General features: G+C 38.6%; 20 protein-coding genes, 1 long non-coding RNA gene and 3 pseudogenes across 63 annotated transcripts; 10 read left to right on the top strand and 14 right to left on the bottom strand.

Moving 5' to 3' along the window:
- The window catches only part of LOC127412108 (leucine-rich melanocyte differentiation-associated protein-like), a 508,385-nt pseudogene extending 472,801 nt beyond the window's left edge, over window positions 1-35,584 (top strand).
- A 20,398-nt stretch (window positions 35,585-55,982) lies between these two features.
- On the bottom strand, window positions 55,983-363,665 carry LOC127412089 (calcium-activated potassium channel subunit alpha-1-like). 6 transcript variants are annotated; one of them, XM_051648148.1, is made up of 35 exons: window positions 363,375-363,665; window positions 276,548-276,712; window positions 206,417-206,478; window positions 190,274-190,367; window positions 183,994-184,105; window positions 171,320-171,395; window positions 168,531-168,606; window positions 167,976-168,146; window positions 164,993-165,084; window positions 158,025-158,135; window positions 156,177-156,282; window positions 155,823-155,905; window positions 154,105-154,174; window positions 152,438-152,593; window positions 146,713-146,822; window positions 145,954-146,022; window positions 119,866-119,952; window positions 119,621-119,697; window positions 114,981-114,989; window positions 113,555-113,728; window positions 113,100-113,108; window positions 105,240-105,272; window positions 104,770-104,850; window positions 96,007-96,100; window positions 90,505-90,628; window positions 89,532-89,756; window positions 88,911-89,103; window positions 83,224-83,337; window positions 77,781-77,864; window positions 76,395-76,525; window positions 67,616-67,810; window positions 66,817-66,935; window positions 64,979-65,203; window positions 62,368-62,396; window positions 55,983-59,770 (listed from the first exon to the last, which is right to left on the bottom strand). In XM_051648148.1, exons 1-35 carry the CDS (start codon window positions 363,663-363,665, stop codon window positions 59,619-59,621), a joined length of 3,999 nt encoding a protein of 1,332 aa, XP_051504108.1. In that variant the 3' UTR covers window positions 55,983-59,618. The 6 variants fall into 6 exon arrangements, with proteins under 6 accessions (XP_051504108.1, XP_051504104.1, XP_051504109.1 ...); XM_051648144.1 differs by lacking the exons at window positions 104,770-104,850; window positions 105,240-105,272; window positions 113,100-113,108; window positions 113,555-113,728; window positions 114,981-114,989; XM_051648149.1 differs by lacking the exons at window positions 77,781-77,864; window positions 104,770-104,850; window positions 105,240-105,272; window positions 113,100-113,108; window positions 114,981-114,989.
- A 6,320-nt stretch (window positions 363,666-369,985) lies between these two features.
- LOC127412086 (disks large homolog 5-like) lies at window positions 369,986-480,228 on the bottom strand. Of its 5 annotated transcripts, none has more exons than XM_051648137.1 (34): window positions 479,482-480,228; window positions 443,574-443,642; window positions 435,461-435,614; window positions 434,398-434,541; window positions 430,939-431,122; window positions 426,596-426,855; window positions 424,902-425,214; window positions 424,065-424,295; window positions 421,304-421,488; window positions 421,079-421,204; window positions 416,374-416,506; window positions 412,986-413,113; window positions 412,700-412,875; window positions 412,253-412,356; window positions 410,534-410,626; window positions 404,932-405,834; window positions 403,895-404,015; window positions 398,862-399,006; window positions 398,318-398,442; window positions 398,027-398,119; window positions 396,210-396,378; window positions 395,257-395,334; window positions 389,550-389,712; window positions 389,197-389,330; window positions 388,940-389,104; window positions 385,649-385,832; window positions 385,092-385,240; window positions 384,238-384,408; window positions 381,527-381,723; window positions 381,285-381,428; window positions 380,504-380,631; window positions 378,009-378,118; window positions 374,661-374,770; window positions 369,986-373,248 (listed from the first exon to the last, which is right to left on the bottom strand). In XM_051648137.1, the coding sequence occupies exons 1-34, from the start codon at window positions 479,777-479,779 to the stop codon at window positions 373,145-373,147; spliced, it is 5,991 nt and encodes a 1,996-aa protein (XP_051504097.1). In that variant the 5' UTR covers window positions 479,780-480,228; the 3' UTR covers window positions 369,986-373,144. The 5 variants fall into 5 exon arrangements, with proteins under 5 accessions (XP_051504097.1, XP_051504096.1, XP_051504098.1 ...); XM_051648136.1 differs by having other exon boundaries at window positions 435,461-435,623; XM_051648138.1 differs by lacking the exon at window positions 395,257-395,334 and having other exon boundaries at window positions 435,461-435,623.
- Window positions 480,229-487,742: 7,514 nt separating this feature from the next.
- On the bottom strand, window positions 487,743-516,245 carry LOC127412097 (annexin A11-like). The gene is made up of 15 exons (XM_051648173.1): window positions 516,088-516,245; window positions 504,218-504,445; window positions 500,479-500,576; window positions 497,674-498,012; window positions 497,478-497,565; window positions 496,441-496,535; window positions 495,783-495,896; window positions 494,928-495,018; window positions 494,700-494,779; window positions 494,535-494,591; window positions 494,012-494,105; window positions 490,193-490,288; window positions 489,716-489,774; window positions 488,847-488,969; window positions 487,743-488,494 (listed from the first exon to the last, which is right to left on the bottom strand). Exons 2-15 carry the CDS (start codon window positions 504,435-504,437, stop codon window positions 488,435-488,437), a joined length of 1,614 nt encoding a protein of 537 aa, XP_051504133.1. The 5' UTR covers window positions 504,438-504,445; window positions 516,088-516,245; the 3' UTR covers window positions 487,743-488,434.
- An 819-nt stretch (window positions 516,246-517,064) lies between these two features.
- On the bottom strand, window positions 517,065-537,392 carry LOC127412037 (molybdenum cofactor sulfurase-like; annotated as a pseudogene).
- A 6,137-nt stretch (window positions 537,393-543,529) lies between these two features.
- Window positions 543,530-565,309, top strand: LOC127412099 (poly(rC)-binding protein 3-like). 2 transcript variants are annotated; one of them, XM_051648179.1, is made up of 14 exons: window positions 543,530-543,977; window positions 545,502-545,575; window positions 547,118-547,238; window positions 547,797-547,820; window positions 548,007-548,039; window positions 548,413-548,529; window positions 549,041-549,172; window positions 551,586-551,714; window positions 553,446-553,535; window positions 557,653-557,694; window positions 558,989-559,064; window positions 560,816-560,868; window positions 562,262-562,431; window positions 565,175-565,309. In XM_051648179.1, the coding sequence occupies exons 3-14, from the start codon at window positions 547,155-547,157 to the stop codon at window positions 565,209-565,211; spliced, it is 987 nt and encodes a 328-aa protein (XP_051504139.1). In that variant the 5' UTR covers window positions 543,530-543,977; window positions 545,502-545,575; window positions 547,118-547,154; the 3' UTR covers window positions 565,212-565,309. The 2 variants fall into 2 exon arrangements, with proteins under 2 accessions (XP_051504139.1, XP_051504138.1); XM_051648178.1 differs by lacking the exon at window positions 565,175-565,309 and adding an exon at window positions 563,227-563,576 and having other exon boundaries at window positions 543,534-543,977.
- Window positions 565,310-571,184: 5,875 nt separating this feature from the next.
- Window positions 571,185-601,802, top strand: LOC127412103 (brorin-like). The gene is made up of 3 exons (XM_051648184.1): window positions 571,185-571,853; window positions 582,106-582,235; window positions 600,862-601,802. The coding sequence occupies exons 1-3, from the start codon at window positions 571,185-571,187 to the stop codon at window positions 601,011-601,013; spliced, it is 951 nt and encodes a 316-aa protein (XP_051504144.1). The 3' UTR covers window positions 601,014-601,802.
- Window positions 601,803-652,798: 50,996 nt separating this feature from the next.
- LOC127412095 (DNA-binding protein Ikaros-like) lies at window positions 652,799-680,634 on the top strand. Of its 3 annotated transcripts, XM_051648168.1 has the most exons (8): window positions 652,799-653,111; window positions 659,934-659,987; window positions 662,289-662,408; window positions 671,875-672,150; window positions 675,541-675,708; window positions 676,271-676,396; window positions 676,924-677,049; window positions 679,097-680,634. In XM_051648168.1, exons 1-8 carry the CDS (start codon window positions 652,814-652,816, stop codon window positions 679,810-679,812), a joined length of 1,884 nt encoding a protein of 627 aa, XP_051504128.1. In that variant the 5' UTR covers window positions 652,799-652,813; the 3' UTR covers window positions 679,813-680,634. The 3 variants fall into 3 exon arrangements, with proteins under 3 accessions (XP_051504128.1, XP_051504129.1, XP_051504131.1); XM_051648169.1 differs by lacking the exon at window positions 676,924-677,049; XM_051648171.1 differs by lacking the exon at window positions 671,875-672,150.
- A 7,291-nt stretch (window positions 680,635-687,925) lies between these two features.
- Window positions 687,926-693,425, bottom strand: LOC127412092 (fidgetin-like protein 1; annotated as a pseudogene).
- A 2,025-nt stretch (window positions 693,426-695,450) lies between these two features.
- Window positions 695,451-707,264, top strand: LOC127412101 (tubulin--tyrosine ligase-like). Of its 2 annotated transcripts, none has more exons than XM_051648180.1 (7): window positions 695,451-696,154; window positions 697,748-697,826; window positions 699,017-699,249; window positions 701,961-702,096; window positions 702,237-702,506; window positions 702,911-703,054; window positions 704,119-707,264. In XM_051648180.1, exons 1-7 carry the CDS (start codon window positions 695,986-695,988, stop codon window positions 704,300-704,302), a joined length of 1,215 nt encoding a protein of 404 aa, XP_051504140.1. In that variant the 5' UTR covers window positions 695,451-695,985; the 3' UTR covers window positions 704,303-707,264. The 2 variants fall into 2 exon arrangements, with proteins under 2 accessions (XP_051504140.1, XP_051504141.1); XM_051648181.1 differs by having other exon boundaries at window positions 702,240-702,506.
- Window positions 707,265-708,329: 1,065 nt separating this feature from the next.
- LOC127412093 (kinesin light chain 1-like) lies at window positions 708,330-772,909 on the bottom strand. Of its 10 annotated transcripts, none has more exons than XM_051648161.1 (18): window positions 771,684-772,909; window positions 757,860-758,136; window positions 757,673-757,738; window positions 756,441-756,605; window positions 756,205-756,283; window positions 750,811-751,036; window positions 749,289-749,376; window positions 748,223-748,273; window positions 746,571-746,672; window positions 743,129-743,302; window positions 742,324-742,423; window positions 740,198-740,250; window positions 739,038-739,084; window positions 738,806-738,914; window positions 737,836-737,997; window positions 721,436-721,566; window positions 717,072-717,135; window positions 708,330-713,839 (listed from the first exon to the last, which is right to left on the bottom strand). In XM_051648161.1, the coding sequence occupies exons 2-18, from the start codon at window positions 758,133-758,135 to the stop codon at window positions 713,774-713,776; spliced, it is 1,959 nt and encodes a 652-aa protein (XP_051504121.1). In that variant the 5' UTR covers window position 758,136; window positions 771,684-772,909; the 3' UTR covers window positions 708,330-713,773. The 10 variants fall into 10 exon arrangements, with proteins under 10 accessions (XP_051504121.1, XP_051504120.1, XP_051504119.1 ...); XM_051648160.1 differs by having other exon boundaries at window positions 738,806-738,917; XM_051648159.1 differs by having other exon boundaries at window positions 739,038-739,087.
- Window positions 772,910-773,045: 136 nt separating this feature from the next.
- Window positions 773,046-778,887, bottom strand: LOC127412106 (cytochrome c oxidase assembly factor 8-like). Of its 2 annotated transcripts, XM_051648190.1 has the most exons (5): window positions 778,656-778,887; window positions 776,328-776,525; window positions 773,927-773,990; window positions 773,391-773,481; window positions 773,046-773,194 (listed from the first exon to the last, which is right to left on the bottom strand). In XM_051648190.1, exons 1-5 carry the CDS (start codon window positions 778,794-778,796, stop codon window positions 773,071-773,073), a joined length of 618 nt encoding a protein of 205 aa, XP_051504150.1. In that variant the 5' UTR covers window positions 778,797-778,887; the 3' UTR covers window positions 773,046-773,070. The 2 variants fall into 2 exon arrangements, with proteins under 2 accessions (XP_051504150.1, XP_051504151.1); XM_051648191.1 differs by lacking the exon at window positions 773,927-773,990 and having other exon boundaries at window positions 776,333-776,525.
- Window positions 778,888-779,307: 420 nt separating this feature from the next.
- LOC127412098 (BAG family molecular chaperone regulator 5-like) lies at window positions 779,308-806,691 on the top strand. 4 transcript variants are annotated; one of them, XM_051648175.1, is made up of 5 exons: window positions 779,308-779,400; window positions 789,687-789,972; window positions 790,232-790,660; window positions 796,490-796,713; window positions 801,033-806,691. In XM_051648175.1, the coding sequence occupies exons 1-5, from the start codon at window positions 779,378-779,380 to the stop codon at window positions 801,556-801,558; spliced, it is 1,488 nt and encodes a 495-aa protein (XP_051504135.1). In that variant the 5' UTR covers window positions 779,308-779,377; the 3' UTR covers window positions 801,559-806,691. The 4 variants fall into 4 exon arrangements, with proteins under 4 accessions (XP_051504135.1, XP_051504134.1, XP_051504137.1 ...); XM_051648174.1 differs by lacking the exon at window positions 779,308-779,400 and adding an exon at window positions 779,982-780,089; XM_051648177.1 differs by lacking the exon at window positions 779,308-779,400 and adding an exon at window positions 784,531-784,635.
- Window positions 806,692-833,144: 26,453 nt separating this feature from the next.
- LOC127412104 (tRNA (adenine(58)-N(1))-methyltransferase catalytic subunit TRMT61A-like) lies at window positions 833,145-864,252 on the bottom strand. Of its 3 annotated transcripts, none has more exons than XM_051648186.1 (4): window positions 863,893-864,252; window positions 854,695-855,083; window positions 848,784-849,050; window positions 833,145-836,622 (listed from the first exon to the last, which is right to left on the bottom strand). In XM_051648186.1, exons 2-4 carry the CDS (start codon window positions 855,023-855,025, stop codon window positions 836,303-836,305), a joined length of 918 nt encoding a protein of 305 aa, XP_051504146.1. In that variant the 5' UTR covers window positions 855,026-855,083; window positions 863,893-864,252; the 3' UTR covers window positions 833,145-836,302. The 3 variants fall into 3 exon arrangements, with proteins under 3 accessions (XP_051504146.1, XP_051504145.1, XP_051504147.1); XM_051648185.1 differs by having other exon boundaries at window positions 854,695-855,088; XM_051648187.1 differs by lacking the exon at window positions 863,893-864,252 and adding an exon at window positions 863,682-863,740 and having other exon boundaries at window positions 854,695-855,088.
- Window positions 864,253-864,383: 131 nt separating this feature from the next.
- LOC127412102 (creatine kinase B-type-like) lies at window positions 864,384-869,767 on the top strand. Its single transcript, XM_051648182.1, has 8 exons — window positions 864,384-864,518; window positions 865,192-865,396; window positions 866,066-866,220; window positions 866,324-866,456; window positions 866,689-866,860; window positions 867,382-867,505; window positions 867,832-868,021; window positions 868,135-869,767. The coding sequence occupies exons 2-8, from the start codon at window positions 865,204-865,206 to the stop codon at window positions 868,311-868,313; spliced, it is 1,146 nt and encodes a 381-aa protein (XP_051504142.1). The 5' UTR covers window positions 864,384-864,518; window positions 865,192-865,203; the 3' UTR covers window positions 868,314-869,767.
- LOC127412090 (MAP/microtubule affinity-regulating kinase 3-like) lies at window positions 869,734-919,814 on the bottom strand. 7 transcript variants are annotated; one of them, XM_051648155.1, is made up of 19 exons: window positions 917,896-918,042; window positions 908,638-908,829; window positions 908,196-908,249; window positions 895,765-895,813; window positions 893,163-893,228; window positions 888,243-888,313; window positions 885,221-885,277; window positions 884,523-884,759; window positions 884,330-884,449; window positions 882,413-882,512; window positions 879,322-879,434; window positions 879,080-879,230; window positions 878,683-878,882; window positions 877,121-877,224; window positions 876,614-876,853; window positions 876,301-876,327; window positions 873,211-873,320; window positions 871,350-871,394; window positions 869,999-870,224 (listed from the first exon to the last, which is right to left on the bottom strand). In XM_051648155.1, exons 1-19 carry the CDS (start codon window positions 918,001-918,003, stop codon window positions 870,136-870,138), a joined length of 2,133 nt encoding a protein of 710 aa, XP_051504115.1. In that variant the 5' UTR covers window positions 918,004-918,042; the 3' UTR covers window positions 869,999-870,135. The 7 variants fall into 7 exon arrangements, with proteins under 7 accessions (XP_051504113.1, XP_051504110.1, XP_051504111.1 ...); XM_051648153.1 differs by lacking the exons at window positions 873,211-873,320; window positions 917,896-918,042 and adding an exon at window positions 918,986-919,814 and having other exon boundaries at window positions 869,734-870,224; XM_051648150.1 differs by lacking the exon at window positions 873,211-873,320 and having other exon boundaries at window positions 869,734-870,224.
- Window positions 919,815-926,155: 6,341 nt separating this feature from the next.
- On the bottom strand, window positions 926,156-935,319 carry LOC127412219 (eukaryotic translation initiation factor 5-like). 3 transcript variants are annotated; one of them, XM_051648422.1, is made up of 12 exons: window positions 935,236-935,319; window positions 934,819-935,020; window positions 933,576-933,855; window positions 933,402-933,483; window positions 932,616-932,788; window positions 930,815-930,926; window positions 930,528-930,649; window positions 930,259-930,420; window positions 929,734-929,895; window positions 929,361-929,525; window positions 927,649-927,789; window positions 926,156-926,559 (listed from the first exon to the last, which is right to left on the bottom strand). In XM_051648422.1, the coding sequence occupies exons 3-12, from the start codon at window positions 933,645-933,647 to the stop codon at window positions 926,464-926,466; spliced, it is 1,287 nt and encodes a 428-aa protein (XP_051504382.1). In that variant the 5' UTR covers window positions 933,648-933,855; window positions 934,819-935,020; window positions 935,236-935,319; the 3' UTR covers window positions 926,156-926,463. The 3 variants fall into 3 exon arrangements, with proteins under 3 accessions (XP_051504382.1, XP_051504383.1, XP_051504384.1); XM_051648423.1 differs by having other exon boundaries at window positions 935,231-935,262; XM_051648424.1 differs by lacking the exons at window positions 934,819-935,020; window positions 935,236-935,319 and adding an exon at window positions 934,577-934,598.
- A 3,923-nt stretch (window positions 935,320-939,242) lies between these two features.
- LOC127412187 (uncharacterized) lies at window positions 939,243-953,183 on the top strand. Its single transcript, XM_051648346.1, has 11 exons — window positions 939,243-939,371; window positions 942,573-943,098; window positions 945,503-945,596; window positions 945,746-945,859; window positions 946,053-946,153; window positions 946,314-946,413; window positions 946,623-946,755; window positions 947,061-947,177; window positions 947,303-947,455; window positions 951,475-951,596; window positions 951,957-953,183. Exons 1-6 carry the CDS (start codon window positions 939,263-939,265, stop codon window positions 946,402-946,404), a joined length of 1,035 nt encoding a protein of 344 aa, XP_051504306.1. The 5' UTR covers window positions 939,243-939,262; the 3' UTR covers window positions 946,405-946,413; window positions 946,623-946,755; window positions 947,061-947,177; window positions 947,303-947,455; window positions 951,475-951,596; window positions 951,957-953,183.
- Window positions 953,184-953,297: 114 nt separating this feature from the next.
- On the bottom strand, window positions 953,298-961,396 carry LOC127412186 (tumor necrosis factor alpha-induced protein 2-like). The gene is made up of 11 exons (XM_051648345.1): window positions 961,203-961,396; window positions 959,739-960,399; window positions 959,336-959,447; window positions 958,704-958,826; window positions 958,500-958,594; window positions 958,253-958,345; window positions 958,051-958,177; window positions 955,771-955,896; window positions 955,521-955,676; window positions 953,673-953,794; window positions 953,298-953,569 (listed from the first exon to the last, which is right to left on the bottom strand). The coding sequence occupies exons 1-11, from the start codon at window positions 961,285-961,287 to the stop codon at window positions 953,380-953,382; spliced, it is 1,890 nt and encodes a 629-aa protein (XP_051504305.1). The 5' UTR covers window positions 961,288-961,396; the 3' UTR covers window positions 953,298-953,379.
- A 29,418-nt stretch (window positions 961,397-990,814) lies between these two features.
- On the bottom strand, window positions 990,815-1,019,930 carry LOC127412285 (exocyst complex component 3-like protein 4). Of its 2 annotated transcripts, XM_051648520.1 has the most exons (13): window positions 1,019,920-1,019,930; window positions 1,017,659-1,018,057; window positions 1,015,929-1,016,547; window positions 1,014,168-1,014,285; window positions 1,013,754-1,013,879; window positions 1,013,020-1,013,120; window positions 1,010,451-1,010,549; window positions 1,009,356-1,009,479; window positions 1,008,806-1,008,898; window positions 1,007,996-1,008,118; window positions 993,628-993,780; window positions 993,038-993,156; window positions 990,815-992,639 (listed from the first exon to the last, which is right to left on the bottom strand). In XM_051648520.1, the coding sequence occupies exons 2-13, from the start codon at window positions 1,017,951-1,017,953 to the stop codon at window positions 992,423-992,425; spliced, it is 2,187 nt and encodes a 728-aa protein (XP_051504480.1). In that variant the 5' UTR covers window positions 1,017,954-1,018,057; window positions 1,019,920-1,019,930; the 3' UTR covers window positions 990,815-992,422. The 2 variants fall into 2 exon arrangements, with proteins under 2 accessions (XP_051504480.1, XP_051504481.1); XM_051648521.1 differs by lacking the exon at window positions 1,008,806-1,008,898.
- A 2,116-nt stretch (window positions 1,019,931-1,022,046) lies between these two features.
- LOC127412453 (tumor necrosis factor alpha-induced protein 2-like) lies at window positions 1,022,047-1,028,205 on the top strand. Of its 5 annotated transcripts, none has more exons than XR_007892426.1 (5): window positions 1,022,047-1,022,257; window positions 1,022,369-1,022,435; window positions 1,024,148-1,024,204; window positions 1,025,715-1,025,802; window positions 1,026,183-1,028,205. XR_007892426.1 is itself a non-coding variant. In XM_051648824.1 (3 exons), exons 1-2 carry the CDS (start codon window positions 1,024,575-1,024,577, stop codon window positions 1,025,776-1,025,778), a joined length of 750 nt encoding a protein of 249 aa, XP_051504784.1. In that variant the 5' UTR covers window positions 1,024,222-1,024,574; the 3' UTR covers window positions 1,025,779-1,025,802; window positions 1,026,183-1,028,204. The 5 variants fall into 5 exon arrangements, 1 of the variants encoding a protein (XP_051504784.1); XR_007892425.1 differs by having other exon boundaries at window positions 1,022,047-1,022,271; window positions 1,025,715-1,025,838; window positions 1,026,183-1,028,204; XR_007892424.1 differs by having other exon boundaries at window positions 1,025,715-1,025,838; window positions 1,026,183-1,028,203.
- A 2,377-nt stretch (window positions 1,028,206-1,030,582) lies between these two features.
- On the top strand, window positions 1,030,583-1,034,798 carry LOC127412454 (uncharacterized). 2 transcript variants are annotated; one of them, XR_007892427.1, is made up of 4 exons: window positions 1,030,583-1,030,686; window positions 1,030,776-1,030,899; window positions 1,032,268-1,032,619; window positions 1,032,697-1,034,798. It is a non-coding gene; the product is annotated as an uncharacterized LOC127412454 (long non-coding RNA). The 2 variants fall into 2 exon arrangements; XR_007892428.1 differs by having other exon boundaries at window positions 1,032,268-1,032,707.
- Window positions 1,034,799-1,044,976: 10,178 nt separating this feature from the next.
- On the bottom strand, window positions 1,044,977-1,059,238 carry LOC127412269 (protein LBH-like). The gene is made up of 4 exons (XM_051648500.1): window positions 1,058,989-1,059,238; window positions 1,053,328-1,053,412; window positions 1,050,920-1,051,136; window positions 1,044,977-1,050,402 (listed from the first exon to the last, which is right to left on the bottom strand). The coding sequence occupies exons 2-4, from the start codon at window positions 1,053,409-1,053,411 to the stop codon at window positions 1,050,350-1,050,352; spliced, it is 354 nt and encodes a 117-aa protein (XP_051504460.1). The 5' UTR covers window position 1,053,412; window positions 1,058,989-1,059,238; the 3' UTR covers window positions 1,044,977-1,050,349.
- A 3,397-nt stretch (window positions 1,059,239-1,062,635) lies between these two features.
- On the bottom strand, window positions 1,062,636-1,075,823 carry LOC127412038 (neuroblast differentiation-associated protein AHNAK-like). The gene is made up of 5 exons (XM_051648075.1): window positions 1,075,809-1,075,823; window positions 1,074,743-1,074,896; window positions 1,074,470-1,074,639; window positions 1,071,939-1,074,374; window positions 1,062,636-1,071,908 (listed from the first exon to the last, which is right to left on the bottom strand). Exons 1-5 carry the CDS (start codon window positions 1,075,821-1,075,823, stop codon window positions 1,063,485-1,063,487), a joined length of 11,199 nt encoding a protein of 3,732 aa, XP_051504035.1. The 3' UTR covers window positions 1,062,636-1,063,484.
- Window positions 1,075,824-1,111,514: the final 35,691 nt, after the last annotated feature.

Consider the following 1,111,514-nt stretch of genomic DNA (forward strand, 5'->3'; position numbering starts at 1 on the left):
GGGTATGGTCTTCCAGTGGTTTTCCTCCTATCTAAAATAAAGGACGTTCTCTGTAAATTTAGGTAATTTTTCTTCTACGTCGGCTCAATTACAGTGTGGTGTCCCTCAAGGGTCGATTTTAGGACCCTTGTTATTTTCAAATTATGCTTCCACTGAGCTCTATTTTTTCAGAAGTACAGTATATCTTATCACTGTTATGCTGACGATTCCCAATTTTATTTCCCAGTGAGTGTAGACAAGAATTGTTCATCTGAGAATGCCCTAAATTGCTTCAAAGATATTAAACATTGTCTGTCAAACAATTTCTTACAATTAAATGAAAGCAAAACTGAAGTTCTGATTATAGGTTCCTTCATGTCCTCCTTACCTGGCCTGGTTGCCCAGTTAGGTCCTCTGTCATCGAATGTATAAGATCATGTGAGGAGTCTTGGAGTGATTTTAGACACCTCGTTCCTTTTCAATAAGCAGATAAGTGCTGTTGTCAAGGGTAGCTTTTTCCACCTGAGATCTATCACTAAAATAAAACATTTTCTTTCCCATAAAGATTTGGAAATTGTGATCCACTCACTTATTACATCAAGGTTAGACTATTGCAACTCATTGTACATTGGTCTGCCCCAAACTGCATTATCCCGCCTACAGCTAGTTCAAAATGCGGCAGCTAGGCTTTTAACAGGGTCAAGAAAGAGGGATCACATTTCCCCGGTTATAGCATCTCTACACTGGCTCTACTTCTGATTTATGTCTACAAGGCACTATCTGGTCTCGCGCCCCAATATATCAGTGACCTTCTACACCTTTACTCCCCCACCAGAGTGCTGAGGTCTTCTGATCAACTTTTATTAAGGGTTCCTCGTTGTCGCTATAGATCTAAGGGTGACCGTGCCTTTTCTGTGATAGGTCCTAATCTCTGGAACAGTCTTCTTTTCCATGTGAAGTCAGCTTCATCATTAGCCATTTTTAAATCTTCTTTAAAAACATATTTATATTCTGTAGCTTTTGAATAGATCATTGAATAGTTTGAAATAGATAAATACATAATGTTGTATTTTATTTTATTTTTATTTATTTTATTATGTTTTATATAAAAATCAATCTGTTTTAAATCACTCTGTCATTTTGTTTGTTTGATCTGTAAAGGAATTTGGGTCAACTTCTATTGTTTTTAAATGTGCTCTATAAATAAAGGTTGACTTGACTTGACTTGACTTATGGTTTATGTTTGTTTTATGTTGAGTACTGTGTCGCCATATTACTATGCCCAAACATTCTAATTTGCATAGTGCAATGTGAGTTAACATTGGTTCTTTAAAGGAATAGTTCACCCAAAAATGAAAATTATCTCATCATTTACTCACCCTTATGCCATCTCAGATGTGTATGACTTTCATTCTTCTGCAGAAACTAAATTAAGATTTTTAGAAGAATATCTCAGCTCTGTAAGTCATTGCAATGCAAGTGAATGGGTGCCAACATTTTGATGCTCCAAAAAGCATATAAATGCAGCATAAAAGTAAGCCATAAGATTCCAAAAATCCATATCTTCAGAAGTGATATTACAGGTGAAGGGGGAATATGCATGAATCACCAAAAAAAAAAAAAAAAAAAAAAAAAAAAGAAGAAGAATGTGAAAGATAAAGTGGAGATTGACTGAGCAGAGAGGATAATTTATAGTTAATAACATTTTTTGACTTACCTACCAAATCACTTCTGAAGACATTGATTTAATCACTGGAGCCATATAGATTACTTGTATGCTGACTTATGTAATTTTTGGAGCTACAAAATGTTGGCACACATTCACTTGCATTTTATGGACCAAAAGAGCTGAAATGTTCTTCTAAAAATCTTCATTTGTGTCCTGCTGATGAAAGAAAGTCATACACATCTGGGATGCCATAAGGATGAGTAAATGATGAGAGAATTTTCATTTTTGGGTGAACTATTCCTTTAAAGAGCCAGCCACTCACTGAAATGAGATGATTTTCTACTATTCCTTCAATCACAGATTTTAATTCTAAAACCTGCCTGTACATCCCTACAATACAAATGTCCCACACATGCAATTATTTATTTATTTTAAGTCTGGAATTTTTCCTGTTCCTTGAAAGCCTGATCAAGTTATATATATCTATATCAAACAGTATAACTTTCACAAACTTCAGTGGCAAACAGATCAGCTGAATGTAAACAAGTGCAATGAAACTGAGGTAAGATACAAAGAGACATTTTCACACATATTTATTGCAAACATCAAAGTGTACGTTCAGAGTTACTTGTTTCACGTTACGTTTTCATTCAAATGTGCCTTTTATTCGTAGTCACTTGCCTGAGAGTGTGCATTCTCTTGAAAAATTGGCTTTCAGAGGCTGTATACAGAGTTAGGATGAAAATAAGGTGCATTTCAAACTGTTCTGAGACCAGTGCAGACAGCGTGCCCTTTACGTGTGTGTGACAGAGAGAGGGAGAGAGACAAGCAAAGATGGTTATACTGATTTAAATGGCAAACACACACAGAATGTATGAGATGTATCTATGTATGACTACAGAGAGCACTTCAATAGGAAAATAACCCCCGGGCATTTTAGGCGATTTAGAAATCCCGGTCTGACTTTAAGAACCCTCCGAGGGAAAGGACGTGTTGTCACCCTAAAACAAGCAGATATTACAGCTTTTCCAACTTACATTACAACTTGTGGAAAGTTTTGACACGTCCTTTGATGATCGTTGTGCTGCACTGATAGGCTGAACACCCGGGCAAATGAATGCTCTGACATCGCGATTGGTTTATATCTTCTTCCTCATATCAAATATAATCCATAACAAGCAAATTAAACCTTAATCATGATTGTCACTAGAGGGGGTAATGTGACTGTTGTGTCCAGAGATCGGAGACAGTGAAACGGCTGTCAGTCATTGAGGCTATATGGCAGCTGGGGCACACCAATATGGCCGCTCGAACACTTCCGGAGGCTTGACCTCCTGCTGGCAGTTTACCGTTGCATCCAGGTCTATACATATATAGTGTTTGTAACTAGTAGTCCCTAAGAAACATGCAAAATAAATAAATAAATAAATAAATAGACCAAATAGTTTTCAGAAAGATTGATGTCCACATATGTGGGCAGTGGGACTATTTTTTTTTATTATTTTCTTTTTTTTTTTTTTTTTTTATAATACCAAGTTATAGAAAGTCAGATTTTTTTTTTTTTTTTTTTTTTTTTTAAATTGTTTATTATGTTTCCAGGAGTTTTGGTTATTCATGTTTTTGAGACATTACAGATGTTACATCAGAAATTAGCATAATTATTTCTAATGGTCAGCCTCATCCAATCACTGCCAACCATGTTAAAATAAAATTATACATTATAAATTTTGAATCTATGTACTGATTACCATTGTCCCATGTCTTACAAACATGTTGAGTGGTCCAAACATCATCTGCAGCCTGAAACTGAACTTCTGACCGGATGTTAGGAGTAAATGCACTTGGCTGCATAGGAAAGCTATAGGATGCTCCCTTGCTCCCTAATTAGGGAATTACTTAACCTCCAGTGTGCTGTCTGTCTGCACTGTTCTCAGAACATTTTGATATGCACCTTATTTTCATCCTAACCTCATGTAAAAACGTAATGAGGTTTCTTACCAGATGTAGTTTTGTTGCCAAAGACAAACTCAGCTGAGATCAAAGCCATGTTGTTTTGTCACATGACTCTGTGCGTATAAAGTTTAACCCTTTACTGACAGCCTAGAGTCTCCTGAACTAAGATTAGTTGGTTTAAATGAAATTAAATTATGCTTACCCTATAGCAAAGCAAAAACTTTATGTCCACGCATGTGGATGCGGGTCTCAGGAGGATAAAAACAACTTCATAAGAGAGTTTTTTTTTTTTTCATTTTCATGTTTAATTTAATTTTAATTGAATTTTTTTTTTTTCAAATAACCCCCACACAATGTCTGATGTGGTTTGTAGTGGTAAACACTTTGTAGACTTTCTTATACCTTTTCCCTCACTTTTTGTGTTTTGGGTGGATAATTAATATTCAATGCACACTGATTTAGACCCTCGTTAACTATGCCTGACCTCCAATGTCAAAGAGATAAAAAGGGTAGAGGTCATTCTCTGATGTTAAATTCAACAGTGCATTGTTATTGAATCATGTCACTACGATTCAATTTGAAAAGAGCAACTTTCCCATCAGTCATTTTAATGGGACCATTACTAAAATCAGCCAACTTTTCACATTCTGTTAAGGTTCTGAATGACTTATCTGCTTTTCTGTGTAATTAGAAAGTGGCTACTAATGATGACCACAGTCAGTCCGCCTCAGAAAATGTTCATTCTTTATTCTTATCAAATCATGCTTAAAGTCCTTGACATAAATGGCTATTACATCATAATGACTAATCAGGTCATTTCAAGACAGTGCTATTGTTAATTAGTGTGCATGGCATCTTTATGTTCTGACTGCTTCTAGCGAGACCCTTTCACAGTTTTATATGATCAGCAGCATTATGCCGACATGTATTTGTATGAATCCATCTTTTACAGTTGAACCGCCAGCTCCATCACTTGTGCTGACACAAACAGCAGGGGAAATTCATGCACAGAATCGTTGTTAGCCAATGTGTATGTCTCTATATGATAGACCACAAGTTGTTCCAAGGAGATTAAGGCTTTGTAAACTGCTGGAGCACCCAACCTCAAATGACTTTCGCCTTATCTCCAGAGCCCAGAGCCAGTGCGCACCCAGCACACACTTGCTCTATGTAGAATAAATGTCATTGAAATTAATTTCACCGGGCTTGAATTAGGCTGCTACTATAATCTCTTCAGTCAAAATGCATGTCCTCCAGAATTCAATTTCCTCTTCAACTTCATAAGTTGGAGAATAAAGAATGATAGGCCCTTTTCAGGTGAGCAGTTTGAGGACTTCATTAATGAATGCAGCTGCTTTCAATTCATAATATTTGATTGTTGTAATCTCATGAGGGCCTTGTTCTGTTGAGGTGCAGCATCCTCTTAGAAGTGAAACAATGGAGGTAAATGCCATTGAATGGATACTGCTTAAAACTGCATAATGAATAATGAATAATGGTTATTTTGCACCAAAATATTAATTGATGAAAAAGAAAGCAATCAATGGCTGCAGTTCATGATAAATGAAGGGATTCCACCACTATGGGTCGTTCAACAAATATCAAGATTATGTTTTTGCTTGGTCCGAAAAGAAAAAAATAATTATGTGGCAAATCAAGATGGTATTGATCAGCGCTTTTGAGGCATGAACTAGAAACCTTCTCCTGACAGGCCCTCTAGCTAGAGTAAATCTCTCCCTTTCTCATGGCCAGACCCCATCCATGCTTGGATATTATATTTACCTCTGTTGCTTTAGGTTGGACTGGTTTAAAGGAATAGTTCACCCAAAATAGTTCACCATTATGTCGTCTCAAACTTGTATGAATTTCTTTCTTCTGACAAAGATATTTTGATGAAGATATGAGGTGTTTTTGTCCATACGATGCAAGTGAATGGTGACCAAATTTCAAGCTCCAAAATAGACATAATGTCAGCATAAAAGTAATCCATAAGAATACAGTGGTTTAATTTATGTCTTCTCAAACTCAATTTTCACTATAAATCTTGACATAAGGAGTCTCCATGGTGATCATGATTACACTTTTTAGCACCATCTAGCACTCTGTTTATGCTTCAAGTACTAGGAAGTGTAATCAAGCTTGAATCATGATTAGGCCTAAAGACTGCAATGGCAATTTGTGCAGTGAAAAAGGAGTTATATTTTGAACTGTTCTCACCCAAAATCAATTAGATCACTTCAGAAGACATGAATTAAACCACTGGAGTCTTATGGATTACCTTTATGTTTCCTTTTATGTCCTTTTTGGAGCTTCAAAGGCCTAACCACCATTCACTTGCATTGTATGAACAAACAGACATCATATCTCCATTAAAATATCTTTGTTGTGTTCTACGGAAGAAAGAATATCATACGAGTTTGAGACGACATAAGTGTGAGTAAATGATTAGAGAATTGTTATTTTTGGGCAAGCTATTCATTTAAATAGCTATATTTCAGGAAATTAGTAAAAAAAAAAAGAAAAAAAAGAATGTGTTCTTTTTGCGATAGACTTTGGTTTCATCGTGTCTCACTGGTTTTCAGCATCTTGCACCCTAAACAAGCTCCAGACCTCCATCTTGCTGCTCTTGTTGATTTGATGATGCTGTGCTGACTGCCCCCTACTGCCTCGGCCAAAACACAAAGGCGGTATTTCAAGGTTGAGTAGCTCCAATGACAATTTCATATTACAGAATTTATTTTAAGTCAGGGAGCATGATTAATTGCGTTCATTTTTTAACTTATTATTTTTCATATAATAAATTGCACTACATTGTCATGTTAACCTCTTAAACCCGGAGTGGCCCAGAACCGGGCAGAGTGGGGGAGCTAACCACAAACAAAAATATTATGGTATTACTCAACAAGCACTTTCTTGATCTGCACTAGCTTATACTCTTATCTTTAAATATAAAATGTAGCTGATCTGACCAATTTGAAAATACTGCTTTTAAATTTACTGATAAATTAGAACTGTTTAAATAATATGCAAATTTGTGATCGAAACAATAATATTTAGAACCAGTAAAAATATCAAAAAGATCACACAGCAATGTGTTACTCATCTTTGGAAAGGTCTTGATTAGTAGAATACAAAGAGAAAATTTGTTTCACTCAGAGACCAAACCACACTGGGTATTAGCTTGTAACAGTGGCGGGCCATGCATTTTAAGTCTAGGCCTTCAGTGTGATTCTTGCCATTAAGAAAACACAGTATCATATTGAATAAGACACCCTATGTCTTTGGGCATCATATATTATGTCGCAGCTAACTATTAATACCAATTGACATTTTAAAAATACATCCACGCACAAAAGCCAGAACTTGAAACGACACTTAAAGACTAATTTTAACTGCAGCATGACTATTTTGTGAAATGAACATCTCCCGAACAGACATTCAAAATCATAATTTTTCATATGAATCTACCAAGGAGGTCTATAATACCTGGAAAAATCTATCTAATAATATTTGCGATTTAAATGTTGCTTGCAATAAATTTGATTTCATCAGGGTACACGGTTATGCTGCGTTCCATTCAAGCTGGATGTGAGATATTTCTACTTGATATCTCCGACCATAAATGCATTCCATTCCCCAATATTCGGAACTGCAATGCTCCCGTTAGCTTAGCAGGGGTTTGACTCTCATTAGAGATATCTCCTAGCAACCCAACTGATAAACAATGCTGCAGCGCTAGCATTTGTGCTTCGGGTGTACAATTATCAAAAGAGATTATAATGTTTTATACACATGTTTCTGCAGGCATTTGTTAAACAAGCTTTAATATCATGTAATGTGGAAACGAACTCATTTATCGATATTACTTAATAAAGTGAATGTTTATCACTTACTTTGTATATCTCCTTGAGTGTCGACATGTTTGTGTGACATCATGCCCCTGCATCTCAGCGAAATCGAGTTGAGAATCTCTGCACGAGCCTACAAGTTGTAATTCTGACTTCAATATGCATTCCATTGCACTTTTCCTAGTAGGAAGTTGTAAAATCTGACTTTCCAAGTTGAATGGAATGCAGCACTACTTTTCAAAACTTGATCTGACACTGAATGTTCAAGCAGCCTAATTTACACTTAGAAAACTCTTGATATTTCTATAACAATGCAAAAAGCACTTACCATTTTGAAGTGAAAATCAGTCCTCCTTTCCTGTTTAATAAATTAAGCAATCACACAGTCATGCAGAACATCTCGTGTTTTTAAATCCAAAAAGGATCTCTTTCTCAACGGCGATAGCGGCAGTAATGACAGTCGAATGTTAGCAAGATCTCGATTCTCTTCACTTTCAAATTACATCACTTAAAGCGTGATTGCGTCACTCAAGGCCAGCTTGAAGGCCTCGACCGGGACATGTCGTAAAGATCACACCCACCAAGAACAAATAAATCAATCTGATTGGCTGATGAATCTGACAATCTGACTTTAGTTGCTCATTCATTTGCACTGTTGAGGGATTCTGTAGAAATTCTGAAGGCCTGACGGGGTGGAGCTCAGACTCACGCGCTGCTTCGGGCATGTGATTTGTGAAACAGTTGTCACACTTTGCTTGTAAGCATCAAGGAGTAATTTCTGACTGGATTAAATTTTTAGTTTTTTCTATTTGTTTGTAGATTAATTAAGAGTGGAAAGCGATTAAAAATACATGGCAAAAAGGTGATTGAGAATGAAAGGATGATAAATATTTATTTATTTGGCATGTTAGGCCAGCAGAGAAGGCTTTGCTGGCCCTGAGAATTCACCACTGGCTTGTGAAATCCATGTATAATAAAAGATAAACAGCATTTCTGTCACATTTTGGTTTATTAATTCATGAAAAAAAAAAAAAAAAAAAAAAAACATGATGTAGAAAATGGCATATCACAACTTACAGCAGGCGATCCTGAATCAAACAAGCCCACACTTGACGAAATACAATGTGTAAATCCTTAAATATTCCTCATAGAGTGTCGTCATGACAGCTATGGTGGTTATTGCTAATGGCGTCTCTAAAGTGATGGTTTCTCTGGGATCCATTCCCTGAAACAGGATCCTTCGCATCACAGATGTGTCAGATCATTCACATTGGATCTCTAGAGAGTGTTATATTCCATATTTGGAAGAAGCCACGTGTCCAATATGTGCGAGAAGATCCAGAGTGCACATACACAGACTGCGCACAAGAGGGTGCTCGACACACTTTTTTTTGTCATGATGGAATAAGGTGCCAAAGTGAGCTGAATTTTATCATTAGGGACTTAGTTGATATTATTTTTTTATTTTTTTTCAGATGTTTGCATTCATAGTTTTCAGTTTTTCTGTTTTAATGTTCTATAAATCACATTAATTATTGTTTGGAGAGGTTTTTGGACACTTATAAATAAAAAGACACAACAGCCTCCATGGTTCCATATGCTAAATCTTTGGATTCCTTTGTCCTATCAATATTTTGTTTATTTTTTTTATTTTTTATTTTTTCTGGTATAGTTGACATGTTGGAGAACAACATCAAAGTTAATTTGATGACCTTCCATACTTATTGTCTAAAAGGTATTATGTCAATTTTAATAATAATTAATAACAATACAAATGAATAATTATAAAAAGTTTATTTTAGCGCTAATATTTTGTGTGATTTGCCAGCAGTGTTGTAGCATTAGTCTCTAAGCTTGATCCTAATTGATTTTCTTAACATTTTGAAAGGTTTTCTATACACTGATACCATGCAGTTGACCTTCTTTGCTATATTTTTTTATTTTATTTATTTATTTATTTATTTATTTATTTTTGCTTTTACTTTTGGGTATGCCATTTAAGCATGGATTCCTCAAAAATGCCTTCAGGGTGTATTATGTTAAATCGACAGCCCTAGTATTAAGCATGCAAAAAATGGCACTGTCACAAGGTAATGAGCTAAAAAGAGATTACAAATAATAATAATAATAATAATAATAATAATTAATATATATATATATATATATATATATATATATATATATATATATATATATATATATAATTATGATAAAGCATAGGAAATGTTGTAATGGCTCAACTAATTGGAGGAAAAATTAGCAATATTCCTGTACTAAAATTAGTATACTAATAATGTGTCCTTACAAGCCACTGTCATGGAGGAAGCATTAGTTTCATTAGGAATACTGGTTCAATTATGCTTTTCTGGCCTTGGTAGCATTTTTAGCTGCTTTCTCTTTCTCAAAGCCACCGGTTTTATTTGTATGTGGTGCAATTTTCAGTTCCCATTCCCAAGCCTGCGCTTGAGTGAAAAAATGGCCAGCATTTTCTTGATAGTCCATGTGGATGTGGGGTATAAATGGCTAATGAATTACAGATGAACACTGACACAAATTAATCTTCCTGATGACCCTGTGTTATATGGCAAACCATTTAAAAGTTTAATCAATACGCTAAAGTTGAGAACATGCAGGCGCTGCAGTTGTTTGGCCGTAATAAACATCAGTCGGGAATGGCGAGGCTTGCATCCAGTGCATGCATCATAATGACAGGTATTTATGTTTAATGGACTAAATATTTTTTTTTATTGGAAGAGAACAAATGTCAGTTTAACTCTGTAAGATATGAATGTACCTTCCCTCTGCTCTTGACACTTGACACTTGACACTTGACTGACATTCTCAAAGATACACTAAAGGGAAGGAAAATAGATGGATCTTTATTCTTTTACTTTGTGAATAAACTCTCACATTTTAGCAGAGCAACAGAGCAAGGTTGCTTGTTTTTTTTTTTTATTATTATTATTATTATTATTATTATTATTATTATTTAGAGTAAAGGACTGCAGAACTGTTTATGCTATTTCAAAGCTCAGTCACATTTTGTTACATTTGCAAGCAAACACATTTTCCCTCGAAGGGATTGAGCCCTCTCTTAACTTTTGATGCGTCTCATTTTTGACCTAAACTTTAGTGAGACGTCTCTGTGAATGATTCTCGTGTTTGTCCTCTCCACATCTATCCAGAGTTCAAGACCTGATTGATGCACTGTCTCCAGCTTTTCTTGCAGTGCTCACAGAATCCCGCTGATGAAAAACAGCCTCATCTTTTCAGTGCCGCACATCTGTGCCGGGAGTGGTCAGTAGTTTGTGGTTCATCACAGGCTTTGGGCTTAAAGCCGTTCCACTTGAGCTGCATATGGCTCCATTTTGAACTGCAGCCCAGTAAACCATCACAACTTCAGCCTCCCTTTTGATTGAATAAGTGACATTATCCAGAGTACTAATTTAATATCCTCCAACATTCTCTTCTTTCTTTACTCTGAATGTAATCTTCACTCGCTCCGAGCAGAGGCAGGGGAACGCAGCTGCTCTTTGACAGCGCATGTGAATGTTCATCTCTGCTGGTTGCTCATATTTATTGTCTGGTCTTTGACCTCTAAGTGAATGCAGTATCATGCAGAGATTTGCCTTCAGGATGTCATTAAAACCGATTTCTTGCAGGCGAGCAATAGCTTCTTTTTTTTGGGGGGGGGGGGGGTAGGGGTTGGCAGCGTTGCTCTATCTGCTGTAAAAAAAAAAAAAAAAGAAAAAAAAAAGAAAAAAAAGATATTTATATGTATATATATATATATATATATATATATATATATGTATATATATATATATATATAAACCCATACTTATACCTAATATTGTTTTCACATGTATTCTGGTGTCTTAACAAGTAACAAGTCATGGTTCAGCACTTTGATGTAAACAAAAGCTATTGGCTATGTAAAAAATGGAGGAGTTCTCCACCTCAGTTTCCTGTTTCAATAGAAGATATGTTGACACAGGGAAGAAAACTGCACTTGTGACACCATTTCATGGGGTCTTTAAAAGATAAACAATTCAGATGCTATTTACATTTCGCTCAAACCTAGGAGAGCCCTGAGCTTGTTTTGTGTTGTTGTAGGTCAGTGATAATTCATGTTGCAGGCCAGATAATGAGGACTTGGTGCAGACTGATAAAAGTACACAGGCAGATATATTGAGGTGCGTATAGTAGCACAAGCTCATGGCCATGGATGCTCACAGCTATAAATCTCACTCTCATACCCTCACCAAAGTCTGTCTTCCCTTTAGGTATCATTTCAGCCTTTTGAGATAATAAGGAAAGTTTAATTGCATTGTTAATTGATTTTTTTCCCCCACAACATTATTAACCTGATTGATTGCAGAGCTGATGAGAGCATGGGATGCTGGGAGAGAGCAGGAAAATAAACTGAGAAAGACAGCAAGAAAGAGGGAGCAGAGAATAGATAGCCTTGATGTTAAGAGCTACATCCTTCAGATATGTCTTTCCTTGACATATTGATGGCTCTTGAAAGGGAAGCTGATTGTATGCAGAACACTTCACATTCAGCAGATCATTAAGTTGTTTTCCTCTTGCTTAAAAGAGTTCAACAGATTCAGCTGAGGACATTCTTTAAGTTCTATAACTAGTCCCAAGTCCTTTTAAAGGCACTCAGTAATCTTTTCCTCATTAAAAAAGTTATTTAGTTACTTAAATAAATGTGTAAAGTGATTTACGCTCACATGAGATAAAGATTCCAGTCATATCAGTGGCTTGAAAAAGCTCACCTCATTGAAGATCACATGACCAGCCACCAGTGTTTGGGAGTAACGGAAAACATGTAACGGGATTACATATTTAAAATAAAAAATATGAGTAACTGTATTCAACTACAGTTACAATTTAAATCATTGGTAATCAGAATACAGTTACATTCAAAAAGTATTTTGATTACTGAAGAGATTACTTTGCATTTTATTGTAAAACACTTACAGTACTTATGATGTGTTACATTAATATGAGCAGACGGAGAAGTACATTTGAAGTAAGTTTGGAGCAGCAGAAATAGCAAGCTCTTTGATATTAGGGCAAGCATCTTATTCTTGATGAGAATTTTTGTATTGTTTTTCTTTAAAAATATCTAAAAATCCTTAAAACAAGATCAGATTTCTTTAGAAGCAACACTGCATAAGATATTTAGGTTTTTCAGAGAATGTATTTTTAACGTGTAATTTATCTTCCTGTACTGGCAGATTTTTATCTACCAGTGCTGAAGAAGTAATCCAAAGTATTTATATTACATTACATAATTTGAGTAATCTATTGAAATATGTTACAAATTACATTTTACAGCATGTGTTCTGTAATGTGTAGTGGTAATACATTAACGTAACCCTCCTAACCCTGCCATCCGACTACTATATCTCGGTAACCCCCATGTTATTGGACACTTTTGTTCACAGAATAGATGAATCAGGGCTGACTACATATAGGACATTTCTTAAATGCCATTGATTTCCAAAAAGCTTTAATTTTGCATAATTCACACCAACAGGGGTTGTTAAAAATTCCAAAACCAATGTAATATCGGCCAGCACAACATTTCCTTGAAAAGTGTAAACACTGTGAAGCATTTTAATCATTGCTCTGTTTGTTTGAGCATGCCGACCATCCTGGCATAGCACCAATGGCTCAACCACCATTGTCAGTCAACATTTAGGGCAGCACTATATGTTTGGAACAACCAATAGCAGATGGGAGTGAGTGTTCAGGAAACCTGTTTGAAATCATGCATTATTTTTGCACTGTATTTGGTGACACTAGAAATTACACACTAAAGGTGTTTAAAGGAATATTCTGGGTTCAATACAAGTTAAGCTCAATCAGCAGCTTTTGTGGCATAATGTTAATTACCACAAAAACTATATTTTAAATTGTCCCTCCTTTTCTTTAAAAAGCAAAATTCTCGGTTACAGTGAGGCATTTAAAATGGAAGTGAACGGGGCCAATCCGTAAACATTAAAATACTCACTGTTTCAAAAGTAAAGTCACAAGACATTAAAAAAAATATGCATGTTAACATGTTTTTAATGTGATAAAATCGCTAACTAACCTTTTCTGTGTAAAGTTATATTTAACATTAGAACTTTGTTACCATGATGACATATCACTAAACCCTTAAACGGTAATTTAAACAACTTTACAGCTCAAATAATACACAAGTTTTAACAGAAGAATTAATGTAAGTGATTTTATCAGATTATAAGCTTCACATTTCTGCCTTCAAACCCTCAAAAAATTGGCCCCATTCACTTCCATTGTAAGTGACTCACTATAACTTATATTGTAGCTTTTTATGAGTCGAAATAATTTTTGTGGTAATCAACAATATGCCACAAATGCTGATGATTGCTACACACTCTCACAGGGAAATCGTAAGGATTCGTACGACTTTACTAAATTTGGCTAATGCGTATGATATCGTGCGACTGCACTCATATGAATTCGTACGATTTTACTACAGCCAATGATGCCTCTGGAATACGTGACAATGACTTGCTTCTATCACACACAACAGCTTCCTATAATGTTTGCACACTCTACTGGTCGGTTAGGTTTAGATAAGGGGTTTGGGTAAGGGCATAACATTAATAAGCATGTCCTTAATGCCTCGTGCGCGAAACTCATGCTTACTTCCGCATTAGATATCCGGGAATTTGCACGTGATGAAATCGTACGAAATCATATGAAATAGCCAACTCATGAAATATGTACGAATTTTCATTTGACTGGTTTGGATGATTGAGCATAACTTGGATTTCTTTAAACTAGCAATTTTACGGAATGAATCTAAGCATTATAAGCTAAAAACAAAACAAAAAAACACTAGAAATAGTTGTAGTTCCCAGTACTTATGTTTGGGAACCGAGAAGCGGTTCTTATTTAGAAACAGTTCAATGTAAAAAAAAAAAAATGACCAGAACCGTAAACATTTGGTTCTGTTAATGGCTCTCAAACAAGCATTCTTCCACAGATGTGGGCGGTACACCGTACTAAAAAAAGGCGCCTCTACAAGTGTTGTCTGATTCCAGAAAAAAAAATGAGCCAGTTCTTTTGAATAAATCTGAAACATTTTTGAAACAATCAGAGCGGTTACTGAATTAATCTGACTCGCTTACTGAAACACAAGTTGTTAAGAATCATTAAGAGAAATCGTAATCATAACCAGAATCATTAAATTCATTTTGATCCCTAGGAATAATAGCAAATCAAGTCTGTACACAATGTAAAACCATATGTTGAAAAATTTTGTTTTATGCATAAAATAAATTGTTGATAAATGTTGGCTATTATGACTTCACTGGAGTTTTGCCAGAGGAAGAAAAGCAAAGACAGCATATTTCCAGGACATCACCGACTGTGATGCCAGGTCACAGAGAAGCTGTGGAGGGCTATTGTTGTTTGTAATAAGCTGTGAATGTGCCGGTTCTGTCTTCCCCCCATGATCTCACAGGAAGACAACCTCCTCTTCTTTGAAAACAACCAGGTATGACAGGACGGGAACAATGCTTTCAACCTTTCTCCTGCCAGATTATGCACCATGGAAACATTAGCTTTCAGAAAACTTTTAATCTGTCACTTTAATGGCTGCGTGTGTGTGTGTGTGTCTGGAATAAAGAGAAGGCCAGGTACTGGTACTGTCTTTTTTTATATATATTAGCTAACAGATCATCAGCCAATCCCACAGGCACAGACGAGCTTCTCTGTTTTCCACTAACAGGTTTTGTAAGAAATTGCTGTTTCTGCATTTTTACTTTTCTCCTGCCTTTGTCTCACGCTTCTCGTTTTCTCATGTAATAAGCCAAGTGTCCAGCTGTGGAAGCTGGCTGCTCTGTGCAAAATTTGCAGTGTGCTGCACTATATCACGCATCACCCTAGTTGCCAGTTTACGCTAAACACACTCCTCCGTCCCAGGCTGGCCCATGTGTGTCTGTCTTTCTCTCTGCAGATTGCACTCCCTCCCAACAAAAAGCTTTGTTTAAAGAAGTCAACCAGCAGAGGGAATGTACATCTCACATGCCTGTGCCATTTGCAGACTGCTTCTTTAAAAGGCTAGTTCATCCAAATATGAAGATTCTGTAATCATTTACTCATTGAAAATCTTCAAATCAGTATTTACTGAAAGTCATGACATATGACAACAATTTTCACAACAAATCACTCTTTTGAATCAGATCTTTTCAATGAATCAGTTGATACGGTTCACAAAAATGTTCTTAATGATTCATTAATTTTTTAAGTGCATATCTAAAAATTCATCTGAAGAAAATACAAATTGTTGCACATTTCCAACCACTACTTCATGCACATTGTCTTGAGGGAGCCACCTTGTCTTGATGGAGCAGATGAACGACCTCCTTGCTTCTGGGAGGACTGAAGCATTTGTACCTCGTTTTATTAAATGTTGCCAGGTGATGCCGCAAAAAAGGTGTAATATCTGATATAATGAGGACTGAAATGGCTTCCATGCCCACACGCCGCCAGCCTCCACATACCTGGGGGCACCCTTTCTCAAACATGTTCTGGCGGATTGTGAGGACCCACTTTAAAGACCAGCTGTGGGTTAAACATTTCTGAATGTCAAGGATTATATTTGAAGAATTGTGTGCTAAGTTCTGATCTTTCGTTTGGCCAGTCACATCATTAACACATGAATGAATGGTCAAAACACGTCATAATTTTGTGAATACACTGTTTACATCACATTAATGCGCATTTTAACTAATAAGAAACTCTAGAAAATCCATCTCCTCCCAGTGCATTACATTTTAAGCAAATTTTGAGTTTATTCGCATATCAAGCATTTACATTCAGGATTTCTTAATGCAATTTCAAAATATGCATAAAAATAGTTGGATGGAAACCCAGCTATTGATACTTTTCTCTTGAACTCCTATGAACACACCAAGGAGAGCTAGTGAAAATGTCAAGATTCTAAGTGAATAACGACTTACATTTTGGTTTCTCTCCCAAAGCTAACATGTGACTTCTTGGAAAACTTGGAAAATAGTGCACATGTCATATGGACCACTTGTGATTGTTATATGATAGTGATGGTGCTTTTGCGCCCTTGTTGAAGTTTGAAAGCCCCAGTCCCCGTTCATTTGTAATTGAAAAGAGCGACCGGTACATTCTTTAAAATATCCCATTTTGTGTTCCACAGAAAAGAAAGTCTTTTAGGGTTGGAACAACATGAGGGAGAGTAAATCATAGCAGAACTTTAATTTTTTGGTGAATAATCCTTTAAAGGAATAGTTCACCCAAAAATGATAATTTTCTCATCAATTACTCACCCTTATGCCAACTCGTATGATATTTTGATGGAGATATGATGTGAATATATCCATGCAATGCAAGTCAATGGGGAACAACATCTCCAATCTTGAAAAAGTACATAAAGGCAGCGTAAAGGTAATCCATATGACTCAAAGTGGTGTAATCCATGTCTTCTGAAGCGATACGACCGGTTTTGGGTGTAAACGGACCAATAACTTCTTTTTCACAATACATCTTGACATCTGCAGTCTCCTTTGCACAATCATGCTTTCAAGTTTGATTACACTTCCTTGCGCTTCCTCCTTTAACCTTATTGACTTGCACTGTATGGATACATTCACATCATATCTCCATCAAAATATCTTTGTTTGTGTTCCACAGAAGAAAGAAAGTCATATGAGTTTGAGCACATCAGACGCTGCTCCAGGCACTGATATGAGGGTCAACGAAAATGAATGATGTCTGAGATGGAGACAATTATAAATAAATCTTTTAAGAATCTAAACCTTTATATTTATGTTGGTAAAAAAATGTAAAGAGATTTCTTACCAGAGGCACTTTTGTTGGTGCTGCATCCATAGGAGCACTTCAAGGAAACTGACGTCATGTTGTTGTGTCACATGGCTCTGCGCCAGAAGTTTAACCCTTAAATGACAGTTTAGAGTGTTGTGAACAGTATTCAATCATTTTTTATTCATTTAAATTATGCGTTGCATATAACAATGTCCACGCATGTGGACGCAGGGTTGCTCGACGTTAAAACAAACTGATTTACTTGTCTTTTAGAAATTATTAAAGACTATGCCAAAGTACATATGCCATTTTTTTTCTTTATTACAATCTTAATATTCAGTAGTTGAAAACATGTATTCATGATAGAAGAGGTGTATTCAAATCATTGTTTGTATGAACTGCATTTTTAATGTACTTTCGAATAACGTAATAGATCCAGACAACTAAAATGAGCTCCATGTCACTGACCCATGAACGTGTTTACTCCACCAGTAGTGATCTCTCTTTCACTCCTGTCGAGAGGCCTAAATACCAGCAGAGGAAACTCTCTAAAGAGATCCACGCTGCTGCTGTGTTTAGGATGAAAGCACGACAGGTTGGTGCTAGTCTTATATCCAAGCGAGGTGAAGTGTACAAGAATCTCCACTCAAATAAACACTCAAAATGAGCATAAAGTTAGGTTTCTAGCAGCGCTACTTCGATCCCCAGGGCAGCTGCCACAGCTGGAGTGCAAAAACCCTGTCTACCCCTCAAAACACATACTCACGCTGACAGAGCTGTCTGCTAATAACCCCCCCCCCCCCCCACACACACACACACACACAAACATGCTGCAGACATCTGATCTGATGCAAACCGACATCTCTTCTCACTTCACAGTTTGGATCATCTCAACTCACTAGGATGGAAGGGAAAATGATCATCACTTGGCTTCAAAAGTCCAAATTTATATTGACTGAGTTTGTCCCCGGGCCTGTGGTCTGACACGAACGGGCCCTGGCACTAACTCACTCTGGAAAGAGAGTGCGGGACTAGAGTGACATGTTGGAGAAGGAGACTGGTTGCCGATTAGAGAAAGGGGAGGAGAGAGAGAGATGAAGAGGGGTGGAGAGGCCACTTTGATGCGACCAGAGAAGGAAGGTATCCAATTTCTTTAGAATTCGGACTGATGTGAGAATATGCTTGGCACTAATATGGCACCAGTATCTCTGTCCTCATCTCTGTTCTCTGTCAGTACGTGCAATTGCGGAGCCCGTTTCTCTCCGCTCTGACAGTGTCTTTTCGGATTATGTTAGTGGCGCGCCTCGAGCACCACTGCAGCTTGCCCATCACTCAGACACTTTGTTTGAAGCTGGGCTTTTTTGGCATTAATGCACTTGATGTCTATTTAAAAATGGCAGTGAGCGTGGTATCTGTTTTCCTCTCGGGAGATCATTGACAGCATTAATGCCACTTGTCCTTGCCTCATTTACTGTAGCGCTGACACCTAGCTGCAATCTGCCACATCGATCAAATGCCTCTCTCTCTCTCTCTCTCTCTCTCTCTCTCTCTCTCTCTCTCTCTCTCTCTCTATCTCTATCTCTCTCTGTGTCTCTCTGTCACTCTCTCAGTGGCATGTCAGAACTGTCCTGTCTTTAACACACTAGGCTGTCTTGACACATCACCTATAGGCCTCACAGTCAGCTGGCATTTGCAGGAAAACAGAAATAAGAATACAAATATTGCGCTCTTGCTGTTAACACTGGGATATATTTTCCAGGACATATTGTTGATATATGTAATAACCAAAGAGCTGGAAAACAATTTCACACACTCATTGACTTATGACCAGTTTCTTCTTGCTTATACGGAGAAAATGTGTGTTATAGGTTAATTAATCCTCACTAATCTTGCATTTGTCACTGCTTGATGATGATAATTATTGTTTTGGATGAAAGAGGCCCCTGGGTCTGACACCAGAATATCATAGAGACATGGAGGGTGGGGGCTTCGCTCGGCATTAGTAAATAACCATTTAGTATTACCATAGCAACACCTTTAACAGCCTAGCAACCACCTAGTAACACCATAGCAATACCATAACAACCACTCAGAACCTCCTAGCAACTGCTTAACTACACCATAGCGGCCACCCAGAACACCATAACCAACCACCTAGCAAGGCCTTAGTGTCAACTCAGAACACCCTAGCAAACCTAGCAACAAAAACTAAACACCTTAGTAGCTGCTTAGCAACACCGTTGCAACAGAACAACCTAGCAACCTCCTAGCAAGGCCCTAGCGACCACTCAAAACACACTAGCATCCACCTAGTAACACACTAGCAAACAACCTAAATACCCTAGCAATCGCTTAACACCATAGCAACTACCCACAATGCCAAAGTCACTGCCTAGTAATGCCCTAGCAATTACCTAGTAACTCCCTAGCAACAGCTTAACAAGGCAAGGGAAGTTTATTTATATAGCACATTTCATACCCAATGGCAATTTAAAGTGTTTTTCATAAAGAAAATACAAGATGCATAAAAATACATTTAAAAACCAATTTAGAACATGAAATATGAAATAAAAAGTAATAAAATAAATCTAAAAAAAGTTGAAATGATTAAAATGAATAAAAAAGAAAAAATAATACTACATTGTTAAAAAATAAAAGAATAAAATAGTATTATTAAAATGAATGAAAGCAATCACTGAGTGCAGCACAGTGCTCAGTCAAAAAATGCACAGCTAAACAGATGTGTTTTCAGTCTTGATTTAAATGTGGCTACTGTTGGGACATATCAAACGTCTTCTGGAAGCTGGTTCCAGCTGCACGCGGCATAATAGCTAAACACTGTCTCACCTTGTTTTGAGTGAACCCTTGGTATTTCTAACTGACTTGATCCTAATGATCTGAGAGGTGTGTTAGGTTTATATTCAACAAGCAAATCTGCAATGTATTTAGGTCCTATGCTGTTGAGTGAATTATAAACGATTAATAGTACTTAAAAATCAATTCTAAATGTAACTGGAAGCTAGTGTAAAGACCTGAGGACTGGAATAATATGCTCTGATTTTTTGGTTCTGGTGAGAATCCTGGCAGCAGCATTCTGAATGAGCTGCATGTGTCTAATGGTTTTTGGGAAGGTCAGTGAGAAGTCAGTTCACCCTACTGGTGATGAATGCATGAAGTAGGGTGTTCTTTAAGTCTTGACTGGATACAAAATATCTAATTCTGGCTATATTTTTGAGATGATAGTAGGCTGATGTGACTACTGAAATGAAGGCCTGACTCCAAAATGACACCATTCCTTACTTGATTTTTTTTTTATTTTATTATTTTTTTTTTTTATAGACCTTTGGAGTCACGGTATGTGTTCACCTTGGGAATTTTGCCTTTGTTGCCAAATACAATGACCTCTGTTTTGTCTGTATTTAAATGGAGGAAGTTCGTTTCGGCACATCCAACTGTTAATTTCATCAAGGCACTGGCACATGGAGTCTATGGGGCAGTAGTCACTTGGCGATAGGGCTAGGTAGATCTGGGTGTAATCTGAATAGCACTGGTATACAATTTTGTTCTTTTTCATAATTTGGCCTAGTGGGAGCATATACAGGTTGAACAGGAGCGGTGCAAGGATTAAGCCTTGTGGGACTCCACATATCATGGATGTCCACTCAGATTCATAGTTCCCTATGTTCACAAAGTAACCCATCCCATCTACATACAGGTATGACCTGAACCAGCTGAGGGCTGTCCCAGAGACCCCTACCCAGTTTTCCAGTCTGTCTAGGAGTATTTTGTGGTCGACAGTGTCAAATGCATCACTGAGATACAATAAAACTAGCACTGATATTTTGCCTGCATCAGTATTTAGCCGGATATCATTTATTATCTTTATCAGTGCTGTCTCTGTGCTGTGATGCTGTCGAAAACCAAACTGGTAATTGTCCAAGTAGCCATTTGAGTTTAAGAATTTAAGTGGATTGAAAATGAGCTTTTCAATGCTCTTGGCTATGAAAGGAAGATTTGAAATTGGTCTGTAGTTGTTTAATATGCCATTATAGAGATTGCTCTTTTTTTTAGAAAGGGCTTAACAATTGCAGTTTTCAGAGACTTCGGAAAATTGCCTGAAAGGAGTGAGGTATTCACTATGTCTAAGAGATCAGTTTCTACACAGTTAAACACATTTTTGAAACAAAAATATGTGGGGAGTGTGTCAAGACAGCAGGTTGATGTTTTAAACTGCTGCAGTGTTTCTTCCAGATTTTTCTTCCTAGTTCCATATTAAAAGCATGAAGGCTGCCTCTATAGATATTGTAATGGTCTTCAAGTTTTGTTTTCCACCACATTCATTCTGATTTTTTGCATTTCCTTTTTTATGCTTTGCACTGCTGTTGTGTTTCTCCAAGGCGTTTTACGCCTGCCAGTAATCTGCCTGGCCTTTACAGGAGCAATGTCATCAATAGCATTTTTAACTTTAGAGTTAAAGTTATCAAGGAGAACATCAACAGATTCTGCAGATATACTTGGTGTCATTGATAAAGCCTTCAGAAATTGCACACTAGTGTTTTCATTTATGTACCTCTTCTTGATGGAGAGATCTAACTTCAGCAGGCGGAGAAATCAGTAGATCAAAGAAATACAGCAATGGTCAGACAGTGCTACATTCTTAATAACAGTGCATGAAATGTTCAGACCCTTACTAATAAGCAGATCTAGAGTGTGGCCCAAGTGTGTGTGAGTCCAATTACATGCTGTGTCAAGTCAAAAGTGTTTAAAACAGTTTTGAGTTCTTTGGCCGAGTTGTTTTCAGGAATATCTATATGGATATTAAAATCCCCTGCAATAATAAAACAGTCAAATTCAGATGAAATTGCTGATAAAAGTGGTAAATGTGGAAGAGTATTTTGGGGGCCTATAAATAATTATAAATAGAATGCATGGAGCACCTTTTAGTACAATAAATAAATACTCAAAGGACAAGTAATCACCAATTGGTACTTGCTTGCAATGAATGACATCTTTAAACAGAGCTGCTATTCCTCCACCTCTACTAATAGCTCTGCAGATACTCATAAAGTTTGGAGGGACTGATTCATTGAGGACTGTTGAACTGCAGCTGTTTTCTAACCAAGTTTAATTTAGAAACATAAAATACAGGTTATTTGTGGTTATGAGATCATTGACTAAAAATTACTTGTTTTTAAGAGAGCGGATGTTTAAAAGTGCTAATTTAACTGTATATGTTTTTGGCTCCACAGTAATCTCAGATTGACATCTAATAGGCAACAGATTAGACAGGTTTGCCGTACGTCTTGAGAAGGCCTTAGTCTTTCTATCCCTTGGCACAACAGATATAGATAAAGCTACAGGCAGATTGGAATCCCACTTGTTCTGTGAACATTGGTGAATATTGCTACTACTGTAGTGGGGACCCGACACATATCTCTGAGAGATGTTATCAGTTGTTTGCTGTTCACCCAGAGCAGATGAAGGATGGTAAGGTCCCTGGCATTGTGGCAGCGGCCAGAGAGCTGTCTCGGAAGGGGAGGGGGAGCATCCTAGCAACAACTTCGCAAAACACCCTAGCAACTACCCCAAACACCCTGGCAACCACTTAACAACACTGAAGCAACCACCCACAGCACTATAGCAACTGCCTTAGCAACCCCCTAGTGACTACTTAGTAACACACTAGCAATTGCTTAAGACCTGTAGCAACCACCCACAACACCATAGCAACCTCATAGCAAAGCCCTGGCGACTAGTTAGAGTAACACCCTAACAACAGCTTCACAACACCATAGCAACAACCTGGTTACAAGACCTAGCACAGCCCAACAAGGCCATAGTGACCACTCAGAACATCCTAGCAACCACCTCGCAAAACACCCTAGCATCTACCCCAAACAGCCTAGCAACACTGCAGCAACCACCCACAACACCATAGCAACTGCCTTAGCAACCCCCTAGCAACTACTTAATAAACACTAACCTAGCAACTGCTTAACAGCCCCGTAGCAAACACCCAGAACACCATAGCACCAGCAAGCAAGTTCCTAGTGAACACACAGAACATCCTAGCAACCACCTGGTAAACCCTAGCAACTACCCCAAACATCCTAGCAACTGATTAACAACACCATAGCAATCACCCGCAACACCATATCAACCTCCTAGCAAAGCCCTAGCAACTAGTTAGTAACACCCTAACAACAGCTTAACAAAACCATAGCAACAACCTTACTACAAGACCTAGCACTGCCCAACAAGGCCCTAGTGATCACTCAGAACATACTAGCAACAACCTCACAAAGCACCCTAGCAACTACATAACAACACCATAGCAACTGCCTTAGCAATGCCCTAGCGACGACTACTTAGTAACACCTTAGCAACTGCTAAGTAGCAACCACCCAGAACACCATAGCACCACCTAGCAAGGCCCTAGCGAACACTAAAAACACCCTTGTAACTAACTAGTAACACCCTAGCAACTACCCCAAACACCCTAGAAACTGCTTAACAACACAGTAGCAATCACAAACAACACCATACAGCCTCCTAACAAAGCCCTAGCAACTAGTTAGTAACACCCTAGCAACAGCTTAACAACACCATAGCAACAACTTTGCTACAAGACCTAGCACTGCCCAACAAGGCCCTAGTGACCACTCAGAACATCCTAGCAACCACCTCGCAAAACACCCTAGCAACTACCCCAAACACTCTAGCAACCAATTAACAACACTGCAGCAACCGCCCACAACACCATAGCAACTGCCTTAGCAACCTCCTAGTGTCTACGTAGTAAACACTCTAGCAACTGCTTAACAGCCCCATAGCAACCACCCAGAACACCATAGCACCACCTAGCAAGGCCCTAGCGAACACTTAAAACACCCTTGCAACCACCTAGTAACACCCTAGCAACTACCCCAAACACCATAAAAACTGCTTAACAACACAGTAGCAATCAACCACAACACCATAGCAACCTCCTAGCAAAGTCCTAGCAACTAGTTAGTAACACCCTAGCAACAGCTTAACAACACCATAGCAACAACATAGCTAAAAGACTTAGCACTGCCCAACAAGGTTGTTAAGTGGTTTCTAGAGTGTTTGGGGTATTTGCTAAGGTGTTTTGCAAGGTGGTTGCTAGGATGTTCTGAGTGGTCACTAGGGCCTTGTTGGGCAGTGCTAGGTCTTGTAGAAAGGCTGTTGCTATGGTGTTGTTAAGCTGTTGCTAGGGTGTTACTAACTAGTTGCTAGGGCCTTGCTAGGATATTTTTATGGCATTGTGGGTGATTGCTAAGGTGTTGCAAGGTGAGTGTAGTAACCACTCAGAACATCCTAGCAACCACTTTGCAAAAAACCCTAGCAACTACCCCAAACACCCTGGCAACAACTTAACAACACTGCAGCAACCACCCACAACACCCTAGCAACTGCTTAACAGCCCCATAGCAACCACCTAGAACACCATAGCAGCACCTAGCAAGGTCCTAGCGAACACTAAGAACACCCTAGCAACCACCTGCTTAACAACACCTTAGCAATCACCCACAACACCATAGAAATATCCTAGCAAGGCCCTAGCAAGTAGTTAGTAACACCCTAGCAACAGCTTAACAACACCATAGCAACAACCTTGCTACAAGACCTAGCACTGCCCAACAAGGCCCTAGTGACCACTCAGAACATCCTAGCAACCACCTCGCAAAACACCCTAGCAAATACCCCAAACACTCTAGAAACCACTTAACAACACTGCAGCAACCACCCACAAAACCATAGCAACTGCCTTAGCAACCCCGTAGTGTCCACTTAGTAAACACTCTAGCAACTGCTTAACAGCCCCATAGCAACCACCCAGAACACCATAGCACCACCTAGCAAGGCCCTAGCGAACACTCAGAACACCCTAGAAACCACCTAGTAACACCCTAGCAACTACCCCAAACAACCTAGCAGCTGCTTAACAACAATGCAGCAATCACCACAGCAACCGCCTAGCAAAGCACTGGTGTGTAGTGAGCATACTGGTGCACTACGGCTGCCGTCACATCATCCAAGTGGATGCTGCACATTGGTGGTGGTTGAGGAGAGTCCACTGTTCACTGTGTAAAGTGATATAAATGTAACGTTCATTCATTCATTCATTCAAAGCCCTAGTGACTAGTTAGTTAGTAACACCCTACCAACTACCCCAAACACCCTAGCAACTGCTTAACAACACTGTAGCAATCACCCACAACACCATAGCAACTGCCTAGAAAAGCCCTAGTGACTGGTTAGTAACACCCTAGAAACCACTTAACAGCACTGCAGCAAGCACTCACAATACAATAGTACCACCTAGCAAGGCCCTAGAGAACACTCGGAACACCCTAGCAACCACCTAGTAACACCCTAGCAACTGATTAACAACACAAAATTAAAAACAGAAGTTGCTATGGACCATAGCAATCACCCAAAATACCAAATTCACTGCCTATCAATGCCCTAACAACTACCTAGTAACTCCATAGCAACTGCTTAACAACACCATAGCAACCACCTAGCTAGAACACCTAGCAAGGCCCTAGTGACCACTTAACACCTCACAACCACACACAACACCATAGCAACTACCTTAGCAATGCCCTGGCGACTACCAAGTAACACTCTAGCAATTGCTTAACAGCAACGTAGCAACCACCCAGAACACCATATCACCACTTAGTAACCACTCAGAACACCCAAGCAACCACCTAGTAATACCCTAACAAACTACCCCAAACACCCTAGCAACTGCTTAACAACACCATAGCAACCACCCACAACACCACAGCAACTGCCTAGTAAAGCCCCAGCAACTAGTTAGCAACACCATAGAAACTACCACAGACACCCTAGCAACTGCTTAACAATACCATAGCAATCACCCACAACATCATAGCAACCGACTAGTAAAGCCCTAGAGACTGGTTAATAACACCACAGCAACCTATGAACAGCACTGCAACAAGCACACAGGGACCACTCAGTGCACCCTAGCAACCACCTAGTAACTGTTTAAAAAAACTGTAACATCCACCCACAATACCATAGTCAATTAGCAACACCCTAATAACTCCCTAGCAAATGCTGAACAACACCAACACAACCACCTAACTGCCCTAGTGACCACTCAGAACATGAATGAATGAACATTACAGTTATATAGCACTTTTCTGACACTACATGCAAAGTGCTTTACAAAGTGAACAGGGGACATTCCTCATCCACCACCAGTGTGCAGCATCCACCTGGATGATATGATGGCAGCCATAGTGCACCAGTACACTCACCACACACCAGCTATTGGTGGAGAGGAGAGAGTGGACTGATACAGCCAATTAATGGATGGGGATTATTAAGAGACCATGATTGAGAAGGTCCAATGGGAGAATTTGGCCAGGACACTGGGGTTACACCCCTACTCTTTTCGAGAAATGCCCTGGGATTTTTAATGACCACAGAGATCTCCCATCCAGGAAGTGACCAGGCTCAGCCCTGCTTAGCTTCAGTAGGCAAACTGTCTTGAGCTACAGGGTGATATGGCTGCTGGCTTAGCAACATCCTATCAACCACTTAACAACACCGCAGTAACCAACCACAACACCATAGCAACTGCCTTAGCAACACCCTAGCAACTGCTTAATAGCACCGTAGCAACCTCCCAGAACACCATAGCACCACCAAGAAATTCCCTAGCGACCACTCCGAACACCCTTGCAACCACCTAGTAATACCCTACCAACTACCACAAACCCCCTAGCAACGTCTTGACAACATCGTAGCAACCACTCACAACACCATAGCAACCGCCAAGCAATGCCCTAGTGTTACGTCCCTATTAGTCTAGGGGTATCAAAGGGACATCAACATAAACCAGAACAGAACCAACTAGAACAACCTTGTGCAAATAAACAGAAGGAGGCTTAAGCAGACCACCAACAAGGCTTGAAGCGTTAGAAGTGAGCTTTACTGAGAATAATTAAACGTATTTACATAAACATGGTCCAACAAAAGAAAACACATACAAAAAAAAGGTGAAAAGGGAACAAGAGTGTTGCCAACAAAAAGAAACAAGGAAAACCAAAAAGCTACCTAACTAAAGGCAGAAAAGGCTTACTGAAAACAAAACACAAAATAAATCTGCCTACTCTAACTAAAACAAAAACATACAATTGGTGGCAACCACTCCTTGCCTGGTGTTACTAGACAGTGTTAAGGTCTACATGTTGCAACATGTGCAGGGCCCCTAACCTGTTCCCAATTCAAAAATAAAACGAGCATCTAGAAAGGTCCAAGGACCTTACAAAGTCAAATGAAGAAAACAAAACAAAGAAAACAAACTGAAAAGCTTTACAACAAAAGCCACAAGCAATACAAAACAGGTCCTCTCGTATAACAGCCATCTTGAATTTTATAGACCTGGGTGATCTCAGGTCTCCATGTGTGATTGGCTGATCACAAAGACAGGCAGCGATTGGCTGGAACAAATGCAAATGGATGAACCAATGGGGGGCAAGCTCCTGCAACAGAAAACACACACAGAGAAAACAAAACACATATGCCTAGAGGGCGTAACACCTCCTTTCACAAGAGCAAACTTTAAAGGTTTGCATTCACTAAACTAGACACGGGACAACGCATCAGCAATAACATTATTGACGCCCTTCTTATTCCTAACTTCTAAATTATAATCCTGGACCAATAAAGACCATCTCATGAGACACTGGTTATGATTATACATACGAGAGAGGAATATCAGTTGATTATGATCTGTGAAAACAATTACAGGTACAGGAGATGAACCAACATAGACTTCAAAATGCTGAAGAGAGAATGACATTGCCAAAGCCTTTTTCTCGATTGTAGAATACTTTAACTGGTGTTTGTTAAATTTACGGGAGAAATAACAAACAGGATGGTCAACTCCATCCTCGTCCTCCTGTAACAGCACCGCACCTGCACCAAAAGCACTTGCATCTACCTCAATCTTGAATGGTACATCAAAATTAGGAGCAGCAAGAACAGGGGCAGTACACAGTAAAGCTTTCACATTAACAAATGCCTGCTGGCACTCAGGAGTCCACTCAAAAACTCAGTAGATTGGTAAGTGGGATGATAACAGTTGAGAAGTTCTTGCAAAAACTTCGATAGTACCCGACCATTCCGAGAAACCTACGGAGCTCTTTCTTTGTAATAGGAGCTGGAAAGGCAGTGATCGCAGTAACTTTTTGCTCAACAGGTTGTACCTGCCCTTGCCCTACCTGTTTTCCCAAATAGGTTACCGTAACTCCCAAACTCACACTTTGCAAGGTTCAAAGTCAGAGTAGCTCTTGCATGATGAGTAAATACTTCCCTAAGAGTATTAACGTGATGTAACCAATCAGGAGAGTAAATTACCAAATCATCTAGATAGGCATTACAATTTGGCACATCAGCTAGGACCATATTTAATTATTAACTTATTAATGTAGCGGGTGCATTTCTCATACCAAACGCCATTACAGAGTACTGTAGAAAGTGATCAGGTGTCACAAAGGCTGAGATATCGGAGGCTCTAGGTGTTAAAGGAACCTGCCAATATCCCTTTAGTATGTCCAGTTTAGTGACATACTTTGCTGAACCAACATTATCTATACAGTCCTCGATTCTTGACGATGGATAGTAGTCTGGAAGAGTAACAGCATTCACCCTCCTGTAATCTGTACAGAACCTAAAAGTACCATCTGACTTGGGAACAATCAGGCAGGGGGAACTCCAGGGACTAGAGCTTGGTCTTGCCATCCCATTATCTAGAAGAAACTCGACCTCCTGTTTCATGATGGCTCTCTTTACTGGATTAATACGATAGGCATGTCGCTTTATAGGGATCCTGTCATCTGTGATAAATATGTCATGCTGTAAAACTGTGGTTTGGGAAGGTACATCTCCAAAAAGAGTGGGCAAATCTGCAACTAGTTGCAGAATGTCACCTCGCTCAGCTTCTGACAAATGCTGAAGATGGAAAGGTAAATTAGAGATCATCTCTGAATTTAAAAGTCTAGCTGACTTTTGTACCAAATTAGAGAGCGCTAGATCATCTTCAATCTCTGGCTCAGCAGATACTGAAATTAATCACCAAAGGCTTGGAGGTTACATCCTCACTAACAGAAATAGACTTGACAGAAGTTGTTGCAGGACTTACCCTTGCATGATATTCTTTTAGCATGTTAATGTGACAGACACGGGTTTGACGTTTCCTTTCTGGAGTATGGATTACATAGTCTGTATCACTGAGCTTTTCCATGACCATGTAAGGACCTGAAAAATGAGCAGACAGAGAAGAACCAGGGACAGGTAATAAAACCAAAACTTTGTCACCAGGTTTAAATGATCGAACAATGGCCTTCTTGTCAAAATGGCTTTTCACTTTGTGTTGAAGACAAAGTTTCTCTTGCCACAGCAACAGCATTGTGCAGGTGTTCTCGCAGCTGACTAACATAGTCTAATACATTAGTCGTGGGAGCAGAATCAACCAATAATAACTCATCTCTAAAAATTCTCAAGGGGCCACGAAGAGTATGTCCAAAGACAAGTTCTGCAGGGTTAAATCCAAGGGACTCCTGCACAGCCTCACGCACAGCAAAAAGAACAAAGGGAAGTCCATCATCCCAGCATTTCTTGGTTTCCAAACAGTATTTGCGCAGCATAGACTTTAATGTCTGATGCCAATGCTCAAGTACACCCTGGGACTCAGGGTGATAGGCACTAGAGACTCTGTGCTCCAAAACTTGATTGAACACCTTAGAAAGAAAGTTGGAACCCTGATCAGTCTGGAAGATTTTAGGGAGCCCAAATGTTGAAAAAAATTTGGTTAGTGCTTTTATCACTGAAGTAGCAGTGATTTTTCGTAAGGGAATATCCTCTGGGAATCTAGTAGTAACACACATTACTGTCACCAGGAACTGATCACCAGATTTAGTCCTGGGCAAAGGGCCCACACAATCAACCATAACATGCTCATAAGGCTCTCTCACAACAGGGACTGGACAAAGAGGAGATGGAGGGACTTTTTGGTTTGGCTTACCAGCCAGTTGACATGTATGACAGGTTTTACAATGCCGTGCCACATCAGATTTCAAACCTGGCCAAAAAAAGTGTTTCAAAATGCGATTATAAGATTTGTGACACCTAGACCATACACTGTCATGAGCCAAACACAACACTTGTTCTCGTAAAACTGAAGGAGTTACCACTTGATAGGTAGCACTCCAGTCTAAATCTGCCTCACCAGGAGGGGTCCACCTGCAAATTAGTACCTTATTCTCAAAGTAGTACACTGCCTCTCTATCATTCACGGTGTCAGAAGGGACAACTAACGAAAAATACTTGACCAAAGATGGATCAGATTGTTGAGCTGCAATCAACTGATCACGGGAAACAGAAAACTGAAGTGGGTCAAGCCTTACAAACAATTTTGAGGAAACAGGCTTACTCTTCAAACCGGAGTCTGAAGAGGAACAGAGTTGTCATGGGCCAGATCCTTCATCAACATTGGGCCTAAAAAAGAATCAGACAGGTCAACATGTTCCAATTTCTGTGCCTGTGCACGAGTAATGACACAACTAGGAAAGACATTTGGGAAGTTGTAAAACAATTAATCGGTTGTAAAACAATGATCTATTCGATCTGCTACCTCGAGCATTGGCGTTACTTTCCCATGAGCTATATCATTTCCCATGATAAAGTCGATCCCCTTTACAGGCAGAGTTGGCTGCAGCCCTACTCTAAAGAAACCATTGACTAAGTCTGACTTTATGTGTACAGTGTGTAAAGGTACTGGAACAAATCCCATCTCAATACCCTGCCCTAAAACACTCACCCCACGTTAGGTTTGATCTGTCAAAGATAACACATCTGCAAGCAAAAGCGACTGGGTTGCCCCAGTATCCCTCAGAATGCTAATCAGCCTCTGATCCTCAGGCCTTCTTGTTGCAGATACTAGCCCCTTAAAAATAAATGGAGCATAAACAGAATCAGGAATTATGTCATTGCTGGAAACAGTTCCTTTGGAAGACAAAGGGACATTTTTAATCAAGGCCACACTTTTATTCTGACCTGACCCTTGTGATTGCATCTGCTTTCACTTAAGGGACATACAGTCAGCTATAAAATGTCCAAATTTGTGACAGTAAAAACATTCTCTCTCTTTCGGGTGGACGGATGGTGACTTTACCTGACTAGTTACAAAAGGCAGAGACACTGATGGAGTAGACACTGACATAGATTTTTGATCTTTTGATACAAAGACATTTTTGTGAGTGAGCACAAACTCATCTGCTAAAACTGCAGCCTCAGACAAGGAAGAAACCCTCTGTTCATTTAAATAAACCACAATACGCTCAGGCAAACAGTTCTTAAACTCTTCCAGCAGAATGAGTTCTCGGAGAGAATTGTAATCAGTAACTTTGGTTGCAGCACACCACGTATCAAAGAGAGTTCCTTTTTCTCTGGCAAACTCAACAAATGTCTGACTATTTGCCTTCCTATAGCTCCTAAACTTTTGCCTGTATGCCTCAGGAACGAGCTCATAGGCACGCAAAACTGCTGCTTTAACCAAATCATTATGGTAAGCTATCATCTAATGATAGTGTCACTACTTTCTGAGACTTTCCGGAAAATTTGCACTGCAGTAAGAGAGGCCATACTTCCTTTGGCCACTGGAAGGAAGCCGCAATGTGCTCAAAAGAACTAAAGTAAGAATCCACTTCAGTATCTCGGAAAGGAGGGACTAAAGTAATATTATATTTACTTACATCAAATGAAGTAGTAGGTTGGTCTGGGGAAGATACTTTAGAACTGGCTGGTACTAGAGCTCATGCAGATTCCAGTTCCAGTTTACGCAGACGAACAGCTATATCAGCTTCAATTTCCAACTTACGTACTTTTAAACGAAGCTCCATCTCAGCCTTACGAACCTGGGCCCTCTCCTGAGCCTCCATTCGGAGACGTGCCAAACGGACCTTTAACCTGGCATCTCCTCTGGACTGAGACAAACCAGAGGAGACTGGAGAAAATGGGTCAAAACCTGGTAAGGTAGCTGGAGACTTAGCCTCAACAGCTATCTTAGTTCCACTAACATCCGCCTGCAACGCATTTTGTTCACCTTCAGAGTCATGCATACTTGCCCCCACAACATCAGATTCAAATATATCTGCATCATATTGTACTGGTCCTTTAAGAATCTTCAACTCCACTAGCTTTTCCCAAATTACCAGCTTTAAGCGTTTCTTAACAAGACCTCTAGATACAGAAATACCAAAGTGGTCTGCAATAGCCTTTAAATCATCCTTATGGCATTTATCAAGTTGCTCATCACTAGGTTTACTAACAAACTGGTTTATATCAAACAACGCCATGATACTACTCAAATTCTGTTAACTGTTTTACCTATTTTCAAAGATTTCAATAGATCCTGGATGAGCCCCCATTTTATGTTATGTCCCTAGTAGTCTAGGGGTATCAAAGGGACATCAACATAAACCAGAACAGAACCAACTAGAACAACCTTGTGCAAATAAACAGAAGGAGGCTTAAGCAGACCACCAACAAGTCTTGAAGAGTACATGAGCTTTACTGAAAATAATTAAACATATTTACATATTTACATAAACATGATCCAACAAAAGAAAACCAAAAAAAAGGTGAAAAGGGAACAAGAGTGTTGCCAACAAAAAGAAACAAGGAAAACCAAAAAGCCAATTAACTAAATGCAGAAAAGGCTTACTGAAAACAAAACACAAAATAAATCTGCCTACTCTAACTAAAACAAAAATGTACAATTGGTGGCAACCACTCCTTACCTGGTGTTACTAGACAGTCTTAAGGTCTACATGTTGCAACATGTGCAGGGCCCCTAACCTGTTCCCAATTCAAAAATAAAATAAGCATCAAGAAAGGTCCAAGGACTTTACAAAGTCAAAAGAAGAAAACAAAACAAAGAAAACTGAAAATCTGTACAACAAAAGCCACAAGCAACACAAAACAGCTCCTCGCGTATAACAGCCATCTTGAATTTTATAGACCTAGGTGATCTCAGGTCTCCATGTGTGATTGGCTGATCACACAAGACAGGCGGCGATTGGCTGGAACAAATGCAAATGGTTGAACCAATGGGGGGCAGGCTCCTACAACAGAAAACACACAGAGAAAAAAAAAAAAAACAACACATAAGCCTAGAGGGCGTAACGCCTAGATACTAACTAGTAAATCACAAGCAACTACCAAGAACACCATAGCAACTTCATAACAATGCAGTAGCAACCAACCACAATACCATAGCAATCGCCTAGCAATGCCCTAGCAACCACCCTGAACAATCTAGTAACTTCTTAACAACACCATAGCAATGACCCAGAACACCATAGCACCGCCTAGCAACACCCTAGCGACCTCTCAACACACCCTCGCAACCACCTAGCAACTACCCTAAACACCATAGCAACCGCTTAACACCACCATAGCAACCACTTAGAAACTACTCAGAACACCCTAGCAACCATCCAGACCACCATAGCAACTGTCTAACAATGCCCTAATAAACACCCAAACATTATGGTCGCAAATGGCGGAGAATCCAGTAGCTTAGTCTTCACAAACAAAAAACATATAAAAAAATTTCAAATTGTTTTGGACATGGAACCATGAAAATACCACTTTTTTGTGCTTGGTATATGGTATGTATGCAGTATGAATATGGTAATCATTCAGTAACCCATTGTATATACTGTATACCATAGTATTACCATCTGATGCCATCTGTTTTTACATTAAACATAAGCAAATGCTTTCTGTAAAGTAGAATTCCTGCCACTGATGCTCGTATTGTTTTTTTTTTTTGTTTGTTTTTTTTTTAATGAATGAATGAAATGGACTTCTAAAGGGTCAAAATGTAAGAGTGAATGGCATTCAGAAATAAGCCCTGGTGTCATGTTTGAAATGATACAGAATCACAAGCGTGTATCTCATTAAAAATAGACACTGCATGACATCTGGTTGGCTCTTGCCCTATAGGAGTGTTAATGCTCCTTCCAGGGCCTGTCACAATGTCTCTCTCAAACACATTTAAAGTGTGTCTGAACAATGACTGGCAACGAATGAAGCAAATGGTCACGTTAACAAACATAGTTGGTCAGTAGAGAGGTGCGATCAACTCGCTGTTGATCCTCACCCTTACTGTCTTTTCTTCTCTGTCTTTCTTCCACTCTCTCTCTCTCTCTCTCTCCGTCTCAGAAGAAAGCAATCTCTTGACTTGTTATTGTCTAGACAGAGCCCTCAGGCTAAATGTTGTCTCTCTAGTGTTCTCAGACTTTAGACGGATGCGCTGTCTCCACCGACACACCTTTCATGCCAGAAATTTGAGTGAGAAATGACAGATTCTGGTGTCTGGATTTTGTATTTGGAGTAGAGTGTGTGCATAAGTGACAAAATTATTCTTGATGGATAAACAGTAACTGAGGAACAGTAATATGTATTGTTTTGGGGGGGGGGGGGGCTTATAGTTCAGAGATTTATAATGCATATGTGCTTTTTAAAGGAATAGCTCTGTCATCATTTACTCACTACATATATTTTGAAACCCAAATGACTTTCTGTCTTCAGCAGAACACAAAAAGAGATATTTATAGCAGAATGTCCCAGCTGCTCTTTGACATATAAGTGAATGTTGACCACGGCTGTCAAGAGTTTAGATAAATAACAACTTAAAATTCATATCATATGGCTTCAGAAGACTTGGAATACAGTACACAAGTCATATGGACTACTTTCATGGTGATTTTATGGTGCTTGTCCTTTTTTGAGTTTGACAGCCTCTGGTCAGCATTCACTTTCATCATATGGAAAAAAGCAGATCGGATATTCTTCTAAACTTCTCCTTTGGTGTTCCACGAAAGAAAGAACATCATACAAGTTTGGAGCGACATGAATTAAACATTTTGGATGAACTAAACTTTTAATAATATTGATGTGTGTTTACATAATTAAAAAGACGTGACTTAATTGCTGAAGTGCTTCTGTTGTGTTGCTTTGAAATTCACAGTTAAAGCACCTCACAGTTTCTCTGCAGAATTCACATCAAGTCAGTTTGACATTGACATTGTAGTTAAATGTCATTTTGACATGCTCTTCTCTCTTAATTTCAGGGTTTTTCACCAAGTGCCGTTATGTCTACTACGGCAAGCACTCAGAGGGCAATCGATTCATCCGCAATGACCAGCTCTGACTGACAGAGGGGTCAATGGACAGACACACGTGGGGGCTTTACAAAGATATCCGCCACATATTATTATAAATATACATGTTGCCACATGCATTTTAAGCAGCAATACACAGCCCTCTAGTGCCGTCTGCTGAGTGTGCCTTACCTGCCACCTCCCATCGCTCTCGCTCCGTCTGAGCACTGCCATCCACATTGACATGATTGCCTTTAAGCAGCCCCGCTATGCCGTGGTGACAGACACACACACACGGCCAAGTGCTCGTCCTGACAGCCGCCGCTCCATGATGGATTGCCTGGTCCAACTGCTGCTCTCCCTGGGTTAAAGGTCCCACCTGAGGCTGCAGTCTGCCCACACAGAAGCACAGGATGAGTTCCTTTCAAAGTCAAAGCTAAAGTTAAAGAGAAACATTGGAAGAAAGTGTGGCTTTTGTTTTAGTTTTACACTTTACCCGTTATTCAAAGATAAGCTTATTTCCTTACTAACCCAAAAAATAATTGGACACTTTTGAATGTATCAATGTCTTTGCATTATATAGCCAAATATCTCAACCAAGTGATAAACACACTTCTCAAGCAAAACTTTTTGATTATAAAACAAAAGATATTTTGTTTAAAATGAAGACACATTATTTAGACACTTTCTCTTTGTCAAACACAGTGGATCATACAGTAAGTAATGTGATGAACTACACCTGTGGTTACTCTGTTGGGACACCTGTGTGAACTTGATGGGAACTCACATCATACATCCACAAAAAATCACCTTGAGACCAGTTTGTGAAATGTAATTGTAAACATGTCAAGAAAAGTATTAGATCTTGACATCAGAAGAGCAAAAGATTTGAAGTTAGATTTGTTATCTAATCTAATGAATTTTAAAAACATTTTAAGGGATAGTTTACCTAAAAATTATCTCATAATTCACTCACCCTCATGCCATCCCAGATGGCATTTCTTTCTTCTGCAGCAAACAAGCAGAATTTTAGAAAAAAATGTATCTCAGCTCTGTAGTTCCTCACAATGCAGGTGAATGGTGACCAACATTTTTAAGCTCCAAAAAACACATAAAGGCCACATAAAAGTAATCCATAAGACTCAGTGTTTAAATCCATGTCTTCAGAAGCAAAATGATAAATGATAAGTGTGGGTGAGAAACAAATCAATATTTAAGTACTTTTTTCCTATAAATTCTCCTCCATGCCCAGTAGGTGGCGATATGCACAATTAATGCAAATTGCCAAAAACACGAAGAACATGAAAGTGGAGATTTATAGTAGAAATGGGCTTAAATATTTATCAGTTTCTCACCCACACAAATCATATCACTTCTGAAAACATGGATTTCAGAATGCTGCCTTATATGCTTTTTGGACCTTTAAAAATATTATTTTAAAATCTTAGCTGTTGATTAACATGTATAATTTCTTTCATATATAATCTATGATTTATTTTATTTGTTCATAAATGTAGCTGAGAGGTACTTCCAGGCTCTTGGCTCTGTGGCATGTGTATGTTTGCATGTGTGTGAGGTGCATGAGCATGTTGTGTGTGTGAAGTTTGTGTTGCGGGGGCAGGGAGCCTGGAGGAGCTGTGAAAGAGAGAGGTAATGAGCTTTGCTTTGCTTTATTTCACTCTTTCTCTGGAGGAAGAGAGCAAAGAAAGACAGCAGCTCTACCAGTGAAATAGAGGAGGAGGACGTGTGTATGTGTCGGGGGAGTCAACAACTTTCTCCTCTTTTTTTGATTGTTTCTTCATGTGATTTTTGGACCTATATTTTTTATGACTTCCTCTTTTTTTCTTTGTTTTTAAAAAAAAAAAAAAAAAAAAATCCATTAAATCCATAATGCTGTATTTTGCAAACAGGGTTTACTAACAGAGGCCAAAATGTTTGGCAATTGATATAGTAAGGATAATGAAAATTTTTAATTGTAGTTTGTCCAATTTATTTTGCTGCCTGTGTTCACTCTTTAAATATTACATTCCACATTTTGTTAAGTAGCCTTTTTAGATGACATAAGTCCAAAGATCCACCGTAAATAAAATAACAACTTTTTATTTTATACATGAATAGTGGAGATGCACTTCCCAAAAGATGACCTGCAGTTTTTCTTTTTTTTTTTTTTTTTTAAACAGATTTTCTAAATTATATTATTGATTTACGATTAGCTTAATTGTTGTAGAGCCTCATAAGTAAATTCACTTGTAGTGTGCTTCACAATAAAAATTGCAAAGCAGCTTCATCGAAAAGGTTTTTATATATGTAATGGAATAAATGTATGTAATTAATAGTATGTTATAGACTGGAATTATTGTATATGTAGTATCACACTATCATTGATCATGAAACTTTGTTTTGTATGTTGATTAAATATGCATATGTTTTACACTATCTTAATGAAACAATAATGAAAATGAATTGAACAAATTTGAATGTCTGATCATTTACTGTTCTTTCAATATTTTTATAGCAAGCTAGGAACTGAGAATTTTTATTCTTTTTACATGAATGAGTCTTAATGTAGTTGCTGTTTCTTGGTGTTTGTTTTTCTTGTAAACATTAATTATTAATGGCATCATTTTGCCTGGCCTCATCTTGCTTAATTGCCGTGTGTTAAACGGTCTCCCAAGTATGCCATATGAATTAGCCCAGGAGAATAGAGACATAGTTTTAGATGTGAAAGCAAGCATGTGTACCCAGAGCACAGCTCAGCACATGCACACAGGGAAAGGTCACAGATAGCCCAGTGAAATTGTTTCGTGTGCACCGCTGTGTGGGTTTGACCGTGGGTCACAGGTTGTGAAAGTTTGTGCCTGTGTGTGTTTCTTCTTGCATACCTTGCATGGTGGGTTTGAGAGGGACATGATGCACTGGGAATATTGTACTAAATATGTGTGTGGGGGTTGTTTATTGTGTGTATGTATACAGTACATTTGTGTCTCGGGCCCTATGAGACTATGCCTGTGCGTCGCTCCTGTCGTACTGCTGGAGAGCATGGTCACTAGTGCGGGCGTTTCTAAATGACAAGGTTTATTTGTCGGTGTTGTGATATGTTCAGAGGAAAGTGGCACTGACAGCTGGTAGAGGCAGCATGAGGGAGCCACAACAAGTTCCCCACCCCACTACCACACAAAATGTCATCTCTTCCCCGGCTGGCTCACCCAGCCATCCCCATGAAAAGAACAGACATTTAAAACTTTGTGACATGTGTCAGAGACGCTGCCATTGAGCCAGTGCCGCTGATGTAGCCAGAATTGACAGCATCCGAGCCGCTGGAGCTGGCTTGGGGACATACCGAGTTTGGTGAGTGTCAGTTCCCATCCTCGTCAGGGCCTCATCTCAAGCAGCTCCGCAAATATAAACAGCATTAGAAGGCGGGCGGAAGTGCAGCAGGAAGACATATGCTGACACACACGTGTGTTACCGAGTGTGTGTGCTCGGGAGAGGTGCACAGTGGGGACTAATTAAGGTGTGAAGTCGAGAGCAACCTGTGGGCTCTGACCTGGGACTTCCTGTTCGTATGGCTCCGGGGAATGATCTTCGGCAGGAGAGCGCAGGGGCAGTGGCGTCTATAGGCCCTGAGGTTTGGATAAGAGGGGAATGGGAGGAAAGGGTGGGACTGAAAAAATTATCACAGTTTGAGAAAAAGTGAATGAAACAATCATAGTCTAGAGGGATTTTTGTGGATTTGAAATGCTGCACATTATTGCAGTATGCATGTGGTCATTTTCTCTGTTCTATAAAGTTACAACATGTTAATAACATGTTAATAACATTAATCATATCAACATGCACGTAATGTGAAATTTATTGGCATATTTTGCTTTCTGGAAACAAACAAAAGTCCTTTTTCTCCATGTCAAAATATTTGTTTTTCACATGCAGCGGCAATAACATATTAATAACACATTGATAACATATTAATTACATCAATATGTTACATTTTAGGTGTATGTTGATTTCTGGAATACAACAAATAACTGGATTATCTTAAATGCGATGTAATTGTTTTTTATTTTAAAATATTTTATCATGTGCAATGACAGCTGCAAGCCATTCCTAGGGTGATTTCCCAGAAAAGTGTAAACATCGTAGCACTGTGGCACATTCAAAACAATGCTCTGTTTAAGCATCTTGACCAGCCTAGGTGTGCTCAACCAATGGTGTGAGTTTGGGCAGGACTATTTGTTTTTCTGGCCAATGGAAGAGGATTGTTTGATGATGTTAGTGGTTCATAAATTATGAAACAATGATTGTTTACAGTTTTTATTACTTTAAAATGATGCACATTACTGAAGTATGCATGTGGTCATGTTTATCTGTACTACATAGTAATAACATGTGAATAACATATTCAAAACATTAATAACAGCATTATAAATAATTTCATATTATTAAATAAGTGTATGGTGTATGCTGATTTCTGGAATACAGTAAATAACTAGGTCATCTTAAATGTGGTGTATTATCTTTTTTATGTTTTCGAATATTTTTTATAGAAGTGTTGGGGAAACTTGTTATTTTTGCTATTTGGTGATGTTAGTGGAACAGAAAGTATACACTTCACCTTTTATAGAATTATAAGTCATCTCAGTTTCAGGAAATGATAATGAAACAGGCATAGAATAAAATGGATGTAATCTGTTTCTGACACTCTACATAGTAATAGGATGTTAGTAAGATCTGTAATAAGTAATCTGACATTTCACTGTTCTACACTGCGTGCCCAATTATTAGGCAAGTGAGTATTCTGATCTTATCATTATTTCCATGCACATTTTCCAACTCCAAACCATATAAACTTGAATGCTTATTGGATTCAATCATTTTCAGGTGGTATGTATTTGTGTAATGAGGGAGGGTGTGGCGAAAGTGACTAACACCTTATATCAAGGTGTGCATAATTATTAGGCAGCTTCATTATCTCAGGTAAAATGGGCCAAAAAAGAGATTTAACTGATACTGAAAAGTCAAATATTCTAAAATGCAACACTCTTGAAATAGCTAAACTATTAAGGCATGACCACCATGACAATCAAACGTTTTGTTGCGAATAGTCAACTGGGGCGCAAAAACACATGGAGAAGAAAAGGTGCAAATGAACTGCAAAAGACTTGAGAAGAATTAAACGTAAAGCTACCAGGAACCCATTATCCTCCAATGCTACCATATTCCAGAACTGCAACCTACCTGGAGTGTCCAGAAGTACAAAGTGCCAAGTGCTCAGAGACATGGCCAAGGTCAAGAAGGCTGAATATATTCACAAGTTGAAGCATCAAGATTGGTCAAAAGAAATACATGAAGACAGATTTTTCAAAGGTTTTATGGACAGATGAAATGAGAGTGACTCTTGGTGGACCAGATGGATGGGCCTGTGGCTGGATCACTAATGGACATGGGCACCACTTTGAGTCAGGTGCCAGCAAGGTGGAGGAGGGGTACTGGTATGGGCTGCTATCATTAAGGATGAGGTAGTTGGACCTTTTCAAGTTGAAGATGGACTGAAACTCAACTCTCAAACCTACTGCCAGTTTCTGGAAAGTATTTTCTTCAAGCAGTGGTACAGGAAGAAATCCTCAGCATTCAAGAAGGCCATGATCTTAATGCAGGACAATGCTCCGTCACATGCATCCAAGTACTCCACTGCTTGGCTAGCCAGCAAGGGCCTCAGAGATGCCCAAATAATGACTTGGCCCCCTTCCTCACCTGACTTAAATCCTACTGAGAACTTGTGAGCCCTTCCCAAATGTGAGATTTACAATGAGGGAACACAATACACATCTTTGAACAGCATTTGGGAGGCTGTGGTTGATGCTTCAGCAAAAGTTGATAGTGAACAGATCAAGAAACTGACAGACTCCATGGATGGAAGGCTCATGGCAGTTATTGAAAAGAAGGGTGGCTATATTGGTCACTGAATATTTTTGAAAGGCCAAAAATGTTGTTTAATTGTCATTTTGTGTTACTTATTTGTTGCACCTACTCTAAAAATTGAGAATAAACAATTGAGTTGGGAGAAATTATTTTTATAATTTAGGGTCCTAATAATTGTGTACACTAATAGTTGCCTAATAATTGTGCACACTTATATATTCCCCTGAGAAAGACAAAACTCACTTTTTCTTTGTTAAACATTCAGGTTTGAGGTTCAATATCATTTTGGATTGACTGAGAGCATTGTGTTTGTTCAACAATAAAATTAATCCTGAGGAATACAATTTGTCTAATAACTGGGCACGCAGTGTATATAGAAGTAACATATTAACAGCACATTAAAAACATATCAATTACATGAATATGCAAGTAATGCTCAGATTTAGGTGATTTCTGGAATACAGTAAACATCTCGGTCATCTTGAAAGTGCTGTAATTTTTCGATGTTAAGATATTTTCTTCTATCAAAGCATTTCAAACAATATACAACTGTAAGTAAACCATTCATTATTTCATTTTTTCAAGGTGTAAATACTGTGGCTCATTCAAAACATTGCTTTGTTTGTTGGAGAATCCTGATAAGCTCGACAATGCTCAACCAATGGTGTGTGTTTGCGGTAGGACTACTTGTTTGTACGGCAGATGGGGGAAGTGTTTGGGAAACCTGATATTAAGGTGATATTAACCTTTAAAATGGATGGAATCCATTTTCTCTGTTCTTGTACTAACATTAATAACACATTTATAACATTGAAATGATTATTCCTGGCCTACAATAAACAACTTATATAGTTCTACAGCTATTAGAATGGTAACTTGATAAAACAGAGAGAGAATAAAGGCTAAAGATAAAGCAGCACACAGGGTAGGCCATGTAGTTTTGTGAGCTTCTCAAAAAGCCCAGGGCTGTATCAGAGCAGCACATCACTAATACCCAACAGTCAGCACGGATGCCCGTCAAAGCAGCACCGGGAATCATCTGTAGTCATCAGTTATTAGGCTACTCTCTCTAAATGACTGACATGGGCGAATGCAAATGAGCACAAGGAGAAAGCCAGGTGCATTCAGTATCTGTGATTGACAGCTGTGCGCTGATAGCGTATGCTAACTGAATGAAGGAGAGGTGAGACGGGGAGCAGATCACTCTCCAAAAGCTCACAGCTCCATCCTTTATGGCAGACATGCAGAGATATTAGCCCGGGCAGACGCGAGATGGAAAAGGGCAGGCAGGGAGAGAAAGAGCTTTATTTCCGGTACGGTTTCAGATGAGTTGCATTTGTCATGGAAGGGGAAGATGGTGTAATTAGCTTGTCAGTCTGCTTTAGGCTGAGCTTGCGCGCACCAGTAAGAAAGATGGACGAACTGTCACGCGACTTGACAGGCAGTCGATAATGTGGCAATTAATGTCATAAATAATTCCACTACCAATTACATTCGAATGGACCATGTGCTTTAAAAAGAAAATGGTGTTCGCTTATCATTTCCTCCATCATTGAACATCGGCATCATTTCCAACATAATTATTTCTCTTTAAAGATCGAAAGAGAGAATGACCCTTACTCTCAAGTGTGTGTTTTTTTTTTAAATCCTTTATTTCTTGTCTTTTCTATTAAATAATAAGCATACTATTAGGATTGTGTGTATGTGTATGTTTTAAATGTCATGGTCATGTCCTAGACAAGATTACAAGATAATGTAATTTCAAAATATGGGCTGCATTAGATAAATCAATTTGGCTTGTTATGTTAAAGGTTGCCAAAGCCTTACTAACATGCAGCGTATTGATCCAGCACCACCTTCTACTGTGGGAAAATGTTGGTCAACCTGATTGCCCAAGTCAAAGCAAATGCTTCCCAGAATACAAACTACAGTAATGCAAATGATTTCTTACATCATGCTATATTCCTTTGTAGTGATAAGGTGCTATCTTAAATTAATATTTCCGGTTTAATACAAGATAAGCTCAAATGATAGCATTTGTGGTATCATGTTGATTACCACAAAAAAAAAAAAAAAAAAAAAAAAATGTAGACTTGTCCTTTTTCTTAAAAAAACAAACAAACAAAAAAATAAAAGCAAAAATCAAAGATACAGGGAGGCACTTACAATGGAAGTGAACGGGGCCTATTTGTGGCGGGTTTAAAGGCAGAAACTTATAAATTAATAAAAGCACTTACATTATTCTTCTGTTAAAACATGTAATATTTAAGCTGTAAAGTTGTTTAAATAATCGCTTTTACAGTCGTTTTAGGGTTTACGACATTACGGCATCATAAAATTTCTTTACACAGAAAAGGTTAGTAAGCAATTTTCATTGAAAAAAAAAAATAAAAAAAAAAAAAAACAAATCATATTAACATGCATATTGTTTACATCTTGTTTACGGATTGGCCCCATTCACTGGAACCCAGATTTTAGCTTTTTTTTTTTTTAAGTAAGGTCGAAATTAATTTTCATGGTAATCAATATTATGCCACAAATGCTGCAGATTAAGCTTAACTTGTATAGAACCGGAATATTCCTTTAAACTGTTTATACTATGAACCTATCAGTCCATCACTATATGTCATGTTTCCAGATGACAGGCTATCTAATGTTTGTCTATTTAATTCTACCTCTTGCATCTTTGTGCATTAAATGAGAGATATATGTGCCTGATAAGCATTTAACTTCATGGAGGTCCTTTTATACTATAACTTTCTTAGTGAACACACATAATAAATGGTTATGGGAGCTTCCTTCTTTGTTTCAGTGGGTTTGTGATTATTAATTGTCTGTCTGGGCCAAATCAAATGGTGTTCAGGCTTTGTAAATGGCCTCCCATCCATTGTTGTTAAACCATTCATGAAATGGATGACCAAATAAAATGAGCTCAACTCATGCAATACATCAGTAATGTTGTGCAAAACCCTGTTAAATGCATCAGATGGATCTTTGGTGTGGGAAAGATGGCTGCAGCTGTAATATATAGTCCAGTCTGTGATGCCTCAAGGTCACATCAGCCACCTCTACATAATGCATATTCTTCCTCAGTCAGCCTCCCATCACTCAGGCCCAACCTTGGGATGAAAATTTTACTAAGTAAATCAGTGAAAATGCTGGCATTTCTATTAACCTCCAATGTGCAACCGACAGCAAGATGAATAATGCTAAATAATAACATGTGGCTGTAAATCAGCTTTACAGCTTGAAGGTGAGGTGAACTGCTGTACTGGTGTACTACTTGCTGTCGGACGTTATTTGCAATGCACTAAAGCTTAAGGCCTTGCTCAGGTATTGGGAATGATCTCACTTAGCTTCTAACATCATACAGTAAATGAAGCTTTTCATGGTTGGTATGTAAAATAGATGCCATGTTATTAGTGAGATTTGACTCTAACTGTCAGATAAAATATTCAAATATTCCTCTTTGAAAATTTAGGCCTATTTTGGTTTTTGTTGTTGTTGTTGAACATTGGTTAATTGCAGAATGTATGAGGTTCCAGTTTACAACAGAGATTGCATAGAATGTGTATTTTCAATGCATTGCCACATCTAGATTGTGTACTTGGCCTTTATTTCTGTCATATTTCTTTAGGTGTTTTGGATTACACACACTTTATTTAGCCCTAAAGCTTCTATCTTCACATGCTTGACTTCAAAATCAAACCGTCCTTTAGACAATGGTGGAAGTATTGGCATTTCCTTACATTTTCATAGCAAGTCTTAGAGGGAATCAAACTCAAAATCAGTGAGCGAATAAGATTTGCCCTATCAAGATTTGCCTGTAAACCAGATTTCCATACAGTCTACTGTATAATTTTGGAGTATTTCCAACAAATGTTCATAATAATAGGTGACAACTTCTCTTTACTTTTACTTTTAAGTAAAACCTCACTGGTCACTAAATTTAGGGACCTTTAGTGACCAGTGTTTTTTTACTTAAAAGTCTTCATTGTTTATTACATTAGCACATACTGCTTGATGGTGTATGATGCACTGCTAATGCAGAAATCAGGAGAAATCAAGGCTATGTGCTGGCCTGTCATAGCAGCAACATTGTTTCAACCAATAGTTTGGTTCCGCGAAGCAGTCGTCATTCATTACGCAATGCAATTACTTTCTGGTTTTAACAGGACAGGAACCTGAGTCTCCCATGCTGCTGATGCAGCACACTTCCGTTCGCCCCACAGGAGAAGGTAAACACTCTTGGACCAATGCAAAAATGTCTGATGGAAGATGCCGCTCGTCAGTAACTTGTCATGATGGGGTCGATGCCAAAATACTGGAACATGTGGAAGCAACATGGCGATGTCGAAATTACACACTTTACCTCTAAATACTGTACCATTCCAATGATCCATTCTTAAATGACTAAAACTGTAAAGATGAACTTCTAATTTATAGCACACAATTCTATGTAATTCTTATGGTCCAACGTGATCTCATGAGTATTTTTTAGGTATTCCAACATAGTCTCATGAGAATTCGTCACAATAATACGAGATGGAGAATTTGTACCGAAAACGTAAAACGTGTACATGAACCAATAACATACACTTCGCGAACATGCGTTCGGAACTTGGAAGTGTTGCTTTCTTCCATATTACACATCAGGCTTTTTTATTCTTTTATTTATATCATGGTTATACTTGCACTCTGGGTAGGGTAAGGTGTTACACTTTATGGTTAGGTATAGGTATGGGGTTTGGGTTAGGGGTTAAAGTTGCGAAAACACAGTTCTTGATTAACACGGAACAAACGTCACATCGGGAACTAAAACGACATGAGAGAAGCGCCTCTCATTGGTGGGTGTATAACAAATACAATTTCTTGTGAGATCGTGTTGGGTATTCCTACAGTACGTCAATAGTGGTTTCAACAGAGATACATTTGCTTACGTTTCAGTAGACACTGAATCGTACAATATTGACATGCATTATTTTTTCAAAATGAAATTACATGGTTCATTTCACGTATTGCTGCAGTTCTGAGGTGAAATGTCCACTGAGGGGCGCTAAAAGTGAGTTAAATGTTCTCCCAAAAAGATGGTGTTTTTAAGGTTAATTCTCTATGGATTTTTAAATGAATAAAACCTGCCTCCCTAACCAAAACCTTTAACCAAAACCTAACCAGTAAATGTGAGATGATACAACAGCAACATTAAGAATGAGGCACGTAAAACTAAATTTGCAAACAAGTAGTTATAGTAACTTGGTTCATTGAGACCAGGTTGCATTTAAACTTTTAAAAATTGCAGTCTCAAGCATTCCAACACAGGTTTTACATCAGTGATGTCGAACGCTCATTGGCTTTAGCATGTCTTTGATGCAGAACATTATTGTTCAGACTACTCTGTCTGTCTCTGTGTGTGTGTGTGTGTGTGTGTGTGTGTGTGTGTGTGTGTGTGTGTGTGTGTGTGTGTGTGTGTGGTGTAAACTGCTTCCTCAATAAGATATTATTAATGACACGGAACTGTTAGGAAGACAAAGAAAGCTTGCTCTACAAGACAATTACATTATTCCCTGGGGATTTTTCTCTCTAGTTTTTCACATGTGGCACATGGAGAAAGAGCTTTATTGACCATTGCCAACAAAGGTTTGTTGAGAAGAAAGGTGATTTTTGATCTTGTGTTAAATTAAGCATGATTTTCTTCCCAGTCTACATGCTGAGAACACTCGCAATATTAGCAATGAATAGCCAAGGCATGTATAAATAAAAGCATGCCTTTCTATAGAACACCATCACATTAATTTGTTGTGAGCATAACAAAAATGTGTTTTGAGTGTAATTTCCTGTGAAAATTCTCTAGCGTGTGGATATTCAGCCATGACCTGTAACATGTTGGTATTATTAATTTAGTTGGCAGGTTATCCTAATTAATGCCATATTCATACCGTATTGATTGAATGTTGAAAGATGAAAATATCTACAGCAAAGAATTAGGATTTGCAATTATTTGTTATTCATATTTTCTCCAGCCTTCCAAATTTAATTTGTCATATTGACAGATTATAGCACTAATTAAAATTAGCCATATGATTTGTCAACTAATTATGTTGTCCTTTCTTCTACAATTTATAACTATATAAGTAGTTGACACATATATATTTCATGAAATCTTTTAATTTATTATGAGCTCATAAAAGCTGCCTGCATAATAATAATAATAATAATAATAATAATAATAATAATAATAATAAAACAAGTAGCAAAATGCTGTTTTAAATAGTTTTAGATGGAGTTTAGCATGTCACACTGCAGGTCATGCCAACTTCCCAAAAGTATTTCATGTCAAATTCCCACATATATTAAAAAAGATATTGGCATAATTGGCCATTTCAGCAAAAATATAATGGCTAAAGTGAAATAAATGTTCTTCAGTTCTTTTTTCAATATTCCTAGAGGCCATTGGCTTTTGTCTGCATGCTGTCATGTGTATTCTGTTGATTCATGTCTTTTATTTTGAAATTCTAGTTCCTGTTTCATGTCATGTGTTCCTGCTTCCCTAGTCATGTGATGTCTTGTTTTCCCTCCATGTTCATGTGTCATGTTTTCATTGGTTTATTGTTTAATTATCTTGTTATCAGTTCTGTTTGTTCATTGGTTTATGTTCTCCCTTGTCTTGTATTTAAGCCCTCATGTTTGCATTGTCTAGTTGTCAAGTATTGAATGTGAATGGGTATGTCTGTAGTCAAGCCATGTCTGTAGTCAAGCCATGTCTGTAGTCAAGCCATGTCTGTAGTCAAGCCATGTCTGTAGTCAAGTCAAGTCCATGTTCATGTTCATGTTCATGTTTTGTTTTGTAGTCAGGGTTATTGGATTTCACGTTCTGTAAATAAACTGCACTTGGGTTCTTCATTTTCACGTCTTCGTCATTGCCATCATTGTTAGCAGTTCCAGCATACGTTACAGAATACTAGACCAACCATGAACCCAGCAGTTTACTTCTGCACCTACGTCAGGGGAATCGTCCCCTGGAGGACTATGTTGAGGACTTCTGCGATCTAGCCAGCCAGGTGGACTTTAATGAGGTTGCCCTCAAGGACTGTTTTAGATTTGGACTGAATGAGTCCATTTCTTTTTTGATGCCTGGCGGTCGCAGTTCCCTCAGCCTGGCTCAATATATCGACCTCGCCCTACGGTTCATTGGTTCCCCGTTCACTGTGGGGGAGGCGGATCCCGAGCCAGAGTTCCACGTCATGGCCGCCGCCGAGCCAGAGTTCCACGTCATGGCCGCCGCCGAGCCAGAGTTCCACGTCACAGCAACGCCTCAGCCTGCTCCATGCCACGTCACAGCAACGCCTCAGCCTGCTCCATGGCACGTCACAGCAACGCCTCAGCCTGCTCCATGGCACGTCACAGCAACGCCTCAGCCTGCTCCATGGCACGTCACCGCAACGCCTCAGCCCGCTCCATGCCATGTCACAGCCACACCTGAGCAGTGGGACCTGGAGATGGTTCCCACCCTTATACCCACCCTTAGTTCTCCTGAGCAGGCAAGGGGAACTTTCGGACCTCCGATCCCGCCTGGACCCTCTGAGCCCTGGACTTCGCCTTGGCCTGTCGGTCCCTCGACATTGCCTCAGCTCGGCGTTCCCTCGGCTCCACTACGGTCCTTCAGCCTGTCGGCTTTGCCGGGGTCCCTCGTCCCTCCGGCTCCTCCTTGGTCTGTCGGTCACCTGGCTCCGCTTTGGCTCTCCGATCCTCTGGCTGCGCCTCGTCCCTCCGATCTGTCAGCTTCACCGGGGACCTCCTTCCCTACGGCTCCACCTTGGTCCTCAGTCCCACCGGCTCCACCTCAGTCTTCTGATCCCTCAGCTCCGCCTTGCTCCTCCGAGCCTCCAGCACCGCCTTGGTCCTCCCGGCCATCGGCTCCACCCTGGCCCTTCGAGTCTTCAGCTACTCTCTGGGCACCACGTTCCATGGCTCCGCCCCTCAAGCCTCTCACGGCTCCACCTTCCATGGCTCCGCCCCTCGAGCCTCTCATGGCTTCACCCCCCACGGACTTTGCCCTGGTCCCATGCCCCTCGCCCTTTCTCGCCACGCCACGCCCCATGCCTCAAGACACCCCCCCCTCCCCCCCGCTCCCTACAGAACTTTGAATTTGTCATGTTTTACGTGTTTTGTTTATGTGTTGGGGTGTCGGGAGCCACCCCTTAGTGGGGGGGATATGTCATGTGTATTCTGTTGATTCATGTCTTTTATTTTGAAATTCTAGTTCCTGTTTCATGTCATGTGTTCCTGTTTCCCTAGTCATGTGATGTCTTGTTTTCCCTCCATGTTCATGTGTCATGTTTTCATTGGTTTATTGTTTAATTATCTTGTTATCAGTTCTTTTTGTTCATTGGTTTATGTTCTCCCTTGTCTTGTATTTAAGCCCTCATGTTTGCATTGTCTAGTTGTCAAGTACTGAATGTGAATGGGTATGTTTATAGTCAAGCCATGTCTGTAGTCAAGTCAAGCCATAGTCAAGTCTAGTCTAGTCCATGTTCATGTTTTGTTTTGTAGTCAGGGTTATTGGATTTCACGTTCTGTAAATAAACTGCACTTGGGTTCTTCATCTTCACGTCTTCGTCATTGCCATCATTGTCAGCAGTTCCAGCATACGTTACACATGCTCAATCTTAGTCCTCTTGTCTGATAAAAAAGTAAATCAAGATTAGTGAGTTTAAGTGTGCTCTATTAACACTAATCAATTAGCCAGCTCCCAAGTGAGATAGCTTAATGCTGTGTGATTTCAACTATCTGATAGCACATATTTGCTTCTCTATACACAGACCAGCAGTCGACTCCACTAGCTTAACACTGCACTCACCAGCTGGGCACAGAGGGATGAATCCCAGCTGACAAAATGGATAAGTCAATTGGATGAGGCTTACACAAATCTCACCACAGGGCCGTGGAGCAATGCGCTAAAACAAATTAAAAGTGTGAACCGAGAGCATATTTTATGCTTGCGATTTATGATGTGGATGATCCACCCCTCTCTCCTGTTCTCTTAATGATAAATCATCATCCTCCAGCAGAACGGATGGAAAAGGAAATCAAAATGTCACCTAGAGAAAGCAAAAACGGCAAATGCTCAGCGCTTTTTTTGTTCCTCTTAAATTCTGTTAATTGCCCCAGGTAAAGATTAACTGTTCCTGCCAATTTAATTCAGCTTCAAATAATCCAACAAGGTCACTGTTTTCCTTTCGCTATCACTTTCTCTCTTGCCCTCTCTCTCTCTGTCTAGTGCAGGATTGAGTTGTCATGTAGCTCTAATAGGCAGCACAGGGAATCATTAGTCCAGCTCAGCTCTCTGAGTGATGGGCATTTCACTCCAATCATCTGGCCGTGCTCAGACATCGCGGGACTATTGACACGGTGTCAAAGCTGAGAGAGTATGGCTTAATCAGCCGGGACACTCGCAGCATTGATTTGACAAGCTGCCGTAATGACCTTCTTGTTTTTGTAAAGGATCACTGTTTATCTGGGCTGGCACTGATGCACTGAGCATGCCGCATCGTCATGGAAACTATTATCACAGCCAAGCCGGGGCCTTGGAGGGCTCCTAAAGATTATGTTGAATGTGACTCGAGGGGGGTCACCATGGCCAGGGGTCGGTACTGTTGCCACAGTGATAGCTACTCCACCTCTGACCGCTGTCTGTCCGACACATGCAAAGGGCTCCTGGAGAGACAATGTTTTGATTCTCTTGAAGCCAAGCAAGTATTGTGGCAATAAGCTGTACTGTATTTTATGTATTTTAAGCATCACAGGAAACATTTGTTATAGTGAACATACACAAGCAGTGAACAAGGCACAGCAGCCCATCAGCACACTAGAGCAGAAGGGAGAAAAATTGGCTTACCGTCTATCCAGCCCTGAAACTTTACTGGGTGAAGAATTATCTGGAATCATGTGTAAAAGTATATCACTGCAGCCTAAACCTCTTTAGAACATCGAATCTTTGTGACACCTGCGCTTAAAACAAGCTAGATGCAGTGCAAAGAATAAACCCAGAGTGCAGGTGTCTCAACATCCATTTTAGAAACATGAAGTTCTTTTAAAGTTGACACGTGTCTAGAAAATGCATTGGTGCAACAGTCAAAAATGTCTGTCAAGCACATGTTTACATAGGAAAACAGAGCAGACATGTGCAAAAACATTTTCGGTGTTAACGGCCCCTAACTCATCTATTTGCACATATCTGTGAGGTTGTAAGGAAGGCCATTATTTTCAATATTACAAACTCAAACCCGAAGCCATACTTGAAAAACTGACTGGAACCTGGCCCAAAACAGGACGGTTTCTCGGGTCCCATCGGGCCCCGGCTGAGTTGCAGACCTCTACTGTAGTTCAGATGCGAAAGACAAGAGCAGATCCACTTCAGTCTTCAATGCTGGTTCATAGTTTTTCTTTTTTAGGCAGTTAATGTCGGTTTGTTAAGTAACTTTTGGTGCATTGGTGCCACCAACATGCTGGATTTTTTTAGATCTAGCAGCTTGGGGCACGGCAATAAAAGTACTTATCTCACTGATCGGTCAGTTTTCTTCTCAGTCTACAAAAAAAAAAAAAAAAAAAAAAAAAGAGTCCTTTCTTCAAACAAAAAAACAAACCTTCGTATTGTTGGCAACGATTTGCCTGACCCAGTGTGAAAGTGCCATAGGAATCTATTGTGTCATTGTTTCTATTCAAAAGGCTGTTTGCAACGTACATTAATAGGAAAATAACTGTTGTGCACCACTGAAGAAAGAGAAACATCTGGCCGAAACATTTTAACAAGCATTATTATGATTTTTCCTCAATTTAATCCCTAACCCAATCCCCAAACCTAACCATAACCATGAAGTGTAAACCCTTAACTAAACCCTAAATCTAAATAATTATTTTAATAGGACAATAACTTTTGTGTACCATGGAAGAAAGAAAGCATTGGGGTTTGGAACGAGACGAGGAAAGCGTATTACAGATATACAACAGTCATTTGTATTGCATGAATAGATATGTAATGAGTAACCCTATTTGTTGACAGAAGTTTTCTTTTTTAAATAAAATATTGGATGCCTGTATTGTATCAGTTTGAAACTCTGATTGTTGATTGGTTAATCTCTATCGGTATAAAAGTCATTCCTCAGACAATTCGTACAATATCTTACGATTTCGTCATCTTGTACCAGTTGTCACGAGACTATGTTGGAACTCTTGCTAGAAATGTTCAAGAATGTGTTCCAATACCAGCAATTGTCATGTTGAAAACAAACCCCATCAAGTGTGCAACACATTGATTGTTAAGTGTTCAATATTAGAAATTTCTCAGTTTCATTTACTCTTCTGACAATTCACACAGAAAATTGTTTTTGATTTTAGAGTGTATTGATTTGCTAAATGGCCCATAATAGCCACTCAAATGTGCTCTCTATTGATGTGAGAAAATACCCATGCATTGCACTCCCAACCTTTGCTCTGCTATCATCACCTTGATTATTGTAGCTTCAACACTTATGAGAAGGCTGAGCAAATAAAGCTACGATAAAATCATCTCTCATGCCCCCCGTTCTTGTTACGTTTCAATGGTGGCACCCAGCTGTATGTGTTTTTTGCTTTAATTCATAATATGCAGTCTTATTTTGGCTATTTATGGCTGCAGGCATGTCTTTACCCAAGATGTTCTTACAAATATATTTGTGGAATGATCCAGGGATGAGGACGCTGTCAGGTGGATGGGTTTAATCAGCCAGACCCCCGCTCAATCTCCCCCACAGTATGTCAGACAGTAAATATCACTGGCGTTCTGACAGGCCCGGAGCCGTGACTCACTGTGTAAAATCGCTAATAAGCAGCATGATGGGGCCACTACATCCCAAGGTGAGAATGCAGGGGTCTGTTTTCATCCACAATTATCCAAAGGACAGCGTGAAGTATCCACTGTGGGATGATTTGCGAGCTGAAAACAAGAGTGCTTTGTCTCGACGCAGAGATGAGAGGTTTGGAGAAAGCAAGAGAGACAGAGAGAGGTCAAACAACCAAGAATGAGCTGGTCTATTACAAATTGATGGTCTTTACCGCTTTTTTTAATGCTACAAAAACTACAATTGTCCAGGCTATATACTATTTTAAGGGCATTTATTTGCAACACTTTGTTGTTTGTTTGTAAGGTTGTATACGTTAACATACATTAGCAAAAGTTAATAATCAATGTGATCTTAGGAGTATTCAAATGTACTCTTAGATTAATTAAATGTTAAATGCCCTTACATTTAACACAGTTAACACAATTATATAGGTTTTACGTCAGTAATGTCAAATGCTCATTGGCTCTTGTGTGTCTTGTGACCGATTGCGACATGCCATATTCCGTGTGATGGGATATGACGCCTTCACTGAGTGGATCAGGACAAGATTTTCAGTGATTAACAACTTCAGTTTCCCTCTCTACCTTAAACAAAGCTATTGTATGCCATCATATATATATATATATATATATATATATATATATATATATATATATATACATATATATATATATTAGTCAGTTGATTACATTTTGAATCGTGATCAAGTAACATTAAACGTTTCAATCTAAGTTGGAGTTTGACTAAATTAAATAACTAGTCCCCCCATAGGTTGCATGTTCATTGCAATGGGTATTAAATCTCTTAAACTCTCATCCTCCACAATATTAATCTTCCAGTAGGCTGTGGCTATCTGCTTTGCTACAGCAATCCTAAAGCCGCGTCCATGATTCGCATCAGGGCGTCAAAGCCAGCATCAAGCACCGCTTTGAACTCCACATGAAAAGCACTGCAGACAACGTTTTTGTGATAGTTAAGACTTGACGTGCTTCTGTGGTCATTAAATTGCACATAACAAGGGCTGGAAAGTACTTGATTTCTGTCACAAGTCCCATCTGGGCTTGTTTAGTACAACAAATAGCGTTAAGAGGTTCATTCCCATTTCTGCTGTGTGTGTTTGTGAGGTGTGCATCAGTGTACAGACTCCGGGTGGACACATCACAAAGGTTTCGCCCTGGTCGGACCAGTGTTTTTGCTGGTTTATGCTTTATTAACAGTAAACAGGTTAATCACCGACTGAGAAAAATTAACGCGTTAAACTTTTTTAATGAATAGCATGTGTTAACGTTAATTTTGACAGCTCTAATATATATACTGTATATATCCAAACTTACAAAAACATTTACATTTTTCATAGGAATAGCTATGTATAAAGCGATCAAGCTGTAACAATAGTTAATAGTTTAGGTACCATGCCGTAATAACGAACAATATCTTTTTACAGCATTTATTAAATTGGGTTAATGTTAATTTATAAAAACTGTTGTTAATTGTTAATTCACTATTTCATAATGCATTAATGTTGACATATATGACTTTTAATGTTTAAATCTATGTATATATGTAGAAATTTTGTTCATATATGTTAATTACTATAATGTTTATTTTCATAGAAAAATTATTGTTCGTTGTTAGTTCAAACTAACTATTGTGTCAACAAATAATGTTAACGTATACCAACTTATTGTAAAGTGTTACCGATTTATTAATACCTTTAAGATAAGAAGAATATATAATAATTTAGAATATGAATGTTAGATCATATTGAAATCCTTAATGTCGGTATAGAGTCCATTTTGTTGATGTTGTATTCTTCGGGTGTGATGTGTGGCTTGTTTCTGTTATATTGTGAGCCTGGGAGAATAGGTCTTGCATGGCTTCTTTAAGTAAACATACTGCCAAGTTAAACAGCTGATCAATCAATTTCACTTGAATCGATCTGAATCAGTTCAGCCTGCGTGCACACACAGAGAGCCACTTTATTGTAAATCAATCATTTTGAAAACATCTCACAAAGGGGCCAGTCCTTACTAACAACCCATACATTTAAACCTACAGGGTGTCACCTTTATAAATCAGGAGTGCAGCCAACATCTGTTCTACTTCATCCACTCTTTATTTCAATTTGGCAGGTCGAGCTCAAATCTGTTGTTTTGATAGGTACAGAATTAATGTAGTCTGGCCTAACAAATATCTTTCCAGATAAAAAAATCTGATTTAATCAGTTGTCTGTTTGTTTTTTAAAGACTGAAACTATTGAATGCCATAATCATGTGCTTTGTTTAAGGGGTAGAAAGTGAAATGTGTTTTGTATTACTAAAAGTGTGTCCAAAAAATGACTTTGTAGATATAAAATGACTTGGTATTGAAATTTAAACATTCTTATGCATACGTTATGTCCAGTGATTCACTCACAGAGAGGTTATTCATTGTTGCAAATATTTCTTTAAATATTAGCAGATGTTTGGGAAAGAGTGTTTCCCTTGAATCTAATTGGCTAAAATTGTGATTTATGACTGGATGCAAGAAATACATCTTTTGACTTTCTGGATTTGATAATGTCTATTTATCAGTGTTTCTCATTTGTTTTTGCTTAAAGATGTCAAGAGTTAATAAAGTAATGACTCAAGTAATATGCCAGTCACCTGTAGAACACAAATACATCCATTTTAATTTGAGAAAATACAAAAAGAAACCATGTACAATTTATGTACAAACTTTTTGTACAAGACAGTATGTTAATCAGCAGGTTATATTTGACAGAGTCAGGTAGATCAGCTCAGCACCAGCAAATTCTTCACTTCCATTAGTCAAATCCAATTCTGCTATGAGCAACTCATTTTTCATGTAATGAATATGCCAATAATTACATGTACTGTATATATGAATGTTTTTGATTATTTATTATAGTGGAAGAAAAGACAGCAACAAAACAGTACTCCATATGCAATTTCAGCATGTTAAGACTTAATTTCCTCCAAGTATTTATTCTGTAACAGTGTTTTTTTTCTTTTACACTTTCTAAAACTTTGTGTCTTTTACAGTAGAATAAAATAGCCAAAATATGCAATATGACAGTTGTGTATTACATATCACATCAGTAAGGTTGCTTTTTCTCTTGAATACAATAACAGGTGATCCAACGAAAAATATTTAGCTCTACACAGCATCTTTCAGTCATTGCGGTCTCCTTTGAATTGAAATATCTTGTTCATAATCAAGGTGAAAGGATTTTTAACAGCTTGCATAGGCACATGTGTCTTTATGCCAGTCATAATGCCACTTTTCGCTTTAGTGGGTCTTATAGAGTTCCTCCTTTGGTCTTCCTACACTGCCTGATACTGTGCTGGCATGGAGGCAAGGATGGCTTGGATGTTCTCCATGCCAGTATTAGATGCCATGATGAACTTAATTCACCCCATATGACCAACAAATGACTGACGGATGCTAGTAGATGGATACATCTGATGGCACTGTAAAGACTCTGATATGTGTACACTGTAGTTTCTTTTCACATGATGTACAAATAAAATGCATTACACTAAAACATTACACATTTGTTGCGGTGAAGTATATACCAGCTTATTAGGACATAGTGAACAAAAAGAACCAAAATAAACTCCATAAGCCAGCTTGATTTTGCATTTTTGTCATCAGGATTGCTACCTAAGCATTGTGTTTTGAAAAGGTCTGTAAACAAACAACCGATTTGGACATTTTCAAACTACAGTATATAATTGTAGCCGATTAAAAATGCTGATGACAAAATGGAATGTAAAAACCTGATTGGATTGTGCGTTATCCCTAGTTTGCCTTCTCTGCTGCCCTCAGGGTGTGTCTACACTTTTCTCATCAAAGTAAACCTGCTGTCCTTACTGTTTCATTGGCCTTTCTTTGTAATGTACTTTAGTTTCAATACAGAAAAAGGACCTTACGTAGAAGGAAAACAAATGATGATCAAATAAATTTGACATTTACTGTAACTCCAATGTATTTATGATTACTTTTAGCTCATAAATCTCTTTTTTTAGGCTAGCAAGTATGTTATTGACAATCCAATTCTACATACATTTTACTCACATTATAATTATTATTAATTTATTAAGAAATCTACTTGCTACAAAGTGTAACACCGATGTAATCACAATTCAAAGCCTAATTGTCCAGTAGACAAACAATAAAGCTGAGATCCTTTTACTTCAGAAAATCAAAGTTGACTAGAATGGGCAGAATTTATACAATTTATTTTGACACTATGCATTTTTATTATTTTTCTCAGTGAATGGAACTGTTCTAATGTCTTTTTATCTTCTTTCATCTACACGGCTCATTGAGAACATCTTAAGTTCTTTTCACTGCACGAATTGAAACGCATTTTGAGAGACCTTTACAGAGACCTAATTTAGGTCAAACATCAATAATAGTATTATCTCTACACTCCTAACAGAAATAGACCCCCCCTCCCCCCTCCCCATCAGTCATTCAATGTTTGGTTTAATCTCTGTTAGCTTATGAAAATGAAAGCACACACTGTTTTAGTAGTATAGCTACAGAGGTCCTTCAAAGCATCCAGTGAAAGTATCAAAGACCACTCCAAATGGAAAGCTGAAACTGTACCTTTTTGACTCGGATCAGAGATTTTTTTACTTGTCCTGTTTGATGTTTGGTGACATGTTCTGTTGTCAGGGGTAAAACTGGACCAGAAACCAAACCGGTGTGCACTATAGCTCTTAAGATATAAGATACATTTAGAAATAAAGTTTTTTGATATGTATAAAAATAAGTACAAAATGAATATGCTCATGGATAAAAAATAAGTATGTACTTGTGTATAAATCTGACAGAGCATTTAAAGCAAAGTATAAAGTTCTTCTGTGAAGCGTTTGTATTAGTATATGTTCTACTTAACAAAGGTATAACATAAATGTGTAGCCTTGATATCAAGTTTCATCACTCACAACTTTTTTTTTTCTTTTTTTTTGGCTGATAATTGTAAATAACGATTGAGCTTATGCATGTCTTTGTCAACAACAGAGATTAAGGCATCATGGTTGGTCACAGAGAACATCCAAGCACTTTTCTGCCCCTGTGCCAACCCTGTGTCAGGCAGTGGCTACACCCAAAGGAGGAACCAATGATGCCCACTTTTCGCAATATGTGGCAATTTATTTATTTACTTTTATTTTTCATGCCAGCTTCATTTCAAGTACATAAAGTTTTTAGCATAAAAAGCTCAATCATTGTTAAATTATCAGCAGGTGATATTAATCATCATTCAGTCGTGTTAATAGCAGAACCGCAGATGCAAACGAGTGATTCTGAGCCTCTTCCAAACAAACACACTATAAGCCTTGATCACAGACAGTTTCCCAAACACTTGCCACACCAGCCAGTCATGGATAATGGAAAGAGATCAACGAAAGTAGTGCATATCCTCAGTGTATTGCCGATTTCAAAGAGCTACATTGGGGACTACCTTTTGCATTAAATGAAAAGTACAGCAAACACATTTCCATATGCTCTATATATTCATGTCTGAACAGTCTATATGGATGGAAATGAGCATCCTTTTGCAGAGCTATACGTTCAGGTTACTTCAGGCAACACATCAGGCAGGAGTACGGTCAAAGCCTACCCTGTCACGCAAACACTTGTAACACGTTTACCCGAACAAAGCCATTCCTTTAACAGCCCAACTGTAGCCCCATCTCACCCAACTCAGAGGACAAACGAAAGAAAGCTTTTACTCTTCCCTAGTCGTGAGCAACGCTCAAGTTATTATGTGGTAACTTGTAGTGCAAAACAGAAACGGAAAAGGATATGCAACTCAATCAGTGAGGCTGATGTGAAGCTTCTGAAGAGTATCTTTGGGTAGTGTTTGGATGAAGTGAATGAAGGTGTGACCCTCATCCTCCATAATATACACCCTCTGCATGGAGTCAGGTCACGGCAGAGGTGAGATATTGCAAAGAATCACAGGAAGTACTTTTTTTTTTGCCTTTTTTTTTTTGCCTGTTAACATAAATTTAAAAAGTTCTAGCGGCTGTACAATCCTTACATGATTGTCATTATGTACATCACTATGTATACATATACAAAAGTATGGAAGTAACATTAAAGGTATACACATAGGAGGTCCCTCTTCCAGTTCTCTGATCACTTCGAACCTTCGAGTTATACAAGTGAAGAACAATGTGTCGGCGGCGTCAACATTTCTCGATTACATCTCATTTTTCACAGCAAGATGACCCAACTCCCTCCATGATGGTAAGGCCGGGGAATTCGTTCAGCATTCATCTTCGACTTCTCGGATTGGTGGAATCAGACTGTTTGTGGATTTGTACTGATTGACTTGGTTGGCCATGTGAGTGCTCATGGGCTTGATTTGAATGTTCCTTGGGTATGCATTTTCTGCTTCATCTGTAAACCATCTCTTTTCTGTGAGACAGCCAGACAGGAGAGAAGCAGAAGACAAGAAATGCATTAATACAAATCCTTTCCAGAGTTAAGCATACTGTAGATCTCTCTTTGAATAACACAATCCCACTCTCGCTTTATACATAAATTGCAATTCACATAAAAAAAGACACAGGGTGAAAAACATACATCGTAGGACCTATATATTATTGATTTTATGAGGCAGCAATATGTACAGTATGTAAAAGCCAGCCTGATCTCATAAAATCAGTCATTTCCATTGCAAGTGCAGTGCTCTATCAGATGAGCTACTGCACAATTTGATTGAACTTGAACAAGCTTGTAAATGTAGTTATGTAATGCAAACTTTACAGTGTATTGCCTAACAAGTCATGTGCTTTAGTAGAAGTAAGTGTTTATGAACTGACAATCTTTACTAGTGATTTATGTGAAAGAGAATAAAAGTCATTGTTGTTTAGTGACTCTAGTGTTCAATTCAACAGGAAACTGATGCAATGTTTATAAGGAGAAATGTAAAAAATCATTTTGCAAGAATGTAGGTATAGTAATGTATTTCTATGAAACCAGGTTGGTAAAAGCACATACACCCTTCAAACAAGGGAATATTTTAGCTTAAAGGAATGACTGTATCATGCTGTGTGTCTGACTTCATTTTAACAAGATCAGGACTTAAAAGTGCATTGGAATCAGGTGTTTTATTCCGAAATACATCCCATAAGTATTAAGACGGAAAGAGCCAAATTACAGAGGACTTAAGCCACATGTAAGGCCAAGCATCGGTCCTCATCACATTCACATTCTCCTAGGCGATGTCATTTTCCAGCACTCCAACATTTCCAACTATTCCTCCGACTTGAAATGTGCTGCACACCTTGGAGTGTCAGGCTGTGATGAGCCACGGGGGGAGAGTGTCACAGTGCAGTCGTTTGATGTAAGTGGAGCTGTGCCTGAGGTGGTGCAAGGAGTCAGTCACCTCACTCCATTCCCCTGAGTTTACTACTGATGCTGGCACTCACATCGCCCCGAGACATCCTCTGGATCCACAAGGGTTAAAAGAGGCAATTTCAGCAGCACAGGGACACTCATCATAGGTCCATCTCTTATACGGATATTTGAGAGGAATTTCAGCAAAGAGCAGAACGCTCATCAGACTTTTCGACTGGTTCAAGTGGGGAACTTTTAACTGTATCTATGTTTTAGGATTAATAAAGTCACAAGAATCTCTGTGATACAGTGACTTCCTTACAAGGCATGATGCGAAGTGGCAAAAGCAATATGATAAATTCAGGGATATTTAATGAGTTACATTTATTAATATTAATTAGTGATAGACCGATATATCGACCAGAGAGATTATCAGCTGATATTTTGCGATTTTGCAGTGACCTGAATAGGTTGTAGTTCAAAGGTCAGTGTTGGGGAAGATACTTTGAAACTGTAGCTTCCTAAGCTACAAGCTACTCATAACTTAAACTACAGTCAAGCTACTCTTTTAAAAAGCTACACTACAAGCTACTAACTACTTTGAATCTATTTCAACTAGAAATAGAATAATCATATAATATATTTAAATAGTTTAGTCCATATATAATATTATCTTAAATATAATTATATATTTAAAAAAAACAACCTTTATTGATTTGTGCCACATACTGCTCTGATTCAGAATAATAAAATTAGAAAACACTATTTTATACAGTATAATTTTTAGTAAATGTTATGTAAATTAAGTGTGCATTTAAACTCAGCAATTTTGTGTAAATCTTATTTGCTATTATTAAAATGTTATATATATATATATATATATATATATAACTGGAATTTTAAAAAAAACATATCGGTCAACCACTATTATTAATAATAAAAAATTCTTCTGTTTATGCAGTTTTCAGCGTCCAACTTGCAACTGCAACGTGGTGCATGAACATAGATGTCTAAATGATGTGCAGTCACAGGTGTACAGCTTTGAATGTGGCTCATCTAATCAGATTTTAGAGGCAAAACTATCAATTTTAAAGTGCGTTTATTTGTTTTTGTTTTTTTTTTTGTTTTTTGTTTGTTTTTTTTGGGGGGGTAGATTGTTGGGATAATAAAACTGGAAATGATTGTGTACATTGCTTAACTTACATAAATCAGTCTAAATACTGTTTTTGGAGCAAATAAATCTTGATATTCTGTATATTCCCATCAATATGTAGGAACAATGTGCAGACACACTGACCTCTCACACAATGCAGTTTGTCTTAGAGAAAGAAAATTCAAGAAAACCTAATGAGAGATAAATGAACAGGAGGAACTCAAACAAGTCAAGGGGACTACTGAGAGAGAGAGCACTGAGCCTATCACATGAACGGAAGCAGAGAAAGAGGATGACAGTCAATCACATGCAATGCTGGGATGATCCTTAGCATGACAAGAGTTAGGCAGTAGCAGCAGCCATTTGCTTTCAGTTAGAAAGCAAAGGTGAAAAGTAGGCATGAATTCCTTTGAAAGTAAAATCAAAATCCCCTCTCATAACAATGCTCCACAAGGACAAAGTTATGATTAAAAGATCCCACAACAGGTGCTGTATCATGCAGAATCATTAACTTGCATACCTGGGCCCATTCTATTCATCCTTGTTGCACTTCAGAAAAAAAGTGGTCTATGTAAGTTTTACAGTGTTTAAGGCAAGTAACACGTCTCAAACAGAATAACTGACATCATATAATATCCCTACATTTATAGTCTGTTAGTTAACTTATTGACAACTAAAAATCATACACATATTTATGTTAGACATTACTAATAGATTTTCAGTATTAAAAAAATACTTTGAACAAACTATTAATAATACTTTTATAATACAATATTTAGCTAATCCAATTTGAAATAATACAAGGGTTTGGAGATCATTTAATTGTTTCTATTTAAGTGCAGTAAAATATGCACACTTTTTAAAAGGACAAAATGTACTCTACCAATCTGGAATATTTGCAAAGACAAACTGAAAGCACAATTATTCCATATCTTAACGAATGTAACCTACTTTTTTCTCACAAAAGGAGAAATGTCTTATAAACTCTAAACTGTTTGGATTATAGCTTTAAGGCATGCATGGTAACATGCACTAATATCAATGCAGGGTTTCACAACTCTCCAAAATACCTTGCAGCACATCCATTTTGGTGAGAGCTAATGTCTCTAAATAAAACAACTTCATAAAGTCTGTATATGTAAAGAATTCCTAAAGATGTACATTTTAATTATCCACTCACTAATTTGTTTGTGTCTAAGAAGCATGATTGTTCACTAAAATATACGCCTTAAGGAATATTCCGGGTCCGATACAAGTTAAGCTCAATCGACAGCATTTGTGGCATAATGTTGATTACCACAAAATATAATTTTGACTCGTCACTCCTTTTCTTTAAAAAAAGCAAAAATCGAGGTTACAGTGAGGCACTTACAATGGACGTGAATGGGGCAGATTTTTGGAGGGTTAAAAGACAGAAATGTGAAGCTTATAATTTTATAAAAGCACTTACATTAATTTTTCTGTTAAAACTCATGTTTTATGGAGCTGTTAAGTTTTTTTAAATTGTCATTTTTACAGTTATTTTAGGATTTTAGGGTTTCTTGACATTACATCGTCATGGCTGTAAGTTGTAAAATTGTATATAACTCCACACAGAAAAAGTTAGTAGGTGATTTTATCACACTTAAATCATGTTAACATGCATGTTGTTTACGTCTTGTGGCTATACTAATAGTATAGAATTTTAATGTTTAAGGATTGGCCCCATTCACTTCCATTGTAAGTGCCTCACTGGAACCCAGATTTGTGCTTTTTTTAAAGAAAAGGAGGGGCAAGTCCAAATAATTTTTGTGGTAGTCAGTATTATGACAAAAATGCTGTCGATAGAGCTTAACTTGTTTTGAACGCGGAATATCCCTTTAAGGGCTCCTGCACCTGCAATGAATTAAGGGATGGTGTGAAACTACTTATGCTATGATAACGTCTCTAAACCCCACCTGCAAAATGTTAAATGAAAAACAACAACAAAAAAAAAAAAACAACAAAAAAAACACTGGAGCACAACTAAAAATAAGCCACTAACACAAACTAAAAACATGATGCAATTTGCAGTTTTCACACACAAACAAATAACAATGACTGGACAAACAGGAAGGCAATGAATGAACTGGTGTTGGTGAAACACAATCATGCATCTCTATCTGGAGCCTTATAAAACTTGAACAAAATATAAACTAAACCCTTTGTTTTAGAAGTCTGCACTGGGACTGAATTTTCTGTCTCGCTCCCACAAGTTTCATGGTGCATCATATCCGCTCACACAAATATGACTTTGTGACCATTCCCTCGCAACTTTGCACCCACTTCCAATCAATTTATGTTTTCCTAGGTGTAAACTAAGCTGCTCATTTTTCTCAATAATGTCAAAAAAAATAAAAATAAAAAAAATGACAAGTGGCCTATATGGCTTCTTTTTAGGCTGTATTTTTTGTATTTAACAATCATAAAATAAATCTTGAATCTTGTTCACTGAGGAAGATTGCAATACTGACCATCTCTGCTCCAAAAACGCTATTTCAGCTGGAGTGAGGACTTCTGTGAACACTTTTGCATGATGATTTAAGAATCAGATTCATGGAATCAAACAGTTCGAATGAATTAATTTATGGAAATGTGTCAAATTTCCCAACACTACAGGGAACTGAGAACTTGTTGTACTGTATACTGTATATGATTCGCTTTATTAAAAATAATAACTATGCTCAGTCTGCCCGTTCTCATGGCAGCGCAGAAATTTAGTCCCACGCCGCATCAAGTCCCTGTGGGAATCCTGTGCAAGTGCAGACCTCAAGTTCATACATAAAACCTAACTTCGTAGCTCTACTGTAGTTGTAGTAAAATGCAGCAACAATATGCAGACTGATGCTGGTATGGTCCTGGGTTAAGGTGCACTTGGAATGAGGCAATGATCTAATGGTTATAGAGCTCAGTGTGTGGTCAAGGCAAGCGCCACATGCACAGAACAATGGAGCAAACTTGCGAACAGAATGAGGAAGGCTAGGTAAAAACACACACACACAGCATCCATTTCCATATGAGGTGTTCTAAAACCACAGAAGTTAACAAACTCATACATACATGCACGCACACACTCACTCTGCTGGGTTTAAAAAGATCAATGAAGGCCTTACTTCTGTTTGTCCCGGGCTTCTCGCGCTTTGCTGCTGCGGTTCTGACGGTTCGTGGCGGTGATGGAATGAACTGAAGAGCTCTTCTTGCTGGATGAATGGGAGGAATGGGAAGAGTGGGACAGGCTCGCTCGGGACTTGCCCGCGTTGTGGTCAAACTGCATCAGACAGAAGATCAGGTCTGTGGGCACTAGCTCAAACTCGTAAGGCGGGTTTGTGATGACATATCTGTGCACATGGAAAAATGTTCAAGAAATATGTTCAATGATCATGTAGGATGAACTATCAAAGCATTTACTTGTTTGGTTTTGAGACGTGGGCCATTTCAGAGACAGCTTAGCAGAGACAGAGCACCAGTATTAAAATAAATGGGAGAAATTGGAACAACCAACGAATGTATCAAAGTAAGTCCCACCTTACAGGTAAAAGAGCCAATAGATATAATGATCGCCTGTCAATCAACTCGAGAACACGCATGCACATTAGCTGAGCCAGCTTGAAATATTGTGTTTTTTTCATGATCTGAGCTAAAGAAGCACACTTTATGATACCACTGATGTCAGATTTTGCTGCTGGTTTTAAATGTGTTCTTTGATTGTAATCTTGACCAACTGTTTTGGAGATTTTGGTCTTTCCCCATTCTAGTACAAAGGAGCTAAACTTTTATGCCACTTGTTTACATAGAACATAGCCAGAAATTCTATTATTTACTGAGATAACAACCTCAGCACCTTTACCATAGCAAAGAGTGTAACGGTCATCTAGCGTGTTAAGACAGTAAGTCACCGTTTGAGTGTACCATACAAATGAATGGTGATAGCCGTAAACTGACACCTACCTGACGCAAAATTGTCCATGACTTCTCTTATAAAACAGCAATTTTATCCATGTAAACTCCACACAGTTCATTCCAAAAGGATTGTTTAGTGTAAAACATATTGAAGACTGGCAGACAAGCGGTCAATTCATTAAGAGATGAGTTGATTCCTCACAAAAGCAGTTTATTCAGCACACTGAAGCATCTCCTCCATAGTCATCCATAAAAAAAAAAAATGTCCTCATCTCCTCGCCCATAAAATGTCTATGGGACCGCTGCATTATGCTATTTTATGCTAAGCTTATAGGCTCCCCTATGTAGAAGGGTTCTGAAATGGCTGCCTAGCCTGCCCTGGAGTGTTCCAAAGATGGCCGCCGAGTGGACTGACTTGAAAGGGACTTCAAGCTATTTTACTTTTATAATAATACTTAAGACATTTGGGAAACATGTTTAAAGCTGAAGTGTGTTATTTCTGAAACACTAGCACACAGGTCATCCCACACACTATATACTCTGTTCCAAAACCTAGTGACCTGCCTCACTGTCAACACAGGCAGCATCCAAACAAAAATGGAACCTTTTATGTAACAGATCTGAAACACTCTACATGGCGAGCAACTCTGTTAGTGATCACGCAGCAGTGCGGAACGCAAATTGTGATCTTCAGTGCTCACAAGGGACTTGACTTGAGTTGAGTCTGATAACGTGACATTAGCATGTGGCTAAGCTAACAACATGATACTCTAATAAGCACAAAAAATACAAAGCACACAAATATTGGGTAAAACAGTCAAGATTATATATATAAGCCTTAAATCATATGGGTAAAACAATGGATCATACAAGTCAGCTATAGTTAGCTCCCTTTTAAGCCTAAAAATGCTAACTAGGTATGGAATTGAGCTTGAATAATGTAGGTCTCATTTTTTTATCCCAGTACTTGAGTGGAGCTGGACTATAGGTCTACAGTAAAATAATAAACTTGAAACCAATTAACATTAAAGAGGTTTAATGGACAGCTCACCTTTTCATGCACTGGCTTGTTGTCCCTAAATGTGCATCTCGTAATCTATAGATTCCAAAGCACAGCATGTTGTATGTTTTTAATGCTTTACAAAATAAGTCCCCATAGCAACCGCCATCCTGAAAAAGTCAAAGAACAAGAATGGCACATTAAAGATGATTTCTATTAATAAGATTTAAAACAAATTGATTATTAAGCAAGACAAAGCCAAAAACAGCCTGTGTGATTCTAAGTGTCAGAAAAGGGTGGGAAATAGTCATTAAAACTAAACTGGAGGGGGGAGGGGGGGAGAATAATTTATTCACCCTTATGTTGTTCCAAACCTGTATGACTTTCTTTCTTCCATCGAACACAAAAGAGGATGTTAGGCAGTATGGTAGTCTCAGTCACCATTCACTTTCATTGCATCATTTTTTTCTAAACATTAAAAGTGAATGTTAACTTAGTCTACCATTCTGCTTAACATTTACTTTTGTCATACAATAAAACCAACAAAAATTTAAAAGCAGGAGTCATTTGCCACAGAAACATTCTCTTCATTTGTCAAATCCATTTACAACTCCTACAACATTATGAGCCAACTCTAAGAATGTGTGGTACTCTTACACAGATACAAAAATGCAATAAAAGATTTAGGAGCAGCCTTATTTTTCCTCCAACATTCTCCAGCACAGACTTTCTCTTTGCATGATCAGCTTATTCTCTTTGCATTAGTAGGCAGAGGAGGCGTCGGAAGGAGGAACGAGCCCTGTTGGGGAAAGTGACAAAACGTGTCAGCTCTTCTTAACCGTCCACTTACCCCCAAGTCTGCGAAGGGCCCATCGTACAGGGCCAGCTGGGCGACCCGACACCTGTCCCTGTTAGCGAGGGTCTGCGGCGTGCTGTAGCCACCTCTCAACGCATTCTCCTCAGCCAACAGGGCCTCCAGCTCCGGAGTGGCGCCTCCTGTGACCAGCGTCCGGATCAGGGTGAGGATATTATCATTGAAGTATGTCTGCCAAGATAAGGGAAAGGATCTGGACGTGAGCACAATTAGAGTCACACTTAAGACAGTGAGGATTTCTGAGATGTCCTGAGAATATTTATCTAGACCATGATCTGTCTCTGCTCATTTCACTTGGAAGGGAAGAGACACAGGAATACAATTATGCCAGCTGTTGTTGCTGTCTCCTCCCCTCGCACATCCATTCTGGTATCACCAGCCATGCTTAACAGGGGAGCATTATGCACATGAGGACATTTTCATTATCATTATTGTAATTAAGTTTTAATAGATCTCATAACAGAATAAGTGGGGGGCAGTATTTTCTGCCCATATACTATGGGGTTCGAAAGTCTGAGACCACTTGTTAAAATGCTTCTAATTTATATTATTTAAATGTAATATGTTTTTTTTTAACCCTCTGGGGTCGATGGACACACCGGCGCGTCCTGCTGGATTGTTTCCTCATAACAGCGGAAACAACTTAAAATACTCTGTCATTTTTGGGCATAAAGATAAGTGTAAGACATCATTAGAGACTATAAAGGGTCTACTTTTATTTGTGTACACTCACAATAACAACAAAACCTTGTGCTTTTGTAAAAGAAAGAAAATAAACAGGGTGCGCTTTCAGCCGTCTCTGTCTCCGCGAGCATTTTTCTGAAACACGTCACAAAAATGAACGGGAACTCTGCGAATACTTATCAGACAAACGTGAAACATATGTCTAAAGAAAGCTTAAAATGTCTACTTTTAAATAAAACAATTCAAATTTAAAACAAATATTCTCCTGCAATGAATTATGTATGAAACAAAGCGATGTACAGTTTCTCCTGGCTCAGCTAATTATCCCTAATGTGATCACACCCACCAGCTGAGCGCGCTATTCATACGGTAATGTGCTGAGGCGATCAATGCAAATGGTAAACGCCCCCAACAGTGCCTTAAAAAGCAGAAAGTTCATTCATTTTTCTGCGCATTTGGAAGATGGCATGCTACACAGGTGAGGAAGCTCCTGGATAGTGACGAAGAGTTCACATTTTCCTCAGAAGAAGAGCGGGAATCCGATGAGGAATGTTTGCATTTTGAAGAGCGGCTTGATCCAGCCGAGGATACAATTTCGGATGAGTAAGTCATTTAGTTTTACTTACATATTAGTTGACATGCTATTTTATATAAACATGGACATATTTTACTATTTGGACAATTTCCAAATTTGCCAGCCAGTATTCAGAGTATTGACATTTGAAATATGTCCTAATAGGCAAGTTTTAGTTACATTTAAATGTTGTTTTGGCTAAAGCAGGTATTTAAATTGCATGCTGTATGATATAAATATGATATGTAATATGATATAAAAATAATATGCATGTTTAGATTATATTTAACTAGTGTTTATGCTGCCTCATTATCATCAACGAAGCTTGTGCTTGCAAATATCTGTTCGGGTGTAAATGTGTAAAATGTGCTGTAAATATGCCCATATTAGAAAATCAGCATATTAGAATGATTTCTGAAGGATCATGTGACACTGAAGACTGCAGAAATGATGCTGAAAATTCAGCTTTGATCACAGGAATAAACTGCATTTTACAATATATTCAAATAGAAAAGTTATTTTAAATTGTAAAAATATTTAACAATATCACCATTTTTGCTGTATTTTGTATCAAATAAATGCAGCCTTGGTGAGCAGAAGAGACTCCTTTTAAAAACATTAAAAAATCATACAGATCTAAAACTTTTAAACGGTAGTGTAGGTCTAAAGTTTTTAAGTAAAGTCTTTATGTAAAGAAAATGTATAGTCAGATTACTTCTTTTAACTTAAACTACAAACAATACATTCAATCATTAAGGCTCCTCATATTCATTCTCTCTCAGGGGAGGGGTCTTTGTCGCCTCAGGTGTGAATCACGTCAATATTCATGATCATCCACGCCTCCTCGCATATGGCCTTTTTAACACTAAAAGTGTCTTACAAAAGTTAAATGACTATATTGTTTTGTTAAATGACTATAGGATGGTTTTCACATAATTTTTGTAGCAAAAACATCCTGGTTTCTTTCGTAATCTCTGTTCCCTGATGGAGGGAACGAGACATTGTGTCGATGTAGTAACACTAGGGTCACTCTTGGGAGCCCCAAACACCTCTGCTTTTTTGAAAAAAGGCCAATGAGAATTGGCGAGTGGAATTTGCATGCCACTCCCTTGGACATACGGGTATAAAAGGAGCTGGTATGCAACCACTCATTCAGGTTTTGTGCTGAGGATCCGAGACCAGGTCCCGGCCATTTCAGCGGGTAGTTCAGCATTGTGGCATGAGGGACACAACATCTCATTCCCTCCATCAGGGAACGGAGGTTACGAAAGTAACCAGGACTTTCCCTATCTGTCACTCACTCGACGTTGTGTCGATGTAGTGACACTAGAGGTCCCTATACAAAACGCCACAACTATCTGAACTGTGTTACGTGAACTGGCGGTGTGTGACGGGCAGACCCCTGTGTGCCTCGTAGCCAGCACATCAGAACGTCATGTAACCTCCCCCAACGCTCTTATGAGCGTCGAACGGTCCTTTAGGAACAAGCCGACTGCCTAACTATAGGGACAGGCTAGCCCAGCCGAGGCCTCTTTCCCTCTCTTTTCCCCACAAAAAGAGTGTAATTTGTTAACTGACTGGGAGCCATAAGTGTCTGCGTCGGGGGGTGTCCCTCCCAAGGGGAAGACACCGCAGAGACCACACCCCGCCCAAAAAAGGGGGGGGGGGTTATTTTGAGTGGAATACGACACATGATCTTACCGAGTCTTGTCGGAAGTATGTCATGTGGAGAGGTCCCATGGTAGGTCCTACCCGAAGGGGGAGGAGTTTCTACAGAGCATGGCGACCGAGGGGCCTCTGCCTAAGGAAGACGCAGTTTGCCGACAGGGAAACAATTTTGCGGAAAATATCACAAGGGGTCGCCTTCGGGGAACCAGCACATGTGGAGCACCTACCTCAGTACAGGGGCTCATTAGCGCACGTACTGGGCCGGTCAGTGAGTTTCTCCGCAAACTCAACTGCCAGAGGGCTAAGGAGGAAAGTCATCCAGGGATCACAGTCTTGAAAACGACTGGGAGTCAAGAGCGTACGTCTTCACCTCAAGGGAGGGGAAAGGCACTATGCGCAAGCAGTAGACCTAGCCAGCTGTCCCGGAACTTACCTGCTCGTGCTGGCCAAAACACGGGACGAGACCGGCTCAACCCGGAGATTGTAGAACCTCACAAAGATGTTGGGTGCTACTCAGCCCGCTGCTCTGCAGATGTCTGCCAAAGAGGCGCCACTGGCCAGGGCCCAGTAGGCCGCCACACTCCTGGTAGAGTGGGCTCGTAACCCCGCAGGGGGTGGCACATCCTGAGCCTGATATGTCATCGCGATGGCGTCAATGACCCAGTATGTGATCCTCTGTTTGGAGACAGCGCTTCCTTTCTGCTGTCCACCAAAGCAGACAAAGAGCTGTTCGGAGCTTTTAAGGCTCTGCATGCGATCCAAATAGATGCGTAAAGCTCGCACCGGACACAGCAATGCCAAGGCTGGGTCTGCCTCCTCCTGGGGCAGTGCTTGCAAGTTCACCACCTGATCCCTAAAAGGGGTTGTGGGAACCTTGGGTGCATAGCCCGGTCGGGGTCTCAGGATCATGTGAGAGTAACCCGGACCGAACTGCAGGCACAATTTGCTGACAGAGAACGCCTGCAGGTCCCCTACCCTTTTGACGGAAGTGAGCGCAGTCAGGAGGGCAGTCTTTAAAGAGAGTGCCTTAAGCTCAGCTGACTCCAAGGGCTCAAAGGGAGCACAGAGAGGTCCCACGAGGGGACGAGGCACAGTCTGGAGGGATTCAACCTCCTAGCGCCTCTCAGGAACCTGATGATCAAGTCGTGCTTCCCCAAGTACTTACCATCTACTGCATCATGATGAGCCAAAATAGCGGCTACATACACCTTCAAGGTGGAGGGGGACAGCCGCCCCTCCAGCCTCTCCTGCAGGAAGGAAAGCACCGATCCGACTGCGCATCTCTGGGGGTCTTCGCGTTGGGAAGAACACCACTTAGCGAACAGATGCCACTTCAAGGCATACAGGCACCTCATAGAGCGAGCCCTAGCCTGAGTGATCATGTCTACCACCGTGGGTGGTTGGCCACTTAGGTCTTCTGCATCCCGTCCAGGGCGTACCAAAGCGGGCAGTGGGAGGATTCCCGGGAAGCAAACAGGTCTACCTGTGCTCGACCGAATCGACTCCAAATCAGATGGACCACCTGAGGGTGGAGTCTCCACTCTCCCCTGGGGGTAACCTGACGTGACAGCGCGTCCGCTGCGGTGTTGCGGTCGCCCGGGATGTGAGTGGCTCGTAGTGACTTGAGGTGCTGCTGACTCCAGAGGAGGAGACGGCGGGCAAGTTGTGACATGCAACAGGAGCGTAGACCACCAGGAGCCGGCGGCTGTGTGCCTGTTGTATCCGGCGCACCAGCCCGTCTTGGAGGCATCTGTTGTAACCACGATGCGCCTGGAGACCTGCACTAGGGGAACCCCTGCCCGTAGAAATGCAAGGTCGGTCCAAGGGCTGAAGAGGCGGCGACAGATTGGTGTGATGGTCACCCGATGTGTCCCACGGCGCCATGCCCATCTCGGGACTCAAGTCTGAAGCCAGTGCTGAAGCGGTCTCATATGCATCAACCTGAGCGGTGTGGCCGCCGCTGAGGATGCCATATGCCCCAGGAGCCTCTGAAAAAGTTTCAGTGGAACTGCTGTACTCCATCTGAACACCTTCAGACAGTTCAGCACTGACTGCACGCTCTCGTTCGTGAGGCGTGCTGTCATTGAGACTGAGTCCAACTCCAAACTGAGAAAAGAGATGCTCTGAACTGGGGAGAGCTTGCTCTTTTCCCAGTTGACCCGAAGCCCCAGTCAGCTGAGGTGCCGGAGCACGAGGTCCCTGTGTGCGTACAGCAACTCTCGAGAATGAGCTAGGATTCGCCAGTCATAGAGATAGTTAAGGATGCGGATGCCCACTTCCCTTAGCGGGGAAAGGGCAACCTTCGTGAAGACACGAGGGGAGAAGGACAGGCCGAAGGGGAGGACCTTGTACTGGTACGCCTGGTCTTCGAAGGCAAACCGCAGGAAGGGTCTGTCTCGAGGTAAGACCAAGATGAGGCATTACATGTCCTTCAGGTCTACCGCCACGAACCAATCTTGATGCCGGATGCTCGTTAGAGTGCGTTTTTATGTCAGCATCTTGGACAGGAGACTGTGCAAAGCCCGGTTCAGTACTCGCAGGTCCAGGATTGGTCGCAACCCACCACCTTTCTTCGGTACGATGAAGTAAGGGCTGTAGAACCCTTTCTTCATCTCGGCTGGAGGGACAGGCTCTATCGCACCCTTGTGCAGAAGGGTAGTGATTTCCGCACACAAAGTAGCGCTGTTCTCGCCCTTCACCGAGGTGAAGCAGACGCTGCTGAACCTGGGCGGGCACCTGGCGAACTGAATCGCTTAGTTGGACAGTCAGGGTCAGCCATCGTGGCGGGTTGGAAAGCGTGAGCCAAGCACCCAAACTCCGGGCGAGGGGGACCAAGGAAATTATCACATCGGACGTACCAGCAGGTGGGACCTCGTGGTGGGGTGGAGCTCCCTGAGTCCAGGGACATCGAAGCACTTACCTGGCTCCTGCCGCGCACCATAAGATTGGCCGAGGAGGGGGGAGGAGGAATCTCGTCCCTGTAGTCCACTGGAACCAATCCCGTGTGGGCGTGTTTGTGCCACAGCTGGGTGCACAGGGGTGGGGGGTCCGCCGCTGGAGCTCCATACCTGACAAAATGGGATGGTGGACGGTGGTTGTGATGATGGACGATATCCCTGAGGATATGTGACCCAGGAGACAAGGTAACCATTCTTTTGTCAGGCTTTTGGGTGCCGCAGCCTCCTGGGCATGCGGCGACAAAAGATTCCCCTCTTGGCCCTCCACCGGGGGATGGAGTGGTCTGTCGACCAGCCCCAGAGAAGTGGGTATCCTCGCCTCTGAGTCACCCGTCTCAGGGGGTGCTTTGAAGCCTTCCTTGGGTTCTTAGCGGCCGGCCGCGAAATGGGCCTCGTGCGAGAGCCTGATTAGGGCAAGGGAGCATGCTGGGGAATGGGAGGTCCGTGGGGGGATACCCGGCGGAGGTGGTCCCATTGATGTCCCCAAATCGCCCCCAGTGCTAACCGATGCGGCCTCAAACCCGTAGGTAGAAGGACCGGTGCGGGGAGCCGCTGGGGTGGCTTGCTTTCTTACACAATGAGGACATGACTCATCCACGAACTATGTCTCTGCGTGGGCAGTGCCCAGACACATAAGACAGCGATCGTGGCCGTCAGAAGCAGAGAGATAACGAATGCAACCAGGAATAACACACAAACGGAAAGACATCTTTAAAAAGATGTTCTGTGTGTGTGCTGCTCTTTTTGTGAATGAAAATGTACTCTTTTATTATATGCTCTCTTATTTTCACTCTGCCGAAGCACCCAGGGGTGTTCTCTGTACCCCACGGGTGCAGAGGGGGAGAAGCCGTTGAAATGCGCCGTAAATCCAGCAGTTTTGAGGTGCATCTTAGGAGGATATTGAATTTAGTGTACTGAATACATCTGCTCGGCTCCGAAGAGAAAATCTGAATGAGTGGTTGCATACCAGCTCCTTTTATACCCGTATGTCCGAGGGAGTGGCATGCAAATTCCACTCGCCAATTCTCATTGGCCTTTTTTCAAAAAAGCAGAGGTGTTTGGGGCTCCCAAGAGTGACCCCTAGTGTCACTACATCAACACAATGTCGAGTGAGTGACAGATAGGAAACTCTAGGCTACAAGATCCAGTTCTCAAATGTCTTGTGGACAAATGTTTAGTATGTGTTATATGGCCTTATTTCAGTGACTTTTTAGATTTTTCAAAAACCACGCATAAACGTTATTTTCTCAAAAATACAAACATGTACATACATGTTGTTCACATATTATTGAAGCTCAGTTTGTGCTGAATACAGTGTTATCAGACTTTAGCCATTAATATGTTTTTAAGCAACTGAAAAAAGCCCAAATGTCAAGGCATGTCAAAACTTCTCGAGGGCTCAAAACACCCTCAGACCCCAGAGGGTTAATTACATATTATATTACCAGCATAACAATTTGTTTGAAAAGTAGAATTTAAAAAAATCTGATTTTCCTAGTATTTTGTATGTATCACGTTTTTTTTTTTTTTTTTTTTTTAAAGACAGCATCCACTCGAGTTGGTATGGACTCCACAAGTTTGTGCAACACCTGATGATCCATTTTATCCAGTATGATTTGAGAATATTCCAAAGAGCATCTTGTGTGTTTCAATGGAAGCAAGGCAATCTTTTATATAAGTAGTTCACATGGTCAAATTTGTTTACATTTTCATTTTTATTCTTAATTATGTTAGATCATAACTTTTCTTGAAAAAAATAAATTATTTCTGGGTTTAAATAAAAATTTTAATCCCAAACTTTTAGACCACAATGTATGATATCATCGGGACACCTTGACTATCAAATGTTTGTCAATGCTTTCAAAACCAGCACAGAGATGATAAAGTTGTCAAATGATTAACGTATAAAAATAAAAGATTCAAATAAGATCATAAAGTCCTTTGTGTGAGCCCCAGAGGGGCTTGTCATTGCCAGTATGTGCTAGAGTGACACCTCTCTGGGCCCCTGACAGCAGCATTCAGCCGAATGATGGATGAGAGCTGTCTATTAGCAGGCTTCACCTTTGTCCGGAGTGAAATGCACTTGAAGGCTGCTTTGTTCTAACTTCACTCAAAGTGAAAGGTACTGGAATTAAGCCATCATATGGATAAGGGGGATAGCAGCAGTCATAGGTGGCGAGGGGGAAAAAAACCGAAAAAGAAGAGAGAAGGAAAAAAGAAAACGTTTCTTTGCCATTCTACCCAAGATGACATTGTTAGGAGATTAGAACTTTTGGACCCCACAACAGCCCACCTTGCGTGTCAAGACACACCATTAAAGAAAACTTGAGCACTTACCTTGTTAAAAGATCTAATGAGACTCTTGAAAGTTCATTTCATGACACATTATATGAGGAGTCTAGGCAACAACTTTCCTTTTGATGTCACTGTCGCTGACAGTGCTGTCTGATCACTGTGTCATTTTATTTACCAGCCTCTGCCTACTGGTAATGCTTGAGCACTACATCTAAAGCATTCCACAGCCACAGGATCTCACTTTGCTATACATTATTTCAGAGAATTAGCTTCCAGAGATTGAGATGTGCCTTATGTAATTCTATATGACATGCCATGATGTGAGACCAATGACTGTTCACCTTTTGACAGCTTGCATTGTTCACCAAATCATTCATAATTTTGAATATAAAGAAGAGACCATCTGAAATCTGAAGTAGATAATATGAAGGATCCTTTGCACAATAAACAATTTGAATTGTCTTATTCAGCATTTGATCATTTCTTTAAAGGATTGCCATATGCTAATCTGTTTACATGAATTAAAACAGGTAAATAGGTGTCAATGTGGCAGATGTTTACATAGTCAATAACTCACCGCACTCATAAGGGAGTCCAACACGCTGACAGCAAACGCAGTACCACAGGCGAACGGTTGGGTCAGATACAGCTCCGTATCTGGGTCATCATCATCATCTTGGTCCAAAAACTGAACGTTGGAGTCATTCACTGCAGTGGAGAGAGACAAGTTTTAAAACCATGCAGAAAAATCTGTTAAGAATTAACCAAACAGTCAGGAGATGGATTTAGGGTGGATAAGTGGAGATTCTCAGCAGCCATTGGAAAAGAGGTTAATAAAATTAAATAAACAATGAGGAGAAAGACAAACAGCATGCACTTCAGTGGGCATGCATTCTGGAGATTAAAATACATTTTACCCAAAAATGGTGGAACCTAAATTACTTGAATTGGAATAACTTAAATGTATATATAGATCAAAATAACAAAATAAAATAAAATTCTGTAATCATTTACTCACACTCATGTTGTTCCAAACCCGTATTACTTTATATCTTCCATGAAATATAATAGTATGTAAGTCTCAGTCACCATTCACTTTCATTGCATCTTTTTTTTTTTTTTTTTTTTTTTTTTCTCCATACAATGAAAATGAATGGTGACTGACACTGCCTAACATCTCTTTACAGGTTTGGAACAACATGAGGGTGAGTAAACAATTAACATAATTGTATTTTTATTTTGGGGCTTTCTATTTTTCTTTAATGCAGTCACTTATGAAAGTAACAGAATAGATCACTATCAGTCACAAATACAAGCCTTTATGCCCACTTATAAAGAATAACAAGCTTTTAAACATTTGTGTCTTTCGTTAGACAACAGCAGCCATCAGACTGCTTTGAGGCTATTTGGTATGGTCTCAGCAGCCAATGTATGGAGACAATGCCCTGAAATCCCTCTCTGTTTGAACACAGCCTTGCATGAACCTTTGTTTCACCCCCTTTTAAAAACCTGTGCTTCAGAGATTAGGGCCAGCCCCAAAATAAATAAATAAATAAAAATAAAAAGCTTAAAGCAAGGTTTGATCTGGAGTTTTTCTTCTTCTTTTAATTTGATTTCTTCCCAGACTTCCTGTGAGCTGAGGAAGAGAAATGTCAGTCTCTCAGATGGTGTGCTGATGAAAAAGAGCCCGGGCCAGAGAACTGAACTGCAGGGAGATGCTATGGAAACAGCCACAAGGACAGACTGGCATGATCAAAGGCCTAGTGATGCTCTAAGAAAGAAAGAAAAAAATCCTTAAAAAAACGGCCAAAAAACAAGACAGTCAATTTCAACCAGAACTAAGAATAAAAATGTGTTCAAAGTGATGCCATGGGAGCAGGCCTCAGCTGCAGCGCGAGAAATCAAGACAAGCCGATGAAGGAGGCAGTGCATCAGAGCAGCGGAGGACAAAGGAGCAGCTTACCCAGTTCTGTTATCATTTGTATGTTGGTTCCACTGTTTTTTTCCTGACTGAATGAAATCAATGGCAGTAGTTTGCCAGGCTTAGCTAATGATGATAAAACAGTGATGAGGGGAGACAAGTTCAAAGCCGAAGAAAGAGAAAGCATAAATGAGAGTATCATGCCAAGAGTGGGATTAGAAATTTTTAGGTACAGTGTCAGGATGAAGCGCTTCTCTAAAAACTCCATGCAACACAGTTCAACAGTGTTTGTTCATGATAACAGGGATATGTTTCAGGCTTTGGTATCTACTGTAATGCAAATAGGAGAAAAAGATTACTATGTACTGCTTTAGAACAAAGAAGAATTTGCTCCAAACATTGTATGTTTTTCCTCATGTAATCTCTCAGATACTCGAACAGCACTGATACTGCAGGCCTGATTTACCAAGAGCTCCACTGAGGGTTGATGATTTGCTTGTGTAGAGTACTGAAGGTGTTCAGTTCACTGGCAATCTACTGATGAAGGTGATGTTAATAGAAATAGCCATGAATTGCTTTTAATTGAGGTTTATGCTACAAGCTAAACCTTTTTATCTGAGCAAGAAATGTCTAGTTGGGTTATTACATCAAGATTGTAAGTATCAGTTTGATGCACTGGAGGTATGACAGAATGCTGTATGAAAAAAGAAATAGATGAAACAATAAAATGGTTGGTAAGAAGCTTTAAGATGGCAAAACTTCAGGGGATGCAGCATTGAAATCTATTTTGAATTCACTCTCCTAACGAATGCTACAAAATAAACTTCCTCTTAGCCATGTTATCTGAGTTGCTCAGGAGATCAAATACAGAATCTGATTATTTACTTAAGAAAAGGCTAATTCACATCACTAAATACAAGTAGAAACTCTATAAACTTAAACTGTATAAAAACAATAGTTTTGACTAAATTATGAGTGACTTTTAAGCCATTAAATGCTTCATTTTGTGCCTAAGAACACCCATTATTTGTGGTAAAAATACTTTAACACACAACCTTTTGTGGCCCATTGCTTCATTTTAACATTTGTAGTAGTATGTGGCAGCGGTGCCGTGGTCGTCCGGGGAGAAAGCGGAAAAGCGCCTTGTTTGAGTGTACAAATACATTTACCGCTTTTGAGTTTTAAATTCCCCGTCCTTTGCTTCCTCCTAAGAGTGCAAGAGATCCTTTACATTGGTGCCAAAACCCGGGAGTTTGAAGGAAGTATACACCGGCATGGAGTCCTCACTGTTGGCGGAAGTCATCCAGTCCCTCACCAGCATGCATCTTTCCCAACATCAGGCCCTTCTCAAGCTGCTCAAGGATTAGGATCGTCGGTTCCATGAGGTGCTCCAGGCTCAAGCAGAGGACCGGCAGGTGATCCGGAGCTTACTTCACCGGAAGAAACCCCCGGCCATGACCCCGGACACAGCAGCCCCCATGCCTCTGGTCGCCCTCATGAAAATGGGGGCAGAAGATGATCCGGAGGCATTCTTGAACTTATTTGAAAGAACGGCCGTGATCTGGAGGTCCAAGTGCCAAGTGGGTGGCTAGACACATTCCACTGTTGTCCGGAAAAGCCCAGCTCACGCTGCAACAACTACCAGCGGCAGTATCCTGGTGTACGACGATCTGAAGAAGACCATCCTGCAGCCCCGAACAGTACCGACAACGCTTCCGTTCGATGAAGATGGACGTGCGTGGCTGCCCATTTGCCTTCACTCAACAGCTCCATGACGCCTGCCGGAAGTGGCTGCTGGCTGAGGATGCAACGCAAAGGGAGTCATCGATCTAGTGGTGCTGGAGCAGCTTATCCGTTGTCTGCTAAGTGGGGGAGGCAGTGCCGGGGCAGTCTTCATCGGCTCCACATCAGGGTGACATAAGGGAGGGGGAGGCTTCGGCCCCTACCATCCTTAGAGGATTTCCCAAAGGGGATTCCTAACCCAATCCCAACCTAACCCTAACCCAATTTAATAAAACCCTGAAAAATATGATTTGTAAGCTCATTCACGAGAGCCCTAGGAATTGGGACAAGTGGCTCGATCCCCTGTTATTTGCAGTTCAAGAGGTCCCACAAGCCTCCACAGGGTTTTCCCCATTCGAGCTGCTGGTGTGCTCGACATCCTGTGGGAAGCTTGGGAGGAGGGACCTTCAAATTCAGTATGTTCTTGATCTTAGAGCAAAACTCCACACCTTGGGTCAATAAACACAGGAAAATTTGCTCAAAGCTCAAGAACGTCAAAGCCAACTATATGACAGGGGCACTTGGCTTCTGGAATTTGCACTGGGAGAAAAAGTGCTTGTATTACTCCCAACATCGAGCTCTAAATTACTCGCCAAGTGGCAAGGGCCCTTTGAGGTCACACAACGTGTAGGAGATCTTGATTATGAAGTAAGGCAAACAGATAGAGGTGACGCACATCAAATATACCATCTCAACCTCCTGAAATTACGGACTGAGGCGGTCCCTGTGACATTGGCAATGGCCGTTCCGGAGAGGGAGGAGCTCAGGCCGGAGGTGAAGTTAAAAGCCAATCATGTCACCCCGGTCCCTTGTGGAGACTGTCTCTTGCCATCTCAAGTCACAGAGGTTGCCGAGCTGCAAATAGAATTTGCAGACGTGTTCTCATCTCTGCCTGGGATCACAAATCTCATAAAGCACCACATCGATATGACACCCAGGATAGTGGTACATAATCATCCCTACCGACTTCCCGAACACAAGAAAAAAGTGGTTCGGGAAGTATTAGACGCAATGCTCGTTATGGGAGTAATAGAAGAATCCCACAGTGATTGGTCCAGCCTGGTTGTTCTAGTCACTAAGCGCAACAGGTCAGTACGATTCTGTGTGGATTATAGAAAAGTCACAAAAGTGTCTAAATTTGATGCATATCCAATGCCTCGTATTGATGAGTTGCTCGATCGGTTGGGCACAGCTCGCTTTTACTCGACACTGGATTTGACATAGGGGTATTGGCAGATCCCCTCAACAGCAATGTCCTGCAAAAAAACTGCCTTCTCCACACCGTTTGCTTACACTAATTTGTGAAACTTCTGTTGGGTTTGTTCAGGGCCCCAGCTACATTTCAGCACCTTATGGACCGAGTCCTCAGATCACACTCTGCTTATACCTGGCATCTGGCACATGCAGCATCTGAGGGATGTTCTGAGGTCGCTGCGACAGGCGGGACTCACGGCAAACCCCAAGAAGTGTGCAATTGGACGGATGGACGGGTGGTATCTGGGGTTCCACTTGGGTCACTGGCAGGTGCATCCCCAAATTGATAAGACTGCAGTGATTGCAACATGCCTGAGACCCAAGATAAAAAGGAGGTGAGACAGTTCCTGGGGCTGGCTGGCTACTATAGAAGGTTTATTCCTAATTATTCAGCTGCCACCAGCTCGCTGATGGATCTCACTAAAAAGGGAGCACCCGATCTGGTCCAGTGGACAGAGCAGTGTGTCAACAGGCGTTTATGCAGGTGAAAGCTGCACTTTGTGGTGGACCATTTTTACATTCACCCGATTTCTCTCTCCCTTTCATTTTACAGACGGACGCTTCAGACAGGGGGCTGGGGGCAGTGCTCTTGCAGGTGGTGGAACAGCTGGTGCTGTACATTAATCACAAGCTCTACAGCACCATTGAAAAAGTGTGTCTTGCTGTCAAGTGGGCCATCCTCACTCTCCGGTATTACCTGTTGGGGCAAGACTTCACCCTCTGTTCAGATCATGCCCCACTCCAATGGCTCCACTGCATGAAAGATACCAATGTGCAGATCACCTGGTATCTAGCTCTTTAGCCGTTTAAGTTCAAGGTGGTCCACAGGCCGGAGGCGCAGATGGCGGTAGTGAACTTCCTCTCCAGAAATGGGGGGTGGAGGGTGGTGGGCAGGCTGGATGACCCCCAGTCTGAGTCAGGCGGTGGGGGTATGTGGCAGCGGGGGCATGGTCGAGCATTTGTCTGGAGAAAGAGAAAGCGGTAACGGTACACACCTGAGAGCTATAATATCCAACACCTGTTTCTGTTTGCAGTAAGCACTGGGGCGAGCAATAAAAGGAGGGACCATGCCAGAGATGGAGAGAGAGAGCCGAGCTTCAGGGCTGACAAGAGTGTTCCGCTGAAAAGTGCGTTGTTTGAGTGTACAAATAAATTTACCATTTTTGAGTTTGAAGTTCCCCGTCCTCCGCTTCCTCCTTTTAAGAGTGCAAGAGATCCTTTACATATTATTAGCTTGAATATCCAGAATTTGGCTCTTGACTTACAAAAGGACACAGTGAAGAGGCTGAACATATCTTCTTAAATCAATGTCACACTCTTACTGTCAGATTAGTCAATGTCAAGTATTAGGATTGCTAGATGTCTTTAATGACAGATGATATGAAGTGCTTGCACATCAGACTATACTGAATATAACACATATTTAACAGCAAATCTTAAGTAAAATAAAGTACAAATTTGAGAATTTTTTAACTGAAGAAACTCTAAAGATCTAATCAGTTTTGAATATTTCTGTAACGGGGTTCAAGGATGGGCAAGGAGGAGGCAGGAAACAGCAGAACAGTCAACATAACTTTAATGACATAAATCAACTTAAACAAACATAAACACACAGACACACACACAGTGGCCACGTGTTTCTCTCTCTCTCTCGCTCTCTCTCTCTCTCTCTCGCTCTCTCTCTCTCTCTCTCTCTCTCTCTCTCTCTCTCTCTCTCTCTCTCTCTCTCTCTCTCTCTCTCTCTCTCTCTCTCTCGAACTGGCACCCCCGGCTCATCTTTATCCCTCTCCTGGCTGATTAGGACAATTCAGCCCCAGGCATGTGTCCTCAGGGCCCGGCCCCGCCCTCCTCCTCGTCACAATTTCTCTCACCTCTACCAATATTCAGATACCAACAAACCTTCAGTAAATCAGGCCCTGTGTGTCTTAGATGTAGAACTCTGTAACCCCCTTGAGGAGGGGAGTTCTGGATGTGTTGAGGGGACAGAAAAACATGTGTATGTGTGTGTTTTGCATGCAGTTCTAATATTTGTAAGGCCCTTCTTCGTTTGCTGCTTCTCTGGTGTAACACGCTGTAATTGGGTCAGTAGAGAGTTGAAGCGAATGGTCTCTAGTGCTTTAGTACCCTCTGAGATCTAAAACTTTCATGAGTCCCCTACCATGGGAATAGTGCCACCCTCATTGTTATTTATAAATGGATCCATTTTGCTACTACATGCTTTTTTCTCTCGCTATAAGTCTAGGTCTTTTCTAGTGCATTAAAAGCACAATTGTTGAGGACGTGACTTTGACCCAGTCTGTGACATATTCAGGTGTGCCATTATACACATCACAAACAGATACTTCATAAGCAACAAAACAGTGCAGCATTAAAGGCTTGATACACGAGTTTAGATTCTAATCACAATTGACTTTTACATGTTAGCAGTACAACTGCAGTGGCATCTCACCAAGTTCAGTTATGATGGGGATGTTTGACCCGGTGGTGACGGATGCCTGCCGCACTAAGCCGTGCACTGGACTGTTATCTGGAGAAGACCGATCCATCCCAGGAGGTGTAAATCCTGGAAGAGTGTGGGGAAAGAAACAGTCATTTTCTGCTATGGTTATAGTGCCAACAAATTTCAAGATTTAATTTATTTTTTATCAAAAATAAATCTTTATTCATCATAGACCCCCGTTTCCACCTGGTATTAAGATGCGTTTTTGTGATCTGATCGCATGTGGTCAGCGCTACAGGTCTATAATGTTTTGTGATCGGATCAGAAAAACAACATGAATGTGGTCAAAAACGCATAGGTTCACCTCACATTTGAGGTGTAAACGCTAATCCATCCAGTATGCATCCCGGCAGAAGTGAAGCACCACCCCTCACCTGTCAATCAACCGCTGCGCTAAAACAAGAGTTTAAACTTTGCGAGCGGCTTTAAAAGGAAATAACTGTCCAATCAGAAAATTAAAAAAAAAAGTGCATACATACACAATCACGAGAGCTTCACAGATCTTCTTTAGTGTGTCTGATTTCAACACAGATGAGAAGCACAAACACCTGAAGCTCCTTTAATACAGGTAATCTACTAAAGTAATGGATAATTCTGCTGGACGTGTTGTGTTTGTGCTGAGATTATATTTCAACCGCATCTGGGAGAAACAGCGACACATTATTTCTGTGCTTTAATTTATCTTTTCTGACTTTTTTGAGCTTTAACATCATGCAGTAACACATAGTGACTGATGTAGACACTTTAGAGACCCTTCCCTCCAAATCCAAACACAAGTGGACACAGGAGACACATTTAAGCTACCAGATGTAAACAGCAATGTGTCTCACCAGACCATATGTGATCGGATCACCCGAGCCGCATTTTAATACCCGGTGCAAACGGGGTCATACACAAAATTTTTATTTCCATGGAACACAAAAAGCAATGTTAGGCAGAATGTAAGCCTCAGTCACCGTTCACTTTCATTGACTTGAAAAAAAAAGATACAGTGAAAGTGAATACTGAATAGTGACTGAGACTAACATTCTGCCTAGCAGCTACTTTTGTGTTCCACGGAGGAAATAAAGCCATACAGGTTTGGAACCACATGAGGGTAAATTATGACAGAATTTTAATTTTATGTGAGCTTTCCATTTAAATACGCAATGGTGATCAAAAAATTAGCATGATAGCAAGGTAGCAACATTACATTTTGTTTGTATAATCCAAAATATAGTGTGAACGTATTGTATAGTTGAGTGTGGTGATAGGACATGAATGGAATGTAACGGTAGTCTAAAATGGTGAAATGTAGATATTCCGCTTTTAAGGGTCAGCTCAGGCATATTTAGCATTTGCTGCCTTCCATCAACCAGCAGGTATAAATTTTATATGCTGTTCATTTTGTTACCATAAAACTGGTGAAGTGGATCCTGAAAACCTTTTATGTGAAATGCCATGAAATACAAGCAGCAGTGACAAGAGTATGAATTCACATGACTTGACACTTTTGCATTTCAAGCTGACAAGTAAACACTTTAAATCAGTAATGCTATATGCATAATGCATTGGCCCTGTTTTGACATCCATTGAGTAGACAAAAATGCAAGCGTATAGTTTTTACAGTGCCAAACATAATGCAGGGAAAAGATTCAGGTCACAAAGTTTTAAAAGGGCTGCAGGATTCTGTACAAAGAGGTGTCCTTGTTTTCAAAAGAAAAGTTTAATAGAATAGGTATCTCTATAATGTAACAAAAAAGGAAGAAGAATAAGGCTTTCTCTTAAACATGTAGAGAATAATCCCATCTCGTTGTCTAAACTGTGAAGACATCAGATATGCAGTGACATTCTGAGTCGACCAAAATAGAATAGTGAAAAGTTACGCCTAAGATCCTTTTCCGAAACATTTTTGTTTCTGCTTATAAACAAGTGCAACTGCATATACAACCTTGTGCAAATACCACTTCTGATTGTATCTATTTTATTTATTATGCATTAGGTATAATACACTAACAATGAACAATAATTTTTTACAGCATTTATTAGTCTTGGTTAATTTATATATAGTTCATAATGCATTAACTAATGCTAATGTATATACATTTTAATGCTAAAAATGTATTACTAAATATTGAGGTTAACATTAACCAAGATGAATAAGTGCTGTACTGTTCATCCATGTACTGTTGTTAACTAATGTTTATTAATAAAACAATTCTGTTAAGTGTGCAAATCTTTGAACAGATATCTGAATAGATCATTAAGACCGCTTATTATTTATTTTTGTAAATTGTACCTCAAAATAAAAAGTGATTTTCCTAAAATACGTTACCCTTTTTTTTTAAAGACTCCACATCTCACTTTTTGTGTTTAAACCTGCACACCTATCGCACTCCAAAGACAATACCCCCTCCACAAAGACATAATGTACACACATACCTTGAAGTCACACAATAAACTTTGCTTTTCAATGTTTTCGATGTTAATGTATTATGTGACTTGTACGTTGTGCACTTTATTCAAAGACCCCTCAAGCACAGCTAGTAGTGTCCTGTGTAATATTTTCTCCTGGCAAAAGGCTTGATGATTTATTCAATAACACCTTCTGTGCAAGTTTAACAACCCACATTGAAATGGCAAGATGCTAAGGGCAAGAATAGTTACCAAGATGATGTGGTATGATGTAATCTGTTACACCTGCATCTCGTGCAGATTTCAATACCATCCGTTTGAAACCAGTTTGATATATTCCAAAATCATAGTCTACAAAGAAGATTAAATAACCATGTGTAATCCATGTAACATAAATAATATATATATATATATATAAGCTATCCCAATTGGAACTACAAGATGGAAAACCGTAAGAACAATGAATTTCTTATTTCAACAGCTGCAAAAGTTTACTGGCAAAGAAATAAGAGAACTTGGTTCATTGTGGGGTAAAATGCGGTCTACTATTCTGAGCGCTAATGAAATAAATCTTTATTACACACTGTTTCTCTGCTGCTGATCATGCCAGATGTTGAGTTAAACTAATTGAGAGAGCAGAAATGATGTATTGCTTCTCGAGCACAAACAGTATGATTAACATCAATTATCATCCCTACCAAAGGGACCTGCTCTTCCCAAACACACGCCACCGTTCAGCATAAGCATTTGGGTCAATCTCAGGCACAATTCTTCCAAAAGCTTTCATTTTTTAGTTTTAAATTCATCTTTCTGAGTAAAAAGTGGATGCTTAATAATGGTTAAATGTTAATTGTTGTGGGCCAGCTTGTGTGGGGTGTGTAATTTGCGTAATGAAGAGCAGCTGAGAAATGAAGCTGCTGATTTGTATTGTCTGTTTAATGATGATGAATCCTGATGGGCACAAGAGGGTTACATGTTTATCTGAATGCATACACAATCTGTTCAAGTCAATTTGTCGGCAAACAAATCTGCTGCAGTCCAGCAATCGGAGGCAAATAATACGCAATCTGCACAGAAATGTTTGGGATGTTTTTCAATGCTTTGATTACAGGAGAAAGATATAATATATATGCTAAAAATTGTATGCATACTCTGATAACAAATATATGCATAAGTATGAAATGCATATACTGAAATTTACATCAGCCTTACTTTCATCGACATTTTTAAACACAGTGTCTAAATTACTGATTTATTGTGTTTATATATGTGAAAACATACAAAATGTTAGTCTGTGTTTTCTTGTTTCTTAATCCATGTCTTCTGCTGTTTCCATAAATTAATGGCTTGTAGTTTTCATAAATTCTTGTGATAAATACAACCTATTCTATAGGATGAATACAGCAGGGATGTGCCATCCATATAAGCAAGGTAAGCAGAGCTTACCTAACAGAAGGGCGAAAATAAAAATGACATTATGAAATATTTACAAATAACTGTCAATATAAACTACTGTTTTCATTCCAATTCGTCATCTTTCATCTCAACTGAGCAGCACAGACAATCATTAATTTATTCGCTCTGGCGCCACCCTCAGGTATAAGCACTTTATGTTATGCTTTCTCTGATTCCATTGTTTACCAACCTTTCATTCAACTCTCTGCCTTCATTCAAATTGAATCACCCTCGCTACTACAAATGGCCAAGGTAAGTATGCTTACCAAATTGATTAAGCCAATCAGAAGCTCCTTCCTTCAGTCATATTATCTGATAGGCTAGATTTTAGTTTTGTGTCAACACGTTCAAGTTCACGTAACTAATGCTTGGGTGACCATGCGTCCTCTGTTTCCCGGACATGTCCTCTTTTTCAGACTTTTAAAAAGCATCCGGCCGTGAATTCTACAAATGGGGCAAATGAAAGGGGCCTGGGTAGCTCAGTGGTAAAAGACGCTGGCTACCACCCCTGGAGTTCGCTAGTTCGCTAGTTCGAATCTCAGGGCGTGCTGTGTGACTCCAGCTAGGTCTCCTAAGCAACCAAATTGGCCCGGTTGCTAGGGAGGGTAGAGTCACGTGAGGTAACCTCCTCGTGGTCGCTATAATGTGGTTCGTACTCGGTGGGGCGCGTGGTGAGTTGGGTGTGGATGCCGCGGTGGATGGCGTGAAGCCTCCACATGCGCTACGTCTCCGTGGCAATGCACACAACAAGCCACGTGATAAGATGCGCGGGTTGGCAGTCTCAGACGTGGAGGCAGCTGGGATTCATCCTCCACCACCCGGACTGAGGCAAATCACTACGCAACCATGAGGACTTAAAAAGTGCATAGGGAATTGGGCATTCCAAATTGGGTGAAAAAAGGGAAAAATAAAAAGAATTAAATTAAAAAAATAATAATTTGCAAAAATGTCCGGGATTCGGCTATAGTTGCATTATGATGTGCGTCTGGTCTAATACTTCATTGTGTGTGCACGCATATTTGCATTGCTTTAACCCCTCTTTGTAAGTCCCACCTTCTCGCACACCAATTGGTCAGTTATAAGAGGCTTGCAGCAACTATTGCCCAAATTCCTGCCTGTCAATCTCTCTGCGAATGTGCGAAGCGCTGTTGTGTTCGGCATCAAACAGTTGCTTGACAGTAGCAGCAAATGACAGCTGAGTGGAAACAATGCCCAAACAAAAGTGCAAATTTACAGAAGATTTGCACCAAAAATTCCCATACTTTCATCCAGGTCGAGATCCGTGGGAAACAGAATGTATGACATGTAAAGCTGGCACTTATTTGTCAGTTGCTAATAAAGGTGCAAGTGATTTAGAAGCACACATTAGCTCTGTGAAGCATAAAGTGTCAGCAAAAGGTGAAAGTTCATCAGGTAATACTTTTTTCGACCAGGTAAAATTGTTATCACATTGCTTCATTTTCCATGGCCATTCAAAATAATAGTAATAGTAAATGAAGGTACACTCATGGCATCAAATATTTTATTTGAGTACATGGACATTCAAAAGAATGTTGGAAATTTTTATTTATTTATATATATTTATGTTATGCTAATAGTGTGTCTTTTTCACTGTATTAAAATTTGCATTCATAGTAACACTGTTTTGAACCCTATTATTCCACTTTTTGTCTGTAAAAGCACACAGTGAATAGCTAGTTTTACAGTGTAAGGGTCTAATACTCTTGAGGGCTATTCTCTATGTGAGTCGCAAGTCCCCATAGGCAGTGCGCTTGGCCACTCCTTACCTTGGGAATTAGCCTGCAAAACCCCAATGCTGTCATCAAACTGCATAGATTTGATGTTAAGGGACGCCAAAATGCATTCCTTGTCCTGCAGTGAAGCATCGTCGATATTGTTCTGATTGGCTGACAGGATAACACACATGTCGCAGAGGTTGATGTTGACGGCCCTCAAGTCAGCTCGACTTAATGGCGTACCCTTCAGCGGAGAGAAAGAGAGGGTACAAAGAGAAAACCAAATTAAAGAAGGAGAGCGGGAGCTCAGGGAAATTAGTTAACAAGTATTTACTTTTCTTAAGGCAGTGACATTCAGCTGATCTAACTATGTGCTGGGGGAAGACGAGATGTAGTCTAATCTAAAGGCTAGCCTTCGCTGACGGCAGCGTTTTGGCTTTGTTTTTAATACTCAGTCAAGCCAATGCTAACAAGCACTAAAGCAGGAAGCAAAGCCAGAATTTCACACAGCCAACAGGAGCTAGGCGCCAGCACATCAGCACATGAAAACAAACTTTGGAAGAACTATGCGATGTAAAACGGAACATGAGAAAAAAATCAAATGTTTCAAAAAAAGAGTCATGTGAATGCATAATGTTTACTGGCATCCTTATTCTTAATGCTTGTACTCACAGGTAAGATGGAGACTTTGGGGAAGTTGTGAAGGGTTTCCCACTCTCTTCTCAGATAGTCTAATGAGCCCACAAACACGATGGGTTTTAGCTCGTGAAAATGGAAGTTGCTTGCTCTCAAAGGCATCACCAAGTTTCGAAGCCCCACTAAAGCTGACGTGACATCTCCAAAAATACAGACAACTACATGTCCACTTAAAACTGTCATGGAGGCCTCGCTGCGTGTCTGTGGTAAAAATAAATAAATAAAAAACAGTTACAATCTCATCACTAAAGTTGGAATAGGAGCTTACCTATTGTCATCCATACAGTATGTAACACAAAATCATTAATTTAATATACTAACAAAAAAATTGTATGAATGTTTTGCATTCTCAAACATCCCTATTTTTCATTGACCCTTAATGAACAGATATTTGATCCCAATCAGGCATGATAGCTATAACAGTTAATCACTATATTAAATAAGAAAAATAATTTAAGAAAGGGAAATAACTGCAGGAAAGGAACTAGCAACACATTAAGAATAAAGAGTGCATAAATCACAATAGAAAAAGTAACAACATTGATGCATGTAAAGCACAATCTTACCATAATCTTTATATAATGTCTCAACATGAAACTTATTACATGTCATACAAAACCAAAGCATTAAGTTGCTCTTAACTTTTGTTTAGGATTTAGTTCAGATTTTACTCCCTTCCATTTAAGAACAGCAAAAAGAACAAATATCTCATATTACAAGAGTGAGGTCATTTTAAAAATGTAAACATCACATTAGTATTTTACATCCTCCACTCCTAAGCTTTACCTTATAATTGGACTTTCATCTACTGTACGCATGGCTGAGCACAGTGAGCACAATTCAAATGTCACCTTGGAAACTTTGACAAGTCATTAATACTTTATAAAGTATATAATTATATATATTATATGTTGAGTGCCCCACATTCTGCAGTTACATGGATACCTACCAGAATGACCTTCTCAATCTCTTTGGATGGACACCAGTGAAACATTCCAGTGGAGTCATATCTCTTCACATTAGCATCCATGTTCTCGATCTGCTCATTTCCTGGAATGAGTAGAGGGTCATGTCTGTAACATCAGAGAAAATGAAGAAGAAAAAGGTATTAGAAGAAATGATGTACACTTGCAATTATTTGTCTCAACGTTTTACCTCATTTCACAAATTCAGGTTACTAAAAACACAACCATGTGAATTCATCTTCTAGGCTTAATTGTGACATTTGTCAAAGGACAAACTTTGAGCATATCTCAAGAGAAGTCTATTGACAATAAATAAGCAGTAAACAGGCCTATGCTGACATGGCTTGTCATTGTCAGATTGAATTTGTGCATTGGACTCCATCATAACTGCAGCTCTCTCCAGGCTGCCAGGAATGCAGAGTCATCAAAGCATCCGCGCCAGTGACAGCACTGGAGTGGAAGAGACAGAGCCCGAGCACTTCAGTGACTGAGTGGCACCAGAATGGAACGCCAATTACCGGCTTTTACTCCGCATGGCTCCTGACGTGATGCATCCAACAGTAAAAGCTTTAACAGAGCTGTACTTTAAATATTTTAGGAATTTGCCCAATCATATTTTGCTCCACCAAACTGAAGGTCATTAATGTTTTAGCAATGTGTCACGTCCAAACAGGCTAACCTATATCAGCCATCCTGATGAAGCTGATCAGGGGGGCATGTTGACCGTGAAAGAGGTCCCAGCTTTCTGCTAGCTAAACATGCAGGTATAATTTGCATTCATTTTGGAAATATATTCACTGAGCTCCTCTGAAAGCTTTCTAAACAGCTTAGTTGCTGAACTATACAAGTGAAAGACAAACTGAATGTGTGGCCAGTTAAATTCTGAGGATGTACCTTGAGAATAGCAATTCAAATGCTATTTGGACTTGTTCCAGGCTTGTTATGGTTGTATTATCAGCCAAACAGACAGATTTGTTGGTACTATCCAACATGGCCATGTCTGCAACTGTAATATACTCCATACAAGATAATGAAAAACTATTCATCTTCTATTGCGGATATAAATTCTCACATTTTAATGAGCTTCAAATATAAATATTTTATAGTTAGAAACATTCGCAAAAATAGAATACTGACATTTGCCACTGTTAAAATAGCTACCACATTTTCTGAATAAAAACTCCACAGTTTTTATTTATTCCATTATTCAGGTTGCGAATCTGAAGGATAGCTAACGAAGACTAAAGAAAATTTCAATTACAGTAAAAATGATACAAAAAGTCAAATAAAAACATACATTTAAAAGAAAGGTACAGAACAACAGAAACATATTTTTGGGTGTCTCTGTAGACACTGCTGTTTCAATTCACACAAAGTGGAACCACCATCTAAAAGCAAAATGAAAGAATTACTTTTGCAGGGTATGGTTAAATAACTGGCAGCATATGGATAAAAAAATAAAAAAATAAAGCCGATTAGGGATTTATCTTGCAAATGAGCCCCAGACATAAACACATGCTTAATGATTCACAAATTATATACACTTTCACTTTTTGAGCAGTGCTTGAGCCAGTTTTATGTGCCATATTTTACCAGCTGTATGTTTTACTTTGTGTTCCTCTGTGACTCTAGAACTGATACTCCCCTATTTCTGAGGGCAGTTTTTAAGAGATACCACAACACTTGTAAATGCATAAAACTGTCAACTAAAACCCACCGTGCAGCTGACTACTGGGTCTAAGATGGGCCAGAAAGGCTGCCTTTGAGGAAATGGCCTGAGGGCAGACAACAAAGCCCCATCTCTGAGATGTGGCTGCAGGGGAACATGCTCTCAGCGTCTGCTCTGCACAGCTATTGTTGATATTATCCACAGCACTATATTAACAGCCAATTATACAAAGAATTCCAACAGATCAAAACATTAGACTTCAAAAAGTATTTTTTAAAGTAGCTCTGTTTGATAATGGCAGGATACAATTTAATTTGGAATTTGATAAGAAATGATAAAAAATCCCTGACAAATAAAATAGTAATACACCAAACAGCATGAGGAAAGAGGATTTAAATCACTGCAATACTTTTTTTAGCTGAATGAGTTTTACATTTAAGCTTCCTTGAATAAATTACAGGATTTCTCATTGCAGTGAATAACAGTTTATTCATTAACATCAGGATGTATTATTTTATTTTATGCATGCAATATAATTTAACTGACATAGTAATAAAGCGCCTGTAATGCCTTGTTCTGTAACACGCCATAATTAACACTGCACTAAATGAGGTTTGTAAATTGCATTAGCCCCTTGTTAATCATGTTAATAATGAATGATGGGACCTTTGCCTTACCTACTATATTTGCATATCATCAGATAATATTCTGCAAAATTAATTTACACCATAAATAAATGCACCGTTATCTGAACCACAAATGATCATTTCAAACTCAACCATGGTAGATAAATAATTCAACGATGTATAGCTGATATGTGGTAGTACAAAGGTGGACCAGTGGTTATTTTTTTAAAATCTTAATATTTACAAACTGTATTCCTCTCTTTTTCATTCTCTACCACTTTCTCTCCATCCAAAGCAGGTTAATTTAGTGGCATGTTCCTCTGACACGCTCCCCCCATCATACGCCGTTTCAACTGTATTTTTTATTGTCGAAATATCATTTTAGAAATGTGTCAATTAGCATGCTTGCATGAGACAATATCAGGCTGTGTGCAGGTGCTAATAACAGTGAAAGCATTTAGTGCTTTTACACCCTGACTGAATATTTCATTACGTGCCGCGTGTTTCACCACTTACTCTGCGGACCCCTGTCATTTCAATCTTGCCTGAACATACTGACTGGCGCAGTGCACCTCTGCCAAGATAGCTATCTCTCACTCGCTGTCAGTGCCGCCTGCCAGTCACAAGCACAATCCAACGTTCCACGTCAATTTGGAATAAAACATGTGACATTACAAATTGGGCTGCTGCAACAGGAAAGCGACAAATGCATTGTGACTTTCCACAATTAGACGTCTTCTGTATCCATTGAAGTGTTCAAACTATGATATTGTTATTGTATAATATTTACAATTTATTTTCAAATCCATATGTTTCGCTAGATTGCATGTCTGCCAACAAGCGGCCAAACACCCAGAACTGCAAATTAAAGGAATAGTTAAAAAAAGAAAGAAAAAAAGGCAAAAAAATTTATAAAAATTGCACAGGTTTGGAACAACATGAGGGTGAGTAAATGATAAAAAAATTACAATTAAAATTTATGCAGAGCTATCCCTTTAAAATTTTAAATAATCTAAGATGAAAATAAATGGGTGCTTTGGCTGAACTCTGTGCCTGTGTACTTTACAGGAAACTACCTGGTACCCTAAGTGAGACAGAAAGTTCTCTATTTAATTGGTATGTCCAGAGCAGTGTCATAGATGTGCATTTGGAGAGGGAGGGAGAGAGAGAGAGAGAGAGAGAGAGAAAACAGAAGTTGCCGAGAGCTGGCAAGCTGATTTTCAAACAGCGTTCAGATTCCAGTGCATCAGTCGGCAGCTACTGGCTCCCCAATCCCTCTCCAGCAGCCTATGAAAGCAGCTTCTCGCTTTGAAAATTTTCCCTATCATGCAAACTGACAAAGGCATGCTTTTCAAAAACCCACAGCCAATCTGTTGATCATTATTTATTTACAATGGCCTGGAGGCTCAGAAGCCTGTAAAAACCATACTTGATATGGTATAAGCTCACTGTTTTTCCCTTAACAGCTTGTTGAATAAAGTATCCCTAAGGCTGCCTCAAACAGTCGCTTTTCATTGTGCATAAAACGCACCTTGTAAAGGCGAGGTATTTAATGTAGGTTGTAATATATTGACAGGGAGGGCACAGGTTGAGGGAGTCCACCGGTCTGTCTTTGGTAATTTTGATGTTCGCTACAGGGCTTTGGCTTGATAAAGCTTACACCTAGAACAGAGGACCTGTCATCCAGTACCCAAGAGCAAGCCAAACACAGAGGCACCCTAAAGCACAGAAAACTTTGACACTGCTTTGAAGCATTTCAAAACAGGGTAAATAACTCCCAAGAATTATTATTACTTTTAGATCAAAGAGCAGATGCATACATTACATGGCAAACGGGGACCTTCAAATCTGCTCAGAAAAATAGTTTTGTGCTCTAAGTTAAGGAATAAAAACTAAAAATCCTTCTAAGCAATCGCTGAAAGCAATTTTTTTCCTTCTTCTTTCAGTTTATTGTTTTAAACTAAGAATGAACAGAGTGAAAATAATTGAACACTGATCATTTTCACTTGGAAAGCACACTAAAGGGCAAGACCCTCTGCAGGGCAGACAGTTTACTGAATGTAAAACTCTACATAATTGCTCCTTTTGGGGGAGATTCATGTTTGAGACCTCTGTCTGGGCTATTTAATAAATGCTACTGTTAAATGCCTTGTGGGGGCACAGAATGATAAAATAATAAAATAAAATAAAATTGAACAGTAAATTTTACCACATAGCTTTATAATAAAAAAAAAAAAAATCCCTTAAAAAAAAAAAGAAAAATTACATTTCCTGTGGGGGCACACACTAGTAAAATAACATAAAATAACATAAAAATGAACAGTATATTTTACCACATAGCTTTATAATAATAATAATAATAATAATAATAATAATAATAATAATAAACTAAAAAAAATAAAAAAATAAATGCTAATCTTATATGTTATGATATTTTTTGTTTAAACATGATCGACTAAATCCAGAAACTGTAAGTTTTTCTCATAACGAAAACTTAGCATGTTGGCTAACTTTGTACAAAGTTGGCCATTCTTCCCGAACCTTCACCAACACTTTTTCACTTGATGATCTGGAATGGAGGGCATTGTCTCTGCATTTTTTAAAACCATTGCATAAACGTCTCCTGGCCACATGGGTGGAAAGCTAGTCCTTTTATCAGTCAAAATCAATTAGCAGCATTATAATTTCAGTGGACAGGATAAAAGGAAAGTAATATTTGAATTCATTTTTGATTGTGATGATACATCTCACATATGGCCTTAAGTACGAAAAACACTCCTCACAGGGGTTCCCACAATAGATGAAGAGCCCGGAGGCTAAGTAACCATGCTGGCGTCTCTGATTGGTTGACACCGTCATTAGTGCCACCGCTGTTTAAGAACTACATGTGGACGGGACTGGGGGAGATGACAGCTGAGACTTTAAAGCAAGAGTATTTTTCAAACAGCTTTTCATAGCCGCTTTCATGACAGAAATATTTCAGCTCTATCATTAACCGCTGACAGGCTGACAGCTCAAACGTCTCGGCCTGAAAGGCCTCTCTCTCTCTCTCTCTCTCTCTTCCACACTTTCTTTCTCCTTCTTCACTCCTCCTACTCCCACCATCCCACCATCCCACCAGCATCCACCCTTGTCTCTCCCTCTCTCTGCTTCTCAAGGCTGGAAGGAGCATCTTGAAATCAATGTCTTACCTCATCATTTTGGGTGAGCAGTTGGGTGAATTTCGCATGCCTCCATTGCGCTGCTTCTTTTTGGGTGACAGTGTTGACGGATGCTCGTCTTCGACTGCAAACACATGCAAAGAGTGTCAGACTGTGAACAGCTGGGATTATAAAGTGTGCTGGAGATGACATAAAAAAGAACACAAAGCCAACACTCAATCAATCATTGCAACAAAACAGAAATCTGTGAAGACCTCCTAAAATAGAAAGAGAATGCTGTTAGTATGGACAAAGTACACTTTAGAAAAGGCAAGTACAGACCTTAAGGCCAATCATTAGGTTTGACACCGTTTTTTTGGGAAATCTGCTCCATTTGACAGAGGTTGGTTGATTTGAACATAGGTTTGTGTGTCTGGATCTATTGCGGTCCGTATCAATATGATCAAACTCTCTTTTAGCTCTCTGTCATTGTTTGGAGGGCATGAGCTTGAACAATGACAGAGGGGAAGAAAAAAGTAAAAGAAAAGTAATTTTTTTTTTCTTTTTTTTCTTTTTTTTCTTTTTTTTAATGGATGACTACACAGCAAAATCAATCATCATCACTCACTCAGAGCAGAGAGCCGTGAGTGATGGCTTCACTGTGAGTCACTGTGAATACGTGGGTTTGGAACGACAAAGAGAGTAAACAATGGCAGAATCTTAGGTTTTGAGTGAACTACACCTTTAAATGTTATGCTGGGGAGAAAGTGTTCTTTATGTTCTGATAAATATTGATGTTTGTCAGCATATAAATGGCATGTTATCTCTCTCTAAATTTATATATAATTTGCCATGTATACCACAGTATATAATTTTTATCATATTTTAAATGCTGCACTGCTATATTTATATTATTCTGCATTATGATTGGTTTGTTTTTCTTCAAGTAAGCTTCAAGTATCTTAGAATGACAAATAATACTGAAAACAATTTTGAATTTTGAAAAGGTTTGATATGTATTAGGGACAAACTAGTAACAGAAAGCAAAACTCCAATACACTGCAAACTTGCTTAAGTGCAGCTCTGTTAGAAAATCACCAGCACAGCAAAATATTAAAGGTAAAATACTGCAAGCTACTAACACAACAACATATACTTGTACAGCTCGGATTTTCTTTGTCATCTAATTGTGCTAATGAAAAAAGGCAAATTAAAAAAAAAGACCTTGTCTGTGTCTTTACCAAATGCCAGTGTTTGACATTTACAATTACACTATGTAGGGAGCAACGTGAGACAGTAATCAACTTTTAAAATATCACTACTGATAAGATGGCAGTGCAGTGGCCCTTTGTTCTGTGTTATGGTTGTTGAGTGAGTGGCCCGGCTGGGCCGGACCACTCTCTCCTGCCCATGCTCCTCCAAATTAGACGATGGAGATTTACGAGCTACAGCGGTGCCCTTCAGTAAGAGGCTTAACAATGAAATAACTCTACCTGCAGCACAGCCATTTCAGCAAGTCTCTGCTTGTTCCAAATTACATTACGGCACTTTTTCAACCTCAATCAAAATAGGATCAACCCACCAAAGTGTGATTGCTGTTCCATACCATGGGGAAGCAATAGCCCTTGCTCTTTCGTATCGGTGATCAGAACAATTGAGCTAGACATCTGTCTCCTCCGCTTCAGACAGACAACAGGCTGATGCAAGCTTTACCACGAAACAGAGATATAAAACACCAACAATGGATTTGTTTCTTTCAACTTATCTGCAAATTTTTACTATTCTTCAGACCAAGGGTTTTGAAACTTTTTGATGCCAAGAACCCCCAAATATAATGATCCCCTAGTGAGGGGCCCCCTTCGTAAAATATAAAGGTTTCAATATTTTAATGTATACATTTTGTATAAATAAAGTATAATTTATACTGTGTGAGAAAATTATTAAGCATGATATAAAGACAAGCTGTTTGAAAAATTAAATAATTGTTTTTATGTTGTCATTGCACCAAAGCCAAAATAAATTATTAAAATAATATCAGGAAAATATTATCTGTACATGTATAAAGCTAAAGAGAATCAATTTTAATTCAATTCAGATTTATTTGTATAGCACGTTATACATATTGCTCAAAAGCAGCTTTACAAAGAATAGTATCTTATGTCAAATCAAATCAAATCACTTTTATTGTCACACAACCATATACACAAGTGCAATAGTGTGTGAAATTCTTGGGTGCAGTTCCGAGCAACATAGTAGTCGTGACAGTGATGAGACATATACCACTTTACAATAAACATCAGATTTACACAACACAATTTAAAATCTAATATACACATAATTACACATAACACAATATACAAATAATAACATACAATGTACAGTATACAATACACACAATATAGAATACACATTATACAATAAAAATAGTATATATAGTATATATAAAATATAAAATATACAGTAGGTTGTATTGTACTGTATTGACATTCAGGCTGTCGATTGATAGTAAGTTGCCAGTGCGTTGTTAAGAGAGAATATAATTTATGACAGTCCGGTGTGAGATAATAAGAGTAATAAAGTGCAGTGCTGATGTATTTGATCATGAGAGATCAAGAGCTCAAAAGTCTTATTGCTTGGGGGAAGAAGCTGTCATGTAGTCGGCTGGTGCGGGTGCTGATGCTGCGATACCGCCTGCCTGATGGTAGCAGTGAGAGCAGCACATGGCTTGGGTGGCTGGAGTCTCTGATGATCCTCCGAGCTTTTTTCACACACCACCTGGTATAGATGTCCTGGAGGGAGGGAAGCTCACCTCCGATGATGTGTCTGGCAGTTTGCAGGGCTTTGCGGTTGTGGGCGGTGCTATTGCCGTACCAGGCGGAGATGCAGCCAGTCAGGATGCTCTCTACAGTGCAGGTGTAGAACCGTGTGAGGATGTGGCGGTTCATTCCAAACATCCTCAGCCGTCTCAGGAAAAAGAGGTGCTGATGAGCCTTCTTCACTACGGCCTCAGTGTGGACCGACCATGTGAGTTCCTCAGTGATGTGGACACCCAGGAACTTGAAGCTGCTGACTCTATCCACTGGTGCTCCATTGATGGTGATGGGGCTGTGTTCTATTTCTCTTCTCCTGAATTCCACTACAAGCTCTTTTGTCTTACTGATGTTGAGGGAGAAGTTGTGCTCCTGACACCAGCATGTCAGAGTGTGCACCTCCTCTCTGTAGGCTGTTTCATCATTGTCAGTGATCAGACCTACCACCATCGTATCATCAGTAAACTTAATGATGACATTGGAGCTGTGTGTTGCCACACAGTCATGTGTGTACAGAGAATACAGGAGTGGGCTGAGAACACAGCCGTGCGGGGCTCCAGTGTTGAGGGTCAGTGATGAGGAGATGTTGCTGTCCATTCTAACTACCTGGCGTCTGCTTGACAGATGTTTAAGCCCAGAGCCTGGTGTTTCTCAACAAGCTTGGAGGGCACTATGGTGTTGAATGCTTAGCTGTAGTCTACAAACAACATTCTTACATAAGTGTTCTTTTTTTCCAAGTGGGAGAGAGCAGTGTATATTGTGGATGCAGTGGCATCATCAGTGGAGCGGTTGTTGCGGTAAGCAAACTGCAATGGGTCCAGTGATGGAGGCAGCACAGAGCAGATGTAATCTCTGATTAGTCTCTCAAAGCATTTGCTGATGATGGGGGTCAGAGCAACAGGATGCCAGTCATTTAAGCAAGTGATTTTGGATTGCTTGGGAACAGGCACAATTTTATGGACATTTTAAAGCATGTGGGGACCACAGACAAGGAGAGGGAAAGGTTAAAAATGTCCGTAAAAACACCAGCCAGTTGGTTCGCGCACGCTCTGATGACGCGGCCCGGAATGCCATCTGGACCCGCGGCTTTGCGGATATTCACCCGTTGGAAGGATCGGGTTACATCTGCTACAGAGACGGAGAGTGAACTAACCTCTGTAGCTTCGGCTACCTCTCCGCAAGTGCGTTGTTATTTCCCTCGAAACAAGCATAAAACTTATTTAGCTCACCGGGAGAGAGGCAGCAGTGTTCACGGTGGAGTTTTTATTCCCTTTAAAGTCTGTGATGATGTTAATTCCCTGCCACATGCTTCTAGAGTTGGTGGTGTTGAACTGTCCTTCAATCTTGTTCCTGTACTGACGTTCTGCTGTTCCGTTCCCGGAATTAAAAGCGGAGGTCCACACATCAAGTGCCGTGCGAACGTTGCTATTAATCCAAGGTTTCCGTATTGTTCTGGTCGGAACAATGTCCTCTATGCACTTTCTGATGAAACACATTACGCTATCAGCGTAAAGCTCGATGTCGTCATCAGAGGCGGACCGGAACATCTCCCAGTCCACGTGATCAAAACAGTCTTGTAGCGTAGAGTCTGATTGGTCCGACTCAGTTTGGGTGCTTCCTGTTTCAGTTTCTGCCTGTAAACGGGCAGAAGCAGAATGGAAGAGTGGTCTGATTTGCCAAATGGTGGGCGGGGGAGGGATTTGTAGCCATCCCAGAAGGGATAGTAGCAATGGTCCAAAACCCGGTCCCCTCGTGTGTTAAAACTAATGTGTTGGTGGTATTTTGGTGCGACTGATTTGAGATTGGCTTTGTTAAAGTCCCCGGTCACAAAGAACGCGGCCTCAGGGTGCGTGGTTTCCTGCCTGCTTATAATCCCGTACAGTTCCTTGAGTGCCCGGTCTGTGTTGGCTTGTGGAGGGATGTACACAGCTGTGATAATGACCGCTGTGAATTCCCTCGGTAGCCAGAATAGTCGACACAGAAGCATGAGAAATTCCAGATCAGGAGAGCAGAAAGACTTGATAGAATGTACGTTCCTCTGATCACACCAGGATTTGTTGATCATAAAACATACACCACCACCTCTGCTTTTACCTGAGAGGTCTTTCGCTCTGTCCGCTCGGTGCACGGAGAACCCCGCGGGTTCGATGTCTGAATCTGGAATCTCCGCAGACATCCAAGTTTCTGTAAGGCAGATAATGCAGCAGTCCCTCGTCTCTCGTTGGAAAGAGATCCGCGCTCTCAGCTCGCAGAGCTTTTTATCCAGAGACTGAACATTTGCCAGTAGAATACTGGGTAGCGGGGGTCAATTTGCATGACGTCTTACTCTAATGAGAACACCAGCTCTGTTTCCCCTTTTCCTTCTGCGTTTCCGCAGCTGGGCTGCCCAGACAAAGGGCTCCGCTGGTGTGTTTGTAAACAGAGGGTCGGTATCGAGTAATCTAAAGTCCGGTTTACGGTGTGTAATTGCAGAACCAATGTCCAAAAGTGTTTGTCTGTCGTAGACAATAAGGCAGACAACATCCAAGACAAAAACATAAGAATTGTAAACAAACAAACAAAAAAAAACGACAATGTTGTGTTGGAGCTCGCAACGCAGCAGCCATACTCGGCGCCATCTTGAGTCCAATGGAATGACCTCAATATGACCTCAATAAGGTCAATAGATTAATCACAATTAATCTCATGATTTACGAAGTCTTTAAAAGCAGAATGAAACAAAATAATGTCAAATTTTGTAAATTTTAAACTTGTCACTTTTATTAAAAAAAAAAAAAAAAAAACTCATAGCACCCCCTTACAGTCCCCTGGGGGTCCCTGGACCCTGGTCTTACATGATGGGTAAACATAATGGGTAAGCTAGATATTCTTGTACATCCATACTTCTATTGATAGCAGTTGTGGTTACTCACTTACACACACACACATTTAGTACTAGTAGACAGGGGGTACATTAGCCACTAGCCGCTGTACATGCATGCTGCAATGACTGCAGGGACCAACACTGAAAGAAGGGGTTGTCTGTGGTAACACTGACTAATGCGTCTTAAGGTGCAACCTACAGTGTGTGGGGGCGAGCGTGGAGGACAAGGTGCTGGGGCGGTAGTGGTATTTTCCGGGCAGGCTGCGGGCCCGGTTCAAAGCAACCAGGCTGAGGTGTGACAGTGAGGGCGGGGCCAGAGGTTTATTAACAAGAGGTACAGCAGACGCGGAGTACTCCACAACCGGCAGCACACTGGGCAGAGCGCTGGAAACAGCCAAGCTGTTGGCCGGTTTGGTTGAGCGGTTTTGATAAGTGGGTCTAACTTCCTCCTTTACTGTCAAATAGTGGAAAACAAAATGAATGTGCAGGTGACTTGATAGCAAAAAGTGCTCTCAAAACAACACTTAAAACCAAAAACACATATTTTTGTGTGCACCTGCTAACAACTGTAAATTAAAGAGATGGTTAAAAACCCCAAAATTAAAATTGTGTCATCATTTATTCATCCTCATGACTTTCTTTTCTACGTGGGACACAAAAGGAGATGTTAGCCACTGACTTTCATTGTATGGACAAAAGATACAAAAAGGAAAGGACTGAGGGCTAACATTCTGCCTAACATTTCCTTTTGTGTGCCATATAATAAAGTCATATGAGATTAGAATATCATGAGGGTGAGTAAATGACAGAATTGTAAATTTTAGGCTGGTAAGAAAGTGTTTGAAAATCAGATTCATGTTGAAATTATTGCTCTATAAGTCACCTAAAAGCGCATGCCATTAGTTCCATCTTATTTTGTAAAACGAAATATATTATGATTAAAACATCAGAGCATTCATAATTAATTGCTAAACTGCAGGAGAATCAAACAATACATATTTAAATATGAAAGCACAAATTTACGTGATTTTCATTGTTGAGCCATTTATTTCCCCCTTCGATTACTATTTACGGACAGATCCACAAATCTGTGTTCCATAATTGCAACCGTCACATTTTGAATAATTGATGAAGACCCCTCAGTTTTATTAAATACAACTTAACCACTTGGCAGGCGCTTTAGCTGAAATGTTCAATATAACATTTGCTTTTCCATTGCTAATAAACATTAATTAATTAGAAGCACTTTCTTCCCCACCTACTCTGCGACACGACAGAACAAAAGCATTACACACTATTCCTGATAACCGTCACAACGGATCAGCTCACAGAGCAGGTAGGGATATGCTCGCACAAGGGAACTGGGGATGGCAATCTATTTACATTCTACCTAGAGATGCACCGGTACTACTCTGTAGTAATTGTATTGGGCTGATACTGGGGGGGTACTTGGGGATACTTGGTATCGGTCTCATCATTTCATACTTATGAGTACATAATGACGTATTTAAACCATTTAAATCTAGAATATTAGATTTTTCTTTACCTGAAATATATGTGGCTTCTCTCACGTGACCACGCACTCTCTCTCTCTGCGCAAGCTTGTGTGTGTGAGTGAGAGATTGCGTTCCCAAGCGCTTGTCAATCATTCATGATTTTTTAGATGAAAAATTCCAAATGTTGTCCGTCATTTTGACAGATAAAAAAACAGCAAGAAAAGAAAGAAAGAAAACCATTTGAAACTAGCACGATTTTTCATTTAATTCATCTTTACATGATATTAGCGGCTTCTCTCTCTCTCTGCATGCATGTGTTCGAGGAAGAGCAAAAGAGTGTCATGCCGGATGGTCATTTTAGTCCTAAATACAGCAACTCAAATGTGTTATATGAAAAGGAGATATTTTTTGTCACTTTTACTTGGCCCCACAACAACACAGAATAAAGCAATAAAACAAACATTGACCTCTGTCAGGCTTAACACAACAAACCCAGACAAATCAATCAATACTAAGGCCGGATTGCCCACTCCGTGAATTCATTAAAATAATGCATTAATATATATTTAGAAATTGAATGCATTAAAATAACACGGTATGAATAAGGTATCATACGTGTTAGCTGGGTTACTTTTTAAGGTGAGCTAGACCCTGGAACATCTCTAATTCTACCTAAACATACTCAAGGCACAGCAATATTTACATAGCATATCCAAAATGTGTAAAAAATAATACTGATCTACAACACTAAAAAAAAATCTTTGATTAATCTGTGAAAAGGGCAAAATAAAAGCAATACTCAATCTGACAGCCAAACACAGGCTGCGGAAGAATGTGTATAAGGGACCTTAAACATCTCACACCGGGAGTTATCAAGCACACCACCTGCCACCAGAGTGCTACGACCTACAACTCCAGCCTAATGCTATCAACATAAAAGGCAAGGTTAACCAATATATGGTGTAAGTAGAAAAGCAGTTTCCGCCCACTCCCCAAACCTTGCTCAGAGCAATAAATAGATGGTTATTTCTGCCGTCAGCTGCCGCATAGCTTTAAAGGCCGCCGGAGATAACTCCTGGATTCATCTGGCCCCTGTCAAACACGAGTAGCATTACACAGAGAACATGCACTGTGGCACTTTCACTGTGGATTTACAGTAATCCAGACGGCAACTGTCCCTTTATGAAATGCAAATCCTGTGACGAGCCACAATTGTGCATTCTTATCAAGGCCATTGTTAAATTATAGAAAATACATCTGCGGGAAATGCATTTTAAAACTGTATCCAATGGCGGTTCTACATAAATAAATAAATTCTTCATCCATACATTTATGCAAAATGTAAAAACTTTACTTACCTTAAATTCTGTACATTGCTTAATATATTAGTATCATCTTGTTTTCTCAATTGTTGCAGTTTTAAATATATTTATCGCTATTTTCTTTGTTATTTTTCTTGTTGTACTGTAGTCTATTTACTGACAAATATTTTAACAAAGAACATTTAAAAATGCTTCTAGTATAATTTGCACTTAAACACTAGACTATTAATTATGCAAACATCCATGGTTACAAATTAAATGAAACTTAATAGCAATAAAGAAGAAAGAAGAAAGCTCTCAGCATAAGTCGGCGACAGATTTACCTAAAATGCTCTCAGCTTTGAACCGAACCCCAGACTGTCTCAGCAATCCCATTTTCCCTGGAGTTGTAGCGCCATCTGCTGCTAAAGGTGTCACAACATAGAAACATCTCTAAAACTCTACACATGTGTGCAATACTTCATTGCATTTCTAGCTCTTCAATCATCTCTCGCACGGACACGGAGCTCAACGACATCTGGATTTCATATGGATCTCTCAGTTCGGCACCTGACCTTTCACATGCACATGTTTTAAAGTAGAGCAGCCCCTCTGATGCATTTGACCAGAATCCAGTGCTAAGAAACTGCCATCAATCCCCAGTAATCTACAGAAAGCTGAGGATGGCAGCTTTTGTGCTGCAATACTAATGGGGGTCAAATCAAAAGCAAAAGGCCAAATCAGGCAGGTTACATTAGGATCTCTGGATGAGTGGGACTACAGCACAATAGGGAAAACAGAGAAGTACACTTACGTGATCTGACATATCTGTTAAACTTATATTTGGCTGAGGGGAATGCAGAGAAGAATGAGATATTACAAAGAGGCAGAGAGAGGTGAGGGTGAGACAGAGAGACAGACAGACAGACAGACAGACAGTAAACTACACTTAAATGAGGTCAGATATAGTTAGCAGCACTTAAAGCAATGAGAATGATGATGGTGATGATGATTCCTGTGATGAAATAAGCAGGAGATGATGAAAGAAAAAACTGATGGAGAGAGGCTACAAGATGATTGGTGGAGAGGTTGGACGTAAATGAAGCGATGAAAATCAAGCTGCCTGTTCAGTGTTTCCACAGCATGGATCCATTTTAAGAGTCAAATGTTGTATTCTTGTACCATGCCCCCTGACAAACGAGTCTAACAAGGAGTGGGGAGAAAGCAACGCTTCACAAAAATAGCTTTTGATAAGTCATAATTTTTTCCATGAAACTCAATTTGATCAAAACCATTAAAACCAGTTAAACAGATGTTAGCAATCTTGTAGAGTTAGACTACAAATTACAGATGTTTCCCATTAAATAATTGCTTCTTCAAAATTAAACGCTGCCGAATTCTCATTTTTGATTGGTAATGATCTTGTCAATTGTAGACGAACCCCAAACTCTAAGCATGGTAAGCTGGGAGAATCATGATTACTATATGCAACATACCTGTGACAAAACAAAGGACTTAGTCATAACACAAGTTGCATATGGAGCTGGATGTTTCAACCCTGTATGACTTTTTTATTTTTCTTCCATGAAACACAAAAGATGATGTTCAGTCAACATTACTCTAAGATGCAATAAAAGTTAATAAATGGTTAATAAATGAAAGAAAAAGGTACAGAATACAGGTTTGGAATGATTAACATGAGGGCAAGTAAATGATGCAGAGACTTGACAGGATTATGACAGAATTTTCATTTTTGGATGAACTATCCCTTTATGACAGCAGTTTATGAAGTGGACAGTCAGAATGTGGATGTGTTCAGATACATGTAGTTTGCTCAGCCCCCATTGCTACGAAGTCTCATCTTCTCTGCACTCTGTCGTTATGAGTACTGTATCTGATGCCATAAAGGTCACTGCGATAGGCCCAGGGTGGGGCGGTGACACAAACGCTCAAGCAGGGGCCCCACACTGGTCCTGGCATATGTCGCTTGCGATCTGCGGGCGCAGGAAGAGTCGGACGACTTTCTGGCTAGCATCTGTCCTACACTGCGGAGGGGACGACCGGCCCTGCTCCTGCCTGGTGGTAAGGAACTGTCAGCTTGAGTTTCATGACACACCAGCTGAGCTGGGGAAATGAAAAAGCAAACATAATTTTCGTGTCAAGCTGCATAAGTGCCGACGGTGCTGAGTTCCACCCTGCAAGGGGCGAATAAGATCCACTCTTAGGGCTGCGCTGCCCCGCCCTGCCTTGCCAAGTGCGTAACATCCTCTGAAAAATCCAAAACAAACCAGAGAGGGAAGGAGGAGAGGAAAATTAAGGTGAAAAAATACCATGAAGACTCAAAAAAGCCACAACCTCTCTATCTCTCTCTTCCTCTCTCAGTGCGGTGGGTGATTGTTGTTTACAAAACAGGCTTAGTCTGGGATTGCCCTGCTGAAAGCTTCCTTGTGAAGGCTCATAAGTTCAAAACAGGAATTAATACCCTTTGCGATGCTCAGCACCTTGAGAGCCTTTAAAGCTTGTGTAATGAGGGAAAAAGTCTCGGCAGGTGGACCACAGGGACTTTTATTGTCATTTTAACTTAGAGCGGAGGCAGCTAACTCACTTGTTCAGGATATTTGCTCCCTAAAGCCAGCACTTGCAACGATAACAAACTCTTCTTAATAGTATGCAGTGAACCAGAGCTATAATGAGTGCTGCATTGCTCCCTACTCTTGTCAACTGCTCTTTGGGCTTTGAGTGTAGCCAAAAGCAAAAGAGACATAATGTCTACTTCTTAGACATCTCATTTTCATAATAAAATTTCTTTGTCTGGCTTTGGCAGAGAGAAGTGTTACCATCCCGAGTGTCACATGCACAGAATCAGAACAAAAAGTTCAAAAGGGCTGTTTGAGAAAGCGCCGATCAGGGAACATTACTTGTGTAAGACAGAGCGCATTTACTGCCACGCGTTTCATGCATTCAGCAGAATTACTGCATCCAGGGGAGTAGTATTTATTTCAGCAATAACTGGGCTCTTTAATGCGGAGGTATAACTCTACCATATCATGCTTAGTGCAGGGATACTGTGATATATGAGCTTTCTAAACCCATGTGGGGTGCAGAGGGGTTGGAACATACAATCGACGGTTTACTGGGGAGTGCTATTGTTGCTCTTATTTAAACAGGAGCTGAGGGTATTGAACTCAAATTGACAAACTTATGCTGGACCATATATGCTTGGGGTTGGTTAGCATATGGGTAGCTGACATATAGCATACCCATGGGCTTTTTTTTTTTTAACTGACAAACAATATGTAAGGGAAAGTGTAATATATTGTAACTGGTCACCATTTTGCCATTTTTATTTGCCTTTTTCCCTTCATTAATTCATTTTAATTGTCATGCGGTGTGATCTTTGAAAGTACATATGTACAGTATATTCCATGTAATATTTCAATTAATAAGGTCAAAAGGCTGCATAGTAACATCCAGTGGTGTAGTCGGGGCCATCCTCATGTGTACTCCGTATACTTACTTTTTTCCTAGGGCTGTTTGCGTATAACGTTTCCTTAGGATCAGTATTTGCGTATACTCTTAGTATACCCCCTTGTTTGCTGCTTCAGAAGTCCATAATCTACTGTTGTGTTAGTTTCCCTTTAACTGTATTGGATGCTGTTTTGTGAAACTGGAGATTCGTTATTGTAATTGGTGCATTATCACTTGAATTCTACCATTCCACACCCTTGACATCCGTTGTCACCGCCATCATCGACAGAGGGAATTTATGACAGTGAGTGGAGAGAGAGAGAGAGAGAGAGAGAGAGAGAGAGAGAGAGAGTCACCCTCACACTGAAGTAGTATCAGGTAAAATTAATTAACGAAATATGCCAAACGTGCTGTAAAATAAGGAATCGTCCCGTAATTAAGGGAAAAAATTGCATTCCGTATGAAATCCATACGCGATGCTGTTTGTCCCATATTTTAGCGTCACACACCTAAACTGCTGAGAATGTTTTACAAATCGAGAGAAATGGACCAGAAACACACACACCTTTCGTGTGAGTTGTGTGAGATATTGGATGTTGCTTTACATGGATGCTACACTTGACAGAAATGGCTGGGGGAAAGATCAGTGACAATCAGTGGATGTCTTCTGTTGTATTGTTTGTCAGATGCAAGATCATTTTATCAAAACCATATAGCATTCGAGTGCATGTTAATTGTTTCCCACCATTGGGATTTTAAAACACCAGTAAACGCACCTATTCATGACATGCCATTACATTTTATTGCATATGTTAGAGCTCGTTCTGGAAGAAAGAGAGAGAGAGAGGTAAGAAAAACTGCATTACTGCATTAATTCAAAATAAAAGTACAGTTAGTTAAAACACTTAACGTGATTTTCTGACATTTCCCTTATGATAAACACTATTTACTGCCAAAACAATGACACTAATCCAATGAGAAATACACTATTTTCATGTTAAGCCTTTTCTCTCCCTTTCTCTTTTCTTCCTGGTCGTTGTATTAAAGCATTTTTCATTTTAAGTTTAGTAGGGGACGTTCACACCAAACACGTTTTTGCGTACGTCCATGCTGTTTTTCAGTGTTAAGCAGCTTCTCGCACGGGAACACCTGTAAATATGGGTCATTCCAACAATTCTTTGACATTTAAGTGCCCATTACAAGTGTGTGTGGTATTTATATTGTTTAATTTCACCTGATAGGCTTGTTAAAAAGAATAAAGACTTTCTATAGCATTACACATTACTGTGGTAAATGTGTAATTTTAACACTGATAGTGGAGGTTTTTTGTGTGTCCTTTGATTTATTGCGCACCCTGTTATATCATGATACCATGACTCTTCATTGAAGATATATGTTATGAAATTACATCACACACACTGGAGGTGGACATCAGCCATTCTGCAAAATTACTTTGAGTTATTTAAAGTTTATAACTCTATTGTTTTATTTATGTTTTCCTTTATTTTGTGGTGTTAGTCATATGTGGTCAAGCATAACATGTCCACCCTCATATGGGAAGATTTATGGGAAATTAATATAATTTTAAAGGTTCAATATACAGTATTTATGTTAACAGAAATAAAATCATAAATATTCATTTACAAATATGTTTTCTAGATATCAATCACAGACCATGTAGTGGCTCATTTATCCACTGATGTCCACCCTATTATTGTCCACCTTGATCCTGCCCATTTAACTGGATGAACATCTGAATTTTTTAGTAATTTAACTTGACCAGTATAACTAATACAATCTAATATGTCCCTGTAATCATGAAACATTAAGAAACTTGTAAAAATATTTTTATTTTCAAAAGTTTCAAAGCTAGAATGTCACTGAATTGTAGGAATGACCATTTATGATATGTACAGAGTTGCAGTTCCGCAGCTCTCTATACGCAGATTACACAGTCTACAGTAACGAACAGGGACTGGGCAATAGTAAACCACTTTTTTTGGTAGGACTACACCACTGGTAACACCTTATTTTACAGTGTCTGTGTTACATATATTGCATGCTACTATTATTAATTACTATAGTAATAACACAAACAATATGAAGTACAAGCAGCTCTACAAAATTATTACACAGCAATACCATGCAGTTCATTCATATTACTCATTAATTATCTATGTAAATACACAGTAAAATAAACAATGTAAACGGCTGGCACTTATAATAATATTATATTTTTTAAATGCTGTTTAAATGGTTTTAGATGGAGTTTATCGTGTCACACTGCAGGGCATGTCAACTATTTTATGTCAACTACTCATATACATTAAAATCTATGGAACAAGGTCAATCACATGATGAAGCGCTCAGAACATTTATATTATGTACAGTTTCATCGGAAAATCATTACTGACTAAGCTAAATCAAAGTCAGATGGTGGAGCTCCATGAATTTCTCATCATAGAGATGTAAAGTTAGATCCAAGACAGAACTGATGAGAGGGAGTCAATACAAACCCACAGCTGGCAGAAGCTGTCAGAACTCCAAAGCCTTAGCGAAAGCGCACTTAATTCAGAAAAACTGGAGCTAAGAAAAAAGCCAGCAATGAAAACCAATGAAGGATGACGCGAATAGAAGAGATCAGTAACAATGTAATGGCCAGTAACTGGTATCCAGGGATATTACCACAAACCAAAACACAAGACACAAAGTCATCCTCATCAAGGGTTTTGATGCTAATCTAAGCCGATGTGGCAAGCGGTTGGAAAGCAGTTGTAGAGGAAATGCGATCGCCTGAACTGACCCATGCTTTTATAGTAGGTCGTACTGCTGCCATTCCTAACTGACAGATGCTTTAGTATTTCACATCTGCTACGGCTTAATGAGAAGACCCCTGTTCGGCCCTGTCCTTTACACAACTAAGTGCTTCAGTCATCTGACCTCATCCAATAGCCTGAGTCTCTGCCATCTCAATGGAGTTTTTGTCAGGAGATTTTTTCTTAACTTTACCACTGAGCCTGAGAGTCCCACTGTGGTATACCAGGCATTAAATAAAGCACATTGACTTTTTCTCCCCTGATTGCTGGCTAAGAGAAAATCATCAAGGTGGATCATATCCTGTGGAAAGGGGGAGAGTTTGATGTGTTTTTTTTTTTTTTTTTTTCTCAATTGCCGACGTTCGTCAGTAAATGTAGACTTTACTAAAGGAAGACGTTTTATTTCAGCTGGTGGAAGTGGTTGAGGCATTAATGGCTTGTGGTTGTAAAAAAAAAAAAAGATTGTCCAAGAATAGCAGAACAGAAATTCCCAGTATATACTTACTCTTTATGAACAGATAATCTCACTAAAGATCCCTTTAAATTTAAAATCTAGCATTTGGAGAATTAATTAAATGTGAATGTAAAAAAAAAAAAAAAAAAAAAAAAAAAATAGGTTTGACTGCTTTTAATTTACTCAGATCTAATACCTGTCTGTGTTAAATTTTACTCAATTAAAACACTGTTGTTCCAACAAGGCTTTTGACTAGCGTAACGAGCAAGACTTTCTTGGTTACAGGTTGACCATCTTCATCAGGCAAGTTTTGCTGGTGAACAACATGGTTATGCTGGTCCACCAACTAGACCAGCACCAAGCCAGCACTAACAAGCATAGACTAGCCAGGCAAAGGAATTGCATGCTGGTTAATCTTGTTTTTTCAGCAGGGCAAACATAGTCAAATGGGATCTTAACCAGTAGAGTAGAATAGAGTTAAATTTGTGTTTTTCTAATTGACCACATTCAAAACAACAGGCTGTATTGCCCAATCACTGTTCTCTTTTGCCCAAGTAGAGTATGACATTTCACTATGGCCCCATTTACACCACGCATTAAAATGCGCTTTCGTCGATTGGATCGCTATAAGATAGCACTTGATCACATTAAATGCAAGGTGTAAATGTAACTAAGACGCATTGTGATCAGATCACGGAAACCATATTTTGAGGTGGTCAGGGACGAATTCTGACCAAATTCAAAGAAGGTGTAAATGGAAATGCGTTTTTGTTATCTGGATACAACTACGAAAGTAATTAGTTATATAATGAGGTTGTACTACAGTCATCTGTTAAAGCATTGCGTTGTGGGTTCTTGCCTTTGTGTTTATTCTGCCATCGCAATGTGAAACACACAACAGACACTGCCGTCTTGTGATATTGTCACTCAATTTAATAAACAGTATCCTATAAATTATTATTCCATTGTATACACTAGGAATATATTGTTTCTCTAAAATCCTCACTCACGTAGCATATTTAGTGCTAAAGGGCCAAACACGGTATGAATATCATAAAATTTGCTGCGGCAGCCTGCAATTTTACTTAGGTGGACGCCAAAAAAAAATTAAATGCAGGAAAAGCCCTGAATTAACAAAGTGGTGGAAAGCGTTTGAATTATCCATCAATGTTTTGTTTTGTTTTTTTAATCCCCTTTTTCTGGATGCCCAATTTCCACTACTTAGTAGGTCCTAGTGGTGGCGTAGTTACTCACCTCAATCTGGATGGTGGAGGACAAAGTCTCATTTGCCTCTGCTTCTGAGACAGTCAATCCACGCATCTTATCACGTGGCTCGCTGTGCATGACACTGCAGAGACTCACAGCATGTGGAGGCTCATGCTACTCTCCGCGATCCACGCACAACTTTCCCACATTGAGAGCAAGAACCACTAATTGCGACTATGAGGAGGTTACCCCATGTGACTCTACCCTCCCTAGCAACCGGGCCAATTTGGTTGCTTAGGAGACCTGGCTGGAGTCACTCAGCACACCCTGGATTCGAACTTGCGACTCCAGGGGTGGTAGTCATCGTCAATACTCGCTGAGCTACCCAGGCCCCATCAATGTTTTTTTTAAATTTGCTTAAGACTAATAATTTTCAGTTACCGCAGCCACTGATGTAATATGTAAGTAGCATTGTCCATTTTGCATGGGTAAATGTGATTTAATCTCTATCCGATCACAGTGGGGACGCATTTGACTGCAAGGTGTAAACGCAATCCAGCTAAATAATATCCAGATACTATATGGATATGAAGTGCATGTCAATGTCAGGTGTAAAAGGGGGTCAATGAGTTGTCAAAGAGCACAGGATTGAGGGTATCCAGTGTGATTGAGGTGGTGCTTTTGGGGGAAAAAAGGATGAAGTTAGAAATTTGATTGCATTTTCCTTAACCTGAAGAGTCTTCAAAAGTCACATCAATATGAAAACACTGTCATTGTCAAAACATCATCAGTGTCAATGAACATAATAAGTACAAACCCATAGGTGTGTCTTTTAAAAACACATAATACATAGTACAGTACCCCTGCTATGTAAACATTGTAAACATCAAAACAGTGACTGTGAAACTGTCACCAGCACCGCACAAGTGCTCCACTAACACAGCATGCACCACTACTGCACCTACTGCAGCACTAACACAGAGAAGCCACGTCACTTCAACTACCACCAATTCACCAAACGAGAAATACTATGTGCTAGTATACCAATACACCAACCAATAAGCCACAGATACAGAAATAATGGAGGAAAGAAACAGACGGAAAACAGACAGCACATGAAATACGACACAGACACACTCACAGGTCACGGACATCAAATGGCATGTGGTTGGCGATCGAACTTACAGGCACGTAAACTGGTTGAGCAATCATGAACAGAGACAGAAGAAAGTGGGAAGGCCCTCTGAAGACTGTCCATGTTACTATGTACACTGTCTGACATGCATGAGCGGTCACGCTCAGAGCGCCCGCAATCAAAACAACATGCCAGTTTCATTCGCTTGTAGACGGACATCTTGGCTACAGTCATGTGTTGGATGAGAGGAAAGGAAAGCAGCAGGTTAATGGCAAGGATCAAAAGAGTTTTTCAACCAGGGAAGTCTGAAGGTAACTTCTTTAAAATAGGAACAAAAAGTGCAAAGCCTTAGCCGCAAGCTCTGACAGGCTTGACCCACAGATGGAGCACTGCCCTCCCGCTCAGTAGTTCACATCGCTTCTAATTTGCTTCTGTTTACATTGTCATAGTAAATTGTGATCCGGATTTGTAAATGAATTGGAAATCTGATTCTGAAAAGATCTAATCGAGGGCTCATTTGCTTGCTTGTTTCGGCAGAAAGCAGGAATCTCATTGGGGTCAAGCCGTGCCCTAAGGCTGATCATGTCATAAAAGGTCAAAAGGTCAGATATGACAATATGATCAGGGAGTGGGGCAAGGAATATTCAGGCAGAGAGGAATGAGTGAAACCTGTTTTGGTAACATCCTCTAGTGTCTAGAAGAGCAGTGTCTAGAAGAGCAGATCACGTACCTGTAACCCATCATGCAGCAGCAGGTTATCAGCATCACAACGTGCTACAGGCTCTGAAGGTAGTGTACTTTTTTATTCGTCAAACTTAAAGGGATAGTTAACTCAGGAATTAAAATTCTGACATCCTTTACACACCCTTATGTCGCTCAAAACCTGTAAGACTTCCTTTTTTTAGTGGAACACAAAAGGAGATGTTAGGCAGAATGTTAGCCTCAGTCACCATTCCCTTTCATAACATATTTTTCAAAGGTGAATGGTGACTGAGGTTATCATTCTGTCTAACATCTCCCTATGTGTTAGGAACAACACGAGGGTGAGTAAATGATGAATTTTTTTTTGTTTTTGTTTTTTTTGTTTTTTTTTTGGGTGAACTATCCCTTTGACCCTGCTCACCACTGAGCTCATGCCAAAAGGCTATTTCTTCAGTCCCGTGTGCATGAACACATGCCTTGTACTTTGGACTCAAACTAACAGTGTGTGGGACAATGTGCATGGGAGTATTTGTATGCGTTTTTTTTTTTTTTTTCCTCAAAGGACCTGTGGTGAGAGACTACAGCATTTGATTGCTGTGAACCGGACTAAAAACAGTCCCTGGTACACATTCTCTTGGTGCCACCTTGGTAACAGACCATAATCAAGCCTGGCACTCTCAAAAGAGCAAACAATCCACAGGGACTGACTTCCATCTGAGGTTATGAGCTTGAAATTGTGAGGCCAATTTCAGTTGTATGCTGGGGAGATAAAACAATAAATGACTTGGCCTTTAGAGCAATAACCTCAGGGACTGTTATTCTTATAGAACCATGCATAATAGCTGAAATTAAGGAGAATAGGCATGCAGAAGGAGGCGACCATGGTCGTGTCTCTTAGATGGGAGCCCAGTCAACTGTTTACAGGGCTGAAACAGATTAAGGCAATCCGATAACATGCAGCAGCGGGGTTTATACTTAATTTCATGCTAAAATCTGTCACTTCAGAGTTTGAAGGTTGACATTCATCGGGGCACATAGTATGTGGTTATGTTAGTCAGTGAGACATGGAGGGCGGTATAGACATGAGACAACATGATGATGTGAGTGACTGAACATGAATAAACAGAGAGCCTAATTACTGAAGCCTCTTTAACAAAACAACCACATTTAGCAAGAATGCTCTCAGCACCCATACTGTCTTTCCTCGCCCTACAATTTAACACTATTCATAGCAGGCTGCAACACAATACACTACTAGTGACTAGTGGGCTCTTTTGGTCATATACGTATACTACAGAAGCATACATTCTTGCCTACTATGAGCTGATACTTACAAGAAAGAAAAAAAAAATTAAAGGGATAGTTCAAACAATAATTATAATTCTATCATCATTAAGCTTCAAAGCCATCTGGGCTTCTTTCTTTCATGTAAAACAAAAGGAGATGTACCATTTACTTTCATTGAATCTTTTTCCATACAATGAAACTGAATGGTGACTGAGGCTCTCAGAGCAGCTGAGAGCCTCTCCTTTTGTGTTCCCTGAAAGAAAGTCAGAGGGGTTTGGGACAATTTTGGGGTGAACTATCCTTGTAAATCAAGAGTGACTTTAAATACAATGAAGCCCTAACTAACCAAAATACTTCAAACAAGCTCCTAGACTTGAGGTAGAAACACAGTCAAACACGCCCCTACTTGTAAATCAGTATAAAGCAAACAACATCCCAGCATAATATACCTAAATAAGGAAAACAATGTGATGAGTGAGAAGACCCTGCTATGCATCCTCACTAATAGCAGTCTTGCTAAATAGGTTTATGAGGACCTCAGCTTACACATTCTGTTCCGTTCTCATTTACAGAACTACAGTGGCATCTAGTGGCCACATTCTTTACAGCATCTTGGTCTATACCACCATGACTCAATAATGTTGAGAGATGCACCTATCTGTGAGGGCAGTGAGTAAAAAGGGCCCAACTACTGAAAATAATTGAAATGCAGAGGTGGAGCATTTCAATTCCGCAGATGTGTAGAGATGCTGGGCAGGGGCCGGGCGGTGGAGACAAAGGGTCGGTTGTAGGCAAGAAAGGGACCAGATTGTTTTGATTGTGTTATGGAGACGATGCTCGTTAAGTCTAAAAATGTAAAGAACTTCCCACAAAACTCTTTTTGCTCTCTGAAAATACAGCAGCGTGCGAGACTGCCCCTGACAGTGAGTGGACTGATTCAAGTGGATTCAACTTCCCCCCTTGGCGCTCTCGAAGTCCATGACTAACAGTAGCAATATTAATCGGCTTGTTGGACATTTTAGATTGTCATGACATTTATTTCAGTTTTTGTTTAGTTTTGGCAGAGTCAAAACAACTCTCTGATTTCAAGTATTAAAATGGTGTTGTAAGTAAATATTTTATTGGTTAAAGAGCCTAAAGAAATGTTAAAATACAAGTTAAGGTCAATCAACAGCATTTATGGTATAAACGCTTGACTCGTCCTTCTGTTGCGGTAAGGTAAAATGAATGGAAGTGAATGGGGCCAGTTTATAAACATTCAAATACAAACTGTTTTAAAGGTATAGCCACAAGATGTAAACATTATATGTGTTAACATGATTTTAGTGTGATAAAATCAGGTTTTACAGGCATTACGGTGCTTGCCAGATTACAGGGTTTACCTGCATTACATTGTCATTACAACAAAGTTTTAATATTGGATATAACTTTACACAGATAAGGTTAGTAAGCGATTTTATCACACTAAAATCATGTTAGTATGTATAATGTTTACGTATTGAGGCAATTTTAAATATTTATGGACTGGCCCCATTCCCTTCCATTCTAAGCACCTTACTGTAACAGTGATTTTTACTTTTTAAAAATCGAAATTATTTTCTGTGGTAATCAACATTATGCCACAAATTCTGTAGATTGAGCTTAACTTATTTTGAACCTGGAACATTTCTTTAAAGCTCCTTCCAATTACAGATTTAGTGGCCCCTTTGGTTTGGAGGGGAATTCGGTCTGGACCGGGCCTGTAAAAGAAGCTTTTGGTCATTTCAGGCCAGTAAATTCTGCTGTATTGTTTTGGGCTGAGGACAGTGGAGAGATGAGAGGCGTAGGAGGATGCAGCAGCTAGACTGATACATGCAACATAGATATATAGATATATATAGAACTATTGGCAGAGTGAGACTCTGGGCCACAGGAAACCTGTTTTTACTCACAATATGTCACTACCAGTGAGCGGTTTAAATAAAGAGGCGGTTTTCCAAGGCAGCAAGGAAGGAAATACATCAGAAAGTGTCAATGGTCATAAAGAGGGTGAAAATAAAAGAACACAAACTTCCATTACAGTAATGTAAACCTCATTTATCTTACAGTATGGCTACCTGCCTTTTGCTGAGAAAAAAAAAAAGAAAGAAAAAAAAGGATTTTGTAGAATATATATGATCAAAAACATATGACTGGGGTAACAACAAAATAGTATAAAGCAATAGAAAGTTTTAGTTCAAACTTTAGTGTTTTATCAAACATATCTGTATATACTGTTATTATATTTCTTCAAATAATTAAATTAAAAGTGCTATAACTCCGTCATCATTTACTAACCCTCATGCCATTCTAAATCTGTATGACTTTCCTCCATGGAACACAAAAGGAGATGCTAGGCAGAATGTTAGCCTCAGTCACCATTTACTATCATTGCATCTATTTTCAATACAATGAAAGCAAATGGTGACTGAGGCTAACATTCTGCCTAACATTTCATTTTTTTATTCCATGAAATAAAAACATGACAATGAGTAAATGATGACAGAATTATTATTATTTTTTATTTTATTTATTTTTTGGTGAACTATTCATTCAACGTGGAAAATAAATCAAAAGAAGGGGCTCCAGTTAAAGGCAGCTGTTTAGGAGTGCACAGTGAAAGGTCATTGGGATTGCAGCTGAATTATTCATCTTGTGGCTAACTGGTTTGGACAAATGCTTAAATAGGTCACATAATAACAATGCAACATTAATGTTAATGTACGCTCTACTTAACATAAATTCATAAATATTGCTTCATTCTACAAAACCAACATTAACACATGACACCAAACATTTGGATGTTAAATTTAAAGTGTTGATGCATGTATACATAATTTAAGAAGGTGTGTAAAGAACTACATTTATATCAAATTATACATCTCTCATTAGTATATAATGGCCTATGGTGGAGCTGCTCTGACAGTGAACTACACTCTGAGCTATTAATCTCTCTTCTACCTCACTGACTTTCTGTCAGAAAGTGTTTTTGCCAAGCTGAGACAGTGGGACATGACAGTGGCATGTCCGAACAGCACTAGCGTTGGGTGTTCTAGGTAAACAGGGTGGATATGATTGTTAAAATGATCCTGGCCAGGAGTGTGTTTGTGGAATGTGTCTGGTGAGGGTGGGCCAAGCTGCTCTTGCCTTTTGTTTTTCCACCTGACTGGTGTCATTACCACCACCTCTCTCCCACTGACGCCACCGCAAGCTGACAGCCCCTCTCTTCAGCCCCGCTAATCACGTCATTCCCTCTCTACATCTGTTTCTCTCTCTACCATTAGCATGCTGATAGCTGGCTTTCCTCAAGAGTCCAACTCTTTTCACCTTGTCATCTTTCTCCTTCCTTTTCTAGGCCTCCATTTTAAAGCTTATCTGTTTTTGATGAAGATGAAGTCACTAGTTTCTACAGTTCATTGCTGTCCACTTATTCATTCATATGGTTAGTTTAAAAGAAAGAAAGAGACCATTTCTAGGGGCTTCAAGCTGCTATTATTTTAGTATTTATTTGTCTTTTTACAGTGGTTGCAAGGCAGCGCTGAATTTACATTTCTCAAATATTCTGGTTAGGGTTTGTAATAAACCTCTAACATTAAGTATTCAACTTCTGCAATTAATCAGCCTTAATCAATTAAGATACAAACTCCAGTTTCTGGAGTTTCTTAGATAACTTCAGCATTAAGTGTTCAATCAATTTTTGTTTTTTGTAACCTTTATACTTTTTGAGAAAGTAGCTTTCGAACAAAAAAACAAAGAGCGTGTCGAGTGTCACGACAACGGCAAAGTTCAAGGCAGCTCTAATGTGGCATTTTATTTTATGCAGAATCGAAGCATAAAACTTAGTGGTAAGCTTACCAAAAATTATAACAATATTATTTTGCTTTCAGAAAAAGCTATTCTAAATCTCTTTATTCTTGTACTTTATTCATTAGTAAAAAGAAAAAGAAAAAGAAAAATGGTTTAACATGCAAAAATTTCGGATCTATATAAAAAAAAACAAAGCAAAAGAAAAAAACAATATCTGGCATGTTTCAAAACAAAAAGAGTTGGTGGCCACTTTCCGTTGAGACTCGGCTCACAGGAGGGGTGGAATGGTCTGGTTTACTTACTTCTTTTGCAGCCACACTTTTTAATCCTTTTGGGATCTGCGATGTCATCATGACAAGCTTTGCAGTAGAAAAATGCTCTGAAGAAAGACAGTAAACAATTTAACATTCAACTTCTAGCATGTCCTTCACATTTCACAGTTCTGATTTGTATTAAAGGGTAAATAAAAATAAAAAAAATAAATACAAAAAAGTGTGAAGACAAACAAAAGAGGATGAGTATTTTGATGGACTGAGGACGCGATTACCTTTTCACCTCTTTGGCGTCACTGGCGATAAAGAATCCCAGCGTCCCCTCTTGCATCTTAACATGATTTCCGGGGTTGATCAGAATACTGTTTAATCAGAAAGAGGGTCGTTTTCATTAACATGAAGGAAATCAATCTCACACATCCAAATGCTCTAATCAAGAGGAATGGTACACGTTTTTTTTTTTTTTACCTTTTTGAAAAGACTGATGAGAAAACATGCATAAACTGCCTCAGATTTTGCCACTGAAATTGTACTTCTCTCCCAAAAAGATGCAGGGAGGTTGTCGGCAAATGAAGCTATTCTAAATTACCTTTCAGGCCACTATTTTTCTTTTTTTTTTTTTTTAACTGGTTCACACAAATATAGTACACAACAACATGACTTGCCAATTTTTATTCTTTTCTCATGAGTGATGATATAAAAGAAAGAATTAAAATTGGGGTGGCAACAGTCTGAGTATTCTTATCAAAAGGCCTTCTGAAACAGAAGGTGTGAGGTCTATCTCCAAACAGCAGTGGATTTAATTTCCTATTTTAGTGCAGCTGCAATGCAAGGGAATGACCAGCCCACCAAGAATTCAGGGTGCATCCTGGGTCTATGAATCATCGGTAACTGCATTACTAAGCCAAGACATGTCATGCGGTAAATGGGCCTTTAGTTACGAGTCGGCACCTATCAGACTGTCCTAATACTACAGCACATGTGAGTATACAATTGACCCCAAAAGATATTATGACATTTAAGTCACACATAAAAATACAATTACATTAGAAACAAAATATCAAACCATGTGATATCTGCAAACAAAAGATGCAAGACCTTTTGTCTTTTAACTAAATTTAACATTTTCCTTCAAAACCAACTAGTTACAAGGTCATTTTATTGAACATACAGTATATAGTACTGTATAAAAGCAGTTCCCCTCAAGTTTACACAGGTGTCCTATAGAAGAGTAACCACAGGTGTCCTTCATCACATTAACTATGGACATGTACCAATATGATAACCAGAAAGTGTCCAAATACTGTTTTGACTTAATTTTGAACAAAATATGTATTGTTATAGAATTTGAAACATAACAAGCTTCTTTTTGTGAAATGTTTTGCTTGGAAAGAGTGTTTGTGCAATACTTCCACAAAATAAATGCCAGTTGGTTTGATATTTTGTTACATTATTAAGTATGGTTTAAATGTTCAAATAAAAATATTTGGGGCCACTATATTTTATGTAAAAATTAAGTTGCATGTTAAGTTTTACTTTTGTTTGCTATAGTGCAGACAGGGCGGCCAAATTCTAAAGAGATTTACCTGTCAAAAATATGCTCGCAATGTCCTTTTATCATTACTTTTAAATTGTCAGCACATAAGTCATCATAAATGCATCATGAAATCATTAAAAAAAAAATAAAAAAAGAACATCACAAAAAATGTACACTCCTTTGTGGTTTGATTGTAAACAGATACCATTCATTGTCAAACCTGAACTAGCATGGTCGATGTCTTGGTGTGACTTCCCTTGGTGGGCAGGACATTTTTGATGTTATGATGTAAATGTCAACTTCTGCCAAATATTTTTGAGTTTGCTTTGTAAGAATAGAGATTCAGAAATGTGAACAGAGTCACTACTGAATCACTGTATCATTCCCCATTAATTAGACAGAGACGGGACAACATAACACAGCCATTAATGCTTGCCTGTTTTTAGGTTTCATCAATGGATTTAGTGGTGACTGCAACACTAGAAAAATGTCCAGCCTGGCCCGATGGCCAAGGCCAAAGAGCCGAAATGAAAGAGAAAGTAATAAACTGCAGTTCACATTGGTCACGTACACACTGCAAACTTTTGGATGTGTCACCTGTATTTAAATGCAGGAGTAAATAATCTGTATTGCTGTTCTGTGTGTGTACAGAATTCAGGAGTTCCTCTAGAAATTGCGGTGATTGATATTTGATTACCATATCTATGCTTTTGTGTCCCTCAACTGTAAATAAGAAACATGGAAGCTACCAGTTTAACATGTTTAGGTTCACTATTTCTGTTCAAGCACATATTATCCACCTGAGATGTATTATCATCCAGCAATTTTGAATTAATTGCCATCGACAGAGTTATCATGATTTGTTTTTTGCACTTTAAGCATCTGCACGCTATCTCTGGACTCTAATGTGTGGGTTATCTCAAGAAGGCAGGGCTGGTGAGTGAAACTACAGTGGAGAGAAACAGACTGGAATACATGATTGAGTGAAGACACATACCTCAGTTTGTGTGATTTGCATTAGGACAAAAAAGACACATCTTACATCCACTATTAATCACATCAATTACAACTAGTTGTTCAGTTCTCTACACACTATGTAGAATTTATGAAAATGCAGTTGTTGCTACCTGAATTTTTTGGAAGTTAATTTGGTTGTAGAATGTTGTTGTCACTCCTGTAAATTCCCTAAATATTTGTGTACAGAACAGGGACAAAGAACTAAAAGGAGAGTGAGAACCGTATTAAGCTGCAGTGTGTAAGTGACCACTGAAGCCACATTCAAGACATTCCACTAATATATTGATTAAAGAAGGCAGCCAGCTTCACTGGATCTCAAAAGTTTATATATTTAATTATTGTTTGATATACAGTATGTAGTGTAACAAATCTCTTTCCTCTTGGCTCAGTTATTAACCATTTAATCAGAAATGAAGATCGAAAGAGGGGCATTTAATCCATCATAAAGCGAAAATTTGCTGGTTAGTTATCGGAAATGTCAAAAGCTGTCTGTTTTGCTTTAAATCATTGTGCAACTGTTATTTATCACTGCGCTTTACATTTGATTAAATAGCCCCCTTAGTGAGAAGCAGCACATTTGGCATGCTGTTCAGATGAAAACAAACAGAGTTGTTTACTGACATATTCACACACATTGATCCCCAAATGTGAGATTTTCACACTGATTGACACAAAATCAGAAAGGCATTATTAGAATGACTGCATGGCTACAACTCAGATCAAACCTCATATTATGGGGAATAAAGCAAGCATCACATGCCACGTGACAGAGTGTTCGGACATGCAGTTATCAAGAGTGTCACAACCAAGGACACATCTAAAAGAGAGCAGGTGCAGCCACCGCACAGCGGCACGTAGATGCAAACTGTTGCAGTAACTTCTGTGCAGTTGGATTGTTGTATAGAACACCAAACTGACAGGAAGTGACCTCACTTCATAAACATCTACTCAGAGACGCACAGGCATTTGGGGATATGATAAATGCCAATACTAGACAAACATTGACAAACAAACCTTCTGAACCATCCACTCAACACTGTCTGTCTCACACTTACATACACATACAAATCACACTCGCTCCCACACAGACACACATTAATAGACACACACAAAGACACAAATGCAATACAGTGTTAGAGTGGTAATGACAGAAAAGGCAGAGATGGTTGCCATGAGTAGTGTGGCCTTGATTAACAAATAGTTCAAGTTGTTTAGCAGAGTACGTTTTAGAAGTAAAACTTGTCATTTTGAGACAGTTTCTGATATTCACTATTATGCACTGAGAACAGTTTTAGTGAGCATTAAGGTTCCTATTAGGACACTTTCCTCTGTGCATTTCAATATGCTCTTGGCAATGAGCAATAAGTGAGAAAAACATGAAGTACTGTTTGCATGGAAAGCACAACGCTAAGAAGCATGGGGGCAGAAATGATTCGCAACTGATGAATACTGAAAAATAACACAAAATTGATTAAAAAAATGAATCAATGAAAAAAATACAAGATTTATGGTATGGAGAAACGCTGCATGGAAAACGCTTGATATGTGAACAGCACAGACAAAGAAACAAGTGAATCGAACAATATCAACTACTCTCTCTGCCTGCAAAGAAGTTAGTGCATTAAGCACAACGATCACAATAAGAAAGATAGCAAGAGATTTTGGTCATTTTTGAAAGGGGGATGATACAATATCCTTAAGCTTTTCGCCCAGAGATGATCTAAAGTGTGGAGGGGTGAGATAATGAAGAGGGCATACCGCTTTCTGCTTCTGCAAACAACAAGAAAACAATTTAAATCAAACATAGACTGAAAAAAAGAATGCGAGGTGTTGGTCATACCTGTGTCTGCACATTAATGTGAGAAAATCTTTGTGAATAACTAAAGTAGAGGGCAAAACAGTCACTTTTCACTGTAAAAAAAAAATAAAAAAAATAATACTTTTTGAGTTGTTGGACTCGTCTGTCATATAAAGGAAAATTATGGTCTAAACCCTGAAGTGCACTTCCAAGTTTAGGCGATACATTTTAAAATCAGCCTAGGACACAAAATTGAGAGTTCGACTAAAGAATAATGTTGTGCCCTCTAAAGGTTTTGTCATTATGTGTGGTACGGCATTAAGTTATTAATAAAAGTTTTACAGCCATCCATTATAAAGTAATCAAATTATATGAACTGTATCATACCAAGTGACAGAGTACAAAAAGAGCCTTTACTTTAAAGTCCATGTGTGTTTTGGCATGGAGAATACTGGACATGAGTGGCACTTTTACAGTATACTGTATGATATTAACAGGGTTCCAAGTTACATTTTTAGCAAGCAGGTCAGTCAAAAGAAGTGAAAAAAATCTATAACTGCTGTGAATTTAGACCTTTCTAACAGGCAATATGACAAAAATTGCTCTTATCCAACCACAGTAGGGATGGGCAGTATGACTAAAATCTTATATGACTGCATGGGTAATTTTATATCATGGTACTAATTATTTCACAGTACATCAAATATTTATGCTGAAAATTCTGAAACTTTTATATACAGTATATACTGTATATTAGGGCTGTCACTCAATAAATTTTTTTAATCAAACTAATTACATGGTATGCCATTTCATTAATCCAATTAATCACAATTAATTGCATACATAAACATTTGCTGAGAAAGCCCCTCAAATAACAATAATTCAATACACAGCTCTGGAAAAATTAAGAGACCACTGCAAAATTATCAGTTTCTCTGGATTTACTATTTATAGGTATGTGTTTGAGTAAAATGAACATTTTTGTTTTATTCTGTAAAGTACTGACAACATTTATCCCAAATTCCAAGTAAAAATATGATTATTTAGAGCATTTATTTGCAGAAAACGACAAATAACAAAATAGATGCAGTGTTTTCAGACCTCGAATAATGCAAAAAAAAAAAACAAGTTCATATTCATTTTTAAACAACACAGTACTAATGTATTAACTTAGGAAGAGTTCAGAAATCAATATTTGGTGGAATAACATCCTGGTTACTTTCGAAACCTCCGTTCCCTGATGGAGGGAACGAGACGTTGTGTCGATGTAGTGACACTAGGGGTCACTCATGGGAGCCCCAAACACCTCTTTTTGAAAAAAGGCCAATGGGAATTGGCGAGTGGAATTTGCATGCCACTCCCCCGGACATATGGGTATAAAAGGAGCTGGTATGCAACCACTCATTCAGGTTCTGTGCTGAGGAGCTGAGACAAGGTCCCGGCCATTTCAGCGGGTAGTTCAGTGTTGTAGCAAGAGGGACACAACGTCTTGTTCCCTCCATCAGGGAACAGAGGTTACGAAAGTAACCAGGACTTTCCCTATCTGTCACTCACTCGACGTTGTGTCGATGTAGTGACACTAGGGGTCCCTATACAAAATGCCACAACTAGCTGAACTGTGTTATGTGGACTGGCGAGACGGGCAGACCGCTGTGTGCCTTGTAGCCAGCTCACCAGGCTGTCACGTAACCTCCCCCAACACTCTTATGAGCGTTGAATGGTTCTTCGGGAACAAGTCAACTGCTCACAATATAGGGACAGGCTAGCCCAGCCATGGCCTCTTTTCCTTTTTTTCTCCCCAACCGACTAGGGGCCATAAATGTCTACGTCGGGGGGTGTCACTCAGAAGGGGAAGACACCGCGGAGACCACACCCCGCCTAGAGAGGGGGAGGGGGGGTATTTTGAGTGGAAATAAGTCACATGGTCTTACCGAGTCTTGTCGGAAGTATGTCATGTGGAGAAGTCCCATGGTAGGTCCTACCCGCGGGGGGAGGAGTTTCTACAAACATGGTGACTGGGGGCAGAGGGGCCTCTGCCCAAGGAAGACGCAGTTTACCGACAGGGAAATGATTTAGCGGAAGATATCACATGGGGTCACCTACAGGGAACCACCACATGTGGAGCACCCACCTCAGTAAAGGGCCTAGTTAGCACACGTACTGGGCCGGCAGCGAGTTTCTCCACAAACTCGTCTGCCACAGGGCTAAGGAGGAAAGTCATCCAGGGATCACAACTTGTGAATACGACTGGGAGTCAAAAGCACACGTCTTCACCTCATGGGAGGGGAAGGGCGCTATGCGCAAGCGGTACACCTGGCCAGTTGTCCCGGAACTTACCTGTTCGGACCTGACAACACACGGGACGAAACCGGCTCAACCCGGAGATTATAGAACCTCGCAAAGGTGTTGGGTGTTTCCCAGCCCACTGCTCTGCAGATGTCTGCCAAAGAGGCGCCACTAGTCAGGGCCCAGGAGGCCGCTACACTCCTGGTGGAGTGGGCTCGTAGTCCTACGGGGGGGCGGAACATCCTGGGTGTGATATGCCATCACGATGGCGTCAACGACCCAGTGGGCGATCCTCTGTTTGAAGACAGCACTTCCTTTCCGCTGTCCACCAAAGCAGACAAAGAGCTGTTCGGAGCTTCTAAAGCTCTGCGTGCGATCCAAATAGATGCGTAAAGCACGCACCAGACACAACAATGCCAAATCTGGGTCTGCCTCCTCCTGGGGCAGTGCTTGCAGGTTCACCACCTGATCCCTAAATGGGGTCATGGGAACCTGGGGCACATAGCCCGGTCGGGGTCTCAGGATCACGTGAGAGTAACCCAGACCGAACTCCAGGCACGATTCGCTGACAGAGAACGCCTGCAGGTCCCATACCTTATCATAACCCCTATCTTGATGGATGTGAGCGCAGTCAGGAGGGCAGTCTTCAAAGAGAGTGCCTTAAGCTCAACTGACTCCAGGGGCTCAAAGGGAGCACCCCGTAGACCCCAAAGGACTACAGAGAGGTCCCATGAGGACATGAGGCGTGGTCTGGAGGGATTCAACCTCCTAGGAAACCACTCTTTTGTTGAAGTTTTGGGTACCGTAGCCTCTTGGGCATGCTGCAAAAAATGAAACAAAAGATTCTCCTCCCGGCCCTTCCATCGGGGGATGGAGTGGTCTGTCTACCAGCTCCGTAGAAGCGGGTTTCCTCGCCCCTGGGTCGCCCGTCTCAGGGGTGCTTCGAAGCATTCCTAGGGTTCTTGGCGGCCGGCCGTGAGACGGGTGGCGTCTGCTTCCTGCGGTGGGCTCCACGCCGGTGCTGGGCCATGGGGAGGGCTGCGGCGGAGCTGGTGCTGTTGCTGCAGGAGGACGCCCTTGGCGACAAGCAGACAGGGTGCAGGGTCTTGAGCCGCGCCAGGGCAGGATGTGTTGAATGGCCTCCGTCTGCTGCTTCACCGCTGAGAACTGCTGGGCAAAGTCCTCGACAGTGTCACCGAACAGGCCAACTTGGGAGATGGGGGCATCAAGGAACCGTGCCTTGTCAGCCTCTCTCATGTCGACCAGGTTGAGCCAAAGGTGGCGTTCCTGGACCACCAGGGTGGACATCGCCTGCCGGAGAGACCGCACCATGACCTTCGTCACCCGGAGAGCGAGGTTGGACGCTGAGCGCAGTTCCTGTATCAATCCCGGGTCAGAACTACCCTCGTGCAGCTCTTTTAGCACCTTGGTTTGGTGTACCTGCAGGAGAGCCATGGCGTGCAGGGTGGAGGTGGCTTGTCCAGCGGCACCATAGGCCTTAGCCATCAGAGACGATGTAAACCTACAGGCCCTGGACGGGATCTTCGGGTGCCCATGCCTTATCCACCTGGGGATCACCGTTGGCCGCCCCACCATCAAGGGTAGTGAGAGTGGGGGAGCTGAAAGATAGGGACCGGGTAGTAAAAGGTGCCCCACATGATCTTGTCAGCTCCTCATACACTTCCAGGAAGAAAGGAACTGGGGTGGGGCGTGGCGTGAATGGCGCTCTAGGCCCAGGAACAAGTCATTGAGCCACGAGGGTTCAGGGGAGTGTGGAGGGTTCCACTCTAGCCAGACTCTCGCGGCTGCCCGGGAAAGCATGTCCCTCCACGTCAGAGTGGACGAGCCTGCTCTCCGATACTGCGCTCAATAGAGAACTCACCCTGAGAAGAGCCGGCGGTCTCACCCGAGAGCCCAACCTGGGCAAGCAAACATGCTGAGGAATGGGAGGTCCATAGAGGGTTACCTGGCAGAGGTGGTCCCACTGGAGTCCCCAAATCACCCCCAGTGCTAACCGACACGGCCTCATACCCGTAGGTAGAAGGACCGAGGTGGGGAGCCACTGGAGTGGCTTGCTTTCTTACGAAGGCAAGCCGCGACCGTAACGTTGCCATAGTCATGTTCTCACAATGAGGACAAGATCCATCCACAAGCGAAGTTTCCGCGTGGGCAGCGCCCAGACACGTAAGACAGCGATCGTGGCTGTCAGAAGCAGAGAGATAACGACCGCAACCAGGAATAACACACAAGCAGAAAGTCATCTTTAAAAAGACGTTCCGTGTGTGCCACTCTTTTAGAATTGAAAATATACTCTTTTAGAATATACTCTCTTTTTTTTTTTTTTTTCTGCCGAAGTGCCCAGGGGCGTTCTCTGCACTCCACAGGTACAGAGGGGGAGAAGCGGCTGAAATGCGCCGTAAAATCCAGTAGTTTGAAGTGATCGGTAGGGAGAATTGAATTCAGTGCACTGAATGCAACCGCTCTGCTCCAAAGAGAAAATCTGAATGAGTGGTTGCATACCAGCTCCTTTTATACCCGTATGTCCAGGGGAGTGGCATGCAAATTCCACTCGCCAATTCCCATTGGCCTTTTTTCAAAAAGCAGAGGTGTTTGGGGCTCCCAAGAGTGACCCCTAGTGTCACTACAACGACACAATGTCGAGTGAGTGACAGATAGGGAACCCTGATTTTCAATCACAGCTTTCATGCGTAATGAGGAGATGCGATCTATCTTCAGGAGTCTGCAGTTGCGTGTAAGTGTGTTTATTTCATTGTTTTACTTTGTTGTAGAGTGGTATTCATTGCTAGACTTGTGCTGTTTGTTTACTGTCTTGAACTCGCGTCGCTTAATCGTGGGTTGGTGCATGTGTGTGTGTGTGCTATATTGTTTTGACTTGTCCCAGGGTATTCATTGTTAGATTTAGCATTGGTTGTCCAGTGTGTGTTAAACTATCATGGTTTTTAGTGTCTATAAACAGTGCTTCACTTGTTTTAGAGTATTATTTATTGCTAAAGTGCAGCATAATTTATTTGCGTTTGTTCCCGCGCTTGTCACCTCGCGCGACCCTTAGTTTTGGTTGACCACGTGACTAGCTTTGTTGTGCTAAGTAGCATTAAGGCGTGTCAAGTGCCAGGTAACATATTTAAACCGTTGGATCCATAGTCATTCAGGAGAAGCAATCTATCTACAGGAGTCTGCAGTTGCGTGTAAGTGTGTTTATTTCATTGTTTTACTTTGTTGTAGAGTGGTATTCATTGCTAGACTTGTGCTGTTTGTTTACTGTCTTGAACTTGTGATGTTTGTTTACTGTCTTGAAATCATGTCTCTTAAACATGGGTTGGTGTGTTTGTGTGCTATATTGTTTTGACTTGTCCCAGGGTATTCACTGTTATGTTTAGTGTTGGTTGTCCAGTGTGTGTAAAACTATTGTGGTTTTTAGTGTCTATAAACAGTGCTTCACTTGTTTTAGAGTATTATTTATTGCTAAAGTGCAGCATAATTTATTTGCGGTGAACGGAAGTCGCGTTTGTTCCTGCGCTTGTCACCTCGTGTGACCCTTAGTTTTGGTTGACCACGTGACTAGCTTTGTTGTGCTAAGTAGCATTAAGGCGTGTCCTGCTTTTTTCATTGAACGGCTCGTTATCATCGTGTATATATTTTACTTGAATGATGACGCGGAAGTGGTAGCCCTCGTGTAAAGCCCTCCACGTGTGAAGACATACTTGGGTAAAGACCTGCGAGTCTACCCATGCAAGTCCACCGAGCAAGGACACGACAAGGCGCCACTCACCATAGCACTTAAGTATCTTGTTATTGTATCTTTTCTTATTTTCCATCTATATACTAACATGCCTACTTCACGAATAACACGTGCCTTCAAGCACATCCCTGTTATCTGTTACAGACCGTTTAAACGATATCGATGCAAGACCAAACGCAACCCACACAACTTATGGCCACTTTGCACTTCAGCACCTGCTCCGCTCTCTTTCTCAGTGGGACTCTGGAACTGCCAGTCAGCTGTGAACAAAGCTGACTTCATTCCAGCCTTTGCCACACAGTCCACCCTCAGCATCCTGGCACTGACAGAAACATGGATACATCCAGAGGATACAGCAACACCTGCTGCTCTCTCCAACAACTTCTCCTTCTCTAACACCCCTCGACACACCGGTAGGGGTGGGGGAACAGGTTTGCTCATTCATAACAACTGGACTTTTTCACCACACTCTTCACTATGTAACAATATTAGTTTTGAATTCCATGCTATTACTACAATGCAACCCACAAAAATACATGTTGTTGTCATCTATCACCCTCCAGGTCAGCTGACAAACTTTCTTGAGGAGTTGGATGTCCTGCTGTCCTCCTTGCCGAAGGATGGTAGGCCACTTGTGGTTCTTGGTGATTTCAACATACACCAAGACAAGCCCCAGGCCACTGAACTGAATACTCTCCTGGCCTCATTTGACTTGGAAAGACTACACACCACAGCAACTCACAGATCGGGCAACCAGCTGGACCTCATTTTTACACGTAACTGTACCAACTCAAATATTCTTGTTAATCCTTTACATGTCTCTGATCACTACTTTGTTCAATTCAACATGACTCTCCCATATACATTAAAACAGTCTTCACCTTTGGTTTCCTTTCGCCGTAAACTCTGTTCTCTTTCACCCTCACACCTTTCCACTGCTGTCTCTACCTCTCTTCCCACACTAAATGTATTTACCACGCTTAATGTAAACACTGCCACAGACACACTAAGCTCTACTTTAACAACCTGTCTAGACAACATCTGTCCTATCTCCTCTAGGCCAGCACGTGCTACACCACCCAGCCCCTGGCTGTCTGACGTCCTTCATGAACATCGGACTGACCTCAGGGCAGCTGAGAGGAGATGGTGGAAATCTAAAGATCCAGCAGATCTAGGTAAATATCAGTCTCTGCTTGCAACTTTTTCAGATAACGTTAAATCTGCAAAAACCTCCTATTACCAGAACAAGATCAACAGCACCACAGACACTCGCAGCTTGTTTAGAACATTCAACACATTTCTCTGCCCTCCCCCTCCACCACTTGACACATCACTGGCAGCAGATATCTTCACCACATTTTTTACTAACAAGGTTACAACCATCAGCAATACATTCTCAGCACCACACCCTGTCAAACACCCGTCTCCTGTATGCAACTCTTCTGTCTCTATGTTCTCTCCTCTGACTGACACTGAGGTCTCTAAACTCCTCCTCTCCAACCACCCCACCACCTGTTCCCTTAACCCCATTCCTTCTCACCTTCTCCAGGCCATTTCTCTGTCCATCTTACCTGCACTCACACACATAATTAACACATATTATAATATTATACTAAAAGTACTTACAGGCACTTTTCCCACTACATTCAAGCAGGCTCGAGTAACCCCGCTGCTGAAGAAACCCGCACTTAACCCCCACACAAATAGAACACTACAGACCAGTCTCTCTCATCCCATTCATGGCAAAAACACTTGAAAGGGCAGTTTTCAATCAAACCTCTGCCTATCTCTCACAGAACAAGCTGTTGGATGACAATCAGTCAGGTTTCAAAAGTGAACACTCCACCAAGACTGCCCTGCTGTCTGTCACTGAGTCGCTGAGATGGGTGAAAGCTGAATCCAGATCATCTGTCCTGATTCTGCTGGACCTTTCTGCAGCCTTTGACACAGTCAACCATCAGATCTTACTCTCTACCCTCTCCTCGCTGGGCATAACAGGAACTGTGCTTGACTGGTTTAACTCCTATCTCTCAGGTAGTTCCTTCAAGGTAGCCTGGAGAGGTGAGGTATCCAAGCCACATCAGCTACTCACCAGGGGTACCTCAGGGATCAGTGCTTGGGCCACTTCTCTTCTCTATATACACAACATCATTGGGACCCATCATTCAGACACATGGTTTCTCTTACCACTGCTACACTGATGACATGCAACTCTACTTGTCTTTCCAGCCCAACGACACCACAGTGACTGTTCAAATTTCTGCCTGCCTGAAGGAGCACCACCTGCAACTCAACCCAGCCAAGACTGAACTCCTTGTCTTTCCAGCCAACCCTGCTGTTGAACACAACATCACCGTGCAGCTGGGTGCAACTAAAGTAACGCCTTCCAAATCGGTCAGAAATCTAGGGGTGACCATCGATAACAGACTAAATTTCACAGACCATATCCCAAAGATCGCAACATCATGTAGATTTACACTCTACAATATCAGGAAGATAAGACCCTTCCTCTCTGAACATGCCACACAACTGCTTGTCCAGTCACTTGTCATAACTAGACTGGACTACTGTAACACACTCATTGCAGGCCTCCCTGCATGTGCAATTAGACCCCTGCAAATGATCCAGAATGCAGCAGCACGTCTGGTCTTTAATGAACCAAAGAGAGCACGTTACACCACTCCTTGTCTTTCTCCACTGGCTGCCGGTTGATGCACGTATCAAATTCAAGGCTCTGATGCTGGCATACAGAACAGTCACTGGGTCTGCTCCAGCATACCTAAATTCATTTATGCAGAGCTAGAAGCCTGCGGTCAGCTAAGGAATGTCGCCTTGTTGTACCAACACAAAGAGGCACCAAAACACTTTCCTGGACTTTCGGCTTCATCATACCACGTTGGTGGAACGACCTTCCCAACTCCATCCGTGAAGCTGACTCACTCTCTGTCTTCAAAAAATGACTAAAAACACATCTTTTCCACGAGCACTTAAACAGTCATTAAAAAAAAAAAAATGATTCGCTTATGTTTTCCTCTTTTGTAAGTCGCTTTGGATAAAAGCATCTGCCAAATGAATAAATGTAAATGTAAATGTCTTGACATGCTCTCTGCCAGTCTTTCTCCTTGCTGTTGGGTGACTTTATGCCACTCCTGGCATAAAGCAGCACGGCTTTGTTTGATGGATTGTGGCTATCCATCTTCCTCTTGATCACATTCCAGAGGTTTTCAATGGGGTTCAGGTCTGGAGATTGGGCTGGCCATGACAGAGTCTGGATCCGGTGGTCCTCCATCCACACCTTGATTTACCTGGCTGTGTGGCATGGAGCATTGTCCTGCTGGAAAAAACAATCCTCAGAGTTGGGGAACATTGTCAGATGTCAGATGTTTGGCTTTAAATTGACATCACAAAGCTTCTTGTATTGTTCTGAAGAAGACTCATTACACGAGTCGAAACATTAACCACATGGTTTTGAATTAAAATTATTGTTGGAGCAGTGAGTAAGTGTGCAAGTTATTAGTTTTCGACTGAACATTATCAGAGCAGAAGGAAACAAGTTTTCTTCCAGGATAACCTTGTACGTGGTTTGATTCATGTGTCCTTCACAAAGATGAATCTGCCTGATTCCAGCCTTGCTGAAGCATCCCCAGATCATCACCGATCCTCCACCAAATTTCACAGTGGGTGCGAGACACTGTGGCTTGAAGGCCACTCCAGGTCTCTGTCTAACCATTAGATGACTAGGTAAAGGATCGGTGATGATCTGGGGGTGCTTCAGAAAGGCTGTAATCAGGCAGATTCGTCTTTGTGAAGGATGCATGAATCAAGCCACGTACAAGGTTATCTTGGAAGAAAACTTCCTTCTGCTCTGACAATGTTCTCCAAATTTGTGGACTGGTTTTTCCAGCAGGACAATGCTCCATGCCACACAGCCAGGTCAATCAAGGTGTGGATGGAGGACCACTGTATCCAGACTCTGTCATGGCCAGTCCAATCTCCAGACCTGAACCCCACTGAAAACCTCTGGAATGTGATCAAGAGGAAGATGGATGGCCACAAGCCATCAAGCAAAGCAGAGTTGCTTGAATTTTTGTGCTAGGAGTGGCATAAGTCACCCAACAGCAATGTGAAAGACTAGTAAAGAGCATGCCAAGATGCATGAAAGCTGTGATTGAAAATCAGGATAATTCCACCAAATATTGATTTCTGAACTCTTCCTAAGTTAAAACTGTAACAAAGTTTGTGATGGGGTGCAAGGAGGAAGCAGGAGATGGCAAAAATCAACTCAAAAAGGTCATTTATTTTTACAAACAACGCAAAATTTGCTTTCCAGCCGAGCATCAGCACACACTCTCTCTCTGTGTGTGTGTGCGTGGGTAGCTTTCCCCTCACTGGCATCTGGCTTGCTCTTAAAACCCGTCTCCACTCTCACTGCTATGACAAACAGCTGTTAGAGACAATCATTGCCAGGTGATGATCCTTACCGTTCTCATCTCCTGATCTCAGTCTCCCACCACAAGCCGGCGCTCAACCATGCCCCCACCACCACATACCCCCACCGCCCGACTCAGGCCAGGGAGCCATCTCGCTTGCCCAGTACTCCCTCCCATTTCTGGAGAGAAAGTACGCAACAGCCATCTGTGCCCCCGGCCTGTGGACCACCTCAAACTTAAAAGGTTGTAGAGCCAGATACCAACAGGTGATCCACGCATTGGTATCCTTCATGCGATGGAGCCACTGGAGCAGGGCATGGTCTGAACACAGGATGAAAGCCCATCCCAGGAGGTAGTACTGAAGGGTAAGGACTGCCCACTTGATGGCCAGACACTCCTTCTCCACGGTGCTGTACCACCAAAAGCTTCTGGCTGATGTACAGCACCGGGCGCTCCTTCCCGTTGATCACCTGGGACAACACGACTCCCAAACCCCTGTCCGACACGCCGGTCTGTACAACAAAAGTAAGAGAAAAATCAGGAGCATTTAACAATAGCCTGCCACAATGCACAGCTTTCAACTGCATAAAAGCCTTTTGGCATGGTTCTGACCACTGGACCGGGTCTGGAGCTCCCTTTTTAGTGAGATCAGTCAGCGGGCTGGTGATGTCTGAATAATTAGGCACAAACCTCATATAATAGTCAGCCAGGCCCGGGAACTGTCTCACGTTCTTTTTGGTCTTGAGTCTTGAGCAGCCGCTGTGTTCTTATCAATTTTGTGGCACACCTACCCATGACCCAAGTGGAACCCCAGATACCATACCTCCACCCGTCCAATTGCACATTTCTTGGGGTTTGTCATGAGTCCTGCCCATTGCAGCGACCTCAGAACCGCCCTCAGATGCTGCATGGTGTGCTGCCTATCATTACTGTATATAATGATGTCATCAAGATAGGCAGTGGTGTACACAGAGTGCGGTCTGAGGACTCGGTCCATAAGGTGCTGAAACATAGCTGGGGCCCTAAACAAACCGAACAGAAGGGTCCTGAATTGGTGCAAGCCAAATGGTGTAGAGAAGGCCATTTTCTCATGGGACATTGGTGTTAGGGGGATCTGCCAATAACCCTTCGTTAAATCCAGTGTCGTATAAAAACGAGCCGTGTCCAACCGATCGAGCAGTTCGTCAATATGAGGCATTGGATCCACATCAAATTTAGATGCCACATTGATCTTTCTATAATCCACACAGAGCCAGACCGAGCTGTCACTCTTCGGAACCAGCACCACCCGGCTGGCCCAGTCACTGTGGGATTCTTCTATTACCCCATATCAAGCACGGACTTTAATTCTTCTCAAACTACTTTTTTTTGCGCTCAGGTAATTGGTAGGGATGACTGCGTACCACTATACCTGGGGTTGTTTCGATATGGTGTTTTATGAGATTCGTACAACCAGGAAGGGGCGAGAACACGTCCAAGAATTCTCTTTGCAACCAGGCCACATTCGTGATTTGTGATGGTGAGAGGTGGTCTCCACAAGTGACCAGGGTGCCGCAATTGGCTTTTAAGTTCACCTCAGGCCCGAGCTCCTCACTCTCCAGTACCACCATTGCCAAAGCCACGGGGACCACCTCCCTCCATGGTTTTAAGAGGTTGAGGTGGTAAATTTGCTGTGCCCCACCCCTATCCGTTCATTTAACCTCATAATCAACTTCCCAGACTCGTCATGTGACCTCAAAGAGCCCTTGCCACTTTGAGAGTAATTTAGAGCTTGATGTGAGTAGCAATACAAGGAATTTATCTCCCTGTGTAAATTCCCATAGCTGAGCTCCCCTGTAATACAGCTGGGTCTGACGTTCTTGAGCCTGTAGCAAATTCTCATGTGATAGTTGCCCCAGTGTGTGGAGTTTTGCTCTCAGGTCCAGAACGTATTGAATTTCATTTTTGCTGTTTGAAGATCCCTTCTCACAATTTTCATGATATATAAGACACCGCGAGGCTTATGCCTATACAATAATTCAAATGGGGAGAACCCCGTGGAGGCTTGTGGGACCTCTTGAACTGTGAATAATAGGGGTTCAAGCCACTTATCCCAGCTCTGAGCATCTTCGTGCAGGAACTTACAAATCATGTTTTTCAGGGTTTTATTAGACCGTTCAACCAAGCCATCCATTTGCGGGTGGTACACGATTGTCCGAATCGATTTAATACACAATAATTCATACAGCTCGCATAGTGTACATGACATAAAAGTAGTGCCCTGATCAGTGAGGATTTCTTTAATTCTGAAGAGTGCATCTGCAACACTACGTGCTGAAATGTTGCGTAGAGGCATTGCTTCTGGATAACGCATTGCGTAGTCCACCAGAACCAACATAAAGCGAGGCCCACGTGGTGACCATTCTAATGGCCCGACGAGGTCCATCCCAATTCTTTTGAAGGGGCCCTTGATCAAAGGAAGCAGACGCAAAGTCACTCTTAGGGTGGTCGGTGGATTCACCAGCTGACATTCACGGCATGCCGCACACTATCCGCGAGCATCCTGGTGAATGCCCGGCCAATAAAAATGTGCCATTAGACGGCTCAGTGTCTTTTCCTGCCCTAAGTGACCCGCCATCAGATTATAATGAGCCATCTGGAATAACATTTCCTGACGGTTCATCGGTATCAATAACTGGGTTGTATCTTCTTTTGCCTGAGCATCCTGCATTACTCGATACAACCATTCATTTATAATAGAAAAGTATGGATATGCGAGTGCAATGTCTGGCTGAAGACGTTGACCATCAATCACTCTCACTTGGTCGAAGGCATGCCTATGATTCTCGTCTCACATCTGCTCCAGAGAGAAATCCTCTCAGGGCTGGGGAAGCCGAGACTTCCCACTCCCTTACATCATCCTGATGTGGAGCTGACGTGAATGGCCCCAGCTCCGCCTCCCCAACCAGCGCATCACAAATCCCACACCAAGACGCTCTGTTACAGGACCCATCCGCACAAATTTCCCTTAATAAAGTGGAAAATGCTGGCCAATTCTTACCCAAAATTAGTGGATGGGTGATGCGGGGACTAACCGCAGCCTTGACAGTATGCTTTTGTCCCCGGAATTGAATTGTCACAGTCACTACAGGATAATTGTGGATATCTCCATGCACACACCTTACCTTCACCTTGTGACTAGCGCCCAAAGTCTCATCTTGAACCAGGCATTGATGGATGGAGGTTTGCCTGCAACCCAAATCCACCAAGGCCTGGTATGTACCCCCCTTAATACTCACAGGTATGCGGTGAGTCCCAGCTCAATCGGGGGCAGCCTGTGGCATGTCGGGGACCCAAACCAATGTCCCCACCTCAATCACCTGGACTTGGTCCCGGAAATGCCCGGGCTCCCTGCAACTCCAACAGAACGGCCCAGGCTCCACGCCCGTACCTGTGGCAGTGGGTCCACCAACCTGGGAGTGAGAGCGGAGGGGGGCAGGGGAAACCGGTGGGTAGTGTAGTCCCCGGAGCTGAGGAGGAAGTTTGGGAGGGGTTACTCCCCATTTCCGGGGAGGAGGAATAGGATGAGAGGAAAGGGAAGGAGAGGGAGAGGAGACAGGAGAGAGAGAAGGGCTCACCAGCTTCTGAATACGCTGCTATATCGTCCTCTGCCAGATGGATGGCTGTTTGGTGTGATGCCGGGTGGTGGCACTGGACCCACTCTGCCGTCCCTCTCGGAAGACAAGCAATAAACTGCTCCAGTATCACCAGGTCGATCACAGCCCCGACGTCGCATTGCTCACCCATCAACCACTGCTGGCAGGCTACCCAGAGCTGTTGGGCAAAGGCGAACAGCCGGCCGTGCTCGCCCAGGGTCAACGAGCGGAAGTGTTGGCGCTGTTGTTCTGGTGTCTGGCCGGCATGTTGCAGGATGGCTTTCTTGAGATTGGAATACACCAGGAGGTTCTCTGCTGACAACTGCTGCACTACGAGTTGGGCCTACCCGAACAACAGGGTAACAAGCGCACCACCCACTGGCTACTTGGCCAACTGCATGCCCCTGCTGTCTGCTCAAAGAGTTCCAAGAAAGCCTCTGTATCATCCTGGGGGCTCATCTTGACCAGAGGAACATGGGGCGGGGCGGACTTGAGGTCTGGGGTCACAGTAGCAGCCCCCTCCTGGTGTAGCACACTCCGGAGCACCTGGCAGTCCTCCGCTTGGGCCTGGAGGAGCACAACGAACCGCTACTCCTGCTCCGTGCGCAGCTCGAGGAGGACCCGATGCTGCAGCTGGTGGATACTTGTGAGGGTCTTAAACATTTCCTCCAGAGGTGAGGCCTCCATTGGTGCCATTCTGCTTCCTTCAACTCCAGGGTTTTGGCACCAGTGTAACAAAGTTCGTGGTGGGGTGCATTCGGACGCATCACTGTGTGTATCACTCCGCTCCGTTCTAAACTAAAGTGTATGAGCAGTGCAGATATGTTAAGAGCTATCGGTCTCTTTACATTTAATACTGTGAAATTACATATTTTAGCCAGAAGGTGGAGGCAAAAGACAATTTTTGTGTGTAATATGAGACAGTTGGTGACGTGAAGTGAGTCAGCGTCACTCAGTGTTTACATTCAACAGCACCCTGTGATCGCTCGTATTAATACTACACTACTAAAGCTAGGAAATAGCTTAAAATGGCTTTAAACAAACAACTTCAGCATTAAGGCTCATCACAGCTGAGAGACACAACAGACTGATTAATTACACAAACTCAAGGCGCTTACCTCTTACCAGAGTTTCCACATTGGAGAGGACGTACTGTTCAAAATAGTGGAGGAGATTGCGGTTTCTATAGTGAATGACTCTTCTGCACTGGCTACCACGAAATAGGGAGGAATGCCTCTGCTCGGACGGCTATTTTTCCACTGAGAAAATAGGATGAATTTCACCAAAATTACATTATCTTCAGAAAGCTGACTAACAGACTACAGCATCGCCAATAGGTGATCGCACACACTCCATCTCCATCTCCATCTCTCTCTCTCTCTCTCTCTCTCTCACACACACACACACACACACACACGCACACACACACACACATACATCCTTGTTTCTCCAATAACATGTTAGAAACAGCCCAAGCCGTGATACTAGTAATTCTAAAGTGATGTTTTTGAGATGCTTGGACACATCATTTGTTTTGAACCAGCAACAGCAGATTCTGTTCCGTAGCATAAGAAAGTAGTTCCATGCACAAATGCATTTTTTATGACCGTACTCAGTTTTTCCAATTTTTTTAAAATGTACTTGTTCATTGAACTGTTGTATATAAGCAATATCACACTCGCAATCATGCTATATGGTCCTAAGTCAGCACTGCTGTGATTGTCTACGGCACTCGGCCAGTGGCCGAATCACAGCAGTGCTGATGTAGGGCCATATTGCACTCTTGCTTGTATGATATTGCTTAAATATATATAATCAGTGATATATATATCACAGATCAGCCACAACATTAAAACCACCTGCCTAATATTGTGTATGTCCCCCTAATGTCGCCAAAAGCACCAACCCACATCTCAGAATAGCATTCTGAGATGATATTATTCTCACCACAATTGTACAGAGTGGTTATCTGAGTTACCGTAGACTTTGTCAGTTTGAACCAGCCTGGCCATTCTATGTTGATCTCTCTCATCAACAAGGCATTACCATCCACAGAACTGCTGCTCACTGGGTATTTTTTTGTTTTTGGCACCATTCAGAGTAAATTCTAAAGACTGTTGTGCCACAGTCCAAATCAGTGAGATCAAATTTTTCCCCATTCTGATGGTTGATGTGAACATTAACTGAAGCTCCAAACTCGTATCTGCATGGTTTTATGCACTGCGCTTCTGCCACACAATTGGCTGATTAAATAATCATATTGGTGATTGTTGGTGCCAGATGGGCTGGTTTGAGTATTTCTGTAACTGTAACTGTCATGCGCATGTATTTAGAATTTACTCAGGATGGTGCCTAAAACAAAAAAACATCCAGTGAGTGGCAGTTCTGCAGATGGAAATGCCTTGTTGATGAGAGAGGTCAACAGAGAATGGCCAGACTGGTTCGAACTGACAAAGTCTATGGTAACTCAGATAACCACTCTGTACAATTTTGGTGAGAGGAATATCATCTAAGAATGTTATTTTGAGATGTGGGTTGGTGCTGTTTTGGTGGCATGAGGGGGACCTATACAATATTATATAGGTGGTTTTAATGTTGTGGCTGATTGGTGTATAATATACAGTACTGTGCAAAGGTTTTAACATTTGTCTTAAGATGATTATTTATATCTTCAGCTTTAGTGTGTCAATAGGAAAAATACTTTTTAGACTCCTAAACATTACTTTTGCAAATAGAAAAGATTAGAATAGAAGAACAGGGTGCTCTGCAAGAGATGGCATTGCCACCACAGAGCCCCCCACTGAACATCGAGTCAGTATGGGATTACATGAAGAGACAGAAGCAATTGAGACAGCCTAAATAGATAGAAGAACTATGGTGAATTCTCCAAGAAGCTTGGTATCTGCCAACAACCAAGAAAAACTGTGTCCAGGTGTACCTAGGAGAATTGGGGCTGTTTTAAAGGCAAAGGTGGCCACACCAAATATTGATTTATCTTTTTTATGTTTACTGTACTTTATATGATGTTAATTGATAAATGAAAACTATTTATGGCATTATTTTTGATGACATCCTCACTATGCAACATTTCACAAGTGCCTAAAAGTACTTTTTGCATAGTACTATATATACTGTATATATATATATATATATATATATATATATATATATATATATATATATATATATATCCAGTGAATTAAATACTTCACAAATGAAAGATACTTCATTTCACTTATTTAAAAACAGATAGTTCAGCAGGGCCAGTGCCAGAAGGGTGGCACAGGGTGGCAGCTGCCACCCTAAAAATTAGCTTTGCCACCCCACTTGCCACACCAACTCAGACCCCACTCGCATCCTGGAGACAGTGCGCAATGGCTTAACCCGTCCGTGTCATGCATAGTCTATAACAATGTTCCGCCCATGTCTGGGAGGACACAGCATTCCGCCTCAGTCAGACGAACTTACTGGAAGCCACCCCTTACTCGATACTTGTCACCCCTGGCAAAAAATCCTGGACACGCCCCTGTAGTTCAGACTATAAGTTCTGATTGTGTAAGGCACGTTTGAAAAAGCTATAAAATAGCTGATATGAGCATATCAGTTGAATTTCATATTAAAGCTCCAAGTGGCAATGTTACTTGGCAACTGTAAATGGTAAAAGGTAAACTCTGCTTTGCATTACTCGTAACAATTGCCAGCCTCAGAGAAATGGGTGGGAATCAAGAAGTAATCAAGTTAAAAAAAACAATGATGAGTGATTCGAATGTTGCATTTTTACTCCACTGACAGTTAGGTTTAGGGTTAGGGTTTATGGTTGATAAAATATTCTTTCCTGTTGACTGTATTACATCATTTACAGCTAAAAACAACTTGCTTTGCTACTCACTTTTGAACTTTTCACCTGGACACTGGAGCATATATGTTCCCACACTTCAAAAGCACTTCCAGCTTCGGCCACTGGGGGCAGTGGTTCGAATTTCAGTATACACAGATCGATTTCAGCTGAAGAACTTTCAATCTACTGTCACCAAATTCACAGTAAGAGGTATAAATTGTATGGCAGAACCCTTATCGACCTTATCGGTAGTAACGCGCTACATTTACTCCGTTAAATTTTTGAAAAAGTTTTTACTTTTAGAGTAGGTTTAAAAGTGGGTACTTTTTACTCTCACTCAAGTAAATTTCTAATGATTGTTTTTTACTTTCACTTCTTTACAATGGGTGGCATTCCTGTCATTACATTACTGGGTTTAATTTTAATGAATACATAATTTATTGAGAGATTATTGAATGAGACTTCTACGAGAGCGGAAGTTCACACAGCTGCGCACACTGAGCTGCTGTCACAGTCTGTCACTCAATCACTGCTGCAGCATCAAACTCTTCAAAGTGAAACACTTTCTTCGCCCCGCACAGTAAAAAAAAAAAGAATAGTTTCGTCATGCAGTGCCTCCATTTAACACCAAGACAAGCTGATATTTCAAGATTAAAATCACAGCTTCAATTTAAGGCAGCACGCTGAGGTAAGTTTTGGCTCTAATCCTAACGCGGGCTTTTCTGTGCAATTTGATGGTCATTTTCAGGGTGATTCTGTAATTGGGTTCTTGTGACATCAGTTTTTAAGTGTACATTTTTAAATCAGTGCAGTAATATATCAGTGCGCTTTGTCCCACGTCCCACATGTCATAAGAAGTATTTACGCATTTACCCCGCGCCCTTGCGGGGGTACTGGAAACTATCGCAGCTACTTCAGGTGGATTAACTATAAATCAATGTAAACATCCAAGTTAAGTGTAAATAAATGCCTTCTGCTCTGCCATTCCCATGATCACGGTACTGCTGTACAGAACTGGAGCGTGAACAGACAGCATTTCTGCTTGTGCACAGCGAGGTCGCGCTTGAGAGATGTGTGGGCATGAGTCGATCTAATGGCGAAGAGAGACTGGCTGTGTCCGAAATCGTTCACTCATTCACTATTTTCTATATAGTGAATAGTATTTAGTGCACTATATCTCAGCAGTAAGTGAACGAAATGAGTGATTTGGACGCTGACGTATACACCGAGTGTCAGAGCTCTGGGGCTGTTGCAGAAACAACGTCACATATGAAATTTAAAAATACTTGAGCCTTACTTGTTAGTCTTATTAAATAATATATTAATACATTAAATCTTCATTCTGTTTGTAATTTTTAATATATACTGTGTGTTAATATAAAGAGTAAACACATTTTGTCAAGTAAAGAGTACGTTTTAAAATGTATCTATATGTTTTGCCTCTCTATATGTTATTATGTTAATCCAGTAATAATTTGTCAAAAAGTAATTTACTACATTGAGCATGAAATAAAACATTGCAGGAGTGAATGAAGCAGTAAACTCACATTACATGGTGGATTGTGGGCAATTAACTGTAGTCGAGTGTACATCAAATGTACACTCGAAATTAGAGTGCATTGTGGGTAATAATGATTGAACAAAAATAAGGAACGAGTGGCTCACTCAGAATTCAGACACTCCTACAAAATGGCAGACACCCAAAATAGTGCACTAATTGCACTATAGGGGGCGGTTTCAGACACAGCAAGTGTTCCACTACCGGGATTGGTGCCCTACGCACTAGGCTGCGTACTCTGCGTTTAGAGAGCGGCGGTACTGCTGTACAGAACTTCTGATCTAAATACTTTCGACACTGAAAACTGTAACTACATTGAAATAAGAATCCACGCAGGACTTTAAAAGTTATGAAATAGCTCAAGTAGGCATTAATAAAACATGATCTTGCTTTGGTTTATATTTCAGCATTATATATAATGTCCTTGTGGGATATTTTCACGTTTTCACCGTAATAATTACTAGAAAGGTTTCCAAACCTCTCTTCTTATTGACAAATTCATCCAGATCTGACAAGAGCCCTTAAAGGGATAGTTCACCCAAAAATTTAAATTCTCATTATTTACTCACCCTCATGCCATCCCAGATGTGTATGTCTTTCTTTCATCTGCTGAACTCAAATGAAGATTTTTAGATGAATTTCTCAGCTCTTTTGGTCCACACAATGCAAGTGAATTGGGTGGCAACATTTTAAAGCTAAACAAAATCACATAAGTCAGCATAAAAGTAATCCATAAGACTCTAGTGGTTAAATCAATATCTTCAGAAGTGATGTGACAGGTATGGGTGAGAAACAGAGAAACAGATCACTTTCACATTCTTCTTCTTGTGTTTTTGGTGATTCACGTTCTTCTCTGCATATCGCCCCCTGCTGTCTAGCAAAAAATTACAAATATTGATCTTTTTCTCACCCACACATATCATATCACTTCTGAAGATATGGATTTAACCACTGGAGTCGTGTGGATTACTTTTATGCTGCCTTTATGTGCTATATGAGATTAAAAGTTCTGATCACAATTCACTTGCATTGTATGGACCTACAGAGCTCAAATATTCTTCTAAAAATCTTCATTTGTATTATGCAGAAGAAAGGATGTCATACACATCTTGGAAGGCATGAGGGTGAGTAAATGATGAGAGAATTTTCATTTTTGGGTGAATTATCTCTTTAAAGTGATAGCTCAGCCATAATTTAATATTCTGTCATCATTTCCCTACCCTCATGTTGTTCCAACCCTGTGTGATGCTTTGTATTCTGTGGAACACAAAAGATGTTAGACAGAATGTTAGAGACTGACAGTCTCAGTCAACATTCACTTTCAAAATATGGAGAAAAAAACATTCACTGAAAGTAAATAGTGACTCGGGCAAACATTCTGTCTAATATCTCCTTATTGTGTTGCATGGAAGAAAGAAAGTCATACGAGTTTGGAACAACATGATGGTGAATGATGACAGAATTTCCATTAATAATAATAATAACTCTGTAATACATGTTAAATGTGTATTATGTAATGGAATATAGGGGTTAACGTCCATTATGTCATTTGTGAAAGTAACAAGTTACTCACTACTTGAGTACTCTTTTAATTGGATACTTTCTTGCTCTTACTCAAGTAATTATTTATGTTAGTACTTTTACTTCTACTTGAGTAATTTTTTTTTTAATGTAATTGTACTTTTATTTGAGTACAGTTTTTGGCTACTCTACCCACCTCTGCACATTTCTACTGTGGCACAATATACGATGTCATACCGCCCAGCCCTAATCCGCAGTAAGAAAGAAGACGAATTTGGAAAAATATGTTGTTCGCTGCATGTTAGGAGTATATAGGAAACCAAAAGAACCAGGTCTTCTTATTGATATTTGGGTTGTGAGTGTTTTCAAACCAGATTTTGTTTTAAACCAAACTCATTAGTACTAACTGTGAGATATTCAAATGTATTGTATTAGTAAGAGTTACAGTGTACACATACACTGGAACACAGGTTACGGATGTGGGAAAGGGGTGGTGGGATTTGGCAAAGTCTGAGTTATTGAGACAGAGTACTTCATGTTATTATTTCTAATGGGTCACTTCACAGAATGCCACAGGAGTGCTATTGATGGAAGTCCCTTTACTCTGAGAGTAAACCCCTCATCAATAGAACACAGTGAGTCTGAGCAGATGTCATGGCTCTTTGGTGACTCTTACAGACAGTGAAGGGCATCTGTGTGGCTGTGAGAGTCAAGCTGAGGTGAACTACTTCCAGTGATTGAAACAATCACATGCTGTCTCAAGGAGACCGATATCAATTTGAAATAAGTTAGTTACTTGTGGGGAGATTTGATGATGAAAGCCTGTCAGCCTTTTCTTACAAAATAAAATTTATACCATGTTAAATAGGAATATTGTGCTGTAGTGCGTCTGTGGGACCAATGAGGGATACAACTGCATTGCCCCACTTTGGTCAGTTCAGTGCGCTGTGACTGATGGAGTTTAACACCAAATGGGGACAAACCTGCTTTCCCTCTGCTCTGACTTGTACTCGATAGCAATCAACAACAACTTGAGCTTCACATAGCACAACCTGCAAAAGAAACAACAGAAATGTTATGTTGGTAACATGCCAAATATAAGCAATTCAGTTAAGTAGCATGCTAGTTAAGAAGTTATAAGACCCATTAGATTAGCCCTCTAAGAGATTATTGTTCCCACTTAGAAGAGACAAAAATATATTTTCAAAGACTCTTTCTGATACTGTACTAACTACACATTATTACACACCAACTAAGATGTGGATAGGAAAATCGTATTTTTTTTAAAGCTTTTATATGAAGATCAGTGTAACAAATTGTAGCTACACATTTGATAAAGCTCTGAGAAAGCATTTGACAGATAGGAATGTGAAGCAGCGTTTTAAGGGTGTGGATCGAGCGAGGTCAGTTTGCCCTCAAGTAGGGATAAAGTAAATTGAATGTCTGACAAAACTGGATCGCCTCTCTGAAATTTGCATTGTTTAACAAATGCCTACTTTAGAGTGCAGCAAAAGCTACAATTTTCTTAAAAGTCATATGATGGAGCCCCACTATTGCAAACACTGGTGTTTTCTTTTGTCTCTATCTATCTCTCTCTCTCTCTCTCTCTCTCTCTCTCTCTCTCTGTACTTGTGATGACAATTCAATAAAATCAATGAATATTCAGTGTTCTCTGATGTAGCATAAAATCTAGTGTGTAAGCATCCAGAAGCTCCCATTCTTTGGAGCAGAAGCATACTTACTCACAAACTGCAGGAAATGAAAGCCCCACAAAGGCACTGGACAGGTACTCAGTGTACATTTCATTGGACACTCCCTCCAGATAATACTTCTGCCACGTGTCCTCCTCAATCTGCAGTTCAAAGGCAGTTGAAATCAGTTACACATACACATGAAAAGCTATGCACACTGCATCTCTGAATTAGTTAATATGGACCCTTTTCACATATCCGGGTTGGAGAGCAGAAGCAGACGCATAGCAGGGTAAACTTGAATTGCGGTGAATGAGAGATCAAAGCAAATTACATTTTTGTTTACCCGTTTGCCCCAACAGCATAAGAAAAATTCAACAATTACTCTTTCACAGCTTTGCAAAAGAAGATCAAAATATACAGTGCTCAATAACAGCAGTAGTAAGAGAGAAATAGGCCAAATGTTCTGTCACTCCTTTAGCAGCTGTGTTAGAAACCCATTGCAGCTAAGTTAACTGATTTTTTAAAAACTTATTCCAGGGTAATATAATAAAAAGTACAATGTTGTAAATTTACACTAAATGTTTTTAAAATTGGAAATATAAAAAACTTCAAAAAAGCTACATTTACGTTGTTAAAGGAGGCGGAAACGCGAAATAACAGATCTGTGAAAAGGGTCCATTCGTGTAAAACACAATGGAAAATGTATATTGTGTCTTAACCAGATGTGATGCAAGCCATCTTTTCCATGGAAATCTATGTTTTTGTCCTACCCAGCCAAGACCGTGACATGGTTTCTATTTGGTTTCTATTTCTGCATCATCACATAGGCAGCCCCGCCCAATGTGAAATTTAATTGGTCCAAAATCCTGCTCCACAGTTGTGTATTAAATATTGCAAATATTCTGATTGGCTGTGTCATGTTGCACAGTGGATTTGCATTCAGTATAAAGAGACAATTTGCTTGTAGCTGGAAATGGTACACATTGCTTGTCACGTCGCACCTGATTAGGTGCTGTAAAGTTGTTCTCTTATTTTTCAATAGTGTTTATAATTTCACACCTGTAACATTTCAACCTTTGTGGAACAAAATTTTGCCAGGACTTGAGTTGGATAATAAAGGCTGGTGGAGAATGGCATATTCCTCCATCTGAGCTCATGTTTTAGTATCAGGGGTGGGTGGGGCTGTGATAAGCAGCAGGGCTATTAGGGAATCACTCTACCATTAGTCAGCCATCTCGCCCAGCCAACGTCTGTCTGACAGACAGTCAAGAGAAATGCTATCAAAGCCAGGCACAACTGCCTGGCTAAGAGCACTTGCATTCTTGCAAGAGGCCAGGCATCTTTTAGGGCTGCACTGATAGCTGAAGTTTTGTCATTTAGTCTTAAAGAGATGGCAGCCATTTACAATGGGCTCCCTAAATTATACTGCACATTTGCACCTTGCCTGTCAGAGCTGATGTAAATGCTACGGGAGTATGCCCTCGCACCGACTGAAAAATGATCTCCTTCAGTCCCTCCCGAGAGCCTGATCCTAATCCTCTTTGTTTACTGCTGTTTTCAAAACTGAAGAAATTAGAAAAAAGATTTATAATGACCGTCCTTGTGGTTTTATTTTTATAGAACAAGTTTATACCTAGGACAACATAAAAAAATACCTTAGGATAATGCCAAATAAATCATCTGTTTGTGGGTGTGGATGTGCGTAAATGTATGCACCTCTGGGTTGTAGGTCTCAGTAAAACCTTTTAGTAACACCCTTACACTTATTTTCCTTCAACTAACAAAACAAGAAATGTTTTTGGTAACCATAATTTGGTTATTGGCTATTACAATTAAAATTGTCAAACTTGATGACAGAACACAAAAATTGTTCATTAGTCTTCTAAATTCAATCTGCTATTAATTCCATTCAATTCAATTCAGTTTTATTTGTATAGCGCTAAATATACTATATATATATAATATATATACACAATACATAGTTTCAAAGCACCTATCTTTACAGAAAAGGAGGAACCAAGACTCAGTGGCGAAAGCCCTTCTCGTTGGGCTAGCACCAGAGGTTATGTGACCTGAAAGATTTTCATACATTTCCAAATTAAAATAAAATAAAAATAAAAATAAATGGATGATCCAAACTTTATGTATATGAAATTATACATTTATGCAATTACGAATTATTATACATTTAAAATAGGCTAGTATAATGACGAGTGAGCATTTGGGTTAAGAAACGAGAGATTTCAAGTTAAATAATTCATTTGTATTGTTATAATGTTTTAAAATATGTGTTGTTAAATCTGGAAATGGTTAATTAAAAGGATAGTTCACCCAAAAATGAAAATTGTCTCATGATTTACTCACCCTCATGCCATCTCAGATGTGTATGACTTTCTTTCTTCTGCTGAACACAAATTAAGCTCTGTTGGTCCTCACAATGCAAGTGAATGGTGGCCAAAATGAACCAACAAGCTACAATAAAGGCAGAATAAGAGTGATCTGTAGAAACAGATCAATATGTAAGTCCTTTTTTACTTTAAATTCTTCTCCCTGCCCAGTTGGTGGTGCCAAAAACAAAAGAATAATAATGTGAAAGTAAAAGTGAAACTAGAGATTGATAGTAAAAAATAACTTAAATACTGACCTGTTTCTCACCCACACCTATCATATCACTTCTGAAGACATGGATTTAACCACTGGAGTCTTATGGATTACTTTTATGCTGCATTTATATGCTTTTGGACTGTCATAGTTCTGGCCACCATTCAGTTGCATTGTATGGAACTACAGAGCTGAGATATTCTTCTAAAAATCTTTGTTTGTGTTCAGCAGAAGAAAGAAAGTCATTCACATCTGGGATAGCATGAGGGTGAGTAAATTATGAGATAATTTTCAATTTTGGGTGAACTATCCCTTTAAGTTTGATGACCAGAGCACAAAACTACAGTGTCTGTTTTCACATGCTTAATGATTGTTTTGAAGTTTTACATCATTTTTCTTTTCTTTTTTTTTTATTTCTTTTTTTTTAATTTTTTTTTTTTGCAGCAAAAATGATGTTTACATTACTGAATTGTAAATAGAACCTTCTTTGACACACTATCAATCTATTACCAGAAAAAAGTTGGTTTCAAAAATAATATAAAATGTATAGCTCTGGTCTTGCATGCTGATTGCTCAATACAGTGTTTTAGTCTTGTTAAAAGTATAGTAAAAGTTATGACTGAAACAACAGTTCATCTAGATACTTAGTATATCACTGCACAGCACCCACAGAGGTCAACTATTTATCTTAATATACATGTCAAACACTATATCTTTTAGCAGAAGGATGGTACATCATGAATGTTCCTGTTTGACAGTCTCAGAGAAGCGTTTATGGTGATACCATGGTGTACTGCATAAGTCTAGTCTGACAAAGAGGTTGTGTGTGGTAGGCTGCACTCTGGCATGGGTGCCAGATTTCTGTTGTACTTTATTCTATTTTGAATGCTAATATGATGCTAGTGATACTTTGTTATACAGCACTTTTTATACCACTGTCTCCTAAGATGATTCACTTATGTTTTCCTCTCTTGTAAGTCGCTTTGGATAAAAGCGTCTGCCAAATGAATAAATGTAAATGTAAATGTAATGGGTGGTCTGGGATCTCTCTCTGTGTTTTTAAAAAACTCTGGTGCATTTTTGGGCTGCCGCCTGAAATTTTTTACACTCAAATTTAAAAGCTCACCATTCACATATACTTTGGACAAATTGCAAAAAACTGGTCTCATTTTTCAGAGAACTGCTCAAATAAAAATAAAAAGACTCCAATTATTCATAAATAATATTGTGTGTTTATAATCTTATGATAAACAGAATTTTTTGGATTTTTGTTGTTGTCCTAACTTTGTAAACATGTATTTCTGGTTCTGTTAACTCTACCTCACTTTGAAAAGTTTCATTTTATTCCACTAGGTGGCAGAAAGCACTAGAAAAAATATTCTTTTTCTCTATCACATTCCATCACAATATACAGATCTGAAATGTAGGTGGCGCTCTAACGCATTTTAGCCCTCACAGATGTGCTCGTCCATAGACATTCAGTCTAATTTTCAGTTCAAGCACCACCCTTGTTGTTTCATTGAATATATTACCCTCTGGGTGGACTAGAAGCTCAATCTAGGTGTCATTAGAAAGCTGAGATCCTCCCTTTTGCAATGATATATGACATTTTATCATCAATAGTAGAAAACATATTTTCTGATGATTTGTTTTGCATCCTTTTCATTCTGGATGACATATTTTGTTCTGGACATCTAATATATAACATTGGATTATTCAGCCAAGCAAGCTCAAAGACAAGTAAATTTCACTTTGTGATTCTTTTGAAAATCTTTGGAACTGTGGTATTAGGGCAACACAATTAACTGTCAGTCACATTCCTGACAGTGAGAGCTTTCAATTGATATATGACTTGTCCATTTATGTGAAGGACTTTTATTTTTGCATTTTTAATGCGAATGTTTTGAGGCCTTATTTTGTTATTTTAAGTAACATAAATGCAGAAGTGATTCTAAGTTGAGATTCTAAGCTTTCAAATGATACCTCATTTGCCTGACTTACGTATACAGAGACTTTAATGTTTTAAGCATAAACTTTATTCATGATATAGCGTCCCCATTTGGACCCGCCGGCATTTAAGGGGTTAAGGGAAGAGTGATGTGCCCTGCAGATGTTTCCACACATACCACATTTAAACAGTCATTATGAAAGTCATTCCTCATCGCTTTATGACATGAGAATGTTGCTCTCGATGTTGAAAGCATGCACTGTCATAAAACAAATTAAAGAAATTAATATAGCCCCTTGTGGATTTGAGAATAAGTTTTACAATCTCTGTGAAATTCTTTGCATGATCACTCGCTCATTCTCTCTCTTTTTTCAGAAGAACTCCAACCAAATCTGAACCACCTGATAATAACCCTGCAGCCATGGCTGCTATTCAGGCCTCAGCCTCTTCTATCTAGTGTTTTCTAAATAAAACACCATCCCGTAATGGGGGATAAACATTCAAGAAAAGAAAATCATGAAGTTATAATGTGTATTTGATTCTCAAAGACTTCTCATTGACATGAAGAGCAGACTCAGAGGGCTTGTTATCGTATGTCAGTTTTCACTATCTTCACTATATTTAATCTTTCTGTTTGGATCTTTATAAGTGTATTGTTTTTTTACATGACATGTCAACAGGAAAGATGCACTTTCCAAATTGCAAGATACAACAGATTGCATTTCGAATTGCATTCTTGCCATGCCTTGATCACTACAGTGTCATATACAATTCTGCAGCACTTTTGAAAGTCGCTCTGGATAAGAGTACCTTCTAAATGCATTAAATGTAAATGCTTCAGTTGGATGATAAATAACAATGAAATTGAAATTAAAGATGGACTTGGGGTGCCATTCACATTGGCTATGAAGCAGACACATGTTTCGCATTTCCCTGCTCTATCAGCATGCAGGAGGACAGTAAATTCTGCAAGAGCAAAAAACACTAATTTACATCCTCACTTCCACCATGTCATTGACTCATATAAATTACCTCATTATGGCAATGGCATCGCTGTGTTGCTGTTCCGAGCAAGTCCCAAATGAGACGGCAGGGCTCAGAAGATGATTTACTCAATACCATAATGGCCCTGGTGATTGAGCTGAAGTTGGAATGAACTGGAGGGAGGCTGATTCTACTCTTTGGGATTTATCAAAGCCACAGGACTGACAGGGATGACGGTACCTTGATGTATGACCTCATGGAGAAGAGATTGGCGAGCATGGTGGACAGGCCCTGTGCCAGGCAGCTCTGGGCAATGAAGCCTGCCTTCAGCTCGGCCAAGCAGATCGCATCATCGCCTTCCTTCCAGTTCCAGCTGGGAATGTTTAGCAGATGGGCCTGAGGACACATGGGACAAGAGTCAAGACAAGGGAAAGTTAACATTGTCCGTTGCTGCAACGTCTACCAAGCATATTAAAGAAAAACAGCTACAAAAATTAAAATCAGTAAGAAATAATTTATTTAATGAGATTCCAAATTTCATGATTTTGTACTAAATTAAATACACCATGAAATGGCTTGATGAGCAGTTTTATTTCCTATGCGGAGTTATTTCTTATTGAAAAAGGAAGTTTGGGCGGGACATTTCGAAGGGCTTATACCTTTTTTTTTAAACAACCAACAGCTTTTAGTTTATGTCACAGCCGTCATTCACTACTAGCTGGTTTGAAGCAGGTGGTATTAAGGGAAAGGAGCATTTGATTGGACAAAAAACTGTGTAGTGCAAGATAAGCCATCACGAGACTGTAACTGTACAAAAGTTTCAGGCAATTAAGATGTTTCACAAAAACATTTGTCTTAAGATGGTTATTTATATCTTCAGCTTAAGTGTCAACAAGAAAAATACATTTTAGACTCTCAAACATTCCTTTTGCAATTAGAATAGAACAGAAGAACAGGGAGCCCTGCATCAGATGCCATTGCCCCCACAGAATACCCACTGAACTCCGAGTCAGTCTGGGATTACATGAAGAGACCAAATCAATTGAGATAGATAAATAGATAGAAGAACTGTGGCAAATTCTCCAAGAAGCTTGAAAAATCCTATCTGCCAACAACCAAGAAAAACTGTGCCCAGGTGTACCTAGGAGAATTGGTGGTGGTCACACCAAATATTGATTTAGATTTTTTTATGTTTACTGATCTTTGTGTGACATTAACTGATTAATGAAAACTATTTATGGCACTCTTTTTTGAAGAAATCCTCACTATGCAACATTTTTCACAAGTGCCTAAAAGTTTTGCACAGTACTGTATGACTAAAAGCAACAAAACTCTTGAAAAAAAATATTTCATGGGGGTTTAACTGTTTTTTTCATGGGTTTAACTGTTATTTTTTTATATACCTTGTTAGATTATAAAAGTCTTCCAAATCTCATAACAGTAGCAAGTCACTATTTCATATCTCATTGAAACATAATTTATCTGTGTAGCGAGTTCTCTGACAGCCTTCTAAACAGTTGTCTGCAGTTGGCATTCAATTGTTCTCATGTGAACTGTCCCATGAACAAAACGCACCCATCAAGTCATTAAGGAAATCATCAATCTCCTGCTTCCAGCTTTTCCTGATGAATATAAAGCACTGTGCAAGTTGCTGTAATCAAGAATAGACACTGAAGAAAATCATGTTATAATGTGTATTTGAAACTTGAGGACTTTGTAAAATTCTCCTTGACATGGAGAGCAGAATCTGAGGGCTTGTTCTTGTATGACACAATATTCACCGTAACATTTCAAATTTATGTGCAATTTTACAGCCCCTTTGTACATTGTATCTTTTCTTTCTGTTTGTTTATTTTTCATTAGGTCGATTTGATGTAACCCACCAACAGATAAAATTCAATTTCTACCTTGTTGTGGTACTGCAACATCTGAGTTATTATTCTGATCTTTGGATGGTAGTTCTTGATAGATATTACCCTGTAATTAAAAGAAACACATTAATAAATGAGCATGAATAACTTTACAGGCATTTTAAGTAGGGATGGGCATTTTGTGTACTCAAGTACTCAGTCACTACTCGAGTACTCGTCAAGTACTCAGGGGTGGGGGCACACAGACATGTTCATATATGTACATTTATGTCAGACAGACGTCTTTGCGTCTTACTGTTGTTCCAGTGTTGCATATTCATTATTATAAGCTGCTATAATGTAGTCAGTTACAAAAAGTACAAAAAATGGCATAAGCACAGTATAATGCATCCTATTTTGTCATTATGTGAAGACTTGCTGGCCAACTCAATAAAAGAGTGCTCAGAAAGTGCATCTCTCTGCTCTACCTTCAGGTTACCGTAATTAACGTAATACGCGTGCACTACTGTTTTTGTCGTGGCTGGCTGAACCGTATATTTGAAAAATGCAGTTGGCTTGACCGGAGATGCCATAACCATCGTGTTTTTAATATGCTGTGTTAAGCTGAAAATAGTTTTGAAGACCATCCAGCAGTTTGAAAGGATGAACTTGGCTGGTGTGTGTGCGCTTCTTCAGAGTGTTGAGCGCTATCTCTGCACCGGACAGAAAGTGATGGTGCGCTGTGTTGGAGCTTGTTGCAGTGATGATTCAGTCTGCAAGGTACAGCCAAAAAATCACAATATAATCTCAAAATTAAAAATAAGGCATCTCTTTGACACGTTTGTGTATAGAATTTCAATGAATTTCGTATTTAGTGAAAAGCCACATCACGCATGATTAATATTGATCATTGTATTCATGATCGATCATTGCTCTAGCTTCCAAGTACTCGAGTACTCGATTAATTATGCCCATCCCTAATTTTAAGTCAATATTCACATTCCATTTACTTCAATAAATTGACCAATTTCCGAGTGAAACTAAATATTAAAGAAAAACAATTATGTAGGACAAAACTTGAATTTATCCAGTGGGATGGACTGGATCATGAAAAGCAGGCATTCATATTGTACCACTGATTAATCGTGCATAATAACACCAGGAACGTATAATGGAAGTAAATATGGTTAATTTTGACTACATGTTGGCTAAAATTTACCCTTTGGCTTGTTGCTCTATAGGTACAGTATGACTCTTGCTTAACCTCCAGGAGAACTGTCCTGGTATTAAGTACTGTATATCATAAACCACTATAGATTAAAAAAAAAAAAAAAAAAAAAAAAACATCTGCTAAGTGAATGCAAATCAATTAATCTTTCATTTTAATAGAGGAGTCTATGATATGTTGTGGAACTTGGAGCATTCCTTAAAAAATCCAGTCTGAAATTCTCTCTGGTCCCGTAAGTGTGGGGTAGAATTTATTTCCATATTAAGCTGCTGTATAACACATTAGCTGCTAAGAAAAGAGCACTCAGACACTTGCCTAGATTCATATTTCACATTTAAAACAAGCTGGACTGGATGCAATTCTGAGTATCTCATTCACACCTTCCTGTCACAGCAGAGGGTGAAAGACATCAGCTTTCAGTTCATTTCTTTTACTGAAGAATGTCTCTAGTGAGTGTATGACACTGCCCAAAATCTCAAAATAAAATGTCTGTTCTTCGAAAAATCATGCACAAATGTGGAAATGGTTGATCCGTCACAGAACTGACCTCATTATATTGGAGGCATCTTCAGCATCGGGGTCTGCACAGTATTTGTTTGCAAGAATCAAGCAGGCATCAGCTGACTCGATCTGTCAAGTTGAAAAAGAAAAGGAAAAGCCACAGTATTCACTAACACCACTAAAGCACCACCAAAACAGTGCAAAACTAAAAGCATGCTGCATTATTACTACATAATTTCTACAATTATCTACCTGCAATGGACAAATGAAATAATTTAGCTTGTCTGTCACCTTTTCTAATTCTGTATGATTATGTTCTACATGCTTAATAAACTGTCATAGCAAACCGAGATAACATGCTCATTCTGCAATCTACGCTTCTGTTGATGTGAAATGTTACCTTTACTCTTGCTAGATCATGTGGGTTGAGGACTGATCCTTGATAGAATTCCACCTGAGTAAAGTGACGTTTGAACAAGGCTTCCAGCTCAAGATTAGGGGAAATACTTGAGTATGCAGGGGAAATGAAACAAAAAAGAAAAATATGTTATATAATGTGTTGTTAAGATACAGATAGAGGGTAAAGCTCTGTGATTTTGACAGTTTTAAAGGTGAAGTGTGTAATTTCTGCACCAATAGCAGCACCAAAAAGAAATCCAAAATAAAGACAATTTTCAGCTGTTGTTAAGCAGATAAGCAGACAGTGTTGCCCCAAACTCACACCACTGGTTGAGCCAATGTTTACAATAAGGCTGCCCAAGAAGATAAAAATTAGAAATCTTTTAAAATATTTTAATAAAACATGTGTTAAGTTGTAGAAATGTAATCACTGTGTCCATGTTGGTTTTCATAATTTTTTAAAAGCATGTATAGCCTGGAAAAATAAAATAAAAAATGTCAAGTGGTGTAACCATAAAGCTATTAAAATACTTTCCTTGCACATTTCTTTCCCAATACTTTCCCAGCCTGTCTGGCACCAACAATAATGCCAAGGTCCAAATCACTGAGATCACATTTTTTCCCCATTCTCATGGTTGATGTGAACATTAACTGAAGTTCTTGATCCGTATCTGCATGATTTTATGCACTGCTGCCACACGATTAGCTGATTAGATAATTGCAAGGATGATTGTTGGTGCCAGACGGGCTGGTTTGAGTATTTCTGTAATTGTTGATCTCCAGGAATTTTCACGCACAACAGTCTCTAGAATTTACTCAGATTTGTGGCAAAAACAAAAAACATCCAGTGAGCGGCAGTTGGAAATGCCTTGTTGATGAGAGAGGTCAGCAGATAATGGCCAGACTGGTTTGACAAAGTCTACGGTAACTCAGATAACCACTCTGAACAATTGTGGTGAGAAGAATATAATCTCAGAATGCTATTCTGGGATGCGGGTTGGCGCTGTTTTGGTGGCATGAGGGGGACCTACACAATATTAGGCAGGTGGTTTTAATGTTGTGGCTGATCGGTATACATGATATATATATATATATATATATATATATATATATATATATATATATATATATATATATGACAAAGTTTTATTTTTATTTTTTTTACTTCACAGTCATGAGGGTCTAAAAGGGTGTTATGGTTTTGTTTGTCACATGACAACAAAATTGCTACCCGCATGTTGGTAACAATGCCTGAGTTTGTATAACATTTAGTAATTTAATAATATTTTTTTAAACCAAAACTTTTTTCAGTTCTGATTTTTTTATATATATAATTAATTATTAAAGATCATTCCAAACTACTCATGCCAGCATTTTTTATTAACATTTTTTTATCTTTTAATAAGATTTTTATTATCATTATAATTAGTTATTTTTCATGGTCTCCAGAATGTTACACCATTTTGACACCTTTTTACTTTAAACCCCAGAAAAAAATCAAAATTACTATTAATTCAGAAATTGAAAACATGTTCATCATAGTAGAGGTTTGTCAAAAAGAAAGTGTGAAATGCATTTTTTATGAATTTCTTAATAACAAAAAAATAAACATCACATCATTAACCTATAACCAGTCAAGCCAATCAAATGGACAGAAGGCAATTCAGAAATTACAAAATTCACCTTTAATATACACCAAATTTTTATTAACATAACCTTTTTTTTTGGGGGGGGGGGGGGGTTCTGATTTATTTGTTGTTCTTAATAATGCACAGCTATTAAACTCTTAAAACTGGAGAAACGTTTCCATCAAGTCCTTAAAATTTATTCCAAAGGGAATTGTACTTACTTATGAAGAAAAACAATTTCTACATTGACATCATCCCTGTCCTTGTGTAGGAAGTCTTTAAGGAAGTTGGAAACACTTTCGAGAGTGATATGACCACAGACGACAATGTGCCTGTAAAGGGGAAAATGCAGCTAAAGAGTGCAACACAAAATAAAACAAAAATCTGGTATACCCTAAAAAAAAAAGAGCATGAAGTCAAACAAAAATGTCTTGAAAATATTAAATGTCATGTCTTTAAAACATTCACTGCCCTTTCTAATCCTAACAGCACATGTCGTTTAACCTCATATTTATAAACATGTTCTGATAAAGCCCTAAACACTAAATGAAATGCTTTAAACTTTTCAGGACAAACAAAATTTAATCTTACATTTTAATGTCAGATTGTCAAATGTTCTTAAGTCATAAGTCTCTGTAGCCAAACCACCCCTGTGCTAGAATGTTGACATGTAATTCAATACAAATTGACATGTATCGGAACTCCTGTCAAAAGCTTTTAAATTGTTTTGGGACCTGTGGCTGCTGTGAACTCAAACCATGACTTCTCTCTCTTCCAGGACAGCCACCGAATTAAAAACTTGGGATACATCAGATGGAACAAACATTTGCTTTCAAGGCTTAACTGGATTGTGCCAAAGGTCATGGTCTTCTGTCACTCATGTATCCTGTCTCCATTATAAAATCTAGTTTCACTCAATAGCTCAGTTCCAAAACCAAGTAAGCTGCCTTACTATATCTACTGCCTATTTAAGCAGCTGCCTTTTAAGGCAGCGTTCTAACCAAGATGGAACCTCATAAGAGACTGTTTTGGAACTGGGGCCCATTCAAGCCCACTTATTCATACAGCTGCTGAACATACTGGTAACCAACCATCCTCCATACATTACCTGAGATTTCCTTTTCTTTCATTCTGGGCCTTTAAACTATACTTTAAATTACACACCAAAGTTGTTCTCAGGAGATTTACAAGTTTGCAATGATCTGACTCATATAACTGATTGAGGCCCATTGTTACAATTCTAACAAATTAATGGCTACATCTGTTGCTATTTCAGAACAATAACAATGCTTTATTTGTAAAGCAGATTTGCATGCAACAGGAGGTAAAAGAGTTGAGCTTTAGCCATGGGCTTTGCGGATCGCTTCACTTCCCATGCTAGATTACTTGGTGGTGAATGTATTAAGAGCTTTAACCGTGCACGGTCATCAATCTAAATCTGCCTAACAACATCTCCCCTAAGTAAACAGAAAGTGCTCAAGATTGGACAAAGAACACAGGTTGACATTAATTTTATCTGGGTGTATGTGCACTCTTAGGTGTTGTGCTTATCTGTGCTCAGATCCATGGCAAACATTAGGCAGATCTCTCTTTGCAGAAGGAGTCCAATGAGGCTTTATTGCAGCAGAGTCTGGATGCTATCAGGCATAATGGTCTTCACAGATCTGGCCTCTTGTATTTAATGAGTGGTAGTAATCGCATGCTTGACTGTCCTGGAATGAGAGGACCCTGTCGAGTTGATGACTTGGTGTAAAGCCAACAGAGTCTGGCATAGGGTTGCCTTGATGAGAGACACATTATTCATGTTTTCCTAGTTCCAAAAATGCCCTCTGTAGAGCTTAAGCTAAATCTGAGGGCTTTGCATGACAATGCTCTCACTCTTTTAACTGTATAACATCAATAAAGAGTCTCTGGCATGAACAAAACACACTCAGTGACAGCTTATATCAGACTGATGTCATTATAGGATACAAAATCCTTCTTCATTTTTTCTGTGCTTGAGTTAAAACTTACAGTAGCACAGAGAGAGAATGGCATGTTTCCATTAAAAAAAGCAAAGGAGGATCTTTTTATATTAACCACTTGTCTGGCATTTCTTGTGCTATATTTTCATCTTCTTTGTGGCTTTGATTGTGATTAGGGCAGATAATTAGTTTGTGATTAAAAAAGAACTAAGAGCACTTAGAATAAATACTATGAACATTTTAAAAGGGGACAAAAAACATTTAAAAAATGTTTAAACAATTAAACCAACTTAAAATCTACACACTTAAATTGTCTTAAACTAATGTAAAAAAATATACAATAACACCACTGTACTGTGAACAACACACAGTGAAGAGAACACTTGGGTTACAACACAATGTTATGCACAAAATGGTGGAAAATAAATTTAAATTGTGCACAAACTCAGCAAGCAAATGCAGAAGGGCAGTTACCCAGCATGCACTCTGAAACATTCCAAATAAAAAAGATTAAAATGGAAAAATATGGAAATCACAACCAAACATTTGAAAAACAACAAGCTCGAACATCAGCATCAGCAGCGACACCATTGATACTGCTCTAATCCTTAAACTGAGCCGACCGAAAAATAGAATATGCAGTTCCCCAGTCCCCCGTCTGTTTCCGCAGTCATCACAGACTTATAATCAACAATGTTTTAGAAAAAGTTGCTTCCAAATGATAGTCGTGAGGAGAACTTCACCTGCTGAAAGGAGTTTGTACTTAACTTGAAAACAAAAGAGAACAGAGCTTTAGACGGACCTCATATGTAGTCCACATGGGGTTGTAGAAATTGTAGAAAATAAAATGAACATATAAGGATGTTTCTTCAACTTTGGGCAATTTCAGTTCCCAGGAGTGGATTTTATTACAACTAACATATTTCAACTATTCTCTCTCTCTCTCTCTCTCTCTCTCTCTCTCTCTCTCTCTCTCTCTCTCATATATATCAAGGTATTTGATATATACAAGGTATATCTGACTTTATATACCTTTTGACCAGGCCTTCATCATTTATTTTTTGGTACTGTTCAAATGCTTTTTATGCACAGATTTTATACTTTTAAGCCTTGACCCACAAGATTTTCAATATTAAATTATGAAAATAAATACTAAAATTATAAATTATTTCATGGTTAAAATTATGATAATCTAAACAAAGAGTGAAATAAACTATTTCAATCTTTAATGTACTAAAATAATTCATAATTGTTTCAATAACCCCTTAAAGTTTTTACAAACCTTTGTGTACAGGTCAGCAAAAGTGTCAATGAAGAGCATGTTTGAGCTATGTATAAGAAATATGAGACAAGTTATGTTTGTAGAAAATACAGAAAAAGGTAAATACAGCCATATCCAATCAAACTGTAATTCTGTAATTTAATTATGCAAAAAGTGTTAAAATATTATTTAGATTGTGTTTATTTAGGATACTTAAAATGTTAGGTATCAGATTAGCCTTAGCAAGACAAAGGAGTCAGCCATTTTATTACAAAAAGTTGAAAAATGTAATTTACAACATTAGGGAATTTATGGGAATTTCCATAATTTTCAGAAAAAAAAAAGACATAAATATCCTGTGATGTACATACACTGTTGGACACTGTTAGTAGACAAATTAAATAAACTATTCAGAGTGTGAAAATATTTTGACGAGACTTTACTTTCTAGACTTTCACAGTGCTAAAAGTGCCCAAAGTTAAAGAAACACCCAAAAATAAATAAAAATAAGGATATATAGTAAAGATGCAATATAGTGAGAAAATGAATTGCAATATACTGATATATGATGTATTGGGCATAGCCCTACTATGCAGTTAGCTTTACTGTATGCGCATGACATATGTACTGGAGATATTGCGCATTTACGCAGATTTTCATAACTTTTTTTTTTGTGTTTCTCAATGCACTGTTAGCAAGTGCCCTGGAACAAAAAAAGGGCTTTAAACAGAACACATGATCAATCAACATAGTTTGTGATGGAAACACATGCCTGCATATGAATTCCATATAAATTAAATTATCCATAAACAGAAGGTCCTGTTATCTTTCAGTATCATATAACTAACAGGACAATTTTCACTGCAATAAAAAGTCAAACATCACAGACTATCCATCAGACTGTCAGCAACGCATGGATTGATCCCCATACACACCTAACCAGAAGTCAAGAAACCAGATGACTGGACCTCTATTGATCACACTCGTTTAATGTGTTATGAGAGCCATATCAGTAACGGCACTTCTATATGCCATTTCAGCTCTCACATACACACATGCCAACAGAGGCCTGATCTCCGGGTGTAGGCAAGCACATTCTTGGCATGGCATATTTTCTGGGGAGGAGCTCAGAGGACGTGCATGAGCTCAGAGTTCACTCAGGGTTTATGTCAGTTTCTGATTCCACTCATTCAGTTTTGGTGGTGCTGTAATGGAAACCACAGAGACCCCGGGCCGTTCCAACAGAATGTTGCTCTATATTGAAGTCATAGATCCGACTTGATCTGCAACTTGATTCTCATTCTGACGGTTCAACGCTACACTGCACACACGCTGACATCAACAGACATCACAACTTTGGTTGCGGCATGGTTTCAATAACAAAGATTACACTTAAAACTATTGCTAGGCCCTACACCGCAGCCGAACTCAGTTGACCTTAGTGTACGGTAACATTAGGGATGTCCACGTAGCGGGCTGAAAATTACTGGATATTCTTTTAATACAGAAGACCAAGTAATAAAATCAAATTTTAAGTAGACAATCAAGTTTGGACATGACTTATAATACAAAGGTTATACGTTCCTCTTTCGTTCCTCATTTGTAAGTCGCTTTGGATAAAAGCATCTGCTCAATGACTAAATGTAAATGCACAGAGGTGTAGTAAATATTACTCCAAAGATATGATGAGAGTAATTGTTTCATATGCTCCTCCGCAAAATTCGATATTTTTGAATGTCCATTGTCAAGCTTCTATTGAAAAGGATCCATTATCCTTTGTTTTTAATTCAAGCTAAACTCTACACTGACCATTTCTAAAATCAACATTACATCTATAAAGCCTTCAACACTTATTCATAAACACTCCTTGACTTATTCATAAAAACTTGAGGGTCTTGAACTTTTCTGAGTTTATGCAGAATTACACTTCAAAATTATGTATTTTGCACCAGCCTGAGCTTGTTGGAAAAGTGCTGACAGAGGAAATACATTTCCTGACACATTTATTTCTATGTGTCGTGGAGTGTCCATTCATAAGCACACAGTCCTATGCATATTTAAACAATAATGCAAAGCCTAGTGCCTGTCTTTCTGCTTGGCCAGAGAGCTGGAGCTTTCTGTAATTGCAACCAGATGCATGCATAGCCAAAGAGAAAGAAAGTGAAAGAAAGAGAGTGGCACAGCTCTTTAGACAAGGGCTTCTCTCAACACCAGACTGCGAATCCAAACGTGGGGCCGAGGCCAAACATAACATTTCATCAATCTTGTTTCACTGACAGGGAAACGGCATCAAACAAAGGGGCTCCTAATGGCTTTCTTTCAGCTTAGTATTTGCCCTCAAATTCAGATGATGAAAGCTGGACGTGACCATGCGTCTGTTTCACACTGCGAAATGGGTTGGGAAAGAGAAATAGAAATACTCGAGATCTTAAACGCGAATGTTTGAGAGAATCGCTGTGCTGATGACAGGGCAGTGTTTGAGCCAGATACAAGTGGGGGATCAAAATATCCACATCCACATTCAGGGGTCAACTTTAAAAAAAAAAAAAAAGATGGTAAATGTATAAAGCGGGGCAAAAAAGCAAGCCAATTGCAATAGAGCAGCTCCAATGCGAGAGCTGAGGCATCCTGGCATTCAGGGTGTGTGCAAGCTGACTGAAGATCAGGGCCAGAGTCAGATCAAACAGAGATGAGGTGATGGGGCCAGCAGTGACAAACAGCCACAGAGGCCTTTTCTCACTGCAGCATGCATAACCGGTAAAAACAGCCAACAGATATCCAGTCACAAAGAGCATGCAAGAGATGGATGAAGCATGGAGAGCAGAACTTAAAGCAAAGAACAATAAAGAAATAGACACATGACAATGATGAAACTAAGTAAACAGTATTGAAGCTGTTGCAATAGCTATGTTCAGTGTTGGATGTTTAATTGAGTGTCATAAAAAAACAAGTTGTATAATCAAAAGGAAGTAATTTCATGACTATCTTTAAGAGGATTTACTTCATTGTGGTCATTTCCATTACATTAGTGCTGTTTCCAAACCCTGTTCCTGGAGGTTCCCAACATTATTCTGAATGTTTCCTAATCTAACACAGCACTCCAGATAAAGTCAGTGTCACCCACTTCTGACACGGACATCTCTGACTGTTAGACGAATGTCTTTGACTGTTACACCACACCTCAGTTTTTAACCTCTCGCACAGGAGTGCTGCGTTTTGCGTTGACGCTATGTCAAGTAAAAAATTTACTTTAACTTTTAAAAACATGTTTTGACACACCTGCGTTCTGTTATATTCGTTGCACAAGAATGCATTCAGTCTAGTCAGCCACTAAAAGACTTGACTCAACTCATCAACTACTTAGTAGAGTGCACCAAGACCTGAAATGGGTACGTCTGATATGGACACATCCAAAATGTGTAGTGTTGGGGGGCCTTCAGGAACAGGGTTGAGAAACACTGCCTGAGGGTATCTAGCAAATGTGAGACAGACACATTGATTCTAGCAGCACACAACAGATGGACAATAAACAGTAGTCATGAAAGCTCTAGAGACTATAAAGAAATTAAAATGTAGCAAGATGTGTTACAGCAAAGCCACAAACACAGAGCAAAGGACATGGACATGTGGCTTCAATGGCCAAGGTCTCCAGTCACAGTGTGACATTCATTTGTCCTCTATGCGTTCTATTGTCTATTACTGTTTGTCTGCACTAACCCCCTCTCTATCCGAAAAGGGGGTGCATCTGAGTCACACAACCACACCTCGTTTTGGATTTTGACTTACTTTCTGCCTCGTGTCGAGTTATAACTCCCTCCATATTTCTTCCGATTAAGGATGAGAGCAGCAATTTCTGGCACGTACCGAGCAAACATGGCCTACATGCATGGAACAGAAAAAGAAAAGGGCATGCAAAGAGGGGTTCTGCTGTGACTGAAGCCACAGAGGCACCTGGAATACTTACTTTCTGCCATTTACTGCACTATAGGAACCACCATATTTCTTGCGGTTTCCTATTAACTCTATGATTTCAGGGACGTAGCTGGCAAACATGGCCTAAGGAAAAGATAGGAGACAGAAGCAGAGACTAAAAAAGAGAGCGGAGAGACCCGTCTGAGGGGGCACGCACTTGTCCACCCGACTTTTTCTCAAAATCTGAGTAGGTGGGGACAAAAGTGTAGCTTGGTAACAAATCTGGTTTTTTTTTAAAAAATAAAAATACAAAAAAAGTTCAATGTCCTTCTGAAATGAAAGGACTGCAAGATGACAAAAATGCTCCCCATTTCACAATATGATTTTAGTCAAGGAAAAATGGAATCATGGAAAAATGCCAAATCTTTAGGAGAATACACTTGTTTTTAAGGTCACTTTTAAGGTTTGGAGAAAAATCCCAAAATTTGTGGTGCTACCAATTTTTCTCTGACAGCACAAAAAAAAAAAGTATTGTTAAGAGGAAGAAAAAAAAACCTACATGCCATGTTTTGTCCAACAAACACTAATGCAGTGGCAAGTTGATCTGAATAGTTCAGCCTGATCGCCCACAGCTGCAAAGCACATTAAGACTCATTAGTGAGCTTTAAATGAGCTGGATGTGTTTTGCAAGATTGCAGCCTCATTAAAGTTCGGTTTTATCTCCACACTGTGTTAGGACGACCCAATTTTACGCTGTTCTTCACCTCTCGCTGGGGCCCTGATGAATTATGACATTTGCCTGATCAGACTTGATGGTTTACAATGTTTCCATACTGAAGTCATTAATTGAACACCTGATATAAAGCAGGCCACAGAGCTGTGATTATTTACAGTCCTCCCCAAATCAAAGAAATAACACATTGCTATGGAAACTCCTGGACAGCTGGAATGTTTTCTGCCCTGTGATAGAAGTGGAGTGCATCTGTCCTGCATTATGTCTGTATAAACTTCATATGGGGCCTTCTCAATGTCTGTGGATGATCTACACCTTCATCTTAAGTCTGTTTCCTACCTGGGCACTAAGGCTGGTGATATATAAAAATGGGAAGTTTGATTCATTTACATAAATCAATTCTTTTAAACTTTCTAATTTGATGAATCTGTTCAAAACACAGATTCAACATTCATCACTCAAAAATATTATGTGTGAGGCCCCATGTTGCATTTTATGTTTATTTTTTATTTTTGTGTTTTAGTAAAAATTACTTATTATTTCACCCCATGTGTTGTCATATTAAATATTTTGTATCTAATGTGCAACAATGGAAATTTGGTTGAAATGAAACTTTATATATTTCTGTATCATCATCTAAATAAATATACTGAAACTGTATATATTTCTGTATTATCATCTAAATAACTGTATTGAAACTATATATTTCTGTATCATCACCTAAATTTGTTCTGGTACCAAAGTGTTTACGGTTGCCATTGCTGTGGTGACAATCAAGCAGGACTATGGGCCATCCCCATGCCACTGTGTTTGTTGGAATTTGGGGGAGAGAAACAGAAGGATGGGATCTCCTGAAACCGCAAAACTGTTTTAAGAGAATAGCAACAACATTATCGGTCAAAATACATTATATCTTAATACATCTTTACTAGTGGTCAACTGATAGGTTTTTTAATGGTCGATGCCGATATCCAGAGAGCAGGGAAGCTGATCACAGAATTGAATATAATAGTAAATGGCATATACATAAATTGTAAAAAAAAAAAAAAGTAAATGTGTTTTAGATGGTAAATAACAGTTTCTCCTGGTTTCTGTTTAGTCTTCCATATTTAAATTTTTTTTTTTGTAATTGCTTGCACTTAAAGAAATAGTTATAAATTAGGAAGAAGGAAATACCAACAGTGCACACAGTAGTCCAGCAACCACGGACAGTATGTGCGCATAAGCAATCGTATTTTCTCACAAAAAGACAGAGTCAGACTAATTGCACATTCAGTGCACAGTGAATATTACATTTATTTATAGCGCAAATGTAATGATTTTGCTTTGAAGTTGCTCTATCACTCTCGTGCGGATCCAGTGAGAGTAGCAATCTAGTGACCGCTTCCAGTTTACTCGGCCCGGATCACCTGCTTGGAGAAGAGGAATATATATGAGCGCGCCACAGGAAAAAAAAAAACTGATTTGTGCAAGTGTCGTGAAGTTTGTGAATTAAATCTGTATAAAACGAGATATCCACATATTTGTAGACTATATATGATAGAAGCTTTATTAATATTTGCCTTTTTATCATTAGACAAGACAGTTAACAGTTAAAGGGAACAGTTGAGAAGAGAAATATAGAATGAAACACTCGAACATTTAACATCATGAGCTCATACGTGTCTCTCGCCGCTCTAATATGTGGGACCGTTTAAATGAGACTGTGTTGCACAGCAGTCTATTATTGTAGTAAGACGAAGGCATGTAACAACAAAACAAACTGTAATTGGTCATTTATGTCTCAGACGGCTCCTTCACGTGCAAACAGGCGATTCTCAGCACTGTCGTGGCTTAAGAAACTAATCAGCCAAATGGGAAAATTTATCGGCCAATGCCGATAATTTAAAAATTCCAAATATCGGCTGATTTATCACCTCTGATATATCGGTTGACCACTAATCTTTACATACTAATTTAAAGGCAATGCAACATGTAGTCAAATGAGGTGGGAGTGAAAAAGGCTGTGTCATACAGCATAAAACAATACATGTACATTTCATATTAACCTGGGCTGTAATGGTAAAATAGGGAAATGGATCTTTACGGTGGGTGCAAACCTTACAAAGACAGTGGACATCAGTGTGGGAAAAACTGCATGTTAATTTGTGCAATTATGAAGACTGTGGACAGATGACAGTTAGGGGAGTCAAATCACAGGATTTGTCCTATGCTATAGATTCACATGGTAGTAGGGCAAGAGTTTGTATGGGATGGGTGCAGGGGCGTACACAAGTGCCAACAAGAGTTAATGTGATTTTACCAGACCACCGAGAATGAAGAAGACCATGAAAAGGCGTCCAAGAGTGGTTCTTGCATAGACGTCTCCATATCCCACCGTGGACATAGTGACCATTAATAAGTACACACATTCCCAATATGAGAGCGGTTGGGAGTTTTGGAAGTTCTCCCATGGATCTCCTGAGTTTTCCACCTGCAGGAAGGGAAATTGTGCATTGAATTACTGCTGGATCTAAACACGATCCCCTACAGCCATCTACTGTCCATACATAAAATCACAACGATTAATTGTGAAAGGAACCAAACTGAGGATTTAGTGGCGGTCAGAGTCTCTGCTGCCATCTAGTGGCACAGATGTCCTCTGGCACATCCTGATAAAAACACGAAAAAGGATACAAAAATACCGAATCTTTAGATGAACCACAACACCAACCACATACTGGACGACAGAGGGACAGATGTGATACCCACTTAAGAGCTTTTTCTTCCCACGAATATGCACGTACTCTCGGTTGCCTGTGAGTTTCTCCAGAGGCATGGGTAAAGTGGGGGGGCGTGTGTGTGTTTTTTCACTCACCAGATGAATGAATCCTGCAGCAGTGAGCCATGTGCTTATGAAGATGGAACACAGGTTCACCAGCTTGATGGAATTACTGTGAGAGACGAGAGTTACGTCACACCTCTCAAAGTGAAACACATCACACTGACGTACAGATCAGTCAGTCATCTATTGAGCCCAACACACACACGAGCAGGCTGCTTCCAGCTGCACCTTGCCATAACGCTGCTCGCTGGGAGTGAACACACAAGTTAGCAGCAAACAAATCAAATGACAGTGGGATCCCGAGGGTGGCCATTGCATGTTGGAACTGTTACATCTAACAGCAGCAACTATTAAGAGAAAAAATAAGAGTGGGGCAAATGCAGGGCTCAACAATAAGGATGAAAGAGGTTCGGGACAGTTGACAGACCTGTCGGGCCAGTGCTGCGTTGACACTATTTCTTATAATAGTTTTGTATTTTTTATTTAGTTTTTAGTTTTGTTTTATTTTCAATTTGTGCTTTTAATTTAATTTGTTCGTTTTCACTTCATGGACTTTAGTTTTAATATATTTCTTAGATTTAAGTATATTTAGTTTTTATCGTAGTTTTAGTTTTTTAGGGTTACCAAAGTTAATGATATACACCGATCAGTAACAACATTAAAACCACCTGCCTAATATTGTGTAGGTCCCCCTCGTGCTGATAAAAACAGCGCCAACCCGTATCTCAGAATAGCATTCTGAGATGATATTCTTCTCACCACAATTGTACAGAGTGGTTATCTGATTTACCGTAGACTTTGTCAATTTGAACCAGTCTGGCCATTCTCTGTTGACCTCTCACATCAACAAGGCATTTCCATCCACAGAACTGCCACACTCTGGATGTTTTTTGTTTTTGGTACCATTCTGAGTAAATTCTAGAGACTGTTGTGTGTGAAAATCCCAGGAGATCAGCAGTCACAGAAATACTCAAACCAGCCCATCTGGCACCAACAATCATTCCACGGTCCAAATCAGTGAGATCAAATTTTTTCCCCATTCTGATGGTTGATGTGAACATTAACTGAAGCTCCTGACCCATATCTGAATGATTATATGCACTGCACTGCTGCCACACGACTGGCTGATTAGATAATCGCATGGATGATTGTTGGTACTAGATGGGCTGGTTTGAGTATTTCTGTAACTGCTGATCTCCTGGGATTTTCACACACAGTCTCTAGAATTTACTCAGAATGGTGCCAAAAACAAAAAACATCCAGTGAGCGGCAGTTCTGAGGATGGAAATGCCATGTTGATGAGAGAGGTCAACAGTGAATGGCCAGACTGGTTCGAACTGATAAAGTCTACAGTAACTCAGATAACCACTCTGTACAATTGTGGTGAGAAGAATATCATCTCAGAATGCTATTCTGAGAAGCGGGTTGGAGCTGTTTTGGCGGCACGAGGGGGACCTACACAATATTAGGCAGGTGGTTTTAATTTTGTGGCTGATCGGTGTATACTGTGTATGACAAACTAAAACTAAAATTAATTTGTGTTCATTTTTATTTGATTTTAGCAAGCTTTGGGGTCATGAAAATGTATTTCAGTGTAGTTTCAGTTTTTTCAGAAAATGAACATTTTGTTTCAGTTTTCATTAACAATAATAACACTGTAATGACAGTTATTAATAAAACAGTTATTTTTTGTTTATTCATTTCAGTTCAGTCTTAGTTTTTCAGTATATTTAGTTTTTCAGTATATTTAGTTTTATTATTTTAGAGCTGCCAAAGTGAATAATATATTTTCAATATGTTTAACAGCATTACATTTCTCAGGGGCATGTTGTGTTGTCACTAGTGGAATTGGGCAGGTCGATTTGAATTTGAAGGATTCAAATTGTATAATACACTGTGTATCATGATTTAAACCTAAAATTAATTTGTGTATATTTTTATTTTTTTTAGTTCATTTTAGAGTCATGAAAATTATATTTTAGTTTAGTTTTAGTTTTTTTTTTTTTTTGGTTAACAAAAATTATACATTTTTAACATTTTAACATAGTTTCTTTTTTAGTTTTCACTAATAATTATAACACTGAGTGAAAGCATCAAATACAATGGGTTAAAAATGATAAACAAATCACTATATGCCTTCATTTTCCACCCAAAGTGTGTGTATCAATTTACATTATGTCATGTTTTTGTGGTGGGGCCATAAATAGCAGGCAAAATTGTTGGCAGGGCAGTCAAAATCTAAATTACGGCAGAAAAATATTTGTATTGCTGAACCCTGAAAAGCAACGTTGTGTCAACAGCCATGTAATTTCAGTGTGATATATCTGAGCAATTTCCCTCAACTGAAATACTAGTGGATAAAACATGATAGCACCTAAAATAAATGAAACTTCCAGCAGTCTTACAACCACTGATTTGGGTGCTGACTGTTTTTTCCCCTTTCTTTTGATTCATTGACAAATTTATGCAATACCACTGAGCTGTCAGGAGGTGCTCATCTGTCATGTGTGTGACAGGCTGCTGCAGGAGAAATCAATAAGAGGCCTGTCTGCGTCACACTTCTGCATTCATAAGGCTGAAGAGAGAGTGGACCTGCTCTCTTACCTACAGAAGACTAAATGCACACAGTGGGGGATTAACATAAAACATTCTGCTCTGCTATAAACCCTGCAGACATCCTGGGTCAAAGCCGCAGAGCTGAGTGATAAGTGACGGAAGGGACAACGGAGATGCCTAAAGAGCTGTCATAGAGACTTTGTGTGTGTTGATGCCATTGTGGTGTTTTTAAAAGTGAGATGTGCGTGATATGTTGTCGGCCTTACCTTGTTTTTAAGATATTCAAAAACTGTAAAATTTCTGAGAACTGTATCAATCTCAAGGCCCTTAGAAACCTCAGACCTGTAAGAAAAGAGAAAAGCCAGAAATTGATCATTAAGACAAGAGATTAAGAGTAAGGTGCAATATTCACCATGTTTGGAATGGAATATAAGCATACTTTCTACTGCACTATATACAGTGGCTCTGTTTCAAAACTTAGTACTTTAAGCTGTCTCCTGCCTACATAGGCAGCTGTAGGTAGGAACCTCATAAGAGACAGATTTGGAATGCACTACATCAAATAGCTCGCCATTCAAATAGCGATCCTCACGTGCAGCAGACCAGAAGCTCAGTGCACCGGAGACTCGACACACCAAAGACTCGACTCAAAACTGATTTCAGTACAGGTGATACAGGAGGAATGAAGCAATACTCTAATGAGCATAAATATAAATTGTGCACACATTTTTTTCAGTTTCAGTTTTCTATTATTTTAAACTATTTTTTATTGATACCTTTCAGTACTGAATGGATTATAAATATATCTATAATCAAAATTTCTCTTGCTTTGTCCACCCTCTTGGATTAATTTTTCCAGCGAGCTCATCACAGTGCATTTTGGAATCGCCTAGCAGGGGAAGGATACATATGGTGATACCTTAGAATTTGGCCAAAATTAGGTATCTTTAGGCAGCATAATTAAGATACCTACCTTTTGCAACAGCCTTCACGTCGGGATCATGCCTATTATGCCAAGGTTTCGAAACAGACTCAGTGTGTTTTTTTTTTTTTTTTACTTTCGAAGGGCATATCTTTTTCTCTCTCTCTCTCTCTCTCTGTTTTTGTTTTTAGCCAATAGTCTAGTTAAAAAAGAAAAAGTAACAGCCATGTACTGTACCATGATTTGCTTTTTACTATTGTAGGTTGGTGGCAGTGGGAAATGGAACATTGTCATTCTAGAGAACATTTTATTGGATAGGAAATTTTATACACCCCTATGTGCAAGATGAGTCAATACATCAATACATTCAGTCCATTTCCCAGAGGAGAAATACTGTAAATTTGAAATGTGTATATATACTTGCATATACAGTAGATGGCCTCAAAGCTAATAGACAAGGACTAAAAGCCAAAAAATTCCAATATTGCTTTCATGGGGTATTTAAAAATAGTATGAGAAACAATGTGCAGCATGCAATGATAATGATGTCTGACAAATGAAATTTTTTACAGTAGTATACTAAATTGTTGTCATTTGATCACACTACACTGCAAGTATAAATGAGCAAGATTAGTTGAGCTATCATCTTGCAAATAAATATACATACTGCATTCCTAGAATAGTATGGCAGTTTCCCATTCTGAACATGCTTTATTTTTAAAATCCCTAATAGCAGTACATAAGTAAGACATTTTTGTCCATACATTCTTATTACAGTAATATTTCTGTACGCTTTACTCTTCTTTCGTTCTTTTTCTTTTTCTTTTTTTTTTTTTTGTGGAACTCCCATTTTTAGAATTAAATTACTGTAAAAAAATATATATATATATATATATATATATATATATATATATATATATATATATTAATTACAGTAACTGCAATATTTTTTATTAGCATAAATTAAAGGCAGAACAACAAATCCTACCATGATTTATAAATACTATTTAAACAATACTGTATATCATATATCATATTTTTTACACTGAAGTATAAGATTATACTATATTTTTTTCAAATCAAAAATAAGATATTTTTGCATTATGGCAATGAGAATTTGAGGGTAAAATGTGTTTAATGTCATGAAACAAATGTCACAGTAAAAAAAATATATTTTTTATGCAAAACATAATTTTCTAATTTTTTATTTACATTTTTTTTTTTTTTTTTTTTTTTTTTAAATATGACATCAACAGTTTTTTTTTAGTTTTTTTTAGTTTTTTTTTTTTTAGTTTTTTTAGTTAGGGCTTTAAGTAGAGAAAGAACAGCTGAAGAGCGCTCACACTTGTGTGTGTATGTGTGAGAAATACAGTAGGTGCTGAAATGAGCACATCAGGAAGCAGATTAGGGAACAATATATAACCTGCTTCAACAGGCTTCTTACATAAACAGTCATTTTTGTCCTGCTTTCAGCCTCAAAAACAAATCTCCTCAAATACACACACACAAACACACACAGACACCTCAAATTCTCTGCTTTGCTTATACTGCATTCTCACAAAAACTATTCCAAAATGCTCTTTTATAAATCTCCTTGGTATGATTTATCTCTGCAGAAGTCATTTTTACAGTAAGTTCGAAGTGTTATTTTCAGAAACAGGACACAGAAACATTCAAACAAAAACCTCTTAAGACATCTTACACACACAGCCAACAAGCGAAAATAAACTCCTTACAATTAGAGCAAATGTATTCCCAAAATGAATCTCTTACCCCAGTTAGACAGCACATGGAGGCAGGAAGAGAGAGAGCTCTGCCTGTCACTCACTTTGCCATCTCCTGTCTGGCCTGGACCCAACTTCACACGATAACCATTCTGAAACAGGTCACCACACGACTTTTTGCGCCTTCGGTTCTCTTGAACAGTTTCAGTGACTAGCGTGCCCCGCGGTCCCCGAAAAACTAGAAGCTTGCTGGAGATCATGATTATTAGATTCTCTTAATCCTGTGATCCTACTCCTTTAATTTCAGAATCGCAGAATTTAAAGCTTTCTCAGAACTAAAAAGATGTGTAAACTCAGGTGTACTTAAGAAAGAGAATTACTGAGATCAAAAAATCAAAAAGATGAGCTCAGAAAGGAAGAGATAACCGTCTCTTATAGCATAATCAGAATAATGCCACTGAATCTATCTGGAGGTTTGTTTTGCATTACAATGCTAAAATCTCTAAAAGCCCAGACAGTGACACCTGTTATTGGATAAAATTTCCATCTGACTGTAGCCTGAATCGCTGACGTATTTGGTCTCATCTATTTGGTTTTAAACTCCCATGTACGACTCTACTCTTTGACCCTCTCTAGGTTTTAGTGAGGTGACAAGCTTTTGTATGCACTGAAGCCTTCTAGGGATTTAGATCAGTCAAAAAAAAAAAAAAAAAGAAGAAAGAACAATAATCCTGAATTAATCACAGGGGCTCTACTGACAGTGACGTGTTCTTTGTGTGTGTTTTTAAATGAGTAGCTGTAATGCCATCCAGTTGGAATGTTATGTTATACATTGGAAGATAAGGCATTTTGTTGCAATAATTGCTCTCTAAATGAAGCACTGTAATCCTGCTTTATGCTACTATTAAGATTCACTATACTTCAAAGTCTTCATCCTGATATTTTCCTGTTATGTTTCTTTCCTGCTTTCTGTGATATGTCTGCACATTTATGCAGGTCTTCTTTCTAAGAAACATCAAACCATAGTTGCCAGTTCCATTTATTGAATGTGACTTTGGGCTTGTTCTTTTTTTTTTTTTTTTTTTTTAGAAAGTCGCTTGTTAATATGGGCAGTCACGGCTTGCCTTGTGACACTGACCACGTTTACATGCACTTAAGAATGCGGTTTATTCCAGGGTTTTTGCAGAAAGCGGCTTTCTGAAATGTCATGTAAGCGAGAATGCCGATTTCCTTACGCCGTTTAAGGGATTAAGAGAAAGTGGTTTAACACACCTAGGTTTCTCCTGGAGAAAGCTTCTTATGTGGTCATGTAAACACATAAGCGGCATTCTAACAGGTTTTTAAAGAGTGTGCAAGTGCGTGGAGCACACAGAATAACAAATGTCTTAGGATGGAGCCTAACAACAAGTCAACAAAACATTTCATGAGTACAGTGGGAAAAGCACTTACACTATAAACTATACCCATTTATAAACACCACTGTAAAATATCGACGGTATATGCGTACATTGAGGGAATCCCAGAGTTTTACACAAAGGGAAACACCGCTATTTAAGCAATGCAGGTCACGATAGAAAGGTAAGGAAACAAACACAGCAACAACTCTGGAAATAAAGCGAAGCAACAGAGAATAAAATAGTTAAATCTTCCACAGATACCAGGTTTGTTATTTACACAAGCGTTCCGGGGAAATTATGTTGCCGTGGAGAAAGCTGCTTACTGACCGAGCCGCATCTATACAAGAGTAAAGAGTACACCTGTAGAGCCAAGGAGGGCGGGGCCGGGCTGGAATGAGACACACCCGGTCCCCAATCAGCCTGATGGGGCGCGCGAGGGATAAAGGCGGCCGGGGACGACAGTTCGAGAGAGAGAGAGAATTATAGACAGCTGTGCTGTGTGTTTTTGGTTGTGTGTTTAAGTTGTTCATTAAATTATTATTTAAGTTGTCGAGCCGGTTCTCGCCTCCTCCTTTCCACTGAACCCCCTTACAACACCACTTATACAGTGCATGTAAACCGGAACGCTGCTTTCTCACAATAACCTGCTTTCTGGTGTCCATGTAAAAGTACTGACTGTGACACCAGGCAACCCACAATGACAACATAATACAAGAAAATAATAGAGGAAAAAAGTGAGTTGCTCCATTGCTTCCAAGTCTTCACAAGAAATGTTTTGTTCGTGAACTAATATTTATTTATTTGTTTTAACTAATCTTTTAAGTGAACAAATCGTTCTCATTTACCTCCCTACACTGACTCACATTTCTCATTTACTGAAGTTTCTCCCTTTTGAAGCCAATAAGCTCAGTGCAAGATTGCTTTGGTGGCTTTTCATGCCAGTAAAGACTGACTATAGCATGAGCCCAGCATTTGACAAAATATAAGAAAAATAAGACCTGCTTTCTTGTCATCTGTGGTGAAAATGGTTATGGTAAGTGTATCTGTACATTTGTAGACATGCAAATTCCATTTGTGTCACTTTGTCCTGCTTTAACGGCTGTCTACATCGTGAGCCAATTGTACTGTAGTGCGGGCTGTGAGGGAGCATATCACTGGTTTGACTCACTGAACGAATACACCCTTAAATGAATTAATAGTCAGTCTGAACGAGACGACACATCTCGTTCATGAACAAACTGAATGAATCAGGCATCTGCTGACTGGCTGAACGAAAGGAGGAGGCAAGTCGTTCGCTCAGTTCGGCAATCTCGTTCAACAAAAAAAGGGGCCAGATGAATTATGAATAAAAGTGAGTGATGACCACATATTACAATGACATATTAGTGTTCAAAATGTAAAATATGGTTATTTAGCACCATCTACTTGCAAATAGGCGTAATTTGCAGAAATTGGCAGTTAACAAATCTGAACAAATCTTTTTGGTTCACTGGATGAGTATTTGATATGACATTGTCCGAGTTTGACTGAAAGACCTGTAATTTAAATTATCCATTCAATTTATTTTTATTTAGGCCTTTGTGTTAATGTTCACATAGATAACCCATCCTCCTCTGGCTTTACAGATTGAACATATGCAATATTATTTATCCATTGTATGTGAAATTCATTGGTTGCACTGTGTCTAACATTTTTAACGCAATAGCGTATTCGGCACCCTGTTTTGCATCAGTAATTTCTCCATAAACCTTTACTGAACCTGAAGAGAGTGTTTCTGGCTGTGCAGCTGAGAGGCCTGTGGCACAGATGGTTGTAAGAACAGGATCAAGGAGACAAGGCCAATGCAGTGCACTGAAGCAGGCTTAATGGGCACATGTGTAGAATGGACAGATGCTCATTCAGAGTTTGACACCACTCAAACCATTTCTTTCACATCTGCAAGCTCACAAACAGACAACATGTCATGTGTGTCAGAGCTACAAACCACTGTCTGTTTTTCTCAATCGAGGAAACTGGCCATGTGTAAATAGGGATAATGTGCTCACTGGATTACTCGTGGGCTTGCATCTCGCAAAATACACTACCGTTCAAAAGTTTGGGGTCACTTGCCTGAAAGGTTTCTCATGATCTTAAAAACCTTTTGATCTGAAGGTGTATGCTTAAATGTTTGAAATCAGTTTTGTAGACAAAAATATAATTGTGCCAACATATTAATATATTTAATTAAAAAAGTTTTTGAAATGGATGACTTGGACCGAATAATTAAGAAAAGCAGCCACTCAGTCCCAAGCATATAGATGGGAACTCCTTCAATACTGTTTAAAAAGCATCCCAGGGTGATATCTCAAGAAGTTGGTTTAGAAAATGCCAAGAGTACATTTCTGCAAAATCTAGGCAAAGTGTGGCCACTTTGAAGATGCTAAAATATAACATAGTTTTGATTTATTTTGGATTTTTTTAGTCACAACATAATTCCCATATTTCCATTTCTATTATTCCATAGATGACTTTACTATTATTCTAAAATGTGAAAAAAAATAAAATAAAATAAAGAATGAGTAAGTGACCCTAAACTTTTGAACGGTAGTGTACACCAGAAGGGGTGAAGCCAGCCACGTGAAAAAGGACTCTACCTATAAAAGAGGCTTAAAGCCTAATTATTTTCCTTCACTGATTTTTCTGCCTCTGTGTATCATACTCTTTTGATTGAGGTGCTCCTTGTATAGTTAGGGCAAATCATCCAGCAGCATGGCACAGTATTGAATCAAACCACCAGATGGCAGTGGTATTCAATATCCACATTAACAAATACGTAAACATCTGTTCACTAAAGAGTCATAGACATCACAGAATTGTTGGTGATATGAAACAACCTCATGCTAATCCATATGAAACCTTCTTGTGTTTAGTAAATACTCTGCCTACACTGCTTCATGAAGATTAATTTCTACAGTATTTCATATAAGAGGATCTCTGCATACCATTTCAAATTAATAACACTTTCTCCACGTCCAATATTCAGTGAGGGAAAAGTATACTAAAAGTCCCTGCAGAAGCTTATCTAATGGGGGACCAGGGGGCTATGGAGGACCAAGTCTGCCAATATAAAATAAATAAATAAATATATAAAATAAACAAGTAAATATATTTGCAAAAAATAAAAAATAAATAAAAAAATAAATAAAAAATAAGAAATGAGAAAAGTGTACATAGAAATAAATAAATTCATTTTCAAATATGACATAAATGAGTATTTATACTTTTTCTTATTGTTTTTATGCATTTATTTCCACATTTATTTCCTCAATTATTTATTTCTACATTTCTTTGTTCATACGGTAATGAGGGGGCATGGTTTCTACTACAGACATAGCAATTGAGCTCAGAGTGCTCCAGAGTGAAGCTTGGAGGCCAAAGTGACATCTTGAGGTTGACAAAATTAAATGCGAGTCTATAGACTTGAAATATAGCCACAGATGGGTGTGGACATGCATTTAGAAATAATAAAATATACCTGTGAACAGAGCGAGTCAAACAGGGAATGAATGATCTCTGTTGAATGAATGACGATATGACCAAAATCTTATCACTGTAAAAGATATAACAGTATAAGTAATTTTATAATCACAGTAACTGCATTTACCTAGGGAGACCACACCTGTTTGGACTCTGGATTTCTAAAATGAATGGTACTCACTCTTATGGTACTTGTCCATTGGCATATAAGAAATTCACTCACTGCCGCAAACTAACAGTTAATAATACTAACAACAATAAAATTGCTTTTATTTTTCCAAAATTTTTATTTCTCCATAAATAGTTTAACCACAACTATGTTCATTCCTGTGATTGTGATCCCTGTGTAAATGTATTTATGATCTTTCCAACTGTAATCACATATATGTACAATGATTTTTTTGACCATGTACTGAAAGTAATCACAGAGGGCGGGTAGAATGAACGAGAGTAGTTTGGTTAGAAATAGGTTAATGACATGTTGATCTGGCAATGATAATTCCAAATGAATAGCCGTGACTCTCTCTTTCCACCCTCTTGCCTTCCTATCTGAGCTGCTGACCTAGGCGACTGTCTTGTTTCGCTATTTACACGTGCCAACCCTGAATAAACCCAAGCTCTCATTACAAACATCTGGTGCATTTGCATTAAATAATATATTCCTGGATCAGCACTCTGAGCTTGACTGCTATGCTTGAAGTAGAAAATATGCCCCCTTATTACAGTATTATTTTTCATATTGGCAGACTTGGTCCTCCATATGGGGCACCTTAAATCACAAACAGAACACAAGAGGCAGCATGGCAGTGCTTGCATCATGTTTGGTCCCTAAAAAAAACATACATTGTGACACACTGACACGGCTTAAAAATGTATAGCATCTTTCAAATTCAGTGTGCTAAATGTATTTTAAAAGGTTTTGGCTCTGATTTAACAACCAACCAGGTACACAGAAATCAGAATAGCTTCCTCACACAGTCTGATTGTTGTTCCCTTGTTTTGCTAATGTTTCTACAGATTTCATAGGCCAGTTATTTCACAGTCTTTCATCATGTCTGCAAATTTGTCTCTCTGAGCTGTGAGATCACTCTCTGGTCTTTATGAGTGGTATATTTTGCATGTCAGGTCTGTATCCTGTCCCCAAAAATGTAAATGTAAGCTACTTTACATTAATATTCTGCACTTTTCTTCCATTTCAAGCTTTCTATGGTCATAGTGAAAAAAAATAAATAAATAAATAAATAAAAAAAAAATAAATAAATAATCAAAGCTTAATATTGCAAAGCAATGCACACATGATTCTCAGGCATGGTTAGTGTGCCTTGTCCACTAGAGGGCAATACCTGAATTTACTAGAATTTAATAGTCATATGTTGTAAAAACTATTTAGAGTTTGTGCAGTACATCAAACACTGTCTTGAAATGCTGATTGAAATAAATTCCTTTTCAAATCAGAAAATGTGCTTGCATGAGAAAAGGTAAATGGCCAAAGAGTCCTAGCATTTTCACTAAAAAAGCAATTTGCCTGAACCAAAAAAAGGTCAGTTTAACATTTTCCACCCAATTTACCTCCCTTTAACAAAAAAATAAATAAAAAACAAATAATAATAATTACCACTATTTACTTTTATGATGAGTGGGGCTAGATAGTGAAGAGCAAGATTAAAAAATCTTTTTAGAGACTCAATTATTTGCATAATAAATTAGACTTTGTTTATTCATTTGTTGTTTCACCATTCATCAAAGGGAGAACATCTTAAGCAAATGGATAAACCTCTAATTGAGTCTAATTGACTCTAAGTTTCTGCATTCTATAAATTTTTCATTTGGATCCTTTAGCAAGCATCAGGTGGGACAACACTGATGGGTTAACAGGGGACAGTGCCTGAAAATGTGCCTAAATATGGATAAGCAGGGCTCCAGACAGCGACTAAAATGGTCGCAAATGCGACAAAAAATAACTGATTGCGACAATAATTTAAAATCTAGTCGCCACTGACGACAGTCGGGTTGTGTGCGTTCATATACGGTTTCGTCAGATATAATCTTGTGAGTTACGGAATACATCTTTTGAGCGCATACAAGTGTGTCTCGCACCACTTTTCATCCGTTCTGTTTCTGAGAAGCTTGCTGCACCGCACGCAACAACAAATCAACACGAGAGAATCATGAACAAGTGATTATTTTGAACCAGATCTTATTCATGAATCACCAGAAAAGAACTGAGTGTTTGAACTCAGGAGCTCAGGTTAACAGTTTGAATCAGATTAACTTTCTCAGCAAATCAGCTGTCAGTGAGCTCACAACTGGGGCTGCGTTCCATTTCAAATTTGTATCCCCTACTCTCGCAAACTTCACTCCGTCTCATGGACTCGGATGTACATCACTGCTTACGTTGCGCGAGTGTCCACTACTGGCGGAAGACATGCAATGGGTTTAACTGGAACACACTTAACCCTTGATCACTTTGAGCATGTTGAAGGCTGATGTCAATTTGTGGAATTATTTAGTGATTTTTGCACCTGAGAAAACAATGTTTTCGGAGATTGATTTCAGAGGCTTATGTATAAATCTCGTATGTTTAATTTTTGTAAATGTTTGTACATTTGTTTTTTTCATTACAATGAATTGTTAGAAAGGATTAATCAAATCAAATCAAATTACACAAACGAAAATGTTAACATAACAATGAACACATAGGCTATAACTGTGTGCTAAACAGTTTAAGGTAGCTACAAGTATTATGCTGTTAAATCTCAATATAACTTTTCTAAACTGCTTAATTGACCTAACTTCATGCACGATAAGCTGTCACGTCACTATCGAGTTGCATTGTGGGATATGGAGCTGCCTGAAGCATACATCAGAGTAGGCTCACTCCCTCTGTCAAAATCGAGGGGTTGAGGGTCTGTCAACAGAAACTTCCCTCACTCACTGAACGAAGTGGACCAGACTTCCAAAACGGCAGCGGGGAATCCCCCAAGGGGAAGTGCTTAGGGGAGTTAGCGTGTGGATGTTAAAAGTGAAGTGGAACGCAGCCTGGGTGTGCAAGCATTTCAAAATAAGAGTCCCATGTGTATTTTGTGCTTCTTTATAATTAAAAGTCCCGTACTGTGTACCACTTTATTTTCTTCTGGTAATTATTGATTGGGATTGGAGTAGCACAAAAAAAAACTGCATCTGGGACTTCATTCAATTTGCACTCTTGTAGTCTTTGTGTCTGGGACATCTTGGTTCCCGAACAGTAAAGAAAGACTAAGGCATTATTTAAAACAATTTAAATTATATAAATAATCAAGCTTTTGACACTTAGGACAATAGACCTTTTTCACAGACTGTGATGATGTTTCCGCCTTAATTAGCAGCGTAAATCTAGAAAACTTTTTTATATGATAATTTTTTTTAAATATTGAGTATAGGTATATAACATTATGCTTTGTGTTATATTACCCACCTCAGCTGCGAGGGGGTTTCGATTACAGCTGCTGAGAGAGTGACAGTAAATTTTGCATCTTCTCCCATTTGACTTGCTTAATCCACCGTTCTCTATTTATTTATTTTTTTCTTCTGGAAAGTCATAGTGGATTTTTTCTTTTGGTCTTGGAGCAAATGGGTAAGTGAAAATAAGATTTGCAGTGGTCTCCCATTCACCACTGTCAAAGTTTACCCTGCAATCATTTACTTCCATATTCCAAAACCCAGAGTGTGAAAAAGGTCTATTGAGGGACTTGTACACAGCTATTACACAAAGTGCAAACATTCACTGATGCTCTAGAAGGCAACACACTACTATATGCATACTATACTTTATGTAAATATCTGTAATGTAGATTCTGAAGAGCAGTACTAAATAAAAGGTATTTTATCTCTTTTATTTGTATAAATTAAAAAAGTGTGTGAACATGTATGAGACAAAAGGGAATGCAAACTTATCTTCTCAACTATATATACTGTTTATTAAACCTCTGATTAATGGGTTATCAGCTGTCTTCCTTTTCTTCTGCTTTCTATCTTGTTTTTGAACAGCAATCTAAATCGAGCAATTCTGTGATTTGGCGACTAAAAACAGCCATATGGCTCCTTAATGTTTCAGTTTAGGAGCCAATGGCTCCTAAGTCATTTTTTTTGGAGCCAATGGCTCCTAAGCCCTAATAAGTGAAGGCACAATCTTATTAGAACATTTGGGTTTGTACTCATGATTGTTTGGCACTTTTTAGGAGTTCTCAGGAGTTTTTAGGAGATGTTTGATGTCAAAACTTACTCAGAATTTGGACTGAAAGAGAAATAGTGTTTACATACGATGCTAAGCTAAACAGTTGTTATTAGGCTGATGCTGATAGCAGCTTTTATTTGATTTGCATTTAGTGAGGGAGGGACACAATTAAAACTCCAAAAAAAAAAAAAAATTTGCTTCTATATGCATTATTTAGGCAGCACCATTGCAGAAGATGACAATTCTCTTCTGTTCAGAGGGCTACTGAAGTGCTTAATTAATAACTAAAGGGATATAGTGTGTTTATGGAAGAACAACATTCCTTTTACAGTTGTTTTGGAAAGCAGTAATGACACAGGTGGTGTAGTGGTTATTAACAAATGTGTGTGTGTTTGCATTGGCTTTACAGGCTGAAGTTTATTTGAGCAATAGAGATGATGTCCTACCTCCTGTTTGGTAAAAGGATACAGCAGTTTTTTAAAAGCACAAGCAACTTCATACATGCATGCACATGCACACCAGTCCCCTAACACTGCATTTATGTTCTTCCTGTTGCCAGTCAACCCAGCTTTGACATAGACACAAAGTGATGGAAAATTATTACCAGCAATGCAAGTATTTGGCCGCCCCACTGGCTCCTAGACAGCAAGCCTGATGCAGGAACTTAAATCTACAATTTTACAAAGGCTTTGAACATGACTCTTTTTTAAATGATTACTGCTCAATTATTCATTTTTATCTCAAGTGTTCCATATTGTGAGCATTTCAATTCATACTTTTCATTTGTAAAGTATTAAATTCACTGGATTATTCAAAAATAGCCAGATAGCAGACTTAGGTTCAGTTCTTATATTCTTCTCATCTTTTCTTTACCTAAACCCTACAGTCATCTCTGCTGTTAGCCTCATTTCAGCAGACATTTCAGAGCTATTCTTGGGATTTCTGCAAAAGAGAGTGACAACAATCCACAGCAGCTGGGCTTAATAATCATAAAATCTCCTGTTCAAACATTTGCCCTTGTTTCATCATCAGTTTGGCCTTAATATTATCTACCTTCAGTTAGAGGCAGTGTACCTGTGAATGATGACTGGTGCTGACTGCCACCCTGGGGTGCAGGGACAAGAGATGGGTGTAAAGAGAGAGGAGCGGGTGGTGTTTATAGACTTACCCAGCCAGCTCCTGTTTAGATACACTGAAACGAACACAGGTGGTACAGTGAAGAAGTCCACCACTGAGTTCACCTCCAACCAGAACCACAGCTTGTCATTGGCTGCTATGAACTGGGAAAAGAAAAATGGACAAAAGATTTCCTCATTGAAATGAATAGTAATTACACATTAAAAGTTCAAGCATAAATTTAGCTGCAAGCAGCGATGAGGGGCCCAAGCATTACAGTGCCATCGCCACCTGGTGGCTCTAGGAAAACAAAGCATGGTGGGCACATGTATTTGAGAAGATAAATGTAAGAGGACTATTTCAAAGTCACACAAAATGTCACACTTCCTGTTGTCAGTTGGTGGCACTTCGACCGTGACCCACAAAAGCCACATCAGTGTGATCAGCCCCCATGAACAAACATACAGCTTTAAATCAGTCAATGCATGCAGAAGATATTAGACACTTCCTGTTTCCCTTTTCTTTCTTTTTTTTGCCATAAATACATTGCCTTGCCATGGTGACACTGTTCGATATATGTTCACAATTTATCATGTTTCAATGTCTTGGGATCACGTTGACCAAATTTGGTGAGAATCGCATGATTTTAAAAGTTCAGAGCCTGCGATTGTCAAAAAATCCACATTAAATCCAAATTGGCCAACATCCTGTTGGTCAGAGCTAATGACTGTAATATGGAAAGATGTCCGGCTTGAAGAGAACTATATATGTACCAAGTCTGGTGACTGTAGGTCAAACTAGCCCCACCGCTTTAGTCAAAATGGGGCGCTACCATGCCTTAGCTTTTGCCTTCGCCTAATGGGCAAAACTCTGATGTGTGTGCCGAATTGTAAGCATATTAAGAGGCTCAAAACACTCAAATATGCAAATAAAAGAATAATAACATTTGATGTGTTACCATGGCAACACTATTTAAGATACCAAGAATCCTTTTACAAAATTATATCAGCGATGTCTTGACATTATTTGGACCAAGTCTGACATGATTTGGATAAATATAAGAAGATTTTTTCAAAGCCTGTTGTAACTGCCACACTTCCTGCTGCCAGCTGGTGGCGCTAAGACAGTGATCTACAATAGCCACATCCATGTGATCAGCTCCCATGAACAAACAGACAGCACCAATATGATTTAAATCACACAATCCACACAGAAAATATGACACTTCCTGACACAGACACTTCCTGTTTCCCACTTTTTCCATTAATTTATTGCCTCGTTATGGCAACACCATTCAATATATCAAAAAATGTGTTCGCAGTTTAGCATCTTCAATGTCTTGGCATAAGGTTGCCTAAATTTGGTGACAATTACATGAATCCCCTATGAGGAGTATTCAAAGTTCAGGGCCTGCAATTTTCAAAAAATGCACATTCAATCCAAAATGGCCGATTTCCTTTTGGGCAGAGCTAATGGCTGTAATTTTGAAAGTTGTCCGGCTTGATGAGAACAATATATATAGCAAATTTGGTGACCGTAGAAGAAACTGACCCCACCACTTTTGTCAAAAGGTGGCACTACAGAGCTCCCCAGCCACACCCATGTGTTAACTTTTGCCCAGGCCTAATGGCCTACATCTCTGATGTGTGTGCAAAATTTCAGGAAAATTCAAGCATGCCAAGTACCTCAAAAACATGAAGATACATAAAAAGGAATAATGACATTTAATGCGTTGCCATGGCAACACTATTTAATATATCAAGAATCCCTTCAAAAATTTAAATCTGCACTGTCTTGACATTATTCTAAAAAAAGTGAAGCAATTCAGGTAAACATAAGGGGGATATTTCAAAGTCTGTTAAAAGTGCCACACTTCCTTCCGCCAGTTAGTGGCGCTCCGACAGTGACTCACAATAGCCACATCAATGTGATCAGCCCGTAAGGCCAAACATAAGGATCGATTTTGACGTAAATCACACAATGCACACATAAGATAAGAGACATTTCCTTTTTCCCAATTTTAGATATTAATTTATTGTGTTGTCATGGCAGCAATGTTCGATATATCAACAATCTGTTCGCAATTTAGCATCTTCAATGTCTTGGCATAATGTTGCTTAAGTTTGGTGCCAGTCACACGAATCTCCTATGAGGAGTATTTAAAAGTTCAGAGACTGCAATATTCAAAAAATTCTACAGTGCTACAGTGCTACAGAGGCCGTCTTACATGCCCATTTTAAACTGTCAGTGGCCAAGAGTTGGGCTGTTTGAGTATGTTATAAAACAAATGTCTTGTTTTATATCAAACACTTCGTCAATCCTCACAAACTTGATATCAAATTAAAGCTTAAAAACTCAACTTTCATCTTCTGCAGTCTATTTGGCAATTAGAACATTACAGTGAAAAACATATTTTAAAATATTAAAAGAGAGCAACAGTCCTTATGTTTCATGTTCTCTGCTTATGATCCGATCCAATGATTGAAGAAAAAAAACAGCATGCATTTCATTGTGAGGGTCCACTGATGAAAATGGACTCAACCATTTTATCCAGAACATTGAAAATTGGGGGTAAAATGGGGAAAAAATCCGACTGATCCTCTATTTTTATGTTATCATGTAATCAAAAATGTCTAATTTCAATCAAATATTGATACAAATAAATTTGTATGCAATCAAAATCGATGTCTCGCCTATTCACACTGAGTATTTTGAGCACACCCACACCTTGATCTGCGATTCACAGCCAGAGCTCTCATTCAACACAGATCAGACACACTGTGGTATTACCAAATGCACATTGGCTATTTGCCTGGATCAATCCGGCCAATAGATCTCTAGTAATGGTTTGACTGGTAGGTCATGTAGGCAATAGTATGAGGTTTCCATGGTTACATGGGCTGGCCTTTCTCAGTTTAGAAAGCGGCAGAAACCATGTGATCATTTGGAGTGATCCAGAGGAGGAGCTCTGACATCCAAGCTGCCTGGAGGCATAATGTCTCCCACTGCTATTGTGGGTGGATGACCGATCTGACCCAAAATCAAATGTTCTCACTGCTTTTTGCGATGAATCTATGCTAACATGATCTGCCCGGCACTCAGAGCAGCTAACGGGCTAAAGGCTATTACACACCGGCGCTCATCTAATGTTCATGCATAAGCACACCTGAGCATTTTATTACTTTATTGCATCATCTAGTGACATAAACCAACTCTTGTATAATTTATGGCAGAACAAATATAATACGTTTGTTGAAAATGAAAATAGTTGCTTGCTCCAACTGCTAACAGCACTTGCATTATAATCAGTTATTTTAGAAGTTAATATAATATTTCTAATCTTGTAAATGTCTTATATAATGTTGTGCAATAAAATTTTGTCAATTCACATGTGCTTTGAGAGGTGTTTCTAACATTAGTTTTGTTTACCTTACCTAACACAAGCAATAAAACTGTTAATATTATTCATTTATTTACATTAAAATAGTCTGTTATTACATTACAAGGGGTATTTAATTAACATTTGAGTCTGGCTGTAATTTCCTTCTTAAGATCTGGCTGAAGAACACACATGACCTCACACCCTCAACTAACAAATAGGTTTTGATTAAAGCCCCATTCACACCACAGGCGGCATGACTTTGCAATCTGTGTCGCTGTTGGGCGTTCCTACTGCTGCCGCCTCTCTAATATTATTGGTGGACTGCACAACTGGCAATAGTAGCGTTTGAAATGCTGTTAACAGATGATACTGCTGATAAAAATAAGATATCATACTAATTTGACAAGGAATCAGTTCTTTTGCCTCTAAAAATACTCATTCTGCAGGGGAGAGCTTTTTATATAAACTGCAGCAGTGCTTAATGCATCATATCATTAAACAAAGCGAACGTTATACCAATATATGAATCAAACTCACTCAGAATGCAGACATGGTTTTCCAAGCATCATTTTATTAGGCCATATCTTTGTATGTGCTTACAGACAAATGATATAGAACAGTGAAATCGCTCACAGAAACTTTTAACTTTGCCGTCTTTCCTGCACTTGAGTCGACTCCACTATCTCACACTCACCCTGCCTGGAGACAGAGATTATAGATTATAGAGTTGGTAGCGCATGCTGATAGGTAGCATATATCTATAATTTATGCTGTAGAGTAAATTATAGAAGTGCAGGTGTTGTGTACCGCCCAACTTCAAGCACTGATTGTTCTCAAATTCATATCAGGACATGGTCAGTCAAGTGGCTTTGGTTCTTTTGTGTTTTTATGCCAATTCCTGCCAAATTATTCAGATAATAGACCTTTTTCACAATCAGGGTTTTGGAATGCGGAAGTAAACGTTTGCAGGATAAACTTCGACAGCGGTGAATGGGAGTGAATGGGAGATCACAGCAAATATTATTTTCACTTACCCATTGGCTCCAAGACCAAAAGAAAAAATCCACTATTACATTTGAATGACTTTTCAGAGGAGGAAAAAAAAAAAAAAAATAGAGAGCGGTGGATTAAGCAAGTCAGTTGGGAGAACATGATAAATTTACTGTCACTCTCTCAGCAGCTGTCATAGAAACCCCCTCGCAGCTATGGTAATTCGTTTTTGTAAAACTAATTCCAGGGTAATATAACAATAAACATAATGTTATAAATTTACACTCAATATTTAAAACATTTATAATATAAAAAAAATTGCAAGATTTACACTGATAAATAAGGCAGAAACGCATCATCACAGTCTCTGAAAAAGGTCTATTGTGCAGATGTGGTCTTTTGTGGGAATCATTCACCAATGGAGCTTGGCTGTCCTCTACTGGACATTTCTGGTACTGCGTCTGCACAAAAACTGCCACCAAAAGGTCATTTTTTTTAATATATCGACCTAAAATTTTGATCAGATCTGAGTTAGACATGTGGCTTTGATTTTCTAATATTTTTATATTTCTATTTATATATATAAAAAAAAATGTTTGTGCAGTTCATTTTCATTACAATAAACTTAAACTTATATAACTTTTTTGTTTCACTTTAAAAACTGTTTTCACTTGCACAAAAATGTCAAGTGTATTCTTTAAAAAGAGACCAGGCCCAAATATAGAAAGAAAGGAATAATAACAATTACTATGTTGCCATGGCAACAATATTTAAGATATCAAATATCCTTTTACAATTTTTCATCAGCAGTGTCTTGGCATTATTCTAAGCAATTCGTGTAAACACAAGAGGGCTATTTCAAAGTCTATTAAAATTGCCTTACTTCCTGCTGCCAGTTGGTGGCGCTATGACCATGACCCATAATAGCCACATCAATGTGATCAGCCTGCAAGGCCAAACATATGGCTCATTTTTTATGTAAATCACACGATGTACGCAGAAGATACGAGACACTTCCTGTTTCCCATTTTTTACGCTAATTTATCGTGTCGCCATGGCAACACCGTTCGATATATCAAAAATCTGTTTGCAATTTAGCATCGTCAATGTCTTGGCATGATGTCGCCCACATTTGGTACCTGTAACATGAATCCTCTAGGAGGCATATTTCAAATTCCAGAGCATGCTTTTTTTCAAACAATCCAAAATGGCCGACTTCCTGTCGGGCAGAGCTTATGACTGTCAGCACGAAAGTTGTCCGGCTTGATGAGATCTATATATGTACAAAGTTTGGTGACTGTAACTCAAAAAAGATGTGCTACAAAGCCATCTTCTAGGTGGCACTACAGAGCCCCTTCTACACACCCATGTATGAACTTTTGCCCATGTATGAACTTTTGCCAAGCCCTAATGGCCAATGACTCTGACGCGTGTGCACATTTTCAAGAGTTTTTATGCATGTTAACTACCCCAAAAGTACCAAAAACCTTAAAAAGAAGAAGAATCCATAGAGGAACAACAGGGTCTCTGCACTTTCAGTGCTTGGGCCCTAATAATCCTTAGAAGAACAACAGGGCCTCCACACTTTCAGTGCTTAGGCCCTAATAACAATAATAATAAAAATTCTAATCCTTAGAAGAACAATAGGGCCTATGCACTTTCAGTGCTTGGGCCCTTAAAATATTAAACCTCAGAAGAACAATAGGGCCTCCACACTTTCAGTGCTTGGGCCCTAATAATAATAATACAAATAGGGCCTCCGCACTTTCAGTGCTTGGGCCCTAATAATAATAATCCTTAGAAGAACAATTGGGCCTCTGAACTTTCAGTGTTTGGGCCCTAATAATCATTCTTGGCAATAAAGCTCATTTTGATTCTGATTCTGATAATCAGTGTTTATAATGTGATAAAATGTTGATACATCAACTTGATAAAATATGAAAGTGAAATATGTACTTACACGCAGGCCAAAGTAGAGTAAGAAGAACACGTTGAATGCCATGTCAATTTGTAATGTGAAGTCTTTGTAGAAATTCTGACAGGATTCTATAGGACTGTGGAGAAAGAAAAGGAGAATAGATGTTTTAAAATATTGCTAAACTAGTGTAAGTAACTTAAATTAAAAGAAACCATGTCTACAAATAGCTTAATTTGTACAACTTGTCTAAATTAAAAGACACAAACTACCTGAAATAAACAATGTGGACAACTTAAAGATACAAATTTGTGTCTGGGGCTATAAGATCTGAGAAAAAATTACTGTATCATAATAATTAGAATCTAATGAGAATCCACAATGGGAATAATAAAAACACAAAAAAAAAAAAAAAAAAAAAAAACTTGATGTGTTTTCGTGATATTCTGATAGTATCATATAAAGCAAATAAGAAATGAAAAACAAATGCTGAAGCAACCACATCATTTTGTCCTTTGGATCTCAAGTGTAACGCTCCATCAGTTGAGCTACTGTGCAATTTGATCATTCACACAAAAGCTTATAAATGTAGTTGGTTATGTAATGCAAATGTTAAAATGTATTACCTCACAAGTTAATACGCTACAGTAAAAGTATTTTGATATCATCAGACAGTATTGTGTGTGGAACAGGGTGAAAAGTTAAGTGTTTATGAACTTATAATCTGCATTTTATTTGTTATTTGAATGAAAGGGAACTTGTTGTTGTAGTGCATCTTGTGTTCATTTCCCCTGGAAACTACCGCAATACGTACAATGAGCAATGTATAAATAATTTTTCAAAAATGTAAGTATAGTTATGTGATTCTATGAGACCAGGTTGGATTTTGAGGTGTATTAGAACTCCTTTACAATACATTACATATTTCTAAATGCTTCATAACAAGTATTATCTATACAGCTTTAAATATTTCTCTATTTGGTATGACACAGCCACTGCAACGAGAATAGATAACAGACTTCTGTATAATTCAGGACTATCTTAAAAGCACCAGAAGCCTTCATCTGTTAAATCTTTAAATATATAAAGGTATTGCTGATCAGTTCAGTAAATCTGAGAGGGTTAAAACAACTGCTGATTGATTCAATTAAGTCAAAAGGCTTTATTTCATAACAAGCCAGAAGCTTTTCAGCTAAGCTTAATGTGATGCTGCCCTTTCACTGACATGATCATTGATATTATGTAGGAAGTTATTTATAGCAGAAACCAACCCTTAAATTAAATAGGCAAAAATAAAATGCAACAAAATAAACTAGTTTCAAAATAATAATAATAATAAAGATATAATATAATACATGCTGAATTAGCCATTTCTTGCCTTAATGGCCAGAAATAGCTTTTTATCAAGTTACAATTAGCTGGGTCTCAAAGTGCACGACCATCAACACATGCATACTGTGAAACACAAGAGCATCTTTTCCTTGCGCTCAATGTCACTTAACACTTGTCAATTACATGAGATCTCTCCACATGTGACACCCTGGGCACAAAATAACCACTCTCTGAAATCTTTAACAGTATCCTCTTTAAGCCACCTTAAGACCTGAATGTTGTCCTGCAGCAGAGCCTTGACTCTCTGGGACAAAATAACATTTTTCCAGGTCCTTATATAGAACAAGGCTGCTCTGAGGTCAGCTGAAAGCTTGCTATGGCAACTGCTAGTGAAGTAAAAACTGCTTAGGCACTTCTGAGAATCAAACTTACACTAGGTGGCCTCAGTTCCTAATGGTAGAGAAAACAGTGTGTGACCACGGAAGACACAAAGCAATGTCAGTGCACACAAAGCTATGCCACCCTAAGGGAAACATGCACACACATACACAGCCCAGAGAGGGCTATTTCAGGCTAGCTATGTTTCTTTATAATAATTTTTTACAATGATGCTGCACTTTAGCATTAATTCAGAAAGGGCACAGAAATGAGTTCTTATCCTGAAAAATGCCCTGGGATCATTGTTCCAAAAGTTCCATTATGTTACAAACTATAAGCATCATTCATCAATATCAGTGCACAATAGAGTGCTACTTAAACAATTCATAGTAATAAATAGCAATATGTACCTAAACAATGTTTTTATTTTTTATTATTATTATTTTTTTTAAACATTTAAAAACATGAAAAAAAAAATTATAATTATGCACGGACACTGGTGATGCATCGAATCATTGAAATAGACTGTTTCGATCCATAGAAATAGACAACTGATTCATGGAAATGAAACAAACTTACCAACTCTTATGCTATTTTTACTACTGAAGTTTAAATTAGAGACACTATTAAAACATCTCTGTCTTATCACTGTCATACTCGAGAAGGGATTCCAAAACTGGTCTAATGACACCATCTTTATCAAACTTTAAAAAAAATCTAATTAAAAAGTGCATCAAAAGTTTCACAATATCTGCAGCAAATATATTGTGAATATCAAATATATCTTGTAGAGGTTGATCGATATGGGTTTTTTTTAATGGCCGGTACTGATATCCAGTGAGCAAGGTGGCCGATAGGCCATTTAATGCAGATATATCACACAATTTAATATAGAAAATAACATATAAAATTGCTAAAATCCCTTAGTCATCCAATTCAAGTAATTTATTTGGACATAAAGAAATATATTGTATAATATATTAGGAAGAAGGAAATAGTGCACACAGTAGTCTAGCAACCATGGATCGAACACAAAAGACCGAATCATCAACCCCATTGTACATACAGTGTGAATATGACATTTACTTATAGAGCAAGTAAAGTGCTTTTACTTTAAAGTTGCTTTCACACACTTCTCACGCGCTAGTGCAGATCCATTGAGAGCAGCAAACTACTGACCGCTTCTAGTTTACTCACCCCGTATCACCTGCGTGGATTGTCATGAACTGCCCGTAATGTAACACTTGTAAATCAGAGGAACTGAGGTTTGATTGGCTGACATAATGTGCACTTCAGTTTAGAGGAAGATATTATGAGCACTCGCCAGAAAAAAAACAAAAAAACACTGAATTTTCATGAGGTCCGTGAATTACATCCGTTTAAACAAGATATCCGCATATTTTCAGATGGCATATCATAGAATTTTTATTGATATTTTTCTTTTTATCACTAGACAAGACAAGTTAGAGGGAACTGTAGAGGAGAGGCTGATAGAATACACACTTCAGAGGAAGATATACAGTATGCACGCTCCACAGGATGCTGGATTTGCTCAAGTTTTGAGGTTAGTGAAATACATTTGTTTAAACGAAGTACACTTTAACATTATGAGCTCAAACGCGTTATCGGCCTCAGTGATATATATCGGTCCACCACTAATATCTAGTGAGCAGGCAGAAGCAGTGCTGCCTACGGAGCTGCCTCAGTGAGCAATTCTGTGTAGGGAAGCACTGCTGGAGCATAAATGGCCAATGGGGCAGCACACAGCAGGTCTAGGTTAATACAACAGTGACTGATTTAGGCCAAGTCACCATTTCTAAAACAAGAGTAATTTAGCGCCTGCAAGGGCACCGGACAGCTAAAACCTCAGCCTAGACTCTAAAAATAGCCTCTCTGCTTTAATTCCTCCCTGCGGTGCTCTCTGCGTTTGCTTCTAAAAGAAAACACACACACAAAGCAATGCCCTCGTGCTTGCTTCCTCTGAATGAAAACAGGAGCAATTGAAATTTCTCAACAGGGAAGTTGTGAGACAAAATTTTGTTTAGGAGCTGCATTTGATGTTTGCAGTGATAGTTATGGCACCGTGCTCAAACAATTCTCTGCTGAAGTTGGTGAAATGCACAGAGGACTAGCTAATCTTCAAAGGACCACACTTATAGTAAACAGTAAATGCATCACTCCTTTCAGGTACGTTTCCAAAGTCCCTGAAAACTGCAGCTGTCAAGCCTCTTCTTAAAAAAAGAGCAATCTAGATAACTCAATATTGAACAATTACAGACCAATTTCAAATCTTCCTTTCATAGGCAAAATCACTGAAAAGGTTGTTTTCAATCAGCTGAACAAATTTTTCATCTTGAATGGCTACTTGGAAAATTTCCAGTCAGGTTTCCAACCACATGATATCACAGAGACGGCACTTAAGATCCTTAATGATAGTCGGCAAAATACTAATTCAGGCAAAATATCAGTGCTGGTATTATAAGATCTCAGTGCTGCTTCTGACACTGTTGACCATTACATTCTCCTAGACAGATTGAACAAAAATGGGTAATGCTCTCAGGGACGGTCCTCAGATGGTTCAGGTCTTATCTAGAAGGGAGGGGTTTCTATGTTAGCATAGGCAACTGTGAATCTGAGTGGACATCCATGATGTGTGGAGTCCCACAAGGCTCAATCCTTGCACTGCTCCTGTTCAACCTGTATATGCTCCCACCAGGCCAAATTATGAAAAAGAACCAAATTGCATACCATTGCTATGCAGACGACACCCAGATCTACCTAGCCCTATCGCCAAGTGACTACAGCCCCATAGATTCTCTGTGCCAGTGCCTTGATGAAATTAACAGTTGGATGTGCCAAAACTTCCTTCAGTTAACAAAGACAAGACAGAGGTCATTGTATTTGGCAGCAAAGGCGAAATTCCCAAGGTGAATATATACATTGACTCCAAGGGTCTAAAGAAAAAAAATCAAGTAAGGAATCTTGGTGTCATTTTGGAGTCAGACCTTCATTTCAGTAGTCACATCAAAGCAATCATGAAATCAGCCTACTGTCATCTCAAAAATATAGCTGGAATTAGATGTTTTGTATCCAGTCAAGACTTAGAGAAACTTGTTCATGCATTCATCACCAGTAGGGTGGACTACTGCAGTGGACTCCTCATTGGCCTTGCCAAGACCATTAGACACCTGCAGTTCATTCAGAATGCTGCTGCCAGGATTCTCACCCAAACCAAAAAATCAGAGCATATTACTCCAGTCCTCAGGTCTTTACACTGGCTTCCAGTTACATTTAGAATTGATTTTAAAGTACTATTACTCGTTTCATACATTTTAGATATGCTTGTTGAATTTAAACCTAACAGACCTCTCAGATCATTAGGATCAAGTCAGTTAGACATACAGAGGGTTCACTCAAAACAAGGTGAGACAGTGTTTAGCTATTATGCCACCCGCAGCTGGAACCAGCTTCCAGAAGAGGTCAGATGTGCTTCAACAGTAGCCACATTCAAATCCAGATTGAAAACACATCTGTTTAACTGTGCATTTACTGACTGAGCACTGTGCTGCACTTACTGATTGCACTGCATAATTTTATTTCTGTATTCTTTTACTTTTTTATTCATTTTAATAATTTTTACTTATTTTTTAAATTAAATTTATTACTTTTTAATCTCATTTTTTGTTCTTAATTGTTTTTTGTTTGTTTGTTTGTTTTTGTTTTTTGTTTTTTAGTTAATTTTATCTTGTATTTTCTTTATCATTTATATGTAAAGCACTTTGAATTGCCATTGTGTATGAAATGTGCTATATAAATAAACTTGTCTTGCCTTAATATTTCTGAGATTTTCCAGCTGGTTCTGCCAAACACAAATACACACATGAACAAAATGGCACTCCAAAGTGAACCTTCCACATATAGAACTCATTTTGCACCCAAAACAAATTGCAAGATATAGGCTGGCAAATTGAAAAAGTGTTTCTTATCTACAGTATTTATTGACTAAGCCCCCTCAATAAAAGAGCCCACACTGGCTTGAGTGGTTTAAACTTCTTTCTTGTCCTCTCCGAGAACTTTATGTGATTACCTCTGGAGAATACTGACCCCATCAAGGCTTTTCTTTTAGTGATAAGACCCTATTACTACAAAAAGCTCCAGAGTCAGAATTGGGTAAAGTGAAACCTCTGTGCCTATGTGAATAAATGACATTGACAATGTGGCCTCCTTAGCAGAGAGCTTGAGGAGTCATCCAGTACCACTCTAATTGGCGGCAGGGATGGGGAATAGGCTATATTGAATATTTGCAATTTATTTGTCATTATTTTGCTGGAGATATATCAAGCCAAATTTTATATATATATATATATATATATATATATATATATATATATATATATATATATATATATATTTTAGCTAAACCATCCAGCTAAACTTGGTAATGAAAAATATTGCATTATAAGATAAAATAAATTGAAAGAAATATTTTAAGACATGAACCCAATATCAAAATAATCCATTACAGCTGAAGTCTAATATTAATAACAATTAATATTTGATCAGCAACTGTTATACATTAATAGTGGTATATGAAATTGAAGCCTAAAATATTAGACACAGGTTTTTATCACAACACTGGAGAACGTGACCAGTCAATCTATCTTTCTCTGTCTCTATAAAGAATAGGCTGCTGGTGTGTGGGAGATTTTTAAAGCGTAGGGACACTGCACTAGAATTAAACGGGGTGGATTATTCATCCCTGCATTGCAGTGCCAGGATGTTTATTTCAGTGACTTCTTAGTGAACGGGCCATGTATTTCCCTGGCCTTTCACAACATAGTGTCCTAAGCCTTTCCAGGTTAATACAGCTCAGCTTAAGAGCTTTATATACAGTAGAACCAACCATTCATTCAAACCAGATAAAAAAGTAAGTCTTTTTCCTAACATTACTGCATATATTATGTCTGCATAATACATTTTAAGCCATGACTCTTTTCTCCCTAATCAGTGCTGAAAATGAGGATTCAATACTAGTAGACCATGGCGTGGCTATATGTAACTGTGCTAGTGCGCTGATCACCCAAAATCTGTCATAAGCGGGACACAAAATAAAGGCATCCCTTGAAGGAGAGCTTTCCCTGTAGTTACCCTATATATCTTTTGCTTCATTGTTCAGCCCCTAAAAAAAGACATCCTGGTCTAGGGGAATAGGTACAGACTGTTCCCATTAATAATATGACAATGAACCGACAAAGTTTTGAACAAAACTAATACACAGCAGAAAGTTTTATTTTTATTTATTTTTTATCTGCTTTGTACATAAATGTTTCAAATGTATCAGTACATGTTTTTTAGTGGTGCTTGCCAGTAGAAAATTTGCTCTGCAATGCTATGTTTGGGTGGTTGTCAGGCCATTGCGTAGGGAGACCATCTTGATTGCGTCATTCGCAGTGAATCATGGAAGTCTCAAACTATAGATATATTTGTTTATATCTTAATGATTTGCAATAAACGTAAAATATATTATCTCTATACTGCACTTGTAATAAACAACTTTAAATCAATAGTTTGATATATTTTCATTGTTTTAATTTGATTGTCATTATCAATGATTCATGGGATTGTAGTTCATTCCCCCACCAGATGTTAAGTACACAGTCTTGTACCTTTTTATATTTTTGTCCGATTTTCAAATAGTTTTTAGCTTCAAATCAAAGTTGTAATGTTGTGATTCACCTCAGAGCTGGCTGATTTGGTTCATGGCTTAGAACTCTTTTATGAATTATTTTATGAAATCGCTATGGAAAAAATGAATGGAAAAAACACTTCCGGAAACAAGACGGCTGAAAAATTGGGTGGGCACTATTGCACTCAATAGGAGTGACCCAAGAAATATCTATGGGCAGAATATTTTAGAGACTTGGGGATAGACTCTTCTGACATGGGCCAGTAATCAACCACCTAACAACCATCCAGTGTACCCTAGCAGTACCCTAGCATCTGCATAGCAAGTGTCGCCACTAAGCTTGTTTGGGGTACTTTGTTTGCTGCAGTTCTTTGACTGGTTACTATTTTCCCTTTAGGGTTTACGGGTAGTGTAGTTCTTCACCAGGAATTCCACTATTAAACACTTTTTTTATTATTAAGTTGAAAAGCCTTTTCCATTAATTAATAAATTAATAAATAACCTTAAAGCTCTTGATAGGTCAGTAGGTCAACCTCACGGTAAGTTATGGTTAAAAATCAATTCCACTATGTAAAGAAATGCATGTGATTTTACTTGAGGGACCAGACTTTTGCACTCTTCTATGTGAGTCTATAGGATTCTTCTGTCTGTTTTATCATCCACTAGGACAAAATCCTAAGTCTGATTGTTAAAAAAAAGTAATAACACAACTCTTCACAACAAGCCACACATTTTGAAGTATCATTCATGTCCATAGCACGAACATTGAGCAACGAGTTATGCACCAAATTTTACTATGTAGGGTTAGGGTCTAGAACCCAAGGTATGTGCAATAGGAACAGTGATGCTTGCCTTAGCAAGTCCCATTAATAATTTCAGGCCAACAGATGCAGACAGGTGCTATCCAGTATGTCTATAACAAATGGCATCTTTCGACATAGCCGTGCAACAAAACACTCCATCTTTTCAAAAAAAAAAAAAAAAAAGTTATTTTACTCGGCTCCTGAACTGAAGATCAGTCCGACCAAAAACAAACAGCGCCCTGAAAGTGACTCCTCACACAAAAGGAGGATTATCCAGAGAAACTCAGAGGAGGGCAGTGGCTGGCCACTAGAGAGAGCTACGTATCTACAGCGTTGAGTGAAAAGCCCCCCTGAAAGCCCAGCGTGTGCACTGAGGCGATGATAAAAGCCCCCACCCACCCCGCAAAATACTGTGTGCAATTGCTGCTTTCACCCTTCATCAAATTTTGAGTTACCTCAGGGAGTAACCATCAGCTCAGAATCACTCAAAATGTCCCACTTTAGACATCTTCTGATGGCTTTTTTAATGGACGATTACGTTGTCTATTTGCGCGAGTGTTGGAAAGATGCATTCGTCATGCCTCTATTCCCTGTTTACATGTGTTGAGAATGAGAGACTATATCAAGAAAAAAACATTGGTTCATTCCAGACATTCTTGAACAGTTGTGATCATTAGCGGCGCAAAGGAGTCGTCAGCGGATGATCCATTATCGAGACCATTAACGGCCAAGTCACGCGGTACGAAAAGTCAGATGAGGAGCACTGTGGCAGTCAGATCAGAGGGTGAGAACGTACGTGCCATTTGCACTAATCTTTGTCTGGTGAGGACAGCAGCAGTGAAGGTTTCAGATGCCAGGACTCCAGGCTGTAACTCTAGAGCCAAACTCTATGTAGATCATTAAGAGCACATCACAGCACCCCCCACTGCTGTCATAACCTGATTTGGAACTGAATCGGGTGGGTGAAAAAGAGGAGGTGCATCCAAGATCCATAAGACACAGCTAACCACTCAACAAAAACATGCACACAGACCAACACATTCTTGCCTTCTGTCTAGGGTATTTAAAGTCCACATTAACCGGCTTGAAGAGCAGTTTTCTTTCCCATATTGACGTATTTCCTATTGAAATAAGGACTCAATCCCTTTTTTTAAATAGCCAATAGCCTTTAGTTAACATCACACCAATTAACATTTGCTACTTAATATTGCTTGTAAGAAGTGACGTAATATGGGAAGGGATGTTATTATTCTAGAGAATATTTTATTGGAGAAAATGGGTGCAATATGAGTTATCAATATTTTTGGTCTAAATTCCCAGAAGAGAAAGAGTGTGAAACATTTAGCTACATAGATACATGGACTAAAGATCAGGCATGTCATTAAATATCGATATATTGATCGGCACGTTATTTTACCAATGCATTTTTGAGGCAGTGGCCTAATTTGTGTGCTTTCAATTCTCTGCCATTCAACGTAGTCTGACGTAATAGATTTGGAGACCACAAGGGGGTGACATAACATTTACTGAAGCCAGATATCACACACACACATTACGAGCTGACAGCAGTCCAAAGTTAGGTTTTTAGGATTTTGTACTTAAAGAATGAACAAAGTGACATTGATGAGTTTGCAGGTTAGTGTATGAAACTGGTGTAACTGCAAATTGAACAATTAGAAATGGTGATGTTTATTATGAAACTTCTCTGTATGTAGCCTCCACGTAGTACGTACCTTCATAGAAAAAAAAATCACATTTTTGAATGCGCCATATCATCCACCAGACACGTCCGATACGCGACCCACTTTAATTAAACCTTCCGCTCACACTTTACCAAAGTTGTGTTGAGAAGTTAGTTTCAAAAGACAAAGGCTGCATCCGAAACCAGGAAAATGCTGCCTCCGGAAGCTGTATAATGAGGTAGGAAGGGATCAAGGCATGTCCGAATGTTTGCATCACATCCTGTCTACTGAGATATCTTCATTTGATCGATTTTTGAAGGCAGCATAGATGTATCCTTTGCTGCCTATTAAATCCCACAGTCCTATGCTCCCGAATCCACGGTGGTTGAGCTGAAGAAAAAACATGCCGGCTGAAGAGGCAGTTGATAGCCAATTTGTGTATAAATGTACGTTTTTATTCACTTTTTCCAACTTTTGATTCCATTTCTAGCAAGAAAGTAGTACTGAAGTTATTAAATATTCACTTGGTTATCACCAAAATTCTCTTGATTTTTTCTAGATTATTAGACCATTGTGGTTCGTTTGGATGAATGAAGTAGATGCGTTACCTTTAGTGGACACCAGATGGCGTTAATTAGTTGCAGATGTGACGTTATGCTGCGTCAGTAGCCTGTCCGAAACCAGTTTCTGGAGCTACCTTCATACGCAAACGCTGTCTGTTGAGTCATTGACTGATAGGGCAGCGAGGCAACAAGACAGCTACCTTTGGTTTTGGACGCAGCCTCAGACTATTATGCAACGAACAGCCCTATTTATATCTGAAAATATATCGATAATCATCTGGAAAATTGAACAATTATCGATATGTGAAAACAACATAAATCCCAAACCTACTACATGGACTAAAAGGCACAAAACTCTCATTTTGATTGTATGGCGTCTTTAACATGAAATACTTAACGAAAGTTGACATGTCCTCACATGGAGAATTGCTTTACTCCATCTGAAACTATTTTAAACAGCATTTTGCTAATTCTTTTATAATCATTGTGCATATTGAGAGACTGGAATATTTGTTATTTAAAAAAAAAAAAAAAAAAAAGTGCTAAACATTGTGGAAAAACTTAACAGAAGCTAAAATATACACTTTTATACATTAACTGTAAATCTTCATGTTGACTAAGAAGTTTATGGACATAATATGTGTCAACTACCCCTATACTGCAGCAAACTAACACGCTTCCAGGTAACCACTTCTGTATTACTCAACTGCCCATTAATGCCTTTAAACTTTTCATATCTGTCACACTTTTAGGTGTCACAATATTGTCAGTCATGTTTTAGAGTGCAGAGCAAAAGAGTGTCTATATGACTATCAGCCATGTCTTTGGCACCTCCCTACAGAACTGGTTAGATCAAAGACTAAAGTCCTATCTAACAACAAGTCCAGTCCAATAACACAGCTAGATCATTCTGCTAGACACCCTCTGCAGGTTGCATGCAACAATGAACATACAGTCTGATTAACGAACGAATGGCTCTTGCGAGTCTGTTCTTTTTTAATAAACTGGTCGAACTGATTGCAAATCCATCAAAACTGAGCTCATTATATCAGTTGGACAACCTCCTAAGCAGACAATTGACTTACTCACTAAACTGCAAGTCATTACTTTTGGTCATGTCCCACTCTTAAAGGTTTGGTAATTTTTATTTGTGGTTTTTTTTTTACATTTGTAAGGTTTGTGAGATTTAATTTAGTAAATATAGTTTAAGATAAACATTCACAACAGAGTATAATTAAGGGTATTTTAAAAAGAAATGCAAATATTTTGTCATACAAATGGTAACTACACCTTTTATAATTATTCTATAATCTGTCACATATGCAATCAAACGAGAAAGCTGCCAACTACAGTATAAGCTGTACTGTGAAAACATGTACTCTAGATGACAAGCCAGATGTCATGGTTTTATGCGGTTTTGTTCTGTTTTGTGTTAATATCTTTTGTTTTGGAAGTTTAGTTGATGTTTTATAGTCATGTGTTCCATGCCATGTTATTTCCCGTTTCCCTGCCAGGTCATGTGATTCCCTGTTTCATATCATGTGGTCCCCTGGTCATGTGATTTCATGTTTCCCTCCATGTTCATGTGTCTTGCTTTCATTGTCTTGTTACCTTGTTATCAGTTCTGTCTTATCATTGGTTATCATTGTCATGTTTCTCCCTTGTCTATGTATTTAAGCCTCATGTTTGCCATTGTCAGGTATTGAAAGTGTAACATTGTTGGATTGTTCAAGTCAAGTCAAGTTTATGTTTATGTTTTGTTTCACGTTTGGATTTATGGTTGTTGGATTTCACTTATGTAAATAAACTGCACCTGGGTTCTATCTTCATCATCGTCTTTGTCAGCCTGTCTTTGCCAGCAACGTTACAGAAGACCAGGTTTTTATTTTTTTCTGAATGATGCATAAGCCTCTGCTTTCTATAGCATCCTGATCCAAGCATTATAGGGATTAAAAAAGAAAAAAAAAACATCATACCAAGCTTTGCTCCAGCATGTTGTGACAGTCAGTCTAGGCACACAAAGGCTGTACATGTATGTATAAGACTGAACACATGCTGAGAATCATTTCAGTGCTGTGGTGGTCCACAGCTTGGATTTAAACTGCACATGTTGGCTTTTTGCATGCGGCGTTACGTCAACAGCTATCTGTAACTTTTACATCAGAATCACTGCTGTATTAAATCGAAGCAATTTGCCTTATTTTAAAACAAATTATTTAAAAGTATGGGCCAATTGGCTGGTGCATATGCAAATAACTTGAGCAAAGTTTATCTGGCAGCAATGATACCTGGGTGACTGGGCTCAGCTCAGAGCACGCCATTCTCTAGGGAGCATAGCGGAGAGAGGTGGGCGGCAGAGATACTCTGCCTAATGTAACCATGGAAACTGACCTGCTTGGCTTTCATTGACAAAATAATCCTGCCACAGTGAGGCTAACTTTAAACTGCATAAAGGAAGAAAGTGAACAAAACCCCTAAATTATATAATGGTATGCTTAACAGTACCATTAAATGTAGGGTTCATTATCATGGTATCATTAACTATATGGGAAAATAGAACCTTGTCACTGTATTGCACCATGTTAACATCTTTGCCTTGTACTTCTAATGATAAGCTATTGGAGGTTTGTGCATTGTAACAGAAGTTCCCTATCTGTCACTCACTCGACGTTGTGTCTATGTAGTGACACTAGGGGTCACTCTTGGGAGCCCCAAACACCTCTGCTTTTTTAAAAAAAGGCCAATGAGAATTGGCGAGTGGAATTTGCATGCCACTCCCCCGGACATACGGGTATAAAAAGAGCTGGTATGCATCATGTCCTCATTGTGAGAACATGACCATGGCAACGTTGCGGTCGCGGCTTGCTTTCGTAAGAAAAGCCCCACACCGGTCCTTCTACCTACGGGTTTGAGGCTGCGTCGGTTAGTACTGGGGGCGATTTGGGGACATCAATGGGACCACCTCTGCCGGGTATACCCCCATGGACCTCCCATTCCCCAGCATGCTCGCTTGCCCCGATCAGGCTCTCGCACGAGACCGCCGGCTCATCTCAGTGCGAGTTCGATTTCTCGTTCGGAGCTCGGGAAGACGATAAGTTATCGAGCACAGCATCGGAGAGCGGGCCACGCCCTGCCCCCGTTCTTTTCTTCCTGGAAGTGCATGAGGAACTGACAAGATCGTGGGAGGCACCTTTTACTGCCCAGTTCTGGCCTTTCAGCTCCCCTGCTCTCACTACCCTCGATGATGGAGCAGCCAGGGGGTATTCGGTGATCCCCCAGGTGGATAAGCTGCTCGCGGTGCACTTGTGTCCGCAGAGCGCCACCACCTGGCGTGGGCACCCGAAGCTCCCATGCAGGGCCTGTAGGTTTATGTCATCCCTGACGACTGTGGCCTGCGGTGCTGCTGGACAAGCCGCCTCCACCCTGCACACCATGGCTCTAGTGCAAGTACACCAAGCCAAGGCGCTAAAAGAACTGCACGAGGGTAGTTCTGACCCGGGACTGATGCAGGAACTGCCCTCGGTGACCGACCTCGCTCTCCGGGCGATGAAGGTCATGGCGCAGTCTCTCGGGCAGGCGATGTCCACCCTGATGGTCCACCCCGCTACCTTATGTGCAGAAATCGCTACCCTTCTGCGCAAGGGCGCGATAGAGCCTGTTCCACCAGCCGAGATGAAGAAAGGGTTCTACAGCCGACTGGGGCTTCGGGTCAACTGGGAAAAGAGCAAGCTCTCCCCGGTTCAGAGCATCTCTTTTCTCGGTTTGGAGTTGGACTCAGTCTCGACCGGAATGAGCCGGTCTCGTCCCACGTATTGGCAGGCACGAGCAGGTAAGTTCTGGGACAACTGGCCGGGTGTACCGCTTGCACATAGCGCCTTTCCCCTCCCTTGAGGTGAAGACGTGCGCTCTTGACTCCCAGTCGTGTTCACAGACTGTGATCCCTGGATGACTTTCCTCCTTAGCCCTCTGGCAATTGAATTAGTGGAGAAACTCGCTGACCATGCGCTAATGAGCCCCTGTACTGAGGTAGGTGCTCCACATGTGCTGGTTCCCCGAAGGCGACCCCATGTGATATTTTCCGCAAAATTGTTTCCCTGTCAGCAAACTGTGTCTTCCTTGGGCAGAGGCCCCTCTGCCCCCGGTCACCATGCTCTGTAGAAACTCCTCCCCCTTCAGGTAGGACCTACCATGGGACCTCTCCACATGACATACTTCCGACAAGACTCGGTAAGACCATGTGACGTATTCCACTCAAAATACCCCCCCCCCACTTTTGGGCAGGGTGTGGTTTCTGCAGTGTCTTCCCCTTGAGAGGGACAACCCCCAATGTAGACACTTATGGCTCCCAGTCAGTTAACAAATTCCACTCTTTTTTGGGGAGAAAAGAGAGGGAAAGAGGCCTCGGCTGGGCTAGCCTATCCCTGTAGTTGGGCAGTCGACTTGTTCCTGATGGACCGTTCAACACTCATAAGAGCATTGGGGGAGGTTACGTGACAGCCTGGTGTGCTGGCTACGAGGCACACAGCGGTCTGCCCATCACACACCAACAGTTCACGTAACACAGTTCAGATAGTTGTGGCGTTTTGTATAGGGACCCCTAGTGTCACTACATCGACACAACGTCGAGTGAGTGACAGATAGGGAATGTCCTGGTTACTTTCATAACCTCTGTTCCCTGATGGAGGGAACGAGACATTGTGTCCCTCTTGCCACAACACTGAACTACCAGCTGAAATGGCCGGGATCTGGTCTCAGCTCCTCAGCACAAAACTTGAATGAGTGGTTGCATACCAGCTCCTTTTATACCCGTATGTCTGGGGGAGTGGCATGCAAATTCCACTCGCCAATTCTCATTGGCCTTTTTTAAAAAAAAGCAGAGGTGTTTGGGGCTCCCAAGAGTGACCCCTAGTGTCACTACACTGACACAACATCTCGTTCCCTCCATCAGAGAACGGAGGTTATGAAAGTAAACAGGACAATCTTACCTACAGGTGAAATCTCCTTTCATATTCAACATTTTTACCCAAATTGTGGTGTTGACTGCATTTGCCATGCTTAATCATTCAACCCTGTTACCAACATTTTTGTAAGGAAATAATATCTAACAAATTTTTTTAAAAAAATTTTTTTTTTAATTTTTGGAAATATAAGTTTACTAATAATTACAAAACATTTTGCCTCAAACTATATAGCCCCTGTGTGATAGTAGGGTAAGCTTCATTTAAGCTAAATCTTGCTAAATCATTTAAGTTACTTGCAACCCTGTTATGCATTGTGGCATTCATACTTAATTTATTTTTTAGTTTTTATTTGTTATTGTATAAATTGCATTTATTTTTGTATATTTACAATTATATTTATTTATTTAACGTTTATTGCTAGAAAATAACGAAATCACTCAGTGATTTTAAATGTATTCAGAAAGTTTTAAAAATTTTGGTAAAAACTGCAAACCTCACATAAAAATAAATAAGTTGATATAATATTTAGTTTGACCTCAGGTGGATAAAAAAAAAACTTTTTCTGAAGGTTAAGGCCTTCACTTCCATTCACTGACCCTTTGATGAAAAATAAAAATCTGATTTAAATCAAATCAATTTTTTTGGAAAAAGCCTTAAGTGTAAGGAGGCAAAGGAAATCACTTCTATTAAAGCTCTCATTATTTAAGGTCTGTGTTTTAAGCCTTTGGCTCTTATGAGACTAAACCATTCCGGCAAGAATTGTTAGATCGGAATTGTACTCACTCCGAAGAATCTATGAAGTATATTCCCAGAGCTCCAATGCTGAGTGCAAAAACCAACACCACCTGCAGGGGGAAAGAGAAAGAAAAGAAAGAAAAGGAAAGTATATCATTAGTGATGGTCCACTGAGAATACTACCACTTAGAGAGAACCGTTCAGTTCAACAATGAGCACAACTAATTTCCTCTCCTCCTCAAAGTGTGGAAGAGCATTAATAAACAAGACATTTCATAAAACTGTAAGTGATCTTACCATATCAGGCTGTGTATCAAAGCCTGGTGTGCTGCCAACCTAAACATCAAACATCATAGGTAAGCTTAAGGTAGGTAGGCAGCTCACCAGGTTTTTGGTGCAGTTAAATGCAGTGTGAAAACAGAGACTCTCAGAAAAGGAATGTTTAATCAAGTGAGAGTAACTTGGTGAGACATTTTTAAAAGGACTGAATAAATCATTGATATTCAACTAATAAATTAGTGAACAAAAGGCAGTGTGCACTGGATTTGTGTAAATAAAAAAGGTTGAAGGGGCAAGAAAGAAAACACAACTATTTCCCAACGGTCAGTAGGAATTTTGAACCATTCCTTGTTAACAAAACTGTTTCAGTTCAGCAATATTCTTGGGATGTAGGATGCGAATCGCTATCTTGAGGTCTTGCTAAAACAAATATCACACAATAGGTCTTTGAAAGCAAATGTGTGTAGGCCAACTGTACATGCCAGTGTTTCCTGCAACGCCTTTCAATTTCCAGTGCCACAGTAAAATAATGATACCCAAGTTGTTAGCTTGCAGTCTGAATTTAATGTAATGAGATAAAAAGTGCGTACCAAGAAATATCACAAAATAAAATATTTCTATTGCATTGTGTAGGGCTAAATGATAAAAAAATAAAAAAAAATTGTCAAAATATTAAAAACTTCAGTCTTGACCGACATAAATTAGTATCGTTTGAAAACTTAGAAGTTGTACTTTACAATGCATGTAAGCATTATGACCAAAACTGAACAAGTGATTTGAAATTAGCAGACAAATCAGAAGTGTTCTGTTTTGATCATTTATAAAAAAAAAAAAAATTAAAAAAAAAACCTGACTGTACATATTATTGCAATCATTAAAACATCAAACTTATCAAATAACCATGTGTCATATGTTGTTGGAAAGCTCCCAAAGAGTAGAATACAACCATTTGTTTTACTCACAGAGAAAAATAAAGCAAGTAATAGCTACGTATATGTCTTTGACATTTATGTTTCGTGTGAACATTTCATTGCTTATATGCCACATTTTCACTTTTAACTTCACGAAAAATAAACAGAACATAAAATATCACATACCGTTATTTAAAGTACGTATTATCTTTCAAACGAGCCCACACACAGTAATCGGATGCATAGATCATTAGATATTCCACTCAAAGCACACCAGGAGTGTGCCAAGGACATGACACAGAATCGATGCAGATTCATGAGTCAAATGGCATGCATTCTGTGAAATCACATTACTAAAATCATGTCTGCACGCTATGAAAACCTTTAGTCATTGTTGTGTTTGCATGTGTAATTAGTTCTTATGTACAATTATTATGTTTTATTTGTTTGGAGAGGCTTTTGTACACTTGGATGAATTTGTCTTGTTTTTCTAGTTTTTCAGAGCCACCCTATTTACAACCAAAGATACAATATAATGTCAAATTTGAAAAATAAGAAAAAAAGTACATTTTTGTCTTAATTTTATTTGTGTTTTTTTTTTTTTTTTTGCAATTTCTTAGGCTGAGAGTCTCAGTATTTATCATAATCTATATCATTAAAAAATGTAAAAGTTTTCTTTACAATGATACCAAACACTTGACCCTGTTTTTTTTTTGTTGTTGTTGTTGTTGTTTTTTTGTAAGTCTTTAATTTTGGGTATGTCACTGAAACAGGAAATCTTTAAAAACACCTTCAGAGCTTAAAGGGTTACTGTTCATATGAAAACGTGTAGCTAGCTACAGATCAACTTTGCAATACATTTATTTTGTTATTAAATAAATGTAAACATTAAAATGTTACAAATACATAATATAAATACAATACATAATACACTACATAAATAGTATAAAAATGCGCAGTCATTCCTTTCACAGAGGGAAACCCTGTGCCAGAATAGCCAGAGAAGCATCTCAGCAGTGCGTGGAGCACAGGAGAGGGGTGGGGTACACAGCTCCAGAGGTCAAATCATTTGATCTATGTTGGACTGCTGCATGTAAGATACACACTATCCCCATATCAGGTGAATAAGAAACAGCTGCTATCGAATGGCAGCTATGTTATGATGCATGGTGGAGTAGTGCACATGCAAAAACACGCAAACTCCTGTTACCTGTGACCTAGGGGGAATTCACAAAGAATGAATTGCGCCTGGTAAAAGCGGCAGTTATTTGCACGCTCTCTTTGCACTGGTTTAACGCTCGATTCAGTAATGGAATTATGCAGATTAGGCAATGGTGCAAACATGCCCACAAAATGTGTGCTGAACGCAATTTGCACGCACGATTCCGATCTTGCGGGCCAATTATTAGTACTATATAGCATCGGATGCAGCAGACCAACGCGATCTGACACACTCTGCTGGTCGTGGGCACCTACAGGATTTCATCGGAGGGTACACACAGAAATCAGACAAATATACACTTATATCTATGGGGGTCAGGGGGCATACTAAAAAAATTTTTTTTTTTTTTTTTTTGCAAAAACACCAAAACGTTCAGTTCTGGTGACTTTAAAAGAAGCATTTTCTCTCTCTCTCTCTCTCTCTCTCTCTGTCTCTCTCGAGTATGTGTAGCATTCATGTAACTAAAGCATTTCTTCCAGTAACCGTTTACAACAAACGTGTTCTCTCACAAAAAGACACCACAACGAATAGAGCAGAACGCAGGTGTCTCGAAATGTGTACATTTGAAGTTCTTTTTAACTTTTTAACATGGCATCTAAAAATGCTGCGCTTCTGTGAGAGATGCTAAAACGTGACACAGTTGTCAAAAGACACACATCTATGAATGTCTATATGGTAAACGATTGAAAAACCGTGAGTGGACACAAAAACACATTAGGCTTGAACAGCCCCTTATTCACATGACACTGAACTAGCTGAAGTTTCTCGAAGTTATCTCTCAAAAAGGCAGTCTTTTGTTTCAGTTGATTGTAGGTATATATTAACTTTATACAGTGCTGTTTGTTCTCTGTCCTTAAATATCATGATACAGTTTTAATGAGTGAGAAACCGCTCCAAATTATTCCATTAGAGAGCAGACCGAATTTAACTAACTGGATGAATCATGAATCGATTCAGACCGTTTTGCAAGCCTGTTTAGCCAATTCACTGAAAAGAACCAACTCAAAAGAATGATTCATTCGCAAATTGGGCATCACTGGTTCTTTTAAACAGACAACATCAGTACGGGACACACGTCATTTTTGCTGCAATATTCTCAGAGAAAATGTTTCTTCAGGTCAGTTGGAGCTCTCAAGGTACCCACAGTGCGTACGGCCGTACAGCTGCAGACGCCACTGCTGCTGGTAAGAGCAGTACTCAACTATTGAGATCCAGACGCCCGAATCATCTTTTTACATGTTAAGAGTGCACTTGACTACACCGCACATCTTGATATATGGTAGGTTATAATGCTCTTCTCCATCATTTGATCATTATTTAATGAACTACTGCCGATATGATCAACAGAAAATGCACACAAACATCTCTGTTAAAAAGAAAAAGCATTTTATGCACTCATAATAGCACGATGTAAATTGTGTCAGGCAATTTTTGTGAATGAAGCGCAAAATATAATGAGCCTAACGTACATAGGAGGCGTGTTTGCACGAAAAGGAATGATGACGACTTAATTTTAAATAATCATGACGCAGTGCAATTTCAGCGCTGACTGTGCCTGCTTAAACTATATTGTGGGTGGTTAGTGAATAAGATGCAAGTTTTTGCACTGAAATGCCACACACAAAAGTGGCACAACTGTTTAGCGTATTCGCCCCCTAATGTTTTGTCTCTTTAACACAGACATTCTGCAGTAAACTGACTCTGGATACAGAATGATACATGGAACGTGTTTGATAATAATTTGAAGAGTGCACATATGCACATTTTATAATTAAAATTTTAGTCGCAGCCGTTTTGCGACATGCTCCAGACATGTTCCGTTGTGGTGCTTATGGGGATGACACAGGTTCGAGTCTGGCCTGTGATGTGTCCCTCTTATTGCCACTCTCTCTCTAGTTTATTTTCTTAAATGTCACTCTTAAAGGGATAGTTCACCCTCATTCATTTACTTACCCTCTTGTTGATTCAAACCCATATGACTTTCTTCCGTGGAGATGTTACAACATGAGCACACAGGTGTTCCAGTACCCTAGGATCGGCAACAAACCTGCACAGTGTCAGTGAATTTTGCATGGGCAAACATCACTCATATTTTCTTCAGAAAATAAAATCTTAATATGACACACATGCTCAAACCTGCCTTGAAAATCATGCCAAAGAAGACTCTAGAGGCATTTAACAAGTCCGTCTTCTAAAACTGGAAATGGAACAAGTGCAGTCATTGGTCTAGGTTAAGTTCCGAGTGAATGGAAAAGTCTGTTTTTGTGTGGTGTAAGGTGAATGGCCCTTTGTGATCCTTACGGTCAAAAGGGCTTTTGGCCGGTAAGTGGACATCTCAAACATTAAAGACTGGAAACTCCGACTGCCAGACAGAGTGTTTGTGTATCCAACAGTGGAGAACTATACTGGCTCACTCCATTAGGTCAAAGGCAGGGGTCTATTTAAGAAGTAATTCTACACAAGAACAGTTCTGCACGAATGGTTAGCTCTTTTCCATTATTATTAGCATAGTGTTGCTTGTATGCTTGTGCTCAGAATAATTGGATGAACATGGATCATGTTACGTGTCATGTTCAGTCTCCATTCAATCTTGTTTTTCCACATAAAAGAAGATTGAACTGACACCTGTTATCACTTTCACTTGACAAAATAACCAGTAGTCCTTTTTTCTGTGCATTTTCTTTACTTTATGAATTGCAAAGTTGGCTTAAGGGTGTTGTTACATGCATGTTCAGTCATGACTATATTTACAATATAGCACAGCCTCTTCTATCTTATTGCTTTAGATGCTTTCTACAAATTGTAAATTTGAATGGTTGAAAGGTCCCTAATAAGCAAATGCACCAACAGCCATCCTTTCATTAAGCTAGATGATACTGTTGGCCTTTAAAGGAAAATTCCAGGTTCAATACAAGTTAAGCTCAATCGATAGCATTTGTGGTATAATGTTGATTTCCACAAAAAATTATTTTGGCTCATCCCTACTTAAAAAAAAAAAAAGAAGAGGCTACAGTGAGGCACTTACAGTGAAAGTGAATGGGGCCAATTATTGGATGGTTTAAAAGGCAGAAATGTGAAGCTTATAACTGTATAAAAGCACTTACATTACCGGTAATTCTTCTGTTAAAACTTGTATATTATTCAAGCTGTAATGTTGTTTAAATCGTAGTTTTTGTGGTGGACTGCTGTTCTATGTGGATTACAGGGTCTACAGCGTTATGTCATCATGGCAACAAAGTAAGCCAAGTGTATAATTGGATATAACTTTACACAAAAAAGTTTAGTAAGCAATTTTATCACACTAAATTCATGTTAACAAGTATAATATTTAGGGCTGTCGATTTAATGCGTTAATTCAGTGCGATTAATTACATAAAAAATAACCCTTTAAAAAATGTACGCAATTAATCACGATGTCCCCGGACCATAATAAGGAATATTCCTTCCATATAAGCAATTCAAGCATGGAGTACCACCTGTTTTCTCCAGGGTGCAGTAAGCGAAACTCGCTGTAAAGGCAACGTGCAGCTCAAACAGAACAAACCAAGAGCAGACAACATAAACACAGCTTGATGTAGCGCAAATCCAAAGGCAGGGATCTCCAGACTGTGTTTTTCTAAGTTTCAAACTTTGTTTAACTTGACACAGCAACCTAAAAACGGTACATTTATGACGCAATGCAACCGAGACGCTCCAAAAGTGTTCATCTGACGCAAGTGTACATTGACGCGTCCTTAGAAAAGTTCTTATAATAAATCTCAGACTGATTGACAAATTCAGTTGCAAAATGTATTGCTGTGAACTGTAGGCCAATGATAGACTCAATGATAAGCAATAATATGGAAATAAACCATCTATTGCATTATAAAGCCACTTTTTGTATTGCCTTTTTAATGCTTAACTTTTATACCTAAATAATGTAATGCATTTTAATTTTCTGTATTATTATTTGTAAAATATATATATATATATATATATATATATATATATATATATATATATATATTATAATTATTTAAATATTACTATTTATAATTCTTTAATCATTATATATTGAATAATTGTTATTTGGCCAATTATATAATTGTTATATAATTGTTATTATATAATTAGGCCCAACCACATCCTCCACAGTTTTAGCAATAAATGCGTTGAGTTAATGTGCGTTATTAATAAAAATTGTATATCCTTTCTTATATGCTAAAACGTCATGGTTACTTTTGTTACCTCCGTTCCCTGATGGAGGGAACGAGACGTTGTGTCGATGTAGTGACACTAGGGGTCACTCTTGGGAGCTCCAAACACCTCTGATCTTTTTTTAAAAGGCCAATGAGAATTGGCGAGTGGAATTTGCATGCCACTCCCCCGGACATACGGGTATAAAAGGAGCTGGTATGCAACCACTCATTCAGGTTTTGTGCTGAGGAGCCGAGATAAGGTCCTGGCCATTTCAGCAGGTAGTTCAGCGTTGTGGCAAGAGGGACACGATGTCTCGTTCCCTCCATCAGGGAATGGAGGTTACGAAAGTAACCATGACATTCCCTATCTGTCACTCACTCGATGTTGTGTCGATGTAGTGACACTAGGGGTCCCTATACAAAACACCACAATTAACTGAACCGTGTTACGTGAAGTGGCGGTGTGTGATGGGCAGACTGCTGTGTGCCTCGTAGCCAGCGCACCAGGCCGTCACGTAACCTCCCCCAACGTTCTTTATGAGCGTCGAACAGTCCTTCAGGAACAGATCGACTGCCCAACGAATAGGTGGACAGGCTAGCCCAGCCGAGGCCTCTTTTCCTCTCTTTTCTCCCCAGAAAGAGTGGAATTTGTTAACTGACTGGGAGCCCTAAGTGTCTACGTCGGGGGGGGGTGTCACTCCCAAGGGGAAGACACCGCGGAGACAACACCTCGCCCAAAAAAAAGGGGGGGGTATTTTGAGTGGAAATATGTCACATGGTCTTACCGAGCCTTGTCGGAAGTATGTCATGTGGAGAGGTCCCATGGTAGGTCCTACCCAAAGGGGAGGAGTTTCTACAAAGCATGGGGACCGGGGGCAGAGGGCCCCCTGCCCAAGGAAGATGCAGTTTACCGACAGGGAAACAACTTTGCGGAAAATATCACATGGGGTTGCCTTCGGGGAAACCAGCACATGCGGAGCACCTACCTCAGTACAGGGCCTCATTAGCATGCTTAATGAGCCGGCAGCGAGTTTCTCCGCAAACTCAACTGCCACAGGGCTAAGGAGGAAAGTCATCCAAGACTGTGCACGTCTTCTCCTCAAGGGATGGGAAAGGCGCTATGCGCATGCAGTACACCCGGCCAGTTGTCCCGGATCTTACCTGCTCGTGCCTGCCACTACTCAGGATGAGACCGGCTCAACCCAGAGATTGTAGAACCTCGCAAAGGTGTTGGGTGCTGCCCAGCCTGGGCCCAGGAGGCCGCCACACTCCTGGTAGAGTGGGCTCGTAACCCCGCAGGGGGTGGCACGTCCTGAGCCTTATATGCCACCACCGCTGGAGCACCATACCTGCAAAGATGAGACGGCGGACGGTGGTCGTGACGACGGCCGTGCACACTGGACATGTGACCCAGGGAACAAGGAAACTTGAGCCTCTTGGGCATGCGGCGCAATTAAATGAAAACGAAACAAAAGATTCTCCTCCCGGCCCTCCATTGGGGGATGGAGTGGTCTGCTTACCAGCTCCAGTGTAGCAGGTCTCCTTGCCCCTGGGTCACCCATCTCTGACAAGGCACTTCCGGGAAGAAAGGAACGGGCGCCCCGAGCCCAGGAACCAATCATAGAGCCGCGAGGGTTCCGGGGAGAGTGAAGGGTTCCACTCTAGCCCGACACTCGTGGCTGCCCGGGAAAGCATGTCTGTCATTTCCGTGTCAGTCTGGGACTGGGCGACCATTCCCGAAGGAGGAAGAACAGTCGAAGCCTCTGCATCTGACTGGACGAGCCCACTCTCCGATGCTGCGCTCGCTAACTCATCCTCTTCCCGGGCTCTGAACGAGGGGTCGAACTCGCCCTGAGACGAGCCGGCGATCTAGTCCGAGCGTTCGACCGGGGCAAGCGAGCATACTGGGGAATGGGAGGTCTGTGGGGGGATACCCGGCGGAGGTGGTCCCATTCAGGTCCCCAAATCGCCCCCAGTGCTAACCGGCACGGCCTCATACCTCGTAGGTAGAAGTACTGAGGCAGGGAGCCGCTGGGATGACTTGCTTTCTTACGAATGCAAGCCGCGACCGCAACATTGCTATGGTCATGTTCTTGCAATGAGGACATGATCCATCCACGAACGATGTCTCCGCGTGGGCAGCGCCCAGACATGTAAGACAGCAATCGTGGCCATCGGAAGCGGAGAGATAACGACCGCAACTAGGAATAACACACAAACGGAAAGTCATCTTTAAAAAGACGCGTCTTTAAAAAGATGTTCCGTGTGTGCCGCTCTTTCAGAAAGAAAATATACTCTATTAGAATATACTCTTTTAAATGTTCTGCCGAAGTGCCCAGGGGCGTTCTCTGCAAACCACAGATGCAGAGGGGGAGAAGCCACTGAAATGCGCTGTAAGATCCAGCAGAGAGAGGTGAATGAACTCGGCGGATGAATTCAGGTCAATGAATAGAACCACTCAGCTCCGAAGAGAAAATCTGAATGAGTGGTTTCATACCAGCTCCTTTTATACCCGTATGTCCGGGGGAGTGGCATGCAAATTCCACTCGCCAATTCTCATTGGCCTTTTAAAAAAAAGATCAGAGGTGTTTGGGGCTCCCAAGAGTGACCCCTAGTGTCACTACATCGACACAACGTCGAGTGAGTGACAGATAAGGAATGAGAACATCATTTATATCATAAAAATATATTACAAATGTGATATACAAATCATGTCCCATATTGATTCAATACGGGACGCATCATTATATCTTTAAATACGGGATGATCCCGTATTTTACGGGACGGGTGGCAACCCTAGCAGTGGCAGTGCCATTTCTTTGTTATTGTTTATGTCATTGTTTGCTGGTTGCTCAGCAGAATGCAATGGCTGATCCTGCTTGGACCATTTTTGTTAACAGAGCATGTAAATGTATATCCAAGTAATTTCTTTGCTCTGTAAATGTGCTATAAAATTACTCAATTTTATCTTTTAGAACTGCCATAATTGCAATCATGCTGTCGAATTTGATATTCAGTACAACAGCACTCTTGCTTGAGTGGTACTGCTTAATTTTAGCACGACTGAAACACTGAATTGACTAATCAACATCCAGGACCGGAACTATCTGATTAATAACAGTGTGTAGTCCTCACCTCTGTTACAGTATGACTACAAACATAAAGTAGTCGGTGAACCAGTTCCATTCTGCAATTCAATCCAATATTCATATTGTTTTATGGAGGCTTTTTTTTTCCAAGAATGTGAAGCAATTGGTCAAGCTTAGCATTATCCTGTCAAAGCATTACACAAAACCTCTTGAAGAAGCCAGATCACTGCATCCATTATTGATCACCAGAGGCTGATTATTTTCATGCAGCCTGTATCTGGATTGAAATACCACATTGTCTACTGAGAAAACACCTTGATGCATTTTTAATTGGGCCTCTTTGTCTGGGTGATTGTGAGTTCCAGTGAGTAGCAGCCAGAGGAAAAAGAGCTGTGCAGCTCAAGATAAGAAGAGACCATAGAAACAGATGCTCCTCCCCCACTGGAGGAGACACTGAAACGCTAAGCTCTCCGACATCATTCAGAAGTGCTTCTTTTGATCAAAGATGCTGGTGGAGCACATAAATGCTGTTTTCATTTTGAAAGGCTAATGCCTCACATTTTACGTCATAGGTGTCTTCTTCCACAAGAGGGCATAGTTTGCTTGTTCTGTGTGTGTGCGTTAAGCAGGCCAAATCAAGGGCCTAGTGATGTGCTGAATTCTAATGGCAGGTTGGTAATATTGAAGGCATAGTTTACCTAAAAATTAAAATTATGTCAGCATTTACTCACGTACATGTTGTTCCAAACACATATGACTTTCTGCAGTGAGATGGAATAATGTTAGCCTCAGTCAACATTAATTTAGTTGCATCTTTTTTTTCTCTCTCTCTCTCTCCATACAATGAATGTGAATGTGACTAAGACTAAATTATTTTCTAACATCCTATTTTGTGTACCTTGGAGAAAAGAAAGTCATTCAGGTTTGGAGCGACATGAGAATGAGTAAATGATAACCTAATATTCATTTTTAGGTTAAATATCCCTTTAAAGGAATGTTCCAGTTTCAGTATAAGTTAAGCTCAATTTACAGCATTTGTGGCATAATGTTGATTACCACAAAAAAATATTTATAAGTCAACCCTCATTTATTGAAAAAAAAAAGAAAAAAAAAAGAAAGAAAATATCATGGTTCCAGTGAAGCACTTACAATGGACGTGAATGGGGCCAATGCATAAACATTAAAATACATAATCATTTAAAAGTATAGACACAAGACGTAAACACTGTAAGTGTTAACATGATTTTAATGTGATAAAATGGCTTAGTAACATTATCTGTGTAAACTTATATCCAATATTACAACTTCATTACCATGATAACACAATGGCGGTAAACCTTATAAACGATTTTATCATGTAGAACTAAAATCATGTAGAACAGAGATTTTATCACACTAAAATCATTCTAACATGTATAATATTTACGTAATACGTTTGAAACGGTGTGTATTTTAACGTATTTGGACGTTAAAATCCATTCACTTCCGCCTGTAAGTGCCTTACCGTAACTGTGATTTTTAAATAAATGAGGACAAGTCTAAAAAATGTTCTGTGGCAATCAACATTATGCTACAAATGTTGTCGATTAAGCTTGACTTGTGCTGAACCCAGAATATTCCTTTAAGACAAAATATCTGGACAGTCTAATTGGCAGCTGAAATGTAATAGAAATGGTCGGAAAAATGATTATTTTGAATGAAGGCTATATTGATAAATGGATGACATCGCAGATGACATCTAACTTTAAAAGAATTCAGCTACAATGCCAAATAAATTTGATTGCAATGGAAAACAAATCCATGCACCCATCCTGTCACTAGTACATAAACACAAGTGTGTCTTTAGAGCCAAATATAGGGAGTTTCTCTGTGGCTGGTTGCTGAAAAGCTGAGCAGTGAAGCACTCCTGATGAACCGAGACGATAACAGGCATCGTCTTTAAACTGACCCAGTTATTCATCTGGAAGCATCGTGCCAGCGCTGCGCTCACAAAGCATCGTCGTCTCTCCCATAAGCTCACTGCAAATCCATTACTACAATTACAGTGCTGAAGGAGCCGAGAATTCACAAATACATACAATCCAATCAAGGGGAGAGAGGGATTCTGGGATATGGAGTATTATGCTGCTGTTCCTAAAATAAAGGCTAAGACTATTTTTGCTTTAAAATAATATCCATGTGCTTTCGACAGCAAATGTGACACCAAAGATTTTGATCTTAAAAGGTTAGTTACCCCAAAAATTTAAATTCTGTCATCATTTACTCCCCATATTGTTTCAATCCCGTGTGACGTTCTTTCTTTAGTGGAACACAAAAGGAGAAGCAGTATGTAAGTCTCACTCACCATTCACTGTCATTGCATAATGTTTTCATATTGACTGAGGCTGTCATTCTGCCTAACATCTCTTGTTGAAGAGAAAGAAATAAAGAAAATCATACAGGTTTGGAACAACATCAGAGTGAGTAAATTATGACAGTATTTAACAAACTAGCATATTGTGTAGTTGTGCATACTGCACCACATATAACCCATTATGACAGCAAAGAAGTGCCAAGGAGGATTTGTTTTAAATATAGCATGGCGTCTGTCATGTTGTGTGGCGTTTCGAGCTGCATCATGGAACTGGTGATAACAGACCGAGTAAAGGAGGGATATATATTGGTTCTCACATGGCCCAGTACAGTCATGACCCAGAATATGAATCACAAATACATACACACACATCTCTGGATGTTTACCAGTCTACATAGCATGATTCATTTTTCAGATCAACGACCTAAACAACCCTCCCTGACCATTTTGTCCTTCTTTTCTCGCTGTGATGCAACTTCTTGTGACATCATTCTGCTCATTTTCTATTGAGTCAACATTGTTTCTCTGTGTTGGTACAACTGAATTCTATTTAGGTCATTTTGAGCTCTCTCTGCCTCTTGACAAGCCCCTTCAAAAGTGCACGTTAGCAAATCCCATACATAATTTAGATGACAGGTGATGAAACTGGCTTGCAGATGAGTGTCTTTGTATTAGTGGCAGATATACAGAGAGAAACCAAAAGAGCAAGTTGTATAGTCTAAATGAAATGGTATGTACATGTGAAATGTACATGTAAATGAGCTAAAGGTAAAGCTCTGTTCTGATGCGGTGGTGACATGTGTCCCCACCTTCAAAGCATTAAAGCACAAATCTCAAAAATGCCACCAAATTTAGGAAATTGCTTTTCTCATTATCTTGCCGTGATTATCTGATAGCATCATGGTCTTTCTAATACACTCATGCCAGTTCAAAGCCATGATGAAAAGTGCTATGAAATGCAATAGTAACTCATGGGACTCCTTAAAGGGAAAACGGCCAGCCCCGGAGGAAAGTGATATGGCTATTAGGTAATAGTAATACAGCGTTTCACATGATGAGAGTAATAAAACCCTGAAAGACATTGTCTGCACTGTCTACAAACAATATTATTAGCATTGAATCTAGTATAATAAAATTGTAAACAGACACTCAAAGCATTTTTCATTTGTGCTGCTTATTAAGGCAAGCATAGTCTCACATAGCCAGACCTTTCACCTTTCACTACGGCAAAAGTTCTGGGGCTTAGCTGCAGCTTAAACTGGCCAAGAACTGCCCACTTAAGGCCAAAGTGCATGCGGGTACATCTCAAGCACAGTGTGTTTAACGCAGATTTCATCATCAGCACAGTACGTGCTGACAGTCTGGGTTTCTAGACATCATTTGCACACGTGTCTGCCATTGACTGTGCTAAAAGAGTATCACAAAGCAGTCCCAGTGCACATGTGGCGAACATGCCCATATGAGCTAGCGATCAAAAAAGTGTACTTTGAAAGTTTGAGTGCTTGACGCAGAAAAAACTAAGAATAACCTAACCCGGTTTGTTATTATGTGCAGTTTAGGGAAGAGGTTATCTGAGATATATTATATCAGAATAATAGGCCAGCATGGAGCAAGTAAATTTAAATAATGGCACTCAAGTATCACAACAGCACACAAAATCTCAGTATAAACTATTTCACAGACAAAACTAAGGGGAAAAAAGCAGAACATATTGTAAACTTGTGAATATCTAATGAAACTCTTAAAAAGATTTGCTGTCACTAACTTGACAAACTTTGGTAAATTCGGTATTAATTTAATTATCAAAAGCATTCTTTGTATCTAACAGGTGTGTTGTAAACACGACTTTGTTTCCAGGCAGACAGAACAAAAATTAATGTGTGCTTTTTCTTTGAGAAGTTGCCTCAAACCAGCCAATCAGATTAGCACTCACTGGATCAAGGAACTGTTTTCGAGTTTTGTGTGCAGTATATATCAGGCAGTAGTGAACGGACTGTGGGGATGCGCAGTGGTGTCATCTGAGGCTAAGACTACAGCAAGCATCTCTATTAGGCCTAATATTGCTTGGTTAATGATTTGAAGAAATCAACTTCAATGTATAACTCATCCAGCATTGTTTGTGTTGAGAAGGCTTGTTGAAGAGAGTTCTTACTGTTTACTAAGTATTCTTTACTAAATGACGTTTTTGCATAGGGCATGTTAAACAGGGGAAAGATCTCATAGACTCACACTGACGAAGGAATCCAAGCTATTTCAAGCAACCAGAGTATCATAGAGAATTGGGGTGAGCTCCTTTTACTTGGGCCAGCAAGTAACCACCTAGCAACCTACCTCTTGCAAGTTTTACACGGTTAAGCACCATTAAATGTAAAGCAACATTAAATGTAAAAACCTAGTTTTAGTTTTATTATGCTGTGAATATTGTGTTCACTTTAATAATAAAAGTGAATTGTGACTAGAACATAATTAAGGCTTACCGACTTATTATCAAGAGGACACAGAATATTTCAAAATCATGGATGGAAAGGAAAAGTTACATCATCCTTGTAATCCAGAATTTGATGAGGCAAAACATATTTTCAGTTCAGTGCATTCAGAAAAGTGCTAACACAACAACACGACTGTGTTTAACTAGGAGTTCCCTTAGGAGACCCAACAGAGCAATGAGAATGCACAGCTCCCTTTCACAAAACGACATGGGAAGAACCCTGCAGGAACCTGCTGAGATGCAGTGACATCAATCTGTACAGCAGAGAAGAAGCTAGACAACACAAGCGTCAAAGTCAAATACCACTGAGGTATTAACATAACCACTGTCCTCACACTTTGTCCAATCACAGCCAAGCTCAAAAAAATTCATGAACAAAAATATTTGTTTACAAATTGTACAAACTGGCTAATTTCCAATCTGATTAGGTTAGGTAAATAGCCTCCTGGGGCTCTTTGAAAAAAAAAAATAAATAAAATAAATTACACCTACAATAATCAGCTTAACTCAGATCTGCTTGCCAGACATACTGTATTTCAATATTCATGAACACATACCAAACGTCACAACACAAATATTAGCATTCAACCAGCCTGTACTTAAAAAAGCATCCCGATTCAATGCCAATGCTTAAACTATAATAAAATCACTAAGCAGTAAGGTATTGTATGGATCAAGGGATACGTTGTTTTTAGTCTGACCAATCCTAGTCCAATGCATAGACCTACACCCAGGCAGCAATGCCTTGAGTGAGAGCAGTGTTTACTGTGTTGACTGGTGAATAATGCTGCCTTCACGTGCTATCGGATTTATTGTAAATACAACTTTTCCACTCGGAAGTTGCATATAAATGACCCCTCAAGTCCTACTTACGACTGGGAAACTCAAAATATAATTTTGATTCCCGAGTTTCTGAGATGGGAGGAGTCCTAAACTTTCAACATGGTGGAGGACAGCACAGTTTCTGTAGTGAATGACAGGTTTTGTTCATTTTTCTAAATGCAGCTAATTGTTAGCGCTTGCCGTTTTGGTCATATTCATTTATGTATATAAGCAACCATTCTATGCATGTTGTAGATTTTAACACCGTGAAAATAGCTTGTATTTTACCAAAATTCCATTAGCGTCAGCAAACTAACTGAGTAATGTGTGTTATGGTGTCAAAATAAAAGTTCCTCAAGAAATATGTATGAATGAACATGGCGTCGTCCATGTTTCCTGTTCTTTCCGACAACATAGCACATGAACAGGACGTACTCATAATTACCATTTCAGAAGTGGGAAGTACGATCATTCCGATAGCACATGAATAATTCACCACCTGACTCCATAGGAAATGGCACCTACTGGACATTGTTTTCCAATTACCCTCTCAGTGGGAAACACAGCATTGATTTGAGGAGATGCTGAGCGTTAGAGCAGAAAGTATATATATATATATATATATATATATATACTACATAAATGTATTCCTAAACTGCAGCTGTGAAACCTTCCATAATCTAACTGATTTAATCTGATCACATTAATAAAGCAAAATAGCTAATAAATGAATTACTTTTCAAAGTGATTAGGATCCAGTTGTCCAGCGCTACTCAACACATGGCCCACAGGCTGCATGCAGCCTTCGAGCGATCTTTTGCGGCCCCTGTTACAATATCATCATCAGAAATACATTTATCAGCAGCCTATATAATATGTATGAATTGTGAGGTGTCCATTTTCATGAGGATTTATACTAGTTCTCTACATTGCCGAATCACGATAGAGAGGGAATTCAACTGCAAGAGGATGTTACAAAAACTAAACAAAAAACAAAAAAATATCTGAGCATGGCTGATGATGTTATGAGAGTGGCGGTCGTTTATACACAGTACATTTGCTCACGTGCGGTCTGTCAGTCAAACATGCGCACTTACAAACTCACTTGAGAGTTCCTCAACACAGCGTGAATCTATCCAACCTAATATCCAATCGATCTACTTCTGCGCAAAACGCTAAGGGGGGTGAACAAATCTTTATGACTTGTCCTTAAGTCCTTTTAAGGAAAGATATACGGAAAGATGGTACATGTTCTGTTATTTACAGCCAGATTAATTAAAACAGCACGGGTGTGGTAAAGAAACCGCTCAACCGAAACATGTTTGCTGAATGGTCACTGTTCTTAAAGAGACAGTACCATTTTAACGTTTGTTATACATAATGTAAACTCAGTGTAAATGCTAAAAAATGATGCATACAAAATGCATATATTTACAGTAGCCATTATAAATTATGAAATATTTTAGCTTCATCAAACACTTTAAATATTGAAGAATTTAACAAATACAGAAGGCTCCTACAGTATCTATTCAAGAGTTATATATGCTATTTCTTTTCTAACTCATCTGAATGATGGGGTGTGCTCCATTCAGAAATGATCATCCTTACACCCTATTTCCTTCAAAGACTTTACCCTCCATTGTGAGAGCTTCAAAGGGCTGAAAGGTGTGGGGCTCAAAAATAGTGGTCATTTGGTCATTTATTGGGAAATTCAGTTTGGAACGACCCTACAGCTTGGCTACCATTATTTTTCTTCCATCGAAAAGCCCTGCAAAGGCATCATTTAAGCCTTTTCAAAGTGTCCAAAAATCCCCTAGACTACATTACATTGACAGAATATTTAAATGAGCTACGAGTCTTGTTTTGGAATGTTCGTAATTTCAAACTTCAGCTGTCAAAAGCAGCCCTTTAATCTGCTTTAAGATGCTCTCTTTTTTCTTTCTTTCTTTCTTTCTTACTGTAAAGCCTGAAAAAATTTGTAACTTAAAGCATTTAAAACTATTTTAAACTTTCAGAAAATGTTTTGTCAGACCAACATTTTAGTTTGTCTTGACAAACTTTACGTATCTAGTTTAATCAGTGCTTTTGAACCACACAAAGTAAAATATCAATATTTTCTTTTTTGTAATGTAGGACAAACATGCAGTTTAGCAATGAATAGTATAATAAACAGTTTTGTTCAACAGCCCTTTTATACAAAGAATAAGCTTAACCTTATAAAGCCTAACATATAAAATAATAGACAGAAAATTATATATTTTTAAACCTGTTTAAACCTATTTTTCTACAAAATAATGAAATTTTAAGCACATGTTGCTTGAAATAAATAAATACTCATTTTGAAATATCAGTAACAAAATAAACGTTATTGTTAATTTTATCAAAATCAGCAAAAAAGATGAGTGCATCAAAACATAATGGTAGCTATTTTGGAAAAATATATAACAAGGTCTTCTACTTCCAGTACAGCATGAAAACTTGAATCAGGAGATAGTAGATATCTCATACACATCATGATGATGATGTAGAGGCTTTAGAAAGTCATGTCTCAAATATGACACACGCGGCATTAGGTAAGGTTAAAGAGTTGCTCAAAAAATGTAATTAGAAACAGAAAGGCAAAAGGGTTCTATAAGGGCCCTCACAGTTACAGGGATCTGTTGAGGGGGCCTTGAATAAGCTATGGGGCCCATATATTTACAACCTGGTCTCACAGTGAAAACATGTCTCTATATACATTTTTGCAAAACTTGTTATACATGTCTCCAGGAACAATTCCCTGCAGTTTCCAGGAGAAATTAACATTAGAGGCACTACAACAACTATGTGTTTTATTCACTTTCACTCAAATCATGACTTTAATGGCTGATTATGATTTTATAAACACTTATTTTTCTCTATTACTCAGACCATGTTATTTTATGATATCGACACACTTTTACTCAAACACATCTTTTGAAAAAAAACATATTTTAATGCTTTTATTACAGACTCACCAAACATATGTACACATTCCAACATGAACAGCTTGTGCGGTTGCTCACCTGATAGGGCATTGGACAGAGTCGGGGGACTGTGGTTCAAGTCCAGCCATGAACTCAATCTGACACGTGACATTACAGTGACAGAGTCATAGAAGCAGCACAAAATGGGGTGGTTGCTTCAGAAAATGTGCTTTTTCATTTCGCTTCTGCATTTTAAAACACTAATGGTTAGATTTAGTCATTGATAAGGTAAGGATGTCTTTTTAACTTCTCATATATACAGTATTTTAAAACACTAATGGTTAAGTTTAGGCGTTGATTTGGTAAGGATGTCTTTTTTAAAATGTCTCATTTATATTTTAAAACACTATTGGTTGGGTTCAGGCAAAAGTGTTAGGTTAGGAAGGTATGTTTTAAAAATATACATATATAAAATTCACCTTAATACCGCATCTGAATGACACCATTTTACTTGCTTTTGGTGCCCCAAGCTGGACATTTCACTGAAAACTTGCAGCCAAACGTGATATACAGCACGTAATCTTGAACTGCAAAAAATGTTGTCATGTTCACGTACATTTTATTAGACCAGGCTGCATATTTAAAGGTGCAGTATGTGGGGCCTGGGTAGCTCAGTGGTAAAATACGCTGGCTACCACCCCTGGAGTTCGAATCCCAGGGTGTGCTGAGTGACTCCAGCCAGGTCTCCTAAGCAACCAAACTGGCCCGGTTGCTAGGGAGGGTAGAGTCACATGGGGTAACCTCCTCGTGGTCGCTATAATGTGGTTTGTTCTCGGTGGGGCGCATGGTGAATTGAGCATGGTTGCCGCGGTGGATGGCATGAAGCCTCCACGCGTGCTATGTCTCTGTGGCAACACGCTCAACAAGCCACGTGATGAGATGCGCGGGTTGACTATCTCAGACGCGGAGGCAACTGGGATTCGTCCTCCGCCACCCGGACTGAGGCGAATCACTATGTGACCACAAGGACTTAGAGCGCATTGGGAATTGGGCATTCCAAATTGGGAGAAAAGGGGGAAAAATCCCTCCCCCCCCCCCCCAGTGCAGTATGTAAGATTCAGAAACCATTGTAATGACACCTGTGGCCGTTAAGTGAACTGCAGCTTGTGCTCGCGCTTGTGCACACACTCCATAGGGATGCGACAAGCATCAGCCAAAACAATGACATAATGTACAAAGAGGCTAAACATGATCCACTGGCATCATGCTGACAGATGAGGTAGTGTAATTAAAAATTACACAGTTATGATTGTTTTACTTCAAACTTTGAGACTAATCTAAAACTACTTATCAGCTAACATAGCATACTGATAAACACATACAGCTACATATTACTGAACTATACCAGACAGGTTACTGCTGCACTGCACTGTTATGTTGCACTATTGTATGTTTTGTATGTCATATGTTGTACTACAATTAAGACACCAGCATATTTGCTTAAATTTATCCTGTATACTTGACTTTTAGTATAAAGAGGAGATCGTTGCAATTATTTGAAAGTTACGAAGCAAGGTAGCTTGCAATTCGTCAGCGTTAGCAGGCAAGATCAAGTTAGCTAAAATTACACAGATCAATACTTATGGCATTATATTTCACATGCTTTGCAGTTATGTAAGCTTACCTGTCCAAAAAGAAGAACGGCAATTCAGGGTCGGTTTTGATCCCCAAAACTGAACGAAGGTCCTTCCAGGAATCAAATGCCCTGCTGATGTTCACTCCAGTTTTCGCTTGACCATGATCACGTTCCCGCTTAGCCAGACAGGATTCAGTAGAAAAATGTTTTTTGTTTTTTTTTTGGCTGAGTTTGTGTAAGAGTCAGTGTTGTGCTGGGAGCCAGATGTTTGCTGGATTCCATCTCTAAGATAACGTTACCTAGTGTTGCAGACTGTCTGTTGACGTGGAAGAGAAGCTATTACTGAGGCAAGGCTCTCAGGAGCGTGCATAAATGTCACATCCTTTGGATTTTCCCGGCAAAAGCGACCCGCTCCCTTCGTATGAAAATCAGTCTACAGGTTTTAATAGGCAACCTAGGAAGTCCGGGAAGGGCTCATTTCTTTAAGTTGCGTTACAAGTCATTCACACATTGGCAAAAAAAAAGGTGAATATTACATGAAAATTGTTACATATTGCACCTTTCTTCTTCTTCTTATGCCCTCTCACCCCTTTCGGGGTATGGGCCACCAACAATAGATCGCCAGAGGTTTCTGTCCTGGGCCATTCTTTTCAGTTGATTCCAGTTGTATCCCATCTTGGTGATGTCTGCCTCAAGGTCACGTCGCCAGGTGTTTCTTGGGGGTTCCATCGCAAAGCCTGCCTAGTGATGTTGTTTGGTGGTTTGCACAGGGTGTGCCCTATCCATCTCCATCTTCTCTTCTGAATTTCTTTCTCTGCAGGAAGTTGGCTGGTTCTATCCCAGAGACTGGTATTGCTGATAGCGTCTGGCCAGCGGATCTGTAGAATCCTTCTAAGGCAGCTGTTGATAAATGTCTGGATTCTTTTGAACAGCCGATTCTTTGTTTTCAAAGACAGCTCTTTTGAGCTCCGAATGTTTTTGAGCTGTATGAAAGCCATTCTTGCTTTGCTGATCCTTGCCTTGACGTCTGCATCTGTACCTCCCAGCTGGTCTGTAATGCTTCCCAAGTAGGTGAAGGACTGCACTTCTTCGAGTGGACTTCCATTCAGGATGACTGGTTCGGTACTGCTGATGTTGGTCTTCAGGATCTTGGTCTTGTCTTTGTGGATGTTGAGTCCTACCTGCGATAATATGGCTGCCACAACATTTGTTTTGTCCTGCATCTGCTGGTGGCTTTGGGAGAGCAGTGCAAGATCATCGGCAAAGTCCAGGTCATCGAGCTGGTTCCACAAAGTCCACTGGATTCCATTCTTGTGTTCACAGGTGGACATCTTTAGGTGGACATATTGCACCTTTAAGCATATATAAACATTTGTTTTCAAAATTGATGGGCTGTGAGACCTTGCAGTCCAGGGCCCCCCCGGGCCCCTGGTACTCAAGGGCCCCTAGGCACTGACCCCATTGGCCCGGTCCGCAATTCACCTATGGGTGTATGTGATGTTGAACACTCATGGTGTTTGTTAGTTGACAATCACAGTGACAACAGAACTGATCTATATCAGAAAATCAAACTGTTACACCCCTTATGTTTAAAATAACTACTAAAAGGGATAGTTGACCCAAATCTGAAAATTCTCTCATCATTTACTCATCCTCATGCCATCCCAGATGTGTATGACTTTCTTTCTTCTGCTGAAAACAAACAAAGATTTTTACAAGAGTATCTCAGCTCTATAGATTCACACAATGCAAGTGAATGATGGCCAGAACCTTGAAGCTCCAAAAAGCACATACAGGCAGCATAAAAGTAATCCATATGACTTCAGGTTAAATCTGCCTTCAGAAGTTATATGATAGGTGTGGGTGAGAAATAGATCAATATTTATGTCCTTTTTTACTGTAAATCTCCACTTTCACTTTCACATATGTAAGTCAATTGTGGCTCCTGTTTACTTTCACTTTCACATCTGAAAGTGAAGTGGAGATGTATAGTAAAAAAGGCAAGGACTTAAATATTGATCATCCACAGAGCTGAGATGTTTTTTCTAAATAATCATCATTTTGTCTTCAGCAGAAGAAAGAAAATTATACACATCTGGGATGGCATGAAGTAAATGAGGGGAGAATTTTCATTTTTAGGTGAATTACTCCTTTACCTAACATTCAAACATTCTTACTATAACCACGTTTACTTAGACCTCCGAGACAGGATTGTATCGAGGCTCAGATCTGGGGAAGGGTACAGAAAAATTTCTGCAGCATTGAAGGTCCTAATGAGCACAGTGGCCTCCATCATCCGTAAATGGAAGAAGTTTGGAACCACCAGGACTCTTCCTAGAGCTGGCCGCCCGGCCAAACTGAGCGATCGGGGGAGAAGGGCCTTAGTCAGGGAGGTGACCAAGAACCCGATGGTCACTCTGACAGAGCTCCAGCATTTCTCTGTGGAGAGAGGAGAACCTTCCAGAAGAACAACCATCTCTGCAGCACTCCACCAATCAGGCCTGTATGGTAGAGTGGTCAGACGGAAGCCACTCCTCAGTAAAAGGCACATGACAGCCTGCCTGGAGTTTGCCAAAAGGCACCTGAAGGACTCTCAGACCATGAGAAACAAAGAATGAACTCTTTGGCCTGAATGGCAAGTGTCATGTCTGGAGGAAACCAGGCACCGCTCATCACCTGGCCAATACCATCCCTACAGTGAAGCATGGTGGTGGCAGCATCATGCTGTGGGGATGTTTTTCAGCAGCAGGAACTGGGAGACTAGTCAGGATCGAGGGAAAGATGAATGCAGCAATGTACAGAGACATCCTTGATGAAAACCTGCTCAAGAGCGCTCTGGACCTCAGACTGGGGTGAAGGTTCATCTTCCAACAGGACAACGACCCCAAGCACACAGCCAAGATAACAAAGGAGTGGCTCCAGGACAACTCTGTTAATGTCCTTGAGTGGCCCAGCCAGAGCCCAGACTTGAACCCGATTGAACATCTCTGGAGAGATCTGAAAATGGCTGTGCACCGACGCTCCCCATCCAAGTTTGGAATAATGTGCAGATTTTGCTCTTATAGAAAGAAATTGGTACTTTTATTCAAATAGTGGCATTCACTGGTCACAATGTATAGTCAGGACATTAATAACGTGTACAATTTCTATTACAATTTGAAAAAAAATTTCAGAACTTCTCATCAAAAAATCCTCCACGTGCAGCAATGACAGCTTTGCAGATCCTTGGCATTCTAGCTGTCAGTTTGTCCAGATTTTCAGGTGACATTTCACCCCACGCTTCCTGTAGCACTTGCCATAGATGTGGCTGTCTTGTCGGGCACTTCTCACGCACCTTACAGTCTAGCTGATCCCTCAAAAGCTCAATGGGGTTTAGATTCATAACACTCTTTTCCAATTATCTGTTGTCCAATGTCTGTGTTTCTTTGCCCACTCTAACCTTTTCTTTTTGTTTTTCTATTTCAAAAGTGGCTTTTTCTTTGCAATTCTTCCCATAAGGCCTGCACCCCTGAGTCTTCTCTTTACTGTTGTACATAAAACTGGTGTTGAGCGAGTAGAATTCAATGAAGCTGTCACCTGAAGACATGTGAGGCATCTATTTCTTAAACTAGAGACTCTGATGTACTCATCCTCTTGTTTAGTTGTACATCTGGCCTTCCACATCTCTTTCTGTCCTTGTTAGAGCCAGTTGTCCTTTGTCTTTGAAGACTGTAGTGTACACCTTTGTATGAAATTCAGCTTTTTTGGCAGTTTCAAGCATTGTATAGCCTTCATTCCTCAAAACAATGATTGATTGACTAGTTTCTAGAGAAAGCTGTTTCTTTTTGCCATTTTTGACCTAATATTGACCTTAAGACATGCCAGTATATTGCATACTGTGGCAACTCAAAAACAAACACAAAGACAATGTTAAGCTACATTTAATGAACCAAATAGCTTTCAACTGTGTTTGATATAATGGCAAGTGATTTTCTAGAACCAAATTAGCAATTTAGCATGATTACTCAAGGATAAGGTGTTGGAGTGATGGCTGCTGGAAATGGGGCCTGTCTAGATTTGATAAAAAAAAAATTACTTTTTTTAAAGTTAGAAATTTGCAAAGTTAAAAAAACAGTTAGAATTTGCAAAGAATATTTTGTGGGTACATAGAGGCACTTCCAATATCGGCTGCAGGACTGAATTAGGCTTATATCCCCTAAACATTGAAATACAGAAGAGATTTGTTCAATTCTGGCATCACCCCCATCAGTCTGATCCCGAGTCTATAAAATATAAAACCCAGGGACGGAGCCAGGAGTTTTTCACAGGGGTGGCCAGGCAGGGGCCAGTGATCAGTCTGTGGTGGCACAGAAATTTTCGGGCAGTTCATTTAAGTCTTGTGCTCAAAAATGGCAATTGTGAGTGGGGTGGCCAATGCTCCACCACTGATAAAACCCTCCTCACCAATGAGATCCCACCAGTGTCTCATCCTCTAAATACACTGGCTCTTAAACTAGTTAATGAAACTCAACCCGTGATTGACTCCAGGTACAACTCTAAAATCATTATTAAAGACATTGAGAAAAATCTAAATGATACTCATGATAAAACATTAAAAACTCAATTTGATCTCCAAAACAAACTCAAATGTTATTCAGCCCTAAATAGAACCACAAAATTGGCTAACTACTTTTCAAAATCAAAATACAGATTAAGTGATCATGATCTAGAAAAAGAGAGAGAGGAAGACCTGGACATCGAGAGAGCAGAGAATATGTAGACACTGCGACCTAAAGCAAATAGAGGATGAGAAACCCTTTCTTCTCATCAGTCCCAAGTACCACACTGGGAGAAAAATATTTTTCCCCAAATTTGAAACACTGAATCCATCATTCCTTATATACTTGGAGAGGACGACAGCACAGCCACACTAGCTGCTAAATACGTGTCTGCCATTCACACTATTTGACATGACTAACTCACTGTTTACATTTCATTCATATTGTATATATTCTCCTATTTTCTCTCTCTATATATAAATTTCTTTTTATTTTATTTAATCATTCTTAGTATTTAATTTTTGTATTGTTTTTTTCATTACTACTAATTGTTGTATTTATTATTATATTATTCTCTTTTTTTAAACAGTTTGTATTTACATAACCTGAAAATGCTTTGGCAATACTATACTCCAATTGTCATGCCAATAAAGATTAATTGAATTGAGCGAGAGAGAGAGAGAGATTCTCAGTACTTGATGATCAGACAATTTCTCATGAGAAAATCCGGTAGCCAACTGAGAAAACAAAAGAGCATATACATAGGCTGCTGAAGGAGAGGAGGAAACAAGCCACAGGTGGGAGTGCTAACACAGATGAGGGTGTGGTGAGAGCCACAGGTGAGGAGTTGAGAAAGAAAGCATGTGCCTGACCTGAACACAAACAGAGGCTTCAACACAAAACAAAGGCAAGATAATAAACACAGAAACCGGCATGAATGACAGGATCTAATCACAATCAATAAAAAAGGAACTGATCAAAGTGACTACATCCTGACAAGAATATCATATAAAGATTTCTGTCCTGTCTCATATCTTTAGACTGTTCTTTTATTGTAAAAGGTCACACAAATTCAGAATGGTTTTCTCCTTTAACTCAGAAGCAGACCAAAGCATCATTCACAAATCACGTTTAGCTTAAATCTCATCTAGTTCATGAGAATACTCTACACACATCGGTCACTTCAAAACTCTGTCTAAATTTATCAAACATCACAGCTGACCATAACTTATTTATGGGTTTCATCTTGGTTGCCAGTTAAAATCCTTCAGTTTAATCAAGCTCAGTTTCATAAGAGCAAGCCCATAGCCCTTCTTAAATGGCATGTACCCCATCAGGGGTGGACTGGGAAGAGAAATCGGCCCCAAAGTGTGATGGCCCACTGGGAAAATGCCCGGTATGCCAGATTACCAATCCAGCCCTGTACCCCATAAAGATAAAACATAAGAGCCAAAATCCTAATAAGAAAAAATACGTTTCAGTAATTGTTTGGCTTTACTCACCATACTTTTGACATGACATGTCAGCGTATTGCAACTGAAAACTGAAATAAATAAGCAAAATGAGAGGGGGTGCCTTCTTCACAAATAAATAATATTCATATATTCATATATAAATACAACTTTGCGCTCTGTTGACCTGTTTCAGTGACGTCACTTTTTCACAATGAAGAAATATGGAATTTTGTTCACAAACATGGTAACGTGGTCATACAGTGACATTACATGAAACAGGTCAATAGTAGGTGAAAGTGTATATTTCATTTCATAATTTGATTTTCTGCATTTTAAAAATGTAAAAAAAAAAAAGGTTTAAAAAAATAAAATAAAAGGGCTGTCGATTAAAAGAGTTAATTCAGTGGGATTAATAATATAAAAATTAATGCGTTGAAAAAAAAATGTGGGGGGTTTGTGGAGGGGTTCTCCTCCTCCTCAAAAATCCCAAATTAACCCCTGGCTGGGAGACAGTCAATCTTCATTGCAGAAACAAGTGATCTGTGGATGAGAGGAAAGGAACAACTGATGAACCGACAGCAGTTCAAGGGGAACATCTGGGCCTCCAAAAGTGCCCCAGGTCCACAGCATGGAGAATTCCCAGCATTTGGTGCTCTCAACGCACTGCTGCTTGCACTTAGCATGGCCAAGATCCTCATTATGATGCCTCCCAACTGCCAACCTTAAGGATTAATGGCCCTCTATGCATGCAAACAGAAACGTGCCCAAATAAGACACACTATTTTCCATGAGGTGTCTGACATATCATTGGGAGTCAGAGCTTATAGAGTGCAACAGTCAGGTACTGGAAGTAAAAATCCCATTAATTTTCTCCACAGAGAAAATTATTTTTAACGATAATTCATTAACATTTTAAGACAGATTTAACGTAAGCGGTTATGCAATGATATATGCTTCTGTTGAGGTCATCGTTCTGCATTATTTCATCTTTATAAAAAATTAAAAAAAAGTTTAATAGTGGAATTCCCAATAAAGAACTGCATTATCCATATCCTGAAGAGAAAGATCCACCAATGAGACTAGTGACAAACAAATCATGGCAAATGAGCTCAGCAGTGACCGAAGCAGTACAAAAGATGTAATCGAGTCACTCTCTAAATACTTATATATTTGTTTGTATATATCTAAATATTTTGGAATAACTTTCCAAAATAATATTGTTTATATACTATTGTTTATGTTCTTATATAATCAGTGATATTAAATCTACTTTTTAAATATTTTTCCATCTCTTTTTTAATTGGATTACAGTGCTTCATAACATTTCTTTTTTTTTCTTCAAATCAAAGTTTGTAATGTTGTGATTCACCTCAAAGATGGTTGGTTCGGTTCATGTCTTAGAACTCTTTAATGAAGAATTTTGGAAAATCCCTATGGAGAAAATTAATAGAATAAACACTTCCGGAAACAAAGATAGCTGAAAAAGTGAGCAAGCACTGTTGTGCTCTATTACAGACCAGTGATCATCATCAGATCAAAAGATGTGTTGTGACATTACTATAATGCAACTGATATAGTTATCTAATCTCAGGACCAAAAACAATCTTGGATCTCTGACATGCTCAATTAGAGCAAAATAAAAGTTTCTAAACAGCCAAGCATTCGATCCTCATTTTTCCTCTGATAACCGTTTAAATGATTTGACCCATCCAGACAGATGAGAAGCGGGCAAGCACAGGATGTCCCAGTATTGAGCTAATCTAAAATGTGGGATGACAGCAGATATAGAAGAGAGCGCAGACATGTAGGAAAATTATGTGTCAAATCGAGATGGTCTTTGAAAGAGGACACCGCAGATCTGCAGCTGATAGGATGAGGCAGCTTGTCACAGAGCTGATGTAGAGGGCTGTTTCTGTGACCTTGACGGACTGCATGGCTAAAGAGGGCCATGGAATATTAAAGAGGTGCTTCACAGGCCCCCCTCATGGGTGAGAAAGGACGAGCTTTCTGATTGGTTGAGCTCAGAGGTGGGAGGATGCAAAAGTATGTGACCAGAATTCAGACAGGCTACCTGAGGAACAGCCAAGAACGTCACTGGCTGCCTTGCAAGGACATTAAATCATGCGTGTACATCTTCCCAAAAGACAGTGTGAGGTGTGTTTGTCTTTTTAATGACAGCTTCTAGAGTTAATGTGTATATATTATCTCTCACAGTAAAACACAGCTTAATTCACAATGATGTTTGCTACAGGCAAGGTGCTATGCAATGTCTGAGGCAAATGCAATAGAAATGTACAAGGGCACAAAATATGAACAAACCGCGCTTGAGCAGGTCGGATGTGATCCATATATATCCATTCAGATGTCCAACTCATACCTGTACTGTGCATTGTGGTCTGCCCATTATAAAGAATTCAGCCCACAAGAGATCACTCCACACAGTATTATTTCATTAAGAAAGTAGATTAAGTTGCTCTCTCTGGTGAAAATTACCAAAAGTAAACAGCAAGACAAGGCAAAGTGCTCTCAATCTGGCAAGACAGAATAACAGTGAAGACTGAAATTCCACAAGTTTACAACAAAAACTTTTTTTTTTTCATTATTTGAAATAACATGTACCAATGAATTGTGCACAGTGGTCTTACTGTTGGTACTATTTACTTTTATAAAATGTGCATTAAAAAAAGTAAATGGGAAAATCTGATTTCCAGTTGACTTGAACACTGAATTAGCATAGACTAGTTGACTAGTTAGAGTGGCGTCAGAGAGTGTTTCTTTTGTAACTGTGTGTTTACACTGATGTTCAGAAAACACTATTTCAGGGAAACACTATTACACTCCTCAGCGTTGGGCTGTGTACACATTTGTGCTTTCATCTGTGTTGAAATGAGGGAGGAAACGCGTGACATTTCCCTGCTGAGATTAGCGAGCCGCAGTAGCCATGTTTCTCTGGCCTTCTGTCACCGTATCAGAGCTATTCCTGCCTCAGCCTAGGGCATGATCCCATAAACACACACACTCCTGAGCACAAACGGACAGTCCATCCACTGCAGTGTGACTGAGAATATTATCACATTATCGGTTACTTCCTCTTTAAAATGCCCTCCTCATGCGTGAGTTTCTGTCAATGACACAGAGATGATGACAGGATATCCCAATAAATGAAACTTAATTTCAATCTCAGAGATTACAAAGAAAATATTTTAAATATTATATTTTTACTACTAGGCTGCATGAAAAGACATAAGACATCAATCAGACATTTTCATATTACTTACCATTTCTTAATAGTCAAAATGATCTTAATATTGAAATTAGGGATGGGCAATATATTGAGTATTCACAATATATTTACAATGATTTGTAAATATTGCCAAAAAATTAAGAAACATAATGATTTTTTAATTTTTTTATTAGGACATTATTTATTATCTATTTTGCAATCCCTCTCTGTCTCGTCTTGTAAATATGAGAGCGTTAAGGCAGAGATGTTTTAATAGCATCTGTGATTTAACCCCTTAAACCTGGTTAGTCATCCCATAGGAAGTAACTGTAGATGCAAATATTTCACTTTTCGATTCTTTTGAAAATCGCTTAAACTGTAATATTAGGGAAACAAAATTAACTGTATAGTCACATTCCTGAAAATGAGAGTTTTCATTTGATATATGACTTTTCCATTTAGGTGCTATGTGAAAGACTTTTATTTTCATATAAATATTCCTAACCCATTACCTCTAGGGTGCGCTAATTTGCGACCAAATGTTTTAAGGCCTTATTTAGTTATTTATAAGTGATGGTTATCTCTAAAACGTTTAGATTCTAAGCTTTCAAATGATACCTCACATGCCTGACTTCTGTATACGGGGACTTTAACGTTTTAAGCGTAAACATTTTTCGCGATATAGCAACCCCCTTTGGGTAGAGTTTACCCCCATAGAGTTTAAGGGGTAACAAAAGTAACAAAACTTAAGTTGATAAATACAATTGACTTCTATGGATCAGTTTAAACTGTCTGTTTCAATGTACCGATTCAAAACTCACTCAAAAATGTTCACAGAAGTCCCAGTGTGGCATCGTTCGTGTATTGAAAAGTTTTAATAAAAATATATGTAGGTAAATACTGCTGTTTATTACCATGTATGTGCATTTATGTCCTGGGAAAATAAATGAAAATTAGTAAATATCATTCCTCCTTCATTTAGTGTATATGTGTGGAAAACATGCCTTGATAATTTATGACAAGAGGTTTACTGTAATTTACTCCTTGTATTTTGAATCCAATTGGCAATAATGGCTATTTGATTAAAACTATGGAGAAGAAAAAAAAAAACCTTTGAGCCATTTCAAAGAAATAAATAAATATTGATATACTGTATATTGAATATTCTTAAAAGCCTGAAAATTATTCTTATATAATTTAGTCAGGCAATATAAACCAGCCCTAACTGTAAATCAAATTTTGTAGTCAATGAAAAGCAAAGCATCTTATTTTTGAGAGGTTTCCTCTACAATTTGCCCTGAATCAAAGCCTAAAATGGTTGAATTTTGAATTCAACTATTGCATTTGTAACAAAGGGCTTGCATCAGGTCTGAATAAGTGTCTTTATTTTATTTGTTTATTTATTTATTTAGCTGTAAATGTAAATAATGACCAAACTGAATTGAGAGTTACGTTGACCTAGTTACAAAATAAATAAATTAACTTTTCTCTAAATATTTGAAGTAAAAATAAATAAATAAAAACACATTTTCAAAGACAGCTTTAAATTATTATTATTATTATTATTATTATATATATATTAGTATATACATATATATATATATATATATATATATATATATATATATATATATATAAATTTCTGTGTGTGTGCATGTGTGTGTGTGTGTGTGTGTGTGTGTGTGTGTGTGTGTGTGTGTGTGTTTGTTTGTGTATATGTGATGAGTGGATGAGAGGTCTGCTGTGTATTCAGCAGAGCGAGTGTGTTAGTGTGTGTTTGTGTGCAAGATAAGAGTGTGTTGGAATACTGAGTCACTGTGTGAACTGTCATAAGTGATTACTGCACTCTGATTCATGCCTGGACCAGCGTGCTGCTGCCACACTCAACATTCAGCACAAACACAGCCAGATCACTGCTCACTAACTCCACGCATGATAAATGAGTGCGGAAGGACAAGTATTTGTGTTTTATTTGTGGTTACATATACGTTTGATGAACATATTTTTTGTGCATGTGCTCAGTGTCTGTGTATACATGCAGGAGATCTGTGAATGTCTCATAATTCCATCTATTCATTCTCCATTAAAACCCTTTCCCAAGACTCACAGACCCAAAGTCACATGGCATGGCACAGCACGTCCCTGGATTTTTGGAGACCAGTATAGTTTAGATGTACAGAAGGATCTTCTGTCAGCCACAGATGTTAATAATGTGTGCCAGTCATGCTGTTGTTATAGGCCTTATTAATCTCATTCCTTCTCATTAAGTATAATTATAACATAAATCAACCCTGTCAAAACAAATGTCAAAATTACAGCAATAAAACGGTATTCAGATATATGGGGAACAAATAATGTAATATATTTCTTGTTTTGATAACTGATTTGATGTCATCTTCCCAGCCAAAACAACAGAATTCTTTATTCTACAACAGGTAACAGAGACCTGTGGCAAATGTGCAATTAAGGTCATCAGAAAATTTAAAAAAATACCCTAAATCCTTTCATAATACATGTTCCTGGTTTAATTGTGCACAATTTTTAAGTAAATGTTCTTCCACCCAAAAAAAAAAATAAATACATCTTAGTAGTTCGTGTAATTTTTCATCAGAAGTAGGTGTTTCTTGCCCCATTTTTTTTTTTTTTTTTTTTTTTTTAATGAGCCAGAAATTATTAAGTGTCTGGGGAGACAGAATAGTGACACCATTCTTTGCCTAATTTATTATTATTCTCTCCCTAGTTAATGGCAGGTGATTGTGACTAAAATAATTTGCACACAGCACAGAGCGTGGTGGATAAATATACTTCACAGCCTTGTGTGTGTCAGCAGCCTGGCTGCAAAAACATGGCTAAATCTTTTCCTAACATCCCTTGCACCTTACTCATAGCAGAACTATGGCAGGCAGCCATTAAAACCAAAGGATTTATTTTTGTTTACTTGATGAGTCAGTTTCACTCTTTCTAATACTAACCTGGTCATTGGGTAAAATAACAAATACTAAAATGTGGAGAATTTTATACAGTACGTGTTTACAAAAAGTAACAACTATAAAAATATTTTAATAGTGAATTATTATATAATAAAAATGGGAGACAAGCAAGAGGCATAAAAGTGGTACATACAATCATATCGCAGTTTACATCTACAGTTACTTCCAATGGGATGAATAACCAAGATTGACAATTCATACAGGGACCAGTGCGCTGTCTAAAGCATCAGTCTGGCAAAAGCCATTCAAAGGAGCGAGCAATCACAACCTCCAGATCTGTCTCCAGCCTCTGTTTGCTCTAAAATGGATTGGGAACTGAGGATGTAAAGTTCCGACTGTAATCCTCCCCTAGTGAGCATATCACTATATCTGAGAACACAATTTGCCATTGAGGCAGACAGCAGTGGCATAAAAGCAAATCAAAACACAGATCTCTGCAGAGTGATGAAAGATGATGGGCCACACCTCCACGTGTAAACGTCACATAAAAATACATTTTTTAAGTACCAAAGCAAGCAGACCTTTGGGATCCAGTGCCTCTTCACAAACCTATCATAAGATTCATTTTCTTACACTGATTATGTTCTGAATTACATACTGCCATATTACCCTTACTATTTCTGTGGTATATAGCATGTATACTGTACACAGTATGCAGAAATTCTGCATGCATAGAATACCTGGATGACCTACTGCATTTGCTAAAATGTGGAGTATACAACAAAGCATCCTGCACTGGGAACTGTATCCAGCATTATACAACAGTTAGTTCTGATGCTCAAATCTAATTCATCAGCACTGGGGTGCTTTACTGTTTGTATCACTTTGCTTGTGCTCATGGTGCTTCAAACATGTAAGAGAAGCTAGATGTGGGAATTTTCATTCATCCCTGTGACATGAAATATTTGAGCCAGCAGGTGGCGACAAAAGACCGTCTTGTGAGTGCTATGAGAGAGTGGACCTGACGTTGATAAACTGTGTTGTCAGTCAGTGCACAAATTTCTTTGAAGTCATCCGTAATTGTGTCTCGCTCCATGATCGCTCGGATTACTACTACACTATAGCTGCGAAATAGAGTTAAACTAACAGCTTCAGCATTACTGCTGATCACAGCTACCTGATACAAATTTCCTGAGTGAAAAACTTGTAGGATAATTCCGATAGCACATATGGCAGCATCACTCCATGATCAAAGCGGATTACTATCACACTACAGCTGAGGAATGGAGTTAAACTAACAGCTGCAGCATTAGTGTTTATCACTCTAACAGACGGAGGTAATCAAAGGTAATCACACACTCTCTCTCATATACGGACACACACATCCTAGTTTCTACAATAACTTGTTAGAAACAGCCAAAGCTGTCATTACTAGTTCTTAAGTGTGGTTTTTGAATTAGTAATGAATGCTTTCTTGACTTATTTGACTGGATTGCCAAGATTAAAAATATTTTTACAGAAATTGGATTAAAATATATATTAACCAATTTAATCCAATGTATTAACTAGATGTCACTTTCTGAATTATAAGGTCATGTGACTCTTTTTCATAGAAATAATTTCCCCCCCCCCCCCCTTTTTTTTTTCCACCCAATTTGGAATGCCCAATACCCAATGTGCTTTTAAGTCCTCAAGGTTGTGTAGTGATTTGCCTCAATCCGGGTGGCGGAGTACGAATCCCAGCTGCCTCCACATCTGAGACTGCCAACCCATGCATCTTATCATGTGGCTTGTTGAGCGCGTTGCCACGGAGATATAGTGGAGGCTTCACGCCATCCACTGCGGTATCCACGCTCAACTCACCATGCGCCCCACCGAGAACGAACCACATTATAGCGACCATGAGGAGGTTACCCCATGTGACTCTACCCTCCCTAGCAACCAGGCCAATTTGGTTGCTTAGGAGACCTGGCTGGAGTCACTCAGCATGCCCTGGGATTCGAACTAGCGAACTCCAGGGGTGGTAGCCAGTGTCTTTTACCACTGAGCTACCCAGGCCCCCCATATAGATTTTTTTTAAATACTAGGCAGAAAAATATACAGTAAGAATTGAACTAGTATTTCGACCGAACACAGCCATTGAAACACTTCATCGTAAAAGGATGAAATCTTTGGTAGATGAGATCTTACATTTTTTGAAGCACTGTTTTAGCATGCAACTGACTCACTCTCAAGCCAAACCAAACTGTCAGCTTATTAGGTGAGGTAAACCAGAACTGACATTTGATAAAACATTAGTGTACCTATATCTTCCTTTTCATAAACAAGCACCCAAAGCCAAAGAATGGATGCTTCATCAGCTCATCAGAAAGAGTCAGAATGGATTTTGATCACGCATACACACATATACTGTATGAATCATTCAATTTAAACAGTGTTATTATCTCTCTGCAATTTAATCAGATGCAAAATATTGTTAGAATCATCATGACAGGTCTTTCTTCTGAACTAAAGTTAATGGTGGAGTTCTCAGAATACAGCAGAAAGAACATTTTTACAGCAGAGAGATTTTCATTTTTACTATTGCTCAAGGTTTACTTTCTATCGTCTTCACCCACAGTAAACCAGCCCACTTCAACAGCCGGAAGGCAAAACACCAGTTCTCCCCTTTCTCACTTTTCCAGCGTCAGCTAGAAAGAGACTATATAAATGTATTTACTCTTCCACAGTAGCGTTTGATCTTCATATACTTGAGTTTTGGATTCATCCATGAATTTGCATCCCTTTTCACTTTGTAGTTGCATAGCAATTTAGTTACCACTTTACTTTCCAGCAGATATTTTTCATCCAAAGCGACTTACAGTACTAATTGTGTAGTTATTAACCCCTTAGGAATAACTTCAGGTTAAGTGACTTGCTCAAAGGATCCACGGTAATAGAGCAGGATTGAGTTCCCTAATCACCTACAGTTGAAGTCAGAAGTTTACATACACCTTAGCCAAATACATTTAAACTCAGTTTTTCACAATTCCTGACATTTAATTGTAGAAAACTTTCCCTGTCTTAGGTCAGTTCACTGTCAGAAATGTCAGAATAATAGTAGAGAGAATGATTTATTTCAGCTTTTATTTCTTTCATCACATTCCCAGTGGGTCAGAAGTTTACATACAATTGGTTAGTATTTGGTAGCATTGCCTTTAAATTGTTTAACTTGGGTCAAATATTTTGGGTAGCCTTCCACAAGCTTCTCACAATAAGTTGCTGGATTTTTGGCCCATTCCTCTAGACAGAACTGGTGTAACTGTCAAGTTTGTAGACCTCCTTGCTCGCACACGCTTTTGCAGTTCTGCCCACAAATTTTCTATGGGATTGAGGTCAGGGCTTTGTGATGGCCACTCCAATACCTTGACATTGTTGTCCTTAAGCCATTTAGCCACAACTTTAGAGGTATGCTTGTGGTCATTGTCCGTTTGGAAGACCTATTTGCAACTGAGCTTTAGCTTCACGGCTGAAGTCTTGAGATGTTGCTTCAATATATCCACATAAGTTTCCTTCCTCATGATGTCATCTATTTTGTGAAGTACACCAGTCCTTCCTGCAGCAAAGCACCCCCACAACATGATGCTGCCACCCCCATGATTCATGGTTGGGATGGTGTTCTTCGGCTTGCAAGCCTCACCCTTTTTTCTTCATAATGATGATCATTATGGCCAAAAAGTTCCATTTTTGTTTCATCAGACCAGAGGACATTTCTCAAAAAAGTAAGATCTTTGTTCCCATGTGCACTTGCAAACTGTATTCTGGCTTTTTTATGACGGTTTTGGAGCAGTGGCTACTTCCTTGTTGAGCAGCCTTTCATGTTATGCCGATATAGGGCTTGTTTTACTGTGGATATAGATACTTGTCTACCTGTTTCCTCCAGCATCTTCACAAGGTCCTTTGCTGTTGTTCTGGGATTGATTTGCACTTTTTGCACCAAACTACATTCATCTCTTGGAGACAGAATGTGTCTCCTTCCTGAGTGGTATGATGGCTGCGTGGTCCCATGGTGTTTATACTTGCGTACTATTGTTTGTACAGATAAACATGGTACCTCCAGGTGTTTGGAAAATGCTCCCAAGGATGAACCAGACTTGTGAAGGTCCACAATTTTTTTTCGGAGGTCTTATGACTTCTTTTGATTTTCCCATGATGTCACGCAAAGAGGCACTGAGTTTGAAGGTAGGCCTTAAAATACATCCTCAGGTACACCTCCAATTCAGTACACCTCCTATCAGAAGCTGATTGGCTAATTGTCTAAAGGTTTAAAGCTGCTTAAAGGCACAGTTAACTTGGTGTATGTAAACTTCTGACCCACTGGAATTGTGATATAGTAAATTAAAAGTGAAACAATCTGTCTGTAAACAATTGTTGGGAAATTACTCATGTCATACACAAAGTAGATGTCCTAAACGACTTGCCAAAACTATAGTTTGCTAATATGAAATCTGTGGAGTGGTTAAAAAATTATTTTTAATGACTTCAAGTGTATGTAAACTTCTGACTTCAACTGTAAATTGTGACCAGATACGACAAGCCATATTTAATCGTGGAGTATTTTTATTCAGATTTCTAATCTGATCATTTGTAATTTATCCTTCATATAATGGTGGTCGAACGCAGTCAAGGTTCCTAAACTAATTTACACATAAAATTATTATATATTATTGGTGATGAATGCTGGCAGTTGTAAATATACCCTGCCACAAAGCCGCTAATTTCCTACAGTAATATATAAAAATAAAGATATTGTGATGTTGAAAAGACTATTTGAGCAGCTAGTTTATTATGACAATTGCTCCAGTCCCTCTTTTGCTGGTAAACAGCAGCACAAATGTAGATCACACTGGTTTGATCGTACGCGTCTGAACCAGTTTGTTCGAAAGAGTTAAAAATAATTAAATCGCTACTCTGTACTACTAAAGGGTAGAAAGACTGGTATAATTATTTCAGTATTGACTTCAGGACTGATACTTTGGACATTCCTACCCCTGACTATCCATTAAATTCATCAAAAATTTGCTCATAATTTCAGAGAGTGGGATTTATCATGAATCTCAAGTTAAAAACTCTGGTAAAGCTATGACACGCTTGATTGATTTTCAATGGAATAAGTCCTCTGTGGTGATCTGGTGGGCTTAAAACCTGCTAAAGTGTGTTAACAGATCAAAATGTCAATCAGGCTGTGTATTAGAGGCACTCAAGGGCATTTTGTGAGGAGAATTGAGCAAGCATTTCTTATAATGTTTTTTTTTTTTTTTTTATATATCAAAATCAGTCATAATAATCCCATCTAGTCAACACTGAATCCTACTACTCCCTATAGCTTCAGTTCAGTTGTGTGTGGATCTCTGGTTTGCTTCAACTGCCTTCTGACATCATGGAAATATGCGGTGGTGGAAGGTGACGATCAGCCCTGTGCAATCTCAGCTAATCTAGAAACAGAATCTTAGTGCAGGTAAACAGACCTTAAGCAGTGCTAGCAAGTTCCAAAAGCTGCTGGCTTCACAGAAAAGCAATTAAATGCGACACTGAAGATGACAATCTGAGACGAAGACCCTCCATCACACACCTGGGGGCCCAAGTTACTATATGGAGATCACTTTTTGAAACAACAGAGATAAAAAATATCAACAGCTCGACATCTAACTGGAATGCCAACTTGGGATGCACACAAAACAAATCCACCTACCCAAACTTTTGGAGTCAGTATGAAGGGGTTCACTAGATCACCCCTTTTCCACCGAAATGCTGGTTCTCGTACCGGAGCCTGGAACTGACCTGTGTTTCCTCCTAGTTGAGAGTTGAACGATGATGTAACTAACTACCTTACTATGTGACCTGCCCACAAACAAAAATGGCTTTGAGAACATATTTTATCCAAAGTAATTTGAATCAGCATCTTTATGCTATGATGAGCTGCTTTTTATGTAACCGTCATTTATTTAAATGTATGCAACAGATACAATTTATAGCAATCAATTCACACACATGACAATTCATAATTAAGATAATTATAGTTTAGGTGGACAAAATAAAGTGGCGGAAATCTGGTGTGCAACATGACACACAAAGGAACGGGATATCCGTCAAAAAAACGTGCACATATCTGCATCGGTTGTTTCCAATGTAGACAGCTATGTTGATTGTAATGGGAGTTTGTGCAATCTAGTTTTGCATCAATCTAGCCAAACTGAGTAGTTGTTGTTTTGAAAACTTTGCCGTAAACTGACGTTAACGGTTCCTGGCTCAAGACCAGCAGGTTTTAGTGGCCAATACGAAAAGTGGGTCCAGTGGAAATGTGCTGAACAGTTCCATATTGGGCACCAGTTCCACACCAGAATTAGCACCCTGTCAGTGGAAAAGGGGCTAGGGATGCTCTGTTACATTTTAAAATCTTGTTGGGTTAAGATTTAAATGGAAAGTCTGACAAAAACTTTATTTTCAAAATCATATTTCTTTTCATATTTAATGCAGAAACTGGGGCCCAGTTTTTTACTTTCTAAAAGTCTGAAAAGAACTGAAATCTCCCACCCACTGCCTCTGACTCAACCTGCCTTAATCTACCAAAGTCTGCTGGCAAAAAGAGGCACCTATGTGTGAGTGTATGTGGTACATTCTCACTAACGGCTGACATATTATCACCTCATATAACTCATATAAAATAATTAGTTTTTTGTTTGTCCACTTTCTTAAAGAGTACTGAGAGCACAAACTTTGACTCCAACAACCCAAAGACAGAAGCAGAGACATTTTAATATGAATAATATGTACTGTATCAGAGAATATGACACAAAGAAGTAAAGCAGACTGAAACAAACTTTCAGAGTTCAGTCACTGCAAATAGTAACTTGAAAGATGACAGAGCACTGTCCGAGATCTACTGTAAATCAAATTTATTAAGTACAAAACAAAACCGTATGAGAGAAAAAAAGGACTGAGGGTAATTTCCCAGAGCTAGGTGCCAGTCTGTGAGAGTTTCTTGTCATCTTTCTGTCTCTGTGGATAAATAAGTACATGTTGAGCTCAGACCCTTCTGCATCAGTAAGCATTCTGTGAGTCAGCCCCATCACTTTATTCTCTCATGCGCTTACACACACGTACACAATGGTAAACAAACTCACACAACAATAAGCTACAGATTTTTTTATGATACTTAATGCATTAACTAACATTAATAAATGGAACCTTCCTTAAAAGTGTTATAAAATCTTCCATTCAGCTGTAGCAATCAAATCTAATTCGTGTTTTCATTTAAATTCATATTTGCAATTTAAATTTCCTTTGCGAAGTTCAAATCATTAGTTTGACTTCAATGATTAGATTTGAAAGCTATGTTAGAGGAGAAGATTTTAGGCAAATACAAACTAAAATTTTAGTCTGTTCCTCATACAACTTTGACTGAATGTAACGTGGCTTCAGAAGATGCTTTTTTGGTCATTTTTGGATTTTGACCATATAAATAACCATGCACTTTCATTTTTTTTTTTTTAAAGGAGCAGCATCGACATTCTGTTAAACATCTCCTTTTGTGTTCCACAGAAGAAAGTCATATGGTTTGGAATGACACAAGTGTGATTAAATGATGACAATTGTATTTTTTTTAGTTAACTGTTCCTTTTCAAAATAGAATTACTAGCAGATTATGATTGTCTCACAGCTCATTCAACATTGGGCTTGATACCTAGAGAAATGGCATCCAAAATGACCATTACTCGAGGGTTGCTAGACTTGAAATTAATATTAATTAAAATAGCCTTTCAACCATCAAATTATGTCTGCTTCAATACAGTGCCTACAGGAAACTTGCACAGTCACTATATATTCATGGTTAAATACAACTGAATCCATAGAATCTAGGTCTAAATTGAATAGACAGTACAAACTGTAGTGTAATCCATGGCTCTGGATACCTTAGCCAAGCATAAATAACAGTTTGAATATGAAAAGTCATTATTTACGTCTTTAGCCAAGAGTCTGAGAGGGGCTTGTTTTAATTATCTAATAGCCCCAGTTTGTTTGGGCACAGGGAACCTGAAACAATGTAATTAGTTAAGTGGCCTTGAATAACAACAGAATAAACAAAAAGGGCACACTGTCTGTTTTACTTAATCTCTTGAAATACAAGGGTTATAAAAGTGCTGACACTTCTTAAGATTACATTTTTAACAAGACGATAAACTTTAAAGTTGGTCGCTCTAGTATGAGATATCCTGAATATCTGGTATGAGAAATCAGGCAGAATCAGTGACAATAGTGCACATTTTGTGAGTATATTTACATTTACATTTAGACCCTGTTTCAACCTGGTATTAAGATGCGTTTCAGGTGATCTGATCACATTTGATCAGCCCTAAATACAAATCTAAAAGGGGCCTAAAACGTTTTGTGTTCGGATCACAAAAACCACATACGAATGTGGCCAAAAACACATGTGACCACTTAACATTTGAGGTGTAAATGATAATCCATCATGTATGCATCCCAGCAACAGTGAAGCGCCACCCCTCACCTGTCAATCAACTGCTGGCCGGCATCTTGCCGGGGGGGGGGGTGGCAAGAGGCGCGCCCACAGAGACAAGTGGGCACCCTGAACTCCACTGGTCATCTCATTTCCAACCACCTTTATTATGCTTCACACAAATTAAAATATCGATTTGTGTTTGCTTATGTAAAATGTATAAATATATGATACATGACAGAGTTTACCCCAATCGTTAGCCTGTGTTAATCATGACGAGTTTTAACCTTGAAAGCCAATTTATTGTACGTGATTATGGATTGATCTTAACGGCATATAGATCTGATGCTGCAAACATGACACTTCCAGGAGTGCCAACACAAATATCTCGCATCATGCACATCGACAAGTGCACGGAGAACAAATGAATGGCCACTCTTTGTGATTAATTGAATCGTGGTAGCCATCTGTTTATTTATTAAAGTTGCTTTTACACACCATTCAAAATAATAGACGGCAGTCATGGAATTAGCCCACAATTCAAAAAACATATAATTTCTGTGCACAAAGATGTTTTAAATAAAAAATAAATGCACAATACTGGATAAAAACGTCATGGTTACTTGTGTAACCTCCGTTCCCTGATGGAGGGAACGAGACGTTGTGTCGATGTAGTGACACTAGGGGTCACTCTTGGGAGCCCGAGACACCTCTGGTCTTTGATAAAAGGCCAGTGAAAATTGGCGAGTGGTATTTGCATGCCACTCCCCCGGACATACGGGTATAAAAGGAGCTGGTATGCAACCACTAATTCAGGTTTTATGCTGAATGCCATTTATCCGGCCATTTCAGCGGGAAGTTCAGCATTGTGGCAGGAGGGACACAACATCTCGTTCCCTCCATCAGGGAACGGAGGTTACACAAGTAACCATGACATTCCCTATCTGTCACTTACTCGATGTTGTGTCGATGTAGTGACACTAGGGGTCCCTATACGAAACGCCACAACTGGCTGAACTGTGTTACGTGAACTGGCGGTGTGTGGCGGGCAGACTACTGTGTGCCTCATAGCCAGCACACCAGGTTGACACGTAACCTCCCCCAACATAGTTATGAGTGTCGAACGGGCCTTTGGGGACAAATCAATTACCCAAAAGACAGGCTAACCCAGTCGTGGCCTCTTTTCCCCTTCTTTTTTTCCACTCCCTAAAAAAGAAGGGGGATTATCCGACTGGGCCGCCAGGTCTAGTCAGGGGGGTGTCCCTCCCAAGGGGAAGACACCGTGGAGACCTCACCTCGTCCAAAGAGAGGGGGGGATATTTAAGTGGAAGAATACATCACATGGTCTTTCCGATCATGTGGAGAGTCTTCAAGGTAGATCCTGCCCAACGGGGGAGGAGTTACTACAAACATGGAGACTGGGGCAGAGGGGCTCTGCCCAAGGAAGACGCAGTTTGCCAACAGGGAAACGAATTAGTGGAAGATATACATTGCATGGGGTTAGACTTACAGGGAACCGCCACATGTGGAGCATCTACCTCAGAACAGGACTCTTAGTTAGCACGTGTACTGGGCAGGCAGCGAGTCTCTCAGAAAACTCGACTGCCACAGGGCTCGGAGGAAGTCAACCAGGGAACAAATTTTGTGAACTCTACAGGGAATTAATGGCACACGTCTTCAGCTCAAAAGGAGGTGGAAGGCGCTATGTGCAAGCGATACACCCGGCCAGCTATCCTGGGCTTATCTGCTTGTATTGTGTGCCACTACCTGGGATGAAACCGTTTCCACCCAGAGGTTGTAGAACCTTGCAAAGGTGTTGGGTGTTGCCCAGCCTGCTGCTCTGCAAATGTCTGTTAGAGAGGCACCCCTGGCCAGGGCCCAGGAGGCCGCTACACCCCTGGTAGAATGGGCTCGTAGCCCTACTGGGGTCGGCATGTCCTGGGCATGATATGCCATAGTTATGGTGTCAATGAGCCAGTGGGCGATCCTCTGCTTGGAGACAGTGCTTCCTTTCCGCTGTGCACCAAAGCAGACAAAGAGCTGCTCAGACATCCTAAAGCTCTGCGTGCGATCCAAATAGATGCGTAAAGCGTGCAACGATAGGGCTGGGTCTGCCTCCTCCTGGGGCAGCGCTTGCAGGTTCACCACCTGGTCCCTAAAAGGGGTCGTGGGAACCTTGGGCACATAGCCCGGTCGGGGTCTCAGGATCACGTGAGAGTAGCCCAGACCGAACTCCAGGCATGTTTCGCTGACAGAGAACGCTTGCAGGTCTCCTACCCTCTTGACGGAAGTGAGCGCAGTCAGGAGGGCAGTCTTCAAGGAGAGTGCCTTAAGCTCGGCTGACTGCAAAGGCTCAAAGGGGGCTCTCAGTAGACCCTGAAGGACTACAGAGAGGTCCCATGAGGGAACGAGGCACGGTCTGGAGGGATTCAGCCTCCTGGCGCCTCTTAGGAACCTGATAATCAGATCGTGCTTCCCTAAGGACTTACCGTCGACTGCGTCATGGTGTGCTGCTATGGCAGCAACATACACCTTCAAGGTGGAAGGGGACAGCCTCCCTTCCAACCTCTCCTGCAGGAAGGAAAGCACTGATCCAACTGTGCATATCTGGGGGTCTTCCCATCGGGAAGAACACCACTTAAAGGCATACAGGCACCTCGTAGAGGGGGCCCTAGCCTGAGTGATCATGTCTACCACCGCAGATAGTAGACCGCTTAGGTCTTCCGCGTCCTGTCCAGGGGCCAGACATGGAGATTCCAGAGGTCTGGTCGCGGGTGCCAGATGGTGCCCCGTCCCTGAGAAAGAAGGTCCTTCCTCAGGGGAATTCGCCGGGGGGGGGGGGGCTGTCGCGAGGAGCATGAGGTCCGAGAACCAGGTCTGGGTGGGCCAGTAGGGTGCTACCAGGACGACCTGCTCCTCGTCCTCCCTGACCTTGCACAGGGTCTGTGCAAGTACGCTCACTGGGGGAAATGCATATTTGCACAGGCCAGGGGGCCAGCTGTGTGCCAGCGCATCTATGCTGAGGGGGGCCTCGGTCAGGGCGTACCAGAGTGGGCAGTGGGAGGATTCTTGGGAGGCGAACAGGTCCACCTGTGCCCGTCCGAATCGACTCCAGATCAGCTGGACCACCTGAGGGTGGAGTCTCCACTCTCCCCTGAAGGTAACCTGCCGTGACCCGCCGTAGTGTTGAGGTTGCCCGGGATGTGAGTGGCTCGCAGCGACTTCAAGTGCTGCTGACTCCAGAGGAGGAGACATAAGTTGTGACATAAAACGAAAAGCACAGACCGCCTTGGCGGTTGACATATGCTACTGTTGCCATGTTGTCTGTCCGAACTAACACGTGCTTGCCCTGGATCAATGGCCGAAACCTCCACAGGGCGAGCAGAATTGCCAACAACTCAAGGCAGTTGATGTGCCAATGCAGTCGCGGGCCCGTCCACAGGTCGGCAGCTGCATGGCCATTGCAAACAGCGCCCCAGCCCATTTTGAAGGTGTCCGTCGTGACCACGACGTGCCTGGAGATCAGTTCTAGGGGAACACCTGCCCATAGAAATGAGAGGTCGGTCCAAGGGCTGAAAAGACGGTGACAGACCGGCGTGATGACCACGCGATGTGTCCCGTGGTGCCATGCCCATCTCGGGACTCGAGTCTGAAGCCAGTGCTGAGGTGGTCTCATATGCATCAACCCGAGCGGGGTGGCTACCGCTGAGGATGCCATATGCCCCAGGAGCCTCTGAAAAAGTTTCAGTGGAACCGCTGTTTTCTGTTTGAACGCCTTCAAACAGGCCAGCACCGACTGGGCACATTCGTTCGAAAGGCGTGCTGTCAAAGAGACTGAGTTCAGCTCCAAACCGAGAAAAGAGATGCTCTTTCCCAGTTGACCCAAAGCCCTAGTCGGATATGTGACCCAGGGAGGAAGGAAACCACTCTTTTGCTGAACTGTTGGGTACCGCAGCCACTTGGGCATGCGGCGAAATCAAACAAAAAGGCAACAAAAGATTTTCCACCCGGCCCTCCACCGGGGATGGAGTGGTCTTCTTACTAGCTCCAGGTGAGTGGGTTTCATCGTCCCTGGGTCGATGTTCTCACAGTGAGAACATGAACCATCCACAAACGCTGCCTCCGTGTGGGTCACACCCAAACACGAAAGACAGCGATCATGACCGAAGTTGAGAGATAATGACCGCAACCAGGAAAAACACACAATCGGAAAGGCATCTTTAAAAAGACGCGTCTTTAAAAAGACATTCCATGTGTGCCGTTCTTTTAGAGAAATATACTCTTTTAGAGGAAAAAGCTCTTTCAGAAAATATACTCTCTTTTTTTCTGCCGAAGCGCCCAGGGGCGTTCTCTGCAGTGCACCAGTGCAGAGGAGGGAGAAGCCACTGAAATGCGCTGTCAGATCCAGTAGAGGTGAATGAACAGTAGAAATTCAGCTCAGTGAGCATGACCGTTCGGCTCCGAAGAGAAAATCTGAATGAGTGGTTGCATACCATCTCCTTTTATACCTGTATGTCCGGGGGAGTGGCATGCAAATACCACTCGCCAATTTTTATTGGCCTTTTATCAAAGACCAGAGGTGTCTCGGGCTCCCAAGAGTGACCCCTAGTGTCACTATATCGACACAACGTCGAGTGAGTGACAGATAGGGAACATCAGTGTGCTTTTTTGGAACATTAACAGCCCAATTCTATAAAATGATTGTTTAGTTAACTTTTGAAAAAATGCCAGCAAAATTCCCTGTATGAAATTAAATAAATTACCAAATGAAAAAAGCATTAAATAAAAATAAAATAAAAATAATTACCAAACATTATTATTATTCTCTTCGGAGCCGAATGGTCATGCTCACTGAGCCTTTTCATTACACAAACTTAAATTAGCCTTACCCTGTTCTGTAGACAAAAAAAGTCTGCTGAATGACATTCTCAGGATGTTCTACACTTTTTTCAAGACAATAAATATCAGAACTATCAATCAGAATATCCAATGAGTTCACTTTCAGAAAACGAACTTTTGAACATTTTAAAATGTTTAAATATTTTAAATATAACCCTCTTTACCTCGGATCGCATTTTCTGAGCTTCTTCAGAAAATGTAAATTACATTATGACACAAAAATTAATTTTAGATAACAATCAAGTTCAGTTGGTCATTAAAAGTTGCTGGACAAATATGCAGGACATAATGCAGTTGTGATGGTGATGCTTTAGATGACTGTTCAAAATAGCCTACTGAATATCATGAATGTATCATATATGTAAACCCTGATATTACACCACATCAGTGTTTCTTTAATAGCTGTGCACACAGCATATACACATCGATGGATGGTCCTTATACTAAGACCGAATGTTTCCCCCGCTACTTGGTGCAGGTTGCCAGCTTGAACAGGGCCATGGCGATCCGCTTTAGTGTCGGAACCTACGATAGGTGCAACATCAGGATCAATATTACAGTCCTATCAGAAGGACAACTGCTCCCATTTGATTGCAATTCCTCATCTTCTGATTGCATTTATTTGTGAAATTAAAATGACAGTAAGCTGGCTAATTTCAATGAATTGTCTCAATACTCTCCCCATTTTACCGAAACTTCGGAGGAAAAAATTAGGGACATCTGGGAGGCGAATTAGTGATAAACACACATTTCTGTATGGAAACGGCTTAAGGGTAGATTTCTTTTGCGATAAACCAAAACTTATGTGACAAAGTGTTTTTTTAGGCATGACGTCATCAAGCATACAATTTTTATCGATAAAAGGCCATTTGAATGGAAACACGTAGAAGACCACAAAATTTGTTTTACGCATTTTCACTTTGTCAATAACAAAATAGCGCAAAAAGTGGATGGAAACTAGGCTATTGTGAAAGTGTGTGTGATGTGGCTGCTGATGGGTGGCCCTGAGTTGATGTGTTTCTTATCTTCTGACCTTTCAGAGGATCAATTGGGAAAGAAGCTAACCTATCACAGTATGGCTAACACAGGTTTCAGCTATGCTCAGAAGAGATGGGGCATCTAATGAATCGAGGAATAGATGGTGGAGCATGAGTCACAGCTTCTTAATTATGACAGCTCATGACAAGAGTGGCATGGAAATAATTAATTTGTACAAATTGAGACAAAAAAAACAAAAGAAACAGAGCACTTAAGTAAGTGAAGTGCAACAAAAGATGACTAGAACCTCAAAAGTAAGCAACACAGAAGCTTGAGAGTTCAGTTGAATTAAGTCATCTTTCTCTCCCCATATATAAAGTATAAAGATATGCACATGCATAAGTATGTATCTATCATTTATAATGATTATATAATAGCTATGAATAAAGATAGGTCAATAACTTCAAAAACATTTCTCAGAACATTAATAAAGTGCATCCAGCCTTTTCTGGACACACATTACCTGTTTAAAACCTAGTAAGCTGCCTTGCTGCCTACTGCCTACATAGGCAGAGCTTTCTAATACAGCTTCCTAACCATCATGGAACCTCATAAGTGATTAATTTTGAGAACTCTATATAAGCTATCTATCTACAGCAGGGGTCGGCAACCGCTGCCACGCGTGCCATAGGTTGCCAACCCCTGCTGTGGTGATCAGGAGGAAGGATTACATCAAGATGTAGATTGGAATGCAGGTGTGAAAAACTTCATATAAATAAAATAGCCTGCTCCTCTCTCACTGTTGCTTGCGTGCTAGTGATTACATGTGACATAATATAAGAATATTTAAGATTTCACACAATTTCGTGATCAGTAATCAAACAATGTCAAAATTTGTGACATTAACTGTGTTAACTCATTTTGTACAAAAGGACAGGTTTTCTTTCATTAAGGCACTTTCACAAGATGCACTGTGAAAATTTACATGCAGGATCATGATTATATCATAATAATCGGGTTTTGCACAAATTTTTCACTCAAACTGTTATGCTGATAATATCATTTGTAATGAAAAAATAAACAATTAAATTAGAAAAATGGGGTACGTTGGCACAGCCATTGACCAGGAAAATAAGAAATGGCACTCCATGTCAAAAAGGTTGCTAATCTCTGATCTACAGTGTCAAGAAAAAGTATGTGAACCCTTTGGAATTAGCTTGTTTTCTTACAATTATAATCTTTCATGTCTTTATTGTACACATCCCGTTCAACATTCACAGTGCTGTGGATAAAGTAATGAACCCTTGGATTTAAAAACTGTCGATTTTCCTTTGACAGCAATTACCTCAACCAAGCATTTTCCGGTACCTGTGGATTAGACCTGCACAATGTTCAGAAGGAATTTTTGACCATTCTTCTTTTCAGAACTGCTTCAGCTCAGCCATATTCTTAGGATGTCTGGTGTGAACGGCTCTCTTGAGGTCATCCCACAGTATCTCTATTGGGTTAAGGTCTGGTCTCTGACTGGGCAACTCCAAAAGGTGGATTTTCCTTTCCTTTTTCTGAAGCCATTCTGTAGTGGATTTACTTGAATGTTTAGGGTCATTGTCCTGCTGCATCACCCATCATCTACTGAGCTTCAGGTGGCACACAGCCACTCTGACATTATCCTGTAGGATATCTTGATAAACTTGGGAATTATTTTTTCCCTTGATGATGACAAAGCAGCCCCAAATCATGATGCTCCCTCCACTGTACTTCACCGCTGGGATGATGTTTTCATGTTGGTGTGCGGTGCCTTTTTTATGCTATACGTAGTGCTGCATGTTCTTTCCAAAACAATTCAACCTTATTTTCAACAGTCCACAAAACATTTTCCCAGTAGCATTGTGGAGTGTTGAGGTGGTCTTTGGCAAATGTCAGGCACACAGCAATATTTTTCTTGGAAAGCAGTGGCTTCCTTTGTGGTATCCTGCCATTGACACCATGCCTGTTTAATGTTTTCCATACAGTAGACTCATGAACAGAGATGTTAACATGTTCCAATGATTACTTCAAGTCTTTTTTTAGACTTGAAGTAATTTTTTCCCTCATTGAGCATTCTGTAATGTTACCTTTGAGTCATCTTGGCTGGACGGCCACTTCTAGGGAGAGTACCCACAGTACTAAATCATCTCCATTAATAGATAATTTGTATAATATGTAATATGTAAGCTGATAATATGTAAGCTCAAATGTTTGAGTGCTTTTTGTAAGTCAAAGTAGCTCTAACCCACACCTCCCATCTCTTTTCATTAATTAGATGCCAGGTTTGCCAACTCTTGACTCTAATTAGCTTTTGGTGATGTCATTAGCCTAGGGGTTCACATACTTTTTCCAGCCTGCGCTGTAAATGTTTAAATTATGTATTTGTAATAGGGTTAAGATGGGCAAGGAGGAGGCAGGAACCGGCCGAACAGTCAAAGTAATATTTCATGAAACAAAAACACACAAACATAAAAACACACGGCAGCTGTGTGTGGCTCTCTCTCTCCCAAACTGCCGCACCCAGCTGCCTTTATCCCTCTCCTCGGCTGATTAGCCCGATTGGGGGCCGGGCATGCATAGTCACGGCCCGGCCCTGCCCTCCTCCTCGTCACACTATTCAATATGTACAAGAACAATACAATAATTTGTGTGTTATTAGTTAAAACAGATTGTGTTTGTTCATTATTGTAACTTAGATGAAGATCAAACCAGATTTTAAGACAAATTTATACATAAATGCAGGTAATTCCAAAGGGATCACATACTTTTCCTTGCCACTCTATCTATCTATCTATCTATCTATCTTATTCACTGATGACAGTTGCAGTGCATTCTAATATATTGCCTTCTCCGCAAAGGATACATGCGATGCTACCTTAGGTTTTGGATTCAATTCGGTATTTTAGGAGGCAGCATAATTAAGTAATCTACCTGAAAAAGATTTTTGTGCCTATGATGTCTCAAAATTCCGCCTCTGTTGGCAGTTAAATAGGTTTTGGAACAGAGAGAATGTCTAAAGTAGGAACATTTTCAGTATAATACCTTCTATAACAGGCAGTCACATGCATTGAAGTTGAGTTGTTTCTGAGCCATGACTGCCTTCCCCTCACATGAACTGCTTTGATCTGACACCTCTCCAGAGTCTGGAACCATTCTAAATCCCATCCTGCCTGGCCTCATCCTGCCGTAATCCACAATGGACATTATTCCGATTTCCTGTCCACAGATACATTACATGGAATGATGCTGCCATAGCTAACGAAATTCAAGTGGTCACAGACATCATACATTAAACTAGCTTTCCCTGTGATGAGAGAGTTGCTTGTATTCACCTTACACGGCAGAAAAAATAGCACGCAGCCATCTTGAAAATTTTGTCTTGGAACTTCCAGTCTAGCATTTTCTATATAGATACCTAGTGTTGATGTCAAAGTGTAAATAGCAAGCCAAGTGGATTTACAGGTTTTAGAGTTGCCAAAAGTTATCATGAGTATTTAGGGGATGTCATAACAACTGAAAGCAGAGGGGGGAGATTTTAAAACAAGAGTACTTCATTCATAAATCCACAAGATCCTACCTTCATGCCATAGATGTATTGATATGCCTCTGTGCTCATAAAACTCCAAGAGACAACAAGTCATTAAAAATATCTCTGTACAACACCCCTAGTCATCTTCTCATGTCATTCAATCATCGCATTATTGTTAAGGTAAGCAGATTTATTATGTGTTAAACTGTGATGGGGAAGGAGTGACACTATATTTATGCACACACATACACACATATATACATGTGAAAGTGAATTTTTATTTTATACACCTTTAACAAAAATTTTAAACACATATAAGCCTAAAATGTGGGGTGACAAATTAATTTTAAAAAGTACAAATGTAATTACTTTTAATGTTATGAACCTGAATGTGAAATAATATGAGCTGTCACTTTTTGAAGTTTTAAGTCAACTGCAAATTTGACCACTAGTTATTAAGTTGAAACCTAAAAGGTTAAGCAGAATTACACATATAACAATTAAATGATTGTTTTATGAAAAAGTGCATTGTGTCATAGTTTCCCAAATGTGATCTGCGAGGCCCAATTTACCTCCGTGGGTGTCGGAAAAACCAAGGCCATAACCATGTCTTGAACATTGGCAGGACCAAAACATTTTGAAGGGTGGGGGGTTGTGGGTGTTGAAGTCATAAAAACAATGGTACTCTTTGGTCCTGACTAAAACGTTAAATGCAATAAAGGCCCAAAATCTCATCATTTTTGGTTTTAAAGGATATGTTTTATTTTTATTTTGTAGTTCAAACAGTACAAGACAAACATTGTGTCTGCACTGCTAGCAATTCACCTGTTTCAGTCATCTTTTCTTTCTTTTTATGCTGTCTCAAAGAAAACATTAATATAATTTGAATTTATTTTCATCACTGATGTATATGTAAAATGACACGACTGTGTCAGCATGGCTGGCAAAAAGAAAATACACAAAATTATTTACTGCCCTCAAGTTGTCCCTTTTTTCCCCCGTGAGAATCTTAACACAATCTTCAAGAATCCGAACGCTGCTCTTTTACATTCCAAAATATTTTGTATGGAAGTACTGAAAATGTTCATATTGAAAAAGTAACAGCATATGGTTATGGACAACATAAGGGTGAGTAAATGAGTGAGTAAAAGTACATTTTCCATTTTTAGGTGAACTACTTTAACTGGTAGCTCATTTTTTGAGCACAAACCTGACAAGGACATACTCAAAATAAAATGGTCTATTTTAAAAGAAGGCTCTTAGGAGATGATGTACAAAATGTAGAATTAATTAAAGACAAAGAAATTATTTAGAAAATCTTAAATTGATTGTAATTTATATTATTATTTATAATATATAATATTAATATTTAATATTAATACTATTTTCATAAAAAATATATGACACTGTCTCTGCCACAACCTAAAAACTCAATGGAAGCCAGAAGTCACAGGTCTTACCATGTTATAGTTCTAATCTGTGGGTGATAACACTATACTTTGTGTTTTATAGATCATTATCTTATACAATGTCAAGTTAATTTTCTAAAAAGCTAATCTGGCCATATCTGATCAATGTATACTGTGGTTACGGCCCTGGGAAAAATTAACATTTGCAGTGGCAGCAAAACACCTCACAAGGGGTGGTGAAAACTCACACCATCAACTCTTGGTGAAAAATACACGTAATCCATTTTGATCGATTCTTCTCAGTAGCTTCAATACAAACAGGAAGTTAGAAAACTAGGAAAAAGAGCGGAGCACTATAAAGGAGAGGCCCAGCTAACAAAAAAAGGTGCTTAGACCGTCCCCTAAATGACCTCTACGAATGTCCCACGAACATCCATGTGTAGGGTCCTCTTGCCGTCCTCCGGACGTTCAAGGGGACGTTCATAGAACGTCCATTCAGGACGTTTAGGGGACGTTCACAGAGGCCATTTAGGGGACGTTCTGAGGACCTTTTTTTGTTAGCTGGGTTAGTTTCATTTTTCCTTTGTCTGAGTTGCAAGGTGTCAGGTCTGATGATAAAAGGGAACACATGGGCGAATGGATTTTGCAAGTGTTGTTATGGAAATGTCAGATGAGGGACGATATAGCGACGGTCGCAAACTCTGGCCCGGATGAAAATTGGACTTGTAGCAAACATTCGGAATGTCCTCTGAACCTCCACCAGTGAACGTTACAAAGCGGACCAAATGCGGACGTCCTTGGAACGTCCGCCAGCAAACGATACCATGCGGATCAAATGCGAACGTCCTCGGAACGTCTGCCAGCGAACGTTACAAAGCAGACTAAATGCGGACCTAAGTGGACGTTCGCAACGACCGGGGGACATCCCCTGTTTGCTGGGGGGGCTGAATAAGGTGAATATTAGTACAGTGTTTATTATGTTATAGTGCTTTTATTTGTTGAATGTCAAAAAATAGTAAATTATAGTTTTGAAATGATGTGACATCAGCTGTTCAAAGGATCAGATTGACAATGACCCCTCTAAGGCTTTCATTTGTGAGTCCAGAAATTATGAGAATGGCTCTAACCCCAGAGCGACTGCAGTAAAGGGCTGACCACACCCGTCTACTCCGTTTCCACAGACACAAACAGTGATTCATCATGGAGAACAGACCTGAGATCAATGTAGGATTGAATTGCAATCGATTGTACTGACAAATGATGGCGATACAAATGAATATGTATCGTTTCTCAGAAGTCAGAAGTGCCCCTGCATACGGTTAGCAGTCACAGCACAACCAGGTTGTTGCATCCCATGTCCTCTAAACACGTTTATTGAGCTAGTGAATTGTTGCAAACATTGGGCACAGAAGAATAGTTTCATTTTATTCCTCAAGTATTAGTATAACTGAATCCCCGGGAAGGCCATATGCTTTGTGTTTGCTTGCTGTGATTAAGCGTTATGCTGGGTGTCAGGAGCTCTGTTGCTCTGCTCCTTCCATCTCAAACAAGAGATTTTTCTTCCAGCCTGTAAATTAGTTCTGCGGAAGAAACAAACGAGTATTGAATTATGCTAACCTGATCCAGTCTAAGTGCTGTCTTTGAAAATAGAGAGAAATGCATTTCCCCATCTTGGCTCTGAATAACTGAGACAGTTCATTTTTATACCAAGCAATTTAAACAACTTAATTGGCATGTATTCTCATCCAGCTTAAATTGATGTAAAAAAGAACTAGGAAGAAAATAGCAGTGCTTGCAAGGCAGCAACAGAATAATGTTAACATTGCAGGTAAGCTTATTTTTTAGGCTTTGCTTCTATATAAAGGAAATGCTGCATCAGAGCCGCTTTGCTGTTGTCATGACATTCTGCACACCACTTGTTTTCTGTCAGCTGCATGCAAGAATCAACACATAACATGACACTGTCTTGCAGCGTAAAGGCGGAACTGTGATTAAATTGATGCAATATAAAAAAGCCCAATCAAAATTAATTATGCAAAAAAAAATTAAGAAAGACGCCAGAAGTCTGCATATTGTACAAAGTCGTTACCGCTGTTGGTTACATCAAAATGATCACAAAGGAAATTGAAATGTTCATGTACCCTGAAATCAACCCCATTCAGCCAGATTACTGACATGCCCCATCCCCCATCAGACATTTTTGCATCAATTCAAGTGTGATAATGCTTCCCACTATCACCGCTGCTCTAGAGCAACTTTCAAGACATGGGTTCTGGTCCTGTGGAATCCAGGAAGTAATCATGTTCAAATTAACAATGGTGAGCACGATTCGGAGTTTACATTTTCACTCTAAAATGTAATGTTTTCTCCACTGACAGTTAGGTTTAAGGTTGGGGTTTGGTAATAAAGAAAATGCATTCCTGTTGATTACATCATTTACAATAAAAAATATAACGTTCACCCATGCCCATGCATTCCACAACCCTTCCAGATTCAGCCACTGGGGGGGCATTTATTTGAATTTCGTAAGCTCAGACCAATTTCAGTAGCAAAACTTTTGACCAGCTGTTGTCGAATTCAAAGTGTGATCAGACTGGTTACATTTGAAATGGCGAAATGTATGTAAATCAATGGGATATTTTCAAACTTTATTCTTACATTTCTCCAGTATAAAGATTATAAATAACAATATCAGATAGCAGTGTTCAAATTGTGTCAGATCTCTTGGGGGGTCCCCTTACACTAATGCATTAATAACATTAATGCAGGGAATGATGACTGTATTGTGGTGAGAGTGAGAAGAGTTCAGGGCTGCAGAAAATGTGCTGCTGTTAGCCAAGAAAGCACAGGACTGTCTGCCACGTTTGAACAGAAAAATTACGTCAAATGCACATAGACTCCTTAAGAATCCCTATGGAAATCCCTACCAAAAAAAAACAACAAAGAAAAACACATTTAAATTAGTCATTTTGATATTTAAATGAGTTTTAAAATGGGAGTAAGATGTTAGGCTTAATCATAGACTATTTTTTTTTTTATTATTTAAATAGAGCTCATCATGGCTGAGATGCATTGAGTGTGGTAGAGCTATAAATAAGATGTAGCTCATTCAGGAAGACAGTCATATGTTTCAATACATTGCTCTCTCTGTTGTCACTACATTTATCAGCACGGCGTGCGTATTTTAAGATATTGAGGGAGGGCTCACTCGTCACAGGCACCGCAAAATAGATGGACAAAAATATTTCTCCACATAGCATCCATGAAATTGACATTGTCAATAATGGACATTGTCAATGTAATCAAATGAAGGAATAACAATACAATATAAAAATATGGCCTTACATGCATTAAAGAATAATGAGGACAGATTATGATGCTTTGTACAAATCATAATGAGATATGACCCATCTACAGGAAAATGTGCTTTATATGGCAGATAATTACAAGGCAAATTCTCAATGTCATGCTTGACATGAAATTGATGCTTTTGTCATTAATGTTGTTGTTGTTTTGACAGATTTCTTCCTGCAATGTCAGCTGCTGCTACATTGATAAGTTTACTGGCAGCACAAGATTAACTCCTAAATAGAAATACACTCCACAGGAACTCATAATTATGAATACAGACGCACTCTATCTCTGCCAGTCTCCTGCCATGGAGCCGTATGGGTGTGCAGGCTGATTTAAAGGCACTCAAAGTACAGCAATAGGGCCGGGGGATAGTGGTCAAGACCATGTTTGGTAAGTCTGGTGCAGGGATCAAGCTGACCAGCCACATAGAAGCATAGAGGTTATTAGGTGGCTGCTGACCAACACAGCACATTCCTCTACCTCTCCCTCCCATGCCACATAAAGGTGAAAATCTGATGCCCAGCACAGGTGTCACAAATACCCAGACCTGTTCCCAGAGTTCCCAGTGGGGGGCTGGAGGCACGAAGAGAGCGAAGGGCACATGGCCTGTCTGCACCTGTTAGACCCTGTTGAACACACTACCAGACAATAAGGCAATTGAGGGCTGTCTTTCATAAATCAACCAAAAAATTTCGACTGAAGGGAAGAGAGTTGGGCTGTCAACAGGGCTGAGAAACTAAATTCAAATTTTTCAATTACTATTTTAAAGACATGAATTCAGGTAGAGGAAGAAATCTACAAGACATCTGATTTTTAAATCAACATTGTCTCTTACATCCACAAGATGGAGCAACAAATCAATATAAACGAATCAGCACCATGTTATAGCTATTGTTCATTGCAAAGAAGATACCTGGCTGTTAACAAAAGTGTGTAAAATGATAAAGTCGAAAAATCAAGCCGTTTCGTATTCTCAAATCTTAAGTAAAAAATGAAATGACAAAAGAAACGCTTCAATAGACGATTTTATGCTAACTAGTGTTGTAAAGTAGCCTATAAAGGTGCCATTTTACTACCACTGACTCATATGGTGTGTACGAACCTAATGTTAATGCAGCAAGATGCTCATATGAGCAAGCCAAGGCAAAGTCAAGACATAACAGCAAATACCTACACCTAAGGGTCTTTTCACTCCGAATATGTCTATTTTCTATATAAGCATGTGCTAGACTGACATATTTGACTGGTGCACCGTGTTTCACTGTTTCTTTAGAATCTTGTGCAGGAGCTATGGATTTTTTAGATGCTGTGTCAATTTAAAAGGAAATTCAGCCTTTAAAGCAAGGTGTAGAAAATCCCTTTGTTCCAGGGAATGAGGAAGTGGGAGATGGTGTACTCCATTCAAAGTACTCCATTCTTTATTATACAAAATATTCTCTTTTCAGCAGAACACTCTGTAATCACACACACACACACATCTTCAAGCTCAGCTCTCTCTCTCCCCTACGGTGGTCTGGACTGCCCTTATATGCTTCTCCAGCTCTCACTGCAGCACAAAACAGCTGTTAGAGATAATTTCCCACAGGTGTCAATCCGTACCACCTTCCTCTCCTCACTCTCCACAGAACATTGCTCGACCATGCCCCCATCTCTACATACCCCCATCTGCGCCCCCGGCCTGTGGACCACCTCAACCTTAAAAAGCTGGAGAGCCAGATACCAATGGGTGATCCGCGCGTTGGCATCATTCATGCGATGGAGCCACTGGAGCGTGAAAGCACGCCTGAACAGATATTACCAGAGGGTGAGGACCGCCCACTTGATGGGCAGACACTCCTTCTCTATCGTGCTGTACCTTGTCTCCCTCAGCGAGAGCTTTTGACTAATGTACAGCACAGGGCGCTCCTCCCCCTCCACCATCTGGGACATGATGGGACATTTCACCCGCATGAACGCCTGCTGACACAGCTCCGCTGCCAATCATTACTGTAAATAATGATGTTGTCCAGATAGGCAGTGGAGTAAGCAGTGTGCGGTCTGAGGATTCTGTCCATGAGATGCTGAAACGTAGCTGGGACCCTGAACAAACCAAACGGATCACGAATTGGTGTAATCCGAACGGTGTGGAAAACGCTGTTTTTTTTCACGGGACATGGGAGTTAGAGGGATCTGCCAATATCCCTTCGTTAAATCCAGTGTCGAATAAAATCGAGCCGCGCCTAACCGAGCGAGCAGTCAATCAATCCGAGGCATCAGGTACGCATCAAATTTAGACACCACATTGATTTTTCTATAATCCATACAGAACCTGAGAAGTAAGGTATGTACCCCCCTTAATACTCACAGGTATCCGGTACGTTCCAGCTTGATCGGGGGCAGCCTGTGGCACATCGGGGATTTGGACCAACGTCTCCACCTCCATCGTGGGGCATCAGTCCTGGAAGTGCCCAGGTTCCCCACAGCTCCAGCAGATCATCCCAGACTTCATGGCCACACCCGTGGCAGTGGATTCACCAGCCTGGGGGGGGGGGTTGAGCGGAGAGAGATGGGGAACTGGCGGGTTGAATGGTCCCTGGGACTGGGGAACCAGTTTTGAGGACATAATTCCCCGTTTCCGGGGAATAGGAACAGGACAGGGAAAGAGGAGGGGGAGGAAGGAAAGGGAGAAAGAGACAGAAGAGAGAGAACAGGATTCGCTAGCTCCCGGATATGCCACCAAGTGGTCCTCTGCCAGCTGGACTGCGATGCCGGATGGTGGCACTGGACCCACTCTGCTGTTCCCTTTGGAAGACGGTCGACGAACTGCTCCAGCACCACCAGGTTAACGACTCCATCTGCGTCGTGGTCCTCTGCCAGCAACCACCTCTGACAGGCGTCACGGAGCTGTTGTGCGAAGGCGAACGGGCATCCAAACTCCCCAAATGTCAGCGCCCGGAAGCACTGATGGTGCTGTTCTGGGTTATGGCTGACCTGTTGCAGGATGGCTCGTTTTAGGTTCGAGTACTCCAGCAGACTTGCGACAGGTAGCTGTTGTGCGGCAAGCTGAGCCTCCTCCGACAACAGCGGCAATAGACGGACCGCCCACTGCGCTCGGGACCACCCCGACCCTTCCGCGGCACACTCAAAGAGTTCTATGAAGGCTTCGGGGTCGTCCTGTGGCCCCATTTTTGCCAGCGTGATCAGGGGAACAGTGGGCTTGGTCGGGTCACTACTGAAGTACCCCCCTGTGGCAGTAAGCTCCGGATCACCTGTCGGTCCTCTGCCTGGGCTTGCATCAGGGCCTGAAACTGTTGCTCTTGTTCCACCCGCAGATTCAGGAGGGCCTGATGCTCTCCACAGAACATCGCTTGACCACGCCACCATTTCCACACAAGGCTCGAGACACCCACATTCACTTTTATTCACTGCACTGTGTCTGTTTTTGCCCAAGAATTCGATCGGTCTGAACCCGTAAGTCATTGTCAGTGCTTGGCACACATCTCTCTTTCCCCTCCTTTCAGGGAACCAGGGTTAAGCCCCACTCACACCGTCGGTAGCATTGTCACTTGGTGTAACTAGACTCTGCAATCTATGTCACTGGTGGGCGTTCCTACTGCTGCCACCACTCTAACATTGTTGGTGAACAGCACATCTGGCCATAGTAGCATTTGAAAATGCTGATTACAGATGATATTGCCGATAAAACTAAGATAGTATTCTAATTTGACAAGGAATTCTCTTGCCTCTTAAAAGTTCTCTTAAAAATTAACATTCTCCAGTGGAGAGCATTTTATATAATCTGCAGCAGTGCTTAATGCACCATATCATTAACCAAGACAAACGTTGGGGGCCTGGGTAGCTCAGCGAATATTAATGCTGACTACCACCCCTGGAGTCAGGAGTTCGAATCCAGGGTGTGCTGAGTGACTCCAGCCAGGTCCCCTAAGCAACCAGATTGGCCCGGTTGCTAGGGAGGGTTCCTTGTGGTCACGATTAGTAGTTCCCACTCTCAATGGGGCGCGTGGTAAGTTGTGCCTGGATCGCAGAGAGTAGCATGAGTCTCCACGGTGTCATGCACAATGAGCCACGTGATAAGATGTGCGGTTTGACGGTCTCAGAAGCGGAGGCAACTGAGACTTGTCCTCCAACACCCAGATTGAGGTGAGTAACCATGCCACCATGAGGACCTACTAAGTAGTGGGAAATATGAATCAAACCCACTCAGAATGCCAACATGGTTTTCCACGCATCAATTTATTAGCTCATATCCATGTTTGTGGTAACAGAAAAATTATATCGAAAAGTGAAATTGCCCACAAAAACATAACTTCTCCTCCTTCTTGCCTGATTTGTCTGTGTATCTTCACTCACAGCAGATGGGTGACATGAGCTCCACTGTTTTCACTCTCATTGGTAGTCGCTCACGAATGTTGCTTGTAATTTGCATATAGTTTAGATTTTCTCAGCTTGTCTTGTTGCACACCACGGCGATCTGTGTTGCCGGAAGTCTCTGTTCTGTCATTGAAAATGAATGGGATAGTGTCGCTATGCTGTGTGATGCCGCTGGCGGTGTGAACGGGGTTTTACCATCACAAGTTGGTCACTTAAACGCTGCGTCAGCCACTGATGCTCTGGGAAATGTGTACCATCGCGCCATGCTACTGATTCACATGCACAAGTCAACGTATACTAGCCATTAGGGTAGTTGAAAAGGCATTGACATAGTCTCTCCTTTATAGGAAGAAAATGAGAGAAACTCAATAACCATGTATGGTTAGAAAATATAACAATGACTAGCCATATGGGGTAGTGAAACACCATACAGGGATTCTCATCCACACTGCAGTGGGGAAAAGAATTCAGAATGGTAATTGACTGACAGAATAAAGTAATGCCACTAGCCATTAGGGTAGTAGAACATTAAAAACATAGCTCTTTATACTTAGAAGAGTCAAGGAATGGCATGGTCATGAGACCGACAGCCAGAACACAATGACACTAGCCATCAGGGCAGTGAACATTAAGAAATCAACTCCAAGGACACCCTTTGCCCAAGCCAAGGTGGAGGCCATGCTCCTGGTAGAGTGTGCCTTAAAACCCATGGGATACTGCAAGCCTTGTGAATTATAATCAAGTGCAATGGCATCGATAACCCAGTGAGAATGTCTTCGCCTGGAGATGGGCAAACCTTTTGAACATCCTCCAAAGCAAACAAACAGCTGATCTGTCAGCCTCAATTAACTTGTGCGGTCAATGAACATGCGTACCACCCTCACGGGGCAGAGCATATGCAGTGTCTGTGCCTCGTCCGATTCAAACGGCGAAGGAGAGAAAACGTGTAATGTTATCATCAGAACTCTGAAGGGAATGGCCAGAACCTTGGGAGCATTACCCTCCCTAGGCTTGAGAACAGCTTTTGACAAGCCAGGTTCAAATTCTAAGCAAGAATCATGGACCGACAGGGCCCTAAAGATCCCCAACATGATTAACTGAAGTCAAAGCGAGTAACAGCGCAGTCTTCAGAGAGAGTATGCGCAAGCTTACTGCATCGAGTGGCTTGAACGGAGGACCCGTAAGCACATTCAATACAAGCACCAAGTCCCAGGACAGTACCGGGACAGTAGTAGGCTAAGAGGGACTATTTTAAGGCTAATATTGCTGACTTTTTGTATAGTCATGCACAGCAGTTGAAAAAATGGATAGATATGCTTTGTTGTCATTTGTGGGAAAACACTTATAATGCTTAAACACAGCTGAATTCTCTAAGTGGATTTGTAGACATGCAATTTTTTATAAAGTATACTTAGACTTGTTTGGGTCGTAAATTGCTTAATCAATGGTTTAATGACTTACTCAAAACACTTAAAAGACATGCATTTGTTGCCACTTACTGGTTAAAATGTGTGATTTACAAAAATTATTACAGAATGGATCAGTGAAAGAATCTGAACTAATCTGACTTTTTCGAGTCACAAGTTAATGATAGACAGAGAAACATCATCTGGAGATTTCACTCCACAAAATAAATGTGGCCTAGCCAAGCGCAACAGTCTTTTTATAAAATGCAGGTGTTTTCCAAATAGCTAGCGTGGCTAGTCACTGCAAGACATAAACGGCATGTCGCGATAAATGATGAGGCGCTCTCAAGTTGATCCAGCACTGAAGAGGCCTCATATGTAACATGCCCAATGGGGTGAAGGCAGTCACAGCGGCCATCAACCCCAAGGCCCACTGAAACTGTTTCAGCAGCAAGGCTCTCCCTGGTCAAGCAATGGAGAATAGAATGAGTACATTTGTCCGTCAGACGTGCCAACATGCTCACCGAGTTGAGTTTCATTCCCAAGAAGGAAACTCACTGACTGGGCACCAACAGACTCTTCACCCAATTGAATTGAGGCCCAAATGCTCCAAATGTGCAAGCAACAGGTCCATGTGCTTGCACTCTTGCACCTCTGAATGCGCTAATACCAACCAGTCATTGAAGTAATTCAAAACACGGCACTCAGCCTCAGTGGAGCGAGCATGGCATCAAAACATTTCGTGAATGTGCAGGGAGCTAGGGAAAAGCCAAAGGGCAGGACTTTGAACTGGTATGCAGTCCTCTCGAATGTGAATGAAAGTATGCGTCTTTCAGGTCGACTGACACAAATCAGTCTAGAGGATGGATAGGAGACAATATCTGTCTCTGAGTAACCATCTTGAATGGAGACGCGAGTGTCCGGTTCAAGTGTCTCAAGTCAAGAATGGGCCGCAGCCCACTGTCCTTCCTAGCGATCAGAAAATAACAGCTGTAGAAGCCTTTCTTTGCATTGCATCTTTGGCGAGGAAACTTCATACTGCCGAGCATTAAACCGGTGCATCCTGCACTGTCACGGTGGTGGACAGAACGGTGTTGAAGCAAGGTGGCCGCCTCACGAACTGAAGCATGTAGCCACGTTTGACCGTGCGCAGTACCCAAGTGGAGATACCCGGAAGACCATTCATCTGCGTAACGGGCCAGAGGGTCTGAACGCCACGCAATCTTTGGGGAGCGGTTGTGCAGTACAACTGAGTTTACATTGGGAATTGGAAATGAGCTCATTTTTTTGCTTATATTTGAGCTATGAACATCCCCAACAAGGTCTGAAATTTTTATTGGAATGTGATAAACATTTGGCAAGGAGCAAACAACAGCACAAACAGGAATATTGTTGTGAACATCTTCTCAATCCTGGCAATCAGCAGTGGGGAGAGCTAGGGAAAATTGCGTGCGACAAGCCGCATGGACAACTTTGATGACTCTTTTGGATACTTTTTTAAGCTTTAAAGGGAGTAACCAACGACTGTCATTATACTGGAAAGGGACATTCTTTAAAATTCATCCTTTTGTGTTCTGCTGAGGAAAGAAATTCATACAAGCGTGAAACAACATGAGGGTGAGTAAATGATGACATTTTCTTTTTTTTTTTTCTTTTGTGAACTAGTCCTTTAAATTCATGAAGGCAGGAAGTAAAATTCAGCAGATCTCTAGATCATTAAAGGTAAACACATCTGTCAGTTGTGTCATCCAGGCCTATATCCGGTCTGCAGCTTCATCTAACCTCTAAAATGCCTGAAATCTGCAGTACTTGAATGCCAAGCAGCAGCTGGCTTTTGAGTCACGCTTCCTGTGGGTGGAGACTCTTGACAGTTTTTCTGAGGCTAATGTTCTCATCTCCTCCTGAGCCCTCTGGTGTCAGAATGAGCAGGAACATTTCAGAAAACGTTAGACCCTGCATAATCCCTGCATCTCAGGACAGCTAATAAAGCTGTCTGTGAGAAGAGAAAGAGGTATCAAACCAATAAGAAAAGACATAAAATTACTCATCAGGGAACTGTTGCTAAGCTTCAATTAGCGATATCCCGTCTTCCACCATTCTAAGACAGAAAGCTGGTTTCAGATCAGCAGTTAGAATTAAAAGCCAAGTCTTTGTTATTCCAGTTCCCACCACCCCCACGCATGCAGAGCAGAGATATCAACATTTACAAACTGAGCCAGCAGCAAGTAATGCTTTATGACAAAACCAAATCTTGTTTAGGTGTCTTATGATGTTTTAGTGTGATGGATGAGATGAAGCATATATATGACCTGCTGCCATCAGCCATCTGGGAGTCCAGAGTTTATACCTTATGGCCACAAAGAACAACTAGACAAATACAAAAGACAGTGTGCTTTCTTAGCCTATGGGGACATTCATCAGAAACAGGGTATTCATGCCTGCCAGCAGCACAAAGATTATTACAAAGTGTAACTGACTGATAGAAGAGCCATGGTGTCCATAATAAAAAGGATAAATGATGCATGACACATGACACATGCTGCTACTACGAAGTTGAAATGTTGTATAAACCATAACACCACAAAGGCTTTGTCTGGTGTCCATCACTTACATAAAATGGTAAGTATCAAAAATGGATGAATGATACTCATAACTAAAATTCAGCAGCACCTGAAGAAACACAGATAAACTCTGATTTTGATAGATTATTATTCCCTTCAGGAATCATCTGACATTTTAGCACCCTCAAAGTCATCAAGCAATACTAACGAACAATTCAAGGGCATTTGCTTCATGCTTCATTTCCACAATGTCACGCTGCATTGTACATTATCTATCTGCCCAGACAGGTGCTTGTCACCCTTGTCTTTCTTGTCCTTTACTCCGTGACCAGAGCGCTCGAGGAAGGAGAGAGGAGGAAGATAATCTTCTCATTTTTGCCGAGTACCTAAACAGCCTACCAGTTCTGCGCATCAGAAAGATAGAGCCAAGGTAAACTGCTGTTGCTATGGTTACCAGCCGGGCTCGCCGTCCATGGTGGCTCATTGCAATTTTAAGCTGCAAAAAGAACCCCGATAGAGGGCATGAGTCCATACATCCGCCTACACAGACACACAAACTCAACATATGCACACGTTTTACATACACACACAAAAAGCTCATACAACATATGGGCTCTAAAGCACAGCTGCATATAAACACAGACACCCACACATACTCACTCACTTACTCCTCTACACTCACACACTCTCACAATCCCACAATGCAACATATATGCCATGCAGAACTGCACTGTGCATTTTACTTTTGTAATTGGTAGTGCTTGTGAAGTAGTGCAGATAACAGGAGTCGAACCGTTGGACTGAGCAGGAATACTACTCGACTCTTATTTCCCCACACAGAGACATCACTAACCAAAAGAAGTACAAAAAAGTACGGGAAGAGTGTTCCCTGACTGCTACTGGGTCCTTGAATAAAACTGAGTTTAAATGTATTTGGCTAAGGTGGCCAAATACATTTAAACTCAGTTTTTCACAATTCCTGACATATAATCGTAAAAAAAAAAAACATTCCCTGTCTTAGGTCAGTTAGGATCACTACTTTATTTTAAGAATGTGAAATGTCAGAATAGCAATAGAGAGAATGATTTATTTCAGCTTTTATTTCTTTCATCACATTCCCAGTGGGTCAGAAGTTTACATACTTCTGACCCAATGGAACTGTGATATAGTCAATTAAAAGAGAAACAATCTGTCTTTAGATGTCCTAAATGACTTACTATAGTTTGACTATAGTTTGCTAACATGAAATCTGTGGAGAGGTTAAAAAATTAGTTTTAATGACTTCAAACTAAGTGTATGTAAACATCTGACTTTAACTGTATTATAATACAGTCTTTGATTTAAACATCAGCAGCAATTCAGTAATGCCATTACAGCTGTGTGAGTTTGATATATTTTCATGAAAAAGTTCAAACTGTCAATTTCAGTGAGTCGATGTAACTGACTCACTGAAAACTCATTCATTTTGAATGGTTCTGAATAATTTATTTGCATTATTACTCAAAAAATGTTTACTGTTGTTCTGTGTGGCATTTTTCATGAGGTAAAATGTTTTGATAAAAATACACCTAGTTAAATATTGCTGTTCATTACAGTGGCAAGAAAAAGTATGAAATTACCTGCATTTATGTATAAAATTGTCTTAAATTCAGGTTTGATCTTCATCCAAGTTACAATAATAAACAAACACAATCTGTTTTTAACTAATAACACACAAATTGCTGTATTGATCATGCACATATTGAATACATCATTCAAATATTCACAGTGTAGGTTGGAAAAAGTATGTGAACCCCTAGGCTAATGATGTCAACATAAACTAATTAGAGTCAGGAGTTGGCAAACCTGGCAACCAATTAATGAAAAGAGATTGGAGGTGTGGGTTAGAGCTACTCTGACTTATAAAAAGCACTCAAACATTTTGAGTTTGCTATTCACAAGAAGCATCTGCTGACGTGGACCATGCCTTGTAAAAAAGAGATCTCAGAAGACCTACGATAAAGAATTGTAGATGTGCAAGAGGCTGGAAAGAGTTATAAAGTTATCTCGAAGAGCTTAGATATTAATCTGTTCACAGATAGACAAACTGTCTATAAGTGGAGATGATTTAGTACTGTGGCTACTCTCCTAGAAGTGGCCATCCAGCAAGGATGACTCAAAGGGAACATTTTAAAAAATTCACCTTTTGGAGTGGCCCAGTCAGAGCCCAGACCTTAACCCAATAGTGATGCTGTGGAATGACATCAGGAGAGCTGTTCACACCAAACATCCAAAGAATATGGCTGAGCTGAAGCAGTTCTGAAAGGAAGAATGGTCCAAAATTCCTTTGAATGTTGCGTAGGTCTAATCCGCAGCTACCAGGAAAGCTTGGTTGAGGTTACTGCTGCCAAAGGGTGGATCGACCAGTTATTAAATCCAAGTGTTCGCTTACTTTTTCCACAGCACTGTGAATATTTAATGGGTTGCGTTCAATTAAGATATGAAAGATTATAATTGTTTGTGTGTTGTTAGCATAAGCACATTTTGTTTGTCTTTACTTGTGACTTTGATGAAGATAATATCAAATTTGATGACCAATTAATGCAGAAAACCAGCTAATTCCAAAGGGTTCACATACTGTTTCTTGCCACTTTATAAATGATAAAATGATTAAATATCATTCTTCCAAACCATACCTTGATTGCTATATTTGTACTGTATTTAACTTCTTGCATTAAACATATTTAGTCTAATGGCTATCATGGATGTTTGGTCGAAATGATAGTTCCTCTAATTAACAATTTTCCCTTTTAAGCCATTCAAAGCAAAGACTCAAATGTTAAGATATATATAGAACATTGACAAAAGCCTGAAAAATATTTTGATTATTATAAAATAATTATTTACTCTTACTAGTCACAGTCTCACTAGTGCAGTGGTTCTCAATAATTTTTTGTTACACCCCTATTTAAAAAAAAAAAAAAAAACTTTTGAACATCCCACCCCATGATCTGATAGAAAATTATTGTTTAAAAAAAAAAAAAAAATAAAATAAACTAAATGCTTTTAAAAATAAACTGCATTTTTTTTTCAACTTCGTGTCACTACGAAAGTTTTATAAAAAAAAACAAAAAAAAAAAAACAGTTCTTTACAGTTCTGCTGAATAATGAAAATTTTAATTAAAAAAAAAATCATCTGAATTAACTTTTTGTCACTAGGCAAAAAGTATACTTTCTGTTACATAAATAAATATAACATTTTAGTTATGCCTATATGCTTTTAAAACATCCAAAAATACAATAAATAAAAAGTGATACTGCTGCAGGAACAATGCTAATATATTTTAATATAACTTTTATCATATGTGAAACACAAGAATGAGGTATGAGAGGATTGCGATTGTGACTGTGACTGTCAAGCTCCAAAAGCACCACAAAAGTCGTCCATATCATTTGTGCGCAATATTTCAATTCTTCTGAAGATCTGGCATAAAACCTGTGCCAAGTCAAAATATGCAGATCATGGATGCTGAAAGAAGAAGATGATTTCAATTCTTCTGAAGCTGTACAATAGTATTGTGTAAAACATACTTTGAGAATACTTTGAGAACCACTGCACTAGTGTGAGAAAGAGAGAGAGAGATGGGAGAGAGAGGCTGATGAAAGCATTGCTCATTTGCAGCAGTTGATGATATTCTCATGGGATATGTGCAGCTCCGGCATAACGAGGGCTTTGCCTCATGCTAAAGATACTCCATATCAAAAAGAAGCCAATTGAAACTGTCACTTTTGCCTCTGTTTAAAACACTGTTGTTCAATAACACATCCTTTGGCTATACATTGCTTGAACAGAAATAAGTGCAGATGAACAGGGATGGAAATCAAATGAAATATAATGATTTTTATTTCCCCTTAACGATTCCATCATCATTTAAAACATTTGAATAATCAGTCCAAACTTCCCTGAACAAAAATATAGAATGAACACAGTCCTTAATTGGTAACAAATTTGAATGTTTCTCATTTTTTATTTATTAATATGATTGAATAGCATTTACTTAAACAAAACTCATGAGTTTGTGCTTGGACACTGTTGATTCAGGCTACGTCCACATTAATTTGTTTTTGATTGAAAGTGCATTCAATTTGCTATGTTTACACCTCTCATCCACACAGAAACTGCATTTTTCTCCACTGAAAATTTTGACTTTGAGAACGCTCTCCATAACCACATACCTTGGAAAACGAGGACGTTAGGAAATTGAAAACTGAAAATGAGTATTTTAGTGTTCAATCCGCATTGATGTTAAGAACTGTTAACTGTTAACGAAACGGACCATCATGAAAATCATTTGGTTCCAGTATTTAAAAAAAATTAAAAAAATCTGCCAACCCCAATCGGTAAGAAAGAAAGAAAATAAGATATAAGACATGTGGATGCTTGCAATGGATGCATGGAGAGTCTTGGCCCATGAAGAATTGTGATTTATGGGTTTGATAAAGCACTCTTGCTGGACCTGCAGTTGGTGGGATAATGCTTACGGCACAGTCAGAGCCATGGCACAATACTCCCACTCACACAACTGCATTATGCTCCAGCTAGAGCCTGAAAGATGGGCCAGACCGTAAATGAAATCGCATTCACTTAAAGGAAAGGCCAGGAGAAGGCTACAGGAGGAGGGAAGGAAAACAGCTGTACACCGCAAACATGAACACACATGTATATTCATACGTACAAACATTCCAGGCATTGTATGAGTCACAATGCGCAGAGTTCAGGGCAGCAGATTAAATATACATTACATACAGTACATCCCTAAAATAACTTGCAATGCACTTTGCTGACAGTTCAACAGGATTAATAATGATGTCAAATCAAAGACAGCTCAAACAGGGAATCCTGCTTCAAATTTGCACGACTGGTTGAGCCAGAAGTTGTTCATACGTGCCACAGCGCCAGTGTTTGTGCTCCTTGGTAAGCCAACCTATAAATGGCTCAATTTAAAATTTCTGCATGTTAAACTAAGATAGAATAAAGTACTGTAACATTGGAAAAAAATAACACACTACACTTTTAAACAGAAAAAAAGTGCAGGTATATTGTAGATATGAATGCCAGGATAAAGAGAGCTCAGTTTAAGTGTAGCACTGGTGGTACCACACTGTATGTCTAAAATGTATTCACATTTTGCAGTCCAATTTTTCAAAGTCAGACTAACAAACATAATGCGATTGTAGCTTGACTTCATTTAGCATGTACTGTATACACGTTAAAAGGACCACAGTTGGCCTCGGCACTGTGCACATAACCTGAAAGACAGATGTGACACATGACATGCATTACCAGCATTTCCTAAGCTGACGTCTTTACTTCAAATATTCAATTATACATTGTGTTGTATTTGCTTTCATTGTATGAAAAAAAGATGCAATGAAACAAATGGTAAGTGATGCTAACATTTCCTGCAAGACCTCCTTTTCTGTTCCACAAAAGAAAGAAAGTCATACAGGTTTGCAGCAACATGAGGGTGAGTAAATGATGAAAGAATTTTCAATTTGGGTGAATATCCCTTTCAGCATCAGTCTAGAAGTGAACTCATCCAAGAACTCAAGCAAGACTAATGGTTTCCATGATACACCAAAAGGAAATCTGAGTACATCCAAACACAAAAAACAAAAATAAAAAAGTTGTTTTGACAGAAGCCAATTGCTTACAAGGAAAAAAGGGTATAATATTCAGTTCATTAATATAAATGCCGTCAAAATAAATTATGCATTTCATTTTTATCTAATTTTGCTTTTGAGCAAACACATTACAGGATGTGGCTCTACCTGCTGGAACAGAACTGAACTGAAGATTTTAACTGACCATGAAAGCTGAGCAGATATTCAGCCAGTTAAACGCAACTCTCACATCAGTAATCAATCACATGTCCAAACAACAGTGTCCAGACTATGTTGTAGCTGTACTGATTTCACCATTGTGAATTACAGATCAGTCATGCACTGCGTCAGAAACAGTAGACTAGACTGGTCTACAGAGGCCCCTGTTTCTCACTCTGGACAAGTACAGAGGTCACCATACCTGAAAGATGAGATGCAGAGCTGGGAGACCAATATTCAAGTCACAATAAATTAAAGTCATAACAATATTTGAATATGAGATTTAGCTTTCAGATTCGCAGATGCACCAGTGTGGAAAACCACAAAGCAAACCAGACTTTGTCCATAATTTGCTGAAGGTCATAAAATTAGGACTGCTCTCATTTGCATAATGATCCCAAAGTAAATTATCTTCATTATGTGCTAAATTGACTCAATTGTTCATAGTTAATTGACCTGTCCCTGTCGAGCACTGTGGCACTAACAGCTGTGGCGATGAACAAATATTTTAACAGATTACAATGCCAACTAACCATAACAGCACAAACAATATATTTTCTTCAGTAAAAACGAGTAAAGACAATGATCATTTGTTCAGAATTTGAGTGTGGAGGGATGCCAGGAGGTGAGTCCCAAACTGCACACTTCAGCACTATTCTACATAATTTTGTAGCGTAAGCAGTGCGAGTAGTATGTTAACAGTGAAAATGCAACAAAAAGAAGTTTACTATGAGTACTCGGATGATGTGCTTCTTCAACTGTCAAAAAGGAGTGTGGAATGTTGGACACTTCATGCACAGTGCTTGCAGCTAGCCGTACGTAGCAGAAGGGGTGGAGTTACCTGGCTGCGTTGCTAGTCTGACAAAAAAAATAAATTTAATAATGGAGAATGTAGCAACTAGCGAAACTTCAGTAAAGACAGCACCTTACAAATGTAAAATTATTGCTTTACCATCACCCCAAGTGTGTGAATATGTACTTGTTCGACATACAACGTGCTAAAGCTAGCGGCAACACATTGCATGCTTCTGAAACTTCACTTCCGTGTAGTAAAAAATCATTAAGAGTTTCATTTATGACAGTTCTACAATTTGAAAATGCATACACTACATGGCTGAATGGTTTAGTGTATAGTGTGTCATTTGGGACACAGCTACGGGCAGCTGGTGGGGTAGAAGTAGCTTTTTGAGATGTTATATTGAATGGGACTCTCACCAGAACTCTGCCGGTAATGGTCTGTGCTGAGATCATGACCCCCGCCCAGTCTTTGACAGAGGTCATCCAGCCCACCTCACTGGCTGGGGCTTCGTCTTTATCACCCAAAATCTTTGGTGCTCCATCAGCCTGACTGTTCATAGGGTTATTCACCTTCTGTGCCTCCTAGAAAACACATACAGCAAAGTAAGTGACACAATAAGAACAGGGTAGTTTTGTCAATTAATATCCAACATCAATTATCCATGCTTGTTACACTGCACTCTGGAATACTCGATTCTGATTGGTCACTCACACCATCTAGCAGTCTGATATTTCTGTATAACAACCACACATCTGAAGATAAAGTGATATCAGACCGGTCATCCGGGTATTGCGCGTCATCTTTCCTACTTCTTATATCACTCTGCGATCTCTACAATTAAGCTTATAAAATAAATTCAACTCAAACCAATGTTTCATGTAATTTTATTTGTTTACTTGGCAGGGTAGTCTTGTAATAAGAGGGATAATGAGCAGTCAGACGGTAATTTTCGCAAAATAAACACCGACAGAACTTCGACACAAACCAGAATTCAGCTGTATCTAGACACTCCAAGATTTCTTTTTTTTTTCTTTTTTTTTTCTTTTTTTTTCTCACATAATAAACATAATTTTAATCCAAATAAATATTTCACATCTATTTATTAATTCAGTAGGTAGCAGTGTAATAAGCGGGAACACATACAGTCTTATTTTGTAATAATGACTGGCTGACTGTACAGTCCTGAATAATTGTACTATTTTCAAATAACCATATCAAATACAGTCATGAAAGAATCATCATATAGATCATAGTAGAGTAGACACTATTTTACGTGAATGAAAACAAGGCTGTGAGGGATAGACTTACAGTATGATCAATGGCATGCACTATGTAAAAGGTCACAGCTTGTGTTTCCTGGAGTATTTTTTGGAAAGATATATTTCCATCAGCTTAATGAACAACACATATTTAAATAAAAATGCAACCCATTGAACAGACTGTTAGTCTATCCTTCACAGCCTTGTGTTCATTTCTATCAAAAAGTAAACATGACGCTAATGTGAATAAGGTTCATAAAACTGAAACAGGCAGCATACATAATATTTTAAATGTGTTTTTGTTATCTGTATTCATTTGAGTAGTTATGAGCAGGCCCAGATAGAATCTGCAGACTTATATATATATATATATATATATATATACACATTTTCTACGTTGATTTTGGAGAAAGAATTCTGAGGAATGGATTTAAATATGGTACTGTAAAATGTGTTAAACTAACCTGAAAGGGGCAGGGAATGTGTTTAAGTTGTAAACGACAGGTATTTGAATTCTGCAGAATGCTGCGGTTACAGATTCCATGTGGGTCTGTCTGGTATGGAGCTATGTATTGATTATTATACACTTTAGAAAAGGTAAAGCAGAAATGAATCCACTGTGGATTCAAAACTTTGGAATCTTATGTCAGTATGTTGGAAACAATGTTCATAACGCTATTTTTGCCTGTTTCTCAGCAGGCTTGACTCATGCTATAGTTTGACAAGCAAAAACTACATCACGTCAGACATCAAACTGCTGTCAGAATTCTGACAGTTGGGAGAGGCCCGAGAGAAAGTAGTGAAGAGATGTGGTTTCTGAGACCCAGTAAAAAGAGCATCTCTCAGACTGCCTGACACACACAATGGCGGTGTGTAGGCCGCGGCAGGGACAGCTATGATTAACAGGCTCAGGGAGTCGCCGTGGGATTCTGGGGTTACATCCGCAGGGCTACGCAACACTTCACAGTCGGGTGGGCGGATGAAAATACAGCCATCATGCGCTCAGCGGTGTAGCCTGATTCTTTAGAAATAGCTCTGGAGGAATTGCACATAATTGACTGTGGTGTAGGCAGAGAACTAATGCACTTGTGCTATGATGCATGAATAACAGCAGGTAATATTCTAATTTCTGCAAGTGCACAACAATCTTTTGAACATCTCTTGCTGCTCGCAATTTCAGTGGGATCATGTGTTGAAATGTAACATTAGTGTTATGTTAAAAAGCAAATCCATGTCTTTGTCACAAAAAGACAAAGATTATCCGGAGCATGCAAATGAAAACAAGTAGAGATCATAATATGACACGATAGACAATATGGCAATGGAAAGAGCCAATGTCAGTAGTGCTAATGCGCCTTCCAAGGGAATATTTCACCTGGAGCTGAAAAACAATCTTCCTGTAATTTCAAACCCGTATGACTTTCTTTCTTCTGTGGAACACAAAAGGATACATTCTGCAGAATGTCCAAGCTGGTCTTTTACATATTATGAAAGTGGATGGCCATTTCTACTGCCAAGCTCCAAAAAGAAGAAAGGTTGGTCACACCAGGTTGATCAGCGATTGTCAAATGATAGTCAGTCAAGAGACACGAGAGAACAAGCGACATTTGATGCAATTGTCTTGATGTGCCGTATTTGAATGTGCTCAAAGTCAAAGTGCTATCTAGGAAGGTAATATCTTCAGCAAATTTTTTTTTTATATTTCAGTCTGTTCGACACACAAAGCAATTGTGTGGCTTCAGAGGACTTGGAATATAGTGCTCAGGTCACATGTACAACTTTCACGTTACTTTTATGGCACAGTGTTTTTGTTTTTGGAGCTTGACAGCCTTCATCCACATTCACTTTTATTACATGGAAAATAACTTTTATTATATGCAAAATGACTCCTTTTGTGTTCGATGGAAGAAAAGAAAAATGGGTTTGGAACAACATTAGGATGAGTAAATGATGACATGAATGAATGATGAGTTTTCATTTTTGAGCAAACTATCCTTTTAAAGAGTCATGAAACCCCAAAACATTAGTTATTTATTTTTTTAGATATAAACAGATATGTACAGGTTGCACATCACTAAAAACAATGCTAGAACATATTATGTTTATTGTTAAGGGGAAAGTGGTTATTTTTTCGTTTTACTGAGCCACATTTTTTGTACTTCCAGTTTCAAAATAAAAGTTGAAGCAACGTCACAAAAATGAGGTACAGTATATGCGTAAATTCAGAGTTATGATTGGTAGGACAATACACATGTACGTTACTAGATTCTGAGCGTTCTCAACATTATTTAGGTGAAGAAACGCTTTCATCCAATCACAACGCTGCATGAGCTGGCATTACAGCCACAGCGGAGAATTCAAACTCATGGACGGAACAGTTGTTCCACAGCCACGAGACTTCAACAGCACTCGTGGAACAGATATGAGAGCGAACTTTTACAATAAACACTGTAGTCAGATCGAAATCACTACACAAAACATACCGCAGTCCATTACCGGACCACCGTGAGCATTTCTAGCAGTGCTAGTCCGGCTCCAAACACGCCGTTCATGAGGGAAGGCTACAAGTACTGATTCCATCGCTTCTTCTCTGTGTGTCGGATAATGGACATGATAAGATTGAAATCACATGTCAGAATTGACCACAGTCTATTCCATAACCACACCTAAGTGAGCATGTTTGTAGGCCAGCCGCTGTCGTGTTTAAAATATGAGGCAGCGGTGTATTCCAGGTGTATTTGGGGAGGCTGTTCTGTTTAAGCGCCGCCAATCCCATCTTCTCGCCATGCGTCTGATCATAGACAGGATAAAACCACAGCTTGTTCAAAAACAGAAGACGATGAAAACCAAAAACTCAAAGTAATGTCAACTCTATTTTTGATCTACTTAGCATCAAGTTTCCAAGATTTACGCCAACATGGTTTACCGGAGTTATGTCATCATTACAATGGAGTTGAAATACTGAATAACATTAAACAGACAAGGTTAGTAAGCAATTTTATTACATTAGAGTAATGTTAAAAAATATTAAGTATTGTGGCTATACTTTTAAAAACAGTAACAGCAGTAATGCGCTCAACAAGCCACGTGATAAGATGGGCGGATTGATGGTCTCAAACGTGGAGGCAACTGAGATTCATCCTCCGCCACCCGGATTGATGCGAGTCACTACGCCACGATGAGGACTTAGAGCATATTGGGAATTGGACATACCAAATTGGGGAGAAAAGGGGAGAAAAAAAAAAGAAGAGGGATGAGTCAAAATTATTTTCTGTGGCAATCAACATTATGCCACAAATGCTGTCAATAGGGTTTAACTTGTATTAAACCAGAAACACTACTTGCATTAAATATCTACGAATTACTGTAAAGTCTGGTTTTGATAGTAATGTCTGCTCTGAGTGCTGTTCTCACTTCATTCTCAAAAGTTTGAACAAAACATCTAAACCTTTTTGCAGATTTGCAAACTGTTCTATCGTTTTCACACCATTGTTCCATGATTAATATACACCCCAAAACTCCCATTTTCCCTCTTCCCACCCACAATACCCATCCACATATTTACATACCCTTTAAGGATCCATTCATCAAGGTAGACTGAGAGATAAAATTCCTACATTATTCTGTTTTGAATCAGAACTAAAGCAATGTATCAGTCAGACAGCTCATCGATTCAATCCGGGCCTCATCAAGTCTGTAACAAACAATCAAATTTGGCCAGACTGGGTCTGGGTGTTAGGTCAGACATAACGGTGTGAGCACATTCCTAGAGGAATTGCAGGACTATAGCAGTGCCACAGAGGATGCAAGGCTGTGATGGAAAGATATATGCTTCACATGAGAGCAAAACTAATGAGAGTCTTGAAAGGAGACAAATTCTTCTGTCAACAAGAGGGAACAACACAACACACATTCATCAATGATATAACACCAAACTGCTGGACAAACAAAAATCACTGAGCAGTAAATGATCTGCTCTCTCACTGTAGTCCTGCTTTAACACTTCTCACAGGTGCTGTTAGCAGAAGACCACAAAAAGAAAAAGATACTGAATAAAACAAAGAGATATAAGCATTAGCCCAGGACAGACGTGAGCTTTACACGCAAATCAATCTGTTTTAGGTTGTGACAGTAAAGACCATAAATCAGAAAGAGGCATGTAGGTTTTTGAGGAGACTGGCACCACTGGAGATCCAGACATGACCATCTGGCTCCAGGCAGCTTTAGAAGACCACCGGGCAAGGCATGTTGAGCAAAGGTCACCACATAGCCCCCATAAATTGATACAGTAGTCAAAGCCAGTGGCATTTGAGAAAACTTTTTAACTCTCTGTCCCAGACACTAGAACTCTTGTATGGCAAAGGTGTCATGTTGTTGTGACTGAAGCTTTCTTGACCTTCATACTCATAAAATGATGCTATATAGCGAGAATTGCATAAAGTTATTTGATTAAAAATACAGATACAGTCATTTTTATGGAAAGTAATATAAAAAATTTAGAAAAATAATGAATGTTCCTTTTTACTATAAAATGTCCAAAAAAATAATGGTAGACCTGTCATGTTCAATGCAATTAAGCAACTTTATCAGTACATAACAAATCATTTTTATCCATTTTATCTACTCAGATTTATCTACCATGCTACAGAATTTTGCATAACCACTCATGTTACATCAAGTATACTCAAATATGTATTCATATTTTGGTTTGTTCTTAATTTTTCACATCCATTGGCAGTTTATTTATCCTCTGAATGTAGCCTACAGCGATTTGGTGATTAATTATTAAATTACTTTATAATTTCTTCATATTTTTAGAAGTGTTGTTACACATGAAATGAACCGCAGTAGAAATGCGCATCAAACCATATAGTTCGTTTTTTAATGGGAACCATTTTAACCCATTGAATATTTCAATTGAACAATGTTAACTGATTCATAAGGGACCTTTCCGAGTGTTAAATCATGCTTAGAATATAGAAAATATTATTAAAAAGCATATGAGGTTTGTTGAAGCCTTACTTTAATATCTGCAAAATTTTTGGTTAAAATTTTAGGTAAAATGACTTAGTGAGGAAACCAACTCCTTGTCCACTGGCCCTGTAATTGAAACAGTGCTCTGCCGCACAGGGATTTTCTGATGAAATTGGATTATAATCCATAATGATTTGCTAACGGGGCAGCTGGCGTTTCAATAATTAGATCTGTCAAATAAGAATATCAAGTAAGCTAGTTCTAAAAATGTGAGCTTGTCGTTCATCAGATCAGATTTCTCTGTTGTTCATGGGAACTTAACCCTCAATCCACAGTCGCTGCAGGAACAGGTCAACAAAGTTGTGCTCTCCCTGTCCATCACACTCCAAAATATATCCTCATCTCCTCAAGCCTCCACATCTCACAGATGCCTGTGCCTGTCACATGGTGTAAATACTGTAGTTGGTGTGCTGTGAGCCAAGCGGAGCAGTGTGACACTCCGCTCAATAACCCACTTCATGCGCGTGCGCTCCGCTCAACCACTCATGGCCCAAGCGAATGCTCCGCTCATGTACCGTTCATGCTCACCGGTAAAAAAAGTTAGCTCAAATCTCGCTCCGACATGAAATGTCTCTGTAGTTTACGGGCACGTACACTGGGGGGTGGCTACATTGGCCCAAGCAACTGCACCTTTGACCACATGGGCTGAGGTGCCCCTCTGGGTGAAATATAGGCTAGCCTGCCAGCAGGCCTTCCCCGCCTTCCGCGACCTGGGAGGGAGACAAGGGGAGGGAAAAACAAAACAAAAAGAGGAGAGGGAAAGGCCAACGCGGAGCAACAGTGAGAGAAAGAGAGAGAGGAGAGAGAGGAAAAACGTACTCGCCGGTTCCCAGACATGCCATCACCTGGTCCTCAGTCACTTCTCCACCCTCTGGCGGACAACAGCCGCTCCTCCCTGGGTGGACCGGAGCCAGTCCTCCAACCCCTGGCAAAGGCTCTACCGCTCCAGGCAGTCGGCAGCGAGCCCCTCCTCCCCTCACAGATGGCAGCCCTTCTTCCAACCCCGCCGCATTTTGGCGGCCGGTAGGGAACTCCTCCGCCCCTGGCAGTGGCTCCACTGCTCCAGGCAGCTGGCAGTGAGCCCCTCCTCCCCTCGCGGACGGTGGCCTTTCCTCTGCGTCCAGGCGGTCGGTAGCAACTCCTCCGTCCCCCGGCAGATGGCCGCGGCTGCTCCTTTGGGGTGGATGGTAGTGGCGAGGACTCTACGACAGCGCATCCCTCCCCCTTCCCAGGCTTCGGCACCAATGTAACAGGGTTCAATGGAAAGGAGGAGGCGGGAACTGGATGAAGCATCAAAGTAATGTGTGGCAGCGGGGGCGTGGTCAAGCATCTCTCCAGAGAGAGAGAAAGCGGTAAGGGCGCTTACACCTGAGTTAAATTATGTCTAACACCTGTCTCTAATTTCAGTGAGCATGGGAAGAGCAGCATAAATAGAGCCACACAGCAGTTAGACAAGAGAGAGAGCCTGGGCACGGACTATGAAGCCAGAAGTTATTATGATTACAAATTTGAGAGTTTATTTTGTAAGCTAGTTTGTGGATGTTTTTAGACTGTGTTTTCCAACAACGTAAAGCCCTGAGAGTGTGTTTGTGCTGCAGTGAGGAAAATAAAAACGCCTACCTGAACCAGGAAATCTGCTTCTCGCCTCCTCCTTCCACTGAGAAGTGTTACACTGGTGCCGAAACCCGGGAATTAAAGTTTGGTTGAAGATGGATGGAAGTCGCCCCGTAGAGTCCTCCCAGTTGGCGGAGATCCTCCAAGCCTTCGCTGGCCTACATCGGAGCCACCAGCAATCCCTGCTTGAGCTCCAGCAAGATCAAGACCGCCGGTTTGTGGAGCTCATGAGCGCTCAAGCAGAGGACTGACAGGCGATCCGGAGCCTTCTCAGCCAGGAGGCATCCCCAGCCACGACCCCGGACACCCACACGCCGTTACCCCCACCTGCGTTACAAAAGATGGGGGAGGCGGACGACCCAGAGGCATTCCTGGATCTCTTTGAACACACTGCCGAGATCTGGGGCTGGCCGCTCGACCAGTGGGCGGCCCGACTCATACCGCTACTGTCCGGGGAAGCCCAACTCGCAGCTCAACAACTACCAGCGATGAGCCTCCTGGCCTACGGAGATCTAAAGAGAGCCATCTTGCAACAGGTTGGTCGTACTCTGGAGGAAAGTCGTCAACTCTTCCGGAGCTTGAAGTTGGAGAGCTCCGACCGCCCGTTTGCCTTCGCCCAGCGGCTCCGTGATGCCTGCTGAAGATGGCTGCTAGCGGGGGACAACGACGTCGATGGAATTATCGATCAGGTGGTACTGGAGCAATTAGTACATCAACTGCCAAAAGGGATGGCGGAGTGGGTCCAGTGCCACTGCCTGGCATCGCTGGAGGAAGCTATCCGGCTTGTGGAGGACCACATGGCAGCGATCCCGAGGGCGGAAGAGCCCACCTTCTCTCTCTCTCTTCCCCCTGTCTCATTCCCCTCCCCTATCTCCTCTCATTCTGCTCTCTCTCCAGGTCCCGTTCCTGCCCCACGCAGACGAGGAGGACTTCAGCCACGGAGACCAGTTCCCCAGGTGTGGGAGGCAACACCTTCCCCTATTCCAATGCCCCGCCGCTCTCCCCCTCAGGGGGGGCGACCGCCAACGCAAGTGCGGGCGTAGCACCTGGGCCGGCCTGCTGGAGGTGCGGAGACCCGGGCCACTTCCGAGATCAGTGCCCTCTGATGGAGTTGGGGACAGTGGTGCGGATCTCTGACCTCCCACAGGCTGCCCCCGACCGGGCCGCAGCGTACCGGATACCGGTAAGTGTCAAGGGGTACTCACCAAGCATTGGTGGACACCGGGTGTAATCAAACCACTATCCACCAACGCTTGGTTCAACCCAAGGCATTGGTCACAACTAAAACGGTGAAGGTGAAATGTGTACACAGGGATATTCACAAGTATCCGGTGGTGACCCTGACGATTAAATTCCAGGGGAAAAAGCATAGAGTGGAGGCCACGGTTAGTTCCCGCCTCACCCATCCGCTGATTTTGGGGACTGATTGGCCTGACTTTAGAGTTTTATTAAAGGGAATTTGCGCGGATGGGTCCTGTATGAAGTTAGGGAGATGTGCAATGTGCGATGCTCTGGCAGGGGAGGCGGAGCCGGGGCCGTCCTCGACAGCTCCACGTCATAATGATGAGAGAGGTGGAGATGCTGCAGCCCCTCCCCTTCTCAGGGAATTCCCTGAGGGGGATTTCCCTTTGGAGCAGTCGTGAGACGAAACCCTCAAACACGCCTTTGACCAAGTGAGAGTCATCGATGGTCAATGACTCCAGCCTGACATCGCCCTTTCATACCCCTATTTTGCAATTATAAATGAGCGGTTGTATAGAGTGACACAGGACACTTGGACCAAAGAGGATACAACCCAACTTTTGATTCCAGGGAGCCGTCGGGAAATGGTATTCCAGGCGGCTCATTATAATCCCATGGCAGGTCACTTAGGAGAAAGGAAGACACTAAACCGTCTAATAGCCCGTTTCTATTGGCCAGGCATTGGCGGCGATGTCCGCAGGTGGTGTGCGGCATGCCGCGAATACCAGCTGGTCAACCCACCGGCCACCCCAAAAGCGCCATTGCACCCTCTCCCTCTGATCGAGGTCCCCTTTGAGAGAACTGGAATGGACCTCATCGGGCCATTAGAATGGTCAGCACGCGGACACCGCTTTGTATTGGTCCTAGTGGACTATGCAATGCGATATCCGGAAGCAGTGCCTCTTCACAACATCTCAGCATGCAGTGTTGTGGAGGCACTCTTCAAAATAATCTCCCGGGTGGGGATTCCAAAAGAAATCCTCACCAATCAGGGCACAACGTTTATGTCACGGACACTACGCGAACTGTACAAGTTGTTAAATATTAAATCGATTCGCACCAGCGTATACCATCCTCAAACGGATGGCCTGGTGGAACGATTAATAAAACCCTCAAAAACATGATTCGTAAGTTTGTGCACGACGATGCTAGAAATTGGGATAAATGGCTCAACCCCCTGTTATTTGCAGTATGAGAGGTTCCACAAGCCTCCACTGGCTTCTCCCCATTCGAGCTGCTGTATGGGCGACGCCCACGCGGTGTGCTTGATGTATTGCGAGAGGCCTGGGAGGAGGGACCTTCAAACAGTAAAAATGAAATTCAGTACTTTCTTGACCTTAGAGCAAAACTCCACACTTTGGAGCAGCTAACACAGGAGAATTTGCTCCAAGCTCAAGAACGACAGCGCCGACTGTATGACAGGGGAAGTCAGCTAAGGGAATTTGCACCGGGAGATAAAGTGCTTGTATTGCTTCCCACATCGAGCTCTAAATTACTCGCCAAGTGGCAAGGACCCTTTGAGGTCACACGACGAGTGGGAGATCTCGATTATGAGGTTAAACGAACCGATAGAGGGGGCGCACGTCAAATATACCACCTCAATCTCCTGAAATTGTGGAGGGAGGCGGTTCCCGTGACATTGGCTACGGTAGTTCCCGAGAAAGCGGAGCTCGGACCGGAGGTGAATTCAAAACATAATCAGTTCACCCCGGTCATTTGCGGAGACCACCTCTCACCGAGCCAACTCACAGAGGTTGCTAGGTTGCAACAGGAGTTTGCAGATGTGTTCTCCCCTCTACCGGGACGTACAAACCTCATCCATCACCACATCGAGACCGAGCCGGGGGTCGTGGTACGTAGCCGCCCCTATCGACTACCCGATCACAAGAAGAAAATCGTTCGGGAAGAATTCGATGCGATGCTCGATATGGGGGTAATAGAAGAATCCCACAGTGATTGGTCCAGCCCAGTTGTTCTAGTGCCTAAGAGCGATGGGTCTGTGCGATTCTGTGTGGATTATAGAAAAATCAACGCGGTGTCTAAATTTGATGCATATCCAATGCCTCACGTTGATGAGTTGCTCGATCAGTTGGGCACTGCTCATTTTTATTCGACATTGGATTTGACGAAGGGTTATTGGCAGATCCCCTTGACACCAATTTCCCGTAAGAAAACCGCCTTCTCCACACCGTTTGGATTACACCAATTTGTGACACTTCCGTTCGGTTTGTTTGGGGCCCCGGCTACGTTTCAGCGCCTCATGGACCGAATCCTCAGACCGCATTCAGCTTACGCCGCTGCCTATTTAGATGACATCATCATTTATAGCAATGATTGGCAGCGGCATATGCAACATCTGAGGGCAGTTCTGAGATCGCTGCGCCGAGTGGGACTCACAGCAAACCCGAAGAAGTGCGCGATTGGACGGGTGGAGGTACAGTATCTGGGGTTCCACTTGGGCCACGGGCAAGTGTGTCCCCAAATTGACAAGACAGCGGCGATTGCGACCTGCCCGAGACCCAAGACCAAAAAGGGGGTGAGACAGTTCCTGGGGCTTGCTGGCTATTATAGAAGGTTCGTACCTAATTATTCGGACATCACCAGCCCGCTGACTGATCTCACTAAAAAGGGAGCTCCAGACCCAGTCCAGTGGACAGAGCAGTGTCAACAGGCGTTCACACAAGTTAAAGCCGCACTTTGCGGGGGGCCGCTTTTACATTCACCTGACTTCTCTCTCCCTTTTTTTTTACAGACAGATGCTTCAGACAGGGGGCTGGGGGCCATACTCTCGCAAGTGGTGGAGGGGGAGGAGTGCCCGGTGCTGTACATTAGCCGTAAGCTCTCGTTAAGGGAAACTAAGTACAGCACCGTAGAAAAGGAGTGTCTTGCCATCAAGTGGGCGGTCCTCACTCTCCGATACTACCTGCTGGAGCGGGCCTTCACCCTCTGTTCCTATCACGCCCCACTCCAATGGCTCCACCGCATGAAAGATACCAATGCCCGGATCACCCGTTGGTATCTGGCTCTTCAGCCATTTAAGTTCAAGGTGGTCCACAGACCGGGGGCGCAGATGGCTGTCACCGACTTCCTTTCCAGGAATGGGGGGGGAGTGGTAGGCAGGCCGGATGCCGCCCCGGCCTGAGTCGGGTGGTGGGGATATGTGGCAGCGGGGGCGTGGTCAAGCATCTCTCCGGAGAGAGAGAAAGCGGTAAGGGCGCTTACACCTGAGTTAAATTATGTCTTACACCTGTCTCTAATTTCAGTGAGCACGGGGAGAGCGGCATAAATAGAGCCACACAGCAGTTAGACGAGAGAGAGAGCCTGGGCACGGACTATGAAGCCAGAAGTTATTATGATTACAAATTTGAGTGTTTATTTTGTAAGCTAGTTTGTGGATGTCTTTAGACTGTGTTTTCCAACAACGTAAAGCCCTGAGAGTGTGTTTGTGCTGCAGTGAGGAAAATAAAAACGCCTACCTGAACCAGGAAATCTGCTTCTCGCCTCCTCCTTCCACTGAGAAGTGTTACATAATGTTTTAATAAACTCAAGCACACAAACATAAACACATACAGAGCAGCTGCCTGTAGCGCTCTCTCTCTTGAACTGCCACATCTCGTTGCACTTATCCCTCTCCTTGGCTGATTAGCCCGATTGGGGGCCGGCCGTGCATAGTCACGGCCCGGCCCCGCCTTCCTCCTTGTCACACATGCCTCTACAAGTGCTAAAACATATGTGCGGTGGTGCAGAAACTCGTATACATGCAAATTTGCGCCTTTCAGATTACACTGGATCTGAGTGACACAACTGAACCAGAAAACCACAATCTTTTAAACTTTAAAGTTTGTTCAAGTCATTTATGGCAATAATGAAAATATGGACTGGTACCAGGAAATACAGGTAAAAGCGAAATTCATAATTGTTCTTCAGTTGTTTCCACGGAATGATTATTAGGCTACTGTAGATTTGACGAATTAATAGGTTTCTGATATAATGCTATCAGACTTTAGGTCTGTAAATTAAAATAAGCAATTTCTCATCCTAATTTTGTGTTCAGCTTAAAGGGCATATTAAACTATATAGAAAAGTGCAGTGAATGTTTTTCTCTTTTTCAGTATTGCTGCCTGATTAATATTCCCTACAATTTTATATGTACGAATTGAATGAAATCTAAAGGACTGTGCTTAATTACTGTATAAAAAAACTATTATGTTAGTAGATACCATGTGCCCCCTTTGTTATTCCTTGAAATTTTTAAAGCAGCATAAAGTGAATCTGGACTTTATATGCATCAAAAGATCATGTGTTGTGCATGCACTCTTTATTTGTACAGCAAGGTTTAACCATGGATTTAACAAATAAAAAATATAATCGTCCAGCATAAAGTGAGATTTTGTCCAATACTGTATATATTAGATGAAATAATTTTTAATGATCCCAAAACAAATAAAAATTATTTAATTCACGAATTACACTGACTTCGTTTAAGAAAACTTTTTTTTCTAATGTACAGACATTTATGGCTTTTTTCTCTTTGTATGAATGCAGCAAGCGATGTCGGAATATGTTATTTGCAACCACTAATCAGTCAGTTTTTTACATTTCACTTATCGTTAAGGTGTGGATTTTGCTTTGGGAAACTGACCAGCAGTTATGTGCCACTTTATCCTGAAGCAGATATTGAAAGCAACAGGTGTCAATTAAGTAAGATAATTCTGCTATGAAATTCTCTATTCAAATGGTCAATTGTACAATGAAGGCATGAAAGCAGAATGCTGCACCTGCAAATTAGGACACACTGATCTGCAAGATCGTACATGTTTATTAGTTTTAATGCAGAGATTTGTTTGTGTGTTCGCCGGGATTCAAGGAAATATGCTTTGCCAATATACAGTATTATCAAGCTTACATATTCAATTGAGGGTGCTCTAACATTCGCAACCCCGCTGAACCAGGCCTGCATCTAACTGTACTGTAGTTTTGTACTGTATTTATATATATATATATATATATATATATATATATATATATATATATATATATATATATATATATATATACACACACACACTCACTGAGCACTTTATTAGGAACACTAAAGTGCCCCAGGGGCGGGTTTATGATTTCTGAGGCCCCAAGTAACCACCCAACCTGGGGCCCCATTTAGCAAAATTTTGCTAAAAAAAATTACAAAATTTATTTTAAATCATAATTTTAAATTCTTCCTATCAGCCATTGTAGCCAAGTACATTCAAAATGTTTAATGAAATAAAAATCTAGTTAAAGATAATTAATGCATGTTTTCCAGTTTTTCCACAATACAGTGATAAAAAAGCAATGTTTACCTACATATATATTTACAAAACACTTTGTGTGTGTGTGTGTGTGTGGGGGGGGGGGGGGGTGTGTGAACAGGGTGTGCACTAATTCAGCCAGTAACATCCTACTGACCCGAACCCGGCGGCTTCGTGAACCGCTCTGAGACCGCAGACAACAGCGTATTTGCGTGTGTACCCAGAACAACATGCCACCCCTCAAGCGGTTTTTGCAGAGCTTTCCTACTCGGGCCGGGGGGCCCCCGATGTCCGGGGCCTTTTATATATATATATATATATATATATAAAAGGGACGTGGACAGGGGGGTGGCTACACTGCTCCTTTGCCCACAAGGACTGAGGTGCCCCTCTGGGTGAAATAAAAAAATTACATCTATTCATTTATCAAACACGTTTAAAATGACATACACATCTAAAATGTTTTAGAAGTAACGGTTTTGTGGTGTTTAAGTAAATGTAAAATTTTGCTGTCTATATTGTATTGTGTTTACAGTAATATAATGTAGCATCTAGACCAATCAGACACACAATTATTCATTATTTAATGAATAATCCAACAGACGTCTCAAGACCATAACAAGCAAAGGTCCAAGTAGGCCCAAGCAGACTCCGAGATGTCTGCTCTCCCACTGATCATTAACAGCTTTTGATCCCCCTTTGCTGACACTGGTCTAGCAACTAGTGGACCTCAGAGACATTCCAGGTGGGGGAAGGTAGCCACATGCAAATGCAAAGGAATGTGGGGAAAGTAAACTCACTCCATTCCCCCATAGGAAAGACACAAAGCCCATAAAACAGACTTTTCTTCATTAATTTATAGACAAACTGTTCTATAAATGAACATGCATATCCCCAGGACATTGTGTGCATGATTATTACTGTCTCGTAGTGTCTTTTGTACTGTATACCGTTTTATGCATGCTTTATGACAGAACCACTAGATAATGTAAAATTATTGGTATCATGCTTCCTATCAAATTAATCCTTGTGTAACGCTCTGCACATTGGTGTATCTCACTGCCTTATAGCATGCATTGTATGCTTGTTAAATTAATCAGAGTATAAAGGGGCACAAACCGCTAGCTTACTCCAATCATGCAAATGAGTCAGCTTCCAAACAAAGGAACTTTTCCCGCTGGAAAATTGCACCTTTCTTAATGGTCAATCCAAACTCAAGAGGAGTGACCTCCCTCAGGAGTTAAAGGGCACTGTCGGAGTGACCTCTCCTCTCTCTCTTCTCTCTCTCTCTCTCTCCTTCTCCTGGTTGCTGTTCGTGTGGGACCGGAAACACCGGGTCCGACTGCGAGGTCGCGGGCTGGTAGGCCTCAAACACATCAAGCCATGTGTAACTTCCTCGACCATAACGGAGTCAAACTAATACCGCAAGTTCATCATAATTTCTTCATTCAACGCTGAAGAAATTTATTGCAACTTCAACAGGAACCATCAAGACTTTCTCCTGAGACTGCATCCGGGCGCTCTCTCAACAGCCAAGGCATTGTAAGTATCATACAATTCACTAACTAAACAGAGGTTTAGTATAAGCTGTGAACCCCTTTGTTAACAAAGGTGCTTTGAAGTAAGAAACTGATGGTTCTTTCAGATGGTTAAATGACTCTTGTCATAGCTTCTTTCCCCTCTTCTGTTCCGGTTTCATTCACTTTCACTTTTCCATTTCCCATGTATGCATGATTTGTGTGTATGTGTTTGTTTAGATTAGTTATGTGTTCGTGATTCAGTTAAATAAAGCTTTTGTGTACATTCTTGCGAGTTGATTCTAGTCTGCTTGTAAATCAATGTCAGTTTAACGAATTGATCATAGCTACATGCTAAGAAAAGAGTTATTTTTCTGTAGCCATGAAAAATATCCTTTCTGAGAGTTGATAGACGATCAATACTGAGTGTTCGCTGGACGAACAGATTAATTGATGGTAATGTTAATTCAGCTACATCATAATTATTAATAACGAGTTATGATTAATTATTCATATTTCCCTTTTAAAGATAATTTGACGGTGGTATATTTTGATAAATAATCACATCCTTGTTTTTAAAAGATTTCGCTTCGAAGCTGTACCTAAATATGTGTAATATTATTTTCAATAAGCCATGAGAATAATATTACTCCAATAAGAGAATTAATCATAATTCCCTTATTAAAGCTAATTCCTTACAATAAAAATTGTGAGCGGATATAACAAGATGCTGTATTATGATTTTAATGGTGGAGAATTTTATTCAGACAAATAATCTAGTTATTTGTCATTTATCTGATTTATAATGGTTGTCGAATGCGACTAATTCCATTACAAATTTCTTTACGTAATCATGTAGAATAAGGACAGTTTAATTTAATTCCTAGCTCACACATGCGGTTTCCCTACATATAATGGTGGAGATACGCGGGCACTTTAACCCATCCCGTGTACATTTATACTACCAAATTCGCTACAATAAACAATAATTTCACTCATCTGTCAACCAATTTGCCTGAATGTTACTATGGAGACTACTGTAAAACATTGATTACAGAGTTGGCTGGCACGACGAAAACATAAAGACAGGTATGAAGCCAATGTACCAGAAACTAAACAAGGCAGTTTCGCATGGCACGGATGCCCGGTGTTTGTGCCAAGACGGTGCTCGCATTGCGGTTTCATCGTGGTTAAAAACTTTAAATCAAGAACTTCATTGAGTCAAGTCACCCACATCATGTCTCTTACAGTTTACTAAAAACAGCATATCGAAATAAAAATAGAGAAAAATAGTATTAATATTGCATATTTAAGTCTTTTTAGGCATAATATCTACACATGAAGGCTTCTGTAGTCTCCTGTGGTCCACACAGTGTTGTCAGCTTGGCTGGTCCATAATAGCTTTAATGAATTATCTGTGTAACTTTTTAAATAGTTTAAATACCTTTGTCTTCTTTAAACAAGTGATCAAACATAACCATGCTTTTTTATATGATAGAACATTATGTGCGGTGACTTGGTCTCATGCATGTAAGCACCAATTCACACTTTTAAGCTAAAACTGGATCAGCTGTCAATGAGCAACACAGGTCATTTCACACTTTAAAGTTTGTGTGAGTGGCTTACAGCAATACTGACAACATGACACAGAAGGAAAAGGATTACAGGTAAAAGTGAAATTCGTAATTGTTCTTCAATTGTCACTAATTATGACACATTAAAATCTACTGGACTTCCAATCTGTAAATTACATTAAGCCATTTCTATTCTAAGCCTATTTTTTGTGTTTAAAGGGATTTATCAAATCTAAGTTAAAAAGCAATGAGTGGTTTTTTTTTATTATTTATTTATGTATTTATTTATTTATGTTACTGTTGTTTGATTAATTTTCCCAAATTAACGAATTCGTATGTTGGCTCTGTATGCAATCTAAATGCCTCTAGTTAATAATAAGTATATTAGCATATTAATTATGAATTATTAGTAGATTAGTAAATTACACGTGCTTCCTTTGTTTTACCCTAAAAATATTAAAGCAGCATAATGTGAATCTGTACTATATGCCCCAAAAGATAATTACACCAGGGTTAAATCATGGGTTTAACAAATAAATAAATAATTTGTACAATCTGGAACTTCCCCTAAAATGAGTTTGACATCCCTGATTTATCCACCTGAACAACCGAACATACTATATCAATCAAAGCTGTATTTAAAGTAACAGTCACACCAATGCATTTGAGTTCTTCCATATTGTGATGATGACAAAGGAGGGAAAGGAAAGTACAGTTTTGTTTTTGTTTTGTTTTGTTTTTGGTTTTTTGGTTTTTTGGTTTTTGTGGAGGGGGAGATGCACTTTTTCTTTGTTTGGGCCACTGCACCTCAAAATGTCAGTTCATGTAACTGATATATAATATTATAGTCCATTATAAAGTTACATAACTTTCACTCAATCTGTGTTTTATTCTACTTTAAAATCTTTTTGAAATTTGTAAGATATCAAGTGGCATTAAGGATTGTTTTATTATACAGTTGTGCTCAAAAGTTTGCATACCCTGGCAGAAATTGTGAAATTTTCTTTTTTTAAGGATAGTGATCATATGAAGCCATTTATTATCACATAGTTGTTTGGCTCCTTTTTAAATCATAATGATAACAGAAATCACCCAAATGGCCCTGATCAAAAGTTTACATACCCTTGAATGTTTGGCCTTGTTACAGACACACAAGGTGACACACACAGGTTTAAATGGAAATTAAAGGTTAATTTCCCACACCTGTGGCTTTTTAAATTGCAGTTAGTGTCTGTGTATAAATAGTCAACGAGTTTGTTAGCTCTCAAGTGGATGCACTGAGCAGGCTAGATACTGAGCCATGGGGAGCAGAAAAGAACTATCAAAAGACCTGCGTAACAAGGTAATGGAACTTTATAAAGATGGAAAAGATATAAAAAGATATCCAAAGCCTTGAAAATGCCAGTCAGTACTGTTCAATCACTTATTAAGAAGTGGAAAATTCGGGGATCTCTTGATACCAAGCCAAGGTCAGGTAGACCAAGAAAGATTTCAGCCAAAACTGCCAGAAGAATTGTTCAGGATACAAAGAAATACCCACAGGTAACCTCAGGAGAAATACAGGCTGCTCTGGAAAAAGACGGTGTGGTTGTTTCAAGGAGCACAATACGACCATACTTGAACAAAAATGAGCTGCATGGTCGAGTTGCCAGAAAGAAGCCTTTACTGCACCAATGCCACAAAAAATCCCAGTTACAATATGCCCGACAACACCTTGACACGCCTCAGCTTCTGGCACACTGTAATTTGGAGTGATGAGACCAAAATAGAGCTTTATGGTCACAACCATAAGCGCTATGTTTGCAGAGGGGTCAACAAGGCCTGTAGTGAAAAGAATACCATCCCCACTGTGAAGCATGGCGGTGGCTCACTGATGTTTTGGGGGTGTGTGAGCTCTAAAGGCACGGGGAATCTTGTGAAAATTGATGGCAAGATGAATGCAGTTATCAGAAAATACTGGCAGACAATTTGCATTCTTCTGCACGAAAGCTGCGCATGGGTCGCTCTTGGACTTTACAGCACGACAATGACCCTAAGCACAAGGCCAAGTTGACCCTCCAGTGGTTACAGCAGAAAAAGGTGAAGGTTCTGGAGTGGCCATCACAATCTCTTGAACTTAATATCATCGAGCCACTCTGGGGAGATCTCATACGTGCGGTTCATGCAAGACGACCAAAGACTTTGCATGACCTGGAGGCATTTTGCCAAGACGAATGGGCAGCTATACCACCTGCAAGAATTTGGGGCCTCATAGACAACTATTACAAAAGACTGCATGCTGTCACTGATGCTAAAGAGGGCAATACACAGTATTAAGAACTAAGGGTATGCAGACTTTTGAACAGGGGTCATTTCATTTTTTTCTTTGTTGCCATGATTTGTTTTATGATTGTGCCATTCTGTTATAACCTACAGTTGAATATGAATCCTATAAGAAATAAAAGAAATGTGTTTTGCCTGCTCACTCATGTTTCTTTAAAAATGATACATACAGTATATTACCAATTCTCCAAGGGTATGCAAACTTTTGAGCACAACTGTAAATTCATAAGCCCAGTTTTGGACCCATAAGTGCATGAATAATCTCTTACATAAAAATAAGTATTGAAAATAAGTAGTTGTTTTAAATGTATATATTTTAAAATGCAAGATTCAAAATGAGGCTATTTTTGTTCGCCAACAATAGCACAGCACACTCGAACTAACACATTGTCAAGCAGCAAATGTGTCATGTTTAAAGTTGATTACTGCACAGAATCTACATGCTAGCTCCAGTTAAATCACATTTCCCTAGCGCCACATGTGAAAGTCAAAACTGTGGTGACAGAAAGTGTGAGCTGAGAGAGGTGTGGCATTGTGAGCAGACTCTTCTTGTGGGTAAAATCATGAATTATTCATAAGGTCTCAAACTGATGGTTGGGCAGATCTGAGCAGACAATGTAAACAAAAAACAATTTCTACTTCATTTGAGCAGCTTGGTGTGAGGGGGGAAAAAGTCTGTGGAACAGTGAGCCATGGGATACTCCCATCAACTATTTTTTCACCTGTGATGGCAAAGCCTAGGCAGCACAGGGAAAATCTGGCCATTTTCACAATCCAAACAGACAGGGTGTCTAAAGCAGACTCTGCGCCAGCAGTCTACAGACTAAATTTGGTGTGACCTTGTTTCCTGACCTTAACATTGTGTATTCTAATAATCTGTTACATGTCACACAGGGCATTTGTACATGGAGCACATGAGAGCTCAGCTAATTAGGGTTTTTTTTAGGCATTTTTGTAGCCTAGAAGGTTTCTCTGAATTTGATGAATGGTAATAGTGAATTGAGAGTAAAATGACATCCATCCATCCTTCTGTCTATCTGTTTATATCTCTGAAAGTTAACAAACATAACTATTAAAAGCAATGTCATTAACTATGAATGAATGAAATGAAAGACATTATTGCACATTTGACAGCTGAAACAAGGTTGACTGTGATATGCCCTCACTTGGGAGTTCCAGTAATAATGAATGGCAGAGAGCAGGTCACGCGACCAAGGCTGAACTAACACGACACGGCTTTAGCGCAGCTGTTCCTGCGACTTCCATATGCATCACTGGGGAATACTCTACTCCACAGCAAGCTGAAAAAAAAACAGTAAATCTGAACATGCTCTGTTTCCCATTTGCTATTTCAAGATCAGTACAGTTAACCAATATCACAGGGTGACCATTCAACAAAGCGATACTGTCAGAGACCCCTGTAATATAAAAAGCGTTTAAACAGAAAGCTTAAAGCTTGAGTGCTGTATAGACAAATTAATTTGGAGATTTAAAAAGGACTGTTTGGAGATACCACCAAAAAAAAAAAAAAAAAGTATACATATATTCTTCCATCAATTTCTGGTAGCCAGATCTCACTCTAAACAAGCAATTAGCACCAAATCAACAGTATCAGAGGTCAACAACATCAGAAAAGACCAAAGGTTCAGCGTGTGCAAAAGAGACCCCTGAGAGCATTCAGCACCCAACAGGACAATGCAAAATCAGGCAAGAGCATCATACACTGACTAGCACAACCAAGTTGCTGTCATCTGTGCTATGTCTGGACTGAAAACTCTTTAGTCCATATGGCTCCACAGAGAGAAATGGAAAATGATATGGCAGAGATCCCATGGAGTTCCAGAACCACACCCATACCAGCAAGCAAGTGCAGGCCAACCAACCGACACTGTGATCATAGACAAGGTGTATAAAATATGCGCCAGTCCTAATGACCAGTTACTGAATGAGAAGCTACACTGAAAAAAAATACAACTTATTTTGTGGTGTAGTAAATATAGCAGAAAAGATTAAGTACTTTCTACATTGAATAATTTAGTTTAGGTGTGAACTTGAAAATATTAAGTAAATTCTACATTCTCCTAAGTCTCCTAAGCTGGTGTTCACAGGCTTCGCTGTTTGCAAGTTTAATTACATTGTTTTTATTGTTATTTTTGTTGTTACATTTGATAACTTCTTTTTTTGTGCAGTCTTAAGTTCATTTACTACTCAAAATTACCAGTTCATGATAAATTCTTTAAAAAAATCTGTTGATTGTCACCATCATGGTGTTTTGTGCACAAAGTGTTGAGCTTTGCGTCCGCAGCTTTATATCGCCAGTAATGCAGGGTGATGTTGTCTCATAGTCTACATAGCATGCATTAAGTTTCCCTGTAGGAGGCTTCCATATGTCATGTGGTACATGATTAAACATGTTTGTAAGGAAAATTCAAAATGACATGTTTATTTAAATTTTAATAAGTTTATTCAAGCACCATGTTTATCACATTTGTAAGGAAAGGTAACTGAATTGACTAAAATTAACTTTACTCGCTCACTTTAATCAATATTATGTCATAAAGTTAAGAAGATTTTACTTAGTTTCATACCATTAAGATTTATTTAGAAAAACTGTGCAAAAACTTGCAAAATAAAAATTAAGCAAATCTTTCTAGTCTAGTCTAGTTTTTATTTTATTTTCTTCTTCTTTTCAGTGTAGACAGCAAGTAACAAATGTAGTTTTAATGATGATCATGACTCTAGTGACACCATAGCTAGAAGAATGGCTTTAGGGAAGAATGACACTATAGAGATGTAGAGATCTCCATTCCGAAGAATGCCATCCTAAGAACACCTATGAAAGATACTGTACTGCACTGAATCCTTAAGCTCCCAGACCAAGCAAACAGATAATGACAACCCACAAAGTGGAATGAGGAAAGAGCATATTATTCATGTTGGGAATCTTTTTTCTCAATGACTTATTTTGTTTTTTTTTTTTTCATGTCTAAGTGGATGCCTAACAATAATTTACCTCTAAAATCAATGAGAAATGATAGACAAGAATGTTGTTCAAGAGCCTAAACAAAACCATAAGCATAACCTTGACCCTCAACACAACCCTGAAATCTGGTTGATAGGAATACTGTTCTTGGATAGGATGGCATGGTGGTGAATTTTTACCCTCCCTTCTACCCTGATTCAGGTTTAGAGCTTAAAGGGGGATGCCATGGGCTTGATTTAAGGATTACACAAGTATGAGGCAACATAATCTACTTCTCTGGTTGGTTGGACGTGCCTATCTGTGATGCCAGACTATTTATATTATTATTATTCAACAGTATCTTATCTCGTTTTACACAAATGGACTGAAACTATCAGGGTCTTAAAACATTTTTTTAGCTGCTCATTTCTAACACTGAGATCCTTTGGAAGGATATGCAGAGAAGCAGGTGCTGCTAGGTTTGGCCAACTTTCTACATTTTTACTCTTGTTAGTTCTCATGGTGTTTATAGGGTCATCTAATGATATCAGAATCATTTTGACAACTTAGTTACATTGTGTTTTTTTTTTGTTTTTTTTTTTGTTTTTTTAACTCGGGAAGTGTTTTGAAACAAAACAAAACACACACACACACACACACACACACACACAAACACACACACACACACAAAAAAAGAATGAAAAAAAAAGAATGAAAAAAAAGGAAAAAATATTAATTAAAAGGATTTACTGTTGTATATTTTGGTAACTAACACATTAAAAGACAAAAAAGGGCAATCAATGTCATATGCCTCCAAAATCATATTAGTTTTTAAAGCACTCAAGTAAATAGGATTAGATAAGATGGGCACACTAAACAAAGTAGGTGACATCCACAAAGCAGATTTTTAAGAGAACTTGTAAACAGGGAAAGTTTCTGCCAGAAATGACTAGAATACCTGCAGTAAAATGCTTTTAACATAATTGCTCAGGAGCACTTGCTCATTTTCATTACAGCTCAGAAACTCTGGACCAGGGAGCATCATCTCAGAAGCCCTCTTACATTTCACCTAAAACACAAGCCAAACACGGAGGATACACTGCCATTGCATTAGTGCTACTCTGCAGAGCAGACAGGCTGCTTGTAGTGCTGTACTATACATGATTCATGTCCGCCTCATTGATATATAATTGTCAGCCCCAGTGCACTCAGATAAAGACAAGTTCTTCAATGAATGGCACAGTTTCCCAAGGCCAAGACTCAAACCTCTCCAGCTTCAATGATGTTCCCTCATGATAAGCACAAACTAGTCACCATAAAAGTCTGTTGTTTTGGTCCATGTTGTAGATCCTTGCTGGAGTATCTATAGTGAAATTATTGTGACCGGAGGGCTTCGGGAGACTCTGACTATGTTTTCCAATGTATGCTAACTGCCAGAAGCAATGGCAGCATGGAATACGAGCAGGAGCAAGGGGCAAAGGACAGGTGAATGACAAGAGAATCAAGCTCAAAATCTTAAAATATCTCTTGGGTCAGTCCATCTCAAGTGGTCCAATAATTGTAAAGTTGGTTGCTTGACCATTTTTAATTTTCCTAATTTTTTTGGAGTGATTACCTCTATGTATTGGTATTGCAAAACCACCAGTTTTTTTTAAAAATTTTTATATTGCACATGACAAATTTTGGTTAGACAGCTGTTTACGGAAATATCAATATCTCGGCTCAGGATGGTCCTAGCTCCTTGGAACAAAAAATGATCTCTAGAGGGCCTGGGTAGCTCATTGAGTATTGATGCTGACTACCACCCCTGGAGTTGTGAGTTTGAATCCAGGGCATGCTGAGTGACTCCAGCCAGGTCTCCTAAGCAACAAAATTGGCCTGGTTGCTAGGGAGGGTACAGTCACATGGGGTAACCTCCTTGTGGTCACGAAAGGGGTTCTCGCTCTCAATGGGGCACGTGGTAAGTTGAGTGTGGATCACGCAGAGTAGCATGAGCCTCCCGTGCTGTGAGTCTCCGCGGTGTCATGCTTAGTGAGCCACGTGATAAGATGCGCGGATTGACGGTCTCAGAAGTGGAGGCAACTGAGACTTGTCCTCCACCACGCGGATTGAGGTAAGTAACTGCGCCACCATGTGGACCTACTAAGTAGTGGGAATTGGGCATTCCAAAATGGGAGAAAAGGGGATAAAAAAAAAACTGATTTCTAGAGCAAATTACGAATACATATATAAACATTTTGCACATTCTTGTTCCTTAGACTTAGAACTTAAGTCCTAATGTTATGCTCAAGATTGCTAAAAGTTCCACTTTTAGGGTCGATTTTTAATGGGAAGTGTTCAAGTCTCAGTACCTAGGTAAGTATATGCATGCAGAATATTTCGGGTTTGAGACTTCTCTTGTTTTTTTTGTTTTGTTGTTTTTTTAATTTTCCGCATTTTCGGGTTGAATATCTCTGGTGGGGGACCAGATAGGATCTAAATATAGTAGCATTCTGCTGTAAAAAATTTGAGTTTGAGGTTCCACTGGTTACAGAGCTAGAGGTAGTAATCTGGGGAAAAGCCTACTTTTTTCATGCATTTTGAGAAATGAACAGATGTAATGTAAGCATAATAAATAACAAAAATGAACAGTATTTCACATGTTTACATGTACACGCATATTATTAGAAGCTGTGAGATTTCCTCACTCAGTCTCTCTGAAATGTTGTGGGAGCGTCCAGTGACAGTAGTCAGTTCGGCAGGTGTCAGTTTTTCGAGAACATTGTTTATGGGAACCCACACTTTGTCCTCAGTAGACATTTTGAATTATGTTCTTGGTTTAAATGGGTGGAAGAATTTTACAAAAACATCAGTTTTCCACGTTGATGTCCTCAACCAATGGTGTCTTTAATGCATTTAGAGTTTCTCAGCCAGAGTAACAGAGAATTCATCCCTAGGGAGAACAACGTGATCATATCTGCTCTGTCAGTCATAACCCACTGTTTAAATGTGATGTTATCAGGAAGTGTGTCATCTTTGTCAGACTCTTCAAGCATCTGTAGTAAGGCCTCTTTACCTTGACACTGGTCGCACTTGTTGAGCATGCAGTCATAACTGTTTATGTCACAGACTAGTTTCAGCAGGTCCTTGTAGTCCACTTTTAGATTTGCTGACTCAACCATCAGGTTGATGTTCTGATGTGGTGTTACACTCTCATGGTCCTGACAGTGTGAGTTCCAGATGCTCTTGCCAGCACACACCATTTTGGCCTCAGTTCACAAAATTTTACTCTGGGTGCTGATTTTTAAATTCCACTGTAGAGCCGAGGAGGGCGGGGCCGGGCTAGAATGAGACACACCCGGGTGTTCGGGCTACTCCGTTCCCCGTCGGACGGCAGCGGCGCTCCCCTGGGTGGACAGCAGTGTCGAGGACTCTGCGACGGGAATCCCTCCTCCTTTCCGGGTTTCGGCACCAGTGTAAGGGGGTTCAGTGGAAAGGAGGAGGCGAGAACCGGCTTAATAATATAAATAATAATTTAATAAACAACTTAAACAAAACACACAACCAAAACCACACAGTACAGCTGCCTGCAATTCTCTCTCTCTCGAACTGTCATCCCCGGCCGCCTTTATCCCTCGCGTGCCCCATCAGGCTGATTGGGGACCGGGTGTGTCTCATTCCAGCCCGGCCCCGCCCTCCTCGGCTCTACATCCACATACAGTTCATTAAGGTTACTTAACACTAAATGCTTTTGTTTATGAACTTTTTGAAGAACCTTGTGATAGATCATGCTTCACTGTTGCCAATATCAGAAGTAGTAACATTTTAGACCTCATTGCCAAGCATAAGCTATTGTATGTCAATCATAATTACTGTAAAATACTGTTCATTTTTATTATTTGTTACATCTGTTCATTTTTCAAAATGCATGAATAAAGGGCTTTTCCCCAGATTTCTACTAGCCCTAGCTTTGTAACCATTGCAATCTCAAACTAAATTTTTTTAAAGCAGAATGCTACTATAGAGGACTTATTTCTATGAAAATTTCTGGTTCCTATCTGGTCCCCCACCAGAGATATTCAACCAGAAAATTAGGAGAATTTTAAAAAATTGCACTTTCTGGCCCCCATAAAAAATAAAATAAAAAAAAATTTAAAAAAAACAAGAGAAGTCTCAAACCTGAAATGTTCTGCATGCACACTATGCTTACCTAGGAACCCCCTAAAAAATTAAGACTGAGACTCGAACCCTTCACATTATAAATTGACTCTAAAAGTGGAACTTTGAGCAATCTTGAGCATTACATTAGGACTTACGTTCTAAGTTTAAGGAACAAGAATGTGCAAAATGTTTGCATTTAGTCAGAAGTTTACAAACACCTAAGCCAAATACATTTAAACTGTGAAATGTGAAATGTCAGAATAATAGTAAAGAGAATGATTTATTTCAGCTTTTATTTAATGAATCACATTCCCAGTGGGTCAGTAGTTTACATACACTTTGTTAGTATTTGGTAGCATTGCCTTTAAATTGTTTAACTTGGGTCAAACGTTTTGGGTAGCCTTCCACAAGCTTCTCACATGCTTTTTCAGTTCTGCCCACAAATTTTCTATCGGATTGAGGTCAGGGCTTTGTGATGGCCACTCCAATACCTTGACTTTGTTGTGCTTGAGCCATTTTGCCACAATTTTGGAGGTATGCTTGGGGTCATTGTTCATTTGTTCAGCACCCATTTGTGACAAAGCTTTAACTTCCTTGCTGATGTATTGAGGTGTTGCTTTAATATTGAGATGTTGCTTTAATATATCCACATAATTTTCCTTCCTCATGATGCTATCTATTTTGTGAAGTGCACAAGTCCCTCCTGCAGCAAAGTACCCCCACAACATGATGCTGCCACCCCCATGCTTCATGTTTGGGAAGGTGTTCTTCAGCTTGCAAGCCTCACCCTTTTTCCTCCAAACATAACAATGGTCATTATGGCCAAACAGTTCAATTTTTGTTTCATCAGACCAGAGGATATTTCTCCAAAAAGTAAGATCTTTGTCAACATGTGCACTTGCAAACTGTAGTCTGGCTTTTGTATGGCGGATTTGGAGCAGTGGCTTCTTACTTGCCGAACAGCCTTTCAGGTTATGTCGATATAGGACTTGTTTTACTGTGGATATAGATACTTGTCTACCTGTTTCCTCCAGCATTTTCACAAGGTCCTTTGCTGTTGTTGTGTGATTGATTTGCACTTTTCGCACCAAACTACGTTCGCCACTAGGAGACAGAATGTGTCTCCTTCCTGAGCGGTATGATAGCTGCATGGTCCCATGGTGTTTATACTTGCATACTATTGTTTGTGCAGATGAACGTGGTACCTTCAGGCATTTGGAAATTGCTCCCAAGGATGAACCAGACTTGTGGAGGTCCAAAAAACTTTTTCTGAGGTCTAGGCTGATTTCTTTTGATTTTCCCATGATGTCAAGCAAAGAGGCATTGAGATTGAAGGAAGGCTTTAAAATACATCCACATTTACACCTCCAATTGACTCCAATTAGCCTATCAGAAGCTAATTGGCTAATTGCCTAAAGCCTTGACATCATTTTCTGGAATTTTCCAAGCTGATTAAAGACACAGTTAACTTACCACACAGAGAAATGCCAGTTTTGGAGTTTGTAGTTATTTAAATGACCTGCTTCCTTATTAATTTAAACTTTAATAAAGCTATAACGCATTAAATATAACTGCATTAAAGATGTAATGCCAGGGTGTTTCATTTAAAGATGCTCTGATATTCAAGTTTTGCTTAAGCGGAGCGGAACATTTAAGGACTGTTCGTTGGTGACATCAAATGACGTCATTGTTCCATGAACATTTCCTGCTTGTCAAAACAGAGACTATTTAGCAGAGATGGGCCACTTCTATTATGACTTAAAATAAATGAATGAGCGAAATTGGAATGCCCAAAGGCAGCCAATGGTCAACCCACCTTACAGGTAAAATAGCTAATCACCTTTTAGATACAGAAATCGCCTGTCAATCAACTCTAGAACACGCATGAGCATTAGCTATTCAAGACGGTATAATTGTGTTTATAGTGTAATCTGAGGTTAAGAAACACAATTTATTATACCAGTTGTGATGGAACAACACGCCCTCCCGTGGATCATGGTCGCGCCGGCTAGCGTGATCCCAATGAAGAGCCTCATCACCGCTGCCTTTAAACACCAAGTGCGCCTCCCCTCGGGAGACTGGTCTCTACCTGCTGACATCTTTACAGGTTCAGGAACGGAGCGAGGAGGGCCCAGCACGAGTTGGAGCACGTGTCGCTCTTCCCCTCAAGTGTCGAGGCCCAGGGAAGCCGGACCACTCTAGTGAAGCCACACAGTATTGTCAGATTTTCCTGCTTATTTGAAATGTTCTTTTATCGTAATCTTGATCAACCGTTTTGGAGATTTCAATCTTTCTCCATTCAAGTAGATAGGAGCTGCACTTTCATGCCACTTGTTTACATAGAAAAAGAGCTGCCAAAACTGCCCAAAACTGTTCCAAAAAATGGCCGCCGAGTAGACCGACTTACCTTGAAAAAGAGACTTTGTTGAAAGGAGCCAGAAATACGTCTGGTCCATTCTAATTGCTTTGTTTTTGTTTACATTCTTGAAATGGTCTGTGTTGTTTTCCTTTCATCTGGCTCTTAAGGATTCAGGTCTAAGTAATGTAATATCTGAAGGCAAACAAAGCCAGTTAATTTCCTAATATCAAACATTATTAGAACAGAACTTATTATGCAGGAGAAAACCTTTATCCATAAAGTTTCCATAAGTCTTGGAGGTCCAGATTTTAAATCCCTTTATATACTTGTCCTTATATTTACAGTGCAATGCCATAGGTAAGACCATTGATGGCTCCTCATTTCTATTGTTAGGTCAATGTAGCTAGTCTTTCTTAAAAATAAATTCAAGTATTTGTTATAAAGAACTGCCACAGTTATAATAAAAAAAAAAAAAAAAAAAAAAAAGAAGTGTAATATATTCTACTTAATAGATTATTTAATATGAAACTGTAGATCTTTTATCAAAATACCATTTACTGTTACTACTCTAAAATCGTGATACATTTTAGTAAGGGTGATGAAGTGCGATTTTGGCGCATGGCACAGCCTGGAATATCGGGAATGTCTGTTTAAAAGGTATGACTTCCTCCATAGCACTTTAAACTAAAAAAATCTAATTCGAATTCAAATGGGTGACATAAGTGTTTTGATCTGGGGCAAAATAACGAGGGAAGCTCGAATGACGCGCTTGTGCTCCAGAGATACAGTCAGACATTGACTCCCAACCAGGAGTATGGGTACCCCAAGAGAAACACTAGCTGGTTCCAGGGATACACGAAAACAATTGTATTTTGCTTTGTTTAACCTATAAAACAAAATGTATAACTTAAAATAATAATGATTGGAATTAGGGATGGGTAAAAATATAGATTTTCCCATTAATCGCAATCTTCATTTCAATAATCTCTATTTCGATTCTTAAAATCCCAAGATTAATCTTTTAATATGCAAAGTTAAGCAGCGAGATCCTTTCGCTGCTTGATGAGAGAGATGAATCATTCTGTGTAATACGTGTCCAAAGACAAAATCCACGCAATCCATTTGTCATTGAATAATGTCTGTTTTAATAACATTTCTGGTTTTTATAGTCATTTGTATGTCAAAAACGACAAAAAATAAATGTGCGCTCAACCAAAACAAAATGCTAAACTGATGGTTTTCTTAAAGAGACAGTACCATTTTAGCCCTTGTTCTACATATCAATGTACATACAATGAAATTGTTCATGTACACAATAAACATGTACACCTAACACACACACACACACACACACACACACACACTATATATATATACACAGTATATATATATATATATATATATATATATATATATATATATATATATATATATATATACAGTGTGTATATATATATATATATATATATATATATATAGTCTACCAAAATGACAAAAATTAAGAAAAACGAATGATCAAATTAAATGTGTAAAATCTATATTTCACAAAGTACCTGTCACAGTTATTCTCCGTTTTGTTCTATGGACTCTTATTTTTAATTGGTTTTGTGTCATCCTTCCTTAGTTTTCCCCAGACTACACTTCCCATAATGCACTGCCCTCATCACTGCCATCTGTTTTTAATCCTCCTTACCTGTTCTCCATTCCCTCATCTGCACCCGCTTGTATAAATACCCTCCTGTTGTATTTATTCCTTGTCAGTTCTTGAATTGTTACGTTGTATTGTTATGTTTATTACTTTGTAGTGTTCCTCTCCAGCATATTTCCTAGACTGATTCCTTGTATGTTATTTGTTCCACTCCAGCGTTTTCTATTAAAAGTCTAAAGTTACTCCTTCATCTCCTCATTTCCACTCCATGAACACTACCGTGACAGTACCAAGTTAGACTATCTCTTGTATAATTAACAGCATTAGTCTGTTCTAATCACACATTTCACGACACATTTGGCATAATTTTGTTTATGTTGTTGTTAAAGAATAAACTTCATAACTGGTAACTTTCATTTTCATTTTGTACATCAGAGATAAACCAATATTAATGATAATGTTAAATTATATTTAGCCTTTGGTACACACCTTTAGTTCTATGGCAATGAAGGGGTACTTGAGCCTTACTGATGGTGCTGTGGTGGTACTTACAGCAACAACAACAACAAAAAAAAGTTGGGAAACACTGCAGTAAGACGAGCAGTACAGATCACTTGTGAAAACCAGGCTTCAATCGCGCCAAGCAAATGCGAGTTGAGATGATAAGCAAATTTAGCAAAAGATTCATGCAAAATGAATATCATTCAATTTACTTTAGCTGCCTAAAATTAATATTTATGAAATTAATATAAAATGAAATATTTTAAATGCAGGATAAACTCTGTATACGTGATGCATACCTTACCAAGCAGCAATACTTATCTTATAAAGTCACTTTTCCTTACCAAAAAAGCATCTAAACTTTGCATTAATTTCTAATGAGGAAAACACCACCAAAACACCATTTAAAACCTGAGCTTCTGATCTTAATTTTGATTAGTAGGAAATTAAGCCTTCAAATGTAACAGTTCAAAGCCTTCACAGAAAATGTCCCATTTACTAGCACACGTCTCTGGATATTTCTGTGTTCTATACTTCGGCTCATTTCTCTCTCTCTCTCTCTCTCTCTCTCTCTCTCTCTCTCTCTCTCTCTCTTCTCTCTCTCTTTCTCCATACCCACAACCCATTCATCCTGGAGGGCAACTCTATTTTTACTATTGCTCAAAAAAACAAAATTTTTACTGAAGGGCACGGCTCCAGCAAACGTGTGTGTGTGTGTGTGTGTGTGTGTGTGTGTGTGTGTATGTGTGTGTGCGCGTGTGTTTGTGTGTTGGATGCAGTAATGGGTTTCCATCTCTTGCAGGGTAAGATTTGTGTCAGGGCTGGTTAGCTCTTTTTTGTATCAGAAGCCTCAGATAGAGGCCAAATCCCCACACCATGAAACTCATATCTGGGTTTCCAGCTCCTCTATTAGGGTTCAATGAGCACAGTGCTGAACGCCACATGACTTCAGACTGACCTACACACACGTGCACCAACACAGCTCTGAAAATTTCAACACTATACATAGTATATACTGTACATTGGTGGATATGTTTCTTCAGTAATGCAATATTTTGTGAACTGGTACCAAAAAACTGAAATATAAAAAACAAGTTCAGCACAAATTACACTTGCAATCATTTTCTGGCCATTTAGGCTCCAGTGTGACATCTTTGTCATGGTAAACATGTTTTACACAATTCCCGAACAGATGCGTCTTGACACATCACCGTTCTAAATCAAGTTTACCATGAGACACTTCTGCTGTCAATCTATGGTCAGAGTACTCTTTCCTACCAAACAAAACAGTCTTTCCAATGTTGTCAATCAAGGTCAGACACATACAAACCCCTCAAGCTGCCTTAATGAGCTTTCCCTTTAATATCAGTATTAAGGCAATCTGACTCAACCATTTTAAAGCATGGTCTGTGACGAACTGCCAGTCCAGTAAGCCTTAAACATACACTTAGCAAGTGAAAAACAGGACCTTCTAACAGCAAAACTTGACCTGCCCTCAATGTGAAAGCAAAGAGCAAAATAACCGTCAGCCCACCTAATTGGCTTCATACTTTCCATCTTTTGCCGATCATTGACTGGCATTCAGTGCACTTCATACTGAATTGTTAATAAAATGGTAAATAAAATTCTTAATAAAAAAGTTTAAAGGTAAGTCTTTAAATATGTAAGTGGCTAAACACATTCCTGTGCATAAGAGTAGACTGTGTTGGCATTTGATGTGTTAGAGCTTTATTAATCGTAGCTACCAACACAATAACCTATTCCAGGACCAATTCCACACCTTTCAATATTTCATGACAACATATGGCCGCACAAAAGAGCCTGCACACTTTGAGCAGGCCATCTGTCCAGCAGAGCTTCATTCACTAGCAGAATAAATGTGAATGTAACAAAGTTCAATGGGAAGAAGGAGGCGAGAACCAGCTTGACAATATAAATAATAGTTTAATAATAAACTTAAACAAAAAGACACAAACATAAACACATGCAGGGCAGCTGCCTGTAGTTCTCTCTCTCTCGAACTGCTGCCTCCGGTCACCTTTATCCCTCTCGGACTTAATCAGCCTGATTAGGGGCCGGGTGTGCAGCATCACGGCCCAGTCCTGCCCTCCGCCCTGCCACACAAGGCTTTACCCTGCTGAAAAGACCAGTTTAACCACCATGAAATTCCCATCCCTGTCTAGGCTGGTTTATGCAGGTTAGTGCTGGTTTGGTGCTGGTCTAGTTGGTGGACCAACATAGCCATGCTAAAGCTGTTTAAGATAGCTTGGTGGTGACACCTGCACCCATAACACAGCATAAGATGGTGACCAGCAATGCTGGTCTTTTCAGAAGGGTATAATCTGGCAGAGTGAAGTTAAAAAGAAACTCGCCGCTTAAATGGTGTCTTTGTCCACTTTGAATATTCAGTGTAGCTTGTACGAAGCACCATCCACACTGAGGTCACTGCCAAAACAAGCAACTTCCCATTGGTCAGCATGGCAAATATGCCTGTCAAAGTTGACCAAACTTGAACTCCACGCAAAATCCGCCACCTGAGGTCAATCGCGCGAAATTCATGCGCAAACATTCCCATTGAAATTACTGTATTTCGCCTGCCTAATTTGGCCATAGGAAGGTACATTTGATCATGCTTTAAAAGGATAGTTCACCCAAAAATTAAAGTTCTCGCATTTACTCACCCTCATGTCATCCCTGATGTGTTTGACTTGCTGAACACAAATTAAGATTTTAGAAGAATATTTCTGCTCTGTAGGTCCATACATAAGTGAATGGTGGCTAGAAATCTGAAGGTCCAAAAATCACGTAAAGGCAGCATAAAAGTAATCCATAAGGCTCCAGATATATACAGATACAAAATAGATCCAATATTTAAGTCCTTTTTTACAATATATCTTTGAAATTTTCTTCTAAAAATCTTTGTTTGTGTTCTACAAAAGAAAGAAAGCCATACACATCTGGGATGAGGGTGAGTAAAGGATGAGATCATTTTCATTTTTGGGTGAGCTCTCTCTATTGACCACAGAGGCTGCTTCAAACAGGGCTAGTTTATTTTTTAAAAGACCACTGGAGTGTTTTGTTGTTTTAGATGGGTGTTGCAAGCACTTGCAATATATTCTCAGAGGAGCTACAGTACACATGCTACTTTTACACTGCAATAACAATAACTGTATCTCTGAAGACAGTTCTTCTCACTACAGCATATATAGTGATCTATCCAATTAAGAAATTGTTAGCTAGCTGAATCTGAAATAATTCACCGTGGCAAGGTGGGGCCGGGACGTGATGCTGCACACCCAGCCCCTAATCAGGCTGATCAAGCCCAAGAGAGATAAAGGTGACCGGAGGCGGCAGTTCGAGAGATAGAGAACTACAGGCAGTTGCCCTGCATGTGTTTATGTTTATTATTAATCTATTATTTATATTGTCAAGCCAGTTCTCGCCTCCTCCTTTCCCAAATTTTATCCTTTGTTACACTGGTGCCGAAAACCCGGGAAGGAGGAGGGATGTGCCGTAGTAGAGTCCTCGCCACTACCATATACCCCAACGGAGCAGCCACGGCCATCTGCCAGGGGACGGAAAAGCCCGGCCGCCTGAAAGCAGAGAAATGGCTGCCAACCGTGAGGAGAGGAGGGGCTCCTAGCCAACCGCCTGGAGCAGTCAGGGCCGCTGCCAGGGGCGGAGGAGACCCCTACCGGCCGCTAATACACGGCGGGGTCAAGAGAGGACCACCAACCGCGAGTGGGGAAGGGCTCCTGGCTGACCGCCTGGAGCAGGAGAACCACTGCCAGGGGAGACCCCTACCGTCCACCGAAAACACGGTGGGGCGTTCCGTCCTCCATGTGATGGAGGACTGCCTCTGATCCGCCCGGGGAGGCGCGGATTTTTTACTCTCTCACCTCTCTCTCTCCCGCTGTCGCTCTCTGTTGGCCTTTCCCTCTCTTTTTAAATTAGTATTGTTGTGTTTCCCTCCCCTTGTCCCCTGCTGGTTTCATGTGAGCTCAACATCCGCCCATGCCTTCTTCGCCCGCATTATTTCGCTGTTCAAATGTAACCACGCCTTTAAGGTTGTGAATCTCTGGGATGACAGCAAACCGAATGGATTCACAATTCATTGGTTTTCAATTAGATTCACAAGCAATATCTGTGAACTCAGAACTATTCTATTTGATTCCACACACTCTTATTCTATTTATTAACTTTTTTATCAGGCTATTTTTTTATTTCTTTTGGATTATTTGCATGTGGCCTTGATGTAGACAACAGAAAAGCAAAAAAATAAAATAAAAAATAAAATAGATGCCTCAAAAGTCTTCTGTAAACACACATACACACACACACACACACACACACACACACACACACACAAACAAAAACAATGATACTACTAAAATTACAGTCTTTTATCTTAGAGAAAATATTTCCCACACAAATTTAAAAAACAAAAATCAGTAGTGGTCATCACAATGGAACAAATGAATTGTTACGCTGCTAATGGCCATCTATCTTGTAAAGGCACATGCAAGCCTCTTAAGCCATTCTTCCTGTCAATCACATGATAAATCACACAGAGGGTATAAAATCCATATGAAAACAGTGCAATAGTGGACGACCCTCCAGAGAGACCGGCCAGTGACAGACAGACAGCAGATTACTGCACTAGACCAGAGCAGCTTTCATTACTGCTATCTATGCTGATGCTGTGCTTTCTCCTCTGATGGATATGAGAAAGGAGAGGTATGGAGAAGGAGGATTAGGGGTGGAGGCAAGGCTGACAGACAGTGAAATGGAAGGAAACCATGGACAGATATTTCATTGGTCAACTGCTAACTTTCTGTTTTGTGGCAGTAAGACATTTGTGGACGTCAGTGGCGTGCAGTTGATTTCTGAAATGTGCAGGGTTGGGAATCGAGAACGGTTCTTATTTAGAGCCAAATATCTTTCATGACTTTCGGTTCTGTTAACGGTTCACGAACTTGCATTCTTTCATCAGTGCGGGTGGGACAGCTAACTAAAATACTGTATGAGACACCTATTGCCCCATATCTAAGCAGCAAAACACTTGAGGGGGACCCAACCCATCTGTTTTATTTTTGTACTGTTAATTATTTCTTCTCTGGATATTTGCTGCTTCCTTGCTTTCTCAGAAAAAAAGCCTCTGGTGGACATCATCTTCCAGCTTTTCAAATAACAACAGAAGATCACAAGCTTTTTGTATCATTAAACTGACATCTTGGGAGAGTCCACGGACGCCATGCAAGAAGCAGACATGTGAGACATGAGCTCTGTGAACTTTGCTAATTTTTTTATTATTTTCATGTCATAATCCAGTGAGATTCAATACACCCAGTTACATACTTGCTCTTTGAGGTAAACATGGCAAAGAAGTCAAAATCCTCAGACTCTGGAGACATTAAAAGACACTTACATGTTCAAGCTGAGGCCTCTGATGGGCCTGCGGACCGGAGACTCGATTTGGACGGCACGTCGGTAGACGAAATTCAGCGTCAACTGTCCAACATCTCGGTAATGCCGATAAAGGTTGTTGCTGACTTGGAGGTTCTCGCTGTAATACGTCGATCGATTACGGCAATTGGAAACAAAATTCTCTGAGTTGGTTACAAGAGTGACAGAAGTTGAAAGACATATCAATTATCTTGAGTCATCGGAAAGGGAATTATCCGCTAATCCGCCCACGTCCAAAACAGATATTGAATTAATTTAGGAAAAACTAGAATATTTTGAAAATGTGAGCCGAAGGAATAACATACGAATTGTTGGAATTCCTGAGCATGAAGAGGGCAGAGATATGGTGAAATTCCTGGACGAGCTCTTCCCGAGTCTGCTCGACATAACAGGCCATAAACTGGAAATCGAGCGAGCTCACAGAGTCCCGGATCGCAGAACTGCTGAGGGAGACAGGCCCCGATCGATTCTGGCAAAATTTCTGAAATCATCCGATAAAGATCTCGTGTTGCGCCAGACGAGGAGCAAAGGAAAGCTTTCTTGGAGGAATCACAATGTTTTCTTGTTCCCGGACTTTGCAAATTCGACAAGAGAGAAACACGATCGGTTCAAGGAATGTAAGAAACTCTTACACCAACAGAAGATCACTTTTGCACTGATGTTCCAGGCAAAACTGAGAATAGAAATGAAGAATGGTCGCAAAGTATTTACATGTCCAAAACAGGCACTCTCCTTCATAAATACATTGGAGTAAGCCATTTGATGTTTCTTATATTAGTGGACTGACCCGCAGTTCAGGGACTCTATTATCTGAGGAAGCTGGGTGCCATTTTTGTTTCTTTTTGCGCTGGCAAAAAGCAGCTGGAGTTTGTTTTGTGGCATGACTCCAAGAAACTTTTGCCTTGAAGGAAGATCGTTTTTTCACACTGAAGTTCCCGGCCAGATTGAGAATGGACACTATGGATGACCGCAAAATATCTACATGCTCACATAAAGGACGTCTTTTATAAAGTTGAAAGGCTGAGTATGTTATGGTGTATTTTTTTTGTTTGTTTTGTTTTTGTTTTTTTGTTTTTTGTGCAGCCTCCGAGTTAGTTTGGCTCTTGATCATCCGAGGAACCGGGATGCCGGTTTTGTTTTTCGTGCTGGCTCCGCCTAGCGGCTGGAGCTTGTTCTGTTGAATAACACTCCTTTGGAACAGCTGTGGATAAATCTGTTCGTTCTTTGTGCTTATGCCCCCTGTTGGCTGGAGTTTGTTTTTTGTGGAGTAATTTTAAGGGACAGTAGAATGATTACGTCATCATGATATAATATTGGGAAGAGACTTTAATCTTTTTATAGACTCAGTCCTTGATCATAGTGAAGCAAAAGTGTGTAACCTCCCTAGAGCACCAGTGATGCTTCACAGGATGTGTAAAAATCTTGGTCTTGCAGATATTTGGAGACTTTTGAACCCATCTGGTAGAGACTATAAATTTTTTTCATCAGTCCATAAGATTTATTCTAGAATAGATTTTTTTATATATATATCTAAGTTCCACATTTCATCTGTTGTTGACCGCTCAATTGGAAACATCTTAGCCTCGGATCACGCCCTGGTGAGTTTAGAGATGTTGCCACATATAGAGAAAACGAAATCATATAGTTGGCACTTTAATGTATCCCTTTTGCAAAATCCTGATTTCCAACAAATGTTAAAGACCGAAATCAATGTTTATATGGAGACCAACTGGTCCTCAGTATCTTCTGTGGGCGTGGCTTGGGAGGCACTTAAGGCAGTTCTTAGGGGTCGGATCATACAGTATGCCTCATTCACCAAAAAATCCAAAGCACGAGAACTTGTGGAGTTGGAAGAGAATATTAAAAGTACCGAGACAGAGCTGAAGTGCCAAATGTCATCTGATGGCCTCAGAGAATTGACTCGACTGAAATACAGATATAATGCTATTTTGTCGCGGAAAGTGGAGTTTTGGTTATTCAGGGCAAGACAGTCATATTTTGAGTCGGTGGACAAAGCAGGGAAGCTTTTGGCTAGATATATAAAGCAGAGAGAGTCTTTTTCTACCATTCCCTCAGTGAAATCTGCTGGTGGTGAAATTTTTACCCTGGCCACTGATATTAATAATGCTTTTAAAGAGTTCTATCTTGATCTTTATAGTTCTACATCTTCGTCTACTGCTGAAGATATTAGAAACTTTGTGGAACCATTAGAACTTCCTAAACTGATGACTGAGCAAAAACATTATCTTGATTCTGAGAGAAACTTGGAGGAACTTGACAAGGTAATTAAGGCCTTACCTACAGGCAAAGCTCTGGGGCCAGATGGTTTTGCTGCTGAATTTTTTAGATCTTATGCTACAGAACTGGCTCCACATTTGTTAGAAGTTTATATGGAATCATTAAAGAATGGAAAGCTTCCTCCAACTATGACACAAGCCCGGATCAGTCTGATTCTTAAAAAGGACAAAGATCCAAGTGTGTGTAAAAGTTACTGTCCAATTTCCCTGATCCAGCTAGATGTAAACATTTTGTCCAAAATTTTGGCTAATCGTTTAAGTAAGGTTATGACATCTCTTATACATATAGATCAGGTGGGGTTTATTCGGGGCCGCAGCTCTTCTGATAACATTAGGCGTTTCATTAATATCATGTGGTCAGTAGCGAATGATCAGTCTCCGGTCGCTGCCATTTCACTTGACGCCGAAAAGGCGTTTGATATGGTAGAATGGGATTATCTTTTTAAGATTTTAGAAATGTATGGGTTCAGGAGTATATTCGTTGGTTGGATTAAGTTACTTTATAGACACCCTGTAGCAGCAGTACAAACAAATGGATTAATTTCAGATTACTTTACTCTGGATAGGGGCATTCGGCAAGGTTGCCCTCTTTCCCCATTATTGTTCTGTCTTGCCCTGGAACCATTAGCAGCCGCGATAAGAAAGGAGGATGATTTTCCAGGGGTGGTGGTGGGAGATGTGGCGCATAAACTTCTGCTTTACGCAGGTGATATTTTATTATTAGTCTCCGACCCCACTAGATCTATGCCTTGCCTCCACAGAATTATTCATTCCTTTTCCAAGTTCTCTGGATACAAAGTTAACTGGTCTAAATCCGAAGCTTTAGCTCTGACTGTGTACTGCCCAGTAACAGCCTTTCAGAGTTAATTTTGACCCTTTAATTAAAAAGTTTTCGAGCGATGTGGACAGATGGGCTTCATTACATTTATCGATGATTGGGAAGATTAATGTTATTAAAATGAACTGTATTCCAATATTCAACTACCTGCTACAGTCACTCCCTGTAGATGTCCCCCTCTCTTATTTTAAGCAATTTGATAGAATTGCGAAGTCCTTCATTTGGAATGCTAAACGTCCCAGACTACATTCCAACAAATTGCATAGGTTGATTGACAAAGGAGGGTTAGGCTTACCCAAGATTTTGTTTTATTACTATGCGTTCTGTCTCAGGCATTTGGCACATTGGTCGATTCCACCTGAGAGAGCCCCTCCCTGGTTTTCTAGTGAACAGGAAGTCCTTGCCCCTATTTCACCATTGCAAAGTCTTTCTATTAAACTAACCGGAGAAGTTAAGTCACACTCCGTTATTTCACATTTGCACATGATTTGGACAAGAGTGGCCAGAGTATTTAATTCGGACATTTATTTAAATGTTGCCTCAAGCATATGCCTGAACCCAACATATAAATATAAAATAAAAATAAAAAATAGTAATAGAGGGGGTTAAGTATTGATTCTGTTTGTATATGTTATTGCTTTTATGTGTTAATATAGGAATCAATAAAAAACAATTTATGTAAAAAACAAAATTTAAAAAAAACGGACATCTTGCATCACAAATAATGATTTATTTTGCTAGAGGCCATCCAGAAGTGTAATTCAAAGCTCAGATAAAGCGTCTCTGAGTCAGAGGATTTCTTCGTTGTAAATCATTTGGTTTTAGGCTGGGAATGCCCCCTGCTCCTGCCTCTGCTCTGACCTTCTCTTAAAATACCCATGAAATAGCATTTCAGTACACCAGAACTCACAGAACACAACATACTTCTTTTTGTTTCTTAATGTCCCAGTTTTACACATATTTAGTCTGAATATCTCCCTAATAGTTTGCAGTAAGTACAGCACACATTGGCAGTGTGAAAGGTCAGTGCTTTGAGGTGAATTGAGCCGTGCTTTGCCGATTTTAAACTGGGTCGAGGGGATTGTCTGAGGCATACCGCTTTCAGCACTTCATTACATTAGTTCATTTTCACTCACTCTATCTACTGTACGCATAAATGACTCCAATGCTAACAATCTCATGTGCTCTTATTATTATTGTCAGTGAATTCTGACTCAAGAGAATGTCTGGAATTTTTTTAATATATCTATTTATATCTATCTATATATCTGCTGCCTTGTGCTTCACAGAAACCTGGCTGAGTGAAGCCATTCCGGACAGCGCGTTACATCTGCCGGGCTTTCAGCTGTTCAGAGCGGATCTCCTCGCGGAGTTAACGGGGAAAACGAGAGGTGGTGGAACATGCTTTTACATCAGTGAAAGTTGGTGTACGGATGTAACAACATTAAAGAGGATGTGCTGTTCTAATTTGGAAGCGCTCTTTATTAACTGTAAGCCGTTCTACTCGCTGCAGGAGTTTTCCTCATTTATTCTGGTGAGTGTGTATATCACGGCAAACGCGTGTGTGAACACAGCGCTGCAACAGCTGACTGATCAAATCACAGACACAGAAAAACAATAACCGGACTCAGTTATTATTATTCTTGGGGATTTTAACAAAGCAAATCTCACACGTGAACTGCCCAAATACAAACAGCACATTACATGCCCCACCAGAGACAGGAACATACTGGATCATTGCTGCACAACAATAAAGGATGCATATCGCTCTGTCCCTAGAGCAGCTTTGGGACTCTCTGATCACTGTCTGGTTCATCTTCTTCCAACCTACAGGCAGAAATTAAAATCAACCAAGCCAGTAGTAAGGACTGTAAAGAGATAGACCAATGAAGCAGAGCGGGAACTACAAGCCTGCTTCGATTGCATGGATTGGAGTGTTTTTGAGGCTGCAGACACCAATCTGGATGAGCTCACAGATACTGTTACATCATATACTGTATCAGTTTCTGTGAGGCTATGTGCATTCCTACTAGGACTTATTTAAAGTTCAACAACGACAAACTGTGGTTTACAGCAGAGCTCAGGCAGGTTCGTCAGGCCAAAGAGGATGTTTACAGGGGTGGGGATAAAGTCTTGTACAATCAGGCCAGGAACACACTGAACAAGGAAATCAGAGTGGCTAAAAGAAGATACTCTGAGAAGCTGAAAAACAAGTTTTCAGCTAACGACCCTGCATCAGTGTGGAGTGGCATGAAACAACTCACAAATTACAGGACTCCTACCCCCAACCCTGTGGTGGACCAACAACTGGCTGACGACCTGAATGTGTTCTACTGCAGATTTTAAAGGCCCAATCTCACACCCCACACCCACTCTGACCTTCACTTCACACAAACACCAACACCTCCTGCAACCCCCCTCCTCCCCCCTCCTGCTACTCAACCTGCACTTAAGATCTGTGAAGATGATGTGAACCGGGTCTTTCGGAAACAAAAGACGAGGAAATCTTCAGGCCCAGATGGCATCTCACCAGTGTGTCTTCGATCCTGTGCTAACCAGCTGGCCCCCATCTTCACACAGATCTTCAATAGATCACTGGAGCAGTGTGAAGTCCCATGCTGCTTCAAACACTCAATCATTATTCCTGTCCCAAAGAAACCAAAAATCACAGGACTTAATGACTACAGACCTGTCGCCCTGATGTCTGTGGTCATGAAATCATTTGAGAGACTGGTGTTGGCCCACCTGAAGAACATCACTGGACCCTTTCTAGATCCCCTTCAATTTGCTTATCGAGCAAACAGGTCTGTGGATGATGCAGTCAACATGGGATTGCATCATATCCTGCAACATCTGGACAGACCAGGGACATATGCAAGGATCCTTTTTGTGGACTTCAGTTCGGCTTTCAACACCATCATCCCAGCTATACTCCAGAATAAATTACACCAACGCTCTGTTCCCATGTCTATCTGTCAGTGGAATACCAGCTTTCTGACGGACAGGCAGCAGCTTGTGAGACAGGGAAAACTCACTTCCAGCACCTCTACAATCAGCACTGGTGCCCACCAGGGATGTGTGCTCTCCCCACTACTCTTCTCCCTCTACACCAATGACTGCATTGCCAAGGACTCCTCTGTCAAGCTCCTGAAGTTTGCAGATGACACCACTGTCATCAGCCTCATCCGAGATGACGATGAGTCTGCATATAGAAGGGAGGTTGAACATCTGGCTGTCTGGTGCAGTCAAAACAACCTTGAGCTGAACATGCTCAAAACGGTGGAGATGATTGTGGACTTTAGGAGGAACACCCTAACACTGACCCCCCTCACCATTCTAAACAGCTCTGTGGCAGCAGTGGAGTCATTCAGGTTCCTGGGCACTACCATCTCACAGGACCTGAAGTGGGAGACACACATTGACTCCATTGTGAAAAAGGCCCAGCAAAGGTTGTACTTCCTTCACCAGCTGAGGAAGTTAAACCTGCCCAGGCGCTGCTGATACAGTTCTACTCAGCAGTCATTGAGTCTGTCCTCTGCACTTCAGTAACTGTCTGGTGTGGTTCAGCTACGAAATCAGACATCAGAAGACTACAAAGTACAGTTCGGACTGCTGAGAGGATTACTGGTTCCCTGCCCCCCTTTCAAGAACTATACACTTCCAGAGTGAGGAAAAAGGCTGGAAAATCACTCTGGACCCCACTCACCCTGCCCATTACCTTTTTGAACTGTTGCCTTCTGGCCGACGCTTCAGAGCTCTGAGCACCAGAACCATCAGGCACAGGAACAGTTTTTTCCCTCAGGCAATCCATCTCATGAACAGTTAAATTGCCCCATTGAGCAATAACTATGTGCAATACACAGTTTAGTCTTTTTTATATTTATCCAACACATCCAACCTCTTCTGCCATTTCATTCCTTTGCACTGTAGATAACAGATAACAGATTTGTATTAGATTTGCACTATGTATGTGTATGTGTGTATGTATGTATGTGTGTGTCTGTGTGTGCATGTATGTACATATGTGTATAATTATATATATTTTTTTTTATTATTGCTGCTGTTTTTGTATTGTTGTACACAGGAAGCTCCTGTCACCAAGACAAATTCCTTGTATGTGTAAGCATACTTGGCAATAAAGCTTATTCTGATTCTGCTTTATCTATTTTTTATTTTTTTTTTTTAATTTATTTTATAAATTAACATTCTGCCTGACATCTTTTGGATTCCATGGGTTTGGAACAACATGAGGGTGAGTAAATGATTCCAGAATTTTACATTTTGGGTGAACTATGCCTTTAAGAGAGATGCACAGTAGGATGGCTAAGCCCAAACTTACAGGCAGTTTGCACTGTGGGAAATCGCTCTCTCATATGGGATAGTCTGGCCCTGCCACTGCTGTTTTGAGATAAGAAAACACAGATTCTCTCTTAAGTTAGCACACCGCCTCACAGGCCATGTCCTGCTCTCCACTGACTAGAAAAAGCTCTGTGAAATCTAGCTTAATAGAGGCTGTGCTGGGGCAAATTATAATTAGAAGTGACAACAGCATTCACATGAGATGATCTGAATCAACTCCTCTATAAAACAGCCAACAGAGCAGAACAGACACACACAAACAAACAGATGCATGCCAATATTTCAGCTTTCTTAGCTGTTAACAAGCTAAACATAAGAATAGAGTAAAACAAGGTAGTGGCATCAGAATATGACATATTATCTCACACAAGACGACATCTTAAAGGGACAGTTCACACAAAAATTTTAATTCTCTCATCATTTACTCACCCTCATGTCATCCCAGATGTGCATGACTTTCTTTCTTCTGCAGAACACAAATGAAGATTTTTAGAAGAATATCTCAGCTCTGTAGGTCAGTACAATGCGAGTGAATGGTGTTCAGAACTTTCAAGCTCCAAAAATCACATAAAGGCAGCATAAAAGTAATTTACAGTATATGACTTCAGTGGTTAAATCCATATCTTCAGAAGCGATATGAAAGGTGTGGGTGAGAAACAGATCAATATTTAAGTCCTTTTTTTACTATAAATCTCCACTTTCACTCAAAAAAAGATTGAAATATTGATCTGTTTCTCACCTAAAGTGATTGCATCGCTTCAGAAGACATATTAAATCACTGGAGTCTTATGGATTACTTTTATGCTGCCTTTATGTGTTTTTTGTAGCTTGAAAGTTCTGGTCACCATTCACTTGCATTGAAAGAACCTACAGTGCGGAATTATTTCTTTGTTTGTGTTCAGCAGAAGAAAGTAAGTCATTTTTCATTGTTGAGTGAACTATCCCTTTCAGTCCATGCATTATATCAGTGTTAGCTAATATAAATGTATGGTATTAAAAAATGTAAATGTGCAATTATTTGGGGACATGTCTGTGGTGAAAGACATGACTGTGTCTGTTTCTCCCTTTCTTATCAAAGTTACTGCATTATGAGCGAGTGGCACAAAATGATGAAGCAAAACTAGATCGCTCCAGTGTCATGCGCTTGCACTGTAGACAGCTTCATTGGTCATAAACAGGAGCGATATTTTTATCGCGTTGCTCGCAGTTTTACAGTATAACACCATTTGCATGTTGAATTAACAGGTTTATACATCTTTAAGTTCAGCAAATGTGCAACCACGTACTTCCTTTGTTCACTGCGCACCCACACTAAACTCTACAAGGGTGCTACTCTTGTTGATTATGGAATTATGAAAATTATTGATTTGATTTGTACATCTGTGTGGGTTAGTTAGCAAAATCTCAACTACTGTACATGTTAAAGTGAATAAATGAGTGTGAATTCCCCGATTATGAACGTGGAACGTGATTAAAATTGTGCGCAATACCCGCAAAAGTAAATTTTTTGGTTACATTCTGGTCTGTTTCTTACCCAAAACTGATCGTATTTTCCGAAGACACTGATTAAACCACTTGAGTCATATGGATTACCTTTATGCTGCCTTTAAGTCCCTGCTTGAAAGTATTGGACCCCGCTGACTTGCCTTGTATGGATGTAAAAAAAAAAAAAATGTTGTTCGTGTTTTGCAGAAGAAAGGAAGTCATACAAGTTTGAGATGGCTAGGGTGAGTAAATGATGCAAGAATTATAAGTTTTGGGTGAACTTTTCCTTTAACAGCATGCCAACAGTCTGTTTACTGATGCGTATTGCACACGAAAATGCAATTATGCTGTAATTATGCTATTAGGATGCTAGCTGGTTTCACATCAGCCACAGAAGTGCACTAAAAATGTCTGTATATTACTCTGTATAGCCTAATTGTATGTAATCAGTTACGCAAACAGTTACCCAACATTACACTGACCTATTTACACTTGCTGTACATCTGTTCATTTCGCCGGGTGTATTTTTAACAAGATACTCCAAGCAATCCGTCAGTGTGGTATCACAGTACTCTATGAAACCGTCATCCCTGCCATGTTTGTTAGTGCAACATATTCCCAAAGCCAAAGAGGGGGGTGCTTTACATGAACAGGGTGTCTCAAGTCTCACATGTTAGAAGCCGCCCAGCAGCCCTGGACTTAAGACAGTTAAGCACTGCCTTTAAACATTACAGTGAGCAAATCCACATTGCTAATCCTGAGATTTATGTCTCCTATTTAAATGAGGGCCACAGACAGGATGGCTGCAGCAAGAATACATCTTCTTCCAGGCTTACGTTAATAGCCACCATTAATCAATACTTAGTAAGTGCTCTTTATCATGCTCATTTGTAAAAATAAAAGCTTGGGATGCTCTGGGGACCAATCAAAGGTGTGAACCAATAGGGCCCAAATGCTCACACTGTCATGTGACCAACAAAACATACCATCGAGGCTTGGAAATAGCAAGTGTTTTCTTCAGCCCTATCAGTAATTCAGCTCTAAACTGCTGTTTTGATAAAAAGCTGCAACAAAATGCTGAAAAGTTGATATTCAGGAAAACAAACTGCATGGTTTGCGATGCAGAGTAAAGCGTTACGCATCGTAATTTGCAGAAGACCGTAATTTTTTAGCAATCAGAGGCAGCTCTGATGGCAAGATTCAGTCACACCTGAGGATGAAATTGCACTGGACAAATGTCACTATCATAAGAGTAGTCCATGGTACTTGGTTTGTCGCTTAGCAACAGAGACCTGGATGGTAGACTGTAGGTGTGTGTGCTAGAGTGTGTGGGAGACAGAGTATGAGGGAGAGAGATTGAAAGAGACAGAGAAGGAGAGAGAAATATTGAGAGAGAGAGAGAGAGAGAGAGAGAGGGAGAGGGAGCACGCAAGAGTGAGATAAAGACAGAGAATAAACTGTTTTTAGTTTGAGTGCCCATAAAAATAATGAAAAAATAAAATATTCCATAAACAACATTTGTAAACAGTGGTAAACATTCTTACAAAAAAATTACAAATGAAAAATTGCTACATTACCACATATGCAAACTAATGCTGTCGCACAGACAAATTGCATCTTATAGCTTAAGGTAAAATGCATTTGAATCCATCACATCTTATTTTCTTGAAACTTTAAGGGTTTGTCCTCTCCAAAGCTTTATTAGATACTAGCACACAGTCACAGCACATCCTTAAAGAAAAAGTTCACCCATAAAAGAAAATTCTGTAGCCATGACTGTGAGAGCATTTGAGAGAGCAAGGCATCACTTTGTTGGCGTTGCCGTGCATTCTCGTCTCGTCTGTTGTTTGGCATGAGCGCATGTTGCCTTATAGTCCTGGCGATATGTGCTCGTGTCATTCATGTGTTTGTGTTTTGTGAGAGCATGTGGCTGTGTTTTGTTTCTGTTGCTTCTGTTTTGCCATGTGTCTCTCAGTCTTTCGTCATACCCCGCCTCCTTGTCTGCCCATTATCAGTTCATTTATTTCACCTGCCCTGCTTGTTAACCTGTTGATTTCTCTCTCTTTTTAGTCTCCTCATGTGCGCTGTCCTGTGCCAGTTTGTCCTGTTTCCTCGTCCTGTCTGTTCCTGTCAGTAGTGTCTCCTGATTGGATCCGTTTTGCTCCAGCCTAGCCCATCTATGTTTTAGTCGCCCTGGACTGTGTTTCCCCCCTTGGATCGCAACTCGCATAGGTTTTTATTAAATTGGACCCAAATCATTATCAAAGGATATATATTTTTTTTTACTCTAGCCATCACTGGATGATATATTGTGTATATGTTTCTTTCATAAAGTCTACACAATGTATTTTCAGTTACAAGTATGTCTTTTTGTGGTTTGACAGCATGAATGAATCCCATCCAATATTACAGAAAGAGAAATTGCTTATTAAACATCGCCATTTCTAATCGTTCAGTTTGCACTGTTACACCAGTTTCATACACACACCTGCAAAGTCATCAACGTCACTTTGTTCATTCTTATAAAAGGGAAAAACTTTGGTAAATTTTCTGTGTACTGTCTGACACTTGAACTGCACTGACGTGCCCTGTGTTTGATACCTGTGCCGTGTCCTACCCACAATGTGATGCGGCATGTGACCATCTTTAGACTACATAAGTCTAAACTGTCTCTTTAACTGTTACTGTAATGTCTTGTTGTACTTCAGACCTCTGTTACTGACTGCTTGTTTACATGACATTTTGTAGTTAAAGATACACAATTTTTTTTTCAATATGTGGAATTCTATAAATAATAAATGCATGAATGAAATATGCCATCACATTTATTGTTTGTTTAGAATTTGTATTTAAAATATAGTTAGGATCCATTATTGCTCTGCACTTATGCCCCTAAATACACACCTTTTACAAGCATTGTGTTAAATGTATTTATGATTATTATATCTGCTCTGTAGAAACTTGAAATTATGTCATAATTTTGCAACAGACTTCAGAGGGCATAAAATATTTCAAAATATTTATTATTATAAATGTTGTATTATTATTATTATTATTAATATTCGCTGTCCTTTTCTGCATATTGCCATATTGCGGCAGCGTTTTGTGGCCCGTTCTGCATAACGTGGCAGCTCATTTCAGCTTATTCCTGGTTCTCTCGATGGCCAGTCCACCCCTGATCGGCCCACCGGGAAAATGCCCGGTATGCCAGATTACCAATCCAGCCCTGGAGGGATCCAAAAAGAACATAAATGATCACTTTATGATTTACATCAACTATTTATGAACAAATTATTTCTTCCTCTCCTTGAATAAATACTTGGTAATACCTGGGGTATAAAATGAAGAGTAGCCATTATGTCTGAGGGTCAATTGATCTGTTTGAGTAAGTCAAGTCATTTTTATTTTATTTGCAGAGTGCTTTTCACAACACACATCGTTTCAAAGCAGCTTTACAGAAAATCATGCTTTAACAGAAAATGAAACTGTAATATCTATAATGTCTTAGAGTCATCATTGTGTAGTTTGATTAAATATGATTGTAAATTGTGTATAAAAATGCATAATTAAATGTAAAAAAAACATTATTTAGAACCCCAGTGAGCAAGCCGAAGGTGACAGCTGCAAGGAACACAAAACTCCAACATGAATATTATGCCAATATCAGTTATGTATGTGCAGTGCAAGTCATGGTTTAGAATTAGTAAACTAAATAAGTGTTAAGGGCCAGTGTTTAAACAAAGATTTTGTATGAACTGTAAGATGAATGACTAATGTCTTTGAAGTTCATCCTGGATTAACTGCAGAAGTTCACATAGATGCATTGTCCTTTGTTAGTTGGCTGATGAAGGCTTTTGTTGGCACTTAATTGATAGTCTATTTATTCCATTTTAAGAGTGCAGTCCATCATTAGACCAAGGTGATGCAGGCAGAGGTCAGTGAGGTGCATCGCAGTTCAACCGGCAGGTCATTTCGGTGAGGACTATTCTAAGTCCAAGGTTCAGGCAGTGGCATATGAAGGAATGCCACTGCTTGGTTGGAGTTGGCATCAGTTCATCCTCTGAAGTTCATCGTAATAGACTGAAGTGATGTCTGGCTGGCACCAGCTGCATTTAGTCGTCATCACTCAGAGACACGTAGCAGTGGAGTCTGACACCAAGCAGGAACGGAGCTGGTTCTGGCCGGCTCTGGTAACCTTGGGATATGTATCAAACAAACAAACAAATAGAATAATATTAGTACAGATACAATACATTTAGATCAATATAGATCATGATAAATGTTTCTGGTTCTGGCAAACCTAACTAAAGCAGCCTAATTGTGAGTTGATGGATAAATTAGGTGAATGCCTGGCTAAACAGATGAGTCTTTAGTCTAGACTTAAACTGAGTGAGTGTGTCTGCTTCCCACACAGTGTTAGGGAGACTATTCCATAGTGTAGGAGCTACCTCCTTTTGTGGATTTTGATATTCTAGGAATTATTAACAGGCCAGAATTTTGCGATTGTAATGAATGTGATACAATATAGTGTGGTATAACAAAATTTTTACATTAATACGAAATTTAACAGGTAGCCAATGTAACAACGATAAAATGGGGCTAATATGATCATATTTCTTGGTTCTAGTCAGCACTCTGGCTGCTGCATTTTGAACCAATTGAAGTTTATTTATTGAACTTGTTGGACATCCTCCTAGTAATGCATTACAATAATCTATTCTTGAGGTCATGAACACATTAATTAGTTTTTCGGCATCAGCAACAGCAGCATGTGTCATAACTTAGTAATATTTCTGAGGTGGAAGAATGCTCTTCTACAAACATTGGCAATTTGATTTTCAAAGGACAGATTGGTATCAAATATAACACATACGTTCTATGCTGCAGAAGACGATGTAACAGTACATCCATCGAGAGTCAAATTATATTTTAGCGGCTTATTTTTAGAGGTTTTTGGTCCAATAATTAGTACCTCTGTTTTGTCGGAATTGAGTAGAAGGAAATTTCTGGCCATCCAATCTTTTATTTCATTGATACACTCTGCTAATTTGGAGAGTGGTGAAATTTCTTTGTGTTTCGAAGAAATATAAAGTTGGGTATCGTCGGCATAACAGTGGAAACTTATACCACGATTCCTGATAATATCTCCCAGTGGAAGCATATATAAGGAGAAAAGCAGAGGTCCTAAAACTGATCCCTGTAGCACTCCATACTTAACTTAGTCTCTGTACTGTGATGGTGCCTAAATTCTGACTGAAATTGTTCATATATACTATTTCTCTGTAGAAATTAACATTGTTGGGAGGACACTACCTTTTCTAGAATTTCCGACATAATCAGGAGATTTGAAATCGGTCTATAATTAGTCAATTCTCCAGGATCAAGCTGTGGCTTCTTAATAAATGGTTTGATAACTGCCATTTTTAAGTTTCTTGGGACATGTCCTAAGCATAGCGAGGAGTTGATAATATTAAGAAGAGGTTCTGAGATTACAGAGAATACCTCTTTTAAGAGCTTAGTTGGTATTGGATCGAACAAACATGTTGTGGCTTTTGATGTTTCGATAAGTTTTGTTAGCTCTTCATGACCTATGACAGCGAAGGAGGAAAATTATGAGACACTGTTTTCTGAGGTACTGTGACAGATGATTGCATAATTCCAATGTTATTTCTGATGATTTTATCAGTAAAGAAATTCATGAAGTCATTAATATTGAACTGTGACGGTATATCTGGTTCAGTCGAGGCTTTATTCCTAACCAATTTAGCTACAGTACTGAATAAACACCAAGGATTGTTGTGGTTATTTTCTATGAGTTTGCTAAAATATGCTGACCTGGCAGCTTTTAGTGCCTGTCTGCAGCTACAGACACTATCCTTCCATGCACCGCAAAATACCTCTAATTTTGTATTCTTCCACTTGTGCTCCATTTTCCGAGCTGCTCTCTTGAGAGCATGAGTGTGATCACTGTACCATGGTGCAGGGCTTTTTTCTTAAATTCTCTTTAATCGAAGGGGAGCGACACTATCAAGAGTGCTAGAGAAGACTGTATTTATATTTTCTGTTATTACATCAAGTTCTTCTAGTCTTTTTTGGCTTACTGAGTATATGAGATAATTCTGGAAGACCATTAGTGAAGCTATCTTTAGTGGTCAAAAGAATAGTTCTACCTGAACGATAGTGTGGTGTAAATTGAGTAACATTATCTGATCACAGCATACAAGAGACGAGGTAATGATCTGAGATGTCATCGCTCTGCTGCAGAATTTCTATATTATCAACATCAACTCCATATGACAGAATTAAATCCAGTGTATGATTATGATGATGAGTTGGTCCTGTCACATTTTGTCTTACTCCAAGAGAGTAGAGAATATCGATAAATACTAATACCAATGTGTCATTTTCATTATCTGTTTGAATGTTGAAGTCACCAACAATTAAAGCTCTAACCACAGTAACTACTAGATCTGATAGGAAATTTGCAAATTCACCAAGGAAATCTGAACACGGCCCGGGTGATCTATATACTGTAGCAAGGGCAAAAGATGACAGAGATTTTTTATTTGTATCTGACAGTGTCACATTAAACATTATTAGTTCAAAAGACTTAAACTTACATCCTGTCCTCTAAGTAACACCAAAAACTTCACTGTAAATTGCAGCAACACCTCATATCACACCTCATGTTTATAACAATAACCTGGGGGAGCAGATTAATTTAAACTAATATATTCATCCAGTTTAAGCCAGGTTTCAGTCAAACAGAGCGCATCCAAATTATGATCTGTAATCATTTAATTTACAATTAGTGCTTTGGTTGAAAGAGATCTAATGTTTAGTAGGTCTACCTTTATATGATGTTTATCTTAAAAGTTTTTGTTATTTTCAAGTTTTACCTTAATCAAAATTTTTCTAAATGATAAAGTGAGGGGTTTGTGTTTGGTAGTTCAGGGAACAGACACAGTCTCTATGTGATATATAGGTGATACAATCTCTATGTGTTGTAGTTTATGTGACATGTGTGACGTCTCAAGGCAGCTAGCAGACATTTGGATTAACCAGTTTGTCTGCTTCCTGACCTGGGCCCCAGTTGTCAAATACTGTCACTATTAAGATTATACACTATACCTGATGTTATACGCAGATAAATTCTCTACAATGAGAATAGCTCTTAAAAATGTGTAACTGACTTTTCCTAAACAATTACTGATTTAAAAATGGATGTTATGTTAAAATAACCAGAGATTCCCAGAAACTGTAATAGGTTGAAATAGAACAGGAATAGAAAACTGTCAAATGTCAAAACAACAGTCTGATATTGAATACAAACAATTCAGTGAATGCTAACATGAGTTTAAGAATTCATTTATTCCATATGTGTAGATGTTGAAGCAAAGCAATGCGATATTTACACATTTTGATCATGTGCCATTCATAAAGGTTCTCCCGGTATCGCCACCCCACACTAGGTCTGTGCCCCATCTTGGCCACCCCAGTAAAAATGTCCTGGATACGCCACTGCACACACCTTTTTAACATTATCTCTATTTATCTCCGACTGGCGAAACCGGACACTGTTAGTGCCGACATGAATAACAGTTTTAGAAAATCTACGTTTAGCATTAGCCAGCACTTGTAAATTTGATCTGATGTCAGATGCCTGAGCTCCTGAAATGCATTTAACAATAGTTGCTGGACTCTCTATTTCCAGGTTCCTTGCAATAAAATCTCCTATAACCAGGGTGCTTTCAACATGATTCTCAGTGGGAGCATCACTGAGTGGGGAGAATCAATTGGAAACCCTAACAGGAATGGGAGAGTGGTGTCGCTTTGCTAAGCAAGCATGCCACCGAAACGTTACCCAAATGCCCTGATGCGGGGGCTCTACAGCCGGAACCAATGTGTGTGTGTTGCTTGCTGTTCTACCCGCATCCGAAACAGTATTTACCGGCTTTTCTTTCTCACTGACCTCCACTAGGGTTCGGATGCATGTCTCTAACTCATAAACCTTCTCCATCAGCCTGTCTAATTAATTACATTTATCACATGTAAATCCCTCACTGCTGATGGAAGAAGCTAGAGTAAACGTGGCATGTAATGAAGGAAGCAATAACATGAGCAGATGCCATAACTTACCGCAATTGTTTCTTGTTGTTGTTGTTAAGGTTTTTCTTGAGCGGTGAGGTTTTGAGATCGATGTGAATCCCTCACGTAGTTGTTTGCTGTTGAGGTGGTGGTTCCTGATTAGCATAGGTTTGAGATTGATGCATTAATCCATGTAAAACAGAGGAGAAAACGAATGCACGCAGTCGAAATGCGAGATGTAGACAAGCCGGAAAAAGAAAAGAAAACGGTGCACACGGTAATATACACGCAGCTGAAACAGTAGAAAGCGAGGGGGGAAACCAAGCATGCAGTAAAATGGCAAAGGATAAAATGATGAACGTAGAGGAATAAGCAATGCTAAGCAGGCTAGGAAGCTACAAACAAACATGGACTCATGCCTAAGTAAGACAGACAACAGAGACTGACAGAGGACATAAGGTGGATAAAGTGGTCTGGTCAAAGCAAGCAGCTTCTCTGACCTTCATTTTTAATGAGGTAAACACAAGTTGTCCTTTTGGAGTTTCAGACACTTTGGTGAGACACAGACATCTGGCAGCAGCAAACCTGACACAAATTATGGTAAGAAAAAGCAACCCATCTTAGTTCAAAGACAAAGGTTACATCCAAAAACACTCCCATCCATGGCCAAAGTGTGCCAGAAACCTTCATGTGTTATTCAAAACAGTCAAGATAGGTTTTCTAAAGGCCTTGGTGCCAGATACTCCCGTAAGAAAGACAAATCACAAATAATATCACATTATTACATGGCTCTCTGGAATACTCAATTCTGACTCATCAATCCCGCCATCCAGCAGTCTGATATTTCTGAATATATCCACGGATGAAGTTATTCAGTATCAGACTGTTCATCCAGGTATTGTGAGTTATCTTGGAGTTATCTTTCCTACTTGTATCACTCTGCAATCTCTACAAGCTAGCTAATAAAATGTAATATTATTTAATAGTGTGTGTATATATATATATATATATATATATATATATATATATATATATATATATATATATATTTGTACTAACACAACTGGTTGATCTTCCATACAAAAGCATGCTGCACTTTGTACTTCACCTGCCTTAGTATCAGATTCTGAACCTAGTCAGTGCTTAAGAAACCAGTGGATCAGTGTTACTAAGAAAGACATAATCTACTCCACCTGGGTTTCTGAGGCTATTCATGGACTCTCCATTGATAGTAATGTACACAATGATTTAGGTAAAGATGCTACAGTTAGCAATTCAAGGCCACTTTTTTAATGTGTACTTTGAAGGTTGATAGTTGCCCGGGATGTGAGTGGCTCGCAGCAACTTGAGGTGCTGCTGACTCCAGAGGAGGAGACGGCAGGCGAGTTGTGACATACAACGGGAGTGCAGACTGCCTTGACTGTTGACATATGCTACCGTTGCCGTGTTGTCTGTCCAAACTAACACATGCTTGCCCTGGATCAACGGCCGAGATCTCCGCAGGGCAAGCAGAATTGCCAGCAACTCGAGGCAGTTGATTTGCCAATGCAGCCGCGGGGCCGTCCATAAGCCGGCGGCTGCATGCCCGTTGCATTCAGCGCCCCAGCCCGTTTTGGAGGCGTCTGTCATAACCATGACATGCCTGGAGACCTGTTCTAGGGGAACGCCTACCCGTAGAAATGTGAGGTCAGTCCAAGGGCTGAAGAGGCGGTGACAGATCGGCGTGATGGCCATGCGATGTGTCCCGCGGCGCCATGCCCATCTCGGGACTCGAGTCTGAAGCCAGTGCTGAAGTGGTCTCATATGCATCAACCCGAGTGGAGTGGCCACCGCTGAGGATGCCATATGCCCCAGGAGCCTCTGAAAGAGTTTCAGTGGGACCGCTGTCTTCTGTCTGAACGCCTTCAAACAGGTCAGCACCGACTGTGCACGCTCATTCGTGAGGCGCGCCGTCAACGAGACTGAGTCCAACTCCAAACCGAGAAAAGAGATGCTCTGAACCGGGAGGAGCTTTCTCTTTTCCCAGTTGATCCGAAGCCCTAGTCGGCTGAGGTGCGAGAGCACCAGGTCCCTGTGTGCACACAACACATCCCGAGAGGGAGCTAGGATTGGCCAATCATCGAGATAGTTGAGGATGCGAATGCCCACTTCCCTTAACGGGGCAAGGGCTGCCTCTGCGACCTTCATGAAGATGAGAGGGGACAAGGACAGGCCGAAAGGGAGGACCTTGTACTGATACGCCCGACCCTCGATTGCAAACCGCAGGAAGGGTCTGTGTCGAGTGACAGATAGGGAACTGGTGTTGAGCGGGTAGAATTCAATGAAGCTGTAAGCTGAGGACATGTGAGGCGTCTATTTCTCAAACTAGAGACTCTGATATACTTATCCTCTTGTTTAGTTGTACATCTGGCCTTCCACATCTCTTTCTGTCCTTGTTAGAGCCAGTTGTCCTTTGTCTTTGAAGACTGTAGTGTACACCTTTGTATGAAATCCTCAGTTTTTTGGCAATTTCAAGCATTGTATAGCCTTCATTCTTCAAAACAATGATTGACTGACGAGTTTCTAGAGAAATCTGTTTCTTTTTGCCATTTTTGACCTAATATTGACCTTAAAACATGCCAGTCTATTGCATACTGTGGCAACTCAAAAATGAACACAAAGACAATGTTAAGCTTCATTTAACGAACCAAATAGCTTTCAGCAGTGTTTGATATAATGGCCAGTAATTTTCTAGTACCAAATTAGCAATTTAGCATGATTACTCAAGGATAAGGTGTTGGAGTGATGGCTGCTGGAAATTGGGCCTATCTAGATTTGATCAAAAACGACTTTTTTCAAATAGTGATGGTGCTGTTTTTTACACCAGTAATGTCCTGACTATACTTTGTGATCAGCTGAAAGCCAATTTGGTGAATTAAAGTACCAATTTCCTTCCGAAACAGCAAAATCTGTGCATTATTCCAAACTTTTGGCTGCCAGTGTATATGTCCTTAACGTGTTACATGCCATTAAGTTTTTAATTCTGTGAGCCTGCTTGGTTTAAAGATAAGACTTATCTGCCTGTATAGATGACAGCTTCCATTTATATTTAAATTATTGGTTCAGGAAATGTTCACGTGATTATTTGCAAATCTAACACAAAATCAGCTGTCTACTTTTGTTTTAGTTTGAATAAAGTTAGACATGATATTATCCTTTATTTATATTGGCTCGATAATTAATGTAACAACCGTTTTATTTTATTTTTTTGTAATGAACCAAACCTCCCTGTACTTCACAAATACAAAGAATGTTCAGAAAAGATTTTGAATCTTCTTACAGTTGTGTATTCTTCTGTTCAACACAATGCATTGCACATTTATTTCTTATCCACAAATAAGTTTTTGAACCAGTGAATGTAAACTAACACCATATTTTTTGTCAATTTTCCTGTACAGTGCAAATTATCCCACCATTTATATTTTCGTCTTTTATCATATTTTGGAAAATAATTATGAATACAAAATAATTACATTTAATTTTATGACTAATTATTAAGCCTAATATTTTGATACATTAACAGGCCTACCTACTCCATTGATAAAAGTATCATTAACTTTAGTTAAGCATTAAATCCTAACACAGGGATAAAAAAAGAATTCGCACATCGTACGACAGATGTTGACAGACAATTTTTAAGTGACTACCCCTCAAAAAGTCTGTGCACGTCTGTGGGGATGGGAATGTGGTCATGTGTCTGTCAGTGGGGAGAGAGGAAGCGGTAAGAGCCAACACCTGGGGCCGGTTGCACCAGCTGTGCATAAGTTAAAACTTAGCCTAGTTGTGGTGTAAATGGGCACTAAGTCACAATTTATGCACTACTAAATATGTGAGCGTTGCACCATTAAACTTAGGTAGGACGTAACCCTATGTATAAACTAAATATTTACGGCAGCCTCCGACCAGGAGTAACGGATAGAATAATAAAGCAGACTGATATTTTATGATATCAATGAATTCATGTTTTGCATGACAGGCATCAATAATTTCGACATATATGATGATGTTGACATTTACATGCATTTACATTTACGAGAGAGAAAATAATTTACTTTTAAGCAGCTCTTCAGCATGAAACCGATCTAACGGTGCAGTTTTCATGGTGCGTTGCACGGTGTCAAGTTTCAACACATTCAAAAAATACTAAAATGAATAAATGTCTATTTTTCCAGCATGTTGTATAAGTAAATATTTATTGTCCCTTATTCATTTTAAATACAGTTATTAAATATTGTTGTTTACATGGGCTAAATATACCATTAATGAAATCTTGTTTTATTACGTATCGTATTTTAATGGGGATATAATTTATTACAGCTGACAGTTACATGAGCAAACAAGGTTTGAACATCAACCGTAACAAGATCAAACTATTTAACACTTCTGTGTACAAATTTGAAGGCTTCTTACTGGATCAATACAGGTAAACATCATATTATGCGAATACGCATTACTTTACGGAGAGCTTATGAACAGTTGGTGCAACCAAATTAAGCACTGACTTGGTTACAAACTAACTAGTAGTTACTAAGCCCTTAGTGTGAACTTTATGTCCCAACTTAAGCAATACAATTTAAATGTTGAAAATATTTTAAGCAAGAGGAATAAATAAATGCAACAATGTCCTATTCACTGCAGGCATTCATAGTGGTTTACAAGATGCATTCTCCACTGTAGGTTTAATTCCATCAACAAGGGCTTTTTGTGAAAATGTCAAAGATAAGTTTAGACTTAGAGATGTTGTGAAGTGAACAGAGAACACGCACATACATAGAGTTCTGGGCCTCGTTTTCCAATAACTATTGATCTTAGCTGTTAAGAGCATTTTCTACGAGTGATTTTACGAACGTTCGTTATATTTTATGTGCGTGAAATAGCACCCACCACACTCCAAATGCAACAAGGCTCAATCCAGTTTGCGAGCTCTTCATTCAAATGCAGGTAGACTATTTCATGCGCGAGTAATTTTGCTCATCTACCCGCAACAGGTTGGCAGGGGCGGGTTTACAATTTCTGAGGCCCCAAGCATCTGACCAACCCAGGGCCCCATTTTGAAATTTATTTACAATACAATTTATTTTAAATCATAATTTTAAATTCATTCTATAGCCATTGTAGCCAAATACATTCAAAATGTTTAATGAAATAAAAATCTAGTTAAAATGATTAGTACATGTCTTCCAGTTTTTCCACAATACAGTGATAAAAAAGCTATGTTTACCTACATATCTTTTACAAAACACTTTTTTTTAATGAACAGCATGTGCAAAACCTACTACTCCACTTACTAACATTTTGCAATTCAGTTGTTCTTAAATATTATTTTAACCCAACAATTTTGTTATTGTTGTCCAGTTTGTCATTAAAATATGATACAGTATTATATTATTACTTTAAGGATTTGTTGTATACAATAATAATATATTTACTAGTAATTAATTTAATAGTATTTAGTCTTATTTACTTTACTTTCACCTGGAGCTCATATTGCGATGCTGCAGTGTATTGTTCACCATGTTGCAAAAGGCTGTATTACGTGGCTGTCACATTTAAATGTGTTTTTGTTTATTTTTTGTTCATGTCTTTTATTTTGGAAGTTTAGTTCCTGTTTTATAGTCATGTGTTCGTGTCATGTGATTTCCTGTTCCCTCATGTGATCTTGTCATGTGTTTCTCCTGTTCATGTGTCTTGTTTTCATTGGTTCATCGTTTGGTATCTTGTTTATTAGTCTTGTCTTTTCATTGGTTTAAGATTATTAGTCTTGTTATCTTGTTTACAGTTCTGTCTGTTGATTGGTTGTCATGTTACCCTTGTCCATGTATTTAAGCCCTCATGTTGCCATTGTCTCTGGTCAAGTACTGTGTTGGTGTAACGTTATGAAGTCAAGTTGTTTATGTTTTGGATTCACATTTTTGGAAGTCATTTATGTTTGTTTGGTTTTAGATTTCACGTTGTAAATAAACTGCACTTGGGTTCTTCACACTTCGTCTTCATCTGCCTGTCATTGTCTTCAGCCTGCTGGCAACGTTACAGTGGCAACATTTGTAACAGTAATAGTAAACATACAAAGCACGGCGGCCCCTCAACACACTAGAGTGGAAGAAAAAAAATTAAACTGCCATTTATCAAGCGCTGAAACTTCACTTGGTTCAGAACAATCTGGAATAATGTTAAGCATTGTAACAGTCACCTCTCTGCAACCTGAACTTGTTCAGAACGTTAAATGTTTGTGCCACCTGCACTAAAAACAGTCTAGATGCAGCGCAACAAATGAAACAGAACACCGGTGTCTCAACATGCATTTTTAACTTGACACGGTGTCTAAAAATGTGCCGTCCTGTGTGAGACATTGAAGAAACAGCGAGACGTGGCGCAGCATTCAAGGACGTATGTCCAGTGTGTGTTTACATAGGAAAACCATTGAAAAAACAGGGCAGAGGCACACAAAACATGTTTGGTGTGAACGGCCCCTAACTCTTTCTTTCGCACGTATCTATGAGTGAGAGAGAGTGGGCAAAGCAAGTTCGGAAGGTCTGGATATTTTTTCATAAATTACAAACAGAACTCCTACTTGAAAAACTGACCCTAATGTAGCAGACCTCTAACGTGAACCGCTCTGAGAGCGCTGACAACAGCATATTCACATGTGTACCCAGAACAAATGTGACATGTCACCCCTCAAGTGTTTTTTTGCGGAGCTATCCTACTGGGGCGGGGGGGCCCCTGACATCCGGGACCCCATGCAATTGCGTGGTTTGTGTGGCGGTTAAAATCGCTACTGCAGGTGGGTGACCTGTAAGACGTCTCGGAGCGACACATGACAAGAAATGCTGTTAGTCAAAAAGACATGTGCTTGAAGAAACACACTTTATTATATTTTTAAGAACAGACAAAAGAAAAGCTGGCAATACTCATGTCTGATTCGTTGTTTGTTCAGAGGCATGCAACGGGACCTTGTCTCGTGGAACAAGCACATGTAAAGAGTTATCGCTCCTTTTTCTCTGTTTCATTCTTCTGAAACTGTTTGCAAGAATAATGTAGTCTGTGAGAATGCTGCAAATGATCTCCTATCATCTCGTGAGGTGCTGTGAGTTTAGTTTGCTTTATTTCCGTTACATTGTGAACGCAACTCTGCAGGTTCGTTAATATATATCTTTGTATTAAAGAAACAAAGCTGAAAGTGGTTAAATCATAAATTAATACAAGGCACGTTCACCTTGAACCTAAAACTGAGTTCTATTTTCTTTTCTTTAGGCAGCATTAACTGTATTACCAAAATGCAATACAAACACATTCAATAAGAACACACATTTGGCAGCATTTTTTGGGAACACAAGGGAATTTATTAGGCTTATTTATTATGATGATTACTGTAATTATCTTTACATTTATAATTTTCTTTAGTTCTTAATTTGTAGGCTATTAGTAGGCCTATTTTTTCACCTGGTGTCATTGACGGATGCTTGCATGATAGCAAATGGGGCCACTAGAGACGGTCAATGTTTGGATGTGGGGAGGTGGTTAAATAAGATTTTTTAATCACTTCGTTATTTTAATTGCTTTTTTCGTTTCATTTAAAGTGCAGTTTGAATTTAGAAATTACTTTTAAGTTTTTCGTGTTTCAATAAATTAATTTAATTTTTAAAGCAAAATCAATAAAGCAAAAATATTCAACGAACCTTGGCAAGGGGGTTGACCATATAATCAGATATGGCGATATTTTAAAGGCGATTACCATTAAAATATATTTTACATATCGCCCAGCCCAAAAGGGAAGTTAAATTTTTCATGAACAATTGTAAAATGAAGTAATTTTAAGGAGACCCGCACAAACACGTGTACTCAATTTCATATTGCAACATGTTACCTATTAATCGTTGCATATTTGTTTGTTTTTGTGTTTTTGAGTAGTCTATGGGCAATATAAACATTTTATTTTATTGAAGAACTTTGTTTTTGAAAATAGTAAATTATTTGTTTGTGCTATGGCTCTTTCGAAAAAAATGCATCAACCAAAAATTACAAAGTTGGCTCCTTAGTGAAAAAAGGTTCCTGATGTAGAGCAAGCGATTAGCTGGTGTATTTTTACACTTGCATTTAACAACTGCTAAAAGAAAAATGCATTAAGGAAAGCTGTTGCAAAACAGATTAGCACATGCTCTTGAAAGACATGAAGGTGAACAGAAAAAGCTTCGTTCAGTAGTACAAGTGAAACTAAAACATTGATTTTACCAAGCAAGACTTGATTAATTAATGAATTTGTCACAATGCAGTATCTAAACACACCTGCTAATTCAAAACCCTGTTTTAATTACAACATGATTCTCATGTCTATGAAGACATCAGTCAGTCGGCACAGCAGTGTGGCAGGCTAAATGGAAAATATTCCAGTATCCTGTCACAGAGATCAGATCTCGAGTAGACCTTTTCCCCTAATGTCCTTCCTTCTACTGCTCAGACTTTGCCAGAAGCCTAAGCCTCCCAGTCCTAAACAGAACACTGCATTAAAAAAGAGAAGTAAACTGAACAGACAAAATCGCACTATACTTCGTCTTCTGAAGCCAACTGATAGTTTTGTGTAAGGAACAGATCTAAGTACATTAAGCCATTATTCACTATTAATCTTCGCTTCCACTGGAACTCACAAAAACTCATAAAATTGGTTTGAACCAAAAAAATGAAAACAGAATTCAAAATGTAACATTTAATATGTAACATATGTTAAAAAAAAAAAAAAAAAACACCTAACCCCTGAATAGATGCTTTAGGGGCCTATTGTTAAATTCTTTAATATTTACTTTGTTAGTTGAAGTTAAAATATTTCATAATGTGCCCGACTGATGATTGCTAAATGACTGCACATTTCAATATTTACATATATATTACACATTTTGTTATATATTTGTTGTTTATGTGCATAATTTGTAGTATTTACTTTGCGTTTATATTGATTTGTATAGCAAGTGCTAAAATGGTACTGTCTCTTTAAGAATAGTAGCAGCTCAGCAGGCTTCTCATAGTGTTTCGTTGAGCTGTTTCTTTACCGCATCCATGCTATGTTTGATTTAAATTTAAATTTTTTATTATTATTTATTTATTAATTTGTTATACTTTTGAGCAAAAACTGTCTTTAAAAAACAGAAAATATATTAAAAGAGACAATATTCTTTGGACACACAGAATGTGTCAAACCAAACCTGCTCTCATAATGTGTACTGATATCCAACAGATGCATTGCAGTGGTCTGCAGAGCCATATGAGTTAAACCAGAAATGTTAAACCTGAGGGGGGTGAACTATCCCTTTCACACACAAGAACACAAGAACAACACATTTCGGGCTATGCATAGATGTTTTGAATTGATCTCATTTACATAAATGGCTTCAATCAGAGCTGGACTGTATCCTTGTAGCAAAAAGTCACCTAAGGACAGCTATATTCTGCTGTCTACCCCTCTTAATGATGCTAAAGAGGGAAATATATCAGTGGAACTACATTAAACCCAGAGATCAACTATACGAAATTGAGATCAAAACCTAAAGAAAAGCATGATAGTCTGTGGTAACAGAACTGTCCAGATGGTGACTAAGTGGATATGATGATGTTGTGTGCTGACAGAGATGCACAGTGAGAGAGAGGAGGGAGGCCCGGCAATGGATGTTAGATCTCAGCTTCTGCAATTGCTGTCAGTCAAAAGACTATGAAGCAGGGGGTGGGCTGATGATTCAGTGTGATTCATAAAGCACAGCCCACAACAGAACTTGTTTATAACCTGAGCCTTGACTCCTTTACCACTATCATATATGTCTTAAACTATGACATCGGCAACCTAAATGGTTAGTTCACCCAAAAACTTCTGTCATAATTTACTCAACCTGTTCCAAACCCCTATAACCTTCTTTTTTCCGTGGAATACAAAAGGAGTTATGCAGAATGATAGTCTCAGTTAACATTCACTTTCAATGTATGGAAAAAAGGTGCAATGAATGTGAACGGAAAGGTTTGGAATGGCATGAGGGTGAGTAAATGATGACAAAATGTTCAAAATTTGGAACTATCCCCTGTGTGCACTAATATGTAGAGAAAAAAAAAAATCAAAAGTCCAATCACACAATCATCATTTATTATATTTAAATAAATGAGATGGCAGTTAATTACAATGAAATATTTGCTTATATGATTTATCTTTTTGATGGCAAACAGAATGTGATAGGGAAAAAAGTAGTGGAAATTGTGGAGTAAACAAGGACATTGTGATTTCACATTATAAAAACTTACCAGAAAAGGCAAACCCAACATCAAACAGCTCTCCGCAAAACAACCTTATGTTATAGGTCAAGCCAGTAATATTTTTATTGATGAAATTACACAATTGTCTGAGGTCTAAATGTCAAAGGCAAAGACTGGAAGGCCATGACATTCTGTGCTGTTAAATCACAAATTGTTCACTACAAGGTACTGCATGTGCACAATTTCGCAGACAAAGTACAAATGTAACTTCATAATTTACTGCTGTAATAAATAATAATGAGGTTCCCTCATGATCAGTGTATCTCCAGCTTAGTCTCACATACAGTAGTCCATCAGCATCAAGCATCTGGTCACAGAATCCTTGATGATCTAACTAAACATGCGATATATGCCAACAATTTTACGATAGAAATGTTGTACAGACCGACAGTAATTTCCAAGGATGCAAACTACTCACCTTTTGGCAAAATATGCAGTTTTGAAATAAAAATATATTATGTACAGTACGTGATTTGTAATGTCATATGTAACTGTGAATGAAAACATTAACGGAGCAGTTTTCAGCATATCAGGCATAAGAAAGACTAAACGTTTGCCTTTATATTGTGAATGAAGTGAACAAATGTGGTTATCTGGCTAGCTTTTGAAGTTGACTTTTAGAAAACTCACTTGATATTGTCTTAGAAAATGATTCTTTAATCTCGAAGTAGGAGCATTAACACACTCAAAATTTGAACTAAAACATGGCTGGGCCTGGACTTGTGGCTTCCATTGTGTTTAGATTTTGTGGCAAGGACAGTGTCATATTTTTAATGCAAATATTTTTTGTAAATAATGTAAATTAAATTTGAGCTTTTCTAACTAATTTCTTAATGACTTTAATTAATTCTGACTTTTGGACAGCATCTCCTAAGTGGTCTTCTTTCAAAAGAGAACAGGGTTCATGAACTGTTCCATTTTATTTTGGGTATGTCCCTGTCAGGTCTAAAGTAGTAGTTCCACTTAAAATGGGAAATTCTGTCATTTACATACCCTTATGTTATTCCAAACCATATGTTGTAATTTATTTATTTTTTGGAACATGAAAAGAGATATTTTACGCTTTTCTATAAAATAGAATAACAGTTTATAGTGAGCAGGAGCTGTTAAGCTTCAAGAAGGACAAATACTATAAAGCACTATTAACCCTCTGGGGTCTGAGGGTGTTTTGGGCCCTGGAGAAGTTTTGACATGCCTGGACATTTGTGCTTTTTCAGTTGCTTAAAACATATTAATGGCTAAAGTCTGAGAACACTGTATTCAGCACAAACTGGGCTACAATAATATGTGAACAACATGTATGTACATGTTAGTATTTTTGAGAAAATAATGTTTATGAGTGGTTTTTGAAAAAACAAAAATTTTAAGTCACTGAAATAAGGCCATATATCACATATTAAACATTTGTTCACAAGACGTTTGAGAACTGGATCTTGTAGCCTAGAGGTGTTGCTACAAAAATGATGTGAAAACCATCCTGATCACTCATTCATACAAAACAATATAGTCATTTAACTTTTGTAAGACACTTTTAGTGTTAGAAAGGCCATATACGAGGAGGCGTGGATGATCATGAATACTGATGTGATTCACACCTGAGGAGACAAAGACCCCTCCCCTGAGAGAGAATGAATGTGAGGAGACATAATGATTGAATGTATTATCTTACTACACATTTTCTTTACATAAAGACTTTACTTAAAAACTTTAGACCTACACTATCCTTTAAAAGTTTATAGATCTGTAAGATTTTTTAATGTTTTTAAAAAAAGTCTTCTGCTCACCAAGGCTGCATTTATTTGATCCAAAATACAGCAAAAACAGTGATATTGTGAAATATTTTTACAATTTAAAATAACTTTTCTATTTGAATATATTGTAAAATGCAATTTATTCCTGTGATCAAAGCTGAATTTTCAGCATCATTTCTGCAGTCTTCAGTGTCACATGATCCTTCAGAAATCATTCTAATATGCTGATTTTCTAATATGGGCATATTTACAGCACATTTTACACATTTACACCCGAACAGATATTTGCAAGCACAAGCTTCGTTGATGATAATGAGGCAGCATAAACACTAGTTAAATATAATCTAAACATGCATATTATTTTTATATCATATTACATATCATATTTATATCATACAGCATGCAATTTAAATACCTGCTTTAGCCAAAACAACATTTAAATGTAACTAAAACTTGCCTATTAGGACATATTTCAAATGTCAATACTCTGAATACTGGCTGGCAAATCTGGAAATAGTCCAAATAGTAAAATATGTCCATGTTTATATAAAATAGCATGTCAACTAATATGTAAGTAAAACTAAATGACTTACTCATCCAAAATTGTATCCTCGGCTGGATCAAGCCGCTCTTCAAAATGCAAACGTTCCTCATCGGATTCCCGCTCTTTTTCTGAGGAAACCATGAACTCTTCGTCACTATCCAGGAGCTTCCTCACCTGTGTAGCATGCCATCTTCCAAACGCACAGAAAAGTGAATGAACTTGATGCTTTTTAAGGCACTGTTGGGGACGTTTACCATTTGCACTGATCGCCTCAGCACATTACCGTATGAATAGCGCGCTCTGCTGGTGGGTGTGATCACATTAGGGATAATTAGCTGAGCCAGGAGAAACTGTACATTGCTTTGTTTCATGCAGATTTCATTGCAGGAGAATATTTGTTTTAAATTTGAATTGTTTTATTTAAAAGTAGACATTTTAAGCTTTCTTTAGACATATGTTTCATGTTTGTGTGATAAGTATTCGCAGAGTTCCTGTTCATTTTTGTGACGTGTTTCAGAAAGATGCTCGCGGAGACAGAGACGGCTGAAAGCGCACCCTGTTTATTTTCTTTCTTTTACAAAAGCACAAGGTTTTGTTGTTATTGTGAGTGTACACAAATAAAAGTAGACCCTTTATAGTCTCTAATGATGTCTTATACTTATCTGTATGCCCAAAAATGACAGAGTATTTTAAATTGTTTCCGCTGTTATGAGGAAAAAATCCAGCAAGACGCACCGGCGCGTCCATCGACCCCAGAGGGTTAAAGGTACAGTCTAAAGACACCATAAAAGTAGTCCATACAACTCGTGCACTATATTTCAAGTCTTCTGAGGCCACGCAGTAGCTTTGTGTTGTATGAACTACTTTTATGGTATTTTAATGATGATTTTTTATTTATTTATTTTTTGTTCTCTTTGGAATTTGACAGCCATGGTCAATATAAACTGTTCTTGTATGGAAAAGAGCTTTTATTTTAAAAATAAATCCCCCTTTATTTTAAGTCATACATTTTGTTTTATAGGTTAAACAAAGCAAAATCGAATTATTTCTGTTTACATACTTCAGTTGGGTTTGGAATCGCTGGGTTAGGGGACATGTTTCAGCCCGGTCCTCTGAATGTGGTTGTCTCCATCTCCTCTTTCTAATTATCATGGTTTAAAAAGTCTTAATGTTTACGTGTATGTTTATATCAGTATTTATATCAATGAATCATGGAAAACAAGATATTGTGTTCCCAACGGTATCACTGAATCTGCACCTGCACGATATAATTGCACTGAAAGATGTGTATGCTCAATGCTAAACATCAGACTGGTGAAAACAAAAACTTTTTGGGGGTGGTTTCTTAACCAAATTATGTAACTTTTTAATACAGCTGGTGGATTATCAAACTCAGCTCTACTTCTTTTAAGAAGGAAACTTTGGGGACCTCCTCATCACAAGTCAGAATTGATGAGGACAGTAAACATTCCTAGCATGATGCTTCCCCTATGCTGCACTCCTTAGCATATGAGATGTAATGTGCTCTCAGTTGAGAGTTGATCCTCTTTCAGGAAAGTATCATTCAGCCAAAAGGAGCCATGACTTTTGCAAGAAAAACCATCCCTCGGTTCATTCAAAGTCCTTTTAAGGAAAGAGTGTTAAGCCATCTTGGCAACACACAGTAGCTAATCTACTTAAATAGAGAAAGACCAACATTTCCAAAACTATTGGCTAAGCCTACATTTAAATAACATACATCAAATCACCAATACAATCTTATTACATTTTTCTTCTTCTTACATCAGGTCAAATACAAAAATGCATTGTCTTTTTTCTCCATAATGATCAAAAAATCCTTAAAACAAGATAAACTTACTCGAGTTGTGTTCAGAGAATATATAACAAATTACATTTATTATCCTTACCTCATTGGCCGATTGTATTTTATTTTATTTTATTTTATTTATTTTTTTGTCTTGTTTAAGCATAAATTAAACATGAGTTAATCAATAAGGTGAATGGCACTTTTAACCGAAAGCTGCCATATTGAGAGTTGTGAGACTTCCCATTCATTTTTTCTGTGGAGTGGTCCGTCTCCTCCTCCTTATACTGTACACATCTGCACATGCAAATACTGATATATCCAACTTGTATACTCCAGCTCTCTGGACTTGAAGACCAGCCTAAAAGAACAATGGCAGGTGACAAAGAGATCAAAGAGATCAATTTCTTCCTTGTTGATTTACGCCTAGCACTATGCAAAAGACTTCCACAATGCTGCAAACAACAAAACATAATGAATTATGCAGTACAAGTATCTGTATCCACAACACAACAAATCTGCTCACAGGCTATTGAATTATGCATATGGGATTCCACTTGTAGCAAGACTTGTGTATCTTAGATTAGGTTCTGTAGCTCAGATACACATAAATTGTCACGTATGTACATGAGCCAGAGACACTAGCATCCAGCAGGTCACATTCATATGAGTTATAAATGAAATTTTGTAGTGGTACGATACACTTCGTGCTAATCATTTTTGTGCTGCTGAATTATAGTTGATGTATTGTTTGATAGTATTGAAAGTCAGTAACCTAAAGTAGATTGCTTGTTTTGTGCATCACCTTCAGTGGATTTTCTCTTTGGTACATGTACAAAACTCAATATAACTAGCAGTAATGTTCACAAAATATGCCAATTTCTTCACATGATGACATTTACAGAGGTATTATAGAATAAAATATCAACCTTGTTGACTCCTGCACCGCTGTGTCTTGTATAACAAAGTGAAGTGGGTTATTTCCTGAAGTATACTGGGCTGAGGAACCGAACCAGATGCAGCAATTCATCATCTGAGGGCTTTCTTGAGCACTTCATTAATGAGCAAAAAAGGAATACACCATGCTTCTTGCTGATTCTACCATGTACCAAGGGGAAAAAAACAGCTGTTAAGCTTTGCTTATTCTAAGAATTTAATAACCGCTGATAACAATTAAATCCATTAAAATATAAAACCCAAACTAAATTGGATGTCTAGATAACTGTATGCACAAATATCACCATGCTGGTCTTTGGTTGAGGTTGGTGATGATAGGCTATGCATTCTCTGTAGGTTAATCACATATATATGCTGATAGGTGCATGTAAACATATTACAACTTTTATTGATTTCTGTGACAGATGTTTAGAATATAGGTGTAGATTTAGATAGGGCTCTTTCAGAAAATTAGAAATGTCCCCAACAACATTTGGACAAATATTTCCACATAGAAATACTTTTACCATTATACTGTTTTTATTTTCCTTTAAATTACTATTAAAGTGTCTCAGTATCATTATTCATGTGAAATTATTGTCCGACCTCTTCTGAAGCAGTGCATAAAGGCGCTGTCATGTGGGACCTGTTACCTAACGATTTTTTAGGCAGATTTTTTTCTGCAAAAATGCCTCGTTCTCTACTTTCACAACTTCCCTATATCATTTGGGGGCCCATTAATTAATGACTGTCTCTACAGCAACAACATCAATCCCTGCTTTACGTCATTGCACCCTTGGCCCTGCCCACTGGCACTCAGTTTGTATTGTAGACAGAGAGAGAGCAGGACAAACAGGCCTAATCTGGCCTAACTATTCCTGAACATTAAAGGGGACCCCATCTGGACCATTATGTTTGTATATAAACATGTTCTACACAGACATCATTGATGTTGCCAAGTATTTCACGCCACTTTTAAGAAGACACGGTGTCAAGTTAGAACTCTGAAAAGGAGAAGCATTTCGGTTTCGTTCAGCTGCTGCATCTCCTGCTGTTTTGGCCACAAACATGTCATGGACGCGTTCTCGCGCCCATCTGCATTATTTTTACTTGTTGCCGTATGTAAACATACACTGGATGGACATATTTGACCTTGATGCATTTCCCACGATTGTGCATTTCGCTGCAGGATGATACAATATGTATGTGTGTTCTGTGGATGTGTCTTCAGCATATTTCAGCATGGATTATATGTTTTATATCAGCATGGATTGCTTGAGAAACTTTGCAAAGGAACTGTTATTGTTATTATAAACAGTTTCAGTTTCATTCATGAATATTTGAAATGTCATGACTGTTTGATAGTTTATGGTGCTGACACCCTGTCTACACCAGGTGCGTCCATTGATGTGACTGCATTTGTGTTGTTGGCTATAGTAGTGCCAGCGTGTGCAGCACAAAATGGAACAGGACACCCGTTTACTGTCGGTGTGACATGCCGCAACGGACGCTTCCATGGTAGACAGCATCATTGATTATAATGGGTTCTTGTGATGAGGAGGAGGGCATGACCCGGCCGTGAGGGTGCGCGCCTGGCGTTGAGTTGGCCAATCAGTGGGAGAGGGATAAAGGGGAACCGGTGATGCCAGTTCGAGAGACAGAGAGACACACATGGAGTTGTGTGTGTGTGTCAGTGTTTTATGTTGTGTTTTAGTTGGAAGTGTCTGTGTTGTAATTAAAGATCGTTGAGTGTTCATCCGGTTCCCGCCACCTCCTTTCCATTAAGAAGAGAACTTTTACATTGGTGCCAAAATCCAGGTAGGAGGAAAAGAATGCTGCCCTGGGCGTACTCGTCGCTGTCATCTGCCAGGGGGCGGAGGACCCGCTGCCATCCGCCGGGAGGCGGAGGAACCGCTGCCGTCCGCCAGGGGGCGGAGGAGCTGCTGCCGGCTGCTAGGAGGCGGAGGAGCCCACTGCTGTCAACAAGGGACAGTGCAGTGGCTGAGGACCGGGTGGGCGCCGTGCCTGGGAGCCGAAGAATGTTGCTTGTCTCTTCTCTCTCTCTCCCTCCCTCTTGTGCTCTCTCCTTCTCTTGCTTTCCTGCCCTCTCCTTCCCCTAGAGCGGTGCCTGATTACCGGAGGTGGGGAAAAACCATCCGGGGCTGGGTCGAGTGTTGTGGGGTTGGGAGTAAGGACAGGGAGTAAGGACAGGCCAGATAGGTCCCCGGCCTGAATTGGATGATGGGGAAGTGTGGCAGGCGAGGCAGGGCAGAGCGATGACAGTGCGGAGTGAGGCCGAGGTGTGCACCTGGGGCGAATGATCTCGCCCAGCTGTGAGTGATGATGGTGTGAGTAGGCGAGGGATAAAGCCGGGAACAGAGCTGCAATTGAGAGAGAAACGCAGAGAGAGAGAGACATCTTGAAGCTGTGTGTGTTTATGTTGCTGTGTGTTTAGTTTGATGCGGTGTTTGGATTAAAGTTTGTTGAATGCTCTTCCGGCTCCAGCTTCCTCCTTTCCCGACAGAACAGAGGTCTTTCACAGTTATATTGCTTTTGACGTGACACACCTCTCATGTCCGGTGTAGACAGGGTGTGAGTGTTAACAGTTGTGCTTGAGATGAACAGTTTAATATATGCAATGTGTTGGATGTGTGTTATGTGTAAACCCTCAAATTTAGTTTTATAATGTTGTGGAGCTTGTTCATTCTCTTCCGATTGTATTTCAAATATGGCTGTATTTGAGGCTGCATGATATTAGCCAGTCATAACATTGGCCATTTACGTTGAAGTTTCAAGGAGGCGTTTATGCCAAAACCAAGCGTTACAGACAGAGGGCCAGAGACAGGGTGGAAAATTATCATATATCAATAAATTATGACTGCTTTGGTGCAAAAAAAATAAATAAATAAATAAATAAATAAATAAAAAAATAAACTTTACCAACATTATTAGTGGACCTTAAGGAAGATCATAAAACCATTAAAAAAAAAAAGAGCATTTCATGACCCCTTTAAGCTTCGAAAAGTGAAAATATGCAGCTGTTACCTTAAGAAGATCTTCTTTATCTGATCTTACACTTAAAAATTGCTTTCATTTGTGTAATCTAATGTAGTCATGTCTATTCAGTCATATTAAATAATATGTTTACTTGAATAACACCAGTTCATTTTGATGTGAAGCACATTTTTTAGGTTATCTTAAAAAAACATTTTACAGTGTGTGAGGATGGACTAGGAATAAATGGATGGCTGATTATGAAATACCAGCACAATGACACCTCATTTTCCACCAGTTTCTCTGGCTGGTAAGCACAGTTTGTCATTCAGACTGGATTACTTTGATTTATTGTTTGCATGTTTACAAGAGAAAGCTGGAGCCAGAAAGGAAATTCCATTTACAAAGAGACAATCGCAGTTTGTTTCAAAAAACAAACATCTCATCAAAGTCAAGCCAGTGGTGGAAAAGACACAACTCTTTGCATCAATTAACCCTACCACATTTAGTAACACATTCCAATTGCACCATTTTCCTTACAAATAGCAAGAACATACAGATTTTAAAATATATTATGCTTTGTAATGCCTATGATTTAACTTGGTAGAGGTCAAAGAGGGTTTTAAAAACAGCATTGTTTGTTGTTGCCAGTGGATCTCCAACATCATGTCACAGTAAATGAGCCCTCACCCCAGGGTACAAATGACAGAGGGGGCATAACCTCTAAGGGGTGAAGGACAGGGTACGAGCTCCAGGCAGTCAAGTGACTCATCACCCAATGCCTCAGTCTGCCATTTTCTGCTCCAGTAAAATCACATAAAAAGTGCAGTCTACAAGGAAAGAGTCACAGGAAGGGACGAAACAAGGAAAAAGCTGCTATGCCATGATTCATATGTCCACACTCCTGGGGGCGACTGTTATTCTGCAGGTAAAATAAAGCAGTGGTACCCAACCATTTAAGGTTTACGTTCCTTTCCATACAAATGAAGTACCATTTGGATGTAAATGTAATAGTGTAGTAGCAAATGTAGTCATTCTGAATGAACAACTCCAGATGATCACCACTTCATTATGTATGGTCTTCTTTGAAGGAAATACTAAATGTAGATACCTAGAAATAACTTTCTTTTCTCTGTAGACAAACAATAACAAATGTCTGTGCTTCCCCAGTCTTGAAAAACACCAGCTGGCACTGATGCTGTTTATGAGATATACACTGAAGAGAGTTCAAGAGAAAGCTATTTGGGTTTTTGACACCAGTATTGACTTTTTTTTTTTGTTGTTGTTTTTTTTTTTTTAGCCCCTTTTTCTCCCCAATTTGGAATGCCCAATTCCCACTACTTTCTAGGTCCTCATGGTGGCGTGGTTACTCACCTCAATCCGGGTGGTGGAGGAAAAGTCTCAGTTGCCTCTGCTTCGGAGACCGTCAATCCACGCATCTTATCAAGTGGCTTGCTGTGCATGACACCACGGAGAAACACAGCATGTGGAGGCTCATGTTACTCTCTACGATCCACGCACAACATACCATGTGCCCCATTGAGAGCGAGAACCACTTAATTGCGACCACGAGGAGGTTACCCCATGTGACTCTACCCTCCCTAGCAACCGGGCCAATTTGGTTGCTTAGGAGACCTGGAGTCACTCAGCACACCCATTCGAACTCGCGACTCCAGGGGTGGTAGTCAGCATCAATACTCGCTGAGCTACACAGGCCCCTGACTGTTTTTAGTTTAAAAATGAATCACTGTTATAACTGAAAAGCTAACCAATTTACTAATAATGCTAAATGATATCTAGTTTCATATTGCCTAATATAATGAATGGGTAACTGTCCCCTTATGATGGGGCCGTGGGGGTGTATAAGGCAAAAATGTTTGGGAAACACAGAAATAATGGTTCTGTTCTACATCTTGCTTCATCTGAATGAGATCTGTAAAAAAGCAGCTCTCAGCCTGTCTAACCTAGCGTGTTAAAAACTGACGGTGTCAGGTACATTCTGACATGGCATTGCTTTGTTAAATGTCAAGTTCCTAGAGCTGCAGGTACCTGCCAAATCAAAACGGTAAGGGTACGGCTAGCTCTGAGACAGCAGTAAATATCCCGTCAAACCCTTTCAGGCATGCTGCTGACCGTGGAATGTGCAGTTTCATCCTCCGCATGTATTTTTAAACTTAAATTTTCATCTGAAATAGATGTGCAATTGTCCAGTCTTTTGAGTCAGTGTAACTGCTCTGGGTACAAAAAAAACCTTTCACTTGAGAGTGGCTGGTTAATTTCTCCTGTGACCTGGGAAAATCTGACCCTGACCCTTTAGGGTCCCACAGCTCAGCCCAAAGTCAATGCCTTCTATTTGTGGAAAGTGGACATTTATTTCCTTAAAGGCAAACAGATAATGCAACAAAGGGAAAATTTTTCCAAGGGATGAATGTAGTGAATGTGGATTTGTGTTCATGTAAACATGATTGGAGGTTTGAGAGGGGCAATGTTGGAAAAGGCTGCTGCTTGAAGCTGGAGGGGAAAAAATTGATAGAAGAGAGAGAGAGAGAGAGAGAGAGAGAGAGAGAGAGAGAGAGAGAGAGAGAGACACCAAGCTGGGCTTTTTGAGCCTGTGCCAATTCTCATCTCTCTGCAGTTGCATTGCTTTGAGTCAATGCTCAGTAAAGCAGCTGTGTGGCTTTAGCCCTCCACACAACTAACCAAACCGGAATTAGCTAATCAAATGGCATCCTTGTAATATATAATGCAAAATCATCCTCAATGTCTAGGGTGCATTCAAATGCATATCGTGCAATGCCAACAATTCAAGGACATTAAAGGGTAGATGCCAGATCAAATTCATGGTCTTTTAAAACTAAATCAAGGAAGATGTTTAATCAATATTGTCATATATCCTATATGATAGGCCGTACTATTTTTTTTTAAAGGGTACCAGTCCTTAGATGTACTGTATGGTAACACCTTAATGGGATCCTTAAAAAAAAAAAAATTTAAAAAAAAAAATCCATCATGTATACAAAACCCATATAACTTCCTTTTTTTCAGAGAAACACAAAAGGAGATGTTAGGCATAATGACAGCCTCAGTCGTCATTCACTTTCATTGTATGGAAAAAAATATGCAATAAATGTGAATGGTGACTGAGGCTAACATATGGCCTAACATGTCCTTTTGTATTCCATGTAGGAAACAAAGCTTTGGAACAACATGAGGCCGAGTGTGTAAATAATGACAGAATTCTCATTTTAGGGTGAAATATCCCTTTAAGGGAATATTCCGGTTTCGACCGAAGTTAAGCTCAATCAACAGAATTTGTGGCATAATATTGATTACCACAAAAATTCTTTTAACTCGTCCCTCTTTCCTTTAAAAAAAGCAAAAACAGTGGTTACAGTAAGACACTTACAATGGAAGTGAATGAGGCTAATCTGTAAACGTTAAAATAATCAAAAGTCACAAGTTGTAAACAATATGTGTGTTAACATGATTTTAGTGTGATTAAAATCACTAACTAACCTTTTCTGTGTAAAGTTATACACAATTATACAACTTCGTTGCCATGACAACGTAACACTGTAAACCCTAAAACGACTGTAAAAACGACAATTTAAACAACTTTACGGCTCAAATAATACATACGAGTTTTAACAGGAGAATTCATGTAAGTGCTTTTATAAAATTATAAGCTTCACATTTCTGCCTTTAAACCCTCCAAAAATTGGCCCCATTCACTTTCACTTAAGTGCCTCACTGTGACCTCGATTCTTTCTTTTTTCTTTAAAGAAAAGGACAGACGAGTTCAAATTACGTTTTATGGTAATCAACATTATGCCACAAATGCTTCTGATTGAGCTTAACTTGTATTGAACCCAAAATATTCCTTTAACATTTGCTGGAATCCATTATCTTCCCTACATTCTATAACAAGCATAGTCAATCAAATCAAAACAAGTTAATGAAGATATTGACTGTACAGGTCCATCATTTTCTTATACAGAATTTATTCTAGAGCATAGTTTTATATTTAGCTTTTAATCAATAGCTCATGTTCAAGAAATGCCCTAGAATTCACTGTTCTTTTGCAAATTATTCTCCAATTACACAGGAATGTTCATATTGTGTTAGGGCTTTGGTTGATATAAAAACCACTGAAGAATCAAGATTTATGCACTTATTTCTCAAGACAACAGCTTCACAGTGAATAGAAATAGCAAATAATTAGTGGCATCCACCAGCTATAATTAGCCAAAACATTAACAGCTGTGCATGTGAACATATGAAAACAGCCACATATATAAATGTCTAAAAATTGCAAAGCGTAACTGGGCTAGTGTGGAAGCAGACAAACTAGCCTTCCAAATCCATGCTGAGGCGTTGTCATTTGCTGCCCATTCATATCAAATGTATTTCAACATGATGTACTTCTACAGATGACAAGTTAGCAGCTGCTTTCATTCAGAGCAAAGTTTGCTTTCAATAAAACAATTCCCACTATTTTCATTCATTTGATTACCACAAGCTTAGATGTTTAGCACAAAACTCATTTCTGAACACCACTGCACACCTTCCATTAGGGCTAGGCGATTTGATGATAAATACCGTATATTGTTGCGACCATATAAAGTGTCAATCGATAGAGATTTTGCTATATCATGTAAATCGCGATATGTAAATATCCATGTGCACGCCGTGGTCGTATCGTGTCCAGCACTTCATAAGCGCTAAATATTCCTCTAATCTGACAAGCGCATCTGTGATGTTGGTTTGCAAAAGCCGACACAGAGCAGAAAAATTTTATCTGCAAACTGTTGCATGACTATAATCACTTGTCGTAATACAAGCAATTTATTTTGCCACCTCAAAATGAAGCACACAAACAAATATAATGAAAGCCAAAAGATACACTCAACATTAATGCGTTCGAAAAAATAATTTGCGAGAAGTGTTTAGATAGTGTTTATATATATATATATATATATATATATATTTTTTTTTTTTTTTTTTGCAAGAAGTGCTTACATAATTTTGGATATTTTCAGTAAGAAGTGTTCTTTTTCATTGGATATTTTTTTACTTATGTATTATATTCTTTGTTAAATTGCTTTGAGATCTTGAGGTTCTTGAGGAAAGTTTATAATAATAATATTGGTCAACAGCATATCAGACTGAAATGTGGAATAATGTAACATTTATGTTAATCAAGTTTCAAATAAAGAGAAAATTATATAAGAGGAAGTAGTTTTCATTCATAAAGTATTTAATTTACTGTCAGTATTATCCAAAAGTATGCATTACAATGTGGTTATTTAATATATAAACCAATTTTATATATTTTTTCCAGAAAACTTTTCCTATATTATGATATATATCATTAACGTGATATAAATCATATCCTGATATACGATTTTGGTCCTATTGCCCACCTCTACCTTTAATCAAAACAGATGTATATGTGCATTAAATGATCCACAACTGGATTTCTGCTGCTAAAGATACTCCAGTGAGCTCTCCATGGTGCTGACGGCCTGAATCTGAGTGGAACCAGTGAGGCTGAAAACACTTGGGGGTTTTTTTTTGCATCGCAATGGAACTGTAAGACTTCACACTCACGCAGAGCTTAAGTAAAGCAAATTAAATTTGGACTCAAGTTGTGCAAGAGCATTTGAATGTTAACAAGCCCACTGATGAGGACCAGCCCAGAAAAAAAAGAAGAAGAAAAAAACAAGACAGCAAAAGATGCTTGTTAGGATGCTTAATATACACATGTGATTCATGAGTGATAAGCTTATCAATGAAAAAAAAAAAAAAATATATATATATATATATATTCAAATGGTCTAACAACCACAATGTGTTGTGCATGCCTACATGTGCTATACGATCTTTAGTCTGTGTGAAGTATTAAATGCATTTTAAAAAAACTCAGAAAACTTGCTACAATGGATTATATTAATGAAAGATTATTGTGTTTATTTACACTCTATAACAATATCTTTTACAACTGACAACCATAAACAAACACCAATTTTGATAGAATACCAAACTTTTGTTGCAATCGTCGGTAACACTTTACAATAAGGTTCTATTCGTTAACAATAGTAAACATATTACTGTAGCTATCATGAGCTAACAATAAAGAACAGTTTTTTATTACAGCATTTATTAAAATACTATTATTTACTTTTTATTCATGTTAGTTCATTGAAGGGCTTTACTGGTTGTTTAGATCAGTGTTACTATCAGAAATAATTGGTAATTATTTCTTTAGTTATTAATTAATATTTAAATTAATTAATTGAATCTAACTCATTAAAACCTCATATGGGACTCCAGTAAATGTAGTGTGCTACGTTTAGGAGCGGGTTTGGTTATTAGCAATAATTAATAAATATCAAAGATAATTATTAATTATTAAAATCAGTAGAACATTGATGAGAATCAATGTTAGCTTTTTTAATCCTTTAAATCAACAATTATCAAAGATAATCGTTAATTGTTAACATCGATGAAACATTAATTAAAATTAACACTAGTTTATTGATCATTCAAATTCAACAATCATCAAAGATAATTATCAATTATCAAAAATCAACAGAATATTAATAAGGATTAACATTGACGGGGCACCACCCTGGAATCAGGGACTAATAACCAGATAGTATAACAGTCTCAATATTAGATTGTTTTCTTAGGAAAATCGACATCCAAAGAATATCGATTTTCGGGAAAAAAAAAAACAATGAATGAAGGCTTGAATCCGCATAAGCTGCATAAGGCTTGAAGCTATCTACTAGCCAAAAATGTGTGCCAGCATATTTGTGAGGGGTCGCGCGCGCGTGCGTGTGTGTGTGTGTGTGTGTGTGTGTGTGTGTGTGTGTGTGTGTGTGTGGTTAGTACGAGAGAGAGAGAGAATAAAGTGACAGCCCCAAAGCCGATTTCGTGATCGTGGGAGAGAAAGCAGCTGTTAGTTTATCACTCAGAGACGCGGTGGACGGCTCGTAAACCGTCCCTCATTCTTTGATTCTTTAATGGATAAACTCAGTTTGCCGGTCTCACCCGCGATGGCGGAAATGCACAACAGTCCAATGTGGTTGGACCACAATACAGCAAATCAAATTCATGATAATTAATACCCTGAGTATTAATAATGAGCGGACATGGCGGTCCGTAAACTGTACAAACAATAACCTTGAAACACAAGAATAACACACTATAATATTCTATCTCTGCCCAGATGTAAACCTCTTACTTGAATCGCATGAGGGTGCAGAATGTGTGTTCATCCGTCGTTTGACTCTGACTCGGTTCCTCGAGGCTCTGGTGATGACGGCGGGCGGTACGGCTGCTGATTTTTGGCAGGCTGGTGGAGAAATTAGCGACATCGACTTGATTGAAGATGGAAGAGAAATCTTTTCTCTCTTCACTTCTGCAGGCAAACGGATGAAGATGCGGATTGCTCGGCGGTCTCCTTCGGATCCGTTAGTGTTCGGTTGAACACAGAGTAATCTCAACTCGTCCAGCGAGATGGAGTTTGCATGGCCACAGTTTCAAGTCGGACGTTACTTCCTTTTGCCACGAGGCTACACCTGAGAGCAGCGATGAGCTGCGTCTACACACGGCGAGCAAAGTTGCTGGAAGCAAATCCCGGAAGCATTTCAGAGGTATTTCTACTACTGATGATGTCATGGTTGAGGTGCGTTCTGTCGTGTGCCTCATCCAATAGGAGTTGAGAGTTCGATCCTTTAGTGAGCAAGGCTTCATGGGATTTGTAGTCTGTTTTGAACTCCCTTTGTTTGATTTTGGCACGATTTTTATCAGTATAATTTATGACCTGGTATGTGGGGGCCTGAGTTGGGTTTTACGACTGTGTTAGGCCTGCCTTTGTCCTCTATCCGAATACATGAGGCACAACATCATCATGCATTTACTAGGCTAATGTTAACATAGCCACTTTTTATATAAATGCTGTAAAAGTATTGTTGATTGTTAATATATGTTAATTGATGTAGTTAAGTGTTACCCAACCATCATGTAGAACTCACATCAATCTGAAATCAAAACGTAATACTCTATCATAAAAGCTCGATAAAAAATACTCAAACCAATATCCAGTAACATCAAATCAACAATTTCACCTGCAAGCTGATAATCTGTCCTTTGTCTCTAGAGGGTTGGCATAGTCCTCAGTTTACTGACTGATTAACACTCTGTCCTGTTTCTATGGCTAAATCTATCAGCAAACAACATTTTGCAGCACATACGATTATTATGCATTTGAATAAAATCATGTAGCAGTCTAAAATAGTATTATATCTTTGTATGTGTTCTATTAGCATTATTAGCTTATTGGATAAACACTGTATGTGAAACACAAAGAGTTTAAAAATATAGTTACATTATGTTTGTTGTTTGAGGTGAGATGAGACATCAGAACATCAGCTTAAATAAAATTACAACCAGTTTTCGATTACCCAATTACCCAGAATTATACGACCCAACACAATGAGCTCTTCAAACTAAACTTGAGCTCCACTGTGTACAACATATGTACATGATGTCTACACGCCATGCCATTTACAGAGCACATGATAGCTAATTTTACAAACGCACATCTCACTTTTCACAAGGCCTCTTCCTTCCACTATTACTTTTTAAACAAATAAACTACCCTACAGCCTAGCAGAAAAAAAATAAATAAAATAAATGTAAGAGAGTTATGCATTCTAGAGGTATGGAGAAGGTAAAAAATGTGGTTTCATTTAAAAAGCTTTCAGCAGTACTGCGAGCTGAGAAATTGCCACTGAGAGACGCTTTTGTTTCTTCAAATAAACCATTCTGACATTTGTGGAATAACCTTTGCAGGCACATCAAAAGCACTCCATCTCATCTCACCAGTGTTCTGTAGTGCATGCTTAGAGCCAAGCAGGTTATTAAAATTGCCGCCTGCCATCAGAAGCACAACCTGTTATTAGCTCGCGAGCACATGGGAGAGATAGAGCCAAATCACAATGCGCCTTGAAGCTTCGGCATCACAGCTCACTTCCCTGAAGGTCACAGTAACGTCCTCTAGTCTTCATTTCTCCTCTCCTCTGCATGCTGCATCACTGCTCTCCAAAGCACCAATGATAATGTTAAGCTCATTAAGATGTGGGCGAATCAGGGCTCAGCTTTTTCCAGTGGAGCCGAGGGGCTGCCCCATCAGTTATGCATCAATTTTAATCTTGCAATGAAGTACAGAATACGTTTGAAATGAAGAATGTTTCCAAAAGCTGAGCAGACTCTCAAGGCTCGAGAGCTCCTTGTTTTCACGCAACAAGAATTGTCACAAAGGAGCTTTTACTAGCCAAGAAAACAATAATTCACCTTAAACTGATGATAGTAATTAATTGTAGCTGTGTTAACCAGATTACATAAAGCTGTCTTCCAGTACACTGTAAAACAAAATGAAGGAAAACAGTGTTTCATCTGATTGTGGTAGTGTTAATATTAGCTAGGGGTTACTGGAGATGAGAGCACATGGTGGCTTTGACTGCAGAAAGATTACACTCACACAAGGCTGTTAAAAGACAACAGCAGCTGAACCAGCCTGCAACGGCTTCCTCTGTAAGCTCCAGGCACGACCATCCTACAAATCTTTCTCATGTACTAACAGTTTCAACCAGCTAGTGAGATCTGGTGTTGCCCACAATAAGGAATGTCTCTATAGAGTCACTTTTAAAATGTGACAAATATTTAATGGAGCTTTTGGTTCCTACTTAATATTTACTGACTATTATGGGACTGTGAAAATTACGTGAGTGTTGCGACATTTTTGCAAAATGACATTACGTGGTTCATGACACATATCAATTAGTTGAGCTACCGCACAATATGGTCGCGCTCAAACAAGCATTTACATGTTGTTGGCTATGTACTGCAAACGTCAAGTCATTCCCTATAATAAAAGTGTTTTGATGTCATAAGATAGCATTATATGAGGAACAGTGTTGGGTGCATCTGATTACAAAGTAATCAGTTACTGTAATATAATTACTTTTTAGTCAAAAGTAGTGTAACATTACATTTAAAATACCTGTAATTAGATTACAGTTACTGACTTTCAATTTAAGTAATTACCTTTAAGTATATTAAGTATATTACATTTAAAACATTAATTCATTTGTACATCTGTTAGCAAGTACCAAGGGAGTACTAATGATGTATAGCCTACATACTTTACAATTCAAATAATGTAATGTATAAAAAAACAAAATTCACATGGCGGAGAATATCATAATGACCATCGTTTTTCACACTGCAGTAATGAGAACTGGGGGTAAAACATGAAAATGTCACAATGTAAAAAAATTTGCAAAATAGTATTTCTTTTTTGTTTCTTTGGATTTTGGAGAAAAACTAGGACATTTTCTTGACAGGTTCAGTAGGAATCACCCATACTGTACAATTTTTAGCCCAGTGGCTGGTAAATCACACTTCTGCTGTTCGTTTATTCATTTACAAAATTGTACAATTTCCTATTCACCTTATGTCAAGTTAGACGTTCTTCTTCGTTCTTCAGTCAGGGGTCAAAAGAAGTTTGAAACAGCCGAGCAACGGTATACTGTTTGCAAACATTGAGACATCGGGCACACTGCTGTGGGAGGCATTTAGAGGAGCATTTAAATGAGGAATAAAACTTTAACTAATGTGACATTAAAATGTGTTATCAATGACTTTATGCCTCATTTTATGAGTAGAATTCACAATAGATCAGTAAAAGAAGCTGTTTTAACCACTCGATGATGATTTAAAGTAATATATAGATAATGTTTAATTTGTCTTGTTTACATTATGATTTCATGGGGCTAATGCACTAACACACTATACGCAGCCATAATATGCTCTGTTATTGTAATTTATGATGACACTGATACTACTGCAAAGATTGGTGTATAAAAGAGTAATAATGGGAAAAATACAGACAAAACATTGATGATAGGCATACCTTACTCTGGGTAAATGTGTGAATGGCTTTCGCTACAGATGGAATGAGTGAATGGGCACTTGAGAGTATTTGAGTAGATTTGATTCCTTTTGTAGACTAAATAAATAAAAAACTAAATCGCATGATATGGTCTTGGAAAATGTCTCTGTGCAAACGATCCTACAGATAGTCTCAACGTAGGTGGAGATCCAGGTCACACCTACTGATGACGTGGACCAATGGCAGTAAGGTTTTTAGCAGCCTGTAAGAAGTTCGCCCAGGCGAGCTGTTACAATCCACTGAAATGAATGCAAAAAAAAACAGATTTTGTTCTAAATGATGTCACACCCATTCGTTCTTTGATTTCGTATGAAGTATATTGGGGCCTTAAATCACCATTCCCTCTGTGTGGCAACTTCAACCCACAATGGGGCAATTAACACCAAAAATGAACGATGCAAAGAAAGAAAAAAAAACCTTCAATCCTGATAAAGAATCAGGCAGTGGAATTCAACTACTCTAAGATTATTTGCTATGGATTATTAAGTAAAATTTGCATAGTCTTTCTGTACAGGGCTACACAACATGAGAGTCAATTGAAGTCTGACTCCCCGAATTTCACATGTATGGTCCAGCGCTACATGACAAAGACTGATTTAAGTGTGCTCTCAGTCTCACCCCCTTGCTGAACAAGGCTGGCCTCAGACACGCATCCCATTACTGACACCATGCCTGAAAGACCTGCCCTCCACAGTCAGCTGCATAGCAGATACCATTTCAGCCTCTTAATGCTCCTAACAAGCATGTTCCCCTTGCAACCGAGTGTCAATACCCCTCCACAAAGTCACCCCTTGGGACTCCCCTTCCACCAGTAAACACACCAGTGCCCGCAATTATCCACACCGGCATTTTATTTTCTCTTAGAAACAGGATATGTTGAGATATCACTCAGCACAACCTTCTCATTTCCAATGGCACAACAACGGGTTGTCATCAACCACTTTAAAACACTGATGATGCAAAAACAGTTTGGTTTGCTCTGCTATAAGCCAGGCAAGACAACGAGGGTTTTAATCAAGGGTGCCCAACAGCAAGTGATATAGACACAGGCCTGCTTATGTTTTAACAACTTCCATCTGAGGAGGCTAAGGTATATTGTCAGTTTCAGATAGATAGCTGGAACGCATGAACATGTAGGTAATTAAATGGTAATGAACACTTGTGACTTCACAGATGTCATTAACCCTTCGCATTTAAATAAATAAGTTCAACAACACACTCTCATCCGAATGGAAGGGACTGACATAAAGAGGCCACAATTCACTCATATCAACATTTTAAACTTGAAAACACATGACAGTCAGGGTTGTTGATAAACTAACTTTGTGACCATCCAATCAGTCTTTTAAATTATTCCCAGTTAGATATCTATCGTCAGTTATAACTCATTGGCTATTGTCTCGTCAAATCCCACATGAACCAGCCAGCCAATATGAAGCTTCCTTTTTTATGTCTGCATTGTGCCTCTGGAGAAGTGAATAACTGTTTCCATTTACATTGGATTGCAGCAATTACGTTGAAGATGATGGATAAGCAGAAGATAAGCCACTCTTTTGTTACAATCAGAGACACTGTGGCTCACTGAGTCCATTTTGAGTGCCTAATGGAGGCCATCACATTACTATCAAAATGAATGGATGCGAAAAAATAAAAATACTGTTTCATGTATTTTTACAAGCAACAGGTCCAGACTACTATCCTATGTAGGTCAAACACTAAAATGTGTTTGCACTTGTTAGAGAATGGCTGATGGTTCAGTTAGTAAAAGTAATAAAAAATAATTTGAGTCCCTACATGAACGTGGTCAACATTAAAGGGATAGTTCACCCAAAAATTCATTCTCTCATCATTTACTCACCCTCATGCCATCTCAGATGTGTATGACTTCCTTTCTTCTGCTGAACACAAACTAAGATTTTTAGAAGAATATCTCAGCGCTGTAGGTCCATACAATGCAAGTCAATGGGGTCCATATCTTTGAAGCTCCATAAAGCACATAAATTCAGCATAAAAGTAATCCATAAGATTCGAGTGGTTTAGTTCATGTCTTCTGAAGCAATCCAGTTGGTTTTGGGTGAGAAAAGCCATTGCTACTGCAGTCTCTAAGCACGATCATGATTTCAAGATCGATTACACTTCCTAGTGCTTGAGGCATACGCAGAGCGCTAGGACGTGTAATCGAGCTTGAAATTGTGATCACCAAAGAGACTACAGATATCAGGATTTATGGAGTCTAATGGCGGTCGCACATTGGACGAGAAGCGCCATGCCGTGTCACGGGTAAGGCACGGCAAAGGTATCAAACATGGCACGTTGATGTGGTTCAGGTGCCAGACAGTACACACAAAAGTTACCAAGGTTTTTCCCTTCTTCAAGAATGAACAATGTGACATTGATGAGTTTACAGGTTCATGTATGAAACTGGTGTAACTGTGCAACTTGAACTATTATAAATTATTATGCAATTTCTCTGTGTGTAGCTTTGATCAGGTCTTTCATTCAAGCTGTCAAACCACAAAACAACATATTTGTAAATGAAAATTACTGTATCGGCTATATGAAAGATACATGTAAACAACATATCATCCATTTATGGCAAGAGTAAATAATCGATGTCCTTTGATAATGATTTATGTTGAATTTAATGGAAAACTATGCAAGTTGAGTTCTGTGGCACGGCAGAAATTTGAGAAGCCTCCGGAGTCGTAGCTGGGTGTGCGTACATTCATAGAAACAATTGTTTTGAATTGTATAACTCGCCATGCCGTACGCCAGACACTTCTGGTGTGCAACACCCTTTATTGATTACTTTTATGCTGCCTTTATGTGCTTTGTGAGCTTCAAAGTTTTGGTCACCATTCACATGCATTGTATGGACCTTCTATGTATGGAGATGTTCTTCTAAAAATCTTCATTTGTGTTCAGTAGAAGAAAGGAAGTCATACGCATCTGGGATGTCAAGAGGGTGAGTAAATCATGAGGAAAATGTTCATTTTTTGGATGAACTATCCCTTTAAAATATGCTGGTTTGCTTAGATATTTATTAAGACATATACATGTCAATGTACTGTGGCCTTGTTGAGCAGGATGAAACACCTATGAACAAAAATCATGGCCTTATTTCTGGTAAATCCAAATAGTGTAACTTTTCCAATGCTAAAAAGCACCTTCAGTGTCTGAAATATTTCAGGAAAACAGATAGATACAATTTGTATTAGCCTATTGACTTCATCTTGAAATCATCTTGTATTTCAACGCCTGTGTGACCATTTGTTTACAACGTTGCAGAGTGAATTATGTAACCGAAAGTCTTTGTGGTATTGCTGTGTTTTCTTTTGGCTTATTTCAAGTGCAGTGTCTGTTCTATAATTTCCCACTGGGACCTATCAAACATATTTATCTATACAATAAACCACTGATATGGGGTGGAGAGTCAGATAAAAGGAAATTATTGCCTATAGCCAACAAAACAATATAGATCACAAACACTTTTCTTCCATGTTGTGTGTACATTCAAATGTGAGACCTGAATGAAAGGCTCTCATTTATTGCCACCAGCTTTGGATATTTATGAATGGTTGAATCTCTTCATTCCATTTCTTCACTGTGTTTTCGTCAACTACATAAGTACCAACACGTTTTAATCTGTGTGAATCAATCTGAGTAGTTTAGATGTCATATGATTGCTGGAATGCTGTCATGCAGAGCAGAGTGGACACAGTGTTTTCCCAACAGTGAATCATTTCTATGAATGTCAATCCACTGCCATCCAAATGTCACACAGAGATCGCATGGCCATTTAATTCCATCAGATGGTGCTTTTAATGGAGACTGTGCCAAGGTCTGAAAGGCTTTTGATACATTACCTTATGTTTGATGTTGCAATGGCAGCAGACAGTCCACAGGTACTTGAGGGTCCTCCACAGGAGGATGATGAAGAGACCCCCGAAGAACGTCACCATGGATGAGGCGAGGAAAGCCCACCACATGCGCTGACCATTGCTGTCACAGGGTACGTCTGGTGAGAACGGGATGATCACGTCCATCTTCGATATAGAGACAGAGGAGTCCGTATTTTTATTATAAATGATATTGTTACTCATTCTAGGGCTGCTGCAGCTGCCATAGGATCCGTTGCCATCTGCAACGGCTAGCATTGAGAAGAAGCTTTGGAGAGCTCCTGCCAGCGCCCCCAACCCCAGCCATCAGCCATATTGCTTCAAATAACCCTCTCCTTTCTGCTAGGGTTTTCTCTATCCACGTCTGCTCAGTGTGAATAATATTTTGAGCAATATTTTTCTGTTAGAAAAAAAAATAAGCAGCTTGGAGAGCGTGAGGAGAAATCGCGAGTGCGTTTCCCTCAGCGCGAGACATTTAAATCCGCATTAATGACGACTTCATATTTTCATTTTGACGGGTTGTCCTCAGCTTTTTCCATACCTTCAAAATAAAATGGTGTCTAAAATAAATATTCGTTTGGTGTCTGTCGTTATTAGTGAGAAAGCAGAGGATTTGTGAGAGAGAGACAAAAAAAACGGCTGCCTGTGGTGTTCCTCAGACGGCGTGTGTACGTCCAAGCTCCATTGACAGGCTCGCCTCAGCGGTGTCTAATCGATATTTCGCCCATAAATGCCAAATTAATCAATGTCTTCGAAGCTATTCAGCCGGGAGAGAAACTGCTCTTCGTGGTCTTGAAGAGGAAACCTGTCGAGTTTCGGCGACTACGCCGCTGTCAATGACATGTTTGATATCCCCATTCACTTTCCTCAGCTGATCCTGGCTGCTGCCCGTCAGATCTGCTCCACAAATTGTTGGGGAGATTTAAAGGTAGGAGGGCGGAGCCAAACCGTTATAATAAAGACGGTCAAAGCGCTCGCGAGCCGCAAGAACGTTATTATTCTCGTGCGCGTCTGTGCTAGTGCGCGTGCTGCATGTTGTGTCAGGATTACGCTTTGTGAAGGGAGAACGAAACGCACAGGCAAAGACTATTGTAATGCGATGTGCCCTCTGTCATTTATTTAAATTCTGTAAGGTCAAAGGCAGACGGTGTCGTGTGCATTCGTATGTCAAACCTATTTATCTCTGGGTAATTTGGTAGTGCTTTAATCGTTGAGGTCTAAGCAATTTCCCGAAAGGCCAAGAGATAAGCTTTGTAAATGGTCTGGGACCTGTTGAGTTTAATTTTCTACTGCACCAGTCTGAGGTGGTCTCTCGAATTCAAGTAGCCCTGTTTAAAGATAATAATCTTGCCACGTTTCATGGTATATATGTTGTTGATGGAATAAAAAGATAATAATCAGTTTGCTTTTAAAGGAGTTCATTCTAAAAGGATCATCCTCCTATCACTTACTCACCATTGTGTCGTGTCATATGACTTTCTTTCTTGTTTGGATTACAAACGAAAATGTTTTGATTAAGATGTGAGGTGTTTTTGTCCATACAATTCAAGTGAATGGTGACCAAATTTTCAAGCCCATAAAGGCAGCATAAGGGTCATCTAGACTCCATGGTTTAATCCATGTCTTCTTAAACTATATAATCAATTTTGGGTGAGAACAGACCAAAATATAACTCATTTCCACAATAAATCTTGATATCTGCAGTCTTCTTGACGATCATGATTTTAAGATAGATGACACTACCTGGCACCTAATGCGTTAAGCGTTAGGAAGTGTAATCAAGCTTGAGATCATGATCGTGGAAGAGACTGCAGTGGCAAGATGTGCAGTGAAAAAGGAGTAATATTTTGTCTGTTCTCACCCAAAATCTATTGGATCGCTTCAGAAGAGATGGGTTAAACCACTGGAGTCTTACGGATTCCATTTATGCTGCCTTTACGAGCTTGAAAATTGGTCACCATTCACTTGCATTTTATGGACAAACAGACATATATCTCCACTAAAATATCTTTGTTTTTGTTCCGCAGAAGAACAAAGTCAAAAGCGTTTGAGATGGCACAAGGGTGATTAAATGATGAGAGAATTATCATTTTTGGGTAAACTATTTATTTAATAAGACAAAATGACAAGCTTGTAACATGAAAGGCTGTGAAATGTGACCCTAAAATAAGTCCTTTTTGAAATATAAACATAGATATACATGAATGAGGTGTAAAGAAGATTTACGGACATCTATAATCTTTATGATGGAGATTTACAGTCTGGGAGATGATATTACTGCAACCAAAATAGCAGCTGAAACAGAATCTTTGTAGAGGGTTGGCAGCTGGTTTATAGCAAAGTCTTTCTAGCAAGTCAGTCCACTGTTGGCCATTTTTGGAACGCTCTCTGAAGGCTATTTCCAGTCATGCCAGTGCAGCTACTATTTACTTGAATGGAGAAAGACCAAAATTTCAACAACGGTAGGTCAAGATTACGATCAAAGAACATATTTCAAATCAGCCATAAAATCTGACAATACTGGAATCATAAGTTGTGCTTTACCTCATATTACGCAAAAAACAATATTTTCCTGGCTAGTATAGCTAATGCGCATGTGTGTTCTAGAGATTATTGACAGGTGATGTCTGTATCTAAAAAGACATTGGCTCTTTTATTTGTAAGGCGGGACTTCCTTTCTACATCCGTTGACTGTTGGGCGCTCAGAGCTCCTTGGGTGAGCATTCCAATTTCTCCCATTCATTAAAATAGAAGTGGCCCATCTCTGCTAATTCATCTCTGCATATAGTCAAAGGAAAAGACCCTTTAACTTAAAAATATTCCAATGTTTTATTATGCATTTCTGTATGTGTGTATAAATGCACCATCTAAAATGAGCTATAAGCTTCAAAGTTTTTTGCCTTTTCAAAATTATCTGTAAAATACCATGATATTTTCTTTGGAAGGGTTTTGCATAAGCTTATCCCTTAAGATCTGTTCAGGGTATTTGTCCAAATGTATAATGAAGTTCTAACAAATTATAAGGCATTTGTGTGTCTCTAATGAGACATGATCTGCAGCATGTAAATGTAATGCATGACAGTAAATGTAATGCAGTTTATCCTCCTACTGCTGCCAACACTCATCAATGAGGACAAATTAGCCAGGTCGACGGGCAGCAATGATTTCTTAAGCATCAACTGCAGCAGCTGGTAGGCTATTTCTTTGAATGATATATTAAATAAAAGTGTTTAACATACTTAATGTGTAGGCTTCATTTCAATTTATCTCATCTCACACCAGCACATACAGTAACTTCAAGGGCAAGGTAAAAATCAATCAGTCCATCTATCTATCTGTCTTGCTAATACAATACACCAGCACAATGTCTGTTTATATAAATGTACCTGCCATTTCCCTGTAACTAAGGAAGGTCGGCCTATTACATTTTTGGGGCAATAGAAGAGTTCACGTGTTGTATCTTTAGTCAAATTTCTATTTGTTTTGACCATTAGGAAGAATTTTTCTTCTCAAACAGCATCTGCTACTTCCCCTCCTATTGGAAAATAGTGGAAGTGCACGGTTGGAGTAAAAGAAAACACTGTAGCTTGTTATTTGGAGCAACATGGGGTTCAACGTTTTGCTCAAGGCAAGGCAGTAGGGTTTAAATGACTCAAGTTCATGGGTTCCCTTTGTCAACGTCAAAAGACCTGCAACTCCAATCCTGAGTCTTAATCACCAGACAGCCCATTACCCCTGTTTGACATGTGACAGTAAATAATACCAACAAAAACAACATGCAACAAAGTCATATAGATTATTTTGTCTTAATACAGTATGTCTATATCTTTGTGTGTATATAATGTCTGTAGGCCTCTGACAATATATTGCATCCTTTTGGTGGTTGAAAAATACTTGACAGTGTTCCCACACTTGGCCAGAGAATTTCCATCTCTTTCTCGGTCATTTGAGATTACTGGATTTTTGAAAGATTCATTTTATATAGATTGCATTAAAAAAAAAAAGTCATTTGTAGCGAATACAATATTCTTTTGAATTTAGCATAATCTAAAAAAAAAAAATCATTTCCCACAAAAATAGACATGACTTTTCCATGACGTTTTAAGATTTGATCAATTTCCATGAGTTTTCAAATCACAATTTTCAAAATACCTTGCTATTTATTTATTTATTTTTTTCATGACTGTGGGAACCCAGATTGCTTAATATGAGGGTAGTTTTGTGGTTTTCCATCTTGTCATATAGATAGCCATCTTGCAGACCTGGCTTCAGCGGTGTTATTTATGGATGGCAATAGGATCCTCAATTGGTCATCTTCCTGGAAAACGTGCCCAGCTGTCAGCTTAGAGGGCTAAAGAACTGGTTCCTGCAAGAGCTGCGTAGAAGAATGCCATAGCTGACAGATGCAAAGCTTAGCTTAACATCAGCTATGAACTGGTGTATGCAAAATCATTTTTTATTACTTATTCGATGGAAGCGAATGCATCTTCCTTTAGTTGTTATACTGAGGCTGAAAAATGTACTGTTTGCTTGTTTGACTGCTAAGATCACTAGTCTAGCACTCAGATGTGTCTTCTCAAGTTCAGAGGAGCTGTCAGCAGCTGTCTTGAAACCGATACCCCAGCAGAAGACTCAACCCTTGCTAAAAGAAGAGTAAAGGGGCTTGAAGGATGTTAAGCAATGCAAAGGCATTCTTAGGGGTTCCCGTGGCAGAGTAGTTTTGAGATGGAGCTCAGAACAAGGAATCAGCACAAGAGCCAAATGAGGACGTGAGATTGGAGGAGGTGCTTCTGTTGTAATGCCTGAACTGTGATAATCAGCACTGGCATGGCCGAGGGCATCTCTACATACACAACACTAATGCATTACTAAAGGAAATGTGCTGTAGTAGATGCAGTGACCTCGTTCCTTTAAGAAGTATATGAGAACATTTGTTAGGTCTTACCTGATAACTTGGTTCTTTTTTCTCGCATGACATGGCAATGAATACAAAAATCTGTCTCGATGCTTACTATTATTCATTGCCTTTTTAAAGCAGCAAATTATAATAATTAAGGGAATATTAATGATGGGTTACATTTAATTTCAAGCTTGTTTCACAAATGATTAATGTGCAAATGTCTTTTCTGTTATGAACGAGTGAATTGATAAGATGCAAAACCATGTCATGTGTTTTACTATATTATCATTATAGTATGCACATCAAATGTAAAGTTGTAAAATGTTGGATCCTAAAAAAAGATATCCAACATTTGAAATTTAAAGGTCAAATTTAAAGGAATAGTTCACTCATTTTAATTTTGGTCAGTGTTGTTCGAAACCCATATGCCTTCATTTTTTCATGCATTGAAAAAATTGACTTTGTGAAGTAAATATAGCAGAAAAGATTAAGTACTTTCTACATTGAATAAGTTAAAGCATGAACATGAATATAAGTCAATTCTACATTCAAACATGTAAAAATGAATTATCTAGCTTCTAAGTAATGTCATGTTTCAATCCTACAGTAGAAAGCCTTGTCATATTTATTTGCCAATTTGAGTAAATTTCAATGGTAAATATAATAATTAAATTTATCGTAACTTTTCAAAGCTGGTGTTCCCAGCTTGAATAATTAATGAGCTTGCTTGGTTTCACTATTTGCAAGTTTATTTACACTGTTTTTATTGTTAATTTTGTTGTTAGTTTCATGCTGTCTAAAGTTAATTTTCTACATAAAATTACCCATTCATGATAAAAAAAAAAAAATAATTACCTGTTGATTGTCACTGTCATCATGTTTTGTGCACCAAGTGTTGAGTTCTGTGTCCGCAGCTTTATATCTTGTTTCTATCGCCAGTAATGCAATGTCATGTTGTCTCATAGACTACAGCATGCATTAAGCGTCCTTGTGGGAGGCTCTCATTTGTGATTTATAAGGAAAGTTTAAAACGTGATCTATTCTAATAATATATTAATTTTATTTTTATCAAAGTTTATACTCCTTTCCTTCCAATGACAGTTCATAATGACCAAGGCGGTCCAAAAAAAAAAAAAGAAAAAAAAAAAAGGTCCATATGACTTCTGCTCTTTATGTAAACAACAGCCCAAATTTTATGTTGTCATTCGCTAAAATAGTCTCCATCTATTGGACACATTGTTGACTATTTTTCCCTCAACATGACTTAATAAGGCCTCTGAATTTTTAGCATGGTTGTGGAAATGAGAAACTGTCACTCTGTCATGTCACGTTGTAAAGAATCAGTCTTAACAGCCCTGTGCAGCAACTCTTCCCCCAACCAGAAGCTGACAGCTGTACAGACACAGCTATTGTTTGAGTGCTCACCTTAGTTCCAGTAATTAACACCCCATCTTACCCACGGTTAGACGAAGTGCATCAACTTCATCTAACCAGCAACAAATAAGACAGCTCCACACTCGATTATAGCACATGCCAATCTACCTAGAAGCAGCCAGTTGCTTTGGAACGAGCCTGGCAGAGTTTGTATGACACCCTTAATATGATGGAGATCTCACCCTGCAGAACAATAAATATTCCCATCAATCAAACGCACACCATCTTGATGCATTTAATGAAGTGTGATACAAAAAATTACTTTTATTGTTGCATTAATGTCGAACATCGTCATACAAATCACATTCATTTAGAATAAAAGAAAATCCAAATAATAACAGTACCTGTCTCTTCTAATCTTTCTTTCTAAATACTCTTGAATCCCTCTTGTTTAAAAGTGTACACTTGCTATTCAGAAAAATAGTTAGTCATTAGATTCACTTTAACAAAATGGCTAATTTCAACCCAATGGTTAAAATATTGACGGGGGGGTAATAATAATAATAATAATAAAAGAAATCCCTTTTTAAATGACAACATATGTAGTTTCTTTTAAAAAAATAAGCAAAACAAAATAAAGCAAATAATGAAATGTATGGAAGAAGAGTGATACACAAATGTAAAAATTATTGTACCCATTTTCATTTGCTACGGGAAACCTAACAGTCATCTGTTTAGGAATTGCAAAACAGAAAATGAAAGAAAATGACGACTGGTTTTTGGCACAACATTAATGGTGGGGCTACTGGTCTGCATCGAACACACAACTTGAAAAAAAAAAGAAAAAAAAAAAAGAAAAATAAATTAAATATCATTTAAAAAACACTAACATTTAAACAGATTTACTGTAAGAAAATCATTTCAGGTTTACCCTGAAACTTTTCTGATGTTTTTTTTTAGTGGATATTACATATAAAAGTGACTGACAAACATACGCAAACATAAACATTAAATCTCTCTCACACACAAACATGCTATTATTTGCTATGACATGACAGCTCTATCACACTCCCCTAGGCCTATGGCCTAGTAAAAATACAGTAAATATATTTCTCTATATTTAGATGAAATTGCATACATACACATGCGTGTACTTCAATTCATATGCACGAGTACAAGTGTTACATGGGATATTCTCTTTAAATATAAGCTCTGCTATGAGAATGCTAAGAGATCTCATAGAACACAGTGGTCTGTCTAGCCCTGGAGTGCAATCTGAGAAATGTTACTGTTAATACCAGGCTTTCACCTCATGCCATTGTCATACGCTCAATAGATCTCCAAAGGCACTTCCATTTGGCCTGTAGAAACCGTTTAACTGCTGTCTGTCTCAGCCCAATAGATAAGCACTATGATTCAAACCGACACTCACTGACATCTACACAAATAACTTCGCTACAAAATTACTCTGAAACCACAATACGAGTATTCATCCTTGAGCGTGGGAGGGTGATACATACCGTTTAGGTAAAAACTGATTTCGGGAACAGAGTTGATTTTTTTTTTTTTAGGCAGGGGGAGTGGACTTCATTTAAGCAATAGCTGATCCAAAATTGAAAGTTCAGTCATCATTTACTCACACTCATGTCATTCCAAACAAATATGACTTTATTCTGTAGAACACAAAATAATTTCTAAGGGTATGTTCACACCGAACACATTTTTTTTGTCCATCTGCTCTGTGAAAATTGTTTTTCTATGTAAATATGCATTAAACAGCTCTGCATCTGGCTGTTTTTTTCTGATTCCCATGCAGGAGTGCCATGATTTTTAAACCTGGTGTCAGGTTAAACCTCTGTGGTCCCACCGGTGCATCCAAAAGGGGGTGCTATATCATGAAAAATGTTTACACTTAAAATTATCAAGTCCCCGTATACAACAGGCTTCTGTGGTATAATTTGAAAGCTTAGAATCTGAATTTTTCATAAATTGAAAAAACAAAAAACAAATTCACCATCACTTCAACATTTATGTTACTGAAAATAACAAAAATAAGGCCTATATCGACAATTAATTAAACATTTACATAATCGTAAAGGGGAGGATCTCAGTTTTCTAATGACACCTAGATTGAGCTTCTAGTCCACTCAGAGGCCGAGATATTCGATGAAAAATGGGGGTGGTGCTTGCACTGAAAATTAGACTGAAGGTCTATAAACGAGCACATCTGCAAAGGCTAAAATGCATTATAGTGCCACCTACATTTCAGATCAGCAGTTAGTCCACAGTATGTGTAAATGGTGAGCTTTTAAATTTGAGTGAGAAAAATTGCTTGTGGCAGTCCAAAAATGCTCCAGAGTTGAAGAGGTTAAAAAGCATCTCGAGACGCACTGCATCTAGCTTTTTAGTGCAAGAACGTATTCAACGGCCACTAACCTTCTCTTTTCCATACAATGAAAGTAAATGGGGACTTACTAGGTATATCACAACTATACATTTCAGTCCGTTCCCTGCACAAGTTATCATGTGACCAGGCAAAGACAGAATGTGCAGACTTTTATTTTTTGCCATTTTCTGCGCTGATTTTGTTGGAAAAACTGCAGCATTCTGCTGAATTGATTCAAACATGGTAAAATGTCTTAAACTAAGATGAGAGTACTGCAGTCTTATAAAGGCAGCTGACAACCTTATCAACCTAGCAAAAATATTTAATAAACACGCAAAGGGTTTGGGATGTGTGAATGATGGGTGTCCCAAGTCTGCAGAGTTTTCTGTATGGGCCTGCGTATGACTTCTTAAGACTTACATAATGCTTCAGTCATATGGACAACTTTTTTGGTGCAGTTTTTAATTTGAAAGCCCCGGTCCCAATTCATTATCATTGTATGAAAAAGGGTAGCTCAGACATTCTGCAAAATATGCTCTTTTGCTTTTCACTGAAGAAAGAAAATCATACTGATTTTGGAACGACATTAGGGTGAGTAAAAAATGACAGATTTTCATTTTTGGGTGAACTATTTCTTTACAAAAACATAAGGAGAGTACACGTTCAAGCAGACGTTAAACAATTCACTGACTGATTGCTCTGTAAACGAGTGTCTCAAATGCAGCATTGCTAAAACATTAATCTGTCCGTCAGGAAGACCAAAGAAAATGAACAAATAATTCAGTGCTATTGTCTTACATCTGTATACATAAACACATGCGAGCGAGTGCACACGTACAAACACAAACACACACACACGCACACATATTGACACTCACACACACAGGCACCCATCTACAAATAAGAGTGTTACAATTTATAACAATAAAACTGAATTGTGACAAAACAAATCTATTATCTATCTTAATGTGACGCTCGTAACATTAGTGTACCATTGCATGTGGTGTGTTTAAAGTCTAGTGTTTGTAAGCTCAGATGAGAGGCAGTACTGTCTGTCACAGTAACTGTCTCAGACCCCTACGGAGAGCCCAGCGGAGTCCACAGAACTTTACTCTGTTCCTGATCCACAATAGTCACAATCTGAGTGCAAATGTAGGGCAAGGTGCCTCCTTGAACAATACCTAGAAGAGAATAAAAATGTGTTCAGAAAACACACACCTGTTCATTCTGTTCATCAGTATCAATATGAGTTCTGCTGATTGGTTTGGAAACTCAAGTTTATATTGTCAAGTGATTTGTCTGTCCACAGTGAAAGTAAAAATGTTGAGCGACACATCTGAGGATTTTGAAAAATGTAAGATAAAGAAATGTTATAATATAAAATAAGAAATATTTCAGAGTCTGCTAGTCTACTATTTCGAGGTCACTAATTGGATAAGCAAATGTGTGACATTGACCATGTTAATTCCTCTGTACAAAAGTCAGATTGCTTCTATTGAAGCACACGCTCAAATCATACTGGATAACATGGATCATCAGGTTTTGCACAAACTTGTGGAGTCTACGCCAGCTCGAGTGCATGCTGTCATTAAAGCAAAAGAGGAACATTCTAAATACAAAGAAAATCTTAAATCCATGTTACAGCAGCTCACCTAAAAATTATAATTCTTTCATCATTTACTCACCCTCTTGCCATCTCAAACTCAGCATGAATTTTTTCTGTGTACCATAGACAACACCTTTTGAAGGATATATTATGTGCGTGTTTGTCCATACAATGCAAGTCAATGGTATCATAAAGGCAGCATAAAGGATATCCATACGACTCAAGTGGTTAAAGGGGTTGGTGATAAACAGACCAAAACGTAACTCCTTTCTCAATATACTGTAAATCATGACATCTGCAGTCTCCTTGGCGCATTCATGAGAAGCTCGTTCACACTTCCTCATGCTGGACATTTGCACAGAGTGTGTTTAAAGCACATGTACAGTTACATTTTGGTCTGTTTCTCACCAAAAGTGAGTCTCGCTTCAGAAGTCACAGATTTCACCACTCGAGTCGTATGGATTACTTTTATGTCCATTGTGGAGCTTGAAAGTTCTGAACCCCAATGACTTGCAATATATGTACAAAAACACATCATATATCCTTTAAGAAGAAAGAAAATCATACGAGTTTGAAAAAGTGTTAGGGTAAATAAATAATGAGAGGTTTCTGGTGAACTACACTTTTAATTTTTCGATTTAACTTTTTAATCAAATTGTTATGCTGATAGCATATTTTCTAATGAAATAAATTGTAATAATAGCTGAATAGAAGTCTCACACTTCTACACTTCACTGTATTTGATGTTTAATATAGAACTATGTCGAGCGGGATTTTGGACTAATGAGATTTGACTATAGGTGGGGCGACCCAGCATGACATGACAGAAATAGTAACCAAGCAACCATCAAAACTCAGATTCACATGGATTTATTGCATTGCGCCTGGTTAGGACACAGTGTTTAACTCCTTTTTAGACTAATTTCTTCAGAGGCAGAGTAACTATCAAGTGAACAACAAAAAGCAAAAATTAAGCAAAATCCAAACCTGTGAAAAATCTGCTATACTCCTGCTCTATCTTCTGTGCAATCTCATACTGTTCCTTGGAATGTTTTTGAGAGACCTTATCTCGCAGATAAACTGGATCCTTCTGCTCTCTACATGAAGAAACAAAAACAGTCATTCACACTTTATCAAGAATAACTAGACTGCAAGAGTAAGCCAGCACAATGAAACTGTGATATTGCTCTTCTGAGACAAATGTGGTTCAAGCAGTAACATTTTGTGTTATTAAACAGTAACAAGATGTGTAAAATGAAGACATCAGCTGTTTAACACTAAGAATCTGAATTCAAGTATGCGGTTTCATTGAGAAGCAGATTCCTGCAGGGCAAAACAACTGAACACCTATATATGTACAGTCCTGTGACAGGTGCCGTCTGTCTGTCTGTGTGTGTGTGTGTGTGTGTGTGGTAGGGCTGGGAGATATAGATATATACAGTATTAGGGTAATATACAGTAATATATATTTTAAGGCTGCCAATCAATTACAATTTTTAATTGAATTAATTACATGGTATGCCAATTAATTAATCAAATTAATCGCATACATAAATATTTGCTGAGAAAGCCCCTTAAATAACAATAATTCAATATATAATGATTAAATAATTATAAAGTTATTTTTAAATAATTATAAAGTTATTTTAAAAAAATACAATACAAAAAGTGGCTTTAGAATGCAATAGTGTCATTCTGTGAGTACAAGGCTAAAGTGCTAAATGAGAAAATGTCTCAAATTCTGAAATAATCATACATTTCATAAATTAAGGCAATGTAATTTGTGGATTCAAAAGTATGTATTCAATTATTGTAGCAATTGAGTTTGGCATTCTTTAAAGTGCTGAAAAAATAAATAACTACTCATTAACTACTCACACAACACAAGATGGGGTTCATTTTAAAGCTTAGAAGGTAAGCAACTCTTAAAAGGTGCTTTTTAATTAGCTCACAAATTAGTTGAGTTCTGTTTTCATGGCTTATGAAATTGGATGAAATACGAATATTTACTGTAAACCATACAGTCAAAACATTGTAAAGATCAGAACGTACTCGAGTAGAATACAACAACTAATAATACAAAACATACAGTATATTTAGCAAAAACCCAGAGAAAAAAAGCAGAGTTGTAAACAGATGTCTTTTGACGCGTTTTTGCTTGTAACTTTTTTTTTTTAAACTTTTATTTATATGCACTAATGTAACAATACATTGTAATACACAGCAATATTTAGCAATATACGATTACAAAAACATTAACACATGGAAAATCTAACATGAGGAATTTCTGGAGTGACGAATTGCTGAAACTGAATTAAGAATCGATTCACTTAAATGGACGTGCTCTATGTACTGATTTACAGAAACGAATTTATCAACTTTAGTGCAGTTCTAGCTACTGCAGAGCAGCTATTAAAACATCTAATAATATGCTCTTTAGGAAACCTTAGGGGCAAATAAAAAGCACATTGAAATTATTGCAATTTTCAAAAAGTTGCTTAGTATTATATAGGCAGCAAAACTGTCACAAATATATCCTGACTTTTCAAAATATAACAACGCCCTAGTGCATGTACAGTATATGGGTTTTCTTAGAAGGCAGCCATGACCTTTTTTCTTCTAGGTCTGTTTCACCACTTACATATACATTTTTGTTCTTGGTAGATGCTTTCTTATTAAAGCAACTTACATGAAATCCAAGAAGCAATTAAGTCAATGTGCATCACGTGATGTCATAATCCAAAAGTGCTAATGAGTGCAGGACTAATTAACTTGGGTTGCCTTTTTATAATGTAGGTGCTAGTCAGCAATTCAAAGACGACCTGAGTTAATCCCCAGTGTGATGGATTCGAGGCTTGATTTTCTAATCCTTCTGGGAAATCACCAATTTAAAACACTCTGTTGGGACGACTTTGCACCCTTAGCGATTTGACAACTATGCACAGGAGCAATGAAAAGACCTGAAGGCATGGTTATGCAGAACTATCAGGAGAATGAGGCTGGGATTTATTGTCCTTTTAAGTGTGCAACCCCTAGAGATCTATCTGTACAGTATGGCATGAACCTGTGATATGCATATTAACAGCACAAAGCCGGCTTTAGTTTTCCCTGTGTGATAAACTGGGCTGGGGAACTCGCAAAGCATTCAGCAGTGTACGACCTTGAGGAAAAGCAAAGGGGTGAGAGAGAGAGAGAGAGAGAGAGAGAGAGAGAGAGAGAGAGAGAGTTGCTGCCTACACACTGCCTTGTACTGTATAACTATTTTACATTAGGGCCAAAGTGAGCAAAGATATTTATCCATTTAACTGCAGTTCTTCCTAGTTAACTGTGAACTACACAGTAAAACAACAGCTTCCATTTCCCAAATGACTCCAGGTCCCAAAGGGAGAGCGCACAGGAACTTCTTGGCATAAACTGTGCCAAGAGGGCCTTAAACAGTGTGTGTGTGTGTGTGTGTGTAGGGTCCACAAGGACACCCAAGAGCTTAGCTGGCTCTTTAACTCACTGTCAAGCTGAAATAGTTCTACCCACTGGCTTTATTTTGATAACATGAGAAATACATTAGGGATGGGAATCGTGAGCAATTTAACGATTTTGGTTGCGATTACACTTATCGATTCTGGTTCATTAATGATTCTTAATTTAAGGAAGCTCTTCATATAAACAAAAATACCAAACAAAATCAACTACAATTTTTTTTATTATATTTGATGGTTGCTATTATTACAACAAAACTCTGATCTAAATGTATGTTTAATATGAACATATGAACAACCAGTTCATGAGTTTATGAACTTTAAGTACAACGTTTATTTGGAGTTGGATATTACCGAAACTATTGACTTGGGTTTAGTCAGCGAGTCAGATGTTAAATTTGTAACCGCTCTGACAGACTGAGTGGGCAAGTGAGTAGTTTTATACCAGTGAGTTCACCTGTGACTCCTCTGTGAGTTGTTTTGGCAGATTCATTAAAAAGAACTGGAGTCAACTGTTTGCAAATCGTACTACACCAGTGGCGCTGTATGTTTGTTGTCACGTGCAACCATTATTAGTGGCATGCAACCATTATTATTATTTAGCATAATTCAGTATTTCTGTCTCATCATATTCAATTCATTGTCATTTCACTGTCACAGTATTTTATTACAATGTTTAGTCTGCATCAGCGGAATAATGCTGGCGTTCAAGAAATGTTAACGGAGTTAAATGTCATGAAAATCATTCTGTTCTGATTAAAAAACAAAAAACGGAACTTGCTCTGAACAGGTTTTGTTCTCGATTCCCAACCCTACACTAGAGAAGGAAGCATGTGTGGAGAGGGATGTGGACACTTACTTTATCTGCTTTGCATTTTTGTAGCGAATGAAAATGACGATTGGGTAAATGTGAACGCTGTGAAGCCGTTCGATAGCATGAGGTGCAATGTCAAGCAAACAGTGACAATCCTACGAGAGAAAATGACACAGCAAAGAACAGGTCTGAGTCATGTTACACATATACAGCATGTGCAAACAGAGAAACAGGAGCTTAGTTACTGCAAACACAACTAACAAACATGAACTAGGGATGCACCGATATGAAAGTGTGTGGCCGATACCGTTGCTGATTTTTAACAAAAGAACTTAGGCCGAAACCAATATTTTACCACTTACCTTATTTTGTCATCAGATCACTGTTTAATTTTGAAATTATGCTTTAAAAATTTACAAGAGGTACAAAAGTTTTTTTCACTGTTCTAACAATAATTAATTTCCATTAAACACTGAATCTGTTGAACACATCACAGGCCAAAATTTTTAAGAGAGCCACAATGAAAGATAAATAGAAGATAAAAAAAACGTAATATGATAAACATGATGACTGATATGAAAAAGGGTCATTGTACTTCTAAAACATGCAATTAATTTCTTGCAAAAAAAAAAAAACTTACATTTTACATGTATATGATGGAACATTATAAAATCATACTATGCATATGTTGGGCAATTCCATGGAATTGTCAACCACACCATGGAAAAATAAAAAGTGTAAACCAAAGGAACCTATTAAATTCTGAATTATAGTGGTATAATGGATAATGCAATCCAGACTGCTAAAGAGTGCCGCTTTCTCACACAGCGCTGACTGAAGCACAGCACTGACTTGAATGCAGACGATATTTTTAAACTCAGCCTTTTAAGGTTTAGTAATTGCACAAAGCCATATTGCGATTTAAATCTTAAAGGGATAGTTCACCCAAAAATGAAAATTTTCTGATAATTTACTCACCCTCATGCCATCTGAGATGTGTATGACTTTCTCTCTTCTGCAAAACACATAAGCGCGATGGCACGTGAACTTACACGTGACAGACACACAACCAATGAGTCGAAGGAACATGCCAAAGCGCTTGCGTCACAGGAGCACTTAGATAAATTCGGCCATTCGCCAACGCCTGACTGGAAGCGATCTTTTATAGTTAAAAAGTGCTTAAATATAGTTCTTTTTTGTACACTAAGTGATCGATTTGCTTTAGAAAACATTAATGTCATTGCTGGAGATAGGATAGATTACTCTTATGCTGACTATCTGTGCTTTTTGGACCTAGAAATTTCTAATCACCATCCTCACATTCTAAGGACCTGCTGAGCCTGGATCTTTTTCTACAAATCTTCAAAAGTGTTTTGCAGAAGAAAGAAAGTCATACACATCTCAGATGGCATGAGGGTGAGTAAATTATCAGAGAATTTTAAATTTTGGGTGAACTCTCTCTTTAATTCAATCAATCATGCATCATTAATGGATATCATAATGATGTCTCAGAAGGTAGTCTGCTTGTTTCAAAGTGTTTTGGATGGTTTCCCCTCATCATGTAGCCTTTAGGTAAGTGCCATCATGTCTGTTTATGGCGTTTTTTTTTTTTTTTGCATTAACATAAGAATGATAAAGAATAAAAATTAAACAATACATGTTCACAGGATTGCCAACCCTTCTACATATTGTGGCTATTATTATTATTTCTGGATTGTGCATTTAAATTCACAGAGTTTATACAAAGTATGTTACTAATTAATTATAAACTGTAAAATACGCTGGCTACCACCCCTGGAGTTCGCTAGCTCGCCAGTTCGAATCTCAGGGCGTGCTGAGTGACTCCAGCCAGGTCTCCTAAGCAACCAAATTGGCCCGGTTGCTAGGGAGGGTAGAGTCACATGGGGCAAACTCCTCGTGGTCGCTATAATGTGGTTCGTTCTCAGTGGGGCGCATGGTGAGTTGAACGTGGTTGCCGTGGTGGATGGCGTGAAGCCTCCACACGCGCTATGTCTCCATGGCAACGCGCTCAACAAGCCACGTGTGCGTGTTGACGGTCTCAGATGCGGAGGCAACTGGGATTCGTCCTCCGCCACCCAGACTGAGGCGAATCACTACGCGACCACGAGGACTTAAAACCACATTGGGAATTGGGCATTCCAAATTGGGAGAAATGTTTTTTTTTACAAATTAAAAATAATCTGTTTTTCATATTGCCGTTTTCATGTGTATAACTGTTATGCTGATGGTTTTAATTTGGTCAATAATTGGCCGATAAATATCGGCAGCCGATACATCGGTACATCCCTAATATAAGCCTCATTTCTTAATATTAAACAATTAAAACCACTAAAGATGTTTGTAGTTGTCATCATCAAGTCATCACGAAATGTTCACAACTCATTTTACTTGACTTTGATAAACATTTTAATAATCAGTCATATATTTTAGCTTATTATTAGGGGACAATTTTTTATCTATTTCACTACACACACACAAAATAAAATAATTAGATGTGCTCAGCAGGGGCGTAGACAAACCTTTTCTGTGATCTCTTTGATAGAGGCAACAGTAGTCACATCAAAATGGCCACTCCTCCGTTTATAGTCGATGAAGAGAAAGTCTTTCACTCCACGCTCTATGGCCTGCTGAGAAGCCTTCATAACCTCTGAATGAGCAGAACAAACAAAGGTCACTCATCAGATCACTCATATTGAATAGCCTAATTAGAGGTAAACCAATATAATTGTTCCATTGCTGATACTTCACTGCAGTAATACTGAGTCTTCAAACTGATAAAACTGATAATTCTTACTGATAATCCTATAAAACTAAAATAAAATGCACATTTATTTTTCTTAGGGCAATTGCAAAAGTTCTTATGTGCAAGATAGTAGAACAAAGCAGCAAACCTTTGGGTGACTGATATGTCATCTTCAGTTATTTGCTGTCACTCTCTGAGAAATAGAATTATTGCGCTGTTACCTGTATTCTGGAGATTGTATCAACCGGATACAAGGGCTGACGACTAGTACTGATGCATTTATCATAAAAATGCAGGAAGCTTAGGAAGCTCATTTAACAACAGATAATGACAAAAAAACTTTTTTACACAAAAATGTACTAAATTCCACCATATTATTCATTTAACTATGCTATCGGTAGATTTTGGAACGGACACAAACACTTCTGTTAATCATCCAGGTGGGTAAATTTTTTCGTACGATGTTGCTTCTTAAAATATTGTCTGACTTATTGGCCATACCAATACATTGTTCTATCTCTACTTAAATATGATGTGGAGGGGATATGGATATTTACCAAGCACACATCTGTTGAATTTCTCTGGAGATTCTTTGATCAGCATGTCTTTAACTGGATCCACCAGTGGGCCCAATATCAGCACCGGTCTGGAAAAAGTGCAGGCAACCTTCTGCACTCTCTGATAGGCCAGACTCACACAGTCTGCCCACACCCAAAAACACAAAATCAACATCAAACCCAAGATCTATAAACAGTAATTTCAACAGTATTGCTTTATGGAATACTGGAGGGTTTCTCACCATCTAAGAATGGAAGAGAGTCTGTGCTGATGGCATCCAAGGCTACCACATCTTTGCCATCTTTGGAGCTGCTGCGTTTGTGCTTCTGTTTCCTGCGGAAGAAGGATCTACGTGCGGCTGCAGAGAGGGTCTTGCTGGAGCCCGCCTCGTCCTTCAGTTCAGTCATACTGTGTCTGCTGTAAAACTCCTGGTCCATCCTACAGAGCAACATATTCCAGCACTGAGTACACTTAAAACCACAACTGCCTACACAGCCAAAAAAAATAAAATAAAAAAACAATGTGATTTTCTTAATCAGTATATTCTCCTAATTTACATAAAAAATATGGAAACATTCTTAAAACAAGATAAATTTGAAAGAAGACTTGTTTTAAGAGAATATTTAGAGAATCTTATTTTTTATTATTGCATTGGCATTTTTTTTCTTCTTGTTTTAAGTATAGGTTTTACAAAATGTATTCAGGCTTATGCTTATGAAAAATACACTTAATTAAAATATCCATCCCCTATAACCGCTTGTCCTATGCAGGGTCGTGGGTAGTGCTGGAGCCTATCCCAGCTGTCTCGGGCTGAAGGCAGGGAAACACCCTGGACAGGTGGCCAGTCCATCACAGGGCAACACACAGACATACACATTCACACTCTCACACCTACGGGCAATTTAGTGTCTCCAATTAACTTAACCTGCATGTTTTTTTGGACTGTGGGGGAAACCAGAGCACCCGGAGGAAACCCACACAAACATGGGGAGAACATGCAAACTCCACACAGAAAGGCCCAGTTGAGCTGGGACTAAAACCCGGTCCTTCTTGCTGTGAGGCCACCGTGCCGCCCCTAATTTAAGATATATCCAGAGAAAATAAGTCTTAATGTCTTGTGCAAATTTGCTTTGCAACTAAATGTTTCTTGTTTTAAAAGTGTTTAGATAAGACTCAAATTATTTAGCAGTCCTGTGTATGTTTTGACATCATTTACCATGGGCATGTGTGCTGATCCCTATTTTATATTTTTTGCCACAAAATGCTTAGCTGACTCAAAATAGACTATGCACAATTATCCCATCATTAAAAAAAGTCTAAAGTGGTGTTCACGCATACAGCAAATTGCAGCATCAATATGTGCCAAAAAAACATGGTGTCAGGAATTGACAGCATTCTGTGAGTTTGTTTCATGCAATGTATTTGTTTATGATATGATAAATTTATCCAAACACTTTCCCCATCCAGAATTTTCATTTTAGTGGCAAGAAATCAACTTCACTGTCAAATATAGGGCTGCAACTAACGATTACTATGATGATAAATTATTTCTTCGATTAACCAATTAATTGAATGGAAATGGCAAATTTTTCTTTCCTGTATTTTATTCAAATGTATTTATTAAAAAACGTAACAATTCATTTCACAATTCATCTCAGGATTTAGTCTGATTTAGGATACTGAATTCACAATGTGATACTCTCATAATACTTTAAACAAAGACTGAATCAAGAAAAGTTAAGTCTGATTGATTAATTACTTTTAATACATACACGGATCAGCCACAACATTAAAACCACCTGCCTAATATTTTGTAGGTCCCACTTGTGCCGCCAAATAGCACCAACCCGCATCTTAGAATTGCATTCTGAGATGATATTCTTCTCACCACACTTGTACAGAGAACTTGTAGTTACCATAGACTTTGTCAGTTCGAACCAGTTTCGCCCTTATCTGTTGACCACTCTCATCAACAAGGCATTTCCATCCACAGAACTGCCGCTCACTGGATGTTTTTTTTTGTTTTTGGCACCATTCGGAGTAAATTCTAGAGACTTTTGTGCGTGAAAATCCCAGGAGATCAGCAGTTACAGAAATACTCAAACCAGCCCATCTGGCTCCAACAATCATTCAATCAATCATTTGTTTTTCAAACAAATTATCATTAAAACTCATCTTGCACACTACTGTGAAGTGACGTCTCTCACGAAGCTTCTCCGTGCACGCCACATTAATCCAACTGACTGATAATGAAATTTGTTTCCTTATCGATTTTAATGATTAGTTGTAGCAGCACTAGTCAAATTACAATAATATATATATATATATATTTAAATTTTTTTCCTCCCCTTTTCTCCCAATTTGGAATGCCCAATTCCCAATGCGCTCTAAGTCCTCGTGGTGGCGTAGTGACTCGCCTCAATCCGAGTGGCGGAGGACGAATCCCAGTTGCCTCCGTGTCTGAGACCTTCAATCCAAGCATCTTATCACGTGGCTTGTTGAGCACGTTACCGCGGAGATGTAGCGAGTGCGGACGCCCACGCTATTCTTCACGGCATTCACGCACAACTCACCACGCGCCCCATCGAGAGCGAGAACCACATTATAGTGACCACGAGGAGGTTACCCCATATGACTTTACCCTCCCTAGCAACTGGGCCAGTTTGGTTGCTTAGGAGACCTGGCTGGAGTCACTCAGCATACCCTGAATTCGAACTCCCGACTCCAGGGGTGGTAGTCAGCATCAATACTCGCTGGGGTACCCAGGCCCCCCAATAATATCTTATTTTTACTGGCAATGTATCTAGTTTGTGATCTGATTTCCAAAAAAGTTATGGCCAGTTGTGAAGCCCACCAATTACGTTAGGGTATCCAGCAGTAGCAATGCGCCCTATGACAACCAATATAGCGACTTGATAAAATTGCTGCATGTATCATAAGGACGTGACTCACATATATTTGCTTGGGATCTGCCCTCTTTGAATTTTTTGTGCATTTTCATCTAGTTGCCAGGCCATCCAGGTGCCGAAGTTGCCATTTGGTAGCGTGTCATCCACATACAGGATGTCATCTTTCTTGAAAGAGAGGTCAAGCTCTGTCTCAGCCACTCGGTCATAAAGTGCTCTGGGAGAGAACGAGGAAATTAAAAATTTAATATGTGACAGCATAATACATGAGCAAAATATAATGTCTCGGTTATCCAAGATGAATGAAAAGAGCGCAAGAGGCAAAGGGAAATAAAGAAGGAAAGAAAGAATGAAAAATGTAGAAAGCAGGTGGGTCAAAGCTGATCCTCCATTTCTGGTGTGGCATAAGGTGACTTTTAGCGCCGACCCATAACTTCTCATCCCTGCTTGTTAGTGACATGTGGATTGACAGAGATTATTTACTGTGGGTGACACCATTGGAGCACAGGCAGAAAATGTGCCTGCAACAGCTGCAGGCCACAGAATTTCATTTGCAAAGACAAACACGGCTATTTCTGCACAGCCCTCTTTCATTATTCTTTTTCCAACACGCAGACACAATGTATCTCTGTCTCGAACAGTCTAATTACCACGGCTACTATTATAGAACACAAATTAAGGGGATTTGGTGATATAATCTTGACGGCGAGATACAATATCTCACCCTCCATCTTAAACATAATTAAAGAGATCAAATGATTCCCATTGCTGCACTTTTCTCAGATATCTAATTTTAGAGACACAAGGCCCAAACGCTGGCATTTGGTTATAGAGAATTCGTAAGTGGCTATGTATGGTATGTGTGTCTAAGGCAGGATTTGTGATGAGAGAATGCTGTACCTGATATAGAATCCATCTCCAGGAGTGTCTTTCACCATGTTGAACTCATCCAGATGATGCTGGACTCTGAACGTGACTGTTTCCACTGGCTTAAGCATTTCCAGGTATGCCTCCTCCACAGTCTTATTCTTCATATTAACTGAGCCATACTAGATGAAGAGAGAAAGAAAGAAACAAATAAGTGCTGTTGCCTAGGGCTGGCTCACATCTGAGTATGTCTGTGCCAGGAATGGGATATTACCAATTCCCCCACTCTTCACAATGAAGAAAGCAAAGATCAATAAAAAACAATTGACGGTAAGATATGCGTACTGACATTTGAATTAGAGGAGAACAATACAGCCGGTGGATCAGGCAGAAATGGCCCTATAACAAATGGAGTAGCGGGCTTCAATCTAAAGTCAACATGAAATGGCATTTGCAAGCCATTCTACTTTCATAAAATGCTGTATTTACAAAAGAAACAGTATATTCAAAGTAATAGAAAAAAGTATAGGACTGGACTTGGTTCTATCCAAGAGGAAATGCGAGTTTGTAGTCAATTATAGCGCTTTTACCTCTAGTATCTTGTCTCCAGGCATGAGAGCATCGACTCCTCTGGCAGGACTGTCCTCTTCAAGTCTCTGCACAAAGATCCCGTGCAGGTTTCCTCCACACAACTGAACACCCAGATCCGCCTGAGTCTTCCTCACAGTCACCAAACGAGGCTCCGGAACTTTCTTTGAACTCTCAGATGACATTCTAAAGTAAGCGAAACAGAAACAAATTGATTATCCAGGTTCATTTAATTTTTTATTGTGTTGCCCTGGCCCTGGCCCTGTTCCAAACCTAGTGATCCAAAAAAATCTCATCCAAGATGGCAGACAAAGCGAGACAAATGTTAAAACATAAATAAACTTTTGTTTCACTCAAAAGTTAAATTGGACAACTTTACCCAATATTTGTGTGTGCTATGATTTTTATGCCTATTAAGGTAATCCATTGTAAGGTTAGCAACATGCTAATGCCAAACTGTTCAAACCAATAGTGACTTAAGTCTCCAGTGTGCTTCACATGAGGAGGACTATTTTATGACACACAGAGTTGCTGCATGTGTAGAGAGTTTCAAATTGGTGTAAAGTCCAAGTCCCTTTCAAGGCAAGTCAGTCCACTGGGCGGCCATCTTGGGAACGACCCCAGGCAGCCATTTTCCACACTCTAGTACAGCTCCTATCTACTTGAAAGTGGAAAGATCAAAAGCTCTATTCGAAATGGCATCATAAATGTGCTTCTTGTGCTTTTTAAGCACACATCAAGCTAAAAAAAATGCTATTTTTCAGGCTGGTCCAGCTAATGCATATGCGCATTCTCGAGTTGACTGAGAGGTGATGTCTGGATCTAAATGGTGATTGGTTCTTTAACCTTTGAAGGCATGTTCACACCAAATCCATGACGAGTTAGCGAGACAAACTCCTGACAAAAGGTCTATACAACCAGAGACCGAAAGCAATAAAATGAAAAACAATTTCACCCCTGTACAGTAGGCGGTGCTGTTCTACAAACAATCTCTGGCTGAAGCGGATTCCATCGGGGTGGATCGTACACTGGAAATAGAACAACCTGTCGTGGCCTTGAAAAGGCTCTAAGGTGTGTGCGCTGCCCTAGTGCACAATGCGGGCGCACAGACTTGCTTTTGAAAAAGGCGTACGAGTCTGCTATGTATTATGTAGATAAGCCGCACAAAAAATACACTCTGCCAGTTACTCCTTGCCACCACCAGTACATTGGAGTTAGCGATTGTTGAACCCCAAAGGATCCCCAAACCTCTTATTCTGGTTTCCTGCATGGACCTGGCTTTCAGCTGTCATCAGATGAGATTAATATATTTAATGCTGTTAAGGCATTTTTTCACTAATTTGGCATTTGGTTTCATTGTGCTCTTTCCATGTTTTTGATGCATTTGAGGAATATAGAAGCTGTTTGTTTTTTGTTGTTGTTTTGTTTTTTGTAAGAGTAAGATAGCAAAGAGCATTGCTGCATAAATATACATCCTGTGTCAGTATATTTGTACATGCATATTCCAAACTGACTCCCAAACCCAGCTTCTTTTTTTTATGCCTGGATAATATAACAAAAGGTATAGTGATATAAATACAAGTGGAATAATGTTAATTAAGTAAAACAGGTATAGCATAAAATATTATGCCTTACATTAAAAATAACACCTGTTTTATATTATCCTGGCATTAATAATACCAGTGAGGTTCGGCAATTCGTTTAGCTTCCTTCGTAGAAAATACTGCATATAAAGAGCATTTTTATGTGATAATTTACTACATGCTTAGTCCAAATGAATTGCTGAACCTCACTGCTATTTTAAATGCTGGAATAATACAACAGGCACAGTTATACATATTAAATAATGTACATTAAGACAAAACACCATGTATATTATAAAATCTGAGGTATCAGCGTAATACATAAATATTCTAAAAAGAATGAATGTGTGAACAGGTTCTATGTTATTTATTTACTGCATATCTGCACCTGTGTTTGCCAGTAGATTTGTACCACCAACGCGCTGGATTGTGCAGCAGCGACGACTCTGGGAAAAATGACAAAAACCTCATACCTCATTGGTCATTCTTCGCAGTCCAAAAAAATAATTCTGCTGACTGCTCTCTATAAAAAAAAAAAAAATAATAATAAAAAAAAAAAACTCTTTGGATTGTCTGCGAATGATTTGTCGGACTCGGAACCGTTGTGTCCTAATAGTGCCATAGGTATCCATTGTTTCTATTCAAAAGCTTGTTTGGAACGAACATTCGCAAAAGATAATTCAGGCTTGGTGTGAATAGGATTAAAGACAGGACTTCCATTTCTACATATGCCATATTGGGCATTCTAATGTCTCCCATTCACTTTAATGCAAGTGCTCTATCTCTGGCTTAATTCGTCTTTGGTAAAGTATTGTCAGAGATATTAATGTAAATGTACTGTCTGAGGCATTATAGGAGGAGACAGGTCACTCATATATATGCCAGGAATGGGATATTACCAATTCCCCCACTCTTCACAATGAAGCAAGCAAAGATCAATGAAAAACAATTGACGGTAAGATATGCGTACTGACATTTGAATTAGAGGAGAACAATACAGCCGGTGGATCAGGCAGAAATGGCCCTATAACACACTGGATTGTGCAGCAGCGACGACTCTGGAAAAATGACAATAACCTCATACCTCATTGGTCAGTCAGTTTTCTTTGCAGTCCAAAAGAAAAATAATTCTGCTGACTGCTCTCCATAAAAAAATAAATTAAATAAAACTCTTCGGATTGTCTGCGAACGATCTGTCAGACTCAGAACCATTGTGTCCTAATAGTGGCATAAGTATCCATTGTTTCTATTCAAAAGCTTGTTTGGAACGAACATTCGCAAAGATAATTCAGGCTTGGTGTGAATAGGATTAAAGACAGGACTTCCATTTCTACATATGCCATATTGCGCATTCTAATATCTCCCATTAATTTTAATGCAAGTGCTCCATCTCTGGCTTAATTAGTCTTTGGTAAAGTATTGTCAGAGATATTAATGTAAATGTACTGTCTGAGGCATTATAGGAGGAGACGGGTCTCTCATATACATATGAATGGAAGAAATCTTAATGTTAAAAATGGTGGCTGTAAGAATGGAATTTCTGCCTTACAATTAAATAATATTTTTGACAGAGACACTGTCTGTCAGTTTACTCAACACGCATATTAGCTAGACCAATCTTTTTTTGGAGTAAAAAACAAAAAAAAAACAAAAAAAAAAACCTTATAGGGACCTAGGTATTGTGGAATGATGTGTACATTTGTGCAGTACCTGATGAAGTTTTGGGGGCTTGTGGTGGGTGTAGTCTGTTTGGAGGATGGTGTGAGCGTGCCTTCGTCCTGTTCACTCAGGGTGTCTATGGTGGAGTGGTTATCTGGTGTTGCAGCTCCACTGCCCTGGGGAGTGGACTCAGTGCTCACTGGCTCCAAGCGGGAACTACAACACAACATGGACAAGAATCAACAATCCCACCTCTGTGTTCAAATCTGCATTCTCATGAACAGAAAGGGATGGGATCAGGGCTGTACCTAGAGCGAGAGTGGTTCCCGAGCTGGTACATGTGTGGGTTGTACTGGGCCATGATGGTGATAGTATCACATTGCTGGCCAATTATGAGGCGTGCCTGCTGCTCGGTGGCATTCCGCAGGTTTATCCCATTATACTAAAGGAAAAAAGCATAATTGCAGGGTCACAACACAGTTAAAGTCTTATAAACAGCATTCATTTGAGCTACAAGATGCTACTTGATCAGGGTGTGGTGGACGTGGTATTAAATCAGCCTAATTATACAGGTCTTCCTTGAGACATACTTGTCACTCAGACAACCCCCTGACTAGCAGATTATGAAAATATGTAGATTTGCAAATTCATAATAACTAACCTCCAGCAGCTGGTCTCCATACTCTAGTCCAGCCTGGTGTGCGATGCTACCCCCTGTCACCTTGGAGACAAAGATACCTCCATTCTCTCCACTCACAATGGAGATCCCGAGAGGCTCAGCCCCTTTGTGCACGATGACATTCCGTGGCTCCTCCAAGTATAGCCTGCCAATTAAAGTGAATTTAAAAGTCAAACATAACCAGTAACTGAGACAGAGATGCTCTGCAGGGCTTAGTCAGGGTGGATGCCAAAATACTGCACTAGAGGAGGTCCATGCAAGTGGGTGTTTACTGTATTTGCAGTTTTGAGGAATAACTGCATTACAGGCACAAGAGCACACACAAACAGGGCAAAAAAGCGGGAGTGTGCATACAGGATGTCAATAAAAGATCCAGAAAGATTTGTATTCACACTTCTATCTTACACATTTTAAATACGCCTGTACAAAAGAGTGACTTATAACCCTAACAAGTAAAACATGCATTAATGTAACAGCAAGTCTGTACAAAAATATCAACACATTTTACTGACAAGTACACAACATTTTAGCGTATTAAGTACACAAACAAAACTCTACATCTCTGAGTAAAGAAATGATTAAAGCTGCTGTAAGTGGTGTTAGCTGTCTTGCTAACTCACGGCAGACTTTAGGGGGTTGCACTCTGAACACGTCAGGCAGACGACATACCGCGTCTTAAAATTAGAAACCAATGTTTCTGTGAAAGTTAGCACACTGCCACCATCGTTCAGCATACATCTATGGCACCCAGCTACGACTTCATAGGCTGCTCAAAATAGTAATGCGACACTGAGCGCCACTCACACAGTTTTACTTTAAATTCCATTAAATTCTACCTGAATAATTATTAAGGAACATACATTGACATTTTGCACAATAAATGTAAATATTTCCCAATAGAGGTTGCACTTTAATTTTTCAGTTTGCACAGTTTCATCGTTTTCTTCATACACCAAAACCCTGTCCTCCAAAGACATGTTAGCAAACCTGAACATGCAAAAATGATTGACAGGCAGAGAGCCAGCTTCAAGTTTTTTGATTGGCTAACACGTGTGGGCCACGCTTAGATAGTTTTTGCCGTTTACAGAGCCTAAGGCAGTAAAATATACAGCGGCAAGAAAAAGTATGTGAACCCTTTGGAATTACCTGCATCTGTATACAAATTTGTCTTAACGTGGTGCAGGTCTAATCTGCAGCAACCGAAAACACTTGGTTGAGGTTACTGCCACCAAAGGAGGATTGACCATTGTTAAATCCAAGGGTTCACTTACTTTTTCCACAGCACTGTGAATATTTAATGGGATGCATTCAATAAAGACATGAAAGATTATGATTGTTTGTGTGTTGTTAGTTTAAGCACATTGTGCTTGTCTATACTTGTAACTTTGATGAAGATGAGACCACATTTTTTGACCAATTAATGCAGAAAACCAGCTTATTCCAAAGGATTCACATACTTTTTCTTGCAACTATCTCTCAGGACACCTATTTCATGTATTAGATATCAGGGATATTTTATGTTTGGTAAAAAAAAAAATGCTTACAGCAGCTTTAAACCAGATTTACCATTTTTTATTAATCAACTAAATCTGGATCTTTTCAGGACAAGAGCAGCCAAGCTGACATGCAAATACTAAATGTCTCCTCTAACCCAAACCTGTCCTAATCATATATTTACTCCAAAAATAGCTACATCTGCATTATACAGATTTAACATTCATGATGAATCTCTCACTGAGCTATTTAATCAAAAGGGAAATTAAAAGCTGCAGGTAAAATTACCCAATAACACCAAATGACTCCACTTTAAGAAAATTGTCGCCACAGATTCATAAACTTGAACCCCACACAGCCATTTTGTGTTTTACTCACCGCTATGTTGCAAGAAACACAAAAGGAGATGTAATGTAGAATGTCAGAGCTTCTGCTCTTTTTAATTCCAACGGACCGTCAGAGACAGTGTTAAGCACTAGTGGATTATCACTGCGCCAGCCAGATAGGTCGAGAGAATATACCAACACGTGAAATGGGCTGAGCTCTGAAGGTAAATATTGCTCACCTAATAATTTCATTTTCTCACCTAATAAGGATAGGTCATTTTTCTTTTGTATGATATTTGTGCTGATAAGTGCAGTTTACTAAGAGCAGCGAAGTATTATCCTCACAAGCTGTGACAGCACAGTTTTTGATGGATTCAGATTACCTTATCATTTTGGAGTTTTTAATAGTTTCGGTGAGTTTTATATTTCACTTTTGAAGTTTTCTTGGCTCATTGGTAACACTCTTTGCTTCTTGGTGCTATCCGGTGGCTGGTGTTAACCGCGCTGATAAGTTGGCAGTTCCCGCTGACATGATTATCTCTCCATAGGGTTCATCCTGGTGTTTTTTGAACATTTGTGATACTCTGTGTCCTGCGGTGCAATCCACCCGGCCAGTTTTTGGAGCAGTGTACTTAAACGGCGATCGAAGACAGCCCGTATGCTGGCATCCTTTGCTGAAGTGGATTCCATCGGGGTGGATCGTTCACTGGAAATAGAACATGTCGCGGCCTTGACAAGGCTCTAAGGTGTAATGTGTGCTGCCCTGGTGCACAATGCGGGTGCACAGACTTTCTTTTGAAAAAGGCGTACAAGTTTCTGCCTACATAAGCCAAATGGAAAATACAATCTGCCAGTTACACCTTGCCACCAAAAGTACACTGGAGTCAGTGAATGTTGACCCATAGGATCCCCAGTTCCTGCAAATGGGTCTTCTGGTGATGGGTCATGTGACCTGCGAGTTGGGTACACTTACCGCTACGCTGCTGAAAGCCTGCAACCAAATTTGGCTTGCTCAGGAGAGACTGTCTGAGGATTGTAAGAAGACTCTGTGGGACCTTTCAGTCTTTCCCTGGCACCTCTTCTGACCTAATGTCCCAGAACTGTTAAAAGAGAGGGTGAAGTTGTCTGAGGCCACCCGCCAGCTGACACACTCCTCCATTTAAAATGCAGAGAGCTCAAGTTCACCATCGTTACGCAACGCCAGGGCAACGCTTCCGCCAACACCATATTTTACAGCCACAGGACCGTCAGAGGCCGCGTACTGCTTAGGATGCTAGTGGTTTTGACCACCTAATTGACAGTCGCCTGGGGAACCACAGCAGTGCCTCCCCACTGCCATCAAAAGTTGTACACATTAAGCCTTAGGAGCTTGGGCTGGCTGTTGGTTGCTTTTCAATGCAACAGCTAGACTACTGGAGACAGCCTCACACAGATATAAAAGTTTACCACAAAATTAAAATTTTGTCATCATTTACTCACCGCTATGCTGCAGACCCCTGGGTCCTTGAGGTCCTTCGTGAGGCGACCACTCACTGTCATTTATAGTTTGCAAGGACAAAAATCCTTTGGGTCTGGACGTACTGTCTCACAAGGATTGTGAACCTGTGGGGTTTCACACTACATGGTTAGGGATGGTTCCACACGACAGCTCTCTGCTTCATGTTGTAAACTTTTTTCTGCATGGTGCAGGGAGCATAGGATTGATCCCAAGGATTGATGGCAAGACAGCCTTCACACTGAAAGTGTGTGTTGTTGCCATTTCTGCCTTCCACATACCAGTTGGTGGTTCCTCTCTTGGTTTCATGGACTTGCTTACAGCTTTCTGAAGGGTGCAAGACATTTAAGACCAGCCCGTAATCCCCTTTATCCTGTGTAGGATTTGCAACTTTTGCTTACATCCCTATGCTTCTCTCCATTTGAGCCTTTGCAGAGGGCTGATATTAAATGGACATCCTTGAAGACTGTTTTCTGTTGGGAAGAGTTACCAAGTTATATGCACTGTCTGTTAGCAAATTGTGCTTGCATTGGTTGCCGGAGGACTCTGGGTTTGTCCTTAGGCCCAATCAATCTTTTCTTTCGAAAGTCCTCCTTCCTCAATTAATTAATCAGTCCATTGACCTGGCCACTTTTCAGCCACCTTCAGAGTCTGATGACACGAGGGCTTACCTATTGTGTTCGGTACATGCCTTAATGTATAATGTGAAGTCTACCATTCAACTCAGGCAGTCAGATCAGCTATTTGTCTGTTATGGTGGTATGAGGAAAGGGGTCCCCATGTCAAACAGAGGTTGTTGCACTAGATCGTTGAGGTAATCACCATGGCATACAGGAAGGCCCATTAAATGTTGCCTGAAGGCCTGTCCTGTCATTCTACTAGGGCTTTCTCTTCTTCATGGGCTGCCTTCAGAGGAGTCTCTTTGACGAACATCTGTGCTGCTGCCACTTGGGCTTCTCCATGCACCTTCGCTTGATTTTACAAGGTCAACGTTGCTGCCCCCATGTTGTGAGTTCTGCAGTTCTCTGACAGCAGCCTTAACTACTTTTTCAGGTGGGTGGCATTCCTCATGACTATGTTGGTAAGGGTCATCCACTATTGCTTAATACTGCATCTAGCGGTCAGTAGGAATGAAAACAAATGCTAGTTACTGTGGTTTTTTGAACTTTGGATGACCGCCAGTGTTCTTAGTCACTCGGAATGCACAAGAAAGGCATATCGAGGTGAAGTGCTGAGCTACTGCGGTGTTTATACCTTCAGAGCTCAGCCCCCGTCACCACGTGACTTTGTTTGTATATTCTCTCGACCTATCTGGCTGGCGTGGTGATAATTCTCTAGTACAGTGGTTCCCAAACCTGTTCCTGGACCCACTGAATATTTGGGATTTCTCCCTAATCAAACACACCTGATTAAACTCATCAGCTTGTTAGTAGAGACTCCAAGACCTGAATTGGGTGTGTCAGATAAGGAAGATATACAAAATGTGCAGTGCTGAGGGGCCTCTAGGAACAGGGTTGGGAACCACTGCTCTAGTGCTTAACACTGCCTCTGGCAGTCATCCGGAGTTCACAGAACCACAGTAACATATGTAATTAACTTTTCCATATAGGGAAAGTAGATGGTGATTTATGATGCAAAGCATTATATGAAGCCATACAATAGCTTTGTGTGAGAAAAAGACCTAAATTTAAGTAGGCATTCTTTGATAAGCTTCTACTCTGCAGTTGCTCTTAAATCTAATTTGCAGTCAGGTTTTTCAGGTTTGCTGCGGCATTATCAGTCACATGACATGTGAGAACCAATTGCATTGTGTCAATGACATAAAACCTGGCGTGATGCATTATTCATATTTATGAATAAGACAAACGCAAATGTGATTTGAGTGCTTCGATGGAGGGGAAGATAATCAGTAAATAGGGTAAATTTGGGTCTGTTCCTCACACAAAGCTATTGTTTGACCTCAAAAGACTTAGAATATAGTGCATGAGTCATATGGACTGCTTTTTAAGGTACTTTTAAGGTCTTTGTTCTATGGGAGCTTGGCAGTAAATAGAATTATAAATCACCATCCATTTTCGTTGTATGGAAAAGAACATCTTTTATAATTCAAAGAAGACAGAAAATAATATGGGTGGAAAAGACATAAGGGTCAGTAAATGATGACAGAATTGTAATTTTTGTGTGAAATATCCCTGTATGAATGGAATTCCAATAACCTTATAGTAAATCAAATTATCATGGCACAACTAACACAAAACCTGGGCTGTTTACTAAGAAAAAACACAGAAGCAGCAGGGATTTCTACAGCCAACCAGTTGGAGCAAACAAGTATGTTTGTCAGGCATACCCTGTGCATAACTGGCAGGAAACAAACCTCAGACTTCTGAGAGAGGAGAACCTAGGCCTAGCAGCCAGAGGGATTTTTAGAAAGGATCTGTTATGGTACAGAGATCTGAAAGATTCAGAGGAGGCAAAGAGAGAAAAACAGATTGTGAAAATCTTATGGAGAGAGACACACAAGGGACTCTGAAAGAAGAGAAATATGTTGAAAACAGTGAGGAGTTAGAGGCACACGGAGGAAATTATTATAAATACATAAGAACAACTCGGATGGCTGACCTAGTTTACCAAATCTCCTGAAAGTGTTTCTAAAAATTTCTATGACTGTAAAGATTAGGGGGATAGTTAAAACATGAACCGAAACTTGTGTCTAGTCTGCATCCACATTTAAAAAAAAAAAAAAGCGCCAACATCATTGGCAAAATGCCACTGATTCTTACGTGTATTATAGTCTCGTGATGTCAGACCTTTAAATAAATGCCAAAAGGTCTTGCCGACATTACAGCTTAGTGGCCAAAAACCTCCCACTTGGACAGGAAGAGCCTCCTGCCTGACATGTAAAGAGACCAACCAGAGTTTGTTTTGTTTTTACGTGTCTACGTGTTTTAAGATATTGTGTGGCTTGGAACATAGCACACACATTGTATGGACTCATTATATAAATCTAATAATTTAATGGTGCTTTTATGGTATTTATTGTCCTTTTTAAGAGCTTGACAGCAACTGATCACTCAGAACTTCGTAAGATTTCTTAAAAAAATGTTGTGCTCCATAGACAAAACAACAGCTGAAATGTTTGGAACTTCTTTGAAAGTTCTAAGATCCTTCCAAATATATCATTCTATATTCTCATGTACTTTTAGAGCAGAGTCCAATTATTCACATCAGATAAAAGGGCTTCCTGAGCTCGGTCGGGCTGCTGTATGTGGATAAGAACGAGCTGTTGCTTAGCAACCTGATGGAAGGTGGGGGGCTGCAAGAGTTTACCTGTCTTTTCTCCACTCTCCAGCAGGCATGGGGCTGACAGAGATCCTGGGTAGAGTGGAGATGGAGCCTTGGGATTGGCTGGAGGTGAATGAGGATGTCTCCAGATTGAGAGGAGACAGAGGTGGAGTGATGAGACAGGGACTGCTGCATTCTGAATGAGACAGAGACCCTGATGAAGAACATGGATACATAAGTCAGTTTAATGTGCTAGAGTGAAAATATTTTTTCCACACAAGGACATGCAGAATAGGATGGGGGGACATTGCTAAAACAACTATGCCTTGACATCCTTTTGACAATATTTGATATAAATCTTTATACTTATACTGTATGGATTTGCTCTGTAATGTCTTAAAATGGAGATTTATTTTGTAAGTATTTTTTTTTTTTTTAAGGAACCATAATTTCACATTAGATTCAAAGTGTTTCATGCACGAAGAAAAATACAGTAAAAATCTAGTAAAAAACAAAAAAACTGCCATATTTTCCACATGCCTTTCTTTTGTTTTTTTTACTTTTTTCTAAACAAACACACTGAAGAATTATATTAATTCATTTTCATTTATATGCACCAATATAATAATACACAGTAATAAACTACAATATTTTTTGCTCACAAAAACAGTTTAATACATGAAATACACAATGCAAAATATTGCATTGACATTTTTGAGTGACACAAATTGTTGAATCAAAGCTATCAAGTGATTCAATGAAATGGTTTTGTGATTCATGGAAACAAAGAGAGCATACAGCATTTTAGCTGCTGTAGTTTAAATCAGAGACACTATTATTGATCTCATTTATCACTGCGAGACAGGGAGGGATTACGGAATTTGTCTAATGGCACACACTCTTTAGGGAACTTAGTGGACAAATAAATGGCGTATTAAAATATAAGACATTCACAAAATCAGGATGAATATATTGTGATAGCACACCCATAACTTATAACTTTACTTATTTAGCAATTTAGCACAAAGTGCTTCACAAAACATAAAATCAAAACACACTCTCAGTAAAACAGAAGATAAAACAAAAAATTACAAAATAGTAAAAGCATGTTTTTACAAAGGAGTTTTTAGCAAGACTTAAAAACAGACACAGATTCAGCAGATCTAATATCCCAGGGCAGGCTGTTCGTGGGGCCTTCACTACAAACGCTCTATCACCTTTAGTTTTGCATCTGGATCTTGGAACAGCCAACAGTTCACGACAAGATTTAAGAGGTCCAACAGTTTCCTAAGGCCTAGAAACTTCTGCTAAATAATCTGGCGCCGAACCATGTAATCCCTTATATGTAATTAATAAAATCTTAAAATCAACCCTAAAATGAATTGGTAACAATGCAAATAAGCTAAAACTGGAGTAATATGATTAAAAGACCTAGTTTGTGTCAAAAGTCTAGCTGACGCATTTTAAACTGATTGTAGCCATGCTGAAAATCTCTAATCTGTCTACATTCTCAGAACCTTAGATGTCAATGGAAACTCAAAATTTGTAATCTACAGAAAGTTAGTTCTATGCAAAACAACACTCTTGAACATGCACTCTTACTTGCTGACTCTGTGCCTCTGGTTAGTTAAGGTTCCAATATTTCTGTGGCTTGTTTATGCCTAAAGCATTCCCTACTTAAAATGTTAGACTAAGCTAAATTAATAAATACTTTATCAATGTTCCTGTACCATATTTCTGCTACAAGCGTTTATTTATATAGTTGCCTTTTGCAGTATTGAAATTGAAACGGTCCACAGTGATTTCGCAATTTCCTTTCAAAAGCAAAAAGAATTCAGGCACATTGATATGAGGAAGCTCACCTCTGTCTGAGCCCAGTACTGAGCGAGGATAACGTGGCGTGGAGGGGATCTTTATCCTTTCATCCTTGCGAAACTGCAAGTTATTAGAAGAACCTTCAGGAAAAAAGCAAGACAAGATGAGGAGACTAAAACAAACACGAGCAAAGCACAATACTTAAACCATGGATTGGTAATGAATAATCGTGATTTTAATATCAAAGAAAATAATCGACAGTTATGATTTTTGGTGTCAATGTGCAGACCTAAGATAAAACCTCATGAGTGTACACATTTTTGAGGACAGAGACTGACCAAGTCTAGCACTGGACGGCAGTGAGTTTGTGCCGTTTGAGGCCTGGCTGCTGCGGGATGACTCAGAGTATTCTGTGGAGCGTTTCTGACTCGAGTCTAGACTGAGACGTCCTTGATGCTGAGGACTGAGATAAAGAGAAGGAAACAAGAGGGGCAAACTGAACAGGTCGACACATACCAGATCAGTAAATGCTTATAATGTGGTGAGGGTACAATTATTCTCCCGAGAGACGGATAAACAATTCTCCTGTTTATGACCTCCAAGGCAAAGGGTAATTTGTACTCAGTGCAACATAACTGAAAAGTCTGATGACATAAAAATTTGCAATATTTCACGCACTTCCATCCTATACCACAGCATCTTAAAGGTGAAGTGTGTAATTTCTGTGCCACTAGCGGCACCAAGCAGAACTGCAAAAATAAGGGTTCCCACACCCGTACAGTACATGTGGTTGTGTATGTTTATCTCGGTGTGTGCAGTGTTACCTGTGGAGTGTTTTAGTGAGTGTGTGCAGTGTTGGTTATATCAGCAGGACTGTGGTACCTGGGGTGTGTTTGCTGTTGATTGATTTGGTTGACGATGGTAGGGCAGTTGTTAGTGTGAACTCTGTGACTCCGCACCATGTAAACAGGGTTCTTCATAACGGCTGTTACGGCAGAGCAGGGGGCCAGTCCTCGATGTGCTGAGTCTAGAGTTTAAACAACCACATTATAACCAATAAAACACTTCAATGAGAAACACACACAACCCTTCAACTTGCCTGCTGTGCCCATATTTTTCATTTCTACCTCTATTACGCCGGCTACAGCTCTCTTTGCATGGTTGAGAGAGACATATTGTATTGTCCAAATTTAACATCAATTGTAAAAAAATGTACCAGCCATGAAACGTATTTGGCATAATTTCTATTTAAAAATCATATTTTTATCCCTGTCACAATTGCAAACAGGGCAAGTTACTGCGTCACTCACAACTAGTCTCCGTCTCTTGGTAAAACTGCACCTGTCAAAAAAACGAGAAGGCATAATCGTGATTTTGTTTGTCTTATTTTCGTGTTGGTGGCATTAGGTGAAGAATATTCCACAGATGTGTTGCCACATGGAGTTCTGAAGAAAAAAAAACTTTAGGCATCCTAGATAAACTTCTGATGGTAAAAAGTAAAAGATGTGGAAGTTGTTTTATTTAGTAGACGTTTGACTTGAATTGCGCAAGTCAATTACATCAGCAAGGATCAGGCAATCATTCTTAAATCAGTTTTAAGCTTGTATTGTTTGTTATAGTTACTGTTCCTAATAGTTACTGACCAACTTCCGAGAAGTTTTCAAATGAATTGTCAGGTAATTTTAATTTTTTTTTATTTAATAGGCAAAGCCTAATTTGTCTAGCATTTGTGTCAATTTTGCACACTGACTGAACAGTTCCTGCTTGTGTTGTGAATTGACAGATACATTGGGTGACAGATGAGCAGATGGCGGGGAGTCTCGGAAGGCAGCCACCCTGGCCAAAGCATGAATATTCAAATCAGGTAAAAATAGAGCTCATTATCACACAAACCCCATGCAAACTATATATTCATGTGACAGAGGCATCAAGCCGCACCCGCTGTGGTTTGTCCTGCTTTTGCAAAAAGCTATATCCTGACAATTAGTTTTTCTTCTTTGCACTGGAAAACAACGTATCTTTTCTGGTTAATTTAACATTACACAACAGTTAATTCTGGTCCTCTAATCTGATATGATAAGTGGCACTCCAAGAGCATTGATTCTTAGTATAACAGTGCTAGAATACTTCCCTGTTTGTACAGTTGAAGTTGGAAGTTTACACACCTTAGCCAAATACATTTAAACTCAGTTTTTCACAATTCCTGACATTTAATCGTAGAAAACATTCCCTGTCTTAGGTCAGTTAGGATCACTACTTTATTTTAAAAATGTGAAATGTCAGAATAATAGTAGAGAGAATGATTTATTTCAGCTTTTATTTCAGAAGTTTACATACAATTTGTTAGTATTTGGTAGCATTGCCTTTAAATTGTTTAACTTGGGTCAAAGGTTTTGGGTAGCCTTCCACAAGCTTCTCACAATAAGCTGCTGGAAGTTTGGCCCATTCCTCCAGACAGAACTGGTGAACTGAGTCAGGTTTGTAGGCCTCCTTGCTCACACATGCTTTTTCAGTTCTGCCCACAAATTTTCTATCGGATTGAGGTCAGGGCTTTGTGATGGCCACTCCAATACCTTGACTTTGTTGTGCTTAAGCCATTTTGCCACAACTTTGGAGGTATGCTTGGGGTCATTGTCCATTTCGAAGAGCCATTTGTGACCGAGCTTTAATTTCCTGGCTGGTATCTTTAGATGTTGCTTCAATATATCCACATAATTTTCCTTTCTCATGATGCCATCTATTTTGTGAAGTGCACCAGTCACTCCTAGCAAAGCACCTCCACAACATGATGCTGCTACCCCAATGCTTCACGGTTGGGATGGTGTTCTTCGGCTTGCAAGCCTCACCCTTTTTCCTCCAAACATAACAATGGCCAAACATTTCAATTTTTGTTTCATTAGACCAGAGGACATTTCTCCAAAAAGTAAGATCTTTGTCCCCATGTGCACTTGCAAAATGTAGTCTGGCTTTTTTTTCCTTTTCTTCCTTGCTGAGCAGCCTTTCAGGTTATGTCGATATAGCCGCACCAGCCGACTTCATGACAGCTACTTCCCCCAAGCAATCAGACTTTTGAACTCTTGATCTCTCACGATCAATATACATCAGCACTGCACTTTATTAATCTTATAATCTTATTATCTCACACTGGACTGTCATAAATTATATTCTCTCTTAACAACACACTGGCAACTGACTATCAACCGACAGCCTGAATGTCAATACAGTTCAATACAACCTACTATACATTTTATATATACTATATATACTATTTGTATTATTGTATAATGTGTATTCTATATTGTGTGTATTGTATACTGGACATTGTATGTTATTATTAGTATATTGTGTTGTGTGTAATTATGTGTATATTAGAATTTAAATTTGGTTGTGTAAATCTGACTGTAAATTGGTATATGTTTCATCACTGTCATGACTGCTATGTTGCTTGGAACTGCACCCAAGAATTTCACAAACTATTGCACTTGTGTATATGGCTGTGTGACAATAAAAGTGATTTGATTTGATTATTTGATTTGATTTATAGCACTCATTTTACTGTGGATATAGATACTTGTCTACCTGTTTCCTCCAGCATCAACAAGGTCCTTTGCTGTTGTTTTGGGATTGATTTGCACTTTTCACTCCAAACTACGTTCATCTCTAGGAGACAGAATGTGTCTCCTTCCTGAGCGATATGATGGCTGCGTGGTCCCATGGTGTTTATACTTGCGTACTATTGTTTGTACAGATGAACATGGTACCTTCAGGCGTTTGGAAATGACTCCCAAGGATGAACCAGACTTGTGAAGGTCCACTATTTTTCTGAGGTCTTGGCTGATTCCTTTTGATTTTCCCATGATGTCAAGCAAACTGGCACTGAGTTTGAAGGTAGGCCTTAAAATACGTCCACAGGTACACCTCCAATTCAGTACACCTCCTATCAGAAGCTAAGTGGCTAATTGTCTGAAGGCTTGACATAATTTTCTGGAATTTTCCAAGCTTTTCCAAGCTGCTTAAAGGCACAGTTAACAGTTAAAAATTCTGACCCACTGGGATTGTGATATAGTCAATTAAAAGTGAAACAATCTGTCTGTAAACAATTGTTGGAAAAATTACTTGTGTCATGCACAAAGTAAGATGTCTTGCCAAAACTATAGTTTGATATTATGAAATGTATGGAGTGGTTTAAAAATGAGTTTTAATGACTTCAACCTAAGTGTTTTTAAACTTCTGACTTCAACTGTATATACTATTCTTGTAGGTGTTCGCAACGTTCCAGATGGGTTGTCAGTCTGTGCACAGCTTGGCAACGCACAACATTTGATCCTGCTTTGTCTTCTTTTGGAACTATTTTCATTGGTTAAGCAAAAATGAAAAAAAATAGCTGGTTAAATTGTGTCTAAAACATAAGTTACTCAATATTAACTTTATAAATCTGTTGTACATAAGCAATATCATACAAATTAACGCATGTGATTAATTAAATATGATTAAGACATTATTTCCTTCATAGGTTTGAAAATGTTATATTGAATTACTGCAGGCCTTAGGGTTAGGGTTAGGGTTCTGTGAGTTCTGTGTTTGCCTTTTCCTTATGTTTTGATGCAGTTTGAAAAAAACAGATATAAGCAAGTGAGACAAGTTACGTTATAAGCGTCATCCATACAAATTGCTGAACATAATTACACACAGGCCTATTTTTTTTTTCTCTAAACTGAATTTCTGAGAAACGTGTTTATGAGAATTTCACTGTATATGTGCAAATGTATAATGTGTGATAAATAAATATAATTATAATTCATTATTATTATAATTATAAATTATAATTATAAAATTATTACTATGAAAAAATATGTGATTAATTTTGATTAAATAATTTAATCAATTGACAGCCCTAATTCAAAGTAATTAACTGATCATGGCATTAGCAAAATGTATATTTAGACAACATTCATGTCCTAATACAAAATTTAAAGCTGAAGTATGTAACTTTTTCAGTGTTAAAATACTTTCTTATATCCCAGCTTAATATGCAGAGACAACTACAAGTAAGCCATTCATAGGTTAATTTTCTCAAAAGCTGTTAACACTCTCTGTGGCACTATAAAATTCTTGTGCTTGTTTTGAAAGACCTGCTTAGTCCCTTAGACAGCTGTTGTTCAAACCGTCAGATACTCCCGCTCCCTACTCACACTATTGGTTGAGTAACGTTGTTGGGAGCGGGACTATCTGACGGTTTGAACCACAACAGACAAGGGGCATATTCAGAAAGCTGTTTTGAAAACATTGTTTATTTTTGCAATTCCATTCAGTGGCGCTAGTGTTGCAGAAATTACATACTTCAGCTTTAAAGACTTAAGAACTACATATCATAAACTGATATAAGAGCCATGTTCTTGGATATTATAAGTAGTTCCACTATGTTTCCACTATGTATCTATTTACTACAGTTAAACTCTGTTCCTTTATTTAACACCTAGATGAGTATGTAGAAACATTCACCAACAAGTCTATGTTTTAGGACTTTATTAATCTCTCTAACTGAGTAAAGGGACCCTGAAGTGCAGGCAGAAGAGTAAACATTGCATGTTATTGCATTAGAGGTGGATTAATGGACAATCTCATTCTTACCGGCGGCACGAACGTTCACAGCTAAAAATTATAAATGGGTTTCATCTGGTAAATCAACAAGCTCGTTCAACCATATTTGCATGATTTTCATAAATAAGCAATTCAATTACATGGAGTTCACCATAAAATTAAGTCAAACATTAATTTTGCAGCCTGCCTTGATCAGAATAAGATCTCCACAGAGTAAATGCAGTTAGAGAGGGAGTAGGAAGAGTGTTGTTGAAGAGATTAATTCAAATGTGGCATGGGCCACTCGGGCTCTGATAAGGTTGGCTGTAACTCACTGGGAGGCAAGGTTCCATTATACGCTGAAGGCACGAAACCCACACTGTGTCTGTGAGGTCGGTTAGGAGAGGATCGCAGCATCTCCCTTTGCTCCACACAGTCACCATCATTTGAATAACTCTGACAAACACACACACACGCACAGCATTAGATAATGTAGCAGACAGTTCTACGAAAATTACAATAAGAACTTCTTTAGATATTACAGAACACACTTGCAATGATACCATGGTACTTATATATTTGCCATGGCATTGAATAATTACAATGAACAATGGTATTCCAATGGAACTCCAAGATACTTCAAAGAATACCATGGTACTTGTCCAAAATATATATTATAACTGTTGTACCACATTAGAATAAATGGTAATACCATGTAGTACCATGGACATTTTTGAGTGATGACATCAAACAAACCATTAAACCAACCAATTGGACAGTTAGTAATCAAATTAATCTATAAATATAGCCCAGCTCTGATCCCATGAAAATTTTGGAACTAATGCGGCCTTCAGGTGGACTCGGAAATATCGTAATCACAAGTTATGAGCACATTAATTAATGTATTATTTTTAGATACCATGCATTAATAAATAGGTAATCTAAAAGTGATGCAGGTGTATTCATTTATGCTTATTAACTGGTATAAACAGAATTTTTCTTTTTTTACACAGTGTATTATGGCTTATTCCGAATTTTGTTTCCAATTTGAAAGTGTGATATGTAGTAATAACGAATTCCCAACTCTGATGTAAGAGCTTCCCAGGTGCACTTGAAGGCAACATGTTCCTAACCCTTACTTTTGTAATTAGTTTAATGCGCACAGGAATAATATTTGAATATATTATTATAATTAGAAATGTCTAAGCCCTATGCTAACCTCTTATAATCAGTAAGTGTGCGTCAGCATTTCTAATGCTCTCTTCCTCTATTTCTCATCCTGGTGCAGTGGGAGATTGATTTCAGGCTGAGAGTCTAATTAAAACAGGCAGGTCTGCTGGCTATGTCAGGCCTAATGGATCTATAAATTCACCTGGAAACTCTGGAGAGGGATGGTCTGAGGAGTCATCCTGCGCCGGAGTGCTGGGGCCGATTTGGGCCTCGGACGCTTCACCTCAGGTTCCTCCGGCCGCATCCGGCCGATATCCTCTTCGCAGGACTTCCTGGAGCTCAGGACTTGGCCCTCGCGGCCTGCCTCGGTGAAGTACAAGTTACCATTGCGGTCTTCCTGCTTGGGATCGGGGAAAGAAATCGCAGTGATGGTGGACACAGAGGCGGAGCTTCCCTGATGTTTGTGCGTGAACTTGAAAGAGTCGCTGCGGGTGGGCGGGGTTGGGGGTGTGGAGTCTACTTTGGAAGGCTGTGGAGAATGGCCTGCTAGCTGTGATCCGGCAAGGTAGTCCGAATTTGAGGGCGTATCAGGCCATTTGAAGGCATCGGCATCAAAGATGGACTTCCTCTGCTTGGGCGACCTGTAGATGGACAGTTGTGCCGGGCTGTCATTCGTCATGGCGACACCCACCACTATTTTGGGCCAAGTGCTGCCACTGTGTTTCCTTTCTAGGGTGGTCTCCAGGGTAACACATTCAGGGCCGATCGACTCTGAACGGGTGTAGCAGATCTCTTGAAAGGCACTGCCGCTGTAGCGGGCCCCCAGCTCTGATGCGGGTCGGAGGGTGTTCGGGTGCAAGTTGGAAACTGGGAAGATCTTCCTCTCAGAATAACTGCTCTCCTCTGTGTCTGACCTGGTTTTTCTTCTCTCGCCCCCTCCTCCGCCAGTCTCCCCGCTGTAAATGTCCGTCTGAGTAGAGCTGTTGTGTTTGAGGTTCCTGCTGTTACGAGAATGGACCTCTGACAGGTAGATTCTGCCATTGGATTTTTCGGCCTCCCGCAAGCTCTCAAAGATGTTCTGCCCCGATGTGCTCTGAGGAAAGAACTGTTAATGGACAGGTTCAGCTCGACTGGTATAAATGAATAACAAGTTGTTCTTTCCAGGTCCCACAACAACCGCTGTTGTTGTAATGATAGAGCATATATTTAATAACTTTGTTTCATATTTATAAGTATAATTTCATGTTTTCAATCATTTAGTATTTCTATATTCATAGTTTTATAATTTAAAACATTAATCTCATAACATTTATGCAATTATAATTGTTGTGTAAATGGATTCTTACGCCACTGGCAAATTATTTTATTTTTATTTTATTTCTCTGAAAATAAGCCTTAAAATATTTAGTTTTGTTACACACACAAAATGTTTCTTGATTTAAAAATGTTTAGATATTTTTTACTGGAAAACAAGAGATCTCTTTCTAACATTCGATCTGGCGTGACCGATTGAGGAAGCACCAAAAAACAACGTCCATCAGAAAGAAAGACCAATCGCTGTAGCGAACAGGGAGTCCCGCCTCCCTCGTATATAGATCGCTGCAGCCCGATTCTGCGACATTCTCACTCTCTTGTGAAGTTTGTGGAAGCTGCAATCATCAGATGCATTATTGGGGTTATCGCTCAACATCGTTATCGTTCATTCTCGAGAGCGTATACGACCGCGTCAAGGCGAGTTTTCATTCTTGCGAACATATTTTCACTCTTATCTAAGCGCACTTATTTTCAGTTTTGATACGATTCATTTCGCATCAAAAGAGAAAGTCGGGGTGCATTGTTGAGATTGTGTCTGACACTGCTCTGTGATTGTAGACTGGCACATTGTGGTGAAGTTTACAGAACGAAGAGGGTAAAAGACGTGGCGTTATGGCCGCAGTTACAACACCAGAGAGCACTTCGCCTCTGTTTTTCAGAAAATATACAAATCATCAGCACTGGCAGTTACGGCATTAAATGTGACGTCCCTCCTTACAGCCTAGCAAGCAGAGTTACTGGAGGAAATGGGGCACCAGCTGGACTCAGGTACTCCTAACCTAGCACTTTGGGAGGAGATCTGTTTAATCGCAGATCTGAATCTCTGCACGTCACATGGGTTGGTTCAGAGCTACGGCAGGAGTATGGGTCTAGCAGTGGTGGGCGAGAGGGCGTTATGGCTCAGCTTGTCCAGCCTCTCTGAAAAGGAGAATCTAGACTTCCTGGACGCCCCCGTGGATCCTAAAGCACTGTTCGGCACAACAGTCACAGCCATGCACCAACAGTGTGATCTGAGAAAAAAGGAGGTAGAGGTGTTTGAGGCTAGGAAGCCAGCTGCCCACACATACCAGCCGGCTCGAGTGAACTTCTAGCCTCAGTCTAAGGGGTATTCTGAATACTGTAATCCATGCCCCCCACCTCCTCAGCAGCCTAGCAACACAGCACCACTGCACAAGCTGGATCAGGCAAAAGCAAAGCAGTCTTTCGCTGCAGCGAAGTACCGTCCTGCCAACCCCCATGGTGGCAAGAAGTGGTGGGCGACCTAGAGAAAGGACCCATTCGCCATGGGGGTTTTCTGTCTCCACCCTATTCTGGATTTACAAACCCCAAACAAACATCTCAGAAAGTACAGGTTCAAAATGCTCACGCTCAGAATGCTGTCTCACTCTATTCGTCCCAGAGACTAGTTTACTACAGTAGATCTCTAGGACGCATACTTCCACATAGACATATTTCCTGCTCAGGGTACAGCATACGAGTATTTGAAGTCCCTTTTCGGACTGTCTCTCGCGCCACGAGTGTTCAGCAAATGTGTGGAGGTGGCTTTGACCCCGTTAAGACATACGGGCATCAAGAGTGTCAGCTTATCTGGATGATCTGCTTCTCTGCGCACCATCACAGCGCCAGGCAAAAGAGGATACAGACACTCTGATTTTATATCTGACGAATTTGAGTTTCAGAATAAACCAAGTGAAGAGCTGTTTGATCCCCGCCCAGGAAATAAAATAACTAGGTCTAAAATTGAAGTCAGTTCTGTTTTGTGCATTCTGGTCGGAGGAACGCATCGAGACAAAAATTCCATTTTTCAAAGAGGGAGATGCATTGCTCTCAGGACGTGTCTGAGGTTACTGGGTTTGATGGCATGTTATTCCCCTGGGGCTGTTGAGAATGAGGGAATTGCAGTACTGGACAGCGACACAGCCGCAAAATAATTATTTCCAAGGAATGTGTGTGGGCTCTACGTCACTGGAAAGCTCAGTTTTTTTTCCCCAGAAAGGGGACCCTGTTGGGTCCAGTTATTCTAAGAAAGGTGGTGACGACAGACGTGTCACTCACAGGCTGGGGCGCGGTGTTCAAAGGCACAGTGCGGGGTGTGTGGTCTCCATCCCTAATAGAGAAACACATAAATTATCTGGAGCTATTAACAGTGTTTTTAGCTCTGAAACACTTTGTAGGTTTCCTTCAGGGCAACCATGTGTTAGACAGAACAGACAACACTACGGTGGTAGCATACATAAACAAGCAAGGCTGGCCCTGAGACTGACAGTATGGTGCAACTATCACTTTCTATCACTACGTGCGACCCATGTCCCGGGGTAATAAACATGGGTGCAGATCTGTTGTCCAGGGGAAATCCTGTATATGGGAACTGGGCACTCCATCCCCAGGTGGTGAATAAGCTGTGGCAGAGATACAGTCGGGCTGCCCCCCTGGCCAAACGTTTTACTGTATGCGTTACCTCCGCTGAGCCTCATCGTGCCAACATTACGGAGGGTGAAGGAATACGGGCATTCACTGATACTAATTGCACCATATTGGCCAAGGAAGCTATGGCTACCCGAGATAATCTAACTCCTATAAGACCAGCCCTGGCCTCTTCCGTTGCGCAGGGACGTCCTTTCTCAAGCATGCAGGGAAATATTTCATCCCTCCCCTCCCAGAATCGCCCTCTGGGATTGGCCTGTGAGAGGATGAATCTAGATTCCACCGGGTTACCCCCTAAAGTGATCGAGACGATTCAGTGTGCAAGGGTAGCCTCGACGCGCTCTTTGTATGATCATAAATGAGTGTTTGAACAATGGTGTGCTCATAGACAGTTCATTCCACTCTTGTGTTCAGTGACTGATGTTCTATGTTTGTTGGATAAAGGCAGAGCTTTTTCTACTGTAAAGGTTTATTTGGCAGCTTTTTCAGCATGTCATCTTGGGATTGACTCGGGAACGATAGGTCAGCACCCACAGATATGTCAGTTTATGAGGGCCGCGCAATGGTAACAACCGGTATCTAAACCGCTGGTCCCATCTTGGGATTTATCAGTGGTTTTAGACGTGGTTTCACAGCCCCCCTTTTGAACCACCAGAGTGCGTTGACTTAAAGCTCCTCTCTCTCAAGACGCTTTACTATTGGCGCTCACAACAGCAAAACGAGTAAGCGAGCCCACTCCACTCGGGGTATGACCACATCCTGGGCTTTATTTAGAGGAATCTCTGTTCAAGGTATATGCGTGGCAGCGTGTTGGGCAACTCCGCACACATTTGTGAAATACTACATGCTGGATGTGACAGAGCTGTCACTGGCCCATTCAGTTTTTGGTGTAGGAGCAGCTCTAAGCACTTACACACAGGGTACCGTACAAGGGAGAAATTTTCTTGTATTATTTGACTGCCTTTTTTTTTTTCATTTGTTGCGTTTGTCTCGTTCAGCATATCTGCAATACAGGAGTTCTCTATATCTCTTTGTGAGATACCGAACGAATGTTAGAAAGAGAACGTTAGGTTACTTCCGTAACCCAGGTTCTCTGATAACAGAAGTGAGGTATCTCACCTCACTGCCCTCACTGCAGACTAGCACGGTGAAGATATGCTGAGAATAGCACAGCATCGGGCTGCAGCAATCTATATACGAGGGAGGCAGGACTTCCTGATCGCTACAGCGATTGATATGTCTTTCTGACAGACGTTGTCTATTGGTGCTTCCTCAATCGGTCACCCCTGAGGCGTTCCCTTAGTGAGATACCTCACTTCTGTTATCAGAGAACCGGGGTTATGGAAGTAACCTAACGTATTTCTATGATTTTCTTTTTTGCAGTAAACGACTGTGGGAACCCTGTTCTTTCCATTTTATCAAAATCCTCAGAAGGCCCAGCATCAATAACACAAACATTAAAATGTACATAAACTATTGTTAATAGGTCTCTTGGGCTTAATTTTGAATTCATAAACAAACTGATCATTCACTTAAACTCCACCCCCTTGGTAACTGTAGCTCTCTCAGACAAACTTTACAGAAGTATGAGACTGGAGTTATAGTATGGAGAGTATTATTTTCTGCAAGCAGGAATGAAGTCTGACACTGCAAAGCATTTTTATCTGCTGTCATTGCAAATTCTCCAGTAACGTGATTAAAAACAGCAGAGACTGCAAAAGAATTGAAGCAAACACTTATCAAAGCCAAATTAAAAGAGAAAAGCCTCATTTGAACTCATTACAACATATAAAATTAGTGTTAGTGAACAGAACGTTTTCTAATGTTTTTACGACATGCATAAATGAAGTTATTGATTTCCAGTTGAAGTGATGAATTTTATGAATTGACTAGCCTATTTTCCAAGCTTGCTGTTTACAGAATTCCTCAGTAATGCCTCTGAGTTGGTATTCTACATCAGACACCGCTGCCTCAAACACGACTAGCAATAAATGTCATAGCAGCACCTTGGCATGTGGTAATGAGAGCAGAGCACACACTCGAGACTGCAGTGAGAGAACAATCACCTTCATGAGGGAGAGACTGAGCGAGTCCCGGCCGCCCCTCAGCAGAGCCTCACATTCACTCAGAGATTTGTTATCCAGTGCGATCCCATTTATCTGAAGAGGAAGAAATTTAGGTCAGCGCTTCACCAGAGAAAAGTGCCAGAAGACTTTTCAATCCTTCTATTTTCAAACCCAGAAATGACTTTGGAAACTTTAGAATAGAGACAAAGACAGTGAAAAAAAAAAAAAAGGCGGCGGACTTTTAAGATCTCCAGTCCTGATAAATTATTTGATATTTTTTCATTTTAAAGGAATAGTTCACCCATTAACCTGTACCGTATGACTTACTTTCTTCTGTGGAACACAAAAGGAACAATTTTGAAGATTTTATTGCCTGCTCTTTTCCATATAATGAAAGTAAATGGGGAACTGGATAGTCAAGCTCGAAAATAGAACCACAGAAATACAATAAAACTAGTCAATACGACTCATGCACTGTAAGCCATACGATCACTTTGTGAGAGGAACAGACTGGAATTTAAGTCTTGAAAATTTTTCCCTCTGCTGTAGCTCTCAGATCAAATATGGCAGCAGCGTGCGTCATGTTTGACATCAGGCCACAAGACAAACAAGAATCAATGGCGTTTGGCCATGCCTCTTTCGATTCAACATTTGTAGTCCTATTGACAAAGTGGAAAATTATCAGTGAATAATGACTAATCTCTGCCTGTTCTTCACACATAGCTTTTGCGGCTGAGAACGCACCAGGTGTATTGACTACTTTTATGACATTATGTAATTTTAGAGCTGAATCCTCATTTACTTTCCTTGGAAAAGAGTTGTCCGTACTGTTCGTCAACAATACTCCTTTTGTGTTCCATGGAAGTCAGTCTTTAAAACAACTTTTGGAAATACATGAGTGTAACAGAATATATAGTAAATGATTACAATTTCCAGCCCCACATTATATTAGGTGTCTTTAACTACTATGTAGTAACATTAAAATACATTCAATACAATGTATTTATTGTGTAACTACATGTTGTTCTGCAAAATTCTCACAAGAGTCACATTTGCTGCTACTGAGTATGAGGTACGGTTATGTTTAGGAGTAGGTGTAGAAGTAGGGGTTAGGTTTAGGGTAAGGGTAAGGGTAAGGTTAACAACGCAACTACAGATGTAATTAAATGCAGGTACTTTAAAAGGTTAGTACAATGCAACAGTGTATATGTACAAAATGAGTACATAGTATCCAATGCTTAAGTACATAGTAGTTAAAGACACCTAATATAAAGTGGGTCCCAACTTTCATTTCTGGATGAATTGTTATTTTAATGATAAGAAACGGCTCTATCTAGCTCTGCTAATTGAGCTGTCTGATGTGTCCAATATTAGAGTAGAAAGGTTACAGATACCAAAATACCCAGTATCTAGCATTGACAAGCAGAACTAAAACCTGATCCACGCTCTTCAGATTAACATCTGTGTTACTAATCTCCACAGTGGCAGCCATCCCTTAACACACCACCTGTCTTATATTCAGACTTGATTTGACTGGCAGTGCATCTAATGAGCCCCCTTGCATTTAAGATAAGGAACTGGATTAAAAATCTGCTTAAACTAAGAGACTGTGACAAGAGCTAAGGTCAGACTTTTATAAAGAGCAAATCAGATACTTGATAGCACCGATCTTCCTTGCTTCAATTTGAGAACGGATGGCATGACGGCCAAAAGACTTACTGCAATAAGGCGGTCTCCGATGGTAAGGGATCCCTCTCTGGTAGCAGGGCTGCCCGGCGTGATAGCGGCCACAAACACACCACCCTCAAGAGTGATACCAGTGTCTGTAAGAAAGCAGATTAAGCAAATTAAAGAATGAAAATTCTGACATCATTTACTTACCCCCATGTCGTTCCAAACTCGTATGATGCAATGAAAGTGAATGATGCCTGAGGCTCCCTAACATTCTTCCTAACATCTCCTTGTGTGTTCCACAGAAGAAGAGTCATACGGGTTTGAAACGACACGAGGGTGAGTAAATGACCACGCAATTTTCATTTCTGGGTGATCTAGTCCTTTAACGGTCATTAATAAGAAAACAAGGGAAATTGGCCAATGAAGAGGTTAAATGAGCCAGACGTGCCACCCAGTTCAGACATCATGGAAAGTTAGAGAAGTAAGTGATACCTTTGTGTCCGATGAGATTAATGTGGACAGAAGTAACCAGTCTTCCTCCTAAAGATTTCCTCCTGCGAACCACCATATTGATCAACCCTCCTTCATTAAGTACGGCTTTGATGACCTGCTTCCTGTCTTTGTTAGTCAGGTCTACGTCATTTATTTTCAGCAGCCAATCATTAACCCTATTGAGAGAGAGGCATGGCTCGTCAGGACAAAACAATGAGCTGGTAAATGAGCACGTAACCATTCCAGGGGCCATTATCTAAAAAGTGTTCAATATATCTGAATTAACCTCAATCTTCCATCGGCGATACTTCCTTTGTCCACCCTGGTCACAAATATCCCACAATCCCCTGGTAAATATGGATCATTTACCCCCTCTGCTATGTCAAACCCCAGTGCCTTCAAATCCATGTCGTCCTGTTGGGAAGACAATGGAGATAAAGTTGAGACATGGAAGTAGACAAAACAAAAAAAGAAAGAAAGAAAAATGAAACAAAATTGAAGGTGAAACTACCTGGTGATTTTGCTAAATTCCTGAATCAATATCCTTTGTTGGTCCTCGAACAACATTCCAATAAAACAATTATAGGCCAAACCCGATCCCTAACCACATGGCTCCCACACATTTTGCCTAATTAATTTCCATGAATTTTTCATGATCTTTCCACTCATTTGTGATAACAGCATAATGATTTTTAAAAATCACTTTTATTCAGATCCATTTGCTACTAGGGCTGGGAGATATATAGAATATTCACAATTTAATCACAATGATTTTGCTGACAATATAAAATTAAGCAATACTGTGAACATCGCGATGATTTTAATGTGCTATTTATTTGGCCATTAATTTTCATAAAGAACATTAGTAAACTAATTTCACGATCCTTCAGGGCTGCACAATTAATCAAAACAACATCAAAATGGTGATTTGGTCATTTGTGATTATTAAACTGCAAAAGGCTGCGATTTAAATATAGATAAACTTCAGAATAAACTGGTGATGCGCTGATCTGTGTGCACACGCAGCTCGTGATTTAGCGCTTTTGGAGCAGTTCACGTGCTCTGTGAAATCAAAGTACTGCAGGTTCAAGCATTCGTGCAATTCAAACAATAGTAACCGCTACAAGTTATACAAATCTACAAACACAGCACAGTATAACAGAAAAGCATTTACAGCATTTTACATATACATTACTTTATACAGTATATATATTACTTTTGTGTAACAGAAATCTAATCCTCAAAAAATTAATAATTGAATATTATATAATAATAATAAACTTGACTTGGTCCCACATTAATAATTGAGTATTATGCAATACTCGACTGGTGTCAAAAAAATAACCTTGTTCATTTACAATTTTTTTTTTTTTGTAAAAATATATGAAGGTAAATAATGCTTTTTTTAAGCTACTATGTATCATTGTATATGGAATATAAATAGAAAAGTGTGTATCAATGTAAATGATTAAATCTCATTCTCCCTTGTGTTTATTTATTGAAAAACTGTGAGAAACATGCCTTCATTATTTTAAATAGTTTTTTATTTAATGACTTTAAAATACTGAATCTACTTGGCTACAATCTTTTTTTGGATGAAATGAAGGTTCCTCTGTTTAAAATAAAATCATCAAAATTTTTTGCCATATCAGAGAAATACATAATTATCAAGATATACATTGAATATCGTCAAAAGGCTGAAAAATAGAGATATAATTTTGGAAGCCATATCTAGCCAGCCCTATTTGCCAATGAATCATTCAGACTAATAAGAACAAATGTAATGAATGTATTTAAAATAATTACAGGTGCATCTCAATAAATTAGAATGTTGTGGAAAAGTTCATTTATTTCAGTAATTCAACTCAAATTGTGAAACTCGTGTATTAAATAAATTCAGTGCACACAGACTGAAGTAGTTTAAGTCTTTGGTTCTTTTAATTGTGATGATTTTGGCTCACATTTAACAAAAACCCACCAATTCACTATCTCAAAAAATTAGAATACATCATAAGACCAATAAAAAAAAACATTTTTAGTGAATTGTTGGCCTTCTGGAAAGTATGTTCATTTACTGTATATGTACTCAATACTTAGTAGGGGCTCCTTTTGCTTTAATTACTGCCTCAATTTGGCGTGGCATGGAGGTGATCAGTTTGTGGCACTGCCGAGGTGGTATGGAAGCCCAGGCTTCTTTGACAGTGGCCTTCAGCTCATCTGCATTTTTTGGTCTCTTGTTTCTCATTTTCCTCTTGACAATACCCCATAGATTCTCTATGGGGTTCAGGTCTGGTGAGTTTGCTGGCCAGTCAAGCACACCAACACCATGGTCATTTAACCAACTTTTGGTGCTTTTGGCAGTGTGGGCAGGTGCCAAATCCTGCTGGAAAATGAAATCAGCTTCTTTAAAAAGCTGGTCAGCAGAAGGAAGCATGAAGTGCTCCAAAATTTCTTTGTAAACAGGTGCAGTGACTTTGGTTTTCAAAAAACACAATGGACCAACACCAGCAGATGACATTGCACCCCAAATCATCACAGACTGTGGAAACTTAACACTGGACTTCAAGCAACTTGGGCTATGAGCTTCTCCACCCTTCCTCCAGACTCTAGGACCTTGGTTTCCAAATGAAATACAAAACTTGCTCTCATCTGAAAAGAGGACTTTGGACCACTGGGCAACAGTCCAGTTCTTCTTCTCCTTAGCCCAGGTAAGACGCCTCTGACATTGTCTGTGGTACAGGAGTGGCTTAACAAGAGGAATACGACAACTGTAGCCAAATTCCTTGACACGTCTGTGTGTGGTGGCTCTTGATGCCTTGACCCCAGCCTCAGTCCATTCCTTGTGAAGTTCACCCAAATTCTTGAATCGATTTTGCTTGACAATCCTCATAAGGCTGCGGTTCTCTCGGTTGGTTGTGCATCTTTTTCTTCCACACTTTTTCCTTCCACTCAACTTTCTGTTAACATGCTTGGATACAGCACTCTGTGAACAGCCAGCTTCTTTGGCAATGAATGTTTGTGGCTTACCGTCCTTGTGAAGGGTGTCAATGATTGTCTTCTGGACAACTGTCAGATCAGCAGTCTTCCCCATGACTGTGTAGCCTAGTGAACCAAACTGAGAGACCATTTTGAAGGCTTAGGAAATCTTTGCAGGTGTTTTGAGTTGATTAGCTGATTGGCATGTCACCATATTCTAATTTTTTGAGATAGTGAATTGGTGGGTTTTTGTTAAATGTGAGCCAAAATCCTCACAATTAAAAGAACCAAAGACTTAAACTACTTCAGTCTGTGTGCATTGAATTTCTTTAATACACAAGTTTCACAATTTGAGTTGAATTACTGAAATAAATGAACTTTTCCACGACATTCTAATTTATTGAGATGCACCTGTATTTAAAGAAAACATACACATCAAACATTACATTGGCTTGCGAGCGAGTTTTACACTACAAGAACTATATCTAGCTGCTCAAATGTTTCAGAGCAAAAATAACTACAAAAATGTATATTCGGGCCTAACCCTAAAATTTGACTGCTTGATAGAAATATTGTTGCAAGACTAAATATAATGCTCATCCAGGTCCATGTCCTACTTGGTAAATCTTGCTGGCATGTTATAAACATTGTCCTAATTTATCTATATGAAATCATGCTGAAGTGGTTGATTCTCTTACCCGATCCTTCTCAAACTCCACCACCTCCGTCTCCCACTCTAATGAGTCTGTGTCTATAGCAGAATCATGAGAGCTGTGAACCATCAGCGGGCAGAACCGTGCCTCCTCCTCCAACTGGCTCTCCATCTTCTCCCTTTATCAGTACAGAGAGCACAAGACAAGACAGCCTGTTATCTCTCCAATTCATCTCATGCCCACAAAAACCAACACAAAACATCAAGAATGTCAAAAGCTGGGGACCTGGGTAGCTCAGCAAGTAAAGACGCTGACTACCAAACCTGGAGTCGCAAGTTCAAATCCAGTGCGTGCTAAGTGACTCCAGTCAGGCTTCCTAAGCAACCAATTGGGCCGGTTGCTAGGGTGGGTAGAGTCATGTTGGGTTGAGTCACATTGGGTTAACCTCCTCATGGTCGCTATAATGTGGTTCTCGCTCTCGGTGGGGCGTGTGGTGAGTTGTGCGTGGATGCCACGGAGAATAGCGTGAAGCCTCCACGTGCACTATGTCTCCGCGGTAACACACTCAACAAGCCACATGATAAGATGTGCGGATTGACGGTCTCAGACGCGGAGGCAACTGAGATTCATCCTCCGCCACCCGGATTGAGGTGAGTCACTACGCCACCATGAGGACTTAGAGTGCATTGGGAATTGGGCATTCCAAAAAAAATTTAAAAAAGAATATCAAAAGCTTTTATGAAGACCATCTCTCTTTTGGGGCTTTTCCACTGCACGGTACAGCTCAGCTCAACTCGACTCAACTCTGCTCGCTTTTTGGGGGTTTTCCACTGTGGATAGTACCTGGTACCTGATACCACCTCGGTTGAGGTTCCAAGCGAGACGTGCCGATACTAAATGTGACGTCAAAACCCTGCAGATCACTGATTGGTCAGAGAGAATCGTCACTACCAGCATCACTGGATTTGTGACACGGGACATCAACCCGCTAGTTTTAAAGTTAGCAACAGTGACAGCAATATAATTTGTTCATGTGACTTTCGAATTGTAAAAAGAAATGGCTGTGCGCAAAACCACACCGTGGTCAATAAACGAGGTGCAGTCGTTCCTCTCGTTAGCAACGAACAAAACGAAGATAACTGAAGAAAAAGTCTTTCAGGAAATGTCTCAGCTGTTGGCTGCACACGGCTACCACCAGACCTACCAACAGTGTAGGGAAAAGTAAAAAAAAAAAAACGTAAAAGTGACTACAGAACCATCAAGGACCACAACAGCTGGAGTGGTTCAAACAGAAGAAAGTGGAAGTGGTTCTACCAAATGGACGCTAATCTATGGCAATAGACTGGTGAGCAATGGGAGGGAGAGTGCCCTGGACTCGGCCACGGCGTTGTTGGAGTCCACGATGGAGGTTGGTACGTTTTGTTACGTTAACTCAATATTCTGCTTGAAAGCTTCACTTTATTTAGTTGACCAGCTACTGGAAAGCTTGCTTCTAAAACAACCAGGCCAATTTAACTGTTACACTTGTGTAAAATCACCATGCAACAACTGCTTTATGCAGCACAATGAGCTAGTAGCTAACAGCTAGCGGTCGTGTTGTTGTTTATGGTCAGTAATGTTTGTGTCGCATTTAAGATGATGTCACGGCAGTAGAGGCAGCGCAACTATGATGATCAGCCTATAATCCCACCCACGTTGAGGCGGCACTAAACTGCAGTGGAAAAGCAAGCTCAGAAAAGTAATCCGAGCAGAGTCGAGTCGAACCGTAACGTGCATTGGAAAAGTGCCATTTGTCTCACGGAGCCGATGATGCAAGACTGGGAAAATGTCTAGCTTACAAGCCTTCTGGATAATACGGCTTGGCATCAGGGTATCCTTTGGCACAGTTAGTGTAATCTGTAACACCTGTGCTATAAAAGTATAAAAGTAGCATGAATGTCACACCTTTAAAATGGTTAGGTAACAAAACAGGATCATGTGTTTGGAGAATACTGGCAAACAGTCACTAGGATTCATAGACTCAGAGAGAGGAAAGCCTGGAGGGCATCAGTGACATAAAAAAACTTTAGAAAAGTCTGCTGCAAGAGGGTGGGGGTACTCTAGAGGTTTAATGACAATCAACTATCCACTAGGAGGCATCTGAAGTAGGAATTTGCATCGAGAAGAAATAGGATTGAACCATTCGCGGGTCAGAACTGGGACCAAGATTGGTTCAACCAAAACAGCAAATCATTTGTCATAAGTTAATATAAGCATAGAGTCTTTATTGCTCCACAAAGCATCTGAAGCAGCATTTATACTGTCAAAAGAGGCATTTCATGCTGTATTTACACAGCAATCATAACTGCGGGAACCAATCGGTTCAATATAAGTGCCGTATGTTAATTTTAGAGCACAGAAAACATGTGCTGAATGCCATTCTAGGGTTTACCTCCCCCAAAAGTATAAACATTGAGCCTCCCAGGCACTATCAAAACACTGAGGTTTATATTTTTAGCGGCCTGCTCAGCTCCACCCATCCCTTTCTAGCTCAACCTATAGTGTGCGTTTGGGGCATGGCTACTTGTTCAGCTGGGGGAATATGAACATCAATGGCAGACATGTACAGAGGAAAAGAAATTTAGCTTCGCCAAAATTCGAAGACTTGCTAAAAGACAGGAGACAGAATGGAGTAAAACCAGAGTGAACATTGGCATTGCATTTAAAAGGTGGACAACTTCGGGGACGCCAAACTTGCCGAGTTCCTTCTCAAGAGGTAATCTACACTCAATGTATTGCCACACAAGTTACTTCATTACTGTCGAGCTCCAGATTAATTCGTAAAACAATCAGAATATGTATCGTTATGCTTACTAGTTACCAGAAGAACCATCCTACCTCATGTGCTGTATTCCCCGCACACCCAGCAGCCATTTAAACCGGCGATGTTATCGGACGACCCGATTCCTCTGCCAAGTTTTCTGTCCAGTGTGTATATGTTATAGTGTTCTTGTTTATTACAACGTTAAACATTTATCACCTTTTATTTAGTATGGCCTATTTGTTCATAGGGAATCAGAGAGTGCAAAAGGGCGTAATGAGTCTAAGACTTTGTTCACACTGCAGGAAAAATCTGATTTCTTCTCAAATCTGATTCTTTAGACTGACTGTTCAAACTGCAGGTTATATGTGGACAGATCAGACTTTTTTGCAGTTGAGACTGCAGTCGCTTTTGCTAGCACGTTTACATTAGTTATCATAGTAATGATGCAAACTTGAGAATGTTCACCATTCGTGAGTGTTTATCAATTAATGTTTTTTATGAGGGAATCCAAATATTAACACATTCTTCACAGAAAATGGCTTAAAAACGGGAGAGGTGGCATATGCAATGTTTATTGCTGCTAGGGTTTACAACTCTCCTGTTTTTGCCAGACGTCCCGTATTTTATCCCAAACGGGACACGCCTATTATTTTAGCGGGTAGCGAAACATTCAATATTGAAAGCTTTTTGTCCCATATTGAAGCATAAAAGGGTCAGACAGCGAAACTTTTGAAGAGGACCCCCGTCCTGTATTAAAGCGCTTAAAATGCTCAAGTGTCCCGTATTCGTGTGAGACACTCAACCTCATCGCGCCGTGGTGGCTGGCAGCCAGTGTGCATTTTAGTGATACTTAAGATTTGGTGTGCTTCTGTGGTAATTAAAACGTGCCTTACATAGGCTGACATTACAAGTCCCATCTGGGCTTGTTTTGTACATCAAATAGTGTTAAGAGGTCCTTTCTCCATCATTTTCACAGGGCAGCGCTGTCAGAGATTCTTTTATTTACTGAGATAACAACCTCTGTGGCTTTATTATAGGAGAGAGTGTAACGCTCAACTAGCGTGTAAAGACTGTTCCGCCCATAGAATGTCTATGGGACCGCCGCGTTATGCTATTTTATGCTAAGCTTGTTGTAACAGTTAAAGTAACAGTTTTTGTTAAGATTTTCAGCCAAGATGTTCGGCTTTTTTCCTCTTTCGGCTGAAAAACGAAAAACGAACATTTTCAGTGGCCAAAATTTTGGTGCATCCCTATCGGAGGGCTAAAAGGTTTAATAAAATGGTCATTCTGAATTCACTTTTAAATAATTTTTTATGAAAATTCTCTTGTAATGATCCTACAGCGTGGCCATCATTATTGTTTTCCCTTCAAAATGTCCTGTGAAGGCATCATTTATGCCGTTTGGAAAATAGTGCAACACGTCTTCTCATCGCAACACCTGATGGAAATGCACAACCAACGATGGAATAAAACACATGAAATCTGACCATTCAGACTGAAACACATTAAGAAAAATCGATTTTAATAGGATTCCAAACCACCTACGAATATTTGGATCAGGCTTGTAAAAATTTAATTGTTCACATTTTTGTCCTGTTCAGACTACAAAAACCTAATCGGATTTGAGTCAGATTGGCCAAAAATAAAAAAAAGCTTTTTTCTCCCTGTGTGAACATAGCCTAAGGGGTGTTGGCAAAGGTTGTTTGAAAACATACTTTATTTTTGTAATTCTGTTTGGTGCCACTAATAGCGCAGAAATTACATTCTTCACCTTTAATATTTTTCTTCACCTTAAAAAAATATTTTTGCTGTGGTCTACCATTAACCGCTATTCAAGTTGACCCTGCTATTGTTTACTTGTGCATTTCGAACCCGGATATATGAAAAGGGTCTATTGTCAGACATGGTCAGAAACAATGTCAGAGACCAGAACTAAAAAGTGTTTACTTGAGCTCCTTAAGTTCCCTGGTTGCATCATTCCTCTGTTTCCTCATGTCATCAAGGTTACGCAGGGCATCAGCCAGATCGCTGACAGCCCGGTCTCTCTCTCTGCGCAGGTTGTCACACAAAGTCCTAAGAAATAAAGAACACACTCACGCATCAGCACCAAAAACCGCATGTCACTGTACTCCTGAATTTTTGTGGATTTATAAATTCAATCTCAGGTGGTACCGTATGCTCTCTCTCTCAGCCACAATCTTGTCCCTCTCCTGAAAGGCCCAGTCTCTGCGACACTTGGCCACCTCGGCCTCCTGCACAGCCTCCTTCAGCTCCTGAGACATAGCCTCACACTGCTTCCTCAACACATCGATCTCCTTATTGGCACGCTCCATGTCCAGTGTAGCCGAGTCTTGTTTCTGTAACAACCAATAAGGACAAAATTCATGATGGATAAGCTTGCAAAATGACGTCTTTGCCAAAATGTTTATGCCTTAATTTAGTCTTAATTGTGAAATGACTTGTATCAACTTCACCAGTGAAGTGAGAATATCATTTGTGTGTCGTTTGGCTAATCTAGAGTTGTTATAGAGCCCTCTAGTGGAATGTGATTGTACTGTGGGCTGAATGAATAAATCTGTTTTTGGGTTATTTTCACTGAACTACTAAGTTACATATAATTTTTAAGTGACATATTGTATATAACTTTAATATATTTTAATTGCCTTCTGGATCATCTTGATCAAGACCTTTGCTTCATATACTGCAAGTAAACGGTCCAAAACAGTTATAAGTTTCACACGAAGAGAATTGGGAGATGTTCCTTTATCTTTGCTTATGGTACATAATATTTTTGAAGTCCCTCTCATTTACCAACTGCCTTATAATAACAGACAAGAATTATAAGCACTTGTATTAGTAATGCTAAATTACTTCCCTCAACTAACAGCATAGGCAAGATAAGGAGGAAAAAAACTGAAATTACTGGTCAAAATAAATAAATAAAAATATCACATTAACAGATGCAGCATAATTGAGAATTATTTTATATATACAGTTATTTCCTGACAACACTTTCGTCATCAGATTAGCACTGCAGAATGTCATTCAAACTTCAGGCTGCATATATACAGTGCTGTGAAAAAGTGCATTTCTTCTATTTGTGTGTGTTTCATACTAAATTGTTTTGGATCTTCAAACGAGATACACTATATTGCCAAAAGTATTCGCTCACCTGCCTTTAGATGCATATGAATTTAAGTGACATCCCATTCTTAATCCATAGGGTTTAATATGACGTCGGCCCACCCTTTGCAGCTATAACAGCTTCAACTCTTCTGGGAAGGCTTTCCACAAGGTTTAGGAGTGTGTTTATGGGAATTTTTGACCATTCTTCCAGAAGCGCATTTGTGAGGTCAGACACTGATGTTGGACGAGAAGGCCTGGCTCGCAGTCTTCGCTCTAATTCATCCCAAATGTGCTCTATCGGGTTGAGGTCAGGACTCTGTGCAGGCCAGTCAAGTTCTTCCACACCAAACTCGCTCATCCATGTCTTTATGGACCTTGCTTTGTGCACTGGTGCGCAGTCATGTTGGAACAGGAAGGGGCCATCCCCAAACTGTTCCCACAAAGTTGGGAGCATGGAATTGTCCAAAATCTCTTGGTATGCTGAAGCATTCAGAGTTCCTTTCACTGGAACTAAGGGGCCAAGCCCAGCTCCTGAAAAACAACCCCACACCATAATCCCCCCTCCACCAAACTTCACAGTTGGCACAATGCAGTCAGACAAGTACCGTTCTCCTGGCAACCGCCAAACCCAGACCCGTCCACCAGATTGCCAGATGGAGAAGCGTGATTCGTCACTCCAGAGAACGCGTCTCCACTGCTCTAGAGTCCAGTGGTGGCGTGCTTTACACCACTGCATCCGACGCTTTGCATTGCATTTGGTGATGTATGGCTTGGATGCAGCTGCTCGGCCAAGGAAACCCATTCCATGAAGCTCTCTACGCACTGTTCTTGAGCTAATCTGAAGGCCACATGAATTTTGGAGGTCTGTAGCGATTGACTCCGCAGAAAGTTGGCGACCTCTGCGCACTATGCGCCTCAGCATCCGCTGACCCCGCTCTGTCATTTTACGTGGCCTGCCACTTCGTGGCTGAGTTGCTGTCATTCCCAATCGCTTCCACTTTGTTATAATACCACTGACAGTTGACTGTGGAATATTTAGTAGCGAGGAAATTTCACAACTGGACTTGCATCCTGTCACAGTACCACGCTGGAATTCACTGAGCTCCTGAGAGCGGCCCATTCTTTCACAAATGTTTGTAGAAGCAGTCTGCATGCCTAGGTGCTTCATTTTATACACCTGTGGCCATGGAAGTGATTGGAACACCTGAATTCAATTATTTGGATGGGTGAGCGAATACTTTTGGCAATATAGTGTATAACATAAAACAAAGGCAACCTGAGTAACAAAAAAATACAATTTTCAAATATATATATATTTTTTTTATCTAAGAAAAAGTTATCCAACAACCTTTATCACCCATGTGAAAAACTGCCCCCTTAAACTTAATAGCTGTTTGTAACACCTTTAGCAGCAACAACTGCAAGCAAATGCTTCCGATAACTGGAGATCAATCTTTCACAACGCTGGGGTGGAATTTTGGCCCACTCTTCTGTGCAGAACTGCTTTAGTTCAGCCACATTTGAGGGTTTTTGCGCATGAACTACCCGTTCAAGGTCCTGCCATAGCATCTCAGTCGGGTTCAAGTCAATAAATAAGATTATCATTTAAAAACTGTATTTTGTGTTTACTCAGATTGCCTTTGTTTTATGTTTGATTTTGTTTGAATTTTTTAAACAATTTATTATGTAATGTACACATAAACAAATACTTTTTAACATCCCTGTAGCTCAGAATTTTAAATATGTTCTTAATAAAATGTCCATGTGACTCAGCAAGACCATATGTGGAACCCCAGTCTGCAAGCACCTGTCTGGCCTGATAGTATTCCCGCAGTAACTGGTCTCTCTGGATAATGGCTTCAGTTCTCTCTTTCCTGGCAACATCTCTCTCCTCCCGCACGGTCTCGATGTCTTTACAGGCCTGACTCAGCTCTTTCTGGGCCTCCGCTTTGTCCTTCACTTCATGGCAGTATTTTTCCAGCAGCTCGTTTCTCTCACAGATGGCACGGTCTCGATCCACCAGCGAGGAATTTAGCTCCTACAAAAACACACCAACGTCAGAGACAGCGAGTATCACTATACACTATTGATTTGAAGTGCTTTTTCAAAACAGCGTGTTACACAGAGGCTGTCTAGAACCTAGCAAAGAAGAGAGGGTTTATAGAATAAAGCTCTAATTTTTGCATATTCGCATATTAAAAAACTAGTCCCGTTCTTATTTTTTGAATACTGTACATTGGCATTTAGCAGATGCTTTTATTTAAAGTGACACAAGCAATTTATCATAAATGAACCAATCAGTGCTTAAATTTGGTCACCATTCACTTCCATTGCAACTTTTTTTTTTTTTTTTTTTTTTTTCACACAATAAAAGTGAATTGTGTTCCATGACAGAAAGTCATACCGGTTTGAAACAACATGGGTGAGTAAATGATGACAGTTGAGCAAACTATCCCTTTAAGTGCCTTGCTTAAGGTGATTGCCCCGCAAGGTTGCCGAGCTACCACTTTTTCATGGTACTGATTTCCATTTTTGGGCATATTGCTCCAGAGGAACAGTAGCTTTGGATAAAACCATCTCCTAACTGACAACTTACTATAAAAGTTCAGAGCAATTATGATATCTGTTATCATGGAGATGTTACCTGTCTAAGTGCTTCCAGCTCTTCACTGGCCACCACCCTGTCTGAGGAGGTGTTTTTGAGTCGGGTCTCCGCAGCTTCTAGCTCCGTCTGCAGCTTGTCCACCTCTTTAATGACCTGATCCCTCTCGCTCATGATCAACTTGTACTCATTAAACACTGAATCTCGCTCCTCCTTGTACTTCTCTGCATCCTTCACTGCCTTCAGCTGGAAGTTCTTGTAGCGTGTCACCTCTGACTGGAGTCTCTCCATCTCTCTCTGCAGCTCCTTGTTCTGGGCCGAGGCCTTATTCAGCTCCTGCTGTACTGAGTCAAACCTGATAGAGCAGGAAATAAAGCTTTATATTAGTAGTTTTTGTGAGGTCGAATGGCAATTTTCACTGATTAAATGAAGCGTAACTGGTAAAAAAACATTTCCTGATAGATTGTAGCTCATGCAATCAAGCTGTTTAAAGGGGTGTCATTTTGTCAATGGTAAAATACTTTCTTCTATCCCAGCTTAACAGGCAACTATAAGCAAGCCCAACCATCCTGACAGAGCAACATTTGCTCGACTGTTGGCTTGAGTTTGGGGCAGGGCTAACTGTTTGTACAGCCAATGGACAACAGGGGGTGTGGTCAGTGCAGTTACTACTGTTACTGTATTGACACAGCATCCAGGACTAGAATTATCCACTTTATACTGTATGAAGGATATAAACAATGTATGAGTCCAACATAAAATACATGACGGAAGGTCTACCGTTCCATACAGCCCTAAGGATTGAAAAGGGGGGTACCTTCTTCAAAAGCGACGACTCAGTTGGGGATCAAGTGCTACATTTACACTGCAGCTGAATGTGACCCAAATCAGATTTTTTGTAAGGTTGTTCACGTGACATTTTAAATGTAGCCCATATCAGATACTGGTTCAAACAGCAGGAAAAGCAGCATTACATATATGTAAGGTAAGAAAGTTGTTATCTATAATAATTTCAGATTTCCACTGACTTGTTTACACTTGCATTACGATACTGTTTGAGAAATGTTAAAAACTGTGTTTTCTGTGCAAGCGACACGAGAGATAGATAAATCTATCTCTGTATCCTTCATGCGCATATTTTACTATGTGTAGTCCATAGGAATCGCAGAACCAAACTGTTGAGCCTATCATTTCATTTAATTTCCTTAAAAAGAACTGAATGCATTAAGAAGAATAAAATATGACTCACAATTAGGAAGAAAACTATATATTATTTATATTATTCACTATAAATTCTCCTCTCTGCCCAGTTGGTGGTGATATGCACGAAGAATGTGAATCGCCAAAAAGAAAAGAAGAATGTCAAAGTGAAAATATAGATTTAGAGTAAAAAAGGGCCTTAAATATTGATCTGTTTCTCACCCATTCCTATCATATCGCTTCTGAAGACATGCATTTAGCCACTGGAGTCATATTGATTACTTTTATGCTGCCTATATATGCTTTCTGGACCTTCAAAGTTCTGGTCACCATTCACTTGCATTGTATGGACCTACAGAGCTGAAATATACTTATAAAAAATCTGCGTTTGTGTTCAGCGGAAGAAAGTCATACACATCTGGGATGGCATTAGGGTGAGTAAATGATAAGAACATTTTCATTTTTGGGTGAACTATCCCTTTAAGACTTCATTACTTATGATTTCCATCTCTAAACACAAATGATGCTGTTCTCACCGTCTCATAGATGTGGTCCATTGCTGTTGGTACTGGATGGCCATGTCACGCTGTTTCAGCAGAGCGTCGATTTGCTTCTGCAAGCGTCTGTTCTCCTCCTCCACCTGCTCCAGTCGACTCAGATCTGTGTTATGGCTGGCCACCTTCTCACTGTACCGTTTATTCAAAGCATCATATTCCTTCTTCACCCCCTCCAGCTTGTCCATCGCTGTGTCGTAGAGCTTGTTCAAAACCTCGGATGAGCCATTCTCCCTGATTACCTGCATCAAAACAGCTTTCATCAACCTGATTCTGTTCACGTGTGATCTCATGAAGCAATACGCCACAAGAGGCCATACGTTAGAGTGACTTCACCACAGATAAGGGGTGCTGATACAAAGCAAAGAGCTCAAAATCCCCTTAACTGTGGTAAAATCACAGTAACGCACAGACTTGAGTGGCTTATTGCTTCTTCCTTTTTAAACTATAATTAAAGACACAAAAGTTCAACAAATATATAATGTATTACCGGTAACAATAATATTCTCAATAAACAATTCTTCCACAAAGTTATATAGCTCATTAGCCTAACTGTAGGAAGGGTTAAGCAATATACAGAATATTAACAATATACAGTATATGTAATGATTTTGCTGCTGAAATAAAATTAAGCAACAAACTGAATATCACAATGTAAATCCATGAGCTTAGCCTTTGTTTTCTTAAGAAAATGTCATTAGTTAAGTTCCTGATTTTTACAGTATTTTACAATAAACATTTCGAATCAACAACAGTTGTTGATGCATGAAATAATGCATGAAAAAAAATATTATACAAAAATAAATAACAATTATTTTAGAGTAAATACAAATATTAAGCTATATATAGCGGATCATCAAAAGGTTGCAAAATATAAAAGATATAATTATGCATTAATGGAGAATTCAAATTGTGTGTGGTCAAAGGTGCAACTATATTTTATTTTACAGTTTCAAAGGAGGCACATCCAATCAAAGCTTTTTGAAAGCTTTGAATTTTTTTATTCAAACACCAGAGGGTGATCAAGAGTCTAAAAAACATCTACTGTTCTTGTCTTCAAAATACTGTCACTGTACTTAGTCACAAAAAAACAAACACAAAAATGCAATACTGCGTCACTGTTTCCGCAGAATTGTTGACCTATATAATCAAAGTCAATTCCCTGCTTAAGCCCACACAACAGAGGTCATAGATCAACTTAAAGTCTCAGTTTGTTTCTATATGCTGAATGACTGGCATCTGTATCTAACACTTCCCTAGGCCATGTAATCAGTGCTTAAGAGTATTGACTAGCTCTGTCATTTTCCATCAGTCAGCATGCTCTTGCCCTTCCAGGCAGACCATTTCAAAGCCAGCGGTGTACATTTTGTGGGCAGCAGGACACAGCCTGTGGGCAGCAGGACATTGCAAGCACTGCGGACAGGTCAAAACCCCTTTAACCCTAACAGACCCAAGTTTCATGTTCACAGAATATTCCTGCACCTCAATGTAACTCTTTCATATACCTCAAAATGCATGTTTATGGGACTAGAGGGATTGTAAGCTAGAAGGTATAAATTTTAGCCCATTTAATCCCATTGTTTACAATTGAGATCGAAATTGTTTTTGAAATTTGATGGGTCTAAAAAGAGCTGATGTATTTTACATCAGCTCTTTTTAGACCCATCAAATTTCAAAAACAATTTCGATCTCAATTGTAAACAATGGGTTAAATTGCAAACTGTTAAAGACGCTGACTACCACCTCTGGAGTCACGAGTTCGAATCCCAGGGTGTGCTGAGTGACTCCAGCCAGGTCTCCGAAGCAACCAAATTGGCCCGGTTGCTAGGGAGGGTAGAGTCACATGGGGTAACCTCCTAGTGGTCGCTATAATGTGTGGTTCTCGCTCTCGGTGGGGCGCGTGATGAGTTGTGTGTGGATGCCACGGTGGATGGCGTGAAGCCTCCACACGCGCTATGTCTCCACGGTAACATGCTCAACAAGCCACGTGATAAAATGCGCGGATTGATAGTCTCAGATGCGGAGGCAACTGAGATTCGTCCTCCACCACCCGGATTGAGGCACTACGTCACCACGAGGACTTAGAGCACATTGGGAATTGGGCATTCCAAATTGGGGAGAAAAGGGGGAGAGAGAAAAAAAAAAGTGCAGACTGTCTTGATTTAATGTGAACATTTTTCTATAAGTGGTACAAATAGTCACATGACCAAAGTCATTTAATTCCACTGTGTCTCTCTGAGAGGTGGTGTCTGTGTCAAAGCACCAAAAAAAGGAAGTAAAACCTGTCATAATACACTTACAACAACCATATTTTCTACATATAATGTTTAAAGGGTCTGTTCTTAATTTATTATTAAGATCATGCTCACAGGACAAGTAAAAATGTAAGCGGTCCACAATTGGGACTAGTGGGAAAACAGAGCCTCATTTTTGAATAGGTAACTCATTGAGTTCCACTATAAAATTGCATATTTTTAAGTATTGTTATGATCAAGAAAACAAAGTCAAATTAAAGAGAAATATGCCTCTATTCTTGGTTTATCATTTCCTATTCCCCCACAATTACCTGTTAGTAAAATAATATTAAATTGTTACTTTATTGTCCTTGGTCCTATTGAGCAACTGAGCTAAATTTCACTATGTAGTTTGCCACCGTTTACAATTGTGACCAAGCATAAATCTCATACTTTCAATAACTTTCAAAAAATGTGCACAAAATTAAATGCTGAAAAAGCACATCTTTGTGTTGTTTGGGTGGCCACAACCCAAGTTTGCGGACACCCAAACAACCCACAAATATGTGTATTTTTAACATTTACTTGTGTGGAAGCCCACAGTTCTCTAGAATGTCATTAAATAAAGTAGCACTAAAATATGTCTTCACTGAATTAAAGGGCCTAGCCAAACCGTAAATTAGAACAGGGTGTCCACAAACATTTGGCCACATTTTGTGAATGGCCATTTTTCTAACCAGTAAACATGCGAAGAATTGAGGGAATTACAGGTCAAATACTTAGAAGATTACTAAATTGGATCCAAAACTGTGAGCAAGGTTTTCATATGCAGTGACCTTGATGGGAGGTTTAAATTGTAAATCTGTATCAGACGAAATTGCAGTTATGATACATTTTAGAGTGCATGCTGCAATGCAATATGTAGTTTTAACCCATATTTAGTAAAAAATAAGTTTTATATAATGGCTTTAAAGAGATAGTTCTCTAAAAAATCCTGTCCGCATTTACTTACCCTTTCTTTCTTCTGTTGAACAAAAATGCAGATTTTAGGCAAACTGTTAGTCTTAGTCATCACCATTCACTTTCCTTGCATCTTGTTTCTTTACACTAGAAGTGAATGGGGACTGAGGCTAACATTCTGCATAACATCAGAAAAGTTCTGTTCCATGGAAGAAAGTCAGTTATAAGGTAAATGACAGAATTTTCATTTTTGAAAGAACTATCCCTTTAAGTCCTGTTCTGCAAAGCTACAGTCCAGACGCTGTGCCACGACCGATTCGACTTCTTTGCAACAAAATAAAGAGCACTCAGAAGAGCTAAACCCATTTTGTTCAGGGGTTTAATCCGGAAGGAAAGCTGATAAATCAATCAGACAGGAAAACGCTTGTTCCTTTATAGTCGCTGCAGAGAGCAGGCAGTGTGTTGACATAGTCATATCTGACTGAATAATCTCCTCTCCCTTGGCTTCCCATTTATGTCAAGGTCAGGTTAGATTTGGTTAGGCTAGCTGTATGTTACAGAATGCTCAACGGTTGGCCAGCCATGGGATTTACAACATTAACACTACTTTTCATAATGCAACAGACACACTAATCTCATAACAGTCTGTGCTGGGGGGAGAACAAAATCTGTAATTTAATTATCTGTCCCAGGAGCTCTCCAAAAAAACTCTGATTTTAGGGATCCATGCTGGAATGGCCAACCACAGTCACATTTTGGCTAGTAACTGTACCATTAGGCTTGTTTCACACTGCAAACATTATTTATTTTGGCACCCATATTAACAGGTTACAGTATTCACACTGCGTGTGTAAGCAGCGCCAAACTGCAAAGCAGAAGTTTCGCCAATGAGCCTATTTTCAATCCCAAAATATATTTTCCTATATAGGCTTTTATGAGCGAACTACTTATTCTTTATACAAAAGAAAAGACACCAGGCTTGATGCAAGCTACACACACACACACACACACACACACACTAAACAATTTATGAATTATAGCCATTATTAAAAGAAATACTCTAAGTAGAATCTAAAAAAATGTGTGCGTTGTAAAACAAGCCTAAGTGTCCCTGCAATGTAACACCAGTACCTGTTGTTGCTGTAATCTCATGTCAGCCACCTCTCTTTGATCTTCAGAGTGAAGCCTCCTGAGCTCTTCACATGTCTGCTTCAGATGGTTGTGTTCCCGAATCAGCTTGGCGTTATCTCTCTTCAGAACCTCCATTTCCTCCTTTAGTGGAGACTGATCGCTCAGAAGACGGCTGTGCTGCATGCTAAAATAAAAACACCCAGAACAAACACAAATTAACTTCTTTACATATTACGCAACATTATTACGCCCCATGAGAGTCAGTATCTCACTGCACTTGTACGGTCTGGGAAATGTTCTACTTTTATGGGTGTTACACACGAAACTCTTGTATAAACAATTTATAAAACCTACCAAGATCGTTAGCTCCATATTAGACACTAAACAGTAGCTCTGTTTCAAAACCTTGTGAACTGCCTAGGGAGGCATCATTTTAAGGCAGCATAGGCACACCCCACATAAAGCTTTTCAAAAAGGTAGGCAGCATGATTGTTGCCTTCGAAGATACCTTGTTTAGGTCAAATTCTAAGGCAGCATTGGATGTATGTTTTTCATAGAAGGCAAACCCATAACGAATTGTGACAATGGCCAATTACTATCCAATATCACCCAATACCAATAATTTTAAAATGGTTAATATTGGACGATAAACAATATAGTCAATATATTGTACATCCCCAGTAACATGTAAGCGGCATGGCCTAGAATGGTTTTATTTGTGTGTGTGCTATAATCACACGCTGTGGAGAGAATTCAGAATACTGGATTAATCCCTTGTCAACTCAGACTTCCATCTCTGTGTAGATGTTAGTGCCCAGCAGATATGTGTCCTTACAGTATAATCAGATTACAGCTACTGCACATCTGTGTATGGAGGGACTCTTTAATGTTGGTGTGTGGATGACAGCACATTGCCAAACATGGATGAGTCAGAGAAAACAGAGCAGAACAAACTTCCTTGTGTACACTTTCTTACATATTGCCATCTGGTTTAGATAACGAGGCTACATTAAACCAATATCATTTAAATTATTTAGATATGACAGAGGAGATTCTTCATAATTTCTTTGACTGTTTTTCCCCTAAGGTTGTTTATCGTAAAACATTAAAGGAAAGCAAATGAATTCATGCTAAGTTTGTGGACTCTTTGCTTCCTTTTAAATAAAAGCTAAACTCCAAAAACGCATAAGGCACATACAAACTACAACATTAAATCATCTGGAAAATAAAGTGCCCATCTCTACTCTTCAGACATTTAATAAAGTCATAATAAGCCTGCAGATGATGCAAGTGCTAATTAAAAACTGTGCTACACCAGCAGCAGATGGCTTTTAGCATCAAGCATCTCTGTCTGAGAGAAACACAGAGGCACAGCAACATAAGCCTTTCCCACTGAAATGGTGCTGGCAATGGAGCCTGTGCTTGGCCAGGTGTCCTGCGAATCTCTCTCACAACCGGCCTGTGTTCTTCTAGCTTTGAGAACGTATAAATCGTCCAGAGTAATCTGATTCAGCATCTTTTTACCATCACAAGCTGCTTTTGATGCAACAATCAGCAGTTACTTAATATATATACACCGATCAGCCACAACAGTCTCTAGAATTTACTCAGAATGGTGCCAAAAAAAATAATAATCCAGTGAGCGGCAGTTCTGCGGAAGGAAATGCCTTGATGATGAGAGAGGTCTACAGAGAATGGCCAGACTGGTTCGAACTGACAAAGTCTACGATAACTCGGATAACCACTCTGTACAATTGTGGTGAGAAGAATAGCATCTCAGAATGCTATTCTGAGATGAGGGTTGGTGCTGTTTTGGTGGCACGAGGGGGACCTACACAATATTAGGCAGGTGGTTTTAATGTTGTGGCTGATCGGTGTATAACACAATCATTTCACAAATATGATAAAATGATTTTACTTCAGACAGATAGGGAAAATAAATTGTCTGCAGCTGCTGTGCAGCGCAACATAGGATTGGGTAAATTGGTCAACTGAACATGGACCACATCGGCTGTTTCAACACACTCTCACAGAGAAATCATACAGATTCGTTGGCTACGAGTTGACTAAATCATTTGAAATCGTACAAGTTGGGTCATACGAATTCGTACGACTTTTGCAACAGCTAATCAGGTGACTCTCCCTAGTCTCCTTCTTAAACGCGACAATTACTTTCTTCCGTCATACAAAACAAACTCTTTACACTTCAAATCATCCTTACAGACTCTACTCCATGTACACATTAATAAGCATGCAGAACTTTCGCTTATTTTCGCATTACACATCCAGGGATTTGCACATCTAGAATTCGTACATATTCATACGAACGAACTTGTACGATTTCATACGATTTTTCATACGATACGATTCTGCAGGGACTTCTCTTGAGGCTGGGTTGGCTGTTTCCACTGTAGACAGATTTGTTGAATATAAAGAGAGAGATCTAGTTTTATGTTGTTATCTAGCTTTGTTTTGCATTTGTCTTGTCAGAGTTGGTGGTTGTTCTGAACATTTTAATTGGCGCAGACATGGACCCTTTTCACACTTCTGCGTTTGCGACGCAGAAGTCGTCATACTTGGGTAAATGCAACTATGGCCAATGCCGAGGTGTATGTGTTTTCAGAGTCCCTAAAAGTTCTGCCTGCATTTACATTTGGAGACGTTGACTGCATCGTCCATCAACGGTTAAATCTAAACTCAACAAAGATTACAAGTTGTTTTTCGAGGGTTATCTGCACGAATACAAAGGTGAGTTGATAAAATAAGTTATTATTGAGAGGTTGTGCGTTAAATCAGCAGGCACATATTTATGTATTAAAGGAACGATCTACAAATCTGTCGCCATAAACTGCAAAAAAGGGCACAGGATAAGGAGTGGAGAGACCCATATCCTGCTTCATCCGACTTATAACTCTGTCAAACACACACTCTCGTGTCGGTTGTGATGTGTAATCATTCCAATGAAACCATGACGGCACAGCGCAGATTTCAAAGTGTTTCACAATTCCACCTGTGAGCAACTGCTTTAAGTCCTCATCTTGAAAATACTGTCCACAGACAAAAGTGCTTCCTCGTTTAATAACGAAGTTATCTTCACGTTTAACCGCCTGAACCCACTGAGATCGTGCAATGTTCTGCATCTTTTGGAAATTCATGGAAACACAACGTTCATGGACATTTTCTTTTAGAATCTGTGCAAATAGGAACACTGTAGTGGCACTGGTTATTACTGTTCTTCCCAATAACCGCAATAGTTTACCCAACTATGATGACTTCCACTTCGCAAATGCGGAAGTGTGAAAATGGTCCATTATCCCACCTCCCCGGCCTCCGTCACTAGCAGTTCCTGGTTCGAGATTTTTTAGCAGGTTTAGCAATTTTTCTGGCCTAGAGCCTAATGCAGTGGAAATGTGCAGAATGGTTCTACAGGCCGAGTGATTATGCATTTTCTGTACTCACTGGTAGTAGTCGGCTTCTTTCACGGCCTCCTCGCATCTCTTCAGAGTCTTGGTGTGCTGGTTCTGCAGGGACTGCAAGTCGGCCATGGCCTTAATGCATTGCGTTTTCAGACGCTCGTAGTCATGACAAGGTTTGGAATTTGGCCTTTTGGAGACAAGAGCAATACATCACCACTGTGTCCCTGTCTGCAAGAGCTGCTCAATGCTAACTTGGATAACAAAGACACTTCCGCATCTGAAACTCAAACTGTTTGCCATTACAAACAGTGATGAAATGACTGAAAATCGTTTGAAAATGTCTTTTACAGTCAGTCCATGTAGTGAGGGTTTAATGTTTTAAAGTCAACATTAAAAACACACTCTTTTTCTCAGGCTTTCTTCTCGCTGCACCAAATTCTGGTTTGCCTTTCAAATCGAATCTTTAGGACTGACTGTCCACACTGTCATTTTGCAAGTAATGAAATTGGATCCATCATGACACAAGATGTCCATCAAGACAAATAAACTCATAAGGCACATCAGACAACATAAGCATTGGAGGCATAACTGTATTTACACATTCATGCAAACTGTTGCATCTGAAACCGCTCACATGTTCACTCATTCATTATTCATTACAAAGTGAATGCCAGCTGAGTTCAGGCACAGCAGTACACTATTGCGCTTTGTGTATGACATGATAATCATGTCGTGCAATGAATTTCACAATATACTACTTGAAATCAGATCTGACCATATTAAATGCATTTCCAAAGATCTGATTTTATTCAGATTTCAAACCACATATGGATGTTAATCTGTTATTTTAAGGAAAAATAAAGCAGAAACAACTTTTTTTTTGGCTGAAGTCACCATTTCCCCTTAAATTGTTTTTTAACCGCTCCCCTACAACCACCCCTACAACATCACTTTGTGCCTGACAAGACCCTATCTCTAACTACCCCTAACTACTCTACTAACCCTTACATATTAAGCCTGTAAGGCTGATCAAGCAACACACCTTGCATACATTGCGAACAATTGCTTAGTGCACATTTACAGCTCTATATTTTTAACCAAGGTACCTGGAGTCATCAAAAGTTGTGCCAGGTGAGGCGAGCGCCAAGCGCTTGCGGAGCTCGTCCCGTTCCCTGGTGACTTGTCTCAGCTGGAACAGGATGGTTTCCAGGTTCTCGCTGGCCGGCTGGGTGTCACTGAGCACAGGTGGAGGTGATGAGGCTTTGGTACCTGCAACAGTGAGCACGTCACCGGAGCAAAGGCAAGCTCGCCCAGCAGTAATGTAGGGCTATAGGCAAGATGCATTTAATCTAAACTCCAAACACTATTACCACGGATGGAGATATCAAATTTGAATTGACATTTTACTAATGTTATAATGCAGGTATTGTCAAAGACAATAAAGTGCAGTGGGCCCAAATAGTATTTTGACACTTAACCACACTTAAAATATAGAATATCAAACCAAATGGCAAATGATGCTAAATCTTTTCTCAGAACTACGCAACTAGACAGTATATCTATTATTTAATAATGTAAAGCATTATTTATTTATTTATTTTGGAGGGAAGCTTGAAAACTATGTTTGTGCCATCTTTAAAAATAAATTCCTCTTGATTTGATATTGTGTTATCTAATGCAATGACTTCAAATACGTTTTGGGGGTCATTATATAATAATCTGGGAATCATACCATTTTTAGGATGAAGAACTGTGTGTGCATTAGCAAAATTATCATTTTAAAAACATTTTTAGCAAATAAAATGTCCTTTTACAACAATCAGGCCAAGACCTAACATGAATTTGACTTTAAAGCTTGAGTGTAATATAAAAAAATTCTGGAGCAAAAGCTGCATAAATAATCAGTGAAATGTGTGAAAATGCTTGAGGTCACAATGGCAGACATTCTTAGCACTTTATGTAAATGATGATCTTTTAGGATCAGCAGCAACCAAAATTCCACTATAATCTTTTGGTCTCGGACAATCTGCTGCAAATATTCAGAGAATGATTTCAGTTTTACACAGCAACAAAGAGGATTATCTCCATTAAAGATAAAAGCAGGGCAGGGAAAATGTTAAGATGTCATTTCATTTTCTTTCTAGGGATTTATTAGAAGAGGGTTAACATGAGCTTTCATAATAAACAGCATCATGACCTTGCCATGAATACTTTTTTAATAGAATTTATTTCTTTGCTGGGTTTCCCCATCTCTTGACCTATGATTTTCCATGACTTTTCCAGTTGTTTATAATAAATCGCAACAGTGCCCGCCCACTTTTTCAACAGTGTCTGTTCCGGAAGTATTTCCATTCATTTTCCCATTGACTTTCCAAAAAATCCTTCATAAGAGTTCTAAACCATGAACCAAACCAACCAGTTCCAAGGTGAATCACAACACTATCAACTTTGATTTGAAGCAAAAAAAGTATTTGAAAATCAGATAAAAAGACAAAGGTACAACACTGTGTCCTTACTATCTTTTACAAGGACACAAAAAACAATCCCATGAAGCAATGCGAATTGCATAATCAGATAAAAAAAACTATGAAAATATTGATAAACTTTTAGGTTGTTGATTATAGACAGAAAAACAACATTTTATGTGTATTGCAAACTATTCAGAAATATAGTGATAAATAAGCAGTTTAAGGGTGAAGAAAGACTCTAATGCGTCGCTCAGAGTGGGTCATGAAAGTGTGTGGTCTTTTCCGAGCTTTATTCGCAGGCTTGCTTGGCCACGGTTCCCTGATTGGTGGATCTTTTACTGCTGTACCACGGATAGTGTACACTGAAAAAAAAAAAGGATTTGTTGGCTCAACAACAATGTATTGAGATAAATAGCTTTTTCTCAAAAAATTTCATATTTCCGACATTTTTGTTTTACTTAAATTTTTGTGGTGCACACATTCATGCATTTTAAGAAATATCATGAACTCAGAGTGATGCAAACAATGAACGTATAATTATGAGATGTGTCAACCAGGGACTAAAAACGGTTCAAGGAACGAAAACAAATGTAATTTTTAGCAGAACGTAACCGAAAACCGGAACAAAGTGATTTTCAATTGTTCCGGAGTGAAAACTTTATTTTTAAATGCTGGTAACTGGTTATAACCGGTTAATTTCGTTCATGTGCTTTGAACCTGAAGGAAACTGCTGCTTCACATTTCTTTGCCTACTTGGCCATTGTGGATGTTGCATTCTCTGAATGATACATATACATGCACAGCTAATCCAGGTACAAGGAAAACATTATTAGAGGTAAAAAGTACATTTCTCAGTTGTTTCCAAGTCTTATGAATTACTGTTAGAAATGACGAATTAAAACAGATTTGATGCTACCGGGTTTTGACTCAGAAGTAGATCTGTAAATAAAATTATACTTAACTGATAATTAATTGCTTATGATTTCTATGCTGATAAATCCACCACACAGGAAAAAATGTATTGCTTATTTTGGTGAGGCAAGTGGCTTACTTTGGGCTTGTTTTTCCAGACCAGGTTGTTTGTTTCTCATGTGAGATCTGACAACACTGCAATTGGTATTTCACCCACCCCTTAGTGCAGGGTACTGTCATTATAAAAAACATTATTAACCGTTCTTTTATTTTGTTTAACCGGTAACCTTTAGGAAAGGAGACTGCAGAACTTCTGAACCGGAACGAAAAAATCCAGTTTTTGCTCAGAATGAACTCAAATGAAAAACATTTCATTTTTAGCCCCTGGTGTCAGCTGTCAGTTAAAATTAAGCAAACCTTACTTAAATTTAACGTATTTTACTACAAACCACGTGATAAGCAAGAACAATCAAGAACGCCAATTTTGAGAAGCTCAGTGAGGACGGCAGAATCTTTTTCAGGTAAGCTGTCTTTAAATAAATTATATGAAATATTGGAATTTGTCTTTTGAACAAGAGTGTTTCATAAGCGTGTATATCGAGTTTGCATGTTGAAGTATTAAATAAGAGCAACAAGTTTGCACTTGTTTTTGAGTGTTTCCATGCATTATGTTTGCATGTGTTTAATAATGTGCATCATCTTTTCACATATGCACGAAAAGTTAATGTGTACATTCATCGACTCTGCAACTACGTTTTTCTTAAGTGTAGGGTATGTGCATGCACCGTGTTGACACGTAAGCCTGAGTATTTAACAGGTAGCATATGTGCATCCATCGAGTATTTTATAATTATATTGGCATCCTTTGAGTTGCATATATGCATGAGTATTTTAGAAATATGTGCGCATCCATCAAGTTTCAAGTATGCACGGAATTTTTCTAATTTCTTTTATTCTCATTTTCATCCATCACTTTTTACATGCACATACTATGCAAGTATGTTTTTCTTAAGTATAGGCTATGTGCATGCTCCATGTATTTCACAAGAATATGATCATCCATCGAGTGAGCGCACAAGTGTTTTCTAAGTATATGTGCATCCATGGGGTTGCTAGCACGCGTGTGAAACCGTGCATCGAGTTTCTCGTTTTCGTGAGCCATTTTCCCATATGCGTGAGTAGGCAAGACGGTTAGTTGTCTAACCCTTAGTTACTGTGATATACAGTTGCAATAAAAATTATTCAACCCCCCCTGACCAGCAATACATTCTGGTGATGTGAATTAAAACACATCAACTAAAACCTCAGTAAACAGTCAAAGTAAGTTTTTAATACACAAGTGATTTTGAGAACAAAGAGTTCAGTTTACCCAAATTTTAAAATAAAAAACAACTAATTCTCTCCACAAATGTCATGTCAAAAATATTCAACCCCCAAAGTCAATCATTTGTGGAGCATCCTTTATCCTTAATAACAGCAAATAAATGTTTCAGGTAAGTGTTCTCAGGCTTCGGACACTGCTGTATTAGAATTTTTATACATTTCTCATGAGCAAAAGCTTCCAGCTCATTGACATTCTTTGGTTTCTGTGCTGCCACTGCTTCCTTGAAATCCCAACAAAGGTTTGCAATGGGATTTTAATGATGGACTGAAAGTGCCATTTAAGGACATTCCACGACCTATCCCTGAACCAGATTTTGGACAACTTGGATGTATCCTTGGTGTTATTGTCTTGCTGGAAAGTCCAGTGATCAATGAGCTTCAATTTACACACTGAAGTCATCACATTTTTCATGCCAAAATGGCCTGATACCTGAAAGAATCCATGGTGTCAGTCACATAGTCAGGACAGCCGTTTCCTGCAGCCGCAAAACACCCCCATAACAGGACTGACCCACCTCCATGCTTGACTGTGGGGATGGTGTCGTTCTTGTCATCTTACTCCAGACGTACTGCTGACCCATGGATCTAAAACTCATTTTCAGTTTAATGTCATACGTCTATAAAACCTTCTTCCAGGACTCCACAGGTCTTTCCTAATTCTTTCCTATTACTTCTTGAATATTTAAGTCAACATTTCCAAAGTTTTGCTTTCTTCCACACCCCAAGAAGGTTGTTATACCATATTTAAAACATTTATGAATGGTGCTGCCAACTTTGTCTATTGGAAAATGAAGTGCCTTGGAAATGTACTTTTAGCCATGACCTTTCTTGTGTAATGAAATAATCTCCTCTATTAGCTTTTGAGACAGCTTATTTTTAATTGCATTTTTTTCACAGAAATACATTTATGCTAACAACACTCAACTTAAACTTTAAAACTTAAATAAATGCCATTGCAGATTGATGGCTTAATTTTGTTTTAAAACAATTACTTGTGTAGCCTTACATATTTAAGAAACAGCTACATGCAATAGGGGTTGAATAATTATGACATGGCTGTATTTTTAAAAAATCCTGCTATTTATAAATATTAGGTTATATATTCACACTATGACTTTGAATGTGTCACTCAACTGATATAGATGTAAGGTTTAAAAATTCTGGGTCATCAGAAAAACTTACCTTTGTAAATCCTTACTGTCTTGGGGGCGGGGGTTGAATAATTTTGATTGCAACTGTACTGTAGACAACATCCCCATGTGACATCTAGTCCTGGTCTCCTCTATTTCATTTTGTGTGTGTGTTTGTTTGTATGCAGTTGTTTAACACATGCAGTAAGTGCAATTTGATTTAAACCTTTCATGGGTTTTTCTCATTTTTTTCTCTTTTAACTTTATCAGCATGTGAATATCCATCTTTCCATATAGCAGCAAGACAAGTTGTGCAGCAACATTTGGAATCCTATAGGAGGACAGCATTCAGAGGTAATGATTCAAAATATATATTTTATTTTACAGTTACCTGTTAATTGTGTTCAGACATTGTCAGCTAATTTGACAGTCTGCTTTGAAGACAGTGGAAGAACATGGTTGTTCTGATTCTGTTTCCACCTCCACTGAAATGTTCTGCACTATGAAGCTTTTAATAAAGCTTGTAATTTCTCTGTTAGTTTGTTTTTCTTTCTGCTTTTAGTGCCCGTTGATTTGGATGGACAATGGTTGCAAACTGTAACCACTGCAAAACTGCATGGATGTTTGTTGGTGCCAGATGGGCTGGTTTGAGTATTTCTGTAACTGCTGATCTCCTGGGATTTTCATGCACAACAGTCAGTGCCATATTAAGAGGAATATTCTGGGTTATTTAGTGTCTATACTTTTGAAACCGTGTGTGTTTTAATGTTTTTTTAACAGGCACCGTTGACTTCCATTGTGCGTGCCTTACTGTAACCACAATGATTTAAATAAGGAACAAGTCAATTATATTCTGAGGTAATCAACATTGTCACAAATGCTGACTACCGGGCTTAACGTGTACTGAATCAAACATTCAAAGGATGTTCATGAGTAAATGTTTTGTGTTCTTAATGCTGGAGATACATTAATAATGTAAATAAGCTGTATTTGAAAAGCTTAAAAATGACTTGCCATTATTTGTTTAATCATATTGGTGTGACATACTTTAAGTAAAAGAAGTTGAATGGACACATATACACTGATCAGCCACAACATTAAAACCACCTGCCTAATATTGTGTGGATCCCCTCGTGCCGGCAAAACAGCAACAACTCATATAATAGGATTCTGAGATTATATTCTTCTCACCACAATTGTACAGAGTGGTTATCTGAGTTACCGTAGACTTTATCAGTTCGAACCAGTTTGGCCATTCACTGTTGACCTCTCTCATCAACAAGGCATTTCCATCCACAGAACTGCTGCTCACTGGATGTTTTTTGTTTTTGGCAAAAAATTCTAGAGACTGTTGTGCATGAAAATCCCAGGAGATCAGCAGTTACAGAAATACTCAAACCAGCCCATCTGGCACCAACAATTCCCATTGACCCTTAGGGTGTGTTCACACTTGGCAGATTTGGTTCGATTAAAACGATCTCTGGTGTGATTGCTCTGTTCGTGCGGTTCATTTGAACAAGTGTGAACACTGCCATCCGAACCTTGGTGTGCACCAAACAAGTGGACCGAGACCGCCTGAACAGTGGGTCTCGGTCCGCTTCAAAACAAACTCTGGTGCGGTTCGATTGATATACGAACGCAACATGGACCAAAGACGTCTAAACGGACCAAAAACAGGAAGTCATTTGCCTAATGCTGACCTCAAGCATACCGGGTTCTTCTCATCATAGGAGATATGTTGCCCATTACAGATCAGTACAGGCATCGGAACCACCGTCAGCCGTCCTTGCAGCATATCTTCGTTTGTGTGTGCAACGGAGGAATTCCTGGCGCTGTTTTGACTCCTTTACACATTTTTTTAGCTCTTCGTTTGTTCTCAGCTGGTAAAAATACCACCATATATACATATATAAATCTAACGAGCGCATTTCGCCCAGCAGCCAGCATTGTTTTGGATGTTTGGCAAGTTCCGTCGCAAAATATACATCATAAAAGCTGTCCAATCAGGTTGTGACTTTTCCTGATGCCTTTGTTTTGTATCTTTAAGTTCGGTGTTAAAAATGCCAGTGTGAACGCTAAGCGAACCAGGACTAAATGTATCATTTTCTTTTTTGGTCTGGACCAAGAGGACCAAGAGAACTGAACTACAAGTGTGAACAAACCCTTACACTGATGTGCAAGTTTGTCCAACTCGAAATTAAATAAGAACTGTTGAAGTCTCACAAGTCTGAAGAACAACATAAGGCTACAAAACACAGTGTAAACTCTCTGGAACTGTTACTGTTTATTTAATGATGACCTGTGTCTCTATTAAATCAAGCAGTGCAGTTACTGACTGGTTGTTCATATGACAATGTATAATTAAAGATACACAAGTTTTTTTGTAATAAGTGGAATTTTATAAAATAATAAATGAATTAATGAAATGTGCCATCACATATATTATTGGATTGTATTTATGTCTCTAAAAAGTCTGCAAACACACCTTTTACAAGAACTGTATTAAATTTATTTCTGATTTGTTATATCTGCTCTGTACAAATATGAAATTACCTCATTATTTGGTAACAGACAGCAGAGGGTAGTAAATGCAATAAGAATGGCATTTCTGGGGGCCTGGGTAGCTCAGCGAGTATTGACGGCAACTACCACCGCTGGAGTCATGAGTTCGAATCCAGGGTGTGCTGAGTGATTCCAGCCAGGTCTCCTAAGCAACCAAATTGGCCCGGTTGCTAGGGAGGGTAGAGTCACATGGGGTAACCTCCTAGTGGTCGCTATAATGTGTGGTACATGGTGAGTTGTGTGTGGATGCTGCAGAGAATAGCGTGGGGCTCCACATGCGCTACGTCTCCATGGTAATGCGCTCAACAAGCCACGTGATAAGATGCATGGATTGACGTCTCAGACGCGGAGGCAACTGAGATTTGTCCTCCGCCACCCGGATTGAGGCGAGTCACTTCGCCACCATGAGGACTTAGAGCGCATTGGGAATTGGGCATGCCAAATTGGGGAGAAAAGAAAAAAAAAGAAAGAAAGAATTGCTCATTTCTAATTAATTCTTTTAAAAAAAGTACTAAAAGAATTACTGGAACCGTTAAGGAACTGGAATCGTTAAGAGAAATCGGAAACGGAATCTTAAAATTCCTTACGATTCACAAACTTATGCACCACTGTGCACTACCCACCAGGCCATGTATCTAACTTTAGCAAATATTTAATACTTTCGTGTCAAGACACATCAGACTTGTCATAAACAGTCCTTAAGCAAAGATCCCTACTCCATATCAACCGGTGACAATGCTTGCAAGGTGTCGACTCTGACATACCGACACTGCTGAGGGAACTGCTGCTCTCAGAGTCTGATGGCATCGTGGAGAGAACGCTGTAGGTAGACCCTGCAGAGGAGAGAAAACACCATTAGTAACTCAACCCTGATGTTTACAGGTCTTTAAAATGCTCAACCCTGGCAGAAAGGCAGCATATTAGAAAATAGAGAGATCTGTAACTTTTTTCGAATTTATAAATAAACTGTAACTCCATACAGCACCACACCTAAACATTTATATAAATAAATCCCCAAAACTTTGAGATTTGAATCACAAAAAAATAGATAATTATGAACAAAAGACAACATACAACAAAACACAATAACACTTACTTTTATTGACCTTTTACTAGGCTCCATCCTGTTCACGTAGAAATTTTGTGGGCGGGGCTTAGCAAAGGGTCAATTAAGGGAAAAAAGTTGTATTCCAGAGTGCAAAAACTTCTGAATATACAAACAAGTATGAATAAAAGAGAAAGGGATAATTGAATCTTTGAGAATATTTGCAGCTCTTCCACTGCAGGGCTCCTCCTCTTAATGAGCAGAGTGTGAGGTGACAAGAACATGGTTCATTATCACAGGCTTCCAGCACACACACACTAAACCCCAGCCAAAGCAAATCACAGCCGCTGGATCTTCCTTCGCTCTCTTCTTACATTGGCCAACACACAATTCTGCATTCTAAGGAGCAACCTCAGCAGCTAAATTCAATGGTTCAATGGACATCTTTGAAATGAATCATGGCTTTCAAATGTACTACGAACAAAAGGTATCATGCAATGAGGGGATGAATTAGAATAGTGTTTCTCAACTGGTGACCAAGGGGCGACCCAAAACAGTACTAAAATAGCTTATCGTACAAAAGTACCAAAAAAGTCCTTCAAATCAAACCTAAAACATATTATATAAGAATTAGCCATATTATAAAGTGGCAGATGAATTTGCGGCAAAATACTGTAGAGTTTGACAACAAAAACAACAATAAATATGGGAAGTGATTTCTCCTGCCTTTAAAAAGTTGATACTATCCTATGAATGCAAGATTATTCTAACTATGGTTAGTTGTGTTTATTAGTGGGCTGTCACGATTATGACATTTGGCAGACGATTAATTGTCAAACAAATTATTGCGATTATAATGATTGTCTGTTTTAGGGCTTTCACGATTAAATGTTATATAAATTGTCATATTTCTTAAGTTGCACCTTAAGAAGTCATTTTTACATATTTAACTTCAAACATATAAATCAAATAATAAAATAGGGAAATTTGATTTCCATTTAAGGCTTTAAAAACTTATTTCATCATATATCAAATATCAAAGTATTTCTAAATACTTAAAATATGTCTCTTTTTGGTCACCTTTAGTTTTGGTCAATTTTACATTTACACTGTTGTTTTTGGAACACATTTTATACTATATATATTTTTTTAAACATACAATATAATTGTTTATATATTTTCATTATATTATATTATGTTATTATATTATGCAATAGTAAAATATTTCTGTCCTAATTTCTTCACGTTCACCCATTATTTTAATGGTCGGATTAAACCCACAAGCCCTTATTTCTTATGAAGCAAAACCTTTGAGATTTCGTTTCATAATTTTATCACTCCACAGAAATAGAATAAGCGTGTGCCTCCTCCTCTGTGTCACTGCGTTTCATTAACACTGCGTTTATGAACCTGTTACGACCAGGAACATTTGCTATTACATGATCATTTAAAGTGAAGCCGGAGCTCTTTGCGTTCACTATACAAGTTTATATTTGTTTGTTTATATTTCTGGGAGAGTTTGGCGCGAGCATCAGAGCACTTGAGAAGCGCTTCACGCACTCTTCCGGACAGGAGCTGCTCTGAGTTCAACTGAATGACAAACAAACGTGCCATTGATGAGGTTTATATATTTGCTTAAAATTCCCTTATTTGGGCCAGCTGCTAGGGACGGTACAGTCACATGGGGTAACCTCCTCGTGGTCGCTATAATGTGGTTTGCTCTCAGTGGGGCGCGTGGTGAGTTGTGCGTGGATGCCGCGGTGGATGGCATGAAGCCTCCACGTGCGCTAGGTCTCCGTGGTAACGCGCCCAACAAGCCACGTGATGAGATGCGTGGACTGACGGTCTCAGATGCGGAGGCAACTGAGATTCGTCCTCTGCCACCTGGATTGAGGCGAGTCACTATGCCACCACGAGGACTTAGAGTGCATTGGGAATTGGGCATTCCAAATTGGGGAGAAAAAGGGGAGAAAAAAAAAGTCCCTTATTTGAGCATTAAATTGTGATTGGAATTTAAAGTGCGCAATAATCGCGGTTATTTCAAATAACCACGGCTAGATCAAATAAAATAATCGCAACATGCATAGTTTATTATTTAATAATTTGTTTGAATTTAGCAATGTTTTTTTCCCCCTGCATTGTTTGTCCTCGTCTCTATCAGAACAATGGGTTGCGACCCGCCAGTAGAGAACCACTGGATTAGAATACATTCACATGAATACAGCTGGTGCTGTAATTAATTAATGCATTGATGATTGAATGACTTTAAAGAATAACAGACGTAACCAAAAAAGCCTAAAGGAAATGCTATAATGTAGTACATTAACTGGTCCTTACCACAACACTGTTTCAATCAATGAAAATTAGCATAGGTCAGATTCTTAGTGTAATTAGCCTAGTAGTACAGTTGGCAAGTCTCCTTAAGCAGAATCATGCATGAGAACGTAACATCACATAGCATCTGCAATTCTATAGAATACTGTATCGTATATTTTTGTGAATACTGTACTGTGATGATCCATTGTGCCTGGGTTTTTTATTATTATTATTATTATTCTGGAGGCTAGGTTGTTGCTTTAAAGTCAATATGAAACACAGTTCGCTACCTATTTGACTTTTTGTATTCTAACTTTTTTCTTGTTACAGTTGTGCTCAAAAGACTGCATACCCTGGCAGAAATAGTGACATTTGGGCATTGATTTTGAAAATATGACTGATCACGCAAAAAAAAACAACAAAAAAAAAAACTGTCTTTTATTTAAGGATAGTGATCATATGAAGCCATTTATTATCACATAGTTGTTTGACTCCTTTTTAAATCACAATGATAACAGAAATCACCCAAATGGCCCTGATCAAAAGTTTACATACCCTTGAATGTTTGGCCTTGTTACAGACACACAAGGTAACACACACAGGTTTAAATGGCAATTAAATGTTAATTTCCCACACCTGTGGCTTTTTAAATTGCAATTAGTGCCTGTGTATAAATAGTCAATGAGTTTGTTAGCTCTCACGTGGATGCACTGAGCAGGCTAGATACTGAGCCATGGGGAACAGAAAAGTACTGTCAAAAGAGCTGCATAACAAGGTAATGGAACTTTATACAAATGGAAAAGGATATAAAAAGATTACCAAAGCCTTACAAATGCCAGTCAGTACTGTTCAATCACTTATTAAGAAGTGGAAAATTCAGGGATCTCTTGATACCAAGCCAAGGTCAGGTAGACCAAGAAAGATTTCAGCCACAACTGCCAGAAGAATTGTTCAGGATACAAAGAAAAACCCACAGGTAACCTCAGGAGAAATACAGGCTGCTCTGGAAAAAGACGGTGTAGTTGTTTCAAGGAGCACAATACGACCATACTTGAACAAAAATGAGCTGCATGGTCGAGTTGCCAGAAAGAAGCCTTTACTGCACCAATGCCACAAAAAAGCCCGGTTACAATATGCCCGACAACACCTTGACATGCCTCACAGTTTCTGGCACACGGTAATTTGGAGTGACAAGATCAAAATAGAGCTTTATGGTCACAACCATAAGCGCTATGTTTGGAGAGGGGTCAACAAGGCCTATAGTGAAAAGAATACCATCCCCACTGTGAAGCATGGTGGTGGCTCACTGATGTTTGGGAATCTTGTGAAAATTGATGGCAAGATGAATGCAGCATGTTGTCAAAAAATACTGGCAGACAATTTGCATTCTTCTGCACGAAAGCTGCGCATGGGACGCTCTTGGACATTCCAGCACGACAATGACCCTAAGCACAAGGCCAAGTTGACCCTCCAGTGCTTACAGCAGAAAAAGGTGAAGGTTCTGGAGTGGCCATCACAGTCTCCTGACCTTAATATCATCGAGCCACTCTGGAGAGATCTCAAACGTGCAGTTCATGCAAGACGACCAAAGACTTTGCATGACCTGGAGGCATTTTGCCAAGACGAATGGGCAGCTATACCACCTACAAGAATTTGGGGCCGCATAGACAACTATTACAAAAGACTGCATGCTGTCACTGATGCTAAAGAGGGCAATACACAGTATTAAGAACTAAGGGTATGCAGATTTTGAACAGGGGTCATTTCATTTTTTTCATTGTTGCCATGTTTTGTTTTTGATTGTGCCATTCTGTCATAACCTACAGTTGAATATGAATCACATAAGAAATAAAAGAAATGTGTTTTGCCTACTCTCATGTTTTCTTTAAAAATGGTACATTTATTACCAATTCTCCAAGGGTATGCAAACTTTTGAGCACAACTGTAAATATCCTGTTTCACTCAGAAATATGCAGGAAGGGACTTGAAGAATTGGATTGTGAAAAGTGGACACTAAATACCAGAATGGAGCTGGATGGTTAGAGGGTTGGTGCTGACTAAGTAAGAGGGATTTGTGACGTCACCTGAAAAGGAGCATCATTTCAGAGGCAGAAGTAGTAAGTTATGAAATTTTATTTAAAAAAATTAGTATTTAAGTATATAAAAAAAATTAAAATCTTCAGAATAACGTGTACTGATGGAAAATGCATAATAAGACCAGGAACAAGTGTTTAGTAAACAGGGTAAAGACATTTTTATTTTCATGTTGATGTCAACATGGCATAGAAATACATCTAAAATTAACAGATTAACAGACTACTACCACTTTGTGTATAATAAAAAAAAAAAAAAAAAAAAAAACATTATGCAAAAATGTGCACAGAGGCATATATGGCAAAAGTCATGTTGGAGAAATTTTAAAACAATAGCATTAACCCTTCCGTGACTTCATGCAAGAGGTCAGAGATGTCGCTTTGCCGTGGGCATCTTTTGTGTTTGTTTGTTTCCTGCTCTGCACACACTTTGTCCAACAGTTGTTTCAGGCAACTATAGATGATCAAACCCCCAAAAACTCCCAGCATGAATTACAAATATGGGATGACATGCGCTGCTATAATTCAGATGAATTTTATATCCTGCTATACATCCACAAATTCAAAGGCAGAGAGTGAACAAGCACAGAGTGTCTTCCTGAAAAATGAACCAGTAAAAGTCTTCAACTGAGACAAAAGCTAAAGTCTGGAGCTTAATAATGGATGAACTCAAGAGCTTTTGTTCAAGCATTCATCCAAAAAACACATTTATCCTTGAGCTTTGACAACCCAGCACAATCTGTTTGTATGGGGATTGATCTTCAATCACATTTGGACCCTGTTAATCTATTCAAACATTATGTTTCTTAGAGTATAAAAATCTTGAGGTTTTTAAAGCGATAGTTCACCCAAAAGAGAAAAATATACAATCGCTTACACATCCTCATGTTGTTCTGAACACGTATGACTTAATTTCTTCTGTGGAAAACAAAGGATGTTAGACAGAATGTTCAGTCTCACTCACAATTTATTTCCATTGTAAGGAAAAAAGATGCAATGAATGTGAATCCATAGAAGAAAGAAAATACTCTAGGTTTGGAACACTACGAGGGTGAGTAAAATGATGACAGAATCTTCATTTTTGGGTGCACTATTCCTTTAACTTGTGTTATGGGTTTGTCCTGTTCATGAAGCTCAGCCAGCAGTGAGGGCTGCTACAGAATGAGTCTGATAAACCATTCTGTTTACCCATATTTCAGCTCTAAATCAAACTGACTTTGGCAGCGATCCTGCTTCTTCTGCAGGATCCACTGCTGTTTGATTAAATGTGGACTAAGCTCAGCCCTGAGATGCCCCAGTACAAGCTGAAAGACAGATAGCAATGCGCCTCAGGAGAAGACACATCACACAGCCTTTGTTCAGTCAGCTCAATGAGGCCGCATGGCAAGACTTTGGCACCTAGGGCAAGGTTCAGAGGAACCAAGCAATCAGGGCTCAGAGTTAGTCATATGACATGACAGTGTTTACAGTAAGCTTGGTAGAGGGTTGGGGAAGCTACTTAAAAAAAATGTAGCTTGTCAAGCCACAAACTACTCATTACTGAATAAAGCTGAGCGACATTAAAGCAACCATTTTCAAAAAGTAGTTAGCTATGCTACAAGCTAAAAGTAGCTAACTACTTTTCCTGTTTTCTCACCCCAAATCAATACAAAAAATATAAATATATTTTGCATGAAGAAAATGCAGCCTACATTTAGAAGCATTAAGATTTTTTGCTCTGTGATTTTATTTCAGGACACTTTAGCACATTTTATACCTCAATTCTCAAATACCTCAACATGTCCAGAGGTTTTACTTTTACTAATTGTTTGAGGATGATTCTCATTACCATAATAGTCATTTTTCTGCAATATCACATTAAAAAATGCTATTATACAATGAATTTTTTTTTTATAATTAAAATCACCAAAAATGAAAAGCAGTACCAAGAGAGTGCTTCTATGATGTATAAATACAATAATATGTCATAATTTTCACATTGCAGTAATGAGTATAATGCCATAAAGAATAATGTTACAATATAAAAAATATGACAAATATAATTTCTACATTTTTTCTTTCGATTTGAAAGTAAAATAGGCCCTGGACATTTTTTGACAGGTTTCGTAATACATCCCCTAAATATAATATATAGTTATAATGAATGAAATAACAACTATGAAAACCTCAATCAGGGTGACAGTATTACACTATTTCATTTTAGCCACCAATAAATAACAAAATAAATTTTTATATCACAGTCATAAAAGTGATGAACAGCAGCATTATATAAATATTAACTACATTATTTGTACAATTATTTAAAAAACATATTATATTGCTACAAAGTAAGTAAATTGCTATACTCAAATGAATCAGAGAATTTTTTAAAAGGTTAATTTAAATAAACTGCCCTAAAGAAACAATCCACTAAAATCCCTGCAGATACAAAAGCTGATTTAAACTGGTCACCCACATCCTGGACAAGCTGAAATTTTGGTACCGTGACAACACTAGTACACAGAGTAGTCTAGCAACCATGGATAGCATGTCCACATTAGCAATCACATTTCCTCAAAAAATACCAAATCAAACCAATTGTACATACAGTGCATAGTGAATAAGACATTTACTTATAACACACGTGAAGTGCTTTTACCTTGGGCTGCATCCGAAAACGTAGGCAGCTGACTTGCTACATTGCTGCCTAATCAGTTGATGGCATAACTGACATCTGTTTTGAATGAATGGAACTCTTAAGGAAACTGGTCTCCGAAGCAACTTATTTTCATCCTACCTCCATATACAGCCTCCGGAGGCAGCATTTTCCTGGTTTCGGATGCAGCCTTGAAGTTACACACGCGCTCATGCGGGACCAGCACGAGCCTCAATCTCCTGACAGTTTAAACGGCCTGGATCGCCTGCTTGGATTGACATGGACTGACCATTATGATTTGTGAATCAGATCAACTTTTGATCCTGATCCTTAGTTTTGATTCTGGCTGATAGAATATGCGCTTCAGAGGAAGATATTAGATGAGCGCTCGACGTAGGGTGACCAGATTCCTGCTTGTGGAAAGCGGGACAGCCCCCTCCCAACAAAAATGAAATTGACGTATCCTTACCTAGGCGCAGATCAATGTGAAGTAGAGGGTGCATCCGCATCTGTAACTGTTGTCACCTTGTATTTTTCCCTGGTAGCAATTTTTCTCAGTGTGCGCTTGTCTTTCAAGAGTTTATCGTAAAATGCAGAGCAGTCCAGTTCAGAAATAAGACATACGTAAAGCATTGCCAAACTCCACGACCTTGGCTAAGACTCCGAAGTTGATGGTCTTGCTCTCCAGCACACGAAAAACATCTGTCCATCTCTCAGACACAGCCGTCTTGTTCACGTTCCACTCAGTGATGCGACGAGTGACAGTGTTTTTCACGCAAGCCCACTCATTAAAGAGCGTGGTTTTGTCAAACAAACTGAGAGCAGGGATTCGAGTAGAAGTGTTCGAGGCTGCTCTGATTGTCTTTCCACTCAGGGATGTCTCTCAGTAGGGCCCACTCAAGTTTTTCTGTGTTCTCCAATGAGCGACTCCAATTTTGGAGGTAATCCACCGATGCTGAATAAAAGATTCTTACTGCACAAAACAAATCATCCACTCGCATGTCACCAGCTTCAACCAGGGCATCCAACTGCTTTTTAATGTCAGAGCGTATGAATGATTCCTCCAGCCTGGCCTGCAAGAGTCATGAATGTGCAAAGCCACTTCTGTGGCTGACATGTGGTCTTGCTCTACTATCTCCAATGCACTCCAGTTAAAAGTGGCTGTTTGCTTGAGTGCGAAGCCAATCCAAAGTTTAGTGCAAGGATTGTTGAAAATGTCTCTTAGAAACTTTGTCCATTTTTCTTGAGAAAGAAAGTATGCACGCAGACCATTGAAAATGTGTAGTATTCTTTCAAGAGCTGGACCAAGAGAGAGGAAACATGTGTTGCCATGCTGCAGTAATTTCTTATAGTCCAGCTGTACAAAAGCGAGTATGCTGCATATAACAGCTTCAGATTTTTGTTTCACCAGAACAGGTGAAAATTTCAGATCATACCATTTCTTGATCAATTTCACAGTGCAGTCAGCCAACTGAAAACTATGGCCGTGCACAACAGAATGATAAGCAAAAAGTCCTATGCTTCACATAAAAATCGCTAACACTTGATGTGGCACACTTTTAGCAGCATCCACTTGCTTTTTTGTATGAACATGCTGCGCAATGTCAGTGCGGCCTCCACAAATCTCACACCTCACTTTACTAGGCTCTCTCTGTAACTACTTTTTTTAAAATGTAAACTCTTTTTGAAGATCCTCATTAAATGTACATGCACGCTTCCTTGACATTTTTACAGCCGCAATTTCATCTGTGTGCTCTTTCAAACTGACTCTTCAATCAGTTCACTAACTGGTCGTCTATTGATAGGGGATTGTGATTGGATAGTTTAATCCAGTCATGTACTTCGAATAACACAGTGTGATTTTATTGGTTTTACAAGCTGTATCCTTGGCTACATTAGAATACTAATGTGACTGAGAGAGCCGCATAGGCAACAGAGAAATGTTAGGAGAGGTAAAATACAGGACAAAAAATTATTTTTTCAGAATAAGTCGGGACACTAGAAAAACTGCTTTAATACGGGACTGTCCCAGGAAAAAGTGGACGTCAGGCCACCCTAGCTCGATGGGAAGAAAACGCTAGATTTTTATGAGGATCGTGAATTACATTTGTTTAAACGAGATATCTGCATATTTGCAAACGATATATAATACAAGTTTTATTGATATTTGCCTTATATCATTAGAAAAGAACATTAAAGGTGATAGGGAACTGTTGAGGACTGACTGTTAGAATACGTGCTTTAGAGGTAAATAAATGAGTGCTCCACAGGATGCTGGATCTGCTGAAGTTGTGTGAGGTTGGTTTATTACATCTGTTTAAACAAGATATGTGCATATTTGCAGATGGTACAGTACTGTGCAAAAGTTTTAGGCACTTGTGAAAAATGTTGCATAGTGAGGATGTCTTCAAAAATAATGCCATAAATAGTTTTCATTTATCAATTAACATCATACAAAGTCCAGTAAACTTAAAAAAAAAACTAAATTAATATTTGGTGTGGCCACCTTTGTCTTTAAAACAGCCCCAATTCGGGGCCTGGGTAGCTCAGTGGTAAAGACGCTGGCTACCAACCCTGGAGTTCGCTAGTTCGAATCCCAGGGTGTGCTGAGTGGCTCCAGCCAGGTCTCCTAAGCAACCTAATTGGCCCGGTTGCAAGGGAGGGTAGAGTCATACTTGGAATTTAGTATAATGTGGTTCGTTCTCGGTGAGGCGCGTGGTGAGTTGAGCGTGGTTGCTATGTCTCTGTGGCAACGTGCTCAACAAGCCACGTGATAAGATGGGTTGGGTTGACGGTCTCAGACGCGGAGGCAACTGGGATTCGTCCTCCGCCACCCGGATTGAGGCGAATCACTACGCGACCATGAAAAAAAAAAAAAAGAAAGAAACAAATCAGCCAAACGGGAAAATTTATCGGCCGATGCCGTTAATTAAAAAAGTCAGAATATTGGCAGACTTAGTTACTTCCCAACACTGGTCTAGTTATAGCATTAAGTTAGCATGAGAGATTAGAGACATCAGCAAACAAAAGCACTTGAAGTCTCACGTATCAGGTGATGTCACACACAGATAGAGGAAAATTCCCACTTTTGAAAACCGTGCATAATAAAATCCTGAGGGCATCAGTAATCTAATACTCATTCAATAAAATAACAGGTGAATAACCCCAGTTTGTCAAATGAACACATAAAGCACTGAAACTCAGGAAATCAGATTGAAAAGTAAAAGGAAATTGTGCAGCTCTAAGTGCTGCATCTAAAGTTACTTGGAATTTAGTGGTTGCTTTTTATCCAAAGCACAAAAACAGCACACTAGCAGCAGGAAAACATCCCCTGGAGTAAGCTGGAGTTAAGTGCTGCATGATGGCAGTTAGTAAAAGAGCAAAACTTAAGGCCCAGACATACATGATATGACATCAAAGAACGAATGGGTATGACGTCATTTATAACTAAATCTGGCCAAAAAGTGTGGGGGGGGGGGGGGGGGGGTTGCATTCGTTTAGGTGGTTCGCAATAGCTCGCCTGGGTGAACTTTAAGGAAAACTTCTAACCAGCTGCTAAACAGCTTCTTACTAACATTGGTCCACGTCACTGGTAGTTGTGACCTGAAGCTCCACCTACTACTTTGTTTACATTTTTCAGTCAGTGAAAAGACCATGTCATGCAATTTTTTTTGTTTAATTAGTCTACAAAAGGAATCAAATTTACTCAGGTACTCTCAAGTGCCCATTCACTCATGCCCAAAGTAAGGTATGCCTTAGTAGTCGACCAATATGGTTTTAAACTCTTATTGAGCACTATATTTACTCAATTTCAGACAAAACTAAAAAATTATATTGTATTTTAAATGGTAGATAGCAGTTTCTTCAGATTTCTGTTTAGTCATAACATTTTTGTAATTTATTTGCACATGAAGAAATTGTTAATATATTAGGAAGGAGGAAATAACAGTACACACAGTAGTCCAGCAACCATGGATGGCATGTCCACATTAGCAATCACATTTTCTCAAAAAATACCAAATCAAACCAATTGTACATACAGTGCATAGTGAATAAGACATTTACTTATAACACACGTGAAGTGCTTTTACCTTGGGCTGCATCCAAAAATGTAGGCAGCTGACTTACTACCATACTGCCTAATCAGTTAATGGCTTAACGGACATCTGTTTTAAATGAATGGAACTCTTATGGAAACTGGTCTCCGAACAGTTTGAAAAGCACCTTATTTTCACCCTACCTCCGTATACAGCCTCCGGAGGCAGCATTTTGCTGGTTTCAGATGCAGCCTTGAAGTTGCACTCACGTGCTCGTGCGGATCCAGCAATCTCCTGACAGTTTAAATGGCCTGGAACGCCTGCATGGATTGTCGACATGATTTGTGAATCAGAGGAACTTTTGATCCTGAAGTTTTTGATTCCGGCTGATAGAATACGCGCTTCAGAGGAAGATATTAGATGAGCGCGCGATGGGAAGAAAACGCTCTCTATTCTAGGGAGGTTCGTGAATGACATCTGGTTAAACAAGATATCTGCATATTTGCAAACGGTATATAATATAAGTTTTATTGATATTTGCCTTTTATCATTAGAAAAGTTGCAGGGAACTGTTGATGAGAGGCTGTTAGAATATGTGCTTTAGAGGTAAATAAATGAGCGCTCCACAGGACGCTGGATCTGCTGAAGTTGTGTGAGGTTGGCTTATTATATCTGTTTAAATGAGATATGTGCATATATATTAGTTTTATTGATATTTACCAATTTATCATTAGACAAGACAGTAAAAAGTTACAGGGAACTGTTGAGGAGAGAGAGGGAAAATGAAACAGGTGAACACATCAACATTATGAGCTCAAACGTGTCTACTGCGGCTCTGATAAGCGGACCATTTAATTGAGACTGTGTTGCACACAGGTCCATTATTGTAGTAACACAATGGCACGTAACAAGAAAACGAACCATGACTGGTCGTTTACATGTCTCAGTCATTTGACATGCAAGCAGGCGATTCTCGGCGCCCTCAAGAAACAAATCGGCCAAATGGTCTGAATCCGATCATTAAAAAAGTCAGAATATTGGCCGATTTATCGGTCGATCACTAGTATGTCTATCATCATTCTTTTGTCTGTATTGTTCCCATTATTACTCTAATATACACCAATCTTTGCAGTAGTATTAGTGTCATCATAATTTACAATAACAGAGAGTATTGTGGCTGCATATAGCATGTTTGCACATTAGCGCCATGAATTCAGAATGTAAACAAGACAAAGTAAAAATTTTCCACTGCATATATATTACTTTAAATCATCAAGTGGTTAAAACAGCTTCTTTTACTGATCTATTGTGAATTCTAGAGGTTGACCGATATATCGGTTTTGCAGATTAATCAACACGATAACAGATTTCTGGAACTATCGGTTATAGGCAAAAATCCACACCAATAGTTTCCCCCCATTGCGTCCGGTGCTGGTCGTTATACAGTATGAGAGCGGCCTCTAGAGGCTAAATAAATATTATCACTTCACTGATGCCTTGTGGTGTTTGTTTTGACACGTGAGACTACACTTTGCATGGTGCGGAACACTTCAGATGCAGAATTAAAACATCAACAACGAAAAGGTATGTATAGAGTACACTACAGTACACGTTGTCATACCATTATAAAGTAATCCATTTGTTGACTAGATGCTGCATTAGTAGAGAACAGCGGTATGTTTGCCAACAAGGCTGAGAGGATGCTAACATTAAATCTAACCTCAAGCGGTTAGAACAATGTGACTAAAATATCCTACCCAAATGTTTAAATGTTTGTTATCATTTATTACCATCTACTTGCATTAGTTTATATCCAGCTTGCATTTTTAAAGCTAGTGACGCGAGAAAGCAAATTAATATCTTCATGCAGCCGAGAGAAACGTATAAACAAATCAGAAACGCATCCGATTTCAATTTAAAAAATGTATCCTCACTGTAATACGATGACTTCAGATCGATCACTTTCTTGCGCTAAAAAAGATTAGACAGTGCAACAAACACAGTTTCACAGAAAGCAGGTGTCTCAATATGCTTTTAAAGTTCTTTTTAATTAGACACATCATCTAAAAAACAGCACTCCTACACATGATTGCTGAGTAAACAAAGATGTTCGTCTAGCACGGTTGGTGTGAACAGCCCCTTACAGTTGGTGGAGGTCTTTGACCGTTGCGTCTTGCTCTCTTATAAGCGTTTTTCAGATTAAGCAATGAGTTGTTTAAATGCTTTATCAGGAAAGATGTTGGTAATGTGTGTCTCGAGATCCTTGCGTTCGGTTCCGGTCTGTTGTGTCCCATCTGTTTGAACAGCCCCTGGCCTGGGCTCATAGTCTGAGCCGCTTCACCACAGAGTTCAGCCAAATACCACTGCTATCTGTGAATATTGCTACTATACATACAACTGTACTGAATAAAAAACAATGTGTAATTTCGCTGATTATGAAGCTTGAGTCTGGAGTAGTAGGAATCAGTGCAAGTGTAACACCATGTGAACTGTCTATTGAAGCATTTTCCCCCTTCATTTTACTTTTGAATTAACATTTGAGAATATGGACTGACTAAAACTTTTTATTTATTTATTTTATGCACATTAGTTGAAAATGAACTGCTCTTTTTTAACAGCCAGGATGGGAATGTTCTATGCAATAATATAACGGTGCTGAATAGTTTATGTATTTATTGTGCCCTCTTGTGGACCAAGAAAACAACGTGGATTTAAAAATCAGCTGACTTTAAAATTCAAATATTGGTTCATATATATTTATTTAATTTTAAAAAGTATAATATATTTTCATGGTTCAGTCAGTACTGTTTATTTTTGTAATAAAGTTCAACACTATTTTACTATGAGTGTTATTTTTTCATTCAGTATCAATTTTAAAAACTATCGGATGATTAATTGGTTATAGGCAGGTGCTGCCCAACTTAGTTATCAGTAAAATCCACTATCGGTAGACCTCTAGTGAATTCTACTCATAGAATGAGGCATAATGTCATTGATTACACATTCTAATGTCACATTAGTTAAGGTTTTACTAAACATCCTCATTTAAATGCTCCTTTAAACGCCTCCCTCAGCATTTGTCGGGTGACAGGTGACAAGTGTCTGAAAGTTCGCAAACAGTATACCATTGCTCGGCTGTTTCAAACTTCTTTTTGTCCCTGAATGAAGGAGAACTTTTCCAGAAGTACATAGGGGCCTTTAGTAACTAGGGGTGTTACGATCCATCGATTCAATAACCAATGATCCAATGTTATCGATACAATGCGTAAATACTGATATAGACATTTTTTTAAGATGCACCTTTATTTTAATACTCTCATGTCAGCCATGTCCGTACACATATCCGTCAGGCGATGAAGCAACCTTATTACATTAATTTCACTTTATGAGTGCTAAATACGCTTTTCATGTGGGACAAGGATGTGCGCAGGGTCTTTGAAGCCAAATTGCGCTCAATGAGCATGCGTCAACCGGGCTTCCCGTGAAACGCGAGCTCCATTGACAGGATCCGTCAACCAGGAGCTCCTTAAAATGTGAGCTCTTGTGACAAACACAGAGCGGCTCACATGCGCGATTAATTCGGGCTTCGATCGATATCGTTGTGCATGCGACCCATTTAAATTTTACATGAAAATTTGCTATTTAAATGTACCATGGAGCAGTTCAACCATCATGTGAAACGTCTTGACAACGCCGACATTCTGAACAGCACTAATGAGGGAAAGAGAAATCACCTGTTCAGCACTAGCATCAGTTATAAGACTTTACAGATCTACACATCAACACCCTTACTAACATTTATCCCAGTTAACTGTAACAGAATTTTTCATTACAACTGTCGAAGTTGTAGCCAAGAAAACCACGGATAGCACGGATAGTTGGAAACAAGTCATGGTATGTAAGTATTTTGAACTGGATTAAACTGAAAATAAGCTGTAATCAAACGATTGATGATCACTTGTGTGTGATGTTATTTTTTATATTTTTATCTGTATAATTTTTTTTTTAACATCTGAAGTACCTTATTTTGTTATGGATGTCCCAATGTGGATACTAAATTTGCACTTTTCAGAGAGCTCAAAATGTTCAAAAATTATATTTTGGTTGCATTTGAGGGCAAAAAAAATAATTGTGTAAAATAGGCACATAATCTCGGAATATAGATCGCAGAGCCCTGAATCCAATCAAATCGTATCGCAGCTGACTTTGAAGTATCGGATATAAGATTGTATCGTGATGAAACATCCGATTTACACCCCTATCAGTAACTCTAGTTGTCGTTCACACTAACTAGAAGCACCAGCCTTTGTGTTGACAGCGCAGATCCTTAACCATAACACTATCAGGTCCCCAGCATCTCAACATGTCTCATTATAGGCTACTTCAAACGCAAGAAACACCGGTTGTGGCCAAAACCTGTTCCTCCTCTCACCACATCTTGTAGAAATTTGCCAAGTCATGCAAAGAAGTACATGAACCGGCCTTTACCACAACTTTGTTTCAATCAATTCAAATTAGCATAGGTCAGATACTTAGATTGTAATTAGCAGTGTTGTAGTCGAGACCAGCTCATCTGATGAGTAAGAGTTCAGACAGAGACCTGAGAGGATCAAGTCCAAGTCATGATAAAGACTGGAGAGGGCCAAGCCGAGTTGAGACAGAGACCAGAAAAGGCTCAGTCTGAGACAAGACTATAGACCTAATGCAATCTCAATGAATGTGTAAAACTAAATTGATGCTAAGCTCATCATATATCAAATATACCTCATATATTATGTGCTTATGCTCGTTTAAACAATATTTCCAGTCGAGAATAAAAATGAAATGCCACATTCTAGGTTGGCCTAAGTGAACACAAATTATAGTATCTGAAGACATGGATTAAACTACTGGGGTGTTATGGATTATTTTAAAATTTCCTTTATGTGATTTTTGGAGCTTTAAAGTTTTGGTCATCATTCATAAAAATCTTAATTTGTGTTCAGCTGAAGAAAGTAAGTCAGACACATGAGGGTGAGTAAAGGATGAGAATTTTCATTTTCAGGTGAAATTTTCCTTTAAAGATTGTAAATTCCTCGGTTCCATCCGTATATTACTTTTGGTTTCTGTGGATCGACAAAGTCAACAGTTTTCAATGAATCATGCACAAGAAGATTTTAAAATGAAACCATGTAGACCTAACTACAGTCACCCGAAAAGGAGCGTCATTATTACATTTTGATAAAAATTAAGACAAACATTTTTGTCTTTGGAATATTGTGCACTGATAAATAAGAGACTACTACACTTTGTGTATAAAAAAGAAAGAAAGAAAAGCGATTACATTACAAAAAATGAAATTCTGAATGATGTACTCTTACATTATGCAAACATGTATGACAGGGTCAATTGTCACTGTACAGAAGGTTGAGAGTAACCAGAGCTTTTACTGACATCAAAGCCAGTCAAATCATTCAAAAATGCAAGCTTTCTGTGTGTTCAGATTTGCCCCAGTGTGCTGTGTGGCAAAATGCATAACAATCCAAGTTTGCATTTCACGAGTCAGCATAAATGAAAAGGGTCTCTCATCTCAAACCCCGATCATGCAGCAGAAAACTTGACGGTGACATTTTTATTCCACAGAAGAATGGTATGTATCTTCTTTCCCAAACTAGAATAATATCCCTGAAAATAAACAAAACCATTCGTACTGTACTCCTCCCAACTGTGTCGCACTGACAGGTACATAATTCAGACTTACTCTAATAATGTTTTTACCTAAGGGACATGTGGCCCAGTTTAAAAAAAAAAAAAAAAAAAAACAACACTTTAGTGCTTACCAAAATCAATATGAACATGCCTGATCACTCCCAAGCAGATTCAGGGCCTGCAATTCAGCGCAGGATTGCGCAAAATTTTAAACATTCCCATATGTTCCATGCAGGGAATTCCCGCACACTTTTATCCACTTTAACATGTAACATGTAGCTGACGATTTGTAAACTAATCCATTCAGATGAAAAAAATCAAATCAATAATATTGGCCTTGAATCAAACTGTAATGTCAGAATCTGTGTGAGTAAATCAGCTCCTCTGCGTCTCTCTCTCTCTCTCTCTCTCGTCCAGCTGTCAGCAGTTCATTTAACACTTGGCTTGTTGAGTTCAGTGTAAGAGCGAGCAGTGAGGAAGTGCATATTTACTTATGATGTTACAGATGTATAAACCTTCATAAACCTGTTAATTCAACATGCAAATGGCATTATACCGCATCTCCGTTAGCAAAAGATGCGATAAAACTATCGCTCCTGTTCATAATCAACGAGGCTGTCTACATATCACGCGCACTACATTGGTACAATCTAGTTTTGCTTCGTGATATCGTGGTGCTCCTTCATATTACAGCACCTTTCACAAGACAGGCAGAAATAGCAAAAATACTGGGTGTAAAGCTACCAGACCAACTCTGCAGGGTGAAGAAAATGGGGATGGCAGAGGCCACCTCTTTGGCACCCTCCCAGCAGGAGGCACCCTAGGCGACTGCCTAGTTCGCCTATGCCTAGAAATGGCCCTGCCTACCTGTGTTCTGCTGCTCTCCGAGAGAAGTGATCGTACCGTAATAAAATTACCTCAGGAATTATAAAACAGCTCCTATATCTAATATAGTCACAAAAAGGCTATCCGCATTTTGATGATGAATTACAGTGAAGTGCTGACCTACAGATGTCTTCTCCAAAGATCCATCAGGTAAGTTAATGGTTTTTAAAGGGATATTGTTTGGTTCATTGGTCCGTTGTGTCGGTTTGCATTCTCACCACAAGCAAACCATTCCAGGGTTTGTTTGCAATCTGTCCGAGACCACCTCATCTAGGTGCCAATACAGATGAATGAGAAACCAGCAAGTAAGAAAACAATATATCCAATTTTTTTTTATCACAATACACCAAACATAGTGAATACAGAACACTTACTCGAACGGTACATCCCAAGAAATCTCCAGCTGCACAAAAAACAATATAAACTCCAGCCACTTGTCCTCGCAACACAAACGCAAATCCTCTGATATTCCTCCTCCTTTGAAGTGTAAAAATTAAAGCAAGAGGGCACGCAACCAGTGTGGTTTGGGGATAGGAAAGAGGGTCTGGGGAGGGGAGCAACGTAAATTATACCTTATCGCCATGTTGTTTGCTAATTGCTGCGATCGTTTCCTGTGAATGACAGGTGGCTGGAGGGAAGGGGGTTGAAACTCATCCGACTATTGGTCAAACTTATAGCCCAGCCCTCGGCCAGTAATTAAATCAGCAGAGAAGAGAATTTGTTGCGGGGGGGGGGCAAGTTATTGTTTTTGATTAAAGATTAAGAGGGCAAACCATGCACGAATAAACAGTTCATAATAAAAACAGCAACATCCAATAAGAAAATAAGAACAGTCAATTTTGAACCTTTAAACTTTTACGGTGCTTTTGCGTCCTTTTTGAAGCTTGACAGCTCCAGTGCCCATTCATTGTAATTGAATGGAAAAGAGTGACCTGCAAAGTCTTCAGAATTCCTTCTTTTGTGTTCCACAGAAGACACAGGTCTGAAATGATGAAGGTGAGCAAATGATGACAGAACTTTCATTTTTGGATGATCTCTTTAAAGGTCACATTTGCAGACATCAGGACACCGCTCTATCACAGCTCAGTTTATTTCCATTACCTCACAACTAGCATTTAGACTGTAGCACTTCCACAGTTCCTCAGCAATTAAGCAGCTTGGAAACACTTGTAAATGGAAATTAAGTCCTTCTTTATAGCTCTGTCTCTTGCTGAGTCTGAGTGATATTTGCAGGCTTGCATCCTTTTAAAGAGACCTAGACAAGCATCAATCCATGTGGTGCTGGCACAGTATCATTTTGTCACCTTTAATTCCAGTGTTAGCACACTCATTCATGCGTACTGCTGCCATTAAACGTTCTGGAGCTGCTAGTCAGGGTGTTCACACCACAAATTGAGGAAAGATCAATACGGTTTTAAACAACGTGAAAGCATTTGCACACACACAGCGTCATCGTTAGGGTCATATTGGTTTTATAAAATAGCCTTACTGATCCACATTAGAGATGATGTGTTAAGCAAACTAAAAATAGCTAGAGAGTTAGACAGAAAGCTAGACAAACAGACGGACAGACACAATATTGAATAAAAGCACTGCACTCTAAAATCCATTCCGTCTAGCTAGGTGAATAAAAAGGGAGCTAGCACACAGAATATAAAAGATACAGGGTATCTTGTCCTTGAGTGTGACGTTAAAAGGCAGCGATTCTAAAAAAACACTTTACATCTGAAGTGATGGCCTTGAATCAGAGTGGCATCAGTATTAATATTTCATGGCCTGTGCTGTGCTTTACTAAATCATGAGTAGTGCCCGACTACAAAATACACTCAACATTTAATTGACAAATCCATTTCTGTGTTTTTAAATAACTTTTGCTATAAAAAAAAAAAAAGAAAAAAAGAAAAATAATATAAGCTTTCAAATCAAAATCCACTTTAAAATCCACACACACAAAAAAAGGCCAAAATCTTGGCCGAAATTTGAACATAAACTGTTACTTTAAAATTCATAACACAAACACATACATGGAGAAAAAGCATTGCTTATGTTGCACATCGCCAGAAGTGAAGTGATTGCTCTCTTGGTCATTAGTGCATTAATAGAGAGCATTTTCCAGTGCTCTGATAAAGTGTGTTATTGTGTGTCATGGTCATTACTGACAGGCTCCAATATGACATTAAAGAAGCATAAAGGCAGCATTCAAGTAGTCCATATGACTCAAACATTATAACATATTTAAAGTCTCTTGAAGACATAGTTTTGTGAATTCCAAAGGATGCGTTTAATGAGCAAATATATAATCTGCATGAGCAGAGAGCTTCAGTGAATGAGAGCTGCTCTGTTGTTTGACACACTCATCACACTGCAAGGCTCATGATAATGCACTGCAGCTCGCAATATGTAAACTCTCCACACCAACTTAATCTCAGATGTACAGTTGTGCTCAAAAGATTGCATACCCTGGCAGAAATTATTAAATTTTGGTATTGATTTTGAAAATATGACTGATCATGCAAAAAAACTGTCTTTTATTTAAGGATAGTGATCATATGAAGCCATTTATTATCACATAGTTGTTTGACTCCTTTTTAAATCATAATTATAACAGAAATCACCCAAATGGCCCTGATCAAAAGTTTACATACCCTTGAATGTTTGGCCTTGTTACAGCCACACAAGGTGACACACACAGGTTTAAATGGCAATTAAAGGTTAATTTCCCACACCTGTGGCTTTTTAAATTGCAATTAGTGTCTGTGTATAAATAGTCAGTGAGTTTGTTAGCTCTCATGTGGATGCACTGAGCAGGCTAGATACTGAGCCATGGGGAGCAGAAAAGACTGTCAAAAGACCTGCATAACAAGGTAATGGAACTTTATACAGATGGAAAAGGATATATATATATATCCAAAGCCTTGAAAATGCCAGTCAGTACTGTTCAATCACTTATTAAGAAGTGGAAAATTCAGGGATCTCTTGATACCAAGCCAAGGTCAGGTAGACCAAGAAAGATTTCAGCAACAGAATTATTATTATATATATTATTATTATTATTATTATTATTATTATTAAAAGGAATTAATAATTCTGTGGAGGCAAGGCATTGATCTAATAGGGTCAGAGACGAATAAAAAAAATATAATCTGCGTAAAGCAAAAGCTTATGCGCCACACCTCCTGCCTCCTGCCACCATCCCTGGAAAATCATCCTCCTTTCTTATCACGGCTGCTAATGGTTCCAGGACAAGACAGAACATGACGGGGCAAAGAGGGCAACTCTGCTGGGTGCCCCTAGAATATTTCTAGGGGCACCCAGTAAATATTTCACCAACAGCAGATTTCACTGAGGGAATGGTAGAAAAAGACTCTCTCTCTTTTATCTATCTAGCCAGAAGTTTTCCTGTCTTGACCTGAATAACCAAACTCCACCTTCCGTGGCAAAATTATATTATATCTCTATTTCAATTGGGTCAATTCCCTAAGGCCATTAGACGACATTCGATGCTTCAGCTCTGCCTCGGCACTTTTAATATTCCCTTCCAATTCCATGAGTTCTTGTCCTTTGGATTTTTTGGTGAATGAAGGCATACTTTATGATCTGGCCCCTAAGAACCGCCTTAAGTGCCTCCCAAGCCATGCCCACAGAGGATACTGAGGACCATTTGGTCTCCATATAGACACTGATTTCAGGATTTTGCAAAAGGGATACAGCGTGCCAGCGGCTTGCAACATCCCTTCAAGATCTATAAAAAAGCCCAGATCATCAACATTAGGTGCATAAATATTAGTCAAAATAAGACTTTGCCCCTGAATTTCAGCTAAAACAATAATGACTCTAATTTATCTTTAATCTGTTTGAGACATTTGAATTGTAGATGTTTACTTATCAGCGTAATGACTCCCCTACTCTTACTCGATCCAGCAATAAAGAAAACATGTCCACCCCATATTCTCCCAATTTTTCAGCCTCCTGCGGAGAAAGGTGCGTTTCTTGAAGAAACACTACATCATATTTCTTACACTTAAGAAGAGAAATAAACTTCCTTCTTTTTATGGGGTGCTCCAACCCATTCACATTCCACATGGAAAGAGACAATGCACTCGTATTAACATTTGACATTTTGACATAGATTGTGTGTCAAAAACAAGATTATAAAGACCACACTCCAACATTAGTGCAACCATCAAACCCCAAACATCCCCTAGAACAAAACAAATAGAAAAAAAGAAAAACGTGACCATTAACCCCATGCACGCCAGCTCCGAACTCAAACAGTTCATGCACGCCTACAAGAACCCCTGAGACAGCCTTGCCCTCAGAATGCTCAAGTCCGGTGTTTCTATAAAAATTTTGTGAGACAAAATTGCACAGCAAAAGATAATCTATAAAACAAACTCCAGCCAATAGGCAGAATAAACACAAAGAACAAGTAGATTCATCCATAGAACTGTCCTGAAGGTGTGTTACTCTACAAAACAAACACCAGCCGATAGGCGGAACCAGCTCAAAATGCGTGCAGACTCCTCAAACCGTCAAGCAAATGTTCAGTGAGCCGGTTCACTCAGCTGCAACATGAGTGCGAACAAATGATTTACTCCAGTGACTTGCAAGAAATACTCCACGAAACAAACTCCAGCTAATAGGTGGAATAAGCACAAAGAGCGTGTAGATTCATCCATAGAAATGTCCTGAAGGTGTGTTACTCTACAAAATAAACTCCAGCACCAAAAGCATGCAGATTACCCAAACAGTTGAGCTAATGTTCAGTGAGCTGGTCCACTCGGCTGCATCGTGAGTGCAACAAGATGACTTACTCCATCACTTGCTGTGGGCACGTGAATGTTTTACAGCCATCCTTAGCATCTATTCTCAATTTGGCCAGGAATATCAGTGCAAAAGCGACCTTCCGTTGATGTAAAAGTCTCTTGTATTCCTTAAATCGATCACATTTCTCTCGTCAAATTCGCAAAGTCTGGGAACAAGTCTGGGAAAAAGAAAATGCTGCTGTTCTTCCAAGAAAACCTTCCTTAACTCCTCACCTCACGTAACACAAGATCTTTATCGGAAGATCTCAGAAATTTGGCCAGAATTGATTGGGGCCTGTCTCCCTCCGCAGATCGCTGAACAGGAACCCAGTGAGCTCGCTCGATTTCCAGCTTATGGCCTGCTATGTCAAGCATATTCGGAAAGAGCCCATCCAGGAATTTCACCATATCCTGTCCCTCTTCGCCCTCTGGAATTCCGACAATACAGACGTTATTCCGCCGGCTATGGTTCTCCATGTTTTCCAACTTCTCCCAGACATGCTCCAAATCCACCTTGGTCGCTAGCGGATTAGCAGATAATTCCCTCTCTGATGACTCCAGGTAATCGATCCGTTTCTCGACATCCCCCACTCTTGTAACCACATCAGTGAACTTCGCCTCCATGGCAGTGATCGATCGACGTATCACAGCAAGATCCTCCAAGTCAGCAACGACCTTCTTCAGCATTGCCGACATGTTCAGCATCTCTCAGACTAAATCAACTCCCAGGCTTGTGGCCTGCTTGGGGGCGTCAACTTGAGCACGCAAGTGTCTTTTAATGTCCAGAGCCCGAGGATTTTGAATTCTTTGACATATTGTCCTCCTAACATTTATGGAACAGAGTGTATGTCACAATACAGAAGTCAGTCGCAACTTCCGTTTCATGCTGACTTTAATGAATAGAAACCCAGCAAGGTTATAAAAAAAATCTAACAAACTATTACACACAAATGACTTCAGCAAAAAAGCAAAGATTTAGGAAGTCTGCTCACATGTCAAATCTCTCCCCAGACCTATTGGCAAGGTCAATTTCTAGAACTGGTCTGGGACCTATTTAAGAGTCTTGTGAGATACTGTCACATTGTGACTTACTCTGTCTATTGCACTGATCAACTGGGATTCAAGTGGACTGCCCCCATGGTCCATAAACAGAGCAAGCTGCTGACTTTGCAGTTTGGGGTTAGTTCGGCTAAAACAAAAGCCCTGTTGTCTCTGAGCTGGGCCTTCATTTCACTGCAAGGAGGAGTTGCCCATTAGTCCAGTGTGGACTAGCCCCAGCCTATATGAAGCAACTGCCTCTCTCCTCATTTGAAATGGAAATGGATGACACTGTAAAGCTGCAGTGTCACATACAGCTGCCTCCCATCCGAACAAGTGCATTACAGTCCATAGGTCACAGCAATTACTCCAGATTTGGGGAGGAGTGTGTCAGAAATGCTGGCATCACTTCCCTTTCATTATGCATCTAGATAAGTGGATCTCAACTGGTGGGTTGTGACCCAAAAAAGAATTGAAGGTCTGTTCAAAACAATGCTAAATGCAAATAATTTTTTTTTTCCATTAAATCATGCCTAGTAAGGATAGCAAAATAAATACACTTACAAACCTTTAAAAAGGAGAACACTTTCTATTACAAATTTGCAAAACTAGATATTTTTTTAAGAAATCCATTAGTCAGTGGGTTGCCTGAACGACTAGTAGAACTAATCAGTCTTTAGGAAGCCCTGACTAATTAGGCTAGTTTTGGCTAGTCTTCTGCAGAAAAAAAAAAAAAACATCTAGATGGAGAGCAACGGAATGGAACAGAGTGCAGGGAACTCAAGACTAGTTTTTAAAAATCTTATTTAACTTTTAATTTGACACTCGTAAAAAGACAAAACTCATGGAGAGATGCTCAAAATACAATACAACACATGACGCAACAGCCAAAGACATCCTTCAGAATGAGCATTGTAGTCAGGGTCTGAAATTATCACCTGCCAAGTGCGGGTAAATTTTCTATTTGGCTGGTGAATTTTGCAGTGTCATGCGCCACTCTGGCGGGTGCTTCTTTCTTTCTATGTCAGTTTGTTTCATGTTGTAAAATAGTGTAAAATGTTCCAGTTTTGTCCTCAAGGGGGCTTTGTAGACCTGCAGTCAGGGAGGATGCAGGTGTTTACATAGAACGCCTCTTATTAGCTAGTCCCACTGCTTATCCAAAGTCTCAGTTAGCAGTAGGGATACAGCACTTATGACGTACTCGTGATCGCAAAAATATATTTCAGAACATATAATGCAGAAAACAATGCTTTAGCTTTAGCACAGCAGAGCGTGCTCCGACTCCATTGTTTACAAAGCTGACTCTGAACTGACGGTGGTTCTGCAGACAGGGTGGAGTTAAACGGTGTGGATTTGAGCGATCTCTTCTCATTAAATTGCTAACTAGTTTGTGAAATACATACTGGAAACCCCATCATTTTATATAACTAATATAACGTTAACCCTGTCCCTGACAACCATGTCACTCATGTTTATCACATCTGTTTGCTGTTTGCCAGCTATAGTTTGTCAGTGCAGTCAGTAATGTAGCAGATTGAAAGGTAAACATCAGAGCATCTTTTTGCTGCTCAGTAGACAACGGCGCAGTGGTGGACTGTGTCTGCTGAGTGTTGATTTCACACTTCGCTGTTACTTAGTTGGTGAGACACAATGCTGGAAAGTAAATAAAGTCCATCTTTTACTCTCCGTGACAACGAGCTTATTGCTAACTAGCTAATCACGTAGCTACTTTCATTGATGTCAGCTGAGTGGAAGCTAATGTGTAAACATGTATTCACCAAACTGTTTTGTTCAGGATTCACAGTTTGGTACCCCCTTCAACCGAACAATTCCAGTCGTTGCATTTACAAAATGTAATATTTAAAAGTCTGGTTTTCCAGACATTAAAATAGGATACGTAATAAAAGTACATTTAATAAATAATATATTTGCCCTGTGTAAATAATAATATATAGGAACTGTATCTAAAATACATGAGGGGTGATACATACTAATACAACAGGCTGGAAAAATAGACATTTATTAATTTTAATATCCTATAATATAATATATATATATATATTTTTTTTTTAAATGTGTTGAAACTTGACACCGGGCGACGCACCCTAAAAACGGCACCGTTAGAACGGTTTCATACTGAAGAGCCGCTTAAAAGTATGTTTTTTTCTCTCTCTCGTAAATGTAAATGAGTGTAAATGCCAACACCATCATGTATGTCGAAAGGACTGATGCCTGTCAACCAAAACATGAGCTCACTGATATCATTAAATGAGTCTGCTTTTTCATTCCATCAGTTACTCCTGGTCGGAGGCTGCCGTATACATTTAGTTTATACGTAGGTTTACGTCCTACATAAATTTAATGGTGCAACACTCAGATATTTAGTAGAGCGTAAATTGTGACTTAGTGCCCATTTACGCCACAACTAGTCTAAGTTGCAACATACGTATAGCTGGTGCAACCGGCCCCAGATGTTTATTTAGCCATTTATTTTATTTGAATTTATTCTTAATTTAAATGGTCAGCATTTGACTGATACTAAACAGTAATACTAATGTTTATTTAGCTATTTATTGTATTTGTATTCTTTATTTAAATGGTCAGCAATTGACTGATACTAAACATACAGTACTGACATTAAGCTATTTATTTTATTTTTATTTATTCTTTATTTAAATGGTCAGAAATTGACTGATATTACCAGTACAGATGTTTATTAAGCTATTTATTGTATTCTTATTTATTCTTTATTTTCTCAGTGTTCATTTCTAGAATTTGTTGACAATGTATAATAATAATAATTAGGGGTGTGACGAGATCTCGTGCCACGAGATCTCACGATATTAAAACGTGATTCTTAATCAATAATTCTTGTTTAGGTGAAAAGCTGTCTCACAATATCAGCATGACAGAGTGTGAGGGTGAAATTAGCATAGAAGATGCCCCTGCCACTTTTAAATAATTTGTGTGGCAGCATTTTAGGTACCCGGTGGAAACAATAAACAGCGACAGAGTGACAGACAAGACACGAACAAAGGCTGTGTCTCATTTGGAAGGCTGCGTCCTCCGGAGCCTTCCAAACGAGACACAGCCAATAAGCACTGTAAGAAAACAGTGCCGTACACCGCGGCTAACACAAGCAATATGCAAAGACACCTACAGAACCACCGCAGCTCTCAACTAAAATCAACCAGGTCTGAAGAGACTTGTGTGAAATCATACAGGAGAGAAGCCAGTCAGTTGAGTTTGTGGCAAAACCTTTTACAGTGCTTGCATATTGTTCTGTCTTTTACTGCATATGATAATTCATACAAGATGATTAGTTAAAACATTTCAAAATGCACCTGCATTGTTTTGCATTTTGTGAATTTCAGTCGAATAAAAGACTATTTTTCCAGTCATATACACTACCGGTCAAAAGTTTTGAAACACTTGCCTGAAATGTTTCTCATGATCTTAAAAATCTTTTGATCTGAAGGCGTATGCTTAAATGTTTGAAATTAGTTTTGTAGACAAAAATATAATTGTGCCACCATATTAATTTATTTCATTATAAAACTAAAATGTAATAATAAAAAAAAGTTTTTGAAATTGATGACTTGGATCAACTAATAAAGAAAAGCAGCCAATAAGTGCCCAACATAGATGGAAACTCCTTCAATACTGTTTAAAAAGCATCCCAGGGTGATACCTCAAGAAGTTGGTTGAGAAAATGTCAAGAGTACATGTCTGTAAATTCTAGGCAAAGGGTGACTACTTTGAAGATGCTGAAATATAACACAGTTTTGATTTATTTTGGATTTTGTTTAGTCACAACATAATTCCCATAGTTCCATTTATGTTATTCCATAGTTTTGATGACTTAACTATTATTCTAAAATGTGAAGAAAAAAATTATAATAATGAGTAAGCGTTTCACAACTTTTGACCGTTCTCGTGAACCCAGTATCGTGTATCGTCTCATCTCGTGAGCTAAGTCTATCGTCACATCCCTAATAATAATGTCAAATGTTCTTTGATAAAAATATTTGTTTAAGAAAGCAGTATTCCGAGTACCTTTGCATAGTCATATCGGTGTAAAATCAGTGCACAATCCACATAGAAAAGGTCTGTTTTCATTCCAGCGCAAACATTTTTGAATTATATGCTAATTCCATGAATGCGTTTTTTTTGTTTGTTTGTTTTTTTGTTTTTTGTGGAAAAGCAGCTATTATGGACAAAGTTTATTGTTAATTTTACTTGATTGTGTCATTTTTATTTTGCATATTATGCATAGTCCATTGAGTTACAGCGTAAAATAAACACTTAAGTGAGATGACCAGATTTTTTTTCCCAATGTGTCCAGCAAACTTTGAGTCCCAGACACGTTAGCCAGCAACAAAATGCATTAGCGAAAACTCGTACACTGTGCGTGAGACAAACCGACACATGGAAAACCAAAGTATACTTTGGCCTTAACAGCTAAAGCACATAACTCTGTTAGCACACCTAATTAAAGCACCGCTGCTTAAAATATCAAAACTAAAACAAAAAATCTATAAACTAGACGGATCTTAGACAACTAGTGTAAAATGCCAACATGGACATGTTGCGTGACGCCCTCATCCGAGAAAACCAAGCAGAAAGCTATGGAACTAAGAGTGATGAAAAACTGGCTGCTGAGACAATGAAATCTTTGAGATTTCATAAGTTTTTGAATGGGCCACTTGATGTCCAATGTAAAATCTAGGTACTGAAGCAAAATCTGTTGAGAACCACTCAACATCAAAGTTTACGATAGTGGAGCTGACTCTGAAAACGGTGCTGGAGAAAAACAGCTAGGAAATGATGAGAACTGAAAAGGTGCCAAATCAACACAAAAGATCGGTGCTGCACTAACAGTAACTGATTTGTTTCAGTCCAAGGAAATGTGCAGGTCTGCAGTATGGCCACTGGAATATCATCTACTGCAAATAAATCTCACTCTTCCTATGCTGTTAGAAAGACTGATCGGCAACATTGATCTTTTGTCTCGCTATTTCAGTTGATTTATGGCATCACGAATGGGACTGCCCTTCCATGGAGAGACATGTTGCTTGCGGTTCCTTTAGCCTGCATGCAGAACAGTTGGAGCTGCCGCTACAATACTCTTCTCTGAACCGATCGTGCTCCTGCCCCTCCACCATGACACTGAACCTGTGTGTGTGTGTGTGTAGAGCAAGGCCTGTAAGTGACAAGAGCTGAAGCCCAACAGTGGCAGCTTAGGAGAATGAATTCAGAGCAGGTTAATATCAGTGTAAGTCATCACACACATGGCAGACTCAGTGCAGGCTTTCGTCCGGCTGTTTGAAGCCTGCAGGGTGACAAGGCTTGTCTTTAGCTCTTACTAACATGCCTAAACACAATAAATCACATACACTAAATCACTGCACTACAGAAAATGAAGCTTTTTTTTTTTAAATACCTTTCAACTCGCATCAGCATAAGCCCAGCACGGTATATGTGCTATAGGAGAGGCAGAAAAAGGCCATCTTTAGAATGGCCCTAGACAACAAGAAAGGAACTAATCCTGAGATGAATAACCACAGCTGTGTATAGCAAACATACAGCTCCACGCATATGGATTTCTTTCACACCATTTAACACGTGTGTGGTTAGTATACACAAATAAGACCACATTCAGAGTCAGGTGGAAACTGTGCTGGCATGCACAAAACCCAGGGTGTGCGTGTAAGCTGACAGTAATTCTCTATAGAGCAGTGATTCCCAACAAGTGGTATTTGTATCCCAGGGGGAATTTAAAGGGATAGTTCACCCAAAAATGAAAATTTGTCCTCATCTGTCATCATTCACCCTCATGTTATTCCAATCCTGCTAGACTAAGGCTACATCCTTCTGTGGAACACAAAAGGAGAGGTTAGGCAGAACATTAAGGACGAAACATACTCTATGCAAGTACATTAACGCAGACGCTTCTAGCTATGCAAGCTCGATTTCGTGCGTAGTTGTGTTCCAATGTGTCGGACCGATATTCTTAACACAACGCAAGTACACATTGCATTCTCAACGTTGCCACAAGGGGCACTATAGTGAGATTAGTGTGAACTGCCACTTCTACAGTGAGTTTTCTCTTTTGAGTCAAATAATGTCATGGCTAAGAAACAGTTAAAAGAAAATACTGCTGAGCAAGTAGGTTAAAGCAAAATCTTTCTAGCAAGTCAGTCCACTGGAGGCCATCGCTGAAGCACTCTCAGGCAGCTATTTTTCTATGTAAACAAGTGGCATATAAGAGCATTTCCTATCTACTTAAATGGGGAAAGACCGAAAACCCAAAACGGTTGGTGAAGATTACGATCAAAGAACATATTTCAAATCAGCAGTAAACACTGGAATCACAAAATGTGCTTCTTTACCTAAGCTTACGCTAAAAAACAAAATTTTCCTGGCTTATCTTGCTATTGCACATGCGCGTTCTCAAGTTGATTGACAGTAGGGCTGGGCAGTATACTGTCTTAAGGTATATCGATATATTTTCAAACGAGATATACAATACTGTGCAAAAGTCTTAGGCACATAAGATGTTTCACAAAAACATTTGTCTTAAGATGGCTATTTATATCTTCAGCTTTAGTGTGTCAATAGGAAATATAAATGTTAGACTCCCAAACATTACTTTTGCAAATAGAAATGATTAGAATAGAAGAACAGGGAGCCCTGCAACAGATGTCATGGCACCCACAAAGCCCCCCACTGAACATCGTGTCTGTCTGAGATTACATAAAGAGACAGAAGCAATTGAGACAGCCTAAATAGATAGAACAACTGTGGTGAATTCTCCAAGAAGCTTGGAACATCCTATCTGCCAACAAAGAAAAACGGTATCCAGGAGTAACTAGGAGAATTGGTGCTGTTTTAAAGGCAAAGGTGGACACACCGAATATTGATTTAGCTTTTTTATGTTTACTGGACTTTGTATGACATTAAGTGAGAAATAAAAACTATATATTTCATTATTTTTGAAGACATCCTCACTATGCAACATTTTTCACAAGTGCCTAAAACTTTTGCACAGTACTGTAGGATGAGACAATACCGTTTATATCGATAAAGTTTGATGTTGCGTTACATAAAGCCGTGCCAGTGTTCGCATTTCTCCTCTCTTAGAGTCTCCGCGCAACCCCGCCCCCACTCTCCCTCTGCGTCTGAACGCAACCCCGCCCCCACTCTCCCTCTGCGTCTGCACGCAAACCCGGCCCCACTCGCTCACAAGTTCTCATGCAACATGGCGGGAGACACATCACCGGTTCACACTGCCGAAGAAGACCTGGTTAGTAAAAAGAAAAACAATGGTTCAATTATCTGGAGATGGTTTGGATTTAAAAGATCAGATGAGCAGCAAAACCATGTCATCTGTAGAGAATGCCATAAACAGGTTGCATTCAAAAGTGGAAGCACTTCAAATCTCTTCCACCATTTACAACAGTGCCATAAACTGCAGTACGAAGAGTGTGCAACTCCGGCCGCAGCCCGAAACGTTGCAAGCTTCATTTACCATCTCACATGTGGCATTGAATTACAACTGAAAATTTAGCCCACTTTGTAGAAAATACTGAGATATATAATCGTGTATCACCATTCAGCCTCAAAATACCGAGATATGATTTTTGGTCCATATCGCCCAGCCCTAATTGACAGGAAATATCTGTATCTAAAAGGTGATTGGCTCTTTTACCTGTAAGGCGGGACTTCCTTTCTACATCCGTTGACCATTCCAATTTCTCCCATTCATTGTAATAGAAGTGGCCAGTATTTGCTTAAAAGTCTCTGGTTAAAGTCAATATATTTAAAGCAACTTACCAGAAAAATAACACATCCAGTTTAATAGCACAGCTGTTTGAAAATTTGAAAAAACTATCGCTCCCTTGAGTACTGAGGATTGTTCACACCACTGTAACACAAGAACGTACATTAAGCTTGAACGCATATTTGCATAAAGTATGTTTCAGCCTTTAGGGACCATTTACTTTCATTGCATTGAAAAAAAGAGCGGCGCCATCATTCTTCAAAATTTTGAAGGATGAGTAGATAACTATTTTTGGGGTGAATGAACATTCAGAACAACAAGCAGTTTCTGAAGGTACCTGGAAATATCGATTTTGCTTTGTTAAACCTATAAAACAGCAGAAAAAAAACTATAGATTCAAATATAAAGGAAAAACAAAATGTGTGCAATGTGTGCATGTTTTATGAATATGTGTGGATGACATTCGTAGCAGAATACAAGTAAGTGCTACTTGGTGAGTCAGTTTTTCACACTCAGTATCAAAGGTTTTTTGTTTAAAAGAAACAAAAGACATTAATGCTAATAGTAAATTATATCTAGTATAATATGTGTTAAAAGAAACACATTTTTGGTTTGGTGTCGATAATGTATTTATGCCTTATTGATGGGGCAGTAGGGGTACACAAGACAAAACAAGAATTGTTCGGGATATAAAGAAAAACCCACAGGTAACCTCAGAAGAAATACAGGCTGCTCTGGAAAAAGACGGTGTGGTTGTTTCAAGGAGCACAATACTTGCTGACCCCTCTCCAAACATAGCGCTTATGGTTGTGACCATAAAGCTCTATTTTGATCTCGTCACTCCAAATTACAGTGTGCCAGAAGCTGTGAGGCATGTCAAGGTGTTGTCGGGCATTTTGTAACCGGGCTTTTTTGTGGCATTGGTGCAGTAAAGGCTTCTTTCTGGCAACTCGACCATGCAGCTCATTTTTATTCAAGTATTGTCGGATTGTGCTCCTTGAAACAACCACACCGTCTTTTTCCAGAGCAGCCTGTATTTCTCCTGAGGTTATCTGTGGGTTTTTCTTTGCATCCTGAACAATTCTTCTGGCAGTTGTGGCTGAAATCTTTCTTGGTCTACCTGCCCTTGGCTTGGTATCAAGAGATCCCCGAATTTTCCACTTCTTAATAAGTGATTGAACAGTACTGACTGGCATTTTCAAGGCTTTGGATATCTTTTTATATCTTTTTCCATCTTTATAAAGTTCCATTACCTTGTTACGCAGGTCTTTTGACAGTTCTTTTCTGCTCCCCATGGCTCAGTATCTAGCTTGCTCAGTGCATCCACGTGAGAGCTAACAAACTCACTGACTATTTATACACAGACACTAATTGTAATTTAAAAAGCCACAGGTGTGGGAAATTAACCTTTAATTGCCATTTAAACATGTGTGTATGTGTCACCTTGTGTGTCTGTAACAAGGCCAAACATTTAATGTAAACTTTTGATCAGGGCAATTTGGGTGATTTCTGTTATCGTTATGATTTAAAAAGGAGCCAAACAACTATGTGATAATAAATGGCTTCATATGATCACTATCCTTAAATAAAAGTTTTTTTGCATGATCAGTCATATTTTCAAAATCAATGCCAAAATTTCACAATTTCTGCCGAAGTATGCAAACTTTTGAGCACAACTGTATATACACACACACACAAACACACATAGGCGGCCAAAAGTTTGGAATAATGTACAGATTTTGCTCTTATGGAAAGAAATTGGTACTTTTATTCACCAAAGTGGCATTCAACTGATCACAATGTATTGTCAGGACATTAATAACGTGAAAAATTTCTATTACAATTTGAAAAAAATGTTCAGAACTTCTTAAACTACTTCAAAGAGTTCTCATCAAAAAATCCTCCACGTGCAGCAATGACAGCTTTGCAGATCCTTAGCATTCTAACTGTCAATTTGTCCAGATACTCAGGTGACATTTCACCCCACGCTTCCTGCAGCACTTGCCATAGATGTGGCTGTCTTGTCGGGCGCTTCTCATGCATCTTACAGTCTAGCTGATCCCTCAAAAGCTCAATGGGGTCAAGATCCATAACACTCTTTTCCAATTATCTGTTGTCCAATGTCTGTTTCTTTGCCCACTCTAACCTTTTCTTTTTGTTTTTCTGTTTCAAAGGTGTCTTTTTCTTTGCAGTTCTTCCCATAAGGCCTGCACCCCTGAGTCTTCTCTTTACTGTTGTACATGAAACTGGTGTTGAGCGGGTAGAATTCAATGAAGCTGTCACCTGAAGACATGTGAGGCATCAATTTCTCAAATTAGAGACTCTGATGTACTTATCCTCGTTTAGTTGTACATCTGGCCTTCCACATCTCTTTCTGTCCTTGTTAGAGCCAGTTGTCCTTTGTCTTTGAAGACTGTAGTGTACACCTTTGCATGAAATCTTCAGTTTTTTGGCAGTTTCAAGCATTGTATAGCCTTCACTCCTCAAAACAATGATTGACTGACGAGTTTATAGAGAAAGCTGTTTCTTTTTGCCATTTTTGACCTAATATTGACCTTAAGACATGCCAGTATATTGCATACTGTGGCAACTCAAAAACAAACACAAAGACAATGTTAAGCTTCATTTAACGATCCAAATAGTTTTCAACTGTGTTTGATATAATGGCAAGTGATTTTCTAGAACCAGATTAGCAATTTAGCATGATTACTCAAGGATAAGGTGTTGGAGTGATGGCTGCTGGAAATGGGGCCTGTCTAGATTAGATCAAAAATGACTTTTTTCAAATAGAGACGGTGCTGTTTTTTACATCAGTAATGTCCTGACTATACTTTGTGATCAGTTGAATGCCACTTTGGTGAATTAAAAGTACCAATTTCCTGTACAAAATCTGTACATTATTCCAAACTTTTGGCTGCCAGTATATATATATATATATATATATATATATATATATATATATATATATATATCAAATCAAGCTTTTGACACTTAGGACAATTGAGGGACTTGTACACAACTATTACACAAAGTGCAAACATTCAATGATGCTCAAGAAGGGAACACACTACTATATGCATACTATATGTAATTATCTGTAATGTAGATTTGAAGAGCAATAATAAATAAAAAATATTTTATCTGTTATATTTGTTTACATTTTGAAAGGGGTGTTAACATTTATGAGACAAAAGGGAATGCAAACTTATCTTCTCAACTATATGTACTGTTATAACACCTCCGATTAATGGGTTATTAGCTGTCTTCTGCTTTCAATCTAAATCGAGCAATTTTGAGATTTGGTGACTAAAAACAGCCATTTGGCTCCTTAATGTTTCAGTTTAGGAGCCACTGGCTCCTAAGTCATTTTTTTAGTCTGAAGCCCTGACACATCTTCATGAACACAATGTAGGCATACCCAATTAAAAAGTCATTAAACTCAAATATCTGTAACAATAATAATAATAATAATAATATGACCAAAACAGTATAATCACAAATAAAAACGTAACTTAAAAGGTATGAGATCAGTTACAATTGATTTTAGAACCATTTGTAAAGGCTCAAGAGCCATTCATTCAGGTCCACATACCCAGCACATGTATGTTCAAATCGATTTGCTATGGTACCCTGGCAAATGTGTTTCCATGGAAACAAGCCAGCCCACAGCCTGTTCCATAGATGTGTATCGGGGAGGCACTTGGTTTGAACGAAATTAAAATGGAAATTATATGACCCGTGTCATGAGTGGTAATATAGAAGCACAATTCCACAAGCTAATCCATGGGAATAATCTTTTTTTCAGTTACCACACTCTGATCATTGGAAATAGTATGAAGACGGGAACAAGACCCAGTGTGATCTTTTTTCGATGGTACTTTCATCCTCCTCTGTAACACCATGTTCCAACATGCAGAAGATCCACCCAGCTGTTTGGACAACTTCATCTGGTCAATTCCAACACTTTACCTTAACTGTAACCATCATGCAACCCCTTTTTTAACAACCAATTTTGGCTAAGGCTTTAAAACATCCACGGCACAATCATTAAATACATGAATTCTCAAGATACAAGAGGAAGTATTCTAGTCATGACAACATCTATGCATAGATATGACAATGCAAAGAGAAACACAAATCAGTCCACTCCACTTCTAATCCAATTGTATATGTAAACCATGCTCAACCACCACTGCAAGGACTTCCATAATCATCTAAAAAATAAGTTGAACTGACCACCACACATCAGTTATGAAACTTTAGTGCTCTGATCCACATCATAAATCAAGCATGGTGGGCATCACCTCACCTCCCAGTCCGCATGCATTGATTAACAGTCTCTCTTACCAGACTGATCTGCTGGTCCTCCGCCGTTGGGGAAAAGGGCAGAGTACAGGTGAGGGTAGGTCTTCTCCAAAGCCACACACAGCTCCAGGAAATGGTCGCTCTGCTTTTTCATGAGCATCTTCAGGAGCTGGTCCACTTTCTCCGCGCTAGTGGAGCAGTTCTGGTCCAGCTCGAAGGTCTCCTGTTCGCTCAGGGTTCCCGATTTACTCAGGAGCTCTATGAGCCGGTCCGCATCCGTGATAGACTCCAGAAAGTTCTGGTGGCACTGGTGTAGTAACTCTTTGTGCTTGGGCTCCATCGCAGCTCCTACAGTTCTCTAGCTAACTAGCTAGCTCTGCGCTATCGCTTTACACCTGTTTCCCCAACACAACCCCGATGAAGACGCAGGAACTTCTTTCTATCGGCTCACTTGTAGGATTTGAGCACCGTTGCCATGAGATGTAATGGCTCAATGAAGCGCTTTTTCATTACAAACAGCAGAAAGACACAGAAGCCATGTTTGTTGCCTGAGGCTGTTGACTGCACTAAATAGCGATTCATTTCTCCGTATCACTCACGCGAGGCAACTTCGTCAATATTGTACCTCCACTTCCGAGGAGAGCATGTTCATCCGCGTTTATAGTTTCTTCTTGGCCATTTATTTTGCGTTGTGCGGACTCAAAAGTAGCACAACTCTTCCGGCGTTCCCTACTCAAAGTGTACGCTCCGCCATGTCTCGGTATCTCAGCAGCTGCCTGCCCGCTGTCAATCAACTTTCCGTACAATGACCATGTAAGGTAAAATGGGGCGGGGATTTCCCTAAGACACACCTGTTTTTTCCAGTGGGCGTACACCACTTTTCAAAATTTTTAGAAACATTCTCAGGCTGTAGTGAACGATGATGCAGCATGACATAACAAGTTCAAGAGGATTTTTCATTAAAACATGCTTTCCAAAATACATAGGTTGCGGTTGAATTTAAGTGAACGTGACAGCTAATTTGTGATTTATTTATTTTTTGCAACCCTTTTACAATAAGGTTCTACTTGTAAACATGGATTAACAATGGCATTAGGTACCATGAACTAGCAATGAACAATATCTGTAAAATTATTTAGGTTCATTTTAATTTATGAAAATACTATTGTTTAATGTTAGTTCATAAAGTTAACTAATGGTAATGCAGGCCTTATACACGTTATAATAAAAATAAAATAAAATAAATGTAGCCTATTTATAGGCTATATGGTGTAATTAATATCAACCAAGATTAATAAGTGCTGTTAAAGTATTGTTGATTGTTAATTCATGTTACCTCATGTAGTTTACTAATGTTAACAAACAGAACATTATTGTAAAGTGTTTCCTTTTTATATTGTCACATGCATAATTCATTACAATGGCTTTATGATCATATTGAATTGCAATAAATATAGCTCATTACATATGATGCAGAATATCAGTAGTCTGTTAAATATATTAAAGATGATATGTTTAGCATGTTATTTCACATACAATTATTTTTAACAGAGCTACATTTGGTTTGTGTATCTTTCTATAGGTTTTTTTAAGCAGGATGAATACAATAAATCACTGTAATAGTGCCACATATACAGTAATTGTAATATCAGGAAAGCTACTGTAAGATCATTTAAAAAAAATCTGAGATCCTCTGTTTGTTTTTCCATATGATATGATTTCACAAAGAAGACAATGGTAGTACTTCATTTTACAGTCTCCTTGTAACACATATTACATGTTATTAATTGATATTGTAATAACAACTATGAGTAATTACAAGCATCTGCACAAAATATTTACACATTAAATACATGTTGTTCATTGCAATAACTAAGTAGCATATTTAATGATGCAAACAGAGTAACATGAACACAGTAAATTAAAGTGTGACAGTAAATTATACTACATTTTTTTCTGAGATATTTTTAACATGAACAACTCTATGAATTAACATAAATTCTTTGGGTTTGTATAAAAATACTTTCTGTGATGGTCCACCATAGTCACCGTTTATTTAATATTGGCCATTTAAGCATTACATTTTTGAAATATCTCTTTGTTGATCTATTCCTGATGTTTAAAGTTTACACTGTTTTGTTGAAATCCTGTAATAATAGCAGCTTAAAGAGTGTTAACACATCTTTATTAGATTAATTAGGTTATTAGCAGTGGATTCAGACTGCTTTATAGGGGGAAGGAGTAAAGCTGGAGTTCACAGGCTATAAGAGACCAGTTGTGGTTTTACACAGTAACGAAATGAAGATTTGTAATCTAGCAAATTTCCAGTACCTCAAACATGCAAAGAGAGACGAATGATCCGTATAAAGATGTATAAAAATGGGTTACGTCATTTTAATTAGAATTACAAGAATATATCAATGGAAATAAGAGAAAGGTCTGCCTGGCACATGCAAACAGGCAGACACATACAGTAATTATTGCTACTATTTAGTGCTAATCTAATGGACTAACAGATCTCACGGCACCAGTGTGTATTTAAGCAATTGATTTTATTTCTGTAAATAAATAAACTCAACAGGGCGTGCAGTAACATTTGGAAAAATCTGTTTTCCTTGGCAATCTTTTAAAGACAGCTGACAGATATTAAGAGGACAAGGAAAAAAACATATGTCAGCAGAGTAGGCTACTCCCCACTGACAAACCTTGTGACATTGCAGATTGGTTGTTCTAGACTGAAACTATGCAGTTCTCACACATTAAGTATAAATGAGTGTTGTCAAGGCACTGATGCCTTTACGCTTATATATAATTAACAACTGACAATTAGCGAACACATATGTCTATATATACTAACCAATCCTATTACCAAAATTATTAACCTCTCGGTTTCTCAGGGAATGTTTCCAAATGTTTGGAAGTCGGCTAATGTTGTTCCAATATTCAAAAGTGGAGATCCTTTTTCCACCTGTAATTACAGACCTATCAGCATCCTACCTACAGTGTCAAAGGTTGCAGAGAAATTGGTAGCTGAGCAAATCATCTGCCATCTGAACACTAGTCCATTTGCCCTGCACCCCGTGCAGTTTGGCTTCAGAGCAAGTTATTCAGCTGAGATAGCCAATTGTTTTTTCACAGAAAAAAAAAAATCTAATCTCTATTGGATAAAGGTGTTGTTGTCGGAACTGTGTTTCTTGACTTCAAGAAGGCTTTTGACACTGTTAATCTTAGAATTCTCATGTCTAAATTATCTAGCTTCAATTTTTCTTCAGATACACTTAATTGGATATAATCATATTTGTTAAATCGATCTCACTATGTCCGAGTATAGAATTATCAATCAGCTGCCCTCCGTATGTCCACCGGTGTTCCACAAGGACCTATACTGGGTCCATTGCTATTTACATTATAAATAAATGATTTTCCATCTGTATGTACTGATACCAACATCCAAATGTATGCAGATGACACTGTAATTTATATACATAGTCGCAGTATGACACAAGTTGCTAATGAACTCACAAACTCCATGGTTCATGTAGCAGCATGGTTAAAGCAATGCTGTTTGCAACTAAATGTATCTAAATTAGTATGCATGTTTATCACCAAGACAAACAGTTCTAGTGTAGAGCCAGATGTCTTTGTATCAGGGGAGAGGCTACAGGTTGTGTCTGAATACAGGTACCTCAGAGTTCTGATTGATTCCAAACTTTCTTTCAAGGCTCAGGTCAAAAAGGTCTATAACCGGGTCAGATTTAATCTATCAAATTTGAGGTTCATTCGAGATTACATGTCAACAGAGGCAGCTAAGTTGCACATGCATTCTATGGTAATTTCCCATATTACTTACTGTTTAACGACCTGGTCACGGGCTTGTCCAACTACTCTAAAACCATTAGAGTCTTTGTATAAACGAACACTTAAAATCCTTGACAAGAAATCGGTACATTTTCATCATTGTCCAATATTTAAAAAATATAACTTGCTGAGTTGGGAAAACATGATTAAATATGTAGATGTTTGTCTTATGAACAAGATTATATATGGCTTGACTTCTCCTCTGCTCAGACAGTTTGCCAACATAAGAACAACTGCATATCGGTCCACAAGAGGTGCAGCAAGAGGGGATTGCATTATTCCGCTTAGGAAAAGTACTTTTTAAAGCTGCACATGAATGGAACTCCATCCCAGCAACTATTTGAGAACTGAACACATACAGTTTATTTAGAGTTCATTTAAAGAAATGGTTAATTAGTACTCAGCTCTGTCAGCATTAAAACTCAATTGCACCTTATTGTCCTCAGTTTTTCTATGTTGAACTTTCTTTGCTGTCTGCTGTCATCTGTCACTATCTTGCTATTGCCAGTCTGCCCTTATGTATCTGCATGCATGTCTTATTGTGGTTTTGCTTTTATTGTGTTAGATGGATATATGTATTTAATATACTGTGCATGTGTTTTATGTCTGTGTTTCTGGTTTACATGTTTCAGTTAATGTCTAACAATGCAGCATAGTGTAGTCGTATTTAGTCCGTATTTCTATTAACAGCAATATTTTACATTTTAAAGTTTTGCATGTCTTGTATGAGACTGTGTTGCATGTGTTAAACAGTACCTGACGATGTAGTACAAGGGTGTATTGAATTATGTTTTTATTAACATTCATATTTTTCCTTTTTTATCATTTTGCATGCTTATAAATTAATATCAATAACATTGTAATTTCAATCTTATATTTAGTTTATATTCTGTTTTTAGGGTGACTCTGTAACATCTCTCCAGGGACTACAGATGAAAAATAGCCTTTTGGCTAACTCTGTTTATTAATGTGCACTGTCCCTGTTAAATAAACCAGAAAATTAAATTTTTAAAAAATACTTATGCAGAATTGGGAATAATGTCAAAATCAAGATAGGACATTAGGTCCTTGTCTGGATTCTCTGGAATGTAATAAAAGAAGAATTCAAAGAGACACATAACATATTAAAGTGTATATATACAGTATATACATTTAAAGTGTTGACATTAAGGCTATATGATTAACTGAACAGAATGGCATAAGGAAATGGATAAGAAGATGATTATTGTATATGAATAGATGTTTGTTTTTGATCAAATCCAGTGTTTAGACATAAGTTGATTGCTCTTAGTTGAGTCTCTTATTAATATCTGGATTGAATTTATAAGCCCTGAATAATCAGGGCAAAACCTCAAGTTTTAATTTGAACGGGGTTTATCTAATGTAACATGGAATTTCATTGATTTCTGACCTGTTATTTGAAAGAGGGCAATATAATTTCTAAAACATAAAATACAGGTCATACAGGGGGTAAATGTTATTCAAATAGACAAGTAGTTTTTTTTTATTTTGTATCATACAAAAATACACAAATAATTTATTCTGTGTCATTTCTGCTGCATACTGTGCAATAGAACAGTGCAATTCTGCCCTCTACTGTTGCACATAGAATATAACTGTTCAATACAAGTTAAGATCAATCAACAACATTTGTGGCTTAATGTTAATAAGCACAAAATAATAATAATTCTACTCATCCCTCGTTTATTAAAAAATATAGCCTAAATAAAAAAATAAAAAAATAATAATAAGAGCGGTTACACTTACAATGAATTTAAATGGGGCCAGTTCATAAATGCTACAATACACAAAATAATTTCCACAGTATGTAAACATTATACATGTTAACATGATTTTTGCATACCTCGTGTCTTTAGTGACCCGGGACCTCATTTCACCCCATTACCTCATCCATTTTTTTTAAGTTGTGCCCACACCTCTTTGGTATTCCTCAATATTTCTCTTATAAATAGTGTAACAGAAAAAATAAATACATAAATTGCAAAACATTTTTTTAATAGAATTAAAATAATAAAAACATTTTATTAATTTTTTTTACACATAAATTAATCCTATAAAAATGATTATTTCATATCTATATAAGTTTACTATCACAGGATATCTGTTTCTTTGTTTATTACAAGACAAATGAGTACTATATTCTTACAAATTACTACTAAATCACCTTGATTTTCTGTGTGAAAATCGTGAATTATAAGTATTCTGTATGTCTTTACACACACATATTATACATGCCATTTGTTACTCAAGGTAGCGCTGATGTTTCAGTTATTGACTTGATTTGCATTTGGCATTGCTATTTTATGAAGAAACAAAGTGGAAGTAAACTATAGCAAGTACAACAAATGAACAGTAAGATTTGGCTATTGTCATTTGGGTGGACTACTGAAATAACGTAAGTTGTGCATCTTTTTAGACTCAAAAAGTGCCTGAGAATGTGTATCTTATGTCTAGATTATGTGTTATGTTTAGCTTAATATGTGTTTGACAGCCATTTGCATCTCATGAAATTATTGTCCATTTGAAATAAATAAATCCTGTTCTAGATATATTAAACATTTAAATATATTTTATTCTATTATTTTCTAATTGTCTTGAAAATATTTTGACATTTTCACATTATCTGGGCATTTTGTAAATTCATTTGTGATAGATATGCATGTCGGGGCTCTAAAGACCCATATATGCAAGACTGTTTGGTGAAATTCCAATGCATTTAAAAGGTTAATTATAACTGATTTCTCCATTTGAATGTGTAATGATGCTGTCATAAAGTGTGAGACAGATTTAGTTAATGAATTACACTGTCTCACCACAATATGCTACTCACATATTTATACATACTTATTGTTTATATGCATCCATCCAATATATTTGATGTGCTTTCAAACCTTTAGATTGACACTTGGGCCGAATATTATTCATCATGAACAACTCATTCCTATCATACTGTATACTTTATAAAGTGTCATATTCCCTCTCCACTAAAATCTCTCAGTGAATAATGTAAACAATGTCCTCTGCCCTTCCTTTAAAATCTGACTGTCACATTCACTATGTAGCTGCTTGTCTCACTTGCTCTGAATATTGCTCATCTGACTTGCCTTCCTCAGCACTTTGCCCCTGAGATGAAGATGAACAGGCTGTTGGATGGCATATTTGGATTAGTGACACACACACACACACACACACACACACACACACACACACACACACACACACACACACACACACGTTGGTGCAGCTATCATTATGAGGACTCTCCATAGACATGAGTTTTATACTGTAAAAACTACAGATTCTATCCCCTAACCCTACCCCTAAACCTAACCCTCACAGAAACCTTTTTGCATTTTTACATTTTCAATAAAACATCGTTTAGTATATTTTTTAAGTAAAATGAATTATGGGGACACTAGAAATGTCCTCATAAACCACATTTATAGCATAATACTCTTGTAATTACCAGTTTGTAACCTAAAAAAAGGTCCTCGTAAACCACTTAAACCTGCCCACACACACACACACACACACACACACACACACACCATGTTTTTATATCATTGTGGGGACTCTCCATAGACTTCCATGAATTTTATGGATTTTATACAGATCTAACGATAATTTATATCCCCTAACCCTAACCCTATCCCTAAACCTAACCTCACAGAAAGCTTTTTGCATTTTTACATTTTCAAAAAAAAAAAAAAAAAACATCGTTTAGTATGTTTAATAAGCCATTTCCCTCATGGGGACCGCTGGCTGGGCTCCACAAGGTAGGTGATCTCAGGTTTTACTATCCTTGTGGGGACATTTGGTCCCCACAATGTAGTATAAACACACATACGATTGATGTATCCTATGATTCAGTCACAGTAAGCTAAGAATCTCCACAGCTATTAAATTATTTTTTAAGCCCGGCTAAATTACAAGAGACGTGCCAGCGAAAATGTTGCCATTTAGGACAAATACCAACAAAAGACACTCCTCTAGACACAATTCCTTTTAAAATTAAAAACAGGATATTATTACAATATTAATAATAATCATTCTTATTAAAATCAACCTTCTTTACTGATTTATTTACTTTCATATTCTTAAAGAGGAGGTTAGGGTCATATATGCAGGTCCTAATTATGTTTATTATGATTACTGATCATGATTATTATGTGTTTTATGATTATTATTCAATGTATCATAAATATAAGTCTCCTCTCCATATTCACTGCTGTATGTTTTCTAGTAGAGTGAGCAGTGTGTGAGTTACGCCTGATTTATGAGAAATAATTATATGCATGTTGATTTAAAATTTTAAATACTAATCAGGCTTTTTGAGGTCAAAGCACAATACGCTTCAAAAGTCAGTACTAAGAAGGCTAATGAAGACATATTAAGTTAATTTGAGTTGAACACATGAGTAATAATCTTTTTCAGACAAGATTTACTTAGCATTTCATACATGTGCTTTTCTACATACAGGGTATACAAAAAGACAAACAGAGCACCATTACCTAATTTTTTGCCTCAATAGATAGGTGATTAACAATCATAATCGGTACTAAAAGAAATGTGTATGGTAAAAAGAAACCGTTTATTAAGCAAAAGATAAAGTACATATAAAGTTCTACTTTGACACAAATTAATGTTCGTTTTAATGTCTAAACTAAAATGTATGGCACATTTTCCCCAATATATGTAAACGACACAAAATATATGAAAGTGTTAAACTTAGTATTTGTTATTCAGATGTGTACACAATCCTAAAAACAGATATTTGTTGGCATCAACATGCAAACAAAATATACGTATAGGAAACGAATACATCCAATATGCAATCTTTCTGATATAATAATTCTATGACTGGCTAGGCGACTGCTTTTAGCATAGAAGGCACGTAAAGAGATATAATTTGCTTACTCTTGAGATTGCAATAAAAAAATAGTAACGAAACAGCATGAAATGTAATGTGCAGCATATATGCACATAAGTGCTTTTGCATTGAATAAGGTAAAAACATGCAAGTACATAGTAGAGTGCAAATCTGAGTAAGGTATAAGATGTTTATAAATTGTGGCGTGGCTTCATGTCCTCTGTGGCCTGCAAACATCAGTATTCTTTAATCGCTTCCACCGCAGAGCTTCAGCAGTAGTTTCTTGTAATCTCCTGAGGTGTCTCCCTACAAATACAGATTTAATAAAGTTTTATCACAGTTATTATTACTTGTCCAGTGAGGTCCAAAAGACAGAGACCACTAGTAAAAATGCTTCTATTTAGCATTTTTCGAATAAATAAAAAAACAAAATTAAAAAAAATGCATATTTAAAAAATTTCAATTATTAAATATTTCTTCTTCATTTTACATCATAACTTTTCTTTGTTTAAAAGTTTTTCAGAGTTGTAAAACACTGTGTTATCCCTAAAATTTAAATGAGGTCTCAGACTTTTGAAACGCACAGTACATATTATGAATAATTAAATGTTTTGAAACTGTGATGTTTAGTTTGCAGGGTTGTCACACAGGCACTCACAGATATGGCTGTGTATAGAGATTTCCCGTAATTTTTCATATATTCCTGACGGATATCCAGCATGTCCACCTCAGAGCGGGTCACCATGATGCGGATCAGAGTGCGATCCTTGGTTCCTGCTCCCTGTGCATTTTCAAAGACAACAGCCTCAGTCGTTTTCTTATTGTTTAAGTCTGTTATGATTTGAACTGAGGCATTTCATCCAATACTCGATAGGATCCCAACCTTTTTCATCAATCAAACCCCTATAATTTAAATAATAAGTACCCTTATACAGTGATTCTCAAACTTTTTGGGTCAAGTAACATTCTTTCATCAAAATAAAATCTCCAAGTCACCTAAAATGAAAATGCAGTCATAATTTGCTCACCCTCATGTTGTTCCAAAACAATATGACTTTCTTTGTTTATGCGGAACACAAAAGTTAATATTCTGATGAATATCACAGCCAGTCTTTATATTACAAAGGCAGTGGATAGTACTTCACTTTAAAAGCTTCAAAATGGCCCAAAAATATCACACAAGTAGTCCATGTGACTCATGTGTCATATTCCAAGTCTTCTGAAGGCATACAAAATGTTTATCAGCAATACATGCGTTCACATGAGAACTTGCTCTGTTTTCAATGCACGAGATTTACTCACAGTGCTCATTAACTGAAAAATTACCTAAATTTAAATTTTAGGTTTCTTATGCTTTCAGAAGACTTGGAATGACAGTTTGAGAACCTCTGTTCTAGAACAAAATGACTTTAAAAAAATACTTCTAAACCACACCTTTGTTTGTTGTAAAGAATCATGATTAGTAATTGAGAATCACTGTCACTGAAGTCAATATAGCTCATCCATGCAAAGGAGGATTTATCTCACCCTCATGGCCCTGTTGAGTCTCTCAGCGAAGTAGGCAGGTGTGTTTTTAATGCATTTCACTGTATAGAGAAAAACATGTTGAGACTCATAATGCACAAATAACCTGCAGCTAATAAGCTGTGTAGAATAGAACAAGACAGATCCTGAAACATAAATGAGAAAATAAAACCAAAAGACAGTAGGCATTCGTTTGGAGGAAATCGTTGTTCACCACAGCATACTAAAACTACACACTAAACCAACTGAAAGAAAATCATGCACTATGACACAGCAAGCAGGTAAAACATGTCATCTACTGTATGACATATAGAACTCGTTATAATAAAAACATATTACCATAATACAAATATTTACCCTATAACAGCATTGCCCTTAAAGGGGCCGGCAGGATGAAGAGCAAATTAATAAACACAATTATAAAGTGTTTAAATGTGATAACATCACAAACAATTACAGAGGATGGATCAGTGAGCTCACCGACAGCCAGCATGCCACTCTCGAGGTCTCCAGACATTTCCCTGTCAATACTCTTCTCAATGTCTCTGCCACACATGTGCTGGTACTCATTAAACACTGAAAGAATAATAAAAAAATAGTCTTAATACACTTGCTATTTCAGCAAAGCACTGCAAGCACAAACAAAGGCACACAATAGTGTGAAAGCACACTACTGACATTTAAAGCAATCAATGGTTTTTAATTAGAAATGAACACATAATGAGTTCATTAATCTGCACATTCTCCTTATGAGACAGTGGCTATTTTCAGTTCAGAATGCAATACTAGCTTACTATTTACTGAATAATGATCTGTTTATACTGTATACCACCTACTATTCTTTAAAAACAGTAAGTGGAACAGCAGGCATTACTCCATGATAAATATCTCCAACAGTAGTATGCTATACTGTTGACATATGACCTCAAAACATTCCATGCGAGTTGCATCAAGTTATTTCTGGAAAAAAGTTAATTTGCCTTTTTATTATTATTATTATTATTATTATTAGTTTAATGTAAAAAATGACTTTTTGGAAGTCAGATAAAACAAAGGATAAAAATGTTAAAAATCATGGCTGTAATTACTTCCGGTTCATCACACTGGAAATGGAACGTCAGGTCGAGCACACTGCACTGTGTTCTCTTTGTACAATGCACATTTTGGCACAAATAGTAGGTCATCTGGGTATTCTTTGCATACAGAAAATATGCATACTGGGCACAGTATAAATAACACAAACCTCATGAATAGTAAAAATAGCATAGTAGTATGCTATTCGCAACACAGCCTTAGCCTTAATTTGCGGTTTGTCATAAATATTCTTTCATCTACTAACTACACAAACTCACTGGGGGAGTTTCTCCATCTCAACAGTTGAATTTGTTCCATAAAGTCTCTGTGTACACTCACTACATAATCTAACACACAAAAAGTCTCAACAAAAAACCAGAGGACCTATATGGTTCTTTAATGGACCTGTCCTATGGAAAAACAAAACAGTCAGTGTGTTGATTTAGAGGTGGGGTATATTAAAGTAGTTCCACTGGAAACCAGCTCCAATCATGAGTCATCGCTTTCCATTACAAATACAGTTGCTTGACAGCAAGGCCAGAACCATTTTAAAAGGACAGTTCACCCAAAAATGAAAATTCTCTCATCATTTACTCATCCTCATGCCAACCCAGATGTGACCTTCTTTCTTTTGCTGAACACAAATTAAGATTTTTAGAAAAAAAATCTCAGCTCTGTAGGTCCATACAATGCAAGTGAATGGTGGCCAGAACTCTGAAGCACCAAAAAGCATATAAATGCAGCATAAAAGTATCCATAAGACTCCAGTGGTTTAATCCAAGTCTTCAGAAACAATTTGATAAGTGTGGGCGAGAAACAGATCAATATTTACGTCCTTTATAAATCTCTATAAATCTAAATTTCTCTTTCACTTCCACATTTTTTTGTGATTTGCAATCTTCATGCATATTGCCACCTACTGGACGGGGCTGGTCAAAAAGGTGGAGATTTACAGTAAAAAAGGACATAAATATTGATCTGTTTCTCACCCACACCTATCATATAGTTTCTGGAGACTTGGATTAAACTACTGGAGTCATATGGACAATTTTATGCTGCATTTAGACTCTCTGGATCCTCATTAAATAAACTTGACCAAAGACAGTACAAGTGGAGACGACAGACTACTTGTTGAACAATGAATGGGAGAAAATGCAACACTCAATATGGCAGCTGTAGGAATGGAAGGTCCGCCTCTCAGTTAAAAGAGCCAATCGCCTTTTTGATAGAGGCATCGACTTTTTGTTTAGTCTAGAGTGTGCATACGCATTAGCTGGACCAGCCTAAAAAATATGTCACTTTATATAAATAAGTTTAAGTTGCTTTGGATAAAAGCGTCTGCTAAATGACTAAATGTAAATGTAAAATAGTTTTAGCCTGATTTGAGCTAAAGAAGCAAAACTTATGATACCATTGTCAGATGTTTGATACCATTGCCTGATTTGACACACAGTGGCATGCAAAAGTTTGTGCACCCCTGATCAAAATTTCTGTTACTGTGAATAGCTAAGCGAGCAAAAGATGGCCTGATTTCCAAAAGGCATAAAGTTAAAGATTTTTCTGAAATATTTTAAGCAATTTTACTTTTTTTATTTCCATCTTTTACAGTTTCAAAAAAACAAAAAAGGAAAAGGGCCCGAAGCAAAAGTTTGGGCATCCTGCATGGTCAGTATTTATTAACACCCCCTTTGGCAAGTATCACAGCTTGTAAACACTTTTCATGGCCAGCTAAGAGTCTTTCAATTCTTGTTTGGGGGATTTTCACCATCTTCCTTGCAAAAGGCTTCTAGTTCTGTGAGTCTTGCATACACTGCTCTTCTGAGGTCTATCCACAGATTTTCGATAAGGTTCAGGTCAGGGGACTGTGAGGGCCATGGCAAAACCTTCAGCTTGCGCCTCTTGAGGTAGTCCATTGTGGATTTTGAGGTGTGTTTAGGATTGTTATACTGTAGTAGAAGCAATCCTCTTTTCATCTTCAGATTTTTTACAGATGGTGTGATGTTTGCTTCCAGAATTTGCTGGTATTTAATTAAATATATTCTTCCTTCTACCAGTGAAATATTCCCCATTCCGCTAGCTGCAACACAAGTCCAAAGCATGATTGATCCACCCCTGTGCTTAACAGTTGGAGAGGTGTTCTTTTCATGAGTTCTGCACCCTTTTTTCTCCAAACATACCTTTGCTCATTGCGGCCAAAAAGTTAGATTTTAACTTCATCAGTCCACAGGACTTGTTTTCAAAATGCATCAGGCTTGTTTAGATGTTCATTTACAAACTTCTGACGCTGAAATTTGTTGTGAGGATGCAGGAAAGGTTTTCTTCTCATGACTCTTCCATGAAGGTCATATTTGTGCAGGTGTCGCTGCATAGTAGAACAGTGCACCACTACTCCGGAGTCTGCTAAACCTTCCTTAAGGTCTTCTGCAGTCAAACAGGGGTTTTGATTTGCCTTTCTAGCAATCCTACGAGGAGTTCTCTCTGAAAGTATTCTTGGTCTTCCAGTCCTCAACTTCAACTCCACCGTTCCTGTTAACTGCCATTTCTTAATTACATTACGAACTGAGGAAACGGCTACCTGAATACGCTTTGCTATCTTCTTATAGCCTTCTCCTGCTTTGTGGGCATCAATTATTTTAATTTTCAGAGTACTAGGCAGCTGCTTAGAGGAGCCCATGGCTGCTGATTGTTGGGACAAGATTTGAGGAGTCAGAGTATTTGTAAAGCTTTGAAATTTACATCACCTGGCCTTTCCAAATGATGATTGTGAACAAGCCATAGCCCTAACAAGCGAATTAAGGTCTGAGACCTTGGTAAAAGTTATCTGAGAGCTCAAATCTCTTGGGGTGCCCAAACTTTTGAATGGTGCTTCTTTCCTTTTTTTTCACTCTAAAATTGTGCAAAATAAAAACAATACACTAATATTGCTTAAAATGTTGAAAAGAATGTTTCATCTTTAACTTTATGCCTTTTGGAGATCAGTTCATCTTCTACTCACTTAACTATTCACAGCAACAGAAATTTTGGCCAGGGGTGCCCAAACTTTTGCATGCCACTGTACATTATGTAAACGTAATCTTGAAAATAATAATAATAATAATAATAAATCAAAGTAGAATTTCAGGTAGATAAGTACTGCACTTGTTGCCAAGATGGCCGCAGAGTGAAATGACAAAGGGACTTTGACAAAAGATACTGCTATCAAACTACCAAAGGACCATGAAATACCTGCTCTTAGGTGAGCTTTGCTCCGAGCACACAGGATGGCATTGAACTTAGACTCATCTGTGCCAAGTTTATTTTCCCCTGCTTGATACAGAGCCTGCAACAAAAGACAAACAGATCTCAGTTAGGACTCTTCAAAGCACAATATACATATAGTGGAGACCAGGGCTATTTGTCACTTTTTAACTTCAGTGAATATTTCTCAGGGTAGGTTCAATTTTGAAAATCAATTTAATAATATAGTATAATAAATATACCTTTGTTATATAATTGAACTTTGTCTGAATGTGTGCTAGTGTGGTTTAATTGTGTTCACTTGTTTACTCAATAGATATTGCAAAGATAAAATGATATAGAAATTGTAGCTTGGAGAACAGAATTCACAAAGAAAATTCTTACATGTTTAGAACTAAGTTTTTGAAAAGCAGAAAAAAAAGAAAAAAAAAACACTGCTAGAGAAAACACATATTTGTGTGACAACTAGCCCCATTATCTCCTGTTTAAAAAATATATATTCAATAATTACCTGAGCATCCTGTTTGGCTAATGATATGTCTACATTCAAACTCTCATCACGATTACCCTTTGAAATGATAACAGAAAGAAATACTGGCGTGACTTTAACATTTCTGATATTAGTGTTACAATTTATTTTTGTCACAAAAAAAATTACAACACAGCATCTGTGTACCTGAGCAAGAGAGACCAGCAGTCTACGGAAGTGTCCAGATGTGTCTCCACTGATAGCGTCCTCTAGTGTTTTCTTATTCTCTACAACAGGAATACAAAGCATTGCTGATCATGACTGACTGCACTTAAAACTTAAACGTACATGACATGCACCAGATGTCTGATTGGGGAGCAAATAAATGGATAATTTTTAAGGGAAAGCATAAAGCGATATGAGTTAAGTACATACCCGCTTTGAAGATTTGATTGATTTCTCGTATCTCTGCATTAGAGCGAGAAGACAAGATTTCAATCAGACAGGCCTCATCTGTCCCTGCTCCCTGTGCAGTCAAATAATCAGTAGATTCGCTTGTGTTAGATGCATTTTAAAATATACAATCAAATAATCTACTATCTGTGCACCTCCAAGGAACAGTTCATCCAAAAATGAAAAATCTGTCATTATTCACTCAACTTCATGTCATTCCAAACCCGTCTGCTGTTAGACGGGTTGGTCTTTACACATCTTATTTCCATACTAAAACAGTTCATTGTGATCATTTGAAGCCATACTGTTACTTTGTTAGCTAAACAGACCGAAATGTAATATCTTTTTCATTCATCATAATCTTCCCCTCCACCAAAACTCTGAAATCTCTAAAAAGTTCACATTCAGATAAAAAAATGGCATGTTGACAAAACACGCCAGGTTTGACGTCATTGACACCAGTTCAAATAACTGTCCATTTCTAACTATGCTATCGTATGGCTTCAGAAGACTTGGAATATATCACACAAGTCAAATAGACTACTTTTATGGGGTATTTTTGTCATTGCTGGTGAGTAAAAGAAAATGTTTGGGGTGAATTATTCCTTTTAGGCTCAGGGAACTAATGTTATATGCATCATTAAGCTTGTACTATTTGCATTCATGCACTCTTTAATTATTAGTATAAATTTAAATGTTTTCTTTTTTAAACAGTATGCTTTCTCTGATGTTACATATTGTATCAGTTTTCCATGTAAGAGTGCTAAAATGCAAAACGTATGATTGAATAATATTTCATTCTATTCTCAATAATGTTAATAAAGTCCATTAACAAACCTTGATGGCCTCTTTGAGCTCATATGCATCATACTGAGCTGGAGTCTTCAACATGGCTAGCACCAGTTTCTCAAAGTTCCCTGAAAGCTCAGACTTCAAGTCCTTAACCAAGTCCTGTGAACATGGAGTAGCATGAGAATCATCAGTACAGTGCTTTTTTTAAGTTTTTATGAAGCACACACCCTCTATTCCCAACTATGAAGGCAAATAAACCACAGTGAGATGACTTAAAGGAAAAATGTGTACATTTTTGGATGTTAAAATGCTTTGTACCCTCCCAATTAATGTTCAGAGACAACTATAAGTAAACCATTTGTAGTTTGATTTCACGTAAAGTGTAAACACTGTGGCGTAATCAAAACATTGCTCTGTTTGTTTGAACTTTGAGCCAGCCTAATAGCACTATTTGCTCAACCGATGACATGAGTTTGGGGTAGAACTGTTTGTTTAACCAATGGTGGAAAGTGGGTGTGTCTGAGATGCCTTACAATTCCATTTGGTACCGCTAGTGGCACAGAAACACACTTCACCTTTAAGAATATGGACTGCAGTGTGAATCCCACATAAGGTTAGCATGCTTTACTGCCCTTGTGCCCTAAAACTAAGCTCTCAATCTTAGGGTACAATCTAACTAAAGAGCTACAATGCTTTCCATTACCTTTCCATAGGCAGTTTTGTATGATACCAAGAGTGGTACACGCTGCTTATTGGAGCGACTTCCCAGCAAATTAATAATGGCTTGTTCATCAGTGCCTGTTGAGACATGTGAACAAAAACACTTTTTACCCCCAGGGTGAATAAATGAGGCTGCATTCTAAGAAATGGAAAAAGCGGACAACTCAAGGAATAGTTCACTCACAAATAGAACTTCTGTCATTATTTACTTACCCTCATGTCGTTCCAAACCCATATTACTTCTACGGAACACAAAAGGAGACATTTTATAGAATGCCATAATCGCTGATTTCCTTACAATAGCAGCTGTTAGTGACTCACTTTAACCTTGTGCGACTTTGCGTACACATGCTTGGAAATTGTATTTTGGCTTCGCTATACACAACACATAATTTCATTTCATTTAAACCTGATCTCAGTTTATTGACACTGTGCTGTCAATAAAGTCTTAAACTTTCGAGTCATGTGACCAAACAACATGAGTTTGTCTTTGGGAGAAAAGTTAACAAAACTACATCTGGTAAGAAACCTTATTAAGTTTTTACATTGAAACTTGTTTGAGTCAAAATATTAGAGTCTCTAGTTTCATCCGATATGCCATTTTTAAAATTTGAGCGATTTATCACGAAACGCTACGCTGCTAAACACAATGTACACTAATGTGTACTTTAGCATATTTTTTCCTTAGACCAGTGGAGACAGATAGCACACTGGTGGGCCCTGTTTCCACCTGTTATTAAGATGCATTTCGGGTGATCCAATCACATGTGGTCAGGTGAGACACATCGCTGCTTACACTTGGTGTTCATGTTTATTAGGTGCTACTAGATACAAATCAAAAAGGGAAACGGAGAATATTCACAGCAGTCACACTTGTATCTCAGGAGCTTGAAATCAGCGATTGCAACATTCTGCAAAGGAAAGTCAAATGGGTTTGGAACTACATGAATAAATAATGACTTAATATTAATTTTAGGGTGAACTATCCCTTTAATGTGAAAAATGACAAAAAAAACAAACCAAAGCCTTTCATGGCTTTCCTGAGGACCTCTGCATCTCTAAGCGGGTCAGCACCAGGGAAGTCTTGGATCGTCCCTCTGAATCCACGCTACAAATAAAATGAAAGCAACAACAGAACAGTAAAGACACATTTTAAGGCAAACAAGCAGAGTAAAACACACCAAAAAAGACCTCCATAGAAACCGAGTTAATTTACATTGACAGCTGGAACAGCAGGTGCTCCTCCTCCATAGCCTCCTCCATATCCAGGCATGGTCGGGTTTGGTGAGGGTGCATTGGGATAGCTAGGCATGGACGGATTGGGTGATGGGGCATTTGGGTAGCCTGGCATCTGCTGGCCTTGGGCCGGCCCTCCAGGGTAGCCCATTCCCGGACCTTGGGGCATACCTCCTCCAGGCTGAGGGTACAGGCCATAGGGCTGGTTAGGTGAGGGAGCAGGAGGGCCCCCTGGCTGGGGGGCAGGATAGCCACTAGGTGCTTGAGAGAACATGGATGGATTTGGGGTAAATCCACTAGAGGCGGAGAACTGATTTGCCTGTAAGGGAAATATTTAAGGACGATAAAAAAGTCACAAAGCGAAAGCAAAGCATGGTAATTACAACAGGGACAGTAGAGCTGATGCTGCAGGCAATTGAACATATACAGCCTCGAAATGACAACACTGATGGAGAAAGAGATGACTGAGGCCAGGAAAGGGAGATAACAGGGAGAGTGAACAAGTGTGCATTCATGGAGGTTTGTTTGCACTCACATGTTTCTATTGACTTAAGCTACTACCACCATCTGTCATGCTGGTGTCATAGTGACACTATTTTGTAACGTTCAATCATTAGGCATTTTCCTCACAATTGTGGAACTATTACCTGAACTAAAATCAGTTCGTTGTAGAACTATTCCCGTTCTGATTAAATTCCAAGCATTGTTTTTCTACCAGGGACACAAAAGCAGGAATTTTATTTTAAAAAGCTTTGACGTAAGCATGCGATGCCTGAACTTGACAAAATATAAACAATGGATGACTCCGTGAAAGATTTTGTGTTGATTTGTATAGTCCTGTTTTGTAGTGGAAAACTTCAAGTGGACAAGAAGCGCTTGGATTTGTAAGAGATGGAAAACAACAGGAGAGCGAGAGCAGAGAAGAGACATCTTTAATATTACTTTCATCTGTATTCAACTTCATTTTGATTGTTGCTTTTTCATAACTTTGCATGATCTTACATATGCTTCCAATAAACAATGCCACTTGAAACTATTGTGTATAGAGTTTTCTAACACTGATTTTATCTACCAATTCAATCAATGCTGTGATTCGTAAGATAGTACTATGTAGACATGATGAATGTAAAAAGTTCACTTATAGCCATGAGGTGAAATAAAAACATCTTCATTAGTACCTAATACAAACAGTGAAGCCTTAAAAGGTGCAAACAACTGTGTAAACAAGGCAAGTAGTGCCAAAAGATTAGCTAAACATTTACTGAACACTGAACAGAATGACGAGCGAAATATATACATAATATAATGTACAAACTATATAAATGATAATCAAGGAACATAAATGATTTCATGATCCTTTATTCCCTTGCTGTTTTGTTACATTTTCTTTATTTTCAATCTACATAGTTCATGTCATCAAAGCCTAATTTACACGAGGAAATCAGATTATTTGTACACCTTGTTTCTAATCGACGTTTCAAACTCACGCTGCATTTTTTCTTCTCCATAAGTACTCAGCAGATCCTGGACAGCAGCGTCTGTACATCTATCCATTTTGATTTGAAAAGCCTACAATAGCAACAACTCAACAAAGGTTTTAACGAAGGTTACTAACTGGACTTTTAAAAATGGCCAGTATCGGCTGTCTGAATCCACCAAAATAGTTCTACTTGTCAAGTAAAGTACCACCTCAGGAGCAGGTACTAAAAAGGCTCATGGTTTTGTTCAGGTATTAGTTCCATGTGGAACTAGTTCATGTGGTGAAAAACAACGAGAACCTGAAATAGTTCCAGGAACTAGGAAAAGTTCCTGCACTGGAAAAACACCTATTGGAACAGTTATTGTCAAAAAGTTTCCCTTTGCTTATCCTAAAAATATAAACTCACAAAAGCAATAATTAAACTCTCTCTCTTCAGGAGTTTAAACCCATAAAGATGTCTTTATATTCCTTCAGACTAGAGTTATACAAATGCAGGTATCTCCAGACCTCCTCACATACGCGCTCTTGATGTGCACATTCACTGCTGTTGTTTCCACATTCATCTCCTGTTTTTCAGCAGTGATTACATTTACTTCTAGTGCTTCTTAGTCACAGCAACAGCTCAAGGTTGCCACCTTGTGGACCCACTCATTGGTGCAAATAATTCCAGGCACATGCGCATTCTGCACTTTCAAAGACGTGCGGTTAGAAAAATGGGGCTGTGCGCGTTCAGTGCTCGAGCACTCTGCTGATGACGAGATTTGCGTCACGCCTCCTGTGTGCGGACACTCAGCGTTCGCATCTGACCGAAGTATACTTTGGCCTTTACTGGTACTTTAAGGTTTTTGCTTAGTATTTGCTTAATATCTTTACCTAATCAAGTACAATGCGTGTGCTTTTTTGCAGAGCACCAAAAAACTGTAAAATTTAGATAAGACTTCTACTTGAAACATTTCCCCCGCTGCAATAGTTCCTTAATGGATCCACACTTATTCACATTTCCTCTGATCTGTAAATTCGATTACAGAGAAAAGCACCCATGCATCAGTATATTGAACGGGGTCAAAATTGTGGGTCAAAGCACATTTTGATGACAGATCAATTATAAGACATCAATGTCACTGTCACAAGAAAAAGCTGTAAAAAGCTGATCAAGGAGGGATTTGATGCGGTTTTAGCACAGGCTGTGCATTTCATGCTGATTGATCATGAAATCAAATGACCTGCATCTAATGAGAATGGAGACCACCGTTCCACTGTCATTGCTGATTGTGCATTACATTATGATTTTATTTGAAATCTTACCATTCCTGGGAGATTGCCTGCATTGAATCCAGGATTCTGCAGATTATCCAGACCAATACTAGGCATTCCTGAAGCACCAGGAGCACCACCCCAACCTCCTGCGAGAAAAAAAAAGAGAGAAGAAAACAAATAAACAGAGATAAGAGCTAAAAACCAGTTGAACAAACAGTTATTAAAAACAAAAGTGCAGGTGGCACTTCAAATGATAGTTAAAACTTACATTCCTGTCATCATTTACTCACTCACATTTTTTCAAACCCATTTGATTTTCTTTCGCCCGTGGAAAATAAAAGGAGATGTTAGCCATAATGTTAGCTTCAATTCACTTTTATTGATTTTTTTTTTCATACAATGAAAGTGAATAATATCTGAGGCTAACATTCTGCCTAACACCTCCTTTGTGTTCCATGGAATAAAGATACTCGTATCCCATGAGGGTGAGTAAATGACCACATTTACATGCCCTTAAGAAAACTAGTATTCCAGGATTTTTGCATTAAGTAGTGTTCTGAAACGTCATGTAAACAAGTTTTTTTGATTTGCCGATGTCCTTACGGCATTTAAGGGATTAAGAGAAAGCGATTTAACACATCCAGGTTTCTCACGGAAAACGCTGTTTATCTGGCCATGTAAACACATAAGCATCATTCTTACAGGTTTTTGAGGAGTGTGCATGTGCGTGAACAGACCGGAGAACAAACGTCATAGGATGGAGCCCAACAACAAGGCAGCACAGCGGAAAGAATTCAACATTTCTGAGTACAGTGGGAAAAGCACATACACTATAAACTATACGCATTTATACACACCAATGTAAAATATCAACTGTCCCTCACGTTTACGTATATATATATATGCACTCAAGTACACTGGGGGAATCCCAGAGTTTTATGTAAGAGGGAAACCCCACTATTGCAGCGCAATTGGCTGCAGGTCACGAAAGAAATTTAAGAAAACAAACACAGCAACAACTCTGGAATATCTGGAAATAAAGCGAAGCAATGGGGAATAAAAATAGTGAAGTCTTCCTCGGATACCATGTTTGTTATTTACACAAGCGTTGTGGGAAGATTACATTGCTGTGGAGAAAGCTGCTTACTGACCGACCCGCATGTTTACAGAAGTAAAGAGTATGGCGCTTATATAGTGAACGTAAACTGAAACGCTGCTTTCTCGCAATACGCTGCTTTCTTGCAATATGCTGCTTTCTTGCAATATGCTGCTTTCTCGCAATACGCTGCTTTCTTGCAATATGCTGCTTTCTTGCAATACGCTGCTTTCTCGCAATAAGCCGCTTTCTGGTGTCCATGTAAATGTAGTCAATGATGACAGAATTATTATTATTTTTTATTTTTTTTATTTTTCTCCCAATTTGGAATGCCCAATTCCCACTGTGCTTTTAAGTCCTCGTGGTCGCATGGTGATTAGCCTCAGTCCGGGTGGCAGAGGACGAATCCCAGTTGCCTCTGCGTCTGAGATCGTCAACCTGCGCATCTTATCACGTGGCTTGTTGAGCACTTGTTGCCACAGAGACATGGAGGTTTCACGCACATCCACCGCGGTAACCAAGCTCAACTCACCACGCGCCCCATAACAAACCACATTACAGCGATCATGAGGAGGTTACCCCATGTGACTCTACCCTCCCTAGCAACCGGGACAATTTGGTTGCTTAGGAGACCTGGCTGGAGTCACTCAGCACGACCTGGAATGATGAAAGAATTTTCATTTTTGGGCGAACTATCCCTTTACAGTAAGTCAACACGAAATTAAAATTGACTCCATTTACTTTGTTAACACACGTTCCTGGTCATATTATGCAAAATTCCTCAGTGTAAGATTTCCCATAAAAAGAAGTATGCCTGTCTTTGTAATCTTTCATCAAAATGTAATAACTTGCTACGCCTCTGAAACGACTTTCCTTTTTGGATGACGACATCAAGCCCTCTTTTTTCTCAACACCACATCTCCCAACTCCCTGTCTTCATTCTGGTATATAACGTTCACTTTTTATGATCCAGTAAATTCTTTAAATAAAATCCTGTTTCACTTGAAATATCAGATTACTAAAGTAATATGAGTTGCAAACAGTTTCCTGTTGACTTTACATACCAGGACACAATGTGTATCATATGTCAGGTTAATAATAACCTAAACATATACTTTTGTTTTATCATGTTCTGTGCTCTCTGGCTTGTAACAATATTAACAAACATTCACATTAATTAATAAAATCCTTTTTCAGTTCTGAACCTGTTTTGATATGATGAAAGAGAAACACCCTCAAATCCTCTTTCCACTGAATCCAGAGCAGTAGGTTTTTGTTATGGTAATAAAAGGCTATGTGCCAGGTGACTTCTGCTAGAGGTATCCTTTACATCTATTTTTATCCCTTACAACATATTTAGATAACATGAGATACTTCCAGGAAGTTGACATGTCTTGTGGTGTGACATGCTATACCTCATCTGAAGCAGTTTTAAACAGCATTTTCTCATTTTATTATAATCTATAATGCATGCAGTTTTTATGGCCTCATATTAATTTAAAGACTACATATAGCCTAATATGTGTACTCTAAAAATGTATTTGTCACTCTGCAGACCAGTCACAGCACCAAAAATAAAAGCTTTCTCTAAAATGGTCATATACATTTTAAGATAAAATCATAATGTTGATGAAGAAAAAGTTTACGGACATGTTAAATATCAACTACCCTTTTATATTCAAACCAAATATGATGTAACTGTATTCCACTGAATCTAATTCAGGTAACAAAAATGCAGTTGAACTGGATTTCAAATACACCTGGATTATAATTACAAACTACATAATGAGAGCTTGATTCTGAAAATTTGTATTAACAAAATAATACTCGTAAAAACAAAATAAAAAAAAAAAACAGTGTGTGTAAACGGGTACACAAAGCAAAACATTTTGGTATGACAAAATAGCTAAATCAACCAGATGGAAAATGTGGGACACACTAGCCAACAATTCGAATGTTGCTTCCCAACAGAATATGTTATGAAACATTAATGTGCTTAACATAATCCATGTGATCTCTGACACAAAAAACACACACAAAACACTGGGCCTCTCAACAGAAGGGCCCCTAAAAGAATGGCAAACAAATGTCTGTCAGTGCAAGACAATGCTAGAAACTAGTTTATAACTCAAAACACATTCAGTCACTGACATTTTTACACACTGTTCATTGGCACATAAAGTGTCACTTTGTTTAATGACACTTAATGAACAGACTAAAATATCCGTAAAAACATCATAAACACTCCAAATGCAAATAAGGCTATAAAGAATAATTTAAGTACACACATATGGGCTCTGTTCCAAACCCTAGTGAGCAGCCTACATTGGCAGCAGCATCTAAAAATGTACCCTTTAACCCAATATTTGTGTGTGCTGTATATTTATATTACAGTATTGCATCACTAGCTCAGCAACATGCTAAGATCAAACTCTCCAAATATTGAAAACAACTGTCAAGTCACCTGTGCGCTTCACATGAGGAGCGCTATTTGAATGATGCACCGAGTTGCTGCCTACGTAGAGCATTCCAAATCAGTCACATATGAGGTATTATTACACTTAGGATGCTGTCTTAGAAGGTAGTTGCCAATGTAGGCAGTAGACAGCAAGGTAGCTTTTAAGGTTTAGGAACAGAGCCATGGAATAATCTACCTAGATAACAATGCCTCTTGGTTTTAAAGTGACTCACCTGTGGGTACAGTAGGATAACCCCCTGGCTGACCAGGATAGGCACCTGGCTGTGGGGGGTAAGCACCAGGTTGGGGAGGGTATCCACCCGCCTGCGGGGGGTACATCCCATGTTGAGGAGAGTAACCCCCTGCTGCAGGAGGGTACATCCCCGGTTGAGGTGGGTATCCACCGGCCTGAGGGGGATAGCCGGGCTGGGGAGGATAACCTGGATAGCTCATAGTTGTGTCTGAAAAGACAACAGAATGCATCACCAAAATTGTTTACGTATAAACCAAACCTTCACAATCTGGATTACAGATCACAAATCAAAAACAGAAAAGTTTAAATTCAGTAAGAAACTTTCCCTTTAACAAATGCATCAAATATGTGTTGGAGTACAAAAAGAGTTAGGGTATACAGAGCCTTGATCCATTAGGCCCCTACAATCCTACCATCTCATTGAGCTTCTTTTTGTTGCTAAATCCAGGATTCCCACACTTTTATACTAATGAATTTCCATGACTTTCCATTACCTTTCCAGTCCATGTGATTACTAGATAAGGATTTTTAAAAATCATTCTAATTCAGTCTGTTTCACTGAGGAATCATTCAAACAGATTTGAGAACCGTTGTGCCCGATTCAGTGTATAAAAAAAATAATAAAAACAATGATGGCTTGCAAGGATGTTTTACTCTACATAAGAGCATTATCTGACCCAGTGGTTTTTCATGTATTTTTTGGTCATGTCCCCTTTGAAACAAGAAAAACTTTTGCACCCCCCCTCTCTCCCACCCTATAATCTGATCAAAAAATAAGAAAAAATGTTTCAAGTTTTTTATCATTTTTTTTTTTTAAAGATTAACAGTATTTTTTTTCAACTTCATGTCACGAAAAAAGCATTCATGTCAAACTAAAATGCATTCAGTTCTTACTTTTTTGCTGAATGATTAAAAGTTACACTCTTCATTGAAAACAAAATAATCTGAATAAACTAGGATCTACATTGTTCTGTTATTTTCTGTATCCTTTCTATTACATAAATAGTAGGGTTATTTATTAGACACTATGATTACAGATTAAAAAAAATTTAAGGCTGCAGTTTAATTTGCTGAAGTTTAAAATCTCAAAACTATGATTTCCTTTGTCTTTATTGCGCACAAGTTGAGTCTCTCATGCGAGGTTTCGCTTTTTACACCGGTTCAGATGACAGTAAGTGAGGGTTTTCGGGTGATGCGAAGAGATACTGCAGCTTGCAGGTGAAGTCTCTATCCTCTGTACAGTAAATCCACTCCCGTGTTTATTATGCCCGGGACATATGTCGCGTGTGATGAATAAGCATGCACTGCTCCACACAATCAGTTTCTGTGCTAGGATGTGCAGTCGAGTTGAGCATGTTCCTCCTGGAAATGTATATATGGCAATTTAACCACAGGAAGTGGGGAAAACATTAGTTAAGTTTCAGACAGTGAAAAAAAACAGATACTGCATTAATTAGTAGGGCTACACAATTAATTGAAGAACTAATCTCGATTACGATTATGGTTGTGTCAATGGTTTCTATTTACAACATGTTTTTGCAATGGTTGAGAATTCTAAGCAATCACAGAGCGTTGATCAATGACACGGCAATGGCCAATCAGAGACGCAATTAATTAGTCCTAGGTCCTATCAGTAATGACAAGTGACCCTAATGCGCAAGTTTTGAACAGTCTGATGCCAAGATGCTTGCTTTATGTTTCACCTCTGTTCGCGGTGGCCCACGAAAATTAATACTGAAGAAATATCACCTTACAACGGAAAAAAGTTGTAGAACAAAAGCGAAAAGCACTTTAGAATTATTTTGGATTCATTGCATGTTGCGGTGCTCACTTACAAGTTGCAACGTTGATAGTAAATACAATGCAAAATTGACAAAACTAAAATAATCCCGTTCTAATCAAGGCATAGATGCGGTGTAAATAACCGATTTATTATGCTGATTAGACAGCTTAGTTTTTAATGAGAGCATTTGCGAGAGTGCAGAACTGTTTGGAGCGGCAGTGAGCTCACACTGAACTACATGGCTGAAACAGTATATACATGCAGTTTGTGACAGCAGTCATTGTAATGGGAGAGTTTGTTTTGTTGCTTGATTTCTGTGTACAATTTATAATTGTTTTCTTAATAACAATTTAGTTTTGTCATGTTAATTAGTAAGCCAATGTACATTTTATTAGTATAAAATAGCAATAAATTAATTCATCTTAACTGTTCTAAGCTTGTTTTGGAGGTGTATCCAACATAAAAAATATTTCACGAACCACTGTCATTACTATCGCATCTGCTCTAATAAGACACAATTGTCCAACAGCTGCTATTGGCAGATTTAAACAAACTCAGATTGCAAATGGCTGTTTTTATTTTCCAAACTGCAATTTCCTCTACGTGGACCAATAATTTAAGCAGTAAAGACGCATACTGCATGTCTGATGGTAGTTTTAGATTTTATGCCACCTTTCTCAGGCTTTAGAGGTGTTAAAGTGTGAGGATGTGTATTGACCTCTTACATGTCACACAGGCAAATTTAAACTGGTTTTGTCAATAGTTCAGAAAAAACCTACATTTATTTCTTCATAGATATCCATTTAAAATATATTTTATGAGGCCTAACATTAACAAACATTATTACAATATTTAGTGCTTAAAAGATTCTTTAAAAAAACTGGAGCTCAGCTCGTATCCATCATTAAAATCTGCTAATCTGAAGAACCACGCGGTTGCCTGCCTTGTGATGTCATGGAAATGTAATCTTTTAATCAACATTAATAATCACGATTACAATATCAAAGGCAATAATAGACAATTATGATTTTTGTCTGTATTACTTATTTCATCCGTGAAACACAAGAATGAGGGATGAGAAAGTCGTGATTGTGACTGTCAAGCTCCAAAAGCACATAAAAGCACTATAAAAGTCATGCATATCCCTCTTGGGCTATATTTCATTTCCTCTGAAGCCATGCGATAGTGTTGTGTGTGAGGAACAGACATTTAGGGCCTGATCTCATAAAATCTACGTGACCATGGCAATATTTTTGCAAAGTAAAATTACATGCTTCATTACACATTTGGCTGCAGTTTCTCAGTGAAATGTCCAGCAGGGGGTGGCAAAAGCGAGTGAAATGATGTTGTAATCAGACGAAGTATTTAAGGTGAATTTTAGATGGAGGTTTTAATGAGTAAAACGTACTTCCCTAACCTTAAACTTTAAACTAAACCTAACCAAGTGTCTTAAAAGATAAATGAGAGGTGAACAAAACAGATATCCTTACCCTAAACCAACACCTTAACCTAACCGATAGTGTTTTTGTTGCAAATGTGACATAAGCACATTTACTGAAGCAACCAAGTCATTTCGTGTCACTTCTATATCACTTTCGTCTCATGGGTCAGCTTTCGTGCTAGACTGGTCTCGAGCCGAGGTCCTCTGAGTCCAAAGTCCAACCCTCTATCAGATGAGCTTCCGCAGATGTTAATCACATTGGAATAAGTGTGTAAATGTGGGTCTGTAATACAAGTGTTAAAATGCTTATATTTTTTATTATGCGATAGAGTAAAAGTGTTTTTATATCATAACATGGCAGTGTGTGAGTAACAGAGCGAAAAATAAGTGTTTATAAAGTCATAATCAGCTATTTTACTCATGATTTGCGTGAAAGTGAATAAAACACACAGTTGTTATTGCGCCTCTAGTGCTTATTTGACCAGGAAGCTGCAGTGAAACGTAGAACACGGCACATAAAACTCTCATCTACTCTAAGACTAGGTTGACAATGTAAGTGTTAATTCACCTCTTCACCCATTTGAATCTGATGCAAGCACGAAAACGTGTGAGCGCGAAAACATCTTTGTTTACATAAGCGCAGGGACCGCACCTGACACCAAATAAGTATAAATGTCTTGTCCTTAAGCCTCGAAAGTATAAACAAGGCTTAAGGAGAATATGGTGGGGAAAAAGAGAAATTGCGCACACTAGCTCTTACATGTGTTTTCACATTTGTTTTGAATGTATGAAAGCAAATGAGTTTTGAGAATGGGACTTTCTCCTGAGCAATCTACTCATGCATGGGTTGCTTAAAAAACACTCTCAATAACCCACTGCTTTTATCTGTTTATAGCTTTAAATAATGTTTTGCTTTATATGGTAATAACCAAGTTTCCTACAGTTTACTAATTTATAGAAGGTTTTTGATTAATAATATTCCCAATTTAGACCAAATTGGAGGGGACTTTCTAACTTAAATACCGATTGAGAAATTAGCCGTGTAAATGGTATAAACTCATTTTGCTGGAGTTGATTCGGTAGCACTATATTTTTCAGTATGGTTCCACATTTACATCTTATATAATTACAACTATAGTAATTACTAGGTACTAACCCTAAAACTAACCCTAACCCTAAATTTAACCAATATTAAGTACATGTAGTTACCTAATATTAGTCAGTACTTTCTTGGGTAAGTACACTGGAAGTACACTGGAAGTACACGTGCTGTAAAATGTTGCAAAAATGTTGTAAAAAGTGCAACCGTTGATTCTGTTTACACGCAGTTGCCCACTCATGGGTTCATTTTTCAAATATCTTTGCAAGCACAGTCTATTATAGAGAAGCCTCACTCACTTTCTTTGAGTTTAGTGATAAGTGACAAAACTGACAATTTGCTGCTGAACACCTTGATGGTGGACAGCTAACTAGAGCAACATTTTTATGTGGTCCAAAGTGTAGCGAGAAACACATATGTTTAAGTTCTACAAATAAAATGTAAAACAAAGTTCAGATTTGTTTGACTTTTTGTATCTGTTCAAGTTTGTTTAACTTTTTATGCGATTTTAAAGTTATATCCATGCAATCTATAATTTCAAAAAACTAGCCTAATGTACCCCCATGTTTTTTTTCTTACATAACTGCTCAGACATCTCACCCTTTCCTTTGAAATGCAAAAATAAACTCCTAATGGAAAAGACTGCCTATGTTCTCAAAATCAAACCCCCCAATTTTTCAGCAAACACTAAGAGCAAAGTCGGTGTGCCTCCCAGGACATTTCCCATGTGGTAGAAACCAGGGAAACGCATTACATAAACACAATGAAATGGTAGGGCCAGCTCCGTTAACAATGCTAAACAGCTAATTGTTGAGGGACAGTACATGGGTCACATGTTATATGGATAACACAAGACGATAGGAAAAGATAAGACATGGAAAAATCTGCAAGTATAATATTGCTCACTGACCTTTGATGCATTGCCTCAGAAAGCGGTCCATTTGTTACTGTCTGAATTTAAAAATAAACATCTAGGGGAGTCACATGACACCATGCGAGAGTCGGACATGTAAACAGTGAGCTCTGCGCACTTTGCTAGTTTTTAATTATTTTTATGTCATAAACCGGTGACATTCGATACACCCTGCAACATATCTGTTCTTTGAAGTCAACATGGCAAAGTATTCAAAATTCTGGGGCTGTGGAGATATTAAAAGACACTTACATGCTCAAGCTGAAACCTCTGCAGGCCCACAGACCAGGTACTCAATTTGGATGGTGCGGCGGGAGAAATCCAGTGGCAATTGGCGAGCATGTCTGTGATGCTGATGAAAGTTGTTGATGACTTAGAGGGCCTTTCTGTAATACGTTGATCGATTACTGCGATTGAAACGAAATACTCTGAGTTGGTTACAAGAATCGGGGAAGTCGAGAGATGGATCGATTATCTGGAGTCATCGGAGAGGGAATTAGCTGTTAACCCGCTAGCGACCAAAGCAGATCGCATTTTGGAAAAGCTGGAAGACCTTGAGAATCATAGCCGGCGAAACAACGTCCGAATTGTTGGAATTCCTGAGCATGAAGTAGATCGAGATTTATTTGGGGTCGTAGCTCTTCTGATAATATTAGGCGTTTCATCAATATCATGTGGTCAGTGGCGAATGATCAGACTCCGGTTGCTGCCATCTCATTTGATGCCGAAAAGGCGTTTGATATGGTAGAATGGGATTATCTTTTTAAGGTTTTGGAAATGTATGGGTTTGGGAGTAGGTTTATTGGATGGATTAAGTTGCTTTATAGACACCGGTAGCGGCGGTACAAACAAATGGATTAATTTCAGATTATTTTATTCTGGATAGGGGCATCCGGCAGGGTTGCCCTCTTTCCCCCATTATTGTTCTGTCTTGCCCTGGAACCATTAGCAGCCACGATAAGAAAGGAGGATGATTTTCCAGGGGTGGTGGCGGGAGGGATGACACATAAGCTTTTGCTTTATGCAGATAATATTTTATTATTAATCTCCGACCCCACTAGATCTATGCCTTACCTCCACAGAATTATTAATTCCTTTTCTAAATTCTCATGATACGGAGTTAATTGGTCTAAATCCGAAGCATTGGCTCTGATAGCGTACTGCCCAGTAACGGCCTTCCAGCCGTGCGCCTTCCAGTGGCCCAAATAGGGTATTAAGTATTCGGGTATTTTATTCCCAGCAAATTTGTGTGATTTAGTTAGAGTTAATTTTGACCCTTTAATAAAAAGGTTTTTGAGTGATGTGGACAGGTGGGCTTCATTACATTTATCTGTGATTGGGAAGATTAATGTTATTAAAATGAACTGTATTCCAAAATTCAACTACCTGCTACAGTCTCTCCCTGTAGATGTCCCCCTCTCTTATTTCAAGCAATTTGAAAGCATAGCGAAGTCCTTCATTTGGAATGGTAAACGTCCCAGATTACATTTCAACAAATTACATAGGCTGATTGACAAAGGTGGGCTAGGCCTACCCAAGATTTTGTTTTATTATTATATATTCAGTCTCAGACATTTGGCTCATTGGTCGCTTCCACCTGTAAGAGCCCCTCCCTGGTTTTGTATTGAACAGGAAGTTCTTGCCCCTATTTTGCCATTGCAAAGCCTTTCTATTAATCTAACTGGAGTAGTTAAGTCACACCCTGCTATCTCACATTTGCACTCGGTATGGACAGAAGTGTCCAGAGTGTTTCATTCGGACATTTATTAAAATGTTGCCTCGAGCATATGGATGAACCCAAAATTATGTATTAAGAAATCCCCTTTCTGTTGGTCAGAGTGGATCGTGAGGGAGGTTAATATGCTCTGTGACCTATATGAGAGTGAAGTGTTGAGATCTTCTGAAAATTTGGTTCAACATTTTAGGATTCCCAGATCTCAGTTCTTTAGGTATTTAAGCAGCAGATACTCTGGAAGTGGTCATTACTGCCTTTGGAAAAGGTCATGAGGCATCAGTGTATTACTCCCTGTTAATTCAGAGTCTGGGGGACGGAGCTTCTACTTCCCTCATGAGATTATGGGAGAAAGATTTAAACTTGGTATTGGAGAAGGGAGTGTGGGCTAGGATTCTAAAAAACATCAAGTCTACATCTAGAGATGCAAGGGTGCATCTGATGCAATTTAAGATTTTTCATTGATTCTATTGGACCCCCTCTAGATTGTATAGACTTGGTCTCAAAGACACACCCACCTACTGGTGATGCCAATCAGAAGATGGGGACACAACTCATGTATCTGGGAGTGTGTAAAGATTCAAGAATTTTGGTTGAGGGTTTAGAATTGTATTTGTGATGTGCTCGGTGTTTCTCATTTTGCTGGAGTTGATTCGGTAGCACTATATTTTTCAGTATGGTTCCACATTTACATCCTATATAATTACAACTATAGTAATTACTAGGTTGGCTGCTCGGGTTTCATTCTGCCCCAGGCTCTGTGTTCTAGGTGATGGGATGGTCATTGACATAGGGGATGGGTTCATGAAGAGTTGGGTCCTGGCTGGTGTCATGATCAGAAGGCAGGTCATCCTTAGAGGATGGAAATCAGCAGGAGTGCCCTCGTTTCTGGAGTGGTGCGTGGAGTTGGGCAGGGTGGCGGCTTTTGTGGGGATGGTTTGTAGAAGGCTGGGCAACACGGGATTATTTAATAAAAAATGGGGTAGGCATTTGGATTTTGTAGAGGGCTCTCTGGGGGAGATGGCAGAGGGAGATGGGTAATATTGAATGTGTGTGTGCATTCTTATTGTTTTTTATTTATTTATTTATTTGTTTGTTTTCTTATTTATTTTTTCTGAATACTTTCTGTTGATTTGCTTATTTGCGTGTCATTGTTGGTTTGATGTCAGGCCATTGGGGTGTTTGTCTGTGTAATGGTGGGGGGGGTGTTCGGAGGGAAGGGTTTAGGTTCATGAAATGTGATTCCATGTTTCCTGTTATGTTTATTTAATCTGTCATTGGAATCAATACAAATTGTTAATTAATTATATATATATATATATATATATATATATATATATATATATATATATATATATACACATATAAACAGCTAGGCCTATATAATATTTATACATTGTTCATACAATGGGTTTAGGTTCATGTAATGTGATTCTGTGTTTCCTGTTATGTTTATTTGATCTGTCATTGTAATCAATAACAACTGTTAATATACAAACAATTAAACAGCTAGGCCTATATAATATTTAGGCATTGTTCATACTGCATTGGTATTTATGACCATGTAAACTAATCCTAATGTATTTGAAAATAAAATATGCATAGTGTTGTCATCTTTACTTAGTGATGGAGCATTTGCTCATGGCACCTCACCTGTCATAAAACACACACAAGTTGTGTAAAGGGAAGGAGCAATACAAACTGACTTCAAGAGATGAGTTCTGCTGATAAAAAGCACCACACCTCACACATGTGATGCAATGTATATGGTCAAACTTTCCATACTGATCACATACTGAATTTGATTTCATCCAGGCATCAAGTGGGTTTACAATATCATGCATTGCTCAGAAAAAAAAAGAAGAAAAAAAACAACAACAACAACAACAAAAAAAACATGGCTAACCATGGAATCCCAATAATACTTTATAATACATTTTCGTTAAGAATATTAACTAACATGGTATAATGGTTACAAAATTAAATACCAAGCAAATTTAAGAAGATGATATTTTTTTTTAAATATATCTTCCTCACAGACCCCCAGGAGTACTAAATTGTTGGCATAAGTTTTTTCAGATGAATATTAGATGGAGGCTTTAATGAGTAAAACGTACTTCTCTTACCTAAAACATTATCCTAACCCTAACCAATAGTTATCTAAAATCAAATGAGTGGCAGAAAGAAAACAGATATCCTTACCCTTAACCAACACCTAAACCTAACCGATAGTGTCCAAAAACAAAATGAAAAAACAAAAGCACTTTTTTAAGCAACTCCATCATCGGTCTCACATGTCAGCTTAAATGCTTGACTGGTCTCGAACCACGATCTTCTGAGTCCAAAGTCCAACACTCTATTAGGTGAGCTACAGTGGAAGCTAATCACATTGGATTAAGTGTGTAAATGTAGGTGAGTCTGAAATACAAGCGTTACAATGTATAATTTTCCAAATGATGTGTTAAGAGTAAAAGTGTTTAGATATCATAAAATAGCAGTGTGTGAGTAATAGTGTGAAAAATAAGTAATTATAAAGTCATAATCAGCAGTTGTAGTCGTGATTTGTGTGAAAGTAAATAAAATGCACAATTGTTGTAGTGCCTCTAGTGTTCATTTCACCATGAAACTGCGTCGGAACGTAAAAGTCAGCTTGTAAACATTTAGTTATAGTAACGTTCAATCTTTGAGATTAGGTTGCAGAAATGATATATAGGAACTTTACAAACTCACAAATACACTGAAAAAATTATGTTGTGGTGAAGTAAATATAGGAGAAAAGATTTCTATATTGAATAAATACGTTTAAGCGTGAATTTGAAAATATTAAGTAAATTCTACATTTGTACTTAAATTCAAAAATGTAAATGTAAATGCTCAAGCTTAAAAGTAAATATTATTCATATTTGTTTGTTATCTTTACAGTCATCATGTATCAGTCCTAAGCAGAAAACCTTGTTGTATTAATTCGCCAATTTGAGTAAATTTCACAAATAAATAAAATAAGTACATTTTAATTAACTTTGCAAAGATGGTGTTCCCAGCATGTACCGGGCTTGAATAATTAATGAGATTGCAAGGCTTTACTGTTTTTTATTGTTGATTTTGTTATGTTTTGTAACTTCTTGTTTTGTGAAGTCTGAAGTTCATTTTCTACATAATATTACCTGTTCATAATAAACAGATTGTGTGTAAACTGTATTAAAGGGATAGTTCACCCAAAAATGGATGAACCTTAATACAGTTTATACATTTCAGTAACTTTTACTGAACATTTCACATTTTGAACCTTCCTTATAAACACATGTTTAATCATGTACCACATGACATAAGGAAGCCTTCCACAAAGCTTAATTCATGCTATGTAGTTTTTTGGACAACATCACCTTGCATTACTGGCTTTAGAAACAAGACAAAGGCCTGCACACACAGACCTCAACAGTTGATGCACAAAACACAATGACAGTAACAATCAAATGGTAATCTGTTTATCAAGTAATATTGTGTAGAAAATGAACTTCAGACTTCACAAAACAAGAAGTTACCAAACATAACAATCATTTCCTCTTTCTCAGGCCATCCAAGATGTGTATGACTTTCTAACTTCTGCTCAACACAAAGAAAGATTTTTTAGAAAAAATATCTCTGCTCTGTAGGTCCAAACAATGAAAGTGAATGTTGGCCAGAACTTTGAAGGTCCAAAAAGCCCATAAAGCCAGCATAAAAGTAATCCATACAACTCCAGTGGTTAAATCTATATCTTCAGAAGTGATATGATATGTGTAGGTGAAAAACATATTTAAGTCCTTTTTCACTAAAATCACTTTCACTTTCACTTTCGCTTTCACATTCTTCTTTTGTTTTTGGTGATTCGTATTCTTTGTGCATATCGCCACCTACTGGGCAGTGAGAAGAATTTACATTAAAAAAGGACTTACATATTGATCTGTTTCTCACCCACACCTATCACATCTCTTCTGAAGACATGGATTAAACCACTGGAGTCGTATGGATTACTTTTATGCTGCTTTTATTGTGCTTTTTCAACCTACAAAGTTCTGGTCACCATTCACTTGCATTGTATGGACCTACAGAGCTGAGATATTCTTCTAAAATCTTCATTTGTGTTCAGCAAAAGAAAGAATGTCATACACATCTGGGATGGCATTAGGGTGAGTAAATGATTTTTGGGTGACCTATCCTTTTAACTTAAATGTTTAAGTTAAATTTACTCACCTTAATCATTATTATGTCATGAAGTAAAGTAGACTACATTTTACTCCATTAAACTTTACTTTTTACTAGCAAAATAAAAAAATACATATATCTTCCTAGTACACTAGTATCACAAAAAAATAAAAACAGAATAGGAGCAGGAAACATTTTAACAATATTATTTACTCTAATTCAACAGCACTTGACAGGTTTCCCTTGAGGCCTGAATGACAAGACACTGTTTAGGTTTCCCTCAGCACCAAAATAATGTGGTCAACCAGATTTCCATACATCCATTTCAATTTATCCCACAATGGCGGTTATTTACTTCACTGTATATAAGAACAACAATATAACACAGGTTTCCACCGTATAAACAAATGACATAAAGATTATGTGACAGACTTTAGATCCTCAAATGCGCACAGTAAGCGAAGAATGGCGATTACACTAACACTTGAGTCGATAGTAGTCAACATAAAATAAGAGTAAAAATGTGAATTGTATGCATAGTTCTATGGGTGGAGACATAAGCTAGCCGAGAGGCTACAGGAGCTTCCACTTGCATTCTTTAAACCGAAAGCACATACATGTAGATACACGACTGAAACACCAAAATCTGTATATCATGTTTAAGGGTAGAAAACGTTAAAGAGTAATTGTTACTTACAGATGGGCTGAGCCGTCACTTCTTAGGTACAGAGCACCTCTTTCTGTTCTCGTACGTGGGATCGTGGGACACGCAGTGTAATATTTAAATAATGTGGGTGGGACTCATACTTTCCGCTAAACACCCTTTTCCATGACTGTTATTATTCCAAACAATCTTTAACTAAATACAAAGCATGTGACTACGATGACTCACATTGTTTTGTAGTAAATGAATGACTATTGTAGTCTTTATTCCATCAGGTCTGTCAAATGTAGTCTGATTTATTGTGAAATATACAGTTTAAAGAGCAGGCGGGTAAAAATATTTTACTATACAAGTTTTATTTTATTTAAGAGGCGAATGTTCAGATTATTCAGTCTTTCAATTACAATAATCAGTATGAAAAAGGACAATTTTTTTTTTTTTTTTTGGACAATCTGCCACAAGTCTAAACACTGCGTTGATCTAATCATGGATATGGAACTTTGCCATAGAAGGACACGCCTTTAAACTCAACCACGCCCATCCGTGCGTGCGTATGACGTTCACAGACGAGTTCATGTAATTTACGTTCGTCCATAGTAATGCAGGAAGTTGTTCTCATATTACTTTTACAGTTAAAAAGTTATTATTCCACGAACAAACTTCTTAGAATTCACCTAATTAATATAGTTTCTATGAATTACATTTCTGTTTATTGTGTGACATTGTTTTAGCCTACTGTTACGTATCGCTAATGTCCTTTTGAGCTCAGCAGCCATTTGTTACCAAGATTATTAGGGTGTTAGAAAAGCTTCAAGAAGAGAGTTACCAAACCAGTTATGATGACAGAGTGTGGTGTCCCTGATTTCACCATTTAAAACTTAATTCTTAAAACTTAAAATGTAGAAGGGGAGTCTTCAGATATTTTATCACTAAGCAAGAAGTAGAATAAAGTAGAAAAGCCTACAAATAGCTGAGAACCTTTTATGATCATGAATTAAACAGTTGTCAACCTAATGTCTCATATAATCCATAAAAGGCTCCTGGCCGGAGATGACAAGATTTGGATGGAAACGCTGAATGAGCTGCTCCATGTCAATGCACATGGCTTCATTCTCATTGTCTTGTCTTTAGCATGCCGAAAGAGAAATGTAATGATGACAGGGTCAAAACTGAAGCAAAATCAGAGAATAATAAAAAAAAAAAAGACAGAAACTGGCAAATTTGTGATCTCAATCATTATCACTGCACCATCTAAAAGAATTACACTTTGGCAGCCAAAATGTTAATACTTTCAAAGAAATAGCAATTTCTTGTAAAAAGAAAAAAAATGAGGACCCAAACGCAGAGATAAAAAAACCCAAAATACTTTATTTTACAATAAACCAAACAAGCGGGTTAATATAGGGCAGGTGTTACTAATGAAACAATAATGAGCAAACAAGGAGGCGGGGTGTGACGTAAGACAGAGAATACAGTGATACAGAAACAATAGATGAAGTTACTGTTTATAAACAAACGCTCTGCCCCGCCCCTTCCGGGTTCTTTTGTTGCCCAGAAAAGAACTGCTGTCTATGGGCGCTTCACTCAAATTGCGCTGAAACTGCCCAAAAAGTGCTGTTTGTGGGGTTGGAACACCCAGTTTTACACAGATTACTGAAGAAAGGGGCTTCTTTAAATTTCCACCAGATCGCTGCATCAGGAAAAACACAGGATTTTACATAAATGATGATATTTCAAGGGTCATCGTAATTGTTATCGCGTCTGCTCTATTAAGCACAATTGACCCGCAGCAGCTGTTGGTTGGTATTAACTTATTTATGAAGAAATTACGTAAACTCTGATTGCAAACAGTTTTTTTTTTTTTTTTTCATTTCCAAAGTGCTGTCGCTGTGACAAATATGTGGTCAAATATGATTTAGCAATGATCTTATCTGATCAAGACCACCAATATATGATATACTGTAGCAGGAGGAACAGATCCCATATCCACCACCACAGAACATGGACTACTGTTTGTGAAAGGATAAGTGAATAAAAATGTCATGCAGCGAAAATGATGTCTTTGCATTTATTTTGAATGCAGTAAATAATATTGTTTAATCGAAATGGCTGTTATTAAGTTTTGATATGGAATATGATCATACTGAAGTAAGAATATTATTATTTATAGTATGTGGGTTAATAATTTAGCAGTAAAGACATATTGCATTTCTAGTGGTAGTTTTTATTGTTATATATCAAATTTCTTAGGCTTTAGAAGCATGTTAAACATGTGAGGATGTGTATTTATCAACTTGTTACATGTCTGACATAATCATACAGGCTCTTTGAACCAAATTTAAACTTGTTTTGCTGATATTTCAGAAAAGAACCCACATCATTTCTTCACTGTAAACATAGATAAACCATTTATAATAACTTTTATTAACATTAAAATACATATTTACATTCTACAAAGTTTAAAAGATTATTAAAACTGCAGCGCTGCCTATTTCCACCATTGAAATCTGCTGCTCGAAAGAACCCGGAAGTGAGGTTTCCTGTGGAGTGACGTCAGAGTAATTTAATCTATAACAAAGCCGCAAATTCTCACAAGAAGGCAAAACATCCGAATGGCATGAGCGCACATTGCCAGACCCAGTGGCGGATTTAGGCATGGGCGACATGGGCAGTTGTCCAGGGTGGCATCTTGCGGGGGGGTGGCACGAGGCACCCACACAGACCCGTCAACAACTTTGGGGGCGTGTTGAAGCGGGTTTCTCCCATTCAATTCCCTCCCTGGGAGGCCTGGGAGGTGGCCAGAGGGCAGAGGGGGTTCAGCAGGGCTGGGCAGCAGCTGCTGGACAGGGGTCGGAGTTCTGGGCTGTGGCCGCTACACAGGGTTCAGGAGGGAATGGCTCAGAGACTGGAGCCGTAGAAGTCTCAGGGGGCGAAGCCGTGAAAGGCTCCGGGGGTGGAGCTGTGGAAGGCTCAGGGGGTGGCGCCGTGGAAGGCTGAGGGGGCGGAGCTGCTGGCAGTGACTGGGGAATGGCCTCCGTGGCCAGGAGCACTGGCAGTGACTGGGGAGCAGGAGCCCTTCTCCTCCTCCTCTTCCAGATGGCCAAGGACACTGACACTGGGACGGCCGAGGCTTCAGATGCTGGCTCTGGAATAGACGAGGCTTCAGACGCTGGCTCTGGGATGGACGAGGCTTCAGATACTGGCTCTGGGACGGCCAAGTCTTCAGACGCTGGCTCTGGGATGGATGAGGCTTCAGATGCTGGCTCTGGGATGGATGAGGTTTCAGACGCTGGCTCTGGGATGGATGAGGCTTCAGAGACTGGCTCTGGGACGGATGAGGCTTCAGACGCTGGCTCTGGGATGGACGAGGCTACAGATGCTGGCTCTGGGACAGAAGAGGCTTCAGGAACAGGCTTGTTGACTGTGGAAGACGTCGGTGCTGGCTCGTTGGCCATGGCAGGCATGGGCACTGGCTCATTGGCCATGGCAGGCGTGGGCGCTAGCTCATTGGCCGTGGCAGGTGTGGGCGCTGGCTCATTGGCTGTGGCAGGCGTGGGCACCTGAGTGGCAGGTGCCCTTCTCCTCCTCCTCCTTTTTCAGGCGATGAGGGGCACTGCTGCAAAATCAGCCTCTGCCTCATGGCGGTCTGTAGCAGCGGGCTCAGGCGAGACGTCCATGTCCATGTGGGGGGTGCCCTCGTCATTGGGTTGGGAAGAAGAAAGGAAGTCCTCTGAGGCACAGGCTAAAATAAACTCCTTCCACCTCATAGCAAGCCTGGCTGCCTTGAAAAAAACTCCATTCTCACCCCGATCTGGGACACAAGATCTAATTGGCTCGTTCAGACCCACCCAAAAGAGCTCATCTAGGCAGGCCTGATTTTATCACAGACCTGAGGACAAAGATACAAATTTGAAAGCATATCCCTTTCCTCCTGCCATAGCTTGAAAAGCTGCTTAAGATGAGCAGCACGCTGGCGAGCAGTAGAAAAAGTCCATGTTTTTTTCCGATTAACACTTTTTATTGATTCACAAAAATTAAACAAAAAAGTAAAACATATATACACAGAATCAACTTTTAACCCCCATTATTCCCTTTCCCCCTCCCAATCCCCAACCCCACCCTGACCCTCAACAAATTTCCCTGTGGTCAAAGCTTGAGTATACCCACACAAATATATATATACAGGTGCATCTCAATAAATTAGAATGTCATGGAAAAGTGAATTTATTTCAATAATTCAACTCAAATTGTGAAACTCGTGTATTAAATAAATTCAGTGCACACAGACTGAAGTAGTTTAAGTCTTTGGTTCTTTTAATTGTGATGATTTTGGCTCACATTTAACAAAAACCCACCAATTCACTATCTCAAAAAATTAGAATACATCATAAGACCAATAAAAAAAACATTTTTAGTGAATTGTTGGCCTTCTGGAAAGTGTGTTAATTTACTGTATATATACTCAATACTTGGTAGGGGCTCCTTTTGCTTTAATTACTGCCTCAATTTGGCGTGGCATGGAGGTGATCAGTTTGTGGCACTGCCGAGGTGGTATGGAAGCCCAGGTTTCTTTGACAGTGGCCTTCAGCTCATCTGCATTTTTTGGTCTCTTGTTTCTCATTTTCCTCTTGACAATACCCCATAGATTCAAGTCTGGTGAGTTTGCTGGCCAGTCAAGCACACCAACACCATGGTCATTTAACCAACTTTTGGTGCTTTTGGCAGTGTGGGCAGGTGCCAAGTCCTGCTGGAAAATGAAATCAGCATCTTTAAAAAGCTGGTCAGCAGAAGGAAGCATGAAGTGCTCCAAAATGTCTTGGTAAACGGGTGCAGTGACTTTGGTTTTCAAAAAACACAATGGACCAACACCAGCAGATGACATTGCACCCCAAATCATCACAGACTGTGGAAACTTAACACTGGACTTCAAGCAACTTGGGCTATGAGCTTCTCCACCCTTCCTCCAGACTCTAGGACCTTGGTTTCCAAATGAAATACAAAACTTGCTCTCATCTGAAAAGAGGACTTTGGACCACTGGGCAACAGTCCAGTTCTTCTTCTCCTTAGCCCAGGTAAGATGCCTCTGATGTTGTCTGTGGTTCAGGAGTGGCTTAACAAGAGGAATACAACAACTGTAGCCAAATTCCTTGACACATCTGTGTGTGGTGGCTCTTGATGCCTTGACCCCAGCCTCAGTCCATTCCTTGTGAAGTTCACCCAAATTCTTGAATCGATTTTGCTTGACAATCCTCATAAGGCTGCGGTTCTCTCGGTTGGTTGTGCATCTTTTTCTTCCACACTTTTTCCTTCCACTAAACTTTCTGTTAACATGCTTGGATACAGCACTCTGTGAACAGCCAGCTTCTTTGGCTATGAATGTTTGTGGCTTACCCTCCTTGTGAAGGGTGTCAATGATTGTCTTCTGGACAACTGTCAGATCAGCAGTCTTCCCCATGATTGTATAGCCTAGTGAACCAAACTGAGAGACCATTTTGAAGGCTCAGGAAACCTTTGCAGGTGTTTTGAGTTGATTAGCTGATTGGCATGTCACCATATTCTAATTTTTTGAGATAGTGAATTGGTGGGTTTTTGTTAAATGTGAGCCAAAATCATCACAATTAAAAGAACCAAAGACTTAAACTACTTCAGTCTGTGTGCATTGAATTTATTTAATACACAAGTTTCACAATATGAGTTGAATTACTGAAATAAATGAACTTTTCCACGACATTCTAATTTATTGAGATGCACCTGTATATATATATATATATATATATATATATATATATATATATATATATATATATATATATATATATATATAAAAATTATAATCACACATTTAAAACTACACATCTGTCTCCACTGCCCCTCCCCATGAGCCTTCTAAAAAGGATAAATAGCTGCCCCATTTTTTATTAAATAAATCCAAGTTGCCTAGCCTTCTATATGACATTTTTTAGAATGCCGCTACCCTGCCCATCTCTGTGTACTACTCTTGAAATGAGGGTGTTCCAGCCGACTTCCATCCCCTAAGAATGACTTGTCTGCCAATCATAACACTGGTTAGGACACAATTTTTAGGTATTTATCCCCTATATTAATGACCATCCCATCGCCTAAAATACAGAGTCTGGGGCAAAATGAAATTTGAGTGCCCAATACGTCACACATAAAACTCTGAACCCTCAACCAAAATTCTTGGATCTTAACACACCACCAAAAAACATGGGTTGTGTCCCCATCTTCTGATTGGCATCGCCAGCAGGTGGGTGTGTCTTTAAGACCAAGCCTATACAGAGGGGGTCCAATAGAATCAATGTCAAATCTTAAATTGCATAAGGTGCACCCTTGCATCTCCAGATGTAGACTTGACATTTTTTAGAATCCTAGCCCACACTCCCTCCTGCAATACCAAGTTTAAATCTTTCTCCCATAATCTCATGAGAGAAGTTGAAGCTCCGTTCCCCAGACTCTGAATTAGCAGGGAGTAATACACTGATGCCTCATGACCTTTTCCAAAAGCAGTAATCACCACTCCCAGAGTATCTGCCGCTCCAGGGGGGTGTATGCTACTCCCAAAAATAGAATAGAGTAGGTGGCGCAGCTGTAAATACCTGAAGAATTGAGACCTGGGAATCCCAAAATGTTGAACAATATTTTCAAAGGATCTCAACACTCAACTCTCAAATAGGTCACCGAGTGTATTAACCTTCCTCACAATCCACTCTGTCCAGCAGAAAGGGGACTTATTAATTATTATTTTGGGTTCAGCCATATGCTTGAAGAAACATAAATAAATGTCTGAATTAATCTCCCTGGACACTTTTGTCCATACCACGTGCATATACGAGATAATGGGGTGTAACTTAACTTCTCCGGTTAGTTTGATAGAAAGGCTTTTCAAAGTTGAAATAGGGGCAAGAACTTCCTGTTCAATACAAAACCAGGGAGGGGCTCTTTCCGGTGGAAGTGACCAATGAGCCAAATGTCTGAGACCGAATGCATAATAATAAAACAAAATCTTGGGTAGGCCTAGCCCACCATTGTCAATCAGCCTATGTATAATAGTGTAATTTGGGACATTTACCATTCCAAATGAAAGACTTCGCTATGCTATCAAATTGCTTGAAATAAGAGAGGGGGACATCTATAGGGAGAGATTGTAGCAGGTAGTTGTATTTTGGAATACAATTCATTTTAATAACATTAACTTTCCCAGTCATAGATAAATGTAATGAAGCCCACGTGCCCACATCGCTCAAAAACCTTTTTATTAAAGGGTCAAAATTAACTCAATCACACAAATTTGCTGGGAATAAAATACCCAAATACTTAATGCACTGTTTGGGCCACTGGAAGGCGCCTGGCTGAAAAGCTGTTACCGGGCAGTACGCTATCAGAGCCAAAGCTTTGGATTTAGACCAATTCACTCTGTATCCTGAGAACATAGAAAAGGAATTAATAATTCTGTGGAGGCAAGGCATAGATCTAGTAGGGTCAGAGACAAATAATGAAATATTATCTGCGTAAAGCAAAAGCTTATGCACCACACCTCACGCCACCACCCCTGGAAAATCATCCTCCTTTCTTATCGTGGCTGCTAATGGTTCCAGGCAAGACAGAACAATAAGGGGGAAAGAGGGCAACCCTGCCAGGTGCCCATATCCAGAATAAAATAATCTGAAATGAATCCATTTGTTTGAACCACTGCAACCAGATGTCTATAAAAGTAACTTAATCCACCCAATAAAAGTATTCCCTAACCCGTACATTTCCAAAATCTTAAAAAGATAATCCCATTCTACCATATCAAACACCTTTTCGGCGTCAAGCAAGATGGCAGCGATCGTTTGCCACTGCCCACACTTAATGAAACACTTAATGAATAGAATAAAAGAAGAGTTATGGCCCCGAATAAACCCCACCTGATCTATATGTATAAGAGATGTCATAACTTTACTTAATCGGTTAGCCAGAATTTTTGACAATATTTTAACGTCTAGCTGGATCAGAGAAATTGGATGGTAACTCTTACACTCACTTGGATCTTTGTCCTTTTTAAGAATCAGACTGATCCAGGCTTGTGTCATGGTTGGCGGAAGCTTTCCATTCTTTAATGATTCCGTATAAATTCTAGCAAAAGTGGAGCCAGTTTTGTAGCATAAGATCTAAAAAATTCAGCAGCAAAGCCATCTGGCCCCTAAGCCTTGGCTGTAGGAAAGGCCTTAATTACCTTAGCAAGCTCCTCCAAGGTTATCTCAGAATCAAGAGAATTTTTTGCTCAGTTGTCAGTTTAGGAAGTTCTAATGGTTCCACAAAGTTTCTAATATCCTCATCAGTAGACGAAGATGTGGAACTACAGAGATCAAGATAGAATTCTTTAAAAGCATTATTAATATAAATGGATGAGGTAAATATTTCACCACCAGCAGATTTCACTGAGGGAATGGTAGAAAAAGACTCTCTCTGTTTTATATATCTAGCCAGAAGCTTCCCTGCCTTGTCCCCCAACTCAAAGTATGACTATCTTGCCCTGTATAGCCAAAACTCCACCTTCTGTGACAAAATAGTATTATATCTGTATTTCAATCAGTCAATTCCCTGAGGCCATCAGACGACATTCAGCGCTTCATCTCTGCCTCGGGACTTTTATTATCCCCTTCCAATTCCACAAGTTCTTGTGCTTTGGATTTTTTGGTGAATGAGTCATACTGTATGATCCGACCCCTAAGAACTGCCTTAATTGCCTCCCAAGCCATGCCCACAGAGGATACTGAGGACCAGTTGGTCTCCATATAGACATTGATTTCAGCCATGAGCATTTGTTGGAATTCAGGATTTTGCAAAAGGGATACATTAAAGCACCAACTATATGATTTCCTCTAAACACACCAGACTAAACATCTAAGACTAAAATGTTTCCAAAAATCTGAGCAATTAGCAACTGATGAAATGAGGGACTTAGATATATAAAAAAATCTATTCTAGAGTAAATTTTATGGACTGATGAAAAAATATATAGTCCCTCCCAGATGGGTTCAAAAGTCTCCAAATATCTGTAAGACCAAGATTTGTACACATCCTGTGAAGCATCAGTGCTGCTCTAGGGGGCTTGCACACTCTTGCTTCGCTATGATCAAGGACTGAATCCATCAAAAGATTAAAGTCTTCTCCCAATATTATATCATGAGGGGTGCCAGCACTTGTAACATCCCTTCAAGATCTATAAAAAAGCCCTGATCATCAACGTTAGGTGCATTAATATTGGCCAAAATAAGACTTTGTCCCTGAATTTCAGCTAAAACAATAATGACTCTTCCTAATTTATCTTTAGTCTGTTTGAGGCATTTGAATTGTAGATATTTACTTATCAGTGTAATGACTCCCCTGCTCTTTCTCAAGCCAGCACTATAGAAAACATCCCCACCCCATATCTTCCCAAATTTTTCAGCTTCCTGCGGAGAAAGATGCGTTTCTTGAAGAAATACTATATCATATTTCTTACGCTTAAGAAGAGAAATAACCTTCCTTCTTTTTATGGGGTGCCCCAACCCATTCACATTCCACGTGGAGAGAGACAATCCACTCATATTAACATTTGACATTTTGACATATATAAAAAATAAATAATGTGTCAAAAACAAGATTATAAAGACCACATTTCAACATTAGTGCAACAATCAAAACCTGAACATCCCCCAGAACAAAACAAACAGACAAAAGAAAAACATGCGCATTAACCCCACGCACGACAACGCCAACTGGCTTCTGTCCCCCCAAACTCAAACAGTCCATGCAAACCTCCGAGAACCCCTGCGACATCCTTGCCATCAGATTGCTCAAGTCTGGTGTTTCTATATACATTTTGTGAGACAGAATTACACAGGAAAAGATCATCTACAAAACAAACTCCAGCCAATAGGCAGAACAAACACAAAGAGCATGTAGATTCATCCATAAAACTGTCCTGAAGGTGTGATACTCTACAAAATAAACTCCAGCCAATTGGCAGAACCAGCACAAAAAAAGCACGCAGGTTCCTCAAACAGTCAAGCGAATGTTCAGTGAGCCGGTTCACTCAAGCTGCAACGTGAGTTCAAACAAATGACTTACTCACTCCAGTGACTTTGCAAGAAACACTCCACAAAATAAACTCCAGCCAATAGGTGGAATAAGCACAAAGAGCGTGTAGATTCATCCATAAAACTGTCTTGAAGGTGTGTTACTCTTCAAAATAAACTCCAGCCGCTAGACGGAACCAGCACAAAAAGAGCACGCAGATTCCTCAAACAGTCAAGCGAATGTTCATTGAGCCGGTCCACTCAGGTTTCAAGATGAGTATAACAAGATGACTTACTCACTCCATTGACTTTATGAAGGACATCGCTTGCTGTGGGCATGTGAATGTTTTACGGTCATCCCTAGCATTTATTCTCAATTCTCGAACTTCCGTTGATGTAAAAGTTTCTTGCTTTCCTTGAATCGATCACGTTTCTCTCTTGTCGAATTTGCAATGTCTGGGAACAAGAAAATGCTGTGGTTCTTCCAAGAAAGCCTTCCTTTCCTCCTCACTTCGCATAACACAAGATCTTTATCGAATGATAGTTTGGCCAGAATTGATCTGGGCCTGTCTCCCTCCATGGATCGCCGAGCAGGAACCCTGTGAGCTCGCTCGATTTCCAGCATATGGCCTGTTATATCATCATATCCTGTCCCTCTTCTCCTTCAGGGACTTTGATGATACGGATATTATTCTGCTGGCTACGGTTTTCCATGTCCTCCAACTTCTCCCAGACATGCTCCAAATCCAGCTTGGTCGCTAGAGGATTATCAGATAATTCCCTCTCCGATGATGGCAGGTAATCGATCCGTTTCTCGACATCCCCCACTCTTGTAACCACATCAGAGAACTTCACCTCACCTGGCAGTGATCGATCGACCTATCACAGCAAGATCCTCCAAGTCAGCAATGACCTTCATCAGCATTGCTGACATGTTCAGCATCTCCCGCCGCATTTCCCGCACCTCCCCGACTAAGTCGACTCCCAGGCTTGCGGTCTGCTCGGGGACGTCAGCTTGAACACGTAAGTGTCTTTTAATGTCTCCAGAGCCCGAGGATTTTGAATTCTTTGACATTTTGTCCTCCTAGAACAGTTATGGAACAGAGTGTATCGAATCTCACCAGTTTATGTCATTAAAAGTATTAAAACTAGCAAAGTGCGCAGAGCTTGCCGTTCACACGTCCGATCCTCGCATGGCACCACTTGACTCCCAGAAAAAAATCCTTGTTGAAAAAAAACTCTCTCTGCTGGGTCCATGCTGGCCAGTTCATAATGTCACATTTGTTAGCAGAGATGAGGACCCAAACGCAGAGATAAAAAAAAAACCAAAATACTTTATTTTACTATAAACCAAACATAAAACTCCCACAAGGGAGAAACCAACAAAAACTACCCCGTAGGGGAAAAAGGAATCCAGGCTAGGGCAGAGGTGAAACGAGGAACAGGACCAACCAGACAGAACTGGAACCAGGAAGGTGATCATGACCGATAAGAACACTGGGAGACACAAACAGGACCGACAAGATAACAAGACGAACTGGCACTGGACAGCACACACGAGGAGACTAAATAGGGAGAGAAATCAAGCGGGTTAACATTGGTCAGGTGTTACTAATGAAACAATAATGAGCAAACAAGGAGGCGGAGTGTGACGTAAGACAGAGAAGCACGCAGCGATACAGAAACAATAACAAATCTGCGTGTTCTCACAAGAAGGCAAAACATCCGAATGGCATGAGTGCCCATCGCCAGACCAGTGAGGCAATATACACTCATGCCAATCGACAACCAAGTCGAGAGAAGACACTTGTGTGAGAGTTCGGCCACACCCACACCCGACACCATTACCGAAGTGGCCGAACCTCAGCACAATCATGAAGACTGCTTGCGACCCGGGCGCACGGCGCAAAGTGAGCGCAATGCGCGTCCGCGGTCTGGAGAGGCAGACACAAGGACCGACATAGATTATTGACGTGAGTGCATGCAGCCAAGATGACACAAGCGCGATGCACCCATGTCATAATAACATTTATAAGGAGTATAAATGTCTGGGTCCCGACACAGACCGAAACCGAACTAGAGAGGAAGTCAGGACCCAGACACCACACTACAGACATGAAACAAAACAGATTGAAGTGCGCGTGGCAGGGCATATAACAGAGACCGCATGCTCACACAAAGACAGACATGGGCGGATAATGCCACGGCCCTGTCAGACCAAAACCCAGACTGACCGAGTTACAGGACCGTGACAGTATTACTATACCTGTTGTCAATGTGTTCCTTCAGAAAAGACACACTTGCTCTGTTAATAAGCAGAAACTGAGCCACATTCACCAGTGAGAGAGCAGTGGGGCAACATTCGCTTGCTGGAGTGAAAAAGAGAGAGACATCGCTCAGGTAAACTTTTGTCCCATTTCAAAGTGGGAATGGACTAATAGAAATTTTGAATGTATTTCCTTTTAAACCTTTTAAACTTTCAAAACAATAGAAAAAGCGAATATTCCTTTAGCAATATTTCTTTCCTAGATTAAAGGGGTCATGACATGCCTTTTTAAAATAATTTTAATATGTTCCATGAGGTTCACTTATAATATTAGTTTGCACAAAAAACAGTTATATATTTCTAAAACATGATCATTTTCCACCCTCATTCTGACCCTCTGTCAGAAACACTCGATTTTGGTGCTGCTTCTCTTTTAAGACTTGACAGTAAACGCCCACTGTTATGATAGGCTCTCTGCTCTTGACTGACCTGCTCTCTATTTGGCATCTCACTGCTCACCGCTGCTGGGCGGTTACAGAAATGATGAAAGGTAAAATAGGCAGTGATGTGTTGTTGTGGAGGCAGTCAGATGCAAATGTTGGTTGCACTTTATTTTACAGTATGTGTACTTTCAGTATACTTACAATGTACTTACCCAAGAAAGTACTGAGTAATATTAGGTAACTACATGTACAGGTTAGGTTTAGTTGTTGTAATTATATAGTACATAAATGTAGAACAGTACTGTAAAATAAAGTGCTACCCAAATGTCTATCATAGTGTGACATCACAAGAGAACGAGTCATTTTAGCAGCTTGGTTTCAACAAATACTCTTTTAGTAGTGAAGAGGAAGTTCTGAAACCTACAGAATATTTTTACAGTACAATGACTTCTTATATGTCAAAAGATCAAGGAAAATGTGATTCTTCTTGTCATTACTTTTTTTAAGTTTAAATTTTTATATTAAATAGGATAACATTATTTTCCAATAAACATGAAACAAAATCTTCAAAACTACGACATCTTGCTGAGTCGAATATTTGTCACTACAAATGGGTCAGACAGACACAACAATCCAAGTGCTGTCTATCAGCACTGTTTTACTTTTTGGTAAAAACTTCTTGGTTACCTTTTTGGCTAATTTTCATGTCATGCAGGAAATAAGGTCTTTGCCTTATAAGACGACAAGGTTTTTCTAGGAATTCGGAAAGCCAGGCGGAAACTTCCTCCCCGCAATCCACTATCTGTACTCTACACCAAAGAGAGATTCAACCTTTACTATTAAGCTACAAACCATATTTAACAAATATAAATGTTTAAACATGTAATACTGCTTATAAACGTTCATTTTAAGTTCAACAAATGTTTAAAATATGAATCTGAATTATGTTATAGTGATATAGAATAATCTAAAATGTATAATCAAAATTTTTGGCAGTGATGCAATTTATTTTCATACCTCTCACCACAGACTTTGCTTTGGGATGTTCTTAGATATGAATTCTCTAAGTTGGTCTTCAAGGAAATGGTGACTGGTTCCATCACTGAGATTGGAGGGAATACTTAGTATTTAATACAAATATTGTTAATAATCTAAATGCTGACCTTGTAATTAATACTTAAAGATGATGGACATGGTACAAAGTTAATATCATGTTTTTGGACATGTACCACTGTACCGCCCTTGTTTTAGGACACACACCATGGTAATACCATGTAACTGCTTCTTTGAAGTACCTTGCAATATGATAATCATACTGTATAGGCAGTGTTGGGTGTAATTCAATTACAAAGTGATTAGTTACTGTAATCTATATACTTTTTAGTCATAAAAGTAGTGTAATGAATTACATTTCAAATTCTTGTCATCAGATTACAGTTACTGACTTTCAATTAATTGAATTATTTTGGGTACATTATAGAGTACTGTCACTCAAGCCGAGTCCATCACTGCTGTAGCATCATGCTCTATAAAGTGAAACACTTTCTTCACTCCACACAGTGAAAAAATAATAGTTTCGTCATGCAATGCCTTCACTTAACACCAAGACAAGCGGATATTTCAAGATTAAAATCGCAGCTACAATTTAAGGCAGCATGCTGAGGTAAGTTGTGGCTCTAATTAAAACACAGGCTTTTCTGTGACATTGTGATGGTCAGTTTCAGGGTGATTCTGTAAATATGGGCTCTTGTGACATCAGTTTTTAAGTGTACATTTTAAACAGTGAAATTAAGTCCTCTTTGCAGCCTGAACTTCTTCAGAACATCAAATCATTTTGACATCTGCGCTAAAAAAATATGTTTAAACAACTGTAAATGTGCGTGTTTGAATAGAAAAACAACTGAAAAACACTGCAGATAAAAAAGCTGTGAACAGCCCCTGACTTGCCCTATACTTGAAAAACTGACCCGAACCCAGCCCGAAACCCCATGATTTGTCGGGTCCCATCAGGCCTGGGTCGGGCTGAAGAAGTGCCCATGTAGAATAACTGAAAAGTGATTGTGGTATTCCAATACTGGCACATCGAACAGTTAACCGAATGATGACTACCCGTGCACATCCCTAGTTGCTAATTACACTTGGTGCAAATAGTATCTATCACTATTTACATTACCTTCAATTACACTTAATGTAAAAAGCATCTTACATTCTTTTACACTCAGTATAAATAGCCACTGCCATATAAAATTGGATACCAGAGCAAAAAACAAATATGCTATTGAATATGCTCTATTGTTTAAAATGATAAATATTTATATAAATATTAAGTAATTTAATTTTGCCTTGCTGGGACAGAAGAAAGTATGTTAATACTGAAAAAGTTACATACTTCAGCTTTAATAAAGAACAAAGATATGAATTAAGAGCAGTGTGTAATGATGAGTCAACAGAGTTGAGATCCATGTGCAGCTTTTAATAACAATAAATGTAGTAATACAGACAGGCAGAGGTAAATCACCAGCAGCAGAAATATCAAAGGCAGTCCAGAGGGATATTCAATAACCAGGCAAGAGGTCAGGGCAGGCAGCAGACAATCACAGGTTAAATCCAGATAAACAAGGCAGTAATAGTAGGCAGGCAGCAATGAATCAAAAACAGGGTAAACAGTCCAGGATAATACATAGGAAATGCAACAAACTCAGAAAATGCTCAGAAATGTCAGCCTGGGCAAAACAAGACTTTGCAATGACAGCCAGTGTTAATAGCTGCATGAATTGGAAATAGGTTAACAGGTAATCATTGACAGGTATGGGGATTATGGGAAATGGAGTCCAGAGAGTTAAAGTCAATCCCCAGGTGATGGTGCCCTCTGGTGGTGAGCGGGAGGAACAACAAAGGTGGGATTCATGACACAGTGAGTGGTTTACTCTTTTCAATCTTCATGTCAATATTGTTGTTTAATTAATATTAATTTCATAATAGATATTGCATCAACATAGGAAAGAAAACAGCTTGTCAAGCCATTTCATGGGGTCTTTACACATTCAGAACCGAGAAATCAACATTAGAACATGTTAGTAAAAATTAGTATTGTTTTTGTTTGGCATATTATTTTTAAAGGATAGTTCACCATAGTGAAAATCTTTCTTCTATGTAACACACAAGGAGATGTTTGGCATAATGTTAGCCTTAGTCACCGTTCACTTACACTGTATGGAAAAAAAAAGGACTAAAGCTGTCATTCTGCCTAACATCTCTTTTTGTGTTCCACATACAACAGAAGAGATGAAGTCATATGGGTTCTGAACAACATGAAAATAAATAAATGATGACAGATATATTATTTTTGGTTGAACTATCCCTTCAAGTATATTATTAGGACCAATCATTCTTCAAGTCCTACAAGAATTGTTAATGGAATCATGAAGAAAACTGAATCAGTTCAATTAAGTGAAATCAGATAGGGAGCCAGAATTTTAATTCCTTACAATTCCCATCCCTAGTGAGAGGAAAGCATGATCAATAGAGAAAAGGAATTGAGGTGTGATTGCAGTAAACCCCTGGACCCTTGAAAGAGCTTTACATTTACTGAGCTGTGTGTGTGTGTGTGTGTGTGTGTGTGTGTGTGTGTGTGTGTGTTTAAGTGATTGCAGCTAGGGAAAGTGAACTAAACTCATGTCACATTGAGGTTTGAGACCCACTTCAGAACAGCACTGATATCTGGGTTACAATGACAGAAAAACGGGAAGGGGAGAGAAATAGAGAGATCTTGGGGGCAAGGCTGGCGAGATATCATGAGCTGCAAAAAAAAAAAAAAAAAAATTCTTCTGAAGGCAGAAAAAAATTACATAGCTAGAGTGAAATAAATGAGGGGAAATGGAGGGAAAGTGAAGAGGAAAGTATAAAAGAGTGCTGGAAGTGCAGGTAGCAAGAGATTAAGAGTCAGAGCAAGAGCGATGCTAGATGAAAGAAAGTGTGTAAAAGAGTGGAGTAGATGTATGATGAGAGAGAGAGAGAGAGAGAGAGAGTGAGAGAGAGAGAGAGGAAGAAGATTAATAGTGTGAAGGAGTCTTGCTTTAACTGGTCGCTCCTGCACATGCTTTATGTTCCCTGCACTTTTGAACATGGTACATTTAAAGGGATAGCTCACACAAACATGAAAGTTTTTCTCATCATTTACTCACCCTCACGCCATCCCAGATATGTATGACTTTCTGTCTTCTGTTGAACCCAAATGAAGATATTTAGAAGAACATTTCAGCTCTGTAGGTCCATACAATGCAGGTGAATGGTGGTCAGAATTTTGAAGGTCCAAAAAGCACATAAATGCAGCATAAAAGTAATACGACTACAGTCGTTTAATCCATGATTTCTGAAGCAAAATAATAGGTGTGGTTGAGAAACAGATCAATATTTAAGTCCTTTTTTGCTATAAATTCTCCTCCCTGCCCAGTAGTTGGCGATATGCATGAAGAATGTGAATCGCCAAAAACAAAAGTATAAGAATGTGGAAGTGAAAGTGGAGATTTATAATGTACAAATATATTGATCTGTTTCTCACCCACACCTATCATATTGCTTCAAAAGTAATGGATTTAACCACTGGAGTCTTATGGATTACTTTTATGCTGCCTTTATGTGCTTTATGTGGTCACTATTCACTTGCATTGTACTGATCTACAGAGCTGAAATATTCCTCTAAAAATCTTAATTTGTATTATGCAGAAGAAAGGAAGTCATACACATCTGGGATGGCATGAGGGTGAATAAATCATGAGAGAAATTTCATTTTTGGGTGAACTATCTCTTTAAAGTGATAGCTGAGCCATAATTTAATATTTTGTCATCATTTCCCTACCCTCATGTTGTTCCAACCCTGTGTGATGCTTTGTATTCTGTGGAACACAAAAGATGTTAGACAGAATGTTAGAGACTGACAGTCTCAGTCAACATTCACTTTCAAAATATGGAGAAAAAAAAAGCATTTACTGAAAGTAAATAGTGACTCAGGCAAACATTCTGTCTAATATCTCCTTATTGTGTTGCATGGAAGAAAGAAAGTCATATGGGTTTGGAACAACATGATGGTGAATGATGACAGAATTTCCAATAATAATAATTCTGTAATACATGTTAAATGTGTATTATGTAATGGAATATAGGGGTTAACGTCCATTATGTCATTTGTAAAAGTAACGAGTTACTCACTACTTGAGTACTCTTTTAATTGGATACTTTCTTGCTCTTACTCAAGTAATTATTTATGTTAGTACTTTTACTTCTACTTGAGTAATTATTTTTTTTAAAGTAACTGTACTTTTATTTGAGTACAGTTTTTGGCTACTCTACCCACCTCTGCTACTTGATGAGGAACTAAGTATGTATACTAAGTGTACAAGATTTTGAAATGTATGAGCACAGTTAAGTGGTGTTTATATATATATATGTTATATAAATAAATTGCAAAATCTCATGAGATCTCATGCATACAGTTACTATTTTTAAAAAGCTCTGGACTAAGTTTGGAGACTTGAGACCTGCAGCCACAGTGTGTTAGAGGCCAGACAAATGACAGGGTGGATCAGACACAGCTTAGGCTCCCTATTCCCATGTGATTACCCTCCCTAGCAACCGGGCCAGTTTGGTTGCTTAGCAGACCTGGCTGGAGTCACTCAGCACACCCTGGATTCGAACTTGCGACTCCAGGGGTGGTAGTCAGCGTCAATACTCCCTGAGTTACCTAGGCCCCCTCTTTTTATGATCTTTTAATAGTTCAAGCATTAAAGATGTATTAAAAAAAAAAAAAGAAAAAAACTGGTAGGAGCCTGTTCTCTTACCTCAAATGAAGCACATGATTTGACAAGATAGATTAGGAGATTAGTTAGTGTATGGGTATTGTCATTGTTCTTATCTTCTTTTGACACAGCATCTTCAGATGGTGCTTCTTTAACAGCAGAAGAGGTGATAACCTGCCCATTCTCATTTGGTATTGATGTTGAGTAAAAAGAAGCTGATGACTCCATTGGTGAAGCTGATTGAAGCCTCTTTAGTCTCTCTTGGTTCAGTATTAGTGGTTTGTCCACAAAACAGTTAATAATAAACCGAAGAAAGTTCTGACAGTCCTCAAAACTGGACGTGTACACAAAGGACACACGGATGGATCCTGTGGGGCATCCCTCAGCCAGATCAATGTTGTCTCCACAGACGTGACCAGCCTTGGAAAGAGACAAATAAAGCAATTACCTCAGACAAAGTTGTCACTGTCAGAGAGACCGGAAGCACTGAAAATTGTCCTGAGGCAGTGAAACGTTATCTTTTTTTTTTTTTTTTTTTTTTTTTTTTTGCATTTTCACCTTTTTGTGCACCTTATACACTCTTTGGTTTATCACAATGTACAGTACATCTTGTATAATTCTTCAGTAAAATTCATTTGATCTGGGGTCTTGAACTGAAAGCCTCATGTTTATTTTAATTTGCAATTTCACTACGTGTGTGGATTCCTTTTTCTGACTTATTCATTTTTAATCAACATACAATTTACTATTGTAACAATACAATTATTTTCACCTGCAAATTACTCTTCACATTTTGGTTGCTGATGCCTAGATAATGTTGACAGTCACCTGTGTTACAGAAACAGCCAGTGTGAATATGAATGTTGAAGAGACTGGCCATTTTGTCCACCTGGTTAATATTAAAAAGCATAAATCAAAATTTTCTACATTTTAAGAATTATAGCTTATTTATTATCTTAAGACATTTGTCTGCATTAGATGCTGAATCTGCTCAAAATGCTGTTGGAAATGGTTAGATCTTTTAAAATAAAACTGTTAAGAACAACAACAGTTTATAAAAATATTGGACAATGTAAAAAGTGGTCATCTGCTATTGTTACCTTAAAGGAATATTCTTGGGTTCAATACAAGTTAAGCTCAATCAGCAGCAGTTGTGGCATGATGTTGATTACCACAAAAAATAATTTCGACTAGTCACCACTTTTCTTAAAAAAAAGCAAAAACAAAGTTACAGTGAGGCACTTACAATGGAAGTGAATGGTGCCAATTTTTGGACGTTTTAAAGGCAGGAATGTGAAGCTTATAATTTTATAAAAGCACTTACATTAATTCTTCTGTTAAAACTCATTAATTATTTGAGCTGTAAAGATCGTTAAATCTTAATTTTTACAGTCATTTTAGGGTTTGTTGACATTACATCATCATGGCATATCTAAAAAGTGAGTATTTTTATGTTTCCGGAATGAATTGGCCCCATTCACTTCCATTGTAAGTGCCTCACTGGAACCGAGATTCTAGCTTTTTTTTTTTTTTTTTTTTTACAGAAAAGGAGGGGCAAGTCAAAATGAATTTTTGTGGTTATCAACATTATGCCACAAACGCTGTTTATTGAGCTTGTATTGAACCTGAAATATTCCTTTAAGGAGCTATTTCTACCTGATCTAACCTTTAAAATTAGGTTTGTTGGTGTAACCTAATGTATTTACTTTGATTCAGTAATGTTAAATGATATTAATTTAGATGTTACCACATGAAGCAAGTTTTTAAGGTTAACATTTTACTCTCTTTAATTTCTTTTTACAGCTTGTGTCAATTCATTTGGGGAGAACAGAGCACAACAAAAATTGAGGACGTTCTGACAGCATAACCCGGCAAATCCTGATTTACCTGTTTGTCCCAGACAGTTTAGTAGGTTAAAGCTGAGGATTGCACCCTGTTCAGTCATATTCTGAAACTCATTATCACAGTGGATCTGTGCAACAGGCTTTCCATTGCTATGACACAGGCATGAAAGTACAGTGAAGGTGCATCGTGCTAAACCAAATGTGTGAAGCTGAATGTTGAGCATACTTTCTGAAAACCAAAAACAAGCAATTTAATGTAAGTCACTTTAATCAGAATGTATCATAATCATGTCTAATAGATAAATAATACATTTCTGAACTGTTATTTTTTTTTAAGCGTTTCAAAACCATGATGGAGAGAAATGATTTGGAGATTGTGCTGTTTTCGAACCTGATGAGATTAGAAAAAACATATAAAACATGAAACAAATTATGAGAGCTAGCTTCAACTATGTTGCTTATAGGTCATTGTTCCAGATCATAATGACAATCTGTCACACATTACCTGCTAACTACATTTGGCTTTGGTACAAAATAGTTCTCTTCCACAAGATACGCTGCTGCAGTTCCTCCACCAAAGTAACCCTTTCTCAAGAACCCAGCTGCTTCATTCCTCACCAGCAAGGTTCAGAGACCAGTCAGAAAGCCAAAAATTTTGTAGAAGGTTATTGGCACAAAATCTGCAGGATACTTATTTAGATCCAAGGGTGAGCAGCTTACAAAACAGGCAGCATCGAGGAGCACAAACAACGACCAGGGTGCTCACATGCTGGAAAGAGCTGCTGAGATTGAATTCCTTTCACATAGCTCAGGGAATACTTTCTGCCTGAGAAGTTACTCTGAGCAGGATAACAGAAAAGATGAGGTGTAGAGCACTCCTGATCTCCATTTGTCAATGTTTGGGGTTGTTTAGCTCTTGCTTTCATGTCGTGAGGCAGAACAGGAACTGAAGTGTGGTTGTCAGTGAGGTAGCAGAATTGGTTGGGGGAAAATGGTTGGGTTTTTGTGAAGTGTTTTAGGTTTGTGAAAACCTAATATAAAATAATATTTTAAAATATATATATTTTTTTTAAAATTAAAACTTTACATTGTGTAATAAATAATATATTAATGGAATATTCCAGGTTCAATACAAGTTAAGCTCAGTCAACAGCATTTGTGGCATAATGTTGATTACCACAAAAATAATTTTTGTCTTGCCCCTCCTTTTCTTTGAAAAAAAAAAAAAAGAAAAAGAAAAATCTGGGTTCCAGTGAGGCACTTATAATGGAAGTGAATGGGGCCAATCTGCAAACTTTAAAATACTCACTGTTTCAATAGTATAGCCACAAGACATAAACAATATGCGTGTTGACATGATTTTACTGTGGTAAAAACACTTACTTACCTTTTCTGTGTAACTTCGTTGCCATGATAATGTAATGTCAACAAACCCTAAAACGACTGTAAAAATGACAATTTAAACAACTTTACAGCTCAAATAATACACAAGTTTTAACAGAAGAATTAATGTAAGTGCTTTTATAAAATTATAAGCTTCACATTTCTGTCTTTAAACCCTCAAAAACTTGGCCCCATTCACTTCCATTGTAAGTGCCTCTCTGTAACTTTGATTTTTGCTTTTTTTTTTTTTTTTTAAAGAAAAGGAGGGACGAGTCAAAATAATTTTTGTGGTAATTAACATTATGCCACAATGCTGTCTATTTATCTTATCTTGTAATGAACCCGTAATATTCCTTTAATGTTATAAATATATTATAAATATAATAAACAATATAATAAATATTAATATGTTCAGAAGTGCTTACCTGTATCTTACACTTTCCACAGTGTTGTGTGTTAGTCTACTGCTAGAATTATGACTGTGAGGATTACCTGAGGAAAAAATATCTTTAAAAGTTAATAGTTTTGTAAGTGGGTTGTTTTGATTACTTATTTCATTAAGATTGTTTGAATGAAACATTTAATAACACAGGAGAGTGTATCAGGAAAAAGTAACTTACCATAAGCATTTCTAGCTATATGCTCATAAAATGCCTTAATCTGAGATTCTGGAAATAACGTTGTACCTGCATGATCAAGGTATGTAACACATTACAGAGAGAGAGAGAGAGAGAGAGAGAGAGATAGAGAGAGAGAGAGAGAGAGAGAGAGAGAGAGAGAGAGAGAGAGAGAGAGAGACATGTACATGTAATACACAACTGAAATCAACAGAGGGCGCCGCATTCATTGTAACTACATGAAAACATCTGAACCGAAAAGTAATGTTCATAACCTTCACAACCGTTGAAGAAGTTTGAAAACAGCTCATTTATATATGAAAATGTATGTTTGCTAATTAACCGCTTAAGTCATCTTACTGATATTCATAAGCTTGAGGATATGTAGGCAGGTTCTGACATGTTGCTGAACGGGAAATAAGATTATAAGGATCTTTAAATGTGTACAGTACCTTTAACCCTTTTAAATTGTCGATCGATCAGCTATTGATGATCAACACCGTAACCATTATAGTGCGAGACACTCTTAAAACTCTCAAAAGTGCATAAATCCTGGAAGTCCTGTATGGACTGGGTCTCCATATCTCTAATGCCAGAAAGAGTCTAGAGCTTCCTCTTTCGCGAATTTATTCAGGATTCACCATGTCCTATTGATTTAACTGTGAACCAAGACCAAAATCCAGCTGCAGTGTGAATGACAATTCTTCTAAAGGACAAATATGCTGGAGATGATCACAACAGTTTCATTGTAACCCCATCTTTGAAGCCTGTTTGAATGGCTCACACATTTAGAGCAAAAGGACCAGCCTTAAATAATAAGTGCAAATAAAAGTTATAATTGTTCACCCGTCGATTAGTGCAATTAACTGGAAATACTTTGTAGATGACATATATGACAGACTTTTATTTCTTTTCTATTATTTTTATTTAAAGGGATAGTTCGTCCAAAAAATTCTCTCATCATTTACTCACCCTCATGCCATCCCAGATGTGTTTGACTTCTTTCTTCTGCAGAACACAAATAAAGATTTTTAGAGGAATATCTCAGCTCTGTAGGGCCTCACAATGCAAGTGAATGGTGACCAAAACTTTGAAGCTCCAAAAAGTCCAAGTTCAAGTGGTTTTTTATTGTCGTTCAACCATATACAGTTAGAACAGTACACAGCGAAACGATACAATGTTCCTCCAGGACCATGGTGATACAAAAAACAACATAGGACAAACACAGAACCACATGAGACTTCACAGACTGAATAAGACCTACACATTCCTACATAAAGAGCACATACAAATGTGTGCAAAAAGTACAGGACAGTACAATAATTACTAAAAAGAAAACAGGACAATAGGCACAGTAAGAGACAGTGCAGCGCCGACCAGTACACATTTCTAATCTGAGTAGTGCAAAAAGATGACACTTTCTAAAAATGCCGAATGTAAACATAACATACTATGAAATAGTGTTCTATGGACATAGCAGTTATTGAGGTAGCAGCCAGGTATAAAGTGACAATGAATTAAGCGCAACTCTGGACATGTGCAAAAGTTGGATGGTGTACAGGTGTGTGTGTGTGTGTGTGTGTGTGTGTGTGTGTGTGTGTCAGTCCAGTCTCTGAGTATTGAGGAGTCTGATGGCTTGGGGGAAGAAGCTGTTACACAGTCTGGCCGTGAGGGCCCGAATGCGTCGGTACCTCTTGCCAGATGGCAGGAGGGTGAAGAGTTTATGTGAGGGGTGTGTGGGGTCATCCACAATGCTGGTTGCTTTGTGGATGCAGCATGTGGTGTAAATGTCTTTGATGGAGGGAAGAGAGACCCCGATGATCATCTCAGCTGTCCTCACTATCCTCAGCAGGGCTTTGCGGTCCGAAACGGCGCAAGTCCCAAACCAGGCAGTGATGCAGCTGCTCAGGATGCTCTCAATAGTCCCTCTATAGAATGTGGTGAGGATGGGGGGTGGGAGATGTGCTTTTCTCAGCCTTCAAAGAAAGTAGAGACGCTGCTGGGCTTTCTTGGTAATGGAGCTGGTGTTGAGGGACCAGGTGAGGTTCTCATCCAGGTGAACACCAAGGAATTTGGTGCTCTTGACGATCTCCACAGAGGAGCCATCGATGTTCAGCAGAGAGTGGTCACTCTGTGCTCTCCTGAAGTCAACAACTTTTGTTTTGTCCACATTCAGAGACAGGTTGTTGGCTCTGCACCAGTCCGTCAGCTGCTGCACTTCCTCTCTGTATGCTGACTCATCGTTCTTGCTGATGAGACCCACCACGGTCATGTCATCGGCGAACTTGATGATGTGGTTCAAACTGTGCATTGCTGCACAGTCGTGAGTCAGCAAAGTGAACAGCAGTGGACTGAGCACACAGCCCTGGGTGGCCCCAGTGCTCAGTGTGGTGGTGGAGATGCTGTTCCCGATCCGGACTGACTGAGGTCTCCCAGTCAGGAAGTCCAGGATCCAGTTACAGAGGGTGGTGTCCAGGCCCAGCAGGTTCAGCTTTCCAATCAGATGCTGAGGAATGATTGTGCTGAATGCTGAGCTGAAGTCTATGAACAGCATTCGAACATATGAGTCCTTTTTATCCAGGTGGGTGAGGGCCAGATGGAGGGTGGTGGCGATGGCGTCGTCTACTGAACGGTTGGGACGATACGCGAACTGCAGATAAAAAAGTAATCAATAATAAAAATAAAAAAGCAGATAAAAGTAGCATAAAAGTAATCAATAAGACTCCAGTGGTTTAATCCGTGTCTTCTGAAGCAATCCAATAATTTCTGGGTGAGAACAGACCAAAATATAACTCATGATATAATGATCATGATTTCAAGCTCGATTACAATTAATAGCACCATCTAGCAGTCTGCTCATGAATCAAACTCTAGGTGTAATCAAGCTTTAAATCATGATCATCAAGGAGACTGCAGATTTAATGTGAAAAAGGAGTGAAATTTTGGTCTGTTCTCATACAAAACTGAACGGATCGCTTCAGAAGACATGGTTGAAACTACTAGAGTCATATGGACTACTTTTATGCTGCCTTTATATGCTTATTAGAGCTTCAAGGTTCTGGTAACCATTCACTTGCATTATATAGACTTACAGAGCTGAAATATTCTTCTAAAAATCTTAATTTGTGTTCTGCAGAAGAAAGAAAGTCATAAACATCTGGGATGGCATGAGGGTGAGGAAATGATGAGAAAATTTTCATTTTTGGGAAATATTCATTTAAAATAATATTAAAAATACCTAACCTACTGTTCCCCTTTACTATGAAAATTGTAAAATTAAAATGAGAATTTACTATGGTAAGTTTCTGCCACATTACCATATAGCTATAATTATTGTTCAACCTGATCTCATTCAAATTTGAACATATTTTATGAGTTGGCTATTTCGTATGATTTTGTACGATTTCTGTTCATATAAATTCATTTTCATCATGTGCAAATGCCCGGATGTCTAATGCGGAAGTAAGCGTGAGTTCCGAGGTCTTAAGGCCATGCTTATTAATATTATGCCCTTACCCAAACCCCTTATCTTAACCTAATCAATCAGTAGAGTGTGTAAACATGATAGGAAGCTGTTGTGTGTGACAGAAGCAAGTCATTATTGCGTATTAGATGGAAACGATGTCTTTGACTGTAGTGAAAGTTGTACAAATTCATACGAGTGCAGTCGTACGATATCATACGAACAAGCCAAATTTAGTAAAGTCGTACGAATCCTTACGATTTCGCCGTGAGAGTGTGTTGTATTCAAAAATAAAACTATTCTAACTTGGTATTAGCCACCATTGTCATCAAAACAATAAATTCAAGAAAATGTTGAATGGATTTTTACAACATTACTAAAAAAATTAATTAAATTACCAAGGTTATATTACCTTGGTATTTACTAAAGTTATTGTTACGAAAATAAAACTATGCTAACTTGGTATTAGCCACCACTGTCACCAAAATACAATTTTTAACAAAATTATTTTTGTAATAATTACACCACTAATAAAAAAAGTTCCAAAAAGTACAATGGTATGAACATGCTTTTTATGACATGGAACGATGGTAATTCCACATGTTTTTTTTTTACATGTTTTTTAGTAACATTGTATTTTGGCAAAACCTGTGGTTACCATGGCAAATATTTTAATTAGATTATGCTTTTTTCTTTTTATGCTTAATCCTACCTCACTATGATATACTTCGGTTAGTACAAAGATATAATTCAGGTTATAATAGTTTAGCAAATTAAAACGTTCACAAAAAGACCACATTTTGAGGTGATACAGTATCTGTGAGAGCTGGCAATTAAGCACAGTTATTGAGAAAAATTGAGAAAAAGACCATGCCATGAGGGGTTTAAAATATAAAAAGAGAGATGAGTTGAGACACTGGGCTCACTTATTATTGTATTATAACAATAGTGCTATATTAATGCAAAATTGGGATGGATAAATATGGATTGAGAGAGGGAGAGAGAGAGAGTGAAAAGTCATTGTAGAAGTTAATAATTGATCATTGACTTATTTTAGAAACACTGTAGAAACTGTGAGCAGATGGCTTCACTTGTCAAGCCAACACTAACTGTGACAGTTTGTCATGTAACATGGAGTCTTAGAACTTGGTTTTACACTTTACATACTGTATGCGGAGATGGAAGGGAGATCCACAGAGACTATTGTTAATTTCCATCCAGAACAGCAGGCACTGATTAAATATGCCATTTCTGCTCCACTAATTCATTCACTTTGAAATTTTGCTGCAGAGCTGCCGTGCATCTTTTGCTGTTAAAGAGCCACATTGTTTTCTCAGGACTTTGGCCTCATTAGCAGGAGTAGATGGTGGGTGTGAGGGAGGGGACACCGGCAAAAGAGACATTGTGTCTTTCCGTCCATAATGATGTGACACAGTCAATTTGGAGATGCTTATGGTGATTGGGGGTGTAGACAAAAACATTCAGGCATATTTTTAGTTTGTGTCCTCCAAAATAGTGTCCATGAATATGTCTTACTTACATCTTTCCAGCCACAAAAGATAGCCTTATTAGTTTCTGGATGATAAGTCTGTTTGGAAGCACAGTTAGACATTCTCACTTTTTTCAGAATATATTTGTGGTCTATGTTGCACCCAAGTATGAGATACCTGTTGCCTTCTATTCATCTTGGGATCTTGTGGCTTTCCATAACGCCACATCGACCGTCTGCTCCCAGGATGAAGATCTGTTCTTCTATGGCATCAACTATGTGAGTATTGGGAATGGAGAGAGACTCCAAGCTCATGTCCTGGTCTAAAGGCTTATCAGAGGCTAAGCCAGAGGGGGGAAAAAAACAGTAAAGCTAGAGGTACGGGCACAAGGCCATCTGTCCATTCTCTGAATACAACTGACAACAAAGGAGGGCAACTCTGCACTCAGGGAAACATACACACTCTGGAGCCACAAACATTAACTCATCCTGGAGAGTGTTGGTGAAAAAGTAACTTGCTTGCATCTTCCTGCGGTCTCAACCTCCATCACTTGACCAGGTCAGTTTGCTAACTTCCATCCAAAGCTGCTTGTCACGCTCAGGGACTTCCAAAGGACAAGAACAAATAGGCTTATTAATGCTTTTCTGGGCACAAATAGTGTTCTGGTTTCATCTTTGAGATGTTAACAAATGACAAAAACAGTTGTTTATATATTTAATATATACATATTATGCATATATTTTGACTACATATACACTTCATGACACAGCAGCCTAAAACTGAGATGATTGTACATTTTCATGAAAATCATGAATATTGTTTAAGTTTGGGCAATAATATTGACATAATCAACTAGATATGTTCATATTCTGCTTAATAAACATGTAAAGATGATTTTAAATTTAGTTTGTTGTTAATCATAGTGTATTTAACTCACAATATTGCACTATGCAATGTAAAACGTGATTTGTTATTGGGATTATGTATTTAAAATCCACTATTTTTCACAATATGAGTTGTGTAAACAATTTGAATTCAAAATTCAGAAACACATTTGACATGTGAAAAACATTATGTGATATCTATGTCTGGGCTTATTAGTGCTATGTTGTAACATAGCAGAATGTTTTAGTTGCTTGTTGACAAGCATTAGACAGACAGAAATAGGTCATATGGGTTTTAGCATTAGCCAAACAAATCCTGGCCTATAGGATTAGGCAGGATGCTAGCTGTTTGTTTGATGCATTTAACTGATGAAACAGTACAGAACTAATAGCCACACAAAAGAACTGGCTTTTTACACCACTTCAAACCTTTGTTATAAAATTCGGCAGTATTTCTTATTCTAAATGCCAAACCTGCAACTCATTTCACAACTTCCACATTTAGAGTCTTGTTCATGATAGCAAACTGAATTCTATGTATTTTAAACAGAAGTTAAATGGCTTTGAGAGTATTTGTATAACCATATTTCAACCAATAACCCTTTTATACTTTTGGCAGTTGAACAAAAGCAATATATATATATATATATATATATATATATATATATATATATATATATATATATATATATATATATAGTACTGTGCAAAACATTTTAGCAGTTAAGATGTTTCACAAAAACATTTGCCTTAAGATTGTTATTTATATCTTCAGCTTTAGTGTGTCAATAGGAAAAATACATTTTAGTCTCCCAAACATTACTTTTACTAATAGAAAAGATTAGAATAGAAGAACAGGGAGCCCTGCAAGAAATGGCATTGCCCCCACAAAGCCCCCCATTGAACATCGAGTCAGTCTGAGATTACATAAGGAGACAGAAGCAATTGAGACAGCCTAAATAGATAGAAGAACTATGGCGAATTCTCTAAGAAGCTTGGGACTTCCTATCTGCCAACAACCAAGAAAAAGTATGTCCAGGTGTACCAAGGAGAATTGGTGCTGTTTTAAAGGCAAAGGTGGCCACACCAAATATTGATTTAGCTACCATCACTATGCAACATTTTTCACAAGTGCCTAAAATGTTTGCACAATACTGTATATATACAGTATATACTATATCATATTTTCTCTCTTTAGTGTCACTTCTACTTAACAAGTTCCTCTTCAGGAGTGTCATGGCAAGAGGGACCACATTTCATTTAACATCTTATGTAAGTCTCATTTCAAACGCTGTATTTTTTAAAGAGCAAGGAGAAAAGAGGGCTAATAAATGAAAGGATTGTAAGCCTACAATTAGAACAGATATCTCCATATGCTCACTTATAGTTAATGCATTCATTTATTGTTCTTAGCCAGAGGGCCTCATCAAGGAAATATGAGGCATGGATGCTAAGGGATCATTAAAGGAAAATATCAAACAATCGACTAATGCCTATAGCAATTCACTGTGAACACTTCCTCTGATCTGACACATTTTGTTAGATTCGCCCCTGTATGTAGTCTGTGATCTCATCTGGCTTGTAATCGATTCAGATAGTGACAAAATCTGTTCTGCTTGTATTATTCCTCGCCTTTGCGAGGAGGACAAGAATGTGGGAACAAATAACAGTGTGTTCCTGCACTGATAAATTAATGGGCCTTGTTAGACATGGTCACACAGACGTCACTTGATCCACAGTACCAGACAGAAACAAGTGACTCTTGTTGAGTCTTATCAAACACTGTCACGCTAGTTCTATTAACCCTCATGTTCTGTTTGGGGTCTGAAGGACTCCAAGGCCCTTAAAATAACTCAAAAATATAATTAACATTTATGTTTCAGGTTGATATTCATGTTTTTCCCTATCTTACACACAAAAAGTGGTAACCTGCAATTGTTACCTAAAGGAGCTATACCTGATTGGTTTTGTGACGTTAAATTATATTTTTGACTTGAATCAAACCAGTTAATTTAGATTTTACCACATGATGCACATTTTTCATCTAAACATTTTTTCAGTGCATGAGAACAGATTATAAACAATATAGTATTTTCAACTCAATAACTTATGTCTTGGAGACCCCAGATATAAAAGATGATTAAATGTAATGAATTTACATCACTCTGAATGGTGTACACACTTTAGACACTCCTGTAAGTTACTAATTTTCATCTCTTGAATTGAATTTTTCTACAATGTGTTTTAAACTGGGTCAAATTGATAACAACAAACAGAAAACAACATTACCAGAATAGATACCAATCACATTTCTGAAAAGTGCATGTGTGGTCTGCAGCAAAACAGAGGGAAAATGCTTTAATAATAGATGCCTGGGTTATGATTGCATCAGAGGAACATATTAAAAGAATATGAAGGGGAAATAATAGGATTTTCAAAGCACTATTATTATTATTTTTATACATACATCATTGAAGTCTATGGGACCCCAAACATAAAAACAGTATGCAATCTCAACAGAACATGAGGGTTAAAGTAAAACCATTTGAGTGGTCTAATGATCTAGAAACATTAGACGTAGGACCACAGGTCACCCTCTTATCCGCTTCTAGCAGAGCCTGAGGGAAATAACACCCAACTTAATGTCAGACCACAAAACCAGGTACCTACAGCAAAACAACGAATGCACAATTAAAGAGATGTTTATGGCTGAGAGAGGTAATAGGCAGCAAATACATTTGCGAAGCTCCTTGAATTATGTGTTGTCAGGCCAGAAATGACAGAACTGGTAAATGTGTCTGTTTGTGTGCACAGAGACAGTCTGTTTGAGGCATCTAGACCAGACAGAACAATGAATATGAATGAGAGAGAGGATGGCGTATCAGCGAGGGGGGTAAATGTCACCCTCACCATCCGCCTGTTAATGCATGGGAAGGTAAGACACATCACAGAGCTCAACAGTACTTGTATTTTGCAAGTGAAACCAGTCAAGAAATTAAACCAGTACATAAGAGAGATGAATCCATAAATGATCATTATAGACAGACAGATGAACCCCCAAAATGGGTCAGGGAACTATTCAGGCCACCCCCAATCACTGTGCCAAATTTCCCCACTTTTCTCCAAACAGATCATGGGACTGCTATAGACAAAAAAAAAATAAATAAATAAATAAAAGAAGAAGAATAAGAATGCTAACGAATACAATAGGGGCTACCCCCCTTCAGTGCTTGGCCCCTAATTAGAAACAGAGAACGCATTAAGTTGTATTACTATTTACTGCATCATCATTTCTAACGAGAAAGGACCTGTAGTCATTCTTTGATGAATCATTTGATAAATCATTCCTGAAAAATTTCATACATAAAGTCCAACATGTAGACAGTCAGAACTCCATAAGACAGCATTATTTCAGTTTACTATGCAATCATTTGAACATTATGTTGGCCTAGATTAACCATTTTTTTTGTTTGTATTTTGTGTGTGTTTCTAGGAAGTTGGAAGTATCATTGGAAAGGTAAACAATTCAGTATGACACTGAATTAAGCAAAACATATTCTTCAGCTATCCAAAACTTCAATACTGTCCTTATTGTCATTTAAGTATGGCTTATAATATTAAATATAATCTTAATATACACATAATGAATTTGTTATATGTTCAGGCAGTCTTTTAAAATGACTTTTTCCTTATTTGGTTTTAGAAAGGAGAGACTGTCAAAAAAATGAGAGAGGAGGTAAGTTATATATTGAGGTTTATTAACAAATATCAAATTAGGCCAATCATTTTAATTAATAGTTATTTCACATAATTGACAATGAACTGTTGCTAACAAACTGCAATGCAATGCACACTATTAATCCTGAGTAGTTAAGTGAATTAAATGGCGTATAAAGTGTAAAAGTAACACATTTGGGTCACCTCATCTACAAAATGAGATAGGGGAAAACATTCATAGGAATAATTTTCATTTTGAGTAAACTCAGCTTGTTAGATTTCGTTTGCATGATGGTATTTACTTGGGAAAGGATCCAAATTTTAGCAGTGAGGTAAGACTGATGAATTATATTTAATGCAGCACAAAACTCTGATTTTCTCTCTGGATTCAGAGTGGAGCCCGAATTAATATATCTGACGGTTCCAGTCCAGAGCGCATCATCACCATCACCGGCGCATCTGAGGTCATCTTTAAAGCATTCGCCATGATTGCAGAGAAGTTTGAGGAGGTGTGTGTGTGATTTGTCCATTAATGTGCAATTAATATTATGGGTGATTTGAATGCATTTCAATTGTAGCTCAAATTTCCTTACAGAAACTTTCAACCTCTATTCATGCAAATGTTTTTTTCTCTGTTATCACATTGTTTTCATTTTCGGAGTGACTGCACTGGGTATAAACAGATGTGGCAATTCGCAACTATTTTGTAGAATCAGAAAAAAACACTATGTATAATATGTTATTAAACTATATAAGTCTAAATATATAGTAAATAGGACTATGTAAAATATTGCATATTTACTATGTATGTTATTATATTACACACCAGTATGTCATTGTATATTTAGAATAGTTTATGTTACAAGACAAAATGCAAATAGTGTATGTTAGTACTATACAGTACCATTCTAATAGGTCTTATATATATATATATATATATATATATATATATATATATATATATATATATACTGTATGCTAGTGCATCTGATACATATGCATTTCTTTTCTCTCTTCCAGGATATACTGGCCTCCATGATAAACAGCACAGTGGCAAGCAGGCCTCCTGTCACACTGCGCCTCGTCTTCCCTGCCAGTCAGTGTGGTTCACTTATTGGCAAAGGAGGCTCCAAGATCAAAGAGATCAGAGAGGTAAATATGAGTTTAATCAGTTACCAAAATGCAAAGAGTTTGTAATGCAGGTCACAGTGGCCCCCAGATGATGCACAGAATGGTCCGTTAAACAGTTATTTTCCTTTGTCTCAGCGGCAAGCATAAACATTTAACATCACCCTGATTGATTGTCCTCATCAAGGCAAAACTTTTTATTCCTGAGCACAGGGGGGCCATTCATCTCTGCCTTCCACTCATTCCACATGTTATGAGACTGCTGGGCCCCTCAGCTTTAATTTCAAAGTCCAAAATTATCTCACATTTCCCTCAAACTCATATATTCAAAGCTTTCATTAATGAAAAAACAAAGCAATCCATCTCACAAGTGGAACCGTTCGTTTTCATTTAGCTGTTGAAATTGTCATGAGGACAATGGCTTTTGCTTGAAGGCTTTGTTTTTTATACTCAGCTGGTGGGTCTCATTGAATAAATATAGCTGTCCTCTCTGCTGAGGGCTGTGAGGGGTGAACTGGCTGCTTTTATTCCCAGTTGCTATGAATGTCTAGGACAGGACGGCCCACCAAGGCCTAAATAGACTCACATTTATATACAGTCTCCAAATAGATTGACCTAAATAACTAGCCAGACCATAACAATGTCAGTTCTAGATGTTAGTATTGCAGTAATGCCAAAACGCACTTAATGGCACACTTTTCTGTAAGTCGCTTTGGAAAGAAGACATCGGGCAAGAACATAAGCGTAAATGTACTTAATTATAAAAAATGTCCTATAGTTAACATGCAATATGTTGAATATGGACACTGTAGTATTAAATGCTACTTATTGAGTCCAAACCTCCAAAACAATAAATTTTCACTCTAATTTTTTTATTTTTTTATTTTTATCTAGATAACAAGCATGTTAAACATGTTCAAAGCACAATACAAACAACATAAAAATGCAAGAAAAAAAAAAAAAAAAAGGAAATATTCAGGGTATCAAAAGAAAAAAGTTAATTTAAATAGGTTAAATTTCTTAATTATTATTGCTTTGTTATTTTTACGCAACTTTACCATTCTATGATATTATTTCAATTTTGTGAGAAATAAATTAAAATTAGGTTTGTTGTCTGACAATTTCATCTTATGGATAAAGAATGTTCCATAAATAATTAAGACATTTATTACAAATAAAATGTTAACATCTTTGTTAAGGAGGTGAAAAAAAATGATACATTACAAAGGAGACATTACAATACGATTTTGACTCTAAATTGTTGTATGAGAAAAAAAAGGTACTTCATTTCATTACAGTAACATCCTGTAATGACAAACGTGTACATGAAAGATATTTCAGATAAAAAGTATGAGATCATAATAATAATAATAATAATAATAATAATAAACACTTTTTCCATCACCATTGTCACACACTAACATTTCTTATTTTATTTCTTATCTGACCAATAAAAATCTTCCTAAATGACCATTAAATATAAACTCTGAGATGTGTAGAAACGCCCAGAAGCTGGCTTGACAACATAACTTTTGCAATAGAGCAAGTAAATCTTAAATTCATACCTAAAAATTTAATCTAAAATTAAATCTTTAAATCTAAAAAGTATACTGGATGTTTGGAATGAGATGTGTAAAGAGTTAAGTACTTGCTCATATACGATGGAGTGTGTAATTTCTGCTCTACTAGTTTCACCAAAAATAATGACTGTTTTCAAACAGGTTTCCTGAACACACCTCTCACCTTGACCGTTGGTCAGCCGCCAAACTCACCCCATTTGTTGAGCTAATGTTCCTGTGTCAGGCTGGTTAGAATACTCAAACAAATAATGTGTTTACACTCATATAGAGGTCAACCTACGAATGGCTTACTTACAGTAGTCTTTGCACATTTAACTGGTATAGGAGATTTTTAACATAAAAATATATAGAAATATGTTGAAGTGTGTAGTAGTGAAATATGTTAAAGTATGTTGAAGTGGCTTACATTGACTTACACTGACACCTAGTGGCCTGGATGCTGCATCATTCAAACAGAGTAGTTTTCAGTTACCAATGCCATTGTAGAAATTCACTATGCACAGTAAACCAGGATTAATTTAATCCATGAATGAAAGTGTCCAATAATAGGGCAGTTACTGAGATTAAGCGAGTAGTATTTATTTGGTTATGTGATGCTAACATGGCTGCCCACGTGAGGCGCCCCTGTCCCATGTAGATTAAAAGAGATTTTATAAGGTTACTGATTTGACTGAACTCTTCAGCTCACATGAGTAGTTATGATTTTATACATATGTTTCAAAATTACTATTAATTTCTTTAGAAGTAAAACTTTGTAAATTAAGAAAAAAAATTACTGAGTGTACCTTTACTGAACTGTTACCACTGAAAGAGCCGGCTTGGAGCTTGTCTTCATTAACAGTGTTTCCATGTGTTAGAGCACGGGTGCCCAGGTGCAGGTAGCAGGAGACTTACTGCCTGACTCCACTGAGAGAGCGGTGACCATTTCAGGCACCCCCCACGCCATCACACAATGTGTGAAGCACATCTGTACCGTCATACTGGAGGTTGGTGCGAGTTCATCTGGGAGTGTGTGAGTGTGACCTGATTTTTAATTGTAAACCTATGTGTGTGTATGAATGATTTCCCATTGTGCTTAAATGTCATTTAAGGTGTGGGATATTTTTCATGTCTCTTTCCCCTTCACGCTTCATTTGCATTCGGTTTCAATGCATGCACAACATGTTAAATGTTCCTATTTGCTTCATTAGTTCCCAGCATCCAAACTTGGATGCCTTTGTTTTGTAGACTGTTCACTGGATTGCAGAACAGAACAATCCATTTTAGGCTTAAAGGTGCAATCAGTAATTGTGCCTCATTAAAATGGTTTTGCACATAATGAAATGAATAGTTATACTGAGAAATCTGTTTAAAATGACATATACTCACAATAGCCTAATGACAGTTGTTTTATTCATGAGCTGGGTTGCGTCATGGGGACTGACATATTAAATACCCCATGAAACCATGAAATCGCTTGGCACAGTTTTGTGTCCCATGTTAATATTTCCAATTGAAAAAGGAAATTTGGGCAGGATTTTAGGGCTTGTCCTTTCCATAAAAATAAAATAAATAAATAAATAATAATAATAATAAAATAATAAAAAATTGCCATTAGGCTTTTGTTATGTCACAGCCACGAACCATGATTTGCTATTTGCTTGTCAAAAATCAGAGTAGTGCATTGAGTTATCAATATTTTTTTGGTGTGTTTTCCCTGAGGAGAGAGACAGTTAATTTTAAATGTGTATATATCCAAGTACACTAGCATATTGACAGTGTTGGGAAGATTACTTCTGAAATGTAATCTGGTACTGATTACAAATTACATGACCAAAATTTTAATCAGTAACATGATTTTAAAGATTATACTTTTAGGTAATCTAATCTGATTACTTTTGGATTACTTATTGCAGGGTTTAATGAAAATCTAATCATAATATGTTTTAATCTAATCAAAAATCTGTTTTTTGTAAGGCAAGGATTTCAATGCACAGCTACATTTTTCAATGTGTATCTTGAAAGTCAAGTAATTTTTGTATGTGGTCAAATGAGAAACGAGACTACACTGTCTTCAATGTATGTACTAGATCTACCTGGCTAGACCTATCGCATGTAATTCAGGCTCTGGCTCAGACCACTCTTTTAAATTTTAGCATCATAATAATGCACTAAATTATGCACTAGTTATTGCCGTTGGCTGAATTGTACTGTAATAAAAATTGTATCATGTAATCCATAAAAATCACTGTTATCTGAGCACAAACATAATATAATTACAAGTACTTGATTTTTTAAATCTTTTTATGCAATCCAGGTTACACGTAATCCATTACTACCCAACAGTGCATATAGATGGCTTCAAAGCTAATAGACATGGACTAAAAATAAAAAAATTCCCATTTTGATTTCACAGGGGCTTTAAAATTACCTTAAAGAACAGCCTTCATTTTATGTCCGTAACTCACCATGCTATTGGACACATTTGCTTGTGGAATAAATTAATCATGGCTGACTACTTCGGGCATTTCTACACTTAAGACTTTTGATTTTGCGTGATGCTGCATCCACACCGTTAGGTGTCAGTATAAGTGCAATACAACTGCCATAATGGCCAAACAAATACTGAGTGCATCTTAAACAAAGTTCACTCCATTTTGAAAACAAATCTTTTGACAGATACTGACCAAATAAACACTTTTGAAATTGTATTGCCTGTACTTGTCTCTCATGTGTAGTCACCACCTAAAGGAGCCACCATTCCATACCGACCCAAACCCTCCACAGGTGGCAGCCACACAGTGTTAGCACAACCACATGCTGCTCCGGTGAGTTTTGCATCCATTTTAATAAAAAAAAGTAAATAAAAAATAAAAGAACTGTACAATCACAACAGCTCTTCGCAAGCACTGAGTCCATAGTTCCCTACAGTCCCAGTGGGGAGCTGTGAGTGTGGAAATCTACGCTAATGATTTCACTGAGATCAGTTGACAGAATAAATCTCAGATCCAATCAGTAAAACAGTCACCAAAGGGGACCATTTCAAGTGCTCTTAAACATGCAGATCAGACTTGCTTTGAATGACTCATTCAGGTCTGTAAATTTTGCTCAGAATTGTAAAGTTTGTAACTTATAATTGTAAATATATCTAGACAATCCATTCAGCTCCATCCATTCTGTCCTGATGTTTTTTGGGGAATAAGGTTTGTGAAATATTAATTTACTCATTAGAGGAGGTAATCTAAGCATGATCAGTCAAATCTCTGCTCGGTGTGTTTTTACATTTACATTTATTCATTTAGCAGATGCTTTTATCCAAAACGACTTACAAAATGAGTAAGGATACAACATAAGCGATTCATCTTAAGGAGACAGTAACAAGAAAGTGCTGCGTTACAAAGATTCAGTTGCATCAGAAAAGTATTAGCCAAGATTAGAGTTAAGATTTTTTATTAATTTTTTATTTGAGTGTATGGTCAAGTGCTCATGAAGACAGAGTGGGAGTCTGCTTCATGGATGGAGTTGGGCAGGTCATTCCACCCTTGACGTGAAGCTGAAAGTCTGGGAAAGTGATTTGGTGCTTCTTTGTGTTTGTACCACAAGGCGCAACTCATTTGCAGACAACAGCCTTCTGGTGGGAACGTAGCTCTGCAAGATTGATTTTAGGTAAGCTGGAGCAGACCCAGTGACTGTTCTTTATGCCAGCATCAGAGCCTTGAAGTTGATACATGCAGCAACCAGTAGTCAGTGTAGTGAGACAAGGAGGGGTGTAACATGCGCTCTCTTGGCTGCTGCATTCTGGATCATTTGCAGAGGCCTGAATGTGCATGCAGGAAGGCCGCCTAAAAGAGCATTACAATAATAAATGTCTAGATATGACAAGAGACTGCACAAGGAGTTGTGTGGCATAATCAGAGAGGAACGGTCTTATCTTTCTGATGTTGTAGAGTGCAAATCTTCATGATTGGGCTGTTTTTGAGATGTGGTCAGTGAAATTAAGTTGGTTGTCGATGGTTACCCCCAGATTTCTGATCGTTTTGGATGGTGTTATTGTAGATGTACCCAGCTGAATGGTGATGTTATGCTCAACAGCAGGGTTGACTGGAAAGACGAGGAGCTCAGTCTTCGATAGGTTGAGTTGAAGTTGTGTTCCTTTATCCAGGCCAAAATGTCTGCCAAGCAGTCCGAGATCCTAACAGTCACTGTGGGGTCGTCAGGCTGGCAAGACAAGTAGAGCGGCGTGTCATCGGCATTGCAGTGGTAAGAAAACCCATGTGTTTGAATGATGGGTCCCAATGATGTTGCATATATGGAGAAGAGAATTGGGCCAAGCACTGAGCCCTGAGGTACCCAAGTAACTAGCTGATGTGAATTGGACAACCCACCACTCCAGGCTACTTTGAAAGATCTTCCTGAACGATAGGACTTGAACCAGCTAAGCACAGTTCCTGTGATGACCAGAGTAGAGAGGGTGGACAGGAGGATCAGATGGTTGACTGTGTCAAAGGCTGCAGATAGGTCCAGCAGTATAAAGATGGATGATCTGGAGCCAGCTCTCGCCTGTCTCAGTGATTTGGTGACAGAAAGCAGGGCAGTCTTGGTGGAATGTCTGCTTTTGAAGTCTGACTGATTGTTGTCTAGCCGCTTGTTCTATGAGAGAAAGGCAGAGGTCGGATTGAAAACTACCCTTTTGAGTATTTTCGCCATGAATGGGAGGAGAGAAACCGGTCTGTAATTTTCTACTTGTGTGGGGTTAAGTGCAGGTTTTTTAAGCAATGGAGTTACTCGAGCCTGCTTAAACGTGTTGGGAAAGGTGACTGTAAGTAGAGATGTTTTAATTATATGTGTAAGTGCAGGTACAATGGACGGAGAGATGGCTTGGAGAAGGTGGAGAGGTATAGGGTCAAGGGGGCAAGTGGTGGGGTGGTTGGAGAGGAGGAGTTTAGAGACCTCAGTGTCGGCTAGAGGAGAGAACACAGAGAGAAGAGCTGCATATAGGAGATGGGTGTTTGAGAGGGTGTGGTGCCAAGAACGTACTTCTCATTGCTGTAACCTTATCAGAAAAAAGTGGCAAAGACATCTGCTGTCAGCAAGGGGGTGGGAGGTGGATGGCAGAGGAGTGTGTTAATGTCCTAAATAGGCTTCGCATGTCTGCAGTCATGTTGATCTTGTCCCGCAGATGCAGCATTATCAGAGAAGGAAGCAAGCAGAGACTGATACTTACTTCTTTAGATTTCCACCATTTCCTCTCAGCCGCCCTGAGTTCGGTCCGATGTTCACAAAGAACATCAGAGAGCCAGGGATTGGGGGTGTCACACATGCTGGCCTGGAGGAAAGAGGACAGATGCTGTCTAGACAGGTTGTTAAATTGGAGCATAGAGTGTATGTAGCAGTGTTTACATCCAGAGAGGAAAAGAGATTTTTCAAGGGAAGAGAGGTAGAGACAGCAGTGGAAAGGCGGGTGAAAGGGTGAGAGAGAACGGAGGTTATGATGAAAGGAAACCAAAGGAATTGTATGTGCTAGTCTAGATGGAAGTATCATGTTAAATTGAACAAAATAGTGATCATAAACATGTCAAGGGGTAACAAGAACATTGTTAGCGGTACAGTTACGTGTAAAAAATTAAGCTGGTTGCCCGATCTGTGCGTTGCAGTAGTGCATAGCCGTTTCAGGTCGAACGAGGCCAGAAGAGCATGAAGTTCAGCGGCCTGGGGCTTGTCAAGGTGTATCACCAAGGACCTCAAGTGGGGTGCCATCTTCAGGGAAGGAGAATAGCAGGACATCCAGCTCCTCAAGGAAGTTAGCCAGCTGACCTGGAGGGTGATATATGACAACGACATGGATTTTTGTAGGTTGCGTTGTAGTGATAGCATGGAATTCAAATAAGATATTGTTGCATAGTAAGGAAAATGGTGAAAATGTTCTGTTATTTGGTATCAGCAAACCTGTTCCCCCACCCCTACCGGTATGTCGAGGGGTGTTGCTATAGCCTCTGGGTGGATGTCCCTATCAGAGCGAGGATGCAGAGGGCTGACTGCGTGGCAAAGGCTGGAATGCAGTCAGCTTTGTTCACAGTTGACTGGCAAGTCCAGAGTCCAAACAAAAATGAGAGAGGAGCAGGTGATGATGTGCAAAGGGGCCTTAGATTGCATGGGTTGCAGTGTGTCCGGCGTCTGAATCATGAAAAATGTGTTTAACAGATAACAGGAATGTGCTTTAGGGCACATGATATGCAAGGAGTAGACATTATTAGTAGGAATGCCTTCTCCTTTTTAGGAATGCCTTTTTATATGAAAGGAAAACAACTAAAGACTACATTTGAGTAATTATGACTTTTAGTTTGACTGAGATGAATGCAAGACTGGAAATTCTGCACATCTGTATATTGTAGAACCATGCCAGCTACAAGCTCCACTTGTCTCATGAGGATTAAAGTGATGTTTCCTTAAGAAGCAGTCTAGTACTGAATTTATTCATTGATATGGCTGGGGATAGCATGAAATGTACTGTAATGCCCCCTTGTGGTTACATTAAGAAAAATGTAACAGTTTGCTCAAAATCCCTCATTCATTGCACTTTTAAATATGTCATTGACAAAGTGGTCTCATATAACAAGACTTTCAACTTGTGGCGTAATGTCTTGACCCCTTTGCAGCTTGCTCTAGCCAAGAAGCGTCCACTTAGATAGAAAGACTAACATGTAAAATGTCCAACCCCACTTCATTTTGCTGTTACATGTTGTTTAGGGGTATCTGAAATAGATGATACGAATAGACTGCATGTAAAAATGCATTCAGAACAGAAAACAGAAGAAATGTGTAGGATTGTGGGTGCTCTGTGGGTGTGCCAGTGCCATCTGAGGCTGAGACTAATGACAAAGGAGTAATTAGGCCGTTGTTATCTGTACAACTCCAACTAACCTAAACATGTTATCTTGTCCACAGGCTTTTGCTTTCCCAGGACAATTTGCCATTCCACCCCAAGACGTGAGTGTTAGTCCCACTGCCTGAACAGTATCATTCACAGCACACTTCAACAGTCCCCCAGCCACATCCCACCCCTTATACAACCACAATTCTCCCACTGCATTCTTCTCACACACCTAAGTGTCAGTATCCCTGTCTTTTCGATCACACTGGAGCCTCCACTCACTTAGCAGCTTCCTTCGATCGACGATATCACAGGCATGATGCATGAAAAATGGTCTCTGACCGTGACCGTTTCTTTAATATCTAGTGTCATTAACATAAGTAACTCCTTTGCTGTTATATTATTTTCCTTGATGAGACATAAGAAAGCAGGATGTGTTAACAGAATCACTCACATATGTATGCTATAATTTTTTTACGTTAACTTACTGTATTTGGGAGGATAAGTGGACGGCAATTCCAGAGTAGAATAGATATTTAGTCTAATTGAGTCTTATAGGAATAATATATCCAAAAATGAAAATTCTGTCATCATTTACTCACCATTATGAATTTTGAAACGTCTTTATGCATGTATATTCCATACAAGGATAAATTATAATGACCATGTCTGCCAAGCTCAAAAAGGACAAAAAACATCATAAAAGCACCATAAAGGTAGTTCATATAACACCATATTGATAAATTGATCATCTTCCCCTCCAGTAAGCTGTTAACTTGAAAACTAAGTCCGGAGTTGCAGCGTGAAGCATTTACCCATGTTTCCATTGATCATGGTATAAATAATGCGGGGGTTGTACTTGCTTGTTTTGATTTTTGTGGGGGGAAGGGGGTTACCTCCCACCATACACCCCGGAATCTACACCCCTGGCAAAATACAGTAATTTCAATGGGAATCGACACGATCGTGAATTTCATGCGATAGACTTCTGGTGGCAAAGAATTTCCCCTCGTGGATTTTGTGTGAAGTTAAAATTTGGTGAACTTTGACAGACGAATTCGCAGTGTTGACCAAAAGGAAGTTGCTTGGTTTGGCAGTGGTGCTTCTTCCACAGATACACTGAATATTCACAATGGACAAGGATATAATTTTAGCGGCGAGTTTCTTTTTTAACTTCACTCTCCCAGAGTATAAAGTGCAGCATTTAAAAGAGACTGTTCGGCAATTAGTTTTTTTTTTTTCTGGTTTCATAAACGTGCAACGTCCGCCCACACCTCTCCTGTGCAGAATTTTCATTTTTGGGTTAACTAATCCTTTAATATGGGTGCTGTTCTGTCTGTAGATGTGAGTTTCCTCTGAAATAATTCCATTTTGATTGGCTCGTTCTAACCTCCCTTCCTGCCCCCGCAGTTGACCAAGCTTCACCAGCTGACTATGCAGCATATCCCCCTTACCTCCCTTGGGCAGAGCAACCCCACCTTCTCTGGTACGTACCCAGAGCTCCCCAGGGAAGTCTGTCTCTCCCTTTGTCTGTCTCTCTGCCTGTCTTTCTCTTTCTCGATCTGTCTCTCCACCTCTCCACTTCCACCTCATGCTTTCACCACCACACAATCTACTTTTCCAATCTGAAGAAAGTGAGGGGGAACCAGATTGTGGTAAGGCTACAAATATCACAATACTGTGTGTGTCAGAGAGCAAACATTATGCTGCACATGCCGTGCCATGATACAACCACAGAAGCCAATGTGCCCTCTTAAATTGTAAGCCAAATGAATTTTCTAAATTATTTGTATACTTAATGAAGTTGCACAATTTTTGTAGTTAAAAAGTGTTAGTCTAAAGCACTGCGGTAGGAATTCATGTCTAAATTTGGACCAATTTAGCCAAATTTGACAGTCAAGTCACAGCTACAGATCTACAGAAGATATTTTTCTTTAAAGGGACTTTTTCATTAAAAAATGAAAATTCTGTCATCATTTACTCACCCTCATGTTGTTTCAAACCTGTTTCACTTTCTTTTCTTCCATGGAACACAAAAGTAGATTTAAGGCAGAATGTTATGGGTTGACAGGCTATGTCACCATTCACTTTCATTGCATGGACAAATACAATGAAAATAAATGATGACTGAGGTTCCTAACATTCTGCCTTTTGGCTTCCACAGATATAGGAATCATATGAGTTTGTAACAACACTGAGGGGGAATAAATGATGGGAGAATTTTCATTATTGAGTGAAAATTTTGTCCTCATCTACCACTTCATATTCAGAAAGGATTTGAATCAGGGTCCTCTTGATCAGTAGTCAAAGACACTAACACTGGACCACCAGATCTAGTTTATTGTTAAAGGGATAGTTCTCCCAAAAATATAAATTCTTCAATATTTTACTCACCCTCATGTTGTTTCAAACCCATATTATATATATATATATATATATATATATATATATATATATATATATATATATATTATTATTATTTTTTATTTGGTCATTTTTTTATATTGCCTAGGGCAGCAAGTAAACTTGGACTGCCACTGGCACCCCTGGAACCACAACCAGTCCGGATAGGTCTAGTTAGTCTGTGCTCAGAGCCAGCTGTTGACAGCTGCTTTGAGCAGTCTTAAGCATTTCCCAGTGAGTCAGGTCACCATAAAGACAGCATCATGATGGCTATATGATGCATACAGTATGTGTCACCCCTCTCCTTATATGTCAACTCATCACTATGGCAGGTGTTTGCCTTGCCCTGCTTTCATTTGTTTAACATTTCTTCTCCCATCACGTCACTTCATACCTCCACAATACCCCTGACCTGTTCAAACTTGCAGCATTTTCCTCAGTAAACCTGAAGCCTGCTCTCACAGCAGCCTACATTCATCATGACACACAGAATCCACACACTGCAAATGCCTGCCCATAATTATTACCATGGAAATAAAGAGACAGCCTCTCCATAGATGCTCCCGATAATGTGGGCTATTTAGAAATACTTTTATGGGTGTTTTTCAATCTCAGGCGGAAGTAAATTATTCAGAAATTAATTCATGACTCACCCACCCTAGCAGCCTTAATGCTGTTATACACTATATAATTTTACTGTCATTAATTCAGATTTTATTTGAGCAATCTCAATGGCAGTATAGCAATGTTAAAATGTCAACTGTGGATCTACAAATTACATATTTAGTCATCTATCAAGTTATGTTTTCCTTACCGTCGCATTTCCCTGCATAGGTCTGGATGCCGCCTTTGCAACCAGTTCTCAAGAGCTGACCATACCTAATGATGTAAGTCCTATATGATATAAAGCACATATATTTTACACTGTTAATCAAGTAAACTGGGGGCACAATCTTCATTGCAGCTCATCTTGCATTTTTTTTTTTTTTTTTTTTTTTTTGTCATTATTACTTTTTACAGTGGGGTCCAAAAGTCTGAGACCATATTGAAAACTGGTATTTTTTTCATTGCAACCTGGAAATGAACAGACACGTTTAGGATTTTGAAAAATGTAAAACAAAAACAACGTCTCAGACTTTTGAACCCCACTGTATAATAATTAATTTTGGGTTATTTGTCTTTATGATTTGCCACCCTTACATTATAACACTTTGTTATTCTTTGTTACTGTCATCTCTAGTCCTAAGCATCATTACTTTGTTAAAGGTATAGTTCACCCAAAAACAAAAATTCTCTCATCATTTAATCACCCTCATGCCATCCCAGATGTGTATAACTTTCTTTCTTCAGCAGAATAGAAACTAAGATTTTTAGAATATTTCAGCTCTGTAGGTCCTTTTAATACAAGTGAATGGTGACCAGACCATTGTAGCTCCAAAAATCACATAAAGGCAGCATGAAAGTAATCCATATGTCTCCAGTGGTTAAATCTATATCTTCAGAAGCTATATGATAGATGTGGGTGAGAAACAGATCAATATTTAAGTCCTTTTCTTTACTCTAAATCTCCACTTTCACTTTTACATCTGAAAGACACACGTGGTTTAGTGCCTGTTTAGTTTCGCTTTCAGATCATTTATTAATATATTAATCTGTTTCATATCATATGACTTCTGAAGAAAGGGATTTAACCACTGGAGTCATATGGATTACTTTTTTGTTTCCTTTATGTGATTTTTGGAGCTACAAAGGTCTGATCACCATTTTTCATTCACTAAATGCAAAATGTCTCATTCAGCCTATAAATTCTTGTCAAGGCAACTACAGATTTCTTGTTCGGCTGATTATCATTAGCAGCATAAGAGATTTTAATTTCATCATTTCATTCTTACATAGGAAAAATCATCTTGCAAAAGCAAAATATTATGAGCAATAATTATATTTAACTGCACATAAACCTTAACACTCAATAACGACACAAACCACAATTACTGTGGCAATCAAACCTCATTAATTAAATATGGGCACTTCTCCACACAACAGCAACAACAACAGCATAAATGTCAGCAAACAGTAGAACAGTGATCCTATTACAGCTGACATTTCGAAGAATATTGTTGGTCTAACAAGGTTTTTATTTGGTCTAACAATTTCTTAGTATCTGTTTCAAGTTTTCGGTTTCAAGATTTTCACTCTCAGCCTCCTTAAACTCCATATGTCCAGATGTTGTTTGGTATTTACCCATCTGTCTGTCTGTCTGTCTATCTGTCGGTCTCTCAGCTCATAGGCTGCATCATTGGCAGACAGGGCAGTAAGATCAATGAGATTCGCCAGATGTCTGGTGCCCAGATCAAGATTGCGGGGGCCACAGACGGTTCGGCTGTGCGCCACATCACCATCACAGGCTCCCCAGCCAGCATCAGTGTGGCTCAGTACCTGATCAGTGCTAGGTAGGATATTTCCCTCACTTTTTTATAGGAATAACAAAAATGACAATTTCTGACATTATTTACTCACCCTTATGTTTTTCCAAACCCATATGCTGTTAATTTTCTATGGAACTCAAAAAGAGAATTTGAAAAATCTTCATACAGCTCTTTTCCATACAATAAGATTTCATAGTGACCATGTCTGTTTAGCTCCAATAAGATTTGAGAGCTACAGTAGAAGGGAAGAGACTCTAATTTCAGTCCGATCCTCACACAAAGCTATCGTAGAGCTTTAGAAGACTTGGAGTATAGCACACAAGTTGTATGCACCACTGTTTTGGTGCTTTTATGTTTTTTTTTTAACACACAAGGTCACTATTAACTGTTGTTGTATGGAAAAAAAGCTGTGTGAAGACCAAGTTCTCCTTTTGTGTTTAATGTAAAAAAAAAAAATCATAGCATATGGGGTTGGAACAACATGAGGGTGAGTGAATAATGATAGATGTTTTATTTGTTTGGGTGAAATATTCCTTTTCCACAGGGTCTGGCATAATATGTAGGAATTACACCATAGTCTATTTGTTTGTTTGTTTTCATCTCACCAATATGGCACTCCTTATTAATTATCATCCAGGCATGTTATACCCTTATTATTATTCCTTCTTTTAACACTTAACATTCCCTATATTGATTATTCTTTTTTCTATTTCTCTCACCCCCATGTCACACTCTTCTCTTGTTCACACCCCTTAACCTCACTATTAACCCCACATATCCCTCACGTCCTTCCTTCTCCATGTGTGTGTGTGTTTGCAGTTTAGAGATGGCTAAACTGAGCATCCAGGCTGCATCCTCTACCACTATCGACCTCGGCCTAGGTTTCTCCCAGTCCACCCCTTCCGCCTCCACACCCACCTCCATGGCTGTCCTGGCTGCTCCCCCTTCTGCTATTAACGTCCACTCCCCCCAGTCCGTCTCCTCCATCCCCAGTGCCCACTACGCCCTGCCTGTCTCCAGCCTGCTTGGCATGAAAACTGTCCCTCTGCTGGCAATGCACACAGCTGCCTCTGCGAGCCTCCCGCCAGGCCTCACCCCCTACACCGCAAAGATCCCCACTTCGTCCAGCATCAAAAAATCAGAGCGGCAGAAGTTTGCCCCGTACTGAGCGGCTGTGGTCTTTAATATCAAGAGTAATGTTGTATTTGTTTCTTATTCATCCATAAATATTTTGTAGATTGAAAGTGTTCCCCCGACTCCTTTTTTTTTTAGAAAAATGTCTCTGTGCAATATTTTGCAAACAAATAGCACAAGGAATAGTGAGTGCATGACAAGATTAATCGCTCCTTATATCGTCTTCCATTTTGTTTGGCGTTTCATTCGGAAGTGTTTGAGATATCCATCTCTCACCATATAATTTATCTGACACTCTTCCCTTTTTTTTCACGGAAAGCCAAAGCCCAAAGGAATTTGATTTATTGGTACTATGCAGCTCACGGAGAAGGTCTGTGTCTGTACGTATTATTTTTTCTGTTGTTGTTTGTTTATCTTGGTGTGATTTTAATGTGCTGATTAGAACAGGCTGTCATTTTTGTTACTGTATCAAAATAAAGTAATTTCAAAGAGAGTATGATGCTCTGCGTCTCATACTGATGTTGTTATTCTGACTGCATCAGCATATTGGATTTTGCCGATACCGATAACTAAGGTGCAAGGCAGATAACCATTTTATCGGCCGATAGTTTTTGAAATATATTTATTGAATTTATTGATTTATTGTATAAATAAAAATAAATTCCTTACTGTGACAGGCACAGACACAGAGTCAACAATAGTCCAAATTAATAAAATACCAGATGCTGTATGTTGTACAACTTAAATCCCAATAATAACAAGAAACAAATTAAGATTTGGTGCATTATGTGGGACATTTATGCAGAAAATCTATCTGTAAACTATCGTGTGGATTTTTACAGATACGATAGTTCCAAAAGCAGTGGTACAGACTAAATCGGTCGACCTTTACATACTGTACATCAATAAACTTTTCTGCAAATACTTTCTTATGAATTACCTCATTAATACGGCAGAGAAAGTTTAAGGTGATGTGTGCATTTTTTGCGCTACTAGCGTCACCAAACAGAATTGCAAAAATAATTACCTTTCTCAAATTGGTTGACCAAACACGTGCCATTGGTTGAGGCATCGTTGCTGTGTCGGGTTGGTTGAGATGCTCAAATAAACAAAGCAATGTTTTGATAGCGCCACAGAGCCGCAATGTTTACACTGTTTTGGGGAATCAACCATTACAAAAGGGCTTATTGATAATTAACTCTGCATATTATGTAACTGGGATAGGAGAAAATATTTTAACAGCGAAAAAAATTACACACTTCAGCTTTAAAACACAAAGGCACAAAGACAAGAAGGCAATCCTTACTATGCATTTTGTGATACTAACAAATTAGCATCCTGCTGTTTTTAGAACAATGCTGCAAGCACACCTTTATACGATGTTAACTATACCATACAATATATATAAGACAGTTTAAACTTTATGCAGATGTAAAACAATATCAAACAAATTGTGTTGTTGTTTTTCTTTTCTCTCAGCTAAATTAAATGATGATACTGTAAAACTCTGACTCACATATACAGTAGTAGATCCATGCTTCTCATGCCCAGCAGGGCTTATATCAGGTGTAGAACTGATTTTAACAATAATTTGATCTGTTCTTCTATATCTGATTGTGTGTTTTCCTCCTAGGCTGTCCTCAGAAATAGCAAGTCTGAGGCCACTGTAGTGCAACCTTTACAGTTTATCATTAATCTCTCATTGGATTACCCTAAAGCCATATTGGACTTGTATGGACTCAGATACTACTCAAGTTTACACAATGAAAATGAACAATGTTTTCTAATGTATTTTAAAATCCCGTATTAAACAGATCTGCTGTAATTACTTTTTTATATGTCAACCATTCAATGTAAGACATGTACTATATTTGTGTTTGTTTTTAGATTACTTTTTGAAGATTCTGTATGCATTTTGCTGTTAATGTATGACAATCAATGTGCTTTTACTACTTATATTACAAAGGTAGAACTTAAAAGTAATTCTACAATTAAATGATACCAACTTGTATTAGTACACAGAGGGTCTTGTAGTTTCATTTTATATACAAAGACTACTTTGGAATACCGGCATAGTCTTAAAAGAAAATGGCAAGAAATTGCATTTTTATAAACCTTGATGAAATGAAATACTTCTAATTTCCCATACCCTTGCATTTCAGCGTCTGACCTGTTGTGATTGAAGTGAAAGGTAAGAGCAAACTAATGGAGTTTTTATGGTGCTGCAAAAGCATATCTGCATTGCTGTGGGTCGTTCAATTATACATGCAGTGCTTAAAACAAGGTTATTTTTGGTTAAAGTAAGCTTGTTTTTAAGAACCACACAGAGCACATGGACCAATGGGGAAGTTTGTTTCCATGCGCTGTACATGATTCATATTTGTCTCAGAGAATCATATATTTTTTAGAAAGCTTATTTTGTCCTGCTTATCTACCATTTGTTTCTGATGGATGTTTGCTGTTTTGTAAATGTCATCAGTACATCACTGTCTTTGGCTGTGGAGAACAGACATTTTGACAAGCTGAATGCAATTAATCTAATATAGCTGCAGAGCATAACATTCCCATCGGATCTGAGATACCACTAAAACTTACAATGCATCAATGCCACTGACTTTTATATAAGCAGCATTCATATTTATAACAAAAGCCTCCAAAAAATACCCATCACATCTGCTATAGCTTTTAAATACAAAATGGCATGTCTTTTTGATGACATTTCACAAACAAATTTTCAGCCAAGATGCATTATTATATGTGCTTTAACTTTACCATTCATTCCAGTTTTAGGACAGCCTTCTTTCAAGGGTCTTTTGACACATTTTACTGACCTAGAAGAAAGACCTCAATGAATATTAATAGTTTGTCTGAACTTTTTTACCCTTAAGCTGGAAATGTCCATGGAGTCATCAATTGGTTCAAGACAACAAACTTTGTTGCTTTGGCAAAAAAAATAAATAAATAAATAAATACATAAATAAATAAATTGGAATAAACTTTGCGTCCCTTGGAAGAGAAACTACCTTTTCACAGATACTGCTGGAAGAGATTTCCTAAAAGGTTGCTTAATCATGCATGCATTCAAAGTGAACCATTACCACACTGTCACTCACTGCATGTGGAGGTCTTGTCCTTCTTCTTAAGGAGCAGTGGCCCCATTCAACATTCATAAAATAACTTCATGCTTTCACTCTAAGACTTCTTGCAAAGCTAGGAATTTGACCTTAACCCTGTCCGCTCAAAGATCTAAATCATGTCTACATGCATGGATCCGAGCATCGCTGAACTAAATCAGTTCTTATTGGGCATGGAAATAATAATGTCATAAGGGGAGCTCCTCTCCTCTGCATGGAGGGGGGTCATAGCATGTACTGTGCTGTGAAATGTCTTTGTTAATGTTGAATTAATGATTTTCCCCTCTCACCCCATCAAAAAAAAAGATGATGGAAATGGCTTCGACCGACCCTGAATAATCAATTACATATATTTATGCAGGCCTGTGGTTATGATGAGCATTTCTTTAAAAGGATGTAATAATCTGGCCTCAAGCATCACAGTCTTTTTGTGTGTACGTCTGTGTGTGTATGACTCCTAATTTCACTCATGCGCTCACTACTTTGGATATGTACCATTAGGGGTTCTTCACACCAAACACATTATTGCCTGTCTGCACTGTTTTTCAATTGTTTGTCTATGTATACATGCGCTAGGTGTCTTTGACTGTTGAGTTTTATCAGCGCCTCACTTCTTAGACGCCGTGTCAAGTTAAAGGAATGTTCAGGGTTCAATACAAGTTAAGCTCAATTAACAGCATTTGTGGCATAATGTTGATTCCGACAAAAAATATTTTCGACTCGTTCTTCATTTATTAAAAAAAAAGAAAGAAGCAAAAATGACAGTTACAGTGAGGCACTTACAATGGAAGTGAATGGGGCCAGCCCATAAACGTTAAAAAATACACAATGTTTCAAAAGTATAGTCACAAGACGTAAACAATATAGATGTTAACATGATTTTTGTGTGATAAGATTGCTTACTAACCTTATCTTTGTAAAGTTATATGTAACGCTCCTGTTCTACCCGCACCATACGGGACTTGAACCAGCGTCGCCAGCATGGGAGGTGGGTGCGCTTACAAGGAGTCTAAAGCCTCTAGCATCAGTCACTAGTGCACCTCTTAAGGTCAGGAGAGTGAAGTGTATACACATTGCACAGCTAACTATCAGCTGGCACCCCTTACACTCACCCCACTAAACCTCACTCCCATCCGGGTCACGGCACCATTGCGAGGCTCATGTTCTACCCGCTCTTTACGAAACTAGAACCGGCATCTCCGGTATGGGAGGCAGATGTGCTAACAAGGAGGCTAAAGGCTACAGCCTCTAGCGTCAGTCGCTAGTGCACCTCTTGAGGTCAGGAGAGTGAGGTTTATACATATTGCACAGCTATCTGTCAGCTAGCTCCCCTTACATATATCCAATATTACATCTTTGTTGCCATGACAGCGAAACCCTTATATCCCATTATTAAAAAAAATAAATAAATTAAAAAAATTAAAAAAAGAAAGAAGGCAAAATTGCAAAAAATAAATAAATAAATAAATAAAAATAATAATACAAATAATAGACCCCAAATATGTAATAGTATCGTGTTTTGCGCTTCCATAAATCACATTTTTATGATTAGACTATTTCATATCTATAAAGGCTAAGTTTACTCTCACAGGATATATTTTTCTTTGTTTATTTCAAGACAAATGAGTGTTATATTTATACAAATGACTACTACATCATGTTGGTTTTCAAAATGGATAGACTCTGTCAGAACAACACGAGCAAATAATTAATCATATTCTGAATTGTGTGAGTCAATTGAGGGAATGTACCATCTGCTGGTCAGAAAAGTGACGCACTGCTCAGTATGTGACGTAAGGCTACCGATTAAGGTTTTTTTTTTTTTTTTTTTTTTTTTTATGTCACAAGAGTCCACTCTTTCTCCAAGCCACTCCTTTCTCTCAGAGAACACTTTAAACGTCCTGACGTCCTCGTTAGTGACACCATCTAAAATAAAAAAAAATAAAAAAACGACCAGCGCTCCCAAGGCATACAATTATGAATACCATAAGGTGCAGTGGGGGCGTTCAATAATATTTCCTGAGTGCAGTAATGAGGTTTTCTTCAGTGTGCAGAGAGTAATGATTTGAAGGCTATCGAGCCGCGATCTTAAACAACTACAGAATCAGATGAACAGACAACGCTCACACCGTCGGAAAGATGCAGGTATTGCACGTTTAATCAGAGTTGCAATGTCTCTGAGTATCTCTAAATGACATCATAAAGTTGAAGTTAGATGTATGGGAACAGTCGCTACAGTGTGCTGCATGAACGATGCGCTTTAACCGGACAAATTTGAACTGAACCGGGGTATGATACGGATAAAATAGATTAATTGCTATTTGCGGTTTACGGAAAGTCGCATAATTAACTTGTGTCTGCAGACTAACATAAACATTAATACATCGTTTGTTTACATTCCAGAAACTGATTCTCATTGTAGCTATCTGCTCGAAACATTGTGTCGCGACATTATCAACGCCTCTGTTTTCTAATTCTCAGTCGGGCATCGACGAGCTGCCATATCTGAACCCCAATATAATCGGCCCAGGTCTCGAAGTGATTTGACAACTGAGATGTCACACTTTCTACCGTTTAACGGAAGTGTGTGTGGCAGCAGATGTGATTTTCGAGTGGATGTGGGTGATGCTGCGAAGAGCACCTGTGCATTGCATCAACAGGCTCCCCAGCCCACGGGGGCTAGAGTGGAGATGAATGCATCTTGTAATGCAGCGATGTGAGTTTAGATGAACAACTAGATCAACTCCAGCTGTAACTGAGTGCTTTGTCATTAGTTGCCGATTAACTAAACAGTACATTTCGTTTTATATATTGTCATATTTTCTTCACACTCCGCCCTCTTTCCCCTCCTCGAATCTGTTTCTCGATTAAACTCCTCGTGTCGTTTACCACACTGAACTGAGGTGAATTGATTGCGCTTAGCTGGACAGAAGATAAAGGAGAGACATTTGCGCGCGGGTTACTGAGGTGCAACTGAGATTGCTGTCGCTATGTGTGTTTACACTCGAGGCGGTCAGACTTCACACATTTCCAGCGTGAGAAAGTTATTTATCTCTTCATAAAAAAAGAGGGAAGATTAGACATTTCTTTTGGATATTGCCTGTTTAAGCGTTAAGAGGATATTCTGCGACGATTACACGAATAATTCGACTGAAGAACCAGTGAGGGGATTTTGATAGATGTTGTAGGGTAATACTTATTATTATTATTATTATTATTAGGCCTATTACTCATACACATGATTTTAAACCAAGCAGATTATGTGATTAAAAATGTTTTACATTTATATAAAACAAGTTTAAGTAAATAATTATATATAATTACAATTTTATATTAGTAAAAATGTTTCATATTAATTCCAAACTGTAAATGTGTATATATTAATCATAATGATATTAATAGAAGACAAACATGTGTTGTTCTGTTGTCCTGGTTTAAAGTAAACTGTTGTGTGTTGCTTCTCTCTTAATACTATAGTGTTTTAACACTGTGCCAACCAACTCCACAACCTGGGGTTGGTTGGCACAAATGCACAACATAACTTTAACCATTAATTAACAAAAGTCAATACATATTTGGTGACATTGAATGTATTTGTAACATATATATATATATATATATATATATATATATATATATATATATACCTAAGAACTTAAGCTTTCATTTGCACCTACATTGTTCCTAGTAAACAAAGTATGAAAAGTGTGCCAACCAACCTCGGTCTTCCCTACATCACTTCATAGGCGTTTCTTCAAGCAATTTCATGTTCCAGTGGTTGATCTTAATTAAAACTAACATTTTTAAACTTTCTTTACATTTTTGTTAGATGAAGGTCACATTAAAACTGACTTTTTTACCATGCATTCATTATTTATTCTTGGTACTTTTTAAATGCCTTTAATGTACAGTTTTTATTGTTTTAGCCTTGTCCCAGACTTTCAGACTTTCTGTAGGGACCATGACATCTGTTGCAGGGCTCCCTGTTCTTCTATTCTAATCTTTTCTATTTGCAAAAGAAATGTTTGGGAGTCTAATATTTATATTTCCTATTAACACAGTAAAGCTGAATATATAAATAATCATCTTAAGACAAATATTTTTGTGAATCATTTTATGTGACTAAGACTTTTGCACAGTACTGTAAATCTCCTGTGATGCATGTATATACACAGTTGGACATTGTTAGAAGACAAATTGAATAAATGAGTGAGAATGTGATTTTTTATTTTTTTATTTTTTATGAGATTTACTTTCTTGAAGTGCCTGAAGCTAAAGAAACACACTCGTGCTTTTTCTAGTGTTATACTAGTTGAGAGAAATGATTTTGGGCCAGCTTTTTTGTAGGTGCCTCAGCCAATCTCTGACTGGAATTATACACCCCTGTCCGTGGTGCTGAACTCTGAAGTTTATCTGTTTTTCAGATGTGACAGTTCTGATGCTGGTGCACTAGACTCTACCTGTGATTTGCAGATTGGTATGTGAGCCCAGGTGAAGTCCCATCATTTTATGCTAGCGGAGAGAAGAGAGATGCTTCACTCCGCTGCCATGACAACAGGACTTATCTTTGTCACCTGGCTCTTGTATACCAGTGCAAGGGGCAATCTCATTGTGTCTGTGCCAGAGGGTGGGGAAAAAGAGCGTTTGGAGCGTGTTTTGACCCAGGCCAAAGAAGGTCCGCTGAGCCCCAGCGCTAAGCAGCGTCTGGAGGAGCTTAGTAATCTGGAACTGGATGTTATCAAAGGGGGCAACAGATCCAGCACTAGTAGGACTCGACCTAATTTGAGCTCCTTGAGACGTGGTTTCAAAGTGCAAGGAAAGTCCCTAGAAGCTTGGGGCGAGCAAGAATCACTCAAGCAAACCGAAGAGGCTCCCACAGAAGAGGCGAACATCTCCCTGGATGCGATTGATGAGTATGCTTACCCTGATTATAGGGGTAAGGGCTGCATGGATGAGACAGGTTTTGTGTTCGCCATCGGGGAGAAATTTACCCCGGGACCGTCCACCTGTCCCTGCTTATGCACAGATGAAGGTCCTCTGTGCGCCCAGCCTGAATGTCCAAAACTTCACCCCCGTTGCCTGCGCGTCGACACGAGCCAGTGCTGCCCACAGTGCAAAGAGAAGAAAAACTACTGTGAATTTCGAGGAAAGATCTACTCATCTCTGGAAGAGTTTAAGGTTAGTGCACTACATTAGATGCAGATGGATGTGTTAACTGAATTTATTCTATTATTTTTGTCTGTATTGAATGCCAGAGAGACCTTTACTTTATGGCAGATTGTTTGAAGAGAGGTTATCACTGCATTTACTCTTTGAATCTCTGTTCATTATTGAGTAAAATTGAATTTTTTTGGTCCATTGGAGATTGCTGTAAAGTTGAAAAAATCTAATGTGGGCACTTCATGTCTTGATTATGTATTGATTCCAGCAGCCCAAAAATGAGTTTTCAAAATTGCACTTTTTTTTTTTTTTTTTTTAACCAGTCTTCTTGAGCCTGAGCATTTCTCTTGGGAAATGCTTACAATAACACTGATAAAACGTTTTTTCCTGCATTTTATTTCTAAATTATGGGTTCAGTTATTATGTGGAACTAATGGTTGCAAATCTTATATGCAGTAAGATAGAACAAGACAGCCATTTTTAATGTAAGGCCCTATTATGATGCTCACTAATTTCTTCTTTGGTGAAAAATGTGAGTCATCACTTTTAGACTTAGCAGCTTGTGCAAAAATTATTCCTTTTGAACTGCATATCTTGCCCTACAGTGCAACCACAGTGCTATTAGTTGGGTTTTATTCAACAGCTTATTATCTTGATTGGATTATGTTGGTTCCTCCTCTTCCTGTTTTATTTGAGTCCTTATCCAGAACACCTGAGCTGTATGGCAGGCAGTGAGGTTTATTATTGCAGCAGTCTGCATAAAGCTTTTCTCAAATGTCAGAGGTCTGGATTTATTGGTTCTGCTCAACCTAGTGCATATGCAGACTGCAAACTTAACAATTAAACCCTCAGCAGATCGAAATGAGTCCAAATCTGTTTTGTCCCACGAGGCTGGCTGCAGAGGGAAAACTGCAGAAGTAATTCTGGCTTGCCTCAGTAAAAATTATCAGTTTTAGAAAACCCCTGTGAATATTTATTTTATTTTCCACAACAATTGGAGGTGACACATTGTCCTCAGTTTCATTTGTAGAGGTTTGTGTCGGGAGATACGGTGTGCAGAAGGTTTGTTTCACAGAATTGCTAATGGCTGAGTAGTCCTTTGTGTTTTGTGCTTGGAGGCAGAGAAAAAGCAGAGAGCATAACCGAACAGCTCGCTCATAAGTTCAGTGTGTGATTTCTGGGACATTTCTTGCGATGTCACACGAATGCTTCAGAAATCCACTTTGTGACAGGAAGGCTCTGGATTTATCATATCAGTTCATGTTCATTAAATGCAGTGTGTCTTAAAGGGATAATTCATCTAAAAATGAAAATTCTGTCATCATTTACTCACCCTGAAAACCTGTATGTAGTTCCAAATTTGTAAGACTGTATGAGCTGTCCTTGTTGGCATCTACCTAATTTAGCTCACTTCTACCAGTTTGCATCAAAATACTGTAATGTAGAATTTAGTTCAATGTAGTGCCCGACCGATATATAAAATATAATTGTAAAATAAACAACGTCCGTCTTTTACTCTCCGTGACAATGAGCTTATAGCTAACTAGCTAATCACGTAGCTACTTTCATTGCTTGTCAGCTGAGTGGAAGCTCATGAGTAAACATGTATTCCTCAAACTGTTTTGTTCAGGATTCACAGTTTGGTACCCCCTTCAACCGAACAATTCCAGTCATTGCATTTACAAAATGTAATATTTAAAAGTCTGGTTTTCCACCGTTGAAAGTTTCCTCTGAACTTGTATAGGAGAATACGGTGTAACACCGCTGCCGCTGTTTATCTCGTCTCGGCAGAATTAATATAGTCAGCATTTGACTGATACTAAACAGTAATACTGATGTTTATTTAGCTATTTATTTTATTTGTATTTATTCTTTATTTTAATGGTCAGATTTGACTGATACTAAACAGTAATACTGATGTTTATTTAGTTATTTATTTTATTTTTATTTATTCTTTATTTTAATGGTCAGCATTTGACTGATAGTAAACAGTACTGATGTTTATTTAGCTATTTATGTTATTTTTATTTGTTCTTTATTTTAATGGTCAGCATTTGACTGATACTAAACAGTACTGATGTTTATTAAGCTATTTATTGTATTTTTATTTATTCTTTATTTTCTCAGTGTTCATTCATAGAATTTGTTGACAATGTATGATAATAATGTCAAATATTCTTTGATAAAAATATTTGTTTAAGAAAGCAGCCTTCTGAGTACATTTGTATAGTCATATCGGTGCAAAATCAGAGAAAAATCCACATAGAAAAGGTCTGTTTTCATTCCAGCTCAAAAATTAACTATATTGGCCACCATATCGGTAATCGGTGAATTTTCCCTCTCTAAAATCAGTATCGGTCTCAAAAATCCCATATCGGTCGGGCTCTAGTTCGATGCACAGCATTTGACATCAACACCAAAAGATATGGTTAGCATATACTCCTCCCTTTTAAAAGTAAAAGGTTAGTTATATGGTTAGTTGCATTTACTGTAGTATTGTTTTGTCCCTGCTGTCTTCAACCCTATTAGAACAAACTTGCAGCCCATTTTTGGTCCCTATTTACCAGTTGAGAAACACTGATATAAACTGTAAGGGGTATGGTTAAAGTTAGACAGGTTTTGATATTCCTCCATAATGAATGGTCTGGAGCATAAGGCACGACTCAAGCTCAAAGATCCCAATGGAAATAAATATGTAGGGGAAGCAAAGGAGATATCGGATACCAGAGGAATTGTCAGAAGGAATCAGGTGAGCATTGTAGATTGCTGTGATTGCACGAACATGCTCTTCCTCTTCCTTTCATTAGGAATGTTATTCTAGCCACATGAGATTATATTAAATAATCAATTACTTCCAAAGATGCACACCCAATTTAAAGCTCTTGTTCTACCTCAGTTTTTGTTTCTCTGAGTATATTAAAGGGATAGCTTGCCCTAAAATGAACATTGTTATTATTTACTCACCCTTATGTTGTTCCTAACCTGTTTTTGTCTTTGGAACACAAAAGGAGAACTTTTTGAAGAATCATTATATAGCATGGAAAAGTTATCCATAAAATGTATTCATGCAACTCCTGCGCTATATTTCAAGTCTTCTGAAGTCATACAATAGCTTTGTGTGAGGAAAAGTCTGAAATTTAAGTAGTTTTTCACTGATCATCTTCACCTCCGTCAAAGTTCTTGTGTAACCAATGTCCACGTCCAGATTCAAAAAATGGTGCATCAATGTCATTGACACCAAAATGGCACTTGCATATGTACTAATGCTGTGTTCTATTCAAGTCAGACGTGGGATATTCTTACTTGATATCTCCAATCTCTGACCATAAAGGAATTCCATTGCCAGATGCTTGGAAAATGACGTGCAATGAAACAAAACTGTAACGCTCCCGTTAGCAGGGGTTTGACTGTCACCAGACACGGCTCTTAGCAACCCATTTTATAAACAATGCAGAAGCGCATCATCAATTCTCTAAAAAAAAAAAGGGAATAATTCACCATGTTTTGAACACCTGTCTCTGCAAACGTTTGTAAAATAAGCTTTAATATTATGTAATGTAAGTTAATATTTATCATTTACTTTGTACATCTCATGTTTGTGGGATGTCACACACCTGTATCTTGGTGAAATTGGAGTTGAACATTTCCGCACAAGTTTCCATGTTGGAATTCTGACTTCAAGTGGCGTTCCATTGCACTTTTCCTAGCAGGAAGTTGGAAAATCCGACATTCCAAGTTGAATAGAATGCAGAATATCTTACAGCAATGTGCCATTTTTTTTATTCTACACACAAAGCAGGGTAGACACATACAATATATTTCAGTAAGTAACGACTTACATTTCGTTCTGCTTCTCAAACAAACCTATCGTATGGCTTCAGAACACTTGAAATATAAGTTATTTCCTTTTTGATTTTTGCTGTTATTTCCTTTTGGAGCTCGAACAACATTGTTGCTATGAAATGGCATTGTAAAGATAAAGATTTTACTTCAGACTCTCCTTTTGTGTTCCTTTGAAAAAATAACCACATACAGATTTGGAATAATGAGGTTGAGTAATTGAGGACAGAATTTTCATTTTTGGGTGAACTATTTCTTTTAAATGATACATCTTAATAAAAACCCTGGTTCAGTAGTTCGTAAGTTAATGTAATCCTGCAGTGAGGATAGTGTGAACATATGTGACTTGCTGTCCCTGGCGGAGGGCTCGAGACTTGACCTGAGCTCGACTGTCCCCCTGGACTGGATTAGTATTGATGTAATAGATAGGAGGAGATGGGGAGGTGGTGGGATGCCGGAAACTCTATGAAGAGGTAAGCAGTGGTTTATATACTCTTACTCTGGCTGTGTGATTGGTCAGATTAAATGAACTTGCTCCTCCCGAACAAAACACCATTTCAGTAGTTCGCAAGTTAATGTAATCCTGCAGTGAGAATAATGTAAACATATGTGGCTTGCTGTCCCAGGCTCGAGACTTGACCTGAGCTCGAATGCCCCCCAAAAGAAGCCAAGAAATGGAACAGTAAGTCGCTGGCGTCGTAGCCTCGTGAGGCGCAGAAGTGATGGATTGATTGTAATGACAATATCTCACCCCCCCCCCCCCCCCAACAAAGAATGGAACCTGAAACTATGTACTGGAAGGGGAGGGGGTGCTCGCCTCGCCTTGTGTGCAGAGGTGCCAAAGAAGATAGAACAAACAGAGCCACTTGCAGAGGAAGCCTCACGCTAGGGCCGCTTGGGGGATAGGATGGGGAGGATTTAGAGAGTAAAATTAGTGGTGGTGGTTGTGGCCGCATAGAAAATGAGCTCTCCCGGAGAGTTGTTGTAATTGCAACTGGAGGGCTTTGCCACGCCCGAGCAAGGGGGATCAGGCAGGTCTGTCCCAGGCGTGGGAGAACCCAAGCTGCCCAGACCAGACCTTAAGCATCCCTCCAGATGCAATTCATTCGACAGTAGGGGCCTGCGAAGCAAACGGGCTAACCCCAAGTGTGTGGGGCTCGGCTGCTGCTTGAACAGAAGAGCCCATCCTGCAATCGAATGGGAGACCTCACTGCATTCGATACGGGAAGGACCTCACAGCGGTACGAACGGGAGAGCCCACGATACAAATAAATGTGAGTAAGCTCACGCATCATTCACACGGGAGGACCCCCACTGCGATTCGAACAGGAAATGTATTTATGTACCTTGATGTATGTGTGTGGTAGGGCACTCTCAGTGGTACGGACGGGAGGGCTTCCGGGCCGGCTGGGGTGGACCCTCGCAGCACATGCATTTGCGATATTAACGTGCCGAATCCTCAGGCGCGGGACCGCACAGCATTCAGTGGGAGAGCGTGCAATTCGTGTGAGAATATTTTAGCTGTATTATACTGAGCTTGCTCGGAGCTGCGTGTGGCTGAATCATGGCATATGATGGTAGGACACTAGATTCTTGTGGAAGTGACATATTATACATTTAAGAAAACTCCCTATGTGAAAAGGGCTGAATCCTCGAACACAGGATCACATGGCATTAGCAGGAAGAGCCTGTGTTTTTATGTGAACAGTTCTTGCTTCAAATAAGCAAGAGCTCACACTGCGATACAAATGGGTTGAGTTGTCAAGCGCAGTATTAGACGTGAGGGCATATAGTAGGTGATATTTCAATTAAATTAATTGATGCGGAGATGCCGGCTTGTGGCGGACTGTTTAGGGAAGACCTAAAACGGCCCGATTGTCAATCATTAGGTGCTGATGGTTCGTTTAGGATGAGTGGCATAGTATGGGTTACGGAGTCATGGGGGCTGAGACGTATGGTCTGAAAGAAGTAATGAGGTTGTGGCACGTGAACAGTTGCGGGGCTTGGACAGTGCGTTTGCGCTGTTTGTTGTGTAGTTGGAGTATGTCGTATGACACTAAAGATGCCACGGTTGCTGTGTTTGAACAGCATATTTGGGCTGTTTGCAGTGCAGTAGGCGGTTTGTTTGCACAGAAACAAAAGATGCCGCGGTTGCAGCGTTTGGGCAGTGCGTGCGCTGTTTGCGGTGTATGGAAGTCTGTTTTTCTTGAGGAGGGATTTGGGACGATGTTCACTTGTGGAGGCAGCCTCGTGCAGGGAACGGTTCTGGAGTAGGAGAGATTAAATTGGTAGAAGGGAGGGGGATAAAGTGAAGAGGAGTATGGGTCTGGAGCAGGGTTCAGACGATTTGTGCAAGAATGTTTATGCTGAATTTTACTGAGCTCGCTTGAAATTGCGAGCGGCTGGATCCGCAGGTGTGGGCCTATACAGCATTTGATGATAGATGAATGGGATGAATCCTCGAGCGTTGACTTACGTGGAGTTTAACAGGATGAGCACATGTTTTAGTGTGAAAAGTTTATGCTGCAAATGAGCAAAAACTCACTCTGCGATACAAATGGGTTGAACACGGCATTCAATGTGTGGTGGTATGGTAGGCTATTTTTGAATTAAATTGATTGATGCGGAGATGCAGCCTTAAGGTGAACTGTTTAGGTAAGACCTGAGTGGCATAATATGGGTTAACGGAGCCACGGAGGCTGAGGCGCACAGTCTGAAAGAAGTGTCGCGGTTGTGACACGTAAACAGTTGTGGCACTTGGATAGTGCATTTAAGCGGTTTGCCGTGTAGTGCGAATTTGTCGTATGGCCCTTAAAATGGCACAGTTGCAGCACTTGGACAGTGTATTGCACTGTTTGCGGTGTAGTGGGAGGTTTGATTGCAGTGCTTGGACAACGCATGTGGAAAACATAGTAACGTGGTAAATGTTGCGTCTGTGGACACCTGAACTTAATTGTTTGCTGGATTAAATGTCGGGAACATATGTGAAACAATGTCAGGAAACTTGCTTGCATGTGCATACGAACAACATTATTAGAGTTGGTTTGTCATGAAATTGGAAGGCACCTGAAACTGAGTGCCCAGATGAATACCGTAGTTTGATGTTTGTTAACTTAAGCATATGGTTTTGAGCTTTCGAGCTTTGTCGATTGTTTTCCAATGTAATGCAAGTCATTTCACAACTGTTTTATTGACACGGGGTGACTCGTATCTTTTGATGAGGATGTATGAAATCGTAAGAGTTTGTGCCTGAAAGTTGGATTTAATAGATACTATAAGAACACAGTTTACAGTAGTGTGGTGAATAAAACAATTTGTTTATATTGATGACTTGTAATAAAATTCTACAGAAAAGCTGAAATATTGGAGTATAAAGCAAGGTGCCAAGCCAAGTCATTCGACGTTGATTTAAACCTGTTACTTTAAACTTGGATGGAGCGTAAAATTATGACAGATTATTGAACGCTTTTAAAATCATGAAGCAATTATGTTGTATGGTCAAGCTTGTAAATAAAAGTTTGCAATCCAATGAGGCAAAAGTAGAGAAGACTGTCTGTAAAATGAAATGATAGATTGATTTTACCTGCGTGAAGCGTTTGTCCTGATGGGAGGAGGGAAAGTCATGTTATAGTGTAGAGCTGAGTGGAAGTTTATAGCAGCACTTGCTTCGTGTTATCTGGGCTGCGCGGCGAAGCAAGCTTGAATGTGGAGAGGTGCCAGTTTGCGGAATGATTATGAATGAGTTGGGATGCGGCGCGTGATCCGCCTCTTGCGGATTCGAATTCGGCTAGAGGCTGTGTATAACTGCAGTGTGCTATGGAATGGTCAGAGTGAATGCTGCACGGCAGCAAGCTCACACTAAAATGTCTGCGTTGGTTTGAAAAGAAGTTGTAATTAGATTATTGGTCGATTGGAAGGAGTTCGCTGTTGCATGATTGCCCCTGTGTTCCAAAAGGGATAAATAGCGCTCCGAAGGGCACTTTGAAGGGAGAACAATCATGATATTCATGTTAGAATGGATGATGGCTTAATCGAGCTGCGTGGTGAGGTAATGAGGCTGACAGGAATCACCTGTGCGGGAGAACCAGATTGAAACGCTGTGGAGCGTTGGAATGGTGATTGAATTAAATAGTTAATCTTTTGTTTCCCTCGAGTTCAAATAAAGCTCTAATAGTGCTCAGGTGGAATGAAGCAGGAGTAGCGTCCATTCACTGAGACAGGCTTACGCGATGGACCGCTCCGGGTGGAATGTTTAGATAGGACAACATATGAGCGGTTGGAGAGAGCTGTTTCACATGTATACAGATCCGAAGCAGCCAGGTTGCGAAAGCGGCTTCGCACAGTCGGCCGCTCCGGGTGGGAAATTTAGATAGGTCAACATGTGAGCAGTCGTAGGGAGCTGTTGCACATGTATACAGAGCCGAAGCAGCCAGTTTGCAGAAGCAGCTTCACACAGTAGGCCGCTCCGGGTGGGAAATTAGATAGGAGGACATATGAGCAGTTGTAGAGAGCTGTTTCACATGTATGAGGCATCGAATTAGCCAGTTTGTGGAAGCAGCTTCACGCAAATGGACCACTCCAGATGGAAAGTTTAGATGAGAGCATATGAACAGTCGTAGAGAGCTGTTTCACATGTGTACAGCATTGAAGCAGCCAGTTGCGGAAGCAGCTTCACGCAATGATCTGCTCCGGCGAATGGAGATTAGTAGGAAAGACAGAGTAAAAGTAGCACTTAAAGTGGTAGCAGTTGATGCTGTGAAACGAATGAGCTGCTGTGGCAGCTTCTGTTGAAACGAGATGATTTAGATGGAAGAGCTGTTCTGATGAAGGCAAATGCTTTGCAGCGGAGTTGCAATCCGATGATCTGAGTCACTTGTATCTGTTCGTGGGAAGGGTCAAATGCCAGAAACTCTCAATGCTATGTAGAGGTAAGCAGCTCTTTATATAAGCTTACTCTGGCTGTGTGATTGGTCGGATTAAATTAACTTGCTCAGCCCTCTACATTGCGAGTAAATTACTTGCATATGCGAGTAAATTTAGCACTATTTAACCAAAAAACATCTGTTATTAGCCACTGGCAAGTAAATATTAACATTTCACTCGCCAGTGAAAGAGTTGTGTAGTGTCGAAGCACAGAGGCCCTTTTACTGAATAAAAAGCAGTTGATTAAGAAGCTGGAATCAGCCTCGTCTTTCCCTGCATGCTGTCTCATGCGCGTAGGAAAAAGTACTTGTGTCTCATTCAGTTGAACTCCGAGCATCTCAGGGAACCGTACCGCGGACGTCACGAGCAGCTGTCTTGAGAGCGTCTCAAGCGCTCTGATGTGCAGACCGTCTACAGAGGCTTGTGCCAAACTCCTGCGAAAATATAAACAAGATATAAACGTATTAATTTTGTGAACGCAAAACACTCCAGCATCACTTAACGGCCATGTAATGGCAAATGTCCGTGGTCATTGTGGGTTTATTACATTACAGTGTTAATAACACGCAGCGAGACAGAGGAGAAGCCCTGCTCTATTTCTGTGGAGATGATAAAATGCAAGAATCTCAAAGTCTTCCTTCACGAGAAATAAGGGCTTGTGAGTTAATCAGAGAGCCTTAAAATAATGTGTGAAAGTGAAGAATTTAAGGCAGAAATATTTTACTATTGCATAATATAATATAATATAATATAATATAATATAATATAATATAATATAATATAATAGCTATACAGGTTGGCTGGGTTACAAAAGAAGCAAAAGAAAACAAAACATTGAAAAAGTCCAATGGATCAAAAAGTAAATTGGACAAATAAGAGAGATATATTTGAGTTATTTAGACATATTTTGATCATTAAAATATTATTTTAATTCTTTTAAATTTTATACTTTTATATTTGACTGTCATTCATACATTTTTGAAGCCTGAAAAGGAAATCATATACCCTTATTTTATTATATGACCAAAGCTAAATCTGTATAAATGACTTACATAGTGAGTTTGTATGGTAATTAATCGTGAAACACCTAAAACAGACAATTAAACATCATAGCCCTAAAACAGGCAATTAATCGTCATAATTGCAATTATTTGTTTGACAATTAATTGTCAGCCAAATTTCACAAACATGACCAATCATTTTCATTTTTAGGTTCCTACCTTGTGAATTGTTTTGTTAAAAATGTGTATGAAATTTCAAACAGTGACAACAGCTTGTATCATTATTAAAAATGTGATTTCATGAATAATTAAAATTAATAATTAATATGTTTTTTTGTTACATTATGTTTAAATGTCGTCAAAAGTCTGGTGAGTAAAAACAAAAATTTACTAGGCAATGACGATTCTTTCTCCAACATGATCGTGTTTGTTAATAAAACACCATTATTATGGAAGTACGGTATTTACAGTGTTTTGTATTGTGTGTGGGGTTTTTTTTTTTCTAGGTGTCTCGGTGTGAGAAGTGCCGCTGTGAGCCCAGTGGAGAGGTTTTGTGTTCTGTGTCAGCTTGCCCACAGACAGAGTGTGTTGATCCAGAATACGAGCCTGACCAGTGCTGCCCTGTATGTAAGAGCGGTAAGTGGTTAAGCTCCTTCACTCTCACTCTCTATCTCTGTTTCTCTCCATCGTTCCTCTCAAACTGCCATCCACTGAACTGCTGAACCCCTGCTGTTCCCCCTGGAATTAGAGAGGTAGCTTACAATCAGTTCTGTAAAATGACCTCAGAGACTTGCGTCCACTACACCCAATTACCACACCACAAAGACAATTCACAGAATGCATGCACAGAGCAGCAGATCTTGTCTCTTCTTGTATGCTTTACGTGTGCATCCATGTCATTGTTCCATAATGGCCAGTTTACCATCAGTGAGGTAATGAAATCCAGAGGAGATTATATTTGTCTGCAGGCTTTTGTTTAAGCTAGTTGCTGAGATCCATTTTTCAGGCAGCAATAGCACTAATGAACCTGCAAAGTTGCTCTGCTTGTTTCCAGGAGGTGAGGTGATTAGTACAGGCAGGTGTAGCAGTTGCAAGAGGCTTTTTCCAGCCCTAGGGCACAGATGATTAAACTTTTACACACAAATGATGTTTTTCTCCATTTGGCTGGAAATACTGAAGTACAGTATAAGGCATAAAAATGTTCTCTCTCATCAAAGTGCCCAGCTCAGAGATGGAAGTATTTTCAAAGCTGCTCTTTGGTACAAAGTCTGTTTTGTATACATGAAAAGTAAAAAATTTTTTTGCCATTTTAAGTCATCATAGGAGTGCTCCTGAGGCTGTTTCAAAAGCTAGGCAACTTAATTATGCAGCCTACAAAAGGGGCTGTTCACACTGAACATGTTTTTGTGTTTGTCTGTGTTGTTTTTCAATTGCTTTCTATGTGAACATGCGCCAGACGGACGATTTTGACCGCTGACCGCTGCTTTGACCATTTTTCACAAGCCATGTCAAGAGAAATTAAACTAAACACCTCTCAACCTGCGTTTTGTTTGTTGCGCTGCATCTTGCATTTTTAGTGCAAGAACACATTCAGTTTGAACAGCCCCTAAGATACCACGTTTTATCCAAATTCTAAGACAGCATCAAATTTATCATTCATGGAGGACACAAGTAGGGTTGCCATCTTTCCGGCACACGAATACGGGACGCTTGAGCATTTTAAGCTTGACAAACTGGGATGGGAGTCCCCCTCGAGCATTTCATTATCTGCTTCAATATGGGACACTATGCATACAATATGGAACATAATGCATTCAATATGGAAAATTTTGCAGTTCATCTGGGTATGGGGGGTCCCCCTCTCGCTGTAAATGGGACAATAACCATCTCATACAGGATGTCTTCATTTTGGCCTATATGAGACAATAGCCATCACATACGAGATGTCTTCATTTTGGCCAAAAATACGGGACATCCTGGCTAATAAGGGAAAGTTGGCAACCCTAAACGCAATCCAGTTATGCATTCGATGAGCTGAGTGGAAAAATAAAAGACGGTGGACAAGGCATTAGAAATGTCAAATATACATAAACGTATATTTCATTCGATATGAAAAGTAATGTATTATTTTACCCAATATTTGTGTGTGCTATATTTTTTATGCTTTTTACAGAATCACACTGTTAGCTTAGCAACATGCTGCTGTCAAACTCTACTAAATTAAGTTACAAGTCGAGTCTCTCGAGAACTTAATATGTGGAGCGCTATTTGTGTGGAGTACAACGTTCCAAATCTGTCACTTGTTTTGAAACAGAGCTTTTATCAGCCTTGTGTGTGTTGTTGATCTTTTTTTGGCCAGAGGGGTGTTTTGTGAGAAAGAAGGAAAGGAAAGCTGGACCTCGGGTTTGTGTGTGAGTGTTCTGTGATTGGAACACATTACAATGTCTTGGGAGAAGTTTACTGAAACAATGTGGGTAATATAGAGCTGTTTGAGATGCTTTTAGACAGCATGTCCAAGACGGTTGCTTCTTGTGTTCACTTGGATCCTGATCTAATATGGCACCGGCAGCCACGCTGCCTCCTTCAGCAAAACACAAATGATGACTTGGTAAATGGATCTCTGACTCGGCAGCTAAACTCCCTGCACGCTGTACACAATGGGGGAGGGGTGATGTATGCCAATTATTTTAAAGAGCACATATTTAAATGAATCATCTTGGCATTTGCTGAGATACTGCCAAGATTCCCTATTCAAACATCTCAGTTGGTGATTGGGTGTGAGATGAATCCAAGAAACAAAAGCAGGCCTATTTCATCAATTCTCCGTGCAGCATTAAGATTGAAGTGCCGAATGTAGAGTGAAGATTTCAACAAGCTTTTCAAATGCATGTGCACACTCAAGCAGCCAAGCAGTATGGTTTTAAGATGGACTGGAAACATTATGCTCAACACACATGATTACAGCCGCCTAGTGATTTCACAGCGCAGCGTAATACCATAGCACGGCTCTGTTGTGCATGCACAGGTAGTCTGCAATTTGATTTTATATTAGAATTATTTAGATAGGTAAAATCATTCTAATTGGTTGTTTGCGGTTGCTGTGGTTTTGCATGTCTTGTGGGGGCGGATCACAGAGAGGTGCCAGTATGATGGGTGGGCACCTCTGAGGTTTTCACTGCAAGTATCTGAGGTATAAAGACTTGAGCACAGATGCAGTGCAAGAAGCTGCCAGATGCTCTGATCTCCTGAGATTTGCTCTCTTCAAAAGTAAGATTTCAAAGCTTCATGCGGTGACACTGCAGGATGGGTGCCGGGTGTGTTAAACTGTGAAAGCCAGTTCTTACTTAGCCTCTGCTGCTGATAATAATCACATGAGCTCAGACAGTCGAACACACAAACCTTTAGTGTTTGAAGACTTAACATAGAAATATTCCGGATCCTACAAACTTTCTGTGCAATTGAGTCCGCTTATAAATTAGAAGTGGAATGATTATTTGATTGCAATGTTTGACAAGTAAAACAAAAAAGAATTCTCTACAGATTACAAATTACTTCTCTAACATTGTAATCAGATTACATTACTCATTACCTCATGGAAAAAGTAATCAAATTTCTAATTACAATATTGGCGCATTAACATCATCTGAAGCGTAAACTCTTTTCAAGTTTGAACAACTTCAGAGATGTACAAATGTTTAAAAATCCTTTGGGGTTTAAAGAATCCAAAGTTTTGGAAGAACTGCAACAGCACTCAAACACACACAATCAGGAAATGAGTTTCACTTATATTTCATGCTTCCCATTTAACAATTATTAAGTTCAGCCATACAAAGAATGAGAACGATTCTACTTTAATTAGTTGCATCTTTATGAAATTTATGCATAAATATTAGGCATGTCATAAAATATTGTTATATCAATTATTGATCGGTACATTATTTTATTGATACATTTTTGAGGCATCGATATATTAAGATTAGCAGACATTTAAATTAAAAGCCTAATTTGTGTGCTTTCCAAATCACTGCCAGTTGGCCTTCTGTTTAATGTAGTCTGGCGTAATAGCGTGGGGAGACCACAAGTGGGTGATATAACATTTACTGAAGCCGGTCACGTGTAGGACAAACCACAGTCCAAACTAAGTTGTGGATCTAGTCACCATTCATACACACAAACGTTGCGAAGGTTTTTGTACTTCTTCAAGAATGAACAAAGTGACAATGATGAGTTTGCAGGTTAGTGTATGAAACTGGTGTAACTGCGCAAACTGAACGATTATAAATTACCATGCAATTTCCCTGTATGGATCTTTGAATAGGTCTTTCATTCAAGCTGTCAAACCACAAAAAGACCTACTTTTTGTAGGACAACTGAAAATACATTGTGTAGGCTATATGAAAGATACAGTACATAAACGCCATATGCCATCCAGTGATATCTAGAGTAAATAATCTTTATCCTTTGGTAATGATTTGAGTCAAATTTGATGGAAAACTATGCAAGCTGAGCTCCGTGGTGCTGCAGAATTTTGAGCAGCCTCCACAGACGGTGAGCGGTGGCGGTGTGTGCATACCTTTGTAGAAAATAATTGTTTCAGATTTTTACGTGACATGTCGTCCTCCAGACGCGTCGGGTGTGCGACCCACTTTAATTAAACCTGCCGCTCACACTTTACCAAAGTTGTGTTGAGAAATGTGTTTGAAGAGACAAAGACTATTTAGCAATGACCAGCCCTATTTATATGTGAAAAATGCAGATTCTTTATTAAAAAATTCTGATTATCGATGCTTGAAAAAGACATCGATCCCAAGCCTGATAAATATACATAGATATAAACTAATTTACCTGCAGCGATTTCCTCATAAAAGTTCCAAAAATTCTGTTCTGACCAGCTGTAAGAAGATTTGTAAAGATTTGTAGTCTCTAAGGCTTTATGTGTGTAAAAACATTTACATTTTAGATACTGTGAATATGTTGAGATTGTACGTTTTAATAACAATCTTAGTGAATGTGATGAGGAGGAGGGCGTGGCCGGGCCGTGAGGGTGCACGCCTGGCACTGAGTAACGCAATCAGTGGCTCCTTGCCCGTCCTTTTACTTGTTACCCTGGTGCCAAAACCCGGGACTGGAGGAGGAAGCGCCGTCGGAGAGCCCTTGCCACTGACGGGGGATCATGATGTCCCCCCCATGATCATGAGGTGTGATGCAGTGGTGCTGGAGTGGTTCGCCCGAGGTCGAAGGAGCCTGCTGCTGTCCGCCAGGAGACGAAGGAGCTGCTGTCGTCCGCCAGGGGGACGGGGGAGCTTGCTGCCATCCGCCAGGAAGTGGAGAAGCCGCTGGGGGTGGGGGAGCTCACTGCTGTACGCCAGGAGGCGAGGTCCAGTGCCATCGGCCAGCGTCTCGGAGGACCGCTGCCCAGCTGGCTGAGGACCGAATGGTGGCGTGGTCAGGAATCTGAGTTTTTTCTTTTCTCTCTCTCTCTCCATATCTCTCTCTTTGTCTCTCCCACACTCTTTTCCTCTCCCCTCCCCTAGTCCTACCCAGGTACCCAGGATGTGGGGAGAACCAGCCAGCGAGGACATGGCCAAAGGGGCAACTCCTTCCCTCTAGGCGGGGAGTAAGTCAGTCCGGAGCTTTCCCCAGCCTGAATCGGGCGGTGGGGGTATGTGACGAGGCGGAGGGCATGGCCGGGCCATGAGGGTGCACGCCTGGCACTGAGTAGCTCAATCAGCAGGAGAGCAATAAGAGGAGTCGGGGATGCCAGAGAGAGAGAGAGAGAGAAAGAGACACGGAGATGTGTGTCGTCGACGTGTGTTTATTATATTCCAGTTCATTTTGATGTTGTGTTATAATTAAAGTCTTGCTGAATGTTGAACCGGTTCCCGCCTCCTCCTTTCACGAACTGTTACAGTGAACTATAATGTACCTGTAAACGTCACTTACAACTGTGTACGAATAAGGGGTTAGATTGCAAGAATTTAAAATGTAATCTGTTAGAATACTTTTTGGCTGGATTACAGTAAATAGTTACTTTGTAACTGCATTCCACCCAACACTGCTGGTACCATTAAGAGCCATTACCATCTGATTAACTGGTAGCTTCTTAACTAGCTTGACTATTAAGACTTCCTTTGTCAACCAGCTTGACCAGAAAGATTATGCTGATCAACCAGCTTTACCAGCTAATTTTTGCAGGTGAACAGCATGACTATGATGCTCCACCAGCTAGACCAGCATCAAACCAGCATAAACCAGCCTGGGAATTCATGCTGTTTTAACTCAGCCTCTGCTGCTAATAATAATCACCAGAACTCAAACAGTCTATCACTCAAACTTTCAGGGTTTGAAGTTTGAACACAAAGTTTCCAGATTTAACCAACTCTCTGTGCAATTGAGTTCTCCTATAAATCAGGAGGAGAATGATTATTTAATTGGCACAATTAAGAGACAATTACCATCTGATTGACTGCCCCTTTGTATGAAAGAAAGCCTTTAGACTGGCCCTTTGAGAAAAATGTGGTGTCTATGGGATGAAATTATAATAGCTGCAGAGGAAGAAATAGGGGCTGTTGTCATCATTTTGGTTGGCAGGTTTGACACTGAATGGGGAAATAGTGAGGAGAATCGATTTCTAAATGGGTTGCAAGCAGTTCTCTCATAATCATAATCTTATGCTCAGTTCATGTCTGCCCAGCATGGGCTACAAAAGCTTCCCCCTCCAACTGTTTTAGCTCAGGTCACAGAAACTGCACAGTTGAATGGAAGTAAATGGTTGTAATTTGTTCGGTCATTAGAACGGTTCATCATTGCAGTATCTTGCACATGCAATAAATGTGGTTTAAAGTGATAGTTCACCTCAAAATGAAAATTCTGTGATTATTTACTCACCCTACTGAATGTTGCTTCAAACCATGTACAGTAAGTAAATAGTGACTCTGGTCCAACCCTATCTTATGAGAAGTCATACGAATTCGTACAAGTTGGCTAAATCGTATGCAATCAAGTTCATTCAAATACCGGTATGTGTAATGCGAAAAAAGCGAAAGTTACGTGTGTCAGATGTTATGTAAATGCTTATTAATTTTATGCCCTAACCCAAGCCCCATATCTAAACCTAACCATAGAGTAGAGTCTGTAAGGATAATTTGAAGCATAAAGAGAATATTTTGTGTGACTGAAGAACGTAATTGTCACATTTTAGAAGGAGACGACGTAGAGTCACCTGTTTGACTGTTGCAAAAGTCGTACAAATTTGTACGTCCAACTGGTACGATTTCATATGATTTAGCCAACTCGTATGAATCTGTACGATTTCTCCATGTCTTGGGACCAAAGGTCATGAAACATGTTGCACGTTTATCAACAGAAGAAATGAGAACCAATGAGTTTTGACGTTATTGGCGTAGCCGGCATATTTGATTATTTGATTTTGTATATGATCTAATGTGAAGAGTCGTTGAGTGAATGACGGCTTAAATTTCATTTTGTTGATTGCACAAAGTGATTGTATCATTTCAGAAGACTTGGAATATAATGCATTATATCGAGTCATATCGATTACTTTTACTGTTTTTTTTTATTTTTCCTTACAGAACAGAGTCACTATTCACTTACCTTATGACTAATAAACCCTGTGTAGACTTTTTAAAAATGCATATTTTTGTGTTTTCCAGAAAATAAAAAAAAAGTCATAAGGGTTTGGAATGATATTAGGATGAGTAAATAAATGATAATTTTTTGTGCCAATTTTCTATGCCACCTTAGATACCACAGTGCACATTTCATCCTATTAGCCACGGTTTAATTAATTATAAGTGGATATTAACACATGAAAAGCACAAAGGGTTTATAAAGCAGTCATGAGGGCTGATATCTTTATTTTCTTCTCATGAAGAGCAGAGGTAAGGACGTCTTTCTTAGCTGCTGAATGAAGAATTATGTTCCGGTGCAGCGCTCTTCCTGGGTCTGTTGTTGAAGAAGTATGCTGGGAGACAATTGAGGAAGTTCCATGGGGGAGATGAAAGTGAGCACTATTGCTAATATCCACCCCTGGCAGTTGTTCATGAATATCAAAGAACATCTGCAAGGAGCAGCGATGTTGACACTCAAAAGGAAAGGGGGGGGGGGCACACATTTGGATCCAGTCATAACAATCATGCGCTCCTTTCACTCACAAAGGGGCTGTCAGTAAATAAGAAACTTGTCATTGACTGATTTTTTAAAGATTCAGGGAAAATGCAGCACTCATGCCACACACTTCCAGATATGCATTCAAGATATTATATCCCAGATATCGCCCTGAAGCACTCTGTTACATTGATGCATGTTATTCTGTGTTCAGGATGCACAAAAGCCCTCTAAAAGGTGTCTGATCGGGGTCACGTGAACATAACGGAGCCTAATTATACATTATTTTTCTTAACACATACAAGTTGATTTGTCACTCAATCAACTGACCGACTAGTCAATTATGAAAACTGGTAATTGTGCACATCCCTACTTCAGTCACCATCCACTTTCATATTATGGACAAAAGATGCAATGAAAATGAATGGTATCTGTGGCTGTCAGTCCCTAACATTCTTCTGAAGAAAGAAATTCATATGGGTTTAAAACGACATGAAGGTGAGTAAATGACAACATTATTTTTTCACTTTTGGGTAAACTATCCCATTAACTAGCTTAACCAGCAAAACTAAGGCCATTTTCACTCTGAGGGTGTGTCTCATCTCACTCTCACATTCCCTAAGTAGTGAATCAGTATATCTTGAACACGAATTTGGGCACTGGAAAGGGAGTTCATCCATTGAACATTTGGACACTGATGACTCAATTATCTGCGACACAATTACGAGCTCCTGCTTTTAAACAAAGCTGGTATTAATGAACAACATTTCTGTTTAACCCTCCTGTTATGTTTGGGGTCAAACTGACCCCACAGTATATATAAACTTCGCCAATATGCTAAACTTTTTAGAAAAACTTGAATCTTTCTGACTTTTCCTAAATTTATTAGAAGAACACATAAATATGTACTTCACATTTCAGAGTTTTCAAAATCCCTGTACACATTTTGACTACATCGGTGACGTTTGGGGTCATTTTGACCCCAGCCTATTTTATGGTAGGCAACATGGAAAAATGAACAGCTTTATTTTTCTCTACTGTTTTCCTTTTCTTGCTGACTCTCTCCCATGATATTGTCAACTTATTACAAAAGTATCAATCACCTTTATGCCCAAACATGAGATTTTCTCTATTAGAGAGCTTATGAGCTTTTGGCCCCTGTTCAGTGTTTCATGGCTCTGAAAACCATTTTTGTTTTGTTTTTTTAATCCCCTTTTTCTCCCAATTTGGAATGCCCAATTCCCACTACTTAGTAGGTCCTCGTGGTGGCGCGGTTACTCACCTCAATCCGGGTGATGGAGGACAAGTCTCAGTTGCCTCCGCTTCTGAGACAGTCAGTCCGTGCATCTTATCACGTGGCTCGTTGTGCATGACACCGCGGAGACTCACAGCACGGGAGGCTATATGCTACTCTTTACAATCCACGCACAACTTACCATGCGCCCCATTGAGAGCGAGAACCACTAAACGTGATCACAAGGAGGTTACCCCATGTGACTCTACCCTCCCTAGCAACCGGGCCAATTTGGTTGCTTAGGAGACCTGGCTGGAGTCACTCAGCATGCCCTGGATTCGAACTCGCAACTCCAGGGGTGGTAGACAGCATCAAAACACGCTGAGCTACCCAGGCTCCTGAAAACTTCTTTTTGACTAATTGTGAATGCTTGAAATAAGCAGCTTTTCCTAAAATAAAGGCAGACAAAAAGTATTTGTTAAAACAACATAATAAAGTGTTTATAAACACATTACTCTATTTTTCTTATAACCATGAATCAAAAGGCATGATATTTCAGTTGCAATAAACATTTACAAATGGTCTGTACATTGTAAACATTGTGCAAGTGACTATTCTGAATTTGTGTTTAGCATGCAACACACTATCAATAGTGCCACAGAAAAGGTATACACATTTGAATTGATGGGGGATGGCGCTTGCCAGTAACTGAGCAGAATGGGGTCGATATCAGGGTGCTGGAATATTTGGGAGCAACATGTTGACTTCCCGTGTGATCTTGTTGATTGGAAAGGGAGAAAATATTATTTTCACCTTATGCACATTATGGATGAAAAATAATTTCAAACTAAATCTCTTTTAAAGAGAAAATAAGGCTTTGACTTCCTAAATTTACACAGTTTATTTAATAACTACCCTATCATCAGGGTAGTAACTATAAAGCAAAAGAGTGCTTGCATGTGTTACAAAAGTAAGAGATGTTTTGTATTTCACTGCTGCACTTTCCTTTTTGTCGACCTCCACTCATGTGGGCCATTGCTTTGGCAATGTACAGGAAAACAAGCCCTGTTCTTGAAGGGCTCAGGAACAGGGGTCGCTGCTATACTGAGGAGGTTGCAATAAACATTTTGAGCATGAGCCGAAAGCTTCTAAAATTGCAAAGCAGAGTCCATGTTGCTGGGGGGGAAAGGGTTTACTCGGATTTTCAAAAAACGGAGGACAACTGGGGAGAGATATTCATGGGGGCTTAAGAGAGGCCCCAGAAATCACTTTCAGGGTTGGACTCAACTTAAATTCTTCTTCCATTTCTCTTTTCCTCTGGAGAAATATGTTAGCTCGAATTTGTTGCACTGATGGTTTTATCCGTTTGTAATGGGGCTTGATTTTCTGTGATTCTACTAGAGGAGAGAAGTAGAGGACAGTGATTTTATAAGCACAGCACCTCCAGCTCTCTCGACACTCTTCAGAAACGTTATTTTCCCAGTCTTTTACGCCCAGGAGATACAAATGGAAAGTAGGAGAACAGGATTTGAAAAGCAAACTGTATCAAATTCTGTGCGTTTATGTTATAGAGCTCTTTAAAATATGTACATGAAAGCTCACCAAATACCTTGTAAAAAAGATTCCTAGTCTTTGCCAAGTCCATCGTATTTCATAAAGGAAATATCAGCAAAGCAGCAAAGGAAAAGTGTTAAAGTTTTAAGGAAGTTTATGTTTTAGGCTTTGATTCTGCTGCATCAGTCATGATAATCAGAGCATGTCTTGTTTTCTGGCGGCTGTGTTTGAGGTCGACACATAACACAGCACTATTTTTACTGTGTAAATCAGTCCTGGTCCTAGCCTTCTGTGGGCCCTAAGCAAACCTAGCTTTTTGCATATTGTCTTTGCATGCAAATGTTGGTACTAGGTTACTTATAATCAGTGTTGGGTGTAATACAATTACAAAGTAATTAGTTACTGTAATATAATTACTTTTTAGTCAAAAAAGTAGTGTAGTGAATTACATTTAAAATCCTTGTAATCAGATTACAACTACTGACTTTTAATTAATTTAATTACTTTTAAGTACATAATAGGGTTATGCTTATTTCTAATAATTTATTTATGTAGAATGCATAATAGAATTTTACGATGACTTCATCACTGTCGGTACATTTTCATTCTGAACATGTATTAGTGTAAATTACTTTTCAAACCAAACGCGAAAACTGAAAACATTTGAAAACTGAAAAAAAATTATCATATGGGTTCTCTTAATATGTAAATGATATTGCTGCATCACTGCCTTGCATCCACTTAAAAAATTATCTGATCATATATGGATTGTCATCATAATTTATTCCATATTGCTGCATTGTTTGGCCTTTGGATTTAATCTTACGTGAGTTCTCTTATATCTTTAAATAATATGTATCGTGGCATGTCTGCCTTTGTCACTTTTTAAATAAACAACTTTACAGATCATTATTGTTTTTCTTCACCAAATATTAATAATATTAATACTCTTGCTGTGACTTGCAGTGCATTCTGTGTGCCTGTTTTTAATAGCCTTGTCTGTTGATAACAAGATGAATTAGTAACATGCAGGGTTTGAGCAAATATAACACAAGTAGATGTACATGGCAATAAGATGAAGTCAAATATTTGTTGTAAACATTCGTATTACAGTCATTATGTGTGCATTACACAGTGATTTTAAACAAATGTACATAACAGTCCATCCATCCATCCATCCATCCATCCATAGTATGCATGGCAGTTGCATTTAATCAGTGTTGTTCCAAATGATTACATGTTTTAATGGTTAATGGGGTTTTTTTTACACTCAGTTCTTTCTAATCCCCCTTCAGACTGTATACATGATAATACTGTCAGTCAACTTGTCTAGCAGGTGAACTCAAATAGTTTGTGAAGTGTCTCGAAAGTTTTATTTCTCATTGAGCAAATCAACAACACACTCATCATCACTGCTGCAGCTTGTAGAGAAATCCATTTAATAGTTTGCTTCTCTTGTTTGTTTTGTAAACTTTTCAAGTGGTTATTTCTTCTAACTCGATGATGGGTGGAGGGCGAAGGGCAGACCAGCTCAAAGGTGCGTCGAGCCACCTACTGTACCGTGGCAAAATTGATTGTTATTTAGCGACACCTGTTGTAAAGGCGTGAATGTGCTAATGGCATATATTCATGTTGCTTTCTATGGGAAAGGGCCATTCGCTGGTGATTTGCCTCTCGTAATCGCGTTGCGTTTAGTGTAAAAAGGGCTTAAGTCAATGGGAAATTTTCAAACTTTCATCTTAAAGCTGATGTGTATCATTTTTGCGAGGTTAAAATTCTTCCTCATATCCCAGCGTAATATGAGTCTAAAAATACTAAAAGTAAGCCATTTGTTGGTTGATTTCACCTAAAAGTGTAATCAAAATTTGTGATCTGTTTGTGCAACCAATGGAAGATGGGGGAGGGGTTTCTGGAACAGTGATTATTTTTGCAGTTCTGTTTGGTGACGGTTGTTGCACAGAAATTACACACTTTAGCTTTAAATTTCTTTAAAAGTATAAAGTTTACATATAACAAAATAGATAGCACACTGAAATTATCACAAAACTAATGAATTTATTGCAGAAACTTGTGGGAAAGAAGAATAAGAATAAAGAGAAAAATATAGCTGTAAGCAGCAATGACAGGCCAAGCACCATGGGTCCATTTCCACCCGGTCGCTTTCGGAAAACAATGCAAGGTGGACACATGCATTTGGCATTTGACATTATTCTCAACAATTTTGAAACAATTTGGATAAATATAATAGGACTATTTTAAAGTCTGTTATAAGAGCCACACTTTCTGCTGCCAGATGATGGCACTATGACCAAGACTAAACATACATCTGAATTTAGATCTAAATTACACATTGCACACAGAAGATATGAGACACTTTCTGTTTCCCATTTTTTTCCATTAAGTTATTGTCTCGCCATGGCAACACCATTCCATATATTAAAAATCTTTTCACAATTTATCATCTTCAATGTCTTGGCATAATGTTGTCTAAATGTGGTGACAGTCTCATGAATCCCTTAGGAGGAGTATTCAAAAGTTACAGGGCCTGCAATTTTCAAAAAATACATTTTCAATACAAAATAGCTGACTTCCTGTTGGGTGGAGCTAATGACTGTATTTTTGAAAGTTGTCTGGCTTGATGAGAACAATGTATGTAGCAAGTTTGGTGACCGTAGAAGAAACTGACCCCTCCACTTTTGTCAAAAGGTGGTGCTACAGGGCTCCCCAGCCACGCCCATTTGTTAACTTTTGCCCAGGCCTAATGGCTGACAACTCTGATGTGTGTGCAAAATATCATGAAAATTAAAACATGCCAAGTACCTCAAAAACATGTGAATATACATAAGAAGGAATAATGACATTTAATGCATTGCCATGGCAACACTGTGTAAGATATCAAGAATCCCTTCAGAGGGGCCTGTGTAGCACAGCAAGTAAAGACGCTGACTACCACACCTGGAGTCGCAAATTTGAATCCAGGGCATGCTGAGTCACTCCAGTCAGGCTTCCTGAGCAACCAATTGGCCCGGTTGCTGGGGTGGGTAGAGTCACATTGGGTTAACCACCTCGTGGTCGCTATAATGTGGTGCTCACTCTTGGTGGGGCGCGTTGTGAGTTGTGTGTGGATGCTGTGGAGAATAGCGTGAACATGCGCTAGGTCTCCACGGTAACGTGCTCAACAAGCCACGTGATAAGATGCACGGATTGACGTGGAGGCAACTGAGATTCGTCCTCCGCCACCTGGATTGAAGCGAGTCACTATGCCACCACAAGGACTTGGAGCGCATTGGGAATTGGGCATTCCAAATTGGGGATAAAATTCCCTTCAATATTTTAAATCTAATCTGTCTTGATATCATTCCAAAAAAAAAATGTAAGCAATTCAGGTAAACATAAGAGTTATTTTTCGAAGTCTGTTAAATGTGCCACACTTCTTTCTGCCAGTTGGTGGCAGTACAACCGTGACCCACAATAGCCACATCAATGTGATCAGCACACAAGGCCAAACATTTGGCTCAATTTTGATGTAAATCACACGATGTATGCAAAAGATATGAGAAACTTCCTTTTTCCCATTTTTTGACATTACTTATCGTGTCGCCATGGCAACACCGTTCAATATATCGAAAATCTGTTCACAATTTATCATCGTCAATGTCTTGGCATGATGTCGCCCACAATTTGGTACCTGTAACATTAATCCTCTAGGAGTATTTCAAAATCCAGAGCATGCATTTTTCAAACAATCCAAAATGGCTGACTTGTCCAGCTTGATGAGATCTATATATATACAAAGTTTGGTGTCTGTAGATCAAAAGGGATGTGCTACAAAGCCCCCGAAAATGCACATCTTCTAGGTGGTGCTACCTCTACACACCCATATATGAACTTTTGCCAAGCCCTAATGGCCAGCGATTCTGACACATGTGCAAATTCTCAAGAGTTTTCATGCATGTTAACTACCCCAAAAGTACCAAAAACTTTGAAAAGAAGAACAATAGGGCCTCCGCACTTTCAGTGCTAGGCCCTAATAATAATCCTTAGAAGAACAATAGGGTCTCCACACTTTCAGTGCTAGGCCCTAATAATAATCCTTAGAAGAACAATAGGTCCTCCGCACTGTCAGTGCTTGGGCCCTAATAATAATAATCCTTAGTAGAGAAATAGGGCCTCCACACTTTCAGTGCTGGGCCCTAATAATAATCCTTAGAAGAACAATAGGGTCTCCTCACTTTCAGTGCTGGGCCCTAATAATAATCTTTAGAAGAACAATAGGGTCTCCGCACTTTCAGTGCTGGGCCCTAATAATAATCCTTAGAAGAACAATAGGGTCTCCGCACTTTCAGTGCTTGGGCCCTAATAAAGAATAATCCTTAGAAGAATAATAGGACCTCCGCACTTTCAGTGCGTGGGCCCTAATAATCTTTAGAAAAACAATAGGGTCTCCTCACTTTCAGTGCTCAGGCCCTAATAAGAGGCATTTTAAAGTAGTGCTTGCTTTTCAAGCATTATCACAAACATGCACAAACACCTTCATCTGTCCACCCCATTCCAGCCATCATTTGCACAAAGTAAAGTTAGTGGTATTTGTAATGTATATGTACTAAAGAACTGCATTAGTGGGCTTTCCTTTGACTTATTCTCAGAGCAGTGTGAGCACTGATCCATCCTTTCAGAGAGCATCAGCTCTAATGAGCTTTAAAATATCATGTCACTTTCCTTTCCTTCCCCTTTGGTTTTTATCTCAATTACCGCTGTACCATGGGGAATGCAATTCATCTCAGAATGGACCAAAGTCTTTAATGGTGCTCACTCTTGAATTTAGCCTCAACTGCAGTGCTTTGATATGCGGTGAAGATAAAGGCCTGCTCAGCATAATTAAACACTCCTCTCAGCTGCCAAAAATGAAGCAAGTGTACAACTGTTCCTCTGCCATTTGGTTTGTTCCTGTGTGTACTGGAGCTGTTTATCTTGCACTTCCCTCAGTGCAAAAGCCATTTTTTATCTGTATTTTTGTCTTGTTTTTCAGAAATGTGTCTAAAAATCCTTAAAACAAGATACATTTACTTGAGAAGTTAAACTGCATAAGGTAACTTTTTTTTTTTACATTTTGAATTAAGTTTATTTTTCTTACCACATTGGCAAAACTGTTTGTTTTGTGGTTTTAAACATAACCCTCACTAATTGTGTTTTTTTTCTTTTTTTTTTTTTGCTTTCATCTTAAAGGGGCAGTTCAACCAAAAATTAAAAGTTCTGTTATCATTTACTTGGTATCATCAATAAATGGTGTTTTGTTTTTGAAATGCTCTCTATCCCCACTGCCGTTTTCAAACATTTTCCAAAGTTGCTTGTCCATTATAAAACATCTGAAAATGCTGCGCATGCAGAAAAAAAAAAAAAACGTAAGAAGTGTGGCCCTGCATAATTTCCACGTATGGTATGAAACGCAATTGTCCTCTTGTTCCTCCACCAGACAGCAATTCTGAGTAACTTCCGTCGCCTTTAAAGAAAGGCAACGTGAAGGTTGTACAAAGTAGCATTTATCTTTAACAACGCTGTCAGTGATAGCAGGCACGACAACATCACTACAACATTGGCAAAGAGGTATGAAAAATAAACTTAATTCAAAATGTAAAAAAAAAAAGTTACCTTATGCAGTTTAACTTCTCAAGTAAATGTATCTTGTTTTAAGGATTTTTAGACACATTTCTGAAAAACAAGACAAAAATACAGCCTTAACATCTTATATGCAATTATGCATCTCAAGTAAATTTATCTTGTTTTTAAGGATGTTTAGACATTTATTTTACATGAAAACAAGACACAAATGCTACAATTCAAAAACATAAGGAATGCAAAAAGTTGCTTCTTTCCATCTTTCTCTATCCCCATGATAAAATATTATGCCATAACAAATAAGCATGTTCTGTTGTGTAACAGTTAAACATACATGGCAGCTGTATAAGGAACATTGAGCCATTGGGTGATCTGAGATGGGAGCTCATGATGAATCAGCTGAGCCAGTTGCTTTTACTTTCAGAGTCTTGATATTTTGGGGGTGGGAATCTGAAGTGTTCGCTCTGAAATTATTATAAATAAGGGATGACCTCTTGACAGTACCGGCCAAATATTCAAGATGATTGATGCACCTGCATGCTTTTTATGTCGTGTTCCATCCTCTATGATAATGTCTTTGTAGAGGCTGAATACAAAAGCACAATTTATCCTTGTTTGGCAAATCTGAAAAAGTGAACTGGAGGCTGAGACCAGGTAGCATTTCTGCATAATGGCATAAGTAATTTTTAATTAATTACATTGGCTTGTTTTCCATTGTAAATTTCTGACTGTAATTCCTAAGAAAATACTCAGAGATCTATCTGTCTGCAGGGTTGGGGAGTAACGGGATACATGTAATGGGATTACGTATTTAAAATACAAAATATAAGTAACTGTATTCCACTACAGTTACAATTTAAATCATTGGTAATTAGAATATAGTTACATTCAAAAAGTATTTTGATTACTGAAGAGATTACTTTGCATTTTATTGTCATTTATTTAATTTAATATTTAGTCCTTTCAGATGGAAAACATTTATACATATAAATGATGTGATCCAAAGTGCATTTGAACAGCGGTGAAACACTTTCTTATGATGTGTTACATTCATACGAGCAGACAGAGAAGTAAGTTTGAAGTAAGTTTGGAGCAGAAGAAATAGAAATAAACCTTGTGTAAATTGTCAGCTTTACGCTAAGCTAAAATGCTATTTCTAGCCATTTTACATGCACGTTACCAGGCACGATCATATTTTCTTATCTAGAAAATTCACGTTAGATCATAATTTCTTTTTTTCTTGTAAGATCTTTGATATTAGGGCAAAAATCATATTCTTGATAATATTTTTTTTTATTGTTTTCCTGTAAAAATATCTAAAAATTCTTAAAACAAGATCAATTTGATTTATCTTGTTTTAGAAACAACACTGCATAAGATATTTAGGTTTTTCAGACAATGTATTTTCAACATGTGTATTTTGTCTTACTGTACTGGCAGAGTTTTTATAGTCAAAACAAGTGAAAAAATCTACCAGTGCTGAAGAAGTATTTCAAAGTATTTAGAATACGTTACTGACCTTGAGTAATCTAACGGAATATGTTACAAATTACATTTTACAGCATGTATTCTGTAATCTGTAGTGGAATACATTTCAAAAGTAACCCTCCCAACCCTGTCTGTCTGTCTGTCTGTCTGTCCGTCCATCTGTCCGTCCGTCTGTCCGTCCGTCTGTCCATCTATCCGTCCATCCATCCATCCATCTAATTATCTATCTATCTATCTATCTATCTGTCTGTCTGTCTGTCTGTCTGTCATCCGTACATACGTCCATCTATTTATGTCCATCATCCATCCATTCATCTATTCCGTTCATCCATCCATCCATGTCCGTCTATGTATCTATCTATCTATCTATTGGGACATGACACAGACCGGATTTAAACCCCTTAACACCTCTTTATATGTCGTGATCATGTGCACTACCCACTGTACCGCATCTCTGAAAAGCCGGACTTTATTAAAAGACTTTAATAGGACTAGGTTTAACCCTTAACCCAAACCCTAAACATAACCATGATTTTAATAGGAAAATAACTCTTGTTTGGGGTGAGTTGAGACATAGATCAAAGATTTGTATTGCATAAATAAATATGAGTAAAAAAATTTGTTCACAGATGTTTTTTTTTCTTACAAAAGTGTTTGATAGGAGGCAAACCGAAATCTGATGCCTGTATTGTATTGATTTTATATTCTGTTTGTTGATTAGTTGGTCTGTATGGGAATAAAAGTAGTACCATTTAGTGCGAGCCAAGACGAACAATATCTTACAATTTCTCCATCTCATATGAGTTATTACGAGTTGTCATGAGACTGTGTTAGTTATTTCACAACCATGAACAATGATTTGCTACTTTCTTTTGCAGTTCAGAGACAGGTGGTCTTAGGGGGAGGGGCAAAATTCCTAGTGCAAGATGAGTCATCCAAATTACTGGTCCATTTTCCTGGAAAAAAAAACAGAGACTGCAAATTTGAATGTAGTGCCTACAGACTGCAAGCAAAATGTTCCTGCCTCAACAGAACTGAATTAGGATATAATACTGTGTTTTGATTGACTGCTTAATTGAGAACATCATAAAACATTTATGAGGTCAGTTGACATAATTTCAACTTGATCCATAACAGTTACAGCCACTCTAAAAAGAGCCAGGGATTGCAGCTCTGTTGGCAGGTCTCAAAAAGCCACCAGTTTTTCTATTAGTCTGATTCAGCCCCTCCTGTCTGTGCACAGGGCCAAACTGCTATGCGGACACGGCGGTGATCCCAGCTGGCCGAGAGGTTAAAATCGACGAATGCACCATCTGCTACTGCACGTACGAGGAGGGCACCTGGCGTATCGAGCAGCAGGCCACCTGCAGTAAAAACGAGTGCCAGCCGAGCTAAGGTGGTGATGGGGGCATCGCTTCATGCACAGCCTTCACTCAGACAGCTGTGGATCAGGACCATCCATCCCAGCTGTGGTCTGTATCGGCTCAGCACGGCAGCTGCGAGGCTCACACGCAGCCAGGACACCAGCACCGTGTGGAGTTGCTTCAGCTCATGACTATATGAACTCAGAGTGTCCAATAGCATGCAGCGGATGGGCCAATTAACCTGGGAACGGGGCCAAGGGCCAGAGTGCAAAATGCGACATTCCTAACGCTGTGGTGGAGCCTCTGAGTTTGGCATAGCATCATGACGAGTGATGAGATTCATTAGAATTACATATATAGTCTTTGAGATTTGTAACCCATATAAAGGATATTTATTTATGTATGTATGTGCTGGTTCGATGATTACGATTGGATTCAAATATCTGATTTACAGTAAAAAAATTATATTTTTTATAGCAACTGTATTTTGATATGCTGTTACGTTTCATACTGGGTCAGACTTTTATGCATCTTATTAGAATGTATAACGCACCTACAGCTGCCAATGTGTCTGTCAGGAATTTTTATTTTTTGTCAAAGTCAAGATGACAAGTTGCAGTCGGGAATCGCACACAGCATCTAATACAACGCCTTTTCAGAATAGACAACAAAACAGAATGAATTTGGTGTCTAAGGAAACCTTAAAAAAAGCTGCTTGCAGATGTTTGCATTTATGTAAAGTCTCTATTGTGCTCTTAACTGAGGTCTGTTTTGCTAGGAAGTGTTCATATGTGTATGTGTTTTCATGTTCCAAATAAATCGTTACACTGTGCACGATTGTTTATGACTACATACTGATGCAAGGTTAACTGAGGATAGTTACCATTTTTAAACACAGAGTCATATTTAAAATGTAAAGTTAAAGCTTGAAAAATAGGGAGAAGATTTCACAGAGGAATATTGAACCAGAGGGCGTCTCCACGTCAAGTGGCAATTCCAATAACTTGATGGCTTAAATTTAGCTCTATCAATAAAGACATGTAGTACCAGTTTGCTTTCAAACCACGTAACCCCAGGTTTTTTGTTTCTGCAATTAGTGTACTAAATTGCAGTGTAATAACAACATATCAGTTTATTTTAAAGGAAGATAGTACAACCACACTCTTCAAGCAAAACATTTGACAAAAAAAGTTTGTTGGGTTTCAAATGATAAAACAACAGATGCAGTGTTCAAAATGAAGGCAAAGCATATTTGGACACTTTTTGGTTGTGTTGAACTACACCTGTGATTAATTTGCTAGGACACCTGTGTGAACTTGGGGGAACTGACTTGATACAGCCACTGAAATCACCTTGACTCCTTGAAATGTATACATTTACATTCATACACATAGGTGTGACTTAATTGTCCAAATACATACAGTATAAACAGTATATTATATGCAACAACAACCCTACCATTGTGGAAATACAATCAGTGTTGGGTAGATGAAGTCTGAAATGTAATTTGGTACTGATTACGGGTCGTCATTGGTACAAATTACACAACTAAAATTGTAATCAGTAACATAATCTTTAGATCAGGAGTTTTCATACTGGGGTCCAGGACCCCCAGGGGGCCACGAGGGGGTTCTAGGTGGTCCATGGAAATATCAGAGAAAGAGAAAAGTGTTCATAAATTTAAAAAGTTAAAAACTATATTTTCTGAATTTGCCATGTGCCATTTCATTGTAATCAAAATGTTTCTCTTCAGCTTTACATATAACGCAACTCAGTTATTAGGTAGAAAAAAGATATGCTGTCAACGTATTTCAAAGTAGGCTAAATATTTTCAGATAATTAGGGATGCAGCGATACAAATATTTTTGGGCGATACCGATTTTAACAAAAACTATAGGAAGATACCTTATTTTATCACTAGTTCCCTATTTTGCTTAGGAATTATGTTTTAAAATATACAAAGAGGGACAAAAGCTATTTTTATTGTTCTAAAAATGAATAATTTCCATTGAACATGGATTGGATCAATTGAACACAGGCCAAAATTGTAAGAAAACCACAATTCACGATAAATACAAGATAATATATATATATATATATATATATATATATATATATATATATATATATATATATATATATATATATTATGTAAGGTTAAAAGGTGGGAAAAAAGGTTAGTTTGCACTTCTAAAACATTTTTGCACTACTATTTTTGCAGTTATAAACAATAAAACTCTCATTAGGCCTGTACACATTATGATAGAACATTACAAATTCATATTATGAATTATTATATTCGACATGCTTTGCTTTTTCTAAACCAATTTATTTTGGTTGGTATTTCTTCATATTACACAGAACAATTATTATAAACATAATAATTTAAGACAATACATTTATGTAATTAATTATAAATAAACCATCTGTTTTTCATATCATCGATTTCATGTTTATACAATCAAAATCATGAAAACTAAAAGAGACGAAAAAACGATATTGGCAGTTTATATAGATGTTTTTAGCTGATAGTTTTAATTTGGTCATTAATTGGCTGATACATTGGTGCATCCCTGCAAATAATATTTTATAAAAATATTTAAACAAAAATATATAAACAAAAATATATAGCGACCATTATATTTTAGGAGTGGGCCCCACGCAAGGTGATTATCATATTTAGGGGTCCTTGGCACTAAAACTTTTGAAAACTCCTGTTTTAGATTAACATTTTTAGGTAATCTAATTACTTTTTGATCACTATTTTCCAGTTTTTATGAAAATAACATTTTAAGTGTATTAAGTAGAGGTTGACCGATATATCGGTTTTGCCAATTAATCGGCACCGTTAACAGATTTCTGGGAATATCGGTATCAGCAAAAATCCACACCGATAATTTTTCCCTGTTGCGTCCAGTGCTGGAGCAGCTGGGAAGGGTCTGCTGTTGTTATACAGTATGAGAGCGGCCTCTAGAGGCGAAATAAAAATTATCACTTCACTGATGCCTTGTGGTGTTTGTTTTGACACGTGAGACTACACTTTGCATGAAGCGGAACACTTCAGATGCAGACTTAAAACATCAACAACGAAAAGGTATGTATACAGTACACTACAGTACACGTTGTCATATCATTATAAAGTAATACATTTGTTGACTAGATGCTGCATTAGTAGAGAACAGCAGTTTGTCGACAAGGCTGAGAGGACACTAACATTAAAACTAACCTCAAGTGGTTTGAACAACATGACAAAAATACACTCAAGTCCTACCCAAATGTTTAAATGTCACGATTGTTACCATTTATTACCATCTACTTGCATTAGTTTATATCCAGCTGGACATGTTTATGCATTCGTTAGCCAGCTAAGTTACATATTTAAAGCTAGTGATGTGAGAAAGCAAATGAATATCTTCATGCAGCAGAGAGAAACGTATAAACAAATCAGAAACGCATCTGATTTCAGTTCGATTTGTTTATCCTTACTGTAATACGATGACTTCATATCGATCATATTCTTGCGCTAAAAAAGGCTAGACACAGCGCAATAAATACAATTTAATAGAAAGCACGTGTCTCAACATGCTTTTAAAGTTCTTTTTAATTAGACACATCATCTAAAAACAGCGCTCCTGCACGAGATGCTGAATAAACAAAAAAAAAGGTAAACAAAGACGTTCATCTAGTGCACGTTTACATAGAAAACAAGAAAAAGTTTTTGGTGTGAACAGCCCCTTACAGTTGGTGGAGGTCTTTGGCCATTGCGTCTTGCATTCTTGTAAGCGTTTCTCAGATTAAGCAATGAGTTGTTTAAATGCTTTATCAGGAAAGATGATAAACTTGGAAATGTGTGTCTCGAGATCCACGCGTTCGGTCCCAGTCTGTTGTATTCTGTCTGACTGAATAGCCCCTGGCCTGGGCTCATAGTCTGAATCGACAACACGAGCCAAGCGAGACATCGGCAGCCATGGTCTCCACTACTTCCGCATCTCCCTTGACGTATCTCCCCACTCCCATGGCACCGCCAGCGCCCTTCTCAGGATAGGCTGAGGACTGCAGCAGGTTCCTTTTGCAATGCTCTTTGTCTATGGAGATGCAGCCAGGTAGATTCACCACAGAATGATCTAAAGTGGCATATCTGATATCTCTACTCACTGGACAAGCTCTGCAGTGGGCAATCACCATATGGAATCAAGATGGCCCTGTGATTCAAACCTACAGTTCTTTTGTAGCGCATTTCAAGGAGGTTTTTGGATGCCCAATTGGGGACTCTCAGGTTCATGAACAGCTTTATCGACTCTGCCAAGGCAGTCGACAAATCTCCGATTACCCCCTCCAGTTTTGGACCATGGCGGCTTCCAGTGGATGGAAAGAACTAGCTGTCCTTACCATCTATCGTCAGGGACTGGAACCAGATCTCCGGCTTCAGCTCTCTGCTTACGATGACAATTTGGGACTGGAGCGTTTTATCCAACTCTCTATTCGTGTGGCCAATCGGATGAAGTCCTGCTTGGTTGAGTGTACCACCGAGACCCATTCTCCACCCAGTCCAGTACCTTCGTCCGTCACCCTGGGCCTTCAGAGGAGCCCATGCAGGTCGATTCCTCTCGCCTGAGCTCTTCAGAACGACAACGCAGCATTCGCTCCCACCTCTGCCTCTACTGCGGCGCCGCTGGCCATCATATCACTGAATGCCCTATCCGCCCTCCAAGACTCGTGATGAATTCAGCCACCACCACACCTGCCACCCATTCACCCTTGAGTACCACAGTGACCATCTTGTCTGCAACCTTCTCCTTCACAGTCTCCGCCCTCCTTGACTCCAGTGCTGTGGCCAACTTCATCTCACAGGCTCTCTGCAGGCGGCTCCACTTCCATCTGACCGCATGTCCCAACACGTACCCAATCCATTCCATTATTGGCCAACCCTTGGGCAAGGGATTCGTTTCTCATCAGACAGCTCTTATTTACCTGTGCGTGGGTTTGACCCACCTAGAGTCCATCTCCTTCCTGGTATTGGATAGCGCAACTTCAGACATCATCCTCAGCCGTCCCTGGCTGGTTCAGCATTCCCCAGTGTTATCGTAGATGTCAGGAGAGGTACTATCCTGGGGTCCAAACTGCTTTCAAGAGTGTCTTATCCTTCACTGCCGGCAGCCGAGGAATACTGTACCCTCCAATGGCCCTACTCCTGCCCAAGTCTTGGCAACATCCGTGGAGAGTCCCCTGCACAACCATCAAATTAACATTCCCCCGGCCTACTCCAGGATGTCTCCAGAGTTCCAGGATGTCTTCAACCCTCAGCTAGCCACTCAACTTACTCCTCACTAACCGTGGGACTGCGCCATCGACATGCTTCCCGGTGCCCCACTGCCCAGGGGAAGAATTTACCCTCTGTCGCTACCCAAGCAGAAGGCCATGGAGGAGTACGTCAAGCAAGCCCTGTCCCAAGGGTACATACGTCCATCCACTTACCCTGCCGCTTCCAGCTTCTTCTTCATGGCCAAGAAGGATGGGGGTTTAAGACCCTGCATTGACTACCAAGCCCTCAACGGTGTCACCGTTAAGTACCGCTATCCCCTTCCCTTGGTTCCGGCCACCCTGGAATTGCTTAGAGGAGCAACGGTTTTCACCAATCTGGACCTGCGCAGTGCTTACAGTCTGATCAGGATACGGAAGGGGGATGAGTGGAAGACAGCTTTTGTCACGCCCATGGGGCACTATGAATACTAGTTGATGCCGTATGGCCTGGCCAACGCCCCTCCGTGTTCCAAAGTTTCATGAACGAGATCTTCAGAGAATTTCTCCAACACTTCGTTATCATATATATTGACGATATCCTCATCTTCTCCCGAAGCCTACCTGAACACATCCATCATGTCACGCAGGTCTTACGGAAGCTCCTCGAACACCGTATGTTCCTCAAATCAGAGAAGTGCACATTCCATCAGCCCTCTGTCAAATTCCTGGGTTACAACATCGGCCCAGAGGGAGTGGAGATGGACCAAGAGAAGGTTCAGGCAGTCCAGTCTTGGCCACCTCCGACCACGATTAAGGAACTCCAATGCTTCCTCGGATTCACTAACTTCTACCGCCAATTCATCCGGACCCTCACCTTTCACTCTCTGTGTAAACTCACTGTGATCTCCAACTCTGTTCTCAACAAGCTAAGTTCATCTCCCCGCATTGCTGCTTGCTTTCTAATCTGTGTGTTCAATAAAGCTCCTGCATCTGGGCTAACCAGTCATCCATGTCTGTGTGCTATGTTACAATTTTGCTGTTATTATGAAGCTTGAGTCTGGAGTAGTAGGAATCAGTGCAAGTGTAACACCATGTGAACTGTCTATTGAAGCATTTTCCCCCTTCATTTTACTTTTGAGTTAACATTTGAGAATATGGACTGACTAAAACTTTTTATTTATGAATTTTATGCACAGCCAGGATAGAAATGTTCTATGCAATAATATAATGGTGCTGAATGGTTTATGTATTTATTGTGCCCTCTTGTGGACTAAGGAAACAACATCAGTTTAAAAATCAGCTGACTTTAAAATTGTAATATTAGTTCATATATATATTAATATTTATATATTTATTTCATTTAAAAAAGTTCAATGCATTTTCATGGTTCAGTCAGTACTGTTTATTTTTGTAATAAAGTTCAGCACTATTTTATTTGAGTGTTATTTTTTCATTAAGTATCAATTTTAAAAACTATCGGTTGATTAATTGGTTATCAGCAGGTACTGTCCACATTATTTATCAGTATCTATAAAATCCACTATTGGTAGACCTCTAGTATTAAGTACATACAGTATTTACACTTAAACATGAAATCAAACAAGCAATTTGCTATTTGTCAGTATCCCCATCCCCCATAGGTAATGTAATCAAAAGTAATTGATATGTAACTATTCAATCCATAAAAGTAACGGTAACCTAATTATACACAGTTAAAAATTTAATCTAATTCAATTATTTTTTAATCTAGATTACATATACTGTAGTCCATTATTACCCAACACTGAACACAATTAAAATGACTGCTGTGATTTTCTTAAAATAGTAAACTTTACAATAAGGTTCCATTTGTAAACATTAGTTAACAATATTAGTTAGCATGAACTAACAATGAACAATACTTTTACAGCATTTATTAATCTTGGTTAATGTTATTTTCAACATAGTAATGCATTTTTAAAATAAAAAGTTGAATTTGTTAACATTAGTTAATGCACTATAAACTAACATGAACTAACAATGAATAATTGTATTTTTATTAACTAACATTAACAAAGATTCATAAATACTGTAAAAAATATATATAGTTCATTGTTTGTTCATGATATTTAATGCTTTAACAAATGTTAACGAATGGAACTTTATTGTAAAGTGTTACCCTTAAAAGAAATGGAAAATAATGACAATTTGATGTGCGAGATGCAAAGTGATATAGTGTCAATCTCAGTAAACTGACAATTTTATGCGATAGAGTAATATGGCCCAACACCAGGTGCGATATCAAAGAACCAAGAGCTGAATTTTGCATTAAAGTAATTAGATCCTTCTTGCCATATGCCACTTATGTCACACTCTTAAATACTGTTCGGTTTGATGTCTAGATAAGGGTAAATGTGCTAAATGAAAGGTACAAAGAGCATAACATAGGATGATTAGATTATACAGCACTAGACTGCATTCTGTTGCCAATTCAGTGTGTTGAAGCTCTCAACAAACAGCCAGTCTATCTTGCAAAAAGCAATTACTGTTTGAGTTTAAAGATGTGGGTTTATGTGAGAGGTTTATATTTCCCTCATGATATTTTATCAGCAGTTAATAATGTGTCAAATAAATTAAAAGAGCATACATTGCGACAACATAATTACAAGCAGATGATGTGTTGAAAATGGAAAATCAGTCTTAAAAGGAAATGTTACTGAATTATTGAAAATCGTATGTTCATTTAAGAGGTCTTTCATACCTTTGTTTATTAGGGATCTGGAGCCCTACATGGTTTCTGTCATTACACCAGGGGTGCCAGACAACCGTTATATCCCTCCTGCAGCAAAACGTGCCTTGAAGCAAGACTAAGGGATTGTGGAAAAAATGAAGCTGAATGCGTGCACATACATGACAGAGAGAGTAGATCACCCCTTGCATCTGTCTCTCTCTTTCAATCTATCTCTTTCTGTATCTCTGATCACCTCTGTGGTCTGTCCCACTTAGCTGCAGGGCTCAATGGATTTGGAATCATGGATTTCTTTATGTATCCTTTTGTATGGTTTTTCCACCCTGCTGGGTGTACACAATTGCCATTAAAGTGTCTCTTTCCCACACTTTCACTAATCCCACTCCACCCCTTCTTTCATCAGGCTACCAATACTTCAGATGAGATAAACTGTCTCTTTTATATCACAAAGTCTTTTATACCAGGTGTCTTTAGCTATGATTTTAAAGGGATAATTCATTCAAAAATTACAATTCTGTTATCATTTACTCACACTCATGTCATTCCAAAATTGTATTTCTTTCTTCCATCAAGTTAAGCTCAACTGACAACATTTGTGGCATAATGTTAATTGCCGCAAAATAAATTCTGACTTGCCCCTCCTTTTCTTTAAAAAAAGTAAATATCGAGGTTACAGTGATGCACTTTCAATGGAAGTGAATGGGGCCAATTTTTGAAGGGTTAAAAGGTGGAAATTTGAAACTTATAATTTTATAAAAGCATATATTAATTCTTCTATTAAAAATCTTGTATTATTTGAGCTGTAAAGTTGTTTAAATTGTCATTTTTACAGTAATTTTAGTATTTGTTGACATTACATCATCATGACAATGAAGTTGTAAAATTGGCTATAACTACACAGAAAAGGTTAGAAAGTGTTTTTATCACACAAAAATTATGTTAACACACATTTTGTTAATGTCTTATGGCTATACTTTTGAAACAGTGAGTATTTTAATACTAGTTTATGGATTGGCCCCATTCACTTCCATTATAAGTGCTTCACTGGAAGCCGTCGAAATTTTTTTTTTTTGTGGTAATCAATATTATGCCACAAATGCTGTTAATTGAGCTTAAATTGTACTGAACCGGGAATATTCCTTTAAGGAGAAGCTAGCCTCACATTGGTGAATGCACTTTCATCGTATGGAAAAAGATGCAATGAAAGTGAATGGTCTGTGAGACTAAAATTCGACCTATCATCTCCTTTTGTGTTTCACAGAAGAAATAAAGTCATACAGGTTTAGAAAATTAAGAGAGTGAGTAACTAATGACATAATTTTCATTCTTGGGTGAACTGTCTCTTTAAAAGTGCTCTTGTCTTTGCCTAAAATATCTGTATTTTCAACCGTTTTAAGTTTTCTCATTATAATTTTTTAAACAAAGGATTTTTTTTTTTTTTTTTGCCTTATTTTGATAGTTTTCACTCTGTTTGGTCTTCTGTACTAGAGCTCAATTATTAAAACTAACTCTAATGACTACACAGTCAAGGGTAGCTCAAATTAGTTTGCCCCTTTGAAATGGAACTCCCAACGTGCCTTAATACCGGCTAGCTTCATCGGTCTTCAAAGGGAACTTTTAATGAGGGAATCTGTTACATAAAACTCCAACTGATTACGCAGCGCTGCATCTAAAAGTTCCTCTAATATACAGTCACCCCCCTGTCATTCAAATAATAGTGAATGCATTGCCCTTTACAAGCAATGACATTAATTTCTGGCTTGTAGCCAGATTACTTTACACACAGTTAATACCCCATTAAATCTGTCTGTCACTCTCTTGTGATCATTCCCTTTGGACCAGGCTGCATTCCCAACGACTGTAATAATCGTAAGAAATGTCTCAGGGATTCTGACACAGAAAACATAAGCCTCTGCAAATGATTAACTGAGTTATTTCATCGTTAATTGTGTTTGTGAAAGGTATAAAATGAATAATAAGCGGTTGGCTTGGTTCCATTAACAGCATGTCCGCGTTGCTGGTAACTTGAAAAAGAGGAAATTTCACACTCTGGTTTTTTGGCCCTCCACGCACTGCATTACAACTGACACAATTAAATGATAGCAGTGTCTTAAAATTAAACATAGCACCTAATTTATTCTGTAAGGTGTTTGCTCATTATTATAAACATCCAGTAAATTCAGTTATTTGAAATACAATCTAAAAGCACCCAGATATAATAATTTCAAGGTAGAATAGTGTAAACACAATAAAAAATGCACCTCTGGGTAGTGCTGGGAAGATTACTTCTGAATTGTAATCTGGTGCTGATTACAAATTACATGACAAAAAATTTAGCTAGTAACATAATCTCTTGGATTACATTTTTAAAGTAATCTAATCTGATTGCTTTTGGATTACTTTTGGATTACTTCTGATCTAATTCTTGTTTATTTGATATCACATGTATTTAAGTAGAATAAACTTGTACCATTTTTGTACCAATATTGTTTAAATGCATTAAAAAAATCTTTCTTAAAGATCAAAATATGAGAATTTAATAGATTTTTTTTATTTATTTCTGATTTTTTATTTATTTAATTTAGTGAAATAAAAAAGCGCTTAAAATTGTCTTGCTCCGGTAATTTTGGCATTTCAAATGGCATTCATATGTGATAGATTATATTTGTGAATCAACATCACAAAAAATAAATAAATAAATAAAACATTCTAAAAGTTGTCAAAAGCAAAAGCACATTCATGTACATTTTGAAGCTGAGTACAAAAGCAATTCATGGAACTAAAACTAATCCATCTTCAGTGTAATTATGGCTGGTGGCTAGTATAAGGTCTGTGTGTGCAATGTAGAATGAAAAATTTTAATTATTTAAAAAAGAAGACAAGGAGAAATAAGAAAATTCTGAAAATGTAATCCATAAAAGTAACTGTAATCTGATTATGAGTATTTTAAAATGTAATCGAATCTAATTACAAGTAGTTGATTTTTGTAATCGGAGTATGTAATCCAGATTACATGTAATCTGTTACTACTCAGCACTGGATATACTGAATGTATGTATGCTGAATCCAACTATACAGTATATACAGGGGAAAGGACATTATTGCACTATATTTACCCAAATGTCTTATTTGAGAAAAAAGGTACAAGAGGCTGTGATATATAGTGAATACTGTCTCGACTAAAGGGCATAAAGGTGTAACATGCAGAGGTGTGCCGGTAACCCCTTTATCCGTGACTATATTCACAAAATAGCATGGTATTGAGTTATTTTTTGCCATTGTAAAACAATTACATAATAGAACATATCAAGGACACATTTTTTCATTAAACTATTATTTTAAGCAAATTTAGTATTGCATCCTTCCGCTGTAATATATACAGTATATATTAACCCTGACATGTTAATAGTTGGCCTCTATATGGGTGCTATGCAGTGAAATGTACACAGAAGTTGTGTCTGAATCCTTAGATGCCCTGCAGCCTCACTGCCTATTCAGTCAATGACTTAACAGATAGCATTTTTAGATGAAGGTACATCCCTAAGAAGACTGATTTTAGACCAGCTATATTACAATAATATTTGTGAATCCCTGTATGAGGGTTTGTCGAAACAGTCACAGTTACATGGGTCATTATACTTATATACATTATACAGTACTGGAAAGCTTCCATTGAAATCAATATGCCTGATTTCAACACACTATCAGATTTTCTGTGGTCCAGTAGCAGCAGCTGTGTCTCTGCTTGTCGTCAGGCTGCTGTCACCAGCCTGCAGCAAATACGTGCAAGATGGAAACGCTACATTAAGAAGGTGTGAGATGGTCTGAGATGATGCCTAACACCCTAAACCCCCCACACACAAAAAACACCTCTACCTCCACATCTACCTCATCATTCTCTACCTCACAGCTCATGTCTTGAAGAGATGTTACAAGAGAAAACATGTCACTCTGTCGACTAAAAGAAGAGCCAGGAAGCAAAGAGCTAGAAATTGCTAGTTGTGTTAACCACTTGTTGCGTCTCGCTGTGAGTGTGTTATTGATTGGCTTGAGTGTGTGTGTATGTGCATGTGTGTGTGTGGAGGGGTGGGTTGGGGTGATTAGGAGAGAAGGCTAATCCTGCTCATCCTCTTTTTCGCTGGAGTTAGTGTGCTTGGGGAGAAGCCTCATCTCTTCTCCTCGCCGCTGTGACCTGAATACAGAGTGTGTCTTGGTTCAGGCTGGAAGAGCATTGTTTTGATATGGATGTCTGCATAACTACATGTCAAGCTGTCTGAGAGTAAGGTCATGTTAACATACAGAAAGCCACTCTGTTCTCTTTGCTTCAAGGAATGTTAAAATCCAGGTATTTGTGTCTCAATCTTTATCCGAGGGATTTTTGTACAGTTAGCAAATTCTTGCTAACAGGGAGCCTGGAAGGTTCCTTATCTGATGTAACCTACTGAAAATAAAGACATTGTGTTCTCATTGTGAAATTAATTCTTCTTTAAGATTATTACAATTCACATCTGGGTTAAAGGAATAGTTCACCCAAAAATGAAAGTTCTGTCATAGTTTACTCAACTCCATGGAACTTCTGCATTCAGTAATTCTGTGTTTTCTGATAGAATAGCTTTGTGTGAAGAACAAACCAAAATGTATGATTCAACAAAAATCTTGACATCCACCCTAGCTCTCCGTGGCATGTTCATTAGTTGATGAGAAATTTAGCGATGTGCATTTCATGAACAAATTGTCCTTTTGAATCAGATCTTTTCAATGAATTAGTTGATCCAGTTCAAACTGTATCCATTAGTTTTAAACATTTTTGTTAAACTTTTATAGCATTTTCTACAAAAAAAAAATTATGACTAAATAACCATCAAGTAACGAATAAAAAATACTTTCCTTGCACCTTGAATACACAAGAGTGTACACAACTTAATCATTTATTTCAATGTTTTTTTTGTTTTGTTTTTTTTTTTACAAATATTTACAAATTTTTTTAGTCAAGATGATCAAGAAGTTTTCTCAGGGTTATACCACGTGACCTGAACAAAATATGCCTTTTCATAAAAAATGTCAAAATATTTATATTTAATCATATGAAAAAAATAATGATTGGGGGTTTAAAGTGGTCCTCTCTGTTTTTGTTTTTAAGTCATATGATAACAGAATGGCTATCTACATGTTAGTAACACAACATGACTTTGATTTAATTGACAAAAGTTTTTCAAATATTAGTTATATTTTAAGATAAAATGGTTTCAGTGCTTATTTTGTTTAAAGAAATAATAATAAAATGTTATTCTGCACAACTCATTCCAACATTTCGTTTTTCAAGTATTTCAGCTTTTAATGAATTTTTTTTTTTCATTTAAAGTTTAAGCCCCAGAAAAAATACAGCTGAACTCAGTAATTGAAAACATTATAAAAGAGGTGTATTCAAGTAAATCATTTGTATGAAATGCATTTGAATTATCTTTTTTATTTTATTTTTTTTAATAATTAAATAGATCTGGATAAAATAATGAGCATCGCGTCATTGATCCATGAATAAATTTACATCAAAACCAGCTCAAATCCAGCTCTCAATCCTCATTCATTTTTATGATATGGAAAAGAGTGGCTAGGATATTCTTCATAATTTCACCTTTTATGCTCTACAGACAAAAGAAAATCTTACAGGTTTGAAATGACACAAGGGTTAGTAAACAAAAACACAATTCTCATTTTTGTGTGAACTGTTCCTTTAAAAAGACAGTGGATGTTACTTTCACTTAAGCAGACACAAGCAACCACAAGAAGCATTTAAGGCCTATCTTGATTTTTTTTAAATGTGCCTCCATTAAATGTCAAGATAGTTGACAGCAATTAAGGTTCTAAAAGAAAGGCATTTACACAAACGTCTCTTTCTGTTTCAGTCAGGTTTCTCCGGCCCAGGTAATTTCGAAGCAGTCTTAGGCAATGAAAACAGGTTGGCTCTGCAATTGTGTAGCAGTCTAATAATGGAATCGCGTAAGTCACAGGGGACAAGCTCATTTTTACAAAGCAACAGGGAAAGTCCATTACCCTCGGTGTTGCCTACCTTATGGTGCCTTTTATTTCTTAATTGAAACACTTGGCTGTATTATAGCATGGATAGAAACACAGGGACACAGGAACTATAAAAAAGGACAGCCGAATCCAGTAGCCCTCTCTTCATTGCCACCTTCGGCAATGACGGGTCTAAAAATATCTACAAGCTTCAATGAGCATGATCTTTCCAGTGAGGACACTACCACCAAAGGCACTCAATAAAAAACTCCACAGCAAATAAAAGTAATAGCCATTGGCTTTCAAACCAACAGATGAACAGTGAAATTTTTTGTATATTGTCTTTTAGCTACTGATTAATCAGTGCAAAGTTAAGTGAGCAAACTTAAGACAATAATATGTGATGACCAGTTTGCACAGATAGAGCAATTATTGACTTTCCAACAGACAGAATGCTTGTTAGAGAGGCAAAGGGAGCTACACAAACCAATAAATGACTGTGGTTTAAGATGCACCTTGTTACAACCACTGAACTTTAATTGGTTGCAGCTCCACAGTGCAAGTAAAGGTGTATGACCTGTTTTATGGGTTCCAAACACACATGACAAACATATAAACAAATATATATTTAAAATACATTTTATTTTTATTTATATCATATGATATTTCTTTCTATGTTGTATTTTTGTCCTCCTTGATTTATTTTTCTACTCATCTTTATTTGTGCCTGCTATCCATTTTAAAATACTCCATACTTGAACTTCCATCTTTCAATAAATCAAATATTATGTCATTTTACTATATGTATGTGTGTGTGTGTGTGTGTGTGTGTGTGCGTGTGTGCGTGTGTGTGTGTGTGTGTGTGTGTGTGTGTGTGTGTCAGGAGTTTTCAACAGGGGTCTACAAACACAATTGTTTAATGTTAGACTAATTGTTCTGAAAAAATGAAAATACTGTAAAAGCTGTTTTCACTACCAAGGCGCTGAATACTGACACTTGTGCAAGAGCCTACGCGTCAATATGTAGACGCAAAAAGCAGCCTTCAGCATCTGTTTCTATTCAGTACAGGTTTGACGTCAGCAATGTCTGGGATACAGAGGCTGGGGCAGAATGAAAATTGAGTGTCCAATACCTCACAAATAAAGCTCTGAACCCTCAGCCAAAATTCTTGGATCTTAACACATCCCCAGAAAACATGTGCTGTATCCCCATCTTCTGATTGACACTGCCAGCAGGTGGGTGTGTCTTTAAGACCCAACCTATACAATCTAGAGGGGGTCCTGTAGAATCGATGCAAAATCTTAAATTGCATCAGACGGACCCTTGCATCTCTAGATGTAGACTTGATGCTTTTTAGAATCCTAGCCCACAGTACCTCCTCCAGTACCAAATTTAAATCTTTCCCCCATAATCTCTTGAGAAAAGATGAAGCTCCGTCCCCCAGACTCTGAATTAACAGGGAGTAATACACCGATGCCTCATGACCTTTTCCAAAAGCAGTAATCACCACTTCTAGAGTATCTGCTGCTTTAGGGGGGTGAATACTTCTCCCAAAAATAGTACAGAACAGGTGGCACAGCTGTAAATACCTAAAGAACTGAGATCTAGGAATCTTAAAATGTTGAACCAAATTTTCAAAAGATCTCAGCACTCCACTCTCATATAGGTCACCGAGTGTAGTAACCCCCCTCCCAATCCACTCTGACCAACAGAAAGGGGACTTATTAATACGTAATTTAGGGTTCAGCCATATGCTTGAGGCAAAATTTAAATAAATGTCTGAATTAAACACTCTGGATACTTTTGTCCAAACCATGTGCAGATGCGAGATAACGGGGTATGTCTTAACTTCTCCGGTTAGTTTGATAGAAAGGCTTTGCAATGGCGAAATAGGGGCAAGGATTTCCTGTTCAGTACAAAACCAGGGAGGGGCTCTCTCAGGTGGAAGCGACCAATGAGCCAAATGTCTGAGACCGAATGCATAATAATAAAACAAAATCTTGGGTAGGCCTAGCCCACCTTTGTCAATCGACATATGTAACTTGTTGAAATGTAATCTGGGACGCTTACCATTCCAAATGAAGGACTTCGCTATGCTATCAAATTGCTTGAAATAAGAAAGGGGGACATCTAAAGGGAGAGACTGTAGCAGGAAGTTGAATTTTGGAATACAATTCATTTTAATAACATTAACCTTCCCAATCATAGATAAATGTAATGAAGCCCACCTACTCACATCACTCGAAAACCTTTTTATTAAAGGGTCTGTGGAGCGGGATGTGGTCGTGTGTCTGTCACTGGGGAGAGAGGAAGCGGTAAAGGCCATCGCCTGGTGATTACTGATGCTTAACACCTGTGTCTCATTACAGTGATGATGGAGACGGGTTTGAAAAGGCTGCCGAGAACACCGGAGAGACAGAGAGAGTCAGCAACAGAGAAACACAAAGTTGTGAAGCTGAAGTGTATATTTATTGTGAAGCTAATGCGTATGATTATTGTGAAGCTAAAGCTTATGTTTGTTGTGAAGCTAAAGTGTATACGTCGATTGTGAAGCTGAAAAGCCAAAACTCTGATTGTGAAGCTGAAAACGCTGAATAAAAAGCTGACTTACCTGGACTGCCACCCCGCTTCCTGCTTCCTTCTTGCTGGAACATTTACACTGGTGCCGTGACCCAGATAAGGAAGAAGTCTGGTCACCATGAACACCTCACCACTGGACGAACTCATCCGTGCCCTGGCTAGCATCCAGGAGACCCATCGTCAAGCCCTCCTCGCCCAGGAGCGGCGCTACCAGAAGCTTCTCCAAGCCCAGGCCGAGGATTGGCAGGCCTTCCAGAGCTGGCTGGCTCCAGGCGGATCCTCCGCCGCGACCCCGTTCAGCTGCGCGACGCAGCATCTACCACCTGAGGACCGCCTGGACTACGTGAAACTGAAGACCGCTGTCCTGCAACGGGTCGGCCGCACCACAGAACAACACCAGCAGAGGTTCCGCTCCCTCATGCTGAGCAAAGTTGGCCACCCATTTGCATTTGGCCAGCAGCTCCATGATGCCTGCCGAAGATGGGTGCTAGCCAGAGAAGGCCTCGGTGTGGAAGATGTCATCGAGCTGATGGTGCTGGAGCAGCTAACTGTTCACCTGCCCAGAAGAACCGTGGAATGGGTCCAGTGCCATCTCCCCACGTCGGTGGATGATGCCGTCCAGCTGGCCGAAGCCCACACGGTGGCCTACCTGGAAGCCGGTGAGCAGTCCAGATCTCTCTCTCTCCCTCTCTCCCTCTTGCTTCTCCTCCTCCTCCTCCTCCTCTTGCCCCTCCCTCTCCTCCCTCTCCTCCCTCTCGCCCTATACCCACTCCCCAGAAATGGGGAGTGGTGCCACCCAATCTGGTGTCCCGCCTTCACAGGTTGCACTATGCGCCGGCCCCCTCCCCTACCCCTCTCCGTCATCCTTCACAGGTTGATGTCTCCACTGCCACGAGTGCAGCCAGGAAGCCTGGGCCGGTCTGCCGGAGTTGCGGGGAACCGAGACACGTCCAAAGCCGGTGTCCAGTAATGGAGGCGGAGACGTGGATCCAGGTACCCGACACGCCACAGACTGCCCCAGATCGAGCAGGGACGTACCATATACTGGTAAAAATTAAGGGCCGTACATACCAAGCCCTGGTGTTTTCGGGCTGTAATCAAACCTCGATCCACCACGGCTTGGTTCATGATGGGGCTTTGGGTACAAAACACAAGGTGATGGTGAGACGTTTGCATGGGGATGTTCACAAATATCCGGTAATGACTACCGTTATTCAATTTCGGGGAGTAAAGCATAGAGTGGAGGCCGCGGTTAACTCCCGCCTCACCCATCCACTGATTCTGGGAACCAGTTGGCCGGGGTTTAAGAGATTATTAAAAGCGTTATGTGTGGATGGGACCTGCAGACCAAAATCTCAGTGTGGTGTGTGACACGATGGCTGGGGAGGCGGCCATCTGCTCAGCGTCAGAATGACGCAGGAGGGGAATCCTCCGGCATTCCCATCCTTAGGGAGTTCCTGGAGGGGGATTTCCCTCTAGAGCAGTCGTGTGATGAAACCCTTTGTCACGCCTTTGACCAAGTGAGAGTAATTGATTGCCAGCAGCTCCAGCCGGACGTCGCCTTCACATATCCGTACTTTTCAATTATTAGGGGCCGGTTGTATTGAGTGATGCAGGACACTCAAACCCATGAAAATACAACCCAGTTATTAGTCCCGAGGAGCCGTTGGGAAACACTTTTCCAGGCGGCTCACCACAATCCTATGGCTGGTCGCTTAGGACAAGAACGAACACTGCACCGTCTAATGGCCCACTTTTATTTGTATGCAGGATGTACGCAGATGGTGCAAATGTCAGTTGGTGAATCCATCGGCCACCCCAAGAGCACCATTGCGCCCGTTACCTTTAATTGAGGCTCCCTTCGAAAGAATTGGTATAGACCTTGTCGGGCCATTAGAACAGTCAGCACGTGGATACCGCTTTGTATTAGTCCAGGTGGATTATGCAACAGGGTATCCAGAAGCAGTGCCTTTATGCAACATCTCAGCACGCAGAAGCTGAAAACTGGAGAAAATCCTCCTCCTTTCTTATCGCGGCTGCTAATGGTTCCATGGCAAGACAGAACAATAATGAGGAAAGAGGGCAACCCTGCCAGGTTCCCCTATCCAGAGTAAAATAATCTGAAATTAATCAATTTGTTTGTACCACCGCTACCGGGTGTCTATAAAATAATCCATTCAATAAAAGTATTTCTGAACCCGTATATTTCCAAAACCTTTAAAAGATAATACCATTCTACCATGTTAAACGCTTTTTTGGCGTCAAGTGAGATGGCAGCGACCAGAGTCTGATCATTCGCCACTGACCACATGATATTGATGAATATCGGGTCAATTCTCTGAGGACATCAAATGACATTTGTCACTTCAGCTCTGCCTCAGCATTTTTTTATATTTCCTTCATAACTCCACGAGTTTTCGTGCTTTGGATTTTTTTGATGAATGAGTCATACTGTATGATCCGTCCCCTAAGAACCGCTTTAAGTGCCTCCCAAGCCACACTCACAGAAGATACTGAGGACCAGTTGGTCTCCATATAAACTCTGATTTCAGCCTTTAACATTTGTTGTAATTCAGGATTTTGATACATTAAAGCGCCAACTATATGATTTCTTTTTCTCTGTATGTGGCAACACCTCTGATCTCACCAAGGCGTGATCTGAGAATAAGATGTTTCCAATTGAGCAATCCAACAACAGATGAAATGAGGGGCTTAAATATAAAAAAATCTATTCTAGAATAAATCTTATGGACTGATGAAAAAAAAATTATAGTCCCTACCAGATGGGATCAAAAGTCTCCAAATATCTATAAGACCAAGATTTTTACACATCCTGAGAAGTGTAAATGATGCTCTAGGGGGCTTGCACACTTTTACTTCACTATGATCAAGGACTGAGTCCATCAAAAGATTAAAGACTCCTCCCAATATTATATCAAGAGGGGTGCCAGCAGCTTGCAACATCCCTTCAAGATCTATAAAAAAGCCCTGATCATCAGCGTAAGGTGCGTAAATATTAGCCAAAATCAAACTTTGCCCCTGAATTTCTGCTAAAACAATAATGACTCTTCCTAATTTATCAGAGACATTTGAATTGTAGATGTTTACTTATCAATGTAATGACTCCCCTGCTCTTACTTGAGCCAGCACTAAAGAAAACATGCCCACCCCATATCCTCCCAAATTTTTCAGCTTCCTTTGGGGAAAGATGCATTTCTTGAAGAAACACTATATCAAATATCTTTTATTTAAGAAAAGAAATATCCTTCCTTCTTTATATGGGATGCCCCAACCCATTCACATTCCACGTGGAGAGAGACAATCCACTCATATTAACATCTGACATTTTGAAATATTAGAAAAAATAGATTATGTGTTAAAATTATAATTTATAATAAAATTATAAAGACCACATTCCAACATTAGTGCAACAGTCAAACCCTGAACTTCCCCCCGAACCAAACAAACAGAAAAAAGAAAAACGTGAGCATTAACCCAACGCACGACAGTGCCAACCATCCCATCTAAACTCAAACAGTCCATGTACGCCTACGAGAGCCCCCGTGACAGTTTTGCCGTCGGATTGCTCAAGTCCGGTTCTTCTATAAAAATTGTGTGAGACAGAATTACATAATTTACAAAATCTATAAAACAAACTCCAGCCAATAGGCAGAATAAACACATAGAGCGTATAGATTCATCCACATACTGTCCCGAAGGTGTGTTCCTCCCCAAAACAAACTCCAGCCTCTAGCGGAACCAGCACACACAAAAAGAAAAATAAATAAATTAAAACGTTCAGTTTCCTCGGAGAGTCAAATGAATGTTCAGTGAGCTGGCTGTTTCATGAGTGCAGCAGATTACCTAATCATTCCAATGTCCTGCAAAAAATATTCCACAAAACAAACTCCATCCAATAGGAGGCATAAGCACAAGGAACGTGCAGATTCATCCACAACTGTCCCGAAGGAATGTTATTCCACAAAACAAACTTCTGCCGCTAGGTGGAATCAGCACAAAAAGAAACAAAAGCGCCCAGTTTCCTTGGACAGTCAAGTGAATGTTCAGTGAGTTAGGTCCACTTGGCTGCAAAGTGAGTGCCACACAATGACTTACTCATTCCACTGACTTTATGAAGGACAATGCTTGTTGGGGACAAGTAAATACTTTGCGGCCATCCTTAGCATCTATTCTCAATCTGGCTGGGAACTTCAGTGTAAAAGTGACCCTCCATCGATGCAAACGTTTCTTGAAGGAGTGTTATTCCACAAAACAAACTCCAGCCGCCAGACGGAACCAACACAAAAAGGAACAAAAAAGGCGCCCAGCTTCCATTTCAAGTGAATGTTCAGTGAGTCAGGCTCACTTGCTGCAATGTGAGAATCACAACATGACCTACCCATTCCATTGACTTTATGAAGGACAATGCTTGTTGTGGGCATTTAAATTCTCTACGGCCGTCCTTAGTATCTATTCTCAATTTAGCCAGGAACATCAGTGCAAAAGCGACCTTCCGTTGATGTAAGAGTTTCTTACATTCCTTGAATCGATCACGTTTCTCTCTTGTCAAATCCACAAAGTCTGGGAACAAGAAAATACTGTGGTTCTTCCAAGAAAGCCTTCCTTTGCTCCTCGCCTCACCTAACACGAGATCTTTATTGGATGATCTCAGAAATTTGGCCAGAATTGATTGGGACCTGTCTCCCTCAGTGGATCTCTGAGCCGGGACCCTGTGAGCTTGCTTTCCAGCTTATGGCCTGTTATGTCAGGCAGACTCGGAAAGAGCTCGGCTAGGAATTTCACCATATCTCGGCCTTCTTCATTCTCAGGAATTCCTACAATTCGGACGTTGTTTTGCCAATTACGATTCTCAAGGTCTTCCAACTTTTCCCAGACGTGCTGAAAATCTGCCTGGGTCGCTCACATTCTTGTAACCAACTCAGAGAATTTCATCTCCATGGTCATGATCGATCAACATATTATAGCAAGATCCTCCAAGTCTGCTACGACCTTCGCCAGCATTGCCGACATACCATTTGATGCTGAATTTCTCCCGCCGCACCGTCCAAACCTAGTCCCTGGTCTGCGGCCCTGTCAGGAGTGTCAGCTTGAGCACGTAAGTGTCTTTTAATATCTCCATAGCCCGAGGATTTTGAACTCTTTGACATATTGACTTCATAGAACAGTTATGGAACAGAGTGTATCGAATCTCACTGGTTTATGACACAAAGATTATTAAAAACTAGCAAAGTGCGCAGAGCTCTCCGTTCACACGTCCGACCCTTGCATGGTGCCACGCGACTCCCCGAACCTTGATAGATGTAGTGGTTTGATCTGTGTTCATGTTTTGAGTTTCTTATGTTTATTTCTCTGAGTTTTATTAAATAAGCCGGCACTTAGATCCTCCTTCTCTTGCCTCATTCCTGCAAACATTACAGAACAACTGACCAACACTATGAATCTAGCGGCTTTGCAACTGTATGATCTCAAACAAGGAGAGGGCACCATCGAGCAATATACAGAGCAGTTTTGCGGTCTCGACCAGGTTCTCAACTGGGGAAATGTAGCGCTCAAGGACTACTATTGTTTTGGACTCAACGAGCCAGTGAAATCCTGTCTGCCAGGAGGCAGATGTGATCTTTCCTTGATTGAGTTAATTGATGATGCTTTGAGGCTCACATTCTCCCCTTACACTTATGGCAGTAATCCCATGCTGCTGCCAGCGTCCACGCTTACCACGATCAATGAGCCAGCGCCCACACCTGCCACGATAAACTAGCCAGTGCCTATGCCTGCCATGGTCAACGAGCCAGTTCCTGAATCTTCGTCTGTCCCTGAGCCAGCATCTGAAACCTCGTCCGTCCCAGAGCCAGTGCTGAAAGCCTCGTCTGTCTCAGAGCCAGCGCCTGAAGCCTCATCCGTCCCAGAGCCAGTGCCTGAAGCCTCATCCATCCCAGAGCCAGTGCCTGAAGCCTCATTCGTCGCAGTACCAGCGTCCTCGATCATGGATGTCATTTCCACAGCAGTGCTCACGGCCGTCCGGAAGAGGAGAAGGGCTCCTGCTCCGCAGTCGCAGCGCTTACAGCCACGGAGGTCGTTCCCCTGTCACTGCCAGTATTCATGGCCACAGAGGCCATTCCCCTGTTGCTGCCTGTTTTCACAACCACAGAGGTCGTCCCCCTGTCACTGCCAGTGCCCATGGCCACGGAGGCCATTCCCCTGTCACTGCCAGTGCCCACAGCCACGGAGGTCGTTCCACTGTCACTGCTTGTGTTCCTGGCCACGGTGGTCGTCGACGAGCCTGTCCAGTTCCTCAAGGCTGTAGATGAGCCTGCCCTGTTCCCCAAGGCTGTCGACGAGGTTTCTTTGTTGTGTCTCTGTTCTCTGTCTTCCCCTTGATTGATCCCAGTTGTATCTTGTTAACCTTGTTAGTTCTTGTGTATATATTGCCCTCTGTTCTCTCTGTCTTTGTTAGTTTATAACCTTGATGGATGTAATGGTTTGTTCTATGTTCATGTTTTGAGTTTCTTATGTTTATTTCTTTGAGTTTTTATTAAATAAGCCTGCACTTAGATCCTCCTTCTCTTGCCTCTTCCAGCAAATGTTACACTGTCACTCTCTCAACCAAGGGGTCATTGGCCTAAAAAGGTTGAAAACCCCTGATATGTTCAATGTATAATTCAGATTTTCATAGTGTTTAATGAAACATCAGGTTAAATTTCCATCATGACTAATTTGTGCTGACTAATTCACAAATCAGATTAATGTCAGTTATGTTTTCGCCGCAAGGTGGGAACTTTATTTTGCAGTAATCTCATAAGGAACTTCTCTGCTTTCTGACAGGTTTCTGTTACTGTCCAATTTCATGCCCATACAAAACACATAAAATATCAGCAGTTTTATTCATCAGTTCATTTTATTTATTTATTTTTACCTATGAGCCCTTTTGTCTTTTATTTCCTATTTCCACATTCTTTTGTGAAAGCTGAGAAGCCTGTTGGGTGAGCTCCTTTTAAATTGTTGATACAAATTATGCGTGTGTGACAAGCCCAACCATTCTATCTCAAAATGTCAATTTGCTTTGACTGATTTTCATTTGAGCTGTCAACTCACAACACAGCACTGATTTCTAACGAGAGAGCAAAAGAAATACACTAATTTTAAACATCTTTATATTGAGGGAAATGATGGCTCACCGATATCTGTCCACATAATCTGTCCCTAATGAAAAATATTCAGCAGCAGATTTGTTATTTCATTAGGCTAATTAAGTGTGACAGGCGCAGAGCAAGGAGGAGGAAGGGTGATAAAGCAGAACACAGAAGCTGCCAAAGGTCACACTGGCAGGACAAGCTCACCCCAGGTGCTCACTGGGGTTTCACTGGATGACTAGTGTTTGGATGAGCAGTGATGCTGAGGCCAGTGGAGCATGGGTAAGGCAGGAGACTAGAGAAAAAGAAAGGCCAAAGATCACTCACACTTACAAGCCTTGGTGAGGCCACTGCTAGAGGCCCATGGCAGTGTGACATAAACAAAATTAAACATTAGCTGTCATTAACTAAGCACATGGATGCTTTCAGAGCAGCATACATACAGCTTTACATTCAGTGTAGTACATAAGATGAGTGTTGTGGCCATGGGCCATGAGTCTTGTTGATAGATAGTGATGTGGCATTACATTTGATGTGGGTTACAGTGGAAATATAGCCCAAATTGCTTACTATCCTTAAACCATTAACGTTCACGAGAACGAACACACCGTGGAGGCTTATTTGTTTACAAAGATGAATGGTGAATGGTTAATATCAGTGAATACCAACTTAAATTGCAGTATTTAGGTTTCAGAAGACTTAGAATATAGCACACATGTCATATGGACTACTTTTAAGGTTCGTTAATGACAGTTGGTCTCCACAAACTGTCGTAGGTGTATGGAAAAAAGAGTTGCATGCAAGAATTATAATTTTGTGTTCCACAGAAAAAGCAGCTTATGAGTTTGGAATGATAGGGTTAGTATCATTACCCGCCCCCTTCCTGAACCAGTATTTTTTTTATTTTTGGCCAAACTAATCCTTTTAAAAAACTGATTATTTCATGGGCAACGTCATGGGGAGCATTATGTAAGACATAAAACTCAAAACTCATTAGAATATAGAGTTAAAATAAGTATTCTGCACCAGGAAGAGTATGCCATCTAAAAAACAAATTAGTTTAGAAAACCACTCATAATGCTAGGGTATTGCTGAGAAACATTAACATAATTTGCCAATGCATTTTGTTCACAAACAACACATAAATCTATAATTGTGGTACCCTGTTTTTTATTTTTTTATTAAATCTCTTTTTACGCGTGTTTACTTCTAAAACCTGATGCTTTAATGCACCAGACAATGAAAGGCTCTTTAAGGCCTTTAAGTGAGAGACAGAGAATAAATAATCATTATCCGAGCAATATTTGCTGTCTCTCCCTCTTTTTTCTCTCTTTCTTTTTCTCTCTTGCCCTCAGATGGATGGATGGACGGACAGATGGACGGACATAGATATATAGATAGATAGATGAATGGATGGATGGATGGACGGACAGGTAGACAAGTAGATAGATAGATAGATAGATAGATAGACGGACAGACAGACAGACAGACACACAGACGGACAGATAGATAGGCAGGCAGGCAGGCAGACAGACAGAAAGACAGACAGACAGATAGATAGATAGATAGATAGATAGATAGATAGATAGACAGATTGCTGCTGTTCTCAGGAGGCGCTTGTCCTCGCTGCGGTTCACCAAAAGGTGCCCATCTTGTATTAAATGTCCCCCTTTTGGGAGGCCAGTTGGCATCCCTTTGAGGGAGGTATTGTCAAGATCCTGCCACTTTGATCAGTCATGTTTAAAGTTCGCCGCTGTTCACCAAGAGGCACCCGTCCTCGCCGCTGTTCGCCAGGAGGTGCCCGTCCTCGCCTCTGTTCTCTCTACTGTAGCCACCGCCGACTCTGTCTTCATCCCTGCCCTGTTGCAGTCTGACCCTTTGCCAGCAGCTGCCACCCAGCCACCAGACACCTCACCCTTCCTGGATCCTCCTCCACAGCTGTCGAACCCCGCCCCCTTCCTGAAGCCTCCTCCTTGGCTTTCCTTTTTCCTGTTCTTATCCAGTCCTGTTCCTTCAGCCCAGCCAGTCTGCTCGTTGTCTTTCTTGGATTTTGGCTTTTTCCCCTATGGGGTAGTTTTTGTTTGTTTCTGTTTACTTTTGCATAAATAAAGCCCATAACTTCTAATTCTCCATTTGAGTCCTCGCCTTCTCTCCATGAACCCTGACAGACAGACAGACGGATAGATAGATAGACAGACAGATGGACAGATGGACAGATGGATGGATAGATGGATAGATAGATGTCAGATGGATATAGATAGAGAGATAGAGAGATAGATGGACGGAAGTCCATCTAAAGCATTAGTCTAATAAATTAGAAAAGACATATTAAGTACATATTAACAGGCTGAAGGTCTGTGCCAAATTTGGTGAATGTAGCTTAAAAGCTTTAGGAGTTGCATTTAAAAAATGTATCTCAGGTTAGGGATTCTGAAAAAACCCTAACTTAAGATTGGAGAATAAATGTATGCTGGCATTGTCAAGCTAACATTACTAACCCACTATTTAGCAACTAGCTAGCTACTCAAAATTTCTTTCTCTCTCTCGTTCTCCTCACCCTTGCTTTCTGTTTCTCTTTATTTTTCTCCTTCATTCTCCCTTGTCATCTTCTAAAATATACAGTTGCACTTATTTTTCTAGATGGATGAGTCTTACCCAAATTAGCCACTGTGTTGCATGGCTGGGCACCATGGGATGGGTGTGCTACTATTTAAATAATGTCAGTCCCTGCATAGAGAAGGAGGGAGCAGAAAAGCAGACTAATAACCAGATTTCAACCACAAGGCACTCTCTCTCCCTTTCTCTCTCCCTCACTATCTCTGAGGAAAATTATTTATTGGAATAAAAACCCAATTCCCTGCCAAAAATACTTTCATCTCCAAGCAGCAAGGATGTTCTAATTCATTAAGTGCTCCCCCCATTGAATGAACCTCCAGCAAAAAATAGAGCGAAAGAACAAATAAATAACGGATCAAGCATTAATTAGGAAACGGAATTAACCTAGCTGACAGTACCACAATGCACGCTACATATTCTCAGCATATTTCTGAACGCAGAGGGAGCGGCTTATATTGCACATCCCTGCTGAACTCTTTGTTTTACCCAGGGCTCCTTTCTTACAGATCATCCAAACAGTGGTTCACCCAGATGCCTGTGGAGCTTTTACCAATGGTGTTGCATAAATGTTATCATCACACTGTTTTTGTCAGGGATAATATGGCCAGTTAGTGCAAATGCATACCCTGAAAGACAAAAAAACACAAATCAAAGGCTGTTTAAAGAGTTTATTCAAGAGCAAAAAGTCCTCTGCTGGATTTCGAGGCCTAGAGTTATGCATTAATTCTTAGTTGTTTACAGAGGAATTTGTTTACGTCTCTGCAAACACTACTGCAGTTGTTTGTGCGTGTTTTCACACACTGATGGTGCTTAACTGAGAGAAAGTGTGATGGAATGCAAATTGAAGCATAAATAACACAAATTACTGTTAAAAGACTGTCAAATGCCCTCGATTAATTCTGATCTGTTTTAGATCTTAATGAGCACTTTCCCTTATTTTTTTACTTGGCGTATTCAAGTAATTTTCCATCTTTCCAGAGGATAACACATCATATTCACTTCTGTTCTTTCATATTTTTAAACAAACATACAAACCAAATACTACAATTTTAGCTGGTTTTGGGTAAGAACAGATCAAAATATAACTCCCTTTTCAATTTACATCTTGTCATTACAGTCTCTAGGCAGGATCATGATTTCAAGCTCGATTACACTTCCTAGTGCTTGACGAATGCACAAAGCGCTAGATGGCGCTATAGGAAGTGTAATAGAGCTTGAAATCATGATCGCCAATGAGACTGCTGCTGATGTCAAGATTTTTAATTTGGAGCTTTTGGAGTTCTGGTCACCATTCATTTGCATTGTGAGGACCTACAGTGCTGATATATTCTTCTAAAAATCTCGTTTGTGTTCTTCAGAAGAAAGAAAGTCATACACATCTGGGATGGCATGAGGTAAGTAAATTATTAAAAAATTTACATTTTTGGGTGAACTGTCCCTTTAAAGGAATGTTCCAGGTTCAATACAAGTTAAGCTCAATCGACAGCATTTGTGGCATAATGCTGATTTCCACAAAAATGTATTTAGACTCGTCCCTCCTTTTCTTTATAAAAAAAAGCAAAAATCTGGGTTACAGTCAGGCACTTATAATGGAAGTGAATGGGGGCCAATTTTTTAACATTAAAATACTCACTGTTTCAAAAGTATAGACACAAGACATAAAGGATATATGTGTAAACGATTTTAATGTGATAAAATCACTTTCTAACCTTTTCTGTTTAAAGCTATAGCCAGTTTTAAAACTTTGTTACCATGACGATGTAGTAACGAACCCTAAAACCCTAAAATGACTGTAAAAATCACGATTTAAACAGCTCAAGTTTTAAAAGAAGAATTAATGCAAGTGCTCTTATAAAATCATAAGCTTCAAATTTCTGTGTTTAAACCCTCCAAAAATTGGACCCATTCCCTTCCATTGTAAGTGCCTCAATGTAAATTGCAAATAGCTTTTTTTTTTTAAAGAAAAGGAGGGACGAGTCGAAATGAACTTTTGTGGTAAATAACATTATGCCACAAACGCTGTTGATTAAGCTTAACTTGTACTGAACCCAGAATATTCCTTTAACAATCAAACCGGCCCAGCCTTTGTTATCTGGGGAGTAGATCATCAAACAAGATCTAATGTAAGATCTGTTTCCTGTAGTAAGAAAGTCTGAGATACATTTTCCAACTTTCATTTAATCTGGAAAGAAAGCAAGCGCTATAAAAGGCTATAAATTATTAAAGAAAAATTCTGAATTTGAACCCACAAAGAACTGTTTTTTGTTTTTCTTCTCTCTCTTGAACCGGAACAGTGCATTTTTTTTTTTCCTCCACATAGTTATCTGAGAGGGCTGGGGTGTTATACATGCAGAGCACCACTGTCAAATAATTCTAATTGGACTATTTTTAACCCAACATGTTCAGCCCATACAGCTCTCTCTCTCTCTCTCTCTGAATGTTTATTGGGTATTTATGTTAATTAAGGCCCAGGTTTAACAAATCAACGTTTATCACCATCATCAGTACCACATTGTGCTTCCGAGATATACAAGTGCATTCCCATCAAGAAAACAAACACACACAGCCACTTAAATGACAGAGCTGTTTTTCTAAACTGATATAAAGAAGAATATTGAATTTGACCGTTTTTATCAAGCCAAGCATCTACTAATCTTTGGCTACTGAGGCAGACTGTATCAGATACAGTTAGCTTCAGTGAGCATAGAGAAAAACCCTCCTGTAGTCAGATGAACACCACCATGAACTCAAGATTTTGCACTATAAATATTTCTTTGCATGCAAATAGCAGACCAAAGCTTGCTTTTAAAAACACTCAGTGGTAAACATAATTTATATAGTAATTACAATATTTTAATAAGTAATGATTTTCAATGAGTAATAATTTTTAAATCATGAGAAATTAATTTAAATCATGCATGGTCTGAGCTTTAAGTTATTAATCACAGCCAAGAAGTTCATAATGAAGGCTTTCCTCTCACAGCATTGCTTCTGCATGCTGCTCTGTATGAACCTTTGTAAAATAGTAGGCCTAAATAACAAATAGCTAAATAGGGTAAAACGGGGCCAAAAGGAAACCTTTCGCTTCATAAAGTGTATCAAGGTTGAAAATTATTTTTATGTCTTCTAATGAAATATTGATGGAGCAACATAATTTGTGTGACAAGAAATAATAACAGAAAGTTGATTTAATGACAATTATTTTTTGTTTTATGTGGCGAGGGAGCCTTTTACCCCACACTTCGGGGGTTAAAGGCCCCCAGGGTGGTTATAGTTATAGTCCAAAATTAGTCAACATAGGCAAACACTTTTTAGACAGCAAGATGCTTTTTTGAGTAACAAATTAAGATAAAGTTTATTTAAAATAACACTTACATTTGGCATTTTATAACATCTCAAGTATTCACAAATTAATCTCCATTGTAATTGGATCAGTCAATGGGAGCCCACTTTGAAAAATGTTCATAACAAATCTATTCGTCCTCCTAAAGACATGAATTGTCATTTATCAATATACGTATAAAATCATGACCACTCACATTAAAACGAAGACTCCAGTCATATCAGTAACCTTATAAAAAGCTGTTTTATTCGAGGGTCCACACAGCCATGTTAGAACCAGCCAAATACTACTCACTTAATCTCAATAACCGTCCTGTTATTAGACACTTTTATTCATTGATTAAAGTAATCATGACAGACTGTAAATACAACATTTCAACAATGGCATCTGAAACTGAAAACTATTGATTTTAAATGATGCTGCATCCAAGCCACTAGGTGTCAGTGTAAGTCCAAGATGACACAAAGACAAAAGTTACTGAGTGCACCTTTAAGAAAAACAATGTGTTTTATAGGGACCTTTAGCCCGTACAACACGGGGGAGCTTTTTAGCCCAAATACTATCCTTTTACTTATTGGGCAGTTATTAAAAAACTTTTTTATTTAATTACCTTTGACAAAGCTGAAAATGATAAATATTTTGTCTCAAAATAAATGTGATAGTTTCAGAGATTTTACATAAATTTGCAACATTTAAAAAATGACTAAATATTAGCAAATTAGTTCAAAATCACTCTTTTTTTTTTAGACATTACATGCAATGATCTCATGGATCAGGAATATTTTGCAGTGTTTAGTGACAAACAGATGTTAAGGAAAGTCCTGTGGTAGTTTTTGTTGCTGTTTAGTATTTCGGGAGAAAATTAAATCAAAAATGACTTTTATCTCGGGGGTCCTTTAGCCACGTTGTTAATAGTGAAGTAGATATACATTTCCTGCACAAAATAATTTTAATAGAAAAAATTCTAAGGCAGTTGAAGTATAGCGTTAAATTATTCGGTAACATTTGGATTAGGGTTTTGGTTAAATATACGCAAGGAAGTCAAGACCAATCACAATTCAGTATTCAAAAAGATGTCAGAAAAAGGACCAATTGCAATTCCATGACATTATCGATGTCGGTTACAATTTGAATTCTGGACATTGTATAAATGTAAGTCAATGAGTGATTTTTAAACTTTAATCTTAATTTCTCATAAAGTTTACAAAAACTAAAAACAGATAGCACACCTAAGACTGAAATTATATACAAAATAAAGTTTGACTGGAGACTATGTTAAGCAGTTAGGGCTGAATTAATTACAGAAGTTAAATACTTAAACAGTAAAATGCCGCAAATACTGTATTTCTGTCATGATGGCCTAAAAAGGTAGAATTGGACAAAAAAATAAAATAAAAAAAAATAATGATATTAGATTAATACTTAAGGTATTGTTTGTAACATGTAAAATGCTATGCATGTGTAGCCTCGTTTGTCTCTCTGTATGGTGATCAAACATCCCTTCAATCATTGTATAAATCTGAAACCTACATTATGGTTATTAAATAATGTCTTATTTGGTGTGTTAAAATGCCAAAAGGTGTAAGGTTAGGGTATAGTAATTATATTTTCTTTAATGTAAGAGCAATAGAAGTCAAACATGGCATGTGTATGTCTGTGTATGTGTACAAGTGCTAGACAATTACTGTTTATCAGTATGTATGACAGCATTAGCCTATTCCGCATTCTGTCAGATCCAGGGCTCCACCTAGTGACTAGAACAGCCTATTCTTGCTTTTAGTTGTCATTCATTCCTGCCTCATCTCCTAGCTGCAATCATGTCATTAGGCCCACTATACACAGGGTTAGGGAGTAACGGAATACATGTAACATGATTACATATTTAAAATACAAAATATTAGTAACTGTATTCCACTACAGTTACAATTTAAATCATTGGTAATTACAATACAGTTACATTCAAAAAGTATTTTGATTACTGAAGAGATTACTTTGCATTTTATTGTCATTTGTTTCATTTAATATTTAGTCCTTTCAGATGGAAAACATTTATACATATAAATGATGCGATCCAAAGTGCATTTGAACAGCAGTGAAACACTTTCTTATGATGTGTTACATTCATACGAGCAGACAGAGAAGTTTGAAGTAAGTTTGAAGTAGAAGAAATAGAAATAAACCTTGTGTAAATTGTCAGCTTTACACTAAGCTGAAATGCTATTTCTAGCTATTTTACATGCACATGTTACCAGGCATGATCATATTTTTTAGATCATAATTTCTTTTTTTCTAGTAAGATCTTTGATATTAGGGCAAAAATCTTATTCTTGATAATAATTTTTGTATTGTTTTCCTGTAAAAATATCTAAAAACTAGATTTGTCTGGTTTTAGAAACAACACTGCATAAGATATTTAGGTTTTTCAGAGAATGTATTTTTAACATGTGTATTTTGTCTTACTGTACTGGCAGAGTTTTTATAGTCAAAAAATCTGCCAGTGCTGATGAAGTAATCCAAAGTATTTAGAATACGTTACTGACCTTGAGTAATCTAACGGAATACATTACAAATGACATTTTACAGCATGTATTCTGGAATCTGAAGTGGAATACATTTCAAAAGTAACCCTCCCAACCCTGACTATTCAAATCATTAATAATCATTCCATCAAACTATTTCATATTTTACAGTTCAAAATAGATGTCAAAACACAAGTGCTTGTTAATTTAATACAATAATGAATTTTTGATTCACTGTGAGTCTTTAGAGTCCCTGTGTGTGTCAGTTTACAGAGATACATAAAGGTAATTTGACCCCCTGCTGAATGCAGTGACAGAGGAGGCAATCTTAAGACAAACTAATGGCACAGTCTCTTGGCAACAGCTGATGCTGATGTTGACACCTGTAGCTTCCATCTGTATAATCCCTTACCCAACCATAGCAAGACAGATGCAACATCAATTAAACTCCATTTCCATTCTTTGATAATTTGTTTGCTTTAATAATTAATTCATGGAGGGGGAACCCGGTCCTTTGACTTACCATGTAAAAAATCTCAGGACACCCTGTGGGAGTTCAGATGACGTGAGCTGGTGGCTGTGCAGACGTATTAATTTGCCCTGTTGCAAGTGTGATATTGCTTATATACAACAGTTCAGTTTGTTCAGTGGTGTAGTAGTGATTGAAGAGGTGGGCATACTGTGATTTTATCGAGGATCCCTCCTCTTATACAGTATATATACAGGTATATATAATAATAATAATAATCACAATTCACTCAACGGTGCTGCGGCATCACCTCAGTATATTTAAAAGTTATGGGTCAAAAGCCTCCTCACTGTTCTGGTGGCTATACGTATCATAACTAATTTTAGGTGGGCATATGCAAAATCCTTTGAAAGATAGGTGGGCATACGTCGTATGCCTGCGTATGCCCTAGACTACACTACTGGTTTTGTGGTTTAACAAACTTGGGTCCTGGGACCACAAGGGGGTGATAGGGGGTCCGCAAATAATTTCAGAGAAAAATAAAGTGTAAAAAAAGTAAATAAAAAGGTCAACAAAATTAACCAAATTTAAAAATACTTTTTAATTCTGGTTTCTAATGACAGCAAATGAAATATTCCATTTACTGTCAATTAAAAATGTATAAAATGTCATATAATATAGGCTATATATATATATATATATATTACTTTAGTACAATGACGATATAAAAGCCAACTATTTAATTTTGCAAACAACATGCTGTCTTTATAATATCACCCTTTGAAAACCCTTGCAATAATATTAATTAAACAAAAATTGCCAAGTTAGTTAGTGCATTTCTTTGTTCCAAAAGAAGCCAAAGCATCAAGCATAGCTCCGCTCTCTGCACTGCTCTCAATACTCTGTTTTGAACTAGTGTATGCATAGTAAATGAATGAGTGTTTTTCAAAGAACTTTTTAAGTTATTTTAATTCATTCATTAATGGAATAGTTCACCCTCATGCCATCCCAGATGTGTATGACTTTCATTCTTCTGCTGAACACAAACAAAGATTTTTAGAAGAATATTTCAGCTCTGTAGGTCCATACAATGCAAGTGAATAGGGTCCAAAACTCAAAGGTCCAAAAGGACACATTCTTCATGCGTATCACCACCTATTTGGCAGGGAGGAGAATTTATAATAAAAAAGGACTTAAATATTGAACGGTTTTTCACCCACACCTATCATATTGCTTCTGAAGATATGGATTAACCTCCTGAGACACGAGTGTGACTGCAGTGTGCATTTTCCATTACCCTTTTTTTTTATTTGTAACTAGTAGCATGCAAAAAAAAAAAAAAAAAAAAATGTTATGTTCACATATTTGGACAGTGAGTTGTGAAATTTTAAATAATACCTAGCTATAGAAAGTCAGATTTGTTTTTCATCAAATTTTTTTTTCTTTTTTTCTTTTTTTATGTTCCCAGGAGTGTTGGTTATTCATGTTTTTGAGACATTACAGACATTACATCAGACATTAGCATAATTCAGAGTATTTCTTATTCAAAGTAATGGCCTGCATCATCCAATCACTGCCAACCATGTTAAAATAAAATTATACATTATACATTTTGAATCTATCTACTGATTATCATTGTTCCATGTCTGCCAAACATGTTGAGTGGTCCAAACATCATCTGCAGCCTGAAACTAAACTTTTGACTGGATGTTTGGAGTGAAATGCATTTGGCTGCATAGAAAAGCTATAGGATGTTCTCTTGCTCCCTTGCTCCCTAATTAGGGAATGACTTAACCTCCAGTGTGCTGTCGATACTGGTCTCAGAACAGTTTGAAATGCACATTATTTTCATCCTAACTCCATACACAGCCTCTGAAAGCAACATTTTCCAGCTTTTGGATGCATCCATAATAATGCACAGTGAATTTAGGATATTCTAAGGAATATGAGCCAATAGGACACGCATGTGGTCATTGTGTTTAACAGCATGCCGTTTCACGATAAATCAATGACATTTTTTATTTGGCATATCGGTTGAAACTAGAGACTCAAACAGGTTTTAATGTAAAAACTTAATGAGGATTCTTGGATGCAAATTAGAACAATAGGTTTAAATGAAATTAAATTATGCATAGCCTATAGCAAAGCCAAACCGTAATGTCCATGCATGTGGATGCAGGACCTCAGGAGCATAAACCACTAGAGTCCTATGGATTACTTTTATGCTGCTTTTATGTGCATTTTGGAGCTTCAAAACTTTGGTACCCATTCACTTGGATTGTATGGACCTACAGAGCTGAAATATTCTTCTAAAAATCTTTGTTTGTCTTCAGCAGAAGAAAGAAAGTAATACACATCTGGGATGGCATGAGGGTGAGTAAATCATGAGAGAATTTTCATTTTTGGGTGAACTATTCCTTTAACTACTGTACCAGCACCAGCCCATGCCCAAAATCAGGCCAAAAATCTTGATGACAGAAATGATCCTGCCTTAGCACATATGAAATTATAAATTCCTCAGACAAAACAAATTGCTATAATTGCCAGTGTTTTTATATATATATAAATATATATATATATATATATATATATATATATATATATATATTTGGTTACCTTTTAATGAGTCACAGTCATTGTCTAATAAATGTATTAAGGCCATGAATGATTGTGGTCTTGATATACTGCACAGTGACATGGTGGGCTCTGAGAACATGGATAGTGTGGACATCCCTAATAAAGACTTCATTCTCTGACTGTTCTGCTGGCTACAGTGCCTCCTCACAACACTACAAGCTATTATGACTCTGCTCTATGTCTCTGCATATACTAAATAACCATTTTGTATACCATAACTATGATTTATAAAGCAGATGTTTTTCTCTAGCTGAACTACTATACCTGCTTACACTGGAAAGGCACAGTTTGATAGACTAAAGACCTCAGCTGTTAGTTTGCCATCTATACCATATACACCACAGAAAGCAGGGTAAGTCATTTCAGCATTTCAGCTGAACTCTGGTTCACACTGATGTATCACTGTTGTAACAAAATTAGCATCTAAAAATAAATTTGTAAAAATGCTTATAATTATGAACTGAAATGTTCTTACTACTTTTCAAGTAATAGTATGTGTGGTGTCGTAATATGAAAGATTGTGATATCTGACAGCTTCATTTCAATACTTTTAAAATGAACCTATATACAGTACAATCAGGACAAAAGGTTGTCCAAAATTTGTCAAGAATATGCCAGAGTCTCTTTTCACCCCAAAGTCAACAGAATGAAATAAGAAAATAAGAGATAAGAAAACTATATTTTGGTATTGTGACTTATTTATTGTGTTATTTAAATTGTAAAGTACTGTATTTACTGTATTAATAATTTGTACACATATTGTATTTATTGTACTGCCTTTATGCTGATATAAATTTAAAAATAGTTGTACAACAGTAATTTATTTATTGTAATACAATAGAATATTACAGTACAATGAGGATCTAATGAAAATGACCATTGAGAATAATGGGAATAACAACAAAAAAGTATAAAATCCACACACAATGTGAATTTGGGGGGTGAAAATGTGCTTATTTGTCATGAAAATAATGTCACAATAAAAAAAACGTAATGCTTCTTATCATTTAATTTATGCAAAATATAATTTCCTGAACGTGTTTTTTAATGAGATTCACCTAATAATCATCATCATCATCATCATCATCATTTTTTTAAATTTATAAATGGTTTATATATTGTTTTTATACATGTACATTTCTAATGAACATTCCACCACACTGTAAGACAACTTATTTCAGCAGGTGGCAGCGTTGCTATATATTCAGAAAGTTCATATGTAAGCGGTGTCCTCAGTTCAACTTAAAGCTTCTTTAGAATTTCCTGAAAAAAATAAGTGGTTCAATTTAATTTGTTCAATTTAAGTTGTTCAGGATTTTTGTTAAATCTTCTATAATTACCTTGTTAGAGCACTAAATATGATATATATATATATATATATATCAAATTAGATAAAGGTGATCAAATAATGATCTTATGGTGAATGAATCACATTCTTAGGTGGGTAATTAATCAAGCATAGTCTGTCATTGCATAGATTTATGTCAGCTTTTAATATTATAGTAATAAGCATGCTCTGTAATAGTAAGTTCATATGATCACTCTGAAGAGGCGTTTCCCATAAACATTGCAATCCTTTATCTTTTTCTGTTTCTGCCTTAGTATCTGCACTGTCAAACCTTTTTTTTTTTTATCTTACAGCATGTTCCCCTTCTGTTTGAGGCTGAGATCTTTGTCAGCCCTAGATTTATTACTCTTCAGCGATCTGCAACATGTGATTATGGCTGGAGGTGTGTGAACAGTGAGCATCATAGACATATGATGGCATAGAGCATAGGCATAAAGCATTAGAGCATCATTTAGAGAACCCAAACATGACATGATGTGTAAAGCTGAACAAAGTTTAACAAATGCATATGGGACTAAAAGACCTGTTACGGATCAAAAGTGGAAGAATTTAATTATCCATTGAATTTGAAAAAGCAGCAAAAATCAGAGTAGAATCATCAGAACTGGTTCTTTTCAGTAGGTTTCTGAAGAGTCAATCAGAAAAAGACTAACGGGAACAAAGTCAACCCTGCAGCACTCTTCCATCCTCTTGTCTGCAACGGCAAATGTCCTCAGCTTTCAGAATGAGTAGGAATGAGGTGTCTGCAGCTCAAGCAAAGAGGAAGAAAGAGGAGGAGGTGTTTGAGAGAAGCACTGGAGGAAAACCAAACTCCTCACCCAGGGACCTGGTGTTATTTTTTTTAAACGTGTTTCCTAGCTGGGCCCCAGAAGAGCTGGTTTACCGTCGTTTTGGAGCAGACCTCTCCAGATGGCCCTATCCAAAGCGGAGCTGTTCTTGTTGCCGGTGGTATTCGTGGTTTTTACTCAACCCAGATCCATTTTCCTGGAGTCACTGGCCCTCTGAAATCTGTTTCCTTTGCCGATAAAGCAGGCCTCCCATCTCTTTTCCTTACAGCAGAAAGTAAGCACCTTAACAACTTCCCCCTAACTCTCCCCTCCTCCTTATTTGGGGTTAACTTGTATGTCTACATACCCCTGAAGCTTTGACAATAATTAATCACTTGAGGCTATCATAAAACACAGGTTCTAAAATAGCTGTTCAGGTTGTTGTCCAAAAACCTGGAAGTGAATTTCCCTCAGGATTTTCCTATGAGTAAAATAAGGTCTGTGGATAACATTACATAAAGATATTTGGACATTTTGTTGTGCAACTTAACACAGAGACATACCCCAAATGTGAATTTTGAAGCCGTTGTGTTTAAAAAAATATGTGGCTAACAAGTTTCTATATAAGAACTACTACGGTTTTCAGTTTTGTCAGGCACCTACACTTACTTGTTTGTGGTAGTTGTAGTCCTTATTCAGCAACTTGATAGCAACATACATTTAAAAAAAAATATTCACAGCTTCAATATTCACATTTGAGTTATGACTGTGTGTTATTTATGCAGAATAAAATGTCCCGAGGATCTTCAAGTAATGTTTACCACAGACCTTATTTTACCCATAAATTTAAATAAATTTCTCATAAAACCCCACTTTAAAAACCCATAGGAAATTCCTGAGGGAACCCATGGCGAATTAACCCTCTGGGTTCGCCTACACATTGATGTCATGTTTGAACAGCTGTATAATAAAGCAATATTACACAAGCTAGTGCTGTATGTCCAGCTATCAGCGCGGTGGCCCGTGCTACATGTAATCACAACCGTGCTGATAGGCGGGCAATACAGCATGATTGCGAGTGTGATATTGCTTTTCTACAGTTCAACGAACATGTAAATAAATAAGTAGGGAAAAACTAAGGACTGTCCTAAAAAAACACTCTTGTGTGTAACTACTTTCTTACGCTACTGATTCAGGATCTGCTGATGTTAATTCGAAAGATGCCCCCAAGCCTCCATTACTAATTTGAAAACCACACTTTAGAAGTAGTAACGATAGCATGGGCTGTTTCTAACAAGTTATCGGAGAAACAAGGGTGTGTGTGTATAAGAGAGAGAGAGAGAGAGAGAGAGAGACTGAGCGTGTAGTTACCTGCATCTGTTACAGTGATGAACATGTTGCAGCTGTTAGTTTAACTGTATTCCTCAGCTGTAGTGTGAAAGTAATCCGATTGTGGAGCGATGCTGACATACATGCTATAGGAATTATCCCATGAGTATTACACTCACGTTCAAGTGTTTTGTTGTCGAAGAGAAAACATGGAGGATGGCATTTTTATTCTTGTATGTTTCTTGGGGAACTCTTATTTTGACACCCACACAGAAAGCGTTCTGTCCTCCAAGAGCATAGGTCGAAATCACTGAGATCATATTGTTTCCCCATTCTGATGGTTGATGTGAACATTAACTGAAGCCCCTGACCTGTATCCGCATGATTTTATGCATTGCACTGCTGCCAAACAATTGTTTTATTAGATTATTGCATGAATAAGTAGGTGTACAGGTGTTCCTAATAAAGTGCTAAGTGAGTGTATAGCAAGGATAATATTAAAAAAATTTAGGTATTATGAAATTGCAAGAAAGTCAGTCTGGTAATATAGGCAAAAAAAACATTATTACCTCATATAACAAGTCTAATTTCTTAAATTAAATTTCTTATTTCTCTGCCCCACCATATTAAATATTAGCCAATTTTTCTTGAAGAATTGGGTCAAAATCAAATGTTATCTTTTTCAAGAATATTTACCTTGAGAAAATTATAAGCAAGGGACATGAAGTGACCTTCTGTAAAATGTGTTATCCAGCATTAAACAAATGGAAATCTAAACAAAGGGTAGGGTAAATTAACAAATTACATGTGCAAATGTACATCAAAATAAATAAATTGTGGGGAGAATGGAGCATTGACATTTTCCCCCACTTTCTGCTTTCTAACTCCCCTCACACCCACATAATATTTTATCATATTTACTTACAGTTTCTATCCAAAAAAGTACGCCTCCTGAACAAAGTAGGCTTTAGGCTTAGCACACAACTAATTACTTTTTTTCTCTTTTCTTTTCTTTTTTTTATCACAAATGCTTTATTTTATTGACAACATTTTATTTTCAATATATCCCGATGTTCTTCTCTAATGTAAAAAGTAAAACATTTATTGGGAGTTATACTAGCATCTTAAAACCCTGCCCCTCTGACACAATCGTTCAAATTTGAAGGTGTCTTCATCAATAGATTGCTTACCGGCCAAAAAATCTGAATCCTTCGTTGGACTGCATGCATGCAAAAAAAAAACGTTTTTGACTTCGACAGGAAACATTTGTGCATGAAAATTATGCTTGTTTAAATCTGTTATAGGATAATGATAAGGATAGGACGTAAGATACCAATGCTAATCCGCCCGTGTATTCTCCAGTTTTTTGTTTTTTTTAATCTTGCAAACGACTATGAAAAGCGCTGAGAAATGTGACAGGTGCCACGTGACATTCACGCGCTGCTTCCGAAGAGGTAGAACATTAATTTACACATTAATAATTATACTAAGGACATTTAATAGTTGTTAAAATGAAAATGACAGTCGGGACATTTACGATTTTCTGAAAGTTGATAGGTTGTTGACATGTCCCTATCATCCCTACCTAAATTTATGCCTATACTCTCCTCCGCCATGTTGAAAGTTTACGTGTTCTCCCAACTCAGAAACTTGTATCAGGTAGGTGCCCTGAGTGTGTTTGATTACTCCATCTGTTGCGACTCTCAGCTGTGATCAGCAGTAATGCTGAAGCTGTTTAACTATATTTCTCAGCTATAGTATATTAGTAATCTGAGCAATCATGACAATTACAGATGACTTCAAAGAAAACTTTTGCACTGACTGAAGCAGTTTGTGAACATCAGCTCAACTCGCTCATAGCACACACAAGACGGTCATTTGTCGCCACCTGCTGGCTCAAATCTTTAATGTTACAGGGATGAATGAAAATTCACAGGTCTAACTGCTCTTACACATTTGGAACTTCACAAACACAAGCGAAGTGATACAAACAGTAAAGTGTCACAGTGCTGATGGTGTGAGCTATCAGCACTCTTGGAACGCCTCTCGTCCAGTCAGATTAGAGGACCAGAACTAACTGTTGTATAATGAGGCAATGACCACGTTTACATGCACATTATTTTTGATTAAAGACGATATTCTGATTATGTCTCTATTCCAAAAATGAGGTTTACATGTTCCACATCTATTTGAATATTCCTGAACACAGTACATGATAATCAGCATATTCTGAATAAACATGCTCTTCTTTGCCTGCAACTGTCAGGATCCTGTCATCAGTCTAGTCATGTTTTTTACTTTTGTGGCAGGATCCTGACACTCTTGTTGTTTCTGTTATTTCGGGATGTTCTGTTTTCTCCATGTGTTTCTCTTTCCCTGCTTGTTTCTGTTCCTTCTCATGTCATGGCCCCGCCCCCTCATTTCTCTGATCTTCTGTTAATTTGCTTCACCTGCCCCTCTCATTTGCCTGCCTGATTTCTCCGTCTTTATATTTCCCTCGTGTGCTCTGTCCTGTGCTGGATTCTTCCTCTTGTTTCAGTCTGCCCTCCCCCCCCCCTCTTGTTTGGTCCTTGTTGGTTTTGTATTTCAGTTTATTGATAGTTTTTCTTCTTTTTTTTTTGTTTGTTTGTTTATTTTTGCCCTCTCATGGGTCGTTTTTGTTTATACATTCATTAATAAAGTATTTTTGAAGTGCTGACTGTCTGCAATTGGGTTCTTCCTGACATGAACTGTGACAGAAGAATCCAGCCAGAACTGAACCCAGCAGACAGTCATCTATTTTCGTTATGGGTCTGTTCCTCCACCCAGCTTCTGTCCGGTAAGAATCGGTTTCCCAAAACACAGCTCCTAGAAGCAAATTTTTGTGCTGCTCTCAGGTCGGTCAGCCCATTTAAAGTATTCCATTGCTCTTCTGGATGTGGCCCAGGAGCTGTGCTTGGGTGAGGCTAGTCTTAAACACCTGTTCCTGGCCGGACTTGACGAGCCTCTCAGCTCGAAGGGGGGGGGGGCATTTTTCTCAGGGGAAGGACCTCCACACCTCCTCTTTGTCCATGCCCCACCATCCCTTTGGTTCACCACAAGCTAAGCATCACAGAAAAGGAGACGCCTGCCCTGGCCGACGCTGTTCGCCAGGAGGTGCCCATCCTCACTGCTGACCGGCAGGAGGCGGAGGTGCCCTAAACTGGTTGCCAGGAGATGGCGGCCATTCCCGCAGCAGTGCTTCTTCCAGAGGAGGAGGAGGAGAAGGGCCCCTGTTCCCCAGCATTCTCGCTGGTGGCGTTCTTGGCCAGGGGGGCCGTTTCCCAGTCGCTGACAGCAATTCTTTTACTTTGAGATGTGGATTCTTGCTGTTTATTACACTGTATTTGTAGTAATTCTACAGTGATTTAATCAGATTAATTTTTGTTTATGTCCTCTTTAACAATGTAATGAGCATATTCAGAATAAGGCATTTACATGACCCCAAATACTGAATACTGTATTACATGCATATGCCAGCTGTCTAAAAGAAAATTCAGTTTACATAATACATGCAGTGCATAATCGGAATATGACCAAATGCCAAAGAATATTGGAATATTCTTGTGCATGTAAATGCAGTACATTTTGGATTTTCAAAAATGTTGTAGTTGTTTGAAGTGAGTAACTTCTTGAAGATCTGTTTTTCAATGCATTGGTCAATATCAGTCATTACATTCTTTATTTTCATTCTTCCCATTTTCATGAAGTGTTCCATTTCTAGGAGCAGTTGTGGTTCCTGGAGCTCCCCAAACAAGGCACCTCTGTCAAGAATGGTCACAACTGTCCTATCAGGAAACCCCTATCTTCATCCTAAAAGCCCAATGCTTTCCATGAAATGAATGTAAAAGCACTGCAAGTGGAGACTTTCTTTTAAAGAGAATAATAAATGATGAAAAATGATGGGGAAATAAGAAGCTCTCTTTTCATGAAATCCAATCTGTGTTTGTGAATAGATCTATAATGATGCTATGTCAATCACTGATTTGGTGAGTTCTAAATAATGAGATGCTTTATTATCATAATTTCCCTTGATTTAGATGAGTGGTTCTGAAAATTTAGGGGTTGTGCTTTTGTCTTAAACTTTCTCTGTGGCTGTGTGTGGGCTTTCCTGTTTGAGTATATGTGTGTCCATGCAGATAAATGAGTTAATAATTTTCCTTCAAATTCTTTTCTGCACACATTTATTGCTTTGGTACATCCAAATAGCACTGACAAAACATACAAACTGCTTGTGGAAAGCGCTACTTTGTGGTTGTGCAGCAATGGGAGTGCAAACTTAACTTTCTCTGCTGGTTGTCCTCAAAAAAAAAAAAAAAAAATCTGAAATGCTCTAGTTTTGCACCCCAAGAACTGTGGTTTGGAGAATAAAAGAAAGAATACAAGTGCAACTTCACCTGCTTACAGGAAATAGGAACATGCTGGTTTCCTGTTTCCCCCTTTGTCATCTTTGCGTTTATATGTTGAAAACAGTCCGCTCTGGATTCAGCACAGTTGAATCCACCAGTTGAAAACACTTGTATTTAACATATAAAAAGTGTTCAAAAGCAAAAAAAGGTATTTTAAGAAAAAGTGCTAGACAATCTTAAAGCTAAACTTTACTTCAAACACAGGTTATGGTGGGTACAGGAGCAGAGGGCAATAAAACATAATATTAACTAATGCTTTGAAATGATTAACTGTTTGTTGATTACAATATATTCTTTATGTATGGCTCATAGAATGTGCCCATAGTTTTCATACAGCAGGTTGAATTTTATCTGGAAACAATACTCTGTTTTCAGTTAGTTTTACAGCTGAGCCATGGTGGGAAAAAGCCTTCTCTGCGGTCTTTCCAGAGATGGAGATGTGGTTAACTGATAACTAACGTTCCTCTTGGGGCCATGGCTGTTAAACTATGAGATGGATCCAGACTTTTCTATTGTCTCAAGGTTTAAAATGCTTTGTCTAAGATGACCTACAGCTGATCACTATGAGCTTGTGTAAGACAAAATGAAGGCCTGTCCGACATTATGAGACAGACCAAACTTTATGTTTCTGAGATTTTCCTAATTATCAAATATCTATTGATCTAAAGATCATTTAAAAGAGGATTTACATTGAAGAGATTGTTTTATCACCTCACTTTCGCATGTTAGCGGGACTCTAACTTAATTTGGGAGATATACTGGTTTAGAAAGACATCCCTTGCTCTCAAATCTTCAAAAGTAACTGTAAGTAAGTGACAGGGTTACATATGCTTGCACTGTATTTTGTGATTTCACTGGAATGGAGAGCAGGCTGCGAATGAGCAATAGAGATATGGAATAGGCATCTTAAGGCCATGTGATGAGGAGCACTACAGGGCATTGGCACTAGGCCCCTTTTCACCTGGTATTAAAGGGACAGTTCAACCAAGAATGAAAATTATCTAATCATTTACTCACCCTCATGCCATCCCAGATGTGTATGACTTTCTTTTTTCTGCTGAACACAAACAAAGATTTTTTAGAAGAATATTTCAGCTCTGTATGTCCATACAATGTATGTGAATGGTGACCAACATTTTGAAGCTCCAAAATGCACATAAAGACAGCATAAAAGTAATCCATATGTCTCCAGCTGTTTAATAGAGTACATATCTTTAGAAGTGATATGATATGTGTGGGTGAGGAACAGATCAATATTTAAGTAATTTTTTTATATAAATCTCCTTTTGCTTTCACATTTTTCTACTTTTGTTTTTGTCGATTCGTATTCTTAATGCATATCGCCACCTACTGGGCAGGGAGGAGAATTTATAATAAGAAATTACTGAAATATTGATAAATTCTCACCCACACCTATCATATCATTTCTGAAGATATGGATTAAACCAATGGAGTCACATGGATTATTTTTATGCTACCTTTATGCGCATTTTGGAGCTTCGAGATTTGGGTACCAATTTACTTGCATTGTATGGACCTACAGAGCTGAAATATTCTTCTAAAAGTTTTCATTTGTGTTCAGCAGAAAAAAGAAAGTCATACACATCATGGAGTATATGGTGAGAGAATTTTCATTTTTGGGTTAACTAAACAGTTTGAAACAGTACAATGCTAAAGACGGGTGTAAACGGGGTCCAAAATGTTTCAAGATTTGTTCACTTCACCCACATTCGGAGGTGATTGAAAACACATGTGACCACATTGGGCTCGTAGTCTAAATGGACATGCGTCCGAATGCATTCAAAAAGTAGCAAAGCTCCACCTACTCACCTGTCAATCAACTGCAACGCTAAAACAAAACTTTTAAACTTTGTAGATTTTAAAAGGAAATAACAGTCTGATCAGATAATTTGAAGAGGGGCATACATATATATGCCCATGAACTCCATGAAAATTCTTCAATTTGTCTAAAATCAACATGCAGAGATACAGATGTGAGGCACAGATGTGAATGCCAGGGTCTGCCACAGACTAGAGGGAAGGATAATTTGTAAAGTCAACACGAAACATTTTGTGATGATGAACATCCCATTTTTTTCTTGGTGAAAAAGGATATTGATTGAGAAAAAAATGTAGGGTGGGGCATGATTTTATCCATCAAGAACAGATTGGATTGAGCAGGAGTGTTACATACCAGCAGGGGCGCAGCTGGTGGAACATCAACACTGGCACCACCGTCCGACTTTTCTCCCATCCACTTACTTCCAGAAGCTTAGTCTTTGTCTTGTCTACATCGTATCATTGGCTCAATTTTCAAGATGGGGTCACAAACATAATGACTGATTCACCGACAATCCTTTAGGGTCTTCACTATACTCGCTTGGCTGAGAGATTAATTTCCCTTACGCTGCTTAGGGTTTTTTTTTTCTTGTCATTTCCACATAAAGAGGCTAAATGTCAAGCATGCCTGACTCCCTCCAGTGACACATCTATTCCTGCAGATAATTACCATAAGGAAATTGATGCTTTAGTGTGCAGAGGGGAATTTAATTTACTCTGACATCCCCCTGCATACGAGCAGCACGGTGGTTCAGTGGGTAGCACTGTCGCACAGCAAGAAGGTCCTTGGTTCAAGTCCCAGCTCACCCAGGGTCTTTCTGTGTGGAGTTTGCATGTTGTTCATGTGGTGCTCCAGTTTCCACCACAGTCCAAAAACATGCATGTTAAGTAAATTGGAAACTCTAAATTGCCCATAAGTGTGAAAGTGTATGTCTGTGTACATCAGCCCTTTGATGGACTGGCCATCTGTCCAGGGTCCTGACCTTCAGCCTGAGACAGCTGGGATAGGCTCCAGTGCTACCTGTGACACTACATAGGACAAGCAGCTCCAGAAGATGGATGGATCCCCCTACATAATATATTCCCAAAGAAAGTGAGATTTTTACAGCCTCAGATTAAGAATATTAATACACTAGACTATTAGCGTGATTACCAATCATGAACATCTCCGACTTTACTTAAACCAATTATGGATTACATGTTGTTAAAGTTCTAAATTGAAGGTTGTGAAAGCTGCTTAAAGATCCATAAAATGAGCAATAAGCAGATGTCTCTGTTTTCTCGCTCTTTGGTTTACTTTGCAAGATACTGGATAACTTCAGATAGTACATTTAAAAGCCCTTTTTTCTCTTAGGTGAGACTTGTGAGTGATGAATACCAGTGTGATAATTCTGTTTATCCTACCATCTAAAAGGAAATCCAAATTCTGCATAGACAGTCAAATTCTATATAGCAACACTAATATTAAAGGAACAGTTCACCCAATATTAAAATTCTCTCATAATTTACTCAACCTTATGCCGTCTCAAACTCACATGACTTTCTTTCTTCTGCGGAACACAGACAAAGATATTTTGATGGTGATATGATGTTATTTTTTCCATACAATGCAAGTCAATGGGCTTCATACAGGGCTGGACTGGGACAAAAAATTGGCCCTGGTAAAATTAGGGTATTATTATTGAATTGCAAATACAGTTAACAACATTAATAATGTTTTTTTTTGTTTGTTTGTTTGTTTGTTTGTTTGTTTTTTGTCACATATAAATGCACATTTGACAGTAAAGCATTGAGTTGGATGCAGTTGTGAATTTACTGATATTTACAACAATAAAATCTGTAAAAAATTAATTAACACCTAATTTATGAAGGGCTATGTTCAAACATTCTGATGGTAGGACTCCATAACAAAATGCCACCATTTAGTTGCATAAGCACATTACTTGATGGACCAGCCCACTACTCGATCGGCTCACTGGGAAAGTCCTGGTGCTCCCGATGGCCAGTCCTTTCCTGGGTCCATACGACTCGAGTGGTTTAATCCATGTCTTCTGAAGCGATGCAATTGGCTTTGGCTGAGGAACAGACTAAAATGTAACACCTTTTTTGCAATAAATCTTGACATCTGAGGTCTCCTTGGCCATCATGATTTGAAGCTCAATTACACTTCCTCGCGCTTGCACAGAGTGCTGTCAAGATTAATAGTGAAAAAGGAGTTACATTTTAGTCTGTTCCTCACCTAAAGCCAATTGCATCACTTCAGAAGACATGGATTAAACTATTTGAGTCTTATGGATGACCTTTTATGCCTTTATGTTTGTTTGTTTTTTTGGATCTTGAAAGTGTTGGACTCCATTGACTTGCATTGTATTTACAAATCGCATCATATCACCATCAAAGTATTGTTGTTTGTGTTCCGCAGAAGAAAGTCAAACGAGTTTGAGACAGCTTAAGGGTGAGTGAATGATGAGAGAATTATCATTTTTGGGTGAACTATACTTTTCTATTGGATGTTGTACTGCTGTTAATTAGTAAGTTAGGGGCATGGTTTTCCATCTTCCTTTCAAATTGTACTCTTAATGCTGAGCATTTTAACAACAAAACTTTTATTCTGGAAATCTATTCAATTCAGTCCATTAGAATATATGAGTTGTACATAGACACCAAACTTTTACATGTTTAAAACTAGCTGTTTTCCTTCATCATAAAATGAAATTATGATTTCAATTATTATAGGGAACAACAAAATACTATATTGCCAATCAGCAATATATATATATATATATATATATACAGGTGCATCTCAATAAATTAGAATGTCGTGGAAAAGTTCATTTATTTCAGTAATTCAACTCAAATTGTGAAACTCGTGTATTAAATAAATTCAATGCACACAGACTGAAGTAGTTTAAGTCTTTGGTTCTTTTAATTGTGATGATTTTGGCTCACATTTAACAAAAACCCACCAATTCACTATCTCAAAAAATTAGAATATGGTGACATGCCAATTAGCTAATCAACTCAAAACACCTGCAAAGGTTTCCTGAGCCTTCAAAATGGTCTCTCAGTTTGGTTCACTAGGCTACACAATCATGGGGAAGACTGCTGATCTGACAGTTGTCCAGAAGACAATCATTGACACCCTTCACAAGGAGGGTAAGCCACAAACATTCATTGCCAAAGAAGCTGGCTGTTCACAGAGTGCTGTATCCAAGCATGTTAACAGAAAGTTGAGTGGAAGGAAAAAGTGTGGAAGAAAAAGATGCACAACCAACCGAGAGAACCACAGCCTTATGATTGTCAAGCAAAATCGATTCAAGAATTTCAGTGAACTTCACGAGGAATGGACTGAGGCTGGGGTCAAGGCATCAAGAGCCACCACACACAGACGTGTCAAGGAATTTGGCTACAGTTGTCGTATTCCTCTTGTTATGCCACTCCTGAACCACAGACAATGTCAGAGGCGTCTTACCTGGGCTAAGGAGAAGAAAAACTGGACTGTTGCCCAGTGGTCCAAAGTCCTCTTTTCAGATGAGAGCAAGTTTTGTATTTCATTTGGAAACCAAGGTCCTAGAGTCTGGAGGAAGGGTGGAGAAGCTCATAGCCCAAGTTGCTTGAAGTCCAGTGTTAAGTTTCCACAGTCTGTGATGATTTGGGGTGCAATGTCATCTGCTGGTGTTGGTCCATTGTGTTTTTTGAAAACCAAAGTCACTGCACCCGTTTACCAAGACATTTTGGAGCACTTCATGCTTCCTTCTGCTGACCAGCTTTTTAAAGATGCTGATTTCATTTTCCAGCAGGATTTGGCACCTGCCCACACTGCCAAAAGCACCAAAAGTTGGTTAAATGACCATGGTGTTGGTGTGCTTGACTGGCCAGCAAACTCACCAGACCTGAACCCCATAGAGAATCTATGGGGTATTGTCAAGAGGAAAATGAGAAACAAGAGACCAAAAAATGCAGATGAGCTGAAGGCCACTGTCAAAGAAACCTGGGCTTCCATACCACCTCAGCAGTGCCACAAACTGATCACCTCCATGCCACGCCGAATTGAGGCAGTAATTAAAGCAAAAGGAGCCCCTACCAAGTATTGAGTACATATACAGTAAATGAACATACTTTCCAGAAGGCCAACAATTCACTAAAAATGTTTTTTTTATTGGTCTTATGATGTATTCTAATTTTTTGAGATAGTGAATTGGTGGGTTTTTGTTAAATGTGAGCAAAATCATCACAATTAAAAGAACCAAAGACTTAAACTACTTCAGTCTGTGTGCATTGAATTTATTTAATACACGAGTTTCACAATTTGAGTTGAATTACTGAAATAAATGAACTTTTCCACAACATTCTAATTTATTGAGATGCACCTGTAAATATATATATATATACATTACATTTAGTATGCTAAGTACTATATCTTCACCCTAACTCTAACCTTTTTTTCCCAACAGGATTACTAATATGGTGTTTAAGGATTCAGAAGAATTATTTTCTCTTACTGTAAATAGAAAACATGTTTCACATGATGACATTAATTTGTAAGCTTCACAGACAGAAACCAAATATTTGCCATTATTTAAAATTAATAGAAGAGTAAATGTTCATGTACTATACAGTGGCTTTAAGGCCAGTGTATGTATTAAAATAATATTTCATTGCATTAGAATTCAAAATATCAAGTCGATGGCACATTCAAGCAAATTATACTATATTTTGCTGCAGTAACATGTAATGTCATATATTTTAAAGTATAGCTTAAATATCCAAATACTTTTTGGGGCTATTGTATGTAAATGTTTTCAGAGTATGTCAACCAAACAATTATTCATTTCTTATTCGTTACTCATTGAAATGTCATCAATTGTGTTACAGTCCATTATTTCAAATGAAAATAAACAGTGGGGTAATAAAAAGTGTGAAACCAAGTGTTTGCATCTATTTTGCATTTATTTCTTTACTACAAAATTGTTTTATTAAATATTATCTGCATAACAATTTGAGTCAAAATGTACATGAATTTCAGAATTTTTCATATGGTATGTCTAAATGTCAATGACAGCATGCATTCGAGCTGTCACAGACTTCACAAGTTTGTGCAAAACTTGATTAAAACATTCCAAAGAGCATCTTGTGATCTGAATGCTTGGCTATGTCTGTCTTTTGTACAAAGGAGTTAACATGGTCCATTCCAAAATGCCATTTACTTACATTTGATTACATATAACTAGCAGAATTATGCAAAATCTTAAATATTTCTCCTCCAGTTTACATCATAACTGTTCTTTGTTGTACTTGCTTCAAAATCCGAAAACATTTAATGAAATAAAAAACAACAACAACAAAATCGTATGTGATCTCATACTTTTGGACCCACTTGTACTGTATATACTCAACAAATATGATTTGGTCAAATTGTGTTACACTGATTCTGGTAACATATAGTATAGGTCCAAATTAACGAATAGGCGGTAACTGTGGCAACTTCATACCTCTGAGACTTCTCTCTACACTGGAGCTTGAGCAGTTTGCTGAGTCACACTCTGCCATAACCATGCCCTCAACTAAGTTTCTGGAGATTACACTCTCCCTCAAATTTATGCTCCATTTATCAAAATATCAGAAGACGACAACATTGAAAGCTGTCCATAGAGTCACGACCTTACACAAACAACAGGTAGTCCTGGAAAAAAACAAGCCACATCATCCAGGGATCCCGTTTCACCCCACACCCAACTGCCTGAAAATGTCCTCCTGGAGAGTGGAGATAAGGGTGACCTCCTTCTGTACATGACTCAGCAGCTCCTGAGATATGGCTACCTGGAAGGGTCAAACATTTGGATCACTGGGAGGAAAAAGACTCTCATTTATTACGCCATGAGGCATTGTACCGGAAACATAATTTAGAATATACTGTCAAAGCATGGGAACCAAAAGACCCTATTTGTTTAAGACAAAATTGCTTTCTAACTCATTATTTATTGACTGTTTCCATCAATATTAATGCAATAATTATATCTCTTTGGATGAATGGTAGCAGTATTGTTAGTGCATCCATTCTGAGTCTAATGATATATTTTAATAAATTAATATTCTAAATATTGAACAGGTCAGATTGCACCGACACAAATCTTGAAAATGTAATTACTGATCAAAAATTGAAAGAAAAGAAGCAAAAAAGCAAACTGGACTTTATTTTTCAAGAATTTTAGAGATAGCTAAACTTGTTGCGCCAACAGGTATTTTGGTGCTTCATGCCTTGCTTTAGTGGGCTATACGCAGTCTCATTTGTGTGCTGCTTTTGAACATGAAGTACCCTTCATACGAAGCTACAACCTAGAAACTGCCAGGATGTACAACTTTCATCTAAAGCAACATCCGTTTTGTGCCTTGAGATGTGTTTTCAAAAAACCTAATTGAAAACCTTGCAGATAACATATCAGTATTGTGTCACTCATGTCCTTTACACTAGCAGGTGCTTATAAACACTTCCACATGCAGAGAGGATCATAATATATCAAAAGATAACATTTTGCACGAATTGTATGCATATACATAGACTTTAAATGGCAGAGGCACCCCCTAGGGCAATGAATTAGCCTAACAAAACACTGTATGTAATACAATTTTCCATTTCTCATTTAAATAGGTAGAATTTCACTTCTTATTTATGAAAAGTAGGCTACTCTTTTCTTTGAACAGGTGAAAACAGGTGACAGGAGATCACGCACTGAACAAGAGACCTTCTTGTCCCTCTGAGAGAAATAAATAAATAAGAAATGATCGGTCCACTCTCCTAGCCCGCCTCATCCCATCTCATGCATGGCTGCCAGTGATGGTCTACTGGGTGTCAGCGTTTATTGGCACGATACAAAGCGAAGTGCCAAGGTCTGCTGCCTCGATTCCCCGAGCAGAATCGGCCTCTGGAATAAAAGCTTGCAAAATGCCTCGTACGAGCACAGAGACAGAGCAATGCTGGGCTGGAAGGAGGAAGTGCAGTGGAGAGGGGAGGGACCGTGCGCAGAGTTCCATAGTGCTGCCGCGGCGCTCAGAACTTCTGCACATGGAGCGGCGGGGGACAGCTGGAAGAGCTTCATACTGCAAACTCAAGGAATAGCAGGTAAACTAACGCTCACAGCGCTTTCCAAGTGAATGGTATTATACATGTAGAATAAAAAAAGTTGGCAAAAGTTACGAATTTTCCTCGGTGAGAGCGAGAACTACTGGCGTAATGGAAATGTTTTGTCCTGAACACTGCAGCAGGTGCACGAGCGCCGCTTCAATCCTCTCAGGCGCGCGGTCGCTTGAATGTCGAAAGGCGCGTTCGTTTGGCGCGAGCGCTTGATGTTTTCGTTTTATATTTGCGCACGTATTTCTTAATTTAATATTTTTTACATATACCTGATAGGGTTTTCTTTTTCGGTTCATCATCTTTTTCCCCCTTTGTTTTCCACATGGAAAAAGTTTCCCGTTGTCCCAAACTTGTGACTGGAGTGGAATTTTTTCCAACCATTTCACTAATAATGAAAGTTTATACTCGTAACATTTTTAATTATTATTATTAAAATGTTGTGAAGATTTTGTGTGAATACAGTTTTGTCACTTACTTTCACATTTTTTTCTCGTTACGCACCTGTTGCTCAGCATTAAAGTTCCTCACTGTCTTTAGCGATATGGAAGTTTGAGCACATATTTTGCCCAATTTTCTGAAAACTGAAAAAGTCATTCTTTAATAACGCATGAATTTAATCGGTAGGCTAATATGTCTGCCACAAAATGTAATCGAAAAAGTGAGTTGTATCTATCCAGCTATGCATGTTTCAGAAATATTTTAAAGCAGTTTTTCACAAGATAAATTTAGGGTGAGACTGGCGAGAAATACGTTTTTTGTTGTTTTATTGTATTTTTTTTATTATTTTTATTTTTATTTTTTATGTTTGCTTGTTTTTTTTTTTTTTGTTTTTTTGGTCAACTTTCTTTTCAAGTGATGCACGCGCGAGATGAGTTTCTCTTTTCTGTCCATGTTTGGTTTCATTTACACACGTTCATGTGTTCACGGTAGAGGTTATATGAGGCAACACAAAAGAAGTTATGTAAAAATACACCGCGGTGAGACACGTGAACACAGTTCGCACATTTATTTGAAATAATTAATTGATCGCAACGAAGCGCTATGCACAAACTTTCTAACTAAGAAACGAAAAGAAAAATGAAGACTTGCAGAGTTTGATTTAGTAGGGTACTAAAAAATAACTAGCACATTTGCATTCGTTAAGTATAGCCTGTAGTTACCAATAACCGCTTTGTGGATGTATTTACAGTATTTAACTTGCGATTTTTTCCAAGAACTTTGATAAACCCTTTAAAGAATAAATGTCGATTTGCACAAACAGTATAGCCTATAAATAATTGTATCACACGTTTTTTAACTTTTGTAATGTCTCCATCGCATTACACAGTGTAAAAACATTCTGGAAAAATTCTCTTCCATCTCTAATATCTCCATAAATATTCATAACATCTATTGTGCTTTGTTTCAGGCGCTTTTTAAAACGTGTTAAGCATATTTTACACTTTAATGTGTCAAATTAAAATGTGCACATCGAGAAAGAGAGAGATGACATTTTGAAGTTTATAAAATGACTTGACTCAATGGCAGTGTAGTGAAGTGTGGCCAATGTAAATGAGGCTTCTAAAGTGAGCTTTTATTTCTGTGAAAGCCCCAGAAAGCAGTTCCTGCACATCATCTATGACAGATAGCAATCTCTCCATCCTACACCCTCAAATGTGATGAAATCCTCACTGATGCAAGACAGGCCAGTCAATGGATGTCCTATTTAACAAAAACTAAACAATGTACAAACTGTCAAAGAGTGCCATTTTATGTAATGTCTGAAATTTTTGTTTGTGTGTACATTGGGACCATAAAGAACATATATATATATATATATATATATATATTTGTAAACATATCTAAGCTTAATTTTGAATAAGAAAGGAATTATTTAAGGGAGGTCACGGTTTGGATATTATTTATAAACAGAAATAAAGTTATTTCCCAGGTTGATTACAGTAGACAGCAGTTGAAACTAAGGGGGAAAAGGGCTATTGAAGTGGTTTACAATAAGTGATGAAAATGCTTATGAATTTAGTATTACCTGTGTGGACCAAAACATTCTGCAGGTGTCCACAAGGAAACTTGTTACATTTGTCCCATGCATGATAGAAGATTAAAAACTGACCAAATAAACAATTCATTGATTAATTATGTTTTATTTTAAAATTATTATTTATTTTTTATATTATTTAATCAGTAAAGCCGAAGGTAAATAAGACTTAACATGTGATAACATCCATCAAAACAAATTGTGAATGTTGTATCTATGTGTTTGTCTCAAATAGCAAATTGGAAAAATCAATAATGTTCCCTCTGTAAGCATAACATTTTTTTTATTTTTTATTTTTTAGAATCTGTAGAATATTTTATGTAAAAGCAAACAATTCCACAAAAATTCAACCTTAATAGAAGATATTTTATTCACTCATTACATTAAGATGTCATTTATGTAAACATCCCTGAGTCAATTATGAAATTGCACTTGTTGCAAGTACAGCTTTAGTTAAGTCATGCTCACCTTTGAATGGCTCTGAAGCCAGCTATGGCATTTTGTCTGTTTAACGGTTTTGCAGTGTCGAGTCTCCACCCATCTTTCAAAATTTTTCACACGTAGATCTATTCTCCTACCCTTTACACTCCCTTTCTTTTCACACACACACACACACACACACACACACACACACACACACACACACACACACACACGCACACACACACACGCAGACACACTAAGGGTGTTTTAAAACCCACAGAGCTCTTCCTGCCACTAAGATAATATGCTTGACTATGCTAATCTCCTGTCTTGACTGTGACCAATGTCATCTCATCCACACACATACTGAGGTTTGACAAGAAAAGCAATAACTGCAGAAAAAAGGATTACAATTAAAATAGTAACAAAAAAAATTGTCAGCAGGATTAAGTATAGTATAATAAAGTCAGAAAGTGCAGGTTACTCGTATTAACAGTTTTGAAAGCTATTTACATGAGGGAGTAATGTAGAGCATGTATTGCCACTACACATCCGGAATAGCATAACATTTCATTCAAATTTGTATTTATCTAATGGAGAAAGACTACAAAACTAAACCAAACCATGCCCTCAGGTGTCAGTATCTCAGGGTGGGAGCATTTTTCTCTAGTTAAACAGACATACATATTATAAATGTATTATGAAAATTAAAGAAGCTCGTTCATATTCATCAGTAAAGAGTATTTTGACTTTTTCTTCCCCCTCTTTGAATACACCAACACTATTTCCCCTCTGACATTTGCCCAGAAAAGGGAGCGCAGGGGAATACCATACCACCACCCACCCATCACACGCATACACTCTACTTCTGAATGCCACAGAGCATGTTTGCATGTCTCAGTTATGAAAAAAATTAAATTGTGCATAAACATTCAAAAAGATAGATACAAAATGGTTAGATTGTGGCGTGAGGTGCGCAAGCAAACAAGAGCGAATGAGGAGTGTCACATATTAATTGCATTTAACCTGAACCCAAAGCAGACTAGACTCTAACCTCAACCATTACATTTTTTAAAACAGCATCAAAACATGTATGCTAGTGCTCTATATGGAAAAATGAAGAGATGTTAGAAAGAATTCACCCCCTTGTTTTTTTTTTTTTCAGGTTTTATTAATGTCACCTCCAAAAATATTCAAAATGTAAAAATTGATTTTTTCCCTATTTTTCTCAGTAAATTCCACAAATTATGAATGGCATTTAAAAAAAAAAAAAAAAAATTCTTAAATTAAAAGCATTCACATTTTTAAATAAAGGACTTTTTGCATATTTTCTTCAATCAAATGCACTGAAGATCATTAGTGGACAGCAAGTACCAAGTCATGTCACACATTTTTAATTATATTGATGTGTAAATAATGGCTTTCAGAATACTAAAATAAACTGGTTCTCATCAAGAACTTGCTTGTATTTGACCCCATACATATTGCCCTTGATGGCAAGAAGCTCTCAAAAGTCAAAAGCAAAGCCAAAGCAGTGGAAAGGAACTGGCAAGGAGGCCAATTGCCTTCCTTGTAGCCACTCTGTCAAAAAGAGCCAAATCTGTGAAGTTCTGAAAAGAAATTTTGCCATTTCAATATGTCCCATTTTAGCCAATGTGATCTGCCACTGTGAAGTTCCACATGCAACACCTTGGTCTTCCTAACAGTGGAACTGGTCTGCTTTTTGCTTGTGGAATGTCACAAAATCAGAGATATTGCTATTGTGATATTGTGCAATTAAGAATAAGTTCTAAAAGTGTGGAAAAATCCCATTTAAATTTGCATAAAATTTAATTTTAAATGTGCAATAATCAAGAAATTGTAGGGTAACACTTTACAATAAGGTTCCATTCATTAACATTAGTTAATGCTTTAAATATCATGAACAAACAATGAAAGATACATTTTTTACAGCATTTTTTAATCTTTGTAAATGTTAATTTCAACATATAGTAATACATTTTTAAAATCAAAAGTTGTATATGTTAACATTAGTTAACAAATGGAACTTTATTGTGTGTTAACAATTGTAGTTAGCTAGTTCTATTATTTTGCGTTAGTCGTTAGGTACGTTAGGTACAGTACATTTTATCCAGCAGTTAACTTCTGAAAATGAAGGGAAAATTAAAGAAGAGGGACAGACATTAAGTTATGTCAGTAAGCAGCAGCTTTAATAACAAAAGATGAACAGACTAAAATAGAATAAAGTAAGCAAAGTCACCTGAACAAGAAAATGAAGTGCTGCGTCCTGCAACATAGATATTAACAGGAAAATTTGGTGTCTTTCGAGGTCATATATTTTAACCAAAAAATAAATAAATAAATAAATGGATTCATATACATGTTCATAAGAAGCTTAATTTATATAAAAAACACATACATTGATTCACATAAATATAACACAATTAATTAGGCCATATATCTCTTCAGCTTAATTTAACAGTAATTGTGCTTAGTTTATCACCCGCAACCTGCAAACCTGTGCACAAATGACCTTTAACCCTCTCCATTTCACACACACTCACAGACACACGCACAATCACGCACAGGTGCAAGAAGCCCCCACCAGGGTTTTGGGTGTGTGAACTGGTCGGAAGTCTTCCGAGAAGCGTATTCCCTAGGAAGACATGGGGCATTGCGACAGACGGTAGGCTGCTGGTTTCCCACTATTTGTTCCAAATGTGTGGAGCCATCTGTCATTAAAACAGGAAGGCCTAGGTTCCCCTTCTCCCAGGAGCTCTCTTCAGCATGCTTGGCTATTTTCAGGAACTTCACTTCTCCCTGTGTGGCTGGTGAGGCCGGGCGTGGGGCCCTAGCGGGAGTGTCTTGAAGAGGCAGCGGCGAGGCCGAGGCTGTTGTGCCCATCTGCTGTGGGCCCAAGTGACCCCTACATTATTAATGGGGCCACGAGCGCTGGTGACTTCTCAGATATGCAGGCCTGGCCTGAGGAAGTGCTCACAACTCAAAAGGCTGACTCCTTCTGAAGAAAAAAAAAGCCATTTTGGCCCCCTACACTGGCCCATAACACTTCGTCTTTCTTCCATTTTCTTCTCGTTCTATTCTTTTACTCGCTGTTTCAAATAGTTATTTCCTGATAAGCTATTCCTTATTTCCTAATATATTCATTTCAGGTCTCAGTTAAACCTGCTTTCTTTATCTTTCGCTTGCTTCCTTTATCTTTCGCTTGCTTCCTTTAATACTACGACCACAATTAAAATTCTGTCGTCATTTACTCCCATGTGATTGCCTTTCTTCTGGGGAACACATAAGGAAATACTTTTGTGTAATACAACGCACCATTTTAAATATAAAATGTACTTATGATACTTTTATGGTGCTTTTTTGTCCTTTTTGGAACTTGACAACCACTGGTCACAAGGGCGTAAATTCCAGGGAGGATAATCAAAACAAGCAAGTACACCACCCCCAAACCAACCTTTATACCACGATCAAGTGAAACATGTAAATGCTTCACGCTGCAACTCCACCAATGTTCAAGTCAAATCTACGCATTTGACTGGTCACTATAAGCTTATTTTTTGAGGAAAACCATCGTGTTTTTTGTTCCACACAAGAAAGAAAGGCATGCAGGTTTGGAACAACATGAGGGTGAGTAAATGATGACAAATGATTTCCATTCTTAGGTGACCTGTCCCTTTAATTTGCACCTTCAGTTTTTCTGTCACCTACTACACTGTCTTGGTGGGTCTATTTCACTGTCTACGTTTCTCTCCTAGTTTCTGCGTGTGTCTGCCTCTGTTCGTGTATCCATGTGTGTGTGTTAAAGAGAACTAGAGAGACGGAAAGATGCAGAAAGAGTTGGGCTGCCGGGCTCACCCATGCATGCTCAGTAAATTAGAGTGAACACGGGCGCCAATCAGCTGGCTATGCCAAACACCCGCATCCTCCATGACCCAGGGCCATCTAATTTTCTGCTTAATTTTGCGGCAGTCAGTTTGCATTTTTGGATGATTATGTGGTGGGAAATTAACAATAAATAACAAATGTGGTCTGAAAGCCTGCTATTTTCAAGTCTCCCCCACCCAATCCATGGTCCTGTAGTCCTTAAACATATTCTCTTAGTTCACCCTGTCTGTCAGACTGGTAATGAAAATGTCTGTAGTTCTTTGTAATGTAATGTGGAAGACAGTGGTGTATGCGGCTGGAATGGGGCTGTTCTGGGCCAGGGTGATGGAGATACACAAAGAGAGGGCAATTCTCCTTTAATCACCAACCACCTCTCCTCGAAAGGGTTATATTTGAGGCGGCAAGTGCTGATGATAGTCTTTCTCTTTTACTTTTGCTCCTTTTAGAATACCTGCACAGGATGGAGACTGAGGAGGCCCAGGAAATATCCCAGATAGCAGGTAAGAAAAACTGTCTCTCTCTCAAAAGCCACAATGAGGTGTGGACGGTCAAAACAGTGAAGCAAAGACAACTGTCCTTTTGAATGTTGTCTCACCAGACAAAAGGCGTTAATGCACCTTTCCTGAAAAAATAGAAAAATGGAAAAAGTAACGCGCTCTGAATGCAGTTAGCATCTGTGCTCTGTCTGCAATTTCATATCTAAGAAAAGTTATGGAACTTACACAAGAGAGCTCCATATTTATTGTATTGGGGAGAATGATATATGTAAGGGACAGTGTTTGGTAAATTACCAAAACAATAGTAATCCACTACAGATTGCTAATTACATCCTAAAATTGTAATCAGATTACATTATTGATTACTTAACGGGAACAGTAATCACAATACTAATTACTTTGCTTTTAAGTTACTTTCTAAAAGAATTTCACTGAAAAGTTTGTTTTTCTGCTCAACAAATTCTAAATACTGTCTATATTTCCACCTTTTACATTTTCATTGTACTGAGGTGCACTCAGTAACTTTTGTCTTTGTGTCATCTTGGACTTACACTGACACCTAGCTGCTTGGATGCAGCATCATTTAAAATCAATAGTTTTCAGTTTCAGATGCCATTGTAGAAATTCCCTATTCACAGTGTGTTATGATTACTTTAATCAATGAGTGAAAGTGTCCAATAACAGGACGGTTACTGAGATTAAGGGAGTAGTATTCTGCTGGTCATGTGATTCTAACATGGCAGCCCCCATTGTGCGGACCCTCTCCATGTAGAATAAAACAGCTTTTATAAGGTTACTGATATGACTGGAGTCTTCATTTTAATGTGAGTGCTCACGATTTCCTACATATATTGCAAAATTACAATTCATGTCTTTAGGAGTTAAACTTTTTTAATGAGGAAAAAATTACTGAGTGCACCTTTAAGATGTCACAGAAACACAAACAGATGTACATAAGAGCATAATTCATATTTTTCTATGTATTCAACATAAATATTATTGTAATATAATAACTTGTAACCTAAGAAATGTACTTAAAAGTAAGAAACTTGAATAATCTGTAAAGTAACAATAATCTGATTACATTAATTTAAATTGTAATGCATTACACTACTTTTTGAATCTAAAATAATTAGATTACTGTTACTAATTACTTTGTAATCAGATTACACCCAACACTGTTAAGGAATAACATGCAGTCTTTTACAATGTTTTACCATAATGACCGGCTGACTGTACATTACCAAATAACTAAATAAATGTTAACATTAGTTAATGCATTAGGTATCATGAATTAACAATATTTTTTTTACAGCATTTATTAATCTTTGTCAATGTTAGTTAAAAAAAATACAATAGTTCATTGTTAGTTCATATTAGTTCATAGTGCATGAACTAATGTTAACATATACAACTTTTGATTTTAGAAATGCATTACTATATGTTGAAATTAACATCAACCAAGATTAATAAATGCTGGAAAAGTATTGTTCATTGTTAGATCATGTTAACTAATTTTGTTAACTAATTTTTACAAATGGATTCTTATTGTAGTGATACCGAATTTCTTTTTTTTTTTTTTAGTTCAGTTATTTTATGTGAGTAAAGAAAGAGAAAGAGAACACAAAGTGCTACAAGAGACATGAAACTAGCACAGTGTCAGAGATAAAATATACAGGTTATTGGTAATTATATAAAATATTTGGCCGCAGAATACAGCTTTTGAACAATATGAATCATGTATTCCAGAAAGCCATGTAATAATGGACAATGTTCATATTTCTGTGTTTTGAACGCGGAAGTAAACTATAGAGGGGTAAAATTTTCGTGTTGAATGGGAGACCATAGTTGATATTATTTTTACATCCCCATTTGCTCCATTACTTTTCCACAACTTTCCAAACAAGGCAAAAAATAGAGAGAAATGGATTACAGCAGTCGAAAGAGAGAAAGATTTACTGTCAGCAGCTGTATTTGAAACCCCAGCACAGCAGTGTTGACTAGTTTTCTTTTTAAAATAATGCCAAAATCTAACACAAAGAATGATGTGACAAATTTACACTTGAAAACATAAAAAGATTGCTAGATTTATGCTGCTAAATAAGGCGCAAATGTGTCATGACAGTCTGTGAAAAGGATCCATTAGTGCTACTGAATGTCAGTGCTGGGTCAGTATACAACCTGAAGCACTGAGATCCAAGTACATGCTTAGTACATGCTTAAGTGCATTAAAACATTTAAATGCAAAAGGGATGTAGCTAGTGGGCCTGGATCTTTATTGGTAAGTTCTCTATTTTTTCTCAGGAACAGACAGCCCTACTGCCAATGAGGTGGGAGAGGACCAAGATGAGGCCATGCCTGTCCCTGAAGACCTGTCAGCCAGCACTGGCCTCCAACACAACAACCGCACAGACAAACCACTGGGTGAGTCAGACCAGCCCAAGCCCAAGCTGGGATACTACCACAGAACTACCACATTCAGACAGAGTTACACACTTGCCATGTTCAGTCAGATGTAGCTTCCATTGCAACCCACTCTTAAACTCATCCTGACACAGCTAAATTAAAAAGTCAGTTTCTTACATAGAGCATTGTGTGTAACGGCTCTAGTGAGTGCACAAGAAAGATAATTCGCACTTTGTGAATTAAGTTTTTAATTAAGGCTTTTTATGATGAAATTTTGCCTCTTTTTAATAGACACACATAGAACAGAGGTGGAAAAAACTTATGATTCATGCCTAGTGATTCCTGAAAATCATGGGACTTGTAAACAGCAGATGGCTAATTTAATACTCTGATATAATGTTCGCTCACTGACTGAGCCTACACATGCAAAGTTGAGACGGGATTTGCTGTTTAACCCACTTAATAGGATTTTTTCCCCCTCTACTTTTTCACAGATAGACATTGGGTGTTGGTGTAATCCAATTACAAAGTAATTAGTACTATAATCTAATTACTTTTTTGTAAAAAAAAAAAAAGAAAAAAGAAAGAAAAGTAGTGTAATGAATTACATTTTAAATTCTTGTCATCAGATTACAGTTACTGACTTTCAATCAATTTAATTACTTTTAAGTACATTATAGGGTTATGCTTATTTCATATATATTATTTATGTAGAATACATGAATTATGGCTCCATAACGAGTCGTTGGTGAAGGAGAAATGTGAGGTGCTGAGTGTATGATTTATGGGTGACAATGAACTATAGAAATATAGACATTATTTTGAATTTGTTGAGCAGAAAAGTGTTTAAGAAGGTAACTTAAAAGTAAAGTAATTAGTAATGTGATTACTTTTCCAACAAAGTAATAATGAAAGTAATCTGATGATAATTGTAAAGAAATAATTCGAAATTTGTAGTGGATTACTATTTTTAATAATTTACCCAACACTGTGTAAATGAAAATCTATATTGAATATGAAGAATTACCCTGTTACCCAACAACTATACCCAAAATAAATGGTATGTGATGATATGACACTATTTCCTATTTGTCCTGAAAGAATAAATATGACAAAATGATTTTATGAAAAACAAAAAATTCTTGAAAATATAATGTTTTCTCAATAGGTAGTAAAAGCTTCCTTAAGTTAGTCTTTATTAATAACTATAGTGTTAGCAGTGTGAACATAAAGTGGGTTAACCAAGGCAAAAAAAAAAAAAAATGGGTGGGAATAAATTTGGCTAACCAAAAGTTAACAGATGGCCTCTTTAAAATCTTGATGTATTTTAGTTTGGAATTTTCCCCTACAGAAGTTCCAGATTAACTTGGACTTAATGTGTGACACGCTCACTTTGAAGCTACTGAAAGTAAGAAAGCGACAGAGAGAGAGAGAGGGCGAGAGAGAGAAAGAAAAAATAAAGATGTTAGAGGAAACTGAAATAGGATGTGCAATAGTTTCCTAAGAAGAACTTGCCAGAACTCTGTTTCAACACTCACTTAGGGAGATAAAATGTTCAGGAGCAACACAAGACAGGCGCAGTATCGCAACAAATGCAAGCAGACACAAAACACACAACCCTGCACCTGCACTCTATGCCATGCTTTCACTTCAACTGCCAAAATATTCACACACATCCACACACCTACCCGCATTCAAATTGAACTCCAAAAGCCATACTTTACTCTTGTGAAAATATTGCGATGATGTTCAAAATAGCACTTTCATATCTCCCTTATGTGTGACACTTCTATGATTAACCAAATGATCTAAAATGTCTTTATGGCACCAACTGCAGTCCTCACACTACTACACTACTGTATAAACAGAACGTGTTTGACTCTTACACACTTAGAGTGCAGGCGAAGGCAAAAGCATGGTCAAAGCGTGTTTTTCCGCTGTAATGGAATCTGTCTCTCTCTATGTGTCTGTTAAAAACAACAGAACCCTTAATTAGTCATGTGTTTGAAGAGTCAGGGTGACATTGTCAATACTAATATGAGTATTAAAATGACATGTAACTAATCAAGAGTCACTATGCACTTCAGCTGAAGTGTTACAGTTATTTTTCATCCAAAATACATAACTTTAAAGACAACGTTTTTTTTTTTTTTTTTTTTTTTTGTTTGTTTTGTTTTTGGAATGAGCATATTCTTGATCGTTTAGAGACATTTAGGATTTTCAAGTATTTTTTTTTTTTTTTTTGTAGTCTACTCAAGAGAAACAGGAAACTACATTTCAAATGTAGATGCCAAAACTCTTGCATTGGCAAAGGTTTGTGTGAATGTGTATTTGTGTGTGTGTTGGGTTACTTAGCTTTAGTATAGGGACAAATTGTTCCCCAGAAGTTAGCCAAACATGACAAAAACACTCTTTGGGGACATATGGAGACATCCTCATTAGGAAAAATTAATCATAAATAAATTAAATATGTTTTTGTTTTATTATTCTAATAACGCAAGTTTTCTTTTAGGGGTAGGATGAGGCCTTGTGTTAGAGATAGTCTATAGTCATTGTAATTAGCTTTATATAAAAACAATAGTTTATGATAGGCCTTCATTTAGATAGGTAAGTTAATGTGCATCTGAGTGTGTGTGTGTGTATCTGCATGTTGTCCCTGAAGATATAATCAGTCAGTATGTGAGAGGATGTGAGTGTTATATCTTCACAGTGCATCATTGCTTTCTCTGATTAAGACTGAAGTGTACCAAGGGAGTTGCAGTTATCTGTGCAGACTGTGCAGAGCTGCAAGACGGTGAGCGATCAGATGTGTGGAATAGTGGGCATACAAAACATAGAGTTGGTTCACTCTTTCTCCTTGCTTAGTATCTTCTACACTGAAAGAACTACAGATTATGACCTCCTACAGTTAGGGCTCGCATAGCATTTAAAATCAAAGATTCAAATCTGAAAGAGCCAAACAACCCTGATTTGCTCGACAAGCACTTTCATAGATGTTTATACTGTGTTTCGGTCAGAATATGAGAGAAGGCACCAACTAGATTCATTTCTGGGAAACTGTGGTCTTTGGAAGTATATGCTCTAAGGTTGACTGACTTTTTGGGAATCATATAGAATTGAATTATTCTGGTTCCTTAATTGTTCTATTTGAAAAAAAAAAAAAAAAAAAGTTAATTGGTCCTGACTTCTAGCTATATGCAAAATAAAAATACTAAACAAAACAATACTATACTATAATATTATTTCTCAATCATTTTGACTGATTCATAAAAAAGAACCAATTTAAAATACATAGGAGTGTATCACTCTGAATCAGACTACTGGTCACGCTGTATGTTTATCGTTGCATGCAATCAGCAAGAACATCGTAATAGTGTTGTCTATTTATTGACTTTATATTATTTTGCCGCACACTGTCTTTCTCTTTCATCACATTCAATTCAGACTCAGGTAAAACACAATTTCCTTCGCTGTGGCGCTGTAGATTCAGTAGAGCTACCGCATCGCTTCTGCAAGCACTGCAGGAAACAGCACAAGCGTATTTTAGTGCGATGTTCCATCCACATCAGTGGAAGAATGCAGAAGTTCATGAGCCACTAATGGAACCAAACATCATGAAAATCATTTGGTTCCACTACTTTTTAAAGTCAAACATTTATCGATTCCCAACCCTACTCATTGGTTTGGCCATAAAATATTTATTTGCATTGCATGGCATATTATGCCCTACAGTGAAGGAAAGTTTTCATGCTGAAAGGGGCCTGAACTATTGTGCGAATCCTCTTTTTATTTGTATGAGTGTGATGGCTGGGCCTTAAACCTGTCGCTATATCAGAGGCAAACATTTCACTAGCAAGTTCCTAAAAATGTGAGCTAAAGCAGGGTTCTTGTTATCGAGTCTGACACACATATGCATACGCATGCATGCTCAAACACATACTCTCGCCCACACACAGTCGAGTGGCGGTTAACATGCATGTAGCTCTGCAGCACAGAATAAGCCACGTCTTTTTCAATGCTTTGGAACAAAGTCTAAAAACAAGTGTTTTAAACCAGCTTTACAAACAGTGACAATTCACTTGTTAATGTGCAGTGATGTGATAATGTGAGTATGCAGTTGGTGGTAGTGTAGAGTGGTAGCATAGTGGCAAGTGTCATAGGTTCAAACCCCAAAAGAGAGACTTACTGACATCCCTTCCTATCAACATTGAGGCCTTCAGAAGAATCATGCCAAGTGGATTTTAAATGCAACTTTCAATACAATGAAAATGCATGATGATTATTGGCAGTCAAGTTCAGTTGCAATTTATTTAAATATATATAAATGACCTAGCACTACCACTGGTTCCCCTTCAAAACATGGGTGCATGATTGCCCTGATGCCCCCTAAATTCAGGTTTTAGCTTAGAAAGTGTCCCTGCCAGTAAGTTGCTTTAGATATTAAAGGGTCTATTATTGTAGACGGGAAAAAAATATCTACATTTAAAATTAGTTTCTTAAAGTTTCAGAGAGATAGTGTTCTGAGGTCTGCCTGTTATGTCATTCTGTTCTATGTACAGCTCTTTTGTTTGTCTTTGTCTGTGGCTTTTAACACTTGCTTCCCAAAATGGGTAAATTAGGATGTGTGACAATCATTATACAAAGTAAAAGCTCCTCTTCCCATCCCCAGTTTAGTCACAACTTCCCCAAAAGTTCCATGAGAGACCATATCATGACAACAAGGCTAGTTCCCTCTGCCAAACTCAGGTCACATCTCACTGGTTAAATCATCGTATCATATAAGCAGAAAGGTTGTCAGTGGATCTGTGTGTGCGTGAGAGGAAGAGACACATCTTTTCATGGGTGTGGAAGGAAGATTGCATTCCTGTATTGACTTTATGTTTTACACAATGAGGTTCTATTAACTGCTGCAGTTCACCCAGACATTGAGACTGAAATTCATATGAACTTTCTTTGAAGTCAACGTGAAATTACTTTTCATGATCCAGTCAGTTCTTGGTTGATAAAATGAAGTCTCGCTCAACATTTTATTCTCATTAAATATCCTGTTTCACTCGGAAATACGTCAGATAACAGAAACTTTGTCACCAAATTTGCATGCCACTCTAAGGGAATCCAACATGATCACATGGGAAATCGACCTGCTGCTTTCGAATGGTCTTGTAAATGGATCCCATCTCCAGAATTACTGAAAAGTGGCATCCCCCATCAGACGTAAATTTTGCATCAATTTAGATGTGTGTGAACTTCTTCCTGTGGTGCTACTGTGGACCATGGAAACAAGGAAGTAATTGCGTTTACATAAACAATGGTGAGTTATTTAGCTCCACTGATGGTTAGGTTTAGGGTTGGGGTTTGGTTTGGTTTCGGGAGTAGGATTAATACATCCTAGTCTCATAGACTTATTGTTACTAAAATTACATTTTTACAAACTTTTTTAACTTTTAGGCTATCAACGTTTTGTTGGAGTTTCCTGGTGAAATGAACACTAGAGGCGCTACAACAACTGTGTTTTATTGACTTTCACACAAATAATGGGTGCAAAGGCTGTTGTTTATGACTATATAAATAATTATTTTTCACTCTTTTACTCACACACTGCTATGTTATTATATCAAAACACTTTTACTCACACATCATGTGAAAAACAATACATTTTATTGCTTTTATTACAGACCCACCTACATTTACTCACTTATTCCAATGTGATTAACTTGCATGGTAGCTCACCTAATAGAGTGTTTGACTTTGGACCCGGAGACCAAGCTTCGAGTCCAGCCAAGAAAAACTGAAACAAAAGTGGCATAGAAGCTACACAAAATGACGTGGTTGCAGCAGTAAATGTGCTTTTCATAGCGAATTTACATTTAATACATTATCGGTTAGGTTTAAGTGTTGGTTTAGGTTAAGTATGTCTGTTTTGTTCACCTCTCATTTATCTTTTAGGACACTATTGGTTAGTTTTATGCTAAAGTTTTAGGTTAGGGAGGTACATTTTACTCATTAAAACATCCATCTAATATTCACCTTAAATACTTTGTCTGATTATGACACCATTTCACTTGCTTTTGGCGCCCCTGCTGGACATTTCACTGGGAAACTGCAGCCAAACGTGTAATGAAGCAAGTAATTTTAGTCTGTAAAAATGTTGCCATGGTCATGTAAATTTCATGAGATCAGGCTGGATTACAATCTACATCAACCTGTGAACATTTCACTTCATCAACACTTCCAGATTCGACCACTGGGGGCAGTGGTTTGAATTTCAATAAGGACAGACCAATTTCAGCAGAAGAACTTTCAACCTTTTGTTGCCGAATTCACAGTGTGATCAGTCTGGGTAATCTGGGGTTTCCAAATATATTTCCAAATAAAACAGGATATTAAATGAGAAAATATGTTGGTTGGGACTTAATTTTATCCAATGGGAATTTATTGGATCATTAAAAGTAGGTCTTGCACACAAGGGATTCGTGACAATAGATGAAACAGAAAGTCATTTTAGAAGAAGAGCAAGTAATTACATTTTGATGAAAGATTATGAAGACACTTTTTATTGGGAATACTTTAATGTGCACAAATGAAAATGTACACAGTGAGACCAGGGAACATGCATTAAGGAAATAATTTGAGTTGACTTTACGTTTTGTAACGATTTGTATTGTGCAAAGAGCTATACAAATTAAAATGACTTGACCTAATAATTTATGTAATAGATCAAGAAAAATAGGTCTAGTTGTAGCTCTTTCTCACTTGCTGTAAAAATATAGACAATAATTCCAAAGTTATTTTTGGAAAAACAGTATCAAGAATGTGTATATACTAGAATAACCTGATCATATGCTTCAGTTGCTGATCCCTGTAGTCTGAATGTTGAAAATGAAAAATAAAAGTTTCACATGTTGTGCTAAACAATTCCCTGTCTGTGCTTCCCTTCTGTCACTTCTCCATAACTCTTGTCCTTTTTTCGGTTGGGCCAGCTAGGGTGCCGAAGCTTCCCCTTTTCCCTCAGATTCCCATATTTCATTATTTCTACTTCTTCCTCTTGACTCTGTACAAACAGAGGCCAGGGCATGGGGAAATCAGCCTGGCACCACAGCTTGCTAACCACAGGGCCCTTACATTGACTTCAGAGTCTAACTGTGCTGAAGGTGTAGCTGAAAAAGTATCTTGCTTATGATTGGACAATCCATAATTTTTGTGTTCTTTTTGCTTCTCTCTCTCTCTCTCTCTCTCTCTCTCTCTCGCTCTCTCTCTCTCTCTCTCTCTCTCTCTCTCTCTCTCTGTGTGTGTGTGTGGGTGGGTTTGGGTGGTTTACTAAAATATTTTTTTTAGGTTACAAACTGGTAATTACAAGGGTATTATGCTATAAATGTGGTTTATGAGGACATTTCTAGTGTCCCCATAATTCAAATCACTTAAAAAACATACTAAATTATGTTTTATTGAAAATGTAAAAATGCAGAATGTGAGGGTTAGGTTTAGGGGTAGGTTTAGGGTTAGGGGATAGAATCTATAGTTTGTACAGTATAAAAATCATTATGTCTATGGAGAGTCCTCATAATGATAGCTGCACCAACGTGTGTGTGTGTGTGTGTGTGTCCAGGTATTCCCTACGTTGTGGGGACCAAATGTCCCCACAAGGATAGTAAAACCTGACATTTTTGACGTTGTGGGGACAATCAGTCGGTCCCCATGAGGAAAACAGCTTATAAATCATACTAAATGATGTTTTTTGAAAATATAAAAAAGCAGAAAGTTTTCTGTGAGGGTTATGTTTAGGGTTAGTGTTAGGGGATAGAATATAAAGTTTGTACAGTATAAAACCCATTATGTCTATGGAGAGTCCTCATAAAACATGAAAACCCAACGTGTGTGTGTGTGTGTGTGTGTGTGTGTGTGTGTGTGTGTGTGTGTGTGTGTGTGTGTGTTTACCACGGTTTGTTGGTCTGGTTTACACCGCTGAGAGTCCTCAGTTTCACAGTGCTTCCTGTGTCTCTGTTTCCTGTTTATCAGTCATTTGTTTCAGAGAAGTGTGATGATGAATGAGATGGTGCTTGGAGTTTAGATTTCCTTATTCGTGAAAAAGCAGCCTGGTAGAAGAAGACTGGATTATTTGATTGTTCATAAAGTGGAATGAGAATCAAGTAGTTTTGAGGTGAAATTCACAGATTTGCAAGGCATTAATGTATTGATATTCCTCTAACATTAGGGATTTAGAACAAACTAAGCATTAAAGAAATAGTTCACCCAAAAATTATCATTCTCTCATCATTTACTCACCTTTATGCCATCTCAAACTCATATGAGTTTCTTTCTTCTACGGAACACAAACAAAGATATTTGGATGGAGATATGATGTTAATGTAACCATACAATGCAAGTCAATGGGGATTCAACACTTTCAAGCTCCAAAAAAGGACATAAAGGCAGCATTCAGGTAATCTATACCTTCAGAAGCGATATGATTGGTTTCAGTTGAGAACAGACCAAAATGTTACTTCATTTTCATTATAAATCTTGACATCTGCAGTCTTCTTGGCTCTATCATGATTTGAAGCTTGATTATACTTACACTTACATTTTAGTCTATTCACCCAAAACCGATCGTATCGCTTCAGAAGACATGGATTAAACCATTGAAGTCATATGGATTACCTTTTACATTGTATGGATTTAAATACATCATATCCATTGAAAAATCTTCATTTGTGTTCGGTAGAAGAACGAAAGTCATACAAGTTTGAGACAGCATAAGGTTGATTAAATAATGAGAGAATTATAATTTTTGCATGAACTATTCCTTTTACCTCTGAAATTACATTAATGTAATTAATGTACACACTCAATCCAAACCTTTTTGTTTTGTAGATATGTTCAGTCTTAAGTATTCTGTCTATTTATTTTTGGCTTCAAACTTTTTAAACACTGCTCACAGAAAACTAGATGCATGGCTGAGTGTCATGACAACGGCAAAATGTCTCTGATGCAACATTTCATTTTCGCAGAACCAAAGTCTAAAATATGAGTTTATCTAAAACTTTAAAACAATTCTTTTGCAAGAACTGGAAATCGAGTTTTCTTTTCTTTAATGGAAGGTGGGAGCTTTCACCAGGTCATTGCTTAAACAGATGCTGACACTTATCTTTATCATTTTAATTTACTCTGTCATTCATAACACATAGAAATATCTAAAGAAGATATTTAACTGATTAAAGCAGTTAACGTTCTCTAATGTCAAATGGATAATCCAAACATGTGTTTATCTGTAATGCAATCAAAATGTATGTCTTGCCTGTTTCTTGCTAAATGGTAACTAAAGGTTGAGAGAAAGAAAATAGAAATAGTTGCTCTGCAGGTACAATGTAGAACATCCAAAATATTAAGATATCATGCTATAGATGGCAGTGTTAGATACAGAGTCAAAGGGAATGACCACCCAGCCTGGCACTTTACTTAACGGGCCCACTACCCTCTTTTCCAGCCTGCAATATAAAAGTTGAGGCTCGGAGTGACGAGGAGAACGGGCTTTCCTGTGAGATGAATGGAGAGGAGGAGGAATGTGCAGCTGAGGACTTGCGCATAATCGATGACTCGGGGGCCAAAGTGAATGGCTCCCACACAGGCTCTGACAGCAAGCCGGCCGCCTACCCCATGGCCGGAGGCATCCGCCTCCCCAACGGGAAGCTGAAGTGCGATATCTGTGGGATAGTTTGCATTGGGCCCAATGTGCTGATGGTGCACAAGCGAAGTCACACTGGTAAGCACAACTGCCTCCTTATACTATCACCCATGGATAGAGTAAAGCTTCAGCTCACAGGGTGCAGGGCTGGGTAGGTTGATCTGCACATAGAGAGAGACACATAGGTAAGAGAGAGACACAAACAGAGCAGAGTATAGATGCTAGATCTGTCTTTTAGACATAACATCATCAGAAGCCAGAGCAGGTCAAAAAAACTAAAACAAAAAAACTCTGAAATAGTTTTGTATGGCATGTCTTGAATGGACTGGACTGTTAAAACTGCAAATTGATGTAAATGATCAATCTGAGAATGTTGGGTTGATGGATATTACAGTTATAATGGTAGCACAATACTTGCATAGGTGTTTGCGATGTGGTTTTATAACATTAGAGCATGTAGCAGAAGCACTGTTGACAATTTGATGATAATGTCCGCTGTCCATTTGTATTTATCTGCAGTTATATTTTCATTTTTATCATCAAATGTTGAAGAAATAGATCATGCGTGCATTTTTGTCTTAAATGAATATTCCGGGTTCAATACAAGTTGAGTGAAATTGACAGCATTTGTGACATAATGTTGATTACCATAAAAATTTCAACTTAAAAAAAAGAAAAAATCTGGGTAACACTGAGGCACTTACAATGGAAGTAAATGGAGCCAATCTGTAAACATTAAAATACTAAATCTTTCCCAAGTATAACCACAAGATATGCATGTTAACATGATTCTAGTGTGATAAAATCACTTACTAAACTTTTCTGTGTAAACTTATAGCCAATTTTACAATTTCTGTGCCATGATTACGTAATGCCGTTAACCTTAAATCAACTGTAAAAAATGATGATTTAAACAACTTTAAAGCTCAAATAATACACAAGTTTTAAAAGAAGAATTAATGCAAGTGATTTTATAAGATTATAAGATTCACATTTCTGCCTTTAAACCGTTCAAAAATGGATCCCATTCACTTCCATTGTAAGTGACTCTCAAGTGATGAGAGACAAGTCAAAAATATTTTTTTAATATATTATGCCATAAATGCTATCGATTGAGCTTAAAGTGTAATAAAGAGATTTAAGTTCAGTTTAAAAAAGGACATAAAATCAGAAATTCCGTTTTTTAGTTTAAATTTCTTTATGACAGTCCAAATCAAACAGAAACAGTCCAAAACCAAGTAACCAAGAAAAAGTCTCTCTCAAATGACAATTATTTCAGTATTACTTATTTTCTCCATTTCTCAAATTGATATTCCACTGTAATGAACTCAAACCAGTGGGTGAGAAAATTTTTCAAAAAGGCACTTAACTTCAGCACTTGACAAACTAATGAAACTCAAGATGGAAGAAAGGAACAGCGGGTTAATGTAAATTCAGAACGTATAATAAAAGATATAATTAAGTGCTTCCTATTTAAATAAAAACATTTACAGGAGGTTCCGTGCTCCTGAAATGCCTTTTTAATGAGTTTCTTTTTCTGTCTTTTTGCTGCTTCACTGGTAACTCTTATTTTATAGGGCTTTTGAAGAGAGCGACATATTAATAGCATTCTCTGAGAATGCCACAAGATTTGAGGAGCTGGATATTGTTTTTTTTTCCAGGGGCGCTGATCAGGAAGACTGGCTCTCAAACACAAAGTGTTTCCTTTGCTTTATTTAAATGAGCTCTGCATTTGCATTGTGATGGGCCACTCTTATTTTAGAGCTGAAGAGGAGGAAAAAATGAGATTTTCAGATCAAATTGACCCAGGCAGTGGTGCATTACGAAACTGGCAGGCAGAGACTGAAAGCCTCTTGTTCGATCAGGGCACCAGTCAGCACACAGAGCAAGGCTGCGAGTGCAAAGCGGAGAGCGGCGCTCACGTATGAGATGCCTCTGGCGTGTTTGATTGAGCTTTGGCGTGAAGTGCTGCGTTGTTGAGGATGTAACAGCGCTGTGGAGCTGTGTAAGACAGTGACCCTGCATTCACAGCGTAATAGAGCTACAGAAGAGGATGCTTTGCTTTCACAGATGCTCACCATTTACATGCCTATTTGTCATTGGCATACTAACTTCAAATGAAATAGAGTTTGATAGAATTAAAGGTGAACTAACATTGAACTAACATAGAACTTGTAGTCGTGAAAGCACAATAATCAATCACTCTTCCCTTACATTTCTTTGTGAAAATATTTACTGATGGACTAGAGGCAATTTTCATGTGGACATTTTATAACACTAAGGCCACATCCACACTAATACATTTTAGTTTGAAAACGCATTCATTTCGCTACGTTTAAACTTCTCATCCACACTAGAACTGCTATTTTCTCCACGAAAACTGAGACTTTCGAAAGAGTTTCGCATAACAGCATAATGTGCAAAATGATAACATTAGGAAACTGAAAATTCAGTTTTCAAACATAAATGGATTAGTGTGGACGTGGCCTAAATGGTTTTATTTACCTTGATCTTTTGACATATAAGAGGTCAAATGTACTGTAAAATCATGCTGTAAGTTTCAGAACTCAAAACTTCCTCCTCACTGCCAAAAGAGCATTTGTTGAAACCAAGCTGCTAAAACGACTCGTTCTCTACTTCCTTCACATTGTGATGTCACACTGAGTTTGACGTTTACATCTGACTGCTTCCGCAACAACACATCAACACCTACTTTACCTTAAATCACTTCAGCTGCCTGCCCAGCAGCGTTGAGAAGTGAGATGGCAAGATGAGAGGGCAGGTCAGTCAAGAGCAGAGAGCCAATCACAACAGTGGGCGTTTACTGTCAAGTCTTAAAGGAAGAGCAGCACCAAAACTGAGCGTTTCTGACAGAGGGTCAGAATGAGGGTGGAAAATTATAATGTTTTACAAATAATGAAAGAAAAGGAAAGAAAGAATAAAGTTTCTAATATTAGAAGTGAACCTCAAAGAACATATTAAAAGGCATGTCATCACTCCTTTAAGCGGATTGGTGTGGGTATGGCCTGAGATATGGCAAGTTGACACAGGTGCCCAGCAGGGTAACCACAGGTGTAGTTCATCATATTTTTATTATTTTATTTTATCATTTAAAGCCCAATAAACTTCTTTTGAAATGTTTTGCTTGAAAGTGTGCTATCTTTAAAAATGCCACTTTGTTATCAAATGCAATAAAACTCATAAATTTTATGTGTTCAAATACTTTTTCGGGCCACTATACTGCACCTTATGTCCCTCAAAAAGTAGAATGTACTGAAAGACTAATGAAATGGAAAAAAAATATATATATATATATATATATATATATGCAGTTCCTTAGTCATCACGCTTCACTTGCAGAACACTTCCTGTAGTACTTCTACAGAAAAGAAAAAAGAAAAAAAAAAAACATTTTCCTGTGCTAATTAAAGGTGCACATAAGTAATGTGTTGTCTGTCTTTCTTGCAGGGGAGAGGCCATTCCAGTGTAACCAGTGCGGTGCATCTTTCACCCAGAAAGGCAACCTGCTCCGACACATCAAACTCCACTCTGGCGAGAAACCCTTCAAATGTCACCTGTGTAACTACGCTTGCCGCCGTAGAGATGCCCTAACCGGTCACCTGCGCACTCACTCAGGTAACTCATGCTCTTGTCACCAGGGGTGGACTGGGAAGAGAAATCAGCCAGGGATTTTACATAGAAACTGGCCCAAACATTGTTGAGGTGGGGGGGTCGCTGTCCTTTTCTGCATATCGCTGGCCCCTTCGGCATATCGCGGCGCCGTTTTGTGGCCCATTCTGCATAACACGGCGGCTCATTTCAGCTTATCACGGCCAATTGGCCCGGTTCTCCCGATGGCCAGTCTGCCCCTGATCGGCCCCAAAGTGCTTCGGCCAACCGGGAAAATGCCCGGTATGGCAGATTACCAATCCAGCCCTGCTTGTCACCTAATATGATACCTGGGATGATTCAGTCGGCATGAGATGTGCCTGTCTGCCTTAGTTTCTTAGCTCAAAACTGCACAGATGAGTTATGAAAGAAACTTTATTTAACTTCCCATTGTCAAATCATGACATTTATCACATGAGCCACTTCAGAAAACATATGTTATTGTATGACTCTATAGTATAGTGGAAATAGCAATGGCTAAATTTTATGGTATGATTAAGCAATTGTTGTTTATATTTTAAACTGACAGTAGGAAAACCTCATAAGTGCGCGTACTGTGGGCGCAGTTACAAGCAACGGAGTTCGCTGGAGGAACACAAGGAGAGATGTCACAACTACCTACAGTGCATGGGCCTTCAGAACAGCATTTATACAGGTCTGTGAACAACAGAATACTCTCTCATTCTCTCACACATACGCACTCGACTGACCTTTTTAGCAAATACTAAGAATACAGATGGAAATGTGGCTGACCCATGACCCATTGTTTGTATGTCATGGCTCAGATGTATCTTTAAGGAAGTGTCTGGGTAATACTTTCTATTAATCTACTCCGAATCAAATGTTTTTTATTGCTGCCATACCATAAAAGAACAATCCAAAATTAATAAAAAAATTTGTTAAATAAATAGTGGATGTACTATTCTTCCATTCCTTTGTGTTGACCCTGGCCAAATATTGCCTTTCTGATTTTCAGAGACTAAATTGAACTATAGCGTACAAACTAGTTCAAGGCAGAGGATAGAATACGACATATCTTAATAAAATTATTGAAGGCAGATTATCCTAGTCCTTTTTACCCTGCAATTTTTATTTTATTTTTTATTTTATTTTTTCAGAGGATGAGCTCAGGTTAGATATGGGCATTTGAATCTTATGTATGATTTCTTTGTCTTTTTATAGTGAAGGAAGAGAACAGCCAGAATGAGCAGAGGGAAGACATGCCTGCATCTGAGAGGGCCTTGGTGCTAGACAGGATAGCTAACAATGTAGCTAAGCGAAAGAGCTCTATGCCACAGAGGTTTGTGGGTAAGAGTTGAAGTTTGCTTTTCTTTGTGTACATAGCAGAAGTTATAAGAGCAAAGAGACTTTACAAATCAGATCAACTAGAGATAACTGTCCTGACACATTTATTTTAAATCTCTGAAGAATAATTGAAATTAAAAACAGGAATTACCAAGACAGTGCAATGATAGGGAAGGAGCCCCCTCATTTAAAAAAATAAAATAAAAATAAAAATACATAAAAAGTAGAAGAACAATTAAGTCTGTTGCTTATTGTTTGAAGATGTCTCATTTAAATACTGTATTTGAATATTTTGTAACAATTGACATCTCCACATGAAATCTGTGCCTGCAGAACTCAACAGAATTGGAACGCCCATGATTAATAAAATCCCCCCACCCCTTACGTGTTTGTTTAATAAAAGATTTTGCTGACTTTATTATGCTCAGTAAAACATGTTTTTACCATATTTATTTCCATTATTCAGATATCCATCCCAAATCATAAAGTTTGCAGATTCTATCTGGGCCTAGTGCAATAGGTCACAAAACACTATTAGAATAATGTGATTTGTTATCACAATGATCCATATAATAAACCCAATTGATATTTTACCTTCATTTGTGTTGATTTCTATGCTCATCTCTTAATTTTGGTGTTTTCTTAAAGGGATAATTCATCCAAAAATGAAAATTCTCTCATCATTTACTCACTCTCATGTCATCATGATAATATGAAATAATATTTTTAGAAGAATTTTTCAGCTCTGTAGGTCAGTACAATGCAAGTGAATGGTGACCAGACCTTTTAAGCTCCAAAAATCACATAAAGGCAGCATAAAAGTAATCCATAAGGCTTCAGTGGTAAAATCCATATCTTCAGAAGCAATTTGGTAAGTGTGTGTGTGAGAAACAATATTTAAATCCCATTTTACTATAAATCTCCACTTTCATATTCTTCTTCTTTTGTTTTTGGTGATTTTCATTCTTCATGCATATCGCCACTTACTGGGCAGGGAGGAGAATTTATAATAAAAAATGACTTAAATATTGATCTGTTTCTCAACCACACCTATCCTATCACTTCTAAACATGTGGATTAAACCACTGGAGTCTTATGGATTACATTTATGTTGCCTTCATGTGCTTTTGGAGCTTTTAAAATTTTGGACCTACAGTGCTAAAATATTTTTCTAAAAATCTTTGTTTGTGTTCAGCAGAAAAAAAGAAATTCATACACATCTGGGATGACATGATGGTGAGGAAATGATTTTTGGGTGAACTATCTCTTTAAAGGAATAGTTCACAGAAAAATATTTTTCTCATAACTCACTCATGTCCAAACCTGTATTACTTTTTTCTAATGGGCAACACAAAAGGAGATGCTTTGATGAATATAGCAGGCTGGTTTTTTTTCAATAAAATGGCAGTCGGTAGAATGACACACGTCATATTCCAAGTCTTCTGAAGGCACACGATTTTAGTAATTTCTAAGTGTAAATCTTGACGCCCGTTGCATGTTTATGAGCACTATGAGAAAAGTGTGTTCGTTGCTCACGTGTTCAAGAGAACTTGCAATGTTTAGCACGTAAAACAATGCAAGTTCTTGGGCGAACACACGTGTCACTGTAAACAAGCTTCTTTTTCTAGGACTACTTTTGGGTCCTTTTTTAAGCTTAAAAAAAGAGGCACTATCAACCGCCTTTGTATTGAACAGACAGTCCGCAATATGTTTTGAAAGAATGTAATACGGCTTTGGAAGGACATGTGAGTGAATTTTAATTTTTGAGTTAACTATTCCTTTGAGATCATAAAGACATAAAAATGTTGTGTGTGTTTACCAGTCAATTTGCATTTCTATCATATATCTTATCAGAAGAGAGAAAAGTCCATTGCTTCAATAAAATTAATATAGAAAATCCTCATTGCTTGAAATGATGAATGTGATCAAATGTAAAAGGGTTTAAAAAGTTTGCTGAGAGATCTGGACTGCCCATTTACATTTACAAAGTATATTCAGATATCAAATCAGTTAAACATTTGCTTGTTCTCTCTCTCTCTCTCTTCCACAGGAGAGAATCGTCTGTCAGAGCTCTCATTTGAGAGTGGCACGGGCGAGCTTATGCAGCCTCACGTGATTGATCAGGCCATCAATAGCGCTATTAGTTACCTGGGAGCAGAATCATTGCGGCCTCTGGTTCAGACCTCCCCTGGCTCCTCTGACATGGTGGTCAGCCCTATCTACAATCTCCACAAGACACAATCAGCCGAAGGCAATGGCGTGTCAGCTAAAGACAGTGCTGCGGAGCACCTCCTTCTGCTCTCCAAGTCCAAATCAGCCTCAGTGGAGAAGGACGGCTCCCCCAGCCACAGTGGCCAGGACTCCACTGACACAGAGAGCAACAATGAGGAGCGGGCGGCTGGAGGAGCTGGGGCAGCTGCAGGTGGTCTCATCTACCTGACCAATCATATGGCTCCAGGTATGCGTAACGGAGGTCTGCCTGTGGTGAAAGAGGAGCAGCAGCGGCATTATGAGGCATTGCGGGCAGCAGGTATCGATCTGAGCATGGCAGCATCGGAGGGGTTTAAGGTGCTGAGCGGAGAAGAAGAGGTGAGGGCGTACCGCTGCATCCATTGCAGGGTTTTGTTCCTGGACCACGTCATGTACACCATCCACATGGGTTGCCATGGCTTCCGAGACCCCTTCGAGTGTAACTTGTGTGGTTATCGCAGCCAAGACCGCTACGAGTTCTCTTCGCATATCACACGTGGAGAGCATCGCTTCTGAGTTAACACACAGAGACATTCAGCATACACAACACTCATACATGACTACACATGTATACACACACATTAAGTAAACAATTCAACTTGTCACACTTTCAAACTTTACATCGACACTGAACGCAAGTTTGGAATTTGTTTTTTAAAGTTTCATGTTACATGGATTGATTGATTTGGACATATGTACATACAGTATATATTTCACTGTCTTGTCTATTTTTATACTGTGGTGTGAGTTACCTGTGAGTTTGTAAACCAAAATAAGAACTGTAACTGAAAATAGAAATTATGCATTTAAGACATTCATAACATGCTATAAGCTGCCCTGAAGTTATAAAGTAGTAGAAACAGTAAAACTAATAAAAATACAACATATACAATTATTATACAATACTGTGATATATTTATAAAAAATGATTTGCAACAGTAGTGACGTAATCTGATACATTTCTTGGTCTCTCAATTCCCTGTGTTCATACTGTTATGAAAACCTTATGTTGTTTTTGTCATCAAGTTAATTTTAATATATTTTTTATGTTATCTAAGCAGTCTCAACAAGTTCATAACATTTTATAATTTATTCAAGTTAAAGTATATCGAGTTTTCCATTTTGTGTATACATGACACTCTTTTGAAATACGTTATGTATGATATTGAACCAAATGTATGACAACATCTTGTACCTGTTTGCATTATAAATGATATGTTGTTATTTCACAGCTTTTCTACTTGTTTTATTTTTATTTAACAGTATACAGATTGACATCAACATCCTAGAATATATACGCCTGCAAAATTAAATAAAATATATTTTACATTTGTTCAACCTCTGCTAATGTGTCAAGTTTTGTAAACATGATTTTGTTAAACAATTAAATTTTCGATTTCTTGATCAGTCTGTCGTCAGTTGTAATCAAACTAATGAAGTCCTGGAGCGTAGTAGGTAAACACATTTGGTGGGCTTTCCAAAGCTGAGGGGCTTGAGCAAGGGACTAGGCTTGAGCTCTGAGATCCCCGAAAAATATTTCAAAGGCCACAGTTTGTAGTTCAGGTGTTTATCAGTTGACAATATATATCTCATCTACTATAATTTTCTAAAGTATTCATATAATAGACATTTGTAAGAGTGTGCACAATGGCCAAAGGGATAAGGAGTGAACTGAAGGAGAGCAGATCTGTCTAGAGAACAAGAGTGAGCCTGACCCAAGAGCTGATCAGCTCCTCGCAATAACACACACACACGTCCAGATGGCTGCTGTGTTGGGTAGAAACGGGAAGCAGCTGTGGCAAATGCAGAGCCCCCTACGGTTCACTGGGACTTAACCGTGGAGAGAGTGCATTTGCATGAGAGGGATAATCTGGCCAGCACGACACTCCCCCCACCCCCCAAACAGCCTCAAATCCCAAATCTCACTTCTCTTTTCCGCTTTACACCTCACAAAAACTCCACCCATGCAGAGAAATTTTAAACTTGGCCGATCAACAGAAGCGTTAACATACACTTACAATTCCAAAATTTACCAACAGATTTGTCAATGGATTATAAACACTTCCGCAATCTATTCCATCTCTTCTATCAATGTTTTAGTTCATATTGAGTAAAAGAAGTACTCACTGCAATATAACAATTTTGTGTATATCTCATTTCATCATTAAATTATATTATCTGCATTATATCAGCCAATAAAAATCTGAATCGGTCAATCACTACTACAAAGTATTGAAAGATTAATTTTATCAATACTCTGTTCATCATACAAAGTTATCGAATACCTTGGAATATAATGCATGGACTACTTTAATGACACTTAATCTCATGCAAATTGGAAGTGCCATTTTCAGTATACAGATTAACATTAGCATCTTCTCTCGGCATGGGAAATTTGAAGGGACCTAGTCCACATTGATGCAAAATGATTAGAGAACATATGTTTAGGGGGGTAATTGTTTTCCTTCATTATCTTACTCCTCTTTTATTGCGAATAAATCATTGTTCTTGACTGACCATGAAAGAAAACCTTCCTTGTTGTAATTACTGATTTCAACTACTTAAAATAAACAAATTTTGGGACATGCAAGAAAGTAAGGTAACTGAGAAAATCAGTCAAACATGCAAGGTCCTGTTACAACTGTACTCATACCCTGATATGAGTTTTAATAGCTTTTATTCAGTGAGAAACTTAGATAAGTAAGACAAAAAAATTAATTACTTAATTGCCAGCCAGCCAGATATATATTATACAGTGCAGACAGACGGACAGACAGATGGACGGATGAACAGACAGACAGACAGACAGATAGATAGATAGATAGATAGATAGATAGATAGATAGATAGATAGATAGATAGATAGATAGAACATAACGGAGTCACAGCATGTCTAGTATTAGGGTCAGGAAAACTTAGAGAGAAGTTCGAGTCTTACAATTGTACTCGATCTACCCCTACATGTTTTCACTCTCTATAGAGCTAAAGCAGTTATGGGAATCGTTGTGTTTATGCTGACATGTTTCACACTGCCTTGTATGGAAAATGATTGTGACAAGATTGCAAGAAAGCAAAAAAAAAAAAAAAACTCTCGAAGATGTCAGATGTACACTCCACCTCAGAAAATACAACCAAATACAACCATTCCAAAAGGGTGTGTGATACTGTTTCCTTTGATTTATACCACCTGATGTTGAATTAAAACTTTCCTTGGACCCACTATATTAGGTGTATTTAACTACTATGTACTTAAGAATTTGGTACAATGTACTTATTATGTACATACTTATTGTTGCATTGCACTTGCATTTAAAGTAGCTGCATTTAATTACATCTGTAGTTACACTGTTACCCCTAACCCTATACCTAACCCCATGATGAATCTTGAATCTTGTGAGAATTTTGCAACAACATGTTACACAATAAAGTATTGTATATATTTTTTGTTAGTATATTGACTCCTAAAATAAAGTAGGACTTCCTTTTGTTGGGGGTGGGGGTTACATAGGCTGACCCTGGTGCCCCCTCAAAAAAATTATGTGCATGACGCCCCTGGTTCAGAACAAAATGAAAGTGTATAAATGAAGACACAATTTTGAAGAATCAATTTAAGGTGAATATTAGTTGAAGATATAGTGTCGAGAAAGTGTTGGTCCAGAGGAATTCTGTGTGCTCGTCCTCTTAGTCCAGCTGTGGGTTACCCCTGCTGTTCTAACAGCCATCCACATCTCCTCAGGGATGGACTCACTACTTGCACTGCTGGCTAATTTTACAAAGTTTCAACACTCCGGCCAACCACAGAACCTTAAAATATTCATTAACCCGCTTGACAAAAAGATGAAAAATAAATGACACCCTTTTTTCATGGGCTTCCAGTTTTTTGTAAGATTGTTTCATGAAAATTACATGACTGATTCATTTCATGAGAGCACAATCGGTGCCACTGCTGGAGATGAAGACAACCCGAGAGTCAGAGTTTAGATCGAATTAGACTTTTAAATCTCACTCGTCTTCTGAGGTGTATTAACAGTTTAGGCTGACTTCTTGTAAGAAAGGTTTTTCAGTTGCAAGGAAGAACCAAACAAATCAATCAGCCCTCTCTCTTTCAATTTTCCTAGACTGCAGTCATCAGGTTTCACATAATACAGACCTTGTCTTTAACTCCAGCACATATCATACTTTGCAAATGGAAATTTAATGCTAATGCAGAGGCATAAAAAAACAAAAAAACAAACAACAACAAAAAAAACAACAGAAAGTATTTTCAGAGAAGATATTCCCACTCAAATAAAGTGACAGAATTCAAAACCATCTGAAAATACATCAAAAAATGTAAAAAAAAAAAAAAAAAAAAAAAGAAAAACTTGGAAAGAGGAACATTTTATTGCTTAGCCTTACAAGTTTCTCTTTCATACTGTAGTTCTTTGAGAGACTTAATGGAGTTATCAGTTATGTTCATTTAGTTCATTTTGTATGTTATTCTGAGCAATCTACTAATCTACTAAATAGCGTATTAAATTGTCTATTTAATCTATTTAGGAGAAACAACATAGATATTCAAAAAAATCTTTGAGGATTTTCTTTCTTAAGGATATTCTGCAAGGCAGGAATCACCCAAGTCCTTTTAAACAAAGTCAATCCTTAGAATAATGATTTAATACAGCATAATTTTGAGCTTTAGAAAAATGATTGATATTTTGTTACCCGACCAAAACCATTCGTGTTAAAATTCATTCATTCTTTGCGATTTGGTCTGAGTTCCCTCACCACTGGACCAGCAACTTTTATTCCTCATGCCATCTGCGGCCACACAATTAAAGCTCTACAATACTCCTCTCCATCCATCACCAGTAAGTGCATCAAGTCACTTGTGCGGTTGTTATCAGCTTGTTTTCTAATACATCAACTTTTTTTGAGTTTTAATTGCAGCTGTCAGGGTCAAATGCTCCTTCTAAAACCCGGAACTGTTGTAGTTTATGGAAAGTCAATAGAGCGCCACAGTCTGGTTCTGGAAGTAAAACTCCCATACATTTTTTCCAAAGGGGAATTGATTTTTAATAATAGCAACATATAAACCTTTAAAGACAGACCCACCATGACCTCTGAGGTGGTTAATTGATAATATATGATTCTGCTGAAGCCACGAGTCTGCGTTTTTTCAACGTCATATTTTAAAAACCGTGGTTAATAGGGGGATTCCTGTTGAAGAACTACAGTACCCATAATGCTGAGGTACGAAATCCACCAATCAGAGAATCATGGCAAACAAACCACAGCAAAAGAGCTCAGCAGCGACCGCCCACTTCCATGACAAACTGTGAAAACGAGTAGGTCTCCCTACACTCTCAAACTCATATATGTATATATATGAATTTTTTAATTATACTTTAAATATATTAATTTTATCCTTGATAAAGAGCATTGAGTCAATAGTTTAATATTTTTCCATCGTTTGTCATTCGCAATACTTAATGAGATGTAGTTCAGGGTCATTATCAAAATATGGTGACAAACATGTCCCTTGGGTCCGTGTAATGCTTTACAATTCATTTTCAGACCATTCCAATCCAAATGCAAAAATAGAAAAACTGTTTGAAACAACTGACTCATCACCAATTTTCTATTCTTTTGTGTCTTGCAATTTGAACTGTGGGCTGTACCATTAGCACTGGGTTGTGGGTTAGGGAACGGACTGCTTAATACTGCATGGACGTTAAGGAGTTTAAAAGGCTAGCAGTGGTCGTAACCTAATTATTATTATTATGAGGCACTTTTCTGCCAATTCTTTAATGTTAAGTAAATTCCGTAAAATTAATGTATAGATCTATAAGAATAGAATAATGTAATTCCTTGGAGTGAGAGTGAACAGGAAGGGCAACATTCTGAGCTGTTCAAAGCAATAGCAGCTGGCACTCAGTCAGCCACCAATGGAGAAGGGTATAGCTGCAGGCATAGCTCCAAAAAGGGTGTGAGCTCCAAATCGCCATTGAAGATATAGGGAGTTTCCTTCCAGTTAGAAATAAATATCATACAAGGATAAATATGCAAGTGTACTTGCAAAGGATGCAAGTAAATTCTGTATAAAGGCCTTAATACATAAGAAAATATTGATAACCCTAAATTTGAAATATGAAAAGCAATTCAGAAGAGGTCACCACTGTTTATTACAAGTATCCTATGAAAAAAAGATACAAGTGTCAGGAGGACTGACACATGTGATCCATCAGTGCCAGCTTCTGCCAGCCAGCGAGAGATCAAACTACTATCATCCACTCACTGCGCGGGGCGAACAACACAACGCCGAGCCCTTTATGCTTGCGCAACCCATTAAGTGAAGGCTTGGCACCAAGCTGGCACTCAGTGGGTCGCGCAAATGGTTTGTCCACTCTCTTGTGCCATGCTAATGGTATAGCCCACAACACAAATTGCAAGACAAAAATCTTTTTAAATTGATGGTAAGTCAATTATTAAAAAAAAAAAAAAATTTCTAAAGTCACAATTTAGAAAAAGTTGGAGAAAAGGAGAGAAAAGGACAATTATCCATACTTGAAGTAACTGGAAAAAATGACAAATAAAAGTTTCAACCCGTTTTTCTATTTTTGCATTTGGATTGGTATGGTCTGAAAAATTAATTGTAAAGAGTTACATGAACCCCCCTTGACTTTTGTAAAAGATTTCAAATAGTCAAGAAACACTATTTTAAAGGCATCATTATATAACCTGACCTTTTATTAAATAATATGAAATGGGTTGACTTTATATTGTTTTACACATTTTTTAGAAAATATATTTAAATCTGTCAACTACCTGAAACAACCCTTGTCCCCTTCTTCTGGTACACCACTTCTATGACATTTACAGTTATTTATGTGGCTATTTTTTTACTCATGTTGTTTTCTCAGGTCAAGCACTACTGCGAGGCCTAACAAAAGCAAAAAAGCAAAACAAAGTAATTAATAATTTAAATGCTTTAAAAAGAATGTTTGTCCCTTGGCTTCATGTCATTGGTGTTATCAGTGTTATCAATGTTAAAAACTTGTATTTTGAAATGACAAAAACTTGTGGAAAAGAACTTCCCAGGTCAAAGTTCAGAGGAAAAACAGGCCGATTAAATGTGCATATAGTGATTTTCCCACCACGCTGAAAAAAAACGTATTAATTTACATTTTAACTATAATTTTTTTCACACGGTTCATTTAAAGATGATGTGAATGATTTTTATTGGGGGGGGGGGGGTAATTATGTAATGGTATGGTTTATTAATTTTAGTCTGATCAGTGTTGTATGTTTTGTGATGCAATTGACACCATCACAATGCAAAGAGAATTTGTTACTGGTGTTATTGTCACTGGTGTTTAAACCCTTGTGTAATTTGTGAAACCAAATTAAATGATAAAAATAAAGAACAAGTCAATTTTTCCTTTTTGAATAAAAATAATGTCAAGATGTAAAAAAAAAATTAAAGAAAATTACCCTTTGCTTTTGTGGGCAAAAACTGAACTGAAATAAATTTAACATTTAGTAATTTTGTAAGTCAGAAAGTCTAAATTTTTTGAGAACGACCCAGTTTATTCCCTCATGAAAGTCTTGTACTTTTGTCTTTTTGTCTGATTTTCAAATACCTTTCTCCTTCAAATCAAAGTTTGTACTGTTGTGATTCACCTCAGAACTGGTTGGTTTGGTTCATGGCTTAGAATTATTTTATGAAGGATTTCATTAAAACCCTATGAAAAAAAAATTATTGGGAAAAATATTCCCGGAACCAAGACAGCTGAAAATGTGGGCGGGCAGTATTGCACTTTATTCTGCTGGTCATTTTCTTCCATTTGAGTTCATCTTTTGGTTTAAGAAAATTTTGTTCTTTCATAAATCATATATTTAAACTACATTTAAGTTCTCTGACGAGGTAAAATATCACTGCAAACACACTCAAATCGATGCATTTCTCTAATGTGTAACTTTGACAAAACTAAACCAACAGACTTCTCACTAGGGGACTGAAAAGTATTTAAAGTCCATCTTTTTTGACAAAGCCATTCTCCTGCTTTACCAGTCGTGGTCCAAGACCACATTGGCTTAGCGACAGGAAGATCACTGCAAGAGTTGATCTGTGGGTAACTCTTATCATAAGAGCAGAATGCCTGCAGTGTTGCCCAACTTCCCCTCTACATCCATTCCCCAAGACAGAATACAATGGAAGAGTTGGCCCTAAGGTGTTTAATGCTCTGTCTCTAAAGGACTGAGGGCAGGTAAACATGGACAACCATTGACTTCATTCTGTGAACACAGAGGATAGGGCCGCCTGAGCATTGTGCTAGCTGACAGTTACCCTTTGGATAAAGTGTGTTCAGAAGGAAATAACAGCCTCAAGACCCCATGTTCCCTTTTAGTGCTAACTTGGCACATTTCCTCTATATTACAGGGAAAATAGTTGCAGCTCCACTAAGTGATGCAACTATTTTCAGGAACATACAACTGCATTATGTTAATTATGAGGCAATGAATTCCGCAACAAGCAACTCAATTTTACAAGATGAGAGCTGGTTTGAGTCATCATATCCACCTTGTCTCTATTAATATGTCTTTATTTATATGGAACTAAGCACATTACTGAAGTCATATTGAGGACATCTATTTTTAGGAAGTCTGTTTCAAGAACATCTTCATGAAAAAGATCAATTTATTACAAGAATGGCATTTTTATACAACCCAACCCAACACCATAGTAATACAAACATAAAAGTAAACTGTCAATCAGTATAAAAATAAAAAACACATGTGCTCAGCAACCACAGCCGAAAGTCTTGTTCCACTCTTCATATAGCTCAAGCTCTTTAGAAGAGACACTGGGCCGCACTGTTTTAAGAGCCTGCTGGAAGTCGCTGTAGAGTATGGGCCTAACCTGCTCCGCTGTGATGGTAGCAATATCACTAAGACGAATGATTCGGATGAGGCCTAGCGCTGCTTCGCGACACAGCTGTGTCATATCCGCACCCGAAAACCCTTCTGTGCCCAGCACCACCTTCTCCATCTCATCTGCTTCAACCTGGCTTTTCTCGCGGGACATGAGGTTAGTCACTATCTGCAGCCGAGCCTCTGCCTCTGGAAGAGGGATGTAGAGGCGCTTGGCCAGACAACGGCGGGCTGCTTCATCAATCTCTTGTGGCCGATTGGTGGCCCCGACAACAAGGATACGATCGTCTGCTGAAGTGGCAGCTCCATCCAACTGGATGAGAAACTCTGTTTTGATCCGACGGGATGAGTCATGCTCTCCATCTGTGCGCTGGGAAAGAAGGGAATCAATCTCATCTATGAAGATGACCGCAGGCTGGTGACAACGTGCGATGGCAAAGAGTGCACGTACCATCTTCTCACCCTCTCCAACCCACTTTGAAGTAAGAGACGAGGCGCTGATGCTGAAAAAAGTGGCTCCAGACTGGCAGGCTATGCACTTTCCAATGAGGGTTTTACCGGTGCCTGGTGGACCGAAGAGGAGGATGCCCATAGGTGGACCTCTAAGGCCAGTGAAGATATCAGGCCTCAACATGGGCCACACTACTATCTCTTTGATCGTGGCCTTGGCAAACTCTAGGCCGGCAATATCATCCCAAGCCACAGGGGGGCCATGGTCCATTGATCTCACTTATGATCAGCTCTATGATTTTGGGCTCAAAGTTCTTCAGTCGCTCATCGAAAGGTTGCGCATCTTGCAGTGGGTTGTCCTTAGAATTACTTTCCTCCTCTTGTTTTGGCATGGGAAGGACAAATTTGGAGAAGGCCCCATGTGACCGATTTGCCCCGAGGCATTTTTTGGTGATTGTAGAAACGTTAGTTGTTGAGGCTCGCTGCCCTGATGGGAATGCTTATTTTGCTGCTCAACAATAAACTGCTCTCGTGCAGATCTAAAGTTAGTGCTGACACCTTCCCCTCCTCTCTGCCTGCAGCCTCGCGGTTCCTGCTCCACTTGTGATGGGAATGAGCTTCTGTTGCTTTCAGTTCCTGAGCTGTAGAAGTTCTTCCTCTTGGAGGGGTTTGTGGAGGAAAAGAACACAGGCTGATTATGCACATTAGGCCCAATTGTGTAACCCACACTAGAACTAGCATTGCCTGTGGAATTAAAATCGTTGTGGGCAATGATTGGTGTAGAACCTGTTGGAGCTCTTGGAGCATTTTGTGCCAGGGGAGGACGCAGAGGGTCTTCTTCATATCCTCTGGCCCACTCTGCAGCACTACTAGGTGGGCTACTGACCACCCTTCCCATTTCAACTTGGGGTGGAGGCACAGCGGGCCTATGAGACAGAGGCTCTCGTTTTAACCCAGAGGAAGGATCACAGAAAGCATTGCCTTTCTCCTCACCCCTGCTGACCTCACCACAAACAGTGATGTTAACATCTGCTGGATCCACAGGGAGCGTGCCATCCCCTGCACCTGCCCGCATCATCCTTTGCACGCACGGCAGGTTGAACACATTCTCAATCGTTAGGGATGACTCCCATTTGTCGCTGTGTTTCTTCTGATTGCGGGCCAGGTGCAGGGCACTTTCCGCGTGGTTGTTGAGCCCTGTGTGTGGGTTGTCTGAGTCCAGGACTGCGGCATAGCGCTCCGAGTAGGTCCTGAGCAGGCTGGCAGCTCCGGCCGGAGAGAGCTCAGCACTCGCCCATGCATACTGAATGGACAGGATGTGTGCCCGATAAGCATCTGCCGTCTGTTCAGGTATACAGGAGCCAGACGAAATGTCAAAGGACCTCCTCTGCCACTCGTCCAGGTGTGCGCTGCTCATGCCTGGCCTGTTCCAGCCTGCATAAGAAGTGGGCAGAGGATCAATTAATAATGTATAAAAGTAGAAGAGTACCCCACAACAGCGTGGACTGTCTTGGCAAATGGGACGTTTATGAGATCTAAATTACATCTAGAGAATGATAACATGTATTTCAAGCAATATTATTAGTTGCTTACAATAGTAAAAAATGCTTCCCATTTTAACAACATAAAAATGTATTATGAGTTTTATGTCATTTCACCATGTCTTTAAATAAGCATGCCCTCTTTATGAGTGAAAAAAAAAAAAGTCTTATTGTTGCAGCTATTGACCAATAACGTAAAGTGGGCCTAGTATACCAGTCAAAAGCTTGGGCATACCAAACTGAATTTACATTTCTTATAAATTGTGCTTGTGTTAATTTCTTTATAAAATTAATATATATCTCTACAGGTATGTAAATGTAATATTATTTATTGTGTATATATATATATATATATATATATATATATATATATATAAACAATATATATATATATATATATATATATATATATATATATATATATAACAATATATATATATATATATATATATATATATATATATATATATATATATATATTAATTGATATTTTATTTAAAAAATTGGAAAATAGTAATAATCAGGGATGCAAACTTATGAGAGGTGAAAAAGGTAAGAAAGTTATAGCAGATTTTCCAGATGTACACTGCCTGGCCAAAAAAAAGTTACATACTCTAATATTTAGTTGGACCACCTTTAGCTTTGATTACGGCACGCATTCGTCATGGCACTGTTTCGACAACCTTATGCAACGTCACAACATTTATTTACATTCAGAGCTGCATTTATTTTTTGCCGAAATCTTGTATTGATGACGGGGGAGTCAAACCACTCTGTAAAGTCTTCTCCAGCACATCCCAAAGACTTTCAATATGCCCGTGCTGTCAGGGAAGAAAAAAAATCCATTGATTGGATAACCTGGTCATTCAGTACATTCAGGTAGTCAGCTGACTTCATTTTATTGTCATATAACATTGCTGATCCTAGACCTGACCAATTAAAGCAACCCCAGATCATCCAGAGGCTTGTACAGTGGGCACTATGCATGACGGGTGCATCATTCATGCGCTTCCCATCTTACCCTGACGTGCCCATCGCTTTGGAATAGGGTAAATCTGGACTCATCAGACCACATGACCTTTTTCTATTGCTCCACAGTCCATTCTTTATGCTCCCCAGCAAACTGAAGTAATTTTTTTCCGATTAGCCTCACTAACAAATGGCTTTCTTGTGGCCACACAGCTGTTTAGTTGCAATCCTGTAAGTTCTCATCACATTGTTTGTGTGGAAATGCTCTTACTTTCACTATTAAACATAGCCGTGAGTTCTACTGTTGATTTTTTACAATGTGACTTCAAGCGTTTTAGTGATCTCCGATCACGATCATTCAAGATTTTTTCCAGCCACATGTCTTCCGTGAAGCTGACAGTTCACCACTATCCCTCCAGGTTTTAATAAAGCGTTGGACAGTTCTTAACCCAATTCCAGTGATTTCAGCAATTTCCTTAGTTGTTTTCTTTGCTTGATGCAGGCCAATAATTTGCCTCTTCTGAAACACAGTAACATCTTTTCCATGACCATGGGATACGTCTTCCGACATGGTTGTTTATGAAATGAGAAGCTACACACTGCATCAGTTAGGGTAAAAAGAATTGTTGCCAGCTGAAACATATTAATCACTGTAATAATGATCCAGTCATTAGGTGGGTTTCCATCCAATTATTTTTATGTGCATTTTGAAATTGCGCATAAGAAATCCTGGAAACGCTTGATATGCAAATAAACTTTCTAAATTCATTTAAAATTTAACGCGCTAGAAGGAAGTTGATTTTCTAGAGTTTCGCATTAGTTAAAATGCGCATTATTAAGGTGATGGAAACGGTTTATTCACAAAACGATGACGTATATTGACCATTCGTGCATGTGTTATGAATTTGCGATAGCTTGATGTGACTAGCCCACCGAAAAGTCCGACCTTGGCACTTTGAACATACATTCTTTGAACATAGCGCTTGTCATTCGGAAGTGTTTAGCCCACAGCTGGTCGATAAAGTGGGTCCTCACAATCCGCCAGAACAGTTTTGAGAGCGGCCGCTCCCATGTATACGGAGACTGGCGGTGTGTGGGCATCGCAGCTATTTCAGCCCACATTATATCAGATATTACACTTATTCTGCAGTGTCTCATGAATGCTTTTAATACAATGAGATAATTGCTCCAATCTTGCAAATAAAACTGTCCCCAAAGCAGGGAGAGGTCTTTCAGCTGCTCCATCATGATAATGCGCATTACGTAGTGGATGGAAACGCGGCACAATTTGTAATTTCTTCAGTCGAATTTTCAGAAACGCACTTAAAAAATGCGAAACATTTTGATGGAAACCCAGCTAATGTATAATTTCTGTTGATTTGTTTGTTGTATTTAAAGTTTTTTTTTTAAGTGTTAAGCTTACAATAACTCTTTCAAATGATTTTAATAAGGAAAATTTAGAAAACAATTTGGGAAATTACTTTAAGTTAAGGTGACTAGCTGAAAGGTGAGTTGTTTGCATCCCTGAATAATAAGCAATAAGTAGGTGTCCAAATGTTTGGCTTGCCTATTACTGTACTAATGGATGAATTTATGCATATCTATACAAAACATTAGATGACAGTCAGGGCCATAGCTAGTGGGGTGAAAGGTGGTAACATTGTAGGGGCCCAAAGTTCCAGCGGGGCCCACGACAAATTCAAAAATGTATTATTTTAATAGGTAAGGGGCCCAGAACAATATATAGTCAGGGGGCCCAGAATTACTTGCTACGGCCCTGGTGACAGTAACATATATTAAGCCTGATTAATTCTCATCTTGCACTTTTCTTTTCTTTTAGAAAAGAATATATCTGTCTAAACATGAACGCACTGATCAATGAAAGCCACGTTTCACATTTACAGTTAGTGTTGTAAGTCACTGCTAACTAATGATTTCACACTTAATGTCACAAGGGATAAACAACACCATCTCGGTAAACAACACCATTACTGTCAGACTAGAAATTATGTGTAAGACACTCAGAAAGGGCAATATGGCTTTGTCTAAATTTATAACGTGAGCTGTCAGCAGGAACACAAATCACAAATGTCGCTTCAAATACACTCTCGTGTTCAATTTATTTTGGGCAAGCAAAAAAGTAACCTACCTGTAGATTAAATGTATTTCTTGTGTAAATGCTGTAATGTTTAGAAACACATTTAAATCTACACAGTGACGTAGAAAAACACACCCGCGCCTCCTGTATGAAGCTTCCGCACCAGCAGCTTGCTGCCGCTCAATAACAAGATCGCGCGCGCCATCGCCTGGCGAAAGAGGCTCATTGCGCTTGTTCTGAATAAGTTAACATTTTTATTTTTATTCCATCAAAATCAAACTTAGCCGTAATAAAATACACATCAAATCAAGATTTATTTGCATTGTGGCTTAACCCATTTATTTTTTATGTTTTACAATTATATTTTAAAATATGAAAATTAGACATGTCCTTATTAAATGTGCACAAATGTGGATCTTATAGTAAAAGTGATATATTGTAGCCCATTACTTATTTTTATGTGATAAACAACATCATTGGTTGTTAATTGTCAGATGCTTTTATATATAAAGTTTATAAAATGTTGATGTATAAAACGTATAAACATATAAATAAAAATATATAAATGAAAACATCTGAGTACTTAACCAGTTCACATGCATAATGGCACTTACTGTTTAATGAAAATGTTAAATCTAGCTACTGTTGGAACTTGGCAGTGCGATACTGCAGATATTGTTGACTTTTGTTTGACAAATTGCTTATGTTCTTAATTTGGAAAAAGCATCCGCTAATGACTAAATGTAAATTTAATAAAACACACATAAAGGAACATGGGTTTTGCCTTCTTGATTTTAAGATAAATGCGAAGAATGAAAAATGAAAAAGCCCCTCTGATGATGAAAAGCAATATCATTTGAAAGAATATTGCGGGTTCAGTACAGGTTAAATCAATAGACAGCATTTGTGGCATAATGTTGATTACCACAAAAATTAATTTCGACACTATTTTCGTCTGTACTTTTCTTAAAAAAAAAAGAAAAAGAAAAAAGAAATAAAAAAAAAAAAGAAAAAATCGAGGTTACAGTGAGGCACTTATAATGGAAGTGAATGGGGCCAATTTTATGAGGGTTTAAAGACAGAAATGTGAAGCTTATAATTTTATAAAAGCACTTACATGAATTCTCCTGTTATAACTCATGTATTTTTTGAGCTGTAAAGTTGTTTGAATCGTAATTTTTTACAGTTATTTTAGGGTTTGTTGACAGTACGTCGTAATGGCAACAAAGTTGTAAAATTGACTATAACTTTACACAGAAAAGTGATTTTATCACACTAGAATCCTATTAGCACACATATTGTTTATGTCATGTGTCTATTCTTTTAAAAAGTGAGTATTTTAACGTTTACTGATTGACCCCATTCACTTCCATTATAAGTGCTTCACTGTAACCCAGATGTTTTTTTTTTTTTTTTTTTTTTTTTGTGGTAATGAATATTATGCCACAAATGCTGTCGACTGAGCTTAACTTGTATTGAACCCGAAAAAATTTGTTTAAGAATCCTACATTCTTACATACATACATACAATCCTACATAACAGGCTACATAGCCTATTATGAAGCAGGAGGTATTACTATAATAAATGTTGAATATTTTGCTATATGATATTTATATATTATTATATTAATATATTTACTACTTGAGCAAAATATAACTTTGAGCAAAAATTATTTTTAAAGATGCTAACAAACCTTAAAAAAATAACATTATATTAACAAATTAGAAATAATTTATGACACATTCAAAATAAATTCGTTTAATAATAATAATATATATATATATATATATATATATATATATATATATATATATATATATATATATATATATATATATATATATAAATTAAAATAATTAAACTCAAATATAAACTCAATCAGCAAGAAAAACAGAGCCATCATATTTTAGAAATGTGTGTGCTAATCAATCCTAATGCACACATACAGTAATTGTCGAAGGTGATGTAAAATAAAATCATAAAAATTAAACATCGTTCATAAATTCTGTTGGTTATAAATTTCGGATGTTTTGGTGTCTGAATTTCCCACTGAAATACTACAGAAAGTCAAAATTGTGAAATCTTTTTTATAAACGTGTTTAGTTCCTCCGCTCGTTGAAAACTACAATACCCATCAGTCTAAGCTGAGCGTGCGCTCGAGTCGCTCCCAGCGGTACGTCACATCATGACAGCGTGTTGGGATAAGAGACTCCAACTGGGGATTTACACTGAGATCAAAACGAGTGAATGAAATGCTTACCTATAGTCCGTCTCTATTCTTGGACTCTGTACTTCGCTAGCGTATTACTGCAGTGCATTTTTGCTATACGATATATCATAGACAATCACGGGATGAGAGGAAGCTAACTGACACTGTTAGCTTCGTGTATCCTCTCGGGTGGGTGTCTCGACAGAAGCGGGCTCAGGGAGGCACACCCTAATATTGGTATCCTCACATCGGCCACACGAATGCCGCTGCTGTAACAGATGCCCAGAGCAGCTTTGCCATCAGGATTAATGTGGGTCTGTTTCTAATCGCAGGCTGTCCTGTCAATAACTCGCTCGCATTAGTGCAAAAGAATTCCAAGGCATCGGGGAAGTCATGTATGTCCAGTTACAGTGCACCTTTTGGGGAGACAGATAACGTTAGCCAGCTAGCTAGTGTGTGATCGATCAGCACTCCTCTGTGGGTTTGGCCGAAGACTGTGACTGAGGAATATGAATTCACCAATCTACACGTTTGTTTTGAGAGATGACAACAGCACTGTGTATGCTGAGGTCGCCAAGATCCTCACCTCTACTGGAAAATGGAAACGATTGAAGAAGGACAATCCTCGATTTAATTTGATGTTGGGGGAGAGAAACCGGCTGCCTTTTGGACGGCTGGGTAAATTATGTCAATATGTTGCAAGCTAAACATGCTAATGCATGGTGATATGAGTGTTTTATGACCTTGTGTGTATTGAGAGTTTTGAGTTGTTCCATTGCATTTTACTCTCAGCACTCTCAGATTTTAGGTTTACATTTATATACACTAAACTTAAATACAGTCAAACGTTTGGACACACCTGACTAAAGTTGTTTCTCGTGATATTTTAAATCCTTTTCATCTAGTGGCTTATGCTTAAATACTCTGGGTTGCAGTGAGCCAATGGGGCCAGTCTGTAAACATTAAAATACTCACTGTTTCAAAAGTATAACCACGAGACGTAAACAGTATGTGCGTTAACATTTTAGTGTGATAAAATTGCTTACTAACCTTTTCTGTGTAAAGTTATAGCCATGAAGATGTAATGTCAACAAACCCTCAAACGACTGTAAAAATGACGATTTAAACAGCTTTACAGGTCAAATAATACACAAGTTTTAACAGAAAAATGAATCTATGTGCTTTTATAAAATGATAGGCTTCACGTTTCTGTCTTTTAAACCCTCAAAAAATTGGCCCCATTCACTTCCATTGTAAGTGCCTCAATGTAACGTCAATTTTTGCTTTTTGTTTAGAAAAGGAGGGACGAGTAATGCCACAGCATTATGCCACAAATGCTGTCGATTGAGTTGAACTCGTCTTGAACCCAGAATATTCCTTTAATAATATTTTTAGTGGATGAGTTGGACCTGAAAGTAAAGGACAAGCAGCCAACACTTTCCCAGCATAAATCTTTTAAAAGCATCTCAAGTGGCTCATCATTAAGTTGGTTTAGTGAATGAACAGAGTGCAGAGGTGTAATCTAGACTCAAGATTACAGCTCTAGAAAGCCACCCTTATGTTTTAGAAGCTTTTAACTTGGTTAAAAAATTTTGATCGCTACATAATTCCCATTGTATGTATAAATAATCCTGTGGTTTGACAAATTAACTTTCCAAAGTACAATGTCTCTCAGTTACTATGCAGTTATAAAAATAGCCTGTAGAATAATTATACATTAATTAGAAAAAAATGGGGGCCTGGGAAGCTCAGTGAGTATTGATGCTGACTACCACCCCTGGAGTCGTGCGTTCCAATCCAGGACGTGCTGAGTGACTCCAGTCAGGTCTCCTAAGCAACCAAATTGGCCCGGTTGCTAGGGAGGGTAGGGTCACATGGGGTAACCACCTAATCGCGACCACAAGGAGTTCTCGCTCTCAGTGGGGTGTGTGGTAAGTTGTGCGTGGATCGTGGAGAATAGCATGAGCCTCCACATGCTGGGAGTCTCCATGGTGTCATGCACGATGAGATTTGCGGACTGATGGTCTCAGAAGCGGAGGCAACTGAGACTTGTCCTCCGCCACCCGGATTGAGGTGAGTAACTGCGCCACCACGAGGACCTACTAAGTTGTGGGAATTGGGCATTCCAAATTGGGAGAAAAGGGGATAAAATAAAATAAAAAATAGAAAAAAATCTTTTTACTATAGATGAGGTATAGCATGTCACACTGCAAGACAATTCAGGACACTGCTTGACCAATCGCATCATTTACTCAACTGTGTCCTCTACAGGTCATGAACCAGGACTGATGCAGCTGGTGAATTATTACAGAGGAGCTGATAAACTGTGTCGCAAAGCATCACTTGTCAAGTAAGCTTCTTACTCAAACATACCAGATCAATGAAGCTCCATTTGATGGCATGCTTCCATTATAACCATTATTAATTTTAATGAAAGTTTTGAAATTCCATAATGATTTGTACTGTTCAGAGCTTGTTTATGAAAAAGAAAATTCTTAAAATATTTTTCACCTTTTGCCATATGGCTCCTGATTTATTCACAAATTCACAGTTGTTCTACACCGATCAGCCACAACATTAAAACCACCTGCCTAATATTGTGTAGGTCCCCCTCGTGCCACCAAAACAGCACCAACCCGCTTCCCAGAATAGCATTCTGAGAGGCTATTCTTCTCACCACAATTGTACAGAGCGGGTATCTGAGTTACCTAGTAGACTTTGTCAGTTCGAACCAGTCTGGCCATTCTCTGTTGACCTCTCTCATCAACAAGGCGTTTCTGTCCGCAGAACTGCCGCTCACTGGATGTTTTTTCGTGTTTGGCACCATTCGGAGTAAATTCTAGAGACTGTTGTGTGTGAAAATCCCAGGAGATCAGCAGTTACAGAAATACTCAAACCAGACCATCTGGCACCAACAATCATCCATGTGATTATCTAATCAGCCAATCTTGTGGCAGCAGTGCATAAAATCATGCAGATACGGGTCAGGAGCTTCAGTTAATGTTCACATCAACCATCAGAATGGGGAAAAAATGTGATCTCAGTGATTTCAACCGTGGCATGATTGTTGGTGCCAGATGGGCTGGTTTGAGTATTTCTGTAACTGCTGATCTCCTGGGATTTTCGCACACAACAGTCTCTAGAATTTATTCCAAATGGTGCCAAAAACGAAAAACATCCAGTGAGCGGCGGTTCTGTGGAAGGAAATGCCATGTTGATGAGAGAGGTCAACAGAGAATGGCTAGACTGGTTCGAACTGACAAAGTCTACAGTAACTCAAATAACCGCTCTGTACAATTGTGGTGAGAGGAATATCATCTCTGAATGCTATTGATGCTTTTTTAGTGGCACGAGGGGGATCCACACAATATTAGGCAGGTGGTTTTAATGATGTAGCTGATCGGTGTAAAACTCAGCAGTTTCTTTTTCTTGTGAATGAATCAATGCCCTTGGTAAATGTTGACCTTTTCTGTGTTGATTTGTTTCAGCAGTTACCCTGACTGATGTTTACTGGTCATCATGCTCTTGTTTGATGTTTAGGATTATCAAGACCAGTCCAGAGTTAAAGGACTCTTGTAACTGGTTCCCTGAGTCTTACATCATTTACCCAACTAACCTCAACACTCCAGTAGCCCCAGCCACCAATGGCATCAGCCACATGAAAAGCAACCCAAAGACAGATGAGCGAGAGGTATTCTTAGCCTCATTTAACTCCAGAAAGGAAAGTGGGGAGGGGACGGTGTGGATCGCAAAATTGTCAGCAGGTGCAAAAGGTATGAATCAGTATTGGCTTGCAATGAAAACATGAGAGAGAGAGAGAGAGAGAGGTGTAAGAAGTGTAATTCTGGTACATGATATAATAGGTGAATTTCACGAAACCTGTATGTGAAAACATTTGGAATTGGAAAGTATGTGAACCCTTTGGAATTAGCTGGTTTTCTGCATTAATTGGTCATAAAATGTGATCTCATCTTTATCAAAGTCACAAGTATAAACAGACACAATAGAAAAAGTAAGTGAACCCTTTTTAATAACTGGTCGATACTCCTTTGGCAGCAATAACCTCAACCAAGCATCTCCAGTAGCTGCGGATTAGACCTACACAACTCAGAAGGAATTTTGGACCATTCTTCCTTACAGAACTGCTTCAGCTCAGCCATATTCTTAGGATGCCTGGAATGAACGGCTCTCGTGAGGTCATTATAATAGTCATAATGTCTGGGCTCTGACTGGGCCACATCAAACGGTGGTTTTTCTTTTTTTGAAGTCATACTGTAGTAGATTTACTTGAATGTTTAGGGTCATTGTCCTGCTGCATCACCCAACTTCTACTGAGCTTCAGCTGGCGCACAGCCACCCTGACATTATCCTGTAGGATATCTTGATAAACTTGGGAATTCATTTTTCCCTCGATGATAGCAAGCGGTCCAGACCCCGAAGCAGCAAAGCAGCCCCAAATCATGATGTTTTCATGTTGTATGCAGTACCCTTTTTATACCATACGTTGTGCTGCATGTTCTTCCCAAACAATTAAATCTTAAGGCCAAAGAATACTTCGCTTGTCCACGTTGCGAATCGCACCTCGCACTGTATGCTTGATGTAAATTTCGTCATAATCCAGTCTGTTCAGGCCACGTGCCAGCCAGATTTTCTCGACTCACGGACACGGTCATCGTCTGTGCACATGCACCGGCCATTGACTCTACTAAAAGAGTATCACAAAGAAGTTGTAGGGTGCGTGCATAAATTGAGTCCGAAGAATATACTCCCAAATGCAACGCGGTCGACCAGGTGCAAGCTGTTCTGGAACGTGCAAAAACGAAGTATACTTGGGCCAGTCCACAACATTTTTTCCCAGTAGCGTTGTGGTGTGTCAGGGTGGTATTTGGCAAACCAGATTTTAAGACAAATTTATACATGAATGCAGGTAACTTCAAAGGGTTCAAATAATTTTTCTTGCCACTGTATTTTACCCCAAAATAAAATGAAAGAAATAATACATTATAAATTTGCTTAAAGATGATGAAGCCTATTGTAATGACAAATAATCTATTAAATTATATAAGTTATAAATTATTTGCACATCATGGTATACTTTGTTGTTTTTAATTTATGATGATATATCTTTATAATATTATGTATATATAATTATGTAGTATATAAATTACAAATTGTATATATAATATAAATTATATATAATTTTTGCTTTGTTGTCTTTAAATTATGCTAATATGCCTTTTAATATATATATATATATATATATATATATATATATATATATATATATATATATATATTATCAGTTTCTCTGGATTTACTATTTATAGGTATATGTTTGACTACTTGTCATTTAGAGCATTTATTTGCAGAAAATGACAACTGATCAAAATAACAAAAAAAAGTTTTCAGACCTCGAATAATGCAGAGAAAACAAGTTCATATAATTTTTTAAACAACACAATACTAATGTATTAACTTAAGAAGAGCTCAGAAATCAATATTTTCAATTATAGCTTTCATGCTCTTCACCAGTCTTTTACATTGCTGTTGGGTGACTTTATGCCACTCCTGGCACAAAAATTCAAGCAGTTCGGCTTTGTTTGATGGCTTGTGGCCATCCATATTACTCTTGATCACATTCCAGAGGTTTTCAATGGGGTTCAGGTCTGGAGATTGGGCTGGCCATGACAGGGTCATGATCCGGTGGTCCTACATCCACACTTTGATTAACCTGGCTGTGTGGATGGCCTGCTGGAAAAACCAATCCTCAGAGTTGGGGAACATTGTCAGAGCAGAAGGAAGCAAGTTTTCTTCCAGGATTCATGCGTCCTTTCACAAAGGTGAATCTGCCCGATTCCAGCCTTGCAGAAGCACCCCCAGATCATCACTGATCTGATAATTTTGCAGTGGTCTCTTAATTTTTTCCAGAGCTGTATACACCGATCAGCCACAACATTAAAACCACCTGCCTAATATTGTGTAGGTCGCCCTCGTGCCGCCAAAACAGCGCCAACCCGCATCTCAGAATAGCATTCTGAGATTATATTCTTCTCATCACAATTGTACAGAGCGGTTATCTGAGTTACCGTAGACTTTGTCAATTTGAATCAGTCTGGCCATTCTCCGTTGACCTCTCTCATCAACAAGGCATTTCCATCCACAGAACTGCCGCTCACTGGATGTTTTTTGTATCTGGCACCATTCTGAGTAAATTCCAGAGACTGTTGTGTGTGAAAAGACCCAGGTTCGGTTTTTTTTGGACCTTTTTTTTTTTTTCAGGTGACATTTTACCCCAAAATAAAAAAAATTTATCAAATGATATTTTGCATAAAGAAAATGATTTTTCAGGACCATTGAGATTTCTGCATAGTAGCAATTAAGAACATTTGCCCTCTAAATTCTTATTACCGTAATGTGCCTGTACAATAATGTGTTTTTGTGAGATATACCCTAACAATATAATAATGTCCCTCTCTTTGTTTAGGTGCGGGTATATTGATATCTCATGATGCAAATGAATTGCTTGAGTTCATTGACAATCAAGGCCAAGTGCATGTCATTCAGAAGTATCTGGAAAAACCACTGCTGTTAGAGCCAGGGCATCGCAAATTTGATATAAGGTAAGATGAGCCATAGTCAGTTATAATTCTTTGTGTCTTGATGCAATTATGGAAAAGCACACAATTGCAATGTCTGATCCTAATGAAGTCAAAGTACTTTTAAAGTGAATAGATATGCTTACTATCTGTCTTGTCTGTAGAAGTTGGGTGCTTGTAGACCATCAGTACAATATCTACCTGTACCGTGAGGGTGTGTTACGAACATCCTCTGAGCCCTACAACAGCTCAGATCTACAGGATATGACCAGTCATCTGACCAATCACTGCATTCAGAAAGAGCATTCACAGAACTACGGCCGCTATGAAGAGGGCAACGAGATGTTCTTTGATGAGTTTAGACAGTACCTGTTGAGCACACACAATGTTGCCATGGAAACATCCATTTTACCTCAAATCAAGCATATCATCAGGTAGTCCTTTACTAAAAACTCTCCATGACTTTTAAGTCTCTCCATGGTATTTAAGCAGAAGCCTTTAAAATGTTTTTAAGATCATTTAAGACAAGTGTGTCCAAACTTTTGTCTGGAAAGTGTATCTGATTGCATGTCATCTGTGCCTGTTAATGAGTTTTATTTAAAGTACACAACGTAGAAACTGATGGCAGAGAGCCAGAGGTCTAATAAATCCAACAAGTTTTCATTAATAGTTAATTTACTGGTAAAGGAAAAATAAAAAATATTAATTTGTATTTTAAATCAGGATAGTCCTTTTAGATATATTGTAACATTGTTATGCAAGACAGAGCTTATTGATCCATTATCGAGAATTACTGCTGTCTAACTCTCTGTGGTGTTCCTGCCTTTTGTCTCAACAGGAGCTGTCTCACATGCATCGAGCCAGCCATCAGCACTAAACACCTGTCCTACCAGAGCTTCCAGCTCTTCGGCTTTGACTTCATGGTGGATGAGAGCTTTAAAGTCTGGCTGATTGAGATCAATGGAGCCCCTGCCTGTGCACAGTCAGTAATGAATTCTCATTTGTTGAGTCTAGAATCTTTTAGGTGGCTTGTTGTGCCTCCGATTCTGTTTATAGAGTTCCCACGGTCACAGAAATTAATAAAATCTCAAGTCAGGGAAAAGTCATGGAATATATAATTTTTTCTAGTATTAGTACTATACAATTCTAGTATAGAGTAAAACATGCTCACAAGCCATAGTGATATAGTCAGCGCTATGAGGGGCCCTGTTCCCCCTAACTTCCACCACTGGGCCTCTCCCCCACTTCGACCACATTTCGACCACCGATGTTTAAGTGTAGTGGGTGGACTTTTCGGACGGTCCCCTATGTACCATTGGCAAATGTCCGACAAACATTAAACCTAAAACTACCCCACTTAGAAATAGCGGTCTGTCCATGAAAAAGGCTGAATGCAATGCCAAGATGTGGCCCCTTCAGAAATTCCAAATGGCCCCTGATGTATTTCATCCTGGCACTGACTCTGCATAGTGATGTTCGATTCATTTGCAAATCGGATTTTATAAATCAGTATCCAGTAATCACAAACGTCTGGAAAGGTCATGGAATAGTCATGGAGATTCATTAGTCAAAATGGGTGGGAACCCAGTGTTTACCTGTCCAGTAAAAGAGAGGTTTAGATGGCCTTAGTAGACTCGAACATGTTAAATGAAATTTTCTCAAAGAAAAACAAAATATTTGGTTCGGTAATAACCACATGTGTTAGACTTTAGTTATTATTATTATTAGGAATAGTAGACAACCTTCAACCTCTAAAATGAACCATGATCTACTGGCAATGATGGGTGAAATGAGAATGTTTCTTACCAGCCATGAAATTGTATATTTACTGGAAAATATATACATTGTGTCTTACACAGCATGAGCCAGTCTCTGTGAGTCTCCACCTCCATCTCTCTGTCTTTTGCTGGCCTAATGCAAGGAGTATTCCATACTATGCCACATGCCTATAAAGAAATGTTAATCCTTGGATGAATTTTTTTTTTTTTTTTTTTTTTAATGAATACAATTTACAGTTATAATATTTCAAGTGCCTCTCTCCTCTAGGAGACTCTATCCTGAACTATGTCAAGGCATCATTGATGTGGCCATCTCCACAGTATTCTCTCTGAATGCAGATGGCCTCTCTGCCTCGCCTCCGTTTTCCACTTCTCCATCTCTCTCCTCCAACTCCTGTTCCTCACCTAAAATCAGAGCGCCCCATCACTTTGGACCATTCATCAAACTATAAACTGCTTTGGCTGTAGCTGTGTAACCCCCTCCCAAATGTCCTGCCCAAAATCAACATCAGCCAGTTTTTTCCTTTAGCAGGCTGGCCAAATGGGGGATACATCTCTAGATAAAGAGAATAGTAGGGATGTAACTCTTCCGTCACCCCTGTAACAGCCAGCCTCTTTAATCTGATTCCATCTGTCATCTATAAAGCAAAAGAGGAAAAAAGCAAATGCACAGGAGTCCATAGGAATACAGAGGATCTGAGTTTCAAATGTAAAGATACTGGCATAGCAGTACCCAGATGTGGGTGATTAGTTTCAGAAGCATGTGCACTTAATGTGCAGATTGCCTCTTTATAATTAAGGCTACAGTTGTTTGGGGCTTCAACATTCAAAAACGTGCAATCGGAAAATCATGGATTGCTAGCAAATTCTACTTTTACATTTGAATAAAAGTTTCCACCAAAGAAGAGGATTTAGCTCCCCTATACGCCCCAGAGCTCTGTCATGTCAACAAGACTCCTCAGGACTTTTCCAGGCACCTTGATTTAACAGATGATGGATTTTAATTTAATTTCTGAAACTTTAGTGCCTTACATATTCACAGACATACTACACCCTTGACACAAACTCTCAACAAGCAAAGCTAGCCTTTTATAAGTCTGTATGCGTCCCATCAACTGTATCAAATTCTTATGTGCTTTGTGTTTGTGTGCTTTTGGCTCCAGTGTGTACTAAACTGTTTTGATGCCACAAATGAATCTTTCTCAGATTCAGATGTTTATAATTTGCAGTGCGCATGATTGTTACATCTACATGGCAGTATTTGATAGAACTAGTAGAAGATTAATCTCTTTCCATACATACAGATTTGGTTGTTTTGCACTGTTGTCTTGTCACTGTTTTGTCCAGGTGTGTGTATTGAGGTTAGTCTTAAGCCTCCATTGATTCTGTTTAATGCAGTCACTTTTTTGGTATGTTATTTGGCTATAAGTACAGGCAATCAATAATCAACACAATTAGTCTGCTATTATCATATATATTTAGGATAACAAAGGCAAATGACAAAGCAAAACCTTTATAAATGTCCTGTAGTTTGGTTTGCTGTAGTTATTTTATTCAGTTTACTCCCAGCTGTTAGATTTTTCATGATCAGAATGAGTAAAACCTTTTTTATCAATTGTTGCATGTCAAAGCATGTTAAAATGTTCTTTATACATACTGTAGCTCATTATAGAGATTCCCGCAAATTAGTGTTGTTTTCTCTTCATTTTAAGTCTTTTTATATTTCTATACTGTTGAAATCTCTGATTATTTTGCATTTTGTTGGTTATACATTGCAGAGTTCTTTGTCATTCTCTTGGGGAAAAAAGGCAGTTTTTGCTGTATACTTTTTAGCAGGATGATATAGAAATATCTGGTACAATAACTGTCAGGTCAACAGGAGTCTATGACTCATCTTCCAAACAGAATCAGCACCTTCTAATTAGGTTTATAATATCTTTCTTGCCATGCATGCAGATATTTCTTTTTACATGTAATTCATATAGGTTTGGGTTAACCCTAACCTCACTATTATATTCTAATAGAACCTACTATTAGAACCTAATTGTAGAATTCTACAGGTAAATGTGGAAGTTGAGCAGTTTTATAACTCTAATTAAAAGAAAAAGTATTGAAGGAACAAGTCTGCCTTTTAATGAACTGATTAATTGAAACATTTCAGAGATGACATCCACACAATAATTGTTAAAGGGATAGTTCACCCAAAATGAAACTTCTCTCATCATTTACTCACCCTCATGCCATCCCAGATGTGTTTGACTTTCTTTTTTCTGCTGAAAGCAAACAAAGATTTTTAGAGGAACATTTCAGCTCTGTCGGTCAATACAATGCAAGTGAATGGTGACCAGAACTCCCAAAGCTCCAAAAATCACATAACAAAATCCAGTGGTAAAATCCATGTCTTCAGAAGTGATATAATAGTTGTGGGTGAAAAACAGATCAATATTCAAGTCAAAAAAAAAAAAAAAAAATGTTTTTTAAAACATTGGTCTGTTTCTCATCCAAAGTGATTACATCATTTGAGAAGATGTAGATTAAACCACTGGAGTCATATGGATTACTTTTATGCTGCCTTTACACTGTAAAATTGAATTAGTTAGTTAACCTTAGTTAAAAAAAAAAAAAAAAAGCATGTCAACTGAAAATGCACTTATCTGGCAGTAAAGATACTTATTTGGCTCAAGTGAACTAGGAAAAGTCCACTTGAACCAAATAAGTATATTTACTTGATTTTTATTTTAAGGCAATTGGTTTCCTCACTTTTTTTTTAATTTTTTAATTTTTTTTTATATAAAGTAAAGTCAACTTGTTACATTTGACACTTTATGTGATTTTTGGAGCTTGAAAGTTTTGGTCACCATTCACTGGCATTGAAAGGAACAACAGAGCTTAAATATTCTTCTAAATATCCTTGTGTTCGGAAGAAGAGAGAAAGTCACATCTGGGATGGCATGAGGGTGAGTAAATGATGAAATCATTTTAATTTTTGGGTGAACTATCCCTTTAAGAGTTTATCCTCTTTGTAATTTTTCATGCTGTACAGTCTCTGAGTTGGCTGATTGAAAAAAGAGAATACTGAAAATAATGAAGAAAGCTTGTATGTAGCCTAAATGAGGGAAAACATCTCCAATTAACCAAAGATCAGTGTGGTAAATCTTTTCACTGCATTTCAAGACTCTGTGGTTGACTCATTTACATGCCTGGTTTGACTGAAGTTGTGGAATTCTTTAGCGTTAGAGGAAAGAACAATGCCTTGTTTGTGTAATTATTAGTTTAGATTATTGTATTTGTTACTATTGACCATACCAATCTGTAAACAGTACAGTGTTGTAATTTTGAATTAGCAAAAACCTAAAAGTATTTTAAGTTATTCAAAGAAAAGCATTCATCATGTGCAATAAATTACTTCCATAAATACTTTATATTGTCATGTCTTGAAAGCTAAGTACATAATATGAACTAAACAGCTGGAGCAGCAGATATGTTGACTTAATGTTGACCATTAGAAAAGTGGAATGCTAAACTTTTCCATAAACAGTGTTGGGTGTAATCCAATTACAAAGTAATTAGTTACTGTAATCTAATTACTTTTAGCCAAAAAAAACAGTGTAATTCATTACATTTTTACATTCTTGTAATCAGATTAAAGTTACTGACTTTCAATTAATTAAATTACTTTTAAGTACATTATAGGGTTATGCTTATTTTTAATATATTATGTAGATACATGAATTATGGCTCCATAACGAGTCGTTGGTGAAGGAGAAATGTGAGGTGCTGAGTGTGACTTGTGTGTGACAATGAACAAGAAAGAAATTTAGACATTATTTTGAATTTGTTGAGTGGAAATGTGTTTAAGAAAGTAACTTAAAAAAATAACATATTTAGTATTGTGATTACTTTTTCAATGATGTAATTAGTAAAGTAATCTGATTACAGTTTTAGAGAAATAATTAGCCATTTTTAGTGGATTACTAAGTAACTTACCCAAAACTGTTCATGAATGAATTGTTCTTTAATGCAATCCCTATCTGCTATTCTAATATTCACATACAGCTTCTGTTTATATCTTTACTGTCCTCCACAGCTTTGAAATAGTTTCCCATCCAACTTGTACTTGTCTGCATGTGTGCTCAGCATGCATTCATTTCTTGAAACTAGACTGACCTGTTTTAACTTCAACTCTTTTCAAAATAACTAGTTTTATATCTTGTTGAACCAAAATATTCTAGGCAGTGCATTTGAATAAACAGCACAAACTACAAGTTTCTTCAATTGCATCTGTGTTAGTAGGCCTACCTTCATATGAAGTGTAACTACAGTTTTCTACAGTAAGACTATAACTACATTAAGATAAGAGTCAATAAGTAATTTCATCACATTGCATCAGCCATATTAAACCTCATAAAGAAGCCAATTTAGACAAGGAATTTGCAGAACTTGCCAACAGGGGGACACAGAACCCAGAAAATCACATAGTAACAGAGTACTTTTGTTGTCTTTATTCGAGTATGTACACTATACCGTACACTATACCATACGATACCAAGAGAGCCAAAAACATTACCACAAACACGGCAGTAAATGAAGTGTAGCCAGCACAGCGGGCAGCCTGAGAACAGGAGGTTACATGAGTCCAGTGTGAATTTTAGGATACACACACAAACACATAAAACATTAATGACCACAAATAGTAGGAGAGAATGCAGAAACAGACAGTAGGAATGCAACATCATTAACCAGAACATGAAAATAAATATCTCAGAGTTATATAATACAGGCCATATCAGTCCCTGCTGTTACATGATCAGAGGTTATTTTCCTTAATTTCAGAATGATTTTGTTGTTCATTCATTGCCATTTGGTAAGTTAAATTGAGTCATATCTTGCACTTTAGGGTAACAAATTGTTCTATTTGAAAACATGCACTACAATTGCGAATTAATTGAGTGTTAAAAACCTCTGACTTCAGGGAGTGAATGCCATAAATAACATATTGATGACCAAATTTATCACAAACTGATCAACAGTTAAAATGTGTATTTAAACAGTCTGAAAATGAATCTCAAACATGTGCAGGGCATGTTTAGTCCCATAAGAATAAGTGTAGCAAAGTTCAAATTAGTGGCTGAAAACATGAATATTGTTTGTACAAAATATGTAAATTATATATTTATTCATTAAGAGTACATACACAGAAACACTCCAGCTTTTGTCAGTAAAACACTGCATTCGCAATCAATTCCAGCCAACACAGAGCAGCTACCCTATTGCATGTTGATGTATTGCTGCCTAATACAGAGAATTAACATGCAAAATACACTTATATGTGCAAAGTGAATCAATTACTGTATGGAAAAGCTACAAACATTTTTACACTCATTACAAAGTTAAAGAGTTACATGGCCATAGAGCTGAAATATGTAACAATAAACATAATAGAAATCTACTTCAAGAAGACCTTTTGAGCATAGTGTAGCATTTATCAGTGCATTATATTAGCATAAATCCTATAAGAAATCATATACTGATACATAACTTTGACCACAATTTTTAAAATCAATATCTACTTTGTAGCATTTTGACCAACATTTGACCTTACAGAGCTCAAATTGCCCCGTTGTTGCACACACTCAAAATTAGCTAACCCGCTTGTACATTCATAAGTAAGAACCTGCCTGAGGCACTCACAAAGCATGCTCGCTTCAAACAGGCAGTTAAGTTACACATCTGGGGATAGACGTACATTTGTAATATTCCAGTGCATTTTTTTATTATTATTTTTTTTATCTGGAGTAAAAGTACTAAAATTATGTTGCTTTACCACATGAAAGATTGAGGTGACAAAGACAAAATTCTTGTAGTCAACTTGTAATATTAAAGCTGAAGTATGTAACTTTTTCAATGTTAAAATACGAACTTCTATCCCAATACAACTATAAGTAAGCCATTTATAGGTTAATTTTCTCGAAAACTGTAAACACTGTGTCTCTGTGGCGCTATAAAAATTCATGTTTGTTTTGAGTGACCCGTTTAGACCCACCCTAACAACATTACTCAACCAATGGTGTTAACTGGGGCAGGGCTATTTGACCGTTTGCTCAACTGAAGATGAATCGAACCCTGCGTTCCAAACTGGATAAATCCACCTCCGAAGGGCACTTCGAAGGGGGAACAATAGTGGCTGCCATATTGAAGGGTCATTCCAAACCGAAGGGCTCACAAATAGCTGCTTCGAAGGGCCCTTCGGAACGGGTGTTTCCGTAGGGTTCAACAGATGGACACTTCACTGCCAAGCGGACCGGAACCGGAGCATACGTCACAAATATGGAGATTTGCCAAGTGTAATTTAGTGTAAATTAAACCAGCTGCAACTGCAATCTGTTTCTATAAGCAAAAACATGTGACATCCCTTCATCTCCATAGTCTATAAAAGCTTTTAATGATTATAATTAACTTTTAAAAATAATTTTAAACCCCTGGCTTTTTGTTTGAAACTGGTTAATGTTTGTGTTATTTTAATCTAAATTCGCTGGATCGGGTATTCTAAAGGAGTTTAAATACAGCCTTCTTCTCTTCATTTTCATCAAATTTCTTCTCACGGTCACCACCTAGTGATACGGCGGTATGATTGTATTTAATAGAACTTTTAAGTTGTGGTATATTTAATAATTTTATAAACGTATGTATGTTTAAATCTTTGTGGTTAGGTTTAGGGGTAGATGTAGGTGTAGGGTTGCTGCGGGACTCCAGATAAACAACAAACACAATGTATGAATGTGACATCAAACTGTTGCAAGACTCAAGCATTTCGCTGCTTTTTTTGAAGGGGGCGTAACTTGAAGTGGGCGTGTCTTGTACTCCTCTTGCAGGACACAGACAGACCCTTCTTGATGAGGGGCATATTCAGAAAGCTGTTTTGAAAACATCAGAAATGACCAGTGGTGAATTCTCAAGGCCAGCAAAGCCTTCTCTGCTGGCCTAACATGCCAAATAAATAAATATATTTCATCCTTTCATTCTCAATCACCTTTTTGCTTGTGTATTTTTAATCGCTTTCCACTCTTAATTAATCTACAAACAAATAGAGAAAAACGAAAAGTTTATCCAGTCAGAATGTATTCCTTGATGCTTACAAGCAAAGTGTGACAACTGTTTCACAAATCACATGCCCAAAGCAGCGTGTGAATTTGAGCTCCACCCGGTCAGGCCTTCAGAATTTCTACAGAATCCCTCAACAGTGCAAATGAATGAGCAACTAAAGTCAGATTGTCAGATTCATCAGCCAATCAGATTGATTTATTTGTTCTTGGTGGGTAGGATATGTCCCAGTCGAGGCATTCTAGCTGGCCTTGAGTGACGCAATCACGCTTTAAGTGCCGTAATTCGAAAGCAAGTGTGAGATCCTGCAGTCGACTGTCATTACTGCTGCTATCGCCATTGAGAAAGAGATCCTTATGGATTTAAAAACACGAGATGTTCTGCATGACCATGAATTTATTATACAGGAAAGGAGGACTGATTTTCACTAAAAGTAAATTGGTAAGTGCTTTTTGCATTGTTATAGAAATATCAAGAGTTTTCTAAGTGTAAATTAGGCTGCTTGAACATTCAGTGTCAGATCAAGTTTTGAAAAGTAGTGCTGCATTCCATTCAACTCGGAAAGTCAGATTTTACAACTTCCTACTAGGAAAAGTGCAAAGGAATGCATCTGTCAGAATTACAATTTGTAGGCTTATGCAGAAATTCTCAACTCGATTTCGCTGAGATGCAGGGGCATGATGTCACACAAACATGTCGACACTCAGGGAGATATACAAAGTAAGTGATAAACATTCACTTTATTAAGTAATATCGATAAATGAGTTCGTTTCCACATTACATGATATTAAAGCTTGTTTAACAAACGTCTGCAGAAACATGTGTATAAAACATTATAATCTCTTTTGATAATCGTACACCCGAAGCACAAATGCTAGCGCTGCAGCATTGTTTATCAGTTGGGTTGCTAGGAGACATCTCTAATGAGAGTCAAACCCCTGCTAAGCTAACGGGAGCATTGCAGTTCCGAATATCGGGGAATGGAATGCATTTATGGTCGGAGATATCAAGTAGAAATATCTCACATCCAGCTTGAATTGAATGCAGCATAACCATGTACCCTGACGAAACGAAATTTATTGCAAGCAACATTTAAATCGCAAATATCATTAGATAGATTTTTTCCAGGTATTATAGACCTCCTTGGTAGATTCATATGAAAAATTATGATTTTGAATGTCTGTTCAGGAGACGTTCATTTCACAAAACAGTCATGCTGCAGTTAAAATTAGTCTTGCTTGAGCATTAAGTGTCGTTTCAAGTTCTGGCTTTTGTGCGTGGATGTATTTTTAAAATGTCAATTGGTATTACTAGTTAGCTGCTACATAATGTATGATGCCCAAAGACATAGGGTGTCTTATTCATTGTGAAACTGTGTTTTCTTAATGGCATGAATCACACTGAAGGCCTAGACTTAAAATGCACGGCCCGCCACTGGAAATTACATACTTCAGCTTTAAGTATGCAGACCTCATTGCAAATATTCTGATTTGAGAAGACCAAAGAGCTGGTCTGAGAGGTGAAACTAGTCAATCCAATTTTTTAAGTTTGTTTCTTCAACTAAGGGCACTTTTATGTCCCATGGGTTGATTAAAAAAAAAAAAAACATATTTTTCTTTTTTGTATATGAAGGTAATGGTATAACGGTCTAAGAAACTTTTGTGAATCAAGGTAAATATCATTTGTGAAAAGTATATTTATATTGCATCTCATTTCCAATCAAACTGTACTGTAATTTTGCTAAACTGTTCAAAAAGTGTGGAAATATTGTGCAATTAGTACATAAAATGCTAGCTATGAAATTAGCCATAGCAAGACAGAGAAGTCACCACAGAATGCAATAAAATGCAAAAATAAGTACATATCATTTGAGATGTGGTGTAAAGGACACTTGTTGATTCACAGGGAAAAAAATAAAAGGCAAAAAATGACATTTTTCCTGGGATGCATGTATTGTTACCAATTAAATAATCTAGTCACAGCATTTAAGAGTTTATTTACGAAAAGTCCACAGGGACAAAAGTGCCATAAGGTCTTGAAGGAAACCCCCTTAAATCAACTGAAAGCATCTATCCGTCTATCCAAACCACAGATCAAAATGATATTACTGATAAAACTCAGGTAAACATTTCAATTTCATTTTGTAACAGGCAAAAAGGATTGACAAGTGTAACATTATCCTATGAGATCACTCAAAGTGCAGTGTTACTTTGCATACCATATCTGTTCTTTCAGTCCTGAGAAAGTATTCATCCACATTCCTAACACACCTCCTCCCACTTTTCAAAGGCAAAAAGTAAAAGAAAATGTGCATCATTGAACCACCACCAAATGTAAACATAAACCTTCATAAAAACGGTGCAGTTCATTCTGTATTAAGGTAATTTGTTTGATTAATTCAGTGACAGAACTGTATAGAACATTGTGGTCCTCTGGTGTAACTCAAGGTATGAACAACATTTAGGTTGTCAGTGACAGAAAACGAACACTAATAAAATAAATAAAAAGCAGCCAAATGCAATTAGAGTGTCAGCCTCAACCTGAGCCTGAATTATGTTCATGATGGCTGAACATTATACTCTCATATTTGTTGTGCACTTTGGTTCTGATTGAGAAAATAATTTGACAGTTGTTATATTAGTTGTCATTTCTACAGCTAGAGTTGTAAAGCTTCCCAGAAATTAAATACATGTACGAAGACTTGAGCAAGCAAAAGTAACCTCCAGAGAAGGTAGTCCCGTCAGTTCCGGGCTGATAGAACTGCACGTCTCATCAGAGGCCTCCTAGTACCTCTCTACAACAGGGCGTCCTAGAGCAGACCTTCAATGCGCCAGGTCAGTGTGACTGGAACTCAGGTCCCGCCCTTTTCTTAGATGATTATTTCGCTCCTGTTGGCAATGAAGAGGAAGAAAGACAATAAATGGACCTCAGGAGATCCTAAAGGAAGAGAACGTCCGCTCAGTGTAAGGTAACCTTCAAGATTATGCAAAGACTTCTTGCGCAAAAATTACTGACAATTTGGCCAAAGAATAAAGAACTGTTGGAACTGTTCCACTACATGTTGCAGTCTTGCTGAAAAGGATATTCATTGTCTTGAGCCAAGATTCTCTAACTGAAGAAACATAATTGTCATCATCATAATTGATGACAGCTCATCAGTTAAAGTGATAAGAGAACTACGCAAGGTACATAAGTATCCTTTGTGAACACATAGAATGTACAACTACAGGCAAATAACTATTTGAAGACCCCATGAAATGGCTTGAAAAGTGCAGTTTTCTTTCCCGTGTACACGTATTTCCTACTGATACAGGATTGGGGTGGGACATATCGAAGAGGTCGTCCACATTTTTTTTTTTTTAAATGCTTATTTTTTATAGCCAATAGCCAAATCATAGTCACATGATTTGCCACTTGTTACTGCTAAGTCAGAGGCAGGAGGTATTAGGAGGAGGGACACTCTCATACACAAGAACATTTTATTGGACACAGAACTGGAACCGCCCATGCAAGTTTAGTCATCAATATTTTTGGCCCAGTTTCCGGAAGAAAATGACTTTTAAAAGACTATATCTGCTAAAAGTTTGTTTTGTCAACTTTTAAGGTATCACACACCGGATTTGTCTGGCAGATGACATGGTGCATTCTAAAATTCAAAACAATTGTCTTCTATGAATGTACGCACACCACTGCCGCCGCTAGGAGTCTGTCGGCGCCGCCCAGCTAGAACTCCGAAGGCTACTCAAATTTCTGCTGTGCCATGGAGCATAAATCGCATAGTTTTCCATTAAATTTGACACAAATCATTATCAAAGGACATAGATTATTAACTCTAGCCATCACTGAATGATATTTTGTGTATTAGGGATGTGCGCTATGACTAATTTGACTGTCGTTTAAACGGAAGTTTTGTAACCGACTAGTCGACAAGTCTAAAGAGAAACCAACCTTCAGAAAACAGTAAAAAAATAAATAAATAAATAAATAAATAAAGTATGCGACCCATTTAAAATACTTAAAATCTATTCCAAATCCGATGCTAAATTCTACTGAAAAGGGGCATCTATCTGCGACGTGCTCGCCTTGAATTATGATCATTGTACATTAAATATAGAACATGACACACATTCACTGAATCAACGTTAGCAAATATTTAATAGACATATTTATTGAAAACAATCGAATGAATAGTGCAGGATTAATGGAACAACCATTAAAAGCCTGTTCTAAACGGAAATCACCAAGTAAAAGTTACTTAACATATTAAAACAGTCAGGACATTGTTGAAAATAATTAACAGGTAGACTAAGCCAAATCTATGAGAGAGAAAAAAATGTGCTGAAAAGTTGTGCGTATTTCACAACGTGCAGTCGTGTATTAGCCATTGACCTAATATGACAGCTGTTCGGTAAAGAACGTTAACCAATAACAGTTAAAAAAAAAAGTAGCTATGGGATAGAAAAAATATGCCTGTGATATAGCCTACAATAAACCTAATGTATTCTAAACATGACGTGCACACAGAATAAAAGATAGTTTAACCTGTTAAGCAGTCGGCACCTCGTTGAAAATAGCCTTAATTAGCAGATTAAAAAAAATTGCATACCTAGTCTAAAACAGTTATTTTCAATGCTACTTACTCAAAAGCATACATTTTCTGATGAGTAAAATTAACCCGTCGACATGGTCCGGTGAAAGACGGGACTTGAATCACCTGAGGCGGCTATCCTGCACTTGGAAAAAGCCCGCTCAGTGGAAAAATAACGTACAAGCATGCACAGATTTAAAGAAGACTCAAATGTGAAAACATCTTTAGGGACTTTCAAACATTTGGAAAGCCAATTCCCGCACCACCGAAGTGATTTCATAACTACTTTGCTGAGTTTGCTTGTCTAGCGAGAGGACATTTTCCTGCACGTGCCGCGAGTGAGAGAGGGAAGAAGCACGTGCAGCCTGAGGTGAAATTAAACTCTGTATCTGCTCCAGATACCCTCTTTTTAAATAATATTTATATTATTAATTCTATTTAAAATATGTAACATTAATATGACAGTAATTTAAGTGCAGCCTCTGTAAAAATATACAGCCAAACGTAAATGTGTAAAAATTATTATCAGTTTAATGGGGGAAATATTAACCGACTAGTAATTCCAGTGTCGACTAGCAGCATCAGAACCGTTTAGTCAACTAGTCTCGCACATCCCTATTGTGTATATGTTTCTTTCATATAGCCTACACAATGTATTTTTAGTTACAAGTATTTCTTTTTGTGGTTTGACAGCTTGAATGAAACCCATTTAATACTACAGATAGAGAAATTTCATAATAAACAATAGTTAAATTTGCAGTTACACCAGTTTCATACACAAACCAGCAAACTCATCAACGTCACATTGTTCATTCTTGAAGAAGGGAAAAATCTTAGTAACCTTTGTGTGTACTGTCTGCAACATGAACCACATTGACATGCCCTGTGTTTGATAACTGTGCCGTGCCCTACCCACGATGCGGCGCTTTTTGTCCAATGTGTGAGTACATTAGCATACAGAGAGTAACAGACATGGACTAAGTCACAAAACTGTAATTGTGATTTCATGGGGTCTTTAAAAAGAGACCATATAGAACAAAGTACTGACCAAACTATCTGGGGGGAAAAATCAATATAAATGTCCTCTCTGTGTCAGCTCATGTGAACCAAAATACTGAACAATGTTTGGGGTTGTTTCTTAATCAATTATACATTTTTTAACCACAGATCTTTAGTGGTTACTGGCGATTTTAACAAACACAATGTGACGTGCGTTAGTCTGTGACTGTAGTGAGATCTCACACATACAATTCATTAATTTGTGTGTTAATGGTTATGATGGAGCTATTGTTGTGCTGATAATAGATTCCCAAAAAGAAAGAGTCAATGAGCATAAGACTGAGAGACAATAAAGTGCCAGACAGATGAGCCACAAAAACACAAAGTATACTCACCAGGAAAATTACTGAGAGACAGAAAGTAAAAAAAAAATATACGAGATGGAAACAAACAACAAGAACAGATTGAGTCCGAGACTGTGGAGAGAGCTGCCAGGAGAGAGAGAGAGCGAGCAGAGGAGAATGTTTCCTTACTTTGAGCTCCCCCACAGGTTTATCCGGCTCGTTGAGAACGCCGAGAGAGCTCGCCCTCTTCATGCTGTATTCGAGAGAGCCACATGCAAGCATGTCAGTTAGATCAAAGGTCAGAGGTGAGGGGTCACGTGGGAGCAGACGGGTAAGGTGGGTTGTGTGGGATGGGAATGTGTGGGTTAAAAAATGTTAAGTCAGTGGTTCTCAACTGGTTTTGCTTCTGGATCCAGGTTCTACATTGGACACCAAGTGGCAACCCAACAGTACCAATATTTTTCATCATACAAAATAAACTAAAATGTCCTTAAAATCAAGCATTGATATTGAGTAGACTTGCCATGACAGGAAAACTCCCAATTTGTGAGTGCACAAAAAACAGCAGACGTGCAGTTTACCAACCTAACACATGGAACAAACACTGGGCCAAATATTGTACTAGTATTAGCCATATTACCTAGTGACAGAGGAATTTACATCAAAATACCATGGAGTTTGACTGGGTGCATGGCCTTTGATGTCAATAAGAGATATGGAAAGCATTTTTTTCCTCTATTGCAAAAGTTTCTACGCCTTATTTATTTTGCTATCCTAACTATGCATGGTTAGTTGCATTGTTTTATTTGCATTTAGCATAATTTCCCCCCTACTGTCTGTGAACCGCTCAGAACAGACATATAACACCAGTTGAGAACCAATGTGTTAATGGAACTTTCACCCAAGTTAATGATATCATATATTATAAAAACACCAGTGAAAAACATGCGTGTTATGTTAGTCCTGTTCCACTTAGTTTTTTGACACTTGTCTCCTTACTAAATGTACTGTTACTGTAAATATTAAACATATTCACTATGTAAAATCACAGCTGAAATGTAATAACACTGCTGCTAATCTCTCTCAATCCAATGGTGCTGAAAACCCTTTGATACAAAACTGATCTGGTTAATTCAATACTGAAAAGGGCAATTTTCATAACAGATGTAAAAGATCACATCTAGCAAACAGACATTAAATAGGAGCTGAAATGGGGAAGGAATTTCAAATGAAAAGGGAAACTTGATGTCAACATGGAAACAAAATTTACTACATCCACACATACATTTTCGGTTGATTGATTTTGCTTCAGAACATTTACGCCTCTCATCCACACTGGAACAGCTTTCCTCCACTTAAAACAGAGACTTTACAAAAATGCTCTCTTACACCACATACTTTGGAAAAACAATGACATTAGGAAACAGAAAACTGTAAATGCACATTCCTGGTCTTATTGCCCAAGATTAATTGGTGCACGTCATATAATCTTTTATTAAATGCAATAACTTGACATTACATATCAAGCTTACTTTTTCAACCCCTCCTCTCCAATAATTTGGCTCCATTCTGGTAATGTAATGTGCACTTTTCACATTTCAATCAATCCCAATGGATAAAATCAAGTCCTGCTTTTTTCTCATTAAATATCCTGTTTAACTTAAAAATACTTCAGATTACGGAGGTAAAATGGGTTGCGAATGGCGTTTTATGTCGACTTTTAGGAAAACCACAATGCAAAGGGAGTTGGTAAACAAAGGGTAAAAGAGGAAGAGGGGAGAGAAGTAAAAACAAATTAGATTCATAGTGAGTGACACCACAAGACAGAAAAATGGAGGAAACAGGCATGCAGCAGACAGCAAATTTCCATGGATTTTTTTTTATTTTATTAAACAAATGTACAACACAGCACAGAGAAGTAAAAATCCTCAAATAAAACACAGAGATCCAAGCAGATGCAAAAAGGCATCAAGAAAGGTCACCAAGCAAAAAGGCATAAAAGATGAATAAAGCAATAAAATAATACACGTCAGAAAATAAAGTTAAAATGCAGGGAATAAATAAAAACATAAAATTGCATTTTACAGGGACAGAAAAAAAGTTAGTCTGGCAAATCAGATGTTTTTGAGAAACCCCAGTAACAGACACAAGTCAGTTTACCTCAGCACAAATTGCATCACAATGGGTGAATTCCAAAAGGCGTTTTTGCGCCCTTGAAGGGCACTGCAGCAAGGGGGCACCACCCGAAGGGGTGTTCCAAATGAAAGTGAGCAACTCAAGCCCTCCACGGAGGGCCCTTCCACAAGGCCGTTAGCGAAGAGTACATGTGATGGTCACTTCGAGGAAGTAATTTTACTGTTTATGATCACTTGACCCTGGGTGGCGTGTCCTCGGGATATATTTTAATGCAAGGTTGTCGATCAGAACATATTACATATTCAAATGCTCAGGCAAGCGCTATTGCCCTTTTATAAAAGATACTTCTCCTCCGCTGCAGTTTACATTCGTCCTCATACATAAGATAGTAGACAGCCATAATCAGAGAAATACTCCAAAAACAGGGTCCATTTTTTTCCTTTAGGCTAGTCTAAACCTTGTGGTTTATTATTATTTATTAATTATTAAGACCTCTCATGAACCAAATAACTTTTGGCGGGAAACATTCATTCATGTAATTTATATACATTTATGTACAGACATATTACTAAGCATTTTTAAATAATACACAAAAGGCAATGTTTGAAAAAAAAAAAAAAAAAAAACTATTACAAAAATTATATTTATTTGCAACAACAAATTAACAGCAATAAGAGATTCCTGTTGTTAGAACAGCTGCGCTGCATTGTCATGTTAACGTTTCAGGCGAAGATAAAGTGGAATTGACGTATGTCTTTCATTACTCCCTTCATCAAGGGAGTATGGCCATACATGAGACACGAGTGCCCTGCTCCCTCAAGGGCTCAGCCCTTCGGAGGGAGTAGGGCATAGGGATGCTGACTTCCATTTGGAATTCGCCCAATGTCACCCATTGCATTACATGTAAATGTGTAATTATTTGCGGAATTCAGGGTTAAGTTGGTTTGTACATGTGCAAAAAGTACCATCCAGTTAATCAAGCAAGCAAATTTCTTCACTCACTTAAAACTGTGTTGTGAAAGAGACAGAGTGAGAAAGAGACTTTGCATACACTGTCAGTTTTGACACTGGACTTTCCTTTACTATAATGCACCATAGTTTACAAAATCCCATTTTCATGTTGTAAACCACCCGCCCTCCCTCGAATTAAGGGGATAATTAGATGAAACTTGTTTCAACCTACTTGCAGCCCATTTTAAAAGCTTTGTTAAAGAGGGCAAAAGTGCTCCAGTGTTGAGAATAAATCAGATTCTCTACTGGGTTAAGTCACACTCCACTTAAAGGAATCGTTCACCTAAATATGATATTTCAACATTATTATGTTGTTCGTAAGCTTTTATTCTTTCTATGGAACACAAAAGGAGACTTTATGAAGAATCTTCACTCGGCTCTTACCATACTAGAGATGTGACCAAGTTTGCAGGGACCACAGCTGTCAAGCTCCAAAAATGACCAGAAAAACACAAAAAAAGGACGAGAAAAGCAGTCCATGCACATTACATGTGTGCCATATTGTAAGTCCTCTGAAGCCATACAACAGCTTTGTGTGAGGAACACACTGAAATTTAGGTCACTGTTCACTGAAAATCTTCCCCTTGCTGCAGTTCTCAAAATGTATTTTCCATCGCGCAAATTCGGTTACGACACAAACAAAATCCATTAACATTTTGGCGTCATTGGCTCATCAAACTTGCTGCAAGGCACAGAGGCGACATCTTTGAATCTGAACACTATGCAAATGAGATTTGAGAGTTTTGGCATTTCGGTCTGTTTGTCAAACAAAGCTATCGTATGGCTTTAAAAGACTTGGTGCTTTTCTTTTTTTGGACAGCTCCAGTCATCTTTTACTTTCATTACATGGAAAAGAGCCAGTACATTCTTCAACATTAGTACTTCTGTGTTCCACTGAAGAAGTCATGAGAGTGAGTAATAATGATGACAGAATTTTTTTTTTTTTTTAACTATCCCTTTGATCTCTCCATATATACAGTCTTCAGACTACTGACCCTTTAAAGCTTTCTTAGCACATCTAAGCACATCATTCCAGACAGGAATCACCTTATACTGATTGCAATTCTGTCCATCTGGGATTCTAAACCAGGAGTTCTGAAACTTTACTCCAAAGTTCAGTTGCAACTCTAATCAAATAATTGTAACACTGTCCTCCAAAAAGCGTGATGGAGCACACCTTCTAAACTTCCCCATTTTCTTCCCTCCAATTTAAAATTATAGTCTTTAATCTTGATTTTCCAGTGTATATTGTCTCTTGAAAATAAAGCTTCTGAGGTGTTTGGGCTTTGGCAATGATCACGGTGACCTACTCGCCTATCCTTTGTTGAGTCCGTAGCAGGAAGGGTTGGGATGTTGGAAAGAGGGGAGATTGCTCTGAGAATAGGAAGTTAATTGGTGATAGTTACCCAGGAATTTTGGGTTCATTTTCTCGTAAGCCGCCTCCTTTGAGCTTGCGGACCAGTTTCTCACTGCTGCGTCGGATCGAAGCCCGTAGTTTACTAAAGGAACCGCTGCGCTTCAGTGAGCCAGTGCCGTCCTGCCAACAGAAAGGCTAAAGCATTACACCATGCATACTCTTCTACATACTGCAAACTAGTGAAGAGGATCATCATCATCATTTGATTCATGCTCATCCTGCAACACACACAAGCACAAATGATCACCTACCCGATTTTGGATATGTGGTCCTCGGTTGTAGTTGATGAAAGGTAATTTTAGCGGTAGAACATTATATAAGCCTATGGAGCCAGAATGATCTCAAAAAGAATATATTTACAAAATACAATACATAAATGCACAGCACAATTCACATTCACAAAATCAGATTCATAAATTCAAAATACAATTCATAAATACAAAAGTGAAGGCACAAATATTTCCCCAACTGCCCACACAAATACTTATCTATCAAGTTCTTGAATTAATTTGCATCAAAATACTTGTGAATGTTAATACATTTATTTATGGATCGTTGAATATGCATTTGCAAATCGTAACACATGTGGATTGCTTTGGATTTGTTTGTGGCTATTTTTGAGACCTTCCTGCCAGGTTGGGAGTCACAAATTGTGTTTTTTGTAGGAAGTCCTCTTTAGCCAATCACACTGAGCTTTTAATACACCAATCACAACACGCCTTGCTGAACTCTGGTGGATATCGGGCACATTCAATCATGGTTTAGCGTTTCTCCATTACCATAGTTACTTATTCATTCCTACGAGAACAACGGGGAGAAATATCCGATAGATTTGGCTATTTTTACAACAAAAATCACGATGAAAAGCTGTTGTGTTGTTTTTTGCACTTTAGACAAACAATAAAACCCGACTTTTTAGTGCCTTTCAACTATACAGAAGCCTAAAGAGTGCAGTGGCTGCAATTGACCAAATTCTGGATATATGGTTAGTGTGTCTGAGAAATACTCTTGTATTGTGCTTACCGTTCAAGTAAAGTTGCTGTAAATGTTTAGGTACACAGTACTGGGCATGAATGTATACACATCTCCATTAGCACTGTCTTTACTGCCAAACAAAGTACTTATTAAAAAGAAACAATAATAAAAACCGCTTATGATTGTAGGATTAATTATTACATTAAAAGTTACTGCATATTTCTTGTTTAATAAAATTTATTTCATCCCCATCATTATTGCATCCTCCTCCTTTATGTTTTTTGTTTATATTTTTATTCTATGTGTACTACTTTAACCTTACCAAAGCTTTCTTGCATTGTCTGCTAAGGCTGTAGTGACGAGGAGGAGGGCAGGGCCGGCCCGTGAGGACACACGCCCGGCCCTGAATCGGGCTAATCAGCCGGGAGGGGGATAAAGACGAGCCGGAGGCGCCGGTTCGAGAGAGAGAGAGAGACACACTGCCGCTGTGTGTGTGTGTGTGTGCGCATCTATGTGTTTTATGTTGTTTTGAGTTTATGTCATTAAAGTTTACATTGACTGTTCTGCCGGTTCCCGCCTCCTCCTTGCCCATCCTTTACCCATTATATTGGTGCTGAAACCCGGGAAGGAGGAGGGATGCGCTGTCGCAGAGTCCTCACTGCTGCCATCCTGACAGGGGAGCAGCCGCGGCCATCTGTCCACTGAGAGATGGAGGAACCACTGTCGTCCGCCGAGAAAGGGGAGGAGCCGTTCTGTCCACCAGGGGTCAGAGGACTCGCTGCCATCTGCCAGGGGAGAAGCGAGCTGTCGTCTGCCAGAGGTCAGAGGAGTGGCTGAGGACCAGGCAACGGCGTATCCGGGAACCAGCAAGCCAGTTTTCTCTCGCTCTCCTTTCTCTCTATCACTCCGCCTCGCTCTTTCCCTCTCCCCTTTCCCTCCCCTCGTCTCTCCCAGAGCTCCAGAAAGGTGGGGAAGACCCGCCGGCAGGCACGGCCGGAGGGGCAACACCCCCCCTCCAGGAAGGGAGGGGAGTATGTCATGCCGGGGGTTTCCCCAGCCTAAATCGGGCAATGGAGGAGTGTGAAGAGGAGGAGGGTGGTGCCGTGAGGACACATGCACGGCCCTGAATCGGGCTAATCAGCCGGAAGGGGGATAAAGACGAGCGAGAGGCACCGATTCGAGAGAGTGAGACGCATGCAGCTGCTGTGTGTGTGTGTGTGCGCGCATCTATGTGTTTTATGTTGTTTTAAGATGAGTTTATTTCATTAAAGTTTACGTTGACTGTTCTGCCGGTTCCCACCTCCTCCTTGCCCATCCTTTACCCGTTACAGCTAAATTGTCAAATTAAAATAAAGGTCTTCCACTGAAATCGCATAAGCCATTTCACAGGTTTCACCTCTTAAATATTTTTTTTTTTGTGTGTGTGTGTGTGTGTGAAGCAAATATCATTAATATGTGGACAAAACTCTTTAATAATTAAACTGTATGTGTTTATGATGTAAACAAAGCAGTTTAATGTTGTAGATCCCAATCATATAAAATATTAACGTGAAAATAGTAAATGTAAACTTCTGTACTGGACTACTGAACTGTATGACTCTACAGCTTGCAGCTACGGCACTCTTCTTTAGGATTCTATATAGTTGAAAGGCGATAAAAAAAAATCAGTCCCAGGTTTTATTGCTTTCGTCATGTTTGTCATTGCTAAAACAGCCAAATCTGTTGGATATTTCTCCCCGTTGTTCTCAAAGGAATGAATAAGTAACTATGGTAACGGGGAAACGCTAAACCACGATTGAATGTGCCCGATATCCACCAGAGTTCAGCAAGGCGTGTTATGATTGATGGATTAAAAGCTTATGGTGATTGGCTAAAGAGGACTTCCTACAAAAAACACAATTTGTGAATCAAAACCTGGCAGGAAAGTCTCAAAAAAGTCACATACAAATCCAAAGAGATCCACACAAGTGACGATTTGCAAATACAGATTCAACAATTCATAAATAAATGTATCAACATTCACAAAAGTTTGGAGGCAAATTAATTCAAGAACTTGATAGATACGTATTTGTAAAAACATTTTGAATGTATTTAAGTAAGAGGTATTTGTGTGGGCAATTGGGGAAATATTTGTGCCCTCACTTGTGTTTTTATGAATTGTATTTTGAATATATGAATCTGATTTTGTGAATGTGAATTGTGCTGTGCATTTATGTATTGTATTTTGTAAATATATTATTTTTGAGATCATTCTGGCTCCATTTAAGCCAGGCCGAATAGTCAGCTGCTATTTAGTCATTGTGAGTTGATAACGAACCTGCATAGTCTATTAACAGTGGTGTTGGTAACATCTACCAACAGCCTTTGTCATTTTGTGAATGATGTGAACGATGAAATACTCACTCTTTCAAAAGTATAGCCACAAGACATAAACAATATACATGTAAACATTTATTGTGATAAAATCACTTTCTAACCTTTTCTGTGTAAAGTTATAACATATTTTATAACATCGTTGCCATGACGATGTAATGTCAACGAACCCTAAAATAACTGTAAAATGTTGATTTAAACAACTTTACAGCTCAAATAATACACACGTTTTAACAGAAGAATTAATGTAAGTGCTTTTATAAAATTATAAGCTTCACATTTCTGCCTTCAAATTGGCCACATTTACTTCCATTGTAAGAGCCTCACTGTAACCTCGATTTTTGTCAAAATAAATATTTGTGGTAATCAACATTATGCCACAAATGCTGTTGATTGAGCTTAACTTGTATTGAACACAAAATATTCCTTTAAATTGTATTGGCCACTCTGCACTTTAGACATTTGTATCATCCATTAACCAAAAAAAAAAAAAAAAAAAAAAGGATCTTTCAACCACTAGTAATTTATATAACAATCATGAACAATTTAATCTTTTTATTAATTAAGTTAAAAAGCATAACACAATTTAAACTAAAACTAGATTTAACTAATTAAACTAAAACTTTAAATTGTATTATTTTATATTATACTTTACAGAAGGAAACAAAAAACTATTCATGCATCTTCATCTAGACCTTTTTGAAAATCATATCAACTTTCAGTGTAGGATGCTAATTAGATTGAATTTTATTTAAAACAATAGTTTAAAAGTAATACAAATTCAGACTTTTATTTCTGAATCTTTATTCGTGTTCTTTTCCACAATTTCCCATTATTGATTTCAGCTCATCAAAGTCAAGAAGTTTTAAAAAGATGTTTTAGTGCTAGTATCAGGGTTCCTACACCTTTTATGACAGAAATTTCCTTGACTTTTCATGTTGTTCATGAATAATGGATAATGATGTTTTTTTAATATATATATATATATATATATATATTTATTTTACAAAAGTAAAAAGTTTTTGAAAGTTATTTCTAGCCAATACAATATTGCATTTTATTTTAGAGCTCAGCATAACTATTTTTTTTTTTTTTTTATAAATTAACTATTAAAATTAATTTTCCAGTTACATTTAAGATTTTATTAAGTCTCATTACTTTTACATGGCCATTTAAAATTAATATTAATTTCTTTTCTAGGCCTGAAAAAAATTCCCTGATATTTCCTGGTTTTCCATCACCGTGGGAACCATGTCATATTATCTAGGTCTCAATACATTTCGTCTTCTCTTGTTAACCATGCCCTGCTGCAGTCTCTTCTGCTGCAACCCTTCACCTCTGACCCTTGCTATTCATCCAGAGGCTCGGAAAAGCGAGAAAGGGTGAGGTGGGGGTTGATAGAGGTGGAGAGGGAAGGAAAGAGAGGGTTCAAGAAGATGCAACACTGAGCCAGATAAATCCAGATCATCACCTCCATCAAAGCAACAAGCAGTTACAAAAGTTAGCCACAACACATCCAGCTTACACACACACATAAATCTGCAATACAAGACCTGAACATTTCAACACACACACACACACACTCATATACAGATGAAGAGAAAGAGTACACAGGCAGATGCTGTGGTGAGCAAAGTCAGTTTTATTAGAAGTTATGAAAGACACAAGATGTAGTAACACACCAGAGAACAGGTTAGAAGGATAATGAAAAGAAGAGCATCACATTCCACAGATTCTATACTTCTATTCATCCCATATCATCCCTCTCTTTCTTCTCATTTGTCCATCTCCACTCTCTACCTCCTTACAATGGTCTCACAATAATGGTCAATATGAAATGGTTTAATAAAGTGTGATTTGGTCTATATGAATCCGAACAACACAATCATGCCACATTAATGCACTGGACAGGAAGTGACTGATATAGCAGTACAAAGCTCACTTGCAGACAGAGCAGATCATAGTTCAAATGGCCTCAGTCATTGAGGGGAGCACTCAATAAGGTCAACCAATGTGAACCAAAAGACACAGAACTGTACAAACGACTTGTCCAAATAGTTTAAAGGGATAGTTCACCCAAAAATGATATTCTACCCTTAAAGGTGCAATATGTAAGATTCAGAAACCCTTGTTATTAATGACACCCGTGGCCGTTAAGTGAACTGCAGACAGCTACCTGTTGCTCGTACTCGAGCTTGTGCACACACTCCATAGGGACATGAGCGAGCATCAGCCAAAACAATGACGTAACGTACAAAGAGACTGAACATGATTCAACGACATAATGCTGACAGATGAGGTAGCATAATTAAAATGACACAGTTATGATTGTTTTACTACAAACTTTGAGACTGTACATTATATTTGACTCTCCAGTGCTGGAACAGGGCTAAAACAAAGTGTGGATATAGGTCTGACTATGCGAGACTGTAGTTTGAAGTAATCACTTTGCTTTGCATGATACATTGACTGCATTTATCTGATAGCCTATGTCGGCATTAGCTAGCTAGCCAGCTTTATCAATAGCTGTTAGCTAAATTTGGTGGATGACAGAAGCTGTTTATAAAATAGGCTGTACATTATAAATATGTTGACACAATTCAGTATTGATGTGATTCCATCACAACTGTCATTTTGATATATCGATGCGCTATAGTTTTATAATAATAGAATATACATATTTTCTGTATAACCAATTACGTTACACTAATGAATGGAGCTTTTTGCTCCTTGAACATTGTCTATTATTCATTTAATGTGTTATTGTAGTTTAGCTAAAATTACACAGATCAATCCTTATGGCACTATATTTCACATGCTTTGTAGTTATGTAAGCTTACCTGTCCAGTAAGAAGAACGCCTATTCAGGGTCGGTTGATCCCCAAAACCGAACGAAGGTCCCTCGAGGAATCAAATGCCCTGCCGCTGTTCACTCAAGTTTTCATTCGACCACGATCACGTTCCCGCTTAGCCAGATGGGATTCAGTAGAAAAATGTTTTACATTTTTGGCTTACTCTGAGTTTGTGTAGGAGTCGGTGTTGTACTGGGAGCCGGACGTTTGCTGGATTCCATCTATAAGGTAACGTTACCTAGTGTTGCAGTTTGTTGACGCTGCTGAATAGCGGAAGAGAAGCACTGAGGCAAGGCTCTCAGGAGCGCGCATAAACGTCACATCCTTTGGAGCAGGGGTGTCAAACTCAGTTCCTGGAGGGCCGCAGCCCTGCAGAGTTTCGTTCCAGCCCTGCTCCAAAATGCCTCCTTGTAATCTTCAAGCACTCCTGAAGACCTTGATTAGCTGCTTCAGGTGTGTTTAATTAGGGTTGGAGCTAAACTCTGCTGGACTGTGGCCCTCCAGGAACCGAGTTTGACACCCCTGCTTTGGAGGATCGACTGCATATAGCCCGTGGCAATGGTAAATTTGATCAAGCCTTTATGCCGTTTCAAACTCGTATGACTTTCTTTCTTCTGCGAAACACAAATGAAGATATTTTCATAGATGTATGATGCATTTATGTCCACACAATGCAAGTTTAAATGGATAGGGCTTATAATTATGTCTGATTCTCACCCCAAACCAATCGTATCGCCTTGGAAGATATGGATTAAACCAACTGAGACGTGTGGATTACTTTTATGCTGCCTTTATGTGCATTTTGGTGCTTGAAAATTTTGGACCTCACTGACTTACATTGTATGGACATCATACAGCAAACACATCATGCATCTATGAACATATCAAACTCTTATGAATTTGAGACTGCATAAGGGTGAGTAAATGATGAGAAAATTATAATTTTTGGGTGAACTATCCCTTTATAGAAGAGTGCATGGTACATGTACATCACAGACCTTGGTTTAGAGGAGACACCATATTTAATCTGACGCAAATGAAAACAAGGCTGTGAGTCCATTATTAATGTTATACCATCTTAAGGTCCTAGGTCATGTTTTCCTAAACCTTTTTGGTCCAAAAAACATTTACATTTCAAAATGATCCAACACCAAGGTACACAGCAGTAAACAATAGTAGTAGTACTATACAGTGTGTCCACGCGTGTAGAAAGATTTAGCTGCACGCAGTCAGTCTGCACGTTTAACTATTTAGATTATTTGCTGCATTGAATTATATTTACATCTGACATTTCTCTCATGTCATCCGCCACCTTGGATGGATTTTCCTTTGCTTAGCTTGCATTCTGGGTTTGCTTTCTCTGCAAAGGATACATGTAATGCTGCCTTAGAATTTCACCAAAACAAGTTATCTTAAAGGGCAGCGCAATCATGCTGCCTTAAGATCAGCCTTTGTGTCAGGAGCTCACCTATGACGCCTTAAAATGCTGCCTACTTAGGCAGCTCACAAGGAATGGAGCCAGTGAATGGACTGTACTTTTATACCTCACAACCTTGCCTTTACTTGCACCAAATTAATATGGCTTTGACAGTTATAGAGACTGACAGACAGGAAAAGCTCCTTCTAATGACATATTACAGTGACGATTTATTACAGAGTATTGCAGGATAGGAGAGAGGTTTAGTTCAGCAATGTTTTAGCCGCTTATGCCCAGAGAAGGAGGAGGAGAAGGAATGGAGCCATTCGGAGAGAGGAGACGAAAAACAGCAAAGCTGGAGAGGGGGTGAGGAGGGCGTCCATCATGCAGAAGGTAAGTTCTACAACCACAACAAGGCATCTGGAGTTACACCTGCCAACCACACAAGAGAGAGAGAGAGAGAGAGAGAGAGAGAGAGAGAGAGAGAGAGAGAGAGCAATGCAAGAGGAAGCAGAGTAAGTAACAAGGAGGAGAGAAAGGTTATAAAGAAAGAGGAACAGAGACAAAAATGTTACATTATTAGGGAGATTTCAATTGAAAGTGTAGACAATGAAAGAGACAGCAAGAGATAGAGGAAACACAAAAGATGAGATGACTGGGGTAACGTAGTAAGGCCCAAAACATACTCTACTGTACGCAAATGTGAACACAAACACTTCTAGCAACATAAGCTCAATTTCACATAGTTGCTGCTCTCCAAACACAATGCAGACATTGGCTCAAGGGGCGCTACATTAGCGAAACCGTTTTCTTCTATGGTCAGTTTTCTCTTTCACATCAAATACCAATGGGTCGAGATTTGACTGGTTAGTTTCGTAGTTAGCTCCTGCTGGTAGATGCTGGATAACTCTCCCCAGGTATAACAGACTAGGGATGTCAAAAGTATTAGTAATGGTAATTAGCAATAGGTACTAAGTCGATATTAAAATAACAAAGATCTTTCTGCAGTACCGGTTGTACTGACTCATTTCAGTACACATGCGATGTTGGATTGACAGGCGTTGCTTTCTATTAGTGCTTTTATGTGTGCATATGCTCTGTAAAAAGTGCTTGCATGTTGCATTCATGCAGATACATGTAAATAGATGTTGTCAGTTGTCAGTATTAATCAAATGACAATACTGACAAGAGAAATACAAAGAGAAAACCACTAATTGCTTTTAGCTGGATAACTTTAGTAGCTTTAAAAAGTATTAATGTATTATGTAGTGAAGACCATTCCAGTAATTGAACCTTTCTGTTTTGTGCACGTTCTGTTAAAAAAAGACGCAGTAGAGTACAGTATACATAATCATTGCCATAGGCTTGTTTTTCACACTGAACACAAGTTTTTATAGCAGCATCTGGAAAGAGCATCACCTATATGTCAGTGGTGGTACCCTTCATTTTGAGTGAAAAAAAGCTGATAATTGAACTTACACACTCTATCTGTTCGAAACAAATACAGAATCATGGTTTATATTCTAAAATATTTTTAGACTAAATATGAGCAAAAAAAATCACATAGACTCCCATTAAATAGGTCCCAACACATATCTAGGGATCAGGATGTCATAGAGACTAAGGGATGGTCTCTTTTGACTTGCGTCAGCTAGTGACCATTTAGTAATGCCCAAACATCCACCTAGCAATGCCCTAGTAACCACCCAAAACACCCTGACATTGCATAAATATAAGTATCATTGAAATGTAATTTTTTTTTTTTTCTTATTTAATCATTGTTGTGGAGAATCCAAAGACAATCTGACCAATTACAAGTTTTTCATGGTTTTTAACTCTCAAACAGGTCAAAAATGACCCAAACATTACAGGAGGGATAAGTATTTGTTTTTTCTGATTGATTAGTTCTACCTGAATCTTTTTTCTACTGTTTTTATTTGTTCTATAGCTTGTAATTTGTTTCTTTATTCTTATATTACTGACTGTTGGCATGAATTATTGCTTCAGACCTAAAAACTATGTTAACTTAAGAAATTAGCAAGTATTACTTTTTGCTGTGGAATCTAAATTGCTAACAAGAATTGCGAGCTTTCACTGATGTTTGTTCCAACTACTGAAATTTTGGTAAAATGACAAACCTATTATATTATCTTCTGTCATGGCAGAAGAGTTTCTAGAGAATCTTGCGAAGTTAGTTAAAAGTTGACTGTTAGTTACAATTGCTGACAGATTAAATGGCACAGACAGGGGGCCTGGTTAGCTCAGCGAGTTTTGATGCTGACTACCACCCCTGGAGTCACGAGTTCGAATCCAGGGCATGCTGAGTGACTCCAGCCAGGTCTCCCAAGCAACCAAATTAGCCCGGTTGCTAGGGAGGGTAGAGTCACATGGGGTAACCTCCTCGTGGTCGCAATTAGTGGCTCTCGCTCTTTAATGGGGCGCATGGTAAGTTGTGCGTGGATCACGGAGAGTAGCATGAGCCTCCACGTGCTGTGAGTCTCCGCGGCATCATGCACAGCGAGCCACATGCTAAGATGCGTGGATTGACGTACTCTGAAGCAGAGGCAACTGAGACTTTCCTCCGCCACCCGGATTTAGGTGAGTAACTGCGCCACCACGAGGACCTACTAAGTAGTGGGAATTGGGCATTCCAAATTGGGAGAAAAGGGGATAAAAAATAATAATAAAAAGTTATTAAAAGATGGCACAGAGAACTGATGTCAACACGCTCCTTCGGGTACTGATGTTTGTTATTTCCACAGTTACTTATTATATACAGTATGTGTAACTGTGTACAACAAGAGTGTGCACTTGCAATGCCAAGCATTGTGGCTGCATTTGTGTACAAGTACAAGTAGAGTATTTTTCATGTGTAAGTCAGGAAGGAATGAATATAAAAGTTAGTTCATCCTAATATAGTCCTCAGAAGAACCACCGCTGAACTAAGATACTGCTACAGAAGGACAAACAATGCAATGTAGAGCTTCATACATGTGCTCTGTGAATACATGTGCTCTGTGATTTAACACATTAGCAAGTGGGTTAAAAATTGTTCCATTCAATGGAATCATGTGTTTGTTTTGAATAAAAAGTTTGACTGAAATAAATTCTGCACAGAAATGTCATTTAGAGGTCAAAGCTCCAGGATGTTTTCCATGACTCAAATACAATCAACCCTGAGGACAGTCTAAAACAGCACACTATCAACCCTGAGGCCCCATTAATATGAACAAGCTGATAAATTATAGACCCCAGATTTGATTGGGATCGGGATATAAATGAGGACAACAGCATGAAAAAGGGCTGACAAGCATGGAGGTAGAGAGCAAAAGGAAACAAAAAAGCAAGAGACAGGAAATGAAAAGAAATTTCAATAGATAGTTTCGCCCAAAAATGAAAATTCTGTTATTTACAAACTCTCATGACTTTGTTTTGTAGGACAAAAAATTTTGATATTCTGAAGAATCTTCATGTAGGTCTTTTGCATGCTAAGAGTTCATAGTGACTATGGTGCTTAAGCTCCAAAAATGACCAAAAACTCCAAAAAAGCACTGAAAATAGTCTATACGACTCATGCACTATATATTCCAAGTCTTCTGAAGCCATACGATAGCTTTGTGTGAGAAACAAACAGAAATTTAAGATGTTATTAACCTACAATGGATTGTTTACTACAATCCGATTTTGAGAACAAACTGTTCAGTCATTTAAAAGTGCTGGCTCAGAAGAAGGATTGAGATTCTTCAAAATTTTGAATGACATGAGGGTGAAAAAATAATGATGGAATCTTCAGTTTTGGCTAACTATTCCTTTTAAGGAAACTTGAGTTAAACTGTGTTGAGTTAAACGCACACTTGCAAACAGGATTAGAACAAACATTTTGGATGAGACAGATCAGAAAACCACACTGAAATACAGAACACACAGCCCACGCCAGTGTGTGTGTGTGTGTGTGTGTGTGTGTGTGTGTGTGTGTGTGTGTGTGTGTGTGTGTGTGCGTGACCCCAATACGTACATGAATGTGAGAGACCCTGCTGAAAGTATGCTGTGTGTGTTTGTGAGTGCCTGTTAGAAGCATGTATGTAAGAAAAACATGTTTTAGGATGAGATGTATTTAGTATCTAACAGTACAGAAGTACTCAGCCAAATGTGTGCATGAGAAAGAGACAGCGACAGAAAATGAGAGAGATGGTGAAGGGAAAAATCAGGTGTATGAGGTCACAGCCAAACCAGCTCGATGAATCTGATGGGAGCCTCCCACCATCTGAATTGGGGGCATGCTCTTGTTGAAGGGGTTGCTGATTGGTTGTCTTGGTGCTAAGGCTACAGTTGCTACAGCAGCATAAAAGCTGTGACTCAGAATTGCAGAGAGACTACAGCAGAGGTGTGATGGTCAAAACAGCAACTACAAAACAACTGCCTTACAGAAGAGAATGATGTAATGAATTGTTTACTAGAAAGAAGAGGTTAATTCTATTTTAGATTCACTATGATTTATCTAACTGCAGGGTTAATAGAACCTGTGGGATTTTTTTATTTTATTTTTTATTTATAAAATTCATTATATCTAGCACAAAGAAATTCTGCTTATAAGAGGATTGAGAGTGTTTAAAAGAAATCAACATGCTATGTTTTTCACTGTAAATACGTGTACCCTCTGAGTGAGTACTGTATCAATAATGCAGGCCACATGACCACTGTTGCTTGGCATGTTTTTCCTCAGATAAAGTCACAGGTTGCCTTTACATCAATCAACAAAGGTTGTTCCCTCCTAGCAATTTTAAAGTCAGGTTTTTCACATTCTTATATAAATTGAGTAAAAGCAAAATCAATTTAATTTCAATGCACTGTGGGGTTTAAAAGTCTAAGTCTACAGTCTACTCTAATTTAAACCTACAGTTGGTTTAATTTAAAACATTTGGAAAATGTAAAACAAAGAAATATAATGATGTAAAATGACTTAATGATATTTAGGATCCTGCACATTTCTAAGTCAATTATTGAATAAACAAATTTGCATGTTAACTCCTTTGTACAAAAGGTCAGATTTTCCTGCTTCCATTGACGCACACAAGATGCTCTTTAGAATATTCTCAAATCATGCTGGATAAAAAGATCATCAGGTTTTGCACAAACTCGTGGAGTCCATTCCAGCTCAAGTGAATTTTGTCATTAAAGCAAATACTACGACACTCTTTTTGTGTGTGTGTGTGTGTGTGTGTGTGTGTGTGTTTTATTTAGCTTTTCACTCAAATTGTTATGCACATAATACAATTTGTAACAAAAAACTGTATTAAATTAGAAAGATGCTAAATATAATTATTTTTACAAACGGACTGACTTTTGGACCTCACTGTATACGCACAACATGATCAAATGCATTGCTACACTTGAATATAAGTGTGTGTATCACCAAATATAAAGAGTATGTGTAGTACCATTTCATCAGTACATGACTTTGATGGAGCATCTTTAGTGTTAATTCAGGGTTGAAAGTGTTAACAGGGTTTCTAGTCAGATTACTATGAAGCACTACAGGCAAATATATCAGACACTCAATCAGCATGAAGACTATGATTACAACATAATTTATAGTGTCAGCATGTATAAAGAGTAACTCCAATCCAACACTATTTGACTCCCAGGAACACAGCCAATGAACTGCAGGGCTGGAACTGCCCTCTTGAACCTGCGTGAAGTTGGCCCCCCACCCAACGCAAAACGTCGGCAAAATAGTCTCAATCGTTTGTGCTCCGTTTGTGCTGGTTTGTGCTGTAAAAATTTTCGTTTGTGCTGCTTCGGTTTTTTAGATATTAAAATAATATTTATAGGTCATTCTGAGGTCACTCAGCCCCCCCTCCACATGCTCCAAATTCACCCAAAATAGGCTCAATTGTTTGTGCTTCGTTTGTGCTGGTTTGTGCCGGTAAAAGTTTTGTTTGTGCTGCTTCGGTTTTTAAAATATTAGACACTGAATTGTCTATGTATTATAATAAAATAAAATAATACATAATATATATATATATATACAAGAAACATTCATTATTATTATCAGTTGAAAACAGTTGTGCTGCTTTTTTTTTTTCGTGGAAACCATGATACACCTTTGAATGGTTGTGTATCATGGTTTCCACGAGAGATAAAAAAAAAAAAAGCAGCACAACTGTTTTCAACTGATAATAATAATGAATGTTTCTTGAGCAGCAAATCAGCATATTAGAATGATTTCTGAAGGATCGTGTGACACCGAAGACTGAAGTAATGATGCTGAAAATTCAGCTTTGATCACAGGAATAAATTACAGTTTACTATATATTCAGATAGAAAACAACTGTTTCACATTGGAATAATATTTCACAATATTACTGTTTTACTGTATTTTTGATCAAATAAATGCAGCCTTGGTGAGCAGAAGAGACTTCTTTCAGAAACATTAAAAAAATCTTAATGTTTTCAATGTTTGACTAGTACTATATATATATATATATATGTGGAAACTCGTGACTCAATGAATTAAGAATGAAGCCAAAATGATTTTACTTTTGAAATTTAATTACTGTGTACTATCAAACATCAATGAACACAAATAATGGACCTTTAAGAACTTAAACTTAAAAACATGTGATGATTTATCACATGTGTCCAGATGCCAGGCTTAAAATTGTGTATTCCTTTTTTTGTGTTTTAGAGAACTTGTTGTATTTAACCGTTTCAGGCATGAATTCAATCCATTTCTGAAATGGAACTTCAAGATCAAAAGTCCAGCAATCTTTTGGTCTGGGTGAAAGGGACCCTGTGTCATCACTACTGCCATTTGTTTCATGATCACATTCATGAGTAAACCCTAAAGCAGTCCAGATGTTGTGTCTATTTAATTTAACAAAAGTGTATAGAGCCTTTGCAGTGATCTTGTTTTCTAGCTGCTTACTAAGCTCTGTCCAGATGCTCTGATTAGGAGTAGCTATGTTGCCATTTTGGACTATTGCCTCTTTTGATGAACACAGGACTGTGAAAATGTAATCTCTGTCGAATGCTGGTTTCTTGGGCATTTGGAATAAGCAAAACATAATTACCCACTTAAATAATCCTGACTCAAAAAATGTCATGTTCAGTATAAACTTATTTTTATGTATTACTGTATTGGTCCGAATATAAGGATAATATAATATAGTAATAATATATAAGGATAATATATCTTATATTCGGACCAATATGGTAATGTTGACCCCTAGATGCACAATGTATTCAAAAAACTAACATGGGTCATATGTGCAACTGTAATTAGCATATATTAATATTAGCAATGAGTTTTCTGTTCAATAAACATTGACAATCTTAGCTCTCTTGAATGTTGTACCATTATTCTTGAAGTTAACAAATAATATTGTAACTTACAGTGTTAAAACATTGTACTTACATTGGCCAGAAATTTGATTTAGTAGCGACTTTTGTAGTTTGATTTATATCGACTTTTTCTCTACTAACTCTACACTAATTTCCACAAGAGCATCTTGAACAGAAGTGTCACTTGCGCCTAGTGATGGCAGTGAAGTGTAGCAGATGAGTTCAATCAGGAAAGACCAGTGAATGAAGTAAAGATAATTGTTTATTGAACAAATGATGTGATGATTAGTCTTGACAGAAAGTCTTCGGCAGTTCGACTCTAAAAGTGTGTTCACATCGAGGAGATTTGCGGTTTTGTTCTCGTGTCCAGAGCTGAGTGAAAGTGAGTGACAGAAAAAGAGTCCGACAGACACCAGATGAATATTGAGCTGCTGCTGTCTGAACACCAATAAGTTTTTAATAAACACCATAGTGACAACAAAAACATTGATAAGGAGTTGTTGTTGTATTAAAACATCATCCAACATTTTGGTAAGAGATTGAAATGACAAACCCGAAATAAAAATCGTACTGACTACACACAAAACAAAATAGACTTATTTTAGAAATATATAATATAGTAGCCTAATATATAGTAATCAGAATGACCGAGACTGCTACTAACCTATATTTGATTTTTGTGACCATTAAGTGATCTATTTTATTCTGTCAGTATTGTATTCAATAAATATCAGCATTTATAATTCGCCTGTAATTCAGTGTCTAATATTTAAAAATCCGAAGCAGCACAAACGAAACTTTTACCGGCACAAACCAGCACAAACGAAGCACAAACAATTGAGCCTATTTTGGGTAAATTTGGAGCATGTGGGGGGGCTGAGTGACCTCAGAATGACCTATAAATATTATTTTAATATCTAAAAAAACCGAAGCAGCACAAACGAAAATTTTTACAGCACAAACCAGCACAAACGGAGCACAAACGATTGAGACTATTTTGCCGACGTTTTGCGTTGGGTGGGGGGCCAACTTCACGCAGGTCCCTCGAGGGTCTTTCCACATGCTGTTCTTTTGGATGCGAGTGAAACAGTGCTGAACTGACTGTGGTTACTTTTATACTTTTGATGCTAAACATCATACAAGCCACTGTTACTAATCAACAGTCCTCTAATCACATGAGACAATGTACAGTAATTTGCTGTATCTTATTTCAGGTTTGATCTGCTTCCAGTGATTCATGCTTCTGCACAGTTAAAAAAAAAAAAAAAAAAGGAGAATAATTTGATCAATGCATTGGCACAGAGGAGGTGTGGATATATTATACTTTACTGTAAATGTATGCCTGCCAGAACTGAGATTGAACACCCTTGGGGAATTGTACTGTGTGTGAGTGTGTGTGCGGGCCTGGGCAGTGTGTGCTGTACTCACCCCGTTCCACTCCACGCTCATACTCACTTCCTCTCCTCCGTCTGGGCCGCTTTCGTACTTGACCGTGTCAGAGTTGATGCTCTCACGGCTCCGCTGCTTCTCTCGTACTTCAGGGTCTCCCAGCACCTCTGCCACACGCTGCTTATGTGTTGTGTCCAGACCCTGGAGAAAATAAACAAAATCATCTAAATAAGAGGTTCTCAACCCTTTTTTGAGTAATTTTTATGTACCCCCTGAGGTGGAGGGGAACATTCTATGGCTTTCAAATTTTGGTCTGTTCCTCATACAAAGCACATTTTTTGCACATTAGATCAGAGTTTAATTGTACACATTTTAAAGATGCACTCACTAGAAAAAGGTTGTACCCCAAGATCAATGAATAGTACTTTTCAGTCATATCAGTGGTTTAAAAAAAGCTGTTTTATTCCTCATGGAGAGGGTCGCCATATGGGGGCCGCCATGTTGCGATCACATGACCAGCCAAGTACTTCTTGCTTTATCTCAGTAACCCTCCTTTTATCAGACACTTTCGCTCATCGAATATATATTAATCATAGTGGACTGTGAATGGTGAATTTCTACAAGGGCACCGGTAACTGAAAACGATTGATTTTGTATGCTGCCACTAGGTGTCAGTAAAGATAATGGCTAGTGCAAAATAAACAATAAAACTACTGAGTGCACCTTTAAAAAAATTATACAATTTTACACAATACATTTTTGCCAAAAATGAGCATTTCTATAACAATCTCATGAATGCCCCATGTTCCCATGACAAACTTCTTCCCTGATCTAAATAATTATGCAACCAAATGAGCTTTCAAACTGTAATATAATTACTACAGAAAGTTTTACACAGTATCACTTGGTTCAGTGCATTTATAAAAACCTTCTGAATTCTGAGTGACAACTTTCAATTTGCATTTATCCTGTTTATATGCCCAACAGGACATCAACCCCCCACACACACCCGTTTTCTGGAGCGCAGAGCAGCTTCCTCCAGAGTGTCTGCAGCCTCAAACTTGCCCTGTCGCCTGTAGAGAGCTCCAAGATTCTTCAGTGTGGTTGTGACTGTGGGGCTGCTGAGGATAAAGGTCAGACAGAAACACACTTCAATATTAGGCTGCAGCAATTTACTCTATTCCTGAGTTTAAAGATTGTGAGGTCTTTTTGTCGGACTTGTTGATGAGGGAATATCTAACCTGTCAACTTTGCAGGCCTTGTACCAGCCACCATACTCTCCATCCTTCTGCTTGAAATACAGCAAACGCTTAAAATAAACACTCAAGATCTCCTCAAAACACTGAAAGTACCAGATCAGCACTGCTGATATTCAGCTTCATAATAGCTATGTTTCCATCCAAGTTGCAAAATTAATTTATGCGAAAAATCAGAATATCGCAAAAACAATGTGCGGATAAAGCCGTGTTTCCATCCCTTGCATTCCAAAGAACAAAATCGTCACTTCCAGGGTAATTGTAGCGACTGTGTGACTCTTTTATTAATAAACTACTCGTGGTTTAGGATGCGCAGACAAAACACTTTAATAACTTGATTCATGACTGGAAATGACAGCGCGTCACAGTTCTGGGAGCACTATGTGTGTGTACGTTCCTCCATCATGACTTTGCGGTGTGGATCTATAAGATATTCTTTAAAAGTATCAATAAACCTGCTTTTTGGGAAAAAGTGCAAGTTTATGTTCAAATTATTTGCTCTGCAAACTCTATTCAGGCTTTGGATTTCAGAATGACCCGAGCAACAATTCAGTTGTGATGATTGGTCCGCAGGTTCGTCCAGTTATGAATGAATTATTCAGTCACATGATTTGTTTGATGCGCATCTTGTATTCCTGTTCAATTCAATAGTAATGTATTCGGTAAATGTGTTTCCATCATAGTTTATGCGCATTTCTTCATACCGAATAAAAACCTATCCACCTCAAGCGAGTGTATACGTTTTTTTATGCGCATTTTGGAGATTTTATTTGCATCTTGGTGTTTCCATCCAGCAGATTTTATGCAATATGCCAAAATGCGCATTAAAAAAGTGTTGAAGGAAACATAGCTAATGACACTTGGGATTAGGGTTGTCCAATGCTATGGTATCAAAATTGGTATTAAGAATCATAAAATTTCACAGGTATTGGTACTGAAAACTAACATTTTGGTATTGTGAGAACCCTTCTTGGGATGGTGAACATTTTCATCTGCATAAATTGAGGGAGTTCTCATTTGCATAATTTTCACCATTGTCTAAGTCATTTTTACAGATGTGTTTTCTGACTTTAAAATGTGATATTAACAGGGAAGAGTACACTGTTAACATAACTGATGCTCTTGTCCTGTGACATTTTTCTCACCTTGCTGTGTTCTTCTCTCTCCTCCGCATGCATCCAGATGGGTTTATTCTCATCTGCAGAGGCAAACAGAGGAAATGAGAAATGCACTCCAGGCTCAACACGTAAAGAGTTAAAACTATAAAATTCAATATAATGAATGATAGTGTTTCTAGGGGCTAAGTTTACCAGTCAGTTAACTGTCATAAACTTGTGTGTGTGTGTGTGTGTGAGATAAGAATGTACAGGTGCATCTCAATAAATTAAAATGTCGTGGAAAAGTTCATTTATTTCAGTAATTCAACTCAAATTGTGAAACTCGTGTATTAAATAAATTCAATGCACACAGACTGAAGTAGTTTAAGTCTTTGGTTCTTTTAATTGTGATGATTTTGACTCACATTTAACAAAAACCCACCAATTCACTATCTCAAAAAAATTTGAATATGTTGACAAGCCAATCAGCTAATCAACTCAAAACACCTGCAAAGATTTCCTGAGCCTTCAAAATGGTCTCTCAGTTTGGTTCACTAGGCTACACAATCATGGGGAAGACTGCTGATCTGACAGTTGTCCAGAAGACAATCATTGACACCCTTCACAAGGAGGGTAAGCCACAAACATTCATTGCCAAAGAAGCTGGCTGTTCACAGAGTGCTGTATCCAAGCATGTTAACAGAAAGTTGAGTGGAAGGAAAAAGTGTGGAAGAAAAAGATGCACAATGAGGATTGTCAAGCAAAATCGATTCAAGAATTTGAGTGAACTTCACAAGGAATGGACTGAGGCTGGGGTCAAGGCATCAAGAGCCACCACACACAGACGTGTCAAGAAATTTGGCTACAGTTGTCGTATTCCTCTTGTTAAGCCACTCCTGAACCACAGACAACGTCAGAGGCGTCTTACCTGGGCTAAGGAGAAGAAGAACTGGACTGTTGCCCAGTGGTCCAAAGTCCTCTTTTCAGATGAGAGCAAGTTTTGTATTTCATTTGGAAACCAAGGTCCTAGAGTCTGGAGGAAGGGTGGAGAAGCTCATAGCCCAAGTTGTTTGAAGTCCAGTGTTAAGTTTCCACAGTCTGTGATGATTTGGGGTGCAATGTCATCTGCTGGTGTTGGTCCATTGTGTTCTTTGAAAACCAAAGTCACTGCACCCGTTTACCAAGAAATTTTGGAGCACCTCAGGCTTCCTTCTGCTGAAAGATGCTGATTTCATTTTCCAGCAGGATTTGGCACCTGCCCACACTGCCAAAAGCACCAAAAGTTGGTTAAATGACCATGGTGTTGGTGTGCTTGACTGGCCAGCAAACTCACCAGACCTGAACCCCATAGAGAATCTATGAGGTATGTCAAGAGGAAAATGAGAAACAAGAGACCAAAAAATGCAGATGAGCTGAAGGCCACTGTCAAAGAAACCTGGGCTTCCATACCACCTCAGCAGTGCCACAAACTGATCACCTCCATGCCACGCCGAATTGAGGCAGTAATTAAAGCAAAAGGAGCCCCTACCAAGTATTGAGTACATATACAGTAAATGAACATACTTTCCAGAAGGCCAACAATTCACTAAAAATGTTTTTTTATTGGTCTTATGATGTATTCAAATTTTTTGAGATAGTGAATTGGTGGGTTTTTGTTAAATGTGAGCTAAAATCATCACAATTAAAAGAACCAAAGACTTAAACTACTTCAGTCTGTGTGCACTGAATTTATTTAATACACGAGTTGAATTACTGAAATAAATGAACTTTTCCACAACATTCTAATTTATTGAGATGCACCTGTATATAAGAGAAGAAGAGAGGATCTGTAAGTTTGTGTGGAAGTGACGGTAAAAGTGTGCAAGCATTTGGGCAATATAGTGCCTAAAAAAAATAAAAAATATCTGTATTTTTCAGCCTTTTCACAATATTTGATATCTCTATATTTATGTATTTGCTCTGAAATGGCTAAATATTATATTCTTTTTTTCAGTCAGAGGAACCTGTTTGAAATCATTGGCCGAACGGCCATTATAAATTTTAAGTATAGTTAAAAAATAATCATGTTTGCCACACTGTTTTCCCACACTTTTAACTAAATGAATAACACTTAAATAATAAATCATATTGAGGAAATAAATGAATAAATCATACAGGAAAAACTGCACACATACCATCAACAGAGCCAAACTCTCTCTCATGGGCTCTGGTGAGGATCTCTTTATATAGAGTCTCTGCCTGCTTAAATTTCCCCTGCTTCAGATAGCATGAAGCCTGACAAAGAGAGAGGGAGAGAAAGAAATGGGACATAATTGGCCAAAGCCCTAAGCTTCAGTCGGATGGGAGATGTTTCAATCCGAGCAGGAGTATTTACTCTAAAAGCTTCTTCCATTAAACTAAAAGCTGCATGATACATAACTGATGTGCATAATCTGCTGATACAGCAGAAATCGTGCCGTAAATAACATCACGGAAACCAATTTTGGATGCATTACATTGCTAATTTAAAAAAACCTACAGTGGTACCTGCAATTCTGTAATACAATATTTGTTTACTTTAGGGATAGTTCACCCAAATATGAAAATTCTGTCATCGTTTACTCACCCTCTGTTGACTTTAAACCCATATTTCTTTATTTCTTCTGTGGAACACAAAAGACAGAATGTCCAAGCTTCTCTTTTATCATACAATGAAAATGAATGGTAACCATGGCTGTCCATGATCCCCACCCACTTTCATTGTATGGAAAAGAATAGCTTGGACATTCTGCTAAATACCTCTATTTGTGTTCCACAGTAGGAAAAAGCAATACTGGTTTGGAACGACATAAGGTTGAGTTAATGCAGAATATTAATTATTGGGTGACTGTGCACAATACATGCTCAGAAATGTATAAACCTATATGTTTACAAACAAATTTGCTTGCTAGATAAATTAATGGGGAGTATATACAGTACATAACGTGAGTGTATTTGTACCAGGTTGTTTTTGGTCTTGGCCACGTTGGGGTCATCGGGGCCCAGTTTGGTCTGGTAGATCTCCAGGGCTCTCTGAAAGTAGTATTCCACCTCATCATACTTGCCTTGATTCTGACACAGCAAGGCCAGATTATTTAGCTGCTTTGCAACATCAGGATGGTCCTTTCCCAGCACCTGATACACACAAACAAACACACATTCTGTAATTCAGCTGCTTAAGACATTAGCCATATAACAACGATTGTATAGCATTATAGTAGTATACACTCACCCAAACACACACCTACCAACAGAGTTCAGATTACTCAACTGTTTGAAGAGATTATAAATCTTATTTTAGATGATTTAGAGGTATACACCCACAAACACTAAAACACACACAAACAGAGCTAGAACATAAACGTTTGGTCACATTGGGTCCCCAGAATGTAGGTGAAACCTGATCCACACACAGCTATATATAGATACACACAGCTCTTGTGTAAACAATGGGATTAAGCACTCAGAAGACAACTGTATTTAGCTGCAGTGTGTATGTGGCCTCTGTCCCTCTCACTCTGTCTGTAACAGACTGCCTTTAAGAGTGCTTATTGATCAGTTACAGTGGGCATCTCTATTTGTCTCTCCATCTCTGTGGGTGTCCTGGCTTTTATTGTGAGCGATTGACTGCTCACAGACCGTCTGCTTACAAGGCTTTGGAATCGATAGTTATAAAGAATCTATTTTTGTAATCACCATCACTATTTTCCATCCCATTCATTCTGATCTATTCTTCACAGTCTTCCATTCCTTCAGTTTCAAACGGAATCTGCTCTGCAGGACTAAACATGTGAAATGTTAGCAGTAGAGTTTGGATTCAGCAGATTTTGTAAGCTCTTTCCCTCAGCCTCGCAAGACTTTCAGTAAGAGCTTTATTATACAGAGGCTCAGAAAAAAAATCACTCTCCATAAAGAGATCAGACTAAAACTGACTCAGCAGGAGGGCGAGGGAACAGTGCCTCAGTGAGCTATTAGTGAGGGGTTGGAGCTGTTGCATGTAGAAATTATTTTGCAATGCGCTATTTTTAAAACTCCAAGCAACAATGAGTGATTGAATATTGAAATATTAAGCCCTAAATAATAAACTGAAATAGCAAGTCCTTTTCAGAAAAGATGAGCTCTCCATATTCAGCATATTCAATGCAAAAATATGAATTTTCTAATCTGGGTAGATCTGTGTCAATTTTACTGAAGTGTTTTATACAAGTATAGAATATTAATAACTAGATTTGTTTCATTTTCTGAAAAACTGTAGTGGTTGTAAGGGAGTTGCTAGGCGGTTGCTGTGGTGATCAAGCCTTGCAGAGCCTTTGTTCAAGTCCCTAACAATTACATTCACATTTACATTTACGCATTTGGCAGATGCTTTTATCCAAAGCGACTTACAGTGCCCTTATTACAGGGACAATCCCCCTGGAGCAACCTGGAGTTAAGTGCCTTGCTCAAGGACACAATGGTGGTGGCTGTGGGGATTGAACCAACAACTTTTGCTTACCAGTTCAGTGCTTTAGTCCACTACGCCACCACCTACAATTAGTATGAGCAATTGTACCAGTGATGCTTGCCTTAGCACAGTGTTTCTTAACTGGTGGGTCATGACCCAAAAGTGGGTCACAGGTCTGTTTGGATAGGGTCGCAGACAGCAGGGAAAAAACAATTCCATGGTTTTCCCACCATTTAAAATTTTTGTTGGCCACCCAAGCGAAATTTCCAGCCACTGAGGCAAATTTAATGTTAATCTGGCATTCTGCGCATTATATATGATAAATATGCTTCTCATCTGCAACGCGTTATTTTCGCTGTGTGATTGAAGCCTGGTTTTCGCACGAGCCATCACAGAACCACTCGCGCCAATTATATGCTCTGCTCTAAACTACTGTATCTCTGGAGTGCACGCTCGTCAACCAGAATGCCCTCGATTAAAGCGCTATGGAGGAAGTCCCCTCAAACAGAACATGAGGAGACATCCATGGATATACCTGTGCTTAGATGGCATTACACTGTAAATATACAGTGGCAAAAAAAAAGTATGTGAACCCTTTGGAATTAGCTTGTTTTCTACATTAATTGGTCATAAATGTGATCTCATCTTCATCAAAGTTACAAGTATAGACAAACACAAAGTGCTTAAGCTAACAACACACAAACAATTATAATCTTTCATGTCTTTATTGAACACATACCATAAAACATTCACAGTGCTGTGGAAAAAGTAACTCCTAAGCTACAACAAAAAGACGTCAACAAAAGCTATTTAGAGTCAGGTGTGGGCAAACCTGGCATCCAGTTAATTAAATGAGATTGGAGTTGTGGGTTAGAGCTACTTTGACTTATAAAAAGCACTCAAACATTTTGAGTTTGCTATTCACAAGAAGCATCTGCTGACGTGAACCATGCCTTACAAAAAAGAGATCTCAGAAGACCTACGATCAAGAATTGTTGCTTTGCATAAAGCTGGAAAGGGTTAAAAACTTCATCCCAACAGTGAAGTACGGTGGAGGGATCATCATGATTTGGGGCTGTTTTGCTGCTTCGGGGCCTGGACCGCTTGCCATCATCGAGGGAAAAATGACTTCCCAAGTTTATCAAGATATCCTACAGGATAATGTCAGGGTTGCTGTGCACCAGCTGAAGCTCAGTAGAAGTTGGGTGATGCAGCAGGACAAAGACCCTAAATATTGAAGTAAATCCACTACAGAATGGCTTCAAAAAAATAAAATCCACCTTTTGGAGTGGCCCAGTCAGAGCCCAGACCTTAACCCAATAGAGATACTGTGGAATGACCTCAAGAGAGTCGTTCACACCAGACATCCTAATAATATGGCTGAGCTGAAGCAGTTCTGTAAGAAAGAATGGTCCAAAATTCCTTCTCAGCGTTGTGCAGGTCTAATCCGCAGCTACTGGAGATGCTTGGTTGAGGTTATTGCTGCCAAAGGTGGATCGACCAGCTATTAAATCCAAGGGTTCACTTACTTTTTTACAGCACTGTGAATGTTTGTATTTGACTTTGATGAAGATAAGATCACGTTTTATGACCAATTAATGCAGAAAACCAGCTAATTCCAAATGGTTCATATTATTTTCCTTGCAACTACATAAAGGGCCTTAAATCTGGACTTCCAAGACTTTTGGACAAATTATAGACAAAGCTTTTGTCCTGTGTAATATATGTTCTGTTGAATTATGTTTAATATTAGGAAATAGCCCGTGTAATAAATATAATAGGCTCATATAAATAAATAGGATCATCAACTTTTAAAAGTGGGGAGAGGAAATTTCCTGTATCTTTGTTATTGACACCAACAACAACGTCACTCGATACATGACCTTGAGGATCATGCCAAAGACTGTAATTTTATTAAAATGTTATACACATGATGAATCAAGATGAAATCTGACTCACCTTTTCTCTGATTTCCAGTGCTCTTTTACACAGAGGCTCTGCTTCCTTGTACTTCCCTCGCTTGCCGTAAAGAACGGCCAGGTTGTTCAGTGTGGCAGCCACCTGAAGGGTGACAGGAAATAAACAGATACACTTCATTCAGTGATACAGCTACAAACGTATCGATACAACAACAATAATAAAAAAAAAAACTAATCAGTCAACGATTATGTATTTGTTCAATCATTCATTTGCAATCAGCAAAATACAATAAATTCTTACAGGAACTGATTACTTACAGGAAATCTGATCAAGAATTTTCCCTGTGTGGGCTGACTAATACACATACACACATATTCACCCTTGTGTTGCGGTAAGAATGTGTTTTGATCAACCTTTGATTGAGATATGACTAGAAGTGCCTCATGAGTGTGTGACAGATGGCAAGACTAAGAAAAAGTACAAGGGAAATAGTACAGCATGGCATTATAGCTATTATTTCTTGATATTTTCAGCCTTTTGATATTTTAAATTTAAGTATTTGGTCTGAAATGGCTTAAAACTGAATTTTGTTCAATCAGAGGAACCACTTTTTGTTTTAGTGCTAAAACAGTACAAATCTAGTTACAAATAATCAAGGCTAAACGAACAGGAGGAATTATATTATAATATTTTTCATATATACACTATATGACCAAAAGTTTGTGGACACCCCCTTCTAATTCACGAATTTGGTTACTCCATTAAATCCAGTCAAGAAAAATCTGAATGTTTCTTTATGTAATGGCGTAGGCTTTGTGTGCTTCCAAATTTATGGCAACTGTTTGGGGATAGCCTTTTTCTGTTCCAGCATGACAATGTCCCTGTGAACAAAGTGAGGTCCATAAAGAAATGGTTTACTGTGTCTGGCATGGAAGAAATTGACTGGCCTGCACAAAGCCCAGACCTGAACCCCACTGATCACTTTTGGGGTGAACTGGAACAGCAACTGTAAGTCAAGCCCCATCGACCAACATCAGTTCCTGACCTCACTGATAGCCTTGTGTCTGAATGAGAGCAAATCCCTGTAGCCATGTTACTACATACAGTATAGTGGAAAGCCTTCCCAAAAGAGTGGAAGCTGTTATTACAGCAAAGGGGGAAATTGATGCCTAAGGTTTTGAAATCAAATGTTCATCAAGCACATATGGTGTCCACAAACTTTTGGCCATATAGTGTATGCACCAATATAACAATGCATAGTAATACACAGCAATATTTATCTACATATTTTCCTAACGTTTAAATATATGCAAAATACCACATGGGGACCTCCCGTGAACATTTTTGATCAATTCATTGAAATGAAACAAACCTACTCTAGCGCTTCTGCGACTGAAGTTTAAATTATAGATGCTATTAAAACATCTGTCAATGCTCTAATACTTGAAAGTCATGAGACAAGGAAGGATTGTAAAATAACCTAAGGTCTAATGACCTAATGGCCAATTAAAAAGCACATTAAAATCATCACACTAATTACAATGTTGCCTTATTTTTATTTTATATATGGACCGCGAAATCATTGCAAATATAATGCCCAGCCCCAGGAAACAGCCATGTAGAAGAATAAAGAATGAAACGGAAGACAGTAAAGGGTACATTGACCTATTAGAGGTGTTAAAGTATCTAACCTCTGCAGAGAACTGAGGGATGCTGGTCCTGATGAGAGGGCAAGACATAAACTTCACATGACAAACACAATAAACTAGTCAAGTCTGTGCTGCTTAATTGAAATGACACTATATACACATATATATATATATATATATATATATATATATATATATATATATATATATACACACACAACGATGAGCCACAACATTAAAACCCCTGCCTAATTTGTGTAGGTCCCCCTCGTGCCGCCAAAACAGCGCCAATCCGCATCTCAGAATAGCATTCTGAGATGATATTCTTCTCACCACAATTGTACAGAGTGGTTATCTGAGTTACCATAGACTTTGTCAGTTCGAACCAGTTTGGCCATTCTCTGTTGACCTCTCTCATCAACAAGGCATTTCCGTCCACAGAACTGCCCCTCACTGGATTTTTGTTTTGTTTTTTTGTTTTTGGTACAATTTGGAGTAAATTCTAGAGACTGTTATGTGTGAAAATCCCAGGAGATCAGCAGTTACAGAAATACTCAAACCAGCCCATCTGGCACCAACAATCATGCCACGGTCCAAATCACTGAGATCAAATTTTTTCCCCATTCTGATGGTTGATGTGAACATTAACTGAAGCTCCTTAGTCTAAATGATTTTATGCACTGCACTGCTGCCACACAATTGGCTGATTAGATAATGGCATGGATGATTGTTGGTGCCAGATGGGCTGGTTTGAGTATTTCTGTAACTGCTGATCTCCTGGGATTTTCACGCGCAACAGTCTCTAGAATTTACTCAGAATGCAGAACAAAAAACATCAAGTGAGTGGCAGTTCTGTGGACGGAAATGCCTTGTTGATGAGAGAGGTCAACAGAGAATGGCCAGACTGGTTTGAACTGACAAAGTCTACGGTACCTCAGATAACCACTCTGTACAATTGTGGTGAGAAGAATATCATCTCTGAATGCTATTCTGAGATACGGGTTGGCGCTGTTTTGGTGGCACGAGGGGGGCCTACACAATATTAGGCAGGTGGTTTTAATGTTGTGGCTGATCGGTGTATATTGATGAGGTTGTGACTGGCTCTTACCGCAGGGTGATCTCTGCCCAGTGTCTTCTCTCTGATGGCCAGTGCATCGTTAAGGAGGTTTGCTGCCTCTTTGTATTTATTCTGGTCCCTGTAGTGGAGAAAATACTTTCTCATCAATCTATTGGTAATTGTTGTGAAGCAAAGGGCTGTTGCTTAGGTCATTCTAAGAAAAACATGATTCCATGGAAACAGGGTGATGGCACAATAGCCCAATGTTTTAACGGCTTGCACACATAATATTATTTAATAACACAGGTACTTGTTGAGGATGAGGGTTTACTAGTTAATACCATACTGCATTTTAAGATATCTTAAATGGGCAGTAAGTATTATTTTTAATTTTTTTTTCTCCTTTTAAAAAGGTTTTACACAAAGAAATTAATAGGAATTTTGATTAAAAATAATTAAAAAGGATAAGATCTATTACGTTATTAAACTACAAAGAACAAGGTTTTGTTCAAAGTCATTTTGGTATTTTTTCAGGGGCTTAAAGTAAAAATAAATGTGACCAAATTGTGTAACCAAACGGATACAGTAAAAAAATAAATAAATAAAAGTCTCATTAAAAGCTGTAATTCTCGAAAAAAAGAAATGTTGGCATAAGTAGTTTGGCATAATTATTTATTATAATTTCTTAAATTAGCAGTGAAACCAATTTTGATTTAATATATTATTAATATTTGAAAAACTCAAATCAAGCTAGGTGGTGTAACCAACATGCAGGTAGCCATTTTGCCATCATGTAACAAAAAGCCCTTTAGACCCTCATGATTCCGTGAGAAGTTTAAAAAAAAAAAAAACAGATATGAAAAGGCCCATTTTTTTTTCGGGTCAAATTTGGCAACCATTACAAAATTTTCTGATATTTGTGACAAACAAATGCATTATTTTTAAAAAATATATATTTTTTACCTTGAATATAAGTTATAAGTATAATTTAATATTTCAATACTTTTACTTGATGGTTACAATATTTGAGATTTTTAAAGTCATTAAATAACGTAGAAAATGCTATAAATGTTTTTAAAAAATGTATGAAACCAACATGGACACAAAAATTAAATTTCCTTTGAACTTTAAATGTTTCTTAAAAATTTCGAATTTTTATCATCTCAGACAACCTTATTTGTCAGTGATCAAAATACGCTTGTGAATTGACAACTGAAAACTTCTTGATGCTGCATGCCAAAAGGTGTCAGTACAAAGTCTATAAAGTATTGTATTAAGTATTATGACCAGTGTTGTATCAGCCACAAAGACAAACAAAAAAATTACAAAGTGCACCTTTATATGTTGATGTGTATTAATTAGTACTGAGGAGACAGGAGGTGATGTATTTGTTCATGTATAACTGCTAGAGCATATCTATGTATATCTATGAGATAGCATGTATCATATCTAGAGCATATCATGTTCTGTATGTCTATCCAATACTGTTTTCTGTACCTTTCTATTTCTGTATTGTACTGTGGAGTGAATTCAAATAATATATTTTAGAGCCAAACACAGCTGTGATGCTGACCTGTAAACAAGGGCGAGAATGTTGAGCATGGTGGCTACATCAGGATGGTCGTGTCCAGAGGTTTTCTCCAGATCCTCCAGTGCCTGTTTGCAGAGAGGCACGGCCACTTCATACCTTCCCTGTGAAGCATACTGGATCACCAGGTTGTGAAGGGTTCTGAGACGAGCAGGGATCTCGTACCCTCCCTGTTGCGCTGCTGCTGCTGCACTGCTGTGAGGAGGCTGGACTGTGAGGGAGAGAAGGGTGATACGGTTTCTTTAAAAAAAATCATTCAAAATACAGACAGCAGAGCAAAACCCTCTTTGAAAAGTTTAATTTCTTAATTCATCTTAGTTGAAGCACCATTGCAACAGCAATCAAAACCGCTTGTGTACATATTCACAGCCTTCAACAATGAACTTTAAAACAATCAGTGTCAGACTTGCTGTGAGCAATGTTCACATTATTATTAGGGCTGGGAAATTTAACGAAATAAGTTCTGCGATTAATAGTTGACTGTTTAATGCGTCAAAAAATTTTTTAGGCATTTAATGAAGTCTCTGTTTTTTTAACTTCCTGAACTTCACTAATGTTTTTCCCCACTTCCTGTGGCTGAAATGGACATCTTTACATTTCCAGGAGGTACACGCTCAAATCGACTGCACTTCCTAGTACATATACTGATTGTGTGGAGCAGTGCAGACTTATTCATTACACATGATGCACGTCCCGGGCATTATAAACACTGTATGGAGAATGGAGACTTCACCCGCAAGCAGTGAGCCAGTTGTGGGAAAGATATGGGCAAGCTGCTGTATCTCTTTGCAATGCCCAAAAAACGTTCACTCACTTTCATCTGAACCAGTGTCAGAAGCGAAACCACATGAGAAAACACAGCGTGTTTGCAATAAAGACTAAATGACAGCCAGAGAAAATAATGATTTTGAGATTTTAAACTTCAACGTTCAGTTTGTCTTATATCTGTATGTATAGTGTCTAATAATTCATTGGTAATGTACTCTTAAGTTTATCTAGCCTTGATATGAATTGAATCTGCCCATTTGATCCTATTATTAAAAAAAGTCCATTGAAAAACAGCAGAAGATTTTGCCCAGTCTTTAATTACAGCATATCCGCTGATTTTATTGCATTTATCCATATACTTGTATCAGAGACTTATACCTGTAAAAATGTGTCTAATTAACTATCCACAAAACAACTGAGCATTTGACCATGTTTATATTTAAATAATCAAAATAAATGATGACCAACCAATTTCTTGCCAGTTCGAGACAACTTATAAAGTAAATATATTTATTAATATATTTTATGTTTTAATGTACCATGTACCATGATTAATTATGATTAAATCACAGAAAACTGTGATTAATTAGTTACATTTTTAATTGATTCACAGCCCTAGTTATTATTCATAGTCCACAGGTTTATTTGTGAGGTGTTGTGGAGAGATTAAAGAACAGTTTTCTCCAGAGTCTCTTGATCATTTTTTGTGGTGTATGACTCGCTCCTGAGTGTCTAAAATGTCTAGTTTTGCACATATTTAAAGGGATAGTTCACCCAAAAATTAAAATTCAGTCAGTGTTTACTCACCGCTGTGTTATAACTTCATATGACTTTTTTTTTTTTCTTAACACAAATGGAGAATTTGTGAGAAAAAATTTGTTCTCAGTGATGTCATTCAATGGAAGTTTATGATGACCACCTCTTCAAGATTCAAAAGGACACAAAAGTATAATTCAAAAGTCTAATAATTATTTCATGAGACTCCTGATTTTTGTGAAAGCATACGATAAGGTTTGGTGAGAAACAAACCAAAATCTAATGTATTATTCAGTAAAAAATGTCACTGGCCGTTGGTCTTGCGTTCATGAGTCTTAGAGCTCCTTGCACAAGAGCAACAGTAGTTACGCAGCATGCGCGAGATGGGGCGTTCAAGCGAAAACTCATTTTGTTTCGCCTTAACAGGACCATCAACAATATTAACAACAGAAAACACAACATAGCTGCACGCAAACCAGAGAACAGAACTTACAAACATGTCTGAAGAGTTTGTAGTGGAAGAATACATGCCTTATTTGTTTGAAACTGAGTCCTCCTTTAAACAGAGAGCTGGGGCTGAAGGTAGCTACAGTCACATCGTGTCCTACTTTTTACTGCAATAAAAAGTATTTTATTATCATCAGATTTTTGTCCTAAGCAGCTGCGACGAGCAACGGGACATTCTGTCGAACGCTTGGTTTCTATATTTTGCGTCACACCCGGTAACCTCATCGCTATGAATTGGCACCGGTCCAAAATGTGATGAGTTGTGTGAGCGCGAGGCGATTGTCAGTGTTCCGCGACTGCTTTCGGGTCCATGAATAAGGTTTAACGTGCAAGTAAGAGCAGCTGGCAAAATGAGTTTTCGCTTGAACACGTTTTGCATGAGTGCAGACTCGTGAACGCGCACAGGAGAATAAAGGTCAGTGAACATTTTCACCCAAAAATACATTAGATTTCAGATTGTTTCTCACCAAACTAGGGGTGGGCAATATGACTAAAATCTTATATCATGATAAGAGTAATTTGATATCACCATAACGATATATATCACAATATTTTTTTTTGTTTTTTCGGGAAAACCAATAGAAATTGGTTAACGTAATAAATAACCATATTGTAATGCCTATTTTTTTTTTTTTTGGAAAATCTAGTCAGTGAAATAAATACTTTTTAAATGAAAACTACTTCCTCTTGAACTTGCGTTCTCCTTATTTAGAACTTGACAAACAAAGTTAAAAATAAAATAAACACTCACCATAATAATCAATTTCACATTGCCACATTTCAGTCTGATATGTTGTTGATCAATACTATTATAAACTTTCCTCAAGAAACTGAAGATTTTTCAAAGCAAAGTTACAAAGAAAATATTACACGATTTTAGTAAAAAAAATACACATGAAAATAACACGTCTTGCAGAAAATAAATGTAAAATGTAAACACAAAAAAATTAATTAAGTGAGCGCATCTTTTGGCTTTCATAATATTCTTTAGTGTGCTTCATTTTAAAGTGTTAAAAGAGAGCGTTTGTATTACCACAAGTGATTATTGTCGCGCAACAGTTTGCAGATTACATTTTTCTAATCTGTGTCACCTTTTGTGAACCAGATGTCTCACCTGTTTTAATAACAAGCTCCCCTTCTTTTGATCACATAAGCAAAAATTCATCAAATGGAGCCGTACAGATGTGCGGTGTAGTCAAGCGCACCTCTGCACGTTAAAGAGATGATCCTGGTGTCTGGATCACAGTGACATTGTCCTGGCAGCGTGCGTCAGTCAGATCACGGTGGACTTCTGCATCCTTCGCTGTAGAGCGCTCAGAACCGGCCCGCAAAATCAGAATAGCAAAGAATCAGCCACGAGTTTGTGGGCGCGTTTGTGGCGTTGCCTGATCTGCATAATTCCTTTAGTGAATTTGGTGTTAAACCAGCGCACGCAAATAACAAGCAAATTCATCCCCCACCCAAGCCTGGTTTCAGTTTCACGTGAAGCATGCCCACTGACAGATATGGTCATGCTGTGCACATGGATATTTACATATAGCGATATACACGATATAGCAAAATCCCTACACCAAACCTTATCGTATGCTTATCGTACCAGTCTCATGGAATAATTTATTAGACTTCTGAATTATACTTTTGTGTCCTTTTGAAGCTTGAAGATGTATCATAAACTGCCATTGTATGATATCACTGAGAACAAAATGTTTTCACAATTTCTCCCTTTGTGTTAAGAAAAGAAAGAAAGTCATAAGGGGTTATAACAACACAGGAGTGAGTAAACAATGACTGAATTTTAATTTTTGGGTAAACTAATTCTTTAACCAAAAAGCACATTATTTTTTTCACTCCTTATTGATTTTATACACTGGCACACTACCTAAGAGCAAGTATTCTCTTGACTAGAAACTTGTCGGCTCCAGTTTCAGACTTTAAAAGACTTTAAATCAGCATTCTCAAATAACCCAAGAATTATCCAAAACGCTGCAGACCAAAAATTCAAAGGATTACGTCGCCACTACTTGAGGAATGAGTAGAAGAGATTAACGCCATCTTTCTGAAAACTAAGTCTCTTTGAAAGCCCTGCTGGAGATCATTTACTTTAGGGATGAATCGGTGACAGTGAAACAGCAGTCTGGCATTCATACGTCAGTATGAGGGCTAATCTGTGTACGCCTGGGACTCAGCAGTGTCAGCCCAAGACATATGATGCTGAAAACCCCCGCACACTGCCACAACACAACCGGTGCTGCTCTTTGATCAGTCTCTGCAGTGAATGAGGCAATTATCCAGCGGGAGAGCAGAGAAAGTGAAGGGCGGCAAAGAATAAAAAAAAAGATAGGAAACTCTGTCTAGCAGAACATAAGGCTAGGAACTGTCTTTATTTTCTCTTCCCCTATCATCCCACTGCTCCATTTAAGTCTTCTCTACTTTCACTACTTTTCCTTTTCGAGAAATACAGTTGTGGAGCAACAAACTGATTCAAAGAAAGTTTAGCAGAGCCTGAATTTAATGTTTTTTATGCTATTAAGCAAATTATTTTTCAAAGTCAGAGAATTTTTTTTTTCTTTTCATTTCTTTGTAACTCCAAAAAGTACTGTGGTGGTACCATGCTAATATCGTGGTCCTAATACACTTTTTTCACTTAAAATTGGGAGTAAACAAAAGTTTAGGAATTCTAAAAAGATTCAAACAAATAAATGTTGTGCTGAGTGACTCCAGCCAGGTCTCCTAAGCAACCAAATTTGCCCGGTTGCTAGGGAGGGTAGAGTCACATGGGGTAACCTCCTCGTGATCGCTATAATGTGGTTCTCGATCTCAGTGGGGCGCATGGCGAGTTGTGCATGGAGGCCGCGGAGAATAGCGTGGAGCCTCCACACGTGCTGTGTTTCCGCAGTAACACGCTCAACAAGCCACATGATGTGTAGCTTGACGGTCTCAGACGCAGAGGCAACTGAGATTCGTCCTCCGCCACCACGAGGACCTAGAGCGCATTGGGAATTGGGCATTCCAAATTGGGGTGAAAAAAATTAAATAAAAATGTTTTGGCATAAAATAAAAAGGAAAAATGTAAGATATTTCTAGGTCACTAATCAAATATAAGCACATTTGTGACAATTATTCACAATTATGGTATGAATTCATACCATATTCATTTACCATGGTATTCCAAGATACTTCAAAAATACCATGCTATTACCATGGTACATCTCCAAAAACTATGACAATACCATGGTAATACCATAGTTTTTTTTAGAGGAGGCAAGTCTATGTTTTGAATTAGACTTATGTCTCTATGTTCTGTGTTTTGCCAGATCAAAATTGGGTCCAGAACTGGGAGGTACTTACTGCCAGGGCCCGGCTCATCCTGCTCATCCGGGAAAAGATCATCCAGTGTCTCCCTACTGGTATCAGAGTCCTTATCATCCTGATGAGAGTGAGAGGGATCAAGGTGGAGAAAAGCACAGAGTGAGACAAATTTAAAAAATGCATATAGAGATAAATGAGCTGTACTATACATATACTGTATAGTAAATGTAATTAGGAAAGATCAAGCGAGGGAAAAACTTTGGATCAGATCTTACTGATGGGCTGAGGTCCTGGTCATATTTCTTGAGCTGGTTCATGAACTCCAGATGTTTTTTCTCTTCGTCCAGCTGGGCCACACTCTGCTCACTCTTCTGCAGCCGCTGCTGGGTTCCCGCCAGCTCGTCCCTCAGCCACTGGTTCTCCTGACACAGTCTCCGCACCTAGAGAACAGAAAACTAAGCAGCTTTAGGGCATTTTAACCTCAGAGTTTTGGTGCAGACCTGAGTCTATTTTATGTATTTAAAACTTGGGTGCATACCAAGGAACAGCACCCAAGTCTGCTTGAAAACAGGGGTACAGTTCACAACTGGTGTGAAAGCAATTCTGCCTTATTTGTGTAAGTGAACCGCAACCAGAAACCGGGTCTGAGGGTGGGTAAATAACATCAGAACTGGGTGAACTATTCCTTTCATTTGTGAGTGTGACAGCCCCAAAGCCAAATGATAAAATAATTAATAATAAATAAAATAATAATACATTTAAAAGATTTAAAGTGTTAATTCAGTGTGATTAAAAAAATAAAAAAAAACGGTTTAAAAAATGTACTCAATTTATCATGCCCCCTAACCGTACGCAAATTCCATTATAAGGAATTTTCTTACCACTGGAGCAATTCAAACTTGAAGTACCACCTTCATGTTTTTGCAAGTTGCAGTCAGAAGGGGGCAGTGAGCGCAACTCCAGCAGTACAGGCAACAAACCACACTTACCGAGAACAGGAGCACAAAATGAGCCTTAGAAAGCAGGACGTGTTCTTGCGTTCAAGGACAGTTAGACGGAGCACAACTCCATATGCAGAGGTTTCGAGATGCGTTTTTCAAAGTTTTAAACTGCATTTAACTAAAAATGGAGCGTTTATGTCACAAGACATTGAAAACTAATTAAACGCAACTACAGTGAGATGCATTATGTCTTTGAATTAAGCAGACATAATGCGTAATGAATTATTATATTAAAAAAAAAAAGTATTATTATATATTGAATTATCTCTATTTTGGGGCAAATTGTGAAAAAAAATAATTGCGATTAATTTGATTAATTAATCGGCATCTCATTAAATTAATTAGATTTTAAAAAAATATTAATTGACAGGCCCAAGCAACTGGAGTGAGTGTGTGTGTGTGTGTGTGTGTGTGTGTGTGTGTGCTCCAATGAACCCAAGAGCACGGTTTAATTTTTGATGTGGTGCAGTTTGTGTGTGTGTGTGTGTGTGTGTGTGTGTATGTACTTGTGCTCGAAGCTTCTGTTTCTCTGCCTCCACTGCGCTCAGGTGCCCTGAGAGAGCCATCATCACCTGTGCCATCGATAACAGAGAGAAAGAATAGCCAAGGTGTCAACACTGTTAAAACATTTTTTATTCAAAAACATTCCCACTCTCCCAGTTCGTAACCATGTACAGATTTTCCTCACTGCACCTGTGCTTCGCTAAGGCCTAGCTCCAACATCTCCAGTGAGCGTTGGATCATGGTCGTCTTCTCCTCCACAGCACGACCCTCCTGGCTCTGTTTGAGGCAGTGCAAGGTCCCCATCAGCCCCTCCAAGATGGCCTGATGCTCGGCACGGAGCGCCTCCAGTCCCTGCATGACCTCCCGGGTTCGACACAGGAGCTCATCCTGAGATAGCTTCTCGCCAGGGTCCCCCTGGCCCTCCGTCTCCTTCACACACACCATGCTCGACATGTCCTCACGCATCCTAAACACACACAATACAACCATGAAAACAGAACTGGGAAATGTATTAAGATGTATGAAAGTATTTTTATAACCAAATAATAAATACAAGAGATATTTATAAAACAATTAGTCTACTAATTTGATTGGAAAGCAGCGTTCCAAAAGTGCTGATATTTAGTATAACAGGACTGGGACGCGTCACTGTTTGAAAGACTCCACTTGTCTGTTTTTGACTGTCAGTCAGTGTGGTGCTCAGCGACATGCAATGATTGATTCGACTTCGGCTTTGTTAGGAATTGTTTTTGTTTGTGGAGCCAAAAAAAAAAAGACAAATTAACCAGCCGTTTTGTATCTAAAATTCAAGTTCCTTGAAATGTACTTGTTTAAAGGACTGTTAAAAGCAATTTCACACTCACAATAGTGGTCCTAGTGCCTACGGCCAAATCACAGCCATGCGTGATATTCAGAACAACAGCACTCTTGCTTGTGGGATATTCCCAATTGTAAAAGTGTTTAAAATTGCTAATGTTTATACAAAAGCAAAATATGTTTGTTAGTCCAGCTTTTGAGTACTAAAAACAGGTGAGTTCATACGCAGTTCAGTTATGAAAGAGAGTGACAACAACATCCTATAACCAAAGTTACTCCCTTAAATTTTCAGATTCAGAATAAGTATGAAATCCTTAAAGACGCAGTACAATGTCTTGATATTCACTAACGTTCTATGTCACTATGCTTACAGGCATTACTTAAGGCTACTGCGAGTTAGAGAAGAGGACTGACTTCAGTTACCTGTTCATGCAGTCATAATTTCATCCAATCCAAGGACAATTTGAGAGTCGCACCTGTTAATAAACAATTTTCAGCCCTAAACACTGACTGTGTGAATGTAAACCTTGAAGGCAATGAAATAAGAGTATTTATTCTCTTTCTTGTTCTTGTGCCTTGGAACCCTGAATAAATAAGCCAAGTCACACTAAATGTTAGGTGGAGAAAAAAAAAAAAAAAAGGACAAACTTTCCAACATTGCAGGGCAAAAGAATGAATTCCTAACCAACTCCCATAAAACACCATGTGAACTGGACCTAACATGCACTGTGGACATTTCATGGTGAACTAGCCCCTACATCTCCTCAAGCTCTAGAGTTTACTTGCTTTTTATCCAGATATCCTCACTTAGCCTTTGAACACAGATGTAACAGGATTAAGAGTAAAAGAACATATAGCATGGCTTGTATAAAGTAAAAATGCTTAGCCCACTTGCAAAGCTGTAAACAATTACCATTTCACTCAACAGCTGGGTTGGACATCATTAAGAGCAAGGTATTGGCTCTGATCATTGCCAAATTAAACAGAGGTGAGAAAGACTACTTAAACGACTAGATTCGTATATATTCAGCTAGGGTGTTGCAAGGTGGTTTCTTGCTAGTCCAAGTGAAAAGAGTGGTCCAAAGCCTCTATGATATTCCTGTCCCCAATTATGAGTAAAGTCTCTTTAAAGCAATTCAGTTTACTCCAAGGCCATCTTGGCAATATATTCTGGCAGCTATTTTATAAGTAGGCAATTGTCTTTGGATGAAGCAATAGAAATAAAGATGCTTGTCTTAGCAAGCACCATTAACACTAACAAATCTGCAGATAAAACTTGAAAAGTTCACTCTAGGGTGCAACCAAACCAACAATGTGATACATCTCCAGGAATTTGAGAAGCTATTCACTCTTTTCAGTCTAATCCAGGGTGGCCGAGATGAAACAAATTAGCTGTCTTTGTTGTTGCCAAGACACAACTCACCTGGTAAGGCAGATCTCAGTTGCTAAGACAGAGGGTAAGGCACGCTTGGTGTAAGCCCACTGTGAGCAATGAAAACCCAAAGAGTAAGAAAAGAGAAACCTTTCAAATGCAATATATCCAACTTAAGGTGAAGATGAAGGAAAAAACCCATTCATTAGGAATGAACATATCTTCTGAACTATCTTTTTTTTCAGAGGTTTTGCTCTACTGAAAACAATCGTTCACTCTCCTCCCTGCAATGCTCATGTAAAGGAAAGGTGGGTTTACATGCTAGTCCTGTGCATTGGGCTTGTGTTGTATTCCTGTGAGAGGGGAAAGCCACCAGGCAGGAAGCACTAATGCATGCTGGGATTAAAAAAAAACAAAAAAAAAACTGATGAATCTGCTGCACAAACAGACTGTTCAAAACAGACCTATCACACAAAATCCTCAGGTCAGACAGGGTGATATAAAATAAACTACTATTTGCACTATTACAGATTTCCAACCCAGGGACCCTAATATAAAAATGCTAGATTTTCTTCACTTTTCATAACTTTCATTAGCTACTACACTATGCTAAATTAATTTGTAAATTAACTCCATTTATCTAGAGATGTTCTGGATTCATCATGCCACTCTATTAAATATATCAAAGACAGATTAGAGTAACTGCCATGGATTGATCTTGTTGAGATACTGTAACTCAATTATCCAAGTTTTTGTTGGATGAATTTGTGATAAGTTACTGAACTTAGACAAACTCTTCAGCTGAAATCAAAAATAGAAGTCAAAAGAACTACACACATCACGCTTACGTATTCGGATTCAGAGAATGCACTGCAGCAGCATGAATAAATTGTGCAAATTGCACTGTTACTTACATTTCCTTTTTTTATGGTTTGCTGCTTTTATTTATGCTGTTAGTTATTTGTCATGTAGCAATAATTCAAAGCTCATCCTTTTATTCAATGATGTGTTTGATAATTGTCACCAACACTGTGATTTGCCTGTAATGTGTCGAGGTCCATGCGTGTCTCCTTAACAAGCTTAAATCTGAATATGATCAGATTACCAACAAATTACATTTTATTTTACCTCTGACAATGATTGCACTAACTACTTCTGGTTATCATCAGGGATATTAAATGATAATATAAGTAACTGAACATCTCATGTAAAGGATAATTTATAATTAATTATAAATTATCTATATTCAATTTGAATTGAATTAAAGTGAAGTTGATTGAAATAAGAAAGTCAAGTTTACTTAAAGGTGCTGTAAGCGATTTCTTCATGGAAAGGTATGCAAAAGAAATGTCCTACTCCCTTAAAGATTGGGCCACAGTCTCTGACACTTTCTGCCTGTCAATCATTTTGTGGTCTCATAGTGTTGTAGTTGCAGCAAATTATTGAGGCTTAATGCCATTTTTATGCCATGTTGTTCATCATCAACAGTTGTCAGTTAAAGGCACTATTTTGCCAAACACTGTGTTTTTGACAAACACTTTTGTTTGGTGTCGGTCTCAATAAAGCTCATTTGGTATCTTTGGAGTGCTGGGTTTTGGAAAGAGGGGGCATGGCTAATCCAACGGCTCTGTCTCGTGGAAGTATAATGGTATCAAATCGCTAACAGCACCTTTAAAAAGACATTAAGCTCATTCTGTTTAACTTTCCCTCTTAAGTTGTCACAACTTCAATTTTAAAGGCAGCACAAGCAAAGTTAAAGTTAAAACAACAGATATTTTGTACAGTGCACTACTGCACATTGTATGTCATATCCAAAATGATGATAAAACACTACTTGAAATCTGATGTGACTGTTTAAACAATGCATTTAAAAAAAAAACAGTTTTTTTTTTTCATTCAGATTTCAAATACATCATACATTAATTTGCTTTTTTTAAAGAGTCAGACTAAAAACAACTAAATGGATTTAAGTCGGATGTGCCAAAAATCTGGATTTTTTTTCTGCCTGTCTAAACAAAGTTTGAATCTCTCTGTGCCACTTTATAAGGCCTAGGGTTGGGAACTGAGAACCGGTTCTTGTCCAGAACCCGTTAAATAAAAAAATAAAAAATCTGGAACAGTTTGATTTTCCAACTCAGAATTAACTAAGAACTGTCGAAGTCAGACAAGCCTGAAGTACAACATTAGCTAAAGAACACAGTCTAAACTGGCTCTGGAACTGTTCCTGTGTTTATATAATTTTGCATTTCAAACCTGTTACACTTCAATCAGGCAGTGCAGTTACTAACTGGTTGTTGATATGACAATGTGAAGATAAAGATACTTATGGGTTTTGCTGTAATCAGTGGAATATTAATAATATAAATGTAATCACATTTCTTGTTTGTTTAGAATTATTATTTAATATATGGTTAGGATCAATTATCGGATTGTATTTATGCCTCTAAAAAGTATGCAAACATGCTTTTTACAGGAATTGTATTGAATTTATTTCTGATTTTTTAAATCTGCTCTGTAGAAACTTGAAAGGATCTCATCATTTTGCAACTGGCTGCTGAGGGCAGTAAATGCAACAAGAATCGCATTTCTAATTTCCAAATAATTCTTCCTTGAAAGTACTGAAAGAATCATTAAGAGGAATCGGAACCGAAATTGTTAAATTCTTTACGATTCCTATCCCTTACGAGGCATGTCCTGATTCGTAAATATTCTAATGAGTTCTTTTTTATTTATGTTTGCGTATTGCACCTCTCTTCATAAGAGGCGTTGAAACTTTCTTCTTCCCAGATCCTATAAAGGCTGTTATGTTGTTACTTGCTTTATCTGTTTTTGAGGATTGATAGCAGGATTGTTGTTAGTTTCCTTATGTTCCCATTAGTATTACTTAAAGCTGATTAGATGATATGTTACTTTATAATACATATAGACCTTTAGTTAAATGTATTTTAGTGGATTCATGTGTGCTTTGAAGAAGAGGGATGTGAAATCCCCAGAGTAAAGCATTAAAACACATTTGCACTTCAAACAGTAGCATGAAATCTGCATCTGCATCCCAAAAGTGCATCTGCTCACCTTCATGTGCATTTCCCTATGTTACCTTTGTTTTTTCAGTTCATTTTAAAAGCACATCACCATCATTATGGAGAATAGCACCCAGAGAAAGAAGAGTCTCGGGTTACTTGGCAATTTTGAATGTAAACACTAATATAATTTGTTGTCCTACAGCTGTGTCCGAATTTGCTCTCAATTTCCCAGTATAGTTGGCATTATGTGGCATCTGCCATGTAGTGATTAAGTGAGTTATTGTAGAAGAACCTCTCTTGCCATTGTGCTGACACTCATGTTATTACTGTAGCAACCCGATGTAAATATTCCAGATATTGAATGACTATGTTGTCTGAACAAAATGGGCCTGAATTCATCACTTGCAAAATAACAGAGTGGACAGAAAGTCCTAAAGATCGGAATGCACAAAGCGATTTGAGATCATACGAGGACAGCCAATGCATTACTCCAGACTTAGTGAAAGATAAAAGATGATAAAACAAATTACTATAAAACACTGCAGGCCTTTGATGTGATCTGTACATACCTGTACAAACCTGAGTATGTTCTGCTTGCGGCTGAACCCCAGTTATGAGTAAATAACAAATGATAATGATCAATATTTTATTACTCAATGTGGATATGGTGAGAGAGATGCAGTAATAAAGAAGCTGTGGTTTTACAAGCAGAGATTGAGCAGGCTGGGTAAGAGGCTCAATACACAGAGCTGTTTAGCCAATAGCTCTACTTTAGCGTGACTCACAACCCTGCCATCGGGAAATACTCTCCTGTTAGCTCAGGAGGAGGGGGGTTAAATTTCTAAAGCCAGTAACCATAACAACATCCATACTATGGAGTCACAGGAAGGGGTATTGCTGACATTACAGGAAGGCCATAGAGAAGGGGAACAAATTGGGGCAGAGATTAAAAGTGGAGTCTTGTTAACTCTCTTCCACATCTCAGACTAGTGTCTGTCTCTTCAGCTCCTTATTTGGCTGTGGAGCAGAGTTTGCCATGAGAAATCGCTGTGTTGTGCTTCATTTAAATGAGCTCTGCAAAAGGCCTCTGATTGCTCTGACACTTCAGTCTAACACATTTAGCTTCAGAGACGCCACCATCACTGGTTTCTCAAACATTGTTGGTAAATGTTACAATACTTTGTCTTTCTCAAACTTTGCCCTCTTCCTCTGTTATTTTGGGGAAGCATCTTGATGGATATACTTTAAGTAACAGCTGTGCATGAATAAAGAGGAAGAGAAACAAGTAGTCTTAGCAGAAACAATGATGATGTTGTGATAGTCTTTAATGGCCAGGACAGCACAAACTGGAAAATCATGAGTACACTGAGAAAAAAACAAAACAAAAAAAAACAGTAAATGACCAGTAAAATTGATTTAATTTTTCTTCGTAAGCTTTTGCACACAGTTTTTCAAAGTAAATATTAATGGTATAAAATACAAAATGTTTAAGTATAATAAGTATATTAAAGTACAATCTACTTTAATTCACTGACGAAACATTTCAGTAGACAAAAAACTCCAGACAACATGAGTTGTTGAAAATGAGATTTTTGATAGCTTTATACAGTGCGTCATTGAAGAGCCGCTAAGTTTATCCCTCACAGCCTCTGAATGAAGCCTGTTTTCAATCCCCTCAAAAATCTAAGATGGCGCTACTGTGAAAGTCTATGTAGTGTAAAAGATAACATCACTTGCATTACTGGCAATAGAATCATGATACATACAGTAGCTGTGCATGCAGACCTCAACACTTGCCTCACAAAACACGATGACAACAACAACAACCAACAGGTAATTTTTTTTATTTATTTTTTTTTATCAGGAATGGGTAATTCCGAGTAGAAAATTAACTTCAGACATCACAAAATAAAAAGTTTCCAAATGTAACAACAAAATCAATAGTAAAAATTATGCAAACAGTTAAACCATGCAAGCTCATGAATTATTCAAGACGGTGCATGCTGGGAACACCACCTTTGAAAAGTTTAGTGAAGTATACTTTATCTGTGAAATTTACTCAAATTAGAGAATAAATATGACGAGAGTTTCTACTTTAGGACTGATACATAATGATGCATTGTAAAGATAAACAATCATAAATAATATTTAATTTCAAGGTAGAGCATTCATTTTTACTTGTTTGAATTGAGTATAAATGTAGAATTTACTCAGTATTTCCAAGTTCATGCATAAACTAACTTATTTAATGTAGAAATTACTTAAACTTTTCCACTATATTTACTTCAAGTAAAAACAACTTTTTTTTTTCAATGTACTGTGTCCAAAACAGACGTGCAATATCATATATCAGATATATTCATGATACTGTATATCTTGTAAGGATGTGCGAGACTAGTCGACTAAACGGTTCTGAAGTTACTAGTCGACACTGGTATAAATAAATTTACATATTTTAGGGCCTATAACACAACACATCGAAATATATATTTGTAAACAAATGTAAAGAATAAACACATACCTCTTAGAGATCAGAGATCATTGCTGATAGGATGGTTTGGTTATTTTCCAGATTAATTGCTCATATGTTCACTCTATGTGAGTTTTTTGCGTCTTTATATCAACAGTGTCTGAATTCCTTCCCCAGCAAATTATTCTTGAGAAAACGTGAAAAGCCCTAATGATTTGACAAGTGCTGTAATAAGCCCTAAATACTCAAATAGCCACAAAGCAATCTTTTTTATTACTTATTTCCTGTGTTTCCGTCAGGCATGCGCATTATTCCGCAAGGTGTGTGATCTGTGTCTAATAATACTGTGAAAAGAAGCTGCGCTCCAGTAACCAGCAATGCTTTGTGTTATGAATAAATTATGCAGATTAGTGAGTACTGCATAGCTTTACTTCTTGCCAATTTTAGATATACTGCTGTTATTTTATTTGTTGTAACTTTCAGTTATTTGTCTTTTTGTGATTATTCAGAGCTAATTTTGTTATTTTTAGTTTTCACCATCATTGTGAATGGTATGTTATATGATTAGGTCTGTGCGTGTTGCACGCTCTCCTGAGTGTGTGCGCGACAGAAACCATTGGACTGCTGAGAATTTCAGAATAAAAGTCAACCATGATTCTTAACCCTAATGACTTGTTTGTTTACTTTTCACATGTTGCGGGTCCCCCCCAGGCACGTCGGGGCCCTAGGATGCCACCTGTTTTGCCTGTAGGACGGGCCGGCCCTGCGTTTGGCTTTATATTTTTACAGAGGCTGCGCTTAAATTACTGTCATATTAACGAATTAATTAAATAGAATTAATAATACAAATATTATTTAAAAAAAAGAGATATCTGGAGCAGATACAAAGTTTTGGTGGTGGTGCGGGAATCAGATTTCGTTTGAAAGTCCCTATGGATGTTTTCACATTTAAGTCTTCTTTAAATCTGTGCATGCTTGTATGTTATTTTTTCCGCTGTATGAAGGTAAAATAGTGCCTAAATGATTTGCACACGCAGAGTAAGATTGTAAAAGCGTAAATGAAGTTACAAGCGTGACAGAAAAATCTGCATGCACAGAGTAAGATTTGTGAAAGTGTAAATCAAATTGCAAGCATAAAAATGTATTGCATGCGCACAGAAAGTTTTGTAAAGTTGTAAATCAAGTTGTAAGAAAAAAATATTAGCAATACTTCAATGCTTTGCATAAGTGTAATTCATGTGTTGTGAATATGTAATTGCATATTAACACAAAGTAAATTTGGTGTGTATTCTTCTGACTTCCTTTTTTTCGCTCTTACAATTTTGGCACTGTTTTTGCACCTAAACATGACCAAAAACATTGCAAACCTGCAATCAACAATATGCAAGCAAAGAAAGGGAGTCAGGAACAGCAAAATCAGTCTGTATGTGTAAAATAAACTACTGCAAATGTGTAAATGACTTGTGTTTGTGGGGAAGGCGGGTCTACCTGCTTCTAGTAACCAATCAAATGAGGTTTTCGTTGACCAGTTTAATCTGACCTGATTGGTTTAATAACGTGACAGACCGCTTGTTCTTCACATGGCTCAGCGTCATTCCTGTTGGAGCTGACACCATTATTGATATAAATCTCAATCTAGTGTTCAAATGCTTCTTGTTGCTGTTCATTATTTTAATTATATTTAAATTACTTTCAATTACCATTGGCATAATTACTTTCAATTATCATTGGCATGGATGGATGAATGGACGGATGGACAGACAGACAGAACTTGTCACACAGCACAATCAGCATTAACGTCATCCATACGATTCCAGTGGTTAAATGAATGTCTTTTAAAGCGATATGATCGCTTTTGTTGCAAAAAACATAAATATTTAAGTCCTTTTTAACTATAAATCATCACGTCCAGTAAGCAGCAGTACGTGCATTCATGAGAGGGCTCCACCGAGCAGGACTCCACCGGCATTCCCACCCTTAGGGAATTCCCGGAGGGGGGCACGCCTTTGACCAAGTGAGAGTGATCGATGGCCAGCAGCTCCAGCCTAACATCGCACTCACATATCCATATTTTTCGATCATTAGGGACCGGTTGTATCGAGTGACGCAGGACACTCAAACCCATGAAAATACAACCCAGTTATTAGTCCCGAAGAGCCGTCGGGAAACACTTTTTCAGGCGGCTCACCATAATCCTATGGCAGGTCACTTAGGACAAGAAAGGACACTGCACTGGTTAATAGCCCACTTTTATTGGCCGGGCATTTGCGGGGATGTTCGCAGATTGTGTGCGGCATGCCGCAAATGTCAGTTGGTGAATCCACCGGCCACCCCAAGAGCGCCATTGCGCCCATTACCATTAATCGAGGCCCCCTTCAAAAGAATTGGCATGGACCTCGTCGGGCCATTAGAGCGGTCAGCACGCGGATATCGGTTTGTATTAGTCCTGGTGGATTATGCAACATGATATCCGTAAGCAGTGTTTTTGCGCAACATCATTCACGGAGTGTTGCGGAAGCACTCTTCAAAATTATCTCCAGGGTGGGGATTCCAAAGGAATAAGTCACATACATAGCTTTATGAATTGTTCGGGTTTAAATTGATTCACACCAGCGTTTATCACCCACAAACTGATGGGCTGGTCGAACGATTTAATCGGACTCTAAAGAATATGATTCTTAAGTTCATACGCGAGGACGCTAGAAACTGGGACAAATGGCTGGAACCCCTATTATATATTAAAATATCTAAAAATCCTTTAAAAAAAGATCCTGAGAAGCAGCATATAAGATACACTATATTGCCAAACGTATTTGCTCACCCATCCAAATAATTGAATTCAGGTGTTCCAATCACTTCCATGGCCACAGGTGTATAAAATGAAGCACCTAGGCATGCAGACTGCTTCTACAAACATTTGTGAAAGAATGGGCCGCTCTCAGGAGTTCAGTGAATTCCAGCGTGGTACTGTGATAGGATGCCACCTGTGCAACAAGTCCAGTCGTGAAAGTTCCTCGCTACTAAATATTCCACAGTCAACTGTCAGTGGTATTATAACAAAGTGGAAGTGATTGGGAATGACAGCAACTCAGCCACGAAGTGGTAGGCCACGTAAAATGACAGAGCGGGGTCAGCGGATGCTGAGGCGCATAGTGCGCAGAGGTCACAACTTTCTGCAGTGTCAATCGCTACAGACCTCCAAAGTTCATGTGGCCTTCAGATTAGCTCAAGAACAGTGCGTAGAGAGCTTCATGGAATGGGTTTCCATGGCCGAGCAGCTGCATCCAAGCCATACATCACCAAGTGCAATGCAAAGCGTCGGATGCAGTGGTGTAAAGCATGCCACCACTGGACTCTAGAGCAGTGGAGACGCGTTCTCTGGAGTGACGAATCACGCTTCTCCATCTGGCAATCTGATGGACGAGTCTGGGTTTGGCGGTTGCCAGGAGAACGGTACTTGTCTGACTGCATTGTGCCGACTGTGAAGTTTGGTGGAGGGGGGATTATGGTGTGGGGTTGTTTTTCAGGAGCTGGGCTTGGCCCCTTAGTTCCAGTGAAAGGAACTCTGAATGCTTCAGCATACCAAGAGATTTTGGACAATTCCATGCTCCCAACTTTGTGGGAACAGTTTGGGGATGGCCCCTTTCTGTTCCAACATGACTGTGCACCAGTGCACAAAGCAAGGTCCACAAAGACATGGATGAGCGAGTTTGGTGTGGAAGAACTTGACTGGCCTGCACAGAGTCCTGACCTCAACCCGATAGAGCACCTTTGTGATGAATTAGAGCGAAGACTGCGAGCCAGGCCTTCTCGTCCAACATCAGTGTCTGACCTCACAAATGCGCTTCTGGAAGAATGGTCACAAATTCCCATAAACACACTCCTAAACCTTGTGGAAAGCCTTCCCAGAATAGTTGAAGCTGTTACAGCTGCAAAGGGTGGGCCGACGTCATATTAAACCCTATGGATTAAGAATGGGATGTCACTTAAGTTCATATGCGTCTAAAGGCAGGTGAGCGAATACTTTTGGCAATATAGTGTATTTAGACTTGCTTTTAGGGAATAGATCTTGAATCCAAGTATATTTTGTCTTTACTGCACTCGCAGAAGTATAACCAAGTGACAAAATACACTTGTATACAAAATACACTTATATTTAAGATACATTCTCTTAAAGCAAGTCTAAATATCTTATATCTTGTTTTAAGGATTTTTAGACAATTTTAAATGGAAAACAAGACAAAAACACTTGATAACAATAGGATTTTTTGCAGCAAATTTCTTTACCGAATTAAACTTAATAAAAAGTTTTTTTTTCCTTTAATTCAGTGCATGTCATTTAGAGGTATTTTTATAAAATGATTTTGTCCTCTTTACTGTTAGCAAGCACGTTTATTTCAACCTTTTAAGTCGAGGCAGAAGCTGAATAGTTGGTTAAGAGCTAACGATTAATCGCTGCCATAATTGACGAATAGTCGAATAATCGTTCCAATATCGTTAGATTAATTTATTATCAAAATAATTGTTAGTTGCAGCCCTATTCCAATATTTTTTTACAAATGGAACCGGTTCCAAATAAGAACTGATTCTTGGTTTCCAAGAATCTAGATAACACCACTTTTATAAGGTCACCTACATACCCCATATAACAAGACTTCACATTTTCATCACAAAAAAGTTGCATGCCACAGCTGAATTCAGAGTAATGTGTTCAGTATATTATGACAGAGGAAAAGCATAAGTTTATTAAAACACGTTTGCTGCAGTGCGTGTGTATGCAACATCTATAAATTCAGCTTGTGTTCCTGTGTGGGGCCAAATTTATAACTGTCCCATTGATTCCCTGGAGGAGAACCAGTCACCTTCTCATTGAGAGGCCACTGCAGTGGAGCCCGAGCTCGCAGCTGGCCACACATTCAAACACTTGCTACTCGGAAACTGCATCTCCTACACCAAAAACAAATGCTTTCACTGAGCAAAGACGGACGGTATGTCAATTGAGCAAGTCATCAGAATACTAAAAAAGCTGACAAGATTCACAACAAGTATGACAAGCAGGCTGTATCAAGCAAGTATACCAATATTCTTAGATGTAATGTAGCCTGCAAACATACTTATCTTCGGACATGCCTACATTTATTGCAATACATGCAATCGTCATGAAATGTATCTATTGTTGGTAAGGTACTTATTTGGGTTACAGGTGGATATATAAAGGCTAGTGATGAGAGAGTGATTACAATTTGGATTAACAACAATTAAAACAAATTCTTCGCAACACCCAGTTTGATACTTATCATTTAACTGGTCTGACAAGATCCCATATATAGTCCCCACCAGTGACCAGTAGAACCAGTTCAATTATTCTTTATTAGAGAAATAGGGAGCCTAGAACAGAGAGAACTGTAACTAGAGACAACTGTATTGTATACAGCTCACTGCTGCAGTGCCTAACAGATTTAAAACTGATCTTCCAATGATTTAATAGTGAACTAACAATGATTTGGTAATATAGAAGGCTAGATGATGCAGTGACTAACAGTGATTTAACACTAATCTATTACTGAGTTTATACTTTTCTAAAAGTGACCTGTTGCTGATGGCTTTAATTTAATACTGATCTATTACTGAATTAAATGGATAGTTCACCCAAAAACGAAAATTCTGTCCTCATTTACCTACCCTCATGTTGTTCCAAACCCATATGACTTTCTTATGTGGAACACAAATGGAGATGTCAGGCATAATCTTCAGATTCAATCACCATTCACTGTCATTGTTTGGGAAGAAATCATGATGCAATAAAAGTGAATGGTGACTGAGTATGTCGGTGCACTGAATGTCATACGGGTTTGAAACAACATCAAGTTGAGTAAATAATGACAGAATTCTGGGTGAACTATCACTTTAATCGTGATCTATCACTGATGTTAAGGGTGATTTAGGGCAATGGACAGCTCACTGGTGCAGTGACTTACACTGATCTATGATCACCTATTTATACTGATTCAACACTGATTTTCTGGATGTTTGAGGGTTGTATCGCAGACAGCTCTCTGGTGCAGTGACTATATTCCGATCTGCTGTATGTCATGGCCTGGCTGAGCTCTTGCCTGCCCTCAGTCCCTCTGTCTGACTTAATATCCCACCCGTGATTCTCAACATCAAACTTCTGAGCATCCATCGGCCCCATTTAGCACGTCTAATAGAGAGAGACGGCGATGTTTGTCTCGTTTAAAGGCGATGTAAACACTGTCATCTGACAGGTACACTGACACTCCCAGTGCGCTAAGCGTGTTAGTTAGCTCGTTAGCATGATGAACAAGTCTTACCGTTCTGCAGAACATCCAGGTCACACTACCGTAACAGGGTTAGTTTCTCCGTGTCGCTCCACGAAACCCAAAGTCAATATAACGTTCCGTGGACTTATTGCGAGGATTTTAGGCTGGAATCGGGCAGCCGGACCGGTTGCGTGTAAGTGCGTCCTCTCTCCGGTCTTCTCGCCGGAAGTTCCTGCCACTGACAGCAGGAGAGCAAATCAAAGCGCAATGCAGAAACATTAGATCAATAGTCACATTATCAATATTGCAGGACGATAGAGTTTGCCAAAACACTCGGATCTCAGCGCAAACGCATCTGAAAATGGCGTTGTGTCTCTCCCGGCAGGCTCACTCCTCCTCATGATGTCATCCGAGGATTAAAGGGGAGAAATATTGTTTTACTACTTACTCTCAAAGATTTTGGAAAGAATTATCAGATTGTTTCTTTGACCTTTGTCATGCCGTTTATATTAGCTGCAAAAATGTTGGTCGATTTAGTTCATTTGACTTTGAAATTATATTCAAATAGAAATCGAGCTCTTCTATGTTATATACTAGAGAGTTGTATATTATTATTGAAGATTATGGATTGGAAGTGCTGTCTTTTATTTATTTATTATCTTATCATATATTTATTATTATAGCTTTTTTCATCCTCTTTTTCTCCCCAATTTGGAATGCCCAATTTCCAATGTGCTCTAAGTCCTCATGGTGGCATAGTGACTCTCCTCAATCCGGGTGGCAGAGGATGGATCTCAGTTGCCTCCACATCTGAGACCTTCAATCCGCACATCTTATCATGTGGCTTGTTGAGCGCGTTACCACGGAGACCTAGCGCATGTGGAGGCTTCACGCTATTCTCCACAGCATCCACACACAACTCACCACGCGCCCCACTGAGAGCAAACCACATTATGGCGACCACGAGTAGGTTAACCCAATGTGACTCTACCCACCCTAGCTACCAGGCCAATTTGGTTGCTTAGAAAGTCTGACTGGAGTCACTCAGCACACCCTGGATTCCAACTCACAACTCCAGGTGTGGTAGTCAGCATCTTCACAGTTATAATAGGATTACCTAAGAGTTGCCTATAGCTTTCTATATACGTCTTGTGGACATATCAGACTGCTTATACCACAAGAGAGCATCTTTCCTCTCCAAATGTATAACATGTCCACAATATAAAGAATAATAATGGCTACTTCATTGCATTGAAACAGGAAAATGTATGCTGATGACATGTATTACCCTCCGATATTTACACACTAACAGATGAGCATCTTCACTGTACTGATCTCATAACAATTCCAGGTTTTGATGCAATGTTCTCACCTTCAGTGTTTCGTGTAAACATACAACATAGAGAGCAGTGATTGATTTACAGTCTTTATTTGAGTTTCATGTAGATTTGCCTTTCTCCCGGCTAGTTCTTCTCCCCTGTCCTGTCAGCATCCTCCATGTTCTGTGTAGAGCTACTTCAGCCATTAGAAGTGTAATGGTGAAATTACGTCTATACCATTCCCTGAAAAAAATAAATAAAAAATGAATGGCATTGAAATAACAATATTAAAAAAAAAAAAAACACTAAATAGTTGATACAAAAGGCTCCCTGGCTTTAAAGGTGCAATTATGTGTAAAGCTGATGTTTTAAAGGATGTTCACAGCTGTAGAGTGAAAACCACAGCTGTTAAATCCACAACAATGTATTTGAATTTCACCTGTTATAACTGGCATGCCTTTTCACATTTTTATCCAAGAAGTGTTTGTAGAAGACTGCCATTTCCTCACTGCTTAAAGTCCTTTTCCTTCCTGGAAGAGACATAAATGAAACACCATACATAAGCACATCAGTTAATGTGATAAATTAAATACCCGTTCTTCGGATGAGACATTAAACCGAGGTCCTGACTCTCAGTGATCATTTTAAATCCCAGAGCACTTCTCGTGAAGAGTATGGGTGTAACTCTGGCCAAATTCCCCCCATTGGCCCTTATCAATCATGGCTTCCTAATAATCCCCATCCATTAATTGGCTCTATAACTCTACTCTCTCCTCTCCACCAACAGCTGGTGTGTGGTGGGCACACTATGGCTGCCGTCGCATCATCCAGGTGGATGCTGCACACTGATGGTGGTTGAGGAGAGTTTCCATTTCCTATGTAAAGCGCATTAAGTGTAGTGTCAGAAAATTGCTATTTAAGTGTAACGTTCGTTCATTTATTAATTCAGGTAGTGTCAGCATTTTGACAGCTCACCTTGTTCATCTCTCTCTGAAAACCCTTTTGCCTTCAGTTGTGACTGTACATATTCTTCTTTTTCCTGAGAAAATGGATCAATATAAGAAAATCTTGTTTAAAAATGTGTTGCAATGCATACATGGACCTAAGAATATTGTGCAAGATCTAAAACACAATCCTGCCCCCTAATGGTGATTATGTTGAACTTGATGCAAGGTGTTTCTTTCTACAGTCTCATTGATTCTATCCACAATATTCTCAGCGATTCCACTGTATTTCACAAGGTGGGCGGAATTTCCGGTTGGCTAGCGGAAGTGCGATTGGTTGGCGTTTTGTTTGTAGCCGGTCACTGCTTGCTTGCGTGTCATGCGGTTAGATTTGTGCTTTTTAAATGTTGTAAGATGTCTTTAAAATTTCCTGGACAATGTGTGCAGTTAATGGTTATCCTAATAATCAAGCAAAAAGTTGTCTAAAACAGCTATGTTATGATTAGAAACCACTCGCAAAGCAAAGTGCTCCAGTCCCTGACACTGCTTCTTCCATCGGCTGTCTACATAAGGATTGACTTAGGAACATCTGTTTGAAAAATCTTGGAATAATTTGTTTGTTTGGCCTGGGTAGCTCAGTGGTAAAATACGCTGGTGACCACCCCTGGAGTTCGCTAGTTCGAATCCCAGGGCGTGCTGAGTGACTCCAGCCAGGTCTCCTAGGCAACCAAATTGGCCTGGTTGCTAGGGAGGGTAGATTCACATGGGGTAACCTCCTCGTGGTCGCTATAATGTGGTTTGTTCTCGGTGGGGCGCATGGTGAATTGAGCGTGGTTGCCACGGTGGATGGCGTGAAGCCTCCACACGCACTATGTCTCCGTGGCAACGCGCTCAACAAGCCACGTGATAAGATGCGTGGGTTGACGGTCTCAGACGCGGAGGCAACTGGGATTTGTCCTCCGCCACCCGGACTGAGGCGAATCACTATGGGACCACGAGGACTTAGAGCGCATTGGGAATTGGGCATTCCAAATTGGGAGAAAAAGGGGAAAAATCACCCCCCCCCCCCCCCAAAAAAAAACAGTGGGGATTTCTTATATTATCCACCGTTACGTTCCGGCTACGATAGATGTCTAGAAACAGAGCACAATGAGTTACATAAATGACAGCATTATTGTGCTAACAGGTGTGTGTACATGTGCTGAAAGTTCATTAGACATTTTGAGAGTTTGTTCATTTATCTTCAGCGTTGGCCTTTGTAAATGCTTCACATGTTTTGAAATGGCATTATTACTGAGTCTTTGAGTAGTGACGATGTTTTCAACTGTTTTCATGCTGTGATGATAAATGGATAAATTCTACAGTGAAAGACCATAATTATTAGATGAGCCATGTACAGTAGTGAGATGTTTTATCACATTTGAAATTAACTGTATTCTGATTTTCCACTTTCCTGCATTTTTCCTGCCTGCAATTCCCTTTCTTTTGAGTGTCTTTGCAGAATAAGCAAGTCTTCCCTTAAGGGGAAAATGTGATTTGGAAAAGAGTGTGGACATTAATTCAGTATCAATTAAATGTATTTGTACAGCTAGTGCTTTTAATAATACATACTGTTTTATAGTTGCTTTACAGAGAACATTGAACTTTTGTGTAAAATGTTTATTATATATGTCCAAATAAATACGTTTATTTGTATTGCATGTAGTTCTTTTTGTACGGTACAGTTTATTGTGTGGCTGCTAAGACATCGTTATTTCCTATACAAGAACAATAAATTCAATCTATCAACAGGATCAGTTGTTCAGTCAACACTAAAACATTTCACGTAGGTTATAGCATTTAGATAGAGATTAAGTAAACTAACATTTATAAAGCTAGATTGAGCTTACTACACATTCATTTCCTGCAAAATTGTATTTGAAAAAGGTCAGCATGACAGTATCATCGCCTGAGTCCTGTAATACACGTGCAACCTGCTGTCTGGACCTCCCCTGTGTCTGCAGTAAGTACATAATCTCAGTACAACAAACTCTTCAGGTTCTGACTAGACTCAATATATCCTTTAAAATAATCATAATTATCTACAGTTCTCAAAACATGTCCAACTTTACAGCTGTGAAGGCGCTAATAGGCTACATAGCTTTTCAGGTTAGTCTGCTCAGGTTCTTCCAGAGATGGATAAAGACTCAATAAAATAACTAAAATGCTTCTATATGGCCGTCATCCTGAAACCCATAATCATTAACAGATAGGTGAGGAAGAACAATATTCCTCGCTATAATTCTTATTTCTAATGTCATTTTTAATGCTGCGTTAGTACATAACATAACGATTGTTTGCGCTTAACCGGAAGTTCTGCCCACATCGCCCGCAAAGCATCATGGGACTCAGGAATATTGTGGATGGTTGCACCACACATCTGTGGTTCACACCTTACTGAACGTGATGTTCTGATTGGTCCAGAACTTATGGTTCCAGTCTTCGGTCTCTTGTCTCAGATGCCTCAACTTCCTTTCCAGTGGTGTCTCATTCTCTGGGATGTGATATATGATTGGCCTCAGGTTTGAGAATCTGTCTGGTGGACCGATCCAATCATATTTTGATGATGCAGCTGGACTGAATCCACATCTCTACATATATATATATATATATATATAAAAAAATAAAAAAAAACAGACTGTACATTAGCACAAGGCAGTATTAGAAATGTAAAACATCATTATTAATCTGGTTACAACTAAAACTTAATCCACTTTCTTTTACAAAAAATATACTCCTGATTCAGGCTCTCACGCTGCCTGTGAAATTAATGACTTTGGATAATCAATGACAATTCAACAAGAACCCTCAATTAAGAGCACTGCAATGCAATTTCAGCTTCAGGTACAAAGTGTCAAAACATGGACAGACGTTTATATTAACAACACATTCATACAACTTGGCGTATAATACTATTTGATGTATACTTTGCCTTCACAAGAGTAAAAATTTAAAAATAAATTATGCTAAAATGTTATGTAATTAAACCAAGGATGTACCACATATTCAGGATTGGGGGGGGTAACCAAATGTAATAATTTAATAATTAACCATGGAAAACCCCCATATCAGAAGACCACTTTTATGAATATTGGGGGGACATGCACTTAAGAAAATGGTTTATTCCAGGCTTTTTGCAGAAAGCAGAGTTCTGAAACGTCATGTAAACAGGAACACCGATTTCCTTAATGCCGTTTAAGGGATTAAGAGAAAGTGGTTTATCATATCCAGGTTTCTCCTGGAGAACACGGCTAACGTGGTCATGTTAACACATAAGCGACGTTCTTACAAGTTTCTGAAGAGTGCGCATGTGTGTGAACAGACCGGATAACAAATGTCATAGGATGGAGCCCAACAACATGTCAACAAAGCGGAAAAGAATTCAACATTTCTGGGACTGCAGTGTGAAAAGCTCACCCACTATATACTATACCCATTTATAAACACCAATGTAAAATATCATCAGGGGAATCCTGAAGTTTTGTGTAAAAGGGTAAATCCCACTATTGTAGCGCAATTCCGCTGCAGGTCGCGATAGTAAGTTGAGGAATAAACACAGCTTTATTACAGACACTCCAGAGTTGTTACTAAGCAACAGAATAAAATAGCAGTCTTCCTCGGTTACCGAGTTTGTTATTTACACAAGTGTTGAGTGTAAATTACGTTGCTGTGAAGAAAGCTGCTTACTGACCGAGTCGCATGTATATGGGAGTAAAGAGTAGACCGCTTATACAGTGCATGTAAACTGGACATTTTTTTTTGCAATATGTCGCTTTGTGGTGTCCATGTAAATGTAGTCAATGTCTATGGTGGTTACAGCCCTGAATTAATATGTTAATAAATGTCATAAATGTTAAAATAACAAAAATTAAAGTGTGAGAAATAGGTAAAATTACAACTTTAGTCTGCAGTTAAGTGATTTCTAATTTTGTCTTAAAGGAATATTCTGGGTTCAATACAGGTTAAGCTCAATCGACAGCATTTGTGGCATAATGTTTTTTTGTTTTTTTGTTTTTATTCATTTGTACTCGTCTCTCCTTTTCTTTAAAAAAAAAATAAAAAATCTGGGTTCCAGTGAGTAACTTACAATGGAAGTGAATGGGGCCAATTTTTTGCAGGGTTTAAAGGCAGAAATGTGAAGTTTATAATTTAATTTAAAAAAAAACTTACATTAATTCTTCTGTTAAAACTTGTGCATTATTTGAACTGTAAAGTTGTTTAAATCGTCATTTTACAGTCATTTTAGGAGTTGTTGACATTACATCATCATGGACACAAAGTTGTAAAATTGGAAATAACTTTACACAGAAAAGGTTAGTAAGTGATTTTATCACAGTAAAACATCTTTACACGCATACTGTTCATGTCTGTGGCTATTACATTTGAAAAAGTGAGTATTTTTACATTTACTGATTGACCCCATTCACTTCCATTGTAAGTGCTTCACTGTAACCCAGATTTTTAGTTTTTTTTTTAAGAAAAGAAGGGGCAAGTCAAAAAATGTTTTTATGGTAATCAACATTATGCCACAAATGTTGACGATCGAGCGTAACTTGTTTTGAACCCGAAATGTTCCTTTATTATTGTGTTTCCAAATGTATTGCAGAACATCATTTGCTGACACAGTGTTGCTACATACTATGACTGCATCTAAGTTTTAACTGATGTCGATGAAAAGTTACACTGTTTATTATTTGACATAAAGGCAGTAAAATACAAACCTGTGCTCGTCTGTCATGTTGTGGTGGTTGGCTTGTGTTTTGTCGATGACCTCGACAAGGGCTCCTTAATGGCAGCGGAACATATGTGTAACACGGACACAAGGATCTAAAAAATAAGCAACCTACTGTTTTTACATTCATCTTCAATTATTAAGTCACTGACCTAAGCAAAAACCAGTGCGATTTATTTTATGACACCATGAAGCGTGTAACTATCATGACATTTTTTACACAGAGAATGTTTTCAAAGTAAAAGTCGTTTACACTTTTAATCTGTTAGATACACATAAGGAAATAAAATGTCTAAAAAAGAAAAAAACATTAATATATGAAAAAAACCCCGTTACTATATCATTTTCTTTAAATAGCATTTTTTGTTTACATTTTATATTTACAAAATAAAAATTACGTATTTTGAAACTCGCAATCTCCTTCCGTTTTTAATCAAACTGGACGACCAAAATATTCCGCGAGTTACTAAATAGCAACATACTTTGGCAATTTCAGATTATAAACCTTGATATTTGACGCTTGTTTAAAATCTGTATATTTATTTATGACACGTGTTTTTTTATTATTTATTTATATTTTAATAAATTCAAACTTCTCGTAAACCCAACATGCGTTCTCGTTTGCCCAGCAGGTTCATGTCATGCGACATGCATCACCGGTGTTTGTTTAGTGATAAATTGCGTTGTTTTCAGCTGTAAACAGGCGCACCAATGGCTGTCCGCTGGTTATGCAGGTAGGAAGGACAGCCTGTTAAAACATCCTGTTTAATGAGAAATGTGTTTATATGATTATGTCCTAGGTATATATAAACTCCACTATACATTATTGTGATCTCTTAAAGAGATCCGCTACTGCCACATCAGCAGTGTCTTTGTGTGGTTGAAAAGGACGCGATTATTTCCAGCGAATTGAGTCGTTTTAAATTGTTTCGCTCAACACAGCTACTACGTTTACATCACATTCGTTGACGTTATTGTGCATAAAAGATTAAACCACTTTGTGTTGTAGAAGGGAGCTCACATTTTGACTTCCCCGCTTACATGTTGTCATCAGAAATTCAAAGGGAGGTGTGTCAGTCCTTTCCGTGTTATAAAAATGTGACACACATCAGGTTACGCGCGAGATTGTTTTATATGCTCATCGCGTGAACGCGGTCAAGTTGAATATTTTACTGTAGCACTGCCCCCTCCTGATGTGAGAAATGGTCTCCCCAGTATATGTTAGATGAGGGAGGGGCAGGAATCCAGTCCATACCGATGTAATGCTGCTTCTGCTGCTCTCCATCCCAGTCTGTGCCAGTGGTATTGCAACTCGATCCAGAAATTACTGGACTGTTGCCACGCTCGGATTATTACAGTAGTGTAATTGATGGAAACGGAGCTCGCGAGACATGTGCGCGAACGTTTTCGGCGCGTTGAAAAGGTGAGAAACATCCTGCGCATCTCGGAAGGTGGTGAGACATGGTTTGGTCGTGTCGGGTAGGATTGGCAGGTGTTCAGAAGCAATAAAAATGTCCTTCGATGGTGGTTTCATTCATGTAAATGCAGAGACGGCGTGAAATTGTGTTGGTGAGACTTGTGCATTTTTGTAATAGAACTCAGCCTTATAAATTGTGTACTTCATATGATATATTTTATACAGGTATAAGGCACAATTTATGATTTTGATGATGAGACGTGCATTGCATACAGCTGCTATGAACAGAAGACAGTTGTAGTTTATCCCGCCAGTAACATCAGCATCATAGCTGCTGTGGATAATTCCAGAATCTGAGCTCCCTCCCTGTAATGTTGATGCTTAAGTTTTAAAGGAATAGTTCACCCAGAATTGAAAATTGTGTCATTATTTGCTCACCCTCATGTCATTCCAAACTCTTATGCTGTTATTCTTTCTGTGGAGCACAAGAGAAATTGTGAAGAATCTTCCTGCCGCTCTTTTTCAAACAATTTCAGTTCTTAGTGACTACATCTGCCATGTTCTAAAAGGGACTAAACACCATTAAAACAGTCCATGTGACTTGTGCACTGCATTCCAAGTCTTCTGAAGGCATACAATAGCTTTGTGTGAGGAACAGACCAAAATTTAAGTCATAATTCACTGAAAATCTACCTCTCTCTGCTGCAGCTCTCAAGTCTTGTTCTCCGTTCCACATATTCAAACTGACTCGCCCTTGTTCAGTTACGACACATGAGAACCAATGGCATTTGGCGTCAAATTTTTTTTTAAATGATTGCAGACTCAAATAATATTTCGGAGCGTCAATGGAAAGGAAGAATGTGACAGTGAATAGCGACATAATTCAGTCTGTTCCTCACACAAAAATATTGTAAGGGGCCATTCACACCAAATACGTCCTTCCACTTAAAAAAAAAAAACTAGACACAGCTCCATGAATAGAGCAGAAAGCAGATGCTTCGAGACCAGACTGATCTCACTGTGGAATCGGAAAAGAGTAGGTTGACCTTTCTTTAGCTAAAATCGGTCTGTGCTTACAGGAATTCAAAATACTGCCTTGTTGTTGGGTGTATTGGCAATTGTGACCTCCATTTTCAAGGTGTAATGTCCACAGAGGGGCGCCAAACGCGAGTTGTTTTTAGCTGTAGAGGAATGCATATTTTCTTCACTATAATCCCCGAACCTAAACCTAACCATCAGTGGAGTGAAAATGCAACCTCCGAATCATGTTCGTCACTGATTATGCGCCCGCGATTACTTCCTTGTTGCAGTGCATGATCTGAACCCGGGTCTCCTGTGCTCCTGACGTAGCGCACTTCCATTCACGGTAAACACACTGGAGCCTATGCAAAAATGTCTGATAGGAGAAGGTGCTTGTTAAGGATGCTCCGATCAGGATTTTTACAGCTGATACCGATCACCGATCTTCACCTGATTGGCCGATACTGTTCCCAATACCGATCATTTCACCTTTTATCAGGATCTCCGTCATAACTGGCTATATATAAGCTTTCTGCACACTGTCACTATTAATAAAATTTTCCTCTTCCCATTAATATCACTTTGCCTACTTTTTGCTGACACAAAAAAGTTTAAAAGGCTCATTAAAAAATATTTTTTAATAAGACTTTAAAACAAGTATAGCCTAACAAAATATTCTCTTTATTAAGATAAATAGCCCTATAAAAAAATGAAGCTTAAGTGTCAAACTGAAGACACTGATAACCCATAGGTGCAATTAAACGTAATGTGACATTTTTGGTTATTAATTCATTGTCATTGTTTCATATAATTATTATTATTCCTTATTTGATTTGTTTTATATTTGCATTATATTTAATACATTATATTATGGTATCTTAATATTGTATAAAGATTTATTATGTTTATAAATTCCTTCCCTGCCTTTTCATTTAGTTGGATGATTGTATTAATTGTTCATTTTATTGAGTTTTAATGAGGGGAACACGCTCTCTCTCATGAGGGCAAGAGATGAAAGGAAAGTGGAGAAAGAGCGCATGTTTCTGGACTCTACAGATGCTGTATTGGTAATGCTGTTTAATCGGGAGATATTTAATAAAGATGTTTGAATTACACCACATCTTGTAACTCGCGTTATTACTGAGATGCCTATGAGCGGCAGAGACTGAAAAGCTGCCGCAATTAACGATAATAAGGACCGCTTCACAACTCGCGCCGGTTTTCCCTGTGCCTTGTCGCGTGTGAAACGCCACATTAACACATCACACTACGTGATGCCATGACAGTGCTGCTGAAGTCTTAAAGGAGCCGCGCGCATCTTTTGCAACATAAGCGATCGGTTTATGTGATCGGCCAAATTATCGATCACCGATAGACTCATAGGACGTGATTATTAGCCGATACCGATTGGTGGCCGATCGATCCGAGCATCTATAGTGCTTGTCGGTGAGTCAGCATAATGTGGCTGATCCTAGGGTACTGAAACTCTCGGAAACAACATGCCGACTTCCTGTGTGATCGTGCTGTGCAAGACATCGCAAAGTTTTCGGGAAGGTTCATTTTATGTGCGGATTACTCATTCTGTATATTTCCGAAAATGTTTCATGAATGAGGCCCAATGAGCAGAAAAACAAAAGCTTTTCTGTGAAAGTGTATTAGAAAATAACTTTAAAGAAATTAGTAATGCAATTAATCTGTAAAGTCCTTAATCTGATTAGAATTTTATAGTAGTAATTCGTAATTTGTAGTGAATTACTTTTTTGAGTAACTTATCCAACAGTGGTCACTGTGAGCCGACACTGGAGATTCGTAAAAGATTTTGTGTTCTTTGAAAAAAAAAATAAATAAAAGAAGCTGCATATGGGTTTGAAAATACATGACGGTGAGTAAATAATGACCGAAATGTATTTTTGGCTTAACTATTCAAGTCCAAGAAGTGTTTGTTTGATTGACCATGATGTGAGAGATTTCCATGAACTGTAAACGCATCAGTGATGCATTTATACCCACTGATAAGCTCTGGCATTGATGGCATTTCACCTGCTTCGCCCCACTCAAATTTCATAATTCAAAGCTATTGTACTGAGCACGTTTGCTTGCCACCCTATAATCAGAGATCTTTGTGACCAATTTACTGCATAACTGAGAAAGATAGAGGGGGGGAGACAGGAAGCTGGAAAGCAGGTGGAGCATCTGGACAGATGATGGGACTGACTCATCCTTAGCTGACCCTGCTCTCCTCCCTCTCCTAAAATCACATCATGATGTCAAATGAATGTTGTATTATTGCTCAGCTGTGGGAAGCAGAAATTCAACAAGCTAGATAAACTATTTATGACAAGTTCCCTCAAACATGTCTGAGTGTTTCCCACTCTCAGCACCAAGATCAAGGAGTATCCTTAAGGCTAAACATGATACAGAAATGTCTTCAATGTTTTTGTTAGATCGAAACACTTGAAGTGTAATGCATATTTAAGGTGGTGAAAGTTTGCTTAAACAGGGTTTCCACAATCATGAAAAACCTTCATCCAGGTCATGAAGCCTTTTTAAATGTGTGATTTTTTTTTTTTTTTTTTTTTTTTTTTTTCCCAAGCTTGGAAAAGTTGTGGAAGTAAATAAAATTTCAAAAGTCATTGAAAAGTTGAAACCGTTTGAATATTTCATTGGCTTGAGATTGCTCTTGCATAGAGTAAAACTAGCTTGCAAACTGTAGTAATGTCTGATTTGTGAGTGAATAGTTCAAGTCGATTGTTTTCAATGAATTGGTCGAGCTGGTTCACACATTGGCTTTGGCTTAAACAGGCGTACTGTGTGTTCTCATTGTGTGCTTATAAGTAAGGTGGCATAATCCTTTTTATTGACACTGCCATTAGTATTCTTTCTCATGAAGGTCTGCTTGTTCACCTGGTTATATAAACTCAAAGGATATCATAACATCTGTAATTCTGAGGTATCAAAGCATAAAAATTACATTTGTCTAAATCAACATGTTGCGGTGTGACTACTTTTTGTTGCAGATGAACTTATGGGTATGTCAAGCGTTATCAACATAATTGCTGTGAGTGAAGTTTGTTTCATGTAAAGTTGATGAGTCAAAATTATTTTCTGTGGTAAATTACAGTATCTGTGGCATGCAAAGAATTTAACTCAGATTATTCTTTTAACTTGTATTATCATTTAAGATCATGTAATGTTAAGCAAAGAGCTAACCCTAACCTTATTTTTGAAATAAGGAACACATATGCTGCATTTTTGCTTACTTTCCCTGACACTATGTTGGTAAATGCCTTTTATCAAATCAGTGTGCAAATGGACACTGTCTCTTTAAGGACCATGAATATGACCTAACCTATCTGTGACGTCATAGACACTTCCCTGGGGAATAGCAGCAGTTGGCTGCCAGCAAAATATTTTCTAAGGACTTTAAATCTGCAGAGGTAAGATAGCGGTGAATGGGCTGTAATCAGTGAAGCGAGTCTCCTCGTAAGGACACTTTATTTCCCACTGGACAATTCCTTCTACAGCTGGGCTTGTAAGTCTCGTTGGTCTGACAACACCTGCTAGTCATATTGTGCCACTTTTTAATGGTTAATCTCACAGTGAAAAGATGTTTGTTCTTCAACATGGCCACATTGTGTTATGACAACACCAGGTAGGAAGTAAGTTGTGTTTCCTGAAATGCAAATGTGTAATTCAAAATTAGCTCTTCCAGTTGGGACCAGACTGTTGCAGTCAAAATCACGTTTGCCAGCGCTGCATTGGCTTCATTACAGAAAGACAAAATGCTTGAGTTCCAGTTATTGCATTGGATGAGCCGAATAAGCCAGGTATATGAGCCTTCAGAATTTCAGAATCATCAGGAATGAATTGTCATTAACATTCCTGACAGATCATTGTTAATTTCTACTTCTTTAGTTTGCTTTTCAAGCGTTGAGAGTTTTTGATCCTATGGTCATGGTACTCCATGTGTCATGTTTGGTCATGTTATCATGGGTGTAGTTAAAAAAACATTTGTCTGCATCAGTCTTAGTCATCACAGCTCTGCAACACCTATAGCCTTTGCTCACTTGCATCCAGTATACAGATCCTCTTTCCTGCATTCCTCACAGATTCAGTCATCGTATGATCTTACCACATTCAGAAAACCTGGATCATAGCTTTTTTCTGTTCTCAATATTTTTAGTTTGTCACATCACTTCTGTTGCTACTCCCATGTTTGTTGGCTTACAGAAAGTATTCTGCACTGAAAACACTAAGTTCACTTAACTCGATTGAGGAAACTTGTTCTCTCAATTGAATCGAGTAATGGCATCTCTAAAACGTGTGTAATTAAGTTAACTTTACTTGGTGATTGTATAAATGTTACTTTTTAAATTAAGGTAACTGGATCCAAGTAGACAATTCAGATTTACTATTTAAATATTGTTGTTTCTACTTAAAAAATGTAATTGAATGGACTCAAATTTAGGTCATACAATTACAGCTTAAATAATGAAGATTATAACTGATTCTAGGTCATTTACTTAACCTATTTCTCCACAGAAATGCATAGACACCTGTACTTCAGTTGCACATGCACAAGGAGAACTGAGATAGTGCTAACAGGGTCCAACTTGACCAAAGGGGACACAGATCAATGTAATGGTGACATCACACAAACTCTTTGCAACAAAAAAATGTAAATAATACTACAAAATAGCTAAAATCTCTGAATTCTCAATAACAACTATTTAACCTCCTGAGACTAGAGCGTGACTGCTGTGTGCATTTTCCATTTCCCTTTTTATTTATAACAAGTAGCACCTAACAAGTAAGCAAAACAAATTAAAAAAAAAAAATTCTAGAGTAAATGGTTTTACAAAAAAATTATGTCCACATATGTGGACAGTGGGACTTAGTTGTAACATTTTAAATAATACCAAGCCATAGAAAGTCAGATTTTATTTTTTTTTCCATCAAATTGTTTATGTTTCCATGAGTGTTGGTTATTCGTGTTTTTGAGATGTTACAGACATTATATCAGAAATTAGAATAATTAATTCTGATTCAAAATAATGTTTTTAACTTTTTGATCAGATTTTAGGATTGAATGCACTTAGCTGCATAGAGAGCTATAGGATGCTCCCTTGTTCCCTATTTAGTGAATGACTTAACCTCCAGTGTGCTGTCTGTCTGCACTGGTCTCTTAACAGTTTGAAATGCACCATATTTTTATCCTAACTCCATATAAAGCCTCTGAAAGCAACAATTTTCAGCTTTTGGATGAACCCATTGGTTCTCAATGTGAAAATGCACAGTGAATATAGGAATGCATTTACCAATGTTAATGATAAACCAATTTTAATAACAAAATAAAATATAGCAAAATTTATGTTAAAATAAAGACAAATGACCCACAGATGTGTTAATGTTGTAAGTTATTAAAAATAACTAGCATGTTTTTTCAACTTTTCAGGGAATGTCCCAAAATCCACATATGTGGACATCGTGATTATCAGTGCGCTAACGCACGAAAAATGTGTCATATCGAACTAAACTAGAGCTGCTACTTTTTACACCCAAACAGGTTTAAATGAAAAACTTGAAGAGGTTTCTTACCAGAAGCTCTTTTGTTGGCTCTGCGCTCGTAAAACGCTTCACGGAAATCAACATCATGTTGTTGTGTCACGTGACTCGGTGTGCCAGAAGTTTAACCCTTTAAATGGCAGTCTAGAGTGTTGTGAAGAGTATTCAGTTGGTTTAAATTAATTTTAATTATGCACTGCGTATAGCGAAGCCAAAATACAATGTCCACACGTGGGCGTGGGGTCTCACAACCTTAAACGCACTCATATGTTCCCTTTGACCAAGGAAGCATAATTAAATAAGTCAAGTGCAAAGCATTGCCCATAGCCTCAATTTTGTACTTAATAGTTTATGATTTTGTTTTATTTATTTTTTTAAGAAAAATAAGTTCAAGGAACTTGAATATATACAGGTGCATCTCAATAAATTAGAATGTCATGGAAAAGTTCATTTATTTCAGTAATTCAACTCAAATTGTGAAACTCGTGTATTAAATAAATTCAATGCACACAGACTGAAGTAGTTTAAGTCTTTGGTTCTTTTAATTGTGATGATTTTGGCTCACATTTAACAAAAACCCACCAATTCACTATCTCAAAAAATTAGAATACATCATAAGACCAATAAAAAAAACATTTTTAGTGAATTGTTGGCCTTCTGGAAAGTATGTTCATTTACTGTATATGTACTCAATACTTGGTAGGGGCTCCTTTTGCTTTAATTACTGCCTCAATTTGGTGTGGCATGGAGGTGATCAGTTTGTGGCACTGCCGAGGTGGTATGGAAGCCCAGGTTTCTTTGACAGTGGCCTTCAGCTCATCTGCATTTTTTGGTCTCTTGTTTCTCATTTTCCTCTTGACAATACCCCACAGATTCTCTATGGGGTTCAGGTCTGGTGAGTTTGCTGGCCAGTCAAGCACACCAACACCATGGTCATTTAACCAACTTTTGGTGCTTTTGGCAGTGTGGGCAGGTGCCAAATCCTGCTGGAAAATGAAATCAGCATCTTTAAAAAGCTGGTCAGCAGAAGGAAGCATGAAGTGCTCCAAAATTTCTTGGTAAACGGGTGCAGTGACTTTGGTTTTCAAAAAACACAATGGACCAACACCAGCAGATGACATTGCACCCCAAATCATCACAGACTGTGGAAACTTAACACTGGACTTCAAGCGACTTGGGCTATGAGCTTCTCCACCCTTCCTCCAGACTCTAGGACCTTGGTTTCCAAATGAAATACAAAACTTGCTCTCATCTGAAAAGAGGACTTTGGACCACTGGGCAACAGTCCAGTTCTTCTTCTCCTTAGCCCAGGTAAGATTCTGATGTTGTCTGTGGTTCAGGAGTGGCTTAACAAGAGGAATACGACAACTGTAGCCAAATTCCTTGACACGTCTGTGTGTGGTGGCTCTTGATGCCTTGACCCCAGCCTCAGTCCATTCCTTGTGAAGTTCACCCAAATTCTTGAATCGATTTTGCTTGACAATCCTCATAAGGCTGCGGTTCTCTCGGTTGGTTGTGCATCTTTTTCTTCCACACTTTTTCCTTCCACTCAACTTTCTGTTAACATGCTTGGATACAGCACTCTGTGAACAGCCAGCTTCTTTGGCAATTAATGTTTGTGGCTTACCCTCCTTGTGAAGGGTGTCAATGATTGTCTTCTGGACAACTGTCAGATCAGCAGTCTTCCCCATAACTGTGTAGCCTAGTGAACCAAACTGAGAGACCATTTTGAAGGCTTAGGAAATCTTTGCAGGTGTTTTGAGTTGATTAGCTGATTGGCATGTCACTATATTCTAATTTTTTGAGATAGTGAATTGGTGGGTTTTTGTTAAATGTGAGCCAAAATCATCACAATTAAAAGAACCAAAGACTTAAACTACTTCAGTCTGTGTGCATTGAATTTATTTAATACACTAGTTTCACAATTTGAGTTGAATTACTGAAATAAATGAACTTTTCCACGACATTCTAATTTATTGAGATGCACCTGTACTTGAGTTATGAGCCCAAAACTAGACATTTCCAGTAATGTTTAATTAAGACTTGATTATTCCAGTAATGACAACATAAGGGTTTACAGTGTACAAACTTGGGTTAAGAGTTTTTCAAAAATGCCATCTGACTCTTAACTCTTACCTAGAAATTTCATGCTACAGTATATCCACCAATCTCAGCACAGTCCTTGTTTGTTTTTTCCTAACTAATCAGACTTGCTTTTTATCTGCAGCGGATGATCAGATATCCCATTGAAAATGTCTAATTTATCCTAAAGCTTTTAAACTTTTTAATTACATCGACCAAACTCGGCACAGTCCTTCAGGTTGTTCTGACTTAGTACACTTAATTTTTTCTCACTAATAAGCCTTACAATTTTCCTTTCACGGACGAACAAATATTTAAAAAAAACTACAATAGATTTACTTGAGATTAACATGATTGTTCATGTTCATGATTTCAAACTCATTTTGTGAAACAGTTAGAATATAAACACACACAAGTTCTTTAACGTGCTTCGTGGCCTTTCAGACCGAACCCATTCTTGTGCTAAAAAATAGCTTGATGCAGCGTAACGAATAGAACAAACCGTAGGTGTCTCACGATGCGTTTATTTTAATTTTTTTTCACTGAAACCGTGTCCAGCCTGATGATCCTGCACGAGACTGAAATAGCAGCGAGATGCAGTGCAACATTGAAAAACCATCAGACAGACCAAAATAGTTTGAAAGACCCCTTAAGCTGCTTTCTGTCTGTCTGTCTTTCTGTCTGTAAGAACAGAGTAAAATAACCTTCAAAGTTCAAGGCTTTTTTATATTTACTTTCAGGCCAACATCGATCTTGATTAACTTTTCTAGTTAATGTAAAATCTTACTTTACTAATTTGTTTTATTTTCCCTCAAACATATAAACAGCTTCTCTTCTACTTTTTTCATATCACATCATATCTATCTCACATCCCAACAGCATATGTTCGTTATTTCCATAGCACGTCTGACCGGCTTTAAATTCTGTTTCTGTCAGCCTGTTTGGGAAACCCTTTGATGGTGGGAAGAGGACAATGGATCATGGCAGTCAGCAGCCGCAGACTCAACAGATGTCAGGACCTTTTCCAGGACCCTTTCCAGGTTATGGAGGGCCCCAGGGCCCGTACCCTGGCCAGCACCCAGCCCTGATACGGCTGGATGAAGTGCAGAAGGAGATTGCCAGTCTGGGGCCTCAGGTGTGCTCTTTCAGTGGCCTGCAGAGCGACAGAGAATACAAACGACTGGAGCGAGAGCTGACCAGACTACTACTAGAGGTCGATAAGGTCAGGAAACACTGTTAGAGGGTTCATAAAGGGCATATGCATTCAAATCACATTGTCAGGGTGGAAATGTAGCAGATTCATATCTATATGTGTGATTTCACACAGTCATGCTAACACAGCTCCCCTTTAGAAATGTTGTTCAGATATCTTCAGACATTATATCTTATGAGTTATGTCTTAAGATTTAGTTCAATTGAAGGTTGAAAAAAACTAATGTAAAATTACCTAGTAAGATAAAGCGTTATGTTTCCTGAACCAGGTGGAGACGGAGGGCCGGCCGGAGCTCCAGCAGCCTCGGAAGCGTGCAGCAGGAGAGGTGGAGGGTCTGCTTCGGTACTTGGAGGGCAACGCTACGCATCCATCACGGCTGGCCATTGAGGAGCTGACCCAGGAGGCACAGAGGCTGCTACATGAGGGGGTTGTGTTGCCGTTCCGGCAAGGCTTGGCTCTAGATGCATTTGAGATAAGTGAGGAGCTAGTGGAGGCTGTGCAGGATGTGGCCATGCGGCTGGCTCAGGTGAAGACAGGTGGTAGCGTACCGCTCCGTAAGGCACGTTACAAGGCACTGACGCGGGTCTGTGCTGTACAAGAAATACTGGAGGGTCGTGTACGCACTCATACACTGGCACTACCGCTGTCTGATGACACACATGAGGCCGTGCAGCGTATTAATCAAGTCATGGCGCAGGTGAGTGGTATTCTGCAAAATAAATATTCATCTTTAAAGTGTTAATATTACTGTAACAAGGGTTCAGTGGAAAGGAGGAGGTGGGAACCGGCTGAACAGTCAAAATAATATTTAATTAAACAAAAAGACACAAACATAAAAACACACGGCAGCGAGTATGGTTCTCTTTCTCGAACTGCCGCATCTCGCCACCCTTATCCCTCTCCTCGGCTGATTAGCCTGTTTGGGGGCCGGCCGTGCATTCCTGCCCCTGGCAGCGGCTCCACCGCTCCAGGAGGCCGGTAGTGAGCCCCTCCTTCCCTCACTGATGGCGGCCGTTCCTCTGCATCCAGGCGGTCAGCAGCAACTCCTCTGTCCCCTGGCGGATGGCCGCGGCTGCTCCTTTGGGTGGATGGCAGTGGCGAGGACTCCACGACAGCGCATCCCTCCTCCTTCCCCGGCTTCGGCACAAATGTTACAAGGGTTCAATGTAAGGGAGGAGGCGGGAACCGGCTGAACAGTCAAAATAATATATAATTAAACAAAAAGACACAAACATAAACACACACGGCAGCTGCGTATGGCTCTCTCTCTCTCTCTCGAACTGCCGCATCTCGCCGCACTTATTCCTCTCCTCGGCTGATTAGCCTGATAGGCCCTCAAAGTTTCCATGATCTTTTAAGATTCAAGTATTGTACTATGAAAACATACTAGAACATTCATAAATCACAACTGAAGTTTATTTTTAACAAGGTCAGGTCAAGTAATTTTTATTTGTATAGCGCTTTTCACAACACATATTGTTTCAAAGCAGCTTTACAGAAAATCATGCTTTCACAGACAATGAAACTGTAATATCTATAAAGTCTTAGAGTCATCATTGTGTAATTTGATTAAATATGATTGTAAATTGTGTACAAACAAATAATTAAATAATTGTATTTAGAACCCCAGTGAGCAAGCTGAAGGCGACTGTTGCAAGGAACACAAAACTCCATAAGATGTTGGTTAATGGAGAAAAATAACCTTGGGAGAAACCAGGCTCACTGTAGGGGCTAGTTCCCCTCTGGCTAAACAACATGAATATAATGCCAATATTAGTTATTTGTGTGCAGTCAGTGCAGGTCATGGTTTAAAATTAGTAAACTAAGTAAGTGTTAAGGGCCAGTGGTTAAACAAAGATTTTGTATGAACTGTAAGATGAATGACTAATGTCTTTGAAGTCCATCCTAGATTAACTGCAGAAGTTCACATAGATGCATTGTCCTTTGTTAGTTGGCTGATGAAGGCATTTGTTGGCAATTAATTGATCATCTGTGTATTCCATTTCAAGAGTGTAGTCCATCATTAGACCAAGGTGATGCAGGCAGAGATCAGTGAGGTGCATCGAAGTTCAACTGGCAGGTAAATTAGGTGTATGCCTGGCTAAATAGATGAGTCTTTAGTCTAGACTTAAACTGAGTGAGTGTGTCTGTGTCCCGAACAGTGAAGGATATTACATATTTTAGGAGCCAAATAGGAAAATTATCTACCTCCTTTTGTGGATTTTGATATTCTAGGAACTATTAGCAGGCCAGAATTTTGTGATCGTTATGAATGTGATGGAATGTAGTGTGACAGAAGGGCACTTAAGTACTGTGGAGTTAGACCATTCAAAGGTTTGTATGTAATTAACAGAATTTTATAATTAATACAGTAGTCAATGTAACGACGACAGAATGGGGCTAAAATTATCATATTTCAGATGCATTTTGAACCAATTGAAGTTTATTTATTGAACTTGCAGTATATACTCCCAATAATGCATTACAGTAATCTAGTCTTGAGGTCATGAACGCATGAATTAGTGTTTCGGCATCAGCAACAGAGAGCATGTGTCGTAACTTAGCAGTATTTCTGAGGTGGAAGAATGCTGTTCTACAAACATTGGAAATTTGATTTTCAAAGGACAGATTGGTATCAAATATAACACACAAGATCTTCTCTGTAGAAGACGTCGTAACAGTACATCCATTGAGAGTCAAATTATATTTTAGTGGCTTATTTTTAGAGGTTTTTGGTCCAATAATTAGTACCTCTGTTATGTCGGAATTGAGTAGAAGGAAATTTGTGGCCATCCAATCTTTGATTTTATTGAGAATTGTGAAATTTTGTTGGGTTTAGAAGAAATATAAAGTTGGGTATCGTCGGCATAACAGTGGAAACTTATTCCACAATTCCTAATAATATCTCCCAAGGAAAAGCATAAATAAGGAGAAAAGCAGAGGCCCTAAAACTGATCCCTGTGGCACTCCATACTTTCCTCATTTACACATACAAAGTGGTAATGGTCTAATAAATAGGACCTAAATCATGCTAATGCAAGTCTATTTTATTAGTAAAGAAATTCATGAAGTCATTACTATTGTGCTGTGACGGAATATCTGGTTCAGTCGATGTTTTATTCCTAACCAATTTAGCCACAGTACTGAATAAACACCTAGGATTGTTGTGGATATTTTCTATAAGTTTGCTATAATATGCTGACCTGGCAGCTTTTAGTGCCTGTCTGTAGCTACAGACACTATCCTTCCATGCATCGTGAAATACCTCTAATTTTGTATTCTTCCACTTGTGCTCCATTTTCCGAGCTGCTCTCTTGTGAGCATGAGTGTGATCATTGTACCATGGTACAGGGCTTTTTTCTTAAATTCTCTTTAATTGAAGGGGAGCGACACTATCAAGAGTGCTAGAGAAGACTGTATTTATATTTTCTGTTATTACATCAAGTTCTTCTAGACTTTTTGGCTTACTGAGTATGTGAGACAAGTCTGGAAGATTATTAGTAGGGATGCACCGATCCGATACCTGGATTGGTATGTGCTCCGATACTGAAGCTTTTTGACGGATCGGGTATAGGTCCGACGAGCCCGATCCAAATCCAATACTGTGTGTTAGTCATGTTCGTTACTGTCAAGCTAAAAAAAATGACATAAAAGAACCATAAAAACACAATTAAAGTAGTTCATACGACTCGTGCATTTTATTCAAAGCCACTCTAAAAAAAAGCACAGGGCCCAGATGGTGTTTCACTTGCATGTCTTAGATCCTGTGCTAACCTGCTGGCCCTCATCTTCACACAGATCTTCAATAGATCATTGGAGCAGTGTGAAGTCCCATGCTGCTTCAAACATTCCACTATCATCCCCATCCCAAAGAAAACCAAAAATCACAGGACTTAATGACTACAGACCTGTCGCCCTGACGTCTGTGGTCATGAAGTCATTTGAGAGACTGGTGTTGGCCCACCTGAAGGACATCACTGGACCCTTTCTAGATCCCCTTCAATTTGCTTATCGAGCAAACAGGTCTGTGGATGATGCAGTCAACATGGGATTGCATCATGTCCTGCAACATCTGGACAGACCAGGGACATACGCAAGGATCCTTTTTGTGGACTTCAGTTCGGCTTTCAACACCATCATCCCAGCTATTCTCCGGACTAAATTACACCAACTCTTCCGATATCGGAATCGGAAGAGAAAAAGTGGTATCGGTGCATCCCTAATTATTAGTGAAGCTATCTTTAGTGGTCAAAAGAATAGTTCTACCTAAACGATAGCATGGTGTAGATTGAGTGACATTAGCTGATCGCAACAAACAAGAGATGAGGTAATGATCTGAGATGTCATTGCTTTGCTGTACAATTTCTATAGTATCAACATCAACTCCATATGACAGAATTAAATGTAGCGTATGATTATGGCGATGAGTTGGTCACATTTTTTCAGACTCCAGGGGAGTTGAGAATATCAATAAATGCTAATCCCAATGTGTCATTTTCGTTATCTATGTGAATGTTGAAGTCACCAACAATTAAAGCTCTATCTACAGTAACTACACGATTTGATTTGCAAAATTTGCAAATTCACTAAGAATCAAATAAATCTGAGTGCGGCAACATCTCTTCCTCGACCCTTCAGATGAGGCTCATGTTTATAACAGTAACCTGGGGGAGTAGATTCATTTAAACTAATATTTTATCTGGTTTAAGCCAGGTTTCAGTCGAACAGAGTGCATCCAAATTATGATCTGTAATAATGTAATTTACAATTAGAGCTTTGGTTGAAAGAGATCTAATGTTTAGTATCCCTACCTTTTATATGATGTTTATCTTCCTTTTTTTTTTTTTTTTAAAGTTTGACCTTAATCAAATTTTTTCTAAATGATTTAGTGAGGGGTTTGTGTTTGGTAGTTCGGGGAACAGACACGGTCTCCATATGATATCTAGGTGATACAGTCTCTATGTGTTGTAGTTTATTTGACCTTTGTGATGTTTCAAGGCAGCTAGCAGACGTTTGGTTTAACCAGTTTGTCTGCTTCTTGACCTGGCCCCAGTTAGTCAAATACTATCACTATTAAGACTATGAGCCAAATTACTAGAGAGGAGCGCGGCACCTTCCCTGGAGGGTTGGCGTCCGTCTCTCTTTAGCAGGTCAGGTCTACCCCAAAAACTCGTCTAATTGTCTATAAATCCTATGCTGTTCTCCGGACACCACTCAGACATCCAGCCGGTCAGTGACACTAATCTACTATAAACCTCGTCACCACGACAAGCAGGGAGAGGGCCAGAGCATATTACAGTGTCTGACATAATTTTTGCAAGTTCACACACCCCTTTTACATTATCTTTAGTGATCTCCGACTGGCGAAGCCGGACATCGTTAGTGCCAACATGAATAACAGTTTTAGAAAATCTGTGTTAAGCATTAGCCAGCACTTGTTAATTTGATCTGATGTCAGACGCTGGAGCCCCGGAAATGCATTTAACAATGGTTGCTGGAGTCTCTATTTCCACATTCCTTACAATAGAATTACCTATGACCAAGGCTCTTTCAAAATGATTCTCAGTGGGTGCATCACTGAGTGGGGAGAATCGATTGGAAACCCTAACAGTAACGGGAGAGTGGTGTCGCTTTGCTAAGCGAGTATGCTGCCGAGACGTCACCCAAACGCCCTGCTGCGGGGGCTCTACAGCTGGAACCAAAGTGTGTGTGTTGCTCGATATTCTACCCACATCCAAAACAGTATCTACCGGTTTCTCTTTCTCACTGACCTCCACTAGCTTTCGGATGCATGTCTCTAACTCATAAATCTTCTCCGTCAGCCTGACTAATTCCATACATGTATCACATGTAAATCCCTCACTGCTGACGGAAGAAGCTATAGTAAACATGTGACATGCAGTGTAGGAAGAAATAACATGAGCGGATGTCATGACTTACCACAATTGTTTGTTGTTGTTGTTGTTGTTATGGTTGTTCTTGAGCGGCAAGGTTTTTAGATCGATGTGGTTTGATGGGGTTCCTGATCAGCAGAGGTTTGAGATTGATGCAGTAATCCGTGCAAAACACAGTGGAGAAAACAAATCCACGCAGTCGAGACGTGAGATGTATACAAGCGGAGAAAAAAGAGAGAAAACGTGTGCCCACGGTAAAATATACGCAGTTGAAACAGTAGAAAAGCGGGGAAAAAACAGACTCATGCAGCGTGCCGACTGATCATTTCAGTCTGATCTTAAAGGGATAGTTTAGCCAAAAATTTAAATGTTCTCATCATTTACTCACCCTCATGCCATCCCAGATGTGTATGACTCTTTTTCTTCTGTAGAGCACAAACTAAGATTTTTAGAGGAATATTTCAGCTCTGTAGGTCCATACAATTTAAAAATAAAAATATGATTTGACGACTCTAAATTCTCTTTTTTTTTTTTTTTTTTTTTTAAATCATGTTCTGATTTTAGCCATGAAACAACTTAAACAGTGCTGATATTAGGATAAAGAAAAGCTTAATTAAATAAATGTCATGTAGGTGAGTGGTGCCCGGTGTCAGGAAGTGGCTCTGCTGATGGGTCTCAGTGGACGTGACAGCTGTGCCCACCTGGCACGAATCCTTACAGAGCTGCTGGTGGAACTGGATGCCCTGGATGTGTCTAGTAATGCTGCTGTCAGGAATTACAGGAAACAAGTGGTGGAAGAGATCAATGGCCTGCTGAAACATCTGGACCTGGAGGGAGAGGGAAATGACACACGGAGGTAACACTAAATACACACAAACACAAGCTAAAATATGTCAATATTTACTCGTCCACATGTAATTCCAAACCCATGTGCTGATATTTTTTTCTATGGAACACAAAAGAACCATTTCTGAAGATTCTTCATGCAACTCTTTTACATGCGATAGTTCACAGTAGAGGTCGACCGATAGTAGGTTTTGCTGATATGATAACTAAGGTAGGAAAAGTTTTGCCCATAACTACGTCATAATGCAGGAAGCTTGGAAATAAGTTTATTTTGTCAGAGTGGAGAAACGTTTGGGAAACGTTATAGTCAAAACATATATATAAAATCGGAAACGGAGCGTTCCTGTGTGCGTGCATTCAATCAATGTATTGTGCTCACTCTTTGTCATCTGACTCAAGTGATTGGCCTAGCAAAACAAAAACTCAGGTAGCATTTTCACATAAGGATGGTATTAACATCAAATTATGATTTACTACCGATGATTGACTATTGATTATTTATCTACTTGGCAACAAAACCTCTTCGGAGCGCTCATATTTATAACCTGACTGGAACAAATTGGATGCCCCTCAACCGAAAATAGAAACTCGAAACTGCACAAATTCATAAGTAACTTTTTTTTTTATTCAAAACGGCAAATTAAGAGGAAAGGTAAGACATTAATATCAAGTATCTGTTAAATCTGAGATGGCAAGTCAAAATGTGTAGAAAAAAAAGATATGTTTTTAGTTGAGACTTGAAAGCAGTTAAAGAGGAGATATTGCAAAGATTAAGAGGTAGTGAGTTCCACAGTTTAGGAGCAACAACACAGAATAACCTACCACCTACTGTGGCCAGTTAAAATCTAGGAACTGACAAAAGACCAAGTTCAGAGGATCTGAGAGACCGAGGTGGGAGATATGGGTGAAGTAAATCAGACAAATAAGTTGGGGCAAGATGCTAATATGTCGCTAATACATGCAATGAGTGAAGCAGGAGGAGAAGGTGAGTCAGAACTGGCGGTGAAGTAAATTTGAATGTCATCAACGTAGCAGTGAAAGTTAAGGCCATGTTTATGGGTGATGTGACCAAGTCAGAGTATATAGATAATAAACAGTAATGGTCCAAGGACTGGACCCTGTGGAACACCTTGTGTGAAAGGAGCAGTGATAGATTTATACTTCTGTATAGTAATGAAATATTTTCTGTCAGTGAGGTAAGAAGTAAGCCAAGTGAGAGCTGAGATGAGAGATAAGGATATCATGACAGACAGTGTCAAAGGCTGAGCTTAGATCAAGAAGAATTTAAATATTTGTTTAGACAAGAGGATGTCATTAACTACCCGGAGAAGAGCCGTCTCAGTGCTGTGTGATGTGCGGAAACCAGACTGGTAAGGTTCATAAAGATTATTAGAATGTAAATAAGAATGCAGTTGAGTGGCCACTACTCTAAGATTTTTGATAAGAAGGACAGATTTGATATTGGCCTGTAATTATTGAAATTTAATGGGTCAAGACCAGGTTTCTTTAGAATTGGAGAGACAGCAGCTGTTTTCAGATCTACTGGGACTGTGGCAGAAGCTAGGCTACAGTTTATCAAATGTGTGATAGTAGATGAGATATCTGATACACACATTTTTAGCAGAGAGGTGTGAGCAGGGTCAAGTTGACAGGATGTAGAATTAGACTTCATAATTAAATAACAAACTGCAGAAAGACTGGTTGGAGTAAAAGTGGACAGAAAGCCATTAGAGTTGGGTGACATTGACCAAGTGTGAAGAGTATTTAAGGTATCAGTTGTGAAGGACAAATAAATAGACTTTCATTTGTCTGTGTAAAACTGAAGAAATCCATTCACAAGCTCATCAGAGCCAGAGACAGCATGTTCAGGAGGCTTAATGAGTTTGCTTATGGTTTTAAAGAGTGCCTTAGGTCTGCATTTAGAGTTATTAATTAAAGAAGACAGATATGATGAGCGTGCTGTAGTTAGAGCAGCCTGATCGCTAAGCAGGTGTTCTGAGTAAGCCAAAGAGTGGACAGTAAGTCCAGTTTTCTGGTATGGTCTTTCAAGGCAACGACCTACAGTTTTGATAGCCCTGAGCTCAGGAGTGAACCAGGGTGCAGCACGAGTAGAGGGAACCAGTCTGATCTTGATGGGAGCATGTTTCTCAAGCGCTTTAGAAATAGCATAATTATAGATAGAGCAGACCGCTGGTGGACAGAGAGATAATAAAGAGTCTGATAGAGGGGAGGCACATATAGAAACAGAGAAAGATGTTGGGTTAACCAAGATGATTTTACGGTAAGACAACAATTTATTCATACATGGTCTATTTGTGGGATGACTGAAACTAAAGTCTATGAATTTGTGGTCAGAAAAGACAAAGTGAGAGCCAGAGACTGAGACATTAGATAAGCCAGATGTACAAATAAGATCCAATGTATAATCCCTAGAGTTAGTTGCAAAATCAACATGTTAAATAAGATTGAAACATTCAAATATTGACATCATTTCATTAGCTTGAGCAGTATTTTCATGTATATTGAAATCACCAAGTACAATAACAGATGAAGGCATGGCACAAATAATAGTAAGTAATTCATTAAGTTCAGAGAAGAAATCAGGATGAGACTTTGGAAGTCAATGGATTAAGATGACAGACAATGATGTATGACCAACCATTTTAAGGCTAGATACTCAAAAGAGGAGACATCATGAAACTCAGTCACAGAGATAATATTAATTAATATTCTCACAGCAAAGTACAGCCAGTCCTCCACCTCTACGTTGGGGATGCGGTTTAGAAAAATGAGTGTATCCAGGCGGCAAAAGCAGGTTTAGATTAACAAAGTCATTGGGCACTTGCCATGATTCAGTAATAAGAAGCATGTCCAGATTTTTGGCAATGATAATGTCATGGTGCACTTATGATTTACCCATTAAAGAGCGACAGTTTAACAAGGCACAGTGTAAATTTGAAGGTGTGATTTTTGTGGCTGCCGTAATGGGGATCAATGGGTAATGATCTCAGATTACCATAATTAATTACATGATTCCATGGTGAAGGTTGAGATTTACGAGGGACCAGGCTTTTCGACAAGATAATTGGTATATAAGATAATTGGTGCCGATTAATCGATAAAATCGATATATCGGTTGGCCTCTAGTTCATTGTGACCACATCTGCAAAGCTCCAGAAAAAAACACTTTAAAAGCACCATAAAGGAAGTTCATGTGCTAAATTTCTGAATCCTCACAAAGAAAAGCTTTGTAGATTTGTAAGAAATGGACTGAAATTTAAGTTAAGTTATTTCTGACAATCTTCCCTTTTAGCGAAGCTCTGCAGTTATATTCACATCTGATTCAAAAAAATATGCAAAACACCATTGGTTTCAGTTTGTATATGACAAATGGAGAATGAGATTTAAAAGCTGCTGTGGAGGGGGCCTGGGTAGCTCAGTGGTAAAATACGCTGGCTACCACCCCTGGAGTTCGCTAGTTCGCTAGTTTGAATCCCAGGGCGTGCTGAGTGACTCCAGCCAGGTCTCCTAAGCAACCAAATTGGCCTGGTTGCTAGGGAGGGTAGAGTCACATGGGGTAACCTCCTCGTGGTCGCTATAATTTGGTTTGTTCTCAGTGGGGCGCATGGTGAATTAGTTGCCGCGGTGGACGGCATGAAGCCTCCACACACGCTATGTCTCCGTGGCAACGCGCTCAACAAGCCACGTGATAAGACGCGCAGGTTGACTGTCTCAGACGCGGAGGCAACTGGGATTCGTCCTCCACCACCCGGACTGAGGCGAATCACTATGCGACCACGAGGACTTAGAGCACATTGGGAATTGGGCATTCCAAATTGGGAGAAAAAGGGGAAAAAATCCCCCCCCCCCCCCAAAAAAAAAAAAAAAAAAAAAAAGCTGCTGTGGAAGGGTAGGTTTTCAGTGATTATTGAAATTTTGGTCCGTTCCTCAAAGCAAGCTGTCGTAGGTCTACAGAAGTCTTGGAATATAGAAGTCATATGGACTACATTTATGGTGTGTTTTTTTTTTGTTTTGTTTTTTGTCATTGTATGGAAAAGAGCTTCAATAACAGTCTTCAAAAATTCTCCTTTTGTGTTCCATGGAAAAAATAACAGCATACAGGTTTAGAGCAACAGAAAGGTGAGTAAATAAAGACAGAATTTCTTTAGTTGTGGCTGAACTATTCCTTTAAGACCTCAAGTAAAAGAAAGGATGCTGTTCAGTTATACTGTCTCAGGTATTGTATGTGGATTAGAGTTCTTTTTAATGTAAGATTAGAGTTACTTTTTTCTTTTTTCTATGTGTTAACTCAATTTATTATACCTCCAGGTATGATCTAGCACAGAATGACTCAATTCGTGAAATCGAGGCAATTAGGGGGCGTGTCTCAGTGCTGCGGGAGGAGGTCCTTCGGTATGGTGGCACAGGACAGGGGACGGAGCTACAAGGTCTCCTCACTCACCTCGATCAGGTGGAAACAGGCCGTAACCCCTGCATTCGGGAGGCTCGTCGCAGGGCTGTATTGGAAGTTCAGGCGCTCATCACCTACCTAGACCTGCAGGAAGCCTTCGGACGTCGTAACCCAGGGCCAGAGGAGCCCCCGCCACATGCAGCTGTGTGGCGCGTTTTAGCCAGCCTGTGTGACCTCCAAGCTCAGGTGTTGGGCTTTGACGGAAAGAGAGCTGACAAGAGTTACATGTTACTGGAAGAGCTACTGACCAAACAACTTCTGACTCTTGATGCTGTAGACCCTCAGGGTGACCAGGGGACAAAAGATGCACGGAAGCAAGCTGTTAAACACGCCCAGAATATCCTTAGTTACCTGGATATGAAGACGGATGAGTGGGAGTACTGAGACAGAAAAAGACTGCAGTATTGGAGAGGTTTTCCTGAATAAAGAGCAGCAAGAAAGCTTTTTTTGCCTTGTGAACAACATATCAGGACTTCATATAGCAGATCCATATTCGTTTGTATATAACAGACTTGGTGTATTGCTGTGGGCAGCAAGACTGTTACCCATGATGCACTGCAGCTGCTGCTTTTGTTGGTCCTTTACAGGTACCTGAAAACAGCCTTTCTTCTGGCAGAAGGCAACCCAAACTACTGCACATGAAGCATTGTTTTCATGACAATAATAATTCCATGATCTTTTCAGTTGAATCTGCTATTGATTGGTGTGGTGTGGTGCTAAACCCTGTTTTGCTGACATACTTTTCTTCCTGCTGTACCACATGCCTGTGTGAAAGACATTAAGAATTTCAGTCTTTATCACAGTGTGGACACATCAGCTCTTCATTCCTGTCCAGTTAGGGCCATTAAGGAGCACATTTGCTTCTGTTATAGCCACATCAGGTAGTTCAACTGGACATTTGCCGATAATCACCCATAATGGATAAGGAGGTCCAAGTTTAGTGTAAATAGGTTTAATTTCTTCTCTAAATTGCACTTTCTTAAAACCTGAGCTCCTCGCAGTATTGTTATGAACCAAATTTAAACAACAGCTGACCCTAGTCATGGGATCAACAATACTTTCACATCCAATATATATATATATATACACACACACACACGTTTTTCCAGTTTACATATAAATAAACATTGAATTGTCAAATCAAAGGATGTTTTTTTCACATGAAATAAGGGAGAGAGCAAAACTGTTACTGATTGTTTAAAGACATAGCTGGAAAACTCAAATTACTAACCATATTCTCCAGTTTTGTCAGAGTTAATGTATAGAAGAGTGGGCCATGACTGTAGTGAGCCATCAAGACGTACCCTCTTAGTAACGAAATAGAGGACAAAAAAAAATTGAAATTGGTTCACAAGGTTTCTTGTCTTCTCCTTTGGTTTTGGCTGTAAGGCAAAGAGTGTCTCTGAAAGCCACCAGGGAATAGCAGAGAGTGAATGTGTGTGTTTGTGGTTGTTGGAGGGAAAAAAGAAGTGTGCGCTATTTTGGTGGTGAGAGTGATCAAAGTGGACAGGGGTGTTCTAGGACATTTCCATTGGAGCGGGATAGAAAGACAGCAAGCTATCAAACAGGCACTCAAAACTCTGCCTACGCTGACAGTTGAATGTGACCCAAATCTGATTTTATCCCTCACATGTGAGACAGATGTGTTTTTTTTTTTTTGGATGACTGTTAGAACAGCAATAGTCATTCTGAATCTGACATTTTTCAATTCTGATTTGGGCCAGTTTCATATGTGGAAATAAACTGGATGTGTATCTTTACTTGCAATATAACTTCATGAACAGTCAGGTAATAATACATTCAGTCATTAAATTTTACATAAATATAACTCGACCTTCATCATATTTGCACATTTGATTTATGCTTGAATCATAAACCAAAATGTATGAATTGCACTACATGAAGTATTACACAGAAAGGAACTAAAATATACTATGTTTATTGAATGTAGTAGCACTTGCTTTTAACTGCAGCAATTAGTGGTAAACCAATATGTGGTGTATGGCTGTTAATTAGCCTAGCTGACATACAGCCAATACTGGAAATCTGAAAATGCCCCAAATATCGGCCAGTATTTATCAGTCTATCACTAGTAACAATAGAAAGTGACAATATAAATTAACTTTTTAAATTGACTCATCCCTCATTTAGTAAAAAAACCAGTTACAGTTAGACACCTACAATGGAAGTGAATGGGGCCAATCGATAAATGTTAAAATACACACTGTTTTAAAAGTATAGCCATTAGTTGTGAATATTTTATGTGCTAACTTGATTTTAGTGTGATAAAATGGCTTAACGACCTTATCTGCATAAAGTTATATCCGATATTGCAGCTTCGTTGTAATGACGACATAATGGCAGTAAACACTGTATCTGGAAAATGCCGTAACGCAGGTAAATTCCTGATTTTATCACACTTTAATGTTAAGATGCGTAATGTTTACATTTGTGCATATACTTTTAAAACAGTATTTTAACGTCAATTCACTGGCCCCATTCACTTCCACTGTAAGTGCCTTTTATAAATAAAAGGAGTCGATATTATTTTTAGTGGTAATCAACATTATGCCAGAAATGCTGTCAATTTCAGCTTGTAATGAACCTGAAACATTTCTTTAATGCTATTGTGTAGATTTTAGAATGGAAGTCCAAAGTTCTTTTAATCTATATATGATAACAAAACATGGTAATTTTTTAATGATGTTTTAATGCAAGAGTAGGATCTTTTATGCATGCGGGCTAGTTTAGGAGCGTTGCCTGTTCAGACCAGTGTCTGATAGGTCCACGCTTAACGTCATGTGACCAACTTCACAAAAACATCTGATTTGAGCAGAAAATCTGCATTTTGGCTTGTTGTGTGAACGTAGCCTCTGCCTTTCCTCGTCTCTCTTTCTGCACACTCCCACACTGCTCTCCTTGAAGAGTCTGTTAAAACCCACAGAGACTGTTCAAGAAATTTTTGGGGGGGTAAATTAGATATTTTGGTGCTGGGGAGGAGGAGGGTTTCAGAGAGAAAACTATCATAGTGCACTGCAGTGTAACTTGCTTTCCTGCAAACAATTGATGCAATTTAAATGTTAAACAAAGAGAGAGAACACAAGTTGATTGGCTAACAGATTATGTATCAAAGGACCTTTCAGCTCGGTCCGTACAGTATGTAAGCCGATTGGCTAACAGATAACCTATTTAAAAGACTATTTAGAGTTTCATGACTGAACATAAGGCATTTTCACACCTGGCTCGGGACCTGGTGCATTTTCTCCCTTAGTTCAGTTCATTTGGACATGTTTGAACACGGAAATCGTACTCGCATCCGCACAAAAACATGTTCGAAATGTTTACCGGTTGACACATTTTTATAGGTATATCATTTTTACCGGTATATCAGTCAGGGATGCAAACAACTCACCTTTCAGCTAAAGTCACCATTTCTGAAGCTACTTTGCCCAAATTGTTTGGTAAAATGTTCTACATTTTCCTTATTAAAATGACTTGTGTTATTTTAAGCCTAAACACTTAAAAAGAAGCTTTAAATACAACAAACAATTCAACTGAAAATATGCATTTGGAACACCTACTATGACTTTCTCACCTTTTTCACCTCTAATGAGTTTGCATCCCTGATCAATGTGAGCTAAATCCCGGAGTAGCGCACAAACATTTTGACCAGTGAGGGGACAGTTTGCTTTTGTGTGACTTTTATGAACACAGTTTTGGTCCGTTTTTAAATGGTGCCTTGTAAAAGCAAAACTAGACCAAGAAGAATATGCAACATTTTACAATTTAAGCCCGTTTTGGAACTAATCAAATGAGCTACAGGTCTAAAAACGGCAGAATCGTTTATGGGAGTTACAACTGCATTTTACATCTTAATTTACTTAAAGCACATGCAGGGTGATTCTCATGGAATCTGTCATTTTTTTTTTTTTTTTGCATAAAAAATAAAGCCTACATTTAGAACCATGAAATTTTTTGACTTTATTTTCAGGACACATTTAACACCATTTCTTTGGTGATTTTCATTACTGTAACAATAAAATAGAATAATATAATACAATAACACGGGAGTACTACTATGATGTATAAATACTTTAAAATGTATATATTTTATCATCTTTTTTCTCTTCATGTTGCAGTAATGAGAATAACATCATGAACATCTTTTTCACATTGTGGTAATAAGAATCAGAGAGTAAAATGTGCATAACTGTCGTGAAAATAATCTTAATGGCCCTATAAAAAGGTGTCATTTTCTATATGCAAAATATAATTTCTTATTTGTTTCTTATCTTTATTTTAAGTAAAATAGGACCAGTATATTTTCATTACAGGTTTTGTGAGAATCACCCATTTACTTTAAATCCACATAGTGTGTACATAACTGAACTTAAAATCACGGCCGCAAGACACCAAAACATTGCTATGCTTATCACTGTCAACCATCGCAACTGTTTTGGAGTGACTCCTTTATTCTTTACACTCTGAACAATAATTAGGGGATTCACTCCTGTATTTAAATGCAGAAGGCACTCCTAACATTGACCATAATGTCCCCTTATTAAATTTTGAGTCTGATAGGGGGGCATTACTTAAGAAATAGCTCAATCCAAAATTCTCTGTTATAAGGTAAGACATTTTTACATTTGACGTACAGTGTAAATTGACATTATTAATTTACTACATTAGCAGCATTGCACCTTTTTCTTCTTTTTTATATTTTGCCTATGGCAATAAATGTCTCTATTAGTAGTGACATGGCTGATCTTTAAAGGCTGTCAGAATTGCAATTTGTCATGTATAGAACACTGGGCCATGCAATTTCAATAATTTGCTAAAGTTTTTGAGAAAATAAATTAGTTTTAGCATTCCTCCCCTTGTTAAACTCAAGTTAATAAAACAAATAACAAAAATACACAGCCCATTATACAACACCTGCAAGATCTAGAATGTACTGGCTGATGTCCATATTTGTTTTATACCAAAGTTGATGCTTTCCTGTTTTTAACTTCCATTATCTTTACAAAAATTGCAACTCAGTAAGTATAAACCAGAAAAAAGAAAAACTTTATGAAAATTCACTCACCCTCATGTTGTTCAAAACCATATGACTTACTAAGGAGAATTTTTGAAGAACGTTGACGCTGCTTTTTTTTTTTTTCTTCTTCTTCTTTTTAATGATGACAGTATCAATTTTTGGGTGAACTATTCCTTAAACTCAGTTCTACCTGAAAGCATTTGGTTTTTCTTATCTGACTATATGACTGGGAGAATGTGTTTTTGTGGTGGCCTGTGAGGTTGTCTAAATGTGTCATGCTATTTGATATGTTTGATGCTTTGAACTCATTTAGTCTTTGTTGATTGTGCCAGACTTACTGTTTGTGTATACTGTCTGTATTATGCTTGTTCAAAAAAAGCACATCAAGTTTAAACTGCTGTGTGAATGCTTTGGTCAGTGGGGTTGTTTGGTTTTTACATGTGTACATTGCTAAATAAAAGATGTTGATCTGAAAATAACTTATGTTTGTGCCAAGGTATTAATTATGGCCAGAGATATTTCAACCTGTTTCCATAGCAACCCCTCACTGTGCATATAAAATAGGTATTATGATAAAGTAATTGGGTTTGCCTGAAACATAGAGAGCACAGCATAGGAAATACACCAGCACGCTTTCTTAATATCTGTCAAAACTTATATATTTATTGACATAACTGCCTGTATTGCTTGTACATAGGATGCCCTAATTCAACAACGGCATACAGTACGTCAACACACTGCAGTATCAGGAGCTGACATTAAACATCCTGTGAATCCAACCATAAGCAGAGATGGTAGGGTTTCTTTGTTTTCCTGCACAAATTACTAGCTATTTGCAAAAACAAAAAACAAAACAAAAACTGTCATAAGTAACCTAATCCTAATAACACATTATGAAATTAACATAATAGTTTTGGATTACCTCAAGGACACATATGCCAATAAATTCAACAGAAAATGAAAATCCACTAGATGTCTTAAATGTCTCTTGTACACAAACAACATAATAAATGTAAATATAAAAACATTAAAATGGCAATGTATTATCTTAATAAGATGGATATAATGGTACTAAATATATTTCCGCTATAAACAAAACTATGTTGCTAGCATAGGGTAAAATGGGGCAAATGGCACACCATAAGAAAAATTTGCTTTTTACTGGTCACAAAGTGTATCAAGATAGAAAAAATACATTTCTCTTTATTGAATATTGATGGAGCAACATCATCTGCATGAAAAGAAATAATAAAAATGTTGTTTTTTATTCAAATTCATTAAAAAAAAATTGTATCGAGGAGGTCTTTCATAAAATGTTCTCCCCACTTAAGAAAAACAATGTGTTTTATGGGGGGCCTTTAGCACCTGCAAAAGGGGGGCTTTTTACCCCAAATACTATCCGGTCACTTATTGGACCATTATTGAAAAACTTTTGATTTAAAGGGGTCCTGAATTGCTTTTTTTTTAAATAATTGTATTATCTTCCCTGTGGTCCAATGATAATGTTATGAAAGTTTTTTTTGCACCAAAACAGTAACAATTTAGTAATATATAATTTTCCACCCTGTTTTTGGCCTTCTGTCTGAAACACTCAATTTTGGCCAAAACTTCACCGTAAACACTCTCTGTTATGGTCAGGGTTGGGAGGGTTACTTTTTAAATGTATTCCACTACAGATTACAGAATACATGCTGACGTGCCGAACAAAAACGAACACATTATAGTCCAAAGAATGGTGAAATGACGCACACACATACTGTAAGGGCACTGAGGTGCACTTCGCCGGAAACACATCAAAACGATCAAAGACGTCCATTGTCAAAGACGTCCTACGTTTACATACACCAACAATTAAAAAAGCGCAGTAGTGCAGATGGGTGAAAGAATGCGTCCATAACAGGGCAGCAGCTGAATGAGAGAATTGCTTCTCCCTTTCAGAGTTGTAACTTAAAAGTGGCGAGATACATGGCAGCAGTCAAAGAGTCTGTGTAGTTCATGTTTATATACAAAATAATTCAAAATAGTCCAGATGGGTCCCCTTTGGTGTTATGTTAGGAATAGTTAGCCACACAAGGTCTGCTCTCTTGACTTGAACTGTGCGCCAGTGGGCAGGGCCAAGGGTGCGATGACGCATGTTGTGGATGTGTAAATACAAATGAGCAATAAGTCGTGGCAGACAGATTTCAAAATGAGACATTTCAGCAGGGTGGAAACTTTAAATACTCTTTTTAGACTGGGGAGGAAGTTTTGAGTTCTGAAATGTACAGTATGTTTTTATGGTGCAGTTACCTCTTATATGACTAAATATCAAGGGCAAATTGATTCACCATTTCATGACCTCTTTTACCACCTTGAACACAACTGAAAATCATAATAAATGTCATAATTTCAGGGATTCTCATTAGCTACATAATTTGACAACTTTTTAAAAGTTATTAAATGTTAGATCAAATTCCCTTTAAATCAAACTTTAGACATTGCACGCGATGACCTCATAGATCAGGAAAACGCAGTGTGTAGTGACAAACAGGTGTTTAGGAAAGTACTGTGGTAGTTTTAGTTGCTATTTAGTGTTTTGGGAGGAAATAAAACCCTTGGGGGCCTTTAGCCCTGTTGTACACTAATCCTTGTTTTTACTAAATATATTATTAATCTGATGTCATCTTTTTGTATGTAACTGTACAAGAATATAATTAACATTTTTGCATCATGGTTAGCAGTGGTGAATTCTCAAGGCCAGCAAAGCCTTCTCTGCTGGCCTAACATGCCAAATAAATAAATATATTTCATCCTTTCATTCTCAATCACCTTTTTGCCTGTGTATTTTTAATCGCTTTCCACTCTTAATTAATCTACAAACAAATAGAGAAAAACGAAAAGTTTATCCAGTCAGAATCTATCCCTTGATGCTTACAAGCAAAGTGTGACAACTGTTTCACAAATCACATGCCCGAAGCAGCGCGTGAGTCTGAGCTCCACCCCGTCAGGCCTTCAGAATGTCTACAGAACCCCTCAACAGTGCAAATGAATGAGCAACTAAAGTCAGATTGTCAGATTCATCAGCCAATCAGATTGATTTATTTGTTCTTGGTGGGTGTGATCTTTACGATATGTTCCAGTCGAGGCCTTCAAGCTGGCCTTGAGTGACGCAATCACGCTTTAAGTGATGTAATTTGAAAGCGAAGAGCGCGAGATCATCATCACTGCCACATCGCCATTGAAAAAGAGATCTTTATGGATTTAAAAACACAAGATGTTCTGCATGATCGTGTGATTGATTAATTAAACAGGAAAGGAGGACTGATTTTCACTAAAAGTAAATTGGTAAGTGCTTTTTGCATTGTTATAGAAATATCAAGAGTTTTCTAAGTGTAAATTAGGCTGCTTGAACATTCAGTGTCAGATCAAGTTTTGAAAAGTAGTGCTGCATTCCATTCAACTCGGAAATTCGGATTTTACAACTTCCTACTAGGAAAAGTGCAATGGAATGCATCTGTCAGAATTACAATTTGTAGGCTCGTGCAGAAAATCTCAACTCGATTTCGCTGAGATGCAGCGGCATGATGTCACACAAACATGTCGACACTCAGGGAGATATACAAAGTAAGTGATAAACATTCACTTTAAATAATATCGATAAATGAGTTTGTTTCCATATTACATGATATTAAAGCTTGTTTAACAAACACCTGCAGAAACATGTGTATAAAACATTATAATCTCTTTTGATAATCGTACACCTGAAGCACAAATGCTAGCGCTGCAGCATTGTTTATCAGTTGGGTTGCTAGGAGACATCTCTAATGAGGGTCAAACCCCTGCTAAGCTAACAGGAGCATTGCAGTTCCGAATATTGGGGAATGGAATGCATTTATGGTCGGAGATATCAAGTAGAAATATCTCACATCCAGCTTGAATTGAATGCAGCATAACCATGTACCCTGACGAAACGAAATTTATTGCAAGCAACATTTAAATCGCAAATATCATTAGATAGATTTTTTCCAGGTATTATAGACCTCCTTGGTAGATTCGTATGAAAAATTATGATTTTTGAATGTCTGTTCGGGAGACAGTCATGCTGCAGTTCAAATTAGGCTTGCTTGAGCATTAAATGAATAGTTCACCCAAAAATGAAAATTTGTTAATAATTTACTCACCCTCAGGCCATCCAAGATGTATCTGAGTTTCTTTCTTCATCAAAACAGAATTTAAGATTTTTAAGATTTTATTTCAGGCCTCCTCCTTTAAACAATGCAAGTGAATGTACTCCATTTTTTGACGGTTCAAAATGCATATTAAGGGTGCATCAAAATAATCCACACGACTCCAGTCGACAAATAAAGTTTTTCTGAACTCAAACGATTGATTATTTTTAGAAACAAATGAATACTTTTTAACTAAAAATGTTCGATTCCGTACATCTCTTTGATGCGCGCTCATGAGAGGGATGACGTAAGCTCGTTGGTAAGGTCACGTGGAAGAGGAGGCAGGAAGTGCGTCATTGTTTACAAGAGAAACTTGCACAGACCAAGCGACGTTCACAAACCAAAACAATATAAAATAAAAAAGCATTTCCAAATAATAATAATAATAAAACATTACTGCAGTAAATAACCATCCTTTATTTCGGAGCAATGCCGTTGCGTTATCTACTTGTGCTTTTTCTTTAGTAGAAATATAGAGGCTATATGACTGTCAGGAATTCTAGCCACACAAGTTGTAGTTAGTGAAACCAAGTGTGAGAGTGTTTACTGAGATTCACAGGATTTACACAGTGAGATCACACAGAAGAGAAGCTTCACAAACTGAAGCGAGTGAATTGAGTGCAGGTGCGGTGAATTAGAAATCAGGTGATGAGTGGAGCGCTCAGGGAGATGTGACAATGACAACGTTTTCACACATATCTGAGTTCGCTGAAAAAACAGCATGGGCACAGCCGATGAATTCAGATATCGACCCTTTGTTTCTTTCGATGGTCTGAAATCCTCAGGGGTAAAATGTTCGTTTCAAGTTTTATTGGTCACATACATAACCATACACAGTACGACATGTAGTGAATTCTTGGAACGACTTTTCTCCCCACAGTTTTACAGTTTACAATAAAATTATTTATATATATATATATATATATATATATATATATATATATATATATATATATATTGATAAGGAGTAGAAGTAAAAAAAACACAATTACAAAACACAATAAAATAGGAGAAAGAAGAAATATACTGTATGTACAAAGTATGCATATGAATATGAAATAGTGCATAATGACAGATTTAGAGGTGGTAGTAGCATCAGTTGACTGGCAATATGTACATGTGCAAGGTAATGTGCAATTTATCAGAATGTTGACCTGCAACAGGCTAATGTTATTGAGGTGATGTTGTATATGTATAATAATGATATATAATAATATGATATATGTAGGGTGTATATTGCTTCAAGTGTGTGGTGTTGAATAGTGAACCTAGTTCTGGTGTTGTCCTTGGTTCAGGACACAGATGGCCTGTGGAAAGAAGCTCCTTCTCATTCTCTCTGTTTTAGATATCAGAGAGCAGAAGCGTTTCCCTGACCTCAACAAAGAGAAGAGTCCATTATTAGGATGGCTGAGGTCTTTCATGATCTTCATGGCTTTGGTCCTTCATCGTTTGTTGTAGATGGACTGCAGGTCAGGGAGTTTGATGTGGGTGATGAGCTCAGCTGATCGCACCACTCTTTGTAGAGCCAGTCTGTCTTGTTTTGTACAGTGTCCAAACCAGGCTGTGATGTTTCCTGTCAGGATGCTCTCAGTGGTGCAGGTGTAAAAGTGTTTTAGCACCATAGAGGGCAGTTTAAAGTCCTTTAAGCGCCTGAGGTGGTAAAGACGCTGACGGGCATTCTTCACCATGGTGTTAATGTGGCAGGTCCATGACAGATCGTGTGCGATGTGTATGCCAAGATAATGGAAACTATCCACTCTCTCCACTATGATCATAATGGGGTGGTAGTTCCTCACATGCTTTGTGCTGAAGTTGATAGTAACCATGGTTCACTGCACACCCTCCAATATTTGAGAGAATGTAGGTGTGTACTGACATCCAGGTTCAGTGCGATAAGCGAGTGCTTCAGTCGCTAATGATCATGTATAGGCAATCGATGAAAATTTATATTTTTCCTGCCGTGCATTTTCTTTGGGGTTTCTGAAGGTTGAAGCATCCAGGATACACGGCAAATTACCATTTTCAACAATACACTTAAACAAATACAAATCTACAGCAAAGACAATTAAACTTTTGTACAGCTCTGCTCCTCGCGCTTCCTGCCTCATCCATGTGACGCGTGACCTTACCAACGAACTTACGTCATCACTCTCATGAGCGCACCTCACAGAGATGTACAGAAGCGAACATTTGTAGTTAAAAAGTATATAAGTATTGTTTTGTTTCTAAAAATAATCAATCGTTTGGGTTCAGAAGAACTTTATTTGTCGACTAAATATGCATTTTGGACCGTCAAAAAATGGAGTACATTCACTTGCATTGTTTAAAGGAGGAGGCCTGAAATGAAATCCTAAAAATCTTAAATTCTGTTTTGATGAAGAAAGAAGCTCAGATACATCTTGGATGGCCTGAGGGTGAGTAAATTATCAGCAAATTTTCATTTTTGGGTGAAATATTCCTTTAAGTTTCGTTTCAGGTTCTGGCTTTCTTGCATGGACGTGTTTTTAAAATGTCAGTTGGTATTATGATTTTACTGTAATGTATGATAGGCATAGCGTCTTATTCATTGTGAAACTGTTTTCTTAATGGCATGAATTGCACTGAAGGCCTAGGCTTAAAATGCACGGCCCGCGGCTGATGGTTAGTGATTAATAGACTGATATTATCAGCCAGGCCGACTAAATGGGCAATATTTGGCAATTGTGAGATTATATGCATCAACCAAAAACTGTGCCCAATTAGCTGGTTAACAAAAGGGGTAGTTCCCCTTTGTGTCAATTCCAAAATCTGTCAACAGCTGCGTCAATGAATAATAATGAATAAAATATTTTTCCTAAAAATGTATGTCCACATATGTGGACAGCAGGACTAAGTTGTAAATGTAAAATAATATCAAGCTATAGAAATTCAGGTTTATTTTATCAAATTGTTTATTATGTTCCCAGGAGTGTTGGTTATTCATGTTTTTGAGACATTACAGACATTACATCAGAAATTAGCATAAATAATTCTGATTCAAAGTAATGACCTGCATCATCCAATCACTGCCAACCATGTTAAAATAAAATTATACATTATAAATTCTGAAACCATGTACTGATTACCATTGTCCCATGTCTTACAAACATGTTGAGCGGTCCAACCATCATCTGCAGCCTGAAACTAAACTTTTGGCTGGAGTGAATGCACTTGGCTGCATAGGAAACCTATAGAATGCTCCCTAATTAGGGAATGACTTAACCTCCAGTGTGCTGTCTGTCTGCACTTGACTCAGAACAATTTGAAATGCACCTTATCTTCATTCTAACTCTGTATACAGCCTCTGAAAGCAACATTTTCCAGCTTTTGGATGAACTCATTGATTCTCAAAAAATGCACAGTGAATATAGGATATTTTAAGGAAAATTAGCCTATAGACTACGTACGTGGTCATTGTGTTTAACAGCATGCCATTTCGCGATAAATTGATACAATTTTTAAAATGCCACATCGGACGAAACTAGATACATTAAATATTTTTTAATGTAAAAACTTAATGAGGTTTCTGAATCAGCTAAGGTCAGCACCATGTTGTTTTGTCACATGACTCAATGCGTCAAAAGTTTAACCCTTTAATGCACTGGTTCCCAACCCTGTTCCTGGAGGCCACCCAACACTCCACATTTTGTCTCCCTTTATCTCCCTTTTCTGACGCACCCAATTCAGGTCTTAGAGTCTCCACTAACGAGCTGATGAGTTGAATCAGGTAGTTTGATTAGGGGAGATATCCAAAAAGTGTAGTGTTGGGGACCTCCAGGAACAGGGTTGGGAACCACTGCTTTAATGAAAGCACAGAGTCTCTTGAACTGAGATCAGTCAGTTTAAATTAAATTAAATTATGCATAGCCTATAGCGAAGCCAAAACATAATGTCCATCCATGTGGACATGGGGTCTTAGGAGGTTAAAGGACAGGAGTAGTCTGGATGAGGAACAGTAGAGGACAGTCAACACATGCTCATGATGACCCCATAACAGCAAGGACATTGAGGCCCTTGGGGGAAGAGTGACAGTTGGAGACAGCGACAATGAGAGTCCAAAAATATGAGACCACATTGAAAAGTTTTGGGATTTTGGAAATGTTAAAACTAAGAAAAGTTATATCATAACACAAAGAAATTAAGTTTCTGCACTATTTCTAGGTCACTAATCAAATGTAACATTGACCATGTAAAAGGTGAGATTTCCTTGCTTCCATTAAAGCACAGAAGATGTTCTTTGGAAGGTTTTTTTTTTTTTTTAAATGCTGGAATAACATGGAGGTTTTGCACAAACTTGTGGAATCCAAACCATGCTGTCATTAAAGTAAAAAAGAGACAACCAAATACTAAGAAAGCTAAAAAAGGAAGTTACAATATTTTTATTCAAATCTTCACTTAAATAGTTGTTGATAATATAGTTTATAATGAAAAGGTTTGTCTTTAGTTAGAAAAGAATGCAAAATAGTAGCATTTTCACTAGCGGTCTCAGAGTTTTGGACTGAAATTCAATGTTTATCCCACCAAGTACAGCTTTGTATTAACACACATAAGCACATATTCGCTTATCTTATTTTAATACTATGATTCCAACAACAAAGAACATACTAAATGCATAGATGGAAAACAAAGATGGAAAATAAATGTTGTTTGTTATAACAGTGACCAGCAGGTGGCATCATATGACCATTGTGTTGGACAAGAATAGTACAAAGAACTTGACTGAGGTCAAATGCTAAATGGTGGTAAAACAGTCTCTTTGAATGAAAGGTGATGTGGGGGGGGGGGGGTTTAAAGATAAGGGCGCTTAACACCTTTGTGATGTATATATAGTCAGGGTTGGGAGGGTTACTTTTGAAATGTATTCCACTACAGATTACAGAATACATGCTGTAAAATGTAATTTGTAATGTATTCCGTTAGATTACTCAAGGTCAGTAATGTATTCTAAATACTTTGGATTACTTCATCAGCACTGGTAGATTTTTTCACTTGTTTTGACTATAAAAACTCTGCCAGTACAGTAAGACAAAATACACGTTAAAAATACATTCTCTGAAAAACCTAAATATCTTATGCAGTGTTGTTACTAAAACAAGATCAATCAAATTGATCTTGTTTTAAGGATTTTTAGATATTTTTACAGGAAAACAATACAAAAATTATTATCAAGAATAAGATTTTTGCCCTATCAAAGGTCTTACTAGAAAAAAAATAAAAAAAATATGATCGTGCATGGTAACATGTGTATGTAAAATAGCTAGAAATAGCATTTTAGCTTAGTGTAAAGCTGATAATTTACACAAGGTTTATTTTTATTTCTTCTGCTCCAAACTTACTTCAAACTTACTTCTCTGTCTGCTCGTATGAATGTAACACATCATAAGAAAGTGTTTCACCGCTGTTCAAATGCACTTTGGATCGCATCATTTATATGTATAAATGTTTTCCATCTGAAAGGACTAAATATTAAATGAAATAAATGACAATAAAATGCAAAGTAATCTCTTCAGTAATCAAAATACTTTATGAATGTAACTGTATTCTAATTATCAATGATTTAAACTGTAACTGTAGTGAAATATAGTTACTTATATTTTGTATTTTAAATACATAATCCCGTTACATGTATTCTGTTACTCTCCAACCCTGTGTATAGTGCAGTACATGTGCTGTGTTTGAAAATCACATTGTGTGTACAATGTTCCTCTGTGTCTATGGATCTCTTCTCACAATGGCACATCAATTGACTCTCTTTTGCACAGGATGAGGATATTTACCTGAGTTCTATGGATATGATAGACATCGCTGTTCTGGCATCAGAATCACCCCTCAAGGTTATGTGTGCTCTCACCCCACCCCCCACTGTGTTATGTCTGTGCTAAGACACTGCTCTTTTCTGCATCTTCCCTCTAATCTGTTTGATCTGAATGTACACGCTCACACTTGATGGCTATTCTAAACATGCTATGTAACTAGATGCTCATTTGTTTGCCCTGATTAATTTTCATGCTTGGCTTCTCACTGCTGTCTCTTACAAAGCTTGTTGTGGTAACTAATGTATAGTTGTGTAACAATGTAACCAAACTTAACAAAATCACCATTTCAATTTCAAATGTCCCTAAACCCTAAAAATGACTCACAAATGACTCTCTAATCATGGCTCTGGGAGAAATTTCACATTCTTTTGGTATAATGTATTGCAAGATTCATAAAGTTGAAACCAATTTAGTTATGATTTTGTGAGTCATTACTACAGTATATAACTGTGGCGAGCAGGGTATGGCCGAGCGGCGTCTGGGCAGAGCGAGGCCGGGGAGATGAGTGGTGAATGAGTTCCACCTGTACGCCACACCGGTCTCACGTTCCAGTGAGGAGCAGCGGGAGTACTTAAGGAGAGGAGATGCACAGAGCAGTGTGTTTGTTTCTGTTTGAAGCGACTGCTGAAAAGCAAGCCATGTGTGTAGTTAGTGTGCTGAAAAGCACAATTATGTTTGTATGTGTTAGTCTTTGTTGGTTACACTGAAAAGTGTTATCATTAAAAGAACTTACGTTGGATTGTCCACTCGGCTCCCGCTTCCTCCTTCCATAGAAAGGCAGAGGTCTGCCACAATAACATAGTTTCAAGGCCAGTGATTATGGGATTATGAGAGGTCACTGTTATAGTGAAGGACATACCAGCCACCTATGAGAACTCAAAAAGCACATGACCAACATGGGGATTGAACTCAGAAACCTGCTGTACTGAGCAAGCCAGACTAACTAAATAGGTCACTGCCAGATCTAAAATGATGATAATGATGAATTAAGAAACTACAAATATATGAAATTATCTGCAAAGACATAGTCCAATTTTCTTACAGCTGTGACAGAGTAGTGAAGGTGAATTATAACTACCCACATTGTTTGAAATCCACTCCTTGGCTGATCATTCTCAAAATGTGAACTAAATGCTTTGAAAGGAATTTTACTAATACAGTATTAGTCTATGCATGTCTCTATGTAGGACAAACTGTGGCCCATAGGCCATACTAGACCATATTTAGGGGGACTTCAGCACCCTGTTTTCCATCTTTTCCATCTCTGGTGACCCACTTCTGAACAAAGTGCAGAAATATTGTTTAGCTATATTTACTCAAATATATAACCAATCTTCATAAACTACTTTATATCATTTAAAACCTTAAAAACTCAAGATGCGACTTTTGAAATCCATTTTTCATTCAAAACATGGCAGAAATAGTAGTTTCTTATGCACATGGAGCAGATATTTGACAGAGCAACTTGTAAACAGTGGTACTTATCTTTTATTTCCTCTGGTCCAGCATACATTTCAAAGTAAAGGTCCACTAACCAGCATGCATTTTCATCTCAACCCTTTAAAATCGAATTGCTTCCTCGTTTAACACACACCTAGCCATGGATTTTCACCTAACATACAGTACACATACAGTAGGGTGACCAAATTGTGGTTGTCCAAATAGAGGACACAATGATCCAAAGTTCATTGGCAAACAGACACAATTTTAGTTAGTTTATTAAAACATTAAGTCGATCAATATTTGAACTCACAATCTCTTTATGTATAAGCAAGAGATACAGTATTTATCTATACCAAAGCTGATCCTGTCTAGAATTGCTCTGATGAGGCCTTTAGAATGCAAATCTGAAAAGAAACTTTAGCCTGACAATCACATTATTTGGAGCAGAAGCTCAATTATCATGCTTTCTAGTCGCGTGGCACCATGCGAGGATCGGACGTGTGAACAACGAGCTCTGCGCACTTTGCTAGTTTTTAATTCTTTTTGTATCATAACCAGTGAGATTTTATACACCTGCTACATAACTGTTCTAAGAAGTCAACATGCCAAAGAATTCAAAATCCTTGGGCTCTGGAGATATTAAAAGACACTTACGTGCTCAAGCTGATACCTCAGACAGAGCCGCAGACCAGGGACTCGGTTTGGACGGGGTGATGGGAGAAATTCAGCGGCAACTGTCCAGCATGTCGGTGATGCTGACGAAAGTCATAGCGGACCTGGAGGATTGTGCTGTAATACGTCGATCGATTACGGCGATGGAGGTGAAATTCTCTTGAGTTGGTTATTAGCGGCTAATCCGCTAGCGACCAAAGTAGATTTAGATGCATTTGGAAAAAGCTGGAAGACCTTGAGAATCGTAATCAGCGAAACAATGTCCAGATTGTTGGAATTCTTGAGAACGAGGAAGACAGAGATATGGTGAAGTTCCTAGACGAGCTCTTCCCGAGTCTGCGTGACATAACAGGCCATAAGCTGGAAATCGAGCTAGCTTACAGAGTCCCGGCTCGCAGATCCGCTAAGGGAGACAAGCCCCGATCAATTCTGGCCAAAATTCTGAGATCATCCGATAAAGATCTTGTGTTACGCGAGGCGAGGTGTAAAGGAAGTCTTTCTTGGAAAAAACACAGCATTTTCTTGTTCCCAAACTTTGCGAATTCGACAAGAGAGAAATGTGATCAATTCAAGGAATGCAAGAAACTCTTACATCAACAGAAGATTGCTTTTACATTGATGTTTCCGGCCAAACTGAGAATAGATACTAAGGATGGACGCAAAATATTTACATGCCCACAGCAAGCATTGTCTTTCATAAAGGCAATGGGGTGAGTAAGCCATTTGATGTTTCTCACGTGGCTACCAAGTAAGCACGACTCGCTGAACATACACTTGACTGTCTGAGGAAGCTGGGCGCCTTTCTTGTTTCTTTTTGTGCTGGTTCCCCATGCCAGTTGGAGTATGTTTTGTGGAATAACACTCCTTCGGGACAGTTGTGGATGAATCTGCTCATTCTTTGTGCTTAAAATGTGAAGAAAAAAAAATATTATAATAAAGAATGAGTAAGTGTTTCAAAACTTTTGACCGGTAGTGTATTGGGCACTCGGCTTTCGTTTTGCCCCAGACTCTATATTTTGGGCGATGGGGTGGTCATCAACGTTGAGAATGGTCACATGGGGAGTTGGGTCCTGACTGGAGTCATGATCGCCAGATAGGTTCTTTGAGGGGTTGGAGGTCAGCTGGAGCACCCTCATTTCATGGGTGGTGCTTGGAGATGGGGAGGGTGGCGGCCTTTGAGGAGGGGTAGTTTAGAAGGCTAGGAAAATTGAATTTGTTTATAGAGAAATGGGGCTGATACCTGACATTACTTGACATGTAATTATATATGTATGTATATATATATATATATATATATATATATATATATATATATATATATATATATATATTTATATCTTTTTTTTTTTTTTAATGTCTATAATCATGTGTATATACTTTTATGTGACCACAGGGATGTTTGTTGGGGGTCAGGGTGGAGTTGGGGATTGGGAGGAGGAGGGGAGGTTGTGGGGTTTAAATATTTGAATGATTCCATATATATATATATATATATATATATATATATATATATATATAATGTTTTGTAGGAATCAATAAAAAAAGTTAATTACCAAAAAAAAAAAAAATAATTATCATGCTTTCTGTGGGAAGTCTCTCTGTACAACCACAAGATGAATCATCTCTAAATTGTATGCCAAAAAGAAATAGAAGGAAGTGTTGTGGTTTAAGTAAACATACTTATTTGCATGAATTTAAGACGCACCTCTGTGTTATGTTATCTCAATCAGTTGTTACGGGACTATCTGGCCAACTGCCACAACATCAGCTGGATATTATCCACAGGTTTTTGGGTGTATTCACTTCCATTCAACACATGGCCTGCAGCACTTTTCAACAGACAAAACCCCAAGATAAAACCATTGATGGAAAGTAGTGGCCATTTCTCATGTACTGTTTATGGAATGAAAGCTCATTAAAAATGTATAATGACTGTCACAATAAAGGATGATTTGCATTAAGGGAAATTATTGATAATGCAAGAAATGTATTAATACCTTCAAGCAATTAATTCAGATTTTCATTTAGAAGCAATAAACCTCCTGTTATATCACCTAACAGACATCTTGATTTCAATGCCAGAATATGTGGTCTTTCTGTTTCTCAGACACAAGCAAATATATTTCCATGCCGCAGGGTTTATTTTACCTCCATAATTGTCCATAAGAGTGCAGCCTGCCTCTTTGCCCTTGAGCAACAGTTATAACAAAAACATCTTAAAAGGAGGTCAATACCATTTCCAGTTAGTGCTGTTTGTGTGTGTAATGAATGTTAAGCAAGGAAACTATAAATGCAGAGTAAAATGTGGCACACACTCATGTTCACTGAGCACATAGAAAATATTATTAAAATAAACATGAAGACCAACAGCCTGCACTGAAGACTCCCCATCACAACAAATGAGTGGAGAGTGATCCAGGGCAAATACAATCTACAATAGATAGTTTGTCCCACGCTACTGCTGTTCATTAGTCATCAGGTCAAAAGCTGCAAACAGCTCACTACTTCTATAAGCCCCAAGTAGCCAAATATCTGTATCAGCTCTTACCTTAGGCTATTTTCTTAAAGCTACACTATGTAACTTTTGGCCCTCTAGCTGTTAAAAAATAAAACTGCATATGTCTTGCGGAAGGACATTGTTTTGGTTGTGGTTCGGCTCTGCTCCTCTGCGTGGATGAATGTGGTTCGAAGCACCGGTGTACACAAGGATACAGGAAATCTTTTCAGATCGAATGGACAAATAAATATCGAAAGAAAGGAAAAGACGGATATCCGAAAAGGTCATCTGTGCAGATAAGTATCTTATGCTGTTGTTTTGACTTATTGGAAACACTGATGTTCTGAAATAAATGACATTATAAAAGTTAGGCAACGTTTGTTAACATTACATAATGATTGATAGTCTGATAAGGTCAAACGTTGTAAAGCTTTTATAACTGCAGGATATTCTGGCCAAAAAGACCACGGTAGTAACTATTTTATAGATTGTCATTGTTACCAACCAGTGGTCAACATCATTTCAAACTCGTATGTCCTTGGCAAGCCTAGGACTAAAGGATTTATTTATATAAATTATTGCCGTTATAAAGAAAAATACACACGTGTGCTAGAAAGTGAAATGTTCTGCACCGATTACAGTGTAATTATTGTATTTCACTGTGATTATACAACTATACATAAACCATATCAATAAAACATCTTACCTGTTGAGTAAGAAAAAAGCCATCTCTGGGTCGCTTTTAAATCCTTTCAGATCTCAGAGTTGTTGCCTCCTCTGAAAAGACAAGCCGATGTTGATTCACACGGGCGAATTACGTATGTATGCAATTTCCCGTGAAATCCGTCCCAACGGCTCTAAAATATTTATAATATAATGTCATTATTATAGGTTTATCAAAGTGTATTTGGGTAAAGACATGGTTTGGAAGATGGATTTTTGTTGCACTCTCTCTTTAACAACATTTAGTTATTTTTTAACAAAAAAAAAGTTACATAGTGTAGCTTTAAAATATTCTACCATTTTCTACTTGTCTAAGAGCTTACTTGGATAAAAAATCCAAGATGTCTCAAAATATGCAGTCCTGCAGAAAATGCATGATAAACAAATTGACAAAATAGGTTCTTCAAAATCTATGATTATATATTCTAGATCACTGCAAACCTGAGAATGTCAGCTTTTCAAAAGCTTTTACCTAGACTAAGCTTCTAGTCCACTCAGAGGTTGATATATTCGAACAAAAGTGTGGGAAGGTGTGTGGGATCACAAAATAGTCTGAATGCCATATGTATGAGTGTTCAGCTGCGTTAGAGCGCCACCTGCATTTCAGATCTGTATATTGTGATGAAAGGTGATAGAGAAACAATTACTTTTCCTAGTACTTGCTTGCTGCATCTAGTGGAATGGACTAACACTTTTTGAAGGGACATAGAGCAAACAGAGCCTGAATCACTTTATGGAACACAATTTCACAGCCTATTATAGGCAAAATACAAAGAGTAACAAAAATGAAACACAATTCATGTAACAGCAACAATTTGAAAGACAACATTCATTTGTTTTAGCCACCAAATATTGTAATGATTAAATAGTATACATTTTGACAACTTGTCCTACCCTGACATATATGAAAATAATACAGTTCAAGCTTTTTATTAAAATGTATCTTCATTAAATAGTTGACTCTTGTTGTTGTATGCGAGTGGGTTATTGTGTTCACCCAACAACTATTACAAGCATGATACTGACTGTTACACCTGCAGCGCCTGCTACCTCTCCTGTACGCCGCCAGAGGTCGCCATCCCCTGAGTATTAACTTATCACGAACTACATTTCCCATAATCCTCCGCTCAGACTGATTACTCTCACATCTGGTTCACATTAACTCTGGTTAAGTTCCCTGTTTTCTCACATTCAGTGTGAAGTCTTGTTTGCCTTGTCAACATTTCTGAGTGTTATTTACCTATCCTGTTTTCCCTGTGTTTTGACTCCTGCCTGTTCCTCGTATTCCCCAGCCTGCTTGTGAGTTTTGTGGATGTATTGCCTGTTTATTGGATTACCCCCCTGCCTATCGGATTTACTTAGTTTGCCTTTCTGGAATGTTCGCCTGTGTACCGAACTATTGCCTGCCTTTTTGTTTACCCATCTGCCTATCGGATTTACTTAGGTTGCCTTTCTGGACTGTCTGCCTATGTACCGAACCCTAGCCTGCCTTTTTGTTTACTATTGCCTGCCTTTTTGTTTTTCCTTATTTTGCTACTTTGTTTTACTATTTATTCTGTTATTAAAACTACACATGGATCTTAACACACCTGCCTCGGCATCCTCACTACAGAAGACTTCGCCAAAGTTGGATCCGGCAGCTTTCCAACAATTACACGAGCTTGTTTCAGCGCAAGCAGCCATGCTTACCAGTCACCATCAGCAGCTGTGCAAGCTCACCTCTATCACGAAAGAACTCTTTAAATCCGTGCAGCAAAACCCGCAAGTATCTCCGAAGGGGTTTTCCACTAACAACTCAGCCTGCAGCACAACGCACTCTACAGCCATTGTAAATCCTCAACTCTCGCTTCCAGAGAAGTTTGACGGATCACCCAGTATGTGTCAAGGATTTCTGTTACAATGTGAGCTTTTCCTGTATCAACTACTTCTAATGTATCCCAATGATGAAGCTCGTGTTTCCTTCATTGTTTCACTGTTGTCAGGAAAAGCACTAGACTGGGCTACGGCAGTTTGGAGTCGTGAAAACATATTAAAGTGTTCCTTGTCTCACTTTCTAGCTTGTTTACGGGAGGTTTTTGAGCACATTGAGGGTGCGAAAGACCCGGGAGAACTTCTATTGAGTTTAAAACAGGGTAAGAAGTCTGCTGCTGAACTCGCCTTATCCTTCCACATGCTAGCAGCGCAGACTGTTTGGGTTGAGGTCACTTTGAAGCTGTTGTTCCATCAGGGGTTAAATCCTGACCTTCAAACGGAACTAGCATGTCATGATGAGGTGAGATCGCTTGATGAATTCATCAAACTCGCCATTCGCCTGAATAACCTGATCAAAGCCTGTCATCCAGTCAGTTCTCTACAGTCACCTCACTTCGCTACAACCAGTCATCATGAGCCCATGCAAGTGGGTCATTCCTCTCCACCGAGGAACAACGACGGCCTCTCCGGGAGAGACTATGTACACTATATTGCCAAAAGTATTCGCTCACCTGCCTTTAGACGCATATGAACTTAAGTGACATCCCATTCTTAATCATAGGGTTTAATATGACGTCGGCCCACCCTTTGCAGCTATAACAGCTTCAACTATTCTGGGAAGGCTTTCCACAAGGTTTAGGAGTGTGTTTATGGGAATTTTTGACCATTCTTCCAGAAGCACATTTGTGAGGTCAGACACTGATGTTGGACGAGAAGGCCTGGCTCACAGTCTTCGCTCAAATTCATCCCAAAGGTGCTCTATCGGGTTGAGGTCAGGACTCTGTGCAGGCCAGTCAAGTTCTTCCACACCAAACTCGCTCATCCATGTCTTTATGGACCTTGCTTTGTGCACTGGTGTGCAGTCATGTTGGAACAGGAAGGGGCCATCCCCAAACTGTTCCCACAAAGTTGGGAGCATGGAATTGTCCAAAACTCTTGGTATGCTGAAGCATTCGGAGTTCCTTTCACTGGAACTAAGGGGCCAAGCCCAGCTCCTGAAAAACAACCCCACACCATAATCCCTCCTCCACCAAACTTCACAGTTGGCACAATGCAGTCAGACAAGTACTGTTCTCCTGGCAACAGCCAAACCCAGACTCGTCCATCAGATTGCCAGATGGAGAAGCGTGATGCGTCACTCCAGAGAACGCGTCTCCACTGCTCTAGAGTCCAGTGGCGGCGTGCTTTACACCACTGCATCCGACGCTTTGCATTGCACTTGGTGATGTATGGCTTGGATGCAGCTGCTCGGCCATGGAAACCCATTGCATGAAGCTCTCTACGCACTGTTCTTGAGCTAATCTGAAGGCCACATGAACTTTGGAGGTCTGTAGCGATTGACTCTGCAGAAAGTTGGCGACCTCTGCGCACTATGCGCCTCAGCATCCGCTGACCCCGCTCTGTCATTTTACGTGGCCTACCACTTCATGGCTGAGTTGCTGTCATTCCCAATCGCTTCCACTTTGTTATAATACCACTGACAGTTGACTGTGGAATATTTAGTAGCGAGGAAATTTCACGACTGGACTTGTTGCACAGGTGGCATCCTATCACAGTACCACGCTGGAATTCACTGAGCTCCTGAGAGCGGCCCATTCTTTCACAAATGTTTGTAGAAGCAGTCTGCATGCCTAGGTGCTTCATTTTATACACCTGTGGCCATGGAAGTGATTGGAACACCTGAATTCAATTATTTGGATGGGTGAGCGAATACTTTTGGCAATATAGTGTATCTACTGCGGACAGTCGGGACATTTACTGGCTGCCTGCCCAACTCATCCCCCTAGGAAGGGGGACGCGGTGGTGAGTTTAGAACTTTCCAATATAATTCGTATTGATCATTTGAACTTTGTCACATTGCATGTTCAAAACTGTGAACATCAATTGTCTGCCATTTTAGATTCAGGGGCTGCAGGTAACTTCATTGACCTGGCTCTCACCACAAATCTAAATATGTCTTTTGTTCCTTGTGTCCCTCCTTTACATGTCTCAGCACTAGACGGATGACCCCTGGGCTCTGGCAAGATTCAACAAATCACCCAACCCATTCGTCTTCAAGTTGGACTCTTTCATCATGAGGAAATTCAGTTCCTAGTTACTTACTCTCCTAAGAACCAGATTGTTCTTGGCCTGCCATGGCTGAGACTTCACAACCCTGAGATCTCCTGGAGAGATGGACAAATCACTCGTTGGAGTGCTTCCTGTTTCCAGTCTTGCCTCAACCTTCCTGAACCCATCACTCTCCCTCCTGTAAGCACCACGACTATCCTCCTCACCATTCCTGTGATTGTGCCATTGACCTCCTGCCAGGCTCCTCTCCTCCACACGGATGGATATACCCCTTATCTGAGCCAGAGACTAAAGCTATGGAGGAGTACATTTCGGAATCCCTGGAAAAAGGATTAATTCGACCATCCACTTCTCCTGCATCTGCTGCTTTCTTCTTCGTAGGTAAGAAGGACGGGAGTCTTTGTCCATGCATTGAATACCGAGGCCTGAACACAGTCACCATCAAGTATCACTATCCCATCCCTCTGGTACCCGCAGTGTTAGAGCAGTTACGAGATGCCAAGATCTACGCCAAACTGGATCTTCGTAACGCCTACAATTTAATCCGCATCCAGGAGGGGGATGAATGGAAGACAGCCTTTTCTACACACACTGGCCACTGTGAATACCAGGTAATGCCTTTCTGACTTTCCAACAGTCCATCTGTCTTCCAAGTTTTTGTGAATGTCATATTTCGCTATATTATTGGTAAATGGGTTATAGTCTACATCGATGACATTCTGATATACTCTTCTTCCCTTGATGAGCATGTTCAACACGTCAAAGTGGTGCTCAACCGCCTCATTCTACATCAACTATACACCAAGATGGAGAAATGGTAGTTTCACCAGTCGACCATTTCTTTCCTGTGGTATGTCATCTCCCTCGAGGGGGTCACCATGGACTCTTCCAAGGTGCAAACTGTGCTGCAGTGGCCACTACCAGTGTCTGTCAAAGAACTACAGTGCTTCCTTGGTTTTGCTAATTTCTACAGACGGTTCATCCGAGGTTTTACCTCGGAGGCAGTCTACTCACCTCACTACTCTGTGGTAAAACCCAGAAACTTAACTGGACACCACATGACCGTCAAGCTTTCGATTACCTCAAACGTCACTTCATTACAGCCCCCATTCTCATCATCCAGACCCCACTCGACCCTTCATTCTGGAAGTGGATGCCTCTGATTCAGGAGTTGGCGCGATACTCTCCCAACGACAAGGATTTCCCGCCAAACTCCATCCCTGTGCCTTCTACTCAGGCAATTTATCTGCTGCTGAGAGAAACTACGATGTTGGCAACCGAGAACTCTTAGCCATGAAGGTGGCTTTCGAGGAGTGGAGACATTGGCTTGAGGGAGCTCGTTATCCTTTTCTGGTAATCACAGATCATCGTAACCTAGAATACATTCAGTCTGCTAAGCGCTTAAATCCTCGTCAGGCTCGATGGTCCCTATTCTCCAGGTTCGACTTCACAATCACTTTTCAACCTGGCTCCAAGAACACCAAAGCCGACGCCCTGTCCCGTATTTATGGGTCCACTTCTGGCAACAACCCTGTGACTTCCATTATCCCACCTACTCTCATTGTCACTCACGTACAATGGTACATAATGGCAGACATCACCCAAGCTCAGAACCAAGAACTCACTCCCGCTGACTGCCCTCCAGATAAGGTCTTTGTTCCCAGCACCTTACGCAACAGAGTTCTTCAGTGGGTTCATGACTCGGCCTGCTTGGGACATCCTAGCGTTCAAGCTACTTGCAGGTTAGTGCAAAACCGGTTTTGGTGGGAGAACCTAGCTACTGAAGTTGCTGATTATGTAAAAAACTGCAATGTATGTTCCACCTCTAAGTCTATTCGACAGCTTCCATCTGGTCTCCTTCAGCCTTTACCTGCCCCTCGACGTCCTTGGTCCCATATCACAGTGGATTTCATCACGGGTTTCACTACCATCTTAACAGTGGTGGACCGCTTCTCTAAGGCCTGCAGATTCATCCCTCTGCCCAAATTCCCCTCATCCACAGAATGTGCTGAGAACCTGTTTCAGTACGTCTTCCGCTTTTATGGCATACCTGAAGACATTGTCTCCGACCGTGGCCCCCAATTCACCTCCTGAGTCTGGTCTGTATTCTTCAAACTGCTCAATGTTAATTTGAGTCTAACTTCTGTTACCATCCTCAATCTAATGGTCAAGCCGAACATCTAAACCAGGACCTTGGTAAATTCCTCCGGGCCTACTGTCAAGTAAACCAGCACGACTGGAGTCATTTCCTGCCATGGGCTGAATATGCTCAAAACTCATTGTTCAAACCAGCTACCGGAACCACACCTTTCAAGTGCATCCTAGGTTTTCAACCCCCACTCTTTCCCTGGTCCGGGGAGCTGTCCGATGTACCTGCAGTCGACGACTGGATGCAGCTCAACGAGGCTATCTGGGATCAAGCTCACGTCCACTTACAGCATGCCATTCACCGACAGAGTGAACAGGCCAATCTCCATCGGCACCCTGGCCCCAACTATGCTCCTGGACAATGGGTTTGGCTATCCACCCGAGATCTTCGTCTGCGACATCCATGCAAGAAATTAAGTCCCAGGTATGTTGGCCCTTTCAAAATTCTTCGTCAAATCAATTCTGTATCATTCAAACTTCAGCTCCCTGCTAATTACCGTGTTCCCCCACCTTTCGTGTTTCCTTGCTTAAACCCGCAGCGCCTCCGAGAGAGGAGGGCCCTCGAGAACCCCAGAGACCCCTTCCATTCCTCATTGATGGAGAGGAAGCCTTTCGGGTACACAAGCTCCTGGACTCTCGACGCCGGGGTCGGACGCTTCAATACTTTGTGGACAGGGAGGGCTACGGCCCTGAGGAGCATTCCTGGACTAACTCTGAGGACATTCTAGACCCGGCTCTCATCGCTGAATTCCACCACAATTTTCCTAATTGTCCCGCTCCCAGAGGTCAAGGTAGACCCCGACGCAGACAACCTCCTCATGTCAGGAGCCGTTCCGGGGGGGAGGGACTCCGTTACACCTGCAGCGCCTGCTACCTCTCCTGTACACCGCCAGAGGTCGCCATCCCCTGAGTATTAACTTCTCATGAACTACATTTCCCGTAATCCTCCGCTCAGACTGATTACTCTCACATCTGGTTCACATTAACTCTGGTTAAGTTCCCTGTTTTCTCGCATTCAGTGCGAAGTCTTGTTTGCCTTGTCAACATTTCTGAGCATTATTTTCCTATCCTGTTTATCCAGCTTTAATTAAGAAAATGGTCTGAGTGTGAGTTTTACAATGCGCAGACAAATTAAAATATTTTATTCTACCCTACCCACAAATTAATTCCACATAGCTGTAGATAGAAGAAAATGTGTCAAAATGCATAACAGTGGTAGATAGAGTGTATTACCAACAAACTGAATAAATGAATGCCAAATGAATAAATGTAAACCCCATGACTCATGTGCAATGGTCAATGATTCGAACCACAGAACTACAACCACTTCCCTATTCATGTCTCTGGACACTGTGACATTCATTCCAAGATTCCAAGTGACCTTTAGGCTGGTTTACGCTGGCTTTACCCCAATAATTTCCTAATAATTTCATGTATTGAAATCCATACTCATGTCTCTAAATGTTCGCCATGCTTATTGCAGTCATATATTACAATCTATTATTGTGAAGAGAACAGACATGAGCTATGTACGGAATGGAATACTAGCATAAAACGTACTAAATGCTATTTTTATTTATTTTTATTTTTTTTGGAATAGTAAGTAAAACTGTAGGCATTATGCAATGATAAAAGCTTCAAACAGTAGTATGCTATTGTCACATGATCATTATCATTTTGGAAATAGATATGGTTATTTTGCATTTTAATTCAGTTTTGTGTAAAATGTGGCAATCCAATACACTACTAAGTCAAAACAGTTCTTTAAAAAAATTGTCACTGTACTTATTTATATTTCATTCATCACACTGGAAATGGAACGCCAAGTCCAGCACATTTCATTGTGGATACAGTATTTTGTGCAGTGTGCTTTGTTGTATACTGCACATTTTGGCATAGGCCTATGTAGAAGGACATTCTGGTATTCCATGTATACAGAAAAATGTGCATATGGTGTATACAGTAGTATGCAATTCTGAACTCAGCCAATGTCTTTCTCCAGTTTTTGCATGCAGCGATGAGTGTGCAACAAAATGAAACTGTACAGTAAGTGGAACAGCAGGTTTCACTTTGGCCAGGATGTATATGTGCACTCCTGCACACACATCACAAGATATGTCATTTTGACCTGGTAAAACATCAGATATTTATTACATCCCTCCTTGTGACTTTTACGATGGAGCAGGATTTCATATTTACTAGTTTTTATTTGCAAGTCAGTTGGACACCATGACCCCCTACTACTTTACCCAATTTTTTGTGTGTACTGTGTATTTTTATGCTTATTAGTGTACCAAGTCATTAGCTTAGCAACATGCTAACACCAAACTCTACTGAAATCAAATGTGCACTTGATGTGAAGAGCATTATTTGTATGATGCACAGTGTTGCTGCCTATGAAGAGCACTGTTTTTGTAGTATCACTTTTTGATGCCTCAGAATTAACAGTTCAGTCAGACTTTTGACTATGAGATCATACATTGGTGACACTCTCATCTCACATGTCAGCGGTGTTCAGAGTCCAAAGTCCAACACTTTAGAGCTACCGCCGAAGCTAATCAAACTAGATTAAGTATGTAAATGTTGGTGAGTTTGTAATACAAGTGTTAGAATGTACCGTTTTTCAAATTATGTGTTATAGTAAAAGTTTTTTGATATAATAACATTGCAGTGTGTGAGTAATAGAGTGAAAAATAAGCATTTATAAAGTCATAATCAGCTGTTGTACTCATGATATGTGTGAAAGTTAATAAAACGCACACCTGTTGTAGCGCCTCTTGTGTTAAGTTCGGCAGGAAAATTCAGCAAAATGTAGAAAGTGGCACATAAAACAGTTTGCAAAAATGTAGTTATAGTAACTTTCATTCTGAGACTCAGTTGCATTATTCACTGAAGATCGCCCCTCTCCCAAAGCTCTCCAATCTCTATATGCCTGTGCATATCCAAACTTGGTGCCTCAACAAGCGTCGGCCTGGACATTCTACTAAACATCTTCTCAAGTCTGGAACGACATGAGGGTGAGTAAATTATGACAGAATTTAATTTTATGGGTGAACCACTCCTTTAAATGGGTCATGTCACAAGGATTCAAATATACCTTGATATCTGGACATATAAGAGGTCATTCTACTATAAAAACATATTGTAAATTTCACATACTGTAAATCCTCAATGCAATAACAGCATTTTTTGAAACCAAGCTGAAAAAAAATGCCTCGTTCTCTATTTCCACGACTTCCCTACGTCACTAGGGAGCTCATTAATATATGACCGCCTGCACAGCAACAATATCAAAGCCTAGAATGTGGAAGCCTTTAACTGTTGCACACTGTTATGTCAACAACCGCGTCTCCCGCTGAAAGCATTTAAACACGCTCCTCCCACTGAAAAATAAGCAAAAGCATTTAAACACACTCCTCCCGCTGAAAGCATTTAAACACGCTCCTCCCACTAGGCGCTCCTCCCCATGGGAGTTGTAGGCCCCTGGGCTTCAGCCCGTATAAGCCCATGCGTTAATGCGCCCCTGGTTGTAGTATGTAAACATGCACTAGATTGATGTCTTTGACCGTTTTTATGTGTTTTCGGCGATGTGGGCCTTGGTGCAGCATGATATTGTAAGTTTGTACGTCTTGTTTCACTGTGCTTTGGACAATGTATTTGCTTTTTTTTTTTTTTTTTTTTTTTTGAGGGGGGCTTACATCAGCATGGATTGCTTTTGAAACAATAATACGATTCTAGCTTTGCAATGGAACTGTTATTGAAGGATGGGGCAGTTAAAAAGATTATTGAACCCGATCACAAAACCGTAAGTAAACAGTTTCATTCATAAATAATAGTTTATAGTGCTGCTGTGCTTGAGTGAACAGTTAAATATATTCGAATGCACCGTGTTGTGTGCGTGTAAACCCTGAAATTTAGTTTTATAATGTTGTGGAGCTTGTTCATTCTCTTCCGATTGCGTTTTAAATATGGCTGTATTTGAGAGGCTGCACGATGTTTTCCAATCATAACAGTGAGTGTTTACGTTGTAGTTTAAAGGAGACGCTGAAGCCAAAACTGAGCATTTCAGACAGAGGGCCAGAGACAGGGTGGAAAATGATCATATATTACTAAATTATTACTGTTTTGGTGAAAAAAACAAAAAAAAAACCTTTACTAACAGTATCAGTGGACCTCAGAGAAGATAATACAATTATAAAAAGTTATTAAAAAAATACATTTAAAAAAAAGATCATGTCATGACCCCTTTAAGTTGGATGAGTGGTTGGGAGAGAAATTAGGTTGAAGGGCAAGTACAATTAGATGTCCTTAGAGGATTGCACTATTGTAACAATTAAGATAAGATGTCAGAACAAAGTTAAAGAATAAGAAAGGGAAGAAAGAGAAAGTTGTTTTGTGAGCAGGACCACTGGTCACAGTCCCAGAGAATCTAAACAATGTAAAGCTAGATCTAAATGGGTGAAAGAGTGGAAATCATTCTGTCTGCTTAGCGTTTCAATCTGATTTCATGGAAATCTGTGAATTAGAACCAACTTTGTTTTTCTTTAGAAACAGAAATGTGAAGTGGCTTGACACTTGAGGCATTTTTCGAAAACAGCAACCTAGAGCAATCTCATGGATTTGAAATCAGCATTTCTAACTTAAAGACACGATTCAGTTTATTATTATAATCCTACCAAATGTGGAATATTTTTGTTTTATCAAAGTTATCAATTTAAGTTCAAAGCTACAGACATGTTTTTGCATTCCATGCAATAACATTTCTGATCCCATCTCCCTATTAAGATGTGTGCTGATGAAATTATATAGGTAAGTTTAACCCCAGGTTTTGAGTAAGACTCACAGACATTTACTCACCCGTGAATTTCTTATTAATAACCTCAAGTCATGGAAAAACATAATCCTGCTTCCCTTTACATAATACGGTCTCTGTGAGCACACTGTACCCACCAAAGAGACACACATGGAGATACCATAGACTCCTGTTGTTGTTATACAAAGGTAATATTTATACTATGTTATTTACGAATCAGTTTTCCAACTGAGGATGTCCCAAAAGGCAGATTCAGTCAGATATATCTAACTTAGCATAGCCAAGAAATTCCCATATGTTACCATAAATATTCATGCACATGTGAAATTGCTCTCATTGTGGGAGTTTAAAATAACTAGCCCCCTGATTCTATCAGTCCAGGTGTAGTGCAAACTGGTTACTTAAGTGTCAGTGTAGCAAGGCAGTCCTAACAGCTAAACTGAGTTTTTGTAAGCACTTTAACAATGAATGTATCACCATCACAAGCCTTCTATGTGCCCAAGTTGTTTTTCTTGGTGTGGTGCCTTTTTAAGAGAACACACTACCAGCGGTGTACAACTCAACTCTATCCTTTATTCCTCTCATCAGCATTACTCAACACAATAAAGGGTGTCTGCATATTTATAGCTTACAGCACTGTGGATCAAGAATAGATGACGGTCACTGTGTTTAAAAGTACAGGCATTAACAGCAGTTATTGGAGCAGTATCCATTTGCTCTACAGATGGACACTCTCCAATGCTCCACCTCCTACAGTAACTGCTCATTATTTACTTGCTTGATACTTTTTCATCCGTCGGAAGGCAAAGGTACATTTACACATCTATATAAGTGCACACATATCTTACAGTTAAATCACTGGTGGACTTAACACAAATGGGATTTTGTCTCATAAAGCCCTGCTTTTTGATAATATCTTAAATCCCTTGTCAGAAATTCCCAAAGGAAAGTACAGAATTGCAAATGGAATTTCTATCCTAATTTTAAACCCATAAATGAAACAAATAAGGCCACGTCTATACTAATCCGTTTAAGTTTTTAAATTCAGTTTTCAGAACATTATTTTCCAGAGTATGCAGTTATGGAGAGCGTTTTTGAAAGTTTGTAGAGGAAAACACAATTTCAGTGTGGATGAGAGGCGTAAACACAGAGAAATACTGTATTTGCGTTTTCAAATGAAGTGTGGATGTGGCCTAAGAACCAGCTAAGAATCAAAGATCATACAACTGGACAAATTTAATTCTGAATACTAATTTTACTTTTTACTCCATTTACTCAAATTAGCAAATAAATATGACAAGGTTTTGTACTTTAGGATAATACATGATAACATATTGTAAAGATAAACAATCATAAATATTGTTTACTTAAGGTAGAGCAACTAGAGCTTGAATTGAGTACAAATGTAGAATTTACTCAATTTCAAGCTCACGCTTAAACCAACTTATTTAATGTAGAAAGTACTTTAATGTGAATTTCCCTGACTTTTCCAGTTGTTCATGATTTCTGGATCATTTAATTATTCATTTTTGAGAGATTGCAATTCTAGCCAATTAACTATTTCAAGGCTGATCATAAATGTATATTTACTGTAGAATATTACATTACTAAAGATCTGACTAATTCCCATGAATTTTCCAGGCCTAAAAAAAAAAAAAAAAAAAAAAAATTGAATTCACTGATATTTCACAATGTGAACCCTGTTTATCTCAGAGAACTGTCACAGTGGAATATGAACCTCAAGTCTTGCTGAGAAGCAGATTAAAGTGTGAGGATTTAAAGAGGTTTGAGCTGCTATTGCAGGGACCTGTGCTCTGCTTTAGGCCTGAGGGGGACATCAAACTCCATTTTCTCATTCTTCACTGTATACTGTTATTTTAATAGGAAACAGATGGTTTAAATATAACACACACCAATCCTAGTGTTACATCAACTCCCCAGTCCCCACCCTCACATATGGATGCAATATATAAACTCACAGTAGGCATGCAGATCTTCCCATAAGTGTTCAAGCATTTCATAATCCACAGTCCTTTTCAAACAGCAAGAGTGTGGACTACAACTGTTTTTAAATGCATACTACCATACTAGTGCTGGTGTACAAAGTATGTAAACTATGTACAGTATGCACATTTTCAGTATGCATGGAAAAGCTATATTTCAATAAAACAATATCAGCTGTGCATACTACCGTTTAAAGCGTTTGTTGCATAATGTGCTCATTTTCACATACTAATAAAAAAAAAAATAGTAGGTAGTATACATTATGTACTGCAGAGTATTCAGCCAGTAGTTAGCTAGTATTCCTTTTGAACATAGCTACTGTATGATATCTCTACGTTGTTTCCCAAAATAGAGGACAAAGGTTTAAAATATACAACACAATAGAGATGAGTGTATCAGAGTGTTGAGAGAATGCTACCTTTTATGGAATGATGGGTTATTAAAGTGAGGTGGGGGTATAGAAGAGTAACAAAGCCTTTGGTTGCAGATACATTTATCAGATATTGGCACATCTAGTTCTCTTCTTTGATATCTCACATTCCACATACAAGAACGTAACAAACACAGAACAGCCCATAACAGCCTTGAATGCAGACCACTCGTGGCAAGACACTGCTGATAGCTTGTACATCACGTCAATGAACTTACAATTAAACAAACAAATCTTTACAAAATGTCTTCTGAGGTTAAGACCATTCTCCCATTCCCATTCTCAACACATATCTCGTGTTTCATATATCAAAGATTCAGAAAACCCTCTCGGAAAATTGCTGTCACTACAGCCATACAAATTCAAGTGTCATCACTATTTGTTCTAATTTTTTTGAGCATGTCGCCACAAGTGTTACGTTTTTAAGTTGACTCATCAAGTTAAAAATAGTCAAATATTTTGGCCACGTCCACGCCAATCCCTTTTTGTTTAAAAACGCATTGATTTTGCTACATTTACACCTCTCATCTACACTAGAATGGTATTTTTCTCCACCAAAAACAAGACTTTCGATAATGCTCTCCATACCCGCATAATTTGCAAAATGATGACGTTGGGAAACTGAAAATGGAGGTTTTAAACTTAAACGGATTAGTGTGGGCGAGGCCTCTGCTTTGTTACATTCTATGTTCCATCTAGATGCTTTTGAATGCAAGAACGTGTCTAAAGTGAATGTTCCCTAAGATATGCATCCAACTGGGGCAGGTGAATCCAAAGCACAGTTATACAGGGCTTCCCTAAGACTGAGTGGTTGACAAGTCAGTCAGTTAACCCATAAGACTAGTCGATTTTCATATTCTGTAGTTTTGCAAATCCCTAATTAACATCTCGGAAAAACAAGAAAATAAAAAATTTCCCTCTGATTTATTTATTGCAGTAAAAAAAAAAAGATTCCCTTTATTATATATATATATATATATATATATATATATATATATATATATATATATATATATACACACCAAACAAATGAGGAAACTGAACATCAAATATCACTACTCAGAGGTTTTGAATGGCATGACCAATTAAGATGTTACCAGTTAATACCAGTCAAGCTGGTAACAGATTTTTTATATCTTAGATTTAATTAAGCTAAACACAATAGTTTAAATGGTGAGGACTGGTGAAGTCCTCATATTCAAGAAAGGTCAAGCCTGCAGTACTCAAATCTACTCAAATTCCAATTTGAGCAGTCTGCTTTAGCCTCAATTTTGCTTCTAGTCACGTGGTTTGGTAGCAAAGGTAAGGTAACCCGTGTGTCCTGCCATTTCTCTTGGGGGTGTGGCAGTCCGGCAGATCACAGAGGCGTTCCCAGCATTTGGGACTTCCTCTTGACCAAGATTAGAAGCCATTTGGGTGATGTCAGTAGATCCCTCCTCTGGTCCAAAGTCTGGTATGGGCATAGTGACAGCACGAATGTCATGCACCCGCAGCAGAACCTCCAGAGTGCAGATCTCCTCAAAGCCATGGTCCAATAATGCCTCACAAGTCCTCTGAACCTGCTCTATACATGGTGAGAAGGAACATAGACGTCCTCCTAATAACAGAGAGAGAAAAAGCAAAGCAAAGAGATAAGCTAATATCATAATGCAAGCATACTGCACACTTGTATCATCCTGTCTCAACTACAAAAAATAAATAAAATAAAAATAAAAGCTAACTGCGATAGAGTTTTGTACAGTTTTATGGACTGAGTGGAATCCCTGAGTAAAACTAAAACTTAAGCCCTATTTATAACCGTATTAAGTTTTCAAGAGATGCTCTCAGATTTCATCAACAGTTTCCATGTATCTTCCTGTTGAACTGTCACTACGGCTACTGTTTGTATACATTTAGAATGACAAAATATCAAGAGGATAAGTTTACAAGAAGGGTCCTTGGTTATGGTGTAGTCTAGTTCTTTACCAGGAATTTGGCCATTAAATATGATAAAAATAAAAGCAGCTTATATAGACATGCATCATTGCTTAACCTCAGGGCTCATTGTCTGTCTTGAATGGTGTAAACATTAAGGTTAGCAATCAATTTCTCCAGGGAGAACATGAAAGGGATTTTTAGTTCTGGCACCCTGCTGTTGCGCTCTATTGTAGCTGACATCAATTGAAACTTTAAAATTGAGGCTACCTTGAAAAAGGAACACTTTTAACAAATGCATGAGCATTTTCAGTTTCTGAGAAAATTACCACATGTGCCCTTGACCTTTAAAGTCATGTATTAGCTGCTACAAACTGTTAATATGATTCTAGTTCATTAGAGATTAGAGTCACACTCCAGAGCAATTAAATCGACTATAGGGCTTTTCACACTGTGATTAACCCCAGGTTATAGTCTTTTTAAACCCAGTTTTTAAAGCATTGTTTCACACTTTTTGACTGAAAGGGGGTTAAGCATTGCTTTTAACCCGGGATTATAAAAAACCTGCTCCGGAGCAGGGTTAACACCACATTTGTGGGGTTTACCCTGCATTGCTGTGCCAAAGGTACAGTGTGAAACGCGGCGTTAGAATGTTACGGAAAGTTGTTAAGCAACACATCACCAATCAAATAATGCCTCAGTACTTATACTCAGTACTATCTCATTTAATATTCATGTGCTGTTTATGTTCTCATTCTCAGGGAAAACAGTAAAATGTCGAACAGTGATGTCAAATGCGAAAACAGGCTTCATGAAGAGACAGTATTCCAATCCTTTTGAGTGTATTTCGTGGTATGTATCAGAAGATACATCTTCTGGTCTGCTCCAGCATACCTAAAATCATTTATGCAGAGCTACGCGCCCACTAGAAGCCTGCGGTCGGCTAAGGAACGTCGCCTTGTACCAACACTAAGAGGCACCAAAACACTTTCCTGGACTTTCAGCTTCATCATACCACTTTGGTGGAACGACCTTCCCAACTCCATCCGTGAAGCAGACTCACTCTCTGTCTTCAAAAAACAACTAAAAACACATCTTTTCCATGAGCACTTATCCAGTCATAAAAAAAATTAAATTAAAAATAATTAAAACAAATCCTGTTGCACTTTATTCTGTTTTGAATACTATTATGCACTTTTCATACCACTGTCTCCTAAGATGATTCGCTTATGTTTTCCTCTTTTGTAAGTCGCTTTGAATAAAAAGCGTCTGCCAAATGAATAAATGTAAATGTAAGACGAAATACAAACAGAGCTGATTTGCTTGCTGACATTTCCACAAAGAGCAGCTCCATTGACAGGTTGAGTGTCCATTGAAAGATTTATTCATTCAATTATTGTTGTTGATGCCGCAAAAACATTAGAACATTAACCCAGGGTTTACAAATGTACAGTGTGAAACATGAAACAAGATAACTCAGGATTTCATTTACCCAGGGTTAAGGATAGGGTTGCAAAATTCCAGGAATTTTCAAAGTTGGAAACTTTCCATGGGAATTAACGGGAATATTTGGGAATTAAAGGGAATAAACTGGAAATTTGCAAAATTGCAAGATAGCCTATAACAGGGAACTTAAATGTAATTGAAAAAAAAAAAACATCTAGCAGCATAATCTTGGTTAAAACAACCAGATTTAATGCAAATTCTACCCTGCGCATTCCTCAGTCACATGCACATAGCACACTACTAACTGCAGGCTACTTACTACAACAGGACTATTGAAGCCACACTACTGCATTTGAGCCCAAGGACTACATCCAGTCAAGTAAGTTTTGATGATATTACTAGGGTAAATATATTTGATCTATGGTATTAAATTTAACTAGCAAATACTAAATCAAAATGTGTTTATACAGTAGCTAGCTAGCCAGTAAATCAGATGTGCTAAATGTAAGCTAGCTAACACCATTTCATTGACAATTTAAGAGGCTAGCTATAATGGTACTAGCTAGCTCCACTGTGATGCTGTTTCTTCTGCCTTCCGCTAGCCAGTTTTCTGTTACCATACAAGAACGCAGGTTATAGTTTGATTTAGCAAGCTGATTGAGGAGTGTTCACCTATTCATCTAGCCTATTTCTATTCATTTGTCCAGCAAAAATATTTTTACCATTCCAGAATATTCCAATTGTTTAGCTAACTATTTATATATCTGTGCATGGCATTGCATCAGTGTTTTTTACAAGCTTTTTCCTAATCTTATTCTACAGAACAATGCCACGTGCGCCATATGATGTGTGGCTACATTTCACCTCATCCAATGTAGAAGGAAAGGCTGTGTACATTTGCAAATACTGAGCAAAGACCTATGTTAAGAATGCCACAAAGATGCAGCAGCATATAGCCAAGTGCCCAAAGTCTTTTCCAATATTTCCAAAAATCCCCAGCTTAACTTCCCATGGAAAGTTTCTGGAAATTTACCAGAAATGTTCTGCCCCTTTGCAATCCTAGTTAAGGATGACCTTAAGTTAAAAATTTAAAGTGTGAAAAGCCCTAATGAAAAACATGATTCTTCAATGGGATTACTGGAAATTTGAAGTGCAAAAAGTGCCAGAGAGCAGTCAACATCCTCATGTTTGCACATTCTTGTCTTACTATCAAATGGTCTCAAATTAACAGGTGGTTAAGAGTTTGAAACAGTGATTTCTCCTCCACTCCTTTGCCAGTTCCTCCACTAACATGAATGGGGGGAATTTGGCCTAAAGGTGGTATTGCTAGCATGCACAAGAATAGCCACATCAGATCAGAGTAAGAAGATAGACAGCAGGGTGCTGTGAGGAGAGAAGTATATTTAGGTTGCGAAACTTATGGGTGTGGTTTACTCTCTGGATTTGTCTTTAGATTCAATCCAGTCAGATCCACTTAACTCAGCATGACCCCATCATCCATCACCCTGAACATGTCACTCATTATAGGTATATACACTCTGTGATGCAGGTACTCAAGAGGCTCTTTCCCATTTTATGTACTTTTACTCGGAACTATTACTTTACGTCATTTTCGAACAAGAGAAACAGTCGTTTAGAGGGACTTTATAGGAACTTTTTAGCTCCTACTCTAGAGTAGATACTTTTTGGGAGAAGAAGGACTGTGGGAGGTGCTGCAACCTGTGATTGGTCAAACACATATTATGGACAAAGAAAAGTAAACACAAAGAGTGGGCAGCGGCCAAGAGTATACAAACTTGTATTTGCAAGCCTGCTCTTCAGAGGATTGCGCTAATTTTAAAATTCCCTTAACAGAAATAACATAAAACCAACAAAGATTCCAAAGAGTATTGCTTATTTCATATATTATGTGTGTGCGAGGGGTGAGCAGAGCTTCTGCGTGACTTCAATGAGAGTCGCGCCTCGAGTTTTCATTGCATCTGTACTATGTGACTACAGAAAATAAAGTGATTTCTGGATTACTACTACATTGTATTTTTCCAGGGATAACAGACGTAAATAATAAGATGTTTATCGAGAGTGGGTAACTGAAATCTATTATTAACTTAACCATCATGAAATCTAATATACATGAGGAAAGTGCTGCATGCTTTTAACTGCATGGTAAACTTGCATAACAACGTCTTTTTTTTAAGTCAGTGAGTAGTTCTGTACAGTATTTTATATTGAGTTATAAAAGCTTTTATTAGAGTTTTCTTACTTGAAACGGTAATCCCAGGTCACTCTAAACCCTGGGAAAACAGAATTCTGGGTTATCCTGTGTTATGTTTCACACTGTTCATACTTTATCCTGGGTTAATACTTAATCCTGGTTATTCATGTTCCGATGTTTCACACTGTACATTCATAAACCCCGGGTTAACGTTATTAATTGCAATGATTGGATGAATACAGCTTGCGAAGGTCATGCAACCTGTCAGTGGAACTGCTCTTCTGAGGAAATGTCACCTATGCCACGAAAACACAGACTATCTCTTCATCACACCAGTTATCGCATTTGCCATCATCATTCAACACTTTTCAATTTCCCTCAGACGGAGAACGAAAACAGCGCTTGAATGTTTCAGTGACTGTACAAAGTGCAGGAATATTAAATTAGGTAATTACTGAGGCTTTATATGATTGTGTGTTGCTAAACAACTTTCTGAAACAATGTAACACCGCATCCTTTCACACTGTATAGCTTTGGCACCGCAATGCAGGATTAACCCTGCAAATGTGGTGCTACAGTAATCCTGCTCCAAGCAGGGTTTTATAACCTGCATGGTTAAAAAAAGCTGAGCTCCTCATCTCTCCTCTTACTGCGGCTTCAGGGACACAGCACTTCATGACCTACGCACCCAGTGTAAAGATACCTTGCCTTCGAAGGCAGCATCCTAACTGAAATGGAAGCTCATATAGTTGTGCTCAAAAGTTTGCACACCCTTGGAGAATTGGTAATATATGTACCATTTTTAAAGAAAACATGAGTGAGCAGGCAAAACACATTTTTTTTTTTTTTATTTCTTATGGGATTCATATTCAACTGTAGGTTATAACAGAATGGCACAATCATAAAACAAAACATGGCAACAAAGAAAAAAATGAAATGACCCCTGTTCAAAAGTCTGCATACCCTTAGTTCTTGATACTGTGTATTGCCCCCTTTAGCATCAATGACAGCGTGCAGTCTTTTGTAATAGTTGTCTATGAGGCCCCAAATTCTTGCAGGTGGTATAGCTGCCCATTCGTCTTGGCAAAATGCCTCCAGGTCATGCAAAGTCTTTGGTCGTCTTGCATGAACCGCATGTTTGAGATCTCCCCAGAGTGGCTCGATGATATTAAGCTCAGGAGACTGTGATGGCCACTCCAGAACCTTCACCTTTTTCTGCTGTAACCACTGGAGGGTCATCTTAGCCTTGTGCTTAGGGTCATTGTCATGCTGGAAAGTCCAAGAGCGTCCCATGCGCAGCTTTCGTGCAGAAGAATGCAAATTGTCTGCCAGTATTTTCTGATAACTGCATTCATCTTGCCATCAATTTTCATAAGATTCCCCATGCCTTTTGAGCTCACACACCCCCAAAACATCAGTGAGCCACCGCACATGCTTCACGGTGGGGATGGTATTCTTTTCACTATAGGCCTTGTTGACCCCTCTCCAAACATAGCGCTTATGGTTGTGACCATAAAGCTCTATTTTGGTCTCGTCACTCCAAATTACAGTGTGCCAGAAGCTGTGAGGCGTGTCAAGGCATTGTCGGGCATATTGTAACCGGGCTTTTTTGTGGCATTGGTGCAGTAAAGGCTTCTTTCTGGAAACTCGACCATGCAGCTCATTTTTGTTCAAGTATCGTCATATTGTGCTCCTTAAAACAACCACACCGTCTTTTTCCAGAGCAGCCTGTATTTCTCCTGAGGTTACCTGTGGGTTTTTCTTTGTATCCTGAACAATTCTTCTGGCAGTTGTGGCTGAAATCTTTCTTGGTCTACCTGACCTTGGCTTGGTATCAAGAGATCCCCGAATTTTCGACTTCTTAATAAGTGATTGAACAGTACTGACTGGCATTTTCAAGGATTTGGATATCTTTTTATATCCTTTTCCATCTTTATAAAGATCCATTACCTTGTTAGCAGGTCTTTTGACATTTCTTTTCTGCTCCACATGGCTCAGTATCTAGCCTGCTCAGTGCATCCACGTGAGAGCTAACAAACTCATTGACTATTTATACACAGACACTAAATGCAATTTAAAAAGCCACAGGTGTGGGAAATTAACCTTTAATTGCCATTTAAACCTGTGTGTGTCATCTTGTGTGTCTGTAACAAGGCCAAACATTCAAGGGTATGTAAACTTTTGATCAGGGTCATTTGGGTGATTTCTGTTATCATTATGATTTAAAAAGGAGTCAAACAACTATGTGATAATAAATGGCTTCAAATGATCACTATCCTTAAATAAAAGACCGTTTTTTGCATGATCAGTCATATTTTCAAAATCAATGCCAAAATTTCACAATTTCTGCCAGGGTATCCAAACTTTTGAGCACAACTGTAAGTAACACTTACAAGGCCATGGGCATGGGAGAATCAACTCACAACTGACTTCAACCGAGTGTGGTGTTAGCATATTACAAACTGACAAAGCTATGCCCATAAGGCCAGAAACATATGTCATGCAAGTACATGTACGCAGATGGAAGCGCTTGGCCAATGCATTGCCCTACGTGTGGTCTGGTTGAACATGCTTATCGCGCGTTCTTGCATTAGTGTGGTGGTAACAAACCTCAGTACTCAAAGTCTGTACCATTAAACTGGATATGTTATTATTCAGGTAAGTTGCTATAAATATATTGACTTTAACTTACTTGCTCAGCAATATTCTCATCTAACTGTTGCTCTGTTATGTCTGTAGTTGGCTTGTAAGAGAAAACACCAGCTCAGAAGAGGACGGTTTGCACTAATATCTGCTATGGTACCCCTTGCGGCAATGCTGAGAATGCAATGCGTACTTGCGTTGTGTTATGAAAAAATATTTGTCTGACACATTGTGTCTGACATTTTGGAACACAACATGAATTCGAGCTTGCGTAGCTAGAAGTGTCTGCATTCAGATTCATGCGTAGAGAATGGTTTGGCCTTAAAAATGCACAGCGCACACTAGTTTTGACGTCCATTTTTAATTAGATTAAACTATCTTTTATTGATGTTTCCTCCTCGCAATGCATTGTAGCATTAACTTTTCTGCAAAAGATACATGCAATGTTGTCTAAGTATTTGGACAAAAGAAGGTATCTTAGGAGTATAGTTCGAATTTGGCCAAAATGTGTTTGGAATGGCCTTAATGTCGGAAGCGCATCTATGATGTATTAAGATGCTCTCTATGAAAGCAGCTCTCTAGGTTTTAGAACAGAGCTATAGTTATGTATGAATAAAGACTGGGTCTAAAGAACAGAAATAGAATGCAAGAGAGACAAGACACAGAGAGAAGGCTGAAGTTTATGCTGTCATTCCATTGACAAATAAGGCATTCCCATGAAAACACAGTCATAAAGAGAGTCCTCAGGTCTCCTGGCATCCAGGCTCAACAGGTCTCCTGGCAACAAGGGCCTGGGAAGGAAAAGAACCGTGCCAATAGCAGGGATTCGCAGAGGGAGAGAAAGGATAAAAAAATCAAAACTTCAAAAGCCATTGTGATTGTTTAATCATGGTAGAGTCAAGTTCTAGAGCTGCAAAATCAATGTTTTGAGAAGGATCTTAGTGCTCAAGGACATTTGTGTTTAGTTGTTCAAAGCTTTAATGGCCAGATATGTGCATAGGTTTAGTGCACTGGAAACTCCCTAATAAGTAGCCCTCAAGACTTTTAATTTTTCCAGAGGCACTGAAAGAGGCAAACAGACTAATGTGTCTTGGAGCTTTACAGAGACTTGCTCACTGTCTCACAGCCTGCCCCTTTATGGGCATCATTACTCTACAGCAAAACCTTCTTGCATGTGTGTATATTACAAATCAGTACAAGTCTCCAAGAGTGGGTGAGGCGCTACAGAAATTCCACTCGCACAAGCGACAGCGATCCTCTCTCATCTTATAACCCATTCAGATATGGCAGATCTTTACATGCATTTACACCTAAATTAAATGATCCAGTCAAAAAAATGTCCTGGTAATTTTTAACCTCAAATCAATTTAAAAAATATGTTATAAATGATATTTCATAAAAAAAGTGAACACCACCACCTACATTTAGGACAATTAAGATTTTTGGCATTGTAACATTATTTCCAGGACAATTAAGCATATTTTATATATATATATATATATATATATATATATATATACACACACACACACACAGGCGGCCAAAAGTTTGGAATAATGTACAGATTTTGAACTTATGGAAAGAAATTGGTACTTTTATTCATCAAAGTGGCATTCAGTTGATCATAATATACAGTCAGGACATTAATAACGTGAACATTTTCTATTACAATTTGAAAAAAATGTTCAGAACTTCTTAAACTACTTCAAAGAGTTCTCATCAAAAAAATCCTCCACATGCAGCAATGACAGCTTTGCAGATCCTTGACATTCCAGCTGTCAGTTTGTCCAGATACTCAGGTGACATTTCACCCCACACTTCCTGTAGCACTTGCCATAGATGTGGCTGTCTTTTCGGGTGCTTCTCATGCATCTTACAGTCTAACTGATCCCACAAAAGCTCAATGGGGTTAAGATCCATAACACTCTTTTCCAATTATCTGTTGTCCAATGTCTGTTTCTTTGCCCACTCTAATCTTTTCTTTTTGTTTTTCTGTTTGAAAAGTGGCTTTTTCTTTGCAATTCTTCCCGTAAGGCCTGCACCCCTGAGTATTCTCTTTACTGATGTGCATGAAACTGGTGTTGAGCGAGTAGAATTCAATGAAGCTGTCAGCTGAGGACATGTGAGGCATCTATTTCTCAAACTAGAGACTCTGATGTACTTATCCTCTTGTTTAGTTGTACATCTGGCCTTCCACATCTCTTTCTGTCCTTGTTAGAGCCAGTTGTCCTTTGTATTTGAAGACTGTAGTGTACACCTTTGTATGAAATCTTCAGAATTTTTTTTTTTTTTTTTTTTGGCAATTTCATTGCCTTCATTCCTCAAAACAATGATTGACTGACGAGTTTCTTGAGAAAGCGGTTTCTTTTTTGCCATTTTTGACCTAATATTGACCTTAAGACATGCCAGTCTATTGCATACTGTGGCAACTCAAAAACAAACACAAAGACAATATTAAGCTTCATTTAATGAACCAAATAGCTTTCAACTGTGTTTAATATTATGGCAAGTGAGTACCAAATTAGCAATTTAGCATGATTACTCAAGAAAAGGTGTTGGAGTGATGGCTGCTGGAAATGGGGCCTGTCTAGATTTTATCAAAAATGACTTTTTTCAAATAGTGATGGTGCTGTTTTTTTACATCAGTAATGTCCTGACTATACTTTATGATCAGTTGAATGCCACTTTGGTGAATTAAAAGTACCAATTTCCTGTACAAAATCTGTGCATTATTCCAAACTTTTGGCCGCCAGTGTGTGTGTGTGTGTATATATATATATATATATATATGTGTGTGTGTGTGTGTGTATATATATATATATATATATATATATATATATATATATATATATATATATATATATATATATACACACACACACACACACACACACACACACACACACACACAGTTGAAGTCAGAAGTTTACATACACTTAGGTTGAAGTCATTTAAACTCATTTTTTAACTATTTCACAGATTTCATATTAGCAAACTATAGTTTTGGCAAGTCGTTTAGGACATATTCTTTGTGCATGACAAGTACATTTTCCAACAATTGTTTACAGACAGATTGTTTCACTTTTAATTGACTATTTCACAATTCCAGTGGGTCAGAAGTTTACATTCACCAAGGTAACTGTGCCTTTAATCAGCTTGGAAAATTCCAGAAAATGATGTCAAGCCTTTAGGCAATTAGTCAATTAGCTTCTGATAGGCTAATTGGAGTCAATTGGAGGTGTACATGTGGATGTATTTTAAGGCCTACCTTCAAACTCAGTACCACTTTGCTTGACATTATCGGAAAATCAAAAGAAATCAACCAAAATTTGTGGACCTCCACAAGTCTGGTTCATCCTTGGGAGCAATTTCCAAATGCCTGAAGGTACCACGTTCATCTGTACAAACAATAGTACACAAGTATAAACACCATAGGACCATGCAGCCATCATACCACTCAGTAAGAAGACGCATTCTGTATCCTAGAGATGAACATAGTTTGGAGCGACAAATGCGAATCAATCCCAGAACAACAGCAAAGGACCTTGTGAAGATGCTGGAGGAAACAGGTAGACTATATCCACAGTAAAACGATTCCTATATCGACATAACCTGAAAGGCTGCTCAGCAAGGAAGAAGCCACTGCTCCAAAACCACCATAAAAAAGCCAGACTACAGTTTACAAGTGCACATGGGGAAAAAGATCTTACTTTTTGGAGAAATTTCCTCTGGTCTAATGAAACAAAAATGGAACTTTTTGGCCATAATGACCATCGTTATGTTTGGAGATAAAAGGGTGAGGCTTGCAAGCCGAAGAACACCATACCAACCGTGAAGCATGGGGGGAGTCAGCATCATGTTGTTGGGGTGCTTTGCTGCAGGAGGGACTGGTGCACTTCACAAAATAGATGACATCATAAGGAAGGAAAATCATGTGGATATGTTGAAGCAACATCTCAAGACATCAGCCATGAAGTTAAAGTTTGGTCGCAAATGGGTCTCCCAAATGGACAATGACCCCAAGCATACCTCCAAAGTTGTGGCTAAATGGCTTAAGGACAACAAAGTCAAGTATTGGAGTGGCCATCACAAAGCCCTGACCTCAATCCGATAGAACATTAGTGGGCAGAACTGAAAAAGCATATGCGAGCAAGGAGGCCTACAAACCTGACTCAGTTACACCAGTTCTGTCTGGAGGAATGGGCCAAAATTCCAACAGCTTATTGTGAGAAACTTTTGGAAGTCTACCCAAAACATTCGACCCAAGTTAAACAATTTAAGGGCAATGCTACCAAATACTAACAAACTGTACGTAAACTTCTGACCCACTGAGAATGTGATGAAAGAAATAAAAGCTGAAATAAATAATTCTCTCTACTATTATTCTGACATTTCACATTCTTAAAATAAAGTAGTGATCCTAACTGACCCAAGACAGGGAATGTTTTCTACGATTCAATGGAAGTGAAAGTGGAGATTGATAGTAAAAAAGGATTAAATATTGATCTGTTTCTAACCCACACCTATCATATCGCTTCTGAAGATATGGGTTAAACCACTGGAGTCTTATGACTTTTATGCTGCCTTTGTGCTTTTTGGAGCTTCAAAGTTTTGGACCCCATTCACTTGCATTCTATGGACCTACAGAGCTGAGATATTCTTCTAAAAATCTTCATTTGTGTTCAGCAGAAGAAAGTCATACACATCTGGGAGGGCATGAGGGTGAGTACATGATGAGAGAATTTTCATTTTGTGGTAAATTACCCCTTTAAGTTAACTGTAAAAAAAGCTACAAGTTGATTTAAAATGGTGACAAATGCCGCTTCCAACATACTACGGACGCAGGAAAATAACTCGCTCACAAAGATCCCTAACCCCTTGCTGGGCTGCTGACTAGTCTAGGCCTGTCCAGTGGGGCAAAGTGGGTAGCAGTTCCTATGGCAACAACTTGTGTGGTCAGGTCACTTCCCAAAAGACAAGTTCTGACATGTTCACTCAATGAGACCAAATAAAAACTACCCAACAGACTGATCAGAGAAATTCCCTCACAACAAGCTTTGAAGGCGGTTCAAACTAGATGAAATCAAGCCACAGTCTTCAAGATTTATTGTTATTGGTGTGACATTATTTTGACACAAATCCAAGATGTTATTATAGAGGATAATGGGCCTGTGTCAATGATTCACAGAAGAATCCACAACTGAGGTGAATCTCAATCCAAACCTCATATTATGGTTTTGTACATGGTATTACCACCTAAAACAATCACTGTACCATGTTACCACCACAGTACTTTTTGTAAGGGGGTGTATATTAGTAATCTAAAATCAGTCAAATTAACATTTATGTGCATTTCTGTCAAGGTTTGCATTCATACAGATCAGTGCCGTATGTCAAGTGGTATTCAGTCCCAAATTTAGAATTTGAAAGTTGTTATTTGAAGACATTTTACAACAACTAGTCCAGTCATAGCAACAGAGATTATGACATTTAGCATTAATATGGCAATTTTATTCAAGTTATTTCACTCCATGTGCTCTCACCCTTGCGTTTTAAAGCCCTCTTGGCATGTGTGACAGCCTCCCATGGAGAGGGGATGTCTAGAAAGACCGCATCGGCTACATCACTGACACCAAAGCCCTCCTTGCACACATCCTGGTTTCTGACGGTAACCAGGTGAGACACCTTGTGCTCCTTGAACTCCTCGATGGCCTTCTCGGCTCGTTGAGCGTGGAACTCCACTGTGTGCAGGTGGCCGGTGGGAGCAATGGTCCGCAGAATAGCGTGAGACAGAGAGCCGCTGCCCGTACCTGAAGACAAACACAATCACACACGTGAACACAAAATAAAAATAAACTGTTGCAAAATCTGTGGCGGTACAACAAGCCCAACCACTATGTAAATAATTCATAGATTTAATCAATATTATATAATTAATTTCCAGTATTTCCATAAGAGAATAGCAGCAAAAGAATGTTCATGTCTTAGTATATTCTGAATAAGTTTATTACCTGTGCACAGGAAAATTCCAAAAGCTGTGGAGCTTGTAAACCTTTTTTAAGAATAAAGTCTTAACCAGACTATGGACCTAATTGGAAAAATATCTGCCTTAATTGTAAAATTGCATAAAAATAGTCAATGATTGTGAAGGCCATCCTCAACAAGACATAATCACACAACACATTTACATACACATGAAAATTCTGATTAATATCGGAATTTGGTCATATTCTGTTTCTCTATTCTATGCATCATGTAAATTAGTTTACCTGATTGCAATAACCAGTTTAAACCAATATTCCAGTTTATAAAAATCTGAATTAGAAAGCTGACATACTGTATTAAAAGAAATTCTGGGTCATGTAAACACATTTTCAGAATATGCACTGTAACAGAATATTTATTTAAATCTGCACATGCCCTAACAAAAGTAATTATGAGTAATACAGGTGCATCTCAATAAATTAGAATGTCGTGGAAAAGTTCATTTATTTCAGTAATTCAACTCAAATTGTGAAACTCGTGTATTAAATAAATTCAATGCACACAGACTGAAGTAGTTTAAGTCTTTGGTTCTTTTAATTGTGATGATTTTGGCTCACATTTAACAAAAACCCACCAATTCACTATCTCAAAAAATTAGAATATGGTGACATGCCAATCAGCTAATCAACTCAAAACACCTGCAAAGGTTTCCTGAGCCTTCAAAATGGTCTCTCAGTTTGGTTCACTAGGCTACACAATCATGGGGAAGACTGCTGATCTGACAGTTGTCCAGAAGACAATCATTGACACCCTTCACAAGGACGGTAAGCCACAAACATTCATTGCCAAAGAAGCTGGCTGTTCACAGAGTGCTGTATCCAAGCATGTTAACAAAAAGTTGAGTGGAAGGAAAAAGTGTGGAAGAAAAAGATGCACAATGAGGATTGTCAAGCAAAATCGATTCAAGAATTTGGGTGAACTTCACAAGGAATGGACTGAGGCTGGGGTCAAGGCATCAAGAGCCACCACACACAGACGTGTCAAGGAATTTGGCTACAGTTGTTGTATTCCTCTTGTTAAGCCACTCCTGAACCACAGACAACGTCAGAGGCATCTTACCTGGGCTAAGGAGAAGAAGAACTGGACTGTTGCCCAGTGGTCCAAAGTCATCTCTTCAGATGAGAGCAAGTTTTGTATTTCATTTGGAAACCAAGGTCCTAGAGTCTGGAGGAAGGGTGGAGAAGCTCATAGCCCAAGTTGCCTGAAGTCCAGTGTTAAGTTTCCACAGTCTGTGATGATTTGGGGTGCAATGTCATCTGCTGGTGTTGGTCCATTGTGTTTTTTGAAAACCAAAGTCACTGCACCCGTTTACCAAGAAATTTTGAAGCACTTCATGCTTCCTTCTGCTGACCAGCTTTTTAAAGATGCTGATTTCATTTTCCAGCAGGATTTGGCACCTGTCCACACTGCCAAAAGCACCAAAAGTTGGTTAAATGACCATGGTGTTGGTGTGCTTGACTGGCCAGCAAACTCACCAGACCTGAACCCCATAGAGAATCTATGAGGTATGTCAAGAGGAAAATGAGAAACAAGAGACCAAAAAATGCAGATGAGCTGAAGGCCACTGTCAAAGAAACCTGGGCTTCCATACCACCTCAGCAGTGCCACAAACTGATCACCTCCATGCCACGCCGAACTGAGGCAGTAATTAAAGCAAAAGGAGCCCCTACCAAGTATTGAGTACATATACAGTAAATGAACATACTTTCCAGAAGGCCAACAATTCACTAAAAATGTTTTTTTTTATTGGTCTTATGATGTATTCTAATTTTTTGAGATGGTGAATTGGTGGGTTTTTGTTAAATGTGAGCTAAAATCATCACAATTAAAAGAACCAAAGACTTAAACTACTTCAGTCTGTATGCATTGAATTTATTTAATACACGAGTTTCACAATTTGAGTTGAATTACTGAAATAAATGAACTTTTCCACGACATTCTAATTTATTGAGATGCACCTGTATATGACATTGGGAGTTGTGAGAAGTCAAGCTATCAAATAGACACATTGAAGCGATGAGACAATTTTTTTTCCAAACATTAAAAGAACTGAATCAATAATTTAACATGAGCTACATTTTGCAATTGATTGCACTGTATTAATTAATGACTTAAATAAAAACTCCAGTATTTTCACACACGCAAAAAAATAATATTTTAAGTTTATTCTTAATACATTGATGACCATATATATAGGGATATTCCAATAGCTGTGGAACATGTAGCCTAAATTGTTTGGATATGAAGGTTTAACCAGAACATAGACTGTAATCAGAAAATGATGTGCGTGTAAACATGGTCACAGACTTGAATAAAACAATAACGTGTGCGTCAACACTGTGATCGCTGTGCGTGTATGTGAACACGTGGTAATGTTAATGGCCTATCTTCCTCTTCAGGGCTCATTAGTATGCCTTTTGTTCTCATGGCTACAATAGGGTCAATGTTTGGTCTACACTGCATTCAGATAGAACTGGGTGACTGACGTAAGAACCAGAGGCTCATAAGGAGAAAGAGAGCAGAAGAGAGAACGCATGAGTTTGAAAGGGAATTATCAAAAATAAAAAATGTGATGGTATCCTTGAGTTATGAAAACACACACCTACTGTGTGGTAATACTGCTCATGCGCCAATGCTGTGGCATAGCCACACTCTCGTGACTACTACATTGATATCTAATAGTTAAAAGAATATTTCTCCCAAAAAAAATACAATTCTGTCATTATGTACTCATTCCATTACGAACCCGTATGACTTTCTTCAGTGGAACACAAAAGGAGATATTAGGCAAAATGTTAACTTGCTGTAAGTCACCATTCACTTTCATTGTATGGAAAAATTATGCAATTAATTCTAACATTTCCTTTTGCATTCCGATAAAGAAATAGTGTAATTTTCCAGTTTGAAACAACATGAGGGTGCTAGATGACAGAATTTTCATTTTTGGGTGAAATGTCCCTTTAAAATGTACACTTCCAGCTCAATGAGTTTAGAGGGCACTGAGGACTGAGCAGAGGGTATTCTGAATGTGTGCACAGTTCACTCAATAGCCATTTAATGGATTCTTTGAGAACACAAGAGGCCCAACACTTTGAATGAGTTAAACTGAAAAGAGTCTTGGTCTTGATCAAGATGTCTTTGCCTAGCCTAGTTTAAGCACCACGACACAACCACCCTAAAACAATGATAATCCTTGATAAGCACAGAATGTTAATGCAGCTCCTTGACTTTCAGCAAAACAAAAACACAAGTACAAAGTTATGTGGCTTGTATTTGGGAAGTTGACATGTCCTACTATTTTAAACAGGATTTTGCCAATTCTTTAATTAAAAATATCCTCACCTAAAAATTATAATTCTCTCATCATTTATTCCCCCCTCCTTTCGCCTTAAACTCATATGACTTTTTGTTCTGCGAAACACAAAAATATATATTTTGATAGAGGTATGATGTGAATATATCCATATAATGCAAGTGAATGGAGACCAAACTTTCAAGCTCCAAAAAGCGTTTTAAGACAGCATAAAAGTAATCCATAAGACTCCAGTGGTTTAATCCATGTCTTCCGAAGCGATCTGATTAGTTTTGGGTGAGAACAGACCAAAATATAACTCCTTTTTCACTGTACATCAACATAGTCTCATGAGAATTCATCACAATACCTCAATGCTTTTTACACACATTTACGCTCTGGGTAGGGTAAGGTGTTACACTTTATGGTTAGGTTTAGGGATGGGGTTTGGGGTTAAAGTATGAAAACACCATTTTGGATTAACACGGAACAAACACCACATCAGGAATTACAAGCACACGAGGGAAGCGTCTCTCATTGGTGGGTGTATAACTCGTACTATTTTGTATGATTTAACTTATATGAATTGGTACAAATTCATCACCTCGTACTATTGTGACTAATTCTCATGAGATCGGGCTTGTACATCTTGCCATTGCAGTCTCTAGGCACGATCATGATTTCAAGCCTGATTACACTTCCTAGCACTTGATGCATGCGCAGAATCAGAGCTGATCAAATAGCAGCAGCAGTGCTGCTCCCTCTCGGCCTCTTGCTCGCTCACTCAAACTAATGCACGAATTTAATAATCATCGAAGCTCAACAAGTAAAATATCACCCAAGAACAAAAACTTTACCGCGGGTCGCAGACTCATTCTTTGATCAGTCAATCAGAAGACTTCATTTTGTCCGTTCTCATAGTGTAGTAGTTGAAGCATATCATTCAGGATTAATGACATATTCAGATTCATGCCAAATGTCAGCGAGTGGGTGTGTTGGCTTGATTACTAACACCACACTAGAGGAAAATGGCTAAGAAGGTTCAGGCAAATTAAGAGTTTGACTACTGTTAAAGTGTTGATTGGTTTCAAACTAGTCCTAAGCCGTTCACCCGATCGGAACCAAACCAGTACAGAAAGATACTCTGGAGTCCCAATATCAATAATTATTTTAAAAGTTTCAACTTTCGATTCGTCGTCGCAACGGTACGGTAAAACGTAAGAAGTGGGTGTGGCCACTTTTACGTAAATGGTTATAACTCTTGAAAGGAATGAGATATTTTCAACAAATGTGGGACACTTATGAACGAGGTCAATCTGAAGACACATGAAAAAAATTGGGCGCCTTTCCCTATTGTTGACGCTATAACATTGACAAACCTAAAATTGCTTAAACGATGGAACCGTTAGTCTTATCGACGAAATTTTGCATGCAGTGTCTTTGTCCAAGGTGCCATTCAAGATCTATGATCTATGACCAATCAACTTTCAGCAGCTGTTAAACAAGGTTAACAAAGGCCAATCAGAACAAAAGCTGGTATGCCTATTTGACTCAGCCCAAGAGGTCTGTGAAAAAACTAATAATAATTGGCCACCGGGAGGCGCTATCATATTTGACATGCATGTAAATGGTTGCATATTCTGCTGTGTTTCATACAGACACCTTCTTATTACTATATATATTAGATCTCATTCTAAACAACTTTGACCCAAGTTAAACAATGTAAAGGCAATGCTACCAAATACAAACAAAATATATGTAAACTTCTGACCCACTGGGAATGTGAATCCTTCTCTCTACTATTATTCTGACATTTCACATTCTTAAAATAAAGTAGTGATCCTAATTGACCTTGGACAGGGAATGTTTTCTACAATTAAATGTCAGGAACTGTGAAAAACTGAGTTTAAATGTATTTGGCTAAGGTGTATGTAAACCTCTGACTTCAAATGTATATTTTAGCTTGAAATGGTTGTAAACAATGCTTTTACAAGTAGAATGTTTTTCTAACCAGCCAAGCCTCTGGGCCCAGGCAGCATTAAAGAATTCTAGTATATCTTGGCCTTACCTAAGACACCTTATCAAATGGTTAGTAAGGCTCAAATGCTCATTCTTACCTGACTCGCAGACGACAGAGCCTGGTTTGAGCTCCAGCATCAGTGTGATGTTGGCAATGTCTGTAGTGTAGAGGATCTGTGTTCGGTGGGGGAGGTTTACTGTCCACAGCTCTGGTGTAGGGTGCAGCACATAAACCCAACCACCTTTACTGCAAGTCACTTTGGAACCAAACCGTTGTCCAATCAGATCACTGGAGTGGCGGATGACCCCATAGCGGGTCTGTGTCTGAGCCCCAGACTGAACCTTAATAGGCATCATGGATTCATGACCCAGGAATATAATGACAACATCCCCTTCTTGGATGAACTCGGAGTATTCCACAAAACTCATGAGGTATAATTGGGTGTCAGCTTCAAAGAAGAGTGGAGTCTTGGAAGTCTAAGTTGCACTGGTCTGCCATAAATGAAAACAGATAAACACATTTTCATAAGACAATAGACAAAATATAGCCTACTGCTTCAACCAAACATTAATGATTTCTCTCAAGCAGAAACATCAATGGCTCTGGCTTAACTTCATGCAACCCCGCATCCTTCTACATGGACAGTGTTTTTTGGATTTGCTATATGCAATCTATAATTTCAATTCATTTAAATGGACTGATCTCAGTTCAGAAGACTCTAGGCTGTTGGTAAAGGGTTATACTTTCGACGTATGGAGTCATGTGACAAAACAACACGGTGCTGATTAGAGCGGAGTTTGTCTTTGGGAGAAAAGCCAACAAAACTACATCTGGTAAGAAACCTTAAGTTTTTACTTTGAATCCTGTTCCTGTTCAAAAGAACTAGAGTCTCTAGTTTCATCCGATATACCATTTTAGAAATGTGAGCGATTTATCATGAAACCGCACACTGTTAAACACAATGGCCACTATAGTGGACAATAGCGCTACTTTTTCATTAGAAATCCTTTATTTACTGTGGACTTTCACATTGGGGGGGACATTTTTTTATTTTTATTTCAGAGGCTTTATATGGGTGAGTTTGCTGGTTTGCAAATAAGAGTTCTTTTATTAAGTGATGTCTGCCCACAGACCCACAGATTTGTCATGCTAATGTGAAGTGTAATATATGGATGTTGTTTGGATTGTGATTAGTGATATTGAGCTATATAAACAAAATTGACTTGATGTTAAGCAAGAGGTGTTCTGTTCCTGCAGTCTGCCATTTTGGGCAAATAAAGAAAATGTTTGTCTGAAAAAATTTCAAATCAAATCAAATCACTTTTATTGTCACACAGCCATATACACAAGTGCAATGGTGTGTGAAATTCTTGGGTGCAGTTCCGATCAACATAGCAGTCGTGACAGTGATGAGACATATACCAATTTACAATAACATCAAATTAACACAATTTAAAGTCTAATATACACATAATTACACACAACACAGTATACAAATAATAACATACAATGTACAATATACAATACACACAATATAGATATATATAGATATAGATACACATTATTCAATAAAAAAAGTATATATTAGTAGTATATATAGAATGTACAGTAGGTTGTATTGTACTGTATTGACATTCAGGCAGTCGGTTGATAGTCAGTTGTTAAGATAGAATATAATATAATACTAATATAATTTATGACAGTCCGGTGTGAGATATAAGAGTAAGAGTAATAAAGTGCAGTGCTGATGTATTTGATCGTGGGAGATCAAGAGTTCAAAAGTCTGATTGCTTGGGGGAAGAAGCTATCATGGAGTCGGCTGGTGTGGGTCCTGATGCTGCGATACCGCCTGCCTGATGGTAGCAGTGAGAACAGACCATGGCTCGGGTGGCTGGAGTCTCTGATGATCCTCCGAGCTTTTTTCACACACCGCCTAGTATATATGTCCTGGAGGGAGGGAAGCTCACCTCCGATGATGTGTCTGGCAGTTCGCACCACACTTTACAGTGCTTTGCGGTTGTGGGCTGTGCTATTGCCGTACCAGGCGGAGATGCAGCCAGTCAGGATGCTCTCTACAGTGCAGGTGTAGAACCGTGTGAGGATGTGACAGTTCATTCCAAACTTCCTCAGCCGTCTCAGGAAGAAGAGGCGCTGATGAGCCTTCTTCACAACGACTTCAGTGTGGATGGACCATGTGAGTTCCTCAGTGATGTGGACACCCAGGAACTTGAAGCTGCTGACTCTCTCCACTGGTGCTCCATTGATGGTGATGGGACTGTGTTCTCTGTCTTTACTTCTGAAGTCCACCACAAGCTCCTTTGTCTTACTGACGTTGAGGGAGAGGTTGTGCTCCTGACACCAATGTGTCAGAGTGTGCACCTCCTCTCTGTAGGCTGTTTCATCATTGTCAGTAATCAGACCTACCACCATCGTGTCATCAGCAAACTTAATGATGGCATTGGAGCTATGTGTTGCCACAGTCATGTGTGTACAGAGAATACAGGAGTGGGCTGAGAACACAGCCCTGTGGGGCTCCAGTGTTGAGGGTCAGTGATGAGGAGATGTTGCTGCCTATTCTAACCACCTGGCATCTGCTTGACAGGAAGTCCAGGATCCAGCTGCACAGCGAGCTGTTTAAGCCCAGAGCCCGGAGTTTCTCATCTAGCTTGGAGGGCACTATGGTGTTGAATGCTGAGCTGTAGTCTACAAACAACATTCTCACATAAGTGTTCTTTTTTTCCAGGTGGGATTGAGTAGTGTGTATTGTAGATGCAATGGCATCATCAGTGGAGCGGTTGTTGCGGTAAGCAAACTGCAATGGGTCTAGAGAGAGAGGCAGCACAGAGCATGTAATCTCTGATTAGTCTCTCAAAGCATTTGCTGATGATGGAGGTCAGAGCAACAGGACGCCAGTCATTTAAGCAAGTGATTTTTTATTGCTTTGGAACACGCACAATGGTGGATGTTTTAAAGCATGAGGGGACTACAGACAAAAAGAGGGAAAGGTTGAAAATGTCCGTAAAAACACCAGCCAGCTGGTTCGCGTACGCTCTGATGACGCGGCCCGGAATGCCGTCTGGGCCCGTGGCTTTGCGGATATTCACCCGTCAGAAGGATCGGGTTACATCCGCTACAGAGACGGAGAGTGAACTAGCCTCTGTAGCTTCAGCCGCGAGAGCTCTCTCCGCGGTGTTATTTCCCTCAAAACGAGCATAAAAAGTATTTAGCTCATCCGGGAGAGAGGCAGCGGTGTTCTTGGCGGAGTTTTTATTCCCTTTAAAGTCTGTGATGATGTTAATTCCCTGCCACATGCTTCTAGAGTTGGTGGTGTTAAACTGTCCTTCAATCTTGTTCCTGTACTGGCGTTTTGCTGTTCAGAGGGCATAACTGGCTTGTTTATGCTCCTCCGCGTTCCCGGAATTAAAAGCGGAGGTCCACACATTAAGTGCCGCACGAACATCGCTATTTATCCATGGCTTCTGGTTCGGATAGATCCGTGTTGTTCTGGTCGGAACAACGTCCTCTACGCACTTTGATGAAACATTACCCTATCAGCGTAAAGCTCGATGTCGTCATCAGAGGCGGACCAGAACATCTCCCAGTCCACGTGATCAAAACAGTCTTGTAGCGTAGAGTCTGATTGGTCCGACCAGCACTGGATCGTTCTGAGGGTGGGTGCTTCCTGTTTCAGTTTCTGCCTGTAAGGGCAGAAGCAGAATGGAAGAGTGGTCCGATTTGCCAAATGGTGGGCAGGGGAGGGATTTGTAGCCATCCCGGAAGGGAGAGTAGCAATGGTCCAAAACCCGGTCCCCTCGTGTGTTGAAACTAATGTGCTGGTAGGATTTTGGTCCGACTGATTTGAAACTGGCTTTATTAAAGTCCCCGGTCACAATGAATACAGCCTCAGGGTGTGAGGTTTCCTGCTTGCTTATAATCCCGTACAGTTCCTTGAGTGCCCGGTCTGTGTCGGCTTGTGGTGGGATATACACACCTGTGATAATGACCGCTGTGAATTCCTTCGGTAGCCAGAATGGTCGACACAGAAGCATGAGAAATTCCAGATCAGGAGAGCAGAAAGACTTGATAGAATGTATGTTCCTCTGATCACACCAGAATTTGTTGCTCATAAAACATACACCACCACCTCTGCTTTTACCTGAGAGGTCTTTCGCTCTGTCCGTTCGGTGCACAGAGAACCCCGCGGGTTCAATGGCTGAGTCTGGAATCTCCGCAGACATCCAAGTTTCCGTAAGGTAGATAATGCAGCAGTCCCTCGTTGGAAAGAGATCCGCGCTTTCAGCTCGCAGAGCTTGTTATCCAGAGACTGAACATTTGACAGTAGAATACTGGGTAGCGGGGGTCGATTTGCGCGACGTCTTCCTCTGACGAGAACGCCGGCTCTGTTTCCCCTTTTCCTCCTGCGTTTCCGCGGCCGAGCAGCACAGACAAAGGGCTCCGCTTGCGTGTTTGTAAACAGCGGGTCAGCATTGAGGAATTTGAAGTCCGGTTTATGGTGTGAAATTGCTGAACCAATGTCCAAAAGTGTTTGTCTGTCATAGACAATAAGGCAGACAACATCCAAGACAAAAAACATAAGAATTGTAAACAAAACAAACAAAACACTACCATGTCGTGTCGGAGCTCGCAACGCAGCAGCCATACTCGGCGCCATCTTGAGCATCTTCTTGTTAAGGTTTGGATTTTGTGTGCCCTGTATGCTACATTAATGTCCTTTGCCAGTCACATGCCTGTTTAAGTGATGAACTGCACTACTTATGGTTGTTTTCAGAGATGGTAACAGACGTTTTATACAATTGTGTGGCCTGTGCTACAAAACTTTCAACCTTTGTAGCACCAGTGCTGTGTGCAAAAAAGTTAAAGTACAGCCCTGATCATGAGGAAGGAAAATGATGTGGAAATATTGAAGCAACATCTCAAGACAACAGCCAGGAAGTTAAAGCTCGGTCGCAAATGAGACTTCCAAATGGACAATGACCCCAAGCATACCTCCAAAGTTGTGGCAAAATGGACAACAAAGTCAAGGTATTGGAGTGGCCATCACAAAGCCCTGACCTCAATCCGATAGCAAATTTGTGGGCAAAACTGACAAAGCATGTGTGAGCAAGGAGGCCTACAAACCTGTCTCAGTTACACCAGTTCTGTCTGGAAGAATGGGCCAAACTTCCAGCAACTTATTGAGAGAAGCTTGTGGAAGGCTACCCAAAACATTCGACCCAAGTTAAACAATTTAAAGGCAATGCTACCAAATACTAACGAAGTGTATGTAATCTTCTGTCCCACTGGTAATGTGATGAAAGAAATAAAAGCTGAAATAAATCATTCTCTCTACTATTATTCTGACATTTCACATTCTTAAAATGAAGCAGTGATCCTAACTGACCTAAGACAGGGAATGTTTTCTACAATTAAATGTCAGGAATTGTGAAAAACTGAGTTTAAATGTATTTGGCTAAGGTGTATGTAAACTTCTGAATTCAACTGTATATTTATATTTTTTGATAGTTTATTAGGTGCTACTTGTTACAAATCAAAAGGGATATGGAAAATGCACACAGCAGTCATGTTCGGGTCTCAGGAATTTAAAGTTAAAACGTCTACTTTGGAAGAGCAGTCAATAGAAAGAGGCTTTTGATTCCAGATGGTCTCCTTATGACATCTAGCAGCAAGGACTAAATGGGCCAAGAATATCAGCCAAACCTCACTCTCCCTGACAAATCACACCAGTGAATCCGGGTGGCGGAGAATGAATCTCAGTTGCCTCCGCGTCTGAGACCATCAATCTGCGCATCTTATCACGTGGCTTGTTGAGCACGTTACCGCGGAGACGCAGCACGTGTGGAGGCCCAAGCTATTCTCCGCGGCATCCACCGAGAGTGAGGACCACACATTATAGTGACTACGAGGAGGTTACCCCATGTGACTCTACCCTCCCTAGCAACCGGGCCAATTTGGTTGCTTAGGAGACCTGGCTGGATTCACTCAGCACACCCTGGATTCGAACTCGCGACTCCAGGGGTGGTAGTCAGCATCTTTACTCGCTGAACTACCCAGTCCCCCATTCCTGATTAGGAATGGTAATTAAAACTTCCACCACAGTGTCATTTGCACATCTCAAATTAAGTGTTCAATAGCATTCTGTGGTGGAAATGACATTTCAAAATGAAGTATGCATCTTCACACAATAGATGTTGAAATGGTTCATGATTACTTCACTCTTTTTTTTAGATCATCTTAGTTTTAAATATAATCATTCACATTTTAATTATGCCTTTTCATAGTTTAAGAGGTCTAATACTAGGGTAAATATAATAAAATATATGCATGAAAGGCATTTGAAAAGAACCAAAAATAAATGAAAAAATGTCCTAAGTCCATTTTAATGTGACCTTCATAATACAAGAAAAATGTTTAAAAGCACCCAAATTATACATTTATATATATATATATAACTCAGCAACAAAAGAAACGTCCCTTTTTCAGGACACTGTATTTTAAAGATAATGTTGTAAAAATCCAAATAACTTTACAGATCTTTATTGTAAAGTGTTTAAACAATGTTTTCCATGCTTGTTCAATGAACCATAAATGAACATGCACCTGTGGAACGGTCATTAAGACACTAACAGCTTACAGACAGTAGGCAATTAAGGTCACAGTTATAAAAACTTAGGACACTAATGAGACCTTTCTACTGGCTCTGAAAAACACCAAAAGAAAGATGCCCAGGGTCCATGCTCATCTGCGTGAACGTGCCTTAGGCATGCTGCATGGAGGCATGAGGACTGCAGATGTGGCCAGGGCAATAAATTGCAATGTCCAGACTGTGAGACGCCTAAGACAGCGCTACAGGGAGACAGAAAGGACAGCTGATCGTCCTCGCAGCGGCAGACCACGTGTAACAACACCTGCACAGGATCGGTACATCTGAATATCACACCTGCGGGACAGTTACAGGATGGCAACAACTGTCCGAGTTACACCAGGACCGCACAATCACTCCATCAGTGCTAAGACTGTCTGCAATAGGCTGAGAGAGGCTGGACTGAGGGCTTCCTGACATGACCCTCCAGCATGTCAATGCCACCAGCCATACTGCTCGTTCTGTGCATGATTTCCTGCAAGACAGGAATGTCAGTGTTCTGCCATGACCAGCGAAGAGCCCAGATCTCAATCCCATTGGGCACGTTTGGGACCTGTTGGATCAGAGGGTGTAGGCTAGGGCCATTCCCCCCAGAAATGTCCGGGGACTTGCAAGTGCCTTGGTGGAAGAGTGGGGTAACACCTCACAGCAAGAACTGGCAAATCTGGTGCAGTCCATGAGGAGGAGATGCACTGCAGTACTTAATGCAGCTGGATGCCACACCAGATACTGACTGTTACTTTTGACCCCCCCATTCCATTTCTGTTAGTCACATGTCTGTGAAACTTGTTCAGTTTATGTCTTAGTTGTTGAATCTTTTTATGTTCATACAAATATTTACACGTTACGTTTGCTGAAAATAAAAGCAGTCGAAAGTGCTATTATTATTATTATTTTATTTTTATTTTTTTGGTGAGTTTATATGTACAAAAAACATGGACATTATTATAACATTTTAGGTAAAAAAAAATAAATAAATAAATAAAAAAGAATCATTAAAATAATTAAAAATGAATTTTTTTTTCATCATTAAAAACCTAAAATGTTACAAAAAACTGTGTTTTGTGCAGGAGCACTGTGCGAGTAGCGCCACATTTAATTGGCTTCCAACCGTTAACAGCGACCGTTAATTTCAAATGACAACATAAAGACTTGAGCGTGACGTCAGTCCTGAGACTACGAGATGAGTTAATCTGTTACTTACACATTTTTTCATATGCGAGTGAGTACATTTGTCAATATTTCATAATTACTTCATGTATAAGAGTCAGCAAACTCACGGTCTTTAATGCCAAGACCAACGAAAATGGATCGGCTAAATGCGCTAAAATAGATTGTCACTTAATTTCCCCTAATATTTCCTATTTTAATAAATAAATTAAAAAGCCTTAAAACCATATAGCCTGGTCAGAACTGACTAGTCAGTGAACCTTTAGCGTATTTTTATTTTTTTTTACCTCACACAATTTCAAATGTCTCTGTCAGTTTTGTGTTGCTGTACTTCTTATATAACAAATTATAAAATAATTTGCTTAAACTGAGGTTCAGAGTAATTCTCAAAGTCATTAAACTAATGAACAGGGCCGGTTGCACCAGCTGTGCGCACTTAGACTAGTTGTGGTGTAAATGGGCACTAAGTCACTAAGGCACCATTAAACTAATAAACATATAAACTAAATATTTACGGCAGCCTCCGACCAGGAGTAACTGATGGAATGAAAAAGCAGACTCATTTAATGATATCAGTGAGTTCATGCGTGACAGGCTCCAATTCTTTCGACATGTATATGATGATGTTGACATCTATACTCGTTTATATTTACAGGAGAAAACATGATGTACGTACTTCAGCATGAAACCGATCTAATGGTGCATTTTCCTGTGTACGGTGTCAAGTTTCAACATATACGATATATATATATATATATATATATAAGATATTAAAATGAATAAATGTCTATTTTTCCAGCATGTTGTATAAGTAAATATTTATTGTCCCTTATTCATTTTAAATACAGTTATTAAATATTGTTGTTTACATGGGCTAAATATACCATTAACGAAATCTTGTTTTATTACGTATCGTATTTTAATGGGGATATAATTTATTACAGCTGACAGTTACATGAGCAAACAAGGTTTGAACATCAACCGTAACAAGATCAAACTGAAATTCACCGGCTATTTAACACTTCTGTGTACAAATTTGAAGGCTGTTTATTGGATCAATACAGGTAAACGTCATATTATGCGACTACGCATTACTTTACGGAGAGTTTATGACCTACTAGTTAAATCCTGCCTTAAGAACAGTTGGTGCAACCAAATTAAGCACTGACTTGGTTACAAACTAACTAGTAGTTACTAAGCCCTTAGTGTGAACTTCACGTCCCAACTAAGACGCACAGCTGGTGCAACCCTACCCTGTAGCTTGTTAGATAGCGAACACGACATCATTATTGACCCAGTCTGTTCTCCGCATGAGTCAACAGCTACACTGGAGAAAAGTAAAGGATGATATGAAATAACCGTATTTAATCTCATTAAATACGCATGTATCGCTAAAAGCAAAACAAGGAAAACTCATGACATGTCATTAATCCCGTCAAGGACAACAAATGACTTTAAACTGACCGTTTTCTGCTCCAGTTTGATTTGTGATCAGAAAGGCAGTGCAGCACGTGTGTTCTCCGAAAGCAAGTCTTCACGTCATGTGATCGACCTCAGTGCAGCTCAAAGTGCTGCTCTTGATTTACAACTTCTCACGACGCAGTAAAATGACGTAAGAGTATTATTAAAGGACAGTAACTTGTGCATAAACGTCATGATATACAACATGGATATTTTAGAGGTGGTTTAGATTTACCGGGGTGTAATATTTTATATGGATGAGATGAATAAATAATCAATGAACGTGTTAAATTAATACAGTCGTCATCTTTTAAACTTGCTGTTAATAACTTGAACCGAGAACTGGAAATGTTGCCTAAAAATACTGGAAATGTTCTATTGAAAAATCTTGAAAGTAATTGTTGAGAGCAGTCAAAGCTACAACTGACTACAACGTCAAGTTCTTCCAGTCGATGAATGGACTACACATAGTAGCCAATGGGCGCGGCTCTCCCGTACTATAAAACAGACGCTCCATCATAATCCAGTGCTGGAGATCACAGTGACGCCGAGGAGTTTCATTCACAACCGGAAAAATAGGGATCTTTGTCTCAGCCCAGTCTTCCTGTAGCAGTAGTCCACAACCCACGGTAAGGGTTCATTATTACGTGTTTTCCCCTCATGATTGCATTAAAAAAAAAAAAAAAAAAAATCTGGATACTCGTTTTTTCGGTAAAGTTTGGGTTTTCCGCGGATCTCTGTATAAAGGGCATTTGACGGCGCATTAAAAGACACGCTCGATTTATTATTAAGATTAATAGGTTGCTATGTATCGTTTAAGATTGGAGATCTCCTCTCAGGCTTTATCTGAAAGTTTTTTTGTGACAGAAAAAGTCCCATCTTCGGTCCCTTACAGCGGACGTCCCAAGTCAGAGTAGTTATTTTTTTATTAATTTATTATGTACGGCACAATGCTGAATAGAGATATCAGATATAGTGATGTACTATACCTTCCAAGAGTACGTGCAAACCGCAGCGCATCTCGGCCCTCAAGTTCATCATTTTACTTCTTTTTTTTTTTTTTTTTTTACACACGAAGAAACTAAAATAGGAACTTTAACGCTTACTTAACAATTATATAACGCATAAAAGTAAGTTGGCTAAAAAAAAATGTAATTCTTTTCTCCACGGAAAACCCAAGTCTTTTCCCGTTTTATTCAAATGTGTTAGGATGCGAGGATGCGCAGCGGCGCCCTCTGGCTGTATTTCGCACAAAGTGTAACCACCGTTATTTTCCATCCCTTTCCCGCGGGCCGCGCTCAGAGAACAACAGCCATGCCTTTCGGAAACAGCCACAACCAGCTTAAAATGAAGAACTCCTGTGAGCAGGAATATCCCGACCTCAGCAAGCACAACAACCATATGGCCAAGGTGCTGACTCCGGCCTCGTATGAGACTTTGCGCTCCAAACAGACGCCCAGCGGATTTACACTGGATGACGTAATCCAGACCGGGGTAGATAACCCAGGTAAAGACACCAAACAACTCTCAGTTCTCTTCTTTAAAGACCATCTGTCATGCGCCTTCTGGCAATGCATTGCGAGCCACATCATTTCACTAGTATCGAAAAGTCACTTTTAAGAGAACAGAAATTAATTATCATTGCGTGTTGAGTGACCTTGCTGACTCTTTGTATAGAACTTGAATAGGTATGCTGTGGCAGTTGCTGTCTAGTATGTGCAAGCAAAAATAAATATGTAAACAGTATTTGGTAAGACAAATGGTGGCAAACCATTCAGACGACACCAGAAATCAGGTGACTTCGTCTATTGGCAGTAGAGTGTGATATGTTTATATCTCATATGTTGTTGTGTTAACTCTGACCATCAAGCAACTGTCAACTGAGGATGAGTATCCAGATCTCAGCGAGCACTGCAACTACATAGCCAAATTTCTCACTCTGGACATGTACAAGCAGCTCCGTGAGCGTTCTACGCCCAGTAGCTTTACTATAGATAAAGCCATTCAAACTGGTGTAGATAATCCTGGTAAAAGAACATATATGGTTTGTCAGGGGTTATACAGTTATTCTACAGCTGAGAATGCACTTGATGTTAAGAATAAATGGGTGTTTTATAGTTGTCATCTTCTACACTGTGCATGAATCCTGTGAATTCACACTTGTTTCCAATCTCAGGCCACCCCTTCATTATGACTGTGGGTTGTGTGGCTGGGGACGAGGAGACCTATGAGGTGTTTAAAGAGCTGTTGGACCCCATCATTGAGGACAGACACGGAGGGTACAAGCCATCAGACAAACACAAGACTGACCTCAACCCAGATAACCTTAAGGTACTGTGTTAAAAGCCTGTCTGTTGTTTTATTAGAATATAGAAATGTTTGTATGGTGATATTGCATACTTATTCACTAGAACTCAACTTTCTGTCCCTGCAGGGTGGTGATGACCTGGACCCCAATTACGTGATGAGCTCTCGCGTCAGAACTGGCAGGAGTATCCGCGGTTTCTGCCTGCCTCCACACTGCAGTCGTGGGGAGAGGAGAGCTATTGAGAAGCTTTCTGTGGAAGGTACATGGTTGCAATGCCACATCAAACGTTGCTTACATTCCTTAGGCCTGGTCTTGTGGCTCCCTCTAATGGTGATGTATATCTTGCCATTGGCCAAGATATACATTCAAAACATTATCTTCTTACAGTTTGACCTTTTAATCTGTTCTTCATGGATAATATTTTAAATGGATGTAAATGCATAGAGGATTTATGCACATTTTTTTATTACCTTGATCTGTGTCTACCATAGCTCTTGGTGCCCTGACTGGGGATCTCAAAGGGAAATACTATGCCCTGAAGAACATGACAGAGGATGAGCAGCAGCAGCTTATCGATGACCACTTCCTGTTTGACAAGCCTGTATCTCCCTTGCTGCTGGCTTCAGGGATGGCTCGTGATTGGCCCGATGCCAGGGGGATCTGGTGAGTGTTCTTCATTGTCCTCAATGCACTGCTTGCACTACTTAGAGGGTGATTTACAGAAAGGGAGCCTAGTTCCAGTTGGTTTTATGCCAGACGCTGCAAATGGAGGCATCACGGCTATTGAGTTGGGCACACATGCAAACATGCAGCATCTCTTTACAAAGAGTTATGTGCTGATTATGAAGGGAATTCTTTACTGGTTGGGTTTGAATAATGACTCAACATTGAATGGCTAAAAAACAAATGAACTTTGTTGATATTTTTATAGTATTGTTCTTCCAAATTAATTTGATTAAATCTAGAATGCCCTCAATACTTCCATGACCTCACCTAAATTCTAGCTTAAGATGAGGTTATAGTATTTAGTCAGAATTGGATATGAGACTTCCACTAGTTCTGATTAGATACACAACTACTTGGCCTCCTACCCTGTTTAGATACCATACTCTGACATAGTTCCTTACTGGAAAACTATTTCATTCTCATTCATCGAGATACATTCCCTCACTCATATTCTCCAGGCACAATGATAACAAGACTTTCCTTGTATGGGTGAATGAGGAGGACCACCTACGTGTCATCTCCATGCAGAAAGGTGGCAACATGAAGGAGGTCTTCAACCGTTTCTGCACAGGCCTCACCAAGGTATCACTTTACTATGATGTTACAAAAGTTATAAGCTTTGCCCAGTTTCATTCCATCTCTATTGCAAAAATGTTCTTTTATAACAGTTTTGAGAGTGGGGTGTCTCTTGTAAAATAGTTTTGTATTCCTACCTTGTCACATAAACGTAAAAATAAATGTGATGATTTAGCATATCATTGTAATACAGTAACTGCAGCTCAGAAATGTCTTTCTCGTCAATGTGTTTGCAGAAATTATTGAAATCATACAAGACACTTTCATGGACTTTTACTGCCATGTCTCAATATAAAGAAGGGCAAGAAATACTTTGATTACTTTTCTCATAGATTGAGGAGTTGTTTAAAAACAAGGGACACGCGTTTATGTGGAATGAGCACCTGGGTTACATCCTCACTTGCCCATCCAACCTTGGCACAGGCCTGCGTGCTGGAGTGCATGTCAAACTGCCTAATCTTAGCAAGAACAGCAAGTTTGAAGAGGTCCTTAAGAAACTGAGGCTACAGAAACGTGGAACAGGTAAAAAGACCTGGCCTTACTACTTAACTACAGCATTTATTTAAATGGCACATTCCTGCTGCATTTTTTCTAAATAAATACAGCTAAATGTAAAATGTCCTTTTCGTCATTAGGTGGTGTGGACACTGCTGCTGTGGGTGGAGTTTTTGACATTTCCAATGCTGACCGACTGGGATTCTCCGAGGTGGAGCTGGTGCAGATGGTAGTGGATGGAGTCAGACTACTGACAGAGATGGAGAAACGGCTGGAGAAAGGCCAGTCCATTGATGACCTCATGCCTGCCCAGAAGTAAACTGCATTTCAAACTCACCTCCCCAATTTCTTCTCTTAACCTCTCACCACCCCTACATTTCTTAATTGACAGAATAAAATGTTTGTTGACTTGTTCTTGGAATACATGCTGTATTTAAGGGTTCTTTGTCACCATTCTGACGAGTTCTTGTTGCACACACACACACACACACCCACACACACCCCCCCCCCAGGTCAACAGTTGGATGAGCATATCTCAATAAAAATTGGCCCATGTTCACCAGCTTTGTCTTTTTTTTTTTCACTTCATTATAGGGTTCCCACAACTTTTATTCCCTCCCCCTCCCCCCATTACTGGCTAAGGATTACTACATTTTATAGAGCTTGCATGTACATTTGTTCAATTTATAGCCAATAAAATAGTTCAGAACTGAGCATAACTAGAACAATTTCTGGAAAATTCACTATGGAAATTTCCAATACTTTTCAAGGCCTGGTCATAACATTTTAAAATTTGCTGATATTTCCAAGTTTTCAATGACCATTGGAACCCTGTAGGCCTAATTCCTACACATTTTTTGGATGCAACAAGATTAACAATGTTGAGCAGCTCAGTTGTTGACCTGCAGCTCTTGATATACAAAGAGGGTTAGAGAAGATAAGATTAATTGAAACAAAAAGCACATACAGATGAAAAACACCCAATACAATTTTGAGATCATTTCGTAGCTGTATTAGATTTCTGCCATGAACACTGTGACAAGTTACAGATATTTTAATAGAATCTGTGGTGAGTCTTATTAGTGAAAGATTACAAGATGACCTCTTGTTTTTAGAGAAAAAAAAAAAATTATGAAAATGCGTAATTACTACATAGTACATTATTTACACAAAAATACACTGGAGTGGGCAATGACGTGAAATAAATAAAACATCTAAATCTTGCTCTTAGTAACATTCAAACAGTGAAACTGTGCTCAAATCAGGTTTACCGCAGTCATTTTCACAGATGAGCACCAGCACTATATAGAGGTGCAGAGCAAATGTTCAAAGTCTTAAGCAACTTAAAAACATTTTTCAAGATTTGGGCACACCCTATACACAAGGGCTGCTCAAAACACACAATTAAAACCACCACAGAATAGTGCCTGTTAAAAAGCTAAAATAAAACAAACCCCCACAAATCTCAATCTTGCATCCATGTCCTGAATGATCAGTATCAAATCATTAGTCTGTAATGATGTTGATGGCAATGAGTTGGCTCCCATCTGAACAGACTCAAATCATCTAATGTGCATACAATCATAACACTGAAAGGTTCAAACCTGTTTTTTTTTGTTGTTTTTTTTACAGCATTTAACGAATTGCACAATAATACAATTATTGTGTGACTGATGTTAAGAAATTATTGCTTTAAGCAATGTTAAAGTATATACATTTTCTAAAATACATGTAAGTGGTTTATTAAAAAAAAAAAAAAAAAAATAATAAAAACGTAAACTGCTACTTAACGATTGTATAGCTCAATTCATTTGTCTATACTGAACTGAACCATTTCATAAATTCCTCTATGTAGTTACATTAAAGATATATTCATAGCTTGAGTTCGCCTGCAACTTTGGAAGCAATGTTCTTAAAAGCAATGGAGTTGCCAGATATCCTCTTAAAACGGACACCATTAAGTGAGAGCCGGGGCAGTTTGCAAACCTCCATCTCCCATTGGACAAGGCTGTCGCTGCGGCTGTCGCCATGGGCACAGAGAAGCAGAAAGCGTTCGTGCTGCTGGTAACTGCAGCTGTTGGCATCCAGAACTTTACGGATCTCATTTATGATGTCCGCTGCCTCCATGGTGCTGGTGGTGTTCATACTCCAGGTGAAACGGAGAGAGCGGGGTTTGCCGTCTTTTCCATCTTTCCCTTCATCTTTCTGCTGATCCCCAGATACATGGCGACTGTACGGGGGTGAGACGGATTGAAAAGGCAATGTAAAGAGAGCAATACAAGGTTAAGAGGAGTGAGGTGGATGGAGAAATACAACATGGTGGCAACATCTCATATACTGATGTTACTTTGAAACTAACCATTAATCCCAATGGTAGTAAACAATCTCTGAAGCAGATGCGTGCATGGGTTATCAATCATAATCGCACATGAAAATTAAATGTAAAACAAATGCAAAACAAACTGAGGCATGCACACAAGCAGCACACTATATACAATGATTAACGGCTGGGCAATACAGGTAAAACATTTATATTTTATTAGCCTTTTGATGATATATCTCCATATTTGTGTTACTCTGAAACAGCTTAAGAGGAACCACAGTTTTGCCCAAACCACCATTGCAGCCAATTAGATTCAAAATGTTTGGAAGTGAATAGGGGCCAATTTCTGGAGGGTTTAAAATGCAGAAATGTGAAGCTTATAATTTTAAAAAAGCACTTGCCGGTACATTAACTCTTCTGTTAAAACGTGTGCATTATTTGAGCTGTAAAGTTGTTTAAATGGTAGTTTTCATGCTTGTTTTAAGGTTTACAGCTTTTTATGGCAACGAAAGTGTAAAATTGGATATAACTTTAAACAGCGAAGGTTAGCAAGTGATTTTAATCACTAAAATTGTGCCATACTTTTGTAACGGTGAGTATTTTAACATTTACAGACTGGCCCCATTCACTTCCATTGTAGTTACTGTAACCGAGAATTGGTCTTTTTTTTTTTTTTTTTTAAAAAGAGAATTTGAAATTAATTCTAAATCAAAATTCCACAAATGCTGTCGATTGGGCTTAACTTGTATTGAATCTGGAATATTCCTTTAAACTCAGTGGCCAAATAAAAAGCGCATTAAATGCAGTATATTTAAAATCTAAAATTATCACAAATATATTGTGAAAATTCAATATTTTGCCCAGCCCTAACACAACATCAATAGGACAAACTAATTGCTCACATGCTGTAGTATAGTGTGTACAATACACTCTGATATCTCCAGCTTACAGTGGGAGATGGGGTACATACATCTAAAACACATGATAATAATGAGCCATGAGAAAATTAGGGCTTCCATTCTGATGCCTCACCTTGAGCCCTCAAATCTCCCGCTTCTCTCAAACTCGGTTGAGACTCTATGGTTTATTTGTTGAGTGATTAGAGATCACAATGGAGCAAAAAGGAACGGATGGAGAGAGTGAGACAGAAAGAAAGGGGAAAGGAAGCAATTTTTAGTCATTTTAGAGTCACTACAATCACTATGCATATGAGAGAGACAAAATGAGAGAGAAATAAATACAATAACAAAAGGGGAGTTTAAAAAAAAAAAAAAAAAAGGTAGTCAAAAAGTGAACTCCCCCAAAAGACTTGGTTTTATCAGTATTTTGGGTGAGACAAAAAACACAAAAACAAATTATACAAGACCGTTACAATTTACTTGGACGTCCGAATATGTAAAGTACTTTATGGCCATGCACTTATCTGAACTGCCATGCTGCTTCCTTCAAATAACAAAATACATCTAGAATGTCACAGAAAAAATTAATCATGGGCAAAAGCCTATTCTCAGCGCAGGGTGCGAGACATTGCTTGTGACCTGACATCAGACGGATATACAGATATAAGGGACGTGTCTACATAGAGTATATGGTGCGCTTCGCATGCGAGAGGATGCGTGTCGTAGTGTTTATGGATACGCCATAGTTTCAGACAGATAGAGACTCAGGGTTCCCATGCCTTTTAAACAATCAATTTCCATGAATTTTCCAGTCATTTGTGATAACCAGAAATCATTTACAGATACTGCGCTTAAAATGATAAAATTCTAGTCAACTAAAAAAAAAAAATGTCCTGGTCATATTTAACCCCCAAATCAATAATACAATTTTTTTTTTTTTTTTAAATATCACATTATATTTTGGTTAAAGAAAATGAAGCCTACATTTTGGATCATTAAGATTTTTTGCATTGTGATGGGATTTTCAGGACACTCATTCCCATTAACGTAACATGTCCAGATATTGTACTTTTACTATTCCCATTGTTTTCAGTGATGATTCTCATTACAGTAAATCATTTTGTATGTGTTGAGTGAAAAAAGATTCATGAAAAATGAAAAGCAGTACCAAGGAAGCACTACTATGATGAATACTTGACAATTCAAATAATATATAATTTTGTTTTACACTGCAGTAATGAGAATTTGGGCATAAAACTGTTCTTAACTGTCATAAAAATAATTATTAAAGAATCTTAAATGGCCCTAAAATATTTTATATATAATATTTCTTTTGATTTTAAAGTAAAACAGGACTAAAACATTTTCTTGACAGGTTTCAGGTTTTTCTTCCTAGGGAGATAATCAGGGCTGACTGAAAATAGTGCATTTCTACAATGGCAGTGCATCCACGGTGAAAAGTTGCAGTGCAAGTCCAAGACGACTGTCAGATTGGCCAGTGCGACATAAATATAAAAATCAGAATGCACATTTTAATATTTTATTAATTTCCTTGACTTACCCAGGCACAGAAATAAAAGCCTGTTCTCTTAAATTTCCTGATATATCCAGGATTTTCATAACCGGGGGAACCCTAGAGGCTCAAGTCCACAGACAAAACAGTGTTTTGCCTTTCTCTCTCTCTCACGTACACATTTAGCCTTCTCTCTCAATTAAACATGTGTTGTTGTAGTTGTCGTTTATGTGTGTTTAAACTACCCTTACTCTAGACACTCTTCTTCTGCGAATTCTTACAACTCCCTATAGCCAGTGCTGCTGAATCTGGAAGAAAAGAGCAGTTCAAAGCCGACAAAAAGATAGAAAAATTAAACTAGTGGACGCAGATAAAACAAAGCCATGTACATGTTTAGAGAGGTGGAGAGGGAAGCAGGTAGAGAGGGGGATGAAAAAAAAAAAAAATAGGAAGACAGTAAACGAGTTTAGCGCAGACTTACTAAGAGTCTTTGCCGCAGGGTTGGAGGGGACTGTGAGGGTGGGGGGCACAGAGGGGGCAGCCGGCCCTGATTTGATGGCAGATTGCCGTTTGCTCGGGTCAAAAGTGACCCTGGGGGAGGAAGCCAGACAGAAAGAGAGAACGGAAGGGGAGGGAGGAAGAAAAGGAAAGACAGGGAAGAGAGGGATAGATTGAGACACAGTTTAAACAGTAAATTGAGCATTTCTTTATGTTGTAGGTTTAAAAATGTGTGTGATCTTTTTTGTAAGGCACAAATCTGAAGATGACTCGCTGAAGGTCATCGCACGTGAGTGTTGCAGCTTACAGTACTATTTAACTTAAATCCTTCCTAATAACCAACACTGGCTCCTCCCACCAGAAACCTTCTTTAGGACATGCCCATATGTTCTTGTAGATTCTTGTGTTTACAAGGACAAAGGCTTATAGAACGCAACAGTAGGGCTATGGATGGAAAAATCACAATTGTTTTCTCAACTGAGAAACTTTTTGTGAGCAAGTAGTGATTTCAACAAAATCATGTTTAACAGCCAACGTCTTGAAGAAATATATTTCATTTGAATATTTTGCTAGAAAATGCATTTTTTACTTAAGGACGTTTTTCAAACATTTCTAAGAGTAGTTCATTCTAAGAATTTAATAACCCAGTCTTGTAACTTAGTTTTTTCCCCTGATTTTAAAATAGTTGTACTTCATCTCAGAGCCAATTGGTTTGCCTTCAAGGCTTAGAACTCTATTGATGATGTTTTTTAAAAATTAATATGGTGATAATTAACTGGGAAAAATACATCCAGAACCACGATGGCTGAAAAAGTAGATCATCACTGTTGCATTCAAGAGAGCACAACAGTCTGGTTCAGGAAGTAAAAATCCCATTAATTTTGTCCATAGACGAACTGATGTTCAATGATAACTGATAAACCTTTAAAAACAGACTTACTGCAAGCTCCGAGGCTGTTCATCAATTTTACAGTATATGCCTCTTAAGTCATCAGTCCGTGTTACTTTAACTTCATTGTTTAAAAATTGTTTAAATTGCAAAATTCTGAATATTTCCATCATTTTTTTATTCTATTACATAATTCTCTATGCTTCATGGGATGCTAGTCTATGACCTCATGAAAGACGGTAAGTACACAGTCTTGTAGTATGATTTTCAAATACTTTTTTGCCTTAAAACAAAGCTATTGTGATTCACCTCTGAGCTGGTTGGTTTGGTTCATGGCTTAGAACTCTTATGGAGGATTTTATGACAAGTCTATGGAAAAAATTAATGGGGAAAATACTTCTGGAACCTAGACGGCTGAAAAGATGGGCGGGTACTGTTGCACTATAGCCAAGCATTGGCTCCTCCCACCTTAAACCATCTTTAGGACACCATATTAGGGCATAGTAATTACACAGGCCCAATGTTTACTGATCATACACTAACATTAAACGTACCCTTTAAAAGAACCTTCTCTTTAAAAAACATCCACCTTTATTCACACACAAAAAAAAACAAAAAAACACTGATAATATATAAATTGATCTGAAGAGGAAGGTAAAGAAAAACAGGAGAGAAATGAAAACAAGACATGACATTAATGCTGCATTCCATTTAAGTTCGATGTGGGATAGTCCTACTTGATATCTCCGATCTCCGACAATAAAGGAATTCCATTGCCAGACACTCGAAAGATGACGTGTAAGGAAACAAAACTGCAATGCTCCCGTTAGCTTAGCAGGTGTTCGACTGTCACCAGAGACGTCTCCTAGCAACCCAATTGATAGAAAATGCTGCAATGCAAGCATTTGTGCTATAGGTGGACGATTATCAAAAGAGAGTATAATGCCTTGTTTTATAAACCGGTCTCTGCAAACATTTGTTAAACAAGCTTGAATATCATGTAATATAGGAACTTTAGCTAACTGATTAGTATTAATTAATAAAAGTGAATGTTTATCACTAACTTTGTACATCTCCCTGGGTGCTGACATGTTTGTGTGACGTCATGCACCTGCATCTCTGCGAAATCAAGATCATCGCACCAGTTTCCAATTTAGAAGTCCGACTTCAAGTGGCATTCCGACTTTGAGATGAATGGAATGCAGCATAAGAGGTGGAATCAGAGATGTATGGTGTTTTCACACCAGAGTCTTTTTTAAAGGACTTTTTTCACACCGTCTCTGGCCCTAAAGGTGGACAAATCAAATCTTGGTCCATTTTGGTTGCAACTGGCTCTTAGCTCACTCTCCATTTCACACCACCCCTTATTGGAATACATTTTATTAATGACAGTATTATATACTTAAATTTATTGTTAAAATAATTATTTTAATACTAGAACAAAATCCTATGAACCACTCTGAGATTACTATAATAAATTAAAGGTAAAACCTTTCTAACACCAGGTGGCAGTGTACTATTATCAAATGAGTCCATTAGGGTACAAACCAGTCATTACTGCTCATGCTTTTTCAAAGAGAAATTATTCACTGTCTTCAAACCCCCTTCCAGTTTACTCCAGCTCTCTTTGCTTAAAAAAACAAAACAAAAATCACTCTGCTCCAAAACCAAGCAAGTTGCCTTGCTGTCTATTGCTAACATAGGCAGCTGCCTTCAAAGGCAGCAACCAAACTCAAAATGGAGCTTCACAAATGACCGATTTGCAACACACTACACTGACAACTGAACTGTTCATTACTGAACTAATTATATATCTCAAATGAGTGCAAAACTGATCTCTCTACATACTTTACAGCTGAGAACATACCAAAGCCTATGCTGAATAAGCTAAATGATTCAAAAGTGTTTCTTTGTGTCAAATTAAGACAGAGACATTGTTTTGCACAATCAGCTTGTGTCATGCAAACATTTTGATTAGTAGCAATCAGTTAAAAAGCAGTAGACTGATTTGATCTGGTCACACTAGGATGCAGGCGGTGTTTTAAAGCATGCTGTAATCAACCACTGTGAGAGCATTAAACTCCAAATCACTGCAATGAAATACTATGTGTTAGTGCGTCAGCCTCTGAACTCCTCTCATTATGTTAAAAGAGAGATTTACACCCCATAAACTCGAAGTCCTACCTTTTGGAAAACCTGAATGACATATTTCTACAACAGAAGAAATGAAAAAAAGAAAAGGAAGAGACATTACAAAGACGGACAAAATAAAACTATAGTCTATTGAACTCTGAGAAAATATAAAATAACAAAAATCAAAGAAGAGGGAGGTTAGGAAAGGAGAAGAAATTCAGACCTGAAACTAGCTACAAAACCGACACTGCACTTTGTAAGCTGAGCAGCTAAATACAGCATGTTGTATTGTAAAAAAAAAAAACAGGTGATTTGCGAGTAGTTTCGTGTATGTGTGTTCATATGCATGTGAGGGTGTGTTTACCTGCGTGTGAGTTTGGAGGTGAGCTTGGTGAGCAGGTTGTTGGCGTTAGCACGGCTGCGTGGTTGAGTGGGCGAGGCAGGGGGGCCGTTATAGGTGGCTGTGCGACGATCCCTCAGTTGTCCGTGGAAGGTGCTGCGGCTCACAGTGCCTCGTGGGAAACGCGTTTTATCTGGTGTGGCAGAAGTGCTAATGCTGTGAGTGGATGCACCAGGGTCCTGAGAGCCAGGAGACAATGACACACTACAGACAGAAACAAAACCAGGCTTGGTTTCATTACATTTGCATAGGCTTAATGTATCTGGTAAAGTATGGCACTATAGCAAAGGCAAGGTCAAGGGTTAGATTCCCAAGGAACACATACTGATCAAATGTACAACCTGAATGCACTGCAAGTCCATTTGTATAAAAGCGTCTAACAAATGTTAATATATGTTTTGTTGTTTCAAAAGAAAAGATTGGATAGAGCAGTCAGTACACAAGTAGAACAACCAATACGTCACACTGTACCTGTTTTCCTTCCCATTGGGAATGACAGAAAGGCGGTCAGTGTTGTTTTTATCAGTGCACACATATGTGTTTCTCCTTGATATCCCTCCAGATCCAGAGTTATTCTGTGTGAGACCAAGAAAATTGAGGTATAATACTCAATCATATTATATGATTTTTGTTTTCTATAAAAACAGGAGACCATTCCTCTTTTCAAGAGGTAGACCGATATATATTGGTTTTACAGATTAATCTGTGCCGATAGTTGCATTTTGGCATAATCGGTTATCAGCAAAAAATCTACGGTGATAATTTTTAAAAATTATCGGCATATTCCTCCGATTTCCTCTGTGGCCGGCGCTGGAGGATTCAATAGTCAGAGTAGCTTAGTTCTACAGTATAAAAGTGGCCTCTAAAGATGAAATAAAAACAAATCACCGACACCTCATGGGGATTAGCTATATCAAAATTTTTCATCATTGACAATATTCATCCATATTTTTATCCTCACTTCAATGCATATTTTGATTTGTTAATCAAGTGCTCTAAATTGAAACGAGAGCATGCAAAGTAAAATGCTACTGTGTAAACATCCCCCATCAGCATATACATCGTGTCTCGAACTTTATATCTTGTGAGAAATAAAAAAAACATTATTCATCATTAAACCTCATCTGGTGAATATTCTGTATAGGCTATAAAAAGCTTAATTTGATATATTCTTAAATATTGAGCATTGTAAAAGAGCCAAGTCTCCGTCACTTCAAAAGAAGAGTCCACTATGTATTTTGGGTTTGTTTATAGTTAAAAGTCCCTCGTTATGCACCAAATCTTCATTCTGGTCATTATTGAGATTTTGGTTTTACAACAAACTGCATTTGGGATTATATTCATTTTGGACTCTTGTAGCCTCCCTGTCTGTGCCATCATAGTATGGGAAGACAGGCATTTTTTAACAGTCTATAAATAGATTAAATGCATCTGCCGATTAATCAGTTATAGGACTTTTCCCACCACTTTAGTTATCGGTATCTGCAAAATTAATTATCGGTCGACCTATAATCGGTTCCCCCAACTTGTTTCGACAAAATTCTAAAGCAGTATCAGAGAAAGCAATCCAAAAATGCATTGCAAAAAAAAAAAAAAAAAATAATCCAACTGGAAAAAGAGAAAAAAGACGGTGGTTAAGGAGAGCGAAATTATAAATGTAACTTAATAAACTTATATTTCATTCCACGCAGAAAAGTATAGATAAAAATAATCTGTTTTAGTTAAAAATAAACTTGTATACCCAGTATGTGCGCGTGCTATGCGTTTTTATGCTTATTAGTGTATCACACCACTAGCTTAGTGACATGCTAAAGTCAAACTCTATTAAAATAAATGGCAAGTCTAGTCTCCTGTGTGGAGTGCTATCTGTATGATGAATGGAGTTGCTGCCTATGTAGGGTGTTCCAAATCAGTCACTTATGAGGTTCAATGGTGTTGATGGATTCTGCCTTAGAAGGCAGCTCGCTACATTTTGGAACAAAGCTAATTCAGTATTTGCACTGTACAAAAGGACAGAAACAGGGTAAACTCACATTGGGTGTAATGGTGCTGCCTCTCTTGCGGTCAGGTATTTCTGTTTTGTTGGGGTTGTTGGCATTACCCAGCAGTGGGCTGGGGGGGCTGTGAGAGGGGGGTTTCCGTACCGTTACCCCACCTTCCTGTTTGACATCACCATCGGCTATGCCGGGGACCATCTTCTTAGAGCTACTCAACACTGAGTTAGTGACACCAACTGAGAAAAAGAAAGATAACAAGAGAAAGAGTGGAGGAAAACAGCATAGTGAGGTTTTAGTATTGTTTTTGTGCTATCATTTTAACTGAATAACCTCTTTATGGTCCTATTATGTTGGCCTGTTGTACCAGTAAGATCTTGTTTAACCTCAGCTCAAGACATTGTGACCCAAAATGTAAATGCTGAATGCAAGTCACCTTGGTCACTATGGCGCCTGGATTTTCTGGATTCACTGGATGAGACACTTCTCTGGACCTTCAGATGATTTGGTGACTGGCCGTTCATCTCACTAGTGGCCCTGAGCTTCGCCACAGAGAGATTACTACTGGAGTTGGACTCAATAACCTCCTAAAACACACAAAACCAGCATGTAACACTTGTGCTGTGGACCATTCACATAATATATGTTACTTTGTACCATGTTTCTTTAAGTGCTCACCTCATTGGTCTTCCTGCCCAGCAGTAGGTATACGGCTGTGATCTCATCATAGTTCATTTTAGACAAAGACTCCTGGATCTTATCTCTGGAGAAGCCCATACCCACTATCACATCTGTAGAACGACACACAAAGAGTGAGAGGGTATTCACATTGTCCTTCCTATGCTAGTGTGGTGCTTTACAAAATAACTTTAAAAGTACTGCTTCCTGAGGTAAGCATGACTATTACTGTTGCTCATACTTAAGGATATGGATTTTGTAGACTTTTAAAATAGGCAAGCAGCAATCCTCAGGGTTTGTACAGATGCTTCAAAGTGAATCTCAAGGACTTTAAGCTCATTTTTATTTGTTTTCAAGGACAATGAACGCATTCTTCATTTGTTCATTTAAAAAAAAAAAATTTCTATTCATTTATTTTTTATAAAATACAACTTATTACAAAAACTCAATGTGCATCTTTAACTACACATTCACAGTAACAAATCTTGGTTCAATTCGAGTCATGGCGCAACAGTGCCCACCCACTTTTTCAGCCATCTGATTTTCCTCATTGATTTCTTCCATAGACTTTATAAAATCCATTATACAAGAGTGGTAAGCTATGAACCAACCAACCAACCACGGTTTCTCTGATTGGTGGATCTTTCTCGGCTGTACCATGGGTATTGTAGTTGTTTACCATGAATTCCGCTATCAAACACGGTTTTTAAACAATGAAGTTGAGATAATGCAGATGGTTGGCTTCAATGGAAGCATATGCCATTGATGGAAAAACCTCGTAGCTCACAGAAGGTCTGTCTTTAAAGGTTTATAAGTTATCGTTGATAATCATTTAGTCTATGGGATAAATGAATGGGATTTTTACTTCCAGAACCAGACTGTTGCACTCTTTTAATGACTTGTGGTTCAGTAAATGAGGAATCGCTTTGTTTGATTTGTAAGTTTTTGATTCACTAATAAGTACCAGCTCACAAAATTCATTACGTCAGTTGGTAATGGCAAGAGAGGTAAACATTGGAGCGAGTGCGCTTTGGAGGATGACTGCATATTTTTTAGGACTGCTTTTACCCCTGTTTTTTTCTCTTGATGTTGCAAAAAGGAAAGCAAAGCGAAAAAGGCAAGATGTTTACAATCTTTTGCTGAGGGGTTGTGCAAGCCACCAGACACAGTAAGGTAAAAGTTCCTAGAATAGCTTAAAAGGACATTTATTGACAAAATATTATACAAGTAATGTAATGGCATATTATGCATTTTAATGAGCTAGCTAGCATAATCTACCTCCCTGACGAAAAAGGGAGTGTAGAAAAATAATGTACCGGTACTAGACTAGTTAAACCATCATCATAAAATCCTGAAGATACACCAGAAATACATTATTAATTTTTATTAACCTCACCATAGCGAACTTTGCCAGCTACTTAGAAACAACTGAGTTACCGTGGCATTGGCACATTCTAAAGCCATTCCACCACCAGCACGGCTTAAGCACAGTTAGCTAATCATGCCGAGAAATCCTTGCCAAGAATGGTTTGAAATGTGTCATGCTGAACTGTGCTCAAGAGGAAATGGTACTGGAACCGTTCCTTACCGTGCTCTAAACCATTCGGCCGTATGGTGGAAAAGCATCTAATGATGAAACTACCAAAATATACAGTAATTGAAGTCTGACTTGTCTAACTCATTTAGAGATTGAAGATACTTACATTTTATACATTTTAGTATAATCATATCACACCCACTCGGTTGTTACGCGGACACTGCATAAACCTGTAGGTCAATCTAGATGTTGGAGTGTAGTCTGATTAGTTGGATGTTTTGTAATAGAGAGAGCTTTCTCTAATGCATATTTGAGTGAAACAAGAAAGGCAGGTACATTTCATAATGCTGAATTAAACCTCCTCCTCCTCCTCCTCCTCCTCCTCCTCTCCCCAAGATGAATTTTAATGGGCTCATGGGAATCCATTTGTTGGTTGGCTTAAATGTTTTCCTTTAGAGCCACATCAAGAGAAACTCAGTTTCCCCTCCTCTACATGCACCAGGACCACTGTGGGCTGCCAAGATCCAGCATGCTCCTCTCAACAAGAGGATTCACTCAATTGGGGTGGGGCGGGGCAGGGGGTTGCTATGTACTCTACATTCTCAGTTCCTCAATATGTAACCAGGTGGGTGCTCATGTGTGTCAGAATCCTTTTGACCAATGAATTTCATGACTTTTCCCATCGTTCCTTATTTCTTAAATCATTTTACAGGTGTAGCTGGGGTGGATTTCCATTTGTGTGTCAGGTACAACACCATGGAATTAATAGATCTGAACTATTATACTTTCAATTCAGTCAATTGTGTTTAATAAATAAAGAATTTTTTTTTTTTTGTCTAGTGATTGCACTAAAAAGAGCAATATCAAGCAGATTAAATATCTTAAAGTGGAGCAACCTAGAATTTTTTTTACTATAAACACTATAGACTGCTTTTTGCCCATATCTGCCATGAAAGAGAGAGACCCTGCCTATTGAAATGTTTGTGACTTTTCCCATTACATTTAAGATTTTATTAATTTCCATGACTTTTACCAACCTGGAAATCCCCTGACATTTCCAGGTTTTCCATGACAATGGAAACCCTGATGTGAGGTTACGCTGTGGATCGATTTCAGATATGCGAACAAAGCTGGGGTGCTCTGCAATGTTATGCCTCATGTTACTGTAAGCCAAGCTTGCTCTCTACTCATACTTGTGATAATATCACATTGCTACACAGGGAGATCCTTGCTGAGAGAGAGAGTGGGAGAGGCTGGAGTAGACATCAGGGATGTCGATAGACAAGAGGGAGCCAGCTGCTGTTACGTAACACTCAACACTAACAAGTACACCCCTCATGCCCTTATTTCACTGCCACTACACGTTTTCTCTCTGAGTTGAGGAAGAGTCTCCCTCGACCTGCTCTTACAGAGGGCAACCCCTTGGTTGACTATATGCACAACATCGTCCACTGCCTTTCTTTCTTGAAAACGAACACTGAAATGGTTGTAAAAGAATAGCAGTGACCAGTAGTTCATTTAAACCTTCACATAAACGCCAATGATGTTTCTTACCTATTCTTTTCTGGTCAGAGATGTCGGCCTCTGGTTCAGTGAAGGGTTTGAGCTCATCGTCTTCAAAGCCAGCATTGATCCACCGCTCTTTCATGATTTGCTGAAAGAGAAAGTTTAGAGTCATTATCTTCCTTCCGTCCAGCCTGGAATATAGGACTGGGTAATTTACATTCAATGGATATCTGAATATTTTTATATTTGCTAAAAAATGGCTTAAAGGGCAATTTTATTTTTCCAATAATTTAAATTTCTATCCGATAGTTTCAAAAGGCTGAAAATGTTTATTGCAAGAAATAAAATAATCTAGTTCAGTATCTAGTTAAATAATCTAGTTATAAGAAGTAAAAACCTAGCTAAAACAAAGGCATGTTTTTCATAATTTTTCACTAAATGAACAAGGAGGCATAAAATGTAATCGTTTTAATTTATATGCACAATTAAAACAATACATAGTAATAAAAACACAATATTTAGCTACTTATTGTTTTACTAAAATGTTTTAATATATGCAAAATGTCACATGGAGACTTCCTTTTGAGTGATGATGCAAATTAAATAGAGTGAATCATATTTTTTTCAATTCACGGATATGGTTTGAATTTAAACAAATTATGCTATGCCATTTTTGCTACTGAAGTTTACATAAGAAAATACTAACCCTTTAAGCTTGGATTGGCCCACCGAGAAAAAAGTAATTATCAAAATATTGAGAACTACAGGCTTGATCAACACAAAATAGATATCGTTTGAAAGCTTAGAAGCTGTACTTTCCAATGCATGTAGGCATTATGACCAAAACTGAACAAGTGCTTTGAAATTTGCAAACAAATCAGAAATTTTCTGTTTTTATAATTTATTAATAATTTTGCACCTAGCATTATTTTAATCAGTAAAAACATCAAACTGATCAAATAGCCATGTGCCATTTGTCGGTGGAAAGCTCTAAAAAAGAATGGTTTGTTTTACTCACAGACAAGAATATAGCAAGTAATAGCTAAGGATATGTCTTTGACATACATGTTACATGTAAACAGGTGTTGCTTATAAGCCACATTTTCACTTATAACTTCACTTAAAAAAAAAAAAAAAAAATATATATATATATATATATATTATATACCATTACATAGAGGAGGGAATTCCCGTTAAAATTAGCCCACATGCAACATAATCAGATGCATAGATCATTAGATAATTCACACGAAGCACAATATGCGCACAGCACATAATGCGCTATTTGGCTAAAAAAAACACGTTAGCATCCTGGATCAGATGACTTAATCAGAAGTGACGTACATTGGTTTAGCGTTCCATGATGCTAGACAATCGTATTAGGATTCAGAACACTTCAACCAGAGGTGGAAGTTATCCAAATATGGGCAGAGAGGATCGTTCACTCCAATTACATATGGCCACCAGGAGATGGCGCCAAGTACATGGCACAGACTCAATGATGGCTCCAATAACACAGAATGGAATTTTTTTTTTACATTTTTTTTTTTTAAGTTATAAGCCTTACATTTTGGGTATGCCACTGAAACAGGAAATCTTTAAAAACACCTTCAGAGCTTAAAGGGTTAAAACATCTGTGCCTTAACACACTCATTCTCTCATGTTGCATGACAAGGAGGGATGGCGAAACAAATGTAATGTCGAAATCTTTTGGAAACGTAAACAGGCAAATAAAAAATGCATTAAAATCATTGCGATATTCACAATGATGTTTGGCCTTGTATCGCAAATATATCTTAAATATTCTACATAATCCAGCCCTATATTCAAAATAAAATAGCATTACGAAACATGACACTCTCTGATTGAAGTTAAATAATATGAAAGGGAGTACAGATAGTCAAGTTAAAAGAAAAGTGATAGATAAAATGATGGAAAGAGAAGACAAAAAAGAGAAACGCTCACCTCTAATGTTCCTCTCTTGGCTGGGTTTAAAACCAGGAACCTCTTGAGAAGATTCTCACAGTCAGTGGACATGTAGAAAGGGATCCGATATTTACCACGTAACACTCGCTCACGCAATTCCTGCAGAATAGACACAGTAGTTAGAATACACTGTAAAACACAAACACACACACACACAAAGTGATGATAAAACCTTGAGATTCTGTCCATCAAAGGGCAGGGATCCGCTGACCAGCGTGTAGAGTATGACCCCCAAACTCCATACGTCCACCTCCGGCCCATCATACTTCTTCCCCTGAAAGAGCTCGGGGGCAGCATAGGGAGGGCTGCCACAGAATGTGTCCAGCTTATTTCCAACCATGAACTCATTACTGAAGCCAAAGTCAGCTATCTTTATGTTCATATCAGCATCTAGCAGTAGGTTTTCAGCCTGGAGAAAGAAACAGGAGGTAAAGAAAGAAACAAAGAAGGGGAAAGGCAACTGTGTCAGCAACACATGCATACAATATACAGTGGCCCCAAAAAGTACTTAGACACACAAGTTACAATGTATGAATGTTGTTGCATCAGATAACAAAATATCAAACCAAGTGGGATGTATTCCAAAAGAAAAACAGCTCAAAAATGCTTTAGGCAAAACATTGGACAAAAAGGTTTTAAATTTGAGTTTGTACTTTGACACTTTCGGGTCCAGCTCTTGCATAATTTTTGCAGATGCAACAACATTTTTTATTATGGATTAAATGTCCAAATACTTTTAGAATCATTGTACAATTTCTTTCATATTTAGTTTGTATCTCCTACACATGCTAATACACATATATTTACATAGTAATACATAGTCATTCCCTTTTCTCATTGTTATTTTAAAAAGCAAAAACTTCTGCTTACCTTTAAGTCTCTGTGCACAATGTGTTTTTGGTGACAATACTGCACAGCTGACACAATCTATGTAAGATAAAATAAATTCAATGTTATCTGAAAATAAATCACTTAAATCAATTTAGTCATTTCAACCATTTATATTACCTTTAAATTGTAAATAAAAATCACTCTAATTCTGTATTTTTACTCTGCTAAGCCCTGACTACTTTAGTTAAGCCACTGACAACTTTTAAAGTTTCTGATTCAATAACTTTAATCAATACTTGCATCCACTCAGTCTGTTACACATAACCAGAAATATCTAAAACTTCCTGAAAAGGGCATTAGTTTAGGCCAGCAGGGCTAGAGTCATAGGTTGTGTCTGCTTGCATTGATAGCATTTTCCAAAATTCAATGGGTTGCATTGATTGGCTCTTCCGTTTCACAGATTCAGCCACACTCAACCCTGATGATGATCACTAACTGCTTTATCCTTAGTTAAAAGTATGACGTAACATACTGAGAACCAACAAAAACAGTATTGATAATATGTTCTGAAGAATAGCACTGTTTAACACATAACATCACATTCACAACTTTAATTTTTTTATTGTCAGTATTCTTGTTCTAATTGTAATGTCCAGCTCTGGCTCTTATTTCCATTACTGAAATTTCACTGCAGTGACATTGTTGAATAATAACATGGGTTCAAATTTACTAGTTTCACATGGGCTTCTATGAGAATTAAATGTAATTACAGTCAAGGTATGCGTTTGTGTGTGGGTGTGTGGGTGTGTTTTATGGGCTCGAGTCATTGCTGGTCAAACCAGTACATGACACAACAGGGTTGGTTGAGACCGATGAACTCAAACTCAGAGCAGAAAGCAAACATCAGGGTGTTTGAAAGAGGTTGACCAAAATGTTTTTTTTTTTTTTAAATGGCCGATGCCGATGTTCAAAGAGCAGGGTTACTGATATAATGCAGATCCTTCACAGAATTTAATATAACAGTAAATTACATATACAGTCTAAACAATGAATTAACTTTTATTTAGCATTATATTTACTCAAACTTTCACAGAAACCACTAACTTTGTAAATAATAATAATAAAAACATCTTTTTAAAAAAAAAAAAAAAAAAAAAAAAATATAGATAGAATTTTTTTTTAGCCAGTAGAGAGCAGCTTCTCCTGGTGTCAGTTTAGTCTTCCAATTTTAGTAATTGTTTGCACAAATAGAAATGGTAATACATTAGGAAGAAGGAAATCACAACAGAGCACACAGTAGTCTTGCAAACACAGACGGTATGTGCGCATTAGCAATCGTATTTTCTTACGAGAAAATCACATATATGCGTACTCCACAGGAAGAGAACGGATCTGCGCAAGTTTCATGAGGTTTGTTAATTAAATCTGTTTAAACGAGATATACGCATATTTGCAGACAATATACACTGCCTGGCCAAAAAAAGTTGCATACTCTAATATTTAGTTGGACTGCCTTTAGCTTTGATTACGGCACGCATTCATCATGGCATTATTTCAACAACCTTATGCAACATCACAACATTTATTTCCGTCCAGAGTTGCATTAATTTTTGGCCAAGATCTTGTATTGATGACGGGAGAGTTGGACTCCGTATAAGTCTTCTCCAGCACATCCCAAAGACTTTCAATGGGGTTAAGGTCAGGACTCTGTGGTGGGCAATTCATATGTGAAAATGATTCCTCATGCTCCCTGAACCACTCATTCACAATCTGAGCCCAATGAATCTTGGCATTGTCGTCCTGGAATATGCCCATGCCGTCAGGGAAGAAAAAATCCATTGATTGGATAACCTGGTCATTCAGTACATTCAGGTAGTCAGCTGACTTCATTTTATTGCTGTATAACGTTGCTGAGCCTAGACCTGACCAATTGAAGCAACCCCAGATCATAACACTGCCTCCAGATGCTTGTACAGTGGGCACTAAGCATGACGGGTGCATTGCTTCATGCGCTTCCCTTCTTCCCCTGACGTGCCCATCACTTTGGAATAGGGTAAATCTGGACTCATCAGACCACATGACCTTTTTCCATTGCTCCACAGTCCAATCTTTATGTTTCCTAACAAATTGAAGTCATCTTTTTCCCCGATTAGCCCCACTAACAAATGGCTTTCTTGTGGCCACACAGCTGTTTAGTTGCAATCCTGTAAGTTCTCGTCACTTTGTGCATGTGGAAATGCTCTTACTTTCACTATTAAACATAGCCGTGAGTTCTTCTGTCGATTTTTTACAATGTGACTTCACGCGTTTTAGTGATCTCCGATCATTCAAGATTTTTTTCCAACCACATGTCTTCCGTGAAGCTGACAGTTCACCATTATCCTTCCAGGTTTTAATAAAGCGTTGGACACCTTACACCTCACAGCAGATACACTGAAGGACAGATTATATATCATCAAACATATGTGGTTTTGAGATGTTTATAATGATTGATTATAAGATGCGATAGCAAATGTGCTTGCCGGTTATGCACGCCACTATATTGTTTTCATGCAATGCAGCATGAGATTCTGGAGTTCGTCATAGCAGCATATAAGGTTCTAAAAGCCCAGCCCTTCCACTTTCCCAGTACCAGAATTGGTTAGAATGAGTGACGGATGAATGGGAGAAGGCCTGAGTGGACTGACTAGTTTGTATATTCTTTGTTTGGCATCAGAAAACATGTCCGCAACGCTTCATCAGCGCTCCGACAGTAACGGCTTTAAACTTTCATTTAGTGATTGTTTTAAACATATACAAATAAAATATTGTGATGTTGAAAAGACTATTTGAGCAGCTGGTTCATTATGACAACAGCTTCCATCCCTCTTTTACTGGTAAACAGCAGCACAAATGCTGATCACACTGGTTTGATCATACGTGCGAAAGGGTTAAGAAACTTATCAGCCAAACAGGGACATTTATCAGTCGATGCCGATAATTTTAAAATACCAAATATCAGCCCATTTATTGGTCGACCATTAGTTTGAAATGTTGAAATATGACAGTAAGAAAACGGCACCTGTCTAAATTTAGCTCTGGCCTCTTTCTCCTTCATCCTTCCATGAGCTACAAGGTAATCAAAAACTTCACCTGCATAAGAAACAGAGCAGAAGTCATGGTTAATGACAAAAGGCATGGTTTCGAAAACTTTTGACCAATGAATTAACAGGATTTTTCCAGTCTATTATAGAGTAAAAAACTCGGAAGAGAATTAGCATGTTTGAGCCATGGGTTCCTTTGGGATTTTACTATGGATTTTTATAATGGCAGTCATACTTCCAATGAGAATTTCTAAGCTGCACTGAACCAACATACTTAAAAATAAAACCACGTTGGCTACAAAATTCATATTTGAAGTATGAAAGTGTTATTTTTGTTGTAGAACAAAACATCTACATATCTTCGAGTAATGTTTACCACAGACTTTGTTTTAATCAGAAATCCAAAACTGCCATTATAAAAACCCATAGGAAATTCCAGAGGGAACCCATGGTGAATTAGCCTTCCAGGTTTGCCAACAAATTGACATCCCACCTAACAGCTCTATTGGATTGGAGTTTTTAAAAAGTAATTTCATTGCGACTGTCCTCACAAAAACATTTAAAGTTTTTATTAATTTCCATGATTTTTCAATGGTTGTAAGGACACACTGTTCGTCCATGCCCATGAAGAGGCCATGCCTCTAGTTGAGTGTGCTTTAAACCCAACTGGGCAATTCACACCCTGCAACTCATAAGCCAGCACAATCGCATCAACGATCCAGTGAGAAAGTCTTTGCTTGGAGATGGACATTCCTTTTGTGCGTCCTCCATAGCACACTAAGAGCTGGTCAGACAGTCTGAACTGGTGGGTGCATTCAACGTCTGTGTGCAGCACTCACACAGGGCATAACAAATGCAAGGACTGTTCCTCATCCAAATTAAATGGAGGGGGGGAAAAGGCTTAAAGGTGAACCACCTGAGCTCTAAATGGTGTGGATACAATCGTAGACACATAGCCTTTTCTGGGTTTAACAGTGGCTTTTGAAAGACTTGGACCAAACTCCAGACATGAATTGTTGAAAGACAGTGCTTGCAGATCACCGACCCGTTTCACTGAGACCAGCGCCAGCAGTAATGAGGTCTTAAGAGAAAGCACATGCAATTCAACAGCATGTCCAAAGGCTCGAAGGGGGGCCCCCACGAGCGCTTTTAGGACCAAAGTTAGGTCCCAAGTCGGGACTGTAGCCAGGCGAGGGGGATTTATCTGCCTCACACCCCTAAAGGAACTTTGATCAAATCATGTTTGCCTATAGAGGTGCCGGCTTCAGGTGCGTGATACGCAGAGATAGTCGCTACATAAACTTTGAGTGTTGACGGAGTGAGAAGAAATGTAAGAATTTCAGGTATGGGGCAGTTCACTGGGTCTTTGTCACGTGAAAAGCAGCAATTAGTGAACACATAACATTGCAGCGGGTAAAGGTGTCTCGTAGATGGCGCTCTAGCCTGTAAAATGGTGTTCATAAGAGACTGGGTCAGTTCTGGGACATTTAGCGTGCTCCGCCCAGGGTCACACATGTAGGTTCCACAGCTTGGGCTGTGGATGCCAGATTGTGCCTTGAGCTTGAGAGAGGAGATCCCTCCTCAGCGGTATTTCCCACAGAGAGCCGTCCAGAATCTCTATAATTTCTGGAAACCAAGACAGATTGGGCCACTTCGACGCAACCAATAGAAACGTTGATGAATGAAGTTTCCATTCGCTCTGCTTCGCTCCTTGGCGTGACAACAGGTCCGCACTGTAATTCAGATGGTCTGGGACATATGTTGCCCGCAGGGAGAGGAGATGGCGCTTGCTCCACAGGAGGCGGCGATGTGTCAGTCTCATCATTGACAGGGAACGAATTCCGCCTTGGTGGTTTATGTATGGCAAAACTGTTGTGTTGTCCAAGCGAATCAGAATATAATTAGCCATTTCAGATTGAAAAGCCTTCAAGGCTAGGAAAACAGCCGACAGCTCCAGGCAGTTGATGTGTCACACCCTCTTCGCACCTGTCCAGGTACCAAAAGGCCAGGTGCCCGTCGCACAATGCACCCCAACTTGTGTTGGAAGTGTCCGTAGTCACCACTTTCCACCTGAAAACCTGCCCCAGCATGACACCTTGCTGGTAGAAAGCAGTAGCTGAACAAGGTGCTATAGCAGTTAGACAGCGGCGAGATAAAGCAATGCGAATGCGTCCTTGGCGCCAGGCATGCCGTGGCACACGGCGCTCAAGCCAGCACAGAAGAGGTCTTGTAAAAGACCAATGGAATGATGCCGGATACCACCGCCATAAGCCCCAATGCTTTTTGAAACAGCTTCAGTGGAAGTGTTCTCCCCAGCTTGAACTGAGACAGACACTGGAGAATGGCCTGAACGTGCTCACGCTCACTCATGGAGTCGAGACGGACTCCCAAAAAGGAGATTTGTTGGCTGGGGAAGAGCGTGGTCTTCGCCCAGTTGACATTGAGGCCAAGGCTGTTCAGATGTTGGAGCAATAAGTCCCTGTGTTGACATAACAGAGCCTCTGATTGGGCCTGTAATAGTCAATCATCGAGATTCCACTCAGTTTCAGAGGGGCGAGTGCCGCATTGATGCACTTTGTGAATGTGCGAGGAGCTAGGGACAGACCATAGGGTATTACAGTTCTAAACAATCTCTATAGTGTTTTCTTTGAGAAGATTGTGAATTTTCTGCACACCGCACCATCACACCCCATTTATATTTGGATTGTGGATGACAGGACACCATTGGTGAAATATGACCCTTTTGGCATTCCATATTGGAACGTGTAGCATTGCAGCTCTAAACAATCCCTATCACACTTTCTGCGAGGAGATTGTGAATTTTCTGCACACTGCACCATCACACCCCAATTTTAGTGGGACTGTGAATGATATGACCCTTTTGGCATTCCATATTGGAGTGTGTAGCAGAATATGTGTGCAACTCATGCAATGAGTGCTTTGCTCTTTTGTCAGAATGTTCTTATTGAACACAATACACAGAAACAACATTGAGTAACATCCGTCACGGAGGAAGGAAAATAATTAGGATGTCACAGACCACACAGGGCGGTGATAGCATCCAATACACACCTCAAGTGTGAGACGTAATGATTAATTTCCCTACTTGGTGACTTCGGGAGGGAAGACTAATATCACACTGGGAGCAATTTGGCCAGCGTACGAACTGAAACATGCAACCGTGTCTGACTGTCTTTAAAACCCAGTCGGACAACGCCTTGAGGGCCCGCCCCTCATCCGCGGAGCGGGAAAAGAGCGTGTCGGCTCACTCACTAGATGAGACTGAGCACCGCTCACCACTGGAAAGCTGTTGTGCACAGTATTCAATACATGCCTCAAAGTGTGATTAGTAATGAAGAGGGAAATAATCAGGATGTCACCGACCACACAGGACGGTGACAGCATTCAATATACACACCACAAGTGTGATTAGTAATGATTAATTTCCCCTCCTAGTGAATTTGGAAGGGAAGATTAATTTCAAACTGAGAGCGAGGTGGCCGGCGTATGAACTGTAGAATCGTGTAGCCATGTGGACCTGCCAAGCATGCGGAGCGGGATAACGGGCACGTCGGCTCGCTCGCTAGATGAGACTAAGAGCCGCTCGCCACTGGGAAGCGGTTGTGCACAATATTCATTAATACACACCTCAAGTGTAATGAATAATTATGATTAAATTTCCCCACCTAGTGAATTTTGAGAGGGGGAGATATTAATTTCAAAAAGAGCGAGGTGGCCAAAGTACGAACTGAATTGTGTAGACATGTAGACCCGCCACATCCGTGGAGCGTCAGTTCGCTTGACAATCACTTGACAACATTGGACCAGTCGCAGTCTCCGATGCTGCGAGTGACATGGCATCATCTTCCTCAGCAGAACCGCTAAACATAATGAGATCACACGCTCCAGAAGACCAGAGCTCGTCACGCATATAATATATAGGCGAAGCCACTTCAAAAGAAGATATCGCGTGATCCCTCGGGAGTCACAGAAGGTGCAAGTAGGAGAGCGTTTGAGGGGGAATCGTCCCTCAGAACAAGGTCGATCCAAGAGCGAAGGTTCTTGAGACTAATGCTCTCACAGTGAGGGCAATCTGTCTCCATAAGAGCTGCTTCGGAGTGGCCATGGCCCAAAAAACGAACACAGCTCTCATGACCATCTGACGACTGGATGTGCCACTTGGAACACTTGCGGAACGACATCATTAAAAAGGCATGAACACGCAAGCGGCTCTCATGACTGACACACACACACACACACACACACACACACACACACCCAACCAACAAGAAGCTTATAAGGATACAAAACTCCTGCTGAAGCGCTGAGGAATCAGGATGCTGAAGCGGTCTGTTCCCTAGCGAAGCTTCAAGCGGAGAGGCGGAGTAAATGTTCGCAGGAACACTGCAGGGGAGCAAAGAGTCTTCTCGTTGACGTGAAGATCCCGCCTGCTGACTCGTGTATGTCGACGGTGAAGTTGTAGAGGGCTTCTAGACGAGAGAGATGCTCGCAGTCTTGAAGGAAGAAAATTCTGAGGAATGGTGTTTGCGCGCCCGCTTACATACCAAACAGCTTCGTGCCTCAAAGGGTGAGGCTTAAACACCATAGCCAATCTTAGGATTGCCGTTATTGTAGAAGGGTTTCAACTAGGTTGTCGGAAAAGGATTTTCCATATGCTTCAGCAAGACGCAATATCGAGTGAACTGAATCATAAGGGAACCTGATGCACAATAGAAATTTCCATGCCTTTTTAAATGTATTTTCCATTAATTTCCCAGGCCTGGAAATCACAATTTTAAAATCCTGTGATATGGGTTTTCCATGAATGTGGGAACACTAAACAGGGCACACAAGGAGTCACACCCACAAAGAAGACACACAAACACACATCCACGTACCTCCACTGGCATATTCCATCACCAGAAACAGAGTCTTCTCAGTCTCAATCACCTCAAACAGTTTGACTGTAGAGATACACAGCAGGGAATAGCAGAGATCGATAGAAAGAGGGAAAAAAGGATCATTAAAAGTTAGTTTCAAGCCAACCCAGGTACAATTATTGAGAAAATTAAGATCATTGTTTAAAAGAACAAAACTGTAACAATTTAACAAAAAAGTAACAAATGCTTTTTTTCAAGTCATACAGAATTTGTGGTTTGTTTTTTGGTCCATTTTTCTCAAAAGAAAGAAACTGTGCATTTTAAATACATATAGCCTATCTGCTTAAAGTTAGTCAACTATTAGGAGTATCTTAGCATATAGATTGCATCAACGCTAACAGAATAAAAGCCACAAAAGTAGGGCTGCACCCGATCAAAGATTTTCCTAGTCGACTAGTAGTCGTTAGTTTAAGCCATTAGTCGACTAGCCGCACGTTTATGATATTAATTTAATTGCTTAAATATATATTTTTGGGGGGCATCAGAAAATGGTTTGAGTTCCAGGGCTGAGAAAGAATGTTATAAGTAACATTGCTCACACTGTTCTACATTACAGAGAAATACTAAACCATAATAATGAGCATTTAAAATATACATTAAGCGCATGCACGAAGCGAGCCGCAGCGACACCGGCAAAAGCGGCAATGACTCTGAATGTGTCAGAAAAACCAGCAAGGAGACTGTCTGAGCATTTTGTTAATTTATAGAGAGAAATGCACATTAGGGTTGTGCCGACAGACGATGATCTCGGGGATCAACGATGGTCAGAATGATCACCAATAGCTTTTGCCTTTGACGATGTCAAGATGATATTTGGCTCGTTTTCCCATGTATTAAATTATTATTATTAGGCTATTATTATTATCATCATCTAATTAATATTACAAATAATTTGCCCGTAGACAGACACGCACTTGAAGAAACACACTTTATTATATTAAGAACAGATGACAGAAAACCAGTCTATGCGCATGTATGTTTATTCGGAGGCGTGCAATCTCTAGGGACACGCACATGTCAAATGTTCTTACTCTTTCTTTGTTTCTGTCTTCTGTTTTTTTTTGTTGCAAGAATAGTATCGTCTATGAGTGCTACAAATGACCACGGACATCTCAGCTCAGGAGGTGTTTTGAGTTCAGTTCACTTTATTTCCACAGAGCAGTTCATTGTGAACGCAACTCTTCAGCCTATACATATGTGATTAAACCATAAAATAATACAAAAACACATTCACCTCGAACCATGATTTATATTTCAGTGATTACTGTCATTATAATTTTTACATTTATAATTGTTCATTTGTGCAAGTTTTCCATCTTCATGTTTAGACAAATACATGCCTGATGGTAAATGGAAAGGTGATTATTTATAATTTTTTTGATCACTTCATTTTTAATTGCTTTTTCATTTCGTTTGGAGTGCAATCTGAATTTAGAAATGTATTTGATTTTTTTGTTTTTTTAAATATTCAAATTTTCAATGCAAAATCACTAAAGCAAGAATATTCACCGATCTCTCAGCCCAGGGGTTGCCGATGTAATTGGATATTGCGAGATTTTCCCGGACAACGAAATACCCGACCAGTAGAGAATGCACAGATGAAGTAGGTTAGTTTCTAAAGAGATGTTGTCCTTCACAACTGTTGTAAAACCCACATGTTATTTGCACTTAATTTTTTTCCAGTTTCATTTGAATTTTTAGTTAAAATAAAGTTCAAAGTTTGAAATCAAGGTGTCTTGCTTTGTATAGGCTTAACCCTAACCCTGCTTAACGAACATTACCCCATAGTACCACCTAGCGTCCAACCAGCAGTAATACCCCGTTTGTTGGTTTCCTGTGGAGTTTTTTTTTTTTCTGTGACCAACCGACCAATCAAAACTTGGTCGACCAAGACTGTTCTCTATGACTAAGGTTTGGTTGACTATTAGGGGGCAGCCCTACACAAAAGCCTTATTTTGATTTCATGGGGTCTTTAATACCATAGTAGCTTGGAGTACCACGTAAATACCATGGTAAATGAATATGGCAATCATTCAGTGCCATGGTACATATCAAAATACCATGCAATTATCATGAAACCATCCCGGTTTCAAGGAACCACAGCAGTACTTTTTTGTAAAGATGTTTCCTGATAAATCTAACTTTTTCTTCATAGTTGTTCACCTTGTTTATCCATCCCTCCCCCTACCACACGCTTTATTTTCCTGTCTCTTTGTAAATCATTTATTTATGAGCACCACCCTGTAGATTTAAAAGGAAGTTACACTATTTTTTCCTATTTAAACCTGTCTGTCCTGACTCGCCATGAAGCTCTCTCACTCTCTTGAGCTGAACCTCCAACAGAACAACAATCTAAATATGCGAGTGATACATAAAGCCCCTCTCTGTGTTAAGACATTACGAAGTGTCTAGCTCCACTAAGCATTATGCTGCTTGCAAACAGGAACTGACAACAAATAGGATTGAAGCAATTAAACTAAATGAGCGAAACATTTTACTAAGCCACTTTTTATGGGGAAACAAGTGTGTCAGTGTGTAGGCAAATAAAAATTTAGCTTACCTATATTTGGGTGGTTTAAATTCTTCATTATTGTGACTTCTCTGGAAAGCTGTTGGAGAGAAGATCATAATTAAAATGTAATCAACAAGTCAAGATGTACCATTAAACAAAAGCTAAGGACTACTTTACTGCATTAGCATGGAAGAGGAAGCTAAATACAGCCAGACTGTGTCACTGTAATAGCGAACACAGTGCTTCTTTCTCAGTGGAAACCAGCATTGAGTGCTATTCATTATTGATTCCTAAAAGAATAAAGAGATAAAATGGCCCTCTTTCAATGGAGTGGAAGAGTCATGCATGTTTAATAGCTCTATACCAGGCAGGCCATGTTCCTGAGCTGTTAGCATGTGCTGCTTCGCTTTCACAAGTGTAGCTGTAGCTCTGAAGACTGTGCGAGAGACAGTACGTGATTGTAAACCACAGGGAAAAGCTTTTGGTACAGCACAAACCCCATCCAATTCTCACCCCATTTAATTTCCTGATATATACACTCAAGTGTTTTTTCAGTAATGAAAAAATACATTGGTAAAAACTGTGGTACATTGGACTAATCCATAGACAAGCACAAGCGCAAAAGACGTGTACATTAATTCAGAGATGTATTTCTTCTCTCAGATGTTGGCTTGACTGTGATTTCCTTTAGTGTACTGTACAAGATGTACTTGTACCATTCTCTCAAAAAGATGAAAAATACTTGTGGGGTGCGGTTACTGTTCAAGACAGCCTGACATGTTAAAGGAATGTTCCGAGTTCAATACAAGTGAAACTCAAATCGACAGCATTTGTGGCATGTTGGTTAATAAAAAAAATATAATAATAATAATAATAATAATAATAATAGACGACTTTTGTTTGTTCATAAATAAGCAAAAATAGTAGATACTTTAAGGCACTTAAGATGGAATTGAATGGGGCCAGTCCATTAACGTAAAAAAAAAAAAAAAAAAAAAAAAAAAACACCACACACACACTACATTTACATGGACACCAGAAAACAGCTTATTGTGAGAAAGTGGCGTTCCTGTTTACATGCACTGTATAAGCAGCGTACTCTTTACTCCTCTATACATGCCGCTCAGTTAGTAAGCGGCTTTCTCCACAGCAAAATTTTTTCCCTGCGATGCTTGCGTAAATGACAAACATGGTATCTGAGGAAAACTCTCTTTATTCTCCTTTGCTTCTCTTTATTTCCAGATATTCCAGAGTTGTTGCTGTTTTTGTTTTCTTAACTTTCCATTGCAACCAGCAGCAGAATTGCACTGCAATATCGGGGTTTCCCTCTAACATAAAACTCTGGGATTCCCCCAATGTACTTCAGTGCATGTGTGTGAACGTAAGGGACTGTCAGTATTTTACATTGGTGTGTATAAATGGGTATAGTTTATAGTGTTTGTGCTTTTCCCACTGTACTCTCAGAAATGTTGAATTCTTTATGCTGTGTTGACTTGTTGGGCTCCATCCTATGACATTTGTTATCTGGTCTGCTCACGCACATGCACACTACTCAAAACCTGTAATGGCGCTTGTGTTTACGTGGCCAAAATAAGCAGTGTTCTCCGGGAGAAGCTTGGATGTGTTAAACCGCTTTCTCTTAATCCTTTAGGCAGTGTAAGGAAAACCGCATTCTCGTTTACATTACGTTTCAGAGTGCCACTTTCTCCAAAAACCCTGGAATAAACCGTTTTCTTAAGTGCATGTAAACGTGGTGACCATTTCAAAAGCATTGCCACAAGAAGTAAACGTGTTAACATGACTTTAGTGTGATAAAAATCGCTTACCTTTTCTCTGTAAATTTGTAAACACGACCAATATTACAACGCAACACGGGTAAACCCTGTAATCTGGTAAATGCCTTAATATCAATAAAACTCTGATTCACACTAAAATCATGTTAACACAAATTTAAAAACTTATGGCTACTCTTTTGAAACGGAGTGTATTTTAATGTTTACGGACTGGCCCCATTCACTTCCATTGCAAGTGTTTTACAGTACCCGAAATTTTTTAAGGACGAGGATAGTTTATTTTTGGAGATAATAAACATTATGCAACAAATGCTGTAGATTCAGCTTGATTTGTATTGAGCACGGAATATTCCTTTAAGAATGTTCCAGGTTCAATAGAAGTTAATTTGCTATTAACAGCATTCATGGCATGTTGTTGATTTACACAAGAAATTATTACGACTTGTCCCTCAGTTCATAAAAACAAGCAGAAATTGTAGTCATGAACTTAAAATGGAGTTCTATGGTGCAAGGCATTCTGGAGGGCTTACAAGTCAAATTGTGTATTTTTGTTAAAGCACTTGTGTTTATTCTTTTGTACGAATATGTTATTTGAGCAGTTTGTTACTTTGCTATTCAGATTAACTTGTTATTCATTATCAACATAGGTCCTATAAACTTCTCTTCATGTAAACAGTCCCTTTCTGGTATCCTTGCACATATCACGTGAAAGTTGCTGGATTTACTGGCTTTACGTGGTCATAACAGGAGGAATATTGGATGTAACTTTACACAGAGGTTAGTAAGCAGTTTTTAATTACACTAGTCACATATATACTGTTTTGTGGCTATACTTTTCAAACTGCGTCTTTTAATGTTTTCTTGTTGCAATGCCTTGCCCCATTGAATTCCACTGTAAAAGCATTACTGTAAACTCAAGAATTTTGCTTGATTTTCCAGTTTCAGAAATTATTTTCTGTGGTAATTAACAGCTTGTCACAGATGCTGTTGATAGATCTCAACTTGTATTGAACCCAGAACATTCCTTTAAAGCCACGAAGCACTGAAACCAATGCAGAACCCATACACAATTTAAGCATCGACCAGCGCAAACATGCAGATTAATACAATTAATCTATATCATTATCAAATTCAATATCTCCCTCACATATTTACTTGACTTTGGATTTCCTCTGCAGTGAGGGCCTCTCTACGGTGACTTTAAGACAAAACAGCCTGACATGTAGGAGGCTCATTTGTCTCTGCAAGTGCATTCATGGCATTAGAAACATGACTAACTATCCCTTACTAAACTTCCAAAATTTACTCACTGGGTTTATCTACATTAATCATTAAATGCCACTGTGAAAGGGAAGACACAATGTAGTCACGCGTTTGAGCTACATTATTAACGCTTTTAAGAAATCCAAAAATGAAAATTCTGTTATTTTTTCACTCTTATGTTGTTCCAGTCTTCTGACTTTTTCAAATATATACTTTTGAGTTTCACAAAGAAAAAAAAATCATCATGCATTTCTATTTCATACAACAAAAGCATTCAAATGACCATGGGTTGCTTTGTATGAGGAAGAAACTGAAATTAATTCAGAAGACTTGTGCAATGTTGTATTTGGGTTTTTAAATATACCTCAGATGCCATGGTGACAACCTGAAGCTATCAAACCTCTCACTGTCTACCATTACGCCCAATACATAGCGACTATGAATCTTTTGGGTGTAATAGTAGATCTAAAATATACATAAGAGAAGAGAAGATAAGGGAAGCCAAAGAAAGGCAGCAGGGCAAAACTTTCCAAGGTTGCAAATCAATTGTGAATGGTATCAGTGTCTTAGTTATCCATTTAACCACCCTAGTACAGTCAAAATGTTTAAATCAATCAACTTCTTGATTAAAGACCTAAATATAAGATAAAGATCTAAGGATAGTGCTTTATCCTAAAACATTTTAAACAAAGAATTATAAAAGAAAATGTCAAGAGGGCAAAGACATGAATCTCTACAGTGAAGATTGCCAAATAGAAGCATTTTCTCTTTTGGCCCCCACAGTGGGACCCACATTGGGGCCCAAAAGAGAAAATGCTTCTATTTGGCAATCTTTTCCAAATAATATTTTTTTTTCCTTTACAAATTATATTATCAGCATAATAATGAGTGAAAATTTACAGAATTTGGTATTGCTTAACCACAATTTTGTCAAACATCTGAAGTTATGCCAAAATGATTTGACAACTGAAAAAAATAATACATTTTATTTGTTGGTAATCCTAAAAATGCTCTAATATTTTCCAAATTCAAAATGAAATAAAAAAATGTGGTCTCATCAATGTGAGGTCTCATACTTTTGGATCCTACTGGATCATCTCTACAGTCAGATCTCTTTCTTGAGATTTTCTCATTTCTCACACTCTCCCTCTCTCTTTGGAGCACCATCTTAACGCCTCTGTGCTGCCTAAAAAAAAAATATACCAGTCCAAAGCAGAACATCTCACTTCAGTCAAGAGACCAGACCAAGTGTGGAGCTCGCACGCCCACATGGAATTACACAACGTCCAGCTCACAACATTGTGCATCCACAATCACGAGGATACGTGTTAGAGAATAATGCAACCTGGGATTCTTACAAACACCGCATGCACCACTGCTTCAGGACTAGAGATTACTGCAGTGTAATACAGATGGGAGCCAGAAAAAAAAGACATCCTGACAATATAAAAATGGATAGTTCACCCAAAAATAAGAATTCTGTCATTTACTCATTGGCATGTTGTTCCAAACCCATTTCTTTCTCTTTTTTTGTGTGGAACACAAAAGATATTTTTAGACAGAATGCTAGCCTTAGTCACTGTTCACTTTCTTAGTATGGTAAAAAAAAGATGCAATAAAAGTGAATCTCCAAAAAAAAAAAAATATATATATATATATATTGCTCTTTGGCTGAATCGTGGACAGTGGTTCCACCTTTGAAATTAGTTCTTAACTTAAAATTACTATGTAACACACTTGTGTAGTAAGAACCTAGCTGAATTGGGTAAACCCAACAAAATTAGACATGTCAACGTAACTCAAATCGGTTTTATTTCTTTATGTACCAATTAGTGAAAGTGAATGTTAGCATGCTGGTTGGAAGCACTACAGAGTGTAGTTTAGTAACTATGCTATGGTTATCACAGCAATTGCTCAATGAAGCGAACAATCAATTTCATGTGTGACCTCATTGTTAGCTCAAGCTCCACACTTCACCATAATGGTAACCCCCAAATCTCCAACATAAAACATTAAATGCTAAAAGTAACCCCCTTTATATTCATCTTGCACAAAACACAATAACAATAACACTTAATTTGAATATTTACTCTCCCTATCGAGTCCCATGCAAAGCAAGATGGGAAATGGAAATCCCCTGCCCAGTATCATCAATGCTACATTAACACCATGAATACCACATTAAAGCATTCATGTAGTCCCAACTCAAATGGATTAAGTAAACATCCAGTTTACCAATTTAAATGGACAGAATGCAATGAAATCATGTTGTGACAAAACATACTAGAATTATGTTGCTTTAGTTCATTTTAAATCAAGTAAATTGAACAAGCAGCAAAAATCCGTTTCTGAGTGCGTGTTCTACAGAAGAAATGTCATGGGTTTGAAACAACATGAGGGTGAGTAAATGAGGAGTTTAGTTTTAAAATATCTCTTTAGAGAAGAAAAGCACACCAAAAGAGTGAAAAGAGGGCTGCTTGGGTTGGTCTTTCATTATTGTGGTGCGTGAGTCAGAGCCGCGTGTTGGCAGAGGACCAGTGAGTAGCCAGCAGGCCACAGAGAGAAACAGAAAGAGAGAGAGAGAGAAAAAAAAAAATATATACAAAGAATCCCAATCAATAGCGCTGTGGAAAAACTAATGGTGGCTGAGGCAACCAGCTTCCAGCTAAAATTAAAGATGTGGCCTCAGACTGTGCATCTCAGAGCAAACAATGATTAGCATTATCATTTTAATTCTTCATCTCATGCCCCCATTTCTTGCGCCCTCTAGCCTCTAATTTCAGATTTATCAGCGTTTGGCCATACCACTTATGTAGCTCTTTTACTCTTCTCATTCTGACTGTCAACAGTCTTTTTGTATCTGTGCCTGTTTTCTAGTCTTTAACTCCCACCTCATCCTATTTTGAGGTCCCTCCAGTCTGTCACTGTCCATCTGTCCTTACCCCCTCAAATCCTCCTCCTCGGTCCGCTTCATTCTTTCCTCTCCTTATGTCTACTAGTTAGGTTGGCTTGAAAAAGCCAACCTACTATTCTACCATTTAAACATATTATTCTTATTATTATTCTTCCGACTTCTTCTGAGACCCAAAATTTTAGACACTAACTTGTCCTAAACTTTTAAGCTACAGACTTTAAACTCAGAACATACCTTTATGCAGGTCTGACTCGGGTTGCTTTATCTTTTCTAACTGATCGGAATTATGGAATTCCTGTATCGGACTTCTAAACAGGCCCATATTCTCATCGACTTCCATTCAAGTGTGAAAACTTTTTCCTGTAATACCTCCTTTAGAACAGTTGTTCCAAACCAGGGGGTCTCTCTCCTTGAGGGTTACAAAAAGAAAATAACTGAATGTGTGAAAAAGTTACAATTATTTTTGTAATAAAGCACAATCAAATAGGGCCATTTTTGAGCATTTTAATAATATTTACTTTATGAGATACGTTTCTGAGATATACAGTATAGCTTGTATTTTCATATATCTAATATAGGCTGTTTTATAAAAGTTATGCATCTCGCAAGAGTAGGTAAGGATGCAGGGTTTTATTTAAAGGTACGGCAAAATTTCTTGTTCTATATAAAGTACTGAGCATCGATCAGAACAGGCTAGCTATCCAAACTAAAGCGACGATTATGGCAAAGCGTCAGGGAGAAGAGAAAAATATAAGTGGTAAAAACAAAACACAGATTTATTTGGTTTTATGTATTTATTAGGCAATGGACAAAGTGCGAATTGCAAGGTGATTTGTGATGAAAGACTAGCAAATGAAACATGAATGAACAGACTGGGTACGCGATTGAGTGCTCCAGGGCTTGAGCATGGATAATGTCTCGTATAAGCATAAGATATTCTTCATGTCTTTTCAACATTAACAGATTGGCCGATTACAAGTAGGGTTGTGCAGTATACTGGTACTAATGAAGTATCGCGATACCAATAAAATGGTATGATATCTTGTTGCTAATTTCAGTACCATATTACAGTATGCTGTCATTAGCAAAATGATACGTGACAGTTTTGAGATGAAATCATTGACAATTTGAAAATGAAATAAAAAAACCTCGTTATGGCCAAGTGTGATCATTAAACAGCAGAAGGATGTAATTTAATGAAATATTATACAGTCACATGCATTGCACGCTACAGAATGTACAAGAGGTGCCGCTCTGCTCTGTCATCTGCTTCACACACACGCACGCTCACACAAAAACAACATTACTGGTGCTTAAGTTTCATGCAGTGTGTTTAGAGTATAAACAGATGTTAACACTAAAATGAACTCCATGGGAGCAGCTCGGCGATTTCAGCTCGAGAATCGCAACGGGAGTATCCTAACATTAATGGGAAGCTTGATATAACTAACCCGTCACAAACAGAAAGAACTCAAAAGGTCTGTCAAAATAAAAGTCCCGCTTAAATGAAAGCTCTGTTCAACTGGATGCGTGAAACTGAAGACAGAAAAAAATAACTAGTGTATAAAAATGTAATATTCACAAAGTAGCAATAATACTCATAATAACAATTATATAATATTAAATGGTTGTTTTATTATTATTATTATTTGTAAGCAATATCACAAATGCTACAGATGAAAAATTATGATATTAGCAACTGTAACATCTGTGGGGAAAAATTAACACCTAATGTTTATATGGCTAAATTGATATATTCTGACAGTGTGACTAAGTTGGGTCTTCTTTACAGATTCCTTTCATCAGGCTCCTACTTATTAAACTAGTAATGTCTTGGAATTTCTGAAGGCAAACAAAACAACTTACATTTTCCTACAATCAGAGAGCATTACAAGAGAACAGATTTTCACAGATGGAAAACTGATAGTTTGGTCCATAATTATGAAAATGTACCATAGTTCTTCTAAAGTATCCATAGTTTTAATGATATTTGTAATAGTTCATGGTAACCATAGGTAAATCCATGCATGGCTCCTCACTACCATGATTAGTAACTATGGTTTCTATATGAAGAACTATGGCATTTTTGTAATGAAAAAAACAGCAGTCTAAATACATTTAGAACGTTTTCTGCCACAACTGCCACAGGTAATACAGTACAGTTAGTGTTGCTACAGTAAATCCATGGTACATTTTTGTAAGTGTTGTGATTTGAGAATTAAAAAGTTTCTCCTGTTTTCTTTGTCAGTGCCGTTACGAATGTGGGGGCTGTTTGTTTTAAACTAGTTTCATCAGAGTCATAAGAGTTTTGCAACAGACAATTCTGTACCGCTTACAAACGGGTTTCGCAATCCCTGCTGTGAATCTCACAGGTTCACAGGCATATTTAAAATAGTCTTGTTCGGTTGAGACCAGTCCGTGAATTACCGCACCTGCTCTGCCCTCGTGCCGCTATGATTAAAACGTGTTGATAATTGACCCGTGTAGCGCCGTTTCATTCCGCTTTTGAAGCTAGCAAAATGCACTCCAAAACATACAGATGACAGGGTAAGGGTCATTAATATTCACAAGGAAAGCGCTAACGGATTGTTCAGTGAAACGTTGCAATCCCTGTCATCCTAAATTTCAGAAATGAACTCACAGGCCACTTGAACTGAAGCATGTTTGACACGTTGTTATGCGGTGTCAACACTGAGCAAGCGCGTGTATTTGTATGTGTGTGTGTGTGTGTGTGTGTGTGTGTGTGTGTGTGGTGGGTCTCTTTCGCAGTGTACAAAGCACACAGCTGAATGAGGCTGGCAAGCTTTGTTGCATCAAGAATATTAAATAAACCATGTGAAATCCCAACAGTGGCGCTCAATTCAGCAGTGGTGCAGTGCCGCTGCAAAATGCATATAGGGGAAACACTGTGATCATATCGTACTGAAGAGCCATCAGAGCACCAAAACACCCTTATATGGTGGGTAATCCCAGGGAGTTTTACCTTTGGGAAAACCTAAACTATCAAAATATACCCCAGATTTGCAGGACAGGGGGTCGTTTGAGATTTTGAATGATGAAATAGGGGTTCCCTGGAAAAAAGGTTGGGAACCACTGCTTTAGAGGACTGAAGCTACATCCACCAATTTCATGACATACCTTCAGGCTGTTCTGACTTATGCTGTAAAGCAATGTGCAAGCAACATGCTTAAACATGTTAATACCATGGCAGTAAAATGTTAAAACATGCCAGCAATGCTTAGCTAAATGCTACAACATGCTAGAAACATAGTGGCAACATTCTAAAACAGGCTAGCAACACCTAGCTAAAAGTTAAAACATGCTAGCAATGCATAACTAACTGCTAAAATGTGCTAGCAACTTGCTTACATCATGCTAAAACATGCTAGCAACATGTTAGCATCATGGTAAAACATACTAGCAACACCTAGCTACATGCTAACAACATCTGGCAACTAAAACTTCATAAATTTATTAGATCTGGAATTTTAAACTCGATTAATCCAGACCAAGCTTTTGCAAGCCAACCTCAATGTTTGTCCACAAACGTTATTTGTGTAGTTTATATTATACATTAATGTTCTATGTAATGTCACCCTAATTCAATTTAATCTAATCTTTATATACACTCAGTAGTTTATTAGGAACACCTATTTATTCATGTGATTAAATCAGCCAATCATGTGGCAGCAGTGCAATGCATAAAAACATGCAGATACGGGTCAGGAGCTTCAATTAATGTTCACACCAACCATCAGAATGGGGAAAAATTTGATCTCAGTGATTGACCATGGCATGGTTGTTGGTGCCAGATGGGCTGGTTTGAGTATTTCTGTAACTGCTAATCTCCTGGGATTTTCATGCACAACAGTCTCTAGAATTTACTCAGAATGGTGCCAAAATCAAAAAACATTCAGTGAGGGGTAGTTCTGCAGACGAAAACACCTTTGCTGATGAGAGAGTTCGATGGAGAATGGCCAGACTGGTTTTGAGCTGACAAAGGCTACGATGACTCAGATAACCCCTCTGTAAAAATGTAGTGAGCAGAATAGCATCTCAGAATGCACAACACACTGAACAATGTCTGATTCAAATAATTAGATTTTTTTGTCTTTATTAATAATTCATAAAAACAGCTCATAAGAATCAATTGTTCAAGAAAGGACACACTGGGTGAATTCCGGACTGCATTTTTGCTTCCCTGAAGGACATTACAGGAAGGAGATGCCACTCAAAGGGTTGTTCCAAACGAAAGTGAGAAAAATCAATCTGTTAGCACAGGGTACTGTTCATTCACACAGTAATACCATGTTCCCTTCACAGTACCCAATTCAAGGGCTCAGCACTTTTGAGTGAGTAGAACATAGGGATGTTCACTTGTGATTGGAATCCACCCACTGTCAGAGTATTTTAGTATGGTGTCTCGGCCACATTGGTGGAAGAATGTAAATGTTCAAGAACCGCTAACGGAACTGAATGTCAAGAAAATTGTATTTATTTTCTTTTTTTAATAGGAAGCAGTCCTGAATAAGAACTGGATTTCATTTCACAACCCTATTTGTTATATAGCACATAGGTTGTCTGTGCTATATTAAATTATATTACCAAAATTACAGCATTTGCTCGCTTCAAATTTCCATGCAGCTTAGTACACAGTTAGAAACTAACTTTTTTGTAACACAAGGAGGGAAATGCACAGGTGTGGCAGGAGAAAGGATTGAGTGGTGACTAAGGATGTGCGAGACTAGTCGACTAAACGGTTCTGATGCTGCTAGTCGACACTGGAATTACTAGTCGGTTAATATTTCCCCCATTAAACTGATAATAATTTTTACACATTTACGTTTGGCTTTATATTTTTACAGAGGCTGCACTTAAATTACTGTCATATTAATGTTACATATTTTAAATAGAATTAATAATACAGAGTTTAATTTCACCTCAGGCTGCGCATGTATCTTCCCTCTCACTCGCGGCGCGCGCAGGAAAATATCCTCTCGTTTACCAAGCAAACTCAGAAAAGTAGTTATGAAATCACTACAGTGGTGCGGGAATTGGCTTTCCAAATGTTTGAAAGTCCCTAAAGATGTTTTCACGTTTGAGTCTTTAAATCTGTGCATGCTTGTACGTTATTTTTCCACTGAGCGGGTTTTTTCAAGTGCATGATAGCCGCCTCAGGTGATTCAAGTCCCGTCTTTCACCGGACCATGTCGACGGGTTAATTTTACTCATCAGAAAATGTATGCTTTTGAGTAAGTAGCATTGAAAATAACTGTTTTAGACTAGGTATGCAATTTTTTTAATCTGCTGATTAAGAAGGCTATTTTCAACGAGGTGCCGACTGCTTAACAGGTTAAACTATCTTTTATTCTGTGTGCACGTCATGTTTAGAATACATTAGGTTTATTGTAAGCTACATCACAGGCATGTTTTTTCTATCCTATAGCTATTTTTTATTTATTTTTTTACATCGTAACTGTTATTGGTTGACATTCTTTACCGAACAGCTGTCATATTAGATCAATGATTAATGCACGACTGCACGTCGTGAAATATGCACAACTTTTCAGCGCATTTTTTTCTCTCTCATAGATTTGGCTTAGTCTACCTGTTAATTATTTTCAACAATGTCCTGACTGTTTTAATATGTTAAGTAACTTTTACTTGGTGATTTCCATTTAGAACAGGCTTTTAATGGTTGTTCCATTAATCCTGCACTATTCATTCGATTGTTTTCAATAAATATGTCTATTAAATATGCGCTAATGTTGATTCAGTGAATGTGTGTCATGTTCTATATTTAATGTACAATGATCATAATTCAAGGCGAGCATGTCGCAGATAGATGCCCCTTTTCAGTGGAATTTAGCATCGGATTTAGAATAGATGAAGTATTTTAAAAACTTTTTTTTTTTTACTATTTTCTGAAGGCTGGTTTCTCTTTAGACTAGTCGGTTACAAAACTTCCGTTTAAACGACAGTCAAATTAGTCATAGCGCACATCCCTAGTAGCGACACTGCCTGCAGTAGGTGGGCAGAATATTACAGCACAGCTGGTGTATTCAGTATTTGTGTTCTGAGTGTGAAGGTTACTTCAAGAGTAGCTTCTGTCTGAACAGACTCTTCATGATGATGGATGACAGAGCACCAGTTAAAAGGATGTTTCATTTCCTCTACACAAGACTCAGATAAATGTTCTGGACATCAAAGAAAACCTGTACTGCAGTTTAAACTGAGTCAACTGCCACGAACCATCAAACAGTATGTAACTGCACCTCTACCATCAACAACTCACTTCAAGTAACTAATACACAATACAAAAAAATAAATGAGTCATGAATGAACAATTCAAACTCTTTTCTCAGATGTAAAGTAAACGTCACAGTATTTACAACGTTTATGCAGGTCTAAGTGGCATTGAGAAGGAAAATATAGCTGAATCACAAAACAGTATTGCTTTCAAAACTGTTTAAACGCATATAAAACATACAAATAAATATGAACCTCACCTTTTGAAGACTTGTTGGATTCAGTTGGGTTTTATCAATCATTTTTATTGCCACCTAAGTAAGAAAAATGAATACTTTTAGTAGAGTTCTACCTAAACTATCAGACAGTAATATGTGAAAAGCCTTCCCAAAATGTAACATGCATAATCTTCGCAGGATTTGTCCACATTAAATAATACATTTATCAGATTTCCGTCACTGGACTTACAGCAGAATATCATTATTTTTATTTTTAAATTTATTTATTTTTTTTAAACAGTATTACTTATATTTAATATTTTGGTGTTTCTGCTAAATAAAGATTTACAGATGTTCATATGAGCATTGTCATTCAAAAACTTTCCAAAAGGAAACCTGACAGAATAGCTAATGTGTTTGTCTCTGGAAAACCCCATGGTTCAATGTGAGTCAGGAAACACACTCATGACTCCTGACACCTCACCTCGCTTCCTGTAAGGATATGGCGAGCCAGTTTGACCTTGGCGAAGTTACCCTTTCCAATGGTTTTTAGAAGTCGGTAATTCCCAACAAGAGGGTGCACCTCATCCAACCCCGAGCCAGAATTCCGGTTTCGACCACTCGACCTCACAGTCCGAGAGGTCACCTCCCCTCGGCCATGGCCATTCGTTGTATGCTGTGGATTTGAAAGTCAAAACACATCTAAATTAGAAACAATAAAACACATTTATAGAGAATACTCTTTACCTTGAAACATATTTTATTTCATGGACAAAAATAACATACAAATGGGATGCACTGTTAAACAACTGTGCGCCAATACCGATATTGATAGTTTGGTGGTTCTGCTTTTTTATGCTACTTGTTTCGAATCACTGATAAATACATGAACTGTCTGCCCATTTTGGAAATAATTGGCTTTTTTGAAACAATCAGCCGATGTCCGATTGTGCAGATAATTGCTTTTATTAGCCGATACCAATGTTTGGCAGATATATTGGTGAATCTCTACAAACTTTTTTTGTTGGTGTTTGAAAAACAAAAGCAGGCAGTCATAGCCATACATGGAAACTTCCAATAATAATTTGCCCCATTTTTTTTTCCAAATTAGAATATCAGTCTGCTTATAACAGATTTTGCCCTCTAGGAAGAGTAAAATTTCCACTCAGTCACATAAAAAAAAAAAAATATTTGGCAACAACAGAGGTCCTAGTCAAATGGAGAAATCACTAATATTCCATGGATGTCTGTCATTAGCTCTTTATTCTTGTTCCATTGTCAAATAAAAAAATAAAAAAACGGTACCATGGGACAGCCCCGGCAATTTATATTCCTCCCAAAACAATCAGTCTTAAATTAATAAAGTAAGCCGAACCAGGCCTGAACTCACACATATATATTAGGGGTATAACGATTCTTGTTACACCTACGGTTCAGCAAGCATTAGCACTACGGTGCTAATTAGAAATCATGGTTTTGATACAATTAACCATAGGTTTATAAAATACTGTAGTTTTCATACAGTAATCATGATTTTACTATATATTGTAACCATGACAGTAACCATGTTGATTTCATATTTACTATGATTTTACTACAAATACCATGGTGAAACTATGGTTACTCTATAAATCTTGATACAAGATGACGCCGTGGATGGTAGCCTCGATGTCAGGCTCTCCAATTCTTTTGTTGTTTTTGTTTGTTTGTCCTGCGTTTAGTAATTTCTTTCCAATCAGTTTTACCAGGGACGAACTGCTGAACATTCAGCAGCACATACCAGACAATCTTTTCCTGGTTTTTGACTATTCAGATGTTTTGCTGGTCATTTTAGTCAGAGGCGCAGCTGTGTTGTTTAAGCACGCTATGAGACAAAAGCAAGGGAAGCGAGCCGGCGCGCTGTTCAAGCTCCGTCAGCGTGGCTTTCGAACACTGCTGCAGAGTATTCATTGACGGAATATCCGCTCTCTTCCTAACAAAACAGATGAACTACATCTCCTCACCCGTACAAACAAGGACTTTTAAAATTCTGCTGCCTTGTGCTTAGTAGAAACCTGGCTGAGTGAAGCCATTCCGGACAGCGTCTTACATCTGCCGGGATTTCAGCTGTTCAGAGCGGATCGCATTGCGGTTAACGGGGAAAAGGCAGTGGAACATGATTTAACATCAATGAAATTTGGTGTACAGATGTAACAACATTAAAGAAGATGTGCGGTTCTAATTTGGAAGCGCTCTTTATCAACTGTAAGCTTTTCTACTCGCCACGGGAGTTTTCCTCGTTATTCTGGTGAGTGTTTATATTCATCCACAAGTGTGTGTGAGCGCAGCGCTGCAACAGCTGGCTGATCAGATCACTGACACGGAACAACAATTCCCGGACTCACTTATTATGTTCTCGGCAATTTTAACAGAGCCAATCTCACCTGTGAACTGCAAAAATACAGACAGCACTTTACATGCCCCACCAGAAACAGAAATATACTGGATCACTGCTACACAACATTAAAGGATGCATATCGCTCTGTCCCTAGAGCAGCTTTGGGACTCTCCAATCACTGTTTGGTTAATCTTCTTCCGATCTACAGGCAGAAACTTAAATCAGCTAAACTTGTAACAAACACTGTAAAAAGATGGACCAATGAAGCAGAGCTGGAACTACGAGTCTGCTTTGACTGTACTGATTGGAATGTTTTTGAAGCAGCAGACACGAATATGGACAAGCTCACAGATACTGTGATATCATATCAGTTTCTGTGAGGATATGAATTCCTACTAGGACTTATTTAAAATTCAACTATGACAAACCATGGTTTACAGCAAAACTCAGGCAGCTTCATCAGGCCAAAGAGAATGCTTACAAAAGTGGGGATAAAATCTTGTACAATCAGGCCAGAAACACACTGACAAGAGAGATTAGAGTGGCTAAAAGAAAACAAGTTTTCAACTAACAACCCTGCATCAGTGTGGAGAGGCCTGAAAGACACTACTAATTACTGTATTACTGTAGATCTGAAAAGCCCAGTCACACACCCCACACCCGCTCTGACCTTCACTTCACACAAACATCAACACCTCCTGCAACCACCCTCCTCCCCCCTCCTGCTACTCAACCTGCACTTAAGATCTGTGAAGAGAATGTGTGCCGGGTCTTCTGGAAACAAAAGACAAGGAAAGCACAGGACCCAGACAGTGTTTCACCCACTTGTCTAAAATCCACTTCTGACCTGCTGGCCCCCATCTTCACACAGATCTTCAACCGATCACTGGAGCAGTGTGAAGTTCCCTGCTGCTTCAAACCCTCCACCATCATCCCTGTCCCAAAGAAACCCAAAATCACAGGACTTAATGACTACAGACCCGTCATTCTGACGTCTGCTGTCATGAAGTCCTTTGAGAGACTGCCCACCTGAAGGACATCACTGGACCCTTTCTGGATCCCCTTCAACTTGCTTAGAGCAAACAGGTCTGTGGATGATGCAGTCAACATGGGATTGCATCATATCCTGCAACATCTGGACAGAATAGGGACATATACAAGGATCCTTTTTGTGGACTTCAGTTTATCTTTCAACACCATCCCGGTTATACTCCTGACTAAATTAAACCAACTCACTGTTCCCACCTCTATCTGTCAGTGGATCACCAGCTTTCTGACAGATAGGCAACAGTTAGTGAGACTGGGAAAATTCACTTCCTGTACAATCAGCACTGGTGCCCCCCAAGGATGTGTGCTCTCCCCACTACTCTTCTCCTTGTACACAAACGACTGCACTGCCAAGGACCCCTCTGTCAAGCTCCTGAAGTTTGCAGACAACACTACTGTCATCGGCCTTATCCAGGATGACGATGGGTCTGCATACAGAAGGGAGGTTGAACAGCTGGCTGTCTGGTGCAGTCAAAACAACCTGGAGCTGAACACACTAAAAACAGTGGAGATGATAGTGGACTTTAGGAGGAACACCCCAACATTGACCCCGCTCACCATTCTGAACAGCCCTGTGGCAGCAGTGGAGTCATTCAGGTTTCTGGGCTCTACCATCTCACAGGACCTGAAGTGGGAGACCCACATTGACTCCACTGTGAAAAAGGCCCAGCAGAGGTTGTACTTCCTTCGCCAGTTGAGGAAATTCAACCTGCCACAGGCGCTGCTGATACAGTTCTACTCAGCAGTCATTGAGTCTGTCCTCTGCACTTCAATAACTGTCTGGTTTGGTTCAGCTATGAAATCAGATATCAGAAGACTATAAAGAACAGTTCGGACTGCTAAGCGGATTACTGGTTGCCCCCTGCCCTCCCTTCAAGAACTGTACTCTTCCAGAGTGAGGAAAGGGGCTGGAAAAATCACTCTGGACCCCACTCACCCAGCCCACAACCTTTTTGAATGGTTGCCTTCTAGCCGGCGCTATAGAGCTCTGAGCATCAGAACCGTCAGGCATAGGAGCAGTTTTTTTCCTTCAGGCCATCCATCTCATGAACAGTTAAAACTGCCCCATTAAGCAATAATTATGTGCAATACACAGCTTAGTCTCTTTATATTTATCCAACATATCCTACCTCTTATGTCATTACATTCCCTTGCACTGTATATAACAGATTTACATACATTGTCTTATTGTGTATTTCTATATACATTTATATTTTCTATTCGCTTTTTATTTTTATTATCTCTGATTGTTGTATTGTTTGTGCACTGGAAGCTCCTGTCACCAAGACAAATTCCTTGTATGTGTAAGCATACTTGGCAATAAAGCTCATTCTGATTCTCTAGTAGAACCATGGTGATTTTTAGTAAGGGCAAACTTGAAGTGTTTACCAAAGAGTAGTCTTTGGATTTGGCTATGAAATAATTTGTTGTTGTTGAACATAGCAAATACTGAACTGTCCCGAAACAGTGACGCTAAAACGGTGATACAAACCGAACTCTGAGAAATTTGAACCGGTACAATCCTAATATATACATACACAAATATTTGTTTGTCAGAAAATATTTCTGGTGATCAACTTGTAACACCAGCTGTTAATGCAAAAAAATAAATAAATAAATAAAAAAACACCTTTTAAGATTAATCTGTTAGAACACAATTTAGTGGTCGACCGATATATATATCTCACAAAAAAAAACAAAACAAAAAAAAAAATAGCCGATATTTGTTTTTAATTATCGGTCGATACATTTTCCCGTTTGCCCGTTTTGTTTTTTTTTTAAAGCCGTGACAGTCATGGGAATTGCCTGCTTGCATGTGAAAGAGCCGTCTGAGAAATCAATGACCAATGACCACACTTTGTTTTGTTGTTATGTGCCATTGTGTTACCACAATAATAGACTAGTGTGCAACACAGTCTCATTTAAACGGTCCCTCATATCAGAGCTGCGACAGGCGCATATGAGCTCATGATGTTTAAAGTGTACGGATGTACCTTCTATCTCTCTACTAAACAGTTGCCTGTAACTTAACTGTCTTGTCTAATGATAAAAAGGCAAATATCAATAAAACTATCATATATCATCTGCAAAAATATATCTAGTTTAAAGATGCTGTATGTAATATTTTGACTGTACTAAATCATAAAATGACCATAATGTGTCATTAGAGAATTAGGAAACATGCTAAGTTGAAATACTGGCTTCTCCGATAACAATGCTACAGCCAGTATATTCTACTTTGAAGTTTCCATTTGGGCCAGAATTTGTTTATGTTTTGGCCTGTGTGATCCCGCCCACTGCCCACTCACCAATAGTATTTTGACACCGCCGGGTTGCCAGATTTGAACAAGTTTGCAGGCAAACAACACTGCGTGCTGCAGCCATGGAAGCCAGCAAACGAACTGGACCGGAGATAACAGATTCCACCCGACCTAAAAAGCCTCGCTATCCATATAATAACCACCATGACCAGAGGTGCAGTAAAACAAGGATAAATACTGGAGATGCCTTTGGAAGATGGAGACAGCTTAAAGCCCAGAAATCCTTTAAAATGGATGCCGAGTTGGCTAATTTGCATGTCAACATTCTGGCAACCCGCATGAGTTTAGAGTCTGGGGCGGGGCAGACAACTCTCCAATATTTTGAATTTGGACTGCAGTACCCATTTCAAATGCTTGTCAATCTTACATATAGCATCTTTATAATAGCCTGGATTAGGCCTGTTGCGATTATTAAATAATCGTCTGATCGCGGTTATTTGATCTAACTGCGGTTATTTGAGACAACCACGATTATTGGACATTCAAATTCCAAAATTATATTTTATTTTTTATTATAAAATAATATATATGTTATCATAGCCCTAAAACAGACAATTGTCATAACTGCAATTATCTGTTTGACAGCCCTAGCCTGGATCAAAACTGTGTCCCTCTGGTGCACAACAATAGCCTAGTTTCCATCCACTTTTCACGCTATTTTGTTGTCAACAAAGTGAAAGTGTGTAAAAAAAAAAAAAATTTGCGAAATTTGCCGTCTTCTGCCTATTTCCATTCAAACGGCCTTTTATCGATATAAATGGTGTGCGTGATGACGTCATGCCTAAAAAAAAAAACTTCGTCGCATAAGTTTTGGTTTAGCGCAAAAGAAATCTGCCCTGAAGGCGTTTCCATTCAGAAATGTGTGTTTATCGCTAATTCGCCTCCCAGATGTCCCTAATATTTTTCCTCTGAAGTTTTGGTAAAACGGGGAGAGTATTGAGACAATTCATTGAAATTAGCCAGCTTACTGTCATTTTAATTTCACAAATGCAATCAGAAGAGGAGGAATTGCAATCAAAAGGGAGCAGTTGTCCTTCTGATAGGACTGTAATATTGGGACTGATGTTGTGTCTATCGCAGGTTCCGACCCGAATGCCAATCGTCATGGCCCTGTTCAAGCTCCAAGTAGTGGTTATTACTTGGTAATTTAATGCGTTTTTCATTTGGCAATTTATTTAATTTAATACAGGGAATTTTGCCAGCATTTTCTCAAAAGTATAAACAATAATTTAATATAATTGGGCTATATGTAAGTGTTCCAAAAAAGCACACTGAAGCTTTTCTTCAAGTATTGTGCATTTATTTTTAAACATCTTTGTGCACAGAAATGATATGTTTTTTGTATTGTGGGCTAATTCCGTGACTGCCGTCTATTATTTTGAATGGTGTGAAAAAGCAACTTTAATAAATAAATGTCTACGCGATTAATCACAAACAGTGGCCATTCATTTGTTCTCCGTGCACTTGTCAATGTGCATGTCTTGAAACGAGATATTTGTGTTGGCACACCTGGAAGTGTCATGTTTGCAGTGACTGGATCTTTATGCCGTTCAGATCAATCCATAATCATGTACAATAAATTGGCTTTCAAGGATGTACACCTTGTCATCATGATTAACACAGGCAACAATTGGGGTAAATTCTGTCATGCGACACTACATTTTTGCATTAATGCCAATCCAAACCAGTTTTTCGCAACATTTGATGTATAGACACAGCGATTATACTAAAAAATATTTGGATGGAAACGTAATTAGTCAGTCCATGACACACCAAGCAGGCGATCCGGGCCGTGTAAACTGGAAGCGGTCAGGAGATTGCTGCTCTCGCTGGATCCGCACTAGTACGTGAAAGCAACTAAAGCACTTTACATGTGCTGTAGGGGTACAACGGTTCTCTGTGTAAAAAAAAAAAATAAAAAATACTAATCATACAGTTCGCCACCCACGGTTTGGTAAGCATTGGCACCACGTTTCACCTCAAGTTTAATGACGCATCTGGAGCACAGGTTTGGTGAAGAAAACAAAGTGTCAAATAGACAGGCACAGTTACATCCTCTATCGCTAATGCACCTGTATGGCTCTGTAAGTAGGCAAGCTCCAACTTGATGACATCACTGTTCTGCACACGTTGTGTGTAGTTGAAAATGGCAAGTGGAGAAAACTAGCTGCTGAGAGAGAAGCCCCATGCATTTCTCCTTTCTGGGAAAAAAAATTATTTTTGCAGCTATGGTCAAAAAAGGTTTACAAAAAAGGCACTGTTTGCAGACGTCGCTCGACTCGAGTGCCATATAATGGTAATACATGTCAAAAATGCGTATGAGGGTTTAAAACGTGCACGCAACTTCTTCCTGTTTCCTCACGCGACTGTAATCTGTCGTGCAAGCATGCGGCAATGATGCGCTTTGATTAATGGCATTAAAATACTGTTATAGTAATACATAGATACATGATTAATAATTTATGCCGACATCACCCGGGGAAATATTTTACACAATCTCTTCTGTTTTTAAGCAGACACTTATTTCATGTGTGTCCGAATTAGCACTAACTAAAATGCTTGGTGTTCATTGCCATATGTGGGATTTCCACGTATGATTAAAATACTCAAGCCGCACTATCACAACATCCCTTCTTATATCCATTTTAATAGCAAGTTTATTCATTATATAGTGATGTACAGATTCTGAATCTTAAATATATGTTGAGTTTGAAATGCACTTTGTTGATGCATGTAGCATAAAAGTCCAGGATTTAAATGTTGATTCAGTAATTAGAGGAAAGTTTGTTTTTTTAAGTTAAGGACCCTGAAGAAAATTAACCATGGTTTTACTATAGTAATATTGTAGTAACCATGACTGCTGTCACCATGGTTTTCTGAGCAGAAATCATGGTTTTTACACAATTAACCATGGTTTTATAACAGTAATACTGTAGTTTCCATTTAGTAACCATGATTTTATTGTATATTGTAACCATGACAGTAACCATGTTGATTTTGTGGTTACTATGGTTTTACTACAAATAACATGGTTAAACTATGGTTACTGTTGTAAAACCATGATTTTTATTAAGGGCAAATCTGTTGAAGTGTTTACCAAATAGTGTATTCTTTGGATTTGGCAGTAATATTTTTTTCTGAACATAATATACCAAATACTGAACCGTACCGAAACCGTGACCCTAAAACCATGATACAAATCGAACTGTGAAAAATTCAGACCGTTTCACCCCTAAGTGCGCTCTAAGTAAATGTCATTTTCACTGTGCACTGTATGTGCAATTAATTTGAATCTAATTTGATTTTTTGTAAGAAAAATGTGACCGCTATAGCGCACATGCCGTCCGTGTTTTCAGGACTACTGTGTGCACTGTTGTTATATCCTTCTTTCTATTGTATTACTATTTATTTATGTGCAAAAAAAAAAAAAAATTACTAAAATGGGTAATTTCTACTAGTTGAAGTTGTTTGATATGTTGAGTAAATATAGTGCTAAATAAAAGATAATAAATTTTTTAGCCAATGTACATATATGTCATTTACTATTATATTAAATTGTGTGACATATCAGCATCATGTGGGCCTATGGCCACCCTGCTCTCTGGATATCGCCATCAGTCGACCTCTACTAAAAATTCTTAAGGTCCCTTTACCTTGTGAGAGGACCCTTGCACAACATGCACCAGGCTACAAATAACAACTGTTCAATTCATCTAGTCCTAAACATTCCAACAGGATAACGTTTAGCAAGTTGGTGAGCCTTGTGTGGTACCAACACCTCTATGTAAAAGGTACGCTGACACTGCACTATATACAATGTTCCCACTAAATCCTGCATATTGTCCCCTGATGCACCAAACTGAATGTTATTCACAAAGCTCTCTATAGATTTATAGATCCATCAACATTTTCAGGCTTGATACAAACAGAAAAATATAAACCCAAGCCAATGTAATTATTTGACCTCAAAGAATAGTCTTGATTAAAGGTCACTTACGACACTTGCACGATGCCTCGTATTAGATTGCGATCCTCTCATTTTTGTGTTCACAAGCTGAATAACATTGAACCAAACAGTCCAGTCTTTTTTGTGAGAAGAACTCATCAATACTCTCCCATCCACCAACACCGATACTGATGAGCTGCATCACTGCTGGATCTTTTCAACACCCAGTGTGTGTGTGTGTGTGTGTGTGTGTGTGTGTGCGTGTGTGTGTGAGGGAGAGAGAGAGATTTTGGGGTGGGTGGGGTTGAATGGCAGGGTGACTGATACCTCATTTGACTCACTGTATAAAAGTAAGCACCGAATTTGCATTGAAATAGGTACATTCTTATAAGACATATAATAAATCTAAATGTCAATAAATATCCCATAGTAAATGACATACTCAGATACAGGGCACACAGAGGCTTCTACAGTATCCTTTAACTTAGTATATGTAAAGGGTTACAGCGCACACAGTTCTCTCTTCATTCAGATAGATAGATAGATATCCTCTATTATTCACAGGTACTGCATTCTCATGTCACCTTCCCTCACTGCTGACGTATGTGCAGTAACCTATAGGACTGAGACTGACGCCAATGCGCAATATCTGCATCCCATCCTCGCATTAAACATGCAAACCCACGCACGGTCAGTGGCAGCAAGTGTGCAGGAGTAATCAAGCATATGTTGCACTCGTTAAGCAGAATATAAGAGCCAAATCGCCGATGCCCTGGACCCCATGCGTCACTTCAGCCTGGTGCCCCATCTGTCTTTAAGACTGAAACAAAACCCTGCTAATCCACTTAAAGCACACAGTCAGCACAAAAAAAGACGATGTGGGATGCCTCATATTTCGGCCGAAAATGAGCTGGATGGTCTTAGTAGGTAGCGCTGTTTCGCTACCTACAGCTTTGACGTCCAAAACTGCTGTCTATGTAGGCAGCTCACAAGGTTTTGAGACACGGTCTTGCATTGCGACGTGACAAGAGCAAGATAACAGCAGTATGGAGTCAGTTCAAATGGGTTAAGACAGAGTATTAAGCGAGTAATTAAGTAAAAATAAATACATAAATAAATAAATAATATATAGGCTACTCACGTTTTCAGCTTTCCGTTCGTTGACGGTTGGCAGAGGGGCTCTTGTTGTTGTTGACATAGTGTTGATAGCAAGCTGCTTTCCACGAATTACAATTTAAGCAGCAGATTTTGCGATGAAACGAGGGGAAGATATATATATCTGGCAGATTTCCCGCTTGGTCAGCAGCATTGATTTGCCTCTGAAACTGGTCACAAACTTGTTGAAAGTTTGGGTGGACGCTCGCGGTCTCTGACTATATTGTTAAAACAGCGACGTCAAGCCATTTAATAGATTACTAAATAGCGAATGAGGTCGGCTATAGGTACTATAACTTGTGCACTGTTAAAAACATAATACTTCCCGGCCTAGCGTTGCTGTCGTTCTCATATTTCGGATGTCCGGTTCAAGTAAGAATAGAGAAAATTGCACTTCACAGGGCCTCCGCAGTTCCGCTGCGATTTCCCCCAAAGATAATCTGCTCATCGAACGATCCTTCCGAGGACTGTCCGATACATTCACGGGTAACGGCGAGTGCTCACTGGCATCGGGAACGCGGGGAAGACGCGCTTGTTGACGGTTCCATTGCACCAGAGCAGCAGCCGAGTCAGTCACCTTCCGTTTAAATCGAGATCCAAGATGGCTGCGCAACAGAGCAGGAGTTTCGAGCCGAGCCCTGAGAGAGACAGAGGAAGTGAGGAAACAGACGGCCCACTGCGCTCATTGGAGATCGCCGCATCCCTCAGGCTGCTGTTGATTCGAAGTTAGGTGTTCATATGGGAAAAAGTGGAAAGCTTTGTCAAACCATAACAACCGTGACACACCCTGTTCATTTACCATATATGGTTTGACTATTGTGTCAAATAAAGATTGAGGATTTATTTTGATTGTTGTCCACTGTTACTTTTGGTAATGGAACCTAGGCTACTTGTTGTAGGGCATCAACACTGGCATTGTGCATTAATGGCTACTGAACTAAAGGGGTGGTGTTACACATTTTGCAAAGCCTGCATTCCATTGTAACGGGTACGAAAAAACAATGGGCGATGAAATGTGGTCAGCTGAAATGATCAGGATTGGTTTCTAACAATATGCAGGTGTTACACATAGCAAGGCAGTGTTAAGTTGTACAAGTTTTTGTTGTTTTAGACATAGTTTTAGTAGTTTGACCTTGAAAATGTCCTTCAAATTAGTTAATGTTTCGTTATGTCATATTTATTAATTTGAGTCAAATGGCATATCATTTTAGTCAACAACAATAACATATTTTAGTTGATGATAATGTGCAAAATGGCAAAAAAACGTGTGTCAAACTAACAGACCAAACTTTAAGCAAATATACAAACATTTACAAAAATTTATAAACAATTATTAATTTAAACATGTATCAAACATATAAAAGATACAAGAAAATACAGCTCTCAAAAAAAATGATTTTTGCTGCTTGTTCATTTAATTAAAATGAAAAAAAAGCAACACAGTTCTAGAAAAAACATTGTGTTCTATCCATTTAAATTTGTCAAATGGATGTTTACTTAATCCGTTTGAGTTGAAACTACATGAATACTTTTTGTGGTGTTGATACAATTGGGCAGAGAATTTCCAGTTCTCAGCTTGCTTTGCATGGGACTCGATAGGGAGAGTAAATGTTAAACTTTAGTGTTATTTTATGTTTTTGTGCAAGATGAATATAAAGGGGGATACTTTTAGTGTTAAATGTTTTATGTTGCACTGTAAACTTGAAAAAGTTAACAGAACTAAAAAAATAATCAGTAATCAGTTACATCAAATTTTTTAAGTTAATAAACTCCAAATTTAAGTAAGTGGAACTGTCAGGTTTTGATTTGTACTACATATGCATGCTAATTGCTCTTAACTTGAAAAATTGAGTAAGCTAACTCATACATTTTGATGGCACTTAACTCTAAATTTTGAGTAAACCACCAGATTATTTTTTTTGCAATACAAATCAGTTATTTCCATCACTTTATTCACCTAACTTAAATCTGACTTGATTAATAATGGATAAAGAATAAGAAGGATACACATTTGCTATCGGTCCTCAACCTAAGCTCAAACTCCACTCTTCACTGTAATGGTAACTCCCAAAACTCCAACATAACAGAAACTCTTCTAAATGGCAACATAACAAAACATTAAACACTAACAGGTTACTTCAAAGGTGTCATTTTCGTGAACTCAAAAGAAAGAGGAAGTTCTAAATACTCATCAAGATTAATTTATTTGATTTTTCCCTACACAATGCAATTAATTACTTTGAGCATTGGGGTGTGGAGTTTTGGGGGCTAACATTATGGTGAAGAATGGAGCTTGAGCTAACTATGAGGTCACACGTGAGATTGATTTCTCGCTTCATTGAGCAATTGTTGTGCTAACCATAGCATAATTGCTAAACGACACTGTAGAGCTTACAACCAGCATGCTAACATTCACTAAGGTAGTACATAAACAAATAAAAGAGATTTATTTGAGTGACACTGATGTATAATTTTGTTGAGTTCACCCAATTCAACTAGGTTCTTTCTACACAGGTGGCTAATTTGAGATTACATCATTTTAAAGAGATAGTTCACCAAAAAATGAAAATTCTCTCATTATTTACTCACCCTCATGCCATCAGATGTGTATGGCTTTCTTTCTTCTGTTGAACACAAATGAAGATTTTTAGAAAAATATTTCACCTCTCTAGGTCCATACAATGCAAGTGTATGTTTGCCAGAACTTTGTAGGTCCAAAAAGCACATAAAGACAGGATAAAAGTAATCCATAAGACTCCAGTGGTTAAATCCATATCTTCAGAAGCCATATGATAGGTGTATCTTTTTCACTACCTATTCTCCTCTCTGCTCACTTTCTTCTTCTTGTGTTTTTGGTGATTCATATTCTTCAAGCATAATTCCCCTACTGGGCAGGGAGAAGAATTTCTTGCAGAAATTTACTTAAATATTGATCTGTTTCTCACCCACACCTATCATATCGCTTCTGAAGACATGGATTAACCACTGGAGTCACATGGATTACTTGTATGCTGTCTTTATGTGCTTTTAGGACCTTCCAAGTTCTGGTCACCATTCACTTGCATTGTATGGACGTACAGGGCTAAAATATTCTTCTAAAAACCTTTGTGTGTGTTCAGCAGAAGAAAGAAAGTCATACACATCTGGGATTTCAAGAGAGTGAGTAAATGATGAAATATTTTTTATTCTTGGGTGAACTATCCCTTTAAGTTTAGAAAACTCATTTAAAATATATTGAACCACTGTCCAAGAAGTTCAGCCAAAGAGCTATTTGTGTGTGTGTGTGAACTGTTCTTGTTGTGAAAACCTGAGCTGCTAAAATGTCATATAATGAATATACTGAATTATTAGCTACTTTAAGTTACTGTATTCCAAATTCTTCATGCTTTAAAGACTTAAGCTACTAATTTTCCAGTTTAGGAAACTGTATTGTGTGTACAGTGTTCACAACGCAAGCTGCCCATTCTGATTAGCACTTAATTTAGTTAGCCTGTTCATTGTTTTGCAGATTTATTACATACAGTACTGTGCAAAAGTCTAAGGCACATAAAATGTTTCACAAAAACATTTGTCTTAAGATGGTTATTTATATCTGCTACTTTAGTGTCAATAGGAAATATACATTTTATACTCCCAAATATTACTTTTGTAAATAGAATAGAAGAACAGGGAGCCCTGCAACAGATGGCATGGCCCTCACAGATCCTCCCACTGAACATCGAGTCAGTCTGGGATTACAAGAAGAGACAGAAGTAATTGAGACAGCCTAAATAAATAGAAGAACTATGGTGAATTCTCCAAGAAGCTTGGAAAATCCTATCTGCCAACAACCAGGAAAAACTGTCCAGCTGTACCTAGGAGAATTGGTGCTGTTTTAAAGGCAAATAATGATTTAGCTCTTTTTCTGTTTACTGAACTTTGTATGACTGTAACAAAGTAAAAGGGAAAGGAGGAGGCGGGAACCGTACGAAGCAACAAAGTAATATTTAATTAAACAAAAATAAACAAACATAACCACAAACACATACAGGGCAGCTGCCTGCAGCTCTCTCTCTCCTGAACTGCCGTATCCGACAGCCTTTATCCCTCTCGTTGGCTTGATTAGCCCGATTAGGGGCCGGGCGTGCGTCATCATGGCCCGGCCCAGCCATCCTTGCTACACTCCCGCCTTTCCTTCAGGCACGAGAGGAGTGCCCTTCCAGCCCTGGAAAAGCAACAACAACAAAAAAAAAAAGAGGGAAAGGCCAACATGGAGCGACAGTGGGAGAGAGAAAGGAGAGAGAGAGAGAGAGAGAGAGAGAGAGAGAGAAAAAAACTTACTCGCCAGTTCTCTAATATGCTGTAGGCTGGTCCTCAGTCACTCCTCCACCCTCTAGTGGATGACAGCCGCTCCTTCCCAGGTGGATCGGAGGCAGTCCTCCGGCCCCTGGTGGACGGAATGCCCCGCCGCATTTTATAGATGGTAGGAGTCTCCTCCGCCTCAGGCAGTGTTTTACCTGCTCCAGGCGGTCAGTAGTGAGCCCCTCCCTGCTCACGGACAGTGGTCTTCCCTTTGACCCTGCCACATTTTAGCGGCCGGTAGGGGTCTCCTCCGCCCCTGGCAGCGGCCCGAATGCTGTAGGCGGTTGGTAAGGAGCCCCTCCTCCCCTCGCGGTCGGCAGTCGTTCCTCCGCTTTCAGACGGCCGGGCTCCTCCGTCCCCCGGCGGACGGCCACAGCTGCTCCTTTGGGATGGATGGTAGTGGTGAGAACTCTACTACGGGGTATCCCTCCTCCTTCCCGGGCTTAAGCACCAATGTAACAGGGCAAAATAGGAAGGAAGAGGTGAGAACCAGGCGAAGCATCAAAGAAATATTCAATTAAACAAAAAGACACAAACATAACCACAAACACATACAGGGCAGCTGCCCTGTCTCTCTCTCCCGAACTGCCACCTCCGGTGGCCTTTATCCCTCTCGTCGGTTTGATTAGCCTGATTAGGGGCCGGGCATGCATCATCACGGCCTGGCCCCGCCCTCTTTGCCACAATGACGTTAATTGATTAATGAAAACTATTTATGTCATTATTTTTTTTAAGAAATCCTCACTATGAAAGTTTTTCACAAGTGCCTAAAACTTTTGCACAGTACTGTATATGTTGTGGATATAGGCCTAGTGATTAATCTCATGTATAATTAGGATGCGTTTGAGTGAGGTTATTAATCCATTTGTAAAGCAGTTCATTTTGCCATTGTTCAACTATTTCTGTTCACGCAGCTCAAGCGGGGAAATGTCCCAACATACTGGATTAGATTAATGTTTCTTCATATGTTTCTCCTTCTGTTTGTGCACTGTTAATATCTTGCAGTATTATTTTTTCCTACACCAGAACACAAAAGAAAACATTTAAATGAATACCCCTGTCTATTCAAAACAATAGTAGTTGATAATGCCTCACGTCATCATTAAAGTTGTCTGTGTGGCTTGTGCATCACATTCCAAGTCTTCTGAAGGCATACAGTAGGTTTTGGTTAGAAACACCCTGATTTTTTTGTGTGAAAATCTTCCATTGCGTGTTCCTGCAGGGCTTGTGTGTTCACATGAGAACTTATGTTTTTTTAGCATTAAAAACAACATAAGTTCTTGCATTAACATGCATAGCACCAGAACCATCAAGCACAGGAACAGTTTTTTCCCTCAGGCTATCTATCTCATGAACAGTTAAAACTGCCCCATTGAGCAATAACTATGTGCAATACACAGTTTAGTCTTTTTTATATTTATCCAACATATCCTACCTCTTCTGCCATTACATTCCCTTGCTCTGTATATAACCGATTTGTATTTTAAATTTGTCTTATTGTGTATTCTATATATACTTTATTTTCTATTCAATTTTTATTTTATTCTATTTTTATTTATTATTATTTTTTATTATTATCTCTGTCTTGTTGTATTGTTTGTGCACTGGAAGCTTCTGTCACCAAGACAAATTCGTAAGCATACTTGGCAATAAAGCTGATTCTGATGCCACTGAAAACAAAGTATGTCTTTTTGCAACAATTACAGTCTTGACAGGAACAACAAAGATAATCTAGGCTATAAGTACATGTAGCCTATGTACACGGTCACAAAACTCGTGTGTCATTTTCATAAGATCTCCATTCGGCGTGACAAGTTTCGAAACACTGAATACACGTGTAAATGTGGGTGTTTAAATGTTTTTATCTGTCTGATGTCATTAAGTTGTGGAAATACAGAGTGTGCCGTTTTTGGTGCTTGATTTCATTAAATTGTCATTTTTCCCTATAGGGTGGAAATGTTGAGTTCTGAATGTTGCGGTATGTTTTCGTAGAACAAAGAAATCTCGGGAACACTTAATACGGTTCCATTCGTTAGCATTATTTATTGCATTAGATATCATAAACTAACAATCAACAATATATTTGTATTTTTTATAATACATATTTAATCTTTGTTTTTACTTAATTACAATTGATGAATGTTAGTAATTAAAAATAAATAACTTTTACTGAAACAGGAATTTTGCGTAATATTTCATCACAAAACGTATAGGCAAGACCAAAAGACCGATACCATATTTGTAAAAAAATAAAAAATAAAATCTTCAAAATGGACCTTCAGTTTAGCCTCAGACGCCAGTCACCGTCATTTTGTATTTTGTGCCACCTAGTGACCATTTGAGATTTGACTTCAATCATAAATAACTCGACCATTTTCTACACTTCAAACTGTTTCTTCAAGTACTAATAAAATCTACTACTCTGACAGATATGCATTGAGATATCTCACCAGTCTCTGATATAGCCCTTTACTCAGTAAATAGCATAACCAGTTAATTTATCACATTTCGGTTTTCTGTCTGTATTTTGAAGGCATGTGACAAATTATTTACAGAACTAATTTGCATTTAAAAAAATAGTAATAACCAACTTCAAAGTACAATAAACTACCTATTATTTTTCCTCTCACATTTTCTCCTGTTTGACAGTGTAAACATTTTTGAAAGTGTTTTGAAATTCATATTAGCAGTGTGACAAAATCTGACCAATCAAATGTATTTTCACTTTGGGGGTTAGCCTTTAGTAATCCACACCTTTACAGCCCCTTGAAGGAGTTATGCATTGTGCATAAAAACACATATCAAATTGTCCATATAACGTATAGCAAAAACCTTTATTTTATGATTTCAAAAAAGTAACATGCAGTATAAGCAAACCCATGAAACAAAGTCAAGCTCACAATACAACAAAACAGCTCAAAACAGACAATAAAGCTCCAAATATTTCAGCAGCAAGTCAATGAAAGAGCTATATTAAAATCATTCTTATAAAGCAGGTATTACTAAGAAAAAAGTGAGAAAAAAAAGCAAGACAATTGTGATCCATTATCATTAGAGGATAATTTTATCAGGAAGTAGCATGATTCCAGGAAGATGGCCACTGCTTTTTCATTTGTCATTTCTTTAAATGGCATCTATGTCAAGGTCGTCATCCTCCTCCACTTTCTTTGGCTGAACGGTCTCCACCTTCAGCTCTCGTGCTGAGGAAGAGTATACAACCTGAAGAGGAAAAAGAGTTGCATTGAAATAAAACAGACTTAGCAAAATTGTTCAGCAAAAGTGAATGTGGTAAGCACAACTCTCAGCTATTTTCTAACTATAGCATAGAGAGGACTGCTAATGTAATTACACTAATTACAGTCCCAGGGCTCCTGCTGACAGTTAAAGCTGTTTTTTCTAATTAACTACTACATGACCCTGCACCTCAGTGAACATGTATGTGGTACATGGAAGACATACATTTATCTTGTGTAAGGACAATTTTTTATACTCTTACTAAGCTTGTGCATGAGAACTAGTAAAGGAGCACAATAAAACACTACCTTCCAACACACAAATAACTAATTCTTAAAGAGGTAGTTCACCCAAAAATTACAATCATTTACTCACCCTTATGCCATCCCAGATGTGAATGACTTTAATTCTTCTGCACAACACAGATTGTTCTCTCTAAGCTCTGTAGGTCCATACAATGCAAGTCAACAGGGTCCAAAACTTTGAAGCTCAAAAAAGCAAAGTAATCCATACAACTCAAGTTGTTAAATCCATGTCTTCAGAAGCAATATGATGTGTGGGTGTGAAACGAATCAATATTTAAGTACTTTTTTTACTATAAATTCTCCTCCCTACCCAGTAGGTGGCGATATGCACAAAGAATGCAAATATGCGTAAGAATGTGGAAGTGAAAGTGGAGATTTATAGTAAAAAAGGACTTAAATATTGATCTGCTTCTCACCCACACCTACTGTATCATATCGCTTCTGAAGATATGGATTTATCCGCTTGAGTCATATGGATTACTTTTATGCTGCCTATATATGCTTTTTGAGCTTCGAAGTTTTGGACCCCATTCACTTGCATTGTATGGACCTACAGAGCTGAAATATTTTTCTAAAAATCTTAATTTGTGTTCAGCAGAAGAAAGAAAGTCATACACATCTGGGATGGCATTAGGGTGAGTAAATGAGAACATTTTCATTTTTTGGTGTACTATTCCTTTAAGGACCTCTGCTCAACTTGGGTAAAAGTTGTAAAAGGAGTTAATTCAACCGAAAGTTTTCCAACAATGAAGAATGGAGGGAAAATTACCTCAACATTTTCATCACCTTCCTCTTCATCTTCCTCGCTGCCCTCACTTTCCTCCTCTGCCTCTTTCAGCCATTTGACAAAGGGAGCTGCCTTAGCATGGATCTCTTTGGCCAGCTCCTTGGAAACGTACTTCTTAGATACCTAAAACAAAAAAAGGAACATTCTAATTTTAGTGTCTTTAAGGATTCACAGTATACACTATATTGCCAAAAGTATTCGCTCATCTGCCTTTTGACGCATATGAACTTAAGTGACATCCCATTCTTAATCCATAGGGTTTAATATGACGTCGGCCAACCCTTTGCAGCTATAACAGCTTCAACTCTTTTGGGAAGGCTTTCCACAAGTGTGTTTATGGGAATTTTTGACCATTCTTCCAGAAGCGCATTTGTGAGGTCAGACACTGATGTTGGACGAGAAGGCCTGGCTCTCAGTCTTCGCTCTAATTCATCCCAAAGGTGCTCTATCGGGTTGAGGTCAGGACTCTGTGCAGGCCAGTCAAGTTCTTCCACACCAAACTCGCTCATCCATGTCTTTGTGGACCTTGCTTTGTGCACTGGTGCGCAGTCATGTTGGAACAGGAAGGGGCCATCCCCAAACTGTTCCCACAAAGTTGGGAGCATGGATCTCTTGGTATGCTGAAGCATTCAGAGTTCCTTTCACTGGAACTAAGGGGCCAAGCCCAGCTCCTGAAAAACAACCCCACACCATAATCCCCCCTCCACCAAACTTCACAATTGGCACAATGCAGTCAGACAAGTACCGTTCTCCTGGCAACCGCCAAACCCAGACTCGTCCATCAGATTGCCAGATGGAGAAGCGTGATTCGTCACTCCAGAGAACGCGTCTCCACTGCTCTAGAGTCCAGTGGCGGCGTGCTTTACGCCACTGCATCCGACGCTTTGCATTGCACTTGGTGATGTTTGGCTTGGATGCAGCTGCTCGGCCATGGAAACCCATTCCATGAAGCTCTCTACGCACTGTTCTTGAGCTAATCTGAAGGCCACATGAACTTTGGAGGTCTGTAGCGATTGACTCTAGCAGAAAGTTGGCGACCTCTGCGCACTATGCGCCTCAGCATCCGCTGACCCCGCTCTGTCATTTTACGTGGCCTACCACTTCGTGGCTGAGTTGCTGTCATTCCCAATCGCTTCCACTTTGTTATAATACCACTGACAGTTGACTGTGGAATATTTAGTAGCGAGGAAATTTCACGACTGGACTTGTTGCACAGGTGGCATCCTATCACAGCACCACGCTGGAATTCACTGAGCTCCTGAGAGCGGCCCATTCTTTCACAAATGTTTGTAGAAGCAGTCTGCATGCCTAGGTGCTTCATTTTATACACCTGTGGCCATGGAAGTGATTGGAACACCTGAATTCAATTATTTGGATATGTGAGCGAATACTTTTGGCAATATAGTGTATATACAGTACACAGGTACAAAGTAAACAGGAAGGTGTCTTGAATTATTTGAAAACATAAAGAACAGTTTTATGGTCTAATCTCATGTAATATTCTTAAAGTTGCCGCAAGTTGGCTTGACCAGCAGTTACTTTCAGAAAGACAGACTAAATTTTAAATTCATTCATCTGCTAAAAGGAGTAGGCTAGCATATACATGCTTTCTAAGCAAATATCTTCACTGATTTTGAGTTCATGGTGTTTTTAATCCATCCAAGTAATGATTGAGCAGTATGTGAAATGCACACCTTTTCTGCCCATGTGAGGATGACATCCTCATCCAGCAGGTCAGCATCATAGAAGTCCTTGAGAATAATGGGCACACGTGGCAGCAGCTGACATTGATGAAGCTTCACCAGACACTCAAAGCCTCCCAGGAGATACTTCTGAGCTTTCTTATCATTGTGGCAGAACTGCAAGAAAAGAGAATTTGGAACTTTCAGCACTTTTACATTTATGAATAAATGCACTTCATTTATTGTCTGTCACTACTGGAAATTAAAGTGGTCCATGTAAATCATTTAAATAGATTAATCTCCATATCTCTAAGTAGAATTTCTCCTTGAGCTAAATGCTGATCTATCAGTTTATTTTTAGAATTGGTATTTTGTTACAACATACTCGTAGAAAGTGCCGTTTGTATTTTTTGATCTGGTCTCTGATGTTCTCGTCGAAGAGCAGTTCACTCAAGATAAGCGGCCCCATGGCTCTCACATCCAGCCTTTCCGCTTCAGCCAGAATCTCCTTATCGGCAGAGTCTATCACTCCACTCACCTTCTTTTGCTGATGAGAGTGAGAGAGATGTTTAGTCCTAGTAGCTTTGATAGATTTGTGCTTATTTAGACCTAGATGTTATTTTAAATCTAATCCACTGGGATACAGAAATGGACAGATATAAGGATATCAATATAGTGCAACAGTGATCAAAATCAAATCAAAAACAGCAGGACATTAAAATAAAAAAAAAAAAACATTTAAAGTCATATAAAACCAATATCATTTTAAATTTATTGCAAAGTTGTTTGAGAGTGTAGGGAGGTCAGCTTTTTCTTTGGAGAAAATGAATGGGTTTTTACTTCAGGAACCCTACTGTTAGCTCTATAGAAAATGCCATGATGCATGTGAAACCAAGTCTGACATTATTACCTTGACAAAGTTGTAGAAAATGTTAACTCTCTCCTCTAGGGTTTTCTCCAGGTCCTCGCTGAGGGTCAGGTTCTTAGCATGGTCGCTGATCTCTTCCATGCGCCGTCGCTGGGCCTCCTCTGTGGTTTCCTCTGCCCAGTCATCATCGTCTTCCTCACCATCCTATACATTACCATATACATACACTTAAATGTACTGGCTACAAAAGGCACTTAAATGAGAAAATATGTATTGTTCATAGGCATCTCTTGTTCCGGTCAAACTCTCACCACAGCATCTGGTGCATCTATGTCGTTATGGTTCCCAGCCTCACCACTTCCCGAGCCATTCTCCTTATCCTTCTTTCTGTTTTTCTTCTCTTTCTTCTCTTTCACACAGCTGCTATCACTCTCTAGATTTCAAACACACAAAGCAAAAATAAAAATGACATATGCAATGCTCTTAAAAGGCATACAATACTAAACAAATAGTTGGGAATTAAGCCTCAAGACTTTAGATAAAGTGAACAGTAGTAGTCAGATGCACTCATGTTAAGTCAAATCACAGCACCACTCACCAGGTGGGTTTTTGAGGATGAATGTGCAGAGCTTATGCCGAGTGTCCAGCATTCCCCGATAACCACAGGCCTTGCAAGCGCTTCCGATAGTCTGCTTCTTTGGGTTAACATTCTGAAAGAAAAAATAAAGCAGATTAAAGCAACAAACACAATGTGGATGGTTTTAAAGAACTTTCAAATTCTTAAAGGAATAGTTCACCCAAAAATGACATTTCTCTCGTCATTAACTCACAATCATGCCATCCTAGATGTGTATGACTTTCTTTCTTCAGCAGAACACAAATGAAGGTTTTTAGAAGAATATTTCAGCTCTGTAGGTCCTCACAATGCAAGTGTATGTTTGCTTGTACTTTGAAGGTCCAAAAATCATACAAAGTCATCAGAAAAGTCTCCAGTGGTTAAATCTGTGTCTTCTGAAGTGATATGAAAGGTGTGGATGAGAAACAGATCAATATTTAAGTCCTTTATTACTATAAATCTCCACTTTTACATACTTCTTTAGTTTTTGGTGATTTGCATTCTTTGGCATATTGCCAACGTACTGGGCAGGGAGAATTTATAGTAAAAAAAGGACTTAAATATTGATCTGTTTCCCACCCACACCTATCGTATCACTTCTGAAGACTTGGATTAAACCACTGGAGTCATATGGATGAATTGTATGCTACCTTTTTGTGCTTTTTGGACCTTCAAAGTTCTGGCCACCATTCGCTTGCATTGTATGGATGTACAGAACTGAGATATTCTTCTAAAAATCTTCATTTGTGTTCTGCAGAAGAAAGAAAGTCTGGGAGGTATGAGGGTGAGTAAATGAGAGAATTTTTGTTTCTGGGTGAACTATCCCTTTAAGCGCATAAACATTATTATTGGATATTTTCTCTTATAAAAAAATCATAACTGTGAGGGTTGTATCTCCACTTCAGTCAGGCATGCTCAAGAAAAGTAAACGATGTATTAGACATAATTTAATACATCCAAAATGTATTCAACATCTGATGATAACACTTTCAAAGTATCTTCAATAATAATAGCAGTAGTTAGGGATGGGACGCTATGGTTATCTCACGATTCAGTTCAATGTCCGATATGAGGTTCACGATTCAATATAATCTCGTTTCGACATACCATTAAATGACAAAGTTTGACAGAAAAAAATAAATAAATAAAATAATAATAATAATATATATATATATATATATATATAAAAATGTTTGAGCACAAAGCACATAATTTCTCATCAGAATAAAGTTCTTTAATACACAATATAAATGTTTACATTTCAAATAAGAAGAGTTCCTCATCCAACTTTCTCTAAAAGAAAAGATCACAAACAAATAAACCATCTTTATTTTGGTTCGCAATTCGATATATTGTCCTATTCCTACCTATAGTTTCCGTTAATACCTTTACTTGGGTAAATGAAACAGGAGAATCAAGCTGAAAGCAGAATGTCACAAATGCCCAGTCAACACATGAAAATCTCCTATGTATAGCAGACATTTGATCTATGAATTGTGAGAGCAATAAGAGCATTTTAAAGGACTTATGCCTTCACATTCATCCACTTTGGAAGAATTAGGGATACTCTGTCAACAGGTGGACTTGTGTAGGCATTTTGGAATGCAAAGGGACAAAGTCGAGTGTACTGAACTGCATCATAAATCAACTTCACCAAAAATACAAAAAACAAGTAAATAAATGTCAAAGCATTTGGCAGACAGCAAACCGGGGAGTAATCTTTAATGTTTAACCATGTGTGGACAAATCTATATTCACCAAGCAACCCTTACTCTCAACTTACTAGGTCAGTCTCGGGATTGTCACACTCGGAGCACAGCACAAACTTGCGGATAAAAACATCCAGCATATCCTGCAGTTTGTTGGCTTCGTGGGATCCGTTTACAATGTAGCGGTCATTCTTTGCATCAAACTGAGTCTGCGCCCCCAACTCGCAGCCGAAAAACTTAGTTGGATCTGAGGAAATAGCAAAGAGAATTTTGACTCTGTTTGTCCTTCACACAAATCTACTGATAACATATGCCACTTGTTCCACAATGACAAATGTATTGGTGGAAAAAACAACAACTATTGTACATCACATTTTTTTTTTTTATTGTGATCCCCTTTTCACCCCAATTTGGAATGCCCAATTCCCACTACTTAGTAGGTCCTCGTGGTGGTGCGGTTACTCACCTCAATCCAGGTGGCGGAGGACAAGTCTCAGTTGCTTCCGCTTCTGAGACCGTCAATCCGCGCATCTTATCACGTGGCCCACAGAGACTCACAGTATGTGGAGGCTCATGCTACTCTCCGCGATCCATGCACAACTTACCATGCGCCCCACTGAGAGTGAGAACCACTAATCGTAACCACAAGGAGGTTACCCCATGTGACTCTACCCTTCCCAGCAACCGGGCCAATTTGGTTGCTTAGGAGACCTAGCTGGAGTCATTCAGCACACCTTGGATTCTAACTCACGACTTCAAGGGGTAGTCAGCGTCAATACTCGCTGAGCTTCCCAGGCCCATACGTCACAATTTTTAAAGATATTAACAACTGATTGCAACAACAAAAAAAATAAACTTACAAGTTGGAGGCCTATTCAGTGCCTTTGCAACATCAACCATGTTGACAATGACCGTCTTGATTCCATTCCCTTTGCCCTCCACCTGTAAGATAATATCAATGGTGTGAATATGAGAATTACAGAGAATAGATAAGAGACTATATCCCATTTGTCTCTTTTTGGCATGACAAGTACCTTGGCAATCAAACGGGGCATCTTGTAGCGGTAAAACTGGTCCGACACATTGCGGTTGACGTTGACAGACATTTTGAGTGATCTGAGGCACTATCAGCAAGATAAAAAGATCTTGAGTGGGATTCTTTGGGTATCTTCTGTCTGGAGAAGAGGGGATGACATAAACAACTGCAAGTGTGCTCGGTCTCTGACATGAAAAAGCTCTTGCCACAGTGGCTGCAAACTCCTTGCTCGTGGACTAGACTTCCCCCGCTCGCGTTCCAACAGCTGCGCAACAGCTCTGAAAAGTGGAGAGAAAAACACTGTATTAAACTCAGGTCACATGGCCATGAATATTTATTATTAAAAACATTAATACTGAATATTTGAATAACTATAATACAATATTTACCATTGTATGCCTCTCAAGATTTACTTTCATTTAGACTACTGACAATGCATTTTTTTGTGACAAGTCTGCTAAAGGCAAACAAACGTCTTGTAATGAAATAATGAAATCGGGTAGCAGAGCCTTTGATCAAGAGTTTAACTACACACGTCAGCGATTGCGTCAGCAGGGTTCAGTATGACTCAAGCTAAATGAACACGTGGTGAGGAATACATTTAAACACAATAAGTTACTTGACAGAACAAACTTCCTAATACCAAACAAATATAACATTACAGTAAATATCATATGATCCTGTGCGCGTTCACCGGCTAGTGCAATTGAACATGTAGCCCACCAACCGAAACGCTTAAGAAAACCTTAAAGCAAAGCGACCACGAATGCGCAAGGCGTGTTTCAATATTCGCTCTTAAAATATACCCTTTTGAGGTGACAGCGTGATGTCGCGTCACTCATACTGAACACAAGGTCGACATTCACATGGGTTGCCCAATCGAGCTCAACCCACCAAACCTGCACTACGCTATTTTTACACCGAAATAAAGACGTCGAATACCGACGACCGAAATGATTAAAACAGAGCCCGGTCTGACGTGTTTTAGGTTTGACAAACCTCAGAAATGGGTTTAAAGTTGTGCGATCGTCGCGGAGCTGCAGAGTGCGTCACGGTTAGCGGAGTGACGCCATTTTGTTTTCCTTCTGTCAAACTAGTTCACACCCATTGGATAACGGGGTGTACTGGTTTAAAGGCCTCTAAAACACTTATTCCCACCTCTTACGTACCGATAAAGCTCGTACATATGTGCAATACATTTTAATAGTTAAATAAGTGTAACTAGTCACTTGTATACTCACCGTTTCCGTAAAATAAAGACATAAACACAACGCTAGTCGTCCAGCGACGCAGTGAAGGTTTGACAGCGGAGAGCCTGGAGATGGTTTGGGTCGTTATCCAAAGAATGTAACACGACACAACGGTAATGACAGATCAGACCTGGGAAGTGCTGAGCGATGCAGCCGATCAGTTGAGGGGGGTTAGCAGATCTCCGGGGAGAAGCTGGATTAGGAAGAGAGAGCTGCTTTTGTCAAATGTAACTTGGTTAGGCACTTTCTGTGACACTTACAAAGATAACCAGCTGTTGCTGACTTCCCTATCAACATAAGACAAACGATTGCTATGATATTAAACGGATCCAAACGCTAAGAAAATGTCTGGAACATAGTCATCTAGCAGTCGTTTGTAGTTTAACGTGCGTTCAAAACACACCTTACCTCTCTAGAACCTTCTTGCTCCACGCAATGGCAGAATGAGATGTGCGTGCTGACGACGAGCGAGCGAAATCCACATCGTCCCGCCCACCGCGGTCGCTCATTGGCCAAAATAACTTCCTGGATCTAATGTAACAACGCTGGCTTGCCCTTTTTAACGTCAATCATCGCTTTCCTGAACGCGGAAGTGTTCCACGATTCGACTGTTTTCAATTTCCGGTCTCCAGTGTTTTCAGTCTCATCGGCATACATTATTAGAGGGTTGTGTAATGTTTAAGGTATTACATTTGTAAAAAATGGTCAAAAAACATGCCGATACTTAACAGAGTGGAGATGACCGTTTTTTTTAATAGTGTGTGAGAGAAGTTGACCTCTAAGCACCTCTCACTTGACCTTTTAGTTGATATATTTAAGCAAGCTGACATTTCACAGCTAGTATTCAGTTCCAATTAATGTGTGTGTTTGTGTCAGTAACGGAAATCATGTGGAAAGGGTTCCCTGTTTTACTCCGAGTGTCTGAGGTCAAAAATTGAATACCACTCAGTTCTAGAATATTTTTGTTTCATTTATGTAATTAATGCAGATTCTGTATGTGTCTTTTTCAAATAAGGTAATGACTGATCTCATTGGATAATGTAGTTAATGTACTGCTTTTCCTGTTTCTACAAAGGCATATAATGATGTGCTGAATAATAAAGTATGAGAAATCTCTGATGCATACTTAAGTGTCTGTGTCATTTCTCTCCTCATGAGGATCCGGATCGAGACAGTGACTGCAGACCTGACTTGATACCTAGGGGCCCATCCTGAAAATTCCTAGCACAGTGCCTCACCTCTGTGTATGACTTGAAGCGATGGTCCGAGTTTAGTTACGTTGATATCATTAATTATTCTGAGTTCTTATGACAGCCAACAACTGCACTTAAATTCATTTTTTACTCAAAGTAACACTTAAATGGTTGTTCCATGAACATTTCCTGCTTGTCAAAACAGAGATTTTTTTAGCAGAGACGGGCAACTTCTGTTAAAATGAATGGGAGAAATTAGAACCGTCAACGGATTTAGAAAGGAAGTCTCGCCTTACAGGTAAAAGAGCCAATCACCTTTTAGATACAGAAATCGCCTGTCAAGCAACTCGAGAACACGCATGCGCATTAGCTATACATGACGGTATAATTGCGTTTATAGCGTAATCTGAGGTAAAGAATCACAATTTATTATACCAGTTGTGACGGAACGACACGCCCTTCCCGTTGATCATTGATCATTGTCGCCCCAATGAAGAGCCTCAGAACCGCTGCATGCCTCTCCTCAGGAGACCGGTCTCTACCTGCTGTCATCTTTACAGGTCCAGGAATGGAGCGGGGAAGGTCCAGTGCGAGTTAGATACATCGCTTGACCCGCACCCTGGAACCCCGGCACAAGTTGCAGCACACGTCGCGGCCTACAGGACAGGATGCCAGGCCGCTATAGAGCGCAACAGTCACCGCCCACTTTTTCAGCCATCTGGGTTCCGGAAGTATTTTCCCCATTCATTTCTTCCATAGACTTTTTATTAAATCATTCATAAATAGTTGTAAGCCATGAACCAAACCAACCAGCTCAGAGGAGAATTACAACATCACTACTTTGTTTTGAGGCAAATAATTATTTGAAAATCGTACATGAAGACAAGTGTACAAGACTGTGTACTTACCGTCTTTCATGAGGGCACGGACTACAATCCCATGAAGCATTGCGATTTATGTCATTGAATAAAAAACAATGCAAATATATAAAACTATTGATTTTAGGTTGTTGATTTTAAGTATAGAAACTATATATTTTACGTTTATTCCAAAATATTCCCATTGTAAGTAGTTTAAGGGTGAAAGGAAGTCAACTCCATTACGTCATTCACATGTAGTTATTTACCATGAATTCCGTTATCAAACATGATCTTTAAACAGAGAAGTTGAAATAACACAGATGATGGCTTCATCGGAAGCATATACCATCTGTAAACAACCTCGTAACTCACAGTAGGTCTGTTTTTAAAGGTTTATACGTTATAATTGAAAATACATTAGTCCATGGGATAAATTAATGGGATTTTTACTTCCGGAACCAGACTGTAGTGCTCTATTCCCCTCAAGTGTCGAAGCCTAGGGAAGTCGGACCGCTCGAGTGAAGCTGCACAGTGTTGTCAGATTTTACTGCTTATTTGAAATATGTTCTTTTATCATAATCTTGACCAAGCGTTTTGGAGTTTTCGGTCTTTCCCCATTCAAATAGATAGGAGCTGCACTTTCATGCCGCTTGTTTACATAGAAAAATAGCCACCAAAAATCCCCAAGAATGTTCCAAAAACGGCCGCCGAATGGACTGACTACCCTTGAAAAAGAGACTTTGTTGAAAGGACCCGGAAATACATCTGGACTGTTCTAATTCCTTTGTTTTTGTTTACATTCTTTAAACGGTCTATAAATACTATTTCGCCTATGTTCTTTCTCATATAACTCACAATACGCAATGGAGAATTATAGGTTATGCAAGTTAGCCTAGTTGTCTTTTTGTATAAATAGTGTTAAATACAGTCAGCCCCTTCAAACCTTTCAAAGAAGTAATTACATAAATGTTTAAATTAATAAATGGGGAAAATAATGTTTCATAAAACAATTATATGCATTTAAAAATAAATGCATTAAAATACAATAATGTACAACTTAAATACAACAATATACATCGACATTAATGAAATTAAAAATAAAAGATGTGCTATGGAGTTCAAATTAATAGGTCATACAACAGTCGATCTTGGCCTACAAACCTTCAAAACTTTCAGTGCTATCAGGGTGTAAAAATGAGTGGAAGCTTGTCATAGCCCTGCTGTAAAAACAGCTTATATTAGCCCAGGCTAGTCTAGTTTGATGGTTTTAGAGTTGTTTTTTTGCATTTGACAGTTGGCCAGGCTTATTACACGTAATTAATTTTGCAAATCCAGGTCATTTAAAAAAAAAAAAAAGAAATTCTGTTTGTATATATACAATTTTGCAACCAGAATAAAAAAGTTGACAGTATTTTCTAGAGATCTGTTTTGGTTTTCAAAATGACATATAATGTCTTTGACACAAAAATCATAGTTTAACTTCAATTTGGAAAAACTAGGAGACTCAAATCATGTCAAAAAGCAGATATAACATCACAGAACTGACCCGATTTAGAATGTTGAGAAACATCATTGTCAAAATGACCCAACAAACACCAACAGGGTCGACACACTGACCAAACAAAACCAAACAAACTCAAACAAACACCAACATTCTAAAGTTGCATTGATACACTTATTACGAGCAGGCTTACATTATCCTTCACATTATACTTCAGCATATCAAAACACAAATCAGCATATTTGAAAGATGGTTCTGCTGTAAGGCTTTCACAAAGATACTTGACTGTCGGTACGTGGGCAGCTTGTAAAGCTGTAGTCTTTTGTAGCCTGACCTTTGACTAAAACGGTTAGAGCACGGACTGTGCTGAGACTTGCAAAGCTGTGACTCCATGGTAACATGCTGGGGAAGTAGCTTTGCTCTCTGTTTTACCTTGACATAAATATTAATGCCATATCCTGAGCATGACATGTGTTGGTTTAGCATAAGAACTGGCACACCCAAGACTTGTGTTTCAGTTTCACGTTCATTTCATTACTTGCCATTCTGTTTTGGTCTTATGATTGTTTGAAAGTTGTCTTTTAATATTTGAAAGTTGTGTTTTTTTTGTTTTTGTTTTTTTTTAATTAGGATGTAATACCAAGGGGTTTCATTTCACTTTCATTTACCATCAGGTGATGTAATACCATCCAATCACCCTTTATCCATAAACCTCCAACAAAGGGAACCAGCTATGGGAAAGTACCAAGCAACCTGCAAAATCCCCATAAATATATCTGGTTTGAACAGTGTAATCTCAACATTTACTTTGGTGCACCTGTAGAACAAATTAGTTCTAGATTTGTCTCTGTTAAAGAAAGAGCAGATTTTAAGGAAACAGTATGTTACCTTTTTTGTCGTTGCTTAGGCGAAAAAAGCAGGCCAAGGATGCTGATGGTCGGAAACCTCTGCTGGACAACACGACTAAAAAGCACACAGAGAATATAGATGGTAAGACACATGTAATTTCTATATTTACCTTTGATTTAAGTCCAGGATCATTTGAAATAGTTAACTAGTGACGGTTAAAAGGTGATTAAAATGGTATACAACTTAAAAGAAATGGTGAGTTACAGTTACAGAACATAAAAAAACCCCTATCTTTTATACACAGTTTTAATTATCATACATGCAGGTTATTTCTGAAATAGTATTGGCCAGGGCCAAATAATCTGCCAATATCTGGGATTTTAAGATAAGTGGCATTGGCCAATAACTGTGCCTAAAAAGGGAAGGGGTCACAAGTGTCAATTCCCAAATCTATTGACAGCCTTGTCAATAGACACTGCACAATTTCAATTTTCAAATATTTTGGTGAATTTTGAGTAAATATTATGTTAAATAAGTTTTCATGGAATTTCAGCAATTTTGGGTACATCTCATTTGCTGTCATTAAGTTACAGTCTTATTTATGTCTGCCACCCTGCTCTCTAGAATTTGTATCGGCATTGGCCAATTTAAAATGAGAAAAATTATAAAAACATATAGCTATCAAACTGTAACAGACCAAACTTTAACCAAATATTCAAATATTTTAAAAGTTATTTAAACATGTATCAAACACATTAAAGATTATGGTTTGATCTGTAAAATTACTGTAAACAACATAAGAAAACTGTCCTGAAAACCGGAGCTTGTGAAATAATAGCATATATTGAATATATTGAAACTTATTATAAGTCTGTTGCAAATTCCTCACATTTAGACAGTTTAGAATATTGTGTTACGTGTAGAGTGTTTTTAAGGAAACAATGTATTCACAATGCAAGTGACGCATTCTGACTAGTATGTAACATAGTTCAAGTTCACCTGTGCAGATTTCATTTGTAATATTACGTTTATGTTATGGATATATCTGATTAATCACATATAAAGGATGTGTGTGAGTGAGGTAATTAACCCGTCAGTAAAGTTCATTATACATGTGTTCAGCTCTTGCAGCTCACACAGCTCAAGTGGGGAAATCCCCAACATACTATGACTGGATTATTTGAATGAATTCTATCTAGGTTTTTCTTTCTTTAATAAATAAATACAGTGTTAGTGCAGTATTATTTTTTCTCGTCATATGTTTTAACTAGATAGGTAAAATTTTTGAGAAAAACATTGATGTTGGCTTGACAAAACCTTGACTGAAAGTTTAAAAGTTAGTTTTATGTAAGTTAATGTAAGCAGGGTTGCCAACTCTCACGCATTTGGCGTGAGACACATGCTTTCAGGCTCTGTCGCATTTGATATCTCTGCACGTGGACACCACAAAATGAATGGACTTAGTATGAATTCTACAGAGAATTATCTCATTTAAATAGCTGGGGAAGAAGTAAAACCTCCTAATCTATTAGACAGCCCCGCCTGACATTACCGTATATACAGCACTGATAATGTAAAGAGGAGACAACACCATGCATCAAACATCACCATTACTCAGATACATTGTGTTTATTCTGTAGTAACACAGTGACAAAAAGTTATAGTTTCATATTAAATCTATTAGGAGGAATCCATTTAACTTCATTTTTTATATTATTTTAAGGATTTTATGTACATGTGTTTAGGCTATAATTTGTTTTTTTTAGAAAGACTAGCTATATTGACCTAACTAAGCTAAAAAAGCTAAATCAATATTCGATGTGACCACCTTTGCCTTTAAAACAGCACCAATTCTCCTAGGTACACCTGGACACAGTTTTTCTTGGTTGTTGGCAGATAGGATTTTCTATCTATTTAGGCTGTCTCAATTGCTTCTGTCTCTTCATGTAATCTCAGACTGACTCGATGTTCAGTGGGGGGCTTTGTGGGGGCATGACATCTGTTGCAGGGCTCCCTGTTCTTCTGTTCTAATCTTTTCTATTTGCAAAAGTAATGTTTGGGAGTCTAACATTTAAATTTCCTATTGACACACTAAAACTGAAGATATAAATAACCATCTTAACACAAATGCTTTTGTGAAACATCTTATGTGCCTTAAACTTTTGCACAGTACTGTATATATATATATATATATATATATATATATATATATATATATATATATATTATTTGCCTTATAGGGTTAGATTAGGTCTTTTTGTGGTGTTAGATATTAAAGATAGAAGACCTAATATCAAGTACGTGCACTATATGTCAGGTATTAAGGTGCCACGGGCATAAGGCCCCCGGGTTGGAATGATTTGCCTGTTCATTAATGCGACCCTGGCCATGACATCAAATCCTCACTCCAGTCTGGTATCCAAAACTGGAAACCCTGATGTAAGTAAGTTTGATAGTTATACAGACATTACAATAAGACAAACAGCCAGATAGATAGCCAGATAAGATAGATAGACAGACAGACAGACAGATAGATAGGTAGGTAGGTAGATAGATAAACAGACAGACAGATAGATAGATAGATAGACAGACAGACAGACAGACAGACAGACAGACAGACAGACAGACAGACAAATAGATAGATAAACAGACAGACAGACAGACAGATAGGTAGATAGATAGAAAGAGATAGATAGTTAGATAAACAGACAGACAGACAGACAGACAGACAGACAGATAGATAGATAGACAGATAGATAGATAGATAGAAAGAGATAGATAGATAGATAGATAGATAGATAGATAGATAGATGTTTACATTGAATTTTTGACAGAAAACTACAGAGCATTCAGTTGGTCCATTTGAACATTGTGTCAATGTAAGTATTTCATCGTCCGCTCAGCTAAAACCATAGGTCCAATCAGTTATAAATGACATTGCACACTATTCCACAACAGTCTGAAGGTCTGTGCCAAGTTTGGTGGCTAGAGTAATTGTTAGAATGTTTGGTCTTGGTTTAGGGATTTTGAAAAACAAAAAACCCTAAACAAAGTTTGTAGAATAACAGTATGTTGGCTTTGTCAAGCCAATGTATTTAAAACCTTTGACTGTTGTCATGATGCTTCTTCTTCGTCTCGTCTTAGTTATCGATGACAAAATAAAAAAACACTTCATCAATTAACATTTTCGTCAGTAATTTTGTTGAGATTAACACAAGGAACGACTAATCTTTATAGGTTAAGAGCAGCATGAAATGATGCATCACATTTGATTTTAGAATTAGCCAGGTTTTTATGGAATTCAGTTTTCATACACAAATTCAATTAATTTGATTTCAACAGGAGAACAGATATTAAAATATATGGAAAGTACAGACCAGTCCGGAGTGTATTTTGATCAAAATGCTCCAGAGGTTGAAGGAAGTGGAGAGCGAGTACTCAGTATTCTCAGAGAGATTCTGCATGGACCGTCAATCCCCCAAGACTTTGACACTGCAGCTGCCATTGTGAAAAGCTGGGGCAAATTGAATGGCATTACCATGGACAACAAAGAAGGCAGCTACCCACAAGTCTGGCTCTGTGAGTTCCTGCAGGAAATAGACCAGTTTGTAGAGCAACACTTTCCCAAACTGCCAACAGAGGGAGGATCTCATACGCAGTTAGCTGACTATCTGAAGCTTTTGGAGAGAGTGATATGTTATGAGGTGCTTCGATTAGCACCTCTATTGAAAGATGCTGGACTGCTAGATCATTTGATTGACAGTTTCAGCCATCAACTCTTTACCGAGTTGGACCTGCTTTTAAAAAGTAATCTTTCAGAGAATAAGACCTTCTACCTTCTACAGTGGGGAAAACGGGTATTCTTCAGGTAGGCAGTTGATTTTTTACTATGAAAATCAAAAGATACTTGAGGCACCATTTGGGATTCTTCAGATGCCACAGTAGTAGAATCCTCTGGAGAACCTCTAGGCACCTTTTAAAAGAATCTTAAATATCCTATTTATATACTCAAGTAGCAAGTGTTTAAAAAACTTTATGATGTATGGAGCTTATTTTCTGCCAATTTTAAATAAATAAATGCAATGTATAAAATGAAAATGAAAACCATATTAACCATTTCAGTTCCACAAAATATCTGCAAATTATGTGCCAAAATTAAAAATTAAATTAAAGGATTCCATTTTTATTTAAATGTTCACAGTGACAATGCATCATGACTGTCAAATTAAAAACTAAGGGGCCGTTTACACGACAATGTTTTCAACTAAAAACAGAAAACTTTTTATGCGTTTTGGCAGTTCGTTTACACGACAACGGCGTTTTGGGGCCTGAAAACGCAAACTTTTGAAAACGGGTTTCAAAGTGCAAGTTTTTGAAAACGATGCCGTTATCATTTCCGTGTAAACATACAAAAACGCGAATATGAGACAACGATGACGTCATGCGCACGCGTATTACGTGTTATATAAAGCATGATGGATTGATAGGCATCAATTTGAGATGGATAATTATCAATATGAATACTGGTGTCTGTGCAAATAACAATAATCAACAATTTATTCATTTGGAGTGTTTCGTATGGAGTGTGAACATTGTACAGTAGGCAGAATCTGCAATTTGAAAATCCTGAAATTAATGTATGGATTCAGATGGGAAAAATATATTTGTATTTTAAATGTTATTTATTTATTTACTTAATTTTATTTGATGTACCTTTACCCTGCAATTCATTCACCCACCGCTTATGTATATAGCCTATAGACAGAGATGTGATGCCATGTACAGTATTCAATGAAATGCTTAGAATATGAAAACATGAGGCAATGCATGTTAGATCCAGTGTACACAAGACCTCTCTCTCCGTCAGGAGAAATCCATATATCAGAGTTGTGTCTGATATTCAAAACCAGTCAATGTTAACTTACTCTCCTACCAGCCCAAGAGTCAGCAGGGGGAATACAGAAGGCAGGAGACAAAGTGATGGTAAAAATGAGCAGAGTTTATTGAATAATCTTGAGAGTTCAGTCTATAGACATGCACGCGAGTACTTCAAAACAATGCGCGAGACATTCAAAACTACAATGGCGGACTACAGGATCGTGTTTGTGCTTCTCAAGATTTTGAGTTTATTGACGCTTCTCCAGCAAAGTGTAGATTTACTGCATCACTACTACGACCAGCGATCGCCATCTTCATTCAGCTCTGTGGAAGAATGCTTATGTGCACAGACGCGTAGTGTTCCTTTAGAAAGTGACATCTTCAACTACTGGCCTGGCATGCATAATACAGCCCTTTTAGTCGTTTTCGCGGATCCTTGTGAACGGGGATCGTTTTGACAACGTTATCGTCTGTACGCGAAAACTTTTCCGTTTTTAGTTCATCGTTATCCTGTAAACGTACCCTAATAAAATCTTGAGGCAAGACTGCCATTATTACAATAAAAAAGCCAATTACATATTTTTCTTAATGTTAATGAAGTAATTGTGACAAAATGAAAGTTCAGTTTTAAATTGATTTTTTATTAATCTTTTATTTTTCCATTTCAATTTTCATTTTCAAAGTCAACATGTAAATTCTATGTTAATGAGTTGGTGATGCTCCACAGAGGATACTTTAATACAGTAGTTCTTACACAAGGCAATGCAGTGAGGTTTCAAGGGAGATAAATGTGTATATTAGGGTTGTTATTGATTAATCACTCGTCAATTATTTGCAGTTAATAATTCAATCAAACAATAATAGTAATTAAACAAAAGAAATGGGGAAGATCTACAGCACTTGCCATGCTAAGGATCTTATTTTAGTTATAGCATTTTAGAATTATTATTATTATTAAGCATTTTAGTTTTTAATTTGACATGCTTGATGCATTGTCACTGTGAAAATTAAATGTATACTTTGCAGACAGTTTGTGAAAATGAAATTGTTTATCAGGGTTTTCATTTTTGTTTTTATCATTGTATTTGTTTATTTAAAATTGGCTATATATATATATATATATATATATATATATATATATATATATATATATATATATATATATATAGCTCCATAATGATGGGGTTTATGAAGGAACCGTTTTACCGTCTTTATTTAAGTTATTTCAGAAACTAAAAGCAATTTTCTCAGGGAACTGAAAGGGTGTCTAGAGGTTCTTCAGAAGGTTCCACAATAGTACACTGAGAATCACAAGTTTAAATTCATACTAATAAACAAACAATCAAATTTGAACTGTTGAAATGTATGTAAATATGCACTAATTTACATTTCAGTCCAGACTCACCAGATGTCTTCAGAGTCCACGACCCTCTACAGTTGTCAAGGTGGTTTGAAGGAGCAAAGCAAAAGCTGTTGCAAGTACTTCAGGTAGGACATTCCAGAATATAAATATGTGTATGAATGAATTTCCTGTTATGACAACGCAAACATCATTAATGCATAAGAAGGTCCAAAACATATAATATTTAGTAAAGGATTAACACATGTCCCACTCTGTCCCACTTTAACTGCCACAGAACAAAATCTCTAAGATTCTAGAGAACATTCTGTCCAATGTGCAGCAATACAGACCTAATGGGGACTCAATAGGTGAAGAAGCTTTCATCAGAGTGCACCTTGATGTCATTCAGGTAGTTCTTACACAGAGAGAAAACATATATATATATATATATATATATATATATATATATATATATATATATATATATATATATATATATATATATTTTTTTTTTTTTTTTTTTTTTTGGGTTGTACAAAAGGACTACAAGGGTTTTTTAAAGATGATTTATTGCACCCTAATTTTATGTTCTGTCTTTACAGTGTCTGAATGCTGTTATAATAAATGCCAAAGAATTTAGTCTGATCTTGATGCATGAGGTACAAAAACTCTGCTGTGAAGAGCTTCATAGTTTTGTTCAGATGTAAGTTTCTAAAATATGTCTTCGTATTATCAAACTATTCTTTTAAAATGTGTTTTTTTTTCTGTCTCTGTTACACCACTTTACCAAAATGACATTGACATAAAAAAATTAATTTTTGAACATAAATATATTCTTTTTATTCATATGTGTGTTTTCCAAGGTATGTGCATGCAGAGAAAAAACATCTAGAAAAACTGCAAGCCCCGAAGCCAGAAAACTCTGTATCTGTTTTGGTTAATCAACACCTGTAGGCAACTCAGGTGAGTTTTTATCTTTAATGGTTGAATATAATAATTGAATTATAAACTATGACTAAAGTATGATTCAAAACTGTTCTGCTGTATAATAAATTGGCTTTTCCAATTAATTCAAGTATATTAATTAATATCCCTGCATGTGACTTTACAGCTTTTTTCTGCTTTTGTATCATAAAAACGGTGTTTATGCTTTTATTTTTTATTTGCTGTAGATTTTTTGCTACCCAAATCAACAATCTGGATATAATCAATGGGGATGACCTCAAAGACACGGTCATTTTGTTAAAGAAGATGGAAGATTGCATGTTATCTATTGTACAAAAGATGATGACACACATCGCACAGGTGCTTCATTAAATAATGATCAGCACACAGGGAAATAGACAGAATTCCAATAGGGAGGTCCCTGAAACTCCATTAGTATTAGTTAGGCTACATACAGTACCTTCCTATCAGGTTCTTAAACAATAAAGCCACTGTAAAATCAACAACAATACTGTAACCTTTCCTGACACATTGTATGGAGTGCTTTTACGATGCATTCTTTGAGTTTGTATCAACTTATCATTTACTTTTAATGCAATTTTACAATAGATTGAATGGAAAAACTTTGAATTAATTGCAGTTTATGTGTAAATCTACATTTCCAGGACAATTTAAGAAGTTATTTCAAAAAAGGGGCTAAGCATATTCATAACCTGACAGAGGCAATCCTAAAGCAGTGTGCATCTCTACCACAGACAGATGTGGGAAAGGAGATCCAAACGGTGGGTTCTAGAATCATAAATCCAACCTCATCAAAAACATTGTATCAAACTCCATTCTACTAAAACAGAAATGTAGTCTGAAAAAAATTTCTGCCCCTCTCTCTCCCCCTCTCATTTTCTAATAGATCATCGTAAATATAGCTTACAACTGTGTTTCCCGTGTCTACCTGGATTGCCTCATGAAGAACAAGTTTAAACGGCTAGAAAACAGATGGGGGAATGTTGAAGAAAGGATAAAAGACAATGTTCTCTATATTCACAACACATTCGCTGAATGGGTAAAAAATTTATGTAATGTTTTATATATAAAAATGTTAAATGAGTGTCACGTCAGAAATGTAATTATCCCTGATTGTGTTTAAAGCTGAAGTATGTCATTTCTCCGACAATAGCGCCCCTGAATGGAATTGCAAAAGTAAACAATATTTTCTAAACAGCTTTCCGAATACGACCTTCGTCTGCAGTTTTTCAAACAGTCAGAAAGTCCTGCCTCCATTTCACACCATTGGTTGTCTAATGTTGTTGGGGTGGGTCTAAATGGGTCACTCAAAACAAAAAGGAATTTTTATAGTGCCACAGAGACACAGTGTTTACGGTTTTTTGAGTTTCAAATTAACCTACTGTATGAATGGCTTACTTATAGTTGTCTCTGCATATTAAGCTGGGATAGAAGAAAAAGTTACACATTTCAGCTTTAAAGGTTTCCTTTTACAGTTATTAAATTAATAAAAATATAGTTTAACTGATGTCTACCTTTGCTTATTGAAGCAAGCCAAGCAATGCAATGTAAATGATCCCAAATTATGTGACTGTAACTACATTTTTGCAAAATGATATTATGTGGCTCCTTACATGTATCACAGCAGTTTTGAGATTAAATATCCAGTAAGGGGCAGTAAAAGCGAGTTCAGTTGTCTCCAAAATAGAGGTTAAAGGTATTGGTTGATCGACATTGAACGAAACCTCCCTACCTTAAACTTTAAACTTAAACCTAACCGATAGTGCCAGAAAAAGCAAATGTGAGATGAAAAACAGATGAGATTTTTAAGGTTAATGCTCTATCTATGGCGAATTCCAACCAAAAAAACATTTTCTTTCTTTTGTTTGGAATGACCCTTCATGTGGCATCCCCTTCCCGGATTGCCTTTCAAGGGTGCAAAAATTGCCCCTAGTTTAAACTCAACAAAACCTACCTCCCTACCTTAAACCTAATCGATAGATATAGAAAAGGCAAATGTGAGATGAAAAATGCGATTGCTGTAGTAACCACGTCATATTGTGGTGCTTCGGCTCATGTCTCATCAGCCACTAATTTTTAAGCTGTCCAGTTCATTGAATCACTTTGAACCAGTCTTAACTGTGCAGGTATCTGATATGGCTCTGAAGATGAAGTGTTGGATGTTTTGTCCCCGTGTCTTTTTAAAGATGTTTTTACAACAATTGGTTCCAGAGTGACAGCGATTATAAACAGTTCATTAGTAAGTGATGTGGTTCCAAGCTGTCTTAAACATGCTATTGTACATCCTCTGCTGAAAAAACCTTCTTTAGATCCAGCAGTTCACAATAATTATAGACCAGTCTCAAAATTGCCTTTAATTTCCAAGATTTTAGAGAGAGTTGTTTACACACAGCTCTACTCCTACCTAATTAAGTTCAAGATCTTAGATACATTTCAATCAGGCTTCAGATCTCTACACAGTACCGAATCTGCACTGTTAAAGGTAACTACACTGTAAACACTAATAGTAATCTCAAATTATAAAAAAATAGTTTACTCAATCTTAAATTTTTACTATTCTTACTAGTTTAAATTAAGTTACAGTTACTCTCTAAATCCTAAAGTTGTCATTAATAAAAACATTTAAGTGGTTGTAATTAAATATTACTTGAAATGTCACATTTTAGAATCATAACTCAAATACTTAAGTTCTTTCAAATTTGGCGTCGACTAACATAAAATTACCAAGTACAAAATTGCGGCTGTGTGGAATACCCATAAATCCTTGCGCTTGAATAAATTATGTTTGTTTAGTCAAAACAAGGGAACTTATGTAGTAAAATAATAGTTTTTTTATTTAAAAATGTATTTAGTTTTAATTCTTATGACTATTGTTGTTGTTTTGTTGTAGCTGTTTTTGTTAAGTCACCATGAGGGTGATTAGTGTTACCACTTGTAAAATTGGAGCCTGTTTAGTTTAAGCCATTCTTCTTTACTCAATTGTACTTTACAAAGGGCAGATTGATGTGCACTATGAAGTACTGAGTAAAGTCCAGTGTGCCATATGGCTAACTTAGAGTCTAGTCATAATTTCCCTTATTCCTCATGTCTTTCCGTATAAGACATGTTATAACCCAATTTAAATAAATAAATCAAAGCAACAATACTTTAATCATAGATGAGTTAAGCTTACTTGTAACTAGTTAACGTTACTTAAAAAATTAAGTTCAGTTTACTTGAGCCAAAGAAGTATGTTTACTTAGAAAAAGCATGCAAACCGATTGCCTTGAAAAATGTAAGTAAGGTCAACTAATTAGATTTTACAGTGTAATAATATTTTCCTTTCCTTGGATTCAGGCTCACATGTGGTTTCATTTTTATTGGATCTCAGTGCGGTGTTTGACACCATTGATCATGATATTGTTTTAGATCATCTGCAGTGTATGGTTGGCATTCATGGCACGGCCCTTCAGTGGTTTGCCTCTTATTTGAGAGGAAGAACTTTTTCCGTTAACTTAGAAAACTTCTCCTCTACATCGGCTCCTCTATTATGTGGGGTCCATCAAGGATCGATTTTAGGACCCTAACTATTCTCTGTGTACATGCGCCCGCTGGCCTCAGTTTTTCTGAGATATGGCATGTCTTATCCTTGCTATGCTGACGACACTCAATTTTATTTTCCAGCATGCTTGGACAAAAAACATCAATAGAGAATGCCCTAAATTGCTTTGCTGATGTTAAGTGCTGGCTGGCAGACAATTCCTTACAGTTAAATGAGAGCAAAACTGAAGTTCTGATTCTCAGCCCCTCCAAGTCCTCTTTACCTGGACTGGTTGACCAGCTAGGTCCACTGTCGTTAAATGTGCAAGATCATGCAAGGAGCCTTGGAGTGATCTTGGACTCATCACTACTTTTAAATAGACAGATCAGTGCTGTTGTTAAGAGCAGCTTTTTACATCTGAGATCATTTGCAAAGGTAAAACACTTTCTCTCTAAATCAGATCTAGAAATTGTGATTCACTCACTAATATCGTCAAGGTTAGATTACTGCAACTCGTATACCGGACTGCCTCAAACTGCTTTGTCCTGTTTACAGTTGGTCCAGAATGTGGCCGCTAGGCTCCTTACAGGGTCTAGAAAGTTTGACCACATTACACCAGTATTAGCATCCCTACATTGGCTCCCCATAAAATGGAGGATACATTTTTACAATTCTGCTCTATGTATATAGCTCTATCTGGTTTCGCGCCTCAATATCTCTGTGACCTTCTTGTCCCTTACTCTCCTACTAGAGCACTTAGGTCGGCTGACCAAGTTCTGCTCAAAGTTCCTCGTTGTTGCTACAAATTGAAGGGCGATCATGCATTTGCTGTTGTAGGCCCCAAACTCTGGAACAAGCTTCCGCTTCATATCAGGGCAGCTCCGACACTCAGCCTCTTTAAATCTGCTTTTAAATTTTTTTTTTTTTATTCATTAGCATTGAATACATTTTTATTGTGGATATAGATTTTTGCCTCTAGTATTTATTAGTTTTTATATAAGGGTATATTATGCATATTATGTTGTGATTGAAATGTTTCTTGTAAAGCACTTTGGGTCAACTCCTGTTGTTATAAATGTGCTCTATAAATAAAGGTTGAGTTGAGGTGTTTTGACGTACATGCTCTTCAGGACTAGTACCCCTGTCCTTTGCGTCAAAAGTACAATGCTCTATTAGTTGAGCTACTGCACAATTTGATCATAATAAACAGTCTTCTAAATGTAGTTGATTATGGAATTCCAACGTTAAAATGTATCGCCTTAACAGTCACGCATTTTGTTTTGATGTAGCACTGTGTGAGGAACAGTGTAAAAAGTGTTCATGAACTGATAATCTGGCTTTTTACTCATGATTTGTGTCAAATGAATAAGAATCAACGCTGTTTCAGCGAGTGAGTACAATGAGCCACGTAAGAATCATTTTGCAAAATGTATAGTATAGTAATGTGATTATGTGAGACAGGGTTGACAATATTGCATCATTGCAATGTAATATTTATGGGCAATAATGATCCATCTCTTATTGCCTTTTGCCTGCAGAATGGGAGTGATGAACCGCAGAACCAGCTCCTTAAAAGAATGAGTGAATTATTGTTGCACAGTGATGCAGAGGCAATGAAACTAACCTGTGCTGATTTGTTCAAAGACTTTCCAGAGGACAGGTAATCTCATCCTAACCAATAACACTTGACTAATCTTTGTAAAGCCTATAGTACTTATAAAACCCCAAGTAATGTCTTTGATGAGTGCAGTTAGCTTTCCTGTTTTTACATATTTCTTATTAAAACAGGAAGTTTGGACAGGACATATTGAAGAGCCTGTCCCTTTGTTTTTAAATAGCCAAGGCTTTAGTTTACATCACAGCCATGAACCATGATTTACTACTTCCTTTTGCTAGTCAGAAGAAGATGGTATTAATAGATAGTGTTTGTGTGATTTTTCTGAGAAGTTATTAGTGTTTATGAAAATAAGGATTTTGTTTGCACCAAACAGAACAGTAAAGTCTTCTTAATGTTTTCTAGCAAGCAGTATTTACCTGGTTTGCTGCGTTGGAAGGGGGTGTTGTCTGAGCAAAAGGTGAGGGAAGTATTGGATGCAAATCCTGGATATGTCGTTCGACATTCCCTGATGGGCCTATGTTGTCTTCGTTGTGAATAACAAAGCACCTTCAGTCTGCTTTCTTCCAAATTTGTTTACAAGTGGAGTTTAAGTGATGGCATGACTGTTTCCAGTTCCATTCCAGTTATGAACTTGACTTACTGTTATTTAATTACCGGTATTTGTTGCTGCTAATACAGATATACAGACAGACCTATAGCAATATGGGCTTATGAAACTGTCTAAATGCATATTCTCAGGAAGAAAAAAATTATGTGTACTTTTTTATGCTGTAAATTCCTTTCTGATAAAAAGTATTTTAACAGAGTATTAATGCTACTGTGTAAATGCTACAAATTTGATATTCTCTTATGTCTTAAATGACATTTATCTTGTACTTAAAATCTTATATCTTGTAAATAGGAAATAATGTATTTATTGCACCCCAAGAGAAAATTGTATTGCTTTTTTACACTGTAATGTCCTTTCTGATATAAAAATATTTTAAGAAAGTATTGATGCTACAGTTTACATGTCCAGTTACGAACTTGAATTATTGTTTTATTTTTTTAAAATCTAATTATACTATTATTTACACTAAATATGTATATATAGCTGTGTTTTTTGTTTTCTCTTACATTATATTTTCTTATGTCTCAATGATATTTATGTTGTAATTGAAAAATGGAAATAATGTAGTTATTGTAACACAAGAGAAAAAAGAGAATTAATGCTTACTAATCTCCCCCGCAATCTACTAGCAAAATTTGAGAGGAAAAAAAAATGTGTAAAGTTGATTGACAGTCAATTATTCAAGGATAGGAGGCAGGTAGTAAAAAAACACCACAGCTACATCCTTCTTTCCTGAACAGCACACAGTTTGTCAGGAAAGCTTGATTAACAGAGCCTGTCAAAGACCTTCAGGAATTACATAAACACCTATTGTGTCAGCAGGTATGTTTCCTAAGTGTTTTAAACTGAGGAAACTCCCCTGGACTCTAGCACATCCTATCCTGTTAATAGACATCCTTTATAGGCTTTCTCAGAATCTAGTGGCCACTGTATCACGCATAGCTGCAAAGAAGTAATTAAGATTCATGTAAGTGAAGTATTTGTTACAGATTACTCAGTATTAAGAAAAGATTACCATAAATAATTTCAGGTTTTTTATATACAGTACATAATCCAAATTACAATGGAAACTACGCGTGTAGCACATTATAAAGGATAATAAATATAAAAGAAATAAAGAAAGATATAAATAAAAAAGTTGATATGCAATTTTATTACACAAAGATTTTCAGAGATGTACAAAAGGAAAGCACAATACAGTAGCTTCATCAGAAGCTATCTTCTTAGGTTAAGAAGCAAATTGTTTTTAGTCCTCACAATAGAAAAGAAACTCTTGCTGAGCTGGAGTGAGTCCTGTTCTTCATTGAGCTGATCCTGACTGCAGGTGAAGCTCTTCAGGATCAACTTGAGGTCTGAGGCAGAAAGATTTGCCTTGAGTCGCAGCCAAGCAGAAATATGACGCTCACTGTAAAAGAGAACACACAGAGCTCAGACATGAATATGCAACAGCGATGCTTTGCCTGAATAATTATCTAGCAATGAACCACAGCTTATGAGAACAAGCATACCTGAAGTCAGGGTAATCTCTTAACAGGTTAACCAGCTCTAACTTTATACTGTCTGGATCCTGAAGTTTCAGCAGACCAGCTAATTTTGGAAGAATATCTTTCAACCAGACCATGCTGGATCCCTGTAAATAATGAATTCATGTAGCATTAAAATGACACTCATTGTAACATAACATTCTAAAAGGAATCATTATCTTGGCCTTTACAATTTATGTGCATGTATATTCAAGTATATAAAGGTGAAGTGTGTAATTTCTGCACCAAAAGGCCAGAAACAAACTTTACGCAAGTATGAGTACACAGATGCGAGCGCCTGGCCAATACATTGCCAACGTGTGGTTCAGTTGAATATAGTGTACATAATATGTATTCTTGCGTAAAAGTGGCGGTAACAAACCTCAGTACTCAAGGGGGCGACAGACTTCCTTCAAAGGTCTGTGCCATTAAACTGAATGTGTTATAATTCATGTAAGGTGTTTTAAACACCTTGCCTGCGGCACTATAGCATATTGCGTTATGTTATACATTCTGGTCTGACACATTTTATAACGCAACAACACACAAAATCAAGCTTGCGTAGCTCAAAGCGTCAGCATTCACGTAGTTGCATACAGAATGTTTCAGCCTTTACAGTGTGTCCTCCTAATCACAGGCAACAAGATTCCAGAGACACACACATTTTCTGTCCACACCGAATGAAAAACTGCTGCGACGAAGCACAAGCAAAGTCAATCAGAAGATATTTGGGGCCCTATTTAAGAGCGCTATGCCTTAAGTGCAGCGCTATTTGATAAGTCATATGCGCAAAGTCCGTTGGCATGGCCATGAAGTTTTGATATTTTCGTGCAAGCATGCGCAAAGTCGAGGCTCAAGTTGGTTGGTAAAATCGCATGCGCAAAGCGCTAATGGGTTGAGTCAAGTGCTATTTAATTCTGAAGTTCTTCTCCGGTTATTGCACCGTATGCGTCCAATTATATATTCCATTTCATGTCAAGCCACATCGATAAAATGAAGACAGCCCATTCATAAGAATTTGGTAGTATAAATGGGGATGCATTGCATTGTTCATTGTTTAGGAATTAATATTTTTTATATGTTTCTCTGTTTAATGTTTCTATGTTTAATTCCTATACAGCATCCTTGAGCTTTGGAAAAGCGCTATACAAAATAAAGGTGTTACTATTATTATTATCCATATTGATCTGCTTACTCAAATCATGGCTAGCATTAAAACTGATCGATAGGTCTTCGATATCATCTGCTGGTGGAATCTCAAACATCCTAGCGCAATGACCTATTTCTCAGGAAAATAGCAAATTGTGCTTTGCCCCACTTTATTAACATCCAACGGTCAATGTAGCACACGGTCGTTTCATGTAGTGCTGTGCCTAGCGCTATGACGAAAATAGAGCCCTAGATGTTTAATGATTCATTCACAGTTGGCGGGGCTACGCAGCACAACACCACGGATATTTAAACCAAGTGTTTGACAAAATGCCCTAGGGCACACTGTTAGCATAACCAAATGGAATTTCTGAAATAATGACTGTTTTTGAACAGGTTTCTTGAAGTCTTTCCTCGCCTGCCATTGGTCAGATAAACACATTGCCTTGCCAACTGGTTGAGCCAATGTTGATATGTCAGGCAGGTCACACTCTCAAAAAAAAAAAAAAGCAATGTTTTGAAATCATTACAGATCCACAGCGTTACACTTTTCAGGGAAATCAACCTATGAATGGCTTACTTATAGATGTCTCTGTATATTAGGCTGGCAAAAGTATTTTAACATTGAAAAAATGTCACACTTCACCTTTAAGTAAGAGAACATGAGTGTTTCGGTGTACTTACAGCTGCAGTCATGCGTGCATGTATACTCTCACTATCCTTGCAAAGCCTTGCCGCTGCCTTTTGTTGCTTTTCTTTATCTGCAAGTCTGATCTTTTGCTTCATCATTCTCCGTACATATTCCGCAAGAAACTCCTTATGTAGTCTACCAAACAGCTCCTAGGCATGAAATTAACAAATTAATGAATCAATCTTTTCTTTAATCAATCCTTATCAATCTTTTGGGTGAAAAATCAGTCCATGCTCTCTGTACCTGGCAACTCTTTCTGTCCAAGTTGTGGAACTTCTGAATATGTCTGTCAAACTTTGCAAGCAGCTCTTCACATATGCTTTCACTGTCTTTGAGCCAGTTGTAGGAACCCAGCCTTCTGTACAACTCCTAAACGAAAATATATAAAGACACAAATTTAATGTATATAAAAGGAATTGGTTATGATGTGGACCTGCTTAAGCAGTATTTTATGTAGTTGCTGTAGTAAACCGGAAATGGTTTGTTTTGTTTTTTGATAAAATGGAAGAATGGGGACCTGACAGCCAACTTCACTTGCGACAGTATTCATTGCCAAGATAAACGGTCTCAGTTAAGGCCTTTCTAAATTAAAACAATGAACAGCCATTGTGTTCAAAGTCTATGGTCGGTTCATTCATCAAGTCATAATTAGCACTGCAGTTACAGCCACTTACAGGGGTCATGTCATGAGAAATCAAATTTTTCTTGATATTTTGACATATAAGATGTCTTTCTACAATAAAAACAATCTGTAAATTTCAGAACTCAAAACTTAATCCCCAATGCAATAAAAGCATTTATTGAAACCAAGCATGCAAAAACGCCTCATTCTCTACTTCTGCAACTTCCTGCAAAGTCACTAGGGGCCCATTAATTCATGACAGCCTCTACAGCAGCAACATCAGCATCTACTTAAAATCATTGCACCCTTGGCCCCCCCACTGGGACTCAGTTTGTAAACTGAGAGAAAGCAGGACAAACAGGCCTAGTGTGGCTTAACTATTCCTTAACACCAAAGGGGACCCATCTGGACTATTTTGAATTATTTTTGTATATAAACATGTACTAGACAGATCTCAGACCACTTTTAAAAGACGTGGTGTCAAGTTACAACTCTGAAAAGGAGAAGTCCTTCTGTTTCATTCAGCTGCTGCATCTCCTGCTGTTTTAAGCACAAACACTTATGGACACATTCTCGCGCCCATCTGCGCTATTTTTAATTGTTGGTGTATGTAAACATGCACTAGATGGACATCTTTGACGTCTTTGATGTGTTTCCGGTGATGTGCATTTCAGTGCAGGATGATACTGGAAACTGGATGTGTGTGCATCTAGTTCACACCGTGGTTTGGACTATGAATGTGCGTCATGTGGATGTGTCTTCAGTGTATTTCAGCATGGTTTGCATGTTTTTTGGGCTCATACCAGCGTGGATTGCTTGTGAACCAGTCATAATACGATTCAAGCTTCGCAAAGGAACTGTTATTGAACGATGGAGCAGTTAAAAACACTTGGACCCGATCGCAAAACAGTAATTAAACAGTTCCATTCATGAATATTTAAAATGTCATGACTGTTTGATAGTTTATGGTGATGAATGTTAACAGCTGTGCTTGAGATGAACAGTTTAATATATTTGGATGCGATGTGTTGAATGTGTGTTATGTGTAAACCCTGAAATTTAATTTTATAATGTTGTGGAGCTTGTTCATTCTCTTCTGATTGAGTTTCAAATATGGCTGTATTCAAGGGGCTGCACAATGTTAGCCAATCATAACAGTGGGCGTTTATGTTGAAGTTTTAAGGAGGTGCTTAGGCCAAAACCAAGCTTTTCAGACAGAGGGCCAAAAACAGGGTGGAAAATGATCATATATTACTAAATTATTTACTAACATTATCAGTGGACTTCAGGGAAAATAATACAACTATAAAAAGAGCATTTCATGAACCCTTTAACTAAAGTTCCATATTATAGGTTTTTTGATGAAGTTCTTGATAAATTCATGCTGGAATCAGAGATTGATTCAAGACAGCAAAGATATTAGGCATTGCCTCTAAAATATTCAAGGGCAACAGAATTTTGGCATGATTAACTGTTACTGACTAAGGCCACGTCCACACTAATACATTTTCATTTGAAAAAGTATACATTTACGCCTCTCATCCACTCTAGAAAGGCGATTTCCTCAACCATAAATGGAACATTTTGAAAATGCTCTCCATTACCGTATTCTTTGGAAAACTGAGGTTTCAAACTTAAATGAATTAGTGTTGCACTATAAAAACACAGCTAAAGGGAGCTAAAGAAAACGTCTAAAGACAACTTTTTTGTGAGCACTTGAAAAAAATGAGAACTTGAATGAACAGTAAATCACTTGCATCCTGAAACATCAACATTAAGAAGAACCCTCTTGCTTATGTTAATAGCTTGGCATTGGCACAGTACAATAATGCTTTTGAAATGAGGCTGATTTTGTTTCTGTCATGACATATCATTAAAAAATACACTAAATTTAGCATTACCTTAAGATCCTTATGTACATAAGCAGTGAAGTAATAGTGGCTGCCCTCTCTCATGGTAGTCAACAAAGACAGACAATCTGTTTTTATATATTCAGGAAACAGATCTGCATTCTTTATAATGTACTCCCTGTGAAAACAAAACACTCTCAACACAAATTCAGAGAGATTTTAAATAATACTTCAGTTGCCAAATATGACTCACCTGAACTGTGTGATGCATGAGAGGTTGGCCATCAAAACAGCCTCAGTGTTTGTTTGTTTGGCCTTGATGACCTTGTCATTAAAAGTTTTGTATCTGTGAGAAAGAAAATTCAAGCTCTACATCATTGTAATCATTTACGTAAAATAGATATCATTCAGATTTACAGTAAATACAATGCCATTGAAGTTCATCATATGTAGAATATTGTTGGTATTTTCAGTCCGCAGAAAAACGTATAGTTACTCACTCTTTCAGAAAATTGCTCATCGCACATGTGACCCTCCAAGCTTTTGTCCCATCACCCAGCACCTCTCGAGCAGACGTTACACTGCCATGAATGCACTAGGAAAAATGGGGCAGAAAAATAAATGTTATTCTCCAAAATTCCATTATTTGGTGTAAGAAATTGTATTGCTAGCTACTTTGTACATTTCCCCAGACTTCAGGATACCTCAATCACATCAATAGCGAGAGGACAGGTGTACAACTGGTTCACTATTTCTGGAAATGCTCCCTCCTTCCAGCTTGTTTCTTCTCTGGTCAGAGCTCTGTGGAGCCATGTGCTCACCTCATTCTAGACAAAAATAGTGTTAGAAAACAGGACAAATTAGATATTTAAAACTCAAGGTTCATACTTGTGAATTACCATGCTATTTACCATTTGAACATTGTTTGCTCAAAAATAATTGCAATTTTTAAAATTCAAAAATTGCAACACTTTATGTAATATGTATAATGTTGACCATGTACTAAACATGTACTAATACATTTTGTTACATTGGGTTAATCAATATTATGCCATAAATACTGTCGATTGAGCTTAACTTGTATTGAACCCGGAATATTCATTTAACATTAGTTAATGCATTATGAACTAGCAATAAACTAACATCTTTTTCATAAATTAACACCAAATTAGTCGATGCTGTTAAAAATAGTGTTCATTGTTAGTTCTTGATAACTAATGCACTTAATAATTTAAAGAAACAGAAACTTACAACCTTACATTTTATACCTCTAAAATTAAAGTAATAAACCGGGAAATGCTTTGAAACGTGTTAAAGGCATTAAAAAGCATCAAACCTCCTTGCTGGTCAAAAACTGTCTTTCGAGTGGTCTTATCATCTCTTCAGGAAGCAGCAGATCAAGTTTTGTGTGATCAATAACCTCTTTTATCTTTATGTCATTTAGAATACTGCAAACAAACAAAGAGAAAAAATAACTCTATCTAGAAATGGAACCTCAACCCATAGGAAAGAAAGCTGAAATGTCACCAATGAAACCAATGGTGGTTCTCCTAGACCGCAATGAGATAAAATGACATCTCTGGGCTATGAAATCCAAATCCGTTTTATAACACTGTATTTTCACTGCATTTGTTTTATTTCTCCTGGACTAAGTTTACTTAAAAGAAGCATCACTGAGTTCTCCATTTAGTCTCACAAGCTTTGAAAGAGCAACATAAAATATAATTTGCTTCACTTACCTGGGGTAATGATAGTTCACCCAGTGCAATAAATGGAAGCAGTCATCATCACACAGTCCATACTGAGCAATGTCTCTAAGCTTGGCACTGAATGTTTGATGATAAAGCATGGCATAAAACTGGCACACATTCTCCTGTTCTGGGTAGCAGCTGCTCACCCATGTCATGACTTTCAGCAGGTCTTCCTTGAGTTGTTTTCCTTTACTAATAATGTAGTTCTGCACTGAAGAATGTAAGTTAACACTTGAGTCCAACTGTGTCTCTTCCATCCGACTCTGAACAAGTCGCTCAAGCAGTGCATCGTGGTTTTGTTTACAATGCCTTGGCCTCCATGGTGGGCGTTCCTTTTCGTCAAACCCTTCCCAGCGTTTGTCCTGCTCCTCTTCTTGTAGAATGGCTTGGACTGCCTCTCTCAGTGCCTCCTGTTCATCTGTACACTTGAGGCTGAGGGAATTCTCCAGCATCCGCATCACCAACTCCAACCAGTCTTCATAGTCTTTTGCTAGTTTTGCCTCTGAATCTTCTTCTTCCTCCAACAGCTTCTTTTTGGATCCAATTCCTTCCTGCTTCAAAACAAAGAGACGGTCTTCTCTGGTGATCAGTTGTTGCCCTGCCTCCACAAAGCGACATGCTTGGAGATTCTGCTTAAAGGTGGGAACCGCTGAAAACCACAGAACAAGGATGCTTAAACAGGACTGTCCTGACTCCTGACTGTACACTAGCAAAGTTGGATTTTATCCTCTTAAAAATAAGTTCACTCTATGGTATGGAGAGTAATAATAATAAATAAAAAAATTACAGGACTTACATGCGATATGTACATGAATAGATTTAGCATCTACAATATATGATTTATTTTAATGACCGCTGTTGGCTCCAAAATTACATTTTGAACATGGTAACTAAAATCTTAAAATAATGCTGTAATTTTTCTGAAAATGTTTAATGTTAATGCATACCTTAATGCTTTTAAAATTTCTCTGAAAATTAAACTGAATCCTATACTTAATAACACAAAATAAGGGTAAAATCTCTACAAAATGGAAGAATTTCTATTGCAATACACAAAATGTTAAAATTACATTTGATTATTGAACTCCCTAAACCCATTGGACTACATAGGCAAGTTTATACTGTTTGAATATATCACATTTCATACACAATGGTAATTTAAAGTGATTTACACAGAAATTATAAAGTGTAGAAAAAATAAAGATACATAAAAGTCCTTAAAAAAATAAAAAATAAATAAAGAACATGAAACAGAAACAATAATAAAATACAAATAAATTTGGATTACACATTTGTATTAAAATGAATAAAAACAATAGGCTACAGACATGAAATCATGCAGTGCAACCAGTAAAGTGCAGCACAGTGCTCATGAATGCACAGCTAAAAAGATGTGTTTTCAGAAAATGACATAGTCTGCTGACGACTAAACGAGCATTTAACTCTTCTTACCTGGAGTACTGTCCCGCATCTTGGGATTCCTCTTAAAAATATTGAACTTTCCACGCTTTTCCTTCATTTTGGGATTGGTTGCCATCTACTGTATGTATTTTACTATCGTAATTTCAAACACGCAAACAAACATACAAACAAACAAGAAAAACAGCTTGGTTTTCTTTCATTACAACATGATCAAGAAATGCTAAAACGTAGAAACTGGCCCGCTTTTATAGGCTATGTTTCATCCGCACATGAGGGGTGGAGTTATGAGCAGCATCTGGCAACATCACAGTTACTCAAGCGTGATTCCACAGAGCACCATTATTCGGCGCAGCGTGTTATTGTAAATTACTTAACGTTATTACGTTATACAGAATTAACGTTTCTGTAATTATACAGGGCGAAGAGAGCAGGGCAACTTCAGCACAGTAATAATTAAGGGATAAACAGGCATGAACTAGAAGTGACACTAAAACAAGGCAGTTGCAATAATTGACACTAAGTGTAGGCTAATATAAGGAAGATGGTATTTATACTGAGTGTAAGTGATAGATACTGTTTGCACCAAGTGTACATAGCAACAAATTGTATCTTGTGAGAAATAGTGAGAGAAGCTATTTACATAAAATTTACAAAATAAGTAAAATTGCTATTTGTACTAAGGCTATTATACGGTATGCTAATCTGCTATTTGAAAGTTGTCTGAGTAGTGTGGTGATTAGGGGAAAGTGGGGCTCAAACTAACACAGGGCTAGTTGAAACACACATGGTTTAAAAGTTTCCACACACACACTAGTTGACTGGTAGTTAATAAATGGCTTTAATTTACAAAATATTTTAGTTTATCTTCTAGGTATTTTATTTAGATCAGATTAGATCAGGGGGATTTTAAGATGTCATATGGTCATGTTACAATGTGCCCCTTACCTGTTACAATTTGTCCCGCCAGTGGCACGTTGTAAGATTTCACTTTCCTTCTTTCCAGGTAGATGCCGAAAAAAGACAAATACTTTGAGCCCCAAGTGCATTTACACAAACTTAAGACAACCAAAAAGTGTTAGTTTGTCTATCAGTATAAAACCTGTGAACTGTGAAGAGAGCTGGGTCTCCTCTTATCTCTCTTTTTTTCTTTTCTTTTTTTTCTCCCTTTTTCTGCGCAATTTGGAATTCCCAATGTGCTCTAAGTCTTCGTGGTGGCATAGTGACTCGCCGGGTCAATACGGGTGGCGGAAGATGGATCTCTGTTGCCTCCGCATCTTAGACCGTCAATCTGTGCATCTTATTACGTGGCTTGTTGAGTGCGTTACTGCGGAGACGTAGCGTGTGTGGAGGCTTCACGAAATCCACCACGGCATCCATGCACAACTCACCACATGTCCCACCGAGAGCAAACCACATTATAGCGACCACAAGGAGGTTTCCCCATGTGACTCTACCCTCCCTAGCAACCAGGCCAATTTGGTTGCTTAGGAGACCTGGCTGGAGTCACTCAGCAAGCCCTGGGATTCGAACTCGCGAACTCCAGGGGTGGTAGTCAGCGTCTTTACTCGCTGAGCTAACCAGGCCTCTGTCTCCTCTTATCTCAAAAAACAGCTCAATATTCTATGGCAGGCCTATTCAATTGGCGGCAGGGGCAGAGCTAGGGGGTGGCCAGGGGTGGCCGTGGCCACCATGGACTGAAGCCCCATTGGCCACCCCACTCGCAATTGCCGTTTTGGTCATTTTTTTATCTAGGGCAAAATTTAGTTTATTAGACGTAGAACCATCTCTGTATAACGGCAACACATAGCAGACTTAACATGTGTGCACACCAAGGTTGCCGTACCTCACTGTCCCGGGTGTCACTGTATACACTCCCCTCCGTTTTTGTATCCATGCACCTCTGCTTTCTGCACCAACACCCCTCCCCCCTTTTCTCTTGATGTTTTATTTATATAGTGAACAAATATGATAGGCCAAAAACACAATATCTGATAGCAGCTTTTAGTTAACAAAATATTTTGGCTGGGTCCGCATTCCCCAGAGACTTTTTCCATCTGGCCCACTTGCCTATAAAGTTGAATAGCCCTGTCCTATGTTAATATTTTTGTGAGCAAAACGTTGGAATCAGAGAGCCCATAATACTGCTGTATGTGCATATCCTCATTTTCCTATCATTTCCATCCATGAAATACACAGGATGTCCTGATCCTGTTCTTTTCCAACTGGCTATCAGGGATATCTGCCATAGTCCCGGAATAGTAGTACTTTATTGGAAAAGACCAGTGATGGGAAAGTCCACTCCACATTTTAATTGTTTCCCCTTTCTAAGCCAAAACAATGACTAATGTTGGACTGGAAAAATTTTTCATTAAATTCTTGACCTAGCTTAATCTTTTTTTGCTTGATTTTGACCTGGCTTCGAGATCTAAGAACATTACAAATCAATCAAGCAGAACTGGGAAACAATGTGAGGGAGTGACACACTCTGTGACACACAAATGGATTTCCCAAGATCTATAGCTTATCAAAATGTTTAAATATCTGGTAATAGAATACAGTGTTTTAGGAGTAATTTATTTTGTGGTAATTTTCTTTAATTTCTAACATTCCAATGTGTCTCAGATTATATATGTGTTTTGCAAAACACATATTTTGAATGCAGGAGGGACTACTCCTCTTTCTCTTTAATATATATATATATTCCCCCACAAACCATATATTTAGAGAAATGATTAAGTGGTTGACACTATTATTGACACAGAATAAAACACATTTAATTCTATATTCATGAATGTCTGAAATGTGCAGGTGAAGGCTCAGCTGGTCCCTCCCTGGACAGAGCCAGTTTGTGATAGAATGGAAATGATGCACTAAACACTGGTGCCGTGATGAATAAAAACTTTAGTTATAAGTTATAATTTAGTTATTATATAGACATTTTATATTATATATAATTTATTCTTTTTGTTTGAGTAAAAAAAAATTATAAATAAATAAAAAAAAAAAAAAAAAAAAATATATATATATATATATATATATATATATATATATATATATATATATATATATATATATATATATATATATATAGTCTAGCATGCCTGCAATTGATGTAGCATGCAAAAAAGGGAACATGATTTGCTTACACACTTTCCCCAATAAATAGCGCAGTTTATTTTGAATGATTTGGGCATGTGAAGCAGTCTTGTGAAATCAATTGCATTCATCCTGTCATTTGATAGATCTCACAGTATTTTGCTTCAAACAGGCCGTAACCATGTACACAAATCTAAAAACAAACCATCAACAAAGATTTGTTACCATGACACCCCTTATTTTAAAGTAGTAATACATATTTATTTGGTCCCTGTCTTTAGCCTGGGGTAGCTGGCATAGGCTTCAGTACCCCCTGTGACCCCACATAGTGGGTATAGAAAATAAATGGATGGATATTTTTTTGGCAAGCTAACTAAAGTAAGATTTAAGATTTAATTAATATTTAAGATTTTAGAGAATTCTGAAACAGTAGTCTGTCAGAGCTGATCTCATTGGTCAAATGTGTCTGTATTTGTGTGTGTGTGTGTGTGTGCATTTATATGTTTGTATATGTGTGTGAAAAAAATAAAACGTAAATTGTAAAAAGTCATGTGCACATTAAAAGGTCATCAACATCATCATTATTTGCATTAAAATCAATAGAAAGGCCCAAGAAGTCAGGATAGGAAGACGTGCTACGCAATCTCATCTCATACTGCAAATTTGTATTGATTAAACACATCTATAAAGCTCAGTGGTGGACAAGGTCAATATGTTTGACCTATACTATTAATAATAGTAATGAGTTCTCAAATGAAATTTGGAAACAGACCTTAAATGAATAAATCTCTTTACTATCTCAAAACGATCTCTATCACAAACTCTTTGCACTCTGTGCAACTATGTTTCATATTTTCAAGCTGATGTGTGTCATTTCTGTGCCATAAGCTGCACCAAACCGAATTGTACAAATAATCACTATTTTCAAATTGATTCCAGAAAACATCTGGTTGTCTATTGGTTGTACAAACAAATAGTCATGACCCAAACTTATGGCATTGGTTGTGGCAATGTTGCTGTGTCAGACTGGACGGTCGCTTAAACAAACAGAGGACTTTTTGTTTTAGGACTTTAGAGAGGTTTTGAATTTGCCATAGATTTACACTTTTGCAGAAGTCAGCCTACAAATGGCTTACTTAAGGTTGTCTCTGCATATTAAGCTGGGATAGGAGAATGCACATCAGATTTAATGCAAAAGCCTATAGCAGCTTGAACATTTTAAAACGTAATTCAAGAAACACTCTTATGCCTTCTTCTCAGGAGTTGAAATAGTTTTGTGCTGAATTAAAACCTGATGATTATGCAACTGCCTGAAAAAATATTATGCAACTTTGAAAAGTTTGGGGAAAATTTCACGACATTAACATTGTCTGATTCACAAAGAAAGCATGAATGTACTACATTTTATACTTACTATCAATTTAGCAACACAATCCACAGACAACTTGCCAACAATGAGCAGTCACTTTAATGAAATGCAGGGCCGTATGTTAAATGTTGAGCAGGTTACAAAAATGTGTTGTCTCAGAAACTCACATGTTGGCAACAACTTGACATCAGTTTTGAAGTGCTCTAGCAGTGCCTGACAGTGGAGTGGTCAGTCTATTATTTATGTTCCTTACAAACCACAGCCGAGATGTGCTGCTATACATATGGCCCTCAATAATATTATATATATAATATTGACATTAAAGATTTTCACAGCACAGAATAGTTAGTTAGTTGTTCCTAAAGAAGCTTCTAATTAATAAATAAAAATAAATAAAAATAAAATAAATAAATGTGTTTGATTTTATTGATGTGGTTGTCTGAAGAAGACTGTTCACTCAGCCAAGAGGAGGTGACAAAGAAATTAACTTTAAACTATTTATTACTGTTAAACAATTTTTTCAAACTTATACAAATTTATAACCTTGCATTATTGTTTGTCTGTCAACACTGTCTGTGCAGTTTGAGCTGGGGTGCAGCAGTAGCAGAACATGCTGCTGACGCAATGGAGCTGTGGTGCCTCTGGGGGGAGGCAGGTTTGAGTCTGACTTGCGTCATGACCTGATTGCTTCCATCTCATTTTCCCAAATGTCAAAGGCACAAATCTATCTATCTATCTATCTATCTATCTATCTATCTATCTATCTATCTATCTATCTATCTGTCTATCTGTCTATCTATCTGTCTGTCTATCTATCTGTCTGTCTGTCTGTCTGTCTATCTGTCTATCTGTATATCTGTCTGTCTGTCTGTCTGTCTAGATCTAACTCTATCTAGAGTTCAACATTGATAATGAATGTAAACACTGATTCCAAATGTAAACTTTTTATACTTTGACTACAAATGTAACTTTAATTCTAAAATATAGTTTGTTACCTTTATTAAAAATTGTAATTCCTTTTTATAAAATTTCAACAACATTATTTTAGTCTGCTGTTCCTTCATGCATTACATATACAGTATATACAGTTATATGTACCCTTTTTTTAAATCTCTAAATAAGCAGTTGAATCTTTGTGGTTTAGACTCTTCTTTACTAACTGTGTTGCAAAGCTGCCATAGTTCCATAAATTAGATTTTTGGAAAACTGGTAGAATGAGGAGAATGGGAGACTGTGTAAAATCTTTGAATAAAAATTATATGCCACTTTTATTTTTGCCCTGTAATGTTTGCCATGCAATAACATTTTAGTGTATGTACATGTAACTAAATGCATATGCATATATAATTTTTTTTTTTTTTTTTTTTTTTTGAGGAACCAGATATTTTAGTCATATAAACAAAGTGCAGGGGCTGTTCTATGTTTAGATTTAATGCCCAGAAGAATTTAGATTCCTATCATGTGACCTAGATTCAGGGACTTTCCCCACAAGCCGCCTTGTTATGCTCTTGCAGCATTCATTTCTTTAAATCACATGATGAACTGTTCATGTTTTAGTATGTGACTACAGCGAGTACATTAACATGCATTACAGAATTTGAGTCCTATAGCTGTTACATAAATAATATGTGTAGTGGTTGCTCATCATACATCATGCCCTGTTCATTATTAGTTAAAGGGTCAGTTCACCTATAAAAATGAAAATTCTGTCATCATTTACTCACCCACATGTTCCAAACCTGTATGACTATTAACTTATCCTTATATGAGAAAACAGGACATGTGCTTGTTTACTGCTCTCAGTTGGTAGACTGAGGCCCTCAGAGGCAAAATCCATCAGAGATTGAAAATTAAGGGACTTCCCTTTTAGACAGATAATAGGGGTTTGCTTATATTTGACTTGAGCAGACAGTTTATCTCATCATCCAGATGTTGATGGGTGAGCTGTAGAGTTCCTCATCAATCACTGGTTTTCTCTTCTCTTTCCACATATCCTCATTGTCCAACTCAATAATTCTAGTGATGCTCTTAGCCTATTAGGTGCTTTGAAACATTTGTTGGACATCTGTTTAACACTTCAACACTTTAAGGAATAGTTCACCCAAAAATAAGAATTCTCTTATCATACATTCACTCTTAAGGCACAGCGAAATTCTAATTAGGTATAGCTGCAGGCCAGAAACCTCCAAACAGGGGCAGAATCACCAAAAGAGGGTGGGGATATGCCAGGAGGGGGCGGGGTTACTCCAAAAGGTGGATGCACCAACTCCAAAAGGTTCCACTCAAAGTTAGAAAAAGGGTTAGGTTAGGGACTCCCTATATATTTGCTGGTGGTTTGGAGCTCACGCCCCTTTTTGGAGCAATGCCTGCAGGGATACCCTTCTCTGAAACTGTGAGGGCGAAGTACAGTCATCTCAATAGGAATCTGTGCGATCGTGAATTTTACGCGATGGACTTCTGGTGGCGAAGAATTTCCCCTCGTGGATTTCGCATGGAGTTCAAGTTTGGTGAACTTTGACAGGCGAATTTGCAGCATTGACCAATGTAAGTTGCTTTGTTGGGCAGTGACCTCTGTGTTTGGGCGGTGCTTCGTACACAGCTACACTGAATATTCAAAATACAAAAGGATATCATTTTAGCTGTGAGTTTCTTTTTAACTTAAGTCTCACAGATTATAAAATGCGCATAAAAAGAGGCTGCTTGGCAATTATATATTTGCTGGTTTCACACGCGTTCAACATCCGCCCTTGCCATCTCGCCCGTGGAATTTTTTAGGAGATATGTGGTGTTTTTGTCCATACAATGCAAGTCAATGGGGCCCAAAACTTTCAAGCTCCAAAACGGACATAAACCACTCGAGTTGTATGGATTACCTTTATGCTGCCTTTTGGAACTTGAAAGTGTTGTTGTTGAAAGCTTGTTTTTGTCCTACAGAAAAAAGAATTTGTTTTAATCGCAAAACGAGTTTGACACGTCATAAGGGTGAGTGAATGATTAGAGAATTATCATTTGTGGGTGAACTAACCCTATATTTCACAAACTTTTGTCAAGAGCCGTGGCCTAGTTCTTAGAGCATGTTGTCCAGAACATTGACCCGTGGTACTCATGTGGGCCATACAAGTTCGAATCTAGCTCAAGGCATTTACAGTTCCAGCCCGGCCCCCTTCCCACCATGATTTCCTGCCATTTCCTGTGATGCTAGCTATAAATAAAAAAGCTTTTCTAATTTTTAGACAAATGTCTGATAAATACTGTAATTTAACTAGTTAAATATAGTTTTGGTGCTATAGATACCTGTACTACATTTCATACATTATCTTTAATTGTTGATGCCAATGAGTCTGGGAGACATGTCTTCATTGTCTGAAAGATAATAAACAGATTTCAAAGTCAAATTGAGGGTAATGAATCCAGGTCAAGTCATCTGTACAGATTTAGTCCAAGAGTTGCAGGAAGACTCTTGTCTTTTGATGTTATTCCAGGATAACATCAATGAATTACAGTCAACTGCAGAAACAAATGTGCTTTATAAAGACCAGAAAGAATAAAGTGCCCCATCTGGATATGTCCTGTTTGGGTGTTTGGCCACAATGTCACATTTTATGTTGTTGCATTTTCAGTGAAAACTGAAATCTGCATTTGGAAAAAGACTATCATAGCAGTTAAAACAGGGTGGCATTATGGATTGTGAATGGTTTTCTGCCTCTGTGCCTGGCCAGCATGTCATCAAAGAGCCAACCATGAATTCCACATTGTAACAGAGAGTACATGAGAAAAAGCATTTCACTAGAAATGTTGAGGAGTACATTGAAGTAGGCATTATGCAAGATAGCATTTTTAATAAATTATTTTAAATACATTTAAATACATTTTTAATTAATCTTAAATTAATCTATTTTTGTCAATGTCACCTTTGTCATACAAAAGCGCAATCAAATATCCATCAATGAAAATATGTTTACACACCCTTCAGTGCTTTTTACCAGCATATCAAGTCTGTTAGATATGCTTGATGGTTGACCTCTGATCTCTGTAGCTCTGCTCGTAAGTGGCTGCAGTATCTGCTCTGACTGTAATCTGATTCAGGAAATCCTCCTTCAGTGGCAGAGCTGTTTGATCTTCATCTCTAATTTTCAAGAGAAGTTTCCCGTTATCTTCCCACTTCACAAATAGCAATAGTCTAAAAGTCTGAATCTTAACCCTAATTTCAATATTTGTATAACAATAACAATTATAATATTTGTGTTTGTGATCCATTTCATCATCACTTGTTCAGCAGTTGCTACATCTATTAGCAGTTACTTCAGTCAATGAAAGGAACTATACAGATATACATTTGTAAAATATAAAAGTCATATGTAAAATATATCTAATGATCTTACCCTAATGTTTATTTGTTTAAAATAATGTTTGTTCATTTATGTTGCATTGTTCACATTTCTCTCTGTAAACCAAAACAACAGCAAACTTCTACAGCACCCATAAAAAAAAAAACTTATGGAAAATGTTTGAACTTCTCCACATGGGCCTACATCTGATGTCTCAGGCTCTTGTTGAATGTACTGTAGGCTGTACTTTACACAAAAAAGTACTCTTTGTACTTTACACAGATTTCTACTGTTTAGTATGTTGTGCAATATCTTCTAAAAAACAACCAGAATTTTTTTGACAGAGCAATTATGAAAGAAGAAGTAGAAAGATGTTTCTCAAGGTAAATGTAGAAATTAATAGAGAAGCTAAAGTACATCTATGATATCACATGCACCTTATGCTATAAAAACACTGTCCTTCCTTACCCTCAGACAACCAGTTAATGTAGTATCCTCTAAAGACATTTTTATATTTTGTAATAAACTTTCCATGGAATAAACAAGTTCATCTTCTGTCCTATGAACTCCCCACTAAGCCACAAAAAGCAATTCTTGATCATATACAGTTACAGTATTAAAGTATCAATATCTATCTGTGCTAATAAGTCATTAAATACAACATAACAAGTAAGAAATGTGAATTTAAAATTAAGGGTTGTAAAATAAAAGTCCTTGGGAAGAGTATCAAAAACATATGAACCTCACCTGCAAATATGGAAATAATTTAAATGTCATGATCCATGAAAGGCTAGCTCCAAATCAGAGATCTCCATTACTATGTATTCAATTTATTTTCAGAAGTAATGTGCCCAACAGGGCATTGAAGTTCTTTTACCTGAAAGATTAACTTCAGTGACTTCTTCCTTACAGAGTGTGCAGCATTTATCAACATTCCTACCACTTTTACTTGAGCCAGGTAAACTATTTTCACTTTCTAGTGTTTTTTTTTATAATCTAGGCCAAAGGAAGATCGGGGCTAGTTGTCACACTTTTACTCTACTGAATATTTCTCAGAGTAGGTTCACTTTTGAATGATCATTTGTTTATACGCACACATCCAAATGTCTGGGCTAAAAAAAAAGAAAAGAAAAGAAAAGAAAAAGCTGTTTAAAGGGATAGTTCACCTAAAAATAAAAATTCTCTCATCATTTATTCACCCTCATTCCATCCCAGATGTGTCAAAAAAATCACACAAAGGCAGCATAAAAGTAATTCATAAGACTCAAGTGGTTTTCTTCTAAAACAATGCAATCACTTTGGGTGAGAAACAGATCAATATTTCAATATTACAATAAATCTCCACTTTCACTTTCAGAATGTGAAAGTTAAAGTGGAGATTTATAGTAAAAAAGGACTTAAATATTGATCTGTTTCTCACACACATATCATATCGCTTCTGAAGACATGGATTAAACCACTGGAGTCATATGGATTACTTTTATGCTGCCTTTATGTGATTTATGGAGCTTCAAAATTTTGGTCACCATTCACTTGCATTGTATGGATTTACAGAGTTTAGATATTCTTCTAAAAATCTTTGTTTGTGTTCAGCAGAAGAAAGAAAGTCATACACATCTGGGATGGCATGAGACTGAGTAAATGATGAGAGAATTTTCATTTTTGGGGGAACTATCTTTTTAAAATCACCACCATCACCATTATCACTCAGTTGTCACAATGGGAACACTGCCATAGTGGCATGTAGTATAAGAAGCAACATTTATAAAGGCTAACATAGAAAACTATCAGACCATTGTTTTGGCCCATATAAATATTTATCAATGAATTGTTTAAAATTACAACATATGAAACACCTACAGTATGACAACTTGCCCCTATATCAATGTGACAAAATGCCCTGACCTGACATTCGTGAAAAATACCCTTGACTTGAGAACACAGCTCAACCATTAAGTTGAAATCTGCCTTCATCATATAGTTGATCCTTGCCCTAATGGATGCCAGTGTGGTTTTATGTTCTCACAAGTTTCCCCAACAGATATACTGTATTTCAGCATGTGATATACAGTAGATGATATTGAAATGGCATTATCTAATACCTTTAATTTTTTATTTTATACTAGGTTTTTGAAACAAACAAGCCTCTGCTAAAAACAAGCATTTGTATATTTGGCCTTAACTAAAAACCTTATAGTTACTGAGATATGAGGCCTTTATGACAACTTTGTGACATTTATCCCCTATATATTTAACACTTATATTGTGTTCCAATTAACTTTCTTTTTTTTTTTTTTTTTTAAACTGTAGTTTATTTCATCAAGTTGGAATTAAAATCCATGACTTCGTTCACACAGGGGATCTGAACACACAATTTTATTTAAAATAATTTTCAATAAATATTATTGGTTTAATTTCACTTTGCTACACCTGTGGTGTTCCCAGTCTAAAGTGACCGTCCATTGGAAATATATGGATTAGACTACAAATACAGAAATATTACGTGTTCAGGAGCATCCCAAATCCTTTAGATGAGCACATATGTGGATGTGCACACACAAAGTCCTCTGACATGTGCGCACACACACACACACACACACACACACACACACGTCATTATGAGGACTCTCCATAGACATAATGATTTTTATACTGTACGAACTATAGATTCTATCCCCTAACCCTAACCCTACCCCTAAACCTAACCCTCACAAAAAACATTCTGCATTTTTACATTTTCAAAAAAACATCATTTGGTATGTTTTTTTTAAGCGATTTGAATGATGGGGAAACTAGAAATGTCCTCATAAACCACATTTATAGCATAATACCCTTGTAATTACCAGTTTGTAACCTAAAAAAAAGTCCTCGTAAACCACTTAAACCTGTCCACACACAAACACACACACACACTCATGGTGTTTAGCGGCCTTTTGTGCATCATCTTTCCAAGTGCACACTTTGAGGAATATTTCAAGATCTACTTATAAAATTTTTCCCAATTGTTTACCCACAAAAATTTGAACTTGAAATGCAATCATCGAAACCTGAAACTGATGTACCAAATCCCTAAACCAAGTCTGCAAAATTGCAAGCATAATTCCTGCTTTACACTCAGTTTTCAATTCTATATCACACTTTTTGCGAAACGCTACATACAGTTCTCTACATTAGGCACAACATTCAAAATCGAAATCTCTTTTGTCCCTTTGGAAAGCAATGCAAATCACAATGCCAAGCTCTGTACACCAATTGGCAACACCCACTCCTAACAGGTGTAAACAGTAGTTGCTGAATTTTTCACTTAGAATTCAGAGCTTTAGCGCTATAAAAGGCCACAGATGAGCTCTCCTGTTTTGGAGGAAAATGGAAGTCAATGGCGAAGCAAGAGCTAGAGGTGCAGGAGTGAGAGTAAGAGGAGGACGAGGAAGGACAGTTGTCTCAGATGAGATCAGGGCCACACTGGTTGAGCATGTGCTCAACCATGGATTGAGTATGAGGAGGGCTGGGCAGAGAGTTCAGCCCAACCTGAGCCGCCACACGGTTGCATCTATCATCCGTACATTCAGAAATGAGAACCGGTAAGTTACCTGCCATCTACACTATGCTCTTTATGTATGTATACTGTAGTATACTGCAATCTGACATATTAGTAGGCCTATGTTACTCGGTGATTGTTGGCCAATGTTACAGTAATGTCATTTCATATCGAAAGAAAAGAGATTATTTTAGCTTACTGGAACCAGTCATATCATATTTGTGGATCCTCTGAACATGGTGGTAGCAAACAATACCATTAGATGACGAGAAATCCAGAACCACATAATTGCAGACAACACAATTTTCAATAACATTCACCAGGTGGTCTTATCTACATTGGACCATGTATTACAGCGCAACCAAATCCAGATGAAACAGATCTACAGGGTGCCATTTGAGCGAAACTCAGAGATGGTTAAAGAACAGCGCTATGAATATGTGCAATTGAGTACTATACTGTGAATTTACTATCATTTCAGCACTGTATAGACACATTACACTACTGGAATCCAGTGTATTGTGCCTCACCATATTGACTGCTCTAGGTCTTTTTCACATATTATCTTGTTGTCTGTTTCAGAGAGTCTTGGAGCTGGATGCCTCTGCAATTCAGCACATTTATATTTACATTAAGGCTGGCTTCAACCTAGCTAAAAGAAGGGGACGGGGACAGAACATTATTGTGGCCACCGTGCCATTGTGAATGTCCCTGGATAGCGTGGAGGGAATATCACTATGTGCACAGCTGTTAGCCAGCAAGGCATCCTCCATCACCATGCCAACCTTGGTCCTTACAAAACCGCCCTTCTCATCACATTCCTGGACACACTACATGGCATCCTCAGACAAGGGGAGACGAGAGTAGTGGAAACACAGACACATTTATTGACAGTTCTGTCATACTTATGGGTCATTGACAAATAAGGTTGTACAAGATGTTATAATGAGAAATCTTTTAAAAATCTAGTTTAAAACACTTGTGTCATGTTCTCAGATATGTAATCTTTGTATCCAATTTGGTTCATACATTTTTGAAAAACCTTTAGCATTTTCTAAAAAAAAAAGTAATAAAAACTTAAAAATTGTCATGTGGTGTAACCATTAAGTAAAAAGTATTATAATACTTTCTTTGCACCTTGAGTACACGAGCATAAACATCTTAATCATTAATTTCAAAAAAGTTTTCTAACACATTTTTCAAGATAAATTATTATATATATTTTTATTTAATAAATATTTTGAATATTTGAGTCAAATATATCAAGAAGTTTTCTCAGGGTTACACCACATGAACAAAATGTGCCTTTTCATAAAAATGTCAAAATAAATATCAGATGCTTTTTAAAACTTCACGCTCAGTCTTGAGGGTCTAAAGGTGTCCGCACTGTTTTATGGTCAACATAAACAACAAAATAACTACCTACATGTTGGTTACACCTAATGACTTCAACTTGGTGGACAACATTCTTTAATCATATTTTAATACACAATTGTTTCACTGTTTATTTTTTTAAAGAAATAACAATAAAAGATTATTCTGCACTAGTCATGCCAACATTTTTTTCAGAAATTTCAGCTTTTAATGAGACTTTTTTTTTTTTTACTGTCTCTGGACACCACATGACTTTTTTACTTTAAGCCCCAGAAAAAAATATCAATATGACTTTAAACTCAGCAACTGAAAAATGTTCATCATAGAAGAGGTGTATTCAAATAAATGCTTTGTGTGAATTGCATTTTTTAAATGTATTTTTAATTTAATAAATCTGGACAAAAATGAGCATCACTTCATTGACCCTTAGGACACATGGCCATAATATGCACCTGTTACCCTCTGTTATTGTATTTTATGATGAATCTTGTAAAAAAATCCAAATTATGATCATGATAAGCATTTTTTCTAGATCGCTCGCCCACTGCAGACACACATTTTTTCTACTCCAATCTATTACATGACCATGTTTGAAAAAGTGTGAAACATTTGAAAACTTGTGGCGTAAGTTTCATATGAACACTAGGAAGGACAAGTCAACCCATCGCAAAATCCGACACACCTGTTTTACAGAGTTTTCAGAAAACCGGGGTCTTTTTTCACAGTGGAGAGAGAGCTTGCGCTCAAGGCTGCCAGACTGCGGGACTAAAGCATCACCCTGGCAGCATATATCCAAATTGTACAATTGTCCAAATCTGATTGGAGGATTTCACCTATAGAAATCTGGCAACCTCACACGTCGAATTCTGACCGGCTAATCACCCTTATTTAAAGTCTGTTATTTGTCAACCGTATTAAAATTAAATATGAAATATTTTACTAGCATGATTAGTTCTAAGTAATACATGACACAATTGATCTAAAGGGGATGGTAAGGGGGGATGGTGGTTTTACAAGGGGGATGCTTTTTGGTATTTCTTGCAACAAGGGGGATGGCATTCCCTCGCATCCCCCCTCAACTCAAGCCCTGTCTGTAGTCATTTGTGTATTCGGTGAGTGTTTAGGCAGTTTGACATAAATAAACCCCTACACAATGTCAAAATCAACGATAATATACTTAAATTTATATTTCATACATTTGGATACTTATGCTGGGGTGGTAGATGGGGTGGCAATGCTTTTCTTAGGTTGGCATTTGCTACCCCATGCCACCCCGGTAGATCTGCCCATTCCTAAACGCAATTGTAGAGTTTTTTTCAGCATGGCGATGGAAGGTGTATGACTTCTCCAGGTGATGGAGGATGCATGTGGTGAAGTTGATGTGGTGGCTTTCGGCGGCTGGATCCATCACTCCAGAAGATTCTTTCCCCGCTGTTTAGCCAGGGAGAACATCACCTGTGGTGTAGATGAGGTGCTGTGGCCAGACCAAAATAGGAGGCAGGATGCAGCCTAATTTCTTTTTTCTTACATTTTGCATGTGCTTTTGTCTTTTTTGAGTTTTGAAAGAATAAGCCACTTTCTTTTCTTTTCTTTTTTTAATACAGAAAACCCTTTATCTTCCTGAATGTTTTTCCTGGTTTTCTCCTGTTGGGTATGGAAAGTGTTACATACAAAACAAAAGTGTTCAAAAATACTGCATTTTGGAACTAAATGACAATGTTTTGTTACTGTATTGCATTTGCGTGTGTTTATTTATGTTATATTTGAGTAGGTATAAATTACTGTAACAATCTTTTACAACCGGCTACAGTGTAACACTGACAATACAAAAGGCATAAACCTTCTGATGGGATATTCATAGTAGTATTTTGTGTTGAGCACATCAGTGTGTTGTTGGCTGGTAGACAGATCTATTCACATGACGCGTTTGGAAAGAGATAAAACAGTTTTGAATGCAGTGTTTGCTTTTGCTAGAGATTTGTAGAGTTTTGCATTTTGTGCTTGTGGTTTTTGTTTAGAGTTTTGGGACGGTGGGCCAAAGATTCAGCAAACATGTGTAAACAATTGGGAAAAATTGTAATATTATGTTGTGTTTGGGCTCGTTTGAAAAGGGATAGTCTGCTGTAATTTACAATATGTCATTGTTTTTGTTATATGTATGTTTCAGAAAGTAATAAGGAAAATCGTGACAATAAGACATGTACTTTGATTTATTATATTTCTGTGTCAGTGGGAATTTCATAAACTACAGTTTTTGACAATTGCTTACACACAATTTCTGAAACTATGGCTCCTTTTCTCAAAATTCTACACACAAAACCCCAAAACACACACACAACATGCAAAACGCCACACATCTCTTGCAAAAGCAAACACTTCATTCAAAACTATTTTAACTCTTCTCAAAATGGTGTTTTTGCATCAAAACTCCACACACAAACCATCAAATGATTAGTTCTTTTACACGCCAACTACACATGGATGTAAAATGTAAAACACTTCTATCTCGTGTCTTTTGCATGTTCAGTGTGCTGTGGAGTGCGTGGCAGTTTGTCATAGCACTCACACATATATGTATGTGCAAATACTGTATATGCAGTATGTATGCACATTCAGTATATATTTACACTATAAAGAGAAATGCAAGGGGGAAAATACAGTTTCTTTCTTTCTCAAAACATTGTCTTTTAAGTTAATTTTGATCCTTTTGATACAGTTTTTCTCAATCGATTTTACGCATTTCTCCAAACTCAGGTCACTGCTCTCAATACATTTAACACAGCCATCTGAACACTTTGTAATTGTCCTAAACACTTTGTAATTATTTTTCTTGATTTTCCTAATTTTCTTGAAACACTATATACAGATTTCTTGAATCTAAAATTCATGCTTTTAAAACAGTTAACACAAACAACTAAATTAAAGTCATACTCTCAAATGCACATGTCAGGTTGTAGAATCCCTTCATATTGATATCTGCTGTGTTAGTAATGCAATAGTGGTTCTAGCATGTGTGGCGCCCTGGGCGAAACCCGCTTCATCCCGCCCCCAAAGTTGACGGGGCGGGGGGTGGCACGAGGCACAAGATGCCGCCCTGGGCAACTGCCCATGTCACCCATGCCTAAATCCGCCCCTGTAGTAATGCACACAGCAAAGAAAATGCAATTTACTAAATTTTTCACACAACTGTCATGACTTTGTTATCTATAAAAAGGGTCAAATATGACAATTCAGAGCAAACAAACAATGAGGAGGAAGAAGAAGAAGAGGAAGAACAACACAAAGAAGAGGTGCAAAATGAGAAGAGGTAGAGTGGGTAAAGGAAGAGAAAATACGAGGAAGAACAGATGAGAAAAGGGGAAGGTTTTCTCAGCTCTTTCAGGGGTGAGCACTGCATTAAAAAAGTTAAGGAAAGACCAAATGGAGATGCTGTAATGATAGTGAGCAGAGAGAAAGAGGACAGCAGGGTGGAAGAGTAAAGAAGACACAGAAGAGGCTCAAATGATTTGATAGTTCCTCTAATTTATCATATATCTATAGCAATCATGGTCTCTCTGAGACACACAAAGTGTTCGGCCTAATGTGATCAGATCTACAGTAACTTCAGTCTCAACAAAAAAGAAGAGGGAGAAATGCCATTCCTCTCCATGCCAGTCAATCAATGTCCACAATTACTGTACCATCTGTGCTTATAGAGCTGCCTTAGGTCCATACAATTGAGCAAGACTGCTATTGTTTTGTTTGTTTGTTTTTTTGTTTTGTTTTTTTTTACAGTAAACTTCTTCATCATCCTTACAGAGGAAGAGCAGGATCAACTAGAAATTTAGAGACATTTTATGAAAACAGATGGAAAAAGGTCTTTATTGAGTATTTTTATGATAAATGTGTTATTTCAAACAGAGTTGTGTGTCTATAGCTGAAAATGTTATGAATTCAACAGAGAACACATCTATAGTTTTGATGTTAGTATTTAGTTTTAATAAATGCATTATCAGGAAAGAAAATGTTGCTTCATTATGCAGTGACATTTAATTGTTCTGCAAACTTGAGTGCCTGTTTTGTTGGCTGTGTTAATTGTTTTGAGAGCACTGATTATAGTTTGGAGAAATGTATAAATTCAACTGAGAAAAGGTTTTCAAGCGATGTGGGCAGGTGGGCTTCATTACATTTATCTATGCTACAATCTCTCCCTATAGATGTCCCCCACTTTAATTTCAAGCAATTTGATAGCATAGCGAAGTCCTTCATTTGGAATGGTAAACGTCCCAGATTACATTTCAGTAAATTGCATAGGCCGATTGACAAATGTGGGCTAGGCCTACCCAAGATTTTGTTTTATTATTATGCATTCGGTCTCAGACATTTGGCTCATTAGTCGCTTCCACCTGAGAGAGCCCCTACCTGGTTTTGTATTGAACAGGACGTTCGTGCCCATATTTTGCCATTGCAAAGCTTTTCTATCAAACTAACCGGAGAAGTTAAATTACACCCTGTTATCTCACATTTTCACACGGTATGGACAAAAGTGTCCAGAGTGTTTAATTCTGACATTTATTTAAATGTTGCCTCTAGCATATGACTGAACCCAAAATTATGTATTAATAAGTCCCCTTTCTGCTGGTCAGAGTTGTTTGTGAGGGAGATTAATATGCTCGGTGACCTACATGAGAGTGGAGTGTTGAGATCCTTTGAAAATATTGTTCAACATTTTGGGATTCCCAAGTCTCAATTCTTTATGTATTTACAGCTGCGTCACCTGCTCTGTACTAATTTTGGGAGTAGCATACACCCCCCTAAAGTGGCAGATACTCTGGGAGAGGTGATTATTGCTTTTGTAAAAGGTAATGAGGCATCAGTGTATTACTCCCTGCTAATTCAGAGTCTGAGGGACGGAGCTTCAACTTCTCTCAAGAGATTATGGGAGAAAGATTTAAACTTGGTATTGGAGGAGGTAGTGTGGGCTAGGATTCTAAAAAACATCAAGTCTACATCTGGAGATGCAATGGTGCGCCTTATGCAATTTAAGATTTTACATCAATTCTATTGGACCCCCTCTAGATTGTATAGGCTTGGTCTTAAAGACACACCCACCTGCTGGCGATGCCAATCCCATGTTTTTTGGTGGTGTGTTAAGATCCAAGAATTTTGGTTGAGGGTTCAGAGTTTTATGTGTGACATATTGGGTACTCAAATTTCATTTAGCCTCAGACTCTGTATTTTAGGCGATGGGACTGTCATTAATATAGGGGATAAATACATAAAGTCCTAGCCAGTGTTATGATTGGCAGACAGGTCATCCTTAGGGGATGGAAGTCGGCCCTCATTTCAGGAGTGGTACACGGAGATGGGCAGGGTAGCGGCATTTGAAGAAATGTCATATTGAAGGTTAGTAACGTTGCTGGCAAAGACAGGCTGACGAAGACGATGATGAAGTTAGAACCCAGGTGCAGTTTATTTACATAAGTGAAATCCAACAACCGTAAATCCAAACGTGAAACAAAATATAAACACTACACTTGACTTGACTTGACTTTGACTTTGACTTTGACTTTGACTTTGACTTTGACTTTGACTTTGACTTATCCAACAATGTTACAATTACAATACCTGACAATGGACAATGGCAAACATGAAGCTTAAATACATGGACAAGGGAGAAACATGACAATGATAACCAATGACAAGACAGAACTGATAACAAGGTAACAAGACAATAAACCAATGAAAGCAAGACACATGAACAAGGAGGGAAACATGAAATCACATGACAAGGGGACCACAAGACATGAAACAGGGAATCACATGACCTGGCAGGGAAACAAAAAATAACATGACATGGAACACATGACTATAAAACAGGAACTAAACTACCAAAATAAAAGACATTAACACAAAACATGAACAAAAACACATAAAACCATAACAGCTAGGCAACATAGATTTGTTCATTAGGAAATGGGGCAGCTATTTAGCCTTTTTAGAAGGCTCTCAGGGAAGGGCAGTGGAGAAAGACTTGTTGTTTTAAATGTGTGTGTTGCAAGCTTTTTTTTTTTTTTTTTGAAAGTATACTTTTTATGTTTTTTATTTTATTTTTATTTTTTATGTTTCTAAATATTTTCTGCTGTTTTATTGTCGGGTTGTGTGTCATTGTAAATTGGCATTTGACCATGGGGTGCATGTTTGTGTCAGGTGGGGGCTGGGGATGTTAATGTTCGGGGGGCAGGGTTATAAATTTATATAATTTGATTCCACATATTCTGTTATGTTTTTTTTATTTGTTATATGTAATCAATAAAAATTGTTAATAATAAAAAACATTGTATTTTCATCTCAAGCTCTGATTTATTTTTATATTTTTTTATATTTTTTATATTTCTTTTTATTGATAAAACTAGAAAAATGTAAGTACCGTATCTAACAGATGTATCATAACTCTTATACTTATACACCATACCAACAACAGCCAGACCAGTCAAAAGAATCCTACATAGATAAACGTGCACAATATGTCGGTAAAAAAAAAGCAAAGCTTATGTACATTCATATGTACATAGCATACATTCAGTCCAGTTCTTCAGCTTCCATATTTTCCACAAAAATTAAAAATGGTTGCCAAGTGGTAAAGAATCTCCAAGTTGATCTTTTCATGGAATATTGGATTTTCTCCAAGTGTACATGATACATAATGTCCTTAATCCAGTGTCCATATGTTGGAGGGGAAGAATCTTTCCATTTACATAAAATTAACCTTCTGGCAAGAAGTGAACAAAAAGCGATAACATCAGACTGGGATCTGCTTAAGTTAGCATCCTGACTAATTACTCCAAATACTGCGGTAGACATTGTTGGAGCAATTGATTGATCAAACATTTTAGAAAAAGTCTCAAAGATCAAACCCCAGTAGTTTAATAGCTTTGGACATGACCAGAACATATGATATAAAGTGGCTGGCGATTGTTTGCATCGGTCACATGTAGGATCAAGATCGCTCCTGATCTTAGCCAATCTAGCCTAGACCAATGGAGGCGATGTATAATTTTGAACTGAATAACCGTATGCCTAAGACTGATAGAGGATGAATATATTCTTTGGATTGCTTTGTGCCATGTATCATCTGATATTTGCTCTTACATTTCTTTTTCCCATTTTTGTTTTAAAGAGTCTAAAGCTGCGAGGTTATGTATATTAAGTAGTTCATAAATTTTACTTATAGGCTGTTTTACCTCACATTTATGCTCAAGAACAGAGTCTATGAGAGATCAGGGAGGGCAAGAGGGGAAACAACTGGAATGAGAGGTCACAGAACTTCGAAGTTGTAAATATCTATAGAAGTGTGTCTTAGGGATAGCGAATTTCTGAACCAACTGTTCAAAAGAGGCAAATGTTCTGTCCATATGGAGAACATATAGTGACGTGATGCCATTTTTAGACCATATATCAAATGCTGCATCTATTATGGATGGAGTGAACATATGGTTTTTCATTACTGGTGTGGCAAATGGAAGGTTGTAAAGCACAAAATGACACCTGAACTGGTACCAGATCTTAATAGAGTGCAACACAACTGGACAGGATGTGAAACTAGATACAGAATGTGCTAATGGCAGCTTAGTACATAATACTTATAAGGGGTTGAACTGAATTGATGTTCTTTCCATTATTGCCCAACTGGCTGTAGCATCTTCTTTTAAACAGTATAGTATTGCTCTAATATTCGCTGACCAGTAATAGTATAGAAAATTTGGAAGTTCCAAACCCCCGAATTTGCGAGGTCTTTGTAATATTCTATCCCTTACCCTGGGGCGCCTTTTATTCCAGACAAAAGCTGTAATCTGAGCATTTAGATAGTTAAAAAAAGACTTTGTGAGAAAGACTGGAAGACACTGGAAAAGATATAAAAATTTGGGCAGAACAGTCATCTTAATTGTGTTAATCCTGCCACCTAGGGAAAGACACAAGGAGTCCCATCATTCAAAATCCTGTTTTATATGAGATAGAAGAGGCTGGTAGTTAGCTTTGTAAAGATCTTTGTAATATTAAAATATTTGAAATTTTTAGTAGCAATCTTGAAAGGGATTGGGGAGAGGGAAATATTTGGAATTGTGGTCCCAACTGACATTACTTCACTTTTTTGATAATTGACTTTATAGCCGGATAGCTGGCCAAATTCATTGAGTAGATCTACTAAGTTTGGAAGACTTGAGGATGGGTCAGAAATATACAGCAACATATTGTCAGCATATAGTGATACTTTATGCTCTAAGTTTCCCCTCCACTCACCCTTGATATTGGTGGATGTCCTCAAGGCTATGGCAAGTTGTTCAATTGCTACAGCAAAAAGAAGTGGGGATAAAGGACATCCCTGTCTTGTGCCTCGCTGTAATTCAAAGAAGGGCGATATGTTATTGTTGGTACACACAGCAGCCATTGGAGATGCGTAAAGGATTTCAATCCATGATACAAATTTAGGACCAAAACCAAACTTTTTAAGGGTGTAGAAAAAAAAATCCCATTTCACCCGATCAAATGCTTTTTCAGCATCTAGCGATAGGATCACTTCTGAGGTACTGGACACAGAAGAGCCATAAAGGACATTTGCAAGACGTCTAATATTAAAGAAAGAGTATCGGTTCTTAATAAAACCTGTTTGGTCAGGCGTGATGACCAGTGGGAGGATTCCCTCCATTCGCCGAGCCAGGACTTTTGCTAGGATTTTAGCATCAGTATTCAAAAGTGAGATTGGGTGATATGAGCTACATTCAAGAGGATCTTTGTGATAGAAGAGATTCTTCAAAAATGGATAGTAATTATGGGGAAAGTTGAGTATAGAATTTCTTTAAAAATTCGGAGGGGTATCCATCTGGGCCTGGACATTTACCATTCTGCATACTTCTGACCGCTGAATTTATCGTAACTGACAAATCCAGGTCAGCAGCTATGTCTGGGTCTATGTATGGAACATTTAAATGTTTTTTTATAATCATCTAAAGCTGATAAACTAGAAGGTGGGCCTGAGGAATATAACTATTGATAAAATCTATGAAAACATGAATTAATCTCTGCATTGTCTGTATGCTTTAAGACTTGGGCATCACGTATCTCAGATATAACCTGATGAGCTGTTTTTTGACGCAGTTGATGATCTAAGAGTTTTCCAGCTTTTCTCCATGCTCATAAAAATTACACCGCAATTTGGAGATAAGATATTCTGCTTGTTTAGTTGTCAACAGGTTGTATTCAGTTTGTAACAACAGACGCTGTTTAAGTATTGCTGGTGATGGTGAGTGACTATATAAAGAATCAAGCTCCAATATCTGATCCATCAACTGCTTGAGTCGCTCACTCCTAGCTTTTCTCTGGCTTGCACAGAACGAGATGATTTGACCTCTTAAGTATGCCTTCAGTGCCTCCCATACAGTTGATGAAGACAGCTCTGGAGTTTGATTGATGCTAAGAAAGGATTCTATCTCAGATGCTACATAGTTCACAAACACTTCAACTGAGAGAAGAGTTGGATTAAGCCTCCAAGCACGATAGCTCAGCTGTTTGGAGGGGATATGTATCGTTACGGTCAGTGGGCTATGGTCTGATATGACTATAGCTTCGAAATCGCATTCTATAACTGATGAAAGGAGGCTTGTGTCCATAAAGATGTAATCTATTCGTGAATATGAGTTATGTACCAGAGAGAAAAAAGAATAGCCTCGGGCAGTAGGATTACGAAATCGCCATACATCAGCCATTCCGTATGCTTTGAGAAAAATGCTGAATCATATGTGCTGACTTCAAGGCAGGAACCGTCCTGGGTGAGCTATGGTCTAAGACAGGAGAAAGGACACAGTTGAAATCACCACCAAGGATAAGGTGATGTGTTACCATGTTTGGTAGTTTTGAGAAGAAATTACTAAAAAACCAGTGGTCATCCCAATTGGGGGCATAAACATTAGCTAGGATGACAGGGAGTCCATACGACTGTCCAAACACAATTAAAAAGTGCCCCGCAGGGTCAGACTCAATGCTTGTTGTGACAAACTGTGTATTCAAACTAATTATTAAAGCCACCCCTCTAGCCTTTGATTGAAATTTAGAATAGTAAGCCTGACCTATCCATCCTCCCCTAAGTCGACTGTGATCAGAAATACACAGACGGGTCTCCTGAAGAAATGCAATGTCAGTCCTAAGGTGTTTCAAGTGAGTAAATATCTTTTTGAATTTTACAGGATGATTGAGAGATTTAACATTCCAACTCACCAATTTAACTGAGCAACCATTTGCCTGAAATTAAGTATTAACATTGACCATGTGAAGCTGAGAACAGTGATATGTTACATAAGCATCTCCTGATGTACAATGAGTTTGATATTATTACACACGGATATGAAAAAAAATAAAAATAAACTAGTTTCCTCTACCCTTGACATCAACATGAACATGATGAACCAGGAACCTTTTATAGATGTATCCACACATTATGTGCTTTGTTTAGGTAACTTGGGTAAGTTGAGCTCCCACCCAATTTGCCTTAACTGAGACAGCGATATATAACAATATCCTCAATTTTTCATAAACTTAAAGACTAAGAATCAGTAGCCTCATTAGTTTAGGTAAAAAGAGCAAGTGCGCGTTTTTTAATTCCAGTATATTTTGCCCTCATGCTTCTATTGACTGATAGGCATCTAGCCTGCAACTGATAGGAAACCTAGATTCACTTGCAGTTTCAAATCACAGATTAATTTGAGACTTAAGATAAGTCTTATTGCTAACTTAGAAATCTTCTGTCCGCTTAAATATAGTTTGTTTTATGTCTTTTCTATCTAAACATAAAATAAATCTGAGTATTCACCCACTGATGTATTAAGTACACTGTTTTATACAAAGTCTATATTTAAGATGGGAGTGAGAGAATAGCTTCCTATCTTTCCTTTTAAAGGTCTAAAATAAACATTACATTAGATCGGGATAACCTTTAAGACAAAAACAAATGCAGTTAACTAGAGTAATGAATATAACATAACACCGTCTTCATAGGTAATTGTGAACATCCCACCGGATTTGTATTAGGGATGAACAGAATGTTGACGTCCTCAATTATGCAACGTTTTCTCCTGCTGTGATGATGTGCTTCTTAACGTAGGCCTTGGCTTTGTCCGAGTCCAGGAATTCTTTGTCTGTGCCGTTGTGAGTTATACGCAGTCAAGCAGGAAACATTATGACGTATCTGACGCCTCGTTGCTCTCGCAGTAATTTCCTGACGTCCGTGAATGCAGCTCGTGCCTTGGCGACACTGGCAGTATAGTCTTGGAAGATGGCAATGGGATCACCCATGAACCTGAGCGGAGCTTGAATATGTGCTTGACATAAAACCTCAATACAGTCTTGATAGTAGTGCAGCTTTGCTACAATTACACGTGGTTTACCGTCAGGGGTCCTTGGCCTTAGGCTGCGATGCAGTCCAGTTTATCCAGTTTAAGCACCTCTGACAGCAGCCTAGAAATCGACAGCCTAGAATCCAGGCCCCTCTGCGACCCCCACAATCCGAATGTTGCATTTCCGTATCCCCCCTTCCATGTCCTCACATTTATCTCATAAGCTCCTTTAGCTCAACATTCAAGGTGGTCACGGTAGTTTGTAGTTCTTCTACTTTGTCCATCCATGTTGACATGCCGCTCTCCATGTCCTTAATTGTAGCCTTCATTTGATCAATATCAGTCCGCGTTAGCGCTGCATTATTGGCTAGCTCCGTTCTGACTGCCTGGAGCTCACTTTTCAGGTAGTTAAAATCTTCGGCGAGGGAATTCTTAAGTTCTGTCCTTGTAACAGAGGAGATGTCTGCTTTTAAGGCCAATAGAATCTGGGATTTTAAATCTTCCATATCCGTTTCACCTGGGCCCGTGTTGGGAGGAGTCGGTGTGCGGGCCCGGTCAACAGTTGAACTCTGCATCGAGGAGGTGTTGGGCCTGGAGTTCGAGGATATGCTGTATTTGTATTTTCGAAGATTAGAAGCCATTACTCTAAATGAAAACGACCATCAATTTTGCTTGGTGTATTTGAGTATATTTTCAGATGTTTTGTTAATATATATATATATATAAAAAAAGAAAAAACAAAGCTGATTTAATAATGAAATAAAATAGATATTAGGCAGGAGCTCAGCTGAACATGTTCTACTCCATCACCTGCTCACTAGCGCCCCCCTCAAGCTCTGATTTCTAAGTGAAGAAATTAGCTATAAGTGTTTTTTGCACGTGAGCACTGGGTGTAGGAAATTGGTAAATGAGTGTGTCATTTTGAATGGCAGTGTTTTCCAAATGAAACACAAGAGCTGTGAGTTTTGAATGATGTGTCTAATGTAGAGAACTGTGTTTAGTGTTTTGCAAACTGAGTGTAAAGCAGATAATGTGCTTGCAGTTTTGCAGACTGAAGATTAGGTACATGAGTTAATGGTTTCACTGAGTGTGCCTCAAGTACCAATTGTAGAGTGTAAGTGATTGTAATATTCACTGTAGTTTGTCTTTTAGAAATAATAATACTAAAACGTGGCTTTCACAAAATTGGCACATGCTCTTATTTAGAGGTGCCAAACAGCAGCTTTTTGAAAAATAATATTTATAAAAAATTTGTCAGATCACTGCTTCTTTTTGTGCATTTTATTTCTGACATGTTTGGCCAATATAAGAAAAGCCCCCAAGATTCTAAAAATGAAAGTGCTTAGGCCATGTCTGTCACATTTTGGTATAGATGAGGTGAGAGAGCAGGATCTAAGTGCAGTAATCCTTTAATCCACAATCAAAAGAAGACGAGAATATGATGATAATGATGGTGGTGGTAACAAAACAATACAGTCATTAGTGGTAACATTTAGCCATGCAACAATGAACAAGAACTGACCATCATGGAACAAAACTTGAGGGTATTTATATAAAAAGGTGCTGATGAGGGAATGGAGAACAGGTGAGGGAGATGGGGAACAGATGGCTGTGATGAGGGCAATGCATCCTGGGAAATGTAGTTAGGGGGAAACTAGTGACAAGACAAAAACTATTTCAAAATAAGAGTCCTTAGAACAACGGTGACTGTGACAACGTCCACAAAAATAAGTTTTCGTTTGAAAATACATTCATTTCGCTATGTTTACAGCTTTCATCCACACTGGAACGGCACTGAAAATGTAGACTTTCGAAAACGGTCTCCATAAATGCATACTTTGTAAAATAATGATGTTATAAAACTGAAAGCTGATTTTTCAGATTAGTTTTGATGTTGCCATAGAAGCATCATTTCAGTATCTTTTATGTATAAATGCAGAAAATAAAAGACACCCCACTTGAATTCCAATGCACATATCCACAAATCCATAATTCTCACACAATATAAAGTGAAAATTAGAGTATTGAAATGAATGAATTAATGGAAATTAAGTTTAAGGAAATGAAATAAGGAAATAAACAATGGCAATATGTGATAAACACACCACTTTCTGTTTCTCAAAGGCATGCAAGAATGTATTTCTTACAAATTATGGGAATATTCTAACAATTCTTTTCTAAAAGAATGTTTGATGACTTTTATGGACATCGTTCTTTTATGCACCATGTCAATAAATTAACCACCATTATTAATTATACATGTATATGAATGAATGATCCTCACTGTTGATTAAGGATAAAATGGCCATTTTTTCTAGGGATTTTTTTCTTTCATTTTTTCTTTTTTCTTTTTTTATATGTGAGTGGACATTACTTTAAATACAAATTGCTCTCCAATTCTTTGTAAATAATTACTTTTTATGAACATACACCATACAGGAAATGACTTGTAGTGTAGAGGTTAAAGATCTGGGCTACTTATTAAAAATGGTCAGTTCAAACCCAAGAAGGGTCAATCCATAAAGTCTCACCACTGTGCCATTGAGAGGACGTTGTGCCATTGAGGTGGCTCAAGAGGGACTGTTATTATAATAAGTTTACTGTAAGTCACATTGGATAAAAGCTTCTGCTAATAACTACTTTCATGTATCTAGTCCTCTCTGACATTTAACCCTGCAATATTGCACTTACTCTTGACTTTGTAGGTGCAATAGCAAACAAACCTGCATAGACCACAGATGGATAAACACAAGACCATTTCTGGGAAGCAGAAAGGCGAAGTCACTCAACCAGACACCACTTGAACCACTAGAGGTTACAACTTCACCAGAACCAGAATCAGATTGCACTGACAGGGTTTTGGAGGTCACATACCCTGTTAGAGATTCCCTTAATGCTTTTGACAGGTTAGAATGTGGATGCTTCAGTAATGTATGTACAGTGGTCCCAAAACATATTGGACACTTAAAGCACTCTTTAAAATGTATTGCATTAGATGACAGTTCATCAAACCAATTAGCATTTATTTTAATAAATATTTTACAAGCACACTTTTCAAGCAGAAAATGTAATTAAAAGATGTTAGGCAAGTTTAAATTATAAAATAATTTATATGCTGTTCAAAATTTTAACAAAAAAGTATCTGGACACTTTCTTGTCAAAAATAGTGGACCATATCTATAGTTAATGTGATGAACTACTCCTGTGGTTACTCTGCTATAGGACCTTGAGGAAAACTGACTATATATATCCACTACTTAAGCAGTTGGTTTAAAGTAATTGCAAAATGGCTCAGATATTTCTGAGAAAAGGTCTAGCAAAAACTATTTTTGTGGCCACATTTCCTACTTTGATCAGTTGTGTAGGTTATTTCTGCTGTTTCAACATAGTTTTGCAGGTTTCAGCTTGTCTCCCTAAAAGAAATTAACTCAAAAGTAGTTTGTCCAGGGATGTTCAATTGTATTCAAACATCTGACGATACGAGGTGCAACTCTACACTCTTTAAAGTAAAGGTTCTTCAATGGAGTTTTGCAGAACCTTCAGTTCATCTTATAATAAAACATTGTCCACTTCATAAAGTTAGCCTTTCTTTGGATTAGCCACTACCTTAGTATAGAGTGAGTGATAGTTTAAATCTGTTGTCAAATGTCATTAGAATCTATAATAATCTTGAATCTATTTTGAATTTTTGTTGCAACATTTTTCATTTGATATCCTAAAATGGCACCAAAAATGTATTTCAAGGACAGCCGTCCCTGGAGCAGCTTGGGGTTAAGTGCCTTGCTCAATGGCATGTTGCTGATGGCTCCTACTTTTAGCCTACTTCTTGTGAGTGTCATGATCCTGCTATTTTGGTCTCGTTTTATTCTTGTTATGGCGGGATTGTGACAGTTTCCTCTACCCATCTCTCAGGCTGTCCCATGTGCTTGTGTTTTCCTCTCTCCCTCATGTCTCCCCAGGTGCTGCTCAGCAGTGCAATCAGCCTTGCTATGGTAGCACTTTGTAGCGCTGCTTGTGGTTATGGGCAGCACCTGTTTTCAATCCTTCCCTCCCCTTTATATTCTCTCCTTTGGCTTGCCTGTGCTGTTGGATTGTTTCGTTCCCTTGTCCAGTTGGTTTGCCATGCAATTTCCTTGTATTTCTCTTTCCTCCCGGTCAGTTATCATTTGTTCTGTTTTTGTCTTATTTCTTCTCCCTCAAGAGAGTTTTGTTTGTATTTTGTCTAGTTCGTTTTTCTCCATTGTGAGTTTTTGTTTCTGTTTACTTTTTGTTTAATAAATATTTTAGTTTCTCATTCCTGCATTTGGGTCCTCATTCACATTACAAAAACCTGACAGAGAGCTGAGCAAACACCACCACACCCAAGGGGACTTTCTGTAGGATATCATTAATCTCCAGGGGGGATGTACAACCCCCCCAATATTTATACCATGATCAATGGAAATATGTAAATTCTTCATACTGTAATCCCCCCCCCCCCCCATGTTCAAGCCAAATTTACGCCCTTGTTAATCACAACAGGGAGGAAGTGTTAAGAATGAAGAAAACACAATTAAATAGATGATGGAAAGTTCATTCTCACTTCAAAAACAGGAACTGGTTCCAGGAACTAAAACACTTTCACAAAAGATTGGCAGCATTATAACAGATTGAGCTTGATCATTGCTACATATGCGTACATATTTTCAATCTATGTGTCTGTCTCTAAAAAATTTGCAAAAGGGTTTTCACAGAATAACTGCTCTCTGTTGAACCTGCTAAACTCCAGTCAGTGGGTAGAATATATCACATGACATATACAGTAGATGTAGATGGCACTGCCACTGGTGTAAATGTGCCCAGGACCTACGTAATAGCCAAAAATGCAGGAAAAAAGGGCCCCCACTTAAAGAATATCGATGTCTTTCAATTTTATATAACAATGTACAGAATTGATTGAAAATTAAAATAAAATTCAAGGAAATATGAAAGTGATATCAAAGAATGGTGACCATTTATGGTGAAATGGTGATATGTACAACTGTCTTTTTCACAAAAGCAAGCACAAATATGAATTCCTACAAGACATGAGAAAATGCTAAACAGAAATTTAAAAGTGAAAACACTTATGTGTTCATTTAAACATTTATGAAGGTTACTTATTTCTCTAATATGCCATTTGTTATACACATCCCAAATCAATGTTACATCAAACTATGGCTTATATCCCTTTTTAGTGAAAATATATAAATCACATTGTAACACATGTAGACAAGGTAAAATCTGAATCAGGATAAGAATCAAAGTTCAATGGAGTTATTGGAACTTGAACTTTTGAACTGGTAATCTAAAGCCTCTTTACATCACAAAGGTGGCACAGAAGCTGCATCTAAAGTGGCATTTATGTGTATTTACAGACTACTTAATGCTGCTCAGAGCAGGCATTTACACAGCAATTACAATGCAGATGCAATGCAAAATAATGTTATGAGATTAATGTTTTAAATGTAAAATTATGAATATAGAAATATGAAATGAATGAAAATATGAAGTTATACTTTTAAATATGAAAAGACAATGACAACAAAAAAGTTTTTCCACAGAACCAAAGCAGCATCAGAACTGCCTTTGATACTAGGGGCTGAGGTGGGTCAGAGTGGGCAGAATTAAGTCTGGCTTTTATGCACCACTGCATCTTTACACAGAATTTTGAGCAGGCTCAGAGCAAGCTTAACTCAGCTATGTAAATATGCCTTTAGTTCCAAAAAACATAAACCAGTCTGAATTGTGAAACAACATTCACAACACATTATACATTCATATTGTGACATATTTCCAAGTTAAACAGAACTTTAACCAGCACTGAATTGCTATGCTAATTATCAAGTGTTTAGAAAGGCTGCATTACCTACTACAGTACCTTAAAACAATGCCTAAACAACTGTCTGGCCATTGGTTAACATCAGTGTTGATTGCTTTAAGACTACACAGGAAGCACGGCTTCCCTTAAAACGTAAAGTTTAATATACGTACAAATAATCATTAAAGATCATATATTACTCTTTGTGCAAGATTATAAAGGAGTCATGGAGACATCGTATTGCTTATTATTCATGTCATTAGGCAAACTACTGCTATCATCCACAGTGCAAGAATCATGTCCAAGTACTGTAAAACCAAATAAAGTGCCATTCTTTGGATTAGCTGTCTGGCACAATGAGGGAAAGACATGAGAAAGGTGTACCAGCAAAGCAGTCTGTGTTAACTGCTTCTTGAATCTCACTGAAGAAGGCATGCTCTTTATTGCCTGCATCCCCAATGTTCTTTTTCAACTCTGTCAGCTGCTGCAGTATAATATGTTTTTCCCTGCCTCTGATAATTCCTCGGAAGTACAGCACAGCTGAGAGATGGCTCTTTCTGAAATGGGTGAAACAAAAAGAGTCAGTCAAGGAATACTTTTCAAACCATAAAATATCCAATAACTTTGAGAAGGTTTTCCTACCAAACTGTAAGCAATTGTTTGGGAAGTAAAGAGCCAACTATTACAATGACAGTTTTAAGTTGCATAGAGAAACACACTGGAAACCTTGCTGTAATTACAGGCAACATGGATGGGGTCAAATGTTGGCAAATCCTTGAGGTCAAACTGTTTCAGCAAATTTCAGCACATTTATTCAAAGCTCATACATGCATACTTAGGAATATTGCAATAAATGGTAAAGGACTATAGTATTGACTTGGGGCTAAACATAAACCAGTTTGTTAAATTAATGGAAATTGTAAACTTCATCCACAGCAAGTACTGTGAACCTCACCTGATATCTGGATAGTTCTCAACCAATGGCTGTAGGTTCATTTTTACTTCACTTTTTCTACATTCAATGATCTTGCTCAGCAGGCTCCCAACTGGATAGAGCCAATCTAAGGTAGATTTCTGTGGAGAATGATGCAGTAAGTAATATGCCTGTGTATTTTAATTGCATAAATAAGCACATTCTTTGATAAAATGCAACTAACTAAATAGTCTATAGTAAATAGGCTTTTACCAGGGAGGAGGTTCCCATATCTTTTGTTGTTGACATCAAGGGCTGTGTGTCCAATATAACTCTACAGTACTTTGACCCAATTCATCTTTCACATTGTACAAACTAGCCAACAGGATGTGTGACATGCCCTCATCCTCAAAACCATGAGCAAACTATGCAAAGTAAAAAACTAACTCCTAAACTATGTTAACCTGCAGCAAGGATAAACATGGTTGGTGGCTGGTACTGTGTTGGGTCACCACTTTATGTCCAAAGTAATATCTGTGTCCTGAAGCAAGTTGAGAACCACTGATTTTTAGACAGCTGTAGTTGAGTATGCTCAAACACTGATGTTCATAGTGGCATTATGTGGATTTTACCATATCTTGAAAAAGCTCTTTCAGTTCCCCCCATTGCATCGTGATTTTAGAGGCAGCTGTCTCATTCTTCCTGTTTTTGCACGAGTAGTTATTCTTCATCAGCTGAGACACATATTCTTTCACCACAAAAAAATGGGCTTCATTCACAAAGGTCTAAAGATGCAAAAACATTGGAGAGATAGAGAGAGGGAGAAATTTTACAAAGAACAGATGAAGAAGTGTTTTAAATAAAGTTTACATATAGATATACATATAGAGCCATGGTGCAGTAGTCAGGGAACTTACAGTTTCAAATCCTGATCCCATTCCCCTCTCTCTTCCCTATACTGCTCTGCAAAGGCTAAATGCAGTAACTACACGTTTCGTCAAAATTGATTTATAACTGAAATCAGATCTCTTAGGCTGATCTGTCCTGTGACAGATGGTTTTGACTCATCTATGCTCAGATTCAAGCCACGTCCTCACTAATACATTTTCCAGACTAAGAAAACACAGCTTTTGAAAATGCTCTCCCAAATGGATAACTTTGAAAAAGCTATGTTCGTGTTGTATTGTGGACTGGGAAAATGCATCTGAAAACTCAGTGAGGCAGACGCATTCATGTGATCCATTCATTGTTGTGAAAACAATCAAGATGGCGGCCCATGTTGTAGTGGTATTGTTGTGCCTGCTATCCACTTTGACAGCATTGTTTTTTATTTTTGTTTTTTGTGATTAACATTTTTATTGATTTTTTCAAAGCAAACAAAACAAACAAATCATATATACAATAAATCAACATTAACTCCCACTACTACCCTTCCCCAATCAAGAACCCCACCCGACCCCAAACGAACATCCCAGTGGTCTTACCTAAGTACACACTTATACAGAGAATAAAATAATAATAATAATAATGAATAAATAAATAAAAATATATAATAAAATATATGCATTTACATTTATGGATTTTGGCAGATGCTTTTATCCAAAGCGACTTACAGTGTCCTGATTACAGGGACAATCCCCCTGGAGCAACCTGGAGTTAAGTGCCTTGCTCAAGGACACAATGGTGACTGTGGGGATTGAACCAAGAACCTTATCAGTTCAGTGCTTTAGTCCACTACACCACCACCACTCCATATACAGTTGCAATCGAAATTATTCAACCCCCCCAAGACAGTAAGGATTTACAAAGGTAAGCTTTTCTGATGACCCAGAATTTTTAAACTTTACATCTATATCAGTTGAGTGACACATTCAAAGTCATAGTGTGAATATATAACCTAATATTTATAAATAGCAGGATTTTTTAAAAATACAGCCATGTCATAATTATTCAACCCCTATTGCATGTAGCTGTTTCTTAAATATGTAAGGCTACACAAGTAATTGTTTTAAAACTAAATTAAGCCATCAATCTGCAATGGCATTTATTTAAGTTTTAAAATTTAAGTTTAGCGTTGTTAGCATAAATGTATTTCTATGCAAAAAATGCAATTAAAAATAAGGTTTTATAGATGTATGGAACTAAACTGAAAATAAGTTTTAGACCCATGGGTCAGCAATATGTCTGGAGTAAGATGACAAGGTGATGACAAGAATGACACCATCCCCACAGTCAAGCATGGATGTGGGTCAGTCCTGTTATGGGGGTGTTTTGCGGCTGCAGGAAACGGCTGTCCTGACTATGTGACTGACACCATGGATACTTTCAGGTATCAGGCCATTTTGGCATGAAAAATGTGATGCCTTCAGTGTGTAAATTGAAGCTCGGTGATCACTGGACTTTCCAGCAAGACAATAACACCAAGGATACATCCAAGTTGTCCAAAATCTGGTTCAGGGATAGGTCGTGGAATGTCCTTAAATAGCCCTTTCAGTCCATCATTAAAATCCCATTGCAAACCTTTGCAGTGGCAGCACAGAAACCAAAGAATGTCAATGAGCTGGAAGCTTTTGCTCATGAGAAATGTATAAAAATTCTAATACAGCAGTGTCCGAAGCCTGAGAACACTTACCTGAAACATTTATTTGCTGTTATTAAGGATAAAGGATGCTCCACAAATGATTAACTTTGGGGGTTGAATATTTTTGACATGACATTTGTGGAGAGAATTAGTTATTTTTTATTTTATATTCACTCAAATGTGTATTAAAAACTTACTTTGACTGTTTACTGAGGTTTTGTTTGATGTGTTTTAATTCACATCACCAGAATGTATTGCTGGTCAGGGGGGTTGAATACTTTTGATTACAACTGTATATATATATATATATATATATATATATATATATATATATATACACACACACACACACACACACACAACACACCCATCCACATATATATGTATATACGCATATACACATACACATTCTCATACACATACATACATACACATATAATAAACATACAACTCTAAACTATATTCCTCTCTCCACAGACCTACTCCGAGAGCCCCCCAAAAACATCAAATATTTACCCCATTTCCCATTAAAAGAATCCCATATCCCCAGCCTTCTACATATTACCTCTTCGAAGGCTGCCACCCTTCCCATCTCCTCGCACCACTCCTGAATTGAGGGTGCTCCCACCGAATTCCAACCCCTTAAAACAATCTGCCTGCCTATCATCACACTGGTGAGGACCCAATCTTTTATGTATTTGTTGCCTACGTTGATGACCGCCCCATCACCCAAGAGTCTGGGGCAAAACGAAATCCGAATGCCCAACACGTCACATACAAAACTCTGTACCTTCAACCAAAATTCCTGAATCTCAGCGCGCCACCAAAAAACATGGGCCATGTCTCCATCCTCCGATTGGCAACGCCAGCATGTGGGTGTGTCTTTAAGACCAAGCCTATACAGTCTAGAGGGGGTTCAATAGAATCTATGTAGAATCTTGAATTGTATAAGTTGCACCCTTGCATCTCTAGATGCAGTCTTGACGTTTTTTTGAATCCCAGCCCACACTCCATCCTCCAATACCAAATTAAAATCTTTCTCCCATAATCTCTTGATAGAGGTTAAAGCTCCGTCCCCCAGACTCTGAACTAGCAGGGAGTAATACACTGATACTTCATGACCTTTTCCAAAATCAATAATCACCTCTCCCAAAGTATCTGCCACTTTAGGGGGGTGTATGCTACTCCCAAAAATTTAACAGAGCAGGTGGCGCAACTGTAAATACCTAAAAAACTGAGATCTGGGAATCCCAAAATGTTGAGCCAAATTACCAAAGGATCTCAACACTCCACTCTCATACAGGTCACCTAGTGTATTAACCCCCCTCGCAATCCACTTTAACCAGTAGAAGGGGGACTTATCAAAACATAATTTTGGGTTCAGCCATATGCTCGAGGCAGCATTCAGATAAATGTCTGAATTAAACACTCTAGACACTTTTGTCCATACTGAGTGCAAATGCGAAATAACGAGGTGCAAATTAGCTTCTCCGGTTAGTTTGATAGAATGGCTTTGTAATGGTGAAATAGGGGCAAGGACTTCTTGTTCAATACGAAACCAGGGAGGGGCTCCATCAGGTGGAAGCGACCAATGAGTCAAATGCCTGAGACTGAACGCATAATAATAAAGCAAAATCTTGGGTAGGCCTAGCCCACCTTACAATCGGCCTATGCAACTTACTGAAATGTAAACTGGGATGCTTTCCATTCCAAATGAAGGACTTCATTATGCTATCAAATTGCTTGAAATAAGAGAGGGGACATCTACAGGGAGAGACTGTAGCAGGTAGTTGAATTTTGGAATACAATTCATTTTAATAACATTAACCTTCCCAATCATCGATAAATGTAATGAAGCCCACCTGTCCACATCACTCAAAAATATTTTTATTATAGTGTCAAAATTAACTCAATCACACAAATTTTCTGGGAATAAAATACCCAAATATTTGATGCCCTGTTTGGGCCACTGGAAGGCGCCCAGCTGGAAAGCTGCTACTGGACAATACACTGTCAGAGCCAAAGCTTCGGATTTAGCCCAATTGACTTTGTATCCTGAGAATTTGGAAAAGGAATTAATAATTCTGTGGAGGCAAGGCATAGATCTAGTAGCGTCAGAGACATATTATAAAATATAATCTGCGTAAAGCAGAAGCTTATCAAAATCAAATCAAATCAAATCACTTTATTGTCACACAGCCATATACACAAGTGCAATGGTGTGTGAAATTCTTGGGTGCAGTTCCGATCAACATAGCAGTCGTGACAGTGATGAGACATATACCAATTTACAATAACATCAAATTAACACAACGCAATTTAAACATCTGTTATACATAATTAAACTCGACTTAAAACATCAAATTAACACAACACAATTTAAACATCTGTTATACATAATTACACTCAACTTAAAACATCAAATTAACACAACACAATTTAAACATCTGTTATACATAATTACACAACTTAAAACATCAAATTAACACAACACAATTTAAACATCTTTTATACACAATTACACTCAACAATATACAAATAATAACATACACTGTACAGTATACAATATGCTGTTTTTTTTTTTTTTTTTTTTTTTACTATATAGATACTATATAGATACACATTATTCAATAAAAATTAAAATATATATGAAAAAAGTATATATATAGAATGTACAGTATTGTACTGTATTGACATTCAGGCTGTCGGTTGATAGTCAGTTGTTAAGAGAGACATAATATAATACTAATATAATTTATGACAGTCCGGTGTGAGATAAAAGAGTAATAAAGTGCAGGGCTGATGTATTTTGATCGTGGGAGATCAAGAGTTCAGAAGTCTGATTGCTTGGGGGAAGAAGCTATCATGGAGTCGGCTGGTGCGGGTCCTGATGCTGCGATACCGCCTACCTGATGGTAGCAGTGAGAACAGCCCATGGCTCGGGTGGCTGGAGTCTCTGATGATCCTCCGAGCTTTTTTCACACACCGCCTTGTATATATTTCCTGGAGGGAGGGAAGCTCACCTCCGATGATGTGTTTGGCAGTTCGCACCACCCTTTGCAGTGCTTTGCGGTTGTGGGCAGTGCTATTGCCGTACCAGGCGGAGATACAGCCAGTCAGGATGCTCTCCACAGTGCAGGTGTAGAACCGTGTGAGGATGTGGCGGTTCATTCCAAACTTCCTCAGTCGTCTCAGGAAGAAAAGGCGCTGATGAGCCTTCTTCACAACGACTTCAGTGTGGACGGACCATGTGAGTTCCTCAGTGATGTGGACACCCAGGAACTTGAAGCTGCTGACTCTCTCCACTGGTGCTCCATTGATGGTGATTGGACTGTGTTCTCTGTCTTTTCTCCTGAAGTCCACCACAAGCTCCTTTGTCTTACTGACGTTGAGGGAGAGGTTGTGCTCCTGACACCAGTGTGTCAGAGTGTGCACCTCCTCTCTGTAGGCTGTTTCATCATTGTCAGTGATCAGACCTACCACCGTCGTGTCATCAGCAAACTTAATGATGGCATTGGAGTTATGTGTTGCCACACAGTCATGTGTGTACAGGGAATACAGTAGTGGGCTGAGAACACAGCCCTGCGGGGCTCCAGTGTTGAGGGTCAGTGATGAGGAGATGTTGCTGCCTATTCTAACCACCTGGCGTCTGCTTGACAGGAAGTCCAGGATCCAGCTGCACAGTGAGCTGTTTAAGCCCAGAGCCCGGAGTTTCTCATCTAGCTTGGAGGGCACTATGGTGTTGAATGCTGAGCTGTAGTCTACAAACAGCATTCTCACATAAGTGTTCTTTTTTTCCAGGTGGGAGAGAGCAGTGTGTATTGTAGATGCAATGGCATCATCAGTGGAGCGGTTGTTGCGGTAAGCAAACTGCAGCGGGTCAAGATTGAGTGGTAATACAGAGCAGATGTAATCTCTGATTAGTCTCTCAAAACATTTGCTGATGATGGGGGTCAGAGCAACAGGACGCCAGTCATTTAAACAAGTTATTTTCGATTGTTTTGGAACAGGCACAATGGTGGATGTTTTAAAGCATGTGGGGACTACAGACAAAGAGAGGGAAAGGTTGAAAATGTCCGTAAAGACACCAGCCAGCTGGTTCGCGCACGCTCTGATGACGCGGCCCGGAATGCCGTCTGGACCCGCGGCTTTGCGGATATTCACCCGTCGGAAGGATCGGGTTACATCCGCTACAGAGACGGAGAGTGAACTAACCTCTGTAGCTTCGGCCGTGAGAGCTCTCTCCGCGAGGGCGGTGTTATTTCCCTCGAAACGAGCATAAAAAGTATTTAGCTCATCCGGTAGAGAGGCAGCGGTGTTCATGGCGGAGTTTTTATTCCCTTTAAAGTCCGTGATGATGTTAATTCCCTGCCACATGCTTCTAGAGTTGGTGGTGTTAAACTGTCCTTCAATCTTACTCCTGTACTGGCGTTTTGCTGTTTTGATAGTTTTTCGGAGGGCATAACTGGCTTGTTTATGCTCCTCCGCGTTCCCGGAATTAAAAGCGGAGGTCCGCACATTAAGTGCCGCGCGAACATCGCTGTTGATCCACGGCTTCTGATTCGGATAGATTCGCACAGTTCTGGTCGGAATCACTTCCTCTACACACGTTCTGATGAAACACATTACGCTATCAGCGTAAAGCTCGATGTCGTCATCAGAGGCGGACCGGAACATCTCCCAGTCCGTGCGATCAAAACAGTCTTGTAGTGTAGAGTCTGATTGGTCCGACCAGCACTGGATCGTTCTGAGGGTGGGTGCTTCCTGTTTCAGTTTCTGCCTGTAAGCGGAAGAGTGGTCCGATTTGCCAAATGGTGGGCGGGGGAGGGATTTGTAGCCATCCCGGAACGGAGAGTAGCAATGGTCCAAAACCCGGTCCCCTCGTGTGTTGAAACTAATGTGCTGGTGGTATTTTGGTGCGACTGATTTTAAACTGGCTTTATTAAAGTCCCCGGTCACAATGAACGCGGCCTCAGGGTGCGCGGTTTCCTGCTCACTTATACTCCCATACAGTTCCTTGAGTGCCCGGTCTGTGTCGGCTTGTGGGGGAATGTACACAGCAGTGATAATGACCGCTGTGAATTCCCTCGGTAGCCAGAATGGTCGACACAGAAGCATAAGAAATTCCAGATCAGGAGAACAGAAAGACTTGATGGAATGTAGGTTCCTCTGATCACACCAGGATTTGTTGATCATAAAACATACACCACCTCCTCTAGTTTTACCTGAGAGGTCTTTCGCTCTGTCCGCTCGGAGCATGGAGAACCCCGCGGGTTCAATGGCTGAGTCTGGAATCTCCGCAGACATCCAAGTTTCCGTAAGGCAGATAACGCAGCAGTCCCTCGTCTCTCGTTGGAAAGAGATCCGCGCTTTCAGCTCGCAGAGCTTGTTATCCAGAGACTGAACATTTGCCAGTAGAATAGTGGGTAGCGGGGGTCGATTTGCGCGGCGTCTTACTCTGATGAGAACGCCGGCTCTGTTTCCCCTTTTCCTCCTGCGTTTCCGCGGCCGTGCTGCCCAGACAAAGGGCTCCGCTTGCGTGTTTGTAAACAGCGGGTCGGCATTGAGGAATGTGAAGTCCGGTTTACGGTGTGAGATCGCAGAGCCAATGTCCAAAAGTGTTTGTCTGTCGTAGACAATAAGGCAGACAACATCCAAGACAAAAAACATAAGAATTGTAAACAAAACAAACAAACCATTGCTATGTTGTTTCGGAGCTCGCAACGCAGCAGCCATACTCGGCGCCATCTTGAGTCCAATTGAGGTAGGCGCTTATGCGCCATACCTCCCGCCATCACCCCTGCAAAATCATCCTCCTTTCTTATCGTGGCTGCTAATGGTTCCAGGGCAAGACAGAACAATAATGGGGAAAGAGGGCAACCCTGCCGAGTGCCCCTATTCAGAGTAAAATAATCTGAAATTAATCCATTTGTTTGTACCGCTGCTACAGGGTGTCAAAAAAAGTAACTTAATCCAGCCAATAAATGTACTCACAAACCCATATATTTCAAAAATCTTAAAAAGATAATCCCATTCTACCATATCTAACGCCTTTTCAGCATCAAGTGAGATGGCAGCGACCGGAGACTGATCATTTGCCACTGACCACATGATATTGATGAAACGCCTAATGTTATCAGAAGAGCTGCGACCCCGAATAAACCCCACCTGATCTATATGTATAAGAGATGTCATAACTTAATCAGTTAGCCAAAATTTTTGCCAAAATGTTTACATCTAGCTGGATCAGGGAAATTGGACGGTAACTTTTACACTCACTTGGATCTTTGTCCTTGTTAAGAATCAGACTGATCCAGGCTTGTGTCATGGTTGGAAGAAGCTTTCCATTCTTTAATGATTCTGTATAAACTTCTAACAAAAGTGGAGCCAATTCTGTAGCATAAGATCTAAAAAATTCAGCAGCAAAACTGGCCCCGGAGACTTGCCTGTAGGCAAGGCCTTAATTACCTCGTCAAGCTCCTCCAAGGTTATCTCAGAATCAAGAGAATTTTTTTGCTCAGTCGTCAGTTTAGGAAGTTCTAATGGTTCCACAAAGTTTCTAATATCTTCATCAATAGACGAAGACGTGGAAATAAAAAGATCAAGATAGAACTCTTTAAAGGCATTATTAATATCAATGGCCGAGGTAAAAATTTCACCATCAGCAGATTTCACAGAGGGAATGGTAGAAAAAGACTCTCTCTGTTTTATATATCTAGCCAAAAGCTTCCCTGCTTTGTCCCCCGACTCAAAGTGTGACTGTCTTGCCCTGAATAGCCAAAACTCCACTTTCCAAGATAAAATAGTATTATATCTATATTTCAGTCGGGTCATGAGGAGCGTGAGATCCGAGAACCATGTCTAGGTGGGCCAGTAGGGTGCTACTAGGTTGACTTGCTCCCCGTCCTCCCTGACCTTGCACAGGGTCTGTGCAAGTAGGCTCACTGGTGGAAATGCATACTTGCGTAGTCCAGGGGGCCAGCTGTGTGCCAACATGTCTATACCGAGAGGTGCCTCGGTCAGGGCGTACTAGAGTGGGCAGTGGGAGGATTCCCGGACCGAATCGACTCCAAATCAGCTAGACCACCTGAGGGTGAAGTCTCCACTCTTCCCTGAGGGTAACCTGACGTGACAGCGCGTCCGCTGAGGTGTTGAGGTCGCCCGGGATGTGAGTGGCTCATAGCGACTTGAGGCGCTGCTGACTCCAGAGGAGGAGACGGCGGGCGAGTTGTGACATGCAATGGGAGCATAGACCACCTTGGCGGTTGATGTATGCTACCATCGCTGTGTTGTCCGTCCGGACCAACACGTGCTTACCCTGGATCAACGGCCGAAACCTCAGCAGGGCGAGCAGTACTGCCAACAACTCTAGGCAGTTGATGTGCCAATGCAGACGTGGGCCAGTCCAGGAGCCGGCGGCTGTGTGCCCATTGCATACGGTGGCCCAGCCCATCTTAGAGGCACCTGTTGTAACCACGACGCAGCTGGAGACCTGCTCTAGGGGAACCCCTGCCTGTAGAAATGCCAGGTTGGTCCAAGGGCTGAAGATGCAGCGACAGACCGGCATGATGGTCACACGATGTGTCCCGCGGCGCCATGCCCATCTCGAGTCTGAAGCCAGTGCTGAAGCGGTCTCATATGCATCACCCCGAGTGGTATGGCCGCCGCTGAGGATTCCATATGCCCCAGGAGCCTCTGAAAGTGTTTCAGTGGAACCGCTGTTCTCCATCTGAACGCCTTCAGACAGTTCAACACCGACTGTGCGCGCTCATTCGTGAGGCGCGCTGTCATCGAGACTGAGTCCAACACCAAACCGAGAAAAGAGATGCTCTGAACTGGGAAGAACTTGCCAGTTGACCCGAAGTCCCAGTTGGCTGAGGTGCCGAAGCACATGGTCCCTGTGTGCGCACAGTAACTCTCGAGAGTGAGCTAGGATCAGCCAGTCGTCGAGATAGTTGAGGATGCGGATGCCCACTTCCCTTAGCGGGGCAAGGGCTGCCTCTGCAACCTTCGTGAAGACGCGAGGGAACAGGGACAGGCCGAAGGGGAGGACCTTGTACTGGTACGCCTGGCCATCGAAAGCAAACTGCAGGAAGGGTCTGTGTCGAGGTAAGACGAAGACGTGGAAGTACGTGTCCTTCAGATCTACTGCCACAAACCAATCTTGATGCCGGACGCTTGCTAGAATGCACTTTTTCATCAGCATCTTGAACGGGAGTCTGTGCAAAGCCCAGTTCAGTTCTCGCAGGTCCAGGATTGGTTGCAACCCACTGCCTTTCTTTGGTACGATGAAGTAAGGGCTGCAGAACCCTTTCTTCATCTCAGCTGGAGGGACAGGCTCTATCGCGCCCCTGCGCAAAAGGATAGCGATCTCCGCACGCAAGGTAGCAGCATTCTCGCCCTTCACTGAGGTGAAGCGGACGCCGCTGAACCTGGGCGGGCGCCTGGTGAACTGAATTGCGTAGCCAAGTCAGAGGGTCAGACCAGCCATCGCAACAGATTGGAAAGCGCGAGCCACGCACCCAAACTCTGGGCGTGTTGGACCAAGGGAATGATCACGTCGGATCTACTGGCAGGGCAGTGCTCGAGGTGCCACATCGAGGGGATCCAAGCCCTGTGGCTGTACTGAGTCCAGGGTCACTGAAGCACTTACCTGGCTCCTGCCGCCCACCATAAGATTGGCCGAAAGGGGCGGAGGAGGAGTCTCGTCCCTGTAGTCCACTGGACCCAACCTCATGTGGCCATGTTTTTGCCACAGCTGGGCGCACAGGGGTGGGGGGACCGCCGCTGGAGCGCCATACCTGCAAAGATGAGAAGGTGGTCGGTGGTCATGACGACGGCCGTGCACACTGGAAATGTGACCCAGGAAACAAGGAAACTGCTCTTTTGCTGAACTTTTGGTTACCGCAGCCTCTTGGGCTTGTGGCACAATTAAATGAAAATGAAACAAAAGATTCTCCTCCCAGCCCTCCACCAGGGGATGGAGTGGTCTGCTTACCAGCTCCAGTGTAGCAGGTCTCCTTGCCCCTGGGTCGCCCATCTCAGGGGTGCTTTGAAGACTTCCTTGGGTTCTTAGTGGCCGGCCGTGAGACGGGTGGTGTCTGCTTCCTGCGCTGGGCTCTACGCCGGGGCTGGGCCACGGGAGCGGGCTGCAGTGAAGCCAATGTCATTGCAGCAGGAGGACGCCCTTGGCGATGAGCAGATGGGGTGCGGTGTCTTGCGCCGCGCCGGGGCAGGATATGACGTATGGCCTCCATCTGCTGCTTCACCGCCGAGAACTGATGGGCAAAGTCCTCGACGGTGTCGCCGAATAGGCCAACCTGGGAGATGGGGGCATCAAGGAACCGTGCCTTGTCAGCCTCTCGCATCTCAACCAAGTTGAGACAAAGGTGGCGCTCCTGGACCACGAGGGTGGACATCATCTGCCCGAGAGACCATGCTGTGACCTTCGTTGCCCGGAGAGCGAGGTCGGTCACCGAGCGCAGTTCCTGCATCAATCCCGGGTCAGAACTACCCTCGTGCAGTTCTTTTAGCACCTTGGCTTGGTGTAAATGCAGGAGAGCCATGGCGTGCAGGGCGGAGGTGGCTTGTCCAGTGGCACTGTAGGTCTTAGCCGTAAGGGACGACGTAACCCTACAGGCCCTGGATGGAAGTTTCCACCTGGGGGATCACCGAGTACCCCCTGGCCGCTCCACCATCGAGGGTAGCAAGAGCAGGGGAGCTGAAAGACCAGTAAAAGGTGCCTCCCCGATCTTGTCAGCTCCTCATGCACTTCCGGGAAGAAAGGAACGGGGGCAGGGCGCGGCTGTGAGCAGCGCTCAGAGCCCAGGGACCAATCATTGAGCTGCGAGGGTTCCGGGGAGAGTGGAGGGTTCCACTCTAGCCCGACACTCGCGGCTGCCCGGGAAAGCATGTCCGTCATTTCCACGTCAGCCTGGGACTGGGCGTCTGACTGGACGAGCCTGCTCTCCGTTGCTGCGCTCGATAACTCATCCTCTTCCTGGGCTCTGAACGAGGGGTCGAACTCACCCTGAGACAAGCCGGCGATCTCGTCAGAGCGCGCGATCGGGGCAAGTGAGCGTGCTGGGGAATGGGAGGTCCGTGGGGGGATACCCGGCGGAGGTGGTCCCACTGAGGTCCCCAAATCGCCCCCAGTGCTAACCGGCACGGCCTCATACCCTTAGATAGAAGGACCGAGGCGGGGAGCCGCTGGGGTGGCTTGCTTTCTTAAGAATGCAAGCCGTGACCACAATGTTGCCATGGTCATGTTCTCGCAATGAGGACATGATCCATCCACGAATGATGTCTCCACATGGACAGCGCCCAGACACATAAGACAGCGATCGTGACTGTCAAAAGCGGAGAGATAACGACCGCAACCAGGAATAACACACAAACGGAAAGGCATCTTTAAAAAGACGCATCTTTAAAAAAACATTCCATGTGTGCCGCTCTTTCAAAAAGAAAATATACTCTTTTAGAATATACTCTTTTAAATGTTCTGCCGAAGCGCCCAGGGGCGTTCTCTGCAAACCACAGATGCAGAGGGGGAGAAGCCGCTGAAATGTGTCATAAGATCCAGCAGAGAGAGGTGAATGAACTTGGCGGATGAATTTAGCTCAATGAATAGAACCGCTCGGCTCCGAAGAGAAAATCTGAATGAGTGGTTGCATACCAGCTCCTTTTATACCCGTATGTCCAGGGGAGTGGCATGCAAATTCCACTCGCCAACTCATAAGTCTCCTCCCAATATTATATCATGAGGGGTCTTTAACAGCATTGTTAAAGATAAATGTTTCTTTGTACAACCTTCACATTGCATTCATTCAAAGGCAACGGGAAGTTTACTCGGAATTGCTGTCCGGCAGTCGAACACAAGTACAACTGCGTTTCAGACCATACATGGAAATGACGCAGGGCCATGCTTCTTACGTTTTTTCCCCCCACAGAGAAAATGGAGAGAGACTATATGTATTATCAACATTTATGAAAATTATTTTTTTTTTTTTAAAGTTGAAAACACTTTTCTTAGTTTCATTGTTGGCGTAGCTGCTGCATTTTGACTTTGTAGGGCATTATAGTTTCCTTTCACTTTCTACTACATATCCAGTGCTTAGCACCTATTTTAGAGAATTTCCCCACCTTATACAACTCAATTGTCAATATACACCAATGAGCCAAAACATTATGACCACTCACAGATGAAGCAAATAACGTTGATCATCTCCTATCAAGGCCACCTGTCATGGTCTGGGTATAGATTAGATGGTAAGCGAATACTCAGTTATCACAGTCCAAGTGTTGAATGCAGGAGAAATGGGCAGGAGTAAAGACCTTAGCGATTTTGACAAGGGCCAAATTGTTATGGCCAGACGACTGGGTCAGAGCATCTCTGAAATGGCAAGGCTTGTGGGGTGCTCCTGGTCAGCAGTGGTGAGTACCTACCGACAGTGATCTTAGGAGGGACAAACCACAAACCAGCGACAGGGTGTTAAGCGCCCAAGGCTCATTGATGCGTGAGGGCAACGAAGGATATCCCGTCAGGTCCGAACCTTCTACAGTGGCACAAGAGACAGAAAATGTTAATGATGTTATGGGAGGAATGTGTAACAACACACAGAGCATCGCACCCTGTTGCATAAAGGGCTGCGTAGCAACAGAACCGTCAGAGTGTCCACAATGAACCCTGTCCTCCGTCGAAAACGCCTACAATGGGCACGTGAGCATCAGAACAGTGGAAGAAGTTCACCTGGTCTGACAAGTCCAGTTTTCTTTTACATCACGTGGATGGCCGTGTACGTGTGCGCTGTTTACCTGGGGAAGTGATAGCACCAGGATGCACTGTGGGAAAACGACCAGCCGGTGGAGGGAGTGTGATGCTCTGGGCAAAGTTAATGTGTCAGGCAATTCATGTGGATGTCAATTTTACATGTACCACCTACCTAAACATCATTGCAGACCAGGTACATCCCTTCATGGCAATGGTATTCCCTGATAGCAGTGGCCTCTTTCAGCAGGATAATGCGCCCTGCCACACTGCAAATATTGTTTGGGAATGGTTTGAGGAACATAATGAAGGGTTCATGGTGTTGCCCTGGCCTTCAAATTTCCCAGATCTCAATCCAGTTTAGCAACTATGGGATGTGCTGGACCAACAAGTCTGATCCAAGGCGGCTCCACCTCACAACTTCCAAGACTTGAAGAATCTGCTGCTAATGTCTTGGTGCCAGATACTACAGGACACCTTCAGGGGGGTCGGTGCTGTTTTGGCAGCATGTGGAGGACCAAGAGCATATTAGGCAGGTGGTCATAATGTTTTGGCTCATCAGTGCATATAATCAAGCATTAGTGAAGCATTCAAAGCTGCTCTCTGTGGTCAAGTGTGTATGTGTGTTGGTTGTGAAAGCTCACAGTTTCACCTGTTTAAATGTTGGGCTCATGTATTTGCTCTGTTCAGACAGAGTCAAGGTCCTGCTGACCAGCTGTGCGAAGTCTTCATCAAATGAAAACCATTTCCTTGTCATTTGTCTCCTGAGGAAGGGCTGTAAAGAAAAGCTTCTTGTTACTTTATTTGCATTAACTCCACTAATAAACTTCTTCAGTTATCTATCAGATTGTACTCTTAGACCCTGATTTACTAAAGGTTTGCGTGTATAAAAACGTGAAAATTTGACAGCACGCTAAAAAAAGGTCCGATCTGATCTACTAACGTAGTCTTTTAAAGATTGCGTCTTTCAGATGTGCAAAATAGCACGTCTTGGCAATTTTTGCATGTTTCCCCAAAATGAATATGCAATTTAGAGGCATGCCTCCAAATGCGCACGATAAAGGGCTGTTTAGATGCATATGAATCAAATTGCACCCACAAAGTGATTTATCAAACCTGAAATTAATTTCAGAATCGGAAACTACGAGAGCAAATTAATAAGAATGAAAGGCAGATATTAATCTGATTTGCACTGTGCATCATGCTGTCATTGTGACAAAAAAGGATATTACAAACACCCTTTATTGACACACATTAATGTGAAATGAAATTAATACCCATGAAAAAAGTTTTATTCTATTATTTTAAAACTCAATAGCATAACTGATAACATCATAAGCCTACTAACAATTTAGGCCCAAATTATGTCGTAATTTAATGTTTTAAACATTGTTTTTAACAGCTAAAATATTGCTAAATATTTTAAGTGATGGTTCTTTCCAACAGGCAGGCCGATACGCACCTGTATGCTGAACAGGTTTGTCTTGATCCTGTGAAATGAACAGGGAGCGCAAGTTCTGTACCATGCAGCTTCCCGTGTCTCTCTCATGCGCAGCTAACTTTGCCATGGTCAAGATAATAACAGTTGGAAATTCAGATTTCATTTAAGTATACATCAGTAGTGCGATGGCTTAACGTGCAAATAATATTGTGTTTTCTTTGTGAATTATGAACATTTCAAGTGAAGTGTCATGTGCATTCTCATCAACTACTCTTACACTTGTTAAATAAAAGCAAATTAGCACCAGTTATTTGAGATCTTAGTAAATCGGGGCCTTACTGTATATCCACAGACATAGTAGCATTCTGTTATAAACTAGTGGTTCATTTTCTGCTGCTTTTCAGAGCCCTGTACCACTAAGCATAGCCATATACAGATTGCTTTGAATTTAAATAAATAAACAGTTCCTAAGAACTTGACATCATGTCAGTCATGTCAGCTGTCTACATGGCATTGTGAGTCTTCAACTTCTTAGTCTTTAAAATAAATAATGTGTTTCAGAAGCTCACACCTTGACATCCGTTTTAAAGTGCTCCATCAGAGTTTGACTCAGTCTGGTGGTCAGTCCATCAATTTCCCTTCGAACCTGCTCAAGCTGAATTGGACAGCTGTCCTTATAGCACTCCATGTGCTCTCTGGAGGAATAACATTGACATTATAGTGAGATTATAGCACAGAATGTCAGCTGTCCAAAAAAGTAACATGCACATAATTTATCAAATTTGTATTCTGCTCTTTCTGCCATTTTAAAATAAGTGACTCATTCACTCTGTTCGACAAAGAGACAAAGTGATAAATTTTTAACAACATAAATGTTGATTTAGATGTACATAGAATAATTTGACAATATTTAAATATGCTGAGTTGAATCCTCTTTAGATGTTATAACACCTGGTTTTCAAAACAGCTTTCCAAACACCCCCTCTGCTGCCATTGGTCGTTTAAACAGATAGTCCCGCCCCAAACTCATGCCACTGGTTGAGACAATGTTGTTGTGTCAGACTGGACAGAGTGCTCCAATCATACAAAATAATTTTTTTAACGGTACAGAGACACAGTGTTTCAAGAAACTGTGCCTAAAACGGCTTACTTGTAGTTGTCTCTGCATATTAAAGCTGAAGTATGTGATTTCTGTGACACTACCAACACCGAATGGAACTGCAAAAATATACAATGTTTTCAAAACAGCTTCCTGAATGAATAAGTTGTAGTTGTCTCTGTATATTAAGCTGTGATGGAGAAATTATTTTAATAAAGAAAAAGTGACACACTTCAGCTTTAAGCTGCGTACATTCAAATTCACCATAGCACTTTAGTCTATGTTGAACTGGTAACTGTTACATGACTAGAGTAGTGTTAACTCCAACAGGCATCAATATGCTCACAATCTTTTCAATTCATCCTAATTTAATTATCTCTGTCTGTGTGCCTCTGGGTTTGTACTCTAATATGAGTACAAACTTGCTAAATTGGTCCTCATTAAATAATTAGGAACAAGACTTCCAAAGCTTGCTAAATAATATTTCTACTCCCAAACACGTGTAAATATCAAAATCAGTGCTATTTTAGTCAGTGTGTAAAGTTCATAACTGACAAGATGACTTACTTTAGGGCACTAAAACTGTTCATATAGCTGATGTGATACTCTGCCCAGAGAGAGGAGTTAGAGAGTACATTGCTCAGCTCAATAAATGCTGACTCAAATCTTGGGAAAGAAATAAAGAGAAAAACAATTAAATACTATTTACAATCTTAAACTAAAAAAATGAAAGTGATAGTTCACCAAAGAAAATATCATTCTCTCATCATTTATTACCATCTCATGCTATCTCAACCTCATTTGAATTTATTTCTCCTGTGGAACACAAACTAATATATTTTAAAGGATATATATAGTGTTTTTGTCTATAACGTTCAATCTTTATTAAGGACATAAAGGCAGCATAAAGGTAAACCATATGACTCAAGTGGTTTAATCCAAGTCTTCTTAAGCTATGCGATTGATTTTGGTGGTTAACAGACCAAAAATTAAGTCCTTCTTCACTATAAATCTTGACATCCGGCCCGATTGCAACACAGCCCAGACTTCAAGACTGTGATGCTTTCCCACTGCATGCAGTTGCCAGGTCCTCAATGCTGGTACCATTATACATCAAAAAGATGTTACACTGAACAAAAATATAAATGCAACATGTAAAGTGTTGGTCCCATGTTTCATGAGCTGAAATAAAAGATACCAGAAATTTTCCATACGCACAAAAAGCTTATTTCTCTCAAATTGTGTGCACAAATTTGTTTACATCCCTGTTAGTGAGCATTTCTCCTTTGCTAAGATAATCCATCCACCTGACAGGTGTGGCATATTAAGAAGCTGATTAAACAGCATGATCATTACACAGGTGCACCTTGTGCTGGGGACAATAAAATGCCACCAAAAAATGTGCAGTTTTGTCACACAACACAATGTCACAGATGTCTCAGGTTTTGAGGGAGCGTGCAATTGGCATGCTGACTGCAGGAATGCCCACCAGAGCTGTTGCTAGAGTATTGAATGTTCATTTCTCTACCATAAACCGCCTCCAATGTCGTTTTATAGAATAAGGCAGTACGTCAAACCGGCCTCACAACCGCAGACCACGTGTAACCACGCCAGCCCAGGACCTCCACATCCGGCTTCTTCACCTGCGGGATCGTCTGAGACCAGCCACTTGGACAGCTGATGAAACTGGGGGTTTGCACAACCGAAGAATTTCTGCACAAACTGTCAGAAACCGTTTCAGGCAAGCTCATATGCGTGCTCGTCGTCCTCACCAGGGTCTTGACCTGACTGCAGTTCGGCATCGTAACCGACTTCAATGGGCAAATGCTCACCTTTGATGGCCACTGGCACGCTGGAGAAGTGTGCTCTTCAAGGATGAATCCAGGTTTCAACTGTACCGGGCAGATGGCAGACAGCGTGTATGGCATCGTGTGGGCGAGCGGTTTGCTGATGTCAACGTTGTGAACAGACTGCCCCATGGTGGCGGTGGGGTTATGGTATGGGCAGGCATAAGCTACAGACAACGAACACAATTACATTTTATTGATGGCAATTTGAATGCACAAAGATACCATGACGAGATCCTAAGGCCCATTGTCGTGCCATTCATCCACCGCCATCACCTCATGTTTCAGCATGATAATGCACGGCCCCATGTTGCAAGGATCTGTACACAATTCCAGGAAGCTGAAAATGTCCCAGTTCTTCCATGGCCTGCATACTCCCCAGACATGTCACCCACTGAGGATGTTTGGGATGCTCTGGATCGATGTGTACGGCAGCGTGTTCCAGTTCCTGCCAATATCCAGCAACTTCACATAGCCATTGAAGAGGAGTGGGACAGCATTCCACAGGCCACAATCAACAGCCTGATCAACTCTATGAGAAGGAGATGTGTCGCGCTGCATGAGGCAAATGGTGGTCACACCAGATACTGACTGGTTTTCTGATCCACGCCTCTACTTTTTTTTTTTTTTAAGGTGTCTGTGACCAACAGATGCATATCTGTATTCCCAGTCATGTGAAATCCATAGATTAGGGCCTAATTAATTTTTCAATTGACTGACTTCCTTAAACGAACTGTAACTCAGTAAAGTCTTTGAAATTGTTACATGTTGCGTCTATATTTTTGTTCAGTGTACATTTTCATTCTCTGGTGTTTATCATAAACATTTTGACAACTGTTGCATATTTTAAAAGTATCACAAAAACACATAAAAAAAACCCCCACTTTATACAGTACATCCTCAAAATCTTTGTCACTCGAGTTTGAAACGGCATGAGGGTGAGTAAATAATGAGAGAATTATCTTTTTTGGCTGAACTATCCCTTTAAATACTGGTTTGATTTCAATAATGGTTTTCCCAAAAAAACATTTTAAGATCTAAGTTGATCTTGATTGCTTGATTTGTGGACCACCGTTGGATATTGGTAGAAGGAAACAAATGTGGGAATGTGTCTCTTATCATGGAGTCTGGTTTTAAACATGTGGCTTTAAATACGTACATTTAACACACAAAAGAAAACTGAAAGTGATATGGCAACTTTTACTTTAAAGAATTTCGAGAAATGCCTGAACTTCTTGAAAATATAATGATTTGCAGTTACTGTAGCATGTTAGATGTTTATTACAAACCGTTTTGGAAATGGCTTCAGTTCCTCCAAACAGGAACGCACAACCTTCTGCTCAAGGTCCACATCGATCTGTCTGGATCCTTGTACATACCCTTTAATAATCTGTCAAAGACAACAACATAAATTCACCCAATAGGCTGTCTTTAATTACAGTGACCTCAAAAAGTATTTGGGCACTTTTGCACACTTAAAATGTATGAATTTAATTGCATTAGATAAAAAAATATTTAACCAAATTGCATCTGCTAGCAAATGAGCTATACCCTTTTCTTCACTTTTCTGAGTAGTTTTTGCAATTACTTTAAACCAACTGATTTAAAGGTCATCACAGTAAATATACTTGTTCTTCTAAGCATTACAACCAGAAAGTGTCCAAATACTTTTTTGTCCTAGTTGTGAATATAAACAGTATATCTCTTTTTAGCATTTTCTTTTGGTGAAATGTTTTGCTTGAAAAGTATGCTTGTGATATTTTCTTTAAAATAAACTTGGTTTTAAATGTAAAATCTAATGCAATGGCATTCATAATTTTTTTAAACTGTGCCCAGATACTTTTTGGAGCCACTGACTGTACAGTACATGAGATGAAACAAGAACCTTTACTTCTCTCTACTGGTATACCAAGGCCCTCTGGAGAGTGTGGCCATATGGAAGTGGTATTATGGGACTTCCCTGTAAAACTGATGTGAGGAAAGGTTTGCCTAAATATGAAGTTTAGCGAACACATATTCTCACCGTCCAGATGTCCATGTCAATGTGTGAGCTGTAAAGCCCCTCATCAGTCTCTGGTTTTCTTCTATCTTTCCACATTTCCTCATTCTCCAACTCAATAATTCGGTCAAGTGATTGTCTCATGTCAGTCTGTTGGGAGCAAAGGAACTGAAATTTAATTCAAGACTCTCAAATACTTAATACATTAAAGTTTCTCTCATCTAGAATATTTACAGCATACTATGGGCACATAAACAATTATGCATGTGCAGGAAGTAACATCAATTTAATTAATTATTAGATGCAGGAGCATTTCTACGTTCGTACACCCAACCCACGCCCTTGATGATTGCGTGGTATTTTCTGCCTTGACATTGTGCTTTGAGCGTTGTCTCAATACTAGAGCTACCTCAGATCTAAGATGTGCAGATATCTCACCTGTAATCGACTGCAGTATTTGCTCTTAATCTGAGTAAGGAAATCTTTGTCCAGTGGCAGCACTCTCTGATCTTCCTTCATCTCTGGTTGCAGGGAACAGCTTCCCATTATCTTAAAACTATGGAAACAGCAATTAGATAAAGTCTTAGCTATTGTTAAAATCCCAAGCTTTATAACAATATTTTTTACATTACTGTATAACTATAATCAAATACATAAAATTGTAATCATAAGAAGATAACTATAGAATAATACCTATCTAATGACTAACATTTCTATTCTGAGGCACATGTTCTGAGTATTATTTTGAGACCGTGTTCTTCATAATGAATCCTAGTGGATCACACATACAGTAAGTAAATAGATCAAAAAGAGCTATATCTCATACTTCAGCAAAACAAGCTCATTCTGTAGGTGGGTCTTTCAAAAACACATTCTTGAGACCACTAGACCTTTCACGATTTGGGAAGTGGATGTTTGAAGATCTGCACTTTTGTGTGGAGAGCTTTCAGTTGACACAATACAATTTTGATTAGGTTATATGAGTTGAAATTCACAATGAACTGAAACTAACACCCTTTCTCTTTATTATGTTTTACATACAAAATACAATTCATTTCTAAACAGCTCTTATCTAGCCCTTTATATTTGGCATAATATGACCAAATGTCACTGGTGTCAAACCTTAAACAATGTTTCAAACTACTCTATATTTAAATTAAGAACTACATGTACAGCGGAAAGCAAGATTTTCAGTGAACAGTAGCCGCATTTCCACTATCTGGCTAAATGCCAGGGCCAGTTGTGTTCCTACTGTCACTTCTGGGGCTTCATCATGCCTCCTCTGAGCTTTCTCGCACCAACGGTCAATGGCCTTTGGCTTGCCGATTACACTTGGGCCAAACAAGGCCAACTGGGGATTGAGGTGCGTTAATGTCAAAAGCGGAGTTTCGCCAAACTTGCCAGGTTGTGTATCCAGCGTACCACGGTACAGGTTCTGGAAAAAATAAAACATTGTGGGCACAGTACAAATCTGTTAAAACACACAATGGACATAGCAGTGCCCAAAGAAATAACTTTCCATGGTTCGAGATCATGGACGGAGTGCTGGGACATCGTCCCACTGTTAGTGGAGAGACCACTCGGGACACCATGGCAGTTACAGTTGGTGTGTTGTCAACTCTAACTTATCTAGCTAGCAAGCTAATGTTTACATCAGATATAAAATCAATATTTTAGATAACTAAATAACATGACACCTCAGCTTGAAGTTCCCTCTTGCTTGTGAAATGGGCAGGGTGTTTGACATTGGCACCAGTATGCCGTGTTAAGGGCAGGTTTTAGAGCAAAGCTGTGGGGGCTATTGGCCCGATGGTGGGAACACAAATCAATTTTGGTCACGCGGCTCGAGGTCCGAGGCTACTGGTCATGGCTGGCCAGTTCAAAGTGGAAAAGCGGCTAATGACTTAAATTTTAGTCTGTTTCTCGCACAAAGCTACTGTTTGGCTTCAGAAGAGTATGGACCACTTGCATGATACTTTTATTGTGCTTTTTAGTTGTTTAGAAGGTAGAATGCATCCAATCCCATTCACTCTCATTAAATTGAAAAGAGCAGCAAGGATATTCTTCAAAATATCTCCTTTTGTGTTTCACTGAAAAATGTCATTTTTGGGTGAACTCTTCTTTTAATTAAAAAAACTGGGATTAAGGGATTTTGACTTAACCTAGACTAAATATAAACTTAGAAAACCATCTACCTACCTGGGGTAGCGATGGATAATAAATTCTAGAAGAGTGTAGTAATCTTTCAGCTCTGTCACATGTTCCAGAAGTCTCTTTAAATGCTCTCCCACAGCCTCATGATGGCAGGACACATAGGTTTCAAACACATCAAAGTCTGCTGGATATGAGCTCAGAAGTTCTACCTTAACTGTCTCCAGATCCTCCACAATAGCTTTACCCAGAAGCCCCAGATGCACCGCCAACCAGGAAGTGTTCTTCTCCTGGCTGTCCAGGTGAACCTTCTTCAGTGTATCTCTAACCCCTTCTCGTACAGCATTCCTCCATGCCTCCCTCCACCCTGGCAGGCCCCCTGGCTCTTCTTGTCTCTTCTCTTCCTCCAAAATAATTTTGGCCACATACACTAGCAACTCTTTGCTGCAAGAGGGCAGAGCACTGGAGTTGCGTACAATGTTGTACATTTTATTCCTTAGTGTCCCATACAGCAGACTGAGGTCTTTCTCTTTATGGCCTAGTTCAACAGCACAGTCTTCTTTCTCCAGAGCTTGATGCTCCTGCTGAAGCTCCAAACGCAGGGACAGTAGGTTCACATAGGCCTCCTCTAGCACTTCCATCTCTATCAGTTTGTTAATCTCCATTACTATACCAAACAACATGATACATAGAAAGGAGAAGAGAATGAACATAAAAAAAAAAAAAACAGTAATCAGACAACAGCAATGTAGGAGCAGGGTACTGGAGCTAAAACACACGTGCATCAATAGCTATAAAGATGAAAAGATCAGTGTAATGGGTAAGGATGGGCAAGGAGGAGGCGGGAGCCGGCTGAGCAGTCAACGAAACTTTTACTGATATAAATCAACTCAAATACACAGACACACACACACAGCGGCCGCATGTCTCTCTCTCTCGAACTGGCACCTCCGGCTCGTCTTTATCCCCCTCCCGGTTGATAAGAACAATTCATCGCCAGGCATGCGTCCTAACGGCCCAGCCATGCCCTCCTCCTCATCACAATCAGTTTTCCAAAAAATACTCTAAGGGTATACAATACAGTATGCTCAGTTTACCATGTGAAATTTCATGGATCAAAGGCAATTTCAGGGGTTTCTGATAAGAATCTTGTGACTATGGTGTGGATTATGTCTCAGCATATGAGAAGTTTTTTTTACAGATACTGAATATGTTACATTACTTTGAATGTTTGTGAGTGGTCTTTAAAACACGTGTTCACATGAAAAGAATGAAATAGAACACCCAGTCACTTGTCATGCATTCATCTATAGAACTTATTCAATCATTATTGATTGTGACGAGGTGGAGGGCATGGCTGGGCCGTTAGGATGCATGTCTGGCCATGAATTGTTCTTATCAACCGGGAGGGGGATAAAGACGAGCCGGAGGTGCCAGTTCGAGAGAGAGAGAAGATTTTTATTCTGAAGTGGGGAAGTTTTCAGGGAAAATTGTGAGGGAGATCCTGTGCTCAAGCCTTTTATACACAAAAGGGATTTATTGAAATCAGTTTCTGTGCTGACAGTCTCTTAATGCCTCAAACAATCTGACATTAGGATCGTGTACAATGCTGCTTTTGGCTACCAAAAGTATTATGTTAAAACAGTGCTGTTTTACACTATGTCAGAAGTACCATAAGCTTCTGTTTATCCTCTTAGACTGATATTGAGAAGCCATTTTAACTGGAAAAAAACAACAACACTTGTTAACAAAACCTTGCAGTTCCATAATGCACTTACTTGGAGACGGCGGTGGTTTTAAGGGAGAGTTCGAGAGTTGCTTTTGTTCATTGCTGTTCCTCATTGACCTTTTGTTTTTGAAGGTCAGAGAGCTCATTTTTCTGACCATTTTGAACCTCGCTCTAAACGACTTCATATAACCAAGCATCTCTTCCTTGACTGGACTATCTATTTGACTTCCACCATTTTTCAGACATATTGTTTGGAGTTCATCTTTTTCCCAAGCTGATGGGTCATTGACCTTATTATCTCCATCTGTTTCTGCTTTTCCACTCTCTGCCATTTTGCAATGCATCAGTCCGATCCAGCTTGTAGAAAATATATTAAGAACTTTGTAGAATTGTAGAATTACTGTTCCAAAATGACAACTCAAGGTTTGTAGGGTGTTACCAGCTAGATCTGAATGTAAGAATGCATCAGTTGAATATGCCAGCAGGTACATCAAGTTTTTTTTTCACCAGGGTGAAATCATGTAGAATGTGCATACTGTTATAGCAATAGAAAGAACTGAACTCACATTAACAACACATTGAACATTCAAAACTCAGTTCTACAATAAATCTCTACACCTCACATAGCACATATACCATAATTACTGAAACAACTGTAAAACCATAAGAATTAAATATGGGCTCACCTTTTTACACAAAATAAAAAACAGGGAGTAACAGAACATTTCTTTAAGCACAAACAAGCTGTTATCACACTTTCTGAGCACACTATGCTCAAAAGAGCTCACTTTCCACTTTCTAAGGAAAGGAAGTGCAATCATTTCACTCTGAGAAACTTTAAATCAAAAATGAATTTAATGTATAAAAGTGATTTTTTTGGATGCCCAGTATTTTTCTTCTGTTGTCTATAGTTTCAAATCCTTTAAGTTGACACTAACATCTGTTTTATCCCAACGTTGTTGGTTAAAGGTTTACATCAATGACAGATCATTGCACTGTAGCTTGTGGCTGCCGCACAAGATCTTGTCATGGCTGTGAGGTCAGGGGCCAGAAATTAGTTATCATTTCTGAATGTTCATAATATGTAATGAACATTATTTTATTTAAGTAGTCTTTATGGTTGAAGACTCTTCTTGACTCATGAGCTGATAAATATATTTTAATACAAAGAGTTGGTAACACTTTACAATAAGTTTCAATTTGTGAACATTAGTTAACAACATTAGTTAACATGATCTAACAATGATACTTTTACAGCATTTATTAATCTTGGTTAATGTTAATTTCAACATATATTAATACATTTTTTGAATCAAAAGTTGTGTATGTTAACATTAGTTAATGTATTATGAACTAACATGGACAAACAATGAACAACTGTATTTTTATTAACTAACATTAACAAAGATTCATAAATACTGTAAAAAAATAAATATATTGTTCATTGTTAGTTCACGACACCTAATGCATTAACTAATGTTAATGAATGCAACCTTACTGTAAAGTGTAACCAAATCATTTAACTACAGTATTTTCAAATGGTACACACATACATTAGGCTATTTTACTGCTAAAGAAATAGTAGACATACCATATAGTAATTAAAGACATTAATATTAAGAGTAGCAAGCACAGATAAGCTATTATTAATTTGACATGCATTTTAGATACAGTGGTTTAATTTCATTTTTTCAAAATGCCCCCCTGCCAGTCTTACATTTTGGTTACAAGCTCTTTGTTACAATTGTAACAACCTGACTTGTTGTATTCAATTAAATATTTTGCTTCAGCTTTCACATTGTAAATATGCTATTTATGCCACATTTATACAGTAGGGTACAACAGATCAAAAGGCACATCTTAAGGAAAATTAGCTTTTTTCTGGTCACAAAATGTATCAAGATAAAAAAATATATATATTTCTTTTGATTGAATATTGATGGAGCAACATAACTTGTGTGAAAATATATAATAATGGAAAGTTGTTTTGATTAAAATTCATTTTTTTTTAAAAAAAGGTGGTGAGGGAGACTTTTTACCCCAAATGCTATCCTTTCATGTATTGGACAGAAATTAAAAACTTTGGATTTAATGACCTTGAACAAAATTTTAAATTATAAATAAGTATTTTGTCTCAAAATAAATGTGTTAATTTCATTAATTTTCATTAGCTACATAAATTTGCAACATTTAATATATATATATATATATATATATATATATATATATATATATATATATATATATATATATATATATATGTATGTTTGGAAACATTGCAGTATTATATGATCTCTGCCTCTCACTCACCTGAGCTTCGCGTTCCTGTTCAAAATCGGACAATGGAAAATTATCTTTTGCTTTCCGCTATATGTGCCAAACTCACTGCACCAACAGGTTCAACCGGGCAAAGAGTCACTAAAGTAATTTCCAGTAAATAAGAGTAAAGCCTGCGAAACAAAACCGTGCTTTCACTACAGTTTGGGATTCACCTTGACACGTCACTGAATAGTTGCATTATTAAGAGCACATGAGATTGTTAAAGGAATTGTGCTATTCCCTTATCCATACCACTAAGTCCAGTTTTTAGGTTTAAAATCAGTTTATACAGTTCAGTCAAAAATGGGCTTTGCAAGAGTCACTGAATTCACTGACTTCAGGAGTTTTGCTTTTAGAAAAATTATTACATATCACTGTCAGATTCCCATCATCTATGGGAAATACAACTGAGCTTACCACTGAGAAAAATAAATTAGAGAGGTTACATGCATCATGTATTTCCTTAAATGCACTAGTAACAGTTCACAATAAGTTTATGTTAGGCTAAAAATAGTTTACACAGTAACACTTTACAATAAGATTACATTTATTAACATTAGTAAACTACATTAGTTAACTTTAACAATGAACAATACTTTTACAGCATTTATTAATTTTGGCTAATATTCATTTCAACATATAGTAATAAATTTTTTAATTAAAAAGTTGTATTTGTTAACATTAGTTAATGCATGAACTAACATGAACTAACAATGAACAATGTTTTTTTTTATTAACCAAATTTAACAAAGATTAATAAATGCTGTAAAAATATAGGCTATAGTTCATTGTTAATTCATGAGATGCACTAACAAATGTTAACGAATGGAAACTTATTGTAAAGTGTTACCATTTACACAGTAGTTATCAAAAATGAACAATACTTTTACGTTAATTTTTACATTAAGCTAATACATTTTAACATTAAAAGTTGTAAATGCTTACATTAGTTAGTTGCATTGTGAACTAACATGAACTAACAATGAACAATAGTACATTTATTTATATCAGCACTAACCAAGAATAATTAATGCAGTAAAAAATGGCTTATTGTTAGTTCATGATACTTAATGCATTAACCATGGAGCCTTTGATTGTTAAACATTAGCCAAATACACTGACCAGCCACAACATTAAAACCACTGAAGTGAGTAACATTTATTATCTTGTTACAATGGCACCTGTCGAGGGGTTGGATATATTAGGCAGCAAGTGAACAGTCAGTTCTTGAATTTCATGTGTTGGAAGCAGAAAAAATGGGTAAGCGTAAGGATTTGAGCGACTGGCTAGAGGACTGGGTCAGAGCATCTCCAAAATGGCAGGTCATGTGGGGTGTTCCCAGTATGCAGTGGTTAGTACCTACCAAAAGTGGTCCAAGAGAGGACAACCGGTGAACTGGCGACAGGGTCATGGGCGCCCAAGGCTCACTGATGCGCGTGGGGAGAGAAGGTTAGCCAGTCTGGTCTGATCCCACAGAAGAGCTACTGTAGCACAAATTGCTGAAAAACATAATGCTGGCCATGATAGAAAGGTGTCAGAACACACAGTGCATCGCAGCTTGCTGTATATGGGGCTGCGTAGCCGCAGACCGTTCAGAGTGCCCATGCTGACCCCTGTCCACCGTCGAAAGCGCCTACAATGGGCACGTGAGTGTCAGAACTGGACCATGGAGCAATTGAAGAAGGTGGTCTGGTCAGATGAATCATGCTTTCTTTTAGATCATGTGGACAGCCTGGTGCGTGTGCATCGTTTACCTGGGGAAGAGATGACAGCTGGATGCACCATCGGAAGAAGGCAGGCTGGCGGAGGCAGTGTGATGCTCTGGGCAATGTTCTGCTAGGAAACCTTGGGTTCTGACATTCATGTGGATGTTACTTTGACACACACCACCTACCTAAAGATTGTTGCAGACCACGTACACCCCTTCATGGCAACGGTATTCCCTGATGGCAGTGGCCTCTTTCAGCAGGATAATGCACCCTGCCACACTGCAAAAATTGTTCAGGAATGGTTTGAGGAACATGATAGAGTTCAAGGTGTTGACTTGGCCTCCAAATTTCCCAGATCTCAATCCGATTGAGCAATCCACTCCACAGCTGCTCCACCTCGAAACTTACAGGACTTACAGGATCTGCTACTAACGTCTTGGTGCCAGATACCACAGGACACATTCAGAGGTCTTGTTGAGTCCATGCCTCAATGGGTCAGAGCTATTTTGGCGACATGAGGGGAACAGGTGGTTTTAATGTTGTGGCTGATTGGTATATAAGATTTTTATTGGTTGGCGTGATCTTGGTCAGTTACATTTTACCCCTCTGAATCAGAACTGGTAATGTTTGTTTTGTAAGAGCCATTTATTTGCTTCCTTATAAATTACAATAACCAATTCATCTCTATAAAAGCTTAAATGGGACTTTAACCTACTCAACATTCTTTACAGGTCTAAACAGGCAACAGCTGCACTAAAAAAAAACAAATATGTCAGACACTCCCTAAAAAACTTTCAGGTAAGAGCTTTACATATACTATACCTACCATGCTGTGTATTTTTCTGCCTTCATCTATAAATGTTTAGAAAATAATTAATTTAGCAGCTTTTTACAAATAGGCTCATGAATGTTTAAAAGGTGACACGCTATGATTTCAGTGACTTCAATAACTTGCAAATAAGACTGAGCACTGTTTTTGATAACCTTTTAAAAGGAATGACAACCTTTAATATTATTTTTCATTGTGTATGTTCTTCGTTTTTTATTATTTTGCATTACTATATTACTATACTGTAAATCTTCCATAGTCTTTATTTAAGGAATTAGTTAGTCACTAGTGGCTTAGAAACTGCAATTGTTTATGGCCAAGGAAGATCCGAGGTTTGTTTTCTACAAGTAAATGACTACCCAATCATATTGAAAAAAAACCCCACTATCTACATGATAAGAAAGATAGTCAGGGTTGGGAGGGTTACTTTTGAAATGTATTCCACTACAGATTACAGAATACATGCTGTAAAATGTAATTTGTAATGTATTCCGTTAGATTACTCAAGGTCAGTAACGTATTCTAAATACTTTGGATTACTTCTTCAGCACTGGTAGATTTTTTCACTTGTTTTGACTATAAAAACTCTGCCAGTACAGTAAAACAAAATCAACACACTCTCATGGTGGAATCCGACTTTTCTAAATTTGATTAATTCGTATGATATTGTGCGACTGCACTTATTTGAATTCCTAGGACTTTCACAACAGCCAATGTCGTCGCTGGACATCGTTTCCATCTAATACGCGACAATTACTTGCTTCTGTCACACACAACAGCTTCCTATCATGTTTACACACTCTACTGATTGGTTAAGTTTAGATAAGGGGTTTGGGTTAGGGTATAATATTAATAAGTATGTCCTTAATGCCTCGTGTGCAGAACTCATGCTTACTTCCACATTAGACATCCGGGAATTTGCACGTGATGAAGTCGTACGAATTTATGCAAACAACATCGTGCGAGACCATACGAAATAGCCAACACATAAATGATGTACAACTTTTCATGAGATTGGGTTGGATAAAGCAAACTGATCTTGTTTTAAGGACTTTTAGATATTTTTAGAGAAAAACAGTTAAACAAATTATCATCAAAAATGTTTGCCCTAATATCAAAGGTCTTACTAGAGAAAAAAAAAAATATGATCTAACATGGATTTTCTTGATAAGAAAATATGATCATGCCTGGTAACATGTGCATGTAAAATAGCTAGAAATAGCATTTTAGCTTAGCATAAAACTGACAATTTACACAAGGTTTATTTCTATTTCTGCTGCTCCAAACTTACTTCAAACTTACTTCTCTGTCTGCTCGTATGAATGTAACACCTCATAAGTACTGTAAGTGTTTCACCGCTATTCAAATGCTCTTTGGATCACATCATATATGTTTATTTACACAATGTTTTCCAACTGAATAGACTAAATATTAATTGGAACAAATGACAATAAAATTAAAAGTAATCTCTTCAGTAATCAAAATATTTTTTTGAATGTAACTGTATTCTGATTCATAACTGTTTAAATTGTAACTGTAGTGGAATGCAGTTACTGTACATGTATTCCGTTACTCCCCAAACTTGAAGAAGTGCACTATGATACTGTTGTGCTTGAATGGGAGATGGTGCATTCTATTTTACTTCCATGCAATGTTCTGACTTTTTACCACTATTTTATAGACATTTATCTTCAGAAACAGTTTGGATTAGGTGAAACAATGGAAACATCTCCTTCAGGTAATAAAGTATATCAGTGTCAATTTCACATAGTGTTGTGAGTGATAATGTTGTTTTTGAATACATCTTTTGTCCACTTCAATTTTAGAATGAACTAGATTCGGAGGAGAAAGTTAATTATTAATTTTCATTATTGACTGATTTTTAGGATTTAGTTTTTTGGTCATAATATTTTCTGTTTGTACAGTGGGCAACATCGTATGTAGGTTGTCGTCTATAAAAAAAAATCATGAAAAAGAAACTATTTAACCAGCCACAATCACAGACACAGTCTTTAAAAATTATAACAGAGAAATTTGAAACTAAGGACACAGAGATCCCCCTAAAGCCATGCTCTGGTGAAACCCTGTTCCATTTGTTTTTGTCATAAATGCACCTTTCATGCATAGTGCTCTTTGTTAAATTGATCAAAACTACACTCTCTCATATTCTCCTCCCAGTTTTGCAGATCAGAGATAGTATAGAGAGGGAAATACTAATGGAGGCCTATCTGAACCTGCTCTCCCTCTGCCTGGAGCTTGATCAGGAATGGGAAGCTCTGAGGGAAGGAGCCTCTCCCTTGAATCTAGACAATAAAGAGACAGATGTCAGCATGCTCTCTGAGATCCCAAGAGACAAAATGACTGAGATTGTGTGCTCTAGTTCTCTGCCTTCTTACAATAAAGAGTTGCTAATGTATGTGGCCACAATTATACTAGAGGATGAGAAGAGACAGGGAAAGCCAGGGGTGATGAAGGGATGGAGGGAGGCATGGAGGAATGCGGTACTAGAAGGGGTTAGAAAAACATTGAAGAAAGGTAACCTGGACAGCCAGGAGAAGAACACTTCCTGGTTGGCGGTGCATCTGGGGCTTCTGGGTAAAGCTATTGTGGAGGATCTGGAGACAGTTAAGGTAGAACTTCTGAGCTCATATCCAGCAGACTTTAATGTGTTTGAAACCTATGTGTCCTGCCATCATGAGGCTGTGGGAGAGCATTTAAAGAGACTTCTGGAACATGTGACAGAGCTGAAAGATTACTACACTCTTCTAGAATTTATTATCCATCGCTACCCCAGGTGAGGTGCTGGCTTTGAGACATCATGCCCATTCAAACAGAATTCTGAATGCAACTTTCAGAAGATTCATCTCATTTTTGAAAATGATGCTATTGTTTATATAAAAAAAAAGTGTTTGTGTAGAATAATGCGGCAGAGATCAAGTCTAAGATCATTTGCATGAAGCTGAAAATTCTTACATAGTGATGCTTCACTTTCAAATATTCATTCACTGTTTGGTATTTCATTGACATTACACAGTGAGAACATTATGGGTAGTTTCTCATTCCTGACAGAGGAGCAGAGAGCTCTTAAACTGGCAGAAGACTTCCTAAATAAAATTAAAAACTCTTTGTATCATCGTCTAAATGTGAGCTGTATCAGAAGAAAAGAGAGTTTAGTACATGCAAATACACCATATAAGTATTATGAATTTGTAACATATTTTCGTCTTTGTCGGCTTATTTGTTGTTAGGAGGACTTTAAAAATGCACTGGAGAATATCATCAAGACTGAAAGGGAAGAAGTGTGGGGAATGAAGAAAATTCCCATCAGAACAGACGGTAGATACCTCAAACATCCACATGGACATCAGTCAGGTACATAAACCTGCATAATTCTGTCACTAGAGGGCAATAAATGTAAATATACTGCATATAATGTATATACACCAATCAGCCACAACATTAAAACCATCTGCCTAATATTGTGTCGTTCCCAGGCACGTGCCGTGGGCTTTGAGACTTCATGACCAAATTGTTTTAAATTCAGAACAGTAATATTGCTCATATCACACAAATTAAAGATGTTTGTGTCCATTAAATCATACATGAACCACAGTGCTAGAAGCGCTTGTTTTGACATAGGCCTACAACAAAAAGAAAAAGAAAATATTGCCAGTTACATGTTTCATTATAGGCCTCACATGTCACTCTTCCCACAGTTCAGAACCACTGGAATAGACAGCGCAACTAACTAATCTGACCGCCAAAGACATCAATCGTACCCTGAATGCACAAGGCAAATTAAAGTATACATGGCAGGCTCACACGTCGCGCCTGATGGGCTAGAGGCCGGGCTGCCTTACCCTCTCACCTGCCACAGACATGGGAAGACAGGCCGCCAAGCACGCCGCCGCCCCTTCATGGAGCCCCGTCCAACTGCGAGGATGCCAGATTCCCCCTTTATTATGAACACTATTCCCCCTTGGACACTTTATTATCCCTTTTACAGACATGTTACTTTTATTAATATTTCCAATAAATGCCTCTCCGAGGCTTGACGCCAAACCCACTATGTCTGTCAGTGCATATATATACTGTAGGCCTATATGTCATATGGACCCTTTTCACATTTCCGGGTGTAGATCATGGAGGTAAAGTATACTGGGGTAAAATTCTATAGCGGTGAATGGGGGATCACAGCAAATAGTATTTTTGCATTCCCATTTTCTGGGTAGCAAAATAAAAAATATTATGTTTCCACTACTTTCCAAAATACGAGATGGATTACGGCAGTCAGACAAGAGAAAGGTGCCAAATTTACGGTACTCCCTCAGCAGTCATGTCAAGTCATTTTTGTTTGTCTTGCACTTTTCACAGTACACATCGTTTCAAAGCAGCTTTACAGAAAAATCATACTGTAATGTCTTAAACGTCCTACAGTCCCCAGTGAATAGCTTCACACACACACACACACACACACACGCACACACACACACACAACTTCATTGCAAATTGCCTTAATGTTTTTGCCTTTAATTCACCAGTGAGCAAGCCAAAGGCAAGGAAGGAATGAAAAACTCGATGTTAGTTAGTCGAGAGAAACCAAACTCAGCTTTGGGAGCCAGTGCTTCTATGGATTTTCAGCATGAGCATAATGTAGTTCATACAATACAAGTTATTTATTAATTGAGTAGATTAAGTGATTAAACTTTTTTGGTAGCCAATGTTTAAAACTAAAAGGGTATTGATTGAATGTAACTTTAAAGGAATATTCCGGGTTCGACACAAGCTAAGATCAAACAAGCATTTTTGGCATTATGTTGATTACCATAACAGAACAGTCCTTCCTTTTCTTTAAATAAAGCAAAAATCAAGGTGACAGTGAGGCACTTACAATTGGTTTTGTAGGGACTTTCCCATAGCGGCCAGTAGAGGTCGCTTAGAGAATGGAAATTATTCTGAAGTCATGTTTTAAGTTCTTGTCTTGTCTCTATTCTCTATGTTTCCCTTGATTGCTGCCTGATGTGTCTCATTTACCCAATTAGTCTTGGTGTATTTAATGCCCCCATGATCTCCTTATTTTGGTCGGTTCTTGTTCTTGGATGTAATGGTTTGTGTTGCACTTGAGTCTATATTGTGTTTCTCCAGTGTTTCTTACATTTCTAGTTATCCTTGCATTTCTTTTGAGTTTATAATTGCATCTGCTTGCATTTAGATCCGTGATTTCTCATCCTTCATCTCTACAGACGTTACACAATGGAAGTAAATGGGACCATTTTTTGGAGGGTTTAAAGGGAGAAATGTGAAGCTTATAATTTTATTAAAGCACTTTCATGAATAATCTTGTAAAAACTCATGTATTATTTGAGCTGCAAAGTTGGTTAAATCGGTGTTTTTATGATTGTTTTATGGTTTTAGGCTTTACAGCGTTCCCTTTCAAGTTGGAGTCACTTCGACGTTATGTTGTAAGATGACACTAGGGGTTACTCCTGAGAGCACGATCTCACTCTGAATACTATACCATCTGGGCAATTCATTGGCAGGTGAAGTTCGGAGCTCTGCCCCTGAACTTCACGTGCAAAGTGTGAATATAAAAGGAGCCCGAATTCATCATTACCTCTGAACTTCTCTTTCAGAGTCGAGACGCTTCTCACCTGTTGGATCACGCCTTCTCTTTGTTCGCTACAAAAAAAAAAAGCACTTTTTGGCGGACTCAATGCCTTCCTGTCTGCCTGTGCTTTGTGCGATCTTCGCCTGTGAAGTTCTGCAGCAGTGTTGCCTGTGCCCTGTGTGCGCCGACGAATTTCGCTTGTATCTTTTTAAATACATTTCTGTAAAAGAGCACATTTGCAAAATTGTTGTATTTATCAAAATGGAATTTCGCAAATGTATTACTCCCTGCGGGAGACACATCCCGCCATCCAACGGGCACGAACACTGCGTTTTTTGTCTGGACTGCGCCCATGCCCAAGCAGCATTCAGTGAGACTCACTGTGACGCCATGAGCCTCAAGACACTGCGCTCCACTTCTGCAGCCTTCCACAATGCCTCCTCTGTGGATCCCGAGGTACCACATGAGGAAGGCGCATGAGTCTCAGAAATGGAGCTTGGGGATTTTGAGGAAGACCTCTCACCAGGACAAACCCATCAGGCTTCCTGCTCCCCTCTTGCAGAGTTATCACCTGTAGTATACACCGACGAAGATCTCCGTACCTCTTCAGAGGCGCATGGGTTGATCTCCTTTGGCTTATCCACGGATGACGACGTGGTGTCTCTCGTGGTGTCTGAAGGCGAGGACTGGTCACTCCAGCCAAGCGCATTAACAGATCAGATCCCGAGCTAATCCATGTGCTTTCTCTGGCAGTCGAGGTGCTCGGGCTCAAGTGGTTTCCCCCACCTGAGCCTGAGCGCAGGAGCAGGTTTGCATTCACAGGCACTTGCTGCTTGCTCATTTGCAGCAATAGGGACTTTGAGTCAGTTGGGCAAACAGTCGTCTCATGCCAGTGCAGAATATCTTCTTTTTTGGGAATGTTTTCAGAGGGCACTGGGTCTAATGGCCGCATCAGCTGCAGTTACGCCACTGGGCCTGCTTGAAATGAGACCCCTTCTGGTGGGAATGGATGCTCTGGCTCACAAATGGCTGGCGTGAAAATGCTTGTATGCATTTCCCCCGATTCGCTTGCTTCATCAAGTGTTATGCAAGATCAAGGAAGATCAGGAAATAGAGCTTTTGTTTGCACCGAACTGGCCCAACCAAGCCTGGCTTCCGGAGCTGATGCAGCTTTTGTAGGCTCCGCCTTGGAAAATCCCTCTGAGGAAGGACTTCCTCTCTCAGGTGAAGGGCACAATCTGGCATCCCCAGCAAGAGCTGTGGGACCTACATGTATGGTGGCTGAACGGCTCCATGTGTAATTTAGTTAGTTGCAAGCACTGTGTGTGACAAACCATCTCTCAAGCCTGCTTATGTAGTTGACTATTTCCCTACTGGCAAAGAGTTATTTTTGTTACTTAGTGGTTGTCAGTGTCAGCACTGTTACAGTTTTATTTCCATATCTTCCCCATTTACTATGTGGAAGTGGACTTTTTGCACCTGTCGTACCCTCCTTTCAGGGAACCAGGGTTACAATTGTAACCTAGGCGTTACGTCGTCATGGCAACAAAGTTATAAAATTGGAACATTACACAGAAAATCATATTAACACACATATTGTTTATGTCTTATTTATTAAACAGTGAGTATTTTAATGTTTACGGATTGGCCCCATTCACTTCTATTGTAAGTGCCTCACTGTAACCCAGGTTTGCTTTTTTTTTTTTTTTAAAGGAGGAATGAGTCAAAATAATTTTCTGTGGTTATAAACACTGTCACAAATGCTGTCAGTTGAACTTTACGTGTATTAAACCCGCAAAATTCCTTCAATGATTAAGTGTCTTTGAAGTCCATCCCAGACTGACTGCTAGGGTGCAGTTGTATTTGAAACCCCCTTGCAGGACTATTTTTTTTTTCCATTAATGCCAGAGTAATATAATGCAAAGGATAGAAATAAATAAATGTACATTAAATAAAAATGTATATAAAAAAAAATATGTCATTACCATTTAAGAAAAGGGTCCTTTTGTTTTAATTATTTACCTAATCAATTATATATTTGTTATTTTTTAAAAGTATAATCCTGACAAGCTTTTGATTTACTTTCAAGCTTATCAGTATTCCATATTGATTTGTCTTGTTAGCTAATAGCAAGTTATGCTGGCCATCTGGGGAAGATCAATGTGAACCTGGAGAAGTCAGTTGTATGCTTCTGTTTGGAGGAGCTAAATCAGTTTCATAGAATGTTTGTATCACAGTATCATTACACTTTAAAGAGATCATTATTGTATTGCCATGCACTTATTTTTCCTTCTCTTTAACTGTAGATTTGAAGAAGAGTTTTCACAGAATACTAGCTCTCTATTGACCTCTGATCAGCTGGACTCCTGTCTGTCCATCACCCATATCAGTGTTTCCCAACCCTGTTCTTGGAGGCCCCCTAGCACTGCACATTTTGTATATCTCCCTTATCTGGCATACCCAGTTCAGGTCTAGGAGTCTCCACTAACGAGCTGATGAGTTGAATCAGGTGTGTTTGATTAGGGAGATATCCAAAATATGTAGTGTTGGGGGGGCCTCCAGGAACAGGGTTGGGAACTTTTGACCTACATGAACAGTTTTAACTTACTCAAGTGAGTACTCCATGCTTACATCTGTATCACATTAGAGTCAGCTTTGTGAGACACATTAATGTCAATCTTTTGTGCTGCTGTTGTTACAGAGAGCATGTGCAGTGCTATAGAAAGAGCTGTTAAGCTCAGGTGGAGCAGCTGGAGACATAGGTGAATGGACTGACTCAAAGATTTAGCCAAACTTTGATGGAACATTTCAAAGCTGACATCAAGGTGGGCCTTACCGAATGTATGACATAAACAGCTTGTCAGCTTAAACAGAATGAAATAGTAATAGTAGAAGAGCATTTTAGAAAAATATTTAAAATGATGTACACACAAGAGATGTAGACTCTCGTCATATCACTCTTAGAGAAAGCAAGCTGCTTTATTCTACATATGGTGCTGGGCACACACTCGTGTGCTGCTATGTCAGCATGATCACACAGGAAATTGACTTGTTGTTTCCAAATGTTCATGTACCCTGAAATCAACCTCATTCGGCTTAATTACTAACAAGCGCCATTTCCCATCAGACATTTTTGCATCAATACAAGCATATATTTTAACCATTCATATTTCTCTCTAATGCTACTGATATCGTGTTGTGCAAGCAAATTCCAAGACATGGGTTCTGGCCCCATGGAAACTAGGAAGTTATCACATTCACATAAACAATGGTGAACACGATTTGGTGATTGCATTCGGAGGAAGCCCAAAGTATACTTCGGTCAGACGCGAAAGCATTTACAGGATGTGTGATGCAAATTTAGTTATCAACAGAGTGCTCGAGCACTGAACGCGTGCGGCCTGATTTTTGTAATCACGCATACTCTGAATGATGCGCCTGGAGTTAGTTTAAATAATTACTGTCATCACAAGGAGACAACACTCACAGTTGAGCTGTTGCTGTCATGAAGATGTGCTAGAAGAAGATGTAACCACCACTAACAACAGGAGACAAATGTGGAAACAACAGCAGTGGCTGTGCACGTCAAGAACACATGTGTGAGGAGGTCAGGAGATACCGGCATTTGTATAACTCGAGTCTGAAGGAAGATAAAGACATCTTTATGGATCTTAAGATAAATAATCCAGTCTCTCATAGCAGTCATAGTGCCCATGCACCAACCGCCTCTGTGTGTGCACACAGCCAAATGAAAAATACTTTGAAATGTTAGCATTTGACAGTACACAGACTCTAAACATTCGTGTCGAAACTGAAGTATTCTTTGGGCTTTTGGGTTGGGGTTAGGGAGTAGAATTAATGAAATATGAATTCCTGTTAACTGTATTACATCATTTACAACTTAAAATACAACTGGCTTTTGGCGCCACTCTGTGGGCATTTCACCTGGACATTGAAGCTCACACAAGACCATGTGTGATGCTGAATCTTCACTGCTTGGCATCAGTACAACCAACATAAATATTACTGAGTGCATCTTTAAATAAAAAAAATAAAAAAAAGTACAATCACTAAAAGTTCTGCACAACAGCATATTAGATGTAATGTACATCTATTGACATTGGATTTGGAGTGAAAAATTATTATCTGGATATTCAAATAAAATGCTTTTTTTTTTTTTTTTTTTTTCAAAGCCTTACATGAATGGTATGATGACAAAGAAATGGCTGGAAACAGATGAAGACTTTAATGAAGTGATATTCAGAATTGAGAGTTATTCTGGGCACTGTAAATCCATGAGAAATCCATCAGCTCAAGTGAGCCCTTACTTCTGCTCAAACATGGTCGGTAATGGCTGCAGAAAACCATTTTTAACATCTGTGTCTGCAGTCTCAGTTTTTTGTGAATGATGTGCACAGTTACGTAGCAAAGCAATACGTCTCCCAACTGATGAAAAAGTATTCATGCAAAAACACAAAGAAAGAAGATGCTGCCATGTAAATGAGAGAACAGTGGAATGAGCTGAAGAAACTGTTTCAAGAAATGGTAAGACTCAGTCCAGCATGAAATAATATGAAATTTTCAACAAGTTAAATGTTCTGAAAATATCTCTCTGTACTCAGGGATCATCCTTCCACTGGCTTTATCCAGTATGGTTTCACCTTATGGGGCTTTTCCACTGCACGGTACAGATCAACTCGACTCGACTCTGCTCGCTTTTTGGGGGTTTTCCACTGTGGATAGTACCTGGTACCTGATACTTTTTTAGTACCACCTCAGTCGAGCTTCCAAGTGAGCCGAGCCGATACTAAATGTGACGTCAAAACCCTGCAGATCACTGATTGGTCAGAGAGAATTGTCACTACCAGCATCACTGGATTTGCGACCTGGGACATCAACCCTCTAGTTTTAAAGTTAACAACAGCGACAGCAATATCATTTGTTCACATGACTTTCCAATTGTAAAAAGAAATGGCTGTGTGCAAAACCACGGCGTGGTCAATAAACGAGGTGCAGACGTTCCTCTCGTTAGCAACAAACGAAACGACGCGAAACGAAAAAGTCTTTCAGGAAGTGTCTCAGCTGTTGTCCGCACACGGCTACCACCGGACCTACCAACAGTGTAGGGAAAAGTTAAAAAAAACTTAAAAGTGACTACAGAACCATCAAGGACCACAACATCCGGAGTAGTTCAAACAGAAGAAAGTGGAAGTGGTTCTACCAAATGGACGCTATCTATGGCAATAGACCGGCGAGCAATGGGAGGGAGAGTGCCCTGGACTCGGCCACGGCATTGTTGGAGTCCACGATGGAGGATGGTACGTTTTGTTACGTTAACTCTACATTCTGCTTGAAAGCTTCACTTTATTTAGTTGACCAGCTACTGGAAAGCTTGCTTCTAAAACAACCAGGCAAAATCACCATGCAACAATTGATTTATGCAGCACAATGAGCTAGTAGCTAACAGCTAGCGGTCGTGTTATTGTTTATGGTCAGTAATGTTTGTGTTGCGTTTAAAATGATGTCACGGCAGTAGAGGCGGCGCAACTGTGGCGATCAGCCTATAATCCCACCCATGTTGAGGCAGCACTAAACTGCAGTGGAAAAGCAAGCTCAGAAAAGTAAAGCGAGCAGAGTTGGGTCAAATCGTAACGTGCAGTGGAAAAGTGCCATAGTGACATTATTGGAATGGACCATTTGAAAAATATTAAAGATTTCTTAAATCCATTGGTTAGTAATTACCCAGACATCAGATGAGTGTGAAGAACTTTCAATGCCTCATAATTTATTTTTACTTTTACAAAAATAGCTGTTAGTGTTACTTACATACCATCACATTTCTAGCCAGAAGCAATTGTCAGCCATTCTGTACTTCCGAGGCACTGGTTTTAGTTTAGAGAAGAAGCATGTGATCCATCAGTTTATTCAGCTTAAACGGGATGCAGTGAACACTAATCATGAGCACTCATTCTTCTCTGACATAAAGGTACGTACGTTTTTATGTTTTTTATATTTTCATATCACAGTTAATCAAACTATTATGCATTTTGCAATTCAAGACAAAAATTTGAATCACAAAACATGTATTTAGACAAATAGCAAATATTGGTCAGGATGAACTTGATTTTGTGATATCACTGTATAGTTTACCAATTTAAGGATAGGCTGCTTTATAAATACATGTATTCACATTAGGTGATTCACTTGACTTAATTTTCTGCCACCGGAACCATTAGACGGTGTACCAGTTGAAATATATGGAAAAAATCTCTTGATAATTTTGTTTAGAAAAACCTGAACACAACAGGTATTAGATTATTTGGTGTATGCTTATACTCATTGTTAGCTCTAGAGGGAGACAACAAACTACACTGTAGATATAAGATTTGCATTTCCTCCATATTACCCAATCATGCAAAAAGAAGTGATGGATTCATTCTGTTTATCTACTGTGATAATTATGTAAATGTGGTTTGTAAAACAAAGAAGGGACAAAACAGAGTAGGCTGTCATTTAATTTTCAGGTAATGCTTGACAGACCCAGCTCTTGAAATAAAAGCTATTTGGTGGTTGTTCATATTTTGTCCCTCCCTTTTCTCTCATGATGCTTGCACGTTTTAGCCTTAGCCTAATGTACTCTCCAATTCTTATCAGTCAAAACGCATGAAAATGAAATACACTTATGCCTGTAACTACAGTGTGTTTTGTATAGGTTATGTTATTAAAGGAAATCTAACATTTTCTCATGTCTTGTAATGTCTTAACCATAAGAGGTGATGGACTTGGTGTATATAAAAATAGTTTTTTATATATAATTTCACATGCAAATAATGAGTGTATTTGTGTGTTTGCGTGAGAGTGTGTGTGTGTGTGTGTGATTTCAGGGCAGCATGGCTTGTGTCCAGATGTCCAGAGGATTACAATCTTATCCACAGTATCTAGAGTTAGATGTCATGAAATGGAAGGGGATTTTAAAGATATTTGTAGTTCAGTTCAGAGACTGAATGCCATAGGTCTTTAGCTCTTCCATAACTTTTGTTTAACTGACACTTTGCTCACCTTGCCTCTGCTCCACATATCCATCTCTTTCTCCTTTCCTTCCTACAAATCCATAATCCCTCTTTTTCTCCAACTTGCCCTACTTTGCCTGTTCATGGATCTGAATATTTGCTTTTCTCTCCTCTCCTGTTTTTGTGTAAAAAAGAATAAGAAAAGAAAAACTACTGTTTTCATGGATATTGCTTTCTTTCTCTCTCTCTTTTTTTTTTTTTAAGCATAAAAACAGGAATTAAAAACAAAATGTTTTTTATTTCAGTTCGTTTTGAGGAGAAACTGTATTTTTTCGCTCCTTCCTCATGCTTAGGTAACTGGTTAGACTGGAATAAAAGAACAAATAATAATGTTGTATGGTTAACAATGACAGTGCTCCGTGCTAAGGGCTCCGTGCTAAGGGTGTGTGATATGCCAGTTGCAGTGTTGCCAGATCTATGAAGTTGTCAAAAAGATCTTGAGCGTGTCACGGAAAGCTACATCCATAACGTGCAATCTGGCAAAAAGCCTTAAGAATAAAATCGAATGCTTATGTTGTACTAAAAAGAGAGAAGCCATATTTTTTGGGGCAACAGGAAGTGGTGTAATTCTGGAAGTTTACAGTGATAAACCTTTTGTTCTTTGGTTTTATGAAAAAAATGATCAAAACGAAATAATGTTATTACAGTAAAAATAGCGTTTTTACTCTGGAACAATTTAAAGGGACTTTATTCCCATTTTCATTTACAGTCAGCAAAAGAGTTTTTGTTTTTGTTCCTTGAACCGTGTCTACTCCCTGCCTAAAATCAAGAAATAAAATATTTGCAAATGTGGTTAGAAAAACTTAACTCAATATACAGTATATTCTCTGAAAACAAATCTTAGTATCTTATCCAGTTTCGCTTCTCAAGTAAATTTAGCTTGTTTTCAGGATGTTTATATATTTTTACTGGAAAACAAAAATCCTGATTTTTGCTTTGCTCCCATCTCCTTTCCTCTACCTTCTCTCTGAAGAGGATGCTGCTTATTCAAATATCTTCTAGCTGATTTGTATATTGAGACAGGTGGCAGCTGATGACTTCCTGAGTGTCACATCATTTTGAAGATGTGTGTGAGTCTCAAGTTTGTTTGTCTGTGTGTATATGGATGTCAGTGATGCTTTCTCTGCTGCTCAGACAGTAAGTATTATATTTAGCTCATCATAGCGTGCTCAGACCGCTCCTCATGTCGAATGCCTTGCGGCATTCTCTCACCCTGACTTACCCTGACTTATCATGCTGAGCAGGTGTCACACTGAGATACAGCAGACACATGCACATAATCACCACATCAGCCATGATAATTGCTATCTGTCTAAACGAAAGCCTCTTGAGTTTCCCAGCCCACCTAACACATAACCCACTTTATATCACTGTATATCATTGGGGGACTAATGAGGCTAACATTAGGTAAGACATCAGTAGGGTAGGAATCATGATTTAATGGTGACAAAGTGCTGATGGCAGTTGAAAAAAGCCACATGCAAACCTATGACCCAGACAAAAATAGTGGCATGAACGATGGGCATGCATTTGGGTCACTCTTCTTCTTATACATTTCATATGCATGTTTATGCCTTATATGGCTCTTCAGTTTCTTTTCAGACAAAAAGCTTTAATTAGTGGTGCTCGGCCAAGTCATCAGTTTTACTGTTGCTCAGACTTTTTCAAAACCTCTAATCCTAAGTAATAAACTTTGGCACGTAACTCTTCCTTACCATTTATGCTACAGAAGACATTTAAGACAGTGAAATTGTACAAAGTTATAAGTGTTGGCTCGTACCAAAATGTATGACTATACTACATAGAGACAAATAAAGCAACCAACGAGCAATGTTATTACGATTTATCCTAAGTTTAAATCCTAGCCCAAACCTAAACCTATCCATAGAGTCTAACCCCTAGCCCAAACCATAAACATAATTTTAGGAGGAAAGTTTAGGGTTAGGTTTGAGAAGCATTGAGGACATGACTCGCATTTTCTTGATATAATGTAAAAATCTTGTTTACTTTGAGGTCTTAAAATCTTTAAATCTGCACTTGATGGAGAAGAGGACTGAGTGCTGGTCCAAATGCAGATTATAGCTTCACAAAAAATAAAACCAGACTGCCCTAGTTTTCTACTCTCATTTCTAGAAACAGCAAAATTTCACTTCAAAAGGAATCTCTATACAGCTTTTACTCTACCATTTATCTGCAATGATTTTTTTATTGATTTTTTGTTCCTGTAACTTAACCGACAAACATCTATCACAAACGTACATACAGGGGTACTTTTTGGTTCTGAGAAGCTAATTTTGTTGATGCAAATGTAAAGTTTTGCATGCATAATAGGTCTGCAGCCAGATGCAAAACAAATGTCTGAACCCACACAGAAGTGAGCTATCCAGACAAACATGGTTGACATGAAAAGGGATGAATTATATAGGTTCTTGCTTGTAATACTGCATTCGTTGACCCCCTTTTCACTTTAGTCTCTTTCTCACTCGCTGTCTCCCTCCTTCTCCCCATCAGAGGCATGCTGTCTCGCTCAAACTTGGTCTTATCTGTTTATAAAGTTAAAAGGACCTTGTGGCGCTCCCTAAGCTGTCAGGAATGGTTTCTGAGAGAGAAAGAGAGTGATTGAGAGTCACCACTGAGAGCTGAATCACATTATGGGTAAGAACAAACAGAATTGGCAACTAAGGCAAAAGTGAAGCTCTTAATTCCCAGTGGGCCTCATTTGATTCTGTTTCATCTTTATTATGTAGTTAAAAAATCAATAACATTAGAAGACGTAGACTTGGCTGAATTGACCTAGACTGATCCAAACCAAGCAATGACTTAGCCTACTTTCAATTCAGATGCTTAGGGGCAGTATCTTTTTATGTGCTGTTCGACTTCATTAGACGTGCATATTTGTTTTCCTTTCATGTAAAATTCTAAGTAACTTTAACCTTGTTCGCTCATGTTAAATATGCCTCTATGCTTCACTTCCAAAATTACAACAAAAAGAAATAATGGGAGGTTTTGCATTTAGTGTGGCACTACCTTGATGAAAACAAAAAACCCTCTGTAAACCAGCCTAAGCTTGGCCTCCAAGAGCTGACCAGTGAAACCAGCTGAGCACCAGCTTGGCCAGGCAAGGAGACCACCTTTAACCAGCTAAGACAAACCACCAAACACCAGTGTAATGCTCTCAGAGTAGGGTGGAAAGGAGGAAGTGGGAGTCGGTGTCACAGTCCACATAAGTGTTCTCTTTATTCTCAAGGTTTCACTTACACTACGTCTTTCAGTAGGAGCTTTAGTTCACACACATCAGCTTCAGGGGTAACAGTCAACATAAACTCATCAGATACAACAAAATCAACAGCTTTCCAGCGTTAAGCTCCAGTCAGGTTGTGAGTGTGCGACCCGGACTCTCTCTCTCCTGGTCTGGCGTTCCGCTGGCCTTTTAAAGCCCGTCTCCGGAGTCACTGAAATGAGACACAGGTATTTAGAGTCAGTAATCGCCAGGTGATGGCTCTTATTGCTTCCTCTCTCCCCACTCACAGACACACGACCACGTTCCCATCTCCACAACCAGCAATCCAGCTTATATTGGTTTATCCTGTTTTTCAGCAGGGCAAATGGAGTGACGCTGCTGGTTTTAATGTTATTGTGTACGCTGACTTAAGCCTCACCCCCAATACTCACTGAAAGACATATAATGGAGTTCTCATGAAAGCTCTTTTCACAAACAAGCACTGACTGACAGACACGAGACAAGCTCTTCATGATCCACATGTCACCTGAGCCAGACCTGCTATAATAGGTGACACAGAGAGCACAATTAAGCACGCAAATACACACAGACACACACACACTATCATTACGAGGACTCTCCATAGACATAATGATTTATATACTGTACGAACTATAGATTCTATCCCCTAACCCTAAACCCCTCGAATAGGTAAATGTCCATTCTTGCATTAGAATTACTTTCCTTCAAGGACAACGCTACTGTTTTGGTTTACTTATTGTAATTTTCTAACTGATTGAATGTATTTTCTGGTAGAGACCATATGCACTCTTTTTTTTTAATAATTTTTTAAAAGAATGAATACAACTATTTCTGAGCTATGTGTCTTTTAATTCCACAGATTTACTTATACACAAAAACTATAAACTATAAACACATTTATACTTCATTGAAATGTTCGCACCAGTACACAAAAGAATTATGCACGTACATACACTGGCATCCAAAAGTTTGAAATAATGTACAGATTTTGCTGTTTTGGAAGGAAATTGGTACTTTTAATTCACCAAAGTGGCATTCAACTGATCACAAACTATAGTCAGGACATTACTGATGTAAAAAACAGCACCATCACTATTTGAAAAAAGTCATCTGTGATCAAATCTAGACAGGCCCCATTTCCAGCAGCCATCACTCTAACACCTTATCCTTGAGTAATCATGCTACATTGATAATTTGGTACTAGAAAATCACTTGCCATTATATCAAACACAGTTGAAAGCTATTTGGATCGTTAAATTAATCTTAACATTGTCTTTGTGTTTGTTTTTGAGTTGCCACAGTATGCAATAGACTGGCATGTCTTAAGGTCAATATTAGGTAAAAATGGCAAAAAAGAAACATATTTCTCTAGAAACTCATCAGTCAATCATTGTTTTGAGGAATGAAGGCTATACAATTATTGAAATGAACAAAAAAACTGAAGATTTCATACACAGGTGTACACCACAGTCTTCAAAGACAAAGGACAACTGGCTCTAACAAGGACAGAAAGAGATGTGGAAGACCAGATGTACAACTAAACAAGAGGATAAGTACATCAGAGTCTCTAGTTTGAGAAATAGATGCCTCACATGTCCTCAGCTGACAGCTTCATTGAATTCTACTCGCTCAACACCAGTTTCATGTACAACAGTAAAGAGAAGACTCAGGGGTGCAGGCCTTATGGGAAGAATTGCAAAGAAAAAGACACTTTTGAAACAGAAAAACAAAAAGAAAAGGTTAGAGTGGGCAAAGAAACAGACATTGGACAAAGGATAACTGGAAAAGTTAATTTAATAATCAACCATGGAAAAAAAATCATATCAATAGACCACTTTTAGGAATATTGGGGGGAAATGTCACCCTCAATGACTATGGTGGTTACAGCCCTGCATTGAACATGTCTCCCAAGACATTAATGGAGAAAAAACCCTTTAGCATTCATCAGAGAAAAAGAGAGTGATAAACACGAAATATGCATTATTTTATGCAATGGATGCCATCAAATTTCAAACATTAAAGCAGAAGTGAAATGATTTTTTTTAAACAGGTTTTAAACAGAATGCACCATATGGTCCAAAAAACACATATTCCTGCCCTAAATTCACGCCATTTGTTGATGAATTGGTTCACACAATAGAGTGCAACAGTCTGGTTCCGGATGTAGAAATCCCATTCATTTTTTTCCATAGACTAAATGATTTTCAACAATAACTTATCAACTTTTAAATACAAACCTACCGTGAGTTCCAAGGTTGTTTATCGATGCTATATACTTCCGCTGAAGCCATCGGTCTGTGTTATTTCCACTTCTTGGTTTAAAAATCATGTTTCATTGCAAAATTCCTGGTAAACAACTACATTACCCATGGTTCAGCAGTGAAAGCTTCACCAATCAGAGAACTGCGGCCAACAAAGCCCACAAAACATGCTCAGGAGCGACCGACCACTCCCATGATGCACTGTGAATGACGTAATCAAGTCGGAGTCTCTTCACCCTTAAACTATATACGTATATATTCGTATATTTCAGAATATTTTGCAATATATATTGTAAAATATATTGTTTCTATACTCAAAATCAACAACCTGAAATCAATAGCTTTATATATTTCCACCGTTTTTTATTTAATGACTTTCAAATAATTTTTGCCTCAAAACGAAGTTTGTAATGTTGTGATTTAACTCAAAGCTGTTTGCTTTGGTTCATGGCTTACAACTCTTTTATGGAGGATTTTATTAAAAGCCCATGCAAGAAATGAATGGAACCCAGCAGGCTAAAAAAGTGGGCGGGCACTGTTGGCTCTGTTGCCAATGTTGCTATGTAAGGCCACTCAAACAAACAGAGCAAGGTTTTGATAGCACCACAGAGCAAAAAAGCAACAAAGTGCTTATTTATAGTTGCCTCTACACGTTTAGGGAATAGGTCACCCAAAAATGAAAATTCTCTCATCATTTACTCACCCTCATGCCATCCCAGATGTGTGACTTTCTTTCTTCTACAGATCACAACAAATATATATATATATATATATATATATATATATATATATATATATATATATATATATTCAGCTCTGTATGTCCATACAATGCAAGTGAATGGTGACCAAAATGTTGAAGCTCCAAAAATCACATAAAGTCAGCATAAAAGTAATCAATAAGTCTCCAGTGGTTTAATCAATGTCTTCAGAAGTGATTTACTTTCACGTTCAGATGTGAAAGAATGTGAAAGTTAAAGTGATAGTGGAGATTTATAGTAAAATAGGACTTAAATATTGATCTGTTTCTCACCCACACTTACAGTACAGTATATCACTCAGAAGATATAGATTTAACCACTGGAGTCGTATGGATTACTTTTATGTGGCCCTTATGTGCTTTTTGGAGCTTCAAAGGTCTGGTCACCATTCATTTGCATTGTGATGACCTACAGAGCTGAGATATTCAGAGCTGAGATATATAAAAATCTTCGCTTGTTTCAGCAGAATAAAGAAAGTCACACACATCTGGGATGGCATGTAAGTTACGTTATTGGGTGAACTATCCCTTTAAGCTTTAACACGAGAAAGTATTTTAACATCAGAAAAATTACATACTTCTCCTTTAAATAAAATCACAATTGCAAGTCACATACAGTAACGTGCATTGAAATTAACAGTGCTATTCAACACTCATGAGGGTATTCAATGTAAACTGAACAAAGAGATAATAATGGTGCTCATTGCAGAGTGACACCAAAAATTAAAAAATGCAAGATCTGACTGCTGTATTATTTTTAGTGCTAAAAGCATCACATTGACCTATTAAATGTTTGTATCAATGCTGTTAGCTGAGGATATTCGTTGTGTGTGTAGATGGAGGTGTTTCCTCTTCACCATCTCACCTTGCTGTATTTGAAACCAGATGTTTGAAGCCATCAGAAACAAAGGAAGGAGAAGATAAAAGCCATGACTGCAAATGTCTTTCTTTAAATACAGAGAGGGAATTTACCAGAGCACTTTTCTGTACAGCAGACTGTTCAATGGGCGGCACACCTCTAAGCAGAGATTTTATGCATTTTTGCCCTTGATATATTATATAAGAGTAAAATAGACTAAATCTCACCAAATGGCATGAGCAAACAAAGATGTAAGATTGGGACATTGCCTCTGATGATAATGACGATGGTAATGATGATGGTGATGAGCATAATGCAGCAGATAGCTGTGTTACTAATCAGGCTCCTGCTGAACTGGGTCAAGTGCCACTATCCATGTCTGATGTAACCAAACCCCTATATTGAACCATCACCATAGTTACCCAGCACGGAGGGGTTTCAACTGAAGTAGAAAAGAGATAAAAAGCAAAACAATGACATTAACTGAGGACGGCCAATGTGAATCTGGAAATGTTCGAATTTGTCAGTTAGAGAGTATACTTATATATTTTAAAGGGATAGTTCACCCAAAATAAAAATTCTGTCATAATTCCATGTCTTCCGAAAGCAAACGGTGGGTTTTGTTGAGAAACAATCTGAAGTGTACAGTGGGTCTTTTTTCAGTGAAAATCTTGATGTCTGTTGTGCGTTTATGATATTTAAAATGGCAAAAGAGATGCTTACATTTTGGACAGGGACATTAATACTAGAGAGCCAGGTCAAATCAATGTAAGTAGGATGTCATGGTTGTCAGGGGGTTTCTGGATCAGTGGGTAGGCAAATGTCTGTCACATGCTGCAGACAGAACTGGAGTCATTATGGTCATGATAATCACACAGAGGTCATCGAGCTCCAAGGAACACTTCATCTCTTCATGCCCCCTTTCTCTTTAGGTCCCAGTGCTCTTCAAACACAAGGGCACTCCAGGCATTTTAAACTCATCTTATTCATAGTAATCTCAGTTTCTTGAATGATTGTGGTTGAACTCAAAATGCTTGTGTTGTCTTAAGTGCTCCTCTTTTTCACACCTTGTCTGTCTTTTGCATTTTATACAAGCCATATTCTGAAATCTCATCCCTTAAAACCTGTTTTTTTCTTCTGTTTCTTTCCTTTCGTTTGCAATTATCTCAGTGTCTGTCAACACAAACGCCAGTTGTACTAAACCTCTTGAATCCGAGCAATTGATTTTTGTCCTCTGTGGAGGACATTTGTTTTTTGTTTTTTAGACTTACATGCCACAGTTAAGTGCCTGGTGTACCTTAAAGAGGACATCCTGTGATTTTAAGAGATAGCAAATGTTTAAGGGATTTGACCAATAGGGGGTAGCTCAGTGGTAAAATACGCTGGCTACCACCCCTGGAGTTCGCTAGTTCGAATCAGCATAAAGGGCATTCTGAGTGACTCCAGCTAGGTCTCCTTAGCAACCAAATTGGCCCGGTTGCTAGGGAGGGTAGAGTCTCGTGGTCGCTATAATGTGGTTTGTTCTCGGTGGGGCGTGTGGTGAATTGAGCGTGAAGCCTCCACACGCGCTATGTCTCCGTGGCAACGCGCTCAACAAGCCACGTGATAAGATGCGCGGGTTGACTGTCTCAGACGCGGAGGCAACTGGGATTCGTCCTCCACCACCCGACCATGAGGACTTAGAGCGCATTGGGAATTGGGCGTTCCAAATTGGGGGGAAAAATACCCCCCCCAAAAAAGGGATTTGACCAATGACAGCTTCTCCTTGGTTTTTAAAATGGTCTTATATCACAGACTGACGCATCACTGACAATCACAATTAATGCACTATTTTCTTTTTCTACCTTATTAGACCCTTGAAATGTACTTTTTTTAATTTTATTTTTTTATGTAACGTAATGCAGAGAAGTTGAGTCAGTCTTATCAAATAATATTTTTGACTTTAATCAGTTAATTTAGATGTTACCACATGAATTGCATCTTTTAGGATACTTACAAAAACATTTTTAGCCTGATCCCATGAACATTATGTGTCTGTGGCAAAATTTTTGCAAAACAATATTGTGCGGTTCATTACACATATTACAGCAGTTCTGAGGTTAAATATCCTCTGTGTGGAGCTAAAAGTGGGTTAAATGTTCTCCCAAACAGATGAGATTTGTAAAACTATATTGAGTTTTAAATCAACACTGTAAAAAATTGATGTAAATTTACGGCAAAATTCCTACAGCAATCTACTGTGATTCTTAAATACAGTTTACTGTTAAAAATGTTGCATTCTGGGAGATCATGAGCAGGCTCACTGTGAAGTGACTAGTTTTACGGTAAATAGCTGTTCTATGCAAGGCACTAGGGGAAAATGAACATTTAAAATCATGATATCATCTTGGTGAAAGCTATAGTGCCCCCCCCACCCCATGAAAATTTTAGTTTATGGCACATGGTTAGTGTTCATGATGCTTCTGACCAACTCTGTTCTTTATCATCTCACATATGAGAAGTCCAAAAAACAAAAAACAACAAAAAAAAAACCTTTGAAGCAATATACATATTAAATGTACAATTTTGCCAGGATTTAACAGTGTATTTTTTTATGAAAAATACAACAACAACATGTACACAGTAAAATAACAGTATTGCACTGCATTGTGGATTATAATGGTGAAATACCCATAAGCCTTTGCACTTGAATAAGTATGTATGCTTTGGCAAATGCATTGGGGCTACAAAAATTGTAAAAAAATAAAAATAAAAGTACAAAAGTTTTTATTCAGATTTAATAGAAGTATTAGTTTAATTAGTGTTGTTGTTTTGTTATCAATAGTTGTGTTTTGATTGAAGTCATCATTATGGTGATTAGTGTTCTCTTGAGCTGGCACCTTGGACCTTCATTATTATTAAATTATGTTCTTCCAGCCAGTCAATTTACGTTTAAGTAAAAGACAAGTTGTTGCACTGTGCAACTTGGAAGACAAAACCTAAGGTCAGCCTGAATATCTGATCCTACCTTGCAAATGGCACTATATGTGGCAATAGTGATGCATTACACATAAAAGTAAAAACAATAAAGGATATTTCAGCAAAATGATATCAGCAAATTGAGTGTTTTATGTTTTTGATGAACTTACAACATATCACAAGTTGTTATCAAGACACACAGAAATCAACTCTCGGTGTACAAAGCAACAGTGGTGACAATTATCAAACATAATTTTACGTAAAAAAGTAAAAGCTGAACATTAAAATACAAGTAACTTTGACTACAACAAAAACAATGTCAAAATAAACCAGTAAATAGTAAAAATCGAAGTAATTTCTTCATGCCGCAGTGCATGCTGGGAACATAGCTGTTAATTTCAACAACAGTAGATAGTATGTAATTTGACAGCTATATGCTGCTAAATTACAATTGTATACTGTAGCTGTTAAAACAGTATCTAGCAGTTAATTTCAGCAACAGCAAGACACTGTTAATTTTACAGTAACATGCTGGCAAACCTGCTGCCAGTTCTTTACTGTTTTTTGATGAGAAAATCTTTAACAGTGAACAAAACTGACCTACATACCCTAAACCTTAACCTCCTGAAACCAGAGTGTGACTGATGTGTGCATTTTCCATTTCCCTTTTTGATTTGTAACTAGTAGCACCTAATAAACAAGCAAAAAAAAAAAAAATAAAAATAAAAATAAAAATAAAAAAATAAAAGAAATTCCTAAAAAAGTATGTCCACATATGTGGACGGCGAGACTACGTTGTGAAATTCTAAATAACACTAAGCTATAGAGAGTCATTTCTTTGCTTTAAAAAAAAAAAAACATTATTAAATTGTTTATCATGTTTCCAGGACTGTTGATTATTCATGTTTTTGAGACATTACAGACATTAAATTACGTTACAGCTGAATAAATAATTCAGATTCAATTCAGATTCAAATTAATGGCCAGCATCATCCAATCACTGTCAATCATGTTAAAATAATATTTAGCATTATAAAATTCTGAATCTATGTACTGATTATCATTGTCCCATTTCTGCCAAACATGTTGAGTGGTCCAAACATCATCTGCAGCCTGAAACTGAACTTTTGAACGGATTTTAGGATTGAATCCACTTAGATGTATAGAGAGCTATAGGATGCTCCCTTGCTCCCTATTTAGTGAATGACTTAACCTCCATTGTGCTGTCTGTCTGCACTGGTCTCAGAACAGTTTGAAATGCACCTTATTTTCATCCTAACTCCATATAAAGCCTCTGAAAGCAACAATTTTCAGCTTTTGGAAGAACCCATTTATTCTCAATGTGAAAATGTACAGTAAATATAGGAATGCATTTACTAATGTTAATGAATGGAATCGTAATGCACATTGATAACAAAATTAAACATAACAAAATGTATATTAAAATGAAGCGAAACGACCCACAGATGTGTTAGAGTTGAAGGTTATTCAAAATAACTAACATGTTAGAGACACTTTTGTTGTGATTGACAGTATTAGATGCTCCTCAAGAATTTTCAAATTGTTTCCCAGTTTGGGAATGCCAGAAATAGTCACTGGAAAACATCATAACATCTGACAGGGTTGGGGAGTAACGGATTACATGTAATGGGATTACGTATTTAAAATACAAAATATAATTAACTGTATTCCACTACAGTTACAGTTTAAATCATTGGTAATTACAATACAGTTACATTCAAAAAGTATTTTGATTACTGAAGAGATTACTTTGCATTTTATTGTCATTTGTTTCATTTAATATTTAGTCCTTTCAGATGGAAAACATTTATACATATAAATGATGCGATCCAAAGTGCATTTGAACAGCGGTGAAACACTTTCTTATGATGTGTTACATTCATACGAGCAGACAGAGAAGTAAGTCTGAAGTAAGTTTGGAGCAGAAGAAATAGAAATAAACCTTGTGTAAATTATCAGCTTTACACTAAGCTGAAATGCTATTTCTAGCCATTTTACATGCACATGTTACCAGGCACGATCATATTTTTTTTAGATCATTTTAGATTTCTTTTTTTCTAGTAAGACCTTTGATATTAGGACAAAAATCTTATTCTTGATAATAATTTTTGTTTTGTTTTCCTGTAAAAATATCTAAAAATCCTTAAAACAAGATCAATTTGATTGATCTTGTTTTAGAAACAACACTGCATAAGATATTTAGGTTTTTCAGACAATGTATTTTTAACATGTGTATTTTGTTTTAATGTGTTTATAGACAAAACAAGTGAAAAAATCTACCAGTGCTGAAGAAGTAATCCAAAGTAATTAGAATATGTTACTGACCTTGAGTAATCTAATAGAATACATTACAAATGACATTTTACAGCATGTTTTCTGTAATCTGTAGAGGAATACATTTCAAAAGTAACCCTCCCAACCCTTACATCTGACAAGATGACATCTTGTTGTACAAGCTTAAAAATTACTTAACACAGTGCACATAATCCAAACCCAACAACATTTTCAAAGAAAAAAAAATTATCTTAAGCTAAATGCTGTAAATATAATATGCTATTGCATGATGCAGACCAGTTCTTAATCTTAATGGATGAAGAACACAAACTCAGCTGTTATCTAATATTAATCTTTATTAACTAAACTAAAAAAACGAAATCTGCTCAACAACATATACACATTAGGAACAACTGTCCTGTTTAAAAACGTTTTTGTTTTTTTTGTTTTTACTGAAAGAAGGCAATCAGATGCAATCTTAGTAAATAAAATGAAATAAAAGAAACATTTTTACATGGTCTGATCAGGATTAATGCAAAAGCTTTCCAGAAGATGCATCTGCTGGTTAATTTTATGAATTAAAAAAGAGGACCAAGAGACATTTTCAATGCATGCAAACCAAAACAATTATAAAAGGAGATGGCGGTATCCTCTGATAGTGATTATGTGTGTTAAAGGAAACACAAGCCTCTAGTTACAGTACTATAACAATGTTACAGTAAACAAAATGTACTTTTAAAATACAGACTCTATACAATATACACACACAATATCAAGCCAGTTTCACCATGGGGATTTATATATTAAAGGTGCACTCAGTATTTTTTTCCTCATTAAAATGTTTTTACCCCTAAAGAAATGAAGAATACTTTTGAAATATGTTTAAAATCATGTATAGGGTGAAGACTCCAGTCAGAACCTAATAAAAGCTTTTTTATTCTACATGAAGCATGTTGAGATGTCATGACAAGCTGAATACTACTCTCTTTCTTATCAGATACTTTAGCTCATAGAATAAATAGGTCAAAGCTGACTGTAAATAGCACATTTGCAGAATGGCAAAAGTAAGCTCACTTACGGCCTGTCTGTAAAAGTTTATAAGAAAGAGTTTTTAAACAAATTATCTATGGGGAAAATTAAACACGTTTTTTATTTTTATTTTATAATTTTTTTATTCCAGAACCAGACTGTTGCACTCTGTAGTGATAGTGATGCTTGCCTTAACAAACAACATGAATTAATGCCAGATATTTAAGCTGAACCAAGCATATAAAAAAGGCAGTCTCTATCCAGTGGGGGATTCCAGCTCCAGCTATTGTGCATGTTTAGCACAGCTTAGAAAGACTCTAATATCTGTAATCTGCAGAGTCATACAGGGCTTGGAGAGATAAGTAAGTCCTTGTCCTTATAATGATTGACATGTCTGAAGTTCTGTTGCAATTGTTCCTCACAAGCTTCAGCCAGATGGTGCAGAGAAAGTTTTCAACCGTTGAGGGTGTAATGAATAATGTTCACATGAATATGAGATTCACAGTGGTCACTGCAGTAGTCTGATTATAGAGAGTGAACAGGCTTTTGGGATACATCAAAGTGAAAGGCATAATAGACCTTTTTCACAGTCCGGGTTTTGGAACGCAGAAGTAAATGTATGCAGGGTAAACTTCGACAGCAGTGAATGGGAGACCACAGCAAATATTATATTCACTTATCCATTTGCTCCAAAACAACTATTACATTTAAATGATTTTCCAGAAGAGGAAAAAATAAGAGAGCAGTGGATTAAGCAAGTCAAATGGGAGAAGATGGCAAATTTCCAACTGAGTGAATTGGAAAGTACGCAAATTTGGCTTCTAATTTAAATGTCAACTGTCACTCTCTCAGCAGCTGTCATAGAAACCCCCTCGCAGCTTTGGTAATTCTGTTTTTAAAACTAATTCCAGGGCAATATAACAATAAGCATAATGTTACAAATTTACACTCAATATTTAAAACATATATATTATTTAAAAATTTTGAGAGATTTACGCTGCTAAATAAGGCGGAAATGCGTCATCACAGTCTGTGAAAAAGATCTATACCAAATCAATACATCTCTCTAAATGTAAAGCTGAGAAATGGTTATAGAGAAGTCAAACAACACATTTGATTTAGAATTAATAATTTAATATTTCACTCTTGGTTAAGTCTTGTTTAAGGCCATACTATATTGTTTGTTTAAAGACCCCATTTTGTGGCTTCTAGTCCATGTCTGTTTGCTTCAAGGCCATATATACAGTATGCTAGTGTACTCCTAAACTTTGGCAAAATTCACTATTAGCATACATAAAAAGTTAACGTTTATAGATTTTCTCTTTCAGGAGTACAGAACAAAAAATACTGATGACTCACACTGCACTCACTTATTTTGTCCAATCAAATGCTTTTTAGAATGTGAATGCCCCTCCCCCTAATACCACTGACTTATGACTAGCAAAAGCAAGCAGAGAATCATTGCTGTGATGTAAAGTAAACTGGCTATTTTTTTTGTAAAGCCAGTATTGTCCTATTACAAACTCAGTAGTCCTTTTTAAATGAGTTTGTTCTTGAAAACCAGAAAATAATTTTAAAAAGTGTTGAAAAGGAGTCTCTTTAAAGCCATGAATGAGTTGTGAAAGGTGCTCAGATATGGCATTGTGATCTTATTTACACCTGCCTGCCAAATTGGCTGCTCAAGTCGTTGTAAGTGTGTCTGTGTTTCTATGTGTGAATTTTCAGCGTGAGAACTGAGACTTGTGATAATAAAAGACTTGCGATAATGTCTTTATTACATTTCAGTTACGCTCGGCAGCTCCTGATGTTTCCACACTGCTGCACTTGGCTTCATCTGAGGGGAGACATAAAATGCATGCATAGTTATTAAACGCATGCATAATAATTACATTGCACAATTCCAGCTTGTTTTCTAGTAAACCTATGTAAACATCCTTACAACAGGATACATTTTCTTGAGAGGCAAAATTGCAATAGATGTAGTGACTTGTTTTTTGAATGAGAATATTTTGAATTAAGTTTATTTTTGTAACTGCATTGGCAAATGTATTTTTATTTTTTTTTTCTCTTTAAATTGGCAAATTGTTTTGTCATTTTAAGCATAAATCTAACTAAATTTAGTGTGGCTTGTGGTTAAAACAAGAACAATTTGCCAATGGGATATTAAAAATGTACAAATCAAGATATGTTCTCTAAAGAAAAGTCTTAATATAAGTAAATTTATCATGTTTTAAACATGTTACGATATTTTTTACTGGAAAACAAGACAAAATGATTAATTGCAATGATTAATTGTGAATGAGAGAGAAATGCACTTTTCTGTGGCTTATTCTTTCAGCACTCTCACACACCTGCACTCTTGCTGTTAGTTATCTGGGTCGGTGAATCTGACATCTGTGTGATCTCTTGGGAGGGTGTGTGCTTATGGCTGGAAGAGTTTGTGCTTCTCAGGTCATCTGGGGGCCAACGTAACTCTCCGCTCTCCACCTCTCCCTCTGTGGGCTCCACCACGATGGAGGGCAGCCGTTTTGACAGCTTGGGGTTGCGCTCCTGTGTGTCTGGGAAAATCTGAACAGAGATATTTTATCTGTGGGATTGATCAGATATTAAAAATTTTGCTTAAAAGTGCACTCAGCGATTCCTGAGAAACACTGTTGATTTTCGAACTCAACTGCCAAAACAAACACCCATCCCTTCAGTGCTCCTTTGGAAACTCAGCCCCCAAAATTCATGAACACTGAAAAGCCTCGCCAATGTTAACGTGGCTCCTAGCCCTCGACTTATCATAATCTTTCTTTTTTAGTTTATATTCGTCTGACCTTTTCTCTTGGTCTGTTTCTCAGCCATTTGTCCTCCTTGGAGTTTAGAAATTTTGCATCAGCCAGATTTGCCGTCGTTCTTCTAATGAAATGCCCTCTCGCTCTGCCCCCACCCCCCATCCTGTGCACACGCAAGAACCACCCCCTGTTGCTGACTGGCTGGAGTAGTGTTGTGTAGATCGGTCCAATCCACTTTGTTGTACAGGGCTGTGTACAAATACTAGATTTTTTTTTTCAGCCCATCCACAGAACTGACAGCTAGCAGACTGTGAGGAGATATTTGCAGAATTTGACAAAAAGTGTATTGGATTAGAATTACTGAGTGCACCTTTAAAGTTACTGACACAAAAATAAAAATTTTGTCTCATTTATTCACCCTGATGTTGTTCAAAACCGTATGTCCGTTAAAAAACACTAATGGTTCGTTTCTTAAGAATGTCCTTTGCAATTAATGAAAATAAGTGGACTGCAGATGTCAAGGTCCAAAATGGCAAAAAAATAAGTATCCAAATACATCGATTGGTGAAGAACAGACTGAAATTTAGGTCTTTATTCACTGGAAATATTGCCTTGTGCTGTAGCTCTCAAATCAAACATGGCGGCATCAGACGCACTGCATCAGCTCAATGACATTTGGTCATGACACATAGAAGAACCAATAACGTTTGATGTCATTGACATCAAACCTGATGAGGTACGTATAATGGTGCCATATTTTATGTGGATTAAGGGCTACAGCGAAGATATTCAGTGAATAATGACTGCATCTGTTCATCACACAAAACTATTGTATAGCTTCAGAAGAATTGGAATGTAGTGCATGAGACTTCTTCAATTACAAATTTTTGTCATTCTGGAGCTTGACAGCCCCAGTCCCTTTTTAATTTCATTATACGGAGAGAAAAAAACATTGAGGATATTCTTCAAAAATTCACCTTTTGTGTTTCATGGAGAAAGGAAGTTTTCAGTTTTGTAACAATATAATGGTGAATGAATTAAATTTTTGGGTTGATTTTTGATAAATTGACAGTTCCACTCAAATGAGATATCAATTGGCCAACCAACGTCCTTGCTGAAGGACACTGTAACCTAAATATTAGGCTTGGGATCATTGCTTTTTTCACACATCGATAAGATTTTCCTGATGATTATCGATATATATCTGGATTTTTTTCAGTTATAAACAGGGCTTCTCATTGCCCAATAATCTTTGTCTTTTCAAACATATTTCTCAACACAACTTTGTTCTAAATTTACACCGCCAACGCTCAGCGTCAACATTCAACATTAAATTCGACCTCAAATCATTATCAAAGGACAAAGATTATTTAGTATAACTGGATGATATATTGTGTATAAGTATCTTTCATTGAGCCTACACAATGTATTTTCAGTAACAAGTATGTCTTTTCGTGGTTTGACAGCTTGAATGAAAGACCTATTTAAGTCTACATACAAAGAAATTGCATAATAAACGTTGCCATTTCTAATCGCTCAGTTTGCGCAGTTTCACCAGTTTCACTAACCTGCAAACTCATCAATGTCACTTTGTTCATTCTTGAAAAAAGTACAAAAACCTTCGTAACTTTGGACTGCCATCTGCGGTGCTTCAGCTCGAACTGTGTGTGTGTGTGTTTGTGTGTGTGTGATCGTGACCGCGACCGGCTTCAGTAAATGGTATATCGCCCTCTTGTGGTCTCCCAAAACTATTACAACAGATTGTTAAACAGAGGCCAACTGAGTGAATTGGAAAGCACGCAAATTGGGCTTCTAATTTAAATGTTGACTGATTTTAATATATCGATGCCTTAAAAATATATCGATAAAATAACATGCTGATCAATAATCAAAATATCGATATTTTATGACATCTCTACTAAAGAGAAGGCAGATGTCAGTGGATGAAATGACCAATGAATAGACTTGGTTTATACACCAACCTGAAAGGAAACGCCTTGCTCTTCTGAATCACTCACAGTGAATTCTCCTCGACTGTGATCTGGGTTGTTCATTATATCTGTCATTCTGTTAAGAAAATGAAACGTACATTAGCCTAAAATTCAAGCAAACCATATAATGTTCACCATAATTATTTCTCAGTTTCACTTCTGTTTTATCTGAACAAGTAAAGGTCTGCAGATGGATGAATCTATTGAATGAAATCATAAAGTTTATGTATTTATAAAGTATCTATTTTTTGTCAGCATTTAACAAACAAAAAGGAAATAGACAGATATGAAAGAGACATGTTATTCTAAAATGTGTATATTGTAATGAGAACAAACATTTAGATTGTAACACTCCAATCCAACAATAAATTACCTTTGGTGACCTTTTATGAAAGAGTTTTTCAATATTAAAAGAATAGCCCTCCCTAAAATGAAAATGTTGTCATCATTTCATAACCCCCCTTTAATTCCAACCTTGTTTCATTTTCTTTCTTCCATGAAACACAAAAGGAAATCTTGTACAGAAAGTCTTCTATTTTTCATTCAAGGAAACTGGATTAGGATTTGTACTGCTAAACACCCATAAATGTATCATAAAATTACTTCATACAGCTTGTGCGCTACATTCAGAAGGTGCGTCCCAAACCGCACACTTCTGCACTATTCTATGGCATTTTGTAGTGACACTGAAAATGCAACAAAAAGAAGTGTATTATGAGTACCCGGATGATGCGCTTCTTCAACCGTCAAAAATAAGAGTGGAATGTTAGACACTTCATGCACTCAGTGCTTGTGGTTTGCCGTACGTAGCGGAAGGGGTGGAGTTACCTTGCTGCATTGCTGGTCTGACAAAACAATTGTAAACGATGGAAAATGTAGCAACTAGCGAAATTTTAGTGAAGACAGCACCTTACAAATGTGAGTTGAATGCTTTACCATCACCCCAAGCTGTGTGAATATGTACATTATTTTAGAAGTAAGTGCTGAACTGAGCAGCAACACATCGCTTGCGCGTGAAACGTCACTTCCATCAGCTGTTAAACGGCGACTGCTTCCGTGTAGTAAAAACAATTAAGTGTTGCGTTTGGGACAATACTACACTTTGAAAATGTATACACTACATGGCTGAGTGCATAGTGTATTCTGTAAGTGCATAGTGTATAGTGCATCATTTGGGACTCAGCTAGAGTCTTCTAAAGCCATGCAATTGCTTAGTTGGAGCTCTAAAATCTCATTTGAGGCCACATTTTTCAAACTTGCCGCTTCACAATCAGGCACGTGACACACAAGAACCAATTCTGATTGGCATTAACCCCAATGGGCTGCCGCCCACAATTTTTCACAATCAAATTTAAAAGCTCACCAATCACACATACTGTGGACTAATTACAAAAAATTGGTCTCATTTTTCAGAGAACCGCCCAAATAAATAAATAATATTATTCATAAATAATATTGTATGTGTTTATAATCTTATGATAAACAGAATAAAAATAAAAATAAACTTTTTTTTGTTGTCCTAACTTTGTAAACATGTAATTCTGGTTCTGTTCATTCTACCTCACTTTGAAAAGTCTCATTTTATTCCACTCATTTTATTTCACATTCCATCACAATATACATATCTCAAATGTAGGTGGCACTCTAACGCATTTTACCCCTCACAGATGTGCTCGTCCATAGACATTCAGTCTAATTTTCAGTTCAAGCACCACCCTTGTTGTTTCATTGAATATCTTAGCCTCTGAGTGGACTAGAAGCTCAGTCTAGGTGTCATTAGAAAGCTGAGATCCTCCAATTTGCGATGATCAGTAGTTGAAAACATATTTTCTTATGATTTGTTTTGCATGCTTTTCCTTCAGGGTGGCATATTTTGTTCTGGACATCTAAGATATAACATTGTATTATTCAGCCAAGCAAGCTCACAGACAAATATACAATGGCTAATGTTTAGAGAACTTCCTAAGGTAAAAGTTTTTAGCTATTTGGGGTATACAGCAGCAGTTACTCGAGCATAAAAGAAACGTTTGTATTTGATGAAGTACAGACATCATTTTTCACTTTGTGATTCTTCTGAAAATCTTTCGAACTGTGGCATTAGTGTAGTCACATTTCTGAGAGTGATAACTTTCATTTGATATATGACTTGTCCATATATGTGCTATGTGAAGGACTTTTATTTTCATACAAATATTTCTACCCCATTACCTCTAGAGGGCGGCAATTTTCAACGTGAATATTTTGAGGCCTTTTTTGTTGTTGTTATTTTAAGTAACATAAATGCAAAAGTGATGGTTATCTCTGAAAAGTGCAGATTCTAAGCTTTCAAATGTTACCTCATATGACTTGCTTACGTATACGGACACTTAACGTTTTAAGCATAAACTTTTTAGCGCCCCCCTTTGGACCCGCCGGCGGGTCGTAGAATATCGCATAAAAACTAATGGATGGAAACACCAAGATGCAAATAAACTCTCCAAAATGCTATTAAAAAATAAGTAAGCTCTGCGTGCTCTAAACCGCAAGTATTTTAATAAATGTAATGGAAATTCGTCTTTGCTCGCAAACTGTTTTTGCTATATTATTTTTTTCCCAAAATACATACATAACTACAGATGTCAAACCTGGTATTACACGTCTGAATCTGCCGTTTTTTTAACACAAGTACAAATGAGATTTCAAAGTTTCAGCCAAGGGGAAGATTATCAGTGAATTATGACTTAAGTTTATGTCTGTTCCTCACACAAAGCAATTGTATAGCTTAAGAAAAATTGGAATATAGCACACGAGTCATATGGACTACTTTTATGGTGCTTTTGGTGCATCTTGGATCTTTTTTAGACTTTTGTCGTATGGAAAAGAGCGTCTCTGACATTCTGCCTAACATGCAATGTTGTGTTTCACGTAAGAAAGAAAATAATACGAGGTGAGTAAATGATGACAAAATCTCAATTTCTGGGTCAACTATTCCTTTAACATACTTTGATCTATATTAATGCTCCAACATGTCTGTTGCAGCATTTGCATACTCGTTCCGTCAGTGATCCCTAACAATCACTTCCTGCCTTTCTGTCAAACTGGCTTTTTTTCTGCCTAAATCCGATTGCTAGAAGTGTGCTTTTAACAAGTAACACGCACACAACCAAACACACCACCAAAACTTTGCTCCAGGCTTCGACCGCATTGTGACATGAACAACACTGCTGTCCTGCTGCAGGTGGGTATGCAAATGCAGAAGCGTGCTTTAAAACAGGCCACTGTAACTCTCACTCAGGCTGATGTTGCTTCGCAGGACTCTTTCCTATTTACAGCCTGTTCTAAATAGACAGAATTCATAGTCGAACACTGAAGATAATAAAACTGTGAACACATATGCCAACAAACAAGCACTCCCACCCACACGCACACTCACAAATCCTGTTCAATTATTCAGCAGATGAAATCTGGATAGCACAAAGACCTATTAAAAACTATATCGACATTATCGACCCAAATTAATCAAATACAGAATTCACATTTGATATTTTTCCTGTGTGCAGACTTTTTCTTTTTACACGGAAAGATTCACTGGCCACAGCCATTAACTATAAACTAGAGAAAAAGGGGAACCTTTACTAATGGTAATAATAAAAGTTTATGGAAAAAGGAAGAGAATGAAAGGGAGAAAGGGCAAAAGAGTAAATTAAACAGACATGTAGTTATTTCTCTATGTTGCCAGGGAACCAATATAAGGAACATGCTGGGTGTAATTGTTTAAGTGGTGCTCTTCATAGAATGGTGAGGCTGTTAAATTCAGTGCTTTTAAGTCCACATTATGGTGTACTTAGAATGACTTGTGGGTTTGCTTCAAGAAACACTGAGGTAACTCAACTCATGGCCTTTCAACATAAACAAACATCCCCTAACATCCCAAAATGTTTATTACAATGATGTTTGAACAGTTCACCTTTAGGAAGCCTACAATATCCAACAAGTCTCTCTTTTACTTTATGCTGGATTTATAATTGATCAAAACTAAGTCAATAAATTGCTCTCACTGAACTGAACTCACACCAAAGATCTAACATGACTTGGCATGCATGGTGAAGCCTGTGCTCGAGATCCAAAAATCTTCTGGCAGACAGAAGCCTTTGGCAATGCGTTAAAATGATATTAAACTGATTTCTTTCAAATTCCACCCATGCTTTTGGGCATTGGTGCATGCATACACACATATGCAGATGCACACATAAACACACTCATAGACCTCAAAGGAGGTGCATCAATGTAAGTTAGACTAGACTGAACATATAATGGCCTAAATGTGTGGAGAATGTTGAGTTGAATATTAAATATTTAAATATTTGACAAGAACTGAAACTATTGTCATTAACTATTCTACTAGCTTTCCTAAGTTGAATGAACTTTGAACCATTCTTTTTTATTATTATTTTCTTTTGGAGTGACATGAATCTAATCACAGCATGATCAACCACAGGTTAGTTTTTAACACACAAACCTTCAAATGTATTCTGATTTAACAGCCTTAAAGAAACTGTTCATCCAAAAAATGAAAATTCTCTCATCATTTACTCTCATCATGACATCCAAGATGTGTATGACTTTCTTTCTTCTGCAGAAAACAAAAACAATGATTTCAGGAAGAATATCACAGTTCTGTAGGTCCATACAACACAAGCGAAAGGAGTAAAAACGGTGAAGTTTTAAAATGCACATAAAGTCAACATAAAAGTAGCCTAATCCATAAAACTCCAGTGGTTTAATCCATGTCTTCTAAAGTGATCCATTTGGTTTTGGGTGAGAACAGACCAAAATGTAACTCCTTTTTCATTTTACATCTTGTCATTGCAGTCTCTAGGTACAATCATGATTTCAAGCTCGATTACATTTCCTACTGCTTGACGCATGCACAGAGAGCTAGATGGCGCTAGGAGGTGTAATCGAGCTTGAAGTCATTCATGATCGCCAAGGAGACAAATGTCAAAATATACAGTGAAAATTGAGTCACATTTTGGTCTGTTCTTACTCAAAACCAATTAAATCACTTCAGAAGACATGGATTAAACCACTGGAGTCGCATGGATTACTTTTATGCTGCCTTTATGTGCTTTTTGGTGCTTCAAAGTTTTGGACCCCATTCACTTGCATTGTGAGGACCAACAGAGCTGAGATGTTCTTCTCAAAATCTTTGTTTGTGTTCTGCAGAAGAAAGTCATACACATCTGAGATGGCATGAGGGTGAGTAAATGATGAGAGAATTTTTATTATTTTTGGGTGAACTATTCCTTTAACACAAATGTACAGTAAGCATGATCAATACACAACCCCATCTAGAGGCAATTACTGTCGTCCAAAGACACACACACACACAACAAAAAAAGGGACCAACTTAAGTTAGTCAAAAGTGTTATACATCAAAGCAAGAGCCATTTATATTCAACTCTGCGCCAAAAATACCAAAGAGACACGAAATACCTGAACTCAACTTACACAACTAATCAGACACTGTAGTGAATCTAAATCTTTATTTTCCAGCAATATAGTTTGAACTGGTTCCCTGAGATTTACGCAGTTTAATAACATTTCCCATCGTTCTTTTTAAAGCTTTAAATGTGCAATGGACTAACATATCAATACATTGTAGATGCCTACCTTTCTTGTCTCCCGTTTTTTTTCTTGAAGCGCGAGGTATGTTACTATACTCGGTATATTCTCCCGTTAAACCGCAGAACACCGAGTGAAACTCACACAGCTTCCGTTTACATGAGGCCAACCACCTGACTTACAGTTCTGACCTGCAGCGGAAAGTTACTGTTGAATGCTGTCAGTTTTTGATCCAGCCAACGTCATTCATTTACATGTTGAGAGCTGAACGCTTGCAGCATGAATCGTCGTATGATTGGTTATGAGAAGCACGCACTGAGATCGTCATCGCAGCCTGTTTGTTCATGTAGTAAAGAATCTCTCTGCTGTCCTCTCTGATTAGAGATGACGATGATTACGCAAAGGTTCGGGTAAGTTCAGAGGTCTCTTGAATGGCCCCTTGAGTGGCAAACTAGTCAGTCTAATTTTTTTAATATGGGGGGGGAAATAAAGCCCAAATAATATACTGCACCAGAATATAGAAGCAAGAAGGTACAAAGAAATGCACCCCCATAAAAAAAATAAAAAAATAGAAAGAGTGTTAAATATACATCATGTTACTGTTTAACTGATTACTAATAGTGTTTTAGTGAAGTTATAACGTGTTATTATGAATTTTATGACTGTTGTCTGATTATTTAGAGTAGACCGCTGATTCCCCCTGCTGACTTCAATGCACACAACAACAACATTACATTTTCATCCATGGTGTTTACAGGGGTCATTTTATTTTATTTTATTTTATTTCTTTATTTTTTTAATCGTTTTATTTCCGGGTTCACAACGTAATCTGCACTGAAAAATGCAATGCACAAACTGAAAACTACTTTGCAAATGTTGGGGTCCTTCGCAAGGAAATTCAGAGTGGAAGGTTAGCTACACACAGCCAAAAACAATAGTTCATCCAAAAATGAAAATTCTCTCATCATTTACTCACCCTCATGCCATCCCAGATGTGTATGACTTTCTTTCTTCTGCAGAACACAAATGAAGATTATCACAGCTCTGTTGGTCCTCACAATGCAAGTGAATAGTGACCAAAAATTGTAAGCTCCAAAAAGCACATAAAGGCAGCTTAAAAGTAATCCATGAGACTCCAGTGGCTAAATCAATGTCTTCTGAAGAGATCCATTTGGTTTTGAGTGAGAACTGACCAAAATGTAACTCCTTTTTCACTGTACATCTTGCAGTTGCATTATTTAGGAATGATCATGATTTCAAGCTCAATTACACTTCCTTGATATGTGCAGAGCGCTAGATGCCGCTAGGAAGTGTAATCAAGCTTGAAATCATGATCGCCAAGGAGACTGTTGACTGCTGAAGATTTAAATAGAAAAATGAGTTATAATTTGGTCTGTTGTCACCCAAAATCAACTGGATTGTTTCAGAAGACATGGATTAAACTTCTGGAGTTGTATGGATTACTTTTATGCTGTTTTATGTGTTTTTGGAGCTTCAGAGTTCTAAAAATCTTTCATTGTGTTCAGCAGAAGAAAGAAAGTCATACACATCTGGGATAATAATGAGAGAATTTTCATTTTTGAGTGAATTATTCATTTAAATTCAATCGACAGCATTTGTGGCATAATGTTCATTACCACAAAAAAATAGATTTTGACTTGTACCTCCAAATTACCATCTCTGAGATTAATCACAACATTACAAACTTTGACTATAAGCAAAAATGTATATAAAAATTTAATATATATATATTCATTATAAAGTATAAAACAATATACAGTATTTTAAAGACATTGCAAAAATATTCAGATATATGGCATACAAATATATAAGTAGTTTGAGAGAGACCGACTTATCGACTGATTACTGATTATGCCATTCACAATGCTTCAAGGGAATTGGAGATTATTGCTTAGCTGTTTTGCTGCAATTTACGGTATGTATCCTGTAGTAACAGCAACTTATATGATTGGTGGATATTTCCTCAGGTTTATGGATAGTGTAGTTTTTCATTGGGAATTTGGCTATTAAACACAAATTTAAAAAACATTAGGTCACACTGAGATCAAAGGGATACTGGAGTTCACCCAAAAAATCTTCATTTACTCACCATCATTTTGTTCCAAACCCGTATGTCTTTCTGTGTTTAGCAACATGTAAGGAACTGCCAGCCTCAGTCACCATTAACTTTTATTGCATCTATTTTTTTTTTTTTTTTTTTTTGGCATATAATGAAAGTGAATGTTGTCTTGAGTTCCATGGAGGAAGGAAAGTCATAAAGTCATAGTAGGCCTGTCTTGAAATGTTTATACATTACTGTTAAAAATACATTTTTCTAAGGAGAAAATTAATGAAATTTACTTTCGGAATCCTGGCATTGCACTCTATGTATTATGTAAGGATTGTGCTTGATAGTTTTTGTTTTTTGTTTTTGTTTTTGCAGCAGAATTTCTATTTTTTGTGTCTGATTTTTTGACGGCTTTTAAAAACACTAATAATCATAAAGTAATTATGTAATTAATGTCAGTGACAGGTGTTCAGTTACCAGTAAGAATGTCAACGCATACTAAATATTTAGTAAATATGCATGTTTGATAAGGCTCAAGACAACAATGCAAAATATATTCATGTGTTCTGTTATTAACAAGGTAAAAATAATAATAATAAAAAATAGAACTTCTTGTTTACAGAATGAAGAAAATCTCTAATCTTTATGGTTGCTATAAGAACTTTTGATAATAATATTTCTGAGACTACATGTCATACTTTACACAAGTGATCACAAACTGCATTTTTTTACACAAACCTGGGCTCTCATAAACACAGATTAGTCTAATATAGTGTGAGAAAACATTCTAATCCCCACCACATGGTGTCCCCATTTGTCAAAGAGAAAAAATACCCAAATTCCCTTCACACAATATATAATTATCCTAGATATACATCACAATAATAACATGTTCTTGTCATCACTTTGAATTTTATTTAAATGCTAGTTGGTGCTGTGTACATTCAAAAAAAGAAAACACCCATACTGTAAGTATGTGTTCCCAATACATTGTTTTTTATATATTGTTTATTTTTTTTTAGTACTGTGATCAGTCTTCAGGGTTGGTAATTTTTAAATGCCAGGGAAACTGTGTCTAAATTCTAATGCTAAACTAATACTTAATATTAAAAAACTATCAGGCTGACTACTGTTCTTTAGAGTTTCAAAAGAAATTCTAAGAACAAACTATTGTAGCCCAGACCAAATGTTTGTGCAACCACAAGAATGCTAAAAAAAAACAAAGAACACAGTCATTCTTTTGTTACCCTAAAGTACTAGATCCCTCCACTTCCACTGGTCAAAGTTTCCTAAACTAAGTAGTGGTCAATTTAACCAGACTTTCTTAGAAAACACACATACCTGTATATTCCAATCCGTAAAAGTGACTATGGGTATTTCAAAGTAGAATGTGATATTATGTATATGAACTGAAGCCACAGTGCCGTGACCAAATATTTGCCTAGAAGAAAAAATCAAATATATACAGCAGACACAGACTGGAAGATTTGAAAAAATAAATAAATAAATAAATAAAAAGAATATTTTCCAATAAATTTTTCTCTCAATCTGCTCAATTTGTGATTTTAATAAACTGAATAAACATCCAGCAGTGAAGAATATGTACTCAGTTGATGAACATTTCAAAAAGAACTTTATTGAGTGCACAAACTGCTACTGACTGTATTGTTTTACTTTTTTGTGTGTAATTGTTCACACACTAAGACACTGAGCATAATTTACAGTAATGTTTTACTTCATTTGCAGTGACCAGCTGATGTGCTCTTACAACATTTATGTGATTTATTTGACTATATATGTTAAAAGATAAGTCATTGCTTATTAAGAAACTAAAAATATGCATTGAATACATACATTTAAAAAGAAAAAACACATAAATTCCATCAGGTGCAAATGCTTTGTTATAAGCAAACAAAGATGACAGAGAGAGACTTTTTAACTGAATAAAATATGTAGGCTACATGATTGTTTGCATTTAAAAAAAAAATTTCTAAGGCCTCAGAAACACAGATTTTATATGCATTTATATTTGTCAAAATAGATGAGCTCAAAGAAATAAATGCTTTAATATGTGATACTATCAACAGTCTTTAAAAGCCACACCAAATGTATAATTTTTGTGAATATATCTATTTATATGTTGTTTGCTTGAATATTACCAAGTTCCCACCATAAACAATATTCCCAAGATAATAGTTTTATTATTTAGCACACTGACAACCTTTTCCTATTTTTCCTTGCACATATATCTATATCTATCTATCTATATATATATATATATAATCCAGTGGATTTAAAAAATATCTCAGTTAGCTAAACAAACATCTTTGCATCATATTAATAAATAAGTGCTGGCCCAACTTTGCTTTTTAGCAATACAAATTAGCTGGCTTATATGGTTATACAAGAGAACACTGAAACATACATTCAAAAGCATAAAATCAGCTGATTCGATATACAACTCATGTTCGCCATATCATGTTAATTTCCCCTCATTGTCATCGGTAGAGGAACCCATATATCTTATAGATATTTCAGCGCTCTTATCATTGACCTCTTCAGTTGTCTCTACACTGTCAAAAAACTTCATTTTCTCAGTGTGCACTGTATCTCGCAGCCTACGAATAGAGGAAGCTGTCTCATCAGAAATGGGTTCTACAGAGTCTCCTTCAAATACACGTGTTCTCTGGGTCACAAGTACAGTCTCTTCACTTAACGTCTCTTTCACAACATGCCTTTCCTCTAAAGTGTGCTCCCCATGTTGCATTCTGGTTTTCACCACTGTCAACACCGAGTCCGATCCGAGTTTTACTTGTAAAGGTGAGGTGTGAATTCCATGGACATCTAAATTAGTGAGGGTTGCTGCTTGCTGTGTATCTGGTATAGCTTGTATGTTCGACATGATGAAATGAATTTCCTCTGACATCTGTTTAGGAGTGTCCACTGAGGGTGAGGACATATCTGATGAAAATGGGATATTCACTTTTTCTGGCTGGTGAGGCTCCATTGATATCAGTTCACATCTGGCTGTGGAAGTCACAACATCCCTATTTACATCACTGACGCCAACAGTGGCAGTAGGTTCAGCATATTTTACTTTTACTTTTGTAGGCGAGGTCTGTGACAAGCCAACCTGCTCAGTGGTTTGTGTGGAACTTATATCAGCAAAGGCTTCAGATGACCTCAGTGACAATGTTGAGCTAATATTCTCCTCCACAATCTCACTCAGGGGGCTCTTCTCAGGTTCCTCGTTTGCCTCGATGGATTCTTTCTCTACATCGTCATTCATGGACATTTTCTCAGCCTCTTTGGATGGATAAATTACTTCTTTCTCATTGGTCTTTGCAGTTTTGGTGGGAGAAGAAAGTCTGGAAAACTTGAACCAGCCCCCCTTCTCCGTTTTTGGTTGTTCTTTGTTAACCTCTGCTTTCTGATCTGCTGAAGCTTCATTATGCTTTTCAATTTCCTCAACCTTAGCATCCACCAACTTATCACCTTCATCTGAGGACTGGCTGAATCCTAATTTTGGAAATTTAAATTTAAATTTGGATTTTTCCGGAGTTCCTTTGTCCTTATGTTCTGCTGATACCTCAACTTTGACTTCAGCCTCATTAATTTGCTTAGCAGATGGCTTGTCCTTTTGTGCTTCCATTTCTTCTAATGTTGGAACATTAAATTCTACATCAAAGCCACTGATAACATCCCCAAGGGTAGGCATTGTAAATCTGGGTGATTTTTCAGGCCCTTGTAAATCATCTTTGGGTTCTGTTTTACCTTCTGGAGCACTGGCCTTTATGGTTGTGTCATCTTCTCCATCTTGAGATTTTGTTTTTGAAATGCTCATCTTTGGCATTTTTATGGTAGGAAGTTTGAATTTACTCGGTGAGCCTTTGTCCCCATCCACTTTTTTAGCAGCAGCCTGTTCAGTGGTTCCTTTAATTTCACCCTCTCTGTGTATTGCTTTAGAATCTTGTATTTGTATAGTCTTGTCTTCAATATTTAGGTCAGTGTTAGTGTCTGGTTCATTGACTCCTGCCGCTTCTGCTTTTATGTCAGATGTCTTTTGAGCTGAAATTCCAAATTTTGGCATTTTAAAAGCAGGTACTTTGAATTTACTTGGAGAACCTGTAACAATTTTATCATCTTTAAGCTCTGTCTCTACCTCTATGTCTACTGTTGGTAGACTTCCTTCTGCTTGGATCTTCATTTCTGGTTCTGTGATCCCAACTTCAGGTACATCTGTTTTTACCTCTACTGCAGCAACTTCCAGCTCAGGGCCTTTTACTTTGGGTAATAAAACCCCAAAGTTTGGAAGTTTAAATTTATTGTCCTGTCCTTCTTGGTAAATTCCTTTTGCTTTTGTTTTAGTATGAACAGAAGTGGCATCCACCGCTGCAACATCTGACTGATCCACCTTGGATGTCTCTACCTCATTATCCACTAAACTAACTTTAGTTTCCTTGATGTCAGCATCAGCCTTTGGTGCTTCCCCAGTGACCTTTGAAGTGGAAACTCCAAATTTGGGTAATTTTATTGTTGGGAGTTTGAATTTCGTTGGTGAACCAAATTGTGGACTTGTTATTTCTATTTCACCCTCTGGTGGCTTAATATCTTTCTCAGTTTCCTGTATTTCTGTAGAGCCCTCTGGCAAGGAAACATCTGCTGTTGTTTTACTGGCTTGAATATCTTGGGCCTTGCCATCTGATTTTGAAAATCCCATTTTTGGAAATGCAAGGTTTGGCTTCTTCATTTTTAAACTTAGTCCCTTAGAACTCATATCAGTTAAATCAGCATCAGCATCTTCAGCTTCTTTGGCTTCAGTCTGAGAAACCTCTGCCTTTGAAACATTTGTGTCCATTTCTGGACCTTTCAATTTTTGTAGAGGAATTCCAAGTTTTGGTACTTTGAATTTACTTTTCTCTACTTCAAGTTCAGTACCTTTAGCCTCCATATCCACTTCCACTGATACTTTGGATACATTTGGCTCTCTATTCTCTATGGATAGTACAACCCCTGGAATCTTCCCTTCTACTTCACAAAGGGTTTCCTCATGCCCCTGGTCGCTGTCTGGACTTTTTATTTTATGTAGAGCAATTCCAAATTTTGGAATCTCAAATTTGCCATCTTGTTGCTGTTTGTCGATTCCTTCACCCTTGAATTTGATCTCAATGGAAGCATCCTTAACATTTACTGTTGGCTCTTTCATGTCAATACACAGTGCTTCTCCTGACATTTTAATGTTCTCTTCAGGAAGACTAACTTCAGGCCCTTGGATGTCCATGTTTGCTGTTGGGATATCCACTGTGCCCTTTGATGCTTTCATTCCAAATTTTGGGAAATTGATTGATGGAAGTTTAAATCTTGATGGAGAGCTAACAATTTCTTTTTTTGGAGATTTAATATCTGTAGATTGTTCTGAAACCTCAGTAATTCCCAGTGATATGTCCAAATCAGACTTGGGCAGGCTCACATCAGCTTCAGGAGACTTAAGATCTGGTTTTGAAAATCCCAATTTTGGAAGTTTCACTTTCAGCCCTTTGGAATCAACGTCAGCTTTATCTGCTTTTCCCTCAGTGGTAACATCTTCAATTGCAACATCAGGCCGTTGCACATTTACCTGTTCTTCAGATAGCAGGCCAGTCTCTGTCTCCTTTACCTTTGGCATGCCGATTCCAAATTTTGGTAGCTTGAACTTGCTACCCTGCCCATCAATGTCAGTCCCTTTGCCCTTAATGTCCACATCAGCAGAGTGCCCCTTAATGTCGACATATGTTTGCTCCTCTCCTGTTTCAGGAAAACTGATTTCTAGTTCTTCGATATCTACATCTACTGTTGGAATATCAGATTTTTCCTTTGTATATTTCATTCCAAATTTTGGAAGGTTGATTGAGGGCAGTTTATATTTTGTCTGAGATACACATGTTGGATCTTTTTGTTTGTTCATTTCATCTGGAAAGGTAATTTCTGCATCTTGTTCTTTAACAAGTATGTGGCCCTCTGTGATTGACATATCAGTCTTTGGATGACTTGCAACAGCTTCTTGGACCTTAATATCTGGCTTTGAAAAACCAAATTTGGGCAGGGAAAAGCTTGGTTTCTTCAGTTTCACATCCAGCTCTTTTGTGTCAACCACAGGTATGTCTGCATGGCCTTCAATGGAAAAATCCTGTACGTCGACATCAGGTAAGGGTAGTATTAACTTCCCCTCTGCTAGATGAATATCAGTTTCTCTTTTTGTGGGACTCAGATCAATTTCATTTTTTATTTCTTCTGTGTCAATTTTTGGTATTTTTCCTGACACTTTGATATCTGGTACATTAACACTAATTTCTGTTCCTTTGATGTCTTCTTCTGCTGATGATAGATTTACCATGCCTTTTGAGGTCTTGACTCCAAATTTTGGCAGGTTAAATGCTGGCAGTTTAAATTTAGTTGGGGAAACAACAATTGTTGGATCTTTCTGTTCAGCCTGTTCCTCTACCTCTGGAAGTGTAATTTCTGCTGTTTGTTCTGTTACATGCACAGTGCCTTCAGTTATAGGTACATAAATCTTTTGTACACTGACATCAAGTTGTGGAGTTGTGGTGTCTGGTTTAGAAAACCCAAACTTGGGAAATGAAAAACTTGGTCTCTTCACTTTTCCTTTTCCTTTGGAATCAACCTCAGGTATGTTTGCACTCTTCTCAGTGTCATCATCTTGAACTTCATTCTTTGGTGGTTGTACTTCTAATTTTACCACAGGTTGAGAACATTTTGTGTTTGTAGCCTCCATTTCTGAATCTATGACATTAATGTCTAAAGCTGTTTTTTGTGATTTAACTCCAAATTTTGGGAGGTTGATTGACGGGAGTTTATACTTTGTTGGAGAGCCAAAAATGTTTGAATCCTTTTGGTCTGACTCCACCTTTGACAATTTGATATCTACATTTGTTTCTATGTCCACACTGCCTTCTGTTATTGGGACATCCATTTTTTGAACACTTATATCAACCCCAGAGGTTTTTACTTCTGGTTTTGAAAACCCTAATTTGGGTAATGCCATCTTCACATCTAGGCCTTTAGAATCGTGTTCTGATGTGTAAGCTTTCCCCTCAGTTTTTATCTTTGGTTCTTTGATATCAGTTTCCTGTACTTCAGCAGCTATATCCCCTGCATTTGATGTACTTAAATCAGACCCATTTACTTTATGAAGGTCAATACCAAACTTTGGCAGCTTAAACTTACCCCCTTGTCCTTCAAGTTCAACATCTTCAACCTTTATGTTCACATTAACAGATTGAGCCTCTGTGACCAGATGAGGTTCCTTTATATCAACAGATAGGGCTTCATCTGTTATTTTTATTTGTGTATCTGGACCACTTACTTCAGGTCCTTTAACAGCTATATCTACAACTGGCATAGTTTTCTCTTCCTTGGTACCGTTTTCTCCAACCTCTGGCAAGTTGATTGAGGGGAGTTTAAAATTTGTTGGGGCATTACCAATTGTTACATCTTTTTGTTCAGCGTCAACCTTTGACACTGGGATATTTGTACTTTGTTCTTTTATTTCCATGTCAACCTCTGGTTTAGAGGAATCAACTTGTCCAAGACTGACATCAATCTCTGGGGCCACCGAAGGAAGCACATCACCTCTCAATTCTGTTATTTCAGGTTTTGTTTTTGAAGATGAACTCCCAAATTTGGGTAGTTTGAATGTGGGAAGTTTGAATTTGATTGGTGAACCTCCTGCGGTTGTATCATCTTTTAACATCTCAGTCATTTGAATTTTCATGTCAGATTCAGGTTGTTTCACGTCCACTGCTTCTGTTACATATGTATCACCCATCTCAATGTTATTCTCTGGAGATTTAATGTCTTGTATAGAAAATTCATGTTCTGAGCTCAGCACTTTTGGCGTCTTCATCTTTACCCCAGTTTCCATTTTCATGTCATGTGTTAGTGTATACTCAATTTTCTCTATATTATCCTCCATACTTGATGCACCCTTTTTACTTTCTGGCCCTTTTAGCTTTGGAAATGAAAATTCAAATTTGGGCATCATAAATCTACTTCCTTGACTTCCAGGATCAATATCTTTGGTCTTTATTTCAGCATCCATTGGTTGACTTTCAAAATGTAGTTTTGATGGTTCTGAATAATGAGTTGCTATTTCTTTTGAGATATCAAGTTTGGTTTTATTTTGTGACAAAGCTTCTGATTCGTCCTTTATTTCTGACTGTGTTACATCACCCACTTTTGCTGTAGATTCCTCGACAGTCTTTGAAATGGAAATGTCAAATTTAGGGAGAGAAATTGTTGGAAGCTTGAATTTAGATGGAGAACCAGTAGTAATTTTATCTTTTTCCTGGACTTCAACCTCTGGAGCAAGAATTGTTACATCAATCTCTTTGATCTCAGTGTCTGGAACAGCTATTTCTTCTTTTTGGAGACTGGTGTCAGCATCAGGGGTCTTAGTCTCAGATTTGGAAAATCCAAATTTTGGAAATGACATCTTCAGTTTTTTTAATTTAATATCACTCTCTTTTTCTGTAGCTTTTGGGATGACTGCATCTACTTTAAGTGAAGGAAGTTTGACTTCAGTGTAAAATTTCTTGGCTTGAACATCCATACCTGATATTAAATCTTCTTTAGCTGGCTCTTCATCAAGACCATGGCCTATGAGACTCATCTTAACATCTGCTTTAGAAAATGCAAGTTCTGGAGATAATATAATTTCTTTTTTCAGTTCACAGTGAACATCCTCAAACATTTCTGCCTCTGGTGTAGAGACATCAATGTCAGGTTTAGATAGACTTTTCATTTCAGGTATTGATGGCAGTTCCCTGCACACATCAGCCTCTGGCAATTTAATTTTCATGGTAGGTTCGTCTTTGGTGACTTCAGGCATATGCTTGTCAAGGTCAGAGACTGTTGCCTTTGGAAATTTGACTCCAAATTTTGGAAACGTAATTGTGGGAAGTTTAAATTTTGATGGAGATCCTCTTGAAACTTTTTCAGTCTGGTCATCCTCAGCGTTTGACTCTTTTGTCTCTACAACTGATTCTTCTCTTCCTTCAAGTTCGGAGGCATCATCTTTTGGAAGGCTCAAATCTGCCTCAGAAGCCTTAATGTCTGGTTTTGAAAACCCAAATTTTGGAAGTGAAAAGCTTGGTCTTTTCATCTGTACAGGTACATCTGGTCCTTTAGAATCATCTTCTGGTTTATCAAATGTTTCTGTGGGCACTTCATCATAAGATGATTGTACCTCAGTTTTTGCATCCATTGAAGTAAGATCTCTCTTTTTCTTTGATGTACTAAAATCAGTATCTGGAGCTTTTACTTCTGAAAGGTTAATGACAAATTTTGGCAGATTAACTGTATCTTCTTGTCTTTTGGGCTTTGCATCTTCAACCTTTCGGCCTACACTAACACACTGACCTTCAATAGTCACATAAGATTCCTTGATTTCACCTGATGGTGCATCGCCTTTTAGTTTCATGCTTATTTGTTCTTCTGAAAGTCCTTCATCAGGTTCTTCAGCATCTATATCCACAGTTGGCAAATCTTTGTCTACCTTTGATGCTTTACCTCCAAACTTTGGCAAGTTGATAGAGGGGAGTTTAAACTTTACTGGTGAACCAACAATTGTTATGTCTTTTTGTTCAGCCTCACCCTTTGAAATGGTGAAATTGACATTGGGCTCTTTTATTTCCACATTGCCTCCTGGTATGGAGAGATCAATCTGTGGAAGACTGACATCAACCTCTGCAGCTTTGATATCTGGTTTTGAAAGCTTAACAGATGGAAATTCTCCATCAACTTCATTGTCCATCAGACTAGCCTGAACCTCGGGTTTAGAAAATGAATGTTCACAACTAACATCATCTACTTTCGGAATGTTAATATCTGTAATTTCTAATCTTCCCTCTGGCACAGACAGTTCAGCATCAGACTTGGATACACAGAGAATAGTTTCTGGGTCTTTCATGTCAGGTAGTGCTGTAGGTTCTCCAGATAGCTTAGCCTCAGGCATTTGAATATCTCTCCCAGCATCGATTGCCTTTGGAAATGAGACACCAAATTTTGGAAGTTTAATTGTGGGAAGTTTAAATTTAGTTGGAGAATCTGTTGAATCCTTTAACTCAGCCTCTGCCTCGGTGGACTTACTTTGAATATCTAATTCTGTTATATCAGCACCTCCCTTTTGTAAAGAGCTGTGTACTGTTGGAAGAGATATGTGAGCATCAGATTTTTCAGATTTAGAGAATCCAAATTTGGGAAATGATATTTTCCTTTTCTTCATTTTAGACTCAGTTTCTTTGATTTCTGCTTGTGGAAGTTCAGATGACTCCACCTCAGTTTTTCCATCAACCTTGATGATAGTTCTTTCAGATGAGATAGTTTCCTCTGGTAGAAGACCGCTTTCTTCTGTCTTCTCTGTTGGCAATGAGATACCATTCTTGATCAGTCTAAACCCACTATCCTCTTGTGCATCTTCTACAGCCTCAACCTCAATGTCAACTTTCCCAACCCTTTCTTTAGTGGGCCCTGGTGTCTCACTGGGGATAAAATCCTTGCTAAATTCAACACCTGCATCAATTTCAGGCTTTGAGAGTCCAGTTTTCTCCTGCTTTTTTTCCTCTGTCTTTGGCATTTTTACTTTTGGAAGAGAAATATCTATACTAGGCATTTTTATTTTACTCAAATTTATTTCAAAACTTTGTGCTTTGGTATCAGTCTCAGATGTTCTCTTCTCAGAATCTAATTCAACCTTTATTTTGTCATTTTCTTGCATCGTAACATCCTCTTTTATAATGGATTCTTTTATAGATTTCCCTCCGATTTTTGCCATTTTGAATTTTGGCAGTTTCTTTTTTTGTGGAGAGGAATCAGTGTTTGTGTCTTTGCTTTGGATTTCAGCCTTTGCTGTAGATGGCTCACATGCAGAAACTTTCATTTCTCCATCATTGGCAGATGCCACCTGTTCAGTTACCTCTTGTGTTGGGGTTTCCATAACTGTGCTATCATCATGATGTAGCATTTGATCACCCTTTACATCTCCTTCATGGGATTTTTCAAATGCTGTCTCTTCAGCAGATTGTTTGATGACTACATGTTCTTCACGAGAAATCTTTTTATGTTTTGATTCATCAAGAGATATTTTTGCTTCCGTCTCCTTTATTTCATCACTTTTCAATGAGGTGGTCTTTTTTGGTAACTCAATCCCAATATCTGGGAAGTGAATGTCAGGTTTCATGATTCCAAAACTTGGCATAGATACCTTTGCTTTCTTTGATTTCTTCTCATGTCCTTTTTTGACCACTTTAGTTACATCTGCATCAGTATACTCTTTTACAGCATCATCTTGAATATCTTTGGCTACTTTGATTTTATGCACCTGAACTGATTGCACAATGGCTTCCATTCCAGGTATTTCAATGTCTTCACGTTTCGGAAGTTTGAATTTTTCATCTGAGGAAGTACTTATCTTATCATCTCTTGCCAAAATTTTACCAGTTTTGGATTGTTGGGCTTCAAACTTTACTTTCGATCTGTCTATTTTTTTCTCAGTTATACTTGTTTCATCATGAAGATGCAGTTGTTCAGTTATTGGTAATATGAAGGCTTCATCTTTTGTAACAAAAGAACTTATCAGTTTTTCTTTATCCAATGTGTTTTCAAGCAATTTACTGCTTATATCTGTGCTCATGCTTGAAATTTTACAAGGGGATCCTCTAGGTGACACACCAGTCTTGTCTGCCTTTATTTCCATGATTTTGATTTCTCTCTGTACAAGCACACCTGTGATGTCTCTTTCGGGTAATTTAAATGCTGGGAATTTTGATACTGCTTCCTTTACATCCTCAACATTAAACTCTTCAGCTTCCCCCTGAGCTTTTTGTTCTTTAACTCTTGGTGAGTTAAAGTTGGCTTTTGATCCTTTGTCCTCCATCCCAGGAATCTCAATTTCCTCTCGTTTTAGAAGAGGGGCTTTGGTTGAGCCTCTCTGTCTTATAATTATTGATTCTTGGTGGTCAAATTCAGAGATATCCACCTTTGGAAGTTTGAAGTTTGACTCTGGTCTTTTACCAAGATCAGTTAGAATGGAATCAATATTTGCTTTTTCTGTTAACTCAGAAGTGTCGATTTTCAAATCTGATCTTTTGATTACTTCAGCGCTACTACCAGTACTCTTCCCACTTATATCCACATCCAGAGCATTTGGTTTTGGCTGGAATATAACAGGTGTTAGAGTGCCTGATTTCTTCATGTCAGTGACAGTTGAGGACACATCCTGCCTCGTTTTAATATCAAAAGTGAAAGAGTCTGATGATGCAAACTCTAGTCTATTTACTGTTTTTGTAAAATGACTCTTAGTTGCGGCTGCCAGTGGACCTCTGGTTCGAATCCCATAGCTTTCTGTTTCAAGAATGTTTCTTTCTTTCTTTTCCTTGTCACTGCCAATTCTTGGTGACTTTTGTATCAGTCCTACATCAGACATGTCCAGGGAAACATCAGCTTTACGCATACTCATGTCCATGTCTTCTGACCCTTGGGTCTTCTCTAAAATCTCTTGATTTTTCAGCTTGCTATCAGAATCAATTTGATGTCTCACTTCCTCTCCTTGTGATATTAAGCTGGGGCTGCCCACAATATTGCCATATGTCAATGGATCTGAAGATCTCATTCCACTTGAGGCAGACTTTAATTGGCTCTCTGATCCTATTTCAGATTTATCCATTCCTTGAATGCTAACCTTTAATTCCGATCTTTCTCTCCTTTCTTTGCTATCCTCCCCTAGATCAACTGTAATATCAGTAGTATTTAATGTGTTGTCCAAGCTAATGAGCTCAACCTTATGCAATGATTCAGTCACTGGCAAAGCTGGGCATGTATACTCATTTCTTGTTTTAGTAGGCTCAGTATTATCAGCTTCATTCAACAGTTTAGGGCTCTCTACCAAATTAATCACTGGCTCCTGAAAGTTGTGTTCTTCAGCAATATTCACAAATGTTTGCTTTTCCAAGACCTCCATATTGTCTGTTGTTAGCTCCTCTCCATTCTCTGGGGCCTCTTCAACTGACTTGCTCCTGCGACCTGTCATTCTCATCTTAAGCTTCATTTTGTGGATCTTTTTCTTCTCTTTTCCATCTGGAGATTTTAATGGAGACTTAAGAGGTGACTCTGTGTCACTTGTCGGTGGACTTATCTCTAATTTCCTCTGTTCTTCTGCTTCTGATGTGCTGTGAGATCTCTTAAAATTTGCCCTGCAACCCTTGCTAAAAGAAGGGAATTTTGGCCAAGAGATGCGTTCATGTTGCTTTTTTGTCTTTCTTCGTCCTCTCATTTCTGCTTCACCAACTTCCTCTCCCTCAGCCTCCTCGCCCTGTGAAACATTAAAGAAACATATATGAAGTGATTGAACTCTAAGAGGCTTTAAAGTATTCTGTAATTGACAATAATTGACAGTGCTATAATTACAATGGTTACATCTGGCCTCATTGTCTCAGCATCTTCTTGTGTTCTTGTTGGAACTGGTTTGCGTTTTAGACAGAACTCCACTTTATATGGTTGTGCATGCTCAAGAATCTGGAGGGCATCTTCATAAGACACATTATCAAAGTATACTGTAGCACTAATTATCTGATCACCTGAAAGGTAAGATGGAAGGACACCAATGAGGATATGCAAGTGACAAGTTGGATCAGAACAAATTGAGCTATACTGATCCTAAAAATAAGCATTTCATCACACCTTCTTTCACACTTAGATGCTTTGAGGCAGGCGATTCAGATTTTACTTCCTTGATAAAGATGCCATCCTTTCCCCCTCCACTTACAACCAAACCCTCAGCACAGACTTCTTTTGCAGTCTTCACTAGCATTTCAGACTCACCGTTTTGCATGTCCTAAAACAAAATGCAGAAGTAATTTATTAACCAGTTCAGAATTTCCACTATTCACATTTCCAATCAGTAATTATCTTTCACAGGACATCTTTAGAGAAGACTTTAAGGAGTGAATTTACTAAACAGTTGTTCCACTTTTGAGCTAATGAGGAAGAAGGGTATTATAAACAGACTCTACATATAGTCAAGTACACTTTCGATCTCTGAACCAGCTTGTAAGATGGAGAAATTCACCGAACAGATGGCATTTAGCACTAATTGTTGGGGTGTTTCACCTGATTTGTATAATTCCTTTAGTGAATTGGGTGCTAAAAGAATGCAGACTGTTTGTGCACATAAACTATACTATCAGCAATTCATCCTTAAGCCCAAAGTATACTTCGGGCAGACGCGAACACTGTGCGTCCGTGTATAGGACACGTGACGCAAATCTCTTCATCAGCAGAGTGTGCAAGCCCGATTTTTCTAACTGTGCATCTTTCAACACAGAATGCGCATGCACCTGGAGTTATTTGCACTAATTAGTGGGTCCACAAGGTGGCAACACTCACATTTGAGCCGTTGCTGTCATGAAGAAGAGCTCAAAGAAGATGTAATTGGTGCTAAACTTCAGGAGATGAAGGTAAAAATAACAGCAGTGGATTTGCAAGTCAAGAGCGCATGTGTGAGGTGGTCTGGAAACAACTGCTTTTCTATAACTCGAGTCTGAAGGAATATAAAGACATCTTTATGGGTCTAAACTCCTGAAGAGAAAGTCAGGTTTTTCATAGCAGTCGTAGCGCATATGTGCCAACTGCCTGTGAATGGCGCATACATTGACAGGCTTGTGTTTGACAGTACACTGATGCTGAGCGTTCACTATACCTAGGGTTTTAGTGAGCCCCCCCCCCCCCCCCCCCAGGTGTGTCTTACCTCTGTTTGATTCATTTTGGCAGAGGAGCGCTTGTCAAACAGTGACCCAAAACCAGTCGTTTTGCCTATTTTGGAGCTCTTGGTGGTTGAATCATAGAAGTCACCCTCAGCCTAGCAAAATAGTTAGTGAATATACATCATAATAAAACTGAATTTGCGCAATCACATCTAATAAAAACTAAAGAGAAGATTCATTGATGTGTAATGTTGCGATCACCTGTTTTACATATTTTTCTGTGGTAGGGAATTCCTCAACAGGGGAGGAACCCTGAGGGCGAGGTCTTTCCTCCTCTAAAACTTCTGGCTCCTCACATACCTGTTACATTAAATACCAATGAAAGATAGTGTTAATCAAAAGAGAGAGTCATTATAACAATAATAATTGTATATTTGCTGGATATGCTTTACTGGAGTGAAACTCACTAAATCATCATCTGTGTCTTGCTCTGGTCCTTTCAGCCTTCGCACATCACCTGTTGTGAGGAAAAATGCTAAATAAACACTTGCAAAAGTTATATAGGGAGCAATTTCAAACTACTTGCATAGGTTTCAGAATATGTTGTTTTACAGCATTTACTGATTGGAGAGTCAATGTATACTATATTTTGTCAGACCAGAACTGTTGTATCTGCAAATATGCACGAGACTAAGGCAAGAATTCTGTGTACAAGTATTCTCACAGGATCCAGACAGTCTACCTGCTTCTGTTGTTTCCTGTAAAGTGAGGCACTCTATTGATCCAAAGGGGTTGGCTTACACTGCCAGTAAATAGACCAACATGGAAACTTGGGCTTTGATAGAGCAGGAGAAGAAGGCCTAAGAGCAGTGAAACTAATATGATTGCTATTATTATCAGCAGATGTGGTATTATAAAAATAAAACTACAGTTCAATTCCATGGCATGAGTGAATGATTCCATTGCACACTATTTTTATCAGTAGTAATACAATAATATTGTACAATAGACAAAAAAGCTTAAATGCTGATATCAGCAGCAATAATACTTTCATGTTGTAGTCTCCTTTCTTCTCCAGAAAGGCATACATTGCCTATTACCCATAATGGTAATATGTTAATGATGTCATTGCTGTGTTACATTTTGAATGCTGAGTCAAAAGGACATTTTCAGAATTTTGTCTTAAATTTCTGTACTTAAAGTGTACATTTTACAAAAAAAAAATAAAATAAAATAGATAGCACCCCTTAGAGTAAAATTATCTACAAAACCACATTTGAATGGAGTCTATATGTTAAGCAGTCCGGGCTCAACAAATTGCAGAATTTTAATTGCAAAGACAGTACTTATAGTGTTAGGGGTAGAACAAACCCCAACCAGAATGTTTGAGGAATATCAAGACAGTGATGCCTTGCGAGCAATATTTGAGAAATTGTTCTCAAATATTTTCCCTATTTCTAATGATCAGACTTAACTTGGGAATGCACCACTGTTTACGCTGCAAATGACCCTATAGTTTACGTAACCTTGAGGAAACTGATGTGTGCTTCAGAAGTGGTATGTTTCCATTTTAGGACTAGAAATGCAGGAAACACTTTACAATAAGGCTCCATTCGTTAACATTATTTAATGCATTAGGTATCATGAACAAACAATGAACAATGAATATTGTTTTACAGCATTCATTAATCTTTGTTAATGGTAGTTAATAAAAAATACAGTTGTTCATCGTTAGTTCATGTTAGTTTATAGTTCATTAACAAATGTTAACATATACAAATTTTTATTTTAAAAATGTATTCATATATTGAAATTAAGTTAAGATTGGTCAAGATTAATGCTTAAATATTTAATGCTGATTAGTGCTGTAAAAGTATTGTTCATTGTTAGTTCATGTTAACAGATGTTGTTAACTAATATTAACAAATGGAACCTTATTGTATTCTTACTGAGAATCCAATATGGTTGTTTAAGTTTGTGATTTAAGGTTCTGGTAACATATTGCCTTGAAAATACTGTTTGCTTTAGTATGTTATTAAAGTTACTTACTAAATCCATGTGCCAATATGGAAATAATTCAACAATGTTGTATAAATCTAAAAATGTGAATAATACTGATTTTTATTGATTTTATTTTTTTACTGCTAAAAAAAATAAAAAATAAAAATCACAGATAACATTGTAACACAAGTTTAACTGTTTAGGTCAGCACCTACCTCCTCTATGAGCTACCTGGAGAAATATGTTTTATTCCAGACTGTTAGACACTTAATCTACTCCTTGCATTTAGAGGGCTGTTTGTTGGTAGCTATTGCTTGTTTTAGTAGATGTGGAGATGGAGGGCCCTGCCCTTTTTCTAGACTTAAAAGCTATGACACAACCCATTTTCAGGGCCCTGGTTCTAGCTGCTGCTTGAGCAATTATGCTAAAAAACAAAAACAAAACATAGATTTTAGTGATTTTGTGAGCAAAGCAGTCAGGGCTAAGATTTTGATATGAGGGTGTGTATGTCCTTCTATTCTCCAACAAATATTGTCATTGTCGTTTGTTTAGTTTGAAATTGAGTTGAAGGAAACAGTCATGCCATTGGTGTACAGTGGGATTTGAATGGTGATTGAAAATAAGATGTCATGCAGTTGTGGGAATTGTTGATTGTGTTTTCAGTGATGCAAAAGAATAAACAAGCCAGAAAAGTTTAAAGAATATAGCACACTCTTACAGCAGTTCACTCAGTCCAAAGCAAGCTGTCAGTCTCTTACAAACACAGTATGTGCATGGCTGTTTGTGTGTTTGCCAGTCACTACACTGACTGTCAAATCAAAGAATTCCTTCTTTTTCTCCATAAGAACATCACTGGTGTCTCACCTGTTATTAAATTACCACGCAACCAATGTTACAGAGTAACTAAAAGGCCTATCAAAGGTTTGTCTTATTTGATCCAATTAGATTTTTATTTAACTTGAGTTGGACAATGAATTATATTTTCATGGTCTTAGAAATTATATGTTGGCAAATTCACAACATAGTAACTCCTTGATCAAATATTTGCGGATAGGGTGATGCTCTAAAAGTGAGAAGAATGTGTTTTATTTAAGTGACCAGGCTAATCTAGGTTACTGAAATATAATTAATATGACCAGGATAGCAAAATCTGCATACACTACTTTTGTAAGTAAAGTACAAAAAGTAAATGGAAACATAGTCTGTTTATAATATAAAGGATTACACTGCATTTTAAATGATCACTATGTAGTTTTATTGTAATGCTATTGGGATCTTTACTACTAAAACAAAAGGTGTACATTGTGTCACATTTGTGCACATGGGTGTTTCACATGTATTATGATAATCAAATTGAAGTTTTGGAAGTTTAACTCTCCCTAAGCAGCTGCTGTGATAGTAGACATTCATTATTCTACTGTGAACACCGGACATAGCTTGTGAAGCACTGCAAAGCAATTTGAATTAGATGGTTGTGTGAGTGTTGTAATTTTCATTCTCCCTATACACGTAATCGTGTTGATTAAGCAAATTATAACGTCTTCATAAATTGCTATGACTCATAGGCCTATTTGGACAATGAACCATTGGAATATGTCCTTATTCAGGGGTGTGGTCATGCTTAGTGCTCTATAAGACCATTTGAAGACTCAACATGATCACATGGGAAATCAACATGTTGCTTATGAATTTTCATGTGCCTTGAAATCAGCTCCATTCTGCTGTATGACAAGCACCATCCTCCAATCAGACATTTTTGCATCAATTCAAATGTGATCACCCTCAATTCCCTCTTTAACATAACAAATGAGCACGATTCATAAATTGTATTTTCGCTCTAAAATTAAATGATTACGCTATTGAAGGTTAGGTTAAGCGTTGGGGTTTGAGTTAGGGGGTACAGTTAATAAAATATGGACTACGGTTGACAGTATTACATCATTTACAACAAAAATACAACTTGTGGCACTACTTTGTAGACATTTCACCTGGAAACTGGAGCTCACATGTGCCCATTAAGGGTTGCATGAAAACAGATTTTTAATAGTCGACTAGTCGAACCCATTAGTCAAGTCGAATTCAAGTAGTTGTGATGTCATTCCACCCCCAAAACCACCACCTATTTAACTTGGCCTGGACTACCTGTAGCTGCAGGCAACCGCCTGGTTCCCCGTCCTTGTTCAGGTAGTTTCAGGTGGCCACGGGATCTAGCGTGCAGATGACAATGGGGATGCGTTCTGTCAGGTTATCGGAATCCAATTTGAAGCACTTTTCTAACTAGCTGTGTTTCCATCCAACTATTTTTATGCAGATTTTTAAATTGTCAAACTGTCGTTGAATCGCATTCTTGAAGGACTGAACAGCATCCAAGTCAGATGTCCCAACAGACAAAGTTGGAAATCGGGATGTATTCCATCAGGTTAAAGGACTACAACTTGAAGCACTTTTCTAACAAGCTGTGTTTCCATCCAACTATTTTTATGCAGATTTTTAAATTGCGTATAGGAAATCCTGAATGCAAACGCTTGACATGTGAATAAACAATTTCCTTAAAATGTAATGCACTAAGAAGATTTTATAGTTTTGCATTAGTTAAAATGCACATTAAGGTGATGGAAACAGTTTATCCGCAAGACTATGACATATTTTGACCATTCGTGCATGTGTTATGAGTGTGCAATAGCTTTGTGTGACTGGCCTAACCAAAGGTCCGACCTTGGCACACAATTCTTCGAACATAGCCCTTGACATTCGGAAGTGTTTAACCCACAGCTGGTCATTAAAGTGGGTCCTAACTCACAATCTGCCAGAACAGTTTTGAGTGCAGGCGTTCCCATGTATGCAGAGGCCGGCGGCGTGTGGGCATTATATTAGATATTACATTTATTCTGTGGTGTCTCCTGGCAGCATTTCTTAAAATGAGGTACAGTTGCTCCAATCCTGCAAATAAAACTCTCCCCAAAGCAAGGAGGTCGTTCAGCTGCTCCATCATGACAAGGCAGCTCCCTCAGGATAATGCGTATGAAGTAGTGGATGGAAACACGCAACAATTCATATTTTCTATAGTCAAATTTTTAGAAATGTTCTTAAAAATGCAAAACATTTCAATGGAAACCGAGCTACTGTCACCAAATCATGTTCTTGAAGGAGCGAACAGCATCCAGGTCAGCATAATACTAGTATATTTGTAGGCCAATTTGCATATATTTAAGGTTACTGTAGCATGTGTGTCTTCTTTATCAGAGTTGCCTGTAGAATGTTCTGAAAATTATCGGTGTTGACACAATGATATGCGCATGTGCAACAGAGATACAGAGAATGCGTAAGATTGTTGTTGACATGTTAATGCGTTGCATTGTTTAGCACAGCGACACTGTAAACAAACACCAGTTCTGAAGTGCATTCTGTGTGTGTGTCTTTTAATTTGAGCCTGACAGAACATCACATCCTATATTTGAGCCACTCAGCCTTTGCAGTGCAGAGCCACCGGACTTCACACCTGCTTTATTTCCTACAAATGTGTTTTATAAATCAGGTGGTGAGCAACTAGTCAACTTCAGGCTGACGTTGTCGACTACGTTAGCTGTAGTCGACTAGTGTGCAACCCCTAGTGCCCATACATTCAACAACACTTCCGGTTTGGCCACTGCGGGGCAGTTGATCAAATTTCAGTAAGCACTGACTGATTTTTTAATGAGGATCAAAGGTTTAAATGCATGAAGGAATCTTATGCGCATTGAATACATTACATCACATCACATCATCAACAAACTGAATTCAAGTTTTATTTACATTATTTGTAAAAATGTTGTACTGTTTTGCCCTAAATAAAGTAATAAAGCATACTTAATCTGACAGAGCAGTACATGTACATACTTTATTTAATATTAAAGGGGTCAAATCACTTTTTCACAAACTTCTTAACTGAAACAATTAAGTATGGCCAATGTTGCAACATGGAATATTTCTTTTTCATAACCAGTCAGGAGATAAATTCTGTAATCCTGGAATTTCCCAACTACAGGTCCTGTATGTAACCACATCACCCATGACCGAGATTACAGACATTAGAGGTTGTCCTTGTGGTCCCCCAGGGAGGGCCTAGAGCTCTGTTCCTTAGTCACACTAATATGGTAAATTAGCTGCTCAGCAAGTTACAGCGAGCAGGGAGCACTGATAACTTCATTGTGGCAGACCTCTGCCTTTCTTACGAAGGAGGAAGCGGGAACTTGTTAAACATCCAAACGTAAGACTTTTAATCACACTTTTCAGTGTACAACATAACGGGGTGCTTTTCAGCACCACATAAAATACACGCAGTCAACACTTTTCAGCAGTTACGTTAAACAAATTGACACACACACAGACAGCTTTGTGCGTCTCTCTCTCTCTCTCAAACTGTGGCTCTGGCTCCTCTTTATCTCTCTCCTGGCTGATTAAGATGACTCCCCCCTCCAGCCATCCATCCTTATCGCTCGGCCACGCCCTTCTCGCCACAATAATACACAAGCCTCTTTCAGAGTCAAGTAGGGGAGACTTGTTTGTATTCAAAATATAATTGAATTTCATTGGGGGGGGGGGGGGGGGGATAAACTGAGAACAAAATAGGATTTTCCTCCATATTAAGAACATGGGACCAAGTTCCCTCATGTTTCCAATCAATCATGAACATTAATTGATAAATGTATGTGCCAAGAAGATAATAAAACCTTTAGAATTTGTTAGTTCAATGATTCAAAATGTTCCCAATGGTAGAAAACAATTTGGTGTGACAGCATCATCATTGTAGATGTTTGGATGAAGGCTGGGAACATAGTGACATAATGGCAGGTCAGAAAAGGTTAAGGTACAGCATCTCAACACACAAAACCTTTTGTCCAGTTTTCTATTATTCAGGAATGCTCCATCCTAGTCAACCACACAAACCACACAAACACTCTAAACATCATACTTTATTCATTAGCAGGGGGAGGCAGAGAATTATGACTGATTTTTAGGAATGGACTCTAAGTGAGTATTTTCATTGAGGATTGGATGGCCTTGTACTGCTGATGCACTAATATTATAAGAGCTTCTCTCTCTTTCTCTCCCACTCTGTGTTCTAAGGACAAGAGTGTTTTTCTTAAATGTCAAATCAGGCAAGTTGAAATGTGTTTTGAATGTTATAAATGTATACAATTTATGAATTACAATATTTGTTGGACGAAACAAGGGTTTGAATGATGTTTTTGTATGCTCAACGTATGCTTTTTGTATGCTTTTTTGTAGATATGAAACAATATGCCTATACATAAATCGACTTTGAAAAATAAACCTACTCTGAGAAATATTGACTAGAGCTTAAATTGTGACAATTAGCCCCAATCTCCCCTACAGTGTTGCCTATACAGAGACAAAACACCATCATGGTAAAACACATGCCAGTAAAATAAACACAACCTAAACAACATAAAATGTACATAAAACACCCCAGTGTACATATCTGATTACTAAAATAATAGGAAACATAACTTCAAATAAAATCAAATGTGATGTTTCATGCAGGTATTTCTGGGAACATCTTTTTACTAATTTTAGTAAATTATAATGTTACACTTTTTAACGAGGTCGATGTAAACCTGGATTTGAGGCTGTATCTCGGCAGCAGTTTGTCCTATCGAAACGAAACTTGGTATGCTTCAGGACAATGATTTGAGGGAACATGCAAAGTTTGGAGACAGCGCCACCTATGGGTCAAAAATATCTATTTTTTTTACCTGTAACTTTTGAACCATATGTCCTAAATTCATGGGGTTGGTGTCTTTGGACTCCTTGCGTCATGAGGATTTCAACAATATCTTTGTACCCATATCAGCCATACTGTCCCTCTGCCATATTTAATTTTATTAAAAAGTGATATATCTTTTAAAAGCATTGTCAGATTTAAAATAAAATATAAATGCATCATCTACATCATGTTCGGATAATACCTGAGCAGTTTTGAGACAGCGCCACCTATAGTTCAAAAGATAATCCACACTTTTGTGCTGACTCTAACCTTGCTATGTCTCTTTGCCACTCACTGAACTTGTCAGCTGAGTAGATCCGTGTGTTATTGCACTGGGCTGTAATTCAAAAGAACCTGGGTTTGAATTCCAACTTAAGCAAGATGTTTGGATAGATTTCTGTTGTAATAGAGCTTTTTGTAGTTTGCTTACTGAATAATCTCAGGGTCATCTCTGACCATTTCTGCTTGCAGGTATTCTTTTTTATTCTTATTCTTATTTTTATTTCTCTTCTGATGTATATGTTTTGTTAAAATGTATGTTAGATGTTTGAAATTAGTTTTGTAGACAAAAATATAATTGTGCTACCATATTAATTTATTTCATTATAAAACAAAGATTTAATAAAAAAAAAAAAAACTTTTTTGAATTGATAACTTGGACCAAATAATAAAGAAAAGCAGCCAATAAGTGCCCAACATAGATGGGAACTCCTTCAATACTGTTTAAAAAGTATCCCAGGGTGATACCTCAAGAAGTTGGTTGAGAAAATGTCAAGAGTACATGTCTGCAAATTCTAGGCAAAGGGTGACTACTTTGAAGATGCTAAAATATAACACAGTTTTGATTTATTTTGGATTTTGTTTAGTCACAACATAATTCCCATAGTTCCATTTATGTTATTCTATAGTTTTGGAATATCAAATGTAGTTTTGATATGTATATATATCTTTTGAATGCATTGTTGAATGTAAAAGAAAATTGTTATGCATCTTTGACATTATGTCCTGAGGATACCTTGAATGTTTGGAGACAGTGCCACCTATTGTTAAAAAAATAACCCACACTTGTGTGCTGACTCTAAAATTTGCATTTCTCATTGCCATGGTTGAGCTATGTTGGCTGATTGGCACTGTATGTAAGGTTCTTGACTATAGTTTCTAGAGTTGTGGATTCTAATCCCACTTCAGCAAGTCATGCATTAGAAATGTGTGTAGTTCTTGAGATTTTTGTATTTTGCTTACTGAATGAAGACTGGGCTTTTCCCCAATCAAATATTGATTTGCATCTTTGTTGAAAAGTTACATGAATATAAAGTTGATCATGGTAATAGATGTGTAGCATGCTGAACTATAGAGCAGAAAGTTGTGGGTTCAAGTCTGTCCTGGAGCAATGTGATCTAAACTGTACTAATCTTAATTTAGTCATAATTTAATAATTTAGTACAGATTTGATCTTAATACAATCATACAAACATACAACTACATGGAAAAGCAGCACATTCTATGAACTTGAGACATTGCAAGCTCAGGTCTGTATAAAACAGGAGTGTATAATCACATATGAATTAATTAAATCCTAAGTATGCCATTCTTAGTTATCTCTAGTAATTAAGCAGTCATGCAACTGTTGTATTTTGAGATGTATTGTTTGCTCCTGTAACAAACTCTAAAATTTGACTGCTGTCTCATTTAGGTCCTTTTAAGTGCCTCTTTGTATACCGCAAAGGCATAAAGTTAATCTAAGAGTCAAAAAGTAAGCCAGAACCAGATAGACAAAGCTGCTATTTGCCTGAATTGGATGAGACAAGTTAGCCGAATGACTTAGAACTGTCTGGTTAACAGGTCAGTTGGATTTTAAGGTCCTTTAAAAATTAAGCCAAATGGGACACCAGCATTCAAGTCACTGCAGTTTAGAATGACACAACCAAACAGAGTTTTACAGGAAATGTAGTCAAATAAGGTGCACAAGATTTTATAGATGTACAGTATACTGTATACACAATCAAAAGGATCATAAAACTCCACATATATTATTATTGAATATTGAATTATCAATATATTGAACCAACACATGCATTTACTAGCACTTTCTCCTAAATGTATCTTCTTAGACAGCTTAGAAAGCAATTTTGGGGTGAAATTGATTAAATGGCAGTCTCTGTTGGAGCTAACATGTTTGCTCACAAATTATACATCTATCAAACTTAAATACCAAGACAATTACATTAACTGTAGCACAAATTCTGGCACCTTACCAGGTATTTATTACAATGACATATTGAGAGATTTGTAACACTTTACATTCATTTTCCCTTTATAAGGGGCTATAAAGGGGGTTCATTAACGAATCATTTACAAATAAAAAATAAATAATTTATATGTAGTTATAGCATCATGCATAAAAAGGACAACATTCATCTTATACTTGCAAAATAGTGAGCAATTTAACTTACATATTGTACTGCTTATTCATACTTATATTAACAAAGGAAAGGCTCTAATTCATGATTTATCAGCAAAAGTAGATTATTATTATTATTAAAGTGAGATTAAAAGGAGGGATTTTGTCACTTTGTTTCAATCCACTTTGTTAATATTAATCACTGTAATGTCTTGACTCACTTGTGTTGTCACTTTCCTTGTCATGTTGATGTCAAAAGAATGGTGCCACTCAAAGTGGTGTCCCAACTTTTCTAGTCCTAGTTACCTAAAGTTCTCATTCACAGCATATATCAGATAATAAAGCCTGCTGACCATTTAACCATAATGATTATATATATCCATAATGTTGGCAATCAATATTTTTTTTTCTTTATATGTGTCTACTTTACATTAAGCTACATTTTCAGAGGTTGCTAATGTTGATTAAGTGTAATAAAGCAATTATAACATGTGAGGTCAAATTGCTCACCATTTGGCAGGTATTGCATGAAAGTCACCCTTTTATGCAGGTTGTTATAACCACATATAAATGATTTATAATACTTATTAATTATATATAAATTACTTATTAAGCATTAATTAACCATTTATAAACCCTTAACAAAGAATGTTTATGTAAAGTGTCACCAAGATTTTTATTTGACCTATACCAACTTAACCAACTTTTGTCTAAGTAGAGATTTTATTTATTTTTATACATCAGATTATTTATGGAACAAACGTCACTTAAAGGTTGTAGATCATTATAAAAAAATTTCACTTTGTAAAAATACAGTCTGATGTGTGGGGAAAAAATCTAAATTAAAAAATTCTTAAACACTAAAATCAAACTTGATACTGTAAATACTGATGTGTGGGGAAAAAATCTAAATTAAAAAATTCTTAAACACTAAAATCAAACTTGATACTGTAAATACATTCTCAAGACTGCAGATTCTGTTGATAAAATACTGCATAACTCTGTTGACACACCCACAACAACATAACCACGCCCACTTTACTGCAGACACACCCAGATCATCCACAGTGCAGCATTATCTCAGCAGAGAAATGCAGTGATGATTGTCAAAAAGCTCAGCACCAGTCTCCCACTAACACACACATTCACTGCCTAACTGCAACATTATATGATCCTGCCAGTGCTGCTGAATGCAGAGATAAAAATAGCAAGCACAGAGCATGCAGGGGTGGGGGGGTGCGGGGGGGGGGGGGGGTTGTTATTGAAAAGCTAGAGAGACAGAAACAGTGCAAAATAAAGAGAGATGCCCACCCGTGGCTGATGCATGCCAGTTCGGAAATGCCAGGTGAAAACAGTCACACATGGTAGCTGTCTTCTGGAACTCTTTTGCCAACTCTCAGTACTGGTGTCTAGTGATGTCCTGCCCAAATGTTACTGCTCAGTTTGGGCAGCCTCTCTTCCCATTCTCTGAGGCTAAAGAGCCTGATGCTTCCTTGCTCCTCTCTGTCAGTCAGTCCAGATGCAGAGAAAAGACAAAATAAAGTCAGAAAATTAAAGAGCCGGAACAAAGTCAGCCTCTACAAAGAAGAGAAAGACAGGCGTCTTACTGCATCCACACTAGTTCGTAATACTCAGGAGTGAGGCTGCACTCTCTTCTCTTGCAGAATAAACAGTCTCCAAAACAATTAAGAGGGTATGGCTGTCTTCGGGACGGAGGGCTGTCCTGAACGATGCAAATCCCTCCTTTTAGCCACCCCACTCCACCCCTTCTGATCACTTTGACCAGTCACTCCGAGGACACTCTGGACAGTACAACAGCTGATTGGTCGAGGTTACCAGAAAAACATTCCACATTTTATAGGCAGGCAGCAGAGATGCGTAATTGGATTTGATACCACACAGGGCATGTTTTCATGTCTTCTGGGTGAGAAAAGGGGAATTGAGGATGCTGTCAGGTGACTAGACTGACTTGAGAGAAGCAGCTAATGCGTTTAAAAGAAGCTATGTTCCTGATCTGTCAGAGATCTCAAAACTTCTATGGTGTTTGTAGTTTTAGCAGAAAGAGCTGAGATAATTATTTATGGGAATGGCCTTGTTTTTCCCTTTCTTTCTGAGAGTGGCCTGAGATAGCCACTAAGAGCTCAGCTAAATGATTTATCAAAGCAGGCCTAAGAAAAAAGTTATCTCAGAGAGGTACTGGACTATGACGTCAACCTTAGTCCACTTCAGTGCCCACACTCAGACTACAGCATTCATATTTTATGGCCTTTCTGGACCTAACAAATAGCAGACACTCAAATACTGAGAATGGCATTGTTTGACAGTCTGACCTTGTGTCATACAGGTCTAAAAAAAACATTTTAAAAACAAGCTGTTATTGTTCAGTGTGCTGGAAATAACTCGTTCCTGATCACAAATGAAATATGCGAAATCTTTTAATTGTTTCTCCTAGATAGAAATGGAGAGTAGTGCCTTTTGCTTAAAGGGAAAGTTCATCCAAAAATGAAAATTCTTTATAATGAAAATTTACAACACATTCTCATGGAGAAATCATACTGATTCAAACGAGCTGGCAAAATCATACGAAATCGAGTTGGGTCGTATGAATTTGCACGACTTTTGCAACAGCCAATCAGGTGACTCTCCCTCCTCTCCTTCTAAAACACGACAACTACTTTCTTCCATCATACAAAACATACTCTTTACGCTTCAAATCATCCTTACAGACTCTACTCTATGGTTAGGTTTAGAAATGGGGTTTGGGTTTGGGCATAAAATTAATAATCATGTACATAACATTGGAAACGCAGAGCTTTCGCTTACTTCTGCATTACACATCCAGGGATTTGCACGTCTAGAATTCATACTAATTCATATGAATGAACTCGTACGATTTCATATGATTTAGCCAACTTGTACAAATTCGTACTACTCATGAGTTTGGGTTAAAATTTGTGAAATGAAAATTCTGTCACTCACACTCATGTTCCAAACCGTATGACGTACTTTCTTCTATGGAATGCAAAAGAAGATGGTAGGCTTAATGACAGTCTCAGTCACCATTCATTAAAGTCTCATACTTCTCATGTTTTTCTTCTGATAAAAAGATCCTAATAATCTCATGTGTCTCCTCTTGAGTTTTAGAGGAAATCTCAACAATGTTTCAGACTGTGCACAGATTTGCCAACATAAAGTCTGCAATCATAAGTCACAGATGTGAACTTAAAAATGTATCATCAAACTCTTCCAAAACAACACTATCTGAGCTATGTATATTCATTTTAAAGCTCTATACTCTCACTATATTTAAACAATTTGCATTTCTGGCCATTGTTATTTTCCCTATGGAATTTTATAGGAAACATCTGAGACAAGGTACTAATGAAGCATAACTGAGAATTCAGTTGAGTCAGCTGAGCTACGATAGAGCAAACATTGCGCAACTCTTTCTGATGGTTTGAACTTTGATACTTTCTGAAATTGCATTTACAAACTGATATATTTCAGTGAAAAAGGTCTACCATCTTGTGTATGATGAACAGGGACTAAAAAATAAATGTTTTTCATTTTGGTTCGTTCTGAGCAAAAACTGAATTTTTTCAAAAGTTTCGCAGCCTCCTTTCCAAATGGTTACCAGTTAAACAAAATAAAAGAACGGTTAATTACGTTCTTTTACAATGACAGTACTCTGCGCTAAGGGGTGGGTGAAATACCAATTGCAGCATTGCCAGATCTCATAAGAGAAGCAATCAATCTGGCCTGGAGAAACAAGCTCAAAATCAGCCACTTGCCCCAAAATAAACAAAAAATGTGAGATTTACCACAATAGAAATCATAACAAGCATACATTTTAAATAATTAAAAGTATAATTTTTATTACAGAGCTGCTTCTGAGTCAAAACCCCGCAGCATCAAATCTGTGTTAATGCATCATATCTAACAATAATTCAGTGAAGACACTGTAAAAGTACTTTTTACCTCTAATAATATTTTCCTTGTATCTCGAGACATGCATGTACAGTTGTGCTCAAAATTTGCATACCTGGCAGAAATTGTGAAATTTTGGCATTTTTGGCAATTTTGGCATAAAAAAACTGTCTTTTATTTAAGGATAGTGATCATATGAAGCCATTTATTATCACATAATTGTTTGGCTCCTTTTTAAATCGTAATGATAACAGAAATCACCCAAATAACCCTGATCAAAAGTTTACATACCCTTGAATGTTTGGCCTTGTTACAGACACACAAGGTGACACACACAGGTTTAAATGGCAATTAAAGGTTAATTTCCCACACCTGTGGCTTTTTAAATTGCAATTAGTGTCTGTGTATAAATAGTCAATGAGTTTGTTAGCTCTCACGTGGATGCACTGAGCAGGCTAGATACTGAGCCATGGGGAGCAGAAAATTCGGGGATCTCTTGATACCAAGCCAAGGGCAGGTAGACCAAGAAAGATTTCAGCCACAACTGCCAGAAGAATTTTTGGGATACAAAGAAAAACCCACAGGTAACCTCAGGAGAAATACAGGCTGCTCTGGAAAAAGACGGTGTGGTTGTTTCAAGGAGCACAATATGACCATACTTGAACAAAAATGAGCTGCATGGTTGAGTTGCCAGAAAGAAGCCTTTACTGCGCCAATGCCACAAAAAAGCCCGGTTACAATATGCCCGACAACACCTTGACACGCCTCACAGCTTCTGGCACACTGTAATTTGGAGTTACGAGAGCAAAATAGAGCTTTATGGTCACAATCATAAGCGCTATGTTTGGAGTGGGGTCAACAAGGCCTATAGTGAAAAGAATACCATCCCCACTGTGAAGCATGGTGGTGGCTCACTGATGTTTTGGGGGTGTGTGAGCTCTAAAGGCAAAAACTGATGGCAAGATGAATGCAGCATTTTATCAGAAAATACTGGCAGACAATTTGCATTCTTCTGCACGAAAGCTGCGCATGGGACGCTCTTGGACTTTCCAGCAGGACAATGACCCTAAGCACAAGGCCAAGTTGACCCTCCAGTGGTTACAGCAGAAAAAGGTGAAGGTTCTGGAGTGGCCATCACAGTCTCCTGACATTAATATCATCGAGCCACTCTGGGGAGATCTCAAACGTGCGGTTCATGCAAGACGACCAAAGACTTTGCATGACCTGGAGGCATTTTGCCAAGACGAATGGGCAGCTATACCACCTACAAGAATTTGGGGCCTCATAGACAACTATTACAAAAGACTGCACGCTGTCATTGATGCTAAAAGGGGCAATACACAGTATTAAGGACTAGGGGTATGCAGAATTTTGAACAGGGGTCATTTCATTTTTTTCTTTGTTGCCATGTTTTGTTTTATGATTGTGCCATTCTGTTATAACCTACAGTTGAATATGAATCACATAAGAAATAAAAGAAATGTGTTTTGCCTGCTCACTCGTTTTCTTTAAAAATGGTACATGTATTACCAATTCTCCAAGGGTATGCAAACTTTTGAGCACAACTGTATATGTGGTATACATACTGTAGTTGTTAAAAAGGTCTTCATTCACAGAATATGACATCCACAACAGACAGAATTAGGCACAGAAATGTGTGATGCAGCAGTTTCCTTCAGGTTCAAAGCACATGTTTCATTTTTTTGGGCAACATGAAGTTGTGTAGATCCAGAAATGTACTGTGATAAACCCTTTGGCCTTTAGTTTCATGAAAAAATTATCAGAACAAAATTAACCGGTTAAAACTGGTTTCCAGAATTTAAAAATAAATTCAATCTGGAACCATTGAAAATCACTTTGTTTCAGTTTTTGGTTACGTTCTGCAAAAAATTTAATTTGTTTTCGGATTTAGTTTTCGTTCCTTGAACCGTTTTTAGTCCATGACAAATGACCCTGAAAACACCAACTGTTCTAGCTGGTGGACTGGCATAACCATTATTTTAACCAGCAAGAAATGCTGGTCAGCCGTGGTCTTTCTGGAAAAGCTTGTTGACCAAGGGAGGCTTGCTGGTCAAGCTAGTTAAATAGCCTGGTCAGGACACCAGCATCCCATGCTGAGGACCAGCATCCAAAACACAACATGTATGCTGGAGTCCAGCTGTGCTTGTCTTTTCAACAGGGAAAATCTATTGAAATGCAGGATTTTTAAGTATCTATGCATGCATGTATATACAGTCCCTATATGTCTATACACTCTTAAGCTTGATAGTTTTGTCTTAAGGCCTTGTAAACAGAACCATCTCTCTGTTTGAAATTGCACTGCATTCGAGAAAGGGAGTGGCAGGATGATACTGCATTAGCCCCTGGCTGCTGCCCAAGAAACTTTACACCAAAATCAATTTAGGTACTTGAGAAAAACAGAACTTGCCCTGCCACCATCTTTACTTTCACTGCTTCTGTGAAACAGGAAATTCATCCCCCATATGATTTATATATACGTTTATAAGCATATTATATTAGTTGCCAAAACTTTAGTGCCATATGATAACCATCAGTTCATAAAGTAGAAAGTTTGAAAGCAATAGGAGTATACAGAATACGGTAAATGTCTATATCTATAGGGATACTGAAATATGAAATACAGACTATTTTAGGTTTTCTGCTGTTTAGCAGATATTTTTAATCCAAAGTAAATAACACCTAATCATTCAAAGGTACAGTCCTCTTCGAGCAACCTGTTGTCCACAGCCACATAGGGCTTTAGTGAGGGTAGATGCCATATTTAATTTGAATTAAAACAAGGCTGTGAGGGATAGAAGAACAGTCCGTTCAATAGATTGTACTGCTGAGTACCTTGGAGTCAATTGTTCAGCCCACAAAACATTAAAAAGATGTATTTCCCAAGAAATAATTTATTGCAATTTTTTGTATATGTCTCCACCTCTTGGCATCACCACTCCAAAAGGGAAGCATACTGATTCTATTAAAGCTCCACTTCCTGGGTCATCTCTCTTTAAGGAGTATGTCTTCAATATTTATGTTAGAAGCTAGGTCCTTAACTGTAGACTGCCTCTTTACACCATTAAGAGGCCTTAAGCTGTCACAGAGAGTTTTTGAACTATTCATCTTTCTGCCCACTGCAACATTCAAACCCTTGGGAATTGTATTGAATCCTTATCCTAATTTAAGCATTTCTGTAGCTTGCAGATTTTTGCTTTTGTATATAATTTTCCCCATTCAGACATTCTCATGCAGTTCTCTTCATGTCCAATGCCCCTTCTAGGAGCTCTGTTCCTGTACCCTCTGCTGTTGATAAATGAAACTGACACTCTATTATTTGTTTGATGCTGCATGTTTTTGTTGATTCTGCAACTCTTGTATGAAACACTAAGAGGATCAGCACTGATGCACTGGATGAAACCAACCACAAGAGACCATAGTTGCAGGAAAACAATTTGTAAGATCCTTTGTGACTAAGAGTGCTCAACCGTTTTGTATAGCACTACATCTGATATCTTACAGTTTTTAGCACTTTACCTGGTAATGTAATTACTCACCTTTGCAAACCAGTAGAGCTTGCAGACAAGCTCTTTTGTTCTAACATCAGAGTAATAACACACCAGACTGATTTCACTGTAAAATGAGCAACAGAAGGTCTAATATTTTTTCTGCTAAAATCAATCTATTGCTTTGTCTCGTTTCAAAGGCTGCATCCTCTGGAGGTCGCATTTGTTGACCGCATACATCATCAAGGCTGTCTCATTTCAGAAAAGCGAGTAGGACATTCCGAATGCAGCCTTTGAATGCAACCTTCTTTCACAGGAATTCGGAGGATGCATGAGGCGTATCCTTCGTGGGCACTCCCAACCCACAATTCTTTGCTTAAATGGAAATTAGCATAATTTGTCTGAAAACAATTATGCCAATTTGCCCAAAAATATGATGTTCAAACGCAAGTAATGTTAATTCCCAAGTTGAAGTACCTCAGTAGACAGGTGCAGAGCATATAATATGTAAAATTATAGTAATATATAATTAAAATAAAGTATTATAGACTAATAGTTCACCTGTAAAATCTATTTTCTTTTCTCTCTACATCATTATAACTCTCCTAAAATGTACCTCAAACACTCCCTTCAAAAGGACTTTCCCTTCTCATTCAAAGCGCTCGTGCTTGTTAAAGAATGGCGTGCTGTCATAGCAACCATGATAAGTTCTGTTACTGTTTGTCCTACGAAAGCCGTCTCGTTTAAACAAGTCTTGTTTAAAGGAGGATGCTCAGTATACTGCAGCCTTCAAAGGATGCGTCCTAGCTTGCATGCAGCCTTCGAAATGATACACAGCTTATGTTTTTAGAATTTATGAACTGCCCCCCAGTGGCAGAAGCTGGAATCACAGTATGTGCACCTTTGCGTGATGCGTTTTTAACGTGTTAAAAAAATTCTTCAATAAATCATGCCCCCTGACTGTACGTAAATTCTGTAGTAAGGAATTTTCCAGTTCAAGCATGAAGTACCACCTCCATGTTTTGCAAGTCTCAGTCAGCAGAGGGTCATCACCACATCTCCAGCTGTACAGGCAATGTGGAGCTGAATAGACAACAAAACGACAGTTGTTCAAACACAGCTGGACTGAGCACAGCATTATGCAGGATTCTCGAGACATGTGTTTTAAAGTTTCAAACTATATTAACTTGACACATCATCCTAAAAATGCAGCATTTATTACTAAAGTTGCTGAAAACCAGTGAAATGCACTGCAACCACTGTGAGATATTCTAGAAGCGTCCGTCTGACGCATGTGAACCAAACCGTTCTCACTCCCGAAGCGTCAAATACTGCCGCTTGTGCAAGAGCCCAGCGCGTCAACAGGGGGACGCCAAAAGCACCGTCTGGCGTCAGTTTCCGATGCATCCGGCAAGCGCATTGCTTTCAATGACAAACATTCAGCATCAAAGACTGACACAAAGGGAATCAGATTTTTATCATTGTCAAATTATATGTTGAGCTAGAATTTTGTCATTCTGACGTAATATGTTGGGGTATGATTTTCATTATGTTTGAAATCAGCCACGTTTATTCACAATGGTAATGTTTAATCAGCAACATATTATTTTACAGTGGTTAATGTTTAATTTGTTATTTTATATACACATTCTGCTATGCTGAAATGACCTGTTCAGTTCTGGGTGTATTCCATGCATTCCGATCTATTTGTGTGAAGAACAGACCCAAATGAAGTTTTTATTTTGCAGTCCCCTGGCATCCTCCTTAACACAATCAGCTCTCGACTCGTTCTAGTTACAAATTCAAAAATCACCGCCACGAGACGGCGTCAGCACGACGTCAAACGCCATTGGCTCTCACGTGTAACGTTGCTGATGCTGGCAATGACAAAGATGATGATGACAATGATGTGTGATGAACCCAAGTGCAGTTTATTATAAATCGTGATATCCAGAAACCCTAACTCTAAACGTGAACAAAACATAAACATGAACTTGACTTAACTAAACTTGACATGACTTGGTAGACTAGGAAACAAAACATAAATATGACTTGACTAGACTTGACTTGATCATAGAACCAACAACGATACATTCACAAACAATACCTGACAATCCACAATGGCAAACATGAGGGCTTAAACACAAGGACATGGGTAACAGATAAACAAGACAACCAATCAAAAGACTAATCTATAAACAAGATAACAAGATTAACCAATGAAAAGTCAAGACTGATAACAAGGTAATAAAACAATGAACCAATGAAAACAAGACACATGAACAGGGGAAACAAATGACAAGATCACATGAGGGAACAGGAAATCACATGACATGACACCATATGACCTGAACAGGAACAGGAAATAAACTTTAATGACATGAAAACAAGAACAAAACACATAAACGTGACATTGCGTGTTTTGTTCATTACAATGAGCTCAAATTCGGATGTATCTTTTGAATGAGATGTGTGACTGGTATTGGATGGCGCTGCCTTCACTGAGGGAGAAGATTTTTTGAACTTTTTTCACTCTGTTCCTCACACAATGCTATCATATGGTTTGGAATTATTATAATGCTTTTGTATCATTTTTATGTTAAATAAGTGATTGTGACTGTACTTTTATCTGCACTGTACTTTAATATTGTTGAGAATTGGTTACATTTAGGCATAATGGTGGGGTCGGGTGTTTAAAAATATCTAAAAGATTGTGTAATGCAAATTTAAATTATTGTTACTAAATTTAACCAACCCCATCCCTAAACCTAACCAGTTATCAATGATGTTAAACATGAAACCTCATTCAAGATTTATATCATGATAATTGGTTAGGTTCAGGAATGGGGTTGTGTTAGGGGATCTAAAATAATCTACATGATCTTGTAATATAACCATACTAATATATTGATAAGTATAATAAAACATATTGCGGTTAAACAGACGCTATACTATCCGAAGATTGGCAGTAACGCCTGCCTTTTAGACTGCCCTCTAAAAGTAATTAAACTACAAGGGCTATCAATCAATTAAAATGTAAGAAATTAATTGCATACATCAATATTATATATAGTATATCATCAGTAATATATATAATTATTATAATAATTCAGACAATTCAAAGGCATTACGTTATTGTGGCAGATGAGTAAAGCATTGATTAGACAATACAAAAAGTGGCAAAAAATTAAATAAATAATACAAAAAAAATTTGTGGATGTTTTCCTATATGGTGAAAACATAAATCCACATCCAGGTATGTGGAATTTCAAAAATAAAAAGCCTTTATTCTAACCTAATAGTATCCCAAACAAACCTTCATCAGAGTGCTGGTGTCCTATGATATATGTTTTCACCATATAGAGAAATATTGCAAGAGCCCAGTGCGTCCATTTACAGATGCCAAAAGCACCCTCTGTATGGAGGGAACTCCGTGCCAGAACCCAAGCGTCCGACAGACTGACTGAATGTCTGACCAAACGTCTTGTGCTTCCAGCGTCTTACACAGTGGGTGACCAACGTGAGGATGTCGTGACGACCTGACGTGATGTCAACATCTTGAAATTAGCTGGTTTTTAACTAGGTAAGGAGCCAAGCTGTTGTTTAAAGACTATAAATGGACAATACAGGCACTAGATTTAGATATTTTATACCTAAAACAATACTCAACCATTTTTCCTGCGTCCTGCTGTACTTCCCTCAGTAAGCATTTAGAGAAAGGTGTTGTAGGCTATTCTAATTCATTCTGAGTGATGAACTGATAGCTATAAAAAAGCTCCCACCTGGCTATCATGCCTTTCTCTGATACTTTTGAAAGAAACGTACATACCACATTCCATGACAGAAGGATCTAAAGTTCTATTTTCACTTTTCAAAGGCAATGTGTGTGGGTGTGTGTGGGTGTATGTGTGTGTGTGTGTGTGTGTGTGTGTGTGTGGGCAGGTTTGGGTGGTTTACGAGGAAACTTTTTAGGTTACAAACTGGTAATTACATGGGTATTATGCTATAATTGTGGTTTATGAGGACATTTTTAGTGTCCCCATAAGATGGTAGAGATGGTAGTGCCCAGGAACCTGAATGACTCCACTGCTGCCACAGTTCTGTTTAGAATGGTGAGGGGGTCAGTGTTGGGGTGTTCCTCCTAAAGTCCACAATGATCTCCACCGTTTTGAGCATGTTCAGCTCAAGGTTGTTTTGACTGCACCAGACAGCCAGCTGTTCAACCTCCCTTCTGTATGCAGACTCATCGTCATCTCGGATGAGGCCGATGACAGTGGTGTTGTCTGCAGTCATTGGTGTAGAGGGAGAAGAGCAGTGGGGAGAGCACACATCCCTGGGGGGCACCAGTGCTGATTGTACAGGTGCTGGAAGTGAGTTTCCCCTGTCTCACAAGCTGCTGCCTGTCTGTCAGAAAGCTGGTAATCCACTGACAGATAGACATGGGAACAGAGAGTTGGTGTAATTTATTCTGGAGTATAGCTTGGATGATGGTGTTGAAAGCCAAACTGAATTCCACAAAAAGGATCCTTGCATATGTCCCTGGTCTGTCCAGATGTTGCAGGATATGATGCAATCCCATGTTGACTGCATCATCCACAGACCTGTTTGCTCGATAAGCAAATTGAAGGGGATCTAGAAAGGGTCCAATGATGTTTTCAGGTGGGCCAACATCAGTCTCTCAAATGATTTCATGACCACAGACTGAAGGTCTGTAGTCATTAAGTCCTATGATTTTTGGTTTCTTTGGGACAGGAATAATGATTGAGCGTTTGAAGCAGCATGGGACTTCACACTGCTCCAGTGATCTATTGAAGATCTGTGTGAAGATGGGGGCCAGCTGGTTAGCACAGGATCGAAGACACGCTGGTGAGACACCATCTAGGCCTGAAGCTTTCCTCGTCTTTTGTTTCCGAAAGACCCAGCTCACATCATCTTCACAGATCTTAAGTGCAGGTTGAGTAGCAGGAGGGGGAGGAGGGGGGTTGCAGGAGGTGTTGGTGTTTGTGTGAAGTGAAGGTCAGAGTGGGTGCGGGGTGTGAGATTGGGCCTTTCAAATCTGCAGTAGAACACATTCAGGTCGTCAGCCAGTTGCTGGTCCACCACAGGGTTGGGGGTAGGAGTCCTGTAATTTGTGAGTTGTTTCATGCCACTCCACACTGATGCAGGGTCGTTAGCTGAAAACTTGTTTTCCTCTTTGGACTGACGAAGCTGCCTGAGCTCTGCTGTAAACCATGGTTTGTCGTTGTTGAACTTTAAATAAGTCCTAGTAGGAATGCACATATCCTCACATAAACTGATATATGATGAATGTCTGTGAGCTCGTCCAGGTCTGTGGCTGCAACCTCAAAAACACTCCAATCCGTGCAATCGAAGCAGGCTTGTAGTTCCTGCTCTGCTTCATTGGTCCATCTCTTTACAGTCCTTAATACTGGCTTGGTTGATTTTAATTTCTGCCTGTAGGTTGGAAGAAGATGAACCAGAGAGTGATCAGAGAGTCCCAAAGCTGCTCTAGGGACAGAACGATATGCATCCTTTATTGTTGTGTAGCAATGATCCAGTATGTTCCTGTCTCTGGTGGGGCATGTAATGTGCTGTTTGTATTTGGGCTGTTCACGTGTGAGATTTGCTTTGTTAAAATCCCAAAGAATAATAATAACTGAGTCCGGGTATTGTTGTTCTGTGTCTGTGATTTAATCAGCCAGCTGTTTCAGCGCTGTGTTCACACACGCGTTTGGCGCGATATACACACTCACCAGAATAAACGAGGAAAACTCCCGCGGTGAGTAGAACTGCTTACAGTTAATAAAGAGTGCTTCCAAATTAGGACAGCACATCCTCTTTAATGTTGTTACACCTGTACACCAACTTTCATTGATGTAAAAGCATGTTCCACTGCCTCTCGTTTTCCCCATTAACTCCGCGATGTGATCCGCTCTGAACAGCTGAAAGCCCGGCAGATGTAACGCGCTGTCCGGAATGACTTCACTCAGCCAGGTTTCTGTGAAGCACAAGGCAGCAGAGGTTGAAAAGTCCTTGTTTGTGCGGTTGAGGAGATGTAGTTCGTCCGTTTTGTTAGGAAGAGTGCAGAGATTCGCAAGATGAATGCTCGGCAGCGCTGTTCGAAATCCGCACCAGCGGAGCTTGACCAGCGCGCCTGCTCGTCTCCCTTGCCTGCATCTCATAGCGCGTTTAAACAACACAGCTGTGCCTCTGACTAAAATGTCCAGCAAAATGTCCGAATATTCAAAAACCAGGAAAAGATTGTCTGGTATATGCTGCCGAACGTCCAGCAGTTCGTCACTGGTTAAACTGACTGGAAAAATATTACTAAACACAGGACAAACAAACAAAAACAACAAAAGAACTGAAGAGCTACACACTATGGTTTTATTCACACATACATCATTTTTATATAATCATTTTTTTACTCAATTTTCATATTGTTATTTGTCAAATTGATTAATTTTATGTTGTGTGCTATATTGTCTCAAGAGTTAGAGATAAAGTGTTTCAATTTCAAGGTCTTCAGTGTCATGGGAAGATGTTGTGAAGGAGTAATCAAAACACACACACACATACACACACACACACACACATCTATATTAAAAGTACATAACAACATATAAATACATAATATAAAATACATAACTACAAACTAATAAAAAGTGAATAAATCTAAGCATGATCTTTTATTTCAATAACTAAAGAGAAATATCGACACCAAATGAATCTTAATACAATTAATAAATGACATAATCTTTCACAAATGAACCTCATGAATGCCAAAGTTATAAGGTTTATTAAAAACAACTCTTTCTAAGCATTCTAATTTCACATTTAGGCCTATAATCAGCTGAATCTGATTTCTTTACCTAGAAGAGTGTGCGCTGTGCAATTGCTTTAAAATTTCACATCCTTTAAAAACTGTAGAATAAAATATCCCTAATATTATAAATTATCTTAAATATTAATTTTCATGTCGGCGACGAACAAACAATGAGCCTAAACGAAATATTTGTTATATAAAATCATATGCAACATGTTCCTAGATGTGCTTACGCGTTGTTAACATGCACCTATGGCGTCTGGTTAGAAGTGCGAGTAACCGATCGTCTTTCCAACGTGTTGTCTACGTATGAAGACACGTAGTAACACGTTTGTGTTTTTCTTACCTTCATTTAACTTCGAATGCTTTAATTGTATCCTCCAACTAGTCCACGTTTGATTATTGCAGTGGTTGATTTAGCAATTTATGTGTAGAATTATTAAAGTTATATAAAGTGTAATCCTGCAGCCACGGCTTCTTTATTAACAAACCATGGGACTGCTTTGATGGCTAATTTGCTCACAAATTAAGTCCTGGCGGGACATTTTTATCATCTAAGCTCAAGAGGTCTGAATGAGTGAACCATAGCAACGAGCGCTCCGGATATTCCGGCTCGAACACCCATGGTAATGACCGAGCACCCACGGAAAAGCACGATTTATTTAATGTTTTTGGGGTCTAAAGACAGGTAAATTTTTCCTTAAAATGAAGAATCTACGTAGAAAGACGCTATTCATCCAAACAGCATAAAGATGACTTTTAAGACTTTTAAAGCTCCATGTTACATCATCATTTCTGTAAAGCTGCTTTGAAACAATGCACTGTGAAAAGCGCTAAACAAATATGACTTGACTTGACTTAATAAATATTTCTCAGCCCTGAAACACACGAGAAAGTTTGTGAATTGCCTATGGTTTATTGCCTTAATAAACCTTAACCCGGCACTGTAAAGACACAGCAAATTTGGTCAAAAGTATGTATTTCAGTACCACAACAAATAAACGACAGATGAAACAAACAAAACACACAGACATATTTGTGACTTATATTATTATAAATATATTGACTGTCCCGTGGAAATCAGCAACATAGCTGACAAGCCTTCACTGGACGTAAGTTAATGCTTGGCACAAAAATTAATTAAATAAAATTATATATACCCAAACAGATAGGAGCTATCCTCAGCAATGAAGCAAGTACTTTATTCACCTCTCTCTCTCTCTCTCTCTCTCTCTCTCTCTCTCACACACACACACACACACACACACACACACACACACAGACACACATTGTGTAAATACATATGTATCCCAGCTAGCCAAATTACATGGCCATTATGAAACTGCACCGTAATTTGATGACCAAACTTTCGTCGTGGCAACGTAACTGATTACGTTGAGACAACCGGAAAAGTGTAATTCCTATATTCGTAGCAACATCGTAAATAATTGTATGTTGGTAACCAGTTGGCAGTTTTTGCTTTTAATAATTATTAAATGGGCGGACATGCAGTATTCTAACCCAATTTATGTCTTCATTTTCCCAACATAATTTAAAGGCTATTTAAACAGTTGTGCATATGAATAACGAATGCTGACTCAAATGTACTTCATTTATTTTGACGGAGAACAGAGAAAAAAATGCAATAAAAGAAATTGAAACCTATTGCCACAGAAGTGCAATGAAATTACAAGCCTAAATGACTTCTGTGCTCATATTAAACTCTACTTAGACCAACTTAACACCAAATGCACTGAATTACATTTCTTAATTTAATTTAAAGCCATTTTAAGGATAAATAAAAATGGTAATTGTCTTCTTTACAATATAATCTTCAGACAATCTACATATTTTTTCAATAAATTATGATATTAAATTATAATAGCAAAAAACTTAAAATTAATCAGTTAACAAAAAATTAAAATGAATATATATATATATATATATATATATATATATATATATATATATATATATATACATTTATATTATATTATGTATTAATTTATTTTAACAAATAGCATCAAACATATTTACATACATAAAGCTTACCTGTATAATACACTTCTGTTATAAACATTTGGCATAATGTTAGCGGACATTTCAGGTGATTAAAGCTGCCAAATAATCACAGATGCAAAACTATTAGCAGAAGCTGAAGTCGAAGGTAATAATGTTACTTAACCTGATGTGTTGTTGAATTTTTGTGAGGTGCAGCTGCTGTCTTGGCAACTCCATTGCTATATAAAACTATATAAAACTATATAAAAAAACAGGTTTGATGTATTTAGCATCTTTCTAAAGCTCAAGGAAACTTTACACACAATATTTCATTACATTTGTAATAAAACTCATTTATTTGTTGTGAATAAGTGTTTTACCTCATAAAATTGAACTCTCCTGACAGACGAGGCAGAAGTCAAAAAGTGCCTCAGAAATACGCGTTGTCCTGTTTATCTGCTGACAGACGAGATTCTGTCAGGCTTTATGGAAATATAGAAATATTCTAGTGTTATTTTCATAATTTAAGCCATTTTTATATTGTGTTGTGAAATAAAAAGTGTCTTACCTCAGAAAATCAAACGGTCCTGCAAGACACATTTCCGTTGATGCGCGCGCACGAGTTCAGATGATGCGCGCGCACGAGTTCAGGTGGAGGCGCGTGCTGTTATATTACAGTATGTATTGTGTATTTACCATCCATCACTATATTAAAAGATCACTGTTTATGCGTATCATGTTAAATATGTTTTAACTTTGTGAAAAGCAACACATTCTATCTTCAGATTTCTTTTCTTTTTTTTTTTTTTTTCAATATTGCGACTGGAGACGTTTTAAACATTTCAAATAGCAAATTTTGGTCATCATAACACATTGCAAAGTTACTGTGGTTTCAATTTGTTATTGTGTAAATATGTAGGAACTAGATTTATGCAGTAACGCACATTTTGTGGATGGCTCCTAACAGAACTAGAGCTAAACTAAAAATCACTGTTTTCATTTTTTTCTTTTTTTTTCTTTTCTTTTTTTTTAATTGAATTTGAAATACAGGCGCTTATATTGTGCAGAGGATTCAGAATATTTAATGTACAAATAATGAATCATCTGAGACTGTAAAGTAAACAGATACAAAAGCAAATGATGCATGAAATCCTAATTAGAATGTAAATATTTTGTTTTATAATGACACATTTTGTAAGGTTTAATTCCTTTCCTGGTAGTCATCCAAATACAGGTGTACAAAACTTGAATGATAGCAATTATTAAACTGCTACATCACAAATCTATCAAAGAAATGCAATTTCCATTAAATCACAGAATTACCCAAATATAACAAATACATTACATAACTGGACCATTCTGGGTAAGCTTGCAACATTAGGAGGACTTAAAGATGACGTTGTGAATTTGAAATTTAATGGTAATGAAATTATGGGCCCATGACGTTGCAGTTGCGTTGCCAATAAGTCACAGAATTACCCAAATATTACAAATACATTACATAACTGGACCATTCTGAGTAAGCTTGTGACATTAGGAGGACGTAAAGACCACACTGTTAATTTGTATTTTAATGGTAATGAAATATGACGTTGCAGGCCCCCCCACCCAGGACGCAGGAAAAATGGTTGAGTATTGTTTTAGGTATAAAATATCTAAATCTAGTGCCTGTATTGTCCATTTATAGTCTTTAAACAACAGCTTGGCTCCTTACCTAGTTAAAAACCAGCTAATTTCAAGATGTTGACATCACGTCAGGTCGTCACGACATCGTCACGTTGGTCACCCACTGTGTAAGACGCTGGAAGCACAAGACGTTTGGTCAGACATTCAGTCAGTCTGTCGGACGCTTGGGTTTTGGCACGGAGTTCCCTCCATACAGAGGGTGCTTTTGGCATCTGTAAATGGACGCACTGGGCTCTTGCACAAGCAGCAGTATTTGACGCCTCAGGAGTGAGAACGGGTTGCGTGAACATTGTGGATATTTCTCTATATGGTGAAAACATATATCATAGGACACCAGCACTCTGATGAAGGTTTGTTTGGGATACTATTAGGTTAGAATAAAGGCTTTTATTTTTGAAATTCCACATACCTGGACGTGGATTTATGTTTTCACCATATAGGAAAACATCCACAAATTTTTTTTGTATTATTTATTTATTTTTTTACCACTTTTTGTATTGTCTAATCAATGCTTTACTCATCTGCCACAATAACGTAATGCCTTTGAATTGTCTGAATTATTATAATAATTATATATATTACTGATGATATACTGTATATAATATTGATGTATGCAATTAATTTCTTACATTTTAATTGATTGATAGCCCTTGTAGTTTAATTACTTTTAACTCAAACTCTAAATCTAACCCTAACCATCATAGTACTGAGACCAAAACAGCATTCTTTCACTAACCTCTTTGAATGGATGTGATGTAAAAGTTACAGTATGTCCAAATCATGAAAACATTTAATTGAGTAGTAATTACCTAAATATACTCATAAACCTAACACAAACCCTAAACCTAACAGTACTAAGACCAAAACAGTGTTATTACACTTACTTCTTAGTAAATGTAATATTTCACTTGTTGGAGATCAAAAGGAATGTGACGCCAAAGGCACAGCGTGGGTAATTTTCAGGGCATGAATTTTGCCACATATTGCCACTTGTCCATAATTTGGCACATTGGGTCTGACTTGATCACAACAAGTGTCATCATGTTGCACACACATCGCACTATGTTTTTAAGACCAAAATGCTTAGAATGAGTTGTGACTTGAGTTCATAGCTTGGGGACCTTTGGGAACTAACATGTCAATGTGTTACTACTATTATTTTATCAGAGCAGCTTATGTAATTTAATAAACAGGCTTATTTTCATACTTCACCATTCATCTCATTCTCTATCGAAATCAGTCTTTAGTGGAGGACATGTGACTTTAGCATGGTAATATAATTTTTTCACACTTAAATTCCATCTTAAATATGTGTGGGTAGAAATAAGTCACTGACAAAATGTAACCTTGCTGTCCCGTGACTGCATTGACAGAGTTGAAGAAAAAAAATGTATGAATCAATCCACTGTTGTTTCTTTTTCCATGAACTTGGAGGACAAGGTTAGCATGCTTGGAATACTTTGTCTTGGAAATTAGAAAAGGAAAGAGGGGAATTGTTTGTCAAGACTGGGAATCATTTTAATTTTGTAACTGAGGGTTTTCTTAAGGTAATTCCAAATGTACACTAGACCGTAGTGATGTTGGCAATTGTGGGTGATTGAAGGCCACAAAGGATACACCCGATGCATCCTCCAAAATATGGCAAAGAAGGCTGCGAAACGAGGCTGCCTTCCAAATGTCCTCACAATTAAGATGGCCTTCGATGGTGCTTGATGATGTGGCAGCCGAGATATCCAGCCAAACGAGGCTGCAGCCAAGCACCCTTAGTCTGCCGCTCTCTGTCAGAATAATCACGTAAAGACACGTGAACACGAAAACTGGTGCAGAGTATCAAATACACAGAATGTATGAGAGTCCTAACTGCACATCAATATGAAGAAAGCCAAATTCTAGACATTTATAGCCAATTTTGAAATCCCAGCCAGATGCTTTTTTTCAGGTCCAAAAAAGAGTACATGTCTGGGAAAAAGAGGACATATGGTCACCCTAGGTTTGCCAGACCTCTAGATTTTTTGTAAGGGTGGGTATGGTAATACTGTACGCAATCTACATACTGTATGTACATGTTCAGCTACAACAGGAATTAGCAACAGAAATTTTATCAGGAATTACAAAGAACTACTCAAGGTATACAGGATTTCATGGTGAAACTAAATATTGCATGAGTCACAACACTGTGGCTACACCTTTATGCTGGCAAAAAAAGCCAGTGATCTTTTTTAGAAAAGGAGTCTTAAAAGCATGAAATTTATATATGAAATTGACTATTATAGGCCTTTTTGGCTAAATAAAACAAATTTGCAATTCCGCTTTGATGCCACTATTAGATGCAGAAATTAGGCTACACACGGCATCATTAGAATTGAAACTTGATTTAAACAAGTTTAATGATTTCTTAACAAATGATTTAGGCTCATTTGATTCACTTCTCTTTTATTTAAAGAGCATCTTCAAGATGTCTGTTTAAGAGCGTTTCATATGGAAAGCATCACATTCTCATTAACACCTGCTAAACATCTTAAAAGATCATATTTACAAACATTCAATGTTATAAATGTCTCAAAGACATCATTGAATGTCTTATTGACATCCTTTTTACTTGAGTAAAAAAAAATGTAAAAACCAATCTCCCCCATTGTTGACTATTCATGATTGACCCCCTCCCCACATACACACCTCCACCTCACATCCCACCCCCTCCTACATAGACTTGTGTTGTTCTGATCTCTGGTCAGACTTGAGTCAATTCAAACACTCCTACAGATGCTACAAAGATTCTAAGAAGAATCTTCATTAAAATAATCCACTAACCAGGTAAGACAGATGATTTATACTGTATTAAATACCAATACTGTATTTAACTTCATCTGATGAAGAAGATGGCGCTGTCTATGGGAGGCCAGTGTAAAGGCCTTTTCACACCAAACACGATGCAATTATGAGAGGCGAATCACAGGCGAATGGCCCTTTCCCATAGAAAGCACCACGAATGTTCACCGTTAGCATATTACACGTCTTTAAAATAGGAGGCTCTAATCGACAAGCAATTTTACCTCGGTATGGTAGGTGGCTCAACGCAACTTAGAGCTTGTCCGTCCTTCGCCCTCTGCCCATCATTGGGTTAGAATAATCAGAATCAGAATGAGCTTTATTGCCAAGGATGCTTCCACATACAAGGAATTTTTCTTGGTGACAGAAGCTTCCAGTGCACAAACAATTCAACAACAAGACAGAGATAATAATAATAATAATAATAATAGAATAAAAATAAAAAGCGAATAGAAATATAAGTATATATAGAAATAAACAATAAGACAAAAATATTCATATAGTATATACAAATACAAATCTGTTATATACAGCAAGGGAATGTAATGCAGAAGAGGTAGGATATGTTAAATAATATGATTGACTAGGCTGTTTATTGCACATAATTATAGTATAGTTTTAACTGTTCATGAGATGGATGGCCTGAGGGAAAATACTGTTCTTGTGCCTGACAGTTCTGATGCTCAGAGCTCTATAGCGCCGGCTAGAAGGCAACAGTTCAAAAAGGTAATGGGCAGGGTGAGTGGGGTCCAGAGTGATTTTTCCAGCCCTTTTCCTCACTCTGGAAGTGTACAGTTCTTGAAGGGAGGGCAATGGGCAACCAATAATCCACTTAGCAGTCCGAACTATCCTTTGTATCTTCTGATGTACGATTTCGTACGTCTGCCACAGTGCTGTTTAGAATGGTGAGCGGGGTCAGTGTTGGGGTGTTCCTCCTAAAGTCTACAGTCATCTCCACTGTTTTGAGTGTGTTCAGCTCCAGGTTGTTTTGACTGCACCAGACAGCCAGCTGTTGGACAGCCACCTTCCTTCTGTATGCAGACTCACTGTCATCCTGGATGAGGCAGATGACTGTAGTGTCATCTGCTATCTTCAGAAGCTTGACAGAGGGGTCCTTGGCGGTGCAGTCATTTGTGTACAGGGAGAAGAGTAGTGGGGACACATCACTGGGGGGCACCAGTGCTGATTGTATATGTGCTGGAAGTGAATTTCCCCAGTCTCATTAACTGCTGCCTATCTGTCAGAAATAAGCACTTGAAAAGTTTGCAAAACAAACAAGAAAAGCAAACAATTCTCTAGTGAGCAAATTGAAAAAATAAAACAGATTTCTCTACAAGCTACAGCAGCGATGACGAGTGTGTTGTTGATTTGCACAAGGAAGAAAACTTTTGAGACCCATCACAAACTATTTCAGTTCACCTGCTGGACAAGTTGACTGACAGTATTATCATGAATACACAGTCTGAGGGGAGATTAGAAAGAATCAAGTGTAAAAAATGGTTTAACGGTTTTGCAATTAAAAAATAAATAAAAATCCAATAATAAGGAACAATGATGATGGAGCACTTGTAAAAATTATTTGTATCAGCCATCATTCCCAAATAAACTCAAATAAAATCATAAGGGACCCTTACATTAGCTCACAGGTCAATTGCACATTGCATGTCTACAGTGGGCATTTAATTATTAGAAAATAACTTTATTGATCCAAGTCTCATCACTCCAACATAGCAGTACTTCTCTCCATGTTGCTGTTACACATAACGGTATTAGCAAATAATACACAAGCATGTTTAATATACTAATTAAATAAATGTATTTAATTGTTAGTACCATTAATTAATATAGGATATGTATTAATTCAGAATACAGAAGTTATACTAACCAGGAAATTCACAGCCAGTTAATAGCAGTTATGATCGATAATTTAAATTGTTGAATGAGGCTTCTCTCTTTTCAATTGACTGTAATTATTAAAGATTTTAACAGATTAAAAAACATGGGTGCCTTGATTCTGAAGCATTAAACCACTACATCATGAATTTATTTGCCCAATTTCAAATTTGTATAGATTGCATAATAATACATTCAAAAGACCCATTTGTGGTTGTCTGTTTATTAATCATTTACACTTAAATTGGTCCATGCTGCAACATATAACACTCACTTTGCTACACATAGTTAACTGGAGACCTTTTAACATATAAATGCATCAAGATATTGTTAATTAAGTTGTCAGCATCGTAATCTATTACGTCATTGCAGATGTCTTAAATGGAATTTCGACTAGGCAAAATATATTAACAGATATCTTTAATGTTCTTTCTTACTAGTCAAATTATAATTGCAGATATCTCAAATTAGCATTCTGACTAATCAAATTATAATTGTGACTCGTCAAAATGCAATTGTGGATATCTAAAATATAATTACGGATAGTTAGACAAAAGCTTTAAAAGCCAAAATGACTTGCCATAACAGTCACAGAAGATCAAGCGATGTTTGCAGAGGAAGTGGAATTCAGATAGACAGATGCTTGAATTTTACACAAAATAAATTGAAACATTGTTCATTTGAAAAAGTTTGTGCTGCTTAATACAGTGCCTGCCTGCTGTGTGTACAAGAAGAATGTCCAATAAAAGCCTGTATTATTTTAATACCAATAAAGGAGTCAGTATTTGTAATAATTTGTAAAGTTTTTTATGAATAAACATAATATTACTAAGACAAACATGATATAGCATTATATGAACATGATGTACGCTTATAAAAACACGGATCTGTGAGAGTTTTCGCCGAACTGGATGTGTCAGAATAAACACAATGGTTATGTCATACTACATACTACTGTTATTTCTGCCATAGACGGAAATAGCAGAAGTAGTAAGAGTAGTATGTTAAGTATGCAATTGCACACGCAGCCCATGAAACACATGTAACCGTTGTCATGTTGTGTGTCTGGCCAATCACAAATAAGCTGTGTCATCATTCAGAGCTTGTGCAGCTGCTCTGGAAAAACTGCGCCAGCTGAGCCAGACGGCTGCTCTCGAATGGCTCTCGTAGTACTTTGATGGCATACGTCACGGTGACGCAGCAGTGGCGCCTTGTCAAGTCAGACAAAAATTCTAACCGACATGCACTGGTTCAAGTCCAGCACTGATCGGTCTGAGCAGCGCTACATGAAGTCGTAATGTCTCAGCATTTATGTTGTATCAACACTGATTAACAGCCTGTAATAAGAGGCATAAGCTAAATGCTGATTGGGTGGGCTAAATTTTAAGTTTAAAGGCGCAATATGTAATATATTTACTGTACTAAAGCATAAAATTATCATAATATGTTATCAGAGATTTAGGAAACATGCCAAGTTGAAATACTGGCTTCTCCGAAAGCAACGCTACAGCCAGTATATTCTACTTTGAAATGTCTGTTCCGGGCCGGAATTTCTGTTTGTGTTTTGGCCTGTGTGATCCCGCCCACTGCCCATTTCCCAATAGTATTTCGACACCCCGGGTTGCCAGATTTGAACAAGTTAGCAGGCAAACACAGTGCACTGCAGCCATGGAAGCTGGCAATACATCTATCTAACATTGACAGAGTAATAAAAAATCCACATGAGCTGGTTTATAATTTGCAATAAATAAAAATATTGCAGACGTATACATTAGCTGGTCAACTTACAGCGTAAGGCTCGTCGCTTGCCCTTGTCAGTTTGCTCGTTCCTGTTGCATGTCCTCAACCTGGCAACCAGTGTGAGCTTCGAGTTTGGGGAGGAGGGGGAAGGGGAGACAACACTCTCCAATATTTTGAATTTGGACTGCAGTACTCATTTTATATGATTGATGTCAATGTTACATATTGCTCTTATAAGAAAAAGTATTTTAGTTTAGTAGTGCTGTTTGGGATTGGGTGGGCTAAATTTTAAGTTTAACCAATAAAATTAAAGCTAATTCATGCAGTGGCCCGATAGCTGTCAAGATTTAGGGATGTGCTAAGTAAATTGTAACCAATAAAATGAAAGCCAGTGTATGCAGTGACCCAATGGTTGTCAAGATTTAAGGGTAGGTTAAGTTCAGGGGCAGCCAATCCAGTTTGAGAAAAATGACCAATAGGTGTGACTACGGTGAGAAAAGCAAATGTGACTCAATGTGACAAAGTCTCCTGACAGTCAGCTTAAGGGGATTACTTACTGTGGCAACAAATGGCCATGTCATGGAAGGAACTGTCAGTCACTATACATCCGAAATGGCATATAATTGGATGTAAACTGGCTTGTGGAATTTGAGACTCCAGGCCAGTAGATTTCTGAATATGTCCGAAATTCAGCGGTTTATACAGGAGTCTACTGGTCTGGATACAGCTCTTTTCATGCAATGGTAGATGCAGTTACTACACCATTACTCAGGCAAAACGCCTGTTTCAGTATTGTCATGCATTCAGAAATAGCTGTGTATTCTGGCAAAATACAAAACTTTTGCAACCAACATTGCAAATACTTTATTATATTAGTACATGTACTCAAGTGTTTGTTGAGATCCTACAAGCAATGGACCGCTTGCTTCTGTTGTCACAGCTCATGATAGTTGCTAGTTAAGGGCTTGGGACTTTACATGTTCTTGTACCATCAGCCAATCTGTGTTGTCAGGGTGTCATTTTCTTGAAGCTCCAGAGTAATTAGTCACATGGCATTCATGACTCAGGTGAATGGCTCAAAAAAAAAAAAAAAAAAAAAAAAAAAGGGAGGAGGACTGGAAATGCTAACGGATATCTCTCTTCAGGTTCTATAGACCTCCTTGGAATCTCCGA

This window comes from Myxocyprinus asiaticus, chromosome 21, assembly GCF_019703515.2.
Source record: "Myxocyprinus asiaticus isolate MX2 ecotype Aquarium Trade chromosome 21, UBuf_Myxa_2, whole genome shotgun sequence".
In the NCBI taxonomy this organism is placed as follows: domain Eukaryota; kingdom Metazoa; phylum Chordata; class Actinopteri; order Cypriniformes; family Catostomidae; genus Myxocyprinus; species Myxocyprinus asiaticus.

Bases quoted from the DNA above. Each gene is read 5' to 3' on its own strand.
- LOC127412089 (XM_051648148.1), bottom strand. From the start codon at position 363,665: ATGCTAGCCGTTGCAGATGGCAACGGATCCTATGGCAGCTGCAGCAGC. The intron at 156,283-158,024 runs GTAAGTACAATT...TGCATACTCAAG, and splicing joins GAAATTGTTTTTCTTCATAA to TATTTCCCCTAATCTTGAGC. The intron at 77,865-83,223 runs GTGAGATGCCAC...TATCATCATTAG, and splicing joins CCCCATCATAACTGAACTTG to CTAAGCCTGGCAAACTACTG.
- LOC127412086 (XM_051648136.1), bottom strand. From the start codon at position 479,779: ATGGAGCCCAAGCACAAAGAGTTACTACACCAGTGCCACCAGAACTTT. The intron at 424,296-424,901 runs GTAACATCTCCA...GTGTTTTTGTAG, and splicing joins AGCTGGAAGCACTTAGACAG to GAGCTAAATTCCTCGCTGGT. The intron at 405,835-410,533 runs GTGATTGTTCTC...GTCCATTAACAG, and splicing joins TCAGTCTCTCCCTCATGAAG to TTCTTTCCTCAGAGCACATC.
- LOC127412097 (XM_051648173.1), bottom strand. From the start codon at position 504,437: ATGAGCTATCCAGGTTATCCTCCCCAGCCCGGCTATCCCCCTCAGGCC. The intron at 496,536-497,477 runs GTTTGTTTTTTT...ATGTCTCAACAG, and splicing joins GAAAGCCATGAAAGGCTTTG to GCACTGATGAACAAGCCATT. The intron at 490,289-494,011 runs GTATTTCATGGT...TTATTCTTTCAG, and splicing joins CAAAGCTCACCTAAGAGCAG to TGTTTAATGAGTACCAGCAC.
- LOC127412099 (XM_051648178.1), top strand. From the start codon at position 547,155: ATGAATATGAATGAGAGAGAGGATGGCGTATCAGCGAGGGGGGTAAAT. The intron at 548,040-548,412 runs GTAAGTTATATA...CTCTGGATTCAG, and splicing joins TCAAAAAAATGAGAGAGGAG to AGTGGAGCCCGAATTAATAT. The intron at 551,715-553,445 runs GTTGGTGCGAGT...TCTCATGTGTAG, and splicing joins TCTGTACCGTCATACTGGAG to TCACCACCTAAAGGAGCCAC.
- LOC127412103 (XM_051648184.1), top strand. From the start codon at position 571,185: ATGCTAGCGGAGAGAAGAGAGATGCTTCACTCCGCTGCCATGACAACA. The intron at 571,854-582,105 runs GTTAGTGCACTA...TTTTTTTTCTAG, and splicing joins CATCTCTGGAAGAGTTTAAG to GTGTCTCGGTGTGAGAAGTG. The intron at 582,236-600,861 runs GTAAGTGGTTAA...GTCTGTGCACAG, and splicing joins CTGCCCTGTATGTAAGAGCG to GGCCAAACTGCTATGCGGAC.
- LOC127412095 (XM_051648168.1), top strand. From the start codon at position 652,814: ATGGCTGCCAGTGATGGTCTACTGGGTGTCAGCGTTTATTGGCACGAT. The intron at 659,988-662,288 runs GTAAGAAAAACT...ATTTTTTCTCAG, and splicing joins GGAAATATCCCAGATAGCAG to GAACAGACAGCCCTACTGCC. The intron at 676,397-676,923 runs GTCTGTGAACAA...GTCTTTTTATAG, and splicing joins TCAGAACAGCATTTATACAG to TGAAGGAAGAGAACAGCCAG.
- LOC127412101 (XM_051648180.1), top strand. From the start codon at position 695,986: ATGAATTCACCAATCTACACGTTTGTTTTGAGAGATGACAACAGCACT. The intron at 699,250-701,960 runs GTATGAATCAGT...CTCTTTGTTTAG, and splicing joins ATTGTCAGCAGGTGCAAAAG to GTGCGGGTATATTGATATCT. The intron at 702,507-702,910 runs GTAGTCCTTTAC...TTGTCTCAACAG, and splicing joins CAAATCAAGCATATCATCAG to GAGCTGTCTCACATGCATCG.
- LOC127412093 (XM_051648158.1), bottom strand. From the start codon at position 758,135: ATGCGTGAGGACATGTCGAGCATGGTGTGTGTGAAGGAGACGGAGGGC. The intron at 746,673-748,222 runs GTTAGATACTTT...GTCACCCTTCAG, and splicing joins TCCCTCAGTTCTCTGCAGAG to GTGGCTGCCACACTGAACAA. The intron at 743,303-746,570 runs GTGAGTCAGATT...TGTGTGTATCAG, and splicing joins CACTGGAAATCAGAGAAAAG to GTGCTGGGAAAGGACCATCC.
- LOC127412106 (XM_051648190.1), bottom strand. From the start codon at position 778,796: ATGAATGTAAAAACAGTAGGTTGCTTATTTTTTAGATCCTTGTGTCCG. The intron at 776,526-778,655 runs GTTTGTATTTTA...ATATATATGTAG, and splicing joins AACATGACAGACGAGCACAG to AGATGTGGATTCAGTCCAGC. The intron at 773,195-773,390 runs GTGAAATTCAAA...TATTTTTTTCAG, and splicing joins AGGCATGCCAGTTATAACAG to GGAATGGTATAGACGTAATT.
- LOC127412098 (XM_051648174.1), top strand. From the start codon at position 780,058: ATGTGCGCGAACGTTTTCGGCGCGTTGAAAAG. The intron at 789,973-790,231 runs GTCAGGAAACAC...TTCCTGAACCAG, and splicing joins TACTACTAGAGGTCGATAAG to GTGGAGACGGAGGGCCGGCC. The intron at 790,661-796,489 runs GTGAGTGGTATT...AATGTCATGTAG, and splicing joins TTAATCAAGTCATGGCGCAG to GTGAGTGGTGCCCGGTGTCA.
- LOC127412104 (XM_051648186.1), bottom strand. From the start codon at position 855,025: ATGAGTTTTGTGGAATACTCCGAGTTCATCCAAGAAGGGGATGTTGTC. The intron at 849,051-854,694 runs GTAAGAATGAGC...GTTTGTCTTCAG, and splicing joins CTCTGTCGTCTGCGAGTCAG to GTACGGGCAGCGGCTCTCTG. The intron at 836,623-848,783 runs GTGAGAGCACAT...CTCTGTTATTAG, and splicing joins GAGGGCTTTAAAACGCAAGG to GAGGACGTCTATGTTCCTTC.
- LOC127412102 (XM_051648182.1), top strand. From the start codon at position 865,204: ATGCCTTTCGGAAACAGCCACAACCAGCTTAAAATGAAGAACTCCTGT. The intron at 866,221-866,323 runs GTACTGTGTTAA...CTGTCCCTGCAG, and splicing joins TCAACCCAGATAACCTTAAG to GGTGGTGATGACCTGGACCC. The intron at 867,506-867,831 runs GTATCACTTTAC...CTTTTCTCATAG, and splicing joins TCTGCACAGGCCTCACCAAG to ATTGAGGAGTTGTTTAAAAA.
- LOC127412090 (XM_051648150.1), bottom strand. From the start codon at position 918,003: ATGAGTTCTTCTCACAAAAAAGACTGGACTGTTTGGTTCAATGTTATT. The intron at 908,830-917,895 runs GTAAGTGACCTT...TCAAATCCACAG, and splicing joins CGAGGCATCGTGCAAGTGTC to CATACAACGAATGGCCATGG. The intron at 893,229-895,764 runs GTAAGCTAAATT...GTATCTCTACAG, and splicing joins TTTAAACCACCCAAATATAG to TCAAACTGTTTGAGGTGATT.
- LOC127412219 (XM_051648422.1), bottom strand. From the start codon at position 933,647: ATGTCTGTCAACGTCAACCGCAATGTGTCGGACCAGTTTTACCGCTAC. The intron at 933,484-933,575 runs GTACTTGTCATG...ATTATCTTACAG, and splicing joins TGCCCCGTTTGATTGCCAAG to GTGGAGGGCAAAGGGAATGG. The intron at 930,421-930,527 runs GTGAGAGTTTGA...GGTAATGTATAG, and splicing joins TAGATGCACCAGATGCTGTG to GATGGTGAGGAAGACGATGA.
- LOC127412187 (XM_051648346.1), top strand. From the start codon at position 939,263: ATGTTACCTTTTTTGTCGTTGCTTAGGCGAAAAAAGCAGGCCAAGGAT. The intron at 945,860-946,052 runs GTAGTTCTTACA...CTGTCTTTACAG, and splicing joins TGCACCTTGATGTCATTCAG to TGTCTGAATGCTGTTATAAT. The intron at 946,154-946,313 runs GTAAGTTTCTAA...GTGTTTTCCAAG, and splicing joins CTTCATAGTTTTGTTCAGAT to GTATGTGCATGCAGAGAAAA.
- LOC127412186 (XM_051648345.1), bottom strand. From the start codon at position 961,287: ATGGCAACCAATCCCAAAATGAAGGAAAAGCGTGGAAAGTTCAATATT. The intron at 959,448-959,738 runs GTAAGTGAAGCA...GTTTGTTTGCAG, and splicing joins GTGAACTATCATTACCCCAG to TATTCTAAATGACATAAAGA. The intron at 958,827-959,335 runs GTTTGATGCTTT...ATTTTTGTCTAG, and splicing joins AGTTTTTGACCAGCAAGGAG to AATGAGGTGAGCACATGGCT.
- LOC127412285 (XM_051648520.1), bottom strand. From the start codon at position 1,017,953: ATGCATTGCAAAATGGCAGAGAGTGGAAAAGCAGAAACAGATGGAGAT. The intron at 1,013,880-1,014,167 runs GTGAGATATCTG...TGCTCCCAACAG, and splicing joins AATACTGCAGTCGATTACAG to ACTGACATGAGACAATCACT. The intron at 992,640-993,037 runs GTGAGGTTCACA...CACCCATTTCAG, and splicing joins GAGAACTATCCAGATATCAG to AAAGAGCCATCTCTCAGCTG.
- LOC127412453 (XM_051648824.1), top strand. From the start codon at position 1,024,575: ATGCACCTTTCATGCATAGTGCTCTTTGTTAAATTGATCAAAACTACA. The intron at 1,025,261-1,025,714 runs GTGAGGTGCTGG...ATTTGTTGTTAG, and splicing joins ATTATCCATCGCTACCCCAG to GAGGACTTTAAAAATGCACT.
- LOC127412269 (XM_051648500.1), bottom strand. From the start codon at position 1,053,411: ATGACAGATATAATGAACAACCCAGATCACAGTCGAGGAGAATTCACT. The intron at 1,051,137-1,053,327 runs GTTGGTGTATAA...ATCTCTGTTCAG, and splicing joins AGCAAGGCGTTTCCTTTCAG to ATTTTCCCAGACACACAGGA. The intron at 1,050,403-1,050,919 runs GTGTGTGAGAGT...GTCTCCCCTCAG, and splicing joins AACTAACAGCAAGAGTGCAG to ATGAAGCCAAGTGCAGCAGT.
- LOC127412038 (XM_051648075.1), bottom strand. The intron at 1,074,640-1,074,742 runs GTGTGATGAAAT...CTTACCTTTCAG, and splicing joins GCATCTAAGTGTGAAAGAAG to GTGATCAGATAATTAGTGCT. The intron at 1,074,375-1,074,469 runs GTAATTATAGCA...AATGTTTCACAG, and splicing joins TGAGGCCAGATGTAACCATT to GGCGAGGAGGCTGAGGGAGA.